Here is a 1153433-nt window from a genome sequence, read left to right as displayed (position 1 = left end):
TACCAAACCTGAGACCCTTCCTATAGCATGAGATGTGATATCCAACTTCTTCCCATTCCAATCCTAAGACCCTTCCTATAACATGAGATGTGATGTCTCAATGCTTCTAATACCAAACCTGAGATCCTTCCTCTAACATGAAATGTGATATCCAACTCCTTCCCCTTCCAAACCTGAGAGCCTTCCTATAGCATGAGATATGATATCCAAGTCCTTCCCATTCCAATCCTGAGACCCTTCCTATAACATGAAATGTGATATCCAACTCCTTCCCATTCCAACCTGAGACCCTTCCTATAGCATGAGATGGGATATCCAACTCCTTCCAAATCCAATACTGATACCCTTCCAATAGCATGAGATGTGATATCCCAATGCTTCTACCAAACCTGAGACCCATACTATGGCATAAGATGTGACATCAAACTCCTTCCCATTCCAATCCTGAGACCCTTCCTATAGCTTGAGATGTGATATCCACCTCCTTCCCATTCCAATTCTGAGACCCCTCCTATACCATGAGACTTGATATCTCAATGCTTCTAATACCAAACCTGAGACCCGTCCTATAACATGAGATGTGATATCCAAATCCTTCCCCTTCCAAACCTTAGACCCTTCCTTTATCATGAGATGTGATATCCAACTCCTTCCCATTCCAATCCTGAGACCCTTCCTATAGCATGAGATGTGATATCTCAATGCTTCTAATACCAAACCTGAGATCCTTCCGATAGCATGAGATGTGATATCTCAATGCTTCTAATACCAAACCTGAGATCCTTCCTATAACATGAGATGTGATATCCAAATCCTTCCCCTTCTGAACCTGAGACCCTCCCTTTAGCATGAGATGTGATATCCAACTCCTTCCCATTCCAATCCTGATACCCTTCTGATAGCATGAGATGTGATATCTCAATGCCTCTAATACCAAACCTGAGATCCTACCTCTAACATGAAATGTGATATCCAACTCCTTCCCTTTCCAAACCTGAGAGCCTTCCTACAGCATGAGATGTGATATCCAAGTCCTTCCCATTCCAATCCTAAAACCCTTCCTATAACATGAGATGTCATATCCAACTCCTTCCCATTCCAACCTGAGACCCTTCCTATAGCATGAGATGGGATATCCAACTCCTTCCAAAACCAATCCTGATACCCTTCCGATAGCATGAGATGTGATATCCCAATGCTTCTACAAAACCTGAGACCCATACCATGGCATGAGATGTGATATCAAACTCCCGTCCTATACCATGAGACTTGATATCTCAATGCTTCTAATACCAAACCTGAGACCGGTCCAATAACATGAGATGTGATATCCAAATCCTTCCCCTTCCAAACCTTAGACCCTTCCTTTATCATGAGATGTGATATCCAAGTCCTTCCCATTCCATTCCTGAGACCCTTCCTATAGCATGAGATGTGATATCTCAATGCTTCTAATACCAAACCTGAGACCCTTCCTATAACATGAGATGTGATATCCAAGTCCTTCCCATTTCAAGCCTGAGACCCTTCCTATAGCATGAGATGTGATATCTCAATGCTTCTAATACCAAACCTGAGACCCTTCCTATAACATGAATTCTGATATCCAGGTCCTTCCCATTCCAATCCTGAGACCCTTCCAATAGCAGAGATATGATATCTCAATGCTTCTAATATCAAACCTGAGACCTGTCCTATAACATGAGATGGGATATCCTACTCCTTCCCGTTCCAAACCTGATACCCTTCCTATAGCATGAGATGTGATATCCAATTCCTTTCCATCCCAATCCTGAGACACCTCCGATAGCAGAGATGTGATATCTCAATGCTTATACCAAACCTGAGACTCTTCCTATAACATGAGATGTGATATCTAACTCCTTCCCGTTCCAAACCTGAGACCCTTCCTATAGCATGAGATGTGATATCCAACTCCTTCCCATTCCAATCCTGAGACCCTTCCTATAGCATGAAATGTGATATCTCAATGCTTATACCAAATCTGAGACCCTTCCTATAGCATGAGATGTGATATCCAACTCCTTCCCATTCCAATCCTGAGACCAGTCCTATAGCATGAGATGTGATATCTCAATGCTTCTAATACCAAACCTGAGATCCTTCCTATAACATGAGATGTGATATCCAACTCCTTCCCATTCCAATCCTGAGACCCTTCCTATAGCATGAGATGTGATATCTCAATGCTTCTAATACCAAACCTGAGATCCTTCCGATAGCATGAGATGTGATATCTCAATGCTTCTAATACCAAACCTGAGATACTTCCTATAACATGAGATGTGATATCCAAATCCTTCCCCTTCCGAACCTGAGACCCTCCCTTTAGCATGAGATGTGATATCCAACTCCTTCTCATTCCATTCCTGATACCATTCTGATAGCATGAGATGTGATATCTCAATGCCTCTAATACCAAACCTGAGATCCTACCTCTAACATGAAATGTGATATCCAACTCCTTCCCTTTCCAAACCTGAGAGCCTTCCTACAGCATGAGATGTGATATCCAAGTCCTTCCCATTCCAATCCTGAGACCCTTCCTATAACATGAGATGTCATATCCAACTCCTTCCCATTCCAACCTGATACCCTTCCTATAGCATGAGATGGGATATCCAACTCCTTCCAAATCCAATCCTGATACCCTTCCGATAGCATGAGATGTGATATCCCAATGCTTCTACAAAACCTTATACCCATACCATGGCATGAGATGTGATATCAAACTCCCGTCCCATACCATGAGACTTGATATCTCAATGCTTCTAATACCAAACCTGAGACCGGTCCAATAACATGAGATGTGATATCCAAATCCTTCCCCTTCCAAACCTTAGACCCTTCCTTTATCATGAGATGTGATATCCAAGTCCTTCCCATTCCATTCCTGAGACCCTTCCTATAGCATGAGATGTGATATCTCAATGCTTCTAATACCAAACCTGAGACCCTTCCTATAACATGAGATGTGATATCCAAGTCCTTCCCATTTCAATCCTGAGACCCTTCCTATAGCATGAGATGTGATATCTCAATGCTTCTAATACCAAACCTGAGACCCTTCCTATAACATGAATTCTGATATCCAAGTCCTTCCCATTCCAATCCTGAGACCCTTCCAATAGCAGAGATGTGATATCTCAATGCTTCTAATATCAAACCTGAGACCTGTCCTATAACATGAGATGGGATATCCAACTCCTTCCCGTTCCAAACCTGATACCCTTCCTATAGCATGAGATGTGATATCCAATTCCTTCCCATCCCAATCCTGAGACACCTCCGATAGCAGAGATGTGATATCTCAATGCTTATACCAAACCTGAGACTCTTCCTATAACATGAGATGTGATATCTAACTCCTTTCCGTTCCAAACCTGAGACCCTTCCTATAGCATGAGATGTGATATCCAACTCCTTCCCGTTCCAAACCTGATACCCTTCCTATAGCATGAGATGTGATATCCAATTCCTTCCCATCCCAATCCTGAGACACCTCCGATAGCAGAGATGTGATATCTCAATGCTTATACCAAACCTGAGACTCTTCCTATAACATGAGATGTGATATCTAACTCCTTTCCGTTCCAATCCTGAGACCCTTCCTATAGCATGAGATGTGATATCTCAATGCTTATACCAAATCTGAGACCCTTCCTATAGCATGAGATGTGATATCCAACTCCTTCCCATTCCAATCCTGAGACCCTTCCTATAGCATGAGATGTGATATCTCAATGCTTCTAATACCAAACCTGAGATCCTTCCTATAACAAGAGATGTGATATCCAACTCCTTCCCATTCCAATCCTGAGACCCTTATGATAGCATGAGATGTGATATCTCAATGCCTCTAATACCAAACCTGAGATACTTCCGATAGCATGAGATGTGATATCTCAATGCTTCTAATACCAAACCTGAGATCCTTCCTATAACATGAGATGTGATTTCCAAATCCTTCCCCTTCCAAACCTGAGACCCTCCCTTTGGCATGAGATGTGATATACAATTCCTTCCCATTCCAATCCTGAGACCCTTCCTATAGCATGATATGTGAAATCTCAATGCTTCTACCAAAACTGAGACCCTTCCTTTAGCATGAGATGTGATATCCAACTCCTTCCCATTCCAATCCTGAGACCAGTCCTATAGCATGAGATGTGATATCTCAATGCTTCTAATACCAAACCTGAGATCCTTCCTATAACATGAGATGTGATATCCAACTCCTTCCCATTCCAATCCTGAGACCCTTCCTATAGCATGAGATGTGATATCTCAATGCTTCTAATACCAAACCTGAGATCCTTCCGATAGCATGAGATGTGATATCTCAATGCTTCTAATACCAAACCTGAGATACTTCCTATAACATGAGATGTGATATCCAAATCCTTCCCCTTCCGAACCTGAGACCCTCCCTTTAGCATGAGATGTGATATCCAACTCCTTCTCATTCCAATCCTGATACCCTTCTGATAGCATGAGATGTGATATCTCAATGCCTCAAATACCAAACCTGAGATCCTACCTCTAACATGAAATGTGATATCCAACTCCTTCCCTTTCCAAACCTGAGAGCCTTCCTACAGCATGAGATGTGATATCCAAGTCCTTCCCATTCCAATCCTGAGACCCTTCCTATAACATGAGATGTCATATCCAACTCCTTCCCATTCCAACCTGATACCCTTCCTATAGCATGAGATGGGATATCCAACTCCTTCCAAATCCAATCCTGATACCCTTCCGATAGCATGAGATGTGATATCCCAATGCTTCTACAAAACCTGATACCCATACCATGGCATGAGATGTGATATCAAACTCCCGTCCCATACCATGAGACTTGATATCTCAATGCTTCTAATACCAAACCTGAGACCGGTCCAATAACATGAGATGTGATATCCAAATCCTTCCCCTTCCAAACGTTAGACCCTTCCTTTATCATGAGATGTGATATCCAAGTCCTTCCCATTCCATTCCTGAGACCCTTCCTATAGCATGAGATGTGATATCTCAATGCTTCTAATAACAAACCTGAGACCCTTCCTATAACATGAGATGTGATATCCAAGTCCTTCCCATTTCAATCCTGAGACCCTTCCTATAGCATGAGATGTGATATCTCAATGCTTCTAATACCAAACCTGAGACCCTTCCTATAACATGAATTCTGATATCCAAGTCCTTCCCATTCCAATCCTGAGACCCTTCCAATAGCAGAGATGTGATATCTCAATGCTTCTAATATCAAACCTGAGACCTGCCCTATAACATGAGATGGGATATCCAACTCCTTCCCGTTCCAAACCTGATACCCTTCCTATAGCATGAGATGTGATATCCAATTCCTTCACATCCCAATCCTGAGACACCTCCGATAGCAGAGATGTGATATCTCAATGCTTATACCAAACCTGAGACTCTTCCTATAACATGAGATGTGATATCTAACTCCTTTCCGTTCCAAACCTGAGACCCTTCCTATAGCATGAGATGTGATATCCAACTCCTTCCCATTCCAATCCTGAGACCCTTCCTATAGCATGAGATGTGATATCTCAATGCTTATACCAAATCTGAGACCCTTCCTATAGCATGAGATGTGATATCCAACTCCTTCCCATTCCAATCCTGAGACCCTTCCTATAGCATGAGATGTGATATCTCAATGCTTCTAATACCAAACCTGAGATCCTTCCTATAACAAGAGATGTGATATCCAACTCCTTCCCATTCCAATCCTGAGACCCTTATGATAGCATGAGATGTGATATCTCAATGCCTCTAATACCAAACCTGAGATACTTCCGATAGCATGAGATGTGATATCTCAATGCTTCTAATACCAAACCTGAGATCCTTCCTATAACAAGAGATGTGATATCCAACTCCTTCCCATTCCAATCCTGAGACCCTTCTGATAGCATGAGATGTGATATCTCAATGCCTCTAATACCAAACCTGAGATCCTACCTCTAACATGAAATGTGATATCCATCTCATTCCCTTTCCAAACCTGACACCCTGCCTATAGCATGAGATGTGATATCCAAGTCCTTCCCATTCCAATCCTGAGACCCTTCCTATAGAATGTGATGTGATATCGCAATGCTTATACCAAACCTGAGACCCTTCCTATGGCATGAGATGTCATATACAACTCCTTCCCATTCCAATCATGAGTCCCTTCCTATAGCATGAGATGTGATATCTCAATGCTTATACCAAATCTGAGACCCTTCCTATAGCAAGAGATGTGATATCCAACTTCTTCCCATTCCAATCCTGAGACCCTTCCTATAACATGAGATGTGATGTCTCAATGCTTCTAATACCAAACCTGAGATCTTTCAATCTTTCCTATAACATGAGATGTGATATCCAACTCCTTCCCATTCCAATCCTGAGACCCTTCCTATAGCATGAGATGTGATATCACAATGCTTATACCAAACCTGAGACCGTTCCTATAGCTTGAGATGTGATATCCAACTCCTTCCCATTCCAATCCTGAGACCCTTCCTATAGCATGAGATGTGATATCTCAAGGCCTCTAATACCAAACCTGAGATCCTACCTCTAACATGAAATGTGATATCCAACTCCTTCTCCTTCCAAACCTGAGAGCCTTCCTATAGCATGGGATATGATATCCAAGTCCTTCCCATTCCAATCCTGAGACCCTTCCTATAACATGAAATGTGATATCCAACTCCTTCCCATTCCAACCTGACACCCTTCCTATATCATGAGATGGGATATCTCAATGCTTCTAATACCAAACCTGAGACTCTTCCTATAACATGAGATGGGATATCCAACTCCTTCCCATTCCAATCCTAAGACCCTTTCGATAGCAGAGATGTGATATCTCAATGCTTATACCAAACCTGAGACCCTTCCTACGGCATGAGATGTCATATACAACTCCTTCCCATTCCAATCCTGAGACCCTTCCTATGGGAGTTGTATATGACATCTCAGGCCATAGGAAGGGTCTCAGGTTTGGTATAAGCATTGAGATATCACATCTCTGCTATCGGAAGGGTCTCAGGATTGGAATGGGAAGGAATTGGATATCACATCTCATGTTATAGGAAGGATCTCAGGTTTGGTATTAGAAGCATTGAGATATCCCTTCTCATGCTATAGGAAGGGTCTCAGGATTGGAATGTGAAGGATTTGGATATCACATCTCATGCTAAAGGAAGGGTCTCAGGTTTGGTAGAAGCATTGAGATATCACGTCTCTGCTATCGGAAGGGTCTCAGGATTGGATTGGGAAGGAGTTGGATATCCCTTCTCATGCTATAGGAAGGGTCTCAGGTTTGGTATAAGCATTGAGATATCACATCTCTGCTATCGGAAGGGTCTCAGGATTGGATTGGGAAGGAGTTGGATATCCCTTCTCATGCTATAGGAAGTGTCTCAGGTTGGAATGGGAAGGAGTTGGATATCACATCTCATGTAATAGGAAGGGTCTCAGGATTGGAATGGGAAGGATTTGGATATCACATCTCTTGCTATAGGAAGGGTCTCAGGATTGGAATGGGTAGGAGTTGGATATTACTTTCTTGCTATAGGAAGGGTCTCATGTTTGGAATGGGAAGAAGTTGGATATCACATATGCTATAGTTAGTGTCTCAGGTTTGGAACGGGAAGGAGTTGGATATCACATCTCATGTTATAGTACGGGTCTCAGGTTTGGTATAAGCATTGAGATATCACATCTCTGCTATCGGAAGTGGCTCAGGATTGGAATGGGAAGGAGTTGGATATCCCATCTCATGTTATAGGACGAGTCTCTGGTTTGGTATTAGAATCATTGAGATATCACATCGCATGCTGTAGGAAGGGTCTAAGGATTGGAATGGGATGGACTTGGTTATCACATCTCATGCTATAGGTAGGCTCTCAGGTTTGGTATAAGCATTGAGATATCACATCTCATGCTATAAGAAGGGTCTCAGGATTGGAATGGGAAGTAATTGGATATCACATCTCATGCTATAGGAAGGGTCTCAGATTTGGTATAGGCATTGAGATATCACATCTCATGCTATAGGAAGGGTCTCAGGATTGGAATGGGAAGGAGTTGTATATCACATCTCATGATAAAGGAAGGGTCTAAGGTTTGGAAGGGGAAAGATCTGGATATCACATCTCATGTTATAGGACGGGTCTCAGGTTTGGTATTAGAAGCATTGAGATATCAAGTCTCATGGCATAGGAAGGGTCTCAGAATTGGAATGGGAAGGAGTTGGATATCACATCTCAAGCTATAGGAAGAGTCTCAGGATTGGAATGGGAAGGAGTTTGATATCACATCTCATGCCATAGTATGGGTCTCAGGTTTGGTAGAAGCATTGGGATATCACATCTCATGCTATTGGAAGGGTATCAGTATTGGATTTGGAAGGAGTTGGATATCCCATCTCATGCTATAGGAAGGGTCTCAGGTTGGAATGGGAAGGAGTTGGATATCACATTTCATGTTATAGGAAGGGTCTCAGGATTGGCATGGGAAGGACTTGGATATCATATCTCATGCTATAGGAAGGCTCTCAGGTTTGGAAGGGGAAGGAGTTGGATATCACATTTCATGTTAGAGGAAGGATCTCAGGTTTGGTATTAGAGGCCTTGAGATATCACATCTCATGCTATTGGAAGGGTCTCAGGATTGGAATGGGAAGGAGTTGGATATCACATCTCAAGCTTTAGGAAGGGTCTCAGGTTTGGTATAAGCATTGAGATAGCACATCTCATGCTATAGGAAGGGTTTCAGGATTGGAATGGGAAGGAGTTGGATATCACATCTCATGTTATAGGAAAGATCTCCGGTTTGGTATTAGAAGCATTGAGACATCACATCTCATGTTATAGGAAGGGTCTCAGGATTGGAATGGGAAGAGGTTGGATATCACATCTCATGCTATAGGAAGGGTCTCAGGTTTGGAAGGGGAAGGAGTTGGATATCCAATCTCATGTTATAGGACTGGTCTCAGGTTTGGTATTAGAAGCATTGAGATATCACATTGCATGCTGTAGGAAGGTTCTCAGGTTTGGTATTAGAAGCATTGAGACATCACATCTCATGCTATAGGAAGGGTCTCAGGATTGGAATGGGAAGGAGTTGGATATCACATCTCATGTTATAGGAAGGATCTCAGGTTTGGTATTAGAAGCATTGAGACATCACATCTCATGCTATACGAAGGGTCTCAGGATTGGAATGGGAAGGAGTTGGATATCACATCTCATGCTATAGGAAGGGTCTCAGATTTGGTATAAGCATTGAGATATCACATCTCATGCTATAGGAAGGGTCTCAGGATTGGATTGGGAAGGAGTTGTATATGACATCTCAGGCCATAGGAAGGGTCTCAGGATTGGTATAAGCATTGAGATATCACATCTCTGCTATCGGAAGGGTCTCAGGATTGGAATGGGAAGGAGTTGGATATCCCATCTCATGTTATAGGAAGGGTCTCAGGTTTGGTATTAGAAGCATTGAGATATCACATCTCATGCTATAGGAAGGGTCTCAGGATTGGAATGGGGAGGACTTGGATGTCACATCTCATGCTATAGGGAGGGTCTCAAGTTTGATATTAGAAGCATTGAGATAACAAATCTCATGATATCGGAAGGGTCTCAGGATTGGAATGGGAAGGAGTTGGATATCACATCTCATGATAAAGGAAGGGTCTAAGGTTTGGAAGGGGAAAGATTTGGATATCACATCTCATGTTATAGGACGGGTCTCAGGTTTGGTATTAGAAGCATTGAGATATCAAGTCTCATGGCATAGGAAGGGTCTCAGAATTGGAATGGGAAGGAGTTGGATATCACATCTCATGCCATAGTATGGGTCTCAGGTTTGGTAGAAGCATTGGGATATCACATCTCATGCTATTGGAAGGGTATCAGTATTGGATTTGGAAGGAGTTGGATATCCCATCTCATGCTATAGGAAGGGTCTCAGGTTGGAATGGGAAGGAGTTGGATATCACATTTCATGTTATAGGAAGGGTCTCAGGATTGGCATGGGAAGGACTTGGATATCATATCTCATGCTATAGGAAGGCTCTCAGGTTTGGAAGGGGAAGGAGTTGGATATCACATTTCATGTTAGAGGAAGGATCTCAGGTTTGGTATTAGAGGCCTTGAGATATCACATCTCATGCTATTGGAAGGGTCTCAGGATTGGAATGGGAAGGAGTTGGATATCACATCTCAAGCTTTAGGAAGGGTCTCAGGTTTGGTATAAGCATTGAGATAGCACATCTCATGCTATAGGAAGGGTTTCAGGATTGGAATGGGAAGGAGTTGGATATCACATCTCATGTTATAGGAAAGATCTCCGGTTTGGTATTAGAAGCATTGAGACATCACATCTCATGTTATAGGAAGGGTCTCAGGATTGGCATGGGAAGGACTTGGATATCATATCTCATGCTATAGGAAGGCTCTCAGGTTTGGAAGGGGAAGGAGTTGGATATCACATTTCATGTTAGAGGAAGGATCTCAGGTTTGGTATTAGAGGCCTTGAGATATCACATCTCATGCTATTGGAAGGGTCTCAGGATTGGAATGGGAAGGAGTTGGATATCACATCTCAAGCTTTAGGAAGGGTCTCAGGTTTGGTATAAGCATTGAGATAGCACATCTCATGCTATAGGAAGGGTTTCAGGATTGGAATGGGAAGGAGTTGGATATCACATCTCATGTTATAGGAAAGATCTCCGGTTTGGTATTAGAAGCATTGAGACATCACATCTCATGTTATAGGAAGGGTCTCAGGATTGGAATGGGAAGAGGTTGGATATCACATCTCATGCTATAGGAAGGGTCTCAGGTTTGGAAGGGGAAGGAGTTGGATATCCAATCTCATGTTATAGGACTGGTCTCAGGTTTGGTATTAGAAGCATTGAGATATCACATTGCATGCTGTAGGAAGGTTCTCAGGTTTGGTATTAGAAGCATTGAGACATCACATCTCATGCTATAGGAAGGGTCTCAGGATTGGAATGGGAAGGAGTTGGATATCACATCTCATGTTATAGGAAGGATCTCAGGTTTGGTATTAGAAGCATTGAGACATCACATCTCATGCTATAGGAAGGGTCTCAGGATTGGAATGGGAAGGAGTTGGATATCACATCTCATGCTATAGGAAGGGTCTCAGATTTGGTATAAGCATTGAGATATCACATCTCATGCTATAGGAAGGGTCTCAGGATTGGATTGGGAAGGAGTTGTATATGACATCTCAGGCCATAGGAAGGGTCTCAGGATTGGTATAAGCATTGAGATATCACATCTCTGCTATCGGAAGGGTCTCAGGATTGGAATGGGAAGGAGTTGGATATCCCATCTCATGTTATAGGAAGGGTCTCAGGTTTGGTATTAGAAGCATTGAGATATCACATCTCATGCTATAGGAAGGGTCTCAGGATTGGAATGGGGAGGACTTGGATGTCACATCTCATGCTATAGGGAGGGTCTCAAGTTTGATATTAGAAGCATTGAGATAACAAATCTCATGATATCGGAAGGGTCTCAGGATTGGAATGGGAAGGAGTTGGATATCACATCTCATGATAAAGGAAGGGTCTAAGGTTTGGAAGGGGAAAGATTTGGATATCACATCTCATGTTATAGGACGGGTCTCAGGTTTGGTATTAGAAGCATTGAGATATCAAGTCTCATGGCATAGGAAGGGTCTCAGAATTGGAATGGGAAGGAGTTGGATATCACATCTCAAGCTATAGGAAGAGTCTCAAGATTGGAATGGGAAGGAGTTTGATATCACATCTCATGCCATAGTATGGGTCTCAGGTTTGGTATTAGAAGCATTGAGACATCACATCTCATGCTATAGGAAGGGTCTCAGGATTGGAATGGGAAGGAGTTGGATATCACATCTCATGCTATAGGAAGGGTCTCAGATTTGGTATAAGCATTGAGATATCACATCTCATGCTATAGGAAGGGTCTCAGGATTGGATTGGGAAGGAGTTGTATATGACATCTCAGGCCATAGGAAGGGTCTCAGGATTGGTATAAGCATTGAGATATCACATCTCTGCTATCGGAAGGGTCTCAGGATTGGAATGGGAAGGAGTTGGATATCCCATCTCATGATAAAGGAAGGGTCTAAGGTTTGGAAGGGGAAAGATTTGGATATCACATCTCATGTTATAGGACGGGTCTCAGGTTTGGTATTAGAAGCATTGAGATATCAAGTCTCATGGTATAGGAAGGGTCTCAGAATTGGAATGGGAAGGATTTCGGATATCACATCTCAAGCTATAGGAAGAGTCTCAGGATGGGAATGGGAAGGAGTTTGATATCACATCTCATTCCATAGTATGGTTCTCAGGTTTGGTAGAAGCATTGGGATATCACATATCATGCTATTGGAAGGGTATCAGTATTGGATTTGGAAGGAGTTGGATATCCCATCTCATGCTATAGGAAGGGTCTCAGGTTTTAATGGGAAGGAGTTGGATATCACATTTCATGTTATAGAAAGGGTCTCAGGATTGGAATGGGAAGGAGTTGGATATCACATCTCAAGCTTTAGGAAGGGTCTCAGGTTTGGTATAAGCATTGAGATAGCACATCTCATGCTATAGGAAGGGTCTCAGGATTGGAATGGGAAGGAGTTGGATATCACATCTCATGTTATAGGAAAGATCTCAGGTTTGGTATTAGAAGCATTGAGACATCACATCTCATGTTATAGGAAGGGTCTCAGGATTGGAATGGGAAGAAGTTGGATATCACATCTCATGCTATAGGAAGGGTCTCAGGTTTGGAAGGGGAAGGAGTTGGATATCCAATCTCATGTTATAGGACTGGTCTCAGGTTTGGTATTAGAAGCATTGAGATATCACATCGCATGCTGTAGGAAGGTTCTCAGGTTTGGAATGGGGAGGAATTGGATATCACATCTCATGTCATAGGAAGGATCTCAGTTTTGGGATTAGAAGCATTGAGATATCATATCTCATGCTATAGGAATGGTCTCAGGATTGGAATGGGAAGGAGTTGGATATTACATTCTTGCTATAGGAAGGGTCTCATGTTTGGAATGGGAAGGAGTTGGATATCACATATGCTATAGGAAGGGTCTCAGGTTTGAAACGGGAAGGAGTTGGATATCACATCTCATGTTATAGGAAGGGTCTCAGGTTTGTTATAAGCATTGAGATATCACATCTCTGCTATCGGAAGTGTCTCAGGATTGGAATGGGAAGGTGTTGGATATCCCATCTCATGTTATAGGACGGGTCTCAGGTTTGTTATTAGAATCATTGAGATATCATATTGCATGCTGTAGGAAGGGTCTAAGGATTGGAATGGGAAGGACTTGGATATCACATCTCATGCTATAGGTAGGCTCTCAGGTTTGGAAAGGGAAGGAGTTCGATATCACATTTCATGTTAGAGGAAGGATCTCAGGTTTGGTATTAGAGGCCTTGAGATATCACATCTCATGCTATTGGAAGGGTCTCAGGATTGGAATGGGAAGGAGTTGGATATCACATCTCAAGCTTTAGGAAGGGTCTCAGGTTTGGTATAAGCATTGAGATAGCACATCTCATGCTATAGGAAGGGTTTCAGGATTGGAATGGGAAGGAGTTGGATATCACATCTCATGTTATAGGAAAGATCTCCGGTTTGGTATTAGAAGCATTGAGACATCACATCTCATGTTATAGGAAGGGTCTCAGGATTGGAATGGGAAGAGGTTGGATATCACATCTCATGCTATAGGAAGGGTCTCAGGTTTGGAAGGGGAAGGAGTTGGATATCCAATCTCATGTTATAGGACTGGTCTCAGGTTTGGTATTAGAAGCATTGAGATATCACATTGCATGCTGTAGGAAGGTTCTCAGGTTTGGTATTAGAAGCATTGAGACATCACATCTCATGCTATAGGAAGGGTCTCAGGATTGGAATGGGAAGGAGTTGGATATCACATCTCATGTTATAGGAAGGATCTCAGGTTTGGTATTAGAAGCATTGAGACATCACATCTCATGCTATACGAAGGGTCTCAGGATTGGAATGGGAAGGAGTTGGATATCACATCTCATGCTATAGGAAGGGTCTCAGATTTGGTATAAGCATTGAGATATCACATCTCATGCTATAGGAAGGGTCTCAGGATTGGATTGGGAAGGAGTTGTATATGACATCTCAGGCCATAGGAAGGGTCTCAGGATTGGTATAAGCATTGAGATATCACATCTCTGCTATCGGAAGGGTCTCAGGATTGGAATGGGAAGGAGTTGGATATCCCATCTCATGTTATAGGAAGGGTCTCAGGTTTGGTATTAGAAGCATTGAGATATCACATCTCATGCTATGGGAAGGGTCTCAGGATTGGAATGGGGAGGACTTGGATGTCACATCTCATGCTATAGGGAGGGTCTCAAGTTTGATATTAGAAGCATTGAGATAACAAATCTCATGATATCGGAAGGGTCTCAGGATTGGAATGGGAAGGAGTTGGATATCACATCTCATGATAAAGGAAGGGTCTAAGGTTTGGAAGGGGAAAGATTTGGATATCACATCTCATGTTATAGGACGGGTCTCAGGTTTGGTATTAGAAGCATTGAGATATCAAGTCTCATGGCATAGGAAGGGTCTCAGAATTGGAATGGGAAGGAGTTGGATATCACATCTCATGCCATAGTATGGGTCTCAGGTTTGGTAGAAGCATTGGGATATCACATCTCATGCTATTGGAAGGGTATCAGTATTGGATTTGGAAGGAGTTGGATATCCCATCTCATGCTATAGGAAGGGTCTCAGGTTGGAATGGGAAGGAGTTGGATATCACATTTCATGTTATAGGAAGGGTCTCAGGATTGGCATGGGAAGGACTTGGATATCATATCTCATGCTATAGGAAGGCTCTCAGGTTTGGAAGGGGAAGGAGTTGGATATCACATTTCATGTTAGAGGAAGGATCTCAGGTTTGGTATTAGAGGCCTTGAGATATCACATCTCATGCTATTGGAAGGGTCTCAGGATTGGAATGGGAAGGAGTTGGATATCACATCTCAAGCTTTAGGAAGGGTCTCAGGTTTGGTATAAGCATTGAGATAGCACATCTCATGCTATAGGAAGGGTTTCAGGATTGGAATGGGAAGGAGTTGGATATCACATCTCATGTTATAGGAAAGATCTCCGGTTTGGTATTAGAAGCATTGAGACATCACATCTCATGTTATAGGAAGGGTCTCAGGATTGGAATGGGAAGAGGTTGGATATCACATCTCATGCTATAGGAAGGGTCTCAGGTTTGGAAGGGGAAGGAGTTGGATATCCAATCTCATGTTATAGGACTGGTCTCAGGTTTGGTATTAGAAGCATTGAGATATCACATTGCATGCTGTAGGAAGGTTCTCAGGTTTGGTATTAGAAGCATTGAGACATCACATCTCATGCTATAGGAAGGGTCTCAGGATTGGAATGGGAAGGAGTTGGATATCACATCTCATGTTATAGGAAGGATCTCAGGTTTGGTATTAGAAGCATTGAGACATCACATCTCATGCTATAGGAAGGGTCTCAGGATTGGAATGGGAAGGAGTTGGATATCACATCTCATGCTATAGGAAGGGTCTCAGATTTGGTATAAGCATTGAGATATCACATCTCATGCTATAGGAAGGGTCTCAGGATTGGATTGGGAAGGAGTTGTATATGACATCTCAGGCCATAGGAAGGGTCTCAGGATTGGTATAAGCATTGAGATATCACATCTCTGCTATCGGAAGGGTCTCAGGATTGGAATGGGAAGGAGTTGGATATCCCATCTCATGTTATAGGAAGGGTCTCAGGTTTGGTATTAGAAGCATTGAGATATCACATCTCATGCTATAGGAAGGGTCTCAGGATTGGAATGGGGAGGACTTGGATGTCACATCTCATGCTATAGGGAGGGTCTCAAGTTTGATATTAGAAGCATTGAGATAACAAATCTCATGATATCGGAAGGGTCTCAGGATTGGAATGGGAAGGAGTTGGATATCACATCTCATGATAAAGGAAGGGTCTAAGGTTTGGAAGGGGAAAGATTTGGATATCACATCTCATGTTATAGGACGGGTCTCAGGTTTGGTATTAGAAGCATTGAGATATCAAGTCTCATGGCATAGGAAGGGTCTCAGAATTGGAATGGGAAGGAGTTGGATATCACATCTCAAGCTATAGGAAGAGTCTCAAGATTGGAATGGGAAGGAGTTTGATATCACATCTCATGCCATAGTATGGGTCTCAGGTTTGGTATTAGAAGCATTGAGACATCACATCTCATGCTATAGGAAGGGTCTCAGGATTGGAATGGGAAGGAGTTGGATATCACATCTCATGCTATAGGAAGGGTCTCAGATTTGGTATAAGCATTGAGATATCACATCTCATGCTATAGGAAGGGTCTCAGGATTGGATTGGGAAGGAGTTGTATATGACATCTCAGGCCATAGGAAGGGTCTCAGGATTGGTATAAGCATTGAGATATCACATCTCTGCTATCGGAAGGGTCTCAGGATTGGAATGGGAAGGAGTTGGATATCCCATCTCATGATAAAGGAAGGGTCTAAGGTTTGGAAGGGGAAAGATTTGGATATCACATCTCATGTTATAGGACGGGTCTCAGGTTTGGTATTAGAAGCATTGAGATATCAAGTCTCATGGTATAGGAAGGGTCTCAGAATTGGAATGGGAAGGATTTCGGATATCACATCTCAAGCTATAGGAAGAGTCTCAGGATGGGAATGGGAAGGAGTTTGATATCACATCTCATTCCATAGTATGGTTCTCAGGTTTGGTAGAAGCATTGGGATATCACATATCATGCTATTGGAAGGGTATCAGTATTGGATTTGGAAGGAGTTGGATATCCCATCTCATGCTATAGGAAGGGTCTCAGGTTTTAATGGGAAGGAGTTGGATATCACATTTCATGTTATAGAAAGGGTCTCAGGATTGGAATGGGAAGGAGTTGGATATCACATCTCAAGCTTTAGGAAGGGTCTCAGGTTTGGTATAAGCATTGAGATAGCACATCTCATGCTATAGGAAGGGTCTCAGGATTGGAATGGGAAGGAGTTGGATATCACATCTCATGTTATAGGAAAGATCTCAGGTTTGGTATTAGAAGCATTGAGACATCACATCTCATGTTATAGGAAGGGTCTCAGGATTGGAATGGGAAGAAGTTGGATATCACATCTCATGCTATAGGAAGGGTCTCAGGTTTGGAAGGGGAAGGAGTTGGATATCCAATCTCATGTTATAGGACTGGTCTCAGGTTTGGTATTAGAAGCATTGAGATATCACATCGCATGCTGTAGGAAGGTTCTCAGGTTTGGAATGGGGAGGAATTGGATATCACATCTCATGTCATAGGAAGGATCTCAGTTTTGGGATTAGAAGCATTGAGATATCATATCTCATGCTATAGGAATGGTCTCAGGATTGGAATGGGAAGGAGTTGGATATTACATTCTTGCTATAGGAAGGGTCTCATGTTTGGAATGGGAAGGAGTTGGATATCACATATGCTATAGGAAGGGTCTCAGGTTTGAAACGGGAAGGAGTTGGATATCACATCTCATGTTATAGGAAGGGTCTCAGGTTTGTTATAAGCATTGAGATATCACATCTCTGCTATCGGAAGTGTCTCAGGATTGGAATGGGAAGGTGTTGGATATCCCATCTCATGTTATAGGACGGGTCTCAGGTTTGTTATTAGAATCATTGAGATATCATATTGCATGCTGTAGGAAGGGTCTAAGGATTGGAATGGGAAGGACTTGGATATCACATCTCATGCTATAGGTAGGCTCTCAGGTTTGGAAAGGGAAGGAGTTCGATATCACATTTCATGTTAGAGGAAGGATCTCAGGTTTGGTATTAGAGGCATTGAGATATCACATATCATGCTATAGGAAGGGTCTCAGGATTGCAATGGGAAGGAGTTGGATATCACATCTCAAGCTTTAGGAAGGGTCTCAGGTTTGGTATAAGCATTGAGATAGCACATCTCATGCTATAGGAAGGGTTTCAGGATTGGAATGGGAAGGAGTTGGATATCACATCTCATGTTATAGGAAAGATCTCCGGTTTGGTATTAGAAGCATTGAGATATCACATATCATGCTATAGGAAGGGTCTCAGGATTGCAATGGGAAGGAGTTGGATATCACATCTCAAGCTTTAGGAAGGGTCTCAGGTTTGGTATAAGCATTGAGATAGCACATCTCATGCTATAGGAAGGGTCTCAGGATTGCAATGGGAAGGAGTTGGATATCACATCTCAAGCTTTAGGAAGGGTCTCAGGTTTGGTATAAGCATTGAGATATCACATATCATGCTATAGGAAGGGTATCAGTATTGGATTTGGAAGGAGTTGGATATCCCATCTCATGCTATAGGAAGGGTCTCAGGTTGGAATGGGAAGGAGTTGGATATCACATTTCATGTTATAGGAAGGGTCTCAGGATTGGCATGGGAAGGACTTGGATATCATATCTCATGCTATAGGAAGGCTCTCAGGTTTGGAAGGGGAAGGAGTTGGATATCACATTTCATGTTAGAGGAAGGATCTCAGGTTTGGTATTAGAGGCCTTGAGATATCACATCTCATGCTATTGGAAGGGTCTCAGGATTGGAATGGGAAGGAGTTGGATATCACATCTCAAGCTTTAGGAAGGGTCTCAGGTTTGGTATAAGCATTGAGATAGCACATCTCATGCTATAGGAAGGGTTTCAGGATTGGAATGGGAAGGAGTTGGATATCACATCTCATGTTATAGGAAAGATCTCCGGTTTGGTATTAGAAGCATTGAGACATCACATCTCATGTTATAGGAAGGGTCTCAGGATTGGAATGGGAAGAGGTTGGATATCACATCTCATGCTATAGGAAGGGTCTCAGGTTTGGAAGGGGAAGGAGTTGGATATCCAATCTCATGTTATAGGACTGGTCTCAGGTTTGGTATTAGAAGCATTGAGATATCACATTGCATGCTGTAGGAAGGTTCTCAGGTTTGGTATTAGAAGCATTGAGACATCACATCTCATGCTATAGGAAGGGTCTCAGGATTGGAATGGGAAGGAGTTGGATATCACATCTCATGTTATAGGAAGGATCTCAGGTTTGGTATTAGAAGCATTGAGACATCACATCTCATGCTATACGAAGGGTCTCAGGATTGGAATGGGAAGGAGTTGGATATCACATCTCATGCTATAGGAAGGGTCTCAGATTTGGTATAAGCATTGAGATATCACATCTCATGCTATAGGAAGGGTCTCAGGATTGGATTGGGAAGGAGTTGTATATGACATCTCAGGCCATAGGAAGGGTCTCAGGATTGGTATAAGCATTGAGATATCACATCTCTGCTATCGGAAGGGTCTCAGGATTGGAATGGGAAGGAGTTGGATATCCCATCTCATGTTATAGGAAGGGTCTCAGGTTTGGTATTAGAAGCATTGAGATATCACATCTCATGCTATAGGAAGGGTCTCAGGATTGGAATGGGGAGGACTTGGATGTCACATCTCATGCTATAGGGAGGGTCTCAAGTTTGATATTAGAAGCATTGAGATAACAAATCTCATGATATCGGAAGGGTCTCAGGATTGGAATGGGAAGGAGTTGGATATCACATCTCATGATAAAGGAAGGGTCTAAGGTTTGGAAGGGGAAAGATTTGGATATCACATCTCATGTTATAGGACGGGTCTCAGGTTTGGTATTAGAAGCATTGAGATATCAAGTCTCATGGCATAGGAAGGGTCTCAGAATTGGAATGGGAAGGAGTTGGATATCACATCTCATGCCATAGTATGGGTCTCAGGTTTGGTAGAAGCATTGGGATATCACATCTCATGCTATTGGAAGGGTATCAGTATTGGATTTGGAAGGAGTTGGATATCCCATCTCATGCTATAGGAAGGGTCTCAGGTTGGAATGGGAAGGAGTTGGATATCACATTTCATGTTATAGGAAGGGTCTCAGGATTGGCATGGGAAGGACTTGGATATCATATCTCATGCTATAGGAAGGCTCTCAGGTTTGGAAGGGGAAGGAGTTGGATATCACATTTCATGTTAGAGGAAGGATCTCAGGTTTGGTATTAGAGGCCTTGAGATATCACATCTCATGCTATTGGAAGGGTCTCAGGATTGGAATGGGAAGGAGTTGGATATCACATCTCAAGCTTTAGGAAGGGTCTCAGGTTTGGTATAAGCATTGAGATAGCACATCTCATGCTATAGGAAGGGTTTCAGGATTGGAATGGGAAGGAGTTGGATATCACATCTCATGTTATAGGAAAGATCTCCGGTTTGGTATTAGAAGCATTGAGACATCACATCTCATGTTATAGGAAGGGTCTCAGGATTGGAATGGGAAGAGGTTGGACATCACATCTCATGCTATAGGAAGGGTCTCAGGTTTGGAAGGGGAAGGAGTTGGATATCCAATCTCATGTTATAGGACTGGTCTCAGGTTTGGTATTAGAAGCATTGAGATATCACATTGCATGCTGTAGGAAGGTTCTCAGGTTTGGTATTAGAAGCATTGAGACATCACATCTCATGCTATAGGAAGGGTCTCAGGATTGGAATGGGAAGGAGTTGGATATCACATCTCATGTTATAGGAAGGATCTCAGGTTTGGTATTAGAAGCATTGAGACATCACATCTCATGCTATAGGAAGGGTCTCAGGATTGGAATGGGAAGGAGTTGGATATCACATCTCATGCTATAGGAAGGGTCTCAGATTTGGTATAAGCATTGAGATATCACATCTCATGCTATAGGAAGGGTCTCAGGATTGGATTGGGAAGGAGTTGTATATGACATCTCAGGCCATAGGAAGGGTCTCAGGATTGGTATAAGCATTGAGATATCACATCTCTGCTATCGGAAGGGTCTCAGGATTGGAATGGGAAGGAGTTGGATATCCCATCTCATGTTATAGGAAGGGTCTCAGGTTTGGTATTAGAAGCATTGAGATATCACATCTCATGCTATAGGAAGGGTCTCAGGATTGGAATGGGGAGGACTTGGATGTCACATCTCATGCTATAGGGAGGGTCTCAAGTTTGATATTAGAAGCATTGAGATAACAAATCTCATGATATCGGAAGGGTCTCAGGATTGGAATGGGAAGGAGTTGGATATCACATCTCATGATAAAGGAAGGGTCTAAGGTTTGGAAGGGGAAAGATTTGGATATCACATCTCATGTTATAGGACGGGTCTCAGGTTTGGTATTAGAAGCATTGAGATATCAAGTCTCATGGCATAGGAAGGGTCTCAGAATTGGAATGGGAAGGAGTTGGATATCACATCTCAAGCTATAGGAAGAGTCTCAAGATTGGAATGGGAAGGAGTTTGATATCACATCTCATGCCATAGTATGGGTCTCAGGTTTGGTATTAGAAGCATTGAGACATCACATCTCATGCTATAGGAAGGGTCTCAGGATTGGAATGGGAAGGAGTTGGATATCACATCTCATGCTATAGGAAGGGTCTCAGATTTGGTATAAGCATTGAGATATCACATCTCATGCTATAGGAAGGGTCTCAGGATTGGATTGGGAAGGAGTTGTATATGACATCTCAGGCCATAGGAAGGGTCTCAGGATTGGTATAAGCATTGAGATCTCTGCTATCGGAAGGGTCTCAGGATTGGAATGGGAAGGAGTTGGATATCCCATCTCATGATAAAGGAAGGGTCTAAGGTTTGGAAGGGGAAAGATTTGGATATCACATCTCATGTTATAGGACGGGTCTCAGGTTTGGTATTAGAAGCATTGAGATATCAAGTCTCATGGTATAGGAAGGGTCTCAGAATTGGAATGGGAAGGATTTTGGATATCACATCTCAAGCTATAGGAAGAGTCTCAGGATGGGAATGGGAAGGAGTTTGATATCACATCTCATTCCATAGTATGGTTCTCAGGTTTGGTAGAAGCATTGGGATATCACATATCATGCTATTGGAAGGGTATCAGTATTGGATTTGGAAGGAGTTGGATATCCCATCTCATGCTATAGGAAGGGTCTCAGGTTTTAATGGGAAGGAGTTGGATATCACATTTCATGTTATAGAAAGGGTCTCAGGATTGGAATGGGAAGGAGTTGGATATCACATCTCAAGCTTTAGGAAGGGTCTCAGGTTTGGTATAAGCATTGAGATAGCACATCTCATGCTATAGGAAGGGTCTCAGGATTGGAATGGGAAGGAGTTGGATATCACATCTCATGTTATAGGAAAGATCTCAGGTTTGGTATTAGAAGCATTGAGACATCACATCTCATGTTATAGGAAGGGTCTCAGGATTGGAATGGGAAGAAGTTGGATATCACATCTCATGCTATAGGAAGGGTCTCAGGTTTGGAAGGGGAAGGAGTTGGATATCCAATCTCATGTTATAGGACTGGTCTCAGGTTTGGTATTAGAAGCATTGAGATATCACATCGCATGCTGTAGGAAGGTTCTCAGGTTTGGAATGGGGAGGAATTGGATATCACATCTCATGTCATAGGAAGGATCTCAGTTTTGGGATTAGAAGCATTGAGATATCATATCTCATGCTATAGGAATGGTCTCAGGATTGGAATGGGAAGGAGTTGGATATTACATTCTTGCTATAGGAAGGGTCTCATGTTTGGAATGGGAAGGAGTTGGATATCACATATGCTATAGGAAGGGTCTCAGGTTTGAAACGGGAAGGAGTTGGATATCACATCTCATGTTATAGGAAGGGTCTCAGGTTTGTTATAAGCATTGAGATATCACATCTCTGCTATCGGAAGTGTCTCAGGATTGGAATGGGAAGGTGTTGGATATCCCATCTCATGTTATAGGACGGGTCTCAGGTTTGTTATTAGAATCATTGAGATATCATATTGCATGCTGTAGGAAGGGTCTAAGGATTGGAATGGGAAGGACTTGGATATCACATCTCATGCTATAGGTAGGCTCTCAGGTTTGGAAAGGGAAGGAGTTCGATATCACATTTCATGTTAGAGGAAGGATCTCAGGTTTGGTATTAGAGGCATTGAGATATCACATATCATGCTATAGGAAGGGTCTCAGGATTGCAATGGGAAGGAGTTGGATATCACATCTCAAGCTTTAGGAAGGGTCTCAGGTTTGGTATAAGCATTGAGATAGCACATCTCATGCTATAGGAAGGGTTTCAGGATTGGAATGGGAAGGAGTTGGATATCACATCTCATGTTATAGGAAAGATCTCCGGTTTGGTATTAGAAGCATTGAGATATCACATATCATGCTATAGGAAGGGTCTCAGGATTGCAATGGGAAGGAGTTGGATATCACATCTCAAGCTTTAGGAAGGGTCTCAGGTTTGGTATAAGCATTGAGATAGCACATCTCATGCTATAGGAAGGGTCTCAGGATTGCAATGGGAAGGAGTTGGATATCACATCTCAAGCTTTAGGAAGGGTCTCAGGTTTGGTATAAGCATTGAGATATCACATATCATGCTATAGGAAGGGTATCAGTATTGGATTTGGAAGGAGTTGGATATCCCATCTCATGCTATAGGAAGGGTCTCAGGTTGGAATGGGAAGGAGTTGGATATCACATTTCATGTTATAGGAAGGGTCTCAGGATTGGCATGGGAAGGACTTGGATATCATATCTCATGCTATAGGAAGGCTCTCAGGTTTGGAAGGGGAAGGAGTTGGATATCACATTTCATGTTAGAGGAAGGATCTCAGGTTTGGTATTAGAGGCCTTGAGATATCACATCTCATGCTATTGGAAGGGTCTCAGGATTGGAATGGGAAGGAGTTGGATATCACATCTCAAGCTTTAGGAAGGGTCTCAGGTTTGGTATAAGCATTGAGATAGCACATCTCATGCTATAGGAAGGGTTTCAGGATTGGAATGGGAAGGAGTTGGATATCACATCTCATGTTATAGGAAAGATCTCCGGTTTGGTATTAGAAGCATTGAGACATCACATCTCATGTTATAGGAAGGGTCTCAGGATTGGAATGGGAAGAGGTTGGATATCACATCTCATGCTATAGGAAGGGTCTCAGGTTTGGAAGGGGAAGGAGTTGGATATCCAATCTCATGTTATAGGACTGGTCTCAGGTTTGGTATTAGAAGCATTGAGATATCACATTGCATGCTGTAGGAAGGTTCTCAGGTTTGGTATTAGAAGCATTGAGACATCACATCTCATGCTATAGGAAGGGTCTCAGGATTGGAATGGGAAGGAGTTGGATATCACATCTCATGTTATAGGAAGGATCTCAGGTTTGGTATTAGAAGCATTGAGACATCACATCTCATGCTATACGAAGGGTCTCAGGATTGGAATGGGAAGGAGTTGGATATCACATCTCATGCTATAGGAAGGGTCTCAGATTTGGTATAAGCATTGAGATATCACATCTCATGCTATAGGAAGGGTCTCAGGATTGGATTGGGAAGGAGTTGTATATGACATCTCAGGCCATAGGAAGGGTCTCAGGATTGGTATAAGCATTGAGATATCACATCTCTGCTATCGGAAGGGTCTCAGGATTGGAATGGGAAGGAGTTGGATATCCCATCTCATGTTATAGGAAGGGTCTCAGGTTTGGTATTAGAAGCATTGAGATATCACATCTCATGCTATAGGAAGGGTCTCAGGATTGGAATGGGGAGGACTTGGATGTCACATCTCATGCTATAGGGAGGGTCTCAAGTTTGATATTAGAAGCATTGAGATAACAAATCTCATGATATCGGAAGGGTCTCAGGATTGGAATGGGAAGGAGTTGGATATCACATCTCATGATAAAGGAAGGGTCTAAGGTTTGGAAGGGGAAAGATTTGGATATCACATCTCATGTTATAGGACGGGTCTCAGGTTTGGTATTAGAAGCATTGAGATATCAAGTCTCATGGCATAGGAAGGGTCTCAGAATTGGAATGGGAAGGAGTTGGATATCACATCTCATGCCATAGTATGGGTCTCAGGTTTGGTAGAAGCATTGGGATATCACATCTCATGCTATTGGAAGGGTATCAGTATTGGATTTGGAAGGAGTTGGATATCCCATCTCATGCTATAGGAAGGGTCTCAGGTTGGAATGGGAAGGAGTTGGATATCACATTTCATGTTATAGGAAGGGTCTCAGGATTGGCATGGGAAGGACTTGGATATCATATCTCATGCTATAGGAAGGCTCTCAGGTTTGGAAGGGGAAGGAGTTGGATATCACATTTCATGTTAGAGGAAGGATCTCAGGTTTGGTATTAGAGGCCTTGAGATATCACATCTCATGCTATTGGAAGGGTCTCAGGATTGGAATGGGAAGGAGTTGGATATCACATCTCAAGCTTTAGGAAGGGTCTCAGGTTTGGTATAAGCATTGAGATAGCACATCTCATGCTATAGGAAGGGTTTCAGGATTGGAATGGGAAGGAGTTGGATATCACATCTCATGTTATAGGAAAGATCTCCGGTTTGGTATTAGAAGCATTGAGACATCACATCTCATGTTATAGGAAGGGTCTCAGGATTGGAATGGGAAGAGGTTGGATATCACATCTCATGCTATAGGAAGGGTCTCAGGTTTGGAAGGGGAAGGAGTTGGATATCCAATCTCATGTTATAGGACTGGTCTCAGGTTTGGTATTAGAAGCATTGAGATATCACATTGCATGCTGTAGGAAGGTTCTCAGGTTTGGTATTAGAAGCATTGAGACATCACATCTCATGCTATAGGAAGGGTCTCAGGATTGGAATGGGAAGGAGTTGGATATCACATCTCATGTTATAGGAAGGATCTCAGGTTTGGTATTAGAAGCATTGAGACATCACATCTCATGCTATAGGAAGGGTCTCAGGATTGGAATGGGAAGGAGTTGGATATCACATCTCATGCTATAGGAAGGGTCTCAGATTTGGTATAAGCATTGAGATATCACATCTCATGCTATAGGAAGGGTCTCAGGATTGGATTGGGAAGGAGTTGTATATGACATCTCAGGCCATAGGAAGGGTCTCAGGATTGGTATAAGCATTGAGATATCACATCTCTGCTATCGGAAGGGTCTCAGGATTGGAATGGGAAGGAGTTGGATATCCCATCTCATGTTATAGGAAGGGTCTCAGGTTTGGTATTAGAAGCATTGAGATATCACATCTCATGCTATAGGAAGGGTCTCAGGATTGGAATGGGGAGGACTTGGATGTCACATCTCATGCTATAGGGAGGGTCTCAAGTTTGATATTAGAAGCATTGAGATAACAAATCTCATGATATCGGAAGGGTCTCAGGATTGGAATGGGAAGGAGTTGGATATCACATCTCATGATAAAGGAAGGGTCTAAGGTTTGGAAGGGGAAAGATTTGGATATCACATCTCATGTTATAGGACGGGTCTCAGGTTTGGTATTAGAAGCATTGAGATATCAAGTCTCATGGCATAGGAAGGGTCTCAGAATTGGAATGGGAAGGAGTTGGATATCACATCTCAAGCTCTAGGAAGAGTCTCAAGATTGGAATGGGAAGGAGTTTGATATCACATCTCATGCCATAGTATGGGTCTCAGGTTTGGTATTAGAAGCATTGAGACATCACATCTCATGCTATAGGAAGGGTCTCAGGATTGGAATGGGAAGGAGTTGGATATCACATCTCATGCTATAGGAAGGGTCTCAGATTTGGTATAAGCATTGAGATATCACATCTCATGCTATAGGAAGGGTCTCAGGATTGGATTGGGAAGGAGTTGTATATGACATCTCAGGCCATAGGAAGGGTCTCAGGATTGGTATAAGCATTGAGATATCACATCTCTGCTATCGGAAGGGTCTCAGGATTGGAATGGGAAGGAGTTGGATATCCCATCTCATGATAAAGGAAGGGTCTAAGGTTTGGAAGGGGAAAGATTTGGATATCACATCTCATGTTATAGGACGGGTCTCAGGTTTGGTATTAGAAGCATTGAGATATCAAGTCTCATGGTATAGGAAGGGTCTCAGAATTGGAATGGGAAGGATTTCGGATATCACATCTCAAGCTATAGGAAGAGTCTCAGGATTGGAATGGGAAGGAGTTTGATATCACATCTCATTCCATAGTATGGTTCTCAGGTTTGGTAGAAGCATTGGGATATCACATCTCATGCTATTGGAAGGGTATCAGTATTGGATTTGGAAGGAGTTGGATATCCCATCTCATGCTATAGGAAGGGTCTCAGGTTTTAATGGGAAGGAGTTGGATATCACATTTCATGTTATAGAAAGGGTCTCAGGATTGGAATGGGAAGGAGTTGGATATCACATCTCAAGCTTTAGGAAGGGTCTCAGGTTTGGTATAAGCATTGAGATAGCACATCTCATGCTATAGGAAGGGTCTCAGGATTGGAATGGGAAGGAGTTGGATATCACATCTCATGTTATAGGAAAGATCTCAGGTTTGGTATTAGAAGCATTGAGACATCACATCTCATGTTATAGGAAGGGTCTCAGGATTGGAATGGGAAGAAGTTGGATATCACATCTCATGCTATAGGAAGGGTCTCAGGTTTGGAAGGGGAAGGAGTTGGATATCCAATCTCATGTTATAGGACTGGTCTCAGGTTTGGTATTAGAAGCATTGAGATATCACATCGCATGCTGTAGGAAGGTTCTCAGGTTTGGAATGGGGAGGAATTGGATATCACATCTCATGTCATAGGAAGGATCTCAGTTTTGGGATTAGAAGCATTGAGATATCATATCTCATGCTATAGGAATGGTCTCAGGATTGGAATGGGAAGGAGTTGGATATTACATTCTTGCTATAGGAAGGGTCTCATGTTTGGAATGGGAAGGAGTTGGATATCACATATGCTATAGGAAGGGTCTCAGGTTTGAAACGGGAAGGAGTTGGATATCACATCTCATGTTATAGGAAGGGTCTCAGGTTTGTTATAAGCATTGAGATATCACATCTCTGCTATCGGAAGTGTCTCAGGATTGGAATGGGAAGGTGTTGGATATCCCATCTCATGTTATAGGACGGGTCTCAGGTTTGTTATTAGAATCATTGAGATATCATATTGCATGCTGTAGGAAGGGTCTAAGGATTGGAATGGGAAGGACTTGGATATCACATCTCATGCTATAGGTAGGCTCTCAGGTTTGGAAAGGGAAGGAGTTCGATATCACATTTCATGTTAGAGGAAGGATCTCAGGTTTGGTATTAGAGGCATTGAGATATCACATATCATGCTATAGGAAGGGTCTCAGGATTGCAATGGGAAGGAGTTGGATATCACATCTCAAGCTTTTGGAAGGGTCTCAGGTTTGGTATAAGCATTGCGATAGCACATCTCATGCTATAGGAAGGGACTCAGGATTGGAATGGGAAGGAGTTGGATATTACATCTCATGTTATAGGAAAGATCTCAGGTTTGGTATTAGAAGCATTGAGACATCACATCTCATGTTATAGGAAGGGTCTCAGGATTGGAATGGGAAGAAGTTGGATATCACATCTCATGCTATAGGAAGGGTCTCAGGTTTGGAAGGGGAAGGAGTTGGATATCCAATCTCATGTTATAGGACTGGTCTCAGGTTTGGTATTAGAAGCATTGAGATATCACATCGCATGCTGTAGGAAGGTTCTCAGGTTTGGTATTAGAAGCATTGAGACATCACATCTCATGCTATAGGAAGGGTCTCAGGATTGGAAATGGAAGGAGTTGGATATCACATCTCATGTTATAGGAAGGATCTCAGGTTTGGTATTAGAAGCATTGAGACATCACATCTCATGCTATAGGAAGGGTCTCAGGATTGGAATTTGAAGGAGTTGGATATCACATCTCATGCTATAGGAAGGGTCTCAGATTTGGTATAAGCATTGAGATATCACATCTCATGATATAGGAAGGGTCTCAGGATTGGATTGGGAACAAGTTGTATATGACATCTCAGGCCATAGGAAGGGTCTCAGGATTGGTATAAGCATTGAGATATCACATCTCTGCTATCGGAAGGGTCTCAGGATTGGAATGGGAAGGAGTTGGATATCCCATCTCATGATAAAGGAAGGGTCTAAGGTTTGGAAGGGGAAAGATTTGGATATCACATCTCATGTAATAGGACGGGTCTCAATTTTGATATTAGAAGCATTGAGATAACAAATCTCATGATATCGGAAGGGTCTCAGGATTGGAATGGGAAGGAGTTGGATATCACATCTCATGATAAAGGAAGGGTCTCAAGTTTGATATTAGAAGCATTGAGATAACAAATCTCATGATATCGGAAGGGTCTCAGGATTGGAATGGGAAGGAGTTGGATATCACATCTCATGATAAAGGAAGGGTCTAAGGTTTGGAAGGGGAAAGATTTGGATTTCACATCTCATGTTATAGGACGGGTCTCAGGTTTGGTATTAGAAGCATTGAGATATCAAGTCTCATGGTATAGGAAGGGTCTCAGAATTGGAATGGGAAGGATTTGGATATCACATCTCAAGCTATAGGAAGAGTCTCAGGATTGGAATGGGAAGGAGTTTGATATCACATCTCATGCCATAGTATGGTTCTCAGGTTTGGTAGAAGCATTGGGATATCACATCTCATGCTATTGGAAGGGTATCAGTATTGGATTTGGAAGGAGTTGGATATCCCATCTCATGCTAAAGGAAGGGTCTCAGGTTTGGTAGAAGCATTGAGATATCACGTCTCTGCTATCGGAAGGGTCTCAGGATTGGATTGGGAAGGAGTTGGATATCCCTTCTCATGCTATAGGAAGGGTCTCAGGTTTGGTATAAGCATTGAGATATCACATCTCTGCTATCGGAAGGGTCTCAGGATTGGATTGGGAAGGAGTTGGATATCCCTTCTCATGCTATAGGAAGTGTCTCAGGTTGGAATGGGAAGGAGTTGGATATCACATCTCATGTTATAGGAAGGGTCTCAGGATTGGAATGGGAAGGATTTGGATATCACATCTCTTGCTATAGGAAGGGTCTCAGGATTGGAATGGGAAGGAGTTGGATATCACATATGCTATAGTTAGTGTCTCAGGTTTGGAACGGGAAGGAGTTGGATATCACATCTCATGTTATAGGAAGGGTCTCAGGTTTGGTATAAGCATTGAGATATCACATCTCTGCTATCGGAAGTGGCTTAGGATTGGAATGGGAAGGAGTTGGATATCCCATCTCATGTTATAGGACGAGTCTCTGGTTTGGTATTAGAATCATTGAGATATCACATCGCATGCTGTAGGAAGGGTCTAAGGATTGGAATGGGATGGACTTGGATATCACATCTCATGCTATAGGTAGGCTCTCAGGTTTGGTATAAGCATTGAGATATCAGATCTCATGCTATAGGAAGGGTCTCAGGATTGGAATGGGAAGGAATTGGATATCACATCTCATGCTATAGGAAGGGTCTCAGATTTGGTATAGGCATTGAGATATCACATCTCATGCTATAGGAAGGGTCTCAGGATTGGAATGGGAAGGAGTTGTATATGACATCCCAGGCCATAGGAAGGGTCTCAGGTTTGGTATAAGCATTGAGATATCACATCTCTGCTATCGGAAGGGTCTCAGGATTGGAATGGGAAGGAGTTGGATATCCCATCTCATGTTATAGGAAGGGTCTCAGGTTTGGTATTAGAAGCATAGAGATATCACACCTCATGCTATAGGAAAGGTCTCAGGATTGGAATGGGAAGGACTTGGATGTCACATCTCATGCTATAGGGAGGGTCTCAAGTTTGATATTAGAAGCATTGAGATAACAAATCTCATGATATCGGAAGGGTCTCAGGATTGGAATGGGAAGGAGTTGGATATCACATCTCATGATAAAGGAAGGGTCTGAGGTTTGGAAGGGGAAGGATTTGGATATCACATCTCATGTTATAGGACGGGTCTCAGGTTTGGTATTAGAAGCATTGAGATATCAAGTCTCATGGTATAAGAAGGGTCTCAGAATTGGAATGGGAAGGAGTTGGATATCACACCTCAAGCTATAGGAAGGGCCTCATGATTGGAATGGGAAGGAGTTTGATATCACATTTCATGCCATAGTATGGGTCTCAGGTTTGGTAGAAGCATTGGGATATCACATCTCATGCTATCGGAAGGGTATCAGTATTGGATTTGGAAGGAGTTGGATATCCCATCTCATGCTATAGGAAGGGTCTCAGGTTAGAATGGGAAGGAGTTGGATATCACATTTCATGTTATAGAAAGGGTCTCAGGATTGGAATGGGAAGGACTTGGATATCATATCTCATGCTATAGGAAGGCTCTCAGGTTTGGAAGGGGAAGGAGTTGGATATCACATTTCATGTTAGAGGAAGGATCTCAGGTTTGGTATTAGAGGTCTTGAGATATCACATCTCATGCTATAGGAAGGGTCTCTGGATTGGAATGGGAAGGAGTTGGATATCACATCTCAAGCTATAGGAAGAGTCTCAGGTTTGGTATAAGCATTGAGATATCACATCTCATGCTATATGAAGGGTCTCAGGATTGGAATGGGAAGGAGTTGGATATCACATCTCATATTATAGGAAATATCTCAGGTTTGGTATTAGAAGCATTGAGACATCACATCTCATGTTATAGGAAGGGTCTCAGGATTGGAATGGGAAGAAGTTGGATATCACATCTCATGCTATAGGAAGGGTCTCAGGTTTGGTATATGCATTGAGATATCACATCTCATGCTATAGGAAGGGTCTCAGGATTGGAATGGGAAGGAGTTGTATATGACATCTCATGCCATAGGAAGGGTCTCAGGTTTGGTATAAGCATTGAGATATCACATCACATGCTATAGAAAGGGTCTCAGGATTGGAATGGGAAGGACTTGGATATCACATCTCATGCTATAGTCAGGGTCTCAGGTTTGGAAAGGGAAGGAGATGGATATCACATTTCATGTTAGAGATAGGATCTCAGGTTTGGTATTAGAGGCATTGAGATATCACATCTCATGCTATCAGAAGGGTCTCAGGATTGGAATGGGAAGGAGTTGTATATCACATCTCATGCTAAAGGGAGGGTCTCAGGTTTGGAAGGGGAAGGATTTGGAAATCACATCTCATGTTATAGGAAGGGTCTCAGGTTTGGTATTAAAAGCATTGAGATAGCACATCTCATGCTATAGGAAGGGTCTCAGGATTGGAATGGGGAGGACTTGGATGTCACATCTCATGCTATAGGGAGGGTCTCAAGTTTGATATTAGAAGCATTGAGATAACAAATCTCATGATATCGGAAGGGTCTCAGGATTGGAATGGGAAGGAGTTGGATATCACATCTCATGATAATGGAAGGGTCTAAGGTTTGGAAGGGGAAAGATTTGGATATCACATCTCATGTTATAGGATGGGTCTCAGGTTTGGTATTAGAAGCATTGAGATATCAAGTCTCATGGCATAGGTAGGGTCTCAGAATTGGAATGGGAAGGAGTTGGATATCACATCTCAAGCTATAGGAAGAATCTCAGGATTGGAATGGGAATGAGTTTGATATCACATCTCATGCCATAGTATGGGTCTCAGGTTTGGTAGAAGCATTGGGATATCACATCACATGCTATTGGAAGGGTATCAGTATTGGATTTGGAAGGAGTTGAATATCCCATCTCATGCTATAGTATGGGTCTCAGGTTTGGTAGAAGCATTGGGATATCACATCTCATGCTATTGGAAGGGTATCAGTATTGGATTTGGAAGGAGTTGGATATCCCATCTCATGCTATAGGAAGGGTCTCAGATTTGGTATAAGCATTGAGATATCACATCTCATGCTATAGGAAGGGTCTCAGGATTGGATTGGGAAGGAGTTGTATATGACATCTCAGGCCATAGGAAGGGTCTCAGGATTGGTATAAGCATTGAGATATCACATCTCTGCTATCGGAAGGGTCTCGGGATTGGAATGGGAAGGAGTTGGATATCCCATCTCATGTTATAGGAAGAGTCTCAGGTTTGGTATTAGAAGCATTGAGATATCACATCTCATGCTATAGGAAGGGTCTCAGGATTGGAATGGGGAGGACTTGGATGTCACATCTCATGCTATAGGGAGGGTCTCAAGTTTGATATTAGAAGCATTGAGATAACAGATCTCATGATATCGGAAGGGTCTCAGGATTGGAATGGGAAGGAGTTGGATATCACATCTCATGATAAAGGAAGGGTCTAAGGTTTGGAAGGGGAAAGATTTGGATATCACATCTCATGTTATAGGACGGGTCTCAGGTTTGGTATTAGAAGCATTGAGATATCAAGTCTCATGGCATAGGAAGGGTCTCAGAATTGGAATGGGAAGGAGTTGGATATCACATCTCAAGCTATAGGAAGAGTCTCAGAATTGGAATGGGAAGGAGTTTGATATCACATCTCATGCCATAGTATGGGTCTCAGGTTTGGTAGAAGCATTGGGATATCACATCTCATGCTATTGGAAGGGTATCAGTATTGGATTTGGAAGGAGTTGGATATCCCATCTCATGCTATAGGAAGGGTCTCAGGTTAGAATGGGAAGGAGTTGGATATCACATTTCATGTTATAGGAAGGGTCTCAGGATTGGAATGGGAAGGACTTGGATATCATATCTCATGCTATAGGAAGGCTCTCAGGTTTGGAAGGGGAAGGAGTTGGATATCACATTTCATGTTAGAGGAAGGATCTCAGGTTTGGTATTAGAGGCCTTGAGATATCACATCTCATGCTATAGGAAGGGTCTCAGGATTGGAATGGGAAGGAGTTGGATATCACATCTCAAGCTTTAGGAAGGGTCTCATGTTTGGTATAAGCATTGAGATAGCACATCTCATGCTATAGGAAGGGTTTCAGTATTGGAATGGGAAGGAGTTGGATATCACATCTCATGTTATAGGAAAGATCTCCGGTTTGGTATTAGAAGCATTGAGACATCACATCTCATGTTATAGGAAGGGTCTCAGGATTGGAATGGGAAGAAGTTGGATATCACATCTCATGCTATAGGAGGGGTCTCAGGTTTGGAAGGGGAAGGAGTTGGATATCCAATCTCATGTTATAGGACTGGTCTCAGGTTTGGTATTAGAAGCATTGAGATATCACATTGCATGCTGTAGGAAGGTTCTCAGGTTTGGTATTAGAAGCATTGAGACATCACATCTCATGCTATAGGAAGGGTCTCAGGATTGGAATGGGAAGGAGTTGGATATCACATCTCATGTTATAGGAAGGATCTCAGGTTTGGTATTAGAAGCATTGAGACATCACATCTCATGCTATAGGAAGGGTCTCAGGATTGGAATGGGAAGGAGTTGGATATCACATCTCATGCTATAGGAAGGGTCTCAGATTTGGAATACCAAACCTGAGAACCTTCCTACAGCATGCGATGTGATATCTCAATGCTTCTAATACCAAACCTGAGACCAGTCCTATAACATGAGATTGGATATCCAACTCCTTCCCCTTCCAAACCTGAGACCCTTCCTATAGCATGAGATGTGATATCTCAAGGCCTCTAATACCAAACCTGAGATCCTTCCTCTAACATGAAATGTGATATCCAACTCCTTCCCCTTCCAAACCTGAGAGCTTTCCTATAGCATGAGATATGATATCCAAGTCCTTCCCATTCCAATCCTGAGACCCTTCCTATAACATGAAATGTGATATCCAACTCCTTCCCATTCCAACCTGAGACCCTTCCTATAGCATGAGATGGGATATCCAACTCCTTCCAAATCCAATACTGATACCCTTCCAATAGCATGAATTGTGATATCCCAATGCTTCTACCAAACCTGAGACCCATACTATGGCATGAGATGTGATATCAAACTCATTCCCATTCCAATCCTGAGACTCTTCCTATAGCTTGAGATGTGATATCCAACTCCTTCCCATTCCAATTCTGAGACCCTTCCTATGCCATGAGACTTGATATCTCAATGCTTCTAATACCAAACCTGAGACCCGTCCTATAACATGAGGTGATATCCAAATCTTTCCCCTTCCAAACCTTAGACCCTTCCTTTATCATGAGATGTGATATCCAACTCCTTCCCATTCCAATCCTGAGACCCTTCCGATATCATGAGATTTGTTATCTCAATGCTTCTAATATCAAACTTGAGACCCTCCCTATAACATGAGTTGTGATATCCAACTCCTTCCCATTCAAATCCTGAGACCCTTCCTATAGCATGAGAAGGGATATCCAACTCCTTCCCAATCCAATCCTGAGACCCTTCCGATAGCAGAGACGTGATATCTCAATGCTTCTACCAAACCTGAGAGCCTACCTATAGCATGAGATGTGATATCCAAGTCCATCCCATTCCAATCCTTAGACCCTTCCTACAGCATGCGATGTGATATTTCAATGATTCTAATACCAAACCAGAGACTCCTCCTATAACATGAGATGGGATATCCAACTCCTTCCCATTCCAATCCTGAGCCGCTTCCGATAGCAGAGATGTGATATCTCAATGCTTATACCAAACCTGAGACCCTTCCTATAACATGAGATGTGATATCCAACTCCTTCCCGTTCCAAACCTGAGACACTAACTATAGCATATGTGATATCCAACTGCTTCCCATTCCAAACATGAGACCCTTCCTATAGCAAGAAAGTAATATCCAACTCCTACCCATTCCAATCCTGAGACCCTTCCTATAGCAAGAGATGTGATATCCAAATCCTTCCCATTCCAATCCTGAGACCCTTCCTATAACATGAGATGTGATATCCAACTCCTTCCCATTCAAATCCTGAGACCCTTCCTATAGCATGAGAAGGGATATCCAACTCCTTCCCAATCCAATCCTGAGACCCTTCCGATAGCAGAGACCTGATATCTCAATGCTTCTACCAAACCTGAGACCCTTCCTTTAGCATGAGATGTGATATCCAAATCCTTCACATTCCAATCCTGAGACCCTTCCTATAGCATGAGATGTGATATCTCAATGCTTCTAATACCAAACCTGAGATCCTTCCTATAACATGAGATGTGATATCCAATTCCTTCCCATTCCAAACCTGAGACCCTTCCTATTGGATGAGATGTGATATCCAACTCCTTCCCATTCCAACCCTGAGACCCTTCCTATAGCATGAGATGTGATGTCTCAATGCTTCTAATACCAAACCTGAGATCCTTCCTATAACATGAGATGTGATATCCAACTCCTTCCATTCCAATCCTGAGACCCTTCCTATAGCATGAGAAGGGATATCCAACTCCTTCCCAATCCAATCCTGAGACCCTTCCGATAGCAGAGACCTGATATCTCAATGCTTCTACCAAACCTGAGACCCTTCCTTTAGCATGAGATGTGATATCCAAATCCTTCACATTCCAATCCTGAGACCCTTCCTATAGCATGAGATGTGATATCTCAATGCTTCTAATACCAAACCTGAGATCCTTCCTATAACATGAGATGTGATATCCAATTCCTTCCCATTCCAAACCTGAGACCCTTCCTATTGGATGAGATGTGATATCCAACTCCTTCCCATTCCAACCCTGAGACCCTTCCTATAGCATGAGATGTGATGTCTCAATGCTTCTAATACCAAACCTGAGATCCTTCCTATAACATGAGATGTGATATCCAACTCCTTCCATTCCAATCCTGAAACCCGTCCTATAGCATGAGATGTGATATCTCAATGCTTATACCAAACCTGAGACCCTTCCTATAGCATGAGATGTGATATCCAACTACTTCCCATTCCAATCCTGAGACCCTTCCTATAGCATGAGATGTGATATCTCAATGCTTCTAATACCAAACCTGAGATCCTTCCTCTAACATGAAATGTGATATCCAACTCCTTCCCTTTCCAAACCTAAGAGCCTATCTATAGCATGAGATGTGATATCCAAGTCCTTCCCATTCCAATCCTTAGACCCTTCCTACAGCATGCAATATGATATCTCAATGATTCTAATAACAAACCTGAGACCCGTCCTATAGCATGAGATATGATATCCAAGTCCTTCCCATTCCAATCCTGAGACCCTTCCTATAACATGAAATGTGATATCCAACTCCTTCCCATTCCAAACCTAAGAGCCTATCTATAGCATGAGATGTGATATCCAAGTCCTTCCCATTCCAATCCTTAGACCCTTCCTACAGCATGCAATATGATATCTCAATGATTCTAATAACAAACCTGAGACCCGTCCTATAGCATGAGATATGATATCCAAGTCCTTCCCATTCCAATCCTGAGACCCTTCCTATAACATGAAATGTGATATCCAACTCCTTCCCATTCCAACCTGAGACCCTTCCTATAGCATGAGATGGGATATCCAACTTCTTCCAAATCCAATACTGATACCCTTCCGATAGCATGAGATGTGATATCCCAATGCTTCTACCAAACCTGAGACCCATACTATGGCATGAGATGTGATATCAAACTCCTTCCCATTCCAATCCTGAGACCCTTCCTATAACTTGAGGTGTGATATCCAACTCCTTCCCATTCCAATTCTGAGACCCTTCTTATACCATGAGACTTGATATCTCAATGCTTCTAATACCAAACCTGAGACCCGTCCTATAACATGAGATGTGATATCCAAATCCTTCCCCTTCCAAACCTTAGACCCTTCCTTTATCATGAGATGTGGTATCCAATTCCTTCCCATTCCAATCCTGAGACCCTTCCGATATCATGAGATTTGTTATCTCAATGCTTCTAATATCAAACTTGAGACCCTCCCTATAGCATGAGATGTGACATCCAAGTCCTTCCCATTCCAATCCTGAGACACTTCCTATAGCATGAGATGTGATATCTCTATGCTTCTAATACCAAACCTGAGACCCTTCCTATAACATGAAATGGGATATCCAACTCCTTCCCATTCCAATCCTGAGACCCTTCCGATAGCAGAGATGTGATATCTCAATGCTTATACCAAACCTGAGACCCTTCCTATGGCCTGAGATGTCATATACAACTCCTTCCCATTCCAATCCTGAGACCCTTCCTTTAGCATGAGATGTGATATCTCAATGCTTATACCAAATCTGAGACCCTTCCTATAGCATGAGATGTGATATCCAAATCCTTCCCATTCCAATCCTGAGACCCTTCCTATAGCATGAGATGTGATATCTCAATGCTTATACCAAACCTGAGAGCCTACCTATAGCATGAGATGTGATATCCAAGTCCATCCCATTCCAATCCTTAGACCCTTCCTACAGCATGCGATGTGATATCTCAATGATTCCAATACCAAACCAGAGACTCTTACTATAACATGAGATGGGATATCCAACTCCTTCCCATTCCAATCCTGAGCCGCTTCCGATAGCAGAGATGTGATATCTCAATGCTTATACCAAACCTGAGACCCTTCCTATAACATGAGATGTGATATCCAACTCCTTCCCGTTCCAAACCTGAGACACTAACTATAGCATATGTGATATCCAACTCCTTCCCATTCCAAACATGAGACCCTTCCTATAGCAAGAAAGTAATATCCAACTCCTACCCATTCCAATCCTGAGACCCTTCCTATAGCAAGAGATGTGATATCCAAATCCTTCCCATTCCAATCCTGAGACCCTTCCTATAACATGAGATGTGATATCCAACTCCTTCCCATTCCAACCTGAGACACTTCCTATAGCATGAGAAGGGATATCCAACTCCTTCCCAATCCAATCCTGAGACCCTTCCGATAGCAGAGATGTGATATCTCAATGCTTATACCAAACCTGAGACCCTTCCTATGGCATGAGATGTGATATCCAACTCCTTGCCATTCAAATCCTGAGACCCTTCCTATAGCATGAGAAGGGATATCCAACTCCTGCCCAATCCAATCCTGAGACCCTTCCGATAGCAGAGACGTGATATCTCAATGCTTCTACCAAACCTGAGACCCTTCCTTTAGCATGAGATGTGATATCCAAATCCTTCACATTCCAATCCTGAGACCCTTCCTATAGCATGAGATGTGATATCTCAATGCTTCTAATACCAAACCTGAGATCCTTCCTATAACATAAGATGTGATATCCAAATTCCTTCCCATTCCAAACCTGAGACCCTTCCTATTGGATGAGAGGTGATATCCAACTCCTTCCCATTCCAACCCTGAGACCCTTCCTATAGCATGAGATGTGATGTCTCAATGCTTCTAATACCAAACCTGAGATCCTTCCTATAACATGAGATGTGATATCCAACTCCTTCCATTCCAATCCTGAGACCGTCCTATAGCATTAGATGTGATATCTCAATGCTTATACCAAACCTGAGACCCTTCCTATAGCATGAGATGTGATATCCAACTACTTCCCATTCCAATCCTGAGACCCTTCCTATAGCATGAGATGTGATATCTCAATGCTTCTAATACCAAACCTGAGATCCTTCCTCTAACATGAAATGTGATATCCAACTCCTTCCCTTTCCAAACCTAAGAGCATATCTATAGCATGAGATGTGATATCCAAGTCCTTCCCATTCCAACCCTTAGACCCTTCCTACAGCATGCAATATGATATCTCAATGCTTCTAATATCAAAACTGAGACCCTCCCTATAGCATGATATGTGATATCTAAGTCCTTCCCATTCCAATCCTGAGACACTCCCTATAGCATGAGATGTGATATCCAACTCTTTCCCATTCCAATCCTGAGACCCTTCCTATAGCATGAGATATGATATCTCAATACTTCTAATACCAAACGTGAGATCCTTCCGATAACATGAGATGTGATATCCAAATCCTTCCCCTTCCAAACCTGAGACCCTCCCTTTAGCATGAGATGTGATATCCAACTTCTTCACATTCCAATCCTGAGACCCTTCTGATAGCATGAGATGTGATATCTCAATGCTTCTAATACCAAACCTGAGATCCTTCCGATAGCATGAGATGTGATATCTCAATGCTTCTAATACCAAACCTGAGATCCTTCCTATAACATGAGATGTGATATCCAAATCCTTCCCCTTCCAAACCTGAGACCCTCCCTTTAGCATGAGATGTGATATCCAACTCCTTCCCATTCCATTCCTGAGACCCTTCTGATAGCATGAGATGTGATATCTCAATGCCTCTAATACCAAACCTGAGATCCTACCTCTAACATGAAATGTGATATCCAACTCTTTCCCCTTCCAAACCTGAGAGCCTTCCTATAGCATGAGATTTGATATCCAAGTCCTTCCCATTCCAATCCTGAGACCCTTCCTATAGCTTGAGATGTGATATCCAACTCCTTCCCATTCCAATTCTGAGACCCTTCCTATACTCTGAGACTTGATATCTCAATGCTTCTAATACCAAACCTGAGACCCGTAATATAACATGAGATGTGATATCCAAATCCTTCCCCTTCCAAACCTTAGACCCTTCCTTTATCATGAGATGTGATATCCAACTCCTTCCCATTCCAATCCTGAGACCCTTCCGATATCATGAGATGTGATATCTCAAAGCTTCTAATATCAAACTTGAGACCCTCCCTATAGCATGAGATGTGATATCCAAGTCCTTCCCATTCCAATCCTGAGACCCTTCCTATAGCATGAGATGTGATATCTCAATGCTTCTAATACCAAACCTGAGACCCTTCCTATAACATGAGATGGGAATATCCAACTCCTTCCCATTCCAATCCTGAGACCCTTCCGATAGCAGAGATGTGATATCTCAATGCTTATACCAAACCTGAGACCCTTCCTATGGCATGAGATGTGATATCCAACTCCTTGCCAGTCAAATCCTGAGACCCTTCCTATAGCATGAGAAGGGATATCCAACTCCTTCCCATTCCAATCCTGAGACCCTTCCGATAGCAGAGACATGATATCTCAATGCTTCTACCAAACCTGAGACCCTTCCTTTAGCATGAGATGTGATATCCAAATCCTTCACATTCCAATCCTGAGACCCTTCCTATAGCATGAGATGTGATATCTCAATGCTTCTAATACCAAACCTGAGATCCTTCCTATAACATGAGATGTGATATCCAATTCCTTCCCATTCCAAACCTGAGACCCTTCCTATTGGATGAGATGTGATATCCAACTCCTTCCCATTCCAACCCTGAGACCCTTCCTAAAGCATGAGATGTGATGTCTCAATGCTTCTAATACCAAACCTGAGATCCTTCCTATAACATGAGATGTGATATCCAACTCCTTCCATTCCAATCCTGAGACCCGTCCTATAGCATGAGATGTGATATCTCAATGCTTATACCAAACCTGAGACCCTTCCTATAGCATGAGATGTGATATCCAACTACTTCCCATTCCAATCCTGAGACCCTTCCTATATCATGAGATGTGATATCCAAGTCCTTCCCATTCCAACCCTGAGACCCTTCCTATAGCATGAGATGTGATGTCTCAATGCTTCTAATACCAAACCTGAGATCCTTCCTATAACATGAGATGTGATATCCAACTCCTTCCATTCCAATCCTGAGACCCGTCCTATAGCATTAGATGTGATATATCAATGCTTATACCAAACCTGAGACCCTTCCTATAGCATGAGATGTGATATCCAACTACTTCCCATTCCAATCCTGAGACCCTTCCTATAGCATGAGATGTGATATCTCAATGCTTCTAATACCAAACCTGAGATCCTTCCTCTAACATGAAATGTGATATCCAAATCCTTCCCTTTCCAAACCTAAGAGCCTATCTATAGCATGAGATGTGATATCCAAGTCCTTCCCATTCCAACCCTTAGACCCTTCCTACAGCATGCAATATGATATCTCAATGATTCTAATAACAAACCTGAGACCCGTCCTATAACATGAGATGGGATATCCAACTCCTTCCCATTCCAATCCTGAGACACTTCCGATAGCAGAGATGTGATATCTCAATGCTTATACCAAACCTGAGACCCTTCCTATAACATGAGATGTGATATCCAAATCCTTCCCGTTCCAAACCTGAGACCCTTCCTTTAGCATGAGATGTGATATCCAGCTCCTTCCCATTCCAATCCTGAGACACTTCCGATAGCATGAGATGTGATATCTCAATGCTTCTAATATCAAAACTGAGACCCCCCCTATAGCATGATATGTGATATCTAAGTCCTTCCCATTCCAATCCTGAGACACTCCCTATAGCATGAGATGTGATATCCAACTCTTTCCCATTCCAATCCTGAGACCCTTCCTATAGCATGAGATATGATATCTCAATACTTCTAATACCAAACGTGAGATCCTTCCGATAACATGAGATGTGATATCCAAATCCTTCCCCTTCCAAACCTGAGACCCTCCCTTTAGCATGAGATGTGATATCCAACTCCTTCCCATTCCAATCCTGAGACCCTTCTGATAGCATGAGATGTGATATCCAAATTCTTCACATTCCAATCCTGAGACCCTTCTGATAGCATGAGATGTGATATCTCAATGCTTCTAATACCAAACCTGAGATCCTTCCGATAGCATGAGATGTGATATCTCAATGCTTCTAATACCAAACCTGAGATCCTTCCTATAACATGAGATGTGATATCCAAATCCTTCCCCTTCCAAACCTGAGACCCTCCCTTTAGCATGAGATGTGATATCCAACTCCTTCCCATTCCATTCCTGAGACCCTTCTGATAGCATGAGATGTGATATCTCAATGCCTCTAATACCAAACCTGAGATCCTACCTCTAACATGAAATGTGATATCCAACTCTTTCCCCTTCCAAACCTGAGAGCCTTCCTATAGCATGAGATTTGATATCCAAGTCCTTCCCATTCCAATCCTGAGACCCTTCCTATAGCTTGAGATGTGATATCCAACTCCTTCCCATTCCAATTCTGAGACCCTTCCTATACTCTGAGACTTGATATCTCAATGCTTCTAATACCAAACCTGAGACCCGTAATATAACATGAGATGTGATATCCAAATCCTTCCCCTTCCAAACCTTAGACCCTTCCTTTATCATGAGATGTGATATCCAACTCCTTCCCATTCCAATCCTGAGACCCTTCCGATATCATGAGATGTGATATCTCAAAGCTTCTAATATCAAACTTGAGACCCTCCCTATAGCATGAGATGTGATATCCAAGTCCTTCCCATTCCAATCCTGAGACCCTTCCTATAGCATGAGATGTGATATCTCAATGCTTCTAATACCAAACCTGAGACCCTTCCTATAACATGAGATGGGAATATCCAACTCCTTCCCATTCCAATCCTGAGACCCTTCCGATAGCAGAGATGTGATATCTCAATGCTTATACCAAACCTGAGACCCTTCCTATGGCTTGAGATGTGATATCCAACTCCTTGCCATTCAAATCCTGAGACCCTTCCTATAGCATGAGATGTGATATCTCAATGCTTCTAATACCAAACCTGAGATCCTTCCTCTAACATGAGATGTGATATCCAATTCCTTCCCATTCCAAACCTGAGACCCTTCCTATTGGATGAGATGTGATATCCAACTCCTTCCCATTCCAACCCTGAGACCCTTCCTATAGCATGAGATGTGATGTCTCAATGCTTCTAATACCAAACCTGAGATCCTTCCTATAACATGAGATGTGATATCCAACTCCTTCCATTCCAATCCTGAGACCCGTCCTATAGCATGAGATGTGATATCTCAATGCTTATACCAAACCTGAGACCCTTCCTATAGCATGAGATGTGATATCCAACTACTTCCCATTCCAATCCTGAGACCCTTCCTATAGCATGAGATGTGATATCTCAATGCTTCTAATACCAAACCTGAGATCCTTCCTCTAACATGAAATGTGATATCCAACTCCTTCCCTTTCCAAACCTAAGAGCCTATCTATAGCATGAGATGTGATATCCAAGTCCTTCCCATTCCAATCCTTAGACCCTTCCTACAGCATGCAATATGATATCTCAATGATTCTAATAACAAACCTGAGACCCGTCCTATAGCATGAGATATGATATCCAAGTCCTTCCCATTCCAATCCTGAGACCCTTCCTATAACATGAAATGTGATATCCAACTCCTTCCCATTCCAAACCTAAGAGCCTATCTATAGCATGAGATGTGATATCCAAGTCCTTCCCATTCCAATCCTTAGACCCTTCCTACAGCATGCAATATGATATCTCAATGATTCTAATAACAAACCTGAGACCCGTCCTATAGCATGAGATATGATATCCAAGTCCTTCCCATTCCAATCCTGAGACCCTTCCTATAACATGAAATGTGATATCCAACTCCTTCCCATTCCAACCTGAGACCCTTCCTATAGCATGAGATGGGATATCCAACTTCTTCCAAATCCAATACTGATACCCTTCCGATAGCATGAGATGTGATATCCCAATGCTTCTACCAAACCTGAGACCCATACTATGGCATGAGATGTGATATCAAACTCCTTCCCATTCCAATCCTGAGACCCTTCCTATAACTTGAGGTGTGATATCCAACTCCTTCCCATTCCAATTCTGAGACCCTTCTTATACCATGAGACTTGATATCTCAATGCTTCTAATACCAAACCTGAGACCCGTCCTATAACATGAGATGTGATATCCAAATCCTTCCCCTTCCAAACCTTAGACCCTTCCTTTATCATGAGATGTGGTATCCAATTCCTTCCCATTCCAATCCTGAGACCCTTCCGATATCATGAGATTTGTTATCTCAATGCTTCTAATATCAAACTTGAGACCCTCCCTATAGCATGAGATGTTACATCCAAGTCCTTCCCATTCCAATCCTGAGACACTTCCTATAGCATGAGATGTGATATCTCTATGCTTCTAATACCAAACCTGAGACCCTTCCTATAACATGAAATGGGATATCCAACTCCTTCCCATTCCAATCCTGAGACCCTTCCGATAGCAGAGATGTGATATCTCAATGCTTATACCAAACCTGAGACCCTTCCTATGGCCTGAGATGTCATATACAACTCCTTCCCATTCCAATCCTGAGACCCTTCCTTTAGCATGAGATGTGATATCTCAATGCTTATACCAAATCTGAGACCCTTCCTATAGCATGAGATGTGATATCCAAATCCTTCCCATTCCAATCCTGAGACCCTTCCTATAGCATGAGATGTGATATCTCAATGCTTATACCAAACCTGAGAGCCTACCTATAGCATGAGATGTGATATCCAAGTCCATCCCATTCCAATCCTTAGACCCTTCCTACAGCATGCGATGTGATATCTCAATGATTCCAATACCAAACCAGAGACTCTTACTATAACATGAGATGGGATATCCAACTCCTTCCCATTCCAATCCTGAGCCGCTTCCGATAGCAGAGATGTGATATCTCAATGCTTATACCAAACCTGAGACCCTTCCTATAACATGAGATGTGATATCCAACTCCTTCCCGTTCCAAACCTGAGACACTAACTATAGCATATGTGATATCCAACTCCTTCCCATTCCAAACATGAGACCCTTCCTATAGCAAGAAAGTAATATCCAACTCCTACCCATTCCAATCCTGAGACCCTTCCTATAGCAAGAGATGTGATATCCAAATCCTTCCCATTCCAATCCTGAGACCCTTCCTATAACATGAGATGTGATATCCAACTCCTTCCCATTCCAACCTGAGACACTTCCTATAGCATGAGAAGGGATATCCAACTCCTTCCCAATCCAATCCTGAGACCCTTCCGATAGCAGAGATGTGATATCTCAATGCTTATACCAAACCTGAGACCCTTCCTATGGCATGAGATGTGATATCCAACTCCTTGCCATTCAAATCCTGAGACCCTTCCTATAGCATGAGAAGGGATATCCAACTCCTGCCCAATCCAATCCTGAGACCCTTCCGATAGCAGAGACGTGATATCTCAATGCTTCTACCAAACCTGAGACCCTTCCTTTAGCATGAGATGTGATATCCAAATCCTTCACATTCCAATCCTGAGACCCTTCCTATAGCATGAGATGTGATATCTCAATGCTTCTAATACCAAACCTGAGATCCTTCCTATAACATAAGATGTGATATCCAAATTCCTTCCCATTCCAAACCTGAGACCCTTCCTATTGGATGAGAGGTGATATCCAACTCCTTCCCATTCCAACCCTGAGACCCTTCCTATAGCATGAGATGTGATGTCTCAATGCTTCTAATACCAAACCTGAGATCCTTCCTATAACATGAGATGTGATATCCAACTCCTTCCATTCCAATCCTGAGACCGTCCTATAGCATTAGATGTGATATCTCAATGCTTATACCAAACCTGAGACCCTTCCTATAGCATGAGATGTGATATCCAACTACTTCCCATTCCAATCCTGAGACCCTTCCTATAGCATGAGATGTGATATCTCAATGCTTCTAATACCAAACCTGAGATCCTTCCTCTAACATGAAATGTGATATCCAACTCCTTCCCTTTCCAAACCTAAGAGCATATCTATAGCATGAGATGTGATATCCAAGTCCTTCCCATTCCAAAGCTTAGACCCTTCCTACAGCATGCAATATGATATCTCAATGCTTCTAATATCAAAACTGAGACCCTCCCTATAGCATGATATGTGATATCTAAGTCCTTCCCATTCCAATCCTGAGACACTCCCTATAGCATGAGATGTGATATCCAACTCTTTCCCATTCCAATCCTGAGACCCTTCCTATAGCATGAGATATGATATCTCAATACTTCTAATACCAAACGTGAGATCCTTCCGATAACATGAGATGTGATATCCAAATCCTTCCCCTTCCAAACCTGAGACCCTCCCTTTAGCATGAGATGTGATATCCAACTTCTTCACATTCCAATCCTGAGACCCTTCTGATAGCATGAGATGTGATATCTCAATGCTTCTAATACCAAACCTGAGATCCTTCCGATAGCATGAGATGTGATATCTCAATGCTTCTAATACCAAACCTGAGATCCTTCCTATAACATGAGATGTGATATCCAAATCCTTCCCCTTCCAAACCTGAGACCCTCCCTTTAGCATGAGATGTGATATCCAACTCCTTCCCATTCCATTCCTGAGACCCTTCTGATAGCATGAGATGTGATATCTCAATGCCTCTAATACCAAACCTGAGATCCTACCTCTAACATGAAATGTGATATCCAACTCTTTCCCCTTCCAAACCTGAGAGCCTTCCTATAGCATGAGATTTGATATCCAAGTCCTTCCCATTCCAATCCTGAGACCCTTCCTATAGCTTGAGATGTGATATCCAACTCCTTCCCATTCCAATTCTGAGACCCTTCCTATACTCTGAGACTTGATATCTCAATGCTTCTAATACCAAACCTGAGACCCGTAATATAACATGAGATGTGATATCCAAATCCTTCCCCTTCCAAACCTTAGACCCTTCCTTTATCATGAGATGTGATATCCAACTCCTTCCCATTCCAATCCTGAGACCCTTCCGATATCATGAGATGTGATATCTCAAAGCTTCTAATATCAAACTTGAGACCCTCCCTATAGCATGAGATGTGATATCCAAGTCCTTCCCATTCCAATCCTGAGACCCTTCCTATAGCATGAGATGTGATATCTCAATGCTTCTAATACCAAACCTGAGACCCTTCCTATAACATGAGATGGGAATATCCAACTCCTTCCCATTCCAATCCTGAGACCCTTCCGATAGCAGAGATGTGATATCTCAATGCTTATACCAAACCTGAGACCCTTCCTATGGCATGAGATGTGATATCCAACTCCTTGCCATTCAAATCCTGAGACCCTTCCTATAGCATGAGAAGGGATATCCAACTCCTTCCCATTCCAATCCTGAGACCCTTCCGATAGCAGAGACGTGATATCTCAATGCTTCTACCAAACCTGAGACCCTTCCTTTAGCATGAGATGTGATATCCAAATCCTTCACATTCCAATCCTGAGACCCTTCCTATAGCATGAGATGTGATATCTCAATGCTTCTAATACCAAACCTGAGATCCTTCCTATAACATGAGATGTGATATCCAATTCCTTCCCATTCCAAACCTGAGACCCTTCCTATTGGATGAGATGTGATATCCAACTCCTTCCCATTCCAACCCTGAGACCCTTCCTAAAGCATGAGATGTGATGTCTCAATGCTTCTAATACCAAACCTGAGATCCTTCCTATAACATGAGATGTGATATCCAACTCCTTCCATTCCAATCCTGAGACCCGTCCTATAGCATGAGATGTGATATCTCAATGCTTATACCAAACCTGAGACCCTTCCTATAGCATGAGATGTGATATCCAACTACTTCCCATTCCAATCCTGAGACCCTTCCTATATCATGAGATGTGATATCCAAGTCCTTCCCATTCCAACCCTGAGACCCTTCCTATAGCATGAGATGTGATGTCTCAATGCTTCTAATACCAAACCTGAGATCCTTCCTATAACATGAGATGTGATATCCAACTCCTTCCATTCCAATCCTGAGACCCGTCCTATAGCATTAGATGTGATATATCAATGCTTATACCAAACCTGAGACCCTTCCTATAGCATGAGATGTGATATCCAACTACTTCCCATTCCAATCCTGAGACCCTTCCTATAGCATGAGATGTGATATCTCAATGCTTCTAATACCAAACCTGAGATCCTTCCTCTAACATGAAATGTGATATCCAAATCCTTCCCTTTCCAAACCTAAGAGCCTATCTATAGCATGAGATGTGATATCCAAGTCCTTCCCATTCCAACCCTTAGACCCTTCCTACAGCATGCAATATGATATCTCAATGATTCTAATAACAAACCTGAGACCCGTCCTATAACATGAGATGGGATATCCAACTCCTTCCCATTCCAATCCTGAGACACTTCCGATAGCAGAGATGTGATATCTCAATGCTTATACCAAACCTGAGACCCTTCCTATAACATGAGATGTGATATCCAAATCCTTCCCGTTCCAAACCTGAGACCCTTCCTTTAGCATGAGATGTGATATCCAGCTCCTTCCCATTCCAATCCTGAGACACTTCCGATAGCATGAGATGTGATATCTCAATGCTTCTAATATCAAAACTGAGACCCCCCCTATAGCATGATATGTGATATCTAAGTCCTTCCCATTCCAATCCTGAGACACTCCCTATAGCATGAGATGTGATATCCAACTCTTTCCCATTCCAATCCTGAGACCCTTCCTATAGCATGAGATATGATATCTCAATACTTCTAATACCAAACGTGAGATCCTTCCGATAACATGAGATGTGATATCCAAATCCTTCCCCTTCCAAACCTGAGACCCTCCCTTTAGCATGAGATGTGATATCCAACTCCTTCCCATTCCAATCCTGAGACCCTTCTGATAGCATGAGATGTGATATCCAACTTCTTCACATTCCAATCCTGAGACCCTTCTGATAGCATGAGATGTGATATCTCAATGCTTCTAATACCAAACCTGAGATCCTTCCGATAGCATGAGATGTGATATCTCAATGCTTCTAATACCAAACCTGAGATCCTTCCTATAACATAAGATGTGATATCCAATTCCTTCCCATTCCAAACCTGAGACCCTTCCTATTGGATGAGAGGTGATATCCAACTCCTTCCCATTCCAACCCTGAGACCCTTCCTATAGCATGAGATGTGATGTCTCAATGCTTGTAATACCAAACCTGAGATCCTTCCTATAACATGAGATGTGATATCCAACTCCTTCCATTCCAATCCTGAGACCCGTCCTATAGCATTAGATGTGATATCTCAATGCTTATACCAAACCTGAGGCCCTTCCTATAGCATGAGATGTGATATCCAACTACTTCCCATTCCAATCCTGAGACCCTTCCTATAGCATGAGATGTGATATCTCAATGCTTCTAATACCAAACCTGAGATCCTTCCTCTAACATGAAATGTGATATCCAACTCCGTCCCTTTCCAAACCTAAGAGCCTATCTATAGCATGAGATGTGATATCCAAGTCCTTCCCATTCCAACCCTTAGACCCTTCCTACAGCATGCAATATGATATCTCAATGATTCTAATAACAAACCTGAGACCCGTCCTATAACATGAGATGGGATATCCAACTCCTTCCCATTCCAATCCTGAGACACTTCCGATAGCAGAGATGTGATATCTCAATGCTTATACCAAACCTGAGACCCTTCCTATAACATGAGATGTGATATCCAAATCCTTCCCGTTCCAAACCTGAGACCCTTCCATTAGCATGAGATGTGATATCCAGCTCCTTCCCATTCCAATCCTGAGACACTTCCGATAGCATGAGATGTGATATCTCAATGCTTCTAATATCAAAACTGAGACCCTCCCTATAGCATGATATGTGATATCTAAGTCCTTCACATTCCAATCCTGAGACACTCCCTATAGCATGAGATGTGATATCCAACTCTTTCCCATTCCAATCCTGAGACCCTTCCTATAGCATGAGATATATCTCAATACTTCTAATACCAAACGTGAGATCCTTCCGAAAACATGAGATGTAATATCCAAATCCTTCCCCTTCCAAACCTGAGACCCTCCCTTTAGCATGAGATGTGATATCCAACTCCTTCCCATTCCAATCCTGAGACCCTTCTGATAGCATGAGATGTGATATCTCAATGCTTCTAATACCAAACCTGAGATCCGTCCGATAGCATGAAATGTGATATCTCAATGCTTCTAATACCAAACCTGAGATCCTTCCTATAACATGAGATGTGATATCCAAATCCTTCCCCTTCCAAACCTGAGACCCTTCCTTTAGCATGAGATGTGATATCCAACTCCTTCCCATTCCATTCCTGAGACCCTTCTGATAGCATGAGATGTGATATCTCAATGCCTCTAATACCAAACCTGAGATCCTACCTCTAACATGAAATGTGATATCCAACTCTTTCCCCTTCCAAACCTGAGAGCCTTCCTATAGCATGAGATGTGATATCCAAGTCCTTCCCATTCCAATCCTGAGACCCTTCCTATAGCTTGAGATGTGATATCCAACTCCTTCCCATTCCAATTCTGAGACCCTTCCTATACTCTGAGACTTGATATCTCAATACTTCTAATACCAAACGTGAGATCCTTCCGAAAACATGATATGTGATATCCAAATCCTTCCCCTTCCAAACCTGAGACCCTCCCTTTAGCATGAGATGTGATATCCAACTCCTTCCCATTCCAATCCTGAGACCCTTCTGATAGCATGAGATGTGATATCTCAATGCTTCTAATACCAAACCTGAGATCCTTCCGATAGCATGAAATGTGATATCTCAATGCTTCTAATACCAAACCTGAGATCCTTCCTATAACATGAGATGTGATATCCAAATCCTTCCCCTTCCAAACCTGAGACCCTCCCTTTAGCATGAGATGTGATATCCAACTCCTTCCCATTCCATTCCTGAGACCCTTCTGATAGCATGAGATGTGATATCTCAATGCCTCTAATACCAAACCTGAGATCCTACCTCTAACATGAAATGTGATATCCAACTCTTTCCCCTTCCAAACCTGAGAGCCTTCCTATAGCATGAGATGTGATATCCAAGTCCTTCCCATTCCAATCCTGAGACCCTTCCTATAGCTTGAGATGTGATATCCAACTCCTTCCCATTCCAATTCTGAGACCCTTCCTATACTCTGAGACTTGATATCTCAATGCTTCTAATACCAAACCTGAGACCTGTAATATAACATGAGATGTGATATCCAAATCCTTCACCTTCCAAACCTTAGACCCTTCCTTTATCATGAGATGTGATATCCAAGTCCTTCCCATTCCAATCCTGAGACCCTTCCTATAGCATGAGATGTGATATCTCAATGCTTCTAATACCAAACCTGAGACCCTTCCTATAACATGAGATGGGAATATCCAACTCCTTCCCATTCCAATCCTGAGACCCTTCCGATAGCAGAGATGTGATATCTCAATGCTTATACCAAACCTGAGACCCTTCCTATGTCATGAGATGTGATATCCAACTCCTTGCCATTCAAATCCTGAGACCCTTCCTATAGCATGAGAAGGGATATCCAACTCCTTCCCAATCCAATCCTGAGACCCTTCCGATAGCAGAGACGTGATATCTCAATGCTTCTACCAAACCTGAGACCCTTCCTTTAGCATGAGATGTGATATCCAAATCCTTCCCCTTCCAAACCTGAGACCCTCCCTTTAGCATGAGATGTGATATCCAACTCCTTCCCATTCCATTCCTGAGACCCTTCTGATAGCATGAGATGTGATATCTCAATGCCTCTAATACCAAACCTGAGATCCTACCTCTAACATGAAATGTGATATCCAACTCTTTCCCCTTCCAAACCTGAGAGCCTTCCTATAGCATGAGATGTGATATCCAAGTCCTTCCCATTCCAATCCTGAGACCCTTCCTATAGCTTGAGATGTGATATCCAACTCCTTCCCATTCCAATTCTGAGACCCTTCCTATACTCTGAGACTTGATATCTCAATGCTTCTAATACCAAACCTGAGACCTGTAATATAACATGAGATGTGATATCCAAATCCTTCCACTTCCAAACCTTAGACCCTTCCTTTATCATGAGATGTGATATCCAACTCCTTCCCATTCCAATCCTGAGACCCTTCCGATATCATGAGATGTGATATCTCAAAGCTTCTAATATCAAACTTGAGACCCTCCCTATAGCATGAGATGTGATATCCAAGTCCTTCCCATTCCAATCCTGAGACCCTTCCTATAGCATGAGATGTGATATCTCAATGCTTCTAATACCAAACCTGAGACCCTTCCTATAACATGAGATGGGAACATCCAACTCCTTCCCATTCCAATCCTGAGACCCTTCCGATAGCAGAGATGTGATATCTCAATGCTTATACCAAACCTGAGACCCTTCCTATGTCATGAGATGTGATATCCAACTCCTTGCCATTCAAATCCTGAGACCCTTCCTATAGCATGAGAAGGGATATCCAACTCCTTCCCAATCCAATCCTGAGACCCTTCCGATAGCAGAGACGTGATATCTCAATGCTTCTACCAAACCTGAGACCCTTCCTTTAGCATGAGATGTGATATCCAAATCCTTCACATTCCAATCCTGAGACCCTTCCTATAGCATGAGATGTGATATCTCAATGCTTCTAATACCAAACCTGAGATCCTTCCTATAACATGAGATGTGATATCCAATTCCTTCCCATTCCAAACCTGAGACCCTTCTTATAGCATGAGATGTGATGTCTCAATGCTTCTAATACCAAACCTGAGACCCTTCCTATAGCATGAGATGTGATGTCTCAATGCTTGTAATACCAAACCTGAGATCCTTCCTATAACATGAGATGTGATATCCAACTCCTTCCATTCCAATCCTGAGACCCGTCCTATAGCATTAGATGTGATATCTCAATGCTTATACCAAACCTGAGGCCCTTCCTATAGCATGAGATGTGATATCCAACTACTTCCCATTCCAATCCTGAGACCCTTCCTATAGCATGAGATGTGATATCTCAATGCTTCTAATACCAAACCTGAGATCCTTCCTCTAACATGAAATGTGATATCCAACTCCGTCCCTTTCCAAACCTAAGAGCCTATCTATAGCATGAGATGTGATATCCAAGTCCTTCCCATTCCAACCCTTAGACCCTTCCTACAGCATGCAATATGATATCTCAATGATTCTAATAACAAACCTGAGACCCGTCCTATAACATGAGATGGGATATCCAACTCCTTCCCATTCCAATCCTGAGACACTTCCGATAGCAGAGATGTGATATCTCAATGCTTATACCAAACCTGAGACCCTTCCTATAACATGAGATGTGATATCCAAATCCTTCCCGTTCCAAACCTGAGACCCTTCCATTAGCATGAGATGTGATATCCAGCTCCTTCCCATTCCAATCCTGAGACACTTCCGATAGCATGAGATGTGATATCTCAATGCTTCTAATATCAAAACTGAGACCCTCCCTATAGCATGATATGTGATATCTAAGTCCTTCACATTCCAATCCTGAGACACTCCCTATAGCATGAGATGTGATATCCAACTCTTTCCCATTCCAATCCTGAGACCCTTCCTATAGCATGAGATATATCTCAATACTTCTAATACCAAACGTGAGATCCTTCCGAAAACATGAGATGTAATATCCAAATCCTTCCCCTTCCAAACCTGAGACCCTCCCTTTAGCATGAGATGTGATATCCAACTCCTTCCCATTCCAATCCTGAGACCCTTCTGATAGCATGAGATGTGATATCTCAATGCTTCTAATACCAAACCTGAGATCCGTCCGATAGCATGAAATGTGATATCTCAATGCTTCTAATACCAAACCTGAGATCCTTCCTATAACATGAGATGTGATATCCAAATCCTTCCCCTTCCAAACCTGAGACCCTCCCTTTAGCATGAGATGTGATATCCAACTCCTTCCCATTCCATTCCTGAGACCCTTCTGATAGCATGAGATGTGATATCTCAATGCCTCTAATACCAAACCTGAGATCCTACCTCTAACATGAAATGTGATATCCAACTCTTTCCCCTTCCAAACCTGAGAGCCTTCCTATAGCATGAGATGTGATATCCAAGTCCTTCCCATTCCAATCCTGAGACCCTTCCTATAGCTTGAGATGTGATATCCAACTCCTTCCCATTCCAATTCTGAGACCCTTCCTATACTCTGAGACTTGATATCTCAATACTTCTAATACCAAACGTGAGATCCTTCCGAAAACATGATATGTGATATCCAAATCCTTCCCCTTCCAAACCTGAGACCCTCCCTTTAGCATGAGATGTGATATCCAACTCCTTCCCATTCCAATCCTGAGACCCTTCTGATAGCATGAGATGTGATATCTCAATGCTTCTAATACCAAACCTGAGATCCTTCCGATAGCATGAAATGTGATATCTCAATGCTTCTAATACCAAACCTGAGATCCTTCCTATAACATGAGATGTGATATCCAAATCCTTCCCCTTCCAAACCTGAGACCCTCCCTTTAGCATGAGATGTGATATCCAACTCCTTCCCATTCCATTCCTGAGACCCTTCTGATAGCATGAGATGTGATATCTCAATGCCTCTAATACCAAACCTGAGATCCTACCTCTAACATGAAATGTGATATCCAACTCTTTCCCCTTCCAAACCTGAGAGCCTTCCTATAGCATGAGATGTGATATCCAAGTCCTTCCCATTCCAATCCTGAGACCCTTCCTATAGCATGAGATGTGATATCCAACTCCTTCCCATTCCAATTCTGAGACCCTTCCTATACTCTGAGACTTGATATCTCAATGCTTCTAATACCAAACCTGAGACCTGTAATATAACATGAGATGTGATATCCAAATCCTTCACCTTCCAAACCTTAGACCCTTCCTTTATCATGAGATGTGATATCCAAGTCCTTCCCATTCCAATCCTGAGACCCTTCCTATAGCATGAGATGTGATATCTCAATGCTTCTAATACCAAACCTGAGACCCTTCCTATAACATGAGATGGGAATATCCAACTCCTTCCCATTCCAATCCTGAGACCCTTCCGATAGCAGAGATGTGATATCTCAATGCTTATACCAAACCTGAGACCCTTCCTATGTCATGAGATGTGATATCCAACTCCTTGCCATTCAAATCCTGAGACCCTTCCTATAGCATGAGAAGGGATATCCAACTCCTTCCCAATCCAATCCTGAGACCCTTCCGATAGCAGAGACGTGATATCTCAATGCTTCTACCAAACCTGAGACCCTTCCTTTAGCATGAGATGTGATATCCAAATCCTTCCCCTTCCAAACCTGAGACCCTCCCTTTAGCATGAGATGTGATATCCAACTCCTTCCCATTCCATTCCTGAGACCCTTCTGATAGCATGAGATGTGATATCTCAATGCCTCTAATACCAAACCTGAGATCCTACCTCTAACATGAAATGTGATATCCAACTCTTTCCCCTTCCAAACCTGAGAGCCTTCCTATAGCATGAGATGTGATATCCAAGTCCTTCCCATTCCAATCCTGAGACCCTTCCTATAGCTTGAGATGTGATATCCAACTCCTTCCCATTCCAATTCTGAGACCCTTCCTATACTCTGAGACTTGATATCTCAATGCTTCTAATACCAAACCTGAGACCTGTAATATAACATGAGATGTGATATCCAAATCCTTCCACTTCCAAACCTTAGACCCTTCCTTTATCATGAGATGTGATATCCAACTCCTTCCCATTCCAATCCTGAGACCCTTCCGATATCATGAGATGTGATATCTCAAAGCTTCTAATATCAAACTTGAGACCCTCCCTATAGCATGAGATGTGATATCCAAGTCCTTCCCATTCCAATCCTGAGACCCTTCCTATAGCATGAGATGTGATATCTCAATGCTTCTAATACCAAACCTGAGACCCTTCCTATAACATGAGATGGGAACATCCAACTCCTTCCCATTCCAATCCTGAGACCCTTCCGATAGCAGAGATGTGATATCTCAATGCTTATACCAAACCTGAGACCCTTCCTATGTCATGAGATGTGATATCCAACTCCTTGCCATTCAAATCCTGAGACCCTTCCTATAGCATGAGAAGGGATATCCAACTCCTTCCCAATCCAATCCTGAGACCCTTCCGATAGCAGAGACGTGATATCTCAATGCTTCTACCAAACCTGAGACCCTTCCTTTAGCATGAGATGTGATATCCAAATCCTTCACATTCCAATCCTGAGACCCTTCCTATAGCATGAGATGTGATATCTCAATGCTTCTAATACCAAACCTGAGATCCTTCCTATAACATGAGATGTGATATCCAATTCCTTCCCATTCCAAACCTGAGACCCTTCTTATAGCATGAGATGTGATGTCTCAATGCTTCTAATACCAAACCTGAGCTCCTTCCTATAGCATGAGATGTGATATCTCAATGCTTATACCAAACCTGAGACCCTTCCTATAGCATGAGATGTGATATCCAACTACTTCCCATTCCAATCCTGAGACCCTTCCTATAGCATGAGATGTGATATCTCAATGCTTCTAATACCAAACCTGAGATCCTTCCTCTAACATGAAATGTGATATCCAACTCCTTCCCTTTCCAAACCTAAGAGCCTATCTATAGCATGAGATGTGATATCCAAGTCCTTCCCATTCCAATCCTGAGACCCTTCCTATAACATGAAATGTGATATCCAACTCCTTCCCATTCCAACCTGAGACCCTTCCTATAGCATGAGATGGGATATCCAACTTCTTCCAAATCCAATACTGATACCCTTCCGATAGCATGAGATGTGATATCCCAATGCTTCTACCAAACCTGAGACCCATACTATGGCATGAGATGTGATATCAAACTCCTTCCCATTCCAATCCTGAGACCCTTCCTATAGCTTGAGGTGTGATATCCAACTCCTTCCCATTCCAATTCTGAGACCCTTCTTATACCATGAGACTTGATATCTCAATGCTTCTAATACCAAACCTGAGACCCATACTATGGCATGCGATGTGATATCAAACTCCTTCCCATTACAATCCTGAGACCCTTCCTATAGCATGAGATGTGATATCCAACTACTTCCCATTCCAATCCTGAGACCCTTCCTATAGCATGAGATGTGATATCTCAATGCTTCTAATACCAAACCTGAGATCCTTCCTCTAACATGAAATGTGATATCCAACTCCTTCCCTTTCCAAACCTAAGAGCCTATCTATAGCATGAGATGTGATATCCAAGTCCTTCCCATTCCAACCTGAGACCCTTCCTATAGCATGAGATGTGATATCCCAATGCTTCTTCCAAACCTTAGACCCTTCCTTTATCATGAGATGTGGTATCCAACTCCTTCCCATTCCAATCCTGAGACCCTTCCGATATCATGAGATTTGTTATCTCAATGCTTCTAATATCAAACTTGAGACCCTCCCTATAGCATGAGATGTGACATCCAAGTCCTTCCCATTCCAATCCTGAGAACCTTCCTATAGCATGAGATGTGATATCTCTATGCTTCTAATACCAAACCTGAGACCCTTCCTATAACATGAGATGGGATATCCAACGCCTTCCCATTCCAATCCTGAAACCCTTCCGATAGCAGAGATGTGATATCTCAATGCTTATACCAAACCTGAGACCCTTCCTATGGCCTGAGATGTCATATACAACTCCTTCCCATTCCAATCCTGAGACCCTTCCTTTAGCATGAGATGTGATATCTCAATGCTTATACCAAATCTGAGACCCTTCCTATAGCATGAGATGTGATATCCAAATCCTTCCCATTCCAATCCTGAGACCCTTCCTATAGCATGAGATGTGATATCTCAATGCTTATACCAAACCTGAGAGCCTACCTATAGCATGAGATGTGATATCCAAGTCCATCCCATTCCAATCCTTAGACCCTTCCTACAGCATGCAATGTGATATCTCAATGATTCTAATACCAAACCAGAGACTCTTACTATAACATGAGATGGGATATCCAACTCCTTCCCATTCCAATCCTGAGCCGCTTCCTATAGCAGAGATGTGATATCTCAATGCTTATACCAAACCTGAGACCCTTCCTATATCATGAGATGTGATATCCAACTCCTTCCCGTTCCAAACCTGAGACACTAACTATAGCATATGTGATATCCAACTCCTTCCCATTCCAAACATGAGACCCTTCCTATAGCAAGAAAGTAATATCCAACTCCTACCCATTCCAATCCTGAGACCCTTCCTATAGCAAGAGATGTGATATCCAAATCCTTCCCATTCCAATCCTGAGACCCTTCCTATAACATGAGATGTCATATCCAACTCCTTCCCATTCCAACCTGAGACACTTCCTATAGCATGAGAAGGGATATCCAACTCCTTCCCAATCCAATCCTGAGACCCTTCCGATAGCAGAGATGTGATATCTCAATGCTTATACCAAACCTGAGACCCTTCCTATGGCATGAGATGTGATATCCAACTCCTTGCCATTCAAATCCTGAGACCCTTCCTATAGCATGAGAAGGGATATCCAACTCCTTCCCAATCCAATCCTGAGACCCTTCCGATAGCAGAGACGTGATATCTCAATGCTTCTACCAAACCTGAGACCCTTCCTTTAGCATGAGATGTGATATCCAAATCCTTCACATTCCAATCCTGAGACCCTTCCTATAGCATGAGATGTGATATCTCAATGCTTCTAATACCAAACCTGAGATCCTTCCTATAACATGAGATGTGATATCCAATTCCTTCCCATTCCAAACCTGAGACCCTTCCTATTGGATGAGATGTGATATCCAACTCCTTCCCATTCCAACCCTGAGACCCTTCCTATAGCATGAGATGTGATGTCTCAATGCTTCTAATACCAAACCTGAGATCCTTCCTATAACATGAGATGTGATATCCAACTCCTTCCATTCCAATCCTGAGACCCGTCCTATAGCATGAGATGTGATATCTCAATGCTTCTAATACCAAACCTGAGATCCTTCCTCTAACATGAAATGTGATATCCAACTCCTTCCCTTTCCAAACCTAAGAGCCTATCTATAGCATGAGATGTGATATCCAAGTCCTTCCCATTCCAACCCTTAGACCCTTCCTACAGCATGCAATATGATATCTCAATGATTCTAATAACAAACCTGAGACCCGTCCTATAACATGAGATGGGATATCCAACTCCTTCCCATTCCAATCCTGAGACACTTCCGATAGCAGAGATGTGATATCTCAATGCTTATACCAAACGTGAGACCCTTCCTATAGCATGAGATGTGATATCCAAATCCTTCCCGTTCCAAACCTGAGACCCTTCCTTTAGCATGAGATGTGATATCCAAATCCTTCCTGTTCCAAACCTGAGACCCTTCCTTTAGCATGAGATGTGATATCCAGCTCCTTCCCATTCCAATCCTGAGACACTTCCGATAGCATGAGATGTGATATCTCAATTCTTCTAATATCAAAACTGAGACCCTCCCTATAGCATGATATGTGATATCTAAGTCCTTCCCATTCCAATCCTGAGACACTCCCTATAGCATGAGATGTGATATCCAACTCTTTCCCATTCCAATCCTGAGACCCTTCCTATAGCATGAGATATGATATCTCAATACTTCTAATACCAAACGTGAGATCCTTCCGATAACATGAGATGTGATATCCAAATCCTTCCCCTTCCAAACCTGAGACCCTCCCTTTAGCATGAGATGTGTTATCCAACTCCTTCCCATTCCAATCCTGAGACCCTTCTGATAGCATGAGATGTGATATCTCAATGCTTCTAATACCAAACCTGAGATCCTTCCGATAGCATGAGATGTGATATCTCAATGCTTCTATTACCAAACCTGAGATCCTTCCTATAACATGAGATGTGATATCCAAATCCTTCCCCTTCCAAACCTGAGACCCTCCCTTTAGCATGAGATGTGATATCCAACTCCTTCCCATTCCATTCCTGAGACCCTTCCTATAGCATGAGATGTGATGTCTCAATGCTTCTAATACCAAACCTGAGATCCTACCTCTAACATGAAATGTGATATCCAACTCTTTCCCCTTCCAAACCTGAGAGCCTTCCTATAGCATGAGATGTGATATCCAAGTCCTTCCCATTCCAATCCTGAGACCCTTCCTATAGCTTGAGATGTGATGTCTCAATGCTTCTAATACCAAACCTGAGATCCTTCCTATAACATGAGATGTGATATCCAACTCCTTCCATTCCAATCCTGAGACCCGTCCTATAGCATGAGATGTGATATCTCAATGCTTCTAATACCAAACCTGAGATCCTTCCTCTAACATGAAATGTGATATCCAACTCCTTCCCTTTCCAAACCTAAGAGCCTATCTATAGCATGAGATGTGATATCCAAGTCCTTCCCATTCCAACCCTTAGACCCTTCCTACAGCATGCAATATGATATCTCAATGATTCTAATAACAAACCTGAGACCCGTCCTATAACATGAGATGGGATATCCAACACCTTCCCATTCCAATCCTGAGACACTTCCGATAGCAGAGATGTGATATCTCAATGCTTATACCAAACGTGAGACCCTTCCTATAACATGAGATGTGATATCCAAATCCTTCCCGTTCCAAACCTGAGACCCTTCCTTTAGCATGAGATGTGATATCCAAATCCTTCCTGTTCCAAACCTGAGACCCTTCCTTTAGCATGAGATGTGATATCCAGCTCCTTCCCATTCCAATCCTGAGACACTTCCGATAGCATGAGATGTGATATCTCAATGCTTCTAATATCAAAACTGAGACCCTCCCTATAGCATGATATGTGATATCTAAGTCCTTCCCATTCCAATCCTGAGACACTCCCTATAGCATGAGATGTGATATCCAACTCTTTCCCATTCCAATCATGAGACCCTTCCTATAGCATGAGATATGATATCTCAATACTTCTAATACCAAACGTGAGATCCTTCCGATAACATGAGATGTGATATCCAAATCCTTCCCCTTCCAAACCTGAGACCCTCCCTTTAGCATGAGATGTGATATCCAACTCCTTCCCATTCCAATCCTGAGACCCTTCTGATAGCATGAGATGTGATATCTCAATGCTTCTAATACCAAACCTGAGATCCTTCCGATAGCATGAGATGTGATATCTCAATGCTTCTATTACCAAACCTGAGATCCTTCCTATAACATGAGATGTGATATCCAAATCCTTCCCCTTCCAAACCTGAGACCCTCCCTTTAGCATGAGATGTGATATCCAACTCCTTCCCATTCCATTCCTGAGACCCTTCCTATAGCATGAGATGTGATGTCTCAATGCTTCTAATACCAAACCTGAGATCCTACCTCTAACATGAAATGTGATATCCAACTCTTTCCCCTTCCAAACCTGAGAGCCTTCCTATAGCATGAGATGTGATATCCAAGTCCTTCCCATTCCAATCCTGAGACCCTTCCTATAGCTTGAGATGTGATATCCAACTCCTTCCCATTCCAATTCTGAGACCCTTCCTATACTCTGAGACTTGATATCTCAATGCTTCTAATACCAAACCTGAGACCCGTAATATAACATGAGATGTGATATCCATCCAAATCCTTCCCCTTCCAAACCTTAGACCATTCCTTTATCATGAGATGTGATATCCAACTCCTTCCCATTCCAATCCTAAGACCCTTCCGATATCATGAGATGTGATATCTCAAAGCTTCTAATATCAAACTTGAGACCCTCCCCATAGCATGAGATGTGATATCCAAGTCCTTCCCATTCCAATCCTGAGACCCTTCCTATAGCATGAGATGTGATATCTCAATGCTTCTAATACCAAACCTGAAACCCTTCCTATAACATGAGATGGGAATATCCAACTCCTTCCCATTCCAATCCTGAGACCCTTCCGATAGCAGAGATGTGATATCTCAATGCTTATACCAAACCTGAGACCCTTCCTATGGCATGAGATGTGATATCCAACTCCTTGCCATTCAAATCCTGAGACCCTTCCTATAGCATGAGAAGGGATATCCAACTCCTTCCCAATCCAATCCTGAGACCCTTCCGATAGCAGAGACGTGATATCTCAATGCTTCTACCAAACCTGAGACCCTTCCTTTAGCATGAGATGTGATATCCAAATCCTTCACATTCCAATCCTGAGACCCTTCCTATAGCATGAGATGTGATATCTCAATGCTTCTAATACCAAACCTGAGATCCTTCCTATAACATGAGATGTGATATCCAATTCCTTCCCATTCCAAACCTGAGACCCTTCCTATTGGATGAGATGTGATATCCAACTCCTTCCCATTCCAACCCTGAGACCCTTCCTATAGCATGAGATGTGATGTCTCAATGCTTCTAATACCAAACCTGAGATCCTTCCTATAACATGAGATGTGATATCCAACTCCTTCCATTCCAATCCTGAGACCCGTCCTATAGCATGAGATGTGATATCTCAATGCTTATACCAAACCTGAGACCCTTCCTATAGCATGAGATGTGATATCCAACTACTTCCCATTCCAATCCTGAGACCCTTCCTATAGCATGAGATGTGATATCTCAATGCTTCTAATACCAAACCTGAGATCCTTCCTCTAACATGAAATGTGATATCCAACTCCTTCCCTTTCCAAACCTAAGAGCCTATCTATAGCATGAGATGTGATATCCAAGTCCTTCCCATTCCAATCCTTAGACCCTTCCTACAGCATGCAATATGATATCTCAATGATTCTAATAACAAACCTGAGACCCGTCCTATAGCATGAGATATGATATCCAAGTCCTTCCCATTCCAACCTGAGACCCTTCCTATAGCATGAGATGGGATATCCAACTTCTTCCAAATCCAATACTGATACCCTTCCGATAGCATGAGATGTGATATCCCAATGCTTCTACCAAACCTGAGACCCATACTATGGCATGAGATGTGATATCAAACTCCTTCCCATTCCAATCCTGAGACCCTTCCTATAGCTTGAGGTGTGATATCCAACTCCTTCCCATTCCAATTCTGAGACCCTTCTTATACCATGAGACTTGATATCTCAATGCTTCTAATACCAAACCTGAGACCCGTCCTATAACATGAGATGTGATATCCAAATCCTTCCCCTTCCAAACCTTAGACCCTTCCTTTATCATGAGATGTGATATCCAACTCCTTCCCATTCCAATCCTGAGACCCTTCCGATATCATGAGATTTTTTATCTCAATGATTCTAATATCAAACTTGAGACCCTCCCTATAGCATGAGATGTGACATCCAAGTCCTTCCCATTCCAATCCTGAGACCCTTCCTATAGCATGAGATGTGATATCTCTATGCTTCTAATACCAAACCTGAGACCCTTCCTATAACATGAGATGGGATATCCAACTCCTTCCCATTCCAATCCTTAGACCCTTCCGATAGCAGAGTTGTGATATCTCAATGCTTATACCAAACCTGAGAACCTTCCTATGGCCTGAGATGTCATATACAACGCCTTCCCATTCCAATCCTGAGACCCTTCCTTTAGCATGAGATGTGATATCTCAATGCTTATACCAAATCTGAGACCCTTCCTATAGCATGAGATGTGATATCCAATTCCTTCCCATTCCAATCCTGAGCCGCTTCCGATAGCAGAGATGTGATATCTCAATGCTTATACCAAACCTGAGACCCTTCCTATAACATGAGATGTGATATCCAACTCGTTCCCGTTCCAAACCTGAGACACTAACTATAGTATATGTGATATCCAACTCCTTCCCATTCCAAACATGAGACCCTTCCTATAGCAAGAAAGTAATATCCAACTCCTACCCATTCCAAACCTGAGACCCTTCCTATAGCAAGAGATGTGATATCCAAATCCTTCCCATTCCAATCCCGAGACCCTTCCGATAGCAGAGATGTGATATCTCAATGCTTATACCAAACCTGAGACCCTTCCTATGGCATGAGATGTGATATCCAACTCCTTACCATTCAAATCCTGAGACCCTTCCTATAGCATGAGATGTGATATCTCTATGCTTCTAATACCAAACCTGAGACCCTTCCTATAACATGAGATGTGATATCCAACTCCTTCCCATTCCAATCCTGAGACCCTTACGATAGCAGAGATGTGATATCTCAATGCTTATACCAAACCTGAGAACCTTCCTATGGCCTGAGATGTCAAATACAACTCCTTCCCATTCCAATCCTGAGACCCTTCCTTTAGCATGAGATGTGATATCTCAATGCTTATACCAAATCTGAGACCCTTCCTATAGCATGAGATGTGATATCCAATTCCTTCCCATTCCAATCCTGAGACCCTTCCTATAGCATGAGATGTGATATCTCAATGATTCTAATACCAAACCAGAGACTCTTCCTATAACATGAGATGTGATATCCAATTCCTTCCCATTCCAAACCTGAGACCCTTCCTATTGGATGAGATGTGATATCCAACTCCTTCCCATTCCAACCCTGAGACCCTTCCTATAGCATGAGATGTGATGTCTCAATGCTTCTAATACCAAACCTGAGATCCTTCCTATAGCATGAGATGTGACATCCAAGTCCTTCCCATTCCAATCCTGAGACCCTTCCTATAACATGAGATGTGATATCCAACTCCTTCCCATTCCAACCTGAGACACTTCCTATAGCATGAGAAGGGATATCTCACTGCTTATACCAAACCTGAGACCCTTCCCATAGCATGAGATGTGATATCCAACTGCTTCCCATTCCAATCCTGAGACCCTTCCTATAGCATGAGATGTGATATCTCAATGCTTCTAATATCAAACCTGAGATCCTTCCTCTAACATGAAATGTGATATCCAACTCCTTCCCTTTCCAAACCTAAGAGCCTATCTATAGCATGAGATGTGATATCCAAGTCCTTCCCATTTCAACCCTTAGACCCTTCCTACAGCATGCAATATGATATCTCAATGATTCTAATAACAAACCTGAGACCCGTCCTCTAACATGAGATGGGATATCCAATTCCTTCCCATTCCAATCCTGAGACACTTCAGATAGCAGAGATGTGATATCTCAATGCTTATACCAAACCTTAGACCCTTCCTATAACATGAGATGTGATATCCAAATCCTTCCCGTTCCAAACCTGAGACCCTTCCTTTAGCATGAGATGTGATATCCAGCACCTTCCCATTCCAATCCTGAGACACTTCCGATAGCATGAGATGTGATATCTCAATGCTTCTAATATCAAAACTGAGACCCTCCCTATAGCATGATATGTGATATCTAAGTCCTTCCCATTCCAATCCTGAGACCCTCCCTATAGCATGAGATGTGATATCTCACTGCTTATACCAAACCTGAGACCCTTCCCATAGCATGAGATGTGATATCCAACTCCTTCCCATTCCAATCCTCAGACCCTTCCTATAGCATGAGATGTGTATCTCAATGCTTCTAATATCAAAATTGAGATATCAAGTCTCAGAGTATAGGAAGGGTCTCAGAATTGGAATGGGAAGGAGTTGGATATCACATCTCAAGCTATAGGAAGGGTCTCAGGATTGGAATGGGAAGGACTTGGATATCACATCTCATGCTATAGGAAGGCTCTCAGGTTTGGAAGGGGACAGAGTTGGATATCACATTTCATGTTAGAGGTAGGATCTCTGGTTTGGTATTAGAGGTATTGAGATATCACATCTCATGCTATCAGAAGGGTCTCAGGAATGGAATGGGAAGGAGTTGGATATCACATCTCAAGCTAAAGGGAGGGTCTCAGGTTTGGAAGGGGAAGGATTTGGATATCACATCTCATGTTATAGGAAGGATCTCGGGTTTGGTATTAGAAGCATTGAGATATCACATCTCATGCTATCAGAAGGGTCTCAGGATTGGAATGGGAAGGAGTTGGATATCACATCTCATGCTAAAGGGAGGGTCTCAGGTTTGGAAGGGGAAGGATTTGGATATCACATCTCATGTTTTCGGAAGGATCTCATGTTTGGTATTAGAAGTATTGAGATATCATATCTCATGCTATAGGAAGAGTCTCAGGATTGGAATGGGAAGGAGTTGGATATCACATCTCATGCTATAGGAAGTGTCTCAGGATTGGAATGGGAAGGACTTGGATATCACATCTCATGCTATAGGTAGGGTCTCAAGTTTGATATTAGAAGCATTGAGATATCACATCTCATGCTATAGGAAGGGTCTGAGGATTGGAATGGGAAGGAGTTGGATATCACATCTCATGCTATGGGAAGGGTCTCAGGTTTGGTAAAAGCAGTGAGATATCGCATCTCATGCTATAGGAAGTGTCTCAGGATTGGAATGGGAAGGAGTTGGATATCACATCTCATGTTATAGGAAGGATCTCAGGTTTGGTATAAGCATTGAGATATCACATCTCTGCTATCGGAAGGGTCTCAGGATTGGAATGGGAAGGAGTTGGATATTCCCATCTCATGTTATAGGAAGGGTCTCAGGTTTGGTATTAGAAGCATTGAGATATCACATCTCATGCTATAGGAAGGGTCTCAGGATTGGAATGGGAAGGACTTGGATATCACATCTCATGCTATAGGGAGGGTCTCAAGTTTGATATTAGAAGCTTTGAGATATCACATCTCATGATATCGGAAGGGTCTCAGGATTGGAATGGGAAGGAGTTGGATATCACATCTCATGATAAAGGAAGGGTCTAAGGTTTGGAAGGGGAAGGATTTGGATATCACATCTCATGTTATATTACGGTTCTCAGGTTTGGTATTAGAAGCATTGAGATATCAAGTCTCATAGTATAGGAAGGGTCTCAGAATTGGAATGTGAAGGAGTTGGATATCACATCTCAAGCTATAGGAAGGGTCTCAGGATTGGAATGGGAAGGACTTGGATATCACATCTCATGCTATAGGAAGGCTCTCAGGTTTGGAAGGGGAAAGAGTTGGATATCACATTTCATGTTAGAGGTAGGATCTCAGGTTTGGTATTAGAGGCTTTGAGATATCACATTTCATGCTATCAGAAGGGTCTCAGGAATGGAATGGGAAGGAGTTGGATATCACATCTCATGCTAAAGGGAGGGTCTCAGGATTGGAAGGGGAAGGATTTGGATATCACATCTCATGTTATAGGAAGGATCTCAGGTTTGGTATTAGAAGCATTGAGATATCACATCTCATGCTATCGGAAGGATCTCAGGTTTGGTATTAGAAGCATTGAGATATCACATCTCATGCTATCAGAAGAGTCTCAGGATTGGAATAGGAAGGAGTTGGATATCACATCTCATGCTAAAGGGAGGGTCTCAGGTTTGGAAGGGGAAGGATTTGGATATCACATCTCATGTTATCGGAAGGATCTCACGTTTGGTATTAGAAGTATTGAGATATCATATCTCATGCTATAGGGAGGGTCTCAGGATTGGAATGGGAAGGAGTTGGATATCACATCTCATGCTATAGGGAGGGTCTCAGGATTGGAATGGGAAGGACTTAGATATCACATATCATGCTATAGGGAGGGTCTCAGTTTTGATATTAGAAGCATTGAGATATCACATCTCATGCTATCGGAAGTGTCTCAGGATTGGAATGGGAAGGTGCTGGATATCACATCTCATGCTAAAGGAAGGGTCTCAGGTTTGGAACGGGAAGGATTTGGATATCACATCTCATGTTATAGGAAGGGTCTCAGGTTTGGTATAAGCATTGAGATATCACATCTCTGCTATAGGAAGTGTCTCAGGATTGGAATGTGAAGGAGTTGGATATCCCATCTCATGTTATAGGACTGGTCTCAGGTTTGTTATTAGAATCATTGAGATATCATATTGCATGCTGTAGGAAGGGTCTAAGGGTTGGAATGGGAAGGACTTGGATATCACATCTCATGCTATAGATAGGCTCTTAGGTTTGGAAAGGGAAGGAGTTGGATATCACATTTCATGTTAGAGGAAGGATCTCAGGTTTGGTATTAGAAGCATTGAGATATCACATCTCATGCTATAGGAAGGGTCTCAGGATTGGAATGGGAAGCAGTTGGATATCACATCTCATGCTATAGGAAGGGTCTCAGGTTTGGCATAAGCATTGAGATATCACATCTCATGCTATAGGACGGGTCTCAGGATTGGAATGGAAGGAGTTGGATATCACATCTCATGTTATAGGAAGGATCTCAGGTTTGGTATTAGAAGCATTGAGACATCACATCTCATGCTATAGGAAGGGTCTCAGGGTTGGAATGGGAAGGAGTTGGACATCACATCTCATCCAATAGGAAGGGTCTCAGGTTTGGAATGGGAAGGAATTGGATATCACATCTCATGTTATAGGAAGGATCTCAGGTTTGGTATTAGAAGCATTGAGATATCACATCTCATGCTATAGGAAGGGTCTCAGGATTGGAATGTGAAGGATTTGGATATCACATCTCATGCTAAAGGAAGGGTCTCAGGTTTGGTAGAAGCATTGAGATATCACGTCTCTGCTATCGGAAGGGTCTCAGGATTGGATTGGGAAGGAGTTGGATATCACATCTCATGCCATAGGAAGGGTCTCAGGTTTGGTATAAGCATTGAGATATCACATCTCTGCTATCGGAAGGGTCTCAGGACTGGATTGGGAAGGAGTTGGATATCCCTTCTCATGCTATAGGAAGTGTCTCAGGTTGGAATGGGAAGGAGTTGGATATCACATCTCATGTTATAGGAAGGGTCTCAGGATTGGAATGGGAAGGATTTGGATATCACATCTCTTGCTATAGGAAGGGTCTCAGGATTGGAATGGGTAGGACTTGGATATTACTATCTTGCTATAGGAAGGGTCTCATGTTTGGAATGGGAAGGAGTTGGATATCACATATGCTATAGTTAGTGTCTCAGGTTTGGAACGGGAAGGAGTTGGATATCACATCTCATGTTATAGGAAGGGTCTCAGGTTTGTTATAAGCATTGAGATATCACATCTCTGCTATTGGAAGCGGCTCAGGATTGGAATGGGAAGGAGTTGGATATCCCATCTCATGTTATAGGAAGAGTCTCTGGTTTGGTATTAGAATCATTGAGATATCACATCGCATGCTGTAGGAAGGGTCTAAGGATTGGAATGGGATGGACTTGGATATCACATCTCATGCTATAGGTAGGCTCTCAGGTTTGGTATAAGCATTGAGATATCACATCTCATGATATAGGAAGGGTCTCAGGATTGGAATGGGAAGGAATTGGATATCACATCTCATGCTATAGGAAGGGTCTCAGATTTGGTATAAGCATTGAGATATCACATCACATGCTAAAGGAAGGGTCTCAGGATTGGAATGGGAAGGAGTTGTATATGACATCTCAGGCCATAGGAAGGTTCTCAGGTTTGGTATAAGCATTGAGATATCACATCTCTGCTATCGGAAGGGTCTCAGGATTGGAATGGGAAGGAGTTGGATATCCCATCTCATGTTATAGGAAGGGTCTCAGGTTTGGTATTAGAAGCATAGAGATGTCACATCTCATGCTATAGGAAGGGTCTCAGGATTTGAATGGCAAGGAGTTGGATATCACATCTCATGCCATAGGAAGGGTCTCAGGTTTGGTATAAGCATTGAGATATCACATCTCTGCTATCGGAAGGGTCTCAGGATTGGATTGGGAAGGAGTTGGATATCCCTTCTCATGCTATAGGAAGGGTCTCAGGTTGGAATGGGAAGGAGTTGGATATCACATCTCATGTTATAGGAAGGGTCTCAGGATTGGAATGGGAAGGATTTGGATATCACATCTCTTGCTATAGGAAGGATCTCATGTTTGGAATGGGAAGGAGTTGGATATCACATATGCTATAGTTAGTGTCTCAGGTTTGGAACGGGAAGGAGTTGGATATCACATCTCATGTTATAGGAAGGGTCTCAGGTTTGGTATAAGCATTGAGATATCACATCTCTGCTATCGGAAGCGGCTCAGGATTGGAATGGGAAGGAGTTGGATATCCCATCTCATGTTATAGGAAGAGTCTCTGGTTTGGTATTAGAATCACTGAGATATCACATCTCATGCTATAGGAAGGGTCTCAGGATTGGAATGGGAAGGACTTGGATGTCACATCTCATGCTATAGGGAGGGTCTCAAGTTTGATATTAGAAGCATTGAGATAACAAATCTCATGATATCGGAAGGGTCTCAGGATTGGAATGGGAAGGAGTTGGATATCACATCTCATGATAAAGGAAGGGTCTAAGGTTTGGAAGGGGAAGGATTTGGATATCACATCTCATGTTATAGGACGGGTCTCAGGTTTGGTATTAGAAGCATTGAGATATCAAGTCTCATGGTATAAGAAGGGTCTCAGAATTGGAATGGGAAGGAGTTGGATATCACACCTCAAGCTATAGGAAGGGTCTCAGGATTGGAATGGGAAGGAGTTTGATATCACATCTCATGCCATAGTATGGGTCTCAGGTTTGGTAGAAGCATTGGGATATCACATCTCATGCTATCGGAAGGGTATCAGTATTGGATTTGGAAGAAGTTGGATATCCCATCTCATGCTATAGGAAGGGTCTCAGGTTGGAATGGGAAGGAGTTGGATATCACATTTCATGTCATAGGAAGGGTCTCAGGATTGGAATGGGAAGGACTTGGATATCATATCTCATGCTATAGGAAGGGTCTCAGGTTTGTTATTAGAATCATTGAGATATCATATTGCATGTTGTAGGAAGGGTCTAAGGATTGGAATGGGAAGGACTTGGATATCACATCTCATGCTATAGATAGGCTCTTAGGTTTGGAAAGGGAAGGAGTTGGATATCACATTTCATGTTAGAGGAAGGATCTCAGGTTTGGTATTAGAAGCATTGAGATATCACATCTCATGCTATAGGAAGGGTCTCAGGATTGGAATGGGAAGTAGTTGGATATCACATCTCATGCTATAGGAAGGGTCTCAGGTTTGGTATAAGCATTGAGATATCACATCTCATGCTATAGGACGGGTCTCAGGATTGGAATGGAAGGAGTTGGATATCACATCTCATGTTATAGGAAGGATCTCAGGTTTGGTATTAGAAGCATTGAGACATCACATCTCATGCCATAGGAAGGGTCTCAGGGTTGGAATGGGAAGGAGTTGGATATCACATCTCATCCAATAGGAAGGGTCTCAGGTTTGGAATGGGAAGGAATTGGATATCACATCTCATGTTATAGGAAGGATCTCAGGTTTGGTATTAGAAGCATTGAGATATCACATCTCATGCTATACGAAGGGTCTCAGGATTGGAATGTGAAGGATTTGGATATCACATCTCATGCTAAAGGAAGGGTCTCAGGTTTGGTAGAAGCATTGAGATATCACGTCTCTGCTATCGGAAGGGTCTCAGGATTGGATTGGGAAGGAGTTGGATATCCCTTCTCATGCTATAGGAAGGTGAAAGGAAGCGCCCCAATTTCAGCACGATCCTCCCCGCAATGAGAGACAATAAGGGACTCTCCCGTAGTGGGAATAAGGCCAAGACAGAGTGCGGGTGAGCGTAAGTGGGAGTTTATCCAAAGAATAGGGCATGCAAAGAACTCTGCAACCTCCGAGAGCGCTCTGTCTGACAATAGCAAAGACAGGCGTATTTCTAATACAAAAAACGTCATCAGAACCTACACACTATAGGGGGCACAAGTTAATTGGGATTGGGTGGCGTCGACTAACTATAGGTGTTGCTGCAGCGTGGTTGGTCTTGGCGTGAGGACGTCACTGGTCAGCCTCGTGGGTTGGGTTGGGCCTGGCAGGCCAGCTTGAGGTCATCCGAGCGGTGTTGGTATGCTGGGGCAGCCTGTGACAAAGATGAATACCTCTCCTGACTCGTTTGCCCTAGGCCATGCACACTGCAGTTATTCAAGAAACGACATCTAAGTTCATCAATAAATCGCTCGGCAGTTTGTCTTATACAATAAACGCAACGCATGAGGAATGCACCTCTTGAGAGGTCCGGTGATTGTCGGTTAGGGTGAGATTTATCTGTGTCCTATTGACCGGTATTTTAGGTCGAGGGGCTGAGTTTTGGGGCCTGAGCCGACTGGTACATGCCTGTCTGTCGCGTTAGAAGTTATTATATAAATGGGTCTCTGTGTCTTGTCCCAGTGATGGGGGTCGTTCTTGGGGTGGTCTAGGGGGGAGGGTTGTGGACTTTACGAGAGGGTGCTGGTAGATCAGTGGATTCAAAATGTGGGTTTATTACCGTGCTGTAAATAACGCAGGTGGTGGGCTGTGGCCTTGGGTGCGGTACCGGGGCCTCTGACTCTCTGAAGCGGCTCCAGCTTGGTTGGGGGAGGTGAGGGAGTGCGGCACAGGCCTTAGCTTCCTTATCTGGCAGGCTTGGCAGGGTGGGAGGGAGAATGGCCTTGCATATACTCACAAAGGTTTTTTCCTCGTGCGTTGCTAACTTTTAAATGCAGAACTTTTATAACGTTCCGCCTTATTTTGATGTTATTTAAACACACATATATATTTCCATTTCGTTACACATTTCTTTAATACAGTCGGTCCGAGTACCTTTTCGTTACCTAACATTATATTTACTACATGATGTGATTATTTTATGTACATTAAACGTTACACGAGGTCGTTCTAGGTTATGGCCTACAGAAATTGATGCTCGCTGCTTTAGGTGATTAAGAAAACATATATGAGTAAGTAAAGGCTATACATTTGGTCGACATCTTTCTCTGTGGTTGTAGCAGCACTAGTCCAGACCTAGGGTGGTATCATGTAACGTTACATCTTTATGGTTAATTCACAGTTTACATGATCTGTTTAAACCGAGGTAGTTCGTTAATACCAATACTTGAATTATTTTCTACTTTCTTCAGATAGTGATGCTTCAGCTTTTTTCCCGTCACCCCGGCCTCGCGGACCAGGTCATGCAGGGTGCGATATTACATTGTGGATGAGAATAATGTTACAGTGTTAGCATCTCGGGTTAGCTCATATCCGACTTTCTCATGGGAACGCGCTCGCAGCGGATCTACCAGGGCTACTGCGGCGGCAGAGATGCATGAAAGGTCCTCCAAAGGTGGGGGCCTCGTTACAGTGTGCTGAACTCACGCCATGTTTGCTAAACAAGATGGCTTCTAGGCCTAACTGAATTTGGGTATATGCAGGGAACGGATATGTGTGGGCAATGTCGTCGGCGGGTGACCCCTCCTCCACCTGGGCCCGGGTGGCATGAGGGGGCGGCCACCGAGTCATGGTCCTCACCTGGGGAGAAGGCTGCAGGTGAGGAGGGCCTCGCGGCCAGTCCTCCCCTACATTTCCCCCCTTTCGTTACTAAAGTAACGAATTCTTTAGCTCTTCTAATCTTCTACATTCTTGCTCCTCTATCACTGCGTCATCCCATGCAGGTGTTCCTTTTCTAGGCATCCAGGCTCTGCATACCCCCCTCAAGCTCTCACCTCTTCTAGCATACTCATCTGGGGTACATGTTAAATATATACAGTCACCCGTCTCTTCCAAGTCTACCCAGACCTCCTCATACCATTCCAGTTCCACATCTCGGGGTTCTTTGATAGTGGTGTGCCATAGTTTGTCTACTATGTACTTATCATGGCACATAGGCACTAACTGGTATCTGGGAGTGTTATCCGGTCCTGTCTGTACATGTACTTCTTGTGTCGCCTTAATTGTACCACCAGAGTTGCCCATTGTCACCATCATCATCGCACCGTTAGGGACTGCGTTAGCACAACATCGAAGGCCCACCTGGCACAGGCAGAACACCACGAGGAGGACCACCGCAACCGGTATCAATAATTTCATCGTCATTCCAAGCCAGGAGGGAACCCAGGAGAAGATATTGTCGAACCATGAGCTGTCTTTAGCCCCACCTTCCAGCTTCATTTTCTCTCCCAGGTTATGGACTGCTTCAATGACGTGGGACAGGGACCCATTTTCTGCGTCTTCAGAAGGTACGAACGTGCAGCATGCACTTCCTATTTTTCGGCAAACACCTCCATCGATTGCTGTTAGCAGGTCCAGAACATACCTGTTCTGCATGGTCATTAGTCGCAGAGCTCGTAATTCCACCTTTATTATGTTGAATCCTTCTTCAGTGTCATTGGCCAGCTGAATCAATTCCCACCGTGTGATCTGAAGCCATTTTGCATTTGCTCTTGCTTGGACACTTGAAACCAGTGAGGCGAAAAATGTTTCCACGGAGCTAAACAGGCGATACCTGTCTGGGATCTGTGCCAATAAATCGGATGACGCTTGTGATATATAGTTTGATGCTCGCTTGTTCCGTGATAGCTCCTCTTCTTTCCCTCCGGAGGACAGGACATAGAGGTGTGCTTCTGCAGTGGGAGACGTCTCGTCCTTGTTCATGTTTCCTTGCGTCTTTTTATTTTTGTCGACGTGGCTTTCTGGAATCACCATTAGGGCCGAATGCAAAGTGGCCATTGAGCAGCTGCCACTCCATGCCTGGGGAAGAGACAAGTAAGCCTGATTCCCGCACACCCAGTATGTGTCCATTAGTGCTGCTGTTCCTTTTTTCATGTCTGGGATGGTGAGAGTTTTGTTACAGTTTTTGTTAGTTCCCATTGCCACTTTTCCTTCTCCCTTGAAACATAGTTCGTTTTGTATTTCACTTTGTAGCTTGAAGGGTTTCTCCATCGCTGTTACCCATGTTAGTTTAGAGATGTGTTCTTTCCATATTGGTAAGCACGTTTTTTCCATCCATCGCAGCTTGTCTGGTTGGACACCTCTCAGTGCTTCCGCTTTGCACAGTACTTCTTCATCTTTCCATTTGTTTTCTGAAAACAGCGTCCCTTGTATTGCAAAGAAAGGTTCTTTAGGACAGACCACTCCAGACGCTTTTGAATAGCACGTTTTGTTGTCCTGTATTATTTTGAAAGAGACATCGTGTGCTTGAAAGGTGTTCTTTATTCTACACAGTGTGAGATGAAGGAGACATTGGGCATCCACAATGGGCAATTCTCTTGGCAACAACACTTTGGGTGTACCTGATGCATGGGGGATGAGCGAACAGACATAGCAGCTTTCATTAGTTGTCTGTTTAGCTGTTGTACTCATATCTGCATACCATTTATTTGCTTGGTGGGGGTGTCGTGGGTCTTCCATCTTGTCTAATCCTAACCCATAATACTCATCATACCCCCTCCTGCTTGTCTCTCTTCTTCGCCTACTTCTCTCCCCCCTCCTATACCTTATAGTTTCGATAGGTGTAAAAATAGGCCCCCCTTTCTCATTCCCTCCCCCCTTTTCCAATTCTTCATGTAGGGACTTGTGTTCTGTCATTGTAATTACTTTTCCATTTTCCTCAATAAACAACAAGTCGCTGTTTTGTATCGGGGCGGGAAGGGTAGTGGGGCTGTTATATATTTCAGGTAGGGACATTGTGTCATTTTCCATACCTTTATCTTTTGATCGTGACGGGGCAGCAGTGGGTGGTGCAGTGTAGTAACCCCATACAAGGCGGGATCCATCCCAGATCAAAAAATCACCTTCTTTAATATTCATATTTGTAATTGAATTCGTGCCAGGGGCAAGGGTGGTGTTACTCCCCCCTCCCCCCTCGTTCATCTCAGTAGAGATGAACGCTATGACCCAATGTGTCATTAGGCAGAATATTGAGATGAAGAACACAATAACACACATTGATAAACCGCATTCGTATGAATATGTCAATCTATCTACTAACATTTCTCTAAATCTAACAAATCTATTAGTTGCAGGCTGCCCATCCGATGCCATAGTAAATCCTGTTTGAGACATAAAAGTGCATTAAGTACACGCATGTAAACATTTAGAACGGTGTGAAATTTTTCCGGCAAAGTATGGGAGTGGGTGAAGGAGGGGGTATGTCCACAGACAAGGTAACTTTACAAATATTACTATCAGTACATTATTTCATACATAAAGAGAAAAGTCGAGAGAGAGAGAGAGAGAGAGAGAGAGAGAGAGAGAGAGAGAGAGAGAAAAGAAAACTTCTCCAAAACCCAAAAAGGACCAAAAAACCCTTCAAAAGTTGTAAAAAATTATATATATATATATGTATATACACATGTTTATTTCAGTACGCATGTCGTGCGCCATTCGTGTTCAGTATTCAGCACTTAATGCACACAAAATTCCCATCATCCATTCTGCACAACTTCATTGTCCGCAGTTGTCTGTGCCTCGTCCTGTACCTCACCTTCCGCGGCGCTATAAGCTCTGCGTACGTCTGTCAAATGCACCCAGTATCGTAGGCCCTTTACCTTTACTGCTGTGGGTGTGCAAAACACTACCTCATAAGGGCCATGGAAACGTGGTGCATTCCACCTTCGCACAAAACTTCGGACATATATAAGGTCACCAGGCATTAGTTGTAATGGTTTTTCAGGCATTGTCTCTGTTTCTGTTGTGTTCCCCTCCTCTCTTGTAGAGGGGGGGGCTAGTTGCTTTGCAATTACGCGCACTGCCCGTGTCAGTTTTCTCAAGTACTCTGTGAACTCCTCTCCTAATATCGCTGCGCTTCTGTGTGCATCAGAACGTTCACGGAGAGGTGAATGCGCTGTGTGCATTCTCCTTCCCGTGACGATCTCATGCGGGGACAAGTGGTGGTCTTTACTTGGCTGATTTCGTAACTCGAACAAGGCCAAAGGCAGGCAGTACATCCAGGTCTTTTTAAGGGAAAAACACAGTTTTGACAATCTGCTTTTTAACAGACCGTTCATCTTTTCCACTACGCCATTACTTTGAGGATGATAAATTGAACATAATTTGTGCTTTATTCCCAATAGGGTAGTCACTTCCTTGAATAGTTCATTAACAAAATGCGTGCCGTTATCTGAGCGAATAACTTCGCAAATCCCCCAGCGCGGGAACACTTCCCGCACTAGGAACTTCGCGGCACCCTTCGCATCAGGGCGCGCACAGGGGCCTGCCTCCACCCATCTCGAAAATGGACATACAACCACAATCATGTAGCGAGCCCCGTTACATCTTTCTCCCATGTCTACATAATCAATGTGGAGCTCTCTGAATGGGCCATTTGGTTTGGGTATCGTTCCTCTCAGTGTGCGCAATGTCATACCTGAGTTGTAAATCTGACATGTCGTGCATTCTAAAGCCAGTCTTGTGACATGTTCATGGAGGCAAGGTGCAAACCAATCTTCTTGTATCTCTGCCATTATGTGTTGCTTTGCGTTATGTGCGGGAAAGTGTAGTTGTTGAAATGCTATTTCTAACAATGTGACTGGCATTACCGCTTTTCCTGAACTTTTTTGTCGCCATAACAAATCAGTCGGCGATTTGCTGCATCCCCTTTTAGTCCACAGCAATTTTTCTTCTGCACTAGCTCCCTCTTGCAGCTCTATTATTTCCTGTGTGGGCATCATGTTGTATCCTGTGGGGACCTCTTGGCTTGCTGTGTGGTGCAACATGTATTCTCCTACTACACCTTTCTGTAAATACGAAGCTTCTTTGGCAGCGGCGTCTGCTGCCGCGTTCCCCAAAGATATAAAATCTGTATTTGTGGTGTGGGCTTGGCATTTTACGATGGCCACTGCCGTGGGGTCTTGCAGAGCCTCAATCAGTTCTTTCAATAGTTCTGCATGCTGAACTGGTGTTCCATCTGCTCGTCGGAACCCTCTCCGCCCCCACCGTGCCAACCCGCCGTGTACTGTCGTTGTCATGTATGCTGAGTCGGTATATATTGTCACTGCGCACCCCTTGGCGGCATGTAATGCTTCTATTAGCGCAATTAGTTCTGCTGCTTGGGCTGAATAGTGGGATGGGAGGCGGTGTTGCACTAGTGTCTCGTATTCATCTTCCTCTAATCGTACAACTGCCATACCCACATGTTTCTCTCCTGTCTCCATATCTATTGATGCTGACCCGTCTACGAAATACACCTCTCCCTCGTTCAGGGCATTCTCAAAAATCACTTGATCCTGACCTTCGTCACCTGTGAACGTAGCGCAGTTGTGGTTTTGCATGTCCTCTACGGTGCACGCCTCTGTGATGAATGTGGCTGGGTTCACTGTTTTACATCTTACTATGTGGATGTTTGCGCTGGACAGTATTATTTCATATGCTGTGGCGCGTTGTGTTGTCAATGTGCTCTTTGATCGCTCTAATATTGCAAAGAGTGAGTGTTCCACAAACAGTGTCACAGGACAGCCCATCACTATCGTGGCACTTTTCTCAATCGCGAACGCGGCTGCAGCTAGAGATTGCTCGCACGCGAAATGACCTTGCATTACTGCGTCTAGGGTGCCACTATAGTAAGCCAGTGGTTTGTGCCCTAACGATGTCTTTTGTGTCAACACTGCTGTCATCAGTGTTCCTTTGCAGTGTGAAAATAAGAAGAATTCGCGCCCATAGTCTGGATTTGCCAGTACTGGAGCGCTTGATATCAGTTCTTTTAGTGAGTCAAATGCTGTGTTCATCTCTTCTGTCCATTCTATGTGTTTGTTTTCCTGCTGTGCCTCTTTTAGTGCCTGTAACAAGGGCCTTGTGTATGCTGCATAATCCAATATCCATGCTCGGCAATAGTTGCACATACCCAGAAATTTCTGCATCTCTTTTACTGTTTTGGGCTCCCCAACTGCTCTAATCGCCTGTGCCCTGTCGGGTATGATCCGCTTGCCATCCTTTGATATCAGCTGTCCCAAGTATAGGACCTCGGTCAGACAGTATTGTAACTTCCCCTTGTCCACCTTGTACCCTTTATTGGCCAATAATGTCAGGAGTGTTATTGAGTCCTTTCTACACTCTACCTCAGTTTGTGCACAGATCAATAAATCATCAACGTACTGAATCACTGTGCTTTCTACACACAAATTCCCCAGATCTTCATGTAGTACCCTGTTGAATATGCTTGGGCTCTCGCAATACCCTTGAGGTAGTCTGCAGTGTTCGAACCTCCTCCCCCCTAGTGTAAACGCTGTTAAGTACCTGCTCTCCTCTGCTAAGGGAATCGAGAAAAATGCATTTTTTAAGTCAACAACTGTGAAGTGGGATGCCGTTTTTGGAATGTTGCACAGTATTGTTGATGGGTTCGGGACTAAAGGGAACTCCTTCTGAATCACATCATTGAGTGGGCGTAAATCCTGTATCATCCTCCATGAACCTCCCTTCGCCTTTTTAATCGGGTAAATGCATGTGTTGCATGGGGAGTTTGAGGGCACTATTATTCCTTGTGCTAGCAGTGCATCTAGTGTCTCTCTGATCCCTTCTTCTGCTTCGCGTGACAATGGATATTGTTTTACCCGGGGTATAATTGCTCCCGGTTTCAGTTTTATTACCACAGGCTGAACCTCATGTAATAACCCCACGTCATGGGGGCCATTTGTCCATATGTTAGTGGGTACTAACCGCATGTCGTCATCAAAAAATGCATGTGGTGCTCCTACCACTGCCATTAATTCAACTTGAGTTTTTCTGGCTGTAACTACAATGTCACACGGCATTGCTAGTTCCATCACTATTTCGCCATCTGTCTCAGTGTCTGAAAATAGCTCCTCGTCCGAGAGCTCCCTCAGTGGGATATCTGCATTTGTACACAGTACTGTCCGCCACTCACATCCTTCCATGTCAACACCAATCACACATATTCTGTTTGCTGACACGTGTACTGCGTGTAAATCCAACGATACCACTGACCCGAGAGCAGTGTCGGGGCTTGCTATGGGGCGGAAGAGGAATTCGGCTGGAATCCTCCAATCCATCCTTTTTAGTTCTGGTACTATGAGAGCCAATGCTCTCATGCCCTCAACAAACATCTCCTCGTTTCTTGGTAACCCTCTGATCTCTTGCATAATTGTGTGGCCGTGTATTACTGCTAATATGCGGAGGGGGCATATGCCTGGCGTCGAACATACGATACCGCTCCCTGTGAATGATATTGTCATATTTAGTTTGCTTAAGAGATCTCTCCCCAGCAAATTAATGGGAGAGTGTTCATAGTACAGTAAGGGTGCTTTCACTGTTTTACCCCCCACTGTCACATCCAATGCTTCTGTGTAAGGAACTTCAATTACAGCCCCAGAGAACCCCTGCGTCTCTAACGTTCTATTAGATAACGGGAACCGGCCCTCTCTAATGCATGATTTCTCCGCTCCCGAATCCACCATGAATATGAACTGCTTGTCTCCTATCTGCGCTCCTATCAATGGTTCCTCTGATGCATTGTGGGTCGTAGATAGTACTGGACACGCAAGTGCTCTCTGTGGGCTGTCCTATGCGGGGTGTCTCATTGCCCCCCCTTGATCAAAAATGTTCCCCGAAACTACTGACACCCCGCTGTAAGGTGCAGGAGCAGGTGCTCCGTTAGCTACTGTGGCGAAAGTGTTACCTGGCGTGTATTGCATATTGTCATTATTCTGTGGGTGGTTTTGTGTCCTGTACTGATGTCCGTGTAGTTGTGCGTTACTTCTTTGTCCTACATTTTCTGGTTGTTGGTATTGTCCCATGGGGAGGCCGTAGGGGCTTCCTGGGTGGGGGTGACCGTACTGTTCTGTCTCCTGGAACCCGTTGTTTTGTCTGCTCCTGCACTCTCTTGAGTAGTGCCCCCATCTCCCACAATTCCAGCAGCTCCCCTGTGGACCTCTGGGACCCTGCCACCCATTACCTCCCATTCCTCCATACCCTTGTCCTCCTCTTCGGCCCCGGTACCCACCTCTTCCCCCTCTTGGGGCCCACTCTTGCCACATTGGACCTCCGTTCTGCTCCTGCTCAGTCCACTGTCGTTGTCCTTGTCCTGCCCAATTTGCTGCTATTCTTCCTTGTATTGCTATTTGCCCCTCCTCTCCTTCCTCTCCCTCCCTCATGAGTGGGAGTCCTGCTACCGCTGCTGCAACCTTCACTAGTTTTGATTGTACCAACTTTGCCTCGTCTGCCAACCTTTTCTGTGCTACTTCCCTCTCTCTCTCTTTGATCCTTTTGCAATGGTGCACTATTATACTTTGGATCTCTGGCCACCCCTTCGCCTCAACGCCCGCTATCTTATCGAGTGCCTTCTGCACCTCTTTTGGGAGCCCTCTCTTAATGATGAAATAAAATAGAGATGTGGATTGGTGCCAGGGCGTGCCCGTTTCCGCTCTCCACATCTCCTGCACCCGGAGAATGTAATCCATAGCATCCTCCCCGTCATTCATTGTACATTGCATTACTGACTGTAAATCAGGGGTATCTGGGAATGTCTCCCGCAGCGCGTCCCACACCCTTGCTCGTACTGTATTAAAGGAAGCCCCATCATGACGATCATAATCTAACGTCACGGCCGGGAAACCAGCCTTAGCCCATACTCTGTCCGCTTGATCTCCTACTGCGGTTACTAGTAGGCTTTTCACATCGCCTACTGCCAACGGTATGCCGGCGGTATGTTTCTCAAATGCATATATCCACTTGCTCGCCCCTCCTGACAGCTGGGGCAATAATTTCATTAAATTAGCCTTATCCATCTGAGCCCATGGTATATAGTTTGGTCTCCCCCCCCTCTGTGTATCAATGGAAGTTGTAACTTCCCTTTTGCAGTTGCACCCTCCCTTTCCTTAGTCGCTGCTGACTCCAATGACGCCATCTTCCCCACCCTATTTCTTAGTCGTCCCATCCATTCGTCGTCTATAGTCCCTAGTGAACATGCACCGTCCACTTCCTCGCTTTCCCCTCCCACTGCCATACTCAACCTATCACTGTCATCCAACCCTCCTCTGACATCACATAACAAGTCCTCTCTGATCCCTCTCTCTCGTGATACATCACCAATGCTCCCTTCTACTGCTCCTACCTCTATTATTCGTGTCGGCTCTTCCTCAATCCTGAATAGTATTTCCCCCTTTTTCCATCCTTCCTCAATCTGTCTACCTTCGCTCGACGCTCTAGACGTGCGTCCTGATTGGGTGGGGGCACACGCTGTGCGCTCACATATGTCTTTTATCCTTGAGAGTTCATCCCTTGCCACAGTAAGCCTCGACTCTAAGTCACTCGTTAGCTTCTCTATATCCACCCTCTGTGTGCTTCCCTGGGCGCGCTCTCTGGTGCTTTCGTATGGCGGGGGGGCTGTTGGTCTTTGCGGTGTACCAGTTGTGGGGGGAGGCACATACGTAGGGTCGCTGTATCCTGCTGCGGGGGCTGGTTTAGGTAATATCGGGTACAAACTAATCACCTCCGCAGGTTGTGCTGTACTTAGCTGTTCCTTTTCCTCTCTTGGAATCATCAATGGATTATCTGTGGTGGAAGGTAGATCAATATTTGGTGCCGGAGCTTTGGGTGGGGGTACCTCCTCAAACAATCTCCAGAGGTCTAATATCTCCTTCCTATTTTGCCATTGTTTCCCCTTATACTTGAGGCTAATGCATGTTCGTACCATATCAAGAACGCTTTTGTCAAAAGACCCTCCCTCGGGCCAAATCTGGGGCAGACCCTCCCCCTTCAATTCTGTTACCCATTGATCGTGATATTTATTTATTCGTTCAGCGTATCCCGGTAAGCTCTTACAAATATGTGACAAGGGAGTTTCGGCCCCCATCCTCTAAATCACTCTCACAGCCGTGTCCACCTTCTTTACGTTTAGTTAGGTGTAGATCTATGTATGTATACCCTTATGGCACAGACAAGAGCGGACGTCTCAAATATTATCACCCAAGTTTATTCACTGCACAAATCCTTTCGCACTCACCATAGCTCATCTCCTTCCCATTCCCATACACTCTCATATGATTCCGCTTACAACTGATCAAGTACTAGTTATGGTCAACACTCTCTGGCGCCACCTCGCGGTCAACCGATCGTCTCCAACACTCACACGGTGCGCGCACCCATCACAATGCCTTTCCACTCACACTTCTTCTTATTTCCTCCCTTTCCTCCCTGGCCAGCTGTCCCTATTTTTCTGCTAAGGTTGCTATGTTCACGTCTGTACGTGCCACTACTTAGCCCCCACTCCTCAAAATGTGCTCCCTATTTTATAGTCCTTCTACAAGTATATTTATCTTATACCCTTTTCGCTTTCTTCCCCTGCCCCGTGGAATGGAAAAAAGAAATAGAGAGAGTAGCAATCACTAAAAAATATTCCCGGTGTCTCCTTTTGCCAGACACCAATAACTTATTTCTTACTTCTTCATATATTCCCAGTACTAGTTTAGATAGCACTATGCGGCGCCGCCTTCCACCCCCTTTCGGAGCTAGGTTTCCGTCACTTCTACCACTTCACTTATTTCTTACTCCTAATGGCCATATGCAAAGAAAAGATAAAGAAAGTTTCAAGACCCGTCTTTAGTAGACCCCCGTTATTCTTCTCCTCTACCTGTCCCCGTTCTCCTGTTCACCGTTTCCCCTCCCTTCCCCTTTACGATCGCTCGCACTCAGTACTCACGTGCCCGTCTTGAACCGATAGTCTCCGAAACTGGGTCCGTCCAGGCGGTGTCACCGGTAACTCAACGGTCAGCCCCTGGCTCCGGCGAGCGGCACTCAAAGGGGATTTTTTTCCAATCGGGATCCCGTACCCTTTCTCATTGAGTGCGCACTTCTTATTGTGCCGGTCGCCGTTGGCGGGCGGCCTCCCGGAGCCGGCTCACCGTGCGTATCCCTTCTCGACCGGAGATTCTCGTGCCACAAGGGGGTCGTTAGAAAGGAGTTAGGAAAAATAATTTGGAGATATCACGCTATCGGGGTCACCACTGAAAGGAAGCGCCCCCAATTTCAGCACGATCCTCCCCGCAATGAGAGACAATAAGGGACTCTCCCGTAGTGGGAATAAGGCCAAGACAGAGTGCGGGTGAGCGTAAGTGGGAGTTTATCCAAAGAATAGGGCATGCAAAGAACTCTGCAACCTCCGAGAGCGCTCTGTCTGACAATAGCAAAGACAGGCGTATTTCTAATACAAAAAACGTCATCAGAACCTACACACTATAGGGGGCACAAGTTAATTGGGATTGGGTGGCGTCGACTAACTATAGGTGTTGCTGCAGCGTGGTTGGTCTTGGCGTGAGGACGTCACTGGTCAGCCTCGTGGGTTGGGTTGGGCCTGGCAGGCCAGCTTGAGGTCATCCGAGCGGTGTTGGTATGCTGGGGCAGCCTGTGACAAAGATGAATACCTCTCCTGACTCGTTTGCCCTAGGCCATGCACACTGCAGTTATTCAAGAAACGACATCTAAGTTCATCAATAAATCGCTCGGCAGTTTGTCTTATACAATAAACGCAACGCATGAGGAATGCACCTCTTGAGAGGTCCGGTGATTGTCGGTTAGGGTGAGATTTATCTGTGTCCTATTGACCGGTATTTTAGGTCGAGGGGCTGAGTTTTGGGGCCTGAGCCGACTGGTACATGCCTGTCTGTCGCGTTAGAAGTTATTATATAAATGGGTCTCTGTGTCTTGTCCCAGTGATGGGGGTCGTTCTTGGGGTGGTCTAGGGGGGAGGGTTGTGGACTTTACGAGAGGGTGCTGGTAGATCAGTGGATTCAAAACGTGGGTTTATTACCGTGCTGTAAATAACGCAGGTGGTGGGCTGTGGCCTTGGGTGCGGTACCGGGGCCTCTGACTCTCTGAAGCGGCTCCAGCTTGGTTGGGGGAGGTGAGGGAGTGCGGCACAGGCCTTAGCTTCCTTATCTGGCAGGCTTGGCAGGGTGGGAGGGAGAATGGCCTTGCATATACTCACAAAGGTTTTTTCCTCGTGCGTTGCTAACTTTTAAATGCAGAACTTTTATAACGTTCCGCCTTATTTTGATGTTATTTAAACACACATATATATTTCCATTTCGTTACACATTTCTTTAATACAGTCGGTCCGAGTACCTTTTCGTTACCTAACATTATATTTACTACATGATGTGATTATTTTATGTACATTAAACGTTACACGAGGTCGTTCTAGGTTATGGCCTACAGAAATTGATGCTCGCTGCTTTAGGTGATTAAGAAAACATATATGAGTAAGTAAAGGCTATACATTTGGTCGACATCTTTCTCTGTGGTTGTAGCAGCACTAGTCCAGACCTAGGGTGGTATCATGTAACGTTACATCTTTATGGTTAATTCACAGTTTACATGATCTGTTTAAACCGAGGTAGTTCGTTAATACCAATACTTGAATTATTTTCTACTTTCTTCAGATAGTGATGCTTCAGCTTTTTTCCCGTCACCCCGGCCTCGCGGACCAGGTCATGCAGGGTGCGATATTACATTGTGGATGAGAATAATGTTACAGTGTTAGCATCTCGGGTTAGCTCATATCCGACTTTCTCATGGGAACGCGCTCGCAGCGGATCTACCAGGGCTACTGCGGCGGCAGAGATGCATGAAAGGTCCTCCAAAGGTGGGGGCCTCGTTACAGTGTGCTGAACTCACGCCATGTTTGCTAAACAAGATGGCTTCTAGGCCTAACTGAATTTGGGTATATGCAGGGAACGGATATGTGTGGGCAATGTCGTCGGCGGGTGACCCCTCCTCCACCTGGGCCCGGGTGGCATGAGGGGGCGGCCACCGAGTCATGGTCCTCACCTGGGGAGAAGGCTGCAGGTGAGGAGGGCCTCGCGGCCAGTCCTCCCCTACAAAGGGTCTCAGGATTTGAATGGCAAGGAGTTGGATATCACATCTCATGCCATAGGAAGGGTCTCAGGTTTGGTATAAGCATTGAGATATCACATCTCTGCTATCGGAAGGGTCTTAGGATTGGAATGGGAAGGAGTTGGATATTCCCATCTCATGTTATAGGAAGGGTCTCAGGTTTGGTATTAGAAGCATTGAGATATCACATCTCATGCTATAGGAAGGGTCTCAGGATTGGAATGGGAAGGACTTGGATATCACATCTCATGCTATAGGGAGGGTCTCAAGTTTGATATTAGAAGCTTTGAGATATCACATCTCATGATATCGGAAGGGTCTCAGGATTGGAATGGGAAGGAGTTGGATATCACATCTCAAGCTATAGGAAGGGTCTCAGGATTGGAATGGGAAGGACTTGGATATCACATCTCATGCTATAGGAAGGCTCTCAGGTTTGGAGGGGGAAAGAGTTGGATATCACATTTCATGTTAGAGGTAGGATCTCAGGTTTGGTATTAGAGGCATTGAGATATCACATCTCATGCTATCAGAAGGGTCTCAGGAATGGAATGGGAAGGAGTTGGATATCACATCTCATGCTAAAGGGAGGGTCTCAGGTTTGGAAGGGGAAGGATTTGGATATCACATCTCATGTTATAGGAAGGATCTCAGGTTTGGTATTAGAAGCATTGAGATATCACATCTCATGCTATCGGAAGGATCTCAGGTTTGGTATTAGAAGCATTGAGATATCACATCTCATGCTATCAGAAGGGTCTCAGGATTGGAATGGGAAGGAGTTGGATATCACATCTCATGCTAAAGGGAGGGTCTCAGGTTTGGAAGGGGAAGGATTTGGATATCACATCTCATGTTATCGGAAGGATCTCACGTTTGGTATTAGAAGTATTGAGATATCATATCTCATGCTATAGGAAGGGTCTCAGGATTGGAATGGGAAAGAGTTGGATATCACATCTCATGCTATAGGGAGTGTCTCAGGATTGGAATGGGAAGGACTTAGATATCACATATCATGCTATAGGGAGGGTCTCAGTTTTGATATTAGAAGCATTGAGATATCACATCTCATGCTATCGGAAGTGTCTCAGGATTGGAATGGGAAGGAGCTGGATATCACATCTCATGCTAAAGGAAGGGTCTCAGGTTTGGAACGGGAAGGATTTGGATATCACATCTCATGTTATAGGAAGGGTCTCAGGTTTGGTATAAGCATTGAGATATCACATCTCTGCTATCGCCAGTGTCTCAGGATTGGAATGGGAAGGAGTTGGATATCCCATCTCATGTTATAGGACGGGTCTCAGGTTTGTTATTAGAATCATTGAGATATCATATTGCATGCTGTAGGAAGGGTCTAAGGGTTGGAATGGGAAGGACTTGGATATCACATCTCATGCTATAGATAGGCTCTTAGGTTTGGAAAGAGAAGGAGTTGGATGTCATATTTCATGTTAGAGGAAGGATCTCAGGTTTGGTATTAGAAGCATTGAGATATCACATCTCATGCTATAGGAAGGGTCTCAGGATTGGAATGGGAAGTAGTTGGATATCACATCTCATGCTATAGGAAGGGTCTCAGGTTTGGTATAAGCATTGAGATATCACATCTCATGCTATAAAACGGGTCTCAGGATTGGAATGGAAGGAGTTGGATATCACATCTCATGTTATAGGAAGGATCTCAGGTTTGGTATTAGAAGCATTGAGACATCACATCTCATGCTATAGGAAGGGTCTCAGGGTTGGAATGGGAAGGAGTTGGATATCACATCTCATGCTAAAGGAAGGGTCTCAGGTTTGGAACGGGAAGGAGTTGGATATCACATCTCATGTTATAGGAAGGGTCTCAGGTTTGGTATAAACATTGAGATATCACATCTCAGGCTATAGGAAGGGTCTCAGGATTGGAATGGGAAGGAGTTGGATATCACATCTCATGCTATAGGAAGGGTCTCAGGATTGGAATGGGAAGGAGTTGGATATCACATTGGATATTCCCATCTCATGTTATAGGAAGGATCTCAGGTTTGGTATTAGAAGCATTGAGATATCACATCTCATGCTATAGGAAGGGTCTCAGGATTGGAATGGGAAGGACTTGGATATCACATCTCATGCTATAAGGAGGGTCTCAAGTTTGATATTAGAAGCATTGAGATATCACATTTCATGATATCGGAAGGGTCTCAAGATTGGAATGGGAAGGAGTTGGATATCACATCTCATGATAAAGGAAGGGTCTAAGGTTTGGAAGGGGAAGGATTTGGATATCACATCTCATGTTATAGGAAGGGTCTCAGGTTTGGTATAAGCATTGAGATATCACATCTCTGCTATCGCCAGTGTCTCAGGATTGGAATGGGAAGGAGTTGGATATCCCATCTCATGTTATAGGACGGGTCTCAGGTTTGTTATTAGAATCATTGAGATATCATATTGCATGCTGTAGGAAGGGTCTAAGGGTTGGAATGGGAAGGACTTGGATATCACATCTCATGCTATAGATAGGCTCTTAGGTTTGGAAAGAGAAGGAGTTGGATATCATATTTCATGTTAGAGGAAGGATCTCAGGTTTGGTATTAGAAGCATTGAGATATCACATCTCATGCTATAGGAAGGGTCTCAGGATTGGAATGGGAAGTAGTTGGATATCACATCTCATGCTATAGGAAGGGTCTCAGGTTTGGTATAAGCATTGAGATATCACATCTCATGCTATAAAACGGGTCTCAGGATTGGAATGGAAGGAGTTGGATATCACATCTCATGTTATAGGAAGGATCTCAGGTTTGGTATTAGAAGCATTGAGACATCACATCTCATGCTATAGGAAGGGTCTCAGGGTTGGAATGGGAAGGAGTTGGATATCACATCTCATGCTAAAGGAAGGGTCTCAGGTTTGGAACGGGAAGGAGTTGGATATCACATCTCATGTTATAGGAAGGGTCTCAGGTTTGGTATAAACATTGAGATATCACATCTCAGGCTATAGGAAGGGTCTCAGGATTGGAATGGGAAGGAGTTGGATATCACATCTCATGCTATAGGAAGGGTCTCAGGATTGGAATGGGAAGGAGTTGGATATCACATTGGATATTCCCATCTCATGTTATAGGAAGGATCTCAGGTTTGGTATTAGAAGCATTGAGATATCACATCTCATGCTATAGGAAGGGTCTCAGGATTGGAATGGGAAGGACTTGGATATCACATCTCATGCTATAAGGAGGGTCTCAAGTTTGATATTAGAAGCATTGAGATATCACATTTCATGATATCGGAAGGGTCTCAAGATTGGAATGGGAAGGAGTTGGATATCACATCTCATGATAAAGGAAGGGTCTAAGGTTTGGAAGGGGAAGGATTTGGATATCACATCTCATGTTATAGGACGGGTCTCAGGTTTGGTATTAGAAGCATTGAGATATCAAGTCTCATGGTATAGGAAGGGTCTCAGAATTGGAATGGGAAGGAGTTGGATATCACATCTCAAGCTATAGGAAGGGTCTCAGGATTAGAATGGGAAGGAGTTTGATATCACATCTCATGCCATAGTATGGGTCTCAGGTTTGGTAGAAGCATTGGGATATCACATCTCATGCTATCGGAAGGTTATCAGGATTGGATTTGGAAGGAGTTGGATATCCCATCTCATGCTCTAGGAAGGGTCTCAGGTTGGAATGGGAAGGAGTTGGATATCACATCTCATGTTATAGGACGGGTCTCAGGATTGGAATGGGAAGGACTTGGATATCACATCTCATGCTATAGGAAGGCTCTCAGGTTTGCAAGGGGAAAGAGTTGGATATCACATTTCATGTTAGAGGTAGGATCTCAGGTTTGGTATTAGAAGTATTGAGATATCACATCTCATGCTATCAGAAGGATCTCAGGTTTGGTATAGAAGCATTGAGATATCATATCTTATGCTATCAGAAGAGTCTCAGGATTGGAATGGGAAGGAGTTGGATATCACATCTCATGGTAAAGGAAGGGTCTCAGGTTTGGAAGATAAGGATTTGGATATCACATCTCATGTTATAGGATCTCAGGTTTGGTATTAGAAGTATTGAGATATCACATCTCATGCTATCGGAAGGATCTCAGGTTTGGTATAGAAGCATTGAGATATATCTTATGCTATCAGAAGGGTCTCAGGATTGGAATGGGAAGGAGTTGGATATCACATCTCATGTTATAGGAAGGATCTCAGGTTTGGTATTAGAAGCATTGAGATATCACATCTCATGCTATAGGAAGGGTCTCAGGGTTGGAATGGGAAGGAGTTGGATATCACATCTCATCCAATAGGAAGGGTCTCAGGTTTGGAATGGGAAGGAATTGGATATCACATCTCATGTTATAGGAAGGGTCTCAGGTTTGGTAGAACCATTGAGATATCACATCTCATGCTATAGGAAGGGTCTCAGGATTGGAATGGGAAGGAGTTGAATATGACAACTCATGCCGTAGGAAGGGTCTCAGGTTTGGTATAAACATTGAGATATCACATCTCTGCTATCAAAAGGGTCTCAGGATTGGAATGGGAAGGAGTTGGATTCCCCATCTCATGTTATAGGAAGAGTCTCAGGTTTGGTATTAGAAGCATTGAGATATCACATCTCATGCTATAGGAAGTGTCTCAGGATTGGAATGGGAAGGACTTGGATATCACATCTCATGCTATGGGAAGGGTCTCAGGTTTGGTATAAGCAGTGAGATATCACATCTCATGCTATAGGAAGTGTCTCAGGACATCTCATGTTATAGGAAGGATCTCAGGTTTGGTATAAGCATTGAGATATCACATCTCTGCTATCGGAAGGGTCTCAGGATTGGAATGGGAAGGAGTTGGATATTCCCATCTCATGTTATAGGAAGGGTCTCAGGTTTGGTATTAGAAGCATTGAGATATCATATCTCATGCTATAGGAAGGGTCTCAGGATTGGAATGGGAAGGACTTGGATATCACATCTCACGCTATAGGGAGGGTCTCAAGTTTGATATTAGAAGCTTTGAGATATCACATCTCATGATATCGGAAGGGTCTCAGGATTGGAATGGGAAGGAGTTGGATATCACATCTCATGCTAAAGGGAGGGTCTCAGGTTTGGAAGGGGAAGGATTTGGATATCACATCTCATGTTATAGGAAGGATCTCAGGTTTGGTATTAGAAGCATTGAGATATCACATCTCATGCTATCGGAAGGATCTCAGGATTGGTATTAGAAGCATTGAGATATCACATCTCATGCTATCAGAAGAGTCTCAGGATTGGAATAGGAAGGAGTTGGATATCACATCTCATGCTAAAGGGAGGGTCTCAGGTTTGGAAGGGGAAGGATTTGGATATCACATCTCGTTATCGGAAGGATCTCACGTTTGGTATTAGAAGTATTGAGATATCATATCTCATGCTATAGGAAGGGTCTCAGGATTGGAATGGGAAGGAGTTGGATATCACATCTCATGCTATAGGGAGGGTCTCAGGATTGGAATGGGAAGGACTTAGATATCACATATCATGCTATAGGGAGGGTCTCAGTTTTGATATTAGAAGCATTGAGATATCACATCTCATGCTATAGGAAGGGTCTCAGGATTGGAATGGGAAGCAGTTGGATATCACATCTCATGCTATAGGAAGGGTCTCAGGTTTGGTATAAGCATTGAGATATCACATCTCATGCTATAGGACGGGTCTCAGGATTGGAATGGAAGGAGTTGGATATCACATCTCATGTTATAAGGAAGGATCTCAGGTTTGGTATTAGAAGCATTGAGACATCACATCTCATGCTAAAGGAAGGGTCTCAGGGTTGGAATGGGAAGGAGTTGGATATCACATCTCATCCAATAGGAAGGGTCGCAGGTTTGGAATGGGAAGGAATTGGATATCACATCTCATGTTATAGGAAGGATCTCAGGTTTGGTATTAGAAGCATTGAGATATCACATCTCATGCTATAGGAAGGGTCTCAGGATTGGAATGTGAAGGATTTGGATATCACATCTCATGCTAAAGGAAGGGTCTCAGGTTTGGTAGAAGCATTGAGATATCACGTCTCTGCTATCGGAAGGGTCTCAGGATTGGATTGGGAAGGAGTTGGATATCCCTTCTCATGCTATAGGAAGAGTCTCAGGATTTGAATGGCAAGGAGTTGGATATCACATCTAATGCCATAGGAAGGGTCTCAGGTTTGTTATAAGCATTGAGATATCACATCTCTGCTATCGGAAGGGTCTCAGGATTGGATTGGGAAGGAGTTGGATATCCCTTCTCATGCTATAGGAAGTGTCTCAGGTTGGAATGGGAAGGAGTTGGATATCACATCTCATGCCATAGGAAGGGTCTCAGGTTTGTTATAAGCATTGAGATATCACATCTCTGCTATCGGAAGGGTCTCAGGATTGGATTGGGAAGGAGTTGGATATCCCTTCTCATGCTATAGGAAGGGTCTCAGGATTGGAATGGGTAGGAGTTGGATATTACTTTCTTGCTATTGGAAGGGTCTCATGTTTGGAATGGGAAGGAGTTGGATATCACATATGCTATAGTTAGTGTCTCAGGTTTGGAACGGGAAGGAGTTGGATATCACATCTCATGTTATAGGAAGGGTCTCAGGTTTGGTATAAGCATTGAGATATCACATCTCTGCTATCGGAAGCGGCTCAGGATTGGAATGGGAAGGAGTTGGATATCCCATCTAATGTTATAGGAAGAGTCTCTGGTTTGGTATAAGCATTGAGATATCACATCTCATGCTATAGGAAGGGTCTCAGGATTGGAATGGGAAGGAATTGGATATCACATCATGCTATAGGAAGGGTCTCAGATTTGGTATAAGCATTGAGATATCACATCTCATGCTAAAGGAAGGGTCTCAGGATTGGAATGGGAAGGAGTTGTATATGACATCTCAGGACATAGGAAGGTTCTCAGGTTTGGTATAAGCATTGAGATATCACATCTCTGCTATCGGAAGTGCCTCAGGATTGGAATGGGAAGGAGTTGGATATCCCATCTCATGTTATAGGACGGGTCTCAGGTTTGTTATTAGAATCATTGAGATATCATATTGCATGCTGTTGGAAGGGTCTAAGGGTTGGAATGGGAAGGACTTGGATATCACATCTCATGCTATAGATAGGCTCTTAGGTTTGGAAAGGGAAGGAGTTGGATATCACATTTCATGTTAGAGGAAGGATCTCAGGTTTGGTATTAGAAGCATTGAGATATCACATCTCATGCTATAGGAAGGGTCTCAGGATTGGAATGGGAAGCAATTGGATATCACATCTCATGCTATAGGAAGGGTCTCAGGTTTGGTATAAGCATTGAGATATCACATCTCATGCTATAGGACGGGTCTCAGGATTGGAATGGAAGGAGTTGGATATCACATCTCATGTTATAGGAAGGATCTCAGGTTTGGTATTAGAAGCATTGAGACATCACATCTCATGCTATAGGAAGGGTCTCAGGGTTGGAATGGGAAGGAGTTGGATATCACATCTCATCCAATAGGAAGGGCCTCAGGTTTGGAATGGGAAGGAATTGGATATCACATCTCATGTTATAGGAAGGATCTCAGGTTTGGTATTAGAAGCATTGAGATATCACATCTCATGCTATAGGAAGGGTCTCAGGATTGGAATGTGAAGGATTTGGATATCACATCTCATGCTAAAGGAAGGGTCTCAGGTTTGGTAGAAGCATTGAGATATCACGCCTCTGCTATCGGAAGGGTCTCAGGATTGGATTGGGAAGGAGTTGGATATCACATCTCATGCCATAGGAAGGGTCTCAGGTTTGGTATAAGCATTGAGATATCACATCTCTGCTATCGGAAGGGTCTCAGGTTTGGATTGGGAAGGAGTTGGAGATCCCTTCTCATGCTATAGGAAGTGTCTCAGGTTGGAATGGGAAGGAGTTGGATATCACATCTCATTCATGTTATAGGAAGGGTCTCAGGATTGGGATGGGAAGGATTTGGATATCACATCTCTTGCTATAGGAACGGTCTCAGGATTGGAATGGGTAGGAGTTGGATATTACTTTCTTGCTATAGGAGGGGTCTCATGTTTGGAATGGGAAGGAGTTGGATATCACATATGCTATAGTTAGTGTCTCAGGTTTGCAACGGGAAGGAGTTGGATATCACATCTCATGTTATAGGAAGGGTCTCAGGTTTGGTATAAGCATTGAGATATCACATCTCTGCTATCGGAAGCGGCTCAGGATTGGAATGGGAAGGAGTTGGATATCCCATCTCATGTTATAGGAAGAGTCTCTGGTTTGGTATTAGAATCATTGAGATATCACATCGAATGCTGTAGGAAGGGTCTAAGGATTGGAATGGGATGGACTTGGATATCACATCTCATGCTATAGGTAGGCTCTCAGGTGGTTTGGTATAAGCATTGAGATATCACATCTCATGCTATAGGAAGGGTCTCAGGATTGGAATGGGAAGGAATTGGATATCACATCTCATGCTATAGGAAGGGTCTCAGATTTGGTATAAGCATTGAGATATCACATCTCATGCTAAAGGAAGGGTCTCAGGATTGGAATGGGAAGGAGTTGTATACGACATCTCAGGCCATAGGAAGGTTCTCAGGTTTGGTATAAGCATTGAGATATCACATCTCTGCTATCGGAAGGGTCTCAGGATTGGAATGGGAAGGAGTTGGATATCCCATCTCATGTTATAGGAAGGGTCTCAGGTTTGGTATAAGCATTGAGATATCACATCTCATGCTATAGGAAGGGTCTCAGGATTTGAATGGCAAGGAGTTGGATATCACATCTCATGCCATAGGAAGGGTCTCAGGTTTGGTATAAGAATTGAGATATCACATCTCTGCTATCGGAAGGGTCTCAGGATTGGATTGGGAAGGAGTTGGATATCCCTTCTCATGCTATAGGAAGTGTCTCAGGTTGGAATGGGAAGGAGTTGGATATCACATCTCATGTTATAGGAAGGGTCTCAGGATTGGAATGGGAAGGATTTGGATATCACATCTCTTGCTATAGGAAGGGTCTCAGGATTGGAATGGGTAGGAGTTGGATATTACTTTCTTGCTATAGGAAGGGTCTCATGTTTGGAATGGGAAGGAGTTGGATATCACATATGCTATAGTTAGTGTCTCAGGTTTGGAACGGGAAGGAGTTGGATATCACATCTCATGTTATAGGAAGGGTCTCAGGTTTGGTATAAGCATTGAGATATCACATCTCTGCTATCAGAAGCGGCTCAGGATTGGAATGGGAAGGAGTTGGATATCCCATCTCATGTTATAGGAAGAGTCTCTGGTTTGGTATTAGAATCATTGAGATATCACATCGCATGCTGTAGGAAGGGTCTAAGGATTGGAATGGGATGGACTTGGATATCACATCTCATGCTATAGGTAGGCTCTCAGGTTTGGTATAAGCATTGAGATATCACATCTCATGCTATAGGAAGGGTCTCAGGATTGGAATGGGAAGGAATTGGATATCACATCTCATGCTATAGGAAGGGTCTCAGATTTGGTATAAGCATTGAGATATCACATCTCATGCTAAAGGAAGGGTCGCAGGATTGGAATGGGAAGGAGTTGTATATGACATCTCAGGCCATAGGAAGGTTCTCAGGTTTGGTATAAGCATTGAGATATCACATCTCTGCTATCGGAAGGGTCTCAGGATTGGATTGGGAAGGAGTTGGATATCCCATCTCATGTTATAGGAAGGGTCTCAGGTTTGGTATTAGAAGCATAGAGATATCACATCTCATGCTATAGGAAGGGTCTCAGGATTTGAATGGCAAGGAGTTGGATATCACATCTCATGCCATAGGAAGGGTCTCAGGTTTGGTATAAGCATTGAGATATCACATCTCTGCTATCGGAAGGGTCTCAGGATTGGATTGGGAAGGAGTTGGATATCCCTTCTCATGCTATAGGAAGTGTCTCAGGTTGGAATGGGAAGGAGTTGGATATCACATCTCATGTTATAGGAAGGGTCTCAGGATTGGAATGGGAAGGATTTGGATATCACATCTCTTGCTATAGGAAGGGTCTCAGGATTGGAATGGGTAGGAGTTGGATATTACTTTCTTGCTATAGGAAGGGTCTCATGTTTGGAATGGGAAGGATTTGGATATCACATATGCTATAGTTAGTGTCTCAGGTTTGGAACGGGAAGGAGTTGCATATCACATCTCATGTTATAGGAAGGGTCTCAGGTTTGGTATAAGCATTGAGATATCACATCTCTGCTATCGGAAGCGGCTCAGGATTGGAATGGGAAGGAGTTGGATATCCCATCTCATGTTATAGTAAGAGTCTCTGGTTTGGTATTAGAATCATTGAGATATCACATCGCATGCTGTAGGAAGGGTCTAAGGATTGGAATGGGATGGACTTGGATATCACATCTCATGCTATAGGAAGGGTCTCAGATTTGGTATAAGCATTGAGATATCACATTTCATGCTAAAGGAAGGGTCTCAGGATTGTAGGCTCTCAGGTTTGGTATAAGCATTGAGATATCACATCTCATGCAATAGGAAGGGTCTCAGGATTGGAATGGGAAGGATTTGGATATCACATCTCATGCTATAGGAAGGATCTCAGATTTGGTATAAGCATTGAGATATCACATCTCATGCTAAAGGAAGGGTCTCAGGATTGGAATGGGAAGGAGTTGTATATGACATCTCAGGCCATAGGAAGGGTCTCAGGTTTGGTATAAGCATTGAGATATCACATCTCTGCTATCGGAAGGGTCTCAGGATTGGAACGGGAAGGAGTTGGATATCCCATCTCATGTTATAGGAAGGGTCTCAGGTTTGGTATTAGAAGTATAGAGATATCACATCTCATGCTATAGGAAGGGTCTCAGGATTGGAATGGGAAGGACTTGGATGTCACATCTCATGCTATAGGGAGGGTCTCAAGTTTGATATTAGAAGCATTGAGATAACAAATCTCATGATATCGGAAGGGTCTCAGGATTGGAATGGGAACGAGTTGGATACCACATCTCATGATAAAGGAAGGGTCTAAGGTTTGGAAGGGGAAGGATTTGGATATCACATCTCATGTTATAGGACGGGTCTCAGGTTTGGTATTAGAAGCATTGGGACATCACATCTCATGCTATCGGAAGGGTATCAGTATTGGATTTGGAAGAAGTTGGATATCCCATCTCATGCTATAGGAAGGGTCTCAGGTTGGAATGGGAAGGAGTTGGATATCACATTTCATGTTATAGGAAGGGTCTCAGGATTGGAATGGGAAGGACTTGGATATCATATCTCATGCTATAGGACGGGTCTCAGGTTTGTTATTAGAATCATTGAGATATCATATTGCATGCTGTAGGAAGGGTCTAAGGTTTGGAAAGGGAAGGAGTTGGATATCACATTTCATGTTAGAGGAAGGATCTCAGGTTTGGTATTAGAAGCATTGAGATATCACATCTCATGCTATAGGAAGGGTCTCAGGATTGGAATGGGAAGTAGTTGGATATCACATCTCATGCTATAGGAAGGGTCTCAGGTTTGGTATAAGCATTGAGATATCACATCTCATGCTATAGGACGGGTCTCAGGATTGGAATGGAAGGAGTTGGATATCACATCTCATGTTATAGGAAGGATCTCAGGTTTGGTATTAGAAGCATTGAGACATCACATCTCGTGCTATAGGAAGGGTCTCAGGGTTGGAATGGGAAGGAGTTGGATATCGCATCTCATCCAATAGGAAGGGTCTCAGGTTTGGAATGGGAAGGAATTGGATATCACATCTCATGTTATAGGAAGGATCTCAGGTTTGGTATTAGAAGCATTGAGATATCACATCTCATGCTATAGGAAGGGTCTCAGGATTGGAATGTGAAGGATTTGGATATCACATCTCATGCTAAAGGAAGGGTCTCAGGTTTGGTAGAAGCATTGAGATATCAGATCTCTGCTATCGGAAGGGTCTCAGGATTGGATTGGGAAGGAGTTGGATATCCCTTCTCATGCTATAGGAAGGGTCTCAGGATTTGAATGGGAAGGAGTTGGATATCACATCTCATGTTATAGGAAGGGTCTCAGGATTGGAATGGGAAGGATTTGGATATTACTTTCTTGCTATAGGAAGGGTCTCATGTTTGGAATGGGAAGGAGTTGGATATCACATATGCTATAGTTAGTGTCTCAGGTTTGGAACGGGAAGGAGTTGGATATCACATCTCATGTTATAGGAAGGGTCTCATGTTTGGTATAAGCATTGAGATATCACATCTCTGCTATCGGAAGCGGCTCAGGATTGGAATGGGAAGGAGTTGGATATCCCATCTCATGCTATAGGTAGGCTCTCAGGTTTGATATAAGCATTGAGATATCACATCTCATGCTATAGGAAGGGTCTAAGGATTGGAATGGGATGGACTTGGATATCACATCTCATGCTATAGGTAGGCTCTCAGGTTTGATATAAGCATTGAGATATCACATCTCATGCTATAGGAAGGGTCTCAGGATTGGAATGGGAAGGATTTGGATATCACATCTCATGCTATAGGAAGGGTCTCAGATTTGGTATAAGCATTGAGATATCACATCTCATGCTAAAGGAAGGGTCTCAGGATTGGAATGGGAAGGAGTTGTATATGACATCTCAGGCCATAGGAAGGGTCTCATGTTTGGTATAAGCATTGAGATATCACATCTCTGCTATCGGAAGGGTCTCAGGATTGGAATGGGAAGGAGTTGGATATCCCATCTCATGTTATAGGAAGGGTCTCAGGTTTGGTATTAGAAGCATAGAGATATCACATCTCATGCTATAGGAAGGGTCTCAGGATTGGAATGGGAAGGACTTGGATGTCACATCTCATGCTATAGGGAGGGTCTCAAGTTTGATATTAGAAGCATTGAGATAACAAATCTCATGATATCGGAAGGGTCTCAGGATTGGAATGGGAAGAAGTTGGATACCACATCTCATGATAAAGGAAGGGTCTAAGGTTTGGAAGGGGAAGGATTTGGATATCACATCTCATGTTATAGGACGGGTCTCAGGTTTGGTATTAGAAGCATTGAGATATCAAGTCTCATGGTATAAGAAGGGTCTCAGAATTGGAATGGGAAGGAGTTGGATATCACACCTCAAGCTATAGGAAGGGTCTCAGGATTGGAATGGGAAGGAGTTTGATATCACATCTCATGCCATAGTATGGGTCTCAGGTTTGGTAGAAGCATTGGGATATCACATCTCATGCTATCGGAAGGGTATCAGTATTGGATTTGGAAGAAGTTGGATATCCCATCTCATGCTATAGGAAGGGTCTCAGGTTGGAATGGGAAGGAGTTGGATATCACATTTCATGTTATAGGAAGGGTCTCAGGATTGGAATGGGAAGGACTTGGATATCATATCTCATGCTATAGGACAGGTCTCAGGTTTGTTATTAGAATCATTGAGATATCATATTGCATGCTGTAGGAAGGGTCTAAGGATTGGAACGGGAAGGACTTGGATATCACATCTCATGCTATAGATAGGCTCTTAGGTTTGGAAAGGGAAGGAGTTGGATATCACATTTCATGTTAGAGGAAGGATCTCAGGTTTGGTATTAGAAGCATTGAGATATCACATCTCATGCTATAGGAAGGGTCTCAGGATTGGAATGGGAAGTAGTTGGATATCACATCTCATGCTATAGGAAGGGTCTCAGGTTTGGTATAAGCATTGAGATATCACATCTCATGCTATAGGACGGGTCTCAGGATTGGAATGGAAGGAGTTGGATATCACATCTCATGTTATAGGAAGGATCTCAGGTTTGGTATTAGAAGCATTGAGACATCACATCTCATGCTATAGGAAGGGTCTCAGGGTAGGAATGGGAAGGAGTTGGATATCACATCTCATCCAATAGGAAGGGTCTCAGGTTTGGAATGGGAAGGAATTGGATATCACATCTCATGTTATAGGAAGGAGCTCAGGTTTGGTATTAGAAGCATTGAGATATCACATCTCATGCTATAGGAAGGGTCTCAGGATTGGAATGTGAAGGATTTGGATATCACATCTCATGCTAAAGGAAGGGTCTCAGGATTGGTAGAAGCATTGAGATATCACGTCTCTGCTATCGGAGGGGTCTCAGGATTGGATTGGGAAGGAGTTGGATATCCCTTCTCATGCTATAGGAAGGGTCTCAGGATTTGAATGGCAAGGAGTTGGATATCACATCTCATGCCATAGGAAGGGTCTCAGGTTTGGTATAAGCATTGAGATATCATATCTCTGCTATCGGAAGGGTCTCAGGATTGGAATGGGAAGGAGTTGGATATTCCCATCTCATGTTATAGGAAGGGTCTCAGGTTTGGTATTAGAAGCATTGAGATATCACATCTCATGCTATAGGAAGGGTCTCAGGATTGGAATGGGAAGGATTTGGATATCACATCTCATGCTATAGGGAGGGTCTCAAGTTTGATATTAGAAGCTTTGAGATATCACATCTCATGATATCGGAAGGGTCTCAGGATTGGAATGGGAAGGAGTTGGATATCACATCTCATGATAAAGGAAGGGTCTAAGGTTTGGAAGGGGAAGGATTTGGATATCACATCTCATGTTATATTACGGGTCTCAGGTTTGGTATTAGAAGCATTGAGATATCAAGTCTCAGAGTATAGGAAGGGTCTCAGAATTGGAATGGGAAGGAGTTGGATATCACCTCTCAAGCTATAGGAAGGGTCTCAGGATTGGAATGGGAAGGACTTGGATATCACATCTCATGTTATAGGAAGGATCTCAGGTTTGGTATTAGAACCATTGAGATATCACATCTTATGCTATCGGAAGGATCTCAGGTTTGGTATTAGAAGCATTGAGATATCACATCTCATGCTATCAGAAGGGTCTCAGGATTGGAATGGGAAGGAGTTGGATATCACATCTCATGCTAAAGGGAGGGTCTCAGGTTTGGAAGGGGAAGGATTTGGATATCACATCTCATGTTATCGGAAGGATCTCACGTTTGGTATTAGAAGTATTGAGATATCATATCTCATGCTATAGGAAGGGTCTCAGGATTGGAATGGGAAGGACTTAGATATCACATATCATGCTATAGGGAGGGTCTCAGTTTTGATATTAGAAGCATTGAGATATCACATCTCATGCTATCGGAAGTGTCTCAGGATTGGAATGGGAAGGAGCTGGATATCACATCTCATGCTAAAGGAAGGGTCTCAGGTTTGGAACGGGAAGGATTTGGATATCACATCTCATGTTATAGGAAGGGTCTCAGGTTTGGTATAAGCATTGAGATATCACATCTCTGCTATCGGAAGTGTCTCAGGATTGGAATGGGAAGGAGTTGGATATCCCATCTCATGTTATAGGACGGGTCTCAGGTTTGTTATTAGAATCATTGGATATCATATTGCATGCTGTAGGAAGGGTCTAAGGGTTGGAATGCGAAGGACTTGGATATCACATCTCATGCTATAGATAGGCTCTTAGGTTTGGAAAGGGAAGGAGTTGGATATCACATTTCATGTTAGAGGAAGGATCTCAGGTTTGGTATTAGAAGCATTGAGATATCACATCTCATGCTATAGGAAGGGTCTCAGGATTGGAATGGGAAGGAGTTGGATATCACATCTCATGCTAAAGGGAGGGTCTCAGGTTTGGAAGGGGAAGGATTTGGATATCACATCTCATGTTATGGGAAGGATCTCAGGTTTGGTATTAGAACCATTGAGATATCACATCTCATGCTATCGGAAGGATCTCAGGTTTGGTATTAGAAGCATTGAGATATCACATCTCATGCTATCAGAAGGGTCTCAGGATTGGAATGGGAAGGAGTTGGATATCACATCTCATGCTAAAGGGAGGGTCTCAGGTTTGGAAGGGGAAGGATTTGGATATCACATCTCATGTTATCGGAAGGATCTCACGTTTGGTATTAGAAGTATTGAGATATCATATCTCATGCTATAGGAAGGGTCTCAGGATTGGAATGGGAAGGACTTAGATATCACATATCATGCTATAGGGAGGGTCTCAGTTTTGATATTAGAAGCATTGAGATATCACATCTCATGCTATCGGAAGTGTCTCAGGATTGGAATGGGAAGGAGCTGGATATCACATCTCATGCTAAAGGAAGGGTCTCAGGTTTGGAACGGGAAGGATTTGGATATCACATCTCATGTTATAGGAAGGGTCTCAGGTTTGGTATAAGCATTGAGATATCACATCTCTGCTATCGGAAGTGTCTCAGGATTGGAATGGGAAGGAGTTGGATATCCCATCTCATGTTATAGGACGGGTCTCAGGTTTGTTATTAGAATCATTGAGATATCATATTGCATGCTGTAGGAAGGGTCTAAGGGTTGGAATGGGAAGGACTTGGATATCACATCTCATGCTATAGATAGGCTCTTAGGTTTGGAAAGGGAAGGAGTTGGATATCACATTTCATGTTAGAGGAAGGATCTCAGGTTTGGTATTAGAATCATTGAGATATCACATCTCATGCTATAGGAAGGGTCTCAGGATTGGAATGGGAAGTAGTTGGATATCACATCTCATGCTATAGGAAGTGTCTCAGGTTTGGTATAAGCATTGAGATATCACATCTCATGCTATAGGACGGGTCTCAGGATTGGATTGGGAAGGAGTTGGATATCCCTTCTCATGCTATAGGAAGGGTCTCAGGATTTGAATGGCAAGGAGTTGGATATCACATCTCATGCCATAGGAAGGGTCTCAGGTTTGGTATAAGCATTGAGATATCACATCTCTGCTATCGGAAGGGTCTCAGGATTGGAATGGGAAGGAGTTGGATATTCCCATCTCATGTCATAGGAAGGGTCTCAGGTTTGGTATTAGAAGCATTGAGATATCACATCTCATGCTATAGGAAGGGTCTCAGGATTGGAATGGGAAGGACTTGGATATCACATCTCATGCTATAGGGAGGGTCTCAAGTTTGATATTAGAAGCTTTGAGATATCACATCTCATGATATCGGAAGGGTCTCAGGATTGGAATGGGAAGGAGTTGGATATCACATCTCATGATAAAGGAAGGGTCTAAGGTTTGGAAGGGGAAGGATTTGGATATCACATCTCATGTTATATTACGGGTCTCAGGTTTGGTATTAGAAGCATTGAGATATCAAGTCTCAGAGTATAGGAAGGGTCTCAGAATTGGAATGGGAAGGAGTTGGATATCACATCTCAAGCTATAGGAAGGGTCTCAGGATTGGAATGGGAAGGACTTGGATATCACATCTCATGCTATAGGAAGGCTCTCAGGTTTGGAAGGGGAAAGAGTTGGATATCACATTTCATGTTAGAGGTAGGATCTCAGGTTTGGTATTAGAGGCATTGAGATATCACATCTCATGCTATCGGAAGGATCTCAGGTTTGGTATTAGAAGCATTGAGATATCACATCTCATGCTATCAGAAGGGTCTCAGGAATGGAATGGGAAGGAGTTGGATATCACATCTCATGCTAAAGGGAGGGTCTCAGGTTTGGAAGGGGAAGGATTTGGATATCACATCTCATGTTATAGGAAGGATCTCAGGTTTGGTATTAGAACCATTGAGATATCACATCTCATGCTATCGGAAGGATCTCAGGTTTGGTATTAGAAGCATTGAGATATCACATCTCATGCTATAGGAAGGGTCTCAGGATTGGAATGGGAAGGACTTAGATATCACATATCATGCTATAGGGAGGGTCTCAGTTTTGATATTAGAAGCATTGAGATATCACATCTCATGCTGTCGGAAGTGTCTCAGGATTGGAATGGGAAGGAGCTGGATATCACATCTCATGCTAAAGGAAGGGTCTCAGGTTTGGAACGGGAAGGATTTGGATATCACATCTCATGTTATAGGAAGGGTCTCAGGTTTGGTATAAGCATTGAGATATCACATCTCTGCTATCGGAAGTGTCTCAGGATTGGAATGGGAAGGAGTTGGATATCCCATCTCATGTTATAGGACGGGTCTCAGGTTTGTTATTAGAATCATTGAGATATCATATTGCATGCTGTAGGAAGGGTCTAAGGGTTGGAATGGGAAGGACTTGGATATCACATCTCATGCTATAGATAGGCTCTTAGGTTTGGAAAGGGAAGGAGTTGGATATCACATTTCATGTTAGAGGAAGGATCTCAGGTTTGGTATTAGAAGCATTGAGATATCACATCTCATGCTATAGGAAGGGTCCCAGGATTGGAATGGGAAGGAGTTGGATATCACATCTCATGCTAAAGGGAGGGTCTCAGGTTTGGAAGGGGAAGGATTTGGATATCACATCTCATGTTATAGGAAGGATCTCAGGTTTGGTATTAGAACCATTGAGATATCACATCTCATGCTATCGGAAGGATCTCAGGTTTGGTATTAGAAGCATTGAGATATCACATCTCATGCTATCAGAAGGGTCTCAGGATTGGAATGGGAAGGAGTTGGATATCACATCTCATGCTAAAGGGAGGGTCTCAGGTTTGGAAGGGGAAGGATTTGGATATCACATCTCATGTTATCGGAAGGATCTCACGTTTGGTATTAGAAGTATTGAGATATCATATCTCATGCTATAGGAAGGGTCTCAGGATTGGAATGGGAAGGACTTAGATATCACATATCATGCTATAGGGAGGGTCTCAGTTTTGATATTAGAAGCATTGAGATATCACATCTCATGCTATCGGAAGTGTCTCAGGATTGGAATGGGAAGGAGCTGGATATCACATCTCATGCTAAAGGAAGGATCTCAGGTTTGGAACGGGAAGGATTTGGATATCACATCTCATGTTATAAGAAGGGTCTCAGGTTTGGTATAAGCATTGAGATATCACATCTCTGCTATCGGAAGTGTCTCAGGATTGGAATGGGAAGGAGTTGGATATCACATCTCATGTTATAGGACGGGTCTCAGGTTTGTTATTAGAATCATTGAGATATCATATTGCATGCTGTAGGAAGGGTCTAAGGGTTGGAATGGGAAGGACTTGGATATCACATCTCATGCTATAGATAGGCTCTTAGGTTTGGAAAGGGAAGGAGTTGGATATCACATTTCATGTTAGAGGAAGGATCTCAGGTTTGGTATTAGAAGCATTGAGATATCACATCTCATGCTATAGGAAGGGTCTCAGGATTGGAATGGGAAGTAGTTGGATATCACATCTCATGCTATAGGAAGTGTCTCAGGTTTGGTATAAGCATTGAGATATCACATCTCATGCTATAGGACGGGTCTCAGGATTGGAATGGAAGGAGTTGGATATCACATCTCATGTTATAGGAAGGATCTCAGGTTTGCTATTAGAAGCATTGAGACATCACATCTCATGCTATAGGAAGGGTCTCAGGGTTGGAATGGGAAGGAGTTGGATATCACATCTCATCCAATAGGAAGGGTCTCAGGTTTGGAATGGGAAGGAATTGGATATCACATCTCATGTTATAGGAAGGATCTCAGGTTTGGTATTAGAAGCATTGAGATATCACATCTCATGCTATAGGAAGGGTCTCAGGATTGGAATGTGAAGGATTTGGAGATCACATCTCATGCTAAAGGAAGGGTCTCAGGTTTGGTAGAAGCATTGAGATATCACGTCTCTGCTATCGGAAGGGTCTCAGGATTGGATTGGGAAGGAGTTGGATATCCCTTCTCATGCTATAGGAAGGGTCTCAGGATTTGAATGGCAAGGAGTTGGATATCACATCTCATGCCATAGGAAGGGTCTCAGGTTTGGTATAATCATTGAGATATCACATCTCTGCTATCGGAAGGGTCTCAGGATTGGATTGGGAAGGAGTTGGATATCCCTTCTCATGCTATAGGAAGTGTCTCAGGTTGGAATGGGAAGGAGTTGGATATCACATCTCATGTTATAGGAAGGGTCTCAGGATTGGAATGGGAAGGATTTGGATATCACATCTCTTGCTATAGGAAGGGTCTCAGGATTGGAATGGGTAGGAGTTGGATATTACTTTCTTGCTATAGGAAGGGTCTCATGTTTGGAATGGGAATGAGTTGGATATCACATATGCTATAATTAGTGTCTCAGGTTTGGAACGGGAAGGAGTTGGATATCACATCTCATGTTATAGGAAGGGTCTCAGGTTTGTTATAAGCATTGAGATATCACATCTCTGCTATCGGAAGCGGCTCAGGATTGGAATGGGAAGGAGTTGGATATCCCATCTCATGTTATAGGAAGGGTCTCAGGTTTGGTATTAGAAGCATAGAGATATCACATCTCATGCTATAGGAAGGGTCTCAGGATTGGAATGGGAAGGACTTGGATGTCACATCTCATGCTATAGGGAGGGTCTCAAGTTTGATATTAGAAGCATTGAGATAACAAATCTCATGATATCGGAAGGGTCTCAGGATTGGAATGGGAAGGAGTTGGATACCACATCTCATGATAAAGGAAGGGTCTAAGGTTTGGAAGGGGAAGGATTTGGATATCACATCTCATGTTATAGGACGGTTCTCAGGTTTGGTATTAGAAGCATTGAGATATCAAGTCTCATGGTATAAGAAGGGTCTCAGAATTGGAATGGGAAGGAGTTGGATATCACACCTCAAGCTATAGGAAGGGTCTCAGGATTGGAATGGGAAGGAGTTTGATATCACATCTCATGCCATAGTATGGGTCTCAGGTTTGGTAGAAGCATTGGGACATCACATCTCATGCTATCGGAAGGGTATCAGTATTGGATTTGGAAGAAGTTGGATATCCCATCTCATGCTATAGGAAGGGTCTCAGGTTGGAATGGGAAGGAGTTGGATATCACATTTCATGTTATAGGAAGGGTCTCAGGATTGGAATGGGAAGGACTTGGATATCATATCTCATGCTATAGGACGGGTCTCAGGTTTGTTATTAGAATCATTGAGATATCATATTGCATGCTGTAGGAAGGGTCTAAGGCTTGGAATGGGAAGGACTTGGATACCACATCTCATGCTATAGATAGGCTCTTAGGTTTGGAAAGGGAAGGAGTTGGATATCACATTTCATGTTAGAGGAAGGATCTCAGGTTTGGTATTAGAAGCATTGAGATATCACATCTCATGCTATAGGAAGGGTCTCAGGATTGGAATGGGAAGTAGTTGGATATCACATCTCATGCTATAGGAAGGGTCTCAGGTTTGGTATAAGCATTGAGATATCACATCTCATGCTATAGGACGGGTCTCAGGATTGGAATGGAAGGAGTTGGACATCACATCTCATGTTATAGGAAGGATCTCAGGTTTGGTATTAGAAGCATTGAGACATCACATCTCATGCTATAGGAAGGGTCTCAGGGTTGGAATGGGAAGGAGTTGGATATCTCATCTCATCCAATAGGAAGGGTCTCAGGTTTGGAATGGGAAGGAATTGGATATCACATCTCATGTTATAGGAAGGATCTCAGGTTTGGTATTAGAAGCATTGAGATATCACATCTCATGCTATAGGAAGGGTCTCAGGATTGGAATGTGAAGGATTTGGATATCACATCTCATGCTAAAGGAAGGCTCTCAGGTTTGGTAGAAGCATTGAGATATCAGATCTCTGCTATCGGAAGGGTCTCAGGATTGGATTGGGAAGGAGTTGGATATCCCTTCTCATGCTATAGGAAGGGTCTCAGGATGTGAATGGGAAGGAGTTGGATATCACATCTCATGTTATAGGAAGGGTCTCAGGATTGGAATGGGAAGGATTTGGATATTACTTTCTTGCTATAGGAAGGGTCTCATGTTTGGAATGGGAAGGAGTTGGATATCACATATGCTATAGTTAGTGTCTCAGGTTTGGAACGGGAAGGAGTTGGATATCACATCTCATGTTATAGGAAGGGTCTCATGTTTGGTATAAGCATTGAGATATCACATCTCTGCTATCGGAAGCGGCTCAGGATTGGAATGGGAAGGAGTTGGATATCCCATCTCATGTTATAGTAAGAGTCTCTGGTTTGGTATTAGAATCATTGAGATATCACATCGCATGCTGTAGGAAGGGTCTAAGGATTGGAATGGGATGGACTTGGATATCACATCTCATGCTATAGGTAGGCTCTCAGGTTTGATATAAGCATTGAGATATCACATCTCATGCTATAGGAAGGGTCTCAGGATTGGAATGGGAAGGATTTGGATATCCCATCTCATGCTATAGGAAGGCTCTCAGGTTTGGAAGGGGAAGGAGTTGGATATCACATTTTATGTTAGAGGACGGATCTCAGGTTTGGTATTAGAGGCCTTGAGATATCACATCTCATGCTATAGGAAGGGTCTCAGGATTAGAATGGGAAGGAGTTGGATATCACATCTCAAGCTTTAGGAAGGGTCTCAGGTTTGGTATAAGCATTGAGATAGCACATCTCATGCTATAGGAAGGGTCTCAGGATTGGAATGGGAAGGAGTTGGATATCACATCTCATGTTATAGGAAAGATCTCAGGTTTGGTATTAGAAGCATTGAGACATCACATCTCATGTTATAGGAAGGGTCTCAGGATTGGAATGGGAAGAAGTTGGATATCACATCTCATGCTATAGGAAGGGTCTCAGGTTTGGAAGGGGAAGGAGTTGGATATCCAATCTCATGTTATAGGACTGGTCTCAGGTTTGGTATTAGAAGCATTGAGATATCACATCGCATGCTGTAGGAAGGTTCTCAGGTTTGGTATTAGAAGCATTGAGACATCACATCTCATGCTAAAGGAAGGGTCTCAGGATTGGAATGGGAAGGAGTTGGATATGACATCTCATGTTATAGGAAGGATCTCAGGTTTGGTATTAGAAGCATTGAGACATCACATCTCATGCTATAGGAAGGGTATCAGGATTGGAATGGGAAGGAGTTGGATATCACATCTCATGCTATAGGAAGGGTCTCAGATTTGGTATAAGCATTGAGATATCACATCTCATGCTATAGGAAGGGTCTCAGGATTGGATTGGGAAGGAGTTGTATATGACATCTCAGGCCATAGGAAGGGTCTCAGGATTGGTATAAGCATTGAGATATCACATCTCTGCTATCGGAAGGGTCTCAGGATTGGAATGGGAAGGAGTTGGATATCCCATCTCATGTTAAAGGAAGGGTCTCAGGTTTGGTATTAGAAGCATTGAGATATCACATCTCATGCTATAGGAAGGGTCTCAGGATTGGAATGGGGAGGACTTGGATGTCACATCTCATGCTATAGTGAGGGTCTCAAGTTTGATATTAGAAGCATTGAGATAACAAATCTCATGATATCGGAAGGGTCTCAGTATTGGAATGGGAAGGAGTTGGATATCACATCTCATGATAAAGGAAGGGTCTAAGGTTTGGAAGGGGAAAGATTTGGATATCACATCTCATGTTATACGACGGGTCTCAGGTTTGGTATTAGAAGCATTGAGATATCAAGTCTCATGGTATAAGAAGGGTCTCAGAATTGGAATGAGAAGGAGTTGGATATCACACCTCAAGCTATAGGAAGGGTCTCAGGATTGGAATGGGAAGGAGTTTGATATCACATCTCATGCCATAGTATGGGTCTCAGGTTTGGTAGAAGCATTGGGACATCACATCTCATGCTATCGGAAGGGTATCAGTATTGGATTTGGAAGAAGTTGGATATCCCATCTCATGCTATAGGAAGGGTCTCAGGTTGGAATGGGAAGGAGTTGGATATCACATTTCATGTTATAGGAAGGGTCTCAGGATTGGAATGGGAAGGACTTGGATATCATATCTCATGCTATAGGACAGGTCTCAGGTTTGTTATTAGAATCATTGAGATATCATATTGCATGCTGTAGGAAGGGTCTAAGGCTTGGAATGGGAAGGACTTGGATATCACATCTCATGCTATAGATAGGCTCTTAGGTTTGGAAAGGGAAGGAGTTGGATATCACATTTCATGTTAGAGGAAGGATCTCAGGTTTGGTATTAGAAGCATTGAGATATTACATCTCATGCTATAGGAAGGGTCTCAGGATTGGAATGGGAAGTAGTTGGATATCACATCTCATGCTATAGGAAGGGTCTCAGGTTTGGTATAAGCATTGAGATATCACATCTCATGCTATAGGACGGGTCTCAGGATTGGAATGGAAGGAGTTGGATATCACATCTCATGTTATAGGAAGGATCTCAGGTTTGGTATTAGAAGCATTGAGACATCACATCTCATGCTATAGGAAGGGTCTCAGGGTTGGAATGTGAAGGATTTGGATATCACATCTCATGCTAAAGGAAGGGTCTCAGGTTTGGTAGAAGCATTGAGATATCAGATCTCTGCTATCGGAAGGGTCTCAGGATTGGATTGGGAAGGAGTTGGATATCCCTTCTCATGCTATAGGAAGGGTCTCAGGATGTGAATGGGAAGGAGTTGGATATCACATCTCATGTTATAGGAAGGGTCTCAGGATTGGAATGGGAAGGATTTGGATATTACTTTCTTGCTATAGGAAGGGTCTCATGTTTGGAATGGGAAGGAGTTGGATATCACATATGCTATAGTTAGTGTCTCAGGTTTGGAACAGGAAGGAGTTGGATATCACATCACATGTTATAGGAAGGGTCTCATGTTTGGTATAAGCATTGAGATATCACATCTCTGCTATCGGAAGCGGCTCAGGATTGGAATGGGAAGGAGTTGGATATCCCATCTCATGTTATAGTAAGAGTCTCTGGTTTGGTATTAGAATCATTGAGATATCACATCGCATGCTGTAGGAAGGGTCTAAGGATTGGAATGGGATGGACTTGGATATCACATCTCATGCTATAGGTAGGCTCTCAGGTTTGATATAAGCATTGAGATATCACATCTCATGCTATAGGAAGGGTCTCAGGATTGGAATGGGAAGGATTTGGATATCCCATCTCATGCTATAGGAAGGCTCTCAGGTTTGGAAGGGGAAGGAGTTGGATATCACATTTTATGTTAGAGGACGGATCTCAGGTTTGGTATTAGAGGCCTTGAGATATCACATCTCATGCTATAGGAAGGGTCTCAGGATTGGAATGGGAAGGAGTTGGATATCACATCTCAAGCTTTAGGAAGGGTCTCAGGTTTGGTATAAGCATTGAGATAGCACATCTCATGCTATAGGAAGGGTCTCAGGATTGGAATGGGAAGGAGTTGGATATCACATCTCATGTTATAGGAAAGATCTCAGGTTTGGTATTAGAAGCATTGAGACATCACATCTCATGTTATAGGAAGGGTCTCAGGATTGGAATGGGAAGAAGTTGGATATCACATCTCATGCTATAGGAAGGGTCTCAGGTTTGGAAGGGGAAGGAGTTGGATATCCAATCTCATGTTATAGGACTGGTCTCAGGTTTGGTATTAGAAGCATTGAGATATCACATCGCATGCTGTAGGAAGGTTCTCAGGTTTGGTATTAGAAGCATTGAGACATCACATCTCATGCTATAGGAAGGGTCTCAGGATTGGAATGGGAAGGAGTTTGATATGACATCTCATGTTATAGGAAGGATCTCAGGTTTGGTATTAGAAGCATTGAGACATCACATCTCATGCTATAGGAAGGGTCTCAGGATTGGAATGGGAAGGAGTTGGATATCACATCTCATGCTATAGGAAGGGTCTCAGATTTGGTATAAGCATTGAGATATCACATCTCATGCTATAGGAAGGGTCTCAGGATTGGATTGGGAAGGAGTTGTATATGACATCTCAGGCCATAGGAAGGGTCTCAGGATTGGTATAAGCATTGAGATATCACATCTCTGCTATCGGAAGGGTCTCAGGATTGGAATGGGAAGGAGTTGGATATCCCATTTCATGTTAAAGGAAGGGTCTCAGGTTTGGTATTAGAAGCATTGAGATATCACATCTCATGCTATAGGAAGGGTCTCAGGATTGGAATGGGGAGGACTTGGATGTCACATCTCATGCTATAGTGAGGGTCTCAAGTTTGATATTAGAAGCATTGAGATAACAAATCTCATGATATCGGAAGGGTCTCAGGATTGGAATGGGAAGGAGTTGGATATCACATCTCATGATAAAGGAAGGGTCTAAGGTTTGGAAGGGGAAAGATTTGGATATCACATCTCATGTTATAGGACGGGTCTCAGGTTTGGTATTAAAAGCATTGAGATATCAAGTCTCATGGCATAGGAAGGGTCTCAGAATATGAATGTGAAGGAGTTGGATATCACATCTTAAGCTATAGGAAGAGTCTCAGGATTGGAATGGGAAGGAGTTTCTCACATCTCATGCCATAGTATGGGTCTCAGGTTTGGTAGAAGCATTGGGATATCACATCTCATGCTATTGGAAGGGTATCAGTATTGGATTTGGAAGGAGTTGGATATCCCATCTCATGCTATAGGAAGGGTCTCAGGTTGGAATGGGAAGGAGTTGGATATCACATTTCATGTTATAGGAAGGGTCTCAGGATTGGAATGGGAAGGACTTGGATATCATATCTCATGCTATAGGAAGGCTCTCAGGTTTGGAAGGGGAAGGAGTTGGATATCACATTTCATGTTAGAGGAAGGATCTCAGGTTTGGTATTAGAGGCCTTGAGATATCACATCTCATGCTATAGGAAGGGTCTCAGGATTGGAATGGGAAGGAGTTGGATATCACATCTCAAGCTTTAGGAAGGGTCTCAGGTTTGGTATAAGCATTGAGATAGCACATCTCATGCTATAGGAAGGGTCTCAGGATTGGAATGGGAAGGAGTTGGATATCACATCTCATGTTATAGGAAGGATCTCAGGTTTGGTATTAGAAGCATTGAGACATCACATCTCATGCTATAGGAAGGGTCTCAGGATTGGAATGGGAAGGAGTTGGATATCACATCTCATGCTATAGGAAGGGTCTCAGATTTGGTATAAGCATTGAGATATCACATCTCTGCTATCGGAAGGGTCTCAGGATTGGAATGGGAAGGAGTTGGATATCCCATCTCATGCTATAGGGAGGGTCTCAATTTTGATATTAGAAGCATTGAGATAACAAATCTCATGATATCGGAAGGGTCTCAGGATTGGAATGGGAAGGAGTTGGATATCACATCTCATGATAAAGGAAGGGTCTAAGGTTTGGAAGGGGAAAGATTTGGATATCACATCTCATGTTATAGGACGGGTCTCAGGTTTGGTATTAGAAGCATTGAGATATCAAGTCTCATGGTATAGGAAGGGTCTCAGAATTGGAATGGGAAGGAGTTGGATATCACATCTCAAGCTATAGGAAGAGTCTCAGGATTGGAATGGGAAGGAGTTTGATATCACATCTCAAGCTTTAGGAAGGGTCTCAGGTTTGGTATAAGCATTGAGATAGCACATCTCATGCTATAGGAAGGGTCTCAGGATTGGAATGGGAAGGAGTTGGATATCACATCTCATGTTATAGGAAAGATCTCAGGTTTGGTATTAGAAGCATTGAGACATCACATCTCATGTTATAGGAAGAGTCTCAGGATTGGAATTGGAGAAAGTTGGATATCACATCTCATGCTATAGGAAGGGTCTCAGGTTTGGAAGGGGAAGGAGCTGGATATCCAATCTCATGTTATAGGACTGGTCTCAGGTTTGGTATTAGAAGCATTGAGATATCACATCGCATGCTGTAGGAAGGTTCTCAGGTTTGGAATGGGGAGGAATTGGATATCACATCTCATGTCATAGGAAGGATCTCAGGTTTGGTATTAAAAGCATTGAGATATCACATCTCATGCTATAGGAATGGTCTCAGGATTGGAATGGGAAGGAGTTGGATATTACATTCCTGCTATAGGAAGGGTCTCATGTTTGGAATGGGAATGTGTTGGATATCACATATGCTATAGGAAGGGTCTCAGGTTTGGAACGGGAAGGAGTTGGATATCACATCTCATGTTATAGGAAGGGTCTCAGGTTTGGTATAAGCATTGAGATATCACATCTCTGCCATCGGGAATGTCTCAGGATTGGAATGGGAAGGTGTTGGATATCCCATCTCATGTTATAGGACGGGTCTCAGGTTTGTTATTAGAATCATTGAGATATCATATTGCATGCTGTAGGAAGGGTCTAAGGATTGGAATGGGAAGGAGTTGGATATCCCATCTCATGTTATAGGAAGAGTCTCAAGTTTGGTATTAGAAGCATTTAGCTATCACATCTCATGCTATAGGAAGTGTCTCAGGATTGGAATGGGAAGGAGCTGGATATCACATCTCATGCTAAAGGAAGGGTCTCAGGTTTGGAACGGGAAGGATTTGGATATCACATCTCATGTTATAGGAAGGGTCTCAGGTTTGGTATAAGCATTGAGATATCACATCTCTGCTATCGGAAGTGTCTCAGGATTGGAATGGGAAGGAGTTGGATATCCCATCTCATGTTATAGGACGGGTCTCAGGTTTGTTATTAGAATCATTGAGATATCATATTGCATGCTGTAGGAAGGGTCTAAGGGTTGGAATGGGAAGGACTTGGATATCACATCTCATGCTATAGATAGGCTCTTAGGTTTGGAAAGGGAAGGAGTTGGATATCACATTTCATGTTAGAGGAAGGATCTCAGGTTTGGTATTAGAAGCATTGAGATATCACATCTCATGCTATAGGAAGGGTCTCAGGATTGGAATGGGAAGTAGTTGGATATCACATCTCATGCTATAGGAAGTGTCTCAGGTTTGGTATAAGCATTGAGATATCACATCTCATGCTATAGGACGGTCTCAGGATTGGAATGGAAGGAGTTGGATATCACATCTCATGTTATAGGAAGGATCTCAGGTTTGCTATTAGAAGCATTGAGACATCACATCTCATGCTATAGGAAGGGTCTCAGGGTTGTAATGGGAAGGAGTTGGATATCACATCTCATCCAATAGGAAGGGTCTCAGGTTTGGAATGGGAAGGAATTGGATATCACATCTCATGTTATAGGAAGGATCTCAGGTTTGGTATTAGAAGCATTGAGATATCACATCTCATGCTATAGGAAGGGTCTCAGGATTGGAATGTGAAGGATTTGGATATCACATCTCATGCTAAAGGAAGGGTCTCAGGTTTGGTAGAAGCATTGAGATATCACGTCTCTGCTATCAGAAGGGTCTCAGTATTGGATTGGGAAGGAGTTGGATATCCCTTCTCATGCTATAGGAAGGGTCTCAGGATTTGAATGGCAAGGAGTTGGATATCACATCTCATGCCATAGGAAGGGTCTCAGGTTTGGTATAAGCATTGAGATATCACATCTCTGCTATCGGAAGGGTCTCAGGATTGGATTGGGAAGGAGTTGGATATCCCTTCTCATGCTATAGGAAGGGTCTCAGGTTGGAATGGGAAGGAGTTGGATATCACATCTCATGTTATAGGAAGGGTCTCAGGATTGGAATGGGAAGGATTTGGATATCACATCTCTTGCTATAGGAAGGGTCTCAGGATTGGAATGGGAAGGAGTTGGATATCACATATGCTATAGTTAGTGTCTCAGGTTTGGAACGGGAAGGAGTTGGATATCACATCTCATGTTATAGGAAGGGTCTCAGGTTTGTTATAAGCATTGAGATATCACATCTCTGCTATCGGAAGCGGCTCAGGATTGGAATGGGAAGGAGTTGGATATCCCATCTCATGTTATAGTAAGAGTCTCTGATTTGGTATTAGAATCATTGAGATATCACATCGCATGCTGTAGGAAGGGTCTAAGGATTGGAATGGGATGGACTTGGATATCACATCTCATGCTATAGGTAGGCTCTCAGGTTTGATATAAGCATTGAGATATCACATCTCATGCTATAGGAAGGGTCTCAGGATTGGAATGGGAGGGATTTGGATATCCCATCTCATGCTATAGGAAGGCTCTCAGGTTTGGAAGGGGAAGGAGTTGGATATCACATTTTATGTTAGAGGACGGATCTCAGGTTTGGTATTAGAGGCCTTGAGATATCACATCTCATGCTATAGGAAGGGTCTCAGGATTGGAATGGGAAGGAGTTGGATATCACATCTCAAGCTTTAGGAAGGGTCTCAGGTTTGGTATAAGCATTGAGATAGCACATCTCATGCTATAGGAAGGGTCTCAGGATTGGAATGGGAAGGAGTTGGATATCACATCTCATGTTATAGGAAAGATCTCAGGTTTGGTATTAGAAGCATTGAGACATCACATCTCATGTTATAGGAAGGGTCTCAGGATTGGAATGGGAAGAAGTTGGATATCACAGCTCATGCTATAGGAAGGGTCTCAGGTTTGGAAGGGGAAGGAGTTGGATATCCAATCTCATGTTATAGGACTGGTCTCAGGTTTGGTATTAGAAGCATTGAGATATCACATCGCATGCTGTAGGAAGGTTCTCAGGTTTGGTATTAGAAGCATTGAGACATCACATCTCATGCTATAGGAAGGGTCTCAGGATTGGAATGGGAAGGAGTTGGATATGACATCTCATGTTATAGGAAGGATCTCAGGTTTGGTATTAGAAGCATTGAGACATCACATCTCATGCTATAGGAAGGGTCTCAGGATTGGAATGGGAAGGAGTTGGATATCACATCTCATGCTATAGGAAGGGTCTCAGATTTGGTATAAGCATTGAGATATCACATCTCATGCTATAGGAAGGGTCTCAGGATTGGATTGGGAAGGAGTTGTATATGACATCTCAGGCCATAGGAAGGGTCTCAGGATTGGTATAAGCATTGAGATATCACATCTCTGCTATCGGAAGGGTCTCAGGATTGGAATGGGAAGGAGTTCGATATCCCATCTCATGTTAAAGGAAGGGTCTCAGGTTTGGTATTAGAAGCATTGAGATATCACATCTCATGCTATAGGAAGGGTCTCAGGATTGGAATGGGGAGGACTTGGATGTCACATCTCATGCTATAGTGAGGGTCTCAAGTTTGATATTAGAAGCACATCTCATGTTATAGGAAGGATCTCAGGTTTGGTATTAGAAGCATTGCGATATCACATCTCATGCTATCGGAAGGATCTCAGGTTTGGTATTAGAAGTATTGAGATATCACATCTCATGCTATAGGAAGGGTCTCAGGATTGGAATGGGAAGGAGTTGGATATCACATCTCATGCTAAAGGAAGGGTCTCAGGTTTGGTAGAAGCATTGAGATATCACATCTCATGCTATAGGAAGGGTCTCAGGATTGGAATGGGAAGGACTTAGATATCACATATCATGCTATAGGGAGGGTCTCAGTTTTGATATTAGAAGCATTGAGATATCACATCTCATGCTATCGGAAGTGTCTCAGGATTGGAATGGGAAGGAGCTGGATATCACATCTCATGCTAAAGGAAGGGTCTCAGGTTTGGAACGGGAAGGAGTTGGATATCACATCTCATGTTATAGGAAGGGTCTCAGGTTTGGTATAAACATTGAGATATCACATCTCTGCTATCGGAAGTGTCTCAGGATTGGAATGGGAAGGAGTTGGATATCCCATCTCATGTTATAGGACGGGTCTCAGGTTTGTTATTAGAATCATTGAGATATCATATTGCATGCTGTAGGAAGGGTCTAAGGATTGGAATGGGAAGGACTTGGATATCACATCTCATGCTATAGATAGGCTCTTAGGTTTGGAAAGGGAAGGAGTTGGATATCACATTTCATGTTAGAGGAAGGATCTCAGGTTTGGTATTAGAAGCATTGAGATATCACATCTCATGCTATAGGAAGGGTCTCAGGATTGGAATGGAAAGGAGTTTGATATCACATCTCATGCCATAGTATGGGTCTCAGGTTTGGTAGAAGCATTGGGATATCACATCTCATGCTATCGGAAGGGTATCAGTATTGGATTTGGAAGAAGTTGGATATCCCATCTCATGCTATAGGACGGGTCTCAGGTTTGTTATTAGAATCATTGAGATATCATATTGCATGCTGTAGGAAGGGTCTAAGGATTGGAATGGGAAGGACTTGGATATCACATCTCATGCTATAGATAGGCTCTTAGGTTTGGAAAGGGAAGGAGTTGGATATCACATTTCATGTTAGAGGAAGGATCTCAGGTTTGGTATTAGAAGCATTGAGATATCACATCTCATGCTATAGGAAGGGTCTCAGGATTGGAATGGGAAGTAGTTGGATATCACATCTCATGCTATAGGAAGGGTCTCAGGATTGGAATGGAAGGAGTTGGATATCACATCTCATGTTATAGGAAGGATCTCAGGTTTGGTATTAGAAGCATTGAGACATCACATCTCATGCTATAGGAAGGGTCTCAGGGTTGGAATGGGAAGGAGTTGGATATCACATCTCATCCAATAGGAAGGGTCTCAGGTTTGGAATGGGAAGGAATTGGATATCACATCTCATGTTATAGGAAGGATCTCAGGTTTGGTATTAGAAGCATTGAGATATCACATCTCATGCTATAGGAAGGGTCTCAGGATTGGAATGTGAAGGATTTGGATATCACATCTCATGCTAAAGGAAGGGTCTCAGGTTTGGTAGAAGCATTAAGATATCATGTCTCTGCTATCGGAAGGGTCTCAGGATTGGATTGGGAAGGAGTTGGATATCCCTTCTCATGCTATAGGAAGGGTCTCAGGATTTGAATGGCAAGGAGTTGGATATCACATCTCATGCCATAGGAAGGATCTCAGGTTTGGTATTAGAAGCATTGAGATATCACATCTCATGCTATAGGAAGGGTCTCAGGATTGGAATGGGAAGGACTTGGATATCACATCTCATGCTATAGGGAGGGTCTCAATTTTGATATTAGAAGCTTTGAGATATCACATCTCATGATATCGGAAGGGTCTCAGGATTGGAATGGGAAGGAGTTGGATATCACATCTCATGATAAAGGAAGGGTCTAAGGTTTGGAAGGGGAAGGATTTGGATATCACATCTCATGTTATATTACGGGTCTCAGGTTTGGTATTAGAAGCATTGAGATATCAAGTCTCAGAGTATAGGAAGGGTCTCAGAATTGGAATGGGAAGGAGTTGGATATCACATCTCAAGCTATAGGAAGGGTCTCTGGATTGGAATGGGGAGGACCTGGATATCACATCTCATGCTATAGGAAGGCTCTCAGGTTTGGAAGGGGAAAGAGTTGGATATCACATTTCATGTTAGAGGTAGGATCTCAGGTTTGGTGTTAGAGGCATTGAGATATCACATCTCATGCTATCAGAAGGGTCTCAGGAATGGAATGGGAAGGAGTTGGATATCACATCTCATGCTAAAGGGAGGGTCTCGGGTTTGGAAGGGGAAGGATTTGGATATCACATCTCATGTTATAGGAAGGATCTCAGGTTTGGTATTAGAAGCATTGAGATATCACATCTCATGCTATCGGAAGGATCTCAGGTTTGGTATTAGAAGCATTGAGATATCACATCTCATGCTATCAGAAGGGTCTCAGGATTGGAATGGGAAGGAGTTGGATACCACATCTCATGATAAAGGAAGGGTCTAAGGTTTGGAAGGGGAAGGATTTGGATATCACATCTCATGTTATAGGACGGGTCTCAGGTTTGGTATTAGAAGCATTGAGATATCAAGTCTCATGGTATAAGAAGGGTCTCAGAATTGGAATGGGAAGGAGTTGGATATCACACCTCAAGCTATAGGAAGGGTCTCAGGATTGGAATGGGAAGGACTCGGATATCATATCTCATGCTATAGGACGGGTCTCAGGTTTGTTATTAGAATCATTGAGATATCATATTGCATGCTGTAGGAAGGGTCTAAGGATTGGAATGGGAAGGACTTGGATATCACATCTCATGCTATAGATAGGCTCTTAGGTTTGGAAAGGGAAGGAGTTGGATATCACATTTCATGTTAGAGGAAGGATCTCAGGTTTGGTATTAGAAGCATTGAGATATCACATCTCATGCTATAGGAAGGGTCTCAGGATTGGAATGGGAAGTAGTTGGATATCACATCTCATGCTATAGGAAGGGTCTCAGGTTTGGTATAAGCATTGAGATATCACATCTCATGCTATAGGACGGGTCTCAGGATTGGAATGGAAGGAGTTGGATATCACATCTCATGTTATAGGAAGGATCTCAGGTTTGGTATTAGAAGCATTGAGACATCACATCTCATGCTATAGGAAGGGTCTCAGGGTTGGAATGGGAAGGAGTTGGATATCACATCTCATCCAATAGAAAGGGTCTCAGGTTTGGAATGGGAAGGAATTGGATATCACATCTCATGTTATAGGAAGGATCTCAGGTTTGGTATTAGAAGCATTGAGATATCACATCTCATGCTATAGGAAGGGTCTCAGGATTGGAATGTGAAGGATTTGGATATCACATCTCATGCTAAAGGAAGGGTCTCAGGTTTGGTAGAAGCATTGAGATATCACGTCTCTGCTATCGGAAGGGTCTCAGGATTGGATTGGGAAGGAGTTGGATATCCCTTCTCATGCTATAGGAAGGGTCTCAGGATTTGAATGGCAAGGAGTTGGATATCACATCTCATGCCATAGGAAGGGTCTCAGGTTTGGTATAAGCATTGAGATATCACATCTCTGCTATCGGAAGGGTCTCAGGATTGGAATGGGAAGGAGTTGGATATTCCCATCTCATGTTATAGGAAGGGTCTCAGGTTTGGTATTAGAAGCATTGAGATATCACATCTCATGCTATAGGAAGTGTCTCAGGATTGGAATGGGAAGGACTTGGATATCACATCTCATGCTATAGGGAGGGTCTCAAGTTTGATATTAGAAGCTTTGAGATATCACATCTCATGATATCGGAAGGGTCTCAGGATTGGAATGGGAAGGAGTTGGATATCACATCTCATGCTAAAGGGAGGGTCTCAGGTTTGGAAGGGGAAGGATTTGGATATCACATCTCATGTTATAGGAAGGATCTCAGGTTTGGTATTAGAAGCATTGAGATATCACATCTCATGCTATCGGAAGGATCTCAGGTTTGGTATTAGAAGCATTGAGATATCACATCTCATGCTATCAGAAGAGTCTCAGGATTGGAATAGGAAGGAGTTGGATATCACATCTCATGCTAAAGGGAGGGTCTCAGGTTTGGAAGGGGAAGGATTTGGATATCACATCTCATGTTATCGGAAGGATCTCACGTTTGGTATTAGAAGTATTGAGATATCATATCTCATGCTATAGGAAGGGTCTCAGGATTGGAATGGGAAGGAGTTGGATATCACATCTCATGCTATAGGGAGGGTCTCAGGATTGGAATGGGAAGGACTTAGATATCACATATCATGCTATAGGGAGGGTCTCAGTTTTGATATTAGAAGCATTGAGATATCACATCTCATGCTATCGGAAGTGTCTCAGGATTGGAATGGGAAGGAGCTGGATATCACATCTCATGCTAAAGGAAGGGTCTCAGGTTTGGAATGGGAAGGATTTGGATATCACATCTCATGTTATAGGAAGGGTCTCAGGTTTGGTATAAGCATTGTGATATCACATCTCTGCTATCGGAAGTGTCTCAGGATTGGAATGGGAAGGAGTTGGATATCCCATCTCATGTTATAGGACGGGTCTCAGGTTTGTTATTAGAATCATTGAGATATCATATTGCATGCTGTAGGAAGGGTCTAAGGGTTGGAATGGGAAGGACTTGGATATCACATCTCATGCTATAGATATGCTCTTAGGTTTGGAAAGGGAAGGAGTTGGATATCACATTTCATGTTAGAGGAAGGATCTCAGGTTTGGTATTAGAAGCATTGAGATATCACATCTCATGCTATAGGAAGGGTCTCAGGATTGGAATGGGAAGTAGTTGGACATCACATCTCATGCTATAGGAAGGGTCTCAGGTTTGGTATAAGCATTGAGATATCACATCTCATGCTATAGGACGGGTCTCAGGGTTGGAATGGGAAGGAGTTGGATATCACATCTCATCCAATAGGAAGGGTCTCAGGTTTGGAATGGAAAGGAATTGGATATCACATCTCATGTTATAGGAAGGATCTCAGGTTTGGTATTAGAAGCATTGAGATATCACATCTCATGCTATAGGAAGGGTCTCAGGATTGGAATGGGAAGCAATTGGATATCACATCTCATGCTATAGGAAGGGTCTCAGGTTTGGTATAAGCATTGAGATATCACATCTCATGCTATAGGACGGGTCTCAGGATTGGAATGGAAGGAGTTGGATATCACATCTCATGTTATAGGAAGGATCTCAGGTTTGGTATTAGAAGCATTGAGACATCACATCTCATGCTATAGGAAGGGTCTCAGGGTTGGAATGGGAAGGAGTTGGATATCACATCTCATCCAATAGGAAGGGCCTCAGGTTTGGAATGGGAAGGAATTGGATATCACATCTCATGTTATAGGAAGGATCTCAGGTTTGGTATTAGAAGCATTGAGATATCACATCTCATGCTATAGGAAGGGTCTCAGGATTGGAATGTGAAGGATTTGGATATCACATCTCATGCTAAAGGAAGGGTCTCAGGTTTGGTAGAAGCATTGAGATATCATGCCTCTGCTATCGGAAGGGTCTCAGGATTGGATTGGGAAGGAGTTGGATATCACATCTCATGCCATAGGAAGGGTCTCAGGTTTCGTATAAGCATTGAGATATCACATCTCTGCTATCGGAAGGGTCTCAGGTTTGGATTGGGAAGGAGATGGATATCCCTTCTCATGCTATAGGAAGTGTCTCAGGTTGGAATGGGAAGGAGTTGGATATCACATCTCATTCATGTTATAGGAAGGGTCTCAGGATTGGAATGGGAAGGATTTGGATATCACATCTCTTGCTATAGGAAGGGTCTCAGGATTGGAATGGGTAGGAGTTGGATATTACTTTCTTGCTATAGGAGGGGTCTCATGTTTGGAATGGGAAGGAGTTGGATATCACATATGCTATAGTTAGTGTCTCAGGTTTGCAACGGGAAGGAGTTGGATATCACATCTCATGTTATAGGAAGGGTCTCAGGTTTGGTATAAGCATTGAGATATCACATCTCTGCTATCGGAAGCGGCTCAGGATTGGAATGGGAAGGAGTTGGATATCCCATCTCATGTTATAGGAAGAGTCTCTGGTTTGGTATTAAAATCATTGAGATATCACATCGCATGCTGTAGGAAGGGTCTAAGGATTGGAATGGGATGGACTTGGATATCACATCTCATGCTATAGGTAGGCTCTCAGGTGGTTTGGTATAAGCATTGAGATATCATATCTCATGCTATAGGAAGGGTCTCAGGATTGGAATGGGAAGGAATTGGATATCACATCTCATGCTATGGGAAGGGTCTCAGATTTGGTATAAGCATTGAGATATCACATCTCATGCTAAAGGAAGTGTCTCAGGATTGGAATGGGAAGGAGTTGTATATGACATCTCAGGCCATAGGAAGGTTCTCAGGTTTGGTATAAGCATTGAGATATCACATCTCTGCTATCGGAAGGGTCTCAGGATTGGAATGGGAAGGAGTTGGATATCCCATCTCATGTTATAGGAACGGTCTCAGGTTTGGTATTAGAAGCATAGAGATATCACATCTCATGCTATAGGAAGTGTCTCAGGATTGGAATGGGAAGGACTTGGATATCACATCTCATGCTATAGGGAGGGTCTCAAGTTTGATATTAGAAGCTTTGAGATATCACATCTCATGATATCGGAAGGGTCTCAGGATTGGAATGGGAAGGAGTTGGATATCACATCTCATGCTAAAGGGAGGGTCTCAGGTTTGGAAGGGGAAGGATTTGGATATCACATCTCATGTTATAGGAAGGATCTCAGGTTTGGTATTAGAAGCATTGAGATATCACATCTCATGCTATCGGAAGGATCTCAGGTTTGGTATTAGAAGCATTGAGATATCACATCTCATGCTATCAGAAGAGTCTCAGGATTGGAATAGGAAGGAGTTGGATATCACATCTCATGCTAAAGGGAGGGTCTCAGGTTTGGAAGGGGAAGGATTTGGATATCACATCTCATGTTATCGGAAGGATCTCACGTTTGGTATTAGAAGTATTGAGATATCATATCTCATGCTATAGGAAGGGTCTCAGGATTGGAATGGGAAGGAGTTGGATATCACATCTCATGCTATAGGGAGGGTCTCAGGATTGGAATGGGAAGGAGTTGGATATCACATATCATGCTATAGGGAGGGTCTCAGTTTTGATATTAGAAGCATTGAGATATCACATCTCATGCTATCGGAAGTGTCTCAGGATTGGAATGGGAAGGAGCTGGATATCACATCTCATGCTAAAGGAAGGGTCTCAGGTTTGGAATGGGAAGGATTTGGATATCACATCTCATGTTATAGGAAGGGTCTCAGGTTTGGTATAAGCATTGTGATATCACATCTCTGCTATCGGAAGTGTCTCAGGATTGGAATGGGAAGGAGTTGGATATCCCATCTCATGTTATAGGACGGGTCTCAGGTTTGTTATTAGAATCATTGAGATATCATATTGCATGCTGTAGGAAGGGTCTAAGGGTTGGAATGGGAAGGACTTGGATATCACATCTCATGCTATAGATATGCTCTTAGGTTTGGAAAGGGAAGGAGTTGGATATCACATTTCATGTTAGAGGAAGGATCTCAGGTTTGGTATTAGAAGCATTGAGATATCACATCTCATGCTATAGGAAGGGTCTCAGGATTGGAATGGGAAGTAGTTGGACATCACATCTCATGCTATAGGAAGGGTCTCAGGTTTGGTATAAGCATTGAGATATCACATCTCATGCTATAGGACGGGTCTCAGGGTTGGAATGGGAAGGAGTTGGATATCACATCTCATCCAATAGGAAGGGTCTCAGGTTTGGAATGGGAAGGAATTGGATATCACATCTCATGTTATAGGAAGGATCTCAGGTTTGGTATTAGAAGCATTGAGATATCACATCTCATGCTATAGGAAGGGTCTCAGGATTGGAATGGGAAGCAATTGGATATCACATCTCATGCTATAGGAAGGGTCTCAGGTTTGGTATAAGCATTGAGATATCACATCTCATGCTATAGGACGGGTCTCAGGATTGGAATGGAAGGAGTTGGATATCACATCTCATGTTATAGGAAGGATCTCAGGTTTGGTATTAGAAGCATTGAGACATCACATCTCATGCTATAGGAAGGGTCTCAGGGTTGGAATGGGAAGGAGTTGGATATCACATCTCATCCAATAGGAAGGGCCTCAGGTTTGGAATGGGAAGGAATTGGATATCACATCTCATGTTATAGGAAGGATCTCAGGTTTGGTATTAGAAGCATTGAGATATCACATCTCATGCTATAGGAAGGGTCTCAGGATTGGAATGTGAAGGATTTGGATATCACATCTCATGCTAAAGGAAGGGTCTCAGGTTTGGTAGAAGCATTGAGATATCACGCCTCTGCTATCGGAAGGGTCTCAGGATTGGATTGGGAAGGAGTTGGATATCACATCTCATGCCATAGGAAGGGTCTCAGGTTTCGTATAAGCATTGAGATATCACATCTCTGCTATCGGAAGGGTCTCAGGTTTGGATTGGGAAGGAGTTGGATATCCCTTCTCATGCTATAGGAAGTGTCTCAGGTTGGAATGGGAAGGAGTTGGATATCACATCTCATTCATGTTATAGGAAGGGTCTCAGGATTGGAATGGGAAGGATTTGGATATCACATCTCTTGCTATAGGAAGGGTCTCAGGATTGGAATGGGTAGGAGTTGGATATTACTTTCTTGCTATAGGAGGGGTCTCATGTTTGGAATGGGAAGGAGTTGGATATCACATATGCTATAGTTAGTGTCTCAGGTTTGCAACGGGAAGGAGTTGGATATCACATCTCATGTTATAGGAAGGGTCTCAGGTTTGGTATAAGCATTGAGATATCACATCTCTGCTATCGGAAGCGGCTCAGGATTGGAATGGGAAGGAGTTGGATATCCCATCTCATGTTATAGGAAGAGTCTCTGGTTTGGTATTAAAATCATTGAGATATCACATCGCATGCTGTAGGAAGGGTCTAAGGATTGGAATGGGATGGACTTGGATATCACATCTCATGCTATAGGTAGGCTCTCAGGTGGTTTGGTATAAGCATTGAGATATCATATCTCATGCTATAGGAAGGGTCTCAGGATTGGAATGGGAAGGAATTGGATATCACATCTCATGCTATAGGAAAGGTCTCAGATTTGGTATAAGCATTGAGATATCACATCTCATGCTAAAGGAAGTGTCTCAGGATTGGAATGGGAAGGAGTTGTATATGACATCTCAGGCCATAGGAAGGTTCTCAGGTTTGGTATAAGCATTGAGATATCACATCTCTGCTATCGGAAGGGTCTCAGGATTGGAATGGGAAGGAGTTGGATATCCCATCTCATGTTATAGGAACGGTCTCAGGTTTGGTATTAGAAGCATAGAGATATCACATCTCATGCTATAGGAAGGGTCTCAGGATTTGAATGGCAAGGAGTTGGATATCACATCTCATGCCATAGGAAGGGTCTCAGGTTTGGTATAAGCATTGAGATATCACATCTCTGCTATCGGAAGGGTCTCAGGATTGGATTGGGAAGGAGTTGGATATCCCTTCTCATGCTATAGGAAGTGTCTCAGGTTGGAATGGGAAGGAGTTGGATATCACATCTCATGTTATAGGAAGGGTCTCAGGATTGGAATGGGAAGGTTTTGGATATCACATCTCTTGCTATAGGAAGGGTCTCAGGATTGGAATGGGTAGGAGTTGGATATTACTTTCTTGCTATAGGAAGGGTCTCATGTTTGGAATGGGAAGGAGTTGGATATCACATATGCTATAGTTAGTGTCTCAGGTTTGGAATGGGATGGACTTGGATATCACATCTCATGCTATAGGAAGGGTCTCAGATTTGGTATAAGCATTGAGATATCACATCTCATGCTAAAGGAAGGGTCTCAGGATTGGAATGGGAAGGAGTTGTATATGACATCTCAGGCCATAGGAAGGTTCTCAGGTTTGGTATAAGCATTGAGATATCACATCTCTGCTATCGGAAGGGTCTCAGGATTGGAATGGGAAGGAGTTGGATATCCCATCTCATGTTATAGGAAGGGTCTCAGGTTTGGTATTAGAAGCATTGAGATATCACATCTCATGCTATAGGAAGGGTCTCAGGATTGGAATGTGAAGGATTTGGATATTACATCTCATGCTAAAGGAAGGGTCTCAGGTTTGGTAGAAGCATTGAGATATCACGTCTCTGCTATCGGAAGGGTCTCAGGATTGGATTGGGAAGGAGTTGGATATCCCTTCTCATGCTATAGGAAGGGTCTCAGGATTTGAATGGCAAGGAGTTGGATATCACATCTCATGCCATAGGAAGGGTCTCAGGTTTGGTATAAGCATTGAGATATCACATCTCTGCTATCGGAAGGGTCTCAGGATTGGATTGGGAAGGAGTTGGATATCCCTTCTCATGCTATAGGAAGTGTCTCAGGTTGGAATGGGAAGGAGTTGGATATCACATCTCATGTTATAGGAAGGGTCTCAGGATTGGAATGGGAAGGATTTGGATATCACATCTCTTGCTATAGGAAGGGTCTCAGGATTGGAATGGGTAGGAGTTGGATATTACTTTCTTGCTATAGGAAGGGTCTCATGTTTGGAATGGGAAGGATTTTGATATCACATATGCTATAGTTAGTGTCTCAGGTTTGGAACGGGAAGGAGTTGGATATCACATCTCATGTTATAGGAAGGGTCTCAGGTTTGGTATAAGCATTGAGATATCACATCTCTGCTATCGGAAGCGGCTCAGGATTGGAATGGGAAGGAGTTGGATATCCCATCTCATGTTATAGTAAGAGTCTCTGGTTTGGTATTAGAATCATTGAGATATCACATCGCATGCTGTAGGAAGGGTCTAAGGATTGGAATGGGATGGACTTGGATATCACATCTCATGCTATAGGAAGGGTCTCAGATTTGGTATAAGCATTGAGATATCACATCTCATGCTAAAGGAAGGGTCTCAGGATTGTAGGCTCTCAGGTTTGGTATAAGCATTGAGATATCACATCTCATGCTATAGGAAGGGTCTCAGGATTGGAATGGGAAGGATTTGGATATCACATCTCATGCTATAGGAAGGGTCTCAGATTTGGTATAAGCATTGAGATATCACATCTCATGCTAAAGGAAGGGTCTCAGGATTGGAATGGGAAGGAGTTGTATATGACATCTCAGGCCATAGGAAGGGTCTCAGGTTTGGTATAAGCATTGAGATATCACATCTCTGCTATCGGAAGGGTCTCAGGATTGGAATGGGAAGGAGTTGGATATCCCATCTCATGTTATAGGAAGGGTCTCAGGTTTGGTATTAGAAGTATAGAGATATCACATCTCATGCTATAGGAAGGGTCTCAGGATTGGAATGGGAAGGACTTGGATGTCACATCTCATGCTATAGGGAGGGTCTCAAGTTTGATATTAGAAGCATTGAGATAACAAATCTCATGATATCGGAAGGGTCTCAGGATTGGAATGGGAAGGAGTTGGATACCACATCTCATGATAAAGGAAGGGTCTAAGGTTTGTAAGGGGAAGGATTTGGATATCACATCTCATGTTATAGGACGGGTCTCAGGTTTGGTATTAGAAGCATTGAGATATCAAGTCTCATGGTATAAGAAGGGTCTCAGAATTGGAATGGGAAGGAGTTGGATATCACACCTCAAGCTATAGGAAGGGTCTCAGGATTGGAATGGGAAGGAGTTTGATATCACATCTCATGCCATAGTATGGGTCTCAGGTTTGGTAGAAGCATTGGGACATCACATCTCATGCTATCGGAAGGGTATCAGTATTGGATTTGGAAGAAGTTGGATATCCCATCTCATGCTATAGGAAGGGTCTCAGGTTGGAATGGGAAGGAGTTGGATATCACATTTCATGTTATAGGAAGGGTCTCAGGATTGGAATGGGAAGGACTTGGATATCATATCTCATGCTATAGGACGGGTCTCAGGTTTGTTATTAGAATCATTGAGATATCATATTGCATGCTGTAGGAAGGGTCTAAGGTTTGGAAAGGGAAGGAGTTGGATATCACATTTCATGTTAGAGGAAGGATCTCAGGTTTGGTATTAGAAGCATTGAGATATCACATCTCATGCTATAGGAAGGGTCTCAGGATTGGAATGGGAAGTAGTTGGATATCACATCTCATGCTATAGGAAGGGTCTCAGGTTTGGTATAAGCATTGAGATATCACATCTCATGCTATAGGACGGGTCTCAGGATTGGAATGGAAGGAGTTGGATATCACATCTCATGTTATAGGAAGGATCTCAGGTTTGGTATTAGAAGCATTGAGACATCACATCTCATGCTATAGGAAGGGTCTCAGGGTTGGAATGGGAAGGAGTTGGATATCGCATCTCATCCAATAGGAAGGGTCTCAGGTTTGGAATGGGAAGGAATTGGATATCAAATCTCATGTTATAGGAAGGATCTCAGGTTTGGTATTAGAAGCATTGAGATATCACATCTCATGCTATAGGAAGGGTCTCAGGATTGGAATGTGAAGGATTTGGATATCACATCTCATGCTAAAGGAAGGGTCTCAGGTTTGGTAGAAGCATTGAGATATCAGATCTCTGCTATCGGAAGGGTCTCAGGATTGGATTGGGAAGGAGTTGGATATCCCTTCTCATGCTATAGGAAGGGTCTCAGGATTTGAATGGGAAGGAGTTGGATATCACATCTCATGTTATAGGAAGGGTCTCAGGATTGGAATGGGAAGGATTTGGATATTACTTTCTTGCTATAGGAAGGGTCTCATGTTTGGAATGGGAAGGAGTTGGATATCACATATGCTATAGTTAGTGTCTCAGGTTTGGAACGGGAAGGAGTTGGATATCACATCTCATGTTATAGGAAGGGTCTCATGTTTGGTATAAGCATTGAGATATCACATCTCTGCTATCGGAAGCGGCTCAGGATTGGAATGGGAAGGAGTTGGATATCCCATCTCATGTTATAGTAAGAGTCTCTGGTTTGGTATTAGAATCATTGAGATATCACATCGCATGCTGTAGGAAGGGTCTAAGGATTGGAATGGGATGGACTTGGATATCACATCTCATGCTATAGGTAGGCTCTCAGGTTTGATATAAGCATTGAGATATCACATCTCATGCTATAGGAAGGGTCTCAGGATTGGAATGGGAAGGATTTGGATATCACATCTCATGCTATAGGAAGGGTCTCAGATTTGGTATAAGCATTGAGATATCACATCTCATGCTAAAGGAAGGGTCTCAGGATTGGAATGGGAAGGAGTTGTATATGACATCTCAGGCCATAGGAAGGGTCTCATGTTTGGTATAAGCATTGAGATATCACATCTCTGCTATCGGAAGGGTCTCAGGATTGGAATGGGAAGGAGTTGGATATCCCATCTCATGTTATAGGAAGGGTCTCAGGTTTGGTATTAGAAGCATAGAGATATCACATCTCATGCTATAGGAAGGGTCTCAGGATTGGAATGGGAAGGACTTGGATGTCACATCTCATGCTATAGGGAGGGTCTCAAGTTTGATATTAGAAGCATTGAGATAACAAATCTCATGATATCGGAAGGGTCTCAGGATTGGAATGGGAAGGAGTTGGATACCACATCTCATGATAAAGGAAGGGTCTAAGGTTTGGAAGGGGAAGGATTTGGATATCACATCTCATGTTATAGGACGGGTCTCAGGTTTGGTATTAGAAGCATTGAGATATCAAGTCTCATGGTATAAGAAGGGTCTCAGAATTGGAATGGGAAGGAGTTGGATATCACACCTCAAGCTATAGGAAGGGTCTCAGGATTGGAATGGGAAGGAGTTTGATATCACATCTCATGCCATAGTATGGGTCTCAGGTTTGGTAGAAGCATTGGGATATCACATCTCATGCTATCGGAAGGGTATGAGTATTGGATTTGGAAGAAGTTGGATATCCCATCTCATGCTATAGGAAGGGTCTCAGGTTGGAATGGGAAGGAGTTGGATATCACATTTCATGTTATAGGAAGGGTCTCAGGATTGGAATGGGAAGGACTTGGATATCATATCTCATGCTATAGGACAGGTCTCAGGTTTGTTATTAGAATCATTGAGATATCATATTGCATGCTGTAGGAAGGGTCTAAGGATTGGAACGGGAAGGACTTGGATATCACATCTCATGCTATAGATAGGCTCTTAGGTTTGGAAAGGGAAGGAGTTGGATATCACATTTCATGTTAGAGGAAGGATCTCAGGTTTGGTATTAGAAGCATTGAGATATCACATCTCATGCTATAGGAAGAGTCTCAGGATTGGAATGGGAAGTAGTTGGATATCACATCTCATGCTATAGGAAGGGTCTCAGGTTTGGTATAAGCATTGAGATATCACATCTCATGTTATAGGACGGGTCTCAGGATTGGAATGGAAGGAGTTGGATATCACATCTCATGTTATAGGAAGGATCTCAGGTTTGGTATTAGAAGCATTGAGACATCACATCTCATGCTATAGGAAGGGTCTCAGGGTTGGAATGGGAAGGAGTTGGATATCACATCTCATCCAATAGGAAGGGTCTCAGGTTTGGAATGGGAAGAAATTGGATATCACATCTCATGTTATAGGAAGGATCTCAGGTTTGGTATTAGAAGCATTGAGATATCACATCTCATGCTATAGGAAGGGTCTCAGGATTGGAATGTGAAGGATTTGGATATCACATCTCATGCTAAAGGAAGGGTCTCAGGATTGGTAGAAGCATTGAGATATCACGTCTCTGGTATCGGAGGGGTCTCACGATTGGATTGGGAAGGAGTTGGATATCCCTTCTCATGCTATAGGAAGGGTCTCAGGATTTGAATGGCAAGGAGTTGGATATCACATCTCATGCCATAGGAAGGGTCTCAGGTTTGGTATAAGCATTGAGATATCACATCTCTGCTATCGGAAGGGTCTCAGGATTGGAATGGGAAGGAGTTGGATATTCCCATCTCATGTTATAGGAAGGGTCTCAGGTTTGGTATTAGAAGCATTGAGATATCACATCTCATGCTATAGGAAGGGTCTCAGGATTGGAATGGGAAGGACTTGGATATCACATCTCATGCTATAGGGAGGGTCTCAAGTTTGATATTAGAAGCTTTGAGATATCACATCTCATGATATCGGAAGGGTCTCAGGATTGGAATGGGAAGGAGTTGGATATCACATCTCATGATAAAGGAAGGGTCTAAGGTTTGGAAGGGGAAGGATTTGGATATCACATCTCATGTTATATTACGGGTCTCAGGTTTGGTATTAGAAGCATTGAGATATCAAGTCTCAGAGTATAGGAAGGGTCTCAGAATTGGAATGGGAAGGAGTTGAATATCACATCTCAAGCTATAGGAAGGGTCTCAGGATTGGAATGGGAAGGACTTGGATATCACATCTCATGCTATAGGAAGGCTCTCAGGTTTGGAAGGGGAAAGAGTTGGATATCACATTTCATGTTAGAGGTAGGATCTCAGGTTTGGTATTAGAGGCATTGAGATATCACATCTCATGCTATCAGCAGGGTCTCAGGAATGGAATGGGAAGGAGTTGGATATCACATCTCATGCTAAAGGGAGGGTCTCAGGTTTGGAAGGGGAAGGATTTGGATATCACATCTCATGTTATAGGAAGGATCTCAGGTTTGGTATTAGAACCATTGAGATATCACATCTCATGCTATCGGAAGGATCTCAGGTTTGGTATTAGAAGCATTGAGATATCACATCTCATGCTATCAGAAGGGTCTCAGGATTGGAATGGGAAGGAGTTGGATATCACATCTCATGCTAAAGGGAGGGTCTCAGGTTTGGAAGGGGAAGGATTTGGATATCACATCTCATGTTATCGGAAGGATCTCACGTTTGGTATTAGAAGTATTGAGATATCATATCTCATGCTATAGGAAGGGTCTCAGGATTGGAATGGGAAGGACTTAGATATCACATATCATGCTATAGGGAGGGTCTCAGTTTTGATATTAGAAGCATTGAGATATCACATCACATGCTATCGGAAGTGTCTCAGGATTGGAATGGGAAGGAGCTGGATATCACATCTCATGCTAAAGGAAGGGTCTCAGGTTTGGAACGGGAAGGATTTGGATATCACATCTCATGTTATAGGAAGGGTCTCAGGTTTGGTATAAGCATTGAGATATCACATCTCTGCTATCGGAAGTGTCTCAGGATTGGAATGGGAAGGAGTTGGATATCCCATCTCATGTTATAGGACGGGTCTCAGGTTTGTTATTAGAATCATTGAGATATCATATTGCATGCTGTAGGAAGGGTCTAAGGGTTGGAATGGGAAGGACCTGGATATCACATCTCATGCTATAGATAGGCTCTTAGGTTTGGAAAGGGAAGGAGTTGGATATCACATTTCATGTTAGAGGAAGGATCTCAGGTTTGGTATTAGAAGCATTGAGACATCACATCTCATGCTATAGGAAGGGTCTCAGGATTGGAATGGGAAGTAGTTGGATATCACATCTCATGCTATAGGAAGTGTCTCAGGTTTGGTATAAGCATTGAGATATCACATCTCATGCTATAGGACGGGTCTCAGGATTGGAATGGAAGGAGTTGGATATCACATCTCATGTTATAGGAAGGATCTCAGGTTTGGTATTAGAAGCATTGAGACATCACATCTCATGCTATAGGAAGGGTCTCAGGGTTGGAATGGGAAGGAGTTGGATATCACATCTCATCCAATAGGAAGGGTCTCAGGTTTGGAATGGGAAGGAATTGGATATCACATCTCATGTTATAGGAAGGATCTCAGGTTTGGTATTAGAAGCATTGAGATATCACATCTCATGCTATAGGAAGGGTCTCAGGATTGGAATGTGAAGGATTTGGATATCACATCTCATGCTAAAGGAAGGGTCTCAGGTTTGGTAGAAGCATTGAGATATCACGTCTCTGCTATCGGAAGGGTCTCAGGATTGGATTGGGAAGGAGTTGGATATCCCTTCTCATGCTATAGGAAGGGTCTCAGGATTTGAATGGCAAGGAGTTGGATATCACATCTCATGCCATAGGAAGGGTCTCAGGTTTGGTATAAGCATTGAGATATCACATCTCTGCTATCGGAAGGGTCTCAGGATTGGATTGGGAAGGAGTTGGATATCCCTTCTCATGCTATAGGAAGTGTCTCAGGTTTGAATGGGAAGGAGTTGGATATCACATCTCAGGTTATAGGAAGGGTCTCAGGATTGGAATGGGAAGGATTTGGATATCACATCTCTTGCTATAGGAAGGGTCTCAGGATTGGAATGGGTAGGAGTTGGATATTACTTTCTTGCTATAGGAAGGGTCTCATGTTTGGAATGGGAATTAGTTGGATATCACATATGCTATAGTTAGTGTCTCAGGTTTGGAACGGGAAGGAGTTGGATATCACATCTCATGTTATAGGAAGGGTCTCAGGTTTGTTATAAGCATTGAGATATCACATCTCTGCTATCGGAAGCGGCTCAGGATTGGAATGGGAAGGAGTTGGATATCCCATCTCATGTTATAGTAAGAGTCTCTGGTTTGGTATTAGAATCATTGAGATATCACATCGCATGCTGTAGGAAGGGTCTAAGGATTGGAATGGGATGGACTTGGATATCACATCTCATGCTATAGGAAGGATCTCAGGTTTGGTATTAGAAGCATTGAGATATCACATCTCATGCTATAGGAAGGGTCTCAGGATTGGAATGGGAAGGATTTGGATATCACATCTCATGCTAAAGGAAGGGTCTCAGGTTTGGCAGAAGCATTGAGATATCAGATCTCTGCTATCGGAAGGGTCTCAGGATTGGATTGGGAAGGAGTTGGATATCCCTTCTCATGCTATAGGAAGGGTCTCAGGATTTGAATGGGAAGGAGTTGGATATCACATCTCATGTTATAGGAAGGGTCTCAGGATTGGAATGGGAAGGATTTGGATATTACTTTCTTGCTATAGGAAGGGTCTCATGTTTGGAATGGGAAGGAGTTGGATATCACATATGCTATAGTTAGTGTCTCAGGTTTGGAACGGGAAGGAGTTGGATATCACATCTCATGTTATAGGAAGGGTCTCATGTTTGGTATAAGCATTGAGATATCACATCTCTGCTATCGGAAGCGGCTCAGGATTGGAATGGGAAGGAGTTGGATATCCCATCTCATGTTATAGTAAGAGTCTCTGGTTTGGTATTAGAATCATTGAGATATCACATCGCATGCTGTAGGAAGGGTCTAAGGATTGGAATGGGATGGACTTGGATATCACATCTCATGCTATAGGTAGGCTCTCAGGTTTGATATAAGCATTGAGATATCACATCTCATGCTATAGGAAGGGTCTCAGGATTGGAATGGGAAGGATTTGGATATCACATCTCATGCTATAGGAAGGGTCTCAGATTTGGTATAAGCATTGAGATATCACATCTCATGCTAAAGGAAGGGTCTCAGGATTGGAATGGGAAGGAGTTGTATATGACATCTCAGGCCATAGGAAGGGTCTCATGTTTGGTATAAGCATTGAGATATCACATCTCTGCTATCGGAAGGGTCTCAGGATTGGAATGGGAAGGAGTTGGATATCCCATCTCATGTTATAGGAAGGGTCTCAGGTTTGGTATTAGAAGCATAGAGATATCACATCTCATGCTATAGGAAGGGTCTCAGGATTGGAATGGGAAGGACTTGGATGTCACATCTCATGCTATAGGGAGGGTCTCAAGTTTGATATTAGAAGCATTGAGATAACAAATCTCATGATATCGGAAGGGTCTCAGGATTGGAATGGGAAGGAGTTGGATACCACATCTCATGATAAAGGAAGGGTCTAAGGTTTGGAAGGGGAAGGATTTGGATATCACATCTCATGTTATAGGACGGGTCTCAGGTTTGGTATTAGAAGCATTGAGATATCAAGTCTCATGGTATAAGAAGGGTCTCAGAATTGGAATGGGAAGGAGTTGGATATCACACCTCAAGCTATAGGAAGGGTCTCAGGATTGGAATGGGAAGGAGTTTGATATCACATCTCATGCCATAGTATGGGTCTCAGGTTTGGTAGAAGCATTGGGATATCACATCTCATGCTATCGGAAGGGTATGAGTATTGGATTTGGAAGAAGTTGGATATCCCATCTCATGCTATAGGAAGGGTCTCAGGTTGGAATGGGAAGGAGTTGGATATCACATTTCATGTTATAGGAAGGGTCTCAGGATTGGAATGGGAAGGACTTGGATATCATATCTCATGCTATAGGACAGGTCTCAGGTTTGTTATTAGAATCATTGAGATATCATATTGCATGCTGTAGGAAGGGTCTAAGGATTGGAACGGGAAGGACTTGGATATCACATCTCATGCTATAGATAGGCTCTTAGGTTTGGAAAGGGAAGGAGTTGGATATCACATTTCATGTTAGAGGAAGGATCTCAGGTTTGGTATTAGAAGCATTGAGATATCACATCTCATGCTATAGGAAGAGTCTCAGGATTGGAATGGGAAGTAGTTGGATATCACATCTCATGCTATAGGAAGGGTCTCAGGTTTGGTATAAGCATTGAGATATCACATCTCATGTTATAGGACGGGTCTCAGGATTGGAATGGAAGGAGTTGGATATCACATCTCATGTTATAGGAAGGATCTCAGGTTTGGTATTAGAAGCATTGAGACATCACATCTCATGCTATAGGAAGGGTCTCAGGGTTGGAATGGGAAGGAGTTGGATATCACATCTCATCCAATAGGAAGGGTCTCAGGTTTGGAATGGGAAGACATTGGATATCACATCTCATGTTATAGGAAGGATCTCAGGTTTGGTATTAGAAGCATTGAGATATCACATCTCATGCTATAGGAAGGGTCTCAGGATTGGAATGTGAAGGATTTGGATATCACATCTCATGCTAAAGGAAGGGTCTCAGGATTGGTAGAAGCATTGAGATATCACGTCTCTGCTATCGGAGGGGTCTCACGATTGGATTGGGAAGGAGTTGGATATCCCTTCTCATGCTATAGGAAGGGTCTCAGGATTTGAATGGCAAGGAGTTGGATATCACATCTCATGCCATAGGAAGGGTCTCAGGTTTGGTATAAGCATTGAGATATCACATCTCTGCTATCGGAAGGGTCTCAGGATTGGAATGGGAAGGAGTTGGATATTCCCATCTCATGTTATAGGAAGGGTCTCAGGTTTGGTATTAGAAGCATTGAGATATCACATCTCATGCTATAGGAAGGGTCTCAGGATTGGAATGGGAAGGACTTGGATATCACATCTCATGCTATAGGGAGGGTCTCAAGTTTGATATTAGAAGCTTTGAGATATCACATCTCATGATATCGGAAGGGTCTCAGGATTGGAATGGGAAGGAGTTGGATATCACATCTCATGATAAAGGAAGGGTCTAAGGTTTGGAAGGGGAAGGATTTGGATATCACATCTCATGTTATATTACGGGTCTCAGGTTTGGTATTAGAAGCATTGAGATATCAAGTCTCAGAGTATAGGAAGGGTCTCAGAATTGGAATGGGAAGGAGTTGAATATCACATCTCAAGCTATAGGAAGGGTCTCAGGATTGGAATGGGAAGGACTTGGATATCACATCTCATGCTATAGGAAGGCTCTCAGGTTTGGAAGGGGAAAGAGTTGGATATCACATTTCATGTTAGAGGTAGGATCTCAGGTTTGGTATTAGAGGCATTGAGATATCACATCTCATGCTATCAGAAGGGTCTCAGGAATGGAATGGGAAGGAGTTGGATATCACATCTCATGCTAAAGGGAGGGTCTCAGGTTTGGAAGGGGAAGGATTTGGATATCACATCTCATGTTATAGGAAGGATCTCAGGTTTGGTATTAGAACCATTGAGATATCACATCTCATGCTATCGGAAGGATCTCAGGTTTGGTATTAGAAGCATTGAGATATCACATCTCATGCTATCAGAAGGGTCTCAGGATTGGAATGGGAAGGAGTTGGATATCACATCTCATGCTAAAGGGAGGGTCTCAGGTTTGGAAGGGGAAGGATTTGGATATCACATCTCATGTTATCGGAAGGATCTCACGTTTGGTATTAGAAGTATTGAGATATCATATCTCATGCTATAGGAAGGGTCTCAGGATTGGAATGGGAAGGACTTAGATATCACATATCATGCTATAGGGAGGGTCTCAGTTTTGATATTAGAAGCATTGAGATATCACATCACATGCTATCGGAAGTGTCTCAGGATTGGAATGGGAAGGAGCTGGATATCACATCTCATGCTAAAGGAAGGGTCTCAGGTTTGGAACGGGAAGGATTTGGATATCACATCTCATGTTATAGGAAGGGTCTCAGGTTTGGTATAAGCATTGAGATATCACATCTCTGCTATCGGAAGTGTCTCAGGATTGGAATGGGAAGGAGTTGGATATCCCATCTCATGTTATAGGACGGGTCTCAGGTTTGTTATTAGAATCATTGAGATATCATATTGCATGCTGTAGGAAGGGTATAAGGGTTGGAATGGGAAGGACCTGGATATCACATCTCATGCTATAGATAGGCTCTTAGGTTTGGAAAGGGAAGGAGTTGGATATCACATTTCATGTTAGAGGAAGGATCTCAGGTTTGGTATTAGAAGCATTGAGACATCACATCTCATGCTATAGGAAGGGTCTCAGGATTGGAATGGGAAGTAGTTGGATATCACATCTCATGCTATAGGAAGTGTCTCAGGTTTGGTATAAGCATTGAGATATCACATCTCATGCTATAGGACGGGTCTCAGGATTGGAATGGAAGGAGTTGGATATCACATCTCATGTTATAGGAAGGATCTCAGGTTTGGTATTAGAAGCATTGAGACATCACATCTCATGCTATAGGAAGGGTCTCAGGGTTGGAATGGGAAGGAGTTGGATATCACATCTCATCCAATAGGAAGGGTCTCAGGTTTGGAATGGGAAGGAATTGGATATCACATCTCATGTTATAGGAAGGATCTCAGGTTTGGTATTAGAAGCATTGAGATATCACATCTCATGCTATAGGAAGGGTCTCAGGATTGGAATGTGAAGGATTTGGATATCACATCTCATGCTAAAGGAAGGGTCTCATGTTTGGTAGAAGCATTGAGATATCACGTCTCTGCTATCGGAAGGGTCTCAGGATTGGATTGGGAAGGAGTTGGATATCCCTTCTCATGCTATAGGAAGGGTCTCAGGATTTGAATGGCAAGGAGTTGGATATCACATCTCATGCCATAGGAAGGGTCTCAGGTTTGGTATAAGCATTGAGATATCACATCTCTGCTATCGGAAGGGTCTCAGGATTGGATTGGGAAGGAGTTGGATATCCCTTCTCATGCTATAGGAAGTGTCTCAGGTTTGAATGGGAAGGAGTTGGATATCACATCTCAGGTTATAGGAAGGGTCTCAGGATTGGAATGGGAAGGATTTGGATATCACATCTCTTGCTATAGGAAGGGTCTCAGGATTGGAATGGGTAGGAGTTGGATATTACTTTCTTGCTATAGGAAGGGTCTCATGTTTGGAATGGGAATTAGTTGGATATCACATATGCTATAGTTAGTGTCTCAGGTTTGGAACGGGAAGGAGTTGGATATCACATCTCATGTTATAGGAAGGGTCTCAGGTTTGTTATAAGCATTGAGATATCACATCTCTGCTATCGGAAGCGGCTCAGGATTGGAATGGGAAGGAGTTGGATATCCCATCTCATGTTATAGTAAGAGTCTCTGGTTTGGTATTAGAATCATTGAGATATCACATCGCATGCTGTAGGAAGGGTCTAAGGATTGGAATGGGATGGACTTGGATATCACATCTCATGCTATAAGTAGGCTCTCAGGTTTGATATAAGCATTGAGATATCACATCTCATGCTATAGGAAGGGTCTCAGGATTGGAATGGGAAGGATTTGGATATCACATCTCATGCTATAGGAAAGGTCTCAGATTTGGTATAAGCATTGAGATATCACATCTCATGCTAAAGGAAGGGTCTCAGGATTGGAATGGGAAGGAGTTGTATATGACATCTCAGGCCATAGGAAGGGTCTCATGTTTGGTATAAGCATTGAGATATCACATCTCTGCTATCGGAAGGGTCTCAGGATTGGAATGGGAAGGAGTTGGATATCCCATCTCATGTTATAGGAAGGGTCTCAGGTTTGGTATTAGAAGCATAGAGATATCACATCTCATGCTATAGGAAGGGTCTCAGGATTGGAATGGGAAGGACTTGGATGTCACATCTCATGCTATAGGGAGGGTCTCAAGTTTGATATTAGAAGCATTGAGATAACAAATCTCATGATATCGGAAGGGTCTCAGGATTGGAATGGGAAGGAGTTGGATACCACATCTCATGATAAAGGAAGGGTCTAAGGTTTGGAAGGGGAAGGATTTGGATATCACATCTCATGTTATAGGACGGGTCTCAGGTTTGGTATTAGAAGCATTGAGATATCAAGTCTCATGGTATAAGAAGGGTCTCAGAATTGGAATGGGAAGGAGTTGGATATCACACCTCAAGCTATAGGAAGGGTCTCAGGATTGGAATGGGAAGGAGTTTGATATCACATCTCATGCCATAGTATGGGTCTCAGGTTTGGTAGAAGCATTGGGATATCACATCTCATGCTATCGGAAGGGTATCAGTATTGGATTTGGAAGAAGTTGGATATCCCATCTCATGCTATAGGAAGGGTCTCAGGTTGGAATGGGAAGGAGTTGGATATCACATTTCATGTTATAGGAAGGGTCTCAGGATTGGAATGGGAAGGACTTGGATATCATATCTCATGCTATAGGACAGGTCTCAGGTTTGTTATTAGAATCATTGAGATATCATATTGCATGCTGTAGGAAGGGTCTAAGGATTGGAACAGGAAGGACTTGGATATCACATCTCATGCTATAGATAGGCTCTTAGGTTTGGAAAGGGAAGGAGTTGGATATCACATTTCATGTTAGAGGAAGGATCTCAGGTTTGGTATTAGAAGCATTGAGATATCACATCTCATGCTATAGGAAGGGTCTCAGGATTGGAATGGGAAGTAGTTGGATATCACATCTCATGCTATAGGAAGGGTCTCAGGTTTGGTATAAGCATTGAGATATCACATCTCATGCTATAGGACGGGTCTCAGGATTGGAATGGAAGGAGTTGGATATCACATCTCATGTTATAGGAAGGATCTCAGGTTTGGTATTAGAAGCATTGAGACATCACATCTCATGCTATAGGAAGGGTCTCAGGGTTGGAATGGGAAGGAGTTGGATATCACATCTCATCCAATAGGAAGGGTCTCAGGTTTGGAATGGGAAGGAATTGGATATCACATCTCATGTTATAGGAAGGATCTCAGGTTTGGTATTAGAAGCATTGAGATATCACATCTCATGCTATAGGAAGGGTCTCAGGATTGGAATGTGAAGGATTTGGATATCACATCTCATGCTAAAGGAAGGGTCTCAGGATTGGTAGAAGCATTGAGATATCACGTCTCTGCTATCGGAGGGGTCTCAGGATTGGATTGGGAAGGAGTTGGATATCCCTTCTCATGCTATAGGAAGGGTCTCAGGATTTGAATGGCAAGGAGTTGGATATCACATCTCATGCCATAGGAAGGGTCTCAGGTTTGGTATAAGCATTGAGATATCACATCTCTGCTATCGGAAGGGTCTCAGGATTGGAATGGGAAGGAGTTGGATATTCCCATCTCATGTTATAGGAAGGGTCTCAGGTTTGGTATTAGAAGCATTGAGATATCACATCTCATGCTATAGGAAGGGTCTCAGGATTGGAATGGGAAGGACTTGGATATCACATCTCATGCTATAGGGAGGGTCTCAAGTTTGATATTAGAAGCTTTGAGATATCACATCTCATGATATCGGAAGGGTCTCAGGATTGGAATGGGAAGGAGTTGGATATCACATCTCATGATAAAGGAAGGGTCTAAGGTTTGGAAGGGGAAGGATTTGGATATCACATCTCATGTTATATTACGGGTCTCAGGTTTGGTATTAGAAGCATTGAGATATCAAGTCTCAGAGTATAGGAAGGGTCTCAGAATTGGAATGGGAAGGAGTTGGATATCACATCTCAAGCTATAGGAAGGGTCTCAGGATTGGAATGGGAAGGACTTGGATATCACATCTCATGCTATAGGAAGGCTCTCAGGTTTGGAATGGGAAAGAGTTGGATATCACATTTCATGTTAGAGGTAGGATCTCAGGTTTGGTATTAGAGGCATTGAGATATCACATCTCATGCTATCAGAAGGGTCTCAGGAATGGAATGGGAAGGAGTTGGATATCACATCTCATGCTAAAGGGAGGGTCTCAGGTTTGGAAGGGGAAGGATTTGGATATCACATCTCATGTTATAGGAAGGATCTCAGGTTTGGTATTAGAACCATTGAGATATCACATCTCATGCCATAGTATGGGTCTCAGGTTTGGTAGAAGCATTGGGATATCACATCTCATGCTATCGGAAGGGTATCAGTATTGGATTTGGAAGAAGTTGGATATCCCATCTCATGCTATAGGAAGGGTCTCAGGTTGGAATGGGAAGGAGTTGGATATCACATTTCATGTTATAGGAAGGGTCTCAGGATTGGAATGGGAAGGACTTGGATATCATATCTCATGCTATAGGACAGGTCTCAGGTTTGTTATTAGAATCATTGAGATATCATATTGCATGCTGTAGGAAGGGTCTAAGGATTGGAACGGGAAGGACTTGGATATCACATCTCATGCTATAGATAGGCTCTTAGGTTTGGAAAGGGAAGGAGTTGGATATCACATTTCATGTTAGAGGAAGGATCTCAGGTTTGGTATTAGAAGCATTGAGATATCACATCTCATGCTATAGGAAGGGTCTCAGGATTGGAATGGGAAGTAGTTGGATATCACATCTCATGCTATAGGAAGGGTCTCAGGTTTGGTATAAGCATTGAGATATCACATCTCATGCTATAGGACGGGTCTCAGGATTGGAATGGAAGGAGTTGGATATCACATCTCATGTTATAGGAAGGATCTCAGGTTTGGTATTAGAAGCATTGAGACATCACATCTCATGCTATAGGAAGGGTCTCAGGGTTGGAATGGGAAGGAGTTGGATATCACATCTCATCCAATAGGAAGGGTCTCAGGTTTGGAATGGGAAGGAATTGGATATCACATCTCATGTTATAGGAAGGATCTCAGGTTTGGTATTAGAAGCATTGAGATATCACATCTCATGCTATAGGAAGGGTCTCAGGATTGGAATGTGAAGGATTTGGATATCACATCTCATGCTAAAGGAAGGGTCTCAGGATTGGTAGAAGCATTGAGATATCACGTCTCTGCTATCGGAGGGGTCTCAGGATTGGATTGGGAAGGAGTTGGATATCCCTTCTCATGCTATAGGAAGGGTCTCAGGATTTGAATGGCAAGGAGTTGGATATCACATCTCATGCCATAGGAAGGGTCTCAGGTTTGGTATAAGCATTGAGATATCACATCTCTGCTATCGGAAGGGTCTCAGGATTGGAATGGGAAGGAGTTGGATATTCCCATCTCCAACCCATTCCATATGGGTTGGAGATGGGAATATCCAAGGGTCTCAGGTTTGTTATTAGAAGCATTGAGATATCACATCTCATGCTATAGGAAGGGTCTCAGGATTGGAATGGGAAGGACTTGGATATCACATCTCATGCTATAGGAAGGGTCTCAAGTTTGATATTAGAAGCTTTGAGATATCACATCTCATGCTATAGGAAGGGTCTCAGGATTGGAATGGGAAGGAGTTGGATATCACATCTCAAGCTTTAGGAAGGGTCTCAGGTTTGGTATAAGCATTGAGATAGCACATCTCATGCTATAGGAAGGGTCTCAGGATTGGAATGGGAAGGAGTTGGATATCACATCTCATGTTATAGGAAAGATCTCAGGTTTGGTATTAGAAGCATTGAGACATCACATCTCATGTTATAGGAAGGGTCTCAGGATTGGAATGGGAAGAAGTTGGATATCACATCTCATGCTATAGGAAGGGTCTCAGGTTTGGAACTCCTTCCCCTTCCAATCCTGAGACCCTTCCTATAGCATGAGATGTGATGTCTCAATGCTTCTAATACCAAACCTGAGAACCTTCCTACAGCATGCGATGTGATATCTCAATGCTTCTAATACCAAACCTGAGACCAGTCCTATAACATGAGATTGGATATCCAACTCCTTCCCCTTCCAAACCTGAGACCCTTCCTATAGCATGAGATGTGCTATCTCAATGCTTATACCAAACCTGAGACCCTTCCTAAAGCTTGAGATGTGATATCCAACTCCTTCCCATTCCAATCCTGAGACCCTTCCTATAGCATGAGATGTGATATCTCAAGGCCTCTAATACCAATCCTGAGATCCGTCCTCTAACATAAAATGTGATATCCAACTCCTTCCCCTTCCAAACCTGAGAGCCTTTCTATAGCATGAGATGGGATATCCAAATCCTTCCCATTCCAATCCTGAGACCCTTCCTATAGCATGAGATGTGATATCTCAATGCTTATATCAAACCTGAGAGCCTACCTATAGCATGAGATGTGATATCCAAGTCCATCCCATTCCAATCCTTAGACCCTTCCTACAGCATGCGATGTGACATCTCAATGGTTCTAATACCAAACCAGAGACTCTTACTATAACATGAGATGGGATATCCAACTCCTTCCCATTCCAATCCTGAGCCGCTTCCGATAGCAGAGATGTGATATCTCAATGCTTATACCAAACATGAGACCCTTCCTATAACATGAGATGTGATATCCAACTCCTTCCCGTTCCAAACCTGAGACACTAACTATAGCATATGTGATATCCAACTCCTTCCCATTCCAAACAGGAGACCCTTCCTATAGCAAGAAAGTAATATCCAAATCCTTCCCATTCCAATCCTGAGACCCTTCCTATAACATGAGATGTGATATCCAACTCCTTCCCATTCACATCCTGAGACCCTTCCTATAGCATGAGAAGGGATATCCAACTCCTTCCCAATCCAATCCTGAGACCCTTCCGATAGCAGAGATCTGATATCTCAATGCTTCTACCAAACCTGAGACCCTTCCTTTAGCATGAGATGTGATATCCAAATCCTTCACATTCCAATCCTGAGACCCTTCCTATAGCATGAGATGTGATATCTCAATGCTTCTAATACCAAACCTGAGATCCTTCCTATAACATGAAATGTGATATCCAATTCCTTCCCATTCCAAACCTGAGACCCTTCCTATTGGATGAGATGCGATATCCAACTCCTTCCCATTCCAACCCTGAGACCCTTCCTATAGCATGAGATGTGATGTCTCAATGCTTCTAATACCAAACCTGAGATCCTTCCTATAACATGAGATGTGATATCCAACTCCTTCCATTCCAATCATGAGACCCGTCCTATAGCATGAGATGTGATATCTCAATGCTTATACCAAACCTGAGACCCTTCCTATAGCATGAGATGTGATATCCAACTACTTCCCATTCCAATCCTGAGACCCTTCCTATAGCATGAGATGTGATATCTCAATGCTTCTAATACCAAACCTGAGATCCTTCCTCTAACATGAAATGTGATATCCAACTCCTTCCCTTTCCAAACCTAAGAGCCTATCTATAGCATGAGATGTGATATCCAAGTCCTTCCCATTCCAAGCCTTAGACCCTTCCTACAGCATGCAATATGATATCTCAATGATTCTAATAACAAACCTGAGACCCGTCCTATAGCATGATATATGATATCCAAGTCCTTCCCATTCCAATCCTGAGACCCTTCCTATAACATGAAATGTGATATCCAACTCCTTCCCATTCCAACCTGAGACCCTTCCTATAGCATGAGATGGGATATCCAACTTCTTCCAAATCCAATACTGATACCCTTCCGATAGCATGAGATGTGATGTCCCAATGCTTCTACCAAACCTGAGACCCATACTATGGCATGAGATGTGATATCAAACTCCTTCCCATTCCAATCCTGAGACCCTTCCTATAGCTTGAGGTGTGATATCCAACTCCTTCCCATTCCAATTCTGAGACCCTTCTTATACCATGAGACTTGATATCTCAATGCTTCTAATACCAAACCTGAGACCCGTCCTATAACATGAGATGTGATATCCAAATCCTTCCCCTTCCAAACCTTAGACCCTTCCTTTATCATGAGATGTGGTATCCAACTCCTTCCCATTCCAATCCTGAGACCCTTCCGATATCATGAGATTTGTTATCTCAATGCTTCTAATATCAAACTTGAGACCCTCCCTATAGCATGAGATGTGACATCCAAGTCCTTCCCATTCCAATCCTGAGACCCTTCCTATAGCATGAGATGTGATATCTCTATGCTTCTAATACCAAACCTGAGACCCTTCCTATAACATGAGATGGGATATCCAACTCCTTCCCATTCCAATCCTGAGACCCTTCCGATAGCAGAGATGTGATATCTCAATGCTTATACCAAACCTGAGACCCTTCCTATGGCCTGAGATGTGATATACAACTCCTTCCCATTCCAATCCTGAGACCCTTCCTTTAGCATGAGATGTGATATCTCAATGCTTATACCAAATCTGAGACCCTTCCTATAGCATGAGATGTGATATCTCAATGCTTATACCAAACCTGAGAGCCTACCTATAGCATGAGATGTGATATCCAAGTCCATCCCATTCCAATCCTTAGACCCTTCCTACAGCATGCGATGTGATATCTCAATGATTCTAATACCAAACCAGAGACTCTTACTATAACATGAGATGGGATATCCAACTCCTTCCCATTCCAATCCTGAGCCGCTTCCGATAGCAGAGATGTGATATCTCAATGCTTATAACAAACCTGAGACCCTTCCTATAACATGAGATGTGATATCCAACTCCTTCCCGTTCCAAACCTGAGACACTAACTATAGCATATGTGATATCCAACTCATTCCCATTCCAAACATGAGACCCTTCCTATAGCAAGAAAGTAATATCTAACTCCTACCCATTCCAATCCTGAGACCCTTCCTATAGCAAGAGATGTGATATCCAAATCCTTCCCATTCCAATCCTGAGACCCTTCCTATAACATGAGATGTGATATCCAACTCCTTCCCATTCCAACCTGAGACACTTCCTATAGCATGAGAAGGGATATCCAACTCCTTCCCAATCCAATCCTGAGACCCTTCCGATAGCAGAGATGTGATATCTCAATGCTTATACCAAACCTGAGACCCTTCCTATGGCATGAGATGTGATATCCAACTCCTTGCCATTCAAATCCTGAGACCCTTCCTATAGCATGAGAAGGGATATCCAACTCCTTCCCAATCCAATCCTGAGACCCTTCCGATAGCAGAGACGTGATATCTCAATGCTTCTACCAAACCTGAGACCCTTCCTATAGCATGAGATGTGATATCTCAATGCTTCTAATACCAAACCTGAGATCCTTCCTATAACATGAGATGTGATATCCAATTCCTTCCCATTCCAAACCTGAGACCCTTCCTATTGGATGAGATGTGATATCCAACTCCTTCCCATTCCAACCCTGAGACCCTTCCTATAGCATGAGATGTGATGTCTCAATGCTTCTAATAGCAAACCTGAGATCCTTCCTATAACATGAGATGTGATATCCAACTCCTTCCATTCCAATACTGAGACCCGTCCTATAGCATGAGATGTGATATCTCAATGCTTATACCAAACCTGAGACACTTCCTATAGCATGAGATGTGATATCCAACTACTTCCCATTCCAATCCTGAGACCCTTCCTATAGCATGAGATGTGATATCTCAATGCTTCTAATACCAAACCTGAGATCCTTCCTCTAACATGAAATGTGATATCCAACTCCTTCCCTTTCCAAACCTAAGAGCCTATCTATAGCATGAGATGTGATATCCAAGTCCTTCCCATTCCAACCCTTAGACCCTTCCTACAGCATGCAATATGATATCTCAATGATTCTAATAACAAACCTGAGACCCGTCCTATAACATGAGATGGGATATCCAACTCCTTCCCATTCCAATCCTGAGACGTTTCCGATAGCAGAGATGTGATATCTCAATGCTTATACCAAACCTGAGACCCTTCCTATAACATGAGATGTGATATCCAAATCCTTCCCGTTCCAAACCTGAGACCCTTCCTTTAGCATGAGATGTGCTATCCAGCTCCTTCCCATTCCAATCCTGAGACACTTCCGATAGCATGAGATGTGATTTCTCAATGCTTCTAATATCAAAACTGAGACCCTCCCTATAGCATGATATGTGATATCTAAGTCCTTCCCATTCCAATCCTGAGACCCTTCCTATAGCATGAGATATGATATCTCAATACTTCTAATACCAAACGTGAGATCCTTCCGATAACATGAGATGTGATATCCAAATCCTTCCCCTTCCAAACCTGAAACCCTCCCTTTAGCATGAGATGTGATATCCAACTCCTTCCCATTCCAATCCTGAGACCCTTCTGATAGCATGAGATGTGATATCTCAATGCTTCTAATACCAAACCTGAGATCCTTCCGATAGCATGAGATGTGATATCTCAATGGTTCTAATACCAAACTTGAGATCCTTCCTATAACATGAGATGTGATATCCAAATCCTTCCCCATTCCAAACCTGAGACCCTCCCTTTAGCATGAGATGTGATATCCAACTCCTTCCCATTCCAATCCTGAGACCCTTCCTATATCATGAGATGTGATATCTCAATGCTTCTAATACCAAACCTGAGATCCTTCCTCTAACATGAAATGTGATATCCAACTCCTTCCCTTTCCAAACCTAAGAGCCTATCTATAGCATGAGATGTGATATCCAAGTCCTTCCCATTCCAATCCTGAGACCCTTCCTATAGCTTGAGATGTGATATCCAACTCCTTCCCATTCCAATTCTGAGACCCTTCCTATACTCTGAGACTTGATATCTCAATGCTTCTAATACCAAACCTGAGACCGTAATATAACATGAGATGTGATATCCAAATCCTTCCCCTTCCAAACCTTAGACCCTTCCTTTATCATGAGATGTGATATCCAACTCCTTCCCATTCCAATCCTGAGACCCTTCCGATATCATGAGATGTGATATCTCAAAGCTTCTAATATCAAACTTGAGACCCTCCCTATAGCATGAGATGTGATATCCAAGTCCTTCCTATTCCAATCCTGAGACCCTTCCTATAGCATGAGATGTGATATCTCAATGCTTCTAATACCAAACCTGAGACCCTTCCTATAACATGAGATGGGAATATCCAACTCCTTCCCATTCCAATCCTGAGACCCTTCCGATAGCAGAGATGTGATATCTCAATGCTTATACCAAACCTGAGACCCTTCCTATGGCATGAGATGTGATATCCAACTCCTTGCCATTCAAATCCTGAGACCCTTCCTATAGCATGAGAAGGGATATCCAACTCCTTCCCAATCCAATCCTGAGACCCCTCCGATAGCAGAGACGTGATATCTCAATGCTTCTACCAATCCTGAGACCCTTCCTTTAGCATGAGATGTGATATCCAAATCCTTCACATTCCAATCCTGAGACCCTTCCTATAGCATGAGATGTGATATCTCAATGCTTCTAATACCAAACCTGAGATCCTTCCTATAACATGAGATGTGATATCCAATTCCTTCCCATTCCAAACCTGAGACCCTTCCTATTGGATGAGATGTGATATCCAACTCCTTCCCATTCCAACCCTGAGACCCTTCCTATAGCATGAGATGTGATGTCTCAATGCTTCTAATACCAAACCTGAGATCCTTCCTATAACATGAGATGTGATATCCAACTCCTTCCATTCCAATCCTGAGACCCGTCCTATAGCATGAGATGTGATATCTCAATGCTTATACCAAACCTGAGACCCTTCCTATAGCATGAGATGTGATATCCAACTACTTCCCATTCCAATCCTGAGACCCTTCCTATAGCATGAGATGTGATATCTCAATGCTTCTAATACCAAACCTGAGATCCTTCCTCTAACATGAAATGTGATATCCAACTCCTTCCCTTTCCAAACCTAAGAGCCTATCTATAGCATGAGATGTGATATCCAAGTCCTTCCCGTTCCAATCCTTAGACCCTTCCTACAGCATGCAATATGATATCTCAATGATTCTAATAACAAACCTGAGACCTGTCCTATAGCATGAGATATGATATCCAAGTCCTTCCCATTCCAATCCTGAGACCCTTCCTATAACATGAAATGTGATATCCAACTCCTTCCCATTCCAACCTGAGACCCTTCCTATAGCATGAGATGGGATATCCAACTTCTTCCAAATCCAATACTGATACCCTTCCGATAGCATGAGATGTGATATCCCAATGCTTCTACCAAACCTGAGACCCATACTATGGCATGAGATGTGATATCAAACTCCTTCCCATTCCAATCCTGAGACCCTTCCTATAGCTTGAGGTGTGATATCCAACTCCTTCCCATTCCAATTCTGAGACCCTTCTTATACCATGAGACTTGATATCTCAATGCTTCCAATACCAAACCTGAGACCCGTCCTATAACATGAGATGTGATATCCAAATCCTTCCCCTTCCAAACCTTAGACCCTTCCTTTATCATGAGATGTGGTATCCAACTCCTTCCCATTCCAATCCTGAGACCCTTCCGATATCATGAGATTTGTTATCTCAATGCTTCTAATATCAAACTTGAGACCCTCCCTATAGCATGAGATGTGACATCCAAGTCCTTCCCATTCCAATCCTGAGACCCTTCCTATAGCATGAGATGTGATATCTCTATGCTTCTAATACCAAACCTGAGACCCTTCCTATAACATGAGATGGGATATCCAACTCCTTCCCATTCCAATCCTGAGACCCTTCCGATAGCAGAGATGTGATAACTCAATGCTTATACCAAACATGAGACCCTTTCTATGGCCTGAGATGTCATATACAACTCCTTCCCATTCCAATCCTGAGACCCTTCCTTTAGCATGAGATGTGATATCTCAATGCTTATACCAAATCTGAGACCCTTCCTATAGCATGAGATGTGATATCCAAATCCTTCCCATTCCAATCCTGAGACCCTTCCTATAGCATGAGATGTGATATCTCAATGCTTATATCAAACCTGAGAGCCTACCTATAGCATGAGATGTGATATCCAAGTCCATCCCATTCCAATCCTTAGACCCTTCCTACAGCATGCGATGTGATATCTCAATGATTCTAATACCAAACCAGAGACTCTTACTATAACATGAGATGGGATATCCAACTCCTTCCCATTCCAATCCTGAGCCGCTTCCGATAGCAGAGATGTGATATCTCAATGCTTATAACAAACCTGAGACCCTTCCTATAACATGAGATGTGATATCCAACTCCTTCCCGTTCCAAACCTGAGACACTAACTATAGCATATGTGATATCCAACTCATTCCCATTCCAAACATGAGACCCTTCCTATAGCAAGAAAGTAATATCCAACTCCTACCCATTCCAATCCTGAGACCCTTCCTATAGCAAGAGATGTGATATCCAAATCCTTCCCATTCCAATCCTGAGACCCTTCCTATAACATGAGATGTGATATCCAACTCCTTCCCATTCAAACCTGAGACACTTCCTATAGCATGAGAAGGGATATCCAACTCCTTCCCAATCCAATCCTGAGACCCTTCCGATAGCAGAGATGTGATATCTCAATGCTTATACCAAACCTCAGACCCTTCCTATGGCATGAGATGTGATATCCAACTCCTTGCCATTCAAATCCTGAGACCCTTCCTATAGCATGAGAAGGGATATCCAACTCCTTCCCAATCCAATCCTGAGACCCTTCCGATAGCAGAGACGTGATATCTCAATGCTTCTACCAAACCTGAGACCCTTCCTTTAGCATGAGATGTGATATCCAAATCCTTCACATTCCAATCCTGAGACCCTTCCTATAGCATGAGATGTGCTATCTCAATGCTTCTAATACCAACCCTGAGATCCTTCCTATAACATGAGATGTGATATCCAATTCCTTCCCATTCCAAACCTGAGACCCTTCCTATTGGATGAGATGTGATATCCAACTCCTTCCCATTCCAACCCTGAGACCCTTCCTATAGCATGAGATGTGATGTCTCAATGCTTCTAATACCAAACCTGAGATCCTTCCTCTAACATGAAATGTGATATCCAACTCCTTCCCTTTCCAAACCTTAGACCCTTCCTACAGCATGCAATATGATATCTCAATGATTCTAATAACAAACCTGAGACCCGTCCTATAGCATGAGATATGATATCCAAGTCCTTCCCATTCCAATCCTGAGACCCTTCCTATAACATGAAATGTGATATCCAACTCCTTCCCATTCCAACCTGAGACCCTTCCTATAGCATGAGATGGGATATCCAACTTCTTCCAAATCCAATACTGATACCCTTCCGATAGCATGAGATGTGATGTCCCAATGCTTCTACCAAACCTGAGACCCATACTATGGCATGAGATGTGATATCAAACTCCTTCCCATTCCAATCCTGAGACCCTTCCTATAGCTTGAGGTGTGATATCCAACTCCTTCCCATTCCAATTCTGAGACCCTTCTTATACCATGAGACTTGATATCTCAATGCTTCTAATACCAAACCTGAGACCCGTCCTATAACATGAGATGTGATATCCAAATCCTTCCCCTTCCAAACCTCAGACCCTTCCTTTATCATGAGATGTGGTATCCAACTCCTTCCCATTCCAATCCTGAGACCCTTCCGATATCATGAGATTTGTTATCTCAATGCTTCTAATATCAAACTTGAGACCCTCCCTATAGCATGAGATGTGACATCCAAGTCCTTCCCATTCCAATCCTGAGACCCTTCCTATAGCATGAGATGTGATATCTCTATGCTTCTAATACCAAACCTGAGACCCTTCCTATAACATGAGATGGGATATCCAACTCCTTCCCATTCCAATCCTGAGACCCTTCCGATAGCAGAGATGTGATATCTCAATGCTTATACCAAACCTGAGACCCTTCCTATGGCCTGAGATGTCATATACAACTCCTTCCCATTCCAATCCTGAGACCCTTCCTTTAGCATGAGATGTGATATCTCAATGCTTATACCAAATCTGAGACCCTTCCTATAGCATGAGATGTCATATCTCAATGCTTATACCAAACCTGAGAGCCTACCTATAGCATGAGATGTGATATCCAAGTCCATCCCATTCCAATCCTTAGACCCTTCCTACAGCATGCGATGTGATATCTCAATGATTCTAATACCAAACCAGAGACTCTTACTATAACATGAGATGGGATATCCAACTCCTTCCCATTCCAATCCTGAGCCGCTTCCGATAGCAGAGATGTGATATCTCAATGCTTATAACAAACCTGAGACCCTTCCTATAACATGAGATGTGATATCCAACTCCTTCCCGTTCCAAACCTGAGACACTAACTATAGCATATGTGATATCCAACTCATTCCCATTCCAAACATGAGACCCTTCCTATAGCAAGAAAGTAATATCCAACTCCTACCCATTCCAATCCTGAGACCCTTCCTATAGCAAGAGATGTGATATCCAAATCCTTCCCATTCCAATCCTGAGACCCTTCCTATAACATGAGATGTGATATCCAACTCCTTCCCATTCCAACCTGAGACACTTCCTATAGCATGAGAAGGGATATCCAACTCCTTCCCAATCCAATCCTGAGACCCTTCCGATAGCAGAGATGTGATATCTCAATGCTTATACCAAACCTGAGACCCTTCCTATGGCATGAGATGTGATATCCAACTCCTTGCCATTCAAATCCTGAGACCCTTCCTATAGCATGAGAAGGGATATCCAACTCCTTCCCAATCCAATCCTGAGACCCTTCCGATAGCAGAGACGTGATATCTCAATGCTTCTACCAAACCTGAGACCCTTCCTTTAGCATGAGATGTGATATCCAAATCCTTCACATTCCAATCCTGAGACCCTTCCTATAGCATGAGATGTGATATCTCAATGCTTCTAATACCAAACCTGAGATCCTTCCTATAACATGAGATGTGATATCCAATTCCTTCCCATTCCAAACCTGAGACCCTTCCTATTGGATGAGATGTGATATCCAACTCCTTCCCATTCCAACCCTGAGACCCTTCCTATAGCATGAGATGTGATGTCTCAATGCTTCTAATAGCAAACCTGAGATCCTTCCTATAACATGAGATGTGATATCCAACTCCTTCCATTCCAATCCTGAGACCCGTCCTATAGCATGAGATGTGATATCTCAATGCTTATACCAAACCTGAGACACTTCCTATAGCATGAGATGTGATATCCAACTACTTCCCATTCCAATCCTGAGACCCTTCCTATAGCATGAGATGTGATATCTCAATGCTTCTAATACCAAACCTGAGATCCTTCCTCTAACATGAAATGTGATATCCAACTCCTTCCCTTTCCAAACCTAAGAGCCTATCTATAGCATGAGATGTGATATCCAAGTCCTTCCCATTCCAACCCTTAGACCCTTCCTACAGCATGCAATATGATATCTCAATGATTCTAATAACAAACCTGAGACCCGTCCTATAACATGAGATGGGATATCCAACTCCTTCCCATTCCAATCCTGAGACGTTTCCGATAGCAGAGATGTGATATCTCAATGCTTATACCAAACCTGAGACCCTTCCTATAACATGAGATGTGATATCCAAATCCTTCCCGTTCCAAACCTGAGACCCTTCCTTTAGCATGAGATGTGATATCCAGCTCCTTCCCATTCCAATCCTGAGACACTTCCGATAGCATGAGATGTGATATCTCAATGCTTCTAATATCAAAACTGAGACCCTCCCTATAGCATGATATGTGATATCTAAGTCCTTCCCATTCCAATCCTGAGACCCTTCCTATAGCATGAGATATGATATCTCAATACTTCTAATACCAAACGTGAGATCCTTCCGATAACATGAGATGTGATATCCAAATCCTTCCCCTTCCAAACCTGAGACCCTCCCTTTAGCATGAGATGTGATATCCAACTCCTTCCCATTCCAATCCTGAGACCCTTCTGATAGCATGAGATGTGATATCTCAATGCTTCTAATACCAAACCTGAGATCCTTCCGATAGCATGAGATGTGATATCTCAATGGTTCTAATACCAAACTTGAGATCCTTCCTATAACATGAGATGTGATATCCAAATCCTTCCCCTTCCAAACCTGAGACCCTCCCTTTAGCATGAGATGTGATATCCAACTCCTTCCCATTCCAATCCTGAGACCCTTCCTATAGCATGAGATGTGATATCTCAATGCTTCTAATACCAAACCTGAGATCCTTCCTCTAACATGAAATGTGATATCCAACTCCTTCCCTTTCCAAACCTAAGAGCCTATCTATAGCATGAGATGTGATATCCAAGTCCTTCCCATTCCAATCCTGAGACCCTTCCTATAGCTTGAGATGTGATATCCAACTCCTTCCCATTCCAATTCTGAGACCCTTCCTATACTCTGAGACTTGATATCTCAATGCTTCTAATACCAAACCTGAGACCCGTAATATAACATGAGATGTGATATCCTAATCCTTCCCCTTCCAAACCTTAGACCCTTCCTTTATCATGAGATGTGATATCCAACTCCTTCCCATTCCAATCCTGAGACCCTTCCGATATCATGAGATGTGATATCTCAAAGCTTCTAATATCAAACTTGAGACCCTCCCTATAGCATGAGATGTGATATCCAAGTCCTTCCCATTCCAATCCTGAGACCCTTCCTATAGCATGAGATGTGATATCTCAATGCTTCTAATACCAAACCTGAGACCCTTCCTATAACATGAGATGGGAATATCCAACTCCTTCCCATTCCAATCCTGAGACCCTTCCGATAGCAGAGACGTGATATCTCAATGCTTCTACCAATCCTGAGACCCTTCCTTTAGCATGAGATGTGATATCCAAATCCTTCACATTCCAATCCTGAGACCCTTCCTATAGCATGAGATGTGATATCTCAATGCTTCTAATACCAAACCTGAGATCCTTCCTATAACATGAGATGTGATATCCAATTCCTTCCCATTCCAAACCTGAGACCCTTCCTATTGGATGAGATGTGATATCCAACTCCTTCCCATTCCAACCCTGAGACCCTTCCTATAGCATGAGATGTGATGTCTCAATGCTTCTAATACCAAACCTGAGATCCTTCCTATAACATGAGATGTGATATCCAACTCCTTCCATTCCAATCCTGAGACCCGTCCTATAGCATGAGATGTGATATCTCAATGCTTATACCAAACCTGAGACCCTTCCTATAGCATGAGATGTGATATCCAACTACTTCCCATCCCAATCCTGAGACCCTTCCTATAGCATGAGATGTGATATCTCAATGCTTCTAATACCAAACCTGAGATCCTTCCTCTAACATGAAATGTGATATCCAACTCCTTCCCTTTCCAAACCTAAGAGCCTATCTATAGCATGAGATGTGATATCCAAGTCCTTCCCGTTCCAATCCTTAGACCCTTCCTACAGCATGCAATATGATATCTCAATGATTCTAATAACAAACCTGAGACCTGTCCTATAGCATGAGATGATATCCAAGTCCTTCCCATTCCAATCCTGAGACCCTTCCTATAACATGAAATGTGATATCCAACTCCTTCCCATTCCAACCTGAGACCCTTCCTATAGCATGAGATGGGATATCCAACTTCTTCCAAATCCAATACTGATACCCTTCCGATAGCATGAGATGTGATATCCCAATGCTTCTACCAAACCTGAGACCCATACTATGGCATGAGATGTGATATCAAACTCCTTCCCATTCCAATCCTGAGACCCTTCCTATAGCTTGAGGTGTGATATCCAACTCCTTCCCATTCCAATTCTGAGACCCTTCTTATACCATGAGACTTGATATCTCAATGCTTCTAATACCAAACCTGAGACCCGTCCTATAACATGAGATGTGATATCCAAATCCTTCCCCTTCCAAACCTTAGACCCTTCCTTTATCATGAGATGTGGTATCCAACTCCTTCCCATTCCAATCCTGAGACCCTTCCGGTATCATGAGATTTGTTATCTCAATGCTTCTAATATCAAACTTGAGACCCTCCCTATAGCATGAGATGTGACATCCAAGTCCTTCCCATTCCAATCCTGAGACCCTTCCTACAGCATGAGATGTGATATCTCTATGCTTCTAATACCAAACCTGAGACCCTTCCTATAACATGAGATGGGATATCCAACTCCTTCCCATTCCAATCCTGAGACCCTTCCGATAGCAGAGATGTGATAACTCAATGCTTATACCAAACATGAGACCCTTTCTATGGCCTGAGATGTCATATACAACTCCTTCCCATTCCAATCCTGAGACCCTTCCTTTAGCATGAGATGTGATATCTCAATGCTTATACCAAATCTGAGACCCTTCCTATAGCATGAGATGTGATATCCAAATCCTTCCCATTCCAATCCTGAGACCCTTCCTATAGCATGAGATGTGATATCTCAATGCTTATATCAAACCTGAGAGCCTACCTATAGCATGAGATGTGATATCCAAGTCCATCCCATTCCAATCCTTAGACCCTTCCTACAGCATGCGATGTGATATCTCAATGATTCTAATACCAAACCAGAGACTCTTACTATAACATGAGATGGGATATCCAACTCCTTCCCATTCCAATCCTGAGCCGCTTCCGATAGCAGAGATGTGATATCTCAATGCTTATAACAAACCTGAGACCCTTCCTATAACATGAGATGTGATATCCAACTCCTTCCCGTTCCAAACCTGAGACACTAACTATAGCATATGTGATATCCAACTCATTCCCATTCCAAACATGAGACCCTTCCTATAGCAAGAAAGTAATATCCAACTCCTACCCATTCCAATCCTGAGACCCTTCCTATAGCAAGAGATGTGATATCCAAATCCTTCCCATTCCAATCCTGAGACCCTTCCTATAACATGAGATGTGATATCCAACTCCTTCCCATTCAAACCTGAGACACTTCCTATAGCATGAGAAGGGATATCCAACTCCTTCCCAATCCAATCCTGAGACCCTTCCGATAGCAGAGATGTGATATCTCAATGCTTATACCAAACCTGAGACCCTTCCTATGGCATGAGATGTGATATCCAACTCCTTGCCATTCAAATCCTGAGACCCTTCCTATAGCATGAGAAGGGATATCCAACTCCTTCCCAATCCAATCCTGAGACCCTTCCGATAGCAGAGACGTGATATCTCAATGCTTCTACCAAACCTGAGACCCTTCCTTTAGCATGAGATGTGATATCCAAATCCTTCACATTCCAATCCTGAGACCCTTCCTATAGCATGAGATGTGCTATCTCAATGCTTCTAATACCAACCCTGAGATCCTTCCTATAACATGAGATGTGATATCCAATTCCTTCCCATTCCAAACCTGAGACCCTTCCTATTGGATGAGATGTGATATCCAACTCCTTCCCATTCCAACCCTGAGACCCTTCCTATAGCATGAGATGTGATGTCTCAATGCTTCTAATACCAAACCTGAGATCCTTCCTATAACATGAGATGTGATATCCAACTCCTTCCATTCCAATCCTGAGACCCGTCCTATAGCATGAGATGTGATATCTCAATGCTTATACCAAACCTGAGACACTTCCTATAGCATGAGATGTGATATCCAACTACTTCCCATTCCAATCCTGAGACCCTTCCTATAGCATGAGATGTGATGTCTCAATGCTTCTAATACCAAACCTGAGATCCTTCCTCTAACATGAAATGTGATATCCAACTCCTTCCCTTTCCAAACCTAAGAGCCTATCTATAGCATGAGATGTGATATCCAAGTCCTTCCCATTCCAACCCTTAGACCCTTCCTACAGCATGCAATATGATATCTCAATGATTCTAATAACAAACCTGAGACCCGTCCTATAACATGAGATGGGATATCCAACTCCTTCCCATTCCAATCCTGAGACACTTCCGATAGCAGAGATGTGATATCTCAATGCTTATACCAAACCTGAGACCCTTCCTATAACATGAGATGTGATATCCAAATCCTTCCCGTTCCAAACCTGAGACCCTTCCTTTAGCATGAGATGTGATATCCAGCTCCTTCCCATTCCAATCCTGAGACACTTCCAATAGCATGAGATGTGATATCTCAATGCTTCTAATATCAAAACTGAGACCCTCCCTATAGCATGATATGTGATATCTAAGTCCTTCCCATTCCAATCCTGAGACCCTTCCTATAGCATGAGATATGATATCTCAATACTTCTAATACCAAACGTGAGATCCTTCCGATAACATGAGATGTGATATCCAAATCCTTCCCCTTCCAAACCTGAGACCCTCCCTTTAGCATGAGATGTGATATCCAACTCCTTCCCATTCCAATCCTGAGACCCTTCTGATAGCATGAGATGTGATATCTCAATGCTTCTAATACCAAACCTGAGATCCTTCCGATAGCATGAGATGTGATATCTCAATGGTTCTAATACCAAACCTGAGATCCTTCCTATAACATGAGATGTGATATCCAAATCCTTCCCCTTCCAAACCTGAGACCCTCCCATTAGCATGAGATGTGATATCCAACTCCTTCCCATTCCAATCCTGAGACCCTTCCTATAGCATGAGATGTGATATCTCAATGCTTCTAATACCAAACCTGAGATCCTTCCTCTAACATGAAATGTGATATCCAACTCCTTCCCTTTCCAAACCTAAGAGCCTATCTATAGCATGAGATGTGATATCCAAGTCCTTCCCATTCCAACCCTTAGACCCTTCCTACAGCATGCAATATGATATCTCAATGATTCTAATAACAAACCTGAGACCCGTCCTATAACATGAGATGGGATATCCAACTCCTTCCCATTCCAATCCTGAGACACTTCCGATAGCAGAGATGTGATATCTCAATGCTTATACCAAACCTGAGACCCTTCCTATAACATGAGATGTGATATCCAAATCCTTCCCGTTCCAAACCTGAGACCCTTCCTTTAGCATGAGATGTGATATCCAGCTACTTCCCATTCCAATCCTGAGACACTTCCGATAGCATGAGATGTGATATCTCAATGCTTCTAATATCAAAACTGAGACCAACCCTATAGCATGATATGTGATATCTAAGTCCTTCCCATTCCAATCCTGAGACCCTTCCTATAGCATGAGATATGATATCTCAATACTTCTAATACCAAACGTGAGATCCTTCCGATAACATGAGATGTGATATCCAAATCCTTCCCCTTCCAAACCTGAGACCCTCCCTTTAGCATGAGATGTGATATCCAACTCCTTCCCATTCCAATCCTGAGACCCTTCTGATAGCATGAGATGTGATATCTCAATGGTTCTAATACCAAACCTGAGATCCTTCCTATAACATGAGATGTGATATCCAAATCCTTCCCCTTCCAAACCTGAGACCCTCCCTTTAGCATGAGATGTGATATCCAACTCCTTCCCATTCCATTCCTGAGACCCTTCTGATAGCATGAGATGTGATATCTCAATGCCTCTAATACCAAACCTGAGATCCTACCTCTAACATGAAATGTGATATCCAACTCTTTCCCCTTCCAAACCTGAGAGCCTTCCTATAGCATGAGATGTGATATCCAAGTCCTTCCCATTCCAATCCTGAGACCCTTCCTATAGCTTGAGATGTGATATCCAACTCCTTCCCATTCCAATTCTGAGACCCTTCCTATACTCTGAGACTTGATATCTCAATGCTTCTAATACCAAACCTGAGACCCGTAATATAACATGAGATGTGATATCCAAATCCTTCCCCTTCCAAACCTTAGACCCTTCCTTTATCATGAGATGTGATATCCAACTCCTTCCCATTCCAATCCTGAGACCCTTCCGATATCATGAGATGTGATATCTCAAAGCTTCTAATATCAAACTTGAGACCCTCCCTATAGCATGAGATGTGATATCCAAGTCCTTCCCATTCCAATCCTGAGACCCTTCCTATAGCATGAGATGTGATATCTCAATGCTTCTAATACCAAACCTGAGACCCTTCCTATAACATGAGATGTGATATCCAACTCCTTGCCATTCAAATCCTGAGACCCTTCCTATAGCATGAGAAGGGATATCCAACTCCTTCCCAATCCAATCCTGAGACCCCTCCGATAGCAGAGACGTGATATCTCAATGCTTCTACCAATCCTGAGACCCTTCCTTTAGCATGAGATGTGATATCCAAATCCTTCACATTCCAATCCTGAGACCCTTCCTATAGCATGAGATGTGATATCTCAATGCTTCTAATACCAAACCTGAGATCCTTCCTATAACATGAGATGTGATATCCAATTCCTTCCCATTCCAAACCTGAGACCCTTCCTATTGGATGAGATGTGATATCCAACTCCTTCCCATTCCAACCCTGAGACCCTTCCTATAGCATGAGATGTGATGTCTCAATGCTTCTAATACCAAACCTGAGATCCTTCCTATAACATGAGATGTGATATCCAACTCCTTCCATTCCAATCCTGAGACCCGTCCTATAGCATGAGATGTGATATCTCAATGCTTATACCAAACCTGAGACCCTTCCTATAGCATGAGATGTGATATCCAACTACTTCCCATTCCAATCCTGAGACCCTTCCTATAGCATGAGATGTGATATCTCAATGCTTCTAATACCAAACCTGAGATCCTTCCTCTAACATGAAATGTGATATCCAACTCCTTCCCTTTCCAAACCTAAGAGCCTATCTATAGCATGAGATGTGATATCCAAGTCCTTCCCGTTCCAATCCTTAGACCCTTCCTACAGCATGCAATATGATATCTCAATGATTCTAATAACAAACCTGAGACCTGTCCTATAGCATGAGATATGATATCCAAGTCCTTCCCATTCCTATCCTGAGACCCTTCCTATAACATGAAATGTGATATCCAACTCCTTCCCATTCCAACCTGAGACCCTTCCTATAGCATGAGATGGGATATCCCAATGCTTCTACCAAACCTGAGACCCATACTATGGCATGAGATGTGATATCAAACTCCTTCCCATTCCAATCCTGAGACCCTTCCTATAGCTTGAGGTGTGATATCCAACTCCTTCCCATTCCAATTCTGAGACCCTTCTTATACCATGAGACTTGATATCTCAATGCTTCTAATACCAAACCTGAGACCCGTCCTATAACATGAGATGTGATATCCAAATCCTTCCCCTTCCAAACCTTAGACCCTTCCTTTATCATGAGATGTGGTATCCAACTCCTTCCCATTCCAATCCTGAGACCCTTCCGATATCATGAGATTTGTTAACTCAATGCTTCTAATATCAAACTTGAGACCCTCCCTATAGCATGAGATGTGACATCCAAGTCCTTCCCATTCCAACCCTGAGACCCTTCCTATAGCATGAGATGTGATATCTCTATGCTTCTAATACCAAACCTGAGACCCTTCCTATAACATGAGATGGGATATCCAACTCCTTCCCATTCCAATCCTGAGACCCTTCCGATAGCAGAGATGTGATATCTCAATGCTTATACCAAACATGAGACCCTTCCTATGGCCTGAGATGTCATATACAACTCCTTCCCATTCCAATCCTGAGACCCTTCCTTTAGCATGAGATGTGATATCTCAATGCTTATACCAAATCTGAGACCCTTCCTATAGCATGAGATGTGATATCCAAATCCTTCCCATTCCAATCCTGAGACCCTTCCTATAGCATGAGATGTGATATCTCAATGCTTATATCAAACCTGAGAGCCTACCTATAGCATGAGATGTGATATCCAAGTCCATCCCATTCCAATCCTTAGACCCTTCCTACAGCATGCGATGTGATATCTCAATGATTCTAATACCAAACCAGAGACTCTTACTATAACATGAGATGGGATATCCAACTCCTTCCCATTCCAATCCTGAGCCGCTTCCGATAGCAGAGATGTGATATCTCAATGCTTATACCAAACATGAGACCCTTCCTATAACATGAGATGTGATATCCAACTCCTTCCCGTTCCAAACCTGAGACACTAACTATAGCATATGTGATATCCAACTCCTTCCCATTCCAAACATGAGACCCTTCCTATAGCAAGAAAGTAATATCCAAATCCTTCCCATTCCAATCCTGAGACCCTTCCTATAACATGAGATGTGATATCCAACTCCTTCCCATTCAAATCCTGAGACCCTTCCTATAGCATGAGAAGGGATGTCCAACTCCTTCCCAATCCAATCCTGAGACCCTTCCGATAGCAGAGATCTGATATCTCAATGCTTCTACCAAACCTGAGACCCTTCCTTTAGCATGAGATGTGATATCCAAATCCTTCACATTCCAATCCTGAGACCCTTCCTATAGCATGAGATGTGATATCTCAATGCTTCTAATACCAAACCTGAGATCCTTCCTATAACATGAGATTTGATATCCAATTCCTTCCCATTCCAAACCTGAGACCCTTCCTATTGGATGAGATGCGATATCCAACTCCTTCCCATTCCAACCCTGAGACCCTTCCTATAGCATGAGATGTGATGTCTCAATGCTTCTAATACCAAACCTGAGATCCTTCCTATAACATGAGATGTGATATCCAACTCCTTCCATTCCAATCCTGAGACCCGTCCTATAGCATGAGATGTGATATCTCAATGCTTATACCAAACCTGAGACCCTTCCTATAGCATGAGATGTGATATCCAACTACTTCCCATTCCAATCCTGAGACCCTTCCTATAGCATGATATGTGATATCTCAATGCTTCTAATACCAAACCTGAGATCCTTCCTCTAACATGAAATGTGATATCCAACTCCCTCCCTTTCCAAACCTTAGACCCTTCCTACAGCATGCAATATGATATCTCAATGATTCTAATAACAAACCTGAGACCCGTCCTATAGCATGAGACATGATATCCAAGTCCTTCCCATTCCAATCCTGAGACCCTTCCTATAACATGAAATGTGATAGCCAACTCCTTCCCATTCCAACCTGAGACCCTTCCTATAGCATGAGATGGGATATCCAACTTCTTCCAAATCCAATACTGATACCCTTCCGATAGCATGAGATGTGATGTCCCAATGCTTCTACCAAACCTGAGACCCATACTATGGCATGAGTTGTGATATCAAACTCCTTCCCATTCCAATCCTGAGACCCTTCCTATAGCTTGAGGTGTGATAGCCAACTCCTTCCCATTCCAATTCTGAGACCCTTCTTATACCATGAGACTTGATATCTCAATGCTTCTAATACCAAACCTGAGACCCGTCCTATAACATGAGATGTGATATCCAAATCCTTCCCCTTCCAAACCTTAGACCCTTCCTTTATCATGAGATGTGGTATCCAACTCCTTCCCATTCCAATCCTGAGACCCTTCCGATATCATGAGATTTGTTATCTCAATGCTTCTAATATCAAACTTGAGACCCTCCCTATAGCATGAGATGTGACATCCAAGTCCTTCCCATTCCAATCCTGAGACCCTTCCTATAGCATGAGATGTGATATCTCTATACTTCTAATACCAAACCTGAGACCCTTCCTATAACATGAGATGGGATATCCAACTCCTTCCCATTCCAATCCTGAGACCCTTCCGATAGCAGAGATGTGATATCTCAATGCTTATACCAAACCTGAGACCCTTCCTATGGCCTGAGATGTCATATACAACTCCTTCCCATTCCAATCCTGAGACCCTTCCTTTAGCATGAGATGTGATATCTCAATGCTTATACCAAATCTGAGACCCTTCCTATAGCATGAGATGTGATATCCAAATCCTTCCCATTCCAATCCTGAGACCCTTCCTATAGCATGAGATGTGATATCTCAATGCTTATACCAAACCTGAGAGCCTACAATCCTGAGACCCTTCCTTTAGCATGAGATGTGATATCTCAATGCTTATACCAAATCTGAGACCCTTCCTATAGCATGAGATGTGATATCCAAGTCCATCCCATTCCAATCCTTAGACCCTTCCTACAGCATGCAATGTGATATCTCAATGATTCTAATACCAAACCAGAGACTCTTACTATAACATGAGATGGGATATCCAACTCCTTCCCATTCCAATCCTGAGCCGCTTCCGATAGCAGAGATGTGATATCTCAATGCTTATACCAAACCTGAGACCCTTCCTATAACATGAGATGTGATATCCAAGTCCATCCCATTCCAATCCTTAGACCCTTCCTACAGCATGCGATGTGATATCTCAATGATTCTAATACCAAACCAGAGACTCTTACTATAACATGAGATGGGATATCCAACTCCTTCCCATTCCAATCCTGAGCCGCTTCCGATAGCAGAGATGTGATATCTCAATGCTTATAACAAACCTGAGACCCTTCCTATAACATGAGATGTGATATCCAACTCCTTCCCGTTCCAAACCTGAGACACTAACTATAGCATATGTGATATCCAACTCATTCCCATTCCAAACATGAGACCCTTCCTATAGCAAGAAAGTAATATCCAACTCCTACCCATTCCAATCCTGAGACCCTTCCTATAGCAAGAGATGTGATATCCAAATCCTTCCCATTCCAATCCTGAGACCCTTCCTATAACATGAGATGTGATATCCAACTCCTTCCCATTCCAACCTGAGACACTTCCTATAGCATGAGAAGGGATATCCAACTCCTTCCCAATCCAATCCTGAGACCCTTCCGATAGCAGAGATGTGATATCTCAATGCTTATACCAAACCTGAGACCCTTCCTATGGCATGAGATGTGATATCCAACTCCTTGCCATTCAAATCCTGAGACCCTTCCTATAGCATGAGAAGGGATATCCAACTCCTTCCCAATCCAATCCTGAGACCCTTCCGATAGCAGAGACGTGATATCTCAATGCTTCTACCAAACCTGAGACCCTTCCTTTAGCATGAGATGTGATATCCAAATCCTTCACATTCCAATCCTGAGACCCTTCCTATAGCACGAGATGTGATATCTCAATGCTTCTAATACCAAACCTGAGATCCTTCCTATAACATGAGATGTGATATCCAATTCCTTCCCATTCCAAACCTGAGACCCTTCCTATTGGATGAGATGTGATATCCAACTCCTTCCCATTCCAACCCTGAGACCCTTCCTATAGCATGAGATGTGATGTCTCAATGCTTCTAATAGCAAACCTGAGATCCTTCCTATAACATGAGATGTGATATCCAACTCCTTCCATTCCAATCCTGAGACCCGTCCTATAGCATGAGATGTGATATCTCAATGCTTATACCAAACCTGAGACACTTCCTATAGCATGAGATGTGATATCCAACTACTTCCCATTCCAATCCTGAGACCCTTCCTATAGCATGAGATGTGATATCTCAATGCTTCTAATACCAAACCTGAGATCCTTCCTCTAACATGAAATGTGATATCCAACTCCTTCCCTTTCCAAACCTAAGAGCCTATCTATAGCATGAGATGTGATATCCAAGTCCTTCCCATTCCAACCCTTAGACCCTTCCTACAGCATGCAATATGATATCTCAATGATTCTAATAACAAACCTGAGACCCGTCCTATAACATGAGATGGGATATCCAACTCCTTCCCATTCCAATCCTGAGACGTTTCCGATAGCAGAGATGTGATATCTCAATGCTTATACCAAACCTGAGACCCTTCCTATAACATGAGATGTGATATCCAAATCCTTCCCGTTCCAAACCTGAGACCCTTCCTTTAGCATGAGATGTGATATCCAGCTCCTTCCCATTCCAATCCTGAGACACTTCCGATAGCATGAGATGTGATATCTCAATGCTTCTAATATCAAAACTGAGACCCTCCCTATAGCATGATATGTGATATCTAAGTCCTTCCCATTCCAATCCTGAGACCCTTCCTATAGCATGAGATATGATATCTCAATACTTCTAATACCAAACGTGAGATCCTTCCGATAACATGAGATGTGATATCCAAATCCTTCCCCTTCCAAACCTGAGACCCTCCCTTTAGCATGAGATGTGATATCCAACTCCTTCCCATTCCAATCCTGAGACCCTTCTGATAGCATGAGATGTGATATCTCAATGCTTCTAATACCAAACCTGAGATCCTTCCGATAGCATGAGATGTGATATCTCAATGGTTCTAATACCAAACTTGAGATCCTTCCTATAACATGAGATGTGATATCCAAATCCTTCCCCTTCCAAACCTGAGACCCTCCCATTAGCATGAGATGTGATATCCAACTCCTTCCCATTCCAATCCTGAGACCCTTCCTATAGCATGAGATGTGATATCTCAATGCTTCTAATACCAAACCTGAGATCCTTCCTCTAACATGAAATGTGATATCCAACTCCTTCCCTTTCCAAACCTAAGAGCCTATCTATAGCATGAGATGTGATATCCAAGTCCTTCCCATTCCAATCCTGAGACCCTTCCTATAGCTTGAGATGTGATATCCAACTCCTTCCCATTCCAATTCTGAGACCCTTCCTATACTCTGAGACTTGATATCTCAATGCTTCTAATACCAAACCTGAGACCCGTAATATAACATGAGATGTGATATCCAAATCCTTCCCCTTCCAAACCTTAGACCCTTCCTTTATCATGAGATGTGATATCCAACTCCTTCCCATTCCAATCCTGAGACCCTTCCGATATCATGAGATGTGATATCTCAAAGCTTCTAATATCAAACTTGAGACCCTCCCTATAGCATGAGATGTGATATCCAAGTCCTTCCCATTCCAATCCTGAGACCCTTCCTATAGCATGAGATGTGATATCTCAATGCTTCTAATACCAAACCTGAGACCCTTCCTATAACATGAGATGGGAATATCCAACTCCTTCCCATTCCAATCCTGAGACCCTTCCGATAGCAGAGATGTGATATCTCAATGCTTATACCAAACCTGAGACCCTTCCTATGGCATGAGATGTGATATCCAACTCCTTGCCATTCAAATCCTGAGACCCTTCCTATAGCATGAGAAGGGATATCCAACTCCTTCCCAATCCAATCCTGAGACCCCTCCGATAGCAGAGACGTGATATCTCAATGCTTCTACCAATCCTGAGACCCTTCCTTTAGCATGAGATGTGATATCCAAATCCTTCACATTCCAATCCTGAGACCCTTCCTATAGCATGAGATGTGATATCTCAATGCTTCTAATACCAAACCTGAGATCCTTCCTATAACATGAGATGTGATATCCAATTCCTTCCCATTCCAAACCTGAGACCCTTCCTATTGGATGAGATGTGATATCCAACTCCTTCCCATTCCAACCCTGAGACCCTTCCTATAGCATGAGATGTGATGTCTCAATGCTTCTAATACCAAACCTGAGATCCTTCCTATAACATGAGATGTGATATCCAACTCCTTCCATTCCAATCCTGGGACCCGTCCTATAGCATGAGATGTGATATCTCAATGCTTATACCAAACCTGAGACCCTTCCTATAGCATGAGATGTGATATCCAACTACTTCCCATTCCAATCCTGAGACCCTTCCTATAGCATGAGATGTGATATCTCAATGCTTCTAATACCAAACCTGAGATCCTTCCTCTAACATGAAATGTGATATCCAACTCCTTCCCTTTCCAAACCTAAGAGCCTATCTATAGCATGAGATGTGATATCCAAGTCCTTCCCGTTCCAATCCTTAGACCCTTCCTACAGCATGCAATATGATATCTCAATGATTCTAATAACAAACCTGAGACCTGTCCTATAGCATGAGATATGATATCCAAGTCCTTCCCATTCCAATCCTGAGACCCTTCCTATAACATGAAATGTGATATCCAACTCCTTCCCATTCCAACCTGAGACCCTTCCTATAGCATGAGATGGGATATCCAACTTCTTCCAAATCCAATACTGATACCCTTCCGATAGCATGAGATGTGATATCCCAATGCTTCTACCAAACCTGAGACCCATACTATGGCATGAGATGTGATATCAAACTCCTTCCCATTCCAATCCTGAGACCCTTCCTATAGCTTGAGGTGTGATATCCAACTCCTTCCCATTACAATTCTGAGTCCCTTCTTATACCATGAGACTTGATATCTCAATGCTTCTAATACCAAACCTGAGACCCGTCCTATAACATGAGATGTGATATCCAAATCCTTCCCCTTCCAAACCTTAGACCCTTCCTTTATCATGAGATGTGGTATCCAACTCCTTCCCATTCCAATCCTGAGACCCTTCCGATATCATGAGATTTGTTATCTCAATGCTTCTAATATCAAACTTGAGACCCTCCCTATAGCATGAGATGTGACATCCAAGTCCTTCCCATTCCAATCCTGAGACCCTTCCTATAGCATGAGATGTGATATCTCTATGCTTCTAATACCAAACCTGAGACCCTTCCTATAACATGAGATGGGATATCCAACTCCTTCCCATTCCAATCCTGAGACCCTTCCGATAGCAGAGATGTGATAACTCAATGCTTATACCAAACATGAGACCCTTTCTATGGCCTGAGATGTCATATACAACTCCTTCCCATTCCAATCCTGAGACCCTTCCTTTAGCATGAGATGTGATATCTCAATGCTTATACCAAATCTGAGACCCTTCCTATAGCATGAGATGTGATATCCAAATCCTTCCCATTCCAATCCTGAGACCCTTCCTATAGCATGAGATGTGATATCTCAATGCTTATATCAAACCTGAGAGCCTACCTATAGCATGAGATGTGATATCCAAGTCCATCCCATTCCAATCCTTAGACCCTTCCTACAGCATGCGATGTGATATCTCAATGATTCTAATACCAAACCAGAGACTCTTACTATAACATGAGATGGGATATCCAACTCCTTCCCATTCCAATCCTGAGCCGCTTCCGATAGCAGAGATGTGATATCTCAATGCTTATAACAAACCTGAGACCCTTCCTATAACATGAGATGTGATATCCAACTCCTTCCCGTTCCAAACCTGAGACACTAACTATAGCATATGTGATATCCAACTCATTCCCATTCCAAACATGAGACCCTTCCTATAGCAAGAAAGTAATATCCAACTCCTACCCATTCCAATCCTGAGACCCTTCCTATAGCAAGAGATGTGATATCCAAATCCTTCCCATTCCAATCCTGAGACCCTTCCTATAACATGAGATGTGATATCCAACTCCTTCCCATTCAAACCTGAGACACTTCCTATAGCATGAGAAGGGATATCCAACTCCTTCCCAATCCAATCCTGAGACCCTTCCGATAGCAGAGATGTGATATCTCAATGCTTATACCAAACCTGAGACCCTTCCTATGGCATGAGATGTGATATCCAACTCCTTGCCATTCAAATCCTGAGACCCTTCCTATAGCATGAGAAGGGATATCCAACTCCTTCCCAATCCAATCCTGAGACCCTTCCGATAGCAGAGACGTGATATCTCAATGCTTCTACCAAACCTGAGACCCTTCCTTTAGCATGAGATGTGATATCCAAATCCTTCACATTCCAATCCTGAGACCCTTCCTATAGCATGAGATGTGCTATCTCAATGCTTCTAATACCAACCCTGAGATCCTTCCTATAACATGAGATGTGATATCCAATTCCTTCCCATTCCAAACCTGAGACCCTTCCTATTGGATGAGATGTGATATCCAACTCCTTCCCATTCCAACCCTGAGACCCTTCCTATAGCATGAGATGTGATGTCTCAATGCTTCTAATACCAAACCTGAGATCCTTCCTATAACATGAGATGTGATATCCAACTCCTTCCCATTCAAACCTGAGACACTTCCTATAGCATGAGAAGGGATATCCAACTCCTTCCCAATCCAATCCTGAGACCCTTCCGATAGCAGAGATGTGATATCTCAATGCTTATACCAAACCTGAGACCCTTCCTATGGCATGAGATGTGATATCCAACTCCTTGCCATTCAAATCCTGAGACCCTTCCTATAGCATGAGAAGGGATATCCAACTCCTTCCCAATCCAATCCTGAGACCCTTCCGATAGCAGAGACGTGATATCTCAATGCTTCTACCAAACCTGAGACCCTTCCTTTAGCATGAGATGTGATATCCAAATCCTTCACATTCCAATCCTGAGACCCTTCCTATAGCACGAGATGTGATATCTCAATGCTTCTAATAGCAAACCTGAGATCCTTCCTATAACATGAGATGTGATATCCAATTCCTTCCCATTCCAAACCTGAGACCCTTCCTATTGGATGAGATGTGATATCCAACTCCTTCCCATTCCAACCCTGAGACCCTTCCTATAGCATGAGATGTGATGTCTCAATGCTTCTAATAGCAAACCTGAGATCCTTCCTATAACATGAGATGTGATATCCAACTCCTTCCATTCCAATCCTGAGACCCGTCCTATAGCATGAGATGTGATATCTCAATGCTTATACCAAACCTGAGACACTTCCTATAGCATGAGATGTGATATCCAACTACTTCCCATTCCAATCCTGAGACCCTTCCTATAGCATGAGATGTGATATCTCAATGCTTCTAATACCAAACCTGAGATCCTTCCTCTAACATGAAATGTGATATCCAACTCCTTCCCTTTCCAAACCTAAGAGCCTATCTATAGCATGAGATGTGATATCCAAGTCCTTCCCATTCCAACCTTTAGACCCTTCCTACAGCATGCAATATGATATCTCAATGATTCTAATAACAAACCTGAGACCCGTCCTATAACATGAGATGGGATATCCAACTCCTTCCCATTCCAATCCTGAGACGTTTCCGATAGCAGAGATGTGATATCTCAATGCTTATACCAAACCTGAGACCCTTCCTATAACATGAGATGTGATATCCAAATCCTTCCCGTTCCAAACCTGAGACCCTTCCTTTAGCATGAGATGTGATATCCAGCTCCTTCCCATTCCAATCCTGAGACACTTCCGATAGCATGAGATGTGATATCTCAATGCTTCTAATATCAAAACTGAGACCCTCCCTATAGCATGATATGTGATATCTAAGTCCTTCCCATTCCAATCCTGAGACCCTTCCTATAGCATGAGATATGATATCTCAATACTTCTAATACCAAACGTGAGATCCTTCCGATAACATGAGATGTGATATCCAAATCCTTCCCCTTCCAAACCTGAGACCCTCCCTTTAGCATGAGATGTGATATCCAACTCCTTCCCATTCCAATCCTGAGACCCTTCTGATAGCATGAGATGTGATATCTCAATGCTTCTAATACCAAACCTCAGATCCTTCCGATAGCATGAGATGTTATATCTCAATGGTTCTAATACCAAACTTGAGATCCTTCCTATAACATGAGATGTGATATCCAAATCCTTCCCCTTCCAAACCTGAGACCCTCCCTTTAGCATGAGATGTGATATCCAACTCCTTCCCATTCCAATCCTGAGACCCTTCCTATAGCATGAGATGTGATATCTCAATGCTTCTAATACCAAACCTGAGATCCTTCCTCTAACATGAAATGTGATATCCAACTCCTTCCCTTTCCAAACCTAAGAGCCTATCTATAGCATGAGATGTGATATCCAAGTCCTTCCCATTCCAATCCTGAGACCCTTCCTATAGCTTGAGATGTGATATCCAACTCCTATAGCTTGAGATGTGATATCCAACTCCTTCCCATTCCAATTCTGAGACCCTTCCTATACTCTGAGACTTGATATCTCAATGCTTCTAATACCAAACCTGAGACCCGTAATATAACATGAGATGTGATATCCAAATCCTTCCCCTTCCAAACCTTAGACCCTTCCTTTATCATGAGATGTGATATCCAACTCCTTCCCATTCCAATCCTGAGACCCTTCCGATATCATGAGATGTGATATCTCAAAGCTTCTAATATCAAACTTGAGACCCTCCCTATAGCATGAGATGTGATATCCAAGTCCTTCCCATTCCAATCCTGAGACCCTTCCTATAGCATGAGATGTGATATCTCAATGCTTCTAATACCAAACCTGAGACCCTTCCTATAACATGAGATGGGAATATCCAACTCCTTCCCATTCCAATCCTGAGACCCTTCCGATAGCAGAGATGTGATATCTCAATGCTTATACCAAACCTGAGACCCTTCCTATGGCATGAGATGTGATATCCAACTCCTTGCCATTCAAATCCTGAGACCCTTCCTATAGCATGAGAAGGGATATCCAACTCCTTCCCAATCCAATCCTGAGACCCTTCCTATAGCATGAGATGTGATATCTCAATGCTTCTAATACCAAACCTGAGATCCTTCCTATAACATGAGATGTGATATCCAATTCCTTCCCATTCCAAACCTGAGACCCTTCCTATTGGATGAGATGTGATATCCAACTCCTTCCCATTCCAATCCTGAGACCCTTCCTATAGCATGAGATGTGATATCTCAATGCTTCTAATACCAAACCTGAGATCCTTCCTCTAACATGAAATGTGATATCCAACTCCTTCCCTTTCCAAACCTAAGAGCCTATCTATAGCATGAGATGTGATATCCAAGTCCTTCCCATTCCAACCCTTAGACCCTTCCTACAGCATGCAATATGATATCTCAATGATTCTAATAACAAACCTGAGACCCGTCCTATATCATGAGATGGGATATCCAACTCCTTCCCATTCCAATCCTGAGACACTTCCGATAGCAAAGATGTGATATCTCAATGCTTATACCAAACCTGAGACCCTTCCTATAACATGAGATGTGATATCCAAATCCTTCCCGTTCCAAACCTGAGACCCTTCCTTTAGCATGAGATGTGATATCCAGCTACTTCCCATTCCAATCCTGAGACACTTCCGATAGCATGAGATGTGATATCTCAATGCTTCTAATATCAAAACTGAGACCCTCCCTATAGCATGATATGTGATATCTAAGTCCTTCCCATTCCAATCCTGAGACCCTTCCTATAGCATGAGATATGATATCTCAATACTTCTAATACTAAACGTGAGATCCTTCCGATAACATGAGATGTGATATCCAAATCCTTCCCCTTCCAAACCTGAGACCCTCCCTTTAGCATGAGATGTGATATCCAACTCCTTCCCATTCCAATCCTGAGACCCTTCTGATAGCATGAGATGTGATATCTCAATGGTTCTAATACCAAACCTGAGATCCTTCCTATAACATGAGATGTGATATCCAAATCCTTCCCCTTCCAAACCTGAGACCCTCCCTTTAGCATGAGATGTGATATCCAACTCCTTCCCATTCCATTCCTGAGACCCTTCTGATAGCATGAGATGTGATATCTCAATGCCTCTAATACCAAACCTGAGATCCTACCTCTAACATGAAATGTGATATCCAACTCTTTCCCCTTCCAAACCTGAGAGCCTTCCTATAGCATGAGATGTGATATCCAAGTCCTTCCCATTCCAATCCTGAGACCCTTCCTATAGCTTGAGATGTGATATCCAACTCCTTCCCATTCCAATTCTGAGACCCTTCCTATACTCTGAGACTTGATATCTCAATGCTTCTAATACCAAACCTGAGACCCGTAATATAACATGAGATGTGATATCCAAATCCTTCCCCTTCCAAACCTTAGACCCTTCCTTTATCATGAGATGTGATATCCAACTCCTTCCCATTCCAATCCTGAGACCCTTCCGATATCATGAGATGTGATATCTCAAAGCTTTTAATATCAAACTTGAGACCCTCCCTATAGCATGAGATGTGATATCCAAGTCCTTCCCATTCCAATCCTGAGACCCTTCCTATAGCATGAGATGTGATATCTCAATGCTTCTAATACCAAACCTGAGACCCTTCCTATAACATGAGATGGGAATATCCAACTCCTTCCCATTCCAATCCTGAGACCCTTCCGATAGCAGAGATGTGATATCTCAATGCTTATACCAAACCTGAGACCCTTCCTATGGCATGAGATGTGATATCCAACTCCTTGCCATTCAAATCCTGAGACCCTTCCTATAGCATGAGAAGGGATATCCAACTCCTTCCCAATCCAATCCTGAGACCCCTCCGATAGCAGAGACGTGATATCTCAATGCTTCTACCAATCCTGAGACCCTTCCTTTAGCATGAGATGTGATATCCAAATCCTTCACATTCCAATCCTGAGACCCTTCCTATAGCATGAGATGTGATATCTCAATGCTTCTAATACCAAACCTGAGAACCTTCCTATAACATGAGATGTGATATCCAATTCCTTCCCATTCCAAACCTGAGACCCTTCCTATTGGATGAGATGTGATATCCAACTCCTTCCCATTCCAACCCTGAGACCCTTCCTATAGCATGAGATGTGATGTCTCAATGCTTCTAATACCAAACCTGAGATCCTTCATATAACATGAGATGTGATATCCAACTCCTTCCATTCCAATCCTGAGACCCGTCCTATAGCATGAGATGTGATATCTCAATGCTTATACCAAACCTGAGACCCTTCCTATAGCATGAGATGTGATATCCAACTACTTCCCATTCCAATCCTGAGACCCTTCCTATAGCATGAGATGTGATATCTCAATGCTTCTAATACCAAACCTGAGATCCTTCCTCTAACATGAAATGTGATATCCAACTCCTTCCCTTTCCAAACCTAAGAGCCTATCTATAGCATGAGATGTGATATCCAAGTCCTTCCCGTTCCAATCCTTAGACCCTTCCTACAGCATGCAATATGATATCTCAATGATTCTAATAACAAACCTGAGACCTGTCCTATAGCATGAGATATGATATCCAAGTCCTTCCCATTCCAATCCTGAGACCCTTCCTATAACATGAAATGTGATATCCAACTCCTTCCCATTCCAACCTGAGACCCTTCCTATAGCATGAGATGGGATATCCAACTTCTTCCAAATCCAATACTGATACCCTTCCGATAGCATGAGATGTGATATCCCAATGCTTCTACCAAACCTGAGACCCATACTATGGCATGAGATGTGATATCAAACTCCTTCCCATTCCAATCCTGAGACCCTTCCTATAGCTTGAGGTGTGATATCCAACTCCTTCCCATTCCAATTCTGAGACCCTTCTTATACCATGAGACTTGATATCTCAATGCTTCTAATACCAAACCTGAGACCCGTCCTATAACATGAGATGTGATATCCAAATCCTTCCCCTTCCAAACCTTAGACCCTTCCTTTATCATGAGATGTGGTATCCAACTCCTTCCCATTCCAATCCTGAGACCCTTCCGATATCATGAGATTTGTTATCTCAATGCTTCTAATATCAAACTTGAGACCCTCCCTATAGCATGAGATGTGACATCCAAGTCCTTCCCATTCCAATCCTGAGACCCTTCCTATAGCATGGGATGTGATATCTCTATGCTTCTAATACCAAACCTGAGACCCTTCCTATAACATGAGATGGGATATCAAACTCCTTCCCATTCCAATCCTGAGACCCTTCCGATAGCAGAGATGTGATATCTCAATGCTTATACCAAACATGAGACCCTTCCTATGGCCTGAGATGTCATATACAACTCCTTCCCATTCCAATCCTGAGACCCTTCCTTTAGCATGAGATGTGATATCTCAATGCTTATACCAAATCTGAGACCCTTCCTATAGCATGAGATGTGATATCCAAATCCTTTCCATTCCAATCCTGAGACCCTTCCTATAGCATGAGATGTGATATCTCAATGCTTATATCAAACCTGAGAGCCTACCTATAGCATGAGATGTGATATCCAAGTCCATCCCATTCCAATCCTTAGACCCTTCCTACAGCATGCGATGTGATATCTCAATGCTTCTAATACCAAACCTGAGATCCTTCCTCTAACATGAAATGTGATATCCAACTCCTTCCCTTTCCAAACCTAAGAGCCTAGCTATAGCATGAGATGTGATATCCAAGTCCTTCCCATTCCAACCCTTAGACCCTTCCAACAGCATGCAATATGATATCTCAATGATTCTAATAACAAACCTGAGACCCGTCCTATAACATGAGATGGGATATCCAACTCCTTCCCATTCCAATCCTGAGACACTTCCGATAGCAGAGATGTGATATCTCAATGCTTATACCAAACCTGAGAAACTTCCTATGGCCTGAGATGTCATATACAACTCCTTCCCATTCCAATCCTGAGACCCTTCCTTTAGCATGAGATGTGATATCTCAATGCTTATACCAAATCTGAGACCCTTCCTATAGCATGATGTGATATCCAATTCCTTCCCATTCCAGTCCTGAGACCCTTCCTATAGCATGAGATGTGATATCTCAATGCTTATACCAAACCTGAGAGCCTACCTATAGCATGAGATGTGATATCCAACTCCTTCCCGTTCCAAACCTGAGACACTAACTATAGCATATGTGATATCCAACTCCTTCCCATTCCAAACATGAGACCCTTCCTATAGCAAGGGATGTGATATCCAAATCCTTCCCATTCCAATCCTGAGACCCTTCCTATAACATGAGATGTGATATCCAACTCCTTCCCATTCCAACCTGAGACACTTCCTATAGCATGAGAAGGGATATCCAATTCCTTCCCATTCCAATCCTGAGCCGCTTCCGATAGCAGAGATGTGATATCTCAATGCTTATACCAAACCTGAGACCCTTCCTATAACATGAGATGTGATATCCAACTCCTTCCCGTTCCAAACCTGAGACACTAACTATAGCATATGTGATATCAACTCCTTCCCATTCCAAACATGAGACCCTTCCTATAGCAAGGGATGTGATATCCAAATCCTTCCCATTCCAATCCTGAGACCCTTCCTATAACATGAGATGTGATATCCAACTCCTTCCCATTCCAACCTGAGACACTTCCTATAGCATGAGAAGGGATATCCAACTCCTTCCCAATCCAATCCTGAGACAATTCCGATAGCAGAGATGTGATATCTCAATGCTTATAACAAACCTGAGACCCTTCCTATGGCATGAGATGTGATATCCAACTCCTTGCCATTCAAATCCTGAGACTCTTCCTATAGCATGAGAAGGGATATCCAACTCCTTCCCAATCCAATCCTGAGACCCTTCCGATAGCAGAGACGTGATATCTCAATGCTTCTACCAAACCTGAGACCCTTCCTTTAGCATGAGATGTGATATCCAAATCCTTCACATTCCAATCCTGAGACCCTTCCTATAGCATGAGATGTGATATCTCAATGCTTCTAATACCAAACCTGAGATCCTTCCTTATAACATGAGATGTGATATCCAACTCCTTCCATTCCAATCCTGAGACCCGTCCTATAGCATGAGATGTGATATCTCAATGCTTATACCAAACCTGAGACCCTTCCTATAGCATGAGATGTGATATCCAACTGCTTCCCATTCCAATCCTGAGACCCTTCCTATAGCATGAGATGTGATATCTCAATGCTTCTAATACCAAACCTGAGATCCTTCCTCTAACATGAAATGTGATATCCAATTCCTTCCCTTTCCAAACCTAAGAGCCTATCTATAGCATGAGATGTGATATCCAAGTCCTTCACATTCCAACCCTTAGACCCTTCCTACAGCATGCAATATGATATCTCAATGATTCTAATAACAAACCTGAGACCCGTCCTATAACATGAGATGGGATATCCAACTCCTTCCCATTCCAATCCTGAGACACTTCCGATAGCAGAGATGTGATATCTCAATGCTTATACCAAACCTGAGACCCTTCCTATAACATGAGATGTGATATCCAAATCCTTCCCGTTCCAAACCTGAGACCCTTCCTTTAGCATGAGATGTGATATCCAGCTCCTTCCCATTCCAATCCTGAGACACTTCCGATAGCATGAGATGTGATATCCAACTCCTTCCCATTCCAATCCTGAGACCCTTCCTATAGCATGAGATATGATATCTCAATACTTCTAATACCAAACGTGAGATCCTTCCGATAACATGAGATGTGATATCCAAATCCTTCCCCTTCCAAACCTGAGACCCTCCCTTTAGCATGAGATGTGATATCCAACTCCTTCCTATTCCAATCCTGAGACTCTTCTGATAGCATGAGATGTGATATCTCAATGCTTCTAATACCAAACCTGAGATCCTTCCGATAGCATGAGATGTGATATCTCAATGCTTCTAATACCAAACCTGAGATCCTTCCTATAACATGAGATGTGATATCCAAATCCTTCCCCTTCCAAACCTGAGACCCTCCCTTTAGCATGAGATGTGATATCCAACTCCTTCCCATTCCAATCCTGAGACCCTTCCGATATCATGAGATGTGATATCTCAAAGCTTCTAATATCAAACTTGAGACCCTCCCTATAGCGTGAGATGTGATATCCAAGTCCTTCCCATTCCAATCCTGAGACCCTTCCTATAGCATGAGATGTGATATCTCAATGCTTCTAATACCAAACCTGAGACCCTTCCTATAACATGAGATGGGAATATCCAACTCCTTCCCATTCCAATCCTGAGACCCTTCCGATAGCAGATATGTGATATCTCAATGCTTATACCAAACCTGAGATCCTTCCTATAACATGAGATGTCCTGAGACACTTCCTATAGCATGAGATGTGATATCTCACTGCTTATACCAAACCTGAGACCCTTCCCATAGCATGAGATGTGATATCCAAGTCCTTCCCATTCCAATCCTGAGACACTTCCTATAGCATGAGATGTGATATCTCAATGCTTCTAATACCAAACCTGAGACCCTTCAGATTGCATTAGATGTGATATCCAAGTCCTTCCCATTCCAATCCTGAGACACTTCCTATAGCATGAGATGTGATATCTCAATGCTTCTAATACCAAACCTGAGACCCTTCCCATAGCATGAGATGTGATATCCAACTCCTTCCCATTCCAATCCTGAGACCCTTTTGATAGCAGAGATGTGATATCTCAATGTTTGTACCAAACCTGAGACCCTTCCTACGGCATGAGTTGTCATATTCAACTCCTTCCCATTCCAATCCTGAGACCCTTCCTATAGCATGAGATGTGATATCCAACTCCTTCCCATTCCAATCCTGAGACCCTTCCTATAGCATGAGATGTGATGTCTCAATGCTTCTAATACCAAACCTGATATCCTTCCTATAACATGAGATGTGATATCCAACTCCTTCCATTCCAATCCTGAGACCCTTCCTATAGCATGAGATGTGATATCTAACTCCTTCCCATTCCAATCCTGAGACCCTTCTGATAGCATAAGATATATCTCAATGCTTCTATACCAAACCTGAGATCCTTCCGATAGCATGAGATGTGATATCTCAATACTTCTAATACCAAACCTGAGATCCTTCCTATAACATGAGATGTGATATCCAAATCCTTATCTTCCAAACCTGAGACCCTTCCTTTACCATGAGATGTGATATCCAACTCCTTCCCATTCCAATCCTGAGACTCTTCTGATAGCATAAGATATGGTATCTCAATGCTTCTATACCAAACCTGAGATCCTTCTGATAGCATGAGATGTGATATCTCAATACTTCTAATACCAAACCTGAGATCCTACCTCTAACATGAAATGTGATATCCAACTCTTTCCCCTTGCAAACCTGAGAGCCTTCCTATAGCATGAGATGTGATATCCAAGTCCTTCCCATTCCAATCCTGAGACCCGTCCTATAACATGAGATGTGATATCCAACTCCTTCCCATTCCAACCTGAGACCCTTCCTATAGCATGAGATGGGATATCCAACTCCTTCCAAATCCAATCCCGATACCCTTCCGATAGCATGAGATGTGATGTCCCAATGCTTCTACCAAACCTGAGACCCATACTATGGCATGAGATGTGATATCAAACTCCTTCCCATTCCAATCCTGAGACCCTTCCTATAGCTTGAGGTGTGATATCCAACTCCTTCCCATTCCAATTCTGAGACCCTTCTTATACCATGAGACTTGATATCTCAATGCTTCTAATACCAAACCTGAGACCCGTCCTATAACATGAGATGTGATATCCAAATCCTTCCCCTTCCAAACCTTAGACCCTTCCTTTATCATGAGATGTGGTATCCAACTCCTTCCCATTCCAATCCTGAGACCCTTCCGATATCATGAGATTTGTTATCTCAATGCTTCTAATATCAAACTTGAGACCCTCCCTATAGCATGAGATGTGACATCCAAGTCCTTCCCATTCCAATCCTGAGACCCTTCCTATAGCATGAGATGTGATATCTCTATACTTCTAATACCAAACCTGAGACCCTTCCTATAACATGAGATGGGATATCCAACTCCTTCCCATTCCAATCCTGAGACCCTTCCGATAGCAGAGATGTGATATCTCAATGCTTACACCAAACCTGAGACCCTTCCTATGGCCTGAGATGTCATATACAACTCCTTCCCATTCCAATCCTGAGACCCTTCCTTTAGCATGAGATGTGATATCTCAATGCTTATACCAAATCTGAGACCCTTCCTATAGCATGAGATGTGATATCCAAATCCTTCCCATTCCAATCCTGAGACCCTTCCTATAGCATGAGATGTGATATCTCAATGCTTATACCAAATCTGAGACCCTTCCTATAGCATGAGATGTGATATCCAAGTCCATCCCATTCCAATCCTTAGACCCTTCCTACAGCATGCGATGTGATATCTCAATGATTCTAATACCAAACCAGAGACTCTTACTATAACATGAGATGGGATATCCAACTCCTTCCCATTCCAATCCTGAGCCGCTTCCGATAGCAGAGATGTGATATCTCAATGCTTATACCAAACCTGAGACCCTTCCTATAACATGAGATGTGATATCCAACTCCTTCCCGTTCCAAACCTGAGACACTAACTATAGCATATGTGATATCCAAATCCTTCCCATTCCAAACATGAGACCCTTCCTATAGCAAGAAAGTAATATCCAACTCCTACCCATTCCAATCCTGAGACCCTTCCTATAGCAAGAGATGTGATATCCAAATCCTTCCCATTCCAATCCTGAGACCCTTCCTATAACATGAGATGTGATATCCAACTCCTTCCCATTCCAACCTGAGACACTTCCTATAGCATGAGAAGGGATATCCAACTCCTTCCCAATCCAATCCTGAGACCCTTCCGATAGCAGAGATGTGATATCTCAATGCTTATACCAAACCTGAGACCCTTCCTATGGCATGAGATGTGATATCCAACTCCTTGCCATTCAAATCCTGAGACCCTTCCTATAGCATGAGAAGGGATATCCAACTCCTTCCCAATCCAATCCTGAGACCCTTCCGATAGCAGAGACGTGATATCTCAATGCTTCTACCAAACCTGAGACCCTTCCTTTAGCATGAGATGTAATATCCAAATCCTTCACATTCCAATCCTGAGACCATTCCTATAGCATGAGATGTGATATCTCAATGCTTCTAATACCAAACCTGAGACCCTTCCTATAACATGAGATGGGATATCCAACTCCTTCCCATTCCAATCCTGAGACCCTTCCGATAGCAGAGATGTGATATCTCAATGCTTATACCAAACCTGAGAACCTTCCTATGGCCTGAGATGTCATATACAACTCCTTCCCATTCCAATCCTGAGACCCTTCCTTTAGCATGAGATGTGATATCTCAATGCTTATACCAAATCTGAGACCCTTCCTATAGCATGAGATGTGATATACAAGTCCATCCCATTCCAAACCTGAGACACTAACTATAGCATATGTGATATCCAACTCCTTCCCATTCCAAACATGAGACCCTTCCTATAGCAAGAAAGTAATATCCAACTCCTACCCATTCCAATCCTGAGACCCTTCCTATAGCAAGAGATGTGATATCCAAATCCTTCCCATTCCAATCCTGAGACCCTTCCTATAACATGAGATGTGATATCCAACTCCTTCCCATTCCAACCTGAGACACTTCCTATAGCATGAGAAGGGATATCCAACTCCTTCCCAATCCAATCCTGAGACCCTTCCGATAGCAGAGATGTGATATCTCAATGCTTATACCAAACCTGAGACCCTTCCTATGGCATGAGATGTGATATCCAACTCCTTGCCATTCAAATCCTGAGACCCTTCCTGTAGCATGAGATGTGATATCTCTATGCTTCTAATACCAAACCTGAGACCCTTCCTATAACATGAGATGGGATATCCAACTCCTTCCCATTCCAATCCTGAGACCCTTCCGATAGCAGAGATGTGATATCTCAATGCTTATACCAAACCTGAGAACCTTCCTATGGCCTGAGATGTCATATACAACTCCTTCCCATTCCAATCCTGAGACCCTTCCTTTAGCATGAGATGTGATATCTCAATGCTTATACCAAATCTGAGACCCTTCCTATAGCATGAGATGTGATATCCAATTCCTTCCCATTCCAATCCTGAGACCCTTCCTATAGCATGAGATGTGATATCTCAATGCTTATACCAAACCTGAGAGCCTACCTATAGCATGAGATGTGATATCCAAGTCCATCCCATTCCAATCCTTAGACCCTTCCTACAGTATGCGATGTGATATCTCAATGATTCTAATACCAAACCAGAGACTCTTCCTATAACATGAGATGGGATATCCAACTCCTTCCCATTCCAATCCTGAGCCGCTTCTGATAGCAGAGATGTGATATCTCAATGCTTATACCAAACCTGAGACCCTTCCTATAACATGAGATGTGATATCCAACTCCTTCCCGTTCCAAACCTGAGACACTAACTATAGCATATGTGATATCCAACTCCTTCCCATTCCAAACATGAGACCCTTCCTATAGCAAGAAAGTAATATCCAACTCCTACCCATTCCAATCCTGAGACCCTTCCTATAGCAAGAGATGTGATATCCAAATCCTTCCCATTCCAATCCTGAGACCCTTCCTTTAGCATGAGATGTGATATCCAGCTCCTTCCCATTCCAATCCTGAGACACTTCCGATAGCATGAGATGTGATATCCAACTCCTTCCCATTCCAATCCTGAGACCCTTCCTATAGCATGAGATATGATATCTCAATACTTCTAATACCAAACGTGAGATCCTTCCGATAACATGAGATGTGATATCCAAATCCTTCCCCTTCCAAACCTGAGACCCTCCCTTTAGCATGAGATGTGATATCCAACTCCTTCCTATTCCAATCCTGAGACTCTTCTGATAGCATGAGATGTGATATCTCAATGCTTCTAATACCAAACCTGAGATCCTTCCGATAGCATGAGATGTGATATCTCAATGCTTCTAATACCAAACCTGAGATCCTTCCTATAACATGAGATGTGATATCCAAATCCTTCCCCTTCCAAACCTGAGACCCTCCCTTTAGCATGAGATGTGATATCCAACTCCTTCCCATTCCAATCCTGAGACCCTTCCGATATCATGAGATGTGATATCTCAAAGCTTCTAATATCAAACTTGAGACCCTCCCTATAGCGTGAGATGTGATATCCAAGTCCTTCCCATTCCAATCCTGAGACCCTTCCTATAGCATGAGATGTGATATCTCAATGCTTCTAATACCAAACCTGAGACCCTTCCTATAACATGAGATGGGAATATCCAACTCCTTCCCATTCCAATCCTGAGACCCTTCCGATAGCAGATATGTGATATCTCAATGCTTATACCAAACCTGAGATCCTTCCTATAACATGAGATGTCCTGAGACACTTCCTATAGCATGCGATGTGATATCTCACTGCTTATACCAAACCTGAGACCCTTCCCATAGCATGAGATGTGATATCCAAGTCCTTCCCATTCCAATCCTGAGACACTTCCTATAGCATGAGATGTGATATCTCAATGCTTCTAATACCAAACCTGAGACTCTTCCTATAACATGAGATGGGGAATCCAACTCCTTCCCATTCCAATCCTGAGACCCTTTTGATAGCAGAGATGTGATATCTCAATGTTTATACCAAACCTGAGACCCTTCCTACGGCATGAGTTGTCATATTCAACTCCTTCCCATTCCAATCCTGAGACCCTTCCTATAGCATGAGATGTGATATCCAACTCCTTCCCATTCCAATCCTGAGACCCTTCCTATAGCATGAGATGTGATGTCTCAATGCTTCTAATACCAAACCTGATATCCTTCCTATAACATGAGATGTGATATCCAACTCCTTCCATTCCAATCCTGAGACCCTTCCTATAGCATGAGATGTGATATCTCAATGGTTCTACCAAACCTGAGACCCTTCCTATAGCATGAGATGTGATATCCAACTCCTTCCCATTCCAATCCTGAGACCCTTCCTATAGCCTGAGATGTGATATCTCAATGCCCCTAATACCAAACCTGAGATCCTTCCTCTAACATGAAATGTGATATCCAACTCCTTCACTTTCCAAACCTGAGAGCCTATCTATAGCATGAGATGTGAGATCTAAGTCCTTCCCATTCCAATCCTTAGACCCTTCCTACATCATGCAATATGATATCTCAATGATTCTAATAAAAAACCTGAGACCCTTCCTATAACATGAGATGTGATATCCAACTCCTTCCCGTTCCAAACCTGAGACCCTTCCTTTAGCATGAGATGGATGGATGAGATATCCAGCTCCTTCCCATTCCAATCCTGAGACACTTCCGATAGCATGAGATGTGATATCTCAATGCTTCTAATATCAAAACCGAGACCCTCCCTATAGCATGATATGTGATATCTAAGTCCTTCCCATTCCAATCCTGAGAGCCTTCCTATAGCATGAGATGTGATACCTCAATGCTTCTACCAAACCTGAGACCCTTCCTTTAGCATGAGATGTGATATCCAACTCCTTCCCATTCCAATCCTGAGACCCTTCCTATAGCATGAGATGTGATATCTCAATACTTCTAATACCAAACCTGAGATCCTTCCGATAACACGAGATGTGATATCTCAATACTTCTAATACCAAACCTGAGATCCATCCTATAACATGAGATGTGATATCCAAATCCTTCCCCTTCCAAACCTGAGACCCTCCCTTTAGCATGAGATGTGATATCTAACTCCTTCCCATTCCAATCCTGAGACCCTTCTGATAGCATAAGATATATCTCAATGCTTCTATACCAAACCTGAGATCCTTCTGATAGCATGAGATGTGATATCTCAATACTTCTAATACCAAACCTGAGATCCTACCTCTAACATGAAATGTGATATCCAACTCTTTCCCCTTGCAAACCTGAGAGCCTTCCTATAGCATGAGATGTGATATCCAAGTCCTTCCCATTCCAATCCTGAGACCCGTCCTATAACATGAGATGTGATATCCAACGCCTTCCCATTCCAACCTGAGACCCTTCCTATAGCATGATATGGGATATCCAACTCCTTCCAAATCCAATCCCGATACCCTTCCGATAGCATGAGATGTGATGTCCCAATGCTTCTACCAAACCTGAGACCCATACTATGGCATGAGATGTGATATCAAACTCCTTCCCATTCCAATCCTGAGACCCTTCCTATAGCTTGAGGTGTGATATCCAACTCCTTCCCATTCCAATTCTGAGACCCTTCTTATACCATGAGACTTGATATCTCAATGCTTCTAATACCAAACCTGAGACCCGTCCTATAACATGAGATGTGATATCCAAATCCTTCCCCTTCCAAACCTTAGACCCTTCCTTTATCATGAGATGTGGTATCCAACTCCTTCCCAATCCAATCATGAGACCCTTCCGATATCATGAGATTTGTTATCTCAATGCTTCTAATATCAAACTTGAGACCCTCCCTATAGCATGAGATGTGACATCCAAGTCCTTCCCATTCCAATCCTGAGACCCTTCCTATAGCATGAGATGTGATATCTCTATACTTCTAATACCAAACCTGAGACCCTTCCTATAACATGAGATGGGATATCCAACTCCTTCCCATTCCAATCCTGAGACCCTTCCGATAGCAGAGATGTGATATCTCAATGCTTATACCAAACCTGAGACCCTTCCTATGGCCTGAGATGTCATATACAACTCCTTCCCATTCCAATCCTGAGACCCTTCCTTTAGCATGAGATGTGATATCTCAATGCTTATACCAAATCTGAGACCCTTCCTATAGCATGAGATGTGATATCCAAATCCTTCCCATTCCAATCCTGAGACCCTTCCTATAGCATGAGATGTGATATCTCAATGCTTATACCAAACCTGAGAGCCTACAATCCTGAGACCCTTCCTTTAGCATGAGATGTGATATCTCAATGCTTATACCAAATCTGAGACCCTTCCTATAGCATGAGATGTGATATCCAAGTCCATCCCATTCCAATCCTTAGACCCTTCCTACAGCATGCGATGTGATATCTCAATGATTCTAATACCAAACCAGAGACTCTTACTATAACATGAGATGGGATATCCAACTCCTTCCCATTCCAATCCTGAGCAGCTTCCGATAGCGGGGATTTGATATCGCAATGATTATACCAAACCAGAGACCCTTCCTATAACATGAGATGTGATATCCAACTCCTTCCCGTTCCAAACCTGAGACACTAACTATAGCATATGTGATATCCAAATCCTTCCCATTCCAAACATGAGACCCTTCCTATAGCAAGAAAGTAATATCCAACTCCTACCCATTCCAATCCTGAGACCCTTCCTATAGCAAGAGATGTGATATCCAAATCCTTCCCATTCCAATCCTGAGACCCTTCCTATAACATGAGATGTGATATCCAACTGCTTCCCATTCCAACCTGAGACACTTCCTATAGCATGAGAAGGGATATCCAACTCCTTCCCAATCCAATCCTGAGACCCTTCCGATAGCAGAGATGTGATATCTCAATGCTTATACCAAACCTGAGACCCTTCCTATGGCATGAGATGTGATATCCAACTCCTTGCCATTCCAATCCTGAGACTCTTCTGATAGCATAAGATATGATATCTCAATGCTTATACCAAACCTGAGACCCTTCCTATGGCATGAGATGTGATATCCAACTCCTTCCCATTCCAATCCTGAGACTCTTCTGATAGCATAAGATATGATATCTCAATGCTTCTATACCAAACCTGAGATCCTTCTGATAGCATGAGATGTGATATCTCAATACTTCTAATACCAAACCTGAGATCCTACCTCTAACATGAAATGTGATATCCAACTCTTTCCCCTTGCAAACCTGAGAGCCTTCCTATAGCATGAGATGTGATATCCAAGTCCTTCCCATTCCAATCCTGAGACCCGTCCTATAACATGAGATGTGATATCCAACTCCTTCCCATTCCAACCTGAGACCCTTCCTATAGCATGAGATGGGATATCCAACTCCTTCCAAATCCAATCCCGATACCCTTCCGATAGCATGAGATGTGATGTCCCAATGCTTCTACCAAACCTGAGACCCATACTATGGCATGAGATGTGATATCAAACTCCTTCCCATTCCAATCCTGAGACCCTTCCTATAGCTTGAGGTGTGATATCCAACTCCTTCCCATTCCAATTCTGAGACCCTTCTTATACCATGAGACTTGATATCTCAATGCTTCTAATACCAAACCTGAGACCCGTCCTATAACATGAGATGTGATATCCAAATCCTTCCCCTTCCAAACCTTAGACCCTTCCTTTATCATGAGATGTGGTATCCAACTCCTTCCCAATCCAATCATGAGACCCTTCCGATATCATGAGATTTGTTATCTCAATGCTTCTAATATCAAACTTGAGACCCTCCCTATAGCATGAGATGTGACATCCAAGTCCTTCCCATTCCAATCCTGAGACCCTTCCTATAGCATGAGATGTGATATCTCTATACTTCTAATACCAAACCTGAGACCCTTCCTATAACATGAGATGGGATATCCAACTCCTTCCCATTCCAATCCTGAGACCCTTCCGATAGCAGAGATGTGATATCTCAATGCTTATACCAAACCTGAGACCCTTCCTATGGCCTGAGATGTCATATACAACTCCTTCCCATTCCAATCCTGAGACCCTTCCTTTAGCATGAGATGTGATATCTCAATGCTTATACCAAATCTGAGACCCTTCCTATAGCATGAGATGTGATATCCAAATCCTTCCCATTCCAATCCTGAGACCCTTCCTATAGCATGAGATGTGATATCTCAATGCTTATACCAAACCTGAGAGCCTACAATCCTGAGACCCTTCCTTTAGCATGAGATGTGATATCTCAATGCTTATACCAAATCTGAGACCCTTCCTATAGCATGAGATGTGATATCCAAGTCCATCCCATTCCAATCCTTAGACCCTTCCTACAGCATGCGATGTGATATCTCAATGATTCTAATACCAAACCAGAGACTCTTACTATAACATGAGATGGGATATCCAACTCCTTCCCATTCCAATCCTGAGCAGCTTCTGATAGCAGGGATTTGATATCGCAATGATTATACCAAACCAGAGACCCTTCCTATAACATGAGATGTGATATCCAACTCCTTCCCGTTCCAAACCTGAGACACTAACTATAGCATATGTGATATCCAAATCCTTCCCATTCCAAACATGAGACCCTTCCTATAGCAAGAAAGTAATATCCAACTCCTACCCATTCCAATCCTGAGACCCTTCCTATAGCAAGAGATGTGATATCCAAATCCTTCCCATTCCAATCCTGAGACCCTTCCTATAACATGAGATGTGATATCCAACTCCTTCCCATTCCAACCTGAGACACTTCCTATAGCATGAGAAGGGATATCCAACTCCTTCCCAATCCAATCCTGAGACCCTTCCGATAGCAGAGATGTGATATCTCAATGCTTATACCAAACCTGAGACCCTTCCTATGGCATGAGATGTGATATCCAACTCCTTGCCATTCAAATCCTGAGACCCTTCCTATAGCATGAGAAGGGATATCCAACTCCTTCCCAATCCAATCCTGAGACCCTTCCGATAGCAGAGACGTGATATCTCAATGCTTCTACCAAACCTGAGACCCTTCCTTTAGCATGAGATGTAATATCCAAATCCTTCACATTCCAATCCTGAGACCATTCCTATAGCATGAGATGTGATATCTCAATGCTTCTAATACCAAACCTGAGACCCTTCCTATAACATGAGATGGGATATCCAACTCCTTCCCATTCCAATCCTGAGACCCTTCCGATAGCAGAGATGTGATATCTCAATGCTTATACCAAACCTGAGAACCTTCCTATGGCCTGAGATGTCATATACAACTCCTTCCCATTCCAATCCTGAGACCCTTCCTTTAGCATGAGATGTGATATCTCAATGCTTATACCAAATCTGAGACCCTTCCTATAGCATGAGATGTGATATCCAAGTCCATCCCATTCCAAACCTGAGACACTAACTATAGCATATGTGATATCCAACTCCTTCCCATTCCAAACATGCGACCCTTCCTATAGCAAGAAAGTAATATCCAACTCCTACCCATTCCAATCCTGAGACCCTTCCTATAGCAAGAGATGTGATATCCAAATCCTTCCCATTCCAATCCTGAGACCCTTCCTATAACATGAGATGTGATATCCAACTCCTTCCCATTCCAACCTGAGACACTTCCTATAGCATGAGAAGGGATATCCAACTCCTTCCCAATCCAATCCTGAGACCCTTCCGATAGCAGAGATGTGATATCTCAATGCTTATACCAGACCTGAGACCCTTCCTATGGCATGAGATGTGATATCCAACTCCTTGCCATTCAAATCCTGAGACCCTTCCTATAGCATGAGATGTGATATCTCTATGCTTCTAATACCAAACCTGAGACCCTTCCTATAACATGAGATGGGATATCCAACTCCTTCCCATTCCAATCCTGAGACCCTTCCGATAGCAGAGATGTGATATCTCAATGCTTATACCAAACCTGAGAACCTTCCTATGGCCTGAGATGTCATATACAACTCCTTCCCATTCCAATCCTGAGACCCTTCCTTTAGCATGAGATGTGATATCTCAATGCTTATACCAAATCTGAGACCCTTCCTATAGCATGAGATGTGATATCCAATTCCTTCCCATTCCAATCCTGAGACCCTTCCTATAGCATGAGATGTGATATCTCAATGCTTATACCAAACCTGAGAGCCTACCTATAGCATGAGATGTGATATCCAAGTCCATCCCATTCCAATCCTTAGACCCTTCCTACAGCATGCGATGTGATATCTCAATGATTCTAATACCAAACCAGAGACTCTTCCTATAACATGAGATGGGATATCCAACTCCTTCCCATTCCAATCCTGAGCCGCTTCTGATAGCAGAGATGTGATATCTCAAAGCTTATACCAAACCTGAGACCCTTCCTATAACATGAGATGTGATATCCAACTCCTTCCCGTTCCAAACCTGAGACACTAACTATAGCATATGTGATATCCAACTCCTTCCCATTCCAAACATGAGACCCTTCCTATAGCAAGAAAGTAATATCCAACTCCTACCCATTCCAATCCTGAGACCCTTCCTATAGCAAGAGATGTGATATCCAAATCCTTCCCATTCCAATCCTGAGACCCTTCCTATAACATGAGATGTGATATCCAACTCCTTCCCATTCCAACCTGAGACACTTCCTATAGCATGAGAAGGGATATCCAACTCCTTCCCAATCCAATCCTGAGACACTTCCGATAGCAGAGATGTGATATCTCAATGCTTATACCAAACCTGAGACCCTTCCTATGGCATAAGATGTGATATCCAACTCCTTGCCATTCAAATCCTGAGACCCTTCCTATAGCATGAGATGTGATATCTCTATGCTTCTAATACCAAACCTGAGACCCTTCCTATAACATGAGATGGGATATCCAACTCCTTCCCATTCCAATCCTGAGACCCTTCCGATAGCAGAGATGTGATATCTCAATGCTTATACCAAACCTGAGAACCTTCCTATGGCCTGAGATGTCATATACAACTCCTTCCCATTCCAATCCTGAGACCCTTCCTTTAGCATGAGATGTGATATCTCAATGCTTATACCAAATCTGAGACCCTTCCTATAGCATGAGATGTGATATCCAATTCCTTCCCATTCCAATCCTGAGACCCTTCCTATAGCATGAGATGTGATATCTCAATGCTTATACCAAACCACCTGAGAGCCTACCTATAGCATGAGATGTGATATCCAAGTCCATCCCATTCCAATCCTTAGACCCTTCCTACAGCATGCGATGTGATATCTCAATGATTCTAATACCAAACCAGAGACTCTTCCTATAACATGAGATGGGATATCCAACTCCTTCCCATTCCAATCCTGAGCCGCTTCTGATAGCAGAGATGTGATATCTCAATGCTTATACCAAACCTGAGACCCTTCCTATAACATGAGATGTGATATCCAACTCCTTCCCGTTCCTAACCTGAGACACTAACTATAGCATATGTGATATCCAACTCCTTCCCATTCCAAACATGAGACCCTTCCTATAGCAAGAAAGTAATATCCAACTCCTACCCATTCCAATCCTGAGACCCTTCCTATAGCAAGAGATGTGATATCCAAATCCTTCCCATTCCAATCCTGAGACCCTTTCTATAACATGAGATGTGATATCCAACTCCTTCCCATTCCAACCTGAGACACTTCCTATAGCATGAGAAGGGATATCCAACTCCTTCCCAATCCAATCCTGAGACCCTTCCGATAGCAGAGATGTGATATCTCAATGCTTATACCAAACCTGAGACCCTTCCTATGGCATGAGATGTGATATCCAACTCCTTGCCATTCAAATCCTGAGACCCTTCCTATAGCATGAGATGTGATATCTCTATGCTTCTAATACCAAACCTGAGACCCTTCCTATAACATGAGATGGGATATCCAACTCCTTCCCATTCCAATCCTGAGACCCTTCCGATAGCAGAGATGTGATATCTCAATGCTTATACCAAACCTGAGAACCTTCCTATGGCCTGAGATGTCATATACAACTCCTTCCCATTCCAATCCTGAGACCCTTCCTTTAGCATGAGATGTGATATCTCAATGCTTATACCAAATCTGAGACCCTTCCTACAGCATGAGATGTGATATCCAATTCCTTCCCATTCCAATCCTGAGACCCTTCCTATAGCATGAGATGTGATATCTCAATGCTTATACCAAACCACCTGAGAGCCTACCTATAGCATGAGATGTGATATCCAAGTCCATCCCATTCCAATCCTTAGACCCTTCCTACAGCATGCGATGTGATATCTCAATGATTCTAATACCAAACCAGAGACTCTTCCTATAACATGAGATGGGATATCCAACTCCTTCCCATTCCAATCCTGAGCCGCTTCCGATAGCAGAGATGTGATATCTCAATGCTTATACCAAACCTGAGACCCTTCCTATAACATGAGATGTGATATCCAACTCCTTCCCGTTGCAAACCTGAGACACTAACTATAGCATATGTGATATCCAACTCCTTCCCATTCCAAACATGAGACCCCTCCTATAGCAAGAAAGTAATATCCAACTCCTACCCATTCCAATCCTGAGACCCTTCCTATAGCAAGAGATGTGATATCCAAATCCTTCCCATTCCAATCCTGAGACCCTTCCTATAACATGAATGAGATGTGATATCCAACTCCTTCCCATTCCAACCTGAGACACTTCCTATAGCATGAGAAGGGATATCCAACTCCTTCCCAATCCAAACCTGAGACCCTTCCGATAGCAGAGATGTGATATCTCAATGCTTATACCAAACCTGAGACCCTTCCTATGGCATGAGATGTGATATCCAACTCCTTCCCAATCCAATCCTGAGACTATTCCGATAGCAGAGGCGTGATATCTCAATGCTTCTACCAAACCTGAGACCCTTCCTTTAGCATGAGATGTGATATCCAAATCCTTCACATTCCAACCCTGAGACCCTTCCTATAGCATGAGATGTGATATCTCAATGCTTCTAATACCAAACCTGAGATCCTTCCTATAACATGAGATGTGATATCCAATTCCTTCCCATTCCAAACCTGAGGCCCTTCCTATTGGATGAGATGTGATATCCAACTCCTTCCCATTCCAACCCTGAGACCCTTCCTATAGCATGAGATGTGATGTCTCAATGCTTCTAATACCAAACCTGAGATCCTTCCTATAACATGAGATGTGATATCCAACTCCTTCCATTCCAATCCTGAGACCCGTCCTATAGCATGAGATGTGATATCTCAATGCTTATACCAAACCTGAGACCCTTCCTATAGCATGAGATGTGATATCCAATTGCTTCCCATTCCAATCCTGAGACCCTTCCTATAGCATGAGATGTGATATCTCAATGCTTCTAATACCAAACCTGAGATCCTTCCTCTAACATGAAATGTGATATCCAACTCCTTCCCTTTCCAAACCTAAGAGCCTATCTATAGCATGAGATGTGATATCCAAGTCCTTCCCATTCCAACCCTTAGACCCTTCCAACAGCATGCAATATGATATCTCAATGATTCTAATAACAAACCTGAGACCCGTCCTATAACATGAGATGGGATATCCAACTCCTTCCCATTCCAATCCTGAGACACTTCCGATAGCAGAGATGTGATATCTCAATGCTTATACCAAACCTGAGAAACTTCCTATGGCCTGAGATGTCATATACAACTCCTTCCCATTCCAATCCTGAGACCCTTCCTGTAGCATGAGATGTGATATCTCAATGCTTATACCAAATCTGAGACCCTTCCTATAGCATGATGTGATATCCAATTCCTTCCCATTCCAATCCTGAGACCCTTCCTATAGCATGAGATGTGATATCTCAATGCTTATACCAAACCTGAGAGCCTACCTATAGCATGAGATGTGATATCCAACTCCTTCCCGTTCCAAACCTGAGACACTAACTATAGCATATGTGATATCCAACTCCTTCCCATTCCAAACATGAGACCCTTCCTATAGCAAGGGATGTGATATCCAAATCCTTCCCATTCCAATCCTGAGACCCTTCCTATAACATGAGATGTGATATCCAACTCCTTCCCATTCCAACCTGAGACACTTCCTATAGCATGAGAAGGGATATCCAATTCCTTCCCATTCCAATCCTGAGCCGCTTCCGATAGCAGAGATGTGATATCTCAATGCTTATACCAAACCTGAGACCCTTCCTATAACATGAGATGTGATATCCAACTCCTTCCCGTTCCAAACCTGAGACACTAACTATAGCATATGTGATATCCAACTCCTTCCCATTCCAAACATGAGACCCTTCCTATAGCAAGGGATGTGATATCCAAATCCTTCCCATTCCAATCCTGAGACCCTTCCTATAACATGAGATGTGATATCCAACTCCTTCCCATTCCAACCTGAGACACTTCCTATAGCATGAGAAGGGATATCCAACTCCTTCCCAATCCAATCCTGAGACAATTCCGATAGCAGAGATGTGATATCTCAATGCTTATAACAAACCTGAGACCCTTCCTATGGCATGAGATGTGATATCCAACTCCTTGCCATTCAAATCCTGAGACTCTTCCTATAGCATGAGAAGGGATATCCAACTCCTTCCCAATCCAATCCTGAGACCCTTCCGATAGCAGAGACGTGATATCTCAATGCTTCTACCAAACCTGAGACCCTTCCTTTAGCATGAGATGTGATATCCAAATCCTTCACATTCCAATCCTGAGACCCTTCCTATAGCATGAGATGTGATATCTCAATGCTTCTAATACCAAACCTGAGATCCTTCCTTATAACATGAGATGTGATATCCAACTCCTTCCATTCCAATCCTGAGACCCGTCCTATAGCATGAGATGTGATATCTCAATGCTTATACCAAACCTGAGACCCTTCCTATAGCATGAGATGTGATATCCAACTGCTTCCCATTCCAATCCTGAGACCCTTCCTATAGCATGAGATGTGATATCTCAATGCTTCTAATACCAAACCTGAGATCCTTCCTCTAACATGAAATGTGATATCCAATTCCTTCCCTTTCCAAACCTAAGAGCCTATCTATAGCATGAGATGTGATATCCAAGTCCTTCACATTCCAACCCTTAGACCCTTCCTACAGCATGCAATATGATATCTCAATGATTCTAATAACAAACCTGAGACCCGTCCTATAACATGAGATGGGATATCCAACTCCTTCCCATTCCAATCCTGAGACACTTCCGATAGCAGAGATGTGATATCTCAATGCTTATAAAAAAACCTGAGACCCTTCCTATAACATGAGATGTGATATCCAAATCCTTCCCGTTCCAAACCTGAGACCCTTCCTTTAGCATGAGATGTGATATCCAGCTCCTTCCCATTCCAATCCTGAGACACTTCCGATAGCATGAGATGTGATATCCAACTCCTTCCCATTCCAATCCTGAGACCCTTCCTATAGCATGAGATATGATATCTCAATACTTCTAATACCAAACGTGAGATCCTTCCGATAACATGAGATGTGATATCCAAATCCTTCCCCTTCCAAACCTGAGACCCTCCCTTTAGCATGAGATGTGATATCCAACTCCTTCCTATTCCAATCCTGAGACTCTTCTGATAGCATGAGATGTGATATCTCAATGCTTCTAATACCAAACCTGAGATCCTTCCGATAGCATGAGATGTGATATCTCAATGCTTCTAATACCAAACCTGAGATCCTTCCTATAACATGAGATGTGATATCCAAATCCTTCCCCTTCCAAACCTGAGACCCTCCCTTTAGCATGAGATGTGATATCCAAGTCCTTCCCATTCCAATCCTGAGACCCTTCCTATAGCATGAGATGTGATATCTCAATGCTTCTAATACCAAACCTGAGACCCTTCCTATAACATGAGATGGGAATATCCAACTCCTTCCCATTCCAATCCTGAGACCCTTCCGATAGCAGATATGTGATATCTCAATGCTTATACCAAACCTGAGATCCTTCCTATAACATGAGATGTCCTGAGACACTTCCTATAGCATGAGATGTGATATCTCACTGCTTATACCAAACCTGAGACCCTTCCCATAGCATGAGATGTGATATCCAAGTCCTTCCCATTCCAATCCTGAGACACTTCCTATAGCATGAGATGTGATATCTCAATGCTTCTAATACCAAACCTGAGACTCTTCCTATAACATGAGATGGGGAATCCAACTCCTTCCCATTCCAATCCTGAGACCCTTTTGATAGCAGAGATGTGATATCTCAATGTTTGTACCAAACCTGAGACCCTTCCTACGGCATGAGTTGTCATATTCAACTCCTTCCCATTCCAATCCTGAGACCCTTCCTATAGCATGAGATGTGATATCCAACTCCTTCCCATTCCAATCCTGAGACCCTTCCTATAGCATGAGATGTGATGTCTCAATGCTTCTAATACCAAACCTGATATCCTTCCTATAACATGAGATGTGATATCCAACTCCTTCCATTCCAATCCTGAGACCCTTCCTATAGCATGAGATGTGATATCTAACTCCTTCCCATTCCAATCCTGAGACCCTTCTGATAGCATAAGATATATCTCAATGCTTCTATACCAAACCTGAGATCCTTCCGATAGCATGAGATGTGATATCTCAATACTTCTAATACCAAACCTGAGATCCTTCCTATAACATGAGATGTGATATCCAAATCCTTATCTTCCAAACCTGAGACCCTTCCTTTACCATGAGATGTGATATCCAACTCCTTCCCATTCCAATCCTGAGACTCTTCTGATAGCATAAGATATGATATCTCAATGCTTCTATACCAAACCTGAGATCCTTCTGATAGCATGAGATGTGATATCTCAATACTTCTAATACCAAACCTGAGATCCTACCTCTAACATGAAATGTGATATCCAACTCTTTCCCCTTGCAAACCTGAGAGCCTTCCTATAGCATGAGATGTGATATCCAAGTCCTTCCCATTCCAATCCTGAGACCCGTCCTATAACATGAGATGTGATATCCAACTCCTTCCCATTCCAACCTGAGACCCTTCCTATAGCATGAGATGGGATATCCAACTCCTTCCAAATCCAATCCCGATACCCTTCCGATAGCATGAGATGTGATGTCCCAATGCTTCTACCAAACCTGAGACCCATACTATGGCATGAGATGTGATATCAAACTCCTTCCCATTCCAATCCTGAGACCCTTCCTATAGCTTGAGGTGTGATATCCAACTCCTTCCCATTCCAATTCTGAGACCCTTCTTATACCATGAGACTTGATATCTCAATGCTTCTAATACCAAACCTGAGACCCGTCCTATAACATGAGATGTGATATCCAAATCCTTCCCCTTCCAAACCTTAGACCCTTCCTTTATCATGAGATGTGGTATCCAACTCCTTCCCATTCCAATCCTGAGACCCTTCCGATATCATGAGATTTGTTATCTCAATGCTTCTAATATCAAACTTGAGACCCTCCCTATAGCATGAGATGTGACATCCAAGTCCTTCCCATTCCAATCCTGAGACCCTTCCTATAGCATGAGATGTGATATCTCTATACTTCTAATACCAAACCTGAGACCCTTCCTATAACATGAGATGGGATATCCAACTCCTTCCCATTCCAATCCTGAGACCCTTCCGATAGCAGAGATGTGATATCTCAATGCTTATACCAAACCTGAGACCCTTCCTATGGCCTGAGATGTCATATACAACTCCTTCCCATTCCAATCCTGAGACCCTTCCTTTAGCATGAGATGTGATATCTCAATGCTTATACCAAATCTGAGACCCTTCCTATAGCATGAGATGTGATATCCAAATCCTTCCCATTCCAATCCTGAGACCCTTCCTATAGCATGAGATGTGATATCTCAATGCTTATACCAAATCTGAGACCCTTCCTATAGCATGAGATGTGATATCCAAGTCCATCCCATTCCAATCCTTAGACCCTTCCTACAGCATGCGATGTGATATCTCAATGATTCTAATACCAAACCAGAGACTCTTACTATAACATGAGATGGGATATCCAACTCCTTCCCATTCCAATCCTGAGCCGCTTCCGATAGCAGAGATGTGATATCTCAATGCTTATACCAAACCTGAGACCCTTCCTATAACATGAGATGTGATATCCAACTCCTTCCCGTTCCAAACCTGAGACACTAACTATAGCATATGTGATATCCAAATCCTTCCCATTCCAAACATGAGACCCTTCCTATAGCAAGAAAGTAATATCCAACTCCTACCCATTCCAATCCTGAGACCCTTCCTATAGCAAGAGATGTGATATCCAAATCCTTCCCATTCCAATCCTGAGACCCTTCCTATAACATGAGATGTGATATCCAACTCCTTCCCATTCCAACCTGAGACACTTCCTATAGCATGAGAAGGGATATCCAACTCCTTCCCAATCCAATCCTGAGACCCTTCCGATAGCAGAGATGTGATATCTCAATGCTTATACCAAACCTGAGACCCTTCCTATGGCATGAGATGTGATATCCAACTCCTTGCCATTCAAATCCTGAGACCCTTCCTATAGCATGAGAAGGGATATCCAACTCCTTCCCAATCCAATCCTGAGACCCTTCCGATAGCAGAGACGTGATATCTCAATGCTTCTACCAAACCTGAGACCCTTCCTTTAGCATGAGATGTAATATCCAAATCCTTCACATTCCAATCCTGAGACCATTCCTATAGCATGAGATGTGATATCTCAATGCTTCTAATACCAAACCTGAGACCCTTCCTATAACATGAGATGGGATATCCAACTCCTTCCCATTCCAATCCTGAGACCCTTCCGATAGCAGAGATGTGATATCTCAATGCTTATACCAAACCTGAGAACCTTCCTATGGCCTGAGATGTCATATACAACTCCTTCCCATTCCAAACCTGAGACACTAACTATAGCATATGTGATATCCAACTCCTTCCCATTCCAAACATGAGACCCTTCCTATAGCAAGAAAGTAATATCCAACTCCTACCCATTCCAATCCTGAGACCCTTCCTATAGCAAGAGATGTGATATCCAAATCCTTCCCATTCCAATCCTGAGACCCTTCCTATAACATGAGATGTGATATCCAACTCCTTCCCATTCCAACCTGAGACACTTCCTATAGCATGAGAAGGGATATCCAACTCCTTCCCAATCCAATCCTGAGACCCTTCCGATAGCAGAGATGTGATATCTCAATGCTTATACCAAACCTGAGACCCTTCCTATGGCATGAGATGTGATATCCAACTCCTTGCCATTCAAATCCTGAGACCCTTCCTGTAGCATGAGATGTGATATCTCTATGCTTCTAATACCAAACCTGAGACCCTTCCTATAACATGAGATGGGATATCCAACTCCTTCCCATTCCAATCCTGAGACCCTTCCGATAGCAGAGATGTGATATCTCAATGCTTATACCAAACCTGAGAACCTTCCTATGGCCTGAGATGTCATATACAACTCCTTCCCATTCCAATCCTGAGACCCTTCCTTTAGCATGAGATGTGATATCTCAATGCTTATACCAAATCTGAGACCCTTCCTATAGCATGAGATGTGATATCCAATTCCTTCCCATTCCAATCCTGAGACCCTTCCTATAGCATGAGATGTGATATCTCAATGCTTATACCAAACCTGAGAGCCTACCTATAGCATGAGATGTGATATCCAAGTCCATCCCATTCCAATCCTTAGACCCTTCCTACAGTATGCGATGTGATATCTCAATGATTCTAATACCAAACCAGAGACTCTTCCTATAACATGAGATGGGATATCCAACTCCTTCCCATTCCAATCCTGAGCCGCTTCTGATAGCAGAGATGTGATATCTCAATGCTTATACCAAACCTGAGACCCTTCCTATAACATGAGATGTGATATCCAACTCCTTCCCGTTCCAAACCTGAGACACTAACTATAGCATATGTGATATCCAACTCCTTCCCATTCCAAACATGAGACCCTTCCTATAGCAAGAAAGTAATATCCAACTCCTACCCATTCCAATCCTGAGACCCTTCCTATAGCAAGAGATGTGATATCCAAATCCTTCCCATTCCAATCCTGAGACCCTTCCTATAGCATGAGATATGATATCTCAATACTTCTAATACCAAACGTGAGATCCTTCCGATAACATGAGATGTGATATCCAAATCCTTCCCCTTCCAAACCTGAGACCCTCCCTTTAGCATGAGATGTGATATCCAACTCCTTCCTATTCCAATCCTGAGACTCTTCTGATAGCATGAGATGTGATATCTCAATGCTTCTAATACCAAACCTGAGATCCTTCCGATAGCATGAGATGTGATATCTCAATGCTTCTAATACCAAACCTGAGATCCTTCCTATAACATGAGATGTGATATCCAAATCCTTCCCCTTCCAAACCTGAGACCCTCCCTTTAGCATGAGATGTGATATCTCAAAGCTTCTAATATCAAACTTGAGACCCTCCCTATAGCGTGAGATGTGATATCCAAGTCCTTCCCATTCCAATCCTGAGACCCTTCCTATAGCATGAGATGTGATATCTCAATGCTTCTAATACCAAACCTGAGACCCTTCCTATAACATGAGATGGGAATATCCAACTCCTTCCCATTCCAATCCTGAGACCCTTCCGATAGCAGATATGTGATATCTCAATGCTTATACCAAACCTGAGATCCTTCCTATAACATGAGATGTCCTGAGACACTTCCTATAGCATGCGATGTGATATCTCACTGCTTATACCAAACCTGAGACCCTTCCCATAGCATGAGATGTGATATCCAAGTCCTTCCCATTCCAATCCTGAGACACTTCCTATAGCATGAGATGTGATATCTCAATGCTTCTAATACCAAACCTGAGACTCTTCCTATAACATGAGATGGGGAATCCAACTCCTTCCCATTCCAATCCTGAGACCCTTTTGATAGCAGAGATGTGATATCTCAATGTTTATACCAAACCTGAGACCCTTCCTACGGCATGAGTTGTCATATTCAACTCCTTCCCATTCCAATCCTGAGACCCTTCCTATAGCATGAGATGTGATATCCAACTCCTTCCCATTCCAATCCTGAGACCCTTCCTATAGCATGAGATGTGATGTCTCAATGCTTCTAATACCAAACCTGATATCCTTCCTATAACATGGGATGTGATATCCAACTCCTTCCATTCCAATCCTGAGACCCTTCCTATAGCATGAGATGTGATATCTCAATGGTTCTACCAAACCTGAGACCCTTCCTATAGCATGAGATGTGATATCCAACTCCTTCCCATTCCAATCCTGAGACCCTTCCTATAGCCTGAGATGTGATATCTCAATGCCCCTAATACCAAACCTGAGATCCTTCCTCTAACATGAAATGTGATATCCAACTCCTTCACTTTCCAAACCTGAGAGCCTATCTATAGCATGAGATGTGAGATCTAAGTCCTTCCCATTCCAATCCTTAGACCCTTCCTACATCATGCAATATGATATCTCAATGATTCTAATAAAAAACCTGAGACCCTTCCTATAACATGAGATGTGATATCCAACTCCTTCCCGTTCCAAACCTGAGACCCTTCCTTTAGCATGAGATGGATGGATGAGATATCCAGCTCCTTCCCATTCCAATCCTGAGACACTTCCGATAGCATGAGATGTGATATCTCAATGCTTCTAATATCAAAACCGAGACCCTCCCTATAGCATGATATGTGATATCTAAGTCCTTCCCATTCCAATCCTGAGAGCCTTCCTATAGCATGAGATGTGATACCTCAATGCTTCTACCAAACCTGAGACCCTTCCTTTAGCATGAGATGTGATATCCAACTCCTTCCCATTCCAATCCTGAGACCCTTCCTATAGCATGAGATGTGATATCTCAATACTTCTAATACCAAACCTGAGATCCTTCCGATAACACGAGATGTGATATCTCAATACTTCTAATACCAAACCTGAGATCCATCCTATAACATGAGATGTGATATCCAAATCCTTCCCCTTCCAAACCTGAGACCCTCCCTTTAGCATGAGATGTGATATCTAACTCCTTCCCATTCCAATCCTGAGACCCTTCTGATAGCATAAGATATATCTCAATGCTTCTATACCAAACCTGAGATCCTTCCGATAGCATGAGATGTGATATCTCAATACTTCTAATACCAAACCTGAGATCCTTCCTATAACATGAGATGTGATATCCAAATCCTTATCTTCCAAACCTGAGACCCTTCCTTTACCATGAGATGTGATATCCAACTCCTTCCCATTCCAATCCTGAGACTCTTCTGATAGCATAAGATATGATATCTCAATGCTTCTATACCAAACCTGAGATCCTTCTGATAGCATGAGATGTGATATCTCAATACTTCTAATACCAAACCTGAGATCCTACCTCTAACATGAAATGTGATATCCAACGCTTTCCCCTTGCAAACCTGAGAGCCTTCCTATAGCATGAGATGTGATATCCAAGTCCTTCCCATTCCAATCCTGAGACCCGTCCTATAACATGAGATGTGATATCCAACTCCTTCCCATTCCAACCTGAGACCCTTCCTATAGCATGAGATGGGATATCCAACTCCTTCCAAATCCAATCCCGATACCCTTCCGATAGCATGAGATGTGATGTCCCAATGCTTCTACCAAACCTGAGACCCATACTATGGCATGAGATGTGATATCAAACTCCTTCCCATTCCAATCCTGAGACCCTTCCTATAGCTTGAGGTGTGATATCCAACTCCTTCCCATTCCAATTCTGAGACCCTTCTTATACCATGAGACTTGATATCTCAATGCTTCTAATACCAAACCTGAGACCCGTCCTATAACATGAGATGTGATATCCAAATCCTTCCCCTTCCAAACCTTAGACCCTTCCTTTATCATGAGATGTGGTATCCAACTCCTTCCCAATCCAATCATGAGACCCTTCCGATATCATGAGATTTGTTATCTCAATGCTTCTAATATCAAACTTGAGACCCTCCCTATAGCATGAGATGTGACATCCAAGTCCTTCCCATTCCAATCCTGAGACCCTTCCTATAGCATGAGATGTGATATCTCTATACTTCTAATACCAAACCTGAGACCCTTCCTATAACATGAGATGGGATATCCAACTCCTTCCCATTCCAATCCTGAGACCCTTCCGATAGCAGAGATGTGATATCTCAATGCTTATACCAAACCTGAGACCCTTCCTATGGCCTGAGATGTCATATACAACTCCTTCCCATTCCAATCCTGAGACCCTTCCTTTAGCATGAGATGTGATATCTCAATGCTTATACCAAATCTGAGACCCTTCCTATAGCATGAGATGTGATATCCAAATCCTTCCCATTCCAATCCTGAGACCCTTCCTATAGCATGAGATGTGATATCTCAATGCTTATACCAAACCTGAGAGCCTACAATCCTGAGACCCTTCCTTTAGCATGAGATGTGATATCTCAATGCTTATACCAAATCTGAGACCCTTCCTATAGCATGAGATGTGATATCCAAGTCCATCCCATTCCAATCCTTAGACCCTTCCTACAGCATGCGATGTGATATCTCAATGATTCTAATACCAAACCAGAGACTCTTACTATAACATGAGATGGGATATCCAACTCCTTCCCATTCCAATCCTGAGCAGCTTCCGATAGCGGGGATTTGATATCGCAATGATTATACCAAACCAGAGACCCTTCCTATAACATGAGATGTGATATCCAACTCCTTCCCGTTCCAAACCTGAGACACTAACTATAGCATATGTGATATCCAAATCCTTCCCATTCCAAACATGAGACCCTTCCTATAGCAAGAAAGTAATATCCAACTCCTACCCATTCCAATCCTGAGACCCTTCCTATAGCAAGAGATGTGATATCCAAATCCTTCCCATTCCAATCCTGAGACCCTTCCTATAACATGAGATGTGATATCCAACTCCTTCCCATTCCAACCTGAGACACTTCCTATAGCATGAGAAGGGATATCCAACTCCTTCCCAATCCAATCCTGAGACCCTTCCGATAGCAGAGATGTGATATCTCAATGCTTATACCAAACCTGAGACCCTTCCTATGGCATGAGATGTGATATCCAACTCCTTGCCATTCCAATCCTGAGACTCTTCTGATAGCATAAGATATGATATCTCAATGCTTATACCAAACCTGAGACCCTTCCTATGGCATGAGATGTGATATCCAACTCCTTCCCATTCCAATCCTGAGACTCTTCTGATAGCATAAGATATGATATCTCAATGCTTCTATACCAAACCTGAGATCCTTCTGATAGCATGAGATGTGATATCTCAATACTTCTAATACCAAATCTGAGATCCTACCTCTAACATGAAATGTGATATCCAACTCTTTCCCCTTGCAAACCTGAGAGCCTTCCTATAGCATGAGATGTGATATCCAAGTCCTTCCCATTCCAATCCTGAGACCCGTCCTATAACATGAGATGTGATATCCAACTCCTTCCCATTCCAACCTGAGACCCTTCCTATAGCATGAGATGGGATATCCAACTCCTTCCAAATCCAATCCCGATACCCTTCCGATAGCATGAGATGTGATGTCCCAATGCTTCTACCAAACCTGAGACCCATACTATGGCATGAGATGTGATATCAAACTCCTTCCCATTCCAATCCTGAGACCCTTCCTATAGCTTGAGGTGTGATATCCAACTCCTTCCCATTCCAATTCTGAGACCCTTCTTATACCATGAGACTTGATATCTCAATGCTTCTAATACCAAACCTGAGACCCGTCCTATAACATGAGATGTGATATCCAAATCCTTCCCCTTCCAAACCTTAGACCCTTCCTTTATCATGAGATGTGGTATCCAACTCCTTCCTAATCCAATCATGAGACCCTTCCGATATCATGAGATTTGTTATCTCAATGCTTCTAATATCAAACTTGAGACCCTCCCTATAGCATGAGATGTGACATCCAAGTCCTTCCCATTCCAATCCTGAGACCCTTCCTATAGCATGAGATGTGACATCTCTATACTTCTAATACCAAACCTGAGACCCTTCCTATAACATGAGATGGGATATCCAACTCCTTCCCATTCCAATCCTGAGACCCTTCCGATAGCAGAGATGTGATATCTCAATGCTTATACCAAACCTGAGACCCTTCCTATGGCCTGAGATGTCATATACAACTCCTTCCCATTCCAATCCTGAGACCCTTCCTTTAGCATGAGATGTGATATCTCAATGCTTATACCAAATCTGAGACCCTTCCTATAGCATGAGATGTGATATCCAAATCCTTCCCATTCCAATCCTGAGACCCTTCCTATAGCATGAGATGTGATATCTCAATGCTTATACCAAACCTGAGAGCCTACAATCCTGAGACCCTTCCTTTAGCATGAGATGTGATATCTCAATGCTTATACCAAATCTGAGACCCTTCCTATAGCATGAGATGTGATATCCAAGTCCATCCCATTCCAATCCTTAGACCCTTCCTACAGCATGCGATGTGATATCTCATTGATTCTAATACCAAACCAGAGACTCTTACTATAACATGAGATGGGATATCCAACTCCTTCCCATTCCAATCCTGAGCAGCTTCCGATAGCGGGGATTTGATATCGCAATGATTATACCAAACCAGAGACCCTTCCTATAACATGAGATGTGATATCCAACTCCTTCCCGTTCCAAACCTGAGACACTAACTATAGCATATGTGATATCCAAATCCTTCCCATTCCAAACATGAGACCCTTCCTATAGCAAGAAAGTAATATCCAACTCCTACCCATTCCAATCCTGAGACCCTTCCTATAGCAAGAGATGTGATATCCAAATCCTTCCCATTCCAATCCTGAGACCCTTCCTATAACATGAGATGTGATATCCAACTCCTTCCCATTCCAACCTGAGACACTTCCTATAGCATGAGAAGGGATATCCAACTCCTTCCCAATCCAATCCTGAGACCCTTCCGATAGCAGAGATGTGATATCTCAATGCTTATACCAAACCTGAGACCCTTCCTATGGCATGAGATGTGATATCCAACTCCTTGCCATTCAAATCCTGAGACCCTTCCTATAGCATGAGAAGGGATATACAACTCCTTCCCAATCCAATCCTGAGACCCTTCCGATAGCAGAGACGTGATATCTCAATGCTTCTACCAAACCTGAGACCCTTCCTTTAGCATGAGATGTAATATCCAAATCCTTCACATTCCAATCCTGAGACCATTCCTATAGCATGAGATGTGATATCTCAATGCTTCTAATACCAAACCTGAGACCCTTCCTATAACATGAGATGGGATATCCAACTCCTTCCCATTCCAATCCTGAGACCCTTCCGATAGCAGAGATGTGATATCTCAATGCTTATACCAAACCTGAGAACCTTCCTATGGCCTGAGATGTCATATACAACTCCTTCCCATTCCAATCCTGAGACCCTTCCTTTAGCATGAGATGTGATATCTCAATGCTTATACCAAATCTGAGACCCTTCCTATAGCATGAGATGTGATATCCAAGTCCATCCCATTCCAAACCTGAGACACTAACTATAGCATATGTGATATCCAACTCCTTCCCATTCCAAACATGAGACCCTTCCTATAGCAAGAAAGTAATATCCAACTCCTACCCATTCCAATCCTGAGACCCTTCCTATAGCAAGAGATGTGATATCCAAATCCTTCCCATTCCAATCCTGAGACCCTTCCTATAGCATGAGATGTGATATCTCAATGCTTCTAATACCAAACCTGAGATCCTTCCTTATAACATGAGATGTGATATCCAACTCCTTCCATTCCAATCCTGAGACCCGTCCTATAGCATGAGATGTGATATCTCAATGCTTATACCAAACCTGAGACCCTTCCTATAGCATGAGATGTGATATCCAACTGCTTCCCATTCCAATCCTGAGACCCTTCCTATAGCATGAGATGTGATATCTCAATGCTTCTAATACCAAACCTGAGATCCTTCCTCTAACATGAAATGTGATATCCAATTCCTTCCCTTTCCAAACCTAAGAGCCTATCTATAGCATGAGATGTGATATCCAAGTCCTTCACATTCCAACCCTTAGACCCTTCCTACAGCATGCAATATGATATCTCAATGATTCTAATAACAAACCTGAGACCCGTCCTATAACATGAGATGGGATATCCAACTCCTTCCCATTCCAATCCTGAGACACTTCCGATAGCAGAGATGTGATATCTCAATGCTTATAAAAAAACCTGAGACCCTTCCTATAACATGAGATGTGATATCCAAATCCTTCCCGTTCCAAACCTGAGACCCTTCCTTTAGCATGAGGTGTGATATCCAGCTCCTTCCCATTCCAATCCTGAGACACTTCCGATAGCATGAGATGTGATATCCAACTCCTTCCCATTCCAATCCTGAGACCCTTCCTATAGCATGAGATATATCTCAATACTTCTAATACCAAACGTGAGATCCTTCCGATAACATGAGATGTGATATCCAAATCCTTCCCCTTCCAAACCTGAGACCCTCCCTTTAGCATGAGATGTGATATCCAACTCCTTCCTATTCCAATCCTGAGACTCTTCTGATAGCATGAGATGTGATATCTCAATGCTTCTAATACCAAACCTGAGATCCTTCCGATAGCATGAGATGTGATATCTCAATGCTTCTAATACCAAACCTGAGATCCTTCCTATAACATGAGATGTGATATCCAAATCCTTCCCCTTCCAAACCTGAGACCCTCCCTTTAGCATGAGATGTGATATCCAAGTCCTTCCCATTCCAATCCTGAGACCCTTCCTATAGCATGAGATGTGATATCTCAATGCTTCTAATACCAAACCTGAGACCCTTCCTATAACATGAGATGGGAATATCCAACTCCTTCCCATTCCAATCCTGAGACCCTTCCGATAGCAGATATGTGATATCTCAATGCTTATACCAAACCTGAGATCCTTCCTATAACATGAGATGTCCTGAGACACTTCCTATAGCATGAGATGTGATATCTCACTGCTTATACCAAACCTGAGACCCTTCCCATAGCATGAGATGTGATATCCAAGTCCTTCCCATTCCAATCCTGAGACACTTCCTATAGCATGAGATGTGATATCTCAATGCTTCTAATACCAAACCTGAGACTCTTCCTATAACATGAGATGGGGAATCCAACTCCTTCCCATTCCAATCCTGAGACCCTTTTGATAGCAGAGATGTGATATCTCAATGTTTGTACCAAACCTGAGACCCTTCCTACGGCATGAGTTGTCATATTCAACTCCTTCCCATTCCAATCCTGAGACCCTTCCTATAGCATGAGATGTGATATCCAACTCCTTCCCATTCCAATCCTGAGACCCTTCCTATAGCATGAGATGTGATGTCTCAATGCTTCTAATACCAAACCTGATATCCTTCCTATAACATGAGATGTGATATCCAACTCCTTCCATTCCAATCCTGAGACCCTTCCTATAGCATGAGATGTGATATCTAACTCCTTCCCATTCCAATCCTGAGACCCTTCTGATAGCATAAGATATATCTCAATGCTTCTATACCAAACCTGAGATCCTTCCGATAGCATGAGATGTGATATCTCAATACTTCTAATACCAAACCTGAGATCCTTCCTATAACATGAGATGTGATATCCAAATCCTTATCTTCCAAACCTGAGACCCTTCCTTTACCATGAGATGTGATATCCAACTCCTTCCCATTCCAATCCTGAGACTCTTCTGATAGCATAAGATATGATATCTCAATGCTTCTATACCAAACCTGAGATCCTTCTGATAGCATGAGATGTGATATCTCAATACTTCTAATACCAAACCTGAGATCCTACCTCTAACATGAAATGTGATATCCAACTCTTTCCCCTTGCAAACCTGAGAGCCTTCCTATAGCATGAGATGTGATATCCAAGTCCTTCCCATTCCAATCCTGAGACCCGTCCTATAACATGAGATGTGATATCCAACTCCTTCCCATTCCAACCTGAGACCCTTCCTATAGCATGAGATGGGATATCCAACTCCTTCCAAATCCAATCCCGATACCCTTCCGATAGCATGAGATGTGATGTCCCAATGCTTCTACCAAACCTGAGACCCATACTATGGCATGAGATGTGATATCAAACTCCTTCCCATTCCAATCCTGAGACCCTTCCTATAGCTTGAGGTGTGATATCCAACTCCTTCCCATTCCAATTCTGAGACCCTTCTTATACCATGAGACTTGATATCTCAATGCTTCTAATACCAAACCTGAGACCCGTCCTATAACATGAGATGTGATATCCAAATCCTTCCCCTTCCAAACCTTAGACCCTTCCTTTATCATGAGATGTGGTATCCAACTCCTTCCCATTCCAATCCTGAGACCCTTCCGATATCATGAGATTTGTTATCTCAATGCTTCTAATATCAAACTTGAGACCCTCCCTATAGCATGAGATGTGACATCCAAGTCCTTCCCATTCCAATCCTGAGACCCTTCCTATAGCATGAGATGTGATATCTCTATACTTCTAATACCAAACCTGAGACCCTTCCTATAACATGAGATGGGATATCCAACTCCTTCCCATTCCAATCCTGAGACCCTTCCGATAGCAGAGATGTGATATCTCAATGCTTATACCAAACCTGAGACCCTTCCTATGGCCTGAGATGTCATATACAACTCCTTCCCATTCCAATCCTGAGACCCTTCCTTTAGCATGAGATGTGATATCTCAATGCTTATACCAAATCTGAGACCCTTCCTATAGCATGAGATGTGATATCCAAATCCTTCCCATTCCAATCCTGAGACCCTTCCTATAGCATGAGATGTGATATCTCAATGCTTATACCAAATCTGAGACCCTTCCTATAGCATGAGATGTGATATCCAAGTCCATCCCATTCCAATCCTTAGACCCTTCCTACAGCATGCGATGTGATATCTCAATGATTCTAATACCAAACCAGAGACTCTTACTATAACATGAGATGGGATATCCAACTCCTTCCCATTCCAATCCTGAGCCGCTTCCGATAGCAGAGATGTGATATCTCAATGCTTATACCAAACCTGAGACCCTTCCTATAACATGAGATGTGATATCCAACTCCTTCCCGTTCCAAACCTGAGACACTAACTATAGCATATGTGATATCCAAATCCTTCCCATTCCAAACATGAGACCCTTCCTATAGCAAGAAAGTAATATCCAACTCCTACCCATTCCAATCCTGAGACCCTTCCTATAGCAAGAGATGTGATATCCAAATCCTTCCCATTCCAATCCTGAGACCCTTCCTATAACATGAGATGTGATATCCAACTCCTTCCCATTCCAACCTGAGACACTTCCTATAGCATGAGAAGGGATATCCAACTCCTTCCCAATCCAATCCTGAGACCCTTCCGATAGCAGAGATGTGATATCTCAATGCTTATACCAAACCTGAGACCCTTCCTATGGCATGAGATGTGATATCCAACTCCTTGCCATTCAAATCCTGAGACCCTTCCTATAGCATGAGAAGGGATATCCAACTCCTTCCCAATCCAATCCTGAGACCCTTCCGATAGCAGAGACGTGATATCTCAATGCTTCTACCAAACCTGAGACCCTTCCTTTAGCATGAGATGTAATATCCAAATCCTTCACATTCCAATCCTGAGACCATTCCTATAGCATGAGATGTGATATCTCAATGCTTCTAATACCAAACCTGAGACCCTTCCTATAACATGAGATGGGATATCCAACTCCTTCCCATTCCAATCCTGAGACCCTTCCGATAGCAGAGATGTGATATCTCAATGCTTATACCAAACCTGAGAACCTTCCTATGGCCTGAGATGTCATATACAACTCCTTCCCATTCCAAACCTGAGACACTAACTATAGCATATGTGATATCCAACTCCTTCCCATTCCAAACATGAGACCCTTCCTATAGCAAGAAAGTAATATCCAACTCCTACCCATTCCAATCCTGAGACCCTTCCTATAGCAAGAGATGTGATATCCAAATCCTTCCCATTCCAATCCTGAGACCCTTCCTATAACATGAGATGTGATATCCAACTCCTTCCCATTCCAACCTGAGACACTTCCTATAGCATGAGAAGGGATATCCAACTCCTTCCCAATCCAATCCTGAGACCCTTCCGATAGCAGAGATGTGATATCTCAATGCTTATACCAAACCTGAGACCCTTCCTATGGCATGAGATGTGATATCCAACTCCTTGCCATTCAAATCCTGAGACCCTTCCTGTAGCATGAGATGTGATATCTCTATGCTTCTAATACCAAACCTGAGACCCTTCCTATAACATGAGATGGGATATCCAACTCCTTCCCATTCCAATCCTGAGACCCTTCCGATAGCAGAGATGTGATATCTCAATGCTTATACCAAACCTGAGAACCTTCCTATGGCCTGAGATGTCATATACAACTCCTTCCCATTCCAATCCTGAGACCCTTCCTTTAGCATGAGATGTGATATCTCAATGCTTATACCAAATCTGAGACCCTTCCTATAGCATGAGATGTGATATCCAATTCCTTCCCATTCCAATCCTGAGACCCTTCCTATAGCATGAGATGTGATATCTCAATGCTTATACCAAACCTGAGAGCCTACCTATAGCATGAGATGTGATATCCAAGTCCATCCCATTCCAATCCTTAGACCCTTCCTACAGTATGCGATGTGATATCTCAATGATTCTAATACCAAACCAGAGACTCTTCCTATAACATGAGATGGGATATCCAACTCCTTCCCATTCCAATCCTGAGCCGCTTCTGATAGCAGAGATGTGATATCTCAATGCTTATACCAAACCTGAGACCCTTCCTATAACATGAGATGTGATATCCAACTCCTTCCCGTTCCAAACCTGAGACACTAACTATAGCATATGTGATATCCAACTCCTTCCCATTCCAAACATGAGACCCTTCCTATAGCAAGAAAGTAATATCCAACTCCTACCCATTCCAATCCTGAGACCCTTCCTATAGCAAGAGATGTGATATCCAAATCCTTCCCATTCCAATCCTGAGACCCTTCCTATAGCATGAGATATGATATCTCAATACTTCTAATACCAAACGTGAGATCCTTCCGATAACATGAGATGTGATATCCAAATCCTTCCCCTTCCAAACCTGAGACCCTCCCTTTAGCATGAGATGTGATATCCAACTCCTTCCTATTCCAATCCTGAGACTCTTCTGATAGCATGAGATGTGATATCTCAATGCTTCTAATACCAAACCTGAGATCCTTCCGATAGCATGAGATGTGATATCTCAATGCTTCTAATACCAAACCTGAGATCCTTCCTATAACATGAGATGTGATATCCAAATCCTTCCCCTTCCAAACCTGAGACCCTCCCTTTAGCATGAGATGTGATATCTCAAAGCTTCTAATATCAAACTTGAGACCCTCCCTATAGCGTGAGATGTGATATCCAAGTCCTTCCCATTCCAATCCTGAGACCCTTCCTATAGCATGAGATGTGATATCTCAATGCTTCTAATACCAAACCTGAGACCCTTCCTATAACATGAGATGGGAATATCCAACTCCTTCCCATTCCAATCCTGAGACCCTTCCGATAGCAGATATGTGATATCTCAATGCTTATACCAAACCTGAGATCCTTCCTATAACATGAGATGTCCTGAGACACTTCCTATAGCATGCGATGTGATATCTCACTGCTTATACCAAACCTGAGACCCTTCCCATAGCATGAGATGTGATATCCAAGTCCTTCCCATTCCAATCCTGAGACACTTCCTATAGCATGAGATGTGATATCTCAATGCTTCTAATACCAAACCTGAGACTCTTCCTATAACATGAGATGGGGAATCCAACTCCTTCCCATTCCAATCCTGAGACCCTTTTGATAGCAGAGATGTGATATCTCAATGTTTATACCAAACCTGAGACCCTTCCTACGGCATGAGTTGTCATATTCAACTCCTTCCCATTCCAATCCTGAGACCCTTCCTATAGCATGAGATGTGATATCCAACTCCTTCCCATTCCAATCCTGAGACCCTTCCTATAGCATGAGATGTGATGTCTCAATGCTTCTAATACCAAACCTGATATCCTTCCTATAACATGGGATGTGATATCCAACTCCTTCCATTCCAATCCTGAGACCCTTCCTATAGCATGAGATGTGATATCTCAATGGTTCTACCAAACCTGAGACCCTTCCTATAGCATGAGATGTGATATCCAACTCCTTCCCATTCCAATCCTGAGACCCTTCCTATAGCCTGAGATGTGATATCTCAATGCCCCTAATACCAAACCTGAGATCCTTCCTCTAACATGAAATGTGATATCCAACTCCTTCACTTTCCAAACCTGAGAGCCTATCTATAGCATGAGATGTGAGATCTAAGTCCTTCCCATTCCAATCCTTAGACCCTTCCTACATCATGCAATATGATATCTCAATGATTCTAATAAAAAACCTGAGACCCTTCCTATAACATGAGATGTGATATCCAACTCCTTCCCGTTCCAAACCTGAGACCCTTCCTTTAGCATGAGATGGATGGATGAGATATCCAGCTCCTTCCCATTCCAATCCTGAGACACTTCCGATAGCATGAGATGTGATATCTCAATGCTTCTAATATCAAAACCGAGACCCTCCCTATAGCATGATATGTGATATCTAAGTCCTTCCCATTCCAATCCTGAGAGCCTTCCTATAGCATGAGATGTGATACCTCAATGCTTCTACCAAACCTGAGACCCTTCCTTTAGCATGAGATGTGATATCCAACTCCTTCCCATTCCAATCCTGAGACCCTTCCTATAGCATGAGATGTGATATCTCAATACTTCTAATACCAAACCTGAGATCCTTCCGATAACACGAGATGTGATATCTCAATACTTCTAATACCAAACCTGAGATCCATCCTATAACATGGGATATCCAAATCCTTCCCCTTCCAAACCTGAGACCCTCCCTTTAGCATGAGATGTGATATCTAACTCCTTCCCATTCCAATCCTGAGACCCTTCTGATAGCATAAGATATATCTCAATGCTTCTATACCAAACCTGAGATCCTTCCGATAGCATGAGATGTGATATCTCAATACTTCTAATACCAAACCTGAGATCCTTCCTATAACATGAGATGTGATATCCAAATCCTTATCTTCCAAACCTGAGACCCTTCCTTTACCATGAGATGTGATATCCAACTCCTTCCCATTCCAATCCTGAGACTCTTCTGATAGCATAAGATATGATATCTCAATGCTTCTATACCAAACCTGAGATCCTTCTGATAGCATGAGATGTGATATCTCAATACTTCTAATACCAAACCTGAGATCCTACCTCTAACATGAAATGTGATATCCAACGCTTTCCCCTTGCAAACCTGAGAGCCTTCCTATAGCATGAGATGTGATATCCAAGTCCTTCCCATTCCAATCCTGAGACCCGTCCTATAACATGAGATGTGATATCCAACTCCTTCCCATTCCAACCTGAGACCCTTCCTATAGCATGAGATGGGATATCCAACTCCTTCCAAATCCAATCCCGATACCCTTCCGATAGCATGAGATGTGATGTCCCAATGCTTCTACCAAACCTGAGACCCATACTATGGCATGAGATGTGATATCAAACTCCTTCCCATTCCAATCCTGAGACCCTTCCTATAGCTTGAGGTGTGATATCCAACTCCTTCCCATTCCAATTCTGAGACCCTTCTTATACCATGAGACTTGATATCTCAATGCTTCTAATACCAAACCTGAGACCCGTCCTATAACATGAGATGTGATATCCAAATCCTTCCCCTTCCAAACCTTAGACCCTTCCTTTATCATGAGATGTGGTATCCAACTCCTTCCCAATCCAATCATGAGACCCTTCCGATATCATGAGATTTGTTATCTCAATGCTTCTAATATCAAACTTGAGACCCTCCCTATAGCATGAGATGTGACATCCAAGTCCTTCCCATTCCAATCCTGAGACCCTTCCTATAGCATGAGATGTGATATCTCTATACTTCTAATACCAAACCTGAGACCCTTCCTATAACATGAGATGGGATATCCAACTCCTTCCCATTCCAATCCTGAGACCCTTCCGATAGCAGAGATGTGATATCTCAATGCTTATACCAAACCTGAGACCCTTCCTATGGCCTGAGATGTCATATACAACTCCTTCCCATTCCAATCCTGAGACCCTTCCTTTAGCATGAGATGTGATATCTCAATGCTTATACCAAATCTGAGACCCTTCCTATAGCATGAGATGTGATATCCAAATCCTTCCCATTCCAATCCTGAGACCCTTCCTATAGCATGAGATGTGATATCTCAATGCTTATACCAAACCTGAGAGCCTACAATCCTGAGACCCTTCCTTTAGCATGAGATGTGATATCTCAATGCTTATACCAAATCTGAGACCCTTCCTATAGCATGAGATGTGATATCCAAGTCCATCCCATTCCAATCCTTAGACCCTTCCTACAGCATGCGATGTGATATCTCAATGATTCTAATACCAAACCAGAGACTCTTACTATAACATGAGATGGGATATCCAACTCCTTCCCATTCCAATCCTGAGCAGCTTCCGATAGCGGGGATTTGATATCGCAATGATTATACCAAACCAGAGACCCTTCCTATAACATGAGATGTGATATCCAACTCCTTCCCGTTCCAAACCTGAGACACTAACTATAGCATATGTGATATCCAAATCCTTCCCATTCCAAACATGAGACCCTTCCTATAGCAAGAAAGTAATATCCAACTCCTACCCATTCCAATCCTGAGACCCTTCCTATAGCAAGAGATGTGATATCCAAATCCTTCCCATTCCAATCCTGAGACCCTTCCTATAACATGAGATGTGATATCCAACTCCTTCCCATTCCAACCTGAGACACTTCCTATAGCATGAGAAGGGATATCCAACTCCTTCCCAATCCAATCCTGAGACCCTTCAGATAGCAGAGATGTGATATCTCAATGCTTATACCAAACCTGAGACCCTTCCTATGGCATGAGATGTGATATCCAACTCCTTGCCATTCCAATCCTGAGACTCTTCTGATAGCATAAGATATGATATCTCAATGCTTATACCAAACCTGAGACCCTTCCTATGGCATGAGATGTGATATCCAACTCCTTCCCATTCCAATCCTGAGACTCTTCTGATAGCATAAGATATGATATCTCAATGCTTCTATACCAAACCTGAGATCCTTCTGATAGCATGAGATGTGATATCTCAATACTTCTAATACCAAACCTGAGATCCTACCTCTAACATGAAATGTGATATCCAACTCTTTCCCCTTGCAAACCTGAGAGCCTTCCTATAGCATGAGATGTGATATCCAAGTCCTTCCCATTCCAATCCTGAGACCCGTCCTATAACATGAGATGTGATATCCAACTCCTTCCCATTCCAACCTGAGACCCTTCCTATAGCATGAGATGGGATATCCAACTCCTTCCAAATCCAATCCCGATACCCTTCCGATAGCATGAGATGTGATGTCCCAATGCTTCTACCAAACCTGAGACCCATACTATGGCATGAGATGTGATATCAAACTCCTTCCCATTCCAATCCTGAGACCCTTCCTATAGCTTGAGGTGTGATATCCAACTCCTTCCCATTCCAATTCTGAGACCCTTCTTATACCATGAGACTTGATATCTCAATGCTTCTAATACCAAACCTGAGACCCGTCCTATAACATGAGATGTGATATCCAAATCCTTCCCCTTCCAAACCTTAGACCCTTCCTTTATCATGAGATGTGGTATCCAACTCCTTCCCAATCCAATCATGAGACCCTTCCGATATCATGAGATTTGTTATCTCAATGCTTCTAATATCAAACTTGAGACCCTCCCTATAGCATGAGATGTGACATCCAAGTCCTTCCCATTCCAATCCTGAGACCCTTCCTATAGCATGAGATGTGACATCTCTATACTTCTAATACCAAACCTGAGACCCTTCCTATAACATGAGATGGGATATCCAACTCCTTCCCATTCCAATCCTGAGACCCTTCCGATAGCAGAGATGTGATATCTCAATGCTTATACCAAACCTGAGACCCTTCCTATGGCCTGAGATGTCATATACAACTCCTTCCCATTCCAATCCTGAGACCCTTCCTTTAGCATGAGATGTGATATCTCAATGCTTATACCAAATCTGAGACCCTTCCTATAGCATGAGATGTGATATCCAAATCCTTCCCATTCCAATCCTGAGACCCTTCCTATAGCATGAGATGTGATATCTCAATGCTTATACCAAACCTGAGAGCCTACAATCCTGAGACCCTTCCTTTAGCATGAGATGTGATATCTCAATGCTTATACCAAATCTGAGACCCTTCCTATAGCATGAGATGTGATATCCAAGTCCATCCCATTCCAATCCTTAGACCCTTCCTACAGCATGCGATGTGATATCTCATTGATTCTAATACCAAACCAGAGACTCTTACTATAACATGAGATGGGATATCCAACTCCTTCCCATTCCAATCCTGAGCAGCTTCCGATAGCGGGGATTTGATATCGCAATGATTATACCAAACCAGAGACCCTTCCTATAACATGAGATGTGATATCCAACTCCTTCCCGTTCCAAACCTGAGACACTAACTATAGCATATGTGATATCCAAATCCTTCCCATTCCAAACATGAGACCCTTCCTATAGCAAGAAAGTAATATCCAACTCCTACCCATTCCAATCCTGAGACCCTTCCTATAGCAAGAGATGTGATATCCAAATCCTTCCCATTCCAATCCTGAGACCCTTCCTATAACATGAGATGTGATATCCAACTCCTTCCCATTCCAACCTGAGACACTTCCTATAGCATGAGAAGGGATATCCAACTCCTTCCCAATCCAATCCTGAGACCCTTCCGATAGCAGAGATGTGATATCTCAATGCTTATACCAAACCTGAGACCCTTCCTATGGCATGAGATGTGATATCCAACTCCTTGCCATTCAAATCCTGAGACCCTTCCTATAGCATGAGAAGGGATATACAACTCCTTCCCAATCCAATCCTGAGACCCTTCCGATAGCAGAGACGTGATATCTCAATGCTTCTACCAAACCTGAGACCCTTCCTTTAGCATGAGATGTAATATCCCAATCCTTCACATTCCAATCCTGAGACCATTCCTATAGCATGAGATGTGATATCTCAATGCTTCTAATACCAAACCTGAGACCCTTCCTATAACATGAGATGGGATATCCAACTCCTTCCCATTCCAATCCTGAGACCCTTCCGATAGCAGAGATGTGATATCTCAATGCTTATACCAAACCTGAGAACCTTCCTATGGCCTGAGATGTCATATACAACTCCTTCCCATTCCAATCCTGAGACCCTTCCTTTAGCATGAGATGTGATATCTCAATGCTTATACCAAATCTGAGACCCTTCCTATAGCATGAGATGTGATATCCAAGTCCATCCCATTCCAAACCTGAGACACTAACTATAGCATATGTGATATCCAACTCCTTCCCATTCCAAACATGAGACCCTTCCTATAGCAAGAAAGTAATATCCAACTCCTACCCATTCCAATCCTGAGACCCTTCCTATAGCAAGAGATGTGATATCCAAATCCTTCCCATTCCAATCCTGAGACCCTTCCTATAACATGAGATGTGATATCCAACTCCTTCCCATTCCAACCTGAGACACTTCCTATAGCATGAGAAGGGATATCCAACTCCTTCCCAATCCAATCCTGAGACCCTTCCGATAGCAGAGATGTGATATCTCAATGCTTATACCAAACCTGAGACCCTTCCTATGGCATGAGATGTGATATCCAACTCCTTGCCATTCCAATCCTGAGACTCTTCTGATAGCATAAGATATGATATCTCAATGCTTATACCAAACCTGAGACCCTTCCTATGGCATGAGATGTGATATCCAACTCCTTCCCATTCCAATCCTGAGACTCTTCTGATAGCATAAGATATGATATCTCAATGCTTCTATACCAAACCTGAGATCCTTCTGATAGCATGAGATGTGATATCTCAATACTTCTAATACCAAACCTGAGATCCTACCTCTAACATGAAATGTGATATCCAACTCTTTCCCCTTGCAAACCTGAGAGCCTTCCTATAGCATGAGATGTGATATCCAAGTCCTTCCCATTCCAATCCTGAGACCCGTCCTATAACATGAGATGTGATATCCAACTCCTTCCCATTCCAACCTGAGACCCTTCCTATAGCATGAGATGGGATATCCAACTCCTTCCAAATCCAATCCCGATACCCTTCCGATAGCATGAGATGTGATGTCCCAATGCTTCTACCAAACCTGAGACCCATACTATGGCATGAGATGTGATATCAAACTCCTTCCCATTCCAATCCTGAGACCCTTCCTATAGCTTGAGGTGTGATATCCAACTCCTTCCCATTCCAATTCTGAGACCCTTCTTATACCATGAGACTTGATATCTCAATGCTTCTAATACCAAACCTGAGACCCGTCCTATAACATGAGATGTGATATCCAAATCCTTCCCCTTCCAAACCTTAGACCCTTCCTTTATCATGAGATGTGGTATCCAACTCCTTCCCAATCCAATCATGAGACCCTTCCGATATCATGAGATTTTTTATCTCAATGCTTCTAATATCAAACTTGAGACCCTCCCTATAGCATGAGATGTGACATCCAAGTCCTTCCCATTCCAATCCTGAGACCCTTCCTATAGCATGAGATGTGATATCTCTATACTTCTAATACCAAACCTGAGACCCTTCCTATAATATGAGATGGGATATCCAACTCCTTCCCATTCCAATCCTGAGACCCTTCCGATAGCAGAGATGTGATATCTCAATGCTTATACCAAACCTGAGACCCTTCCTATGGCCTGAGATGTCATATACAACTCCTTCCCATTCCAATCCTGAGACCCTTCCTTTAGCATGAGATGTGATATCTCAATGCTTATACCAAATCTGAGACCCTTCCTATAGCATGAGATGTGATATCCAAATCCTTCCCATTCCAATCCTGAGACCCTTCCTATAGCATGAGATGTGATATCTCAATGCTTATACCAAACCTGAGAGCCTACAATCCTGAGACCCTTCCTTTAGCATGAGATGTGATATCTCAATGCTTATACCAAATCTGAGACCCTTCCTATAGCATGAGATGTGATATCCAAGTCCATCCCATTCCAATCCTTAGACCCTTCCTACAGCATGCGATGTGATATCTCAATGATTCTAATACCAAACCAGAGACTCTTACTATAACATGAGATGGGATATCCAACTCCTTCCCATTCCAATCCTGAGCAGCTTCCGATAGCGGGGATTTGATATCGCAATGATTATACCAAACCAGAGACCCTTCCTATAACATGAGATGTGATATCCAACTCCTTCCCGTTCCAAACCTGAGACACTAACTATAGCATATGTGATATCCAAATCCTTCCCATTCCAAACATGAGACCCTTCCTATAGCAAGAAAGTAATATCCAACTCCTACCCATTCCAATCCTGAGACCCTTCCTATAGCAAGAGATGTGATATCCAAATCCTTCCCATTCCAATCCTGAGACCCTTCCTATAACATGAGATGTGATATCCAACTCCTTCCCATTCCAACCTGAGACACTTCCTATAGCATGAGAAGGGATATCCAACTCCTTCCCAATCCAATCCTGAGACCCTTCCGATAGCAGAGATGTGATATCTCAATGCTTATACCAAACCTGAGACCCTTCCTATGGCATGAGATGTGATATCCAACTCCTTGCCATTCAAATCCTGAGACCCTTCCTATAGCATGAGAAGGGATATCCAACTCCTTCCCAATCCAATCCTGAGACCCTTCCGATAGCAGAGACGTGATATCTCAATGCTTCTACCAAACCTGAGACCCTTCCTTTAGCATGAGATGTAATATCCAAATCCTTCACATTCCAATCCTGAGACCATTCCTATAGCATGAGATGTGATATCTCAATGCTTCTAATACCAAACCTGAGACCCTTCCTATAACATGAGATGGGATATCCAACTCCTTCCCATTCCAATCCTGAGACCCTTCCGATAGCAGAGATGTGATATCTCAATGCTTATACCAAACCTGAGAACCTTCCTATGGCCTGAGATGTCATATACAACTCCTTCCCATTCCAATCCTGAGACCCTTCCTTTAGCATGAGATGTGATATCGCAATGATTATACCAAACCAGAGACCCTTCCTATAACATGAGATGTGATATCCAACTCCTTCCCGTTCCAAACCTGAGACACTAACTATAGCATATGTGATATCCAAATCCTTCCCATTCCAAACATGAGACCCTTCCTATAGCAAGAAAGTAATATCCAACTCCTACCCATTCCAATCCTGAGACCCTTCCTATAGCAAGAGATGTGATATCCAAATCCTTCCCATTCCAATCCTGAGACCCTTCCTATAACATGAGATGTGATATCCAACTCCTTCCCATTCCAACCTGAGACACTTCCTATAGCATGAGAAGGGATATCCAACTCCTTCCCAATCCAATCCTGAGACCCTTCCGATAGCAGAGATGTGATATCTCAATGCTTATACCAAACCTGAGACCCTTCCTATGGCATGAGATGTGATATCCAACTCCTTGCCATTCAAATCCTGAGACCCTTCCTATAGCATGAGAAGGGATATACAACTCCTTCCCAATCCAATCCTGAGACCCTTCCGATAGCAGAGACGTGATATCTCAATGCTTCTACCAAACCTGAGACCCTTCCTTTAGCATGAGATGTAATATCCAAATCCTTCACATTCCAATCCTGAGACCATTCCTATAGCATGAGATGTGATATCTCAATGCTTCTAATACCAAACCTGAGACCCTTCCTATAACATGAGATGGGATATCCAACTCCTTCCCATTCCAATCCTGAGACCCTTCCGATAGCAGAGATGTGATATCTCAATGCTTATACCAAACCTGAGAACCTTCCTATGGCCTGAGATGTCATATACAACTCCTTCCCATTCCAATCCTGAGACCCTTCCTTTAGCATGAGATGTGATATCTCAATGCTTATACCAAATCTGAGACCCTTCCTATAGCATGAGATGTGATATCCAAGTCCATCCCATTCCAAACCTGAGACACTAACTATAGCATATGTGATATCCAACTCCTTCCCATTCCAAACATGAGACCCTTCCTATAGCAAGAAAGTAATATCCAACTCCTACCCATTCCAATCCTGAGACCCTTCCTATAGCAAGAGATGTGATATCCAAATCCTTCCCATTCCAATCCTGAGACCCTTCCTATAACATGAGATGTGATATCCAACTCCTTCCCATTCCAACCTGAGACACTTCCTATAGCATGAGAAGGGATATCCAACTCCTTCCCAATCCAATCCTGAGACCCTTCCGATAGCAGAGATGTGATATCTCAATGCTTATACCAAACCTGAGACCCTTCCTATGGCATGAGATGTGATATCCAACTCCTTGCCATTCAAATCCTGAGACCCTTCCTATAGCATGAGATGTGATATCTCTATGCTTCTAATACCAAACCTGAGACCCTTCCTATAACATGAGATGGGATATCCAACTCCTTCCCATTCCAATCCTGAGACCCTTCCGATAGCAGAGATGTGATATCTCAATGCTTATACCAAACCTGAGAACCTTCCTATGGCCTGAGATGTCATATACAACTCCTTCCCATTCCAATCCTGAGACCCTTCCTTTAGCATGAGATGTGATATCTCAATGCTTATACCAAATCTGAGACCCTTCCTATAGCATGAGATGTGATATCCAAGTCCATCCCATTCCAATCCTTAGACCCTTCCTACAGCATGCGATGTGATATCTCAATGATTCTAATACCAAACCAGAGACTCTTCCTATAACATGAGAGGTGATATCCAACTCCTTCCCGTTCCAAACCTGAGACACTAACTATAGCATATGTGATATCCAACTCCTTCCCATTCCAAACATGAGACCCTTCCTATAGCAAGAAAGTAATATCCAACTCCTACCCATTCCAATCCTGAGACCCTTCCTATAGCAAGAGATGTGATATCCAAATCCTTCCCATTCGAATCCTGGGACCCTTCCTATAACATGAGATGTGATATCCAACTCCTTCCCATTCCAACCTGAGACACTTCCTATAGCATGAGAAGGGATATCCAACTCCTTCCCAATCCAATCCTGAGACCCTTCCGATAGCAGAGATGTGATATCTCAATGCTTATACCAAACCTGAGACCCTTCCTATGGCATGAGATGTGATATCCAACTCCTTGCCATTCAAATCCTGAGACCCTTCCTATAACATGAGATGGGATATCCAACTCTTTCCCATTCCAATCCTGAGACCCTTCCGATAGCAGAGATGTGATATCTCAATGCTTATACCAAACCTGAGAACCTTCCTATGGCCTGAGATGTCATATACAACTCCTTCCCATTCCAATCCTGAGACCCTTCCTTTAGCATGAGATGCGATATCTCAATGCTTATACCAAATCTGAGACCCTTCCTATAGCATGAGATGTGATATCCAATTCCTTCCCATTCCAATCCTGAGACCCTTCCTATAGCATGAGATGTGATATCTCAATGCCTATACCAAACCACCTGAGAGCCTACCTATGGCCTGAGATGTCATATACAACTCCTTCCCATTCCAATCCTGAGACCCTTCCTTTAGCATGAGATGCGATATCTCAATGCTTATACCAAATCTGAGACCCTTCCTATAGCATGAGATGTGATATCCAATTCCTTCCCATTCCAATCCTGAGACCCTTCCTATAGCATGAGATGTGATATCTCAATGCTTATACCAAATCTGAGACCCTTCCTATAGCATGAGATGTGATATCCAATTCCTTCCCATTCCAATCCTTAGACCCTTCCTACAGCATGCGATGTGATATCTCAATGATTCTAATACCAAACCAGAGACTCTTCCTATAACATGAGATGGGATATCCAACTCCTTCCCATTCCAATCCTGAGCCGCTTCCGATAGCAGAGATGTGATATCTCAATGCTTATACCAAACCTGAGACCCTTCCTATAACATGAGATGTGATATCCAACTCCTTCCCGTTGCAAACCTGAGACACTAACTATAGCATATGTGATATCCAACTCCTTCCCATTCCAAACATGAGACCCCTCCTATAGCAAGAAAGTAATATCCAACTCCTACCCATTCCAATCCTGAGACCCTTCCTATAGCAAGAGATGTGATATCCAAATCCTTCCCATTCCAATCCTGAGACCCTTCCTATAACATGAATGAGATGTGATATCCAACTCCTTCCCATTCCAACCTGAGACACTTCCTATAGCATGAGAAGGGATATCCAACTCCTTCCCAATCCAAACCTGAGACCCTTCCGATAGCAGAGATGTGATATCTCAATGCTTATACCAAACCTGAGACCCTTCCTATGGCATGAGATGTGATATCCAACTCCTTCCCAATCCAATCCTGAGACCCTTCCGATAGCAGAGGCGTGATATCTCAATGCTTCTACCAAACCTGAGACCCTTCCTTTAGCATGAGATGTGATATCCAAATCCTTCACATTCCAATCCTGAGACCCTTCCTATAGCATGAGATGTGATATCTCAATGCTTCTAATACCAAACCTGAGATCCTTCCTATAACATGAGATGTGATATCCAATTCCTTCCCATTCCAAACCTGAGGCCCTTCCTATTGGATGAGATGTGATATCCAACTCCTTCCCATTCCAACCCTGAGACCCTTCCTATAGCATGAGATGTGATATCTCAATGCTTATACCAAACCTGAGACCCTTCCTATAGCATGAGATGTGATATCCAATTGCTTCCCATTCCAATCCTGAGACCCTTCCTATAGCATGAGATGTGATATCTCAATGCTTCTAATACCAAACCTGAGATCCTTCCTCTAACATGAAATGTGATATCCAACTCCTTCCCTTTCCAAACCTAAGAGCCTATCTATAGCATGAGATGTGATATCCAAGTCCTTCCCATTCCAACCCTTAGACCCTTCCAACAGCATGCAATATGATATCTCAATGATTCTAATAACAAACCTGAGACCCGTCCTATAACATGAGATGGGATATCCAACTCCTTCCCATTCCAATCCTGAGACACTTCCGATAGCAGAGATGTGATATCTCAATGCTTATACCAAACCTGAGAACCTTCCTATGGCCTGAGATGTCATATACAACTCCTTCCCATTCCAATCCTGAGACCCTTCCTTTAGCATGAGATGTGATATCTCAATGCTTATACCAAATCTGAGACCCTTCCTATAGCATGATGTGATATCCAATTCCTTCCCATTCCAATCCTGAGACCCTTCCTATAGCATGAGATGTGATATCTCAATGCTTATACCAAACCTGAGAGCCTACCTATAGCATGAGATGTGATATCCAAGTCCATCCCATTCCAATCCTTAGACCCTTCCTACAGCATGCGATGTGATATCTCAATGATTCTAATACCAAACCAGAGACTCTTCCTATAACATTAGATGGGATATCCAACTCCTTCCCATTCCAATCCTGAGCCGCTTCCGATAGCAGAGATGTGATATCTCAATGCTTATACCAAACCTGAGACCCTTCCTATAACATGAGATGTGATATCCAACTCCTTCCCGTTCCAAACCTGAGACACTAACTATAGCATATGTGATATCCAACTCCTTCCCATTCCAAACATGAGACCCTTCCTATAGCAAGGGATGTGATATCCAAATCCTTCCCATTCCAATCCTGAGACCCTTCCTATAACATGAGATGTGATATCCAACTCCTTCCCATTCCAACCTGAGACACTTCCTATAGCATGAGAAGGGATATCCAACTCCTTCCCAATCCAATCCTGAGACAATTCCGATAGCAGAGATGTGATATCTCAATGCTTATAACAAACCTGAGACCCTTCCTATGGCATGAGATGTGATATCCAACTCCTTGCCATTCAAATCCTGAGACTCTTCCTATAGCATGAGAAGGGATATCCAACTCCTTCCCAATCCAATCCTGAGACCCTTCCGATAGCAGAGACGTGATATCTCAATGCTTCTACCAAACCTGAGACCCTTCCTTTAGCATGAGATGTGATATCCAAATCCTTCACATTCCAATCCTGAGACCCTTCCTATAGCATGAGATGTGATATCTCAATGCTTCTAATACCAAACCTGAGATCCTTCCTTATAACATGAGATGTGATATCCAACTCCTTCCATTCCAATCCTGAGACCCGTCCTATAGCATGAGATGTGATATCTCAATGCTTATACCAAACCTGAGACCCTTCCTATAGCATGAGATGTGATATCCAACTGCTTCCCATTCCAATCCTGAGACCCTTCCTATAGCATGAGATGTGATATCTCAATGCTTCTAATACCAAACCTGAGATCCTTCCTCTAACATGAAATGTGATATCCAATTCCTTCCCTTTCCAAACCTAAGAGCCTATCTATAGCATGAGATGTGATATCCAAGTCCTTCACATTCCAACCCTTAGACCCTTCCTACAGCATGCAATATGATATCTCAATGATTCTAATAACAAACCTGAGACCCTTCCTTTAGCATGAGATGTGATATCCAGCTCCTTCCCATTCCAATCCTGAGACACTTCCGATAGCATGAGATGTGATATCCAACTCCTTCCCATTCCAATCCTGAGACCCTTCCTATAGCATGAGATATGATATCTCAATACTTCTAATACCAAACGTGAGATCCTTCCGATAACATGAGATGTGATATCCAAATCCTTCCCCTTCCAAACCTGAGACCCTCCCTTTAGCATGAGATGTGATATCCAACTCCTTCCTATTCCAATCCTGAGACTCTTCTGATAGCATGAGATGTGATATCTCAATGCTTCTAATACCAAACCTGAGATCCTTCCGATAGCATGAGATGTGATATCTCAATGCTTCTAATACCAAACCTGAGATCCTTCCTATAACATGAGATGTGATATCCAAATCCTTCCCCTTCCAAACCTGAGACCCTCCCTTTAGCATGAGATGTGATATCCAACTCCTTCCCATTCCAATCCTGAGACCCTTCCGATATCATGACATGTGATATCTCAAAGCTTCTAATATCAAACTTGAGACCCTCCCTATAGCGTGAGATGTGATATCCAAGTCCTTCCCATTCCAATCCTGAGACCCTTCCTATAGCATGAGATGTGATATCTCAATGCTTCTAATACCAAACCTGAGACCCTTCCTATAACATGAGATGGGAATATCCAACTCCTTCCCATTCCAATCCTGAGACCCTTCCGATAGCAGATATGTGATATCTCAATGCTTATACCAAACCTGAGATCCTTCCTATAACATGAGATGTCCTGAGACACTTCCTATAGCATGAGATGTGATATCTCACTGCTTATACCAAACCTGAGACCCTTCCCATAGCATGAGATGTGATATCCAAGTCCTTCCCATTCCAATCCTGAGACACTTCCTATAGCATGAGATGTGATATCTCAATGCTTCTAATACCAAACCTGAGACTCTTCCTATAACATGAGATGGGGAATCCAACTCCTTCCCATTCCAATCCTGAGACCCTTTTGATAGCAGAGATGTGATATCTCAATGTTTATACCAAACCTGAGACCCTTCCTACGGCATGAGTTGTCATATTCAACTCCTTCCCATTCCAATCCTGAGACCCTTCCTATAGCATGAGATGTGATATCCAACTCCTTCCCATTCCAATCCTGAGACCCTTCCTATAGCATGAGATGTGATGTCTCAATGCTTCTAAAACCAAACCTGATATCCTTCCTATAACATGAGATGTGATATCCAACTCCTTCCATTCCAATCCTGAGACCCTTCCTATAGCATGAGATGTGATATCTCAATGGTTCTACCAAACCTGAGACCCTTCCTATAGCATGAGATGTGATATCCAACTCCTTCCCATTCCAATCCTGAGACCCTTCCTATAGCCTGAGATGTGATATCTCAATGCCCCTAATACCAAACCTGAGATCCTTCCTCTAACATGAAATGTGATATCCAACTCCTTCACTTTCCAAACCTGAGAGCCTATCTATAGCATGAGATGTGAGATCTAAGTCCTTCCCATTCCAATCCTTAGACCCTTCCTACATCATGCAATATGATATCTCAATGATTCTAATAAAAAACCTGAGACCCTTCCTATAACATGAGATGTGATATCTAACTCCTTCCCGTTCCAAACCTGAGACCCTTCCTTTAGCATGAGATGGATGGATGAGATATCCAGCTCCTTCCCATTCCAATCCTGAGACACTTCCGATAGCATGAGATGTGATATCTCAATGCTTCTAATATCAAAACCGAGACCCTCCCTATAGCATGATATGTGATATCTACGTCCTTCCCATTCCAATCCTGAGAGCCTTCCTATAGCATGAGATGTGATACCTCAATGCTTCTACCAAACCTGAGACCCTTCCTTTAGCATGAGATGTGATATCCAACTCCTTCCCATTCCAATCCTGAGACCCTTCCTATAGCATGAGATGTGATATCTCAATACTTCTAATACCAAACCTGAGATCCTTCCGATAACATGAGATGTGATATCTCAATACTTCTAATACCAAACCTGACATCCATCCTATAACATGAGATGTGATATCCAAATCCTTCCCCTTCCAAACCTGAGACCCTCCCTTTAGCATGAGATGTGATATCTAACTCCTTCCCATTCCAATCCTGAGACCCTTCTGATAGCATAAGATATATCTCAATGCTTCTATACCAAACCTGAGATCCTTCCGATAGCATGAGATGTGATATCTCAATACTTCTAATACCGAACCTGAGATCCTTCCTATAACATGAGATGTGATATCCAAATCCTTATCTTCCAAACCTGAGACCCTTCCTTTACCATGAGATGTGATATCCAACTCCTTCCCATTCCAATCCTGAGACTCTTCTGATAGCATAAGATATGATATCTCAATGCTTCTATACCAAACCTGAGATCCTTCTGATAGCATGAGATGTGATATCTCAATACTTCTAATACCAAACCTGAGATCCTACCTCTAACATGAAATGTGATATCCAACTATTTCCCCTTGCAAACCTGAGAGCCTTCCTATAGCATGAGATGTGATATCCAAGTCCTTCCCATTCCAACCTGAGACCCTTCCTATAGCATGAGATGGGATATCCAACTCCTTCCAAATCCAATCCTGATAACCTTCCGATAGCATGAGATGTGATATCCCAATGCTTCTACCAAACCTGAGACCCATACTATGGCATGAGATGTGATATCAAACTCCTTCCCATTCTAATCCTGAGACCCTTCCTATAGCTTGAGATGTGATATCCAACTCCTTCCCATTCCAATTCTGAGACCCTTCCTATACCATGAGACTTGATATCTCAATGCTTCTAATACCAAACCTGAGACCCGTCCTATAACATGAGATGTGATATCCAAATCCTTCCCCTTCCAAACCTTAGACCCTTCCTTTATCATGAGATGTGATATCCAACTCCTTCCCATTCCAATCTTGAGACCCTTCCGATATCATGAAATGTGATATCTCAATGCTTCTAATATCAAACTTGAGACCCTCCTTATAGCATGAGATGTGATATCCAAGTCCTTCCCATTCCAATCCTGAGACCCTTCCTATAGCATGAGATGTGATATCTCAATGCTTCTAATACCAAACCTGAGATCCTTCCTATAACATGAGATGGGAATATCCAATGTGATATCCAACTCCTTCCCATTCCAATCCTGAGACCCTTCCTATAGCATGAGATGTGATATCCAACTCCTTCCCATTCCAATCCTGAGACCCTTCCTATAGCCTGAGATGTGATATCTCAATGTTTATACCAAACCTGAGACCCTTCCTATAACATGAGATGTGATATCCAACTCCTTCCCGTTCCAAACCTGAGACCCTTCCTTTAGCATGAGATGTGATATCCAGCTCCTTCCCATTCCAATCCTGAGACACTTCCGATAGCATGAGATGTGATATCTCAATGCTTCTAATATCTAAACTGAGACCCTCCCTATAGCATGATATGTGATATCTAAGTCCTTCCCATTCCAATCCTGAGACCCTTCCTATAGCATGAGATGTGATATCTCAATGCTTATCCTTGATTCCTGTAGTAAATTGATTTCCTTTGCAGGCCGACTCCTGTCACGAATGCCTTGTCTGCATGCATTCTCTCCTGGCCATTCTCTCACCGTGGCTATTTGCCTACCCCCTTCCTCTCTCAGTGGATGGACTTCTCCGTCCTAGCCTCCTACCACTCAACTCCGCCTACTTGGAGAATTCAACATGAACCTGTATGCTTCCTGACCTGGACTTTTACGAGATCTGCAACTCTTCATGTCGCTGGCCCTACACACTGCAGGGAATACTCAGGATTTTCTGATCTCAGACCTCCCCCTCTGTAACCCTCTCAACAATCCTCTCCCGTGGTGATCAAGTTCTCATCTTCAAAGAAGGCTAACTGCCAGCTGTTCCTCCTCAGAGGAGTTATCCCTTTCTGTCCCTGCTCCCTGCTCCGTTTCGCGTTGCAAACACTCGCTTCCCTGCTCTCTTGTTTAGACGCTTTTCCTTCTCAGAGGCCTTCTTGCTTTCTGCCCTTTTCGCGATGCAAGTACTCGCTTCCCAGCTCTCTGGTTTAGACGCGTGTTCCCTGCCTTCTCGCCTCTTCCCGCTGCCTTCAAATCAAAAAATGAGCTCCAAAAGATACACAGTGCTCAGAATGCTCTATAACACCCATTATTCAACATATAGCCGTAACCCGCTAGACGTATTGATACGTGCTGTAAACTAGCAAAACGGCTAGAAAATGTACTTTCCTCGAGTTTTTGTAAATGGTAATTCTGATGGGTTCCCATGTATACTGTCCGTGCGTTTGTTGTCGAATGCTGAAGTTTTTAACCACTGTTCTCCCATACAAGGGGGGGGGGTCAACGTCTACTGCTGTTCATAGGCTGAATGTATACGGCTGAAATCTTCAAGGCATTATCAGCTTTCCTGACTGTTTTGGAACGTGTATTTGCCATCTGTTAATGCAGTCGCCCTGTGTTCATAGTCCCTTCTACTTTACAGGCTGCACTCCCCTGGTGATCACATTCTCCTCTCCAGAGCAGGCTGACTACCAGCTGCTCCTCCTCATAGGCGTTCATCCTTTCTGTCCCTGCTCCCTGCACCGTTTCGCGTTGCATGTACTCGCTTCCCAGCTCTCTGGTTTAGATGCGTGTTCCCTGCCTTCTCTCCTCTTCCTACAGCCTTCCAATGAGCTCCACAAGATACAGTGTTCAGAATTCTTTATAACACCCATTATTCAACATATAGCTGTAACCCGCTAGACGTATTGAAACGTGCTAAAAACGAGCAGAAACAGCTAGAACATGTACTTTCCTCGCGTTTTGGTAAATGCGAATTCTGGTGGATTCCCATTTTGTACTCTGTTCGTGCGTTTGTTCAGTCGAATCCTGGTCTTTTGAACCACTCTTCTCCCATACAAGTGAGGGTCAAAATGTGTTGTTGACAGGCTGAATTTATACTGCTGAAATGCTCGCTTTCCTGCTCTCTGGTTTAGACGTGTGTACCGTGCATTTACCAAAACGCGAGGGAAGTACATTTTCTAGCTGTTTTTGCTAGTTTTTAGCACGTTTCAATACGTCTATCGGGTTACAGCTATATGTTGAATAATGGGTGTTATAAAGCATTCTGAACACTGTATCTTGTGGAGCAAATTGGAAGGCTGTAGCAAGAAGAGAGAAGGCAGGGAACACGCATCTCAACCATAGAGCTGGGAAGCGAGTACATGCAACGCGAAACGGTGCAGGGAGCAGGGACAGAAAGGATGAACACCTATGAGGAGGAGCAGCTGGTAGTTAGCCTGCAAAGGAGAGAAGAATGTGATCACTAGGGGAGTGCAGCCTGTAAACTAGAAGGAACGATGAACAAACGGCGACTGCATTAACAGATGGCAAATACACGTTCCAAAACAGTCAGGAAAGCTGATAATGCCTTGAAGATTTCAGCCGTGAACATTCAGCCTGTGAACAGCAGATGTTGACCCCCCCCTCCCTAGTATGGGAGAACAGTGGTTAAAAACGTCAGGATTCGACACAAACGCACGGACACAGTACATACAACATGGGAACCCACCAGAATTCGCATTTACAAAAACGCGAGGGAAGTAAATTTTCTAGCTATTTTTGCTAGTTTTTAGCATGTTTCAATACGTCTAGCGGGTTACAGCTATATGTTGAATAATGGGGTTATAAAGCATTCTGAACACTATCTAGTGGAGCTCATTGGAAGGCTGTAGGAAGAGGAGAGAAGGCAGGGAACACGCATCTAAACCAGTGAGCAGGGAAGCGAGCATTTCAGCAGTATAAATTCAGCCTGTGAACAACACATTTTGACCCTCCTTTGTATGGGAGAAGAGTGGTTCAAAAGACCAGGATTCGACTGAAAAAACGCACGGACAGTACATACATGGGAACCCATCAGAATTAGCATTTACAAAAACGAGAGGAAAGTACATTTTCTAGCTGTTTTTGCTAGTTTACAGCACGTTTCAATACGTCTAGCGGGTTACGGCTATATGTTGAATAATGGGTGTTATAGAGCATTCTGAGCACTGTGTATCTTTTGGAGCTCATTTTTTGATTTGATGGCAGCGGGAAGAGGAGAGAAGGCAGGGAACACGCGTCTAAACCAGAGAGCTGGGAAGCGAGTACTTGCAACGCGAAAAGGGCAGAAAGGAAGAAGGCCTCTGAGAAGGAAAAGCGTCTAAGCCAGAGAGCAGGAAAGCGAGTGTTTGCAACGCGAAACTGTGCAGGGAGCAGGGACAGAAAGGGAGAACTCCTCTGAGGAGGAATAGCTGGCAGTTAGCCTTATTTGGAGATGAGAACTTGATCACCACGGGAGAGGATTGTTGAGAGGGTTACAGAGGGGGAGGTCTGAGATCAGAAAATCCTGAGTATTCCCTGCAGTGTGTAGGGCCAGCGACATGAAGAGTTGCAGATCTCGTAAAAGTCCAGGTCAGGAAGCATACAGGTTCATGTTGAATTCTCCAAGTAGGCGGAGTTGAGTGGTAGGAGGCTAGGATGGAGAAGTCCATACACTGAGAGAGGAAGGGGGTAGGCAAATAGCCACGGTGAGCGAATGGCCAGGAGAGAATGCATGCAGACAAGGCATTCGTGACAGGAGTCGGCCTGCAAAGGAAATCAATTTACTACAGGAATCAAGGATAAGCATTGAGATAGCACATCTCATGCTATAGGGTCTCAGGATTGGAATGGGAAGGATTTAGATATCACATATGCTATAGGGAGGGTCTCAGTTTTGATATTAGAAGCATTAAGATATCACATCTCATGCTATCGGAAGTGTCTCAGGATTGGAATGGGAAGGAGCTGGATATCACATCTCATGCTAAAGGAAGGGTCTCAGGTTTGAAACGGGAAGGAGTTGGATATCACATCTCATGTTATAGGAAGGGTCTCAGGTTTGGTATAAGCATTGAGATATCACATCTCTGCTATCGGAAGTGTCTCAGGATTGGAATGGGAAGGAGTTGGATATCCCATCTCATGTTATAGGACGGGTCTCAGGTTTTTTATTAAAATCATTGAGATATCATATTGCATGCTGTAGGAATGGTCTAAGGATTGGAATGGAAGGAGTTGGATATCACATCTCATGTTAAAGGAAGGATCTCAGGTTTGGTATTAGAAGCATTGAGACATCACATCTGATGCTATAGGAAGGGTCTCAGGATTGGAATGGGATGGAGTTGGATATCACATCTCATGCTATAGGAAGGGTCTCAGGATTGGAATGGGAAGGAGTTGGATATCACATCTCATGTTATAGGACGGGTCTCAGGTTTTTTATTAAAATCATTGAGATATCATATTGCATGCTGTAGGAAGGGTCTAAGGATTGGAATGGGAAGGAGTTGGATATTCCCATCTCATGTTATAGGAAGGGTCTCAGGTTTGGTATTAGAAGCATTGAGATATCACATCTCATGCTATCGGAAGTGTCTCAGGATTGGAATGGGAAGGAGTTGGATATCCCATCTCATGTTATAGGACGGGTCTCAAATTTGATAGAAGCATTGAGATATCACATTTCATGATATCGGAAGGGTCTCAAGATTGGAATGGGAAGGAGTTGGATATCACATCTCATGATAAAGGAAGGGTCTAAGGTTTGGAAGGGGAAGGATTTGGATATCACATCTCATGTTATAGGACGGGTCTCAGGTTTTTTATTAAAATCATTGAGATATCATATTGCATGCTGTAGGAAGGGTCTAAGGATTGGAATGGGAAGGAGTTGGATATTCCCATCTCATGTTATAGGAAGGGTCTCAGGTTTGGTATTAGAAGCATTGAGATATCACATCTCATGCTATATGAAGGGTCTCAGGATTGGAATGGGAAGGACTTGGATATCACATCTCATGCTATAGGGAGGGTCTCAAGTTTGATAGAAGCATTGAGATACCACATTTCATGATATCGGAAGGGTCTCAAGATTGGAATGGGAAGGAGTTGGATATCACATTTCAAGCTATAGGAAGGGTCTCAGGATTAGAATGGGAAGGAGTTTGATATCACATCTCATGCCATAATATGGGTCTCAGGTTTGGTAGAAGCATTGGGTTATCACATCTCATGCTATCGGAAGGGTATCGGGATTGGATTTGGAAGGAGTTGGATATCCCATCTCATGCTATAGGAAGGGTCTAAGGTTTGGAAGGGGAAGGATTTGGATATCACATCTCATGTTATAGGACGGGTCTCAGGTTTGGTATTAGAAGCATTGAGATATCAAGTCTCATGGTATAGGAAGGGTCTCAGAATTGGAATGGGAAGGAGTTGGATATCACATTTCAAGCTATAGGAAGGGTCTCAGGATTAGAATGGGAAGGAGTTTGATATCACATCTCATGCCATAATATGGGTCTCAGGTTTGGTAGAAGCATTGGGTTATCACATCGATGCTATCGGAAGGGTATCGGGATTGGATTTGGAAGGAGTTGGATATCCCATCTCATGCTATAGGAAGGGTCTCAGGTTGGAATGGGAAGGAGTTGGATATCACATCTCATGTTATAGGAAGGGTCTCAGGATTGGAATGGGAAGGACTTGGATATCACATCTCATGCTATAGGAAGGCTCTCAGGTTTGCAAGGGGAAAGAGTTGGATATCACATTTCATGTTAGAGGTAGGATCTCTGGTTTGGTATTAGAAGCATTGAGATATCACATCTCATGCTATCAGAAGGATCTCAGGTTGGTATAGAAGCATTGAGATATCATATCTTATGCTATCAGAAGAGTCTCAGGATTGGAATGGGAAGGAGTTGGATATCACATCTCATGGTAAAGGGAGGGTCTCAGGTTTGGATCTCAGGTTTGGTATTAGAAGCATTGAGATATCACATCTCATGCTATCAGAAGGATCTCAGGTTGGTATAGAAGCATTGAGATATCATATCTTATGCTATCAGAAGAGTCTCAGGATTGGAATGGGAAGGAGTTGGATATCACATCTCGTGGTAAAGGGAGGGTCTCAGGTTTGGATCTCAGGTTTGGTATTAGAAGTATTGAGATATCACATCTCATGCTATCGGAAGGATCTCAGGTTTGGTATAGAAGCATTGAGATATCATATCTTATGCTATCAGAAGGGTCTCAGGATTGGAATGGGAAGGAGTTGGATATCACATCTCATGCTAAAGGGAGGGTCTCAGGTTTGGAAGGGGAAGGATTTGGATATCACATCTCATGTTATAGGATGGATCTCAGGTTTGGTATTAGAAGTATTGAGATATCACATCTCATGTTATCGGAAGGATCTCAGGTTTGGTATTAGAAGTATTTAGATATCACATCTCATGCTATAGGAAGGGTCTCAGGATTGGAATGGGAAGGAGTTGGATATCACATCTCATGCTAAAGGAAGGGTCTCAGGTTTGGTAGAAGCATTGAGATATCACATCTCATGCTATAGGAAGGGTCTCAGGATTGAATGGGAAGGACTTAGATATCACATATCATGCTATAGGGAGGGTCTCAGTTTTGATATTAGAAGCATTGAGATATCACATCTCATGCTATCGGAAGTGTCTCAGGATTGGAATTGGAAGGAGCTGGATATCACATCTCATGCTAAAGGAAGGGTCTCAGGTTTGGAACGGGAAGGAGTTGGATATCACATCTCATGTTATAGGAAGGGTCTCAGGTTTGGTATAAACATTGAGATATCACATCTCTGCTATCGGAAGTGTCTCAGGATTGGAATGGGAAGGAGTTGGATATCCCATCTCATGTTATAGGACGGGTCTCAGGTTTTTTATTAGAATCATTGAGATATCATATTGCATGCTGTAGGAAGGGTCTAAGGATTGGAATGCGAAGGACTTGGATATCACATCTCATGCTATAGATAGGCTCTCAGGTTTGGAAAGTGAAGGAGTTGGATATCACATTTCATGTTAGAGGAAGGATCTCAGGTTTGGTATTAGAGGCATTGAGATATCACATCTCAGGCTATAGGAAGGGTCTCAGGATTGGAATGGGAAGGAGTTGGATATCACATCTCATGCTATAGGAAGGGTCTCAGGTTTGGTATAAGCATTGAGATATCACATCTCATGCTATAGGAAGGGTCTCAGGATTGGAATGGAAGGAGTTGGATATCACATCTCATGTTATAGGAAGGATCTCAGGTTTGGTATTAGAAGCATTGAGACATCACATCTCATGCTATAGGAAGGGTCTCAGGATTGGAATGGGAAGGAGTTGGATATCAAATCTCATGCTATAGGAAGGGTCTCAGGATTGGAATGGGAAGGAGTTGAATATGACATCTCATGCCGTAGGAAGGGTCTCAGGTTTGGTATAAACATTGAGATATCACATCTCTGCTATCAAAAGGGTCTCAGGATTGGAATTGGAAGGAGTTGGATATCCCATCTCATGTTATAGGAAGTCTCAGGTTTGGTATTAGAAGCATTGAGATATCACATCTCATGCTATAGGAAGTGTCTCAGGATTGGAATGGGAAGGACTTGGATATCACATCTCATGCTATAGGTAGGGTCTCAAGTTTGACATTAGAAGCATTGAGATATCACATCTCATGCTATAGGAAGGGTCTGAGGATTGGAATGGGAAGGAGTTGGATATCATATCTCCTGCTATGGGAAGGGTCTCAGGTTTGGTATAAGCAGTGAGATATCACATCTCATGCTATAGGAAGTGTCTCAGGATTGGAATGGGAAGGAGTTGGATATCACATCTCATGTTATAGGAAGGATCTCAGGTGTGGTATAAGCATTGAGATATCACATCTCTGCTATCGGAAGGGTCTCAGGATTGGAATGGGAAGGACTTGGATATCACATCTCATGCTATAGGGAGGGTCTCAAGTTTGATATTAGAAGCTTTGAGATATCACATCTCATGATATCGGAAGGGTCTCAGGATTGGAATGGGAAGGAGTTGGATATCACATCTCATGATAAAGGAAGGGTCTAAGGTTTGGAAGGGGAAGGATTTGGATATCACATCTCATGTTATATTACGGGTCTCAGGTTTGGTATTAGAAGCATTGAGATATCAAGTCTCATAGTATAGGAAGGGTCTCAGAATTGGAATGGGAAGGAGTTGGATATCCCATCTCATGTTATAGGAAGAGTCTCTGGTTTGGTATTAGAATCATTGAGATATCACATCGCATGCTGTAGGAAGGGTCTAAGGATTGGAATGGGATGGACTTGGATATCACATCTCATGCTATAGGAAGGCTCTCAGGTTTGGTATAAGCATTGAGATATCACATCTCATGCTATAGGAAGGGTCTCAGAATTGGAATGGGAAGGAGTTGGATATCACATCTCAAGCTGTAGGAAGGGTCTCAGTATTGGAATGGGAAGGACTTGGATATCACATCTCATGCTATAGGAAGGCTCTCAGGTTTGGAAGGGGAAAGAGTTGGATATCTCATTTCATGTTAGAGGTAGGATCTCAGGTTTGGTATTAGAGGCATTGAGATATCACATCTCTTGCTATCAGAAGGGTCTCAGGAATGGAATGGGAAGGAGTTAGATATCACATCTCATGCTTAAGGGAGGGTCTCAGGTTTGGAAGGGGAAGGATTTGGATATCACATCTCATGTTATAGGAAGGATCTCAGGTTTGGTATTAGAAGCATTGAGATATCACATCTCATGCTATCGGAAGGATCTCAGGTTTGGTATTAGAAGCATTGAGATATCACATCTCATGCTATCAGAAGAGTCTCAGGATTGGAATAGGAAGGAGTTGGATATCACATTTCATGCTAAAGGTAGGGTCTCAGGTTTGGAAGGGGAAGGATTTGGATATCACATCTCATGTTATCGGAAGGATCTCACGTTTGGTATTAGAAGTATTGAGATATCAGATCTCATGCTATAGGAAGGGTCTCAGGATTGGAATGGGAAGGAGTTGGATATCACATCTCATGCTATAGGGAGGGTCTCAGGATTGGAATGGGAAGGACTTAGATATCACATATCATGCTATAGGGAGGGTCTCAGTTTTGATATTAGAAGCATTGAGATATCACATCTCATGCTATCGGAAGTGTCTCAGGATTGGAATGGGAAGGAGCTGGATATCACATCTCATGCTAAATGAAGGGTCTCAGGTTTGGAACGGGAAGGATTTGGATATCACATCTCATGTTATAGGAAGGGTCTCAGGTTTGGTATAAGCATTGAGATATCACATCTCTGCTATCGGAAGTGTCTCAGGATTGGAATGGGAAGGAGTTGGATATCCCATCTCATGTTATAGGACGGGTCTCAGGTTTGTTATTAGAATCATTGAGATATCATATTGCATGCTGTAGGAAGGGTCTAAGGGTTGGAATGTGAAGGACTTGGATATCACATCTCATGCTATAGATAGGCTCTTAGGTTTGGAAAGGGAAGGAGTTGGATATCACATTTCATGTTAGAGGAAGGATTTCAGGTTTGGTATTACAAGCATTGAGATATCACATCTCATGCTATAGGAAGGGTCTCAGGATTGGAATGGGAAGCAGTTGGATATCACATCTCATGCTATAGGAAGGGTCTCAGGTTTGGTATAAGCATTGAGATATCACATCTCATGCTATAGGACGGGTCTCAGGATTGGAATGGAAGGAGTTGGATATCACATCTCATGTTATAGGAAGGATCTCAGGTTTGGTATTAGACGCATTGAGACATCACATCTCATGCTATAGGAAGGGTCTCAGGGTTGGAATGGGAAGGAGTTGGATATCACATCTCATCCAATAGGAAGGGTCTCAGGTTTGGAATGGGAAGGAATTGGATATCACATCTCATGTTATAGGAAGGATCTCAGGTTTGGTATTAGAAGCATTGAGATATCACATCTCATGCTATAGGAAGGGTCTCAGGATTGGAATGTGAAGGATTTGGATATCACATCTCATGCTAAAGGAAGGGTCTCAGGTTTGGTAGAAGCATTGAGATATCACGTCGCTGCTATCGGAAGGGTCTCAGGATTGGATTGGGAAGGAGTTGGATATCCCTTCTCATGCTATAGGAAGGGTCTCAGGATTTGAATGGCAAGGAGTTGGATATCACATCTCATGCCATAGGAAGGGTCTCAGGTTTGGTATAAGCATTGAGATATCACATCTCTGCTATCGGAAGAGTCTCAGGATTGGATTGGGAAGGAGTTGGATATCCCTTCTCATGCTTTAGGAAGTGTCTCAGGTTGGAATGGGAAGGAGTTGGATATCACATCTCATGTTATAGGAAGGGTCTCAGGATTGGAATGGGAAGGATTTGGATATCACATCTCTTGCTATAGGAAGGGTCTCAGGATTGGAATGGGTAGGAGTTGGATATTACTTTCTTGCTATAGGAAGGGTCTCATGTTTGGAATGGGAAGGAGTTGGATATCACATATGCTATAGTTAGTGTCTCAGGTTTGGAACGTGAAGGAGTTGGATATCACATCTCATGTTATAGGAAGGGTCTCAGGTTTGGTATAAGCATTGAGATATCACATCTCTGCTATCGGAAGCGGCTCAGGATTGGAATGGGAAGGAGTTGGATATCCCATCTCATGTTATAGGAAGAGTCTCTGGTTTGGTATTAGAATCATTGAGATATCACATCGCATGCTGTAGGAAGGGTCTAAGGATTGGAATGGGATGGACTTGGATATCACATCTCATGTTATAGGTAGGCTCTCAGGTTTGGTATAAGCATTGAGATATCACATCTCATGCTATAGGGAGGGTCTCAGGATTGGAATGGGAAGGAATTGGATATCACATCTCATGCTATAGGAAGGGTCTCAGATTTGGTATAAGCATTGAGATATCACATCTCATGCTAAAGGAAGGGTCTCAGGATTGGAATGGGAAGGAGTTGTATATGACATCTCAGGCCATGACATCTCAGGCCATAGGAAGGTTCTCAGGTTTGGTATAAGCATTGAGATATCATATTGCATGCTGTAGGAAGGGTCTAAGGATTGGAATGGGAAGGACCTGGATATCACATCTCATGCTATAGAACGGCTCTCAGGTTTGGAAAGGGAAGGAGTTGGATATCACATCTCATGTTATAGGATGGATCTCAGGTTTGGTATTAGAAGTATTGAGATATCACATCTCATGTTATCGGAAGGATCTCAGGTTTGGTATTAGAAGTATTGAGATATCACATCTCATGCTATAGGAAGGGTCTCAGGATTGGAATGGGAAGGAGTTGGATATCACATCTCATGCTAAAGGAAGGGTCTCAGGTTTGGTAGAAGCATTGAGATATCACATCTCATGCTATAGGAAGGGTCTCAGGATTGGAATGGGAAGGACTTAGATATCACATATCATGCTATAGGGAGGGTCTCAGTTTTGATATTAGAAGCATTGAGATATCACATCTCATGCTATCGGAAGTGTCTCAGGATTGGAATGGGAAGGAGCTGGATATCACATCTCATGCTAAAGGAAGGGTCTCAGGATTGGAATGGGAAGGAGTTGAATATGACATCTCATGCCGTAGGAAGGGTCTCAGGTTTGGTATAAACATTGAGATATCACATCTCTGCTATCAAAAGGGTCTCAGGATTGGAATGGGAAGGAGTTGGATATCCCATCTCATGTTATAGGAAGAGTCTCAGGTTTGGTATAAACATTGAGATATCACATCTCTGCTATCGGAAGTGTCTCAGGATTGGAATGGGAAGGAGTTGGATATCCCATCTCATGTTATAGGATGGGTCTCAGGTTTGTTATTGGAATCATTGAGATATCATATTGCATGCTGTAGGAAGGGTCTAAGGGTTGGAATGTGAAGGACTTGGATATCACATCTCATGCTATAGATAGGCTCTTAGGTTTGGAAAGGGAAGGAGTTGGATCTCACATTTCATGTTAGAGGAAGGATCTCAGGTTTGGTATTAGAAGCATTGAGATATCACATCTCATGCTATAGGAAGGGTCTCAGGATTGGAATGGAAGGAGTTGGATATCACATCTCATGTTATAGGAAGGATCTCAGGTTTGGTATTAGAAGCATTGAGACATCACATCTCATGCTATAAGAAGGGTCTCAGGATTGGAATGGGAAGGAGTTGGATATCAAATCTCATGCTATAGGAAGGGTCTCAGGATTGGAAAGGGAAGGAGTTGAATATGACATCTCATGCCGTAGGAAGGGTCTCAGGTTTGTTATAAACATTGAGATATCACATCTCTGCTATCAAAAGGGTCTCAGGATTGGAATGGGAAGGAGTTGGATATCCCATCTCATGTTATAGGAAGAGTCTCAAGTTTGGTATTAGAAGCATTGAGATATCAAATCTCATGCTATAGGAAGTGTCTTAGGATTGGAATGGGAAGGACTTGGATATCACATCTCATGCTATAGGTAGGGTCTCAAGTTTGACATTAGAAGCATTGAGATATCACATCTCATGCTATAGGAAGGGTCTGAGGATTGGAATGGGAAGGAGTTGGATATCACATCTGCTATGGGAAGGGTCTCAGGTTTGGTATAAGCATTGAGATATCACATCTCATGCTATAGGAAGGGTCTCAGGATTGGAATGGGAAGGATCTGTATATGACATCTCATGCCATAGGAAGGGTCTCAGGTTTGGTATAAGCATTGAGATATCACATCTCTGCTTTCGGAAGGGTCTCAGGATTGGAATGGGAAGGAGTTGGATATTCCCATCTCATGTTATAGGAAGGGTCTCAGGTTTGGTATTAGAAGCATTGAGACATCACATCTCATGCTATAGGAAGGGTCTCAGGATTGGAATTGGAAGGACTTGGATATCACATCTCATGCTATAGGGAGGGTCTCGAGTTTGATATTAGAAGCATTGAGATATCACATCTCATGATATCGGAAGGGTCTCAGGATTGGAATGGGAAGGAGTTGGATATCACATCTCATGATAAAGGAAGGGTCTAAGGTTTGGAAGGGGAAGGATTTGGATATCACATCTCATGTTATAGGACGGGTCTCAGGTTTGGTATTAGAAGCATTGAGATATCAAGTCTCATGGTATAGGAAGGGTCTCAGAATTGGAATGGGAAGGAGTTGGATATCACATCTCAAGCTATAGGAAGGGTCTCAGGATTGGAATGGGAAGGAGTTTGATATCACATCTCATGCCATAGTATGGGTCTCAGGTTTGGTATAAGCATTGGGATATCAAATCTCATGCTATAGGAAGGGTCTGAGGATTGGAATGGGAAGGAGTTGGATATCACATCTCCTGCTATGGGAAGGGTCTCAGGTTTGGTATAAGCAGTGAGATATCACATCTCATGCTATAGGAAGTGTCTCAGGATTGGAATGGGAAGGAGTTGGATATCACATCTCATGTTATAGGAAGGATCTCAGGTTTGGTATAAGCATTGAGATATCACATCTCTGCTATCGGAAGGGTCTCAAGATTGGAATGGGAAGGAGTTGGATATTCCCATCTCATGTTATAGGGAGGGTCTCAAGTTTGATATTAGAAGCTTTGAGATATCACATTTCATGATATCGGAAGGGTCTCAGGATTGGAATGGGAAGGAGTTGGATATCACATCTCATGATAAAGGAAGGGTCTAAGGTTTGGAAGGGGAAGGATTTGGATATCACATCTCATGTTATATTACGGGTCTCAGGTTTGGTATTAGAAGCATTGAGATATCAAGTCTCATAGTATAGGAAGGGTCTCAGAATTGGAATGGGAAGGAGTTGGATATCCCATCTCATGTTATAGGAAGAGTCTCTGGTTTGGTATTAGAATCATTGAGATATCACATCGCATGCTGTAGGAAGGGTCTAAGGATTGGAATGGGATGGACTTGGATATCACATCTCATGCTATAGGTAGGCTCTCAGGTTTGGTATAAGCATTGAGATATCACATCTCATGCTATAGGAAGGGTCTCAGAATTGGAATGGGAAGGAGTTGGATATCACATCTCAAGCTATAGGAAGGGTCTCAGTATTGGAATGGGAAGGACTTGGATATCACATCTCATGCTATAGGAAGGCTCTCAGGTTTGGAAGGGGAAAGAGTTGGATATCTCATTTCATGTTAGAGGTAGGATCTCAGGTTTGGTATTATCTTCTTTTACCATGCTTACTGTTTGCCTACCGAGAGGTACCACAGGAGGGTGTTGGCTTCAGCCCCTTCAAACTTCTGTTTGGTCATCCTGTACGGGGACCCTTAGCCATAGTCAAAGAGGGATGGGAGATGCCCACTCCCCCTGTTACTACCAACGTAGTTGATTATGTGCTAGGGCTCAGAAAACGGATGGTACTTCTGATGGGCTTGGCTAGTGATAAATTGAAGGCAGTACAAGCGCTGGTGAAACATTGGTACGACCAGAAAGCTTCCCTCATCAACTTTACACCTGGTCAGCAAGTCCTGATCATGAATCCCATAAGGCCTTGAGCTTTACAGGACAAATGGTCAGGCCCTTACACAGTGGTGGAGCCCCTGGGTGAGGTTAACTATTTAGTGGACCTTGGAAGGCCTGGACAGGCTCCAAAAGTGTTTCACGTGAATAGGCTGAAGGCTTTCGTCCCAAGAGTCAAAATCGCAGCACTGTTACTGGCTTCAGATGTTGAGGAAGAGGAGTCTGAACCTCTCCCCGACCTGTTCCAAAGCGGTCCTTCAGATAGCTCCTTTGAGGGTGTCCGAGTGGCCCCTCACCTGACTTCTGATCAGCAGGCTGAGGTGAAAAGTTTGCTTAGGCAGTTTTCCCCCCTGTTTTCACAGTCGCCTGGTTTGACACCTTGGTGCAAACATAACATAGACACAGGAGACAGTGTACCTACCAAAAGTAGGGGATACAGGATGTCAGACAAAGTACGGTCTTATATTAAGACCGAGGTCAACAAGATGTTAGACCTTGGGGTGATTGAACCCTCTAGTAGTCCTTGGTCCAGCCCTGTGGTTTTCGTTCCAAAGGCAGGCACTTCTGAATTGAGGTTCTGTGTGGATTACAGGGCTCTGAATGCTGTCACCAAGACAGATGCACACCCCTTGCCTCGAACAGATGAGCTGGTGGATACTTTGGGTGCCTCCAAGTACCTCAGCACGTTTGACCTCACTGCTGGCTATTGGCAAATAGCTTTAGCAGAACATGCCAAGGAGAAGACAGCGTTTTCTACTCCAGACGGCCTTTACCAATTCCGGGTAATGCCGTTCGGGTTGAAGAATGCACCTGCCACTTTCCAGAGGCTTGTGCATCATGTTTTGAATGGGTTGGACGAATTCTGTCTTGCATATCTGGACGATATAGCAGTTTTCAGTGCCACCTGACCATGTGAAACACCTCGGGATTGTGCTCCAGGCTCTTCAGAAAGCACACTTGACCATAAAGGCTAGTAAACGCCAGATTGGACAAGGCTCAGTGTTTTACCTTGGACATGAAGTAGGTGGAGGGAGGATACAGCCTCTACCCAGTAAAGTACAAGCAGTACAAGACTGGCCTACCCCCACTACACAAACCCAAGTGAGAGCCTTCTTAGGACTCACGGGGTATTACCGCAATTTTGCGGCAGACTATGGCACCATAGCTGCCCCTCTGACTGCCCTCACAACTCTGAAGAAACCCAAGAAGGTAACTTGGACCGACGAGTGTGAGAAGGCCTTCAATGGCTTAAAAGACTCCTTGTGCCAGGCCCCTGTCCTCAGGGCCCCTGATTATCAAAGACCTTTTATCGTGCAGACGGACGCCTCTGACACTGGGATAGGAGCTGTACTATCGCAAGTAGATGAGAAGGGTAAGGAACACCCTATTGGTTTTATTAGTCGCCAGTTTAAGGACAGAGAGCTCAGATGGTCCACGGTAGAGAAAGAATGTTTCTCTGTTGTGTGGGCCCTAAGGAAGCTGAGGCCCTACCTCTATGGGACCCACTTCCCTGTGCAAACTGACCATAAGCCCTTAAAGTGGCTAATAAACATGAAGGGGGAGAATCCAAAGTTGCTTAGGTGGTCCATAAGTCTACAAGGCTTCGACTTCACTATTGAGCATAGGCCAGGTGTCCAACATAGCAATGCTGATGGGTTGTGGAGAATGTTTAACCGACCTGAACAAGAGACTCATCCAGGGGTGGATTAGTTCCCCCTGTCCATAGTCTGGGAGGGGCGAGTGTTAGGAAAGATTTCGTAATTGTAGGTAATTTTCCTTCCATGTGGCAACCCCTAAACTTTTTGCTGTTGTTTTTCACCTTGTTCTCGACTTTGCCCGAGAAGTGCAGCCTTCTGCCGCACTCCTCTGGGCTTTCGCTCCTTTCTTACGGGGAAACTGTCATGCCCTTAAGACAGTCAGTACCAGGAAACGCTGGTTTCCGTAGTTTCTTGTATCATGTTGCAGCTTTCGTGCAACATGACACAAGAGGGCACTGTAAGCTAAGTTACTGCTCTCTTGGGTCTCTAGCCTTCTACAGGCCCTAGATACTCTTTCAGGATTGTAACTGATCGGTGCAAGTGATTCACGGACGGGAATGGTGGCAGCGATCGTTTCTTGTGTTTTGAGATCCTTTTGGCGGGCTAAGCGCGTTTCTCGCGCTTAACCCAAAATGGTGGCCTAGATCCCAAAATGGCCAGACCACGAGGCTCCTTTGTCCTGTCCGCTGACCGTCTTGCTCCCTTCACCTTCCCCAGGTCAAGCCGACCTGGGGCCTTCCTTATTTGGGCATGTGCTTTCCCGCGAAACACAGATGCTTTCGCAGGCTTCTACATGTCTTGTGTGTGCCTCCAGGATGTGGGCTGGGATGTCTGGTCCCAATACACATCCTGGGTGCCAGAGAGTCTAGGGTGGTGTGAATGCCTGGGACCACCGTGGTCCGTGATAGGTCCACGAATGGTGTGAGTGTTGATGAGCGGATCTCCCATTGGGTCCCCTCCGTTTTGGCGCGAAGGGAACCGTGGATAAGAGGGGGCTGGAAACACCACTACCATGTCGATCTCCTGAGTTCTCACGAACGAAGGAATACAGGAGCCAAGTATCCTGCAACCAAGAGGCTGAACCGAGGAATCGCTGGTGACCCGCTGAAGGACTGCTCCTCTGCACTGCTGTCGCCTTGTGAAACCCTTTTCACCTTTGATCGAACCAGAAGGCCTGTACTGGTACTTCGACCCTTGGAATAGCGGGGACAGCTATTCTCGGCATTTTCACCATCTCCTGCTAGTAAGCCTTCGGAAGCGTCTCTGGGCCATCCAGCAGACTGACCAGCCTACACAGGAGTCTTGCTCTGTAACCGCCGCCAGGTTGTGTAGTATATCGAGTCCTTGTCACTCTCACATGATTCGTACACTTGGCGTTCCCAGGTCTGAAGTGAGTAGTGTTATTGCATGCTGTAGGAAGGGTCTAAGGATTGGAATGGGAAGGACTTGGATATCACATCTCATGCTATGGATAGGCTCTCAGGTTTGGAAAGGGAAGGAGTTGGATATCACATTTCATGTTAGAGGAAGGATCTCAGGTTTAGTATAAGCATTGAGATATCACATCTCATGCTATAGGAAGGGTCTCAGGATTGGAATGGAAGGAGTTGGATTTCACATCTCATGTTATAGGAAGGATCTCAGGTTTGGTATTAGAAGCATTTAGACATCACATCTCATGCTATAGGAAGGGTCTCAGGATTGGAATGGGAAGGAGTTGGATATCACATCTCATGCTATAGGAAGGGTCTCAGGTTTGGTATAAGCATTGAGATATCACATCTCATGCTATAGGAAGGGTCTCAGGATTGGAATGGGAAGGAGTTGTATATGACATCTCATGCCGTAGGAAGGGTCTCAGGTTTGGTATAAGCATTGAGATATCACATCTCTGCTATCGGAAGGGTCTCAGGATTGCAATGGGAAGGAGTTGGATATCACATCTCATGCTAAAGGAAGGGTCTCAGGTTTAGTATAAGCATTGAGATATCACATCTCATGCTATAGGAAGGGTCTCAGGATTGGAATGGAAGGAGTTGGATTTCACATCTCATGTTATAGGAAGGATCTCAAGTTTGGTATTAGAAGCATTTAGACATCACATCTCATGCTATAGGAAGGGTCTCAGGATTGGAATGGGAAGGAGTTGGATATCACATCTCATGCTATAGGAAGGGTCTCAGGTTTGGTATAAGCATTGAGATATCACATCTCATGCTATAGGAAGGGTCTCAGGATTGGAATGGGAAGGAGTTGTATATGACATCTCATGCCGTAGGAAGGGTCTCAGGTTTGGTATAAGCATTGAGATATCACATCTCTGCTATCGGAAGGGTCTCAGGATTGCAATGGGAAGGAGTTGGATATCCCATCTCATGTTATAGGAAGAGTCTCAGGTTTGGTATTAGAAGCATTGAAATATCACATCTCATGCTATAGGAAGTGTCTCAAGATTGGAATGGGAAGGACTTGGATATCACATCTCATGCTATAGGGAGGGTCTCAAGTTTGATATTAGAAGCATTGAGATATCACATCTCATGCTATAGGAAGGGTCTCAGGATTGGAATGGGAAGGATCTGTATATGACATCTCATGCCATAGGAAGGGTCTCAGGTTTGGTATAAGCATTGAGATATCACATCTCTGCTTTCGGAAGGGTCTCAGGATTGGAATGGGAAGGAGTTGGATATTCCCATCTCATGTTATAGGAAGGGTCTCAGGTTTGGTATTAGAAGCATTGAGACATCACATCTCATGCTATAGGAAGGGTCTCAGGATTGGAATTGGAAGGACTTGGATATCACATCTCATGCTATAGGGAGGGTCTCGAGTTTGATATTAGAAGCATTGAGATATCACATCTCATGATATCGGAAGGGTCTCAGGATTGGAATGGGAAGGAGTTGGATATCACATCTCATGATAAAGGAAGGGTCTAAGGTTTGGAAGGGGAAGGATTTGGATATCACATCTCATGTTATAGGACGGGTCTCAGGTTTGGTATTAGAAGCATTGAGATATCAAGTCTCATGGTATAGGAAGGGTCTCAGAATTGGAATGGGAAGGAGTTGGATATCACATCTCAAGCTATAGGAAGGGTCTCAGGATTGGAATGGGAAGGAGTTTGATATCACATCTCATGCCATAGTATGGGTCTCAGGTTTGGTATAAGCATTGGGATATCAAATCTCATGCTATAGGAAGGGTCTGAGGATTGGAATGGGAAGGAGTTGGATATCACATCTCCTGCTATGGGAAGGGTCTCAGGTTTGGTATAAGCAGTGAGATATCACATCTCATGCTATAGGAAGTGTCTCAGGATTGGAATGGGAAGGAGTTGGATATCACATCTCATGTTATAGGAAGGATCTCAGGTTTGGTATAAGCATTGAGATATCACATCTCTGCTATCGGAAGGGTCTCAAGATTGGAATGGGAAGGAGTTGGATATTCCCATCTCATGTTATAGGAAGGGTCTCAGGTTTGGTATTAGAAGCATTGAGATATCACATCTCATGCTATAGGAAGGGTCTCAGGATTAGAATGGGAAGGGCTTGGATATCACATCTCATGCTATAGGGAGGGTCTCAAGTTTGATATTAGAAGCTTTGAGATATCACATCTCATGATATCGGAAGGGTCTCAGGATTGGAATGGGAAGGAGTTGGATATCACATCTCATGATAAAGGAAGGGTCTAAGGTTTGGAAGGGGAAGGATTTGGATATCACATCTCATGTTATATTACGGGTCTCAGGTTTGGTATTAGAAGCATTGAGATATCAAGTCTCATAGTATAGGAAGGGTCTCAGAATTGGAATGGGAAGGAGTTGGATATCCCATCTCATGTTATAGGAAGAGTCTCTGGTTTGGTATTAGAATCATTGAGATATCACATCGCATGCTGTAGGAAGGGTCTAAGGATTGGAATGGGATGGACTTGGATATCACATCTCATGCTATAGGTAGGCTCTCAGGTTTGGTATAAGCATTGAGATATCACATCTCATGCTATAGGAAGGGTCTCAGAATTGGAATGGGAAGGAGTTGGATATCACATCTCAAGCTATAGGAAGGGTCTCAGTATTGGAATGGGAAGGACTTGGATATCACATCTCATGCTATAGGAAGGCTCTCAGGTTTGGAAGGGGAAAGAGTTGGATATCTCATTTCATGTTAGAGGTAGGATCTCAGGTTTGGTATTATCTTCTTTTACCATGCTTACTGTTTGCCTACCGAGAGGTACCACAGGAGGGTGTTGGCTTCAGCCCCTTCAAATTCTGTTTGGTCATCCTGTACGGGGACCCTTAGCCATAGTCAAAGAGGGATGGGAGATGCCCACTCCCCCTGTTACTACCAACGTAGTTGATTATGTGCTAGGGCTCAGAAAACGGATGGTACTTCTGATGGGCTTGGCTAGTGATAAATTGAAGGCAGTACAAGCGCTGGTGAAACATTGGTACGACCAGAAAGCTTCCCTCATCAACTTTACACCTGGTCAGCAAGTCCTGATCATGAATCCCATAAGGCCTTGAGCTTTACAGGACAAATGGTCAGGCCCTTACACAGTGGTGGAGCCCCTGGGTGAGGTTAACTATTTAGTGGACCTTGGAAGGCCTGGACAGGCTCCAAAAGTGTTTCACGTGAATAGGCTGAAGGCTTTCGTCCCAAGAGTCAAAATCGCAGCACTGTTACTGGCTTCAGATGTTGAGGAAGAGGAGTCTGAACCTCTCCCCGACCTGTTCCAAAGCGGTCCTTCAGATAGCTCCTTTGAGGGTGTCCGAGTGGCCCCTCACCTGACTTCTGATCAGCAGGCTGAGGTGAAAAGTTTGCTTAGGCAGTTTTCCCCCCTGTTTTCACAGTCGCCTGGTTTGACACCTTGGTGCAAACATAACATAGACACAGGAGACAGTGTACCTACCAAAAGTAGGGGATACAGGATGTCAGACAAAGTACGGTCTTATATTAAGACCGAGGTCAACAAGATGTTAGACCTTGGGGTGATTGAACCCTCTAGTAGTCCTTGGTCCAGCCCTGTGGTTTTCGTTCCAAAGGCAGGCACTTCTGAATTGAGGTTCTGTGTGGATTACAGGGCTCTGAATGCTGTCACCAAGACAGATGCACACCCCTTGCCTCAAACAGATGAGCTGGTGGATACTTTGGGTGCCTCCAAGTACCTCAGCACGTTTGACCTCACTGCTGGCTATTGGCAAATAGCTTTAGCAGAACATGCCAAGGAGAAGAAAGCGTTTTCTACTCCAGACGGCCTTTACCAATTCCGGGTAATGCCGTTCGGGTTGAAGAATGCACCTGCCACTTTCCAGAGGCTTGTGCATCATGTTTTGAATGGGTTGGACGAATTCTGTCTTGCATATCTGGACGATATAGCAGTTTTCAGTGCCACCTGACCATGTGAAACACCTCGGGATTGTGCTCCAGGCTCTTCAGAAAGCACACTTGACCATAAAGGCTAGTAAACGCCAGATTGGACAAGGCTCAGTGTTTTACCTTGGACATGAAGTAGGTGGAGGGAGGATACAGCCTCTACCCAGTAAAGTACAAGCAGTACAAGACTGGCCTACCCCCACTACACAAACCCAAGTGAGAGCCTTCTTAGGACTCACGGGGTATTACCGCAATTTTGCGGCAGACTATGGCACCATAGCTGCCCCTCTGACTGCCCTCACAACTCTGAAGAAACCCAAGAAGGTAACTTGGACCGACGAGTGTGAGAAGGCCTTCAATGGCTTAAAAGACTCCTTGTGCCAGGCCCCTGTCCTCAGGGCCCCTGATTATCAAAGACCTTTTATCGTGCAGACGGACGCCTCTGACACTGGGATAGGAGCTGTACTATCGCAAGTAGATGAGAAGGGTAAGGAACACCCTATTGGTTTTATTAGTCGCCAGTTTAAGGACAGAGAGCTCAGATGGTCCACGGTAGAGAAAGAATGTTTCTCTGTTGTGTGGGCCCTAAGGAAGCGGAGGCCCTACCTCTATGGGACCCACTTCCCTGTGCAAACTGACCATAAGCCCTTAAAGTGGCTAATAAACATGAAGGGGGAGAATCCAAAGTTGCTTAGGTGGTCCATAAGTCTACAAGGCTTCGACTTCACTATTGAGCATAGGCCAGGTGTCCAACATAGCAATGCTGATGGGTTGTGGAGAATGTTTAACCGACCTGAACAAGAGACTCATCCAGGGGTGGATTAGTTCCCCCTGTCCATAGTCTGGGAGGGGCGAGTGTTAGGAAAGATTTCGTAATTGTAGGTAATTTTCCTTCCATGTGGCAACCCCTAAACTTTTTGCTGTTGTTTTTCACCTTGTTCTCGACTTTGCCCGAGAAGTGCAGCCTTCTGCCGCACTCCTCTGGGCTTTCGCTCCTTTCTTACGGGGAAACTGTCATGCCCTTAAGACAGTCAGTACCAGGAAACGCTGGTTTCCGTAGTTTCTTGTATCATGTTGCAGCTTTCGTGCAACATGACACAAGAGGGCACTGTAAGCTAAGTTACTGCTCTCTTGGGTCTCTAGCCTTCTACAGGCCCTAGATACTCTTTCAGGATTGTAACTGATCGGTGCAAGTGATTCACGGACGGGAATGGTGGCAGCGATCGTTTCTTGTGTTTTGAGATCCTTTTGGCGTGCTAAGCGCGTTTCTCGCGCTTAACCCAAAATGGTGGCCTAGATCCCAAAATGGCCAGACCACGAGGCTCCTTTGTCCTGTCCGCTGACCGTCTTGCTCCCTTCACCTTCCCCAGGTCGAGCCGACCTGGGGCCTTCCTTATTTGGGCATGTGCTTTCCCGCGAAACACAGATGCTTTCGCAGGCTTCTACATGTCTTGTGTGTGCCTCCAGGATGTGGGCTGGGATGTCTGGTCCCAATACACATCCTGGGTGCCAGAGAGTCTAGGGTGGTGTGAATGCCTGGGACCACCGTGGTCCGTGATAGGTCCACGAATGGTGTGAGTGTTGATGAGCGGATCTCCCATTGGGTCCCCTCCGTTTTGGCGCGAAGGGAACCGTGGATAAGAGGGGGCTGGAAACACCACTACCATGTCGATCTCCTGAGTTCTCACGAACGAAGGAATACAGGAGCCAAGTATCCTGCAACCAAGAGGCTGAACCGAGGAATCGCTGGTGACCCGCTGAAGGACTGCTCCTCTGCACTGCTGTCGCCTTGTGAAACCCTTTTCACCTTTGATCGAACCAGAAGGCCTGTACTGGTACTTCGACCCTTGGAATAGCGGGGACAGCTATTCTCGGCATTTTCACCATCTCCTGCTAGTAAGCCTTCGGAAGCGTCTCTGGGCCATCCAGCAGACTGACCAGCCTACACAGGAGTCTTGCTCTGTAACCGCCGCCAGGTTGTGTAGTATATCGAGTCCTTGTCACTCTCACATGATTCGTACACTTGGCGTTCCCAGGTCTGAAGTGAGTAGTGTTATTGCATGCTGTAGGAAGGGTCTAAGGATTGGAATGGGAAGGACTTGGATATCACATCTCATGCTATGGATAGGCTCTCAGGTTTGGAAAGGGAAGGAGTTGGATATCACATTTCATGTTAGAGGAAGGATCTCAGGTTTAGTATAAGCATTGAGATATCACATCTCATGCTATAGGAAGGGTCTCAGGATTGGAATGGAAGGAGTTGGATTTCACATCTCATGTTATAGGAAGGATCTCAGGTTTGGTATTAGAAGCATTTAGACATCACATCTCATGCTATAGGAAGGGTCTCAGGATTGGAATGGGAAGGAGTTGGATATCACATCTCATGCTATAGGAAGGGTCTCAGGTTTGGTATAAGCATTGAGATATCACATCTCATGCTATAGGAAGGGTCTCAGGATTGGAATGGGAAGGAGTTGTATATGACATCTCATGCCGTAGGAAGGGTCTCAGGTTTGGTATAAGCATTGAGATATCACATCTCTGCTATCGGAAGGGTCTCAGGATTGCAATGGGAAGGAGTTGGATATCACATCTCATGCTAAAGGAAGGGTCTCAGGTTTAGTATAAGCATTGAGATATCACATCTCATGCTATAGGAAGGGTCTCAGGATTGGAATGGAAGGAGTTGGATTTCACATCTCATGTTATAGGAAGGATCTCAAGTTTGGTATTAGAAGCATTTAGACATCACATCTCATGCTATAGGAAGGGTCTCAGGATTGGAATGGGAAGGAGTTGGATATCACATCTCATGCTATAGGAAGGGTCTCAGGTTTGGTATAAGCATTGAGATATCACATCTCATGCTATAGGAAGGGTCTCAGGATTGGAATGGGAAGGAGTTGTATATGACATCTCATGCCGTAGGAAGGGTCTCAGGTTTGGTATAAGCATTGAGATATCACATCTCTGCTATCGGAAGGGTCTCAGGATTGCAATGGGAAGGAGTTGGATATCCCATCTCATGTTATAGGAAGAGTCTCAGGTTTGGTATTAGAAGCATTGAGATATCACATCTCATGCTATAGGAAGTGTCTCAGATTGGAATGGGAAGGACTTGGATATCACATCTCATGCTATAGGGAGGGTCTCAAGTTTGATATTAGAAGCATTGAGATATCACATCTCATGCTATAGGAAGGGTCTCAGGATTGGAATGGGAAGGAGTTGGATATCACATCTCATGCTATAGGAAGGGTCTCAGGTTTGGTATAAGCAGTGAGATATCACATCTCATGCTATAGGAAGTGTCTCAGGATTGGAATGGGAAGGAGTTGGATATCACATCTCATGTTATAGGAAGGATCTCAGGTTTGATATAAGCATTGAGATATCACATGTTTGCTATCGGAAGGGTCTCAGGATTGGAATGGGAAGGAGTTGGATATTCCCATCTCATGTTATAGGAAGGGTCTCAGGTTTGGTATTAGAAGCATTGAGACATCACATCTCATGCTATAGGAAGGGTCTCAGGATTGGAATGGGAAGGACTTGGATATCACATCTCATGCTATAGGGAGGGTCTCGAGTTTGATATTAGAAGCATTGAGATATCACATCTCATGATATCGGAAGGGTCTCAGGATTGGAATGGGAAGGAGTTGGATATCACATCTCATGATAAAGGAAGGGTCTAAGGTTTGGAAGGGGAAGGATTTGGATATCACATCTCATGTTATAGGACGGGTCTCAGGTTTGGTATTAGAAGCATTGAGATATCAAGTCTCATGGTATAGGAAGGGTCTCAGAATTGGAATGGGAAGGAGTTGGATATCACATCTCAAGCTATAGGAAGGGTCTCAGGATTTCAGGATTAGAATGGGAAGGAGTTTGATATCACATCTCATGCCATAGTATGGGTCTCAGGTTTGGTATAAGCATTGGGATATCAAATCTCATGCTATCGGAAGGGTATCAGGATTGGAATTCCAAGGAGTTGGATATCCCATCTCATGCTATAGGAAGGGTCTCAGGTTGGAATGGGAAGGAGTTGGATATCACATCTCATGCTAAAGGGAGGGTCTCAGGTTTGGAAAGGGAAGGATTTGGATATCACATCTCATGTTATAGGAAGGATCTCAGGTTTGGTATAAGAAGCATTGAGATATCACATCTCATGCTATCGGAAGAATCTCAGATTTGGTATTAGAGGCATTGAGATATCACATCTCATGCTATCATAAGGGTCTCAGGATTGGAATGGGAAGGAGTTGGATATCACATCTCATGCTATAGGAAGGGTCTCAGGTTTGGAATGGGAAGGAGTTGGATATCACATCTCATGTTATAGGAAGAGTTTCAGGTTTGGTATAAGCATTGAGATATCAAATCTCTGCAATCGGAAGTGTCTCAGGATTGGGATGGGAAGGAGTTGGATATCACATCTCATGCTATAGGAAGGGTCTCAGGTTTGGAACGGGAAGGAGTTGGATATCCCATCTCATGTTATAGGACTGGTCTCAGGTTTGGTATTAGAAGCATTGAGATATCACATCTCTGCTATCGGAAGTGTCTCAGGATTGGAATGGGAAGGAGTTGGATATCACATCTCATGTTATAGGACGGGTCTCAGGTTTGTTATTAGAATCATTGAGATATCATATTGCATGCTGTAGGAAGGGTCTAAGGATTGGAATGGGAAGGACTTGGATATCACATCTCATGCTATAGGTAGGCTCTCAGGTTTGGAAAGGGAAGGAGTTGGATATCACATTTAATGTTAGAGGAAGGATCTCAGGTTTGATATTAGAGCCATTGGATATCACATCTCATGCTATAGGAATGGTCTCAGGATTGGAATGGGAAGGAGTTGGATATCACATCTCATGCTATAGGAAGGGTTTTAGGTTTGGTATAAGCATTGAGATATCACATATCATGCTATAGGAAGGGTCTCAGGATTGGAATGGGAAGGATCTGTATATGACATCTCATGCCATAGGAAGGGTCTCAGGTTTGGTATAAGCATTGAGATATCACATCTCTGCTTTCGGAAGGGTCTCAGGATTGGAATGGGAAGGAGTTGGATATTCCCATCTCATGTTATAGGAAGGGTCTCAGGTTTGGTATTAGAAGCATTGAGACATCACATCTCATGCTATAGGAAGGGTCTCAGGATTGGAATTGGAAGGACTTGGATATCACATCTCATGCTATAGGGAGGGTCTCGAGTTTGATATTAGAAGCATTGAGATATCACATCTCATGATATCGGAAGGGTCTCAGGATTGGAATGGGAAGGAGTTGGATATCACATCTCATGATAAAGGAAGGGTCTAAGGTTTGGAAGGGGAAGGATTTGGATATCACATCTCATGTTATAGGACGGGTCTCAGGTTTGGTATTAGAAGCATTGAGATATCAAGTCTCATGGTATAGGAAGGGTCTCAGAATTGGAATGGGAAGGAGTTGGATATCACATCTCAAGCTATAGGAAGGGTCTCAGGATTGGAATGGGAAGGAGTTTGATATCACATCTCATGCCATAGTATGGGTCTCAGGTTTGGTATAAGCATTGGGATATCAAATCTCATGCTATCGGAAGGGTATCAGGATTGGAATTCCAAGGAGTTGGATATCCCATCTCATGCTATAGGAAGGGTCTCAGGTTAGAATGGGAAGGAGTTGGATATCACATCTCATGCTAAAGGGAGGGTCTCAGGTTTGGAAGGGGAAGGATTTGGATATCACATCTCATGTTATAGGAAGGATCTCAGGTTTGGTATAAGAAGCATTGAGATATCACATCTCATGCTATCGGAAGAATCTCAGATTTGGTATTAGAGGCATTGAGATATCACATCTCATGCTATCATAAGGGTCTCAGGATTGGAATGGGAAGGAGTTGGATATCACATCTCATGCTATAGGAAGGGTCTCAGGTTTGGAACGGGAAGGAGTTGGATATCATCTCATGTTATAGGAAGAGTCTCAGGTTTGGTATAAGCATTGAGATATCAAATCTCTGCAATCGGAAGTGTCTCGGGATTGGGATGGGAAGGAGTTGGATATCACAACTCATGCTATAGGAAGGGTCTCAGGTTTGGAACGGGAAGGAGTTGGATATCCCATCTCATGTTATAGGACTGGTCTCAGGTTTGGTATTAGAAGCATTGAGATATCACATCTCTGCTATCGGAAGTGTCTCAGGATTGGAATGGGAAGGAGTTGGATATCACATCTCATGTTATAGGACGGGTCTCAGGTTTGTTATTAGAATCATTGAGATATCATATTGCATGCTGTAGGAAGGGTCTAAGGATTGGAATGGAAGGACTTGGATATCACATCTCATGCTATAGGTAGGCTCTCAGGTTTGGAAAGGGAAGGAGTTGGATATCACATTTAATGTTAGAGGAAGGATCTCAGGTTTGATATTAGAGCCATTGGATATCACATCTCATGCTATAGGAAGGGTCTCAGGATTGGAATGGGAAGGAGTTGGATATCACATCTCATGCTATAGGAAGGGTTTTAGGTTTGGTATAAGCATTGAGATATCACATCTCATGCTATAGGAAGGGTCTCAGGATTGGAATGGGAAGGATCTGTATATGACATCTCATGCCATAGGAAGGGTCTCAGGTTTGGTATTAGAAGCATTGAGATATCACATCTCATGCTATAGGAAGTGTCTCAGGATTGGAATGGGAAGGACTTGGATATCACATCTCATGCTATAGGAAGGGTCTCAGGTTTGGTATAAGCAGTGAGATATCACATCTCATGCTATAGGAAGTGTCTCAGGATTGGAATGGGAAGGAGTTGGATATCACATCTCATGTTATAGGAAGGATCTCAGGTTTGGTATAAGCATTGAGATATCACATGTTTGCTATCGGAAGGGTCTCAGGATTATAATGGGAAGGAGTTGGATATTCCCATCTCATGTTATAGGAAGGGTCTCAGGTTTGGTATTAGAAGCATTGAGACATCACATCCCATGCTATAGGAAGGGTCTCAGGATTGGAATGGGAAGGACTTGGATATCACATCTCATGCTATAGGGAGGGTCTCGAGTTTGATATTAGAAGCATTGAGATATCACATCTCATGATATCGGAAGGGTCTCAGGATTGGAATGGGAAGGAGTTGGATATCACATCTCATGATAAAGGAAGGGTCTAAGGTTTGGAAGGGGAAGTATTTGGATATCACATCTCATGTTATAGGACAGGTCTCAGGTTTGGTATTAGAAGCATTGAGATATCAAGTCTCATGGTATAGGAAGGGTCTCAGAATTGGAATGGGAAGGAGTTGGATATCACATCTCAAGCTATAGGAAGGGTCTCAGGATTTCAGGATTAGAATGGGAAGGAGTTTGATATCACATCTCATGCCATAGTATGGGTCTCAGGTTTGGTATAAGCATTGGGATATCAAATCTCATGCTATCGGAAGGGTATCAGGATTGGAATTCCAAGGAGTTGGATATCCCATCTCATGCTATAGGAAGGGTCTCAGGTTGGAATGGGAAGGAGTTGGATATCACATCTCATGCTAAAGGGAGGGTCTCAGGTTTGGAAGGGGAAGGATTTGGATATCACATCTCATGTTATAGGAAGGATCTCAGGTTTGGTATAAGAAGCATTGAGATATCACATCTCATGCTATCGGAAAAATCTCAGATTTGGTATTAGAGGCATTGAGATATCACATCTCATGCTATCATAAGGGTCTCAGGATTGGAATGGGAAGGAGTTGGATATCACATCTCATGCTATAGGAAGGGTCTCAGGTTTGGAACGGGAAGGAGTTGGATATCCCATCTCATGTTATAGGACTGGTCTCAGGTTTGGTATTAGAAGCATTGAGATATCACATCTCTGCTATCGGAAGTGTCTCAGGATTGGAATGGGAAGGAGTTGGATATCACATCTCATGTTATAGGACGGGTCTCAGGTTTGTTATTAGAATCATTGAGATATCATATTGCATGCTGTAGGAAGGGTCTAAGGATTGGAATGGGAAGGACTTGGATATCACATCTCATGCTATAGGTAGGCTCTCAGGTTTGGAAAGGGAAGGAGTTGGATATCACATTTAATGTTAGAGGAAGGATCTCAGGTTTGATATTAGAGCCATTGGATATCACATCTCATGCTATAGGAATCTTCTCAGGATTGGAATGGGAAGGAGTTGGATATCACATCTCATGCTATAGGAAGGGTTTTAGGTTTGGTATAAGCATTGAGATATCACATGTTTGCTATCGGAAGGGTCTCAGGATTGGAATGGGAAGGAGTTGGATATTCCCATCTCATGTTATAGGAAGGGTCTCAGGTTTGGTATTAGAAGCATTGAGACATCACATCTCATGCTATAGGAAGGGTCTCAGGATTGGAATGGGAAGGACTTGGATATCACATCTCATGCTATAGGGAGGGTCTCGAGTTTGATATTAGAAGCATTGAGATATCACATCTCATGATATCGGAAGGGTCTCAGGATTGGAATGGGAAGGAGTTGGATATCACATCTCATGATAAAGGAAGGGTCTAAGGTTTGGAAGGGGAAGGATTTGGATATCACATCTCATGTTATAGGACGGGTCTCAGGTTTGGTATTAGAAGCATTGAGATATCAAGTCTCATGGTATAGGAAGGGTCTCAGAATTGGAATGGGAAGGAGTTGGATATCACATCTCAAGCTATAGGAAGGGTCTCAGGATTTCAGGATTAGAATGGGAAGGAGTTTGATATCACATCTCATGCCATAGTATGGGTCTCAGGTTTGGTATAAGCATTGGGATATCAAATCTCATGCTATCGGAAGGGTATCAGGATTGGAATTCCAAGGAGTTGGATATCCCATCTCATGCTATAGGAAGGGTCTCAGGTTGGAATGGGAAGGAGTTGGATATCACATCTCATGCTAAAGGGAGGGTCTCAGGTTTGGAAAGGGAAGGATTTGGATATCACATCTCATGTTATAGGAAGGATCTCAGGTTTGGTATAAGAAGCATTGAGATATCACATCTCATGCTATCGGAAGAATCTCAGATTTGGTATTAGAGGCATTGAGATATCACATCTCATGCTATCATAAGGGTCTCAGGATTGGAATGGGAAGGAGTTGGATATCACATCTCATGCTATAGGAAGGGTCTCAGGTTTGGAATGGGAAGGAGTTGGATATCACATCTCATGTTATAGGAAGAGTTTCAGGTTTGGTATAAGCATTGAGATATCAAATCTCTGCAATCGGAAGTGTCTCAGGATTGGGATGGGAAGGAGTTGGATATCACATCTCATGCTATAGGAAGGGTCTCAGGTTTGGAACGGGAAGGAGTTGGATATCCCATCTCATGTTATAGGACTGGTCTCAGGTTTGGTATTAGAAGCATTGAGATATCACATCTCTGCTATCGGAAGTGTCTCAGGATTGGAATGGGAAGGAGTTGGATATCACATCTCATGTTATAGGACGGGTCTCAGGTTTGTTATTAGAATCATTGAGATATCATATTGCATGCTGTAGGAAGGGTCTAAGGATTGGAATGGGAAGGACTTGGATATCACATCTCATGCTATAGGTAGGCTCTCAGGTTTGGAAAGGGAAGGAGTTGGATATCACATTTAATGTTAGAGGAAGGATCTCAGGTTTGATATTAGAGCCATTGGATATCACATCTCATGCTATAGGAATGGTCTCAGGATTGGAATGGGAAGGAGTTGGATATCACATCTCATGCTATAGGAAGGGTTTTAGGTTTGGTATAAGCATTGAGATATCACATATCATGCTATAGGAAGGGTCTCAGGATTGGAATGGGAAGGATCTGTATATGACATCTCATGCCATAGGAAGGGTCTCAGGTTTGGTATAAGCATTGAGATATCACATCTCTGCTTTCGGAAGGGTCTCAGGATTGGAATGGGAAGGAGTTGGATATTCCCATCTCATGTTATAGGAAGGGTCTCAGGTTTGGTATTAGAAGCATTGAGACATCACATCTCATGCTATAGGAAGGGTCTCAGGATTGGAATTGGAAGGACTTGGATATCACATCTCATGCTATAGGGAGGGTCTCGAGTTTGATATTAGAAGCATTGAGATATCACATCTCATGATATCGGAAGGGTCTCAGGATTGGAATGGGAAGGAGTTGGATATCACATCTCATGATAAAGGAAGGGTCTAAGGTTTGGAAGGGGAAGGATTTGGATATCACATCTCATGTTATAGGACGGGTCTCAGGTTTGGTATTAGAAGCATTGAGATATCAAGTCTCATGGTATAGGAAGGGTCTCAGAATTGGAATGGGAAGGAGTTGGATATCACATCTCAAGCTATAGGAAGGGTCTCAGGATTGGAATGGGAAGGAGTTTGATATCACATCTCATGCCATAGTATGGGTCTCAGGTTTGGTATAAGCATTGGGATATCAAATCTCATGCTATCGGAAGGGTATCAGGATTGGAATTCCAAGGAGTTGGATATCCCATCTCATGCTATAGGAAGGGTCTCAGGTTAGAATGGGAAGGAGTTGGATATCACATCTCATGCTAAAGGGAGGGTCTCAGGTTTGGAAGGGGAAGGATTTGGATATCACATCTCATGTTATAGGAAGGATCTCAGGTTTGGTATAAGAAGCATTGAGATATCACATCTCATGCTATCGGAAGAATCTCAGATTTGGTATTAGAGGCATTGAGATATCACATCTCATGCTATCATAAGGGTCTCAGGATTGGAATGGGAAGGAGTTGGATATCACATCTCATGCTATAGGAAGGGTCTCAGGTTTGGAACGGGAAGGAGTTGGATATCATCTCATGTTATAGGAAGAGTCTCAGGTTTGGTATAAGCATTGAGATATCAAATCTCTGCAATCGGAAGTGTCTCGGGATTGGGATGGGAAGGAGTTGGATATCACAACTCATGCTATAGGAAGGGTCTCAGGTTTGGAACGGGAAGGAGTTGGATATCCCATCTCATGTTATAGGACTGGTCTCAGGTTTGGTATTAGAAGCATTGAGATATCACATCTCTGCTATCGGAAGTGTCTCAGGATTGGAATGGGAAGGAGTTGGATATCACATCTCATGTTATAGGACGGGTCTCAGGTTTGTTATTAGAATCATTGAGATATCATATTGCATGCTGTAGGAAGGGTCTAAGGATTGGAATGGAAGGACTTGGATATCACATCTCATGCTATAGGTAGGCTCTCAGGTTTGGAAAGGGAAGGAGTTGGATATCACATTTAATGTTAGAGGAAGGATCTCAGGTTTGATATTAGAGCCATTGGATATCACATCTCATGCTATAGGAAGGGTCTCAGGATTGGAATGGGAAGGAGTTGGATATCACATCTCATGCTATAGGAAGGGTTTTAGGTTTGGTATAAGCATTGAGATATCACATCTCATGCTATAGGAAGGGTCTCAGGATTGGAATGGGAAGGATCTGTATATGACATCTCATGCCATAGGAAGGGTCTCAGGTTTGGTATTAGAAGCATTGAGATATCACATCTCATGCTATAGGAAGTGTCTCAGGATTGGAATGGGAAGGACTTGGATATCACATCTCATGCTATAGGAAGGGTCTCAGGTTTGGTATAAGCAGTGAGATATCACATCTCATGCTATAGGAAGTGTCTCAGGATTGGAATGGGAAGGAGTTGGATATCACATCTCATGTTATAGGAAGGATCTCAGGTTTGGTATAAGCATTGAGATATCACATGTTTGCTATCGGAAGGGTCTCAGGATTATAATGGGAAGGAGTTGGATATTCCCATCTCATGTTATAGGAAGGGTCTCAGGTTTGGTATTAGAAGCATTGAGACATCACATCCCATGCTATAGGAAGGGTCTCAGGATTGGAATGGGAAGGACTTGGATATCACATCTCATGCTATAGGGAGGGTCTCGAGTTTGATATTAGAAGCATTGAGATATCACATCTCATGATATCGGAAGGGTCTCAGGATTGGAATGGGAAGGAGTTGGATATCACATCTCATGATAAAGGAAGGGTCTAAGGTTTGGAAGGGGAAGTATTTGGATATCACATCTCATGTTATAGGACAGGTCTCAGGTTTGGTATTAGAAGCATTGAGATATCAAGTCTCATGGTATAGGAAGGGTCTCAGAATTGGAATGGGAAGGAGTTGGATATCACATCTCAAGCTATAGGAAGGGTCTCAGGATTTCAGGATTAGAATGGGAAGGAGTTTGATATCACATCTCATGCCATAGTATGGGTCTCAGGTTTGGTATAAGCATTGGGATATCAAATCTCATGCTATCGGAAGGGTATCAGGATTGGAATTCCAAGGAGTTGGATATCCCATCTCATGCTATAGGAAGGGTCTCAGGTTGGAATGGGAAGGAGTTGGATATCACATCTCATGCTAAAGGGAGGGTCTCAGGTTTGGAAGGGGAAGGATTTGGATATCACATCTCATGTTATAGGAAGGATCTCAGGTTTGGTATAAGAAGCATTGAGATATCACATCTCATGCTATCGGAAAAATCTCAGATTTGGTATTAGAGGCATTGAGATATCACATCTCATGCTATCATAAGGGTCTCAGGATTGGAATGGGAAGGAGTTGGATATCACATCTCATGCTATAGGAAGGGTCTCAGGTTTGGAACGGGAAGGAGTTGGATATCCCATCTCATGTTATAGGACTGGTCTCAGGTTTGGTATTAGAAGCATTGAGATATCACATCTCTGCTATCGGAAGTGTCTCAGGATTGGAATGGGAAGGAGTTGGATATCACATCTCATGTTATAGGACGGGTCTCAGGTTTGTTATTAGAATCATTGAGATATCATATTGCATGCTGTAGGAAGGGTCTAAGGATTGGAATGGGAAGGACTTGGATATCACATCTCATGCTATAGGTAGGCTCTCAGGTTTGGAAAGGGAAGGAGTTGGATATCACATTTAATGTTAGAGGAAGGATCTCAGGTTTGATATTAGAGCCATTGGATATCACATCTCATGCTATAGGAATCTTCTCAGGATTGGAATGGGAAGGAGTTGGATATCACATCTCATGCTATAGGAAGGGTTTTAGGTTTGGTATAAGCATTGAGATATCACATCTCATGCTATAGGAAGGGTCTCAGGATTGGAATGGGAAGGATCTGTATATGACATCTCATGCCATAGGAAGGGTCTCAGGTTTGGTATAAGCATTGAGATATCACATCTCTGCTTTCGGAAGGGTCTCAGGATTGTAATGGGAAGGAGTTGGATATCCCATCTCATGTTATAGGAAGAGTCTCAGGTTTGGTATTAGAAGCATTGAGATATCACATCTCATGCTATAGGAAGTGTCTCAGGATTGGAATGGGAAGGACTTGGATATCACATCTCATGCTATAGGGAGGGTCTCAAGTTTGATATTAGAAGCATTGAGATATCACATCTCATGCTATAGGAAGGGTCTCAGTATTGGAATGGGAAGGAGTTGGATATCACATCTCATGCTATAGGAAGGGTCTCAGGTTTGGTATAAGCATTGAGATATCACATCTCTGCTATGGGAAGGGTCTCAGGATTGGAATGAGAAGGAGTTGGATATTCCCATCTCATGTTATAGGAAGGGTCTATCAGGTCTTAGCATGAGACTCTTCCTATAACATGAGATGTGATATCCAACTCCTTCCCGTTCCTAACCTGAGACCCTTCCTATAGCATGAGATGTGATATCCAACTCCTTCCCATTCCAATCCTGAGACCCTTCCGATAGCTTGAGATGTGATATCTCAATGCTTCTAATATCAATACTGAGACCTCCCTATAGCATGAGATGTGATATCTAAGTCCTTCCCATTCCAATCCTGAGACCCTTCCGATAGCAGAGATGTGATATCTCAATGCTTATACCAAACCTGAGACCCTTCCTATAGCATGAGATGTGATATCCAACTCCTTCCCATTCCAATCCTGAGACCCTTCCTATAGCATGAGATGTGATATCCAACGCCTTCCCTTTCCAAACCTGAGAGCCTACCTATAGCATGAGATGTGATATCCAAGTCCTTCCCATTCCAATCCTTAGACCCTTCCTACAGCATGCAATATGATATCTCAATGATTCTAATAACAAACCTGAGACCCATCCTATAACATGAGATGGGATATCCAACTTCTTCCCATTCCAATCCTGAGACACTTCCGATAGCAGAGATGTGATATCTCAATGCTTATATCAAACCTGAGACGCTTCCTACAACATGAGATGTGATATCCAACTCCTTCCCGTTCCAAACCTGAGACCCTTCCTATACCATATGTGATATCCAACTCCTTCCCATTCCAAACATGAGACCCTTCCTATAGCAAGAATGTAATATCCAACTCCTTCCCATTCCAATCCTGAGACCATTCCTATAGCATGAGATGTGATATCTCAATTCTTCTAATACCAAACCTGAGATCCTTCCTATGACATGAGATGTGATGTCCAATTCCATCCCATTCTAAACCTGAGACCCTTCCTACAACATGCAATGTGATATCTCAATGCTTCTAATACCAAACCTGAGACCAGTCCTATAACATGAGATGGGATATCCAACTCCTTCCCGTTCAAAACCTGAGACCCTTGCTATAGCATGAGATGTGATATCTCAATGCTTCTAATGCCAAACCTGAGATCCTTCCGATAGCATGAGATGTGATATCTCAATGCTTCTAATACCAAACCTGAGATCCTTCCGATAGCATGAGATGTGATATCTCAATGCTTTTAATACCAATCCTGAGATCCTTCCTATAACATGAGATGTGATATCCAAATCCTTCCCCTTTCAAACATGAGACCCTCCCTTTAGCATGAGGTCTCAGGTTTGGTATTAGAAGCATTGAGATATCACATCTCATGCTATAGGAAGGGTCTCAGGATTGGAATGGGAAGGACTTGGATGTCACATCTCATGCTATAGGGAGGGTCTCAAGTTTGATATTAGAAGCATTGAGATAACAAATCTCATGATATCGGAAGGGTCTCAGTATTGGAATGGGAAGGAGTTGGATATCACATCTCATGCTATAGGAAGGGTCTCAGGTTTGGTATAAGCATTGAGATATCACATCTCTGCTATGGGAAGGGTCTCAGGATTGGAATGAGAAGGAATTGGATATTCCCATCTCATGTTATAGGAAGGGTCTATCAGGTCTTAGCATGAGACTCTTCCTATAACATGAGATGTGATATCCAACTCCTTCCCGTTCCTAACCTGAGACCCTTCCTATAGCATGAGATGTGATATCCAACTCCTTCCCATTCCAATCCTGAGACCCTTCCGATAGCTTGAGATGTGATATCTCAATGCTTCTAATATCAATACTGAGACCTCCCTATAGCATGAGATGTGATATCTAAGTCCTTCCCATTCCAATCCTGAGACCCTTCCGATAGCAGAGATGTGATATCTCAATGCTTATACCAAACCTGAGACCCTTCCTATAGCATGAGATGTGATATCCAACTCCTTCCCATTCCAATCCTGAGACCCTTCCTATAGCATGAGATGTGATATCCAACGCCTTCCCTTTCCAAACCTGAGAGCCTACCTATAGCATGAGATGTGATATCCAAGTCCTTCCCATTCCAATCCTTAGACCCTTCCTACAGCATGCAATATGATATCTCAATGATTCTAATAACAAACCTGAGACCCATCCTATAACATGAGATGGGATATCCAACTTCTTCCCATTCCAATCCTGAGACACTTCCGATAGCAGAGATGTGATATCTCAATGCTTATATCAAACCTGAGACGCTTCCTACAACATGAGATGTGATATCCAACTCCTTCCCGTTCCAAACCTGAGACCCTTCCTATACCATATGTGATATCCAACTCCTTCCCATTCCAAACATGAGACCCTTCCTATAGCAAGAATGTAATATCCAACTCCTTCCCATTCCAATCCTGAGACCATTCCTATAGCATGAGATGTGATATCTCAATGCTTCTAATACCAAACCTGAGATCCTTCCTATGACATGAGATGTGATATCCAATTCCATCCCATTCTAAACCTGAGACCCTTCCTACAACATGCAATGTGATATCTCAATGCTTCTAATACCAAACCTGAGACCAGTCCTATAACATGAGATGGGATATCCAACTCCTTCCCGTTCAAAACCTGAGACCCTTGCTATAGCATGAGATGTGATATCTCAATGCTTCTAATGCCAAACCTGAGATCCTTCCGATAGCATGAGATGTGATATCTCAATGCTTCTAATACCAAACCTGAGATCCTTCCGATAGCATGAGATGTGATATCTCAATGCTTTTAATACCAATCCTGAGATCCTTCCTATAACATGAGATGTGATATCCAAATCCTTCCCCTTTCAAACCTGAGACCCTCCCTTAAGCATGAGGTCTCAGGTTTGGTATTAGAAGCATTGAGATATCACATCTCATGCTATAGGAAGGGTCTCAGGATTGGAATGGGAAGGACTTGGATGTCACATCTCATGCTATAGGGAGGGTCTCAAGTTTGATATTAGAAGCATTGAGATAACAAATCTCATGATATCGGAAGGGTCTCAGGATTGGAATGGGAAGGAGTTGGATATCACATCTCATGATAAAGGAAGAGTCTAAGGTTTGGAAGGGGAAGGATTTGGATATCACATCTCATGTTATAGGACGGGTCTCAGGTTTGGTATTAGAAGCATTGAGATATCAAGTCTCATGGTATAAGAAGGGTCTCAGAATTGGAATGGGAAGGAGTTGGATATCACATCTCAAGCTATAGGAAGCATCTCAGGATTGGAATGGGAAGGAGTTTGATATCACATCTCATGCCATAGTATGGTTCTCAGGTTTGGTAGCAGCATTGGGATATCACATCTCATGCTATCGGAAGGGTATCAGTATTGGATTTGGAAGGAGTTGGATATCCCATCTCATGCTATAGGAAGGGTCTCAGGTTGGAATGGGAAGGAGTTGGATATCATATCTCATGCTATAGGAAGGTTCTCAGGTTTGGAAAGGGAAGGAGTTGGATATCACATTTCATGTTAGAGGAAGGATCTCAGGTTTGGTATTAGAGGCCTTGAGATATCACATCTCATGCTATCGGAAGGGTCACAGGATTGGAATGGGAAGTAGTTGGATATCACATCTCAAGCTATAGGAAGGGTCTCAGGTTTGGTATAAGCATTGAGATATCACATCTCATGCTATAGGAAGGGTCTCTGGATTGGAATGGGAAGAAGTTGGATATCACATCTCATGCTATAGGAAGGGTCTCAGGTTTGGTATAAACATTGAGATATCACATCTCATGCTATAGGAAGGGTCTCAGGATTGGAATGGGAAGGAGTTGTATATGACATCTCATGCCATAGGAAGGGTCTCAGGTTTGGTATAAGCATTGAGATATCACATCACATGCTATAGGAAGGGTCTCAGGATTGGAATGGGAAGGACCTGGATATCACATCTCATGCTATAGGCAGGGTCTCAGGTTTGGAAAGGGAAGGAGATGGATATCACATTTCATGTTAGAGGTAGGATCTCAGGTTTGGTATTAGAGGCATTGAGATATCACATCTCATGCTATCAGAAGGGTCTCAGGATTGGAATGGGAAGGAGTTGGATATCACATCTCATGCTAAAGGGAGGGTCTCAGGTTTGGAAGGGGAAGGATTTGGAAATCACATCTCATATTATAGGAAGGATCTCAGGTTTGGTATTAGAAGCATTGAGATATCACATCTCATGCTATCGGAAGGATCTCAGGTTTGGTATAAGAGGCATTGAGATATCACATCTCATGCTATCATAAGGGTCTCAGGATTGGAATGGGAAGGAGTTGGATATCACATCTCATGTTATAGGAAGGATCTCAGGTTTGGTACTAGAAGCATTGAGACATCACATCTCATGCTATAGGAAGGGTCTCAGGATTGAAATGGGAAGGAGTTGGATATCACATCTCATGCTACAGGAAGGGTCTCAGATTTGGTATAAGCATTGAGATATCACATCTCATGCTATAGGAAGGGTCTCAGGATTGGAACGGGAAGGAGTTGTATATGACATCTCAGGCCATAGGAAGGGTCTCAGGTTTGATATAAGCATTGAGATATCACATCTCTGCTATCGGAAGGGTCTCAGGATTGGAATGGGAAGGAGTTGGATATCCCATCTGAGTTGGATATCCCATCTCATGTTATAGGAAGGGTCTCAGGTTTGGTATTAGAATCATTGAGATATCACATCTCATGCTATAGGAAGGGTCTCAGGATTGGAATGGGGAGGACTTGGATGTCACATCTCATGCTATAGGGAGGGTCTCAGGTTTGATATTAGAAGCATTGAGATAACAAATCTCATGATATCGGAAGGGTGTCAGGATTGGAATGGGAAGGAGTTGGATATCACATCTCATGATAAAGGAAGGGTCTAAGGTTTGGAAGGGGAAGGATTTGGATATCACATCTCATGTTATAGGACGGGTCTCAGGTTTGGTATTAGAAGCATTGAGATGTCAAGTCTCATGGTATAGGAAGGGTCTCAGAATTGGAATGGGAAGAAATTGGATATCACATCTCAAGCTTTAGGAAGGGTCTCAGGATTGGAATGGGAAGGAGTTTGATATCACATCTCATGCCATAGTATGGGTCTCAGATTTGGTAGAAGCATTGGGATATCACATCTCATGCTATCGGAATGGTATCAGTATTGGATTTGGAAGGAGTTGGATATCCCATCTCATGCTATAGGAAAGGTCTCAGGTTGGAATGGGATGGAGTTGGATATCACATTTCATGTTATAGGAAGGGTCTCAGGTTTGGAATGGGAAGGAGTTGGATATCACATTTCATGTTAGAGGAAGGATCTCAGGTTTGGTATTAGAGGCCTTGAGATATCACATTTCATGTTATAGGAAGGGTCTCAGGTTTGGAATGGGAAGGAATTGGATATCACATCTCATGTTATAGGAAGGATTTCAGGTTTGGTATTAGAACCATTGAGATATCACATCTCATGCTATAGGAAGGGTCTCAGGATTGGAATGCGAAGGATTTGGATATCACATCTCATGCTAAAGGAAGGGTCTCAGGTTTGGTAGAAGCGTTGAGATATCACATCTCTGCTATCGGAAGGGTCTCAGGATTGGATTGGGAAGGAGTTGGATATCCCTTCCCATGCTATAAAAGGGTCTCAGGATTTGAATGGCAAGGAGTTGGATATCACATATCATGCCATAGGAAGGGTCTCAGGTTTGGTATAAGCATTGAGATATCACATCTCTGCTATCGTAAGGGTCTCCGGATTGGATTGCGAAGGAGTTGGATATCCCTTCTCATGCTATAGGAAGTGTCTCAGGTTGGAATGGGAAGGAGTTGGATATCACATCTCATGTTATAGGAAGGGTCTCAGGATTGGAATGGGAAGGATTTGGATATCACATCTCTTGCTATAGGAAGGGTCTCAGGATTGGAATGGGTAGGAGTTGGATATTACATTCTTGCTATAGGAAGGGTCTCATGTTTGGAATGGAAGGAGTTGGATATCACATATGCTATAGGAAGTGTCTCAGGTTTGGAACGGGAAGGAGTTGGATATCACATCTCATGTTAGAGGAAGGATCTCAGGTTTGGTATTAGAGGCCTTGAGATATCATATCTCATGCTATAGGAAGGGTCTCAGGTTTGGTATAAGCATTGAGATATCACATCTCATGCTATAGGAAGGGTCCCAGGATTGGAATGGGAAGGAGTTGTATATGACATCTCATGCCATAAGAAGGGTCTCAGGTTTGGTATAAGCATTGAGATATCACATCACATGCTATAGGAAGGGTCTCATGATTGGAATGGGAAGGACTTGGATATCACAGCTCATGCTAAAGGCAGGGTCTCAGGTTTGGAAAGGGAAGGAGATGGATATCACATTTCATGTTAGAGGTAGGATCTCAGGTTTGGTATTAGAGGCATTGAGATATCACATCTCATGCTATCAGAAGGGTCTCAGGATTGGAATGGGAAGGAGTTGTATATCACATCTCATGCTAAAGTGAGGGTCTCAGGTTTGGAAGGGGAAGGATTTGAATATCACATCACATGTTATAGGAAGGATCTCAGGTTTGGTATTAGAGGCATTGAGATATCACATCTCATGCTATTGGAAAGGTCTCAGGATTGGAATGGGAAGGAGTTGGATATCACATCTCATGCTATAGGAAGGGTCTCAGGTTTGGAACGGGAAGGAGTTGGATATCACATCTCGTGTTATAGGAAGAGTCTCAGGTTTGGTATAAGCATTGAGATATCACATCTCTGCAATTGGAAGTGTCTCAGGATTGGGATGGGAAGGATTTGGATATCACATCTCATGCTATAGGAAGGGTCTCAGGTTTGGAACGGGAAGGAGTTGGATATCACATCTCATGTTATAGGAAGAGTCTCAGGTTTGGTATAAGCATTGAGATATCAAATCTCTGCAATCGGAAGTGTCTCAGGATTGGAACGGGAAGGAGTTGGATATCCCATCTCATGTTATAGGACTGGTCTCAGGTTTGGTATTAGAAGCATTGAGATATCACATTGCATGCTGTAGGAAGGGTCTCAGGTTTGGAATGGGAAGGAATTGGATAGCACATCTCATGTCATAGGAAGGATCTCAGGTTTGGTATTAGAAGCATTGAGATATCACATCTCATGCTATAGGAATGGTCTCAGGATTGGAATGGGAAGGAGTTGGATATTACATTCTTGCTATGGGAAGGGTCTCATGTTTGGAATTGGAAGGAGTTGGATATCACATATGCTATAGGAAGGGTCTCAGGTTTGGAATGGGAAGGAGTTGGATATCACATCTCATGTTATAGGAAGGGTCTCAGGTTGGTATACGCATTGAGATATCATATCTCTGCTATCGGAAGGGTCTCAGGATTGGAATGGGAAGGAGTTGGATATCCCATCTCATGTTATAGGAAGGGTCTCAGGTTTGGTATTAGAAGCATTGAGATATCACATCTTATGCTATAGGAAGGGTCTCAGGATTGGAATGGGGAGGACTTGGATGTCACATCTCATGCTATAGGGAGGGTCTCAAGTTTGATATTAGAAGCATTGAGATAACAAATCTCATGATATCGGAAGGGTCTCAGGATTGGAATGGGAAGGAGTTGGATATCACATCACATGATAAAGGAAGGGTCTAAGGTTTGGAAGGGGAAGGATTTGGATATCACATCTCATGTTATAGGACGGGTCTCAGGTTTGGTATTAGAAGCATTGAGATATCAAGTCTCATGGTATAGGAAGGGTCTCAGAATTGGAATGGGAAGGAGTTGGATATCACATCTCAAGCTATAGGAAGGGTCTCAGGATTGGAAAGGGAAGGCATTTGATATCACATCTTATGCCATAGTATGGGTCTCAGGTTTGGTAGAAGCATTGGGATATCACATCGCATGCTATTGGAAGGGTATCAGTATTGGATTTGGAAGGAGTTGGATATCCCATCTCATGCTATAGGAAGGGTCTCAGGTTGGAATGGGAAGGAGTTGGATATCACATTTCATGTTATAGGAAGGGTCTCAGGATTGGAATGGGAAGGACTTGGATATCATATCTCATGCTATAGGAAGGCTCTCAGGTTTGGAAGGGGAAGGAGTTGGATATCACATTTCATGTTAGAGGAAGGATCTCAGGTTTGGTATTAGAGGCCTTGAGATATCACATCTCATGCTATAGGAAGGGTCTCGGGATTGGAATGGGAAGGAGTTCGATATCACATCTCAAGCTATAGGAAGGGTCTCAGGTTTGGTATAAGCATTGAGATATCACATCTCATGCTATAGGAAGGGTCTCAGGATTGGAATGGGAAGGAGTTGGATATCACATCTCATATTATAGGAAAGATCTCAGGTTTGGTATTAGAAGCATTGAGACATCACATCTCATGTTATAGGAAGGGTCTTAGGATTGGAATGGGAAGAAGTTGGATATCACATCTCATGCTATAGGAAGGGTCTCAGGTTTGGTATAAGCATTGAGATATCAGATCTCATGCTATAGGAAGGGTCTCAGGATTGGAATGGGAAGGAGTTGTATATGACATCTCATGCCATAGGAAGGGTCTCAGGTTTGGTATAAGTATTGAGGTATCACATCACATGCTATAGGAAGGGTCTCAGGATTGGAATGGGAAGGACTTGAATATCACATCTCATGCTATAGGCAGGGTCTCAGGTTTGGAAAGGGAAGGAGATGGATATCACATTTCATGTTAGAGGTAGGATCTCAGGTTTGGTATTAGAGGCATTGAGATATCACATCTCATGCTATCAGAAGGGTCTCAGGATTGGAATGGGAAGGAGTTGTATATCACATCTCATGCTAAAGGGATGGTCTCAGGTTTGGTAGGGGAAGGATTTGGAAATCACATCTCATGTTATAGGAAGGATCTCAGGTTTGGTATTAGAAGCATTGAGATATCACATCTCATGCTATCGGAAGTATCTCAGGTTTGGTATTAGAGGCATTGAGATATCACATCTCATGCTATCATAAGGGTCTCAGGATTGGAATGGGAAGGAGTTGGATATCACATCTCATGCTTTAGGAAGGGTCTCAGATTCAGTATAAGCATTGAGATATCACATCTCATGCTATAGGAAGGGTCTCAGGATTGGAATGGGAAGGAGTTGGATATCACATCTCATGCTATAGGAAGGGTCTCAGGTTTGGAACGGGAAGGAGTTAGATATCACATCTCATGTTATAGGAAGAGTCTCAGGTTTGGTATAAGCATTGAGATATCACATCTCTGCTATCGGAGGTGTCTCAGGATTGGGATGGGAAGGAATTGGATATCACATCTCATGCTATAGGAAGGGTATCAGGTTTGGAATGGGAAGGAGTTGGATATCCCATCTCATGTTATAGGACAGGTCTCAGGTTTGATATTAGAAGCATTGAGATATCACATCTCTGCTATTGGAAGGGTCTCAGGATTGGAATGGGAAGGACTTGGATATCAGAATTCATGTTATAGGAAGGGTCTCAGGTTTGGTATTAGAAGCATTGAGATATCACATCTCATGCTATAGGAAGGGTCTCAGGATTGAAATGGGAAGGACTTGGATATCACATCTCATGTTATAGGAAGGGTCTCAGGTTTGGTATTAGAAGCATTGAGATATCACATCTCATGCTATAGGAAGGGTCTCAGGAATGGAATGGGAAGGACTTGGATATCACATCTCATGATAAAGGAAGGGTCTAAGGTTTGGAAGGGGAAGGATTTGGATATCACATCTCATGTTATTGGACCGGTCTCAGGTTTGGTATTAGAAGCATTGAGATATCAAGTCTCATGGTATAGGACGGGAGTTTGATATCACATCTCATGCCATGGTATGGGTCTCAGGTTTTGTAGAAGCATTGGGATATCACATCTCATGCTATCGGAAGGGTATCAGGATTGGTTTTGGAAGGAGTTGGATATCCCATCTCATGCTATAGGAAGGGTCTCAGGTTGGAATGGGAAGGAGTTGGATATGACATCTCATGTTATAGGAAGGGCTTTAGGATTGGAATGGGAAGGACTTGGATATCACATCTCATGCTGTAGGAAGGCTCTCAGGTTTGGAAAGGGAAGGAGTTGGATATCACATTTCATGTTAGAGGTAGGATCTCAGGTTTGGTATTAGAGGCATTGAGATATCACATCTCATGCTATCAGAAGGGTATCAGGATTGGAATGGGAAGGAGTTGGATATCACATCTCATGCTAAAGGGAGGGTCTCAGATTCGGAAGGGGAAGGATTTGGATATCACATCTCATGTTATAGGAAGGATCTCAGGTTTGGTATTAGAAGCATTGAGATATCACATCTCATGCTATCGGAAGGATCTCAGGTTTGGTATTAGAAGCATTGAGATATCACATCTCATGCTATAGGAAGGGTCTCAGGATTGGAATGGGAAGGAGTTGGATATCACATCTCATGATAAAGGAAGGGTCTAAGGTTTGGAAGGGGAAGGATTTGGATATCACATCTCATGTTATAGGCCGGGTCTCGGGTTTGGTATTAGAAGCATTGAGATATCAAGTCTCATGGTATAGGAAGGGTCTCAGAATTGGAATGGGAAGGAGTTGGATATCACATCTCAAGCTATAGGAAGGGTCTCAGGATTGGAATGGGAAGGAGTTTGATGTCACATCTTATGCCATAGTATGGGTCTCAGGTTTGGTAGAAGCATTGGGATATCACATCTCATGCTATTGGAAGGGTATCAGTATTGGATTTGGAAGGAGTTGGATATCCCATCTCATGCTATAGGAAGGGTCTCAGGTTGGAATGGGAAGGAGTTGGATATCACATTTCATGTTATAGGAAGGGTCTCAGGATTGGAATGGGAAGGACTTGGATATCATATCTCATGCTATAGGAAGGCTCTCAGGTTTGGAAGGGGAAGGAGTTGGATATCACATTTCATGTTAGAGGAAGGATCTCAGGTTTGATATTAGAGGCCTTGAGATATCACATCTCATGCTATAGGAAGGGTCTCAGGATTGGAATGGGAAGGAGTTGGATATCACATCTCAAGCTATAGGAAGGGTCTCAGGTTTGGTATAAGCATTGAGATATCACATCTCATGCTATAGGAAGGGTCTCAGGATTGGAATGGGAAGGAGTTGGATATCACATCTCATGTTATAGGAAAGATCTCAGGTTTGGTATTAGAAGCATTGAGACATCATATCTCATGTTATAGGAAGGGTCTTAGGATTGGAATGGGAAGAAGTTGAATATCACATCTCATGCTATAGGAAGGGTCTCAGGTTTGGTATAAGCATTGAGATATCACATCTCATGCTATAGGAGGGGTCTCAGGATTGGAATGGGAAGGAGTTGTATATGACATCTCATGCCATAGGAAGGGTCTCAGGTTTGGTATAAGCATTGAGATATCACATCTCTGCTATCGGAAGGGTCTCAGGATTGGTATGCGAAGGAGTTGGATATTCCCATCTCATGTAATAGGAAGGGTCTCAGGTTTGGTTTTAGAAGCATTGAGATATCACATCTCATGCTATAGGAAGGGTCTCAGGATTGGAATGGGAAGGACTTGGATATCACATCTCATGCTATAGGCAGGGTCTCAAGTTTGATATTAGAAGCTTTGAGATATCACATCTCATGATATCGGAAGGGTCTCAGGATTGGAATGGGAAGGAGTTGGATATCACATCTCATGATAAAGGAAGGGTCTAAGGTTTGGAAGGGGAAGGATTTGGATATCACATCTCATGTTATATTACGGGTCTCAGGTTTGGTATTCGAAGCATTGAGATATCAAGTCTCAGAGTATAGGAAGGGTCTCAGAATTGGAATGGGAAGGAGGTGGATATCACATCTCAAGCTATAGGAAGGGTCTCAGGATTGGAATGGGAAGGACTTGGATATCACATCTCATGCTATAGGAAGGCTCTCAGGTTTGGAAGGGGAAAGAGTTGGATATCACATTTCATGTTAGAGGTAGGATCTCAGGTTTGGTATTAGAGGCATTGAGATATCACATCTCATGCTATCAGAAGGGTCTCGGGAATGGAATGGGAAGGAGTTGGATATCACATCTCATGCTAAAGGGAGGGTCTCAGGTTTGGAAGGGGAAGGATTTGGATATCACATCTCATGTTATAGGAAGGATCTCAGGTTTGGTATTAGAAGCATTGAGATATCACATCTCATGCTATCGGAAGGATCTCAGGTTTGGTATTAGAAGCATTGAGATATCACATCTCATGCTATCAGAAGGGTCTCAGGATTGGAATGGGAAGGAGATGGATATCACATCTCATGCTAAAGGGAGGGTCTCAGGTTTGGAAGGGGAAGGATTTGGATATCACATCTCATGTTATCGGAAGGATCTCACGTTTGGTATTAGAAGTATTGACATATCATATCTCATGCTATAGGAAGGGTCTCAGGATTGGAATGGGAAGGAGTTGGATATCACATCTCATGCTATAGGAAGTGTCTCAGGATTGTAATGGGAAGGACTTGGATATCACATCTCATGCTATAGGTAGGGTCTCAAGTTTTATATTAGAAGCATTGAGATATCACATCTCATGCTATAGGAAGGGTCTGAGGATTGGAATGGGAAGGAGTTGGATATCACATCTCATGCTATGGGAAGGGTCTCAGGTTTGGTATAAGCAGTGAGATATCACATCTCATGCTATAGGAAGTGTCTCAGGATTGGAATGGGAAGGAGTTGGATATAACATCTCATGTTATAGGAAGGATCTCAGGTTTGGTATAAGCATTGAGATATCACATCTCTGCTATCGGAAGGGTCTCAGGATTGGAATGGGAAGGAGTTGGATATTCCCATCTCATGTTATAGGAAGGGTCTCAGGTTTGGTATTAGAAGCATTGAGATATCACATCTCATGCTATAGGAAGGGTCTCAGGATTGGAATGGGAAGGACTTGGATATCACATCTCATGCTATAGGGAGGGTCTCAAGTTTGATATTAGAAGCTTTGAGATATCACATCTCATGATATCGGAAGGGTCTCAGGATTGGAATGGGAAGGAGTTGGATATCACATCTCATGATAAAGGAAGGGTCTAAGGTTTGGAAGGGGAAGGATTTGGATATCACATCTCATGTTATATTACGGGTCTCACGTTTGTATTAGAAGCATTGAGATATCAAGTCTCATAGTATAGGAAGGGTCTCAGAATTGGAATGGGAAGGAGTTGGATATCACATCTCAAGCTATAGGAATGGTCTCAGGATTGGAATGGGAAGGAGTTGGATATTACATTCTTGCTATGGGAAGGGTCTCATGTTTGGAATTGGAAGGAGTTGGATATCACATATGCTATAGGAAGGGTCTCAGGTTTGGAATGGGAAGGAGTTGGATATCACATCTCATGTTATAGGAAGGGTCTCAGGTTGGTATACGCATTGAGATATCACATCTCTGCTATCGGAAGGGTCTCAGGATTGGAATGGGAAGGAGTTGGATATCCCATCTCATGTTATAGGAAGGGTCTCAGGTTTGGTATTAGAAGCATTGAGATATCACAGCTTATGCTATAGGAAGGGTCTCAGGATTGGAATGGGGAGGACTTGGATGTCACATCTCATGCTATAGGGAGGGTCTCAAGTTTGATATTAGAAGCATTGAGATAACAAATCTCATGATATCGGAAGGGTCTCAGGATTGGAATGGGAAGGAGTTGGATATCACATCTCATGATAAAGGAAGGGTCTAAGGTTTGGAAGGGGAAGGATTTGGATATCACATCTCATGTTATAGGACGGGTCTCAGGTTTGGTATTAGAAGCATTGAGATATCACGTCTCATGGTATAGGAAGGGTCTCAGAATTGGAATGGGAAGGAGTTGGATATCACATCTCAAGCTATAGGAAGGGTCTCAGGATTGGAAAGGGAAGGCGTTTGGTATCACATCTTATGCCATAGTATGGGTCTCAGGTTTGGTAGAAGCATTGGGATATCACATCGCATGCTATTGGAAGGGTATCAGTATTGGATTTGGAAGGAGTTGGATATCCCATCTCATGCTATAGGAAGGGTCTCAGGCTGGAATGGGAAGGAGTTGGATATCACATTTCATGTTATAGGAAGGGTCTCAGGATTGGAATGGGAAGGACTTGGATATCATATCTCATGCTATAGGAAGGCTCTCAGGTTTGGAAGGGGAAGGAATTGGATATCACATTTCATGTTAGAGGAAGGATCTCAGGTTTGGTATTAGAGGCCTTGAGATATCACATCTCATGCTATAGGAAGGGTCTCGGGATTGGAATGGGAAGGAGTTCGATATCACATCTCAAGCTATAGGAAGGGTCTCAGGTTTGGTATAAGCATTGAGATATCACATCTCATGCTATAGGAAGGGTCTCAGGATTGGAATGGGAAGGAGTTGGATATCACATCTCATATTATAGGAAAGATCTCAGGTTTGGTATTAGAAGCATTGAGACATCACATCTCATGTTATAGGAAGGGTCTTAGGATTGGAATGGGAAGAAGTTGGATATCACATCTCATGCTATAGGAAGGGTCTCAGGATTGGAATGGGAAGGAGTTGTATATGACATCTCATGCCATAGGAAGGGTCTCAGGTTTGGTATAGGTATTGAGGTATCACATCACATGCTATAGGAAGGGTCTCAGGATTGGAATGGGAAGGACTTGAATATCACATCTCATGCTATAGGCAGGGTCTCAGGTTTGGAAAGGGAAGGAGATGGATATCACATTTCATGTTATAGGTAGGATCTCAGGTTTGGTATTAGAGGCATTGAGATATCACATCTCATGCTATCAGAAGGGTCTCAGGATTGGAATGGGAAGGAGTTGTATATCACATCTCATGCTAAAGGGATGGTCTCAGGTTTGGTAGGGGAAGGATTTGGAAATCACATCTCATGTTATAGGAAGGATCTCAGGTTTGGTATTAGAAGCATTGAGATATCACATCTCATGCTATCGGAAGTATCTCAGGTTTGGTATTAGAGGCATTGAGATATCACATCTCATGCTATCATAAGGGTCTCAGGATTGGAATGGGAAGGAGTTGGATATCACATCTCATGCTATAGGAAGGGTCTCAGATTCAGTATAAGCATTGAGATATCACATCTCATGCTATAGGAAGGGTCTCAGGATTGGAATGGGAAGGAGTTGGATATCACATCTCATGCTATAGGAAGGGTCTCAGGTTTGGAACGGGAAGGAGTTAGATATCACATCTCATGTTATAAGAAGAGTCTCAGGTTTGGTATAAGCATTGAGATATCACATCTCTGCTATCGGAGGTGTCTCAGGATTGGGATGGGAAGGAATTGGATATCACATCTCATGCTATAGGAAGGGTATCAGGTTTGGAATGGGAAGGAGTTGGATATCCCATCTCATGTTATAGGACAGGTCTCAGGTTTGATATTAGAAGCATTGAGATATCACATCTCTGCTATTGGAAGGGTCTCAGGATTGGAATGGGAAGGACTTGGATATCAGAATTCATGTTATAGGAAGGGTCTCAGGTTTGGTATTAGAAGAATTGAGATATCACATCTCATGCTATAGGAAGGGTCTCAGGATTGAAATGGGAAGGACTTGGATATCACATCTCATGTTATAGGAAGGGTCTCAGGTTTGGTATTAGAAGCATTGAGATATCACATCTCATGCTATAGGAAGGGTCTCAGGAATGGAATGGGAAGGACTTGGATATCACATCTCATGATAAAGGAAGGGTCTAAGGTTTGGAAGGGGAAGGATTTGGATATCACATCTCATGTTATTGGACCGGTCTCAGGTTTGGTATTAGAAGCATTGAGATATCAAGTCTCATGGTATAGGACGGGAGTTTGATATCACATCTCATGCCATGGTATGGGTCTCAGGTTTTGTAGAAGCATTGGGATATCACATCTCATGCTATCGGAAGGGTATCAGGATTGGTTTTGGAAGGAGTTGGATATCCCATCTCATGCTATAGGAAGGGTCTCAGGTTGGAATGGGAAGGAGTTGGATATGACATCTCATGTTATAGGAAGGGCTTTAGGATTGGAATGGGAAGGACTTGGATATCACATCTCATGCTGTAGGAAGGCTCTCAGGTTTGGAAAGGGAAGGAGTTGGATATCACATTTGATGTTAGAGGTAGGATCTCAGGTTTGGTATTAGAGGCATTGAGATATCACATCTCATGCTATCAGAAGGGTATCAGGATTGGAATGGGAAGGAGTTGGATATCACATCTCATGCTAAAGGGAGGGTCTCAGGTTCGGAAGGGGAAGGATTTGGATATCACATCTCATGTTATAGGAAGGATCTCAGGTTTGGTATTAGAAGCATTGAGATATCACATCTCATGCTATCGGAAGGATCTCAGGTTTGGTATTAGAAGCATTGAGATATCACATCTCATGCTATAGGAAGGGTCTCAGGATTGGAATGGGAAGGAGTTGGATATCACATCTCATGATAAAGGAAGGGTCTAAGGTTTGGAAGGGGAAGGATTTGGATATCACATCTCATGTTATAGGACGGGTCTCAGGTTTGGTATTAGAAGCATTGAGATATCAAGTCTCATGGTATAGGAAGGGTCTCAGAATTGGAATGGGAAGGAGTTGGATATCACATCTCAAGCTATAGGAAGGGTCTCAGGATTGGAATGGGAAGGAGTTTGATGTCACATCTTATGCCATAGTATGGGTCTCAGGTTTGGTAGAAGCATTGGGATATCACATCTCATGCTATTGGAAGGGTATCAGTATTGGATTTGGAAGGAGTTGGATATCCCATCTCATGCTATAGGAAGGGTCTCAGGTTGGAATGGGAAGGAGTTGGATATCACATTTCATGTTATAGGAAGGGTCTCAGGATTGGAATGGGAAGGACTTGGATATCATATCTCATGCTATAGGAAGGCTCTCAGGTTTGGAAGGGGAATGAGTTGGATATCACATTTCATGTTAGAGGAAGGATCTCAGGTTTGATATTAGAGGCCTTGAGATATCACATCTCATGCTATAGGAAGGGTCTCAGGATTGGAATGGGAAGGAGTTGGATATCACATCTCAAGCTATAGGAAGGGTCTCAGGTTTGGTATAAGCATTGAGATATCACATCTCATGCTATAGGAAGGGTCTCAGGATTGGAATGGGAAGGAGTTGGATATCACATCTCATGTTATAGGAAAGATCTCAGGTTTGGTATTAGAAGCATTGAGACATCATATCTCATGTTATAGGAAGGGTCTTAGGATTGGAATGGGAAGAAGTTGAATATCACATCTCATGCTATAGGAAGGGTCTCAGGTTTGGTATAAGCATTGAGATATCACATCTCATGCTATAGGAGGGGTCTCAGGATTGGAATGGGAAGGAGTTGTATATGACATCTCATGCCATAGGAAGGGTCTCAGGTTTGGTATAAGCATTGAGATATCACATCTCTGCTATTGGAAGGGTCTCAGGATTGGTATGCGAAGGAGTTGGATATTCCCATCTCATGTAATAGGAAGGGTCTCAGGTTTGGTTTTAGAAGCATTGAGATATCACATCTCATGCTATAGGAAGGGTCTCAGGATTGGAATGGGAAGGACTTGGATATCACATCTCATGCTATAGGGAGGGTCTCAAGTTTGATATTAGAAGCTTTGAGATATCACATCTCATGATATCGGAAGGGTCTCAGGATTGGAATGGGAAGGAGTTGGATATCACATCTCATGTTATAGGAAGGGTCTCAGGTTGGTATACGCATTGAGATATCATATCTCTGCTATCGGAAGGGTCTCAGGATTGGAATGGGAAGGAGTTGGATATCCCATCTCATGTTATAGGAAGGGTCTCAGGTTTGGTATTAGAAGCATTGAGATATCACATCTTATGCTATAGGAAGGGTCTCAGGATTGGAATGGGGAGGACTTGGATGTCACATCTCATGCTATAGGGAGGGTCTCAAGTTTGATATTAGAAGCATTGAGATAACAAATCTCATGATATCGGAAGGGTCTCAGGATTGGAATGGGAAGGAGTTGGATATCACATCACATGATAAAGGAAGGGTCTAAGGTTTGGAAGGGGAAGGATTTGGATATCACATCTCATGTTATAGGACGGGTCTCAGGTTTGGTATTAGAAGCATTGAGATATCAAGTCTCATGGTATAGGAAGGGTCTCAGAATTGGAATGGGAAGGAGTTGGATATCACATCTCAAGCTATAGGAAGGGTCTCAGGATTGGAAAGGGAAGGCATTTGATATCACATCTTATGCCATAGTATGGGTCTCAGGTTTGGTAGAAGCATTGGGATATCACATCGCATGCTATTGGAAGGGTATCAGTATTGGATTTGGAAGGAGTTGGATATCCCATCTCATGCTATAGGAAGGGTCTCAGGTTGGAATGGGAAGGAGTTGGATATCACATTTCATGTTATAGGAAGGGTCTCAGGATTGGAATGGGAAGGACTTGGATATCATATCTCATGCTATAGGAAGGCTCTCAGGTTTGGAAGGGGAAGGAGTTGGATATCACATTTCATGTTAGAGGAAGGATCTCAGGTTTGGTATTAGAGGCCTTGAGATATCACATCTCATGCTATAGGAAGGGTCTCGGGATTGGAATGGGAAGGAGTTCGATATCACATCTCAAGCTATAGGAAGGGTCTCAGGTTTGGTATAAGCATTGAGATATCACATCTCATGCTATAGGAAGGGTCTCAGGATTGGAATGGGAAGGAGTTGGATATCACATCTCATATTATAGGAAAGATCTCAGGTTTGGTATTAGAAGCATTGAGACATCACATCTCATGTTATAGGAAGGGTCTTAGGATTGGAATGGGAAGAAGTTGGATATCACATCTCATGCTATAGGAAGGGTCTCAGGTTTGGTATAAGCATTGAGATATCAGATCTCATGCTATAGGAAGGGTCTCAGGATTGGAATGGGAAGGAGTTGTATATGACATCTCATGCCATAGGAAGGGTCTCAGGTTTGGTATAAGTATTGAGGTATCACATCACATGCTATAGGAAGGGTCTCAGGATTGGAATGGGAAGGACTTGAATATCACATCTCATGCTATAGGCAGGGTCTCAGGTTTGGAAAGGGAAGGAGATGGATATCACATTTCATGTTAGAGGTAGGATCTCAGGTTTGGTATTAGAGGCATTGAGATATCACATCTCATGCTATCAGAAGGGTCTCAGGATTGGAATGGGAAGGAGTTGTATATCACATCTCATGCTAAAGGGATGGTCTCAGGTTTGGTAGGGGAAGGATTTGGAAATCACATCTCATGTTATAGGAAGGATCTCAGGTTTGGTATTAGAAGCATTGAGATATCACATCTCATGCTATCGGAAGTATCTCAGGTTTGGTATTAGAGGCATTGAGATATCACATCTCATGCTATCATAAGGGTCTCAGGATTGGAATGGGAAGGAGTTGGATATCACATCTCATGCTTTAGGAAGGGTCTCAGATTCAGTATAAGCATTGAGATATCACATCTCATGCTATAGGAAGGGTCTCAGGATTGGAATGGGAAGGAGTTGGATATCACATCTCATGCTATAGGAAGGGTCTCAGGTTTGGAACGGGAAGGAGTTAGATATCACATCTCATGTTATAGGAAGAGTCTCAGGTTTGGTATAAGCATTGAGATATCACATCTCTGCTATCGGAGGTGTCTCAGGATTGGGATGGGAAGGAATTGGATATCACATCTCATGCTATAGGAAGGGTATCAGGTTTGGAATGGGAAGGAGTTGGATATCCCATCTCATGTTATAGGACAGGTCTCAGGTTTGATATTAGAAGCATTGAGATATCACATCTCTGCTATTGGAAGGGTCTCAGGATTGGAATGGGAAGGACTTGGATATCAGAATTCATGTTATAGGAAGGGTCTCAGGTTTGGTATTAGAAGCATTGAGATATCACATCTCATGCTATAGGAAGGGTCTCAGGATTGAAATGGGAAGGACTTGGATATCACATCTCATGTTATAGGAAGGGTCTCAGGTTTGGTATTAGAAGCATTGAGATATCACATCTCATGCTATAGGAAGGGTCTCAGGAATGGAATGGGAAGGACTTGGATATCACATCTCATGATAAAGGAAGGGTCTAAGGTTTGGAAGGGGAAGGATTTGGATATCACATCTCATGTTATTGGACCGGTCTCAGGTTTGGTATTAGAAGCATTGAGATATCAAGTCTCATGGTATAGGACGGGAGTTTGATATCACATCTCATGCCATGGTATGGGTCTCAGGTTTTGTAGAAGCATTGGGATATCACATCTCATGCTATCGGAAGGGTATCAGGATTGGTTTTGGAAGGAGTTGGATATCCCATCTCATGCTATAGGAAGGGTCTCAGGTTGGAATGGGAAGGAGTTGGATATGACATCTCATGTTATAGGAAGGGCTTTAGGATTGGAATGGGAAGGACTTGGATATCACATCTCATGCTGTAGGAAGGCTCTCAGGTTTGGAAAGGGAAGGAGTTGGATATCACATTTCATGTTAGAGGTAGGATCTCAGGTTTGGTATTAGAGGCATTGAGATATCACATCTCATGCTATCAGAAGGGTATCAGGATTGGAATGGGAAGGAGTTGGATATCACATCTCATGCTAAAGGGAGGGTCTCAGATTCGGAAGGGGAAGGATTTGGATATCACATCTCATGTTATAGGAAGGATCTCAGGTTTGGTATTAGAAGCATTGAGATATCACATCTCATGCTATCGGAAGGATCTCAGGTTTGGTATTAGAAGCATTGAGATATCACATCTCATGCTATAGGAAGGGTCTCAGGATTGGAATGGGAAGGAGTTGGATATCACATCTCATGATAAAGGAAGGGTCTAAGGTTTGGAAGGGGAAGGATTTGGATATCACATCTCATGTTATAGGCCGGGTCTCGGGTTTGGTATTAGAAGCATTGAGATATCAAGTCTCATGGTATAGGAAGGGTCTCAGAATTGGAATGGGAAGGAGTTGGATATCACATCTCAAGCTATAGGAAGGGTCTCAGGATTGGAATGGGAAGGAGTTTGATGTCACATCTTATGCCATAGTATGGGTCTCAGGTTTGGTAGAAGCATTGGGATATCACATCTCATGCTATTGGAAGGGTATCAGTATTGGATTTGGAAGGAGTTGGATATCCCATCTCATGCTATAGGAAGGGTCTCAGGTTGGAATGGGAAGGAGTTGGATATCACATTTCATGTTATAGGAAGGGTCTCAGGATTGGAATGGGAAGGACTTGGATATCATATCTCATGCTATAGGAAGGCTCTCAGGTTTGGAAGGGGAAGGAGTTGGATATCACATTTCATGTTAGAGGAAGGATCTCAGGTTTGATATTAGAGGCCTTGAGATATCACATCTCATGCTATAGGAAGGGTCTCGGGATTGGAATGGGAAGGAGTTCGATATCACATCTCAAGCTATAGGAAGGGTCTCAGGTTTGGTATAAGCATTGAGATATCACATCTCATGCTATAGGAAGGGTCTCAGGATTGGAATGGGAAGGAGTTGGATATCACATCTCATATTATAGGAAAGATCTCAGGTTTGGTATTAGAAGCATTGAGACATCACATCTCATGTTATAGGAAGGGTCTTAGGATTGGAATGGGAAGAAGTTGGATATCACATCTCATGCTATAGGAAGGGTCTCAGGTTTGGTATAAGCATTGAGATATCAGATCTCATGCTATAGGAAGGGTCTCAGGATTGGAATGGGAAGGAGTTGTATATGACATCTCATGCCATAGGAAGGGTCTCAGGTTTGGTATAAGTATTGAGGTATCACATCACATGCTATAGGAAGGGTCTCAGGATTGGAATGGGAAGGACTTGAATATCACATCTCATGCTATAGGCAGGGTCTCAGGTTTGGAAAGGGAAGGAGATGGATATCACATTTCATGTTAGAGGTAGGATCTCAGGTTTGGTATTAGAGGCATTGAGATATCACATCTCATGCTATCAGAAGGGTCTCAGGATTGGAATGGGAAGGAGTTGTATATCACATCTCATGCTAAAGGGATGGTCTCAGGTTTGGTAGGGGAAGGATTTGGAAATCACATCTCATGTTATAGGAAGGATCTCAGGTTTGGTATTAGAAGCATTGAGATATCACATCTCATGCTATCGGAAGTATCTCAGGTTTGGTATTAGAGGCATTGAGATATCACATCTCATGCTATCATAAGGGTCTCAGGATTGGAATGGGAAGGAGTTGGATATCACATCTCATGCTTTAGGAAGGGTCTCAGATTCAGTATAAGCATTGAGATATCACATCTCATGCTATAGGAAGGGTCTCAGGATTGGAATGGGAAGGAGTTGGATATCACATCTCATGCTATAGGAAGGGTCTCAGGTTTGGAACGGGAAGGAGTTAGATATCACATCTCATGTTATAGGAAGAGTCTCAGGTTTGGTATAAGCATTGAGATATCACATCTCTGCTATCGGAGGTGTCTCAGGATTGGGATGGGAAGGAATTGGATATCACATCTCATGCTATAGGAAGGGTATCAGGTTTGGAATGGGAAGGAGTTGGATATCCCATCTCATGTTATAGGACAGGTCTCAGGTTTGATATTAGAAGCATTGAGATATCACATCTCTGCTATTGGAAGGGTCTCAGGATTGGAATGGGAAGGACTTGGATATCAGAATTCATGTTATAGGAAGGGTCTCAGGTTTGGTATTAGAAGCATTGAGATATCACATCTCATGCTATAGGAAGGGTCTCAGGATTGAAATGGGAAGGACTTGGATATCACATCTCATGTTATAGGAAGGGTCTCAGGTTTGGTATTAGAAGCATTGAGATATCACATCTCATGCTATAGGAAGGGTCTCAGGAATGGAATGGGAAGGACTTGGATATCACATCTCATGATAAAGGAAGGGTCTAAGGTTTGGAAGGGGAAGGATTTGGATATCACATCTCATGTTATTGGACCGGTCTCAGGTTTGGTATTAGAAGCATTGAGATATCAAGTCTCATGGTATAGGACGGGAGTTTGATATCACATCTCATGCCATGGTATGGGTCTCAGGTTTTGTAGAAGCATTGGGATATCACATCTCATGCTATCGGAAGGGTATCAGGATTGGTTTTGGAAGGAGTTGGATATCCCATCTCATGCTATAGGAAGGGTCTCAGGTTGGAATGGGAAGGAGTTGGATATGACATCTCATGTTATAGGAAGGGCTTTAGGATTGGAATGGGAAGGACTTGGATATCACATCTCATGCTGTAGGAAGGCTCTCAGGTTTGGAAAGGGAAGGAGTTGGATATCACATTTCATGTTAGAGGTAGGATCTCAGGTTTGGTATTAGAGGCATTGAGATATCACATCTCATGCTATCAGAAGGGTATCAGGATTGGAATGGGAAGGAGTTGGATATCACATCTCATGCTAAAGGGAGGGTCTCAGATTCGGAAGGGGAAGGATTTGGATATCACATCTCATGTTATAGGAAGGATCTCAGGTTTGGTATTAGAAGCATTGAGATATCACATCTCATGCTATCGGAAGGATCTCAGGTTTGGTATTAGAAGCATTGAGATATCACATCTCATGCTATAGGAAGGGTCTCAGGATTGGAATGGGAAGGAGTTGGATATCACATCTCATGATAAAGGAAGGGTCTAAGGTTTGGAAGGGGAAGGATTTGGATATCACATCTCATGTTATAGGCCGGGTCTCGGGTTTGGTATTAGAAGCATTGAGATATCAAGTCTCATGGTATAGGAAGGGTCTCAGAATTGGAATGGGAAGGAGTTGGATATCACATCTCAAGCTATAGGAAGGGTCTCAGGATTGGAATGGGAAGGAGTTTGATGTCACATCTTATGCCATAGTATGGGTCTCAGGTTTGGTAGAAGCATTGGGATATCACATCTCATGCTATTGGAAGGGTATCAGTATTGGATTTGGAAGGAGTTGGATATCCCATCTCATGCTATAGGAAGGGTCTCAGGTTGGAATGGGAAGGAGTTGGATATCACATTTCATGTTATAGGAAGGGTCTCAGGATTGGAATGGGAAGGACTTGGATATCATATCTCATGCTATAGGAAGGCTCTCAGGTTTGGAAGGGGAAGGAGTTGGATATCACATTTCATGTTAGAGGAAGGATCTCAGGTTTGATATTAGAGGCCTTGAGATATCACATCTCATGCTATAGGAAGGGTCTCAGGATTGGAATGGGAAGGAGTTGGATATCACATCTCAAGCTATAGGAAGGGTCTCAGGTTTGGTATAAGCATTGAGATATCACATCTCATGCTATAGGAAGGGTCTCAGGATTGGAATGGGAAGGAGTTGGATATCACATCTCATGTTATAGGAAAGATCTCAGGTTTGGTATTAGAAGCATTGAGACATCATATCTCATGTTATAGGAAGGGTCTTAGGATTGGAATGGGAAGAAGTTGAATATCACATCTCATGCTATAGGAAGGGTCTCAGGTTTGGTATAAGCATTGAGATATCACATCTCATGCTATAGGAGGGGTCTCAGGATTGGAATGGGAAGGAGTTGTATATGACATCTCATGCCATAGGAAGGGTCTCAGGTTTGGTATAAGCATTGAGATATCACATCTCTGCTATCGGAAGGGTCTCAGGATTGGTATGCGAAGGAGTTGGATATTCCCATCTCATGTAATAGGAAGGGTCTCAGGTTTGGTTTTAGAAGCATTGAGATATCACATCTCATGCTATAGGAAGGGTCTCAGGATTGGAATGGGAAGGACTTGGATATCACATCTCATGCTATAGGCAGGGTCTCAAGTTTGATATTAGAAGCTTTGAGATATCACATCTCATGATATCGGAAGGGTCTCAGGATTGGAATGGGAAGGAGTTGGATATCACATCTCATGATAAAGGAAGGGTCTAAGGTTTGGAAGGGGAAGGATTTGGATATCACATCTCATGTTATATTACGGGTCTCAGGTTTGGTATTCGAAGCATTGAGATATCAAGTCTCAGAGTATAGGAAGGGTCTCAGAATTGGAATGGGAAGGAGGTGGATATCACATCTCAAGCTATAGGAAGGGTCTCAGGATTGGAATGGGAAGGACTTGGATATCACATCTCATGCTATAGGAAGGCTCTCAGGTTTGGAAGGGGAAAGAGTTGGATATCACATTTCATGTTAGAGGTAGGATCTCAGGTTTGGTATTAGAGGCATTGAGATATCACATCTCATGCTATCAGAAGGGTCTCGGGAATGGAATGGGAAGGAGTTGGATATCACATCTCATGCTAAAGGGAGGGTCTCAGGTTTGGAAGGGGAAGGATTTGGATATCACATCTCATGTTATAGGAAGGATCTCAGGTTTGGTATTAGAAGCATTGAGATATCACATCTCATGCTATCGGAAGGATCTCAGGTTTGGTATTAGAAGCATTGAGATATCACATCTCATGCTATCAGAAGGGTCTCAGGATTGGAATGGGAAGGAGATGGATATCACATCTCATGCTAAAGGGAGGGTCTCAGGTTTGGAAGGGGAAGGATTTGGATATCACATCTCATGTTATCGGAAGGATCTCACGTTTGGTATTAGAAGTATTGACATATCATATCTCATGCTATAGGAAGGGTCTCAGGATTGGAATGGGAAGGAGTTGGATATCACATCTCATGCTATAGGAAGTGTCTCAGGATTGTAATGGGAAGGACTTGGATATCACATCTCATGCTATAGGTAGGGTCTCAAGTTTTATATTAGAAGCATTGAGATATCACATCTCATGCTATAGGAAGGGTCTGAGGATTGGAATGGGAAGGAGTTGGATATCACATCTCATGCTATGGGAAGGGTCTCAGGTTTGGTATAAGCAGTGAGATATCACATCTCATGCTATAGGAAGTGTCTCAGGATTGGAATGGGAAGGAGTTGGATATAACATCTCATGTTATAGGAAGGATCTCAGGTTTGGTATAAGCATTGAGATATCACATCTCTGCTATCGGAAGGGTCTCAGGATTGGAATGGGAAGGAGTTGGATATTCCCATCTCATGTTATAGGAAGGGTCTCAGGTTTGGTATTAGAAGCATTGAGATATCACATCTCATGCTATAGGAAGGGTCTCAGGATTGGAATGGGAAGGACTTGGATATCACATCTCATGCTATAGGGAGGGTCTCAAGTTTGATATTAGAAGCTTTGAGATATCACATCTCATGATATCGGAAGGGTCTCAGGATTGGAATGGGAAGGAGTTGGATATCACATCTCATGATAAAGGAAGGGTCTAAGGTTTGGAAGGGGAAGGATTTGGATATCACATCTCATGTTATATTACGGGTCTCACGTTTGTATTAGAAGCATTGAGATATCAAGTCTCATAGTATAGGAAGGGTCTCAGAATTGGAATGGGAAGGAGTTGGATATCACATCTCAAGCTATAGGAATGGTCTCAGGATTGGAATGGGAAGGAGTTGGATATTACATTCTTGCTATGGGAAGGGTCTCATGTTTGGAATTGGAAGGAGTTGGATATCACATATGCTATAGGAAGGGTCTCAGGTTTGGAATGGGAAGGAGTTGGATATCACATCTCATGTTATAGGAAGGGTCTCAGGTTGGTATACGCATTGAGATATCACATCTCTGCTATCGGAAGGGTCTCAGGATTGGAATGGGAAGGAGTTGGATATCCCATCTCATGTTATAGGAAGGGTCTCAGGTTTGGTATTAGAAGCATTGAGATATCACAGCTTATGCTATAGGAAGGGTCTCAGGATTGGAATGGGGAGGACTTGGATGTCACATCTCATGCTATAGGGAGGGTCTCAAGTTTGATATTAGAAGCATTGAGATAACAAATCTCATGATATCGGAAGGGTCTCAGGATTGGAATGGGAAGGAGTTGGATATCACATCTCATGATAAAGGAAGGGTCTAAGGTTTGGAAGGGGAAGGATTTGGATATCACATCTCATGTTATAGGACGGGTCTCAGGTTTGGTATTAGAAGCATTGAGATATCACGTCTCATGGTATAGGAAGGGTCTCAGAATTGGAATGGGAAGGAGTTGGATATCACATCTCAAGCTATAGGAAGGGTCTCAGGATTGGAAAGGGAAGGCGTTTGGTATCACATCTTATGCCATAGTATGGGTCTCAGGTTTGGTAGAAGCATTGGGATATCACATCGCATGCTATTGGAAGGGTATCAGTATTGGATTTGGAAGGAGTTGGATATCCCATCTCATGCTATAGGAAGGGTCTCAGGCTGGAATGGGAAGGAGTTGGATATCACATTTCATGTTATAGGAAGGGTCTCAGGATTGGAATGGGAAGGACTTGGATATCATATCTCATGCTATAGGAAGGCTCTCAGGTTTGGAAGGGGAAGGAATTGGATATCACATTTCATGTTAGAGGAAGGATCTCAGGTTTGGTATTAGAGGCCTTGAGATATCACATCTCATGCTATAGGAAGGGTCTCGGGATTGGAATGGGAAGGAGTTCGATATCACATCTCAAGCTATAGGAAGGGTCTCAGGTTTGGTATAAGCATTGAGATATCACATCTCATGCTATAGGAAGGGTCTCAGGATTGGAATGGGAAGGAGTTGGATATCACATCTCATATTATAGGAAAGATCTCAGGTTTGGTATTAGAAGCATTGAGACATCACATCTCATGTTATAGGAAGGGTCTTAGGATTGGAATGGGAAGAAGTTGGATATCACATCTCATGCTATAGGAAGGGTCTCAGGATTGGAATGGGAAGGAGTTGTATATGACATCTCATGCCATAGGAAGGGTCTCAGGTTTGGTATAGGTATTGAGGTATCACATCACATGCTATAGGAAGGGTCTCAGGATTGGAATGGGAAGGACTTGAATATCACATCTCATGCTATAGGCAGGGTCTCAGGTTTGGAAAGGGAAGGAGATGGATATCACATTTCATGTTATAGGTAGGATCTCAGGTTTGGTATTAGAGGCATTGAGATATCACATCTCATGCTATCAGAAGGGTCTCAGGATTGGAATGGGAAGGAGTTGTATATCACATCTCATGCTAAAGGGATGGTCTCAGGTTTGGTAGGGGAAGGATTTGGAAATCACATCTCATGTTATAGGAAGGATCTCAGGTTTGGTATTAGAAGCATTGAGATATCACATCTCATGCTATCGGAAGTATCTCAGGTTTGGTATTAGAGGCATTGAGATATCACATCTCATGCTATCATAAGGGTCTCAGGATTGGAATGGGAAGGAGTTGGATATCACATCTCATGCTATAGGAAGGGTCTCAGATTCAGTATAAGCATTGAGATATCACATCTCATGCTATAGGAAGGGTCTCAGGATTGGAATGGGAAGGAGTTGGATATCACATCTCATGCTATAGGAAGGGTCTCAGGTTTGGAACGGGAAGGAGTTAGATATCACATCTCATGTTATAAGAAGAGTCTCAGGTTTGGTATAAGCATTGAGATATCACATCTCTGCTATCGGAGGTGTCTCAGGATTGGGATGGGAAGGAATTGGATATCACATCTCATGCTATAGGAAGGGTATCAGGTTTGGAATGGGAAGGAGTTGGATATCCCATCTCATGTTATAGGACAGGTCTCAGGTTTGATATTAGAAGCATTGAGATATCACATCTCTGCTATTGGAAGGGTCTCAGGATTGGAATGGGAAGGACTTGGATATCAGAATTCATGTTATAGGAAGGGTCTCAGGTTTGGTATTAGAAGAATTGAGATATCACATCTCATGCTATAGGAAGGGTCTCAGGATTGAAATGGGAAGGACTTGGATATCACATCTCATGTTATAGGAAGGGTCTCAGGTTTGGTATTAGAAGCATTGAGATATCACATCTCATGCTATAGGAAGGGTCTCAGGAATGGAATGGGAAGGACTTGGATATCACATCTCATGATAAAGGAAGGGTCTAAGGTTTGGAAGGGGAAGGATTTGGATATCACATCTCATGTTATTGGACCGGTCTCAGGTTTGGTATTAGAAGCATTGAGATATCAAGTCTCATGGTATAGGACGGGAGTTTGATATCACATCTCATGCCATGGTATGGGTCTCAGGTTTTGTAGAAGCATTGGGATATCACATCTCATGCTATCGGAAGGGTATCAGGATTGGTTTTGGAAGGAGTTGGATATCCCATCTCATGCTATAGGAAGGGTCTCAGGTTGGAATGGGAAGGAGTTGGATATGACATCTCATGTTATAGGAAGGGCTTTAGGATTGGAATGGGAAGGACTTGGATATCACATCTCATGCTGTAGGAAGGCTCTCAGGTTTGGAAAGGGAAGGAGTTGGATATCACATTTGATGTTAGAGGTAGGATCTCAGGTTTGGTATTAGAGGCATTGAGATATCACATCTCATGCTATCAGAAGGGTATCAGGATTGGAATGGGAAGGAGTTGGATATCACATCTCATGCTAAAGGGAGGGTCTCAGGTTCGGAAGGGGAAGGATTTGGATATCACATCTCATGTTATAGGAAGGATCTCAGGTTTGGTATTAGAAGCATTGAGATATCACATCTCATGCTATCGGAAGGATCTCAGGTTTGGTATTAGAAGCATTGAGATATCACATCTCATGCTATAGGAAGGGTCTCAGGATTGGAATGGGAAGGAGTTGGATATCACATCTCATGATAAAGGAAGGGTCTAAGGTTTGGAAGGGGAAGGATTTGGATATCACATCTCATGTTATAGGACGGGTCTCAGGTTTGGTATTAGAAGCATTGAGATATCAAGTCTCATGGTATAGGAAGGGTCTCAGAATTGGAATGGGAAGGAGTTGGATATCACATCTCAAGCTATAGGAAGGGTCTCAGGATTGGAATGGGAAGGAGTTTGATGTCACATCTTATGCCATAGTATGGGTCTCAGGTTTGGTAGAAGCATTGGGATATCACATCTCATGCTATTGGAAGGGTATCAGTATTGGATTTGGAAGGAGTTGGATATCCCATCTCATGCTATAGGAAGGGTCTCAGGTTGGAATGGGAAGGAGTTGGATATCACATTTCATGTTATAGGAAGGGTCTCAGGATTGGAATGGGAAGGACTTGGATATCATATCTCATGCTATAGGAAGGCTCTCAGGTTTGGAAGGGGAATGAGTTGGATATCACATTTCATGTTAGAGGAAGGATCTCAGGTTTGATATTAGAGGCCTTGAGATATCACATCTCATGCTATAGGAAGGGTCTCAGGATTGGAATGGGAAGGAGTTGGATATCACATCTCAAGCTATAGGAAGGGTCTCAGGTTTGGTATAAGCATTGAGATATCACATCTCATGCTATAGGAAGGGTCTCAGGATTGGAATGGGAAGGAGTTGGATATCACATCTCATGTTATAGGAAAGATCTCAGGTTTGGTATTAGAAGCATTGAGACATCATATCTCATGTTATAGGAAGGGTCTTAGGATTGGAATGGGAAGAAGTTGAATATCACATCTCATGCTATAGGAAGGGTCTCAGGTTTGGTATAAGCATTGAGATATCACATCTCATGCTATAGGAGGGGTCTCAGGATTGGAATGGGAAGGAGTTGTATATGACATCTCATGCCATAGGAAGGGTCTCAGGTTTGGTATAAGCATTGAGATATCACATCTCTGCTATTGGAAGGGTCTCAGGATTGGTATGCGAAGGAGTTGGATATTCCCATCTCATGTAATAGGAAGGGTCTCAGGTTTGGTTTTAGAAGCATTGAGATATCACATCTCATGCTATAGGAAGGGTCTCAGGATTGGAATGGGAAGGACTTGGATATCACATCTCATGCTATAGGGAGGGTCTCAAGTTTGATATTAGAAGCTTTGAGATATCACATCTCATGATATCGGAAGGGTCTCAGGATTGGAATGGGAAGGAGTTGGATATCACATCTCATGATAAAGGAAGGGTCTAAGGTTTGGAAGGGGAAGGATTTGGATATCACATCTCATGTTATATTACGGGTCTCAGGTTTGGTATTAGAAGCATTGAGATATCAAGTCTCAGAGTATAGGAAGGGTCTCAGAATTGGAATGGGAAGGAGGTGGATATCACATCTCAAGCTATAGGAAGGGTCTCAGGATTGGAATGGGAAGGACTTGGATATCACATCTCATGCTATAGGAAGGCTCTCAGGTTTGGAAGGGGAAAGAGTTGGATATCACATTTCATGTTAGAGGTAGGATCTCAGGTTTGGTATTAGAGGCATTGAGATATCACATCTCATGCTATCAGAAGGGTCTCGGGAATGGAATGGGAAGGAGTTGGATATCACATCTCATGCTAAAGGGAGGGTCTCAGGTTTGGAAGGGGAAGGATTTGGATATCACATCTCATGTTATAGGAAGGATCTCAGGTTTGGTATTAGAAGCATTGAGATATCACATCTCATGCTATCGGAAGGATCTCAGGTTTGGTATTAGAAGCATTGAGATATCACATCTCATGCTATCAGAAGGGTCTCAGGATTGGAATGGGAAGGAGTTGGATATCACATCTCATGCTAAAGGGAGGGTCTCAGGTTTGGAAGGGGAAGGATTTGGATATCACATCTCATGTTATCGGAAGGATCTCACGTTTGGTATTAGAAGTATTGAGATATCATATCTCATGCTATAGGAAGGGTCTCAGGATTGGAATGGGAAGGAGTTTGATATCACATCTCATGCTATGGGAAGGGTCTCAGGTTTGGTATAAGCAGTGAGATATCACATCTCATGCTATAGGAAGTGTCTCAGGATTGGAATGGGAAGGAGTTGGATATCACATCTCATGTTATAGGAAGGATCTCAGGTTTGGTATAAGCATTGAGATATCACATCTCTGCTATCGGAAGGGTCTCAGGATTGGAATGGGAAGGAGTTGGATATTCCCATCTCATGTTATAGGAAGGGTCTCAGGTTTGGTATTAGAAGCATTGAGATATCACATCTCATGCTATAGGAAGGGTCTCAGGATTGGAATGGGAAGGACTTGGATATCACATCTCATGCTATAGGGAGGGTCTCAAGTTTGATATTAGAAGCTTTGAGATATCACATCTCATGATATCGGAAGGGTCTCAGGATTGGAATGGGAAGGAGTTGGATATCACATCTCATGATAAAGGAAGGGTCTAAGGTTTGGAAGGGGAAGGATTTGGATATCACATCTCATGTTATATTACGGGTCTCACGTTTGTATTAGAAGCATTGAGATATCAAGTCTCAGTATAGGAAGGGTCTCAGAATTGGAATGGGAAGGAGTTGGATATCACATCTCAAGCTATAGGAAGGGTCTCAGGATTGGAATGGGAAGGACTTGGATATCACATCTCATGCTATAGGAAGGCTCTCAGGTTTGGAAGGGGAAAGAGTTGGATATCACATTTCATGTTAGAGGTAGGATCTCAGGTTTGGTATTAGAGGCATTGAGATATCACATCTCATGCTATCAGAAGGGTCTCAGGAATGGAATGGGAAGGAGTTGGATATCACATCTCATGCTAAAGGGAGGGTCTCAGGTTTGGAAGGGGAAGGATTTGGATATCACATCTCATGTTATAGGAAGGATCTCAGGTTTGGTATTAGAAGCATTGAGATATCACATCTCATGCTATCGGAAGGATCTCAGGTTTGGTATTAGAAGCATTGAGATATCACATCTCATGCTATCAGAAGAGTCTCAGGATTGGAATAGGAAGGAGTTGGATATCACATCTCATGCTAAAGGGAGGGTCTCAGGATTGGAAGGGGAAGGATTTGGATATCACATCTCATGTTATCGGAAGGATCTCACGTTTGGTATTAGAAGTATTGAGATATCATATCTCATGCTATAGGAAGGGTCTCAGGATTGGAATGGGAAGGAGTTGGATATCACATCTCATGCTATAGGGAGGGTCTCAGGATTGGAATGGGAAGGACTTAGATATCACATATCATGCTATAGGGAGGGTCTCAGTTTTGATATTAGAAGCATTGAGATATCACATCTCATGCTATAGGAAGTGTCTCAGGATTGGAATGGGAAGGTGCTGGATATCACATCTCATGCTAAAGGAAGGATCTCAGGTTTGGAACGGGAAGGATTTGGATATCACATCTCATGTTATAGGAAGGGTCTCAGGTTTGGTATAAGCATTGAGATATCACATCTCTGCTATCGGAAGTGTCTCAGGATTGGAATGGGAAGGAGTTGGATATCCCATCTCATGTTATAGGACGGGTCTCAGGTTTGTTATTAGAATCATTGAGATATCATATTGCATGCTGTAGGAAGGGTCTAAGGGTTGGAATACGAAGGACTTGGATATCACATCTCATGCTATAGATAGGCTCTTAGGTTTGGAAAGGGAAGGAGTTGGATATCACATTTCATGTTAGAGGAAGGATCTCAGGTTTGGTATTAGAAGCATTGAGATATCACATCTCATGCTATAGGAAGGGTCTCAGGATTGGAATGGAAGGAGTTGGATATCACATCTCATGTTATAGGAAGGATCTCAGGTTTGGTATTAGAAGCATTGAGACAACACATCTCATGCTATAGGAAGGGTCTCAGGGTTGGAATGGGAAGGAGTTGGATATCACATCTCATCCAATAGGAAGGGTCTCAGGTTTGGAATGGGAAGGAATTGGATATCACATCTCATGTTATAGGAAGGATCTCAGGTTTGGTATTAGAAGCATTGAGATATCACATCTCATGCTATAGGAAGGGTCTCAGGATTGGAATGTGAAGGATTTGGATATCACATCTCATGCTAAAGAAAGGGTCTCAGGTTTGGTAGAAGCATTGAGATATCACGTCTCTGCTATCGGAAGGGTCTCAGGATTGGATTGGGAAGGAGTTGGATATCACATCTCATGCCATAGGAAGGGTCTCAGGTTTGGTATAAGCATTGAGATGTCACATCTCTGCTATCGGAAGGGTCTCAGGATTGGATTGGGAAGGAGTTGGATATCCCTTCTCATGCTATAGGAAGTGTCTCAGGTTGGAATGGGAAGGAGATGGATATCACATCTCATGCTATAGATAGGCTCTTAGGTTTGGAAAGGGAAGGAGTTGGATATCACATTTCATGTTAGAGGAAGGATCTCAGGTTTGGTATTAGAAGCATTGAGATATCACATCTCATGCTATAGGAAGGGTCTCAGGATTGGAATGGGAAGCAGTTGGATATCACATCTCATGCGATTGGAAGGGTCTCAGGTTTGGTATAAGCATTGAGATATCACATCTCATGCTATAGGACGGGTCTCAGGATTGGAATGGAAGGAGTTGGATATCACATCTCATGTTATAGGAAGGATCTCAGGTTTGGTATTAGAAGCATTGAGACATCACATCTCATGCTATAGGAAGGGTCTCAGGGTTGGAATGGGAAGGAGTTGGATATCACATCTCATCCAATAGGAAGGGTCTCAGGTTTGGAATGGGAAGGAATTGGATATCACATCTCATGTTATAGGAAGGATCTCAGGTTTGTTATTAGAAGCATTGAGATATCACATCTCATGCTATAGGAAGGGTCTCAGGATTGGAATGTGAAGGATTTGGATATCACATCTCATGCTAAAGGAAGGGTCTCAGGTTTGGTAGAAGCATTGAGATATCACGTCTCTGCTATCGGAAGGGTCTCAGGATTGGATTGGGAAGGAGTTGGATATCACATCTCATGCCATAGGAAGGGTCTCAGGTTTGGTATAAGCATTGAGATGTCACATCTCTGCTATCGGAAGGGTCTCAGGATTGGATTGGGAAGGAGTTGGATATCCCTTCTCATTCTATAGGAAGTGTCTCAGGTTGGAATGGGAAGGAGTTGGATATCACATCTCATGTTATAGGAAGGGTCTCAGGATTGGAATGGGAAGGATTTGGATATCACATCTCTTGCTATAGGAAGGGTCTCAGGATTGGAATGGGTAGGAGTTGGATATTACTTTCATGCTATAGGAAGGGTCTCATGTTTGGAATGGGAAGGAGTTGGATATCACATATGCTATAGTTAGTGTCTCAGGTTTGGAACGGGAAGGAGTTGGATATCACATCTCATGTTATAGGAAGGGTCTCAGGTTTGGTATAAGCATTGGAGATATCACATCTCTGCTATCGGAAGCGGCTCAGGATTGGAATGGGAAGGAGTTGGATATCCCATCTCATGTTATAGGAAGAGTCTCTGGTTTGGTATTAGAATCATTGAGATATCACATCGCATGCTGTAGGAAGGGTCTAAGGATTGGAATGGGATGGACTTGGATATCACATCTCATGCTATAGGTAGGCTCTTAGGTTTGGTATAAGCATTGAGATATCACATCTCATGCTATAGGAAGGGTCTCAGGATTGGAATGGGAAGGAATTGGATATCACATCTCATGCTATAGGAAGGGTCTCAGATTTGGTATAAGCATTGAGATATCACATCTCATGCTAAAGGAAGGGTCTCAGGATTGGAATGGAAAGGAGTTGTATATGACATCTCAGGCCATAGGAAGGTTCTCAGGTTTGATATAAGCATTGAGATATCACATCTCTGCTATCGGAAGGGTCTCAGGATTGGAATGGGAATGAGTTGGATATCCCATCTCATGTTATAGGAAGGGTCTCAGGTTTGGTATTAGAAGCATAGAGATATCACATCTCATGCTATAGGAAGGGTCTCAGGATTTGAATGGCAAGGAGTTGGATATCACATCTCATGCCATAGGAAGGGTCTCAGGTTTGGTATAAGCATTGAGATATCACATCTCTGCTATCGGAAGGGTCTCAGGATTGGATTGGGAAGGAGTTAGATATCCCTTCTCATGCTATAGGAAGTGTCTCAGGTTGGAATGGGAAGGAGTTGGATATCACATCTCATGTTATAGGAAGGGTCTCAGGATTGGAATGGGAAGGACTTGGATGTCACATCTCATGCTATAGGGAGGGTCTCAAGTTTGATATTAGAAGCATTGAGATAACAAATCTCATGATATCGGAAGGGTCTCAGGATTGGAATGGGAAGGAGTTGGATATCACATCTCATGATAAAGGAAGGGTCTAAGGTTTGGAAGGGGAAGGATTTGGATATCACATCTCATGTTATAGGACGGGTCTCAGGTTTGGTATTAGAAGCATTGAGATATCAAGTCTCATGGTATAAGAAGGGTCTCAGAATTGGAATGGGAAGGAGTTGGATATCACACCTCAAGCTATAGGAAGGGTCTCAGGATTGGAATGGGAAGGAGTTTGATATCACATCTCATGCCATAGTATGGGTCTCAGGTTTGGTAGAAGCATTGGGATATCACATCTCATGCTATCGGAAGGGTATCAGTATTGGATTTGGAAGAAGTTGGATATCCCATCTCATGCTATAGGAAGGGTCTCAGGTTGCAATGGGAAGGAGTTGGATATCACATTTCATGTTATAGGAAGGGTCTCAGGATTGGAATGGGAAGGACTTGGATATCATATCTCATGCTATAGGACGGGTCTCAGGTTTGTTATTAGAATCATTGAGATATCATATTGCATGCTGTAGGAAGGGTCTAAGGATTGGAATGGGAAGGACTTGGATATCACATCTCATGCTATAGATAGGCTCTTAGGTTTGGAAAGGGAAGGAGTTGGATATCACATTTCATGTTAGAGGAAGGATCTCAGGTTTGGTATTAGAAGCATTGAGATATCACATCTCATGCTATAGGAAGGGTCTCAGGATTGGAATGTGAAGGATTTGGATATCACATCTCATGCTAAAGGAAGGGTCTCAGGTTTGGTAGAAGCATTGAGATATCAACTCTCTGCTATCGGAAGGGTCTCAGGATTGGATTGGGAAGGAGTTGGATATCACATCTCATGCCATAGGAAGGGTCTCAGGTTTGGTATAAGCATTGAGATGTCACATCTCTGCTATCGGAAGGGTCTCAGGATTGGATTGGGAAGGAGTTGGATATCCCTTCTCATTCTATAGGAAGTGTCTCAGGTTGGAATGGGAAGGAGTTGGATATCACATCTCATGTTATAGGAAGGGTCTCAGGATTGGAATGGGAAGGATTTGGATATCACATCTCTTGCTATAGGAAGGGTCTCAGGATTGGAATGGGTAGGAGTTGGATATTACTTTCATGCTATAGGAAGGGTCTCATGTTTGGAATGGGAAGGAGTTGGATATCACATATGCTATAGTTAGTGTCTCAGGTTTGGAACGGGAAGGAGTTGGATATCACATCTCATGTTATAGGAAGGGTCTCAGGTTTGGTATAAGCATTGGAGATATCACATCTCTGCTATCGGAAGCGGCTCAGGATTGGAATGGGAAGGAGTTGGATATCCCATCTCATGTTATAGGAAGAGTCTCTGGTTTGGTATTAGAATCATTGAGATATCACATCGCATGCTGTAGGAAGGGTCTAAGGATTGGAATGGGATGGACTTGGATATCACATCTCATGCTATAGGTAGGCTCTCAGGTTTGGTATAAGCATTGAGATATCACATCTCATGCTATAGGAAGGGTCTCAGGATTGGAATGGGAAGGAATTGGATATCACATCTCATGCTATAGGAAGGGTCTCAGATTTGGTATAAGCATTGAGATATCACATCTCATGCTAAAGGAAGGGTCTCAGGATTGGAATGGGAAGGAGTTGTATATGACATCTCAGGCCATAGGAAGGTTCTCAGGTTTGATATAAGCATTGAGATATCACATCTCTGCTATCGGAAGGGTCTCAGGATTGGAATGGGAAGGAGTTGGATATCCCATCTCATGTTATAGGAAGGGTCTCAGGTTTGGTATTAGAAGCATAGAGATATCACATCTCATGCCATAGGAAGGGTCTCAGGTTTGGTATAAGCATTGAGATATCACATCTCTGCTATCGGAAGGGTCTCAGGATTGGATTGGGAAGGAGTTAGATATCCCTTCTCATGCTATAGGAAGTGTCTCAGGTTGGAATGGGAAGGAGTTGGATATCACATCTCATGTTATAGGAAGGGTCTCAGGATTGGAATGGGAAGGACTTGGATGTCACATCTCATGCTATAGGGAGGGTCTCAAGTTTGATATTAGAAGCATTGAGATAACAAATCTCATGATATCGGAAGGGTCTCAGGATTGGAATGGGAAGGAGTTGGATATCACATCTCATGATAAAGGAAGGGTCTAAGGATTGGAAGGGGAAGGATTTGGATATCACATCTCATGTTATAGGACGGGTCTCAGGTTTGGTATTAGAAGCATTGAGATATCAAGTCTCATGGTATAAGAAGGGTCTCAGAATTGGAATGGGAAGGAGTTGGATATCACACCTCAAGCTATAGGAAGATTCTCAGGATTGGAATGGGAAGGAGTTTGATATCACATCTCATGCCATAGTATGGGTCTCAGGTTTGGTAGAAGCATTGGGATATCACATCTCATGCTATCGGAAGGGTATCAGTATTGGATTTGGAAGAAGTTGGATATCCCATCTCATGCTATAGGAAGGGTCTCAGGTTGCAATGGGAAGGAGTTGGATATCACATTTCATGTTATAGGAAGGGTCTCAGGATTGGAATGGGAAGGACTTGGATATCATATCTCATGCTATAGGACGGGTCTCAGGTTTGTTATTAGAATCATTGAGATATCATATTGCATGCTGTAGGAAGGGTCTAAGGATTGGAATGGGATGGACTTGGATATCACATCTCATGCTATAGATAGGCTCTTAGGTTTGGAAAGGGAAGGAGTTGGATATCACATTTCATGTTAGAGGAAGGATCTCAGGTTTGGTATTAGAAGCATTGAGATATCACATCTCATGCTATATGAAGGGTCTCAGGATTGGAATGGGAAGTAGTTGGATATCACATCTCATGCTATAGGAAGGGTCTCAGGTTTGGTATAAGCATTGAGATATCACATCTCATGCTATAGGACAGGTCTCAGGATTGGAATGGAAGGAGTTGGATATCACATCTCATGTTATAGGAAGGATCTCAGGTTTGGTATTAGAAGCATTGAGACATCACATCTCATGTTATAGGAAGGGTCTCAGGGTTGGAATGGGAAGGAGTTGGATATCACATCTCATCCAATAGGAAGGGTCTCAGGTTTGGAATGGGAAGGAATTGGATATCACATCTCATGTTATAGGAAGGATCTCAGGTTTGGTAGTAGAAGCATTGAGATATCACATCTCATGCTATAGGAAGGGTCTCAGGATTGGAATGTGAAGGATTTGGATATCACATCTCATGCTAAAGGAAGGGTCTCAGGTTTGGTAGAAGCATTGAGATATCACGTCTCTGCTATCGGAAGGGTCTCAGGATTGGATTGGGAAGGAGTTGGATATCCCTTCTCATGCTATAGGAAGGGTCTCAGGATTTGAATGGCAAGGAGTTGGATATCACATCTCATGCCATAGGAAGGGTCTCAGGTTTGGTATAAGCATTGAGATATCACATCTCTGCTATCGGAAGGGTCTCAGGATTGGAATGGGAAGGAGTTGGATATTCCCATCTCATGTTATAGGAAGGGTCTCAGGTTTGGTATTAGAAGCATTGAGATATCACATCTCATGCTATAGGAAGGGTCTCAGGATTGGAATGGGAAGGACTTGGATATCACATCTCATGCTATAGGGAGGGTCTCAAGTTTGATATTAGAAGCTTTGAGATATCACATCTCATGATATCGGAAGGGTCTCAGGATTGGAATGGAAGGAGTTGGATATCACATCTCATGATAAAGGAAGGGTCTAAGGTTTGGAAGGGGAAGGATTTGGATATCACATCTCATGTTATATTACGGGTCTCAGGTTTGGTATTAGAAGCATTGAGATATCAAGTCTCAGAGTATAGGAAGGGTCTCAGAATTGGAATGGGAAGGAGTTGGATATCACATCTCAAGCTATAGGAAGGGTCTCAGGATTGGAATGGGAAGGACTTGGATATCACATCTCATGCTATAGGAAGGCTCTCAGGTTTGGAAGGGGAAAGAGTTGGATATCACATTTCATGTTAGAGGTAGGATCTCAGGTTTGGTATTAGAGGCATTGAGATATCACATCTCATGCTATCAGAAGGGTCTCAGGAATGGAATGGGAAGGAGTTGGATATCACATCTCATGCTAAAGGGAGGGTCTCAGGTTTGGAAGGGGAAGGATTTGGATATCACATCTCATGTTATAGGAAGGATCTCAGGTTTGGTATTAGAAGCATTGAGATATCACATCTCATGCTATCGGAAGGATCTCAGGTTTGGTATTAGAAGCATTGAGATATCAAATCTCATGCTATCAGAAGGGCCTCAGGATTGGAATGGGAAGGAGTTGGATATCACATCTCATGCTAAAGGGAGGGTCTCAGGTTTGGAAGGGGAAGGATTTGGATATCACATCTCATGTTATCGGAAGGATCTCACGTTTGGTATTAGAAGTATTGAGATATCATATCTCATGCTATAGGAAGGGTCTCAGGATTGGAATGGGAAAGAGTTGGATATCACATCTCATGCTATAGGGAGTGTCTCAGGATTGGAATGGGAAGGACTTAGATATCACATATCATGCTATAGGGAGGGTCTCAGTTTTGATATTAGAAACATTGAGATATCACATCTCATGCTATCGGAAGTGTCTCAGGATTGGAATGGGAAGGAGCTGGATATCACATCTCATGCTAAAGGAAGGGTCTCAGGTTTGGAACGGGAAGGATTTGGATATCACATCTCATGTTATAGGAAGGGTCTCAGGTTTGGTATAAGCATTGAGATATCATATTGCATGCTGTAGGAAGGGTCTAAGGGTTGGAATGAGAAGGACTTGGATATCACATCTCATGCTATAGATAGGCTCTTAGGTTTGGAAAGGGAAGGAGTTGGATATCACATTTCATGTTAGAGGAAGGGTCTCAGGTTTGGTATTAGAAGCATTGAGATATCACATCTCATGCTATATGAAGGGTCTCAGGATTGGAATGGGAAGTAGTTGGATATCACATCTCATGCTAAAGGGAGGGTCTCAGGTTTGGAAGGGGAAGGATTTGGATATCACATCTCATGTTATCGGAAGGATCTCACGTTTGGTATTAGAAGTATTGAGATATCATATCTCATGCTATAGGAAGGGTCTCAGGATTGGAATGGGAAAGAGTTGGATATCACATCTCATGCTATAGGGAGTGTCTCAGGATTGGAATGGGAAGGACTTAGATATCACATATCATGCTATAGGGAGGGTCTCAGTTTTGATATTAGAAGCATTGAGATATCACATCTCATGCTTTCGGAAGTGTCTCAGGATTGGAATGGGAAGGAGCTGGATATCACATCTCATGCTAAAGGAAGTGTCTCAGGATTGGAATGGGAAGGAATTGGATATCACATCTCATGTTATAGGACGGGTCTCAGGTTTGTTATTAGAATCATTGAGATATCATATTGCATGCTGTAGGAAGGGTCTAAGGGTTGGAATGGGAAGGACTTGGATATCACATCTCATGCTATAGATAGGCTCTTAGGTTTGGAAAGGGAAGGAGTTGGATATCACATTTCATGTTAGAGGAAGGATCTCAGGTTTGGTATTAGAAGCATTGAGATATCACATCTCATGCTATATGAAGGGTCTCAGGATTGGAATGGGAAGTAGTTGGATATCACATCTCATGCTATAGGAAGGGTCTCAGGTTTAGTATAAGCATTGAGATATCACATCTCATGCTATAGGACGGGTCTCAGGATTGGAATGGAAGGAGTTGGATATCACATCTCATGTTATAGGAAGGATCTCAGGTTTGGTATTAGAAGCATTGAGACATCACATCTCATGCTATAGGAAGGGTCTCAGGGTTGGAATGGGAAGGAGTTGGATATCACATCTCATCCAATAGGAAGGGTCTCAGGTTTGGAATGGGAAGGAATTGGATATCACATCTCATGTTATAGGAAGGATCTCAGGTTTGGTATTAGAAGCATTGAGATATCACATCTCATGCTATAGGAAGGGTCTCAGGATTGGAATGTGAAGGATTTGGATATCACATCTCATGCTAAAGGAAGGGTCTCAGGTTTGGTAGAAGCATTGAGATATCACGTCTCTGCTATCGGAAGGGTCGCAGGATTGGATTGGGAAGGAGTTGGATATCCCTTCTCATGCTATAGGAAGGGTCTCAGGATTTGAATGGCAAGGAGTTGGATATCACATCTCATGCCATAGGAAGGGTCTCAGGTTTGGTATAAGCATTGAGATATCACATCTCTGCTATCGGAAGGGTCTCAGGATTGGATTGGGAAGGAGTTGGATATCCCTTCTCATGCTATAGGAAGTGTCTCAGGTTGGAATGGGAAGGAGTTGGATATCACATCTCATGTTATAGGAAGGGTCTCAGGATTGGAATGGGAAGGATTTGGATATCACATCTCTTGCTATAGGAAGGGTCTCAGGATTGGAATGGGTAGGAGTTGGATATTACTTTCTTGCTATAGGAAGGGTCTCATGTTTGGAATGGGAAGGAGTTGGATATCACATATGCTATAGTTAGTGTCTCAGGTTTGGAACGGGAAGGAGTTGGATATCACATCTCATGTTATAGGAAGGGTCTCAGGTTTGGTATAAGCATTGAGATATCACATCTCTGCTATCGGAAGCGGCTCAGGATTGGAATGGGAAGGAGTTGGATATCCCATCTCATGTTATAGTAAGAGTCTCTGGTTTGGTATTAGAATCATTGAGATATCACATCGCATGCTGTAGGAAGGGTCTAAGGATTGGAATGGGATGGACTTGGATATCACATCTCATGCTATAGGTAGGCTCTCAGGTTTGGTATAAGCATTGAGATATCACATCTCATGCTATAGGAAGGGTCTCAGGATTGGAATGGGAAGGAGTTGGATATTCCCATCTCATGTAATAGGAAGGGTCTCAGGTTTGGTATTAGAAGCATTGAGATATCACATCTCATGCTAAAGGAAGGGTCTCAGGATTGGAATGGGAAGGAGTTGTATATGACATCTCAGGCCATAGGAAGGGTCTCAGGTTTGGTATAAGCATTGAGATATCACATCTCTGCTATCGGAAGGGTCTCAGGATTGGAATGGGAAGGAGTTGGATATCCCATCTCATGTTATAGGAAGGGTCTCAGGTTTGGTATTAGAAGCATAGAGATATCACATCTCATGCTATAGGAAGGGTCTCAGGATTGGAATGGGAAGGACTTGGATGTCACATCTCATGCTATAGGGAGGATCTCAAGTTTGATATAAAAGCATTGAGATAACAAATCTCATGATATCGGAAGGGTCTCAGGATTGGAATGGGAAGGAGTTGGATACCACATCTCATGATAAAGGAAGGGTCTAAGGTTTGGAAGGGGAAGGATTTGGATATCACATCTCATGTTATAGGACGGGTCTCAGGTTTGGTATTAGAAGCATTGAGATATCAAGTCTCATGGTATAAGAAGGGTCTCAGAATTGGAATGGGAAGGAGTTGGATATCACACCTCAAGCTATAGGAAGGGTCTCAGGATTGGAATGGGAAGGAGTTTGATATCACATCTCATGCCATAGTATGGGTCTCAGGTTTGGTAGAAGCATTGGGATATCACATCTCATGCTATCGGAAGGGTATCAGTATTGGATTTTGAAGAAGTTGGATATCCCATCTCATGCTATAGGAAGGGTCTCAGGTTGCAATGGGAAGGAGTTGGATATCACATTTCATGTTATAGGAAGGGTCTCAGGATTGGAATGGGAAGGACTTGGATATCATATCTCATGCTATAGGACGGGTCTCAGGTTTGTTATTAGAATCATTGAGATATCATATTGCATGCTGTAGGAAGGGTCTAAGGATTGGAATAGGAAGGACCTGGATATCACATCTCATGCTATAGATAGGCTCTTAGGTTTGGAAAGGGAAGGAGTTGGATATCACATTTCATGTTAGAGGAAGGATCTCAGGTTTGGTATTAGAAGCATTGAGATATCACATCTCATGCTATAGGAAGGGTATCAGGATTGGAATGGGAAGTAGTTGGATATCACATCTCATGCTATAGGAAGGGTCTCAGGTTTGGTATAAGCATTGAGATATCACATCTCATGCTATAGGACGGGTCTCAGGATTGGAATGGAAGGAGTTGGATATCACATCTCATGTTATAGGAAGGATCTCAGGTTTGGTATTAGAATCATTGAGACATCACATCTCATGCTATAGGAAGGGTCTCAGGGTTGGAATGGGAAGGAGTTGGATATCACAACTCATCCAATAGGAAGGGTCTCAGGTTTGGAATGGGAAGGAATTGGATATCACATCTCATGTTATAGGAAGGATCTCAGGTTTGGTATTAGAAGCATTGAGATATCACATCTCATGCTATAGGAAGGGTCTCAGGATTGGAATGTGAAGGATTTGGATATCACATCTCATGCTAAAGGAAGGGTCTCAGGTTTGGTAGAAGCATTGAGATATCACGTCTCTGCTAACGGAAGGGTCTCAGGATTGGATTGGGAAGGAGTTGGATATCCCTTCTCATGCTATAGGAAGGGTCTCAGGATTTGAATGGCAAGGAGTTGGATATCACATCTCATGCCATACGAAGGGTCTCAGGTTTGGTATAAGCATTGAGCTATCACATCTCTGCTATCGGAAGGGTCTCAGGATTGGAATGGGAAGGAGTTGGATATTCCCATCTCATGTAATAGGAAGGGTCTCAGGTTTGGTATTAGAAGCATTGAGATATCACATCTCATGCTATAGGAAGGGTCTCAGGATTGGAACGGGAAGGACTTGGATATCACATCTCATGCTATAGGGAGGGTCGCAAGTTTGATATTAGAAGCTTTGAGATATCACATCTCATGATATCGGAAGGGTCTCAGGATTGGAATGGGAAGGAGTTGGATATCACATCTCATGATAAAGGAAGGGTCTAAGGTTTGGAAGGGGAAGGATTTGGATATCACATCTCATGTTATATTACGCGTCTCACGTTTGTATTAGAAGCATTGAGATATCAAGTCTCATAGTATAGGAAGGGTCTCAGAATTGGAATGGGAAGGAGTTGGATATCACATCTCAAGCTATAGGAAGGGTCTCAGGATTGGAATGGGAAGGACTTGGATATCACATCTCATGCTATAGGAAGGCTCTCAGGTTTGGAAGGGGAAAGAGTTGGATATCACATTTCATGTTAGAGGTAGGATCTCAGGTTTGGTATTAGAGGCATTGAGATATCACATCTCATGCTATCAGAAGGGTCTCAGGAATGGAATGGGAAGGAGTTGGATATCACATCTCATGCTAAAGGGAGGGTCTCAGGTTTGGAAGGGGAAGGATTTGGATATCACATCTCATGTTATAGGAAGGATCTCAGGTTTGGTATTAGAAGCATTGAGATATCACATCTCATGCTATCGGAAGGATCTCAGGTTTGGTATTAGAAGCATTGAGATATCACATCTCATACTATCGGAAGGATCTCAGGTTTGGTATTAGAAGCATTGAGATATCACATCTCATGCTATCAGAAGGGTCTCAGGATTGGAATGGGAAGGAGTTGGATATCACATCTCATGCTAAAGGGAGGGTCTCAGGTTTGGAAGGGGAAGGATTTGGATATCACATCTCATGTTATCGGAAGGATCTCACGTTTGGTATTAGAAGTATTGAGATATCATATCTCATGCTATAGGAAGGGTCTCAGGATTGGAATGGGAAGGAGTTGGATATCACATCTCATGCTATAGGAAGGGTCTGAGGATTGGAATGGGAAGGAGTTGGATATCGCATCTCATGCTATGGGAAGGGTCTCAGGTTTGGTATAAGCAGTGAGATATCACATCTCATGCTATAGGAAGTGTCTCAGGATTGGAATGGGAAGGAGTTGGATATCACATCTCATGTTATAGGAAGGATCTCAGGTTTGGTATAAGCATTGAAATATCACATCTCTGCTATCGGAAGGGTCTCAGGATTGGAATGGGAAGGAGTTGGATATTCCCATCTCATGTTATAGGAAGGGTCTCAGGTTTGGTATTAGAAGCATTGAGATATCACATCTCATGCTATAGGAAGGGTCTCAGGATTGGAATGGGAAGGACTTGGATATCACATCTCATGCTATAGGGAGGGTCTCAAGTTTGATATTAGAAGCTTTGAGATATCACATCTCATGATATCGGAAGGGTCTCAGGATTGGAATGGGAAGGAGTTGGATATCACATCTCATGATAAAGGAAGGGTCTAAGGTTTGGAAGGGGAAGGATTTGGATATCACATCTCATGTTATATTACGGGTCTCACGTTTGTATTAGAAGCATTGAGATATCAAGTCTCATAGTATAGGAAGGGTCTCAGAATTGGAATGGGAAGGAGTTGGATATCACATCTCAAGCTATAGGAAGGGTCTCAGGATTGGAATGGGAAGGACTTGGATATCACATCTCATGCTATAGGAAGGCTCCCAGGTTTGGAAGGGGAAAGAGTTGGATATCACATTTCATGTTAGAGGTAGGATCTCAGGTTTGGTATTAGAGGCATTGAGATATCACATCTCATGCTATCAGAAGGGTCTCAGGAATGGAATGGGAAGGAGTTGGATATCACATCTCATGCTAAAGGGAGGGTCTCAGGTTTGGAAGGGGAAGGATTTGGATATCACATCTCATGTTATAGGAAGGATCTCAGGTTTGGTATTAGAAGCATTGAGATATCACATCTCATGCTATCGGAAGGATCTCAGGTTTGGTATTAGAAGCATTGAGATATCACATCTCATGCTATCCAAAGAGTCTCAGGATTGGAATAGGAAGGAGTTGGATATCACATCTCATGCTAAAGGGAGGGTCTCAGGATTGGAAGGGGAAGGATTTGCATATCACATCTCATGTTATCGGAAGGATCTCACGTTTGGTATTAGAAGTATTGAGATATCATATCTCATGCTATAGGAAGGGTCTCAGGATTGGAATGGGAAGGAGTGGATATCACATCTCATGCTATAGGGAGGGTCTCAGGATTGGAATGGGAAGGACTTAGATATCACATATCATGCTATAGGGAGGGTCTCAGTTTTGATATTAGAAGCATTGAGATATCACATCTCATGCTATAGGAAGTGCCTCAGGATTGGAATGGGAAGGTGCTGGATATCACATCTCATGCTAAAGGAAGGGTCTCAGGTTTGGAACGGGAAGGATTTGGATATCACATCTCATGTTATAGGAAGGGTCTCAGGTTTGGTATAAGCATTGAGATATCACATCTCTGCTATCGGAAGTGTCTCAGGATTGGAATGGGAAGGAGTTGGATATCCCATCTCATGTTATAGGACGGGTCTCAGGTTTGTTATTAGAATCATTGAGATGTCATATTGCATGCTGTAGGAAGGGTCTAAGGGTTGGAATGGGAAGGACTTGGATATCACATCTCATGCTATAGATAGGCTCTTAGGTTTGGAAAGGGAAGGAGTTGGATATCACATTTCATGTTAGAGGAAGGATCTCAGGTTTGGTATTAGAAGCATTGAGATATCACATCTCATGCTATAGGAAGGGTCTCAGGATTGGAATAGGAAGGAGTTGGATATCACATCTCATGCTAAAGGGAGGGTCTCAGGATTGGAAGGGGAAGGATTTGCATATCACATCTCATGTTATCGGAAGGATCTCACGTTTGGTATTAGAAGTATTGAGATATCATATCTCATGCTATAGGAAGGGTCTCAGGATTGGAATGGGAAGGAGTTGGATATCACATCTCATGCTATAGGGAGGGTCTCAGGATTGGAATGGGAAGGATTTGGATATCACATCTCATGTTATAGGAAGGGTCTCAGGTTTGGTATAAGCATTGAGATATCACATCTCTGCTATCGGAAGTGTCTCAGGTTTGGAATGGGAAGGAGTTGGATATCCCATCTCATGTTATAGGACGGGTCTCAGGTTTGTTATTAGAATCATTGAGATATCATATTGCATGCTGTAGGAAGGGTCTAAGGGTTGGAATGGGAAGGACTTGGATATCACATCTCATGCTATAGATAGGCTCTTAGGTTTGGAAAGGGAAGGAGTTGGATATCACATTTCATGTTAGAGGAAGGATCTCAGGTTTGGTATTAGAAGCATTGAGATATCACATCTCATGCTATAGGAAGGGTCTCAGGATTGGAATAGCAAGGAGTTGGATATCACATCTCATGCTAAAGGGAGGGTCTCAGGATTGGAAGGGGAAGGATTTGGATATCACATCTCATGTTATCGGAAGGATCTAACGTTTGGTATTAGAAGTATTGAGATATCATATCTCATGCTATAGGAAGGGTCTCAGGATTGGAATGGGAAGGAGTTGGATATCACATCTCATGCTATAGGGAGGGTCTCAGGATTGGAATGGGAAGGACTTAGATATCACATATCATGCTATAGGGAGGGTCTCAGTTTTGATATTAGAAGCATTGAGATATCACATCTCATGCTATAGGAAGTGTCTCAGGATTGGAATGGGAAGGTGCTGGATATCACATCTCATGCTAAAGGAAGGGTCTCAGGTTTGGAACAGGAAGGATTTGGATATCACATCTCATGTTATAGGAAGGGTCTCAGGTTTGGTATAAGCATTGAGATATCACATCTCTGCTATCGGAAGTGTCTCAGATTGGAATGGGAAGGAGTTGGATATCCCATCTCATGTTATAGGACGGGTCTCAGGTTTGTTATTAGAATCATTGAGATATCATATTGCATGCTGTAGGAAGGGTCTAAGGGTTGGAATGGGAAGGACTTGGATATCACATCTCATGCTATAGATAGGCTCTTAGGTTTGGAAAGGGAAGGAGTTGGATATCACATTTCATGTTAGAGGAAGGATCTGAGGTTTGGTATTAGAAGCATTGAGATATCACATCTCATGCTATAGGAAGGGTCTCAGGATTGGAATGGGAAGCAGTTGGATATCACATCTCATGCTATAGGAAGGGTCTCAGGTTTGGTATAAGCATTGAGATATCACATCTCATGCTATAGGACGGGTCTCAGGATTGGAATGGAAGGAGTTGGATATCACATCTCATGTTATAGGAAGGATCTCAGGTTTGGTATTAGAAGCATTGAGACATCACATCTCATGCTATAGGAAGGGTCTCAGGGTTGGAATGGGAAGGAGTTGGATATCACATCTCATCCAATAGGAAGGGTCTCAGGTTTGGAATGGGAAGGAATTGGATATCACATCTCATGTTATAGGAAGGATCTCAGGTTTGGTATTAGAAGCATTGAGATATCACATCTCATGCTATAGGAAGGGTCTCAGGATTGGAATGTGAAGGATTTGGATATCACATCTCATGCTAAAGGAAGGGTCTCAGGTTTGGTAGAAGCATTGAGATATCACGTCTCTGCTATCGGAAGGGTCTCAGGATTGGATTGGGAAGGAGTTGGATATCACATCTCATGCCATAGGAAGGGTCTCAGGTTTGGTATAAGCATTGAGATATCACATCTCTGCTATCGGAAGGGTCTCAGGATTGGATTGGGAAGGAGTTGGATATCCCTTCTCATGCTATAGGAAGTGTCTCAGGTTGGAATGGGAAGGAGTTGGATATCACATCTCATGTTATAGGAAGGGTCTCAGGATTGGAATGGGAAGGATTTGGATATCACATCTCTTGCTATAGGAAGGGTCTCAGGATTGGAATGGGTAGGAGATGGATATTACTTTCTTGCTATAGGAAGGGTCTCATGTTTGGAATGGGAAGGAGTTGGATATCACATATGCTATAGTTAGTGCCTCAGGTTTGGAACGGGAAGGAGTTGGATATCACATCTCATGTTATAGGAAGGGTCTCAGGTTTGGTATAAGCATTGAGATATCACATCTCTGCTATCGGAAGCGGCTCAGGATTGGAATGGGAAGGAGTTGGATATCCCATCTCATGTTATAGGAAGAGTCTCTGGTTTGGTATTAGAATCATTGAGATATCACATCGCATGCTGTAGGAAGGGTCTAAGGATTGGAATGGGATGGACTTGGATATCACATCTCATGCTATAGGTAGGCTCTCAGGTTTGGTATAAGCATTGAGATATCACATCTCATGCTATAGGAAGGGTCTCAGGATTGGAATGGGAAGGAATTGGATATCACATCTCATGCTATAGGAAGGGTCTCAGATTTGGTATAAGCATTGAGATATCACATCTCATGCTAAAGGAAGGGTCTCAGGATTGGAATGGGAAGGAGTTGTATATGACATCTCAGGCCATAGGAAGGTTCTCAGGTTTGGTATAAGCATTGAGATATCACATCTCTGCTATCGGAAGGGTCTCAGGATTGGAATGGGAAGGAGTTGGATATCCCATCTCATGTTATAGGAAGGGTCTCAGGTTTGGTATTAGAAGCATAGAGATATCACATCTCATGCTATAGGAAGGGTCTCAGGATTTGAATGGCAAGGAGTTGGATATCACATCTCATGCCATAGGAAGGGTCTCAGGTTTGGTATAAGCATTGAGATATCACATCTCTGCTATCGGAAGGGTCTCAGGATTGGATTGGGAAGGAGTTAGATATCCCTTCTCATGCTATAGGAAGTGTCTCAGGTTGGAATGGGAAGGAGTTGGATATCACATCTCATGTTATAGGAAGGGTCTCAGGATTGGAATGGGAAGGACTTGGATGTCACATCTCATGCTATAGGGAGGGTCTCAAGTTTGATATTAGAAGCATTGAGATAACAAATCTCATGATATCGGAAGGGTCTCAGGATTGGAATGGGAAGGAGTTGGATATCACATCTCATGATAAAGGAAGGGTCTAAGGTTTGGAAGGGGAAGGATTTGGATATCACATCTCATGTTATAGGACGGGTCTCAGGTTTGGTATTAGAAGCATTGAGATATCAAGTCTCATGGTATAAGAAGGGTCTCAGAATTGGAATGGGAAGGAGTTGGATATCCCATCTCATGTTATAGGACGGGTCTCAGGTTTGTTATTAGAATCATTGAGATATCATATTGCATGCTGTAGGAAGGGTCTAAGGGTTGGAATGGGAAGGACTTGGATATCACATCTCATGCTATAGATAGGCTCTTAGGTTTGGAAAGGGAAGGAGTTGGATATCACATTTCATGTTAGAGGAAGGATCTGAGGTTTGGTATTAGAAGCATTGAGATATCACATCTCATGCTATAGGAAGGGTCTCAGGATTGGAATGGGAAGCAGTTGGATATCACATCTCATGCTATAGGAAGGGTCTCAGGTTTGGTATAAGCATTGAGATATCACATCTCATGCTATAGGACGGGTCTCAGGATTGGAATGGAAGGAGTTGGATATCACATCTCATGTTATAGGAAGGATCTCAGGTTTGGTATTAGAAGCATTGAGATATCACATCTCATGCTATAGGAAGGGTCTCAGGATTGGAATGGAAGGAGTTGGATATCACATCTCATGTTATAGGAAGGATCTCAGGTTTGGTATTAGAAGCATTGAGACATCACATCTCATGCTATAGGAAGGGTCTCAGGGTTGGAATGGGAAGGAGTTGGATATCACATCTCATCCAATAGGAAGGGTCTCAGGTTTGGAATGGGAAGGAATTGGATATCACATCTCATGTTATAGGAAGGATCTCAGGTTTGGTATTAGAAGCATTGAGATATCACATCTCATGCTATAGGAAGGGTCTCAGGATTGGAATGTGAAGGATTTGGATATCACATCTCATGCTAAAGGAAGGGTCTCAGGTTTGGTAGAAGCATTGAGATATCACGTCTCTGCTATCGGAAGGGTCGCAGGATTGGATTGGGAAGGAGTTGGATATCCCTTCTCATGCTATAGGAAGGGTCTCAGGATTTGAATGGCAAGGAGTTGGATATCACATCTCATGCCATAGGAAGGGTCTCAGGTTTGGTATAAGCATTGAGATATCACATCTCTGCTATCGGAAGGGTCTCAGGATTGGATTGGGAAGGAGTTGGATATCCCTTCTCATGCTATAGGAAGTGTCTCAGGTTGGAATGGGAAGGAGTTGGATATCACATCTCATGTTATAGGAAGGGTCTCAGGATTGGAATGGGAAGGATTTGGATATCACATCTCTTGCTATAGGAAGGGTCTCAGGATTGGAATGGGTAGGAGTTGGATATTACTTTCTTGCTATAGGAAGGGTCTCATGTTTGGAATGGGAAGGAGTTGGATATCACATATGCTATAGTTAGTGTCTCAGGTTTGGAACGGGAAGGAGTTGGATATCACATCTCATGTTATAGGAAGGGTCTCAGGTTTGGTATAAGCATTGAGATATCACATCTCTGCTATCGGAAGCGGCTCAGGATTGGAATGGGAAGGAGTTGGATATCCCATCTCATGTTATAGTAAGAGTCTCTGGTTTGGTATTAGAATCATTGAGATATCACATCGCATGCTGTAGGAAGGGTCTAAGGATTGGAATGGGATGGACTTGGATATCACATCTCATGCTATAGGTAGGCTCTCAGGTTTGGTATAAGCATTGAGATATCACATCTCATGCTATAGGAAGGGTCTCAGGATTGGAATGGGAAGGAGTTGGATATTCCCATCTCATGTAATAGGAAGGGTCTCAGGTTTGGTATTAGAAGCATTGAGATATCACATCTCATGCTAAAGGAAGGGTCTCAGGATTGGAATGGGAAGGAGTTGTATATGACATCTCAGGCCATAGGAAGGGTCTCAGGTTTGGTATAAGCATTGAGATATCACATCTCTGCTATCGGAAGGGTCTCAGGATTGGAATGGGAAGGAGTTGGATATCCCATCTCATGTTATAGGAAGGGTCTCAGGTTTGGTATTAGAAGCATAGAGATATCACATCTCATGCTATAGGAAGGGTCTCAGGATTGGAATGGGAAGGACTTGGATGTCACATCTCATGCTATAGGGAGGATCTCAAGTTTGATATAAAAGCATTGAGATAACAAATCTCATGATATCGGAAGGGTCTCAGGATTGGAATGGGAAGGAGTTGGATACCACATCTCATGATAAAGGAAGGGTCTAAGGTTTGGAAGGGGAAGGATTTGGATATCACATCTCATGTTATAGGACGGGTCTCAGGTTTGGTATTAGAAGCATTGAGATATCAAGTCTCATGGTATAAGAAGGGTCTCAGAATTGGAATGGGAAGGAGTTGGATATCACACCTCAAGCTATAGGAAGGGTCTCAGGATTGGAATGGGAAGGAGTTTGATATCACATCTCATGCCATAGTATGGGTCTCAGGTTTGGTAGAAGCATTGGGATATCACATCTCATGCTATCGGAAGGGTATCAGTATTGGATTTTGAAGAAGTTGGATATCCCATCTCATGCTATAGGAAGGGTCTCAGGTTGCAATGGGAAGGAGTTGGATATCACATTTCATGTTATAGGAAGGGTCTCAGGATTGGAATGGGAAGGACTTGGATATCATATCTCATGCTATAGGACGGGTCTCAGGTTTGTTATTAGAATCATTGAGATATCATATTGCATGCTGTAGGAAGGGTCTAAGGATTGGAATAGGAAGGACCTGGATATCACATCTCATGCTATAGATAGGCTCTTAGGTTTGGAAAGGGAAGGAGTTGGATATCACATTTCATGTTAGAGGAAGGATCTCAGGTTTGGTATTAGAAGCATTGAGATATCACATCTCATGCTATAGGAAGGGTATCAGGATTGGAATGGGAAGTAGTTGGATATCACATCTCATGCTATAGGAAGGGTCTCAGGTTTGGTATAAGCATTGAGATATCACATCTCATGCTATAGGACGGGTCTCAGGATTGGAATGGAAGGAGTTGGATATCACATCTCATGTTATAGGAAGGATCTCAGGTTTGGTATTAGAATCATTGAGACATCACATCTCATGCTATAGGAAGGGTCTCAGGGTTGGAATGGGAAGGAGTTGGATATCACAACTCATCCAATAGGAAGGGTCTCAGGTTTGGAATGGGAAGGAATTGGATATCACATCTCATGTTATAGGAAGGATCTCAGGTTTGGTATTAGAAGCATTGAGATATCACATCTCATGCTATAGGAAGGGTCTCAGGATTGGAATGTGAAGGATTTGGATATCACATCTCATGCTAAAGGAAGGGTCTCAGGTTTGGTAGAAGCATTGAGATATCACGTCTCTGCTAACGGAAGGGTCTCAGGATTGGATTGGGAAGGAGTTGGATATCCCTTCTCATGCTATAGGAAGGGTCTCAGGATTTGAATGGCAAGGAGTTGGATATCACATCTCATGCCATACGAAGGGTCTCAGGTTTGGTATAAGCATTGAGATATCACATCTCTGCTATCGGAAGGGTCTCAGGATTGGAATGGGAAGGAGTTGGATATTCCCATCTCATGTAATAGGAAGGGTCTCAGGTTTGGTATTAGAAGCATTGAGATATCACATCTCATGCTATAGGAAGGGTCTCAGGATTGGAACGGGAAGGACTTGGATATCACATCTCATGCTATAGGGAGGGTCGCAAGTTTGATATTAGAAGCTTTGAGATATCACATCTCATGATATCGGAAGGGTCTCAGGATTGGAATGGGAAGGAGTTGGATATCACATCTCATGATAAAGGAAGGGTCTAAGGTTTGGAAGGGGAAGGATTTGGATATCACATCTCATGTTATATTACGCGTCTCACGTTTGTATTAGAAGCATTGAGATATCAAGTCTCATAGTATAGGAAGGGTCTCAGAATTGGAATGGGAAGGAGTTGGATATCACATCTCAAGCTATAGGAAGGGTCTCAGGATTGGAATGGGAAGGACTTGGATATCACATCTCATGCTATAGGAAGGCTCTCAGGTTTGGAAGGGGAAAGAGTTGGATATCACATTTCATGTTAGAGGTAGGATCTCAGGTTTGGTATTAGAGGCATTGAGATATCACATCTCATGCTATCAGAAGGGTCTCAGGAATGGAATGGGAAGGAGTTGGATATCACATCTCATGCTAAAGGGAGGGTCTCAGGTTTGGAAGGGGAAGGATTTGGATATCACATCTCATGTTATAGGAAGGATCTCAGGTTTGGTATTAGAAGCATTGAGATATCACATCTCATGCTATCGGAAGGATCTCAGGTTTGGTATTAGAAGCATTGAGATATCACATCTCATACTATCGGAAGGATCTCAGGTTTGGTATTAGAAGCATTGAGATATCACATCTCATGCTATCAGAAGGGTCTCAGGATTGGAATGGGAAGGAGTTGGATATCACATCTCATGCTAAAGGGAGGGTCTCAGGTTTGGAAGGGGAAGGATTTGGATATCACATCTCATGTTATCGGAAGGATCTCACGTTTGGTATTAGAAGTATTGAGATATCATATCTCATGCTATAGGAAGGGTCTCAGGATTGGAATGGGAAGGAGTTGGATATCACATCTCATGCTATAGGAAGGGTCTGAGGATTGGAATGGGAAGGAGTTGGATATCGCATCTCATGCTATGGGAAGGGTCTCAGGTTTGGTATAAGCAGTGAGATATCACATCTCATGCTATAGGAAGTGTCTCAGGATTGGAATGGGAAGGAGTTGGATATCACATCTCATGTTATAGGAAGGATCTCAGGTTTGGTATAAGCATTGAAATATCACATCTCTGCTATCGGAAGGGTCTCAGGATTGGAATGGGAAGGAGTTGGATATTCCCATCTCATGTTATAGGAAGGGTCTCAGGTTTGGTATTAGAAGCATTGAGATATCACATCTCATGCTATAGGAAGGGTCTCAGGATTGGAATGGGAAGGACTTGGATATCACATCTCATGCTATAGGGAGGGTCTCAAGTTTGATATTAGAAGCTTTGAGATATCACATCTCATGATATCGGAAGGGTCTCAGGATTGGAATGGGAAGGAGTTGGATATCACATCTCATGATAAAGGAAGGGTCTAAGGTTTGGAAGGGGAAGGATTTGGATATCACATCTCATGTTATATTACGGGTCTCACGTTTGTATTAGAAGCATTGAGATATCAAGTCTCATAGTATAGGAAGGGTCTCAGAATTGGAATGGGAAGGAGTTGGATATCACATCTCAAGCTATAGGAAGGGTCTCAGGATTGGAATGGGAAGGACTTGGATATCACATCTCATGCTATAGGAAGGCTCCCAGGTTTGGAAGGGGAAAGAGTTGGATATCACATTTCATGTTAGAGGTAGGATCTCAGGTTTGGTATTAGAGGCATTGAGATATCACATCTCATGCTATCAGAAGGGTCTCAGGAATGGAATGGGAAGGAGTTGGATATCACATCTCATGCTAAAGGGAGGGTCTCAGGTTTGGAAGGGGAAGGATTTGGATATCACATCTCATGTTATAGGAAGGATCTCAGGTTTGGTATTAGAAGCATTGAGATATCACATCTCATGCTATCGGAAGGATCTCAGGTTTGGTATTAGAAGCATTGAGATATCACATCTCATGCTATCCAAAGAGTCTCAGGATTGGAATAGGAAGGAGTTGGATATCACATCTCATGCTAAAGGGAGGGTCTCAGGATTGGAAGGGGAAGGATTTGCATATCACATCTCATGTTATCGGAAGGATCTCACGTTTGGTATTAGAAGTATTGAGATATCATATCTCATGCTATAGGAAGGGTCTCAGGATTGGAATGGGAAGGAGTGGATATCACATCTCATGCTATAGGGAGGGTCTCAGGATTGGAATGGGAAGGACTTAGATATCACATATCATGCTATAGGGAGGGTCTCAGTTTTGATATTAGAAGCATTGAGATATCACATCTCATGCTATAGGAAGTGCCTCAGGATTGGAATGGGAAGGTGCTGGATATCACATCTCATGCTAAAGGAAGGGTCTCAGGTTTGGAACGGGAAGGATTTGGATATCACATCTCATGTTATAGGAAGGGTCTCAGGTTTGGTATAAGCATTGAGATATCACATCTCTGCTATCGGAAGTGTCTCAGGATTGGAATGGGAAGGAGTTGGATATCCCATCTCATGTTATAGGACGGGTCTCAGGTTTGTTATTAGAATCATTGAGATGTCATATTGCATGCTGTAGGAAGGGTCTAAGGGTTGGAATGGGAAGGACTTGGATATCACATCTCATGCTATAGATAGGCTCTTAGGTTTGGAAAGGGAAGGAGTTGGATATCACATTTCATGTTAGAGGAAGGATCTCAGGTTTGGTATTAGAAGCATTGAGATATCACATCTCATGCTATAGGAAGGGTCTCAGGATTGGAATAGGAAGGAGTTGGATATCACATCTCATGCTAAAGGGAGGGTCTCAGGATTGGAAGGGGAAGGATTTGCATATCACATCTCATGTTATCGGAAGGATCTCACGTTTGGTATTAGAAGTATTGAGATATCATATCTCATGCTATAGGAAGGGTCTCAGGATTGGAATGGGAAGGAGTTGGATATCACATCTCATGCTATAGGGAGGGTCTCAGGATTGGAATGGGAAGGATTTGGATATCACATCTCATGTTATAGGAAGGGTCTCAGGTTTGGTATAAGCATTGAGATATCACATCTCTGCTATCGGAAGTGTCTCAGGTTTGGAATGGGAAGGAGTTGGATATCCCATCTCATGTTATAGGACGGGTCTCAGGTTTGTTATTAGAATCATTGAGATATCATATTGCATGCTGTAGGAAGGGTCTAAGGGTTGGAATGGGAAGGACTTGGATATCACATCTCATGCTATAGATAGGCTCTTAGGTTTGGAAAGGGAAGGAGTTGGATATCACATTTCATGTTAGAGGAAGGATCTCAGGTTTGGTATTAGAAGCATTGAGATATCACATCTCATGCTATAGGAAGGGTCTCAGGATTGGAATAGCAAGGAGTTGGATATCACATCTCATGCTAAAGGGAGGGTCTCAGGATTGGAAGGGGAAGGATTTGGATATCACATCTCATGTTATCGGAAGGATCTAACGTTTGGTATTAGAAGTATTGAGATATCATATCTCATGCTATAGGAAGGGTCTCAGGATTGGAATGGGAAGGAGTTGGATATCACATCTCATGCTATAGGGAGGGTCTCAGGATTGGAATGGGAAGGACTTAGATATCACATATCATGCTATAGGGAGGGTCTCAGTTTTGATATTAGAAGCATTGAGATATCACATCTCATGCTATAGGAAGTGTCTCAGGATTGGAATGGGAAGGTGCTGGATATCACATCTCATGCTAAAGGAAGGGTCTCAGGTTTGGAACAGGAAGGATTTGGATATCACATCTCATGTTATAGGAAGGGTCTCAGGTTTGGTATAAGCATTGAGATATCACATCTCTGCTATCGGAAGTGTCTCAGATTGGAATGGGAAGGAGTTGGATATCCCATCTCATGTTATAGGACGGGTCTCAGATTTGTTATTAGAATCATTGAGATATCATATTGCATGCTGTAGGAAGGGTCTAAGGGTTGGAATGGGAAGGACTTGGATATCACATCTCATGCTATAGATAGGCTCTTAGGTTTGGAAAGGGAAGGAGTTGGATATCACATTTCATGTTAGAGGAAGGATCTGAGGTTTGGTATTAGAAGCATTGAGATATCACATCTCATGCTATAGGAAGGGTCTCAGGATTGGAATGGGAAGCAGTTGGATATCACATCTCATGCTATAGGAAGGGTCTCAGGTTTGGTATAAGCATTGAGATATCACATCTCATGCTATAGGACGGGTCTCAGGATTGGAATGGAAGGAGTTGGATATCACATCTCATGTTATAGGAAGGATCTCAGGTTTGGTATTAGAAGCATTGAGACATCACATCTCATGCTATAGGAAGGGTCTCAGGGTTGGAATGGGAAGGAGTTGGATATCACATCTCATCCAATAGGAAGGGTCTCAGGTTTGGAATGGGAAGGAATTGGATATCACATCTCATGTTATAGGAAGGATCTCAGGTTTGGTATTAGAAGCATTGAGATATCACATCTCATGCTATAGGAAGGGTCTCAGGATTGGAATGTGAAGGATTTGGATATCACATCTCATGCTAAAGGAAGGGTCTCAGGTTTGGTAGAAGCATTGAGATATCACGTCTCTGCTATCGGAAGGGTCTCAGGATTGGATTGGGAAGGAGTTGGATATCACATCTCATGCCATAGGAAGGGTCTCAGGTTTGGTATAAGCATTGAGATATCACATCTCTGCTATCGGAAGGGTCTCAGGATTGGATTGGGAAGGAGTTGGATATCCCTTCTCATGCTATAGGAAGTGTCTCAGGTTGGAATGGGAAGGAGTTGGATATCACATCTCATGTTATAGGAAGGGTCTCAGGATTGGAATGGGAAGGATTTGGATATCACATCTCTTGCTATAGGAAGGGTCTCAGGATTGGAATGGGTAGGAGATGGATATTACTTTCTTGCTATAGGAAGGGTCTCATGTTTGGAATGGGAAGGAGTTGGATATCACATATGCTATAGTTAGTGCCTCAGGTTTGGAACGGGAAGGAGTTGGATATCACATCTCATGTTATAGGAAGGGTCTCAGGTTTGGTATAAGCATTGAGATATCACATCTCTGCTATCGGAAGCGGCTCAGGATTGGAATGGGAAGGAGTTGGATATCCCATCTCATGTTATAGGAAGAGTCTCTGGTTTGGTATTAGAATCATTGAGATATCACATCGCATGCTGTAGGAAGGGTCTAAGGATTGGAATGGGATGGACTTGGATATCACATCTCATGCTATAGGTAGGCTCTCAGGTTTGGTATAAGCATTGAGATATCACATCTCATGCTATAGGAAGGGTCTCAGGATTGGAATGGGAAGGAATTGGATATCACATCTCATGCTATAGGAAGGGTCTCAGATTTGGTATAAGCATTGAGATATCACATCTCATGCTAAAGGAAGGGTCTCAGGATTGGAATGGGAAGGAGTTGTATATGACATCTCAGGCCATAGGAAGGTTCTCAGGTTTGGTATAAGCATTGAGATATCACATCTCTGCTATCGGAAGGGTCTCAGGATTGGAATGGGAAGGAGTTGGATATCCCATCTCATGTTATAGGAAGGGTCTCAGGTTTGGTATTAGAAGCATAGAGATATCACATCTCATGCTATAGGAAGGGTCTCAGGATTTGAATGGCAAGGAGTTGGATATCACATCTCATGCCATAGGAAGGGTCTCAGGTTTGGTATAAGCATTGAGATATCACATCTCTGCTATCGGAAGGGTCTCAGGATTGGATTGGGAAGGAGTTAGATATCCCTTCTCATGCTATAGGAAGTGTCTCAGGTTGGAATGGGAAGGAGTTGGATATCACATCTCATGTTATAGGAAGGGTCTCAGGATTGGAATGGGAAGGACTTGGATGTCACATCTCATGCTATAGGGAGGGTCTCAAGTTTGATATTAGAAGCATTGAGATAACAAATCTCATGATATCGGAAGGGTCTCAGGATTGGAATGGGAAGGAGTTGGATATCACATCTCATGATAAAGGAAGGGTCTAAGGTTTGGAAGGGGAAGGATTTGGATATCACATCTCATGTTATAGGACGGGTCTCAGGTTTGGTATTAGAAGCATTGAGATATCAAGTCTCATGGTATAAGAAGGGTCTCAGAATTGGAATGGGAAGGAGTTGGATATCACACCTCAAGCTATAGGAAGGGTCTCAGGATTGGAATGGGAAGGACTTGGATATCACATCTCATGCTATAGGGAGGGTCTCAAGTTTGATATTAGAAGCTTTGAGATATCACATCTCATGATATCGGAAGGGTCTCAGGATTGGAATGGGAAGGAGTTGGATATCACATCTCATTATAAAGGAAGGGTCTAAGGTTTGGAAGGGGAAGGATTTGGATATCACATCTCATGTTATATTATGGGTCTCACGTTTGTATTAGAAGCATTGAGATATCAAGTCTCATAGTATAGGAAGGGTCTCAGAATTGGAATGGGAAGGAGTTGGATATCACATCTCAAGCTATAGGAAGGGTCTCAGGATTGGAATGGGAAGGACTTGGATATCACATCTCATGCTATAGGAAGGCTCTCAGGTTTGGAAGGGGAAAGAGTTGGATATCACATTTCATGTTAGAGGTAGGATCTCAGGTTTGGTATTAGAGGCATTGAGATATCACATCTCATGCTATCAGAAGGGTCTCAGGAATGGAATGGGAAGGAGTTGGATATCACATCTCATGCTAAAGGGAGGGTCTCAGGTTTGGAAGGGGAAGGATTTGGATATCACATCTCATGTTATAGGAAGGATCTCAGGTTTGGTATTAGAAGCATTGAGATATCACATCTCATGCTATCGGAAGGATCTCAGGTTTGGTATTAGAAGCATTGAGATATCACATCTCATGCTATCAGAAGAGTCTCAGGATTGGAATAGGAAGGAGTTGGATATCACATCTCATGCTAAAGGGAGGGTCTCAGGATTGGAAGGGGAAGGATTTGGATATCACATCTCATGTTATCGGAAGGATCTCACGTTTGGTATTAGAAGTATTGAGATATCATATCTCATGCTATGGGAAGGGTCTCAGGATTGGAATGGGAAGGAGTTGGATATCACATCTCATGCTATAGGGAGGGTCTCAGGATTGGAATGGGAAGGACTTAGATATCACATATCATGCTATAGGGAGGGTCTCAGTTTTGATATTAGAAGCATTGAGATATCACATCTCATGCTATAGGAAGTGTCTCAGGATTGGAATGGGAAGGTGCTGGATATCACATCTCATGCTAAAGGAAGGGTCTCAGGTTTGGAACGGGAAGGATTTGGATATCACATCTCATGTTATAGGAAGGGTCTCAGGTTTGGTATAAGCATTGAGATATCACATCTCTGCTATCGGAAGTGTCTCAGGATTGGAATGGGAAGGAGTTGGATATCCCATCTCATGTTATAGGACGGGTCTCAGGTTTGTTATTATAATCATTGAGATATCATATTGCATGCTGTAGGAAGGGTCTAAGGGTTGGATGGGAAGGACTTGGATATCACATCTCATGCTATAGATAGGCTCTTAGGTTTGGAAAGGGAAGGAGTTGGATATCACATTTCATGTTAGAGGAAGGATCTCAGGTTTGGTATTAGAAGCATTGAGATATCACATCTCATGCTATAGGAAGGGTCTCAGGATTGGAATGGGAAGCAGTTGGATATCACATCTCATGCTATAGGAAGGGTCTCAGGTTTGGTATAAGCATTGAGATATCACATCTCATGCTATAGGACGGGTCTCAGGATTGGAATGGAAGGAGTTGGATATCACATCTCATGTTATAGGAAGGATCTCAGGTTTGGTATTAGAAGCATTGAGACATCACATCTCATGCTATAGGAAGGGTCTCAGGGTTGGAATGGGAAGGAGTTGGATATCACATCTCATCCAATAGGAAGGGTCTCAGGTTTGGAATGGGAAGGAATTGGATATCACATCTCATGTTATAGGAAGGATCTCAGGTTTGGTATTAGAAGCATTGAGATATCACATCTCATGCTATAGGAAGGGTCTCAGGATTGGAATGTGAAGGATTTGGATATCACATCTCATGCTAAAGGAAGGGTCTCAGGTTTGGTAGAAGCATTGAGATATCACGTCTCTGCTATCGGAAGGGTCTCAGGATTGGATTGGGAAGGAGTTGGATATCACATCTCATGCCATAGGAAGGGTCTCAGGTTTGGTATAAGCATTGAGATATCACATCTCTGCTATCGGAAGGGCCTCAGGATTGGATTGGGAAGGAGTTGGATATCCCTTCTCATGCTATAGGAAGTGTCTCAGGTTGGAATGGGAAGGAGTTGGATATCACATCTCATGTTATAGGAAGGGTCTCAGGATTGGAATGGGAAGGATTTGGATATCACATCTCTTGCTATAGGAAGGGTCTCAGGATTGGAATGGGTAGGAGTTGGATATTACTTTCTTGCTATAGGAAGGGTCTCATGTTTGGAATGGGAAGGAGTTGGATATCACATATGCTATAGTTAGTGTCTCAGGTTTGGAACGGGAAGGAGTTGGATATCACATCTCATGTTATAGGAAGGGTCTCAGGTTTGGTATAAGCATTGAGATATCACATCTCTGCTATCGGAAGCGGCTCAGGATTGGAATGGGAAGGAGTTGGATATCCCATCTCATGTTATAGGAAGAGTCTCTGGTTTGGTATTAGAATCATTGAGATATCACATCGCATGCTGTAGGAAGGGTCTAAGGATTGGAATGGGATGGACTTGGATATCACATCTCATGCTATAGGTAGGCTCTCAGGTTTGGTATAAGCATTGAGATATCACATCTCATGCTATAGGAAGGGTCTCAGGATTGGAATGGGAAGGAATTGGATATCACATCTCATGCTATAGGAAGGGTCTCAGATTTGGTATAAGCATTGAGATATCACATCTCATGCTAAAGGAAGGGTCTCAGGATTGGAATGGGAAGGAGTTGTATATGACATCTCAGGCCATAGGAAGGTTCTCAGGTTTGGTATAAGCATTGAGATATCACATCTCTGCTATCGGAAGGGTCTCAGGATTGGAATGGGAAGGAGTTGGATATCCCATCTCATGTTATAGGAAGGGTCTCAGGTTTGGTATTAGAAGCATAGAGATATCACATCTCATGCTATAGGAAGGGTCTCAGGATTTGAATGGCAAGGAGTTGGATATCACATCTCATGCCATAGGAAGGGTCTCAGGTTTGGTATAAGCATTGAGATATCACATCTCTGCTATCGGAAGGGTCTCAGGATTGGATTGGGAAGGAGTTAGATATCCCTTCTCATGCTATAGGAAGTGTCTCAGGTTGGAATGGGAAGGAGTTGGATATCACATCTCATGTTATAGGAAGGGTCTCAGGATTGGAATGGGAAGGACTTGGATGTCACATCTCATGCTATAGGGAGGGTCTCAAGTTTGATATTAGAAGCATTGAGATAACAAATCTCATGATATCGGAAGGGTCTCAGGATTGGAATGGGAAGGAGTTGGATATCACGTCTCATGATAAAGGAAGGGTCTAAGGTTTGGAAGGGGAAGGGTTTGGATATCACATCTCATGTTATAGAACGGGTCTCAGGTTTGGTATTAGAAGCATTGAGATATCAAGTCTCATGGTATAAGAAGGGTCTCAGAATTGGAATGGGAAGGAGTTGGATATCACACCTCAAGCTATAGGAAGGGTCTCAGGATTGGAATGGGAAGGAGTTTGATATCACATCTCATGCCATAGTATGGGTCTCAGGTTTGGTAGAAGCATTGGGATATCACATCTCATGCTATCGGAAGGGTATCAGTATTGGATTTGGAAGAAGTTGGATATCCCATCTCATGCTATAGGAAGGGTCTCAGGTTGGAATGGGAAGGAGTTGGATATCACATTTCATGTTATAGGAAGGGTCTCAGGATTGGAATGGGAAGGACTTGGATATCATATCTCATGCTATAGGACGGGTCTCAGGTTTGTTATTAGAATCATTGAGATATCATATTGCATGCTGTAGGAAGGGTCTAAGGATTGGAATGGGAAGGACTTGGATATCACATCTCATGCTATAGATAGGCTCTTAGGTTTGGAAAGGGAAGGAGTTGGATATCACATTTCATGTTAGAGGAAGGATATCAGGTTTGGTATTAGAAGCATTGAGATATCACATCTCATGCTATATGAAGGGTCTCAGGATTGGAATGGGAAGTAGTTGGATATCACATCTCATGCTATAGGAAGGGTCGCAGGTTTGGTATAAGCATTGAGATATCACATCTCATGCTATAGGACAGGTCTCAGGATTGGAATGGAAGGAGTTGGATATCACATCTCATGTTATAGGAAGGATCTCAGGTTTGGTATTAGAAGCATTGAGACATCACATCTCATGCTATAGGAAGGGTCTCAGGGTTGGAATGGGAAGGAGTTGGATATCACATCTCATCCAATAGGAAGGGTCTCAGGTTTGGAATGGGAAGGAATTGGATATCACATCTCATGTTATAGGAAGGATCTCAGGTTTGGTATTAGAAGCATTGAGATATCACATCTCATGCTATAGGAAGGGTCTCAGGATTGGAATGTGAAGGATTTGGATATCACATCTCATGCTAAAGGAAGGGTCTCAGGTTTGGTAGAAGCATTGAGATATCACGTCTCTGCTATCGGAAGGGTCTTAGGATTGGATTGGGAAGGAGTTGGATATCCCTTCTCATGCTATAGGAAGGGTCTCAGGATTTGAATGGCAAGGAGTTGGATATCACATCTCATGCCATAGGAAGGGTCTCAGGTTTGGTATAAGCATTGAGATATCACATCTCTGCTATCGGAAGGGTCTCAGGATTGGAATGGGAAGGAGTTGGATATTCCCATCTCATGTTATAGGAAGGGTGTCAGGTTTGGTATTAGAAGCATTGAGATATCACATCTCATGCTATAGGAAGGGTCTCAGGATTGGAATGGGAAGGACTTGGATATTACATCTCATGCTATAGGGAGGGTCTCAAGTTTGATATTAGAAGCTTTGACATATCACATCTCATGATATCGGAAGGGTCTCAGGATTGGAATGGGAAGGAGTTGGATATCACATCTCATGATAAAGGAAGGGTCTAAGGTTTGGAAGGGGAAGGATTTGGATATCACATCTCATGTTATATTACGGGTCTCAGGTTTGGTATTAGAAGCATTGAGATATCAAGTCTCATAGTATAGGAAGGGTCTCAGAATTGGAATGGGAAGGAGTTGGATATCACATCTCATGATATAGGAAGGGTCTGAGGATTGGAATGGGAAGGAGTTGGATATCGCATCTCATGCTATGGGAAGGGTCTCAGGTTTGGTATAAGCAGTGAGATATCACATCTCATGCTATAGGAAGTGTCTCAGGATTGGAATGGGAAGGAGTTGGATATCACATCTCATGTTATAGGAAGGATCTCAGGTTTGGTATAAGCATTGAAATATCACATCTCTGCTATCGGAAGGGTCTCAGGATTGGAATGGGAAGGAGTTGGATATTCCCATCTCATGTTATAGGAAGGGTCTCAGGTTTGGTATTAGAAGCATTGAGATATCACATCTCATGCTATAGGAAGGGTCTCAGGATTGGAATGGGAAGGACTTGGATATCACATCTCATGCTATAGGGAGGGTCTCAAGTTTGATATTAGAAGCTTTGAGATATCACATCTCATGATATCGGAAGGGTCTCAGGATTGGAATGGGAAGGAGTTGGATATCACATCTCATGATAAAGGAAGGGTCTAAGGTTTGGAAGGGGAAGGATTTGGATATCACATCTCATGTTATATTACGGGTCTCACGTTTGTATTAGAAGCATTGAGATATCAAGTCTCATAGTATAGGAAGGGTCTCAGAATTGGAATGGGAAGGAGTTGGATATCACATCTCAAGCTATAGGAAGGGTCTCAGGATTGGAATGGGAAGGACTTGGATATCACATCTCATGCTATAGGAAGGCTCCCAGGTTTGGAAGGGGAAAGAGTTGGATATCACATTTCATGTTAGAGGTAGGATCTCAGGTTTGGTATTAGAGGCATTGAGATATCACATCTCATGCTATCAGAAGGGTCTCAGGAATGGAATGGGAAGGAGTTGGATATCACATCTCATGCTAAAGGGAGGGTCTCAGGTTTGGAAGGGGAAGGATTTGGATATCACATCTCATGTTATAGGAAGGATCTCAGGTTTGGTATTAGAAGCATTGAGATATCACATCTCATGCTATCGGAAGGATCTCAGGTTTGGTATTAGAAGCATTGAGATATCACATCTCATGCTATCCAAAGAGTCTCAGGATTGGAATAGGAAGGAGTTGGATATCACATCTCATGCTAAAGGGAGGGTCTCAGGATTGGAAGGGGAAGGATTTGCATATCACATCTCATGTTATCGGAAGGATCTCACGTTTGGTATTAGAAGTATTGAGATATCATATCTCATGCTATAGGAAGGGTCTCAGGATTGGAATGGGAAGGAGTGGATATCACATCTCATGCTATAGGGAGGGTCTCAGGATTGGAATGGGAAGGACTTAGATATCACATATCATGCTATAGGGAGGGTCTCAGTTTTGATATTAGAAGCATTGAGATATCACATCTCATGCTATAGGAAGTGCCTCAGGATTGGAATGGGAAGGTGCTGGATATCACATCTCATGCTAAAGGAAGGGTCTCAGGTTTGGAACGGGAAGGATTTGGATATCACATCTCATGTTATAGGAAGGGTCTCAGGTTTGGTTTAAGCGTTGAGATATCACATCTCTGCTATCGGAAGTGTCTCAGGATTGGAATGGAAAGGAGTTGGATATCCCATCTCATGTTATAGGACGGGTCTCAGGTTTGTTATTAGAATCATTGAGATGTCATATTGCATGCTGTAGGAAGGGTCTAAGGGTTGGAATGGGAAGGACTTGGATATCACATCTCATGCTATAGATAGGCTCTTAGGTTTGGAAAGGGAAGGAGTTGGATATCACATTTCATGTTAGAGGAAGGATCTCAGGTTTGGTATTAGAAGCATTGAGATATCACATCTCATGCTATAGGAAGGGTCTCAGGATTGGAATAGGAAGGAGTTGGATATCACATCTCATGCTAAAGGGAGGGTCTCAGGATTGGAAGGGGAAGGATTTGCATATCACATCTCATGTTATCGGAAGGATCTCACGTTTGGTATTAGAAGTATTGAGATATCATATCTCATGCTATAGGAAGGGTCTCAGGATTGGAATGGGAAGGAGTTGGATATCACATCTCATGCTATAGGGAGGGTCTCAGGATTGGAATGGGAAGGATTTGGATATCACATCTCATGTTATAGGAAGGGTCTCAGGTTTGGTATAAGCATTGAGATATCACATCTCTGCTATCGGAAGTGTCTCAGGTTTGGAATGGGAAGGAGTTGGATATCCCATCTCATGTTATAGGACGGGTCTCAGGTTTGTTATTAGAATCATTGAGATATCATATTGCATGCTGTAGGAAGGGTCTAAGGGTTGGAATGGGAAGGACTTGGATATCACATCTCATGCTATAGATAGGCTCTTAGGTTTGGAAAGGGAAGGAGTTGGATATCACATTTCATGTTAGAGGAAGGATCTCAGGTTTGGTATTAGAAGCATTGAGATATCACATCTCATGCTATAGGAAGGGTCTCAGGATTGGAATAGCAAGGAGTTGGATATCACATCTCATGCTAAAGGGAGGTTCTCAGGATTGGAAGGGGAAGGATTTGGATATCACATCTCATGTTATCGGAAGGATCTAACGTTTGGTATTAGAAGTATTGAGATATCATATCTCATGCTATAGGAAGGGTCTCAGGATTGGAATGGGAAGGAGTTGGATATCACATCTCATGCTATAGGGAGGGTCTCAGGATTGGAATGGGAAGGACTTAGATATCACATATCATGCTATAGGGAGGGTCTCAGTTTTGATATTAGAAGCATTGAGATATCACATCTCATGCTATAGGAAGTGTCTCAGGATTGGAATGGGAAGGTGCTGGATATCACATCTCATGCTAAAGGAAGGGTCTCAGGTTTGGAACAGGAAGGATTTGGATATCACATCTCATGTTATAGGAAGGGTCTCAGGTTTGGTATAAGCATTGAGATATCACATCTCTGCTATCGGAAGTGTCTCAGATTGGAATGGGAAGGAGTTGGATATCCCATCTCATGTTATAGGACGGGTCTCAGGTTTGTTATTAGAATCATTGAGATATCATATTGCATGCTGTAGGAAGGGTCTAAGGGTTGGAATGGGAAGGACTTGGATATCACATCTCATGCTATAGATAGGCTCTTAGGTTTGGAAAGGGAAGGAGTTGGATATCACATTTCATGTTAGAGGAAGGATCTGAGGTTTGGTATTAGAAGCATTGAGATATCACATCTCATGCTATAGGAAGGGTCTCAGGATTGGAATGGGAAGCAGTTGGATATCACATCTCATGCTATAGGAAGGGTCTCAGGTTTGGTATAAGCATTGAGATATCACATCTCATGCTATAGGACGGGTCTCAGGATTGGAATGGAAGGAGTTGGATATCACATCTCATGTTATAGGAAGGATCTCAGGTTTGGTATTAGAAGCATTGAGACATCACATCTCATGCTATAGGAAGGGTCTCAGGGTTGGAATGGGAAGGAGTTGGATATCACATCTCATCCAATAGGAAGGGTCTCAGGTTTGGAATGGGAAGGAATTGGATATCACATCTCATGTTATAGGAAGGATCTCAGGTTTGGTATTAGAAGCATTGAGATATCACATCTCATGCTATAGGAAGGGTCTCAGGATTGGAATGTGAAGGATTTGGATATCACATCTCATGCTAAAGGAAGGGTCTCAGGTTTGGTAGAAGCATTGAGATATCACGTCTCTGCTATCGGAAGGGTCTCAGGATTGGATTGGGAAGGAGTTGGATATCACATCTCATGCCATAGGAAGGGTCTCAGGTTTGGTATAAGCATTGAGATATCACATCTCTGCTATCGGAAGGGTCTCAGGATTGGATTGGGAAGGAGTTGGATATCCCTTCTCATGCTATAGGAAGTGTCTCAGGTTGGAATGGGAAGGAGTTGGATATCACATCTCATGTTATAGGAAGGGTCTCAGGATTGGAATGGGAAGGATTTGGATATCACATCTCTTGCTATAGGAAGGGTCTCAGGATTGGAATGGGTAGGAGATGGATATTACTTTCTTGCTATAGGAAGGGTCTCATGTTTGGAATGGGAAGGAGTTGGATATCACATATGCTATAGTTAGTGCCTCAGGTTTGGAACGGGAAGGAGTTGGATATCACATCTCATGTTATAGGAAGGGTCTCAGGTTTGGTATAAGCATTGAGATATCACATCTCTGCTATCGGAAGCGGCTCAGGATTGGAATGGGAAGGAGTTGGATATCCCATCTCATGTTATAGGAAGAGTCTCTGGTTTGGTATTAGAATCATTGAGATATCACATCGCATGCTGTAGGAAGGGTCTAAGGATTGGAATGGGATGGACTTGGATATCACATCTCATGCTATAGGTAGGCTCTCAGGTTTGGTATAAGCATTGAGATATCACATCTCATGCTATAGGAAGGGTCTCAGGATTGGAATGGGAAGGAATTGGATATCACATCTCATGCTATAGGAAGGGTCTCAGATTTGGTATAAGCATTGAGATATCACATCTCATGCTAAAGGAAGGGTCTCAGGATTGGAATGGGAAGGAGTTGTATATGACATCTCAGGCCATAGGAAGGTTCTCAGGTTTGGTATAAGCATTGAGATATCACATCTCTGCTATCGGAAGGGTCTCAGGATTGGAATGGGAAGGAGTTGGATATCCCATCTCATGTTATAGGAAGGGTCTCAGGTTTGGTATTAGAAGCATAGAGATATCACATCTCATGCTATAGGAAGGGTCTCAGGATTTGAATGGCAAGGAGTTGGATATCACATCTCATGCCATAGGAAGGGTCTCAGGTTTGGTATAAGCATTGAGATATCACATCTCTGCTATCGGAAGGGTCTCAGGATTGGATTGGGAAGGAGTTAGATATCCCTTCTCATGCTATAGGAAGTGTCTCAGGTTGGAATGGGAAGGAGTTGGATATCACATCTCATGTTATAGGAAGGGTCTCAGGATTGGAATGGGAAGGACTTGGATGTCACATCTCATGCTATAGGGAGGGTCTCAAGTTTGATATTAGAAGCATTGAGATAACAAATCTCATGATATCGGAAGGGTCTCAGGATTGGAATGGGAAGGAGTTGGATATCACATCTCATGATAAAGGAAGGGTCTAAGGTTTGGAAGGGGAAGGATTTGGATATCACATCTCATGTTATAGGACGGGTCTCAGGTTTGGTATTAGAAGCATTGAGATATCAAGTCTCATGGTATAAGAAGGGTCTCAGAATTGGAATGGGAAGGAGTTGGATATCACACCTCAAGCTATAGGAAGGGTCTCAGGATTGGAATGGGAAGGACTTGGATATCACATCTCATGCTATAGGGAGGGTCTCAAGTTTGATATTAGAAGCTTTGAGATATCACATCTCATGATATCGGAAGGGTCTCAGGATTGGAATGGGAAGGAGTTGGATATCACATCTCATTATAAAGGAAGGGTCTAAGGTTTGGAAGGGGAAGGATTTGGATATCACATCTCATGTTATATTATGGGTCTCACGTTTGTATTAGAAGCATTGAGATATCAAGTCTCATAGTATAGGAAGGGTCTCAGAATTGGAATGGGAAGGAGTTGGATATCACATCTCAAGCTATAGGAAGGGTCTCAGGATTGGAATGGGAAGGACTTGGATATCACATCTCATGCTATAGGAAGGCTCTCAGGTTTGGAAGGGGAAAGAGTTGGATATCACATTTCATGTTAGAGGTAGGATCTCAGGTTTGGTATTAGAGGCATTGAGATATCACATCTCATGCTATCAGAAGGGTCTCAGGAATGGAATGGGAAGGAGTTGGATATCACATCTCATGCTAAAGGGAGGGTCTCAGGTTTGGAAGGGGAAGGATTTGGATATCACATCTCATGTTATAGGAAGGATCTCAGGTTTGGTATTAGAAGCATTGAGATATCACATCTCATGCTATCGGAAGGATCTCAGGTTTGGTATTAGAAGTATTGAGATATCATATCTCATGCTATGGGAAGGGTCTCAGGATTGGAATGGGAAGGAGTTGGATATCACATCTCATGCTATAGGGAGGGTCTCAGGATTGGAATGGGAAGGACTTAGATATCACATATCATGCTATAGGGAGGGTCTCAGTTTTGATATTAGAAGCATTGAGATATCACATCTCATGCTATAGGAAGTGTCTCAGGATTGGAATGGGAAGGTGCTGGATATCACATCTCATGCTAAAGGAAGGGTCTCAGGTTTGGAACGGGAAGGATTTGGATATCACATCTCATGTTATAGGAAGGGTCTCAGGTTTGGTATAAGCATTGAGATATCACATCTCTGCTATCGGAAGTGTCTCAGGATTGGAATGGGAAGGAGTTGGATATCCCATCTCATGTTATAGGACGGGTCTCAGGTTTGTTATTAGAATCATTGAGATATCATATTGCATGCTGTAGGAAGGGTCTAAGGGTTGGAATGGGAAGGACTTGGATATCACATCTCATGCTATAGATAGGCTCTTAGGTTTGGAAAGGGAAGGAGTTGGATATCACATTTCATGTTAGAGGAAGGATCTCAGGTTTGGTATTAGAAGCATTGAGATATCACATCTCATGCTATAGGAAGGGTCTCAGGATTGGAATGGGAAGCAGTTGGATATCACATCTCATGCTATAGGAAGGGTCTCAGGTTTGGTATAAGCATTGAGATATCACATCTCATGCTATAGGACGGGTCTCAGGATTGGAATGGAAGGAGTTGGATATCACATCTCATGTTATAGGAAGGATCTCAGGTTTGGTATTAGAAGCATTGAGACATCACATCTCATGCTATAGGAAGGGTCTCAGGGTTGGAATGGGAAGGAGTTGGATATCACATCTCATCCAATAGGAAGGGTCTCAGGTTTGGAATGGGAAGGAATTGGATATCACATCTCATGTTATAGGAAGGATCTCAGGTTTGGTATTAGAAGCATTGAGATATCACATCTCATGCTATAGGAAGGGTCTCAGGATTGGAATGTGAAGGATTTGGATATCACATCTCATGCTAAAGGAAGGGTCTCAGGTTTGGTAGAAGCATTGAGATATCACGTCTCTGCTATCGGAAGGGTCTCAGGATTGGATTGGGAAGGAGTTGGATATCACATCTCATGCCATAGGAAGGGTCTCAGGTTTGGTATAAGCATTGAGATATCACATCTCTGCTATCGGAAGGGCCTCAGGATTGGATTGGGAAGGAGTTGGATATCCCTTCTCATGCTATAGGAAGTGTCTCAGGTTGGAATGGGAAGGAGTTGGATATCACATCTCATGTTATAGGAAGGGTCTCAGGATTGGAATGGGAAGGATTTGGATATCACATCTCTTGCTATAGGAAGGGTCTCAGGATTGGAATGGGTAGGAGTTGGATATTACTTTCTTGCTATAGGAAGGGTCTCATGTTTGGAATGGGAAGGAGTTGGATATCACATATGCTATAGTTAGTGTCTCAGGTTTGGAACGGGAAGGAGTTGGATATCACATCTCATGTTATAGGAAGGGTCTCAGGTTTGGTATAAGCATTGAGATATCACATCTCTGCTATCGGAAGCGGCTCAGGATTGGAATGGGAAGGAGTTGGATATCCCATCTCATGTTATAGGAAGAGTCTCTGGTTTGGTATTAGAATCATTGAGATATCACATCGCATGCTGTAGGAAGGGTCTAAGGATTGGAATGGGATGGACTTGGATATCACATCTCATGCTATAGGTAGGCTCTCAGGTTTGGTATAAGCATTGAGATATCACATCTCATGCTATAGGAAGGGTCTCAGGATTGGAATGGGAAGGAATTGGATATCACATCTCATGCTATAGGAAGGGTCTCAGATTTGGTATAAGCATTGAGATATCACATCTCATGCTAAAGGAAGGGTCTCAGGATTGGAATGGGAAGGAGTTGTATATGACATCTCAGGCCATAGGAAGGTTCTCAGGTTTGGTATAAGCATTGAGATATCACATCTCTGCTATCGGAAGGGTCTCAGGATTGGAATGGGAAGGAGTTGGATATCCCATCTCATGTTATAGGACGGGTCTCAGGTTTGTTATTAGAATCATTGAGATATCATATTGCATGCTGTAGGAAGGGTCTAAGGGTTGGAATGGGAAGGACTTGGATATCACATCTCATGCTATAGATAGGCTCTTAGGTTTGGAAAGGGAAGGAGTTGGATATCACATTTCATGTTAGAGGAAGGATCTCAGGTTTGGTATTAGAAGCATTGAGATATCACATCTCATGCTATAGGAAGGGTCTCAGGATTGGAATGGGAAGCAGTTGGATATCACATCTCATGCTATAGGAAGGGTCTCAGGTTTGGTATAAGCATTGAGATATCACATCTCATGCTATAGGACGGGTCTCAGGATTGGAATGGAAGGAGTTGGATATCACATCTCATGTTATAGGAAGGATCTCAGGTTTGGTATTAGAAGCATTGAGACATCACATCTCATGCTATAGGAAGGGTCTCAGGGTTGGAATGGGAAGGAGTTGGATATCACATCTCATCCAATAGGAAGGGTCTCAGGTTTGGAATGGGAAGGAATTGGATATCACATCTCATGTTATAGGAAGGATCTCAGGTTTGGTATTAGAAGCATTGAGATATCACATCTCATGCTATAGGAAGGGTCTCAGGATTGGAATGTGAAGGATTTGGATATCACATCTCATGCTAAAGGAAGGGTCTCAGGTTTGGTAGAAGCATTGAGATATCACGTCTCTGCTATCGGAAGGGTCTCAGGATTGGATTGGGAAGGAGTTGGATATCACATCTCATGCCATAGGAAGGGTCTCAGGTTTGGTATAAGCATTGAGATATCACATCTCTGCTATCGGAAGGGCCTCAGGATTGGATTGGGAAGGAGTTGGATATCCCTTCTCATGCTATAGGAAGTGTCTCAGGTTGGAATGGGAAGGAGTTGGATATCACATCTCATGTTATAGGAAGGGTCTCAGGATTGGAATGGGAAGGATTTGGATATCACATCTCTTGCTATAGGAAGGGTCTCAGGATTGGAATGGGTAGGAGTTGGATATTACTTTCTTGCTATAGGAAGGGTCTCATGTTTGGAATGGGAAGGAGTTGGATATCACATATGCTATAGTTAGTGTCTCAGGTTTGGAACGGGAAGGAGTTGGATATCACATCTCATGTTATAGGAAGGGTCTCAGGTTTGGTATAAGCATTGAGATATCACATCTCTGCTATCGGAAGCGGCTCAGGATTGGAATGGGAAGGAGTTGGATATCCCATCTCATGTTATAGGAAGAGTCTCTGGTTTGGTATTAGAATCATTGAGATATCACATCGCATGCTGTAGGAAGGGTCTAAGGATTGGAATGGGATGGACTTGGATATCACATCTCATGCTATAGGTAGGCTCTCAGGTTTGGTATAAGCATTGAGATATCACATCTCATGCTATAGGAAGGGTCTCAGGATTGGAATGGGAAGGAATTGGATATCACATCTCATGCTATAGGAAGGGTCTCAGATTTGGTATAAGCATTGAGATATCACATCTCATGCTAAAGGAAGGGTCTCAGGATTGGAATGGGAAGGAGTTGTATATGACATCTCAGGCCATAGGAAGGTTCTCAGGTTTGGTATAAGCATTGAGATATCACATCTCTGCTATCGGAAGGGTCTCAGGATTGGAATGGGAAGGAGTTGGATATCCCATCTCATGTTATAGGAAGGGTCTCAGGTTTGGTATTAGAAGCATAGAGATATCACATCTCATGCTATAGGAAGGGTCTCAGGATTTGAATGGCAAGGAGTTGGATATCACATCTCATGCCATAGGAAGGGTCTCAGGTTTGGTATAAGCATTGAGATATCACATCTCTGCTATCGGAAGGGTCTCAGGATTGGATTGGGAAGGAGTTAGATATCCCTTCTCATGCTATAGGAAGTGTCTCAGGTTGGAATGGGAAGGAGTTGGATATCACATCTCATGTTATAGGAAGGGTCTCAGGATTGGAATGGGAAGGACTTGGATGTCACATCTCATGCTATAGGGAGGGTCTCAAGTTTGATATTAGAAGCATTGAGATAACAAATCTCATGATATCGGAAGGGTCTCAGGATTGGAATGGGAAGGAGTTGGATATCACGTCTCATGATAAAGGAAGGGTCTAAGGTTTGGAAGGGGAAGGGTTTGGATATCACATCTCATGTTATAGAACGGGTCTCAGGTTTGGTATTAGAAGCATTGAGATATCAAGTCTCATGGTATAAGAAGGGTCTCAGAATTGGAATGGGAAGGAGTTGGATATCACACCTCAAGCTATAGGAAGGGTCTCAGGATTGGAATGGGAAGGAGTTTGATATCACATCTCATGCCATAGTATGGGTCTCAGGTTTGGTAGAAGCATTGGGATATCACATCTCATGCTATCGGAAGGGTATCAGTATTGGATTTGGAAGAAGTTGGATATCCCATCTCATGCTATAGGAAGGGTCTCAGGTTGGAATGGGAAGGAGTTGGATATCACATTTCATGTTATAGGAAGGGTCTCAGGATTGGAATGGGAAGGACTTGGATATCATATCTCATGCTATAGGACGGGTCTCAGGTTTGTTATTAGAATCATTGAGATATCATATTGCATGCTGTAGGAAGGGTCTAAGGATTGGAATGGGAAGGACTTGGATATCACATCTCATGCTATAGATAGGCTCTTAGGTTTGGAAAGGGAAGGAGTTGGATATCACATTTCATGTTAGAGGAAGGATCTCAGGTTTGGTATTAGAAGCATTGAGATATCACATCTCATGCTATATGAAGGGTCTCAGGATTGGAATGGGAAGTAGTTGGATATCACATCTCATGCTATAGGAAGGGTCGCAGGTTTGGTATAAGCATTGAGATATCACATCTCATGCTATAGGACAGGTCTCAGGATTGGAATGGAAGGAGTTGGATATCACATCTCATGTTATAGGAAGGATCTCAGGTTTGGTATTAGAAGCATTGAGACATCACATCTCATGCTATAGGAAGGGTCTCAGGGTTGGAATGGGAAGGAGTTGGATATCACATCTCATCCAATAGGAAGGGTCTCAGGTTTGGAATGGGAAGGAATTGGATATCACATCTCATGTTATAGGAAGGATCTCAGGTTTGGTATTAGAAGCATTGAGATATCACATCTCATGCTATAGGAAGGGTCTCAGGATTGGAATGTGAAGGATTTGGATATCACATCTCATGCTAAAGGAAGGGTCTCAGGTTTGGTAGAAGCATTGAGATATCACGTCTCTGCTATCGGAAGGGTCTCAGGATTGGATTGGGAAGGAGTTGGATATCCCTTCTCATGCTATAGGAAGTGTCTCAGGATTGGAATGGGAAGGTGCTGGATATCACATCTCATGCTAAAGGAAGGGTCTCAGGTTTGGAACGGGAAGGATTTGGATATCACATCTCATGTTATAGGAAGGGTCTCAGGTTTGGTATAAGCATTGAGATATCACATCTCTGCTATCGGAAGTGTCTCAGGATTGGAATGGGAAGGAGTTGGATATCCCATCTCATGTTATAGGACGGGTCTCAGGTTTGTTATTAGAATCATTGAGATATCATATTGCATGCTGTAGGAAGGGTCTAAGGGTTGGAATGGGAAGGACTTGGATATCACATCTCATGCTATAGATAGGCTCTTAGGTTTGGAAAGGGAAGGAGTTGGATATCACATTTCATGTTAGAGGAAGGATCTCAGGTTTGGTATTAGAAGCATTGAGATATCACATCTCATGCTATAGGAAGGGTCTCAGGATTGGAATGGGAAGCAGTTGGATATCACATCTCATGCTATAGGAAGGGTCTCAGGTTTGGTATAAGCATTGAGATATCACATCTCATGCTATAGGACGGGTCTCAGGATTGGAATGGAAGGAGTTGGATATCACATCTCATGTTATAGGAAGGATCTCAGGTTTGGTATTAGAAGCATTGAGACATCACATCTCATGCTATAGGAAGGGTCTCAGGGTTGGAATGGGAAGGAGTTGGATATCACATCTCATCCAATAGGAAGGGTCTCAGGTTTGGAATGGGAAGGAATTGGATATCACATCTCATGTTATAGGAAGGATCTCAGGTTTGGTATTAGAAGCATTGAGATATCACATCTCATGCTATAGGAAGGGTCTCAGGATTGGAATGTGAAGGATTTGGATATCACATCTCATGCTAAAGGAAGGGTCTCAGGTTTGGTAGAAGCATTGAGATATCACGTCTCTGCTATCGGAAGGGTCTCAGGATTGGATTGGGAAGGAGTTGGATATCACATCTCATGCCATAGGAAGGGTCTCAGGTTTGGTATAAGCATTGAGATATCACATCTCTGCTATCGGAAGGGCCTCAGGATTGGATTGGGAAGGAGTTGGATATCCCTTCTCATGCTATAGGAAGTGTCTCAGGTTGGAATGGGAAGGAGTTGGATATCACATCTCATGTTATAGGAAGGGTCTCAGGATTGGAATGGGAAGGATTTGGATATCACATCTCTTGCTATAGGAAGGGTCTCAGGATTGGAATGGGTAGGAGTTGGATATTACTTTCTTGCTATAGGAAGGGTCTCATGTTTGGAATGGGAAGGAGTTGGATATCACATATGCTATAGTTAGTGTCTCAGGTTTGGAACGGGAAGGAGTTGGATATCACATCTCATGTTATAGGAAGGGTCTCAGGTTTGGTATAAGCATTGAGATATCACATCTCTGCTATCGGAAGCGGCTCAGGATTGGAATGGGAAGGAGTTGGATATCCCATCTCATGTTATAGGAAGAGTCTCTGGTTTGGTATTAGAATCATTGAGATATCACATCGCATGCTGTAGGAAGGGTCTAAGGATTGGAATGGGATGGACTTGGATATCACATCTCATGCTATAGGTAGGCTCTCAGGTTTGGTATAAGCATTGAGATATCACATCTCATGCTATAGGAAGGGTCTCAGGATTGGAATGGGAAGGAATTGGATATCACATCTCATGCTATAGGAAGGGTCTCAGATTTGGTATAAGCATTGAGATATCACATCTCATGCTAAAGGAAGGGTCTCAGGATTGGAATGGGAAGGAGTTGTATATGACATCTCAGGCCATAGGAAGGTTCTCAGGTTTGGTATAAGCATTGAGATATCACATCTCTGCTATCGGAAGGGTCTCAGGATTGGAATGGGAAGGAGTTGGATATCCCATCTCATGTTATAGGACGGGTCTCAGGTTTGTTATTAGAATCATTGAGATATCATATTGCATGCTGTAGGAAGGGTCTAAGGGTTGGAATGGGAAGGACTTGGATATCACATCTCATGCTATAGATAGGCTCTTAGGTTTGGAAAGGGAAGGAGTTGGATATCACATTTCATGTTAGAGGAAGGATCTCAGGTTTGGTATTAGAAGCATTGAGATATCACATCTCATGCTATAGGAAGGGTCTCAGGATTGGAATGGGAAGCAGTTGGATATCACATCTCATGCTATAGGAAGGGTCTCAGGTTTGGTATAAGCATTGAGATATCACATCTCATGCTATAGGACGGGTCTCAGGATTGGAATGGAAGGAGTTGGATATCACATCTCATGTTATAGGAAGGATCTCAGGTTTGGTATTAGAAGCATTGAGACATCACATCTCATGCTATAGGAAGGGTCTCAGGGTTGGAATGGGAAGGAGTTGGATATCACATCTCATCCAATAGGAAGGGTCTCAGGTTTGGAATGGGAAGGAATTGGATATCACATCTCATGTTATAGGAAGGATCTCAGGTTTGGTATTAGAAGCATTGAGATATCACATCTCATGCTATAGGAAGGGTCTCAGGATTGGAATGTGAAGGATTTGGATATCACATCTCATGCTAAAGGAAGGGTCTCAGGTTTGGTAGAAGCATTGAGATATCACGTCTCTGCTATCGGAAGGGTCTCAGGATTGGATTGGGAAGGAGTTGGATATCACATCTCATGCCATAGGAAGGGTCTCAGGTTTGGTATAAGCATTGAGATATCACATCTCTGCTATCGGAAGGGCCTCAGGATTGGATTGGGAAGGAGTTGGATATCCCTTCTCATGCTATAGGAAGTGTCTCAGGTTGGAATGGGAAGGAGTTGGATATCACATCTCATGTTATAGGAAGGGTCTCAGGATTGGAATGGGAAGGATTTGGATATCACATCTCTTGCTATAGGAAGGGTCTCAGGATTGGAATGGGTAGGAGTTGGATATTACTTTCTTGCTATAGGAAGGGTCTCATGTTTGGAATGGGAAGGAGTTGGATATCACATATGCTATAGTTAGTGTCTCAGGTTTGGAACGGGAAGGAGTTGGATATCACATCTCATGTTATAGGAAGGGTCTCAGGTTTGGTATAAGCATTGAGATATCACATCTCTGCTATCGGAAGCGGCTCAGGATTGGAATGGGAAGGAGTTGGATATCCCATCTCATGTTATAGGAAGAGTCTCTGGTTTGGTATTAGAATCATTGAGATATCACATCGCATGCTGTAGGAAGGGTCTAAGGATTGGAATGGGATGGACTTGGATATCACATCTCATGCTATAGGTAGGCTCTCAGGTTTGGTATAAGCATTGAGATATCACATCTCATGCTATAGGAAGGGTCTCAGGATTGGAATGGGAAGGAATTGGATATCACATCTCATGCTATAGGAAGGGTCTCAGATTTGGTATAAGCATTGAGATATCACATCTCATGCTAAAGGAAGGGTCTCAGGATTGGAATGGGAAGGAGTTGTATATGACATCTCAGGCCATAGGAAGGTTCTCAGGTTTGGTATAAGCATTGAGATATCACATCTCTGCTATCGGAAGGGTCTCAGGATTGGAATGGGAAGGAGTTGGATATCCCATCTCATGTTATAGGAAGGGTCTCAGGTTTGGTATTAGAAGCATAGAGATATCACATCTCATGCTATAGGAAGGGTCTCAGGATTTGAATGGCAAGGAGTTGGATATCACATCTCATGCCATAGGAAGGGTCTCAGGTTTGGTATAAGCATTGAGATATCACATCTCTGCTATCGGAAGGGTCTCAGGATTGGATTGGGAAGGAGTTAGATATCCCTTCTCATGCTATAGGAAGTGTCTCAGGTTGGAATGGGAAGGAGTTGGATATCACATCTCATGTTATAGGAAGGGTCTCAGGATTGGAATGGGAAGGACTTGGATGTCACATCTCATGCTATAGGGAGGGTCTCAAGTTTGATATTAGAAGCATTGAGATAACAAATCTCATGATATCGGAAGGGTCTCAGGATTGGAATGGGAAGGAGTTGGATATCACGTCTCATGATAAAGGAAGGGTCTAAGGTTTGGAAGGGGAAGGGTTTGGATATCACATCTCATGTTATAGAACGGGTCTCAGGTTTGGTATTAGAAGCATTGAGATATCAAGTCTCATGGTATAAGAAGGGTCTCAGAATTGGAATGGGAAGGAGTTGGATATCACACCTCAAGCTATAGGAAGGGTCTCAGGATTGGAATGGGAAGGAGTTTGATATCACATCTCATGCCATAGTATGGGTCTCAGGTTTGGTAGAAGCATTGGGATATCACATCTCATGCTATCGGAAGGGTATCAGTATTGGATTTGGAAGAAGTTGGATATCCCATCTCATGCTATAGGAAGGGTCTCAGGTTGGAATGGGAAGGAGTTGGATATCACATTTCATGTTATAGGAAGGGTCTCAGGATTGGAATGGGAAGGACTTGGATATCATATCTCATGCTATAGGACGGGTCTCAGGTTTGTTATTAGAATCATTGAGATATCATATTGCATGCTGTAGGAAGGGTCTAAGGATTGGAATGGGAAGGACTTGGATATCACATCTCATGCTATAGATAGGCTCTTAGGTTTGGAAAGGGAAGGAGTTGGATATCACATTTCATGTTAGAGGAAGGATCTCAGGTTTGGTATTAGAAGCATTGAGATATCACATCTCATGCTATATGAAGGGTCTCAGGATTGGAATGGGAAGTAGTTGGATATCACATCTCATGCTATAGGAAGGGTCGCAGGTTTGGTATAAGCATTGAGATATCACATCTCATGCTATAGGACAGGTCTCAGGATTGGAATGGAAGGAGTTGGATATCACATCTCATGTTATAGGAAGGATCTCAGGTTTGGTATTAGAAGCATTGAGACATCACATCTCATGCTATAGGAAGGGTCTCAGGGTTGGAATGGGAAGGAGTTGGATATCACATCTCATCCAATAGGAAGGGTCTCAGGTTTGGAATGGGAAGGAATTGGATATCACATCTCATGTTATAGGAAGGATCTCAGGTTTGGTATTAGAAGCATTGAGATATCACATCTCATGCTATAGGAAGGGTCTCAGGATTGGAATGTGAAGGATTTGGATATCACATCTCATGCTAAAGGAAGGGTCTCAGGTTTGGTAGAAGCATTGAGATATCACGTCTCTGCTATCGGAAGGGTCTCAGGATTGGATTGGGAAGGAGTTGGATATCCCTTCTCATGCTATAGGAAGGGTCTCAGGATTTGAATGGCAAGGAGTTGGATATCACATCTCATGCCATAGGAAGGGTCTCAGGTTTGGTATAAGCATTGAGATATCACATCTCTGCTATCGGAAGGGTCTCAGGATTGGAATGGGAAGGAGTTGGATATTCCCATCTCATGTTATAGGAAGGGTGTCAGGTTTGGTATTAGAAGCATTGAGATATCACATCTCATGCTATAGGAAGGGTCTCAGGATTGGAATGGGAAGGACTTGGATATTACATCTCATGCTATAGGGAGGGTCTCAAGTTTGATATTAGAAGCTTTGAGATATCACATCTCATGATATCGGAAGGGTCTCAGGATTGGAATGGGAAGGAGTTGGATATCACATCTCATGATAAAGGAAGGGTCTAAGGTTTGGAAGGGGAAGGATTTGGATATCACATCTCATGTTATATTACGGGTCTCAGGTTTGGTATTAGAAGCATTGAGATATCAAGTCTCAGAGTATAGGAAGGGTCTCAGAATTGGAATGGGAAGGAGTTGGATATCACATCTCAAGCTATAGGAAGGGTCTCAGGATTGGAATGGGAAGGACTTGGATATCACATCTCATGCTATAGGAAGGCTCTCAGGTTTGGAAGGGGAAAGAGTTGGATATCACATTTCATGTTAGAGGTAGGATCTCAGGTTTGGTATTAGAGGCATTGAGATATCACATCTCATGCTATCAGAAGGGTCTCAGGAATGGAATGGGAAGGAGTTGGATATCACATCTCATGCTAAAGGGAGGGTCTCAGGTTTGGAAGGGGAAGGATTTGGATATCACATCTCATGTTATAGGAAGGATCTCAGGTTTGGTATTAGAAGCATTGAGATATCACATCTCATGCTATCGGAAGGATCTCAGGTTTGGTATTAGAAGCATTGAGATATCACATCTCATGCTATCAGAAGGGTCTCAGGATTGGAATGGGAAGGAGTTGGATATCACATCTCATGCTAAAGGGAGGGTCTCAGGTTTGGAAGGGGAAGGATTTGGATATCACATCTCATGTTATCGGAAGGATCTCACGTTTGGTATTAGAAGTATTGAGATATCATATCTCATGCTATAGGAAGGGTCTCAGGATTGGAATGGGAAAGAGTTGGATATCACATCTCATGCTATAGGGAGTGTCTCAGGATTGGAATGGGAAGGACTTAGATATCACATATCATGCTATAGGGAGGGTCTCAGTTTTGATATTAGAAGCATTGAGATATCACATCTCATGCTATCGGAAGTGTCTCAGGATTGGAATGGGAAGGAGCTGGATATCACATCTCATGCTAAAGGAAGGGTCTCAGGTTTGGAACGGGAAGGATTTGGATATCACATCTCATGTTATAGGAAGGGTCTCAGGTTTGGTATAAGCATTGAGATATCACATCTCTGCTATCGGAAGTGTCTCAGGATTGGAATGGGAAGGAGTTGGATATCACATCTCATGTTATAGGACGGGTCTCAGGTTTGTTATTAGAATCATTGAGATATCATATTGCATGCTGTAGGAAGGGTCTAAGGGTTGGAATGGGAAGGACTTGGATATCACATCTCATGCTATAGATAGGCTCTTAGGTTTGGAAAGGGAAGGAGTTGGATATCACATTTCATGTTAGAGGAAGGATCTCAGGTTTGGTATTAGAAGCATTGAGATATCACATCTCATGCTATAGGAAGGGTCTCAGGATTGGAATGGGAAGTAGTTGGATATCACATCTCATGCTATAGGAAGGGTCTCAGGTTTAGTATAAGCATTGAGATATCACATCTCATGCTATAGGACGGGTCTCAGGATTGGAATGGAAGGAGTTGGATATCACATCTCATGTTATAGGAAGGATCTCAGGTTTGGTATTAGAAGCATTGAGACATCACATCTCATGCTATATGAAGGGTCTCAGGGTTGGAATGGGAAGGAGTTGGATATCACATCTCATCCAATAGGAAGGGTCTCAGGTTTGGAATGGGAAGGAATTGGATATCACTTCTCATGTTATAGGAAGGATCTCAGGTTTGGTATTAGAAGCATTGAGATATCACATCTCATGCTATAGGAAGGGTCTCAGGATTGGAATGTGAAGGATTTGGATATCACATCTCATGCTAAAGGAAGGGTCTCAGGTTTGGTAGAAGCATTGAGATATCACGTCTCTGCTATCGGAAGGGTCGCAGGATTGGATTGGGAAGGAGTTGGATATCCCTTCTCATGCTATAGGAAGGGTCTCAGGATTTGAATGGCAAGGAGTTGGATATCACATCTCATGCCATAGGACGGGTCTCAGGTTTGTTATTAGAATCATTGAGATATCATATTGCATGCTGTAGGAAGGGTCTAAGGATTGGAATGGGAAGGACTTGGATATCACATCTCATGCTATAGATAGGCTCTTAGGTTTGGAAAGGGAAGGAGTTGGATATCACATTTCATGTTAGAGGAAGGATCTCAGGTTTGGTATTAGAAGCATTGAGATATCACATCTCATGCTATATGAAGGGTCTCAGGATTGGAATGGGAAGTAGTTGGATATCACATCTCATGCTATAGGAAGGGTCTCAGGTTTGGTATAAGCATTGAGATATCACATCTCATGCTATAGGACAGGTCTCAGGTTGGAATGGGAAGGAGTTGGATATCACATTTCATGTTATAGGAAGGGTCTCAGGATTGGAATGGGAAGGACTTGGATATCATATCTCATGCTATAGGACGGGTCTCAGGTTTGTTATTAGAATCATTGAGATATCATATTGCATGCTGTAGGAAGGGTCTAAGGATTGGAATGGGAAGGACTTGGATATCACATCTCATGCTATAGATAGGCTCTTAGGTTTGGAAAGGGAAGGAGTTGGATATCACATTTCATGTTAGAGGAAGGATCTCAGGTTTGGTATTAGAAGCATTGAGATATCACATCTCATGCTATATGAAGGGTCTCAGGATTGGAATGGGAAGTAGTTGGATATCACATCTCATGCTATAGGAAGGGTCTCAGGTTTGGTATAAGCATTGAGATATCACATCTCATGCTATAGGACAGGTCTCAGGATTGGAATGGAAGGAGTTGGATATCACATCTCATGTTATAGGAAGGATCTCAGGTTTGGTATTAGAAGCATTGAGACGTCACATCTCATGCTATAGGAAGGGTCTCAGGGTTGGAATGGGAAGGAGTTGGATATCACATCTCATCCAATAGGAAGGGTCTCAGGTTTGGAATGGGAAGGAATTGGATATCACATCTCATGTTATAGGAAGGATCTCAGGTTTGGTATTAGAAGCATTGAGATATCACATCTCATGCTATAGGAAGGGTCTCAGGATTGGAATGTGAAGGATTTGGATATCACATCTCATGCTAAAGGAAGGGTCTCAGGTTTGGTAGAAGCATTGAGATATCATGTCTCTGCTATCGGAAGGGTCTCAGGATTGGATTGGGAAGGAGTTGGATATCCCTTCTCATGCTATAGGAAGGGTCTCAGGATTTGAATGGCAAGGAGTTGGATATCACATCTCATGCCATAGGAAGGGTCTCAGGTTTGGTATAAGCATTGAGATATCACATCTCTGCTATCGGAAGGGTCTCAGGATTGGAATGGGAAGGAGTTGGATATTCCCATCTCATGTTATAGGAAGGGTGTCAGGTTTGGTATTAGAAGCATTGAGATATCACATCTCATGCTATAGGAAGGGTCTCAGGATTGGAATGGGAAGGACTTGGATATTACATCTCATGCTATAGGGAGGGTCTCAAGTTTGATATTAGAAGCTTTGAGATATCACATCTCATGATATCGGAAGGGTCTCAGGATTGGAATGGGAAGGAGTTGGATATCACATCTCATGATAAAGGAAGGGTCTAAGGTTTGGAAGGGGAAGGATTTGGATATCACATCTCATGTTATATTACGGGTCTCAGGTTTGGTATTAGAAGCATTGAGATATCAAGTCTCAGAGTATAGGAAGGGTCTCAGAATTGGAATGGGAAGGAGTTGGATATCACATCTCAAGCTATAGGAAGGGTCTCAGGATTGGAATGGGAAGGACTTGGATATCACATCTCATGCTATAGGAAGGCTCTCAGGTTTGGAAGGGGAAAGAGTTGGATATCACATTTCATGTTAGAGGTAGGATCTCAGGTTTGGTATTAGAGGCATTGAGATATCACATCTCATGCTATCAGAAGGGTCTCAGGAATGGAATGGGAAGGAGTTGGATATCACATCTCATGCTAAAGGGAGGGTCTCAGGTTTGGAAGGGGAAGGATTTGGATATCACATCTCATGTTATAGGAAGGATCTCAGGTTTGGTATTAGAAGCATTGAGATATCACATCTCATGCTATCGGAAGGATCTCAGGTTTGGTATTAGAAGCATTGAGATATCACATCTCATGCTATCAGAAGGGTCTCAGGATTGGAATGGGAAGGAGTTGGATATCACATCTCATGCTAAAGGGAGGGTCTCAGGTTTGGAAGGGGAAGGATTTGGATATCACATCTCATGTTATCGGAAGGATCTCACGTTTGGTATTAGAAGTATTGAGATATCATATCTCATGCTATAGGAAGGGTCTCAGGATTGGAATGGGAAAGAGTTGGATATCACATCTCATGCTATAGGGAGTGTCTCAGGATTGGAATGGGAAGGACTTAGATATCACATATCATGCTATAGGGAGGGTCTCAGTTTTGATATTAGAAGTATTGAGATATCACATCTCATGCTATCGGAAGTGTCTCAGGATTGGAATGGGAAGGAGCTGGATATCACATCTCATGCTAAAGGAAGGGTCTCAGGTTTGGAACGGGAAGGATTTGGATATCACATCTCATGTTATAGGAAGGGTCTCAGGTTTGGTATAAGCATTGAGATATCACATCTCTGCTATCGGAAGTGTCTCAGGATTGGAATGGGAAGGAGTTGGATATCACATCTCATGTTATAGGACGGGTCTCAGGTTTGTTATTAGAATCATTGAGATATCATATTGCATGCTGTAGGAAGGGTCTAAGGGTTGGAATGGGAAGGACTTGGATATCACATCTCATGCTATAGATAGGCTCTTAGGTTTGGAAAGGGAAGGAGTTGGATATCACATTTCATGTTAGAGGAAGGATCTCAGGTTTGGTATTAGAAGCATTGAGATATCACATCTCATGCTATAGGAAGGGTCTCAGGATTGGAATGGGAAGTAGTTGGATATCACATCTCATGCTATAGGAAGGGTCTCAGGTTTAGTATAAGCATTGAGATATCACATCTCATGCTATAGGACGGGTCTCAGGATTGGAATGGAAGGAGTTGGATATCACATCTCATGTTATAGGAAGGATCTCAGGTTTGGTATTAGAAGCATTGAGACATCACATCTCATGCTATAGGAAGGGTCTCAGGGTTGGAATGGGAAGGAGTTGGATATCACATCTCATCCAATAGGAAGGGTCTCAGGTTTGGAATGGGAAGGAATTGGATATCACTTCTCATGTTATAGGAAGGATCTCAGGTTTGGTATTAGAAGCATTGAGATATCACATCTCATGCTATAGGAATGGTCTCAGGATTGGAATGTGAAGGATTTGGATATCACATCTCATGCTAAAGGAAGGGTCTCAGGTTTGGTAGAAGCATTGAGATATCACGTCTCTGCTATCGGAAGGGTCGCAGGATTGGATTGGGAAGGAGTTGGATATCCCTTCTCATGCTATAGGAAGGGTCTCAGGATTTGAATGGCAAGGAGTTGGATATCACATCTCATGCCATAGGACGGGTCTCAGGTTTGTTATTAGAATCATTGAGATATCATATTGCATGCTGTAGGAAGGGTCTAAGGATTGGAATGGGAAGGACTTGGATATCACATCTCATGCTATAGATAGGCTCTTAGGTTTGGAAAGGGAAGGAGTTGGATATCACATTTCATGTTAGAGGAAGGATCTCAGGTTTGGTATTAGAAGCATTGAGATATCACATCTCATGCTATATGAAGGGTCTCAGGATTGGAATGGGAAGTAGTTGGATATCACATCTCATGCTATAGGAAGGGTCTCAGGTTTGGTATAAGCATTGAGATATCACATCTCATGCTATAGGACAGGTCTCAGGTTGGAATGGGAAGGAGTTGGATATCACATTTCATGTTATAGGAAGGGTCTCAGGATTGGAATGGGAAGGACTTGGATATCATATCTCATGCTATAGGACGGGTCTCAGGTTTGTTATTAGAATCATTGAGATATCATATTGCATGCTGTAGGAAGGGTCTAAGGATTGGAATGGGAAGGACTTGGATATCACATCTCATGCTATAGATAGGCTCTTAGGTTTGGAAAGGGAAGGAGTTGGATATCACATTTCATGTTAGAGGAAGGATCTCAGGTTTGGTATTAGAAGCATTGAGATATCACATCTCATGCTATATGAAGGGTCTCAGGATTGGAATGGGAAGTAGTTGGATATCACATCTCATGCTATAGGAAGGGTCTCAGGTTTGGTATAAGCATTGAGATATCACATCTCATGCTATAGGACAGGTCTCAGGATTGGAATGGAAGGAGTTGGATATCACATCTCATGTTATAGGAAGGATCTCAGGTTTGGTATTAGAAGCATTGAGACATCACATCTCATGCTATAGGAAGGGTCTCAGGGTTGGAATGGGAAGGAGTTGGATATCACATCTCATCCAATAGGAAGGGTCTCAGGTTTGGAATGGGAAGGAATTGGATATCACATCTCATGTTATAGGAAGGATCTCAGGTTTGGTATTAGAAGCATTGAGATATCACATCTCATGCTATAGGAAGGGTCTCAGGATTGGAATGTGAAGGATTTGGATATCACATCTCATGCTAAAGGAAGGGTCTCAGGTTTGGTAGAAGCATTGAGATATCACGTCTCTGCTATCGGAAGGGTCTCAGGATTGGATTGGGAAGGAGTTGGATATCCCTTCTCATGCTATAGGAAGGGTCTCAGGATTTGAATGGCAAGGAGTTGGATATCACATCTCATGCCATAGGAAGGGTCTCAGGTTTGGTATAAGCATTGAGATATCACATCTCTGCTATCGGAAGGGTCTCAGGATTGGAATGGGAAGGAGTTGGATATTCCCATCTCATGTTATAGGAAGGGTGTCAGGTTTGGTATTAGAAGCATTGAGATATCACATCTCATGCTATAGGAAGGGTCTCAGGATTGGAATGGGAAGGACTTGGATATTACATCTCATGCTATAGGGAGGGTCTCAAGTTTGATATTAGAAGCTTTGAGATATCACATCTCATGCTATCGGAAGGGTCTCAGGATTGGAATGGGAAGGAGTTGGATATCACATCTCATGATAAAGGAAGGGTCTAAGGTTTGGAAGGGGAAGGATTTGGATATCACATCTCATGTTATATTACGGGTCTCAGGTTTGGTATTAGAAGCATTGAGATATCAAGTCTCAGAGTATAGGAAGGGTCTCAGAATTGGAATGGGAAGGAGTTGGATATCACATCTCAAGCTATAGGAAGGGTCTCAGGATTGGAATGGGAAGGACTTGGATATCACATCTCATGCTATAGGAAGGCTCTCAGGTTTGGAAGGGGAAAGAGTTGGATATCACATTTCATGTTAGAGGTAGGATCTCAGGTTTGGTATTAGAGGCATTGAGATATCACATCTCATGCTATCAGAAGGGTCTCAGGAATGGAATGGGAAGGAGTTGGATATCACATCTCATGCTAAAGGGAGGGTCTCAGGTTTGGAAGGGGAAGGATTTGGATATCACATCTCATGTTATAGGAAGGATCTCAGGTTTGGTATTAGAAGCATTGAGATATCACATCTCATGCTATCGGAAGGATCTCAGGTTTGGTATTAGAAGCATTGAGATATCACATCTCATGCTATCAGAAGGGTCTGAGGATTGGAATGGGAAGGAGTTGGATATCACATCTCATGCTAAAGGGAGGGTCTCAGGTTTGGAAGGGGAAGGATTTGGATATCACATCTCATGTTATCGGAAGGATCTCACGTTTGGTATTAGAAGTATTGAGATATCATATCTCATGCTATAGGAAGGGTCTCAGCATTGGAATGGGAAAGAGTTGGATATCACATCTCATGCTATAGGGAGTGTCTCAGGATTGGAATGGGAAGGACTTAGATATCACATATCATGCTATAGGGAGGGTCTCAGTTTTGATATTAGAAGCATTGAGATATCACATCTCATGCTATCGGAAGTGTCTCAGGATTGGAATGGGAAGGAGCTGGATATCACATCTCATGCTAAAGGAAGGGTCTCAGGTTTGGAACGGGAAGGATTTGGATATCACATCTCATGTTATAGGAAGGGTCTCAGGTTTGGTATAAGCATTGAGATATCACATCTCTGCTATCGGAAGTGTCTCAGGATTGGAATGGGAAGGAGTTGGATATCACATCTCATGTTATAGGACGGGTCTCAGGTTTGTTATTAGAATCATTGAGATATCATATTGCATGCTGTAGGAAGGGTCTAAGGGTTGGAATGGGAAGGACTTGGATATCACATCTCATGCTATAGATAGGCTCTTAGGTTTGGAAAGGGAAGGAGTTGGATATCACATTTCATGTTAGAGGAAGGATCTCAGGTTTGGTATTAGAAGCATTGAGATATCACATCTCATGCTATAGGAAGGGTCTCAGGATTGGAATGGGAAGTAGTTGGATATCACATCTCATGCTATAGGAAGGGTCTCAGGTTTAGTATAAGCATTGAGATATCACATCTCATGCTATAGGACGGGTCTCAGGATTGGAATGGAAGGAGTTGGATATCACATCTCATGTTATAGGAAGGATCTCAGGTTTGGTATTAGAAGCATTGAGACATCACATCTCATGCTATAGGAAGGGTCTCAGGGTTGGAATGGGAAGGAGTTGGATATCACATCTCATCCAATAGGAAGGGTCTCAGGTTTGGAATGGGAAGGAATTGGATATCACTTCTCATGTTATAGGAAGGATCTCAGGTTTGGTATTAGAAGCATTGAGATATCACATCTCATGCTATAGGAAGGGTCTCAGGATTGGAATGTGAAGGATTTGGATATCACATCTCATGCTAAAGGAAGGGTCTCAGGTTTGGTAGAAGCATTGAGATATCACGTCTCTGCTATCGGAAGGGTCGCAGGATTGGATTGGGAAGGAGTTGGATATCCCTTCTCATGCTATAGGAAGGGTCTCAGGATTTGAATGGCAAGGAGTTGGATATCACATCTCATGCCATAGGAAGGGTCTCAGGTTTGGTATAAGCATTGAAATATCACATCTCTGCTATCGGAAGGGTCTCAGGATTGGATTGGGAAGGAGTTGGATATCCCTTCTCATGCTATAGGAAGTGTCTCAGGTTGGAATGGGAAGGAGTTGGATATCACATCTCATGTTATAGGAAGGGTCTCAGGATTGGAATGGGAAGGATTTGGATATCACATCTCTTGCTATAGGAAGGGTCTCAGGATTGGAATGGGTAGGAGTTGGATATTACTTTCTTGCTATAGGAAGGGTCTCATGTTTGGAATGGGAAGGAGTTGGATATCACATATGCTATAGTTAGTATCTCAGGTTTGGAACGGGAAGGAGTTGGATATCACATCTCATGTTATAGGAAGGGTCTCAGGTTTGGTATAAGCATTGAGATATCACATCTCTGCTATCGAAAGCGGCTCAGGATTGGAATGGGAAGGAGTTGGATATCCCATCTCATGTTATAGTAAGAGTCTCTGGTTTGGTATTAGAATCATTGAGATATCACATCGCATGCTGTAGGAAGGGTCTAAGGATTGGAATGGGATGGACTTGGATATCACATCTCATGCTATAGGTAGGCTCTCAGGTTTGGTATAAGCATTGAGATATCACATCTCATGCTATAGGAAGGTTCTCAGGATTGGAATGGGAAGGATTTGGATATCACATCTCATGCTATAGGAAGGGTCTCAGATTTGGTATAAGCATTGAGATATCACATCTCATGCTAAAGGAAGGGTCTCAGGATTGGAATGGGAAGGAGTTGTATATGACATCTCAGGCCATAGGAAGGGTCTCAGGTTTGGTATAAGCATTGAGATATCACATCTCTGCTATCGGAAGGGTCTCAGGATTGCAATGGGAAGGAGTTGGATATCCCATCTCATGTTATAGGAAGAGTCTCAGGTTTGGTATTAGAAGCATTGAGATATCACATCTCATGCTATAGGAAGTGTCTCAAGATTGGAATGGGAAGGACTTGGATATCACATCTCATGCTATAGGGAGGGTCTCAAGTTTGATATTAGAAGCATTGAGATATCACATCTCATGCTATAGGAAGGGTCTCAGGATTGGAATGGGAAGGAGTTGGATATCACATCTCATGCTATAGGAAGGGTCTCAGGTTTGGTACAAGCAGTGAGATATCACATCTCATGCTATAGGAAGTGTCTCAGGATTGGAATGGGAAGGAGTTGGATATCACATCTCATGTTATAGGAAGGATCTCAGGTTTGGTATAAGCATTGAGATATCACATGTTTGCTATCGGAAGGGTCTCAGGATTGGAATGGGAAGGAGTTGGATATTCCCATCTCATGTTATAGGAAGGGTCTCAGGTTTGGTATTAGAAGCATTGAGACATTACATCTCATGCTATAGGAAGCGTCTCAGGATTGGAATGGGAAGGACTTGGATATCACATCTCATGCTATAGGGAGGGTCTCGAGTTTGATATTAGAAGCATTGAGATATCACATCTCATGATATCGGAAGGGTCTCAGGATTGGAATGGGAAGGAGTTGGATATCACATCTCATGATAAAGGAAGGGTCTAAGGTTTGGAAGGGGAAGGATTTGGATATCACATCTCATGTTATAGGACGGGTCTCAGGTTTGGTATTAGAAGCATTGAGATATCAAGTCTCATGGTATAGGAAGGGTCTCAGAATTGGAATGGGAAGGAGTTGGATATCACATCTCAAGCTATAGGAAGGGTCTCAGGATTGGAATGGGAAGGAGTTTGATATCACATCTCATGCCATAGTATGGGTCTCAGGTTTGGTATAAGCATTGGGATATCAAATCTCATGCTATCGGAAGGGTATCAGGATTGGAATTCCAAGGAGTTGGATATCCCATCTCATGCTATAGGAAGGGTCTCAGATTGGAATGGGAAGGAGTTGGATATCACATCTCATGTTATAGGACGGGTCTCAGGTTTGTTATTAGAATCATTGAGATATCATATTGCATGCTGTAGGAAGGGTCTAAGGGTTGGAATGGGAAGGACTTGGATATCACATCTCATGCTATAGATAGGCTCTTAGGTTTGGAAAGGGAAGGAGTTGGATATCACATTTCATGTTAGAGGAAGGATCTCAGGTTTGGTATTAGAAGCATTGAGATATCACATCTCATGCTATAGGAAGGGTCTCAGGATTGGAATGGGAAGTAGTTGGATATCACATCTCATGCTATAGGAAGGGTCTCAGGTTTAGTATAAGCATTGAGATATCACATCTCATGCTATAGGACGGGTCTCAGGATTGGAATGGAAGGAGTTGGATATCACATCTCATGTTATAGGAAGGATCTCAGGTTTGGTATTAGAAGCATTGAGACATCACATCTCATGCTATAGGAAGGGTCTCAGGGTTGGAATGGGAAGGAGTTGGATATCACATCTCATCCAATAGGAAGGGTCTCAGGTTTGGAATGGGAAGGAATTGGATATCACTTCTCATGTTATAGGAAGGCTCTCAGGTTTGGTATTAGAAGCATTGAGATATCACATCTCATGCTATAGGAAGGGTCTCAGGATTGGAATGTGAAGGATTTGGATATCACATCTCATGCTAAAGGAAGGGTCTCAGGTTTGGTAGAAGCATTGAGATATCACGTCTCTGCTATCGGAAGGGTCGCAGGATTGGATTGGGAAGGAGTTGGATATCCCTTCTCATGCTATAGGAAGGGTCTCAGGATTTGAATGGCAAGGAGTTGGATATCACATCTCATGCCATAGGAAGGGTCTCAGGTTTGGTATAAGCATTGAAATATCACATCTCTGCTATCGGAAGGGTCTCAGGATTGGATTGGGAAGGAGTTGGATATCCCTTCTCATGCTATAGGAAGTGTCTCAGGTTGGAATGGGAAGGAGTTGGATATCACATCTCATGTTATAGGAAGGGTCTCAGGATTGGAATGGGAAGGATTTGGATATCACATCTCTTGCTATAGGAAGGGTCTCAGGATTGGAATGGGTAGGAGTTGGATATTACTTTCTTGCTATAGGAAGGGTCTCATGTTTGGAATGGGAAGGAGTTGGATATCACATATGCTATAGTTAGTATCTCAGGTTTGGAACGGGAAGGAGTTGGATATCACATCTCATGTTATAGGAAGGGTCTCAGGTTTGGTATAAGCATTGAGATATCACATCTCTGCTATCGAAAGCGGCTCAGGATTGGAATGGGAAGGAGTTGGATATCCCATCTCATGTTATAGTAAGAGTCTCTGGTTTGGTATTAGAATCATTGAGATATCACATCGCATGCTGTAGGAAGGGTCTAAGGATTGGAATGGGATGGACTTGGATATCACATCTCATGCTATAGGTAGGCTCTCAGGTTTGGTATAAGCATTGAGATATCACATCTCATGCTATAGGAAGGTTCTCAGGATTGGAATGGGAAGGATTTGGATATCACATCTCATGCTATAGGAAGGGTCTCAGATTTGGTATAAGCATTGAGATATCACATCTCATGCTAAAGGAAGGGTCTCAGGATTGGAATGGGAAGGAGTTGTATATGACATCTCAGGCCATAGGAAGGGTCTCAGGTTTGGTATAAGCATTGAGATATCACATCTCTGCTATCGGAAGGGTCTCAGGATTGCAATGGGAAGGAGTTGGATATCCCATCTCATGTTATAGGAAGAGTCTCAGGTTTGGTATTAGAAGCATTGAGATATCACATCTCATGCTATAGGAAGTGTCTCAAGATTGGAATGGGAAGGACTTGGATATCACATCTCATGCTATAGGGAGGGTCTCAAGTTTGATATTAGAAGCATTGAGATATCACATCTCATGCTATAGGAAGGGTCTCAGGATTGGAATGGGAAGGAGTTGGATATCACATCTCATGCTATAGGAAGGGTCTCAGGTTTGGTACAAGCAGTGAGATATCACATCTCATGCTATAGGAAGTGTCTCAGGATTGGAATGGGAAGGAGTTGGATATCACATCTCATGTTATAGGAAGGATCTCAGGTTTGGTATAAGCATTGAGATATCACATGTTTGCTATCGGAAGGGTCTCAGGATTGGAATGGGAAGGAGTTGGATATTCCCATCTCATGTTATAGGAAGGGTCTCAGGTTTGGTATTAGAAGCATTGAGACATTACATCTCATGCTATAGGAAGCGTCTCAGGATTGGAATGGGAAGGACTTGGATATCACATCTCATGCTATAGGGAGGGTCTCGAGTTTGATATTAGAAGCATTGAGATATCACATCTCATGATATCGGAAGGGTCTCAGGATTGGAATGGGAAGGAGTTGGATATCACATCTCATGATAAAGGAAGGGTCTAAGGTTTGGAAGGGGAAGGATTTGGATATCACATCTCATGTTATAGGACGGGTCTCAGGTTTGGTATTAGAAGCATTGAGATATCAAGTCTCATGGTATAGGAAGGGTCTCAGAATTGGAATGGGAAGGAGTTGGATATCACATCTCAAGCTATAGGAAGGGTCTCAGGATTGGAATGGGAAGGAGTTTGATATCACATCTCATGCCATAGTATGGGTCTCAGGTTTGGTATAAGCATTGGGATATCAAATCTCATGCTATCGGAAGGGTATCAGGATTGGAATTCCAAGGAGTTGGATATCCCATCTCATGCTATAGGAAGGGTCTCAGGTTGGAATGGGAAGGAGTTGGATATCACATCTCATGCTAAAGGGAGGGTCTCAGGTTTGGAAGGGGAAGGATTTGGATATCACATCTCATGTTATAGGAAGGATCTCAGGTTTGGTATAAGAAGCATTGAGATATCACATCTCATGCTATCGGAAGAATCTCAGATTTGGTATTAGAGGCATTGAGATATCACATCTCATGCTATCATAAGGGTCTCAGGATTGGAATGGGAAGGAGTTGGATATCACATCTCATGCTATAGGAAGGGTCTCAGGTTTGGAACGGGAAGGAGTTGGATATCACATCTCATGTTATAGGAAGAGTCTCAGATTTGTTATAAGCATTGAGATATCAAATCTCTGCAATCGGAAGTGTCTCAGGATTGGGATGGGAAGGAGTTGGATATCACATCTCATGCTATAGGAAGGGTCTCAGGTTTGGAACGGGAAGGAGTTGGATATCCCATCTCATGTTATAGGACTGGTCTCATGTTTGGTATTAGAAGCATTGAGATATCACATCTCTGCTATCGGAAGTGTCTCAGGATTGGAATGGGAAGGAGTTGGATATCACATCTCATGTTATAGGACGGGTCTCAGGTTTGTTATTAGAATCATTGAGATATCATATTGCATGCTGTAGGAAGGGTCTAAGGATTGGAATGGAAGGACTTGGATATCACATCTCATGCTATAGGTAGGCTCTCAGGTTTGGAAAGGGAAGGAGTTGGATATCACATTTAATGTTAGAGGAAGGATCTCAGGTTTGATATTAGAGCCATTGGATATCACATCTCATGCTATAGGAAGGGTCTCAGGATTGGAATGGGAAGGAGTTGGATATCACATCTCATGCTATAGGAAGGGTTTTAGGTTTGGTATAAGCATTGAGATATCACATCTCATGCTATAGGAAGGGTCTCAGGATTGGAATGGGAAGGATCTGTATATGACATCTCATGCCATAGGAAGGGTCTCAGGTTTGGTATAAGCATTGAGATATCACATCTCTGCTTTCGGAAGGGTCTCAGGATTGTAATGGGAAGGAGTTGGATATCCCATCTCATGTTATAGGAAGAGTCTCAGGTTTGGTATTAGAAGCATTGAGATATCACATCTCATGCTATAGGAAGTGTCTCAGGATTGGAATGGGAAGGACTTGGATATCACATCTCATGCTATAGGAAGGGTCTCAGGTTTGGTATAAGCAGTGAGATATCACATCTCATGCTATAGGAAGTGTCTCAGGATTGGAATGGGAAGGAGTTGGATATCACATCTCATGTTATAAGAAGGATCTCAGGTTTGGTATAAGCATTGAGATATCACATGTTTGCTATCGGAAGGGTCTCAGGATTGGAATGAGAAGGAGTTGGATATTCCCATCTCATGTTAGAGGAAGGGTCTCAGGTTTGTTATTAGAATCATTGAGATATCATATTGCATGCTGTAGGAAGGGTCTAAGGATTGGAATGGGAAGGACTTGGATATCACATCTCATGCTATAGGTAGGCTCTCAGGTTTGGAAAGGGAAGGAGTTGGATATCACATTTAATGTTAGAGGAAGGATCTCAGGTTTGATATTAGAGCCATTGGATATCACATCTCATGCTATAGGAATGGTCTCAGGATTGGGATGGGAAGGAGTTGGATATCACATCTCATGCTATAGGAAGGGTTTTAGGTTTGGTATAAGCATTGAGATATCACATCTCATGCTATAGGAAGGGTCTCAGGATTGGAATGGGAAGGATCTGTATATGACATCTCATGCCATAGGAAGGGTCTCAGGTTTGGTATAAGCATTGAGATATCACATCTCTGCTTTCGGAAGGGTCTCAGGATTGTAATGGGAAGGAGTTGGATATCCCATCTCATGTTATAGGAAGAGTCTCAGGTTTGGTATTAGAAGCATTGAGATATCACATCTCATGCTATAGGAAGTGTCTCAGGATTGGAATGGGAAGGACTTGGATATCACATCTCATGCTATAGGGAGGGTCTCAAGTTTGATATTAGAAGCATTGAGATATCACATCTCATGCTATAGGAAGGGTCTCAGTATTGGAATGGGAAGGAGTTGGATATCACATCTCATGCTATAGGAAGGGTCTCAGGTTTGGTATAAGCATTGAGATATCACATCTCTGCTATCGGAAGGGTCTCAGGATTGGAATGGGAAGGAGTTGGATATTCCCATCTCATGTTATAGGAAGGGTCTATCAGGTCTTAGCATGAGACTCTTCCTATAACATGAGATGTGATATCCAACTCCTTCCCGTTCCTAACCTGAGACCCTTCCTATAGCATGAGATGTGATATCCAACTCCTTCCCATTCTAATCCTGAGACCCTTCCGATAGCTTGAGATGTGATATCTCAATGCTTCTAATATCAATACTGAGACCCTCCCTATAGCATGAGATGTGATATCTAAGTCCTTCCCATTCCAATCCTGAGACCCTTCCGATAGCAGAGATGTGATATCTCAATGCTTATACCAAACCTGAGACCCTTCCTATAGCATGAGATGTGATATCCAACTCCTTCCCATTCCAATCCTGAGACCCTTCCTATAGCATGATATGTGAAATCTCAATGCTTCTACCAAAACTGAGACCCTTCCTTTAGCATGAGATGTGATATCCAACTCCTTCCCATTCCAATCCTGAGACCAGTCCTATAGCATGAGATGTGATATCTCAATGCTTCTAATACCAAACCTGAGATCCTTCCTATAACATGAGATGTGATATCCAACTCCTTCCCATTCCAATCCTGAGACCATTCCTATAGCATGAGATGTTATATCTCAATGCTTCTAATACCAAACCTGAGATCCTTCCGATAGCATGAGATGTGATATCTCAATGCTTCTAATACCAAACCTGAGATACTTCCTATAACATGAGATGTGATATCCAAATCCTTCCCCTTCCGAACCTGAGACCCTCCCTTTAGCATGAGATGTGATATCTCAATGCTTATACCAAACCTGAGACCCTTCCTATAGCATGAGATGTGATATCCAACTCCTTCCCATTCCAATCCTGAGACCAGTCCTATAGCATGAGATGTGATATCTCAATGCTTCTAATACCAAACCTGAGATCCTTCCTATAACATGAGATGTGATATCCAACTCCTTCCCATTCCAATCCTGAGACCCTTCCTATAGCATGAGATGTGATATCTCAATGCTTCTAATACCAAACCTGAGATCCTTCCGATAGCATGAGATGTGATATCTCAATGCTTCTAATACCAAACCTGAGATACTTCCTATAACATGAGATGTGATATCCAAATCCTTCCCCTTCCGAACCTGAGACCCTCCCTTTAGCATGAGATGTGATATCCAACTCCTTCTCATTCCATTCCTGATACCATTCTGATAGCATGAGATGTGATATCTCAATGCCTCTAATACCAAACCTGAGATCCTACCTCTAACATGAAATGTGACATCCAACTCCTTCCCTTTCCAAACCTGAGAGCCTTCCTACAGCATGAGATGTGATATCCAAGTCCTTCCCATTCCAATCCTGAGACCCTTCCTATAACATGAGATGTCATATCCAACTCCTTCCCATTCCAACCTGATACCCTTCCTATAGCATGAGATGGGATATCCAACTCCTTCCAAATCCAATCCTGATACCCTTCCGATAGCATGAGATGTGATATCCCAATGCTTCTACAAAACCTTATACCCATACCATGGCATGAGATGTGATATCAAACTCCCGTCCCATACCATGAGACTTGATATCTCAATGCTTCTAATACCAAACCTGAGACCGGTCCAATAACATGAGATGTGATATCCAAATCCTTCCCCTTCCAAACCTTAGACCCTTCCTTTATCATGAGATGTGATATCCAAGTCCTTCCCATTCCATTCCTGAGACCCTTCCTATAGCATGAGATGTGATATCTCAATGCTTCTAATACCAAACCTGAGACCCTTCCTATAACATGAGATGTGATATCCAAGTCCTTCCCATTTCAATCCTGAGACCCTTCCTATAGCATGAGATGTGATATCTCAATGCTTCTAATACCAAACCTGAGACCCTTCCTATAACATGAATTCTGATATCCAAGTCCTTCCCATTCCAATCCTGAGACCCTTCCAATAGCAGAGATGTGATATCTCAATGCTTCTAATATCAAACCTGAGACCTGTCCTATAACATGAGATGGGATATCCAACTCCTTCCCGTTCCAAACCTGATACTCTTCCTATAGCATGAGATGTGATATCCAATTCCTTCCCATCCCAATCCTGAGACACCTCCGATAGCAGAGATGTGATATCTCAATGCTTATACCAAACCTGAGACTCTTCCTATAACATGAGATGTGATATCTAACTCCTTTCCGTTCCAAACCTGAGACCCTTCCTATAGCATGAGATGTGATATCCAACTCCTTCCCGTTCCAAACCTGATACCCTTCCTATAGCATGAGATGTGATATCCAATTCCTTCCCATCCCAATCCTGAGACACCTCCGATAGCAGAGATGTGATATCTCAATGCTTATACCAAACCTGAGACTCTTCCTATAACATGAGATGTGATATCTAACTCCTTTCCGTTCCAATCCTGAGACCCTTCCTATAGCATGAGATGTGATATCTCAATGCTTATACCAAATCTGAGACCCTTCCTATAGCATGAGATGTGATATCCAACTCCTTCCCATTCCAATCCTGAGACCCTTCCTATAGCATGAGATGTGATATCTCAATGCTTCTAATACCAAACCTGAGATCCTTCCTATAACAAGAGATGTGATATCCAACTCCTTCCCATTCCAATCCTGAGACCCTTATGATAGCATGAGATGTGATATCTCAATGCCTCTAATACCAAACCTGAGATACTTCCGATAGCATGAGATGTGATATCTCAATGCTTCTAATACCAAACCTGAGATCCTTCCTATAACATGAGATGTGATTTCCAAATCCTTCCCCTTCCAAACCTGAGACCCTCCCTTTGGCATGAGATGTGATATACAATTCCTTCCCATTCCAATCCTGAGACCCTTCCTATAGCATGATATGTGAAATCTCAATGCTTCTACCAAAACTGAGACCCTTCCTTTAGCATGAGATGTGATATCCAACTCCTTCCCATTCCAATCCTGAGACCAGTCCTATAGCATGAGATGTGATATCTCAATGCTTCTAATACCAAACCTGAGATCCTTCCTATAACATGAGATGTGATATCCAACTCCTTCCCATTCCAATCCTGAGACCCTTCCTATAGCATGAGATGTGATATCTCAATGCTTCTAATACCAAACCTGAGATCCTTCCGATAGCATGAGATGTGATATCTCAATGCTTCTAATACCAAACCTGAGATACTTCCTATAACATGAGATGTGATATCCAAATCCTTCCCCTTCCGAACCTGAGACCCTCCCTTTAGCATGAGATGTGATATCCAACTCCTTCTCATTCCAATCCTGATACCCTTCTGATAGCATGAGATGTGATATCTCAATGCCTCAAATACCAAACCTGAGATCCTACCTCTAACATGAAATGTGATATCCAACTCCTTCCCTTTCCAAACCTGAGAGCCTTCCTACAGCATGAGATGTGATATCCAAGTCCTTCCCATTCCAATCCTGAGACCCTTCCTATAACATGAGATGTCATATCCAACTCCTTCCCATTCCAACCTGATACCCTTCCTATAGCATGAGATGGGATATCCAACTCCTTCCAAATCCAATCCTGATACCCTTCCGATAGCATGAGATGTGATATCCCAATGCTTCTACAAAACCTGATACCCATACCATGGCATGAGATGTGATATCAAACTCCCGTCCCATACCATGAGACTTGATATCTCAATGCTTCTAATACCAAACCTGAGACCGGTCCAATAACATGAGATGTGATATCCAAATCCTTCCCCTTCCAAACGTTAGACCCTTCCTTTATCATGAGATGTGATATCCAAGTCCTTCCCATTCCATTCCTGAGACCCTTCCTATAGCATGAGATGTGATATCTCAATGCTTCTAATAACAAACCTGAGACCCTTCCTATAACATGAGATGTGATATCCAAGTCCTTCCCATTTCAATCCTGAGACCCTTCCTATAGCATGAGATGTGATATCTCAATGCTTCTAATACCAAACCTGAGACCCTTCCTATAACATGAATTCTGATATCCAAGTCCTTCCCATTCCAATCATGAGACCCTTCCAATAGCAGAGATGTGATATCTCAATGCTTCTAATATCAAACCTGACACCTGCCCTATAACATGAGATGGGATATCCAACTCCTTCCCGTTCCAAACCTGATACCCTTCCTATAGCATGAGATGTGATATCCAATTCCTTCACATCCCAATCCTGAGACACCTCCGATAGCAGAGATGTGATATCTCAATGCTTATACCAAACCTGAGACTCTTCCTATAACATGAGATGTGATATCTAACTCCTTTCCGTTCCAAACCTGAGACCCTTCCTATAGCATGAGATGTGATATCCAACTCCTTCCCATTCCAATCCTGAGACCCTTCCTATAGCATGAGATGTGATATCTCAATGCTTATACCAAATCTGAGACCCTTCCGATAGCATGAGATGTGATATCCAACTCCTTCCCATTCCAATCCTGAGACCCTTCCTATAGCATGAGATGTGATATCTCAATGCTTCTAATACCAAACCTGAGATCCTTCCTATAACAAGAGATGTGATATCCAACTCCTTCCCATTCCAATCCTGAGACCCTTATGATAGCATGAGATGTGATATCTCAATGCCTCTAATACCAAACCTGAGATACTTCCGATAGCATGAGATGTGATATCTCAATGCTTCTAATACCAAACCTGAGATCCTTCCTATAACAAGAGATGTGATATCCAACTCCTTCCCATTCCAATCCTGAGACCCTTCTGATAGCATGAGATGTGATATCTCAATGCCTATAATACCAAACCTGAGATCCTACCTCTAACATGAAATGTGATATCCATCTCCTTCCCTTTCCAAACCTGAGACCCTGCCTATAGCATGAGATGTGATATCCAAGTCCTTCCCATTCCAATCCTGAGACCCTTCATATAGAATGTGATGTGATATCTCAATGCTTATACCAAACCTGAGACCCTTCCTATGGCATGAGATGTCATATACAACTCCTTCCCATTCCAATCATGAGTCCCTTCCTATAGCATGAGATGTGATATCTCAATGCTTATACCAAACCTGAGACCCTTCCTATAGCATGAGATGTGATATCCAACTTCTTCCCATTCCAATCCTAAGACCCTTCCTATAACATGAGATGTGATGTCTCAATGCTTCTAATACCAAACCTGAGATCCTTCCTCTAACATGAAATGTGATATCCAACTCCTTCCCCTTCCAAACCTGAGAGCCTTCCTATAGCATGAGATATGATATCCAAGTCCTTCCCATTCCAATCCTGAGACCCTTCCTATAACATGAAATGTGATATCCAACTCCTTCCCATTCCAACCTGAGACCCTTCCTATAGCATGAGATGGGATATCCAACTCCTTCCAAATCCAATACTGATACCCTTCCAATAGCATGAGATGTGATATCCCAATGCTTCTACCAAACCTGAGACCCATACTATGGCATAAGATGTGACATCAAACTCCTTCCCATTCCAATCCTGAGACCCTTCCTATAGCTTGAGATGTGATATCCACCTCCTTCCCATTCCAATTCTGAGACCCCTCCTATACCATGAGACTTGATATCTCAATGCTTCTAATACCAAACCTGAGACCCGTCCTATAACATGAGATGTGATATCCAAATCCTTCCCCTTCCAAACCTTAGACCCTTCCTTTATCATGAGATGTGATATCCAACTCCTTCCCATTCCAAACCTGAGACCCTTCCTATAGCATGAGATGTGATATCTCAATGCTTCTAATACCAAACCTGAGATCCTTCCGATAGCATGAGATGTGATATCTCAATGCTTCTAATACCAAACCTGAGATCCTTCCTATAACATGAGATGTGATATCCAAATCCTTCCCCTTCTGAACCTGAGACCCTCCCTTTAGCATGAGATGTGATATCCAACTCCTTCCCATTCCAATCCTGATACCCTTCTGATAGCATGAGATGTGATATCTCAATGCCTCTAATACCAAACCTGAGATCCTACCTCTAACATGAAATGTGATATCCAACTCCTTCCCTTTCCAAACCTGAGAGCCTTCCTACAGCATGAGATGTGATATCCAAGTCCTTCCCATTCCAATCCTAAAACCCTTCCTATAACATGAGATGTCATATCCAACTCCTTCCCATTCCAACGTGAGACCCTTCCTATAGCATGAGATGGGATATCCAACTCCTTCCAAAACCAATCCTGATACCCTTCCGATAGCATGAGATGTGATATCCCAATGCTTCTACAAAACCTGAGACCCATACCATGGCATGAGATGTGATATCAAACTCCCGTCCTATACCATGAGACTTGATATCTCAATGCTTCTAATACCAAACCTGAGACCGGTCCAATAACATGAGATGTGATATCCAAATCCTTCCCCTTCCAAACCTTAGACCCTTCCTTTATCATGAGATGTGATATCCAAGTCCTTCCCATTCCATTCCTGAGACCCTTCCTATAGCATGAGATGTGATATCTCAATGCTTCTAATACCAAACCTGAGACCCTTCCTATAACATGAATTCTGATATCCAGGTCCTTCCCATTCCAATCCTGAGACCCTTCCAATAGCAGAGATATGATATCTCAATGCTTCTAATATCAAACCTGAGACCTGTCCTATAACATGAGATGGGATATCCAACTCCTTCCCGTTCCAAACCTGATACCCTTCCTATAGCATGAGATGTGATATCCAATTCCTTCCCATCCCAATCCTGAGACACCTCCGATAGCAGAGATGTGATATCTCAATGCTTATACCAAACCTGAGACTCTTCCTATAGCATGAGATGTGATATCCAACTCCTTCCCATTCCAATCCTGAGACCCTTCCTATAGCATGAAATGTGATATCTCAATGCTTATACCAAATCTGAGACCCTTCCTATAGCATGAGATGTGATATCCAACTCCTTCCCATTCCAATCCTGAGACCCTTCCTATAGCATGAGATGTGATATCTCAATGCTTCTAATACCAAACCTGAGATCCTTCCTATAACATGAGATGTGATATCCAACTCCTTCCCATTCCAATCCTGAGACCCGTATGATAGCATGAGATGTGATATCTCAATGCCTCTAATACCAAACCTGAGATACTTCCGATAGCATGAGATGTGATATCTCAATGCTTCTAATACCAAACCTGAGATCCTTCCTATAACATGAGATGTGATTTCCAAATCCTTCCCCTACCAAACCTGAGACCATCCCTTTAGCATGAGATGTGATATACAACTCCTTCCCATTCCAATCCTGAGACCCTTCTGATAGCATGAGATGTGATATCTCAATGCCTCTAATACCAAACCTGAGATCCTACCTCTAACATGAAATGTGATATCCATCTCCTTCCCTTTCCAAACCTGAGACCCCGCCTATAGCATGAGATGTGATATTCAAGTCCTTCCCATTCCAATCCTGAGACCCTTCCTATAGCATGTGATGTGATATCTCAATACTTATACCAAACCTGAGACCCTTCCTATGGCATGAGATGTCATATACAACTCCTTCCCATTCCAATCCTGAGACCCTTCCTATAGCATGAGATGTGATATCTGAATGCTTATACCAAACCTGAGACCCTTCCTATAGCATGAGATGTGATATCCAACTTCTTCCCATTCCAATCCTAAGACCCTTCCTATAATATGAGATGTGATATCCAACTCATTATTGGAATTAGAAGGACTTGGATATCACATCTCATGCTATAGGACGGCTCTCAGGTTTGGAATGGGAAGGAGTTGGATATCACATCTCATGCTAAAGGGAGGGTCTCAGGTTTGGAAGGGGAAGGATTTGGATATCACATCTCATGTTATAGGAAGGATCTCAGGTTTGGTATTAGAAGCATTGAGATATCACATCTCATGCTATCGGAAGGATCTCAGGTTTGGTATAGAAGCATTGAGATATCACATCTCATGCTATCAGAAGGTTCTCAGGATTGGAATGGGAAGGAGTTGGATATCACATCTCATGCTAAAGGGAGGGTCTCAGGTTTGGAAGGGGAAGGATTTGGATATCACATCTCATGTTATCGGAAGGATCTCAGGTTTGGTATTAGAAGTATTGAGATATCACATCTCATGCTATAGGAAGGGTCTCAGGATTGGAATGGGAAGGAGTTGGTTATCACATCTCATGCTAAAGGAAGGGTCTCAGGTTTGGTAGAAGCATTGAGATATCACATCTCATGCTATAGGAAGGGTCTCAGGATTGGAATGGGAAGGACTTAGATATCACATATCATGCTATAGGGAGGGTCTCAGTTTTGATATTAGAAGCATTGAGATATCACATCGCATGCTATCGGAAGTGTCTCAGGATTGGAATGGGAAGGAGCTGGATATCACATCTCATGCTAAAGGAAGGGTCTCAGGTTTGGAACGGGAAGGAGTTGGATATCACATCTCATGTTATAGGAAGGGTCTCAGGTTTGGTATAAGCACTGAGATATCACATCTCTGCTATCGGAAGTGTCTCAGGATTGGAATGGGAAGGACTTGGATATCACATCTCATGCTATAGATAGGCTCTCAGGTTTGGAAAGGGAAGGAGTTGGATATCACATTTCATGTTAGAGGAAGGATCTCAGGTTTGGTATTAGAGGCATTGAGATATCAGATCTCAGGCTATAGGAAGGGTCTCAGGATTGGAATGGGAAGGAGTTGGATATCACATCTCATGCTATAGGAAGGGTCTCAGGATTGGAATGGGAAGGAGTTGGATATCACATCTCATGCTAGAGGAAGGGTCTCAGGTTTGGTATAAGCATTGAGATATCACATCTCGTGTTATAGGAAGGGTCTCAGGATTGGAATGGGAAGGAGTTGTATATGACATCTCATGCCGTAGGAAGGGTCTCAGGTTTGGTATAAGCATTGAGATATCACATCTCTGCTATCGAAAGGGTCTTAGGATTGGAATGGGAAGGAGTTGGATATCCCATCTCATGTTATAGGAAGAGTCTCAGGTTTGGTATTAGAAGCATTGAGATATCCCATCTCATGATATAGGAAGGGTCTCAGGTTGGAATGGGAAGGAGTTGGATATCACATTTCATGTTATAGGAAGGGTCTCAGGATTGGAATGGGAAGGACTTGGATATCATATCCCATGCTATAGGAAGGCTCTCAGGTTTGGAAGGAGAAGGAGTTGGATATCACATTTCATGTTAGAGGTAGGATCTCAGGTTTGGTATTAGAGGCCTTGAGATATCACATCTCATGCTATAGGAAGGGTCTCAGGATTGGAATGGGAAGGAGTTGGATATCACATCTCAAGCTATAGGAACGGTCTCAGGTTTGGTATAAGCATTGTGATATCACATCTCATGCTATAGGAAGGGTCTCAGGATTGGAATGGGAAGGAGTTGGATATCACATCTCATGTTATAGGAAAGATCTCAGGTTTGGTATTAGAAGCATTGAGACATCACATCTCATGTTATAGGAAGGGTCTCAGGATTGGAATGGGAAGAAGTTGGATATCACATCTCTTGCTATAGGAAGGGTCTCAGATTTGGTATAAGCATTGAGATATCACATCTCATGCTATAGGAAGGGTCTCAGGATTGGAATGGGAAGGAGTTGTATATGACATCTCATGCCATAGGAAGGGTCTCAGGTTTGGTATAAGCATTGAGATATCACATCACATGCTATAGGAAGGGTCTCAGGATTGGAATGGGAAGGACTTGGATATCACATCTCATGCTATAGGCAGGGTGTCAGGTTTGGAAAGGGAATGAGATGGATATCACATTTCATGTTAGAGGTAGGATCTCAGGTTTGGTATTAGAGGCATTGAGATATCACATCTCATGCTATCAGAAGGGTCTCAGGATTGGAATGGGAAGGAGTTGGATATCACATCTCATGCTAAAGGGAGGGTCTCAGGTTTGGAAGGGGAAGGATTTGGAAATCACATCTCATGTTGTAGGAAGGATCTCAGGTTTGGTATTAGAAGCATTGAGATATCACATCTCATGCATTCATAAGGGTCTCAGGATTGGAATGGGAAGGAGTTGGATATCACATCTCATGTTATAGGAAGGATCTCAGGTTTGGTATTAGAAGCATTGAGACATCACATCTCATGCTATAGGAAGGGTCTCAGGATTGGAATAGGAAGGAGTTGGATATCACATCTCATGCTATAGGAAGAGTCTCAGATTTGGTATAAGCATTGAGATATCACATCTCATGCTATAGGAAGGGTCTCAGGATTGGAATGGGAAGGAGTTGTATATGACATCTCAGGCCATAGGAAGGGTCTCAGGTTTGGTATAAGCATTGAGATATCACATCTCTGCTATCGGAAGGGTCTCAGGATTGGAATGGGAAGGAATTGGATATCACATCTCATGTTATAGGAAGGATCTCAGGTTTGGTATTAGAAGCATTGAGATATCCCTTCTCATGCTATAGGAAGGGTCTCAGGATTGGAATGTGAAGGATTTGGATATCACATCTCATGCTAAAGGAAGGGTCTCAGGTTTGGTAGAAGCATTGAGATATCACGTCTCTGCTATCGGAAGGGTCTCAGGATTGGATTGGGAAGGAGTTGGATATCCCTTCTCATGCTATAGGAAGGGTCTCAGGTTTGGTATAAGCATTGAGATATCACATCTCTGCTATCGGAAGGGTCTCAGGATTGGATTGGGAAGGAGTTGGATATCCCTTCTCATGCTATAGGAAGTGTCTCAGGTTGGAATGGGAAGGAGTTGGATATCACATCTCATGTAATAGGAAGGGTCTCAGGATTGGAATGGGAAGGATTTGGATATCACATCTCTTGCTATAGGAAGGGTCTCAGGATTGGAATGGGTAGGAGTTGGATATTACTTTCTTGCTATAGGAAGGGTCTCATGTTTGGAATGGGAAGAAGTTGGATATCACATATGCTATAGTTAGTGTCTCAGGTTTGGAACGGGAAGGAGTTGGATATCACATCTCATGTTATAGTACGGGTCTCAGGTTTGGTATAAGCATTGAGATATCACATCTCTGCTATCGGAAGTGGCTCAGGATTGGAATGGGAAGGAGTTGGATATCCCATCTCATGTTATAGGACGAGTCTCTGGTTTGGTATTAGAATCATTGAGATATCACATCGCATGCTGTAGGAAGGGTCTAAGGATTGGAATGGGATGGACTTGGTTATCACATCTCATGCTATAGGTAGGCTCTCAGGTTTGGTATAAGCATTGAGATATCACATCTCATGCTATAAGAAGGGTCTCAGGATTGGAATGGGAAGTAATTGGATATCACATCTCATGCTATAGGAAGGGTCTCAGATTTGGTATAGGCATTGAGATATCACATCTCATGCTATAGGAAGGGTCTCAGGATTGGAATGGGAAGGAGTTGTATATCACATCTCATGATAAAGGAAGGGTCTAAGGTTTGGAAGGGGAAAGATCTGGATATCACATCTCATGTTATAGGACGGGTCTCAGGTTTGGTATTAGAAGCATTGAGATATCAAGTCTCATGGCATAGGAAGGGTCTCAGAATTGGAATGGGAAGGAGTTGGATATCACATCTCAAGCTATAGGAAGAGTCTCAGGATTGGAATGGGAAGGAGTTTGATATCACATCTCATGCCATAGTATGGGTCTCAGGTTTGGTAGAAGCATTGGGATATCACATCTCATGCTATTGGAAGGGTATCAGTATTGGATTTGGAAGGAGTTGGATATCCCATCTCATGCTATAGGAAGGGTCTCAGGTTGGAATGGGAAGGAGTTGGATATCACATTTCATGTTATAGGAAGGGTCTCAGGATTGGCATGGGAAGGACTTGGATATCATATCTCATGCTATAGGAAGGGTCTCAGATTTGGTATAAGCATTGAGATATCACATCTCATGCTATAGGAAGGGTCTCAGGATTGGATTGGGAAGGAGTTGTATATGACATCTCAGGCCATAGGAAGGGTCTCAGGATTGGTATAAGCATTGAGATATCACATCTCTGCTATCGGAAGGGTCTCAGGATTGGAATGGGAAGGAGTTGGATATCCCATCTCATGTTATAGGAAGGGTCTCAGGTTTGGTATTAGAAGCATTGAGATATCACATCTCATGCTATAGGAAGGGTCTCAGGATTGGAATGGGGAGGACTTGGATGTCACATCTCATGCTATAGGGAGGGTCTCAAGTTTGATATTAGAAGCATTGAGATAACAAATCTCATGATATCGGAAGGGTCTCAGGATTGGAATGGGAAGGAGTTGGATATCACATCTCATGATAAAGGAAGGGTCTAAGGTTTAGAAGGGGAAAGATTTGGATATCACATCTCATGTTATAGGACGGGTCTCAGGTTTGGTATTAGAAGCATTGAGATATCAAGTCTCATGGCATAGGAAGGGTCTCAGAATTGGAATGGGAAGGAGTTGGATATCACATCTCATGCCATAGTATGGGTCTCAGGTTTGGTAGAAGCATTGGGATATCACATCTCATGCTATTGGAAGGGTATCAGTATTGGATTTGGAAGGAGTTGGATATCCCATCTCATGCTATAGGAAGGGTCTCAGGTTGGAATGGGAAGGAGTTGGATATCACATTTCATGTTATAGGAAGGGTCTCAGGATTGGCATGGGAAGGACTTGGATATCATATCTCATGCTATAGGAAGGCTCTCAGGTTTGGAAGGGGAAGGAGTTGGATATCACATTTCATGTTAGAGGAAGGATCTCAGGTTTGGTATTAGAGGCCTTGAGATATCACATCTCATGCTATTGGAAGGGTCTCAGGATTGGAATGGGAAGGAGTTGGATATCACATCTCAAGCTTTAGGAAGGGTCTCAGGTTTGGTATAAGCATTGAGATAGCACATCTCATGCTATAGGAAGGGTTTCAGGATTGGAATGGGAAGGAGTTGGATATCACATCTCATGTTATAGGAAAGATCTCCGGTTTGGTATTAGAAGCATTGAGACATCACATCTCATGTTATAGGAAGGGTCTCAGGATTGGAATGGGAAGAGGTTGGATATCACATCTCATGCTATAGGAAGGGTCTCAGGTTTGGAAGGGGAAGGAGTTGGATATCCAATCTCATGTTATAGGACTGGTCTCAGGTTTGGTATTAGAAGCATTGAGATATCACATTGCATGCTGTAGGAAGGTTCTCAGGTTTGGTATTAGAAGCATTGAGACATCACATCTCATGCTATAGGAAGGGTCTCAGGATTGGAATGGGAAGGAGTTGGATATCACATCTCATGTTATAGGAAGGATCTCAGGTTTGGTATTAGAAGCATTGAGACATCACATCTCATGCTATAGGAAGGGTCTCAGGATTGGAATGGGAAGGAGTTGGATATCACATCTCATGCTATAGGAAGGGTCTCAGATTTGGTATAAGCATTGAGATATCACATCTCATGCTATAGGAAGGGTCTCAGGATTGGATTGGGAAGGAGTTGTATATGACATCTCAGGCCATAGGAAGGGTCTCAGGATTGGTATAAGCATTGAGATATCACATCTCTGCTATCGGAAGGGTCTCAGGATTGGAATGGGAAGGAGTTGGATATCCCATCTCATGTTATAGGAAGGGTCTCAGGTTTGGTATTAGAAGCATTGAGATATCACATCTCATGCTATAGGAAGGGTCTCAGGATTGGAATGGGGAGGACTTGGATGTCACATCTCATGCTATAGGGAGGGTCTCAAGTTTGATATTAGAAGCATTGAGATAACAAATCTCATGATATCGGAAGGGTCTCAGGATTGGAATGGGAAGGAGTTGGATATCACATCTCATGATAAAGGAAGGGTCTAAGGTTTGGAAGGGGAAAGATTTGGATATCACATCTCATGTTATAGGACGGGTCTCAGGTTTGGTATTAGAAGCATTGAGATATCAAGTCTCATGGCATAGGAAGGGTCTCAGAATTGGAATGGGAAGGAGTTGGATATCACATCTCAAGCTATAGGAAGAGTCTCAAGATTGGAATGGGAAGGAGTTTGATATCACATCTCATGCCATAGTATGGGTCTCAGGTTTGGTATTAGAAGCATTGAGACATCACATCTCATGCTATAGGAAGGGTCTCAGGATTGGAATGGGAAGGAGTTGGATATCACATCTCATGCTATAGGAAGGGTCTCAGATTTGGTATAAGCATTGAGATATCACATCTCATGCTATAGGAAGGGTCTCAGGATTGGATTGGGAAGGAGTTGTATATGACATCTCAGGCCATAGGAAGGGTCTCAGGATTGGTATAAGCATTGAGATATCACATCTCTGCTATCGGAAGGGTCTCAGGATTGGAATGGGAAGGAGTTGGATATCCCATCTCATGATAAAGGAAGGGTCTAAGGTTTGGAAGGGGAAAGATTTGGATATCACATCTCATGTTATAGGACGGGTCTCAGGTTTGGTATTAGAAGCATTGAGATATCAAGTCTCATGGTATAGGAAGGGTCTCAGAATTGGAATGGGAAGGATTTCGGATATCACATCTCAAGCTATAGGAAGAGTCTCAGGATTGGAATGGGAAGGAGTTTGATATCACATCTCATGCCATAGTATGGTTCTCAGGTTTGGTAGAAGCATTGGGATATCACATCTCATGCTATTGGAAGGGTATCAGTATTGGATTTGGAAGGAGTTGGATATCCCATCTCATGCTATAGGAAGGGTCTCAGGTTTTAATGGGAAGGAGTTGGATATCACATTTCATGTTATAGAAAGGGTCTCAGGATTGGAATGGGAAGGAGTTGGATATCACATCTCAAGCTTTAGGAAGGGTCTCAGGTTTGGTATAAGCATTGAGATAGCACATCTAATGCTATAGGAAGGGTCTCAGGATTGGAATGGGAAGGAGTTGGATATCACATCTCATGTTATAGGAAAGATCTCAGGTTTGGTATTAGAAGCATTGAGACATCACATCTCATGTTATAGGAAGGGTCTCAGGATTGGAATGGGAAGAAGTTGGATATCACATCTCATGCTATAGGAAGGGTCTCAGGTTTGGAAGGGGAAGGAGTTGGATATCCAATCTCATGTTATAGGACTGGTCTCAGGTTTGGTATTAGAAGCATTGAGATATCACATCGCATGCTGTAGGAAGGTTCTCAGGTTTGGAATGGGGAGGAATTGGATATCACATCTCATGTCATAGGAAGGATCTCAGTTTTGGGATTAGAAGCATTGAGATATCATATCTCATGCTATAGGAATGGTCTCAGGATTGGAATGGGAAGGAGTTGGATATTACATTCTTGCTATAGGAAGGGTCTCATGTTTGGAATGGGAAGGAGTTGGATATCACATATGCTATAGGAAGGGTCTCAGGTTTGAAACGGGAAGGAGTTGGATATCACATCTCATGTTATAGGAAGGGTCTCAGGTTTGTTATAAGCATTGAGATATCACATCTCTGCTATCGGAAGTGTCTCAGGATTGGAATGGGAAGGTGTTGGATATCCCATCTCATGTTATAGGACGGGTCTCAGGTTTGTTATTAGAATCATTGAGATATCATATTGCATGCTGTAGGAAGGGTCTAAGGATTGGAATGGGAAGGACTTGGATATCACATCTCATGCTATAGGTAGGCTCTCAGGTTTGGAAAGGGAAGGAGTTCGATATCACATTTCATGTTAGAGGAAGGATCTCAGGTTTGGTATTAGAGGCATTGAGATATCACATATCATGCTATAGGAAGGGTCTCAGGATTGCAATGGGAAGGAGTTGGATATCACATCTCAAGCTTTTGGAAGGGTCTCAGGTTTGGTATAAGCATTGCGATAGCACATCTCATGCTATAGGAAGGGACTCAGGATTGGAATGGGAAGGAGTTGGATATTACATCTCATGTTATAGGAAAGATCTCAGGTTTGGTATTAGAAGCATTGAGACATCACATCTCATGTTATAGGAAGGGTCTCAGGATTGGAATGGGAAGAAGTTGGATATCACATCTCATGCTATAGGAAGGGTCTCAGGTTTGGAAGGGGAAGGAGTTGGATATCCAATCTCATGTTATAGGACTGGTCTCAGGTTTGGTATTAGAAGCATTGAGATATCACATCGCATGCTGTAGGAAGGTTCTCAGGTTTGGTATTAGAAGCATTGAGACATCACATCTCATGCTATAGGAAGGGTCTCAGGATTGGAAATGGAAGGAGTTGGATATCACATCTCATGTTATAGGAAGGATCTCAGGTTTGGTATTAGAAGCATTGAGACATCACATCTCATGCTATAGGAAGGGTCTCAGGATTGGAATTTGAAGGAGTTGGATATCACATCTCATGCTATAGGAAGGGTCTCAGATTTGGTATAAGCATTGAGATATCACATCTCATGATATAGGAAGGGTCTCAGGATTGGATTGGGAACAAGTTGTATATGACATCTCAGGCCATAGGAAGGGTCTCAGGATTGGTATAAGCATTGAGATATCACATCTCTGCTATCGGAAGGGTCTCAGGATTGGAATGGGAAGGAGTTGGATATCCCATCTCATGATAAAGGAAGGGTCTAAGGTTTGGAAGGGGAAAGATTTGGATATCACATCTCATGTAATAGGACGGGTCTCAATTTTGATATTAGAAGCATTGAGATAACAAATCTCATGATATCGGAAGGGTCTCAGGATTGGAATGGGAAGGAGTTGGATATCACATCTCATGATAAAGGAAGGGTCTCAAGTTTGATATTAGAAGCATTGAGATAACAAATCTCATGATATCGGAAGGGTCTCAGGATTGGAATGGGAAGGAGTTGGATATCACATCTCATGATAAAGGAAGGGTCTAAGGTTTGGAAGGGGAAAGATTTGGATTTCACATCTCATGTTATAGGACGGGTCTCAGGTTTGGTATTAGAAGCATTGAGATATCAAGTCTCATGGTATAGGAAGGGTCTCAGAATTGGAATGGGAAGGATTTGGATATCACATCTCAAGCTATAGGAAGAGTCTCAGGATTGGAATGGGAAGGAGTTTGATATCACATCTCATGCCATAGTATGGTTCTCAGGTTTGGTAGAAGCATTGGGATATCACATCTCATGCTATTGGAAGGGTATCAGTATTGGATTTGGAAGGAGTTGGATATCCCATCTCATGCTAAAGGAAGGGTCTCAGGTTTGGTAGAAGCATTGAGATATCACGTCTCTGCTATCGGAAGGGTCTCAGGATTGGATTGGGAAGGAGTTGGATATCCCTTCTCATGCTATAGGAAGGGTCTCAGGTTTGGTATAAGCATTGAGATATCACATCTCTGCTATCGGAAGGGTCTCAGGATTGGATTGGGAAGGAGTTGGATATCCCTTCTCATGCTATAGGAAGTGTCTCAGGTTGGAATGGGAAGGAGTTGGATATCACATCTCATGTTATAGGAAGGGTCTCAGGATTGGAATGGGAAGGATTTGGATATCACATCTCTTGCTATAGGAAGGGTCTCAGGATTGGAATGGGAAGGAGTTGGATATCACATATGCTATAGTTAGTGTCTCAGGTTTGGAACGGGAAGGAGTTGGATATCACATCTCATGTTATAGGAAGGGTCTCAGGTTTGGTATAAGCATTGAGATATCACATCTCTGCTATCGGAAGTGGCTTAGGATTGGAATGGGAAGGAGTTGGATATCCCATCTCATGTTATAGGACGAGTCTCTGGTTTGGTATTAGAATCATTGAGATATCACATCGCATGCTGTAGGAAGGGTCTAAGGATTGGAATGGGATGGACTTGGATATCACATCTCATGCTATAGGTAGGCTCTCAGGTTTGGTATAAGCATTGAGATATCAGATCTCATGCTATAGGAAGGGTCTCAGGATTGGAATGGGAAGGAATTGGATATCACATCTCATGCTATAGGAAGGGTCTCAGATTTGGTATAGGCATTGAGATATCACATCTCATGCTATAGGAAGGGTCTCAGGATTGGAATGGGAAGGAGTTGTATATGACATCCCAGGCCATAGGAAGGGTCTCAGGTTTGGTATAAGCATTGAGATATCACATCTCTGCTATCGGAAGGGTCTCAGGATTGGAATGGGAAGGAGTTGGATATCCCATCTCATGTTATAGGAAGGGTCTCAGGTTTGGTATTAGAAGCATAGAGATATCACACCTCATGCTATAGGAAAGGTCTCAGGATTGGAATGGGAAGGACTTGGATGTCACATCTCATGCTATAGGGAGGGTCTCAAGTTTGATATTAGAAGCATTGAGATAACAAATCTCATGATATCGGAAGGGTCTCAGGATTGGAATGGGAAGGAGTTGGATATCACATCTCATGATAAAGGAAGGGTCTGAGGTTTGGAAGGGGAAGGATTTGGATATCACATCTCATGTTATAGGACGGGTCTCAGGTTTGGTATTAGAAGCATTGAGATATCAAGTCTCATGGTATAAGAAGGGTCTCAGAATTGGAATGGGAAGGAGTTGGATATCACACCTCAAGCTATAGGAAGGGCCTCATGATTGGAATGGGAAGGAGTTTGATATCACATCTCATGCCATAGTATGGGTCTCAGGTTTGGTAGAAGCATTGGGATATCACATCTCATGCTATCGGAAGGGTATCAGTATTGGATTTGGAAGGAGTTGGATATCCCATCTCATGCTATAGGAAGGGTCTCAGGTTAGAATGGGAAGGAGTTGGATATCACATTTCATGTTATAGAAAGGGTCTCAGGATTGGAATGGGAAGGACTTGGATATCATATCTCATGCTATAGGAAGGCTCTCAGGTTTGGAAGGGGAAGGAGTTGGATATCACATTTCATGTTAGAGGAAGGATCTCAGGTTTGGTATTAGAGGTCTTGAGATATCACATCTCATGCTATAGGAAGGGTCTCTGGATTGGAATGGGAAGGAGTTGGATATCACATCTCAAGCTATAGGAAGAGTCTCAGGTTTGGTATAAGCATTGAGATATCACATCTCATGCTATATGAAGGGTCTCAGGATTGGAATGGGAAGGAGTTGGATATCACATCTCATATTATAGGAAATATCTCAGGTTTGGTATTAGAAGCATTGAGACATCACATCTCATGTTATAGGAAGGGTCTCAGGATTGGAATGGGAAGAAGTTGGATATCACATCTCATGCTATAGGAAGGGTCTCAGGTTTGGTATATGCATTGAGATATCACATCTCATGCTATAGGAAGGGTCTCAGGATTGGAATGGGAAGGAGTTGTATATGACATCTCATGCCATAGGAAGGGTCTCAGGTTTGGTATAAGCATTGAGATATCACATCACATGCTATAGAAAGGGTCTCAGGATTGGAATGGGAAGGACTTGGATATCACATCTCATGCTATAGGCAGGGTCTCAGGTTTGGAAAGGGAAGGAGATGGATATCACATTTCATGTTAGAGATAGGATCTCAGGTTTGGTATTAGAGGCATTGAGATATCACATCTCATGCTATCAGAAGGGTCTCAGGATTGGAATGGGAAGGAGTTGTATATCACATCTCATGCTAAAGGGAGGGTCTCAGGTTTGGAAGGGGAAGGATTTGGAAATCACATCTCATGTTATAGGAAGGGTCTCAGGTTTGGTATTAGAAGCATTGAGATAGCACATCTCATGCTATAGGAAGGGTCTCAGGATTGGAATGGGGAGGACTTGGATGTCACATCTCATGCTATAGGGAGGGTCTCAAGTTTGATATTAGAAGCATTGAGATAACAAATCTCATGATATCGGAAGGGTCTCAGGATTGGAATGGGAAGGAGTTGGATATCACATCTCATGATAATGGAAGGGTCTAAGGTTTGGAAGGGGAAAGATTTGGATATCACATCTCATGTTATAGGATGGGTCTCAGGTTTGGTATTAGAAGCATTGAGATATCAAGTCTCATGGCATAGGTAGGGTCTCAGAATTGGAATGGGAAGGAGTTGGATATCACATCTCAAGCTATAGGAAGAATCTCAGGATTGGAATGGGAATGAGTTTGATATCACATCTCATGCCATAGTATGGGTCTCAGGTTTGGTAGAAGCATTGGGATATCACATCACATGCTATTGGAAGGGTATCAGTATTGGATTTGGAAGGAGTTGAATATCCCATCTCATGCTATAGTATGGGTCTCAGGTTTGGTAGAAGCATTGGGATATCACATCTCATGCTATTGGAAGGGTATCAGTATTGGATTTGGAAGGAGTTGGATATCCCATCTCATGCTATAGGAAGGGTCTCAGATTTGGTATAAGCATTGAGATATCACATCTCATGCTATAGGAAGGGTCTCAGGATTGGATTGGGAAGGAGTTGTATATGACATCTCAGGCCATAGGAAGGGTCTCAGGATTGGTATAAGCATTGAGATATCACATCTCTGCTATCGGAAGGGTCTCGGGATTGGAATGGGAAGGAGTTGGATATCCCATCTCATGTTATAGGAAGAGTCTCAGGTTTGGTATTAGAAGCATTGAGATATCACATCTCATGCTATAGGAAGGGTCTCAGGATTGGAATGGGGAGGACTTGGATGTCACATCTCATGCTATAGGGAGGGTCTCAAGTTTGATATTAGAAGCATTGAGATAACAGATCTCATGATATCGGAAGGGTCTCAGGATTGGAATGGGAAGGAGTTGGATATCACATCTCATGATAAAGGAAGGGTCTAAGGTTTGGAAGGGGAAAGATTTGGATATCACATCTCATGTTATAGGACGGGTCTCAGGTTTGGTATTAGAAGCATTGAGATATCAAGTCTCATGGCATAGGAAGGGTCTCAGAATTGGAATGGGAAGGAGTTGGATATCACATCTCAAGCTATAGGAAGAGTCTCAGAATTGGAATGGGAAGGAGTTTGATATCACATCTCATGCCATAGTATGGGTCTCAGGTTTGGTATAAGCATTGGGATATCACATCTCATGCTATTGGAAGGGTATCAGTATTGGATTTGGAAGGAGTTGGATATCCCATCTCATGCTATAGGAAGGGTCTCAGGTTAGAATGGGAAGGAGTTGGATATCACATTTCATGTTATAGGAAGGGTCTCAGGATTGGAATGGGAAGGACTTGGATATCATATCTCATGCTATAGGAAGGCTCTCAGGTTTGGAAGGGGAAGGAGTTGGATATCACATTTCATGTTAGAGGAAGGATCTCAGGTTTGGTATTAGAGGCCTTGAGATATCACATCTCATGCTATAGGAAGGGTCTCAGGATTGGAATGGGAAGGAGTTGGATATCACATCTCAAGCTTTAGGAAGGGTCTCATGTTTGGTATAAGCATTGAGATAGCACATCTCATGCTATAGGAAGGGTTTCAGTATTGGAATGGGAAGGAGTTGGATATCACATCTCATGTTATAGGAAAGATCTCCGGTTTGGTATTAGAAGCATTGAGACATCACATCTCATGTTATAGGAAGGGTCTCAGGATTGGAATGGGAAGAAGTTGGATATCACATCTCATGCTATAGGAGGGGTCTCAGGTTTGGAAGGGGAAGGAGTTGGATATCCAATCTCATGTTATAGGACTGGTCTCAGGTTTGGTATTAGAAGCATTGAGATATCACATTGCATGCTGTAGGAAGGTTCTCAGGTTTGGTATTAGAAGCATTGAGACATCACATCTCATGCTATAGGAAGGGTCTCAGGATTGGAATGGGAAGGAGTTGGATATCACATCTCATGTTATAGGAAGGATCTCAGGTTTGGTATTAGAAGCATTGAGACATCACATCTCATGCTATAGGAAGGGTCTCAGGATTGGAATGGGAAGGAGTTGGATATCACATCTCATGCTATAGGAAGGGTCTCAGATTTGGAATACCAAACCTGAGAACCTTCCTACAGCATGCGATGTGATATCTCAATGCTTCTAATACCAAACCTGAGACCAGTCCTATAACATGAGATTGGATATCCAACTCCTTCCCCTTCCAAACCTGAGACCCTTCCTATAGCATGAGATGTGATATCTCAAGGCCTCTAATACCAAACCTGAGATCCTTCCTCTAACATGAAATGTGATATCCAACTCCTTCCCCTTCCAAACCTGAGAGCTTTCCTATAGCATGAGATATGATATCCAAGTCCTTCCCATTCCAATCCTGAGACCCTTCCTATAACATGAAATGTGATATCCAACTCCTTCCCATTCCAACCTGAGACCCTTCCTATAGCATGAGATGGGATATCCAACTCCTTCCAAATCCAATACTGATACCCTTCCAATAGCATGAATTGTGATATCCCAATGCTTCTACCAAACCTGAGACCCATACTATGGCATGAGATGTGATATCAAACTCATTCCCATTCCAATCCTGAGACTCTTCCTATAGCTTGAGATGTGATATCCAACTCCTTCCCATTCCAATTCTGAGACCCTTCCTATGCCATGAGACTTGATATCTCAATGCTTCTAATACCAAACCTGAGACCCGTCCTATAACATGAGGTGATATCCAAATCTTTCCCCTTCCAAACCTTAGACCCTTCCTTTATCATGAGATGTGATATCCAACTCCTTCCCATTCCAATCCTGAGACCCTTCCGATATCATGAGATTTGTTATCTCAATGCTTCTAATATCAAACTTGAGACCCTCCCTATAACATGAGTTGTGATATCCAACTCCTTCCCATTCAAATCCTGAGACCCTTCCTATAGCATGAGAAGGGATATCCAACTCCTTCCCAATCCAATCCTGAGACCCTTCCGATAGCAGAGACGTGATATCTCAATGCTTCTACCAAACCTGAGACCCTTCCTTTAGCATGAGATGTGATATCCAAATCCTTCACATTCCAATCCTGAGACCCTTCCTATAGCATGAGATGTGATATCTCAATGCTTCTAATACCAAACCTGAGATCCTTCCTATAACATGAGATGTGATATCCAATTCCTTCCCATTCCAAACCTGAGACCCTTCCTATTGGATGAGATGTGATATCCAACTCCTTCCCATTCCAACCCTGAGACCCTTCCTATAGCATGAGATGTGATGTCTCAATGCTTCTAATACCAAACCTGAGATCCTTCCTATAACATGAGATGTGATATCCAACTCCTTCCATTCCAATCCTGAGACCCGTCCTATAGCATGAGATGTGATATCTCCATGCTTATACCAAACCTGAGACCCTTCCTATAGCATGAGATGTGATATCCAACTACTTCCCATTCCAATCCTGAGACCCTTCCTATAGCATGAGATGTGATATCTCAATGCTTCTAATACCAAACTTGAGATCCTTCCTCTAACATGAAATGTGATATCCAACTCCTTCCCTTTCCAAACCTAAGAGCCTATCTATAGCATGAGATGTGATATCCAAGTCCTTCCCATTCCAATCCTTAGACCCTTCCTACGGCATGCAATATGATATCTCAATGATTCTAATAACAAACCTGAGACCCGTCCTATAGCATGAGATATGATATCCAAGTCCTTCCCATTCCAATCCTGAGACCCTTCCTATAACATGAAATGTGATATCCAACTCCTTCCCATTCCAACCTGAGACCCTTCCTATAGCATGAGATGGGATATCCAACTTCTTCCAAATCCAATACTGATACCCTTCCGATAGCATGAGATGTGATATCCCAATGCTTCTACCAAACCTGAGACCCATACTATGGCATGAGATGTGATATCAAACTCCTTCCCATTCCAATCCTGAGACCCTTCCCATAGCTTGAGGTGTGATATCCAACTCCTTCCCATTCCAATTCTGAGACCCTTCTTATACCATGAGACTTGATATCTCAATGCTTCTAATACCAAACCTGAGACCCGTCCTATAACATGAGATGTGATATCCAAATCCTTCCCCTTCCAAACCTTAGACTCTTCCTTTATCATGAGATGTGATATCCAACTCCTTCCCATTCCAATCCTGAGACCCTTCCGATATCATGAGATTTGTTATCTCAACGCTTCTAATATCAAACTTGAGACCCTCCCTATAGCATGAGATGTGACATCCAAGTCCTTCCCATTCCAATCCTGAGACCCTTCCTATAGCATGAGATGTGATATCTCTATGCTTCTAATACCAAACCTGAGACCATTCCTATAACATGAGATGGGATATCCAACTCCTTCCCATTCCAATCCTGAGACCCTTCCGATAGCAGAGATGTGATATCTCAATGCTTATACCAAACCTGAGACCCTTCCTATGGCCTGAGATGTCATATACAACTCCTTCCCATTCCAATCCTGAGACCCTTCCTTTAGCATGAGATGTGATATCTCAATGCTTATACCAAATCTGAGACCCTTCCTATAGCATGAGATGTGATATCCAATTCCTTCCCATTCCAATCCTGAGACCCTTCCTATAGCATGAGATGTGATATCTCAATGCTAATACCAAACCTGAGATCCTACCTATAGCATGAGATGTGATATCCAAGTCCATCCCATTCCAATCCTTAGACCCTTCCTACAGCATGCGATGTGATATTTCAATGATTCTAATACCAAACCAGAGACTCCTCCTATAACATGAGATGGGATATCCAACTCCTTCCCATTCCAATCCTGAGCCGCTTCCGATAGCAGAGATGTGATATCTCAATGCTTATACCAAACCTGAGACCCTTCCTATAACATGAGATGTGATATCCAACTCCTTCCCGTTCCAAACCTGAGACACTAACTATAGCATATGTGATATCCAACTGCTTCCCATTCCAAACATGAGACCCTTCCTATAGCAAGAAAGTAATATCCAACTCCTACCCATTCCAATCCTGAGACCCTTCCTATAGCAAGAGATGTGATATCCAAATCCTTCCCATTCCAATCCTGAGACCCTTCCTATAACATGAGATGTGATATCCAACTCCTTCCCATTCAAATCCTGAGACCCTTCCTATAGCATGAGAAGGGATATCCAACTCCTTCCCAATCCAATCCTGAGACCCTTCCGATAGCAGAGACCTGATATCTCAATGCTTCTACCAAACCTGAGACCCTTCCTTTAGCATGAGATGTGATATCCAAATCCTTCACATTCCAATCCTGAGACCCTTCCTATAGCATGAGATGTGATATCTCAATGCTTCTAATACCAAACCTGAGATCCTTCCTATAACATGAGATGTGATATCCAATTCCTTCCCATTCCAAACCTGAGACCCTTCCTATTGGATGAGATACGATATCCAACTCCTTCCCATTCCAACCCTGAGACCCTTCCTATATCATGAGATGTGATGTCTCAATGCTTCTAATACCAAACCTGAGATCCTTCCTATAACATGAGATGTGATATCCAACTCCTTCCATTCCAATCCTGAGACCCTTCCTATAGCATGAGAAGGGATATCCAACTCCTTCCCAATCCAATCCTGAGACCCTTCCGATAGCAGAGACCTGATATCTCAATGCTTCTACCAAACCTGAGACCCTTCCTTTAGCATGAGATGTGATATCCAAATCCTTCACATTCCAATCCTGAGACCCTTCCTATAGCATGAGATGTGATATCTCAATGCTTCTAATACCAAACCTGAGATCCTTCCTATAACATGAGATGTGATATCCAATTCCTTCCCATTCCAAACCTGAGACCCTTCCTATTGGATGAGATGTGATATCCAACTCCTTCCCATTCCAACCCTGAGACCCTTCCTATAGCATGAGATGTGATGTCTCAATGCTTCTAATACCAAACCTGAGATCCTTCCTATAACATGAGATGTGATATCCAACTCCTTCCATTCCAATCCTGAGACCCGTCCTATAGCATGAGATGTGATATCTCAATGCTTATACCAAACCTGAGACCCTTCCTATAGCATGAGATGTGATATCCAACTACTTCCCATTCCAATCCTGAGACCCTTCCTATAGCATGAGATGTGATATCTCAATGCTTCTAATACCAAACCTGAGATCCTTCCTCTAACATGAAATGTGATATCCAACTCCTTCCCTTTCCAAACCTAAGAGCCTATCTATAGCATGAGATGTGATATCCAAGTCCTTCCCATTCCAATCCTTAGACCCTTCCTACAGCATGCAATATGATATCTCAATGATTCTAATAACAAACCTGAGACCCGTCCTATAGCATGAGATATGATATCCAAGTCCTTCCCATTCCAATCCTGAGACCCTTCCTATAACATGAAATGTGATATCCAACTCCTTCCCATTCCAAACCTAAGAGCCTATCTATAGCATGAGATGTGATATCCAAGTCCTTCCCATTCCAATCCTTAGACCCTTCCTACAGCATGCAATATGATATCTCAATGATTCTAATAACAAACCTGAGACCCGTCCTATAGCATGAGATATGATATCCAAGTCCTTCCCATTCCAATCCTGAGACCCTTCCTATAACATGAAATGTGATATCCAACTCCTTCCCATTCCAACCTGAGACCCTTCCTATAGCATGAGATGGGATATCCAACTTCTTCCAAATCCAATACTGATACCCTTCCGATAGCATGAGATGTGATATCCCAATGCTTCTACCAAACCTGAGACCCATACTATGGCATGAGATGTGATATCAAACTCCTTCCCATTCCAATCCTGAGACCCTTCCTATAACTTGAGGTGTGATATCCAACTCCTTCCCATTCCAATTCTGAGACCCTTCTTATACCATGAGACTTGATATCTCAATGCTTCTAATACCAAACCTGAGACCCGTCCTATAACATGAGATGTGATATCCAAATCCTTCCCCTTCCAAACCTTAGACCCTTCCTTTATCATGAGATGTGGTATCCAATTCCTTCCCATTCCAATCCTGAGACCCTTCCGATATCATGAGATTTGTTATCTCAATGCTTCTAATATCAAACTTGAGACCCTCCCTATAGCATGAGATGTGACATCCAAGTCCTTCCCATTCCAATCCTGAGACACTTCCTATAGCATGAGATGTGATATCTCTATGCTTCTAATACCAAACCTGAGACCCTTCCTATAACATGAAATGGGATATTCAACTCCTTCCCATTCCAATCCTGAGACCCTTCCGATAGCAGAGATGTGATATCTCAATGCTTATACCAAACCTGAGACCCTTCCTATGGCTTGAGATGTCATATACAACTCCTTCCCATTCCAATCCTGAGACCCTTCCTTTAGCATGAGATGTGATATCTCAATGCTTATACCAAATCTGAGACCCTTCCTATAGCATGAGATGTGATATCCAAATCCTTCCCATTCCAATCCTGAGACCCTTCCTATAGCATGAGATGTGATATCTCAATGCTTATACCAAACCTGAGAGCCTACCTATAGCATGAGATGTGATATCCAAGTCCATCCCATTCCAATCCTTAGACCCTTCCTACAGCATGCGATGTGATATCTCAATGATTCCAATACCAAACCAGAGACTCTTACTATAACATGAGATGGGATATCCAACTCCTTCCCATTCCAATCCTGAGCCGCTTCCGATAGCAGAGATGTGATATCTCAATGCTTATACCAAACCTGAGACCCTTCCTATAACATGAGATGTGATATCCAACTCCTTCCCGTTCCAAACCTGAGACACTAACTATAGCATATGTGATATCCAACTCCTTCCCATTCCAAACATGAGACCCTTCCTATAGCAAGAAAGTAATATCCAACTCCTACCCATTCCAATCCTGAGACCCTTCCTATAGCAAGAGATGTGATATCCAAATCCTTCCCATTCCAATCCTGAGACCCTTCCTATAACATGAGATGTGATATCCAACTCCTTCCCATTCCAACCTGAGACACTTCCTATAGCATGAGAAGGGATATCCAACTCCTTCCCAATCCAATCCTGAGACCCTTCCGATAGCAGAGATGTGATATCTCAATGCTTATACCAAACCTGAGACCCTTCCTATGGCATGAGATGTGATATCCAACTCTTTCCCCTTCCAAACCTGAGAGCCTTCCTATAGCATGAGATTTGATATCCAAGTCCTTCCCATTCCAATCCTGAGACCCTTCCTATAGCTTGAGATGTGATATCCAACTCCTTCCCATTCCAATTCTGAGACCTTTCCTATACTCTGAGACTTGATATCTCAATGCTTCTAATACCAAACCTGAGACCCGTAATATAACATGAGATGTGATATCCAAATCCTTCCCCTTCCAAACCTTAGACCCTTCCTTTATCATGAGATGTGATATCCAACTCCTTCCCATTCCAATCCTGAGACCCTTCCGATATCATGAGATGTGATATCTCAAAGCTTCTAATATCAAACTTGAGACCCTCCCTATAGCATGAGATGTGATATCCAAGTCCTTCCCATTCCAATCCTGAGACCCTTCCTATAGCATGAGATGTGATATCTCAATGCTTCTAATACCAAACCTGAGACCCTTCCTATAACATGAGATGGGAATATCCAACTCCTTCCCATTCCAATCCTGAGACCCTTCCGATAGCAGAGATGTGATATCTCAATGCTTATACCAAACCTGAGACCCTTCCTATGGCATGAGATGTGATATCCAACTCCTTGCCATTCAAATCCTGAGACCCTTCCTATAGCATGAGAAGGGATATCCAACTCCTTCCCATTCCAATCCTGAGACCCTTCCGATAGCAGAGACGTGATATCTCAATGCTTCTACCAAACCTGAGACCCTTCCTTTAGCATGAGATGTGATATCCAAATCCTTCACATTCCAATCCTGAGACCCTTCCTATAGCATGAGATGTGATATCTCAATGCTTCTAATACCAAACCTGAGATCCTTCCTATAACATGAGATGTGATATCCAATTCCTTCCCATTCCAAACCTGAGACCCTTCCTATTGGATGAGATGTGATATCCAACTCCTTCCCATTCCAACCCTGAGACCCTTCCTAAAGCATGAGATGTGATGTCTCAATGCTTCTAATACCAAACCTGAGATCCTTCCTATAACATGAGATGTGATATCCAACTCCTTCCATTCCAATCCTGAGACCCGTCCTATAGCATGAGATGTGATATCTCAATGCTTATACCAAACCTGAGACCCTTCCTATAGCATGAGATGTGATATCCAACTACTTCCCATTCCAATCCTGAGACCCTTCCTATATCATGAGATGTGATATCCAAGTCCTTCCCATTCCAACCCTGAGACCCTTCCTATAGCATGAGATGTGATGTCTCAATGCTTCTAATACCAAACCTGAGATCCTTCCTATAACATGAGATGTGATATCCAACTCCTTCCATTCCAATCCTGAGACCCGTCCTATAGCATTAGATGTGATATATCAATGCTTATACCAAACCTGAGACCCTTCCTATAGCATGAGATGTGATATCCAACTACTTCCCATTCCAATCCTGAGACCCTTCCTATAGCATGAGATGTGATATCTCAATGCTTCTAATACCAAACCTGAGATCCTTCCTCTAACATGAAATGTGATATCCAAATCCTTCCCTTTCCAAACCTAAGAGCCTATCTATAGCATGAGATGTGATATCCAAGTCCTTCCCATTCCAACCTTTAGACCCTTCCTACAGCATGCAATATGATATCTCAATGATTCTAATAACAAACCTGAGACCCGTCCTATAACATGAGATGGGATATCCAACTCCTTCCCATTCCAATCCTGAGACACTTCCGATAGCAGAGATGTGATATCTCAATGCTTATACCAAACCTGAGACCCTTCCTATAACATGAGATGTGATATCCAAATCCTTCCCGTTCCAAACCTGAGACCCTTCCTTTAGCATGAGATGTGATATCCAGCTCCTTCCCATTCCAATCCTGAGACACTTCCGATAGCATGAGATGTGATATCTCAATGCTTCTAATATCAAAACTGAGACCCCCCCTATAGCATGATATGTGATATCTAAGTCCTTCCCATTCCAATCCTGAGACACTCCCTATAGCATGAGATGTGATATCCAACTCTTTCCCATTCCAATCCTGAGACCCTTCCTATAGCATGAGATATGATATCTCAATACTTCTAATACCAAACGTGAGATCCTTCCGATAACATGAGATGTGATATCCAAATCCTTCCCCTTCCAAACCTGAGACCCTCCCTTTAGCATGAGATGTGATATCCAACTCCTTCCCATTCCAATCCTGAGACCCTTCTGATAGCATGAGATGTGATATCCAACTTCTTCACATTCCAATCCTGAGACCCTTCTGATAGCATGAGATGTGATATCTCAATGCTTCTAATACCAAACCTGAGATCCTTCCGATAGCATGAGATGTGATATCTCAATGCTTCTAATACCAAACCTGAGATCCTTCCTATAACATGAGATGTGATATCCAAATCCTTCCCCTTCCAAACCTGAGACCCTCCCTTTAGCATGAGATGTGATATCCAACTCCTTCCCATTCCATTCCTGAGACCCTTCTGATAGCATGAGATGTGATATCTCAATGCCTCTAATACCAAACCTGAGATCCTACCTCTAACATGAAATGTGATATCCAACTCTTTCCCCTTCCAAACCTGAGAGCCTTCCTATAGCATGAGATTTGATATCCAAGTCCTTCCCATTCCAATCCTGAGACCCTTCCTATAGCTTGAGATGTGATATCCAACTCCTTCCCATTCCAATTCTGAGACCCTTCCTATACTCTGAGACTTGATATCTCAATGCTTCTAATACCAAACCTGAGACCCGTAATATAACATGAGATGTGATATCCAAATCCTTCCCCTTCCAAACCTTAGACCCTTCCTTTATCATGAGATGTGATATCCAACTCCTTCCCATTCCAATCCTGAGACCCTTCCGATATCATGAGATGTGATATCTCAAAGCTTCTAATATCAAACTTGAGACCCTCCCTATAGCATGAGATGTGATATCCAAGTCCTTCCCATTCCAATCCTGAGACCCTTCCTATAGCATGAGATGTGATATCTCAATGCTTCTAATACCAAACCTGAGACCCTTCCTATAACATGAGATGGGAATATCCAACTCCTTCCCATTCCAATCCTGAGACCCTTCCGATAGCAGAGATGTGATATCTCAATGCTTATACCAAACCTGAGACCCTTCCTATGGCTTGAGATGTGATATCCAACTCCTTGCCATTCAAATCCTGAGACCCTTCCTATAGCATGAGAAGGGATATCCAACTCCTTCCCATTCCAATCCTGAGACCCTTCCGATAGCAGAGACGTGATATCTCAATGCTTCTACCAAACCTGAGACCCTTCCTTTAGCATGAGATGTGATATCCAAATCCTTCACATTCCAATCCTGAGACCCTTCCTATAGCATGAGATGTGATATCTCAATGCTTCTAATACCAAACCTGAGATCCTTCCTATAACATGAGATGTGATATCCAATTCCTTCCCATTCCAAACCTGAGACCCTTCCTATTGGATGAGATGTGATATCCAACTCCTTCCCATTCCAACCCTGAGACCCTTCCTATAGCATGAGATGTGATGTCTCAATGCTTCTAATACCAAACCTGAGATCCTTCCTATAACATGAGATGTGATATCCAACTCCTTCCATTCCAATCCTGAGACCCGTCCTATAGCATGAGATGTGATATCTCAATGCTTATACCAAACCTGAGACCCTTCCTATAGCATGAGATGTGATATCCAACTACTTCCCATTCCAATCCTGAGACCCTTCCTATATCATGAGATGTGATATCCAAGTCCTTCCCATTCCAACCCTGAGACCCTTCCTATAGCATGAGATGTGATGTCTCAATGCTTCTAATACCAAACCTGAGATCCTTCCTATAACATGAGATGTGATATCCAACTCCTTCCATTCCAATCCTGAGACCCGTCCTATAGCATTAGATGTGATATATCAATGCTTATACCAAACATGAGACCCTTCCTATAGCATGAGATGTGATATCCAACTACTTCCCATTCCAATCCTGAGACCCTTCCTATAGCATGAGATGTGATATCTCAATGCTTCTAATACCAAACCTGAGATCCTTCCTCTAACATGAAATGTGATATCCAAATCCTTCCCTTTACAAACCTAAGAGCCTATCTATAGCATGAGATGTGATATCCAAGTCCTTCCCATTCCAACCCTTAGACCCTTCCTACAGCATGCAATATGATATCTCAATGATTCTAATAACAAACCTGAGACCCGTCCTATAACATGAGATGGGATATCCAACTCCTTCCCATTCCAATCCTGAGACACTTCTGATAGCAGAGATGTGATATCTCAATGCTTATACCAAACCTGAGACCCTTCCTATAACATGAGATGTGATATCCAAATCCTTCCCGTTCCAAACCTGAGACCCTTCCTTTAGCATGAGATGTGATATCCAAATCCTTCACATTCCAATCCTGAGACCCTTCCTATAGCATGAGATGTGATATCTCAATGCTTCTAATACCAAACCTGAGATCCTTCCTATAACATGAGATGTGATATCCAATTCCTTCCCATTCCAAACCTGAGACCCTTCCTATTGGATGAGATGTGATATCCAACTCCTTCCCATTCCAACCCTGAGACCCTTCCTATAGCATGAGATGTGATGTCTCAATGCTTCTAATACCAAACCTGAGATCCTTCCTATAACATGAGATGTGATATCCAACTCCTTCCATTCCAATCCTGAGACCCGTCCTATAGCATGAGATGTGATATCTCAATGCTTATACCAAACCTGAGACCCTTCCTATAGCATGAGATGTGATATCCAACTACTTCCCATTCCAATCCTGAGACCCTTCCTATATCATGAGATGTGATATCCAAGTCCTTCCCATTCCAACCCTGAGACCCTTCCTATAGCATGAGATGTGATGTCTCAATGCTTCTAATACCAAACCTGAGATCCTTCCTATAACATGAGATGTGATATCCAACTCCTTCCATTCCAATCCTGAGACCCGTCCTATAGCATTAGATGTGATATATCAATGCTTATACCAAACATGAGACCCTTCCTATAGCATGAGATGTGATATCCAACTACTTCCCATTCCAATCCTGAGACCCTTCCTATAGCATGAGATGTGATATCTCAATGCTTCTAATACCAAACCTGAGATCCTTCCTCTAACATGAAATGTGATATCCAAATCCTTCCCTTTCCAAACCTAAGAGCCTATCTATAGCATGAGATGTGATATCCAAGTCCTTCCCATTCCAACCCTTAGACCCTTCCTACAGCATGCAATATGATATCTCAATGATTCTAATAACAAACCTGAGACCCGTCCTATAACATGAGATGGGATATCCAACTCCTTCCCATTCCAATCCTGAGACACTTCCGATAGCAGAGATGTGATATCTCAATGCTTATACCAAACCTGAGACCCTTCCTATAACATGAGATGTGATATCCAAATCCTTCCCGTTCCAAACCTGAGACCCTTCCTTTAGCATGAGATGTGATAATCCAGCTCCTTCCCATTCCAATCCTGAGACACTTCCGATAGCATGAGATGTGATATCTCAATGCTTCTAATATCAAAACTGAGACCCCCCCCTATAGCATGATATGTGATATCTAAGTCCTTCCCATTCCAATCCTGAGACACTCCCTATAGCATGAGATATGATATCCAACTCTTTCCCATTCCAATCCTGAGACCCTTCCTATAGCATGAGATATGATATCTCAATACTTCTAATACCAAACGTGAGATCCTTCCGATAACATGAGATGTGATATCCAAATCCTTCCCCTTCCAAACCTGAGACCCTCCCTTTAGCATGAGATGTGATATCCAACTCCTTCCCATTCCAATCCTGAGACCCTTCTGATAGCATGAGATGTGATATCTCAATGCTTCTAATACCAAACCTGAGATCCTTCCGATAGCATGAGATGTGATATCTCAATGCTTCTAATACCAAACCTGAGATCCTTCCTATAACATGAGATGTGATATCCAAATCCTTCCCCTTCCAAACCTGAGACCCTCCCTTTAGCATGAGATGTGATATCCAACTCCTTCCCATTCCATTCCTGAGACCCTTCTGATAGTATGAGATGTGATATCTCAATGCCTCTAATACCAAACCTGAGATCCTACCTCTAACATGAAATGTGATATCCAACTCTTTCCCCTTCCAAACCTGAGAGCCTTCCTATAGCATGAGATGTGATATCCAAGTCCTTCCCATTCCAATCCTGAGACCCTTCCTATAGCTTGAGATGTGATATCCAACTCCTTCCCATTCCAATCCTGAGACCCTTCCGATATCATGAGATGTGATATCTCAAAGCTTCTAATATCAAACTTGAGACCCTCCCTATAGCATGAGATGTGATATCCAAGTCCTTCCCATTCCAATCCTGAGACCCTTCCTATAGCATGAGATGTGATATCTCAATGCTTCTAATACCAAACCTGAGACCCTTCCTATAACATGAGATGGGAATATCCAACTCCTTCCCATTCCAATCCTGAGACCCTTCCGATAGCAGAGATGTGATATCTCAATGCTTATACCAAACCAGAGACCCTTCCTATGGCATGAGATGTGATATCCAACTCCATGCCATTCAAATCCTGAGACCCTTCCTATAGCATGAGAAGGGATATCCAACTCCTTCCCATTCCAATCCTGAGACCCTTCCGATAGCAGAGACGTGATATCTCAATGCTTCTACCAAACCTGAGACCCTTCCTTTAGCATGAGATGTGATATCCAAATCCTTCACATTCCAATCCTGAGACCCTTCCTATAGCATGAGATGTGATATCTCAATGCTACTAATACCAAACCTGAGATCCTTCCTATAACATGAGGTGTGATATCCAATTCCTTCCCATTCCAAACCTGAGACCCTTCCTATTGGATGAGATGTGATATCCAACTCCTTCCCATTCCAACCCTGAGACCCTTCCTATAGCATGAGATGTGATGTCTCAATGCTTCTAATACCAAACCTGAGCTCCTTCCTATAACATGAGATGTGATATCCAACTCCTTCCATTCCAATCCTGAGACCCGTCCTATAGCATGAGATGTGATATCTCAATGCTTATACCAAACCTGAGACCCTTCCTATAGCATGAGAAGGGATATCCAACTCCTTCCCAATCCAATCCTGAGACCCTTCCGATAGGAGAGATGTGATATCTCAATGCTTATACCAAACCTGAGACCCTTCCTATGGCATGAGATGTGATATCCAACTCCTTGCCATTCAAATCCTGAGACCCTTCCTATAGCATGAGAAGGGATATCCAACTCCTGCCCAATCCAATCCTGAGACCCTTCCGATAGCAGAGACATGATATCTCAATGCTTCTACCAAACCTGAGACCCTTCCTTTAGCATGAGATGTGATATCCAAATCCTTCACATTCCAATCCTGAGACCCTTCCTATAGCATGAGATGTGATATCTCAATGCTTCTAATACCAAACCTGAGATCCTTCCTATAACATAAGATGTGATATCCAAATTCCTTCCCATTCCAATCCTGAGACCCTTCCTATAGCATGAGATGTGATATCTCAATGCTTCTAATACCAAACCTGAGATCCTTCCTATAACATAAGATGTGATATCCAAATTCCTTCCCATTCCAACCCTGAGACCCTTCCTATAGCATGAGATGTGATGTCTCAATGCTTCTAATACCAAACCTGAGATCCTTCCTATAACATGAGATGTGATATCCAACTCCTTCCATTCCAATCCTGAGACCCGTCCTATAGCATTAGATGTGATATCTCAATGCTTATACCAAACCTGAGACCCTTCCTATAGCATGAGATGTGATATCCAACTACTTCCCATTCCAATCCTGAGACCCTTCCTATAGCATGAGATGTGATATCTCAATGCTTCTAATACCAAACCTGAGATCCTTCCTCTAACATGAAATGTGATATCCAACTCCTTCCCTTTCCAAACCTAAGAGCATATCTATAGCATGAGATGTGATATCCAAGTCCTTCCCATTCCAACCCTTAGACCCTTCCTACAGCATGCAATATGATATCTCAATGATTCTAATAACAAACCTGAGACCCGTCCTATAATATGAGATGGGATATCCAACTCCTTCCCATTCCAATCCTGAGACACTTCCGATAGCAGAGATGTGATATCTCAATGCTTATACCAAACCTGAGACCCTTCCTATAACATGTGATGTGATATCCAAATCCTTCCCGTTCCAAACCTGAGACCCTTCCTTTAGCATGAGATGTGATATCCAGCTCCTTCCCATTCCAATCCTGAGACACTTCCGATAGCATGAGATGTGATATCTCAATGCTTCTAATATCAAAACTGAGACCCTCCCTATAGCATGATATGTGATATCTAAGTCCTTCCCATTCCAATCCTGAGACACTCCCTATAGCATGAGATGTGATATCCAACTCTTTCCCATTCCAATCCTGAGACACTTCCTATAGCATGAGATATGATATCTCAATACTTCTAATACCAAACGTGAGATCCTTCCGATAACATGAGATGTGATATCCAAATCCTTCCCCTTCCAAACCTGAGACCCTCCCTTTAGCATGAGATGTGATATCCAACTTCTTCACATTCCAATCCTGAGACCCTTCTGATAGCATGAGATGTGATATCTCAATGCTTCTAATACCAAACCTGAGATCCTTCCGATAGCATGAGATGTGATATCTCAATGCTTCTAATACCAAACCTGAGATCCTTCCTATAACATGAGATGTGATATCCAAATCCTTCCCCTTCCAAACCTGAGACCCTCCCTTTAGCATGAGATGTGATATCCAACTCCTTCCCATTCCATTCCTGAGACCCTTCTGATAGCATGAGATGTGATATCTCAATGCCTCTAATACCAAACCTGAGATCCTACCTCTAACATGAAATGTGATATCCAACTCTTTCCCCTTCCAAACCTGAGAGCCTTCCTATAGCATGAGATGTGATATCCAAGTCCTTCCCATTCCAATCCTGAGACCCTTCCTATAGCTTGAGATGTGATATCCAACTCCTTCCCATTCCAATTCTGAGACCCTTCCTATACTCTGAGACTTGATATCTCAATGCTTCTAATACCAAACCTGAGACCCGTAATATAACATGAGATGTGATATCCAAATCCTTCCCCTTCCAAACCTTAGACCCTTCCTTTATCATGAGATGTGATATCCAACTCCTTCCCATTCCAATCCTGAGACCCTTCCGATATCATGAGATGTGATATCTCAAAGCTTCTAATATCAAACTTGAGACCCTCCCTATAGCATGAGATGTGATATCCAAGTCCTTCCCATTCCAATCCTGAGACCCTTCCTATAGCATGAGATGTGATATCTCAATGCTTCTAATACCAAACCTGAGACCCTTCCTATAACATGAGATGGGAATATCCAACTCCTTCCCATTCCAATCCTGAGACCCTTCCGATAGCAGAGATGTGATATCTCAATGCTTATACCAAACCTGAGACCCTTCCTATGGCATGAGATGTGATATCCAACTCCTTGCCATTCAAATCCTGAGACCCTTCCTATAGCATGAGAAGGGATATCCAACTCCTTCCCATTCCAATCCTGAGACCCTTCCGATAGCAGAGACGTGATATCTCAATGCTTCTACCAAACCTGAGACCCTTCCTTTAGCATGAGATGTGATATCCAAATCCTTCACATTCCAATCCTGAGACCCTTCCTATAGCATGAGATGTGATATCTCAATGCTTCTAATACCAAACCTGAGATCCTTCCTATAACATGAGATGTGATATCCAATTCCTTCCCATTCCAAACCTGAGACCCTTCCTATTGGATGAGATGTGATATCCAACTCCTTCCCATTCCAACCCTGAGACCCTTCCTATAGCATGAGATGTGATGTCTCAATGCTTCTAATACCAAACCTGAGATCCTTCCTATAACATGAGATGTGATATCCAACTCCTTCCATTCCAATCCTGAGACCCGTCCTATAGCATGAGATGTGATATCTCAATGCTTATACCAAACCTGAGACCCTTCCTATAGCATGAGATGTGATATCCAACTACTTCCCATTCCAATCCTGAGACCCTTCCTATAGCATGAGATGTGATATCCAAGTCCTTCCCATTCCAACCCTGAGACCCTTCCTATAGCATGAGATGTGATGTCTCAATGCTTCTAATACCAAACCTGAGATCCTTCCTATAACATGAGATGTGATATCCAACTCCTTCCATTCCAATCCTGAGACCCGTCCTATAGCATGAGATGTGATATCTCAATGCTTATACCAAACCTGAGACCCTTCCTATAGCATGAGATGTGATATCCAACTACTTCCCATTCCAATCCTGAGACCCTTCCTATAGCATGAGATGTGATATCTCAATGCTTCTAATACCAAACCTGAGATCCTTCCTCTAAAATGAAATGTGATATCCAACTCCTTCCCTTTCCAAACCTAAGAGCCTATCCAAGCATGAGATGTGATATCCAAGTCCTTCCCATTCCAACCCTTAGACCCTTCCTACAGCATGCAATATGATATCTCAATGATTCTAATAACAAACCTGAGACCCGTCCTATAACATGAGATGGGATATCCAACTCCTTCCCATTCCAATCCTGAGACACTTCCGATAGCAGAGATGTGATATCTCAATGCTTATACCAAACCTGAGACCCTTCCTATAACATGAGATGTGATATCCAAATCCTTCCCGTTCCAAACCTGAGACCCTTCCTTTAGCATGAGATGTGATATCCAGCTCCTTCCCATTCCAATCCTGAGACACTTCCGATAGCATGAGATGTGATATCTCAATGCTTCTAATATCAAAACTGAGACCCCCCCTATAGCATGATATGTGATATCTAAGTCCTTCCCATTCCAATCCTGAGACACTCCCTATAGCATGAGATGTGATATCCAACTCTTTCCCATTCCAATCCTGAGACCCTTCCTATAGCATGAGATATGATATCTCAATACTTCTAATACCAAACGTGAGATCCTTCCGATAACATGAGATGTGATATCCAAATCCTTCCCCTTCCAAACCTGAGACCCTCCCTTTAGCATGAGATGTGATATCCAACTCCTTCCCATTCCAATCCTGAGACCCTTCTGATAGCATGAGATGTGATATCTCAATGCTTCTAATACCAAACCTGAGATCCTTCCGATAGCATGAGATGTGATATCTCAATGCTTCTAATACCAAACCTGAGATCCTTCCTATAACATGAGATGTGATATCCAAATCCTTCCCCTTCCAAACCTGAGACCCTCCCTTTAGCATGAGATGTGATATCCAACTCCTTCCCATTCCATTCCTGAGACCCTTCTGATAGCATGAGATGTGATATCTCAATGCCTCTAATACCAAACCTGAGATCCTACCTCTAACATGAAATGTGATATCCAACTCTTTCCCCTTCCAAACCTGAGAGCCTTCCTATAGCATGAGATGTGATATCCAAGTCCTTCCCATTCCAATCCTGAGACCCTTCCTATAGCTTGAGATGTGATATCCAACTCCTTCCCATTCCAATTCTGAGACCCTTCCTATACTCTGAGACTTGATATCTCAATGCTTCTAATACCAAACCTGAGACCCGTAATATAACATGAGATGTGATATCCAAATCCTTCCCCTTCCAAACCTTAGACCCTTCCTTTATCATGAGATGTGATATCCAACTCCTTCCCATTCCAATCCTGAGACCCTTCCGATATCATGAGATGTGATATCGCAAAGCTTCTAATATCAAACTTGAGACCCTCCCTATAGCATGAGATGTGATATCCAAGTCCTTCCCATTCCAATCCTGAGACCCTTCCTATAGCATGAGATGTGATATCTCAATGCTTCTAATACCAAACCTGAGACCCTTCCTATAACATGAGATGGGAATATCCAACTCCTTCCCATTCCAATCCTGAGACCCTTCCGATAGCAGAGATGTGATATCTCAATGCTTATACCAAACCTGAGACCCTTCCTATGGCATGAGATGTGATATCCAACTCCTTGCCATTCAAATCCTGAGACCCTTCCTATAGCATGAGAAGGGATATCCAACTCCTTCCCAATCCAATCCTGAGACCCTTCCGATAGCAGAGACGTGATATCTCAATGCTTCTACCAAACCTGAGACCCTTCCTTTAGCATGAGATGTGATATCCAAATCCTTCACATTCCAATCCTGAGACCATTCCTATAGCATGAGATGTGATATCTCAATGCTTCTAATACCAAACCTGAGATCCTTCCTATAACATGAGATGTGATATCCAATTCCTTCCCATTCCAAACCTGAGACCCTTCCTATTGGATGAGATGTGATATCCAACTCCTTCCCATTCCAACCCTGAGACCCTTCCTATAGCATGAGATGTGATGTCTCAATGCTTCTAATACCAAACCTGAGATCCTTCCTATAACATGAGATGTGATATCCAACTCCTTCCATTCCAATCCTGAGACCCGTCCTATAGCATGAGATGTGATATCTCAATGCTTATACCAAACCTGAGACCCTTCCTATAGCATGAGATGTGATATCCAACTACTTCCCATTCCAATCCTGAGACCCTTCCTATAGCATGAGATGTGATATCTCAATGCTTCTAATACCAAACCTGAGATCCTTCCTCTAACATGAAATGTGATATCCAACTCCTTCCCTTTCCAAACCTAAGAGCCTATCTATACCATGAGATGTGATATCCAAGTCCTTCCCATTCCAATCCTTAGACCCTTCCTACAGCATGCAATATGATATCTCAATGATTCTAATAACAAACCTGAGACCCGTCCTATAGCATGAGATATGATATCCAAGTCCTTCCCATTCCAATCCTGAGACCCTTCCTATAACATGAAATGTGATATCCAACTCCTTCCCATTCCAACCTGAGACCCTTCCTATAGCATGAGATGGGATATCCAACTTCTTCCAAATCCAATACTGATACCCTTCCGATAGCATGAGATGTGATATCCCAATGCTTCTACCAAACCTGAGACCCATACTATGGCATGAGATGTGATATCAAACTCCATTCCAATCCTGAGACCCTTCCTATAGCTTGAGGTGTGATATCCAACTCCTTCCCATTCCAATTCTGAGACCCTTCTTATACCATGAGACTTGATATCTCAATGCTTCTAATACCAAACCTGAGACCCGTCCTATAACATGAGATGTGATATCCAAATCCTTCCCCTTCCAAACCTTAGACCCTTCCTTTATCATGAGATGTGGTATCCAACTCCTTCCCATTCCAATCCTGAGACCCTTCTGATAGCATGAGATGTGATATCTCAATGCTTCTAATACCAAACCTGAGATCCTTCCGATAGCATGAGATGTGATATCTCAATGCTTCTAATACCAAACCTGAGATCCTTCCTATACCATGAGATGTGATATCCAAATCCTTCCCCTTCCAAACCTGAGACCCTCCCTTTAGCATGAGATGTGATATCCAACTCCTTCCCATTCCATTCCTGAGACCCTTCTGATAGCATGAGATGTGATATCTCAATGCCTCTAACACCAAACCTGAGATCCTACCTCTAACATGAAATGTGATATCCAACTCTTTCCCCTTCCAAACCTGAGAGCCTTCCTATAGCATGAGATGTGATATCCAGGTCCTTCCCATTCCAATCCTGAGACCCTTCCTATAGCTTGAGATGTGATATCCAACTCCTTCCCATTCCAATTCTGAGACCCTTCCTATACTCTGAGACTTGATATCTCAATGCTTCTAATACCAAACCTGAGACCCGTAATATAACATGAGATGTGATATCCAAATCCTTCCCCTTCCAAACCTTAGACCCTTCCTTTATCATGAGATGTGATATCCAACTCCTTCCCATTCCAATCCTGAGACCCTTCCGATATCATGAGATGTGATATCTCTAAGCTTCTAATATCAAACTTGAGACCCTCCCTATAGCATGAGATGTGATATCCAAGTCCTTCCCATTCCAATCCTGAGACCCTTCCTATAGCATGAGATGTGATATCTCAATGCTTCTAATACCAAACCTGAGACCCTTCCTATAACATGAGATGGGAATATCCAACTCCTTCCCATTCCAATCCTGAGACCCTTCCGATAGCAGAGATGTGATATCTCAATGCTTATACCAAACCTGAGACCCTTCCTATGGCATGAGATGTGATATCCAACTCCTTGCCATTCAAATCCTGAGACCCTTCCTATAGCATGAGAAGGGATATCCAACTCCTTCCCAATCCAATCCTGAGACCCTTCCGATAGCAGAGACGTGATATCTCAATGCTTCTACCAAACCTGAGACCCTTCCTTTAGCATGAGATGTGATATCCAAATCCTTCACATTCCAATCCTGTGACCCTTCCTATAGCATGAGATGTGATATCTCAATGCTTCTAATACCAAACCTGAGATCCTTCCTATAACATGAGATGTGATATCCAATTCCTTCCCATTCCAAACCTGAGACCCTTCCCATTGGATGAGATGTGATATCCAACTCCTTCCCATTCCAACCCTGAGACCCTTCCGAAAGCATGAGATGTGATGTCTCAATGCTTCTAATACCAAACCTGAGATCCTTCCTATAACATGAGATGTGATATCCAACTCCTTCCATTCCAATCCTGAGACCCGTCCTATAGCATGAGATGTGATATCCAACTACTTCCCATTCCAATCCTGAGACCCTTCCTATAGCATGAGATGTGATATCTCAATGCTTCTAATACCAAACCTGAGATCCTTCCTCTAACATGAAATGTGATATCCAACTCCTTCCCTTTCCAAACCTAAGAGCCTATCTATAGCATGAGATGTGATATCCAAGTCCTTCCCATTCCAATCCTTAGACCCTTCCTACAGCATGCAATATGATATCTCAATGATTCTAATAACAAACCTGAGACCCGTCCTATAGCATGAGATATGATATCCAAGTCCTTCCCATTCCAATCCTGAGACCCTTCCTATAACATGAAATGTGATATCCAACTCCTTCCCATTCCAACCTGAGACCCTTCCTATAGCATGAGATGGGATATCCAACTTCTTCCAAATCCAATACTGATACCCTTCCGATAGCATGAGATGTGATATCCCAATGCTTCTACCAAACCTGAGACCCATACTATGGCATGAGATGTGATATCAAACTCCTTTCCATTCCAATCCTGAGACCCTTCCTATAGCTTGAGGTGTGATATCCAACTCCTTCCCATTCCAATTCTGAGACCCTTCTTATACCATGAGACTTGATATCTCAATGCTTCTAATACCAAACCTGAGACCCGTCCTATAACATGAGATGTGATATCCAAATCCTTCCCCTTCCAAACCTTAGACCCTTCCTTTATCATGAGATGTGGTATCCAACTCCTTCCCATTCCAATCCTGAGACCCTTCTGATATCATGAGATTTGTTATCTCAATGCTTCTAATATCAAACTTGAGACCCTCCCTATAGCATGAGATGTGACATCCAAGTCCTTCCCATTCCAATCCTGAGACCCTTCCTATAGCATGAGATGTGATATCTCTATGCTTCTAATACCAAACCTGAGACCCTTCCTATAACATGAGATGGGATATCCAACTCCTTCCCATTCCAATCCTGAGACCCTTCCGATAGCAGAGATGTGATATCTCAATGCTTATACCAAACCTGAGACCCTTCCTATGGCCTGAGATGTCATATACAACTCCTTCCCATTCCAATCCTGAGACCCTTCCTTTAGCATGAGATGTGATATCTCAATGCTTATACCAAATCTGAGACCCTTCCTATAGCATGAGATGTGATATCCAAATCCTTCCCATTCCAATCCTGAGACCCTTCCTATAGCATGAGATGTGATATCTCAATGCTTATACCAAACCTGAGAGCCTAACTATAGCATGAGATGTGATTTCCAAGTCCATCCCATTCCAATCCTTAGACCCTTCCTACAGCATGCAATGTGATATCTCAATGATTCTAATACCAAACCAGAGACTCTTACTATAACATGAGATGGGATATCCAACTCCTTCCCATTCCAATCCTGAGCCGCTTCCGATAGCAGAGATGTGATATCTCAATGCTTATACCAAACCTGAGACCCTTCCTATAACATGAGATGTGATATCCAACTCCTTCCCGTTCCAAACCTGAGACACTAACTATAGCATATGTGATATCCAACTCCTTCCCATTCCAAACATGAGACCCTTCCTATAGCAAGAAAGTAATATTCAACTCCTACCCATTCCAATCCTGAGACCCTTCCTATAGCAAGAGATGTGATATCCAAATCCTTCCCATTCCAATCCTGAGACCCTTCCTATAACATGAGATGTGATATCCAACTCCTTCCCATTCCAACCTGAGACACTTCCTATAGCATGAGAAGGGATATCCAACTCCTTCCCAATCCAATCCTGAGACCCTTCCGATAGCAGAGATGTGATATCTCAATGCTTATACCAAACCTGAGACCCTTCCTATGGCATGAGATGTGATATCCAACTCCTTGCCATTCAAATCCTGAGACCCTTCCTATAGCATGAGAAGGGATATCCAACTCCTTCCCAATCCAATCCTGAGACCCTTCCGATAGCAGAGACGTGATATCTCAATGCTTCTACCAAACCTGAGACCCTTCCTTTAGCATGAGATGTGATATCCAAATCCTTCACATTCCAATCCTGAGACCCTTCCTATAGCATGAGATGTGATATCTCAATGCTTCTAATACCAAACCTGAGATCCTTCCTATAACATGAGATGTGATATCCAATTCCTTCCCATTCCAAACCTGAGACCCTTCCTATTGGATGAGATGTGATATCCAACTCCTTCCCATTCCAACCCTGAGACCCTTCCTATAGCATGAGATGTGATGTCTCAATGCTTCTAATACCAAACCTGAGATCCTTCCTATAACATGAGATGTGATATCCAACTCCTTCCATTCCAATCCTGAGACCCGTCCTATAGCATGAGATGTGATATCTCAATGCTTATACCAAACCTGAAACCCTTCCTATAGCATGAGATGTGATATCCAACTACTTCCCATTCCAATCCTGAGACCCTTCCTATAGCATGAGATGTGATATCTCAATGCTTCTAATAACAAACCTGAGATCCTTCCACTAACATGAAATGTGATATCCAACTCCTTCGCTTCCCAAACCTAAGAGCCTATCTATAGCATGAGATGTGATATCCAAGTCCTTCCCATTCCAACCCTTAGACCCTTCCTACAGCATGCAATATGATATCTCAATGATTCTAATAACAAACCTGAGACCCGTCCTATAACATGAGATGGGATATCCAACTCCTTCCCATTCCAATCCTGAGACACTTCCGATAGCAGAGATGTGATATCTCAATGCTTATACCAAACCTGAGACCCTTCCTATAACATGAGATGTGATATCCAAATCCTTCCCGTTCCAAACCTGAGACCCTTCCTTTAGCATGAGATGTGATATCCAAATCCTTCCCGTTCCAAACCTGAGACCCTTCCTTTAGCATGAGATGTGATATCCAGCTCCTTCCCATTCCAATCCTGAGACACTTCCGATAGCATGAGATGTGATATTTCAATGCTTCTAATATCAAAACTGAGACCCTCCCTATAGCATGATATGTGATATCTAAGTCCTTCCCATTCCAATCCTGAGACACTCCCTAAAGCATGAGATGTGATATCCAACTCTTTCCCATTCCAATCCTGAGACCCTTCCTATAGCATGAGATATGATATCTCAATACTTCTAATACCGAACGTGAGATCCTTCCGATAACATGAGATGTGATATCCAAATCCTTCCCCTTCCAAACCTGAGACCCTCCCTTTAGCATGAGATGTGATATCCAACTCCTTCCCATTCCAATCCTGAGACCCTTCTGATAGCATGAGATGTGATATCCCAATGCTTCTACCAAACCTGAGACCCATACTATGGCATGAGATGTGATATCAAACTCCATTCCAATCCTGAGACCCTTCCTATAGCTTGAGGTGTGATATCCAACTCCTTCCCATTCCAATTCTGAGACCCTTCTTATACCATGAGACTTGATATCTCAATGCTTCTAATACCAAACCTGAGACCCGTCCTATAACATGAGATGTGGTATCCAACTCCTTCCCATTCCAATCCTGAGACCCTTCTGATAGCATGAGATGTGATATCTCAATGCTTCTAATACCAAACCTGAGATCCTTCCGATAGCATGAGATGTGATATCTCAATGCTTCTAATACCAAACCTGAGATCCTTCCTATACCATGAGATGTGATATCCAAATCCTTCCCCTTCCAAACCTGAGACCCTCCCTTTAGCATGAGATGTGATATCCAACTCCTTCCCATTCCATTCCTGAGACCCTTCTGATAGCATGAGATGTGATATCTCAATGCCTCTAACACCAAACCTGAGATCCTACCTCTAACATGAAATGTGATATCCAACTCTTTCCCCTTCCAAACCTGAGAGCCTTCCTATAGCATGAGATGTGATATCCAGGTCCTTCCCATTCCAATCCTGAGACCCTTCCTATAGCTTGAGATGTGATATCCAACTCCTTCCCATTCCAATTCTGAGACCCTTCCTATACTCTGAGACTTGATATCTCAATGCTTCTAATACCAAACCTGAGACCCGTAATATAACATGAGATGTGATATCCAAATCCTTCCCCTTCCAAACCTTAGACCCTTCCTTTATCATGAGATGTGATATCCAACTCCTTCCCATTCCAATCCTGAGACCCTTCCGATATCATGAGATGTGATATCTCTAAGCTTCTAATATCAAACTTGAGACCCTCCCTATAGCATGAGATGGGATATCCAAGTCCTTCCCATTCCAATCCTGAGACCCTTCCTATAGCATGAGATGTGATATCTCAATGCTTCTAATACCAAACCTGAGACCCTTCCTATAACATGAGATGGGAATATCCAACTCCTTCCCATTCCAATCCTGAGACCCTTCCGATAGCAGAGATGTGATATCTCAATGCTTATACCAAACCTGAGACCCTTCCTATGGCATGAGATGTGATATCCAACTCCTTGCCATTCAAATCCTGAGACCCTTCCTATAGCATGAGAAGGGATATCCAACTCCTTCCCAATCCAATCCTGAGACCCTTCCGATTGCAGAGACGTGATATCTCAATGCTTCTACCAAACCTGAGACCCTTCCTTTAGCATGAGATGTGATATCCAAATCCTTCACATTCCAATCCTGAGACCCTTCCTATAGCATGAGATGTGATATCTCAATGCTTCTAATACCAAACCTGAGATCCTTCCTATAACATGAGATGTGATATCCAATTCCTTCCCATTCCAAACCTGAGACCCTTCCTATTGGATGAGATGTGATATCCAACTCCTTCCCATTCCAACCCTGAGACCCTTCCTATAGCATGAGATGTGATGTCTCAATGCTTCTAATACCAAACCTGAGATCCTTCCTATAACATGAGATGTGATATCCAACTCCTTCCATTCCAATCCTGAGACCCGTCCTATAGCATGAGATGTGATATCCAACTACTTCCCATTCCAATCCTGAGACCCTTCCTATAGCATGAGATGTGATATCTCAATGCTTCTAATACCAAACCTGAGATCCTTCCTCTAACATGAAATGTGATATCCAACTCCTTCCCTTTCCAAACCTAAGAGCCTATCTATAGCATGAGATGTGATATCCAAGTCCTTCCCATTCCAATCCTTAGACCCTTCCTACAGCATGCAATATGATATCTCAATGATTCTAATAACAAACCTGAGACCCGTCCTATAGCATGAGATATGATATCCAAGTCCTTCCCATTCCAATCCTGAGACCCTTCCTATAACATGAAATGTGATATCCAACTCCTTCCCATTCCAACCTGAGACCCTTCCTATAGCATGAGATGGGATATCCAACTTCTTCCAAATCCAATACTGATACCCTTCCGATAGCATGAGATGTGATATCCCAATGCTTCTACCAAACCTGAGACCCATACTATGGCATGAGATGTGATATCAAACTCCTTTCCATTCCAATCCTGAGACCCTTCCTATAGCTTGAGGTGTGATATCCAACTCCTTCCCATTCCAATTCTGAGACCCTTCTTATACCATGAGACTTGATATCTCAATGCTTCTAATACCAAACCTGAGACCCGTCCTATAACATGAGATGTGATATCCAAATCCTTCCCCTTCCAAACCTTAGACCCTTCCTTTATCATGAGATGTGGTATCCAACTCCTTCCCATTCCAATCCTGAGACCCTTCCGATATCATGAGATTTGTTATCTCAATGCTTCTAATATCAAACTTGAAACCCTCCCTATAGCATGAGATGTGACATCCAAGTCCTTCCCATTCCAATCCTGAGACCCTTCCTATAGCATGAGATGTGATATCTCTATGCTTCTAATACCAAACCTGAGACCCTTCCTATAACATGAGATGGGATATCCAACTCCTTCCCATTCCAATCCTGAGACCCTTCCGATAGCAGAGATGTGATATCTCAATGCTTATACCAAACCTGAGACCCTTCCTATGGCCTGAGATGTCATATACAACTCCTTCCCATTCCAATCCTGAGACCCCTCCTTTAGCATGAGATGTGATATCTCAATGCCTATACCAAATCTGAGACCCTTCCTATAGCATGAGATGTGATATCCAAATCCTTCCCATTCCAATCCTGAGACCCTTCCTATAGCATGAGATGTGATATCTCAATGCTTATACCAAACCTGAGAGCCTACCTATAGCATGAGATGTGATATCCAAGTCCATCCCATTCCAATCCTTAGACCCTTCCTACAGCATGCAATGTGATATCTCAATGATTCTAATACCAAACCAGAGACTCTTACTATAACATGAGATGGGATATCCAACTCCTTCCCATTCCAATCCTGAGCCGCTTCCGATAGCAGAGATGTGATATCTCAATGCTTATACCAAACCTGAGACCCTTCCTATAACATGAGATGTGATATCCAACTCCTTCCCGTTCCAAACCTGAGACACTAACTATAGCATATGTGATATCCAACTCCTTCCCATTCCAAACATGAGACCCTTCCTATAGCAAGAAAGTAATATCCAACTCCTACCCATTCCAATCCTGAGACCCTTCCTATAGCAAGAGATGTGATATCCAAATCCTTCCCATTCCAATCCTGAGACCCCTCCTATAACATGAGATGTGATATCCAACTCCTTCCCATTCCAACCTGAGACACTTCCTATAGCATGAGAAGGGATATCCAACTCCTTCCCAATCCAATCCTGAGACCCTTCCGATAGCAGAGATGTGATATCTCAATGCTTATACCAAACCTGAGACCCTTCCTATCGCATGAGATGTGATATACAACTCCTTGCCATTCAAATCCTGAGACCCTTCCTATAGCATGAGAAGGGATATCCAACTCCTTCCCAATCCAATCCTGAGACCCTTCCGATAGCAGAGACGTGATATCTCAATGCTTCTACCAAACCTGAGACCCTTCCTTTAGCATGAGATGTGATATCCAAATCCTTCACATTCCAATCCTGAGACCCTTCCTATAGCATGAGATGTGATATCTCAATGCTTCTAATACCAAACCTGAGATCCTTCCTATAACATGAGATGTGATATCCAATTCCTTCCCATTCCAAACCTGAGACCCTTCCTATTGGATGAGATGTGATATCCAACTCCTTCCCATTCCAACCCTGAGACCCTTCCTATAGCATGAGATGTGATGTCTCAATGCTTCTAATACCAAACCTGAGATCCTTCCTATAACATGAGATGTGATATCCAACTCCTTCCATTCCAATCCTGAGACCCGTCCTATAGCATGAGATGTGATATCTCAATGCTTATACCAAACCTGAAACCCTTCCTATAGCATGAGATGTGATATCCAACTACTTCCCATTCCAATCCTGAGACCCTTCCTATAGCATGAGATGTGATATCTCAATGCTTCTAATAACAAACCTGAGATCCTTCCTCTAACATGAAATGTGATATCCAACTCCTTCGCTTCCCAAACCTAAGAGCCTATCTATAGCATGAGATGTGATATCCAAGTCCTTCCCATTCCAACCCTTAGACCCTTCCTACAGCATGCAATATGATATCTCAATGATTCTAATAACAAACCTGAGACCCGTCCTATAACATGAGATGGGATATCCAACTCCTTCCCATTCCAATCCTGAGACACTTCCGATAGCAGAGATGTGATATCTCAATGCTTATACCAAACCTGAGACCCTTCCTATAACATGAGATGTGATATCCAAATCCATCCCGTTCCAAACCTGAGACCCTTCCTTTAGCATGAGATGTGATATCCAAATCCTTCCCGTTCCAAACCTGAGACCCTTCCTTTAGCATGAGATGTGATATTTCAATGCTTCTAATATCAAAACTGAGACCCTCCCTATAGCATGATATGTGATATCTAAGTCCTTCCCATTCCAATCCTGAGACACTCCCTAAAGCATGAGATGTGATATCCAACTCTTTCCCATTCCAATCCTGAGACCCTTCATATAGCATGAGATATGATATCTCAATACTTCTAATACCAAACGTGAGATCCTTCCGATAACATGAGATGTGATATCCAACTCCTTCCATTCCAATCCTGAGACCCGTCCTATAGCATGAGATGTGATATCTCAATGCTTATACCAAACCTGAGACCCTTCCTATAGCATGAGATGTGATATCCAACTACTTCCCATTCCAATCCTGAGACCCTTCCTATAGCATGAGATGTGATATCTCAATGCTTCTAATACCAAACCTGAGATCCTTCCTCTAACATGAAATGTGATATCCAACTCCTTCCCTTTCCAAACCTAAGAGCCTATCTATAGCATGAGATGTGATATCCAAGTCCTTCCCATTCCAATCCTTAGACCCTTCCTACAGCATGCAATATGATATCTCAATGATTCTAATAGCAAACCTGAGACCCGTCCTATAGCATGAGATATGATATCCAAGTCCTTCCCATTCCAATCCTGAGACCCTTCCTATAACATGAAATGTGATATCCAACTCCTTCCCATTCCAACCTGAGACCCCTCCTATAGCATGAGATGGGATATCCAACTTCTTCCAAATCCAATACTGATACCCTTCCGATAGCATGAGATGTGATATCCCAATGCTTCTACCAAACCTGAGACCCACACTATGGCATGAGATGTGATATCAAACTCCTTTCCATTCCAATCCTGAGACCCTTCCTATAGCTTGAGGTGTGATATCCAACTCCTTCCCATTCCAATTCTGAGACCCTTCTTATACCATGAGACTTGATATCTCAATGCTTCTAATACCAAACCTGAGACCCGTCCTATAACATGAGATGTGATATCCAAATCCTTCCCCTTCCAAACCTTAGACCCTTCCTTTATCATGAGATGTGGTATCCAACTCCTTCTCATTCCAATCCTGAGACCCTTCCGATATCATGAGATGTGTTATCTCAATGCTTCTAATATCAAACTTGAGACCCTCCCTATAGCATGAGATGTGACATCCAAGTCCTTCCCATTCCAATCCTGAGACCCTTCCTATAGCATGAGATGTGATATCTCTATGCTTCTAATACCAAACCTGAGACCCTTCCTATAACATGAGATGGGATATCCAACTCCTTCCCATTCCAATCCTGAGACCCTTCCGATAGCAGAGATGTGATATCTCAATGCTTATACCAAACCTGAGACCCTTCCTATGGCCTGAGATGTCATATACAACTCCTTCCCATTCCAATCCTGAGACCCTTCCTTTAGCATGAGATGTGATATCTCAATGCTTATACCAAATCTGAGACCCTTCCTATAGCATGAGATGTGATATACAAATCCTTCCCATTCCAATCCTGAGACCCTTCCTATAGCATGAGATGTGATATCTCAATGCTTATACCAAACCTGAGAGCCTACCTATAGCATGAGATGTGATATCCAAGTCCATCCCATTCCAATCCTTAGACCCTTCCTACAGTATGCAATGTGATATCTCAATGATTCTAATACCAAACCAGAGACTCTTACTATAACATGAGATGGGATATCCAACTCCTTCCCATTCCAATCCTGAGCCGCTTCCGATAGCAGAGATGTGATATCTCAATGCTTATACCAAACCTGAGACCCGTCCTATAACATGAGATGTGATATCCAAATCCTTCCCCTTCCAAACCTTAGACCCTTCCTTTATCATGAGATGTGGTATCCAACTCCTTCCCATTCCAATCCTGAGACCCTTCCGATATCATGAGATGTGTTATCTCAATGCTTCTAATATCAAACTTGAGACCCTCCCTATAGCATGAGATGTGACATCCAAGTCCTTCCCATTCCAATCCTGAGACCCTTCCTATAGCATGAGATGTGATATCTCTATGCTTCTAATACCAAACCTGAGACCCTTCCTATAACATGAGATGGGATATCCAACTCCTTCCCATTCCAATCCTGAGACCCTTCCGATAGCAGAGATGTGATATCTCAATGCTTATACCAAACCTGAGACCCTTCCTATGGCCTGAGATGTCATATACAACTCCTTCCCATTCCAATCCTGAGACCCTTCCTTTAGCATGAGATGTGATATCTCAATGCTTATACCAAATCTGAGACCCTTCCTATAGCATGAGATGTGATATACAAATCCTTCCCATTCCAATCCTGAGACCCTTCCTATAGCATGAGATGTGATATCTCAATGCTTATACCAAACCTGAGAGCCTACCTATAGCATGAGATGTGATATCCAAGTCCATCCCATTCCAATCCTTAGACCCTTCCTACAGTATGCAATGTGATATCTCAATGATTCTAATACCAAACCAGAGACTCTTACTATAACATGAGATGGGATATCCAACTCCTTCCCATTCCAATCCTGAGCCGCTTCCGATAGCAGAGATGTGATATCTCAATGCTTATACCAAACCTGAGACCCTTCCTATAACATGAGATGTGATATCCAACTCCTTCCCGTTCCAAACCTGAGACACTAACTATAGCATATGTGATATCCAACTCCTTCCCATTCCAAACATGAGACCCTTCCTATAGCAAGAAAGTAATATCCAACTCCTACCCATTCCAATCCTGAGACCCTTCCTATAGCAAGAGATGTCATATCCAAATCCTTCCCATTAAAATCCTGAGACCCTTCCTATAACATGAGATGTGATATCGAACTCCTTCCCATTCCAACCTGAGACACTTCCTATAGCATGAGAAGGGATATCCAACTCCTTCCCAATCCAATCCTGAGACCCTTCCGATAGCAGAGAAGTGATATCTCAATGCTTATACCAAACCTGAGACCCTTCCTATGGCATGAGATGTGATATCCAACTCCTTGCCATTCAAATCCTGAGACCCTTCCTATAGCATGAGAAGGGATATCCAACTCCTTCCCAATCCAATCCTGAGACCCTTCCGATAGCAGAGACGTGATATCTCAATGCTTCTACCAAACCTGAGACCCTTCCTTTAGCATGAGATGTGATATCCAAATCCTTCACATTCCAATCCTGAGACCCTTCCTATAGCATGAGATGTGATATCTCAATGCTTCTAATACCAAACCTGAGATCCTTCCTATAACATGAGATGTGATATCCAATTCCTTCCCATTCCAAACCTGAGACCCTTCCTATTGGATGAGATGTGATATCCAACTCCTTCCCATTCCAACCCTGAGACCCTTCCTATAGCATGAGATGTGATGTCTCAATGCTTCTAATACCAAACCTGAGATCCTTCCTATAACATGAGATGTGATATCCAACTCCTTCCATTCCAATCCTGAGACCCGTCCTATAGCATGAGATGTGATATCTCAATGCTTATATCAAACCTGAGACCCTTCCTATAGCATGAGATGTGATATCCAACTACTTCCCATTCCAATCCTGAGACCCTTCCTATAGCATGAGATGTGATATCTCAATGCTTCTAATAACAAACCTGAGATCCTTCCTCTAACATGAAATGTGATATCCAACTCCTTCCCTTTCCAAACCTAAGAGCCTATCTATAGCATGAGATGTGATATCCAAGTCCTTCCCATTCCAACCCTTAGACCCTTCCTACAGCATGCAATATGATATCTCAATGATTCTAATAACAAACCTGAGACCCGTCCTATAACATGAGATGGGATATCCAACTCCTTCCCATTCCAATCCTGAGACACTTCCGATAGCAGAGATGTGATATCTCAATGCTTATACCAAACTGAGACCCTTCCTATAACATGAGATGTGATATCCAAATCCTTCCCATTCCAAACCTGAGACCCTTCCTTTAGCATGAGATGTGATATCCAAATCCTTCCCGTTCCAAACCTGAGACCCTTCCTTTAGCATGAGATGTGATATCCAGCTCCTTCCCATTCCAATCCTGAGACACTTCCGATAGCATGAGATGTGATATTTCAATGCTTCTAATATCAAAACTGAGACCCTCCCTATAGCATGATATGTGATATCTAAGTCCTTCCCATTCCAATCCTGAGACACTCCCTAAAGCATGAGATGTGATATCCAACTCTTTCCCATTCCAATCCTGAGACCCTTCATATAGCATGAGATATGATATCTCAATACTTCTAATACCAAACCTGAGATCCTTCCGATAACATGAGATGTGATATCCAAATCCTTCCCCTTCCAAACCTGAGACCCTCCCTTTAGCATGAGATGTGATATCCAACTCCTTCCCATTCCAATCCTGAGACCCTTCTGATAGCATGAGATGTGATATCTCAATGCTTCTAATACCAAACCTGAGATCCTTCCGATAGCATGAGATGTGATATCTCAATGCTTCTAATACCAAACCTGAGATCCTTCCTATAACATGAGATGTGATATCCAAATCCTTCCCCTTCCAAACCTGAGACCCTCCCTTTAGCATGAGATGTGATATCCAACTCCTTCCCATTCCATTCCTGAGACCCTTCTGATAGCATGAGATGTGATATCTCAATGCCTCTAATACCAAACCTGAGATCCTACCTCTAACATGAAATGTGATATCCAGCTCTTTCCCCTTCCAAACCTGAGAGCCTTCCTATAGCATGAGATGTGATATCCAAGTCCTTCCCATTCCAATCCTGAGACCCTTCCTATAGCTTGAGATGTGATATCCAACTCCTTCCCATTCCAATTCTGAGACCCTTCCTATACTCTGAGACTTGATATCTCAATGCTTCTAATACCAAACCTGAGACCCGTAATATAACATGAATTGTGATATCCAAATCCTTCCCCTTCCAAACCTTAGACCCTTCCTTTATCATGAGATGTGATATCCAACTCCTTCCCATTCCAATCCTGAGACCCTTCCGATATCATGAGATGTGATATCTCAAAGCTTCTAATATCAAACTTGAGACCCTCCCTATAGCATGAGATGTGATATCCAAGTCCTTCCCATTCCAATCCTGAGACCCTTCCTATAGCATGAGATGTGATATCTCAATGCTTCTAATACCAAACCTGAGACCCTTCCTATAACATGAGATGGGAATATCCAACTCCTTCCCATTCCAATCCTGAGACCCTTCCGATGGCATGAGATGTGATATCGAACTCCTTGCCATTCAAATCCCGAGACCCTTCCTATAGCATGAGAAGGGATATCCAACTCCCTCCCAATCCAATCCTGAGACCCTTCCGATAGCAGAGACGTGATATCTCAATGCTTCTACCAAACCTGAGACCCTTCCTTTAGCATGAGATGTGATATCCAAATCCTTCCCATTCCAAACCTGAGACCCTTCCTATTGGATGAGATGTGATATCCAACTCCTTCCCATTCCAACCCTGAGACCCTTCCTATAGCATGAGATGTGATGTCTCAATGCTTCTAATACCAAACCTGAGATCCTTCCTATAACATGAGATGTGATATCCAACTCCTTCCATTCCAATCCTGAGACCCGTCCTATAGCATGAGATGTGATATCTCAATGTATACCAAACCTGAGACCCTTCCTATAGCATGAGATGTGATATCCAACTACTTCCCATTCCAATCCTGAGACCCTTCCTATAGCATGAGATGTGATATCTCAATGCTTCTAATACCAAACCTGAGATCCTTCCTCTAACATGAAATGTGATATCCAACTCCTTCCCTTTCCAAACCTAAGAGCCTATCTATAGCATGAGATGTGATATCCAAGTCCTTCCCATTCCAATCCTTAGACCCTTCCTACAGCATGCAATATGATATCTCAATGATTCTAATAACAAACCTGAGACCCGTCCTATAGCATGAGATATGATATCCAAGTCCTTCCCATTCCAATCCTGAGACCCTTCCTATAACATGAAATGTGATATCCAACTCCTTCCCATTCCAACCTGAGACCCTTCCTATAGCATGAGATGGGATATCCAACTTCTTCCAAATCCAATACTGATACCCTTCCGATAGCATGAGATGTGATATCCCTCTGCTTCTACCAAATCTGAGACCCATACTATGGCATGAGATGTGATATCAAACTCCTTCCCATTCCAATCCTGAGACCCTTCCTATAGCTTGAGGTGTGATATCCAACTCCTTCCCATTCCAACCTGAGACACTTCCTATAGCATGAGAAGGGATATCCAACTCCTTCCCAATCCAATCCTGAGACCCTTCCGATAGCAGAGATGTGATATCTCAATGCTTATACCAAACCTGAGACCCTTCCTATGGCATGAGATGTGATATCCAACTCCTTGCCATTCAAATCCTGAGACCCTTCCTATAGCATGAGAAGGGATATCCAACTCCTTCCCAATCCAATCCTGAGACCCTTCCGATAGCAGAGACGTGATATCTCAATGCTTCTACCAAACCTGAGACCCTTCCTTTAGCATGAGATGTGATATCCAAATCCTTCACATTCCAATCCTGAGACCCTTCCTATAGCATGAGATGTGATATCTCAATGCTCCTAATACCAAACCTGAGATCCTTCCTATAACATAAGTTGTGATATCCAATTCCTTCCCATTCCAAACCTGAGACCCTTCCTATTGGATGAGAGGTGATATCCAACTCCTTCCCATTCCAACCCTGAGACCCTTCCTATAGCATGAGATGTGATGTCTCAATGCTTCTAATACCAAACCTGAGATCCTTCCTATAACATGAGATGTGATATCCAACTCCTTCCATTCCAATCCTGAGACCCGTCCTATAGCATTAGATGTGATATCTCAATGCTTATACCAAACCTGAGACCCTTCCTATAGCATGAGATGTGATATCCAACTACTTCCCATTCCAATCCTGAGACCCTTCCTATAGCATGAGATGTGATATCTCAATGCTTCTAATACCAAACCTGAGATCCTTCCTCTAACATGAAATGTGATATCCAACTCCTTCCCTTTCCAAACCTAAGAGCCTATCTATAGCATGAGATGTGATATCCAAGTCCTTCCCATTCCAACCCTTAGACCCTTCCTACAGCATGCAATATGATATCTCAATGATTCTAATAACAAACCTGAGACCCGTCCTATAACATGAGATGGGATATCCAACTCCTTCCCATTCCAATCCTGAGACACTTCCGATAGCAGAGATGTGATATCTCAATGCTTATACCAAACCTGAGACCCTTCCTATAACATGAGATGTGATATCCAAATCCTTCCCGTTCCAAACCTGAGACCCTTCCTTTAGCATGAGATGTGATATCCAGCTCCTTCCCATTCCAATCCTGAGACACTTCCGATAGCATGAGATGTGATATCTCAATGCTTCTAATATCAAAACTGAGACCCTCCCTATAGCATGATATGTGATATCTAAGTCCTTCCCATTCCAATCCTGAGACACTCCCTATAGCATGAGATGTGATATCCAACTCTTTCCCATTCCAATCCTGAGACCCTTCCTATAGCATGAGATATGATATCTCAATACTTCTAATACCAAACGTGAGATCCTTCCGATAACATGAGATGTGATATCCAAATCCTTCCCCTTCTAAACCTGAGACCCTCCCTTTAGCATGAGATGTGATATCCAACTCCTTCCCATTCCAATCCTGAGACCCTTCTGATAGCATGAGATGTGATATCTCAATGCTTCTAATACCAAACCTGACATCCTTCCGATAGCATGAGATGTGATATCTCAATGCTTCTAATACCAAACCTGAGATCCTTCCTATAACATGAGATGTGATATCCAAATCCTTCCCCTTCCAAACCTGAGACCCTTTCTTTAGCATGAGATGTGATATCCAACTCCTTCCCATTCCATTCCTGAGACCCTTCTGATAGCATGAGATGTGATATCTCAATGCCTCTAATACCAAACCTGAGATCCTACCTCTAACATGAAATGTGATATCCAACTCTTTCCCCTTCCAAACCTGAGAGCCTTCCTATAGCATGAGATGTGATATCCAAGTCCTTCCCATTCCAATTCTGAGACCCTTCCTATACTCTGAGACTTGATATCTCAATGCTTCTAATACCAAACCTGAGACCCGTAATATAACATGAGATGTGATATCCAAATCCTTCCCCTTCCAAACCTTAGACCCTTCCTTTATCATGAGATGTGATATCCAACTCCTTCCCATTCCAATCCTGAGACCCTTCCGATATCATGAGATGTGATATCTCAAAGCTTCTAATATCAAACTTGAGACCCTCCCTATAGCATGAGATGTGATATCCAAGTCCTTCCCATTCCAATCCTGAGACCCTTCCTATAGCATGAGATGTGATATCTCAATGCTTCTAATACCAAACATGAGACCCTTCCTATAACATGAGATGGGAATATCCAACTCCTTCCCATTCCAATCCTGAGACCCTTCCGATAGCAGAGATGTGATATCTCAATGCTTATACCAAACCTGAGACCCTTCCTATGGCATGAGATGTGATATCCAACTCCTTGCCATTCAAATCCTGAGACCCTTCCTATAGCATGAGAAGGGATATCCAACTCCTTCCCAATCCAATCCTGAGACTCTTCCGATAGCAGAGACGTGATATCTCAATGCTTCTACCAAACCTGAGAACCTTCCTTTAGCATGAGATGTGATATCCAAATCCTTCACATTCCAATCCTGAGACCCTTCCTATAGCATGAGATGTGATATCTCAATGCTTCTAATACCAAACCTGAGATCCTTCCTATAACATGAGATGTGATATCCAATTCCTTCCCATTCCAAACCTGAGACCCTTCCTATTGGATGAGATGTGATATCCAACTCCTTCCCATTCCAACCCTGAGACCCTTCCTATAGCATGAGATGTGATGTCTCAATGCTTCTAATACCAAACCTGAGATCCTTCCTATAACATGAGATGTGATATCCAACTCCTTCCATTCCAATCCTGAGACCCGTCCTATAGCATGAGATGTGATATCTCAATGCTTATACCAAACCTGAGACCCTTCCTATAGCATGAGATGTGATATCTCAATGCTTCTAATACCAAACCTGAGATCCTTCCTCTAACATGAAATGTGATATCCAACTCCTTCCCTTTCCAAACCTAAGAGCCTATCTATAGCATGAGATGTGATATCCAAGTCCTTCCCATTCCAATCCTTAGACCCTTCCTACAGCATGCAATATGATATCTCAATGATTCTAATAACAAACCTGAGACCCGTCCTATAGCATGAGATATGATATCCAAGTCCTTCCCATTCCAATCCTGAGACCCTTCCTATAACATGAAATGTGATATCCAACTCCTTCCCATTCCAACCTGAGACCCTTCCTATAGCATGAGATGGGATATCCAACTTCTTCCAAATCCAATACTGATACCCTTCCGATAGCATGAGATGTGATATCCCAATGCTTCTACCAAACCTGAGACCCATACTATGGCATGAGATGTGATATCAAACTCCTTCCCATTCCAATCCTGAGACCCTTCCTATAGCTTGAGGTGTGATATCCAACTCCTTCCCATTCCAATTCTGAGACCCTTCTTATACCATGAGACTTGATATCTCAATGCTTCTAATACCAAACCTGAGACCCGTCCTATAACATGAGATGTGATATCCAAATCCTTCCCCTTCCAAACCTTAGACCCTTCCTTTATCATGAGATGTGGTATCCAACTCCTTCCCATTCCAATCCTGAGACCCTTCCGATATCATGAGATTTGTTATCTCAATGCTTCTAATATCAAACTTGAGACCCTCCCTATAGCATGAAATATGACATCCAAGTCCTTCTCATTCCAATCCTGAGACCCTTCCTATAGCATGAGATGTGATATCTCTATGCTTCTAATACCAAACTTGAGACCCTTCATATAACATGAGATGGGATATCCAACGCCTTCCCATTCCAATCCTGAGACCCTTCCTATAGCATGAGATGTGATATCTCAATGCTTATACCAAACCTGAGAGCCTACCTATAGCATGAGATGTGATATCCAAGTCCATCCCATTCCAATCCTTAGACCCTTCCTACAGCATGCAATGTGATATCTCAATGATTCTAATACCAAACCAGAGACTCTTACTATAACATGAGATGGGATATCCAACTCCTTCCCATTCCAATCCTGAGCCGCTTCCGATAGCAGAGATGTGATATCTCAATGCTTATACCAAACCTGAGACCCTTCCTATAACATGAGATGTGATATCCAACTCCTTCCCGTTCCAAACCTGAGACACTAACTATAGCATATGTGATATCCAACTCCTTCCCATTCCAAACATGAGACCCTTCCTATAGCAAGAAAGTAATATCCAACTCCTACCCATTCCAATCCTGAGACCCTTCCTATAGCAAGAGATGTGATATCCAAATCCTTCCCATTCCAATCCTGAGACCCTTCCTATAACATGAGATGTGATATCCAACTCCTTCCCATTCCAACCTGAGACACTTCCTATAGCATGAGAAGGGATATCCAACTCCTTCCCAATCCAATCCTGAGACCCTTTTCGATAGCAGAGATGTGATATCTCAATGCTTATACCAAACCCGAGACCCTTCCTATGGCATGAGATGTGATATCCAACTCCTTGCCATTCAAATCCTGAGACCCTTCCTATAGCATGAGAAGGGATATCCAACTCCTTCCCAATCCAATCCTGAGACCCTTCCGATAGCAGAGACATGATATCTCAATGCTTCTACCAAACCTGAGACCCTTCCTTTAGCATGAGATGTGATATCCAAATCCTTCACATTCCAATCCTGAGACCCTTCCTATAGCATGAGATGTGATATCTCAATGCTTCTAATACCAAACCTGAGATCCTTCCTATAACATGAGATGTGATATCCAATTCCTTCCCATTCCAAACCTGAGACCCTTCCTATTGGATGAGATGTGATATCCAACTGCTTCCCATTCCAACCCTGAGACCCTTCCTATAGCATGAGATGTGATGTCTCAATGCTTCTATTACCAAACCTGAGATCCTTCCTATAACATGAGATGTGATATCCAACTCCTTCCATTCCAATCCTGAGACCCGTCCTATAGCATGAGATGTGATATCTCAATGCTTATACCAAACCTGAGACCCTTCCTATAGCATGAGATGTGATATCCAACTACTTCCCATTCCAATCCTGAGACCCTTCCTATAGCATGAGATGTGATATCTCAATGCTTCTAATACCAAACCTGAGATCCTTCCTCTAACATGAAATGTGATATCCAACTCCTTCCCTTTCCAAACCTAAGAGCCTATCTATAGCATGAGATGTGATATCCAAGTCCTTCCCATTCCAACCCTTAGACCCTTCCGATAGCAGAGATGTGATATCTCAATGCTTATACCAAACCTGAGACCCTTCCTATAACATGAGATGTGATATCCAAATCCTTCCCGTTCCAAACCTGAGACCCTTCCTTTAGCATGAGATGTGATATCCAAATCCTTCCCGTTCCAAACCTGAGACCCTTCCTTTAGCATGAGATGTGATATCCAGCTCCTTCCCATTCCAATCCTGAGACACTTCCGATAGCATGAGATGTGATATCTCAATGCTTCTAATATCAAAACTGAGACCCTCCCTATAGCATGATATGTGATATCTAAGTCCTTCCCATTCCAATCCTGAGACACTCCCTAAAGCATGAGATGTGATATCCAACTCTTTCCCATTCCAATCCTGAGACCCTTCATATAGCATGAGATATGATATCTCAATACTTCTAATACCAAACGTGAGATCCTTCCGATAACATGAGATGTGATATCCAAATCCTTCCCCTTCCAAACCTGAGACCCTCCCTTTAGCATGAGATGTGATATCCAACTCCTTCCCATTCCAATCCTGAGACCCTTCTGATAGCATGAGATGTGATATCTCAATGCTTCTAATACCAAACCTGAGATCCTTCCGATAGCATGAGATGTGATATCTCAATGCTTCTAATACCAAACCTGAGATCCTTCCTATAACATGAGATGTGATATCCAAATCCTTCCCCTTCCAAACCTGAGACCCTCCCTTTAGCATGAGATGTGATATCCAACTCCTTCCCATTCCATTCCTGAGACCCTTCTGATAGCATGAGATGTGATATCTCAAATCCTCTAATACCAAACCTGAGATCCTACCTCTAACATGAAATGTGATATCCAACACTTTCCCCTTCCAAACCTGAGAGCCTTCCTATAGCATGAGATGTGATATCCAAGTCCTTCCCATTCCAATCCTGAGACCCTTCCTATAGCTTGAGATGTGATATCCAACTCCTTCCCATTGCAATTCTGAGACCCTTCCTATACTCTGAGACTTGATATCTCAATGCTTCTAATACCAAACCTGAGACCCGTAATATAACATGAGATGTGATATCCAAATCCTTCCCCTTCCAAACCTTAGACCCTTCCTTTATCATGAGATGTGATATCCAACTCCTTCCCATTCCAATCCTGAGACCCTTCCGATATCATGAGATGTGATATCTCAAAGCTTCTAATATCAAACTTGAGACCCTCCCTATAGCATGAGATGTGATATCCAAGTCCTTCCCATTCCAATCCTGAGACCCTTCCTATAGCATGAGATGTGATATCTCAATGCTTCTAATACCAAACCTGAGACCCTTCCTATAACATGAGATGGGAATATCCAACTCCTTCCCATTCCAATCCTGAGACCCTTCAGATAGCAGAGATGTGATATCTCAATGCTTATATCAAACCTGAGACCCTTCCTATGGCATGAGATGTGATATCCAACTCCTTGCCATTCAAATCCTGAGACCCTTCCTATAGCATGAGAAGGGATATCCAACTCCTTCCCAATCCAATCCTGAGACCCTTCCGATAGCAGAGACGTGATATCTCAATGCTTCTACCAAACCTGAGACCCTTCCTTTAGCATGAGATGTGATATCCAAATCCTTCACATTCCAATCCTGAGACCCTTCCTATAGCATGAGATGTGATATCTCAATGCTTCTAATACCAAACCTGAGATCCTTCCTATAACATGAGATGTGATATCCAATTCCTTCCCATTCCAAACCTGAGACCCTTCCTATTGGATGAGATGTGATATCCAACTCCTTCCCATTCCAACCCTGAGACCCTTCCTATAGCATGAGATGTGATGTCTCAATGCTTCTAATACCAAACCTGAGATCCTTCCTATAACATGAGATGTGATATCCAACTCCTTCCATTCCAATCCTGAGACCCGTCCTATAGCATGAGATGTGATATCTCAATGCTTATACCAAACCTGAGACCCTTCCTATAGCATGAGATGTGATATCCAACTACTTCCCATTCCAATCCTGAGACCCTTCCCATAGCATGAGATGTGATATCTCAATGCTTCTAATACCAAACCTGAGATCCTTCCTCTAACATGAAATGTGATATTCAACTCCTTCCCTTTCCAAACCTAAGAGCCTATCTATAGCATGAGATGTGATATCCAAGTCCTTCCCATTCCAATCCTTAGACCCTTCCTACAGCATGCAATATGATATCTCAATGATTCTAATAACAAACCTGAGACCCGTCCTATAGCATGAGATATGATATCCAAGTCCTTCCCATTCCAATCCTGAGACCCTTCCTATAACATGAAATGTGATATCCAACTCCTTCCCATTCCAACCTGAGACCCTTCCTATAGCATGAGATGGGATATCCAACTTCTTCCAAATCCAATACTGATACCCTTCCGATAGCATGAGATGTGATATCCCAATGCTTCTACCAAACCTGAGACCCATACTATGGCATGAGATGTGATATCAAACTCCTTCCCATTCCAATCATGAGACCCTTCCTATAGCTTGAGGTGTGATATCCAACTCCTTCCCATTCCAATTCTGAGACCCTTCTTATACCATGAGACTTGATATCTCAATGCTTCTAATACCAAACCTGAGACCCTTCCTATAACATGAGATGTGATATCCAACTCCTTCCCATTCCAACCTGAGACACTTCCTATAGCATGAGAAGGGATATCCAACTCCTTCCCAATCCAATCCTGAGACCCTTCCGATAGCAGAGATGTGATATCTCAATGCTTATACCAAACCTGAGACCCTTCCTATGGCATGAGATGTGATATCCAACTCCTTGCCATTCAAATCCTGAGACCCTTCCTATAGCATGAGAAGGGATATCCAACTCCTTCCCAATCCAATCCTGAGACCCTTCCGATAGCAGAGACGTGATATCTCAATGCTTATACCAAACCTGAGACCCTTCCTTTAGCATGAGATGTGATATCCAAATCCTTCACATTCCAATCCTGAGACCCTTCCTATAGCATGAGATGTGATATCTCAATGCTTCTAATACCAAACCTGAGATCCTTCCTATAACATAAGATGTGATATCCAATTCCTTCCCATTCCAAACCTGAGACCCTTCCTATTGGATGAGAGGTGATATCCAACTCCTTCCCATTCCAACCCTGAGACCCTTCCTATAGCATGAGATGTGATGTCTCAATGCTTGTAATACCAAACCTGAGATCCTTCCTATAACATGAGATGTGATATCCAACTCCTTCCATTCCAATCCTGAGACCCGTCCTATAGCATTAGATGTGATATCTCAATGCTTATACCAAACCTGAGGCCCTTCCTATAGCATGAGATGTGATATCCAACTACTTCCCATTCCAATCCTGAGACCCTTCCTATAGCATGAGATGTGATATCTCAATGCTTCTAATACCAAACCTGAGATCCTTCCTCTAACATGAAATGTGATATCCAACTCCTTCCCTTTCCAAACCTAAGAGCCTATCTATAGCATGAGATGTGATATCCAAGTCCTTCCCATTCCAACCCTTAGACCCTTCCTACAGCATGCAATATGATATCTCAATGATTCTAATAACAAACCTGAGACCCGTCCTATAACATGAGATGGGATATCCGACTCCTTCCCATTCCAATCCTGAGACACTTCCGATAGCAGAGATGTGATATCTCAATGCTTATACCAAACCTGAGACCCTTCCTATAACATGAGATGTGATATCCAAATCCTTCCCGTTCCAAACCTGAGACCCTTCCATTAGCATGAGATGTGATATCCAGCTCCTTCCCATTCCAATCCTGAGACACTTCCGATAGCATGAGATGTGATATCTCAATGCTTCTAATATCAAAACTGAGACCCTCCCTATAGCATGATATGTGATATCTAAGTCCTTCCCATTCCAATCCTGAGACACTCCCTATAGCATGAGATGTGATATCCAACTCTTTCCCATTCCAATCCTGAGACCCTTCCTATAGCATGAGATATGATATCTCAATACTTCTAATACCAAACGTGAGATCCTTCCGAAAACATGAGATGTGATATCCAAATCCTTCCCCTTCCAAACCTGAGACCCTCCCTTTAGCATGAGATGTGATATCCAACTCCTTCCCATTCCAATCCTGAGACCCTTCTGATAGCATGAGATGTGATACTCAATGCTTCTAATACCAAACCTGAGATCCTTCCGATAGCATGAAATGTGATATCTCAATGCTTCTAATACCAAACCTGAGATCCTTCCTATAACATGAGATGTGATATCCAAATCCTTCCCCTTCCAAACCTGAGACCCTCCCTTTAGCATGAGATGTGATATCCAACTCCTTCCCATTCCATTCCTGAGACCCTTCTGATAGCATGAGATGTGATATCTCAATGCCTCTAATACCAAACCTGAGATCCTACCTCTAACATGAAATGTGATATCCAACTCTTTCCCCTTCCAAACCTGAGAGCCTTCCTATAGCATGAGATGTGATATCCAAGTCCTTCCCATTCCAATCCTGAGACCCTTCCTATAGCTTGAGATGTGATATCCAACTCCTTCCCATTCCAATTCTGAGACCCTTCCTATACTCTGAGACTTGATATCTCAATACTTCTAATACCAAACGTGAGATCCTTCCGAAAACATGATATGTGATATCCAAATCCTTCCCCTTCCAAACCTGAGACCCTCCCTTTAGCATGAGATGTGATATCCAACTCCTTCCCATTCCAATCCTGAGACCCTTCTGATAGCATGAGATGTGATATCTCAATGCTTCTAATACCAAACCTGAGATCCTTCCGATAGCATGAAATGTGATATCTCAATGCTTCTAATACCAAACCTGAGATCCTTCCTATAACATGAGATGTGATATCCAAATCCTTCCCCTTCCAAACCTGAGCCCCTCCCTTTAGCATGAGATGTGATATCCAACTCCTTCCCATTCCATTCCTGAGACCCTTCTGATAGCATGAGATGTGATATCTCAATGCCTCTAATACCAAACCTGAGATCCTACCTCTAACATGAAATGTGATATCCAACTCTTTCCCCTTCCAAACCTGAGAGCCTTCCTATAGCATGAGATGTGATATCCAAGTCCTTCCCATTCCAATCCTGAGACCCTTCCTATAGCTTGAGATGTGATATCCAACTCCTTCCCATTCCAATTCTGAGACCCTTCCTATACTCTGAGATTTGATATCTCAATGCTTCTAATACCAAATCTGAGACCCGTAATATAACATGAGATGTGATATCCAAATCCTTCCCCTTCCAAACCTTAGACCCTTCCTTTATCATGAGATGTGATATCCAACTCCTTCCCATTCCAATCCTGAGACCCTTCCGATATCATGAGATGTGATATCTCAAAGCTTCTAATATCAAACTTGAGACCCTCCCTATAGCATGAGATGTGATATCCAAGTCCTTCCCATTCCAATCCTGAGACCCTTCCTATAGCATGAGATGTGATATCTCAATGCTTCTAATACCAAACCTGAGACCCTTCCTATAACATGAGATGGGAATATCCAACTCCTTCCCATTCCAATCCTGAGACCCTTCCGATAGCAGAGATGTGATATCTCAATGCTTATACCAAACCTGAGACCCTTCCTATGTCATGAGATGTGATATCCAACTCCTTGCCATTCATATCCTGAGACCCTTCCTATAGCATGAGAAGGGATATCCAACTCCTTCCCAATCCAATCCTGAGACCCTTCCGATAGCAGAGACGTGATATCTCAATGCTTCTACCAAACCTGAGACCCTTCCTTTAGCATGAGATGTGATATCCAAATCCTTCACATTCCAATCCTGAGACCCTTCCTATAGCATGAGATGTGATATCTCAATGCTTCTAATACCAAACCTGAGATCCTTCCTATAACATGAGATGTGATATCCAATTCCTTCCCATTCCAAACCTGAGACCCTTCCTATTGGATGAGATGTGATATCCAACTCCTTCCCATTCCAGCCCTGAGACCCTTCCTATAGCATGAGATGTGATGTCTCAATGCTTCTAATACCAAACCTGAGATCCTTCCTATAACATGAGATGTGATATCCAACTCCTTCCATTCCAATCCTGAGACCCGTCCTATAGCATGAGATGTGATATCTCAATGCTTATACCAAACCTGAGACCCTTCCTATAGCATGAGATGTGATATCCAACTACTTCCCATTCCAATCCTGAGACCCTTCCCATAGCATGAGATGTGATATCTCAATGCTTCTAATACCAAACCTGAGATCCTTCCTCTAACATGAAATGTGATATTCAACTCCTTCCCTTTCCAAACCTAAGAGCCTATCTATAGCATGAGATGTGATATCCAAGTCCTTCCCATTCCAATCCTTAGACCCTTCCTACAGCATGCAATATGATATCTCAATGATTCTAATAACAAACCTGAGACCCGTCCTATAGCATGAGATATGATATCCAAGTCCTTCCCATTCCAATCCTGAGTCCCTTCCTATAACATGAAATGTGATATCCAACTCCTTCCCATTCCAACCTGAGACCCTTCCTATAGCATGAGATGGGATATCCAACTTCTTCCAAATCCAATACTGATACCCTTCCGATAGCATGAGATGTGATATCCCAATGCTTCTACCAAACCTGAGACCCATACTATGGCATGAGATGTGATATCAAACTCCTTCCCATTCCAATCATGAGACCCTTCCTATAGCTTGAGGTGTGATATCCAACTCCTTCCCATTCCAATTCTGAGACCCTTCTTATACCATGAGACTTGATATCTCAATGCTTCTAATACCAAACCTGAGACCCTTCCTATAACATGAGATGTGATATCCAACTCCTTCCCATTCCAACCTGAGACACTTCCTATAGCATGAGAAGGGATATCCAACTCCTTCCCAATCCAATCCTGAGACCCTTCCGATAGCAGAGATGTGATATCTCAATGCTTATACCAAACCTGAGACCCGTCCTATGGCATGAGATGTGATATCCAACTCCTTGCCATTCAAATCCTGAGACCCTTCCTATAGCATGAGAAGGGATATCCAACTCCTTCCCAATCCAATCCTGAGACCCTTCCGATAGCAGAGACGTGATATCTCAATGCTTCTACCAAACCTGAGACCCTTCCTTTAGCATGAGATGTGATATCCAAATCCTTCACATTCCAATCCTGAGACCCTTCCTATAGCATGAGATGTGATATCTCAATGCTTCTAATACCAAACCTGAGATCCTTCCTATAACATAAGATGTGATATCCAATTCCTTCCCATTCCAAACCTGAGACCCTTCCTATTGGATGAGAGGTGATATCCAACTCCTTCCCATTCCAACCCTGAGACCCTTCCTATAGCATGAGATGTGATGTCTCAATGCTTGTAATACCAAACCTGAGATCCTTCCTATAACATGAGATGTGATATCCAACTCCTTCCATTCCAATCCTGAGACCCGTCCTATAGCATTAGATGTGATATCTCAATGCTTATACCAAACCTGAGGCCCTTCCTATAGCATGAGATGTGATATCCAACTACTTCCCATTCCAATCCTGAGACCCTTCCTATAGCATGAGATGTGATATCTCAATGCTTCTAATACCAAACCTGAGATCCTTCCTCTAACATGAAATGTGATATCCAACTCCGTCCCTTTCCAAACCTAAGAGCCTATCTATAGCATGAGATGTGATATCCAAGTCCTTCCCATTCCAACCCTTAGACCCTTCCTACAGCATGCAATATGATATCTCAATGATTCTAATAACAAACCTGAGACCCGTCCTATAACATGAGATGGGATATCCAACTCCTTCCCATTCCAATCCTGAGACACTTCCGATAGCAGAGATGTGATATCTCAATGCTTATACCAAACCTGAGACCCTTCCTATAACATGAGATGTGATATCCAAATCCTTCCCGTTCCAAACCTGAGACCCTTCCATTAGCATGAGATGTGATATCCAGCTCCTTCCCATTCCAATCCTGAGACACTTCCGATAGCATGAGATGTGATATCTCAATGCTTCTAATATCAAAACTGAGACCCTCCCTATAGCATGATATGTGATATCTAAGTCCTTCACATTCCAATCCTGAGACAATCCCTATAGCATGAGATGTGATATCCAACTCTTTCCCATTCCAATCCTGAGACCCTTCCTATAGCATGAGATATGATATCTCAATACTTCTAATACTAAACGTGAGATCCTTCCGAAAACATGAGATGTAATATCCAAATCCTTCCCCTTCCAAACCTGAGACCCTCCCTTTAGCATGAGATGTGATATCCAACTCCTTCCCATTCCAATCCTGAGACCCTTCTGATAGCATGAGATGTGATATCTCAATGCTTCTAATACCAAACCTGAGATCCGTCCGATAGCATGAAATGTGATATCTCAATGCTTCTAATACCAAACCTGAGATCCTTCCTATAACATGAGATGTGATATCCAAATCCTTCCCCTTCCAAACCTGAGACCCTCCCTTTAGCATGAGATGTGATATCCAACTCCTTCCCATTCCATTCCTGAGACCCTTCTGATAGCATGAGATGTGATATCTCAATGCCTCTAATACCAAACCTGAGATCCTACCTCTAACATGAAATGTGATATCCAACTCTTTCCCCTTCCAAACCTGAGAGCCTTCCTATAGCATGAGATGTGATATCCAAGTCCTTCCCATTCCAATCCTGAGACCCTTCCTATAGCTTGAGATGTGATATCCAACTCCTTCCCATTCCAATTCTGAGACCCTTCCTATACTCTGAGACTTGATATCTCAATACTTCTAATACCAAACGTGAGACCCTTCCTATAACATGAGATGTGATATCCAACTCCTTCCCATTCCAACCTGAGACACTTCCTATAGCATGAGAAGGGATATCCAACTCCTTCCCATTCCAATTCTGAGACCCTTCCTATACTCTGAGACTTGATATCTCAATGCTTCTAATACCAAACCTGAGACCCTTCCTATAACATGAGATGTGATATCCAACTCCTTCCCATTCCAACCTGAGACACTTCCTATAGCATGAGAAGGGATATCCAACTCCTTCCCAATCCAATCCTGAGACCCTTCCGATAGCAGAGATGTGATATCTCAATGCTTATACCAAACCTGAGACCCGTCCTATGGCATGAGATGTGATATCCAACTCCTTGCCATTCAAATCCTGAGACCCTTCCTATAGCATGAGAAGGGATATCCAACTCCTTCCCAATCCAATCCTGAGACCCTTCCGATAGCAGAGACGTGATATCTCAATGCTTCTACCAAACCTGAGACCCTTCCTTTAGCATGAGATGTGATATCCAAATCCTTCACATTCCAATCCTGAGACCCTTCCTATAGCATGAGATGTGATATCTCAATGCTTCTAATACCAAACCTGAGATCCTTCCTATAACATAAGATGTGATATCCAATTCCTTCCCATTCCAAACCTGAGACCCTTCCTATTGGATGAGAGGTGATATCCAACTCCTTCCCATTCCAACCCTGAGACCCTTCCTATAGCATGAGATGTGATGTCTCAATGCTTGTAATACCAAACCTGAGATCCTTCCTATAACATGAGATGTGATATCCAACTCCTTCCATTCCAATCCTGAGACCCGTCCTATAGCATTAGATGTGATATCTCAATGCTTATACCAAACCTGAGGCCCTTCCTATAGCATGAGATGTGATATCCAACTACTTCCCATTCCAATCCTGAGACCCTTCCTATAGCATGAGATGTGATATCTCAATGCTTCTAATACCAAACCTGAGATCCTTCCTCTAACATGAAATGTGATATCCAACTCCGTCCCTTTCCAAACCTAAGAGCCTATCTATAGCATGAGATGTGATATCCAAGTCCTTCCCATTCCAACCCTTAGACCCTTCCTACAGCATGCAATATGATATCTCAATGATTCTAATAACAAACCTGAGACCCGTCCTATAACATGAGATGGGATATCCAACTCCTTCCCATTCCAATCCTGAGACACTTCCGATAGCAGAGATGTGATATCTCAATGCTTATACCAAACCTGAGACCCTTCCTATAACATGAGATGTGATATCCAAATCCTTCCCGTTCCAAACCTGAGACCCTTCCATTAGCATGAGATGTGATATCCAGCTCCTTCCCATTCCAATCCTGAGACACTTCCGATAGCATGAGATGTGATATCTCAATGCTTCTAATATCAAAACTGAGACCCTCCCTATAGCATGATATGTGATATCTAAGTCCTTCACATTCCAATCCTGAGACACTCCCTATAGCATGAGATGTGATATCCAACTCTTTCCCATTCCAATCCTGAGACCCTTCCTATAGCATGAGATATGATATCTCAATACTTCTAATACTAAACGTGAGATCCTTCCGAAAACATGAGATGTAATATCCAAATCCTTCCCCTTCCAAACCTGAGACCCTCCCTTTAGCATGAGATGTGATATCCAACTCCTTCCCATTCCAATCCTGAGACCCTTCTGATAGCATGAGATGTGATATCTCAATGCTTCTAATACCAAACCTGAGATCCGTCCGATAGCATGAAATGTGATATCTCAATGCTTCTAATACCAAACCTGAGATCCTTCCTATAACATGAGATGTGATATCCAAATCCTTCCCCTTCCAAACCTGAGACCCTCCCTTTAGCATGAGATGTGATATCCAACTCCTTCCCATTCCATTCCTGAGACCCTTCTGATAGCATGAGATGTGATATCTCAATGCCTCTAATACCAAACCTGAGATCCTACCTCTAACATGAAATGTGATATCCAACTCTTTCCCCTTCCAAACCTGAGAGCCTTCCTATAGCATGAGATGTGATATCCAAGTCCTTCCCATTCCAATCCTGAGACCCTTCCTATAGCTTGAGATGTGATATCCAACTCCTTCCCATTCCAATTCTGAGACCCTTCCTATACTCTGAGACTTGATATCTCAATACTTCTAATACCAAACGTGAGATCCTTCCGAAAACATGATATGTGATATCCAAATCCTTCCCCTTCCAAACCTGAGACCCTCCCTTTAGCATGAGATGTGATATCCAACTCCTTCCCATTCCAATCCTGAGACCCTTCTGATAGCATGAGATGTGATATCTCAATGCTTCTAATACCAAACCTGAGATCCTTCCGATAGCATGAAATGTGATATCTCAATGCTTCTAATACCAAACCTGAGATCCTTCCTATAACATGAGATGTGATATCCAAATCCTTCCCCTTCCAAACCTGAGACCCTCCCTTTAGCATGAGATGTGATATCCAACTCCTTCCCATTCCATTCCTGAGACCCTTCTGATAGCATGAGATGTGATATCTCAATGCCTCTAATACCAAACCTGAGATCCTACCTCTAACATGAAATGTGATATCCAACTCCTTCCCATTCCAATCCTGAGACCCTTCTGATAGCATGAGATGTGATATCTCAATGCTTCTAATACCAAACCTGAGATCCTTCCGATAGCATGAAATGTGATATCTCAATGCTTCTAATACCAAACCTGAGATCCTTCCTATAACATGAGATGTGATATCCAAATCCTTCCCATTCCAATCCTGAGACCCTTCCTATAGCTTGAGATGTGATATCCAACTCCTTCCCATTCCAATTCTGAGACCCTTCCTATACTCTGAGACTTGATATCTCAATGCTTCTAATACCAAACCTGAGACCTGTAATATAACATGAGATGTGATATCCAAATCCTTCACCTTCCAAACCTTAGACCCTTCCTTTATCATGAGATGTGATATCCAAGTCCTTCCCATTCCAATCCTGAGACCCTTCCTATAGCATGAGATGTGATATCTCAATGCTTCTAATACCAAACCTGAGACCCTTCCTATAACATGAGATGGGAATATCCAACTCCTTCCCATTCCAATCCTGAGACCCTTCCGATAGCAGAGATGTGATATCTCAATGCTTATACCAAACCTGAGACCCTTCCTATGTCATGAGATGTGATATCCAACTCCTTGCCATTCAAATCCTGAGACCCTTCCTATAGCATGAGAAGGGATATCCAACTCCTTCCCAATCCAATCCTGAGACCCTTCCGATAGCAGAGAAGTGATATCTCAATGCTTCTACCAAACCTGAGACCCTTCCTTTAGCATGAGATGTGATATCCAAATCCTTCCCCTTCCAAACCTGAGACCCTCCCTTTAGCATGAGATGTGATATCCAACTCCTTCCCATTCCATTCCTGAGACCCTTCTGATAGCATGAGATGTGATATCTCAATGCCTCTAATACCAAACCTGAGATCCTACCTCTAACATGAAATGTGATATCCAACTCTTTCCCCTTCCAAACCTGAGAGCCTTCCTATAGCATGAGATGTGATATCCAAGTCCTTCCCATTCCAATCCTGAGACCCTTCCTATAGCTTGAGATGTGATATCCAACTCCTTCCCATTCCAATTCTGAGACCCTTCCTATACTCTGAGACTTGATATCTCAATGCTTCTAATACCAAACCTGAGACCTGTAATATAACATGAGATGTGATATCCAAATCCTTCCACTTCCAAACCTTAGACCCTTCCTTTATCATGAGATGTGATATCCAACTCCTTCCCATTCCAATCCTGAGACCCTTCCGATATCATGAGATGTGATATCTCAAAGCTTCTAATATCAAACTTGAGACCCTCCCTATAGCATGAGATGTGATATCCAAGTCCTTCCCATTCCAATCCTGAGACCCTTCCTATAGCATGAGATGTGATATCTCAATGCTTCTAATACCAAACCTGAGACCCTTCCTATAACATGAGATGGGAATATCCAACTCCTTCCCATTCCAATCCTGAGACCCTTCCGATAGCAGAGATGTGATATCTCAATGCTTATACCAAACCTGAGACCCTTCCTATGTCATGAGATGTGATATCCAACTCCTTGCCATTCAAATCCTGAGACCCTTCCTATAGCATGAGAAGGGATATCCAACTCCTTCCCAATCCAATCCTGAGACCCTTCCGATAGCAGAGACGTGATATCTCAATGCTTCTACCAAACCTGAGACCCTTCCTTTAGCATGAGATGTGATATCCAAATCCTTCACATTCCAATCCTGAGACCCTTCCTATAGCATGAGATGTGATATCTCAATGCTTCTAATACCAAACCTGAGATCCTTCCTATAACATGAGATGTGATATCCAATTCCTTCCCATTCCAAACCTGAGACCCTTCTTATAGCATGAGATGTGATGTCTCAATGCTTCTAATACCAAACCTGAGCTCCTTCCTATAGCATGAGATGTGATATCTCAATGCTTATACCAAACCTGAGACCCTTCCTATAGCATGAGATGTGATATCCAACTACTTCCCATTCCAATCCTGAGACCCTTCCTATAGCATGAGATGTGATATCTCAATGCTTCTAATACCAAACCTGAGATCCTTCCTCTAACATGAAATGTGATATCCAACTCCTTCCCTTTCCAAACCTAAGAGCCTATCTATAGCATGAGATGTGATATCCAAGTCCTTCCCATTCCAATCCTGAGACCCTTCCTATAACATGAAATGTGATATCCAACTCCTTCCCATTCCAACCTGAGACCCTTCCTATAGCATGAGATGGGATATCCAACTTCTTCCAAATCCAATACTGATACCCTTCCGATAGCATGAGATGTGATATCCCAATGCTTCTACCAAACCTGAGACCCATACTATGGCATGAGATGTGATATCAAACTCCTTCCCATTCCAATCCTGAGACCCTTCCTATAGCTTGAGGTGTGATATCCAACTCCTTCCCATTCCAATTCTGAGACCCTTCTTATACCATGAGACTTGATATCTCAATGCTTCTAATACCAAACCTGAGACCCATACTATGGCATGAGATGTGATATCAAACTCCTTCCCATTACAATCCTGAGACCCTTCCTATAGCATGAGATGTGATATCCAACTACTTCCCATTCCAATCCTGAGACCCTTCCTATAGCATGAGATGTGATATCTCAATGCTTCTAATACCAAACCTGAGATCCTTCCTCTAACATGAAATGTGATATCCAACTCCTTCCCTTTCCAAACCTAAGAGCCTATCTATAGCATGAGATGTGATATCCAAGTCCTTCCCATTCCAATCCTTAGACCCTTCCTATAACATGAAATGTGATATCCAACCTCTTCCCATTCCAACCTGAGACCCTTCCTATAGCATGAGATGTGATATCCCAATGCTTCTTCCAAACCTTAGACCCTTCCTTTATCATGAGATGTGGTATCCAACTCCTTCCCATTCCAATCCTGAGACCCTTCCGATATCATGAGATTTGTTATCTCAATGCTTCTAATATCAAACTTGAGACCCTCCCTATAGCATGAGATGTGACATCCAAGTCCTTCCCATTCCAATCCTGAGAACCTTCCTATAGCATGAGATGTGATATCTCTATGCTTCTAATACCAAACCTGAGACCCTTCCTATAACATGAGATGGGATATCCAACGCCTTCCCATTCCAATCCTGAAACCCTTCCGATAGCAGAGATGTGATATCTCAATGCTTATACCAAACCTGAGACCCTTCCTATGGCCTGAGATGTCATATACAACTCCTTCCCATTCCAATCCTGAGACCCTTCCTTTAGCATGAGATGTGATATCTCAATGCTTATACCAAATCTGAGACCCTTCCTATAGCATGAGATGTGATATCCAAATCCTTCCCATTCCAATCCTGAGACCCTTCCTATAGCATGAGATGTGATATCTCAATGCTTATACCAAACCTGAGAGCCTACCTATAGCATGAGATGTGATATCCAAGTCCATCCCATTCCAATCCTTAGACCCTTCCTACAGCATGCAATGTGATATCTCAATGATTCTAATACCAAACCAGAGACTCTTACTATAACATGAGATGGGATATCCAACTCCTTCCCATTCCAATCCTGAGCCGCTTCCTATAGCAGAGATGTGATATCTCAATGCTTATACCAAACCTGAGACCCTTCCTATATCATGAGATGTGATATCCAACTCCTTCCCGTTCCAAACCTGAGACACTAACTATAGCATATGTGATATCCAACTCCTTCCCATTCCAAACATGAGACCCTTCCTATAGCAAGAAAGTAATATCCAACTCCTACCCATTCCAATCCTGAGACCCTTCCTATAGCAAGAGATGTGATATCCAAATCCTTCCCATTCCAATCCTGAGACCCTTCCTATAACATGAGATGTCATATCCAACTCCTTCCCATTCCAACCTGAGACACTTCCTATAGCATGAGAAGGGATATCCAACTCCTTCCCAATCCAATCCTGAGACCCTTCCGATAGCAGAGATGTGATATCTCAATGCTTATACCAAACCTGAGACCCTTCCTATGGCATGAGATGTGATATCCAACTCCTTGCCATTCAAATCCTGAGACCCTTCCTATAGCATGAGAAGGGATATCCAACTCCTTCCCAATCCAATCCTGAGACCCTTCCGATAGCAGAGACGTGATATCTCAATGCTTCTACCAAACCTGAGACCCTTCCTTTAGCATGAGATGTGATATCCAAATCCTTCACATTCCAATCCTGAGACCCTTCCTATAGCATGAGATGTGATATCTCAATGCTTCTAATACCAAACCTGAGATCCTTCCTATAACATGAGATGTGATATCCAATTCCTTCCCATTCCAAACCTGAGACCCTTCCTATTGGATGAGATGTGATATCCAACTCCTTCCCATTCCAACCCTGAGACCCTTCCTATAGCATGAGATGTGATGTCTCAATGCTTCTAATACCAAACCTGAGATCCTTCCTATAACATGAGATGTGATATCCAACTCCTTCCATTCCAATCCTGAGACCCGTCCTATAGCATGAGATGTGATATCTCAATGCTTCTAATACCAAACCTGAGATCCTTCCTCTAACATGAAATGTGATATCCAACTCCTTCCCTTTCCAAACCTAAGAGCCTATCTATAGCATGAGATGTGATATCCAAGTCCTTCCCATTCCAACCCTTAGACCCTTCCTACAGCATGCAATATGATATCTCAATGATTCTAATAACAAACCTGAGACCCGTCCTATAACATGAGATGGGATATCCAACTCCTTCCCATTCCAATCCTGAGACACTTCCGATAGCAGAGATGTGATATCTCAATGCTTATACCAAACGTGAGACCCTTCCTATAGCATGAGATGTGATATCCAAATCCTTCCCGTTCCAAACCTGAGACCCTTCCTTTAGCATGAGATGTGATATCCAAATCCTTCCTGTTCCAAACCTGAGACCCTTCCTTTAGCATGAGATGTGATATCCAGCTCCTTCCCATTCCAATCCTGAGACACTTCCGATAGCATGAGATGTGATATCTCAATTCTTCTAATATCAAAACTGAGACCCTCCCTATAGCATGATATGTGATATCTAAGTCCTTCCCATTCCAATCCTGAGACACTCCCTATAGCATGAGATGTGATATCCAACTCTTTCCCATTCCAATCCTGAGACCCTTCCTATAGCATGAGATATGATATCTCAATACTTCTAATACCAAACGTGAGATCCTTCCGATAACATGAGATGTGATATCCAAATCCTTCCCCTTCCAAACCTGAGACCCTCCCTTTAGCATGAGATGTGATATCCAACTCCTTCCCATTCCAATCCTGAGACCCTTCTGATAGCATGAGATGTGATATCTCAATGCTTCTAATACCAAACCTGAGATCCTTCCGATAGCATGAGATGTGATATCTCAATGCTTCTATTACCAAACCTGAGATCCTTCCTATAACATGAGATGTGATATCCAAATCCTTCCCCTTCCAAACCTGAGACCCTCCCTTTAGCATGAGATGTGATATCCAACTCCTTCCCATTCCATTCCTGAGACCCTTCCTATAGCATGAGATGTGATGTCTCAATGCTTCTAATACCAAACCTGAGATCCTACCTCTAACATGAAATGTGATATCCAACTCTTTCCCCTTCCAAACCTGAGAGCCTTCCTATAGCATGAGATGTGATATCCAAGTCCTTCCCATTCCAATCCTGAGACCCTTCCTATAGCTTGAGATGTGATGTCTCAATGCTTCTAATACCAAACCTGAGATCCTTCCTATAACATGAGATGTGATATCCAACTCCTTCCATTCCAATCCTGAGACCCGTCCTATAGCATGAGATGTGATATCTCAATGCTTCTAATACCAAACCTGAGATCCTTCCTCTAACATGAAATGTGATATCCAACTCCTTCCCTTTCCAAACCTAAGAGCCTATCTATAGCATGAGATGTGATATCCAAGTCCTTCCCATTCCAACCCTTAGACCCTTCCTACAGCATGCAATATGATATCTCAATGATTCTAATAACAAACCTGAGACCCGTCCTATAACATGAGATGGGATATCCAACACCTTCCCATTCCAATCCTGAGACACTTCCGATAGCAGAGATGTGATATCTCAATGCTTATACCAAACGTGAGACCCTTCCTATAACATGAGATGTGATATCCAAATCCTTCCCGTTCCAAACCTGAGACCCTTCCTTTAGCATGAGATGTGATATCCAAATCCTTCCTGTTCCAAACCTGAGACCCTTCCTTTAGCATGAGATGTGATATCCAGCTCCTTCCCATTCCAATCCTGAGACACTTCCGATAGCATGAGATGTGATATCTCAATGCTTCTAATATCAAAACTGAGACCCTCCCTATAGCATGATATGTGATATCTAAGTCCTTCCCATTCCAATCCTGAGACACTCCCTATAGCATGAGATGTGATATCCAACTCTTTCCCATTCCAATCATGAGACCCTTCCTATAGCATGAGATATGATATCTCAATACTTCTAATACCAAACGTGAGATCCTTCCGATAACATGAGATGTGATATCCAAATCCTTCCCCTTCCAAACCTGAGACCCTCCCTTTAGCATGAGATGTGATATCCAACTCCTTCCCATTCCAATCCTGAGACCCTTCTGATAGCATGAGATGTGATATCTCAATGCTTCTAATACCAAACCTGAGATCCTTCCGATAGCATGAGATGTGATATCTCAATGCTTCTATTACCAAACCTGAGATCCTTCCTATAACATGAGATGTGATATCCAAATCCTTCCCCTTCCAAACCTGAGACCCTCCCTTTAGCATGAGATGTGATATCCAACTCCTTCCCATTCCATTCCTGAGACCCTTCCTATAGCATGAGATGTGATGTCTCAATGCTTCTAATACCAAACCTGAGATCCTACCTCTAACATGAAATGTGATATCCAACTCTTTCCCCTTCCAAACCTGAGAGCCTTCCTATAGCATGAGATGTGATATCCAAGTCCTTCCCATTCCAATCCTGAGACCCTTCCTATAGCTTGAGATGTGATATCCAACTCCTTCCCATTCCAATTCTGAGACCCTTCCTATACTCTGAGACTTGATATCTCAATGCTTCTAATACCAAACCTGAGACCCGTAATATAACATGAGATGTGATATCCATCCAAATCCTTCCCCTTCCAAACCTTAGACCATTCCTTTATCATGAGATGTGATATCCAACTCCTTCCCATTCCAATCCTAAGACCCTTCCGATATCATGAGATGTGATATCTCAAAGCTTCTAATATCAAACTTGAGACCCTCCCCATAGCATGAGATGTGATATCCAAGTCCTTCCCATTCCAATCCTGAGACCCTTCCTATAGCATGAGATGTGATATCTCAATGCTTCTAATACCAAACCTGAAACCCTTCCTATAACATGAGATGGGAATATCCAACTCCTTCCCATTCCAATCCTGAGACCCTTCCGATAGCAGAGATGTGATATCTCAATGCTTATACCAAACCTGAGACCCTTCCTATGGCATGAGATGTGATATCCAACTCCTTGCCATTCAAATCCTGAGACCCTTCCTATAGCATGAGAAGGGATATCCAACTCCTTCCCAATCCAATCCTGAGACCCTTCCGATAGCAGAGACGTGATATCTCAATGCTTCTACCAAACCTGAGACCCTTCCTTTAGCATGAGATGTGATATCCAAATCCTTCACATTCCAATCCTGAGACCCTTCCTATAGCATGAGATGTGATATCTCAATGCTTCTAATACCAAACCTGAGATCCTTCCTATAACATGAGATGTGATATCCAATTCCTTCCCATTCCAAACCTGAGACCCTTCCTATTGGATGAGATGTGATATCCAACTCCTTCCCATTCCAACCCTGAGACCCTTCCTATAGCATGAGATGTGATGTCTCAATGCTTCTAATACCAAACCTGAGATCCTTCCTATAACATGAGATGTGATATCCAACTCCTTCCATTCCAATCCTGAGACCCGTCCTATAGCATGAGATGTGATATCTCAATGCTTATACCAAACCTGAGACCCTTCCTATAGCATGAGATGTGATATCCAACTACTTCCCATTCCAATCCTGAGACCCTTCCTATAGCATGAGATGTGATATCTCAATGCTTCTAATACCAAACCTGAGATCCTTCCTCTAACATGAAATGTGATATCCAACTCCTTCCCTTTCCAAACCTAAGAGCCTATCTATAGCATGAGATGTGATATCCAAGTCCTTCCCATTCCAATCCTTAGACCCTTCCTACAGCATGCAATATGATATCTCAATGATTCTAATAACAAACCTGAGACCCGTCCTATAGCATGAGATATGATATCCAAGTCCTTCCCATTCCAACCTGAGACCCTTCCTATAGCATGAGATGGGATATCCAACTTCTTCCAAATCCAATACTGATACCCTTCCGATAGCATGAGATGTGATATCCCAATGCTTCTACCAAACCTGAGACCCATACTATGGCATGAGATGTGATATCAAACTCCTTCCCATTCCAATCCTGAGACCCTTCCTATAGCTTGAGGTGTGATATCCAACTCCTTCCCATTCCAATTCTGAGACCCTTCTTATACCATGAGACTTGATATCTCAATGCTTCTAATACCAAACCTGAGACCCGTCCTATAACATGAGATGTGATATCCAAATCCTTCCCCTTCCAAACCTTAGACCCTTCCTTTATCATGAGATGTGATATCCAACTCCTTCCCATTCCAATCCTGAGACCCTTCCGATATCATGAGATTTTTTATCTCAATGATTCTAATATCAAACTTGAGACCCTCCCTATAGCATGAGATGTGACATCCAAGTCCTTCCCATTCCAATCCTGAGACCCTTCCTATAGCATGAGATGTGATATCTCTATGCTTCTAATACCAAACCTGAGACCCTTCCTATAACATGAGATGGGATATCCAACTCCTTCCCATTCCAATCCTGAGACCCTTCCGATAGCAGAGTTGTGATATCTCAATGCTTATACCAAACCTGAGAACCTTCCTATGGCCTGAGATGTCATATACAACTCCTTCCCATTCCAATCCTGAGACCCTTCCTTTAGCATGAGATGTGATATCTCAATGCTTATACCAAATCTGAGACCCTTCCTATAGCATGAGATGTGATATCCAATTCCTTCCCATTCCAATCCTGAGCCGCTTCCGATAGCAGAGATGTGATATCTCAATGCTTATACCAAACCTGAGACCCTTCCTATAACATGAGATGTGATATCCAACTCGTTCCCGTTCCAAACCTGAGACACTAACTATAGTATATGTGATATCCAACTCCTTCCCATTCCAAACATGAGACCCTTCCTATAGCAAGAAAGTAATATCCAACTCCTACCCATTCCAAACCTGAGACTCTTCCTATAGCAAGAGATGTGATATCCAAATCCTTCCCATTCCAATCCCGAGACCCTTCCTATAACATGAGATGTGATATCCAACTCCTTCCCATTCCAACCTGAGACACTTCCTATAGCATGAGAAGGGATATCCAACTCCTTCCCAATCCAATCCTGAGACCCTTCCGATAGCAGAGATGTGATATCTCAATGCTTATACCAAACCTGAGACCCTTCCTATGGCATGAGATGTGATATCCAACTCCTTACCATTCAAATCCTGAGACCCTTCCTATAGCATGAGATGTGATATCTCTATGCTTCTAATACCAAACCTGAGACCCTTCCTATAACATGAGATGTGATATCCAACTCCTTCCCATTCCAATCCTGAGACCCTTCCGATAGCAGAGATGTGATATCTCAATGCTTATACCAAACCTGAGAACCTTCCTATGGCCAGAGATGTCAAATACAACTCCTTCCCATTCCAATCCTGAGACCCTTCCTTTAGCATGAGATGTGATATCTCAATGCTTATACCAAATCTGAGACCCTTCCTATAGCATGAGATGTGATATCCAATTCCTTCCCATTCCAATCCTGAGACCCTTCCTATAGCATGAGATGTGATATCTCAATGCTTATACCAAACTTGAGAGCCTACCTATAGCATGAGATGTGATATCCAAGTCCATTCCATTCCAATCCTTAGACCCTTCCTACAGCATGCGATGTGATATCTCAATGATTCTAATACCAAACCAGAGACTCTTCCTATAACATGAGATGTGATATCCAATTCCTTCCCATTCCAAACCTGAGACCCTTCCTATTGGATGAGATGTGATATCCAACTCCTTCCCATTCCAACCCTGAGACCCTTCCTATAGCATGAGATGTGATGTCTCAATGCTTCTAATACCAAACCTGAGATCCTTCCTATAGCATGAGATGTGACATCCAAGTCCTTCCCATTCCAATCCTGAGACCCTTCCTATAACATGAGATGTGATATCCAACTCCTTCCCATTCCAACCTGAGACACTTCCTATAGCATGAGAAGGGATATCTCACTGCTTATACCAAACCTGAGACCCTTCCCATAGCATGAGATGTGATATCCAACTGCTTCCCATTCCAATCCTGAGACCCTTCCTATAGCATGAGATGTGATATCTCAATGCTTCTAATATCAAACCTGAGATCCTTCCTCTAACATGAAATGTGATATCCAACTCCTTCCCTTTCCAAACCTAAGAGCCTATCTATAGCATGAGATGTGATATCCAAGTCCTTCCCATTTCAACCCTTAGACCCTTCCTACAGCATGCAATATGATATCTCAATGATTCTAATAACAAACCTGAGACCCGTCCTCTAACATGAGATGGGATATCCAATTCCTTCCCATTCCAATCCTGAGACACTTCAGATAGCAGAGATGTGATATCTCAATGCTTATACCAAACCTTAGACCCTTCCTATAACATGAGATGTGATATCCAAATCCTTCCCGTTCCAAACCTGAGACCCTTCCTTTAGCATGAGATGTGATATCCAGCACCTTCCCATTCCAATCCTGAGACACTTCCGATAGCATGAGATGTGATATCTCAATGCTTCTAATATCAAAACTGAGACCCTCCCTATAGCATGATATGTGATATCTAAGTCCTTCCCATTCCAATCCTGAGACCCTCCCTATAGCATGAGATGTGATATCTCACTGCTTATACCAAACCTGAGACCCTTCCCATAGCATGAGATGTGATATCCAACTCCTTCCCATTCCAATCCTCAGACCCTTCCTATAGCATGAGATGTGTATCTCAATGCTTCTAATATCAAAATTGAGATATCAAGTCTCAGAGTATAGGAAGGGTCTCAGAATTGGAATGGGAAGGAGTTGGATATCACATCTCAAGCTATAGGAAGGGTCTCAGGATTGGAATGGGAAGGACTTGGATATCACATCTCATGCTATAGGAAGGCTCTCAGGTTTGGAAGGGGACAGAGTTGGATATCACATTTCATGTTAGAGGTAGGATCTCTGGTTTGGTATTAGAGGTATTGAGATATCACATCTCATGCTATCAGAAGGGTCTCAGGAATGGAATGGGAAGGAGTTGGATATCACATCTCAAGCTAAAGGGAGGGTCTCAGGTTTGGAAGGGGAAGGATTTGGATATCACATCTCATGTTATAGGAAGGATCTCGGGTTTGGTATTAGAAGCATTGAGATATCACATCTCATGCTATCGGAAGGATCTCAGGTCTGGTATTAGAAGCATTGAGATATCACATCTCATGCTATCAGAAGGGTCTCAGGATTGGAATGGGAAGGAGTTGGATATCACATCTCATGCTAAAGGGAGGGTCTCAGGTTTGGAAGGGGAAGGATTTGGATATCACATCTCATGTTTTCGGAAGGATCTCATGTTTGGTATTAGAAGTATTGAGATATCATATCTCATGCTATAGGAAGAGTCTCAGGATTGGAATGGGAAGGAGTTGGATATCACATCTCATGCTATAGGAAGTGTCTCAGGATTGGAATGGGAAGGACTTGGATATCACATCTCATGCTATAGGTAGGGTCTCAAGTTTGATATTAGAAGCATTGAGATATCACATCTCATGCTATAGGAAGGGTCTGAGGATTGGAATGGGAAGGAGTTGGATATCACATCTCATGCTATGGGAAGGGTCTCAGGTTTGGTATAAGCAGTGAGATATCGCATCTCATGCTATAGGAAGTGTCTCAGGATTGGAATGGGAAGGAGTTGGATATCACATCTCATGTTATAGGAAGGATCTCAGGTTTGGTATAAGCATTGAGATATCACATCTCTGCTATCGGAAGGGTCTCAGGATTGGAATGGGAAGGAGTTGGATATTCCCATCTCATGTTATAGGAAGGGTCTCAGGTTTGGTATTAGAAGCATTGAGATATCACATCTCATGCTATAGGAAGGGTCTCAAGTTTGATATTAGAAGCTTTGAGATATCACATCTCATGATATCGGAAGGATCTCAGGATTGGAATGGGAAGGAGTTGGATATCACATCTCATGATAAAGGAAGGGTCTAAGGTTTGGAAGGGGAAGGATTTGGATATCACATCTCATGTTATATTACGGTTCTCAGGTTTGGTATTAGAAGCATTGAGATATCAAGTCTCATAGTATAGGAAGGGTCTCAGAATTGGAATGTGAAGGAGTTGGATATCACATCTCAAGCTATAGGAAGGGTCTCAGGATTGGAATGGGAAGGACTTGGATATCACATCTCATGCTATAGGAAGGCTCTCAGGTTTGGAAGGGGAAAGAGTTGGATATCACATTTCATGTTAGAGGTAGGATCTCAGGTTTGGTATTAGAGGCTTTGAGATATCACATTTCATGCTATCAGAAGGGTCTCAGGAATGGAATGGGAAGGAGTTGGATATCACATCTCATGCTAAAGGGAGGGTCTCAGGATTGGAAGGGGAAGGATTTGGATATCACATCTCATGTTATAGGAAGGATCTCAGGTTTGGTATTAGAAGCATTGAGATATCACATCTCATGCTATCGGAAGGATCTCAGGTTTGGTATTAGAAGCATTGAGATATCACATCTCATGCTATCAGAAGAGTCTCAGGATTGGAATAGGAAGGAGTTGGATATCACATCTCATGCTAAAGGGAGGGTCTCAGGTTTGGAAGGGGAAGGATTTGGATATCACATCTCATGTTATCGGAAGGATCTCACGTTTGGTATTAGAAGTATTGAGATATCATATCTCATGCTATAGGGAGGGTCTCAGGATTGGAATGGGAAGGAGTTGGATATCACATCTCATGCTATAGGGAGGGTCTCAGGATTGGAATGGGAAGGACTTAGATATCACATATCATGCTATAGGGAGGGTCTCAGTTTTGATATTAGAAGCATTGAGATATCACATCTCATGCTATCGGAAGTGTCTCAGGATTGGAATGGGAAGGTGCTGGATATCACATCTCATGCTAAAGGAAGGGTCTCAGGTTTGGAACGGGAAGGATTTGGATATCACATCTCATGTTATAGGAAGGGTCTCAGGTTTGGTATAAGCATTGAGATATCACATCTCTGCTATAGGAAGTGTCTCAGGATTGGAATGTGAAGGAGTTGGATATCCCATCTCATGTTATAGGACTGGTCTCAGGTTTGTTATTAGAATCATTGAGATATCATATTGCATGCTGTAGGAAGGGTCTATGGGTTGGAATGGGAAGGACTTGGATATCACATCTCATGCTATAGATAGGCTCTTAGGTTTGGAAAGGGAAGGAGTTGGATATCACATTTCATGTTAGAGGAAGGATCTCAGGTTTGGTATTAGAAGCATTGAGATATCACATCTCATGCTATAGGAAGGGTCTCAGGATTGGAATGGGAAGCAGTTGGATATCACATCTCATGCTATAGGAAGGGTCTCAGGTTTGGTATAAGCATTGAGATATCACATCTCATGCTATAGGACGGGTCTCAGGATTGGAATGGAAGGAGTTGGATATCACATCTCATGTTATAGGAAGGATCTCAGGTTTGGTATTAGAAGCATTGAGACATCACATCTCATGCTATAGGAAGGGTCTCAGGGTTGGAATGGGAAGGAGTTGGACATCACATCTCATCCAATAGGAAGGGTCTCAGGTTTGGAATGGGAAGGAATTGGATATCACATCTCATGTTATAGGAAGGATCTCAGGTTTGGTATTAGAAGCATTGAGATATCACATCTCATGCTATAGGAAGGGTCTCAGGATTGGAATGTGAAGGATTTGGATATCACATCTCATGCTAAAGGAAGGGTCTCAGGTTTGGTAGAAGCATTGAGATATCACGTCTCTGCTATCGGAAGGGTCTCAGGATTGGATTGGGAAGGAGTTGGATATCACATCTCATGCCATAGGAAGGGTCTCAGGTTTGGTATAAGCATTGAGATATCACATCTCTGCTATCGGAAGGGTCTCAGGACTGGATTGGGAAGGAGTTGGATATCCCTTCTCATGCTATAGGAAGTGTCTCAGGTTGGAATGGGAAGGAGTTGGATATCACATCTCATGTTATAGGAAGGGTCTCAGGATTGGAATGGGAAGGATTTGGATATCACATCTCTTGCTATAGGAAGGGTCTCAGGATTGGAATGGGTAGGACTTGGATATTACTATCTTGCTATAGGAAGGGTCTCATGTTTGGAATGGGAAGGAGTTGGATATCACATATGCTATAGTTAGTGTCTCAGGTTTGGAACGGGAAGGAGTTGGATATCACATCTCCTGTTATAGGAAGGGTCTCAGGTTTGTTATAAGCATTGAGATATCACATCTCTGCTATTGGAAGCGGCTCAGGATTGGAATGGGAAGGAGTTGGATATCCCATCTCATGTTATAGGAAGAGTCTCTGGTTTGGTATTAGAATCATTGAGATATCACATCGCATGCTGTAGGAAGGGTCTAAGGATTGGAATGGGATGGACTTGGATATCACATCTCATGCTATAGGTAGGCTCTCAGGTTTGGTATAAGCATTGAGATATCACATCTCATGATATAGGAAGGGTCTCAGGATTGGAATGGGAAGGAATTGGATATCACATCTCATGCTATAGGAAGGGTCTCAGATTTGGTATAAGCATTGAGATATCACATCACATGCTAAAGGAAGGGTCTCAGGATTGGAATGGGAAGGAGTTGTATATGACATCTCAGGCCATAGGAAGGTTCTCAGGTTTGGTATAAGCATTGAGATATCACATCTCTGCTATCGGAAGGGTCTCAGGATTGGAATGGGAAGGAGTTGGATATCCCATCTCATGTTATAGGAAGGGTCTCAGGTTTGGTATTAGAAGCATAGAGATATCACATCTCATGCCATAGGAAGGGTCTCAGGTTTGGTATAAGCATTGAGATATCACATCTCTGCTATCGGAAGGGTCTCAGGATTGGATTGGGAAGGAGTTGGATATCCCTTCTCATGCTATAGGAAGGGTCTCAGGTTGGAATGGGAAGGAGTTGGATATCACATCTCATGTTATAGGAAGGGTCTCAGGATTGGAATGGGAAGGATTTGGATATCACATCTCTTGCTATAGGAAGGATCTCATGTTTGGAATGGGAAGGAGTTGGATATCACATATGCTATAGTTAGTGTCTCAGGTTTGGAACGGGAAGGAGTTGGATATCACATCTCATGTTATAGGAAGGGTCTCAGGTTTGGTATAAGCATTGAGATATCACATCTCTGCTATCGGAAGCGGCTCAGGATTGGAATGGGAAGGAGTTGGATATCCCATCTCATGTTATAGGAAGAGTCTCTGGTTTGGTATTAGAATCACTGAGATATCACATCTCATGCTATAGGAAGGGTCTCAGGATTGGAATGGGAAGGACTTGGATGTCACATCTCATGCTATAGGGAGGGTCTCAAGTTTGATATTAGAAGCATTGAGATAACAAATCTCATGATATCGGAAGGGTCTCAGGATTGGAATGGGAAGGAGTTGGATATCACATCTCATGATAAAGGAAGGGTCTAAGGTTTGGAAGGGGAAGGATTTGGATATCACATCTCATGTTATAGGACGGGTCTCAGGTTTGGTATTAGAAGCATTGAGATATCAAGTCTCATGGTATAAGAAGGGTCTCAGAATTGGAATGGGAAGGAGTTGGATATCACACCTCAAGCTATAGGAAGGGTCTCAGGATTGGAATGGGAAGGAGTTTGATATCACATCTCATGCCATAGTATGGGTCTCAGGTTTGGTAGAAGCATTGGGATATCACATCTCATGCTATCGGAAGGGTATCAGTATTGGATTTGGAAGAAGTTGGATATCCCATCTCATGCTATAGGAAGGGTCTCAGGTTGGAATGGGAAGGAGTTGGATATCACATTTCATGTCATAGGAAGGGTCTCAGGATTGGAATGGGAAGGACTTGGATATCATATCTCATGCTATAGGAAGGGTCTCAGGTTTGTTATTAGAATCATTGAGATATCATATTGCATGTTGTAGGAAGGGTCTAAGGATTGGAATGGGAAGGAGTTGGATATCACATTTCATGTTAGAGGAAGGATCTCAGGTTTGGTATTAGAAGCATTGAGATATCACATCTCATGCTATAGGAAGGGTCTCAGGATTGGAATGGGAAGTAGTTGGATATCACATCTCATGCTATAGGAAGGGTCTCAGGTTTGGTATAAGCATTGAGATATCACATCTCATGCTATAGGACGGGTCTCAGGATTGGAATGGAAGGAGTTGGATATCACATCTCATGTTATAGGAAGGATCTCAGGTTTGGTATTAGAAGCATTGAGACATCACATCTCATGCCATAGGAAGGGTCTCAGGGTTGGAATGGGAAGGAGTTGGATATCACATCTCATCCAATAGGAAGGGTCTCAGGTTTGGAATGGGAAGGAATTGGATATCACATCTCATGTTATAGGAAGGATCTCAGGTTTGGTATTAGAAGCATTGAGATATCACATCTCATGCTATACGAAGGGTCTCAGGATTGGAATGTGAAGGATTTGGATATCACATCTCATGCTAAAGGAAGGGTCTCAGGTTTGGTAGAAGCATTGAGATATCACGTCTCTGCTATCGGAAGGGTCTCAGGGTTGGAATGGGAAGGAGTTGGATATCACATCTCATCCAATAGGAAGGGTCTCAGGTTTGGAATGTGAAGGATTTGGATATCACATCTCATGCCATAGGAAGGGTCTCAGGTTTGGTATTAGAAGCATTGAGATATCACATCTCTGCTATCGGAAGGGTCTTAGGATTGGAATGGGAAGGAGTTGGATATTCCCATCTCATGTTATAGGAAGGGTCTCAGGTTTGGTATTAGAAGCATTGAGATATCACATCTCATGCTATAGGAAGGGTCTCAGGATTGGAATGGGAAGGACTTGGATATCACATCTCATGCTATAGGGAGGGTCTCAAGTTTGATATTAGAAGCTTTGAGATATCACATCTCATGATATCGGAAGGGTCTCAGGATTGGAATGGGAAGGAGTTGGATATCACATCTCAAGCTATAGGAAGGGTCTCAGGATTGGAATGGGAAGGACTTGGATATCACATCTCATGCTATAGGAAGGCTCTCAGGTTTGGAGGGGGAAAGAGTTGGATATCACATTTCATGTTAGAGGTAGGATCTCAGGTTTGGTATTAGAGGCATTGAGATATCACATCTCATGCTATCAGAAGGGTCTCAGGAATGGAATGGGAAGAGTTGGATATCACATCTCATGCTAAAGGGAGGGTCTCAGGTTTGGAAGGGGAAGGATTTGGATATCACATCTCATGTTATAGGAAGGATCTCAGGTTTGGTATTAGAAGCATTGAGATATCACATCTCATGCTATCGGAAGGATCTCAGGTTTGGTATTAGAAGCATTGAGATATCACATCTCATGCTATCAGAAGGGTCTCAGGATTGGAATGGGAAGGAGTTGGATATCACATCTCATGCTAAAGGGAGGGTCTCAGGTTTGGAAGGGGAAGGATTTGGATATCACATCTCATGTTATCGGAAGGATCTCACGTTTGGTATTAGAAGTATTGAGATATCATATCTCATGCTATAGGAAGGGTCTCAGGATTGGAATGGGAAAGAGTTGGATATCACATCTCATGCTATAGGGAGTGTCTCAGGATTGGAATGGGAAGGACTTAGATATCACATATCATGTATAGGGAGGGTCTCAGTTTTGATATTAGAAGCATTGAGATATCACATCTCATGCTATCGGAAGTGTCTCAGGATTGGAATGTGAAGGAGTTGGATATCCCATCTCATGTTATAGGAAGGGTCTCAGGTTTGGTATTAGAAGCATAGAGATATCACATCTCATGCCATAGGAAGGGTCTCAGGTTTGGTATAAGCATTGAGATATCACATCTCTGCTATCGGAAGGGTCTCAGGATTGGATTGGGAAGGAGTTGGATATCCCTTCTCATGCTATAGGAAGGGTCTCAGGTTGGAATGGGAAGGAGTTGGATATCACATCTCATCCAATAGGAAGGGTCTCAGGTTTGGAATGTGAAGGATTTGGATATCACATCTCATGCCATAGGAAGGGTCTCAGGTTTGGTATTAGAAGCATTGAGATATCACATCTCTGCTATCGGAAGGGTCTTAGGATTGGAATGGGAAGGAGTTGGATATTCCCATCTCATGTTATAGGAAGGGTCTCAGGTTTGGTATTAGAAGCATTGAGATATCACATCTCATGCTATAGGAAGGGTCTCAGGATTGGAATGGGAAGGACTTGGATATCACATCTCATGCTATAGGGAGGGTCTCAAGTTTGATATTAGAAGCTTTGAGATATCACATCTCATGATATCGGAAGGGTCTCAGGATTGGAATGGGAAGGAGTTGGATATCACATCTCAAGCTATAGGAAGGGTCTCAGGATTGGAATGGGAAGGACTTGGATATCACATCTCATGCTATAGGAAGGCTCTCAGGTTTGGAGGGGGAAAGAGTTGGATATCACATTTCATGTTAGAGGTAGGATCTCAGGTTTGGTATTAGAGGCATTGAGATATCACATCTCATGCTATCGGAAGGATCTCAGGTTTGGTATTAGAAGCATTGAGATATCACATCTCATGCTATCAGAAGGGTCTCAGGATTGGAATGGGAAGGAGTTGGATATCACATCTCATGCTAAAGGGAGGGTCTCAGGTTTGGAAGGGGAAGGATTTGGATATCACATCTCATGTTATCGGAAGGATCTCACGTTTGGTATTAGAAGTATTGAGATATCATATCTCATGCTATAGGAAGGGTCTCAGGATTGGAATGGGAAAGAGTTGGATATCACATCTCATGCTATAGGGAGTGTCTCAGGATTGGAATGGGAAGGACTTAGATATCACATATCATGCTATAGGGAGGGTCTCAGTTTTGATATTAGAAGCATTGAGATATCACATCTCATGCTATCGGAAGTGTCTCAGGATTGGAATGGGAAGGAGCTGGATATCACATCTCATGCTAAAGGAAGGGTCTCAGGTTTGGAACGGGAAGGATTTGGATATCACATCTCATGTTATAGGAAGGGTCTCAGGTTTGGTATAAGCATTGAGATATCACATCTCTGCTATCGCCAGTGTCTCAGGATTGGAATGGGAAGGAGTTGGATATCCCATCTCATGTTATAGGACGGGTCTCAGGTTTGTTATTAGAATCATTGAGATATCATATTGCATGCTGTAGGAAGGGTCTAAGGGTTGGAATGGGAAGGACTTGGATATCACATCTCATGCTATAGATAGGCTCTTAGGTTTGGAAAGAGAAGGAGTTGGATATCATATTTCATGTTAGAGGAAGGATCTCAGGTTTGGTATTAGAAGCATTGAGATATCACATCTCATGCTATAGGAAGGGTCTCAGGATTGGAATGGGAAGTAGTTGGATATCACATCTCATGCTATAGGAAGGGTCTCAGGTTTGGTATAAGCATTGAGATATCACATCTCATGCTATAAAACGGGTCTCAGGATTGGAATGGAAGGAGTTGGATATCACATCTCATGTTATAGGAAGGATCTCAGGTTTGGTATTAGAAGCATTGAGACATCACATCTCATGCTATAGGAAGGGTCTCAGGGTTGGAATGGGAAGGAGTTGGATATCACATCTCATCCAATAGGAAGGGTCTCAGGTTTGGAATGGGAAGGAATTGGATATCACATCTCATGTTATAGGAAGGATCTCAGGTTTGGTATTAGAAGCATTGAGATATCACATCTCATGCTATAGGAAGGGTCTCAGGATTGGAATGTGAAGGATTTGGATATCACATCTCATGCTAAAGGAAGGGTCTCAGGTTTGGTAGAAGCATTGAGATATCACGTCTCTGCTATCGGAAGGGTCTCAGGATTGGATTGGGAAGGAGTTGGATATCCCTTCTCATGCTATAGGAAGGGTCTCAGGATTTGAATGGCAAGGAGTTGGATATCACATCTCATGCCATAGGAAGGGTCTCAGGTTTGGTATAAGCATTGAGATATCACATCTCTGCTATCGGAAGGGTCTCAGGATTGGATTGGGAAGGAGTTGGATATCCCTTCTCATGCTATAGGAAGTGTCTCAGGTTGGAATGGGAAGGAGTTGGATATCACATCTCATGTTATAGGAAGGGTCTCAGGATTGGAATGGGAAGGATTTGGATATCACATCTCTTGCTATAGGAAGGGTCTCAGGATTGGAATGGGTAGGAGTTGGATATTACTTTCTTGCTATAGGATGGGTCTCATGTTTGGAATGGGAAGGAGTTGGATATCACATATGCTATAGTTAGTGTCTCAGGTTTGGAACGGGAAGGAGTTGGATATCACATCTCATGTTATAGGAAGGGTCTCAGGTTTGGTATAAGCATTGAGATATCACATCTCTGCTATCGGAAGCAGCTCAGGATTGGAATGGGAAGGAGTTCGATATCCCATCTCATGTTATAGTAAGAGTCTCTGGTTTGGTATTAGAATCATTGAGATATCACATCGCATGCTGTAGGAAGGGTCTAAGGATTGGAATGGGATGGACTTGGATATCACATCTCATGCTATAGGTAGGCTCTCAGGTTTGGTATAAGCATTGAGATATCACATCTCATGCTATAGGAAGGGTCTCAGGATTGGAATGGGAAGGATTTGGATATCACATCTCATGCTATAGGAAGGGTCTCAGATTTGGTATAGGCATTGAGATATCACATCTCATGCTAAAGGAAGGGTCTCAGGATTGGAATGTTAAGGAGTTGTATATGACATCTCAGGCCATAGGAAGGGTCTCAGGTTTGGTATAAGCATTGAGATATCACATCTCTGCTATCGGAAGGGTCTCAGGATTGGAATGGGAAGGAGTTGGATATCCCATCTCATGTTATAGGAAGGGTCTCAGGTTTGGTATTAGAAGCATAGAGATATCACATCTCATGCTATAGGAAGGGTCTCAGGATTGTAATGGGAAGGACTTGGATGTCACATCTCATGCTATAGGGAGGGTCTCAAGTTTGATATTAGAAGCATTGAGATAACAAATCTCATGATATCGGTAGGGTCTCAGGATTGGAATGGGAAGGAGTTGGATACCACATCTCACGATAAAGGAAGGGTCTAAGGTTTGGAAGGGGAAGGATTTGGATATCACATCTCATGTTATAGGACGGGTCTCAGGTTTGGTATTAGAAGCATTGAGATATCAAGTCTCATGGTATAAGAAGGGTCTCAGAATTGGAATGGGAAGGAGTTGGATATCACACCTCAAGCTATAGGAAGGGTCTCAGGATTGGAATGGGAAGGAGTTTGATATCACATCTCATGCGATAGTATGGGCCTCAGGTTTGGTAGAAGCATTGGGATATCACATCTCATGCTATCGGAAGGGTATCAGTATTGGATTTGGAAGAAGTTGGATATCCCATCTCATGCTATAGGAAGGGTCTCAGGTTGGAATGGGAAGGAGTTGGATATCACATTTCATGTTATACGAAGGGTCTCAGGATTGGAATGGGAAGGACTTGGATATCATATCTCATGCTATAGGACGGGTCTCAGGTTTGTTATTAGAATCATTGAGATATCATATTGCATGCTGTAGGAAGGGTCTAAGGATTGGAATGGGAAGGACCTGGATATCACATCTCATGCTATAGATAGGCTCTTAGGTTTGGAAAGGGAAGGAGTTGGATATCACATTTCATGTTAGAGGAAGGATCTCAGGTTTGGTATTAGAATCATTGAGATATCACATCTCATGCTATAGGAAGGGTCTCAGGATTGGAATGGGAAGTAGTTGGATATCACATCTCATGCTATAGGAAGGGTCTCAGGTTTGGTATAAGCATTGAGATATCACATCTCATGCTATAGGACGGGTCTCAGGATTGGAATGGAAGGAGTTGGATATCACATCTCATGTTATAGGAAGGATCTCAGGTTTTGTATTAGAAGCATTGAGACATCACATCTCATGCTATAGGAAGGGTCTCAGGGTTGGAATGGGAAGGAGTTGGATATCACATCTCATCCAATAGGAAGGGTCTCAGGTTTGGAAAGTGAAGGAGTTGGATATCACATTTCATGTTAGAGGAAGGATCTCAGGTTTGGTATTAGAAGCATTGAGATATCACATCTCATGCTATAGGAAGGGTCTCAGGATTGGAATGGGAAGTAGTTGGATATCACATCTCATGCTATAGGAAGGGTCTCAGGTTTGGTATAAGCATTGAGATATCACATCTCATGCTATAAAACGGGTCTCAGGATTGGAATGGAAGGAGTTGGATATCACATCTCATGTTATAGGAAGGATCTCAGGTTTGGTATTAGAAGCATTGAGACATCACATCTCATGCTATAGGAAGGGTCTCAGGATTGGAATGTGAAGGATTTGGATATCACATCTCATGCTAAAGGAAGGGTCTCAGGTTTGGTAGAAGCATTGAGATATCACGTCTCTGCTATCGGAAGGGTCTCAGGATTGGATTGGGAAGGAGTTGGATATCCCTTCTCATGCTATAGGAAGGGTCTCAGGATTTGAATGGCAAGGAGTTGGATATCACATCTCATGCCATAGGAAGGGTCTCAGGTTTGGTATAAGCATTGAGATATCACATCTCTGCTATCGGAAGGGTCTCAGGATTGGATTGGGAAGGAGTTGGATATCCCTTCTCATGCTATAGGAAGTGTCTCAGGTTGGAATGGGAAGGAGTTGGATATCACATCTCATGTTATAGGAAGGGTCTCAGGATTGGAATGGGAAGGATTTGGATATCACATCTCTTGCTATAGGAAGGGTCTCAGGATTGGAATGGGTAGGAGTTGGATATTACTTTCTTGCTATAGGAAGGGTCTCATGTTTGGAATGGGAAGGAGTTGGATATCACATATGCTATAGTTAGTGTCTCAGGTTTGGAACGGGAAGGAGTTGGATATCACATCTCATGTTATAGGAAGGGTCTCAGGTTTGGTATAAGCATTGAGATATCACATCTCTGCTATCGGAAGCGGCTCAGGATTGGAATGGGAAGGAGTTGGATATCCCATCTCATGTTATAGTAAGAGTCTCTGGTTTGGTATTAGAATCATTGAGATATCACATTGCATGCTGTAGGAAGGGTCTAAGGATTGGAATGGGATGGACTTGGATATCACATCTCATGCTATAGGTAGGCTCTCAGGTTTGGTATAAGCATTGAGATATCACATCTCATGCTATAGGAAGGGTCTCAGGATTGGAATGGGAAGGATTTGGATATCACATCTCATGCTATAGGAAGGGTCTCAGATTTGGTATAAGCATTGAGATATCACATCTCATGCTAAAAGAAGGGTCTCAGGATTGGAATGGGAAGGAGTTGTATATGACATCTCAGGCCATAGGAAGGGTCTCAGGTTTGGTATAAGCATTGAGATATCACATCTCTGCTATCGGAAGGGTCTCAGGATTGGAATGGGAAGGAGTTGGATATCCCATCTCATGTTATAGGAAGGGTCTCAGGTTTGGTATTAGAAGCATAGAGATATCACATCTCATGCTATAGGAAGGGTCTCAGGATTGGAATGGGAAGGACTTGGATGTCACATCTCATGTTATAGGGAGGGTCTCAAGTTTGATATTAGAAGCATTGAGATAACAAATCTCATGATATCGGAAGGGTCTCAGGATTGGAATGGGAAGGAGTTGGATACCACATCTCATGATAAAGGAAGGGTCTAAGGTTTGGAAGGGGAAGGATTTGGATATCACATCTCATGTTATAGGACGGGTCTCAGGTTTGGTATTAGAAGCATTGAGATATCAAGTCTCATGGTATAAGAAGGGTCTCAGAATTGGAATGGGAAGGAGTTGGATATCACACCTCAAGCTATAGGAAGGGTCTCAGGATTGGAATGGAAAGGAGTTTGATATCACATCTCATGCAATAGTATGGGTCTCAGGTTTGGTAGAAGCATTGGGATATCACATCTCATGCTATCGGAAGGGTATCAGTATTGGATTTGGAAGAAGTTGGATATCCCATCTCATGCTATAGGAAGGGTCTCAGGTTGGAATGGGAAGGAGTTGGATATCACATTTCATGTTATAGGAAGGGTCTCAGGATTGGAATGGGAAGGACTTGGATATCATATCTCATGCTATAGGACGGGTCTCAGGTTTGTTATTAGAATCATTGAGATATCATATTGCATGCTGTAGGAAGGGTCTAAGGATTGGAATGGGAAGGACTTGGATATCACATCTCATGCTATAGATAGGCTCTTAGGTTTGGAAAGGGAAGGAGTTGGATATCACATTTCATGTTAGAGGAAGGATCTCAGGTTTGGTATTAGAAGCATTGAGATATCACATCTCATGCTATAGGAAAGGTCTCAGGATTGGAATGGAAAGTAGTTGGATATCACATCTCATGCTATAGGAAGGGTCTCAGGTTTGGTATAAGCATTGAGATATCACATCTCATGCTATAGGACGGGTCTCAGGATTGGAATGGAAGGAGTTGGATATCACATCTCATGTTATAGGAAGGATCTCAGGTTTGGTATTAGAAGCATTGAGACATCACATCTCATGCTATAGGAAGGGTCTCAGGGTTGGAATGGGAAGGAATTGGATATCACATCTCATGTTATAGGAAGGATCTCAGGTTTGGTATTAGAAGCATTGAGATATCACATCTCATGCTATAGGAAGGGTCTCAGGATTGGAATGTGAAGGATTTGGATATCACATCTCATGCTAAAGGAAGGGTCTCAGGTTTGGTAGAAGCATTGAGATATCACGTCTCTGCTATCGGAAGGGTCTCAGGATTGGATTGGGAAGGAGTTGGATATCCCTTCTCATGCTATAGGAAGGGTCTCAGGATTTGAATGGCAAGGAGTTGGATATCACATCTCATGCCATAGGAAGGGTCTCAGGTTTGGTATAAGCATTGAGATATCACATCTCTGCTATCGGAAGGGTCTCAGGATTGGAATGGGAAGGAGTTGGATATTCCCATCTCATGTTATAGGAAGGGTCTCAGGTTTGGTATTAGAAGCATTGAGATATCACATCTCATGCTATAGGAAGGGTCTCAGGATTGGAATGGGAAGGACTTGGATATCACATCTCATGCTATAGGGAGGGTCTCAAGTTTGATATTAGAAGCTTTGAGATATCACATCTCATGATATCGGAAGGGTCTCAGGATTGGAATGGGAAGGAGTTGGATATCACATCTCATGATAAAGGAAGGGTCTAAGGTTTGGAAGGGGAAGGATTTGGATATCACATCTCATGTTATATTACGGGTCTCAGGTTTGGTATTAGAAGCATTGAGATATCAAGTCTCAGAGTATAGGAAGGGTCTCAGAATTGGAATGGGAAGGAGTTGGATATCACATCTCAAGCTATAGGAAGGGTCTCTGGATTGGAATGGGAAGGACCTGGATATCACATCTCATGCTATAAGAAGGCTCTCAGGTTTGGAAGGGGAAAGAGTTGGATATCACATTTCATGTTAGAGGTAGGATCTCAGGTTTGGTGTTAGAGGCATTGATATATCACATCTCATGCTATCAGAAGGGTCTCAGGAATGGAATGGGAAGGAGTTGGATATCACATCTCATGCTAAAGGGAGGGTCTCAGGTTTGGAAGGGGAAGGATTTGGATATCACATCTCATGTTATAGGAAGGATCTCAGGTTTGGTATTAGAAGCATTGAGATATCACATCTCATGCTATCGGAAGGATCTCAGGTTTGCTATTAGAAGCATTGAGATATCACATCTCATGCTATCAGAAGGGTCTCAGGATTGGAATGGGAAGGAGTTGGATACCACATCTCATGATAAAGGAAGGGTCTAAGGTTTGGAAGGGGAAGGATTTGGATATCACATCTCATGTTATAGGACGGGTCTCAGGTTTGGTATTAGAAGCATTGAGATATCAAGTCTCATGGTATAAGAAGGGTCTCAGAATTGGAATGGGAAGGAGTTGGATATCACACCTCAAGCTATAGGAAGGGTCTCAGGATTGGAATGGAAAGGAGTTTGATATCACATCTCATGCCATAGTATGGGTCTCAGGTTTGGTAGAAGCATTGGGATATCACATCTCATGCTATCGGAAGGGTATCAGTATTGGATTTGGAAGAAGTTGGATATCCCATCTCATGCTATAGGAAGGGTCTCAGGTTGGAATGGGAAGGAGTTGGATATCACAATTCATGTTATAGGAAGGGTCTCAGGATTGGAATCGGAAGGACTTGGATATCATATCTCATGCTATAGGACGGGTCTCAGGTTTGTTATTAGAATCATTGAGATATCATATTGCATGCTGTAGGAAGGGTCTCAGGATTGGAATGGGAAGGAGTTGGATATCACATCTCATGCTATAGGGAGGGTCTCAAGTTTGATAGAAGCATTGAGATATCACATTTCATGATATCAGAAGGGTCTCAAGATTGGAATGGGAAGGAGTTGGATATCACATCTCATGATAAAGGAAGGGTCTCAGGATTAGAATGGGAAGGAGTTTGATATCACATCTCATGCCATAATATGGGTCTCAGGTTTGGTAGAAGCATTGGGTTATCACATCTCATGCTATCGGAAGGGTATCGGGATTGGATTTGGAAGGAGTTAGATATCCCATCTCATGCTATAGGAAGGGTCTCAGGTTGGAATGGGAAGGAGTTGGATATCACATCTCATGTTATAGGAAGGGTCTCAGGATTGGAATGGGAAGGACTTGGATATCACATCTCATGCTATAGGAAGGCTCTCGGGTTTGCAAGGGGAAAGAGTTGGATATCACATTTCATGTTAGAGGTAGGATCTCAGGTTTGGTATTAGAAGCATTGAGATATCACATCTCATGCTATCAGAAGGATCTCAGGTTTGGTATAGAAGCATTGAGATATCATATCTTATGCTATCAGAAGAGTCTCAGGATTGGAATGGGAAGGAGTTGGATATCACATCTCATGGTAAAGGGAGGGTCTCAGGTTTGGAAGATAAGGATTTGGATATCACATCTCATGTTATAGGAAGGATCTCAGGTTTGGTATTAGAAGTATTGAGATATCACATCTCATGCTATCGGAAGGATCTCAGGTTTGGTATAGAAGCATTGAGATATCATATCTTATGCTATCAGAAGGGTCTCAGGATTGGAATGGGAAGGAGTTGGATATCACATCTCATGCTAAAGGGAGGGTCTCAGGTTTGGAAGGGGAAGGATTTGGATATCACATCTCATGTTATAGGATGGATCTCAGGTTTGGTATTAGAAGTATTGAGATATCACATCTCATGTTATCGGAAGGATCTCAGGTTTGGTATTAGAAGTATTTAGATATCACATCTCATGCTATAGGAAGGGTCTCAGGATTGGAATGGGAAGGAGTTGGATATCACATCTCATGCTAAAGGAAGGGTCTCAGGTTTGGTAGAAGCATTGAGATATCACATCTCATGCTATAGGAAGGGTCTCAGGATTGGAATGGGAAGGACTTAGATATCACATATCATGCTATAGGGAGGGTCTCAGTTTTGATATTAGAAGCATTGAGATATCACATCTCATGCTATAGGAAGTGTCTCAGGATTGGAATGGGAAGGAGCTGGATATCACATCTCATGCTAAAGGAAGGGTCTCAGGTTTGGAACGGGAAGGAGTTGGATATCACATCTCATGTTATAGGAAGGGTCTCAGGTTTGGTATAAACATTGAGATATCACATCTCTGCTATCGGAAGTGTCTCAGGATTGGAATGGGAAGGAGTTGGATATCCCATCTCATGTTATAGGACGGGTCTCAGGTTTTTTATTAGAATCATTGAGATATCATATTGCATGCTGTAGGAAGGGTCTAAGGATTGGAATGCGAAGGACTTGGATATCACATCTCATGCTATAGATAGGCTCTCAGGTTTGGAAAGTGAAGGAGTTGGATATCACATTTCATGTTAGAGGAAGGATCTCAGGTTTGTTATTAGAGGCATTGAGATATCACATCTCAGGCTATAGGAAGGGTCTCAGGATTGGAATGGGAAGGAGTTGGATATCAAATCTCATGCTATAGGAAGGGTCTCAGGTTTGGTATAAGCATTGAGATATCACATCTCATGCTATAGGAAGGGTCTCAGGATTGGAATGGAAGGAGTTGGATATCACATCTCATGTTATAGGAAGGATCTCAGGTTTGGTATTAGAAGCATTGAGACATCACATCTCATGCTATAGGAAGGGTCTCAGGATTGGAATGGGAAGGAGTTGGATATCAAATCTCATGCTATAGGAAGGGTCTCAGGATTGGAATGGGAAGGAGTTGAATATGACATCTCATGCCGTAGGAAGGGTCTCAGGTTTGGTATAAACATTGAGATATCACATCTCTGCTATCAAAAGGGTCTCAGGATTGGAATTGGAAGGAGTTGGATATCCCATCTCATGTTATAGAAAGAGTCTCAGGTTTGGTATTAGAAGCATTGAGATATCACATCTCATGGTATAGGAAGTGTCTCAGGATTGGAATGGGAAGGACTTGGATATCACATCTCATGCTATAGGTAGGGTCTCAAGTTTGACATTAGAAGCATTGAGATATCACATCTCATGCTATAGGAAGGGTCTGAGGATTGGAATGGGAAGGAGTTGGATATCACATCTCCTGCTATGGGAAGGGTCTCAGGTTTGGTATAAGCAGTGAGATATCACATCTCATGCTATAGGAAGTGTCTCAGGATTGGAATGGGAAGGAGTTGGATATCACATCTCATGTTATAGGAAGGATCTCAGGTGTGGTATAAGCATTGAGATATCACATCTCTGCTATCGGAAGGGTCTCAAGATTGGAATGGGAAGGAGTTGGATATTCCCATCTCATGTTATAGGAAGGGTCTCAGGTTTGGTATTAGAAGCATTGAGATATCACATCTCATGCTATAGGAAGGGTCTCAGGATTGGAATGGGAAGGACTTGGATATCACATCTCATGCTATAGGGAGGGTCTCAAGTTTGATATTAGAAGCTTTGAGATATCACATCTCATGATATCGGAAGGGTCTCAGGATTGGAATGGGAAGGAGTTGGATATCACATCTCATGATAAAGGAAGGGTCTAAGGTTTGGAAGGGGAAGGATTTGGATATCACATCTCATGTTATATTACGGGTCTCAGGTTTGGTATTAGAAGCATTGAGATATCAAGTCTCATAGTATAGGAAGGGTCTCAGAATTGGAATGGGAAGGAGTTGGATATCCCATCTCATGTTATAGGAAGAGTCTCTGGTTTGGTATTAGAATCATTGAGATATCACATCGCATGCTGTAGGAAGGGTCTAAGGATTGGAATGGGATGGACTTGGATATCACATCTCATGCTATAGGTAGGCTCTCAGGTTTGGTATAGGCATTGAGATATCACATCTCATGCTATAGGAAGGGTCTCAGAATTGGAATGGGAAGGAGTTGGATATCACATCTCAAGCTGTAGGAAGGGTCTCAGTATTGGAATGGGAAGGTCTTGGATATCACATCTCATGCTATAGGAAGGCTCTCAGGTTTGGAAGGGGAAAGAGTTGGATATCTCATTTCATGTTAGAGGTAGGATCTCAGGTTTGGTATTAGAGGCATTGAGATATCACATCTCATGCTATCAGAAGGGTCTCAGGAATGGAATGGGAAGGAGTTAGATATCACATCTCATGCTAAAGGGAGGGTCTCAGGTTTGGAAGGGGAAGGATTTGGATATCACATCTCATGTTATAGGAAGGATCTCAGGTTTGGTATTAGAAGCATTGAGATATCACATCTCATGCTATCGGAAGGATCTCAGGTTTGGTATTAGAAGCATTGAGATATCACATCTCATGCTATCAGAAGAGTCTCAGGATTGGAATAGGAAGGAGTTGGATATCACATTTCATGCTAAAGGGAGGGTCTCAGGTTTGGAAGGGGAAGGATTTGGATATCACATCTCATGTTATCGGAAGGATCTCACGTTTGGTATTAGAAGTATTGAGATATCATATCTCATGCTATAGGAAGGGTCTCAGGATTGGAATGGGAAGGAGTTGGATATCACATCTCATGCTATAGGGAGGGTCTCAGGATTGGAATGGGAAGGACTTAGATATCACATATCATGCTATAGGGAGGGTCTCAGTTTTGATATTAGAAGCATTGAGATATCACATCTCATGCTATCGGAAGTGTCTCAGGATTGGAATGGGAAGGAGCTGGATATCACATCTCATGCTAAAGGAAAGGTCTCAGGTTTGGAACGGGAAGGATTTGGATATCACATCTCATGTTATAGGAAGGGTCTCAGGTTTGGTATAAGCATTGAGATATCACATCTCTGCTATCGGAAGTGTCTCAGGATTGGAATGGGAAGGAGTTGGATATCCCATCTCATGTTATAGGACGGGTCTCAGGTTTGTTATTAGAATCATTGAGATATCATATTGCATGCTGTAGGAAGGGTCTAAGGGTTGGAATGTGAAGGACTTGGATATCACATCTCATGCTATAGATAGGCTCTTAGGTTTGGAAAGGGAAGGAGTTGGATATCACATTTCATGTTAGAGGAAGGATCTCAGGTTTGGTATTAGAAGCATTGAGATATCACATCTCATGCTATAGGAAGGGTCTCAGCATTGGAATGGGAAACAGTTGGATATCACATCTCATGCTATAGGAAGGGTCTCAGGTTTGGTATAAGCATTGAGATATCACATCTCATGCTATAGGACGGGTCTCAGGATTGGAATGGAAGGAGTTGGATATCACATCTCATGTTATAGGAAGGATCTCAGGTTTGGTATTAGACGCATTGAGACATCACATCTCATGCTATAGGAAGGGTCTCAGGGTTGGAATGGGAAGGAGTTGGATATCACATCTCATCCAATAGGAAGGGTCTCAGGTTTGGAATGGGAAGGAATTGGATATCACATCTCATGTTATAGGAAGGATCTCAGGTTTGGTATTAGAAGCATTGAGATATCACATCTCATGCTATAGGAAGGGTCTCAGGATTGGAATGTGAAGGATTTGGATATCACATCTCATGCTAAAGGAAGGGTCTCAGGTTTGGTAGAAGCATTGAGATATCACGTCGCTGCTATCGGAAGGGTCTCAGGATTGGATTGGGAAGGAGTTGGATATCCCTTCTCATGCTATAGGAAGGGTCTCAGGATTTGAATGGCAAGGAGTTGGATATCACATCTCATGCCATAGGAAGGGTCTCAGGTTTGGTATAAGCATTGAGATATCACATCTCTGCTATCGGAAGGGTCTCAGGATTGGATTGGGAAGGAGTTGGATATCCCTTCTCATGCTTTAGGAAGTGTCTCAGGTTGGAATGGGAAGGAGTTGGATATCACATCTCATGTTATAGGAAGGGTCTCAGGATTGGAATGGGAAGGATTTGGATATCACATCTCTTGCTATAGGAAGGGTCTCAGGATTGGAATGGGTAGGAGTTGGATATTACTTTCTTGCTATAGGAAGGGTCTCATGTTTGGAATGGGAAGGAGTTGGATATCACATATGCTATAGTTAGTGTCTCAGGTTTGGAACGGGAAGGAGTTGGATATCACATCTCATGTTATAGGAAGGGTCTCAGGTTTGGTATAAGCATTGAGATATCACATCTCTGCTATCGGAAGCGGCTCAGGATTGGAATGGGAAGGAGTTGGATATCCCATCTCATGTTATAGGAAGAGTCTCTGGTTTGGTATTAGAATCATTGAGATATCACATCGCATGCTGTAGGAAGGGTCTAAGGATTGGAATGGGATGGACTTGGATATCACATCTCATGTTATAGGTAGGCTCTCAGGTTTGGTATAAGCATTGAGATATCACATCTCATGCTATAGGGAGGGTCTCAGGATTGGAATGGGAAGGAATTGGATATCACATCTCATGCTATAGGAAGGGTCTCAGATTTGGTATAAGCATTGAGATATCACATCTCATGCTAAAGGAATCGGAAGGAGTTGTATATGACATCTCAGGCCATGACATCTCAGGCCATAGGAAGGTTCTCAGGTTTGGTGTAAGCATTGAGATATCATATTGCATGCTGTAGGAAGGGTCTAAGGATTGGAATGGGAAGGACCTGGATATCACATCTAATGCTATAGAACGGCTCTCAGGTTTGGAAAGGGAAGGAGTTGGATATCACATCTCATGTTATAGGATGGATCTCAGGTTTGGTATTAGAAGTATTGAGATATCACATCTCATGTTATCGGAAGGATCTCAGGTTTGGTATTAGAAGTATTGAGATATCACATCTCATGCTATAGGAAGGGTCTCAGGATTGGATTGGGAAGGAGTTGGATATCACATCTGATGCTAAAGGAAGGGTCTCAGGTTTGGTAGAAGCATTGAGATATCACATCTCATGCTATAGGAAGGGTCTCAGGATTGGAATGGGAAGGACTTAGATATCACATATCATGCTATAGGGAGGGTCTCAGTTTTGATATTAGAAGCATTGAGATATCACATCTCATGCTATCGGAAGTGTCTCAGGATTGGAATGGGAAGGAGCTGGATATCACATCTCATGCTAAAGGAAGGGTCTCAGGTTTGGAACGGGAAGGAGTTGGATATCACATCTCATGTTATAGGAAGGGTCTCAGGTTTGGTATAAACATTGAGATATCACATCTCTGCTATCGGAAGTGTCTCAGGATTGGAATGGGAAGGAGTTGGATATCCCATCTCATGTTATAGGACGGGTCTCAGGTTTGTTATTGGAATCATTGAGATATCATATTGCATGTTGTAGGAAGGGTCTAAGGGTTGGAATGTGAAGGACTTGGATATCACATCTCATGCTATAGATAGGCTCGTAGGTTTGGAAAGGGAAGGAGTTGGATCTCACATTTCATGTTAGAGGAAGGATCTCAGGTTTGGTATTAGAAGCATTGAGATATCACATCTCATTCTATAGGAAGGGTCTCAGGATTGGAATGGGAAGGAGTTGGATATCACATCTCATGCTATAGGAAGGGTCTCAGGTTTGGTATAAGCATTGAGATATCACATCTCATGCTATAGGAAGGGTCTCAGGATTGGAATGGAAGGAGTTGGATATCACATCTCATGTTATAGGAAGGATCTCAGGTTTGGTATTAGAAGCATTGAGACATCACATCTCATGCTATAGGAAGGGTCTCAGGATTGGAATGGGAAGGAGTTGGATATCAAATCTCATGCTATAGGAAGGGTCTCAGGATTGGAATGGGAAGGAGTTGAATATGACATCTCATGCCGTAGGAAGGGTCTCAGGTTTGGTATAAACATTGAGATATCACATCTCTGCTATCAAAAGGGTCTCAGGATTGGAATGGGAAGGAGTTGGATATCCCATCTCATGTTATAGGAAGAGTCTCAAGTTTGGTATTAGAAGCATTGAGATATCACATCTCATGCTATAGGAAGTGTCTTAGGATTGGAATGGGAAGGACTTGGATATCACATCTCATGCTATAGGTAGGGTCTCAAGTTTGACATTAGAAGCATTGAGATATCACATCTCATGCTATAGGAAGGGTCTGAGGATTGGAATGGGAAGGAGTTGGATATCACATCTCCTGCTATGGGAAGGGTCTCAGGTTTGGTATAAGCAGTGAGATATCACATCTCATGCTATAGGAAGTGTCTCAGGATTGGAATGGGAAGGAGTTGAATATCACATCTCATGTTATAGGAAGGATCTCAGGTTTGGTATAAGCATTGAGATATCACATCTCTGCTATCGGAAGGGTCTCAAGATTGGAATGTGAAGGACTTGGATATCACATCTCATGCTATAGATAGGCTCTTAGGTTTGGAAAGGGAAGGAGTTGGATATCACATTTCATGTTAGAGGAAGGATCTCAGGTTTGGTATTAGAAGCATTGAGATATCACATCTCATGCTATAGGAAGGGTCTCAGGATTGGAATGGGAAGCAGTTGGATATCACATCTCATGCTATAGGAAGGGTCTCAGGTTTGGTATAAGCATTGAGATATCACATCTCATGCTATAGGACGGGTCTCAGGATTGGAATGGAAGGAGTTGGATATCACATCTCATGTTATAGGAAGGATCTCAGGTTTGGTATTAGACGCATTGAGACATCACATCTCATGCTATAGGAAGGGTCTCAGGGTTGGAATGGGAAGGAGTTGGATATCACATCTCATCCAATAGGAAGGGTCCCAGGTTTGGAATGGGAAGGAATTGGATATCACATCTCATGTTATAGGAAGGATCTCAGGTTTGGTATTAGAAGCATTGAGATATCACATCTCATGCTATAGGAAGGGTCTCAGGATTGGAATGTGAAGGATTTGGATATCACATCTCATGCTAAAGGAAGGGTCTCAGGTTTGGTAGAAGCATTGAGATATCACGTCGCTGCTATCGGAAGGGTCTCAGGATTGGATTGGGAAGGAGTTGGATATCCCTTCTCATGCTATAGGAAGGGTCTCAGGATTTGAATGGCAAGGAGTTGGATATCACATCTCATGCCATAGGAAGGGTCTCAGGTTTGGTATAAGCATTGAGATATCACATCTCTGCTATCGGAAGGGTCTCAGGCTTGGATTGGGAAGGAGTTGGATATCCCTTCTCATGCTATAGGAAGTGTCTCAGGTTGGAATGGGAAGGAGTTGGATATCACATCTCCTGCTATGGGAAGGGTCTCAGGTTTGGTATAAGCAGTGAGATATCACATCTCATGCTATAGGAAGTGTCTCAGGATTGGAATGGGAAGGAGTTGGATATCACATCTCATGTTATAGGAAGGATCTCAGGTTTGGTATAAGCATTGAGATATCACATCTCTGCTATCGGAAGGGTCTCAAGATTGGAATGGGAAGGAGTTGGATATTCCCATCTCATGTTATAGGAAGGGTCTCAGGTTTGGTATTAGAAGCATTGAGATATCACATCTCATGCTATAGGAAGGGTCTCAGGATTGGAATGGGAAGGACTTGGATATCACATCTCATGCTATAGGGAGGGTCTCAAGTTTGATATTAGAAGCTTTGAGATATCACATCTCATGATATCGGAAGGGTCTCAGGATTATAATGGGAAGGAGTTGGATATCACATCTCATGATAAAGGAAGGGTCTAAGGTTTGGAAGGGGAAGGATTTGGATATCACATCTCATGTTATATTACGGGTCTCAGGTTTGGTATTAGAAGCATTGAGATATCAAGTCTCATAGTATAGGAAGGGTCTCAGAATTGGAATGGGAAGGAGTTGGATATCCCATCTCATGTTATAGGAAGAGTCTCTGGTTTGGTATTATAATCATTGAGATATCACATCGCATGCTGTAGGAAGGGTCTAAGGATTGGAATGGGATGGACTTGGATATCACATCTCATGCTATAGGTAGGCTCTCAGGTTTGGTATAAGCATTGAGATATCACATCTCATGCTATAGGAAGGGTCTCAGAATTGGAATGGGAAGGAGTTGGATATCACATCTCAAGCTATAGGAAGGGTCTCAGTATTGGAATGGGAAGGACTTGGATATCACATCTCATGCTATAGGAAGGCTCTCAGGTTTGGAAGGGGAAAGAGTTGGATATCTCATTTCATGTTAGAGGTAGGATCTCAGGTTTGGTATTAGAGGCATTGAGATATCACATCTCATGCTATCAGAAGGGTCTCAGGAATGGAATGGGAAGGATTTGGATATCACATCTCATGTTATAGGAAGGATCTCAGGTTTGGTATTAGAAGCATTGAGATATCACATCTCATGCTATCGGAAGGATCTCAGGTTTGGTATTAGAGGCATTGAGATATCACATCTCATGCTAAAGGGAGGGTCTCAGGTTTGGAAGGGGAAGGATTTGGATATCACATCTCATGTTATAGGAAGGATCTCAGGTTTGGTATTAGAAGCATTGAGATATCACATCTCATGCTATCGGAAGGATCTCAGGTTTGGTATTAGAAGCATTGAGATATCACATCTCATGCTATCAGAAGAGTCTCAGGATTGGAATAGGAAGGAGTTGGATATCACATTTCATGCTAAAGGGAGGGTCTCAGGTTTGGAAGGGGAAGGATTTGGATATCACATCTCATGTTATCGGAAGGATCTCACGTTTGGTATTAGAAGTATTGAGATATCATATCTCATGCTATAGGAAGGGTCTCAGGATTGGAATGGGAAGGAGTTGGATATCACATCTCATGCTATAGGGAGGGTCTCAGGATTGGAATGGGAAGGACTTAGATATCACATCTCATGCTATAGGGAGGGTCTCAGTTTTGATATTAGAAGCATTGAGATATCACATCTCATGCTATCGGAAGTGTCTCAGGATTGGAATGGGAAGGAGCTGGATATCACATCTCATGCTAAAGGAAGGGTCTCAGGTTTGGAACGGGAAGGATTTGGATATCACATCTCATGTTATAGGAAGGGTCTCAGGTTTGGTATAAGCATTGAGATATCACATCTCATGCTATAGGAAGGGTCTCAGGATTGGAATGTGAAGGATTTGGATATCACATCTCATGCTAAAGGAAGGGTCTCAGGTTTGGTAGAAGCATTGAGATATCACGTCGCTGTTATCGGAAGGGTCTCAGGATTGGATTGGGAAGGAGTTGGATATCCCTTCTCATGCTATAGGAAGGGTCTCAGGATTTGAATGGCAAGGAGTTGGATATCACATCTCATGCCATAGGAAGGGTCTCAGGTTTGGTATAAGCATTGAGATATCACATCTCTGCTATCGGAAGGGTCTCAGGATTGGATTGGGAAGGAGTTGGATATCCCTTCTCATGCTTTAGGAAGTGTCTCAGGTTGGAATGGGAAGGAGTTGGATATCACATCTCATGTTATAGGAAGGGTCTCAGGATTGGAATGGGAAGGATTTGGATATCACATCTCTTGCTATAGGAAGGGTCTCAGGATTGGAATGGGTAGGAGTTGGATATTACTTTCTTGCTATAGGAAGGGTCTCATGTTTGGAATGGGAAGGAGTTGGATATCACATATGCTATAGTTAGTGTCTCAGGTTTGGAACGGGAAGGAGTTGGATATCACATCTCATGTTATAGGAAGGGTCTCAGGTTTGGTATAAGCATTGAGATATCACATCTCTGCTATCGGAAGCGGCTCAGGATTGGAATGGGAAGGAGTTGGATATCCCATCTCATGTTATAGGAAGAGTCTCTGGTTTGGTATTAGAATCATTGAGATATCACATCGCATGCTGTAGGTAGGGTCTAAGGATTGGAATGGGATGGACTTGGATATCACATCTCATGTTATAGGTAGGCTCTCAGGTTTGGTATAAGCATTGAGATATCACATCTCATGCTATAGGGAGGGTCTCAGGATTGGAATGGGAAGGAATTGGATATCACATCTCATGCTATAGGAAGGGTCTCAGATTTGGTATAAGCATTGAGATATCACATCTCATGCTAAAGGAATGGGAAGGAGTTGTATATGACATCTCAGGCCATGACATCTCAGGCCATAGGAAGGTTCTCAGGTTTGGTGTAAGCATTGAGATATCATATTGCATGCTGTAGGAAGGGTCTAAGGATTGGAATGGGAAGGACCTGGATATCACATCTCATGCTATAGAACGGCTCTCAGGTTTGGAAAGGGAAGGAGTTGGATATCACATCTCATGTTATAGGATGGATCTCAGGTTTGGTATTAGAAGTATTGAGATATCACATCTCATGTTATCGGAAGGATCTCAGGTTTGGTATTAGAAGTATTGAGATATCACATCTCATGCTATAGGAAGGGTCTCAGGATTGGAATGGGAAGGACTTAGATATCACATATCATGCTATAGGGAGGGTCTCAGTTTTGATATTAGAAGCATTGAGATATCACATCTCATGCTATCGGAAGTGTCTCAGGATTGGAATGGGAAGGAGCTGGATATCACATCTCATGCTAAAGGAAGGGTCTCAGGTTTGGAACGGGAAGGAGTTGGATATCACATCTCATGTTATAGGAAGGGTCTCAGGTTTGGTATAAACATTGAGATATCACATCTCTGCTATCGGAAGTGTCTCAGGATTGGAATGGGAAGGAGTTGGATATCCCATCTCATGTTATAGGACGGGTCTCAGGTTTGTTATTGGAATCATTGAGATATCATATTGCATGTTGTAGGAAGGGTCTAAGGGTTGGAATGTGAAGGACTTGGATATCACATCTCATGCTATAGATAGGCTCGTAGGTTTGGAAAGGGAAGGAGTTGGATCTCACATTTCATGTTAGAGGAAGGATCTCAGGTTTGGTATTAGAAGCATTGAGATATCACATCTCATTCTATAGGAAGGGTCTCAGGATTGGAATGGGAAGGAGTTGGATATCACATCTCATGCTATAGGAAGGGTCTCAGGTTTGGTATAAGCATTGAGATATCACATCTCATGCTATAGGAAGGGTCTCAGGATTGGAATGGAAGGAGTTGGATATCACATCTCATGTTATAGGAAGGATCTCAGGTTTGGTATTAGAAGCATTGAGACATCACATCTCATGCTATAGGAAGGGTCTCAGGATTGGAATGGGAAGGAGTTGGATATCAAATCTCATGCTATAGGAAGGGTCTCAGGATTGGAATGGGAAGGAGTTGAATATGACATCTCATGCCGTAGGAAGGGTCTCAGGTTTGGTATAAACATTGAGATATCACATCTCTGCTATCAAAAGGGTCTCAGGATTGGAATGGGAAGGAGTTGGATATCCCATCTCATGTTATAGGAAGAGTCTCAAGTTTGGTATTAGAAGCATTGAGATATCACATCTCATGCTATAGGAAGTGTCTTAGGATTGGAATGGGAAGGACTTGGATATCACATCTCATGCTATAGGTAGGGTCTCAAGTTTGACATTAGAAGCATTGAGATATCACATCTCATGCTATAGGAAGGGTCTGAGGATTGGAATGGGAAGGAGTTGGATATCACATCTCCTGCTATGGGAAGGGTCTCAGGTTTGGTATAAGCAGTGAGATATCACATCTCATGCTATAGGAAGTGTCTCAGGATTGGAATGGGAAGGAGTTGAATATCACATCTCATGTTATAGGAAGGATCTCAGGTTTGGTATAAGCATTGAGATATCACATCTCTGCTATCGGAAGGGTCTCAAGATTGGAATGTGAAGGACTTGGATATCACATCTCATGCTATAGATAGGCTCTTAGGTTTGGAAAGGGAAGGAGTTGGATATCACATTTCATGTTAGAGGAAGGATCTCAGGTTTGGTATTAGAAGCATTGAGATATCACATCTCATGCTATAGGAAGGGTCTCAGGATTGGAATGGGAAGCAGTTGGATATCACATCTCATGCTATAGGAAGGGTCTCAGGTTTGGTATAAGCATTGAGATATCACATCTCATGCTATAGGACGGGTCTCAGGATTGGAATGGAAGGAGTTGGATATCACATCTCATGTTATAGGAAGGATCTCAGGTTTGGTATTAGACGCATTGAGACATCACATCTCATGCTATAGGAAGGGTCTCAGGGTTGGAATGGGAAGGAGTTGGATATCACATCTCATCCAATAGGAAGGGTCCCAGGTTTGGAATGGGAAGGAATTGGATATCACATCTCATGTTATAGGAAGGATCTCAGGTTTGGTATTAGAAGCATTGAGATATCACATCTCATGCTATAGGAAGGGTCTCAGGATTGGAATGTGAAGGATTTGGATATCACATCTCATGCTAAAGGAAGGGTCTCAGGTTTGGTAGAAGCATTGAGATATCACGTCGCTGCTATCGGAAGGGTCTCAGGATTGGATTGGGAAGGAGTTGGATATCCCTTCTCATGCTATAGGAAGGGTCTCAGGATTTGAATGGCAAGGAGTTGGATATCACATCTCATGCCATAGGAAGGGTCTCAGGTTTGGTATAAGCATTGAGATATCACATCTCTGCTATCGGAAGGGTCTCAGGCTTGGATTGGGAAGGAGTTGGATATCCCTTCTCATGCTATAGGAAGTGTCTCAGGTTGGAATGGGAAGGAGTTGGATATCACATCTCCTGCTATGGGAAGGGTCTCAGGTTTGGTATAAGCAGTGAGATATCACATCTCATGCTATAGGAAGTGTCTCAGGATTGGAATGGGAAGGAGTTGGATATCACATCTCATGTTATAGGAAGGATCTCAGGTTTGGTATAAGCATTGAGATATCACATCTCTGCTATCGGAAGGGTCTCAAGATTGGAATGGGAAGGAGTTGGATATTCCCATCTCATGTTATAGGAAGGGTCTCAGGTTTGGTATTAGAAGCATTGAGATATCACATCTCATGCTATAGGAAGGGTCTCAGGATTGGAATGGGAAGGACTTGGATATCACATCTCATGCTATAGGGAGGGTCTCAAGTTTGATATTAGAAGCTTTGAGATATCACATCTCATGATATCGGAAGGGTCTCAGGATTGGAATGGGAAGGAGTTGGATATCACATCTCATGATAAAGGAAGGGTCTAAGGTTTGGAAGGGGAAGGATTTGGATATCACATCTCATGTTATATTACGGGTCTCAGGTTTGGTATTAGAAGCATTGAGATATCAAGTCTCATAGTATAGGAAGGGTCTCAGAATTGGAATGGGAAGGAGTTGGATATCCCATCTCATGTTATAGGAAGAGTCTCTGGTTTGGTATTATAATCATTGAGATATCACATCGCATGCTGTAGGAAGGGTCTAAGGATTGGAATGGGATGGACTTGGATATCACATCTCATGCTATAGGTAGGCTCTCAGGTTTGGTATAAGCATTGAGATATCACATCTCATGCTATAGGAAGGGTCTCAGAATTGGAATGGGAAGGAGTTGGATATCACATCTCAAGCTATAGGAAGGGTCTCAGTATTGGAATGGGAAGGACTTGGATATCACATCTCATGCTATAGGAAGGCTCTCAGGTTTGGAAGGGGAAAGAGTTGGATATCTCATTTCATGTTAGAGGTAGGATCTCAGGTTTGGTATTAGAGGCATTGAGATATCACATCTCATGCTATCAGAAGGGTCTCAGGAATGGAATGGGAAGGATTTGGATATCACATCTCATGTTATAGGAAGGATCTCAGGTTTGGTATTAGAAGCATTGAGATATCACATCTCATGCTATCGGAAGGATCTCAGGTTTGGTATTAGAGGCATTGAGATATCACATCTCATGCTAAAGGGAGGGTCTCAGGTTTGGAAGGGGAAGGATTTGGATATCACATCTCATGTTATAGGAAGGATCTCAGGTTTGGTATTAGAAGCATTGAGATATCACATCTCATGCTATCGGAAGGATCTCAGGTTTGGTATTAGAAGCATTGAGATATCACATCTCATGCTATCAGAAGAGTCTCAGGATTGGAATAGGAAGGAGTTGGATATCACATTTCATGCTAAAGGGAGGGTCTCAGGTTTGGAAGGGGAAGGATTTGGATATCACATCTCATGTTATCGGAAGGATCTCACGTTTGGTATTAGAAGTATTGAGATATCATATCTCATGCTATAGGAAGGGTCTCAGGATTGGAATGGGAAGGAGTTGGATATCACATCTCATGCTATAGGGAGGGTCTCAGGATTGGAATGGGAAGGACTTAGATATCACATATCATGCTATAGGGAGGGTCTCAGTTTTGATATTAGAAGCATTGAGATATCACATCTCATGCTATCGGAAGTGTCTCAGGATTGGAATGGGAAGGAGCTGGATATCACATCTCATGCTAAAGGAAGGGTCTCAGGTTTGGAACGGGAAGGATTTGGATATCACATCTCATGTTATAGGAAGGGTCTCAGGTTTGGTATAAGCATTGAGATATCACATCTCTGCTATCGGAAGTGTCTCAGGATTGGAATGGGAAGGAGTTGGATATCCCATCTCATGTTATAGGACGGGTCTCAGGTTTGTTATTAGAATCATTGAGATATCATATTGCATGCTGTAGGAAGGGTCTAAGGGTTGGAATGTGAAGGACTTGGATATCACATCTCATGCTATAGATAGGCTCTTAGGTTTGGAAAGGGAAGGAGTTGGATATCACATTTCATGTTAGAGGAAGGATCTCAGGTTTGGTATTAGAAGCATTGAGATATCACATCTCATGCTATAGGAAGGGTCTCAGGATTGGAATGGGAAGCAGTTGGATATCACATCTCATGCTATAGGAAGGGTCTCAGGTTTGGTATAAGCATTGAGACATCACATCTCATGCTATAGGAAGGGTCTCAGGGTTGGAATGGGAAGATGTTGGATATCACATCTCATCCAATAGGAAGGGTCTCAGGTTTGGAATGGGAAGGAATTGGATATCACATCTCATGTTATAGGAAGGATCTCAGGTTTGGTATTAGAAGCATTGAGATATCACATCTCATGCTATAGGAAGGGTCTCAGGATTGGAATGTGAAGGATTTGGATATCACATCTCATGCTAAAGGAAGGGTCTCAGGTTTGGTAGAAGCATTGAGATATCACGTCGCTGCTATCGGAAGGGTCTCAGGATTGGATTGGGAAGGAGTTGGATATCCCTTCTCATGCTATAGGAAGGGTCTCAGGATTTGAATGGCAAGGAGTTGGATATCACATCTCATGCCATAGGAAGGGTCTCAGGTTTGGTATAAGCATTGAGATATCACATCTCTGCTATCGGAAGGGTCTCAGGATTGGATTGGGAAGGAGTTGGATATCCCTTCTCATGCTATAGGAAGTGTCTCAGGTTGGAATGGGAAGGAGTTGGATATCACATCTCATGTTATAGGAAGGGTCTCAGGATTGGAATGGGAAGGATTTGGATATCACATCTCTTGCTATAGGAAGGGTCTCAGGATTGGAATGGGTAGGAGTTGGATATTACTTTCTTGCTATAGGAAGGGTCTCATGTTTGGAATGGGAAGGAGTTGGATATCACATATGCTATAGTTAGTGTCTCAGGTTTGGAACGGGAAGGAGTTGGATATCACATCTCATGTTATAGGAAGGGTCTCAGGTTTGGTATAAGCATTGCGATATCACATCTCTGCTATCGGAAGCGGCTCAGGATTGGAATGGGAAGGAGTTGGATATCCCATCTCATGTTATAGGAAGAGTCTCTGGTTTGGTATTAGAATCATTGAGATATCACATCGCATGCTGTAGGAAGGGTCTAAGGATTGGAATGGGATGGACTTGGATATCACATCTCATGTTATAGGTAGGCTCTCAGGTTTGGTATAAGCATTGAGATATCACATCTCATGCTATAGGAAGGGTCTCAGGATTGGAATGGGAAGGAATTGGATATCACATCTCATGCTATAGGAAGGGTCTCAGATTTGGTATAAGCATTGAGATATCACATCTCATGCTAAAGGAAGGGTCTCAGGATTGGAATGGGAAGGAGTTGTATATGACATCTCAGGCCATGACATCTCAGGCCATAGGAAGGTTCTCAGGTTTGGTATAAGCATTGAGATATCATATTGCATGCTGTAGGAAGGGTCTAAGGATTGGAATGGGAAGGACCTGGATATCACATCTCATGCTATAGAACGGCTCTCAGGTTTGGAAAGGGAAGGAGTTGGATATCACATCTCATGTTATAGTATGGATCTCAGGTTTGGTATTAGAAGTATTGAGATATCACATCTCATGTTATCAGAAGGATCTCAGGTTTGGTATTAGAAGTATTGAGATATCACATCTCATGCTATAGGAAGGGTCTCAGGATTGGAATGGGAAGGAGTTGGATATCACATCTCATGCTAAAGGAAGGGTCTCAGGTTTGGTAGAAGCATTGAGATATCACATCTCATGCTATAGGAAGGGTCTCAGGATTGGAATGGGAAGGACTTAGATATCACATATCATGCTATAGGGAGGGTCTCAGTTTTGATATTAGAAGCATTGAGATATCACATCTCATGCTATCGGAAGTGTCTCAGGATTGGAATGGGAAGGAGCTGGATATCACATCTCATGCTAAAGGAAGGGTCTCAGGTTTGGAACGGGAAGGAGTTGGATATCACATCTCATGTTATAGGAAGGGTCTCAGGTTTGGTATAAACATTGAGATATCACATCTCTGCTATCGGAAGTGTCTCAGGATTGGAATGGGAAGGAGTTGGATATCCCATCTCATGTTATAGGACGGGTCTCAGGTTTGTTATTGGAATCATTGAGATATCATATTGCATGCTGTAGGAAGGGTCTAAGGGTTGGAATGTGAAGGACTTGGATATCACATCTCATGCTATAGATAGGCTCTTAGGTTTGGAAAGGGAAGGAGTTGGATCTCACATTTCATGTTAGAGGAAGGATCTCAGGTTTGGTATTAGAAGCATTGAGATATCACATCTCATGCTATAGGAAGGGTCTCAGGATTGGAATGGGAAGGAGTTGGATATCACATCTCATGCTATAGGAAGGGTCTCAGGTTTGGTATAAGCATTGATATATCACATCTCATGCTATAGGAAGGGTCTCAGGATTGGAATGGAAGGAGTTGGATATCACATCTCATGTTATAGGAAGGATCTCAGGTTTGGTATTAGAAGCATTGAGACATCACATCTCATGCTATAGGAAGGGTCTCAGGATTGGAATGGGAAGGAGTTGGATATCAAATCTCATGCTATAGGAAGGGTCTCAGGATTGGAATGGGAAGGAGTTGAATATGACATCTCATGCCGTAGGAAGGGTCTCAGGTTTGGTATAAACATTGAGATATCACATCTCTGCTATCAAAAGGGTCTCAGGATTGGAATGGGAAGGAGTTGGATATCCCATCTCATGTTATAGGAAGAGTCTCAAGTTTGGTATTAGAAGCATTGAGATATCACATCTCATGCTATAGGAAGTGTCTTAGGATTGGAATGGGAAGGACTTGGATATCACATCTCATGCTATAGGTAGGGTCTCAAGTTTGACATTAGAAGCATTGAGATATCACATCTCATGCTATAGGAAGGGTCTGAGGATTGGAATGGGAAGGAGTTGGATATCACATCTCCTGCTATGGGAAGGGTCTCAGGTTTGGTATAAGCAGTGAGATATCACATCTCATGCTATAGGAAGTGTCTCAGGATTGGAATGGGAAGGAGTTGGATATCACATCTCATGTTATAGGAAGGATCTCAGGTTTGGTATAAGCATTGAGATATCACATCTCTGCTATCGGAAGGGTCTCAAGATTGGAATGGGAAGGAGTTGGATATTCCCATCTCATGTTATAGGAAGGGTCTCAGGTTTGGTATTAGAAGCATTGAGATATCACATCTCATGCTATAGGAAGGGTCTCAGGATTGGAATGGGAAGGACTTGGATATCACATCTCATGCTATAGGGAGGGTCTCAAGTTTGATATTAGAAGCTTTGAGATATCACATCTCATGATATCGGAAGGGTCTCAGGATTGGAATGGGAAGGAGTTGGATATCACATCTCATGATAAAGGAAGGGTCTAATGTTTGGAAGGGGAAGGATTTGGATATCACATCACATGTTATATTACGGGTCTCAGGTTTGGTATTAGAAGCATTGCGATATCAAGTCTCATAGTATAGGAAGGGTCTCAGAATTGGAATGGGAAGGAGTTGGATATCCCATCTCATGTTATAGGAAGAGTCTCTGGTTTGGTATTAGAATCATTGAGATATCACATCGCATGCTGTAGGAAGGGTCTAAGGATTGGAATGGGATGGACTTGGATATCACATCTCATGTTATAGGAAGGGTCTCAGTATTGGAATGGGAAGGACTTGGATATCACATCTCATGCTATAGGAAGGCTCTCTGGTTTGGAAGGGGAAAGAGTTGGATATCTCATTTCATGTTAGAGGTAGGATCTCAGGTTTGGTATTAGAGGCATTGAGATATCACATCTCATGCTATCAGAAGGGTCTCAGGAATAAAATGGGAAGGAGTTAGATATCACATCTCATGCTAAAGGGAGGGTCTCAGGTTTGGAAGGGGAAGGATTTGGATATCACATCTCATGTTATAGGAAGGATCTCAGGTTTGGTATTAGAAGCATTGAGATATCACATCTCATGCTATCGGAAGGATCTCAGGTTTGGTATTAGAAGCATTGAGATATCACATCTCATGCTATCAGAAGAGTCTCAGGATTGGAATAGGAAGGAGTTGGATATCACATTTCATGCTAAAGGGAGGGTCTCAGGTTTGGAAGAGGAAGGATTTGGATATCACATCTCATGTTATCGGAAGGATCTCACGTTTCGTATTAGAAGTATTGAGATATCATATCTCATGCTATAGGAAGGGTCTCAGGATTGGAATGCGAAGGAGTTGGATATCACATCTCATGCTATAGGGAGGGTCTCAGGATTGGAATGGGAAGGACTTAGATATCACATATCATGCTATAGGGAGGGTCTCAGTTTTGATATTAGAAGCATTGAGATATCACATCTCATGCTATCGGAAGTGTCTCAGGATTGGAATGGGAAGGAGCTGGATATCACATCTCATGCTAAAGGAAGGGTCTCAGGTTTGGAACGGGAAGGATTTGGATATCACATCTCATGTTATAGGAAGGGTCTCAGGTTTGGTATAAGCATTGAGATATCACATCTCTGCTATCGGAAGTGTCTCAGGATTGGAATGGGAAGGAGTTGGATATCCCATCTCATGTTATAGGACGGGTCTCAGGTTTGTTATTAGAATCATTGAGATATCATATTGCATGCTGTAGGAAGGGTCTAAGTGTTGGAATGTGAAGGACTTGGATATCACATCTCATGCTATAGATAGGCTCTTAGGTTTGGAAAGGGAAGGAGTTGGATATCACATTTCATGTTAGAGGAAGGATCCCAGGTTTGGTATTAGAAGCATTGAGATATCACATCTCATGCTATAGGAAGGGTATCAGGATTGGAATGGGAAGCAGTTGGATATCACATCTCATGCTATAGGAAGGGTCTCAGGTTTGGTATAAGCCTTGAGATATCACATCTCATGCTATAGGACGGGTCTCAGGATTGGAATGGAAGGAGTTGGATATCCCATCTCATGTTATAGGACGGGTCTCAGGTTTGTTATTAGAATCATTGAGATATCATATTGCATGCTGTAGGAAGGGTCTAAGTGTTGGAATGTGAAGGACTTGGATATCACATCTCATGCTATAGATAGGCTCTTAGGTTTGGAAAGGGAAGGGGTTGGATATCACATTTCATGTTAGAGGAAGGATCTCAGGTTTGGTATTAGAAGCATTGAGACATCAAATCTCATGCTATAGGAAGGGTCTCAGGGTTGGAATGGGAAGGAGTTGGATATCACATCTCATCCAATAGCAAGGGTCTCAGGTTTGGAATGGGAAGGAATTGGATATCACATCTCATGTTATAGGAAGGATCTCAGGTTTGGTATTAGAAGCATTGAGATATCACATCTCATGCTATAGGAAGGGTCTCAGGATTGGAATGTGAAGGATTTGGATATCACATCTCATGCTAAAGGAAGGGTCTCAGGTTTGGTAGAAGCATTGAGATATCACGTCGTTGCTATCGGAAGGGTCTCAGGATTGGATTGGGAAGGAGTTGGATATCCCTTCTCATGCTATAGGAAGGGTCTCAGGATTTGAATGGCAAGGAGTTGGATATCACATCTCATGCCATAGGAAGGGTCTCAGGTTTGGTATAAGCATTGAGATATCACATCTCTGCTATCGGAAGGGTCTCAGGATTGGATTGGGAAGGAGTTGGATATCCCTTCTCATGCTATAGGAAGTGTCTCAGGTTGGAATGGGAAGGAGTTGGATATCACATCTCATGTTATAGGAAGGGTCTCAGGATTGGAATGGGAAGGATTTGGATATCACATCTCTTGCTATAGGAAGGGTCTCAGGATTGGAATGGGTAGGAGTTGGATATTACTTTCTTGCTATAGGAAGGGTCTCATGTTTGGAATGGGAAGGAGTTGGATATCACATATGCTATAGTTAGTGTCTCAGGTTTGGAACGGGAAGGAGTTGGATATCACATCTCATGTTATAGGAAGGGTCTCAGGTTTGGTATAAACATTGAGATATCACATCTCTGCTATCGGAAGCGGCTCAGGATTGGAATGGGAAGGAGTTGTATATCCCATCTCATGTTATAGGAAGAGTCTCTGGTTTGGTATTAGAATTATTGCGATATCACATCGCATGCTGTAGGAAGGGTCTAAGGATTGGAATGGGATAGACTTGGATATCACATCTCATGTTATAGGTAGGCTCTCAGGTTTGGTATAAGCATTGAGATATCACATCTCATGCTATAGGAAGGGTCTCAGGATTGGAATGGGAAGGAATTGGATATCACATCTCATGCTATAGGAAGTGTCTCAGATTTGGTATAAGCATTGAGATATCACATCTCATGCTAAAGGAAGGGTCTCAGGATTGGAATGGGAAGGAGTTGTATATGACATCTCAGGCCATAGGAAGGTTCTCAGGTTTGGTATAAGCATTGAGATATCACATCTCTGCTATCGGAAAGGTCTCAGGATTGGAATGGGAAGGAGTTGGATATCCCATCTCATGTTATAGGAAGGGTCTCAGGCTTGGTATTAGAAGCATAGAGATATCACATCTCATGCTATAGGAAGGGTCTCAGGATTGGAATGGGAAGGACTTGGATGTCACATCTCATGCTATAGGGAGGGTCTCAAGTTTGATATTAGAAGCATTGAGATAACAAATCTCATGATATCGGAAGGGTCTCAGGATTGGAATGGGAAGGAGTTTGATATCACATCTCATGCCATACTATGGGTCTCAGGTTTGGTAGAAGCATTGGGATATCACATCTCATGCTATCGGAAGGGTATCAGTATTGGATTTGGAAGAAGTTGGATATCCCATCTCATGCTATAGGAAAGGTCTCAGGTTGGAATGGGAAGGAGTTGGATATCACATTTCATGTTATAGGAAGGGTCTCAGGATTGGAATGGGAAGGACTTGGGTATCATATCTCATGCTATAGGACGGGTCTCAGGTTTGTTATTAGAATCATTGAGATATCATATTGCATGCTGTAGGAAGGGTCTAAGGATTGGAATGGGAAGGACCTGGATATCACATCTCATGCTATAGAACAGCTCTCAGGTTTGGAAAGGGAAGGAGTTGGATATCACATCTCATGTTATAGGATGGATCTCAGGTTTGGTATTAGAAGTATTGAGATATCACATCTCATGTTATCGGAAGGATCTCAGGTTTGGTATTAGAAGTATTGAGATATCACATCCCATGCTATAGGAAGGGTCTCAGGATTGGCATGGGAAGGAGTTGGATATCACATCTCATGCTAAAGGAAGGGTCTCAGGTTTGGTAGAAGCATTGAGATATCACATCTCATGCTATAGGAAGGGTCTCAGGATTGGAATGGGAAGGACTTAGATATCACATATCATGCTATAGGGAGGGTCTCAGTTTTGATATTAGAAGCATTGAGATATCACATCTCATGCTATCGGAAGTGTCTCAGGATTGGAATGGGAAGGAGCTGGATATCACATCTCATGCTAAAGGAAGGGTCTCAGGTTTGGAACGGGAAGGAGTTGGATATCACATCTCATGTTATAGGAAGGGTCTCAGGTTTGGTATAAACATTGAGATATCACATCTCTGCTATCGGAAGTGTCTCAGGATTGGAATGGGAAGGAGTTGGATATCCCATCTCATGTTATAGGACGGGTCTCAGGTTTGTTATTAGAATCATTGAGATATCATATTGCATGCTGTAGGAAGGGTCTAAGGGTTGGAATGTGAAGGACTTGGATATCACATCTCATGCTATAGATAGGCTCTTAGGTTTGGAAAGGGAAGGAGTTGGATCTAACATTTCATGTTAGAGGAAGGATCTCAGGTTTGGTATTAGAAGCATTGAGATATCACATCTCATGCTATAGGAAGGGTCTCAGGATTGGAATGGGAAGGAGTTGGATATCACATCTCATGCTATAGGAAGGGTCTCAGGTTTGGTATAATCATTGAGATATCACATCTCATGCTATAGGAAGGGTCTCAGGATTGGAATGGAAGGAGTTGGATATCACATCTCATGTTATAGGAAGGATCTCAGGTTTGGTATTAGAAGCATTGAGACATCACATCTCATGCTATAGGAAGGGTCTCAGGATTGGAATGGGAAGGAGTTGGATATCAAATCTCATGCTATAGGAAGCGTCTCAGGATTGGAATGGGAAGGAGTTGAATATGACATCTCATGCCGTAGGAAGGGTCTCAGGTTTGGTATAAACATTGAGATATCACATCTCTGCTATCAAAAGGGTCTCAGGATTGGAATGGGAAGGAGTTGGATATCCCATCTCATGTTATAGGAAGAGTCTCAGGTTTGGTATTAGAAGCATTGAGATATCACATCTCATGCTATAGGAAGTGTCTCAGGATTGGAATGGGAAGGAGTTGGATATCACATCTCATGTTATAGGAAGGGTCTCAGGATTGGAATGGGAAGGATTTGGATATCACATCTCTTGCTATAGGAAGGGTCTCAGGATTGGAATGGGTAGGAGTTGGATATTACTTTCTTGCTATAGGAAGGGTCTCATGTTTGGAATGGGAAAGAGTTGGATATCACATCTCATGTTATAGGAAGGGTCTCAGGTTTGGTATAAGCAGTGAGATATCACATCTCTGCTATCGGAAGTGGCTCAGGATTGGAATGGGAAGGAGTTGGATATCCCATCTCATGTTATAGGAAGAGTCTCTGGTTTGGTATTAGAATCATTGAGATATCACATCGCATGCTGTAGGAAGGGTCTCAGGATTGGAATGGGAAGGAATTGGATATCACATCTCATGCTATAGGAAGGGTCTCAGATTTGGTATAAGCATTGAGATATCACATCTCATGCTAAAGGAAGGGTCTCAGGATTGGAATGGGAAGGAGTTGTATATGACATCTCAGGCCATAGGAAGGTTCTCAGGTTTGGTATAAGCATTGAGATATCACATCTCTGCTATCGGAAAGGTCTCAGGATTGGAATGGGAAGGAGTTGGATATCCCATCTCATGTTATAGGAAGGGTCTCAGGTTTGGTATTAGAAGCATAGAGATATCACATCTCATGCTATAGGAAGGGTCTCAGGATTGGAATGGGAAGGACTTGGATGTCACATCTCATGCTATAGGGAGGGTCTCAAGTTTGATATTAGAAGCATTGAGATAACAAATCTCATGATATCGGAAGGGTCTCAGGATTGGAATGGGAAGGATTTGGATATCACATCTCATGTTATAGGACGGGTCTCAGGTTTAATATTAGAAGCATTGAGATATCAAGTCTCATGGTATAAGAAGGGTCTCAGAATTGGAATGGGAAGGAGTTGGATATCACACCTCAAGCTATAGGAAGGGTCTCAGGATTGGAATGGGAAGGAGTTTGATATCACATCTCATGCCATAGTATGGGTCTCAGGTTTGGTAGAAGCATTGGGATATCACATCTCATGCTATCGGAAGGGTATCAGTATTGGATTTGGAAGAAGTTGGATATCCCATCTCATGCTATAGGAAGGGTCTCAGGTTGGAATGGGAAGGAGTTGGATATCACATTTCATGTTATAGGAAGGGTCTCAGGATTGGAATGGGAAGGACTTGGATATCATATCTCATGCTATAGGACGGGTCTCAGGTTTGTTATTAGAATCATTGAGATATCATATTGCGTGCTGTAGGAAGGGTCTAAGGATTGGAATGGGAAGGAGTTGGATATCACATCTCATGCTAAAGGAAGGGTCTCAGGTTTGGTAGAAGCATTGAGATATCACATCTCATGCTATAGGAAGGGTCTCAGGATTGGAATGGGAAGGACTTAGATATCACATATCATGCTATAGGGAGGGTCTCAGTTTTGATATTAGAAGCATTGAGATATCACATCTCATGCTATCGGAAGTGTCTCAGGATTGGAATGGGAAGGAGCTGGATATCACATCTCATGCTAAAGGAAGGGTCTCAGGTTTGGAACGGGAAGGAGTTGGATATCACATCTCATGTTATAGGAAGGGTCTCAGGTTTGGTATAAACATTGAGATATCACATCTCTGCTATCGGAAGTGTCTCAGGATTGGAATGGGAAGGAGTTGGATATCCCATCTCATGTTATAGGACGGGTCTCAGGTTTGTTATTAGAATCATTGAGATATCATATTGCATGCTGTAGGAAGGGTCTAAGGGTTGGAATGTGAAGGACTTGGATATCACATCTCATGCTATAGATAGGCTCTTAGGTTTGGAAAGGGAAGGAGTTGGATCTCACATTTCATGTTAGAGGAAGGATCTCAGGTTTGGTATTAGAAGCATTGAGATATCACATCTCATGCTATAGGAAGGGTCTCATGATTGGAATGGGAAGGAGTTGGCTATCACATCTCATGCTATAGGAAGGGTCTCAGGTTTGGTATAAGCATTGAGATATCACATCTCATGCTATAGGATGGTCTCAGGATTGGAATGGAAGGAGTTGGATATCACATCTCATGTCATAGGAAGGATCTCAGGTTTGGTATTAGAAGCATTGAGACATCACATCTCATGCTATAGGAAGGGTCTCAGGATTGGAATGGGAAGGAGTTGGATATCAAATCTCATGCTATAGGAAGGGTCTCAGGATTGGAATGGGAAGGAGTTGAATATGACATCTCATGCCGTAGGAAGGGTCTCAGGTTTGGTATAAACATTGAGATATCACATCTCTGCTATCAAAAGGGTCTCAGGATTGGAATGGGAAGGAGTTGGATATCCCATCTCATGTTATAGGATGAGTCTCAGGTTTGGTATTAGAAGCATTGAGATATCACATCTCATGCTATAGGAAGTGTCTCAGGATTGGAATGGGAAGGACTTGGATATCACATCTCATGCTATAGGTAGGGTCTCAAGTTTGACATTAGAAGCATTGAGATATCACATCTCATGCTATAGGAAGGGTCTGAGGATTGGAATGGGAAGGAGTTGGATATCACATCTCCTGCTATGGGAAGGGTCTCAGGTTTGGTATAAGCAGTGAGATATCACATCTCATGCTATAGGAAGTGTCTCAGGATTGGAATGGGAAGGAGTTGGATATCACATCTCATGTTATAGGAAGGATCTCAGGTTTGGTATAAGCATTGAGATATCACATCTCTGCTATCGGAAGGGTCTCAATATTGGAATGGGAAGGAGTTGGATATTCCCATCTCATGTTATAGGAAGGGTCTCAGGTTTGGTATTAGAAGCATTGAGATATCACATCTCACGCTATAGGAAGGGTCTCAGGATTGGAATGGGAAGGACTTGGATATCACATCTCATGCTATAGGGAGGGTCTCAAGTTTGATATTAGAAGCTTTGAGATATCACATCTCATGATATCGGAAGGTTCTCAGGATTGGAATGGGAAGGAGTTGGATATCACATCTCATGATAAAGGAAGGGTCTAAGGTTTGGAAGGGGAAGGATTTGGATATCACATCTCATGTTATATTACGGGTCTCAGGTTTGGTATTAGAAGCATTGAGATATCAAGTCTCATAGTATAGGAAGGGTCTCAGAATTGGAATGGGAAGGAGTTGGATATCCCATCTCATGTTATAGGAAGAGTCTCTGGTTTGGTATTAGAATCATTGAGATATCACATCGCATGCTGTAGGAAGGGTCTAAGGATTGGAATGGGATGGACTTGGATATCACATCTCATGTTATAGGAAGGCTCTCAGGTTTGGAAGGGGAAAGAGTTGGATATCTCATTTCATGTTAGAGGTAGGATCTCAGGTTTGGTATTAGAGGCATTGAGATATCACATCTCATGCTATCAGAAGGGTCTCAGGAATGGAATGGGAAGGAGTTAGATATCACATCTAATGCTAAAGGGAGGGTCTCAGGTTTGGAAGGGGAAGGATTTGGATATCACATCTCATGTTATAGGAAGGATCTCAGGTTTGGTATTAGAAGCATTGAGATATCACATCTCATGCTATCGGAAGGATCTCAGGTTTGGTATTAGAAGCATTTAGATATCACATCTCATGCTATCAGAAGAGTCTCAGGATTGGAATAGGAAGGAGTTGGATATCACATTTCATGCTAAAGGGAGGGTCTTTGGTTTGGAAGGGGAAGGATTTGGATATCACATCTCATGTTATAGGAAGGATCTCACGTTTGGTATTAGAAGCATTGAGATATCAAATCTCATGCTATAGGAAGGGTCTCAGGATTGGAATGTGAAGGATTTGGATATCACATCTCATGCTAAAGGAAGGGTCTCAGGTTTGGTAGAAGCATTGAGATTTCACGTCTCTGCTATCGGAAGGGTCTCAGGATTGGATTGGGAAGGAGTTGGATATTCCTTTTCATGCTATAGGAAGGGTCTCAGGATTTGAATGGCAAGGAGATGGATATCACATCTCATGCCATAGGAAGGGTCTCAGGTTTGGTATAAGCATTGAGATATCACATCTCTGCTATCGGAAGGGTCTCAGGATTGGATTGGGAAGGAGTTGGATAACCCTTCTCATGCTATAGGAAGTGTCTCAGGTTGGAATGGGAAGGAGTTGGATATCACATCTCATGCTAAAGGAAGGGTCTCAGGATTGGAATGTGAAGGATTTGGATATCACATCTCATGCTAAAGGAAGGGTCTCAGGTTTGGTAGAAGCATTGAGATATCACGTCGCTGCTATCGGAAGGGTCTCAGGATTGGATTGGGAAGGAGTTGGATATCCCTTCTCATGCTATAGGAAGGGTCTCAGGATTTGAATGGCAAGGAGTTGGATATCACATCTCATGCCATAGGAAGGGTCTCAGGTTTGGTATAAGCATTGAGATATCACATCTCTGCTATCGGAAGGGTCTCAGGATTGGATTGGGAAGGAGTTGGATATCCCTTCTCATGCTATAGGAAGTGTCTCAGGTTGGAATGGGAAGGAGTTGGATATCACATCTCATGTTATAGGAAGGGTCTCAGGATTGGAATGGGAAGGATTTGGATATCACATCTCTTGCTATAGGAAGGGTCTCAGGATTGGAATGGGTAGGAGTTGGATATTACTTTCTTGCTATAGGAAGGGTCTCATGTTTGGAATGGGAAGGAGTTGGATATCACATATGCTACAGTTAGTGTCTCAGGTTTGGAACGGGAAGGAGTTGGATATCACATCTCATGTTATAGGAAGGGTCTCAGGTTTGGTATAAGCATTGAGATATCACATCTCTGCTATCGGAAGCGGCTCAGGATTGGAATGGGAAGGAGTTGGATATCCCATCTCATGTTATAGGAAGAGTCTCTGGTTTGGTATTAGAATCATTGAGATATCACATCGCATGCTGTAGGAAGGGTCTAAGGATTGGAATGGGATGGACTTGGATATCACATCTCATGTTATAGGTAGGCTCTCAGGTTTGGTATAAGCATTGAGATATCACATCTCATGCTATAGGAAGGGTCTCAGGATTGGAATGGGAAGGAATTGGATATCACATCTCATGCTATAGGAAGGGTCTCAGATTTGGTATAAGCATTGAGATATCACATCTCATGCTAAAGGAAGGGTCTCAGGATTGGAATGGGAAGGAGTTGTATATGACATCTCAGGCCATGACATCTCAGGCCATAGGAAGGTTCTCAGGTTTGGTATAAGCATTGAGATATCATATTGCATGCTGTAGGAAGGGTCTAAGGATTGGAATGGGAAGGACCTGGATATCACATCTCATGCTATAGAACGGCTCTCAGGTTTGGAAAGGGAAGGAGTTGGATATCACATCTCATGTTATAGTATGGATCTCAGGTTTGGTATTAGAAGTATTGAGATATCACATCTCATGCTATAGGAAGGGTCTCAGGATTGGAATGGGAAGGAGTTGGATATCACATCTCATGCTAAAGGAAGGGTCTCAGGTTTGGTAGAAGCATTGAGATATCACATCTCATGCTATAGGAAGGGTCTCAGGATTGGAATGGGAAGGACTTAGATATCACATATCATGCTATAGGGAGGGTCTCAGTTTTGATATTAGAAGCATTGAGATATCACATCTCATGCTATCGGAAGTGTCTCAGGATTGGAATGGGAAGGAGCTGGATATCACATCTCATGCTAAAGGAAGGGTCTCAGGTTTGGAACGGGAAGGAGTTGGATATCACATCTCATGTTATAGGAATGGTCTCAGGTTTGGTATAAACATTGAGATATCACATCTCTGCTATCGGAAGTGTCTCAGGATTGGAATGGGAAGGAGTTGGATATCCCATCTCATGTTATAGGACGGGTCTCAGGTTTGTTATTGGAATCATTGAGATATCATATTGCATGCTGTAGGAAGGGTCTAAGGGTTGGAATGTGAAGGACTTGGATATCACATCTCATGCTATAGATAGGCTCTTAGGTTTGGAAAGGGAAGGAGTTGGATCTCACATTTCATGTTAGAGGAAGGATCTCAGGTTTGGTATTAGAAGCATTGAGATATCACATCTCATGCTATAGGAAGGGTCTCAGGATTGGAATGGGAAGGAGTTGGATATCACATCTCATGCTATAGGAAGTGTCTCAGGTTTGGTATAAGCATTGATATATCACATCTCATGCTATAGGAAGGGTCTCAGGATTGGAATGGAAGGAGTTGGATATCACATCTCATGTTATAGGAAGGATCTCAGGTTTGGTATTAGAAGCATTGAGACATCACATCTCATGCTATAGGAAGGGTCTCAGGATTGGAATGGGAAGGAGTTGGATATCAAATCTCATGCTATAGGAAGGGTCTCAGGATTGGAATGGGAAGGAGTTGAATATGACATCTCATGCCGTAGGAAGGGTCTCAGGTTTGGTATAAACATTGAGATATCACATCTCTGCTATCAAAAGGGTCTCAGGATTGGAATGGGAAGGAGTTGGATATCCCATCTCATGTTATAGGAAGAGTCTCAAGTTTGGTATTAGAAGCATTGAGATATCACATCTCATGCTATAGGAAGTGTCTTAGGATTGGAATGGGAAGAACTTGGATATCACATCTCATGCTATAGGTAGGGTCTCAAGTTTGACATTAGAAGCATTGAGATATCACATCTCATGCTATAGGAAGGGTCTGAGGATTGGAATGGGAAGGAGTTGGATATCACATCTCCTGCTATGGGAAGGGTCTCAGGTTTGGTATAAGCAGTGAGATATCACATCTCATGCTATAGGAAGTGTCTCAGGATTGGAATGGGAAGGAGTTGGATATCACATCTCATGTTATAGGAAGGATCTCAGGTTTGGTATAAGCATTGAGATATCACATCTCTGCTATCGGAAGGGTCTCAAGATTGGAATGGGAAGGAGTTGGATATTCCCATCTCATGTTATAGGAAGGGTCTCAGGTTTGGTATTAGAAGCATTGAGATATCACATCTCATGCTATAGGAAGGGTCTCAGGATTGGAATGGGAAGGACTTGGATATCACATCTCATGCTATAGGGAGGGTCTCAAGTTTGATATTAGAAGCTTTGAGATATCACATCTCATGATATCGGAAGGGTCTCAGGATTGGAATGGGAAGGAGTTGGATATCACATCTCATGATAAAGGAAGGGTCTAATGTTTGGAAGGGGAAGGATTTGGATATCACATCACATGTTATATTACGGGTCTCAGGTTTGGTATTAGAAGCATTGAGATATCAAGTCTCATAGTATAGGAAGGGTCTCAGAATTGGAATGGGAAGGAGTTGGATATCCCATCTCATGTTATAGGAAGAGTCTCTGGTTTGGTATTAGAATCATTGAGATATCACATCGCATTCTGTAGGAAGGGTCTAAGGATTGGAATGGGATGGACTTGGATATCACATCTCATGTTATAGGTAGGCTCTCAGGTTTGGTATAAGCATTGAGATATCACATCTCATTCTATAGGAAGGGTCTCAGAAATGGAATGGGAAGGAGGTGGATATCACATCTCAAGCTATAGGAAGGGTCTCAGTATTGGAATGGGAAGGACTTGGATATCACATCTCATGCTATAGGAAGGCTCTCTGGTTTGGAAGGGGAAAGAGTTGGATATCTCATTTCATGTTAGAGGTAGGATCTCAGGTTTGGTATTAGAGGCATTGAGATATCACATCTCATGCTATCAGAAGGGTCTCAGGAATAAAATGGGAAGGAGTTAGATATCACATCTCATGCTAAAGGGAGGGTCTCAGGTTTGGAAGGGGAAGGATTTGGATATCACATCTCATGTTATAGGAAGGATCTCAGGTTTGGTATTAGAAGCATTGAGATATCACATCTCATGCTATCGGAAGGATCTCAGGTTTGGTATTTGAAGCATTGAGATATCACATCTCATGCTATCAAAAGAGTCTCAGGATTGGAATAGGAAGGAGTTGGATATCACATTTCATGCTAAAGGGAGGGTCTCAGGTTTGGAAGAGGAAGGATTTGGATATCACATCTCATGTTATCGGAAGGATCTCACGTTTGGTATTAGAAGTATTGAGATATCATATCTCATGCTATAGGAAGGGTCTCAGGATTGGAATGGGAAGGAGTTGGATATCACATCTCATGCTATAGGGAGGGTCTCAGGATTGGAATGGGAAGGACTTAGATATCACATATCATGCTATAGGGAGGGTCTCAGTTTTGATATTAGAAGCATTGAGATATCACATCTCATGCTATCGGAAGTGTCTCAGGATTGGAATGGGAAGGAGCTGGATATCACATCTCATGCTAAAGGAAGGGTCTCAGGTTTGTAACGGGAAGGATTTGGATATCACATCTCATGTTATAGGAAGGGTCTCAGGTTTGGTATAAGCATTGAGATATCACATCTCTGCTATCGGAAGTGTCTCAGGATTGGAATGGGAAGGAGTTGGATATCCCATCTCATGTTATAGGACGGGTCTCAGGTTTGTTATTAGAATCATTGAGATATCATATTGCATGCTGTAGGAAGGGTCTAAGTGTTGGAATGTGAAGGACTTGGATATCACATCTCATGCTATAGATAGGCTCTTAGGTTTGGAAAGGGAAGGAGTTGGATATCACATTTCATGTTAGAGGAAGGATCTCAGGTTTGGTATTAGAAGCATTGAGATATCACATCTCATGCTATAGGAAGGGTCTCAGGATTGGAATGGGAAGCAGTTGGATATCACATCTCATGCTATAGGAAGGGTCTCAGGTTTGGTATAAGCCTTGAGATATCACATCTCATGCTATAGGACGGGTCTCAGGATTGGAATGGAAGGAGTTGGATATCCCATCTCATGTTATAGGACGGGTCTCAGGTTTGTTATTAGAATCATTGAGATATCATATTGCATGCTGTAGGAAGGGTCTAAGTGTTGGAATGTGAAGGACTTGGATATCACATCTCATGCTATAGATAGGCTCTTAGGTTTGGAAAGGGAAGGAGTTGGATATCACATTTCATGTTAGAGGAAGGATCTCAGGTTTGGTATTAGAAGCATTGAGACATCAAATCTCATGCTATAGGAAGGGTCTCAGTGTTGGAATGGGAAGGAGTTGGATATCACATCTCATCCAATAGGAAGGGTCTCAGGTTTGGAATGGGAAGGAATTGGATATCACATCTCATGTTATAGGAAGGATCTCAGGTTTGGTATTAGAAGCATTGAGATATCACATCTCATGCTATAGGAAGGGTCTCAGGATTGGAATGTGAAGGATTTGGATATCACATCTCATGCTAAAGGAAGGGTCTCAGGTTTGGTAGAAGCATTGAGATATCACGTCGCTGCTATCGGAAGGGTCTCAGGATTGGATTGGGAAGGAGTTGGATATCCCTTCTCATGCTATAGGAAGGGTCTCAGGATTTGAATGGCAAGGAGTTGGATATCACATCTCATGCCATAGGAAGGGTCTCAGGTTTGGTATAAGCATTGAGATATCACATCTCTGCTATCGGAAGGGTCTCAGGATTGGATTGGGAAGGAGTTGGATATCCCTTCTCATGCTATAGGAAGTGTCTCAAGTTGGAATGGGAAGGAGTTGGATATCACATCTCATGTTATAGGAAGGGTCTCAGGATTGGAATGGGAAGGATTTGGATATCACATCTCTTGCTATAGGAAGGGTCTCAGGATTGGAATGGGTAGGAGTTGGATATTACTTTCTTGCTATAGGAAGGGTCTCATGTTTGGAATGGGAAGGAGTTGGATATCACATATGCTATAGTTAGTGTCTCAGGTTTGGAACGGGAAGGAGTTGGATATCACATCTCATGTTATAGGAAGGGTCTCAGGTTTGGTATAAACATTGAGATATCACATCTCTGCTATCGGAAGCGGCTCAGGATTGGAATGGGAAGGAGTTGGATATCCCATCTCATGTTATAGGAAGAGTCTCTGGTTTGGTATTAGAATTATTGCGATATCACATCGCATGCTGTAGGAAGGGTCTAAGGATTGGAATGGGATAGACTTGGATATCACATCTCATGTTATAGGTAGGCTCTCAGGTTTGGTATAAGCATTGAGATATCACATCTCATGCTATAGGAAGGGTCTCAGGATTGGAATGGGAAGGAATTGGATATCACATCTCATGCTATAGGAAGTGTCTCAGATTTGGTATAAGCATTGAGATATCACATCTCATGCTAAAGGAAGGGTCTCAGGATTGGAATGGGAAGGAGTTGTATATGACATCTCAGGCCATAGGAAGGTTCTCAGGTTTGGTATAAGCATTGAGATATCACATCTCTGCTATCGGAAAGGTCTCAGGATTGGAATGGGAAGGAGTTGGATATCCCATCTCATGTTATAGGAAGGGTCTCAGGTTTGGTATTAGAAGCATAGAGATATCACATCTCATGCTATAGGAAGGGTCTCAGGATTGGAATGGGAAGGACTTGGATGTCACATCTCATGCTATAGGGAGGGTCTCAAGTTTGATATTAGAAGCATTGAGATAACAAATCTCATGATATCGGAAGGGTCTCAGGATTGGAATGGGAAGGAGTTTGATATCACATCTCATGCCATACTATGGGTCTCAGGTTTGGTAGAAGCATTGGGATATCACATCTCATGCTATCGGAAGGGTATCAGTATTGGATTTGGAAGAAGTTGGATATCCCATCTCATGCTATAGGAAAGGTCTCAGGTTGGAATGGGAAGGAGTTGGATATCACATCTCATGATAAAGGAAGGGTCTAAGGTTTGGAAGGGGAAGGATTTGGATATCACATCTCATGTCATATTACGGGTCTCAGGTTTGGTATTAGAAGCATTGAGATATCAAGTCTCGTAGTATAGGAAGGGTCTCAGAATTGGAATGGGAAGGAGTTGGATATCCCATCTCATGTTATAGGAAGAGTCTCTGGTTTGGTATTAGAATCATTGAGATATCACATCGCATGCTGTAGGAAGGGTCTAAGGATTGGAATGGGATGGACTTGGATATCACATCTCATGTTATAGGAAGGCTCTCAGGTTTGGAAGGGGAAAGAGTTGGATATCTCATTTCATGTTAGAGGTAGGATCTCAGGTTTGGTATTAGAGGCATTGAGATATCACATCTCATGCTATCAGAAGGGTCTCAGGAATGGAATGGGAAGGAGTTAGATATCACATCTAATGCTAAAGGGAGGGTCTCAGGTTTGGAAGGGGAAGGATTTGGATATCACATCTCATGTTATAGGAAGGATCTCAGGTTTGGTATTAGAAGCATTGAGATATCACATCTCATGCTATCGGAAGGATCTCAGGTTTGGTATTAGAAGCATTGAGATATCACATCTCATGCTATCAGAAGAGTCTCAGGATTGGAATAGGAAGGAGTTGGATATCACATTTCATGCTAAAGGGAGGGTCTCAGGTTTGGAAGGGGAAGGATTTGGATATCACATCTCATGTTATAGGAAGGATCTCACGTTTGGTATTAGAAGCATTGAGATATCAAATCTCATGCTATAGGAAGGGTCTCAGGATTGGAATGTGAAGGATTTGGATATCACATCTCATGCTAAAGGAAGGGTCTCAGGTTTGGTAGAAGCATTGAGATTTCACGTCTCTGCTATCGGAAGGGTCTCAGGATTGGATTGGGAAGGAGTTGGATATTCCTTTTCATGCTATAGGAAGGGTCTCAGGATTTGAATGGCAAGGAGATGGATATCACATCTCATGCCATAGGAAGGGTCTCAGGTTTGGTATAAGCATTGAGATATCACATCTCTGCTATCGGAAGGGTCTCAGGATTGGATTGGGAAGGAGTTGGATAACCCTTCTCATGCTATAGGAAGTGTCTCAGGTTGGAATGGGAAGGAGTTGGATATCACATCTCATGCTAAAGGAAGGGTCTCAGGATTGGAATGTGAAGGATTTGGATATCACATCTCATGCTAAAGGAAGGGTCTCAGGTTTGGTAGAAGCATTGAGATATCACGTCGCTGCTATCGGAAGGGTCTCAGGATTGGATTGGGAAGGAGTTGGATATCCCTTCTCATGCTATAGGAAGGGTCTCAGGATTTGAATGGCAAGGAGTTGGATATCACATCTCATGCCATAGGAAGGGTCTCAGGTTTGGTATAAGCATTGAGATATCACATCTCTGCTATCGGAAGGGTCTCAGGATTGGATTGGGAAGGAGTTGGATATCCCTTCTCATGCTATAGGAAGTGTCTCAGGTTGGAATGGGAAGGAGTTGGATATCACATCTCATGTTATAGGAAGGGTCTCAGGATTGGAATGGGAAGGATTTGGATATCACATCTCTTGCTATAGGAAGGGTCTCAGGATTGGAATGGGTAGGAGTTGGATATTACTTTCTTGCTATAGGAAGGGTCTCATGTTTGGAATGGGAAGGAGTTGGATATCACATATGCTACAGTTAGTGTCTCAGGTTTGGAACGGGAAGGAGTTGGATATCACATCTCATGTTATAGGAAGGGTCTCAGGTTTGGTATAAGCATTGAGATATCACATCTCTGCTATCGGAAGCGGCTCAGGATTGGAATGGGAAGGAGTTGGATATCCCATCTCATGTTATAGGAAGAGTCTCTGGTTTGGTATTAGAATCATTGAGATATCACATCGCATGCTGTAGGAAGGGTCTAAGGATTGGAATGGGATGGACTTGGATATCACATCTCATGTTATAGGTAGGCTCTCAGGTTTGGTATAAGCATTGAGATATCACATCTCATGCTATAGGAAGGGTCTCAGGATTGGAATGGGAAGGAATTGGATATCACATCTCATGCTATAGGAAGGGTCTCAGATTTGGTATAAGCATTGAGATATCACATCTCATGCTAAAGGAAGGGTCTCAGGATTGGAATGGGAAGGAGTTGTATATGACATCTCAGGCCATGACATCTCAGGCCATAGGAAGGTTCTCAGGTTTGGTATAAGCATTGAGATATCATATTGCATGCTGTAGGAAGGGTCTAAGGATTGGAATGGGAAGGACCTGGATATCACATCTCATGCTATAGAACGGCTCTCAGGTTTGGAAAGGGAAGGAGTTGGATATCACATCTCATGTTATAGTATGGATCTCAGGTTTGGTATTAGAAGTATTGAGATATCACATCTCATGCTATAGGAAGGGTCTCAGGATTGGAATGGGAAGGAGTTGGATATCACATCTCATGCTAAAGGAAGGGTCTCAGGTTTGGTAGAAGCATTGAGATATCACATCTCATGCTATAGGAAGGGTCTCAGGATTGGAATGGGAAGGACTTAGATATCACATATCATGCTATAGGGAGGGTCTCAGTTTTGATATTAGAAGCATTGAGATATCACATCTCATGCTATCGGAAGTGTCTCAGGATTGGAATGGGAAGGAGCTGGATATCACATCTCATGCTAAAGGAAGGGTCTCAGGTTTGGAACGGGAAGGAGTTGGATATCACATCTCATGTTATAGGAATGGTCTCAGGTTTGGTATAAACATTGAGATATCACATCTCTGCTATCGGAAGTGTCTCAGGATTGGAATGGGAAGGAGTTGGATATCCCATCTCATGTTATAGGACGGGTCTCAGGTTTGTTATTGGAATCATTGAGATATCATATTGCATGCTGTAGGAAGGGTCTAAGGGTTGGAATGTGAAGGACTTGGATATCACATCTCATGCTATAGATAGGCTCTTAGGTTTGGAAAGGGAAGGAGTTGGATCTCACATTTCATGTTAGAGGAAGGATCTCAGGTTTGGTATTAGAAGCATTGAGATATCACATCTCATGCTATAGGAAGGGTCTCAGGATTGGAATGGGAAGGAGTTGGATATCACATCTCATGCTATAGGAAGGGTCTCAGGTTTGGTATAAGCATTGATATATCACATCTCATGCTATAGGAAGGGTCTCAGGATTGGAATGGAAGGAGTTGGATATCACATCTCATGTTATAGGAAGGATCTCAGGTTTGGTATTAGAAGCATTGAGACATCACATCTCATGCTATAGGAAGGGTCTCAGGATTGGAATGGGAAGGAGTTGGATATCAAATCTCATGCTATAGGAAGGGTCTCAGGATTGGAATGGGAAGGAGTTGAATATGACATCTCATGCCGTAGGAAGGGTCTCAGGTTTGGTATAAACATTGAGATATCACATCTCTGCTATCAAAAGGGTCTCAGGATTGGAATGGGAAGGAGTTGGATATCCCATCTCATGTTATAGGAAGAGTCTCAAGTTTGGTATTAGAAGCATTGAGATATCACATCTCATGCTATAGGAAGTGTCTTAGGATTGGAATGGGAAGGACTTGGATATCACATCTCATGCTATAGGTAGGGTCTCAAGTTTGACATTAGAAGCATTGAGATATCACATCTCATGCTATAGGAAGGGTCTGAGGATTGGAATGGGAAGGAGTTGGATATCACATCTCCTGCTATGGGAAGGGTCTCAGGTTTGGTATAAGCAGTGAGATATCACATCTCATGCTATAGGAAGTGTCTCAGGATTGGAATGGGAAGGAGTTGGATATCACACCTCATGTTATAGGAAGGATCTCAGGTTTGGTATAAGCATTGAGATATCACATCTCTGCTATCGGAAGGGTCTCAAGATTGGAATGGGAAGGAGTTGGATATTCCCATCTCATGTTATAGGAAGGGTCTCAGGTTTGGTATTAGAAGCATTGAGATATCACATCTCATGCTATAGGAAGGGTCTCAGGATTGGAATGGGAAGGACTTGGATATCACATCTCATGCTATAGGGAGGGTCTCAAGTTTGATATTAGAAGCTTTGAGATATCACATCTCATGATATCGGAAGGGTCTCAGGATTGGAATGGGAAGGAGTTGGATATCACATCTCATGATAAAGGAAGGGTCTAATGTTTGGAAGGGGAAGGATTTGGATATCACATCACATGTTATATTACGGGTCTCAGGTTTGGTATTAGAAGCATTGAGATATCAAGTCTCATAGTATAGGAAGGGTCTCAGAATTGGAATGGGAAGGAGTTGGATATCCCATCTCATGTTATAGGAAGAGTCTCTGGTTTGGTATTAGAATCATTGAGATATCACATCGCATTCTGTAGGAAGGGTCTAAGGATTGGAATGGGATGGACTTGGATATCACATCTCATGTTATAGGTAGGCTCTCAGGTTTGGTATAAGCATTGAGATATCACATCTCATGCTATAGGAAGGGTCTCAGAAATGGAATGGGAAGGAGGTGGATATCACATCTCAAGCTATAGGAAGGGTCTCAGTATTGGAATGGGAAGGACTTGGATATCACATCTCATGCTATAGGAAGGCTCTCTGGTTTGGAAGGGGAAAGAGTTGGATATCTCATTTCATGTTAGAGGTAGGATCTCAGGTTTGGTATTAGAGGCATTGAGATATCACATCTCATGCTATCAGAAGGGTCTCAGGAATAAAATGGGAAGGAGTTAGATATCACATCTCATGCTAAAGGGAGGGTCTCAGGTTTGGAAGGGGAAGGATTTGGATATCACATCTCATGTTATAGGAAGGATCTCAGGTTTGGTATTAGAAGCATTGAGATATCACATCTCATGCTATCGGAAGGATCTCAGGTTTGGTATTTGAAGCATTGAGATATCACATCTCATGCTATCAGAAGAGTCTCAGGATTGGAATAGGAAGGAGTTGGATATCACATTTCATGCTAAAGGGAGGGTCTCAGGTTTGGAAGAGGAAGGATTTGGATATCACATCTCATGTTATCGGAAGGATCTCACGTTTGGTATTAGAAGTATTGAGATATCATATCTCATGCTATAGGAAGGGTCTCAGGATTGGAATGGGAAGGAGTTGGATATCACATCTCATGCTATAGGGAGGATCTCAGGATTGGAATGGGAAGGACTTAGATATCACATATCATGCTATAGGGAGGGTCTCAGTTTTGATATTAGAAGCATTGAGATATCACATCTCATGCTATCGGAAGTGTCTCAGGATTGGAATGGGAAGGAGCTGGATATCACATCTCATGCTAAAGGAAGGGTCTCAGGTTTGGAACGGGAAGGATTTGGATATCACATCTCATGTTATAGGAAGGGTCTCAGGTTTGGTATAAGCATTGAGATATCACATCTCTGCTATCGGAAGTGTCTCAGGATTGGAATGGGAAGGAGTTGGATATCCCATCTCATGTTATAGGACGGGTCTCAGGTTTGTTATTAGAATCATTGAGATATCATATTGCATGCTGTAGGAAGGGTCTAAGTGTTGGAATGTGAAGGACTTGGATATCACATCTCATGCTATAGATAGGCTCTTAGGTTTGGAAAGGGAAGGAGTTGGATATCACATTTCATGTTAGAGGAAGGATCTCAGGTTTGGTATTAGAAGCATTGAGATATCACATCTCATGCTATAGGAAGGGTCTCAGGATTGGAATGGGAAGCAGTTGGATATCACATCTCATGCTATAGGAAGGGTCTCAGGTTTGGTATAAGCCTTGAGATATCACATCTCATGCTATAGGACGGGTCTCAGGATTGGAATGGAAGGAGTTGGATATCCCATCTCATGTTATAGGACGGGTCTCAGGTTTGTTATTAGAATCATTGAGATATCATATTGCATGCTGTAGGAAGGGTCTAAGTGTTGGAATGTGAAGGACTTGGATATCACATCTCATGCTATAGATAGGCTCTTAGGTTTGGAAAGGGAAGGAGTTGGATATCACATTTCATGTTAGAGGAAGGATCTCAGGTTTGGTATTAGAAGCATTGAGACATCAAATCTCATGCTATAGGAAGGGTCTCAGTGTTGGAATGGGAAGGAGTTGGATATCACATCTCATCCAATAGGAAGGGTCTCAGGTTTGGAATGGGAAGGAATTGGATATCACATCTCATGTTATAGGAAGGATCTCAGGTTTGGTATTAGAAGCATTGAGATATCACATCTCATGCTATAGGAAGGGTCTCAGGATTGGAATGTGAAGGATTTGGATATCACATCTCATGCTAAAGGAAGGGTCTCAGGTTTGGTAGAAGCATTGAGATATCACTTCGCTGCTATCGGAAGGGTCTCAGGATTGGATTGGGAAGGAGTTGGATATCCCTTCTCATGCTATAGGAAGGGTCTCAGGATTTGAATGGCAAGGAGTTGGATATCACATCTCATGCCATAGGAAGGGTCTCAGGTTTGGTATAAGCATTGAGATATCACATCTCTGCTATCGGAAGGGTCTCAGGATTGGATTGGGAAGGAGTTGGATATCCCTTCTCATGCTATAGGAAGTGTCTCAAGTTGGAATGGGAAGGAGTTGGATATCACATCTCATGTTATAGGAAGGGTCTCAGGATTGGAATGGGAAGGATTTGGATATCACATCTCTTGCTATAGGAAGGGTCTCAGGATTGGAATGGGTAGGAGTTGGATATTACTTTCTTGCTATAGGAAGGGTCTCATGTTTGGAATGGGAAGGAGTTGGATATCACATATGCTATAGTTAGTGTCTCAGGTTTGGAACGGGAAGGAGTTGGATATCACATCTCATGTTATAGGAAGGGTCTCAGGTTTGGTATAAACATTGAGATATCACATCTCTGCTATCGGAAGCGGCTCAGGATTGGAATGGGAAGGAGTTGGATATCCCATCTCATGTTATAGGAAGAGTCTCTGGTTTGGTATTAGAATTATTGCGATATCACATCGCATGCTGTAGGAAGGGTCTAAGGATTGGAATGGGATAGACTTGGATATCACATCTCATGTTATAGGTAGGCTCTCAGGTTTGGTATAAGCATTGAGATATCACATCTCATGCTATAGGAAGGGTCTCAGGATTGGAATGGGAAGGAATTGGATATCACATCTCATGCTATAGGAAGTGTCTCAGATTTGGTATAAGCATTGAGATATCACATCTCATGCTAAAGGAAGGGTCTCAGGATTGGAATGGGAAGGAGTTGTATATGACATCTCAGGCCATAGGAAGGTTCTCAGGTTTGGTATAAGCATTGAGATATCACATCTCTGCTATCGGAAAGGTCTCAGGATTGGAATGGGAAGGAGTTGGATATCCCATCTCATGTTATAGGAAGGGTCTCAGGTTTGGTATTAGAAGCATAGAGATATCACATCTCATGCTATAGGAAGGGTCTCAGGATTGGAATGGGAAGGACTTGGATGTCACATCTCATGCTATAGGGAGGGTCTCAAGTTTGATATTAGAAGCATTGAGATAACAAATCTCATGATATCGGAAGGGTCTCAGGATTGGAATGGGAAGGAGTTTGATATCACATCTCATGCCATACTATGGGTCTCAGGTTTGGTAGAAGCATTGGGATATCACATCTCATGCTATCGGAAGGGTATCAGTATTGGATTTGGAAGAAGTTGGATATCCCATCTCATGCTATAGGAAAGGTCTCAGGTTGGAATGGGAAGGAGTTGGATATCACATCTCATGATAAAGGAAGGGTCTAAGGTTTGGAAGGGGAAGGATTTGGATATCACATCTCATGTTATATTACGGGTCTCAGGTTTGGTATTAGAAGCATTGAGATATCAAGTCTCGTAGTATAGGAAGGGTCTCAGAATTGGAATGGGAAGGAGTTGGATATCCCATCTCATGTTATAGGAAGAGTCTCTGGTTTGGTATTAGAATCATTGAGATATCACATCGCATGCTGTAGGAAGGGTCTAAGGATTGGAATGGGATGGACTTGGATATCACATCTCATGTTATAGGAAGGCTCTCAGGTTTGGAAGGGGAAAGAGTTGGATATCTCATTTCATGTTAGAGGTAGGATCTCAGGTTTGGTATTAGAGGCATTGAGATATCACATCTCATGCTATCAGAAGGGTCTCAGGAATGGAATGGGAAGGAGTTAGATATCACATCTAATGCTAAAGGGAGGGTCTCAGGTTTGGAAGGGGAAGGATTTGGATATCACATCTCATGTTATAGGAAGGATCTCAGGTTTGGTATTAGAAGCATTGAGATATCACATCTCATGCTATCGGAAGGATCTCAGGTTTGGTATTAGAAGCATTGAGATATCACATCTCATGCTATCAGAAGAGTCTCAGGATTGGAATAGGAAGGAGTTGGATATCACATTTCATGCTAAAGGGAGGGTCTCAGGTTTGGAAGGGGAAGGATTTGGATATCACATCTCATGTTATAGGAAGGATCTCACGTTTGGTATTAGAAGCATTGAGATATCAAATCTCATGCTATAGGAAGGGTCTCAGGATTGGAATGTGAAGGATTTGGATATCACATCTCATGCTAAAGGAAGGGTCTCAGGTTTGGTAGAAGCATTGAGATTTCACGTCTCTGCTATCGGAAGGGTCTCAGGATTGGATTGGGAAGGAGTTGGATATTCCTTTTCATGCTATAGGAAGGGTCTCAGGATTTGAATGGCAAGGAGATGGATATCACATCTCATGCCATAGGAAGGGTCTCAGGTTTGGTATAAGCATTGAGATATCACATCTCTGCTATCGGAAGGGTCTCAGGATTGGATTGGGAAGGAGTTGGATATCCCTTCTCATGCTATAGGAAGTGTCTCAGGTTGGAATGGGAAGGAGTTGGATATCACATCTCATGCTAAAGGAAGGGTCTCAGGATTGGAATGTGAAGGATTTGGATATCACATCTCATGCTAAAGGAAGGGTCTCAGGTTTGGTAGAAGCATTGAGATATCACGTCGCTGCTATCGGAAGGGTCTCAGGATTGGATTGGGAAGGAGTTGGATATCCCTTCTCATGCTATAGGAAGGGTCTCAGGATTTGAATGGCAAGGAGTTGGATATCACATCTCATGCCATAGGAAGGGTCTCAGGTTTGGTATAAGCATTGAGATATCACATCTCTGCTATCGGAAGGGTCTCAGGATTGGATTGGGAAGGAGTTGGATATCCCTTCTCATGCTATAGGAAGTGTCTCAGGTTGGAATGGGGAGGACTTGGATATCACATCTCATGTTATAGGAAGGGTCTCAGGATTGGAATGGGAAGGATTTGGATATCACATCTCTTGCTATAGGAAGGGTCTCAGGATTGGAATGGGTAGGAGTTGGATATTACTTTCTTGCTATAGGAAGGGTCTCATGTTTGGAATGGGAAGGAGTTGGATATCACATATGCTATAGTTAGTGTCTCAGGTTTGGAACGGGAAGGAGTTGGATATCACATCTCATGTTATAGGAAGGGTCTCAGGTTTGGTATAAGCATTGAGATATCACATCTCTGCTATCGGAAGCGGCTCAGGATTGGAATGGGAAGGAGTTGGATATCCCATCTCATGTTATAGGAAGAGTCTCTGGTTTGGTATTAGAATCATTGAGATATCACATCGCATGCTGTAGGAAGGGTCTAAGGATTGGAATGGGATGGACTTGGATATCACATCTCATGTTATAGGTAGGCTCTCAGGTTTGGTATAAGCATTGAGATATCACATCTCATGCTATAGGAAGGGTCTCAGGATTGTAATGGGAAGGAATTGGATATCACATCTCATGCTATAGGAAGGGTCTCAGATTTGGTATAAGCATTGAGATATCACATCTCATGCTAAAGGAAGGGTCTCAGGATTGGAATGGGAAGGAGTTGTATATGACATCTCAGGCCATGACATCTCAGGCCATAGGAAGGTTCTCAGGTTTGGTATAAGCATTGAGATATCATATTGCATGCTGTAGGAAGGGTCTAAGGATTGGAATGGGAAGGACCTGGATATCACATCTCATGCTATAGAACGGCTCTCAGGTTTGGAAAGGGAAGGAGTTGGATATCACATCTCATGTTATAGTATGGATCTCAGGTTTGGTATTAGAAGTATTGAGATATCACATCTCATGTTATCGGAAGGATCTCAGGTTTGGTATTAGAAGTATTGAGATATCACATCTCATGCTATAGGAAGGGTCTCAGGATTGGAATGGGAAGGAGTTGGATATCACATCTCATGCTAAAGGAAGGGTCTCAGGTTTGGTAGAAGCATTGAGATATCACATCTCATGCTATAGGAAGGGTCTCAGGATTGGAATGGGAAGGACTTAGATATCACATGTCATGCTATAGGGAGGGTCTCAGTTTTGATATTAGAAGCATTGAGATATCACATCTCATGCTATCGGAAGTGTCTCAGGATTGGAATGGGAAGGAGCTGGATATCACATCTCATGCTAAAGGAAGGGTCTCAGGTTTGGAACGGGAAGGAGTTGGATATCACATCTCATGTTATAGGAAGGGTCTCAGGTTTGGTATAAACATTGAGATATCACATCTCTGCTATCGGAAGTGTCTCAGGATTGGAATGGGAAGGAGTTGGATATCCCATCTCATGTTATAGGACGGGTCTCAGGTTTGTTATTGGAATCATTGAGATATCATATTGCATGCTGTAGGAAGGGTCTAAGGGTTGGAATGTGAAGGACTTGGATATCACATCTCATGCTATAGATAGGCTCTTAGGTTTGGAAAGGGAAGGAGTTGGATCTCACATTTCATGTTAGAGGAAGGATCTCAGGTTTGGTATTAGAAGCATTGAGATATCATATCTCATGCTATAGGAAGGGTCTCAGGATTGGAATGGGAAGGAGTTGGATATCACATCTCATGCTATAGGAAGGGTCTCAGGTTTGGTATAAGCATTGATATATCACATCTCATGCTATAGGAAGGGTCTCAGGATTGGAATGGAAGGAGTTGGATATCACATCTCATGTTATAGGAAGGATCTCAGGTTTGGTATTAGAAGCATTGAGACATCACATCTCATGCTATAGGAAGGGTCTCAGGATTGGAATGGGAAGGAGTTGGATATCAAATCTCATGCTATAGGAAGGGTCTCAGGATTGGAATGGGAAGGAGTTGAATATGACATCTCATGCTGTAGGAAGGGTCTCAGGTTTGGTATAAACATTGAGATATCACATCTCTGCTATCAAAAGGGTCTCAGGATTGGAATGGGAAGGAGTTGGATATCCCATCTCATGTTATAGGAAGAGTCTCAAGTTTGGTATTAGAAGCATTGAGATATCACATCTCATGCTATAGGAAGTGTCTTAGGATTGGAATGGGAAGGACTTGGATATCACATCTCATGCTATAGGTAGGGTCTCAAGTTTGACATTAGAAGCATTGAGATATCACATCTCATGCTATAGGAAGGGTCTGAGGATTGGAATGGGAAGGAGTTGGATATCACATCTCCTGCTATGGGAAGGGTCTCAGGTTTGGTATAAGCAGTGAGATATCACATCTCATGCTATAGGAAGTGTCTCAGGATTGGAATGGGAAGGAGTTGGATATCACATCTCATGTTATAGGAAGGATCTCAGGTTTGGTATAAGCATTGAGATATCACATCTCTGCTATCGGAAGGGTCTCAAGATTGGAATGGGAAGGAGTTGGATATTCCCATCTCATGTTATAGGAAGGGTCTCAGGTTTGGTATTAGAAGCATTGAGATATCACATCTCATGCTATAGGAAGGGTCTCAGGATTGGAATGGGAAGGACTTGGATATCACATCTCATGCTATAGGGAGGGTCTCAAGTTTGATATTAGAAGCTTTGAGATATCACATCTCATGATATCGGAAGGGTCTCAGGATTGGAATGGGAAGGAGTTGGATATCCCATCTCATGATAAAGGAAGGGTCTAATGTTTGGAAGGGGAAGGATTTGGATATCACATCACATGTTATATTACGGGTCTCAGGTTTGGTATTAGAAGCATTGAGATATCAAGTCTCATAGTATAGGAAGGGTCTCAGAATTGGAATGGGAAGGAGTTGGATATCCCATCTCATGTTATAGGAAGAGTCTCTGGTTTGGTATTAGAATCATTGAGATATCACATCACATGCTGTAGGAAGGGTCTAAGGATTGGAATGGGATGGACTTGGATATCACATCTCATGTTATAGGTAGGCTCTCAGGTTTGGTATAAGCATTGAGATATCACATCTCATGCTATAGGAAGGGTCTCAGAAATGGAATGGGAAGGAGTTGGATATCAGATCTCAAGCTATAGGAAGGGTCTCAGTATTGGAATGGGAAGGACTTGGATATCACATCTCATGCTATAGGAAGGCTCTCTGGTTTGGAAGGGGAAAGAGTTGGATATCTCATTTCATGTTAGAGGTAGGATCTCAGGTTTGGTATTAGAGGCATTGAGATATCACATCTCATGCTATCAGAAGGGTCTCAGGAATAAAATGGGAAGGAGTTAGATATCACATCTCATGCTAAAGGGAGGGTCTCAGGTTTGGAAGGGGAAGGATTTGGATATCACATCTCATGTTATAGGAAGGATCTCAGGTTTGGTATTAGAAGCATTGAGATATCACATCTCATGCTATCGGAAGGATCTCAGGTTTGGTATTAGAAGCATTGAGATATCACATCTCATGCTATCAGAAGAGTCTCAGGATTGGAATAGGAAGGAGTTGGATATCACATTTCATGCTAAAGGGAGGGTCTCAGGTTTGGAAGAGGAAGGATTTGGATATCACATCTCATGTTATCGGAAGGATCTCACGTTTGGTATTAGAAGTATTGAGATATCATATCTCATGCTATAGGAAGGGTCTCAGGATTGGAATGGGAAGGAGTTGGATATCACATCTCATGCTATAGGGAGGGTCTCAGGATTGGAATGGGAAGGACTTAGATATCACATATCATGCTATAGGGAGGGTCTCAGTTTTGATATTAGAAGCATTGAGATATCACATCTCATGCTATCGGAAGTGTCTCAGGATTGGAATGGGAAGGAGCTGGATATCACATCTCATGCTAAAGGAAGGGTCTCAGGTTTGGAACGGGAAGGATTTGGATATCACATCTCATGTTATAGGAAGGGTCTCAGGTTTGGTATAAGCATTGAGATATCACATCTCTGCTATCGGAAGTGTCTCAGGATTGGAATGGGAAGGAGTTGGATATCCCATCTCATGTTATAGGACGGGTCTCAGGTTTGTTATTAGAATCATTGAGATATCATATTGCATGCTGTAGGAAGGGTCTAAGTGTTGGAATGTGAAGGACTTGGATATCACATCTCATGCTATAGATAGGCTCTTAGGTTTGGAAAGGGAAGGAGTTGGATATCACATTTCATGTTAGAGGAAGGATCTCAGGTTTGGTATTAGAAGCATTGAGATATCACATCTCATGCTATAGGAAGGGTCTCAGGATTGGAATGGGAAGCAGTTGGATATCACATCTCATGCTATAGGAAGGGTCTCAGGTTTGGTATAAGCCTTGAGATATCACATCTCATGCTATAGGACGGGTCTCAGGATTGGAATGGAAGGAGTTGGATATCCCATCTCATGTTATAGGACGGGTCTCAGGTTTGTTATTAGAATCATTGAGATATCATATTGCATGCTGTAGGAAGGGTCTAAGTGTTGGAATGTGAAGGACTTGGATATCACATCTCATGCTATAGATAGGCTCTTAGGTTTGGAAAGGGAAGGAGTTGGATATCACATTTCATGTTAGAGGAAGGATCTCAGGTTTGGTATTAGAAGCATTGAGACATCAAATCTCATGCTATAGGAAGGGTCTCAGGGTTGGAATGGGAAGGAGTTGGATATCACATCTCATCCAATAGGAAGGGTCTCAGGTTTGGAATGGGAAGGAATTGGATATCACATCTCATGTTATAGGAAGGATCTCAGGTTTGGTATTAGAAGCATTGAGATATCACATCTCATGCTATAGGAAGGGTCTCAGGATTGGAATGTGAAGGATTTGGATATCACATCTCATGCTAAAGGAAGGGTCTCAGGTTTGGTAGAAGCATTGAGATATCACGTCGCTGCTATCGGAAGGGTCTCAGGATTGGATTGGGAAGGAGTTGGATATCCCTTCTCATGCTATAGGAAGGGTCTCAGGATTTGAATGGCAAGGAGTTGGATATCACATCTCATGCCATAGGAAGGGTCTCAGGTTTGGTATAAGCATTGAGATATCACATCTCTGCTATCGGAAGGGTCTCAGGATTGGATTGGGAAGGAGTTGGATATCCCTTCTCATGCTATAGGAAGTGTCTCAGGTTCGAATGGGAAGGAGTTGGATATCACATCTCATGTTATAGGAAGGGTCTCAGGATTGGAATGGGAAGGATTTGGATATCACATCTCTTGCTATAGGAAGGGTCTCAGGATTGGAATGGGTAGGAGTTGGATATTACTTTCTTGCTATAGGAAGGGTCTCATGTTTGGAATGGGAAGGAGTTGGATATCACATATGCTATAGTTAGTGTCTCAGGTTTGGAACGGGAAGGAGTTGGATATCACATCTCATGTTATAGGAAGGGTCTCAGGTTGGGTATATACATTGAGATATCACATCTCTGCTATCGGAAGCGGCTCAGGATTGGAATGGGAAGGAGTTGGATATCCCATCTCATGTTATAGGAAGAGTCTCTGGTTTGGTATTAGAATTATTGCGATATCACATCGCATGCTGTAGGAAGGGTCTAAGGATTGGAATGGGATAGACTTGGATATCACATCTCATGTTATAGGTAGGCTCTCAGGTTTGGTATAAGCATTGAGATATCACATCTCATGCTATAGGAAGGGTCTCAGGATTGGAATGGGAAGGAATTGGATATCACATCTCATGCTATAGGAAGTGTCTCAGATTTGGTATAAGCATTGAGATATCACATCTCATGCTAAAGGAAGGGTCTCAGGATTGGAATGGGAAGGAGTTGTATATGACATCTCAGGCCATAGGAAGGTTCTCAGGTTTGGTATAAGCATTGAGATATCACATCTCTGCTATCGGAAAGGTCTCAGGATTGGAATGGGAAGGAGTTGGATATCCCATCTCATGTTATAGGAAGGGTCTCAGGTTTGGTATTAGAAGCATAGAGATATCACATCTCATGCTATAGGAAGGGTCTCAGGATTGGAATGGGAAGGACTTGGATGTCACATCTCATGCTATAGGGAGGGTCTCAAGTTTGATATTAGAAGCATTGAGATAACAAATCTCATGATATCGGAAGGGTCTCAGGATTGGAATGGGAAGGAGTTTGATATCACATCTCATGCCATACTATGGGTCTCAGGTTTGGTAGAAGCATTGGGATATCACATCTCATGCTATCGGAAGGGTCTCAGGATTGGAATGGGAAGGAGTTGGATATCACATCTCATGATAAAGGAAGGGTCTAAGGTTTGGAAGGGGAAGGATTTGGATATCACATCTCACGTTATAGGACGGGTCTCAGGTTTGGTATTAGAAGCATTGAGATATCAATTCTCATGGTATAAGAAGGGTCTCAGAATTGGAATGGGAAGGAGTTGGATATCACACCTCAAGCTATAGGAAGGGTCTCAGGATTGGAATGGGAAGGAGTTTGATATCACATCTCATGCCATAGTATGGGTCTCAGGTTTGGTAGAAGCATTGGGATATCACATCTCATGCTATCGGAATGGTATCAGTATTGGATTTTGAAGAAGTTGGATATCCCATCTCATGCTATAGGAAGGGTCTCAGGTTGGAATGGGAAGGAGTTGGATATCACATTTCATGTTATAGGAAGGGTCTCAGGATTGGAATGGGAAGGACTTGGATATCATATCTCATGCTATAGGACGGGTCTCAGGTTTGTTATTAGAATCATTGAGATATCATATTGCATGCTGTAGGAAGGGTCTAAGGTTTGGGATGGGAAGGACTTGGATATCACATCTCATGCTATAGATAGGCTCTTAGGTTTGGAAAGGGAAGGAGTTGGATATCACATTTCATGTTAGAGGAAGGATCTCAGGTTTGGTATTAGAAACATTGAGATATCACATCTCATGCTATAGGAAGGGTCTCAGGATTGGAATGGGAAGCAGTTGGATATCACATCTCATGCTATAGGAAGGGTCTCAGGTTTGGGATAAGCATTGAGATATCACATCTCATGCTATAGGACGGGTCTCAGGATTGGAATGGAAGGAGTTGGATATCACATCTCATGTTATAGGAAGGATCTCAGGTTTGGTATTAGAAGCATTGAGACATCACATCTCATGCTATAGGAAGGGTCTCAGGGTTGGAATGGGAAGGAGTTGGATATCACATCTCATCCAATAGGAAGGGTCTCAGGTTTGGAATGGGAAGGAATTGGATATCACATCTCATGTTATAGGAAGGATCTCAGGTTTGGTATTAGAAGCATTGAGATATCACATCTCATGCTATAGGAAGGGTCTCAGGATTGGAATGTGAAGGATTTGGATATCACATCTCATGGTAAAGGAAGGGTCTCAGGTTTGGTAGAAGCATTGAGATATCACGTCTCTGCTATCGGAAGGGTCTAAGGATTGGATTGGGAAGGAGTTGGATATCACATCTCATGCCATAGGAAGGGTCTCAGGATTGGTATAAGCATTGAGATATCACATCTCTGCTACCGGAAGGGTCTCAGGATTGGATTGGGAAGGAGTTGGATATCCCTTCTCATGCTATAGGAAGTGTCTCAGGTTGGAATGGGAAGGAGTTGGATATCACATCTCATGTTATAGGAAGGGTCTCAGGATTGGAATGGGAAGGATTTGGATACCACATCTCTTGCTATAGGAAGGGTCTCAGGATTGGAATGGGTAGGAGTTGGATATTACTTTCTTGCTATAGGAAGGGTCTCATGTTTGGAATGGGAAGGAGTTGGATATCACATATGCTATAGTTAGTGTCTCAGGTTTGGAACGGGAAGGAGTTGGATATCACATCTCATGTTATAGGAAGGGTCTCAGGATTGGAATGGGAAGGATTTGGATACCACATCTCTTGCTATAGGAAGGGTCTCAGGATTGGAATGGGTAGGAGTTGGATATTACTTTCTTGCTATAGGAAGGGTCTCATGTTTGGAATGGGAAGGAGTTGGATATCACATATGCTATAGTTAGTGTCTCAGGTTTGGAACGGGAAGGAGTTGGATATCACATCTCATGTTATAGGAAGGGTCTCAGGTTTGGTATAAGCATTGAGATATCACATCTCTGCTATCGGAAGCGCTCAGGATTGGAATGGGAAGGAGTTGGATATCCCATCTCATGTTATAGGAAGAGTCTCTGGTTTGGTATTAGAATCATTGAGATATCACATCGCATGCTGTAGGAAGGGTCTAAGGATTGGAATGGGATGGACTTGGATATCACATCTCATGCTATAGGTAGGCTCTCAGGTTTGGTATAAGCATTGAGATATCACATCTCATGCTATAGGAAGGGTCTCAGGATTGGAATGGGAAGGAATTGGATATCACATCTCATGCTATAGGAAGGGTCTCAGATTTGGTATAAGCATTGGGATATCACATCTCATGCTAAAGGAAGGGTCTCAGGATTGGAATGGGAAGGAGTTGTATATGACATCTCAGGCCATAGGAAGGTTCTCAGGTTTAGTATAAACATTGAGATATCACATCTCTGCTATCGGAAGGGTCTCAGGATTGGAATGGGAAGGAGTTGGATATCCCATCTCATGTTATAGGAAGGGTCTCAGGTTTGGTATTAGAAGCATAGAGATATCACATCTCATGCTATAGGAAGGGTCTCAGGATTTGAATGGCAAGGAGTTGGATATCACATCTCATGCCATAGGAAGGGTCTCAGGTTTGGTATAAGCATTGAGATATCACATCTCTGCTATCGGAAGGGTCTCAGGATTGGATTGGGAAGGAGTTAGATATCCCTTCTCATGCTATAGGAAGTGTCTCAGGTTGGAATGGGAAGGAGTTGGATATCACATCTCATGTTATAGGAAGGGTCTCAGGATTGGAATGGGAAGGACTTGGATGTCACATCTCATGCTATAGGGAGGGTCTCAAGTTTGATATTAGAAGCATTGAGATAACAAATCTCATGATATCGGAAGGGTCTCAGGATTGGAATGGGAAGGAGTTGGATATCACATCTCATGATAAAGGAAGGGTCTAAGGTTTGGAAGGGGAAGGATTTGGATATCACATCTCATGTTATAGGACGGGTCTCAGGTTTGGTATTAGAAGCATTGAGATATCAAGTCTCATGGTATAAGAAGGGTCTCAGAATTGGAATGGGAAGGAGTTGGATATCACACCTCAAGCTATAGGAAGGGTCTCAGGATTGGAATGGGAAGTAGTTTGATATCACATCTCATGCCATAGTATGGGTCTCAGGTTTGGTAGAAGCATTGGGATATCACATCTCATGCTATCGAAAGGGTATCAGTATTGGATTTGGAAGAAGTTGGATATCCCATCTCATGCTATAGGAAGGGTCTCAGGTTGGAATGGGAAGGAGTTGGATATCATATTTCATGTTATAGGAAGGGTCTCAGGATTGGAATGGGAAGGACTTGGATATCATATCTCATGCTATAGGACGGGTCTCAGGTTTGTTATTAGAATCATTGAGATATCATTTTGCATGCTGTAGGAAGGGTCTAAGGATTGGAATGGGAAGGACTTGGATATCACATCTCATGCTATAGATAGGCTCTTAGGTTTGGAAAGGGAAGGAGTTGGATATCACATTTCATGTTAGAGGAAGGATCTCAGGTTTGGTATTAGAAGCATTGAGATATCACATCTCATGCTATATGAAGGGTCTCAGGATTGGAATGGGAAGTAGTTGGATATCACATCTCATGCTATAGGAAGGGTCTCAGGTTTGGTGTAAGCATTGAGATATCACATCTCATGCTATAGGACAGGTCTCAGGATTGGAATGGAAGGAGTTGGATATCACATCTCATGTTATAGGAAGGATCTCAGGTTTGGTATTAGAAGCATTGAGACATCACATCTCATGCTATAGGAAGGGTCTCAGGGTTGGAATGGGAAGGAGTTGGATATCACATCTCATGTTATAGGAAGGGTCTCAGGTTTGGAATGGCAAGGAATTGGATATCACATCTCATGTTATAGGAAGGGTCTCAGGTTTGGTAGAAGCATTGAGATATCACGTCTCTGCTATCGGAAGGGTCTCAGGATTGGATTGGGAAGGAGTTGGATATCCCTTCTCATGCTATAGGAAGGGTCTCAGGATTTGAATTGCAAGGAGTTGGATATCACATCTCATGCCATAGGAAGGGTCTCAGGTTTGGTATAAGCATTGAGATATCACATCTCTGCTTTCGGAAGGGTCTCAGGATTGGAATGGGAAGGAGTTGGATATTCCCATCTCATGTTATAGGAAGGGTCTCAGGTTTGGTATTAGAAGCATTGAGATATCACATCTCATGCTATAGGAAGGGTCTCAGGATTGGAATGGGAAGGACTTGGATATCACATCTCATGCTATAGGGAGGGTCTCAAGTTTGATATTAGAAGCTTTGAGATATCACATCTCATGATATCGGAAGAGTCTCAGGATTGGAATGGGAAGGAGTTGGATATCACATCTCATGATAAAGGAAGGGTCTAAGGTTTGGAAGGGAAGGGATTTGGATATCACATATCATGTTATATTACGGGTCTCAGGTTTGGTATTAGAAGCATTGAGATATCAAGTCTCAGAGTATAGGAAGGGTCTCAGAATTGGAATGGGAAGGAGTTGGATATCACATCTCAAGCTATAGGAAGGGTCTCAGGATTGGAATGGGAAGGACTTGGATATCACATCTCATGCTATAGGAAGGCTCTCAGGTTTGGAAGGGGAAAGAGTTGGATATCACATTTCATGTTAGAGGTAGGATCTCAGGTTTGGTATTAGAGGCATTGAGATATCACATCTCATGCTATCAGAAGGGTCTCAGGAATGGAATGGGAAGGAGTTGGATATCACATCTCATGCTAAAGGGAGGGTCTCAGGTTTGGAAGGGGAAGGATTTGGATATCACATCTCATGTTATAGGAAGGATATCAGGTTTGGTATTAGAAGCATTGAGATATCACATCTCATGCTATCGGAAGGATCTCAGGTTTGGTATTAGAAGCATTGAGATATCACATCTCATGCTATCAGAAGGGTCTCAGGATTGGAATGGGAAGGAGTTGGATATCACATCTCATGCTAAAGGGAGGGTCTCAGGTTTGGAAGGGGAAGGATTTGGATATCACATCTCATGTTATCGGAAGGATCTCACGTTTGGTATTAGAAGTATTGAGATATCATATCTCATGCTATAGGAAGGGTCTCAGGATTGGAATGGGAAAGAGTTGGATATCACATCTCATGCTATAGGGAGTGTCTCAGGATTGGAATGGGAAGGACTTAGATATCACATATCATGCTATAGGGAGGGTCTCAGTTTTGATAGAAGCATTGAGATATCACATCTCATGCTATCGGAAGTGTCTCAGGATTGGAATGGGAAGGAGCTGGATATCACATCTCATGCTAAAGGAAGGGTCTCAGGTTTGGAACAGGAAGGATTTGGATATCACATCTCATGTTATAGGAAGGGTCTCAGGTTTGGTATAAGCATTGAGATATCACATCTCTGCTATCGGAAGTGTCTCAGGATTGGAATGGGAAGGAGTTGGATATCACATCTCATGTTATAGGATGGGTCTCAGGTTTGTTATTAGAATCATTGAGATATCATATTGCATGCTGTAGGAAGGGTCTAAGGGTTGGAATGGGAAGGACTTGGATATCACATCTCATGCTATAGATAGGCTCTTAGGTTTGGAAAGGGAAGGAGTTGGATATCACATTTCATGTTAGAGGAAGGATCTCAGGTTTGGTATTAGAAGCATTGAGATAGCACATCTCATGCTATAGGAAGGGTCTCAGGATTGGAATGGGAAGTAGTTGGATATCACATCTCATGCTATAGGAAGGGTCTCAGGTTTAGTATAAGCATTGAGATATCACATCTCATGCTATAGGACGGGTCTCAGGATTGGAATGGAAGGAGTTGGATATCACATCTCATGTTATAGGAAGGATCTCAGGTTTGGTATTAGAAGCATTGAGACATCACATCTCATGCTATATGAAGGGTCTCAGGGTTGGAATGGGAAGGAGTTGGATATCACATCTCATCCAATAGGAAGGGTCTCAGGTTTGGAATGGGAAGGAATTGGATATCACATCTCATGTTATAGGAAGGATCTCAGGTTTGGTATTAGAAGCATTGAGATATCACATCTCATGCTATAGGAAGGGTCTCAGGATTGGAATGTGAAGGATTTGGATATCACATCTCATGCTAAAGGAAGGGTCTCAGGTTTGGTAGAAGCATTGAGATATCACGTCTCTGCTATCGGAAGGGTCGCAGGATTGGATTGGGAAGGAGTTGGATATTCCTTCTCATGCTATAGGAAGGGTCTCAGGATTTGAATGGCAAGGAGTTGGATATCACATCTCTTGCCATAGGAAGGGTCTCAGGTTTGGTATAAGCATTGAGATATCACATCTCTGCTATCGGAAGGGTCTCAGGATTGGATTGGGAAGGAGTTGGATATCCCTTCTCATGCTATAGGAAGTGTCTCAGGTTGGAATGGGAAGGAGTTGGATATCACATCTCATGTTATAGGAAGGGTCTCAGGATTGGAATGGGAAGGATTTGGATATCACATCTCTTGCTATAGGAAGGGTCTCAGGATTGGAATGGGTAGGAGTTGGATATTACTTTCTTGCTATAGGAAGGGTCTCATGTTTGGAATGGGAAGGAGTTGGATATCACATATGCTATAGTTAGTGTCTCAGGTTTGGAACGGGAAGGAGTTGGATATCACATCTCATGTTATAGGAAGGGTCTCAGGTTTGGTATAAGCATTGAGATATCACATCTCTGCTATCGGAAGCGGCTCAGGATTGGAATGGGAAGGAGTTGGATATCCCATCTCATGTTATAGTAAGAGTCTCTGGTTTGGTATTAGAATCATTGAGATATCACATCGCATGCTGTAGGAAGGGTCTAAGAATTGGAATGGGATGGACTTGGATATCACATCTCATGCTATAGGTAGGCTCTCAGGTTTGGTATAAGCATTGAGATATCACATCTCATGCTATAGGAAGGGTCTCAGGATTGGAATGGGAAGGATTTGGATATCACATCTCATGCTATAGGACGGGTCTCAGATTTGGTATAAGCATTGAGATATCACATCTCCTGCTAAAGGAAGGGTCTCAGGATTGGAATGGGAAGGAGTTGTATATGACATCTCAGGCCATAGGAAGGGTCTCAGGTTTGGTATAAGCATTGAGATATCACATCTCTGCTATCGGAAGGGTCTCAGGATTGGAATGGGAAGGAGTTGGATATCCCATCTCATGTTATAGGAAGGGTCTCAGGTTTGGTATTAGAAGCATAGAGATATCACATCTCATGCTATAGGAAGGGTCTCAGGATTTGAATGGCAAGGAGTTGGATATCACATCTCATGCCATAGGAAGGGTCTCAGGTTTGGTATAAGCATTAAGATATCACATCTCTGCTATCGGAAGGGTCTCAGGATTGGATTGGGAAGGAGTTGGATATCCCTTCTCATGCTATAGGAAGTGTCTCAGGTTGGAATGGGAAGGAGTTGGATATCACATCTCATGTTATAGGAAGGGTCTCAGGATTGGAATGGGAAGGATTTGGATACCACATCTCTTGCTATAGGAAGGGTCTCAGGATTGGAATGGGTAGGAGTTGGATATTACTTTCTTGCTATAGGAAGGGTCTCATGTTTGGAATGGGAAGGAGTTGGATATCACATATGCTATAGTTAGTGTCTCAGGTTTGGAACGGGAAGGAGTTGGATATCACATCTCATGTTATAGGAAGGGTCTCAGGTTTGGTATAAGCATTGAGATATCACATCTCTGCTATCGGAAGCGCTCAGGATTGGAATGGGAAGGAGTTGGATATCCCATCTCATGTTATAGGAAGAGTCTCTGGTTTGGTATTAGAATCATTGAGATATCACATCGCATGCTGTAGGAAGGGTCTAAGGATTGGAATGGGATGGACTTGGATATCACATCTCATGCTATAGGTAGGCTCTCAGGTTTGGTATAAGCATTGAGATATCACATCTCATGCTATAGGAAGGGTCTCAGGATTGGAATGGGAAGGAATTGGATATCACATCTCATGCTATAGGAAGGGTCTCAGATTTGGTATAAGCATTGAGATATCACATCTCATGCTAAAGGAAGGGTCTCAGGATTGGAATGGGAAGGAGTTGTATATGACATCTCAGGCCTAAGGAAGGTTCTCAGGTTTAGTATAAACATTGAGATATCACATCTCTGCTATCGGAAGGGTCTCAGGATTGGAATGGGAAGGAGTTGGATATCCCATCTCATGTTATAGGAAGGGTCTCAGGTTTGGTATTAGAAGCATAGAGATATCACATCTCATGCTATAGGAAGGGTCTCAGGATTTGAATGGCAAGGAGTTGGATATCACATCTCATGCCATAGGAAGGGTCTCAGGTTTGGTATAAGCATTGAGATATCACATCTCTGCTATCGGAAGGGTCTCAGGATTGGATTGGGAAGGAGTTAGATATCCCTTCTCATGCTATAGGAAGTGTCTCAGGTTGGAATGGGAAGGAGTTGGATATCACATCTCATGTTATAGGAAGGGTCTCAGGATTGGAATGGGAAGGACTTGGATGTCACATCTCATGCTATAGGGAGGGTCTCAAGTTTGATATTAGAAGCATTGAGATAACAAATCTCATGATATCGGAAGGGTCTCAGGATTGGAATGGGAAGGAGTTGGATATCACATCTCATGATAAAGGAAGGGTCTAAGGTTTGGAATGGGAAGGATTTGGATATCACATCTCATGTTATAGGACGGGTCTCAGGTTTGGTATTAGAAGCATTGAGATATCAAGTCTCATGGTATAAGAAGGGTCTCAGAATTGGAATGGGAAGGAGTTGGATATCACACCTCAAGCTATAGGAAGGGTCTCAGGATTGGAATGGGAAGTAGTTTGATATCACATCTCATGCCATAATATGGGTCTCAGGTTTGGTAGAAGCATTGGGATATCACATCTCATGCTATCGGAAGGATCTCAGGTTTGGTATTAGAAGCATTGAGATATCACATCTCATGCTATCAGAAGGGTCTCAGGATTGGAATGGGAAGGAGTTGGATATCACATCTCATGCTAAAGGGAGCGTCTCAGGTTTGGAAGGGGAAGGATTTGGATATCACATCTCATGTTATCGGAAGGATCTCACGTTTGGTATTAGAAGTATTGAGATATCATATCTCATGCTATAGGAAGGGTCTCAGGATTGGAATGGGAAGGAGTTGGATATCACATCTCATGCTATGGGAAGTGTCTCAGGATTGTAATGGGAAGGACTTGGATATCACATCTCATGCTATAGGTAGGGTCTCAAGTTTGATATTAGAAGCATTGAGATATCACATCTCATGCTATAGGAAGGGTCTGAGGATTGGAATGGGAAGGAGTTGGATATCACATCTCATGCTATGGGAAGGGTCTCAGGTTTGGTATTAGAAGTATTGAAATATCACATCTCTGCTATCGGAAGGGTCTCAGGATTGGAATGGGAAGGAGTTGGATATTCCCATCTCATGTTATAGGAAGGTTCTCAGGTTTGGTATTAGAAGCATTGAGATATCACATCTCATGCTATAGGAAGGGTCTCAGGATTGGAATGGGAAGGACTTGGATATCACATCTCATGCTATAGGGAGGGTCTCAAGTTTTATATTAGAAGCTTTGAGATATCACATCTCATGATATCGGAAGGGTCTCAGGATTGGAATGGGAAGGAGTTGGATATCACATCTCATGATAAAGGAAGGGTCTAAGGTTTGGAAGGGGAAGGATTTGGATATCACATCTCATGTTATATTACGGGTCTCACGTTTGTATTAGAAGCATTGAGATATCAAGTCTCATAGTATAGGAAGGGTCTCAGAATTGGAATGGGAAGGAGTTGGATATCACATCTCAAGCTATAGGAAGGGTCTCAGGATTGGAATGGGAAGGACTTGGATATCACATCTCATGCTATAGGAAGGCTCTCAGGTTTGGAAGGGGAAAGAGTTGGATATCACATTTCATGTTAGAGGTAGGATCTCAGGTTTGGTATTAGAGGCATTGAGATATCACATCTCATGCTATCAGAAGGGTCTCAGGAATGGAATGGGAAGGAGTTGGATATCACATCTCATGCTAAAGGGAGGGTCTCAGGTTTGGAAGGGGAAGGATTTGGATATCACATCTCATGTTATAGGAAGGATCTCAGGTTTGGTATTAGAAGCATTGAGATATCACATCTCATGCTATCGGAAGGATCTCAGGTTTGGTATTAGAAGCATTGAGATATCACATCTCATGCTATCAGAAGAGTCTCAGGATTGGAATAGGAAGGAGTTGGATATCACATCTCATGCTAAAGGGAGGGTCTCAGGATTGGAAGGGGAAGGATTTGGATATCACATCTCATGTTATCGGAAGGATCTCACGTTTGGTATTAGAAGTATTGAGATATCATATCTCATGCTATAGGAAGGGTCTCAGGATTGGAATGGGAAGGAGTTGGATATCACATCTCATGCTATAGGGAGGGTCTCAGGATTGGAATGGGAAGGACTTAGATATCACATATCATGCTATAGGGAGGGTCTCAGTTTTGATATTAGAAGCATTGAGATATCACATCTCATGCTATAGGAAGTGTCTCAGGATTGGAATGGGAAGGTTCTGGATATCACATCTCATGCTAAAGGAAGGGTCTCAGGTTTGGAACGGGAAGGATTTGGATATCACATCTCATGTTATAGGAAGGGTCTCAGGTTTGGTACAAGCATTGAGATATCACATCTCTGCTATCGGAAGTGTCTCAGTATTGGAATGGGAAGGAGTTGGATATCCCATCTCATGTTATAGGACGGGTCTCAGGTTTGTTATTAGAATCATTGAGATATCATATTGCATGCTGTAGGAAGGGTCTAAGGGTTGGGATGGGAAGGACTTGGATATCACATCTCATGCTATAGATAGGCTCTTAGGTTTGGAAAGGGAAGGAGTTGGATATCACATTTCATGTTAGAGGAAGGATCTCAGGTTTGGTATTAGAAACATTGAGATATCACATCTCATGCTATAGGAAGGGTCTCAGGATTGGAATGGGAAGCAGTTGGATATCACATCTCATGCTATAGGAAGGGTCTCAGGTTTGGTTTAAGCATTGAGATATCACATCTCATGCTATAGGACGGGTCTCAGGATTGGAATGGGAAGGAGTTGGATATCCCATCTCATGTTATAGGACGGGTCTCAGGTTTGTTATTAGAATCATTGAGATATCATATTGCATGCTGTAGGAAGGGTCTAAGGGTTGGAATGTGAAGGACTTGGATATCACATCTCATGCTATAGATAGGCTCTTAGGTTTGGAAAGGGAAGGAGTTGGATATCACATCTCATGTTATAGGAAGGATCTCAGGTTTGGTATTAGAAGCATTGAGATATCACATCTCATGCTATAGGAAGGGTCTCAGGATTGGAATGTGAAGGATTTGGATATCACATCTCATGGTAAAGGAAGGGTCTCAGGTTTGGTAGAAGCATTGAGATATCACGTCTCTGCTATCGGAAGGGTCTCAGGATTGGATTGGGAAGGAGTTGGATATCACATCTCATGCCATAGGAAGGGTCTCAGGATTGGTATGAGCATTGAGATATCACATCTCTGCTATCGGAAGGGTCTCAGGATTGGATTGGGAAGGAGTTGGATATCCCTTCTCATGCTATAGGAAGTGTCTCAGGTTGGAATGGGAAGGAGTTGGATATCACATCTCATGTTATAGGAAGGGTCTCAGGATTGGAATGGGAAGGATTTGGATACCACATCTCTTGCTATAGGAAGGGTCTCAGGATTGGAATCGGTAGGAGTTGGATATTACTTTCTTGCTATAGGAAGGGTCTCATGTTTGGAATGGGAAGGAGTTGGATATCACATATGCTATAGTTAGTGTCTCAGGTTTGGAACGGGAAGGAGTTGGATATCACATCTCATGTTATAGGAAGGGTCTCAGGTTTGGTATAAGCATTGAGATATCACATCTCTGCTATCGGAAGCGGCTCAGGATTGGAATGGGAAGGAGTTGGATATCCCATCTCATGTTATAGTAAGAGTCTCTGGTTTGGTATTAGAATCATTGAGATATCACATCGCATGCTGTAGGAAGGGTCTAAGAATTGGAATGGGATGGACTTGGATATCACATCTCATGCTATAGGTAGGCTCTCAGGTTTGGTATAAGCATTGAGATATCACATCTCATGCTATAGGAAGGGTCTCAGGATTGGAATGGGAAGGATTTGGATATCACACCTCATGCTATAGGACGGGTCTCAGATTTGGTATAAGCATTGAGATATCACATCTCCTGCTAAAGGAAGGGTCTCAGGATTGGAATGGGAAGGAGTTGTATATGACATCTCAGGCCATAGGAAGGGTCTCAGGTTTGGTATAAGCATTGAGATATCACATCTCTGCTATCGGAAGGGTCTCAGGATTGGAATGGGAAGGAGTTGGATATCCCATCTCATGTTATAGGAAGGGTCTCAGGTTTGGTATTAGAAGCATAGAGATATCACATCTCATGCTATAGGAAGGGTCTCAGGATTTGAATGGCAAGGAGTTGGATATCACATCTCATGCCATAGGAAGGGTCTCAGGTTTGGTATAAGCATTGAGATATCACATCTCTGCTATCGGAAGGGTCTCAGGATTGGATTGGGAAGGAGTTGGATATCCCTTCTCATGCTATAGGAAGTGTCTCAGGTTGGAATGGGAAGGAGTTGGATATCACATCTCATGTTATAGGAAGGGTCTCAGGATTGGAATGGGAAGGATTTGGATACCACATCTCTTGCTATAGGAAGGGTCTCAGGATTGGAATGGGTAGGAGTTGGATATTACTTTCTTGCTATAGGAAGGGTCTCATGTTTGGAATGGGAAGGAGTTGGATATCACATATGCTATAGTTAGTGTCTCAGGTTTGGAACGGGAAGGAGTTGGATATCACATCTGATGTTATAGGAAGGGTCTCAGGTTTGGTATAAGCATTGAGATATCACATCTCTGCTATCGGAAGCGCTCAGGATTGGAATGGGAAGGAGTTGGATATCCCATCTCATGTTATAGGAAGAGTCTCTGGTTTGGTATTAGAATCATTGAGATATCACATCGCATGCTGTAGGAAGGGTCTAAGGATTGGAATGGGATGGACTTGGATATCACATCTCATGCTATAGGTAGGCTCTCAGGTTTGGTATAAGCATTGAGATATCACATCTCATGCTATAGGAAGGGTCTCAGGATTGGAATGGGAAGGAATTGGATATCACATCTCATGCTATAGGAAGGGTCTCAGATTTGGTATAAGCATTGAGATATCACATCTCATGCTAAAGGAAGGGTCTCAGGATTGGCATGGGAAGGAGTTGTATATGACATCTCAGGCCTAAGGAAGGTTCTCAGGTTTAGTATAAACATTGAGATATCACATCTCTGCTATCGGAAGGGTCTCAGGATTGGAATGGGAAGGAGTTGGATATCCCATCTCATGTTATAGGAAGGGTCTCAGGTTTGGTATTAGAAGCATAGAGATATCACATCTCATGCTATAGGAAGGGTCTCAGGATTTGAATGGCAAGGAGTTGGATATCACATCTCATGCCATAGGAAGGGTCTCAGGTTTGGTATAAGCATTGAGATATCACATCTCTGCTATCGGAAGGGTCTCAGGATTGGATTGGGAAGGAGTTAGATATCCCTTCTCATGCTATAGGAAGTGTCTCAGGTTGGAATGGGAAGGAGTTGGATATCACATCTCATGTTATAGGAAGGGTCTCAGGATTGGAATGGGAAGGACTTGGATGTCACATCTCATGCTATAGGGAGGGTCTCAAGTTTGATATTAGAAGCATTGAGATAACAAATCTCATGATATCGGAAGGGTCTCAGGATTGGAATGGGAAGGAGTTGGATATCACATCTCATGATAAAGGAAGGGTCTAAGGTTTGGAAGGGGAAGGATTTGGATATCACATCTCATGTTATAGGACGGGTCTCAGGTTTGGTATTAGAAGCATTGAGATATCAAGTCTCATGGTATAAGAAGGGTCTCAGAATTGGAATGGGAAGGAGTTGGATATCACACCTCAAGCTATAGGAAGGGTCTCAGGATTGGAATGGGAAGTAGTTTGATATCACATCTCATGCCATAATATGGGTCTCAGGTTTGGTAGAAGCATTGGGATATCACATCTCATGCTATCGGAAGGATCTCAGGTTTGGTATTAGAAGCATTGAGATATCACATCTCATGCTATCAGAAGGGTCTCAGGATTGGAATGGGAAGGAGTTGGATATCACATCTCATGCTAAAGGGAGCGTCTCAGGTTTGGAAGGGGAAGGATTTGGATATCACATCTCATGTTATCGGAAGTATCTCACGTTTGGTATTAGAAGTATTGAGATATCATATCTCATGCTATAGGAAGGGTCTCAGGATTGGAATGGGAAGGAGTTGGATATCACATCTCATGCTATAGGAAGTGTCTCAGGATTGTAATGGGAAGGACTTGGATATCACATCTCATGCTATAGGTAGGGTCTCAAGTTTGATATTAGAAGCATTGAGATATCACATCTCATGCTATAGGAAGGGTCTGAGGATTGGAATGGGAAGGAGTTGGATATCACATCTCATGCTATGGGAAGGGTCTCAGGTTTGGTATTAGAAGTATTGAAATATCACATCTCTGCTATCGGAAGGGTCTCAGGATTGGAATGGGAAGGAGTTGGATATTCCCATCTCATGTTATAGGAAGGTTCTCAGGTTTGGTATTAGAAGCATTGAGATATCACATCTCATGCTATAGGAAGGGTCTCAGGATTGGAATGGGAAGGACTTGGATATCACATCTCATGCTATAGGGAGGGTCTCAAGTTTTATATTAGAAGCTTTGAGATATCACATCTCATGATATCGGAAGGGTCTCAGGATTGGAATGGGAAGGAGTTGGATATCACATCTCATGATAAAGGAAGGGTCTAAGGTTTGGAAGGGGAAGGATTTGGATATCACATCTCATGTTATATTACGGGTCTCACGTTTGTATTAGAAGCATTGAGATATCAAGTCTCATAGTATAGGAAGGGTCTCAGAATTGGAATGGGAAGGAGTTGGATATCACATCTCAAGCTATAGGAAGGGTCTCAGGATTGGAATGGGAAGGACTTGGATATCACATCTCATGCTATAGGAAGGCTCTCAGGTTTGGAAGGGGAAAGAGTTGGATATCACATTTCATGTTAGAGGTAGGATCTCAGGTTTGGTATTAGAGGCATTGAGATATCACATCTCATGCTATCAGAAGGGTCTCAGGAATGGAATGGGAAGGAGTTGGATATCACATCTCATGCTAAAGGGAGGGTCTCAGGTTTGGAAGGGGAAGGATTTGGATATCACATCTCATGTTATAGGAAGGATCTCAGGTTTGGTATTAGAAGCATTGAGATATCACATCTCATGCTATCGGAAGGATCTCAGGTTTGGTATTAGAAGCATTGAGATATCACATCTCATGCTATCAGAAGAGTCTCAGGATTGGAATAGGAAGGAGTTGGATATCACATCTCATGCTAAAGGGAGGGTCTCAGGATTGGAAGGGGAAGGATTTGGATATCACATCTCATGTTATCGGAAGGATCTCACGTTTGGTATTAGAAGTATTGAGATATCATATCTCATGCTATAGGAAGGGTCTCAGGATTGGAATGGGAAGGAGTTGGATATCACATCTCATGCTATAGGGAGGGTCTCAGGATTGGAATGGGAAGGACTTAGATATCACATATCATGCTATAGGGAGGGTCTCAGTTTTGATATTAGAAGCATTGAGATATCACATCTCATGCTATAGGAAGTGTCTCAGGATTGGAATGGGAAGGTTCTGGATATCACATCTCATGCTAAAGGAAGGGTCTCAGGTTTGGAACGGGAAGGATTTGGATATCACATCTCATGTTATAGGAAGGGTCTCAGGTTTGGTATAAGCATTGAGATATCACATCTCTGCTATCGGAAGTGTCTCAGTATTGGAATGGGAAGGAGTTGGATATCCCATCTCATGTTATAGGACGGGTCTCAGGTTTGTTATTAGAATCATTGAGATATCATATTGCATGCTGTAGGAAGGGTCTAAGGGTTGGGATGGGAAGGACTTGGATATCACATCTCATGCTATAGATAGGCTCTTAGGTTTGGAAAGGGAAGGAGTTGGATATCACATTTCATGTTAGAGGAAGGATCTCAGGTTTGGTATTAGAAACATTGAGATATCACATCTCATGCTATAGGAAGGGTCTCAGGATTGGAATGGGAAGCAGTTGGATATCACATCTCATGCTATAGGAAGGGTCTCAGGTTTGGTATAAGCATTGAGATATCACATCTCATGCTATAGGACGGGTCTCAGGATTGGAATGGGAAGGAGTTGGATATCCCATCTCATGTTATAGGACGGGTCTCAGGTTTGTTATTAGAATCATTGAGATATCATATTGCATGCTGTAGGAAGGGTCTAAGGGTTGGAATGTGAAGGACTTGGATATCACATCTCATGCTATAGATAGGCTCTTAGGTTTGGAAAGGGAAGGAGTTGGATATCACATCTCATGTTATAGGAAGGATCTCAGGTTTGGTATTAGAAGCATTGAGATATCACATTTCATGCTATAGGAAGGGTCTCAGGATTGGAATGTGAAGGATTTGGATATCACATCTCATGGTAAAGGAAGGGTCTCAGGTTTGGTAGAAGCATTGAGATATCACGTCTCTGCTATCGGAAGGGTCTCAGGATTGGATTGGGAAGGAGTTGGATATCACATCTCATGCCATAGGAAGGGTCTCAGGATTGGTATGAGCATTGAGATATCACATCTCTGCTATCGGAAGGGTCTCAGGATTGGATTGGGAAGGAGTTGGATATCCCTTCTCATGCTATAGGAAGTGTCTCAGGTTGGAATGGGAAGGAGTTGGGTATCACATCTCATGTTATAGGAAGGGTCTCAGGATTGGAATGGGAAGGATTTGGATACCACATCTCTTGCTATAGGAAGGGTCTCAGGATTGGAATCGGTAGGAGTTGGATATTACTTTCTTGCTATAGGAAGGGTCTCATGTTTGGAATGGGAAGGAGTTGGATATCACATATGCTATAGTTAGTGTCTCAGGTTTGGAACGGGAAGGAGTTGGATATCACATCTCATGTTATAGGAAGGGTATCAGGTTTGGTATAAGCATTGAGATATCACATCTCTGCTATCGGAAGCGCTCAGGATTGGAATGGGAAGGAGTTGGATATCCCATCTCATGTTATAGGAAGAGTCTCTGGTTTGGTATTAGAATCATTGAGATATCACATCGCATGCTGTAGGAAGGGTCTAAGGATTGGAATGGGATGGACTTGGATATCACATCTCATGCTATAGGTAGGCTCTCAGGATTGGTATAAGCATTGAGATATCACATCTCATGCTATAGGAAGGGTCTCAGGATTGGAATGGGAAGGAATTGGATATCACATCTCATGCTATAGGAAGGGTCTCAGATTTGGTATAAGCATTGAGATATCACATCTCGTGCTAAAGGAAGGGTCTCAGGATTGGAATGGGAAGGAGTTGTATATGACATCTCAGGCCATAGGAAGGTTCTCAGGTTTAGTATAAACATTGAGATATCACATCTCTGCTATCGGAAGGGTCTCAGGATTGGAATGGGAAGGAGTTGGATATCCCATCTCATGTTATAGGAAGGGTCTCAGGTTTGGTATTAGAAGCATAGAGATATCACATCTCATGCTATAGGAAGGGTCTCAGGATTTGAATGGCAAGGAGTTGGATATCACATCTCATGCCATAGGAAGGGTCTCAGGTTTGGTATAAGCATTGAGATATCACATCTCTGCTATCGGAAGGGTCTCAGGATTGGATTGGGAAGGAGTTAGATATCCCTTCTCATGCTATAGGAAGTGTCTCAGGTTGGAATGGGAAGGAGTTGGATATCACATCTCATGTTATAGGAAGGGTCTCAGGATTGGAATGGGAAGGACTTGGATGTCACATCTCATGCTATAGGGAGGGTCTCAAGTTTGATATTAGAAGCATTGAGATAACAAATCTCATGATATCGGAAGGGTCTCAGGATTGGAATGGGAAGGAGTTGGATATCACATCTCATGATAAAGGAAGGGTCTAAGGTTTGGAAGGGGAAGGATTTGGATATCACATCTCATGTTATAGGACGGGTCTCAGGTTTGGTATTAGAAGCATTGAGATATCAAGTCTCATGGTATAAGAAGGGTCTCAGAATTGGAATGGGAAGGAGTTGGATATCACACCTCAAGCTATAGGAAGGGTCTCAGGATTGGAATGGGAAGTAGTTTGATATCACATCTCATGCCATAGTATGGGTCTCAGGTTTGGTAGAAGCATTGGGATATCACATCTCATGCTATCGGAAGGGTATCAGTATTGGATTTGGAAGAAGTTGGATATCCCATCTCATGCTATAGGAAGGGTCTCAGGTTGGAATGGGAAGGAGTTGGATATCATATCTCATGCTATAGGACGGGTCTCAGGTTTGTTATTAGAATCATTGAGATATCATTTTGCATGCTGTAGGAAGGGTCTAAGGATTGGAATGGGAAGGACTTGGATATCACATCTCATGCTATAGATAGGCTCTTAGGTTTGGAAAGGGAAGGAGTTGGATATCACATTTCATGTTAGAGGAAGGATCTCAGGTTTGGTATTAGAAGCATTGAGATATCACATCTCATGCTATATGAAGGGTCTCAGGATTGGAATGGGAAGTAGTTGGATATCACATCTCATGCTATAGGAAGGGTCTCAGGTTTGGTATAAGCATTGAGATATCACATCTCATGCTATAGGACAGGTCTCAGGATTGGAATGGAAGGAGTTGGATATCACATCTCATGTTGTAGGAAGGATCTCAGGTTTGGTATTAGAAGCATTGAGACATCACATCTCATGATATAGGAAGGGTCTCAGGGTTGGAATGGGAAGGAGTTGGATATCACATCTCATCCAATAGGAAGGGTCTCAGGTTTGGAATGGGAAGGAATTGGATATCACATCTCATGTTATAGGAAGGATCTCAGGTTTGGTATTAGAAGCATTGAGATATCACATCTTATGCTATAGGAAGGGTCTAAGGATTGGAATGTGAAGGATTTGGATATCACATCTCATGCTAAAGGAAGGGTCTCAGGTTTGGTAGAAGCATTGAGATATCACGTCTCTGCTATCGGAAGGGTCTCAGGATTGGATTGGGAAGGAGTTGGATATCCCTTCTCATGCTATAGGAAGGGTCTCAGGATTTGAATGGCAAGGAGTTGGATATCACATCTCATGCCATAGGAAGGGTCTCAGGTTTGGTATAAGCATTGAGATATCACATCTCTGCTTTCGGAAGGGTCTCAGGATTGGAATGGGAAGGAGTTGGATATTCCCATCTCATGTTATAGGAAGGGTCTCAGGTTTGGTATTAGAAGCATTGAGATATCACATCTCATGCTATAGGAAGGGTCTCAGGATTGGAATGGGAAGGACTTGGATATCACATCTCATGCTATAGGGAGGGTCTCAAGTTTGATATTAGAAGCTTTGAGATATCACATCTCATGATATCGGAAGGGTCTCAGGATTGGAATGGGAAGGAGTTGGATATCACATCTCATGATAAAGGAAGGGTCTAAGGTTTGGAAGGGGAAGGATTTGGATATCACATATCATGTTATATTACGGGTCTCAGGTTTGGTATTAGAAGCATTGAGATATCAAGTCTCAGAGTATAGGAAGGGTCTCAGAATTGGAATGGGAAGGAGTTGGATATCACATCTCAAGCTATAGGAAGGGTCTCAGGATTGGAATGGGAAGGACTTGGATATCACATCTCATGCTATAGGAAGGCTCTCAGGTTTGGAAGGGGAAAGAGTTGGATATCACATTTCATGTTAGAGGTAGGATCTCAGGTTTGGTATTAGAGGCATTGAGATATCACATCTCATGCTATCAGAAGGGTCTCAGGAATGGAATGGGAAGGAGTTGGATATCACATCTCATGCTAAAGGGAGGGTCTCAGGTTTGGAAGGGGAAGGATTTGGATATCACATCTCATGTTATAGGAAGGATATCAGGTTTGGTATTAGAAGCATTGAGATATCACATCTCATGCTATCGGAAGGATCTCAGGTTTGGTATTAGAAGCATTGAGATATCACATCTCATGCTATCAGAAGGGTCTCAGGATTGGAATGGGAAGGAGTTGGATATCACATCTCATGCTAAAGGGAGGGTCTCAGGTTTGGAAGGGGAAGGATTTGGATATCACATCTCATGTTATCGGAAGGATCTCACGTTTGGTATTAGAAGTATTGAGATATCATATCTCATGCTATAGGAAGGGTCTCAGGATTGGAATGGGAAAGAGTTGGATATCACATCTCATGCTATAGGGAGTGTCTCAGGATTGGAATGGGAAGGACTTAGATATCACATATCATGCTATAGGGAGGGTCTCAGTTTTGATAGAAGCATTGAGATATCACATCTCATGCTATCGGAAGTGTCTCAGGATTGGAATGGGAAGGAGCTGGATATCACATCTCATGCTAAAGGAAGGGTCTCAGGTTTGGAACGGGAAGGATTTGGATATCACATCTCATGTTATAGGAAGGGTCTCAGGTTTGGTATAAGCATTGAGATATCACATCTCTGCTATCGGAAGTGTCTCAGGATTGGAATGGGAAGGAGTTGGATATCACATCTCATGCTATAGGAAGGGTCTCAGGTTTGTTATTAGAATCATTGAGATATCATATTGCATGCTGTAGGAAGGGTCAAAGGGTTGGAATGGGAAGGACTTGGATATCACATCTCATGCTATAGATAGGCTCTTAGGTTTGGAAAGGGAAGGAGTTGGATATCACATTTCATGTTAGAGGAAGGATCTCAGGTTTGGTATTAGAAGCATTGAGATATCACATCTCATGCTATATGAAGGGTCTCAGGATTGGAATGGGAAGTAGTTGGATATCACATCTCATGCTATAGGAAGGGTCTCAGGTTTGGTATAAGCATTGAGATATCACATCTCATGCTATAGGACAGGTCTCAGGATTGGAATGGAAGGAGTTGGATATCACATCTCATGTTGTAGGAAGGATCTCAGGTTTGGTATTAGAAGCATTGAGACATCACATCTCATGATATAGGAAGGGTCTCAGGGTTGGAATGGGAAGGAGTTGGATATCACATCTCATCCAATAGGAAGGGTCTCAGGTTTGGAATGGGAAGGAATTGGATATCACATCTCATGTTATAGGAAGGATCTCAGGTTTGGTATTAGAAGCATTGAGATATCACATCTTATGCTATAGGAAGGGTCTAAGGATTGGAATGTGAAGGATTTGGATATCACATCTCATGCTAAAGGAAGGGTCTCAGGTTTGGTAGAAGCATTGAGATATCACGTCTCTGCTATCGGAAGGGTCTCAGGATTGGATTGGGAAGGAGTTGGATATCCCTTCTCATGCTATAGGAAGGGTCTCAGGATTTGAATGGCAAGGAGTTGGATATCACATCTCATGCCATAGGAAGGGTCTCAGGTTTGGTATAAGCATTGAGATATCACATCTCTGCTTTCGGAAGGGTCTCAGGATTGGAATGGGAAGGAGTTGGATATTCCCATCTCATGTTATAGGAAGGGTCTCAGGTTTGGTATTAGAAGCATTGAGATATCACATCTCATGCTATAGGAAGGGTCTCAGGATTGGAATAGGAAGGACTTGGATATCACATCTCATGCTATAGGGAGGGTCTCAAGTTTGATATTAGAAGCTTTGAGATATCACATCTCATGATATCGGAAGGGTCTCAGGATTGGAATGGGAAGGAGTTGGATATCACATCTCATGATAAAGGAAGGGTCTAAGGTTTGGAAGGGGAAGGATTTGGATATCACATATCATGTTATATTACGGGTCTCAGGTTTGGTATTAGAAGCATTGAGATATCAAGTCTCAGAGTATAGGAAGGGTCTCAGAATTGGAATGGGAAGGAGTTGGATATCACATCTCAAGCTATAGGAAGGGTCTCAGGATTGGAATGGGAAGGACTTGGATATCACATCTCATGCTATAGGAAGGCTCTCAGGTTTGGAAGGGGAAAGAGTTGGATATCACATTTCATGTTAGAGGTAGGATCTCAGGTTTGGTATTAGAGGCATTGAGATATCACATCTCATGCTATCAGAAGGGTCTCAGGAATGGAATGGGAAGGAGTTGGATATCACATCTCATGCTAAAGGGAGGGTCTCAGGTTTGGAAGGGGAAGGATTTGGATATCACATCTCATGTTATAGGAAGGATATCAGGTTTGGTATTAGAAGCATTGAGATATCACATCTCATGCTATCGGAAGGATCTCAGGTTTGGTATTAGAAGCATTGAGATATCACATCTCATGCTATCAGAAGGGTCTCAGGATTGGAATGGGAAGGAGTTGGATATCACATCTCATGCTAAAGGGAGGGTCTCAGGTTTGGAAGGGGAAGGATTTGGATATCACATCTCATGTTATCGGAAGGATCTCACGTTTGGTATTAGAAGCATTGAGACATCACATCTCATGCTATAGGAAGGGTCTCAGGGTTGGAATGGGAAGGAGTTGGATATCACATCTCATCCAATAGGAAGGGTCTCAGGTTTGGAATGGGAAGGAATTGGATATCACATCTCATGTTATAGGAATGATCTCAGGTTTGGTATTAGAAGCATTGAGATATCACATCTCATGCTATAGGAAGGGTCTCAGGATTGGAATGTGAAGGATTTGGATATCACATCTCATGCTAAAGGAAGGGTCTCAGGTTTGGTAGAAGCATTGAGATATCACGTCTCTGCTATCGGAAGGGTCGCAGGATTGCATTGGGAAGGAGTTGGATATCCCTTCTCATGCTATAGGAAGGGTCTCAGGATTTGAATGGCAAGGAGTTGGATATCACATCTCATGCCATAGGAAGGGTCTCAGGTTTGGTATAAGCATTGAGATATCACATCTCTGCTATCGGAAGGGTCTCAGGATTGGATTGGGAAGGAGTTGGATATCCCTTCTCATGCTATAGGAAGTGTCTCAGGTTGGAATGGGAAGGAGTTGGATATCACATCTCATGTTATAGGAAGGGTCTCAGGATTGGAATGGGAAGGATTTGGATATCACATCTCTTGCTATAGGAAGGGTCTCAGGATTGGAATGGGTAGGAGTTGGATATTACTTTCTTGCTATAGGAAGGGTCTCATGTTTGGAATGGGAAGGAGTTGGATATCACATATGCTATAGTTAGTGTCTCAGGTTTGGAACGGGAAGGAGTTGGATATCACATCTCATGCTATCGGAAGCGGCTCAGGATTGGAATGGGAAGGAGTTGGATATCCCATCTCATGTTATAGTAAGAGTCTCTGGTTTGGTATTAGAATCATTGAGATATCACATCGCATGCTGTAGGAAGGGTCTAAGAATTGGAATGGGATGGACTTGGATATCACATCTCATGCTATAGGTAGGCTCTCAGGTTTGGTATAAGCATTGAGATATCACATCTCATGCTATAGGAAGGGTCTCAGGATTGGAATGGGAAGGATTTGGATATCACATCTCATGCTATAGGACGGGTCTCAGATTTGGTATAAGCATTGAGATATCACATCTTCTGCTAAAGGAAGAGTCTCAGGATTGGAATGGGAAGGAGTTGTATATGACATCTCAGGCCATAGGAAGGGTCTCAGGTTTGGTATAAGCATTGAGATATCACATCTCTGCTATCGGAAGGGTCTCAGGATTGGAATGGGAAGGAGTTGGATATCCCATCTCATGTTATAGGAAGGGTCTCAGGTTTGGTATTAGAAGCATAGAGATATCACATCTCATGCTATAGGAAGGGTCTCAGGATTGGAATGGGAAGGACTTGGATGTCACATCTCATGTTTCCTATGACATGAGATGTGATATCCAATTCCTTCCCATTCCAAACCTGAGACCCTTCCTACAACATGCAATGTGATATCTCAATGCCTCTAATACCAAACCTGAGACCAGTCCTATAACATGAGATGGGATATCCAACTCCTTCCCGTTCCAAACCTGAGACCCTTCCTATAGCATGAGATGTGATATCTCAATGCTTCTAATGCCAAACCTGAGATCCTTCCGATAGCATGAGATGTGATATCTCAATGCTTCTAATACCAAACTTGAGATCCTTCCGATAGCATGAGATGTGATATCTCAATGCTTCTAATACCAATCCTGAGATCCTTCCTATAACATGAGATGTGATATCCAAATCCTTCCCCTTCCAAACCTGAGACCCTCCCTTTAGCATGAGGCCTCAGGTTTGGTATTAGAAGCATTGAGATATCACATCTCATGCTATAGGAAGGGTCTCAGGATTGGAATGGGAAGGACTTGGATGTCACATCTCATGCTATAGGGAGGGTCTCAAGTTTGATATTAGAAGCATTGAGATAACAAATCTCATGATATCGGAAGGGTCTCAGGATTGGAATGGGAAGGAGTTGGATATCACATCTCATGATAAAGGAAAGGTCTAAGGTTTGGAAGGGGAAGGATTTGGATATCACATCTCATGTTATAGGACGGGTCTCAGGTTTGGTATTAGAAGCATTGAGATATCAAGTCTCATGGTATAAGAAGGGTCTCAGAATTGGAATGGGAAGGAGTTGGATATCACACCTCAAGCTATAGGAAGCGTCTCAGGATTGGAATGGGAAGGAGTTTGATATCACATCTCATGCCATAGTATGGTTCTCAGGTTTGGTAGAAGCATTGGGATATCACATCCCATGCTATCGGAAGGGTATCAGTATTGGATTTGGAAGGAGTTGGATATCCCATCTCATGCTATAGGAAGGGTCTCAGGTTGGAATGGGAAGGAGTTGGATATCATATCTCATGCTATAGGAAGGTTCTCAGGTTTGGAAGGGGAAGGAGTTGGATATCACATTTCATGTTAGAGGAAGGATCTCAGGTTTGGTATTAGAGGCCTTGAGATATCACATCTCATGCTATCGGAAGGGTCTCAGGATTGGAATGGGAAGGAGTTGGATATCACATCTCAAGCTATAGGAAGGGTCTCAGGTTTGGTATAAGCATTGAGATATCACATCTCATGCTATAGGAAGGTTCTCTGGATTGGAATGGGAAGAAGTTGGATATCACATCTCATGCTATAGGAAGGGTCTCAGGTTTGGTATAAGCATTGAGATATCACATCTCATGCTATAGGAAGGGTCTCAGGATTGGAATGGGAAGGAGTTGTATATGACATCTCATGCCATAGGAAGGGTCTCAGGTTTGGTATAAGCATTGAGATATCACATCACATGCTATAGGAAGGGTCTCAGGATTGGAATGGGAAGGACTTGGATATCACATCTCATGCTATAGGCAGGGTCTCAGGTTTGGAAAGGGAAGGAGATGGATATCACATTTCATGTTAGAGGTAGGATCTCAGGTTTGGCATTAGAGGCATTGAGATATCACATCTCATGCTATCAGAAGGGTCTCAGGATTGGAATGGGAAGGAGTTGGATATCACATCTCATGCTAAAGGGAGGGTCTCAGGTTTGGAAGGGGAAGGATTTGGAAATCACATCTCATATTATAGGAAGGATCTCAGGTTTGGTATTAGAAGCATTGAGATATCACATCTCATGCTATCGGAAGGATCTCAGGTTTGGTATAAGAGGCATTGAGATATCACATCTCATGCTATCATAAGGGTCTCAGGATTGGAATGGGAAGGAGTTGGATATCACATCTCATGTTATAGGAAGGATCTCAGGTTTGGTATTAGAAGCATTGAGACATCACATCTCATGCTATAGGAAGGGTCTCAGGATTGGAATGGGAAGGAGTTGGATATCACATCTCATGCTATAGGAAGGGTCTCAGATTTGGTATAAGCATTGAGATATCACATCTCATGCTATAGGAAGGGTCTCAGGATTGGAATGGGAAGGAGTTGTATATGACATCTCATGCTAAAGGGAGGGTCTCAGGTTTGGAAGGAGAAGGATTTGGAAATCACATCTCATGTTATAGGAAGGATCTCAGGTTTGGTATTAGAAGCATTGAGATATCACATCTCATGCTATCGGAAGTATCTCAGGTTTGGTATTAGAGGCATTAAGATATCACATCTCATGCTATCATAAGGGTCTCAGGATTGGAATGGGAAGGAGTTGGATATCACATCTCTTGTTATAGGAAGGATCTCAGGTTTGGTATTAGAAGCATTGAGATATCACATCTCATGCTATAGGAAGGGTCTCAGGATTGGAATGGGAAAGAGTTGGATATCACATCTCATGCTATAGGAAGGGTCTCAGATTTGGTATAAGCATTGAGATATCACATCTCATGCTATAGGAAGGGTCTCAGGATTGGAATGGGAAGGAGTTGGATATCACATCTCATGCTATAGGAAGGGTCTCAGGTTTGGAACGGGAAGGAGTTAGATATCACATCTCATGTTATAGGAAGAGTCTCAGGTTTGTTATAAGCATTGAGATATCACATCTCTGCTATCGGAGGTGTCTCAGGATTGGGATGGGAAGGAATTGGATATCACATCTCATGCTATAGGAAGGGTATCAGGTTTGGAACGGGAAGGAGTTGGATATCCCATCTCATGTTATAGGACAGGTCTCAGGTTTGATATTAGAAGCATTAGATATCACATCTCTGCTATTGGAAGGGTCTCAGGATTGGAATGGGAAGGACTTGGATATCAGAATTCATGTTATAGGAAGGGTCTCAGGTTTGGTATTAGAAGCATTGAGATATCACATCTCATGCTATAGGAAGGGTCTCAGGATTAAAATGGGAAGGACTTGGATATCACATCTCATGCTATAGGAAGGGTCTCAGGTTTGGTATAAGCATTGAGATATCACATCTCATGCTATAGGAAGGGTCTCAGGATTGGAATGGGAAGGATATGTATATGACATCTCATGCCATAGGAAGGGTCTCAGGTTTGGTATAAGCATTGAGATATCACATCTCTGCTTTTGGAAGGGTCTCAGGATTGGAATCGGAAGGAGTTGGATATCCCATCTCATGTTATAGGAAGAGTCTCAGGTTTGGTATTAGAAGCATTGAGATATCATATCTCATGCTATCGGAAGTGTCTCAGGATTGGAATGGGAAGGAATTGGATATCACATCTCATGCTATAGGGAGGGTCTCAAGTTTGATATTAAAAGCATTGAGATATCACATCTCATGCTATAGGAAGGGTCTCAGGATTGGAATGGAAGGAGTTGGATATCACATCTCATGTTATAGGAAGGATCTCAGGTTTGGTATTAGAAGCATTGAGACATCACATCTCATGCTATAGGAAGGGTCTCAGGATTGTAATGGGAAGGAGTTGGATATCACATCTCATGCTATATGAAGGGTCTCAGGTTTGGTATAAGCATTCAGATATCACATCTCATGCTATAGGAAGGGTCTCAGGATTGGAATGGGAAGGAGTTGTATATGACATCTCATGCCGTAGGAAGGGTCTCAGGTTTGGTATAAGCACTGAGATATCACATCTCTGCTATCGGAAGGGTCTCAGGATTGGAATTGGAAGGAGTTGGATATCCCATCTCATGTTATAGGACGGGTCTCAGGTTTATTATTAGAATCATTGAGATATCATATTGCATGCTATAGGAAGGGTCTAAGGATTGGAATTGGAAGGACTTGGATATCACATCTCATGCTATAGGTAGGCTCTCAGGTTTGGAAAGGGAAGGAGTTGGATATCACATTTCATGTTAGAGGAAGGATCTCAGGTTTGGTATTAGAGGCATTGAGATATCACATCTCATGCTATAGGAAGGGTCTCAGGATTGGAATGGGAAGGAGTTAGATATCACATCTCATGCTATAGGAAGGGTCTCAGGTTTGGTATAAGCATTGAGATATCACATCTCATGCTATAGGAAGGGTCTCAGGATTGGAATGGGAAGGATATGTATATGACATTTCATGCCATAGGAAGGGTCTCAGATTTGGTATAAGCATTGAGATATCACATCTATGCTTTTGGAAGGGTCTCAGGATTGGAATGGGAAGGAGTTGGATATCCCATCTCATGTTATAGGAAGAGTCTCAGGTTTGGTATTAGAAGCATTGAGATATCACATCTCATGCTATAGGAAGTGTCTCAGGATTGGAGTGGGAAGGACTTGGATATCACATCTCATGCTATAGGGAGGGTCTCAAGTTTGATATAAGAAGCATTGAGATATCACATCTCATGCTATAGGAAGGGTCTCAGGATTGGAATGGAAGGAGTTGGATACCACATCTCATGTTTTAGGAAGGATCTCAGGTTTGGTATTAGAAGCATTGAGATATCACATCTCATGCTATAGGAAGGGTCTCAGGATTGGAATGGGAAGGAGTTGGATATCACATCTCATGCTATATGAAGGGTCTCAGGTTTGGTATAAGCATTGAGATATCACATCTCATGCTATAGGAAGCGTCTCAGGATTGGAGTGGGAAGGAGTTGTATATGACATCTCATGCCGTAGGAAGGGTCTCAGGTTTGGTATAAGCATTGAGATATCACATCTCTGCTATCGTAAGGGTCTCAGGATTGGAATCGGAAGGAGTTGGATATCCCATCTCATGTTATAGGAAGAGTCTCAGGTTTGGTATTAGAAGCATTGAGATATCACATCTCATGCTATAGGAAGGGTCTCAGGATTGGAATGGGAAGCTGTTGGATATCACATCTCATGCTATAGGAAGGGTCTCAGGTTTGGTATAAGCATTGAGATATCACATCTCAAGCTATAGGAAGGGTCTCAGGATTGGAATGGGAAGGAGTTGGATATCACATCTCATGTTATAGGAAGGATCTCAGGTTTGGTATTAGAAGCATTGAGACATCACATCTCATGCTATAGGAAGGGTCTCAGGATTGGAATGGGAAGGAGTTGTATATGACATCTCATGCCGTAGGAAGGGTCTCCGGTTTGGTATAAGCATTGAGATATCACATTTCTGCTATCGGAAGGGTCTCAGGATTGGAATGGGAAGGAGTTGGATATCCCATCTCATGTTATAGGAAGGGTCTCATGATTGGAATGGGAAGGACTTGGATATCACATCTCATGCTATAGGAAGGCTCTTAGGTTTGGAAGGGGAAAGAGTTGGATATCACATTTCATGTTAGAGGTAGGATCTCAGGTTTGGTATTAGAGGCATTGAGATATCACATCTCATGCTATCAGAAGGGTCTCAGGATTGGAATGGGAAGGAGTTGGATATCACATCTCATGCTAAAGGGAGGGTCTCAGGTTTGGAAGGGGAAGGATTTGGATATCACATCTCATGTTATAGGAAGGATCTCAAGTTTGGTATTAGAAGCATTGAGATATCACATCTCATGCTATCAGAAGGGTCTCAGGATAGGAATGGGAAGGAGTTGGATATCACATCTCATGCTAAAGGGAGGGTCTCAGGTTTGGAAGGGGAAGGATTTGGATATCACATCTCATGTTATCGGAAGGATCTCAGGTTTGGTATTAGAAGTATTGAGATATCACATCTCATGCTATAGGAAGGGTCTCAGGATTGGAATGGGAACGAGTTGGATATCACATCTCATGCTAAAGGAAGGGTCTCAGGTTTGGTAGAAGCATTGAGATATCACATCTCATGCTATAGGAAGGGTCTCAGGATTGGAATGGGAAGGAGTTGTATATGACATCTCATGCCGTAGGAAGTGTCTCAGGTTTGGTATAAGCATTGAGATATCACATCTCTGCTATCGGAAGGGTCTCAGGATTGGAATGGGAAGGAGTTGGATATCCCATCTCATGTTATAGGAAGGGTCTCATGATTGGAATGGGAAGGACTTGGATATCACATCTCATGCTATAGGAAGGCTCTTAGGTTTGGAAGGGGAAAGAGTTGGATATCACATTTCATGTTAGAGGTAGGATCTCAGGTTTGGTATTAGAGGCATTGAGATATCACATCTCATGCTATCAGAAGCGTCTCAGGATTGGAATGGGAAGGAGTTGGATATCACATCTCATGCTAAAGGGAGGGTCTCAGGTTTGGAAGGGGAAGGATTTGGATATCACATCTCATGTTATAGGAAGGATCTCAAGTTTGGTATTAGAAGCATTGAGATATCACATCTCATGCTATCAGAAGGGTCTCAGGATAGGAATGGGAAGGAGTTGGATATCACATCTCATGCTAAAGGGAGGGTCTCAGGTTTGGAAGGGGAAGGATTTGGATATCACATCTCATGTTATCGGAAGGATCTCAGGTTTGGTATTAGAAGTATTGAGATATCACATCTCATGCTATAGGAAGGGTCTCAGGATTGGAATGGGAACGAGTTGGATATCACATCTCATGCTAAAGGAAGGGTCTCAGGTTTGGTAGAAGCATTGAGATATCACATCTCATGCTATAGGAAGGGTCTCAGGATTGGAATGGGAAGGAGTTGTATATGACATCTCATGCCGTAGGAAGGGTCTCAGGTTTGGTATAAGCATTGAGATATCACATCTCTGCTATCGGAAGGGTCTCAGGATTGGAATGGGAAGGAGTTGGATATCCCATCTCATGTTATAGGAAGGGTCTCATGATTGGAATGGGAAGGACTTGGATATCACATCTCATGCTATAGGAAGGCTCTTAGGTTTGGAAGGGGAAAGAGTTGGATATCACATTTCATGTTAGAGGTAGGATCTCAGGTTTGGTATTAGAGGCATTGAGATATCACATCTCATGCTATCAGAAGCGTCTCAGGATTGGAATGGGAAGGAGTTGGATATCACATCTAATGCTAAAGGGAGGGTCTCAGGTTTGGAAGGGGAAGGATTTGGATATCACATCTCATGTTATAGGAAGGATCTCAAGTTTGGTATTAGAAGCATTGAGATATCACATCTCATGCTATCAGAAGGGTCTCAGGATAGGAATGGGAAGGAGTTGGATATCACATCTCATGCTAAAGGGAGGGTCTCAGGTTTGGAAGGGGAAGGATTTGGATATCACATCTCATGTTATCGGAAGGATCTCAGGTTTGGTATTAGAAGTATTGAGATATCACATCTCCTGCTATAGGAAGGGTCTCAGGATTGGAATGGGAACGAGTTGGATATCACATCTCATGCTAAAGGAAGGGTCTCAGGTTTGGTAGAAGCATTGAGATATCACATCTCATGCTATAGGAAGGGTCTCAGGATTGGAATGGGAAGGACTTAGATATCACATATCATGCTATAGGGAGGGTCTCAGCTTTGATATTAGAAGCATTGAGATATCACATCTCATGCTATCGGAAGTGTCTCAGGATTGGAATGGGAAGGAGCTGGATATCACATCTCATGCTAAAGGAAGGGTCTCAGGTTTGGAACGGGAAGGAGTTGGATATCACATCTCATGTTATAGGAAGGGTCTCAGGTTGGTATAAGCATTGATATATCACATCTCTGCTATCGGAAGTGTCTCAGGATTGGAATGGGAAGGAGTTGGATATCCCATCTCATGTTATAGGACGGGTCTCAGGTTTGTTATTAGAATCATTGAGATATCATATTGCATGCTGTAGGAAGGGTCTAAGGATTGGAATGGGAAGGACTTGGATATCACATCTCATGCTATAGATAGGCTCTCAGGTTTGGAAAGGGAAGGAGTTGGATATCACATTTCATGTTAGAGGAAGGATCTCAGGTTTGGTATTAGAGGCATTGAGATATCACATCTCATGCTATAGGAAGGGTCTCAGGTTGGAATTGGAAGGAGTTGGATATCACATCTCATGTTATAGGAAGGGTCTCAGGATTGGAATGGGAAGGACTTGGATATCACATCTCATGCTATAGGAAGGCTCTCAGGTTTGGAAGGGGAAAGAGTTGGATATCACATTTCATGTTAGAGGTAGGATCTCAGGTTTGGTATTAGAGGCAATGAGATATCACATCTCATGCTATCAGAAGGGTCTCAGATTTAGAATGGGAAGGAGTTGGATATCACATCTCATGCTAAAGGGAGGGTCTCAGGTTTGGAAGGGGAAGGATTTGGATATCACATCTCATGTTATAGGAAGGATCTCAGGTTTGGTATTAGAAGCATTGAGATATCACATCTCATGCTATCGGAAGGATCTCAGGTTTGGTATTAGAAGCATTGAGATATCACATCTCATGCTATCAGAAGGTTCTCAGGATTGGAATGGGAAGGAGTTGGATATCCCATCTCATGCTAAAGGGAGGGTCTCAGGTTTGGAAGGGGAAGGATTTGGATATCACATCTCATGTTATCGGAAGGATCTCAGGTTTGGTATTAGAAGTATTGAGATATCACATCTCATGCTATAGGAAGGGTCTCAGGATTGGAATATGGGAAGTAGTTGGATATCACATCTCATGCTAAAGGAAGGGTCTCAGGTTTGGTAGAAGCATTGAGATATCACATCTCATGCTATAGGAAGGGTCTCAGGAGGATATCACATCTCATGCTATAGGAAGGGTCTCAGATTTGGTATAAGCATTGAGATATCACATCTCATGCTAAAGGAAGGGTCTCAGGATTGGAATGGGAAGGAGTTGTATATGACATCTCAGGCCATAGGAAGGTTCTCAGGTTTGGTATAAGCATTGAGATATCACATCTCTGCTATCGGAAGGGTCTCAGGATTGGAATGGGAAGGAGTTGGATATCCCATCTCATGTTATAGGAAGGGTCTCAGGTTTGGTATTAGAAGCATAGAGATATCACATCTCATGCTATAGGAAGGATCTCAGGATTTGAATGGCAAGGAGTTGGATATCACATCTCATGCCATAGGAAGGGACTCAGGTTTGGTATAAGCATTGAGATATCACATCTCTGCTATCGGAAGGGTCTCAGGATTGGATTGGGAAGGAGTTAGATATCCCTTCTCATGCTATAGGAAGTGTCTCAGGTTGGAATGGGTAGGAGTTGGATATCACATCTCATGTTATAGGAAGGGTCTCAGGATTGGAATGGGAAGGACTTGGATGTCACATCTCATGCTATAGGGAGGGTCTCAAGTTTGATATTAGAAGCATTGAGATAACAAATCTCATGATATCGGAAGGGTCTCAGGATTGGAATGGGAAGGAGTTGGATATCACATCTCATGATAAAGGAAGGGTCTAAGGTTTGGAAGGGGAAGGATTTGGATATCACATCTCATGTTATAGGACGGGTCTCAGGTTTGGTATTAGATGCATTGAGATATCAAGTCTCATGGTATAAGAAGGGTCTCAGAATTGGAATGGGAAGGAGTTGGATATCACACCTCAAGCTATAGGAAGGGTCTCAGGATTGGAATGGGAAGGAGTTTGATATCACATCTCATGCCATAGTATGGGTCTCAGGTTTGGTATAAGCATTGAGATATCACATCTCAAGCTATAGGAAGGGTCTCAGGATTGGAATGGGAAGGAGTTGGATATCACATCTCATGTTATAGGAAGGATCTCAGGTTTGGTATTAGAAGCATTGAGATATCACATCTCATGCTATAGGAAGGGTCTCAGGATTGGAATGGGAAGCTGTTGGATATCACATCTCATGCTATAGGAAGGGTCTCAGGTTTGGTATAAGCATTGAGATATCACATCTCAAGCTATAGGAAGGGTCTCAGGATTGGAATGGGAAGGAGTTGGATATCACATCTCATGTTATAGGAAGGATCTCAGGTTTGGTATTAGAAGCATTGAGACATCACATCTCATGCTATAGGAAGGGTCTCAGGATTGGAATGGGAAGGAGTTGTATATGACATCTCATGCCGTAGGAAGGGTCTCAGGTTTGGTATAAGCATTGAGATATCACATTTCTGCTATCGGAAGGGTCTCAGGATTGGAATGGGAAGGAGTTGGATATCCCATCTCATGTTATAGGAAGGGTCTCATGATTGGAATGGGAAGGACTTGGATATCACATCTCATGCTATAGGAAGGCTCTTAGGTTTGGAAGGGGAAAGAGTTGGATATCACATTTCATGTTAGAGGTAGGATCTCAGGTTTGGTATTAGAGGCATTGAGATATCACATCTCATGCTATCAGAAGGGTCTCAGGATTGGAATGGGAAGGAGTTGGATATCACATCTCATGCTAAAGGGAGGGTCTCAGGTTTGGAAGGGGAAGGATTTGGATATCACATCTCATGTTATAGGAAGGATCTCAAGTTGGGTATTAGAAGCATTGAGATATCACATCTCATGCTATCAGAAGGGTCTCAGGATAGGAATGGGAAGGAGTTGGATATCACATCTCATGCTAAAGGGAGGGTCTCAGGTTTGGAAGGGGAAGGATTTGGATATCACATCTCATGTTATCGGAAGGATCTCAGGTTTGGTATTAGAAGTATTGAGATATCACATCTCATGCTATAGGAAGGGTCTCAGGATTGGAATGGGAACGAGTTGGATATCACATCTCATGCTAAAGGAAGGGTCTCAGGTTTGGTAGAAGCATTGAGATATCACATCTCATGCTATAGGAAGGGTCTCAGGATTGGAATGGGAAGGAGTTGTATATGACATCTCATGCCGTAGGAAGTGTCTCAGGTTTGGTATAAGCATTGAGATATCACATCTCTGCTATCGGAAGGGTCTCAGGATTGGAATGGGAAGGAGTTGGATATCCCATCTCATGTTATAGGAAGGGTCTCATGATTGGAATGGGAAGGACTTGGATATCACATCTCATGCTATAGGAAGGCTCTTAGGTTTGGAAGGGGAAAGAGTTGGATATCACATTTCATGTTAGAGGTAGGATCTCAGGTTTGGTATTAGAGGCATTGAGATATCACATCTCATGCTATCAGAAGCGTCTCAGGATTGGAATGGGAAGGAGTTGGATATCACATCTCATGCTAAAGGGAGGGTCTCAGGTTTGGAAGGGGAAGGATTTGGATATCACATCTCATGTTATAGGAAGGATCTCAAGTTTGGTATTAGAAGCATTGAGATATCACATCTCATGCTATCAGAAGGGTCTCAGGATAGGAATGGGAAGGAGTTGGATATCACATCTCATGCTAAAGGGAGGGTCTCAGGTTTGGAAGGGGAAGGATTTGGATATCACATCTCATGTTATCGGAAGGATCTCAGGTTTGGTATTAGAAGTATTGAGATATCACATCTCATGCTATAGGAAGGGTCTCAGGATTGGAATGGGAACGAGTTGGATATCACATCTCATGCTAAAGGAAGGGTCTCAGGTTTGGTAGAAGCATTGAGATATCACATCTCATGCTATAGGAAGGGTCTCAGGATTGGAATGGGAAGGAGTTGTATATGACATCTCATGCCGTAGGAAGGGTCTCAGGTTTGGTATAAGCATTGAGATATCACATCTCTGCTATCGGAAGGGTCTCAGGATTGGAATGGGAAGGAGTTGGATATCCCATCTCATGTTATAGGAAGGGTCTCATGATTGGAATGGGAAGGACTTGGATATCACATCTCATGCTATAGGAAGGCTCTTAGGTTTCGAAGGGGAAAGAGTTGGATATCACATTTCATGTTAGAGGTAGGATCTCAGGTTTGGTATTAGAGGCATTGAGATATCACATCTCATGCTATCAGAAGCGTCTCAGGATTGGAATGGGAAGGAGTTGGATATCACATCTAATGCTAAAGGGAGGGTCTCAGGTTTGGAAGGGGAAGGATTTGGATATCACATCTCATGTTATAGGAAGGATCTCAAGTTTGGTATTAGAAGCATTGAGATATCACATCTCATGCTATCAGAAGGGTCTCAGGATAGGAATGGGAAGGAGTTGGATATCACATCTCATGCTAAAGGGAGGGTCTCAGGTTTGGAAGGGGAAGGATTTGGATATCACATCTCATGTTATCGGAAGGATCTCAGGTTTGGTATTAGAAGTATTGAGATATCACATCTCCTGCTATAGGAAGGGTCTCAGGATTGGAATGGGAACGAGTTGGATATCACATCTCATGCTAAAGGAAGGGTCTCAGGTTTGGTAGAAGCATTGAGATATCACATCTCATGCTATAGGAAGGGTCTCAGGATTGGAATGGGAAGGACTTAGATATCACATATCATGCTATAGGGAGGGTCTCAGCTTTGATATTAGAAGCATTGAGATATCACATCTCATGCTATCGGAAGTGTCTCAGGATTGGAATGGGAAGGAGCTGGATATCACATCTCATGCTAAAGGAAGGGTCTCAGGTTTGGAACGGGAAGGAGTTGGATATCACATCTCATGTTATAGGAAGGGTCTCAGGTTGGTATAAGCATTGATATATCACATCTCTGCTATCGGAAGTGTCTCAGGATTGGAATGGGAAGGAGTTGGATATCCCATCTCATGTTATAGGACGGGTCTCAGGTTTGTTATTAGAATCATTGAGATATCATATTGCATGCTGTAGGAAGGGTCTAAGGATTGGAATGGGAAGGACTTGGATATCACATCTCATGCTATAGATAGGCTCTCAGGTTTGGAAAGGGAAGGAGTTGGATATCACATTTCATGTTAGAGGAAGGATCTCAGGTTTGGTATTAGAGGCATTGAGATATCACATCTCATGCTATAGGAAGGGTCTCAGGTTGGAATTGGAAGGAGTTGGATATCACATCTCATGTTATAGGAAGGGTCTCAGGATTGGAATGGGAAGGACTTGGATATCACATCTCATGCTATAGGAAGGCTCTCAGGTTTGGAAGGGGAAAGAGTTGGATATCACATTTCATGTTAGAGGTAGGATCTCAGGTTTGGTATTAGAGGCAATGAGATATCACATCTCATGCTATCAGAAGGGTCTCAGATTTAGAATGGGAAGGAGTTGGATATCACATCTCATGCTAAAGGGAGGGTCTCAGGTTTGGAAGGGGAAGGATTTGGATATCACATCTCATGTTATAGGAAGGATCTCAGGTTTGGTATTAGAAGCATTGAGATATCACATCTCATGCTATCGGAAGGATCTCAGGTTTGGTATTAGAAGCATTGAGATATCACATCTCATGCTATCAGAAGGTTCTCAGGATTGGAATGGGAAGGAGTTGGATATCCCATCTCATGCTAAAGGGAGGGTCTCAGGTTTGGAAGGGGAAGGATTTGGATATCACATCTCATGTTATCGGAAGGATCTCAGGTTTGGTATTAGAAGTATTGAGATATCACATCTCATGCTATAGGAAGGGTCTCAGGATTGGAATATGGGAAGTAGTTGGATATCACATCTCATGCTAAAGGAAGGGTCTCAGGTTTGGTAGAAGCATTGAGATATCACATCTCATGCTATAGGAAGGGTCTCAGGAGGATATCACATCTCATGCTACAGGAAGGGTCTCAGATTTGGTATAAGCATTGAGATATCACATCTCATGCTAAAGGAAGGGTCTCAGGATTGGAATGGGAAGGAGTTGTATATGACATCTCAGGCCATAGGAAGGTTCTCAGGTTTGGTATAAGCATTGAGATATCACATCTCTGCTATCGGAAGGGTCTCAGGATTGGAATGGGAAGGAGTTGGATATCCCATCTCATGTTATAGGAAGGGTCTCAGGTTTGGTATTAGAAGCATAGAGATATCACATCTCATGCTATAGGAAGGATCTCAGGATTTGAATGGCAAGGAGTTGGATATCACATCTCATGCCATAGGAAGGGTCTCAGGTTTGGTATAAGCATTGAGATATCACATCTCTGCTATCGGAAGGGTCTCAGGATTGGATTGGGAAGGAGTTAGATATCCCTTCTCATGCTATAGGAAGTGTCTCAGGTTGGAATGGGTAGGAGTTGGATATCACATCTCATGTTATAGGAAGGGTCTCAGGATTGGAATGGGAAGGACTTGGATGTCACATCTCATGCTATAGGGAGGGTCTCAAGTTTGATATTAGAAGCATTGAGATAACAAATCTCATGATATCGGAAGGGTCTCAGGATTGGAATGGGAAGGAGTTGGATATCACATCTCATGATAAAGGAAGGGTCTAAGGTTTGGAAGGGGAAGGATTTGGATATCACATCTCATGTTATAGGACGGGTCTCAGGTTTGGTATTAGATGCATTGAGATATCAAGTCTCATGGTATAAGAAGGGTCTCAGAATTGGAATGGGAAGGAGTTGGATATCACACCTCAAGCTATAGGAAGGGTCTCAGGATTGGAATGGGAAGGAGTTTGATATCACATCTCATGCCATAGTATGGGTCTCAGGTTTGGTAGAAGCATTGGGATATCACATCTCATGCTATCGGAAGGGTATCAGTATTGGATTTGGAAGAAGTTGGATATCCCATCTCATGCTATAGGAAGGGTCTCAGGTTGGAATGGGAAGGAGTTGGATATCACATTTCATGTTATAGGAAGGGTCTCAGGATTGGAATGGGAAGGACTTGGATATCATATCTCATGCTATAGGACGGGTCTCAGGTTTGTTATTAGAATCATTGAGATATCATATTGCATGCTGTAGGAAGGGTCTAAGGATTGGAATGGGAAGGACTTGGATATCACATCTCATGCTATAGATAGGCTCTTAGGTTTGGAAAGGGAAGGAGTTGGATATCACATTTCATGTTAGAGGAAGGATCTCAGGTTTGGTATTAGAAGCATTGAGATATCACATCTCATGCTATATGAAGGGTCTCAGGATTGGAATGGGAAGTAGTTGGATATCACATCTCATGCTATAGGAAGGGTCTCAGGTTTGGTATAAGCATTGAGATATCACATCTCATGCTATAGGACAGGTCTCAGGATTGGAATGGAAGGAGTTGGATATCACATATCATGTTATAGGAGGGATCTCAGGTTTGGTATTAGAAGCATTGAGACATCACATCTCATGCTATAGGAAGGGTCTCAGGGTTGGAATGGGAAGGAATTGGATATCACATCTCATGTTATAGGAAGGATCTCAGGTTTGGTATTAGAAGCATTGAGATATCACATCTCATGCTATAGGAAGGGTCTCAGGATTGGAATGTGAAGGATTTGGATATCACATCTCATCCAATAGGAAGGGTCTCAGGTTTGGAATGGGAAGGAATTGGATATCACATCTCATGTTATAGGAAGGATCTCAGGTTTGGTATTAGAAGCATTGAGATATCACATCTCATGCTATAGGAAGGGTCTCAGGATTGGAATGTGAAGGATTTGGATATCACATCTCATGCTAAAGGAAGGGTCTCAGGTTTGGTAGAAGCATTGAGATATCACGTCTCTGCTATCGGAAGGGTCTCAGGATTGGATTGGGAAGGAGTTGGATATCCCTTCTCATGCTATAGGAAGGGTCTCAGGATTTGAATGGCAAGGAGTTGGATATCACATCTCATGCCATAGGAAGGGTCTCAGGTTTGATATAAGCATTGAGATATCACATCTCTGCTATCGGAAGGGTCTCAGGATTGGAATGGGAAGGAGGTGGATATTCCCATCTCATGTTAAAGGAAGGGTCATTGGTTTGGTATTAGAAGCATTGAGATATCACATCTCATGCTATAGGAAGGGTCTCAGGATTGGAATGGGAAGGACTTGGATATCACATCCCCTGCTATAGGGAGGGTCTCAAGTTTGATATTAGAAGCTTTGAGATATCACATCTCATGATATCGGAAGGGTCTCAGGATTGGAATGGGAAGGAGTTGGATATCACATCTCATGATAAAGGAAGGGTCTAAGGTTTGGAAGGGGAAGGATTTGGATATCACATCTCATGTTATATTACGGGTCTCAGGTTTGGTATTAGAAGCATTGAGATATCAAGTCTCAGAGTATAGGAAGGGTCTCAGAATTGGAATGGGAAGGAGTTGGATATCACATCTCAAGCTATAGGAAGGGTCTCAGGATTGGAATGGGAAGGACTTGGATATCACATCTCATGCTATAGGAAGGCTCTCAGGTTTGGAAGGGGAAAGAGTTGGATATCACATTTCATGTTAGAGGTAGGATCTCAGGTTTGGTATTAGAGGCATTGAGATATCACATCTCATGCTATCAGAAGGGTCTCAGGAATGGAATGGGAAGGAGTTGGATATCACATCTCATGCTAAAGGGAGGGTCTCAGGTTTGGAAGGGGAAGGATTTGGATATCACATCTCATGTCATAGGAAGGATCTCAGGTTTGGTATTAGAAGCATTGAGATATCACATCTCATGCTATCGGAAGGATCTCAGGTTTGGTATTAGAAGCATTGAGATATCCCATCTCATGCTATCAGAAGGGTCTAAGGATTGGAATGGGAAGGAGTTGGATATCACATCTCATGCTAAAGGGAGGGTCTCAGGTTTGGAAGGGGAAGGATTTGGATATCACATCTCATGTTATCGGAAGGATCTCACGTTTGGTATTAGAAGTATTGAGATATCATATCTCATGCTATATGAAGGGTCTCAGGATTGGAATGGGAAAGAGTTGGATATCACATCTCATGCTATAGGGAGTGTCTCAGGATTGGAATGGGAAGGACTTAGATATCACATATCATGCTATAGGGAGGGTCTCAGTTTTGATATTAGAAGCATTGAGATATCACATCTCATGCTATCGGAAGTGTCTCAGGATTGGAATGGGAAGGAGCTGGATATCACATCTCATGCTAAAGGAAGAGTCTCAGGTTTGGAACGGGAAGGATTTGGATATCACATCTCATGTTATAGGAAGGATCTCAGGTTTGGTATAAGCATTGAGATATCACATCTCTGCTATCGGAAGTGTCTCAGGATTGGAATGGGAAGGAGTTGGATATCACATCTCATGTTATAGGACGGGTCTCAGGTTTGTTATTAGAATCATTGAGATATCATATTGCATGCTGTAGGAAGGGTCTAAGGGTTGGAATGGGAAGGACTTGGATATCACATCTCATGCTATAGATAGGCTCTTAGGTTTGGAAAGGGAAGGAGTTGGATATCACATTTCATGTTAGAGGAAGGATCTCAGGTTTGGTATTAGAAGCATTGAGATATCACATCTCATGCTATAGGAAGGGTCTCAGGATTGGAATGGGAAGTAGTTGGATATCACATCTCATGCTATAGGAAGGGTCTCAGGTTTAGTATAAGCATTGAGATATCACATCTCATGCTATAGGACGGGTCTCAGGATTGGAATGGAAGGAGTTGGATATCACATCTCATGTTATAGGAAGGATCTCAGGTTTGGTATTAGAAGCATTGAGACATCACATCTCATGCTATAGGAAGGGTCTCAGGGTTGGAATGGGAAGGAGTTGGATATCACATCCCATCCAATAGGAAGGGTCTCAGGTTTGGAATGGGAAGGAATTGGATATCACATCTCATGTTATAGGAAGGATCTCAGGTTTGGTATTAGAAGCATTGAGATATCACATCTCATGCTATAGGAAGGGTCTCAGGATTGGAATGTGAAGGATTTGGATATCACATCTCATGCTAAAGGAAGGGTCTCAGGTTTGGTAGAAGCATTGAGATATCACGTCTCTGCTATCGGAAGGGTCGCAGGATTGGATTGGGAACGAGTTGGCTATCCCTTCTCATGCTATAGGAAGGGTCTCAGGATTTGAATGGCAAGGAGTTGGATATCACATCTCATGCCATAGGAAGGGTCTCAGGTTTGGTATAAACATTGAGATATCACATCTCTGCTATCGGAAGGGTCTCAGGATTGGATTGGGAAGGAGTTGGATATCCCTTCTCATGCTATAGGAAGTGTCTCAGGTTGGAATGGGAAGGAGTTGGATATCACATCTCATGTTATAGGAAGGGTCTCAGTATTGGAATGGGAAGGATTTGGATATCACATCTCTTGCTATAGGAAGTGTCTCAGGATTGGAATGGGTAGGAGTTGGATATTACTTTCTTGCTATAGGAAGGGTCTCATGTTTGGAATGGGAAGGAGTTGGATATCACATATGCTATAGTTAGTGTCTCAGGTTTGGAACGGGAAGGAGTTGGATATCACATCTCATGTTATAGGAAGGGTCTCAGGTTTGGTATAAGCATTGAGATATCACATCTCTGCTATCGGAAGCGGCTCAGGATTGGAATGGGAAGGAGTTGGGTATCACATCTCATGTTATAGTAAGAGTCTCTGGTTTGGTATTAGAATCATTGAGATATCACATCGCATGCTGTAGGAAGGGTCTAAGGATTGGAATGGGATGGACTTGGATATCACATCTCATGCTATAGGTAGGCTCTCAGGTTTGGTATAAGCATTGAGATATCACATCTCATGCTATAGGAAGGGTCTCAGGATTGGAATGGGAAGGAGTTTGATATCACATCTCATGCCATAGTATGGTTCTCAGGTTTGGTAGAAGCATTGGGATATCACATCCCATGCTATCGGAAGGGTATCAGTATTGGATTTGGAAGGAGTTGGATATCCCATCTCATGCTATAGGAAGGGTCTCAGGTTGGAATGGGAAGGAGTTGGATATCATATCTCATGCTATAGGAAGGTTCTCAGGTTTGGAAGGGGAAGGAGTTGGATATCACATTTCATGTTAGAGGAAGGATCTCAGGTTTGGTATTAGAGGCCTTGAGATATCACATCTCATGCTATCGGAAGGGTCTCAGGATTGGAATGGGAAGGAGTTGGATATCACATCTCAAGCTATAGGAAGGGTCTCAGGTTTGGTATAAGCATTGAGATATCACATCTCATGCTATAGGAAGGTTCTCTGGATTGGAATGGGAAGAAGTTGGATATCACATCTCATGCTATAGGAAGGGTCTCAGGTTTGGTATAAGCATTGAGATATCACATCTCATGCTATAGGAAGGGTCTCAGGATTGGAATGGGAAGGAGTTGTATATGACATCTCATGCCATAGGAAGGGTCTCAGGTTTGGTATAAGCATTGAGATATCACATCACATGCTATAGGAAGGGTCTCAGGATTGGAATGGGAAGGACTTGGATATCACATCTCATGCTATAGGCAGGGTCTCAGGTTTGGAAAGGGAAGGAGATGGATATCACATTTCATGTTAGAGGTAGGATCTCAGGTTTGGCATTAGAGGCATTGAGATATCACATCTCATGCTATCAGAAGGGTCTCAGGATTGGAATGGGAAGGAGTTGGATATCACATCTCATGCTAAAGGGAGGGTCTCAGGTTTGGAAGGGGAAGGATTTGGAAATCACATCTCATATTATAGGAAGGATCTCAGGTTTGGTATTAGAAGCATTGAGATATCACATCTCATGCTATCGGAAGGATCTCAGGTTTGGTATAAGAGGCATTGAGATATCACATCTCATGCTATCATAAGGGTCTGAGGATTGGAATGGGAAGGAGTTGGATATCACATCTCATGTTATAGGAAGGATCTCAGGTTTGGTATTAGAAGCATTGAGACATCACATCTCATGCTATAGGAAGGGTCTCAGGATTGGAATTGGAAGGAGTTGGATATCACATCTCATGCTATAGGAAGGGTCTCAGATTTGGTATAAGCATTGAGATATCACATCTCATGCTATAGGAAGGGTCTCAGGATTGGAATGGGAAGGAGTTGTATATGACATCTCATGCTAAAGGGAGGGTCTCAGGTTTGGAAGGAGAAGGATTTGGAAATCACATCTCATGTTATAGGAAGGATCTCAGGTTTGGTATTAGAAGCATTGAGATATCACATCTCATGCTATCGGAAGTATCTCAGGTTTGGTATTAGAGGCATTAAGATATCACATCTCATGCTATCATAAGGGTCTCAGGATTGGAATGGGAAGGAGTTGGATATCACATCTCTTGTTATAGGAAGGATCTCAGGTTTGGTATTAGAAGCATTGAGATATCACATCTCATGCTATAGGAAGGGTCTCAGGATTGGAATGGGAAAGAGTTGGATATCACATCTCATGCTATAGGAAGGGTCTCAGATTTGGTATAAGCATTGAGATATCACATCTCATGCTATAGGAAGGGTCTCAGGATTGGAATGGGAAGGAGTTGGATATCACATCTCATGCTATAGGAAGGGTCTCAGGTTTGGAACGGGAAGGAGTTAGATATCACATCTCATGTTATAGGAAGAGTCTCAGGTTTGTTATAAGCATTGAGATATCACATCTCTGCTATCGGAGGTGTCTCAGGATTGGGATGGGAAGGAATTGGATATCACATCTCATGCTATAGGAAGGGTATCAGGTTTGGAACGGGAAGGAGTTGGATATCCCATCTCATGTTATAGGACAGGTCTCAGGTTTGATATTAGAAGCATTAGATATCACATCTCTGCTATTGGAAGGGTCTCAGGATTGGAATGGGAAGGACTTGGATATCAGAATTCATGTTATAGGAAGGGTCTCAGGTTTGGTATTAGAAGCATTGAGATATCACATCTCATGCTATAGGAAGGGTCTCAGGATTAAAATGGGAAGGACTTGGATATCACATCTCATGCTATAGGAAGGGTCTCAGGTTTGGTATAAGCATTGAGATATCACATCTCATGCTATAGGAAGGGTCTCAGGATTGGAATGGGAAGGATATGTATATGACATCTCATGCCATAGGAAGGGTCTCAGGTTTGGTATAAGCATTGAGATATCACATCTCTGCTTTTGGAAGGGTCTCAGGATTGGAATCGGAAGGAGTTGGATATCCCATCTCATGTTATAGGAAGAGTCTCAGGTTTGGTATTAGAAGCATTGAGATATCATATCTCATGCTATCGGAAGTGTCTCAGGATTGGAATGGGAAGGAATTGGATATCACATCTCATGCTATAGGGAGGGTCTCAAGTTTGATATTAAAAGCATTGAGATATCACATCTCATGCTATAGGAAGGGTCTCAGGATTGGAATGGAAGGAGTTGGATATCACATCTCATGTTATAGGAAGGATCTCAGGTTTGGTATTAGAAGCATTGAGACATCACATCTCATGCTATAGGAAGGGTCTCAGGATTGTAATGGGAAGGAGTTGGATATCACATCTCATGCTATATGAAGGGTCTCAGGTTTGGTATAAGCATTCAGATATCACATCTCATGCTATAGGAAGGGTCTCAGGATTGGAATGGGAAGGAGTTGTATATGACATCTCATGCCGTAGGAAGGGTCTCAGGTTTGGTATAAGCATTGAGATATCACATCTCTGCTATCGGAAGGGTCTCAGGATTGGAATGGGAAGGAGTTGGATATCCCATCTCATGTTATAGGACGGGTCTCAGGTTTATTATTAGAATCATTGAGATATCATATTGCATGCTATAGGAAGGGTCTAAGGATTGGAGTTGGAAGGACTTGGATATCACATCTCATGCTATAGGTAGGCTCTCAGGTTTGGAAAGGGAAGGAGTTGGATATCACATTTCATGTTAGAGGAAGGATCTCAGGTTTGGTATTAGAGGCATTGAGATATCACATCTCATGCTATAGGAAGGGTCTCAGGATTGGAATGGGAAGGAGTTAGATATCACATCTCATGCTATAGGAAGGGTCTCAGGTTTGGTATAAGCATTGAGATATCACATCTCATGCTATAGGAAGGGTCTCAGGATTGGAATGGGAAGGATATGTATATGACATTTCATGCCATAGGAAGGGTCTCAGATTTGGTATAAGCATTGAGATATCACATCTATGCTTTTGGAAGGGTCTCAGGATTGGAATGGGAAGGAGTTGGATATCCCATCTCATGTTATAGGAAGAGTCTCAGGTTTGGTATTAGAAGCATTGAGATATCACATCTCATGCTATAGGAAGTGTCTCAGGATTGGAGTGGGAAGGACTTGGATATCACATCTCATGCTATAGGGAGGGTCTCAAGTTTGATATTAGAAGCATTGAGATATCACATCTCATGCTATAGGAAGGGTCTCAGGATTGGAATGGAAGGAGTTGGATACCACATCTCATGTTTTAGGAAGGATCTCAGGTTTGGTATTAGAAGCATTGAGACATCACATCTCATGCTATAGGAAGGGTCTCAGGATTGGAATGGGAAGGAGTTGGATATCACATCTCATGCTATATGAAGGGTCTCAGGTTTGGTATGAGCATTGAGATATCACATCTCATGCTATAGGAAGCGTCTCAGGATTGGAATGGGAAGGAGTTGTATATGACATCTCATGCCGTAGGAAGGGTCTCAGGTTTGGTATAAGCATTGAGATATCACATCTCTGCTATCGTAAGGGTCTCAGGATTGGAATGGGAAGGAGTTGGATATCCCATCTCATGTTATAGGAAGAGTCTCAGGTTTGGTATTAGAAGCATTGAGATATCACATCTCATGCTATAGGAAGGGTCTCAGGATTGGAATGGGAAGCTGTTGGATATCACATCTCATGCTATAGGAAGGGTCTCAGGTTTGGTATAAGCATTGAGATATCACATCTCAAGCTATAGGAAGGGTCTCAGGATTGGAATGGGAAGGAGTTGGATATCACATCTCATGTTATAGGAAGGATCTCAGGTTTGGTATTAGAAGCATTGAGACATCACATCTCATGCTATAGGAAGGGTCTCAGGATTGGAATGGGAAGGAGTTGTATATGACATCTCATGCCGTAGGAAGGGTCTCAGGTTTGGTATAAGCATTGAGATATCACATTTCTGCTATCGGAAGGGTCTCAGGATTGGAATGGGAAGGAGTTGGATATCCCATCTCATGTTATAGGAAGGGTCTCATGATTGGAATGGGAAGGACTTGGATATCACATCTCATGCTATAGGAAGGCTCTTAGGTTTGGAAGGGGAAAGAGTTGGATATCACATTTCATGTTAGAGGTAGGATCTCAGGTTTGGTATTAGAGGCATTGAGATATCACATCTCATGCTATCAGAAGGGTCTCAGGATTGGAATGGGAAGGAGTTGGATATCACATCTCATGCTAAAGGGAGGGTCTCAGGTTTGGAAGGGGAAGGATTTGGATATCACATCTCATGTTATAGGAAGGATCTCAAGTTTGGTATTAGAAGCATTGAGATATCACATCTCATGCTATCAGAAGGGTCTCAGGATAGGAATGGGAAGGAGTTGGATATCACATCTCATGCTAAAGGGAGGGTCTCAGGTTTGGAAGGGGAAGGATTTGGATATCACATCTCATGTTATCGGAAGGATCTCAGGTTTGGTATTAGAAGTATTGAGATATCACATCTCATGCTATAGGAAGGGTCTCAGGATTGGAATGGGAACGAGTTGGATATCACATCTCATGCTAAAGGAAGGGTCTCAGGTTTGGTAGAAGCATTGAGATATCACATCTCATGCTATAGGAAGGGTCTCAGGATTGGAATGGGAAGGAGTTGTATATGACATCTCATGCCGTAGGAAGGGTCTCAGGTTTGGTATAAGCATTGAGATATCACATCTCTGCTATCGGAAGGGTCTCAGGATTGGAATGGGAAGGAGTTGGATATCCCATCTCATGTTATAGGAAGGGTCTCATGATTGGAATGGGAAGGACTTGGATATCACATCTCATGCTATAGGAAGGCTCTTAGGTTTGGAAGGGGAAAGAGTTGGATATCACATTTCATGTTAGAGGTAGGATCTCAGGTTTGGTATTAGAGGCATTGAGATATCACATCTCATGCTATCAGAAGCGTCTCAGGATTGGAATGGGAAGGAGTTGGATATCACATCTCATGCTAAAGGGAGGGTCTCAGGTTTGGAAGGGGAAGGATTTGGATATCACATCTCATGTTATAGGAAGGATCTCAAGTTTGGTATTAGAAGCATTGAGATATCACATCTCATGCTATCAGAAGGGTCTCAGGATAGGAATGGGAAGGAGTTGGATATCACATCTCATGCTAAAGGGAGGGTCTCAGGTTTGGAAGGGGAAGGATTTGGATATCACATCTCATGTTATCGGAAGGATCTCAGGTTTGGTATTAGAAGTATTGAGATATCACATCTCATGCTATAGGAAGGGTCTCAGGATTGGAATGGGAACGAGTTGGATATCACATCTCATGCTAAAGGAAGGGTCTCAGGTTTGGTAGAAGCATTGAGATATCACATCTCATGCTATAGGAAGGGTCTCAGGATTGGAATGGGAAGGAGTTGTATATGACATCTCATGCCGTAGGAAGGGTCTCAGGTTTGGTATAAGCATTGAGATATCACATCTCTGCTATCGGAAGGGTCTCAGGATTGGAATGGGAAGGAGTTGGATATCCCATCTCATGTTATAGGAAGGGTCTCATGATTGGAATGGGAAGGACTTGGATATCACATCTCATGCTATAGGAAGGCTCTTAGGTTTGGAAGGGGAAAGAGTTGGATATCACATTTCATGTTAGAGGTAGGATCTCAGGTTTGGTATTAGAGGCATTGAGATATCACATCTCATGCTATCAGAAGCGTCTCAGGATTGGAATGGGAAGGAGTTGGATATCACATCTAATGCTAAAGGGAGGGTCTCAGGTTTGGAAGGGGAAGGATTTGGATATCACATCTCATGTTATAGGAAGGATCTCAAGTTTGGTATTAGAAGCATTGAGATATCACATCTCATGCTATCAGAAGGGTCTCAGGATAGGAATGGGAAGGAGTTGGATATCACATCTCATGCTAAAGGGAGGGTCTCAGGTTTGGAAGGGGAAGGATTTGGATATCACATCTCATGTTATCGGAAGGATCTCAGGTTTGGTATTAGAAGTATTGAGATATCACATCTCATGCTATAGGAAGGGTCTCAGGATTGGAATGGGAACGAGTTGGATATCACATCTCATGCTAAAGGAAGGGTCTCAGGTTTGGTAGAAGCATTGAGATATCACATCTCATGCTATAGGAAGGGTCTCAGGATTGGAATGGGAAGGACTTAGATATCACATATCATGCTATAGGGAGGGTCTCAGCTTTGATATTAGAAGCATTGAGATATCACATCTCATGCTATCGGAAGTGTCTCAGGATTGGAATGGGAAGGAGCTGGATATCACATCTCATGCTAAAGGAAGGGTCTCAGGTTTGGAACGGGAAGGAGTTGGATATCACATCTCATGTTATAGGAAGGGTCTCAGGTTGGTATAAGCATTGATATATCACATCTCTGCTATCGGAAGTGTCTCAGGATTGGAATGGGAAGGAGTTGGATATCCCATCTCATGTTATAGGACGGGTCTCAGGTTTGTTATTAGAATCATTGAGATATCATATTGCATGCTGTAGGAAGGGTCTAAGGATTGGAATGGGAAGGACTTGGATATCACATCTCATGCTATAGATAGGCTCTCAGGTTTGGAAAGGGAAGGAGTTGGATATCACATTTCATGTTAGAGGAAGGATCTCAGGTTTGGTATTAGAGGCATTGAGATATCACATCTCATGCTATAGGAAGGGTCTCAGGTTGGAATTGGAAGGAGTTGGATATCACATCTCATGTTATAGGAAGGGTCTCAGGATTGGAATGGGAAGGACTTGGATATCACATCTCATGCTATAGGAAGGCTCTCAGGTTTGGAAGGGGAAAGAGTTGGATATCACATTTCATGTTAGAGGTAGGATCTCAGGTTTGGTATTAGAGGCAATGAGATATCACATCTCATGCTATCAGAAGGGTCTCAGATTTAGAATGGTAAGGAGTTGGATATCACATCTCATGCTAAAGGGAGGGTCTCAGGTTTGGAAGGGGAAGGATTTGGATATCACATCTCATGTTATAGGAAGGATCTCAGGTTTGGTATTAGAAGCATTGAGATATCACATCTCATGCTATCGGAAGGATCTCAGGTTTGGTATTAGAAGCATTGAGATATCACATCTCATGCTATCAGAAGGTTCTCAGGATTGGAATGGGAAGGAGTTGGATATCCCATCTCATGCTAAAGGGAGGGTCTCAGGTTTGGAAGGGGAAGGATTTGGATATCACATCTCATGTTATCGGAAGGATCTCAGGTTTGGTATTAGAAGTATTGAGATATCACATCTCATGCTATAGGAAGGGTCTCAGGATTGGAATATGGGAAGTAGTTGGATATCACATCTCATGCTAAAGGAAGGGTCTCAGGTTTGGTAGAAGCATTGAGATATCACATCTCATGCTACAGGAAGGGTCTCAGGAGGATATCACATCTCATGCTATAGGAAGGGTCTCAGATTTGGTATAAGCATTGAGATATCACATCTCATGCTAAAGGAAGGGTCTCAGGATTGGAATGGGAAGGAGTTGTATATGACATCTCAAGCCATAGGAAGGTTCTCAGGTTTGGTATAAGCATTGAGATATCACATCTCTGCTATCGGAAGGGTCTCAGGATTGGAATGGGAAGGAGTTGGATATCCCATCTCATGTTATAGGAAGGGTCTCAGGTTTGGTATTAGAAGCATAGAGATATCACATCTCATGCTATAGGAAGGATCTCAGGATTTGAATGGCAAGGAGTTGGATATCACATCTCATGCCATAGGAAGGGTCTCAGGTTTGGTATAAGCATTGAGATATCACATCTCTGCTATCGGAAGGGTCTCAGGATTGGATTGGGAAGGAGTTAGATATCCCTTCTCATGCTATAGGAAGTGTCTCAGGTTGGAATGGGTAGGAGTTGGATATCACATCTCATGTTATAGGAAGGGTCTCAGGATTGGAATGGGAAGGACTTGGATGTCACATCTCATGCTATAGGGAGGGTCTCAAGTTTGATATTAGAAGCATTGAGATAACAAATCTCATGATATCGGAAGGGTCTCAGGATTGGAATGGGAAGGAGTTGGATATCACATCTCATGATAAAGGAAGGGTCTAAGGTTTGGAAGGGGAAGGATTTGGATATCACATCTCATGTTATAGGACGGGTCTCAGGTTTGGTATTAGATGCATTGAGATATCAAGTCTCATGGTATAAGAAGGGTCTCAGAATTGGAATGGGAAGGAGTTGGATATCACACCTCAAGCTATAGGAAGGGTCTCAGGATTGGAATGGGAAGGAGTTTGATATCACATCTCATGCCATAGTATGGGTCTCAGGTTTGGTAGAAGCATTGGGATATCACATCTCATGCTATCGGAAGGGTATCAGTATTGGATTTGGAAGAAGTTGGATATCCCTTCTCATGCTATAGGAAGGGTCTCAGGTTGGAATGGGAAGGAGTTGGATATCACATTTCATGTTATAGGAAGGGTCTCAGGATTGGAATGGGAAGGACTTGGATATCATATCTCATGCTATAGGACGGGTCTCAGGTTTGTTATTAGAATCATTGAGATATCATATTGCATGCTGTAGGAAGGGTCTAAGGATTGGAATGGGAAGGACTTGGATATCACATCTCATGCTATAGATAGGCTCTTAGGTTTGGAAAGGGAAGGAGTTGGATATCACATTTCATGTTAGAGGAAGGATCTCAGGTTTGGTATTAGAAGCATTGAGATATCACATCTCATGCTATATGAAGGGTCTCAGGATTGGAATGGGAAGTAGTTGGATATCACATCTCATGCTATAGGAAGGGTCTCAGGTTTGGTATAAGCATTGAGATATCACATCTCATGCTATAGGACAGGTCTCAGGATTGGAATGGAAGGAGTTGGATATCACATATCATGTTATAGGAGGGATCTCAGGTTTGGTATTAGAAGCATTGAGACATCACATCTCATGCTATAGGAAGGGTCTCAGGGTTGGAATGGGAAGGAGTTGGATATCACATCTCATCCAATAGGAAGGGTCTCAGGTTTGGAATGGGAAGGAATTGGATATCACATCTCATGTTATAGGAAGGATCTCAGGTTTGGTATTAGAAGCATTGAGATATCACATCTCATGCTATAGGAAGGGTCTCAGGATTGGAATGTGAAGGATTTGGATATCACATCTCATGCTAAAGGAAGGGTCTCAGGTTTGGTAGAAGCATTGAGATATCACGTCTCTGCTATCGGAAGGGTCTCAGGATTGGATTGGGAAGGAGTTGGATATCCCTTCTCATGCTATAGGAAGGGTCTCAGGATTTGAATGGCAAGGAGTTGGATATCACATCTCATGCCATTGGAAGGGTCTCAGGTTTGATATAAGCATTGAGATATCACATCTCTGCTATCGGAAGGGTCTCAGGATTGGAATGGGAAGGAGTTGGATATTCCCATCTCATGTTATAGGAAGGGTCATTGGTTTGGTATTAGAAGCATTGAGATATCACATCTCATGCTATAGGAAGGGTCTCAGGATTGGAATGGGAAGGACTTGGATATCACATCCCCTGCTATAGGGAGGGTCTCAAGTTTGATATTAGAAGCTTTGAGATATCACATCTCATGATATCGGAAGGGTCTCAGGATTGGAATGGGAAGGAGTTGGATATCACATCTCATGATAAAGGAAGGGTCTAAGGTTTGGAAGGGGAAGGATTTGGATATCACATCTCATGTTAGAGGTAGGATCTCAGGTTTGGTATTAGAGGCATTGAGATATCACATCTCATGCTATCAGAAGGGTCTCAGGAATGGAATGGGAAGGAGTTGGATATCACATCTCATGCTAAAGGGAGGGTCTCAGGTTTGGAAGGGGAAGGATTTGGATATCACATCTCATTTTATAGGAAGGATCTCAGGTTTGGTATTAGAAGCATTGAGATATCACATCTCATGCTATCGGAAGGATCTCAGGTTTGGTATTAGAAGCATTGAGATATCCCATCTCATGCTATCAGAAGGGTCTAAGGATTGGAATGGGAAGGAGTTGGATATCACATCTCATGCTAAAGGGAGGGTCTCAGGTTTGGAAGGGGAAGGATTTGGATATCACATCTCATGTTATCGGAAGGATCTCACGTTTGGTATTAGAAGTATTGAGATATCATATCTCATGCTATATGAAGGGTCTCAGGATTGGAATGGGAAAGAGTTGGATATCACATCTCATGCTATAGGGAGTGTCTCAGGATTGGAATGGGAAGGACTTAGATATCACATATCATGCTATAGGGAGGGTCTCAGTTTTGATATTAGAAGCATTGAGATATCACATCTCATGCTATCGGAAGTGTCTCAGGATTGGAATGGGAAGGAGCTGGATATCACATCTCATGCTAAAGGAAGAGTCTCAGGTTTGGAACGGGAAGGATTTGGATATCACATCTCATGTTATAGGAAGGGTCTCAGGTTTGGTATAAGCATTGAGATATCACATCTCTGCTATCGGAAGTGTCTCAGGATTGGAATGGGAAGGAGTTGGATATCACATCTCATGTTATAGGACGGGTCTCAGGTTTGTTATTAGAATCATTGAGATATCATATTGCATGCTGTAGGAAGGGTCTAAGGGTTGGAATGGGAAGGACTTGGATATCACATCTCATGCTATAGATAGGCTCTTAGGTTTGGAAAGGGAAGGAGTTGGATATCACATTTCATGTTAGAGGAAGGATCTCAGGTTTGGTATTAGAAGCATTGAGATATCACATCTCATGCTATAGGAAGGGTCTCAGGATTGGAATGGGAAGTAGTTGGATATCACATCTCATGCTATAGGAAGGGTCTCAGGTTTAGTATAAGCATTGAGATATCACATCTCATGCTATAGGGCGGGTCTCAGGATTGGAATGGAAGGAGTTGGATATCACATCTCATGTTATAGGAAGGATCTCAGGTTTGGTATTAGAAGCATTGAGACATCACATCTCATGCTATAGGAAGGGTCTCAGGGTTGGAATGGGAAGGAGTTGGATATCACATCTCATCCAATAGGAAGGGTCTCAGGTTTGGAATGGGAAGGAATTGGATATCACATCTCATGTTATAGGAAGGATCTCAGGTTTGGTATTAGAAGCATTGAGATATCACATCTCATGCTATAGGAAGGGTCTCAGGATTGGAATGTGAAGGATTTGGATATCACATCTCATGCTAAAGGAAGGGTCTCAGGTTTGGTAGAAGCATTGAGATATCACGTCTCTGCTATCGGAAGGGTCGCAGGATTGGATTGGGAAGGAGTTGGCTATCCCTTCTCATGCTATAGGAAGGGTCTCAGGATTTGAATGGCAAGGAGTTGGATATCACATCTCATGCCATAGGAAGGGTCTCAGGTTTGGTATAAACATTGAGATATCACATCTCTGCTATCGGAAGGGTCTCAGGATTGGATTGGGAAGGAGTTGGATATCCCTTCTCATGCTATCGGAAGTGTCTCAGGTTGGAATGGGAAGGAGTTGGATATCACATCTCATGTTATAGGAAGGGTCTCAGTATTGGAATGGGAAGGATTTGGATATCACATCTCTTGCTATAGGAAGGGTCTCAGGATTGGAATGGGTAGGAGTTGGATATTACTTTCTTGCTATAGGAAGGGTCTCATGTTTGGAATGGGAAGGAGTTGGATATCACATATGCTATAGTTAGTGTCTCAGGTTTGGAACGGGAAGGAGTTGGATATCACATCTCATGTTATAGGAAGGGTCTCAGGTTTGGTATAAGCATTGAGATATCACATCTCTGCTATCGGAAGCGGCTCAGGATTGGAATGGGAAGGAGTTGGATATCACATCTCTTGTTATAGGAAGGATCTCAGGTTTGGTATTAGAAGCATTGAGATATCACATCTCATGCTATAGGAAGGGTCTCAGGATTGGAATGGGAAAGAGTTGGATATCACATCTCATGCTATAGGAAGGGTCTCAGATTTGGTATAAGCATTGAGATATCACATCTCATGCTATAGGAAGGGTCTCAGGATTGGAATGGGAAGGAGTTGGATATCACATCTCATGCTATAGGAAGGGTCTCAGGTTTGGAACGGGAAGGAGTTAGATATCACATCTCATGTTATAGGAAGAGTCTCAGGTTTGTTATAAGCATTGAGATATCACATCTCTGCTATCGGAGGTGTCTCAGGATTGGGATGGGAAGGAATTGGATATCACATCTCATGCTATAGGAAGGGTATCAGGTTTGGAACGGGAAGGAGTTGGATATCCCATCTCATGTTATAGGACAGGTCTCAGGTTTGATATTAGAAGCATTAGATATCACATCTCTGCTATTGGAAGGGTCTCAGGATTGGAATGGGAAGGACTTGGATATCAGAATTCATGTTATAGGAAGGGTCTCAGGTTTGGTATTAGAAGCATTGAGATATCACATCTCATGCTATAGGAAGGGTCTCAGGATTAAAATGGGAAGGACTTGGATATCACATCTCATGCTATAGGAAGGGTCTCAGGTTTGGTATAAGCATTGAGATATCACATCTCATGCTATAGGAAGGGTCTCAGGATTGGAATGGGAAGGATATGTATATGACATCTCATGCCATAGGAAGGGTCTCAGGTTTGGTATAAGCATTGAGATATCACATCTCTGCTTTTGGAAGGGTCTCAGGATTGGAATCGGAAGGAGTTGGATATCCCATCTCATGTTATAGGAAGAGTCTCAGGTTTGGTATTAGAAGCATTGAGATATCATATCTCATGCTATCGGAAGTGTCTCAGGATTGGAATGGGAAGGAATTTGATATCACATCTCATGCTATAGGGAGGGTCTCAAGTTTGATATTAAAAGCATTGAGATATCACATCTCATGCTATAGGAAGGGTCTCAGGATTGGAATGGAAGGAGTTGGATATCACATCTCATGTTATAGGAAGGATCTCAGGTTTGGTATTAGAAGCATTGAGACATCACATCTCATGCTATAGGAAGGGTCTCAGGATTGTAATGGGAAGGAGTTGGATATCACATCTCATGCTATATGAAGGGTCTCAGGTTTGGTATAAGCATTCAGATATCACATCTCATGCTATAGGAAGGGTCTCAGGATTGGAATGGGAAGGAGTTGTATATGACATCTCATGCCGTAGGAAGGGTCTCAGGTTTGGTATAAGCATTGAGATATCACATCTCTGCTATCGGAAGGGTCTCAGGATTGGAATGGGAAGGAGTTGGATATCCCATCTCATGTTATAGGACGGGTCTCAGGTTTATTATTAGAATCATTGAGATATCATATTGCATGCTATAGGAAGGGTCTAAGGATTGGAGTTGGAAGGACTTGGATATCACATCTCATGCTATAGGTAGGCTCTCAGGTTTGGAAAGGGAAGGAGTTGGATATCACATTTCATGTTAGAGGAAGGATCTCAGGTTTGGTATTAGAGGCATTGAGATATCACATCTCATGCTATAGGAAGGGTCTCAGGATTGGAATGGGAAGGAGTTAGATATCACATCTCATGCTATAGGAAGGGTCTCAGGTTTGGTATAAGCATTGAGATATCACATCTCATGCTATAGGAAGGGTCTCAGGATTGGAATGGGAAGGATATGTATATGACATTTCATGCCATAGGAAGGGTCTCAGATTTGGTATAAGCATTGAGATATCACATCTATGCTTTTGGAAGGGTCTCAGGATTGGAATGGGAAGGAGTTGGATATCCCATCTCATGTTATAGGAAGAGTCTCAGGTTTGGTATTAGAAGCATTGAGATATCACATCTCATGCTATAGGAAGTGTCTCAGGATTGGAGTGGGAAGGACTTGGATATCACATCTCATGCTATAGGGAGGGTCTCAAGTTTGATATTAGAAGCATTGAGATATCACATCTCATGCTATAGGAAGGGTCTCAGGATTGGAATGGAAGGAGTTGGATACCACATCTCATGTTTTAGGAAGGATCTCAGGTTTGGTATTAGAAGCATTGAGACATCACATCTCATGCTATAGGAAGGGTCTCAGGATTGGAATGGGAAGGAGTTGGATATCACATCTCATGCTATATGAAGGGTCTCAGGTTTGGTATGAGCATTGAGATATCACATCTCATGCTATAGGAAGCGTCTCAGGATTGGAATGGGAAGGAGTTGTATATGACATCTCATGCCGTAGGAAGGGTCTCAGGTTTGGTATAAGCATTGAGATATCACATCTCTGCTATCGTAAGGGTCTCAGGATTGGAATGGGAAGGAGTTGGATATCCCATCTCATGTTATAGGAAGAGTCTCAGGTTTGGTATTAGAAGCATTGAGATATCACATCTCATGCTATAGGAAGGGTCTCAGGATTGGAATGGGAAGCTGTTGGATATCACATCTCATGCTATAGGAAGGGTCTCAGGTTTGGTATAAGCATTGAGATATCACATCTCAAGCTATAGGAAGGGTCTCAGGATTGGAATGGGAAGGAGTTGGATATCACATCTCATGTTATAGGAAGGATCTCAGGTTTGGTATTAGAAGCATTGAGACATCACATCTCATGCTATAGGAAGGGTCTCAGGATTGGAATGGGAAGGAGTTGTATATGACATCTCATGCCGTAGGAAGGGTCTCAGGTTTGGTATAAGCATTGAGATATCACATTTCTGCTATCGGAAGGGTCTCAGGATTGGAATGGGAAGGAGTTGGATATCCCATCTCATGTTATAGGAAGGGTCTCATGATTGGAATGGGAAGGACTTGGATATCACATCTCATGCTATAGGAAGGCTCTTAGGTTTGGAAGGGGAAAGAGTTGGATATCACATTTCATGTTAGAGGTAGGATCTCAGGTTTGGTATTAGAGGCATTGAGATATCACATCTCATGCTATCAGAAGGGTCTCAGGATTGGAATGGGAAGGAGTTGGATATCACATCTCATGCTAAAGGGAGGGTCTCAGGTTTGGAAGGGGAAGGATTTGGATATCACATCTCATGTTATAGGAAGGATCTCAAGTTTGGTATTAGAAGCATTGAGATATCACATCTCATGCTATCAGAAGGGTCTCAGGATAGGAATGGGAAGGAGTTGGATATCACATCTCATGCTAAAGGGAGGGTCTCAGGTTTGGAAGGGGAAGGATTTGGATATCACATCTCATGTTATCGGAAGGATCTCAGGTTTGGTATTAGAAGTATTGAGATATCACATCTCATGCTATAGGAAGGGTCTCAGGATTGGAATGGGAACGAGTTGGATATCACATCTCATGCTAAAGGAAGGGTCTCAGGTTTGGTAGAAGCATTGAGATATCACATCTCATGCTATAGGAAGGGTCTCAGGATTGGAATGGGAAGGAGTTGTATATGACATCTCATGCCGTAGGAAGGGTCTCAGGTTTGGTATAAGCATTGAGATATCACATCTCTGCTATCGGAAGGGTCTCAGGATTGGAATGGGAAGGAGTTGGATATCCCATCTCATGTTATAGGAAGGGTCTCATGATTGGAATGGGAAGGACTTGGATATCACATCTCATGCTATAGGAAGGCTCTTAGGTTTGGAAGGGGAAAGAGTTGGATATCACATTTCATGTTAGAAGTAGGATCTCAGGTTTGGTATTAGAGGCATTGAGATATCACATCTCATGCTATCAGAAGCGTCTCAGGATTGGAATGGGAAGGAGTTGGATATCACATCTCATGCTAAAGGGAGGGTCTCAGGTTTGGAAGGGGAAGGATTTGGATATCACATCTCATGTTATAGGAAGGATCTCAAGTTTGGTATTAGAAGCATTGAGATATCACATCTCATGCTATCAGAAGGGTCTCAGGATAGGAATGGGAAGGAGTTGGATATCACATCTCATGCTAAAGGGAGGGTCTCAGGTTTGGAAGGGGAAGGATTTGGATATCACATCTCATGTTATCGGAAGGATCTCAGGTTTGGTATTAGAAGTATTGAGATATCACATCTCATGCTATAGGAAGGGTCTCAGGATTGGAATGGGAACGAGTTGGATATCACATCTCATGCTAAAGGAAGGGTCTCAGGTTTGGTAGAAGCATTGAGATATCACATCTCATGCTATAGGAAGGGTCTCAGGATTGGAATGGGAAGGAGTTGTATATGACATCTCATGCCGTAGGAAGGGTCTCAGGTTTGGTATAAGCATTGAGATATCACATCTCTGCTATCGGAAGGGTCTCAGGATTGGAATGGGAAGGAGTTGGATATCCCATCTCATGTTATAGGAAGGGTCTCATGATTGGAATGGGAAGGACTTGGATATCACATCTCATGCTATAGGAAGGCTCTTAGGTTTGGAAGGGGAAAGAGTTGGATATCACATTTCATGTTAGAGGTAGGATCTCAGGTTTGGTATTAGAGGCATTGAGATATCACATCTCATGCTATCAGAAGCGTCTCAGGATTGGAATGGGAAGGAGTTGGATATCACATCTAATGCTAAAGGGAGGGTCTCAGGTTTGGAAGGGGAAGGATTTGGATATCACATCTCATGTTATAGGAAGGATCTCAAGTTTGGTATTAGAAGCATTGAGATATCACATCTCATGCTATCAGAAGGGTCTCAGGATAGGAATGGGAAGGAGTTGGATATCACATCTCATGCTAAAGGGAGGGTCTCAGGTTTGGAAGGGGAAGGATTTGGATATCACATCTCATGTTATCGGAAGGATCTCAGGTTTGGTATTAGAAGTATTGAGATATCACATCTCATGCTATAGGAAGGGTCTCAGGATTGGAATGGGAACGAGTTGGATATCACATCTCATGCTAAAGGAAGGGTCTCAGGTTTGGTAGAAGCATTGAGATATCACATCTCATGCTATAGGAAGGGTCTCAGGATTGGAATGGGAAGGACTTAGATATCACATATCATGCTATAGGGAGGGTCTCAGCTTTGATATTAGAAGCATTGAGATATCACATCTCATGCTATCGGAAGTGTCTCAGGATTGGAATGGGAAGGAGCTGGATATCACATCTCATGCTAAAGGAAGGGTCTCAGGTTTGGAACGGGAAGGAGTTGGATATCACATCTCATGTTATAGGAAGGGTCTCAGGTTGGTATAAGCATTGATATATCACATCTCTGCTATCGGAAGTGTCTCAGGATTGGAATGGGAAGGAGTTGGATATCCCATCTCATGTTATAGGACGGGTCTCAGGTTTGTTATTAGAATCATTGAGATATCATATTGCATGCTGTAGGAAGGGTCTAAGGATTGGAATGGGAAGGACTTGGATATCACATCTCATGCTATAGATAGGCTCTCAGGTTTGGAAAGGGAAGGAGTTGGATATCACATTTCATGTTAGAGGAAGGATCTCAGGTTTGGTATTAGAGGCATTGAGATATCACATCTCATGCTATAGGAAGGGTCTCAGGTTGGAATTGGAAGGAGTTGGATATCACATCTCATGTTATAGGAAGGGTCTCAGGATTGGAATGGGAAGGACTTGGATATCACATCTCATGCTATAGGAAGGCTCTCAGGTTTGGAAGGGGAAAGAGTTGGATATCACATTTCATGTTAGAGGTAGGATCTCAGGTTTGGTATTAGAGGCAATGAGATATCACATCTCATGCTATCAGAAGGGTCTCAGATTTAGAATGGTAAGGAGTTGGATATCACATCTCATGCTAAAGGGAGGGTCTCAGGTTTGGAAGGGGAAGGATTTGGATATCACATCTCATGTTATAGGAAGGATCTCAGGTTTGGTATTAGAAGCATTGAGATATCACATCTCATGCTATCGGAAGGATCTCAGGTTTGGTATTAGAAGCATTGAGATATCACATCTCATGCTATCAGAAGGTTCTCAGGATTGGAATGGGAAGGAGTTGGATATCCCATCTCATGCTAAAGGGAGGGTCTCAGGTTTGGAAGGGGAAGGATTTGGATATCACATCTCATGTTATCGGAAGGATCTCAGGTTTGGTATTAGAAGTATTGAGATATCACATCTCATGCTATAGGAAGGGTCTCAGGATTGGAATATGGGAAGTAGTTGGATATCACATCTCATGCTAAAGGAAGGGTCTCAGGTTTGGTAGAAGCATTGAGATATCACATCTCATGCTACAGGAAGGGTCTCAGGAGGATATCACATCTCATGCTATAGGAAGGGTCTCAGATTTGGTATAAGCATTGAGATATCACATCTCATGCTAAAGGAAGGGTCTCAGGATTGGAATGGGAAGGAGTTGTATATGACATCTCAAGCCATAGGAAGGTTCTCAGGTTTGGTATAAGCATTGAGATATCACATCTCTGCTATCGGAAGGGTCTCAGGATTGGAATGGGAAGGAGTTGGATATCCCATCTCATGTTATAGGAAGGGTCTCAGGTTTGGTATTAGAAGCATAGAGATATCACATCTCATGCTATAGGAAGGATCTCAGGATTTGAATGGCAAGGAGTTGGATATCACATCTCATGCCATAGGAAGGGTCTCAGGTTTGGTATAAGCATTGAGATATCACATCTCTGCTATCGGAAGGGTCTCAGGATTGGATTGGGAAGGAGTTAGATATCCCTTCTCATGCTATAGGAAGTGTCTCAGGTTGGAATGGGTAGGAGTTGGATATCACATCTCATGTTATAGGAAGGGTCTCAGGATTGGAATGGGAAGGACTTGGATGTCACATCTCATGCTATAGGGAGGGTCTCAAGTTTGATATTAGAAGCATTGAGATAACAAATCTCATGATATCGGAAGGGTCTCAGGATTGGAATGGGAAGGAGTTGGATATCACATCTCATGATAAAGGAAGGGTCTAAGGTTTGGAAGGGGAAGGATTTGGATATCACATCTCATGTTATAGGACGGGTCTCAGGTTTGGTATTAGATGCATTGAGATATCAAGTCTCATGGTATAAGAAGGGTCTCAGAATTGGAATGGGAAGGAGTTGGATATCACACCTCAAGCTATAGGAAGGGTCTCAGGATTGGAATGGGAAGGAGTTTGATATCACATCTCATGCCATAGTATGGGTCTCAGGTTTGGTAGAAGCATTGGGATATCACATCTCATGCTATCGGAAGGGTATCAGTATTGGATTTGGAAGAAGTTGGATATCCCTTCTCATGCTATAGGAAGGGTCTCAGGTTGGAATGGGAAGGAGTTGGATATCACATTTCATGTTATAGGAAGGGTCTCAGGATTGGAATGGGAAGGACTTGGATATCATATCTCATGCTATAGGACGGGTCTCAGGTTTGTTATTAGAATCATTGAGATATCATATTGCATGCTGTAGGAAGGGTCTAAGGATTGGAATGGGAAGGACTTGGATATCACATCTCATGCTATAGATAGGCTCTTAGGTTTGGAAAGGGAAGGAGTTGGATATCACATTTCATGTTAGAGGAAGGATCTCAGGTTTGGTATTAGAAGCATTGAGATATCACATCTCATGCTATATGAAGGGTCTCAGGATTGGAATGGGAAGTAGTTGGATATCACATCTCATGCTATAGGAAGGGTCTCAGGTTTGGTATAAGCATTGAGATATCACATCTCATGCTATAGGACAGGTCTCAGAATTGGAATGGAAGGAGTTGGATATCACATATCATGTTATAGGAGGGATCTCAGGTTTGGTATTAGAAGCATTGAGACATCACATCTCATGCTATAGGAAGGGTCTCAGGGTTGGAATGGGAAGGAGTTGGATATCACATCTCATCCAATAGGAAGGGTCTCAGGTTTGGAATGGGAAGGAATTGGATATCACATCTCATGTTATAGGAAGGATCTCAGGTTTGGTATTAGAAGCATTGAGATATCACATCTCATGCTATAGGAAGGGTCTCAGGATTGGAATGTGAAGGATTTGGATATCACATCTCATGCTAAAGGAAGGGTCTCAGGTATGGTAGAAGCATTGAGATATCACGTCTCTGCTATCGGAAGGGTCTCAGGATTGGATTGGGAAGGAGTTGGATATCCCTTCTCATGCTATAGGAAGGGTCTCAGGATTTGAATGGCAAGGAGTTGGATATCACATCTCATGCCATTGGAAGGGTCTCAGGTTTGATATAAGCATTGAGATATCACATCTCTGCTATCGGAAGGGTCTCAGGATTGGAATGGGAAGGAGTTGGATATTCCCATCTCATGTTATAGGAAGGGTCATTGGTTTGGTATTAGAAGCATTGAGATATCACATCTCATGCTATAGGAAGGGTCTCAGGATTGGAATGGGAAGGACTTGGATATCACATCCCCTGCTATAGGGAGGGTCTCAAGTTTGATATTAGAAGCTTTGAGATATCACATCTCATGATATCGGAAGGGTCTCAGGATTGGAATGGGAAGGAGTTGGATATCACATCTCATGATAAAGGAAGGGTCTAAGGTTTGGAAGGGGAAGGATTTGGATATCACATCTCATGTTAGAGGTAGGATCTCAGGTTTGGTATTAGAGGCATTGAGATATCACATCTCATGCTATCAGAAGGGTCTCAGGAATGGAATGGGAAGGAGTTGGATATCACATCTCATGCTAAAGGGAGGGTCTCAGGTTTGGAAGGGGAAGGATTTGGATATCACATCTCATGTTATAGGAAGGATCTCAGGTTTGGTATTAGAAGCATTGAGATATCACATCTCATGCTATCGGAAGGATCTCAGGTTTGGTATTAGAAGCATTGAGATATCCCATCTCATGCTATCAGAAGGGTCTAAGGATTGGAATGGGAAGGAGTTGGATATCACATCTCATGCTAAAGGGAGGGTCTCAGGTTTGGAAGGGGAAGGATTTGGATATCACATCTCATGTTATCGGAAGGATCTCACGTTTGGTATTAGAAGTATTGAGATATCATATCTCATGCTATATGAAGGGTCTCAGGATTGGAATGGGAAAGAGTTGGATATCACATCTCATGCTATAGGGAGTGTCTCAGGATTGGAAAGGGAAGGACTTAGATATCACATATCATGCTATAGGGAGGGTCTCAGTTTTGATATTAGAAGCATTGAGATATCACATCTCATGCTATCGGAAGTGTCTCAGGATTGGAATGGGAAGGAGCTGGATATCACATCTCATGCTAAAGGAAGAGTCTCAGGTTTGGAACGGGAAGGATTTGGATATCACATCTCATGTTATAGGAAGGGTCTCAGGTTTGGTATAAGCATTGAGATATCACATCTCTGCTATCGGAAGTGTCTCAGGATTGGAATGGGAAGGAGTTGGATATCACATCTCATGTTATAGGACGGGTCTCAGGTTTGTTATTAGAATCATTGAGATATCATATTGCATGCTGTAGGAAGGGTCTAAGGGTTGGAATGGGAAGGACTTGGATATCACATCTCATGCTATAGATAGGCTCTTAGGTTTGGAAAGGGAAGGAGTTGGATATCACATTTCATGTTATAGGAAGGATCTCAGGTTTGGTATTAGAATCATTGAGACATCACACCTCAAGCTATAGGAAGGGTCTCAGGATTGGAATGGGAAGGAGTTTGATATCACATCTCATGCCATAGTATGGGTCTCAGGTTTGGTAGAAGCATTGGGATATCACATCTCATGCTATCGGAAGGGTATCAGTATTGGATTTGGAAGAAGTTGGATATCCCTTCTCATGCTATAGGAAGGGTCTCAGGTTGGAATGGGAAGGAGTTGGATATCACATTTCATGTTATAGGAAGGGTCTCAGGATTGGAATGGGAAGGACTTGGATATCATATCTCATGCTATAGGACGGGTCTCAGGTTTGTTATTAGAATCATTGAGATATCATATTGCATGCTGTAGGAAGGGTCTAAGGATTGGAATGGGAAGGACTTGGATATCACATCTCATGCTATAGATAGGCTCTTAGGTTTGGAAAGGGAAGGAGTTGGATATCACATTTCATGTTAGAGGAAGGATCTCAGGTTTGGTATTAGAAGCATTGAGATATCACATCTCATGCTATATGAAGGGTCTCAGGATTGGAATGGGAAGTAGTTGGATATCACATCTCATGCTATAGGAAGGGTCTCAGGTTTGGTATAAGCATTGAGATATCACATCTCATGCTATAGGACAGGTCTCAGGATTGGAATGGAAGGAGTTGGATATCACATATCATGTTATAGGAGGGATCTCAGGTTTGGTATTAGAAGCATTGAGACATCACATCTCATGCTATAGAAAGGGTCTCAGGGTTGGAATGGGAAGGAGTTGGATATCACATCTCATCCAATAGGAAGGGTCTCAGGTTTGGAATGGGAAGGAATTGGATATCACATCTCATGTTATAGGAAGGATCTCAGGTTTGGTATTAGAAGCATTGAGATATCACATCTCATGCTATAGGAAGGGTCTCAGGATTGGAATGTGAAGGATTTGGATATCACATCTCATGCTAAAGGAAGGGTCTCAGGTTTGGTAGAAGCATTGAGATATCACGTCTCTGCTATCGGAAGGGTCTCAGGATTGGATTGGGAAGGAGTTGGATATCCCTTCTCATGCTATAGGAAGGGTCTCAGGATTTGAATGGCAAGGAGTTGGATATCACATCTCATGCCATTGGAAGGGTCTCAGGTTTGATATAAGCATTGAGATATCACATCTCTGCTATCGGAAGGGTCTCAGGATTGGAATGGGAAGGAGTTGGATATTCCCATCTCATGTTATAGGAAGGGTCATTGGTTTGGTATTAGAAGCATTGAGATATCACATCTCATGCTATAGGAAGGGTCTCAGGATTGGAATGGGAAGGACTTGGATATCACATCCCCTGCTATAGGGAGGGTCTCAAGTTTGATATTAGAAGCTTTGAGATATCACATCTCATGATATCGGAAGGGTCTCAGGATTGGAATGGGAAGGAGTTGGATATCACATCTCATGATAAAGGAAGGGTCTAAGGTTTGGAAGGGGAAGGATTTGGATATCACATCTCATGTTAGAGGTAGGATCTCAGGTTTGGTATTAGAGGCATTGAGATATCACATCTCATGCTATCAGAAGGGTCTCAGGAATGGAATGGGAAGGAGTTGGATATCACATCTCATGCTAAAGGGAGGGTCTCAGGTTTGGAAGGGGAAGGATTTGGATATCACATCTCATGTTATAGGAAGGATCTCAGGTTTGGTATTAGAAGCATTGAGATATCACATCTCATGCTATCGGAAGGATCTCAGGTTTGGTATTAGAAGCATTGAGATATCCCATCTCATGCTATCAGAAGGGTCTAAGGATTGGAATGGGAAGGAGTTGGATATCACATCTCATGCTAAAGGGAGGGTCTCAGGTTTGGAAGGGGAAGGATTTGGATATCACATCTCATGTTATCGGAAGGATCTCACGTTTGGTATTAGAAGTATTGAGATATCATATCTCATGCTATATGAAGGGTCTCAGGATTGGAATGGGAAAGAGTTGGATATCACATCTCATGCTATAGGGAGTGTCTCAGGATTGGAATGGGAAGGACTTAGATATCACATATCATGCTATAGGGAGGGTCTCAGTTTTGATATTAGAAGCATTGAGATATCACATCTCATGCTATCGGAAGTGTCTCAGGATTGGAATGGGAAGGAGCTGGATATCACATCTCATGCTAAAGGAAGAGTCTCAGGTTTGGAACGGGAAGGATTTGGATATCACATCTCATGTTATAGGAAGGGTCTCAGGTTTGGTATAAGCATTGAGATATCACATCTCTGCTATCGGAAGTGTCTCAGGATTGGAATGGGAAGGAGTTGGATATCACATCTCATGTTATAGGACGGGTCTCAGGTTTGTTATTAGAATCATTGAGATATCATATTGCATGCTGTAGGAAGGGTCTAAGGGTTGGAATGGGAAGGACTTGGATATCACATCTCATGCTATAGATAGGCTCTTAGGTTTGGAAAGGGAAGGAGTTGGATATCACATTTCATGTTAGAGGAAGGATCTCAGGTTTGGTATTAGAAGCATTGAGATATCACATCTCATGCTATAGGAAGGGTCTCAGGATTGGAATGGGAAGTAGTTGGATATCACATCTCATGCTATAGGAAGGGTCTCAGGTTTAGTATAAGCATTGAGATATCACATCTCATGCTATAGGACGGGTCTCAGGATTGGAATGGAAGGAGTTGGATATCACATCTCATGTTATAGGAAGGATCTCAGGTTTGGTATTAGAAGCATTGAGACATCACATCTCATGCTATAGGAAGGGTCTCAGGGTTGGAATGGGAAGGAGTTGGATATCACATCTCATCCAATAGGAAGGGTCTCAGGTTTGGAATGGGAAGGAATTGGATATCACATCTCATGTTATAGGAAGGATCTCAGGTTTGGTATTAGAAGCATTGAGATATCACATCTCATGCTATAGGAAGGGTCTCAGGATTGGAATGTGAAGGATTTGGATATCACATCTCATGCTAAAGGAAGGGTCTCAGGTTTGGTAGAAGCATTGAGATATCACGTCTCTGCTATCGGAAGGGTCGCAGGATTGGATTGGGAAGGAGTTGGCTATCCCTTCTCATGCTATAGGAAGGGTCTCAGGATTTGAATGGCAAGGAGTTGGATATCACATCTCATGCCATAGGAAGGGTCTCAGGTTTGGTATAAACATTGAGATATCACATCTCTGCTATCGGAAGGGTCTCAGGATTGGATTGGGAAGGAGTTGGATATCCCTTCTCATGCTATCGGAAGTGTCTCAGGTTGGAATGGGAAGGAGTTGGATATCACATCTCATGTTATAGGAAGGGTCTCAGTATTGGAATGGGAAGGATTTGGATATCACATCTCTTGCTATAGGAAGGGTCTCAGGATTGGAATGGGTAGGAGTTGGATATTACTTTCTTGCTATAGGAAGGGTCTCATGTTTGGAATGGGAAGGAGTTGGATATCACATATGCTATAGTTAGTGTCTCAGGTTTGGAACGGGAAGGAGTTGGATATCACATCTCATGTTATAGGAAGGGTCTCAGGTTTGGTATAAGCATTGAGATATCACATCTCTGCTATCGGAAGCGGCTCAGGATTGGAATGGGAAGGAGTTGGATATCACATCTCATGTTATAGTAAGAGTCTCTGGTTTGGTATTAGAATCATTGAGATATCACATCGCATGCTGTAGGAAGGGTCTAAGGATTGGAATGGGATGGACTTGGATATCACATCTCATGCTATAGGTAGGCTCTCAGGTTTGGTATAAGCATTGAGATATCACATCTCATGCTATAGGAAGGGTCTCAGGATTGGAATGGGAAGGATTTGGATATCACATCTCATGCTATAGGAAGCGTCTCAGATTTGGTATAAGCATTGAGATATCACATCTCATGCTAAAGGAAGGGTCTCAGGATTGGAATGGGAAGGAGTTGTATATGACATCTCAGGCCATAGGAAGGGTCTCAGGTTTGGTATAAGCATTGAGATATCACATCTCTGCTATCGGAAGGGTCTCAGGATTGGAATGGGAAGGAGTTGGATATCCCATCTCATGTTATAGGAAGGGTCTCAGGTTTGGTATTAGAAGCATAGAGATATCACATCTCATGCTATAGGAAGGGTCTCAGGATTGGAATGGGAAGGACTTGGATGTCACATCTCATGCTATAGGGAGGATCTCAAGTTTGATATTAGAAGCATTGAGATAACAAATCTCATGATATCGGAAGGGTCTCAGGATTGGAATGGGAAGGAGTTGGATACCACATCTCATGATAAAGGAAGGGTCTAAGGTTTGGAAGGGGAAGGATTTGGATATCACATCTCATGTTATAGGACGGGTCTCAGGTTTGGTATTAGAAGCATTGAGATATCAAGTCTCATGGTATAAGAAGGGTCTCAGAATTGGAATGGGAAGGAGTTGGATATCACACCTCAAGCTAGAGGAAGGGTCTCAGGATTGGAATCGGAAGGAGTTTGATATCACATCTCATGCCATAGTATGGGTCTCAGGTTTGGTAGAAGCATTGGGATATCACATCTCATGCTATCGGAAGGGTATCAGTATTGGATTTGGAAGAAGTTGGATATCCCATCTCATGCTATAGGAAGGGTCTCAGGTTGGAATGGGAAGGAGTTGGATATCACATTTCATGTTATAGGAAGGGTCTCAGGATTGGAATGGGAAGGACTTGGATATCATATCTCATGCTATAGGACGGGTCTCAGGTTTGTTATTAGAATCATTGAGATATCATATTGCATGCTGTAGGAAGGGTCTAAGGATTGGAATAGGAAGGACCTGGATATCACATCTCATGCTATAGATAGGCTCTTAGGTTTGGAAAGGGAAGGAGTTGGATATCACATTTCATGTTAGAGGAAGGATCTCAGGTTTGGTATTAGAAGCATTGAGATATCACATCTCATGCTATAGGAAGGGTCTCAGGATTGGAATGGGAAGTAGTTGGATATCACATCTCATGCTATAGGAAGGGTCTCAGGTTTGGTATAAGCATTGCGATATCACATCTCATGCTATAGGACGGGTCTCAGGATTGGAATGGAAGGAGTTGGATATCACATCTCATGTTATAGGAAGGATCTCAGGTTTGGTATTAGAATCATTGAGACATCACATCTCATGCTATAGGAAGGGTCTCAGGGTTGGAATGGGAAGGAGTTGGATATCACAACTCATCCAATAGGAAGGGTCTCAGGTTTGGAATGGGAAGGAATTGGATATCACATCTCATGTTATAGGAAGGATCTCAGGTTTGGTATTAGAAGCATTGAGATATCACATCTCATGCTATAGGAAGGGTCTCAGGATTGGAATGTGAAGGATTTGGATATCACATCTCATGCTAAAGGAAGGGTCTCAGGTTTGGTAGAAGCATTGAGATATCACGTCTCTGCTATCGGAAGGGTCTCAGGATTGGATTGGGAAGGAGTTGGATATCCCTTCTCATGCTATAGGAAGGGTCTCAGGATTTGAATGGCAAGGAGTTGGATATCACATCTCATGCCATACGAAGGGTCTCAGGTTTGGTATAAGCATTGAGATATCACATCTCTGCTATCGGAAGCGTCTCAGGATTGGAATGGGAAGGAGTTGGATATTCCCATCTCATGTAATAGGAAGGGTCTCAGGTTTGGTATTAGAAGCATTGAGATATCACATCTCATGTTATAGGAAGGGTCTCAGGATTGGAATGGGAAGGACTTGGATATCACATCTCATGCTATAGGGAGGGTCTCAAGTTTGATATTAGAAGCTTTGAGATATCACATCTCATGATATCGGAAGGGTCTCAGGATTGGAATGGGAAGGAGTTGGATATCACATCTCATGATAAAGGAAGGGTCTAAGGTTTGGAAGGGGAAGGATTTGGATATCACATCTCATGTTATATTACGGATCTCAGGTTTGGTATTAGAAGCATTGAGATATCAAGTCTCAGAGTATAGGAAGGGTCTCAGAATTGGAATGGGAAGGAGTTGGATATCACATCTCAAGCTATAGGAAGGGTCTCAGGATTGGAATGGGAAGGACTTGGATATCACATCTCATGCTATAGGAAGGCTCTCAGGTTTGGAAGGGGAAAGAGTTGGATATCACATTTCATGTTAGAGGTAGGATCTCAGGTTTGGTATTAGAGGCATTGAGATATCACATCTCATGCTATCAGAAGGGTCTCGGGAATGGAATGGGAAGGAGTTGGATATCACATCTCATGCTATAGGAAGTGTCTCAGGATTGTAATGGGAAGGACTTGGATATCACATCTCATGCTATAGGTAGGGTCTCAAGTTTGATATTAGAAGCATTGAGATATCACATCTCATGCTATAGGAAGGGTCTGAGGATTGGAATGGGAAGGAGTTGGATATCACATCTCATGCTATGGGAAGGGTCTCAGGTTTGGTATAAGCAGTGAGATATCACATCTCATGCTATAGGAAGTGTCTCAGGATTGGAATGGGAAGGAGTTGGATATCACATCTCATGTTATAGGAAGGATCTCAGGTTTGGTATAAGCATTGAGATATCACATCTCTGCTATCGGAAGGGTCTCAGGATTGGAATGGGAAGGAGCTGGATATTCCCATCTCATGTTATAGGAAGGGTCTCAGGTTTGGTATTAGAAGCATTGAGATATCACATCTCATGCTATAGGAAGGGTCTCAGGATTGGAATGGGAAGGACTTGGATATCACATCTCATGCTATAGGGAGGGTCTCAAGTTTGATATTAGAAGCTTTGAGATATCACATCTCATGATATCGGAAGGGTCTCAGGATTGGAATGGGAAGGAGTTGGATATCACATCTCAAGTTATAGGAAGGGTCTCAGGATTGGAATGGGAAGGACTTGGATATCACATCTCATGCTATAGGAAGGCTCTCAGGTTTGGAAGGGGAAAGAGTTGGATATCACATTTCATGTTAGAGGTAGGATCTCAGGTTTGGTATTAGAGGCATTGAGATATCACATCTCATGCTATCAGAAGGGTCTCAGGTTTGGTATTAGAAGCATTGAGATATCACATCTCATGCTATCAGAAGAGTCTCAGGATTGGAATAGGAAGGAGTTCGATATCACATCTCATGCTAAAGGGAGGGTCTCAGGATTGGAAGGGGAAGGATTTGGATATCACATCTCATGTTATCGGAAGGATCTCACGTTTGGTATTAGAAGTATTGAGATATCATATCTCATGCTATAGGAAGGGTCTCAGGATTGGAATGGGAAGGAGTTGGATATCACCTCTCATGCTATAGGGAGGGTCTCAGGATTGGAATGGGAAGGACTTAGATATCACATATCATGCTATAGGGAGGGTCTCAGTTTTGATATTAGAAGCATTGAGATATCACATCTCATGCTATAGGAAGTGTCTCAGGATTGGAATGGGAAGGTGCTGGATATCACATCTCATGCTAAAGGAAGGGTCTCAGGTTTGGAACGGGAAGGATTTGGATATCACATCTCATGTTATAGGAAGGGTCTCAGGTTTGGTATAAGCATTGAGATATCACATCTCTGCTATCGGAAGTGTCTCAGGATTGGAATGGGAAGGAGTTGGATATCCCATCTCATGTTATAGGACGGGTCTCAGGTTTGTTATTAGAATCATTGAGATATCATATTGCATGCTGTAGGAAGGGTCTAAGGGTTGGAATGGGAAGGACTTGGATATCATATCTCATGCTATAGATAGGCTCTTAGGTTTGGAAAGGGAAGGAGTTGGATATCACATTTCATGTTAGAGGAAGGATCTCAGGTTTGGTATTAGAAGCATTGAGATATCGCATCTCATGCTATAGGAAGGGTCTCAGGATTGGAATGGGAAGCAGTTGGATATCACATCTCATGCTATAGGAAGGGTCTCAGGTTTGGTATAAGCATTGAGATATCACATCTCATGCTATAGGACGGGTCTCAGGATTTGAATGGAAGGAGTTGGATATCACATCTCATGTTATAGGAAGGATCTCAGGTTTGGTATTAGAAGCATTGAGACATCACATCTCATGCTATAGGAAGGGTCTCAGGGTTGGAATGGGAAGGAGTTGGATATCACATCGCATCCAATAGGAAGGGTCTCAGGTTTGGAATGGGAAGGAATTGGATATCACATCTCATGTTATAGGAAGGATCTCAGGTTTGGTATTAGAAGCATTGAGATATCACATCTCATGCTATAGGAAGGGTCTCAGGATTGGAATGTGAAGGATTTGGATATCACATCTCATGCTAAAGGAAGGGTCTCAGGTTTGGTAGAAGCATTGAGATATCACGTCTCTGCTATCGGAAGGGTCTCAGGATTGGATTGGGAAGGAGTTGGATATCACATCTCATGCCATAGGAAGGGTCTCAGGTTTGGTATAAGCATTGAGATATCACATCTATGCTATCGGAAGGGTCTCAGGATTGGAATGGGAAGGATTTGGATATCACATCTCTTGCTATAGGAAGGGTCTCAGGATTGGAATGGGTAGGAGTTGGATATTACTTTCTTGCTATAGGAAGGGTCTCATGTTTGGAATGGGAAGGAGTTGGATATCACATATGCTATAGTTAGTGTCTCAGGTTTGGAACGGAAGGAGTTGGATATCACATCTCATGTTATAGGAAGGGTCTCAGGTTTGGTATAAGCATTGAGATATCACATCTCTGCTATCGGAAGCGGCTCAGGATTGGAATGGGAAGGAGTTGGATATCCCATCTCATGTTATAGGAAGAGTCTCTGGTTTGGTATTAGAATCATTGAGATATCACATTGCATGCTGTAGGAAGGGTCTAAGGATTGGAATGGGATGGACTTGGATATCACATCTCATGCTATAGGTAGGCTCTCAGGTTTGGTATAAGCATTGAGATATCACATCTCATGCTATAGGAAGGGTCTCAGGATTGGAATGGGAAGGAATTGGATATCACATCTCATGCTATAGGAAGGGTCTCAGATTTGGTATAAGCATTGAGATATCACATCTCATGCTAAAGGAAGGGTCTCAGGATTGGAATGGGAAGGAGTTGTATATGACATCTCAGGCCATAGGAAGGTTCTCAGGTTTGGTATAAGCATTGAGATATCACATCTCTGCTATCGGAAGGGTCTCAGGATTGGAATGGGAAGGAGTTGGATATCCCATCTCATGTTATAGGAAGGGTCTCAGGTTTGGTATTAGAAGCATAGAGATATCACATCTCATGCTATAGGAAGGGTCTCAGGATTTGAATGGCAAGGAGTTGGATATCACATCTCATGCCATAGGAAGGGTCTCAGGTTTGGTATAAGCATTCAGATATCACATCTCTGCTATCGGAAGGGTCTCAGGATTGGATTGGGAAGGAGTTAGATATCCCTTCTCATGCTATAGGAAGTGTCTCAGGTTGGAATGGGAAGGAGTTGGATATCACATCTCATGTTATAGGAAGGGTCTCGGGATTGGAATGGGAAGGACTTGGATGTCACATCTCATGCTTTAGGGAGGGTCTCAAGTTTGATATTAGAAGCATTGAGATAACAAATCTCATGATATCGGAAGGGTCTCAGGATTGGAATCGGAAGGAGTTTGATATCACATCTCATGCCATAGTATGGGTCTCAGGTTTGGTAGAAGCATTGGGATATCACATCTCATGCTATCGGAAGGGTATCAGTATTGGATTTGGAAGAAGTTGGATATCCCATCTCATGCTATAGGAAGGGTCTCAGGTTGGAATGGGAAGGAGTTGGATATCACATTTCATGTTATAGGAAGGGTCTCAGGATTGGAATGGGAAGGACTTGGATATCATATCTCATGCTATAGGACGGGTCTCAGGTTTGTTATTAGAATCATTGAGATATCATATTGCATGCTGTAGGAAGGGTCTAAGGATTGGAATAGGAAGGACCTGGATATCACATCTCATGCTATCCAAAGAGTCTCAGGATTGGAATAGGAAGGAGTTGGATATCACATCTCATGCTAAAGGGAGGGTCTCAGGATTGGAAGGGGAAGGATTTGCATATCACATCTCATGTTATCGGAAGGATCTCACGTTTGGTATTAGAAGTATTGAGATATCATATCTCATGCTATAGGAAGGGTCTCAGGATTGGAATGGGAAGGAGTGGATATCACATCTCATGCTATAGGGAGGGTCTCAGGATTGGAATGGGAAGGACTTAGATATCACATATCATGCTATAGGGAGGGTCTCAGTTTTGATATTAGAAGCATTGAGATATCACATCTCATGCTATAGGAAGTGCCTCAGGATTGGAATGGGAAGGTGCTGGATATCACATCTCATGCTAAAGGAAGGGTCTCAGGTTTGGAACGGGAAGGATTTGGATATCACATCTCATGTTATAGGAAGGGTCTCAGGTTTGGTATAAGCATTGAGATATCACATCTCTGCTATCGGAAGTGTCTCAGGATTGGAATGGGAAGGAGTTGGATATCCCATCTCATGTTATAGGACGGGTCTCAGGTTTGTTATTAGAATCATTGAGATGTCATATTGCATGCTGTAGGAAGGGTCTAAGGGTTGGAATGGGAAGGACTTGGATATCACATCTCATGCTATAGATAGGCTCTTAGGTTTGGAAAGGGAAGGAGTTGGATATCACATTTCATGTTAGAGGAAGGATCTCAGGTTTGGTATTAGAAGCATTGAGATATCACATCTCATGCTATAGGAAGGGTCTCAGGATTGGAATGGGAAGTAGTTGGATATCACATCTCATGCTATAGGAAGGGTCTCAGGTTTGGTATAAGCATTGCGATATCACATCTCATGCTATAGGACGGGTCTCAGGATTGGAATGGAAGGAGTTGGATATCACATCTCATGTTATAGGAAGGATCTCAGGTTTGGTATTAGAATCATTGAGACATCACATCTCATGCTATAGGAAGGGTCTCAGGGTTGGAATGGGAAGGAGTTGGATATCACAACTCATCCAATAGGAAGGGTCTCAGGTTTGGAATGGGAAGGAATTGGATATCACATCTCATGTTATAGGAAGGATCTCAGGTTTGGTATTAGAAGCATTGAGATATCACATCTCATGCTATAGGAAGGGTCTCAGGATTGGAATGTGAAGGATTTGGATATCACATCTCATGCTAAAGGAAGGGTCTCAGGTTTGGTAGAAGCATTGAGATATCACGTCTCTGCTATCGGAAGGGTCTCAGGATTGGATTGGGAAGGAGTTGGATATCCCTTCTCATGCTATAGGAAGGGTCTCAGGATTTGAATGGCAAGGAGTTGGATATCACATCTCATGCCATACGAAGGGTCTCAGGTTTGGTATAAGCATTGAGATATCACATCTCTGCTATCGGAAGCGTCTCAGGATTGGAATGGGAAGGAGTTGGATATTCCCATCTCATGTAATAGGAAGGGTCTCAGGTTTGGTATTAGAAGCATTGAGATATCACATCTCATGTTATAGGAAGGGTCTCAGGATTGGAATGGGAAGGACTTGGATATCACATCTCATGCTATAGGGAGGGTCTCAAGTTTGATATTAGAAGCTTTGAGATATCACATCTCATGATATCGGAAGGGTCTCAGGATTGGAATGGGAAGGAGTTGGATATCACATCTCATGATAAAGGAAGGGTCTAAGGTTTGGAAGGGGAAGGATTTGGATATCACATCTCATGTTATATTACGGATCTCAGGTTTGGTATTAGAAGCATTGAGATATCAAGTCTCAGAGTATAGGAAGGGTCTCAGAATTGGAATGGGAAGGAGTTGGATATCACATCTCAAGCTATAGGAAGGGTCTCAGGATTGGAATGGGAAGGACTTGGATATCACATCTCATGCTATAGGAAGGCTCTCAGGTTTGGAAGGGGAAAGAGTTGGATATCACATTTCATGTTAGAGGTAGGATCTCAGGTTTGGTATTAGAGGCATTGAGATATCACATCTCATGCTATCAGAAGGGTCTCGGGAATGGAATGGGAAGGAGTTGGATATCACATCTCATGCTATAGGAAGTGTCTCAGGATTGTAATGGGAAGGACTTGGATATCACATCTCATGCTATAGGTAGGGTCTCAAGTTTGATATTAGAAGCATTGAGATATCACATCTCATGCTATAGGAAGGGTCTGAGGATTGGAATGGGAAGGAGTTGGATATCACATCTCATGCTATGGGAAGGGTCTCAGGTTTGGTATAAGCAGTGAGATATCACATCTCATGCTATAGGAAGTGTCTCAGGATTGGAATGGGAAGGAGTTGGATATCACATCTCATGTTATAGGAAGGATCTCAGGTTTGGTATAAGCATTGAGATATCACATCTCTGCTATCGGAAGGGTCTCAGGATTGGAATGGGAAGGAGCTGGATATTCCCATCTCATGTTATAGGAAGGGTCTCAGGTTTGGTATTAGAAGCATTGAGATATCACATCTCATGATATCGGAAGGGTCTCAGGATTGGAATGGGAAGGACTTGGATATCACATCTCATGCTATAGGAAGGGTCTCAGGATTGGAATGGGAAGGACTTGGATATCACATCTCATGCTATAGGAAGGCTCTCAGGTTTGGAAGGGGAAAGAGTTGGATATCACATTTCATGTTAGAGGTAGGATCTCAGGTTTGGTATTAGAGGCATTGAGATATCACATCTCATGCTATCAGAAGGGTCTCAGGAATGGAATGGGAAGGAGTTGGATATCACATCTCATGCTAAAGGGAGGGTCTCAGGTTTGGAAGGGGAAGGATTTGGATATCACATCTCATGTTATAGGAAGGATCTCAGGTTTGGTATTAGAAGCATTGAGATATCACATCTCATGCTATCGGAAGGATCTCAGGTTTGGTATTAGAAGCATTGAGATATCACATCTCATGCTATCAGAAGAGTCTCAGGATTGGAATAGGAAGGAGTTCGATATCACATCTCATGCTAAAGGGAGGGTCTCAGGATTGGAAGGGGAAGGATTTGGATATCACATCTCATGTTATCGGAAGGATCTCACGTTTGGTATTAGAAGTATTGAGATATCATATCTCATGCTATAGGAAGGGTCTCAGGATTGGAATGGGAAGGAGTTGGATATCACCTCTCATGCTATAGGGAGGGTCTCAGGATTGGAATGGGAAGGACTTAGATATCACATATCATGCTATAGGGAGGGTCTCAGTTTTGATATTAGAAGCATTGAGATATCACATCTCATGCTATAGGAAGTGTCTCAGGATTGGAATGGGAAGGTGCTGGATATCACATCTCATGCTAAAGGAAGGGTCTCAGGTTTGGAACGGGAAGGATTTGGATATCACATCTCATGTTATAGGAAGGGTCTCAGGTTTGGTATAAGCATTGAGATATCACATCTCTGCTATCGGAAGTGTCTCAGGATTGGAATGGGAAGGAGTTGGATATCCCATCTCATGTTATAGGACGGGTCTCAGGTTTGTTATTAGAATCATTGAGATATCATATTGCATGCTGTAGGAAGGGTCTAAGGGTTGGAATGGGAAGGACTTGGATATCATATCTCATGCTATAGATAGGCTCTTAGGTTTGGAAAGGGAAGGAGTTGGATATCACATTTCATGTTAGAGGAAGGATCTCAGGTTTGGTATTAGAAGCATTGAGATATCGCATCTCATGCTATAGGAAGGGTCTCAGGATTGGAATGGGAAGCAGTTGGATATCACATCTCATGCTATAGGAAGGGTCTCAGGTTTGGTATAAGCATTGAGATATCACATCTCATGCTATAGGACGGGTCTCAGGATTTGAATGGAAGGAGTTGGATATCACATCTCATGTTATAGGAAGGATCTCAGGTTTGGTATTAGAAGCATTGAGACATCACATCTCATGCTATAGGAAGGGTCTCAGGGTTGGAATGGGAAGGAGTTGGATATCACATCGCATCCAATAGGAAGGGTCTCAGGTTTGGAATGGGAAGGAATTGGATATCACATCTCATGTTATAGGAAGGATCTCAGGTTTGGTATTAGAAGCATTGAGATATCACATCTCATGCTATAGGAAGGGTCTCAGGATTGGAATGTGAAGGATTTGGATATCACATCTCATGCTAAAGGAAGGGTCTCAGGTTTGGTAGACGCATTGAGATATCACGTCTCTGCTATCGGAAGGGTCTCAGGATTGGATTGGGAAGGAGTTGGATATCACATCTCATGCCATAGGAAGGGTCTCAGGTTTGGTATAAGCATTGAGATATCACATCTATGCTATCGGAAGGGTCTCAGGATTGGAATGGGAAGGATTTGGATATCACATCTCTTGCTATAGGAAGGGTCTCAGGATTGGAATGGGTAGGAGTTGGATATTACTTTCTTGCTATAGGAAGGGTCTCATGTTTGGAATGGGAAGGAGTTGGATATCACATATGCTATAGTTAGTGTCTCAGGTTTGGAACGGAAGGAGTTGGATATCACATCTCATGTTATAGGAAGGGTCTCAGGTTTGGTATAAGCATTGAGATATCACATCTCTGCTATCGGAAGCGGCTCAGGATTGGAATGGGAAGGAGTTGGATATCCCATCTCATGTTATAGGAAGAGTCTCTGGTTTGGTATTAGAATCATTGAGATATCACATTGCATGCTGTAGGAAGGGTCTAAGGATTGGAATGGGATGGACTTGGATATCACATCTCATGCTATAGGTAGGCTCTCAGGTTTGGTATAAGCATTGAGATATCACATCTCATGCTATAGGAAGGGTCTCAGGATTGGAATGGGAAGGAATTGGATATCACATCTCATGCTATAGGAAGGGTCTCAGATTTGGTATAAGCATTGAGATATCACATCTCATGCTAAAGGAAGGGTCTCAGGATTGGAATGGGAAGGAGTTGTATATGACATCTCAGGCCATAGGAAGGTTCTCAGGTTTGGTATAAGCATTGAGATATCACATCTCTGCTATCGGAAGGGTCTCAGGATTGGAATGGGAAGGAGTTGGATATCCCATCTCATGTTATAGGAAGGGTCTCAGGTTTGGTATTAGAAGCATAGAGATATCACATCTCATGCTATAGGAAGGGTCTCAGGATTTGAATGGCAAGGAGTTGGATATCACATCTCATGCCATAGGAAGGGTCTCAGGTTTGGTATAAGCATTCAGATATCACATCTCTGCTATCGGAAGGGTCTCAGGATTGGATTGGGAAGGAGTTAGATATCCCTTCTCATGCTATAGGAAGTGTCTCAGGTTGGAATGGGAAGGAGTTGGATATCACATCTCATGTTATAGGAAGGGTCTCGGGATTGGAATGGGAAGGACTTGGATGTCACATCTCATGCTTTAGGCAGGGTCTCAAGTTTGATATTAGAAGCATTGAGATAACAAATCTCATGATATCGGAAGGGTCTCAGGATTGGAATGGGAAGGAGTTGGATATCACATCTCATGATAAAGGAAGGGTCTAAGGTTTGGAAGGGGAAGGATTTGGATATCACATCTCATGTTATAGGACGGGTCTCAGGTTTGGTATTAGAAGCATTGAGATATCAAGTCTCATGGTATAAGAAGGGTCTCAGAATTGGAATGGGAAGGAGTTGGATATCACACCTCAAGCTATAGGAAGGGTCTCAGGATTGGAATGGGAAGGACTTGGGTATCACATCTCATGCTATAGGGAGGGTCTCAAGTTTGATATTAGAAGCTTTGAGATATCACATCTCATGATATCGGAAGGGTCTCAGGATTGGAATGGGAAGGAGTTGGATATCACATTAATGATAAAGGAAGGGTCTAAGGTTTGGAAGGGGAAGGATTTGGATATCACATCTCATGTTATATTACGGGTCTCACGTTTGTATTAGAAGCATTGAGATATCAAGTCTCATAGTATAGGAAGGGTCTCAGAATTGGAATGGGAAGGAGTTGGATATCACATCTCAAGCTATAGGAAGGGTCTCAGGATTAGAATGGGAAGGACTTGGATATCACATCTTATGCTATAGGAAGGCTCTCAGGTTTGGAAGGGGAAATAGTTGGATATCACATTTCATGTTAGAGGTAGGATCTCAGGTTTGGTATTAGAGGCATTGAGATATCACATCTCATGCTATCAGAAGGGTCTTAGGAATGGAATGGGAAGGAGTTGGATATCACATCTCATGCTAAAGGGAGGGTCTCAGGTTTGGAAGGGGAAGGATTTGGATATCACATCTCATGTTATAGGAAGGATCTCAGGTTTGCTATTAGAAGCATTGAGATATCACATCTCATGCTATCGGAAGGATCTCAGGTTTGGTATTAGAAGCATTGAGATATCACATCTCATGCTATCAGAAGAGTCTCAGGATTGGAATAGGAAGGAGTTGTATATCACATCTCATGCTAAAGGGAGGGTCTCAGGATTGGAAGGGGAAGGATTTGGATATCACATCTCATGTTATCGGAAGGATCTCACGTTTGGTATTAGAAGTATTGAGATATCATATCTCATGCTATAGGAAGGGTCTCAGGATTGGAATGGGAAGGAGTTGGATATCACATCTCATGCTATAGGGAGGGTCTCAGGATTGGAATGGGAAGGACTTAGATATCACATATCATGCTATAGGGAGGGTCTCAGTTTTGATATTAGAAGCATTGAGATATCACATCTCATGCTATAGGAAGTGTCTCAGGATTGGAATGGGAAGGATTTGGATATCACATCTCATGTTATAGGAAGGGTCTCAGGTTTGGTATAAGCATTGAGATATCACATCTCTGCTATCGGAAGTGTCTCAGGTTTGGAAAGGGAAGGAGTTGGATATCACATTTCATGTTAGAGGAAGGATCTCAGGTTTGGTATTAGAAGCATTGAGATATCACATCTCATGCTATAGGAAGGGTCTCAGGATTGGAATGGGAAGCAGTTGGATATCACATCTCATGCTATAGGAAGGGTCTCAGGTTTGGTATAAGCATTGAGATATCACATCTCATGCTATAGGACGGGTCTCAGGATTGGAATGGAAGGAGTTGGATATCACATCTCATGTTATAGGAAGGATCTCAGGTTTGGTATTAGAAGCATTGAGACATCACATCTCATGCTATAGGAAGGGTCTCAGGGTTGGAATGGGAAGGAGTTGGATATCACATCTCATCCAATAGGAAGGGTCTCAGGTTTGGAATGGGAAGGAATTGGATATCACATCTCATGTTATAGGAAGGATCTCAGGTTTGGTATTAGAAGCATTGAGATATCACATCTCATGCTATAGGAAGGGTCTCAGGATTGGAATGTGAAGGATTTGGATATCACATCTCATGCTAAAGGAAGGGTCTCAGGTTTGGTAGAAGCATTGAGATATCACGTCTCTGCTATCGGAAGGGTCTCAGGATTGGAATGGGAAGGAGTTGGATATCACATCTCATGTTATAGGAAGGGTCTCAGGATTGGAATGGGAAGGATTTGGATATCACATCTCTTGCTATAGGAAGGGTCTCAGGATTGGAATGGGTAGGAGTTGGATATTACTTTCTTGCAATAGGAAGGGTCTCATGTTTGGAATGGGAAGGAGTTGGATATCACATATGCTATAGTTAGTGTCTCAGGTTTGGAACGGGAAGGAGTTGGATATCACATCTCATGTTATAGGAAGGGTCTCAGGCTTGGTATAAGCATTGAGATATCACATCTCTGCTATCGGAAGCGGCTCAGGATTGGAATGGGAAGGAGTTGGATATCCCATCTCATGTTATAGGAAGAGTCTCTGGTTTGGTAGAATCATTGAGATATCCCATCTCATGTTATAGGAAGGGTCTCAGGTTTGGTATTAGAAGCATAGAGATATCACATCTCATGCTATAGGAAGGGTCTCAGGATTTGAATGGCAAGGAGTTGGATATCACATCTCATGCCATAGGAAGGGTCTCAGGTTTGGTATAAGCATTCAGATATCACATCTCTGCTATCGGAAGGGTCTCAGGATTGGATTGGGAAGGAGTTAGATATCCCTTCTCATGCTATAGGAAGTGTCTCAGGTTGGAATGGGAAGGAGTTGAATATCACATCTCATGTTATAGGAAGGGTCTCGGGATTGGAATGGGAAGGACTTGGATGTCACATCTCATGCTTTAGGGAGGGTCTCAAGTTTGATATTAGAAGCATTGAGATAACAAATCTCATGATATCGGAAGGGTCTCAGGATTGGAATGGGAAGGAGTTGGATATCACATCTCATGATAAAGGAAGGGTCTAAGGTTTGGAAGGGGAAGGATTTGGATATCACATCTCATGTTATAGGACGGGTCTCAGGTTTGGTATTAGAAGCATTGAGATATCAAGTCTCATGGTATAAGAAGGGTCTCAGAATTGGAATGGGAAGGAGTTGGATATCACACCTCAAGCTATAGGAAGGGTCTCAGGATTGGAATGGGAAGGACTTGGATATCACATCTCATGCTATAGGGAGGGTCTCAAGTTTGATATTAGAAGCTTTGAGATATCACATCTCATGATATCGGAAGGGTCTCAGGATTGGAATGGGAAGGAGTTGGATATCACATCTCATGATAAAGGAAGGGTCTAAGGTTTGGAAGGGGAAGGATTTGGATATCACATCTCATGTTATATTACGGGTCTCACGTTTGTATTAGAAGCATTGAGATATCAAGTCTCATAGTATAGGAAGGGTCTCAGAATTGGAATGGGAAGGAGTTGGATATCACATCTCAAGCTATAGGAAGGGTCTCAGGATTGGAATGGGAAGGACTTGGATATCACATCTTATGCTATAGGAAGGCTCTCAGGTTTGGAAGGGGAAATAGTTGGATATCACATTTCATGTTAGAGGTAGGATCTCAGGTTTGGTATTAGAGGCATTGAGATATCACATCTCATGCTATCAGAAGGGTCTTAGGAATGGAATGGGAAGGAGTTGGATATCACATCTCATGCTAAAGGGAGGGTCTCAGGTTTGGAAGGGGAAGGAATTGGATATCACATCTCATGTTATAGGAAGGATCTCAGGTTTGCTATTAGAAGCATTGAGATATCACATCTCATGCTATCGGAAGGATCTCAGGTTTGGTATTAGAAGCATTGAGATATCACATCTCATGCTATCAGAAGAGTCTCAGGATTGGAATAGGAAGGAGTTGGATATCACATCTCATGCTAAAGGGAGGGTCTCAGGATTGGAAGGGGAAGGATTTGGATATCACATCTCATGTTATCGGAAGGATCTCACGTTTGGTATTAGAAGTATTGAGATATCATATCTCATGCTATAGGAAGGGTCTCAGGATTGGAATGGGAAGGAGTTGGATATCACATCTCATGCTATAGGGAGGGTCTCAGGATTGGAATGGGAAGGACTTAGATATCACATATCATGCTATAGGGAGGGTCTCAGTTTTGATATTAGAAGCATTGAGATATCACATCTCATGCTATAGGAAGTGTCTCAGGATTGGAATGGGAAGGATTTGGATATCACATCTCATGTTATAGGAAGGGTCTCAGGTTTGGTATAAGCATTGAGATATCACATCTCTGCTATCGGATGTGTCTCAGGTTTGGAAAGGGAAGGAGTTGGATATCACATTTCATGTTAGAGGAAGGATCTCAGGTTTGGTATTAGAAGCATTGAGATATCACATCTCATGCTATAGGAAGGGTCTCAGGATTGGAATGGGAAGCAGTTGGATATCACATCTCATGCTATAGGAAGGGTCTCAGGATTGGAATGGGAAGCAGTTGGATATCACATCTCATGCTATAGGAAGGGTCTCAGGATTGGAATGGAAGGAGTTGGATATCACATCTCATGTTATAGGAAGGATCTCAGGTTTGGTATTAGAAGCATTGAGACATCACATCTCATGCTATAGGAAGGGTCTCAGGGTTGGAATGGGAAGGAGTTGGATATCACATCTCATCCAATAGGAAGGGTCTCAGGTTTGGAATGGGAAGGAATTGGATATCACATCTCATGTTATAGGAAGGATCTCAGGTTTGGTATTAGAAGCATTGAGATATCACATCTCATGCTATAGGAAGGGTCTCAGGATTGGAATGTGAAGGATTTGGATATCACATCTCATGCTAAAGGAAGGGTCTCGGGTTTGGTAGAAGCATTGAGATATCACGTCTCTGCTATCGGAAGGGTCTCAGGATTGGATTGGGAAGGAGTTGGATATCACATCTCATGCCATAGGAAGGGTCTCAGGTTTGGTATAAGCATTGAGATATCACATCTCTGCTATCGGAAGGGTCTCAGGATTGGATTGGGAAGGAGTTGGATATCCCTTCTCATGCTATAGGAAGTGTCTCAGGTTGGAATGGGAAGGAGTTGGATATCACATCTCATGTTATAGGAAGGGTCTCAGGATTGGAATGGGAAGGATTTGGATATCACATCTCTTGCTATAGGAAGGGTCTCAGGATTGGAATGGGTAGGAGTTGGATATTACTTTCTTGCAATAGGAAGGGTCTCATGTTTGGAATGGGAAGGAGTTGGATATCACATATGCTATAGTTAGTGTCTCAGGTTTGGAACGGGAAGGAGTTGGATATCACATCTCATGTTATAGGAAGGGTCTCAGGCTTGGTATAAGCATTGAGATATCACATCTCTGCTATCGGAAGCAGCTCAGGATTGGAATGGGAAGGAGTTGGATATCCCATCTCATGTTATAGGAAGAGTCTCTGGTTTGGTAGAATCATTGAGATATCACATCGCATGCTGTAGGAAGGGTCAAAGGATTGGAATGGGATGGACTTGGATATCACATCTCATGCTATAGGTAGGCTCTCAGGTTTGGTATAAGCATTGAGATATCACATCTCATGCTATAGGAAGGGTCTCAGGATTGGAATGGGAAGGAATTGGATATCACATCTCATGCTATAGGAAGGGTCTCAGATTTGGTATAAGCATTGAGATATCACATCTCATGCTAAAGGAAGAGTCTCAGGATTGGAATGTGAAGGATTTGGATATCACATCTCATGCTAAAGGAAGGGTCTCAGGTTTGGTAGAAGCATTGAGATATCACGTCGCTGCTATCGGAAGGGTCTCAGGATTGGATTGGGAAGGAGTTGGATATCCCTTCTCATGCTATGGGAAGGGTCTCAGGATTTGAATGGCAAGGAGTTGGATATCACATCTCATGCCATAGGAAGGGTCTCAGGTTTGGTATAAGCATTGAGATATCACATCTCTGCTATCGGAAGGGTCTCAGGATTGGATTGGGAAGGAGTTGGATATCCCTTCTCATGCTATAGGAAGTGTCTCAGGTTGGAATGGGAAGGAGTTGGATATCACATCTCATGCTATAGGAAGGGTCTCAGGTTTGGTATAAGCATTGAGATATCACATCTCATGCTATAGGACGGGTCTCAGGATTGTAATGGAAGGAGTTGGATATCACATCTCATGTTATAGGAAGGATCTCAGGTTTGGTATTAGAATCATTGAGACATCACATCTCATGCTATAGGAAGGGTCTCAGGGTTGGAATGGGAAAGAGTTGGATATCACAATTCATCCAATAGGAAGGGTCTCAGGTTTGGAATGGGAAGGAATTGGATATCACATCTCATGTTATAGGAAGGATCTCAGGTTTGGTATTAGAAGCATTGAGATATCACATCTCATGCTATAGGAAGGGTCTCAGGATTGGAATGTGAAGGATTTGGATATCACATCTCATGCTAAAGGAAGGGTCTCAGTTTTGGTAGAAGCATTGAGATATCACGTCTCTGCTATCGGAAGGGTCTCAGGATTGGATTGGGAAGGAGTTGGATATCCCTTTTCATGCTATAGGAAGGGTCTCAGAATTTGAATGGCAAGGAGTTGGATATCACATCTCATGCCACAGGAAGGGTCTCAGGTTTGGTTTAAGCATTGAGATATCACATCTCTGCTATCGGAAGGGTCTCAGGATTGGATTGGGAAGGAGTTGGATATCCCTTCTCATGCTATAGGAAGTGTCTCAGGTTGGAATGGGAAGGAGTTGGATATCACATCTCATGTTATAGGAAGGGTCTCAGGATTGGAATGGGAAGGATTTGGATATCACATCTCTTGCTATAGGAAGGGTCTCAGGATTGGAATGGGTAGGAGTTGGATATTACTTTCTTGCTATAGGAAGGGTCTCATGTTTGGAATGGGAAGGAGTTGGATATCACATATGCTATAGTTAGTTTCTCAGGTTCGGAACGGGAAGGAGTTGGATATCACATCTCATGTTATAGGAAGGGTCTCAGGTTTGGTATAAGCATTGAGATATCACATCTCTGCTATCGGAAGCGGCTCAGGATTTGAATGGGAAGGAGTTGGATATCCCATCTCATGTTATAGGAAGAGTCTCTGGTTTGGTATTAGAATCATTGAGATATCACATCGCATGCTGTAGGAAGGGTCTAAGGATTGGAATGGGGTGGACTTGGATATCACATCTCATGCTATAGGTAGGCTCTCAGTTTTGGTATAAGCATTGAGATATCACATCTCATGCTATAGGAAGGGTCTCAGGATTGGAATGGGAAGGAATTGGATATCACATCTCATGCTATAGGAAGGGTCTCAGATTTGGTATAAGCATTGAGATATCACATCTCATGTTAAAGGAAGGGTCTCAGGATTGGAATGGGAAGGAGTTGTATATGACATCTCAGGCCATAGGAAGGTTCTCAGGTTTGGTATAAGCATTGAGATATCACATCTCTGCTATCGGAAAGGTCTCAGGATTGGAATGGGAAGGAGTTGGATATCCCATCTCATGTTATAGGAAGGGTCTCAGGTTTGGTATTAGAAGCATAGAGATATCACATCTCATGCTATAGGAAGGGTCTCAGGATTGGAATGGGAAGGACTTGGATGTCACATCTCATGCTATAGGGAGGGTCTCAAGTTTGATATTAGAAGCATTGAGATAACAAATCTCATGATATCGGAAGGGTCTCAGGATTGGAATGGGAAGGAGTTGGATATCACATCTCATGATAAAGGAAGGGTCTAAGGTTTGGAAGGGGAAGGATTTGGATATCACATCTCATGTTATAGGACGGGTCTCAGGTTTGGTATTAGAAGCATTGAGATATCAAGTCTCATGGTATACGAAGGGTCTCAGAATTGGAATGGGAAGGAGTTGGATATCACACCTCAAGCTATAGGAAGGGTCTCAGGATTGGAATGGGAAGGAGTTTGATATCACATCTCATGCCATAGTATGGGTCTCAGGTTTGGTAGAAGCATTGGGATATCACATCTCATGCTATCGGAAGGGTATCAGTATTGGATTTGGAAGAAGTTGGATATCCCATCTCATGCTATAGGAAGGGTCTCAGGTTGGAATGGGAAGGAGTTGGATATCACATTTCATGTTATAGGAAGGGTCTCAGGATTGGAATGGGAAGGACTTGGATATCATATCTCATGCTATAGGACGGGTCTCAGGTTTGTTATTAGAATCATTGAGATATCATATTGCATGCTGTAGGAAGGGTCTAAGGATTGGAATGGGAAGGACCTGGATATCACATCTCATGCTATAGATAGGCTCTTAGGTTTGGAAAGGGAAGGAGTTGGATATCACATCTCATGTTATAGGATGGATCTCAGGTTTGGTATTAGAAGTATTGAGATATCACATCTCATGTTATCGGAAGGATCTCAGGTTTGGTATTAGAAGTATTGAGATATCACATCTCATGCTATAGGAAGGGTCTCAGGATTGGAATGGGAAGGAGTTGGATATCACATCTCATGCTAAAGGAAGGGTCTCAGGTTTGGTAGAAGCATTGAGATATCACATCTCATGCTATAGGAAGGGTCTCAGGATTGGAATGGGAAGGACTTAGATATCACATATCATGCTATAGGGAGGGTCTCAGTTTTGATATTAGAAGCATTGAGATATCACATCTCATGCTATCGGAAGTGTCTCAGGATTGGAATGGGAAGGATATCACATCTCATGCTAAAGGAAGGGTCTCAGGTTTGGAACGGGAAGGAGTTAAATTTCACATCTCATGTTATAGGAAGGGTCTCAGGTTTGGTATAAACATTGAGATATCACATCTCTGCTATCGGAAGTGTTTCAGGATTGGCATGGGAAGGAGTTGGATATCCCATCTCATGTTATAGGACGGGTCTCAGGTTTGTTATTAGAATCATTGAGATATCATATTGCATGCTGTAGGAAGGGTCTAAGGGTTGGAATGTGAAGGACTTGGATATCACATCTCATGCTATAGATAGGCTCTTAGGTTTGGAAAGGGAAGGAGTTGGATATCACATTTCATGTTAGAGGAAGGATCTCAGGTTTGGTATTAGAAGCATTGAGATATCACATCTCATGCTATAGGAAGGGTCTCAGGATTGGAATGGGAAGGAGTTGGATATCACATCTCATGCTATAGGAAGGGTCTCAGGTTTGGTATAAGCATTGAGATATCACATCTCATGCTATAGGACGGGTCTCAGGATTGGAATGGAAGGAGTTGGATATCACATCTCATGTTATAGGAAGGATCTCAGGTTTGGTATTAGAAGCATTGAGACATCACATCTCATGCTATAGGAAGGGTCTCAGGGTTGGAATGGGAAAGAGTTGGATATCACATCTCATCCAATAGGAAGGGTCTCAGGTTTGGAATGGGAAGTAATTGGATATCACATCTCATGTTATAGGAAGGATCTCAGGTTTGGTATTAGAAGCATTGAGATATCAAATCTCATGCTATAGGAAGGGTTTCAGGATTGGAATGTGAAGGATTTGGATATCACATCTCATGTTAAAGGAAGGGTCTCAGGTTTGGTAGAAGCATTGAGATATCACGTCTCTGCTATTGGAAGGGTCTCAGGATTGGATTGGGAAGGAGTTGGATATCCCTTTTCATGCTATAGGAAGGGTCTCAGGTTTGGTATAAGCATTGAGATATCACATCTCTGCTATCGGAAGGGTCTCAGGATTGGATTGGGAAGGAGTTGGATATCCCTTCTCATGCTATAGGAAGTGTCTCAGGTTGGAATGGGAAGGAGTTGGATATCACATCTCATGTTATAGGAAGGGTCTCAGGATTGGAATGGGAAGGATTTGGATATCACATCTCTTGCTATAGGAAGGGTCTCAGGATTGGAATGGGTAGGAGTTGGATATTACTTTCTTGCTATAGGAAGGGTCTCATGTTTGGAATGGGAAGGAGTTGGATATCACATATGCTATAGTTAGTGTCTCAGGTTTGGAACGGGAAGGAGTTGGATATCACATCTCATGTTATAGGAAGGGTCTCAGGTTTGGTATAAGCATTGAGATATCACATCTCTGCTATCGGAAGCGGCTCAGGATTGGAATGGGAAGGAGTTGGATATCCCATCTCATGTTATAGGAAGAGTCTCTGGTTTGGTATTAGAATAATTGAGATATCACATTGCATGTTGTAGGAAGGGTCTAAGGATTGGAATGGGATGGACTTGGATATCACATCTCATGCTATAGGTAGGCTCTCAGGTTTGGTATAAGCATTGAAATATCACATCTCATGCTATAGGAAGGGTCTCAGGATTGGAATGGGAAGGAATTGGATATCACATCTCATGCTATAGGAAGGGTCTCAGATTTGGTATAAGCATTGAGATATCACATATCATGCTAAAGGAAGGGTCTCAGGATTGGAATGGGAAGGAGTTGTATATGACATCTCAGGCCATAGGAAGGTTCTCAGGTTTGGTATAAGCATTGAGATATCACATCTCTGCTATCGGAAAGGTCTCAGGATTGGAATGGGAAGGAGTTGGATATCCCATCTCATGTTATAGGAAGGGTCTCAGGTTTGGAATGGGAAGGAATTGGATATCACATCTCATGTTATAGGAAGGATCTCAGGTTTGGTATTAGAATCATTGAGATATCACATCTCATGCTATAGGAAGGGTCTCAGGATTGGAATGTGAAGGATTTGGATATCACATCTCATGCTAAAGGAAGGGTCTCAGGTTTGGTAGAAGCATTGAGATATCACGTCTCTGCTATCGGAAGGGTCTCAGGATTGGATTGGGAAGGAGTTGGATATCCCTTCTCATGCTATAGGAAGGGTCTCAGGATTTGAATGGCAAGGAGTTGGATATCACATCTCATGCCATACGAAGGGTCTCAGGTTTGGTATAAGCATTGAGATATCACATCTCTGCTATCGGAAGGGTCTCAGGATTGGAATGGGAAGGAGTTGGATATTCCCATCTCATGTAATAGGAAGGGTCTCAGGTTTGGTATTAGAAGCATTGAGATATCACATCTCATGCTATAGGAAGGGTCTCAGGATTGGAATGGGAAGGACTTGGATATCACATCTCATGCTATAGGGAGGGTCTCAAGTTTGATATTAGAAGCTTTGAGATATCACATCTCATGATATCGGAAGGGTCTCAGGATTGGAATGGGAAGGAGTTGGATATCACATCTCATGATAAAGGAAGGGTCTAAGGTTTGGAAGGGGAAGGATTTGGATATCACATCTCATGTTATATTACGGGTCTCAGGTTTGGTATTAGAAGCATTGAGATATCAAGTCTCAGAGTATAGGAAGGGTCTCAGAATTGGAATGGGAAGGAGTTGGATATCACATCTCAAGCTATAGGAAGGGTCTCAGGATTGGAATGGGAAGGACTTGGATATCACATCTCATGCTATAGGAAGGCTCTCAGGTTTGGAAGGGGAAAGAGTTGGATATCACATTTCATGTTAGAGGTAGGATCTCAGGTTTGGTATTAGAGGCATTGAGATATCACATCTCATGCTATCAGAAGGGTCTCGGGAATGGAATGGGAAGGAGTTGGATATCACATCTCATGCTAAAGGGAGGGTCTCAGGTTTGGAAGGGAAAGGATTTGGATATCACATCTCATGTTATAGGAAGGATCTCAGGTTTGGTATTAGAAGCATTGAGATATCACATCTCATGCTATCAGAAGGGTCTCAGGATTGGAATGGGAAGGAGTTGGATATCACATCTCATGCTAAAGGGAGGGTCTCAGGTTTGGAAGGGGAAGGATTTGGATATCACATCTCATGTTATCGGAAGGATCTCACGTTTGGTATTAGAAGTATTGAGATATCATATCTCATGCTATAGGAAGGGTCTCAGGATTGGAATGGGAAGGAGTTGGATATCACATCTCATGTTATAGGAAGTGTCTCAGGATTGTAATGGGAAGGACTTGGATATCACATCTCATGCTATAGGTAGGGTCTCAAGTTTGATATTAGAAGCATTGAGATATCACATCTCATGCTATAGGAAGGGTCTGAGGATTGGAATGGGAAGGAGTTGGATATCACATCTCATGCTATGGGAAGGGTCTCAGGTTTGGTATAAGCAGTGAGATATCACATCTCATGCTATAGGAAGTGTTTCAGGATTGGAATGGGAAGGAGTTGGATATTCCCATCTCATGTTATAGGAAGGGTCTCAGGTTTGGTATTAGAAGCATTGAGATATCACATCTCATGCTATAGGAAGGGTCTCAGGATTGGAATGGGAAGGACTTGGATATCACATCTCATGCTATAGGGAGGGTCTCAAGTTTGATATTAGAAGCTTTGAGATATCACATCTCATGATATCGGAAGGGTCTCAGGATTGGAATGGGAAGGAGTTGGATATCACATCTCATGATAAAGGAAGGGTCTAAGGTTTGGAAGGGGAAGGATTTGGATATCACATCTCATGTTATATTACGGGTCTCACGTTTGTATTAGAAGCATTGAGATATCAAGTCTCATAGTATAGGAAGGGTCTCAGAATTGGAATGGGAAGGAGTTGGATATCACATCTCAAGCTATAGGAAGGGTCTCAGGATTGGAATGGGAAGGACTTGGATATCACATCTCATGCTATAGGAAGGCTCTCAGGTTTGGAAGGGGAAAGAGTTGGATATCACATTTCATGTTAGAGGTAGGATCTCAGGTTTGGTATTAGAGGCATTGAGATATCACATCTCATGCTATCAGAAGGGTCTCAGGTTTGGTATTAGAAGTATTGAGATATCACATCTCATGCTATCAGAAGAGTCTCAGGATTGGAATAGGAAGGAGTTGGATATCACATCTCATGCTAAAGGGAGGGTCTCAGGATTGGAAGGGGAAGGATTTGGATATCACATCTCATGTTATCGGAAGGATCTCACGTTTGGTATTAGAAGTATTGAGATATCATATCTCATGCTATAGGAAGGGTCTCAGGATTGGAATGGGAAGGAGTTGGATATCACATCTCATGCTATAGGGAGGGTCTCAGGATTGGAATGGGAAGGACTTAGATATCACATATCATGCTATAGGGAGGGTCTCAGTTTTGATATTAGAAGCATTGAGATATCACATCTCATGCTATAGGAAGTGTCTCAGGATTGGAATGGAAAGGTGCTGGATATCACATCTCATGCTAAAGGAAGGGTCTCAGGTTTGGAACGGGAAGGATTTGGATATCACATCTCATGTTATAGGAAGGGTCTCAGGTTTGGTATAAGCATTGAGATATCACATCTCTGCTATCGGAAGTGTCTCAGGATTGGAATGGGAAGGAGTTGGATATCCCATCTCATGTTATAGGACGGGTCTCAGGTTTGTTATTAGAATCATTGAGATATCATATTGCATGCTGTAGGAAGGGTCTAAGGGTTGGAATGGGAAGGACTTGGATATCACATCTCATGGTATAGATAGGCTCTTAGGTTTGGAAAGGGAAGGAGTTGGATATCACATTTCATGTTAGAGGAAGGATCTCAGGTTTGGTATTAGAAGCATTGAGATATCACATCTCATGCTATAGGAAGGGTCTCAGGATTGGAATGGGAAGCAGTTGGATATCCCTTCTCATGCTATAGGAAGTGTCTCAGGTTGGAATGGGAAGGAGTTGGATATCACATCTCATGTTATAGGAAGGGTCTCAGGATTGGAATGGGAAGGATTTGGATATCACATCTCTTGCTATAGGAAGGGTCTCAGGATTGGAATGGGTAGGAGTTGGATATTACTTTCTTGCTATAGGAAGGGTCTCATGTTTGGAATGGGAAGGAGTTGGATATCACATATGCTATAGTTAGTGTCTCAGGTTTGGAACGGGAAGGAGTTGGATATCACATCTCATGTTATAGGAAGGGTCTCAGGTTTGGTATAAGCATTGAGATATCACATCTCTGCTATCGGAAGCGGCTCAGGATTGGAATGGGAAGGAGTTGGATATCCCATCTCATGTTATAGGAAGAGTCTCTGGTTTGGTATTAGAATAATTGAGATATCACATTGCATGTTGTAGGAAGGGTCTAAGGATTGGAATGGGATGGACTTGGATATCACATCTCATGCTATAGGTAGGCTCTCAGGTTTGGTATAAGCATTGAAATATCACATCTCATGCTATAGGAAGGGTCTCAGGATTGGAATGGGAAGGAATTGGATATCACATCTCATGCTATAGGAAGGGTCTCAGATTTGGTATAAGCATTGAGATATCACATATCATGCTAAAGGAAGGGTCTCAGGATTGGAATGGGAAGGAGTTGTATATGACATCTCAGGCCATAGGAAGGTTCTCAGGTTTGGTATAAGCATTGAGATATCACATCTCTGCTATCGGAAAGGTCTCAGGATTGGAATGGGAAGGAGTTGGATATCCCATCTCATGTTATAGGAAGGGTCTCAGGTTTGGAATGGGAAGGAATTGGATATCACATCTCATGTTATAGGAAGGATCTCAGGTTTGGTATTAGAATCATTGAGATATCACATCTCATGCTATAAGGAAGGGTCTCAGGATTGGAATGTGAAGGATTTGGATATCACATCTCATGCTAAAGGAAGGGTCTCAGGTTTGGTAGAAGCATTGAGATATCACGTCTCTGCTATCGGAAGGGTCTCAGGATTGGATTGGGAAGGAGTTGGATATCCCTTCTCATGCTATAGGAAGGGTCTCAGGATTTGAATGGCAAGGAGTTGGATATCACATCTCATGCCATACGAAGGGTCTCAGGTTTGGTATAAGCATTGAGATATCACATCTCTGCTATCGGAAGGGTCTCAGGATTGGAATGGGAAGGAGTTGGATATTCCCATCTCATGTAATAGGAAGGGTCTCAGGTTTGGTATTAGAAGCATTGAGATATCACATCTCATGCTATAGGAAGGGTCTCAGGATTGGAATGGGAAGGACTTGGATATCACATCTCATGCTATAGGGAGGGTCTCAAGTTTGATATTAGAAGCTTTGAGATATCACATCTCATGATATCGGAAGGGTCTCAGGATTGGAATGGGAAGGAGTTGGATATCACATCTCATGATAAAGGAAGGGTCTAAGGTTTGGAAGGGGAAGGATTTGGATATCACATCTCATGTTATATTACGGGTCTCAGGTTTGGTATTAGAAGCATTGAGATATCAAGTCTCAGAGTATAGGAAGGGTCTCAGAATTGGAATGGGAAGGAGTTGGATATCACATCTCAAGCTATAGGAAGGGTCTCAGGATTGGAATGGGAAGGACTTGGATATCACATCTCATGCTATAGGAAGGCTCTCAGGTTTGGAAGGGGAAAGAGTTGGATATCACATTTCATGTTAGAGGTAGGATCTCAGGTTTGGTATTAGAGGCATTGAGATATCACATCTCATGCTATCAGAAGGGTCTCGGTAATGGAATGGGAAGGAGTTGGATATCACATCTCATGCTAAAGGGAGGGTCTCAGGTTTGGAAGGGAAAGGATTTGGATATCACATCTCATGTTATAGGAAGGATCTCAGGTTTGGTATTAGAAGCATTGAGATATCACATCTCATGCTATCAGAAGGGTCTCAGGATTGGAATGGGAAGGAGTTGGATATCACATCTCATGCTAAAGGGAGGGTCTCAGGTTTGGAAGGGGAAGGATTTGGATATCACATCTCATGTTATCGGAAGGATCTCACGTTTGGTATTAGAAGTATTGAGATATCATATCTCATGCTATAGGAAGGGTCTCAGGATTGGAATGGGAAGGAGTTGGATATCACATCTCATGTTATAGGAAGTGTCTCAGGATTGTAATGGGAAGGACTTGGATATCACATCTCATGCTATAGGTAGGGTCTCAAGTTTGATATTAGAAGCATTGAGATATCACATCTCATGCTATAGGAAGGGTCTGAGGATTGGAATGGGAAGGAGTTGGATATCACATCTCATGCTATGGGAAGGGTCTCAGGTTTGGTATAAGCAGTGAGATATCACATCTCATGCTATAGGAAGTGTCTCAGGATTGGAATGGGAAGGAGTTGGATATCACATCTCATGTTATAGGAAGGATCTCAGGTTTGGTATAAGCATTGAGATATCACATCTCTGCTACCGGAAGGGTCTCAGGATTGGAATGGGAAGGAGTTGGATATTCCCATCTCATGTTATAGGAAGGGTCTCAGGTTTGGTATTAGAAGCATTGAGATATCACATCTCATGCTATAGGAAGGGTCTCAGGATTGGAATGGGAAGGACTTGGATATCACATCTCATGCTATAGGGAGGGTCTCAAGTTTGATATTAGAAGCTTTGAGATATCACATCTCATGATATCGGAAGGGTCTCAGGATTGGAATGGGAAGGAGTTGGATATCACATCTCATGATAAAGGAAGGGTCTAAGGTTTGGAAGGGGAAGGATTTGGATATCACATCTCATGTTATATTACGGGTCTCACGTTTGTATTAGAAGCATTGAGATATCAAGTCTCATAGTATAGGAAGGGTCTCAGAATTGGAATGGGAAGGAGTTGGATATCACATCTCAAGCTATAGGAAGGGTCTCAGGATTGGAATGGGAAGGACTTGGATATCACATCTCATGCTATAGGAAGGCTCTCAGGTTTGGAAGGGGAAAGAGTTGGATATCACATTTCATGTTAGAGGTAGGATCTCAGGTTTGGTATTAGAGGCATTGAGATATCACATCTCATGCTATCAGAAGGGTCTCAGGAATGGAATGGGAAGGAGTTGGATATCACATCTCATGCTAAAGGGAGGGTCTATGGTTTGGAAGGGGAAGGATTCGGATATCACATCTCATGTTATAGGAAGGATCTCAGGTTTGGTATTAGAAGCATTGAGATATCACATCTCATGCTATCGGAAGGATCTCAGGTTTGGTATTAGAAGTATTGAGATATCACATCTCATGCTATCAGAAGAGTCTCAGGATTGGAATAGGAAGGAGTTGGATATCACATCTCATGCTAAAGGGAGGGTCTCAGGATTGGAAGGGGAAGGATTTGGATATCACATCTCATGTTATCGGAAGGATCTCACGTTTGGTATTAGAAGTATTGAGATATCATATCTCATGCTATAGGAAGGGTCTCAGGATTGGAATGGGAAGGAGTTGGATATCACATCTCATGCTATAGGGAGGGTCTCAGGATAGGAATGGGAAGGACTTAGATATCACATATCATGCTATAGGGAGGGTCTCAGTTTTGATATTAGAAGCATTGAGATATCACATCTCATGCTATAGGAAGTGTCTCAGGATTGGAATGGAAAGGTGCTGGATATCACATCTCATGCTAAAGGAAGGGTCTCAGGTTTGGAACGGGAAGGATTTGGATATCACATCTCATGTTATAGGAAGGGTCTCAGGTTTGGTATAAGCATTGAGATATCACATCTCTGCTATCGGAAGTGTCTCAGGATTGGAATGGGAAGGAGTTGGATATCCCATCTCATGTTATAGGATGGGTCTCAGGTTTGTTATTAGAATCATTGAGATATCATATTGCATGCTGTAGGAAGGGTCTAAGGGTTGGAATGGGAAGGACTTGGATATCACATCTCATGGTATAGATAGGCTCTTAGGTTTGGAAAGGGAAGGAGTTGGATATCACATTTCATGTTAGAGGAAGGATCTCAGGTTTGGTATTAGAAGCATTGAGATATCACATCTCATGCTATAGGAAGGGTCTCAGGATTGGAATGGGAAGCAGTTGGATATCACATCTCATGCTAAAGGGAGGGTCTCAGGTTTGGAAGGGGAAGGATTTGGATATCACATCTCATGTTATAGGAAGGATCTCAGGTTTGGTATTAGAAGCATTGAGATATCACATCTCATGCTATCGGAAGGATCTCAGGTTTGGTATTAGAAGCATTGAGATATCACATCTCATGCTATCAGAAGAGTCTCAGGATTGGAATAGGAAGGAGTTGGATATCCCATCTCATGTTATAGGACGGGTCTCAGGTTTGTTATTGGAATCATTCAGATATCATATTGCATGCTGTAGGAAGGGTCTAAGGGTTGGAATGTGAAGGACTTGGATATCACATCTCATGCTATAGATAGGCTCTTAGGTTTGGAAAGGGAAGGAGTTGGATCTCACATTTCATGTTAGAGGAAGGATCTCAGGTTTGGTATTAGAAGCATTGAGATATCACATCTCATGCTATAGGAAGGGTCTCAGGATTGGAATGGGAAGGAGTTGGATATCACATCTCATGCTATAGGAAGGGTCTCAGGTTTGGTATAAGCATTGAGATATCACATCTCATGCTATAGGAAGGGTCTCAGGATTGGAATGGAAGGAGTTGGATATCAGATCTCATGTTATAGGAAGGATCTCAGGTTTGGTATTAGAAGCATTGAGATATCACATCTCATGCTATAGGAAGGGTCTCAGGATTGGAATGTGAAGGATTTGGATATCACATCTCATGCTAAAGGAAGGGTCTCAGGTTTGGTAGAAGCATTGAGATATCACGTCGCTGCTATCGGAAGGGTCTCAGGATTGGATTGGGAAGGAGTTGGATATCCCTTCTCATGCTATAGGAAGGGTCTCAGGATTTGAATGGCAAGGAGTTGGATATCACATCTCATGCCATAGGAAGGGTCTCAGGTTTGGTATAAGCATTGAGATATCACATCTCTGCTATCGGAAGGGTCTCAGGATTGGATTGGGAATGAGGTGGATATCCCTTCTCATGCTATAGGAAGTGTCTCAGGTTGGAATGGGAAGGAGTTGGATATCACATCTCATGTTATAGGAAGGGTCTCAGGATTGGAATGGGAAGGATTTGGATATCACATCTCTTGCTATAGGAAGGGTCTCAGGATTGGAATGGGTAGGAGTTGGATATTACTTTCTTGTTATAGGAAGGGTCTCATGTTTGGAATGGGAAGGAGTTGGATATCACATATGCTATAGTTAGTGTCTCAGGTTTGGAACGGGAAGGAGTTGGATATCACATCTCATGTTATAGGAAGGGTCTCAGGTTTGGTATAAGCATTGAGATATCACATCTCTGCTATCGGAAGCGGCTGGAATTGATTGGATTGGAATGGAATCTAAGGATTGGAATGGGATGGACTTGGATATCACATCTCATGCTATAGGTAGGCTCTCAGGTTTGGTATAAGCATTGAGATATCATATCTCATGCTATAGGAAGGGTCTCAGGATTGGAATGGGAAGGAATTGGATATCACATCTCATGCTATAGGAAGGGTCTCAGATTTGGTATAAGCATTGAGATATCACATATCATGCTAAAGGAAGGGTCTCAGGATTGGAATGGGAAGGAGTTGTATATGACATCTCAGGCCATAGGAAGGTTCTCAGGTTTGGTATAAGCATTGAGATATCACATCTCTGCTATCGGAAAGGTCTCAGGATTGGAATGGGAAGGAGTTGGATATCCCATCTCATGTTATAGGAAGGATCTCAGGTTTGGTATTAGAAGCATAGAGATATCACATCTCATGCTATAGGAAGGGTCTCAGGATTGGAATGGGAAGGACTTGGATGTCACATCTCATGCTATAGGGAGGGTCTCAAGTTTGATATTAGAAGCATTGAGATAACAAATCTCATGATATCGGAAGGGTCTCAGGATTGGAATGGGAAGGAGTTGGATATCACATCTCATGATAAAGGAAGGGTCTAAGGTTTGGAAGGGGAAGGATTTGGATATCACATCTCATGTTATAGGACGGGTCTCAGGTTTGGTATTAGAAGCATTGAGATATCAAGTCTCATGGTATAAGAAGGGTCTCAGAATTGGAATGGGAAGGAGTTGGATATCACACCTCAAGCTATAGGAAGGGATATCACATCTCATGTTATAGGAAGGGTCTCAGGTTTGGTATAAGCATTGAGATATCACATCTCTGCTATCGGAAGTGTCTCAGGATTGGAATGGGAAGGACTTGGATATCATATCTCGTGCTATAGGACGGGTCTCAGGTTTGTTATGAGAATCATTGAGATATCATATTGCATGCTGTAGGAAGGGTCTAAGGATTGGAATAGGAAGGACCTGGATATCACATCTCATGCTATAGATAGGCTCTTAGGTTTGGAAAGGGAAGGAGTTGGATATCACATTTCATGTTAGAGGAAGGATCTCAGGTTTGGTATTAGAAGCACTGAGATATCACATCTCATGCTATAGGAAGGGTCTCAGGATTGGAATGGGAAGTAGTTGGATATCACATCTCATGCTATAGGAAGGGTCTCAGGTTTGGTATAAGCATTGAGATATCACATCTCATGCTATAGGACGGGTCTCAGGATTGGAATGGAAGGAGTTGGATATCACATCTCATGTTATAGGAAGGATCTCAGGTTTGGTATTAGAATCATTGAGACATCACATCTCATGCTATAGGAAGGGTCTCAGGGTTGGAATGGGAAGGAGTTGGATATCACAACTCATCCAATAGGAAGGGTCTCAGGTTTGGAATGGGAAGGAATTGGATATCACATCTCATGTTATAGGAAGGATCTCAGGTTTGGTATTAGAAGCATTGAGATATCACATCTCATGCTATAGGAAGGGTCTCAGGATTGGAATGTGAAGGATTTGGATATCACATCTCATGCTAAAGGAAGGGTCTCAGGTTTGGTAGAAGCATTGAGATATCACGTCTCTGCTATCGGAAGGGTCTCAGGATTGGATTGGGAAGGAGTTGGATATCCCTTCTCATGCTATAGGAAGGGTCTCAGGATTTGAATGGCAAGGAGTTGGATATCACATCTCATGCCATACGAAGGGTCTCAGGTTTGGTATAAGCATTGAGATATCACATCTCTGCTATCGGAAGGGTCTCAGGATTGGAATGGGAAGGAGTTGGATATTCCCATCTCATGTAATAGGAAGGGTCTCAGGTTTGGTATTAGAAGCATTGAGATATCACATCTCATGCTATAGGAAGGGTCTCAGGATTGGAATGGGAAGGACTTGGATATCACATCTCATGCTATAGGGAGGGTCTCAAGTTTGATATTAGAAGCTTTGAGATATCACATCTCATGATATCGGAAGGGTCTCAGGATTGGAATGGGAAGGAGTTGGATATCACATCTCATGATAAAGGAAGGGTCTAAGGTTTGGAAGGAGAAGGATTTGGATATCACATCTCATGTTATATTACGGGTCTCAGGTTTGGTATTAGAAGCATTGAGATATCAAGTCTCAGAGTATAGGAAGGGTCTCAGAATTGGAATGGGAAGGAGTTGGATATCACATCTCAAGCTATAGGAAGGGTCTCAGGATTGGAATGGGAAGGACTTGGATATCACATCTCATGCTATAGGAAGGCTCTCAGGTTTGGAAGGGGAAAGAGTTGGATATCACATTTCATGTTAGAGGTAGGATCTCAGGTTTGGTATTAGAGGCATTGAGATATCACATCTCATGCTATCAGAAGGGTCTCGGGAATGGAATGGGAAGGAGTTGGATATCACATCTCATGCTAAAGGGAGGGTCTCAGGTTTGGAAGGGAAAGGATTTGGATATCACATCTCATGTTATAGGAAGGATCTCAGGTTTGGTATTAGAAGCATTGAGATATCACATCTCATGCTATCAGAAGGGTCTCAGGATTGGAATGGGAAGGAGTTGGATATCACATCTCATGCTAAAGGGAGGGTCTCAGGTTTGGAAGGGGAAGGATTTGGATATCACATCTCATGTTATCGGAAGGATCTCACGTTTGGTATTAGAAGTATTGAGATATCATATCTCATGCTATAGGAAGGGTCTCAGGATTGGAATGGGAAGGAGTTGGATATCACATCTCATGTTATAGGAAGTGTCTCAGGATTGTAATGGGAAGGACTTGGATATCACATCTCATGCTATAGGTAGGGTCTCAAGTTTGATATTAGAAGCATTGAGATATCACATCTCATGCTATAGGAAGGGTCTGAGGATTGGAATGGGAAGGAGTTGGATATCACATCTCATGCTATGGGAAGGGTCTCAGGTTTGGTATAAGCAGTGAGATATCGTATCTCATGCTATAGGAAGTGTCTCAGGATTGGAATGGGAAGGAGTTGGATATCACATCTCATGTTATAGGAAGGATCTCAGGTTTGGTATAAGCATTGAGATATCACATCTCTGCTACCGGAAGGGTCTCAGGATTGGAAAGGGAAGGAGTTGGATATTCCCATCTCATGTTATAGGAAGGGTCTCAGGTTTGGTATTAGAAGCATTGAGATATCACATCTCATGCTATAGGAAGGGTCTCAGGATTGGAATGGGAAGGACTTGGATATCACATCTCATGCTATAGGGAAGGTCTCAAGTTTGATATTAGAAGCTTTGAGATATCACATCTCATGATATCGGAAGGGTCTCAGGATTGGAATGGGAAGGAGTTGGATATCACATCTCATGATAAAGGAAGGGTGTAAGGTTTGGAAGGGGAAGGATTTGGATATCACATCTCATGTTATATTACGGGTCTCACGTTTGTATTAGAAGCATTGAGATATCAAGTCTCATAGTATAGGAAGGGTCTCAGAATTGGAATGGGAAGGAGTTGGATATCACATCTCAAGCTATAGGAAGGGTCTCAGGATTGGAATGGGAAGGACTTGGATATCACATCTCATGCAATAGGAAGGCTCTCAGGTTTGGAAGGGGAAAGAGTTGGATATCACATTTCATGTTAGAGGTAGGATCTCACGTTTGGTATTAGAGGCATTGAGATATCACATCTCATGCTATCTGAAGGGTCTCAGGAATGGAATGGGAAGGAGTTGGATATCACATCTCATGCTAAAGGGAGGGTCTCAGGTTTGGAAGGGGAAGGATTTGGATATCACATCTCATGTTATAGGAAGGATCTCAGGTTTGGTATTAGAAGCATTGAGATATCACATCTCATGCTATCGGAAGGATCTCTGGTTTGGTATTAGAAGCATTGAGATATCACATCTCATGCTATCAGAAGAGTCTCAGGATTGGAATAGGAAGGAGTTGGATATCACATCTCATGCTAAAGGGAGGGTCTCAGGATTGGAAGGGGAAGGATTTGGATATCACATCTCATGTTATCGGAAGGATCTCACGTTTGGTATTAGAAGTATTGAGATATCATATCTCATGCTATAGGAAGGGTCTCAGGATTGGAATGGGAAGGAGTTGGATATCACATCTCATGCTATAGGGAGGGTCTCAGGATTGGAATGGGAAGGACTTAGATATCACATATCATGCTATAGGGAGGGTCTCAGTTTTGATATTAGAAGCATTGAGATATCACATCTCATGCTATAGGAAGTGTCTCAGGATTGGAATGGGAAGGTGCTGGATATCACATCTCATGCTAAAGGAAGGGTCTCAGGTTTGGAACGGGAAGGATTTGGATATCACATCTCATGTTATAGGAAGGGTCTCAGGTTTGGTATAAGCATTGAGATATCACATCTCTGCTATCGGAAGTGTCTCAGGATTGGAATGGGAAGGAGTTGGATATCCCATCTCATGTTATAGGACGGGTCTCAGGTTTGTTATTAGAATCATTGAGATATCATATTGCATGCTGTAGGAAGGGTCTAAGGGTTGGAATGGGAAGGACTTGGATATCACATCTCATGGTATAGATAGGCTCTTAGGTTTGGAAAGGGAAGGAGTTGGATATCACATTTCATGTTAGAGGAAGGATCTCAGGTTTGGTATTAGAAGCATTGAGATATCACATCTCATGCTATAGGAAGGGTCTCAGGATTGGAATGGGAAGCAGTTGGATATCACATCTCATGCTAAAGGGAGGGTCTCAGGTTTGGAAGGGGAAGGATTTGGATATCACATCTCATGTTATAGGAAGGATCTCAGGTTTGGTATTATAAGCATTGAGATATCACATCTCATGCTATCGGAAGGATCTCAGGTTTGGTATTAGAAGCATTGAGATATCACATCTCATGCTATCAGAAGAGTCTCAGGATTGGAATAGGAAGGAGTTGGATATCACATCTCATGCTAAAGGGAGGGTCTCAGGATTGGAAGGGGAAGGATTTGGATATCACATCTCATGTTATCGGAAGGATCTCACGTTTGGTATTAGAAGTATTGAGATATCATATCTCATGCTATAGGAAGGGTCTCAGGATTGGAATGGGAAGGAGTTGGATATCACATCTCATGCTATAGGGAGGGTCTCAGGATTGGAATGGGAAGGACTTAGATATCACATATCATGCTATAGGGAGGGTCTCAGTTTTGATATTAGAAGCATTGAGATATCACATCTCATGCTATAGGAAGTGTCTCAGGATTGGAATGGGAAGGTGCTGGATATCACATCTCATGCTAAAGGAAGGGTCTCAGGTTTGGAACGGGAAGGATTTGGATATCACATCTCATGTTATAGGAAGGGTCTCAGGTTTGGTATAAGCATTGAGATATCACATCTCTGCTATCGGAAGTGTCTCAGGATTGGAATGGGAAGGAGTTGGATATCCCATCTCATGTTATAGGACGGGTCTCAGGTTTGTTATTAGAATCATTGAGATATCATATTGCATGCTGTAGGAAGGGTCTAAGGGTTGGAATGGGAAGGACTTGGATATCACATCTCATGGTATAGATAGGCTCTTAGGTTTGGAAAGGGAAGGAGTTGGATATCACATTTCATGTTAGAGGAAGGATCTCAGGTTTGGTATTAGAAGCATTGAGATATCATATCTCATGCTATAGGAAGGGTCTCAGGATTGGAATGGGAAGCAGTTGGATATCACATCTCATGCTATAGGAAGGGTCTCAGGTTTGGTATAAGCATTGAGATATCACATCTCATGCTATAGGACGGGTCTCAGGATTGGAATGGGAAGGACTTGGATGTCACATCTCATGCTATAGGGAGGGTCTCAAGTTTGATATTAGAAGCATTGAGATAACAAATCTCATGATATCGGAAGGGTCTCAGGATTGGAATGGGAAGGAGTTGGATATCACATCTCATGATAAAGGAAGGGTCTAAGGTTTGGAAGGGGAAGGATTTGGATATCACATCTCATGTTATAGGACGGGTCTCAGGTTTGGTATTAGAAGCATTGAGATATCAAGTCTCATGGTATACGAAGGGTCTCAGAATTGGAATGGGAAGGAGTTGGATATCACACCTCAAGCTATAGGAAGGGTCTCAGGATTGGAATGGGAAGGCGTTTGATATCACATCTCATGCCATAGTATGGGTCTCAGGTTTGGTAGAAGCATTGGGATATCACATCTCATGCTATCGGAAGGGTATCAGTATTGGATTTGGAAGAAGTTGGATATCCCATCTCATGCTATAGGAAGGGTCTCAGGTTGGAATGGGAAGGAGTTGGATATCACATTTCATGTTATAGGAAGGGTCTCAGGATTGGAATGGGAAGGACTTGGATATCATATCTCATGCTATAGGACGGGTCTCAGGTTTGTTATTAGAATCATTGAGATATCATATTGCATGCTGTAGGAAGGGTCTAAGGATTGGAATGGGAAGGACCTGGATATCACATCTCATGCTATAGATAGGCTCTTAGGTTTGGAAAGGGAAGGAGTTGGATATCACATCTCATGTTATAGGATGGATCTCAGGTTTGGTATTAGAAGTATTGAGATATCACATCTCATGTTATCGGAAGGATCTCAGGTTTGGTATTAGAAGTATTGAGATATCACATCTCATGCTATAGGAAGGGTCTCAGGATTGGAATGGGAAGGAGTTGGATATCACATCTCATGCTAAAGGAAGGGTCTCAGGTTTGGTAGAAGCATTGAGATATCACATCTCATGCTATAGGAAGGGTCTCAGGATTGGAATGGGAAGGACTTAGATATCACATATCATGCTATAGGGAGGGTCTCAGTTTTGATATTAGAAGCATTGAGATATCACATCTCATGCTATCGGAAGTGTCTCAGGATTGGAATGGGAAGGATATCACATCTCATGCTAAAGGAAGGGTCTCAGGTTTGGAACGGGAAGGAGTTAAATTTCACATCTCATGTTATAGGAAGGGTCTCAGGTTTGGTATAAACATTGAGATATCACATCTCTGCTATCGGAAGTGTTTCAGGATTGGCATGGGAAGGAGTTGGATATCCCATCTCATGTTATAGGACGGGTCTCAGGTTTGTTATTAGAATCATTGAGATATCATATTGCATGCTGTAGGAAGGGTCTAAGGGTTGGAATGTGAAGGACTTGGATATCACATCTCATGCTATAGATAGGCTCTTAGGTTTGGAAAGGGAAGGAGTTGGATATCACATTTCATGTTAGAGGAAGGATCTCAGGTTTGGTATTAGAAGCATTGAGATATCACATCTCATGCTATAGGAAGGGTCTCAGGATTGGAATGGGAAGGAGTTGGATATCACATCTCATGCTATAGGAAGGGTCTCAGGTTTGGTATAAGCATTGAGATATCACATCTCATGCTATAGGACGGGTCTCAGGATTGGAATGGAAGGAGTTGGATATCACATCTCATGTTATAGGAAGGATCTCAGGTTTGGTATTAGAAGCATTGAGACATCACATCTCATGCTATAGGAAGGGTCTCAGGGTTGGAATGGGAAGGAGTTGGATATCACATCTCATCCAATAGGAAGGGTCTCAGGTTTGGAATGGGAAGTAATTGGATATCACATCTCATGTTATAGGAAGGATCTCAGGTTTGGTATTAGAAGCATTGAGATATCAAATCTCATGCTATAGGAAGGGTTTCAGGATTGGAATGTGAAGGATTTGGATATCACATCTCATGCTAAAGGAAGGGTCTCAGGTTTGGTAGAAGCATTGAGATATCACGTCTCTGCTATTGGAAGGGTCTCAGGATTGGATTGGGAAGGAGTTGGATATCCCTTTTCATGCTATAGGAAGGGTCTCAGGTTTGGTATAAGCATTGAGATATCACATCTCTGCTATCGGAAGGGTCTCAGGATTGGATTGGGAAGGAGTTGGATATCCCTTCTCATGCTATAGGAAGTGTCTCAGGTTGGAATGGGAAGGAGTTGGATATCACATCTCATGTTATAGGAAGGGTCTCAGGATTGGAATGGGAAGGATTTGGATATCACATCTCTTGCTATAGGAAGGGTCTCAGGATTGGAATGGGTAGGAGTTGGATATTACTTTCTTGCTATAGGAAGGGTCTCATGTTTGGAATGGGAAGGAGTTGGATATCACATATGCTATAGTTAGTGTCTCAGGTTTGGAACGGGAAGGAGTTGGATATCACATCTCATGTTATAGGAAGGGTCTCAGGTTTGGTATAAGCATTGAGATATCACATCTCTGCTATCGGAAGCGGCTCAGGATTGGAATGGGAAGGAGTTGGATATCCCATCTCATGTTATAGGAAGAGTCTCTGGTTTGGTATTAGAATAATTGAGATATCACATTGCATGTTGTAGGAAGGGTCTAAGGATTGGAATGGGATGGACTTGGATATCACATCTCATGCTATAGGTAGGCTCTCAGGTTTGGTATAAGCATTGAAATATCACATCTCATGCTATAGGAAGGGTCTCAGGATTGGAATGGGAAGGAATTGGATATCACATCTCATGCTATAGGAAGGGTCTCAGATTTGGTATAAGCATTGAGATATCACATATCATGCTAAAGGAAGGGTCTCAGGATTGGAATGGGAAGGAGTTGTATATGACATCTCAGGCCATAGGAAGGTTCTCAGGTTTGGTATAAGCATTGAGATATCACATCTCTGCTATCGGAAAGGTCTCAGGATTGGAATGGGAAGGAGTTGGATATCCCATCTCATGTTATAGGAAGGGTCTCAGGTTTGGAATGGGAAGGAATTGGATATCACATCTCATGTTATAGGAAGGATCTCAGGTTTGGTATTAGAATCATTGAGATATCACATCTCATGCTATAGGAAGGGTCTCAGGATTGGAATGTGAAGGATTTGGATATCACATCTCATGCTAAAGGAAGGGTCTCAGGTTTGGTAGAAGCATTGAGATATCACGTCTCTGCTATCGGAAGGGTCTCAGGATTGGATTGGGAAGGAGTTGGATATCCCTTCTCATGCTATAGGAAGGGTCTCAGGATTTGAATGGCAAGGAGTTGGATATCACATCTCATGCCATACGAAGGGTCTCAGGTTTGGTATAAGCATTGAGATATCACATCTCTGCTATCGGAAGGGTCTCAGGATTGGAATGGGAAGGAGTTGGATATTCCCATCTCATGTAATAGGAAGGGTCTCAGGTTTGGTATTAGAAGCATTGAGATATCACATCTCATGCTATAGGAAGGGTCTCAGGATTGGAATGGGAAGGACTTGGATATCACATCTCATGCTATAGGGAGGGTCTCAAGTTTGATATTAGAAGCTTTGAGATATCACATCTCATGATATCGGAAGGGTCTCAGGATTGGAATGGGAAGGAGTTGGATATCACATCTCATGATAAAGGAAGGGTCTAAGGTTTGGAAGGGGAAGGATTTGGATATCACATCTCATGTTATATTACGGGTCTCAGGTTTGGTATTAGAAGCATTGAGATATCAAGTCTCAGAGTATAGGAAGGGTCTCAGAATTGGAATGGGAAGGAGTTGGATATCACATCTCAAGCTATAGGAAGGGTCTCAGGATTGGAATGGGAAGGACTTGGATATCACATCTCATGCTATAGGAAGGCTCTCAGGTTTGGAAGGGGAAAGAGTTGGATATCACATTTCATGTTAGAGGTAGGATCTCAGGTTTGGTATTAGAGGCATTGAGATATCACATCTCATGCTATCAGAAGGGTCTCGGGAATGGAATGGGAAGGAGTTGGATATCACATCTCATGCTAAAGGGAGGGTCTCAGGTTTGGAAGGGAAAGGATTTGGATATCACATCTCATGTTATAGGAAGGATCTCAGGTTTGGTATTAGAAGCATTGAGATATCACATCTCATGCTATCAGAAGGGTCTCAGGATTGGAATGGGAAGGAGTTGGATATCACATCTCATGTTATAGGAAGTGTCTCAGGATTGTAATGGGAAGGACTTGGATATCACATCTCATGCTATAGGTAGGGTCTCAAGTTTGATATTAGAAGCATTGAGATATCACATCTCATGCTATCAGAAGGGTCTCAGGATTGGAATGGGAAGGAGTTGGATATCACATCTCATGCTAAAGGGAGGGTCTCAGGTTTGGAAGGGGAAGGATTTGGATATCACATCTCATGTTATCGGAAGGATCTCACGTTTGGTATTAGAAGTATTGAGATATCATATCTCATGCTATAGGAAGGGTCTCAGGATTGGAATGGGAAGGAGTTGGATATCACATCTCATGTTATAGGAAGTGTCTCAGGATTGTAATGGGAAGGACTTGGATATCACATCTCATGCTATAGGTAGGGTCTCAAGTTTGATATTAGAAGCATTGAGATATCACATCTCATGCTATAGGAAGGGTCTGAGGATTGGAATGGGAAGGAGTTGGATATCACATCTCATGCTATGGGAAGGGTCTCAGGTTTGGTATAAGCAGTGAGATATCACATCTCATGCTATAGGAAGTGTTTCAGGATTGGAATGGGAAGGAGTTGGATATTCCCATCTCATGTTATAGGAAGGGTCTCAGGTTTGGTATTAGAAGCATTGAGATATCACATCTCATGCTATAGGAAGGGTCTCAGGATTGGAATGGGAAGGACTTGGATATCACATCTCATGCTATAGGGAGGGTCTCAAGTTTGATATTAGAAGCTTTGAGATATCACATCTCATGATATCGGAAGGGTCTCAGGATTGGAATGGGAAGGAGTTGGATATCACATCTCATGATAAAGGAAGGGTCTAAGGTTTGGAAGGGGAAGGATTTGGATATCACATCTCATGTTATATTACGGGTCTCACGTTTGTATTAGAAGCATTGAGATATCAAGTCTCATAGTATAGGAAGGGTCTCAGAATTGGAATGGGAAGGAGTTGGATATCACATCTCAAGCTATAGGAAGGGTCTCAGGATTGGAATGGGAAGGACTTGGATATCACATCTCATGCTATAGGAAGGCTCTCAGGTTTGGAAGGGGAAAGAGTTGGATATCACATTTCATGTTAGAGGTAGGATCTCAGGTTTGGTATTAGAGGCATTGAGATATCACATCTCATGCTATCAGAAGGGTCTCAGGTTTGGTATTAGAAGTATTGAGATATCACATCTCATGCTATCAGAAGAGTCTCAGGATTGGAATAGGAAGGAGTTGGATATCACATCTCATGCTAAAGGGAGGGTCTCAGGATTGGAAGGGGAAGGATTTGGATATCACATCTCATGTTATCGGAAGGATCTCACGTTTGGTATTAGAAGTATTGAGATATCATATCTCATGCTATAGGAAGGGTCTCAGGATTGGAATGGGAAGGAGTTGGATATCACATCTCATGCTATAGGGAGGGTCTCAGGATTGGAATGGGAAGGACTTAGATATCACATATCATGCTATAGGGAGGGTCTCAGTTTTGATATTAGAAGCATTGAGATATCACATCTCATGCTATAGGAAGTGTCTCAGGATTGGAATGGAAAGGTGCTGGATATCACATCTCATGCTAAAGAAAGGGTCTCAGGTTTGGAACGGGAAGGATTTGGATATCACATCTCATGTTATAGGAAGGGTCTCAGGTTTGGTATAAGCATTGAGATATCACATCTCTGCTATCGGAAGTGTCTCAGGATTGGAATGGGAAGGAGTTGGATATCCCATCTCATGTTATAGGACGGGTCTCAGGTTTGTTATTAGAATCATTGAGATATCATATTGCATGCTGTAGGAAGGGTCTAAGGGTTGGAATGGGAAGGACTTGGATATCACATCTCATGGTATAGATAGGCTCTTAGGTTTGGAAAGGGAAGGAGTTGGATATCACATTTCATGTTAGAGGAAGGATCTCAGGTTTGGTATTAGAAGCATTGAGATATCACATCTCATGCTATAGGAAGGGTCTCAGGATTGGAATGGGAAGCAGTTGGATATCCCTTCTCATGCTATAGGAAGTGTCTCAGGTTGGAATGGGAAGGAGTTGGATATCACATCTCATGTTATAGGAAGGGTCTCAGGATTGGAATGGGAAGGATTTGGATATCACATCTCTTGCTATAGGAAGGGTCTCAGGATTGGAATGGGTAGGAGTTGGATATTACTTTCTTGCTATAGGAAGGGTCTCATGTTTGGAATGGGAAGGAGTTGGATATCACATATGCTATAGTTAGTGTCTCAGGTTTGGAACGGGAAGGAGTTGGATATCACATCTCATGTTATAGGAAGGGTCTCAGGTTTGGTATAAGCATTGAGATATCACATCTCTGCTATCGGAAGCGGCTCAGGATTGGAATGGGAAGGAGTTGGATATCCCATCTCATGTTATAGGAAGAGTCTCTGGTTTGGTATTAGAATAATTGAGATATCACATTGCATGTTGTAGGAAGGGTCTAAGGATTGGAATGGGATGGACTTGGATATCACATCTCATGCTATAGGTAGGCTCTCAGGTTTGGTATAAGCATTGAAATATCACATCTCATGCTATAGGAAGGGTCTCAGGATTGGAATGGGAAGGAATTGGATATCACATCTCATGCTATAGGAAGGGTCTCAGATTTGGTATAAGCATTGAGATATCACATATCATGCTAAAGGAAGGGTCTCAGGATTGGAATGGGAAGGAGTTGTATATGACATCTCAGGCCATAGGAAGGTTCTCAGGTTTGGTATAAGCATTGAGATATCACATCTCTGCTATCGGAAAGGTCTCAGGATTGGAATGGGAAGGAGTTGGATATCCCATCTCATGTTATAGGAAGGGTCTCAGGTTTGGAATGGGAAGGAATTGGATATCACATCTCATGTTATAGGAAGGATCTCAGGTTTGGTATTAGAATCATTGAGATATCACATCTCATGCTATAGGAAGGGTCTCAGGATTGGAATGTGAAGGATTTGGATATCACATCTCATGCTAAAGGAAGGGTCTCAGGTTTGGTAGAAGCATTGAGATATCAAGTCTCTGCTATCGGAAGGGTCTCAGGATTGGATTGGGAAGGAGTTGGATATCCCTTCTCATGCTATAGGAAGGGTCTCAGGATTTGAATGGCAAGGAGTTGGATATCACATCTCATGCCATACGAAGGGTCTCAGGTTTGGTATAAGCATTGAGATATCACATCTCTGCTATCGGAAGGGTCTCAGGATTGGAATGGGAAGGAGTTGGATATTCCCATCTCATGTAATAGGAAGGGTCTCAGGTTTGGTATTAGAAGCATTGAGATATCACATCTCATGCTATAGGAAGGGTCTCAGGATTGGAATGGGAAGGACTTGGATATCACATCTCATGCTATAGGGAGGGTCTCAAATTTGATATTAGAAGCTTTGAGATATCACATCTCATGATATCGGAAGGGTCTCAGGATTGGAATGGGAAGGAGTTGGATATCACATCTCATGATAAAGGAAGGGTCTAAGGTTTGGAAGGGGAAGGATTTGGATATCACATCTCATGTTATATTACGGGTCTCAGGTTTGGTATTAGAAGCATTGAGATATCAAGTCTCAGAGTATAGGAAGGGTCTCAGAATTGGAATGGGAAGGAGTTGGATATCACATCTCAAGCTATAGGAAGGGTCTCAGGATTGGAATGGGAAGGACTTGGATATCACATCTCATGCTATAGGAAGGCTCTCAGGTTTGGAAGGGGAAAGAGTTGGATATCACATTTCATGTTAGAGGTAGGATCTCAGGTTTGGTATTAGAGGCATTGAGATATCACATCTCATGCTATCAGAAGGGTCTCGGTAATGGAATGGGAAGGAGTTGGATATCACATCTCATGCTAAAGGGAGGGTCTCAGGTTTGGAAGGGAAAGGATTTGGATATCACATCTCATGTTATAGGAAGGATCTCAGGTTTGGTATTAGAAGCATTGAGATATCACATCTCATGCTATCAGAAGGGTCTCAGGATTGGAATGGGAAGGAGTTGGATATCACATCTCATGCTAAAGGGAGGGTCTCAGGTTTGGAAGGGGAAGGATTTGGATATCACATCTCATGTTATCGGAAGGATCTCACGTTTGGTATTAGAAGTATTGAGATATCATATCTCATGCTATAGGAAGGGTCTCAGGATTGGAATGGGAAGGAGTTGGATATCACATCTCATGTTATAGGAAGTGTCTCAGGATTGTAATGGGAAGGACTTGGATATCACATCTCATGCTATAGGTAGGGTCTCAAGTTTGATATTAGAAGCATTGAGATATCACATCTCATGCTATAGGAAGGGTCTGAGGATTGGAATGGGAAGGAGTTGGATATCACATCTCATGCTATGGGAAGGGTCTCAGGTTTGGTATAAGCAGTGAGATATCACATCTCATGCTATAGGAAGTGTCTCAGGATTGGAATGGGAAGGAGTTGGATATCACATCTCATGTTATAGGAAGGATCTCAGGTTTGGTATAAGCATTGAGATATCACATCTCTGCTACCGGAAGGGTCTCAGGATTGGAATGGGAAGGAGTTGGATATTCCCATCTCATGTTATAGGAAGGGTCTCAGGTTTGGTATTAGAAGCATTGAGATATCACATCTCATGCTATAGGAAGGGTCTCAGGATTGGAATGGGAAGGACTTGGATATCACATCTCATGCTATAGGGAGGGTCTCAAGTTTGATATTAGAAGCTTTGAGATATCACATCTCATGATATCGGAAGGGTCTCAGGATTGGAATGGGAAGGAGTTGGATATCACATCTCATGATAAAGGAAGGGTCTAAGGTTTGGAAGGGGAAGGATTTGGATATCACATCTCATGTTATATTACGGGTCTCACGTTTGTATTAGAAGCATTGAGATATCAAGTCTCATAGTATAGGAAGGGTCTCAGAATTGGAATGGGAAGGAGTTGGATATCACATCTCAAGCTATAGGAAGGGTCTCAGGATTGGAATGGGAAGGACTTGGATATCACATCTCATGCTATAGGAAGGCTCTCAGGTTTGGAAGGGGAAAGAGTTGGATATCACATTTCATGTTAGAGGTAGGATCTCAGGTTTGGTATTAGAGGCATTGAGATATCACATCTCATGCTATCAGAAGGGTCTCAGGAATGGAATGGGAAGGAGTTGGATATCACATCTCATGCTAAAGGGAGGGTCTATGGTTTGGAAGGGGAAGGATTCGGATATCACATCTCATGTTATAGGAAGGATCTCAGGTTTGGTATTAGAAGCATTGAGATATCACATCTCATGCTATCGGAAGGATCTCAGGTTTGGTATTAGAAGTATTGAGATATCACATCTCATGCTATCAGAAGAGTCTCAGGATTGGAATAGGAAGGAGTTGGATATCACATCTCATGCTAAAGGGAGGGTCTCAGGATTGGAAGGGGAAGGATTTGGATATCACATCTCATGTTATCGGAAGGATCTCACGTTTGGTATTAGAAGTATTGAGATATCATATCTCATGCTATAGGAAGGGTCTCAGGATTGGAATGGGAAGGAGTTGGATATCACATCTCATGCTATAGGGAGGGTCTCAGGATAGGAATGGGAAGGACTTAGATATCACATATCATGCTATAGGGAGGGTCTCAGTTTTGATATTAGAAGCATTGAGATATCACATCTCATGCTATAGGAAGTGTCTCAGGATTGGAATGGAAAGGTGCTGGATATCACATCTCATGCTAAAGGAAGGGTCTCAGGTTTGGAACGGGAAGGATTTGGATATCACATCTCATGTTATAGGAAGGGTCTCAGGTTTGGTATAAGCATTGAGATATCACATCTCTGCTATCGGAAGTGTCTCAGGATTGGAATGGGAAGGAGTTGGATATCCCATCTCATGTTATAGGATGGGTCTCAGGTTTGTTATTAGAATCATTGAGATATCATATTGCATGCTGTAGGAAGGGTCTAAGGGTTGGAATGGGAAGGACTTGGATATCACATCTCATGGTATAGATAGGCTCTTAGGTTTGGAAAGGGAAGGAGTTGGATATCACATTTCATGTTAGAGGAAGGATCTCAGGTTTGGTATTAGAAGCATTGAGATATCACATCTCATGCTATAGGAAGGGTCTCAGGATTGGAATGGGAAGCAGTTGGATATCACATCTCATGCTAAAGGGAGGGTCTCAGGTTTGGAAGGGGAAGGATTTGGATATCACATCTCATGTTATAGGAAGGATCTCAGGTTTGGTATTAGAAGCATTGAGATATCACATCTCATGCTATCGGAAGGATCTCAGGTTTGGTATTAGAAGCATTGAGATATCACATCTCATGCTATCAGAAGAGTCTCAGGATTGGAATAGGAAGGAGTTGGATATCCCATCTCATGTTATAGGACGGGTCTCAGGTTTGTTATTGGAATCATTCAGATATCATATTGCATGCTGTAGGAAGGGTCTAAGGGTTGGAATGTGAAGGACTTGGATATCACATCTCATGCTATAGATAGGCTCTTAGGTTTGGAAAGGGAAGGAGTTGGATCTCACATTTCATGTTAGAGGAAGGATCTCAGGTTTGGTATTAGAAGCATTGAGATATCACATCTCATGCTATAGGAAGGGTCTCAGGATTGGAATGGGAAGGAGTTGGATATCACATCTCATGCTATAGGAAGGGTCTCAGGTTTGGTATAAGCATTGAGATATCACATCTCATGCTATAGGAAGGGTCTCAGGATTGGAATGGAAGGAGTTGGATATCAGATCTCATGTTATAGGAAGGATCTCAGGTTTGGTATTAGAAGCATTGAGATATCACATCTCATGCTATAGGAAGGGTCTCAGGATTGGAATGTGAAGGATTTGGATATCACATCTCATGCTAAAGGAAGGGTCTCAGGTTTGGTAGAAGCATTGAGATATCACGTCGCTGCTATCGGAAGGGTCTCAGGATTGGATTGGGAAGGAGTTGGATATCCCTTCTCATGCTATAGGAAGGGTCTCAGGATTTGAATGGCAAGGAGTTGGATATCACATCTCATGCCATAGGAAGGGTCTCAGGTTTGGTATAAGCATTGAGATATCACATCTCTGCTATCGGAAGGGTCTCAGGATTGGATTGGGAATGAGGTGGATATCCCTTCTCATGCTATAGGAAGTGTCTCAGGTTGGAATGGGAAGGAGTTGGATATCACATCTCATGTTATAGGAAGGGTCTCAGGATTGGAATGGGAAGGATTTGGATATCACATCTCTTGCTATAGGAAGGGTCTCAGGATTGGAATGGGTAGGAGTTGGATATTACTTTCTTGTTATAGGAAGGGTCTCATGTTTGGAATGGGAAGGAGTTGGATATCACATATGCTATAGTTAGTGTCTCAGGTTTGGAACGGGAAGGAGTTGGATATCACATCTCATGTTATAGGAAGGGTCTCAGGTTTGGTATAAGCATTGAGATATCACATCTCTGCTATCGGAAGCGGCTGGAATTGATTGGATTGGAATGGAATCTAAGGATTGGAATGGGATGGACTTGGATATCACATCTCATGCTATAGGTAGGCTCTCAGGTTTGGTATAAGCATTGAGATATCATATCTCATGCTATAGGAAGGGTCTCAGGATTGGAATGGGAAGGAATTGGATATCACATCTCATGCTATAGGAAGGGTCTCAGATTTGGTATAAGCATTGAGATATCACATATCATGCTAAAGGAAGGGTCTCAGGATTGGAATGGGAAGGAGTTGTATATGACATCTCAGGCCATAGGAAGGTTCTCAGGTTTGGTATAAGCATTGAGATATCACATCTCTGCTATCGGAAAGGTCTCAGGATTGGAATGGGAAGGAGTTGGATATCCCATCTCATGTTATAGGAAGGATCTCAGGTTTGGTATTAGAAGCATAGAGATATCACATCTCATGCTATAGGAAGGGTCTCAGGATTGGAATGGGAAGGACTTGGATGTCACATCTCATGCTATAGGGAGGGTCTCAAGTTTGATATTAGAAGCATTGAGATAACAAATCTCATGATATCGGAAGGGTCTCAGGATTGGAATGGGAAGGAGTTGGATATCACATCTCATGATAAAGGAAGGGTCTAAGGTTTGGAAGGGGAAGGATTTGGATATCACATCTCATGTTATAGGACGGGTCTCAGGTTTGGTATTAGAAGCATTGAGATATCAAGTCTCATGGTATAAGAAGGGTCTCAGAATTGGAATGGGAAGGAGTTGGATATCACACCTCAAGCTATAGGAAGGGATATCACATCTCATGTTATAGGAAGGGTCTCAGGTTTGGTATAAGCATTGAGATATCACATCTCTGCTATCGGAAGTGTCTCAGGATTGGAATGGGAAGGACTTGGATATCATATCTCGTGCTATAGGACGGGTCTCAGGTTTGTTATTAGAATCATTGAGATATCATATTGCATGCTGTAGGAAGGGTCTAAGGATTGGAATAGGAAGGACCTGGATATCACATCTCATGCTATAGATAGGCTCTTAGGTTTGGAAAGGGAAGGAGTTGGATATCACATTTCATGTTAGAGGAAGGATCTCAGGTTTGGTATTAGAAGCACTGAGATATCACATCTCATGCTATAGGAAGGGTCTCAGGATTGGAATGGGAAGTAGTTGGATATCACATCTCATGCTATAGGAAGGGTCTCAGGTTTGGTATAAGCATTGAGATATCACATCTCATGCTATAGGACGGGTCTCAGGATTGGAATGGAAGGAGTTGGATATCACATCTCATGTTATAGGAAGGATCTCAGGTTTGGTATTAGAATCATTGAGACATCACATCTCATGCTATAGGAAGGGTCTCAGGGTTGGAATGGGAAGGAGTTGGATATCACAACTCATCCAATAGGAAGGGTCTCAGGTTTGGAATGGGAAGGAATTGGATATCACATCTCATGTTATAGGAAGGATCTCAGGTTTGGGATTAGAAGCATTGAGATATCACATCTCATGCTATAGGAAGGGTCTCAGGATTGGAATGTGAAGGATTTGGATATCACATCTCATGCTAAAGGAAGGGTCTCAGGTTTGGTAGAAGCATTGAGATATCACGTCTCTGCTATCGGAAGGGTCTCAGGATTGGATTGGGAAGGAGTTGGATATCCCTTCTCATGCTATAGGAAGGGTCTCAGGATTTGAATGGCAAGGAGTTGGATATCACATCTCATGCCATACGAAGGGTCTCAGGTTTGGTATAAGCATTGAGATATCACATCTCTGCTATCGGAAGGGTCTCAGGATTGGAATGGGAAGGAGTTGGATATTCCCATCTCATGTAATAGGAAGGGTCTCAGGTTTGGTATTAGAAGCATTGAGATATCACATCTCATGCTATAGGAAGGGTCTCAGGATTGGAATGGGAAGGACTTGGATATCACATCTCATGCTATAGGGAGGGTCTCAAGTTTGATATTAGAAGCTTTGAGATATCACATCTCATGATATCGGAAGGGTCTCAGGATTGGAATGGGAAGGAGTTGGATATCACATCTCATGATAAAGGAAGGGTCTAAGGTTTGGAAGGGGAAGGATTTGGATATCACATCTCATGTTATATTACGGGTCTCAGGTTTGGTATTAGAAGCATTGAGATATCAAGTCTCAGAGTATAGGAAGGGTCTCAGAATTGGAATGGGAAGGAGTTGGATATCACATCTCAAGCTATAGGAAGGGTCTCAGGATTGGAATGGGAAGGACTTGGATATCACATCTCATGCTATAGGAAGGCTCTCAGGTTTGGAAGGGGAAAGAGTTGGATATCACATTTCATGTTAGAGGTAGGATCTCAGGTTTGGTATTAGAGGCATTGAGATATCACATCTCATGCTATCAGAAGGGTCTCGGGAATGGAATGGGAAGGAGTTGGATATCACATCTCATGCTAAAGGGAGGGTCTCAGGTTTGGAAGGGAAAGGATTTGGATATCACATCTCATGTTATAGGAAGGATCTCAGGTTTGGTATTAGAAGCATTGAGATATCACATCTCATGCTATCAGAAGGGTCTCAGGATTGGAATGGGAAGGAGTTGGATATCACATCTCATGCTAAAGGGAGGGTCTCAGGTTTGGAAGGGGAAGGATTTGGATATCACATCTCATGTTATCGGAAGGATCTCACGTTTGGTATTAGAAGTATTGAGATATCATATCTCATGCTATAGGAAGGGTCTCAGGATTGGAATGGGAAGGAGTTGGATATCACATCTCATGTTATAGGAAGTGTCTCAGGATTGTAATGGGAAGGACTTGGATATCACATCTCATGCTATAGGTAGGGTCTCAAGTTTGATATTAGAAGCATTGAGATATCACATCTCATGCTATAGGAAGGGTCTGAGGATTGGAATGGGAAGGAGTTGGATATCACATCTCATGCTATGGGAACGGTCTCAGGTTTGGTATAAGCAGTGAGATATCGTATCTCATGCTATAGGAAGTGTCTCAGGATTGGAATGGGAAGGAGTTGGATATCACATCTCATGTTATAGGAAGGATCTCAGGTTTGGTATAAGCATTGAGATATCACATCTCTGCTACCGGAAGGGTCTCAGGATTGGAAAGGGAAGGAGTTGGATATTCCCATCTCATGTTATAGGAAGGGTCTCAGGTTTGGTATTAGAAGCATTGAGATATCACATCTCATGCTATAGGAAGGGTCTCAGGATTGGAATGGGAAGGACTTGGATATCACATCTCATGCTATAGGGAAGGTCTCAAGTTTGATATTAGAAGCTTTGAGATATCACATCTCATGATATCGGAAGGGTCTCAGGATTGGAATGGGAAGGAGTTGGATATCACATCTCATGATAAAGGAAGGGTGTAAGGTTTGGAAGGGGAAGGATTTGGATATCACATCTCATGTTATATTACGGGTCTCACGTTTGTATTAGAAGCATTGAGATATCAAGTCTCATAGTATAGGAAGGGTCTCAGAATTGGAATGGGAAGGAGTTGGATATCACATCTCAAGCTATAGGAAGGGTCTCAGGATTGGAATGGGAAGGACTTGGATATCACATCTCATGCAATAGGAAGGCTCTCAGGTTTGGAAGGGGAAAGAGTTGGATATCACATTTCATGTTAGAGGTAGGATCTCACGTTTGGTATTAGAGGCATTGAGATATCACATCTCATGCTATCTGAAGGGTCTCAGGAATGGAATGGGAAGGAGTTGGATATCACATCTCATGCTAAAGGGAGGGTCTCAGGTTTGGAAGGGGAAGGATTTGGATATCACATCTCATGTTATAGGAAGGATCTCAGGTTTGGTATTAGAAGCATTGAGATATCACATCTCATGCTATCGGAAGGATCTCTGGTTTGGTATTAGAAGCATTGAGATATCACATCTCATGCTATCAGAAGAGTCTCAGGATTGGAATAGGAAGGAGTTGGATATCACATCTCATGCTAAAGGGAGGGTCTCAGGATTGGAAGGGGAAGGATTTGGATATCACATCTCATGTTATCGGAAGGATCTCACGTTTGGTATTAGAAGTATTGAGATATCATATCTCATGCTATAGGAAGGGTCTCAGGATTGGAATGGGAAGGAGTTGGATATCACATCTCATGCTATAGGGAGGGTCTCAGGATTGGAATGGGAAGGACTTAGATATCACATATCATGCTATAGGGAGGGTCTCAGTTTTGATATTAGAAGCATTGAGATATCACATCTCATGCTATAGGAAGTGTCTCAGGATTGGAATGGGAAGGTGCTGGATATCACATCTCATGCTAAAGGAAGGGTCTCAGGTTTGGAACGGGAAGGATTTGGATATCACATCTCATGTTATAGGAAGGGTCTCAGGTTTGGTATAAGCATTGAGATATCACATCTCTGCTATCGGAAGTGTCTCAGGATTGGAATGGGAAGGAGTTGGATATCCCATCTCATGTTATAGGACGGGTCTCAGGTTTGTTATTAGAATCATTGAGATATCATATTGCATGCTGTAGGAAGGGTCTAAGGGTTGGAATGGGAAGGACTTGGATATCACATCTCATGGTATAGATAGGCTCTTAGGTTTGGAAAGGGAAGGAGTTGGATATCACATTTCATGTTAGAGGAAGGATCTCAGGTTTGGTATTAGAAGCATTGAGATATCACATCTCATGCTATAGGAAGGGTCTCAGGATTGGAATGGGAAGCAGTTGGATATCACATCTCATGCTAAAGGGAGGGTCTCAGGTTTGGAAGGGGAAGGATTTGGATATCACATCTCATGTTATAGGAAGGATCTCAGGTTTGGTATTATAAGCATTGAGATATCACATCTCTGCTATCGGAAGTGTCTCAGGATTGGAATGGGAAGGAGTTGGATATCCCATCTCATGTTATAGGACGGGTCTCAGGTTTGTTATTAGAATCATTGAGATATCATATTGCATGCTGTAGGAAGGGTCTAAGGGTTGGAATGGGAAGGACTTGGATATCACATCTCATGGTATAGATAGGCTCTTAGGTTTGGAAAGGGAAGGAGTTGGATATCACATTTCATGTTAGAGGAAGGATCTCAGGTTTGGTATTAGAAGCATTGAGATATCACATCTCATGCTATGGGAAGGGTCTCAGGATTGGAATGGGAAGCAGTTGGATATCACATCTCATGCTAAAGGAAGGGTCTCAGGTTTGGAACGGGAAGGATTTGGATATCACATCTCATGTTATAGGAAGGGTCTCAGGTTTGGTATAAGCATTGAGATATCACATCTCTGCTATCGGAAGTGTCTCAGGATTGGAATGGGAAGGAGTTGGATATCCCATCTCATGTTATAGGACGGGTCTCAGGTTTGTTATTAGAATCATTGAGATATCATATTGCATGCTGTAGGAAGGGTCTAAGGGTTGGAATGGGAAGGACTTGGATATCACATCTCATGGTATAGATAGGCTCTTAGGTTTGGAAAGGGAAGGAGTTGGATATCACATTTCATGTTAGAGGAAGGATCTCAGGTTTGGTATTAGAAGCATTGAGATATCACATCTCATGCTATAGGAAGGGTCTCAGGATTGGAATGGGAAGCAGTTGGATATCACATCTCATGCTAAAGGGAGGGTCTCAGGTTTGGAAGGGGAAGGATTTGGATATCACATCTCATGTTATAGGAAGGATCTCAGGTTTGGTATTATAAGCATTGAGATATCACATCTCATGCTATCGGAAGGATCTCAGGTTTGGTATTAGAAGCATTGAGATATCACATCTCATGCTATCAGAAGAGTCTCAGGATTGGAATAGGAAGGAGTTGGATATCACATCTCATGCTAAAGGGAGGGTCTCAGGATTGGAAGGGGAAGGATTTGGATATCACATCTCATGTTATCGGAAGGATCTCACGTTTGGTATTAGAAGTATTGAGATATCATATCTCATGCTATAGGAAGGGTCTCAGGATTGGAATGGGAAGGAGTTGGATATCACATCTCATGCTATAGGGAGGGTCTCAGGATTGGAATGGGAAGGACTTAGATATCACATATCATGCTATAGGGAGGGTCTCAGTTTTGATATTAGAAGCATTGAGATATCACATCTCATGCTATAGGAAGTGTCTCAGGATTGGAATGGGAAGGTGCTGGATATCACATCTCATGCTAAAGGAAGGGTCTCAGGTTTGGAACGGGAAGGATTTGGATATCACATCTCATGTTATAGGAAGGGTCTCAGGTTTGGTATAAGCATTGAGATATCACATCTCTGCTATCGGAAGTGTCTCAGGATTGGAATGGGAAGGAGTTGGATATCCCATCTCATGTTATAGGACGGGTCTCAGGTTTGTTATTAGAATCATTGAGATATCATATTGCATGCTGTAGGAAGGGTCTAAGGGTTGGAATGGGAAGGACTTGGATATCACATCTCATGGTATAGATAGGCTCTTAGGTTTGGAAAGGGAAGGAGTTGGATATCACATTTCATGTTAGAGGAAGGATCTCAGGTTTGGTATTAGAAGCATTGAGATATCATATCTCATGCTATAGGAAGGGTCTCAGGATTGGAATGGGAAGCAGTTGGATATCACATCTCATGCTATAGGAAGGGTCTCAGGTTTGGTATAAGCATTGAGATATCACATCTCATGCTATAGGACGGGTCTCAGGATTGGAATGGAAGGAGTTGGATATCACATCTCATGTTATAGGAAGGATCTCAGGTTTGGTATTAGAAGCATTGAGACATCACATCTCATGCTATAGGAAGGGTCTCAGGGTTGGAATGGGAAGGAGTTGGATATCACATCTCATCCAATAGGAAGGGTCTCAGGTTTGGAATGGGAAGGAATTGGATATCACATCTCATGTTATAGGAAGGATCTCAGGTTTGGTATTAGAAGCATTGAGATATCACATCTCATGCTATAGGAAGGGTCTCAGGATTGGAATGTGAAGGATTTGGATATCACATCTCATGCTAAAGGAAGGGTCTCAGGTTTGGTAGAAGCATTGAGATATCACGTCTCTGCTATCGGAAGAGTCTCAGGATTGGATTGGGAAGGAGTTGGATATCACATCTCATGCCATAGGAAGGGTCTCAGGTTTGGTATAAGCATTGAGATATCACATCTCTGCTATCGGAAGGGTCTCAGGATTGGATTGGGAAGGAGTTGGATATCCCTTCTCATGCTATAGGAAGTGTCTCAGGTTGGAATGGGAAGGAGTTGGATATCACATCTCATGTTATAGGAAGGGTCTCAGGATTGGAATGGGAAGGATTTGGATATCACATCTCTTGCTATAGGAAGGGTCTCAGGATTGGAATGGGTAGGAGTTGGATATTACTTTCTTGCTATAGGAAGGGTCTCATGTTTGGAATGGGAAGGAGTTGGATATCACATATGCTATAGTTAGTGTCTCAGGTTTGGAACGGGAAGGAGTTGGATATCACATCTCATGTTATAGGAAGGGTCTCAGGTTTGGTATAAGCATTGAGATATCACATCTCTGCTATCGGAAGCGGCTCAGGATTGGAATGGGAAGGAGTTGGATATCCCATCTCATGTTATAGGAAGAGTCTCTGGTTTGGTATTAGAATCATTGAGATATCACATCGCATGCTGTAGGAAAGGTCTAAGGATTGGAATGGGATGGACTTGGATATCACATCTCATGCTATAGGTAGGCTCTCAGGTTTGGTATACGCATTGAGATATCACATCTCATGCTATAGGAAGGGTCTCAGGCTTGGAATGGGAAGGAATTGGATATCACATCTCATGCTATAGGAAGGGTCTCAGATTTGGTATAAGCATTGAGATATCACATCTCATGCTAAAGGAAGGGTGTCAGGATTGGAATGGGAAGGAGTTGTATATGACATCTCAGGCCATAGGAAGGTTCTCAGGTTTGGTATAAGCATTGAGATATCACATCTCTGCTATCGGAAGGGTCTCAGGATTGGAATGGGAAGCAGTTGGATATCCCATCTCATGTTATAGGAAGGGTCTCAGGTTTGGTATTAGAAGCATAGAGATATCACATCTCATGCTATAGGAAGGATCTCAGGATTTGAATGGCAAGGAGTTGGATATCACATCTCATGCCATAGGAAGGGTCTCAGGTTTGTTATAAGCATTGAGATATCACATCTCTGCTATCGGAAGGGTCTCAGGATTGGATTGGGAAGGAGTTAGATATCCCTTCTCATGCTATACGAAGTGTCTCAGGTTGGAATGGGAAGGAGTTGGATATCACATCTCATGTTATAGGAAGGGTCTCAGGATTGGAATGGGAAGGACTTGGATGTCACATCTCATGCTATAGGGAGGGTCTCAAGTTTGATATTAGAAGCATTGAGATAACAAATCTCATGATATCGGAAGGGTCTCAGGATTGGAATGGGAAGGAGTTGGATATCACATCTCATGATAAAGGAAGGGTCTAAGGTTTGGAAGGGGAAGGATTTGGATATCACATCTCATGTTATAGGACGGGTCTCAGGTTTGGTATTAGATGCATTGAGATATCAAGTCTCATGGTATAAGAAGGGTCTCAGAATTGGAATGGGAAGGAGTTGGATATCACACCTCAAGCTATAGGAAGGGTCTCAGGATTGGAATGGGAAGGAGTTTGATATCACATCTCATGCCATAGTATGGGTCTCAGGTTTGGTAGAAGCATTGGGATATCACATCTCATGCTATCGGAAGGGTATCAGTATTGGATTTGGAAGAAGTTGGATATCCCATCTCATGCTATAGGAAGGGTCTCAGGTTGGAATGGGAAGGAGTTGGATATCACATTTCATGATATAGGAAGGGTCTCAGGATTGGAATGGGAAGGACTTGGATATCATATCTCATGCTATAGGACGGGTCTCAGGTTTGTTATTAGAATCATTGAGATATCATATTGCATGCTGTAGGAAGGGTCTAAGAATTGGAATGGGAAGTACTTGGATATCACATCTCATGCTATAGATAGGCTCTTAGGTTTGGAAAGGGAAGGAGTTGGATATCACATTTCATGTTAGAGGAAGGATCTCAGGTTTGGTATTAGAAGCATTGAGATATCACATCTCATGCTATATGAAGGGTCTCAGGATTGGAATGGGAAGTAGTTGGATATCACATCTCATGCTATAGGAAGGGTCTCAGGTTTGGTATAAGCATTGAGATATCACATCTCATGCTATAGGACAGGTCTCAGGATTGGAATGGAAGGAGTTGGATATCACATATCATGTTATAGGAAGGATCTCAGGTTTGGTATTGGAAGCATTGAGACATCACATCTCATGCTATAGGAAGGGTCTCAGGGTTGGAATGGGAAGGAGTTGGATATCACATCTCATCCAATAGGAAGGGTCTCAGGTTTGGAATGGGAAGGAATTGGATATCACATCTCATGTTATAGGAAAGATCTCAGGTTTGGTATTAGAAGCATTCAGATATCACATCTCATGCTATAGGAAGGGTCTCAGGATTGGAATGTGAAGGATTTGGATATCACATCTCATGCTAAAGGAAGGGTCTCAGGTTTAGTAGAAGCATTGAGATATCACGTCTCTGCTATCGGAAGGGTCTCAGGATTGGATTGGGAAGGAGTTGGATATCCCTTCTCATGCTATAGGAAGGGTCTCAGGATTTGAATGGCAAGGAGTTGGATATCACATCTCATGCCATAGGAGGGTCTCAGGTTTGGTATAAGCATTGAGATATCACATCTCTGCTATCGGAAGGGTCTCAGGATTGGAATGGGAAGGAGTTGGATATATCCATCTCATGTTATAGGAAGGGTCATAGGTTTGGTATTAGAAGCATTGAGATATCACATCTCATGCTATAGGAAGGGTCTCAGGATTGGAATTGGAAGGACTTGGATATCACATCCCCTGCTATAGGGAGGGTCTCAAGTTTGATATTAGAAGCTTTGAGATATCACATCTCATGATATCGGAAGGGTCTCAGGATTGCAATGGGAAGGAGTTGGATATCACATCTCATGATAAAGGAAGGGTCTAAGGTTTGGAAGGGGAAGGATTTGGATATCACATCTCATGTTATATTACGGGTCTCAGGTTTGGTATTAGAAGCATTGAGATATCAAGTCTCAGAGTATAGGAAGGGTCCCAGAATTGGAATGGGAAGGAGTTGGATATCACATCTCAAGCTATAGGAAGGGTCTCAGGATTGGAATGGGAAAGACTTGGATATCACATCTCATGCTATAGGAAGGCTCTCAGGTTTGGAAGGGGAAAGAGTTGGATATCACATTTCATGTTAGAGGTAGGATCTCAGGTTTGGTATTAGAGGCATTGAGATATCACATCTCATGCTATCAGAAGGGTCTCAGGAATGGAATGGGAAGGAGTTGGATATCACATCTCATGCTAAAGGGAGGGTCTCAGGTTTGGAAGGGGAATGATTTGGATATCACATCTCATGTTATAGGAAGGATCTCAGGTTTGGTATTAGAAGCATTGAGATATCACATCTCATGCTATCGGAAGGATCTCAGGTTTGGTATTAGAAGCATTGAGATATCACATCTCATGCTATCAAAAGGGTCTCAGGATTGAAATGGGAAGGAGTTGGATATCACATCTCATGCTAAAGGGAGGGTCTCAGGTTTGGAAGGGGAAGGATTTGGATATCACATCTCATGTTATCGGAAGGATCTCACGTTTGGTATTAGAAATATTGAGATATCATATCTCATGCTATAGGAAGGGTCTCAGGAGTGGAATGGGAAAGATTTGGATATCACATCTCATGCTATAGGGAGTGTCTCAGGATTGGAATGGGAAGGACTTAGATATCACATATCATGCTATAGGGAGGGTCTCAGTTTTGATATTAGAAGCATTGAGATATCACATCTCATGCTATCGGAAGTGTCTCAGGATTGGAATGGGAAGGAGCTGGATATCACATCTCATGCTAAAGGAAGGGTCTCAGGTTTGGAACGGGAAGGATTTGGATATCACATCTCATGTTATAGGAAGGGTCTCAGGTTTGGTATAAGCATTGAGATATCACATCTCTGCTATCGGAAGTGTCTCAGGATTGGAATGGGAAGGAGTTGGATATCACATCTCATGTTATAGGACGGGTCTCAGGTTTGTTATTAGAATCATTGAGATATCATATTGCATGCTGTAGGAAGGGTCTAAGGGTTGGAATGGGAAGGACTTGGATATCACATCTCATGCTATAGATAGGCTCTTAGGTTTGGAAAGGGAAGGAGTTGGATATCACATTTCATGTTAGAGGAAGGATCTCAGGTTTGGTATTAGAAGCATTGAGATATCACATCTCATGCTATAGGAAGGGTCTCAGGATTGGAATGGGAAGTAGTTGGATATCACATCTCATGCTATAGGAAGGGTCTCAGGTTTAGTATAAGCATTGAGATATCACATCTCATGCTATAGGACGGGTCTCAGGATTGGAATGGAAGGAGTTGGATATCACATCTCATGTTATAGGAAGGATCTCAGGTTTGGTATTAGAAGCATTGAGACATCACATCTCATGCTATAGGAAGGGTCTCAGGGTTGGAATGGGAAGGAGTTGGATATCACATCTCATCCAATAGGAAGGGTCTCAGGTTTGGAATGGGAAGGAATTGGATATCACATCTCATGTTATAGGAAGGATCTCAGGTTTGGTATTAGAAGCATTGAGATATCACATCTCATGCTATAGGAAGGGTCTCAGGATTGGAATGTGAAGGATTTGGATATCACATCTCATGCTAAAGGAAGGGTCTCAGGTTTGGTAGAAGCATTGAGATATCACGTCTCTGCTATCGGAAGGGTCGCAGGATTGGATTGGGAAGGAGTTGGATATCCCTTCTCATGCTATAGGAAGGGTCTCAGGATTTGAATGGCAAGGAGTTGGATATCACATCTCATGCCATAGGAAGGGTCTCAGGTTTGGTATAAGCATTGAGATATCACATCTCTGCTATCGGAAGGGTCTCAGGATTGGATTGGGAAGGAGTTGGATATCCCTTCTCATGCTATAGGAAGTGTCTCAGGTTGGAATGGGAAGGAGTTGGATATCACATCTCATGTTATAGGAAGGGTCACAGGATTGGAATGGGAAGGATTTGGATATCACATCTCTTGCTATAGGAAGGGTCTCAGGATTGGAATGGGTAGGAGTTGGATATTACTTTCTTGCTATAGGAAGGGTCTCATGTTTGGAATGGGAAGGAGTTGGATATCACATATGCTATAGTTAGTGTCTCAGGTTTGGAACGGGAAGGAGTAGGATATCACATCTCATGTTATAGGAAGGGTCTCAGGTTTGGTATAAGCATTGAGATATCACATCTCTGCTATCGGAAGCGGCTCAGGATTGGAATGGGAAGGAGTTGGATATCACATCTCATGTTATAGTAAGAGTCTCTGGTTTGGTATTAGAATCATTGAGATATCACATCGCATGCTGTAGGAAGGGTCTAAGGATTGGAATGGGATGGACTTGGATATCACATCTCATGCTATAGGTAGGCTCTCAGGCTTGGTATAAGCATTGAGATATCACATCTCATGCTATAGGAAGGGTCTCAGGATTGGAATGGGAAGGATTTGGATATCACATCTCATGCTATAGGAAGGGTCTCAGATTTGGTATAAGCATTGAGATATCACATCTCATGCTAAAGGAAGGGTCTCAGGATTGGAATGGGAAGGAGTTGTGTATGACATCTCAGGCCATAGGAAGGGTCTCAGGTTTGGTATAAGCATTGAGATATCACATCTCTGCTATCGGAAGGGTCTCAGGATTGGAATGGGAAGGAGTTGGATATCCCATCTCATGTTATAGGAAGGGTCTCAGGTTTGGTATTAGAAGCATAGAGATATCACATCTCATGCTATAGGAAGGGTCTCAGGATTGGAATGGGAAGGACTTGGATGTCACATCTCATGCTATAGGGAAGATCTCAAGTTTGATATTAGAAGCATTGAGATAACAAATCTCATGATATCGGAAGGGTCTCAGGATTGGAATGGGAAGGAGTTGGATACCACATCTCATGATAAAGGAAGGGTCTAAGGTTTGGAAGGGGAAGGATTTGGATATCACATCTCATGTTATAGGACGGGTCTCAGGTTTGGTATTAGAAGCATTGAGATATCAAGTCTCATGGTATAAGAAGGGTCTCAGAATTGGAATGGGAAGGAGTTGGATATCACACCTCAAGCTATAGGAAGGGTCTCAGGATTGGAATGGGAAGGAGTTTGATATCACATCTCATGCCATAGTATGGGTCTCAGGTTTGGTAGAAGCATTGGGATATCACATCTCATGCTATCGGAAGGGTATCAGTATTGGATTTTGAAGAAGTTGGATATCCCATCTCATGCTATAGGAAGGGTCTCAGGTTGGAATGGGAAGGAGTTGGATATCACATTTCATGTTATAGGAAGGGTCTCAGGATTGGAATGGGAAGGACTTGGATATCATATCTCATGCTATAGGACGGGTCTCAGGTTTGTTATTAGAATCATTGAGATATCATATTGCATGCTGTAGGAAGGGTCTAAGGATTGGAATAGGAAGGACCTGGATATCACATCTCATGCTATAGATAGGCTCTTAGGTTTGGAAAGGGAAGGAGTTGGATATCACATTTCATGTTAGAGGAAGGATCTCAGGTTTGGTATTAGAAGCATTGAGATATCACATCTCATGCTATAGGAAGGGTCTCAGGATTGGAATGGGAAGTAGTTGGATATCACATCTCATGCTATAGGAAGGGTCTCAGGTTTCGTATAAGCATTGCGATATCACATCTCATGCTATAGGACGGGTCTCAGGATTGGAATGGAAGGAGTTGGATATCACATCTCATGTTATAGGAAGGATCTCAGGTTTGGTATTAGAATCATTGAGACATCACATCTCATGCTATAGGAAGGGTCTCAGGGTTGGAATGGGAAGGAGTTGGATATCACAACTCATCCAATAGGAAGGGTCTCAGGTTTGGAATGGGAAGGAATTGGATATCACATCTCATGTTATAGGAAGGATCTCAGGTTTGGTATTAGAAGCATTGAGATATCACATCTCATGCTATAGGAAGGGTCTCAGGATTGGAATGTGAAGGATTTGGATATCACATCTCATGCTAAAGGAAGGGTCTCAGGTTTGGTAGAAGCATTGAGATATCACGTCTCTGCTATCGGAAGGGTCTCAGGATTGGATTGGGAAGGAGTTGGATATCCCTTCTCATGCTATAGGAAGGGTCTCAGGATTTGAATGGCAAGGAGTTGGATATCACATCTCATGCCATACGAAGGGTCTCAGGTTTGGTATAAGCATTGAGATATCACATCTCTGCTATCGGAAGGGTCTCAGGATTGGAATGGGAAGGAGTTGGATATTCCCATCTCATGTAATAGGAAGGGTCTCAGGTTTGGTATTAGAAGCATTGAGATATCACATCTCATGCTATAGGAAGGGTCTCAGGATTGGAATGGGAAGGACTTGGATATCACATCTCATGCTATAGGGAGGGTCTCAAGTTTGATATTAGAAGCTTTGAGATATCACATCTCATGATATCGGAAGGGTCTCAGGATTGGAATGGGAAGGAGTTGGATATCACATCTCATGATAAAGGAAGGGTCTAAGGTTTGGAAGGGGAAGGATTTGGATATCACATCTCATGTTATATTACGGGTCTCAGGTTTGGTATTAGAAGCATTGAGATATCAAGTCTCAGAGTATAGGAAGGGTCTCAGAATTGGAATGGGAAGGAGTTGGATATCACATCTCAAGCAATAGGAAGGGTATCAGGATTGGAATGGGAAGGACTTGGATATCAGATCTCATGCTATAGGAAGGCTCTCAGGTTTGGAAGGGGAAAGAGTTGGATATCACATTTCATGTTAGAGGTAGGATCTCAGGTTTGGTATTAGAGGCATTGAGTTATCACATCTCATGCTATCAGAAGGGTCTCGGGAATGGAATGGGAAGGAGTTGGATATCACATCTCATGCTAAAGGGAGGGTCTCAGGTTTGGAAGGGGAAGGATTTGGATATCACATCTCATGTTATAGGAAGGATCTCAGGTTTGGTATTAGAAGCATTGAGATATCACATCTCATGCTATCGGAAGGATCTCAGGTTTGGTATTAGAAGCATTGAGATATCACATCTCATGCTATCAGAAGGGTCTCAGGATGGGAATGGGAAGGAGTTGGATATCACATCTCATGCTAAAGGGAGGGTCTCAGGTTTGGAAGGGGAAGGATTTGGATATCACATCTCATGTTATCGGAAGGATCTCACGTTTGGTATTAGAAGTATTGAGATATCATATCTCATGCTATAGGAAGGGTCTCAGGATTGGAATGGGAAGGAGTTGGATATCACATCTCATGCTATAGGAAGTGTCTCAGGATTGTAATGGGAAGGACTTGGATATCACATCTCATGCTATAGGTAGGGTCTCAAGTTTGATATTAGAAGCATTGAGATATCACATCTCATGCTATAGGAAGGGTCTGAGGATTGGAATGGGAAGGAGTTGGATATCACATCTCATGCTATGGGAAGGGTCTCAGGTTTGGTATAAGCAGTGAGATATCACATCTCATGCTATAGGAAGTGTCTCAGGATTGGAATGGGAAGGAGTTGGATATCACATCTCATGTTATAGGAAGGATCTCAGGTTTGGTATAAGCATTGAGATATCACATCTCTGCTATCGGAAGGGTCTTAGGATTGGAATGGGAAGGAGTTGGATATTCCCATCTCATGTTATAGGAAGGGTCTCAGGTTTGGTATTAGAAGCATTGAGATATCACATCTCATGCTATAGGAAGGGTCTCAGGATTGGAATGGGAAGGACTTGGATATCACATCTCATGCTATAGGGAGGGTCTCAAGTTTGATATTAGAAGCTTTGAGATATCACATCTCATGATATCGGAAGGGTCTCAGGATTGGAATGGGAAGGAGTTGGATATCACATCTCATGATAAAGGAAGGGTCTAAGGTTTGGAAGGGGAAGGATTTGGATATCACATCTCATGTTATATTACGGGTCTCACGTTTGTATTAGAAGCATTGAGATATCAAGTCTCATAGTATAGGAAGGGTCTCAGAATTGGAATGGGAAGGAGTTGGATATCACATCTCAAGTTATAGGAAGGGTCTCAGGATTGGAATGGGAAGGACTTGGATATCACATCTCATGCTATAGGAAGGCTCTCAGGTTTGGAAGGGGAAAGAGTTGGATATCACATTTCATGTTAGAGGTAGGATCTCAGGTTTGGTATTAGAGGCATTGAGATATCACATCTCATGCTATCAGAAGGGTCTCAGGAATGGAATGGGAAGGAGTTGGATATCACATCTCATGCTAAAGGGAGGGTCTCAGGTTTGGAAGGGGAAGGATTTGGATATCACATCTCATATTATAGGAAGGATCTCAGGTTTGGTATTAGAAGCATTGAGATATCACATCTCATGCTATCGGAAGGATCTCAGGTTTGGTATTAGAAGCATTGAGATATCACATCTCATGCTATCAGAAGAGTCTCAGGATTGGAATAGGAAGGAGTTGGATATCACATCTCATGCTAAAGGGAGGGTCTCAGGATTGGAAGGGGAAGGATTTGGATATCACATCTCATGTTATCGGAAGGATCGCACGTTTGGTATTAGAAGTATTGAGATATCATATCTCATGCTATAGGAAGGGTCTCAGGATTGGAATGGGAAGGAGTTGGATATCACATCTCATGCTATAGGGAGGGTCTCAGGATTGGAATGGGAAGGACTTAGATATCACATATCATGCTATAGGGAGGGTCTCAGTTTTGATATTAGAAGCATTGAGATATCACATCTCATGCTATAGGAAGTGTCTCAGGATTGGAATGGGAAGGTGCTGGATATCACATCTCATGCTAAAGGAAGGGTCTCAGGTTTGGAACGGGAAGGATTTGGATATCACATCTCATGTTATAGGAAGGGTCTCAGGTTTGGTATAAGCATTGAGATATCACATCTCTGCTATCGGAAGTGTCTCAGGATTGGAATGGGAAGGAGTTGGATATCCCATCTCATGTTATAGGACGGGTCTCAGGTTTGTTATTAGAATCATTGAGATATCATATTGCATGCTGTAGGAAGGGTCTAAGGGTTGGAATGGGAAGGACTTGGATATCACATCTCATGCTATAGATAGGCTCTTAGGTTTGGAAAGGGAAGGAGTTGGATATCACATTTCATGTTAGAGGAAGGATCACAGGTTTGGTATTAGAAGCATTGAGACATCACATCTCATGCTATAGGAAGGGTCTCAGGATTGGAATGGGAAGCAGTTGGATATCACATCTCATGCTATAGGAAGGGTCTCAGGTTTGGTATAAGCATTGAGATATCACATCTCATGCTATAGGACGGGTCTCAGGATTGGAATGGAAGGAGTTGGATATCACATCTCATGTTATAGGAAGGATCTCAGGTTTGGTATTAGAAGCATTGAGACATCACATCTCATGCTATAGGAAGGGTCTCAGGGTTGGAATGGGAAGGAGTTGGATATCACATCTCATCCAATAGGAAGGGTCTCAGGTTTGGAATGGGAAGGAATTGGATATCACATCTCATGTTATAGGAAGGATCTCAGGTTTGGTATTAGAAGCATTGAGATATCACATCTCATGCTATAGGAAGGGTCTCAGGATTGGAATGTGAAGGATTTGGATATCACATCTCATGCTAAAGGAAGGGTCTCAGGTTTGGTAGAAGCATTGAGATATCACGTCTCTGCTATCGGAAGGGTCTCAGGATTGGATTGGGAAGGAGTTGGATATCACATCTCATGCCATAGGAAGGGTCTCAGGTTTGGTATAAGCATTGAGATATCACATCTCTGCTATCGGAAGGGTCTCAGGATTGGATTGGGAAGGAGTTGGATATCCCTTCTTATGCTATAGGAAGTGTCTCAGGTTGGAATGGGAAGGAGTTGAATATCACATCTCATGTTATAGGAAGGGTCTCAGGATTGGAATGGGAAGGATTTGGATATCACATCTCTTGCTATAGGAAGGGTCTCAGGATTGGAATGGGTAGGAGTTGGATATTACTTTCTTGCTATAGGAAGGGTCTCATGTTTGGAATGGGAAGGAGTTGGATATCACATATGCTATAGTTAGTGTCTCAGGTTTGGAACGGGAAGGAGTTGGATATCACATCTCATGTTATAGGAAGGGTCTCAGGTTTGGTATAAGCATTGAGATATCACATCTCTGCTATCGGAAGCGGCTCAGGATTGGAATGGGAAGGAGTTGGATATCCCATCTCATGTTATAGGAAGAGTCTCTGGTTTGGTAGAATCATTGAGATATCACATCGCATGCTGTAGGAAGGGTCAAAGGATTGGAATGGGATGGACTTGGATATCACATCTCATGCTATAGGTAGGCTCTCAGGTTTGGTATAAGCATTGAGATATCACGTCTCATGCTATAGGAAGGGTCTCAGGATTGGAATGGGAAGGAATTGGATATCACATCTCATGCTATAGGAAGGGTCTCAGATTTGGTATAAGCATTGAGATATCACATCTCATGCTAAAGGAAGGGTCTCAGGATTGGAATGTGAAGGATTTGGATATCACATCTCATGCTAAAGGAAGGGTCTCAGGTTTGGTAGAAGCATTGAGATATCACGTCGCTGCTATCGGAAGGGTCTCAGGATTGGATTGGGAAGGAGTTGGATATCCCTTCTCATGCTATAGGAAGGGTCTCAGGATTTGAATGGCAAGGAGTTGGATATCACATCTCATGCCATAGGAAGGGTCTCAGGTTTGGTATAAGCATTGAGATATCACATCTCTGCTATCGGAAGGGTCTCAGGATTGGATTGGGAAGGAGTTGAATATCCCTTCTCATGCTATAGGAAGTGTCTCAGGTTGGAATGGGAAGGAGTTGGATATCACATCTCATGTTATAGGAAGGGTCTCAGGATTGGAATGGGAAGGATTTGGATATCACATCTCTTGCTATAGGAAGGGTCTCAGGATTGGAATGGGTAGGAGTTGGATATTACTTTCTTGCTATAGGAAGGGTCTCATGTTTGGAATGGGAAGGAGTTGGATATCACATATGCTATAGTTAGTGTCTCAGGTTTGGAACGGGAAGGAGTTGGATATCACATCTCATGTTATAGGAAGGGTCTCAGGTTTGGTATAAGCATTGAGATATCACATCTCTGCTATCGGAAGCGGCTCAGGATTGGAATGGGAAGGAGTTGGATATCCCATCTCATGTTATAGGAAGAGTCTCTGGTTTGGTATTAGAATCATTGAGATATCACATCGCATGCTGTAGGAAGGGTCTAACGATTGGAATGGGATGGACTTGGATATCACATCTCATGTTATAGGTAGGCTCTCAGGTTTGGTATAAGCATTGAGATATCACATCTCATGCTATAGGAAGGGTCTCAGGATTGGAATGGGAAGGAATTGGATATCACATCTCATGCTATAGGAAGGGTCTCAGATTTGGTATAAGCATTGAGATATCACATCTCATGCTAAAGGAAGGGTCTCAGGATTGGAATGGGAAGGAGTTGTATATGACATCTCAGGCCATAGGAAGGTTCTCAGGTTTGGTATAAGCATTGAGATATCACATCTCTGCTATCGGAAAGGTCTCAGGATTGGAATGGGAAGGAGTTGGATATCCCATCTCATGTTATAGGAAGGGTCTCAGGTTTGGTATTAGAAGCATAGAGATATCACATCTCATGCTATAGGAAGGGTCTCAGGATTGGAATGGGAAGGACTTGGATGTCACATCTCATGCTATAGGGAGGGTCTCAAGTTTGATATTAGAAGCATTGAGATAACAAATCTCATGATATCGGAAGGGTCTCAGGATTGGAATGGGAAGGAGTTGGATATCACATCTCATGATAAAGGAAGGGTCTAAGGTTTGGAAGGGGAAGGATTTGGATATCACATCTCATGTTATAGGACGGGTCTCAGGTTTGGTATTAGAAGCATTGAGATATCAAGTCTCATGGTATAAGAAGGGTCTCAGAATTGGAATGGGAAGGAGTTGGATATCACACCTCAAGCTATAGGAAGGGTCTCAGGATTGGAATGGGAAGGAGTTTGATATCACATCTCATGCCATAGTATGGGTCTCAGGTTTGGTAGAAGCATTGGGATATCACATCTCATGCTATCGGAAGGGTATCAGTATTGGATTTGGAAGAAGTTGGATATCCCATCTCATGCTATAGGAAGGGTCTCAGGTTGGAATGGGAAGGAGTTGGATATCACATTTCATGTTATAGGAAGGGTCTCAGGATTGGAATGGGAAGGACTTGGATATCATATCTCATGCTATAGGACGGGTCTCAGGTTTGTTATTAGAATCATTGAGATATCATATTGCATGCTGTAGGAAGGGTCTAAGGATTGGAATGGGAAGGACCTGGATATCACATCTCATGCTATAGATAGGCTCTCAGGTTTGGAAAGGGAAGGAGTTGGATATCACATCTCATGTTATAGGATGGATCTCAGGTTTGGTATTAGAAGTATTGAGATATCACATCTCATGTTATCGGAAGGATCTCAGGTTTGGTATTAGAAGTATTGAGATATCACATCTCATGCTATAGGAAGGGTCTCAGGATTGGAATGGGAAGGAGTTGGATATCACATCTCATGCTAAAGGAAGGGTCTCAGGTTTGGTAGAAGCATTGAGATATCACATCTCATGCTATAGGAAGGGTCTCAGGATTGGAATGGGAAGGACTTAGATATCACATATCATGCTATAGGGAGGGTCTCAGTTTTGATATTAGAAGCATTGAGATATCACATCTCATGCTATCGGAAGTGTCTCAGGATTGGAATGGGAAGGAGCTGGATATCACATCTCATGCTAAAGGAAGGGTCTCAGGTTTGGAACGGGAAGGAGTTGGATATCACATCTCATGTTATAGGAAGGGTCTCAGGTTTGGTATAAACATTGAGATATCACATCTCTGCTATCGGAAGTGTCTCAGGATTGGAATGGGAAGGAGTTGGATATCCCATCTCATGTTATAGGACGGGTCTCAGGTTTGTTATTAGAATCATTGAGATATCATATTGCATGCTGTAGGAAGGGTCTAAGGGTTGGAATGTGAAGGACTTGGATATCACATCTCATGCTATAGATAGGCTCTTAGGTTTGGAAAGGGAAGGAGTTGGATATCACATTTCATGTTAGAGGAAGAATCTCAGGTTTGGTATTAGAAGCATTGACATATCACATCTCATGCTAGTTTAAGGGTCTCAGGATTGGAATGGGGAGGAGTTGGATATCACATCTCATGCTATAGGAAGGGTCTCAGGTTTGGTATAAGCAATGAGATATCACATCTCATGCTATAGGACGGGTCTCAGGATTGGAATGGAAGGAGTTGGATATCACATCTCATGTTATAGGAAGGATCTCAGGTTTGGTATTAGAAGCATTGAGACATCACATCTCATGCTATAGGAAGGGTCTCAGGGTTGGAATGGGAAGGAGTTGGATATCACATCTCATCCAATAGGAAGGGTCTCAGGTTTGGAATGGGAAGGAATTGGATATCACATCTCATGTTATAGGAAGGATCTCAGGTTTGGTATTAGAAGCATTGAGATATCACATATCATGCTATAGGAAGGGTCTCAGGATTGGAATGTGAAGGATTTGGATATCACATCTCATGCTAAAGGAAGGGTCTCAGGTTTGGTAGAAGCATTGAGATATCACGTCTCTGCTATCGGAAGGGTCTCAGGATTGGATTGGGAAGGAGTTGGATATCCCTTTTCATGCTATAGGAAGGGTCTCAGGATTTGAATGGCAAGGAGTTGGATATCACATCTCATGCCATAGGAAGGGTCTCAGGTTTGGTATAAGCATTGAGATATCACATCTCTGCTATCGGAAGGGTCTCAGGATTGGATTGGGAAGGAGTTGGATATCCCTTCTCATGCTATAGGAAGTGTCTCAGGTTGGAATGGGAAGGAGTTGGATATCCCTTCTCATGCTATAGGAAGTGTCTCAGGTTGGAATGGGAAGGAGTTGGATATCACATCTCATGTTATAGGAAGGGTCTCAGGATTCGAATGGGAAGGAGTTGGATACCACATCTCTTGATAAAGGAAGGGTCTAAGGTTTGGAAGGGGAAGGATTTGGATATCACATCTCATGTTATAGGACGGTCTCAGGTTTGGTATTAGAAGCATTGAGATATCAAGTCTCATGGTATAAGAAGGGTCTCAGAATTGGAATGGGAAGGAGTTGGATATCACACCTCAAGCTATAGGAAGGGTCTCAGGATTGGAATGGGAAGGAGTTTGATATCATATCTCATGCCATAGTATGGGTCTCAGGTTTGGTAGAAGCATTGGGATATCACATCTCATGCTATCGGAAGGGTATCAGTATTGGATTTGGACGAAGTTGGATATCCCATCTCATGCTATAGGAAGGGTCTCAGGTTGGAATGGGAAGGAGTTGGATATCACATTTCATGTTATAGGAAGGGTCTCAGGATTGGAATGGGAAGGACTTGGATATCATATCTCATGCTATAGGACGGGTCTCAGGTTTGTTATTAGAATCATTGAGATATCATATTGCATGCTGTAGGAAGGGTCTAAGGATTGGAATGGGAAGGACTTGGATATCACATCTCATGCTATAGGTAGGCTCTCAGGTTTGGAAAGGGAAGGAGTTCGATATCACATTTCATGTTAGAGGAAGGATCTCAGGTTTGGTATTAGAAGCATTGAAATATCACATCTCATGCTATAGGAAGGGTCTCAGGATTGGAATGGGAAGTAGTTGGATATCACATCTCATGCTATAGGAAGGGTCTCAGGTTTGATATAAGCATTGAGATATCACATCTCATGCTATAGGAAGAGTCTCAGGATTGGAATGGAAGGAGTTGGATATCACATCTCATGTTATAGGAAGGATCTCAGGTTTGGTATTAGAAGCATTGAGACATCACATCTCATGCTATAGGAAGGGTCTCAGGGTTGGAATGGGAAGGAGTTGGATATCACATCTCATCTAATAGGAAGGGTCTCAGGTTTGGAATGGGAAGGAATTGGATATCACATCTCATGTTATAGGAAGGATCTCAGGTTTGGTATTAGAAGCATTTAGATATCACATCTCATGCTATAGGAAGGGTCTCAGGATTGGAATGTGAAGGATTTGGATATCACATCTCATGCTAAAGGAAGGGTCTCAGGTTTGGTAGAAGCATTGAGATATCACGTCTCTGCTATCGGAAGGGTCTCAATACTTCTGATACCAAACCTGAGATCCTTCCGATAACATGAGATGTGATATCTCAATACTTCTAATACCAAACCTGAGATCCATCCTATAACATGAGATGTGATATCCAACTCCTTCCCTTTCCAAACCTAAGAGCCTATCTATAGCATGAGATGTGATATCCAGGTCCTTCCCATTCCAATCCTTAGACCCTTCCTACAGCATGCAATATGATATCTCAATGATTCTAATAACAAACCTGAGACCCGTCCTATTGCATGAGATATGATATCCAAGTACTTCCCATTCCAATCCTGAGACCCTTCCTATAACATGAAATGTGATATCCAACTCCTTCCCATTCCAACCTGAGACCCTTCCTATAGCATGAGATGGGATATCCAACTTCTTCCAAATCCAATACTGATACCCTTCCGATAGCATGAGATGTGATATCCCAATGCTTCTACCAAACCTGAGACCCATACTCTGGCATGAGATGTGATATCAAACTCCTTCCCATTCCAATCCTGAGACCCTTCGTATAGCTTGAGGTGTGATATCCAACTCCTTCCCATTCCAATTCTGAGACCCTTCTTATACCATGAGACTTGATATCTCAATGCTTCTAATACCAAACCTGAGACCCGTCCTATAACATGAGATGTGATATCCAAATCCTTCCCCTTCCAAACCTTAGACCCTTCCTTTATCATGAGATGTGATATCCAACTCCTTCCCATTCCAATCCTGAGACCCTTCCGATATCATGAGATTTGTTATCTCAATGCTTCTAATATCAAACTTGAGACCCTCCCTATAGCATGAGATGTGACATCCAAGTCCTTCCCATTCCAATCCTGAGACCCTTCCTATAGCATGAGATGTGATATCTCTATGCTTCTAATACCAAACCTGAGACCCTTCCTATAACATGAGATGGGATATCCAACTCCTTCCCATTCCAATCCTGAGACCTTTCCGATAGCAGAGATGTGATATCTCAATGCTTTTACCAAACCTGAGAACCTTCCTATGGCCTGAGATGTCATATACAACTCCTTCCCATTCCAATCCTGAGACCCTTCCTTTAGCATGAGATGTGATATCTCAATGCTTATACCAAATCTGAGACCCTTCCTATAGCATGAGATGTGATATCTCAATGCTTATACCGGACCTGAGAGCCTACCTATAACATGAGATGTGATATCCAAGTCCATCCCATTCCAATCCTTAGACCCTTCCTACAGCATGCGATGTGATATCTCAATGATTCTAATACCAAACCAGAGACTCTTCCTATAACATGAGATGGGATATCCAACTCCTTCCCATTCCAATCCTGAGCCGCTTCCGATAGCAGAGATGTGATATCTCAATGCTTATACCAAACCTGAGACCCTTCCTATAACATGAGATGTGATATCCAACTCCTTCCCGTTCCAAACCTGAGACACTAACTATAGCATATGTGATACCCACCTCCTTCCCATTCCAAACATGAGACCCTTCCTATAGCAAGAAAGTAATATCCAACTCCTACCCATTCCAATCCTGAGACCCTTCCTATAGCAAGAGATGTGATATCCAAATCCTTCCCATTCCAATCCTGAGACCCTTCCTATAACATGAGATGTGATATCCAACTCCTTCCCATTCCAACCTGAGACACTTCCTATAGCATGAGAAGGGATATCCAACTCCTTCCCAATCCAATCCTGAGACCGTTCTGATAGCAGAGATGTGATATCTCAATGCTTATACCAAACCTGAGACCCTTCCCATGGCATGAGATGTGATATCCAACTCCTTGCCATTCAAATCCTGAGACCCTTCCTATAGCATGAGAAGGGATATCCAACTCCTTCCCAATCCAATCCTGAGACCCTTCCGAAAGCAGAGACGTGATATCTCAATGCTTCTACCAAACCTGAGACCCTTCCTTTAGCATGAGATGTGATATCCAAATCCTTCACATTCCAATCCTGAGACCCTTCCTATAGCATGAGATGTGATATCTCAATGCTTCTAATACCAAACCTGAGATCCTTCCTATAACATGAGATGTGATATCCAATTCCTTCCCATTCCAAACCTGAGACCCTTCCTATTGGATGAGATGTGATATCCAACTCCTTCCCATTCCAACCCTGAGACCCTTCCTATAGCATGAGATGTGATGTCTCAATGCTTCTAATACCAAACCTGAGATCCTTCCTATAACATGAGATGTGATATCCAACTCCTTCCATTCCAATCCTGAGACCCGTCCTATAGCATGAGATGTGATATCTCAATGCTTATACCAAACCTGAGACCCTTCCTATAGCATGAGATGTGATATCCAACTGCTTCCCATTCCAATCCTGAGACCCTTCCTATAGCATGAGATGTGATATCTCAATGCTTCTAATACCAAACCTGAGATCCTTCCTCTATTATGAAATGTGATATCCAACTCCTTCCCTTTCCAAACCTAAGAGCCTATCTATAGCATAAGATGTGATATCCAAGTCCTTCACATTCCAACCCTTAGACCCTTCCTACAGCATGCAATATGATATCTCAATGATTCTAATAACAAACCTGAGACCCGTCCTATAACATGAGATGGGATATCCAACTCCTTCCCATTCCAATCCTGAGACACTTCCGATAGCAGAGATGTGATATCTCAATGCTTATACCAAACCTGAGACCCTTCCTATAACATGAGATGTGATATCCAAATCCTTCCCGTTCCAAACCTGAGACCCTTCCTTTAGCATGAGATGTGATATCCAGCTCCTTCCCATTCCAATCCTGAGACACTTCGATTAGCATGAGATGTGATATCTCAATGCTTCTAATATCAAAACTGAGACCCTCCCTATAGCATGATATGTGATATCTAAGTCCTTCCCATTCCAATCCTGAGACCCTCCCTATAGCATGAGATGTGATATCCAACTCCTTCCCATTCCAATCCTGAGACCCTTCCTATAGCATGAGATATGATATCTCAATACTTCTAATACCAAACGTGAGATCCTTCCGATAACATGAGATGTGATATCCAAATCCTTCCCCTTCCAAACCTGAGACCCTCCCTTTAGCATGAGATGTGATATCCAACTCCTGCCCATTCCATTCCTGAGACCCTTCTGATAGCATGAGATGTGATATCTCAATGCCTCTAATACCAAACCTGAGATCCTACCTCTAACATGAAATGTGATATCCAACTCTTTCCCCTTCCAAACCTGAGAGCCTTCCTATAGCATGAGATGTGATATCCAAGTCCTTCCCATTCCAATCCTGAGACCCTTCCTATAGCTTGAGATGTGATATCCAACTCCTTCCCATTCCAATTCTGAGACCCTTCCTATACTATGAGACTTGATATCTCAATGCTTCTAATACCAAAGGTGAGACCCGTAATATAACATGAGATGTGATATCCAAATCCTTCCCCTTCCAAACCTTAGACCCTTCCTTTATCATGAGATGTGATATCCAACTCCTTCCCATTCCAATCCTGAGACCCTTCCGATATCATGAGATGTGATATCTCAAAGCTTCTAATATCAAACTTGAGACCCTCCCTATAGCATGAGATGTGATATCCAAGTCCTTCCCATTCCAATCCTGAGACCCTTCCTATAGCATGAGATGTGATATCTCAATGCTTCTAATACCAAACCTGAGACCCTTCCTATAACATGAGATGGGAATATCCAACTCCTTCCCATTCCAATCCTGAGACCCTTCCGATAGCAGAGATGTGATATCTCAATGCTTATACCAAACCTGAGATCCTTCCTATTACATGAGATGTGATATCCAACTCCTTCCCATTCCAATCCTGAGACACTTCCTATAGCATGAGATGTGATATCTCACTGCTTATACCAAACCTGAGACCCTTCCCATAGCATGATATGTGATATCCAACTCCTTCCCATTCCAATCCTCAGACCCTTCCTATAGCATGAGATGTGATATCTCAATGCTTCTAATATCAAACTTGAGACCCTACCTATAGCATGAGATGTGATATCCAAGTCCCTCCCATTACAATCCTGAGACACTTCCTATAGCATGAGATGTGATATCCAACTCCTTCCCATTCCAATCCTGAGACCCTTCCTATAGCATGAGATATGATATCTCAATACTTCTAATACCAAACGTGAGATCCTTCCGATAACATGAGATGTGATATCCAAATCCTTCCCCTTCCAAACCTGAGACCCTCCTCCCAGGGAAACTAAAACTACCTCAGCCTCTATCCCGCTGGGAAATGAGTCTGAGGAGAAGGATGCTCCTGTAATCTCTTCTTCCTCGTAGGAGGAGAAGGCCAGATTAGCGGAGTGGACCCCCAAAGGTCTAACCTTACACCGGGGATCCCCCTTCACGTGGTCAGTTGCTCCACAAGCAAAACAAGATCCATTGGGTCTGTTTACATAGGGAGGCTTATTGTAAGACAGTGTGCTGATCAATGGAGTAGATACTCCAGCTCTTAGGGATAGTGGGTGCAGTCGAACTGTAGTGGATTCTACCTTGGTAGACTCAGAGGAAGTTGCCAGAGCTACTCTGATGCCCACTAAGTTGGCTGACGGCCCACTCCGTATGTTCCCAGTAATACCTGTAAATCTTACTTTACATGGTACAGCAGTCAGGATTCCAGTGAGCATTCAGAGAAACGTCCCGGGAAAGGTCTTGTTAGGTAATGATCTCAGAGCTTTAGGGCTCATAGGAGACACTGCCGAAAGACCCTACACACGGTCTCAAGCACGGGCAGCATTGGCCAAGACCAATACGCCGCCCCAGCCGAAGGGGAAACCCAAGGCGAAAGGAGTCAACAAGTCAAGACGAGGGAAAGAGAATATTCCCCCGAGCTCGCCTACCACTGCGGTGGAGGAAGTTGGTCAATCGCCCGGGCCTGAGGAGGAGGTGGCGATGCCTGAAGTATTTGACCCCAACGACCATCCTGAACTAAAAGACTTGTTAGTTGAAGGAGGTCGTGATAGGGACGAATTCAGTAAAGGCCAACGTGAGTGCCCATCTCTGGAAGGCCTAAGGAGACAGGCCTGCTCCCAGCTTGAGGGTGAACCTCCTGGGACGCATAGGATTTATTGGGAAGGTGGACTCCTGTATAGTGAGCCCACAGAGTCTACAGAAGGAGACCATAGGAGGTTGGTGGTTCCCCTTGCTGTTAGGCCCTTCCTCCTGCAGTTGGCGCATGAAGTGCTCCTTGCTGGTCACCTTGGTATTAAGAGGACCAAGCAAAGGTTATCCATGCACTTCTACTGGCCCAAGATGGGGGTGCAAGTAGAAAGTCACTGCAGGAGTTGTGCCTCCTGCCAGTTATCTGGTAAGGTTGGCTCGACAATCCAAGCTCCGTTGGTACCGCTCCCAGTTGTGGGGGTACCATTTGAAAGGGTAGGGATCGACATCGTTGGTCCCCTTGACCCGCAAACATCCTCGGGCAATAGGTTTATCCTGGTGCTGGTCGACCATGCAACCAGATATCCTGAGGCCATCCCATTGAAAACTGTAACTGCCAAGTCAGTTGCAAAAGCTTTACTTGGCATGTTTACTAGGGTTGGCTTCCCTAAAGAAGTTGTGTCAGATCGTGGCAGCAACTTTATGTCGAAGTATATGCAGGCTATGTGGAAAGAATGTGGGGTCACCTACAAGTTCTCTTCTGCATACCACCCCCAGACCAATGGTCTGGTGGAACGTTTCAACAGAACGTTAAAAAGCATGATTGGGGCTCTGGAGAAGCTTCAGAGAAGACAATGGGATCTTCTTTTACCATGCTTACTGTTTGCCTACCGAGAGGTACCACAGGAGGGTGTTGGCTTCAGCCCCTTCAAACTTCTGTTTGGTCATCCTGTACGGGGACCCTTAGCCATAGTCAAAGAGGGATGTGAGATGCCCACTCCCCCTGTTACTACCAACGTAGTTGATTATGTGCTAGGGCTCAGAAAACGGATGGTACTTCTGATGGGCTTGGCTAGTGATAAATTGAAGGCAGTACAAGCGCTGGTGAAACATTGGTACGACCAGAAAGCTTCCCTCATCAACTTTACACCTGGTCAGCAAGTCCTGATCATGAATCCCATAAGGCCTTGAGCTTTACAGGACAAATGGTCAGGCCCTTACACAGTGGTGGAGCCCCTGGGTGAGGTTAACTATTTAGTGGACCTTGGAAGGCCTGGACAGGCTCCAAAAGTGTTTCACGTGAATAGGCTGAAGGCTTTCGTCCCAAGAGTCGAAATCGCAGCACTGTTACTGGCTTCAGATGTTGAGGAAGAGGAGTCTGAACCTCTCCCCGACCTGTTCCAAAGCGGTCCTTCAGATAGCTCCTTTGAGCGTGTCCGAGTGGCCCCTCACCTGACTTCTGATCAGCAGGCTGAGGTGAAAAGTTTGCTTAGGCAGTTTTCCCCCGTTTTCACAGTCGCCATGTTTGACACCTTGGTGCAAACATAACATAGACACAGGAGACAGTGTACCTACCAAAAGTAGGGGATACAGGATGTCAGACAAAGTACGGTCTTATATTAAGACCGAGGTCAACAAGATGTTAGACCTTGGGGTGATTGAACCCTCTAGTAGTCCTTGGTCCAGCCCTGTGGTTTTCGTTCCAAAGGCAGGCACTTCTGAATTGAGGTTCTGTGTGGATTACAGGGCTCTGAATGCTGTCACCAAGACAGATGCACACCCCTTGCCTCGAACAGATGAGCTGGTGGATACTTTGGGTGCCTCCAAGTACCTCAGCACGTTTGACCTCACTGCTGGCTATTGGCAAATAGCTTTAGCAGAACATGCCAAGGAGAAGACAGCGTTTTCTACTCCAGACGGCCTTTACCAATTCCGGGTAATGCCGTTCGGGTTGAAGAATGCACCTGCCACTTTCCAGAGGCTTGTGCATCATGTTTTGAATGGGTTGGACGAATTCTGTCTTGCATATCTAGACGATATAGCAGTTTTCAGTGCCACCTGACCATGTGAAACACCTCGGGATTGTGCTCCAGGCTCTTCAGAAAGCACACTTGACCATAAAGGCTAGTAAATGCCAGATTGGACAAGGCTCAGTGTTTTACCTTGGACATGAAGTAGGTGGAGGGAGGATACAGCCTCTACCCAGTAAAGTACAAGCAGTACAAGACTGGCCTACCCCCACTACACAAACCCAAGTGAGAGCCTTCTTAGGACTCACGGGGTATTACCGCAATTTTGTGGCAGACTATGGCACCATAGCTGCCCCTCTGACTGCCCTCACAACTCTGAAGAAACCCAAGAAGGTAACTTGGACCGACGAGTGTGAGAAGGCCTTCAATGGCTTAAAAGACTCCTTGTGCCAGGCCCCTGTCCTCAGGGCCCCTGATTATCAAAGACCTTTTATCGTGCAGACGGACGCCTCTGACACTGGGATAGGAGCTGTACTATCGCAAGTAGATGAGAAGGGTAAGGAACACCCTATTGGTTTTATTAGTCGCCAGTTTAAGGACAGAGAGCTCAGATGGTCCACGGTAGAGAAAGAATGTTTCTCTGTTGTGTGGGCCCTAAGGAAGCTGAGGCCCTACCTCTATGGGACCCACTTCACTGTGCAAACTGACCATAAGCCCTTAAAGTGGCTAATAAACATGAAGGGGGAGAATCCAAAGTTGCTTAGGTGGTCCATAAGTCTACAAGGCTTCGACTTCACTATTGAGCATAGGCCAGGTGTCCAACATAGCAATGCTGATGGGTTGTGGAGAATGTTTAACCGACCTGAACAAGAGACTCATCCAGGGGTGGATTAGTTCCCCCTGTCCATAGTCTGGGAGGGGCGAGTGTTAGTAAAGATTTCGTAATTGTAGGTAATTTTCCTTCCATGTGGCAACCCCTAAACTTTTTGCTGTTGTTTTTCACCTTGTTCTCGACTTTGCCCGAGAAGTGCAGCCTTCTGCCGCACTCCTCTGGGCTTTCGCTCCTTTCTTAAGGGGAAACTGTCATGCCCTTAAGAGAGTCAGTACCAGGAAACGCTGGTTTCCGTAGTTTCTTGTATCATGTTGCAGCTTTCGTGCAACATGACACAAGAGGGCACTGTAAGCTAAGTTACTGCTCTCTTGGGTCTCTAGCCTTCTACAGGCCCTAGATACTCTTTCAGGATTGTAACTGATCGGTGCAAGTGATTCACGGACGGGAATGGTGGCAGCGATCGTTTCTTGTGTTTTGAGATCCTTTTGGCGTGCTAAGCGCGTTTCTCGCGCTTAACCCAAAATGGTGGCCTAGATCCCAAAATAGCCAGACCACGAGGCTCCTTTGTCCTGTCCGCTGACCGTCTTGCTCCCTTCACCTTCCCCAGGTCGAGCCGACCTGGGGCCTTCCTTATTTGGGCATGTGCTTTCCCGCGAAACACAGATGCTTTCGCAGGCTTCTACATGTCTTGTGTGTGCCTCCAGGATGTGGGCTGGGATGTCTGGTCCCAATACACATCCTGGGTGCCAGAGAGTCTAGGGTGGTGTGAATGCCTGGGACCACCGTGGTCCGTGATAGGTCCACGAATGGTGTGAGTGTTGATGAGCGGATCTCCCATTGGGTCCCCTCCGTTTTGGCGCGAAGGGAACCGTGGATAAGAGGGGGCTGGAAACACCACTACCATGTCGATCTCCTGAGTTCTCACGAACGAAGGAATACAGGAGCCAAGTATCCTGCAACCAAGAGGCTGAACCGAGGAATCGCTGGTGACCCGCTGAAGGACTGCTCCTCTGCACTGCTGTCGCCTTGTGAAACCCTTTTCACCTTTGATCGAACCAGAAGGCCTGTACTGGTACTTCGACCCTTGGAATAGCGGGGACAGCTATTCTCGGCATTTTCACCATCTCCTGCTAGTAAGCCTTCGGAAGCGTCTCTGGGCCATCCAGCAGACTTACCAGCCTACACAGGAGTCTTGCTCTGTAACCGCCGCCAGGTTGTGTAGTATATCGAGTCCTTGTCACTCTCACATGATTCGTACACTTGGCGTTCCCAGGTCTGAAGTGAGTAGTGTTATTGCATGCTGTAGGAAGGGTCTAAGGATTGGAATGGGAAGGACTTGGATATCACATCTCATGCTATGGATAGGCTCTCAGGTTTGGAAAGGGAAGGAGTTGGATATCACATTTCATGTTAGAGGAAGGATCTCAGGTTTGGTATTAGAGGCATTGAGATATCACATCTCATGCTATAGGAAGGGTCTCAGGATCGGAATGGGAAGGAGTTGGATATCACATCTCATGCTAAAGGAAGGTTCTCAGGTTTAGTATAAGCATTGAGACATCACATCTCATGCTATAGGAAGGGTCTCAGGATTGGAATGGGAAGGAGTTGGATATCACATCTCATGCTATAGGAAGGGTCTCAGGTTTGGTATAAGCATTGAGATATCACATCTCATGCTATAGGAAGGGTCTCAGGATTGGAATGGGAAGGAGTTGTATATGACATCTCATGCCGTAGGAAGGGTCTCAGGTTTGGTATAAGCATTGAGATATCACATCTCTGCTATCGGAAGGGTCTCAGGATTGCAATGGGAAGGAGTTGGATATCCCATCTCATGTTATAGGAAGAGTCTCAGGTTTGGTATTAGAAGCATTGAGATATCACATCTCATGCTATAGGAAGTGTCTCAAGATTGGAATGGGAAGGACTTGGATATCACATCTCATGCTATAGGGAGGGTCTCAAGTTTGATATTAGAAGCATTGAGATATCACATCTCATGCTATAGGAAGGGTCTCAGGATTGGAATGGGAAGGAGTTGGATATCACATCTCATGCTATAGGAAGGGTCTCAGGTTTGGTATAAGCAGTGAGATATCACATCTCATGCTATAGGAAGTGTCTCAGGATTGGAATGGGAAGGAGTTGGATATCACATCTCATGTTATAGGAAGGATCTCAGGTTTGGTATAAGCATTGAGATATCACATGTTTGCTATCGGAAGGGTCTCAGGATTGGAATGGGAAGGAGTTGGATATTCCCATCTCATGTTATAGGAAGGGTCTCAGGTTTGGTATTAGAAGCATTGAGACATCACATCTCATGCTATAGGAAGGGTCTCAGGATTGGAATGGGAAGGACTTGGATATCACATCTCATGCTATAGGGAGGGTCTCGAGTTTGATATTAGAAGCATTGAGATATCACATCTCATGATATCGGAAGGGTCTCAGGATTGGAATGGGAAGGAGTTGGATATCACATCTCATGATAAAGGAAGGGTCTAAGGTTTGGAAGGGGAAGGATTTGGATATCACATCTCATGTTATAGGACGGGTCTCAGGTTTGGTATTAGAAGCATTGAGATATCAAGTCTCATGGTATAGGAAGGGTCTCAGAATTGGAATGGGAAGGAGTTGGATATCACATCTCAAGCTATAGGAAGGGTCTCAGGATTGGAATGGGAAGGAGTTTGATATCACATCTCATGCCATAGTATGGGTCTCAGGTTTGGTATAAGCATTGGGATATCAAATCTCATGCTATCGGAAGGGTATCAGGATTGGAATTCCAAGGAGTTGGATATCCCATCTCATGCTATAGGAAGGGTCTCAGGTTGGAATGGGAAGGAGTTGGATATCACATCTCATGCTAAAGGGAGGGTCTCAGGTTTGGAAGGGGAAGGATTTGGATATCACATCTCATGTTATAGGAAGGATCTCAGGTTTGGTATAAGAAGCATTGAGATATCACATCTCATGCTATCGGAAGAATCTCAGATTTGGTATTAGAGGCATTGAGATATCACATCTCATGCTATCATAAGGGTCTCAGGATTGGAATGGGAAGGAGTTGGATATCACATCTCATGCTATAGGAAGGGTCTCAGGTTTGGAACGGGAAGGAGTTGGATATCACATCTCATGTTATAGGAAGAGTCTCAGGTTTGGTATAAGCATTGAGATATCAAATCTCTGCAATCGGAAGTGTCTCAGGATTGGGATGGGAAGGAGTTGGATATCACATCTCATGCTATAGGAAGGGTCTCAGGTTTGGAACGGGAAGGAGTTGGATATCCCTTCTCATGTTATAGGACTGGTCTCAGGTTTGGTATTAGAAGCATTGAGATATCACATCTCTGCTATCGGAAGTGTCTCAGGATTGGAATGGGAAGGAGTTGGATATCATATCTCATGTTATAGGACGGGTCTCAGGTTTGTTATTAGAATCATTGAGATATCATATTGCATGCTGTAGGAAGGGTCTAAGGATTGGAATGGAAGGACTTGGATATCACATCTCATGCTATAGGTAGGCTCTCAGGTTTGGAAAGGGAAGGAGTTGGATATCACATTTAATGTTAGAGGAAGGATCTCAGGTTTGATATTAGAGCCATTGGATATCACATCTCATGCTATAGGAAGGGTCTCAGGATTGGAATGGGAAGGAGTTGGATATCACATCTCATGCTATAGGAAGGGTTTTAGGTTTGGTATAAGCATTGAGATATCACATCTCATGCTATAGGAAGGGTCTCAGGATTGGAATGGGAAGGATCTGTATATGACATCTCATGCCATAGGAAGGGTCTCAGGTTTGGTATTAGAAGCATTGAGATATCACATCTCATGCTATAGGAAGTGTCTCAGGATTGGAATGGGAAGGACTTGGATATCACATCTCATGCTATAGGAAGGGTCTCAGGTTTGGTATAAGCAGTGAGATATCACATCTCATGCTATAGGAAGTGTCTCAGGATTGGAATGGGAAGGAGTTGGATATCACATCCCATGTTATAGGAAGGATCTCAGGTTTGGTATAAGCATTGAGATATCACATGTTTGCTATGGGAAGGGTCTCAGGATTATAATGGGAAGGAGTTGGATATTCCCATCTCATGTTATAGGATGGGTCTCAGGTTTGGTATTAGAAGCATTGAGACATCACATCTCATGCTATAGGAAGGGTCTCAGGATTGGAATGGGAAGGAGTTGGATATCACATCTCATGCTATAGGAAGGGTCTCAGGTTTGGTATAAGCAGTGAGATATCACATCTCATGCTATAGGAAGTGTCTCAGGATTGGAATGGGAAGGAGTTGGATATCACATCTCATGCTATGGGAAGAGTCTCAGGTTTGGTATAAGCAGTGAGATATCACATCTCATGCCGTAGGAAGGGTCTCAGGTTTGGTATAAGCATTGAGATATCACATCTCTGCTATCGGAAGGGTCTCAGGATTGCAATGGGAAGGAGTTGGATATCCCATCTCATGTTATAGGAAGAGTCTCAGGTTTGGTATTAGAAGCATTGAGATATCACATCTCATGCTATAGGAAGTGTCTCAAGATTGGAATGGGAAGGACTTGGATATCACATCTCATGCTATAGGGAGGGTCTCAAGTTTGATATTAGAAGCATTGAGATATCACATCTCATGCTATAGGAAGGGTCTCAGGATTGGAATGGGAAGGAGTTGGATATCACATCTCATGCTATAGGAAGGGTCTCAGGTTTGGTATAAGCAGTGAGATATCACATCTCATGCTATAGGAAGTGTCTCAGGATTGGAATGGGAAGGAGTTGGATATCACATCTCATGTTATAGGAAGGATCTCAGGTTTGGTATAAGCATTGAGATATCACATGTTTGCTATCGGAAGGGTCTCAGGATTGGAATGGGAAGGAGTTGGATATTCCCATCTCATGTTATAGGAAGGGTCTCAGGTTTGGTATTAGAAGCATTGAGACATCACATCTCATGCTATAGGAAGGGTCTCAGGATTGGAATTGGAAGGACTTGGATATCACATCTCATGCTATAGGGAGGGTCTCGAGTTTGATATTAGAAGCATTGAGATATCACATCTCATGATATCGGAAGGGTCTCAGGATTGGAATGGGAAGGAGTTGGATATCACATCTCATGATAAAGGAAGGGTCTAAGGTTTGGAAGGGGAAGGATTTGGATATCACATCTCATGTTATAGGACGGGTCTCAGGTTTGGTATTAGAAGCATTGAGATATCAAGTCTCATGGTATAGGAAGGGTCTCAGAATTGGAATGGGAAGGAGTTGGATATCACATCTCAAGCTATAGGAAGGGTCTCAGGATTGGAATGGGAAGGAGTTTGATATCACATCTCATGCCATAGTATGGGTCTCAGGTTTGGTATAAGCATTGGGATATCAAATCTCATGCTATCGGAAGGGTATCAGGATTGGAATTCCAAGGAGTTGGATATCCCATCTCATGCTATAGGAAGGGTCTCAGGTTGGAATGGGAAGGAGTTGGATATCACATCTCATGCTAAAGGGAGGGTCTCAGGTTTGGAAGGGGAAGGATTTGGATATCACATCTCATGTTATAGGAAGGATCTCAGGTTTGGTATAAGAAGCATTGAGATATCACATCTCATGCTATCGGAAGAATCTCAGATTTGGTATTAGAGGCATTGAGATATCACATCTCATGCTATCATAAGGGTCTCAGGATTGGAATGGGAAGGAGTTGGATATCACATCTCATGCTATAGGAAGGGTCTCAGGTTTGGAACGGGAAGGAGTTGGATATCACATCTCATGTTATAGGAAGAGTCTCAGGTTTGGTATAAGCATTGAGATATCAAATCTCTGCAATCGGAAGTGTCTCAGGATTGGGATGGGAAGGAGTTGGATATCACATCTCATGCTATAGGAAGGGTCTCAGGTTTGGAACGGGAAGGAGTTGGATATCCCATCTCATGTTATAGGACTGGTCTCAGGTTTGGTATTAGAAGCATTGAGATATCACATCTCTGCTATCCGAAGAGTCTCAGGATTGGAATGGGAAGGAGTTGGATATCATATCTCATGTTATAGGACGGGTCTCAGGTTTGTTATTAGAATCATTGAGATATCATATTGCATGCTGTAGGAAGGGTCTAAGGATTGGAATGGAAGGACTTGGATATCACATCTCATGCTATAGGTAGGCTCTCAGGTTTGGAAAGGGAAGGAGTTGGATATCACATTTAATGTTAGAGGAAGGATCTCAGGTTTGATATTAGAGCCATTGGATATCACATCTCATGCTATAGGAAGGGTCTCAGGATTGGAATGGGAAGGAGTTGGATATCACATCTCATGCTATAGGAAGGGTTTTAGGTTTGGTATAAGCATTGAGATATCACATCTCATGCTATAGGAAGGGTCTCAGGATTGGAATGGGAAGGATCTGTATATGACATCTCATGCCATAGGAAGGGTCTCAGGTTTGGTATTAGAAGCATTGAGATATCACATCTCATGCTATAGGAAGTGTCTCAGGATTGGAATGGGAAGGACTTGGATATCACATCTCATGCTATAGGAAGGGTCTCAGGTTTGGTATAAGCAGTGAGATATCACATCTCATGCTATAGGAAGTGTCTCAGGATTGGAATGGGAAGGAGTTGGATATCACATCCCATGTTATAGGAAGGATCTCAGGTTTGGTATAAGCATTGAGATATCACATGTTTGCTATCGGAAGGGTCTCAGGATTATAATGGGAAGGAGTTGGATATTCCCATCTCATGTTATAGGAAGGGTCTCAGGTTTGGTATTAGAAGCATTGAGACATCACATCTCATGCTGTAGGAAGGGTCTCAGGATTGGAATGGGAAGGACTTGGATATCACATCTCATGCTATAGGGAGGGTCTCGAGTTTGATATTAGAAGCATTGAGATATCACATCTCATGATATCGGAAGGGTCTCAGGATTGGAATGGGAAGGAGTTGGATATCACATCTCATGATAAAGGAAGGGTCTAAGGTTTGGAAGGGGAAGGATTTGGATATCACATCTCATGTTATAGGACAGGTCTCAGGTTTGGTATTAGAAGCATTGAGATATCAAGTCTCATGGTATAGGAAGGGTCTCAGAATTGGAATGGGAAGGAGTTGGATATCACATCTCGTTATAGGAAGGGTCTCAGGATTGGAATGGGAAGGAATTGGATATCATATCTCATGTTATAGGACCGGTCCCAGGTCTGGTATTAGAAGCATTGAGATATCACATCTCATGCTATAGGAGGAGTCTCAGGATTGGAATGGGAAGGAGTTGGATATCACGTTTCATGTTATACGAAGGGTCTCAGGATTGGAATGGGAAGGAGTTGAATATCACATCTCATGCTAAAGGAAGGGTATCATGTTTGATAGAAGCATTGAGATATCACATCTCATGCTATAGGAAGGAACTCAGGATTGGAATGGGAAGGAGTTGGATATCACATCTAATGCCATAGGAAGGGTCATCAGGTTTGGTATAAGCATTGAGATATCACATCTCTGCTATCGGAAGGGTCTCAGGATAGGAATGGGGAGGACTTAGAATTCACATCTCATACTATAGGGAGGGTCTCAGTTTTGATATTAGAAGCATTGAGCTATCACATCTCATGCTATCGGAAGGGTCTCAGGATTGGAATCGGATGGAGTTGGATATCACATCTCAAGCTATCTCAGGATTGGAATGGGAAGGAGTTTGATATTTCATCTCAAGCTATAGGAAGGGTCTCAGGTTTGGAAAGGGAAGGATTTGGATTTCACATCTCATGTTATAGGATGGTTCTCATGTTTGGTTTTAGAAACATTGAGATATCACATATGCTATCGGAAGGGTCTCAGGTTTGGAATGGGAAGGAGTTGGATATCACATCTCTGCTATCTGAAGGGTCTCAGGATTGGAATGGGAAGGAGTTGGATATCCCATCTCGTTATAGGAAGGGTCTCAGGTTTGGTATTAGAAGCAATGAGATATCACATCTCATGCTATAGGAAGGGTCTAAGGTTTGGAAGGGGACGGATTTGGGTATCACATCTCATGTTATAGGACCGGTCTCAGGTTTGGTATTTGAAGCATTGAGATATCAAGTCTCATGGTATAGGACGGGTCTCAGAATTGGAATGAGAAGGAGTTGGATATCACATCTCAAGCTATAGGAAGGGTCTCATGATTGGAATGGGAAGGAGTTGGATATCACATCTCATGTTATAGGAAGGGTCTCAGGATTGGAATGGGAAGGACTTGGATATCACATCTCATTCTATACGAAGGCTCTCAGGGTTGGAAGGGGAAGGAGTTGGATATCACATTTCATGTTAGAGGTAGGATCTCAGGTTTGGTTTTAGAGGCATTGAGATATCACATCTCATGCCATCAGAAGGGTCTCAGGATTGGAATGGGAAGGAGTTGGATATCAAATCTCATGCTAAAGGGATGGTCTAAGGTTTGGAAGGGGAGGGATTTGGACATCATATCTCATGTTATTGGAAGGATCTCAGGTTTGGTATTAGAAGCATTGAGATATCACATCTCATGCTATCAGAAGGGTCTTAGGTTTGGTATAAGAATTGAGATATCACATCTCTGCTATCGGAAGGGTCTCAGGATTGGAATGGGAAGGATTTGGACATCACAATTCAGTTATAGGAAGGGTCTCAGGTTTGGTATTAGAAGCATTGAGATATCACATCTCATGCTATAGGAAGGGTCTCAGGATTGGAATGGGAAGGACTTGGATATCACATCTCATGTTATAGGAAGGGTCTCAGGTTTGGTATTAGAAGCATTGAGATATCACATCTCATGCTATAGGAAGGGTCTCAGGATTGGAATGGGAAGGACTTGGATATCACATCTCATGCTATAGGAAGGGTCTCAGGAATGGAATGGAAAGGACTTGGATATCACATCTCATGATAAAGGAAGGGTCTAAGGTTTGGAAGGGGAAGGATTTGGATATCACATCTCATGTTATTGGACCGGTCTCAGGTTTGGTATTAGAAGCATTGAGATATCAAGTCTCATGGTATAGGACGGGAGTTTGATATCACATCTCATGCCATGGTATGGGTGTCAGGTTTTGTAGAAGCATTGGGATATCACATCTCATGCTATCGGAAGGGTATCAGGATTGGATTTGGAAGGAGTTGGATATCCCATCTCATGCTATAGGAAGGGTCTCAGGTTGGAATAGAAGGAGTTGGATATTCCATCTCATGTTATAGGAAGGGTCTCAGGATTGGAATGGGAAGGACTTGGATATCACATCTTGTTAGGAAAGATTTCGTAATTGTAGGGAATTTTCCTTCCATGTGGCAACCCCTAAACTTTTTGCTATTGTTTTTAACCTTGTTCTTGACTTTGCCAGAGAAGTACAGCCTTCTGCCGCACTTCTCTGGGCTTTCGCTCCTTTTCTTACGGGTAAACTGACATGCCCTTAAGACAGTCAGTACCGGGGAACGCTGTTTCCCGTAGTTTCGTTTATCATGTTGCGGCTTTAGTGCAACATGACACAAGAGGGCACTGTAAGCTAAGTTACAGCTCTCTTGGGTCTCTAGCCTTCTACGGGCCCTAGATACTCTTTTAGGATGGTATTTGATCGGTGCAAGTCATTCAGGGACTGGAATGGTGGCAGCGATCGTTTTGTTTATTTTGAGCTCCTTTTGGCGTTCTGAGCACGTTTTTCGCACTGAACCCAAAATGGTGGCCTGGCTCCCAAAATGGCCAGTCCACGAGGCTCCTTTGTCCTGTCCACTGACCGTCTTGCTCCCTTCACCTTCCCCAGGTCGGGCGACCCGGGGCCTTCCTTATTTGGGCATGTACTTTCCCGCGAAACGTGGTTGCTTTCGCGGGCTTCTACATGTCGTTTGTGTGCCTCCAGGGTGTGGGCTGGGATGTCTGGTCCCAATACACATCCTGGGTGCCAGAGAGTCTGGGGTGGTGTGAATGCCTGGGACCACCGTGGTCCGTGATTGGTCCACGTATGGTATGTGTGTTGATGTGCGGATCTCCCATTGGCTCCCCTCCGTTTTGGCGCGAAGGGAACCGTGGATAAGAGGGAGCTGGAAACACCACTACCATGTCGATCTCCTGAGTTCTCACGAACGAAGGAATACAGGAGCCAAGTATCCTGCAACCAAGAGGCTGGACCGAGGAATCGCTGGTGACCCGCTGAAGGAATCCTCCTTTGCACTGCTGTCGTCCTGTGAAACCCTTTCCTCCTTGGATCGAACCAGAAGGCCTGTACTGGTGCTTCGACCTTTGGAATAGCAGGAACAGCTATTCCCGGCGACTTCATCATCTCCTGCCAAGTAAGCCTTCGGAAGTGTCTCTGGGCCATCCAGTTGACTGACCAGCTTACAAGGGAGTCCTGCTCTGTAACTGCCGCCAGGTTGTGTTGTATTTCGAGTCCTTGTCACTCTCCCACGCTTCGTACACTTGGCGTTCCCAAGTCTGAAGGGAGGAGTGTACATTTGGCTTGAATACACACGGCCGCTCCGTTGTCCTGCTGCGGCAACAAACTGTGCTGGTTTCGTCGATTGGGACGTCTTTTTGCTCTATACGACTTCGAGGCGTTCCCTGCTCTTCTGAACCTGCCAGCTGCTGAAACTAACGTGGAGAAGCCTGGGTCTGCTTGCTTCGGGGACCGGTGAGTAGTTTAGCTAGGATCTGGTCGCCCTCCTGCAGTATCCCATTGCTTTCCCTGCTGTGTAAAAACAGCACCCTTTTGGCCGTACTCGCGCTCTGCTTCTGCCCGCTGTGGAGGCTGCGCTTGAGTTGCGGAACCTGTTCTCCTTCTGCTGTGCACTAACCCGAACTGCCTGACTTCCTCCGAAGAGCTTCCCCTTTTGCCCGTTGGCACCGGCGTGGCAGGTACTTTGAGCACAAGGCTCCACTCTTCGCAGGGCTCGGACTTCCATCTAGTTAGGTGCCTCTGAAGGCGAACTGAGTCTAAAGCGTTATCGCACTGCCTGTTTTCCTTTCCTTTCAGGTGGACTACATATTTCGTGCTTTAAACGCTTGCGACTGTGTATTTGTATATATATTGTGTTGATATGGTATGTGTTGGTTTAATATTGTGATATTGTGATTTTCTCGCTACGGTCATTATTTTAAAGGCCTTAAAATAAATGTGTATCTATTTTTGATATAACAACTGTTTGGAGTAGTTTGTAAGCGCTCTTGCTTTGTGTGCTCATTGCGGGCTTTCAGTCACCCTCACCCCTCTTGAGACCTAGTCTTGACCGCCGCGATCGCTACCTTGATTGGTCTGGCTCGTCCAGAGGTTACCCTGTTCCAAGTAATTAGGTTGGCCTTCTGAACTTCTGCGCCACCAGGACAGAGTTCAGAAATCCGTCTTAACAAATTGGTGTACAGCGGTGGGATACGACTGAAGGTATCCAGTGTTGCGCTCGAACTTAGGCATTTCAGGTTATTCCAAACAGTACACGTAGTGAATTGTTGTAATATAACTTTAAAAAGGCCATAGTCCTATCAAACAGTATGGAAGCAAATACCTTGTTAACTTTAAATGCTTCCAAATCAGAAACATTGAAGAAGATGTGTGCGGAGAGAGGTGTTTCCTCTCAAGGCACTAAATTGGAAATGATCCAGAGAATCGTGGCGTGGCAAGAAGCGCAGCTTGACGCTATAACTTCCGAGGACAGTGCAGAAGGTGGTGGGGCTGCTCTCACTGGTAGAACCGACGGTTCTGCCGCTGCACTGATCCATCGCGACCACGAGGACAGGGAGGATGTGATGTCTAATGTTTCCTCTGCCAGTGTTGATGGGGAGGCTATGCTTGAATTCAAGAAGCAAGAGCTGCGGTTTAGGCAGCAGGAGCTTGAATTCAGCATAGCCAAACTAAAAATCGAACAGGCAGAAAAACAGAAAGACAGGGATCACCAGTTGGAACTGGCCAAGCTTCAGGTTGCAAATGGGTCCAAGGGTCCTGGACATGGCTCTGGGGCTTCCTCTCATCCACGGTTTCCGAAAGATCTGCTCAGTGTGTATGAAGAAAGGAATGACATTATGGACTGGCTGAATGCGTTTGAGTATGCATGCGAGGTTCAAGAAGTTGACAATGCTGATAAGATTGCTTGGTTGCTCAGTAGACTGCCCCATTCTGGCTGCAGTGCCATTATGGAAATGTCGAAGGCTGAGCGGGCTGATTTCGCAATGTTAAAGCAAACTCTCATTTTAAAGTTTGGGAAGACTCCGGCCCAATATTTAAAGCGTTTTCGAGAGTATAAGAAAAAGGAAGGTGGTACTTGGGTATCTTATGTCGCTGAATCTTTGAAAAACTTAACTGGCTGGGTCGAAGGTTATAAGGCTTCTACCTTCGAAGGCATGATCAATCTGGTCATGCTGGAACACATTTTTGCTTCTTCTTCCCCGGAGCTTAAGCAGCATTTGGCCGATTCGAAGGAGATAGATCCTAAGAAGCTGGCCATTGCAGCAGACTTATGGGTGTCACATCGAGTGTCCCATAAGGACAAAAATCCTGGTAAGCAGGAGGAAGGGAAAAAGTCCAAAGATATGGAGGGTGGGGAATCTGCTAAATCTTCTTCCCATAAGGGCCACAAAAAGAAAAACAAGGGTAAGACACAAGAGAACTCACAGGGTAGTGGAGGTTCGCCTCCGAAACAGAACTCTGGTTACAATAAGCCTCCCTACGTAAACAGACCCACTGGGGCTTGTTTTTCTTGTGGAGCAACTGACCATGTGAAGGGGGATCCCCGGTGTAAGGTTAGACCTTTGGGGGTCCACTCCGCTAATCTGGCCTTCTCCTCCTATGAGGAAGAAGAGATTACAGGAGCATCCTTCTCCTCAGACTCATTTCCCAGCGGGATAGAGACTGAGGTAGTTTTAGTGTCCCTGGGTTCCTGGGAGCCTAAAGTCGCAGAGGCTTATGCTAGGATTCCGGATAATACCAAGCACTACTTTAAAGACTGCGTGCTGATCAATGGAGTGGATACTCCAGCTCTTAGGGATAGTGGGTGCAGTCGAACAGTAGTGGATTCTACCTTGGTAGACTCAGAGGAAGTTGCCAGAGCTACTCTGATGCCCACTAAGTTTGCTGACGGCCCCCTCCGTATGTTTCCCGTGATCCCTGTAAATCTTACTTTAAATGTTACAGCAGTCAGGATTCCAGTGAGCATTCAGAGAAACGTCCCAGGAAAGGTCTTGCTGGGTAATGATCTCAGAGCTTTAGGGCTCGTAGGAGACACTGCCGAAAGACCCTACACACGGTCTCAAGCACGGGCAGCATTGGCCAAGTCCAATACGCCGCCCCAGCCGAAGGGGAAACCCAAGGCGAAGGGAGTCTACAAGTCAAGATGAGGGAAAGAGAATATTCCCCCGAGCTCGCCTACCACTGCGGTGGAGGAAGTTGGTCAATCGCCCGGGCCTGACGAGGAGGTGGCGATGCCTGAAGTTTTCGACCCCAACGATCATCCTGAACTAAAAGACTTGTTAGTTGAAGGAGGTCCTGATAGGGACGAATTCAGTAAAGGCCAACGTGAGTGCCCATCTCTGGAAGGCCTAAGGAGACAGGCCTGCTCCCAGCTTGAGGGTGAGCCTCCTGGGAAGCATAGGATTTATTGGGAAGGTGGACTCCTGTATAGTGAGCCCACAGAGTCTACAGAAGGAGACCATAGGAGGTTGGTGGTTCCCCTTGCTGTTAGGCCCTCCCTCCTGCAGTTGGCGCATGAAGTTCCCCTTGCTGGTCACCTTGGTATGAAGAGGACCAAGCAAAGGTTATCCATGCACTTCTACTGGCCCAAGATGGGGGTGCAAGTAGAAAGTCACTGCAGGAGTTGTGCCTCCTGCCAGTTGTCTGGTAAGGTTGGCGCGACAATCCAAGCTCCGTTGGTACCGCTCCCAGTTGTGAGGGTACCATTTGAAAGGGTAGGGATCGACATCGTTGGTCCCCTTGACCCGCAAACATCCTCGGGCAATAGGTTTATCCTGGTGCTGGTCGACCATGCAACCAGGTATCCTGAGGCCATCCCATTGAAAACTGTAACTGCCAAGTCAGTTGCAAAAGCTTTACTCGGCATATTTACTAGGGTTGGCTTCCCTAAAGAAGTTGTGTCAGATCGTGGCAGCAACTTTATGTCGAAGTATATGCAGGCTATGTGGAAAGAATGTGGGGTCACCTACAAGTTCTCTTCTGCATACCACCCCCAGACCAATGGTCTGGTGGAACGTTTCAACAGAACGTTAAAAAGCATGATTGGGGCTCTGGAGGAGCCCCAGAGAAGAAAATGGGATCTTCTTTTACCATGCCTACTGTTTGCCTACCGAGAGGTACCACAGGAGGGTGTTGGCTTCAGCCCCTTCGAACTTCTGTTCGGTCATCCCGTACGGGGACCCTTAGCCATCGTCAAAGAGGGATGGGAGATGCCCACTCCCCCTGTTACTACCAATGTAGTTGATTATGTGCTAGGGCTCAGAAAACGGATGGTACTTCTGATGGGCTTGGCTAGTGATAAATTGAAGGCAGGGCAAGCGCTGGTGAAACATTGGTACGACCAGAAAGCTTCCCTCATCAACTTTACACCTGGTCAGCACGTCCTGATCATGAATCCAATAAGGCCTCGCGCTTTACAGGACAAATGGTCAGGCCCTTACACAGTGGTGGAGCCCCTGGGTGAGGTGAACTATTTAGTGGACCTTGGAAGGCCTGGACAGGCTCCAAAAGTGTTTCACGTGAATAGGCTGAAGGCTTTCGTCCCAAGAGTCGAAATCGCAGCACTGCTACTGGCTTCAGATGTTGAGGAAGAGGAGTCAGAACCTCTCCCCGACCTGTTCCAAAGCGGTCCTTCAGATGGCTCCGTTGAGGGTGTCCGAGTGGCCCCTCACCTGACTTCTGATCAGCAGGCTGAGGTGAAAAGTTTGCTTAGGCAGTTTTCCCCCCTGTTTTCACAGTCCCCTGGTTTGACACCTTGGTGCAAACATAACATTGACACAGGAGACAGTGTACCTACCAAAAGTAGGGGATACAGGATGTCAGATAAAGTACGGTCTTATATTAAGACCGAGGTCAACAAGATGTTAGACCTTGGGGTGATTGAACCCTCTAGTAGTCCTTGGTCCAGTCCTGTGGTTTTGGTTCCAAAAGCAGGCACTTCTGAATTGAGGTTCTGCGTGGATTACAGGTCTCTGAATGCTGTCACCAAGACAGATGCACACCCCTTGCCTCGAACAGATGAGCTGGTGGATACGTTGGGTGCCTCCAAGTACCTCAGCACGTTTGACCTCACTGCTGGCTATTGGCAAATAGATTTAGCAGAACATGCCAAGGAGAAGACAGCATTTTCTACTCCAGACGGCCTTTACCAATTCCGGGTAATGCCGTTCGGGTTGAAGAATGCACCTGCCACTTTCCAGAGGCTTGTGAATCATGTGTTGAATGGGTTGGACGAATTCTGTCTTGCATATCTAGACGATATAGCAGTTTTCAGTGCCACCTGGGAAGACCATGTGAAACACCTCAGGATTGTGCTCCAGGCCCTTCAGAAAGCCCACTTGACCATAAAGGCTAGTAAATGCCAGATTGGACAAGGCTCAGTGGTTTACCTTGGACATGAAGTAGGTGGAGGGAGGATACAGCCTCTACCCAGTAAAGTACAAGCAGTACAAGACTGGCCTACCCCCACTACGCAAACCCAAGTGAGAGCCTTCTTAGGACTCACGGGTTATTATCGCAATTTTGTGGCAGACTATGGCACCATAGCTGCTCCTCTGACTGCCCTCACAACTCCGAAGAAACCCAAGAAGGCAACTTGGACTGACGAGTGTGAGAAGGCCTTCAATGGCTTAAAAGACTCCTTGTGCCAGGCCCCTGTGCTCAGGGCCCCTGATTATCAAAGACCTTTTATCGTGCAGACGGATGCCTCTGACACTGGGATAGGAGCTGTACTATCACAAGTACATGAGAAGGGTAAGGAACACCCTATTGGTTTTATTAGTCGCCAGTTTAAGGACAGAGAGCTCAGATGGTCCACGGAAGAGAAAGAATGTTTCTCTGTTGTGTGGGCCCTAAGGAAGCTGAGGCCCTACCTCTATGGGACCCACTTCACTGTGCAGACTGACCATAAGCCGTTAAAGTGGCTAATGAACATGAAGGGGGAGAATCCAAAGTTGCTTAGGTGGTCCATAAGTCTACAAGGCTTCGACTTCACTATTGAGCATAGGCCAGGTGTCCAACATAGCAATGCTGATGGGTTGTCCAGAATGTTTAACCGACCTGAACAAGAGACTCATCCAGGGGTGGATTAGTTCCCCCTGTCCATAGTCTGGGAGGGGCGAGTGTTAGGAAAGATTTCGTAATTGTAGGTAATTTTCCATCCATGTAGCAACCCCTAAACTTTTTGCTATTGTTTTTAACCTTGTTCTTGACTTTGCCAGAGAAGTACAGCCTTCTGCCGCACTTCTCTGGGCTTTCGCTCCTTTTCTTACGGGGAAACTGACATGCCCTTAAGACATTCAGTACCGGGGAACGCTGTTTCCCGTAGTTTCGTTTATCATGTTGCGGCTTTAGTGCAACATGACACAAGAGGGCACTGTAAGCTAAGTTACAGCTCTCTTGGGTCTCTAGCCTTCTACGGGCCCTAGATAATCTTTTAGGATGGTATTTGATCGGTGCAAGTCATTCAGGGACTGGAATGGTGGCAGCGATCGTTTTGTTTATTTTGAGCTCCTTTTGGCGTTCTGAGCACGTTTTTCGCACTGAACCCAAAATGGTGGCCTGGCTCCCAAAATGGCCAGTCCACAAGGCTCCTTTGTCCTGTCCACTGACCGACTTGCTCCCTTCACCTTCCCCAGGTCGGGCGACCCGGGGCCTTCCTTATTTGGGCATGTACTTTCCCGCGAAATGTGGTTGCTTTCGCGGGCTTCTACATGTCCTTTGTGTGCCTCCAGGGTGTGGGCTGGGATGTCTGGTCCCAATACACATCCTGGGTGCCAGAGAGTCTGGGGTGGTGTGAATGCCTGGGACCACCGTGGTCCGTGATTGGTCCACGTATGGTATGTGTGTTGATGTGCGGATCTCCCATTGGCTCCCCTCCGTTTTGGCGCGAAGGGAACCGTGGATAAGAGGGAGCTGGAAACACCACTACCATGTCGATCTCCTGAGTTCTCACGAACGAAGGAATACAGGAGCCAAGTATCCTGCAACCAAGAGGCTGGACCGAGGAATCGCTGGTGACCCGCTGAAGGAATCCTCCTTTGCACTGCTGTCGTCCTGTGAAACCCTTTCCTCCTTGGATCGAACCAGAAGTGTCTGTACTGGTGCTTCGACCTTTGGAATAGCAGGAACAGCTATTCCCGGCGACTTCATCACCCCCTCCAAGTAAGCCTTCGGAAGTGTCTCTGGGCCATCCAGTTGACTGACCAGCTTACAAGGGAGTCCTGCTCTGTAACTGCCGCCAGGTTGTGTTGTATTTCGAGTCCTTGTCACTCTCCCACGCTTCGTACACTTGGCGTTCCCAAGTCTGAAGGGAGGAGTGTACATTTGGCTTGAATACACACGGCCGCTCCGTTGTCCTGCTGCGGCAACAAACTGTGCTGGTTTCGTCGATTGGGACGTCTTTTTGCTCTACACGACTTCGAGGCGTTCCCTGCTCTTCTGAACCTGCCAGCTGCTGAAACTAACGTGGAGAAGCCTGGGTCTGCTTGCTTCGGGGACCGGTGAGTAGTTTAGCTAGGATCTGGTCGCCCTCCTGCAGTATCCCATTGCTTTCCCTGCTGTGTAAAAACAGCACCCTTTTGGCCGTACTCGCGCTCTGCTTCTGCCCGCTGTGGAGGCTGCGCTTGAGTTGCGGAACCTGTTCTCCTTCTGCTGTGCACTAACCCGAACTGCCTGACTTCCTCCGAAGAGCTTCCCCTTTTGCCCGTTGGCACCGGCGTGGCAGGTACTTTGAGCACAAGGCTCCACTCTTCGCAGGGCTCGGACTTCCATCTAGTTAGGTGCCTCTGAAGGCGAACTGAGTCTAAAGCGTTATCGCACTGCCTGTTTTCCTTTCCTTTCAGGTGGACTACATATTTCGTGCTTTTAACGCTTGCGACTGTGTATTTGTATATATATTGTGTTGATATGGTATGTGTTGGTTTAATATTGTGATATTGTGATTTTCTCGCTACGGTCATTATTTTAAAGGCCTTAAAATAAATGTGTATCTATTTTTGATATAACAACTGTTTGGAGTAGTTTGTAAGCGCTCTTGCTTTGTGTGCTCATTGCGGGCTTTCAGTCACCCTCACCCCTCTTGAGACCTAGTCTTGACCGCCGCGATCGCTACCTTGATTGGTCTGGCTCGTCCAGAGGTTACCCTGTTCCAAGTAATTAGGTTGGCCTTCTGAACTTCTGCGCCACCAGGACAGAGTTCAGAAATCCATCTTAACACATCTCATGCTGTAGGAAGGGTCTCAGGTTTGGAAAAGGAAGGAGTTGGATATCACATTTCATGTTAGAGGTAGGATCTCAGGTTTGGTATTAGAGGCATTGAGATATCACATCTCATGCTATCAGAAGGGTATCAGGATTGGAATGGGAAGGAGTTGGATATCACATCTCATGCTAAAGGGAGGGTCTCAGGTTTGGAATGGGAAGGATTTGGATATCACATCTCATGTTATAGGAAGGACCTTAGGTTTGCTATTAGAAGCATTGAGATATCACATCTCATGCTATAGGAAGGGTCTCGGGATTGGAATGGGAAGGAGTTGGATATCACAACTCATGCTATGGGAAGGGTCTCAGGTTTGGTATTAGAAGCATTGTGATATCACATCTCATGCTATAGGAAGGGTTTCAGGTTTGGTAGAAGCATTGAGATATCACATCTCATGCTATAGGAAGAGTCTCAGGTTTGGGAAGGGAAGGATTTGGATTTCACATCTCATGTTATAGGATGGTTCTCATGTTTGGTTTTTGAAGCATTGAGATATCACATCTCATGCTATCGGAAGGGTCTCAGGTTTGGAATGGGAAGGAGTTGGATATCACATCTCATGTTATAGGAAGGGTCTCAGGTTTGGAATGGGAAGGAGTTGGATATGACATCTCTTGTTATAGGGAGGGTCTCAGGATTTGAATGGTAAGGAGTTGGATATCACATCTCATGCTATAGGAAGGGTCTCAGGCTGGAATGGGAAGGAGTTGGATATCACATCTCATGTTATATACAGGAAGGGTCTCAGGATTGGAATGGGAAGGATTTGGATATCACATCTCTTGCTATAGGAAGGGTCTCAGGTTTTTTATTAGAAACATTGAGATATCACATCTCATGCTATAGGAAGGGTTTTAGGATTGGAATGGGAAGTATTTGGATATCACATCTCATGCTAAAGGAAGGGTCTCAGGTCTGGAATGGGAAGGAATTGGATATCACATCTCATGTTATATGAAGGGTCTCAGGTTTTTTGTTAGAAACATTGAGATATCACATCTCATGTTATAGGACGGTTCCCAGGTTTGGTATTAGAAGCATTGAGATATCACATCTCATGGTATAGGAAGAGTCTCAGAGTTGGAATGGGAAGGAGTTGGATATCACATCTCATCCAATAGGAAGGGTCTCAGGTTTGGAATGGGAAGGAATTGGATATCACATCTCATGTTATAGGAAGGGTCTCAGGTTTGGTAGAAGCATTGAGATATCACATCTCATGCTATAGGAAGGGTCTCAGGATTTGAATGGCAAGGAGTTGGATATCACATCTCATGCCATAGGAATGGTCTCAGGTTTGGTATAAGCATTGAGATATCACATCTCTGCTATCAGAAGGTTCTCAGGATTGGATTGGGAAGGAGTTGGATATCCCTTCTCATGCTATAGGAAGTGTCTCAGGTTGGAATGGGAAGGAGTTGAATATCACATCTCATGTTATAGGAAGGGTCTCAGGATTGGAATGGGAAGGATTTGGATATCACATCTCTTGCTATAGGAAGGGTCTCAGGATTGGAATGGGAAGGATTTGGATATTTCCCATTCCAATCCTGAGACCCTTCCTATAACATGAGATGTGATATCCAACTCCTTCCCATTCCAACCTGAGACACTTCCTATAGCATGAGAAGGGATATCCAACTCCTTCCCAATCCAATCCTGAGACCCTTCCGATAGCAGAGATGTGATATCTCAATGCTTATACCAAACCTGAGACCCTTCCTATGGCATGAGATGTGATATCCAACTCCTTGCCATTCAAATCCTGAGACCCTTCCTATAGCATGAAAAGGGATATCCAACTCCTTCCCAATCCAATCCTGAGACCCTTCCGATAGCAGAGACGTGAAATCTCAATGCTTCTACCAAACCTGAGACCCTTCCTTTAGCATGAGATGTGATATCCAAATCCTTCACATTCCAATCCTGAGACCCTTCCTATAGCATGAGATTTGATATCTCAATGCTTCTAATACCAAACGTGAGATCCTTCCTATAACATGAGATGTGATATCCAAATCCTCCCCTTCCAAACCTGAGACCCTCCCTTTAGCATGAAATGTGATATCCAACTCCTTCCTATTCCAATCCTGAGACTCTTCTGATAGCATGAGATGTGATATCTCAATGCTTCTAATACCAAACCTGAGATCCTTCCGATAGCATGAGATGTAATATCTCAATGCTTCTAATACCAAACCTGAGATCCTTCCTATAACATGAGATGTGATATCCAAATCCTTCCCCTTCCAAACCTGAGACCCTCCCTTTAGCATGAGATGTGATATCTAACTCCTTCCCATTCCATTCCTGAGACCCTTCTGATAGCATGAGATGTGATATCTCAATGCCTCTAATACCAAACCTGAGATCCTACCTCTAACATGAAATGAGATATCCAACTCTTTCCCCTTCCAAACCTGAGAGCCTTCCTATAGCATGAGATGTGATATCCAAGTCCTTCCCATTTCAATACTGAGACCCTTCCTATAGCTTGAGATGTGATATCCAACTCCTTCCCATTCCAATTCTGAGACCCTTCCTATAGCATGAGATGTGATATCTCAATGCTTATACCAAACCTGAGAGCCTACCTATAACATGAGATGTGATATCCAAGTCCATCCCATTCCAATCCTTAGACCCTTCCTACAGCATGCGATGTGATATCTCAATGATTTTAATACCAAACCAGAGACTCTTCCTATAACATGAGATGGGATATCCAACTCCTTCCCATTCCAATTCTGAGACCCTTCCTATACTATGAGACTTGATATCTCAATGCTTCTAATACCAAACCTGAGACTCTTCCTATAACATGAGATGGGATATCCAACTCCTTCCAATTCCAATCCTGAGACCCTTTTGATAGCAGAGATGTGATATCTCAATGTTTATACCAAACCTGAGACCCTTCCTACGGCATGAGATGTCATATTCAACTCCTTCCCATTCCAATCCTGAGACCCTTCCTATAGCATGAGATTTGATATCCAACTCCTTCCCATTCCAATCCTGAGACCCTTCCTATAGCATGAGATGTGATGTCTCAATGCTTCTAATACCAAACCTGAGATCCTTCCTATAACATGAGATGTGATATCCAACTCCTTCCATTCCAATCCTGAGACCCTTCCTATAGCATGAGATGTGATATCTCAATGCTTATACCAAACCTGAGACCCTTCCTATAGCATGAGATGTGATATCCAACTCCTTCCCATTCCAATCATGAGACCCTTCCTATAGCATGAGATGTGATATCTCAATGCTTCTAATACCAAACCTGAGATCCTTCCTCTAACATGAAATGTGAGATCCAACTCCTTCCCTTTCCAAACCTAAGAGCCTATCTATAGCATGAGATGTGATATCCAAGTCCTTCACATTCCAACCCTTAGACCCTTCCTACAGCATGCAATATGATATCTCAATGATTCTAATAACAAACCTGAGACCCGTCCTATAACATGAGATGGGATATCCAACTCCTTCCCATTCCAATCCTGAGACACTTCCGATAGCAGAGATGTGATATCTCAATGTTTATACCAAACCTGAGACCCTTCCTATAACATGAGATGTGATATCCAACTCCTTCCCGTTCCAAACCTGAGACCCTTCCTTTAGCATGAGATGTGATATCCAGCTCCTTCCCATTCCAATCCTGAGACACTTCCGATAGCATGAGATGTGATATCTCAATGCTTCTAATATCAAAACTGAGACCCTCCCTATAGCATGATATGTGATATCTAAGTCCTTCCCATTCCAATCCTGAGACCCTTCCTATAGCATGAGATGTGATATCTCAATGCTTCTACCAAACCTGAGACCCTTCCTTTAGCATGAGATGTAATATCCAACTCCTTCCCATTCCAATCCTGAGACCCTTCCTATAGCATGAGATGTGATATCTCAATACTTCTAATACCAAACCTGAGATCCATCCTATAACATGAGATGTGATATCCAACTCCTTCCCTTTCCAAACCTGAGAGCCGTTCTATAGCATGAGATGTGATATCCAGGTCCTTCCCATTCCAATCCTTAGACCCTTCCTACAGCATGCAATATGATATCTCAATGATTCTAATAACAAACCTGAGACCCGTCCTATAGCATGATATATGATATCCAAGTCCTTCCCATTCCAATCCTGAGACCCTTCCTATAACATGAAATGTGATATCCAACTCCTTCCCATTCCAACCTGAGACCCTTCCTATAGCATGAGATGGGATATCCAACTTCTTCCAAATCCAATACTGATACCCTTCCGATAGCATGAGATGTGATATCCCAATGCTTCTACCAAACCTGAGACCCATACTATGGCATGAGATGTGATATCAAACTCCTTCCCATTCCAATCCTGAGACCCTTCCTATAGCTTGAGGTGTGATATCCAACTCCTTCCCATTCCAATTCTGAGACCCTTCTTATACCATGAGACTTGATATCTCAATGCTTCTAATATTAAACCTGAGACCCGTCCTATAACATGAGATGTGATATCCAAATCCTTCCCCTTCCAAACCTTAGACCCTTCCTTTATCATGAGATGTGATATCCAACTCCTTCCCATTCCAATCCTGAGACCCTTCCGATATCATGAGATTTGTTATCTCAATGCTTCTAATATCAAACTTGAGACCCTCCCTATAGCATGAGATGTGACATCCAAGTCCTTCCCATTCCAATCCTGAGACCCTTCCTATAGCATGAGATGTGATATTTCTATGCTTCTAATACCAAACCTGAGACCCTTCCTATAATATGAGATGGGATATCCAACTCCTTCCCATTCCAATCCTGAGACCTTCCCGATAGCAGAGATGTGATATCTCAATGCTTATACCAAACCTGAGAACCTTCCTATGGCCTGAGATGTCATATACAACTCCTTCCCATTCCAATCCTGAGACCCTTCCTTTAGCATGAGATGTGATATCTCAATGCTTATACTAAATCTGAGACCCTTCCTATAGCATGAGATGTGATATCCAATTCCTTCCCATTCCAATCCTGAGACCCTTCCTATAGCATGAGATGTGATATCTCAATGCTTATACCAAACCTGAGAGCCTACCTATAACATGAGATGTGATATCCAAGTCCATCCCATTCCAATCCTTAGACCCTTCCTACAGCATGCGATGTGATATCTCAATGATTCTAATACCAAACCAGAGACTCTTCCTATAACATGAGATGGGATATCCAACTCCTTCCCATTCCAATCCTGAGCCGCTTCCGATAGCAGAGATGTGATATCTCAATGCTTATACCAAACCTGAGACCCTTCCTATAACATGAGATGTGATATCCAACTCCTTCCCGTTCCAAACCTGAGACACTAACTATAGCATATGTGATATCCAACTCCTTCCCATTCCAAACATGGGACCCTTCCTATAGCAAGAAAGTAATATCCAACTCCTACCCATTCCAATCCTGAGACCCTTCCTATAGCAAGAGATGTGATATCCAAATCCTTCCCATTCCAATCCTGAGACCCTTCCTATAACATGAGATGTGATATCCAACTCCTTCCATTCCAATCCTGAGACCCTTCCTATAGCATGAGATGTGATACCTCAATGCTTATACCAAACCTGAGACCCTTCCTATAGCATGAGATGTGATATCCAACTCCTTCCCATTCCAATCCTGAGACCCTTCCTATAGCATGAGATGTGATATCTCAATGCTTCTAATACCAAACCTGAGATCCTTCCTCTAACATGAAATGTGAGATCCAACTCCTTCCCTTTCCAAACCTAAGAGCCTATCTATAGCATGAGATGTGATATCCAAGTCCTTCACATTCCAACCCTTAGACCCTTCCTACAGCATGCAATATGATATCTCAATGATTCTAATAACAAACCTGAGACCCGTCCTATAACATGAGATGGGATATCCAACTCCTTCCCATTCCAATCCTGAGACACTTCCGATAGCAGAGATGTGATATCTCAATGTTTATACCAAACCTGAGACCCTTCCTATAACATGAGATGTGATATCCAACTCCTTCCCGTTCCAAACCTGACACCCTTCCTTTAGTATGAGATGTGATATCCAGCTCCTTCCCATTCCAATCCTGAGACACTTCCGATAGCATGAGATGTGATATCTCAATGCTTCTAATATCAAAACTGAGACCCTCCCTATAGCATGATATGTGATATCTAAGTCCTTCCCATTCCAATCCTGAGACCCTTCCTATAGCATGAGATGTGATATCTCAATGCTTCTACCAAACCTGAGACCCTTCCTTTAGCATGAGATGTGATATCCAACTCCTTCCCATTCCAATCCTGAAACCCTTCCTATAGCATGAGATGTGATATCTCAATACTTCTAATACCAAACCTGAGATCCTTCCGATAACATGAGATGTGATATCTCAATACTTCTAATACCAAACCTGAGATCCATCCTATAACATGAGATGTGATATCCAACTCCTTCCCTTTCCAAACCTGAGAGCCGTTCTATAGCATGAGATGTGATATCCAGGTCCGTCCCGTTCCAATCCTTAACCCTTCCTACAGCATGCAATATGATATCTCAATGATTCTAATAACAAACCTGAGACCCGTCCTATAGCATGAGATATGATATCCAAGTCCTTCCCATTCCAATCCTGAGACCCTTCCTATAACATGAAATGTGATATCCAACTCCTTCCCATTCCAACCTGAGACCCTTCCTATAGCATGAGATGGGATATCCAACTTCTTCCAAATCCAATACTGATACCCTTCCGATAGCATGAGATGTGATATCCCAATGCTTCTACCAAACCTGAGACCCATACTATGGCATGAGATGTGATATCAAACTCCTTCCCATTCCAATCCTGAGACCCTTCCTATAGCTTGAGGTGTGATATCCAACTCCTTCCCATTCCAATTCTGAGACCCTTCTTATACCATGAGACTTGATATCTCAATGCTTCTAATATTAAACCTGAGACCCTTCCTATAACATGAGATGGGATATCCAACTCCTTCCCATTCCAATCCTGAGACCCTTCCGATAGCAGAGATGTGATATCTCAATGCTTATACCAAACCTGAGACCCTTCCTATGGCCTGAGATGTCATATACAACTCCTTCCCATTCCAATCCTGAGACCCTTCCTTTAGCATGAGATGTGATATCTCAATGCTTATACCAAATCTGAGACCCTTCCTATAGCATGAGATGTGATATACAAATCCTTCCCATTCCAATCCTGAGACCCTTCCTATAGCATGAGATGTGATATCTCAATGCTTATACCAAACCTGAGAGCCTACCTATAGCATGAGATGTGATATCCAAGTCCATCCCATTCCAATCCTTAGACCCTTCCTACAGTATGCAATGTGATATCTCAATGATTCTAATACCAAACCAGAGACTCTTACTATAACATGAGATGGGATATCCAACTCCTTCCCATTCCAATCCTGAGCCACTTCCGATAGCAGAGATGTGATATCTCAATGTTTATACCAAACCTGAGACCCTTCCTATAACATGAGATGTGATATCCAACTCCTTCCCGTTCCAAACCTGAGACACTAACTATAGCATATGTGATATCCAACTCCTTCCCATTCCAAACATGAGACCCTTCCTATAGCAAGAAAGTAATATCCAACTCCTACCCATTCCAATCCTGAGACCCTTCCTATAGCAAGAGATGTGATATCCAAATCCTTCCCATTCCAATCCTGAGACCCTTCCTATAACATGAGATGTGATATCCAACTCCTTCCCATTCCAACCTGAGACACTTCCTATAGCATGAGAAGGGATATCCAACTCCTTCCCAATCCAATCCTGAGACCCTTCCGATAGCAGAGATGTGATATCTCAATGCTTATACCAAACCTGAGACCCTTCCTATGGCATGAGATGTGATATCCAACTCCTTGCCATTCAAATCCTGAGACCCTTCCTATAGCATGAGAAGGGATATCCAACTCCTTCCCAATCCAATCCTGAGACCCTTCCGATAGCAGCGACGTGATATCTCAATGCTTCTACCAAACCTGAGACCCTTCCTTTAGCATGAGATGTGATATCCAAATCCTTCACATTCCAATCCTGAGACCCTTCCTATAGCATGAGATGTGATATCTCAATGCTTCTAATACCAAACCTGAGATCCTTCCTATAACATGAGATGTGATATCCAATTCCTTCCCATTCCAAACCTGAGACCCTTCCTATTGGATGAGATGTGATATCCAACTCCTTCCCATTCCAACCTTGAGACCCTTCCTATAGCATGAGATGTGATGTCTCAATGCTTCTAATACCAAACCTGAGATCCTTCCTATAACATGAGATGTGATTTCCAACTCCTTCTATTCCAATCCTGAGACCCGTCCTATAGCATGAGATGTGATATCTCAAGGCTTATACCAAACCTGAGACCCTTCCTATAGCATGAGATGTGATATCCAACTGCTTCCCATTCCAATCCTGAGACCCTTCCTATAGCATGCAATATGATATCTCAATGATTCTAATAACAAACCTGAGACCCGTCCTATAGCATGAGATATGATATCCAAGTCCTTCGCATTCCAATCCTGAGACCCTTCCTATAACATGAAATGTGATATCCAACTCCTTCCCATTCCAACCTGAGACCATTCCTATAGCATGAGATGGGATATCCAACTTCTTCCAAATCCAATACTGATACCCTTCTGATAGCATGAGATGTGATATCCCAATGCTTCTACCAAACCTGAGACCCATACTATGGCATGAGATGTGATATCAAACTCCTTCCCATTCCAATCCTGAGACCCTTCCTATAGCTTGAGGTGTGATATCCAACTCCTTCCCATTCCAATTCTGAGACCCTTCTTATACCATGAGACTTGATATCTCAATGCTTCTAATATTAAACCTGAGACCCGTCCTATAACATGAGATGTGATATCCAAATCCTTCCCCTTCCAAACCTTAGACCCTTCCTTTATCATGAGATGTGATATCCAACTCCTTCCCATTCCAATCCTGAGACCCTTCCGATATCATGAGATTTGTTATCTCAATGCTTCTAATATCAAACTTGAGACCCTCCCTATAGCATGAGATGTGACATCCAAGTCCTTCCCATTCCAATCCTGAGACCCTTCCTATAGCATGAGATGTGATATCTCTATGCTTCTAATACCAAACCTGAGACCCTTCCTATAACATGAGATGGGATATCCAACTCCTTCCCATTCCAATCCTGAGACCTTTCCGATAGCAGAGATGTGATATCTCAATGCTTATACCAAACCTGAGAACCTTCCTATGGCCTGAGATGTCATATACAACTCCTTCCCATTCCAATCCTGAGACCCTTCCTTTAGCATGAGATGTGATATCTCAATGCTTATACCAAATCTGAGACCCTTCCTATAGCATGAGATGTGATATCCAATTCCTTCCCATTCCAATCCTGAGACCCTTCCTATAGCATGAGATGTGATATCTCAATGCTTATACCAAACCTGAGAGCCTACCTATAACATGAGATGTGATATCCAAGTCTATCCCATTCCAATCCTTAGACCCTTCCTACAGCATGCGATGTGATATCTCAATAATTCTAATACCAAACCAGAGACTCTTCCTATAACATGAGATGGGATATCCAACTCCTTCCCATTCCAATCCTGAGCCGCTTCCGATAGCAGAGATGTGATATCTCAATGCTTATACCAAACCTGAGACCCTTCCTATAACATGAGATGTGATATCCAACTCCTTCCCGTTCCAAACCTGAGACACTAACTATAGCATATGTGATATCCAACTCCTTCCCATTCCAAACATGAGACCCTTCCTATAGCAAGAAAGTAATATCCAACTCCTACCCATTCCAATCCTGAGACCCTTCCTATAGCAAGAGATGTGATATCCAAATCCTTCCCATTCCAATCCTGAGACCCTTCCTATAACATGAGATGTGATATCCAACTCCTTCCCATTCCAACCTGAGACACTTCCTATAGCATGAGAAGGGATATCCAACTCCTTCCCAATCCAATCCTGAGACCCTTCCGATAGCAGAGATGTGATATCTCAATGCTTATACCAAACCTGAGTCCCTTCCTATGGCATGAGATGTGATATCCAACTCCTTGCCATTCAAATCCTGAGACCCTTCCTATAGCATGAGAAGGGATATCCAACTCCTTCCCAATCCAATCCTGAGACCCTTCCGATAGCAGCGACGTGATATCTCAATGCTTCTACCAAACCTGAGACCCTTCCTTTAGCATGAGATGTGATATCCAAATCCTTCACATTCCAATCCTGAGACCCTTCCTATAGCATGAGATGTGATATATCAATGCTTCTAATACCAAACCTGAGATCCTTCCTATAACATGAGATGTGATATCCAATTCCTTCCCATTCCAAACCTGAGACCCTTCCTATTGGATGAGATGTGTTATCCAACTCCTTCCCATTCCAACCTTGAGACCCTTCCTATAGCATGAGATGTGATGTCTCAATGCTTCTAATACCAAACCTGAGATCCTTCCTATAACATGAGATGTGATATCCAACTCCTTCCATTCCAATCCTGAGACCCGTCCTATAGCATGAGATGTGATATCTCAAGGCTTATACCAAACCTGAGACCCTTCCTATAGCATGAGATGTGATATCCAACTGCTTCCCATTCCAATCCTGAAACCCTTCCTATAGCATGAGATGTGATATCTCAATGCTTCTAATACCAAACCTGAGATCCTTCCTCTAACATGAAATGTGATATCCAACTCCTTCCCTTTCCAAACCTAAGAGCCTATCTATAGCATGAGATGTGATATCCAAGTCCTTCACATTCCAACCCTTAGACCCTTCCTACAGCATGCAATATGATATCTCAATGATTCTAATAACAAACCTGAGACCCGTCCTATAACATGAGATGGGATATCCAACTCCTTCCCATTCCAATCCTGAGACACTTCCGATAGCAGAGATGTGATATCTCAATGCTTATACCAAACCTGAGACCCTTCCTATAACATGAGATGTGATATCCAAATCCTTCCCGTTCCAAACCTGAGACCCTTCCTTTAGCATGAGATGTGATATCCAGCTCCTTCCCATTCCAATCCTGAGACACTTCCGATAGCATGAGATGTGATATCTCAATGCTTCTAATATCAAAACTGAGACCCTCCCTATAGCATGATATGTGATATCTAAGTCCTTCCCATTCCAATCCTGAGACCCTCCCTATAGCATGAGATGTGATATCCAACTCCTTCCCATTCCAATCCTGAGACCCTTCCTATAGCATGAGATATGATATCTCAATACTTCTAATACCAAACGTGAGATCCTTCCGATAACATGAGATGTGATATCCAAATCCTTCCCCTTCCAAACCTGAGACCCTCCCTTTAGCATGAAATGTGATGTCCAACTCCTTCCTATTCCAATCCTGAGACTCTTCTGATAGCATGAGATGTGATATCTCAATGCTTCTAATACCAAACCTGAGATCCTTCCGATAGCATGAGATGTGATATCTCAATGCTTCTAATACCAAACCTGAGATCCTTCCTATAACATGAGATGTGATATCCAAATCCTTCCCCTTCCAAACCTGAGACCCTCCCTTTAGCATGAGATGTGATATCTAACTCCTTCCCATTCCATTCCTGAGACCCTTCTGATAGCATGAGATGTGATATCTCAATGCCTCTAATACCAAACCTGAGATCCTACCTCTAACATGAAATGAGATATCCAACTCTTTCCCCTTCCAAACCTGAGAGCCTTCCTATAGCATGAGATGTGATATCCAAGTCCTTCCCATTCCAATACTGAGACCCTTCCTATAGCTTGAGATGTGATATCCAACTCCTTCCCATTCCAATTCTGAGACCCTTCCTATAGCATGGGATGTGATATCTCAATGCTTATACCAAACCTGAGAGCCTACCTATAACATGAGATGTGATATCCAAGTCCATCCCATTCCAATCCTTAGACCCTTCCTATTGGATGAGATGTGATATCCAACTCCTTCCCATTCCAACCTTGAGACCCTTCCTATAGCATGAGATGTGATGTCTCAATGCTTCTAATACCAAACCTGAGATCCTTCCTATAACATGAGATGTGATATCCAACTGCTTCCCATTCCAATCCTGAGACCCTTCCTATAGCATGAGATGTGATAACTCAATGCTTCTAATACCAAACCTGAGATCCTTCCTCTAACATGAAATGTGATATCCAACTCCTTCCCTTTCCAAACCTAAGAGCCTATCTATAGCATGAGATGTGATATCCAAGTCCTTCACATTCCAACCCTTAGACCCTTCCTACAGCATGCAATATGATATCTCAATGATTCTAATAACAAACCTGAGACCCGTCCTATAACATGAGATGGGATATCCAACTCCTTCCCATTCCAATCCTGAGACACTTCCTTTAGCATGAGATGTGATATCCAGCTCCTTCCCATTCCAATCCTGAGACACTTCCGATAGCATGAGATGTGATATCTCAATGCTTCTAATATCAAAACTGAGACCCTCCCTATAGCATGATATGTGATATCTAAGTCCTTCCCATTCCAATCCTGAGACCCTCCCTATAGCATGAGATGTGATATCCAACTCCTTCCCATTCCAATCCTGAGACCCTTCCTATAGCATGAGATATGATATCTCAATACTTCTAATACCAAACGTGAGATCCTTCCGATAACATGAGATGTGATATCCAAATCCTTCCCCTTCCAAACCTGAGACCCTCCCTTTAGCATGAAATGTGATATCCAACTCCTTCCTATTCCAATAGACTCTTCTGATAGCATGAGATGTGATATCTCAATGCTTCTAATACCAAACCTGAGATCCTTCCGATAGCATGAGATGTGATATCTCAATGCTTCTAATACCAAACCTGAGATCCTTCCTATAACATGAGATGTGATATCCAAATCCTTCCCCTTCCAAACCTGAGACCCTCCCTTTAGCATGAGATGTGATATCTAACTCCTTCCCATTCCATTCCTGAGACCCTTCTGATAGCATGAGATGTGATATCTCAATGCCTCTAATACCAAACCTGAGATCCTACCTCTAACATGAAATGAGATATCCAACTCTTTCCCCTTCCAAACCTGAGAGCCTTCCTATAGCATGAGATGTGATATCCAAGTCCTTCCCATTCCAATACTGAGACCCTTCCTATAGCTTGAGATGTGATATCCAACTCCTTCCCATTCCAATTCTGAGACCCTTCCTATAGCATGAGATGTGATATCTCAATGCTTATACCAAACCTGAGAGCCTACCTATAACATGAGATGTGATATCCAAGTCCATCCCATTCCAATCCTTAGACCCTTCCTACAGCATGCGATGTGATATCTCAATGATTCTAATACCAAACCAGAGACTCTTCCTATAACATGAGATGGGATATCCAACTCCTTCCCCTTCCAAACCTTAAACCTTAGACCCTTCCTTTATCATGAGATGTGATATCCAACTCCTTCCCATTCCAATCCTGAGACCCTTCCGATATCATGAGATGTGATATCTCAAAGCTTCTAATATCAAACTTGAGACCCTCCCTATAGCATGAGATGTGATATCCAAGTCCTTCCCATTCCAATCCTGAGACCCTTCCTATAGCATGAGATGTGATATCTCAATGCTTCTAATACCAAACCTGAGACCCTTCCTATAACATGAGATGGGAATATCCAACTCCTTCCCATTCCAATCTTGCGACCCTTCCGATAGCAGAGATGTGATATCTCAATGCTTATACCAAACCTGAGATCCTTCCTATAACATGAGATGTGATATCCAACTCCTTCACATTCCAATCCTGAGACACTTCCTATAGCATGAGATGTGATATCTCACTGCTTATACCAAACCTGAGACCCTTCCCATAGCAGGAGATGTGATATCCAACTCCTTCCCATTCCAATCCTCAGACCCTTCCTATAGCATGAGATGTGATATCTTAATGCTTCTAATGTCAAACTTGAGACCCTACCTATAGCATGAGATGTGATATCCAAGTCCTTCCCATTCCAATCCTGAGACACTTCCTATAGCATGAGATGTGATATCTCAATGCTTCTAATACCAAACTTGAGACTCTTCCTATAACATGAGATGGGATATCCAACTCCTTCCCATTCCAATCCTGAGACCCTTTTGATAGCAGAGATGTGATATCTCAATGTTTATACCAAACCTGAGACCCTTCCTACGGCATGAGATGTCATATTCAACTCCTTCCCATTCCAATCCTGAGACCCTTCCTATAGCATGAGATTTGATATCCAACTCCTTCCCATTCCAATCCTGAGACCCTTCCTATAGCATGAGATGTGATGTCTCAATGCTTCTAATACCAAACCTGAGATCCTTCCTATAACATGAGATCTGATATCCAACTCCTTCCATTCCAATCCTGAGACCCTTCCTATAGCATGAGATGTGATATCTCAATGCTTATACCAAACCTGAGACCCTTCCTATAGCATGAGATGTGATATCTCAATGCTTCTAATACCAAACCTGAGATCCTTCCTCTAACATGAAATGTGAGATCCAACTCCTTCCCTTTCCAAACCTAAGAGCCTATCTATAGCATGAGATGTGATATCCAAGTCCTTCACATTCCAACCCTTAGACCCTTCCTACAGCATGCAATATGATATCTCAATGATTCCAATAACAAACCTGAGACCCTACCTATAGCATGAGATGTGATATCCAAGCCCTTCCCATTCCAATCCTGAGACACTTCCTATAGCATGAGATGTGATATCTCAATGCTTCTAATACCAAACTTGAGACTCTTCCTATAACATGAGATGGGATATCCAACTCCTTCCCATTCCAATCCTGAGACCCTTTTGATAGCAGAGATGTGATATCTCAATGTTTATACCAAACCTGAGACCCTTCCTACGGCATGAGATGTCATATTCAACTCCTTCCCATTCCAATCCTGAGACCCTTCCTATAGCATGAGATTTGATATCCAACTCCTTCCCATTCCAATCCTGAGACCCTTCCTATAGCATGAGATGTGATGTCTCAATGCTTCTAATACCAAACCTGAGATCCTTCCTATAACATGAGATCTGATATCCAACTCCTTCCATTCCAATCCTGAGACCCTTCCTATAGCATGAGATGTGATATCTCAATGCTTATACCAAACCTGAGACCCTTCCTATAGCATGAGATGTGATATCCAACTCCTTCCCATTCCAATCCTGAGACCCTTCCTATAGCATGAGATGTGATATCTCAATGCTTCTAATACCAAACCTGAGATCCTTCCTCTAACATGAAATGTGAGATCCAACTCCTTCCCTTTCCAAACCTAAGAGCCTATCTATAGCATGAGATGTGATATCCAAGTCCTTCACATTCCAACCCTTAGACCCTTCCTACAGCATGCAATATGATATCTCAATGATTCCAATAACAAACCTGAGACCCGTCCTATAACATGAGATGGGATATCCAACTCCTTCCCATTCCAATCCTGAGACACTTCCGATAGCAGAGATGTGATATCTCAATGTTTATACCAAACCTGAGACCCTTCCTATAACATGAGATGTGATATCCAACTCCTTCCCGTTCCAAACCTGAGACCCTTCCTTTAGCATGAGATGTGATATCCAGCTCCTTCCCATTCCAATCCTGAAACACTTCCGATAGCATGAGATGTGATATCTCAATGCTTCTAATATCAAAACTGAGACCCTCCCTATAGCATGATATGTGATATCTAAGTCCTTCCCATTCCAATCCTGAGACCCTTCCTATAGCATGAGATGTGATATCTCAATGCTTCTACCAAACCTGAGACCCTTCCTTTAGCATGAGATGTGATATCCAACTCCTTCCCATTCCAATCCTGAGACCCTTCCTATAGCATGAGATGTGATATCTCAATACTTCTAATACCAAACCTGAGATCCTTCCGATAACATGAGATGTGATATCTCAATACTTCTAATACCAAACCTGAGATCCATCCTATAACATGAGATGTGATATCCAACTCCTTCCCTTTCCAAACCTGAGAGCCGTTCTATAGCATGAGATGTGATAACCAGGTCCTTCCCATTCCAATCCTTAGACCCTTCCTACAGCATGCAATATGATATCTCAATGATTCTAATAACAAACCTGAGACCCGTCCTATAGCATGAGATATGATATCCAAGTCCTTCCCATTCCAATCCTGAGACCCTTCCTATAACACGAAATGTGATATCCAACTCCTTCCCATTCCAACCTGAGACCCTTCCTATAGCATGAGATGGGATATCCAACTTCTTCCAAATCCAATACTGATACCCTTCCGATAGCATGAGATGTGATATCCCAATGCTTCTACCAAACCTGAGACCCATACTATGGCATGAGATGTGATATCAAACTCCTTCCCATTCCAATCCTGAGACCCTTCCTATAGCTTGAGGTGTGATATCCAACTCCTTCCCATTCCAATTCTGAGACCCTTCTTATACCATGAGACTTGATATCTCAATGCTTCTAATATTAAACCTGAGACCCGTCCTATAACATGAGATGTGATATCCAAATCCTTCCCCTTCCAAACCTTAGACCCTTCCTTTATCATGAGATGTGATATCCAACTCCTTCCCATTCCAATCCTGAGACCCTTCCGATATCATGAGATTTGTTATCTCAATGCTTCTAATATCAAACTTGAGACCCTACCTATAGCATGAGATGTGACATCCAAGTCCTTCCCATTCCAATCCTGAGACCCTTCCTATAGCATGAGATGTGATATCTCTATGCTTCTAATACCAAACCTGAGACCCTTCCTATAACATGAGATGGGATATCCAACTCCTTCCCATTCCAATCCTGAGACCTTTCCGATAGCAGAGATGTGATATCTCAATGCTTATACCAAACCTGAGAACCTTCCTATGGCCTGAGATGTCATATACAACTCCTTCCCATTCCAATCCTGAGACCCTTCCTTTAGCATGAGATGTGATATCTCAATGCTTATACCAAACCTGAGAACCTTCCTATGGCCTGAGATGTGATATCCAATTCCTTCCCATTCCAATCCTGTGACCCTTCCTATAGCATGAGATGTGATATCTCAATGCTTATAGCAAACCTGAGAGCCTACCTATAACATGAGATGTGATATCCAAGTCCATCCCATTCCAATCCTTAGACCCTTCCTACAGCATGCGATGTAATATCTCAATGATTCTAATACCAAACCAGAGACTCTTCCTATAACATGAGATGGGATATCCAACTCCTTCCCATTCCAATCCTGAGCCGCTTCCGATAGCAGAGATGTGATATCTCAATGCTTATACCAAACCTGAGACCCTTCCTATAACATGAGATGTGATATCCAACTCCTTCCCGTTCCAAACCTGAGACACTAACTATAGCATATGTGATATCCAACTCCTTCCCATTCCAAACATGAGACCCTTCCTATAGCAAGAAAGTAATATCCAACTCCTACCCATTCCAATCCTGAGACCCTTCCTATAGCAAGAGATGTGATATCCAAATCCTTCCCATTCCAATCCTGAGACCCTTCCTATAATATGAGATGTGATATCCAACTCCTTCCCATTCCAACCTGAGACACTTCCTATAGCATGAGAATGGATATCCAACTCATTCCCAATCCAATCCTGTGACCCTTCCGATAGCAGAGATGTGATATCTCAATACTTATACCAAACCTGAGACCCTTCCTATGGCATGAGATGTGATATCCAACTCCTTGCCATTCAAATCCTGAGACCCTTCCTATAGCATGAGAAGGGATATCCAACTCCTTCCCAATCCAATCCTGAGACCCTTCCGATAGCAGCGACGTGATATCTCAATGCTTCTACCAAACCTGAGACCCTTCCTTTAGCATGAGATGTGATATCCAAATCCTTCACATTCCAATCCTGAGACCCTTCCTATAGCATGAGATGTGATATCTCAATGCTTCTAATACCAAACCCGAGATCCTTCCTATAACATGAGATGTGATATCCAATTCCTTCCCATTCCAAACCTGAGACCCTTCCTATTGGATGAGATGTGATATCCAACTCCTTCCCATTCCAACCCTGAGACCCTTCCTATAGCATGAGATGTGATGTCTCAATCCTTCTAATACCAAACCTGAGATCCTTCCTATAACATGAGATGTGATATCCAACTCCTTCCATTCCAAACCTGAGACCCGTCCTATAGCATGAGATGTCATATCTCAATGCTTATACCAAACCTGAGACCCTTCCTATAGCATGAGATGTGATATCCAACTGCTTCCCATTCCAATCCTGAGACCCTTCCTATAGCATGAGATGTGATATCTCAATGCTTCTAATACCAAACCTGAGATCCTTCCTCTAACATGAAATGTGATATCCAACTCCTTCCCTTTCCAAACCTAAGAGCCTATCTATAGCATGAGATGTGATATCCAAGTCCTTCACATTCCAACCCTTAGACCCTTCCTACAGCATGCAATATGATATCTCAATGATTCTAATAACAAACCTGAGACCCGTCCTATAACATGAGATGGGATATCCAACTCCTTCCCATTCCAATCCTGAGACACTTCCGATAGCAGAGATGTGATATCTCAATGCTTATACCAAACCTGAGACCCTTCCTATAACATGAGATGTGATATCCAAATCCTTCCCGTTCCAAACCTGAGACCCTTCCTTTAGCATGAGATGTGATATCCAGCTCCTTCCCATTCCAATCCTGAGACACTTCCGATAGCATGAGATGTGATATCTCAATGCTTCTAATATCAAAACTGAGACCCTCCCTATAGCATGATATGTGATATCTAAGTCCTTCCCATTCCAATCCTGAGACCCTCCCTATAGCATGAGATGTGATATCCAACTCCTTCCCATTCCAATCCTGAGACCCTTCCTATAGCATGAGATGTGATATCTCAATGCTTCTACCAAACCTGAGACCCTTCCTTTAGCATGAGATGTGATATCCAACTCCTTCCCATTCCAATCCTGAGACCCTTCCTATAGCATGAGATGTGATATCTCAATACTTCTAATACCAAACCTGAGATCCTTCCGATAACATGAGATGTGATATCTCAATACTTCTAATACCAAACCTGAGATCCATCCTATAACATGAGATGTGATATCCAACTCCTTCCCTTTCCAAACCTGAGAGCCGTTCTATAGCATGAGATGTGATAACCAGGTCCTTCCCATTCCAATCCTTAGACCCTTCCTACAGCATGCAATATGATATCTCAATGATTCTAATAACAAACCTGAGACCCGTCCTATAGCATGAGATGTGACATCCAAGTCCTTCCCATTCCAATCCTGAGACCCTTCCTATAGCATGAGATGTGATATCTCTATGCTTCTAATACCAAACCTGAGACCCTTCCTATAACATGAGATGGGATATCCAACTCCTTCCCATTCCAATCCTAAGACCTTTCCGATAGCAGAGATGTGATATCTCAATGCTTATACCAAACCTGAGAACCTTCCTATGGCCTGAGATGTCATATACAACTCCTTCCCATTCCAATCCTGAGACCCTTCCTTTAGCATGAGATGTGATATCTCAATGCTTATACCAAATCTGAGACCCTTCCTATAGCATGAGATGTGATATCCAATTCCTTCCCATTCCAATCCTGTGACCCTTCCTATAGCATGAGATGTGATATCTCAATGCTTATAGCAAACCTGAGAGCCTACCTATAACATGAGATGTGATATCCAAGTCCATCCCATTCCAATCCTTAGACCCTTCCTACAGCATGCTATGCGATATCTCAATGATTCTAATACCAAACCAGAGACTCTTCCTATAACATGAGATGGGATATCCAACTCCTTCCCATTCCAATCCTGAGCCGCTTCCGATAGCAGAGATGTGATATCTCAATGCTTATACCAAACCTGAGACCCTTCCTATAACATGAGATGTGATATCCAACTCCTTCCCGTTCCAAACCTGAGACACTAACTATAGCATATGTGATATCCAACTCCTTCCCATTCCAAACATGAGACCCTTCCTATAGCAAGAAAGTAATATCCAACTCCTACCCATTCCAATCCTGAGACCCTTCCTATAGCAAGAGATGTGATATCCAAATCCTTCCCATTCCAATCCTGAGACCCTTCCTATAACATGAGATGTGATATCCAACTCCTTCCCATTCCAACCTGAGACACTTCCTATAGCATGAGAAGGGATATCCAACTCCTTCCCAATCCAATCCTGAGACCCTTCCGATAGCAGAGATGTGATATCTCAATGCTTATACCAAACCTGAGACCCTTCCTATGGCATGAGATGTGATATCCAACTCCTTGCCATTCAAATCCTGAGACCCTTCCTATAGCATGAGAAGGGATATCCAACTCCTTCCCAATCCAATCCTGAGACCCTTCCGATAGCAGCGACGTGATATCTCAATGCTTCTACCAAACCTGAGACCCTTCCTTTAGCATGAGATGTGATATCCAAATCCTTCACATTCCAATCCTGAGACCCTTCCTATAGCATGAGATGTGATATCTCAATGCTTCTAATACCAAACCTGAGATCCTTCCTATAACATGAGATGTGATATCCAATTCCTTCCCATTCCAAACCTGAGACCCTTCCTATTGGATGAGATGTGATATCCAACTCCTTCCCATTTCAACCCTGAGACCCTTCCTATAGCATGAGATGTGATGTCTCAATGCTTCTAATACCAAACCTGAGATCCTTCCTATAACATGAGATGTGATATCCAACTCCTTCCATTCCAATCCTGAGACCCGTCCTATAGCATGAGATGTGATATCTCAATGCTTATACCAAACCTGAGACCCTTCCTATAGCATGAGATGTGATATCCAACTGCTTCCCATTCCAATCCTGAGACCCTTCCTATAGCATGAGATGTGATATCTCAATGCTTCTAATACCAAACCTGAGATCCTTCCTCTAACATGAAATGTGATATCCAACTCCTTCCCTTTCCAAACCTAAGAGCCTATCTATAGCATGAGATGTGATATCCAAGTCCTTCACATTCCAACCCTTAGACCCTTCCTACAGCATGCAATATGATATCTCAATGATTCTAATAACAAACCTGAGACCCGTCCTATAACATGAGATGGGATATCCAACTCTTTCCCATTCCAATCCTGAGACACTTCCGATAGCAGAGATGTGATATCTCAATGCTTATACCAAACCTGAGACCCTTCCTATAACATGAGATGTGATATCCAAATCCTTCCCGTTCCAAACCTGAGACCCTTCCTTTAGCATGAGATGTGATATCCAGCTCCTTCCCATTCCAATCCTGAGACACTTCCGATAGCATGAGATGTGATATCTCAATGCTTCTAATATCAAAACTGAGACCCTTCCTATAGCATGAGATGTGATATCTCAATGCTTCTAATACCAAACCTGAGATCCTTCCTCTAACATGAAATGTGATATCCAACTCCTTCCCTTTCCAAACCTAAGAGCCTATCTATAGCATGAGATGTGATATCCAAGTCCTTCACATTCCAACCCTTAGACCCTTCCTACAGCATGCAATATGATATCTCAATGATTCTAATAACAAACCTGAGACCCGTCCTATAACATGAGATGGGATATCCAACTCTTTCCCATTCCAATCCTGAGACACTTCCGATAGCAGAGATGTGATATCTCAATGCTTATACCAAACCTGAGACCCTTCCTATAACATGAGATGTGATATCTAAGTCCTTCCCATTCCAATCCTGAGACCCTCCCTATAGCATGAGATGTGATATCCAACTCCTTCCCATTCCAATCCTGAGACCCTCCCTATAGCATGAGATGTGATATCCAACTCCTTCCCATTCCAATCCTGAGACCCTTCCTATAGCATGAGATATGATATCTCAATACTTCTAATACCAAACGTGAGATCCTTCCGATAACATGAGATGTGATATCCAAATCCTTCCCCTTCCAAACCTGAGACCCTCCCTTTAGCATGAAATGTGATATCCAACTCCTTCCTATTCCAATCCTGAGACTCTTCTGATAGCATGAGATGTGATATCTCAATGCTTCTAATACCAAACCTGAGATCCTTCCGATAGCATGAGATGTGATATCTCAATGCTTCTAATACCAAACCTGAGATCCTTCCTATAACATGAGATGTGATATCCAAATCCTTCCCCTTCCAAACCTGAGACCCTCCCTTTAGCATGAGATGTGATATCTAACTCCTTCCCATTCCATTCCTGAGACCCTTCTGATAGCATGAGATGTGATATCTCAATGCCTCTAATACCAAACCTGAGATCCTACCTCTAACATGAAATGAGATATCCAACTCTTTCCCCTTCCAAACCTGAGAGCCTTCCTATAGCATGAGATGTGATATCCAAGTCCTTCCCATTCCAATACTGAGACCCTTCCTATAGCTTGAGATGTGATATCCAACTCCTTCCCATTCCAATTCTGAGACCCTTCCTATAGCATGAGATGTGATATCTCAATGCTTATACCAAACCTGAGAGCCTACCTATAGCATGAGATGTGATATCCAAGTCCATCCCATTCCAATCCTTAGACCCTTCCTACAGCATGCGATGTGATATCTCAATGATTCTAATACCAAACCAGAGACTCTTCCTATAACATGAGATGGGATATCCAACTCCTTCCCATTCCAATTCTGAGACCCTTCCTATACTATGAGACTTGATATCTCAATGCTTCTAATACCAAACCTGAGACCCGTAATATAACATGAGATGTGATATCCAAATCCTTCCCCTTCCAAACCTTAGACCCTTCCTTTATCATGAGATGTGATATCCAACTCCTTCCCATTCCAATCCTGAGACCCTTCCGATATCATGAGATGTGATATCTCAAAGCTTCTAATATCAAACTTGAGACCCTCCCTATAGCATGAGATGTGATATCCAAGTCCTTCCCATTCCAATCCTGAGACCCTTCCTATAGCATGAGATGTGATATCTCAATGCTTCTAATACCAAACCTGAGACCCTTCCTATAACATGAGATGGGAATATCCAACTCCTTCCCATTCCAATCTTCAGACCCTTCCGATAGCAGAGATGTGATATCTCAATGCTTATACCACACCTGAGATCCTTCCTATAACATGAGATGTGATATCCAACTCCTTCCCATTCCAATCCTGAGACACTTCCTATAGCATGAGATGTGATATCTCACTGCTTATACCAAACCTGAGACCCTTCCCATAGCAGATGTGATATCCAACTCCTTCCCATTCCAATCCTCAGACCCTTCCTATAGCATGAGATGTGATATCTCAATGCTTCTAATGTCAAACTTGAGACCCTACCTATAGCATGAGATGTGATATCCAAGTCCTTCCCATTCCAATCCTGAGACACTTCCTATAGCATGAGATGTGATATCTCAATGCTTCTAATACCAAACCTGAGACTCTTCCTATAACATGAGATGGGATATCCAACTCCTTCCAATTCCAATCCTGAGACCCTTTTGATAGCAGAGATGTGATATCTCAATGTTTATACCAAACCTGAGACCCTTCCTACGGCATGAGATGTCATATTCAACTCCTTCCCATTCCAATCCTGAGACCCTTCCTATAGCATGAGATTTGATATCCAACTCCTTCCCATTCCAATCCTGAGACCCTTCCTATAGCATGAGATGTGATGTCTCAATGCTTCTAATACCAAACCTGAGATCCTTCCTATAACATGAAATGTGATATCCAACTCCTTCCATTCCAATCCTGAGACCCTTCCTATAGCATGAGATGTGATATATCAATGCTTATACCAAACCTGAGACCCTTCCTATAGCATGAGATGTGATATCCAACTCCTTCCCATTCCAATCCTGAGACCCTTCCTATAGCCTGAGATGTGATATCCAATTCCTTCCCATTCCAATCCTGAGACCCTTCCTATAGCATGAGATGTGATATCTCAATGCTTATACCAAACCTGAGAGCCTACCTATAACATGAGATGTGATATCCAAGTCCATCCCATTCCAATCCTTAGACCCTTCCTACAGCATGCGATGTGATATCTCAATGATTCTAATACCAAACCAGAGACTCTTCCTATAACATGAGATGGGATATCCAACTCCTTCCCATTCCAATCCTGAGCCGCTTCCGATAGCAGAGATGTGATATCTCAATGCTTATACCAAACCTGAGACCCTTCCTATAACATGAGATGTGATATCCAACTCCTTCCCGTTCCAAACCTGAGACACTAACTATAGCATATGTGATATCCAACTCCTTCCCATTCCAAACATGAGACCCTTCCTATAGCAAGAAAGTAATATCCAACTCCTACCCATTCCAATCCTGAGACCCTTCCTATAGCAAGAGATGTGATATCCAAATCCTTCCCATTCCAATCCTGAGACCCTTCCTATAACATGAGATGTGATATCCAACTCCTTCCCATTCCAACCTGAGACACTTCCTATAGCATGAGAAGGGATATCCAACTCCTTCCCAATCCAATCCTGAGACCCTTCCGATAGCAGAGATGTGATATCTCAATGCTTATACCAAACCTGAGACCCTTCCTATGGCATGAGATGTGATATCCAACTCCTTGCTATTCAAATCCTGAGACCCTTCCTATAGCATGAGAAGGGATATCCAACTCCTTCCCAATCCAATCCTGAGACCCTTCCGATAGCAGCGACGTGATATCTCAATGCTTCTACCAAACCTGAGACCCTTCCTTTAGCATGAGATGTGATATCCAAATCCTTCACATTCCAATCCTGAGACCCTTCCTATAGCATGAGATGTGATATCTCAATGCTTCTAATACCAAACCTGAGATCCTTCCTATAACATGAGATGTGATATCCAATTCCTTCCCATTCCAAACCTGAGACCCTTCCTATTGGATGGGATGTGATATCCAACTCCTTCCCATTCCAACCCTGAGACCCTTCCTATAGCATGAGATGTGATGTCTCAATGCTTCTAATACCAAACCTGAGATCCTTCCTATAACATGAGATGTGATATCCAACTCCTTCCATTCCAATCCTGAGACCCGTCCTATAGCATGATATGTGATATCTCAATGCTTATACCAAACCTGAGACCCTTCCTATAGCATGAGATGTGATATCCAACTGCTTCCCATTCCAATCCTGAGACCCTTCCTATAGCATGAGATGTGATGTCTCAATGCTTCTAATACCAAACCTGAGATCCTTCCTCTAACATGAAATGTGATATCCAACTCCTTCCCTTTCCAAACCTAAGAGCCTATCTATAGCATGAGATGTGATATCCAAGTCCTTCACATTCCAACCCTTAGACCCTTCCTACAGCATGCAATATGATATCTCAATGATTCTAATAACAAACCTGAGACCCGTCCTATAACATGAGATGGGATATCCAACTCCTTCCCATTCCAATCCTGAGACACTTCAGATAGCAGAGATGTGATATCTCAATGCTTATACCAAACCTGAGACCCTTCCTATAACATGAGATGTGATATCCAAATCCTTCTCGTTCCAAACCTGAGACCCTTCCTTTAGCATGAGATGTGATATCCAGCTCCTTCCCATTCCAATCCTGAGACACTTCCGATAGCATGAGATGTGATATCTCAATGCTTCTAATATCAAAACTGAGACCCTCCCTATAGCATGATATGTGATATCTAAGTCCTTCCCATTCCAATCCTGAGACCCTCCCTATATCATGAGATGTGATATCCAACTCCTTCCCATTCCAATCCTGAGACCCTTCCTATAGCATGAGATATGATATCTCAATACTTCTAATACCAAACGTGAGATCCTTCCGATAACATGAGATGTGATATCCAAATCCTTCCCCTTCCAAACCTGAGACCCTCCCTTTAGCATGAAATGTGATATCCAACTCCTTCCTATTCCAATCCTGAGACTCTTCTGATAGCATGAGATGTGATATCTCAATGCTTCTAATACCAAACCTGAGATCCTTCCGATAGCATGAGATGTGATATCTCAATGCTTCTAATACCAAACCTGAGATCCTTCCTATAACATGAGATGTGATATCCAAATCCTTCCCATTCCATTCCTGAGACCCTTCTGATAGCATGAGATGTGATATCTCAATGCCTCTAATACCAAACCTGAGATCCTACCTCTAACATGAAATGAGATATCCAACTCTTTCCCCTTCCAAACCTGAGAGCCTTCCTATAGCATGAGATGTGATATCCAAGTCCTTCCCATTCCAATACTGAGACCCTTCCTATAGCTTGAGATGTGATATCCAACTCCTTCCCATTCCAATTCTGAGACCCTTCCTATAGCATGAGATGTGATATCTCAATGCTTATACCAAACCTGAGAGCCTACCTATAATATGAGATGTGATATCCAAGTCCATCCCATTCCAATCCTTAGACCCTTCCTACAGCATGCGATGTGATATCTCAATGATTCTAATACCAAACCAGAGACTCTTCCTATAACATGAGATGGGATATCCAACTCCTTCCCATTCCAATCCTGAGCCGCTTCCGATAGCAGAGATGTGATATCTCAATGCTTATACCAAACCTGAGACCCTTCCTATAACATGAGATGTGATATCCAACTCCTTCCCGTTCCAAACCTGAGACACTAACTATAGCATATGTGATATCCAACTCCTTCCCATTCCAAACATGAGACCCTTCCTATAGCAAGAAAGTAATATCCAACTCCTACCCATTCCAATCCTGAGACCCTTCCTATAGCAAGAGATGTGATATCCAAATCCTTCCCATTCCAATCCTGAGACCCTTCCTATAACATGAGATGTGATATCCAACTCCTTCCCATTCCAACCTGAGACACTTCCTATAGCATGAGAAGGGATATCCAACTCCTTCCCAATCCAATCCTGAGACCCTTCCGATAGCAGAGATGTGATATCTCAATGCTTATACCAAACCTGAGACCCTTCCTATGGCATGAGATGTGATATCCAACTCCTTGCCATTCAAATCCTGAGACCCTTCCTATAGCATGAGAAGGGATATCCAACTCCTTCCCAATCCAATCCTGAGACCCTTCCGATAGCAGCGACGTGATATCTCAATGCTTCTACCAAACCTGAGACCCTTCCTTTAGCATGAGATGTGATATCCAAATCCTTCACATTCCAATCCTGAGACCCTTCCTATAGCATGAGATGTGATATCTCAATGCTTCTAATACCAAACCTGAGATCCTTCCTATAACATGAGATGTGATATCCAATTCCTTCCCATTCCAAACCTGAGACCCTTCCTATTGGATGAGATGTGATATCCAACTCCTTCCCATTCCAACCCTGAGACCCTTCCTATAGCATGAGATGTGATGTCTCAATGCTTCTAATACCAAACCTGAGATCCTTCCTATAACATGAGATGTGATATCCAACTCCTTCCCCTTCCAAACCTGAGAGCCTTCCTATAGCATGAGATATGATATCCAAGTCCTTCCCATTCCAATCCTGAGACCCTTCCTATAACATGAAATGTGATATCCAACTCCTTCCCATTCCAACCTGAGACCCTTCCTATAGCATGAGATGGGATATCCAACTCCTTCCAAATCCAATACTGATACCCTTCCAATAGCATGAGATGTGATATCCCAATGCTTCTACCAAACCTGAGACCCATACTATGGCATGAGATGTGATATCAAACTCCTTCCCATTCCAATCCTGAGACTCTTCCTATAGCTTGAGATGTGATATCCAAGTCCTCCCCATTCCAATCCTGAGACCCTTCCGATAGCAGAGATGTGATATCTCAATGCTTATACCAATCCTGAGACCCTTCCTATGGCCTGAGATGTCATATACAACTCCTTCCCAATCCAATCCTGAGACCCTTCCTATAGCATGAGATGTGATATCTCAATGCTTATACCAAATCTGAGACCCTTCCTATAGCATGAGATGGGATATCCAACTCCTTCCAAATCCAATACTGATACCCTTCCAATAGCATGAGATGTGATATCCCAATGCTTCTACCAAACCTGAGACCCATACTATAGCATGAGATGGGATATTCAACTCCTTCCAAATCCAATACTGATACCCTTCCAATAGCATGTGATGTGATATCCCAATGCTTCTACCAAACCTGAGACCCATACTATGGCATGAGATGTGATATCAAACTCCTTGCCATTCCAATTCTGAGACCCTACCTATGCCATGAGACTTGATATCTCAATGCTTCTAATACCAAACTTAGACCCGTCCTATAACATGAGATGTGATATCCAAATCTTTCCCCTTCCAAACCTTAGACCCTTCCATTATCATGAGATATGATATCCAACTCCTTCCCATTCCAATCCTGAGACCCTTCCGATATCATGAGATTTGTTATCTCAATGCTTCTAATATCAAACTTGAGACCCTCCCTATAGCATGAGATGTGACATCCAAGTCCTCCCCATTCCAATCCTGAGACCCTTCCTATAGCATGAGATGTGATATCTCAATGCTTCTAATACCAAACCTGAGACCCTTCCTATAACATGAGATGTGATTTCCAAATCCTTCCCCTTCCAAACCTGAGACCCTCCCTTTAGCATTAGATGTGATATACAACTCCTTCCCATTCCAATCCTGAGACCCTTCTGATAGCATGAGATGTGATATCTCAATGCCTCTAATACCAAACCTGAGATCCTATCTCTAACATGAAATGTGATATCCATCTCCTTCCCTTTCCAAACCTGAGACCCTGCCTATAGCATGAGATGTGATATCCAAGTCCTTCCCATTCCAATCCTGAGACCCTTTCTATAGCATGTGATGTGATATCTCAATGCTTATACCAAACCTGAGACCCTTCCTATGGCATGAGATGTCATATACAACTCCTTCCCATTCCAATCCTGAGACCCTTCCTATAGCATGAGATGTGATATCTCAATGCATATACCAAACCTGAGACCCTTCCTATAGCATGAGATGTGATATCCAACTTCTTCCCATTCCAATCCTGAGACCCTTCCTATAACATGAGATGTGATGTCTCAATGCTTCTAATACCAAACCTGAGATATTTCCTATAATATGAGATGTGATATCCAACTCCTTCCCATTCCAATCCTGAGACCCTTCCTATAGCATGAGATGTGATATCTCAATGCTTATACCAAACCTGAGACCCTTCCTAAAGCTTGAGATGTGATATCCAACTCCTTCCCATTCCAATCCTGAGACCCTTCCTATAGCATGATATGTGATATCTCAAGGCCTCTAATACCAAACCTGAGATCCTTCCTCTAACATGAAATGTGATATCCAACTCCTTCCCCTTCCAAACCTGAGAGCTTTCCTATATCATGAGATATGATATCCAAGTCCTTCCCATTCCAATCCTGAGACCCTTCCTATAACATGAGATGTGATATCTCAATGCTTATACCAAATCTGAGACCCTTCCTATAGCATGAGATGTGATATCCAACTCCTTCCCATTCCAATCCTGAGACCCTTCCTATAACATGAGATGTGATGTCTCATTGCTTCTAATACCAAACCTGAGATCCTTCCTATAACATGAGATGTGATATCCAACTCCTTCCCATTCCAATCCTGGGACCCTTCCTATAGCATGAGATGTGATGTCTCAATGCTTCTAATACCAAACCTGAGAACCTTCCTACAGCATGCGATGTGATATCTCAATGCTTCCAATACCAAACCTGAGACCAGTCCTATAACATGAGATTGGATATCCAACTCCTTCCCCTTCCAAACCTGAGACCCTTCCTATAGCATGAGATGTGATATCCAACTTCTTCCCATTCCAATCCTGAGACCGTTCCTATAACATGAGATGTGATGTCTCAATGCTTCTAATACCAAACCTGAGATCTTTCCTATAACATGAGATGTAATATCCAACTCCTTCCCATTCCAATCCTGAGACCCTTCCTATAGCATGGGATGTGCTATCTCAATGCTTATACCAAACCTGAGACCCTTCCTAAAGCTTGAGATGTGATATCCAACTCCTTCCCATTCCAATCCTGAGACCCTTCCTATAGCATGATATGTGATATCTCAAGGCCTCTAATACCAAACCTGAGATCCTTCCTCTAACATGAAATGTGATATCCAACTCCTTCCCCTTCCAAACCTGAGAGCCTTCCTATATCATGAGATATGATATCCAAGTCCTTCGCATTCCAATCCTGAGACCCTTCCTATAACATGAAATGTGATATCAAACTCCTTCCCATTCCAACCTGAGACCCTTCCTATAGCATGAGATGGGATATCCAACTCCTTCCAAATCCAATACTGATACCCTTCCAATAGCATGAGATGTGATATCCCAATGCTTCTACCAAACCTGAGACCCATACTATGGCATGAGATGTGATATCAAACTCCTTCCCATTCCAATCTTGAGACTCTTCCTATAGCTTGAGATGTGATATCCAACTCCTTCCCATTCCAATTCTGAGACCCTTCCTATGCCATGAGACTTGATATCTCAATGCTTCTAATACCAAACCTGAGACCCGTCCTATAACATGAGATGTGATATCCAAATCTTTTCCCTTCCAAACCTTAGACCCTTCCTTTATCATGAGATGTGATATCCAACTCCTTCCCATTCCAATCCTGAGACCCTTCCGATATCATGAGATTTGTTATCTCAATGCTTCTAATATCAAACTTGAGAAACTCCCTATAGCATGAGATGTGACATCCAAGTCCTCCCCATTCCAATCCTGAGACCCTTCCTATAGCATGAGATGTGATATCTCAATGCTTCTAATACCAAACCTGAGACCCTTCCTATAACATGAGATGGGATATCCAACTCCTTCCCATTCCAATCCTGAGACCCTTCCGATAGCAGAGATGTGATATCTCAATGCTTATACCAATCCTGAGACCCTTCCTATGGCCTGAGATGTCATATACAACTCCTTCCCAATCCAATCCTGAGACCCTTCCTATAGCATGAGATGTGATATCTCAATGCTTATACCAAATCTGAGACCCTTCCTATAGCATGAGATGTCATATCCAACTCCTTCCCATTCCAATCCTGAGACCCTTCCTATAGCATGAGATGTGATGTCTCAATGCTTCTAATACCAAACCTGAGATCCTTCCTATAACATGAGATGTGATATCCAACTCCTTCCCATTCCAATCCTGAGACCCTTCCTATAGCATGAGATGTGATGTCTCAATGCTTCTAATACCAAACCTGAGAACCTTCCTACAGCATGCAATGTGATATCTCAATGCTTCTAATACCAAACCTGAGACCAGTCCTATAACATGAGATTGGATATCCAACTCCTTCCCCTTCCAAACCTGAGACCCTTCCTATAGCATGAGATGTGATATCCAACTTCTTCCCATTCCAATCCTGAGACCCTTCCTATAACATGAGATGTGATGTCTCAATGCTTCTAATACCAAACCGGAGATCTTTCCTATAACATGAGATGTGATATCCAACTCCTTCCCATTCCAATCCTGAAACCCTTCCTATAGCATGAGATGTGCTATCTCAATGCTTATACCAAACCTGAGACCCTTCCTAAAGCTTGAGATGTGATATCCAACTCCTTCCCATTCCAATCCTGAGACCCTTCCTATAGCATGAGATGTGATATCTCAAGGCCTCTAATACCAAACCTGAGATCCTTCCTCTAACATGAAATGTGATATCCAACTCCTTCCCATTCCAATCCTGAAACCCTTCCTATAGCATGAGATGTGCTATCTCAATGCTTATACCAAACCTGAGACCCTTCCTAAAGCTTGAGATGTGATATTCAACTCCTTCCCCTTCCAAACCTGAGACCCTTCCTATAACATGAAATGTGATATCCAACTCCTTCCCATTCCAACCTGAGACCCTTCCTATAGCATGAGATGGGATATCCAACTCCTTCCAAATCCAATACTGATACCCTTCCAATAGCATGAGATGTGATATCCCAATGCTTCTACCAAACCTGAGACCCATACTATGGCATGAGATGTGATATCAAACTCCTTCCCATTCCAATCCTGAGACTCTTCCTATAGCTTGAGATGTGATATCCAACTCCTTCCCATTCCAATTCTGAGACCCTTCCTATGCCATGAGACTTGATATCTCAATGCTTCTAATACCAAACCTGAGACCCGTCCTATAACATGAGATGTGATATCCAAATCTTTCCCCTTCCAAACCTTAGACCCTTCCTTTATCATGAGATGTGATATCCAACTCCTTCCCATTCCAATCCTGAGACCCTTCCGATATCATGAGATTTATTATCTCAATGCTTCTAATATCAAACTTGAGACCCTCCCTATAGCATGAGATGTGACATCCAAGTCCTCCCCATTCCAATCCTGAGACCCTTCCTATAGCATGAGATGTGATATCTCAATGCTTCTAATACCAAACCTGAGACTCTTCCTATAACATGAGATGGGATATCCAACTCCTTCCCATTCCAATCCTGAGACCCTTCCGATAGCAGAGATGTGATATCTCAATGCTTATACCAATCCTGAGACCCTTCCTATGGCCTGAGATGTCATATACAACTCCTTCCCAATCCAATCCTGAGACCCTTCCTATAGCATGAGATGTGATATCTCAATGCTTATACCAAATCTGAGACCCTTCCTATAGCATGAGATGGGATATCCAACTCCTTCCCATTCCAATCCTGAGACCCTTCCAATAGCATGAGATGTGATATCCCAATGCTTCTACCAAACCTGAGACCCATACTATAGCATGAGATGGGATATTCAACTCCTTCCAAATCCAATACTGATACCCTTCCAATAGCATGTGATGTGATATCCCAATGCTTCTACCAAACCTGAGACCCATACTATGGCATGAGATGTGATATCAAACTCATTCCCATTCCAATCCTGAGACTCTTCCTATAGCTTGAGATGTGATATCCAACTCCTTGCCATTCCAATTCTGAGACCCTACCTATGCCATGAGACTTGATATCTCAATGCTTCTAATACCAAACCTGAGACCCGTCCTATAACATGAGATGTGATATCCAAATCTTTCCCCTTCCAAACCTTAGACCCTTCCATTATCATGAGATATGATATCCAACTCCTTCCCATTCCAATCCTGAGACCCTTCCGATATCATGAGATTTGTTATCTCAATGCTTCTAATATCAAACTTGAGACCCTCCCTATAGCATGAGATGTGACATCCAAGTCCTCCCCATTCCAATCCTGAGACCCTTCCTATAGCATGAGATGTGATATCTCAATGCTTCTAATACCAAACCTGAGACCCTTCCTATAACATGAGATGTGATTTCCAAATCCTTCCCCTTCCAAACCTGAGACCCTCCCTTTAGCATTAGATGTGATATACAACTCCTTCCCATTCCAATCCTGAGACCCTTCTGATAGCATGAGATGTGATATCTCAATGCCTCTAATACCAAACCTGAGATCCTATCTCTAACATGAAATGTGATATCCATCTCCTTCCCTTTCCAAACCTGAGACCCTGCCTATAGCATGAGATGTGATATCCAAGTCCTTCCCATTCCAATCCTGAGACCCTTTCTATAGCATGTGATGTGATATCTCAATGCTTATACCAAACCTGAGACCCTTCCTATGGCATGAGATGTCATATACAACTCCTTCCCATTCCAATCCTGAGACCCTTCCTATAGCATGAGATGTGATATCTCAATGCATATACCAAACCTGAGACCCTTCCTATAGCATGAGATGTGATATCCAACTTCTTCCCATTCCAATCCTGAGACCCTTCCTATAACATGAGATGTGATGTCTCAATGCTTCTAATACCAAACCTGAGATATTTCCTATAATATGAGATGTGATATCCAACTCCTTCCCATTCCAATCCTGAGACCCTTCCTATAGCATGAGATGTGATATCTCAATGCTTATACCAAACCTGAGACCCTTCCTAAAGCTTGAGATGTGATATCCAACTCCTTCCCATTCCAATCCTGAGACCCTTCCTATAGCATGATATGTGATATCTCAAGGCCTCTAATACCAAACCTGAGATCCTTCCTCTAACATGAAATGTGATATCCAACTCCTTCCCCTTCCAAACCTGAGAGCCTTCCTATATCATGAGATATGATATCCAAGTCCTTCCCATTCCAATCCTGAGACCCTTCCTATAACATGAAATGTGATATCCAACTCCTTCCCATTCCAACCTGAGACCTTTCCTATAACATGAGATGTGATATCCAACTCCTTCCCATTCCAATCCTGAGACCCTTCCTATAGCATGAGATGTGATGTCTCAATGCTTCTAATACCAAACCTGAGAACCTTCCTACAGCAAGCGATGTGATATCTCAATGCTTCCAATACCAAACCTGAGACCAGTCCTATAACATGAGATTGGATATCCAACTCCTTCCCCTTCCAAACCTGAGACCCTTCCTATAGCATGAGATGTGATATCCAACTTCTTCCCATTCCAATCCTGAGACCGTTCCTATAACATGAGATGTGATGTCTCAATGCTTCTAATACCAAACCTGAGATCTTTCCTATAACATGAGATGTAATATCCAACTCCTTCCCATTCCAATCCTGAGACCCTTCCTATAGCATGAGATGTGCTATCTCAATGCTTATACCAAACCTGAGACCCTTCCTAAAGCTTGAGATGTGATATCCAACTCCTTCCCATTCCAATCCTGAGACCCTTCCTATAGCATGATATGTGATATCTCAAGGCCTCTAATACCAAACCTGAGATCCTTCCTCTAACATGAAATGTGATATCCAACTCCTTCCCCTTCCAAACCTGAGAGCCTTCCTATATCATGAGATATGATATCCAAGTCCTTCCCATTCCAATCCTGAGACCCTTCCTATAACATGAAATGTGATATCCAACTCCTTCCCATTCCAACCTGAGACCCTTCCTATAGCATGAGATGGGATATCCAACTCCTTCCAAATCCAATACTGATACCCTTCCAATAGCATGAGATGTGATATCCCAATGCTTCTACCAAACCTGAGAACCATACTATGGCATGAGATGTGATATCAAACTCCTTCCCATTCCAATCTTGAGACTCTTCCTATAGCTTGAGATGTGATATCCAACTCCTTCCCATTCCAATTCTGAGACCCTTCCTATGCCATGAGACTTGATATCTCAATGCTTCTAATACCAAACCTGAGACCCGTCCTATAACATGAGATGTGATATCCAAATCTTTCCCCTTCCAAACCTTAGACCCTTCCTTTATCATGAGATGTGATATCCAACTCCTTCCCATTCCAATCCTGAGACCCTTCCGATATCATGAGATTTGTTATCTCAATGCTTCTAATATCAAACTTGAGAAACTCCCTATAGCATGAGATGTGACATCCAAGCCCCCCCCATTCCAATCCTGAGACCCTTCCTATAGCATGAGATGTGATATCTCAATGCTTCTAATACCAAACCTGAGACCCTTCCTATAACATGAGATGGGATATCCAACTCCTTCCCATTCCAATCCTGAGACCCTTCCGATAGCAGAGATGTGATATCTCAATGCTTATACCAATCCTGAGACCCTTCCTATGGCCTGAGATGTCATATACAACTCCTTCCCAATCCAATCCTGAGACCCTTCCTATAGCATGAGATGTGATATCTCAATGCTTATACCAAATCTGAGACCCTTCCTATAGCATCAGATGTGATATCCAACTCCTTCCCATTCCAATCCTGAGACCCTTCCTATAGCATGAGATGTGATGTCTCAATGCTTCTAATACCAAACCTGAGATCCTTCCTATAACATGAGATGTGATATCCAACTCCTTCCCATTCCAATCCTGAGACCCTTCCTATAGCATGAGATGTGATGTCTCAATGCTTCTAATACCAAACCTGAGAACCTTCCTACAGCATGCAATGTGATATCTCAATGCTTCTAATACCAAACCTGAGACCAGTCCTATAACATGAGATTGGATATCCAACTCCTTCCCCTTCCAAACCTGAGACCCTTCCTATAGCATGAGATGTGATATCCAACTTCTTCCCATTCCAATCCTGAGACCCTTCCTATAACATGAGATGTGATGTCTCAATTCTTCTAATACCAAACCGGAGATCTTTCCTATAACATGAGATGTGATATCCAACTCCTTCCCATTCCAATCCTGAAACCCTTCCTATAGCATGAGATGTGCTATCTCAATGCTTATACCAAACCTGAGACCCTTCCTAAAGCTTGAGATGTGATATCCAACTCCTTCCCATTCCAATCCTGAAACCCTTCCTATAGCATGAGATGTGCTATCTCAATGCTTATACCAAACCTGAGACCCTTCCTAAAGCTTGAGATGTGATATCCAACTCCTTCCCCTTCCAAACCTGAGAGCCTTCCTATAGCATGAGATATGATATCCAAGTCCTTCCCATTCCAATCCTGAGACCCTTCCTATAACATGAAATGTGATATCCAACTCCTTCCCATTCCAACCTGAGACCCTTCCTATAGCATGAGATGGGATATCCAACTCCTTCCAAATCCAATACTGATACCCTTCCAATAGCATGAGATGTGATATCCCAATGCTTCTACCAAACCTGAGACCCATACTATGGCATGAGATGTGATATCAAACTCCTTCCCATTCCAATCCTGAGACCCTTCCTATAGCTTGAGGTGTGATATCCAACTCCTTCCCATTCCAATTCTGAGACCCTTCTTATACCATGAGACTTGATATCTCAATGCTTCTAATACCAAACCTGAGACCCGTCCTATAACATGAGATGTGATATCCAAATCTTTCCCCTTCCAAACCTTAGACCCTTCCTTTATCATGAGATGTGATATCCAACTCCTTCCCATTCCAATCCTGAGACCCTTCCGATATCATGAGATTTGTTATCTCAATGCTTCTAATATCAAACTTGAGACCCTCGCTATAGCATGAGATGTGACATCCAAGTCCTCCCCATTCCAATCCTGAGACCCTTCCTATAGCATGAGATGTGATATCTCAATGCTTCTAATACCAAACCTGAGACTCTTCCTATAACATGAGATGGGATATCCAACTCCTTCCCATTCCAATCCCGAGACCCTTCCGATAGCAGAGATGTGATATCTCAATGCTTATACCAATCCTGAGACCCTTCCTATGGCCTGAGATGTCATATACAACTCCTTCCCAATCCAATCCTGAGACCCTTCCTATAGCATGAGATGTGATATCTCAATGCTTATACCAAATCTGAGACCCTTCCTATAGCATGAGATGGGATATCCAACTCCTTCCAAATCCAATACTGATACCCTTCCAATAGCATGAGATGTGATATCCCAATGCTTCTACCAAACCTGAGACCCATACTATAGCATGAGATGGGATATTCAACTCCTTCCAAATCCAATACTGATACCCTTCCAATAGCATGTGATGTGATATCCCAATGCTTCTACCAAACCTGAGACCCATACTATGGCATGAGATGTGATATCAAACTCATTCCCATTCCAATCCTGAGACTCTTCCTATAGCTTGAGATGTGATATCCAACTCCTTCCCATTCCAATTCTGAGACCCTACCTATGCCATGAGACTTGATATCTCAATGCTTCTAATACCAAACCTGAGACCCGTCCTATAACATGAGATGTGATATCCAAATCTTTCCCCTTCCAAACCTTAGACCCTTCCATTATCATGAGATATGATATCCAACTCCTTCCCATTCCAATCCTGAGACCCTTCCGATATCATGAGATTTGTTATCTCAATGCTTCTAATATCAAACTTGAGACCCTCCCTATAGCATGAGATGTGACATCCAAGTCCTCCCGATTCCAATCCTGAGACCCTTCCTATAGCATGAGATGTGATATCTCAATGCTTCTAATACCAAACCTGAGACCCTTCCTATAACATGAGATGTGATTTCCAAATCCTTCCCCTTCCAAACCTGAGACCCTCCCTTTAGCATGAGATGTGATATACAACTCCTTCCCATTCCAATCCTGAGACCCTTCTGATAGCATGAGATGTGATATCTCAATGCCTCTAATACCAAACCTGAGATCCTATCTCTAACATGAAATGTGATATCCATCTCCTTCCCTTTCCAAACCTGAGACCCTGCCTATAGCATGAGATGTGATATCCAAGTCCTTCCCATTCCAATCCTGAGACCCTTTCTATAGCATGTGATGTGATATCTCAATGCTTATACCAAACCTGAGACCCTTCCTATGGCATGAGATGTCATATACAACTCCTTCCCATTCCAATCCTGAGACCCTTCCTATAGCATGAGATGTGATATCTCAATGCTGATACCAAACCTGAGACCCTTCCTATGGCATGAGATGTGATATCCAACTTCTTCCCATTCCAATCCTGAGACCCTTCCTATAACATGAGATGTGATGTCTCAATGCTTCTAATACCAAACCTGAGATATTTCCTATAATATGAGATGTGATATCCAACTCCTTCCCATTCCAATCCTGAGACCCTTCCTATAGCATGAGATGTGATATCTCAATGCTTATACCAAACCTGAGACCCTTCCTATAGCTTGAGATGTGATATCCAACTCCTTCCCATTCCAATCCAGAGACCCTTCCTATAGCATGAGATGTGATATCTCAAGGCCTCTAATACCAAACCTGAGATCCTTCCTCTAACATGAAATGTGATATCCAACTCCTTCCCCTTCCAAACCTGAGAGCCTTCCTATAGCATGAGATATGATATCCAAGTCCTTCCCATTCCAATCCTGAGACCCTTTCTATAACATGAAATGTGATATCCAACTCCTTCCCATTCCAACCTGAGACCCTTCCTATAGCATGAGATGGGATATCCAACTCCTTCCAAATCCAATAATGATACCCTTCCGATAGCATGAGATGTGATATCCCAATGCTTCTACCAAACCTGAGACCCATACTATGGCATGAGATGTGATATCAAACTCCTTCCCATTCCAATCCTGAGGCCCTTCCTATAGCTTGAGGTGTGATATCCAACTCCTTCCCATTCCAATTCTGAGACCCTTCTTATACCATGAGACTTGATATCTCAATGCTTCTAATACCAAACCTGAGACCCGTCCTATAACATGAGATGTGATATCCAAATCCTTCCCCTTCCAAACCTCAGACCCTTCCTTTATCATGAGATGTGATATCCAACTCCTTCCCATTCCAATCCTGAGACCGTTCCGATATCATGAGATTTGCTATCTCAATGCTTCTAATATCAAACTTGAGACCCTCCCTATAGCATGAGATGTGACATCCAAGTTCTTCCCATTCCAATCCTGAGACCCTTCCTATAGCATGAGATGTGATATCTCTATGCTTCTAATACCAAACCTGAGACCCTTCCTATAACATGAGATGGGATATCCAACTCCTTCCCATTCCAATCCTGAGACCCTTCCGATAGCAGAGATGTGATATCTCAATGCTTATACCAAACCTGAGACCCTTCATATGGCCTGGGATGTCATATACAACTCCTTCCCATTCCAAACCTGAGAACCTTCCTACAGCATGCAATGTGATATCCCAATGCTTCTAATACCAAACCTGAGACCAGTCCTATAACATGAGATTGGATATCCAACTCCTTCCCCTTCCAAACCTGAGACCCTTCCTATAGCATGAGATGTGATATCCAACTTCTTCCCATTCCAATCCTGAGACCCTTCCTATAACATGAGATGTGATGTCTCAATGCTTCTAATACCAAACCGGAGATCTTTCCTATAACATGAGATGTGATATCCAACTCCTTCCCATTCCAATCCTGAAACCCTTCCTATAGCATGAGATGTGCTATCTCAATGCTTATACCAAACCTGAGACCCTTCCTAAAGCTTGAGATGTGATATCCAACTCCTTCCCATTCCAATCCTGAGACCCTTCCTATAGCATGAGATGTGATATCTCAAGGCCTCTAATACCAAACCTGAGATCCTTCCTCTAACATGAAATGTGATATCCAACTCCTTCCCATTCCAATCCTGAAACCCTTCCTATAGCATGAGATGTGCTATCTCAATGCTTATACCAAACCTGAGACCCTTCCTAAAGCTTGAGATGTGATATTCAACTCCTTCCCCTTCCAAACCTGAGACCCTTCCTATAACATGAAATGTGATATCCAACTCCTTCCCATTCCAACCTGAGACCCTTCCTATAGCATGAGATGGGATATCCAACTCCTTCCAAATCCAATACTGATACCCTTCCAATAGCATGAGATGTGATATCCCAATGCTTCTACCAAACCTGAGACCCATACTATGGCATGAGATGTGATATCAAACTCATTCCCATTCCAATCCTGAGACTCTTCCTATAGCTTGAGATGTGATATCCAACTCCTTCCCATTCCAATTCTGAGACCCTACCTATGCCATGAGACTTGATATCTCAATGCTTCTAATACCAAACCTGAGACCCGTCCTATAACATGAGATGTGATATCCAAATCTTTCCCCTTCCAAACCTTAGACCCTTCCATTATCATGAGATATGATATCCAACTCCTTCCCATTCCAATCCTGAGACCCTTCCGATATCATGAGATTTGTTATCTCAATGCTTCTAATATCAAACTTGAGACCCTCCCTATAGCATGAGATGTGACATCCAAGTCCTCCCGATTCCAATCCTGAGACCCTTCCTATAGCATGAGATGTGATATCTCAATGCTTCTAATACCAAACCTGAGACCCTTCCTATAACATGAGATGTGATTTCCAAATCCTTCCCCTTCCAAACCTGAGACCCTCCCTTTAGCATGAGATGTGATATACAACTCCTTCCCATTCCAATCCTGAGACCCTTCTGATAGCATGAGATGTGATATCTCAATGCCTCTAATACCAAACCTGAGATCCTATCTCTAACATGAAATGTGATATCCATCTCCTTCCCTTTCCAAACCTGAGACCCTGCCTATAGCATGAGATGTGATATCCAAGTCCTTCCCATTCCAATCCTGAGACCCTTTCTATAGCATGTGATGTGATATCTCAATGCTTATACCAAACCTGAGACCCTTCCTATGGCATGAGATGTCATATACAACTCCTTCCCATTCCAATCCTGAGACCCTTCCTATAGCATGAGATGTGATATCTCAATGCTGATACCAAACCTGAGACCCTTCCTATGGCATGAGATGTGATATCCAACTTCTTCCCATTCCAATCCTGAGACCCTTCCTATAACATGAGATGTGATGTCTCAATGCTTCTAATACCAAACCTGAGATATTTCCTATAATATGAGATGTGATATCCAACTCCTTCCCATTCCAATCCTGAGACCCTTCCTATAGCATGAGATGTGATATCTCAATGCTTATACCAAACCTGAGACCCTTCCTATAGCTTGAGATGTGATATCCAACTCCTTCCCATTCCAATCCAGAGACCCTTCCTATAGCATGAGATGTGATATCTCAAGGCCTCTAATACCAAACCTGAGATCCTTCCTCTAACATGAAATGTGATATCCAACTCCTTCCCCTTCCAAACCTGAGAGCCTTCCTATAGCATGAGATATGATATCCAAGTCCTTCCCATTCCAATCCTGAGACCCTTTCTATAACATGAAATGTGATATCCAACTCCTTCCCATTCCAACCTGAGACCCTTCCTATAGCATGAGATGGGATATCCAACTCCTTCCAAATCCAATAATGATACCCTTCCGATAGCATGAGATGTGATATCCCAATGCTTCTACCAAACCTGAGACCCATACTATGGCATGAGATGTGATATCAAACTCCTTCCCATTCCAATCCTGAGGCCCTTCCTATAGCTTGAGGTGTGATATCCAACTCCTTCCCATTCCAATTCTGAGACCCTTCTTATACCATGAGACTTGATATCTCAATGCTTCTAATACCAAACCTGAGACCCGTCCTATAACATGAGATGTGATATCCAAATCCTTCCCCTTCCAAACCTCAGACCCTTCCTTTATCATGAGATGTGATATCCAACTCCTTCCCATTCCAATCCTGAGACCGTTCCGATATCATGAGATTTGCTATCTCAATGCTTCTAATATCAAACTTGAGACCCTCCCTATAGCATGAGATGTGACATCCAAGTTCTTCCCATTCCAATCCTGAGACCCTTCCTATAGCATGAGATGTGATATCTCTATGCTTCTAATACCAAACCTGAGACCCTTCCTATAACATGAGATGGGATATCCAACTCCTTCCCATTCCAATCCTGAGACCCTTCCGATAGCAGAGATGTGATATCTCAATGCTTATACCAAACCTGAGACCCTTCATATGGCCTGGGATGTCATATACAACTCCTTCCCATTCCAAACCTGAGAACCTTCCTACAGCATGCAATGTGATATCCCAATGCTTCTAATACCAAACCTGAGACCAGTCCTATAACATGAGATTGGATATCCAACTCCTTCCCCTTCCAAACCTGAGACCCTTCCTATAGCATGAGATGTGATATCCAACTTCTTCCCATTCCAATCCTGAGACCCTTCCTATAACATGAGATGTGATGTCTCAATGCTTCTAATACCAAACCGGAGATCTTTCCTATAACATGAGATGTGATATCCAACTCCTTCCCATTCCAATCCTGAAACCCTTCCTATAGCATGAGATGTGCTATCTCAATGCTTATACCAAACCTGAGACCCTTCCTAAAGCTTGAGATGTGATATCCAACTCCTTCCCATTCCAATCCTGAGACCCTTCCTATAGCATGAGATGTGATATCTCAAGGCCTCTAATACCAAACCTGAGATCCTTCCTCTAACATGAAATGTGATATCCAACTCCTTCCCATTCCAATCCTGAAACCCTTCCTATAGCATGAGATGTGCTATCTCAATGCTTATACCAAACCTGAGACCCTTCCTAAAGCTTGAGATGTGATATTCAACTCCTTCCCCTTCCAAACCTGAGACCCTTCCTATAACATGAAATGTGATATCCAACTCCTTCCCATTCCAACCTGAGACCCTTCCTATAGCATGAGATGGGATATCCAACTCCTTCCAAATCCAATACTGATACCCTTCCAATAGCATGAGATGTGATATCCCAATGCTTCTACCAAACCTGAGACCCATACTATGGCATGAGATGTGATATCAAACTCCTTCCCATTCCAATCCTGAGACTCTTCCTATAGCTTGAGATGTGATATCCAACTCCTTCCCATTCCAATTCTGAGACCCTTCCTATGCCATGAGACTTGATATCTCAATGCTTCTAATACCAAACTTGAGACCCGTCCTATAACATGAGATGTGATATCCAAATCTTTCCCCTTCCAAACCTTAGACCCTTCCTTTATCATGAGATGTGATATCCAACTCCTTCCCATTCCAATCCTGAGACCCTTCCGATATCATGAGATTTATTATCTCAATGCTTCTAATATCAAACTTGAGACCCTCCCTATAGCATGAGATGTGACATCCAAGTCCTCCCCATTCCAATCCTGAGACCCTTCCTATAGCATGAGATGTGATATCTCAATGCTTCTAATACCAAACCTGAGACTCTTCCTATAACATGAGATGGGATATCCAACTCCTTCCCATTCCAATCCTGAGACCCTTCCAATAGCATGAGATGTGATATCCCAATGCTTCTACCAAACCTGAGACCCATACTATAGCATGAGATGGGATATTCAACTCCTTCCAAATCCAATACTGATACCCTTCCAATAGCATGTGATGTGATATCCCAATGCTTCTACCAAACCTGAGACCCATACTATGGCATGAGATGTGATATCAAACTCATTCCCATTCCAATCCTGAGACTCTTCCTATAGCTTGAGATGTGATATCCAACTCCTTGCCATTCCAATTCTGAGACCCTACCTATGCCATGAGACTTGATATCTCAATGCTTCTAATACCAAACCTGAGACCCGTCCTATAACATGAGATGTGATATCCAAATCTTTCCCCTTCCAAACCTTAGACCCTTCCATTATCATGAGATATGATATCCAACTCCTTCCCATTCCAATCCTGAGACCCTTCCGATATCATGAGATTTGTTATCTCAATGCTTCTAATATCAAACTTGAGACCCTCCCTATAGCATGAGATGTGACATCCAAGTCCTCCCCATTCCAATCCTGAGACCCTTCAAATAGCATGAGATGTGATATCTCAATGCTTCTAATACCAAACCTGAGACCCTTCCTATAACATGAGATGTGATTTCCAAATCCTTCCCCTTCCAAACCTGAGACCCTCCCTTTAGCATTAGATGTGATATACAACTCCTTCCCATTCCAATCCTGAGACCCTTCTGATAGCATGAGATGTGATATCTCAATGCCTCTAATACCAAACCTGAGATCCTATCTCTAACATGAAATGTGATATCCATCTCCTTCCCTTTCCAAACCTGAGACCCTGCCTATAGCATGAGATGTGATATCCAAGTCCTTCCCATTCCAATCCTGAGACCCTTTCTATAGCATGTGATGTGATATCTCAATGCTTATACCAAACCTGAGACCCTTCCTATGGCATGAGATGTCATATACAACTCCTTCCCATTCCAATCCTGAGACCCTTCCTATAGCATGAGATGTGATATCTCAATGCATATACCAAACCTGAGACCCTTCCTATAGCATGAGATGTGATATCCAACTTCTTCCCATTCCAATCCTGAGACCCTTCCTATAACATGAGATGTGATGTCTCAATGCTTCTAATACCAAACCTGAGATATTTCCTATAATATGAGATGTGATATCCAACTCCTTCCCATTCCAATCCTGAGACCCTTCCTATAGCATGAGATGTGATATCTCAATGCTTATACCAAACCTGAGACCCTTCCTAAAGCTTGAGATGTGATATCCAACTCCTTCCCATTCCAATCCTGAGACCCTTCCTATAGCATGATATGTGATATCTCAAGGCCTCTAATACCAAACCTGAGATCCTTCCTCTAACATGAAATGTGATATCCAACTCCTTCCCCTTCCAAACCTGAGAGCCTTCCTATATCATGAGATATGATATCCAAGTCCTTCCCATTCCAATCCTGAGACCCTTCCTATAACATGAAATGTGATATCCAACTCCTTCCCATTCCAACCTGAGACCTTTCCTATAACATGAGATGTGATATCCAACTCCTTCCCATTCCAATCCTGAGACCCTTCCTATAGCATGAGATGTGATGTCTCAATGCTTCTAATACCAAACCTGAGAACCTTCCTACAGCAAGCGATGTGATATCTCAATGCTTCCAATACCAAACCTGAGACCAGTCCTATAACATGAGATTGGATATCCAACTCCTTCCCCTTCCAAACCTGAGACCCTTCCTATAGCATGAGATGTGATATCCAACTTCTTCCCATTCCAATCCTGAGACCGTTCCTATAACATGAGATGTGATGTCTCAATGCTTCTAATACCAAACCTGAGATCTTTCCTATAACATGAGATGTAATATCCAACTCCTTCCCATTCCAATCCTGAGACCCTTCCTATAGCATGAGATGTGCTATCTCAATGCTTATACCAAACCTGAGACCCTTCCTAAAGCTTGAGATGTGATATCCAACTCCTTCCCATTCCAATCCTGAGACCCTTCCTATAGCATGATATGTGATATCTCAAGGCCTCTAATACCAAACCTGAGATCCTTCCTCTAACATGAAATGTGATATCCAACTCCTTCCCCTTCCAAACCTGAGAGCCTTCCTATATCATGAGATATGATATCCAAGTCCTTCCCATTCCAATCCTGAGACCCTTCCTATAACATGAAATGTGATATCCAACTCCTTCCCATTCCAACCTGAGACCCTTCCTATAGCATGAGATGGGATATCCAACTCCTTCCAAATCCAATACTGATACCCTTCCAATAGCATGAGATGTGATATCCCAATGCTTCTACCAAACCTGAGAACCATACTATGGCATGAGATGTGATATCAAACTCCTTCCCATTCCAATCTTGAGACTCTTCCTATAGCTTGAGATGTGATATCCAACTCCTTCCCATTCCAATTCTGAGACCCTTCCTATGCCATGAGACTTGATATCTCAATGCTTCTAATACCAAACCTGAGACCCGTCCTATAACATGAGATGTGATATCCAAATCTTTCCCCTTCCAAACCTTAGACCCTTCCTTTATCATGAGATGTGATATCCAACTCCTTCCCATTCCAATCCTGAGACCCTTCCGATATCATGAGATTTGTTATCTCAATGCTTCTAATATCAAACTTGAGAAACTCCCTATAGCATGAGATGTGACATCCAAGTCCCCCCCATTCCAATCCTGAGACCCTTCCTATAGCATGAGATGTGATATCTCAATGCTTCTAATACCAAACCTGAGACCCTTCCTATAACATGAGCTGGGATATCCAACTCCTTCCCATTCCAATCCTGAGACCCTTCCGATAGCAGAGATGTGATATCTCAATGCTTATACCAATCCTGAGACCCTTCCTATGGCCTGAGATGTCATATACAACTCCTTCCCAATCCAATCCTGAGACCCTTCCTATAGCATGAGATGTGATATCTCAATGCTTATACCAAATCTGAGACCCTTCCTATAGCATCAGATGTGATATCCAACTCCTTCCCATTCCAATCCTGAGACCCTTCCTATAGCATGAGATGTGATGTCTCAATGCTTCTAATACCAAACCTGAGATCCTTCCTATAACATGAGATGTGATATCCAACTCCTTCCCATTCCAATCCTGAGACCCTTCCTATAGCATGAGATGTGATGTCTCAATGCTTCTAATACCAAACCTGAGAACCTTCCTACAGCATGCAATGTGATATCTCAATGCTTCTAATACTAAACCTGAGACCAGTCCTATAACATGAGATTGGATATCCAACTCCTTCCCCTTCCAAACCTGAGACCCTTCCTATAGCATGAGATGTGATATCCAACTTCTTCCCATTCCAATCCTGAGACCCTTCCTATAACATGAGATGTGATGTCTCAATGCTTCTAATACCAAACCGGAGATCTTTCCTATAACATGAGATGTGATATCCAACTCCTTCCCATTCCAATCCTGAAACCCTTCCTATAGCATGAGATGTGCTATCTCAATGCTTATACCAAACCTGAGACCCTTCCTAAAGCTTGAGATGTGATATCCAACTCCTTCCCATTCCAATCCTGAAACCCTTCCTATAGCATGAGATGTGCTATCTCAATGCTTATACCAAACCTGAGACCCTTCCTAAAGCTTGAGATGTGATATCCAACTCCTTCCCCTTCCAAACCTGAGAGCCTTCCTATAGCATGAGATATGATATCCAAGTCCTTCCCATTCCAATCCTGAGACCCTTCCTATAACATGAAATGTGATATCCAACTCCTTCCCATTCCAACCTGAGACCCTTCCTATAGCATGAGATGGGATATCCAACTCCTTCCAAATCCAATACTGATACCCTTCCAATAGCATGAGATGTGATATCCCAATGCTTCTACCAAACCTGAGACCCATAGTATGGCATGAGATGTGATATCAAACTCCTTCCCATTCCAATCCTGAGACTCTTCCTATAGCTTGAGATGTGATATCCAACTCCTTCCCATTCCAATTCTGAGACCCTTCCTATGCCATGAGACTTGATATCTCAATGCTTCTAATACCAAACCTGAGACCCGTCCTATAACATGAGATGTGATATCCAAATCTTTCCCCTTCCAAACCTTAGACCCTTCCTTTATCATGAGATGTGATATCCAACTCCTTCCCATTCCAATCCTGAGACCCTTCCGATATCATGAGATTTGTTATCTCAATGCTTCTAATATCAAACTTGAGACCCTCCCTATAGCATGAGATGTGACATCCAAGTCCTCCCCATTCCAATCCTGAGACCCTTCCTATAGCATGAGATGTGATATCTCAATGCTTCTAATACCAAACCTGAGACTCTTCCTATAACATGAGATGGGATATCCAACTCCTTCCCATTCCAATCCCGAGACCCTTCCGATAGCAGAGATGTGATATCTCAATGCTTATACCAATCCTGAGACCCTTCCTATGGCCTGAGATGTCATATACAACTCCTTCCCAATCCAATCCTGAGACCCTTCCTATAGCATGAGGTGTGATATCTCAATGCTTATACCAAATCTGAGACCCTTCCTATAGCATGAGATGGGATATCCAACTCCTTCCAAATCCAATACTGATACCCTTCCAATAGCATGAGATGTGATATCCCAATGCTTCTACCAAACCTGAGACCCATACTATAGCATGAGATGGGATATTCAACTCCTTCCAAATCCAATACTGATACCCTTCCAATAGCATGTGATGTGATATCCCAATGCTTCTACCAAACCTGAGACCCATACTATGGCATGAGATGTGATATCAAACTCATTCCCATTCCAATCCTGAGACTCTTCCTATAGCTTGAGATGTGATATCCAACTCCTTCCCATTCCAATTCTGAGACCCTACCTATGCCATGAGACTTGATATCTCAATGCTTCTAATACCAAACCTGAGACCCATCCTATAACATGAGATGTGATATCCAAATCTTTCCCCTTCCAAACCTTAGACCCTTCCATTATCATGAGATATGATATCCAACTCCTTCCCATTCCAATCCTGAGACCCTTCCGATATCATGAGATTTATTATCTCAATGCTTCTAATATCAAACTTGAGACCCTCCCTATAGCATGAGATGTGACATCCAAGTCCTCCCGATTCCAATCCTGAGACCCTTCCTATAGCATGAGATGTGATATCTCAATGCTTCTAATACCAAACCTGAGACCCTTCCTATAACATGAGATGTGATTTCCAAATCCTTCCCCTTCCAAACCTGAGACCCTCCCTTTAGCATGAGATGTGATATACAACTCCTTCCCATTCCAATCCTGAGACCCTTCTGATAGCATGAGATGTGATATCTCAATGCCTCTAATACCAAACCTGAGATCCTATCTCTAACATGAAATGTGATATCCATCTCCTTCCCTTTCCAAACCTGAGACCCTGCCTATAGCATGAGATGTGATATCCAAGTCCTTCCCATTCCAATCCTGAGACCCTTTCTATAGCATGTGATGTGATATCTCAATGCTTATACCAAACCTGAGACCCTTCCTATGGCATGAGATGTCATATACAACTCCTTCCCATTCCAATCCTGAGACCCTTCCTATAGCATGAGATGTGATATCTCAATGCTTATACCAAACCTGAGACCCTTCCTATGGCATGAGATGTGATATCCAACTTCTTCCCATTCCAATCCTGAGACCGTTCCTATAACATGAGATGTGATGTCTCAATGCTTCTAATACCAAACCTGAGATATTTCCTATAATATGAGATGTGATATCCAACTCCTTCCCATTCCAATCCTGAGACCCTTCCTATAGCATGAGATGTGATATCTCAATGCTTATACCAAACCTGAGACCCTTCCTATAGCTTGAGATGTGATATCCAACTCCTTCCCATTCCAATCCAGAGACCCTTCCTATAGCATGAGATGTGATATCTCAAGGCCTCTAATACCAAACCTGAGATCCTTCCTCTAACATGAAATGTGATATCCAACTCCTTCCCCTTCCAAACCTGAGAGCCTTCCTATAGCATGAGATATGATATCCAAGTCCTTCCCATTCCAATCCTGAGACCCTTTCTATAACATGAAATGTGATATCCAACTCCTTCCCATTCCAACCTGAGACCCTTCCTATAGCATGAGATGGGATATCCAACTCCTTCCAAATCCAATAATGATACCCTTCCGATAGCATGAGATGTGATATCCCAATGCTTCTACCAAACCTGAGACCCATACTATGGCATGAGATGTGATATCAAACTCCTTCCCATTCCAATCCTGAGGCCCTTCCTATAGCTTGAGGTGTGATATCCAACTCCTTCCCATTCCAATTCTGAGACCCTTCTTATACCATGAGACTTGATATCTCAATGCTTCTAATACCAAACCTGAGACCCGTCCTATAACATGAGATGTGATATCCAAATCCTTCCCCTTCCAAACCTCAGACCCTTCCTTTATCATGAGATGTGATATCCAACTCCTTCCCATTCCAATCCTGAGACCGTTCCGATATCATGAGATTTGCTATCTCAATGCTTCTAATATCAAACTTGAGACCCTCCCTATAGCATGAGATGTGACATCCAAGTTCTTCCCATTCCAATCCTGAGACCCTTCCTATAGCATGAGATGTGATATCTCTATGCTTCTAATACCAAACCTGAGACCCTTCCTATAACATGAGATGGGATATCCAACTCCTTCCCATTCCAATCCTGAGACCCTTCCGATAGCAGAGATGTGATATCTCAATGCTTATACCAAACCTGAGACCCTTCATATGGCCTGGGATGTCATATACAACTCCTTCCCATTCCAATCCTGTGACCCTTCCTATAGCATGAGATGTGATATCTCAATGCCTATACCAAATCTGAGACCCTTCCTATAGCATGAGATGTGATATCCAATTCCTTCCCATTCCAATCCTGAGACCCTTCCTATAGCATGAGATGTGATATCTCAATGCTTATACCAAACCTGAGAGCCTACCTATAGCATGAGATGTGATATCCAAGTCCATCCCATTCCAATCCTTAGACCCTTCCTACAGCATGCGATGTGATATCTCAATGATTCTAATACCAAACCAGAGACTCGTCCTATAACATGAGATGGGATATCCAACTCCTTCCCATTCCAATCCTGAGCCACTTCCGATAGCAGAGATGTGATATCTCAATGCTTATACCAAACCTGAGACCCTTCCTATAACATGAGATGTGATATCCAACTCCTTCCTGTTCCAAACCTGAGACACTAACTATAGCATATGTGATATCCAACTCCTTCCCATTCCAAACATGAGACCCTTCCTATAGCAAGAAAGTAATATCCAACTCCTACCCATTCCAATCCTGAGACCCTTCCTATAGCAAGAGATGTGATATCCAAATCCTTTCCATTCCAATCCTGAGACCCTTCCTATAACATGAGATGTGATATCCAACTCCTTCCCATTCCAACCTGAGACACTTCCTATAGCATGAGAAGGGATATCCAACTCCTTCCCAATCCAATCCTGAGACCCTTCCGATAGCAGAGATGTGATATCTCAATGCTTATACCAAACCTGAGACCCTTCCTATAGCATGAGAAGGGATATCCAACTCCTTCCCAATCCAATCCTGAGACCCTTCCGATAGCAGAGACGTGATATCTCAATGCTTCTACCAAACCTGAGACCCTTCCTTTAGCATGAGATCTGATATCCAAATCCTTCACATTCCAATCCTGAGACCCTTCCTATAGCATGAGAAGGGATATCTCAATGCTTCTAATACCAAACCTGAGATCCTTCCTATAACATGAGATGTGATATCCAACTCCTTCCCATTCCAATCCTGAGACCCTTCCTATAGCATGAGATGTGATATCTCAAGGCCTCTAATACCAAACCTGAGATCCTTCCTCTAACATGAAATGTGATATCCAACTCCTTCCCATTCCAATCCTGAAACCCTTCCTATAGCATGAGATGTGCTATCTCAATGCTTATACCAAACCTGAGACCCTTCCTAAAGCTTGAGATGTGATATCCAACTCCTTCCCCTTCCAAACCTGAGAGCCTTCCTATAGCATGAGATATGATATCCAAGTCCTTCCCATTCCAATCCTGAGACCCTTCCTATAACATGAAATGTGATATCCAACTCCTTCCCATTCCAACCTGAGACCCTTCCTATAGCATGAGATGGGATATCCAACTCCTTCCAAATCCAATACTGATACCCTTCCAATAGCATGAGATGTGATATCCCAATGCTTCTACCAAACCTGAGACCCATACTATGGCATGAGATGTGATATCAAACTCCTTCCCATTCCAATCCTGAGACTCTTCCTATAGCTTGAGATGTGATATCCAACTCCTTCCCATTCCAATTCTGAGACCCTTCCTATGCCATGAGACTTGATATCTCAATGCTTCTAATACCAAACCTGAGACCCGTCCTATAACATGAGATGTGATATCCAAATCTTTCCCCTTCCAAACCTTAGACCCTTCCTTTATCATGAGATGTGATATCCAACTCCTTCCCATTCCAATCCTGAGACCCTTCCGATATCATGAGATTTGTTATCTCAATGCTTCTAATATCAAACTTGAGACCCTCCCTATAGCATGAGATGTGACATCCAAGTCCTCCCCATTCCAATCCTGAGACCCTTCCTATAGCATGAGATGTGATATCTCAATGCTTCTAATACCAAACCTGAGACTCTTCCTATAACATGAGATGGGATATCCAACTCCTTCCCATTCCAATCCTGAGACCCTTCCGATAGCAGAGATGTGATATCTCAATGCTTATACCAATCCTGAGACCCTTCCTATGGCCTGAGATGTCATATACAACTCCTTCCCAATCCAATCCTGAGACCCTTCCTATAGCATGAGATGTGATATCTCAATGCTTATACCAAATCTGAGACCCTTCCTATAGCATGAGATGGGATATCCAACTCCTTCCAAATCCAATACTGATACCCTTCCAATAGCATGAGATGTGATATCCCAATGCTTCTACCAAACCTGAGACCCATACTATAGCATGAGATGGGATATTCAACTCCTTCCAAATCCAATACTGATACCCTTCCAATAGCATGTGATGTGATATCCCAATGCTTCTACCAAACCTGAGACCCATACTATGGCATGAGATGTGATATCAAACTCATTCCCATTCCAATCCTGAGACTCTTCCTATAGCTTGAGATGTGATATCCAACTCCTTCCCATTCCAATTCTGAGACCCTACCTATGCCATGAGACTTGATATCTTAATGCTTCTAATACCAAACCTGAGACCCGTCCTATAACATGAGATGTGATATCCAAATCTTTCCCCTTCCAAACCTTAGACCCTTCCATTATCATGAGATATGATATCCAACTCCTTCCCATTCCAATCCTGAGACCCTTCCGATATCATGAGATGTGATATCTCAATGCTTCTAATACCAAACCTGAGACCCGTCCTATAACATGAGATGTGATATCCAAATCTTTCCCCTTCCAAACCTTAGACCCTTCCTTTATCATGAGATGTGATATCCAACTCCTTCCCATTCCAATCCTGAGACCCTTCCGATATCATGAGATTTGTTATCTCAATGCTTCTAATATCAAACTTGAGACCCTCCCTATAGCATGAGATGTGACATCCAAGTCCTCCCCATTCCAATCCTGAGACCCTTCCTATAGCATGAGATGTGATATCTCAATGCTTCTAATACCAAACCTGAGACTCTTCCTATAACATGAGATGGGATATCCAACTCCTTCCCATTCCAATCCTGAGACCCTTCCGATAGCAGAGATGTGATATCTCAATGCTTATACCAATCCTGAGACCCTTCCTATGGCCTGAGATGTCATATACAACTCCTTCCCAATCCAATCCTGAGACCCTTCCTATAGCATGAGATGTGATATCTCAATGCTTATACCAAATCTGAGACCCTTCCTATAGCATGAGATGGGATATCCAACTCCTTCCAAATCCAATACTGATACCCTTCCAATAGCATGAGATGTGATATCCCAATGCTTCTACCAAACCTGAGACCCATACTATAGCATGAGATGGGATATTCAACTCCTTCCAAATCCAATACTGATACCCTTCCAATAGCATGTGATGTGATATCCCAATGCTTCTACCAAACCTGAGACCCATACTATGGCATGAGATGTGATATCAAACTCATTCCCATTCCAATCCTGAGACTCTTCCTATAGCTTGAGATGTGATATCCAACTCCTTCCCATTCCAATTCTGAGACCCTACCTATGCCATGAGACTTGATATCTCAATGCTTCTAATACCAAACCTGAGACCCGTCCTATAACATGAGATGTGATATCCAAATCTTTCCCCTTCCAAACCTTAGACCCTTCCATTATCATGAGATATGATATCCAACTCCTTCCCATTCCAATCCTGAGACCCTTCCGATATCATGAGATTTGTTATCTCAATGCTTCTAATATCAAACTTGAGACCCTCCCTATAGCATGAGATGTGACATCCAAGTCCTCCCCATTCCAATCCTGAGACCCTTCCTATAGCATGAGATGTGATATCTCAATGCTTCTAATACCAAACCTGAGACCCTTCCTATAACATGAGATGTGATTTCCAAATCCTTCCCCTTCCAAACCTGAGACCCTTCCTTTAGCATGAGATGTGATATCTCAATGCTTATACCAAATCTGAGACCCTTCCTATAGTATGAGATGTGATATCCAACTCCTTCCCGTTCCAAACCTGAGACACTAACTATAGCATATGTGATATCCAACTCCTTCCCATTCCAAACATGAGACCCTTCCTATAGCAAGAACGTAATATCCAACTCCTACCCATTCCAATCCTGAGACCCTTCCTATAGCAAGAGATGTGATATCCGAATCCTTCCCATTCCAATCCTGAGACCCTTCCTATAACATGAGATGTGATATCCAACTCCTTCCCATTCCAACCTGAGACACTTCCTATAGCATGAGAAGGGATATCCAACTCCTTCCCAATCCAATCCTGAGACCTTTCCGATAGCAGAGATGTGATATCTCAATGCTTATACCAAACCTGAGACCCTTCCTATGGCATGAGATGTGATATCCAACTCCTTGCCATTCAAATCCTGAGACCCTTCCTATAGCATGAGAAGGGATATCCAACTCCTTCCCAATCCAATCCTGAGACCCTTCCGATAGCAGAGACGTGATATCTCAATGCTTCTACCAAACCTGAGACCCTTCCTTTAGCATGAGATGTGATATCCAAATCCTTCACATTCCAATCCTGAGATCCTTCCTATAGCATGAGATGTGATATCTCAATGCTTCTAATACCAAACCTGAGATCCTTCCTATAACATGAGATGTGATATCCAATTCCTTCCCATTCCAAACCTGAGACCCTTCCTATTGGATGAGATGTGATATCCAACTCCTTCCCATTCCAACCCTGAGACCCTTCCTATAGCATGAGATGTGATGTCTCAATGCTTCTAATACCAAACCTGAGATCCTTCCTATAACATGAGATGTGATATCCAACTCCTTCCATTCCAATCCTGAGACCCGTCCTATAGCATGAGATGTGATATCTCAATGCTTATACCAAACCTGAGACCCTTCCTATAGCATGAGATGTGATATCCAACTACTTCCCATTCCAATCCTGAGACCCTTCCTATAGCATGAGATGTGATATCTCAAGGCCTCTAATACCAAACCTGAGATCCTTCCTCTAACATGAAATGTGATATCCAACTCCTTCCCATTCCAATCCTGAAACCCTTCCTATAGCATGAGATGTGCTATCTCAATGCTTATACCAAACCTGAGACCCTTCCTAAAGCTTGAGATGTGATATCCAACTCCTTCCCCTTCCAAACCTGAGAGCCTTCCTATAGCATGAGATATGATATCCAAGTCCTTCCCATTCCAATCCTGAGACCCTTCCTATAACATGAAATGTGATATCCAACTCCTTCCCATTCCAACCTGAGACCCTTCCTATAGCATGAGATGGGATATCCAACTCCTTCCAAATCCAATACTGATACCCTTCCAATAGCATGAGATGTGATATCCCAATGCTTCTACCAAACCTGAGACCCATACTATGGCATGAGATGTGATATCAAACTCCTTCCCATTCCAATCCTGAGACTCTTCCTATAGCTTGAGATGTGATATCCAACTCCTTCCCATTCCAATTCTGAGACCCTTCCTATGCCATGAGACTTGATATCTCAATGCTTCTAATACCAAACCTGAGACCCGTCCTATAACATGAGATGTGATATCCAAATCTTTCCCCTTCCAAACCTTAGACCCTTCCTTTATCATGAGATGTGATATCCAACTCCTTCCCATTCCAATCCTGAGACCCTTCCGATATCATGAGATTTGTTATCTCAATGCTTCTAATATCAAACTTGAGACCCTCCCTATAGCATGAGATGTGACATCCAAGTCCTCCCCATTCCAATCCTGAGACCCTTCCTATAGCATGAGATGTGATATCTCAATGCTTCTAATACCAAACCTGAGACTCTTCCTATAACATGAGATGGGATATCCAACTCCTTCCCATTCCAATCCTGAGACCCTTCCGATAGCAGAGATGTGATATCTCAATGCTTATACCAATCCTGAGACCCTTCCTATGGCCTGAGATGTCATATACAACTCCTTCCCAATCCAATCCTGAGACCCTTCCTATAGCATGAGATGTGATATCTCAATGCTTATACCAAATCTGAGACCCTTCCTATAGCATGAGATGGGATATCCAACTCCTTCCAAATCCAATACTGATACCCTTCCAATAGCATGAGATGTGATATCCCAATGCTTCTACCAAACCTGAGACCCATACTATAGCATGAGATGGGATATTCAACTCCTTCCAAATCCAATACTGATACCCTTCCAATAGCATGTGATGTGATATCCCAATGCTTCTACCAAACCTGAGACCCATACTATGGCATGAGATGTGATATCAAACTCATTCCCATTCCAATCCTGAGACTCTTCCTATAGCTTGAGATGTGATATCCAACTCCTTCCCATTCCAATTCTGAGACCCTACCTATGCCATGAGACTTGATATCGTAATGCTTCTAATACCAAACCTGAGACCCGTCCTATAACATGAGATGTGATATCCAAATCTTTCCCCTTCCAAACCTTAGACCCTTCCATTATCATGAGATATGATATCCAACTCCTTCCCATTCCAATCCTGAGACCCTTCCGATATCATGAGATGTGATATCTCAATGCTTCTAATACCAAACCTGAGACCCGTCCTATAACATGAGATGTGATATCCAAATCTTTCCCCTTCCAAACCTTAGACCCTTCCTTTATCATGAGATGTGATATCCAACTCCTTCCCATTCCAATCCTGAGACCCTTCCGATATCATGAGATTTGTTATCTCAATGCTTCTAATATCAAACTTGAGACCCTCCCTATAGCATGAGATGTGACATCCAAGTCCTCCCCATTCCAATCCTGAGACCCTTCCTATAGCATGAGATGTGATATCTCAATGCTTCTAATACCAAACCTGAGACTCTTCCTATAAAATGAGATGGGATATCCAACTCCTTCCCATTCCAATCCTGAGACCCTTCCGATAGCAGAGATGTGATATCTCAATGCTTATACCAATCCTGAGACCCTTCCTATGGCCTGAGATGTCATATACAACTCCTTCCCAATCCAATCCTGAGACCCTTCCTATAGCATGAGATGTGATATCTCAATGCTTATACCAAATCTGAGACCCTTCCTATAGCATGAGATGGGATATCCAACTCCTTCCAAATCCAATACTGATACCCTTCCAATAGCATGAGATGTGATATCCCAATGCTTCTACCAAACCTGAGACCCATACTATAGCATGAGATGGGATATTCAACTCCTTCCAAATCCAATACTGATACCCTTCCAATAGCATGTGATGTGATATCCCAATGCTTCTACCAAACCTGAGACCCATACTATGGCATGAGATGTGATATCAAACTCATTCCCATTCCAATCCTGAGACTCTTCCTATAGCTTGAGATGTGATATCCAACTCCTTCCCATTCCAATTCTGAGACCCTACCTATGCCATGAGACTTGATATCTCAATGCTTCTAATACCAAACCTGAGACCCGTCCTATAACATGAGATGTGATATCCAAATCTTTCCCCTTCCAAACCTTAGACCCTTCCATTATCATGAGATATGATATCCAACTCCTTCCCATTCCAATCCTGAGACCCTTCCGATATCATGAGATTTGTTATCTCAATGCTTCTAATATCAAACTTGAGACCCTCCCTATAGCATGAGATGTGACATCCAAGTCCTCCCCATTCCAATCCTGAGACCCTTCCTATAGCATGAGATGTGATATCTCAATGCTTCTAATACCAAACCTGAGACCCTTCCTATAACATGAGATGTGATTTCCAAATCCTTCCCCTTCCAAACCTGAGACCCTTCCTTTAGCATGAGATGTGATATCTCAATGCTTATACCAAATCTGAGACCCTTCCTATAGTATGAGATGTGATATCCAACTCCTTCCCGTTCCAAACCTGAGACACTAACTATAGCATATGTGATATCCAACTCCTTCCCATTCCAAACATGAGACCCTTCCTATAGCAAGAACGTAATATCCAACTCCTACCCATTCCAATCCTGAGACCCTTCCTATAGCAAGAGATGTGATATCCGAATCCTTCCCATTCCAATCCTGAGACCCTTCCTATAACATGAGATGTGATATCCAACTCCTTCCCATTCCAACCTGAGACACTTCCTATAGCATGAGAAGGGATATCCAACTCCTTCCCAATCCAATCCTGAGACCCTTCCGATAGCAGAGATGTGATATCTCAATGCTTATACCAAACCTGAGACCCTTCCTATGGCATGAGATGTGATATCCAACTCCTTGCCATTCAAATCCTGAGACCCTTCCTATAGCATGAGAAGGGATATCCAACTCCTTCCCAATCCAATCCTGAGACCCTTCCGATAGCAGAGACGTGATATCTCAATGCTTCTACCAAACCTGAGACCCTTCCTTTAGCATGAGATGTGATATCCAAATCCTTCACATTCCAATCCTGAGACCCTTCCTATAGCATGAGATGTGATATCTCAATGCTTCTAATACCAAACCTGAGATCCTTCCTATAACATGAGATGTGATATCCAATTCCTTCCCATTCCAAACCTGAGACCCTTCCTATTGGATGAGATGTGATATCCAACTCCTTCCCATTCCAACCCTGAGACCCTTCCTATAGCATGAGATGTGATGTCTCAATGCTTCTAATACCAAACCTGAGATCCTTCCTATAACATGAGATGTGATATCCAACTCCTTCCATTCCAATCCTGAGACCCGTCCTATAGCATGAGATGTGATATCTCAATGCTTATACCAAACCTGAGACCCTTCCTATAGCATGAGATGTGATATCCAACTACTTCCCATTCCAATCCTGAGACCCTTCCTATAGCATGAGATGTGATATCTCAATGCTTCTAATACCAAACCTGAGATCCTTCCTCTAACATGAAATGTGATATCCAACTCCTTCCCTTTCCAAACCTAAGAGCCTATCTATAGCATGAGATGTGATATCCAAGTCTTTCCCATTCCAACCCTTAGACCCTTCCTACAGCATGCAATATGATATCTCAATGATTCTAATAACAAACCTGAGACCCGTCCTATAACATGAGATGGGATATCGAACTCCTTCCCATTCCAATCCTGAGCCGCTTCCGATAGCAGAGATGTGATATCTCAATGCTTATACCAAACCTGAGACCTTTCCTATAACATGAGATGTGATATCCAACTCCTTCCCGTTCCAAACCTGAGACACTAACTATAGCATATGTGATATCCAACTCCTTCCCATTCCAAACATGAGACCCTTCCTATAGCAAGAACGTAATATCCAACTCCTACCCATTCCAATCCTGAGACAATTCCTATAGCAAGAGATGTGATATCCAAATCCTTCCCATTCCAATCCTGAGACCCTTCCTATAACATGAGATGTGATATCCAACTCCTTCCCATTCCAACCTGAGACACTTCCTATAGCATGAGAAGGGATAGCCAACTCCTTCCCAATCCAATCCTGAGACCCTTCCGAAAGCAGAGATGTCATATCTCAATGCTTATACCAAACCTGAGACCCTTCCTATGGCATGAGATGTGATATCCAACACCTTGCCATTCAAATCCTGAGACCCTTCCTATAGCATGAGAAGGGATATCCAACTCCTTCCCAATCCAATCCTGAGACCCTTCCGATAGCAGAGACGTGATATCTCAATGCTTCTACCAAACCTGAGACCCTTCCTTTAGCATGAGATGTGATATCCAAATCCTTCACATTCCAATCCTGAGACCCTTCCTATAGCATGAGATGTGATATCTCAATGCTTCTAATACCAAACCTGAGACCCTCCCTATAGCATGAGATGTGATACCTCAATGCTTCTAATACCAAACCTGAGACTCTTCCTATAACATGAGATGGGATATCCAACTCCTTCCCATTACAATCCTGAGACGCTTCCGAAAGCAGAGATGTGATATCTCAATGCTTATACCAAACCTGAGACCCTTCCTATGGCATGAGATGTCATATACAGATCCTTCCCATTCCAATCCTGAGACCCTTCCTATAGCATGAGATGTGATATCTCAATGCTTATACCAAACCTAAAACCCTTCCTATAGCATGAGATGTGATATCCAACTCCTTCCCATTCCAATCCTGAGACCCTTCCTATAGCATGAGATGTGATATCCAATGGCTCTAATACCAAACCTGAGATCCTTCCTCTAACATTAAATGTGATATCCAACTCCTTCCCTTTCCAAACCTGAGAGCCTACCTATAGCATGAGATGTGATATCCAAGTCCTTCCCATTCCAATCCTTAGACCCTTCCTACAGCATGCAATATGATATCTCAATGATTCTAATAACAAACCTGAGACCCGTCCTATAACATGAGATGGGATATCCAACTCCTTCCCATTCCAATCCTGAGACACTTCCGATAGCAGAGATGTGATATCTCAATGCTTATACCAAACCTGAGACCCTTCCTATAACATGAGATGTGATATCCAAATCCTTCCCGTTCCAAACCTGAGACCCTTCCTTTAGCATGAGATGTGATATCCAGCTCCTTCCCATTCCAATCCTGAGACACTTCCGATAGCATGAGATGTGATATCTCAATGCTTCTAATATCAAAACTGAGACCCTCCCTATAGCATGATATGTGATATCTAAGTCCTTCCCATTCCAATCCTGAGACACTCCCTATAGCATGAGATGTGATATCCAACTCTTTCCCATTCCAATCCTGAGACCCTTCCTATAGCATGAGATATGATATCTCAATACTTCTAATACCAAACGTGAGATCCTTCCGATAACATGAGATGTGATATCCAAATCCTTCCCCTTCCAAACCTGAGTCCCTCCCTTTAGCATGAGATGTGATATCCAAATCCTTCCCATTCCAATCCTGAGACCCTTCTGATAGCATGAGATGTGATATCTCAATGCTTCTAATACCAAACCTGAGATCCTTCCGATAGCATGAGATGTGATATCTCAATGCTTCTAATACCAAACCTGAGATCCTTCCTATAACATGAGATGTGATATCCAAATCCTTCCCCTTCCAAACCTGAGACCCTCCCGGATATCCCATCTCATGCTATAGGAAGGGTCTCAGGTTGGAATGGGAAGGAGTTGGATATGACATCTCATGTTATAGGAAGGGTCTCAGGATTGGAATGGGAAGGACTTGGATATCACATCTCATGTTGTAGGAAGGCTCTCAGGTTTGGAAAGGGAAGGAGTTGGATATCACATTTCATGTTAGAGGTAGGATCTCAGGTTTGTTATTAGAGGCATTGAGATATCACATCTCATGCTATCAGAAGGGTATCAGGATTGGAATGGGAAGGAGTTGGATATCACATCTCATGCTAAAGGGAGGGTCTCAGGTTCGGAAGGGGAAGGATTTGGATGTCACATCTCATGTTATAGGAAGGATCTCAGGTTTGGTATTAGAAGCATTGAGATATCACATCTCATGCTATCGGAAGGATCTCAGGTTTGGTATTAGAAGCATTGAGATATCACATCTCATGCTATAGGAAGGGTCTCAGGATTGGAATGGGAAGGAGTTGGATATCACATCTCATGATAAAGGAAGGGTCTAATGTTTGGAAGGGGAAGGATTTGGATATCACATCTCATGTTATAGGACGGGTCTCAGGTTTGGTATTAGAAGCATTGAGATATCAAGTCTCATGGTATAGGAAGGGTCTCAGAATTGGAATGGGAAGGAGTTGGATATCACATCTCAAGCTATAGGAAGGGTCTCAGGATTGGAATGGGAAGGAGTTTGATGTCACATCTTATGCCATTGTATGGGTCTCAGGTTTGGTAGAAGCATTGGGATATCACATCTCATGCTATTGGATGGGTATCAGATTGGATTTGGAAGGAGTTGGATATCCCATCTCATGCTATAGGAAGGGTCTCAGGCTGGAATGGGAAGGAGTTGGATATCACATTTAATGTTATAGGAAGGGTCTCAGGATTGGAATGGGAAGGACTTGGATATCATATCTCATGCTATAGGAAGGCTCTCAGGTTTGGAAGGGGAAGGAGTTGGATATCACATTTCATGTTAGAGGAAGGATCTCAGGTTTGGTATTAGAGGCCTTGAGATATCACATCTCATGCTATAGGAAGGGTCTCAGGATTGGAATGGGAAGGAGTTGGATATCACATCTCAAGCTATAGGAAGGGTCTCAGGTTTGGTATAAGCATTGAGATATCACATGTCATGCTATAGGAAGGGTCTCAGGATTGGAATGGGAAGGAGTTGGATATCACATCTCATGTTATAGGAAAGATCTCAGGGTTGGTATTAGAAGCATTGAGACATCACATCTCATGTTATAGGAAGGGTCTTAGGATTGGAATGGGAAGAAGTTGGATATCACATCTCATGCTATAGGAAGGGTCTCAGGTTTGGTATAAGCATTGAGATATCACATCACATGCTATATGAAGGGTCTCAGGATTGGAATGGGAAGGACTTGGATATCACATCTCATGCTATAGGCAGGGTCTCAGGTTTGGAAAGGGAAGGAGATGGATATCACATTTCATGTTAGAGGTAGGATCTCAGGTTTGGTATTAGAGGCATTGAGATATCACATCTCATGCTATCAGAAGGGTCTCAGGATTGGAATGGGAAGGAGTTGTATATCACATCTCATGCTAAAGGGAGGGTCTCAGGTTTGGAAGGGGAAGGATTTGGAAATCACATCTCATGTTATAGGAAGGATCTCAGGTTTGGTATTAGAAGCATTCAGATATCATATCTCATGCTATCGGAAGTATCTCAGGTTTGGTATTAGAGGCATTGAGATATCACATCTCATGCTATCATAAGGGTCTCAGGATTGGAATGGGAAGGAGTTGGATATCACATCTCTTGTTATAGGAAGGATCTCAGGTTTGGTATTAGAAGCATTGAGATATCACATCTCATGCTATAGGAAGGGTCTCAGGATTGGAATGGGAAGGAGTTGGATATCACATCTCATGCTATAGGAAGGGTCTCAGATTTGGTATAAGCATTGAGATATCACATCTCATGCTATAGGAAGGGTCTCAGGATTGGAATGGGAAGGAGTTGGATATCACATCTCATGCTATAGGAAGGGTCTCAGGTTTGGAACGGGAAGGAGTTAGATATCACATCTCATGTTATAGGAAGAGTCTCAGGTTTGGTATAAGCATTGAGATATCACATCTCTGCTATCGGAGGTGTCTCAGGATTGGGACGGGAAGGAATTGGATATCACATCTCATGCTAGAGGAAGGGTATCAGGTTTGGAATGGGAAGGAGTTGGATATCCCATCTCATGTTATAGGACAGGTCTCAGGTTTGATATTAGAAGCATTGAGATATCACATCTCTGCTATTGGAAGGGTCTCAGGATTGGAATGGGAAGGACTTGGATATCAGAATTCATGTTATAGGAAGGGTCTCAGGTTTGGTATTAGAAGCATTGAGATATCACATCTCATGCTATAGGAAGGGTCTCAGGATTGAAATGGGAAGGACTTGGATATCACATCTCATGTTGTAGGAAGGCTCTCAGGTTTGGAAAGGGAAGGAGTTGGATATCACATTTCATGTTAGAGGTAGGATCTCAGGTTTGGTATTAGAGGCATTGAGATATCACATCTCATGCTATCAGAAAGGTATCAGGATTGGAAGGGGAAGGATTTGGATATCACATCTCATGTTATAGGACGGGTCTCAGGTTTGGTATTAGAAGCATTGAGATATCAAGTCTCATGGTATAGGAAGGGTCTCAGAATTGGAATGGGAAGGAGTTGGATATCACATCTCAAGCTATAGGAAGGGTCTCAGGATTGGAATGGGAAGGAGTTTGATGTCACATCTTATGCCATAGTATGGGTCTCAGGTTTGGTAGAAGCATTGGGATATCACATCTCATGCTATTGGATGGGTATCAGATTGGATTTGGAAGGAGTTGGATATCCCATCTCATGCTATAGGAAGGGTCTCAGGCTGGAATGGGAAGGAGTTGGATATCACATTTAATGTTATAGGAAGGGTCTCAGGATTGGAATGGGAAGGACTTGGATATCATATCTCATGCTATAGGAAGCCTCTCAGGTTTGGAAGGGGAAGGAGTTGGATATCACATTTCATGTTAGAGGAAGGATCTCAGGTTTGGTATTAGAGGCCTTGAGATATCACATCTCATGCTATAGGAAGGGTCTCAGGATTGGAATGGGAAGGAGTTGGATATCACATCTCAAGCTATAGGAAGGGTCTCAGGTTTGGTATAAGCATTGAGATATCACATGTCATGCTATAGGAAGGGTCTCAGGATTGGAATGGGAAGGAGTTGGATATCACATCTCATGTTATAGGAAAGATCTCAGGGTTGGTATTAGAAGCATTGAGACATCACATCTCATGTTATAGGAAGGGTCTTAGGATTGGAATGGGAAGAAGTTGGATATCACATCTCATGCTATAGGAAGGGTCTCAGGTTTGGTATAAGCATTGAGATATCACATCTCATGCTATAGGAAGGGTCTCAGGATTGGAATGGGAAGGAGTTGTATATGACATATCATGCAATAGGAAGGGTCTCAGGTTTGGTATAAGCATTGAGATATCACATCACATGCTATATGAAGGGTCTCAGGATTGGAATGGGAAGGACTTGGATATCACATCTCATGCTATAGGCAGGGTCTCAGGTTTGGAAAGGGAAGGAGATGGATATCACATTTCATGTTAGAGGTAGGATCTCAGGTTTGGTATTAGAGGCATTGAGATATCACATCTCATGCTATCAGAAGGGTCTCAGGATTGGAATGGGAAGGAGTTGTATATCACATCTCATGCTAAAGGGAGGGTCTCAGGTTTGGAAGGGGAAGGATTTGGAAATCACATCTCATGTTATAGGAAGGATCTCAGGTTTGGTATTAGAAGCATTCAGATATCATATCTCATGCTATCGGAAGTATCTCAGGTTTGGTATTAGAGGCATTGAGATATCACATCTCATGCTATCATAAGGGTCTCAGGATTGGAATGGGAAGGAGTTGGATATCACATCTCTTGTTATAGGAAGGATCTCAGGTTTGGTATTAGAAGCATTGAGATATCACATCTCATGCTATAGGAAGGGTCTCAGGATTGGAATGGGAAGGAGTTGGATATCACATCTCATGCTATAGGAAGGGTCTCAGATTTGGTATAAGCATTGAGATATCACATCTCATGCTATAGGAAGGGTCTCAAGATTGGAATGGGAAGGAGTTGGATATCACATCTCATGCTATAGGAAGGGTCTCAGGTTTGGAACGGGAAGGAGTTAGATATCACATCTCATGTTATAGGAAGAGTCTCAGGTTTGGTATAAGCATTGAGATATCACATCTCTGCTATCGGAGGTGTCTCAGGATTGGGACGGGAAGGAATTGGATATCACATCTCATGCTAGAGGAAGGGTATCAGGTTTGGAATGGGAAGGAGTTGGATATCCCATCTCATGTTATAGGACAGGTCTCAGGTTTGATATTAGAAGCATTGAGATATCACATCTCTGCTATTGGAAGGGTCTCAGGATTGGAATGGGAAGGACTTGGATATCAGAATTCATGTTATAGGAAGGGTCTCAGGTTTGGTATTAGAAGCATTGAGATATCACATCTCATGCTATAGGAAGGGTCTCAGGATTGAAATGGGAAGGACTTGGATATCACATCTCATGTTGTAGGAAGGCTCTCAGGTTTGGAAAGGGAAGGAGTTGGATATCACATTTCATGTTAGAGGTAGGATCTCAGGTTTGGTATTAGAGGCATTGAGATATCACATCTCATGCTATCAGAAAGGTATCAGGATTGGAAGGGGAAGGATTTGGATATCACATCTCATGTTATAGGACGGGTCTCAGGTTTGGTATTAGAAGCATTGAGATATCAAGTCTCATGGTATAGGAAGGGTCTCAGAATTGGAATGGGAAGGAGTTGGATATCACATCTCAAGCTATAGGAAGGGTCTCAGGATTGGAATGGGAAGGAGTTTGATGTCACATCTTATGCCATAGTATGGGTCTCAGGTTTGGTAGAAGCATTGGGATATCACATCTCATGCTATTGGATGGGTATCAGATTGGATTTGGAAGGAGTTGGATATCCCATCTCATGCTATAGGAAGGGTCTCAGGCTGGAATGGGAAGGAGTTGGATATCACATTTAATGTTATAGGAAGGGTCTCAGGATTGGAATGGGAAGGACTTGGATATCATATCTCATGCTATAGGAAGGCTCTCAGGTTTGGAAGGGGAAGGAGTTGGATATCACATTTCATGTTAGAGGAAGGATCTCAGGTTTGGTATTAGAGGCCTTGAGATATCACATCTCATGCTATAGGAAGGGTCTCAGGATTGGAATGGGAAGGAGTTGGATATCACATCTCAAGCTATAGGAAGGGTCTCAGGTTTGGTATAAGCATTGAGATATCACATCTCATGCTATAGGAAGGGTCTCAGGATTGGAATGGGAAGGAGTTGGATATCACATCTCATGTTATAGGAAAGATCTCAGGTTTGGTATTAGAAGCATTGAGACATCACATCTCATGTTATAGGAAGGGTCTTAGGATTGGAATGGGAAGAAGTTGGATATCACATCTCATGCTATAGGAAGGGTCTCAGGTTTGGTATAAGCATTGAGATATCACATCTCATGCTATAGGAAGGGTCTCAGGATTGGAATGGGAAGGAGTTGTATTAGACATATCATGCAATAGGAATGGTCTCAGGTTTGGTATAAGCATTGAGATATCACATCACATGCTATATGAAGGGTCTCAGGATTGGAATGGGAAGGACTTGGATATCACATCTCATGCTATAGGCAGGGTCTCAGGTTTGGAAAGGGAAGGAGATGGATATCACATTTCATGTTAGAGGTAGGATCTCAGGTTTGGTATTAGAGGCATTGAGATATCACATCTCATGCTATCAGAAGGGTCTCAGGATTGGAATGGGAAGGAGTTGTATATCACATCTCATGCTAAAGGGAGGGTCTCAGGTTTGGAAGGGGAAGGATTTGGAAATCACATCTCATGTTATAGGAAGGATCTCAGGTTTGGTATTAGAAGCATTCAGATATCATATCTCATGCTATCGGAAGTATCTCAGGTTTGGTATTAGAGGCATTGAGATATCACATCTCATGCTATCATAAGGGTCTCAGGATTGGAATGGGAAGGAGTTGGATATCACATCTCTTGTTATAGGAAGGATCTCAGGTTTGGTATTAGAAGCATTGAGATATCACATCTCATGCTATAGGAAGGGTCTCAGGATTGGAATGGGAAGGAGTTGGATATCACATCTCATGCTATAGGAAGGGTCTCAGATTTGGTATAAGCATTGAGATATCACATCTCATGCTATAGGAAGGGTCTCAGGATTGGAATGGGAAGGAGTTGGATATCACATCTCATGCTATAGGAAGGGTCTCAGGTTTGGAACGGGAAGGAGTTAGATATCACATCTCATGTTATAGGAAGAGTCTCAGGTTTGGTATAAGCATTGAGATATCACATCTCTGCTATCGGAGGTGTCTCAGGATTGGGACGGGAAGGAATTGGATATCACATCTCATGCTAGAGGAAGGGTATCAGGTTTGGAACGGGAAGGAGTTGGATATCCCATCTCATGTTATAGGACAGGTCTCAGGTTTGATATTAGAAGCATTGAGATATCACATCTCTGCTATTGGAAGGGTCTCAGGATTGGAATGGGAAGGACTTGGATATCAGAATTCATGTTATAGGAAGGGTCTCAGGTTTGGTATTAGAAGCATTGAGATATCACATCTCATGCTATAGGAAGGGTCTCAGGATTGAAATGGGAAGGACTTGGATATCACATCTCATGTTATAGGAAGGGTCTCAGGTTTGGTATTAGAAGCATTGCGATATCACATCTCATGCTATAGGAAGGGTCTCAGGAATGGAATGGGAAGGACTTGGATATCACATCTCATGATAAAGGAAGGGTCTAAGGTTTGGAAGGGGAAGGATTTGGATATCACATCTCATGTTATTGGACCGGTCTCAGGTTTGGTATTAGAAGCATTGAGATATCAAGTCTCATGGTATGGGACGGGAGTTTGATATCACATCTCATGCCATGGTATGGGTCTCAGGTTTTGTAGAAGCATTGGGATATCACATCTCATGCTATCAGAAGGGTATCAGGATTGGATTTGGAAGGAGTTGGATATCCCATCTCATGCAATAGGAAGGGTCTCAGGTTGGAATGGGAAGGAGTTGGATATGACATCTCATGTTATAGGAAGGGTCTCAGGATTGGAATGGGAAGGACTTGGATATCACATCTCATGCTGTAGGAAGGCTCTCAGGTTCGGAAAGGGAAGGAGTTGGATATCACATTTCATGTTAGAGGTAGGATCTCAGGTTTGGTATTAGAGGCATTGAGATATCACATCTCATGCTATCAGAAGGGTATCAGGATTGGAATGGGAAGGAGTTGGATATCACATCTCATGTTATAGGAAGGATCTCAGGTTTGGTATTAGAAGCAATGAGATATCACATCTCATGCTATCGGAAGGATCTCAGGTTTGGTATTAGAAGCATTGAGATATCACATCTCATGCTATAGGAAGGGTCTCAGGATTGGAATGGGAAGGAGTTGGATATCACATCTCATGTTATAGGAAGGATCTCAGGTTTGGTATTAGAAGCATTGAGATATCACATCTCATGCTATAGGACTGGTCTCAGGATTGGAATGCGAAGGAGTTGGATATCACATCTCATGCTAAAGGAAGGGTCTCAGTTTTGGTAGAAGCATTGAGATTTCACATATCATGCTATAGGAAGGGTCTCAGGATTGGAATGGGAAGGAGTTGGATATCACATCTCATGCTATAGGAAGGGTCTCAGGTTTGGTATAAGCATTGAGATATCACATCTCTGCTATCGGAAGCGTCTCAGGATTGGAATGGGAAGGACTTAGATATCACATCTCATGCTATAGGGAGGGTCTCAGTATTGATATTAGAAGCATTGAGATATCACATCTCAAGCTATCGGAAGGGTCTCAAGATTGGAATGGGAAGGAGTTGGATATCACATCTCATGCTATAGGAAGGGTCTCAGGTTAGGAACGGGAAGGAGTTGGATATCATATCTCATGATCTCATGTTATAGGAAGAGTCTCATGCTAAGAACTGATAGACCCTTCCTATAACATGAGATGGGAATATCCAACTCCTTCCCATTCCAATCCTGAGACCCTTCAGATAGCAGAGATGTGATATCTCAATGCTTATACCAAACCTGAGACCCTTCCTATAGCATGAGATGTGATATCCAACTCCTTCCCATTCCAATACTGAGACCCTTCCTATAGCATGAGATGTGATATCTCAATGCTTCTAATATCAAACGTGAGACCCTCCCAATAGCATGAGATGTGATACCTCAATGCTTCTAATACCAAACCTGAGACTCTTCCTATAACATGAGATGGGATATCCAACTCCTTCCCATTACAATCCTGAGACGCTTCCGAAAGCAGAGATGTGATATCTCAATGCTTATACCAAACCTGAGACCCTTCCTATGGCATGAGATGTCATATACAGATCCTTCCCATTCCAATCCTGAGACCCTTCCTATAGCATGAGATGTGATATCTCAATGCTTATACCAAACCTAAAACCCTTCCTATAGCATGAGATGTGATATCCAACTCCTTCCCATTCCAATCCTGAGACCCTTCCTATAGCATGAGATGTGATATCCAATGGCTCTAATACCAAACCTGAGATCCTTCCTCTAACATTAAATGTGATATCCGACTCCTTCCCTTTCCAAACCTGAGAGCCTACCTATAGCATGAGATGTGATATCCAAGTCCTCCCCATTCCAATCCTTAGACCCTTCCTACAGCATGCAATATGATATCTCAATGATTCTAATAACAAACCTGAGACCCGTCCTATAACATGAGATGTGATATCCAACTCCTTCCCATTCCAATCCTGAGACACATCCGATAGCAGAGATGTGATATCTCAATGCTTCTAATACCAAACCTGAGACCAGTCCTATAACATGAGATGGGATATCCAACTCCTTCCCGTTCCAAACCTGAGACCCTTCCTATAGCATGAGATGTGATATCCAACTCCTTCCCATCCCAATCCTGATACACTTCCGATTGCAGAGATTTGATATCTCAATGCTTATACCAAACCTGAGACTCTTCCTATAACATGAGATGTGATATCCAACTCCTTCCCGTTCCAAACCTGAGACCCTTCCTATAGCATGAGATGTGATATCCAACTCCTTCCCATTCCAATCCTGAGACCCTTATGATAGCATGAGATGTGATATCTCAATGCCTCTAATACCAAATCTGAGATTCTTCCGATAGCATGAGATGTGATATCTCAATGCTTCTTATACCAAACCTGAGATCCTTCCTATAACATGAGATGTGATATCCAAATCCTTCCCCTTCCAAACCTGAGACCCTCCCTTTAGCATGAGATGTGATATCCAACTCCTTCCCATTCCAACCTGAGACCCTTCCTATAGCATGAGATGGGATATCCAACTCCTTGGAATTCCAATCCTGATACCCTTCCGATAGCATGAGATTTGATATCCCAATGCTTATACCAAACCTGAGACCCATACTATGGCATGAGATGTGATATCAAACTCCTTCCCATTCCAATCCTGAGACCCTTCCTATAGCTTGAGATGTGATATCCAACTCCTTCCCATTCCAATTCTGAGACCCTTCCTATACCATGAGACTTGATATCTCAATGCTTCTAATACCAAACCTGAGACCCGTCCTATAACATGAGATGTGATATCCAAATCCTTCCCCTTCCAAACCTTAGACCCTTCCTTTATCATGAGATGTGATATCCAACTCCTTCCCATTCCAATCCTGAGACCCTTCCGATATCATGAGATGTGATATCTCAATGCTTCTAATATCAAACTCGAGACCCTCCCTATAGCATGAGATGTGATATCCAAGTCCTTCCCATTCCAATCCTGAGACCCTTCCGATATCATGAGATGTGATATCTCAATGCTTCTAATATCAAACTCGAGACCCTCCCTATAGCATGAGATGTGATATCCAAGTCCTTCCCATTCCAATCCTGAGACCCTTCCTATAGCTTGAGATGTGATATCCAACTCCTTCCCATTCCAATTCTGAGACCCTTCCTATACCATGAGACTTGATATCTCAATGCTTCTAATACCAAACCTGAGACCCGTCCTATAACATGAGATGTGATATCCAAATCCTTCCCCTTCCAAACCTTAGACCCTTCCTTTATCATGAGATGTGATATCCAACTCCTTCCCATTCCAATCCTGAGACCCTTCCGATATCATGAGATGTGATATCTCAATGCTTCTAATATCAAACTCGAGACCCTCCCTATAGAATGAGATGTGATATCCAACTCCTTCCCATTCCAATCCTGAGACACTTCCTATAGCATGAGATGTGATATCTCACTGCGTATACCAAACCTGAGACCCTTCCTATAGCATGAGATGTGATATCCAACTCCTTCCCATTCCAATCCTGAGACCCTTCCTATTGCATGAGATGTGATATCTCAATGCTTCTAATATCAAACTTGAGACCCTCCCTATAGCATGAGATGTGATATCCAAGTCCTTCCCATTCCAATCTTGAGACACTTCCTATAAAGGGTCTCAGGTTTGGTATTAGAAGCATAGAAGTATCACATCTCATGCTATAGGAAGGGTCTCAGGATTGGAATGGGAAGGACTTGGATGTCACATCTCATGCTATAGGGAGGGTCTCAAGTTTGATATTAGAAGCATTGAGATAACAAATCTCATGATATCGGAAGGGTCTCAGGATTGGAATGGGAAGGAGTTGGATACCACATCTCATGATAAAGGAAGGGTCTAAGGTTTGGAAGGGGAAGGATTTGGATATCACATCTCATGTTATAGGACGGGTCTCAGGTTTGGTATTAGAAGCATTGAGATATCAAGTCTCATGGTATAAGAAGGGTCTCAGAATTGGAATGGGAAGGAGTTGGATATCACACCTCAAGCTATAGGAAGGGTCTCAGGATTGGAATGGGAAGGACTTGGATATCATATCTCATGCTATAGGACAGGTCTCAGGTTTGTTATTAGAATCATTGAGATATCATATTGCATGCTGTAGGAAGGGTCTAAGGATTGGAACGGGAAGGACTTGGATATCACATCTCATGCTATAGATAGGCTCTTAGGTTTGGAAAGGGAAGGAGTTGGATATCACATTTCATGTTAGAGGAAGGATCTCAGGTTTGGTATTAGAAGCATTGAGATATCACATCTCATGCTATAGGAAGGGTCTCAGGATTGGAATGGGAAGTAGTTGGATATCACATCTCATGCTATAGGAAGGGTCTCAGGTTTGGTATAAGCATTGAGATATCACATCTCATGCTATAGGACGGGTCTCAGGATTGGAATGGAAGGAGTTGGATATCACATCTCATGTTATAGGAAGGATCTCAGGTTTGGTATTAGAAGCATTGAGACATCACATCTCATGCTATAGGAAGGGTCTCAGGGTTGGAATGGGAAGGAGTTGGATATCACATCTCATCCAATAGGAAGGGTCTCAGGTTTGGAATGGGAAGGAATTGGATATCACATCTCATGTTATAGGAAGGATCTCAGGTTTGGTATTAGAAGCATTGAGATATCACATCTCATGCTATAGGAAGGGTCTCAGGATTGGAATGTGAAGGATTTGGATATCACATCTCATGCTAAAGGAAGGGTCTCAGGATTGGTAGAAGCATTGAGATATCACGTCTCTGCTATCGGAGGGGTCTCAGGATTGGATTGGGAAGGAGTTGGATATCCCTTCTCATGCTATAGGAAGGGTCTCAGGATTTGAATGGCAAGGAGTTGGATATCACATCTCATGCCATAGGAAGGGTCTCAGGTTTGGTATAAGCATTGAGATATCACATCTCTGCTATCGGAAGGGTCTCAGGATTGGAATGGGAAGGAGTTGGATATTCCCATCTCATGTTATAGGAAGGGTCTCAGGTTTGGTATTAGAAGCATTGAGATATCACATCTCATGCTATAGGAAGGGTCTCAGGATTGGAATGGGAAGGACTTGGATATCACATCTCATGCTATAGGGAGGGTCTCAAGTTTGATATTAGAAGCTTTGAGATATCACATCTCATAATATCGGAAGGGTCTCAGGATTGGAATGGGAAGGAGTTGGATATCACATCTCATGATAAAGGAAGGGTCTAAGGTTTGGAAGGGGAAGGATTTGTATATCACATCTCATGTTATATTACGGGTCTCAGGTTTGGTATTAGAAGCATTGAGATATCAAGTCTCAGAGTATAGGAAGGGTCTCAGAATTGGAATGGGAAGGAGTTGGATATCACATCTCAAGCTATAGGAAGGGTCTCAGGATTGGAATGGGAAGGACTTGGATATCACATCTCATGCTATAGGAAGGCTCTCAGGTTTGGAAGGGGAAATAGTTGGATATCAAATTTAATGTTAGAGGTAGGATCTCAGGTTTGGTATTAGAGGCATTGAGATATCACATCTCATGCTATCAGAAGGGTCTCAGGAATGGAATGGGAAGGAGTTGGATATCACATCTCATGCTAAATGGAGGGTCTCAGGTTTGGAAGGGGAAGGATTTGGATATCACATCTCATGTTATAGGAAGGATCTCAGGTTTGGTATTAGAACCATTGAGATATCACATCTCATGCTATCGGAAGGATCTCAGGTTTGGTATTAGAAGCATTGAGATATCACATCTCATGCTATCAGAAGGGTCTCAGGATTGGAATGGGAAGGAGTTGGATATCACATCTCATGCTAAAGGGAGGGTCTCAGGTTTGGAAGGGGAAGGATTTGGATATCACATCTCATGTTATCGGAAGGATCTCACGTTTGGTATTAGAAGTATTGAGATATCATATCTCATGCTATAGGAAGGGTCTCAGGATTGGAATGGGAAGGACTTAGATATCACATATCATGCTATAGGGAGGGTCTCAGGTTTGGAACGGGAAGGATTTGGATATCACATCTCATGTTATAGGAAGGGTCTCAGGTTTGGTATAAGCATTGAGATATCACATCTCTGCTATCGGAAGTGTCTCAGGATTGGAATGGGAAGGAGTTGGATATCCCATCTCATGTTATAGGACGGGTCTCAGGTTTGTTATTAGAATCATTGAGATATCATATTGCATGCTGTAGGAAGGGTCTAAGGGTTGGAATGGGAAGGACTTGGATATCACATCTCATGCTATAGATAGGCTCTTAGGTTTGGAAAGGGAAGGATTTGGATATCACATTTCATGTTAGAGGAAGGATCTCAGGTTTGGTATTAGAAGCATTGAGATATCACATCTCATGCTATAGGAAGGGTCTCAGGATTGGAATGGGAAGGAGTTGGATATCACATCTCATGCTAAAGGGAGGGTCTCAGGTTTGGAAGGGGAAGGATTTGGATATCACATCTCATGTTATAGGAAGGATCTCAGGTTTGGTATTAGAACCATTGAGATATCACATCTCATGCTATCGGAAGGATCTCAGGTTTGGTATTAGAAGCATTGAGATATCACATCTCATGCTATCAGAAGGGTCTCAGGATTGGAATGGGAAGGAGTTGGATATCACATCTCATGCTAAAGGGAGGGTCTCAGGTTTGGAAGGGGAAGGATTTGGATATCACATCTCATGTTATCGGAAGGATCTCACGTTTGGTATTAGAAGTATTGAGATATCATATCTCATGCTATAGGAAGGGTCTCAGGATTGGAATGGGAAGGACTTAGATATCACATATCATGCTATAGGGAGGGTCTCAGTTTTGATATTAGAAGCATTGAGATATCACATCTCATGCTATCGGAAGTGTCTCAGGATTGGAATGGGAAGGAGCTGGATATCACATCTCATGCTAAAGGAAGGGTCTCAGGTTTGGAACGGGAAGGATTTGGATATCACATCTCATGTTATAGGAAGGGTCTCAGGTTTGGTATAAGCATTGAGATATCACATCTCTGCTATCGGAAGTGTCTCAGGATTGGAATGGTAAGGAGTTGGATATCCCATCTCATGTTATAGGACGGGTCTCAGGTTTGTTATTAGAATCATTGAGATATCATATTGCATGCTGTAGGAAGGGTCTAAGGGTTGGAATGGGAAGGACTTGGATATCACATCTCATGCTATAGATAGGCTCTTAGGTTTGGAAAGGGAAGGAGTTGGATATCACATTTCATGTTAGAGGAAGGATCTCAGGTTTGGTATTAGAAGCAGTTGGATATCACATCTCATGCTATAGGAAGTGTCTCAGGTTTGGTATAAGCATTGAGATATCACATCTCATGCTATAGGACGGGTCTCAGGATTGGAATGGAAGGAGTTGGATATCACATCTCATGTTATAGGAAGGATCTCAGGTTTGGTATTAGAAGCATTGAGACATCACATCTCATGCTATAGGAAGGGTCTCAGGGTTGGAATGGGAAGGAGTTGGATATCACATCTCATCCAATAGGAAGGGTCTCAGGTTTGGAATGGGAAGGAATTGGATATCACATCTCATGTTATAGGAAGGATCTCAGGTTTGGTATTAGAAGCATTGAGATATCACATCTCATGCTATATGAAGGGTCTCAGGATTGGAATGTGAAGGATTTGGATATCACATCTCATGCTAAAGGAAGGGTCTCAGGTTTGGTAGAAGCATTGAGATATCACGTCTCTGCTATCGGAAGGGTCTCAGGATTGGATTGGGAAGGAGTTGGATATCCCTTCTCATGCTATAGGAAGGGTCTCAGGATTTGAATGGCAAGGAGTTGAATATCACATCTCATGCCATAGGAAGGGTCTCAGGTTTGGTATAAGCATTGAGATATCACATCTCTGCTATCGGAAGGGTCTCAGGATTGGATTGGGAAGGAGTTGGATATCCCTTCTCATGCTATAGGAAGTGTCTCAGGTTGGAATGGGAAGGAGTTGGATATCACATCTCATGTTATAGGAAGGGTCTCAGGATTGGAATGGGAAGGATTTGGATATCACATCTCTTGCTATAGGAAGGGTCTCAGGATTGGAATGGGTATGAGTTGGATATTACTTTCTTGCTATAGGAAGGGTCTCATGTTTGGAATGGGAATGAGTTGGATATCACATATGCTATAGTTAGTGTCTCAGGTTTGGAACGGGAAGGAGTTGGATATCACATCTCATGTTATAGGAAGGGTCTCAGGTTTGTTATAAGCATTGAGATATCACATCTCTGCTATCGGAAGCGGCTCAGGATTGGAATGGGAAGGAGTTGGATATCCCATCTCATGTTATAGTAAGAGTCTCTGGTTTGGTATTAGAATCATTGAGATATCACATCGCATGCTGTAGGAAGGGTCTAAGGATTGGAATGGGATGGACTTGGATATCACATCTCATGCTATAGGTAGGCTCTCAGGTTTGATATAAGCATTGAGATATCACATCTCATGCTATAGGAAGGGTCTCAGGATTGGAATGGGAAGGATTTGGATATCACATCTCATGCTATAGGAAGGGTCTCAGATTTGGTATAAGCATTGAGATATCACATCTCATGCTAAAGGAAGGGTCTCAGGATTGGAATGGGAAGGAGTTGTATATGACATCTCAGGCCATAGGAAGGGTCTCATGTTTGGTATAAGCATTGAGATATCACATCTCTGCTATCGGAAGGGTCTCAGGATTGGAATGGGAAGGAGTTGGATATCCCATCTCATGTTATAGGAAGGGTCTCAGGTTTGGTATTAGAAGCATAGAGATATCACATCTCATGCTATAGGAAGGGTCTCAGGATTGGAATGGGAAGGACTTGGATGTCACATCTCATGCTATAGGGAGGGTCTCAAGTTTGATATTAGAAGCATTGAGATAACAAATCTCTTGATATCGGAAGGGTCTCAGGATTGGAATGGGAAGGAGTTGGATACCACATCTCATGATAAAGGAAGGGTCTAAGGTTTGGAAGGGGAAGGATTTGGATATCACATCTCATGTTATAGGACGGGTCTCAGGTTTGGTATTAGAAGCATTGAGATATCAAGTCTCATGGTATAAGAAGGGTCTCAAAATTGGAATGGGAAGGAGTTGGATATCACACCTCAAGCTATAGGAAGGGTCTCAGGATTGGAATGGGAAGGAGTTTGATATCACATCTCATGCCATAGTATGGGTCTCAGGTTTGGTAGAAGCATTGGGATATCACATCTCATGCTATCGGAAGGGTATCAGTATTGGATTTGGAAGAAGTTGGATATCCCATCTCATGCTATCGGAAGGGTATCAGTATTGGATTTGGAAGAAGTTGGATATCCCATCTCATGCTATTGGAAGGGTCTCAGGTTGGAATGGGAAGGAGTTGGATATCACATCTCATGCTATAGGAAGGGTCTCAGGATTGGAATGGGGAGGACTTGGATGTCACATCTCTTGCTATAGGGAGGGTCTCAAGTTTGATATTAGAAGCATTGAGATAACAAATCTCATGATATCGGAAGGGTCTCACGATTGGAATGGGAAGGAGTTGGATATCACATCTCATGATAAAGGAAGGGTCTAAGGTTTGGAAGGGGAAAGATTTGGATATCACATCTCATGTTATAGGACGGGTCTCAGGTTTGGTATTAGAAGCATTGAGATATCAAGTCTCATGGCATAGGAACGGTCTCAGAATTGGAATGGGAGGGAGTTGGATATCACATCTCAAGCTATAGGAAGAGTCTCAAGATTGGAATGGGAAGGAGTTTGATATCACATCTCATGCCATAGTATGGGTCTCAGGTTTGGTAGAAGCATTGGGATATCACATCTCATGCTATTGGAAGGGTATCAGTATTGGATTTGGAAGGAGTTGGATATCCCATCTCATGCTATAGGAAGGGTCTCAGGTTGGAATGGGAAGGAGTTGGATATCACATTTCATGTTATAGGAAGGGTCACAGGATTGGAATGGGAAGGACTTGGATATCATATCTCATGCTATAGGAAGGCTCTCAGGTTTGGAAGGGGAAGGAGTTGGATATCACATTTCATGTTAGAGGAAGGATCTCAGGTTTGGTATTAGAGGCCTTGGGATATCACATATCATGCTATAGGAAGGGTCTCAGGATTGGAATGGGAAGGAGTTGGATATCACATCTCAAGCTTTAGGAAGGGTCTCAGGTTTGGTATAAGCATTGAGATAGCACATCTCATGCTATAGGAAGGGTCTCAGGATTGGAATGGGAAGGAGTTGGATATTCCATCTCATGTTATAGGAAGTTTCTCAGGTTTGGTATTAGAAGCATTGAGACATCGCATCTCATGTTATAGGAACGGTCTCAGGATTGGAATGGGAAGAAGTTGGATATCACATCTCATGCTATAGGAAGGGTCTCAGGTTTGGAAGGGGAAGGAGTTGGATATCCAATCTCATGTTATAGGACTGGTCTCAGGTTTGGTATTAGAAGCATTGAGATATCACATCGCATGCTGTAGGAAGGTTCTCAGGTTTGGTATTAGAAGCATTGAGACATCACATCTCATGCTATAGGATGGGTCTCAGGATTGGAATGGGAAGGAGTTGGATATCACATCTCATGTTATAGGAAGGATCTCAGGTTTGGTATTAGAAGCATTGAGACATCACATCTCATGCTATAGGAAGGGTCTCAGGATTGGAATGGGAAGGAGTTGGATATCACATCTCATGCTATAGGAAGGGTCTCAGATTTGGTATAAGCATTGAGATATCACATCTCATGCTATAGGAAGGGTCTCAGGATTGGATTCGGAAGGAGTTGTATATGACATCTCAGGCCATAGGAAGGTTCTCAGGATTGGTATAAGCATTGAGATATCACATCTCTGCTATCGGAAGGGTCTCAGGATTGGAATGGGAAGGAGTTGGATATCCCATCTCATGATAAAGGAAGGGTCTAAGGTTTGGAAGGGGAAAGATTTGGATATCACATCTCATGTTATAGGACGGGTCTCAATTTTGATATTAGAAGCATTGAGATAACAAATCTCATGATATCGGAAGGGTCTCAGGATTGGAATGGGAAGGAGTTGGATATCACATCTCATGATAAAGGAAGGGTCTAAGGTTTGGAAGGGGAAAGATTTGGATATCACATCTCATGTTATAGGACGGGTCTCAGGTTTGGTATTAGAAGCATTGAGATATCAAGTCTCATGGTATAGGAAGGGTCTCAGAATTGGAATGGGAAGGATTTTGATATTAGAAGCATTGAGATAACAAATCTCATGATATCGGAAGGGTCTCAGGATTGGAATGGGAAGGAGTTGGATATCACATCTCATGATAAAGGAAGGGTCTAAGGTTTGGAAGGGGAAAGATTTGGATATCACATCTCATGTTATAGGACGGGTCTCAGGTTTGGTATTAGAAGCATTGAGATATCAAGTCTCATGGTATAGGAAGGGTCTCAGAATTGGAATGGGAAGGATTTCGGAAATCACATCTCAAGCTATAGGAAGAGTCTCAGGATTGGAATGGGAAGGAGTTTGATATCACATCTCATGCCATAGTATGGTTCTCAGGTTTGGTAGAAGCATTGGGATATCACATCTCATGCTATTGGAAGGGTATCAGTATTGGATTTGGAAGGAGTTGGATATCCCATCTCATGCTATAGGAAGGGTCTCAGGTTGGAATGGGAAGGAGTTGGATATCACATTTCATGTTATAGGAAGGGTCTCAGGATTGGAATGGGAAAGAGTTGGATATCACATCTCAAGCTTTAGGAAGGGTCTCAGGTTTGGTATAAGCATTGAGATAGCACATCTCATGCTATAGGAAGGGTCTCAGGATTGGAATGGGAAGGAGTTGGATATCACATCTCATGTTATAGGAAAGATCTCAGGTGTGGTATTAGAAGCATTGAGACATCACATCTCATGTTATAGGAAGGGTCTCAGGATTGGAATGGGAAGAAGTTGGATATCACATCTCATGCTATAGGAAGGGTCTCAGGTTTGGAAGGGGAAGGAGTTGGATATCCAATCTCATGTTATAGGACTGGTCTCAGGTTTGGTATTAGAAGCATTGAGATATCACATCGCATGCTGTAGGAAGGTTCTCAGGTTTGGAATGGGGAGGAATTGGATATCACATCTCATGTCATAGGAAGGATCTCAGTTTTGGTATTAGAAGCATTGAGATATCACATCTCATGCTATAGGAATGGTCTCAGGATTGGAATGGGAAGGAGTTGGATATTACATTCTTGCTATAGGAAGGGTCTCATGTTTGGAATGGGAAGGAGTTGGATATCACATATGCTATAGGAAGGGTCTCAGGTTTGAAAAGGGAAGGAGTTGGATATCACATCTCATGTTATAGGAAGGGTCTCAGGTTTGTTATAAGCATTGAGATATCGCATCTCTGCTATCGGAAGTGTCTCAGGATTGGAATGGGAAGGTGTTGGATATCCCATCTCATGTTATAGGACGAGTCTCAGGTTTGTTATTAGAATCATTGAGATATCATATTGCATGCTGTAGGAAGGGTCTAAGGATTGGAATGGGAAGGACTTGGATATCACATCTCATGCTATAGGTAGGCTCTCAGGTTTGGAAAGGGAAGGAGTTCGATATCACATTTCATGTTAGAGGAAGGATCTCAGGTTTGGTATTAGAGGCATTGAGATATCACATATCATGCTATAGGAAGGGTCTCAGGATTGGAATGGGAAGGAGTTGGATATGACATCTCAAGCTTTAGGAAGGGTCTCAGGTTTGGTATAAGCATTGCGATAGCACATCTCATGCTATAGGAAGGGTCTCAGGATTGGAATGGGAAGGAGTTGGATATTACATCTCATGTTATAGGAAAGATCTCAGGTTTGGTATTAGAAGCATTGAGACATCACATCTCATGTTATAGGAAGGGTCTCAGGATTGGAATGGGAAGAAGTTGGATATCACATCTCATGCTATAGGAAGGGTCTCAGGTTTGGAAGGGGAAGGAGTTGGATATCCAATCTCATGTTATAGGACTGGTCTCAGGTTTGGTATTAGAAGCATTGAGATATCACATCGCATGCTGTAGGAAGGTTCTCAGGTTTGGTATTAGAAGCATTGAGACATCACATCTCATGTTATAGGAAGGGTCTCAGGATTGGAATGGGAAGAAGTTGGATATCACATCTCATGCTATAGGAAGGGTCTCATATTTGGTATAAGCATTGAGATATCACATCTCATGCTATAGGAAGGGTCTCAGGATTGGAATGGGAAGGAGTTGGATATTACATTCTTGCTATAGGAAGGGTCTCATGTTTGGAATGGGAAGGAGTTGGATATCACATATGCTATAGGAAGGGTCTCAGGTTTGAAACGGGAAGGAGTTGGATATCACATCTCATGTTATAGGAAGGGTCTCAGGTTTGGTATTAGAAGCATTGAGACATCACATCTCATGTTATACGAAGGGTCTCAGGATTGGAATGGGAAGAAGTTGGATATCACATCTCATGCTATAGGAAGGGTCTCAGGTTTGGAAGGGGAAGGAGTTGGATATCCAATCTCATGTTATAGGACTGGTCTCAGGTTTGGTATAAGAAGCATTGAGATATCACATCTCATGCTAAAGGAAGGGTCTCAGGTTTGGAACGGGAAGGAGTTGGATATCACATCTCATGGTATAGGAAGGGTCTCAGGTTTGGTATAAGCATTGAGATATCACATCTCTGCTATCGGAAGTGTCTCAAGATTGGAATGGGAAGGACTTGGATATCACATCTCATGCTATAGATAGGCTCTCAGGTTTGGAAAGGGAAGGAGTTGGATATCACATTTCATGTTAGAGGAAGGATCTCAGGTTTGGTATTAGAGGCATTGAGATATCACATCTCAGGCTATAGGAAGGGTCTCAGGATTGGAATGGGAAGGAGTTGGATATCACATCTCATGCTATAGGAAGGGTCTCAGGTTTGGTATAAGCATTGAGATATCACATCTCGTGCTATAGGAAGGGTCTCAGGATTGGAATGGGAAGGAGTTGTATATGACATCTCATGCTATAGACAGGGTCTCAGGTTTGGAAAGGGAAGGAGATGGATATCACATTTCATGTTAGAGGTAGGATCTCAGGTTTGGTATTAGAGGCATTGAGATATCACATCTCATGCTATCAGAAGGGTCTCAGGATTGGAATGGGAAGGAGTTGGATATCACATCTCATGCTAAAGGGAGGGTCTCAGGTTTGGAAGGGGAAGGATTTGGAAATCACATCTCATGTTATAGGAAGGATCTCAGGTTTGGTATTAGAAGCATTGAGACATCACATCTCATGCTATAGGAAGGGTCTCAGGATTGGAATGGGAAGGAGTTGGATATCACATCTCATGCTATAGGAAGGGTCTCAGATTTGGTATAAGCATTGAGATATCACATCTCATGCTATAGGAAGGGTCTCAGGATTTGAATGGGAAGCAGTTGGATATCACATCTCAGGCCTTAGGAAGGGTCTCAGGTTTGGTATAAGCATTGAGATATCACATCTCATGCTATAGGAAGGGTCTCAGGATTGGAATGGGAAGGAGTTGTATATGACATCTCAGGCCTTAGGAAGGGTCTCAGGTTTGGTATAAGCATTGAGATATCACATCTCATGCTATAGGAAGGGTCTCAGGATTGGAATGGGAAGGAGTTGGATATCACATCTCATGTTATAGGAAAGATCTCAGGTTTGGTATTAGAAGCATTGAGACATCACATCTCATGTTATAGGAAGGGTCTCAGGATTGGAATGGGAAGAAGTTGGATATCACATCTCATGCTATAGGAAGGGTCTCATATTTGGTATAAGCATTGAGATATCACATCTCATGCTATAGGAAGGGTCTCAGGATTGGAATGGGAAGCAGTTGGATATCACATCTCAGGCCATAGGAAGGGTCTCAGGTTTGGTATAAGCATTGAGATATCACATCTCTGCTATCGGAAGGGTCTCAGGATTGGAATGGGAAGGAGTTGGATATCCCATCTCATGTTATAGGAAGAGTCTCAGGTTTGGTATTAGAAGCATTGAGATATCCCATCTCATGCTATAGGTAGGGTCTCAGGTTGGAATGGGAAGGAGTTGGATATCACATTTCATGTTATAGGAAGGGTCTCAGGATTGGAATTGGAAGGACTTGGCTATCATATCTCATGCTATAGGAAGGCTCTCAGGTTTGGAAGGGGAAGGAGTTGGATATCACATTTCATGTTAGAGGAACGATCTCAGGTTTGGTATTAGAGGCCTTGAGATATCACATCTCATGCTATAGGAAGGGTCTCAGGATTGGAATGGGAAGGAGTTGGATATCACATCTCAAGCTATAGGAACGGTCTCAGGTTTGGTATAAGCATTGTGATATCACATCTCATGCTATAGGAAGGGTCTCAGGATTGGAATGGGAAGAAGTTGGATATCACATCTCATGTTATAGGAAGGGTCTCAGGTTTGGTATAAGCATTGAGATATCACATCTCATGCTATAGGAAGGGTCTCAGGATTGGAATGGGAAGGAGTTGTATATGACATCTCATGCCATAGGAAGGGTCTCAGGTTTGGTATAAGCATTGAGATATCACATCACATGCTATAGGAAGGGTCTCAGGATTGCAATGGGAAGGACTTGGATATCACATCTCATGCTATAAGCAGGGTCTCAGGTTTGGAAAGGGAAGGAGATGGATATCACATTTCATGTTAGAGGTAGGATCTCAGGTTTGGTATTAGAGGCACTGAAATATCACATCTCATGCTATCAGAAGGGTCTCAGGATTTGAATGGGAAGGAGTTGGATATCACATCTCATGCTAAAGGGAGGGTCTCAGGTTTGGAAGGGGAAGGATTTGGAAATCACATCTCATGTTATAGGAAGGATCTCAGGTTTGGTATTAGAAGCATTGAGATATCACATCTCATGCTATCGGAAGTATCTCAGGTTTGGTATTAGAGGCATTGAGATATCACATCTCATGCTATCATAAGGGTCTCAGGATTGGAATGGGAAGGAGTTGGATATCACATCTCATGTTATAGGAAGGATCTCAGGTTTGGTATTAGAAGCATTGAGACATCGCATCTCATGCTATAGGAAGGGTCTCAGGATTGGAATGGGAAGGAGTTGGATATCACATCTCATGCTATAGGAAGGGTCTCAGATTTGGTATAAGCATTGAGATATCACATCTCATGCTATAGGAACGGTCTCAGGATTGGAATGGGAAGGAGTTGTATATGACATCTCAGGCCATAGGAAGGGTCTCAGGTTTGGTATAAGCATTGAGATATCACATCTCTACTATCGGAAGGGTCTCAGGATTGGAATGGGAAGGAGTTGGATATCCCATCTCATGTTATAGGAAGGGTCTCAGGTTTGGTATTAGAAGCATTGAGACATCACATCTCATGTTATAGGAAGAGTCTCAGGATTGGAATGGGAAGAAGTTGGATATCACATCTCATGCTATAGGAAGGGTCTCAGGTTTGGTATAAGCATTGAGATATCACATCTCATGCTATAGGAAGGGTCTCAGGATTGGAATGGGAAGGAGTTGTATATGACATCTCATGCCATAGGAAGGGTCTCAGGTTTGGTATAAGCATTGAGATATCACATCACATGCTATAGGAAGGGTGTCAGGATTGGAATGGGAAGGACTTTTGATATCACATCTCATGCTATAGGCAGGGTCTCAGGTTTGGAAAGGGAAGGAGATGGATATCACATTTCATGTTAGAGGTAGGATCTCAGGTTTGGTATTAGAGGCATTGAAATATCACATCTCATGCTATCAGAAGGGTCTCAGGATTGGAATGGGAAGTAGTTGGATATCACATCTCATGCTAAAGGGAGGGTCTCAGGTTTGGAAGTGGAAGGATTTGGAAATCACATCTGATGTTATAGGAAGGATCTCAGGTTTGGTACTAGAAGCATTGAGATATCACATCTCATGCTATCAGAAGTATCTCAGGTTTGGTATTAGAGGCATTGAGATATCACATCTCATGCTGTCATAAGGGTCTCAGGATTGGAATGGGAAGGGGTTGGATATCACATCTCATGTTATAGGAAGGATCTCAGGTTTGGTATTAGAAGCATTGAGACATCACATCTCATGCTATAGGAAGGGTCTCAGGATTGGAATGGGAAGGAGTTGGATATCACATCTCATGCTATAGGAACGGTCTCGGATTTGGTATAAGCATTGAGATATCACATCTCATGCTATAGGAAGGGTCTCAGGATTGGAATGGGAAGGAGTTGTATATGACAAATCAGGCCATAGGAAGGGTCTCAGGTTTGGTATAAGCATTGAGATATCACATCTCTGCTATCGGAAGGGTCTCAGGATTGGAATGGGAAGGAGTTGGATATCCCATCTCATGTTATAGGAAGGGTCTCAGGTTTGGTATTAGAAGCATTGAGATATCACATCTCATGCTATAGGAAGAGTCTCAGGATTGGAATGGGGAGGACTTGGATGTCACATCTCATGCTATAGGGAGGGTCTCAAGTTTGATATTAGAAGCATTGAGATATCAAGTCTCATGGTATAGGAAGGGTCTCAGAATTGGAATGGGAAGGAGTTGGATATCACATCTCAAGCTATAGGTAGGGTCTCAGGATTGGAATGGGAAGGGGTTTGATATCACATCTCATGCCATAGTATGGGTCTCAGGTTTGGTAGAAGCATTGGGATATCACATCTCATGCTATCGGAAGGGTATCAGTATTGGATTTGGAAGGAGTTGGATATCCCATCTCATGCTATAGTAAGGGTCTCAGGTTGGAATGGGAAGGAGTTGGATATCACATTTCATGTTATAGGAAGGGTCTCAGGATTGGATGGGAAGGACTTGGATATCATATCTCATGCTATAGGAAGGCTCTCAGGTTTGGAAGGGGAAGGAGTTGGATATCACATTTCATGTTAGAGGAAGGATCTCAGGTTTGGTATTAGAGGCCTTGAGATATCACATCTCATGCTATAGGAAGGGTCTCAGGATTGGAATGGGAAGGAGTTGGATATCACATCTCAAGCTATAGGAAGGGCCTCAGGTTTGGTATACGCATTGAGATATCACATCTCATGCTATAGGAAGGGTCTCAGGATTGGAATGGGAAGGAGTTGGATATTACATCTCATGTTATAGGAAAGATCTCAGGTTTGGTATTAGAAGCATTGAGACATCACATCTCATGTTATAGGAAGGGTCTCAGGTTTGTTATAAGCATTGAGATATCACATCTCTGCTATCGGAAGTGTCTCAGGATTGGAATGGGAAGGTGTTGGATATCCCATCTCATGTTATAGGACGAGTCTCAGGTTTGTTATTAGAATCATTGAGATATCATATTGCATGCTGTAGGAAGGGTCTAAGGATTGGAATGGGAAGGACTTGGATATCACATCTCATGCTATAGGTAGGCTCTCAGGTTTGGAAAGGGAAGGAGTTCGATATCACATTTCATGTTAGAGGAAGGATCTCAGGTTTGGTATTAGAGGCATTGAGATATCACATATCATGCTATAGGAAGGGTCTCAGGATTGGAATGGGAAGGAGTTGGATATCACATCTCAAGCTTTAGGAAGTGTCTCAGGTTTGGTATAAGCATTGCGATAGCACATCTCATGCTATAGGAAGGGTCTCAGGATTGGAATGGGAAGGAGTTGGATATTACATCTCATGTTATAGGAAAGATCTCAGGTTTGGTATTAGAAGCATTGAGACATCACATCTCATGTTATAGGAAGGGTCTCAGGATTGGAATGGGAAGAAGTTGGATATCACATCTCATGCTATAGGAAGGGTCTCAGGTTTGGAAGGGGAAGGAGTTGGATATCCAAACTCATGTTATAGGACGGGTCTCAGGTTTGGTATTAGAAGCATTGAGATATCACATCGCATGCTGTAGGAAGGTTCTCAGGTTTGGTATTAGAAGCATTGAGACATCACATCTCATGCTATAGGAAGGGTCTCAGGATTGGAATGGGAAGGAGTTGGATATCACATCTCATGTTATAGGAAGGATCTCAGGATTGGATTGGGAAGGAGTTGTATATCACATCTCATGTTATAGGAAGGGTCTCAGGATTGGATTGGGAAGGAGTTGTATATGACATCTCAGGCCATAGGAAGGGTCTCAGGATTGGTATAAGCATTGAGATATCACATCTCTGCTATCGGAAGGGTCTCAGGATTGGAATGGAAAGGAGTTGGATATCCCATCTCATGATAAAGGAAGGGTCTAAGGTTTGGAAGGGGAAAGATTTGGATATCACATCTCATGTTATAGGACGGGTCTCAATTTTGATATTAGAAGCATTGAGATAACAAATCTCATGATATCGGAAGGGTCTCAGGATTGGAATGGGAAGGAGTTGGATATCACATCTCATGATAAAGGAAGGGTCTAAGGTTTGGAAGGGGAAAGATTTGGATATCACATCTCATGTTATAGGACGGGTCTCAGGATTGGTATTAGAAGCATTGAGATATCAAGTCTCATGGTATAGGAAGGGTCTCAGAATTGGAATGGGAAGGATTTGGATATCACATCTCAAGCTATAGGAAGAGTCTCAGGATTGGAATGGGAAGGAGTTTGATATCACATCTCATGCCATAGTATGGTTCTCAGGTTTGGTAGAAGCATTGGGATATCACATCTCATGCTATTGGAAGGGTATCAGTATTGGATTTGGAAGGAGTTGGATATCCCATCTCATGCTATAGGAAGGGTCTCAGGTTGGAATGGGAAGGAGTTGGATATCACATTTCATGTTATAGGAAGGGTCTCAGGATTGGAATGGGAAGGAGTTGGATATCACATCTCAAGCTTTAGGAAGGGTCTCAGGTTTGGTATAAGCATTGAGATAGCACATCTCATGCTATAGGAAGGGTCTCCGGATTGGAATGAGAAGGAGTTGGATATCACATCTCATGTTATAGGAAAGATCTCAGGTTTGGTATTAGAAGCATTGAGACATCACATCTCATGTTATAGGAAGGGTCTCAGGATTGGAATGGGAAGAAGTTGTATATGACATCTCATGCTATAGACAGGGTCTCAGGTTTGGAAAGGGAAGGAGATGGATATCACATTTCATGTTAGAGGTAGGATCTCAGGTTTGGTATTAGAGGCATTGAGATATCACATCTCATGCTATCAGAAGGGTCTCAGGATTGGAATGGGAAGGAGTTGGATATCACATCTCATGCTAAAGGGAGGGTCTCAGGTTTGGAAGGGGAAGGATTTGGAAATCACATCTCATGTTATAGGAAGGATCTCAGGTTTGGTATTAGAAGCATTGAGACATCACATCTCATGCTATAGGAAGGGTCTCAGGATTGGAATGGGAAGGAGTTGGATATCACATCTCATGCTATAGGAAGGGTCTCAGATTTGGTATAAGCATTGAGATATCACATCTCATGCTATAGGAAGGGTCTCAGGATTGGAATGGGAAGCAGTTGGATATCACATCTCAGGCCATAGGAAGGATCTCAGGTTTGGTATAAGCATTGAGATATCACATCTCTGCTATCGGAAGTGTCTCAAGATTGGAATGGGAAGGACTTGGATATCACATCTCATGCTATAGATACGCTCTCAGGTTTGGAAAGGGAAGGAGTTGGATATCACATTTCATGTTAGAGGAAGGATCTCAGGTTTGGTATTAGAGGCATTGAGATATCACATCTCAGGCTATAGGAAGGGTCTCAGGATTGGAATGGGAAGGAGTTGGATATCACATCTCATGCTATAGGCAGGGTCTCAGGATTGGAATGGGAAGGAGTTGGATATCACATCTCATGCTATAGGAAGGGTCTCAGGTTTGGTATAAGCATTGAGATATCACATCTCGTGCTATAGGAAGGGTCTCAGGATTGGAATGGGAAGGAGTTGTATATGACATCTCATGCTATAGACAGGGTCTAAGGTTTGGAAAGGGAAGGAGATGGATATCACATTTCATGTTAGAGGTAGGATCTCAGGTTTGGTATTAGAGGCATTGAGATATCACATCTCATGCTATCAGAAGGGTCTCAGGATTGGAATGGGAAGGAGTTGGATATCACATCTCATGCTAAAGGGAGGGTCTCAGGTTTGGAAGGGGAAGGATTTGGAAATCACATCTCATGTTATAGGAAGGATCTCAGGTTTGGTATTAGAAGCATTGAGACATCACATCTCATGCTATAGGAAGGGTCTCAGGATTGGAATGGGAAGGAGTTGGATATCACATCTCATGCTATAGGAAGGGTCTCAGATTTGGTATAAGCATTGAGATATCACATCTCATGCTATAGGAAGGGTCTCAGGATTGGAATGGGAAGCAGTTGGATATCACATCTCAGGCCATAGGAAGGGTCTCAGGTTTGGTATAAGCATTGAGATATCACATCTCTGCTATCGGAAGGGTCTCAGGATTGGAATGGGAAGGAGTTGGATATCCCATCTCATGTTATAGGAAGAGTCTCAGGTTTGGTATTAGAAGCATTGAGATATCCCATCTCATGCTATAGGAAGGGTCTCAGGTTGGAATGGGAAGGAGTTGGATATCACATTTCATGTTATAGGAAGGGTCTCAGGATTGGAATTGGAAGGACTTGGCTATCATATCTCATGCTATAGGAAGGCTCTCAGGTTTGGAAGGGGAAGGAGTTGGATATCACATTTCATGTTAGAGGAACGATCTCAGGTTTGGTATTAGAGGCCTTGAGATATCACATCTCATGCTATAGGAAGGGTCTCAGGATTGGAATGGGAAGGAGTTGGATATCACATCTCAAGCTATAGGAACGGTCTCAGGTTTGGTATAAGCATTGTGATATCACATCTCATGCTATAGGAAGGGTCTCAGGATTGGAATGGGAAGGAGTTGGATATCACATCTCATGTTATAGGAAAGATCTCAGGTTTGGTATTAGAAGCATTGAGACATCACATCTCATGTTATAGGAAGGGTCTCAGGATTGGAATGGGAAGAAGTTGGATATCACATCTCATGCTATAGGAAGGGTCTCAGGTTTGGTATAAGCATTGAGATATCACATCTCATGCTATAGGAAGGGTCTCAGGATTGGAATGGGAAGGAGTTGTATATGACATCTCATGCCATAGGAAGGGTCTCAGGTTTGGTATAAGCATTGAGATATCACATCACATGCTATAGGAAGGGTCTCAGGATTGTAATGGGAAGGACTTGGATATCACATCTCATGCTGTAAGCAGGGTCTCAGGTTTGGAAAGGGAAGGAGATGGATATCACATTTCATGTTAGAGGTAGGATCTCAGGTTTGGTATTAGAGGCACTGAAATATCACATCTCATGCTATCAGAAGGGTCTCAGGATTGGAATGGGAAGGAGTTGGATATCACATCTCATGCTAAAGGGAGGGTCTCAGGTTTGGTATACGCATTGCGATAGCACATCTCATGCTATAGGAAGGGTCTCAGGATTGGAATGGGAAGGAGTTGGATATTACATCTCATGTTATAGGAAAGCTCTCAGGTTTGGTATTAGAAGCATTGAGACATCACATCTCATGTTATAGGAAGGGTCTCAGGATTGGAATGGGAAGAAGTTGGATATCACATCTCATGCTATAGGAAGGGTCTCAGGTTTGGAAGGGGAAGGAGTTGGATATCCAATCTCATGTTATAGGACTGGTCTCAGATTTGGTATTAGAAGCATTGAGATATCACATCGCATGCTGTAGGAAGGTTCTCCGGTTTGGTATTAGAAGCATTGAGACATCACATCTCATGCTATAGGAAGGGTCTCAGGATTGGAATGGGAAGGAGTTGGATATCACATCTCATGTTATAGGAAGGATCTCAGGTTTGGTATTAGAAGCATTGAGACATCACATCTCATGCTATAGGAAGGGTCTCAGGATTGGAATTTGAAGGAGTTGGATATCACATCTCATGCTATAGGAAGGGTCTCAGATTTGGTATAAGCATTGAGATATCACATCTCATGATATAGGAAGGGTCTCAGGATTGGATTGGGAAGGAGTTGTATATGACATCTCAGGCCATAGGAAGGGTCTCAGGATTGGTATAAGCATTGAGATATCACATCTCTGCTATCGGAAGGGTCTCAGGATTGGAATGGAAAGGAGTTGGATATCCCATCTCATGATAAAGGAAGGGTCTAAGGTTTGGAAGGGGAAAGATTTGGATATCACATCTCATGTTATAGGACGGGTCTCAATTTTGATATTAGAAGCATTGAGATAACAAATCTCATGATATCGGAAGGGTCTCAGGATTGGAATGGGAAGGAGTTGGATATCACATCTCATGATAAAGGAAGGGTCTAAGGTTTGGAAGGGGAAAGATTTGGATATCACATCTCATGTAATAGGACGGGTCTCAGGTTTGGCATTAGAAGCATTGAGATATCAAGTCTCATGGTATAGGAAGGGTCTCAGAATTGGAATGGGAAGGATTTGGATATCACATCTCAAGCTATAGGAAGAGTCTCAGGATTGGAATGGGAAGGAGTTTGATATCACATCTCATGCCATAGTATGGTTCTCAGGTTTGGTAGAAGCATTGGGATATCACATCTCATGCTATAGGAAGGGTCTCAGGTTGGAATGGGAAGGAGTTGGATATCACATTTCATGTTATAGGAAGGGTCTCAGGATTGGAATGGGAAGGAGTTGGATATCACATCTCAAGCTTTAGGAAGGGTCTCAGGTTTGGTATAAGCATTGAGATAGCACATCTCATGCTATAGGAAGGGTCTCAGGATTGGAATGGGAAGGAGTTGGATATCACATCTCATGTTATAGGAAAGATCTCAGGTTTGGTATTAGAAGCATTGAGACATCACATCTCATGTTATAGGAAGGGTCTCAGGATTGGAATGGGAAGAAGTTGGATATCACATCTCATGCTATAGGAAGGGTCTCAGGTTTGGAAGGGGAAGGAGTTGGATATCCAATCTCATGTTATAGGACTGGTCTCAGGTTTGGTATTAGAAGCATTGAGATATCACATCGCATGCTGTAGGAAGGTTCTCAGGTTTGGAATGGGGAGGAATTGGATATCACATCTCATGTCATAGGAAGGATCTCAGGTTTGGTATTACAAGCATTGAGATATCACATCTCATGCTCTAGGAATGGTCTCAGGATTGGAATTAGAAGGAGTTGGATATTACATTCTTGCTATAGAAAGGGTCTCATGTTTGGAATGGGAAGGAGTTGGATATCACATATGCTATAGGAAGGGTCTCAGGTTTGAAACGTGAAGGAGTTGGATATCACATCTCATGTTATAGGAAGGGTCTCAGGTTTGGTATTAGAAGCATTGAGACATCACATCTCATGTTATAGGAAGGGTCTCAGGATTGGAATGGGAAGAAGTTGGATATCACATCTCATGCTATAGGAAGGGTCTCAGGATTGGAATGGGAAGGAGTTGGATATTACATCTCATGTTATAGGAAAGATCTCAGGTTTGGTATTAGAAGCATTGAGACATCACATCTCATGTTATAGGAAGGGTCTCAGGATTGGAATGGGAAGAAGTTGGATATCACATCTCATGCTATAGGAAGGGTCTCAGGTTTGGAAGGGGAAGGAGTTGGATATCCAATCTCATGTTATAGGACTGGTCTCAGATTTGGTATTAGAAGCATTGAGATATCACATCGCATGCTGTAGGAAGGTTCTCAGGTTTGGTATTAGAAGCATTGAGACATCACATCTCATGCTATAGGAAGGGTCTCAGGATTGGAATGGGAAGGAGTTGGATATCACATCTCATGTTATAGGAAGGATCTCAGGTTTGGTATTAGAAGCATTGAGACATCACATCTCATGCTATAGGAAGGGTCTCAGGATTGGAATTTGAAGGAGTTGGATATCACATCTCATGCTATAGGAAGGGTCTCAGATTTGGTATAAGCATTGAGATATCACATCTCATGATATAGGAAGGGTCTCAGGATTGGATTGGGAAGGAGTTGTATATGACATCTCAGGCCATAGGAAGGGTCTCAGGATTGGTATAAGCATTGAGATATCACATCTCTGCTATCGGAAGGGTCTCAGGATTGGAATGGAAAGGAGTTGGATATCCCATCTCATGATAAAGGAAGGGTCTAAGGTTTGGAAGGGGAAAGATTTGGATATCACATCTCATGTTATAGGACGGGTCTCAATTTTGATATTAGAAGCATTGAGATAACAAATCTCATGATATCGGAAGGGTCTCAGGATTGGAATGGGAAGGAGTTGGATATCACATCTCATGATAAAGGAAGGGTCTAAGGTTTGGAAGGGGAAAGATTTGGATATCACATCTCATGTAATAGGACGGGTCTCAGGTTTGGCATTAGAAGCATTGAGATATCAAGTCTCATGGTATAGGAAGGGTCTCAGAATTGGAATGGGAAGGATTTGGATATCACATCTCAAGCTATAGGAAGAGTCTCAGGATTGGAATGGGAAGGAGTTTGATATCACATCTCATGCCATAGTATGGTTCTCAGGTTTGGTAGAAGCATTGGGATATCACATCTCATGCTATAGGAAGGGTCTCAGGTTGGAATGGGAAGGAGTTGGATATCACATTTCATGTTATAGGAAGGGTCTCAGGATTGGAATGGGAAGGAGTTGGATATCACATCTCAAGCTTTAGGAAGGGTCTCAGGTTTGGTATAAGCATTGAGATAGCACATCTCATGCTATAGGAAGGGTCTCAGGATTGGAATGGGAAGGAGTTGGATATCACATCTCATGTTATAGGAAAGATCTCAGGTTTGGTATTAGAAGCATTGAGACATCACATCTCATGTTATAGGAAGGGTCTCAGGATTGGAATGGGAAGAAGTTGGATATCACATCTCATGCTATAGGAAGGGTCTCAGGTTTGGAAGGGGAAGGAGTTGGATATCCAATCTCATGTTATAGGACTGGTCTCAGGTTTGGTATTAGAAGCATTGAGATATCACATCGCATGCTGTAGGAAGGTTCTCAGGTTTGGAATGGGGAGGAATTGGATATCACATCTCATGTCATAGGAAGGATCTCAGGTTTGGTATTACAAGCATTGAGATATCACATCTCATGCTCTAGGAATGGTCTCAGGATTGGAATTAGAAGGAGTTGGATATTACATTCTTGCTATAGAAAGGGTCTCATGTTTGGAATGGGAAGGAGTTGGATATCACATATGCTATAGGAAGGGTCTCAGGTTTGAAACGTGAAGGAGTTGGATATCACATCTCATGTTATAGGAAGGGTCTCAGGTTTGGTATTAGAAGCATTGAGACATCACATCTCATGTTATAGGAAGGGTCTCAGGATTGGAATGGGAAGAAGTTGGATATCACATCTCATGCTATAGGAAGGGTCTCAGGTTTGGAAGGGGAAGGAGTTGGATATCCAATCTCATGTTATAGGACTGGTCTCAGGTTTGGTATTAGAAGCATTGAGATATCACATCTCATGCTAAAGGAAGGGTCTCAGGTTTGGAACGGGAAGGAGTTGGATATCACATCTCATGTTATAGGAAGGGTCTCAGGTTTGGTATAAGCATTGAGATATCACATCTCTGCTATCGGAAGTGTCTCAAGATTGGAATGGGAAGGACTTGGATATCACATCTCATGCTATAGATACGCTCTCAGGTTTGGAAAGGGAAGGAGTTGGATATCACATTTCATGTTAGAGGAAGGATCTCAGGTTTGGTATTAGAGGCATTGAGATATCACATCTCAGGCTATAGGAAGGGTCTCAGGATTGGAATGGGAAGGAGTTGGATATCACATCTCATGCTATAGGCAGGGTCTCAGGATTGGAATGGGAAGGAGTTGGATATCACATCTCATGCTATAGGAAGGGTCTCAGGTTTGGTATAAGCATTGAGATATCACATCTCGTGCTATAGGAAGGGTCTCAGGATTGGAATGGGAAGGAGTTGGATATCACATCTCATGCTATAGGCAGGGTCTCAGGATTGGAATGGGAAGGAGTTGGATATCACATCTCATGCTAAAGGGAGGGTCTCAGGTTTGGAAGGGGAAGGATTTGGAAATCACATCTCATGTTATAGGAAGGATCTCAGGTTTGGTATTAGAAGCATTGAGACATCACATCTCATGCTATAGGAAGGGTCTCAGGATTGGAATGGGAAGGAGTTGGATATCACATCTCATGCTATAGGAAGGGTCTCAGATTTGGTATAAGCATTGAGATATCACATCTCATGCTATAGGAAGGGTCTCAGGATTGGAATGGGAAGCAGTTGGATATCACATCTCAGGCCATAGGAAGGGTCTCAGGTTTGGTATAAGCATTGAGATATCACATCTCTGCTATCGGAAGGGTCTCAGGATTGGAATGGGAAGGAGTTGGATATCCCATCTCATGTTATAGGAAGAGTCTCAGGTTTGGTATTAGAAGCATTGAGATATCCCATCTCATGCTATAGGAAGGGTCTCAGGTTGGAATGGGAAGGAGTTGGATATCACATTTCATGTTATAGGAAGGGTCTCAGGATTGGAATTGGAAGGACTTGGCTATCATATCTCATGCTATAGGAAGGCTCTCAGGTTTGGAAGGGGAAGGAGTTGGATATCACATTTCATGTTAGAGGAACGATCTCAGGTTTGGTATTAGAGGCCTTGAGATATCACATCTCATGCTATAGGAAGGGTCTCAGGATTGGAATGGGAAGGAGTTGTATATGACATCTCAGGCCTTAGGAAGGGTCTCAGGTTTGGTATAAGCATTGAGATATCACATCTCATGCTATAGGAAGGGTCTCAGGATTGGAATGGGAAGGAGTTGGATATCACATCTCATGTTATAGGAAAGATCTCAGGTTTGGTATTAGAAGCATTGAGACATCACATCTCATGTTATAGGAAGGGTCTCAGGATTGGAATGGGAAGAAGTTGGATATCACATCTCATGCTATAGGAAGGGTCTCAGATTTGGTATAAGCATTGAGATATCACATCTCATGCTATAGGAAGGGTCTCAGGATTGGAATGAGAAGCAGTTGGATATCACATCTCAGGCCATAGGAAGGGTCTCAGGTTTGGTATAAGCATTGAGATATCACATCTCTGCTATCGGAAGGGTCTCAGGATTGGAATGGGAAGGAGTTGGATATCCCATCTCATGTTATAGGAAGAGTCTCAGGTTTGGTATTAGAAGCATTGAGATATCCCATCTCATGCTATAGGAAGGGTCTCAGGTTGGAATGGGAAGGAGTTGGATATCACATTTCATGTTATAGGAAGGGTCTCAGGATTGGAATTGGAAGGACTTGGCTATCATATCTCATGCTATAGGAAGGCTCTCAGGTTTGGAAGGGGAAGGAGTTGGATATCACATTTCATGTTAGAGGAACGATCTCAGGTTTGGTATTAGAGGCCTTGAGATATCACATCTCATGCTATAGGAAGGGTCTCAGGATTGGAATGGGAAGGAGTTGGATATCACATCTCAAGCTATAGGAACGGTCTCAGGTTTGGTATAAGCATTGTGATATCACATCTCATGCTATAGGAAGGGTCTCAGGATTGGAATTGGAAGGAGTTGGATATCACATCTCATGTTATAGGAAAGATCTCAGGTTTGGTATTAGAAGCATTGAGACATCACATCTCATGTTATAGGAAGGGTCTCAGGATTGGAATGGGAAGAAGTTGGATATCACATCTCATGCTATAGGAAGGGTCTCAGGTTTGGTATAAGCATTGAGATATCACATCTCATGCTATAGGAAGGGTCTCAGGATTGGAATGGGAAGGAGTTGTATATGACATCTCATGCCATAGGAAGGGTCTCAGGTTTGCTATAAGCATTGAGATATCACATCACATGCTATAGGAAGGGTCTCAGGATTGTAATGGGAAGGACTTGGATATCACATCTCATGCTGTAAGCAGGGTCTCAGGTTTGGAAAGGGAAGGAGATGGATATCACATTTCATGTTAGAGGTAGGATCTCAGGTTTGGTATTAGAGGCACTGAAATATCACATCTCATGCTATCAGAAGGGTCTCAGGATTGGAATGGGAAGGAGTTGGATATCACATCTCATGCTAAAGGGAGGGTCTCAGGTTTGGAAGGGGAAGGATTTGGAAATCACATCTCATGTTATAGGAAGGATCTCAGGTTTGGTATTAGAAGCATTGAGATATCACATCTCATGCTATCGGAAGTATCTCAGGTTTGGTATTAGAGGCATTGAGATATCACATCTCATGCTATCATAAGGTTCTCAGGATTGGAATGGGAAGGAGTTGGATATCACATCTCATGTTATAGGAAGGATCTCAGGTTTGGTATTAGAAGCATTGAGACATCGCATCTCATGCTATAGGAAGGGTCTCAGGATTGGAATGGGAAGGAGTTGGATATCACATCTCATGCTATAGGAAGGGTCTCAGATTTGGTATAAGCATTGAGATATCACATCTCATGCTATAGGAACGGTCTCAGGATTGGAATGGGAAGGAGTTGTATATGACATCTCAGGCCATAGGAAGGGTCTCAGGTTTGGTATAAGCATTGAGATATCACATCTCTACTATCGGAAGGGTCTCAGGATTGGAATGGGAAGGAGTTGGATATCCCATCTCATGTTATAGGAAGGGTCTCAGGTTTGGTATTAGAAGCATTGAGACATCACATCTCATGTTATAGGAAGGGTCTCAGGATTGGAATGGGAAGAAGTTGGATATCACATCTCATGCTATAGGAAGGGTCTCAGGTTTGGTATAAGCATTGAGATATCACATCTCATGCTATAGGAAGGGTCTCAGGATTGGAATGGGAAGGAGTTGTGTATGACATCTCATGCCATAGGAAGGGTCTCAGGTTTGGTATAAGCATTGAGATATCACATCACATGCTATAGGAAGGGTCTCAGGATTGGAATGGGAAGGACTTTTGATATCACATCTCATGCTATAGGCAGGGTCTCATGTTTGGAAAGGGAAGGAGATGGATATCACATTTCATGTTAGAGGTAGGATCTCAGGTTTGGTATTAGAGGCATTGAAATATCACATCTCATGCTATCAGAAGGGTCTCAGGATTGGAATGGGAAGGAGTTGGATATCACATCTCATGCTAAACCGAGGGTCTCAGGTTTGGAAGTGGAAGGATTTGGAAATCACATCTCATGTTATAGGAAGGATCTCAGGTTTGGTACTAGAAGCATTGAGATATCACATCTCATGCTATCAGAAGTATCTCAGGTTTGGTATTAGAGGCATTGAGATATCACATCTCATGCTATCATAAGGGTCTCAGGATTGGAATGGGAAGGGGTTGGATATCACATCTCATGTTATAGGAAGGATCTCAGGTTTGGTATTAGAAGCATTGAGACATCACATCTCATGCTATAGGAAGGGTCTCAGGATTGGAATGGGAAGGAGTTGGATATCACATCTCATGCTATAGGAAGGGTCTCGGATTTGGTATAAGCATTGAGATATCACATCTCATGCTATAGGAAGGGTCTCAGGATTGGAATGGGAAGGAGTTGTATATGACAAATCAGGCCATAGGAAGGGTCTCAGGTTTGGTATAAGCATTGAGATATCACATCTCTGCTATCGGAAGGGTCTCTCAGGATTGGAATGGGAAGGAGTTGGATATCCCATCTCATGTTATAGGAAGGGTCTCAGGTTTGGTATTAGAAGCATTGAGATATCACATCTCATGCTATAGGAAGAGTCTCAGGATTGGAATGGGGATGACTTGGATGTCACATCTCATGCTATAGGGAGGGTCTCAAGTTTGATATTAGAAGTATTGAGATAACAAATCTCATGATATCGGAAGGGTGTCAGGATTGGAATGGGAAGGAATTGGATATCACATCTCATGATAAAGGAAGAGTCTAAGGTTTGGAAGGGGAAGGATTTGGATATCACATCTCATGTTATAGGACGGGTCTCAGGTTTTGTATTAGAAGCATTGAGATATCAAGTTTCATGGTATAGGAAGGGTCTCAGAATTGGAATGGGAAGGAGTTGGATATCACATCTCAAGCTATAGGTAGGGTCTCAGGATTGGAATGGGAAGGAGTTTGATATCACATCTCATGCCATAGTATGGGTCTCAGGTTTGGTAGAAGCATTGGGATATCACATCTCATGCTATCGGAAGGGTATCAGCATTGGATTTGGAAGGAGTTGGATATCCCATCTCATGCTATAGTAAGGGTCTCAGGTTGGAATGGGAAGGAGTTGGATATCACATTTCATGTTATAGGAAGGGTCTCAGGATTGGATGGGAAGGACTTGGATATCATATCTCATGCTATAGGAAGGCTCTCAGGTTTGGAAGGGGAAGGAGTTGGATATCACATTTCATGTTAGAGGAAGGATCTCAGGTTTGGTATTAGAGGCCTTGAGATATCACATCTCATGCTATAGGAAGGGTCTCAGGATTGGAATGGGAAGGAGTTGGATATCACATCTCACGCTATAGGAAGGGTCTCAGGTTTGGTATAAGCATTGAGATATCACATCTCATGCTATAGGAAGGGTCTCAGGATTGGAATGGGAAGGAGTTGGATATCACATCTCATGTTATAGGAAAGATCTCAGGTTTGGTATTAGAAGCATTGAGACATCGCATCTCATGTTATAGGAAGGGTCTCAGGAATGGAATGGGAAGAAGTTGGATATCACATCTCATGCTATAGGAAGGGTCTCAGGTTTGGAAGGGGAAGGAGTTGGATATCCAATCTCATGTTATAGGACTGGTCTCGGGTTTGGTATTAGAAGCATTGAGATATCACATCGCATGCTGTAGGAAGGTTCTCAGGTTTGGAATGGGGAGGAATTGGATATCACATCTCATGTCATAGGAAGGATCTCAGGTTTGGTATTAGAAGCATTGAGATATCACATCTCATGCTATAGGAATGGTCTCAGGATTGGAATGGGAAGGAGTTGGATATTACATTCTTGCTATAGGAAGGGTCTCATGTTTGGAATGGGAAGGAGTTGGATATCACATATGCTATAGTAAGGGTCTCAGGTTGGGACCAGGAAGGAGTTGGATATCACATCTCATGTTATAGGAAGGGTCTCAGGTTTGGTATAAGCATTGAGATATCACATCTCTGCTATCGGAAGTGTCTCAGGATTGGAATGGGAAGGAGTTTGATATCCCATCTCATGTTATAGGATGGGTCTCAGGTTTGTTATTAGAATCATTGAGATATCCTATTGCATGCTGTAGGAAGGGTCTAAGGATTGGAATGGGAAGGACTTGGATATCACATCTCATGCTATAGGTAGGCTCTCATGTTTGGAAAGGGAAGGAGTTGGATATCACATTTCATGTTAGAGGAAGGATCTCAGGTTTGGTATTAGAGGCATTGAGATATCACATCTCATGCTATAGGAAGGGTCTCAGGATTGGAATGGGAAGGAGTTGGATATCACATCTCATGCTATAGGAAGGGTCTCAGGTTTGGTATAAACATCGAGATATCACATCTCATGCTATAGGAAGGGTCCCGGGATTGGAATGGGAAGGAGTTGGATATCACATCTCATGTTGTAGGAAGGATCTCAGGTTTGGTATTAGAAGCATTGAGACATCACATCTCATGCTATAGGAAGTGTCTCAGGATTGGAATGGGAAGGACTTGGGTATCACATCTCATGCTATAGGGAGGGTCTCAAGTTTGATATTAGAAGCATTGAGATATCACATCTCATGCTATAGGAAGGGTCTCAGGATTGGAATGGGAAGGAGTTGGATATCACATCTCAAGCTTTAGGAAGGGTCTCAGTTTTGGTATAAGCATTGAGATAGCACATCTCATGCTATAGGAAGGGTCTCAGGATTGGAATGGGAAGGAGTTGGATATTATATCTCATGTTATAGGAAAGATCTCAGGTTTGGTATTAGAAGCATTGAGACATCACATCTCATGTTATAGGAAGGGTCTCAGGATTGGAATGGGAAGAAGTTGGATATCACATCTCATGCTATAGGAAGGGTCTCAGGTTTGGAAGGGGAAGGAGTTGGATATCCAATCTCATGTTATAGGACTGGTCTCAGGTTTGGTATTAGAAGCATTGAGATATCACATCGCATGCTGTAGGAAGGTTCTCAGGTTTGGTATTAGAAGCATTGAGACATCACATCTCATGCTATAGGAAGGGTCTCAGGATTGGAATCGGAAGGAGTTGGATATCACATCTCATGTTATAGGAAGGATCTCAGGTTTGGTATTAGAAGCATTGAGACATCACATCTCATGCTATAGGAAGGGTCTCAGGATTGGAATGGGAAGGAGTTGGATATCACATCTCATTCTATAGGAAGGGTCTCAGATTTGGTATAAGCATTGAGATATCACATCTCATGCTATAGGAAGGGTCTCAGGATTGGATTGGGAAGGAGTTGTATATGACATCTCAGGCCATAGGAAGGGTCTCAGGATTGGTATAAGCATTGAGATATCACATCTCTGCTATCGGAAGGGTCTCAGGATTGGAATGGGAAGGAGTTGGATATCCCATCTCATGATAAAGGAAGGGTCTAAGGTTTGGAAGGGGAAAGATTTGGATATCACATCTCATGTTATAGGCGGGTCTCAATTTTGATATAAGAAGCATTGAGATAACAAATCCCATGATATCGGAAGTGTCTCAGGATCGGAATGGGAAGGAGTTGGATATCACATCTCATGATAAAGGAAGGGTCTAAGGTTTGGAAGGGGAAAGATTTGGATATCACATCTCATGTTATAGGACGGGTCTCAGGTTTGGTATTAGAAGCATTGAGATATCAAGTCTCATCGTATAGGAAGGGTCTCAGAATTGGAATGGGAAGGATTTCGGATATCACATCTCAAGCTATAGGAAGAGTCTCAGGATTGGAATGGGAAGGAGTTTGATATCACATCTCATGCCATAGTATGGTTCTCAGGTTTGGTAGAAGCATTGGGATATCACATCTCATGCTATTGGAAGGGTATCAGTATTGGATTTGGAAGGAGTTGGATATCCCATCTCATGCTATAGGAAGGGTCTCAGGTTGGAATGGGAAGGAGTTGGATATCACATTTCATGTTATAGGAAGGGTCTCAGGATTGGAATGGGAAGGAGTTGAATATCACATCTCAAGCTTTAGGAAGGGTCTCAGGTTTGGTATAAGCATTGAGATAGCACATCTCATGCTATAGGAAGGGTCTCAGGATTGGAATGGGAAGGAGTCGGATATCACATCTCATGTTATAGGAAAGATCTCAGGTTTGGTATTAGAAGCATTGAGACATCACATCTCATGTTATAGGAAGGGTCTCAGGATTGGAATGGGAAGAAGTTGGATATCACATCTCATGCTATAGGAAGGGTCTCAGGTTTGGAAGGGGAAGGAGTTGGATATCCAATCTCATGTTATAGGACTGGTCTCAGGTTTGGTATTAGAAGCATTGAGATATCACATCGCATGCTGTAGGAAGGTTCTCAGGTTTGGAATGGGGAGGAATTGGATATCACATCTCATGTCATAGGAAGGATCTCAGGTTTGGTATTAGAAGCATTGAGATATCACATCTCATGCTATAGGAATGGTCTCAGGATTGGAATGGGAAGGAGTTGGATATTACATTCTTGCTATAGGAAGGGTCTCATGTTTGGAATGGGAAGGAGTTGGATATCACATATGCTATAGGAAGGGTCTCAGGTTTGAAACGGGAAGGAGTTGGATATCACATCTCATGTTATAGGAAGGGTCTCAGGTTTGAAACGGGAAGGAGTTGGATATCACATCTCATGTTATAGGACGGGTCTCAGGTTTGGTATTAGAAGCATTGAGATATCACATCGCATGCTGTAGGAAGGTTCTCAGGTTTGGTATTAGAAGCATTGAGACATCACATCTCATGTTATAGGAAGGGTCTCAGGATTTGAATGGGAAGAAGTTGGATATCACATCTCATGCTATAGGAAGGGTCTCAGGTTTGGAAGGGGAAGGAGTTGGATATCCAATCTCATGTTATAGGACTGGTCTCAGGTTTGGTATTAGAAGCATTGAGATATCACATTCCATGCTGTAGGAAGGTTCTCAGGTTTGGTATTAGAAGCATTGAGACATCACATCTCATGCTATAGGAAGGGTCTCAGGATTGGAATGGGAAGGAGTTGGATATCACATCTCATGTTATAGGAAGGATCTCAGGTTTGGTATTAGAAGCATTGAGACATCACATCTCATGCTATAGGAAGGGTCTCAGGATTGGAATGGGAAGGAGTTGGATATCACATCTCATGCTATAGGAAGGGTCTCAGATTTGGTATAAGCATTGAGATATCACATCTCATGCTATAGGAAGGGTCTCAGGATTGGATTGGGAAGGAGTTGTATATGACATCTCAGGCCATAGGAAGGGTCTCAGGATTGGTATAAGCATTGAGATATCACATCTCTGCTATCGGAAGGGTCTCAGGATCGGAATGGGAAGGAGTTGGATATCACATCTCATGATAAAGGAAGGGTCTAAGGTTTGGAAGGGGAAAGATTTGGATATCACATCTCATGTTATAGGACGGGTCTCAGGTTTGGTATTAGAAGCATTGAGATATCAAGTCTCATCGTATAGGAAGGGTCTCAGAATTGGAATGGGAAGGATTTCGGATATCACATCTCAAGCTATAGGAAGAGTCTCAGGATTGGAATGGGAAGGAGTTTGATATCACATCTCATGCCATAGTATGGTTCTCAGGTTTGGTAGAAGCATTGGGATATCACATCTCATGCTATTGGAAGGGTATCAGTATTGGATTTGGAAGGAGTTGGATATCCCATCTCATGCTATAGGAAGGGTCTCAGGTTGGAATGGGAAGGAGTTGGATATCACATTTCATGTTATAGGAAGGGTCTCAGGATTGGAATGGGAAGGAGTTGGATATCACATCTCAAGCTTTAGGAAGGGTCTCAGGTTTGGTATAAGCATTGAGATAGCACATCTCATGCTATAGGAAGGGTCTCAGGATTGGAATGGGAAGGAGTCGGATATCACATCTCATGTTATAGGAAAGATCTCAGGTTTGGTATTAGAAGCATTGAGACATCACATCTCATGTTATAGGAAGGGTCTCAGGATTGGAATGGGAAGAAGTTGGATATCACATCTCATGCTATAGGAAGGGTCTCAGGTTTGGAAGGGGAAGGAGTTGGATATCCAATCTCATGTTATAGGACTGGCAGGTTTGGTATTAGAAGCATTGAGATATCACATCGCATGCTGTAGGAAGGTTCTCAGGTTTGGAATGTGGAGGAATTGGATATCACATCTCATGTCATAGGAAGGATCTCAGGTTTGGTATTAGAAGCATTGAGATATCACATCTCATGCTATAGGAATGGTCTCAGGATTGGAATGGGAAGGAGTTGGATATTACATTCTTGCTATAGGAAGGGTCTCATGTTTGGAATGGGAAGGAGTTGGATATCACATATGCTATAGGAAGGGTCTCAGGTTTGAAACGGGAAGGAGTTGGATATCACATCTCATGTTATAGGAAGGGTCTCAGGTTTGAAACGGGAAGGAGTTGGATATCACATCTCATGTTATAGGACGGGTCTCAGGTTTGGTATTAGAAGCATTGAGATATCACATTGCATGCTGTAGGAAGGTTCTCAGGTTTGGTATTAGAAGCATTGAGACATCACATCTCATGCTATAGGAAGGGTCTCAGGATTGGAATGGGAAGGAGTTGGATATCACATCTCATGTTATAGGAAGGATCTCAGGTTTGGTATTAGAAGCCTTGAGACATCACATCTCATGCTATAGGAAGGGCCTCAGGATTGGAATGGGAAGGAGTTGGATATCACATCTCATGCTATAGGAAGGGTCTCAGATTTGGTATATGCATCGAGATATCACATCTCATGCTATAGGAAGGGTCTCGGGATTGGAATGGGAAGGAGTTGGATATCACATCTCATGCCATAGGAAGGGTCTTAGGTTTGGTATAAGCATTGAGATATCACATCTCTGCTATTGGAAGGGTCTCAGGATTGGAATGGGAAGGAGTTGGATATCACATCTCATGTTATAGGAAGGATCTCAGGTTTGGTATTAGACGCATTGAGACATCACATCTCATGCTATAGGAAGGGTCTCAGGATTGGAATGGGAAGGAGTTGGATATCACATCTCATGCTATAGGAAGGGTCTCAGGTTTGGTATAAGCATTGAGATATCACATCTCATGCTATAGGAAGTGTCTCAGGATTGGAATGGGAAGGACTTGGGTGTCACATCTCATGCTATAGGGAGGGTCTCAAGTTTGATATTAGATGCATTGAGATATCACATCTCATGCTATAGGAAGGGTCTCAGGATTGGAATGGGAAGGAGTTGGATATCACATCTCAAGCTTTAGGAAGGGTCTCAGGTTTGGTATAAGCATTGAGATAGCACATCTCATGCTATAGGAAGGGTCTCAGGATTGGAATGGGAAGGAGTTGGATATTACATCTCATGTTATAGGAAAGATCTCAGGTTTGGTATTAGAAGCATTGAGACATCACATCTCATGTTATAGGAAGGGTCTCAGGATTGGAATGGGAAGAAGTTGGATATCACATCTCATGCTATAGGAAGGGTCTCAGGTTTGGAAGGGGAAGGAGTTGGATATCCAATCTCATGTTATAGGACTGGTCTCAGGTTTGGTATTAGAAGCATTGAGATATCACATCGCATGCTGTAGGAAGGTTCTCAGGTTTGGTATTAGAAGCATTGAGACATCACATCTCATGCTATAGGAAGGGTCTCAGGATTGGAATGGGAAGGAGTTGGATATCACATCTCATGTTATAGGAAGGATCTCAGGTTTGGTATTAGAAGCATTGAGATATCACATCTCATGCTATAGGAATGGTCTCAGGATTGGAATGGGAAGGAGTTGGATATTACATTCTTGCTATAGGAAGGGTCTCATGTTTGGAATGGGAAGGAGTTGGATATCACATATGCTATAGTAAGGGTCTCAGGTTTGGACCGGGAAGGAGTTGGATATCACATCTCATGTTATAGGAAGGGTCTCAGGTTTGGTATAAGCATTGAGATATCACATCTCTGCTATCGGAAGTGTCTCAGGATTGGAATGGGAAGGAGTTGGATATCCCATCTCATGTTATAGGATGGGTCTCAGGTTTGTTATTAGAATCATTGAGATATCATATTGCATGCTGTAGGAAGGGTCTAAGGATTGGAATGGGAAGGACTTGGATATCACATCTCATGCTATAGGTAGGCTCTCATGTTTGGAAAGGGAAGGAGTTGGATATCACATTTCATGTTAGAGGAAGGATCTCAGGTTTGGTATTAGAGGCATTGAGATATCACATCTCATGCTATAGGAAGGGTCTCAGGATTGGAATGGGAAGGAGTTGGATATCACATCTCAAGCTTTAGGAAGGGTCTCAGGTTTGGTATAAGCATTGAGATAGCACATCCCATGCTATAGGAAGGGTCTCAGGATTGTAATGGGAAGGAGTTGGATATCACATCTCATGTTATAGGAAAGATCTCAGGTTTGGTATTAGAAGCATTGAGACATCACATCTCATGTTATAGGAAGGGTCTCAGGATTGGAATGGGAAGAAGTTGGATATCACATCTCATGCTATAGGAAGGGTCTCAGGTTTGGAAGGGGAAGGAGTTGGATATCCAATCTCATGTTATAGGACTGGTCTCAGGTTTGGTATTAGAAGCATTGAGATATCACATCGCATGCTGTAGGAAGGTTCTCAGGTTTGGAATGGGGAGGAATTGGATATCACATCTCATGTCATAGGAAGGATCTCAGGTTTGGTATTAGAAGCATTGAGATATCACATCTCATGCTATAGGAATGGTCTCAGGATTGGAATGGGAAGGAGTTGGATATTACATTCTTGCTATAGGAAGGGTCTAATGTTTAGAATGGGAAGGAGTTGGATATCACATATGCTATAGGAAGGGTCTCAGGTTTGAAACGGGAAGGAGTTGGATATCACATCTCATGTTATAGGAAGGGTCTCAGGTTTGAAACGGGAAGGAATTGGATATCACATCTCATGTTATAGGACGGGTCTCAGGTTTGGTATTAGAAGCATTGAGATATCACATCGCATGCTGTAGGAAGGTTCTCAGGTTTGGTATTAGAAGCATTGAGACATCACATCTCATGCTATAGGAAGGGTCTCAGGATTGGAATGGGAAGGAGTTGGATATCACATCTCATGTTATAGGAAGGATCTCAGGTTTGGTATTAGAAGCATTGAGACATCACATCTCATGCTATAGGAAGGGCCTCAGGATTGGAATGGGAAGGAGTTGGATATCACATCTCATGCTATAGGAAGGGTCTCAGGTTTGGAAGGGGAAGGAGTTGGATATCCAATCTCATGTTATAGGACTGGTCTCAGGTTTGGTATTAGAAGCATTGAGATATCACATCTCATGCTATAGGAAGGGTCTCAGGATTGGAATGGGAAGGAGTTGGATATCACATCTCATGTTATAGGAAGGATCTCAGGTTTGGTATTAGAGGCATTGAGATATCACATCTCATGCTATAGGAAGGGTCTCAGGATTGGAATGGGAAGGAGTTGGATATCACATCTCAAGCTTTAGGAAGGGTCTCAGGTTTGGTATAAGCATTGAGATAGCACATCTCATGCTATAGGAAGGGTCTCAGGATTGGAATGGGAAGGAGTTGGATATCACATCTCATGTTATAGGAAAGATCTCAGGTTTGGTATTAGAAGCATTGAGACATCACATCTCATGTTATAGGAAGGGTCTCAGGATTGGAATGGGAAGAAGTTGGATATCACATCTCATGCTATAGGAAGGGTCTCAGGTTTGGAAGGGGAAGGAGTTGGATATCCAATCTCATGTTATAGGACTGGTCTCAGGTTTGGTATTAGAAGCATTGAGATATCACATCGCATGCTGTAGGAAGGTTCTCAGGTTTGGAATGGGGAGGAATTGGATATCACATCTCATGTCATAGGAAGGATCTCAGGTTTGGTATTAGAAGCATTGAGATATCACATCTCATGCTATAGGAATGGTCTCAGGATTGGAATGGGAAGGAGTTGGATATTACATTCTTGCTATAGGAAGGGTCTCATGTTTAGAATGGGAAGGAGTTGGATATCACATATGCTATAGGAAGGGTCTCAGGTTTGAAACGGGAAGGAATTGGATATCACATCTCATGTTATAGGAAGGGTCTCAGGTTTGAAACGGGAAGGAGTTGGATATCACATCTCATGTTATAGGACGGGTCTCAGGTTTGGTATTAGAAGCATTGAGATATCACATCGCATGCTGTAGGAAGGTTCTCAGGTTTGGTATTAGAAGCATTGAGACATCACATCTCATGCTATAGGAAGGGTCTCAGGATTGGAATGGGAAGGAGTTGGATATCACATCTCATGTTATAGGAAGGATCTCAGGTTTGGTATTAGAAGCATTGAGACATCACATCTCATGCTATAGGAAGGGCCTCAGGATTGGAATGGGAAGGAGTTGGATATCACATCTCATGCTATAGGAAGGGTCTCAGATTTGGTATAAGCATCGAGATATCACATCTCATGCTATAGGAAGGGTCTCGGGATTGGAATGGGAAGGAGTTGGATATCACATCTCATGCCATAGGAAGGGTCTTAGGTTTGGTATAAGCATTGAGATATCACATCTCTGCTATTGGAAGGGTCTCAGGATTGGAATGGGAAGGAGTTGGATATCACATCTCATGTTATAGGAAGGATCTCAGGTTTGGTATTAGAAGCATTGAGACATCACATCTCATGCTATAGGAAGGGTCTCAGGATTGGAATGGGAAGGAGTTGGATATCACATCTCATGCTATAGGAAGGGTCTCAGGTTTGGTATAAGCATTGAGATATCACATCTCATGCTATAGGAAGTGTCTCAAGATTGGAATGGGAAGGACTTGGGTGTCACATCTCATGCTATAGGGAGGGTCTCAAGTTTGATATTAGAAGCATTGAGATATCACATCTCATGCTATAGGAAGGGTCTCAGGATTGGAATGGGAAGGAGTTGGATATCACATCTCAAGCTTTAGGAAGGGTCTCAGGTTTGGTATAAGCATTGAGATAGCACATCTCATGCTATAGGAAGGGTCTCAGGATTGGAATGGGAAGGAGTTCGATATTACATCTCATGTTATAGGAAAGATCTCAGGTTTGGTATTAGAAGCATTGAAACATCACATCTCATGTTATAGGAAGGGTCTCAGGATTGGAATGGGAAGAAGTTGGATATCACATCTCATGCTATAGGAAGGGTCTCAGGTTTGGAAGGGGAAGGAGTTGGATATCCAATCTCATGTTATAGGACTGGTCTCAGGTTTGGTATTAGAAGCATTGAGATATCACATCGCATGCTGTAGGAAGGTTCTCAGGTTTGGTATTAGAAGCATTGAGACATCACATCTCATGCTATAGGAAGGGTCTCAGGATTGGAATGGGAAGGAGTTGGATATCACATCTCATGTTATAGGAAGGATCTCAGGTTTGGTATTAGAAGCATTGAGATATCACATCTCATGCTATAGGAATGGTCTCAGGATTGGAATGGGAAGGAGTTGGATATTACATTCTTGCTATAGGAAGGGTCTCATGTTTGGAATGGGAAGGAGTTGGATATCACATATGCTATAGTAAGGGTCTCAGGTTTGGACCGGGAAGGAGTTGGATATCACATCTCATGTTATAGGAAGGGTCTCAGGTTTGGTATAAGCATTGAGATATCACATCTCTGCTATCGGAAGTGTCTCAGGATTGGAATGGGAAAGAGTTGGATATCCCATCTCATGTTATAGGATGGGTCTCAGGTTTGTTATTAGAATCATTGAGATATCATATTGCATGCTGTAGGAAGGGTCTAAGGATTGGAATGGGAAGGACTTGGATATCACATCTCATGCTATAGGTAGGCTCTCATGTTTGGAAAGGGAAGGAGTTGGATATCACATTTCATGTTAGAGGAAGGATCTCAGGTTTGGTATTAGAGGCATTGAGATATCACATCTCATGCTATAGGAAGGGTCTCAGGATTGGAATGGGAAGGAGTTGGATATCACATCTCATGCTATAGGAAGGGTCTCAGGTTTGGTATAAACATCGAGATATCACATCTCATGCTATAGGAAGGGTCCCGGGATTGGAATGGGAAGGAGTTGGATATCACATCTCATGTTATAGGAAGGATCTCAGGTTTGGTATTAGAAGCATTGAGACATCACATCTCATGCTATAGGAAGTGTCTCAGGATTGGAATGGAAAGGACTTGGGTATCACATCTCATGCTATAGGGAGGGTCTCAAGTTTGATATTAGAAGCATTGAGATATCACATCTCATGCTATAGGAAGGGTCTCAGGATTGGAATGGGAAGGAGTTGGATATCACATCTCAAGCTTTAGGAAGGGTCTCAGGTTTGGTATAAGCATTGAGATAGCACATCTCATGCTATAGGAAGGGTCTCAGGATTGGAATGGGAAGGAGTTGGATATTACATCTCATGTTATAGGAAAGATCTCAGGTTTGGTATTAGAAGCATTGAGACATCACATCTCATGTTATAGGAAGGGTCTCAGGATTGGAATGGGAAGAAGTTGGATATCACATCTCATGCTATAGGAAGGGTCTCAGGTTTGAAACGGGAAGGAGTTGGATATCACATCTCATGTTATAGGACGGGTCTCAGGTTTGTTATTAGAATCATTGAGATATCATATTGCATGATGTAGGAAGGGTCTAAGGATTGGAATGGGAAGGACTTGGATATCACATCTCATGCTATAGGTAGGCTCTCAGGTTTGGAAAGGGACGGAGTTCGATATCACATTTCATGTTAGAGGAAGGATCTCAGGTTTGGTATTAGAGGCATTGAGATATCACATATCATGCTATAGGAAGGGTCTCAGGATTGGAATGGAAAGGAGTTGGATATCACATCTCAAGCTTTAGGAAGGGTCTCAGGTTTGGTATAAGCATTGAGATAGCACATCTCATGCTATAGGAAGGGTCTCAGGATTGGAATGGGATGGAGTTGGATATTACATCTCATGTTATAGGAAAGATCTCAGGTTTGGTATTAGAAGCATTGAGACATCACATCTCATGTTATAGGAAGGGTCTCAGGATTGGAATGGGAAGAAGTTGGATATCACATCTCATGTTATAGGACTGGTCTCAGGTTTGGTATTAGAAGCATTGAGATATCACATCGCATGCTGTAGGAAGGTTCTCAGGTTTGGTATTAGAAGCATTGAGACATCACATCTCATGCTATAGGAAGGGTCTCAGGATTGGAATGGGAAGGAGTTGGATATCACATCTCATGTTATAGGAAGGATCTCAGGTTTGGTATTAGAAGCATTGAGACATCACATCTCATGCTATAGGAAGGGCCTCAGGATTGGAATGGGAAGGAGTTGGATATCACATCTCATGCTATAGGAAGGGTCTCAGATTTGGTATAAGCATCGAGATATCACATCTCATGCTATAGGAAGGGTCTCGGGATTGGAATGGGAAGGAGTTGGATATCACATCTCATGCCATAGGAAGGGTCTTAGGTTTGGTATAAGCATTGAGATATCACATCTCTGATATTGGAAGGGTCTCAGGATTGGAATGGGAAGGAGTTGGATATCCCATCTCATGTTATAGGAAGAGTCTCAGGTTTGGTATTAGAAGCATTGAGATATCACATCTCATGCTATAGAAAGTGTCTCAGGATTGGAATGGCTAAGGACTTGGGTATCACATCTCATGCTATAGGGAGGGTCTCAAGTTTGATATTAGAAGCATTGAGATATCACATCTCATGCTATAGGAAGGGTCTCAGGATTGGAATGGGAAGGAGTTGGATATCACATCTCATTCTATAGGAAGGGTCTCAGGTTTGGTATAAGCAGTGAGATATCACATCTCATGCTATAGGAAGTGTCTCAGGATTGGAATGGGAAGGAGTTGGATATCACATCTCATGTTATAGGAAGGATCTCAGGTTTGGTATAAGCATTGAGATACCACATCTCTGCTATCGGAAGGGTCTCAGGATTGGAATGGGAAGGAGTTGGATATTCCCATCTCATGTTATAGGAAGGGTCTCAGGTTTGGTATTAGAAGCATTGAGATATCCCATCTCATGATATAGGAAGGGTCTCAGGATTGGAATGGGAAGGACTTGGATATCATATCTCATGCTATAGGAAGGCTCTCAGGTTTGGAAGGGGAAGGAGTTGGATATCACATTTCATATTAGAGGAAGGATCTCAGGTTTGGTATTAGAGGCCTTGAGATATCACATCTCATGCTATAGGAAGGGTCTCAGGATTGGAATGGGAAGGAGTTGGATATCACATCTCAAGCTTTAGGAAGGGTCTCAGGTTTGGTATAAGCATTGAGATAGCACATCTCATGCTATAGGAAGGGTCTCAGGATTGGAATGGGAAGGAGTTGGATATTACATCTCATGTTATAGGAAAGATCTCAGGTTTGGTATTAGAAGCATTGAGACATCACATCTCATGTTATAGGAAGGGTCTCAGGATTGGAATGGGAAGAAGTTGGATATCACATCTCATGCTATAGGAAGGGTCTCAGGTTTGAAACGGGAAGGAGTTGGATATCACATCTCATGTTATAGGACGGGTCTCAGGTTTGTTATTAGAATCATTGAGATATCATATTGCATGATGTAGGAAGGGTCTAAGGATTGGAATGGGAAGGACTTGGATATCACATCTCATGCTATAGGTAGGCTCTCAGGTTTGGAAAGGGACGGAGTTCGATATCACATTTCATGTTAGAGGAAGGATCTCAGGTTTGGTATTAGAGGCATTGAGATATCACATATCATGCTATAGGAAGGGTCTCAGGATTGGAATGGGAAGGAGTTGGATATCACATCTCAAGCTTTAGGAAGGGTCTCAGGTTTGGTATAAGCATTGAGATAGCACATCTCATGCTATAGGAAGGGTCTCAGGATTGGAATGGGATGGAGTTGGATATTACATCTCATGTTATAGGAAAGATCTCAGGTTTGGTATTAGAAGCATTGAGACATCACATCTCATGTTATAGGAAGGGTCTCAGGATTGGAATGGGAAGAAGTTGGATATCACATCTCATGTTATAGGACTGGTCTCAGGTTTGGTATTAGAAGCATTGAGATATCACATCGCATGCTGTAGGAAGGTTCTCAGGTTTGGTATTAGAAGCATTGAGACATCACATCTCATGCTATAGGAAGGGTCTCAGGATTGGAATGGGAAGGAGTTGGATATCACATCTCATGTTATAGGAAGGATCTCAGGTTTGGTATTAGAAGCATTGAGACATCACATCTCATGCTATAGGAAGGGCCTCAGGATTGGAATGGGAAGGAGTTGGATATCACATCTCATGCTATAGGAAGGGTCTCAGATTTGGTATAAGCATCGAGATATCACATCTCATGCTATAGGAAGGGTCTCGGGATTGGAATGGGAAGGAGTTGGATATCACATCTCATGCCATAGGAAGGGTCTTAGGTTTGGTATAAGCATTGAGATATCACATCTCTGATATTGGAAGGGTCTCAGGATTGGAATGGGAAGGAGTTGGATATCCCATCTCATGTTATAGGAAGAGTCTCAGGTTTGGTATTAGAAGCATTGAGATATCACATCTCATGCTATAGAAAGTGTCTCAGGATTGGAATGGCTAAGGACTTGGGTATCACATCTCATGCTATAGGGAGGGTCTCAAGTTTGATATTAGAAGCATTGAGATATCACATCTCATGCTATAGGAAGGGTCTCAGGATTGGAATGGGAAGGAGTTGGATATCACATCTCATTCTATAGGAAGGGTCTCAGGTTTGGTATAAGCAGTGAGATATCACATCTCATGCTATAGGAAGTGTCTCAGGATTGGAATGGGAAGGAGTTGGATATCACATCTCATGTTATAGGAAGGATCTCAGGTTTGGTATAAGCATTGAGATACCACATCTCTGCTATCGGAAGGGTCTCAGGATTGGAATGGGAAGGAGTTGGATATTCCCATCTCATGTTATAGGAAGGGTCTCAGGTTTGGTATTAGAAGCATTGAGATATCCCATCTCATGATATAGGAAGGGTCTCAGGATTGGAATGGGAAGGACTTGGATATCATATCTCATGCTATAGGAAGGCTCTCAGGTTTGGAAGGGGAAGGAGTTGGATATCACATTTCATATTAGAGGAAGGATCTCAGGTTTGGTATTAGAGGCCTTGAGATATCACATCTCATGCTATAGGAAGGGTCTCAGGATTGGAATGGGAAGGAGTTGGATATCACATCTCAAGCTATAGGAACGGTCTCAGGTTTTGTATAAGCATTGTGATATCACATCTCATACTATAGGAAGGGTCTCAGGATTGGAATGGGAAGGAGTTGGATATCACATCTCATGTTATAGGAAAGATCTCAGGTTTGGTATTAGAAGCATTGAGACGTCACATCTCATGTTATAGGAAGGGTCTCAGGATTGGAATGGGAAGAAGTTGGATATCACATCTCATGCTATAGGAAGGGTCTCAGGTTTGGTATAAGCATTGAGATATCACATCTCATGCTATAGGAAGGGTCTCAGGATTGGAATGGGAAGGAGTTGTATATGACATCTCATGCCATAGGAAGGGTCTCAGGTTTGGTATAAGCATTGAGATATCACATCACATGCTATAGGAAGGGTCTCAGGATTGGAATGGGAAGGACTTGGATATCACATCTCATGCTAAAGGCAGGGTCTCAGGTTTGGAAAGGGAAGGAGATGGATATCACATTTCATGTTAGAGGTAGGATCTCAGGTTTGGAATTAGAGGCATTGAGATATCACATCTCATGCTATCAGAAGGGTCTCAGGATTGGAATGGGAAGGAGTTGGATATCACATCTCATGCTAAAGGGAGGGTCTCAGGTTTGGAAGCGGGAGGATTTGGAAATCACATCTCATGTTATAGGAAGGATCTCAGGTTTGGTATTCGAAGCATTGAGATATCACATCTCATGCTATCGGAAGTATCTCAGGTTTGGTATTAGAGGCATTGAGATATCACATCTCATGCTATCATAAGGGTCTCAGGATTGGAATGGGAAGGAGTTGGATATCACATCTCATGTTATAGGAAGGATCTCAGGTTTGGTATTAGAAGCATTGAGACATCACATCTCATGCTATAGGAAGGGTCTCAGGATTGGAATGGGAAGGAGTTGGATATCACATCTCATGCTATAGGAAGGGTCTCAGATTTGGTATAAGCATTGAGATATCACATCTCATGCTATAGGAAGGGTCTCAGGATTGGAATGGGAAGGAGTTGTATATGACATCTCAGGCCATAGGAAGGGTCTCAGGTTTGGTATAAGCATTGAGATATCACATCTCTGCTATCGGAAGGGTCTCAGGATTGGAATGGGAATGAGTTGGATACCCCATCTCATGTTATAGGAAGAGTCTCAGGTTTGTTATTAGAAGCATTGAGATATCCCATCTCATGCTATAGGAAGGGTCTCAGGTTGGAATGGGAAGGAGTTGGATATCACATTTCATGTTATAGGAAGGGTCTCAGGATTGGAATTGGAAGGACTTGGCTATCATATCTCATGCTATAGGAAGGCTCTCAGGTTTGGAAGGGGAAGGAGTTGGATATCACATTTCATGTTAGAGGAACAATCTCAGGTTTGGTATTAGAGGCCTTGAGATATCACATCTCATGCTATAGGAAGGGTCTCAGGATTGGAATGGGAAGGAGTTGGATATCACATCTCAAGCTATAGGAACGGTCTCAGGTTTGGTATAAGCATTGTGATATCACATCTCATGCTATAGGAAGGGTCTCAGGATTGGAATGGGAAGGAGTTGGATATCACATCTCATGTTATAGGAAAGATCTCAGGTTTGGTATTAGAAGCATTGCGACATCACATCTCATGTTATAGGAAGGGTCTCAGGATTGGAATGGGAAGAAGTTGGATATCACATCTCATGCTATAGGAAGGGTCTCAGGTTTGGTATAAGCATTGAGATATCACATCTCATGCTATAGGAAGGGTCTCAGGTTTGGAATGGGAAGGAGTTGTATATGACATCTCATGCCATAGGAAGGGTCTCAGGTTTGGTATAAGCATTGAGATATCACATCACATGCTATAGGAAGGGTCTCAGGATTGGAATGGAAAGGACTTGGATATCACATCTCATGCTATAGGCAGGGTCTCAGGTTTGGAAAGGGAAGGAGATGGATATCACATTTCATGTTAGAGGTAGGATCTCAGGTTTGGTATTTGAGGCATTGAAATATCACATCTCATGCTATCAGAAGGGTCTCAGGATTGGAATGGGAAGGAGTTGGATATCACATCTCATGCTAAAGGGAGGGTCTCAGGTTTGGAAGGGGAAGGATTTGGAAATCACATCTCATGTTATAGGAAGGATCTCAGGTTTGGTATTAGAAGCATTGAGATATCACATCTCATGCTATCGGAAGTATCTCAGGTTTGGTATTAGAGGCATTGAGATATCACATCTCATGCTATCATAAGGGTCTCAGGATTGGAATGGGAAGGAGTTGGATATCACATCTCATGTTATAGGAAGGCTCTCAGGTTTGGAAGGGGAAGGAGTTGGATATCACATTTCATGTTAGAGGAACGATCTCAGGTTTGGTATTAGAGGCCTTGCGATATCACATCTCATGCTATAGGAAGGGTCTCAGGATTGGAATGGGAAGGAGTTGGATATCACATCTCAAGCTATAGGAACGGTCTCAGGTTTGGTATAAGCATTGTGATATCACATCTCATGCTATAGGAAGGGTCTCAGGATTGGAATGGGAAGGAGTTGGATATCACATCTCATGTTATAGGAAAGATCTCAGGTTTGGTATTAGAAGCATTGCGACATCACATCTCATGTTATAGGAAGGGTCTCAGGATTGGAATGGGAAGAAGTTGGATATCACATCTCATGCTATAGGAAGGGTCTCAGGTTTGGTATAAGCATTGAGATATCACATCTCATGCTATAGGAAGGGTCTCAGGATTGGAATGGGAAGGAGTTGTATATGACATCTCATGCCATAGGAAGGGTCTCAGGTTTGAAAAGGGAAGGAGATGGATATCACATTTCATGTTAGAGGTAGGATCTCAGGTTTGGTATTAGAGGCATTGAAATATCACATCTCATGCTATCAGATGGGTCTCAGGACTGGAATGGGAAGGAGTTTGATATCACATCTCATGCTAAAGGGAGGGTCTCAGGTTTGGAAGGGGAAGGATTTGGAAATCACATCTCATGTTATAGGAAGGATCTCAGGTTTGGTATTAGAAGCATTGAGATATCACATCTCATGCTATCGGAAGTATCTCAGGTTTGGTATTAGAGGCATTGAGATATCACATCTCATGCTATCATAAGGGTCTCAGGATTGGAATGGGAAGGAGTTGGATATCACATCTCATGTTATAGGAAGGATCTCAGGTTTGGTATTAGAAGCATTGAGACATCACATCTCATGCTATAGGAAGGGTCTCAGGATTGGAATGGGAAGGAGTTGGATATCACATCTCATGCTATAGGAAGGGTCTCAGATTTGGTATAAGCATTGAGATATCACATCTCATGCTATAGGAAGGGTCTCAGGATTGGAATGGGAAGGACTTGGGTATCACATCTCATGCTATAGGGAGGGTCTCAAGTTTGATATTAGAAGCATTGAGATATCACATCTCATGCTATAGGAAGGGTCTCAGGATTGGAATGGGAAGGAGTTGGATATCACATCTCAAGCTTTAGGAAGGGTCTCAGGTTTGGTATAAGCATTGAGATAGCACATCTCATGCTATAGGAAGGGTCTCAGGATTGGAATGGGAAGGAGTTGGATATTACATCTCATGTTATAGGAAAGATCTCAGGTTTGGTATTAGAAGCATTGAGACATCACATCTCATGTTATAGGAAGGGTCTCAGGATTGGAATGGGAAGAAGTTGGATATCACATCTCATGCTATAGGAAGGGTCTCAGGTTTGAAACGGGAAGGAGTTGGATATCACATCTCATGTTATAGGAGGGGTCTCAGGTTTGTTATTAGAATCATTGAGATATCATATTGCATGCTGTAGGAAGGGTCTAAGGATTGGAATGGGAAGGACTTGGATATCACATCTCATGCTATAGGTAGGCTCTCAGGTTTGGAAAGGGAAGGAGTTCGATATCACATTTCATGTTAGAGGAAGGATCTCAGGTTTGGTATTAGAGGCATTGAGATATCACATATCATGCTATAGGAAGGGTCTCAGGATTGGAATGGGAAGGAGTTGGATATCACATCTCAAGCTTTAGGAAGGGTCTCAGGTTTGGTATAAGCATTGAGATAGCACATCTCATGCTATAGGAAGGGTCTCAGGATTGGAATGGGATGGAGTTGGATATTACATCTCATGTTATAGGACTGGTCTCAGGTTTGGTATTAGAAGCATTGAGATATCACATCGCATGCTGTAGGAAGGTTCTCAGGTTTGGTATTAGAAGCATTGAGACATCACATCTCATGCTATAGGAAGGGTCTCAGGATTGGAATGGGAAGGAGTTGGATATCACATCTCATGTTATAGGAAGGATCTCAGGTTTGGTATTAGAAGCATTGAGACATCACATCTCATGCTATAGGAAGGGCCTCAGGATTGGAATGGGAAGGAGTTGGATATCACATCTCATGCTATAGGAAGGGTCTCAGATTTGGTATAAGCATCGAGATATCACATCTCATGCTATAGGAAGGGTCTCGGGATTGGAATGGGAAGGAGTTGGATATCACATCTCATGCCATAGGAAGGGTCTTAGGTTTGGTATAAGCATTGAGATATCACATCTCTGCTATTGGAAGGGTCTCAGGATTGGAATGGGAAGGAGTTGGATATCCCATCTCATGTTATAGGAAGAGTCTCAGGTTTGGTATTAGAAGCATTGAGATATCACATCTCATGCTATAGGAAGTGTCTCAGGATTGGAATGGGAAGGACTTGGGTATCACATCTCATGCTATAGGGAGGGTCTCAAGTTTGATATTAGAAGCATTGAGATATCACATCTCATGCTATAGGAAGGGTCTCAGGATTGGAATGGGAAGGAGTTGGATATCACATCTCATTCTATAGGAAGGGTCTCAGGTTTGGTATAAGCAGTGAGATATCACATCTCATGCTATAGGAAGTGTCTCAGGGTTGGAATGGGAAGGAGTTGGATATCACATCTCATGTTATAGGAAGGATCTCAGGTTTGGTATAAGCATTGAGATATCACATCTCTGCTATCGGAAGGGTCTCAGGATTGGAATGGGAAGGAGTTGGATATTCCCATCTCATGTTATAGGAAGGGTCTCAGGTTTGGTATTAGAAGCATTGAGATATCCCATCTCATGATATAGGAAGGGTCTCAGGATTGGAATGGGAAGGACTTGGATATCATATCTCATGCTATAGGAAGGCTCTCAGGTTTGGAAGGGGAAGGAGTTGGATATCACATTTCATATTAGAGGAAGGATCTCAGGTTTGGTATTAGAGGCCTTGAGATATCACATCTCATGCTATAGGAAGGGTCTCAGGATTGGAATGGGAAGGAGTTGGATATCACATCTCAAGCAATAGGAACGGTCTCAGGTTTTGTATAAGCATTGTGATATCACATCTCATACTATAGGAAGGGTCTCAGGATTGGAATGGGAAGGAGTTGGATATCACATCTCATGTTATAGGAAAGATCTCAGGTTTGGTATTAGAAGCATTGAGACATCACATCTCATGTTATAGGAAGGGTCTCAGGATTGGAATGGAAGAAGTTGGATATCACATCTCATGCTATAGGAAGGGTCTCAGGTTTGGTATAAGCATTGAGATATCACATCTCATGCTATAGGAAGGGTCTCAGGATTGGAATGGGAAGGAGTTGTATATGACATCTCATGCCATAGGAAGGGTCTCAGGTTTGGTATAAGCATTGAGATATCACATCACATGCTATAGGAAGGGTCTCAGGATTGGAATGGGAAGGACTTGGATATCACATCTCATGCTAAAGGCAGGGTCTCAGGTTTGGAAAGGGAAGGAGATGGATATCACATTTCATGTTAGAGGTAGGATCTCAGGTTTGGAATTAGAGGCATTGAGATATCACATCTCATGCTATCAGAAGGGTCTCAGGATTGGAATGGGAAGGAGTTGGATATCACATCTCATGCTAAAGGGAGGGTCTCAGGTTTGGAAGCGGGAGGATTTGGAAATCACATCTCATGTTATAGGAAGGATCTCAGGTTTGGTATTCGAAGCATTGAGATATCACATCTCATGCTATCGGAAGTATCTCAGGTTTGGTATTAGAGGCATTGAGATATCACATCTCATGCTATCATAAGGGTCTCAGGATTGGAATGGGAAGGAGTTGGATATCACATCTCATGTTATAGGAAGGATCTCAGGTTTGGTATTAGAAGCATTGAGACATCACATCTCATGCTATAGGAAGGGTCTCAGGATTGGAATGGGAAGGAGTTGGATATCACATCTCATGCTATAGGAAGGGTCTCAGATTTGGTATAAGCATTGAGATATCACATCTCATGCTATAGGAAGGGTCTCAGGATTGGAATGGGAAGGAGTTGTATATGACATCTCAGGCCATAGGAAGGGTCTCAGGTTTGGTATAAGCATTGAGATATCACATCTCTGCTATCGGAAGGGTCTCAGGATTGGAATGGGAATGAGTTGGATATCCCATCTCATGTTATAGGAAGAGTCTCAGGTTTGTTATTAGAAGCATTGAGATATCCCATCTCATGCTATAGGAAGGGTCTCAGGTTGGAATGGGAAGGAGTTGGATATCACATTTCATGTTATAGGAAGGGTCTCAGGATTGGAATTGGAAGGACTTGGCTATCATATCTCATGCTATAGGAAGGCTCTCAGGTTTGGAAGGGGAAGGAGTTGGATATCACATTTCATGTTAGAGGAACGATCTCAGGTTTGGTATTAGAGGCCTTGAGATATCACATCTCATGCTATAGGAAGGGTCTCAGGATTGGAATGGGAAGGAGTTGGATATCACATCTCAAGCTATAGGAACGGTCTCAGGTTTGGTATAAGCATTGTGATATCACATCTCATGCTATAGGAAGGGTCTCAGGATTGGAATGGGAAGGAGTTGGATATCACATCTCATGTTATAGGAAAGATCTCAGGTTTGGTATTAGAAGCATTGCGACATCACATCTCATGTTATAGGAAGGGTCTCAGGATTGGAATGGGAAGAAGTTGGATATCACATCTCATGCTATAGGAAGGGTCTCAGGTTTGGTATAAGCATTGAGATATCACGTCTCATGCTTTAGGAAGGGTCTCAGGTTTGGAATGGGAAGGAGTTGTATATGACATCTCATGCCATAGGAAGGGTCTCAGGTTTGGTATAAGCAGTGAGATATCACATCACATGCTATAGGAAGGGTCTCAGGATTGGAATTGAAAGGACTTGGATATCACATCTCATGCTATACGCAGGGTCTCAGGTTTGGAAAGGGAAGGAGATGGATATCACATTTCATGTTAGAGGTAGGATCTCAGGTTTGGTATTTGAGGCATTGAAATATCACATCTCATGCTATCAGAAGGGTCTCAGGATTGGAATGGGAAGGAGTTGGATATCACATCTCATGCTAAAGGGAGGGTCTCAGGTTTGGAAGGGGAAGGATTTGGAAATCACATCTCATGTTATAGGAAGGATCTCAGGTTTGGTATTAGAAGCATTGAGATATCACATCTCATGCTATCGGAAGTATCTCAGGTTTGGTATTAGAGGCATTGAGATATCACATCTCATGCTATCATAAGGGTCTCAGGATTGGAATGGGAAGGAGTTGGATATCACATCTCATGTTATAGGAAGGCTCTCAGGTTTGGAAGGGGAAGGAGTTGGATATCACATTTCATGTTAGAGGAACGATCTCAGGTTTGGTATTAGAGGCCTTGCGATATCACATCTCATGCTATAGGAAGGGTCTCAGGATTGGAATGGGAAGGAGTTGGATATCACATCTCAAGCTATAGGAACGGTCTCAGGTTTGGTATAAGCATTGTGATATCACATCTCATGCTATAGGAAGGGTCTCAGAATTGGAATGGGAAGGAGTTGGATATCACATCTCATGTTATAGGAAAGATCTCAGGTTTGGTATTAGAAGCATTGCGACATCACATCTCATGTTATAGGAAGGGTCTCAGGATTGGAATGGGAAGAAGTTGGATATCACATCTCATGCTATAGGAAGGGTCTCAGGTTTGGTATAAGCATTGAGATATCACATCTCATGCTATAGGAAGGGTCTCAGGATTGGAATGGGAAGGAGTTGTATATGACATCTCATGCCATAGGAAGGGTCTCAGGTTTGGTATAAGAATTGAGATATCACATCACATGCTATAGGAAGGGTCTCAGGATTGGAATGGAAAGGACTTGGATATCACATCTCATGCTATAGGCAGGGTCTCAGGTTTGAAAAGGGAAGGAGATGGATATCACATTTCATGTTAGAGGTAGGATCTCAGGTTTGGTATTAGAGGCATTGAAATATCACATCTCATGCTATCAGATGGGTCTCAGGACTGGAATGGGAAGGAGTTTGATATCACATCTCATGCTAAAGGGAGGGTCTCAGGTTTGGAAGGGGAAGGATTTGGAAATCACATCTCATGTTATAGGAAGGATCTCAGGTTTGGTATTAGAAGCATTGAGATATCACATCTCATGCTATCGGAAGTATCTCAGATTTGGTATTAGAGGCATTGAGATATCACATCTCATGCTATCATAAGGGTCTCAGGATTGGAATGGGAAGGAGTTGGATATCACATCTCATGTTATAGGAAGGATCTCAGGTTTGGTATTAGAAGCATTGAGACATCACATCTCATGCTATAGGAAGGGTCTCAGGATTGGAATGGGAAGGAGTTGGATATCACATCTCATGCTATAGGAAGGGTCTCAGATTTGGTATAAGCATTGAGATATCACATCTCATGCTATAGGAAGGGTCTCAGGATTGGAATGGGAAGGAGTTGTATATGACATCTCAGGCCATAGGAAGGGTCTCAGGCTTGGTAAAGGCATTGAGATATCACATCTCTGCTATCGGAAGGGTCTCAGGATTGGAATGGGAAGGAGTTGGATATCCCATCTCATGTTATAGGAAGGGTCTCAGGTTTGGTATTAGAAGCATTGAGACATCACATCTCATGTTATAGGAAGGGTCTCAGGGTTGGAATGGGAAGAAGTTGGATATCACATCTCATGCTATAGGAAGGGTCTCAGGTTTGGTATAAGCATTGAGATATCACATCTCATGCTATAGGAAGGGTCTCAGGATTGGAATGGGAAGGAGTTGTATATGACATCTCATGCCATAGGAAGGGTCTCAGGTTTGGTATAAGCATTGAGATATCACATCACATGCTATAGGAAGGGTCTCAGGATTGGAATGGGAAGGACTTGGATATCACATCTCATGCTATAGGCAGGGTCTCAGGTTTGGAAAGGGAAGGAGGTGGATATCACATTTCATGTTAGAGGTAGGATCTCAGGTTTGGTATTAGAGGCATTGAAATATCACATCTCATGCTATCAGAAGGGTCTCAGGATTGGAATGGGAAGGAGTTGGATATCACATCTCATGCTAAAGGGAGGGTTTCAGGTTTGGAAGTGGAAGGATTTGGAAATCACATCTCATGTTATAGGAAGGATCTCAGGTTTGGTATTAGAGGCATTGAGATATCACATCTCATGCTATCATAAGGGTCTCAGGATTGGAATGGGAAGAAGTTGGATATCACATCTCATGTTATAGGAAGGATCTCAGGTTTGGTATTAGAAGAATTGAGACATCACATCTCATGCTATAGGAAGGGTCTCAGGATTGGAATGGGAAGAAGTTGGATATCACATCTCATGCTATAGGAAGGGTCTCAGATTTGGTATAAGCATTGAGATATCACATCTAATGCTATAGGAAGGGTCTCAGGATTGGAATGGGAAGGAGTTGCATATGACATCTCAGGCCATAGGAAGGGTCTCAGGTTTGGTATAAGCATTGAGATATCACATCTCTGCTATCGGAAGTGTCTCAGGATTGGAATGGGAAGGAGTTGGATATCCCAAATCATGTTATAGGAAGGGTCTCAGGTTTGGTATTAGAAGCATTGAGATATCACATCTCATGCTATAGGAAGGGTCTCAGGATTGGAATGGGGAGGACTTGGATGTCACATCTCATGTTATAGGAAGGCTCTCAGGATTGGAAGGGGAAGGAGTTGGATATCACATTTCATGTTAGAGGAACGATCTCAGGTTTGGTATTAGAGGCCTTGAGATATCACATCTCATGCTATAGGAAGGGTCTCAGGATTGGAATGGGAAGGAGTTGGATATCACATCTCATGCTATAGGAAGGGTCTCAGGTTTGGTATAAGCATTGAGATATCACATCTCATGCTATAGGAAGGGTCTCAGGATTGGAATGGGAAGGAGTTGTATATGACATCTCATGCCATAGGAAGGGTCTCAGGTTTGGTATAAGCATTGAGATATCACATCACATGCTATAGGCAGGGTCTCAGGTTTGGAAAGGGAAGGAGATGGATATCACATTTCATGTTAGAGATAGGATCTCAGGTTTGGTATTAGAGGCATTGAGATATCACATCTCATGCTATCGGAAGTATCTCAGGTTTGGTATTAGAGGCATTGAGATATCACATCTCATGCTATCATAAGGGTCTCAGGATTGGAATGGGAAGGAGTTGGATATCACATCTCATGTTATAGGAAGGATCTCAGGTTTGGTATTAGAAGCATTGAGACATCACATCTCATGCTATAGGAAGGGTCTCAGGTTTGGTATTAGAAGCATTGAGACATCACATCTCATGCTATAGGAAGGGTCTCAGGATTGGAATGGGAAGGAGTTGGATATCACATCTCATGCCATAGGAAGGGTCTCAGATTTGGTATAAGCATTGAGATATCACATCTCATGCTATAGGAAGGGTCTCAGGATTGGAATGGGAAGGAGTTGTATATGACATCTCAGGCCATAGGAAGGGTCTCAGGCTTGGTAAAAGCATTGAGATATCACATCTGTGCTATCGGAAGGGCCTCAGGATTGGAATGGGAAGGAGTTGGATATCCCATCTCATGTTATAGGAAGGGTCTCAGGTTTGGAAGTGGAAGGATTTGGAAATCACATCTCATGTTATAGGAAGGATCTCAGGTTTGGTATTAGAAGCATTGAGATATCACATCTCATGCTATCAGAAGTATCTCAGGTTTGGTATTAGAGGCATTGAGATATCACATCTCATGCTATCATAAGGGTCTCAGGATTGGAATGGGAAGAAGTTGGATATCACATCTCATGTTATAGGAAGGATCTCAGGTTTGGTATTAGAAGAATTGAGACATCACATCTCATGCTATAGGAAGGGTCTCAGGATTGGAATGGGAAGAAGTTGGATATCACATCTCATGCTATAGGAAGGGTCTCAGATTTGGTATAAGCATTGAGATATCACATCTAATGCTATAGGAAGGGTCTCAGGATTGGAATGGGAAGGAGTTGCATATGACATCTCAGGCCATAGGAAGGGTCTCAGGTTTGGTATAAGCATTGAGATATCACATCTCTGCTATCGGAAGGGTCTCAGGATTGGAATGGGAAGGAGTTGGATATCCCAAATCATGTTATAGGAAGGGTCTCAGGTTTGGTATTAGAAGCATTGAGATATCACATCTCATGCTATAGGAAGGGTCTCAGGATTGGAATGGGGAGGACTTGGATGTCACATCTCATGTTATAGGAAGGCTCTCAGGATTGGAAGGGGAAGGAGTTGGATATCACATTTCATGTTAGAGGAACGATCTCAGGTTTGGTATTAGAGGCCTTGAGATATCACATCTCATGCTATAGGAAGGGTCTCAGGATTGGAATGGGAAGGAGTTGGATATCACATCTCATGCTATAGGAAGGGTCTCAGGTTTGGTATAAGCATTGAGATGTCACATCTCATGCTATAGGAAGGGTCTCAGGATTGGAATGGGAAGGAGTTGTATATGACATCTCATGCCATAGGAAGGGTCTCAGGTTTGGTATAAGCATTGAGATATCACATCACATGCTATAGGCAGGGTCTCAGGTTTGGAAAGGGAAGGAGATGGATATCACATTTCATGTTAGAGGTAGGATCTCAGGTTTGGTATTAGAGGCATTGAGATATCACATCTCATGCTATCGGAAGTATCTCAGGTTTGGTATTAGAGGCATTGAGATATCACATCTCATGCTATCATAAGGGTCTCAGGATTGGAATGGGAAGGAGTTGGATATCACATCTCATGTTATAGGAAGGATCTCAGGTTTGGTATTAGAAGCATTGAGACATCACATCTCATGCTATAGGAAGGGTCTCAGGTTTGGTATTAGAAGCATTGAGACATCACATCTCATGCTATAGGAAGGGTCTCAGGATTGGAATGGGAAGGAGTTGGATATCACATCTCATGCCATAGGAAGGGTCTCAGATTTGGTATAAGCATTGAGATATCACATCTCATGCTATAGGAAGGGTCTCAGGATTGGAATGGGAAGGAGTTGTATATGACATCTCAGGCCATAGGAAGGGTCTCAGGCTTGGTAAAAGCATTGAGACATCACATCTCTGCTATCGGAAGGGTCTCAGGATTGGAATGGGAAGGAGTTGGATATCCCATCTCATGTTATAGGAAGGGTCTCAGGTTTGGTATTAGAAGCATTGAGACATCACATCTCATGTTATAGGAAAGGTCTCAGGATTGGAATGGGAAGAAGTTGGATATCACATCTCATGCTATAGGAAGGGTCTCAGGTTTGGTATAAGCATTGAGATATCACATCTCATGCTATAGGAAGGGTCTCAGGATTGGAATGGGAAGGAGTTGTATATGACATCTCATGCCATAGGAAGGGTCTCAGGTTTGGTATAAGCATTGAGATATCACATCACATGCTATAGGAAGGGTCTCAGGATTGGAATGGGAAGGACTTGGATATCACATCTCATGCTATAGGCAGGGTCTCAGGTTTGGAAAGGGAAGGAGATGGATATCACATTTCATGTTAGAGGTAGGATCTCAGGTTTGGTATTAGAGGCATTGAAATATCACATCTCATGCTATCAGAAGGGTCTCAGGATTGGAATGGGAAGGAGTTGGATATCACATCTCATGCTAAAGGGAGGGTCTCAGGTTTGGAAGTGGAAGGATTTGGAAATCACATCTCATGTTATAGGAAGGATCTCAGGTTTGGTATTAGAAGCATTGAGATATCACATCTCATGCTATCAGAAGTATCTCAGGTTTGGTATTAGAGGCATTGAGATATCACATCTCATGCTATCATAAGGGTCTCAGGATTGGAATGGGAAGAAGTTGGATATCACATCTCATGTTATAGGAAGGATCTCAGGTTTGGTATTAGAAGAATTGAGACATCACATCTCATGCTATAGGAAGGGTCTCAGGATTGGAATGGGAAGAAGTTGGATATCACATCTCATGCTATAGGAAGGGTCTCAGATTTGGTATAAGCATTGAGATATCACATCTAATGCTATAGGAAGGGTCTCAGGATTGGAATGGGAAGGAGTTGCATATGACATCTCAGGCCATAGGAAGGGTCTCAGGTTTGGTATAAGCATTGAGATATCACATCTCTGCTATCGGAAGGGTCTCAGGATTGGAATGGGAAGGAGTTGGATATCCCAAATCATGTTATAGGAAGGGTCTCAGGTTTGGTATTAGAAGCATTGAGATATCACATCTCATGCTATAGGAAGGGTCTCAGGATTGGAATGGGAAGGAGTTGGATATCACATCTCATGCTATAGGAAGGGTCTCAGGTTTGGTATAAGCATTGAGATATCACATCTCATGCTATAGGAAGGGTCTCAGGATTGGAATGGGAAGGAGTTGTATATGACATCTCATGCCATAGGAAGGGTCTCAGGTTTGGTATAAGCATTGAGATATCACATCACATGCTATAGGCAGGGTCTCAGGTTTGGAAAGGGAAGGAGATGGATATCACATTTCATGTTAGAGGTAGGATCTCAGGTTTGGTATTAGAGGCATTGAAATATCACATCTCATGCTATCAGATGGGTCTCAGGATTGGAATGGGAAGGAGTTGGATATCACATCTCATGCTAAAGGGAGGGTCTCAGGTTTGGAAGGGGAAGGATTTGGAAATCACATCTCATGTTATAGGAAGGATCTCAGGTTTGGTATTAGAAGCATTGAGATATCACATCTCATGCTATCGGAAGTATCTCAGGTTTGGTATTAGAGGCATTGAGATATCACATCTCATGCTATCATAAGGGTCTCAGGATTGGAATGGGAAGGAGTTGGATATCACATCTCATGTTATAGGAAGGATCTCAGGTTTGGTATTAGAAGCATTGAGACATCACATCTCATGCTATAGGAAGGGTCTCAGGATTGGAATGGGAAGAAGTTGGATATCACATCTCATGCTATAGGAAGGGTCTCAAATTTGGTATAAGCATTGAGATATCACATCTAATGCTATAGGAAGGGTCTCAGGATTGGAATGGGAAGGAGTTGCATATGACATCTCAGGCCATAGGAAGGGTCTCAGGTTTGGTATAAGCATTGAGATATCACATCTCTGCTATCGGAAGGGTCTCAGGATTGGAATGGGAAGGAGTTGGATATCCCAAATCATGTTATAGGAAGGGTCTCAGGTTTGGTATTAGAAGCATTGAGATATCACATCTCATGCTATAGGAAGGGTCTCAGGATTGGAATGGGGAGGACTTGGATGTCACATCTCATGTTATAGGAAGGCTCTCAGGTTTGGAAGGGGAAGGAGTTGGATATCACATTTCATGTTAGAGGAACGATCTCAGGTTTGGTATTAGAGGCCTTGAGATGTCACATCTCATGCTATAGGAAGGGTCTCAGGATTGGAATGGGAAGGAGTTGGATATCACATCTCATGCTATAGGAAGGGTCTCAGGTTTGGTATAAGCATTGAGATATCACATCTCATGCTATAGGAAGGGTCTCAGGATTGGAATGGGAAGGAGTTGTATATGACATCTCATGCCATAGGAAGGGTCTCAGGTTTGGTATAAGCATTGAGATATCACATCACATGCTATAGGAAGGGTCTCAGGATTGGAATGGAAAGGACTTGGATATCACATCTCATGCTATAGGCAGGGTCTCAGGTTTGGAAAGGGAAGGAGATGGATATCACATTTCATGTTAGAGGTAGGATCTCAGGTTTGGTATTAGAGGCATTGAAATATCACATCTCATGCTATCAGATGGGTCTCAGGATTGGAATGGGAAGGAGTTGGATATCACATCTCATGCTAAAGGGAGAGTCTCAGGTTTGGAAGGGGAAGGATTTGGAAATCACATCTCATGTTATAGGAAGGATCTCAGGTTTGGTATTAGAAGCATTGAGATATCACATCTCATGCTATCGGAAGTATCTCAGGTTTGGTATTAGAGGCATTGAGATATCACATCTCATGCTATCATAAGGGTCTCAGGATTGGAATGGGAAGGAGTTGGATATCACATCTCATGTTATAGGAAGGATCTCAGGTTTGGTATTAGAAGCATTGAGACATCACATCTCATGCTATAGGAAGGGTCTCAGGATTGGAATGGGAAGGAGTTGGATATCACATCTCATGCTATAGGAAGGGTCTCAGATTTGGTATAAGCATTGAGATATCACATCACATGCTATAGGAAGGGTCTCAGGATTGGAATGGGAAGGACTTGGATATCACATTTCATGCTATAGGCAGGGTCTCAGGTTTGGAAAGGGAAGGAGATGGATATCACATTTCATGTTAGAGGTAGGATCTCAGGTTTGGTATTAGAGGCATTGAGATATCACATCTCATGCTATCATAAGGGTCTCAGGATTGGAATGGGAAGGAGTTGGATATCACATCTCATGTTATAGGAAGGATCTCAGGTTTGGTATTAGAAGCATTGAGACATCACATCTCATGCTATAGGAAGGGTCTCAGGTTTGGTATTAGAAGCATTGAGACATCACATCTCATGCTATAGGAAGGGTCTCAGGATTGGAATGGGAAGGAGTTGGATATCACATCTCATGCCATAGGAAGGGTCTCAGATTTGGTATAAGCATTGAGATATCACATCTCATGCTATAGGAAGGGTCTCAGGATTGGAATGGGAAGGAGTTGTATATGACATCTCAGGCCATAGGAAGGGTCTCAGGCTTGGTAAAAGCATTGAGACATCACATCTCTGCTATCGGAAGGGTCTCAGGATTGGAATGGGAAGGAGTTGGATATCCCATCTCATGTTATAGGAAGGGTCTCAGGTTTGGTATTAGAAGCATTGAGACATCACATCTCATGTTATAGGAAAGGTCTCAGGATTGGAATGGGAAGAAGTTGGATATCACATCTCATGCTATAGGAAGGGTCTCAGGTTTGGTATAAGCATTGAGATATCACATCTCATGCTATAGGAAGGGTCTCAGGATTGGAATGGGAAGGAGTTGTATATGACATCTCATGCCATAGGAAGGGTCTCAGGTTTGGTATAAGCATTGAGATATCACATCACATGCTATAGGAAGGGTCTCAGGATTGGAATGGGAAGGACTTGGATATCACATCTCATGCTATAGGCAGGGTCTCAGGTTTGGAAAGGGAAGGAGATGGATATCACATTTCATGTTAGAGGTAGGATCTCAGGTTTGGTATTAGAGGCATTGAAATATCACATCTCATGCTATCAGAAGGGTCTCAGGATTGGAATGGGAAGGAGTTGGATATCACATCTCATGCTAAAGGGAGGGTCTCAGGTTTGGAAGTGGAAGGATTTGGAAATCACATCTCATGTTATAGGAAGGATCTCAGGTTTGGTATTAGAAGCATTGAGATATCACATCTCATGCTATCAGAAGTATCTCAGGTTTGGTATTAGAGGCATTGAGATATCACATCTCATGCTATCATAAGGGTCTCAGGATTGGAATGGGAAGAAGTTGGATATCACATCTCATGTTATAGGAAGGATCTCAGGTTTGGTATTAGAAGAATTGAGACATCACATCTCATGCTATAGGAAGGGTCTCAGGATTGGAATGGGAAGAAGTTGGATATCACATCTCATGCTATAGGAAGGGTCTCAGATTTGGTATAAGCATTGAGATATCACATCTAATGCTATAGGAAGGGTCTCAGGATTGGAATGGGAAGGAGTTGCATATGACATCTCAGGCCATAGGAAGGGTCTCAGGTTTGGTATAAGCATTGAGATATCACATCTCTGCTATCGGAAGGGTCTCAGGATTGGAATGGGAAGGAGTTGGATATCCCAAATCATGTTATAGGAAGGGTCTCAGGTTTGGTATTAGAAGCATTGAGATATCACATCTCATGCTATAGGAAGGGTCTCAGGATTGGAATGGGAAGGAGTTGGATATCACATCTCATGCTATAGGAAGGGTCTCAGGTTTGGTATAAGCATTGAGATATCACATCTCATGCTATAGGAAGGGTCTCAGGATTGGAATGGGAAGGAGTTGTATATGACATCTCATGCCATAGGAAGGGTCTCAGGTTTGGTATAAGCATTGAGATATCACATCACATGCTATAGGCAGGGTCTCAGGTTTGGAAAGGGAAGGAGATGGATATCACATTTCATGTTAGAGGTAGGATCTCAGGTTTGGTATTAGAGGCATTGAAATATCACATCTCATGCTATCAGATGGGTCTCAGGATTGGAATGGGAAGGAGTTGGATATCACATCTCATGCTAAAGGGAGGGTCTCAGGTTTGGAAGGGGAAGGATTTGGAAATCACATCTCATGTTATAGGAAGGATCTCAGGTTTGGTATTAGAAGCATTGAGATATCACATCTCATGCTATCGGAAGTATCTCAGGTTTGGTATTAGAGGCATTGAGATATCACATCTCATGCTATCATAAGGGTCTCAGGATTGGAATGGGAAGGAGTTGGATATCACATCTCATGTTATAGGAAGGATCTCAGGTTTGGTATTAGAAGCATTGAGACATCACATCTCATGCTATAGGAAGGGTCTCAGGATTGGAATGGGAAGAAGTTGGATATCACATCTCATGCTATAGGAAGGGTCTCAAATTTGGTATAAGCATTGAGATATCACATCTAATGCTATAGGAAGGGTCTCAGGATTGGAATGGGAAGGAGTTGCATATGACATCTCAGGCCATAGGAAGGGTCTCAGGTTTGGTATAAGCATTGAGATATCACATCTCTGCTATCGGAAGGGTCTCAGGATTGGAATGGGAAGGAGTTGGATATCCCAAATCATGTTATAGGAAGGGTCTCAGGTTTGGTATTAGAAGCATTGAGATATCACATCTCATGCTATAGGAAGGGTCTCAGGATTGGAATGGGGAGGACTTGGATGTCACATCTCATGTTATAGGAAGGCTCTCAGGTTTGGAAGGGGAAGGAGTTGGATATCACATTTCATGTTAGAGGAACGATCTCAGGTTTGGTATTAGAGGCCTTGAGATGTCACATCTCATGCTATAGGAAGGGTCTCAGGATTGGAATGGGAAGGAGTTGGATATCACATCTCATGCTATAGGAAGGGTCTCAGGTTTGGTATAAGCATTGAGATATCACATCTCATGCTATAGGAAGGGTCTCAGGATTGGAATGGGAAGGAGTTGTATATGACATCTCATGCCATAGGAAGGGTCTCAGGTTTGGTATAAGCATTGAGATATCACATCACATGCTATAGGAAGGGTCTCAGGATTGGAATGGAAAGGACTTGGATATCACATCTCATGCTATAGGCAGGGTCTCAGGTTTGGAAAGGGAAGGAGATGGATATCACATTTCATGTTAGAGGTAGGATCTCAGGTTTGGTATTAGAGGCATTGAAATATCACATCTCATGCTATCAGATGGGTCTCAGGATTGGAATGGGAAGGAGTTGGATATCACATCTCATGCTAAAGGGAGAGTCTCAGGTTTGGAAGGGGAAGGATTTGGAAATCACATCTCATGTTATAGGAAGGATCTCAGGTTTGGTATTAGAAGCATTGAGATATCACATCTCATGCTATCGGAAGTATCTCAGGTTTGGTATTAGAGGCATTGAGATATCACATCTCATGCTATCATAAGGGTCTCAGGATTGGAATGGGAAGGAGTTGGATATCACATCTCATGTTATAGGAAGGATCTCAGGTTTGGTATTAGAAGCATTGAGACATCACATCTCATGCTATAGGAAGGGTCTCAGGATTGGAATGGGAAGGAGTTGGATATCACATCTCATGCTATAGGAAGGGTCTCAGATTTGGTATAAGCATTGAGATATCACATCACATGCAATAGGAAGGGTCTCAGGATTGGAATGGGAAGGACTTGGATATCACATTTCATGCTATAGGCAGGGTCTCAGGTTTGGAAAGGGAAGGAGATGGATATCACATTTCATGTTAGAGGTAGGATCTCAGGTTTGGTATTAGAGGCATTGAAATATCACATCTCATGCTATCAGAAGGGTCTCAGGATTGGAATGGGAAGGAGTTGGATATCACATCTCATGCTAAAGGGAGGGTCTCAGGTTTGGAAGTGGAAGGATTTGGAAATCACATCTCATGTTATAGGAAGGATCTCAGGTTTGGTATTAGAAGCATTGAGATGTCACATCTCATGCTATCAGAAGTATCTCAGGTTTGGTATTAGAGGCATTGAGATATCACATCTCATGCTATCATAAGGGTCTCAGGATTGGAATGGGAAGGAGTTGGATATCACATTTCATGTTATAGGAAGGGTCTCAGGATTGGAATGGGAAGGAGTTGGATATCACATCTCAAGCTTTAGGAATGGTCTCAGGTTTGGTATAAGCATTGAGATAGCACATCTCATGCTATAGGAAGGGTCTCAGGATTGGAATGGGAAGGAGTTGGATATCACATCTCATGTTATAGGAAAGATCTCAGGTTTGGTATTAGAAGCATTGAGACATCACATCTCATGTTATAGGAAGGGTCTCAGGATTGGAATGGGAAGAAGTTGGATATCACATCTCATGCTATAGGAAGGGTCTCAGGTTTGGAAGGGGAAGGAGTTGGATATCCAATCTCATGTTATAGGACTGGTCTCAGGTTTGGTATTAGAAGCATTGAGATATCACATCGCATGCTGTAGGAAGGTTCTCAGGTTTGGAATGGGGAGGAATTGGATATCACATCTCATGTCATAGGAAGGATCTCAGGTTTGGTATTAGAAGCATTGAGATATCACATCTCATGCTATAGGAATGGTCTCAGGATTGGAATGGGAAGGAGTTGGATATTACATTCTTGCTATAGGAAGGGTCTCATGTTTGGAATGGGAAGGAGTTGGATATCACATATGCTATAGTAAGGGTCTCAGGTTTGGACCGGGAAGGAGTTGGATATCGCATCTCATGTTATAGGAAGGGTCTCAGGTTTGGTATAAGCATTGAGATATCACATCTCTGCTATCGGAAGTGTCTCAGGATTGGAATGGGAAGGAGTTGGATATCCCATCTCATGTTATAGGATGGGTCTCAGGTTTGTTATTAGAATCATTGAGATATCATATTGCATGCTGTAGGAAGGGTCTAAGGATTGGAATGGGAAGGACTTGGATATCACATCTCATGCTATAGGTAGGCTCTCATGTTTGGAAAGGGAAGGAGATGGATATCACATTTCATGTTAGAGGAAGGATCTCAGGTTTGGTATTAGAGGCATTGAGATATCACATCTCATGCTATAGGAAGGGTCTCAGGATTGGAATGGGAAGGAGTTGGATATCACATCTCATGCTATAGGAAGGGTCTCAGGTTTGGTATAAACATCGAGATATCACAGCTCATGCTATGGGAAGGGTCCCGGGATTGGAATGGGAAGGAGTTGGATATCACATCTCATGTTATAGGAAGGATCTCAGGTTTGGTATTAGAAGCATTGAGACATCACATCTCATGCTATAGGAAGTGTCTCAGGATTGGAATGGGAAGGACTTGGGTATCACATCTCATGCTATAGGGAGGGTCTCAAGTTTGATATTAGAAGCATTGAGATATAACATCTCATGCTATAGGAAGGGTCTCAGGATTGGAATGGGAAGGAGTTGGATATCACATCTCAAGCTTTAGGAAGGGTCTCAGGTTTGGTATAAGCATTGAGATAGCACATCTCATGCTATAGGAAGGGTCTCAGGATTGGAATGGGAAGGAGTTGGATATTACATCTCATGTTATAGGAAAGATCTCAGGTTTGGTATTAGAAGCATTGAGACATCACATCTCATGTTATAGGAAGGGTCTCAGGATTGGAATGGGAAGAAGTTGGATATCACATCTCATGCTATAGGAAGGGTCTCAGGTTTGAAACGGGAAGGAGTTGGATATCACATCTCATGTTATAGGACGGGTCTCAGGTTTGTTATTAGAATCATTGAGATATCATATTGCATGCTGTAGGAAGGGTCTAAGGATTGGAATGGGAAGGACTTGGATATCACATCTCATGCTATAGGTAGGCTCTCAGGTTTGGAAAGGGAAGGAGTTCGATATCACATTTCATGTTAGAGGAAGGATCTCAGGTTTGATATTAGAGGCATTGAGATATCACATATCATGCTATAGGAAGGGTCTCAGGATTGGAATGGGAAGGAGTTGGATATCACATCTCAAGCTTTAGGAAGGGTCTCAGGTTTGGTATAAGCATTGAGATAGCACATCTCATGCTATAGGAAGGGTCTCAGGATTGGAATGGGAAGGAGTTGGATATTACATCTCATGTTATAGGAAAGATCTCAGGTTTGGTATTAGAAGCATTGAGACATCACATCTCATGTTATAGGAAGGGTCTCAGGATTGGAATGGGAAGAAGTTGGATATCACATCTCATGCTATAGGAAGGGTCTCAGGTTTGGAAGGAGAAGGAGTTGGATATCCAATCTCATGTTATAGGACTGGTCTCAGGTTTGGTATTAGAAGCATTGAGATATCACATCGCATGCTGTAGGAAGGTTCTCAGGTTTGGTATTAGAAGCATTGAGACATCACATCTCATGCTATAGGAAGGGTCTCAGGATTGGAATGGGAAGGAGTTGGATATCACATCTCATGTTATAGGAAGGATCTCAGGTTTGGTATTAGAAGCATTGAGACATTACATCTCATGCTATAGGAAGGGCCTCAGGATTGGAATGGGAAGGAGTTGGATATTACATCTCATGCTATAGGAAGGGTCTCAGATTTGGTATAAGCATCGAGATATCACATCTCATGCTATAGGAAGGGTCTCGGGATTGGAATGGGAAGGAGTTGGATATCACATCTCATGCCATAGGAAGGGTCTTAGGTTTGGTATAAGCATTGAGATATCACATCTCTGCTATTGGAAGGGTCTCAGGATTGGAATGGGAAGGAGTTGGATATCCCATCTCATGTTATAGGAAGAGTCTCAGGTTTGGTATTAGAAGCATTGAGATATCACATCTCATGCTATAGGAAGTGTCTCAGGATTGGAATGGGAAGGACTTGGGTATCACATCTCATGCTATAGGGAGGGTCTCAAGTTTGATATTAGAAGCATTGAGATATCACATCTCATGCTATAGGAAGGGTCTCAGGATTGGAATGGGAAGGAGTTGGATATCACATCTCATTCTAGAGGAAGGGTCTCAGGTTTGGTATAAGCAGTGAGATATCACATCTCATGCTATAGGAAGTGTCTCAGGATTGGAATGGGAAGGAGTTGGATATCACATCTCATGTTATAGGAAGGATCTCAGGTTTGGTATAAGCATTGAGATATCACATCTCTGCTATCGGAAGGGTCTCAGGATTGGAATGGGAAGGAGTTGGATATTCCCATCTCATGTTATAGGAAGGGTCTCAGGTTTGGTATTAGAAGCATTGAGATATCCCATCTCATGATATAGGAAGGGTCTCAGAATTGGAATGGGAAGGACTTGGATATCATATCTCATGCTATAGGAAGGCTCTCAGGTTTGGAAGGGGAAGGAGTTGAATATCACATTTCATGTTAGAGGAAGGATCTCAGGTTTGGTATTAGAGGCCTTGAGATATCACATCTCATGCTATAGGAAGGGTCTCAGGATTGGAATGGGAAGGAGTTGGATATCACATCTCAAGCTATAGGAACGGTCTCAGGTTTGGTATAAGCATTGTGATATCACATCTCATGCTATAGGAAGGGTCTCAGGATTGGAATGGGAAGTAGTTGGATATCACATCTCATGTTATAGGAAAGATCTCAGGTTTGGTATTAGAAGCATTGAGACATCACATCTCATGTTATAGGAAGGGTCTCAGGATTGGAATGGGAAGAAGTTGGATATCACATCTCATGCTATAGGAAGGGTCTCAGGTTTGGTATAAGCATTGAGATATCACATCTCATGCTATAGGAAGGGTCTCAGGATTGGAATGGGAAGGAGTTGTATATGACATCTCATGCCATACGAAGGGTCTCAGGTTTGGTATAAGCATTGAGATATCACATCACATGCTATAGGAAGGGTCTCAGGATTGGAATGGGAAGGACTTGGATATCACATCTCATGCTATAGGCAGGGTCTCAGGTTTGGAAAGGGAAGGAGATGGATATCACATTTCATGTTAGAGGTAGGATCTCAGGTTTGGCATTAGAGGCATTGAGATATCACATCTCATGCTATCAGAAGGGTCTCAGGATTGGAATGGGAAGGAGTTGGATATCACATCTCATGCTAAAGGGAGGGTCTCAGGTTTGGAAGCGGGAGGATTTGGAAATCACATCTCATGTTATAGGAAGGATCTCAGGTTTGGTATTAGAAGCATTGAGATATCACATCTCATGCTATCGGAAGTATCTCAGGTTTGGTATTAGAGGCATTGAGATATCACATCTCATGCTATCATAAGGGTCTCAGGATTGGAATGGGAAGGAGTTGGATATCACATCTCATGTTATAGGAAGGATCTCAGGTTTGGTATTAGAAGCATTGAGACATCACATCTCATGCTATAGGAAGGGTCTCAGGATTGGAATGGGAAGGAGTTGGATATCACATCTCATGCTATAGGAAGGGTCTCAGATTTGGTATAAGCATTGAGATATCACATCTCATGCTATAGGAAGGGTCTCAGGATTGGAATGGGAAGGAGTTGGATATCCCATCTCATGTTATAGGAAGAGTCTCAGGCTTGTTATTAGAAGCATTGAGATATCCCATCTCATGCTATAGGAAGGGTCTCAGGTTGGAATGGGAAGGAGTTGGATATCACATTTCATGTTATAGGAAGGGTCTCAGGATTGGAATTGGAGGGACTTGGCTATCATATCTCATGCTATAGGAAGGCTCTCAGGTTTGGAAGGGGAAGGAGTTGGATATCACATTTCATGTTAGAGGAACAATCTCAGGTTTGGTATTAGAGGCCTTGAGATATCACATCTCATGCTATAGGAAGGGTCTCAGGATTGGAATGGGAAGGAGTTGGATATCACATCTCAAGCTATAGGAACGGTCTCAGGTTTGGTATAAGCATTGTGATATCACATCTCATGCTATAGGAAGGGTCTCAGGATTGGAATGGGAAGGAGTTGGATATCACATCTCATGTCATAGGAAGGATCTCAGGTTTGGTATTAGAAGCATTGAGATATCACATCTCATGCTATAGGAATGGTCTCAGGATTGGAATGGGAAGGAGTTGGATATTACATTCTTGCTATAGGAAGGGTCTCATGTTTGGAATGGGAAGGAGTTGGATATCACATATGCTATAGTAAGGGTCTCAGGTTTGGACCGGGAAGGAGTTGGATATCGCATCTCATGTTATAGGAAGGGTCTCAGGTTTGGTATAAGCATTGAGATATCACATCTCTGCTATCGGAAGTGTCTCAGGATTGGAATGGGAAGGAGTTGGATATCCCATCTCATGTTATAGGATGGGTCTCAGGTTTGTTATTAGAATCATTGAGATATCATATTGCATGCTGTAGGAAGGGTCTAAGGATTGGAATGGGAAGGACTTGGATATCACATCTCATGCTATAGGTAGGCTCTCATGTTTGGAAAGGGAAGGAGATGGATATCACATTTCATGTTAGAGGAAGGATCTCAGGTTTGGTATTAGAGGCATTGAGATATCACATCTCATGCTATAGGAAGGGTCTCAGGATTGGAATGGGAAGGAGTTGGATATCACATCTCATGCTATAGGAAGGGTCTCAGGTTTGGTATAAACATCGAGATATCACAGCTCATGCTATAGGAAGGGTCCCGGGATTGGAATGGGAAGGAGTTGGATATCACATCTCATGTTATAGGAAGGATCTCAGGTTTGGTATTAGAAGCATTGAGACATCACATCTCATGCTATAGGAAGTGTCTCAGGATTGGAATGGGAAGGACTTGGGTATCACATCTCATGCTATAGGGAGGGTCTCAAGTTTGATATTAGAAGCATTGAGATATAACATCTCATGCTATAGGAAGGGTCTCAGGATTGGAATGGGAAGGAGTTGGATATCACATCTCAAGCTTTAGGAAGGGTCTCAGGTTTGGTATAAGCATTGAGATAGCACATCTCATGCTATAGGAAGGGTCTCAGGATTGGAATGGGAAGGAGTTGGATATTACATCTCATGTTATAGGAAAGATCTCAGGTTTGGTATTAGAAGCATTGAGACATCACATCTCATGTTATAGGAAGGGTCTCAGGATTGGAATGGGAAGAAGTTGGATATCACATCTCATGCTATAGGAAGGGTCTCAGGTTTGAAACGGGAAGGAGTTGGATATCACATCTCATGTTATAGGACGGGTCTCAGGTTTGTTATTAGAATCATTGAGATATCATATTGCATGCTGTAGGAAGGGTCTAAGGATTGGAATGGGAAGGACTTGGATATCACATCTCATGCTATAGGTAGGCTCTCAGGTTTGGAAAGGGAAGGAGTTCGATATCACATTTCATGTTAGAGGAAGGATCTCAGGTTTGATATTAGAGGCATTGAGATATCACATATCATGCTATAGGAAGGGTCTCAGGATTGGAATGGGAAGGAGTTGGATATCACATCTCAAGCTTTAGGAAGGGTCTCAGGTTTGGTATAAGCATTGAGATAGCACATCTCATGCTATAGGAAGGGTCTCAGGATTGGAATGGGAAGGAGTTGGATATTACATCTCATGTTATAGGAAAGATCTCAGGTTTGGTATTAGAAGCATTGAGACATCACATCTCATGTTATAGGAAGGGTCTCAGGATTGGAATGGGAAGAAGTTGGATATCACATCTCATGCTATAGGAAGGGTCTCAGGTTTGGAAGGAGAAGGAGTTGGATATCCAATCTCATGTTATAGGACTGGTCTCAGGTTTGGTATTAGAAGCATTGAGATATCACATCGCATGCTGTAGGAAGGTTCTCAGGTTTGGTATTAGAAGCATTGAGACATCACATCTCATGCTATAGGAAGGGTCTCAGGATTGGAATGGGAAGGAGTTGGATATCACATCTCATGTTATAGGAAGGATCTCAGGTTTGGTATTAGAAGCATTGAGACATTACATCTCATGCTATAGGAAGGGCCTCAGGATTGGAATGGGAAGGAGTTGGATATTACATCTCATGCTATAGGAAGGGTCTCAGATTTGGTATAAGCATCGAGATATCACATCTCATGCTATAGGAAGGGTCTCGGGATTGGAATGGGAAGGAGTTGGATATCACATCTCATGCCATAGGAAGGGTCTTAGGTTTGGTATAAGCATTGAGATATCACATCTCTGCTATTGGAAGGGTCTCAGGATTGGAATGGGAAGGAGTTGGATATCCCATCTCATGTTATAGGAAGAGTCTCAGGTTTGGTATTAGAAGCATTGAGATATCACATCTCATGCTATAGGAAGTGTCTCAGGATTGGAATGGGAAGGACTTGGGTATCACATCTCATGCTATAGGGAGGGTCTCAAGTTTGATATTAGAAGCATTGAGATATCACATCTCATGCTATAGGAAGGGTCTCAGGATTGGAATGGGAAGGAGTTGGATATCACATCTCATTCTAGAGGAAGGGTCTCAGGTTTGGTATAAGCAGTGAGATATCACATCTCATGCTATAGGAAGTGTCTCAGGATTGGAATGGGAAGGAGTTGGATATCACATCTCATGTTATAGGAAGGATCTCAGGTTTGGTATAAGCAGTGAGATATCACATCTCTGCTATCGGAAGGGTCTCAGGATTGGAATGGGAAGGAGTTGGATATTCCCATCTCATGTTATAGGAAGGGTCTCAGGTTTGGTATTAGAAGCATTGAGATATCCCATCTCATGATATAGGAAGGGTCTCAGAATTGGAATGGGAAGGACTTGGATATCATATCTCATGCTATAGGAAGGCTCTCAGGTTTGGAAGGGGAAGGAGTTGAATATCACATTTCATGTTAGAGGAAGGATCTCAGGTTTGGTATTAGAGGCCTTGAGATATCACATCTCATGCTATAGGAAGGGTCTCAGGATTGGAATGGGAAGGAGTTGGATATCACATCTCAAGCTATAGGAACGGTCTCAGGTTTGGTATAAGCATTGTGATATCACATCTCATGCTATAGGAAGGGTCTCAGGATTGGAATGGGAAGTAGTTGGATATCATATCTCATGTTATAGGAAAGATCTCAGGTTTGGTATTAGAAGCATTGAGACATCACATCTCATGTTATAGGAAGGGTCTCAGGATTGGAATGGGAAGAAGTTGGATATCACATCTCATGCTATAGGAAGGGTCTCAGGTTTGGTATAAGCATTGAGATATCACATCTCATGCTATAGGAAGGGTCTCAGGATTGGAATGGGAAGGAGTTGTATATGACATCTCATGCCATAGGAAGGGTCTCAGGTTTGGTATAAGCATTGAGATATCACATCACATGCTATAGGAAGGGTCTCAGGATTGGAATGGGAAGGACTTGGATATCACATCTCATGCTATAGGCAGGGTCTCAGGTTTGGAAAGGGAAGGAGATGGATATCACATTTCATGTTAGAGGTAGGATCTCAGGTTTGGCATTAGAGGCATTGAGATATCACATCTCATGCTATCAGAAGGGTCTCAGGATTGGAATGGGAAGGAGTTGGATATCACATCTCATGCTAAAGGGAGGGTCTCAGGTTTGGAAGCGGGAGGATTTGGAAATCACATCTCATGTTATAGGAAGGATCTCAGGTTTGGTATTAGAAGCATTGAGATATCACATCTCATGCTATCGGAAGTATCTCAGGTTTGGTATTAGAGGCATTGAGATATCACATCTCATGCTATCATAAGGGTCTCAGGATTGGAATGGGAAGGAGTTGGATATCACATCTCATGTTATAGGAAGGATCTCAGGTTTGGTATTAGAAGCATTGAGACATCACATCTCATGCTATAGGAAGGGTCTCAGGATTGGAATGGGAAGGAGTTGGATATCACATCTCATGCTATAGGAAGGGTCTCAGATTTGGTATAAGCATTGAGATATCACATCTCATGCTATAGGAAGGGTCTCAGGATTGGAATGGGAAGGAGTTGGATATCCCATCTCATGTTATAGGAAGAGTCTCAGGCGTGTTATTAGAAGCATTGAGATATCCCATCTCATGCTATAGGAAGGGTCTCAGGTTGGAATGGGAAGGAGTTGGATATCACATTTCATGTTATAGGAAGGGTCTCAGGATTGGAATTGGAGGGACTTGGCTATCATATCTCATGCTATAGGAAGGCTCTCAGGTTTGGAAGGGGAAGGAGTTGGATATCACATTTCATGTTAGAGGAACAATCTCAGGTTTGGTATTAGAGGCCTTGAGATATCACATCTCATGCTATAGGAAGGGTCTCAGGATTGGAATGGGAAGGAGTTGGATATCACATCTCAAGCTATAGGAACGGTCTCAGGTTTGGTATAAGCATTGTGATATCACATCTCATGCTATAGGAAGGGTCTCAGGATTGGAATGGGAAGGAGTTGGATATCACATCTCATGTTATAGGAAAGATCTCAGGTTTGGTATTAGAAGCATTGCGACATCACATCTCATGTTATAGGAAGGGTCTCAGGATTGGAATGGGAAGAAGTTGGATATCACATCTCATGCTATAGGAAGGGTCTCAGGTTTGGTATAAGCATTGAGATATCACATCTCATGCTATAGGAAGGGTCTCAGGTTTGGAATGGGAAGGAGTTGTATATGACATCTCATGCCATAGGAAGGGTCTCAGGTTTGGTATAAGCATTGAGATATCACATCACATGCTATAGGAAGGGTCTCAGGATTGGAATGGAAAGGACTTGGATATCACATCTCATGCTATAGGCAGGGTCTCAGGTTTGGAAAGGGAAGGAGATGGATATCACATTTCATGTTAGAGGTAGGATCTCAGGTTTGGTATTTGAGGCATTGAAATATCACATCTCATGCTATCAGAAGGGTCTCAGGATTGGAATGGGAAGGAGTTGGATATCACATCTCATGCTAAAGGGAGGGTCTCAGGTTTGGAAGGGGAAGGATTTGGAAATCACATCTCATGTTATAGGAAGGATCTCAGGTTTGGTATTAGAAGCATTGAGATATCACATCTCATGCTATCGGAAGTATCTCAGGTTTGGTATTAGAGGCATTGAGATATCACATCTCATGCTATCATAAGGGTCTCAGGATTGGAATGGGAAGGAGTTGGATATCACCTCTCATGTTATAGGAAGGATCTCAGGTTTGGTATTAGAAGCATTGAGACATCACATCTCATGCTATAGGAAGGGTCTACGGATTGGAATGGGAAGGAGTTGGATATCACATCTCATGCTATAGGAAGGGTCTCAGATTTGGTATAAGCATTGAGATATCACATCTCATGCTATAGGAAGGGTCTCAGGATTGGAATGGGAAGGAGTTGTATATGACATCTCAGGCCATAGGAAGGGTCTCAGGTTTGGTAAAAGCATTGAGATATCACATCTCTGCTATCGGAAGGGTCTCAGGATTGGAATGGGAAGGAGTTGGATATCCCATCTCATGTTATAGGAAGGGTCTCAGGTTTGGTATTAGAAGCATTGAGACATCACATCTCATGTTATAGGAAGGGTCTCAGGATTGGAATGGGAAGAAGTTGGATATCACATCTCATGCTATAGGAAGGGTCTCAGGTTTGGTATAAGCATTGAGATATCACATCTCATGCTATAGGAAGGGTCTCAGGATTGGAATGGGAAGGAGTTGTATATGACATCTCATGCCATAGGAAGGGTCTCAGGTTTGGTATAAGCATTGAGATATCACATCACATGCTATAGGAAGGGTCTCAGGATTGGAATGGGAAAGACTTGGATATCACATCTCATGCTATAGGCAGGGTCTCAGGTTTGGAAAGGGAAGGAGATGGATATCACATTTCATGTTAGAGGTAGGATCTCAGGTTTGGTATTAGAGGCATTGAAATATCACATCTCATGCTATCAGAAGGGTCTCAGGATTGGAATGGGAAGGAGTTGGATATCACATCTCATGCTAAAGGGAGGGTCTCAGGTTTGGAAGTGGAAGGATTTGGAAATCACATCTCATGTTATAGGAAGGATCTCAGGTTTGGTATTAGAAGCATTGAGATATCACATCTCATGCTATCAGAAGTATCTCAGGTTTGGTATTAGAGGCATTGAGATATCACATCTCATGCTATCATAAGGGTCTCAGGATTGGAATGGGAAGGAGTTGGATATCACATCTCATGTTATAGGAAGGATCTCAGGTTTGGTATTAGAAGAATTGAGACATCACATCTCATGCTATAGGAAGGGTCTCAGGATTGGAATGGGAAGAAGTTGGATATCACATCTCATGCTATAGGAAGGGTCTCAGATTTGGTATAAGAATTGAGATATCACATCTAATGCTATAGGAAGGGTCTCAGGATTGGAATGGGAAGGAGTTGCATATGACATCTCAGGCCATAGGAAGGGTCTCAGGTTTGGTATAAGCATTGAGATATCACATCTCTGCTATCGGAAGGGTCTCAGGATTGGAATGGGAAGGAGTTGGATATCCCAAATCATGTTATAGGAAGGGTCTCAGGTTTGGTATTAGAAGCATTGAGATATCACATCTCATGCTATAGGAAGGGTCTCAGGATTGGAATGGGGAGGACTTGGATGTCACATCTCATGTTATAGGAAGGCTCTCAGGTTTGGAAGGGGAAGGAGTTGGATATCACATTTCATGTTAGAGGAACGATCTCAGGTTTGGTATTAGAGGCCTTGAGATATCACATCTCATGCTATAGGAAGGGTCTCAGGATTGGAATGGGAAGGAGTTGGATATCACATCTCATGCTATAGGAAGGGTCTCAGGTTTGGTATAAGCATTGAGATATCACATCTCATGCTATAGGAAGGGTCTCAGGATTGGAATGGGAAGGAGTTGTATATGACATCTCATGCCATAGGAAGGGTCTCAGGTTTGGTATAAGCATTGAGATATCACATCACATGCTATAGGAAGGGTCTCAGGATTGGAATGGAAAGGACTTGGATATCACATCTCATGCTATAGGCAGGGTCTCAGGTTTGGAAAGGGAAGGAGATGGATATCACATTTCATGTTAGAGGTAGGATCTCAGGTTTGGTATTAGAGGCATTGAAATATCACATCTCATGCTATCAGATGGGTCTCAGGATTGGAATGGGAAGGAGTTGGATATCACATCTCATGCTAAAGGGAGGGTCTCAGGTTTGGAAGGGGAAGGATTTGGAAATCACATCTCATGTTATAGGAAGGATCTCAGGTTTGGTATTAGAAGCATTGAGATATCACATCTCATGCTATCGGAAGTATCTCAGGTTTGGTATTAGAGGCATTGAGATATCACATCTCATGCTATCATAAGGGTCTCAGGATTGGAATGGGAAGGAGTTGGATATCACATCTCATGTTATAGGAAGGATCTCAGGTTTGGTATTAGAAGCATTGAGACATCACATCTCATGCTATAGGAAGGGTCTCAGGATTGGAATGGGAAGGAGTTGGATATCACATCTCATGCTATAGGAAGGGTCTCAGGTTTGGTATAAGCATTGAGATATCACATCTCATGCTATAGGAAGGGTCTCGGGATTGGAATGGGAAGGAGATGGATATCACATTTCATGTTAGAGGTAGGATCTCAGGTTTGGAATTAGAGGCATTGAGATATCACATCTCATGCTATCAGAAGGGTTTCAGGATTGGAATGGGAAGGAGTTGGATATCACATCTCATGCTAAAGGGAGGGTCTCAGGTTTGGAAGCGGGAGGATTTGGAAATCACATCTCATGTTATAGGAAGGATCTCAGGTTTGGTATTAGAAGCATTGAGATATCACATCTCATGCTATCGGAAGTATCTCAGGTTTGGAATTAGAGGCATTGAGATATCACATCTCATGCTATCATAAGGGTCTCAGGATTGGAATGGGAAGGAGTTGGATATCACATCTCATGTTATAGGAAGGATCTCAGGTTTGGTATTAGAAGAATTGAGACATCACATCTCATGCTATAGGAAGGGTCTCAGGATTGGAATGGGAAGAAGTTGGATATCACATCTCATGCTATAGGAAGGGTCTCAGGATTGGAATGGGAAGGAGTTGCATATGACATCTCAGGCCATAGGAAGGGTCTCAGGTTTGGTATAAGCATTGAGATATCACATCTCTGCTATCGGAAGGGTCTCAGGATTGGAATGGGAAGGAGTTGGATATCCCAAATCATGTTATAGGAAGGGTCTCAGGTTTGGTATTAGAAGCATTGAGATATCACATCTCATGCTATAGGAAGGGTCTCAGGATTGGAATGGGGAGGACTTGGATGTCACATCTCATGTTATAGGGAGGGTCTCAAGTTTGATATTAGAAGCATTGAGATAACAAATCTCATGATATCGGAAGGGTCTTAGGATTGGAATGGGAAGGAATTGGATATCACATCTCATGATAAAGGAAGGGTCTAAGGTTTGGAAGGGGAAGGATTTGGATATCACATCTCATGTTATAGGACGGGTCTCAGGTTTGGTATTAGAAGCATTGAGATATCAAGTCTCATGGTATAGGAAGGGTCTCAGAATTGGAATGGGAAGGAGTTGGATATCACATCTCAAGCTATAGGTAGGGTCTCAGGATTGGAATGGGAAGAAGTTTGATATCACATCTCATGCATAGTATGGGTCTCAGGTTTGGTAGAAGCATTGGGATATCACATCTCATGCTATCGGAAGGGTATCAGTATTGGATTTGGAAGGAGTTGGATATCCCATCTCATGCTATAGGAAGGGTCTCAGGTTTGGTATAAGCATTGAGATATCACATCTCATGCTATATGAAGTGTCTCAGGATTGGAATGTGAAGGAGTTGGATATTACATCTCATGTTATAGGAAAGATCTCAGGTTTGGTATTAGAAGCATTGAGACATCACATCTCATGTTATAGGAAGGGTCTCAGGATTGGAATGGGAAGAAGGTGGATATCACATCTCATGCTATAGGAAGAGTCTCAGGTCTGGAAGGGGAAGGAGTTGGATATCCAATCTCATGTTATAGGACTGGTCTCGGGTTTGGTATTAGAAGCATTGAGATATCACATCGCATGCTGTGGGAAGGTTCTCAGGTTTGGAATGGGGAGGAATTGGATATCACATCTCATGTTCATAGGAAGGATCTCAGGTTTGGTATTAGAAGCATTGAGATATCACATCTCATGCTATAGGAATGGTCTCAGGATTGGAATGGGAAGGAGTTGGATATTACACTCTTGCTATAGGAAGGGTCTCATGTTTGGAATGGGAAGGAGTTGGATATCACATATGCTATAGGAAGGGTCTCAGGTTTGGACCGGGAAGGAGTTGGATATCACATCTCATGTTATAGGAAGGGTCTCAGGTTTGGTATAAGCATTGAGATATCACATCTCTGCTATCGGAAGTGTCTCAGGATTGGAATGGGAAGGAGTTGGATATCCCATCTCATGTTATAGGACGGGTCTCAGGTTTGTTATTAGAATCATTGAGATATCATATTGCATGCTGTAGGAAGGGTCTAAGGATTGGAATGGGAAGGACTTGGATATCACATCTCATGCTATAGGTAGGCTCTCAGGATTGGAAAGGGAAGGAGTTGGATATCACATTTCACGTTAGAGGAAGGATCTCAGGTTTGGTATTAGAGGCATTGAGATATCACATCTCATGCTATAGGAAGAGTCTCAGGATTGGAATGGGAAGGAGTTGGATATCACATCTCATGCTATAGGAAGGGTCTCAGGTTTGGTATAAGCATTGAGATATCACATCTCATGCTATAGGAAGGGTCTCGGGATTGGAATGGGAAGGAGATGGATATCACATTTCATGTTAGAGGTAGGATCTCAGGTTTGGAATTAGAGGCATTGAGATATCACATCTCATGCTATCAGAAGGGTTTCAGGATTGGAATGGGAAGGAGTTGGATATCACATCTCATGCTAAAGGGAGGGACTCAGGTTTGGAAGCGGGAGGATTTGGAAATCACATCTCATGTTATAGGAAGGATCTCAGGTTTGGTATTAGAAGCATTGAGATATCACATCTCATGCTATCGGAAGTATCTCAGGTTTGGTATTAGAGGCATTGAGATATCACATCTCATGCTATCATAAGGGTCTCAGGATTGGAATGGGAAGGAGTTGGATATCACATCTCATGTTATAGGAAGGATCTCAGGTTTGGTATTAGAAGCATTGAGACATCACATCTCATGCTATAGGAAGGGTCTCAGGATTGGAATGGGAAGGAGTTGGATATCACATCTCATGCTATAGGAAGGGTCTCAGATTTGGTATAAGCATTGAGATATCACATCTCATGCTATAGGAAGGGTCTCAGGATTGGAATGGGAAGGAGTTGTATATGACATCTCAGGCCATAGGAAGGGTCTCAGGTTTGGTATAAGCATTGAGATATCACATCTCTGCTATCGGAAGGGTCTCAGGATTGGAATGGGAATGAGTTGGATATCCCATCTCATGTTATAGGAAGAGTCTCAGGTTTGGTATTAGAAGCATTGAGATATCCCATCTCATGCTATAGGAAGGGTCTCAGGTTGGAATGGGAAGGAGTTGGATATCACATTTCATGTTATAGGAAGGGTCTCAGGATTGGAATTGGAAGGACTTGGCTATCATATCTCATGCTATAGGAAGGCTCTCAGGTTTGGAAGGGGAAGGAGTTGGATATCACATTTCATGTTAGAGGAACGATGTCAGGTTTGGTATTAGAGGCCTTGAGATATCACATCTCATGCTATAGGAAGGGTCTCAGGTTTGGTATAAGCATTGTGATATCACATCTCATGCTATAGGAAGGGTCTCAGGATTGGAATGGGAAGGAGTTGGATATCACATCTCATGCTATAGTAAGGGTCTCAGGTTTGGTATAAGCATTGAGATATCACATCTCATGCTATCAGAAGGGTCTCAGGATTGGAATGGGAAGGAGTTGGATATCACATCTCATGCTAAAGGGAGGGTCTCAGGTTTGGAAGGGGAAGGATTTGGAAATCACATCTCATGTTATAGGAAGGATCTCAGGTTTGGTATTAGAAGCATTGAGATATCACATCTCATGCTATCGGAAGTATCTCAGGTTTGGTATTAGAGGCATTGAGATATCACATCTCATGCTATCATAAGGGTCTCAGGATTGGAATGGGAAGGAGTTGGATATCACATCTCATGTTATAGGAAGGCTCTCAGGTTTGGAAGGGGAAGGAGTTGGATATCACATTTCATGTTAGAGGAACGATCTCAGGTTTGGTATTAGAGGCCTTGAGATATCACATCTCATGCTATAGGAAGGGTCTCAGGATTGGAATGGGAAGGAGTTGGATATCACATCTCAAGCTATAGGAACGGTCTCAGGTTTGCTATAAGCATTGTGATATCACATCTCATGCTATAGGAAGGGTCTCAGGATTGGAATGGGAAGGAGTTGGATATCACATCTCATGTTATAGGAAAGATCTCAGGTTTGGTATTAGAAGCATTGCGACATCACATCTCATGTTATAGGAAGGGTCTCAGGATTGGAATGGGAAGAAGTTGGATATCACATCTCATGCTATAGGAAGGGTATCAGGTTTGGTATAAGCATTGAGATATCATATCTCATGCTATAGGAAGGGTCTCAGGATTGGAATGGGAAGGAGTTGATTATGACATCTCATGCCATAAGAAGGGTCTCAGGTTTGGTATAAGAATTGAGATATCACATCACATGCTATAGGAAGGGTCTCAGGATTGGAATGGAAAGGACTTGGATATCACATCTCATGCTATCAGCAGGGTCTCAGGTTTGGAAAGGGAAGGAGATGGATATCACAATTCATGTTAGAGGTAGGATCTCAGGTTTGGTATTAGAGGCATTGAAATATCACATCTCATGCTATCAGATGGGTCTCAGGATTGGAATGGGAAGGAGTTTGATATCACATCTCATGCTAAAGGGAGGGTCTCAGGTTTGGAAGGGGAAGGATTTGGAAATCACATCTCATGTTATAGGAAGGATCTCAGGTTTGGTATTAGAAGCATTGAGATATCACATCTCATGCTATCGGAAGTATCTCAGGTTTGGTATTAGAGGCATTGAGATATCACATCTCATGCTATCATAAGGGTCTCAGGATTGGAATGGGAAGGAGTTGGATATCACATCTCATGTTATAGGAAGGATCTCAGGTTTGGTATTAGAAGAATAGAGACATCACATCTCATGCTATAGGAAGGGTCTCAGGATTGGAATGGGAAGAAGTTGGATATCACATCTCATGCTATAGGAAGGGTCTCCGATTTGGTATAAGCATTGAGATATCACATCTAATGCTATAGGAAGGGTCTCAGGATTGGAATGGGAAGGAGTTGCATATGACATCTCAGGCCATAGGAAGGGTCTCAGGTTTGGTATAAGCATTGAGATATCACATCTCTGCTATCGGAAGGGTCTCAGGATTGGAATGGGAAGGAGTTGGATATCCCAAATCATGTTATAGGAAGGGTCTCAGGTTTGGTATTAGAAGCATTGAGATATCACATCTCATGCTATAGGAAGGGTCTCAGGATTGCAATGGGGAGGACTTGGATGTCACATCTCATGTTATAGGGAGGGTCTCAAGTTTGATATTAGAAGCATTGAGATAACAAATCTCATGATATCGGAAGGGTCTCAGGATTGGAATGGGAAGGAATTGGATATCACATCTCATGATAAAGGAAGGGTCTAAGGTTTGGAAGGGGAAGGATTTGGATATCACATCTCATGTTATAGGACGGGTCTCAGGTTTGGTATTAGAAGCATTGAGATATCAAGTCTCATGGTATAGGAAGGGTCTCAGAATTGGAATGGGAAGGAGTTGGATATCACATCTCAAGCTATAGGTAGGGTCTCAGGATTGGAATGGGAAGAAGTTTGATATCACATCTCATGCCATAGTATGGGTCTCAGGTTTGGTAGAAGCATTGGGATATCACATCTCATGCTATCGGAAGGGTATCAGTATTGGATTTGGAAGGAGTTGGATATCCCATCTCATGCTATAGGAAGGGTCTCAGGTTGGAATGGGAAGGAATTGGATATCACATTTCATGTTATAGGAAGGCTCTCAGGTTTGCAAGGGGAAGGAGTTGGATATCACATTTCATGTCAGAGGAAGGATCTCAGGTTTGGTATTAGAGGCCTTGAGATATCACATCTCATGCTATAGGAAGGGTCTCAGGATTGGAATGGGAAAGAGTTGGATATCACATCTCAAGCTATAGGAAGGGTCTCAGGTTTGGTATAAGCATTGAGATATCACATCTCATGCTATAGGAAGGGTCTCAGGATTGGAATGTGAAGGAGTTGGATATCACATCTCATGTTATAGGAAAGATCTCAGGTTTGGTATTAGAAGCATTGAGACATCACATCTCATGTTATAGGAAGGATCTCAGGATTGGAATGGGAAGAAGGTGGATATCACATCTCATGCTATAGGAAGAGTCTCAGGTTTGGAAGGGGAAGGAGTTGGATATCCAATCTCATGTTATAGGACTGGTCTCGGGTTTGGTATTAGAAGCATTGAGATATCACATCGCATGCTGTAGGAAGGTTCTCAGGTTTGGAATGGGGAGGAATTGGATATCACATCTCATGTTCATAGGAAGGATCTCAGGTTTGGTATTAGAAGCATTGAGATATCACATCTCATGCTATAGGAATGGTCTCAGGATTGGAATGGGAAGGAGTTGTATATTACACTCTTGCTATAGGAAGGGTCTCATGTTTGGAATGGGAAGGAGTTGGATATCACATATGCTATAGGAAGGGTCTCAGGTTTGCACCGGGAAGGAGTTGGATATCACATCTCATGTTATAGGAAGGGTCTCAGGTTTGGTATAAGCATTGAGATATCACATCTCTGCTATCGGAAGTGTCTCAGGATTGGAATGGGAAGGAGTTGGATATCCCATCTCATGTTATAGGACGGGTCTCAGGTTTGTTATTAGAATTATTGAGATATCATATTGCATGCTGTAGGAAGGGTCTAAGGATTGGAATGGGAAGGACTTGGATATCACATCTCATGCTATAGGTAGGCTCTTAGGTTTGGAAAGGGAAGGAGTTGGATATCACATTTCACGTTAGAGGAAGGATCTCAGGTTTGGTATTAGAGGCATTGAGATATCACATCTCATGCTATAGGAAGAGTCTCAGGATTGGAATGGGAAGGAGTTGGATATCACATCTCATGCTATAGGAAGGGTCTCAGGTTTGGTATAAGCATTGAGATATCACATCTCATGCTATAGGAAGGGTCTCGGGATTGGAATGGGAAGGAGATGGATATCACATTTCATGTTAGAGGTAGGATCTCAGGTTTGGAATTAGAGGCATTGAGATATCACATCTCATGCTATCAGAAGGGTTTCAGGATTGGAATGGGAAGGAGTTGGATATCACATCTCATGCTAAAGGGAGGGTCTCAGGTTTGGAAGCGGGAGGATTTGGAAATCACATCTCATGTTATAGGAAGGATCTCAGGTTTGGTATTAGAAGCATTGAGATATCACATCTCATGCTATCGGAAGTATCTCAGGTTTGGTATTAGAGGCATTGAGATATCACATCTCATGCTATCATAAGGGTCTCAGGATTGGAATGGGAAGGAGTTGGATATCACATCTCATGTTATAGGAAGGATCTCAGGTTTGGTATTAGAAGCATTGAGACATCACATCTCATGCTATAGGAAGGGTCTCAGGATTGGAATGGGAAGGAGTTGGATATCACATCTCATGCTATAGGAAGGGTCTCAGATTTGGTATAAGCATTGAGATATCACATGTCATGCTATAGGAAGGGTCTCAGGATTGGAATGGGAAGGAGTTGTCTATGACATCTCAGGCCATAGGAAGGGTCTCAGGTTTGGTATAAGCATTGAGATATCACATCTCTGCTATCGGAAGGGTCTCAGGATTGGAATGGGAATGAGTTGGATATCCCATCTCATGTTATAGGAAGAGTCTCAGGTTTGGTATTAGAAGCATTGAGATATCCCATCTCATGCTATAGGAAGGGTCTCAGGTTGGAATGGGAAGGAGTTGGATATCACATTTCATGTTATAAGAAGGGTCTCAGGATTGGAATTGGAAGGACTTGGCTATCATATCTCATGCTATAGGAAGGCTCTCAGGTTTGGAAGGGGAAGGAGTGGGATATCACATTTCATGTTAGAGGAACGATCTCAGGTTTGGTATTAGAGGCCTTGAGATATCACATCTCATGCTATAGGAAGGGTCTCAGGATTGGAATGGGAAGGAGTTGGATATCACATCTCAAGCTATAGGAACGGTCTCAGGTTTGGTATAAGCATTGTGATATCACATCTCATGCTATAGGAAGGGTCTCAGGATTGGAATGGGAAGGAGTTGGATATCACATCTCATGCTATAGGAAGGGTCTCAGGTTTGGAATGGGAAGGAGTTGTATATGACATCTCATGCCATAGGAAGGGTCTCAGGTTTGGTATAAGCATTGAGATATCACATCTCATGCTATAGGAAGGGTCTCAGGTTTGGTATAAGCATTGAGATATCACATCTCATGCTATAGGACGGGTCTCAGGTTTGGTATTAGAAGCATTGAGATATCAAGTCTCATGGTATAAGAAGGGTCTCAGAATTGGAATGGGAAGGAGTTGGATATCACACCTCAAGCTATAGGAAGGGTCTCAGGATTGGAATGGGAAGGAGTTTGATATCACATCTCATGCCATAGTATGGGTCTCAGGTTTGGTAGAAGCATTGGGATATCACATCTCATGCTATCGGAAGGGTATCAGTATTGGATTTGGAAGAAGTTGGATATCCCATCTCATGCTATAGGAAGGGTCTCAGGTTGGAATGGGAAGGAGTTGGATATCACATTTCATGTTATAGGAAGGGTCTCAGGATTGGAATGGGAAGGACTTGGATATCATATCTCATGCTATAGGACGGGTCTCAGGTTTGTTATTAGAATCATTGAGATATCATATTGCATGCTGTAGGAAGGGTCTAAGGATTGGAATGGGAAGGACTTGGATATCACATCTCATGCTATAGATAGCCTCTTAGGTTTGGAAAGGGAAGGAGTTGGATATCACATTTCATGTTAGAGGAAGGATCTCAGGTTTGGTATTAGAAGCATTGAGATATCACATCTCATGCTATAGGAAGGGTCTCAGGATTGGAATGGGAAGTAGTTGGATATCACATCTCATGCTATAGGAAGGGTCTCAGGTTTGGTATAAGCATTGAGATATCACATCTCATGCTATAGGACGGGTCTCAGGATTGGAATGGAAGGAGTTGGATATCACATCTCATGTTATAGGAAGGATCTCAGGTTTGGTATTAGAAGCATTGAGACATCACATCTCATGCTATAGGAAGGGTCTCAGGGTTGGAATGGGAAGGAGTTGGATATCACATCTCATCCAATAGGAAGGGTCTCAGGTTTGGAATGGGAAGGAATTGGATATCACATCTCATGTTATAGGAAGGATCTCAGGTTTGGTATTAGAAGCATTGAGATATCACATCTCATGCTATAGGAAGGGTCTCAGGATTGGAATGTGAAGGATTTGGATATCACATCTCATGCTAAAGGAAGGGTCTCAGGTTTGGTAGAAGCATTGAGATATCACGTCTCTGCTATCGGAAGGGTCTCAGGATTGGATTGGGAAGGAGTTGGATATCCCTTCTCATGCTATAGGAAGGGTCTCAGGATTTGAATGGGAAGGAGTTGGATATCACATCTCATGTTATAGGAAGGGTCTCAGGATTGGAATGGGAAGGATTTGGATATCACATCTCTTGCTATAGGAAGGGTCTCAGGATTGGTATTAGAAGCATTGAGATATCACATCTCATGCTATAGGAAGGGTCTCAGGATTGGAATGGGGAGGACTTGGATGCCACATCTCATGTTATAGGAAGGCTCTCAGGTTTGGAAGGGGAAGGAGTTGGATATCACATTTCATGTTAGAGGAACGATCTCAGGTTTGGTATTAGAGGCCTTGAGATATCACATCTCATGCTATAGGAAGGGTCTCAGGATTAGAATGGGAAGGAGTTGGATATCACATCTCAAGCTATAGGAACGGTCTCAGGTTTGGTATAAGCATTGTGATATCACATCTCATGCTATAGGTAGGCTCTCAGGTTTGGAAAGGGAAGGAGTTGGATATCACATTTCACGTTAGAGGAAGGATCTCAGGTTTGGTATTAGAGGCATTGAGATATCACATCTCATGCTATAGGAAGGGTCTCAGGTTTGGTATAAGCATTGAGATATCACATCTCATGCTATAGGAAGGGTCTCAGGTTTGGAATGGGAAGGAGTTGTATATGACATCTCATGCCATAGGAAGGGTCTCAGGTTTGGTATAAGCATTGCGATATCACATCACATGCTATAGGAAGGGTCTCAGGATTGGAATGGAAAGGACTTGGATATCACATCTCATGCTATAGGCAGGGTCTCAGGTTTGGAAAGGGAAGGAGATGGATATCACATTTCATGTTAGAGGTAGGATCTCAGGTTTGGTATTAGAGGCATTGAAATAGCACATCTCATGCTATCAGAAGGGTCTCAGGATTGGAATGGGAAGGAGTTGGATATCACATATCATGCTAAAGGGAGGGTCTCAGGTTTGGAAGGGGAAGGATTTGGAAATCACATCTCATGTTATAGGAAGGATCTCAGGTTTGGTATTAGAAGCATTGAGATATCACATCTCATGCTATCGGAAGGGTCTCAGGATTGGAATGGGAAGGAGTTGGATATCACATCTCATGCTAAAGGGAGGGTCTCAGGTTTGGAAGGGGAAGGATTTGGAAATCACATCTCATGTTATAGGAAGGATCTCAGGTTTGGTATTAGAAGCATTGAGATATCACATCTCATGCTATAGGAAGGGTCTCAGGATTGGAATGGGAAGGAGTTGGATATCACATCTCAAGCTATAGGAACGGTCTCAGGTTTGGTATAAGCATTGTGATATCACATCTCATGCTATAGGAACGGTCTCAGGATTGGAATGGGAAGGAGTTGGATATCACATCTCATGTTATAGGAAAGATCTCAGGTTTGGTATTAGAAGCATTGTGACATCACATCTCATGTTATAGGAAGGGTCTCAGGATTGGAATGGGAAGAAGTTGGATATCACATCTCATGCTATAGGAAGGGTCTCAGGTTTGGTATAAGCATTGAGATTTCACATCTCATGCTATAGGAAGGGTCTCAGGATTGGAATGGGAAGGAGTTGTATATGACATCTCATGCCATAGGAAGGGTCTCAGGTTTGGTATAAGAATTGAAATATCACATCACATGCTATAGGAAGGGTCTCAGGATTGGAATGGAAAGGACTTGGATATCATATCTCATGCTATAGGCAGGGTCTCAGGTTTGGAAAGGGAAGGAGATGGATATCACATTTCATGTTAGAGGTAGGATCTCAGGTTTGGTATTAGAGGCATTGAAATATCACATCTCATGCTATCAGATGGGTCTCAGGATTGGAATGGGAAGGAGTTTGATATCACATCTCATGCTAAAGGGAGGGTCTCAGGTTTGGAAGGGGAAGGATTTGGAAATCACATCTCATGTTATAGGAAGGTTCTCAGGTTTGGTATTAGAAGCATTGAGATATCACATCTCATGCTATCGGAAGTATCTCAGGTTTGGTATAAGAGGCATTGAGATATCACATCTCATGCTATCATAAGGGTCTCAGGATTGGAATGGGAAGGAGTTGGATATCACATCTCATGTTATAGGAAGGATCTCAGGTTTGGTATTAGAAGCATTGAGACATCACATCTCATGCTATAGGAAGGGTGTCAGGATTGGAATGGGAAGGAGTTGGATATCACATCTCATGCTATAGGAAGGGTCTCAAATTTGGTATAAGCATTGAGATATCACATCTCATGCTATAGGAAGGGTCTCAGGATTGGAATGGGAAGGAGTTGTATATGACATCTCAGGCCATAGGAAGGGTCTCAGGTTTGGTAAAAGCATTGAGATATCACATCTCTGCTATCGGAAGGGTCTCAGGATTGGAATGGGAAGGAGTTGGATATCCCATCTCATGTTATAGGAAGGGTCTCAGGTTTGGTATTAGAAGCATTGAGACATCACATCTCATGTTATAGGAAGGGTCTCAGGATTGGAATGGGAAGAAGTTGGACATCACATCTCATGCTATAGGAAGGGTCTCAGGTTTGGTATAAACATTGAGATATCACATCTCATGCTATAGGAAGAGTCTCAGGATTGGAATGGGAAGGAGTTGTATATGACATCTCATGCCATAGGAAGGGTCTCAGGTTTGGAATAAGCATTGAGATATCACATCACATGCTATAGGAAGGGTCTCAGGATTGGAATGGGAAGGACTTGGATATCACATCTCATGCTATAGGCAGGGTCTCAGGTTTGGAAAGGGAAGGAGATGGATATCACATTTCATGTTAGAGGTAGGATCTCAGGTTTGGTATTAGAGGCATTGAAATATCACATCTCATGCTATCAGAAGGGTCTCAGGATTGGAATGGGAAGGAGTTGGATATCACATCTCATGCTAAAGGGAGGGTCTCAGGTTTGGAAGTGGAAGGATTTGGAAATCACATCTCATGTTATAGGAAGGATCTCAGGTTTGGTATTAGAAGCATTGAGATATCACATCTCATGCTATCAGAAGTATCTCAGGTTTGGTATTAGAGGCATTGAGATATCACATCTCATGCTATCATAAGGGTCTCAGGATTGGAATGGGAAGGAGTTGGATATCACATCTCATGTTATAGGAAGGATCTCAGGTTTGGTATTAGAAGAATTGAGACATCACATCTCATGCTATAGGAAGGGTCTCAGGATTGGAATGGGAAGAAGTTGGATATCACATCTCATGCTATAGGAAGGGTCTCAGATTTGGTATAAGCATTGAGATATCACATCTAATGCTATAGGAAGGGTCTCAGGATTGGAATGGGAAGGAGTTGCATATGACATCTCAGGCCATAGGAAGGGTCTCAGGTTTGGTATAAGCATTGAGATATCACATCTCTGCTATCGGAAGGGTCTCAGGATTGGAATGGGAAGGAGTTGGATATCCCAAATCATGTTATAGGAAGGGTCTCAGGTTTGGTATTAGAAGCATTGAGATATCACATCTCATGCTATAGGAAGGGTCTCAGGATTGGAATGGGGAGGACTTGGATGCCACATCTCATGTTATAGGAAGGCTCTCAGGTTTGGAAGGGGAAGGAGTTGGATATCACATTTCATGTTAGAGGAACGATCTCAGGTTTGGTATTAGAGGCCTTGAGATATCACATCTCATGCTATAGGAAGGGTCTCAGGATTGGAATGGGAAGGAGTTGGATATCACATCTAAAGCTATAGGAACGGTCTCAGGTTTGGTATAAGCATTGTGATATCACATCTCATGCTACAGGTAGGCTCTCAGGTTTGGAAAGGGAAGGAGTTGGATATCACATTTCACGTTAGAGGAAGGATCTCAGGTTTGGTATTAGAGGCATTGAGATATCACATCTCATGCTATAGGAAGAGTCTCAGGATTGGAATGGGAAGGAGTTGGATATCACATCTCATGCTATAGGAAGGGTCTCAGGTTTGGTATAAGCATTGAGATATCACATCTCATGCTATAGGAAGGGTCTCGGGATTGGAATGGGAAGGAGATGGATATCACATTTCATGTTAGAGGTAGGATCTCAGGTTTGGAATTAGAGGCATTGAGATATCACATCTCATGCTATCAGAAGGGTTTCAGGATTGGAATGGGAAGGAGTTGGATATCACATCTCATGCTAAAGGGAGGGTCTCAGGTTTGGAAGCGGGAGGATTTGGAAATCACATCTCATGTTATAGGAAGGATCTCAGGTTTGGTATTAGAAGCATTGAGATATCACATCTCATGCTATCGGAAGTATCTCAGGTTTGGTATTAGAGGCATTGAGATATCACATCTCATGCTATCATAAGGGTCTCAGGATTGGAATGGGAAGGAGTTGGATATCACATCTCATGTTATAGGAAGGATATCAGGTTTGGTATTAGAAGCATTGAGACATCACATCTCATGCTATAGGAAGGGTCTCAGGATTGGAATGGGAAGGAGTTGGATATCACATCTCATGCTATAGGAAGGGTCTCAGATTTGGTATAAGCATTGAGATATCACATCTCATGCTATAGGAAGGGTCTCAGGATTGGAATGGGAAGGAGTTGTATATGACATCTCAGGCCATAGGAAGGGTCTCAGGTTTGGTATAAGCATTGAGATATCACATCTCTGCTATCGGAAGGGTCTCAGGATTGGAATGGGAATGAGTTGGATATCCCATCTCATGTTATAGGAAGAGTCTCAGGTTTGGTATTAGAAGCAATGAGATATCCCATCTCATGCTATAGGAAGGGTCTCAGGTTGGAATGGGAAGGAGTTGGATATCACATTTCATGTTATAGGAAGGGTCTCAGGATTGGAATTAGAAGGACTTGGCTATCATATCTCATGCTATAGGAAGGCTCTCAGGTTTGGAAGGGGAAGGAGTTGGATATCACATTTCATGTTAGAGGAACGATCTCAGGTTTGGTATTAGAGGCCTTGAGATATCACATCTCATGCTATAGGAAGGGTCTCAGGATTGGAATGGGAAGGAGTTGGATATCACATCTCAAGCTATAGGAACGGTCTCAGGTTTGGTATAAGCATTGTGATATCACATCTCATGCTATAGGAAGGGTCTCAGGATTGGAATGGGGAGGAGTTGGATATCACATCTCATGCTATAGGAAGGGTCTCAGGTTTGGTATAAGCATTGAGATATCACATCTCATGCTATAGGAAGGGTCTCAGGTTTGGAATGGGAAGGAGTTGTATATGACATCTCATGCCATAGGAAGGGTCTCAGGTTTGGTATAAGCATTGAGATATCACATCACATGCTATAGGAAGGGTCTCAGGATTGGAATGGAAAGGACTTGGATATCACATCTCATGCTATAGGCAGGGTCTCAGGTTTGGAAAGGGAAGGAGATGGATATCACATTTCATGTTAGAGGTAGGATCTCAGGTTTGGTATTAGAGGCATTGAAATATCACATCTCATGCTATCAGAAGGGTCTCAGGATTGGAATGGGAAGGAGTTGGATATCACATCTCATGCTAAAGGGAGGGTCTCAGGTTTGGAAGGGGAAGGATTTGGAAATCACATCTCATGTTATAGGAAGGATCTCAGGTTTGGTATTAGAAGCATTGAGATATCACATCTCATGCTATCGGAAGTATCTCAGGTTTGGTATTAGAGGCATTGAGATATCACATCTCATGCTATCATAAGGGTCTCAGGATTGGAATGGGAAGGAGTTGGATATCACATCTCATGTTATAGGAAGGCTCTCAGGTTTGGAAGGGGAAGGAGTTGGATATCACATTTCATGTTAGAGGAACGATCTCAGGTTTGGTATTAGAGGCCTTGAGATATCACATCTCATGCTATAGGAAGGGTCTCAGGATTGGAATGGGAAGGAGTTGGATATCACATCTCAAGCTATAGGAACGGTCTCAGGTTTGGTATAAGCATTGTGATATCACATCTCATGCTATAGGAAGGGTCTCAGGATTGGAATGGGAAGGAGTTGGATATCACATCTCATGTTATAGGAAAGATCTCAGGTTTGGTATTAGAAGCATTGCGACATCACATCTCATGTTATAGGAAGGGTCTCAGGATTGGAATGGGAAGAAGTTGGATATCACATCTCATGCTATAGGAAGGGTCTCAGGTTTGGTATAAGCATTGAGATATCACATCTCATGCTATAGGAAGGGTCTCAGGATTGGAATGGGAAGGAGTTGTATATGACATCTCATGCCATAGGAAGGGTCTCAGGTTTGGTATAAGAATTGAGATATCACATCACATGCTATAGGAAGGGTCTCAGGATTGGAATGGAAAGGACTTGGATATCACATCTCATGCTATAGGCAGGGTCTCAGGTTTGGAAAGGGAAGGAGATGGATATCACATTTCATGTTAGAGGTAGGATCTCAGGTTTGGTATTAGAGGCATTGAAATATCACATCTCATGCTATCAGATGGATCTCAGGATTGTAATGGGAAGGAGTTTGATATCACATCTCATGCTAAAGGGAGGGTCTTAGGTTTCGAAGGGGAAGGATTTGGAAATCACATCTCATGTTATAGGAAGGATCTCAGGTTTGGTATTAGAGGCATTGAGATATCACATCTCATGCTATCATAAGGGTCTCAGGATTGGAATGGGAAGGAGTTGGATATCACATCTCATGTTATAGGAAGGATCTCAGGTTTGGTATTAGAAGCATTGAGACATCTCATCTCATGCTATAGGAAGGGTGTCAGGATTGGAATGGGAAGGAGTTGGATATCACATCTCATGCTATAGGAAGGGTCTCAGATTTGGTATAAGCATTGAGATATCACATCTCATGCTATAGGAAGGGTCTCAGGATTGGAATGGGAAGGAGTTGTATATGACATCTCAGGCCATAGGAAGGGTCTCAGGTTTGGTAAAAGCATTGAGATATCACATCTCTGCTATCGGAAGGGTCTCAGGATTGGAATGGGAAGGAGTTGGATATCCCATCTCATGTTATAGGAAGGGTCTCAGGTTTGGTATTAGAAGCATTGAGACATCACATCTCATGTTATAGGAAGGGTCTCAGGATTGGAATGGGAAGAAGTTAGATATCACATCTCATGCTATAGGAAGGGTCTCAGGTTTGGTATAAGCATTGAGATATCACATCTCATGCTATAGGAAGGGTCTCAGGATTGGAATGGGAAGGAGTTGTATATGACATCTCATGCCATAGGAAGGGTCTCAGGTTTGGTATAAGCATTGAGATATCACATCACATGCTATAGGAAGGGTCTCAGGATTGGAATGGGAAGGACTTGGATATCACATCTCATGCTATAGGCAGGGTCTCAGGTTTGGAAAGGGAAGGAGATGGATATCACATTTCATGTTAGAGGTAGGATCTCAGGTTTGGTATTAGAGGCATTGAAATATCACATCTCATGCTATCAGAAGGGTCTCAGGATTGGAATGGGAAGGAGTTGGATATCACATCTCATGCTAAAGGGAGGGTCTCAGGTTTGGAAGTGGAAGGATTTGGAAATCACATCTCATGTTATAGGAAGGATCTCAGGTTTGGTATTAGAAGCATTGAGATATCACATCTCATGCTATCAGAAGTATCTCAGGTTTGGTATTAGAGGCATTGAGATATCACATCTCATGCTATCAAAAGGGTCTCGAGATTGGAATGGGAAGGAGTTGGATATCACATCTCATGTTATAGGAAGGATCTCAGGTTTGGTATTAGAAGAATTGAGACATCACATCTCATGCTATAGGAAGGGTCTCAGGATTGGAATGGGAAGAAGTTGGATATCACATCTCATGCTATAGGAAGGGTCTCAGATTTGGTATAAGCATTGAGATATCACATCTAATGCTATAGGAAGGGTCTCAGGATTGGAATGGGAAGGAGTTGCATATGACATCTCAGGCCATAGGAAGGGTCTCAGGTTTGGTATAAGCATTGAGATATCACATCTCTGCTATCGGAAGGGTCTCAGGATTGGAATGGGAAGGAGTTGGATATCCCAAATCATGTTATAGGAAGGGTCTCAGGTTTGGTATTAGAAGCATTGAGATATCACATCTCATGCTATAGGAAGGGTCTCAGGATTGGAATGGGGAGGACTTGGCTGTCACATCTCATGTTATAGGAAGGCTCTCAGGTTTGGAAGGGGAAGGAGTTGGATATCACATTTCATGTTAGAGGAACGATCTCAGGTTTGGTATTAGAGGCCTTGATATATCACATCTCATGCTATAGGAAGGGTCTCAGGATTGGAATGGGAAGGAGTTGGATATCACATCTCAAGCTAGAGGAACGGTCTCAGGTTTGGTATAAGCATTGTGATATCACATCTCATGCTATAGGAAGAGTCTCAGGATTGGAATGGGAAGGAGTTGGATATCACATCTCATGTTATAGGAAAGATCTCAGGTTTGGTATTAGAAGCATTGCGACATCACATCTCATGTTATAGGAAGGGTCTCAGGATTGGAATGGGAAGAAGTTGGATATCACATCTCATGCTATAGGAAGGGTCTCAGGTTTGGTATAAGCATTGAGATATCACATCTCATGCTATAGGAAGGGTCTCAGGATTGGAATGGGAAGGAGTTGTATATGACATCTCATGCCATAGGAAGGGTCTCAGGTTTGGTATAAGCATTGAGATATCACATCACATGCTATAGGAAGGGTCTCAGGATTGGAATGGAAAGGACTTGGATATCACATCTCATGATATAGGCAGGGTCTCAGGTTTGGAAAGGGAAGGAGATGGATATCACATTTCATGTTAGAGGTAGGATCTCAGGTTTGGTATTAGAGGCATTGAAATATCACATCTCATGCTATCAGATGGGTCTCAGGATTGGAATGGGAAGGAGTTGTATATGACATCTCATGCCATAGGAAGGGTCTCAGGTTTGGTATAAGCATTGAGATATCACATCACATGCTATAGGAAGGGTCTCAGGATTGGAATGGAAAGGACTTGGATATCACATCTCATGCTATAGGCAGGGTCTCAGGTTTGGAAAGGGAAGGAGATGGATATCACATTTCATGTTAGAGGTAGGATCTCAGGTTTGGTATTAGAGGCATTGAAATATCACATCTCATGCTATCAGAAGGGTCTCAGGATTGGAATGGGAAGGAGTTGGATATCACATCTCATGCTAAAGGGAGGGTCTCAGGATTGGAATGGGAAGGAGTTGGATATCACATCTCATGTTATAGGAAGGATCTCAGGTTTGGTATTAGAAGAATTGAGACATCACATCTCATGCTATAGGAAGGGTCTCAGGATTGGAATGGGAAGAAGTTGGATATCACATCTCATGCTATAGGAAGGGTCTCAGATTTGGTATAAGCATTGAGATATCACATCTAATGCTATAGGAAGGGTCTCAGGATTGGAATGGGAAGGAGTTGCATATGACATCTCAGGCCATAGGAAGGGTCTCAGGTTTGGTATAAGCATTGAGATATCACATCTCTGCTATCGGAAGGGTCTCAGGATTGGAATGGGAAGGAGTTGGATATCCCAAATCATGTTATAGGAAGGGTCTCAGGTTTGGTATTAGAAGCATTGAGATATCACATCTCATGCTATAGGAAGGGTCTCAGGATTGGAATGGGGAGGACTTGGCTGTCACATCTCATGTTATAGGAAGGCTCTCAGGTTTGGAAGGGGAAGGAGTTGGATATCACATTTCATGTTAGAGGAACGATCTCAGGTTTGGTATTAGAGGCCTTGAGATATCACATCTCATGCTATAGGAAGGGTCTCAGGATTGGAATGGGAAGGAGTTGGATATCACATCTCAAGCTAGAGGAACGGTCTCAGGTTTGGTATAAGCATTGTGATATCACATCTCATGCTATAGGAAGGGTCTCAGGTTTGGAATGGGAAGGAGTTGGATATCACATCTCATGTTATAGGAAAGATCTCAGGTTTGGTATTAGAAGCATTGCGACATCACATCTCATGTTATAGGAAGGGTCTCAGGATTGGAATGGGAAGAAGTTGGATATCACATCTCATGCTATAGGAAGGGTCTCAGGTTTGGTATAAGCATTGAGATATCACATCTCATGCTATAGGAAGGGTCTCAGGATTGGAATGGGAAGGAGTTGTATATGACATCTCATGCCATAGGAAGGGTCTCAGGTTTGGTATAAGCATTGAGATATCACATCACATGCTATAGGAAGGGTCTCAGGATTGGAATGGAAAGGACTTGGATATCACATCTCATGATATAGGCAGGGTCTCAGGTTTGGAAAGGGAAGGAGATGGATATCACATTTCATGTTAGAGGTAGGATCTCAGGTTTGGTATTAGAGGCATTGAAATATCACATCTCATGCTATCAGATGGGTCTCAGGATTGGAATGGGAAGGAGTTGTATATGACATCTCATGCCATAGGAAGGGTCTCAGGTTTGGTATAAGCATTGAGATATCACATCACATGCTATAGGAAGGGTCTCAGGATTGGAATGGAAAGGACTTGGATATCACATCTCATGCTATAGGCAGGGTCTCAGGTTTGGAAAGGGAAGGAGATGGATATCACATTTCATGTTAGAGGTAGGATCTCAGGTTTGGTATTAGAGGCATTGAAATATCACATCTCATGCTATCAGATGGGTCTCAGGATTGGAATGGGAAGGAGTTGGATATCACATCTCATGCTAAAGGGAGGGTCTCAGGTTTGGAAGGGGAAGGATTTGGAAATCACATCTCATGTTATAGGAAGGATCTCAGGTTTGGTATTAGAAGCATTGAGATATCACATCTCATGCTATCGGAAGTATCTCAGGTTTGGTATTAGAGGCATTGAGATATCACATCTCATGCTATCATAAGGGTCTCAGGATTGGAATGGGAAGGAGTTGGATATCACATCTCATGTTATAGGAAGGATCTCAGGTTTGGCATTAGAAGCATTGAGACATCACATCTCATGCTATAGGAAGGGTCTCAGGATTGGAATGGGAAGGAGTTGGATATCACATCTCATGCTATAGGAAGGGTCTCAGATTTGGTATAAGCATTGAGATATCACATCACATGCTATAGGAAGGGTCTCAGGATTGGAATGGGAAGGACTTGGATATCACATTTCATGCTATAGGCAGGGTCTCAGGTTTGGAAAGGGAAGGAGATGGATATCACATTTCATGTTAGAGGTAGGATCTCAGGTTTGGTATTAAAGGCATTGAAATATCACATCTCATGCTATCAGAAGGGTCTCAGGATTGGAATGGGAAGGAGTTGGATATCACATCTCATGCTAAAGGGAGGGTCTCAGGTTTGGAAGTGGAAGGATTTGGAAATCACATCTCATGTTATAGGAAGGATCTCAGGTTTGGTATTAGAAGCATTGAGATATCACATCTCATGCTATCAGAAGTATCTCAGGTTTGGTGTTAGAGGCATTGAGATATCACATCTCATGCTATCATAAGGGTCTCAGGATTGGAATGGGAAGGAGTTGGATATCACATCTAATGTTATAGGAAGGATCTCAGGTTTGGTATTAGAAGAATTGAGACATCACATCTCATGCTATAGGAAGGGTCTCAGGATTGGAATGGGAAGAAGTTGGATATCACATCTCATGCTATAGGAAGGGTCTCAGATTTGGTATACGCATTGAGATATCACATCTAATGCTATAGGAAGGGTCTCAGGATTGGAATGGGAAGGAGTTGCATATGACATCTCAGGCCATAGGAAGGGTCTCAGGTTTGGTATAAGCATTGAGATATCACATCTCTGCTATCGGAAGGGTCTCAGGATTGGAATGGGAAGGAGTTGGATATCCCAAATCATGTTATAGGAAGGGTCTCAGGTTTGGTATTAGAAGCATTGAGATATCATATCTCATGCTATAGGAAGGGTCTCAGGATTGGAATGGGGAGGACTTGGATGTCACATCTGATGTTATAGGGAGGGTCTCAAGTTTGATATTAGAAGCATTGAGATAACAAATCTCATGATATCGGAAGGGTCTCAGGATTGGAATGGGAAGGAATTGGATATCACATCTCATGATAAAGGAAGGGTCTAAGGTTTGGAACTGGAAATATTTGGATATCACATCTCATGTTATAGGACGGGTCTCAGGTTTGGTATTAGAAGCATTGAGATATCAAGTCTCATGGTATAGGAAGGGTCTCAGAATTGGAATGGGAAGGAGTTGGATATCACATCTCAAGCTATAGGTAGGGTCTCAGGATTGGAATGGGAAGGAGTTTGATATCACATCTCATGCCATAGTATGGGTCTCAGGTTTGGTAGAAGCATTGGGATATCACATCTCATGCTATCGGAAGGGTATCAGTATTGGATTTGGAAGGAGTTGGATATCTCATCTCATGCTATAGTAAGGGTCTCAGGTTGGAATGGGAAGGAATTGGATATCACATTTCATGTTATAGGAAGGCTCTCAGGTTTGGAAGGGGAAGGAGTTGGATATCACATTTCATGTCAGAGGAAGGATCTCAGGTTTGGTATTAGAGGCCTTGAGATATCACACCTCATGCTATAGGAAGGGTCTCAGGATTGGAATGGGAAGGAGTTGGATATCACATCTCAAGCTATAGGAAGGGTCTCAGGTTTGGTATAAGCATTGAGATATCACATCTCATGCTATAGGAAGGGTCTCAGGATTGGAATGTGAAGGAGTTGGATATCACATCTCATGTTATAGGAAAGATCTCAGGTTTGGTATTAGAAGCATTGAGACATCACATCTCATGTTATAGGAAGGGTCTCAGGATTGGAATGGGAAGAAGTTGGGTATCACATCTCATGCTATAGGAAGAGTCTCAGGTTTGGAAGGGGAAGGAGTTGGATATCCAATCTCATGTTATAGGACTGGTCTCGGGTTTGGTATTAGAAGCATTGAGATATCACATCGCATGCTGTAGGAAGGTTCTCAGGTTTGGAATGGGGAGGAATTGGATATCACATCTCATGTTCATAGGAAGGATCTCAGGTTTGGTATTAGAAGCATTGAGATATCACATCTCATGCTATAGGAATGGTCTCAGGATTGGAATGGGAAGGAGTTGGATATTACACTCTTGCTATAGGAAGGGTCTCATGTTTGGAATGGGAAGGAGTTGGATATCACATATGCTATAGGAAGGGTCTCAGGTTTGGACCGGGAAGGAGTTGGATATCACATCTCATGTTATAGGAAAGGTCTCAGGTTTGGTATAAGCATTGAGATATCACATCTCTGTTATCGGAAGTGTCTCAGGATTGCAATGGGAAGGAGTTGGATATCCCATCTCATGTTATAGGACGGGTCTCAGGTTTGTTATTAGAATCATTGAGATATCACATCACATGCTATAGGAAGGGTCTCAGGATTGGAATGGGAAGGACTTGGATATCACATCTCATGCTATAGGCAGGGTCTCAGGTTTGGAAAGGGAAGGAGATGGATATCACATTTCATGTTAGAGGTAGGATCTCAGGTTTGGTATTAGAGGCATTGAAATATCACATCTCATGCTATCAGAAGGGTCTCAGGATTGGAATGGGAAGGAGTTGGATATCAGATCTCATGCTAAAGGGAGGGTCTCAGGTTTGGAAGTGGAAGGATTTGGAAATCACATCTCATGTTATAGGAAGGATCTCAGGTTTGGTATTAGAAGCATTGAGATATCACATCTCATGCTATCAGAAGTATCTCAGGTTTGGTATTAGAGGCATTGAGATATCACATCTCATGCTATCATAAGGGTCTCGGGATTGGAATGGGAAGGAGTTGGATATCACATCTCATGTTATAGGAAGGATCTCAGGTTTGGTATTAGAAGAATTGAGACATCACATCTCATGCTATAGGAAGGGTCTCAGGATTGGAATGGGAAGAAGTTGGATATCACATCTCATGCTATAGGAAGGGTCTCAGATTTGGTATAAGCATTGAGATATCACATCTAATGCTATAGGAAGGGTCTCAGGATTGGAATGGGAAGGAGTTGCATATGACATCTCAGGCCATAGGAAGGGTCTCAGGTTTGGTATAAGCATTGAGATATCACATCTCTGCTATCGGAAGGGTCTCAGGATTGGAATGGGAAGGAGTTGGATATCCCAAATCATGTTATAGGAAGGGTCTCAGGTTTGGTATTAGAAGCATTGAGATATCACATCTCATGCTATAGGAAGGGTCTCAGGATTGGAATGGGGAGGACTTGGATGTCACATCTCATGTTATAGGAAGGCTCTCAGGTTTGGAAGGGGAAGGAGTTGGATATCACATTTCATGTTAGAGGAACGATCTCAGGTTTGGTATTAGAGGCCTTGAGATATCACATCTCATGCTATAGGAAGGGTCTCAGGATTGGAATGGGAAGGAGTTGGATATCACATCTCAAGCTATAGGAACGGTCTCAGGTTTGGTATAAGCATTGTGATATCACATCTCATGCTATAGGAAGGGTCTCAGGATTGGAATGGGAAGGAGTTGGATATCACATCTCATGTTATAGGAAAGATCTCAGGTTTGGTATTAGAAGCATTGCGACATCACATCTCATGTTATAGGAAGGGTCTCAGGATTGGAATGGGAAGAAGTTGGATATCACATCTCATGCTATAGGAAGGGTCTCAGGTTTGGTATAAGCATTGAGATATCACATCTCATGCTATAGGAAGGGTCTCAGGATTGGAATGGGAAGGAGTTGTATATGACATCTCATGCCATAGGAAGGGTCTCAGGTTTGGTATAAGCATTGAGATATCACATCACATGCTATAGGAAGGGTCTCAGGATTGGAATGGAAAGGACTTGGATATCACATCTCATGCTATAGGCAGGGTCTCAGGTTTGGAAAGGGAAGGAGATGGATATCACATTTCATGTTAGAGGTAGGATCTCAGGTTTGGTATTAGAGGCATTGAAATATCACATCTCATGCTATCAGATGGGTCTCAGGATTGGAATGGGAAGGAGTTGGATATCACATCTCATGCTAAAGGGAGGGTCTCAGGTTTGGAAGGGGAAGGATTTGGAAACCACATCTCATGTTATAGGAAGGATCTCAGGTTTGGTATTAGAAGCATTGAGATATCACATCTCATGCTATCGGAAGTATCTCAGGTTTGGTATTAGAGGCATTGAGATATCACATCTCATGCTATCATAAGGGTCTCAGGATTGGAATGGGAAGGAGTTGGATATCACATCTCATGTTATAGGAAGGATCTCAGGTTTGGTATTAGAAGCATTGAGACATCACATCTCATGCTATAGGAAGGGTCTCAGGATTGGAATGGGAAGGAGTTGGATATCACATCTCATGCTATAGGAAGGGTCTCAGATTTGGTATAAGCATTGAGATATCACATCACATGCTATAGGAAGGGTCTCAGGATTGGAATGGGAAGGACTTGGATATCACATTTCATGCTATAGGCAGGGTCTCAGGTTTGGAAAGGGAAGGAGATGGATATCACATTTCATGTTAGAGGTAGGATCTCAGGTTTGATATTAGAGGCACTGAAATATCACATCTCATGCTATCAGAAGGGTCTCGGGATTGGAATGGGAAGGAGTTGGATATCACATCTCATGCTAAAGGGAGGGTCTCAGGTTTGGAAGTGGAAGGATTTGGAAATCACATCTCATGTTATAGGAAGGATCTCAGGTTTGGTATTAGAAGCATTGAGATATCACATCTCATGCTATCAGAAGTATCTCAGGTTTGGTGTTAGAGGCATTGAGATATCACATCTCATGCTATCATAAGGGTCTCAGGATTGGAATGGGAAGGAGTTGGATATCACATCTCATGTTATAGGAAGGATCTCAGGTTTGGTATTAGAAGAATTGAGACATCACATCTCATGCTATAGGAAGGGTCTCAGGATTGGAATGGGAAGAAGTTGGATATCACATCTCATGCTATAGGAAGGGTCTCAGATTTGGTATAAGCATTGAGATATCACATCTAATGCTATAGGAAGGGTCTCAGGATTGGAATGGGAAGGAGTTGCATATGACATCTCAGGCCATAGGAAGGGTCTCAGGTTTGGTATAATCATTGAGATATCACATCTCTGCTATCGGAAGGGTCTCAGGATTGGAATGGGAAGGAGTTGGATATCCCAAATCATGTTATAGGAAGGGTCTCAGGTTTGGTATTAGAAGCATTGAGATATCACATCTCATGCTATAGGAAGGGTCTCAGGATTGGAATGGGGAGGACTTGGATGTCACATCTGATGTTATAGGGAGGGTCTCAAGTTTGGAAGGGGAAGGAGTTGGATATCACATCTCTTGCTATAGGAAGGGTCTCAGGATTGGTATTAGAAGCATTGAGATATCACATCTCATGCTATAGGAAGGGTCTCAGGATTGGAATGGGGAGGACTTGGATGCCACATCTCATGTTATAGGAAGGCTCTCAGGTTTGGAAGGGGAAGGAGTTGGATATCACATTTCATGTTAGAGGAACGATCTCAGGTTTGGTATTAGAGGCCTTGAGATATCACATCTCATGCTATAGGAAGGGTCTCAGGATTAGAATGGGAAGGAGTTGGATATCACATTTCAAGCTATAGGAACGGTCTCAGGTTTGGTATAAGCATTGTGATATCACATCTCATGCTATAGGTAGGCTCTCAGGTTTGGAAAGGGAAGGAGTTGGATATCACTTTTCACGTTAGAGGAAGGATCTCAGGTTTGGTATTAGAGGCATTGAGATATCACATCTCATGCTATAGGAAGGGTCTCAGGTTTGGTATAAGCATTGAGATATCACATCTCATGCTATAGGAAGGGTCTCAGGTTTGGTATAAGCATTGAGATATCACATCACATGCTATAGGAAGGGTCTCAGGATTGGAATGGAAAGGACTTGGATATCACATCTCATGCTATAGGCAGGGTCTCAGGTTTGGAAAGGGAAGGAGATGGATATCACATTTCATGTTAGAGGTAGGATCTCAGGTTTGGTATTAGAGGCATTGAAATATCACATCTCATGCTATCAGAAGGGTCTCAGGATTGGAATGGGAAGGAGTTGGATATCACATCTCATGCTAAAGGGAGGGTCTCAGGTTTGGAAGGGGAAGGATTTGGAAATCACATCTCATGTTATAGGAAGGATCTCAGGTTTGGTATTAGAAGCATTGAGATATCACATCTCATGCTATCGGAAGTATCTCAGGTTTGGTATTAGAGGCATTGAGATATCACATCTCATGCTATCATAAGGGTCTCAGGATTGGAATGGGAAGGAGTTGGATATCACATCTCATGTTATAGGAAGGCTCTCAGGTTTGGAAGGGGAAGGAGTTGGATATCACATTTCATGTTAGAGGAACGATCTCAGGTTTGGTATTAGAGGCCTTGAGATATCACATCTCATGCTATAGGAAGGGTCTCAGGATTGGAATGGGAAGGAGTTGGATATCACATCTCAAGCTATAGGAACGGTCTCAGGTTTGGTATAAGCATTGTGATATCACATCTCATGCTATAGGAAGGGACTCAGGATTGGAATGGGAAGGAGTTGGATATCACATCTCATGTTATAGGAAAGATCTCAGGTTTGGTATTAGAAGCATTGCGACATCACATCTCATGTTATAGGAAGGGTCTCAGGATTGGAATGGGAAGAAGTTGGATATCACATCTCATGCTATAGGAAGGGTCTCAGGTTTGGTATAAGCATTGAGATATCACATCTCATGCTATAGGAAGGGTCTCAGGATTGGAATGGGAAGGAGTTGTATATGACATCTCATGCCATAGGAAGGGTCTCAGGTTTGGTATAAGAATTGAGATATCACATCACATGCTATAGGAAGGGTCTCAGGATTGGAATGGAAAGTACTTGGATATCACATCTCATGCTATAGGCAGGGTCTCAGGTTTGGAAAGGGAAGGAGATGGATATCACATTTCATGTTAGAGGTAGGATCTCAGGTTTGGTATTAGAGGCATTGAAATATCACATCTCATGCTATCAGATGGGTCTCAGGATTGGAATGGGAAGGAGTTTGATATCACATCTCATGCTAAAGGGAGGGTCTCAGGTTTGGAAGGGGAAGGATTTGGAAATCACATCTCATGTTATAGGAAGGATCTCAGGTTTGGTATTAGAAGCATTGAGATATCACATCTCATGCTATCGGAAGTATCTCAGGTTTGGTATTAGAGGCATTGAGATATCACATCTCATGCTATCATAAGGGTCTCAGGATTGGAATGGGAAGGAGTTGGATATCACATCTCATGTTATAGGAAGGATCTCAGGTTTGGTATTAGAAGAATTGAGACATCACATCTCATGCTATAGGAAGGGTCTCAGGATTGGAATGGGAAGAAGTTGGATATCACATCTCATGCTATAGGAAGGGTCTCAGATTTGGTATAAGCATTGAGATATCACATCTAATGCTATAGGAAGGGTCTCAGGATTGGAATGGGAAGGAGTTGCATATGACATCTCAGGCCATAGGAAGGGTCTCAGGTTTGGTATAAGCATTGAGATATCACATCTCTGCTATCGGAAGGGTCTCAGGATTGGAATGGGAAGGAGTTGGATATCCCAAATCATGTTATAGGAAGGGTCTCAGGTTTGGTATTAGAAGCATTGAGATATCATATCTCATGCTATAGGAAGGGTCTCAGGATTGGAATGGGGAGGACTTGGATGTCACATCTGATGTTATAGGGAGGGTCTCAAGTTTGATATTAGAAGCATTGAGATAACAAATCTCATGATATCGGAAGGGTCTCAGGATTGGAATGGGAAGGAATTGGATATCACATCTCATGATAAAGGAAGGGTCTAAGGTTTGGAACTGGAAATATTTGGATATCACATCTCATGTTATAGGACGGGTCTCAGGTTTGGTATTAGAAGCATTGAGATATCAAGTCTCATGGTATAGGAAGGGTCTCAGAATTGGAATGGGAAGGAGTTGGATATCACATCTCAAGCTATAGGTAGGGTCTCAGGATTGGAATGGGAAGGAGTTTGATATCACATCTCATGCCATAGTATGGGTCTCAGGTTTGGTAGAAGCATTGGGATATCACATCTCATGCTATCGGAAGGGTATCAGTATTGGATTTGGAAGGAGTTGGATATCTCATCTCATGCTATAGGAAGGGTCTCAGGTTGGAATGGGAAGGAATTGGATATCACATTTCATGTTATAGGAAGGCTCTCAGGTTTGGAAGGGGAAGGAGTTGGATATCACATTTCATGTCAGAGGAAGGATCTCAGGTTTGGTATTAGAGGCCTTGAGATATCACACCTCATGCTATAGGAAGGGTCTCAGGATTGGAATGGGAAGGAGTTGGATATCACATCTCAAGCTATAGGAAGGGTCTCAGGTTTGGTATAAGCATTGAGATATCACATCTCATGCTATAGGAAGGGTCTCAGGATTGGAATGTGAAGGAGTTGGATATCACATCTCATGTTATAGGAAAGATCTCAGGTTTGGTATTAGAAGCATTGAGACATCACATCTCATGTTATAGGAAGGGTCTCAGGATTGGAATGGGAAGAAGTTGGGTATCACATCTCATGCTATAGGAAGAGTCTCAGGTTTGGAAGGGGAAGGAGTTGGATATCCAATCTCATGTTATAGGACTGGTCTCGGGTTTGGTATTAGAAGCATTGAGATATCACATCGCATGCTGTAGGAAGGTTCTCAGGTTTGGAATGGGGAGGAATTGGATATCACATCTCATGTTCATAGGAAGGATCTCAGGTTTGGTATTAGAAGCATTGAGATATCACATCTCATGCTATAGGAATGGTCTCAGGATTGTAATGGGAAGGAGTTGGATATTACACTCTTGCTATAGGAAGGGTCTCATGTTTGGAATGGGAAGGAGTTGGATATCACATATGCTATAGGAAGGGTCTCAGGTTTGGACCGGGAAGGAGTTGGATATCACATCTCATGTTATAGGAAAGGTCTCAGGTTTGGTATAAGCATTGAGATATCACATCTCTGTTATCGGAAGTGTCTCAGGATTGCATGGGAAGGATAGGATATCCCATCTCATGTTATAGGACGGGTCTCAGGTTTGTTATTAGAATCATTGAGATATCACATCACATGCTATAGGAAGGGTCTCAGGATTGGAATGGGAAGGACTTGGATATCACATCTCATGTTATAGGAAGGCTCTCAGGTTTGGAAGGGGAAGGAGTTGGATATCACATTTCATGTTAGAGGAACGATCTCAGGTTTGGTATTAGAGGCCTTGAGATATCACATCTCATGCTATAGGAAGGGTCTCAGGATTAGAATGGGAAGGAGTTGGATATCACATTTCAAGCTATAGGAACGGTCTCAGGTTTGGTATAAGCATTGTGATATCACATCTCATGCTATAGGTAGGCTCTCAGGTTTGGAAAGGGAAGGAGTTGGATATCACTTTTCACGTTAGAGGAAGGATCTCAGGTTTGGTATTAGAGGCATTGAGATATCACATCTCATGCTATAGGAAGGGTCTCAGGTTTGGTATAAGCATTGAGATATCACATCTCATGCTATAGGAAGGGTCTCAGGTTTGGTATAAGCATTGAGATATCACATCACATGCTATAGGAAGGGTCTCAGGATTGGAATGGAAAGGACTTGGATATCACATCTCATGCTATAGGCAGGGTCTCAGGTTTGGAAAGGGAAGGAGATGGATATCACATTTCATGTTAGAGGTAGGATCTCAGGTTTGGTATTAGAAGCATTGAGATATCACATCTCATGCTATCGGAAGTATCTCAGGTTTGGTATTAGAGGCATTGAGATATCACATCTCATGCTATCATAAGGGTCTCAGGATTGGAATGGGAAGGAGTTGGATATCACATCTCATGTTATAGGAAGGCTCTCAGGTTTGGAAGGGGAAGGAGTTGGATATCACATTTCATGTTAGAGGAACGATCTCAGGTTTGGTATTAGAGGCCTTGAGATATCACATCTCATGCTATAGGAAGGGTCTCAGGATTGGAATGGGAAGGAGTTGGATATCACATCTCAAGCTATAGGAACGGTCTCAGGTTTGGTATAAGCATTGTGATATCACATCTCATGCTATAGGAAGGGACTCAGGATTGGAATGGGAAGGAGTTGGATATCACATCTCATGTTATAGGAAAGATCTCAGGTTTGGTATTAGAAGCATTGCGACATCACATCTCATGTTATAGGAAGGGTCTCAGGATTGGAATGGGAAGAAGTTGGATATCACATCTCATGCTATAGGAAGGGTCTCAGGTTTGGTATAAGCATTGAGATATCACATCTCATGCTATAGGAAGGGTCTCAGGATTGGAATGGGAAGGAGTTGTATATGACATCTCATGCCATAGGAAGGGTCTCAGGTTTGGTATAAGAATTGAGATATCACATCACATGCTATAGGAAGGGTCTCAGGATTGGAATGGAAAGTACTTGGATATCACATCTCATGCTATAGGCAGGGTCTCAGGTTTGGAAAGGGAAGGAGATGGATATCACATTTCATGTTAGAGGTAGGATCTCAGGTTTGGTATTAGAGGCATTGAAATATCACATCTCATGCTATCAGATGGGTCTCAGGATTGGAATGGGAAGGAGTTTGATATCACATCTCATGCTAAAGGGAGGGTCTCAGGTTTGGAAGGGGAAGGATTTGGAAATCACATCTCATGTTATAGGAAGGATCTCAGGTTTGGTATTAGAAGCATTGAGATATCACATCTCATGCTATCGGAAGTATCTCAGGTTTGGTATTAGAGGCATTGAGATATCACATCTCATGCTATCATAAGGGTCTCAGGATTGGAATGGGAAGGAGTTGGATATCACATCTCATGTTATAGGAAGGATCTCAGGTTTGGCATTAGAAGCATTGAGACATCACATCTCATGCTATAGGAAGGGTCTCAGGATTGGAATGGGAAGGAGTTGGATATCACATCTCATGCTATAGGAAGGGTCTCAGATTTGGTATAAGCATTGAGATATCACATCACATGCTATAGGAAGGGTCTCAGGATTGGAATGGGAAGGACTTGGATATCACATTTCATGCTATAGGCAGGGTCTCAGGTTTGGAAAGGGAAGGAGATGGATATCACATTTCATGTTAGAGGTAGGATCTCAGGTTTGGTATTAAAGGCATTGAAATATCACATCTCATGCTATCAGAAGGGTCTCAGGATTGGAATGGGAAGGAGTTGGATATCACATCTCATGCTAAAGGGAGGGTCTCAGGTTTGGAAGTGGAAGGATTTGGAAATCACATCTCATGTTATAGGAAGGATCTCAGGTTTGGTATTAGAAGCATTGAGATATCACATCTCATGCTATCAGAAGTATCTCAGGTTTGGTGTTAGAGGCATTGAGATATCACATCTCATGCTATCATAAGGGTCTCAGGATTGGAATGGGAAGGAGTTGGATATCACATCTCATGTTATAGGAAGGATCTCAGGTTTGGTATTAGAAGAATTGAGACATCACATCTCATGCTATAGGAAGGGTCTCAGGATTGGAATGGGAAGAAGTTGGATATCACATCTCATGCTATAGGAAGGGTCTCAGATTTGGTATAAGCATTGAGATATCACATCTAATGCTATAGGAAGGGTCTCAGGATTGGAATGGGAAGGAGTTGCATATGACATCTCAGGCCATAGGAAGGGTCTCAGGTTTGGTATAAGCATTGAGATATCACATCTCTGCTATCGGAAGGGTCTCAGGATTGGAATGGGAAGGAGTTGGATATCCCAAATCATGTTATAGTAAGGGTCTCAGGTTTGGTATTAGAAGCATTGAGATATCATATCTCATGCTATAGGAAGGGTCTCAGGATTGGAATGGGGAGGACTTGGATGTCACATCTGATGTTATAGGGAGGGTCTCAAGTTTGATATTAGAAGCATTGAGATAACAAATCTCATGATATCGGAAGGGTCTCAGGATTGGAATGGGAAGGAATTGGATATCACATCTCATGATAAAGGAAGGGTCTAAGGTTTGGAACTGGAAATATTTGGATATCACATCTCATGTTATAGGACGGGTCTCAGGTTTGGTATTAGAAGCATTGAGATATCAAGTCTCATGGTATAGGAAGGGTCTCAGAATTGGAATGGGAAGGAGTTGGATATCACATCTCAAGCTATAGGTAGGGTCTCAGGATTGGAATGGGAAGGAGTTTGATATCACATCTCATGCCATAGTATGGGTCTCAGGTTTGGTAGAAGCATTGGGATATCACATCTCATGCTATCGGAAGGGTATCAGTATTGGATTTGGAAGGAGTTGGATATCTCATCTCATGCTATAGGAAGGGTCTCAGGTTGGAATGGGAAGGAATTGGATATCACATTTCATGTTATAGGAAGGCTCTCAGGTTTGGAAGGGGAAGGAGTTGGATATCACATTTCATGTCAGAGGAAGGATCTCAGGTTTGGTATTAGAGGCCTTGAGATATCACACCTCATGCTATAGGAAGGGTCTCAGGATTGGAATGGGAAGGAGTTGGATATCACATCTCAAGCTATAGGAAGGGTCTCAGGTTTGGTATAAGCATTGAGATATCACATCTCATGCTATAGGAAGGGTCTCAGGATTGGAATGTGAAGGAGTTGGATATCACATCTCATGTTATAGGAAAGATCTCAGGTTTGGTATTAGAAGCATTGAGACATCACATCTCATGTTATAGGAAGGGTCTCAGGATTGGAATGGGAAGAAGTTGGGTATCACATCTCATGCTATAGGAAGAGTCTCAGGTTTGGAAGGGGAAGGAGTTGGATATCCAATCTCATGTTATAGGACTGGTCTCGGGTTTGGTATTAGAAGCATTGAGATATCACATCGCATGCTGTAGGAAGGTTCTCAGGTTTGGAATGGGGAGGAATTGGATATCACATCTCATGTTCATAGGAAGGATCTCAGGTTTGGTATTAGAAGCATTGAGATATCACATCTCATGCTATAGGAATGGTCTCAGGATTGGAATGGGAAGGAGTTGGATATTACACTCTTGCTATAGGAAGGGTCTCATGTTTGGAATGGGAAGGAGTTGGATATCACATATGCTATAGGAAGGGTCTCAGGTTTGGACCGGGAAGGAGTTGGATATCACATCTCATGTTATAGGAAAGGTCTCAGGTTTGGTATAAGCATTGAGATATCACATCTCTGTTATCGGAAGTGTCTCAGGATTGCAATGGGAAGGAGTTGGATATCCCATCTCATGTTATAGGACGGGTCTCAGGTTTGTTATTAGAATCATTGAGATATCACATCACATGCTATAGGAAGGGTCTCAGGATTGGAATGGGAAGGACTTGGATATCACATCTCATGCTATAGGCAGGGTCTCAGGTTTGGAAAGGGAAGGAGATGGATATCACATTTCATGTTAGAGGTAGGATCTCAGGTTTGGTATTAGAGGCATTGAAATATCACATCTCATGCTATCAGAAGGGTCTCAGGATTGGAATGGGAAGGAGTTGGATATCAGATCTCATGCTAAAGGGAGGGTCTCAGGTTTGGAAGTGGAAGGATTTGGAAATCACATCTCATGTTATAGGAAGGATCTCAGGTTTGGTATTAGAAGCATTGAGATATCACATCTCATGCTATCAGAAGTATCTCAGGTTTGGTATTAGAGGCATTGAGATATCACATCTCATGCTATCATAAGGGTCTCGGGATTGGAATGGGAAGGAGTTGGATATCACATCTCATGTTATAGGAAGGATCTCAGGTTTGGTTTTAGAAGAATTGAGACATCACATCTCATGCTATAGGAAGGGTCTCAGGATTGGAATGGGAAGAAGTTGGATATCACATCTCATGCTATAGGAAGGGTCTCAGATTTGGTATAAGCATTGAGATATCACATCTAATGCTATAGGAAGGGTCTCAGGATTGGAATGGGAAGGAGTTGCATATGACATCTCAGGCCATAGGAAGGGTCTCAGGTTTGGTATAAGCATTGAGATATCACATCTCTGCTATCGGAAGGGTCTCAGGATTGGAATGGGAAGGAGTTGGATATCCCAAATCATGTTATAGGAAGGGTCTCAGGTTTGGTATTAGAAGCATTGAGATATCACATCTCATGCTATAGGAAGGGTCTCAGGATTGGAATGGGGAGGACTTGGATGTCACATCTCATGTTATAGGAAGGCTCTCAGGTTTGGAAGGGGAAGGAGTTGGATATCACATTTCATGTTAGAGGAACGATCTCAGGTTTGGTATTAGAGGCCTTGAGATATCACATCTCATGCTATAGGAAGGGTCTCAGGATTGGAATGGGAAGGAGTTGGATATCACATCTCAAGCTATAGGAACGGTCTCAGGTTTGGTATAAGCATTGTGATATCACATCTCATGCTATAGGAAGGGTCTCAGGATTGGAATGGGAAGGAGTTGGATATCACATCTCATGTTATAGGAAAGATCTCAGGTTTGGTATTAGAAGCATTGCGACATCACATCTCATGTTATAGGAAGGGTCTCAGGATTGGAATGGGAAGAAGTTGGATATCACATCTCATGCTATAGGAAGGGTCTCAGGTTTGGTATAAGCATTGAGATATCACATCTCATGCTATAGGAAGGGTCTCAGGATTGGAATGGGAAGGAGTTGTATATGACATCTCATGCCATAGGAAGGGTCTCAGGTTTGGTATAAGCATTGAGATATCACATCACATGCTATAGGAAGGGTCTCAGGATTGGAATGGAAAGGACTTGGATATCACATCTCATGCTATAGGCAGGGTCTCAGGTTTGGAAAGGGAAGGAGATGGATATCACATTTCATGTTAGAGGTAGGATCTCAGGTTTGGTATTAGAGGCATTGAAATATCACATCTCATGCTATCAGATGGGTCTCAGGATTGGAATGGGAAGGAGTTGGATATCACATCTCATGCTAAAGGGAGGGTCTCAGGTTTGGAAGGGGAAGGATTTGGAAACCACATCTCATGTTATAGGAAGGATCTCAGGTTTGGTATTAGAAGCATTGAGATATCACATCTCATGCTATCGGAAGTATCTCAGGTTTGGTATTAGAGGCATTGAGATATCACATCTCATGCTATCATAAGGGTCTCAGGATTGGAATGGGAAGGAGTTGGATATCACATCTCATGTTATAGGAAGGATCTCAGGTTTGGTATTAGAAGCATTGAGACATCACATCTCATGCTATAGGAAGGGTCTCAGGATTGGAATGGGAAGGAGTTGGATATCACATCTCATGCTATAGGAAGGGTCTCAGATTTGGTATAAGCATTGAGATATCACATCACATGCTATAGGAAGGGTCTCAGGATTGGAATGGGAAGGACTTGGATATCACATTTCATGCTATAGGCAGGGTCTCAGGTTTGGAAAGGGAAGGAGATGGATATCACATTTCATGTTAGAGGTAGGATCTCAGGTTTGATATTAGAGGCACTGAAATATCACATCTCATGCTATCAGAAGGGTCTCGGGATTGGAATGGGAAGGAGTTGGATATCACATCTCATGCTAAAGGGAGGGTCTCAGGTTTGGAAGTGGAAGGATTTGGAAATCACATCTCATGTTATAGGAAGGATCTCAGGTTTGGTATTAGAAGCATTGAGATATCACATCTCATGCTATCAGAAGTATCTCAGGTTTGGTGTTAGAGGCATTGAGATATCACATCTCATGCTATCATAAGGGTCTCAGGATTGGAATGGGAAGGAGTTGGATATCACATCTCATGTTATAGGAAGGATCTCAGGTTTGGTATTAGAAGAATTGAGACATCACATCTCATGCTATAGGAAGGGTCTCAGGATTGGAATGGGAAGAAGTTGGATATCACATCTCATGCTATAGGAAGGGTCTCAGATTTGGTATAAGCATTGAGATATCACATCTAATGCTATAGGAAGGGTCTCAGGATTGGAATTGGAAGGAGTTGCATATGACATCTCAGGCCATAGGAAGGGTCTCAGGTTTGGTATAATCATTGAGATATCACATCTCTGCTATCGGAAGGGTCTCAGGATTGGAATGGGAAGGAGTTGGATATCCCAAATCATGTTATAGGAAGGGTCTCAGGTTTGGTATTAGAAGCATAGAGATATCACATCTCATGCTATAGGAAGGGTCTCAGGATTGGAATGGGGAGGACTTGGATGTCACATCTGATGTTATAGGGAGGGTCTCAAGTTTGGAAAGGGAAGGAGTTGGATATCACATCTCTTGCTATAGGAAGGGTCTCAGGATTGGTATTAGAAGCATTGAGATATCACATCTCATGCTATAGGAAGGGTCTCAGGATTGGAATGGGGAGGACTTGGATGCCACATCTCATGTTATAGGAAGGCTCTCAGGTTTGGAAGGGGAAGGAGTTGGATATCACATTTCATGTTAGAGGAACGATCTCAGGTTTGGTATTAGAGGCCTTGAGATATCACATCTCATGCTATAGGAAGGGTCTCAGGATTAGAATGGGAAGGAGTTGGATATCACATTTCAAGCTATAGGAACGGTCTCAGGTTTGGTATAAGCATTGTGATATCACATCTCATGCTATAGGTAGGCTCTCAGGTTTGGAAAGGGAAGGAGTTGGATATCACTTTTCACGTTAGAGGAAGGATCTCAGGTTTGGTATTAGAGGCATTGAGATATCACATCTCATGCTATAGGAAGGGTCTCAGGTTTGGTATAAGCATTGAGATATCACATCTCATGCTATAGGAAGGGTCTCAGGTTTGGAATGGGAAGGAGTTGTATATGACATTTCATGCCATAGGAAGGGTCTCAGGTTTGGTATAAGCATTGAGAAATCACATCACATGCTATAGGAAGGGTCTCAGGATTGGAATGGAAAGGACTTGGATATCACATCTCATGCTATAGGCAGGGTCTCAGGTTTGGAAAGGGAAGGAGATGGATATCACATTTCATGTTAGAGGTAGGATCTCAGGTTTGGTATTAGAGGCATTGAAATATCACATCTCATGCTATCAGAAGGGTCTCAGGATTGGAATGGGAAGGAGTTGGATATCACATCTCATGCTAAAGGGAGGGTCTCAGGTTTGGAAGGGGAAGGATTTGGAAATCACATCTCATGTTATAGGAAGGATCTCAGGTTTGGTATTAGAAGCATTGAGATATCACATCTCATGCTATCGGAAGTATCTCAGGTTTGGTATTAGAGGCATTGAGATATCACATCTCATGCTATCATAAGGGTCTCAGGATTGGAATGGGAAGGAGTTGGATATCACATCTCATGTTATAGGAAGGCTCTCAGGTTTGGAAGGGGAAGGAGTTGGATATCACATTTCATGTTAGAGGAACGATCTCAGGTTTGGTATTAGAGGCCTTGAGATATCACATCTCATGCTATAGGAAGGGTCTCAGGATTGGAATGGGAAGGAGTTGGATATCACATCTCAAGCTATAGGAACGGTCTCAGGTTTGGTATAAGCATTGTGATATCACATCTCATGCTATAGGAAGGGACTCAGGATTGGAATGGGAAGGAGTTGGATATCACATCTCATGTTATAGGAAAGATCTCAGGTTTGGTATTAGAAGCATTGCGACATCACATCTCATGTTATAGGAAGGGTCTCAGGATTGGAATGGGAAGAAGTTGGACATCACATCTCATGCTATAGGAAGGGTCTCAGGTTTGGTATAAGCATTGAGATATCACATCTCATGCTATAGGAAGGGTCTCAGGATTGGAATGGGAAGGAGTTGTATATGACATCTCATGTCATAGGAAGGGTCTCAGGTTTGGTATAAGAATTGAGATATCACATCACATGCTATAGGAAGGGTCTCAGGATTGGAATGGAAAGTACTTGGATATCACATCTCATGCTATAGGCAGGGTCTCAGGTTTGGAAAGGGAAGGAGATGGATATCACATTTCATGTTAGAGGTAGGATCTCAGGTTTGGTATTAGAGGCATTGAAATATCACATCTCATGCTATCAGATGGGTCTCAGGATTGGAATGGGAAGGAGTTTGATATCACATCTCATGCTAAAGGGAGGGTCTCAGGTTTGGAAGGGGAAGGATTTGGAAATCACATCTCATGTTATAGGAAGGATCTCAGGTTTGGTATTAGAAGCATTGAGATATCACATCTCATGCTATCGGAAGTATCTCAGGTTTGGTATTAGAGGCATTGAGATATCACATCTCATGCTATCATAAGGGTCTCAGGATTGGAATGGGAAGGAGTTGGATATCACATCTCATGTTATAGGAAGGATCTCAGGTTTGGTATTAGAAGCATTGAGACATCACATCTCATGGATAGGAAGGGTGTCAGGATTGGAATGGGAAGAAGTTGGATATCACATCTCATGTTATAGGAAAGATCTCAGGTTTGGTATTAGAAGCATTGAGACATCACATCTCATGTTATAGGAAGGGTCTCAGGATTGGAATGGGAAGAAGTTGGATATCACATCTCATGCTATAGGAAGAGTCTCAGGTTTGGAAGGAGTTGGATATCCAATCTCATGTTATAGGACTGGTCTCGGGTTTGGTATTAGAAGCATTGAGATATCACATTGTGGGATGTATTTACCCATGCATCCGAGCCCTACCTCAAAACTGTGCAGTACTGACATGAAAACATCATGATGGCCAGAGCTTCCCAGAAAATGCACAGGGAAATGCAGGAAGAATAGGCTGCCACTCATTTTTGCCGATGTTATGGGCACAGAAGGAAACTGCCTAAAACCACCATTGGACTACCCACACAGTAGTCTGAAACCATTGGGAATGGCAATGCTGATTGCCAAATGCAACCTAGAATTGTTGGGAATTCATTTTCTTAAATCCCAAAAATGGGTCTAGTACCAGTACTCACCACTATCCAAAAGCCGGCAGTTTAAAACCACCCTGTGTTTCTCTGAAGGCAGGCTCAAACTGTCTATTTTAAACATTGCAACACATCTAAAAACTCACTGGACACCAGCAGACATTTGGTAGAATGGAGTGTTGTGTGCCTACAAAATCTGGGAAATGAAGAGCCCAAAACAATGCTTATAACAAAACTGCTATGGAGTCAGCAGTTTAAGTTGCACTGGATTTAAAGACACTAAAATCGAAAATGTTTAGATTAAATGAGTGAGCTATGTTTGGTGTCACATGCCTTTGTAACTGTTTAAATGTCATAGTTTTGCACTTAGAATCAGCATTCTAGCTGCATGTGTAAAATTGCAAGTTAATTTAAAAAGCAACAAATAACATGACAGTAGCTGAAAGTCTGGCTTAAGGAACTTGATTCTGCCTGGCAACTACCCCCATCAGCAGTGAAACTTGAGTCACCACTGTGTTCCCAGGCCAACCTTCCTTTTGCTGCCCAAGCTAAGGATATGCCATCTATCTGATAATTGAATTACCGGTGCTCTGCAGGAGAGTGAACAAAGCCCTCTTCACTCAGGCAAAGGTTTTTATTACCGCAGTCGTAAAATGTAGCTTCCTCTTGGCAGGAGCTGGGAGGAGCACTGCCTGTGAGAGCAAGCTGGCTTGGCAGAAACTGGAAAGACTGGTTTCTATACCATGTGACCTGGGAAACCACACCCCTTTGGAGCCAGAACATAACTTTAAAAAGATGAATAACTCATAGAGCGGACATGTGAAAATTTTATAAATGATACCATAATTCTTGTGATTTTTCTGCCCACATTGTAAGAGGTTTTTCGACCCGGTGGCATGTTCAGGGGGGTGTCAGCGGAAAAGTGGATATTACTCTAAATGTATGCATGTTAAAAATCTGAAACTTCATCAGTTAATGTCCCTACTCCCTGCACACATGTATGTAAAGTTGGGTCAATGTCAGAAATTGAAAAATCAGTTAAAAAGTGAAATATGTGCCAGTTCTGAATGCAAGCTCCCAGGAAGAGCAGAGTTTGAACAGGGTATACCTCCTGTAATGCATGATGGGTGCATATGATTTTAAAACAATATGTACCTCTGCAAATATGGACTTTCTGCAGGCTGTAAAATGACATCACTCTGACTCACAGTTCATTCCCCAATCAAATGATAAATGGAAGTTTGACCAATTAGAAGCTGAGAGAGAGGTAGGGTCAGTGATGCTAGAACACACCCACATTCTAAACACATAAAAGCAGACAGACAGGACAGATAGGGACCTTCCAAATCCATCTGCAGCGGGACGCTCTGCCGGAAAAATCCATACTTACCTCCATCAACCTCCAGAAAGCCAAACTAGAGACTTCAATCTATCCAGAACGCATGAACTGGACCTAAAGACATATCAATAAGGGTTTTCATTCAGTATTATAGACTAGGCGCTGACTTAGCTGTAGTGTTGAATTGAATCCCCTTACAAATTGGGGGCTCGAGCCGAGACGTTGGGTTAGATTTACCACTTGTGCAGTTTAATACAGTGTGCTAACTGACGGGATACATACATCCGGTCGGATCACCACGCTGCATTACGCTGTGAAGCATTCCTCAAAAGGGACACTCCAAGAAAAGTTCTGTTCTGCAAAAATAAAATACAAACTTCTGTAAGTCAGGACAGAGACCAATCTCTAGAATGACAACCTTAGTAGACATGAAAATAGCCAGAGAGCACCTCTTGCATAAGCTATTTGTGAGAGGTGAATGGACCGAACAGGGCCAGGATGTGTGGTTGCAGGCCATCACACAACAGGTCACTGAAACAGGGTCAGATATATATAGAGATCAGGGTCCCTTACATGTGGCCCTGAGTGAACTATATATGGCTCCTAAAGCCAAAGAGGAACACAATAAGATTGCCAGGATAGCAGCATACCTGTACCTATATATGGGAGACATGCAGGATAGATGTGCTGAAAGCCAAAATCTGGCAAATAGGCAACAGATGGCATTACAGAAGGCCCAATCTGATCTGGACTCTTCTGAGCAGAGGCTGCAGAGGAGCCAGGAGGCAGAAAATAATAGTAGGCAATATATCATTAAAATAAAAGAGGATATGGGCATCCTACAACAGGAAAAGACAGACCAGGATACCCGATTTCTGGCCCTGCAGAAGGAGCACCAAGACAGTTTGGACTCCTTACTGCAGAACCAGAAAAAGCTGGAGCAACAGATCAATTTCAACAGGGCATGCACAGAGCAGGTAGCCACCCTGCAAATCCAACTAGACAGAGAGAAAGAGGAGAGCAACAAACTAATTTTGAAAGACCTAGATACCCAGGCAGAGTTTGATCAGGAGCGCCAGAAAGCCGGCGCCTTCCAAAGGCAAAGGGACGACCTGGCGGCGCAGATGCAGGCTCTTAGTCAGGAAAGAGACGCCATAGGCCAGGAAGTCTGCCACTTAAAAAAGGAAATTGAAGAAAATCACCTGGCCCTCCAGGGGCTGGGTGATCTCCAAAAAGAAAACCAGAACTTGGTAGAGCTCACCAGAAGGGTGGAAGATGCTCTAGCAAGAAAGGAGCAGGCCAATAGGGACATTGCCCAGGAGGTAAACCTCCTGCAGCAAAGACTGGCCCAGTTCTCCAGGACCAACCAGGAAGCACAGAGGGAAAATGAGGCCCTCTGTCAACACAATGATAGGCTCCAACAACAGGTAGCGATGCAGGAGAGACTGATAGAGTCTAGTAAGGCCTTAACTGAGGACCTGAAGGCACAAATGCAGGCTCTTGCATTGCAACAGGGAGCAGGGGCGGATAGAGATGAGGTTCGCTGGGAAATGGAAACTCCGGAGCATAACCTCAGGAGCCCTAGTACCAGAGGCCCTCATACCTCTCAGTCCCTGGACTCTGCCACCCCCATGTCCCCTGGCGCACATGAGCACAGGGCCACAGGGATGGCAGATTACTATCCAGCTAAAAGTATGGGGCTCATAGGCCAGTACCACTCAGGAATGGAGGGGTGGGCATCGGGGTATGGGCACCCAAGTACAGTACAGTTCAGTGGGGAACCCCAGGAGAGTAGGCCCATTAAGGGCATCCTGAAAACCTCTGCCCAGTTAGGTCAGTGGAGGGGGTACCCATCAAATCCTGGCAGCAAGGAGGAATCTGAAGACTCCTCTGAACTGCGCAGGACACAGGAGACCAGGTCCCCACATTCTGCCAGCCATTCCCAGGCTCGCAGAATCCGGGAAAACCTGGAAGATCAGACGGGAACCTCTGGGAGCAGTGCCTCTGAGTCCGAGGATGAATGGACAAGGGTTACCCGAACCAAAAAGGCCAATAAGGCAAAAAGGGCCTTGCTTAAGGACCCCTTAAAGCAGATTAAGGCGATCAGGAGCGTCATTACGCCTTACCATAAGAACGCTAAGTATTCTGTTTGGGAGCACTTAGAGTTGTTTGAACAAATGATGGAGACTTTTCATTTGAAGGACAGCCAAAGCTGTATTCAATATGTAAAGTGGACCTTCTCCCCGGAATACTCCAGTTTCTTTGCGGGGCTGGAGGACCAAAATCATTTAAGATGGTCCACCTATAAGGCGGCCATCCTGAAACATTTTTCTGTTCACAGAAATCCTCAAGAGGCTCGCAAGGCAGCCTACAATTTGCAATGTGGGGAGGATCAGGCCCCACAAGAATTTGTGCAGGAGTTAAAGCGTGCTTTTGCACAGACCACAAGAAGGGTGCGCACAGACAGTCGAGAATTTGTTAATACATTTTTTCATGCCTTGCCCAAATATATCATGACCCAGCTCGTGAGGGATTTTCACGAGAAAAGATCTTTAGACTGGGTCATTGAACAGGCTACCCGGATCTATGAGGTGCAGAAACCGGTAGATAGCAAAAGTAATGCCCAGAAAAACCCCAAAGCCAACAGCACCCCTGCTGCTGCCAAGGTGGCAGAGGTAAAGGTTACCCCCGTTTTGGATTTGGAGATGGGGGGGCCTAAAAACCTGCCTGCACCTAATAATGCTAGGCCCAGGAGGTCCTCGGGTCAGTCACAGACAGGGAGCCAAGGAGGCAGCCCCACAAATGGGGTCCCTCGCTCTCCTGATTATGTAAGTCCCCGTAACAAGGGAAATCGACCCATCCTGGGTTATGTGTGGACTCCTCCAGCCCAAGGGGGGGGATCCAGCCAAGCACCTAACCCAGGGAACTTCCCTCCAAACTTCCCACAGGAGGGCAGAAATTTACCAAACCCTGGGCAGAACTTTTTCCCCAGATATCCACCCGACTTTCAGCCCCAAAACCATCCATCCTTCTTTCCCCAATTCCCTGAGCCCAGACCACTGAATCCGGGAGAGGGGAGGCCAAGGGTGGAGGGGTACCCAAATCTTCCCAACCCGGGGTATTACCAGAGGAGGGACAGCTACCCTTCCCGGGATCAGCCCAGGGGAGAAAACAGGGCCCCGTATCAGCCTGAGCGGGTTTCCCAGTTAGAGCGCCAGGTTCAAAACATGGTCGCGGGACCTGGGTCACATACTGAGGGCTCAGCAGAACCCTCAGATGGGCGTGCCGGCGCAGAACGCACCCAACTCTGGACCTGGTGCTCCAGAACAATGACGGGGGCAGCACCCCGATAACTCACCGGTTCCCAGGGAGGAGGCACAAAGGGAAGGGGGGTGTAAAGCCTTGGAGGAAGCTTCCTTCCTCACTTGTAAACAGCCCCTGGAAACCCAGGAACCGGAAACGAAATCTCTTGCCCCTGAAAGTCTGCCTCCTAAGGAGCAGAGGGGGGGTAGGAGAAACAAAAGACCCAAACAGACTCAGTTTGAGGAGGAGGTACAGATCTTCCAATTTGAGGGAGAGGGATCCTCAGAGGATCCTGGGAAAAGGATCTTCTCCTTCAGAGAGGGGGGAACTCCTCCCAAAGAAAAATGGGTCCCTAGGGATGCAAATCCAGACTGGGGAGATGTGGAGACTGAGCTACCGCCGCCCACCATCTCATCCCAGAACCAACAGCAAGAAAATCCCCTGGTTCAAACCCATCCTGGGGACTGCCTCCAAAAAGGGGGGGGGCAGCCCAGAACCGGAACCAGGGGAACCCACAATGGCTCTGATCTCCAGTTGCCAACTTTTTCTTTCAGATTCCCAAGACTCTCCACAGAATTCTGCCCAAATCTCTTCGCTATCGATGTCCAAAACCAGAAAGTTAGCCCACCAGTTGTCCAAAAATGTACATTATCTGTGCCCCCTTGAGGAGAAGGAGGGAAGATATTATGCCCCGGTACAAGTACAGGGGCAGGGTACAATCTCGGCACTGGTGGACACTGGATCTCAAGCTACCCTTCTGTCCAGAAGGGCCTTTGACGAACTGAATGCAGGAAGGGGAGAGAATTACCAAATTCCTCTCACCTCTCTTCCTGGGCAACTCCAGAACTTTGACGGGAAGGAAATTCCTGTCGAGGGGACTGCAGACTTGGACATTAATATTGGGCGACACAAGTTGAAACACCCGGTCATAGTTGTGACCCCAGAGGGCACCCCTTGTTTACTAGGGAATGACCTCCTGAGAAGGTTGTCACCCCTAATAGATTGCGTAAACAAGGTCCTCTGGACCCAGACTAGCCGACCAATAAAATTAAAACAGAGTGTCAACCATGTTAGTTTAAACGGCACATGCCACATGGTTGAACAAAAATCTGACCAAGTAGAATTTCACTTCCAGAATAGCCAAATTCCAGACGTGACAGTAATAGCAGTAGGACAACAGACTGGTGATGGGGGGTCCTCTCTATTTCTGAAAATCAACCTTCCTTCCAGTTTAAGGTGGTATTCCACGCTGGAAGGAAACACTTTGAAATTCTATACCAATCCACAATCTGAAACTTTCACTCCTATAGTCCAGAAAGATGTGAAATCAGCTCAAAGCCTGGCTGATATTCAGCAAATTGGAGAGCAGTTGTTCATCCCTGTTCAGTTAAATGATGGGAAGGACTCTGTTCTCGCTCGAGTGTGTGTGAACAACGGTAAGAGCTTCATCAGCGAAGCCATGTTTCGCCAACTTCCAAAAGATCCAGCCATTCCCACCTTCAAACTGATAGACAAATGGGAAATGGACCTGGAAGCACCCAATTCAAAACATCTCCTGCCAAGCAGGTGTATGCTCAAAATCTCCATTGGCAACAAGAGCATAGTCCATAATTGTTGGGTCGTGCGAGGCGTCACTGCCGCCTTTTACTTAGGCAGTGACATTCTCAATCGCTTTGCCATTAGTTTGGACCTAATAAACTTCAAAGCTTGGTCCCGATTAGCGGATAATCCCATGGGCTTTGATGATCCAGAAAAAGCATTTAGGTCAGCTCAATTGCTACCTTATGCAGTTGAAATTCAGATCAAAGAGGAAGTCACCATCCCAGAAAGGACCCGACAATTCTCCCTGGAAGTGAAAGTTAAAAGGGGACAAGAGTTGAAAAACCCTGATGCTTACATACATCTAAATGCTTCTCTCCAACAGCAAGGGTTGGGGGTAAACCCAACTCCATTAGTCAACATAGAACATGACACCATTCTAATAGAGGTGGATAACAGCGACTTAAAGAGTATTACTCTAGCCGCAGGCACCATTATTGGAATGGCGGTTGATGACCGACATTTCTCCATTGATCTTGTAAATGAACTGTTAGGACCAATCCCCAAGGACTGTGTTGACAGTGACAGTGAGGACAATACAACACCAGACAGGATTTTCACCCGGCATGGGGGGAACTTCCTGGTGTACACTCCCTGCCCTTATGGTAAGGAAGATGTGACGTGTGACTTCAGGAGGGATGAGGTGATTTTCCAGGTTCATGAAGGCTGCCTTTCCCACCTGAAGCCTCCGGTCCAAATCAGCACTCTGACCAGGGACTTCTCCACCCAGCTGGAGGAGGCCGCGGAGATAGCCAAACCAGAAGTCTTTCCAGGCTTCAGGCAGATGGTGGAAGAGAGAGTCAACCTAGCTGATGCCTGTGTGACGCTGGAACAAAAGCAAAAGTTGAAACAAGTTTTCTTGGATTTCCAAGATCTCTTTGCGGTAGACTCATATGACTGTGGTCGCACTGACATCCACACAACAACAATCCCCACGGACCCTGGCATGACTCCTGTGTTTGTGAAGTAATATCGCTTGCCTCTCGCATCAATGGAGTCCCTTACCGAAATAATTAAGAACCTTGAGTCCCGGGGAATAATCCGTCCCGTCCACAGCACCTTCAATAATCCGGTGCTGGGAATATTGAAGCCAAACGGCCAGTGGAGACTCTGCGCCGACCTCAGGGAGCTCAACAAACGGGTCCATACTTCCCGATGGCCTCTTCCCTACATTGACCAAGGGCTGGCCCAGATTCAGGGGTCACAGGTATTCACTGCAATAGACCTGACCAATGGATACTGGACCGTGCCTGTCAGTAGGGAGGACCAATACAAACTGGCTTTTACCTTTGGGGGCCAGCAATACACATGGACCCGGACTCCCTTCGGGTACCTTAACTCCGGTAATGAGTTCAATATTTTCCTACATAAGGCCATGCCCGACCTGGGTACGAGGGGTAACCTGGCTTATGTAGATGATGTCCTCATCAAAAGTTTATCTGTGGAGGAACACATAGCAGAGACCCGTTATGTTCTGACACAGTTGAGGGCCGCCGGAGCAAAACTTTCCTTTCAGAAAGCACAGTGGTGTAGAACCCGTGTTAATTTCTTGGGGCATGAGATTACTCCTCAGGGTCTCTGTCCCCAGGAAAAGAAAGTAGAAGCACTTCAGAAACTGAAAGACCCCACAACTCTGCGGGAACTAAGGAGCCTCCTTGGACTGACTAATTACAGCAGAAAGTTCATTGAGGGCTACGCAGAGATCACCAGACCCCTGATTCATCTCCTGAAGGGGGGGGGTCAAGTGGGAATGGGGTCCAGAACAAGCCGAGGCAGTAAAACAACTCAAAAGAAGCCTCTCACAAGCACCTTGCCTAGCTTACCCTGTCAGAAACAAGGAGTTCTTCCTGGAGACGGGGTTCTCTAATACGTGCTTGACGGCAGTATTATATCAAAAGCATGACAAGGTCAATAAAGTAATCTCCTATGCGAGCAAAACTTTATCCTCTGTGGAGGAAAAATTCAACGATTGTGAGAAGGCACTCCTGGCAACGGTGTGGGCATTGAAGAATTACCGCCCGTTTATCCAGGGGGAACACATCATAGTGGAGACTCCACACCAGCCTCTGCAATATCTCCAAAGTGACAGAATCCGGGCCGGAAATGTGAGTAATTCCCGAATTACTTCCTGGATTCTGTCAATGCAAGGCTTTCCTGTGGAGGTCCGATATGGCCAAAACAAGAAGAGTCCCCTCGCGCAAGGTCTGGCTGACTTGCATGATTGTGCCAGAGAAAACTGTCTCGAGGACGAAAGTCTAAAAATAAAGGACAACATGGAGGCATACCTTAATTCCCCCCACAAAGTCTTTGAAGAAGACAAGTGTGAGGGAATGCCCACTGTCTATGTGGATGGATGCTCTTACCATGTTGACAACGACGGGGAGAAAGAACTGGTGGCTGGCGTAGGGAATGCATGGGTGAATGAGTCCCCAGAACCCTCCGCTGGATACAAAATTGGTCCCCGAAGTAGTCAGGTGGCAGAATTGATGGCTGTGCATCAGGCCATCCTCACTGCTGTCCAACATCAACTCCACGAACTGGTCATAATCACAGATTCGGATTATGTACGGAACGGGTTCGTGGAGCACCTGGTTAATTGGAAAACCAGAGGCATGTTATGTGCTAACAACAAACCCTTGAAACATGGGAAGTTGATCCAAAACATTGATGATCTGGTCACCTCGAATGAGATGACCATCTATTGGAAAAAGATCAAGGGTCATTCCAAAGTAGAGGGACCAGACAAAACTGGAAATGACTTAGCTGATCAGCTGGCCAAAACCGGGGCCATCCAAGGGGATCTAATTGAGATTGAGTCCCTGTTGGGGGAAATCCAGGTCGCTGCTATCACTAGGTCCCAGACAAATGCTCACAACGACCTCTCAATTGCACAATGGAGTAAGGAGACCCCTGATGCTGATTTGATTACTGCTCAGAAGGGGGATCCAATTATTGGTAAATTTTACCAGCACCTTGAAGACCCTGAGAACTTTCCCCTGACGGATACCGATTACATTGGGAAAGAGGACCTAAGAGTGTTGATGAAATGTCCAAAAATGTTCCGGATCCAAGACGGTTTGTTGGTAAGGAAATCCAAAGCTGGCCACGATCAGTGGGTGGTTCCTACCTCATTCCGAAGCCTGATGTTAAGTCACGCCCATGATGCGGCCACCGCCGGTCATAGGGGGTTTCACACAACATTGGAAATCTTAAGAGAGGTTGCATACTGGCCACACATGGGCCAGGACCTCGACCAATACTTGAAGGGGTGTCTTGTGTGTGCACAATTTCAGCCATCATCCCTCACGCACCGGGCACCTTTACAAAAGAGGGGAATGACACTGCCATGGTCAGATTTACAAATCGACTTTGTAGGCCCTGTGATTCGCTCGGCTAGGGGGAATAAGTACATGTTGACTGTGACATGCTTGTTTACCAAGTGGGTGGAATGTCTCCCAGCCCCAAACTGCAAGGCAGAAACTGCAGCTGCCTTGATGATTAACCACATCTTTTCCCGTTTTGGTCTACCTCAAAGGATTGAGTCAGACAGAGGTAGCCACTTCACCAGTGAAGTAATGACAAAGATGTGGGAGATACTGGGGGTCAAGAGAAAGCTGCATATTGCTTATAGACCAGCTTCTTCTGGGGCAGTAGAGAGATATAACCGGACAATTGTGAGCATATTAAAGAAGTTTGTGGCAGATTCTGGGCCAAGTTGGGATATCCGATTACCTCTGGTCCTAATGGCTATCAGATCTACCCCTTCATCTGCAACCAAAATGTCACCATTTGAGTTGATGACTGGACGCAAGATGGTGCTTCCCCATCATTTGCTCTATAGGACCCAAGAGCAGAGACTGATAAATGCCTCCACTACTCATGAGTATGTGGAGAATTTAAGGAAACACCTCCAACATGCTTTTGCTTACGCTCAGCGGAATCTAGAAAGATCGGCTGATAGCATGAAGACCCATTATGACCTGAAAACTTCCAGGAAGGAATATCAGGTGGGAGACCGGGTCTATCTATACAACTTCCAAAGGAACCAGGCCAAGCAGCGCAAATTTTTGCCTACATGGAAGGGACCCTTTGAGATCATCGACAAGATCTCCCCTGTGGCCTACAAGATCCGCATCCCCAAAGGCGGTTCGGCAGAGGGGGAAGACAAGTGGGTCCACATAAACCAGTTGAAATGTTGCCATCCCAGGCACACTCTGCAACAACTGGAGGAATCCTCTGGAATCCTAGCGGGTACTGTCTCAGACTAATTCAGTTCCAATCATAAAACATACCACATCTAGTCTCTAAAATATTGTGATTTGCATGAAACTGTCTCTTAGTTATACTGTTTTTTTTTCAAAATAAGAATGTAATGTTTCGTGATGATGAAATGCATATGGTGCCCCACTATCTCAACAGTGGTGGAAAAAAAAAAAAAAAAAAAAAAAATCGTCTATGAGTAGATATTGCCGCTTTTCCTTTGTCGTCCTAGGAGAAAGAAAACCTGAAGACGGGCCAAGGAGGGTGATACGGAGACCGGGAGCAGAGACGCAATGGGCTCGGGGTACCGCCCAATATTCCCATCAGGACCGGCGAGGAGAACCGATCGATCCGACCGGATGGAGGAAAAGATGCTGAACTGTGCCATCTATTGGAAGAAGATGAGGAAACATCCCAGATCTTGCGAGTCCCATCAGTGAAACCGAATGGCCATCGCAAGAGGGGGGCTTGTGGGATGTATTTACCCATGCATCCGAGCCCTACCTCAAAACTGTGCAGTACTGACATGAAAACATCATGATGGCCAGAGCTTCCCAGAAAATGCACAGGGAAATGCAGGAAGAATAGGCTGCCACTCATTTTTGCCGATGTTATGGGCACAGAAGGAAACTGCCTAAAACCACCATTGGACTACCCACACAGTAGTCTGAAACCATTGGGAATGGCAATGCTGATTGCCAAATGCAACCTAGAATTGTTGGGAATTCATTTTCTTAAATCCCAAAAATGGGTGCAGTACCAGTACTCACCACTATCCAAAAGCCGGCAGTTTAAAACCACCCTGTGTTTCTCTGAAGGCAGGCTCAAACTGTCTATTTTAAACATTGCAACACATCTAAAAACTCACTGGACACCAGCAGACATTTGGTAGAATGGAGTGTTGTGTGCCTACAAAATCTGGGAAATGAAGAGCCCAAAACAATGCTTATAACAAAACTGCTATGGAGTCAGCAGTTTAAGTTGCACTGGATTTAAAGACACTAAAATCGAAAATGTTTAGATTAAATGAGTGAGCTATGTTTGGTGTCACATGCCTTTGTAACTGTTTAAATGTCATAGTTTTGCACTTAGAATCAGCATTCTAGCTGCATGTGTAAAATTGCAAGTTAATTTAAAAAGCAACAAATAACATGACAGTAGCTGAAAGTCTGGCTTAAGGAACTTGATTCTGCCTGGCAACTACCCCCATCAGCAGTGAAACTTGAGTCACCACTGTGTTCCCAGGCCAACCTTCCTTTTGCTGCCCAAGCTAAGGATATGCCATCTATCTGATAATTGAATTACCGGTGCTCTGCAGGAGAGTGAACAAAGCCCTCTTCACTCAGGCAAAGGTTTTTATTACCGCAGTCGTAAAATGTAGCTTCCTCTTGGCAGGAGCTGGGAGGAGCACTGCCTGTGAGAGCAAGCTGGCTTGGCAGAAACTGGAAAGACTGGTTTCTATACCATGTGACCTGGGAAACCACACCCCTTTGGAGCCAGAACATAACTTTAAAAAGATGAATAACTCATAGAGCGGACATGTGAAAATTTTATAAATGATACCATAATTCTTGTGATTTTTCTGCCCACATTTTAAGAGGTTTTTCGACCCGGTGGCATGTTCAGGGGAGTGTCAGCGGAAAAGTGGATATTACTCTAAATGTATGCATGTTAAAAATCTGAAACTTCATCAGTTAATGTCCCTACTCCCTGCACACATGTATGTAAAGTTGGGTCAATGTCAGAAATTGAAAAATCAGTTAAAAAGTGAAATATGTGCCAGTTCTGAATGCAAGCTCCCAGGAAGAGCAGAGTTTGAACAGGGTATACCTCCTGTAATGCATGATGGGTGCATATGATTTTAAAACAATATGTACCTCTGCAAATATGGACTTTCTGCAGGCTGTAAAATGACATCACTCTGACTCACAGTTCATTCCCCAATCAAATGATAAATGGAAGTTTGACCAATTAGAAGCTGAGAGAGAGGTAGGGTCAGTGATGCTAGAACACACCCACATTCTAAACACATAAAAGCAGACAGACAGGACAGATAGGGACCTTCCAAATCCATCTGCAGCGGGACGCTCTGCCGGAAAAATCCATACTTACCTCCATCAACCTCCAGAAAGCCAAACTAGAGACTTCAATCTATCCAGAACGCATGAACTGGACCTAAAGATATATCAATAAGGGTTTTCATTCAGTATTATAGACTAGGCGCTGACTTAGCTGTAGTGTTGAATTGAATCCCCTTACAACATCGCATGCTGTAGGAAGGTTCTCAGGTTTGGAATGGGGAGGAATTGGATATCACATCTCATGTTCATAGGAAGGATCTCAGGTTTGGTATTAGAAGCATTGAGATATCACATCTCATGCTATAGAAATGGTCTCAGGATTGGAATGGGAAGGAGTTGGATATTACACTCTTGCTATAGGAAGGGTCTCATGTTTGGAATGGGAAGGAGTTGGATATCACATATGCTATAGGAAGGGTCTCAGGTTTGGACCGGGAAGGAGTTGGATATCACATCTCATGTTATAGGAAGGGTCTCAGGTTTGGTATAAGCATTGAGATATCACATCTCTGTTATCGGAAGTGTCTCAGGATTGCAATGGGAAGGAGTTGGATATCCCATCTCATGTTATAGGACGGGTCTCAGGTTTGTTATTAGAATCATTGAGATATCACATCACATGCTATAGGAAGGGTCTCAGGATTGGAATGGGAAGGACTTGGATATCACATCTCATGCTATAGGCAGGGTCTCAGGTTTGGAAAGGGAAGGAGATGGATATCACATTTTATGTTAGAGGTAGGATCTCAGGTTTGGTATTAGAGGCATTGAAATATCACATCTCATGCTATCAGAAGGGTCTCAGGATTGGAATGGGAAGGAGTTGGATATCACATCTCATGCTAAAGGGAGGGTCTCAGGTTTGGAAGGGGAAGGATTTGGATATCACATCTCATGTTTTCGGAAGGATCTCACGTTTGGTATTAGAAGTATTGAGATATCATATCTCATGCTATAGGAAGGGTCTCAGGATTGGAATGGGAAAGAGTTGCATATGACATCTCAGGCCATAGGAAGGGTCTCAGGTTTGGTATAAGCATTGAGATATCACATCTCTGCTATCGGAAGGGTCTCAGGATTGGAATGGGAAGGAGTTGGATATCCCAAATCATGTTATAGGAAGGGTCTCAGGTTTGGTATTAGAAGCATTGAGATATCACATCTCATGCTATAGGAAGGGTCTCAGGATTGGAATAGGGAGGACTTGGATGTCACATCTCATGTTATAGGAAGGCTCTCAGGTTTGGAAGGGGAAGGAGTCGGATATCACATTTCATGTTAGAGGAACGATCTCAGGTTTGGTATTAGAGGCCTTGAGATATCACATCTCATGCTATAGGAAGGGTCTCAGGATTGGAATGGGAAGGAGTTGGATATCACATCTCAAGCTATAGGAACGGTCTCAGGTTTGGTATAAGCATTGTGATATCACATCTCATGCTATAGGAAGGGTCTCAGGATTGGAATGGGAAGGAGTTGGATATCACATCTCATGTTATAGGAAAGATCTCAGGTTTGGTATTAGAAGCATTGCAACATCACATCTCATGTTATAGGAAGGGTCTCAGGATTGGAATGGGAAGAAGTTGGATATCACATCTCATGCTATAGGAAGGGTCTCAGGTTTGGTATAAGCATTGAGATATCACATCTCATGCTATAGGAAGGGTCTCAGGATTGGAATGGGAAGGAGTTGTATATGACATCTCATGCCATAGGAAGGGTCTCAGGTTTGGTATAAGCATTGAGATATCACATCACATGCTATAGGAAGGGTCTCAGGATTGGAATGGAAAGGACTTGGATATCACATCTCATGCTATAGGCAGGGTCTCAGGTTTGGAAAGGGAAGGAGATGGATATCACATTTCATGTTAGAGGTAGGATCTCAGGTTTGGTATTAGAAGCATTGAAATATCACATCTCATGCTATCAGATGGGTCTCAGGATTGGAATGGGAAGGAGTTGGATATCACATCTCATGCTAAAGGGAGGGTCTCAGGTTTGGAAGGGGAAGGATTTGGAAATCACATCTCATGTTATAGGAAGGATCTCAGGTTTGGTATTAGAAGCATTGAGATATCACATCTCATGCTATCGGAAGTATCTCAGGTTTGGTATTAGAGGCATTGAGATATCACATCTCATGCTATCATAAGGGACTCAGGATTGGAATGGGAAGGAGTTGGATATCACATCTCATGTTATAGGAAGGATCTCAGGTTTGGTATTAGAAGCATTGAGACCTCACATCTCATGCTATAGGAAGGGTCTCAGGATTGGAATGGGAAGGAGTTGGATATCACATCTCATGCTATAGGAAGGGTCTCAGGATTGGAATGGGAAGGACTTGGATATCACATTTCATGCTATAGGCAGGGTCTCAGGTTTGGAAAGGGAAGGAGATGGATATCACATTTCATGTTAGAGGTAGGATCTCAGGTTTGATATTAGAGGCATTGAAATATCACATCTCATGCTATCAGAAGGGTCTCAGGATTGGAATGGGAAGGAGTTGGATATCACATCTCATGCTAAAGGGAGGGTCTCAGGTTTGGAAGTGGAAGGATTTGGAAATCACATCTCATGTTATAGGAAGGATCTCAGGTTTGGTATTAGAAGCATTGAAATATCACATCTCATGCTATCAGAAGTATCTCAGGTTTGGTGTTAGAGGCATTGAGATATCACATCTCATGCTATCATAAGGGTCTCAGGATTGGAATGGGAAGGAGTTGGATATCACATCTCATGTTATAGGAAGGATCTCAGGTTTGGTATTAGAAGCATTGAGATATCACATCTCATGCTATCGGAAGTATCTCAGGTTTGGTATTAGAGGCATTGAGATATCACATCTCATGCTATCATAAGGGTCTCAGGATTGGAATGGGAAGGAGTTGGATATCACATCTCATGTTATAGGAAGGATCTCAGGTTTGGTATTAGAAGCATTGAGATATCACATCTCATGCTATCGGAAGTATCTCAGGTTTGGTATTAGAGGCATTGAGATATCACATCTCATGCTATCATAAGGGTCTCAGGATTGGAATGGGAAGGAGTTGGATATCACATCTCATGTTATAGGAAGGATCTCAGGTTTGGTATTAGAAGCATTGAGACATCACATCTCATGCTATAGGAAGGGTGTCAGGATTGGAATGGGAAGGAGTTGGATATCACATCTCATGCTATAGGAAGGGTCTCAGATTTGGTATAAGCATTGAGATATCACATCTCTGCTATCGGAAGGGTCTCAGGATTGGAATGGGAAGGAGTTGGATATCCCATCTCATGTTATAGGAAGGGTCTCAGGTTTGGTATTAGAAGCATTGAGACATCACATCTCATGTTATAGGAAGGGTCTCAGGATTGGAATGGGAAGAAGTTGGACATCACATCTCATGCTATAGGAAGGGTCTCAGGTTTGGTATAAGCATTGAGATATCACATCTCATGCTATAGGAAGGGTCTCAGGATTGGAATGGGAAGGAGTTGTATATGACATCTCATGCCATAGGAAGGGTCTCAGGTTTGGTATAAGCATTGAGATATCACATCACATGCTATAGGAAGGGTCTCAGGATTGGAATGGGAAGGACTTGGATATCACATCTCATGCTATAGGCAGGGTCTCAGGTTTGGAAAGGGAAGGAGATGGATATCACATTTCATGTTAGAGGTAGGATCTCAGGTTTGGTATTAGAGGCATTGAAATATCACATCTCATGCTATCAGAAGGGTCTCAGGATTGGAATGGGAAGGAGTTGGATATCACATCTCATGCTAAAGGGAGGGTCTCAGGTTTGGAAGTGGAAGGATTTGGAAATCACATCTCATGTTATAGGAAGGATCTCAGGTTTGGTATTAGAAGCATTGAGATATCACATCTCATGCTATCAGAAGTATCTCAGGTTTGGTATTAGAGGCATTGAGATATCACATCTCATGCTATCATAAGGGTCTCAGGATTGGAATGGGAAGGAGTTGGATATCACATCTCATGTTATAGGAAGGATCTCAGGTTTGGTATTAGAAGAATTGAGACATCACATCTCATGCTATAGGAAGGGTCTCAGGATTGGAATGGGAAGAAGTTGGATATCACATCTCATGCTATAGGAAGGGTCTCAGATTTGGTATAAGCATTGAGATATCACATCTAATGCTATAGGAAGGGTGTCAGGATTGGAATGGGAAGGAGTTGCATATGACATCTCAGGCCATAGAAAGGGTCTCAGGTTTGGTATAAGCATTGAGATATCACATCTCTGCTATCGGAAGGGTCTCAGGATTGGAATGGGAAGGAGTTGGATATCCCAAATCATGTTATAGGAAGGGTCTCAGGTTTGGTATTAGAAGCATTGAGATATCACATCTCATGCTATAGGAAGGGTCTCAGGATTGGAATGGGGAGGACTTGGATGCCACATCTCATGTTATAGGAAGGCTCTCAGGTTTGGAAGGGGAAGGAGTTGGATATCAGAAATATCACATCTCATGCTATAGGAAGGGTCTCAGGATTGGAATGGGAAGGACTTGGATGTCACATCTCATACTATAGGGAGGGTCTCAAGTTTGATATTAGAAGCATTGAGATAACAAATCTCATGATATCGGAAGGGTCTCAGGATTGGAATGGGAAGGAGTTGGATATCACATCTCATGATAAAGGAAGGGTCTAAGGTTTGGAAGGGGAAGGATTTGGATATCACATCTCATGTTATAGGACGGGTCTCAGGTTTAATATTAGAAGCATTGAGATATCAAGTCTCATGGTATAAGAAGGGTCTCAGAATTGGAATGGGAAGGAGTTGGATATCACACCTCAAGCTATAGGAAGGGTCTCAGGATTGGAATGGGAAGGAGTTTGATATCACATCTCATGCCATAGTATGGGTCTCAGGTTTGGTAGAAGCATTGGGATATCACATCTCATGCTATCGGAAGGGTATCAGTATTGGATTTGGAAGAAGTTGGATATCCCATCTCATGCTATAGGAATGGTCTCAGGTTGGAATGGGAAGGAGTTGGATATCACATTTCATGTTATAGGAAGGGTCTCAGGATTGGAATGGGAAGGACTTGGATATCATATCTCATGCTATAGGACGGGTCTCAGGTTTGTTATTAGAATCATTGAGATATCATATTGCATGCTGTAGGAAGGGTCTAAGGATTGGAATGGGAAGGACCTGGATATCACATCTCATGCTATAGAACGGCTCTCAGGTTTGGAAAGGGAAGGAGTTGGATATCACATCTCATGTTATAGGATGGATCTCAGGTTTGGTATTAGAAGTATTGAGATATCACATCTCATGCTATAGGAAGGGTCTCAGGATTGGAATGGGAAGGAGTTGGATATTACATCTCATGCTAAAGGAAGGGTCTCAGGTTTGGTAGAAGCATTGAGATATCACATCTCATGCTATAGGAAGGGTCTCAGGATTGGAATGGGAAGGACTTAGATATCACATATCATGCTATAGGGAGGGTCTCAGTTTTGATATTAGAAGCATTGAGATATCACATCTCATGCTATCGGAAGTGTCTCAGGATTGGAATGGGATGGAGCTGGATATCACATCTCATGCTAAAGGAAGGGTCTCAGGTTTGGAACGGGAAGGAGTTGGATATCACATCTCATGTTATAGGAAGGGTCTCAGGTTTGGTATAAACATTGAGATATCACATCTCTGCTATCGGAAGTGTCTCAGGATTGGAATGGGAAGGAGTTGGATATCCCATCTCATGTTATAGGACGGGTCTCAGGTTTGTTATTAGAATCATTGAGATATCATATTGCATGCTGTAGGAAGGGTCTAAGGGTTGGAATGTGAAGGACTTGGATATCACATCTCATGCTATAGATAGGCTCTTAGGTTTGGAAAGGGAAGGAGTTGGATCTCACATTTCATGTTAGAGGAAGGATCTCAGGTTTGGTATTAGAAGCATTGAGATATCACATCTCATGCTATAGGAAGGGTCTCATGATTGGAATGGGAAGGAGTTGGATATCACATCTCATGCTATAGGAAGGGTCTCAGGTTTGGTATAAGCATTGAGATATCACATCTCATGCTATAGGAAGGGTCTCAGGATTGGAATGGAAGGAGTTGGATATCACATATCATGTTATAGGAAGGATCTCAGGTTTGGTATTAGAAGCATTGAGACATCCCATCTCATGCTATAGGAAGGGTCTCAGGATTGGAATGGGAAGGAGTTGGATATCAAATCTCATGCTATAGGAAGGGTCTCAGGATTGGAATGGGAAGGAGTTGAATATGACATCTCATGCCGTAGGAAGGGTCTCAGGTTTGGTATAAACATTGAGATATCACATCTCTGCTATCAAAAGGGTCTCAGGATTGGAATGGGAAGGAGTTGGATATCCCATCTCATGTTATAGGAAGAGTCTCAGGTTTGGTATTAGAAGCATTGAGATATCACATCTCATGCTATAGGAAGTGTCTCAGGATTGGAATGGGAAGGACTTGGATATCACATCTCATGCTATAGGTAGGGTCTCAAGTTTGACATTAGAAGCATTGAGATATCACATCTCATGCTATAGGAAGGGTCTGAGGATTGGAATGGGAATGAGTTGGATATCACATCTCCTGCTATGGGAAGGGTCTCAGGTTTGGTATAAGCAGTGAGATATCACATCTCATGCTATAGGAAGTGTCTCAGGATTGGAATGGGAAGGAGTTGGATATCACATCTCATGTTATAGGAAAGATCTCAGGTTTGGTATAAGCATTGAGATATCACATCTCTGCTATCGGAAGGGTCTCAAGATTGGAATGGGAAGGAGTTGGATATTCCCATCTCATGTTATAGGAAGGGTCTCAGGTTTGGTATTAGAAGCATTGAGATATCAGATCTCATGCTATAGGAAGGGTCTCAGGATTGGAATGGGAAGGACTTGGATATCACATCTCATGCTATAGGGAGGGTCTCAAGTTTGATATTAGAAGCTTTGAGATATCACATCTCATGATATTGGAAGGGTCTCAGGATTGGAATGGGAATGAGTTGGATATCACATCTCATGATAAAGGAAGGGTCTAAGGTTTGGAAGGGGAAGGATTTGGATATCACATCTCATGTTATATTACGGGTCTCAGGTTTGGTATTAGAAGCATTGAGATATCAAGTCTCATAGTATAGGAAGGGTCTCAGAATTGGAATGGGAAGGAGTTGGATATCCCATCTCATGTTATAGGAAGAGTCTCTGGTTTGGTATTAAAATCATTGAGATATCACATCGCATGCTGTAGGAAGGGTCTAAGGATTGGAATGGGATGGACTTGGATATCACATCTCATGTTATAGGTAGGCTCTCAGGTTTGGTATAAGCATTGAGATATCACATCTCATGCTATAGGAAGGGTCTCAGAATTGGAATGGGAAGGAGTTGGATATCACATCTCAAGCTATAGGAAGGGTCTCAGTATTGAAATGGGAAGGACTTGGATATCACATCTCATGCCATAGGAAGGCTCTCAGGTTTGGAAGGGGAAAGAGTTGGATATCTCATTTCATGTTAGAGGTAGGATCTCAGGTTTGGTATTAGAGGCATTGAGATATCACATCTCATGCTATCAGAAGGGTCTCAGGAATGGAATGGGAAGGAGTTAGATATCACATCTCATGCTAAAGGGAGGGTCTCAGGTTTGGAAGGGGAAGGATTTGGATATCACATCTCATGTTATAGGAAGGATCTCAGGTTTGGTATTAGAAGCATTGAGATATCACATCTCATGCTATCGGAAGGATCTCAGGTTTGGTATTAGAAGCATTGAGATATCACATCTCATGCTATCAGAAGAGTCTCAGGATTGGAATAGGAAGGAGTTGGATATCACATTTCATGCTAAAGGGAGGGTCTCAGGTTTGGAAGGGGAGGATTTGGATATCACATCTCATGTTATAGGAAGGATCTCACGTTTGGTATTAGAAGCATTGAGATATCAAATCTCATGCTATAGGAAGGGTCTCAGGATTGGAATGTGAAGGATTTGGATATCACATCTCATGCTAAAGGAAGGGTCTCAGGTTTGGTAGAAGCATTGAGATTTCACGTCTCTGCTATCGGAAGGGTCTCAGGATTGGATTGGGAAGGAGTTGGATATCCCTTTTCATGCTATAGGAAGGGTCTCAGGATTTGAATGGCAAGGAGTTGGATATCACATCTCATGCCATAGGAAGGGTCTCAGGTTTGGTATAAGCATTGAGATATCACATCTCTGCTATCGGAAGGGTCTCAGGATTGGATTGGGAAGGAGTTGGATATACCTTCTCATGCTATAGGAAGTGTCTCAGGTTGGAATGGGAAGGAGTTGGATATCACATCTCATGTTATAGGAAGGGTCTCAGGATTGGAATGGGAAATATCCAAATCCTTCCCATTCCAATCCTGAGACCCTTCCTATAGCAAGAGATGTGATATCCAAATCCTTCCCATTCCAATCCTGAGACCCTTCCTATAACATGAGATATGATATTCAACTCCTTCCCATTCCAACCTGAGACACTTCCTATAGCATGAGAAGGGATATCCAACTCCTTCCCAATCCAATCCTGAGAACCTTCCGATAGCAGAGATGTGATATCTCAATGCTTATACCAAACCTGAGACCCTTCCTATGGCATGAGATGTGATATCCAACTCCTTGCCATTCAAATCCTGAGACCCTTCCTATAGCATGAGATGTGATATCTCAATGCTTCTACCAAACCTGAGACCCTTCCTTTAGCATGAGATGTGATATCCAAATCCTTCACATTCCAATCCTGAGACCCTTCCTATAGCATGAGATGTGATATCTCAATGCTTCTAATACCAAACCTGAGATCCTTCCTATAACATGAGATGTGATATCCAATTCCTTCCCATTCCAAACCTGAGACCCTTCCTATTGGATGAGATGTGATATCCAACTCCTTCCCATTCCAACCCTGAGACCCTTCCTATACCATGAGATGTGATATCTCAATGCTTCTAATACCAAACCTGGGAACCGTCCTATAACATGAGATGTGATATCTCAATGTTTCTAATAAAAAACCTGAGACCCTTCCTATAACATGAGATGTGATATCCAATTCCTTCCCATTCCAGACCTGAGACCCTTCCTTTAGCATGAGATGTGATATCCAAATACTTCCCATTCCAATCCTAAAACCCTTCCTATAGCATGAGATGTGATATCTCAATGTTTCTAATAAAAAACCTGAGACCCTTCCTATAGCAAGAGATGTGATATCCAAATCCTTCCCATTCCAATCCTGAGACCCTTCCTGTATATAACATGAGATGTGATATCCAACTCCTTCCCATTCCAGCCTGAGACCCTTCCTATAGCATGAGATGTGATATCCAACTCCTTACCATTCAAATCCTGAGACCCTCCCTATAACAAGAGATGTAATATCCAACTCCTTCCCATTCCAATCCTGAGACCCTTCCTATAACATGAGATGTGATATCCAACTCCTTCCCATTCCAAACCTGAGACCCTTCCGATAGCATGAGATGTGATATCTCAATGCTTCAAAAACCAAACATGAGAACCATCCTATAACATGAGATGTGAAATCCAAATCCTTCCCTTCCCAAACCTGAGACTCTTCCTATAGCATGAGATGTGATATCTCAATGCTTCTACCAAACCTGAAACCCTTCCTATAGCATGAGATGTGATATCACAATGCTTCTAATACCAAACCTGAGACCCTTCCCATAGCATGAGATGTGATATCCAACTCCTTCCCATTCCAATCCTGAGACCCTTCCTATAGCATGAGATGTTATATCTCAATGTTTCTAATACCAAACCTGAGATCCTTCCTATAACATGAGATGTGATATCCAACTCCTTCCCATTCCAATCCCGAGACCCTTCCTATAGCATGAGATGTGATATCTCAATGCTTCTAATACCAAACCTAAGGTCCTTCCTATAACATGAGATGTGATATCCAAATCCTTCCCATTCCAAACCTGAGACCCTCCCTTTAGCATGAGATGTGATATCCAACTCCTTCCCATTCCAATCCTGATACCCTTCTGATAGCATGAGATGTGATATCTCAATGCCTCTAATACCAAACCTGAGATCCTACCTCTAACATGAAATGTGATATCCAACTCCTTCCTTTTCCAAACCTGAGACCCTTCCTACAGCATGAGATGTGTTAAGACGGATTTCTGAACTCTGTCCTGGTGGCGCAGAAGTTCAGAAGGCCAACCTAATTACTTGGAACAGGGTAACCTCTGGACGAGCCAGACCAATCAAGGTAGCGATCGCGGCGGTCAAGACTAGGTCTCAAGAGGGGTGAGGGTGACTGAAAGCCCGCAATGAGCACACAAAGCAAGAGCGCTTACAAACTACTCCAAACAGTTGTTATATCAAAAATAGATACACATTTATTTTAAGGCCTTTAAAATAATGACCGTAGCGAGAAAATCACAATATCACAATATTAAACCAACACATACCATATCAACACAATATATATACAAATACACAGTCGCAAGCGTTTAAAGCACGAAATATGTAGTCCACCTGAAAGGAAAGGAAAACAGGCAGTGCGATAACGCTTTAGACTCAGTTCGCCTTCAGAGGCACCTAACTAGATGGAAGTCCGAGCCCTGCGAAGAGTGGAGCCTTGTGCTCAAAGTACCTGCCACGCCGGTGCCAAAGGGCAAAAGGGGAAGCTCTTCGGAGGAAGTCAGGCAGTTCGGGTTAGTGCACAGCAGAAGGAGAACAGGTTCCGCAACTCAAGCGCAGCCTCCACAGCGGGCAGAAGCAGAGCGCGAGTACGGCCAAAAGGGTGCTGTTTTTACACAGCAGGGAAAGCAATGGGATACTGCAGGAGGGCGACCAGATCCTAGCTAAACTACTCACCGGTCCCCGAAGCAAGCAGACCCAGGCTTCTCCACGTTAGTTTCAGCAGCTGGCAGGTTCAGAAGAGCAGGGAACGCCTCGAAGTCGTGTAGAGCAAAAAGACGTCCCAATCGACGAAACCAGCACAGTTTGTTGCCGCAGCAGGACAACGGAGCGGCCGTGTGTATTCAAGCCAAATGTACACTCCTCCCTTCAGACTTGGGAACGCCAAGTGTACGAAGCGTGGGAGAGTGACAAGGACTCGAAATACAACACAACCTGGCGGCAGTTACAGAGCAGGACTCCCTTGTAAGCTGGTCAGTCAACTGGATGGCCCAGAGACACTTCCGAAGGCTTACTTGGAGGGGGTGATGAAGTCGCCGGGAATAGCTGTTCCTGCTATTCCAAAGGTCGAAGCACCAGTACAGACACTTCTGGTTCGATCCAAGGAGGAAAGGGTTTCACAGGACGACAGCAGTGCAAAGGAGGATTCCTTCAGCGGGTCACCAGCGATTCCTCGGTCCAGCCTCTTGGTTGCAGGATACTTGGCTCCTGTATTCCTTCGTTCGTGAGAACTCAGGAGATCGACATGGTAGTGGTGTTTCCAGCTCCCTCTTATCCACGGTTCCCTTCGCGCCAAAACGGAGGGGAGCCAATGGGAGATCCGCACATCAACACACATACCATACGTGGACCAATCACGGACCACGGTGGTCCCAGGCATTCACACCACCCCAGACTCTCTGGCACCCAGGATGTGTATTGGGACCAGACATCCCAGCCCACACCCTGGAGGCACACAAACGACATGTAGAAGCCCGCGAAAGCAACCACGTTTCGCGGGAAAGTACATGCCCAAATAAGGAAGGCCCCGGGTCGCCCGACCTGGGGAAGGTGAAGGGAGCAAGACGGTCAGTGGACAGGACAAAGGAGCCTTGTGGACTGGCCATTTTGGGAGCCAGGCCACCATTTTGGGTTCAGTGCGAAAAACGTGCTCAGAACGCCAAAAGGAGCTCAAAATAAACAAAACGATCGCTGCCACCATTCCAGTCCCTGAATGACTTGCACCGATCAAATACCATCCTAAAAGAGTATCTAGGGCCCGTAGAAGGCTAGAGACCCAAGAGAGCTGTAACTTAGCTTACAGTGCCCTCTTGTGTCATGTTGCACTAAAGCCGCAACATGATAAACGAAACTACGGGAAACAGCGTTCCCCGGTACTGAATGTCTTAAAGGCATGTCAGTTTCCCCGTAAGAAAAGGAGCGAAAGCCCAGAGAAGTGCGGCAGAAGGCTGTACTTCTCTGGCAAAGTCAAGAACAAGGTTAAAAACAATAGCAAAAAGTTTAGGGGTTGCTACATGGAAGGAAAATTCCCTACAATTACGAAATCTTTCCTAACAAGATGTGATATTCAAGTCCTTCCCATTCCAATCCTGAGACCCTTCCTATAACATGAGATGTGATATCCAACTCCTTCTATTCCAACCTGAGACCCTTCCTATAGCATGAGATGGGATATCCAACTCCTTCCAAATCCAATCCTGATACCCTTCCGATAGCATGAGATGTGATATCCCAATGCTTCTACAAAACCTGACACCCATACCATGGCATGAGATGTGATATCAAACTCCCGTCCTATACCATGAGACTTGATATCTCAATGCTTCTAATACCAAACCTGAGACCGGTCCAATAACATGAGATGTTATATCCAAATCCTTCCCCTTCCAAACCTTAGACCCTTCCTTTATCATGAGATGTGATATCCAAGTCCTTTCCATTCCATTCCTGAGACCCTTCCTATAGCATGAGATGTGATATCCAAGTCCTTCCCATTCCAATCCTGAGACCCTTCCTATAGCATGAGATGTGATATCTCAATGCTTCTAATACCAAACCTGAGACCCTTCCTATAACATGAGATGTGATATCCAAGTCCTTCCCATTCCAATCCTGAGACCCTTCCTATAGCATGAGATGTGATATCTCAATGCTTCTAATACCAAACCTGAGACCCTTCCTATAACATGAATTGTGATGTCCAAATCCTTCCCATTCCAATCCTGAGACCCTTCCGATAGCAGAGATGTGATATCTCAATGCTTATACCAAACCTAAGACCCTTCCGATAGCATGAGATGTGATATCTCAATGCTTCTAATACCAAACCTGAGATCCTTCCAATAACATGAGATATGATGTCCAAATCCCTCCCCTTCCAAACCTTAGACCATCCCTTTAGCATGAGATTTGATATCCAACTCCTTCCCATTCCAATCCTGAGACCCTTCTGATGGCATGAGATGTGATATCTCAATGCCTCTAAAACCAAACCTGAGATCCTACCTCTAACATGAAATGTGATATCCAACTCCTTCCCCTTCCAACCCTGAGAGCCTTCGTATAGAATGAGATGTGATATCCAAGTCCTTCCCATTCCAATCCTGAGACCCTTCCTATAACATGAGATGTGATATCCAACTCCTTCCCATTCCAATTCTGAGACCCGTCCTATACCATGAGACTTGATATCTCAATGCTTCAAATACCAAACCTGAGACCGGTCCTATAACATGAGATGTGATACCCAAATCCGTCCCCTTCCAAACCTTAGACCCTTCCTATAGCATGAGATGTGATATCTCATTGCTTCTAATACCAAACCTGAGACCCTTCCTATTACGAGATGGGATATCCAACTCCTTCCCATTCCAATCCTGAGACCCTTCAGATAGCAGAGATGTGATATCCAACTCCTTCCCATTCCAAACCTGAGACCCTTCCGATAGCATGAGATGTGATATCTCAATGCTTCTAAAACCAAACATGAGAACCATCCTATAACATGAGATGTGAAATCCAAATCCTTCCCTTTCCAAACCTGAGACCCTTCCTATAGCTTGAGATGAAATATCAAACTCCTTCCCATTCCAATCCTGAGATAGCTTGAGATGTGATATCCAACTCCATCCGATTCCAATCCTGAGACCCTTCCGATAGCATGAGATGTGATAGCTCAATGCTTCTAATATCAAAACTGAGACCCTCCCTATAGTATGAGATGTGAATTCTAAGTCCTCCCCATTCCTATCCTGAGACCCTTCCGATAGCAGAGATGTGATATCTCAATGCTTATACCAAACCTGATGACCCTTCCTATGGCATTAGATGTGATATCCAACTCCTCCCCATTCCAATCCTGAGTTCCTTCCTATAGCATGAGATGTGATATCTCAATGCTTCTATCAAACCTGATACCCTTCCTTTAGCATGAGATGTGATATTCAACTCCTTCCCATTCCAATCCTGAGACCCTTCGTATAACATGAAACGTGATATCCAACTCCTTCCCATTCCAATCCTGAGACTCCTCCTATAGCATGAGATGTGATATCTCAATGCTTCTAATACCAGACCTGGGACCGGTCCTATAACATGAGATATGATATCCAATTCCTTCCCATTCCAATCCTGAGACCCTTCCTATAACGAGATGTGATATCCAACTCCTTCCCATTCCAATTCTGAGACCCTTCCTATACCATGAGACTTGATATCTCAATGCTTCTAATACCAAACCTGAGACCTGTCCTATAACATGAGATGTGATATCCAAATCCTTCCCCTTCCAAACCTTAGACCCTTCCTTTATCATGAGATGTGATATCCAACTCCTTCCCATTCCAATCCTGAGACCCTTCCGATATCATGAGATGTGATATCTCAATGCTTCTAATATCAAACTCGAGACCCTCCCTATAGCATGAGATGTGATATCCAAGTCCTTCCCATTCCAATCCTGAGACCCTTCCTACAGCATGAGATGTGATGTCTCAATGCTTCTAATACCAAACCTGAGACCCTTCCTATAACATGAGATGGGAATATCCAACTCCTTCCCATTATAATCCTGAGACCCTTCCGATAGCAAACATGTGATATCTCAATGCTTATACCAAACCTGAGATCCTTCCTATAACATGGGATGTGATATCCAACTCCTTCCCATTCCAATCCTGAGACACTTCCTATAGCATGAGATGTGATATCTCACTGCTTATACCAAACCTGAGACCCTTCCTATAGCATGAGATGTGATATCCAAGTCCTTCCCATTCCAATCCTGAGACACTTCCTATAGCATGAGATGTGATATCTCAATGCTTCTAATACCAAACCTGAGACCCTTCCTATGGCATGAGATGTCATATACAGATCCTTCCCATTCCAATCCTGAGACCCTTCCTATAGCATGAGATGTGATATCTCAATGCTTATACCAAACCTAAAACCCTTCCTATAGCATGAGATGTGATATCCATCTCCTTCCCATTCCAATCCTGAGACCCTTCCTATAGCATGAGATGTGATATCCAATGGCTCTAATATCAAACCTGAGATCCTTCCTCTAACATTAAATGTGATATCCAACTCCTTCCCTTTCCAAACCTGAGAGCCTACCTATAGCATGAGATGTGATATCCAAGTCCTTCCATTCCAATCCTTAGACCCTTCCTACAGCATGCAATATGATATCTCAATGATTCTAATAACAAACCTGAGACCCGTCCTATAACATGAGATATGATATCCAACTCCTTCCCATTCCAATCCTGAGACACTTCCGATAGCAGAGATGTGATATCTCAATGCTTCTAATACCAAACCTGAGACCAGTCCTATAACATGAGATGGGATATCCAACTCCTTCCCGTTCCAAACCTGAGACCCTTCCTATAGCATGAGATGTGATATCCAACTCCTTCCCATCCCAATCCTGAGACACTTCCGTTTGCAGAGATTTGATATCTCAATGCTTATACCAAACCTCAGACTCTTCCTATAACATGAGATGTGATATCCAACTCCTTCCCGTTCCAAACCTGAGACCCTTCCTATAGCATGAGATGTGATATCCAACTCCTTCCCATTCCAATCCTGAGACCCTTATGATAGCATGAGATGTGATATCTCAATGCCTCTAATACCAAATCTGAGATTCTTCCGATAGCATGAGATGTGATATCTCAATGCTTCTTATACCAAACCTGAGATCCTTCCTATAACATGAGATGTGATATCCAAATCCTTCCCCTTCCAAACCTGAGACCCTCCCTTTAGCATGAGATGTGATATCCAACTCCTTCCCATTCCAACCTGAGACCCTTCCTATAGCATGAGATGGGATATCCAACTCCTTGGAATTCCAATCCTGATACCCTTCCGATAGCATGAGATTTGATATCCCAATGCTTATACCAAACCTGAGACCCATACTATGGCATGAGATGTGATATCAAACTCCTTCCCATTCCAATCCTGAGACCCTTCCTATAGCTTGAGATGTGATATCCAACTCCTTCCCATTCCAATTCTGAGACCCTTCCTATACCATGAGACTTGATATCTCAATGCTTCTAATACCAAACCTGAGACCCGTCCTATAACATGAGATGTGATATCCAAATCCTTCCCCTTCCAAACCTTAGACCCTTCCTTTATCATGAGATGTGATATCCAACTCCTTCCCATTCCAATCCTGAGACCCTTCCGATATCATGAGATGTGATATCTCAATGCTTCTAATATCAAACTCGAGACCCTCCCTATAGCATGAGATGTGATATCCAAGTCCTTCCCATTCCAATCCTGAGACCCTTCCTATAGCATGAGATGTGATGTCTCAATGCTTCTAATACCAAACCTGAGACCCTTCCTATAACATGAGATGGGAATATCCAACTCCTTCCCATTCCAATCCTGAGACCCTTCCGATAGCAAACATGTGATATCTCAATGCTTATACCAAACCTGAGATCCTTCCTATAACATGAGATGTGATATCCAACTCCTTCCCATTCCAATCCTGAGACACTTCCTATAGCATGAGATGTGATATCTCACTGCTTATACCAAACCTGAGACCCTTCCTATAGCATGAGATGTGATATCCAACTCCTTCCCATTCCAATCCTGAGACCCTTCCTATAGCATGAGATGTGATATCTCAATGCTTCTAATATCAAACTTGAGACCCTCCCTATAGCATGAGATGTGATATCCAAGTCCTTCCCATTCCAATCTTGAGACACTTCCTATAGCATGAGATGTGATATCTCAATGCTTCTAATACCAAACCTGAGACTCTTCCTATAACATGAGATGGGATATCCAACTCCTTCCCATTGCAATCCTGAGACCCTTCCGATAGCAGAGATGTGATATCTCAATGCTTATACCAAACCTGAGACCCTTCCTACGGCATGAGATGTCATATACAACTCCTTCCCATTCCAATCCTGAGACCCTTCCTATAGCATGAGATGTGATATCTCAATGCTTATACCAAACCTGAGACCCTTCCTATAGCATGAGATGTGATATCCAACTCCTTCCCATTCCAATCCTGAGACCCTTCCTATAGCATGAGATGTGATGTCTCAATGCTTCTAATACCAAACCTGAGATCCTTCCTATAACATGAGATGTGAAATCCAACTCCTTCCATTCCAATCCTGAGACCCTTCCTATAGCATGAGATGTGATATCTCAATGCTTATACTAAACCTGAGACCCTTCCTTTAGCATGAGATGTGATATCCAACTCCTTCCCATTCCAATCCTGAGACCCTTCCTATAGCATGAGATGTGATATCTCAATGCCTCTAATACCAAACCTGAGATCCTTCCTCTAACATGAAATGTGATATCCAACTCCTTCCCTTTCCAAACCTGAGAGCCTATCCATAGCATGAGATGTGATATCCAAGTCCTTCCCATTCCAATCCTTAGACCCTTCCTACAGGATGCAATAACACTACTCACTTCAGACCTGGGAACGCCAAGTGTACGAATCATGTGAGAGTGACAAGGACTCGATATACTACACAACCTGGCGGCGGTTACAGAGCAAGACTCCTGTGTAGGCTGGTCAGTCTGCTGGATGGCCCAGAGACGCTTCCGAAGGCTTACTAGCAGGAGATGGTGAAAATGCCGAGAATAGCTGTCCCCGCTATTCCAAGGGTCGAAGTACCAGTACAGGCCTTCTGGTTCGATCAAAGGTGAAAAGGGTTTCACAAGGCGACAGCAGTGCAGAGGAGCAGTCCTTCAGCGGGTCACCAGCGATTCCTCGGTTCAGCCTCATGGTTGCAGGATACTTGGCTCCTGTATTCCTTCGTTCGTGAGAACTCAGGAGATCGACATGGTAGTGGTGTTTCAAGCCCCCTCTTATCCACGGTTCCCTTCGCGCCAAAACGGAGGGGACCCAATGGGAGATCCGCTCATCAACACTCACACCATTCGTGGACCTATCACGGACCACGGTGGTCCCAGGCATTCACACCACCCTAGACTCTCTGGCACCCAGGATGTGTATTGGGACCAGACATCCCAGCCCACATCCTGGAGGCACACACAAGACATGTAGAAGCCTGCGAAAGCATCTGTGTTTCGCGGGAAAGCACATGCCCAAATAAGGAAGGCCCCAGGTCGGCTCGACCTGGGGAAGGTGAAGGGAGCAAGACGGTCAGCGGGCAGGACAAAGGAGCCTCGTGGTCTGGCTATTTTGGGATCTAGGCCTACATTTTGGGTTAAGCGCGAGAAACGCGCTTAGCACGCCAAAAGGATCTCAAAACACAAGAAACGATCGCTGCCACCATTCCCGTCCGTGAATCACTTGCACCGATCAGTTACAATCCTGAAAGAGTATCTAGGGCCTGTAGAAGGCTAGAGACCCAAGAGAGCAGTAACTTAGCTTACAGTGCCCTCTTGTGTCATGTTGCACGAAAGCTGCAACATGATACAAGAAACTACGGAAACCAGCGTTTCCTGGTACTGACTGTCTTAAGGGCATGACAGTTTCCCCTTAAGAAAGGAGCGAAAGCCCAGAGGAGTGCGGCAGAAGGCTGCACTTCTCGGGCAAAGTCGAGAACAAGGTGAAAAACAACAGCAAAAAGTTTAGGGGTTGCCACATGGAAGGAAAATCACCTACAATTACGAAATCTTTCCTAACACTCGCCCCTCCCAGACTATGGACAGGGGGAACTAATCCACCCCTGGATGAGTCTCTTGTTCAGGTCGGTTAAACATTCTCCACAACCCATCAGCATTGCTATGTTGGACACCTGGCCTATGCTCAATAGTGAAGTCGAAGCCTTGTAGACTTATGGACCACCTAAGCAACTTTGGATTCTCCCCCTTCATGTTTATTAGCCACTTTAAGGGCTTATGGTCAGTTTGCACAGTGAAGTGGGTCCCATAGAGGTAGGGCCTCAGCTTCCTTAGGGTCCACACAACAGAGAAACATTCTTTCTCTACCGTGGACCATCTGAGCTCTCTGTCCTTAAACTGGCGACTAATAAAACCAATAGGGTGTTCCTTACCCTTCTCATCTACTTGCGATAGTACAGCTCCTATCCCAGTGTCAGAGGCGTCCGTCTGCACGATAAAAGGTCTTTGATAATCAGGGGCCCTGAGGACAGGGGCCTGGCACAAGGAGTCTTTTAAGCCATTGAAGGCCTTCTCACACTCGTCGGTCCAAGTTACCTTCTTGGGTTTCTTCAGAGTTGTGAGGGCAGTCAGAGGGGCAGCTATGGTGCCATAGTCTGCCACAAAATTGCGGTAATACCCCGTGAGTCCTAAGAAGGCTCTCACTTGGGTTTGTGTAGTGGGGGTAGGCCAGTCTTGTACTGCTTGTACTTTACTGGGTAGAGGCTGTATCCTCCCTCCACCTACTTCATGTCCAAGGTAAAACACTGAGCCTTGTCCAATCTGGCATTTACTAGCCTTTATGGTCAAGTGTGCTTTCTGAAGAGCCTGGAGCACAATCCCGAGGTGTTTCACATGGTCAGGTGGCACTGAAAACTGCTATATCGTCCAGATATGCAAGACAGAATTCGTCCAACCCATTCAAAACATGATGCACAAGCCTCTGGAAAGTGGCAGGTGCATTCTTCAACCCGAACGGCATTACCCGGAATTGGTAAAGGCCGTCTGGAGAAGAAAACGCTGTCTTCTCCTTGGCATGTTCTGCTAAAGCTATTTGCCAATAGCCAGCAGTGAGGTCAAACGTGCTGAGGTACTTGGAGGCACCCAAAGTATCCACCAGCTCATCTGTTCGTGGCAAGGGGTGTGCATCTGTCTTGGTGACAGCATTCAGAGCCCTGTAATCCACACAGAACCTCAATTCAGAAGTGCCTGCCTTTGGAACGAAAACCACAGGGCTGGACCAAGGACTACTAGAGGGTTAAATCACCCCAAGGTCTAACATCTTGTTGACCTCGGTCTTAATATAAGACCGTACTTTGTCTGACATCCTGTATCCCCTACTTTTGGTAGGTACACTGTCTCCTGTGTCTATGTTATGTTTGCACCAAGGTGTCAAACCAGGCGACTGTGAAAACGGGGGAAAACTGCCTAAGCAAACTTTTCACCTCAGCCTGCTGATCAGAAGTCAGGTGAGGGGCCACTCGGACACCCTCAAAGGAGCTATCTGAAGGACCGCTTTGGAACAGGTCGGGGAGAGGTTCAGACTCCTCTTCCTCAACATCTGAAGCCAGTAACAGTGCTGCGATTTCGACTCTTGGGACGAAAGCCTTCAGCCTATTCACGTGAAACACTTTTGGAGCCTGTCCAGGCCTTCCAAGGTCCACTAAATAGTTAACCTCACCCAGGGGCTCCACCACTGTGTAAGGGCCTGACCATTTGTCCTGTAAAGCTCAAGGCCTTATGGGATTCATGATCAGGACTTGCTGACCAGGTGTAAAGTTGATGAGGGAAGCTTTCTGGTCGTACCAATGTTTCACCAGCGCTTGTACTGCCTTCAATTTATCACTAGCCAAGCCCATCAGAAGTACCATCCGTTTTCTGAGCCCTAGCACATAATCAACTACGTTGGTAGTAACAGGGGGAGTGGGCATCTCCCATCCCTCTTTGACTATGGCTAAGGGTCCCCGTACAGGATGACCAAACAGAAGTTTGAAGGGGCTGAAGCCAACACCCTCCTGTGGTACCTCTCGGTAGGCAAACAGTAAGCATGGTAAAAGAAGATCCCATTGTCTTCTCTGAAGCTTCTCCAGAGCCCCAATCATGCTTTTTAACGTTCTGTTGAAACGTTCCACCAGACCATTGGTCTGGGGGTGGTATGCAGAAGAGAACTTGTAGGTGACCCCACATTCTTTCCACATAGCCTGCATATACTTCGACATAAAGTTGCTGCCACGATCTGACACAACTTCTTTAGGGAAGCCAACCCTAGTAAATATGCCAAGTAAAGCTTTTGCAACTGACTTGGCAGTTACAGTTTTCAATGGGATGGCCTCAGGATATCTGGTTGCATGGTCGACCAGCACCAGGATAAACCTATTGCCCGAGGATGTTTGCGGGTCAAGGGGACCAACGATGTCGATCCCTACCCTTTCAAATGGTACCCCCACAACTGGGAGCGGTACCAACGGAGCTTGGATTGTCGAGCCAACCTTACCAGATAACTGGCAGGAGGCACAACTCCTGCAGTGACTTTCTACTTGCACCCCCATCTTGGGCCAGTAGAAGTGCATGGATAACCTTTGCTTGGTCCTCTTAATACCAAGGTGACCAGCAAGGAGCACTTCATGCGCCAACTGCAGGAGGAAGGGCCTAACAGCAAGGGGAACCACCAACCTCCTATGGTCTCCTTCTGTAGACTCTGTGGGCTCACTATACAGGAGTCCACCTTCCCAATAAATCCTATGCGTCCCAGGAGGTTCACCCTCAAGCTGGGAGCAGGCCTGTCTCCTTAGGCCTTCCAGAGATGGGCACTCACGTTGGCCTTTACTGAATTCGTCCCTATCAGGACCTCCTTCAACTAACAAGTCTTTTAGTTCAGGATGGTCGTTGGGGTCAAATACTTCAGGCATCGCCACCTCCTCCTCAGGCCCGGGCGATTGACCAACTTCCTCCACCGCAGTGGTAGGCGAGCTCGGGGGAATATTCTCTTTCCCTCGTCTTGACTTGTTGACTCCTTTCGCCTTGGGTTTCCCCTTCGGCTGGGGCGGCGTATTGGTCTTGGCCAATGCTGCCCGTGCTTGAGACCGTGTGTAGGGTCTTTCGGCAGTGTCTCCTATGAGCCCTAAAGCTCTGAGATCATTACCTAACAAGACCTTTCCCGGGACGTTTCTCTGAATGCTCACTGGAATCCTGACTGCTGTACCATTTAAAGTAAGATTTACAGGTATTACTGGGAACATACGGAGTGGGCCGTCAGCCAACTTAGTGGGCATCAGAGTAGCTCTGGCAACTTCCTCTGAGTCTACCAAGGTAGAATCCACTACAGTTCGACTGCACCCACTATCCCTAAGAGCTGGAGTATCTACTCCATTGATCAGCACACTGTCTTACAATAAGCCTCCCTATGTAAACAGACCCAATGGATCTTGTTTTGCTTGTGGAGCAACTGACCACGTGAAGGGGGATCCCCGGTGTAAGGTTAGACCTTTGGGGGTCCACTCCGCTAATCTGGCCTTCTCCTCCTACGAGGAAGAAGAGATTACAGGAGCATCCTTCTCCTCAGACTCATTTCCCAGCGGGATAGAGGCTGAGGTAGTTTTAGTTTCCCTGGGAGGAGGGTCTCAGGTTTGGAAGGGGAAGGATTTGGATATCACATCTCATGTTATCGGAAGGATCTCACGTTTGGTATTAGAAGTATTGAGATATCATATCTCATGCTATAGGAAGGGTCTCAGGATTGGAATGGGAAGGAGTTGGATATCACATCCCATGCTATAGGAAGTGTCTCAGGATTGTAATGGGAAGGACTTGGATATCACATCTCATGCTATAGGTAGGGTCTCAAGTTTGATATTAGAAGCATTGAGATATCACATCTCATGCTATAGGAAGGGTCTGAGGATTGGAATGGGAAGGAGTTGGATATCACATATCATGCTATGGGAAGGGTCTCAGGTTTGGTATAAGCAGTGAGATATCACATCTCATGCTATAGGAAGTGTCTCAGGATTGGAATGGGAAGGAGTTGGATATCACATCTCATGTCATAGGAAGGATCTCAGGTTTGGTATAAGCATTGAGATATCACATCTCTGCTATCGGAAGGGTCTCAGGATTGGAATGGGAAGGAGTTGGATATTCCCATCTCATGTTATAGGAAGGGTCTCAGGTTTGGTATTAGAAGCATTGAGATATCACATCTCATGCTATAGGAAGGGTCTCAGGATTGGAATGGGAAGGACTTGGATATCACATCTCATGCTATAGGGAGGGTCTCAAGTTTGATATTAGAAGCTTTGAGATATCACATCTCATGATATCGGAAGGGTCTCAGGATTGGAATGGGAAGGAGTTGGATATCACATCTCATGATAAAGGAAGGGTCTAAGGTTTGGAAGGGGAAGGATTTGGATATCACATCTCATGTTATATTACGGGTCTCACCTTTGGTATTAGAAGCATTGAGATATCAAGTCTCATAGTATAGGAAGGGTCTCAGAATTGGAATGGGAAGGAGTTGGATATCACATCTCAAGCTATAGGAAGGGTCTCAGGATTGGAATGGGAAGGACTTGGATATCACATCTCATGCTATAGGAAGGCTCTCAGGTTTGGAAGGGGAAAGAGTTGGATATCACATTTCATGTTAGAGGTAGGATCTCAGGTTTGGTATTAGAGGCATTGAGATATCACATCTCATGCTATCCGAAGGGTCTCAGGAATGGAATGGGCAGGAGTTGGATATCACATCTCATGCTAAAGGGAGGGTCTCAGGTTTGGAAGGGGAAGGATTTGGATATCACATCTCATGTTATCGGAAGGATCTCACGTTTGGTATTAGAAGTATTGAGATATCATATCTCATGCTATAGGAAGGGTCTCAGGATTGGAATGGGAAGGAGTTGGATATCACATCTCATGCTATAGGGAGGGTCTCAGGATTGGAATGGGAAGGACTTAGATATCACATATCATGCTATAGGGAGGGTCTCAGTTTTGATATTAGAAGCATTGAGATATCACATCTCATGCTATCGGAAGTGTCTCAGGATTGGAATGGGAAGGAGCTGGATATCACATCTCATGCTAAAGGAAGGGTCTCAGGTTTGGAACGGGAAGGATTTGGATATCACATCTCATGTTATAGGAAGGGTCTGTAGGGTATTTTGTGGAGATTTGGGGCCTGACGGTATTTTATTACCGCCGAAAAATAACTTAGCAATAATCACTCTTTGTATTCAGATTTGGCCATGTGCAACAATAATACAATGGACATGCATTATTTCAGCACCCAGACCTGCATATTTGGTATACGTGGTTGGTGGTATTTTGGTGAGCATAATTCCCTTGTTTTATTTGTGGCCCCAATGTCCAGAATCCCTTATCTTCGCTTAGATTTTTCGTGTGATTACTAGAGAGACCTCAGACCTGCATTCTAGAGATACCACATTTTCCAGTGATAGTGTTGGTGCGCCACCATGGGCAAACTCACTGACTTATTTACGACAGAGAGCTATATGTGGTAGTCTTGTGGTAATTTCCACTACCTTATATACGGTAGGGAGCTATGTTCAGAGAGTCTCTCTTCCTGTTGGCTCATGTACCTCCAACAAGTTATACTACAGTCACTCACAATTATTCATACTGATTCTGACATACACACATCTGTCTTAAAATGACCATTGCACTGTTTAAAAATCTCCCCACATCATTGGCATTGTAATGGTAAATAGAAAATAAACCACCCGTCTGTTTTCAAATATTTTCTGTATTATAAAAGTTGCACTTAGACATGATCTCATTCTTTACAGAAATAAATAAAATGGTACAGTAAAAGCATTCTCTATGTCACACTGCAAAGAGCGTGGCGGAGAACAAAACTCAAATTGCAACATTGGTATTTGATTAAGACACGCACAGGAATCCTACACTGACTGCATAATTTCGTGCACACACCCGGCTCCCACGCTTAGGTAATTACCTTATCTGAGTGTTCTTCAGTTGTTCTCTTTGTGAATGTGGCTCTCTTGGATTAACTCCAGCAAAAAGGAACGCTTGCCTTCTCAAGCCGGGGTCATTGCCTGGAATTCTCAGCTTTTTCAGATAGGAATGCCTCGGCCAGTGGAAAGGTTTTTCTTTCAGCTCTCCCCAGTCTCGACTGCAGCAGGACACCGGAATTTGCATTCAGTCAGGACCCCACAGCCAGGTCTTCTCCCCAGTAGTGCAGAAAGATGTCTCCCTGTCTTTTTCCCTGCTACTGCCCACTAAAACTTTCCTCTCAGCCCTCTTTATGACGTGTCCCAATGAAATCCATCATCTCTCATCCTCCTACTCTTTAACAATAGCTTCGCTTATACATTTGCAATTGTTGCAAATCTGACTTCCTTCCTCCTGCAGTTACTGTGCACAACAACACGGATAATCAGGCAGAGAAGAGAGGAAAAAAAAATCTGCACACTCATTTAACTGGTTTTCAACGTATGCCTAATTCTGCAGTAGAGAACACATTTTATTAGTGAGTTATATTAAAATAAGGTTTTATTAGTCAGGTTAATGGTTAATATGTTAGCTGTTAATTTTCAAATGTGTCTCTAGCAATATAGGCATTTCAGGTGAAAAATAGTGTGCATTTTTAAATGAACACGTGTGCTTTTAACTGTAAAAATAGATTTGCATCTTATATGTTAAAATCGTTTTTGACTGAATAGTCTGTCTTTCCTTGTTAATCTGCTAACCCATATAGCAATGCACCGCACCCTTGTGGTGGTGCTGCAAAAAAAAAATGCTACTTGTGCAGTAGTGCTGTACTCTGTGCTGTAACATGCCAAATATCCTTACATATACCCTCCTTTTGTTTTTAGAACTTGGCTATAATCCAAGCCAATCTCTAAAAACAACTTGTTCTTTTTTTTTTTATACAATATATCAATCCAACAAAATGAATATTCATGTGCATCAATGAAAATTTGCAATCAATATTTCATCTGAGTCCATAAGTCCATAAAATGTTCCACATTTGCCTTCTCAGAGGAAGTGGCATTACTTTAAGTTTAAATTTTCCAAGTCAATTAAAAACAATGAAATAAAACAACTAACTAAAACAAATAAGTAATATAACAAGTTAAAATAAATAATTAAAATAATAAATACGTGGAACTTCATATGCCGGAACTTTTGTTTTGTCTCTTTTGGTATGTCCCGACCAGCGATGTTATTCGGTTCATTCGAGTACTCTTTCATCTTGGCAATCTTGAATCCACAGTAGTCATCTCTTTTGGCATTCCGGTTATTTTGTCTTCACCTCCACCTGGAGGCAGGCATCTTTTGGTCTTCATCCAGGGGACTCCAGGACTCCATCGTCTCCCGTGGCCTCTGATCCCGGAACCTCCGACCAAATAATGTTAATTGTCTAAATCAAAATAGAAAATAAACAGATTAAGTACATAGCACAATACTAACTTCATCCTTTTGCCAAAAATAAAACATGCTCGGTAAAAATACTTTGTTTTTTTTTTTTTTTTTCTGAAATTAAACACAAGTTAAAAGAAAACAAACACATATAAAACAGCATTCAATATTTAATACACTTTCTCTCTGCACACCAACCACGAGCTTCCGTTATATGTGCATTTATTTATTTATTTATTTATTTATTTATTTATTTATATTATATATTTTCACATATATTACAGTGTTTATGTGCCATCATAACAATCAACTTTTTTTTTTAACTTCTTTGTCACTGCCTCCTGATCACACCCATTTATTTTCTCAAGGGACTCTATCCGTTTCCACATGCTCAAGCTGCCTGATCTCATGTCTGGGATGGCATGGTTTGATTTGATTTACATGGACAAACTGCTCTATTGCTGTTTCACCTTCATTTTTCAAAATTTTATACACTACAGGAGAGACTTTATCTATAATTCGAAATGGCCCCTGCCAGGCTGCCAGAAATTTAGAATTTTTCTGTTTACTTTTTCCAAAATGAAACTTGTACACCTGATCCCCTACATTGTATTCCTTTACTGATGTCTTTTTGTCATAATATGACTTAGCACTGTCAGCAGCTCTTTCCAGATTTCTCTGCACAAAAGCAAATGCATGTTGCAAATGCCTCCTCAGTTCATCAATATATTCATGAACTGTGGATGCACTCACTAGAGTTTGCTCATGTGTTCTGTATAGTAGGTGTTGTGGTAACACCATTTTCCTACCTGTTAATACCTCATGGGGGCTAACACCTGTTGCTTTGGCAGGAGTCGACCTGATTGCCATCAAAACCAATGGTAAACGCAAATCCCAGCTGGAACCTGCTTCTGCCACAAATTTCTTTAAAATATCCACAACAGACCTATTGCTTCTTTCAACTGTACCTGAAGACGCCGCCCGATATGCGATATGTAGTTTCCTTTTCACACCTAGTATTCGCCATACCTTACTCATTAGAGTACTTGTGAAATGACTTCCTCTGTCTGACTCAATTCTTTGTGGCAACCCAAACCTTGAGAACACATGGTTCACCAGCAATGTGGCTGCTGTTTGCGCACTACAATCTGGTGCGGGAATGCACTCAATCCACTTTGACATCAAACATACCACACTCAAAATATAGCGGTGTCCCCTGCTCGACCTTTTTAAAGGACCTACATAGTCTATTTGCAAATCTGACCATGGGAGAGTTAGGCCTCTTTTCATCAATGGTGCTCTATGCATTGGTGAAGCAGGTTTAAATTGGGCGCATACTAGACATCCTCTAGTATATAATTCCACATCTTGGGACATATGTGGCCAGTAAGCATAATCTTTTAGTATTTCTAATGTCTTTTGTGAACCTCTATGGCCTGCAGTTATGGCATCGTGTGCATGGTGTAGCATTAGTCCTCTGAATGAAAGGGGTACTACCCACTGTATTTGCCCTGTTATGGACTCTCTAATCATGAGCCCATCCTGTAATCTAATTCGTGTTTTGTTCTTTAATAACACCCTCAACTCTTCTTTTCCCATGCAATCTTTTTCTGTTAAAGGATTTTGTTCAGGATCTATCAAATGATTATAATAGATTCCCAAAATTTGATCATTCTTTTGTGCCTCAATCAAATCTTGGTCTGGCGTGTCATGACTCCACTGCACCACCGGTTGATCTACCTCCTTTGGTGCTTTAGAACGTGTGACTGCATCAATTTGTATTTCACCCATTAAATAATCAATAGGTAGCAATTCTCCCATCACAGCCCCAATCTTAGCCAGATGGTCTGCCTTATCATTTCCCTCCTTATCCTCTCCTGGTGTTTTTAAATGCCCACGAATTTTTCTCCAGTATATTGTTAAATTATTTTCTGACACCAATTGGTCTATGGCTTGTATCATTTTTCCATGTTTAAGTGGCTTTTTGTTGTATGTAACCATGCCTCTTGCTTTCCAACCAGGCAAATATTCCACAAAGCTATTCCGTGCATAGTCAGAATCAGTCACCAGGACAATTTCACTGAACTTTTTATCAACTGCAGTAGCAATTGCTTTATATATGGCTGCCAATTCCGCCACCTGACTGCTCCTATCTCCAATCCTCATCCCTATACTAGGAACGCCTTCACATTTCAACCAGACATTTCCTATTCCTGCCACTAATTGTTTATTACTGTCATTTTCAATGTGAAAAGCACAACCATCCACATATACAGTTGGCAAATCCTTGCATGTTTTTTCATCAAAAGCTTTGTGTGGTGATTGTTCAAATTCCTGTAAACTAGCTTCCACATCCATTTCATTTGTTATTTGTTCAGCTGCACAGTCATGTAAGTCAGCTAACCCTTGAGCAATTGGGCTCTTTTTATTTTGTCCATATCTTACTTCTACGGGAAAACCTTGTAATGCCAGCGTCCATGAAGTGATTCTGGATTGCGCTAGATTGCCTGATCTAATTCTTTTACTCTCTAAAAATTGCAAAGGTTGATGATTTGTTTCAATAATCACCTTTTCTCCCTGAACAATGGGGCGGAAATGTTGTAGCGCCCACACAGTGGTTAATAGGGCCTTTTCGCATTCATTAAATTTCATTTCAACTTGGGAAAATGCCTTACTTGCATATGCAATGGTTTTGTGATTCAAATCGTGTTTTTGTGATAACACTGCTGACATACAATGTTCAGAAAAGCCTATTTCTATAAAGAAATCCCTGTCCTTTATGGGGTATGCTAAACATGGTGCCTTTACAAGACATTCCTTCAATCTAGCCACTGCATCAGACTGCTCTCTTTCCCATCTCCAGGGAGTATTTAGTTTAAGCAGTGTAGTCAATGGTTGAGTGATTTCTGCATAATTCTCAATGAACTTTCTGTTATAGCCTGTCATCCCTAATAAACTTTTTACTCCTTTCACACTTTTAGGATCTTTTAATCTTTGTATGGCCTCTATTTTCTTCCTTTGTGGATTTAGCCCATGTTCAGTCACTTCATGCCCTAGAAAGTTCACTTTTTTCTTGCACCATTGTGCTTTTTGCAAAGATACTTTGGCGCCTGCTTTCTGCAATTGGCCAAGCACATGTCTTATTTCATTAAAATGGCTTTTAAGGTTTTCATTTTTTATCAAGACATCATCCACATAAACTATTGTTCCTCTTTCCGCTGCATCTGGCATGGCCTTTCTCAAAAATATGCCAAATTCACTCCCACTATTGATGTACCCGAACGGAGCTCTAAGCCAGGCATATTGAGTCCTGTCAAATGTAAAGGAAAATAGGTGTTGTATCTCCTCTGCCAATGGCACACACCAATATCCAGATGTGAGATCTAACGTGGTAAATACATTTGAACCATGTATCTGAGCTAGGCCCTGATCAATGAATGGTAGTGGCCATCTAGATACTGGTACTCTTTTATTTAACTCTCTTAAGTCTGCACACAGCCGCCATTGACCATTTGGCTTTAACACACCTAAAATAGGCGTATTGGATGTGCTATGAATGGGCCTAATTATTCCCCGTGATTCCAAATTTTTAATAATCTCTGCCAATGATTCTAAACATGCCAGCGGTAGTCTATACTGGCGTACAAACACTGGATTTCTGCTACAACCTTCTGGTAGTGTGGCCACATGTAAATCAGTTAAACCACAATCATAAGCATCTTTTGCAAATACATCCTTAAACTCCATAAATATTTCCCTCAGATTGCGTCGATCCTCATCGCTGTCACATGCATCCGCTAAGGAGATCTGCTCTTCTACCATTCTGGAAAATTCTGGAAACTCTTCTGGTAAAGGAATCTCAGCGCTTTCCTCTAACTGTGTGGCTGTGTCTTTTTGTAGAGCTGCCACTTTCAAATATTTTGGCATATCAGCTTCCACTTCAATGGGCTGATTTCCTGTTTCATTTTCATTTAAATTAAATATTATGCAATTCTCTTGATGGCAGCACACTGTTTCATTTGAATCATAAGGATACACAGAATGAATTTTAAATATTCCTTTGGGCTGAGAGTCCAGGTGTTCTGGTAACTCGCCCTTGGCATCTACATATTTTTCAGGAATTTTCCCAATCACCATGTTATTTAAATCTGCCGTATAATGTGATTTTTGTATGGCCATTCCTAATGGGGAGTTTTCCTCTAAATGAATGTCCTGACAACCTTTATTATTTACCATGATTTTTACAGATCCTTCACCAATATCTACCAATGGAATGTATTCATAATCCAGGCCTTGCTGTTTTATGGATTCATTCAGGCATACAAATGCATCAGAGCCTTTCATCTGCTGTCCATTTTTGCATTTCAGTGTTATTGCAAACTGTTTTGTAAATGCAGGAACAATAGTATTTTTCCTCATCTGTAATTCGACTGCATAAGGAACTAGTTGTGCACAATGATAAGCCCTTCTTTTGTCTTCAAATTCAGGCGCCGGCCCACCTAGGCGTGACCATATTTTTTGATTAAGGAAATCTAACACCATACACATTCTGTGCATGATGTCATTGCCCATGTAAAATTCATTTTGTGCTCCACTCACTATCCATACATTATGGTAAATTGTTTTCTGCCCAATGCTAATTTTAAGCATGCATCTGCCTGTAATTCGGTTTTCAAAGTCTGGACTGTCCAACCCAGAAACATATTGATTTTTAATCCTAAATTTCGGGATTTCTTCCCTCTCCATAATTTTTTGCAACAATTTCTCATTAATGAAACTCCTTTCATGTTCAAGTGCTAAAGTGGCTTTTATTGTTTTAAGATAATCATTTATACCAACGTGAACCCATGGTTGCTCATCTTCTATGTGTATCTCTGCCAGAGTGGTAATGTGTTTTTCTGAATCTGTTTTAGGAACAATATTCTGTTTGCATGTATTCTCTTTTAAGTAGAAACGTAATGTGTACTCATCTATGGCAGTCTGCCAATCTTTCCTTGGGTCCAAGTATATTTGTACAGGTAGTTTTTCATTGTCGCTCTGATCTTTGTCTTGACACATTAATATAACAGTGACACTAGGTATGCAGCTATTCTGGAGATATACCTCCACAGCATCATTTGTTTTGGCAACGGTGTGACATTCTTTTATATTGCTGTTTTGTGATTTTAGTTTCTTAGGCCTCAATGGTTTTTTGGTTAAGGACCACAGCACTCCATTCACCCCATCTATGAGAGGAGACAATCTTTTCAGGCAATCTGTCCCCATCAGAAATGGAATTTCACAAATAGATGTGATCAATACCTCTTGTTTCATTCTGTGCTTTCCTATTTTTATGTCAACCTCAGTTACACCTATGATGGGCACCTCCTCCCCATTAAAGTTATGCACTGGGCCTTGATTTGCCTTCACTGTGATCTGACTCTGTGGAGGCCTCCCTTCATTGATACTCTTTACCAGCTCCTTGGACATAATTGTGGCCTGTGCGCCAGTGTCAATCATAGCAAAGGTGTGGCATTTTTCTTCTACAGTGATGGGTGCATAATATCTGTCCTCAACTTCCTCTAATACACATAAGAAATGTGAATTCTTACTGATTTCAGGGCTCACCTTTCTCAGGTCTTTTTCACTTTTGGCTAAGCACATTGGTAAATGAAAAGACATTTTTCCCTCCTTTTTACCCATTTCTGTGCGAGATATTTTATTCATTTCTCCATGTTCAGAGGTTTTTTGGAGTGTGGCCACCGTTCGCCCATCCATCTGGGTAACATCAGAGACCACATTACAACCTTCCAACTGAACATGTGTAACAACATCATTCAGCAATTTGTCATTTTTTAATTCTGTGCATTTGTGATCATTTAGTGTAATACCAGCCCTTTCAGCCTCTTCAAAAATATGTGGCTCAAAGAATTTTTCAGGTGATTGACTTGTACCCTCCTTGTGAGTATTTCCTTTTTCTGTCTGTGTTTGGTCATTGTTTTGCTTGCCCAGGGAAGGAGCTATGGCATCCCCACTTACTCCCTGTTCACTGGTATTCCCCATGCATGAGTCATTTTTCTTAAATCTGTCCCTTTGTTCTTTTGGAATTCCTAATGTTTCTTTTTCATTTGTGCAAATCTTTACTGTTTTATTTAGCTCTAAGTTAAACCGTACCTCTTTTTTAGAAGTATTTACACTTTCTATCACAATTTCATTTACTGGTACTTTCATTTTTAATCCATTAGTCACCTCAGAGTTGTCATGCAAAATTATATCAGAGCAATCTGTCATTTTGGCACTGCAGTTATCATGAGTACTTAGTCACTTTTCGGAAGCCCCCCGGTCATTGCTATGGCCATCAGCCCCCTCTTTGGAAGGTTGTTTTTGCGCTGTATAGAGCTTTCCTATTTGCTCAGCTAACACTTTCACTTGGGCCTCAAGGCACTGGAACCTTTCCATCTCTCTAGGATCCTCTTTCTGTGGCCTAGGTCGATATTGGTTGTTTTCCCCCTGATTGGATCTATTCTGATACCTCTCAGGTGATTGATACCGGTTGGGATGGTTTCTGAACTCTTGATTCATTTGTGGAGGGGAGCGGGTTGCACCCATCCTTTGATTATAGTCCCCTGGTGGGGAATCATTGTACTGGCGTGGACTGTAGTTCACGTTTTGCTTCATGTCCTGTCTCTCAGATTGTGGGTACTGGCCCCTATATTGATTTCCATTATCAGTAAATCGATCCACATATCGGGGTCTATCCTGATTACCATATATCATGGTGTTGGGATCAAACCTACTCTGTGTCCCCAATGACTGGTAGGGACCATCATTTCTTTGATCTTGATTTTGTCTCTGGTTATTGTTCATACCTGCCATATCAGACCGGTACCTTACCCGGGGTCTATCTCCTAAATATCTAGGGCTGATGTAGCTCTCTCTATTACTAGGATCATGTGATTGGAACATTGGTACAGGAAATGGCGATCTTTGTTGATTACCCCTTTGTTCAGGTGTCACATTATTTTTACCTTGGCTTTGAGCAGACTCAAGGGACATTTTGGCTGACCTGATTTCCATTACTGTGGCTGAGGGTTCTTTAGATTTAGGCCTAGTATCTTTCATTTTATCACTTTCTCTACCCTGACAATAGAGTACCTCATATAGCTTGGTGCTTTGATGTACAATCCATTCAAGGGACTTGTCACGGTCAAATTCACGGACCAATTGGGATATGATGTCTTTCTGTAGCCCATAGAAGTATGCGGTTTTAAACTCATTGGAATTTGAGTCAAAAGATACATCAAAGCGAGAGAATGCTCTTTTTAAGTCTTGTAAAAATTGGCGAGGTGATGTATTAGGTCCAGCAGTAATAGTGTACGCGACTTTCTTTGCCTCCTGCAATGACTGAAAAGGAGAAAAATGACGCCTAATTTCTTTTTCAAACTCCAGCCATGTCATATTCTGCTGTTCATTTAATCCCCTTATGATGCTGGCCGTCGGGGCATCTAAAGTTAAATAAAAATATTGTCTGTACTGTTCCTTAGGTATCTGGAGCGCTTTAAAAATGTCATGCACCGCTTCTAAGTGATCCTCAATGCAGCATTCACCTCCCTTTTTAAATGGTTTGATCAGGGCTTTAATGGATTTCATTATTTTTATGGGGCTACTTGTTGCAATGCATGGAATTGCACTATTTTGTGATTCAATCCTGTTTTCAGGTGTATGAGATTGGTGGCTGCCCCCAATGGGAGTATCAAATCCCCCAAGGGCGCTGCAACCAAGTTCAGTCACCGGTCCTGTCACTGGGGCACTAGCTCTTTGGGCAGAGCTAGAATTCACCTCCACTCCATTGAATGTGGTACCCTGCCGCCTCTCCTGGGACCTGGGAATGCACATTTGCTGTTCTAAGTCCTTACACTTTTTAAGGAGTCTGTTGGCTTCATCATGCAAATAATTATTTTCATCACTCATTTTATTAATTGCCTCCTGCATATCGCACATTTGCATTTGGCATTCATTGAACTCTTTATTTCTCTTGTCTCTTTCTTGGATCATTTTAATCATTTCTTGTTCTACACTCTGGAGATCACCTTCTTTTTCGCAATGTTCTTTTTGTAAAATCTGCATTTCTGAAACAACCTCATCTTTATCCTGCCTAATGTGATCCACTAAGGCTTTTAAGTGTGTCAATTCTTGCTCACTATCTTCAAATTGTTTCTTGCTTTTGGATAACTGAGTATCAAAGTCTCTGCATTTTAATTGCATGTCTTTTTGGCATACATCCAATTCTGCTCTCAACATTTCCTGATTTTTACTTGCCCCATCTAATTCAGTCTTTAACCTGTTAATTAGCTGAGTATCATTCTCTTGCATTCGCAGGGACTTGTTTAAAATAAACCATATTTTGCCGCATAGCCGTATTAAACAGTCTTTCTCTGCACTTTTATCGGCTGCATTCAATAATCTTGTAAGGCAGACCTGAATTATGCTGCCTTCTGCAAAAATATTGTCTAGTTTTTCTTTCTGCACCTCACCCTGAATGCGGTTACTCCATTCTAAGGTACTGTTCGAAGACCAATTCCCATGTGCAAATAACTTTGCCTCTAAATATTGCACTAGATCTGAGAATGTGGTTTCCCTTTGTGACATTCTGAAATTCGTTTTTAGTGGCACACTGCTATTATAAAATGGGTTCCCTTTAATGTGCAAATGGCAGTGTGAGACACACTTGCCACGCCCAGTAGGTACTCTGTGATCACTTTCCCGGCCTGCAACGCACCATAAATATGTAGGGTATTTTGTGGAGATTTGGGGCCTGACGGTATTTTATTACCGCCGAAAAATAACTTAGCAATAATCACTCTTTGTATTCAGATTTGGCCATGTGCAACAATAATACAATGGACATGCATTATTTCAGCACCCAGACCTGCATATTTGGTATACGTGGTTGGTGGTATTTTGGTGAGCATAATTCCCTTGTTTTATTTGTGGCCCCAATGTCCAGAATCCCTTATCTTCGCTTAGATTTTTCGTGTGATTACTAGAGAGACCTCAGACCTGCATTCTAGAGATACCACATTTTCCAGTGATAGTGTTGGTGCGCCACCATGGGCAAACTCACTGACTTATTTACGACAGAGAGCTATATGTGGTAGTCTTGTGGTAATTTCCACTACCTTATATACGGTAGGGAGCTATGTTCAGAGAGTCTCTCTTCCTGTTGGCTCATGTACCTCCAACAAGTTATACTACAGTCACTCACAATTATTCATACTGATTCTGACATACACACATCTGTCTTAAAATGACCATTGCACTGTTTAAAAATCTCCCCACATCATTGGCATTGTAATGGTAAATAGAAAATAAACCACCCGTCTGTTTTCAAATATTTTCTGTATTATAAAAGTTGCACTTAGACATGATCTCATTCTTTACAGAAATAAATAAAATGGTACAGTAAAAGCATTCTCTATGTCACACTGCAAAGAGCGTGGCGGAGAACAAAACTCAAATTGCAACATTGGTATTTGATTAAGACACGCACAGGAATCCTACACTGACTGCATAATTTCGTGCACACACCCGGCTCCCACGCTTAGGTAATTACCTTATCTGAGTGTTCTTCAGTTGTTCTCTTTGTGAATGTGGCTCTCTTGGATTAACTCCAGCAAAAAGGAACGCTTGCCTTCTCAAGCCGGGGTCATTGCCTGGAATTCTCAGCTTTTTCAGATAGGAATGCCTCGGCCAGTGGAAAGGTTTTTCTTTCAGCTCTCCCCAGTCTCGACTGCAGCAGGACACCGGAATTTGCATTCAGTCAGGACCCCACAGCCAGGTCTTCTCCCCAGTAGTGCAGAAAGATGTCTCCCTGTCTTTTTCCCTGCTACTGCCCACTAAAACTTTCCTCTCAGCCCTCTTTATGACGTGTCCCAATGAAATCCATCATCTCTCATCCTCCTACTCTTTAACAATAGCTTCGCTTATACATTTGCAATTGTTGCAAATCTGACTTCCTTCCTCCTGCAGTTACTGTGCACAACAACACGGATAATCAGGCAGAGAAGAGAGGAAAAAAAAATCTGCACACTCATTTAACTGGTTTTCAACGTATGCCTAATTCTGCAGTAGAGAACACATTTTATTAGTGAGTTATATTAAAATAAGGTTTTATTAGTCAGGTTAATGGTTAATATGTTAGCTGTTAATTTTCAAATGTGTCTCTAGCAATATAGGCATTTCAGGTGAAAAATAGTGTGCATTTTTAAATGAACACGTGTGCTTTTAACTGTAAAAATAGATTTGCATCTTATATGTTAAAATCGTTTTTGACTGAATAGTCTGTCTTTCCTTGTTAATCTGCTAACCCATATAGCAATGCACCGCACCCTTGTGGTGGTGCTGCAAAAAAAAAATGCTACTTGTGCAGTAGTGCTGTACTCTGTGCTGTAACATGCCAAATATCCTTACATCTCAATGCTTATACCAAATCTGAGACCCTTCCTATAGCATGAGATGTGATATCTCAATGCTTATACCAGACCTGAGAGCCTACCTATAACATGAGATGTGATATCCAAGTCCATCCCATTCCAATCCTTAGACCCTTCCTACAGCATGCGATGTGATATCTCAATGATTCTAATACCAAACCAGAGACTCTTCCTATAACATGAGATGGGATATCCAACTCCTTCCCATTCCAATCCTGAGCCGCTTCCGATAGCAGAGATGTGATATCTCAATGCTTATACCAAACCTGAGACCCTTCCTATAACATGAGATGTGATATCCAACTCCTTCCCGTTCCAAACCTGAGACACTAACTATAGCATATGTGATACCCACCTCCTTCCCATTCCAAACATGAGACCCTTCCTATAGCAAGAAAGTAATATCCAACTCCTACCCATTCCAACCTGAGACACTTCCTATAGCATGAGAAGGGATATCCAACTCCTTCCCAATCCAATCCTGAGACCCTTCCGATAGCAGAGATGTGATATCTCAATGCTTATACCAAACCTGAGACCCTTCCTATGGCATGAGATGTGATATCCAACTCCTTGCCATTCAAATCCTGAGACCCTTCCTATAGCATGAAAAGGGATATCCAACTCCTTCCCAATCCAATCCTGAGACCCTTCCGATAGCAGAGACGTGATATCTCAATGCTTCTACCAAACCTGAGACCCTTCCTTTAGCATGAGATGTGATATCCAAATCCTTCACATTCCAATCCTGAGACCCTTCCTATAGCATGAGATGTGATATCTCAATGCTTCTAATACCAAACCTGAGATCCTTCCTATAACATGAGATGTGATATCCAATTCCTTCCCATTCCAAACCTGAGACCCTTCCTATTGGATGAGATGTGATATCCAACTCCTTCCCATTCCAACCCTGAGACCCTTCCTATAGCATGAGATGTGATGTCTCAATGCTTCTAATACCAAACCTGAGATCCTTCCTATAACATGAGATGTGATATCCAACTCCTTCCATTCCAATCCTGAGACCCGTCCTATAGCATGAGATGTGATATCTCATTGCTTATACCAAACCTGAGACCCTTCCTATAGCATGAGATGTGATATCCAACTCCTCCCCATTCCAATCCTGAGACCCTTCCACTAGCATGAGATGTGATATCTCAATGCTTCTAATACCAAACCTGAGATTCTTCCTCTAACATGAAATGTGATATCCAACTCCTTCCCTTTCCAAACCTAAGAGCCTATCTATAGCATGAGATGTGATATCCAAGTCCTTCACATTCCAACCCTTAGACCCTTCCTACAGCATGCAATATGATATCTCAATGATTCTAATAACAAACCTGAGACCCGTCCTATAACCTGAGATGGGATATCCAACTCCTTCCCATTCCAATCCTGAGACACTTCCGATAGCAGAGATGTGATATCTCAATGTTTATACCAAACCTGAGACCCTTCCTATAACATGAGATGTGATATCCAACTCCTTCCCGTTCCAAACCTGAGACCCTTCCTTTAGCATGAGATGTGATATCCAGCTCCTTCCCATTCCAATCCTGAGACACTTCCGATAGCATGAGATGTGATATCTCAATGCTTCTAATATCAAAACTGAGACCCTCCCTATAGCATGATATGTGATATCTAAGTCCTTCCCATTCCAATCCTGAGACCCTTCCTATAGCATGAGATGTGATATCTCAATGCTTCTACCAAACCTGAGACCCTTCCTTTAGCATGAGATGTGATATCCAACTCCTTCCCATTCCAATCCTGAGACCCTTCCTATAGCATGAGATGTGATATCTCAATACTTCTAATACCAAACCTGAGATCCTTCCGATAACATGAGATGTGATATCTCAATACTTCTAATACCAAACCTGAGATCCATCCTATAACATGAGATGTGATATCCAACTCCTTCCCTTTCCAAACCTGAGACCCTTCCTATAGCATGAGATGGGATATCCAACTTCTTCCAAATCCAATACTGATACCCTTCCGATAGCATGAGATGTGATATCCCAATGCTTCTACCAAACCTGAGACCCATACTATGGCATGAGATGTGATATCCAGGTCCTTCCCATTCCAATCCTTAGACCCTTCCTACAGCATGCAATATGATATCTCAATGATTCTAATAACAAACCTGAGACCCGTCCTATAGCATGAGATATGATATCCAAGTCCTTCCCATTCCAATCCTGAGACCCTTCCTATAACATGAAATGTGATATCCAACTCCTTCCCATTCCAACCTGAGACCCTTCCTATAGCATGAGATGGGATATCCAACTTCTTCCAAATCCAATACTGATACCCTTCCGATAGCATGAGATGTGATATCCCAATGCTTCTACCAAACCTGAGACCCATACTATGGCATGAGATGTGATATCAAACTCCTTCCCATTCCAATCCTGAGACCCTTCCTATAGCTTGAGGTGTGATATCCAACTCCTTCCCATTCCAATTCTGAGACCCTTCTTATACCATGAGACTTGATATCTCAATGCTTCTAATACCAAACCTGAGACCCGTCCTATAACATGAGATGTGATATCCAAATCCTTCCCCTTCCAAACCTTAGACCCTTCCTTTATCATGAGATGTGATATCCAACTCCTTCCCATTCCAATCCTGAGACCCTTCCGATATCATGAGATTTGTTATCTCAATGCTTCTAATATCAAACTTGAGACCCTCCCTATAGCATGAGATGTGACATCCAAGTCCTTCCCATTCCAATCCTGAGACCCTTCCTATAGCATGAGATGTGATATCTCTATGCTTCTAATACCAAACCTGAGACCCTTCCTATAACATGAGATGGGATATCCAACTCCTTCCCATTCCAATCCTGAGACCTTTCCGATAGCAGAGATGTGATATCTCAATGCTTATACCAAACCTGAGAACCTTCCTATGGCCTGAGATGTCATATACAACTCCTTCCCATTCCAATCCTGAGACCCTTCCTTTAGCATGAGATGTGATATCTCAATGCTTATACCAAATCTGAGACCCTTCCTATAGCATGAGATGTGATATCCAATTCCTTCCCATTCCAATCCTGAGACCCTTCCTATAGCATGAGATGTGATATCTCAATGCTTATACCAAACCTGAGAGCCTACCTATAGCATGAGATGTGATATCCAAGTCCATCCCATTCCAATCCTTTGACCCTTCCTACAGCATGCGATGTGATATCTCAATGATTCTACCAAACCAGAGACTCTTCCTATAACATGAGATGGGATATCCAACTCCTTCCCATTCCAATCCTGAGCCGCTTCTGATAGCAGAGATGTGATATCTCAATGCTTATACCAAACCTGAGACCCTTCCTATAACATGAGATGTGATATCCAACTCCTTCCCGTTCCAAACCTGAGACACTAACTATAGCATATGTGATATCCAACTCCTTCCCATTCCAAACATGAGACCCTTCCTATAGCAAGAAAGTAATATCCAACTCCTACCCATTCCAATCCTGAGACCCTTCCTATAGCAAGAGATGTGATATCCAAATCCTTCCCATTCCAATCCTGAGACTCTTCCTATAGCATGAGAAGGGATATCCAACTCCTTCCCAATCCAATCCTGAGACCCTTCCGATAGCAGCGACGTGATATCTCAATGCTTCTACCAAACCTGAGACCCTTCCTTTAGCATGAGATGTGATATCCAAATCCTTCACATTCCAATCCTGAGACCCTTCCTTTAGCATGAGATGTGATATCTCAATGCTTATACCAAATCTGAGACCCTTCCTATAGCATGAGATGTGATATCCAATTCCTTCCCATTCCAATCCTGAGACCCTTCCTATAGCATGAGATGTGATATCTCAATGCTTATACCAAACCTGAGAGCCTACCTATAGCATGAGATGTGATATCCAAGTCCATCCCATTCCAATCCTTTGACCCTTCCTACAGCATGCGATGTGATATCTCAATGATTCTACCAAACCAGAGACTCTTCCTATAACATGAGATGGGATATCCAACTCCTTCCCATTCCAATCCTGAGCCGCTTCCGATAGCAGAGATGTGATATCTCAATGCTTATACCAAAAGCTGAGACCCTTCCTATAACATGAGATGTGATATCCAACTCCTTCCCGTTCCAAACCTGAGACACTAACTATAGCATATGTGATATCCAACTCCTTCCCATTCCAAACATGAGACCCTTCCTATAGCAAGAAAGTAATATCCAACTCCTACCCATTCCAATCCTGAGACCCTTCCTATAGCAAGAGATGTGATATTCAAATACTTCCCATTCCAATCCTGAGACCCTTCCTATAACATGAGATGTGATATCCAACTCCTTCCCATTCCAACCTGAGACACTTCCTATAGCATAAGAAGGGATATCCAACTCCTTCCCAATCCAATCCTGAGACCCTTCCGATAGCAGAGATGTGATATCTCAATGCTTATACCAAACCTGAGACCCTTCCTATGGCATGAGATGTGATATCCAACTCCTTCCCAATCCAATCCTGAGACCCTTCCGATAGCAGAGACGTGATATCTCAATGCTTCTACCAAACCTGAGACCCTTCCTTTAGCATGAGATGTGATATCCAAATCCTTCACATTCCAATCCTGAGACCCTTCCTATAGCATGAGATGTGATATCTCAATGCTTCTAATACCAAACCTGAGATCCTTCCTATAACATGAGATGTGATATCCAATTCCTTCCCATTCCAAACCTGAGACCCTTCCTATTGGATGAGATGTGATATCCAACTCCTTCCCATTCCAACCCTGAGACCCTTCCTATAGCATGAGATGTGATGTCTCAATGCTTCTAATACCAAACCTGAGATCCTTCCTATAACATGAGATGTGATATCCAACTCCTTCCCGTTCCAAACCTGAGACACTAACTATAGCATATGTGATATCCAACTCCTTCCCATTCCAAACATGAGACCCTTCCTATAGCAAGAAAGTAATATCCAACTCCTACCCATTCCAATCCTGAGACCCTTCCTATAGCAAGAGATGTGATATCCAAATCCTTCCCATTCCAATCCTGAGACTCTTCCTATAGCATGAGAATGGATATCCAACTCCTTCCCAATCCAATCCTGAGACCCTTCCGATAGCAGCGACGTGATATCTCAATGCTTCTACCAAACCTGAGACCCTTCCTTTAGCATGAGATGTGATATCCAAATCCTTCACATTCCAATCCTGAGACCCTTCCTTTAGCATGAGAAGTGATATCTCAATGCTTATACCAAATCTGAGACCCTTCCTATAGCATGAGATGTGATATCCAATTCCTTCCCATTCCAATCCTGAGACCCTTCCTATAGCATGAGATGTGATATCTCAATGCTTATACCAAACCTGAGAGCCTACCTATAGCATGAGATGTGATATCCAAGTCCATCCCATTCCAATCCTTTGACCCTTCCTACAGCATGCGATGTGATATCTCAATGATTCTACCAAACCAGAGACTCTTCCTATAACATGAGATGGGATATCCAACTCCTTCCCATTCCAATCCTGAGCCGCTTCCGATAGCAGAGATGTGATATCTCAATGCTTATACCAAACCTGAGACCCTTCCTATAACATGAGATGTGATATCCAACTCCTTCCCGTTCCAAACCTGAGACACTAACTATAGCATATGTGATATCCAACTCCTTCCCATTCCAAACATGAGACCCTTCCTATAGCAAGAAAGTAATATCCAACTCCTACCCATTCCAATCCTGAGACCCTTCCTATAGCAAGAGATGTGATATTCAAATCCTTCCCATTCCAATCCTGAGACCCTTCCTATAACATGAGATGTGATATCCAACTCCTTCCCATTCCAACCTGAGACACTTCCTATAGCATAAGAAGGGATATCCAACTCCTTCCCAATCCAATCCTGAGACCCTTCCGATAGCAGAGATGTGATATCTCAATGCTTATACCAAACCTGAGACCCTTCCTATGGCATGAGATGTGATATCCAACTCCTTCCCAATCCAATCCTGAGACCCTTCCGATAGCAGAGACGTGATATCTCAATGCTTCTACCAAACCTGAGACCCTTCCTTTAGCATGAGATGTGATATCCAAATCCTTCACATTCCAATCCTGAGACCCTTCCTATAGCATGAGATGTGATATCTCAATGCTTCTAATACCAAACCTGAGATCCTTCCTATAACATGAGATGTGATATCCAATTCCTTCCCATTCCAAACCTGAGACCCTTCCTATTGGATGAGATGTGATATCCAACTCCTTCCCATTCCAACCCTGAGACCCTTCCTATAGCATGAGATGTGATGTCTCAATGCTTCTAATACCAAACCTGAGATCCTTCCTATAACATGAGATGTGATATCCAACTCCTTCCATTCCAATCCTGAGACCCGTCCTATAGCATGAGATGTGATATCTCAATGCTTATACCAAACCTGAGACCCTTCCTATAGCATGAGATGTGATATCCAACTGCTTCCCATTCCAATCCTGAGACCCTTCCTATAGCATGAGATGTGATATCTCAATGCTTCTAATACCAAACCTGAGATCCTTCCTCTAACATGAAATGTGATATCCAACTCCTTCCCTTTCCAAACCTAAGAGCCTATCTATAGCATGAGATGTGATATCCAAGTCCTTCCCATTCCAACCCTTAGACCCTTCCTACAGCATGCAATATGATATCTCAATGATTCTAATAACAAACCTGAGACCCGTCCTATAACATGAGATGGGATATCCAACTCCTTCCCATTCCAATCCTGAGACACTTCCGATAGCAGAGATGTGATATCTCAATGCTTATACCAAACCTGAGACCCTTCCTATAACCTGAGATGTGATATCCAAATCCTTCCCGTTCCAAACCTGAGACCCTTCCTTTAGCATGAGATGTGATATCCAGCACCTTCCCATTCCAATCCTGAGACACTTCCTATAGCATGAGATGTGATATCTCAATGCTTCTAATATCAAAACTGAGACCCTCCCTATAGCATGATATGTGATATCTAAGTCCTTCCCATTCCAATCCTGAGACCCTCCCTATAGCATGAGATGTGATATCCAACTCCTTCCCATTCCAATCCTGAGACCCTTCCTATAGCATGAGATATGATATCTCAATACTTCTAATACCAAACGTGAGATCCTTCCGATAACATGAGATGTGATATCCAAATCCTTCCCCTTCCAATCCTGAGACCCTCCCTTTAGCATGAGATGTGATATCCAACTCCTTCCTATTCCAATCCTGAGACTCTTCTGATAGCATGAGATGTGATATCTCAATGCTTCTAATACCAAACCTGAGATCCTTCCGATAGCATGAGATGTGATATCTCAATGCTTCTAATACCAAACCTGAGATCCTTCCTATAACATGAGATGTGATATCCAAATCCTTCCCCTTCCAAACCTGAGACCCTCCCTTTAGCATGAGATGTGATATCCAACTCCTTCCCATTCCATTCCTGAGACCCTTCTGATAGCATGAGATGTGATATCTCAATGCCTCTAATACCAAACCTGAGATCCTACCTCTAACATGAAATGTGATATCCAACTATTTCCCCTTCCAAACCTGAGAGCCTTCCTATAGCATGAGATGTGATATCCAAGTCCTCCCCATTCCAATCCTGAGACCCTTCCTATAGCTTGAGATGTGATATCCAACTCCTTCCCGTTCCAATTCTGAGACTCTTCCTATACTATGAGACTTGATATCTCAATGCTTCTAATACAAACGTGAGACCCGTAATATAACATGAGATGTGATATCCAAATGCTTCCCCTTCCAAACCTTAGACCCTTCCTTTATCATGAGATGTGATATCCAACTCCTTCCCATTCCAATCCTGAGACCCTTCCGATATCATGAGATGTGATATCTCAAAGCTTCTAATATCAAACTTGAGACCCTCCCTATAGCATGAGATGTGATATCCAAGTCCTTCCCATTCCAATCCTGAGACCCTTCCTATAGCTTGAGGTGTGATATCCAACTCCTTCCCATTCCAATTCTGAGACCCTTCTTATACCATGAGACTTGATATCTCAATGCTTCTAATACCAAACCTGAGACCCGTCCTATAACATGAGATGTGATATCCAAATCCTTCCCCTTCCAAACCTTAGACCCTTCCTTTATCATGAGATGTGATATCCAACTCCTTCCCATTCCAATCCTGAGACCCTTCCGATATCATGAGATTTGTTATCTCAATGCTTCTAATATCAAACTTGAGACCCTCCCTATAGCATGAGATGTGACATCCAAGTCCTTCCCATTCCAATCCTGAGACCCTTCCTATAACATGAGATGTGATATCCAACTCCTTCCCATTCCAACCTGAGACACTTCCTATAGCATGAGAAGGGATATCTAACTCCTTCCCAATCCAATCCTGAGACCCTTCCGATAGCAGAGATGTGATATCTGAATGCTTATACCAAACCTGAGACCCTTCCTATGGCATGAGATGTGATATCCAACTCCTTGCCATTCAAATCCTGAGACCCTTCCTATAGCATGAGATGTGATATCTCTATGCTTCTAATACCAAACCTGAGACCCTTCCTATAACATGAGATGGGAAATCCAACTCCTTCCCATTTCAATCCTGAGACCCTTCCGATAGCAGAGATGTGATATCTCAATGCTTATACCAAACCTGAGAACCTTCCTATGGCCTGAGATGTCATATACAACTCCTTCCCATTCCAATCCTGAGACCCTTCCTTTAGCATGAGATGTGATATCTCAATGCTTATACCAAATCTGAGACCCTTCCTATAGCATGAGATGTGATATCCAATTCCTTCCCATTCCAATCCTGAGACCCTTCCTATAGCATGAGATGTGATATCTCAATGCTTATACCAAACCTGAGAGCCTACCTATAGCATGAGATGTGATATCCAAGTCCATCCCATTCCAATCCTTAGACCCTTCCTACAGCATGCAATGTGATATCTCAATGATTCTAATACCAAACCAGAGACTCTTCCTATAACATGAGATGGGATATCCAACTCCTTCCCATTCCAATCCTGAGCCGCTTCCGATAGCAGAGATGTGATATCTCAATGCTTATACCAAACCTGAGACCCTTCCTATAACATGAGATGTGATATCCAACTCCTTCCCGTTCCAAACCTGAGACACTAACTATAGCATATGTGATATCCAACTCTTACCCATTCCAAACATGAGACACTTCCTATAGCAAGAAAGTAATATCCAACTCCTACCCATTCCAATCCTGAGACCCTTCCTATAGCAAGAGATGTGATATCCAAATCCTTCCCATTCCAATCCTGAGACCCTTCCTATAACATGAGATGTGATATCCAACTCCTTCCCATTCCAACCTGAGACACTTCCTATAGCATGAGAAGGGATATCCAACTCCTTCCCAATCCAATCCTGAGACCCTTCCGATAGCAGAGATGTGATATCTCAATGCTTATACCAAACCTGAGACCCTTCCTATGGCATGAGATGTGATATCCAACTCCTTCCCAATCCAATCCTGAGACCCTTCCGATAGCAGAGACGTGATATCTCAATGCTTCTACCAAACCTGAGACCCTTCCTTTAGCATGAGATGTGATATTCAAATCCTTCACATTCCAATCCTGAGACCCTTCCTATAGCATGAGATGTGATATCTCAATGCTTCTAATACCAAACCTGAGATCCTTCCTATAACATGAGATGTGATATCCAATTCCTTCCCATTCCAACCCTGAGACCCTTCCTATAGCATGAGATGTGATATCCAACTGCTTCCCATTCCAACCCTGAGACCCTTCCTATAGCATGAGATGTGATGTCTCAATGCTTCTAATACCAAACCTGAGATCCTTCCTATAACATGAGATGTGATATCCAACTCCTTCCATTCCAATCCTGAGACCCGTCCTATAGCATGAGATGTGATATCTCAATGCTTATACCAAACCTGAGACCCTTCCTATAGCATGAGATGTGATATCCAACTGCTTCCCATTCCAATCCTGAGACCCTTCCTATAGCATGAGATGTGATATCTCAATGATTCTAATAACAAACCTGAGACCCGTCCTATAACATGAGATGGGATATCCAACTCCTTCCCATTCCAACCCTTAGACCCTTCCTACAGCATGCAATATGATATCTCAATGATTCTAATAACAAACCTGAGACCCGTCCTATAACATGAGATGGGATATCCAACTCCTTCCCATTCCAATCCTGAGACACTTCCGATAGCAGAGATGTGATATCTCAATGCTTATACCAAACCTGAGACCCTTCCTATAACATGAGATATGATATCCAAATCCTTCCCGTTCCAAACCTGAGACCCTTCCTTTAGCATGAGATGTGATATCCAGCACCTTCCCATTCCAATCCTGAGACACTTCCTATAGCATGAGATGTGATATCTCAATGCTTCTAATATCAAAACTGAGACCCTCCCTATAGCATGATATGTGATATCTAAGTCCTTCCCATTCCAATCCTGAGACCCTCCCTATAGCATGAGATGTGATATCCAACTCCTTCCCATTCCAATCCTGAGACCCTTCCTATAGCATGAGATATGATATCTCAATACTTCTAATACCAAACGTGCGATCCTTCCGATAACATGAGATGTGATATCCAAATCCTTCCCCTTCCAATCCTGAGACCCTCCCTTTAGCATGAGATGTGATATCCAACTCCTTCCTATTCCAATCCTGAGACTCTTCTGATAGCATGAGATGTGATATCTCAATGCTTCTAATACCAAACCTGAGATCCTTCCGATAGCATGAGATGTGATATCTCAATGCTTCTAATACCAAACCTGAGATCCTTCCTATAACATGAGATGTGATATCCAAATCCTTCCCCTTCCAAATCTGAGACCCTCCCTTTAGCATGAGATGTGATATCCAACTCCTTCCCATTCCATTCCTGAGACCCTTCTGATAGCATGAGATGTGATATCTCAATGCCTCTAATACCAAACCTGAGATCCTACCTCTAACATGAAATGTGATATCCAACTCTTTCCCCTTCCAAACCTGAGAGCCTTCCTATAGCATGAGATGTGATATCCAAGTCCTTCCCATTCCAATCCTGAGACCCTTCCTATAACTTGAGATGTGATATCCAACTCCTTCCCATTCCAATTCTGAGACCCTTCCTATACTATGAGACTTGATATCTCAATGCTTCTAATACAAACGTGAGACCCGTAATATAACATGAGATGTGATATCCAAATCCTTCCCCTTCCAAACCTTAGACCCTTCCTTTATCATGAGATGTGATATCCAACTCCTTCCCATTCCAATCCTGAGACCCTTCCTATAGCATGAGATGTGATATCTCAATGCTTCTAATACCAAACCTGAGACCCTTCCTATAACATGAGATGGGAATATCCAACTCCTTCCCATTCCAATCCTGAGACCCTTCCGATAGCAGAGATGTGATATCTCAATGCTTATACCAAACCTGAGATCCTTCCTATAACATGAGATGTGATATCCAACTCCTTCCCATTCCAATCCTGAGACACTTCCTATAGCATGAGATGTGATATCTCACTGCTTATACCAAACCTGAGACCCTTCCCATAGCATGAGATGTGATATCCAACTCCTTCCCATTCCAATCCTCAGACCCTTCCTATAGCATGAGATGTGATATCTCAATGCTTCTAATATCAAACTTGAGACCCTACCTATAGCATGAGATGTGATATCCAAGTCCTTCCCATTACAATCCTGAGACACTTCCTATAGCATGAGATGTGATATCCAACTCCTTCCCATTCCAATCCTGAGACCCTTCCTATAGCATGAGATATGATATCTCAATACTTCTAATACCAAACGTGAGATCCTTCCGATAACATGAGATGTGATATCCAAATCCTTCCCCTTCCAAACCTGAGACCCTCCCTTTAGCATGAGATGTGATATCCAACTCCTTCCCATTCCAATCCTGAGACCCTTCTGATAGCATGAGATGTGATATCTCAATGCTTCTAATACCAAACCTGAGATCCTTCCGATAGCATGAGATGTGATATCTCAATGCTTCTAATACCAAACCTGAGATCCTTCCTATAACATGAGATGTGATATCCAAATCCTTCCCCTTCCAAACCTGAGACCCTCCCTTTAGCATGAGATGTGATATCCAACTCCTTCCCATTCCATTCCCGAGACCCTTCTGATAGCATGAGATGTGATATCTCAATGCCTCTAATACCAAACCTGAGATCCTACCTCTAACATGAAATGTGATATCCAACTCTTTCCCCTTCCAAACCTGAGAGCCTTCCTATAGCATGAGATCTGATATCCAAGTCCTTCCCAATCCAATCCTGATACCCTTCCTATTGCTTGAGATGTGATATCCAACTCCTTCCCATTCCAATTCTGAGACCCTTCCTATACTCTGAGACTTGATATCTCAATGCTTCTAATACCAAACCTGAGACCCGTAATATAACATGAGATGTGATATCCAAATCCTTCCCCTTCCAAACCTTAGACCCTTCCTTTATCATGAGATGTGATATCCAACTCCTTCCCATTGCAATCCTGAGACCCTTCCGATATCATGAGATGTGATATCTCAAAGCTTCTAATATCAAACTTGAGACCCTCCCTATAGCATGAGATGTGATATCCAAGTCCTTCCCATTCCAATCCTGAGACCCTTCCTATAGCATGAGATGTGATATCTCAATGCTTCTAATACCAAACCTGAGACCCTTCCTATTACATGAGATGGGAATATCCAACTCCTTCCCATTCCAATCCTGAGACCCTTCCGATAGCAGAGATGTGATATCTCAATGCTTATACCAAACCTGAGACCCTTCGTATGGCATGAGATGTGATATCCAACTCCTTGCCATTCAAATCCTGAGACCCTTCCTATAGCATGAGAAGGGATATCCAACTCCTTCCCAATCCAATCCTGAGACCCTTCCGATAGCAGAGACGTGATATCTCAATGCTTCTACCAAACCTGAGACCCTTCCTTTAGCATGAGATGTGATATCCAAATCCTTCACATTCCAATCCTGAGACCCTTCCTATAGCATGGGATGTGATATCTCAATGCTTCTAATACCAAACCTGAGATCCTTCCTATAACATGAGATGTGATATCCAACTCCTTCCCATTCCAATCCTGAGCCGCTTCCGATAGCAGAGATGTGATATCTCAATGCTTATACCAAACCTGAGACCCTTCCTATAACATGAGATGTGATATCCAACTCCTTCCCGTTCCAAACCTGAGACACTAACTATAGCATATGTGATATCCAACTCCTTCCCATTCCAAACATGAGACCCTTCCTATAGCAAGAAAGTAATATCCAACTCCTACCCGTTCCAATCCTGAGACCCTTCCTATAGCAAGAGATGTGATATCCAAATCCTTCCCATTCCAATCCAGAGACCCTTCCTATAACATGAGATGTGATATCCAACTCCTTCCCATTCCAACCTGAGACACTTCCTATAGCATGAGAAGGGATATCCAACTCCTTCCCAATCCAATCCTGAGACCCTTCCGATAGCAGAGATGTGATATCTCAATGCTTATACCAAACCTGAGACCCTTCCTTTAGCATGAGATGTGATATCCAAATCCTTCACATTCCAATCCTGAGACCCTTCCTATAGCATGGGATGTGATATCTCAATGCTTCTAATACCAAACCTGAGATCCTTCCTATAACATGAGATGTGATATCCAATTCCTTCCCATTCCAAACCTGAGACCCTTCCTATTGGATGAGTTGTGATATCCAACTCCTTCCCATTCCAACCCTGGGACCCTTCCTATAGCATGAGATGTGATGTCTCAATGATTCTAATACCAAACCTGAGATCCTTCCTATAACATGAGATGTGATATCCAACTCCTTCCATTCCAATCCTGAGACCCGTCCTATAGCATGAGATGTGATATCGCAATGCTTATACGAAACCTGAGACCCTTCATATAGCATGAGATGTGATATCCAACTACTTCCCATTCCAATCCTGAGACCCTTCCTATAGCATGAGATGTGATATCTCAATGCTTCTAATACCAAACCTGAGATCCTTCCTCTAACATGAAATGTGATATCCAACTCCTTCCCTTTCCAAACCTAAGAGCCTATCTATAGCATGAGATGTGATATCCAGGTCCTTCCTATTCCAATCCTTAGACCCTTCCTACAGCATGCAATATGATATCTCAATGATTCTAATAACAAACCTGAGACCCGTCCTATAGCATGAGATATGATATCCAAGTCCTTCCCATTCCAATCCTGAGACCCTTCCTATAACATGAAATGTGATATCCAACTCCTTCCCATTCCAACCTGAGACCCTTCCTATAGCATGAGATGGGATATCCAACTTCTTCAAAATCCAATACTGATACCCTTCCGATAGCATGAGATGTGATATCCCAATGCTTCTACCAAACCTGAGACCCATACTATGGCATGAGATGTGATATCAAACTCCTTCCCATTCCAATCCTGAGACCCTTCCTATAGCTTGAGGTGTGATATCCAACTCCTTCCCATTCCAATTCTGAGACCCTTCTTATACCATGAGACTTGATATCTCAATGCTTCTAATACCAAACCTGAGACCCGTCCTATAACATGAGATGTGATATCCAAATCCTTCCCCTTCCAAACCTTAGACCCTTCCTTTATCATGAGATGTGGTATCCAACTCCTTCCCATTCCAATCCTGAGACCCTTCCGATATCATGAGATTTGTTATCTCTATGCTTCTAATACCAAACCTGAGACCCTTCCTATAACATGAGATGGGATATCCAACTCCTTCCCATTCCAATCCTGAGACCCTTCCGATAGCAGAGATGTGATATCTCAATGCTTATACCAAACCTGAGACCCTTCCTATGGCCTGAGATGTCATACACAACTCCTTCCCATTCCAATCCTGAGACCCTTCCTTTAGCATGAGATGTGATATCTCAATGCTTATACCAAATCTGAGACCCTTCCTATAGCATGAGATGTGATATCCAAATCCTTCCCATTCCAATCCTGAGACCCTTCCTATAGCATGAGATGTGATATCTCAATGCTTATACCAAATCTGAGAGCCTACCTATAGCATGAGATGTGATATCCAAGTCCATCCCATTCCAATCCTTAGACCCTTCCTACAGCATGCGATGTGATATCTCAATGCTTCTAATACCAAACCTGAGACCCGTCCTATAACATGAGATGTGATATCCAAATCCTTCCCCTTCCAAACCTTAGACCCTTCCTTTATCATGAGATGTGGTATCCAACTCCTTCCCATTCCAATCCTGAGACCCTTCCGATATCATGAGATTTGTTATCTCTATGCTTCTAATACCAAACCTGAGACCCTTCCTATAACATGAGATGGGATATCCAACTCCTTCCCATTCCAATCCTGAGACCCTTCCGATAGCAGAGATGTGATATCTCAATGCTTATACCAAACCTGAGACCCTTCCTATGGCCTGAGATGTCATACACAACTCCTTCCCATTCCAATCCTGAGACCCTTCCTTTAGCATGAGATGTGATATCTCAATGCTTATACCAAATCTGAGACCCTTCCTATAGCATGAGATGTCATACACAACTCCTTCCCATTCCAATCCTGAGACCCTTCCTTTAGCATGAGATGTGATATCTCAATGCTTATACCAAATCTGAGAGCCTACCTATAGCATGAGATGTGATATCCAAGTCCATCCCATTCCAATCCTTAGACCCTTCCTACAGCATGCGATGTGATATCTCAATGATTCTAATACCAAACCAGAGACTCTTACTATAACATGAGATGTGATATCCAACTCCTTCCCATTCCAATCCTGAGCCGCTTCCGATAGCAGAGATGTGATATCTCAATGCTTATACCAAACCTGAGACCCTTCCTATAACATGAGATGTGATATCCAACTCCTTCCCGTTCCAAACCTGAGACACTAACTATAGCATATGTGATATCCAACTCCTTCCCATTCCAAACATGAGACCCTTCCTATAGCAAGAAAGTAATATCCAACTCCTACCCATTCCAATCCTGAGACCCTTCCTATAGCAAGAGATGTGATATCCAAATCCTTCCCATTCCAATCCTGAGACCCTTCCTATAACATGAGATGTGATATCCAACTCCTTCCCATTCCAACCTGAGACACTTCCTATAGCATGAGAAGGGATATCCAACTCCTTCCCAATCCAATCCTGAGACCCTTCCGATAGCAGAGATGTGATATCTCAATGCTTATACCAAACCTGAGACCCTTCCTATGGCATGAGATGTGATATCCAACTCCTTGCCATTCAAATCCTGAGACCCTTCCTATAGCATGAGAAGGGATATCCAACTCCTTCCCAATCCAATCCTGCGACCCTTTCGATAGCAGAGACGTGATATCTCAATGCTTCTACCAAACCTGAGACCCTTCCTTTAGCATGAGATGTGATATCCAAATCCTTCACATTCCAATCCTGAGACCCTTCCTATAGCATGAGATGTGATATCTCAATGCTTCTAATACCAAACCTAAGAGCCTATCTATAGCATGAGATGTGATATCCAAGTCCTTCCCATTCCAATCCTTAGACCCTTCCTACAGCATGCAATATGATATCTCAATGATTCTAATAACAAACCTGAGACCCGTCCTATAGCATGAGATATGATATCCAAGTCCTTCCCATTCCAATCCTGAGACCCTTCCTATAACATGAAATGTGATATCCAACTCCTTCCCATTCCAACCTGAGACCCTTCCTATAGCATGAGATGGGATATCCAACTTCTTCAAAATCCAATACTGATACCCTTCCGATAGCATGAGATGTGATATCCCAATGCTTCTACCAAACCTGAGACCCATACTATGGCATGAGATGTGATATCAAACTCCTTCCCATTCCAATCCTGAGACCCTTCCTATAGCTTGAGGTGTGATATCCAACTCCTTCCCATTCCAATTCTGAGACCCTTCTTATACCATGAGACTTGATATCTCAATGCTTCTAATACCAAACCTGAGACCCGTCCTATAACATGAGATGTGATATCCAAATCCTTCCCCTTCCAAACCTTAGACCCTTCCTTTATCATGAGATGTGATATCCAACTCCTTCCCATTCCAATCCTGAGACCCTTCCGATATCATGAGATTTGTTATCTCAATGCTTCTAATATCAAACTTGAGACCCTCCCTATAGCATGAGATGTGACATCCAAGTCCTTCCCATTCCAATCCTGAGACCCTTCCTATAGCATGAGATGTGATATCTCTATGCTTCTAATACCAAACCTGAGATCCTTCCTATAACATGAGATGGGATATCCAACTCCTTCCCATTCCAATCCTGAGACCTTTCCGATAGCAGAGATGTGATATCTCAATGCTTATACCAAACCTGAGAACCTTCCTATGGCCTGAGATGTCATATACAACTCCTTCCCATTCCAATCCTGAGACCCTTCCTTTAGCATGATATGTGATATCTCAATGCTTATACCAAACCTGAGAGCCTACCTATAGCATGAGATGTGATATCCAAGTCCATCCCATTCCAATCCTCAGACCCTTCCTACAACATGCAATGTGATATCTCAATTATTCTAATACCAAACCAGAGACTCTTCCTATAACATGAGATGGGATATCCAACTCCTTCCCATTCCAATCCTGAGCCGCTTCCGATAGCAGAGATGTGATATCTCAATGCTTATACCAAACCTGAGACCCTTCCTATAACATGAGATGTGATATCCAACTCCTTACAGTTCCAAACCTGAGACACTAACTATAGCATATGTGATATCCAACTCCTTCCCATTCCAAACATGAGACCCTTCCTATAGCAAGAAAGTAATATCCAACTCCTTCCCATTCCAATCCTGAGACCCTTCCTATAACATGAGATGTGATATCCAACTCCTTCCCATTCCAACCTGAGACACTTCCTATAGCATGAGAAGGGATATCCAACTCATTCCCAATCCAATCCTGAGACCCTTCCGATAGCAGAGATGTGATATCTCAATGCTTATACCAAACCTGAGACCCTTCCTATGGCATGAAATGTGATATCCAACTCCTTGCCATTCAAATCCTGAGACCCTTCCTATAGCATGAGAAGGGATATCCAACTCCTTCCCAATCCAATCCTGAGACCCTTCCGATAGCAGCGACGTGATATCTCAATGCTTCTACCAAACCTGAGACCCTTCCTTTAGCATGAGATGTGATATCCAAATCCTTCACATTCCAATCCTGAGACCCTTCCTATAGCATGAGATGTGATATCTCAATGCTTCTAATACCAAACCTGAGATCCTTCCTATAACATGAGATCTGATATCCAACTCCTTCCATTCCAATCCTGAGACCCTTCCTATAGCATGAGATGTGATATCTCAATGCTTATACCAAACCTGAGACCCTTCCTATAGCATGAGATGTGATATCCAACTCCTTCCCATTCCAATCCTGAGACCCTTCCTATAGCATGAGATGTGATATCTCAATGCTTCTAATACCAAACCTGAGATCCTTCCTCTAACATGAAATGTGAGATCCAACTCCTTCCCTTTCCAAACCTAAGAGCCTATCTATAGCATGAGATGTGATATCCAAGTCCTTCACATTCCAACCCTTAGACCCTTCCTACAGCATGCAATATGATATCTCAATGATTCCAATAACAAACCTGAGACCCGTCCTATAACATGAGATGGGATATCCAACTCCTTCCTATTCCAATCCTGAGACTCTTCTGATAGCATGAGATGTGATATCTCAATGCTTCTAATACAAAACCTGAGATCCTTCCGATAGCATGAGATGTGATATCTCAATGCTTCTAATACCAAACCTGAGATCCTTCCTATAACATGAGATGTGATATCCAAATCCTTCCCCTTCCAAACCTGAGACCCTCCCTTTAGCATGAGATGTGATATCCAACTGCTTCCCATTCCAATCCTGAGACCCTTCCTATAGCATGAGATGTGATATCTCAATGCTTCTAATACCAAACCTGAGATCCTTCCTCTAACATGAAATGTGATATTCAACTCCTTCCCTTTCCAAACCTAAGAGCCTATCTATACCATGAGATGTGATATCCAAGTCCTTCCCATTCCAACCCTTAGGCCCTTCCTACAGCATGCAATATGATATCTCAATGATTCTAATAACAAACCTGAGACCCGTCCTATAACATGAGATGGGATATCCAACTCCTTCCCATTCCAATCCTGAGACACTTCCGATAGCAGAGATGTGATATCTCAATGCTTATACCAAACCTGAGACCCTTCCTATAACATGAGATGTGATATCCAAACCCTTCCCGTTCCAAACCTGAGACCCTTCCTTTAGCATGAGATGTGATATCCAGCACCTTCCCATTCCAATCCTGAGACACTTCCTATAGCATGAGATGTGATATCTCAATGCTTCTAATATCAAAACTGAGACCCTCCCTATAGCATGATATGTGATATCTAAGTCCTTCCCATTCCAATCCTGAGACCCTCCCTATAGCATGAGATGTGATATCCAACTCCTTCCCATTCCAATCCTGAGACCCTTCCTATAGCATGAGATATGATATCTCAATACTTCTAATACCAAACGTGAGATCCTTCCGATAACATGAGATGTGATATCCAAATCCTTCCCCTTCCAATCCTGAGACCCTCCCTTTAGCATGAGATGCGATATCCAACTCCTTCCTATTCCAATCCTGAGACTCTTCTGATAGCATGAGATGTGATATCTCAATGCTTCTAATACCAAACCTGAGATCCTTCCGATAGCATGAGATGTGATATCTCAATGCTTCTAATACCAAACCTGAGATCCTTCCTATAACATGAGATGTGATATCCAAATCCTTCCCCTTCCAAACCTGAGACCCTCCCTTTAGCATGAGATGTGATATCCAACTCCTTCCCATTCCATTCCTGAGACCCTTCTGATAGCATGAGATGTGATATCTCAATGCCTCTAATACCAAACCTGAGATCCTACCTCTAACATGAAATGTGATATCCAACTCTTTCCCCTTCCAAACCTGAGAGCCTTCCTATAGCATGAGATGTGATATCCAAGTCCTTCCCATTCCAATCCTGAGACCCTTCCTATAGCTTGAGATGTGATATCCAACTCCTTCCCATTCCAATCCTGAGACCCTTCCGATATCATGAGATGTGATATCTCAAAGCTTCTAATATCAAACTTGAGACCCTCCCTATAGCATGAGATGTGATATTCAAGTCCTTCCCATTCCAATCCTGAGACCCTTCCTATAGCATGAGATGTGATATCTCAATGCTTCTAATACCAAACCTGAGACCCTTCCTATAACATGAGATGGGAATATCCAACTCCTTCCCATTCCAATCCTGAGACCCTTCCGGTAGCAGAGATGTGATATCTCAATGCTTATACCAAACCTGAGATCCTTCCTATAACATGAGATGTGATATCCAACTCCTTCCCTTCCAATCCTGAGACACTTCCTATAGCATGAGATGTGATATCTCACTGCTTATACCAAACCTGAGACCCTTCCCATAGCATGAGATGTGATATCCAACTCCTTCCCATTCCAATCCTCAGACCCTTCCTATAGCATGAGATGTGATATCTCAATGCTTCTAATATCAAACTTGAGACCCTACCTATAGCATGAGATGTGATATCCAAGTCCTTCCCATTACAATCCTGAGACACTTCCTATAACATGAGATGTGATATCCAACTCCTTCCCATTCCAATCCTGAGACCCTTCCTATAGCATGAGATATGATATCTCAATACTTCTAATACCAAACGTGAGATCCTTCCGATAACATGAGATGTGATATCCAAATCCTTCCCCTTCCAAACCTGAGACCCTCCCTTTAGCATGAGATGTGATATCCAACTCCTTCCCATTCCAATCCTGAGACCCTTCTGATAGCATGAGATGTGATATCTCAATGCTTCTAATACCAAACCTGAGATCCTTCCTATAACATGAAATGTGATATCCAACTCTTTCCCCTTCCAAACCTGAGAGCCTTCCTATAGCATGAGATGTGATATCCAAGTCCTTCCCATTCCAATCCTGAGACCCTTCCTATAGCTTGAGATGTGATATCCAACTCCTTCCCATTCCAATTCTGAGACCCTTCCTATACTCTGAGACTTGATATCTCAATGCTTCTAATACCAAACCTGAGACCCGTAATATAACATGAGATGTGATATCCAAATCCTTCCCCTTCCAAACCTTAGACCCTTCCTTTATCATGAGATGTGATATCCAACTCCTTCCCATTCCAATCCTGAGACCCTTCCGATATCATGAGATGTGATATCTCAAAGCTTCTAATATCATACTTGAGACCCTCCCTATAGCATGAGATGTGATATCCAAGTCCTTCCCATTCCAATCCTGAGACCCTTCCTATAGCATGAGATGTGATATCTCAATGCTTCTAATACCAAACCTGAGACCCTTCCTATTACATGAGATGGGAATATCCAACTCCTTCCCATTCCAAACCTGAGACCCTTCCTATTGGATGAGTTGTGATATCCAACTCCTTCCCATTCCAACCCTGAGACCCTTCCTATAGCATGAGATGTGATGTCTCAATGATTCTAATACCAAACCTGAGATCCTTCCTATAACATGAGATGTGATATCCAACTCCTTCCATTCCAATCCTGAGACCCGTCCTATAGCATGAGATGTGATATCTCAATGCTTATACCAAACCTGAGACCCTTCCTATAGCATGAGATGTGATATCCAACTACTTCCCATTCCAATCCTGAGACCCTTCCTATAGCATGAGATGTGATATCTCAGTGCTTCTAATACCAAACCTGAGATCCTTCCTCTAACATGAAATGTGATATCCAACTCCTTCCCTTTCCAAACCTAAGAGCCTATCTATAGCATGAGATGTGATATCCAGGTCCTTCCTATTCCAATCCTTAGACCCTTCCTACAGCATGCAATATGATATCTCAATGATTCTAATAACAAACCTGAGACCCGTCCTATAGCATGAGATATGATATCCAAGTCCTTCCCATTCCAATCCTGAGACCCTTCCTATAACATGAAATGTGATATCCAACTCCTTCCCATTCCAACCTGAGACCCTTCCTATAGCATGAGATGGGATATCCAACTTCTTCGAAATCCAATACTGATACCCTTCCGATAGCATGAGATGTGATATCCCAATGCTTCTACCAAACCTGAGACCCATACTATGGCATGAGATGTGATATCAAACTCCTTCCCATTCCAATCCTGAGACCCTTCCTATAGCTTGAGGTGTGATATCCAACTCCTTCCCATTCCAATTCTGAGACCCTTCTCATACCATGAGACTTGATATCTCAATGCTTCTAATACCAAACCTGAGATCCTTCCTCTAACATGAAATGTGATATCCAACTCCTTCCCTTTCCAAACCTAAGAGCCTATCTATAGCATGAGATGTGATATCCAGGTCCTTCCTATTCCAATCCTTAGACCCTTCCTACAGCATGCAATATGATATCTCAATGATTCTAATAACAAACCTGAGACCCGTCCTATAGCATGAGATATGATATCCAAGTCCTTCCCATTCCAATCCTGAGACCCTTCCTATAACATGAAATGTGATATCCAACTCCTTCCCATTCCAACCTGAGACCCTTCCTATAGCATGAGATGGGATATCCAACTTCTTCGAAATCCAATACTGATACCCTTCCGATAGCATGAGATGTGATATCCCAATGCTTCTACCAAACCTGAGACCCATACTATGGCATGAGATGTGATATCAAACTCCTTCCCATTCCAATCCTGAGACCCTTCCTATAGCTTGAGGTGTGATATCCAACTCCTTCCCATTCCAATTCTGAGACCCTTCTCATACCATGAGACTTGATATCTCAATGCTTCTAATACCAAACCTGAGACCCGTCCTATAACATGAGATGTGATATCCAAATCCTTCCCCTTCCAAACCTTAGACCCTTCCTTTATCATGAGATGTGATATCCAACTCCTTCCCATTCCAATCCTGAGACCCTTCCGATATCATGAGATTTGTTATCTCAATGCTTCTAATATCAAACTTGAGACCCTCCCTATAGCATGAGATGTGACATCCAAGTCCTTCCCATTCCAATCCTGAGACCCTTCCTATAGCATGAGATGTGATATCTCTATGCTTCTAATACCAAACCTGAGATCCTTCCTATAACATGAGATGGGATATCCAACTCCTTCCCATTCCAATCCTGAGACCTTTCCGATAGCAGAGATGTGATATCTCAATGCTTATACCAAACCTGAGAACCTTCCTATGGCCTGAGATGTCATATACAACTCCTTCCAATTCCAATCCTGAGACCCTTCCTTTAGCATGATATGTGATATCTCAATGCTTATACCAAATCTGAGACCCTTCCTATAGCATGAGATGTGATATCCAATTCCTTCCCATTCCAATCCTGAGACCCTTCCTATAGCATGAGATGTGATATCTCAATGCTTATACCAAACCTGAGAGCCTACCTATAGCATGAGATGTGATATCCAAGTCCATCCCATTCCAATCCTTAGACCCTTCCTACAACATGCAATGTGATATCTCAATTATTCTAATACCAAACCAGAGACTCTTCCTATAACATGAGATGGGATATCCAACTCCTTCCCATTCCAATCCTGAGCCGCTTCCGATAGCAGAGATGTGATATCTCAATGCTTATACCAAACCTGAGACCCTTCCTATAACATGAGATGTGATATCCAACTCCTTCCCGTTCCAAACCTGAGACACTAACTATAGCATATGTGATATACAACTCCTTCCCATTCCAAACATGAGACCCTTGCTATAGCAAGAAAGTAATATCCAACTCCTACCCATTCCAATCCTGAGACCCTTCCTATAGCAAGAGATGTGATATCCAAATCCTTCCCATTCCAATCCTGAGACCCTTCCTATAACATGAGATGTGATATCCAACTCCTTCCCATTCCAACCTGAGACACTTCCTATAACATGAGAAGGGATATCCAACTCCTTCCCAATCCAATCCTGAGACCCTTCCGATAGCAGAGATGTGATATCTCAATGCTTATACCAAACCTGAGACCCTTCCTATAGCATGAAAAGGGATATCCAACTCCTTCCCAATCCAATCCTGAGACCCTTCCAATAGCAGAGACGTGATATCTCAATGCTTCTACCAAACCTGAGACCCTTCCTTTAGCATGAGATGTGATATCCAAATCCTTCACATTCCAATCCTGAGACCCTTCCTATAGCATGAGATTTGATATCTCAATGCTTCTAATACCAAACCTGAGATCCTTCCTATAACATGAGATGTGATATCCAATTACTTCCCATTCCAAACCTGAGACCCTTCCTATTGGATGAGATGTGATATCCAACTCCTTCCCATTCCAACCCTGAGACCCTTCCTATAGCATGAGATGTGATGTCTCAATGCTTCTAATACCAAACCTGAGATCCTTCCTATAACATGAGATGTAATATCCAACTCCTTCCATTCCAATCCTGAGACCCGTCCTATAGCATGAGATGTGATATCTCAATGCTTATACCAAACCTGAGACCCTTCCTATAGCATGAGATGTGATATCCAACTCCTTCCCATTCCAATCCTGAGACCCTTCCTATAGCATGAGATGTGATATCTCAATGCTTCTAATACCAAACCTGAGATCCTTCCTCTAACATGAAATGTGATATCCAACTCCTTCCCTTTCCAAACCTAAGAGCCTATCTATAGCATGAGATGTGATATCCAAGTCCTTCACATTCCAACCCTTAGACCCTTCCTACAGCATGCAATATGATATCTCAATGATTCTAATAACAAACCTGAGACCCGTCCTATAACATGAGATGGGATATCCAACTCCTTCCCATGCCAATCCTGAGACACTTCCGATAGCAGAGATGTGATATCTCAATGTTTATACCAAACCTGAGACCCTTCCTATAACATGAGATGTGAAATTTAACTCCTTCCCGTTCCAAACCTGAGACCCTTCCTTTAGCATGAGATGTGATATCCTTCCCATTCCAATCCTGAGACACTTCCGATAGCATGAGATGTGATATCTCAATGCTTCTAATATCAAAACTGAGACCCTCCCTATAGCATGATATGTGATATCTAAGTCCTTCCCATTCCAATCCTGAGACCCTTCCTATAGCATGAGATGTGATATCTCAATGCTTCTACCAAACCTGAGACCCTTCCTTTAGCATGAGATGTGATATCCAACTCCTTCCCATTCCAATCCTGAGACCCTTCCTATAGCATGAGATGTGATATCTCAATACTTCTAATACCAAACCTGAGATCCTTCCGATAACATGAGATGTGATATCTCAATACTTCTAATACCAAACCTGAGATCCATCCTATAACATGAGATGTGATATCCAACTCCTTCCCTTTCCAAACCTAAGAGCCTATATAGCATGAGATGTGATATCCAGGTCCTTCCCATTCCAATCCTTAGACCCTTCCTACAGCATGCAATATGATATCTCAATGATTCTAATAACAAACCTGAGACCCGTCCTATAGCATGAGATATGATATCCAAGTCCTTCCCATTCCAATCCTGAGACCCTTCCTATAACATGAAATGTGATATCCAACTCCTTCCCATTCCAACCTGAGACCCTTCCTATAGCATGAGATGGGATATCCAACTTCTTCCAAATCCAATACTGATACCCTTCCGATAGCATGAGATGTGATATCCCAATGCTTCTACCAAACCTGAGACCCATACTATGGCATGAGATGTGATATCAAACTCCTTCCCATTCCAATCCTGAGACCCTTCCTATAGCTTGAGGTGTGATATCCAACTCCTTCCCATTCCAATTCTGAGACCCTTCGTATACCATGAGACTTGATATCTCAATGCTTCTAATACCAAACCTGAGACCCGTCCTATAACATGAGATGTGATATCCAAATCCTTCCCCTTCCAAACCTTAGACCCTTCCTTTATCATGAGATGTGATATCCAACTCCTTCCCATTCCAATCCTGAGACCCTTCCGATATCATGAGATTTGTTATCTCAATGCTTCTAATATCAAACTTGAGACCCTCCCTATAGCATGAGATGTGACATCCAAGTCCTTCCCATTCCAATCCTGAGACCCTTCCTATAGCATGAGATGTGATATCTCTATGCTTCTAATACCAAACCTGAGACTCTTCCTATAACATGAGATGGGATATCCAACTCCTTCCCATTCCAATCCTGAGACCTTTCCGATAGCAGAGATGTGATATCTCAATGCTTATACCAAACCTGAGAACCTTCCTATGGCCTGAGATGTCATATACAACTCCTTCCCATTCCAATCCTGAGACCCTTCCTTTAGCATGAGATGTGATATCTCAATGCTTATACCAAATCTGAGACCCTTCCTATAGCATGAGATGTGATATCCAATTCCTTCCCATTCCAATCCTGAGACCCTTCCTATAGCATGAGATGTGATATCTCAATGCTTATACCAAAACTGAGAGCCTACCTATAGCATGAGATGTGATATCCAAGTCCACCCCATTCCAATCCTTAGACCCTTCCTACAGCATGCGATGTGATATCTCAATGATTCTAATACCAAACCAGAGACTCTTCCTATAACATGAGATGGGATATCCAACTCCTTCCCATTCAAATCCTGAGCCGCTTCCGATAGCAGAGATGTGATATCTCAATGCTTATACCAAACCTGAGACCCTTCCTATAACATGAGATGTGATATCCAACTCCTTCCCGTTCCGAACCTGAGACACTAACTATAGCATATGTGATATCCAACTCCTTCCCATTCCAAACATGAGACCCTTCCTATAGCAAGAAAGTAATATCCAACTCCTACCCATTCCAATCCTGAGACCCTTCCTATAGCAAGAGATGTGATATCCAAATCCTTCCCATTCCAATCCTGAGACCCTTCCTATAACAAGAGATGTGATATCCAACTCCTTCCCATTCCAATCCTGAGACCCTTCCGATAGCAGAGATGTGATATCTCAATGCTTAAACCAAACCTGAGACCCTTCCTGTGGCATGAGATGTGATATCCAACTCCTTGCCATTCAAATCCTGAGACCCTTCCTATAGCATGAAAAGGGATATCCAACTCCTTCCCAATCCAATCCTGAGACCCTTCCGATAGCAGAGACGTGATATCTCAATGCTTCTACCAAACCTGAGACCCTTCCTTTAGCATGAGATGTGATATCCAAATCCTTCACATTCCAATCCTGAGACCCTTCCTATAGCATGAGATGTGATATCTCAATGCTTCTAATACCAAACCTGAGATCCTTCCTATAACATGAGATGTGATATCCAATTCCTTCCCATTCCAAACCTGAGACCCTTCCTATTGGATGAGTTTTGATATCCAACTCCTTCCCATTCCAACCCTGAGACCCTTCCTATAGCATGAGATGTGATGTCTCAATGATTCTAATACCAAACCTGAGACCCTTCCTATAGCATGAGATGTGATATCCAACTCCTTCCCATTCCAACCTGAGACACTTCCTATAGCATGAGAAGGGATATCCAACTCCTTCCCAATCCAATCCTGAGACCCTTCCGATAGCAGAGATGTGATATCTCAATGCTTATACCAAACCTGAGACCCTTCCTATGGCATGAGATGTGATATCCAACTCCTTGCCATTCAAATCCTGAGACCCTTCCTATAGCATGAGAAGGGATATCCAACTCCTTCCCAATCCAATCCTGAGACCCTTCCGATAGCAGCGACGTGATATCTCAATGCTTCTACCAAACCTGAGACCCTTCCTTTAGCATGAGATGTGATATCCAAATCCTTCACATTCCAATCCTGAGACTCTTCCTTTAGCATGAGATGTGATATCTCAATGCTTATACCAAATCTGAGACCCTTCCTATAGCATGAGAAGGGATATCCAACTCCTTCCCAATCCAATCCTGAGACCCTTCCGATAGCAGAGATGTGATATCTCAATGCTTAAACCAAACCTGAGACCCTTCCTGTGGCATGAGATGTGATATCCAACTCCTTGCCATTCAAATCCTGAGACCCTTCCTATAGCATGAAAAGGGATATCCAACTCCTTCCCAATCCAATCCTGAGACCCTTCCGATAGCAGAGACGTGATATCTCAATGCTTCTACCAAACCTGAGACCCTTCCTTTAGCATGAGATGTGATATCCAAATCCTTCACATTCCAATCCTGAGACCCTTCCTATAGCATGAGATGTGATATCTCAATGCTTCTAATACCAAACCTGAGATCCTTCCTATAACATGAGATGTGATATCCAATTCCTTCCCATTCCAAACCTGAGACCCTTCCTATTGGATGAGTTGTGATATCCAACTCCTTCCCATTCCAACCCTGAGACCCTTCCTATAGCATGAGATGTGATGTCTCAATGATTCTAATACCAAACCTGAGACCCTTCCTATAGCATGAGATGTGATATCCAACTCCTTCCCATTCCAACCTGAGACACTTCCTATAGCATGAGAAGGGATATCCAACTCCTTCCCAATCCAATCCTGAGACCCTTCCGATAGCAGAGATGTGATATCTCAATGCTTATACCAAACCTGAGACCCTTCCTATGGCATGAGATGTGATATCCAACTCCTTGCCATTCAAATCCTGAGACCCTTCCTATAGCATGAGAAGGGATATCCAACTCCTTCCCAATCCAATCCTGAGACCCTTCCTTTAGCATGAGATGTGATATCCAAATCCTTCACATTCCAATCCTGAGACTCTTCCTTTAGCATGAGATGTGATATCTCAATGCTTATACCAAATCTGAGACCCTTCCTATAGCATGAGATGTGATATCCAATTCCTTCCCATTCCAATCCTGAGACCCTTCCTATAGCATGAGATGTGATATCTCAATGCTTATACCAAACCTGAGAGCCTACCTATAGCATGAGATGTGATATCCAAGTCCATCCCATTCCAATCCTTTGACCCTTCCTACAGCATGCGATGTGATATCTCAATGATTCTACCAAACCAGAGACTCTTCCTATAACATGAGATGGGATATCCAACTCCTTCCCATTCCAATCCTGAGCCACTTCCGATAGCAGAGATGTGATATCTCAATGCTTATACCAAGCCTGAGACCCTTCCTATAACATGAGATGTGATATCCAACTCCTTCCCGTTCCAAACCTGAGACACTAACTATAGCATATGTGATATCCAACTCCTTCCCATTCCAAACATGAGACCCTTCCTATAGCAAGAAAGTAATATCCAACTCCTACCCATTCCAATCCTGAGACCCTTCCTATAGCAAGAGATGTGATATCCAAATCCTTCCCATTCCAATCCTGAGACCCTTCCTATAACATGAGATGTGATATCCAACTCCTTCCCATTCCAACCTGAGACACTTCCTATAGCATGAGAAGGGATATCCAACTCCTTCCCAATCCAATCCTGAGACCCTCCCGATAGCAGAGATGTGATATCTCAATGCTTATACCAAACCTGAGACCCTTCCTATAACATGAGATGTGATATCCAACTCCTTCCCATTCCAATCCTGAGACACTTCCTATAGCATGAGATGTGATATCTCACTGCTTATACCAAACCTGAGACCCTTCCCATAGCATGAGATGTGATATCCAAGTCCTTCACATTCCAACCCTTAGACCCTTCCTACAGCATGCAATATGATATCTCAATGATTCTAATAACAAACCTGAGACCCGTCCTATAACATGAGATGGGATATCCAACTCCTTCCCATTCCAATCCTGAGACACTTCCGATAGCAGAGATGTGATATCTCAATGATTATACCAAACCTGAGACCCTTCCTATAACATGAGATGTGATATCCAAATCCTTCCCTTTCCAAACCTGAGACCCTTCCTTTAGCATGAGATGTGATATCCAGCTCCTTCCCATTCCAATCCTGAGACACTTCCGATAGCATGAGATGTGATATCTCAATGCTTCTAATATCAAAACTGAGACCCTCCCTATAGCATGATATGTGATATCTAAGTCCTTCCCATTCCAATCCTGAGACCCTCCCTATAGCATGAGATGTGATATCCAACTCCTTCCCATTCCAATCCTGAGACCCTTCCTATAGCATGAGATATGATATCTCAATACTTCTAATACCAAACGTGAGATCCTTCCGATAACATGAGATGTGATATCCAAATCCTTCCCCTTCCAAACCTGAGACCCTCCCTTTAGCATGAAATGTGATATCCAACTCCTTCCTATTCCAATCCTGAGACTCTTCTGATGGCATGAGATGTGATATCTCAATGCTTCTAATACCAAACCTGAGATCCTTCCGATAGCATGAGATGTGATATCTCAATGCTTCTAATACCAAACCTGAGATCCTTCCTATAACATGAGATGTGATATCCAAATCCTTCCCCTTCCAAACCTTAGACCCTCCCTTTAGCATGAGATGTGATATCTCAATGCCTCTAATACCAAACCTGAGATCCTTCCGATAGCATGAGATGTGATATCTCAATGCTTCTAATACCAAACCTGAGATCCTTCCTATAACATGAGATGTGATATCCAAATCCTTCCCATTCCATTCCTGAGACCCTTCTGATAGCATGAGATGTGATATCTCAATGCCTCTAATACCAAACCTGAGATCCTACCTCTAACATGAAATGAGTTATCCAACTCTTTCCCCTTCCAAACCTGAGAGCCTTCCTATAGCATGAGATGTGATATCCAAGTCCTTCCCATTCCAATACTGAGACCCTTCCTATAGCTTGAGATGTGATATCCAACTCCTTCCCATTCCAATTCTGAGACCCTTCCTATAGCATGAGATGTGATATCTCAATGCTTATACCAAACCTGAGAGCCTACCTATAGCATGAGATGTGATATCCAAGTCCATCCCATTCCAATCCTTAGACCCTTCCTACAGCATGCGATGTGATATCTCAATGATTATAATACCAAACCAGAGACTCTTCCTATAACATGAGATGGGATATCCAACTCCTTCCCATTCCAATTCTGAGACCCTTCCTATACTATGAGACTTGATATCTCAATGCTTCTAATACCAAACCTGAGACCCGTAATATAACATGAGATGTGATATCCAAATCCTTCCCCTTCCAAACCTTAGACCCTTCCTTTATCATGAGATGTGATATCCAACTCCTTCCCATTCCAATCCTGAGACCCTTCCGATATCATGAGATGTGATATCTCAAAGCTTCTAATATCAAACTTGAGACCCTCCCTATAGCATGAGATGTGATATCCAAGTCCTTCCCATTCCAATCCTGAGACCCTTCCTATAGCATGAGATGTGATATCTCAATGCTTCTAATACCAAACCTGAGACCCTTCCTATAACATGAGATGGGAATATCCAACGCCTTCCCATTCCAATCTTGAGACCCTTCCGATAGCAGAGATGTGATATCTCAATGCTTATACCAAACCTGAGATCCTTCCTATAACATGAGATGTGATATCCAACTCCTTCCCATTCCAATCCTGAGACACTTCCTATAGCATGAGATGTGATATCTCACTGCTTATACCAAACCTGAGACCCTTCCCATAGCAGGAGATGTGATATCCAACTCCTTCCCATTCCAACCTGAGATCCTTCCTATAACATGAGATGTGATATCCAACTCCTTCCCATTCCAATCCTGAGACACTTCCTATAGCATGAGATGTGATATCTCACTGCTTATACCAAACCTGAGACCCTTCCTATGGCATGAGATGTGATATCCAACTCCTTGCCATTCAAATCCTGAGACCCTTCCTATAGCATGAGAAGGGATATCCAACTCCTTCCCAATCCAATCCTGAGACCCTTCCGATAGCAGCGACTTGATATCTCAATGCTTCTACCAAACCTGAGACCCTTCCTTTAGCATGAGATGTGATATCCAAATCCTTCACATTCCAATCCTGAGACCCTTCCTATAGCATGAGATGTGATATCTCAATGCTTCTAATACCAAACCTGAGATCCTTCCTATAACATGAGATGTGATATCCAATTCCTTCCCATTCCAAACCTGAGACCCTTCCTATTGGATGAGATGTGATATCCAACTCCTTCCCATTCCAACCCTGAGACCCTTCCTATAGCATGAGATGTGATGTCTCAATGCGTCTAATACCAAACCTGAGATCCTTCCTATAACATGAGATGTGATATCCAACTCCTTCCATTCCAATCCTGAGACCCGTCCTATAGCATGAGATGTGATATCTCAATGCTTATACCAAACCTGAGACCCTTCCTATAGCATGAGATGTGATATCCAACTGCTTCCCATTCCAATCCTGAGACCCTTCCTATAGCATGAGATGTGATATCTCAATGCTTCTAATACCAAACCTGAGATCCTTCCTCTAACATGAAATGTGATATCCAACTCCTTCCCTTTCCAAACCTAAGAGCCTATCTATAGCATGAGATGTGATATCCAAGTCCTTCACATTCCAACCCTTAGACCCTTCCTACAGCATGCAATATGATATCTCAATGATTCTAATAACAAACCTGAGACCCGTCCTATAACATGAGATGGGATATCCAACTCCTTCCCATTCCAATCCTGAGACACTTCCGATAGCAGAGATGTGATATCTCAATGCTTATACCAAACCTGAGACCCTTCCTATAACATGAGTTGTGATATCCAAATCCTTCCCGTTCCAAACCTGAGACCCTTCCTTTAGCATGAGATGTGATATCCAGCTCCTTCCCATTCCAATCCTGAGACACTTCCGATAGCATGAGATGTGATATCTCAATGCTTCTAATATCAAAACTGAGACCCTCCCTATAGCATGATATGTGATATCTAAGTCCTTCCCATTCCAATCCTGAGACCCTCCCTATAGCATGAGATGTGATATCCAACTCCTTCCCATTCCAATCCTGAGACCCTTCCTATAGCATGAGATATGATATCTCAATACTTCTAATACCAAACGTGAGATCCTTCCGATAACATGAGATGTGATATCCAAATCCTTCCCCTTCCAAACCTGAGACCCTCCCTTTAGCATGAAATGTGATATCCAACTCCTTCCTATTCCAATCCTGAGACTCTTCTGATAGCATGAGATGTGATATCTCAATGCTTCTAATACCAAACCTGAGATCCTTCCGATAGCATGAGATGTGATATCTCAATGCTTCTAATACCAAACCTGAGATCCTTCCTATAACATGAGATGTGATATCCAAATCCTTCCCCTTCCAAACCTGAGACCCTCCCTTTAGCATGAGATGTGATATCTAACTCCTTCCCATTCCATTCCTGAGACCCTTCTGATAGCATGAGATGTGATATCTCAATGCCTCTAATACCAAACCTGAGATCCTACCTCTAACATGAAATGAGATATCCAACTCTTTCCCCTTCCAAACCTGAGAGCCTTCCTATAGCATGAGATGTGATATCCAAGTCCTTCCCATTCCAATACTGAGACCCTTCCTATAGCTTGAGATGTGATATCCAACTCCTTCCCATTCCAATTCTGAGACCCTTCCTATAGCATGAGATGTGATATCTCAATGCTTATACCAAACCTGAGAGCCTACCTATAGCAAGAGATGTGATATCCAAGTCCATCCCATTCCAATCCTTAGACCCTTCCTACAGCATGCGATGTGATATCTCAATGATTCTAATACCAAACCAGAGACTCTTCCTATAACATGAGATGGGATATCCAACTCCTTCCCATTCCAATTCTGAGACCCTTCCTATACTATGAGACTTGATATCTCAATGCTTCTAATACCAAACCTGAGACCCGTAATATAACATGAGATGTGATATCCAAATCCTTCCCCTTCCAAACCTTAGACCCTTCCTTTATCATGAGATGTGATATCTCAAAGCTTCTAATATCAAACTTGAGACCCTCCCTATAGCATGAGATGTGATATCCAAGTCCTTCCCATTCCAATACTGAGACCCTTCCTATAGCATGAGATGTGATATCGCAATGCTTCTAATACCAAACCTGAGACCCTTCCTATAACATGAGATGGGAATATCCAACTCCTTCCCATTCCAATCTTGAGACCCTTCCGATAGCAGAGATGTGATATCTCAATGCTTATACCAAACCTGAGATCCTTCCTATAACATGAGATGTGATATCCAACTCCTTCCCATTCCAATCCTGAGACACTTCCTATAGCATGTGATGTGATATCTCACTGCTTATACCAAACCTGAGACCCTTCCCATAGCAGGAGATGTGATATCCAACTCCTTCCCATTCCAATCCTCAGACCCTTCCTATAGCATGAGATGTGATATCTCAATGCTTCTAATGTCAAACTTGAGACCCTACCTATAGCATGAGATGTGATATCCAAGTCCTTCCCATTCCAATCCTGAGACCCTTCCTATAGCATGAGATGTGATATCTCAATGCTTCTAATACCAAACCTGAGATCCTTCCTATAACATGAGATGTGATATCCAATTCCTTCCCATTCCAAACCTGAGACCCTTCCTATTGGATGAGATGTGATATCCAACTCCTTCCCATTCCAACCCTGAGACCCTTCCTATAGCATGAGATGTGATGTCTCAATGCGTCTAATACCAAACCTGAGATCCTTCCTATAACATGAGATGTGATATCCAACTCCTTCCATTCCAATCCTGAGACCCGTCCTATAGCATGAGATGTGATATCTCAATGCTTATACCAAACCTGAGACCCTTCCTATAGCATGAAATGTGATATCCAACTGCTTCCCATTCCAATCCTGAGACCCTTCCTATAGCATGAGATGTGATATCTCAATGCTTCTAATATCAAACCTGAGATCCTTCCTCTAACATGAAATGTGATATCCAACTCCTTCCCTTTCCAAACCTAAGAGCCTATCTATAGCATGAGATGTGATATCCAAGTCCTTCACATTCCAACCCTTAGACCCTTCCTACAGCATGCAATATGATATCTCAATGATTCTAATAACAAACCTGAGACCCGTCCTATAACATGAGATGGGATATCCAACTCCTTCCCATTCCAATCCTGAGACACTTCCGATAGCAGAGATGTGATATCTCAATGCTTATACCAAACCTGAGACCCTTCCTATAACATGAGATGTGATATCCAAATCCTTCCCGTTCCAAACCTGAGACCCTTCCTTTAGCATGAGATGTGATATCCAGCTCCTTCCCATTCCAATCCTGAGACACTTCCGATAGCATGAGATGTGATATCTCAATGCTTCTAATATCAAAACTGAGACCCTCCCTATGGCATGATATGTGATATCTAAGTCCTTCCCATTCCAATCCTGAGACCCTCCCTATAGCATGAGATGTGATATCCAACTCCTTCCCATTCCAATCCTGAGACCCTTCCTATAGCATGAGATATGATATCTCAATACTTCTAATACCAAACGTGAGATCTTTCCGATAACATGAGATGTGATATCCAAATCCTTCCCCTTCCAAACCTGAGACCCTCCCTTTAGCATGAAATGTGATATCCAACTCCTTCCTATTCCAATCCTGAGACTCTTCTGATAGCATGAGATGTGATATTTCAATGCTTCTAATACCAAACCTGAGATCCTTCCGATAGCATGAGATGTGATATCTCAATGCTTCTTTTTTTTTTTTTTTTTTTTAAACTTTTATTTTTAGCGGCACAAGGTTACATGGTGCAGGCAACAAGGGCACGAGTCCAGCCCGTGTAAAAGGCGTAACAATACTGTACATTTAACATGGTACATTGGTCACAGCAATACAAGGCAGTGGTCGCATGAAATATATACAAATAAGTGTGCACATAGTAGGGGTAATTACAGAGGGGTGGGAGACAAGCCAGAGCTGGAGGCACTTGTGCTTCTATTGTTAAGGTATGTGTTGAATTCTGTCCAGATGTTACAGGGACGAGATGTAGCAGGGAGCATGGATATGAATTCCTCCTCGCAATTGCGTGACCAGGTAAGCATATGGAGCCATTTCCGGTGAGCCGGAGGGGAGGGATTTTTCCAATTCTGAAGGACGCATTTCTTGGCAACCATACATGCAATATTCAAAAATCTAGCTGAACATCTAGTGTCATCGGTCGTCCAGGCGCCAAAGAGGACGGCCAGAGGATCTGGGTCAACAACAACCCCAATGATAGCAGAGAGAGTTTCTAGGATGCCCTCCCAGAAACCAAGCAGTTTGTTACAGGACCAAAACATGTGTAGGTGATCGGCCTCTGTCGCCCTGCAGCGGGGGCAGGGGCGTGTCGCAGTGTGAGCGAACCTAGAGGTTCTGTACGGAGTATAATAAAGTCTATTTAGGAGTTTGTACTGCATGGCGCGAAAACGGAAGTTGAGGGAGACTCGTTGGGTGTGCAGGCACATGTTCTCCCAGGCCCCATCTGATATTTCCAGGCCCAGGTCGTCGGCCCAGTCATCGCGTGCCTTGAGGGTGGGAGTAGGGGAAGCAGCCTGAAATATCTTGTAGAGTGAGGAGACCACGCCGCGGGCGCCCCCTGAGTTGGCAATGTATGCGATGGCTGGGTTGTCTGGGGGCTCGTCCGGTGAATGTGGGCCATTTGGACCTAAACGCGGCCCGCAGTCTATAATATTGGAGGGTTTCCAAAGCGGTCCCGGTGTGACCCGGTTTCCAAGATCGGGGGTCAATAAAGCTGCCTTCAGGGTAGAAGTCCGTCAGTGCATGGTATCCCAGCTCCCCCCAGTGTCGGGCCAGCGCTGCGTCGTGTGTGGGCTCCAGGCCAGGAAAAGCCCACACGGGAAGCCACTTGTAGTATGGGAAGGCTCCAGGCGTCTGGGAAAGCATGCGAGACCAGGCCAAGAGGGTTGTGTAGAGAGGGTCGATAGGAGAGTCGGGTATGTATTGGTAATGCAGTAGCGCGGACATTAGGTCGATGCCGGTGGTCGCCAATCTCTCCAGTTTGACATGGGGACGCGTTGGTGCACCAGGATACCAGTGGGTGGCATGTTGGGCCTGAGCTGCGTGCCAGTAAAGTGATATATTCGGGGCTGTGAGTCCCCCTAGTTTGTATGGAAGTGTCATGTCCGTCCACTTTTTGCGTACTGCGCCCGCGTGCCAAAGGAACTGAGCAAACAGTGTGTGCAGTCTGGCAAAGTAGTTATTCCCAGGCCACACGGGTACGTTGCTAAATATGTAGAGAAGTTTGGGGAGCAGAATCATTTTAATGAGGGAGAGCCGACCAGCAATGGAGAGCGGGAGGGCACGCCACCTGAGGATTTTGGTTTCGGCCATGCGTGTTACCGCCGAGTAATTGTCAGCGAGAAGGGAGGACTTGGCCAAGGATATGTGCACGCCCAAATATCTAAAACCATTCGGTGACCAACGGAGGGGGTATTCAGAGGCAGGTTGCTGGGTGGCCTTAGTGAGCGGGAAAATCTCCGACTTAGAATAATTGATAGTGAAGCCGGAGTGAGTGCCTATGCGAGTAATGTCCCTTAGTATTGAGTCAAGGTGTGTTGCAGGGTCTCTGATGTATAAGAGAACATCGTCCGCATATAGGGATATAATTTCGGGGCTGTCCTTCAGTCTTATACCCTTGCGGGCGTGGTGAGCACGGACATAGTCTGCCATTGGTTCAATTGCTAAGGCGAACAGTATTGGAGAGAAGGGGCATCCCTGTCGGGTACCTCTGAACAGTGTGAAAAGATCAGAAGTTAGTGTATTGACCCTAACCCGTGCCACAGGAGAAGTGTAAAGTAATTTTATAAACTTAATCATGTTCGGGCCAATACCCATATTCTCAAGGACCAGCCAAGTGTATCTCCAGGAGACCATATCGAAGGCCTTCTGGGCGTCCAGTGTGACCGCCACTGCTTGTGCCTCTTGATCAATGTGGGACATTACATTAAACAGTCTCCTGATGTTGTGGGAGGTGGACCTGCCCGGTACAAAGCCGGCCTGGTCATCATGGACCAGATATGTCATAATGGGCAGAAATCGGTTCGCTATAATTTTTGCAAAGATCTTTGTGTCGAGGTTCATTAGGGAGAGGGGTCTATAGGACCCACATTCGTCGTCGGGCTTATCGGGCTTGAGCAGCACCGTAATGACTGCCTCGCGCATAGAGAGGGGAAGAATAGAGACTCGGAGCGATTCATCCCAGACCTCGAGTAGCTTGGGGGCGAGTATAGCGACGTGTTCTTGATAGAAATCGGCGGTCAGACCGTCGGGCCCCGGGGCTTTGCCTTTGGGTAGGTCAGAGATGGCAGTTACTATCTCGTCAAGCGTGACTGGAGAGTCCAGATCGTCACGGGTAGCGGAGGAGATCTCAGTGGTGGGGATCGAGTCAAGGAGTTCCCGCATGTGCTGTTCAGTGTGCTCAGCAGGCTGGGAGTAGAGAGATCTGTAGAACTCGGTAAATGTGTTCAGGATTTGTAGGTCAGCCCATTGGGTATTACCCTGTTCATCTTTAAGTGAGGTGATTTGCGTTCGGCCAGATTCTCATTTAGTTAGTGTCGCTAACGTTCTCCCGGGCCTCTCTCCCTCACCATATTTCCTGGCCGCTTGAGGGCGACCAAGGAAATGTATCTCGCTGACGGCGAGTTTGTTGAAAGCCTGGAGTTCCTCAGAGATCTGGGCAAGAGTGGCGGGGTCGGCACCAGAGGCGCCCTGCAGTTCCAGTTGTTTCAGTTTGCTTTCTGAACGGCTCAGCGCTGTTCTGATTGATTTCAGCACCCCAGCTTCCCGGGAGATAGACATTCCCCTGATGTACACCTTAAAGGCGTCCCACCTCACGGCGGCAGAGGTATCTCGGAGAGTGTTTAGTTCGAAGAAAGACAGAATATCGTCGAGTATTTCAGCCTTAAATACCACATCTCGCAGGGCGTCGGATTTAAAACGCCAGGTGCTGAACGTCGGGACGGGTACTCCTAGTCTGGCTGTGAGTGTGATCGGGGCATGATCAGAAAGCGTGCGGGGTAAGATCTGGGAGCCCAACACCCCTCCCATGACACCTTTCGAGACAAGAAACAAGTGTATCCTAGAAGAGCTCCCATGCACTGATGAGTAGTAAGTGTAGTCTCTAAGATGTGGGTGTAGCGACCTCCAGGCATCGCAAATGTCGAGGGTCTTAATGTGAGAGTGCAACCTGCGTGCGGCGCTGGACAGAGGCCGTGGGTTGGATCCAGTCCTATCCAGGGCCGCATCAAGGATAAGATTCAGATCTCCCGCCCAAATGACCAGAGTTCCCACGTATCCCAGCAGTATAGTGGCGATCTTGTCAAAAAAATCAGGAGAATCGATATTGGGGCAATAGGTGTTGACGAGTAGATATTCTTTGTTGGCCAAAGTGCAATGTAGTATGACATAGCGTCCTTCAGGGTCAGTGTAGTTTTTATGCAGTGTGAACTTGATGGATTTATGGATCATGGTTAGAACCCCCCTGGATTGAGTGGAGTAGGAGGTAAAAAATCTAGTAGGTCCCCATGCTGGGGCCATTGTTCTGGGGATGTGGCCATTGGAGTGTGTCTCCTGCAGGAACAGTATCTTGCAATTATGTCTGTTGGCATATGCCATGATTTTGCGCGCCTTAGTGTGATTGCTTACCCCTCGGATATTCCATGACATTAAGACGGTTGCCATACCTGTGCCAGGTATCTCATTATGTAACACGTGTTCTCAATGAACGTCTCGGACCCAACAATAGTGTGCGCCCCAAGGGAAGGGGCAAAATTTACGACCATGGCCCATTAGTGCCGGCCACATGCAACCCCGTGTGCCTTTTGTAGATAACACCCAGTTTGCCCCCCCCACCCTCACCACCAACCCATGATCAGCAGTGTACATCCCACCCATCTCCAACAGTGCACAGTCGGACCGACCCCAACTTGATCCAGCCTGTGCAAGAGTCCAACAGGGGCGAACCAAAAACAAAGAAATAGGAAGCAGTGCAATCGCAATGGGGTGCGCTATTGCCGTGTGTTAGCACGCTTGGGACACTAAGGCATCCGTGAGAAAATAAACAGTGTTTGCGGTTTAGTGATGCATGTCACAGCCATTACCTGTGGCCGCGCCGTCCTGAATGCGAAATGGGGAGATATTGCATTTGATGAAGACAGGAATCAACATGATCACTATGAGTGGACCAACAACATGCAAAATAGAAAGTGCGTATCTGAGGGCTAAGGAGCTGTGAGTGCAGCCCGGAGAGCGTGAAAAGTAGGAATAAAACAGCAGGGTGGTAGTGGATGATGAAGCCCTCAGACCGCTCGAGTAGGCGGCGATCCGGGAGAGCAAGTTTCAAAATAAGTTCAGTCATTTTCCATATCATCTCCGGCAGGTGGATGCAGAGGGATGTGTGCCTCTATGAATTTCACCGCTTCTGAGGGCACCGTGAAGAAATAAAGTTTGTTGTTAAATGTGAACTTTAGACGGGCCGGGAACAGGATGGCGTATGGAATGCTTCTCTCCCTGAGCAGGTTCTTGACCCCGAGAAATTGGCGGCGCTCCTGCTGTACTGCAATCGAGAAGTCGGGGAAGATTCGGATCACCTGCGAGTCCAATCTGAGTTCACCCTTCTCCCGCGCAAGGCAGAGGATTTGGTCCCGATCTCTAAAACTCAGAATTTTGGCGATGATGGGCCGCGGGAAGTCTCCTGGTTTGGGGCGTGGGGCCAACGCCCTGTGGGCCCTTTCGATTGTGAAGAAGGGGGACAATTCCGGATTGCCCAATAGGTCTTTCAGGAGGTTCTCGACTGCGGATTCAAGTCGGCCCTTCAGTGCATTTTCCGGGACTCCAATGATGCGTATGTTATTCCTCCGTGATCTAGATTCGAGGTCGTCGCATTTAGCGCGCACTAGTTTCATGTCCGTGGCAAGGGTGGACACCGTGCTTTGCAGCGTGTTGATATTGTCCTCGTTGGAGCTGATCCTGTTTTCGGTTTCGGTGATACGCGACCCTTGTTGGTCCAGTTTGGTTCGTAGAGATGCCACATTTGCATTAATGTCATCTAGCTTCTCGTGAAAAGCTGCGAAGTTTCTGGCCATGGATTCCATAACGACCGTCAGGTCTGCGGGGGGGGCCTCTGCAGGGAGCGGTGCTTCGATTTGATCGCATGATGTATGGGCCGAGTCGGGCCTCGGGGTGGCCTTAGCAAACTTGTCCATGGCGCCAGATTTACCGGTGTTCCTGGACCTGTTGGACATCGTGGCGTGTTCCAGGGAGTCAGACTCGTGAGGTTATCGTGAGACGGGGCAATGCACCGGCGCGGCGTGGAGGACCTTAAAACCGAGTGCCGGAGGTAGCGGGCGAGAGGTTCGTTCTGACGGAGCCCCGCACGGCTCTTAGGGCGGCATACAGATAGACCCAAGGGGTTGTGGAGAAATGCCGCACATACAGGGCCCACCAGCTCCTCACCTCAGGCTCGGTTCGCAGTCGTTAGTTGGTTCAGGCCAGGAGCGTCTTCAGCGGGGTCTTCAGCAGAGCCTTCCGCGGCGCCGCGCCGGGTCGGCCCACGCGTATCGGCGTAGGCCGCACAGGCGGCCCCCGTGCCCCGGCCCCGGCCCCAGTCGCAAAGCAGGTGGGCGCGGTGGCGATAGATAGGGAGGCGGCCCGCCGGGTCGTCAGCTGCGACGGAAGGAAGTCTGCGACACCGTCCGCGGCGTCGACCGGCAGCGCACGGGCCTGGTTCGAGGCACCGCGAACACAGGGTCAGAAGGTCCGATTCAGGGCCAGATTTCACAGGCGGGTGGCCCCGAGTGTCAGCTATGCGTGGGCCAAGTCCAGAGACGGGGCAGAGTAGCAAACCGCAGATGGAAGCAGATGTAAAGCGGCAGCACACGGAGCTGAAAGGCTAGGCAGCCATCTTGTCGGCTGCTCAACAGCGCCCCCCATCTCAATGCTTCTAATACCAAACCTGAGATCCTTCCTATAACATGAGATGTGATATCCAAATCCTTCCCCTTCCAAACCTGAGACCCTCCCTTTAGCATGAGATGTGATATCTAACTCCTTCCCATTCCATTCCTGAGACCCTTCTGATAGCATGAGATGTGATATCTCAATGCCTCTAATACCAAACCTGAGATCCTACCTCTAACATGAAATGAGATATCCAACTCTTTCCCCTTCCAAACCTGAGAGCCTTCCTATAGCATGAGATGTGATATCCAAGTCCTTCCCATTCCAATAATGAGACCCTTCCTATAGCTTGAGATGTGATATCCAACTCCTTCCCATTCCAATTCTGAGACCCTTCCTATAGCATGAGATGTGATATCTCAATGCTTATACCAAACCTGAGAGCCTACCTATAGCATGAGATGTGATATCCAAGTCCATCCCATTCCAATCCTTAGACCCTTCCTACAGCATGCGATGTGATATCTCAATGATTCTAATACCAAACCAGAGACTCTTCCTATAACATGAGATGGGATATCCAACTCCTTCCCATTCCAATTCTGAGACCCTTCCTATACTATGAGACTTGATATCTCAATGCTTCTAATACCAAACCTGAGACCCGTAATATAACATGAGATGTGATATCCAAATCCTTCCCCTTCCAAACCTTAGACCCTTCCTTTATCATGAGATGTGATATCCAACTCCTTCCCATTCCAATCCTGAGACCCTTCCGATATCATGAGATGTGATATCTCAAAGCTTCTAATATCAAACTTGAGACCCTCCCTATAGCATGAGATGTGATATCCAAGTCCTTCCCATTCCAATCCTGAGACCCTTCCTATAGCATGAGATGTGATATCTCAATGCTTCTAATACCAAACCTGAGACCCTTCCTATAACATGAGATGGGAATATCCAACTCCTTCCCATTCCAATCTTGAGACCCTTCCGATAGCAGAGATGTGATATCTCAATGCTTATACCAAACCTGAGATCCTTCCTATAACATGAGATGTGATATCCAACTCCTTCCCATTCCAATCCTGAGACACTTCCTATAGCATGAGATGTGATATCTCACTGCTTATACCAAACCTGAGACCCTTCCCATAGCAGGAGATGTGATATCCAACTCCTTCCCATTCCAATCCTCAGACCCTTCCTATAGCATGAGATGTGATATCTCAATGCTTCTAATGTCAAACTTGAGACCCTACCTATAGCATGAGATGTGATATCCAAGTCCTTCCCATTCCAATCCTAAGACACTTCCTATAGCATGAGATGTGATATCTCAATGCTTCTAATACCAAACTTGAGACTCTTCCTATAACATGAGATGGGATATCCAACTCCTTCCCATTCCAATCCTGAGACCCTTTTGATAGCAGAGATGTGATATCTCAATGTTTATACCAAACCTGAGACCCTTCCTACGGCATGAGATGTCATATTCAACTCCTTCCCATTCCAATCCTGAGACCCTTCCTATAGCATGAGATTTGATATCCAACTCCTTCCCATTCCAATCCTGAGACCCTTCCTATAGCATGAGATGTGATGTCTCAATGCTTCTAATACCAAACCTGAGATCCTTCCTATAACATGAGATGTGATATCCAACTCCTTCCATTCCAATCCTGAGACCCTTCCTATAGCATGAGATGTGATATATCAATGCTTATACCAAACCTGAGACCCTTCCTATAGCATGAGATGTGATATCCAACTCCTTCCCATTCCAATCCTGAGACCCTTCCTATAGCATGAGATGTGATATCTCAATGCTTCTAATACCAAACCTGAGATCCTTCCTCTAACATGAAATGTGAGATCCAACTCCTTCCCTTTCCAAACCTAAGAGCCTATCTATAGCATGAGATGTGATATCCAAGTCCTTCACATTCCAACCCTTAGACCCTTCCTACAGCATGCAATATGATATCTCAATGATTCCAATAACAAACCTGAGACCCGTCCTATAACATGAGATGGGATATCCAACTCCTTCCCATTCCAATCCTGAGACACTTCCGATAGCAGAGATGTGATATCTCAATGTTTATACCAAACCTGAGACCCTTCCTATAACATGAGATGTGATATCCAACTCCTTCCCGTTCCAAACCTGAGACCCTTCCTTTAGCATGAGATGTGATATCCAGCTCCTTCCCATTCCAATCCTGAGACACTTCCGATAGCATGAGATGTGATATCTCAATGCTTCTAATATCAAAACTGAGACCCTCCCTATAGCATGATATGTGATATCTAAGTCCTTCCCATTCCAATCCTGAGACCCTTCCTATAGCATGAGATGTGATATCTCAATGCTTCTACCAAACCTGAGACCCTTCCTTTAGCATGAGATGTGATATCCAACTCCTTCCCATTCCAATCCTGAGACCCTTCCTATAGCATGAGATGTGATATCTCAATACTTCTAATACCAAACCTGAGATCCTTCCAATAACATGAGATGTGATATCTCAATACTTCTAATACCAAACCTGAGATCCATCCTATAACATTAGATGTGATATCCAACTCCTTCCCTTTCCAAACCTGAGAGCCGTTCTATAGCATGAGATGTGATATCCAGGTCCTTCCCATTCCAATCCTTAGACCCTTCCTACAGCATGCAATATGATATCTCAATGCTTATACCAAACCTGAGAACCTTCCTATGGCCTGAGATGTCATGGCCTGAGATGTCATATACAACTCCTTCCCATTCCAATCCTGAGACCCTTCCTTTAGCATGAGATGTGATATCTCAATGCTTATACCAAATCTGAGACCCTTCCTATAGCATGAGATGTGATATCCAATTCCTTCCCATTCCAATCCTGAGACCCTCCCTATAGCATGAGATGTGATATCTCAATGCTTATACCAAACCTGAGAGCCTACCTATAACATGAGATGTGATATCCAAGTCCATCCCATTCCAATCCTTAGACCCTTCCTACAGCATGCGATGTGATATCTCAATGATTCTAATACCAAACCAGAGACTCTTCCTATAACATGAGATGGGATATCCAACTCCTTCCCATTCCAATCCTGAGCCGCTTCCGATAGCAGAGATGTGATATCTCAATGCTTATACCAAACCTGAGACCCTTCCTATAACATGAGATGTGATATCCAACTCCTTCCCGTTCCAAACCTGAGACACTAACTATAGCATATATGATATCCAACTCCTTCCCATTCCAATCCTGAGACCCTTCCTATAGCATGAGATATGATATCTCAATACTTCTAATACCAAACGTGAGATCCTTCCGATAACATGAGATGTGATATCCAAATCCTTCCCCTTCCAAACCTGAGACCCTCCCTTTAGCATGAAATGTGATATCCAACTCCTTCCTATTCCAATCCTGAGACTCTTCTGATAGCATGAGATGTGATATCTCAATGCTTCTAATACCAAACCTGAGATCCTTCCGATAGCATGAGATGTGATATCTCAATGCTTCTAATACCAAACCTGAGATCCTTCCTATAACATGAGATGTGATATCCAAATCCTTCCCCTTCCAAACCTGAGACCCTCCCTTTAGCATGAGATGTGATATCTAACTCCTTCCCATTCCATTCCTGAGACCCTTCTGATAGCATGAGATGTGATATCTCAATGCTTCTAATACCAAACCTGAGATCCTACCTCTAACATGAAATGAGATATCCAACTCTTTCCCCTTCCAAACCTGAGAGCCTTCCTATAGCATGAGATGTGATATCCAAGTCCTTCCCATTCCAATACTGAGACCCTTCCTATAGCTTGAGATGTGATATCCAACTCCTTCCCATTCCAATTCTGAGACCCTTCCTATAGCATGAGATGTGATATCTCAATGCTTATACCAAACCTGAGAGCCTACCTATAGCATGAGATGTGATATCCAAGTCCATCCCATTCCAATCCTTAGACCCTTCCTACAGCATGCGATGTGATATCTCAATGATTCTAATACCAAACCAGAGACTCATCCTATAACATGAGATGGGATATCCAACTCCTTCCCATTCCAATTCTGAGACCCTTCCTATACTATGAGACTTGATATCTCAATGCTTCTAATACCAAACCTGAGACCCGTAATATAACATGAGATGTGATATCCAAATCCTTCCCCTTCCAAACCTTAGACCCTTCCTTTATCATGAGATGTGATATCCAACTCCTTCCCATTCCAATCCTGAGACCCTTCCGATATCATGAGATGTGATATCTCAAAGCTTCTAATATCAAACTTGAGACCCTCCCTATAGCATGAGATGTGATATCCAAGTCCTTCCCATTCCAATCCTGAGACCCTTCCTATAGCATGAGATGTGATATCTCAATGCTTCTAATACCAAACCTGAGACCCTTCCTATAACATGAGATAGGAATATCCAACTCCTTCCCATTCCAATCTTGAGACCCTTCCGATAGCAGAGATGTGATATCTCAATGCTTATACCAAACCTGAGATCCTTCCTATAACATGAGATGTGATATCCAACTCCTTCCCATTCCAATCCTGAGACACTTCCTATAGCATGTGATGTGATATCTCACTGCTTATATGAAACCTGAGACCCTTCCCATAGCAGGAGATGTGATATCCAACTCCTTCCCATTCCAATCCTCAGACCCTTCCTATAGCATGAGATGTGATATCTCAATGCTTCTAATGTCAAACTTGAGACCCTACCTATAGCATGAGATGTGATATCCAAGTCCTTCCCATTCCAATCCTGAGACCCTTCCTATAGCATGAGATGTGATATCTCAATGCTTCTAATACCAAACCTGAGATCCTTCCTATAACATGAGATGTGATATCCAATTCCTTCCCAATCCAAACCTGAGACCCTTCCTATTGGATGAGATGTGATATCCAACTCCTTCCCATTCCAACCCTGAGACCCTTCCTATAGCATGAGATGTGATGTCTCAATGCGTCTTAATACCAAACCTGAGATCCTTCCTATAACATGAGATGTGATATCCAACTCCTTCCATTCCAATCCTGAGACCCGTCCTATAGCATGAGATGTGATATCTCAATGCTTATACCAAACCTGAGACCCTTCCTATAGCATGAAATGTGATATCCAACTGCTTCCCATTCCAATCCTGAGACCCTTCCTATAGCATGAGATGTGATATCTCAATGCTTCTAATACCAAACCTGAGATCCTTCCTCTAACATGAAATGTGATATCCAACTCCTTCCCTTTCCAAACCTAAGAGCCTATCTATAGCATGAGATGTGATATCCAAGTCCTTCACATTCCAACCCTTAGACCCTTCCTACAGCATGCAATATGATATCTCAATGATTCTAATAACAAACCTGAGACCCGTCCTATAACATGAGATGGGATATCCAACTCCTTCCCATTCCAATCCTGAGACACTTCCGATAGCAGAGATGTGATATCTCAATGCTTATACCAAACCTGAGACCCTTCCTATAACATGAGATGTGATATCCAAATCCTTCCCGTTCCAAACCTGAGACCCTTCCTTTAGCATGAGATGTGATATCCAGCTCCTTCCCATTCCAATCCTGAGACACTTCCGATAGCATGAGATGTGATATCTCAATGCTTCTAATATCAAAACTGAGACCCTCCCTATAGCATGATATATGATATCTAAGTCCTTCCCATTCCAATCCTGAGACCCTCCCTATAGCATGAGATGTGATATCCAACTCCTTCCCATTCCAATCCTGAGACCCTTCCTATAGCATGAGATATGATATCTCAATACTTCTAATACCAAACGTGAGATCCTTCCGATAACATGAGATGTGATATCCAAATCCTTCCCCTTCCAAACCTGAGACCCTCCCTTTAGCATGAAATGTGATATCCAACTCCTTCCTATTCCAATCCTGAGACTCTTCTGATAGCATGAGATGTGATATCTCAATGCTTCTAATACCAAACCTGAGATCCTTCCGATAGCATGAGATGTGATATCTCAATGCTTCTAATACCAAACCTGAGATCCTTCCTATAACATGAGATGTGATATCCAAATCCTTCCCCTTCCAAACCTGAGACCCTCCCTTTAGCATGAGATGTGATATCTAACTCCTTCCCATTCCATTCCTGAGACCCTTCTGATAGCATGAGATGTGATATCTCAATGCCTCTAATACCAAACCTGAGATCCTACCTCTAACATGAAATGAGATATCCAACTCTTTCCCCTTCCAAACCTGAGAGCCTTCCTATAGCATGAGATGTGATATCCAAGTCCTTCCCATTCCAATACTGAGACCCTTCCTATAGCTTGAGATGTGATATCCAACTCCTTCCCATTCCAATTCTGAGACCCTTCCTATAGCATGAGATGTGATATCTCAATGCTTATACCAAACCTGAGAGCCTACCTATAGCATGAGATGTGATATCCAAGTCCATCCCATTCCAATCCTTAGACCCTTCCTACAGCATGCGATGTGATATCTCAATGATTCTAATACCAAACCAGAGACTCTTCCTATAACATGAGATGGGATATCCAACTCCTTCCCATTCCAATTCTGAGACCCTTCCTATACTATGAGACTTGATATCTCAATGCTTCTAATACCAAACCTGAGACCCGTAATATAACATGAGATGTGATATCCAAATCCTTCCCCTTCCAAACCTTAGACCCTTCCTTTATCATGAGATGTGATATCCAACTCCTTCCCATTCCAATCCTGAGACCCTTCCGATATCATGAGATGTGATATCTCAAAGCTTCTAATATCAAACTTGAGACCCTCCCTATAGCATGAGATGTGATATCCAAGTCCTTCCCATTCCAATCCTGAGACCCTTCCTATAGCATGAGATGTGATATCTCAATGCTTCTAATACCAAACCTGAGACCCTTCCTATAACATGAGATGGGAATATCCAACTCCTTCCCATTCCAATCTTGAGACCCTTCCGATAGCAGAGATGTGATATCTCAATGCTTATACCAAACCTGAGATCCTTCCTATAACATGAGATGTGATATCCAACTCCTTCCCATTCCAATCCTGAGACACTTCCTATAGCATGAGATGTGATATCTCACTGCTTATACCAAACCTGAGACCCTTCCCATAGCAGGAGATGTGATATCCAACTCCTTCCCATTCCAATCCTCAGACCCTTTCTATAGCATGAGATGTGATATCTCAATGCTTCTAATGTCAAACTTGAGACCCTACCTATAGCATGAGATGTGATATCCAAGTCCTTCCCATTCCAATCCTAAGACACTTCCTATAGCATGAGATGTGATATCTCAATGCTTCTAATACCAAACTTGAGACTCTTCCTATAACATGAGATGGGATATCCAACTCCTTCCCATTCCAATCCTGAGAGCCTTTTGATAGCAGAGATGTGATATCTCAATGTTTATACCAAACCTGAGACCCTTCCTACGGCATGAGATGTCATATTCAACTCCTTCCCATTCCAATCCTGAGACCCTTCCTATAGCAAGAGATGTGATGTCTCAATGCTTCTAATACCAAACCTGAGATCCTTCCTATAACATGAGATGTGATATCCAACTCCTTCCATTCCAATCCTGAGACCCTTCCTATAGCATGAGATGTGATATCTCAATGCTTATACCAAACATGAGACCCTTCCTATAGCATGAGATGTGATATCCAACTCCTTCCCATTCCAATCCTGAGACCCTTCCTATAGCATGAGATGTGATATCTCAATGCTTCTAATACCAAACCTGAGATCCTTCCTCTAACATGAAATGTGAGATCCAACTCCTTCCCTTTCCAAACCTAAGAGCCTATCTATAGCATGAGATGTGATATCCAAGTCCTTCACATTCCAACCCTTAGACCCTTCCTACAGCATGCAATATGATATCTCAATGATTCCAATAACAAACCTGAGACCCGTCCTATAACATGAGATGGGAAATCCAACTCCTTCCCATTCCAATCCTGAGACACTTCCGATAGCAGAGATGTGATATCTCAATGTTTATACCAAACCTGAGACCCTTCCTATAACATGAGATGTGATATCCAATTCCTTCCCGTTCCAAACCTGAGACCCTTCCTTTAGCATGAGATGTGATATCCAGCTCCTTCCCATTCCAATCCTGAGACACTTCCGATAGCATGAGATGTGATATCTCAATGCTTCTAATATCAAAACTGAGACCCTCCCTATAGCATGATATGTGATATCTAAGTCCTTCCCATTCCAATCCTGAGACCCTTCCTATAGCATGAGATGTGATATCTCAATGCTTCTACCAAACCTGAGACCCTTCCTTTAGCATGAGATGTGATATCCAACTCCTTCCCATTCCAATCCTGAGACCCTTCCTATAGCATGAGATGTGATATCTCAATACTTCTAATACCAAACCTGAGATCCTTCCGATAACATGAGATGTGATATCTCAATACTTCTAATACCAAACCTGAGATCCATCCTATAACATGAGATGTGATATCCAACTCCTTCCCTTTCCAAACCTGAGAGCCGTTCTATAGCATGAGATGTGATATCCAGGTCCTTCCCATTCCAATCCTTAGACCCTTCCTACAGCATGCAATATGATATCTCAATGCTTATACCAAACCTGAGAACCTTCCTATGGCCTGAGATGTCATGGCCTGAGATGTCATATACAACTCCTTCCCATTCCAATCCTGAGACCCTTCCTTTAGCATGAGATGTGATATCTCAATGCTTATACCAAATCTGAGACCCTTCCTATAGCATGAGATGTGATATCCAATTCCTTCCCATTCCAATCCTGAGACCCTCCCTATAGCATGAGATGTGATATCTCAATGCTTATACCAAACCTGAGAGCCTACCTATAACATGAGATGTGATATCCAAGTCCATCCCATTCCAATCCTTAGACCCTTCCTACAGCATGCGATGTGATATCTCAATGATTCTAATACCAAACCAGAGACTCTTCCTATAACATGAGATGGGATATCCAACTCCTTCCCATTCCAATCCTGAGCCGCTTCCGATAGCAGAGATGTGATATCTCAATGCTTATACCAAACCTGAGACCCTTCCTATAACATGAGATGTGATATCCAACTCCTTCCCGTTCCAAACCTGAGACACTAACTATAGCATATGTGATATCCAACTCCTTCCCATTCCAAACATGAGACCCTTCCTATAGCAAGAAAGTAATATCCAAATCCTTCCCATTCCAATCCTGAGACCCTTCCTATAACATGAGATGTGATATCCAACTCCTTCCCATTCCAACCTGAGACACTTCCTAAAGCATGAGAAGGGATATCCAACTCCTTCCCAATCCAATCCTGAGACCCTTCCGATAGCAGAGATGTGATATCTCAATGCTTATTCCAAACCTGAGACCCTTCCTATGGCATGAGATGTGATATCCAACTCCTTGCCATTCAAATCCTGAGACCCTTCCTATAGCATGAGAAGGGATATCCAACTCCTTCCCAATCCAATCCTGAGACCCTTCCGATAGCAGCAACGTGATATCTCAATGCTTCTACCAAACCTGAGACCCTTCCTTTAGCATGAGATGTGATATCCAAATCCTTCACATTCCAATCCTGAGACCCTTCCTATAGCATGAGATGTGATATCTCAATGCTTCTAATACCAAACCTGAGATCCTTCCTATAACATGAGATGTGATATCCAATTCCTTCCCATTCCAAACCTGAGACCCTTTCTATTGGATGAGATGTGATATCCAACTCCTTCCCATTCCAACCCTGAGACCCTTCCTATAGCATGAGATGTGATGTCTCAATGCGTCTAATACCAAACCTGAGATCCTTCCTATAACATGAGATGTGATATCCAACTCCTTCCATTCCAATCCTGAGATCCGTCCTATAGCATGAGATGTGATATCTCAATGCTTATACCAAACCTGAGACCCTTCCTATAGCATGAGATGTGATATCCAACTGCTTCCCATTCCAATCCTGAGACCCTTCCTATAGCATGAGATGTGATATCTCAATGCTTCTAATACCAAACCTGAGATCCTTCCTCTAACATGAAATGTGATATCCAACTCCTTCCCTTTCCAAACCTAAGAGCCTATCTATAGCATGAGATGTGATATCCAAGTCCTTCACATTCCAACCCTTAGACCCTTCCTACAGCATGCAATATGATATCTCAATGATTCTAATAACAAACCTGAGACCCGTCCTATAACATGAGATGGGATATCCAACTCCTTCCCATTCCAATCCTGAGACACTTCCGATAGCAGAGATGTGATATCTCAATGCTTATACCAAACCTGAGATCCTTCCTATAACATGAGATGTGATATCCAAATCCTTCCCGTTCCAAACCTGAGACCCTTCCTTTAGCATGAGATGTGATATCCAGCTCCTTCCCATTCCAATCCTGAGACACTTCCGATAGCATGAGATGTGATATCTCAATGCTTCTAATATCAAAACTGAGACCCTCCCTATAGCATGATATGTGATATCTAAGTCCTTCCCATTCCAATCCTGAGACCCTCCCTATAGCATGAGATATGATATCTCAATACTTATAATACCAAACGTGTGATCCTTCCGATAACATGAGATGTGATATCCAAATCCTTCCCCTTCCAAACCTGAGACCCTCCCTTTAGCATGAAATGTGATATCCAACTCCTTCCTATTCCAATCCTGAGACTCTTCTGATAGCATGAGATGTGATATCTCAATGCTTCTAATACCAAACCTGAGATCCTTCCTATAACATGAGATGTGATATCCAAATCCTTCCCCTTCCAAACCTGAGACCCTCCCTTTAGCATGAGATGTGATATCTAACTCCTTCCCATTCCATTCCTGAGACCCTTCTGATAGCATGAGATGTGATATCTCAATGCCTCTAATACCAAACCTGAGATCCTACCTCTAACATGAAATGAGATATCCAACTCTTTCCCCTTCCAAACCTGAGAGCCTTCCTATAGCATGAGATGTGATATCCAAGTCCTTCCCATTCCAATACTGAGACCCTTCCTACAGCTTGAGATGTGATATCCAACTCCTTCCCATTCCAATTCTGAGACCCTTCCTATAGCATGAGATGTGATATCTCAATGCTTATACCAAACCTGAGAGCCTAACTATAGCATGAGATGTGATATCCAAGTCCATCCCATTCCAATCCTTAGACCCTTCCTACAGCATGCGATGTGATATCTCAATGATTCTAATACCAAACCAGAGACTCTTCCTATAACATGAGATGGGATATCCAACTCCTTCCCATTCCAATTCTGAGACCCTTCCTATACTATGAGACTTGATATCTCAATGCTTCTAATACCAAACCTGAGACCCGTAATATAACATGAGATGTGATATCCAAATCCTTCCCCTTCCAAACCTTAGACCCTTCCTTTATCATGAGATGTGATATCCAACTCCTTCCCATTCCAATCCTGAGACCCTTCCGATATCATGAGATGTGATATCTCAAAGCTTCTAATATCAAACTTGAGACCCTCCCTATAGCATGAGATGTGATATCCAAGTCCTTCCCATTCCAATCCTGAGACCCTTCCTATAGCATGAGATGTGATATCTCAATGCTTCTAATATCAAACCTGAGACCCTTCCTATAACATGAGATGGGAATATCCAACTCCTTCCCATTCCAATCTTGAGACCCTTCCGATAGCAGAGATGTGATATCTCAATGCTTATACCACACCTGAGATCCTTCCTATAACATGAGATGTGATATCCAACTCCTTCCCATTCCAATCCTGAGACACTTCCTATAGCATGAGATGTGATATCTCACTGCTTATACCAAACCTGAGACCCTTCCCATAGCAGGAGATGTGATATCCAACTCCTTCCCATTCCAATCCTCAGACCCTTCCTATAGCATGAGATGTGATATCTCAATGCTTCTAATGTCAAACTTGAGACCCTACCTATAGCATGAGATGTGATATCCAAGTCCTTCCCATTCCAATCCTGAGACACTTCCTATAGCATGAGATGTGATATCTCAATGCTTCTAATACCAAACCTGAGACTCTTCCTATAACATGAGATGGGATATCCAACTCCTTCCAATTCCAATCCTGAGACCCTTTTGATAGCAGAGATGTGATATCTCAATGTTTATACCAAACCTGAGACCCTTCCTACGGCATGAGATGTCATATTCAACTCCTTCCCATTCCAATCCTGAGACCCTTCCTATAGCATGAGATTTGATATCCAACTCCTTCCCATTCCAATCCTGAGACCCTTCCTATAGCATGAGATGTGATGTCTCAATGCTTCTAATACCAAACCTCAGATCCTTCCTATAACATGAGATGTGATATCCAACTCCTTCCATTCCAATCCTGAGACCCTTCCTATAGCCTGAGATGTGATATCTCAATGCCTCTAATACCAAACCTGAGATCCTTCCTCTAACATGAAATGTGATATCCAACTCCTTCACTTTCCAAACCTGAGAGCCTATCTATAGCATGAGATGTGATATCCAAGTCCTTCGCATTCCAATCCTTAGACCCTTCCTACAGCATGCAATATGATATCTCAATGATTCTAATAAAAAACCTGAGACCCGTCCTATAACATGAGATGGGATATCCAACTCCTTCCCATTCCAATCCTGAGACACTTCCGATAGCAGAGATGTGATATCTCAATGTTTATACCAAACCTGAGACCCTTCCTATAACATGAGATGTGATATCCAACTCCTTCCCGTTCCAAACCTGAGACCCTTCCTTTAGCATGAGATGTGATATCCAGCTCCTTCCCATTCCAATCCTGAGACACTTCCGATAGCATGAGATGTGATATCTCAATGCTTCTAATATCAAAACTGAGACTCTCCCTATAGCATGATATGTGATATCTAAGTCCTTCCCATTCCAATCCTGAGACCCTTCCTATAGCATGAGATGTGATATCTAAATACTTCTAATACCAAACCTGAGATCCTTCCGATAACATGAGATGTGATATCTCAATACTTCTAATACCAAACCTGAGATCCATCCTATAACATGAGATGTGATATCCAAATCCTTCCCCTTCCAAACCTGAGACCCTCCCTTTAGCATGAGATGTGATATCCAACTCCTTCCCATTCCAATCCTGAGACCCTTCTGATAGCATAAGATATGATATCTCAATGCTTCTATACCAAACCTGAGATCCTTCCGATAGCATGAGATGTGATATCTCAATACTTCTAATACCAAACCTGAGATCCTTCCTATAACATGAGATGTGATATCCAAATCCTTATCTTCCAAACCTGAGACCCTCCTTTTACCATGAGATGTGATATCCAACTCCTTCCCATTCCAATCCTGAGACTCTTCTGATAGCATAAGATATGATATCTCAATGCTTCTATACCAAACCTGAGATCCTTCTGATAGCTTGAGATGTGATATCTCAATGCTTCTAATACCAAACCTGAGATCCTACCTCTAACATGAAATGTGATATCCAACTCTTTCCCCTTGCAAACCTGAGAGCCTTCCTATAGCATGAGATGTGATATCCAAGTCCTTCCCATTCCAATCCTGAGACCCTTCCTATAACATGAGATGTGATATCCAACTCCTTCCCATTCCAACCTGAGACCCTTCCTATAGCATGAGATGGGATATCCAACTCCTTCCAAATCCAATCCCGATACCCTTCCGATAGCATGAGATGTGATAACCCAATGCTTCTACCAAACCTGAGACCCATATTATGGCATGAGATGTGATATCAAACTCCTTCCCATTCTAATCCTGAGACCCTTCCTATAGCTTGAAATGTGATATCTCAATGCTTCTATACCAAACCTGAGATCCTTCCGATAGCATGAGATGTGATATCTCAATACTTCTAATACCAAACCTGAGATCCTTCCTATAACATGAGATGTGATATCCAAATCTTTCCCCTTCCAAACCTTAGACCCTTCCTTTATCATGAGATGTGATATCCAACTCCTTCCCATTCCAATCTTGAGACCCTTCCGATATCATGAAATGTGATATCTCAATGCTTCTATACCAAACCTGAGATCCTTCCGATAGCATGAGATGTGATATCTCAATACTTCTAATACCAAACCTGAGATCCTTCCTATAACATGAGATGTGATATCCAAATCCTTATCTTCCAAACCTGAGACCCTCCCTTTACCATGAGATGTGATATTCAACTCCTTCCCATTCCAATCCTGAGACTCTTCTGATAGCATAAGATATATCGCAATGCTTCTATACCAAACCTGAGATCCTTCTGATAGCATGAGATGTGATATCTCAATGCTTCTAATACCAAACCTGAGATCCTACCTCTAACATGAAATGTGATATCCAACTCTTTCCCCTTGCAAACCTGAGAGCCTTCCTATAGCATGAGATGTGATATCCAAGTCCTTCCCATTCCAATCCTGAGACCCTTCCTATAACATGAGATGTGATATCCAACTCCTTCCCATTCCAACCTGAGACCCTTCCTATAGCATGAGATGGGATATCCAACTCCTTCCAAATCCAATCCCGATACCCTTCCGATAGCATGAGATGTGATAACCCAATGCTTCTACCAAACCTGAGACCCATATTATGGCATGAGATGTGATATCAAACTCCTTCCCATTCTAATCCTGAGACCCTTCCGATATCATGAGATGTGATATCTCAAAGCTTCTAATATCAAACTTGAGACCCTCCCTATAGCATGAGATGTGATATCCAAGTCCTTCCCATTCCAATCCTGAGACCCTTCCTATAGCATGAGATGTGATATCTCAATGCTTCTAATACCAAACCTGAGACCCTTCCTATAACATGAGATGGGAATATCCAACTCCTTCCCATTCCAATCTTGAGACCCTTCCGATAGCAGAGATGTGATATCTCAATGCTTATACCAAACCTGAGATCCTTCCTATAACATGAGATGTGATATCCAACTCCTTCCCATTCCAATCCTGAGACACTTCCTATAGCATGAGATGTGATATCTCACTGCTTATACCAAACCTGAGACCCTTCCCATAGCAGGAGATGTGATTTCCAACTCCTTCCCATTCCAATCCTCAGACCCTTCCTATAGCATGAGATGTGATATCTCAATGCTTCTAATGTCAAACTTGAGACCCTACCTATAGCATGAGATGTGATATCCAAGTCCTTCCCATTCCAATCCTAAGACACTTCCTATAGCATGAGATGTGATATCTCAATGCTTCTAATACCAAACTTGAGACTCTTCCTATAACATGAGATGGGATATCCAACTCCTTCCCATTCCAATCCTGAGACCCTTTTGATAGCAGAGATGTGATATCTCAATGTTTATACCAAACCTGAGACCCTTCCTACGGCATGAGATGTCATATTCAACTCCTTCCCATTCCAATCCTGAGACCCTTCTTATAGCATGAGATGTGATGTCTCAATGCTTCTAATACCAAACCTGAGATCCTTCCTATAACATGAGATGTGATATCCAACTCCTTCCATTTCAATCCTGAGACCCTTCCTATAGCATGAGATGTGATATCTCAATCCTTCTAATGTCAAACTTGAGACCATACCTATAGCATGAGATGTGATATCCAAGTCCTTCCCATTCCAATCCTGAGACCCTTCCTATAGCATGAGATGTGATATCTCAATGCTTCTAATACCAAACCTGAGATCCTTCCTATAACATGAGATGTGATATCCAATTCCTTCCCATTCCAAACCTGAGACCCTTCCTATTGGATGAGATGTGATATCCAACTCCTTCCCATTCCAACCCTGAGACCCTTCCTATAGCATGAGATGTGATGTCTCAATGCGTCTAATACCAAACCTGAGATCCTTCCTATAACATGAGATGTGATATCCAACTCCTTCCATTCCAATCCTGAGACCCGTCCTATAGCATGAGATGTGATATCTCAATGCTTATACCAAACCTGAGACCCTTCCTATAGCATGAAATGTGATATCCAACTGCTTCCCATTCCAATCCTGAGACCCTTCCTATAGCATGAGATGTGATATCTCAATGCTTCTAATACCAAACCTGAGATCCTTCCTCTAACATGAAATGTGATATCCAACTCCTTCCCTTTCCAAACCTAAGAGCCTATCTATAGCATGAGATGTGATATCCAAGTCCTTCACATTCCAACCCTTAGACCCTTCCTACAGCATGCAATATGATATCTCAATGATTCTAATAACAAACCTGAGACCCGTCCTATAACATGAGATGGGATATCCAACTCCTTCCCATTCCAATCCTGAGACACTTCCGATAGCAGAGATGTGATATCTCAATGCTTATACCAAACCTGAGACCCTTCCTATAACATGAGATGTGATATCCAAATCCTTCCCGTTCCAAACCTGAGACCCTTCCTTTAGCATGAGATGTGATATCCAGCTCCTTCCCATTCCAATCCTGAGACACTTCCGATAGCATGAGATGTGATATCTCAATGCTTCTAATATCAAAACTGAGACCCTCCCTATAGCATGATATGTGATATCTAAGTCCTTCCCATTCCAATCCTGAGACCCTCCCTATAGCATGAGATGTGATATCCAACTCCTTCCCATTCCAATCCTGAGACCCTTCCTATAGCATGAGATATGATATCTCAATACTTCTAATACCAAACGTGAGATCCTTCCGATAACATGAGATGTGATATCCAAATCCTTCCCCTTCCAAACCTGAGACCCTCCCTTTAGCATGAAATGTGATATCCAACTCCTTCCTATTCCAATCCTGAGACTCTTCTGATAGCATGAGATGTGATATCTCAATGCTTCTAATACCAAACCTGAGATCCTTCCGATAGCATGAGATGTGATATCTCAATGCTTCTAATACCAAACCTGAGATCCTTCCTATGACATGAGATGTGATATCCAAATCCTTCCCCTTCCAAACCTGAGACCCTCCCTTTAGCATGAGATGTGATATCTAACTCCTTCCCATTCCATTCCTGAGACCCTTCTGATAGCATGAGATGTGATATCTCAATGCCTCTAATACCAAACCTGAGATCCTACCTCTAACATGAAATGAGATATCCAACTCTTTCCCCTTCCAAACCTGAGAGCCTTCCTATAGCATGAGATGTGATATCCAAGTCCTTCCCATTCCAATACTGAGACCCTTCCTATAGCTTGAGATGTGATATCCAACTCCTTCCCATTCCAATTCTGAGACCCTTCCTATAGCATGAGATGTGATATCTCAATGCTTATTCCAAACCTGAGAGCCTACCTATAGCATGAGATGTGATATCCAAGTCCATCCCATTCCAATCCTTAGACCCTTCCTACAGCATGCGATGTGATATCTCAATGATTCTAATACCAAACCAGAGACTCTTCCTATAACATGAGATGGGATATCCAACTCCTTCCCATTCCAATTCTGAGACCCTTCCTATACTATGAGACTTGATATCTCAATGCTTCTAATACCAAACCTGAGACCCGTAATATAACATGAGATGTGATATCCAAATCCTTCCCCTTCCAAACCTTAGACCCTTCCTTTATCATGAGATGTGATATCCAACTCCTTCCCATTCCAATCCTGAGACCCTTCCGATATCATGAGATGTGATATCTCAAAGCTTCTAATATCAAACTTGAGACCCTCCCTATAGCATGAGATGTGATATCCAAGTCCTTCCCATTCCAATCCTGAGACCCTTCCTATAGCATGAGATGTGATATCTCAATGCTTCTAATACCAAACCTGAGACCCTTCCTATAACATGAGATGGGAATATCCAACTCCTTCCCATTCCAATCTTGAGACCCTTCCGATAGCAGAGATGTGATATCTCAATGCTTATACCAAACCTGAGATCCTTCCTATAACATGAGATGTGATATCCAACTCCTTCCCATTCCAATCCTGAGACACTTCCTATAGCATGAGATGTGATATCTCACTGCTTATACCAAACCTGAGACCCTTCCCATAGCAGGAGATGTGATATCCAACTCCTTCCCATTCCAATCCTCAGACCCTTCCTATAGCATGAGATGTGATATCTCAATGCTTCTAATGTCAAACTTGAGACCCTACCTATAGCATGAGATGTGATATCCAAGTCCTTCCCATTCCAATCCTAAGACACTTCCTATAGCATGAGATGTGATATCTCAATGCTTCTAATACCAAACTTGAGACTCTTCCTATAACATGAGATGGGATATCCAACTCCTTCCCATTCCAATCCTGAGACCCTTTTGATAGCAGAGATGTGATATCTCAATGTTTATACCAAACCTGAGACCCTTCCTACGGCATGAGATGTCATATTCAACTCCTTCCCATTCCAATCCTGAGACCCTTCCTATAGCATGAGATGTGATGTCTCAATGCTTCTAATACCAAACCTGAGATCCTTCCTATAACATGAGATGTGATATCCAACTCCTTCCATTCCAATCCTGAGACCCTTCCTATAGCATGAGATGTGATATCTCAATGCTTATACCAAACCTGAGACCCTTCCTATAGCATGAGATGTGATATCCAACTCCTTCCCATTCCAATCCTGAGACCCTTCCTATAGCATGAGATGTGATATCTCAATGCTTCTAATACCAAACCTGAGATCCTTCCTCTAACATGAAATGTGAGATCCAACTCCTTCCCTTTCCAAACCTAAGAGCCTATCTATAGCATGAGATGTGATATCCAATTCCTTCACATTCCAACCCTTAGACCCTTCCTACAGCATGCAATATGATATCTCAATGATTCCAATAACAAACCTGAGACCCGTCCTATAACATGAGATGGGAAATCCAACTCCTTCCCATTCCAATCCTGAGACACTTCCGATAGCAGAGATGTGATATCTCAAAGTTTATACCAAACCTGAGACCCTTCCTATAACATGAGATGTGATATCCAATTCCTTCCCGTTCCAAACCTGAGACCCTTCCTTTAGCATGAGATGTGATATCCAGCTCCTTCCCATTCCAATCCTGAGACACTTCCGATAGCATGAGATGTGATATCTCAATGCTTCTAATATCAAAACTGAGACCCTCCCTTTAGCATGATATGTGATATCTAAGTCCTTCCCATTCCAATCCTGAGACCCTTCCTATAGCATGAGATGTGATATCTCAATGCTTCTACCAAACCTGAGACCCTTCCTTTAGCATGAGATGTGATATCCAACTCCTTCCCATTCCAATCCTGAGACCCTTCCTATAGCATGAGATGTGATATCTCAATACTTCTAATACCAAACCTGAGATCCTTCCGATAACATGAGATGTGATATCTCAATACTTCTAATACCAAACCTGAGATCCATCCTATAACATGAGATGTGATATCCAACTCCTTCCCTTTCCAAACCTGAGAGCCGTTCTATAGCATGAGATGTGATATCCAGGTCCTTCCCATTCCAATCCTTAGACCCTTCCTACAGCATGCAATATGATATCTCAATGCTTATACCAAACCTGAGAACCTTCCTATGGCCTGAGATGTCATGGCCTGAGATGTCATATACAACTCCTTCCCATTCCAATCCTGAGACCCTTCCTTTAGCATGAGATGTGATATCTCAATGCTTATACCAAATCTGAGACCCTTCCTATAGCATGAGATGTGATATCCAATTCCTTCCCATTCCAATCCTGAGACCCTCCCTATAGCATGAGATGTGATATCTCAATGCTTATACCAAACCTGAGAGCCTACCTATAACATGAGATGTGATATCCAAGTCCATCCCATTCCAATCCTTAGACCCTTCCTACAGCATGCGATGTGATATCTCAATGATTCTAATACCAAACCAGAGACTCTTCCTATAACATGAGATAGGATATCCAACTCCTTCCCATTCCAATCCTGAGCCGCTTCCGATAGCAGAGATGTGATATCTTAATGCTTATACCAAACCTGAGACCCTTCCTATAACATGAGATGTGATATCCAACTCCTTCCCGTTCCAAACCTGAGACACTAACTATAGCATATGTGATATCCAACTCCTTCCCATTCCAAACATGAGACCCTTCCTATAGCAAGAAAGTAATATCCAACTCCTACCCATTCCAATCCTGAGACCCTTCCTATAGCAAGAGATGTGATATCCAAATCCTTCCCATTCCAATCCTGAGACCCTTCCTATAACATGAGATGTGATATCCAACTCCTTCCCATTCCAACCTGAGACACTTCCTAAAGCATGAGAAGGGATATCCAACTCCTTCCCAATCCAATCCTGAGACCCTTCCGATAGCAGAGATGTGATATCTCAATGCTTATTCCAAACCTGAGACCCTTCCTATGGCATGAGATGTGATATCCAACTCCTTGCCATTCAAATCCTGAGACCCTTCCTATAGCATGAGAAGGGATATCCAACTCCTTCCCAATCCAATCCTGAGACCCTTCCGATAGCAGCGACGTGATATCTCAATGCTTCTACCAAACCTGAGACCCTTCCTTTAGCATGAGATGTGATATCCAAATCCTTCACATTCCAATCCTGAGACCCTTCCTATAGCATGAGATGTGATATCTCAATGCTTCTAATACCAAACCTGAGATCCTTCCTATAACATGAGATGTGATATCCAATTCCTTCCCATTCCAAACCTGAGACCCTTTCTATTGGATGAGATGTGATATCCAACTCCTTCCCATTCCAATCCTGAGACCCGTCCTATAGCATGAGATGTGATATCTCAATGCTTATACCAAACCTGAGACCCTTCCTATAGCATGAGATGTGATATCCAACTGCTTCCCATTCCAATCCTGAGACCCTTCCTATAGCATGAGATGTGATATCTCAATGCTTCTAATACCAAACCTGAGATCCTTCCTCTAACATGAAATGTGATATCCAACTCCTTCCCTTTCCAAACCTAAGAGCCTATCTATAGCATGAGATGTGATATCCAAGTCCTTCACATTCCAACCCTTAGACCCTTCCTACAGCATGCAATATGATATCTCAATGATTCTAATAACAAACCTGAGACCCGTCCTATAACATGAGATGGGATATCCAACTCCTTCCCATTCCAATCCTGAGACACTTCCGATAGCAGAGATGTGATATCTCAATGCTTATACCAAACCTGAGACCCTTCCTATAACATGAGATGTGATATCCAAATCCTTCCCGTTCCAAACCTGAGACCCTTCCTTTAGCATGAGATGTGATATCCAGCTCCTTCCCATTCCAATCCTGAGACACTTCCGATAGCATGAGATGTGATATCTCAATGCTTCTAATATCAAAACTGAGACCCTCCCTATAGCATGATATGTGATATCTAAGTCCTTCCCATTCCAATCCTGAGACCCTCCCTATAGCATGAGATGTGATATCCAACTCCTTCCCATTCCAATCCTGAGACCCTTCCTATAGCATGAGATATGATATCTCAATACTTCTAATACCAAACGTGAGATCCTTCCGATAACATGAGATGTGATATCCAAATCCTTCCCCTTCCAAACCTGAGACCCTCCCTTTAGCATGAAATGTGATATCCAACTCCTTCCTATTCCAATCCTGAGACTCTTCTGATAGCATGAGATGTGATATCTCAATGCTTCTAATACCAAACCTGAGATCCTTCCTATAACATGAGATGTGATATCCAAATCCTTCCCCTTCCAAACCTGAGACCCTCCCTTTAGCATGAGATGTGATATCTAACTCCTTCCCATTCCATTCCTGAGACCCTTCTGATAGCATGAGATGTGATATCTCAATGCCTCTAATACCAAACCTGAGATCCTACCTCTAACATGAAATGAGATATCCAACTCTTTCCCCTTCCAAACCTGAGAGCCTTCCTATAGCATGAGATGTGATATCCAAGTCCTTCCCATTCCAATACTGAGACCCTTCCTACAGCTTGAGATGTGATATCCAACTCCTTCCCATTCCAATTCTGAGACCCTTCCTATAGCATGAGATGTGATATCTCAATGCTTATACCAAACCTGAGAGCCTACCTATAGCATGAGATGTGATATCCAAGTCCATCCCATTCCAATCCTTAGACCCTTCCTACAGCATGCGATGTGATATCTCAATGATTCTAATACCAAACCAGAGACTCTTCCTATAACATGAGATGGGATATCCAACTCCTTCCCATTCCAATTCTGAGACCCTTCCTATACTATGAGACTTGATATCTCAATGCTTCTAATACCAAACCTGAGACCCGTAATATAACATGAGATGTGATATCCAAATCCTTCCCCTTCCAAACCGTAGTCCCTTCCTTTATCATGAGATGTGATATCCAACTCCTTCCCATTCCAATCCTGAGACCCTTCCGATATCATGAGATGTGATATCTCAAAGCTTCTAATATCAAACTTGAGACCCTCCCTATAGCATGAGATGTGATATCCAAGTCCTTCCCATTCCAATCCTGAGACCCTTCCTATAGCATGAGATGTGATATCTCAATGCTTCTAATATCAAACCTGAGACCCTTCCTATAACATGAGATGGGAATATCCAACTCCTTCCCATTCCAATCTTGAGACCCTTCCGATAGCAGAGATGTGATATCTCAATGCTTATACCACACCTGAGATCCTTCCTATAACATGAGATGTGATATCCAACTCCTTCCCATTCCAATCCTGAGACACTTCCTATAGCATGAGATGTGATATCTCACTGCTTATACCAAACCTGAGACCCTTCCCATAGCAGGAGATGTGATATCCAACTCCTTCCCATTCCAATCCTCAGACCCTTCCTATAGCATGAGATGTGATATCTCAATGCTTCTAATGTCAAACTTGAGACCCTACCTATAGCATGAGATGTGATATCCAAGTCCTTCCCATTCCAATCCTGAGACACTTCCTATAGCATGAGATGTGATATCTCAATGCTTCTAATACCAAACCTGAGACTCTTCCTATAACATGAGATGGGATATCCAACTCCTTCCAATTCCAATCCTGAGACCCTTTTGATAGCAGAGATGTGATATCTCAATGTTTATACCAAACCTGAGACCCTTCCTACGGCATGAGATGTCATATTCAACTCCTTCCCATTCCAATCCTGAGACCCTTCCTATAGCATGAGATTTGATATCCAACTCCTTCCCATTCCAATCCTGAGACCCTTCCTATAGCATGAGATGTGATGTCTCAATGCTTCTAATACCAAACCTCAGATCCTTCCTATAACATGAGATGTGATATCCAACTCCTTCCATTCCAATCCTGAGACCCTTCCTATAGCATGAGATGTGATATCTCAATGCTTATACCAAACCTGAAACCCTTCCTATAGCATGAGATGTGATATCCAACTCCTTCCCATTCCAATTCTGAGACCCTTCCTATAGCCTGAGATGTGATATCTCAATGCCTCTAATACCAAACCTGAGATCCTTCCTCTAACATGAAATGTGATATCCAACTCCTTCACTTTCCAAACCTGAGAGCCTATCTATAGCATGAGATGTGATATCCAAGTCCTTCGCATTCCAATCCTTAGACCCTTCCTACAGCATGCAATATGATATCTCAATGATTCTAATAAAAAACCTGAGACCCGTCCTATAACATGAGATGGGATATCCAACTCCTTCCCATTCCAATCCTGAGACACTTCCGATAGCAGAGATGTGATATCTCAATGTTTATACCAAACCTGAGACCCTTCCTATAACATGAGATGTGATATCCAACTCCTTCCCGTTCCAAACCTGAGACCCTTCCTTTAGCATGAGATGTGATATCCAGCTCCTTCCCATTCCAATCCTGAGACACTTCCGATAGCATGAGATGTGATATCTCAATGCTTCTAATATCAAAACTGAGACCCTCCCTATAGCATGATATGTGATATCTAAGTCCTTCCCATTCCAATCCTGAGACCCTTCCTATAGCATGAGATGTGATATCTAAATACTTCTAATACCAAACCTGAGATCCTTCCGATAACATGAGATGTGATATCTCAATACTTCTAATACCAAACCTGAGCTCCATCCTATAACATGAGATGTGATATCCAAATCCTTCCCCTTCCAAACCTGAGACCCTCCCTTTAGCATGAGATGTGATATCCAACTCCTTCCCATTCCAATCCTGAGACCCTTCTGATAGCATAAGATATGATATCTCAATGCTTCTATACCAAACCTGAGATCCTTCCGATAGCATGAGATGTGATATCTCAATACTTCTAATACCAAACCTGAGATCCTTCCTATAACATGAGATGTGATATCCAAATCCTTATCTTCCAAACCTGAGACCCTCCTTTTACCATGAAATGTGATATCCAACTCCTTCCTATTCCAATCCTGAGACTCTACTGATAGCATAAGATATGATATCTCAATGCTTCTATACCAAACCTGAGATCCTTCTGATAGCATGAGATGTGATATCTCAATGCTTCTAATACCAAACCTGAGATCCTACCTCTAACATGAAATGTGATATCCAACTCTTTCCCCTTGCAAACCTGAGAGCCTTCCTATAGCATGAGATGTGATATCCAAGTCCTTCCCATTCCAATCCTGAGACCCTTCCTATAACATGAGATGTGATATCCAACTCCTTCCCATTCCAACCTGAGACCCTTCCTATAGCATGAGATGGGATATCTAACTCCTTCCAAATCCAATCCCGATACCCTTCCGATAGCATGAGATGTGATAACCCAATGCTTCTACCAAACCTGAGACCCATATTATGGCATGAGATGTGATATCAAACTCCTTCCCATTCTAATCCTGAGACCCTTCCTATAGCTTGAAATGTGATATCCAACTCCTTCCCATTCCAATTCTGAGACCCTTCCTATACCATGAGACTTGATATCTCAATGCTTCTAATACCAAACCTGAGACCCGTCCTATAACAGGAGATGTGATATCCAAATCCTTCCCCTTCCAAACCTTAGACCCTTCCTTTATCATGAGATGTGATATCCAACTCCTTCCCATTCCAATCTTGAGACCCTTCCGATATCATGAAATGTGATATCTCAATGCTTCTATCAAACTTGAGACCCTCCCTATAGCATGAGATGTGATATCCAACTCCTTCCCATTCCAATCCTGAGACCCTTCTGATAGCATAAGATACGATATCTCAATGCTTCTATACCAAACCTGAGATCCTTCCGATAGCATGAGATGTGATATCTCAATACTTCTAATACCAAACCTGAGATCCTTCCTATAACATGAGATGTGATATCCAAATCATTATCTTCCAAACCTGAGACCCTCCCTTTACCATGAGATGTGATATTCAACTCCTTCCCATTCCAATCCTGAGACTCTTCTGATAGCATAAGATATGATATCTCAATGCTTCTATACCAAACCTGAGATCCTTCTGATAGCATGAGATGTGATATCTCAATGCTTCTAATACCAAACCTGAGATCCTACCTCTAACATGAAATGTGATATCCAACTCTTTCCCCTTGCAAACCTGAGAGCCTTCCTATAGCATGAGATGTGATATCCAAGTCCTTCCCATTCCAATCCTGAGACCCTTCCTATAACATGAGATGTGATATCCAACTCCTTCCCATTCCAACCTGAGACCCTTCCTATAGCATGAGATGGGATATCCAACTCCTTCCAAATCCAATCCCGATACCCTTCCGATAGCATGAGATGTGATAACCCAATGCTTCTACCAAACCTGAGACCCATATTATGGCATGAGATGTGATATCAAACTCCTTCCCATTCTAATCCTGAGACCCTTCCGATATCATGAGATGTGATATCTCAAAGCTTCTAATATCAAACTTGAGACCCTCCCTATAGCATGAGATGTGATATCCAAGTCCTTCCCATTCCAATCCTGAGACCCTTCCTATAGCATGAGATGTGATATCTCAATGCTTCTAATACCAAGCCTGAGACCCTTCCTATAACATGAGATGGGAATATCCAACTCCTTCCCATTCCAATCTTGAGACCCTTCCGATAGCAGAGATGTGATATCTCAATGCTTATACCAAACCTGAGATCCTTCCTATAACATGAGATGTGATATCCAACTCCTTCCCATTCCAATCCTGAGACACTTCCTATAGCATGAGATGTGATATCTCACTGCTTATACCAAACCTGAGACCCTTCCCATAGCAGGAGATGTGATATCCAACTCCTTCCCATTCCAATCCTCAGACCCTTCCTATAGCATGAGATGTGATATCTCAATGCTTCTAATGTCAAACTTGAGACCCTACCTATAGCATGAGATGTGATATCCAAGTCCTTCCCATTCCAATCCTAAGACACTTCCTATAGCATGAGATGTGATATCTCAATGCTTCTAATACCAAACTTGAGACTCTTCCTATAACATGAGATGGGATATCCAACTCCTTCCCATTCCAATCCTGAGACCCTTTTGATAGCAGAGATGTGATATCTCAATGTTTATACCAAACCTGAGACCCTTCCTACGGCATGAGATGTCATATTCAACTCCTTCCCATTCCAATCCAAAGACCCTTCCTATAGCATGAGATGTGATGTCTCAATGCTTCTAATACCAAACCTGAGATCCTTCCTATAACATGAGATGTGATATCCAACTCCTTCCATTCCAATCCTGAGACCCTTCCTATAGCATGAGATGTGATATCTCAATGCTTATACCAAACCTGAGACCCTTCCTATAGCATGAGATGTGATATCCAACTCCTTCCCATTCCAATCCTGAGACCCTTCCTATAGCATGAGATGTGATATCTCAATGCTTCTAATACCAAACCTGAGATCCTTCCTCTAACATGAAATGTGAGATCCAACTCCTTCCCTTTCCAAACCTAAGAGCCTATCTATAGCATGAGATGTGATATCCAAGTCCTTCACATTCCAACCCTTAGACCCTTCCTACAGCATGCAATATGATATCTCAATGATTCCAATAACAAACCTGAGACCCGTCCTATAACATGAGATGGGAAATCCAACTCCTTCCCATTCCAATCCTGAGACACTTCCGATAGCAGAGATGTGATATCTCAATGTTTATACCAAACCTGAGACCCTTCCTATAACATGAGATGTGATATCCAATTCCTTCCCGTTCCAAACCTGAGACCCTTCCTTTAGCATGAGATGTGATATCCAGCTACTTCCCATTCCAATCCTGAGACACTTCCGATAGCATGAGATGTGATATCTCAATGCTTCTAATATCAAAACTGAGACCCTCCCTATAGCATGATATGTGATATCTAAGTCCTTCCCATTCCAATCCTGAGACCCTTCCTATAGCATGAGATGTGATATCTCAATGCTTCTACCAAACCTGAGACCCTTCCTTTAGCATGAGATGTGATATCCAACTCCTTCCCATTCCAATCCTGAGACCCTTCCTATAGCATGAGATGTGATATCTCAATACTTCTAATACCAAACCTGAGATCCTTCCGATAACATGAGATGTGATATCTCAATACTTCTAATACCAAACCTGAGATCCATCCTATAACATGAGATGTGATATCCAACTCCTTCCCTTTCCAAACCTGAGAGCCGTTCTATAGCATGAGATGTGATATCCAGGTCCTTCCCATTCCAATCCTTAGACCCTTCCTACAGCATGCAATATGATATCTCAATGCTTATACCAAACCTGAGAACCTTCCTATGGCCTGAGATGTCATGGCCTGAGATGTCATATACAACTCCTTCCCATTCCAATCCTGAGACCCTTCCTTTAGCATGAGATGTGATATCTCAATGCTTATACCAAATCTGAGACCCTTCCTATAGCATGAGATGTGATATCCAATTCCTTCCCATTCCAATCCTGAGACCCTCCCTATAGCATGAGATGTGATATCTCAATGCTTATACCAAACCTGAGAGCCTACCTATAACATGAGATGTGATATCCAAGTCCATCCGATTCCAATCCTTAGACCCTTCCTACAGCATGCGATGTGATATCTCAATGATTCTAATACCAAACCAGAGACTCTTCCTATAACATGAGATGGGATATCCAACTCCTTCCCATTCCAATCCTGAGCCGCTTCCGATAGCAGAGATGTGATATCTCAATGCTTATACCAAACCTGAGACCCTTCCTATAACATGAGATGTGATATCCAACTCCTTCCCGTTCCAAACCTGAGACACTAACTATAGCATATGTGATATCCAACTCCTTCCCATTCCAAACATGAGACCCTTCCTATAGCAAGAAAGTAATATCCAACTCCTACCCATTCCAATCCTGAGACCCTTCCTATAGCAAGAGATGTGATATCCAAATCCTTCCCATTCCAATCCTGAGACCCTTCCTATAACATGAGATGTGATATCCAACTCCTTCCCATTCCAACCTGAGACACTTCCTAAAGCATGAGAAGGGATATCCAACTCCTTCCCAATCCAATCCTGAGACCCTTCCGATAGCAGAGATGTGATATCTCAATGCTTATACCAAACCTGAGACCCTTCCTATGGCATGAGATGTGATATCCAACTCCTTGCCATTCAAATCCTGAGACCCTTCCTATAGCATGAGAAGGGATATCCAACTCCTTCCCAATCCAATCCTGAGACCCTTCCGATAGCAGCGACGTGATATCTCAATGCTTCTACCAAACCTGAGACCCTTCCTTTAGCATGAGATGTGATATCCAAATCCTTCACATTCCAATCCTGAGACCCTTCCTATAGCATGAGATGTGATATCTCAATGCTTCTAATACCAAACCTGAGATCCTTCCTATAACATGAGATGTGATATCCAATTCCTTCCCATTCCAAACCTGAGACCCTTTCTATTGGATGAGATGTGATATCCAACTCCTTCCCATTCCAACCCTGAGACCCTTCCTATAGCATGAGATGTGATGTCTCAATGCGTCTAATACCAAACCTGAGATCCTTCCTATAACATGAGATGTGATATCCAACTCCTTCCATTCCAATCCTGAGACCCGTCCTATAGCATGAGATGTGATATCTCAATGCTTATACCAAACCTGAGACCCTTCCTATAGCATGAGATGTGATATCCAACTGCTTCCCATTCCAATCCTGAGACCCTTCCTATAGCATGAGATGTGATATCTCAATGCTTCTAATACCAAACCTGAGATCCTTCCTCTAACATGAAATGTGATATCCAACTCCTTCCCTTTCCAAACCTAAGAGCCTATCTATAGCATGAGATGTGATATCCAAGTCCTTCACATTCCAACCCTTAGACCCTTCCTACAGCATGCAATATGATATCTCAATGATTCTAATAACAAACCTGAGACCCGTCCTATAACATGACATGGGATATCCAACTCCTTCCCATTCCAATCCTGAGACACTTCCGATAGCAGAGATGTGATATCTCAATGCTTATACCAAACCTGAGACCCTTCCTATAACATGAGATGTGATATCCAAATCCTTCCCGTTCCAAACCTGAGACCCTTCCTTTAGCATGTGATGTGATATCCAGCTCCTTCCCATTCCAATCCTGAGACACTTCCGATAGCATGAGATGTGATATCTCAATGCTTCTAATATCAAAACTGAGACCCTCCCTATAGCATGATATGTGATATGTAAGTCCTTCCCATTCCAATCCTGAGACCCTCCCTATAGCATGAGATGTGATATCCAACTCCTTCCCATTCCAATCTTGAGACCCTTCCTATAGCATGAGATATGATATCTCAATACTTCTAATACCAAACGTGAGATCCTTCCGATAACATGAGATGTGATATCCAAATCCTTCCCCTTCCAAACCTGAGACCCTCCCTTTAGCATGAAATGTGATATCCAACTCCTTCCTATTCCAATCCTGAGACTCTTCTGATAGCATGAGATGTGATATCTCAATGCTTCTAATACCAAACCTGAGATCCTTCCTATAACATGAGATGTGATATCCAAATCCTTCCCCTTCCAAACCTGAGACCCTCCCTTTAGCATGAGATGTGATATCTAACTCCTTCCCATTCCATTCCTGAGACCCTTCTGATAGCATGAGATGTGATATCTCAATGCCTCTAATACCAAACCTGAGATCCTACCTCTAACATGAAATGAGATATCCAACTCTTTCCCCTTCCAAACCTGAGAGCCTTCCTATAGCATGAGATGTGATATCCAAGTCCTTCCCATTCCAATACTGAGACCCTTCCTACAGCTTGAGATGTGATATCCAACTCCTTCCCATTCCAATTCTGAGACCCTTCCTATAGCATGAGATGTGATATCTCAATGCTTATACCAAACCTGAGAGCCTACCTATAGCATGAGATGTGATATCCAAGTCCATCCCATTCCAATCCTTAGACCCTTCCTACAGCATGCGATGTGATATCTCAATGATTCTAATACCAAACCAGAGACTCTTCCTATAACATGAGATGGGATATCCAACTCCTTCCCATTCCAATTCTGAGACCCTTCCTATACTATGAGACTTGATATCTCAATGCTTCTAATACCAAACCTGAGACCCGTAATATAACATGAGATGTGATATCCAAATCCTTCCCCTTCCAAACCTTAGACCCTTCCTTTATCATGAGATGTGATATCCAACTCCTTCCCATTCCAATCCTGAGACCCTTCCGATATCATGAGATGTGATATCTCAAAGCTTCTAATATCAAACTTGAGACCCTCCCTATAGCATGAGATGTGATATCCAAGTCCTTCCCATTCCAATCCTGAGAGCCTTCCTATAGCATGAGATGTGACATCTCAATGCTTCTAATATCAAACCTGAGACCCTTCCTATAACATGAGATGGGAATATCCAACTCCTTCCCATTCCAATCTTGAGACCCTTCCGATAGCAGAGATGTGATATCTCAATGCTTATACCACACCTGAGATCCTTCCTATAACATGAGATGTGATATCCAACTCCTTCCCATTCCAATCCTGAGACACTTCCTATAGCATGAGATGTGATATCTCACTGCTTATACCAAACCTGAGACCCTTCCCATAGCAGGAGATGTGATATCCAACTCCTTCCCATTCCAATCCTCAGACCCTTCCTATAGCATGAGATGTGATATCTCAATGCTTCTAATGTCAAACTTGAGACCCTACCTATAGCATGAGATGTGATATCCAAGTCCTTCCCATTCCAATCCTGAGACACTTCCTATAGCATGAGATGTGATATCTCAATGCTTCTAATACCAAACCTGAGACTCTTCCTATAACATGAGATGGGATATCCAACTCCTTCCAATTCCAATCCTGAGACCCTTTTGATAGCAGAGATGTGATATCTCAATGTTTATACCAAACCTGAGACCCTTCCTACGGCATGAGATGTCATATTCAACTCCTTCCCATTCCAATCCTGAGACCCTTCCTATAGCATGAGATTTGATATCCAACTCCTTCCCATTCCAATCCTGAGACCCTTCCTATAGCATGAGATGTGATGTCTCAATGCTTCTAATACCAAACCTCAGATCCTTCCTATAACATGAGATGTGATATCCAACTCCTTCCATTCCAATCCTGAGACCCTTCCTATAGCATGAGATGTGATATCTCAATGCTTATACCAAACCTGAAACCCTTCCTATAGCATGAGATGTGATATCCAACTCCTTCCCATTCCAATTCTGAGACCCTTCCTATAGCCTGAGATGTGATATCTCAATGCCTCTAATACCAAACCTGAGATCCTTCCTCTAACATGAAATGTGATATCCAACTCCTTCACTTTCCAAACCTGAGAGCCTATCTATAGCATGAGATGTGATATCCAAGTCCTTCGCATTCCAATCCTTAGACCCTTCCTACAGCATGCAATATGATATCTCAATGATTCTAATAAAAAACCTGAGACCCGTCCTATAACATGAGATGGGATATCCAACTCCTTCCCATTCCAATCCTGAGACACTTCCGATAGCAGAGATGTGATATCTCAATGTTTATACCAAACCTGAGACCCTTCCTATAACATGAGATGTGATATCCAACTCCTTCCCGTTCCAAACCTGAGACCCTTCCTTTAGCATGAGATGTGATATCCAGCTCCTTCCCATTCCAATCCTGAGACACTTCCGATAGCATGAGATGTGATATCTCAATGCTTCTAATATCAAAACTGAGACCCTCCCTATAGCATGATATGTGATATCTAAGTCCTTCCCATTCCAATCCTGAGACCCTTCCTATAGCATGAGATGTGATATCTAAATACTTCTAATACCAAACCTGAGATCCTTCCGATAACATGAGATGTGATATCTCAATACTTCTAATACCAAACCTGAGCTCCATCCTATAACATGAGATGTGATATCCAAATCCTTCCCCTTCCAAACCTGAGACCCTCCCTTTAGCATGAGATGTGATATCCAACTCCTTCCCATTCCAATCCTGAGACCCTTCTGATAGCATAAGATATGATATCTCAATGCTTCTATACCAAACCTGAGATCCTTCCGATAGCATGAGATGTGATATCTCAATACTTCTAATACCAAACCTGAGATCCTTCCTATAACATGAGATGTGATATCCAAATCCTTATCTTCCAAACCTGAGACCCTCCTTTTACCATGAAATGTGATATCCAACTCCTTCCCATTCCAATCCTGAGACTCTACTGATAGCATAAGATATGATATCTCAATGCTTCTATACCAAACCTGAGATCCTTCTGATAGCATGAGATGTGATATCTCAATGCTTCTAATACCAAACCTGAGATCCTACCTCTAACATGAAATGTGATATCCAACTCTTTCCCCTTGCAAACCTGAGAGCCTTCCTATAGCATGAGATGTGATATCCAAGTCCTTCCCATTCCAATCCTGAGACCCTTCCTATAACATGAGATGTGATATCCAACTCCTTCCCATTCCAACCTGAGACCCTTCCTATAGCATGAGATGGGATATCTAACTCCTTCCAAATCCAATCCCGATACCCTTCCGATAGCATGAGATGTGATAACCCAATGCTTCTACCAAACCTGAGACCCATATTATGGCATGAGATGTGATATCAAACTCCTTCCCATTCTAATCCTGAGACCCTTCCTATAGCTTGAAATGTGATATCCAACTCCTTCCCATTCCAATTCTGAGACCCTTCCTATACCATGAGACTTGATATCTCAATGCTTCTAATACCAAACCTGAGACCCGTCCTATAACAGGAGATGTGATATCCAAATCCTTCCCCTTCCAAATCTTAGACCCTTCCTTTATCATGAGATGTGATATCCAACTCCTTCCCATTCCAATCTTGAGACCCTTCCGATATCATGAAATGTGATATCTCAATGCTTCTATCAAACTTGAGACCCTCCCTATAGCATGAGATGTGATATCCAACTCCTTCCCATTCCAATCCTGAGACCCTTCTGATAGCATAAGATACGATATCTCAATGCTTCTATACCAAACCTGAGATCCTTCCGATAGCATGAGATGTGATATCTCAATACTTCTAATACCAAACCTGAGATCCTTCCTATAACATGAGATGTGATATCCAAATCATTATCTTCCAAACCTGAGACCCTCCCTTTACCATGAGATGTGATATTCAACTCCTTCCCATTCCAATCCTGAGACTCTTCTGATAGCATAAGATATGATATCTCAATGCTTCTATACCAAACCTGAGATCCTTCTGATAGCATGAGATGTGATATCTCAATGCTTCTAATACCAAACCTGAGATCCTACCTCTAACATGATTGTGATATCCAACTCTTTCCCCTTGCAAACCTGAGAGCCTTCCTATAGCATGAGATGTGATATCCAAGTCCTTCCCATTCCAATCCTGAGACCCTTCCTATAACATGAGATGTGATATCCAACTCCTTCCCATTCCAACCTGAGACCCTTCCTATAGCATGAGATGGGATATCCAACTCCTTCCAAATCCAATCCCGATACCCTTCCGATAGCATGAGATGTGATAACCCAATGCTTCTACCAAACCTGAGACCCATATTATGGCATGAGATGTGATATCAAACTCCTTCCCATTCTAATCCTGAGACCCTTCCGATATCATGAGATGTGATATCTCAAAGCTTCTAATATCAAACTTGAGACCCTCCCTATAGCATGAGATGTGATATCCAAGTCCTTCCCATTCCAATCCTGAGACCCTTCCTATAGCATGAGATGTGATATCTCAATGCTTCTAATACCAAACCTGAGACCCTTCCTATAACATGAGATGGGAATATCCAACTCCTTCCCATTCCAATCTTGAGACCCTTCCGATAGCAGAGATGTGATATCTCAATGCTTATACCAAACCTGAGATCCTTCCTATAACATGAGATGTGATATCCAACTCCTTCCCATTCCAATCCTGAGACACTTCCTATAGCATGAGATGTGATATCTCACTGCTTATACCAAACCTGAGACCCTTCCCATAGCAGGAGATGTGATATCCAACTCCTTCCCATTCCAATCCTCAGACCCTTCCTATAGCATGAGATGTGATATCTCAATGCTTCTAATGTCAAACTTGAGACCCTACCTATAGCATGAGATGTGATATCCAAGTCCTTCCCATTCCAATCCTAAGACACTTCCTATAGCATGAGATGTGATATCTCAATGCTTCTAATACCAAACTTGAGACTCTTCCTATAACATGAGATGGGATATCCAACTCCTTCCCATTCCAATCCTGAGACCCTTTTGATAGCAGAGATGTGATATCTCAATGTTTATACCAAACCTGAGACCCTTCCTACGGCATGAGATGTCATATTCAACTCCTTCCCATTCCAATCCTGAGACCCTTCCTATAGCATGAGATGTGATGTCTCAATGCTTCTAATACCAAACCTGAGATCCTTCCTATAACATGAGATGTGATATCCAACTCCTTCCATTCCAATCCTGAGACCCTTCCTATAGCATGAGATGTGATATCTCAATGCTTATACCAAACCTGAGACCCTTCCTATAGCATGAGATGTGATATCCAACTCCTTCCCATTCCAATCCTGAGACCCTTCCTATAGCATGAGATGTGATATCTCAATGCTTCTAATACCAAACCTGAGATCCTTCCTCTAACATGAAATGTGAGATCCAACTCCTTCCCTTTCCAAACCTAAGAGCCTATCTATAGCATGAGATGTGATATCCAAGTCCTTCACATTCCAACCCTTAGACCCTTCCTACAGCATGCAATATGATATCTCAATGATTCCAATAACAAACCTGAGACCCGTCCTATAACATGAGATGGGAAATCCAACTCCTTCCCATTCCAATCCTGAGACACTTCCGATAGCAGAGATGTGATATCTCAATGTTTATACCAAACCTGAGACCCTTCCTATAACATGAGATGTGATATCCAATTCCTTCCCGTTCCAAACCTGAGACCCTTCCTTTAGCATGAGATGTGATATCCAGCTACTTCCCATTCCAATCCTGAGACACTTCCGATAGCATGAGATGTGATATCTCAATGCTTCTAATATCAAAACTGAGACCCTCCCTATAGCATGATATGTGATATCTAAGTCCTTCCCATTCCAATCCTGAGACCCTTCCTATAGCATGAGATGTGATATCTCAATGCTTCTACCAAACCTGAGACCCTTCCTTTAGCATGAGATGTGATATCCAACTCCTTCCCATTCCAATCCTGAGACCCTTCCTATAGCATGAGATGTGATATCTCAATACTTCTAATACCAAACCTGAGATCCTTCCGATAACATGAGATGTGATATCTCAATACTTCTAATACCAAACCTGAGATCCATCCTATAACATGAGATGTGATATCCAACTCCTTCCCTTTCCAAACCTGAGAGCCGTTCTATAGCATGAGATGTGATATCCAGGTCCTTCCCATTCCAATCCTTAGACCCTTCCTACAGCATGCAATATGATATCTCAATGCTTATACCAAACCTGAGAACCTTCCTATGGCCTGAGATGTCATGGCCTGAGATGTCATATACAACTCCTTCCCATTCCAATCCTGAGACCCTTCCTTTAGCATGAGATGTGATATCTCAATGCTTATACCAAATCTGAGACCCTTCCTATAGCATGAGATGTGATATCCAATTCCTTCCCATTCCAATCCTGAGACCCTCCCTATAGCATGAGATGTGATATCTCAATGCTTATACCAAACCTGAGAGCCTACCTATAACATGAGATGTGATATCCAAGTCCATCCGATTCCAATCCTTAGACCCTTCCTACAGCATGCGATGTGATATCTCAATGATTCTAATACCAAACCAGAGACTCTTCCTATAACATGAGATGGGATATCCAACTCCTTCCCATTCCAATCCTGAGCCGCTTCCGATAGCAGAGATGTGATATCTCAATGCTTATACCAAACCTGAGACCCTTCCTATAACATAAGATGTGATATCCAACTCCTTCCCGTTCCAAACCTGAGACACTAACTATAGCATATGTGATATCCAACTCCTTCCCATTCCAAACATGAGACCCTTCCTATAGCAAGAAAGTAATATCCAACTCCTACCCATTCCAATCCTGAGACCCTTCCTATAGCAAGAGATGTGATATCCAAATCCTTCCCATTCCAATCCTGAGACCCTTCCTATAACATGAGATGTGATATCCAACTCCTTCCCATTCCAACCTGAGACACTTCCTAAAGCATGAGAAGGGATATCCAACTCCTTCCCAATCCAATCCTGAGACCCTTCCGATAGCAGAGATGTGATATCTCAATGCTTATACCAAACCTGAGACCCTTCCTATGGCATGAGATGTGATATCCAACTCCTTGCCATTCAAATCCTGAGACCCTTCCTATAGCATGAGAAGGGATATCCAACTCCTTCCCAATCCAATCCTGAGACCCTTCCGATAGCAGCGACGTGATATCTCAATGCTTCTACCAAACCTGAGACCCTTCCTTTAGCATGAGATGTGATATCCAAATCCTTCACATTCCAATCCTGAGACCCTTCCTATAGCATGAGATGTGATATCTCAATGCTTCTAATACCAAACCTGAGATCCTTCCTATAACATGAGATGTGATATCCAATTCCTTCCCATTCCAAACCTGAGACCCTTTCTATTGGATGAGATGTGATATCCAACTCCTTCCCATTCCAACCCTGAGACCCTTCCTATAGCATGAGATGTGATGTCTCAATGCGTCTAATACCAAACCTGAGATCCTTCCTATAACATGAGATGTGATATCCAACTCCTTCCATTCCAATCCTGAGACCCGTCCTATAGCATGAGATGTGATATCTCAATGCTTATACCAAACCTGAGACCCTTCCTATAGCATGAGATGTGATATCCAACTGCTTCCCATTCCAATCCTGAGACCCTTCCTATAGCATGAGATGTGATATCTCAATGCTTCTAATACCAAACCTGAGATCCTTCCTCTAACATGAAATGTGATATCCAACTCCTTCCCTTTCCAAACCTAAGAGCCTATCTATAGCATGAGATGTGATATCCAAGTCCTTCACATTCCAACCCTTAGACCCTTCCTACAGCATGCAATATGATATCTCAATGATTCTAATAACAAACCTGAGACCCGTCCTATAACATGACATGGGATATCCAACTCCTTCCCATTCCAATCCTGAGACACTTCCGATAGCAGAGATGTGATATCTCAATGCTTATACCAAACCTGAGACCCTTCCTATAACATGAGATGTGATATCCAAATCCTTCCCGTTCCAAACCTGAGACCCTTCCTTTAGCATGTGATGTGATATCCAGCTCCTTCCCATTCCAATCCTGAGACACTTCCGATAGCATGAGATGTGATATCTCAATGCTTCTAATATCAAAACTGAGACCCTCCCTATAGCATGATATGTGATATATAAGTCCTTCCCATTCCAATCCTGAGACCCTCCCTATAGCATGAGATGTGATATCCAACTCCTTCCCATTCCAATCTTGAGACCCTTCCTATAGCATGAGATATGATATCTCAATACTTCTAATACCAAACGTGAGATCCTTCCGATAACATGAGATGTGATATCCAAATCCTTCCCCTTCCAAACCTGAGACCCTCCCTTTAGCATGAAATGTGATATCCAACTCCTTCCTATTCCAATCCTGAGACTCTTCTGATAGCATGAGATGTGATATCTCAATGCTTCTAATACCAAACCTGAGATCCTTCCTATAACATGAGATGTGATATCCAAATCCTTCCCCTTCCAAACCTGAGACCCTCCCTTTAGCATGAGATGTGATATCTAACTCCTTCCCATTCCATTCCTGAGACCCTTCTGATAGCATGAGATGTGATATCTCAATGCCTCTAATACCAAACCTGAGATCCTACCTCTAACATGAAATGAGATATCCAACTCTTTCCCCTTCCAAACCTGAGAGCCTTCCTATAGCATGAGATGTGATATCCAAGTCCTTCCCATTCCAATACTGAGACCCTTCCTACAGCTTGAGATGTGATATCCAACTCCTTCCCATTCCAATTCTGAGACCCTTCCTATAGCATGAGATGTGATATCTCAATGCTTATACCAAACCTGAGAGCCTACCTATAGCATGAGATGTGATATCCAAGTCCATCCCATTCCAATCCTTAGACCCTTCCTACAGCATGCGATGTGATATCTCAATGATTCTAATACCAAACCAGAGACTCTTCCTATAACATGAGATGGGATATCCAACTCCTTCCCATTCCAATTCTGAGACCCTTCCTATACTATGAGACTTGATATCTCAATGCTTCTAATACCAAACCTGAGACCCGTAATATAACATGAGATGTGATATCCAAATCCTTCCCCTTCCAAACCTTAGACCCTTCCTTTATCATGAGATGTGATATCCAACTCCTTCCCATTCCAATCCTGAGACCCTTCCGATATCATGAGATGTGATATCTCAAAGCTTCTAATATCAAACTTGAGACCCTCCCTATAGCATGAGATGTGATATCCAAGTCCTTCCCATTCCAATCCTGAGAGCCTTCCTATAGCATGAGATGTGACATCTCAATGCTTCTAATATCAAACCTGAGACCCTTCCTATAACATGAGATGGGAATATCCAACTCCTTCCCATTCCAATCTTGAGACCCTTCCGATAGCAGAGATGTGATATCTCAATGCTTATACCACACCTGAGATCCTTCCTATAACATGAGATGTGATATCCAACTCCTTCCCATTCCAATCCTGAGACACTTCCTATAGCATGAGATGTGATATCTCACTGCTTATACCAAACCTGAGACCCTTCCCATAGCAGGAGATGTGATATCCAACTCCTTCCCATTCCAATCCTCAGACCCTTCCTATAGCATGAGATGTGATATCTCAATGCTTCTAATGTCAAACTTGAGACCCTACCTATAGCATGAGATGTGATATCCAAGTCCTTCCCATTCCAATCCTGAGACACTTCCTATAGCATGAGATGTGATATCTCAATGCTTCTAATACCAAACCTGAGACTCTTCCTATAACATGAGATGGGATATCCAACTCCTTCCAATTCCAATCCTGAGACCCTTTTGATAGCAGAGATGTGATATCTCAATGTTTATATCAAACCTGAGACCCTTCCTACGGCATGAGATGTCATATTCAACTCCTTCCCATTCCAATCCTGAGACCCTTCCTATAGCATGAGATTTGATATCCAACTCCTTCCCATTCCAATCCTGAGACCCTTCCTATAGCATGAGATGTGATGTCTCAATGCTTCTAATACCAAACCTCAGATCCTTCCTATAACATGAGATGTGATATCCAACTCCTTCCATTCCAATCCTGAGACCCTTCCTATAGCATGAGATGTGATATCTCAATGCTTATACCAAACCTGAAACCCTTCCTATAGCATGAGATGTGATATCCAACTCCTTCCCATTCCAATCCTGAGACCCTTCCTATAGCCTGAGATGTGATATCTCAATGCCTCTAATACCAAACCTGAGATCCTTCCTCTAACATGAAATGTGATATCCAACTCCTTCCCTTTCCAAACCTGAGAGCCTATCTATAGCATGAGATGTGATATCCAAGTCCTTCGCATTCCAATCCTTAGACCCTTCCTACAGCATGCAATATGATATCTCAATGATTCTAATAAAAAACCTGAGACCCGTCCTATAACATGAGATGGGATATCCAACTCCTTCCCATTCCAATCCTGAGACACTTCCGATAGCAGAGATGTGATATCTCAATGTTTATACCAAACCTGAGACCCTTCCTATAACATGAGATGTGATATCCAACTCCTTCCCGTTCCAAACCTGAGACCCTTCCTTTAGCATGAGATGTGATATCCAGCTCCTTCCCATTCCAATCCTGAGACACTTCTGATAGCATGAGATGTGATATCTCAATGCTTCTAATATCAAAACTGAGACCTTCCCTATAGCATGATATGTGATATCTAAGTCCTTCCCATTCCAATCCTGAGACCCTTCCTATAGCATGAGATGTGATATCTAAATACTTCTAATACCAAACCTGAGATCCTTCCGATAACATGAGATGTGATATCTCAATACTTCTAATACCAAACCTGAGATCCATCCTATAACATGAGATGTGATATCCAAATCCTTCCCCTTCCAAACCTGAGACCCTCCCTTTAGCATGAGATGTGATATCCAACTCCTTCCCATTCCAATCCTGAGACCCTTCTGATAGCATAAGATATGATATCTCAATGCTTCTATACCAAACCTGAGATCCTTCCGATAGCATGAGATGTGATATCTCAATACTTCTAATACCAAACCTGAGATCCTTCCTATAACATGAGATGTGATATCCAAATCCTTATCTTCCAAACCTGAGACCCTCCTTTTACCATGAGATGTGATATCCAACTCCTTCCCATTCCAATCCTGAGACTCTTCTGATAGCATAAGATATGATATCTCAATGCTTCTATACCAAACCTGAGATCCTTCTGATAGCATGAGATGTGATATCTCAATGCTTCTAATACCAAACCTGAGATCCTACCTCTAACATGAAATGTGATATCCAACTCTTTCCCCTTGCAAACCTGAGAGCCTTCCTATAGCATGAGATGTGATATCCAAGTCCTTCCCATTCCAATCCTGAGACCCTTCCTATAACATGAGATGTGATATCCAACTCCTTCCCATTCCAACCTGAGACCCTTCCTATAGCATGAGATGGGATATCTAACTCCTTCCAAATCCAATCCCGATACCCTTCCGATAGCATGAGATGTGATAACCCAATGCTTCTACCAAACCTGAGACCCATATTATGGCATGAGATGTGATATCAAACTCCTTCCCATTCTAATCCTGAGACCCTTCCTATAGCTTGAAATGTGATATCCAACTCCTTCCCATTCCAATTCTGAGACCCTTCCTATACCATGAGACTTGATATCTCAATGCTTCTAATACCAAACCTGAGACCCGTCCTATAACATGAGATGTGATATCCAAATCCTTCCCCTTCCAAACCTTAGACCCTTCCTTTATCATGAGATGTGATATCCAACTCCTTCCCATTCCAATCCTGAGACCCTTCTGATAGCATAAGATATGATATCTCAATGCTTCTATACCAAACCTGAGATCCTTCCGATAGCATGAGATGTGATATCTCAATACTTCTAATACCAAACCTGAGATCCTTCCTATAACATGAGATGTGGTATCCAAATCCTTATCTTCCAAACCTGAGACCCTCCCTTTACCATGAGATGTGATATTCAACTCCTTCCCATTCCAATCCTGAGACTCTTCTGATAGCATAAGATATGATATCTCAATGCTTCTATACCAAACCTGAGATCCTTCTGATAGCATGAGATGTGATATCTCAATGCTTCTAATACCAAACCTGAGATCCTACCTCTAACATGAAATGTGATATCCAACTCTTTCCCCTTGCAAACCTGAGAGCCTTCCTATAGCATGAGATGTGATATCCAAGTCCTTCCCATTCCAATCCTGAGACCCTTCCTATAACATGAGATGTGATATCCAACTCCTTCCCATTCCAACCTGAGACCCTTCCTATAGCATGAGATGGGATATCCAACTCCTTCCAAATCCAATCCCGATACCCTTCCGATAGCATGAGATGTGATAACCCAATGCTTCTACCAAACCTGAGACCCATATTATGGCATGAGATGTGATATCAAACTCCTTCCCATTCTAATCCTGAGACCCTTCCTATAGCTTGAAATGTGATATCCAACTCCTTCCCATTCCAATTCTGAGACCCTTCCTATACCATGAGACTTGATATCTCAATGCTTCTAATACCAAACCTGAGACCCGTCCTATAACATGAGATGTGATATCCAAATCCTTCCCCTTCCAAACCTTAGACCCTTCCTTTATCATGAGATGTGATATCCAACTCCTTCCCATTCCAATCTTGAGACCCTTCCGATATCATGAAATGTGATATCTCAATGCTTCTATCAAACTTGAGACCCTCCCTATAGCATGAGATGTGATATCCAAGTCCTTCCCATTCCAATCCTGAGACCCTTCCTATAGCATGAGATGTGATATCTCAATGCTTCTAATACCAAACCTGAGACCCTTCCTATAACATGAGATGGGAATATCCAACTCCCTCCCATTCCAATCCTTAGACCCTTCCTACAGCATGCAATATGATATCTCAATGATTTTAATAAAAAACCTGAGACCCGTCCTATAACATGAGATGGGATATCCAACTCCTTCCCATTCCAATCCTGAGACACTTCCGATAGCAGAGATGTGATATCTCAATGTTTATACCAAACCTGAGACCCTTCCTATAACACGAGATGTGATATCCAACTCCTTCCCATTCCAATCCTGAGACCCTTCCTATAGCATGAGATGTGATATCCAACTCCATCCCATTCCAATCCTGAGACCCTTCCTATAGCATGGGATGTGATGTCTCAATGCTTCTAATACCAAACCTGAGATCCTTCCTATAACATGAGATGTGATATCCAACTCCTTCCATTCCAATCCTGAGACCCTTCCTATAGCATGAGATGTGATATCTCAATGCTTATACCAAACCTGAGACCCTTCCTATAGCATGAGATGTGATATCCAACTCCTTCCCATTCCAATCCTGAGACCCTTCCTATAGCATGAGATGTGATATCTCAATGCTTCTAATACCAAACCTGAGATCCTTCCTCTAACATGAAATGTGAGATCCAACTCTTTCCCTTTCCAAACCTAAGAGCCTATCTATAGCATGAGATGTGATATCCAAGTCCTTCACATTCCAACCCTTAGACCCTTCCTACAGCATGCAATATGATATCTCAATGATTCCAATAACAAACCTGAGACCCGTCCTATAACATGAGATGGGAAATCCAACTCCTTCCCATTCCAATCCTGAGACACTTCCGATAGCAGAGATGTGATATCTCAATGTTTATACCAAACCTGAGACCCTTCCTATAACATGAGATGTGATATCCAATTCCTTCCCCTTCCAAACCTGAGACCCTTCCTTTAGCATGAGATGTGATATCCAGCTCCTTCCCATTCCAATCCTGAGACACTTCCGATAGCATGAGATGTGATATCTCAATGCTTCTAATATCAAAACTGAGACCCTCCCTATAGCATGATATGTGATATCTAAGTCCTTCCCATTCCAATCCTGAGACCCTTCCTATAGCATGAGATGTGATATCTCAATGCTTCTACCAAACCTGAGACCCTTCCTTTAGCATGAGATGTGATATCCAACTCCTTCCCATTCCAATCCTGAGACCCTTCCTATAGCATGAGATGTGATATCTCAATACTTCTAATACCAAACCTGAGATCCTTCCGATAACATGAGATGTGATATCTCAATACTTCTAATACCAAACCTGAGATCCATCCTATAACATGAGATGTGATATCCAACTCCTTCCCTTTCCAAACCTGAGAGCCGTTCTATAGCATGAGATGTGATATCCAGGTCCTTCCCATTCCAATCCTTAGACCCTTCCTACAGCATGCAATATGATATCTCAATGCTTATACCAAACCTGAGAACCTTCCTATGGCCTGAGATTTCATGGCCTGAGATGTCATATACAACTCCTTCCCATTCCAATCCTGAGACCCTTCCTTTAGCATGAGATGTGATATCTCAATGCTTATACCAAATCTGAGACCCTTCCTATAGCATGAGATGTGATATCCAATTCCTTCCCATTCCAATCCTGAGACCCTCCCTATAGCATGAGATGTGATATCTCAATGCTTATACCAAACCTGAGAGCCTACCTATAACATGAGATGTGATATCCAAGTCCATCCCATTCCAATCCTTAGACCCTTCCTACAGCATGCGATGTGATATCTCAATGATTCTAATACCAAACCAGAGACTCTTCCTATAACATGAGATGGGATATCCAACTCCTTCCCATTCCAATCCTGAGCCGCTTCCGATAGCAGAGATGTGATATCTCAATGCTTATACCAAACCTGAGACCCTTCCTATAACATGAGATGTGATATCCAACTCCTTCCCGTTCCAAACCTGAGACACTAACTATAGCATATGTGATATCCAACTCCTTCCCATTCCAAACATGAGACCCTTCCTATAGCAAGAAAGTAATATCCAACTCCTACCCATTCCAATCCTGAGACCCTTCCTATAGCAAGAGATGTGATATCCAAATCCTTCCCATTCCAATCCTGAGACCCTTCCTATAACATGAGATGTGATATCCAACTCCTTCCCATTCCAACCTGAGACACTTCCTAAAGCATGAGAAGGGATATCCAACTCCTTCCCAATCCAATCCTGAGACCCTTCCGATAGCAGAGATGTGATATCTCAATGCTTATACCAAACCTGAGACCCTTCCTATGGCATGAGATGTGATATCCAACTCCTTGCCATTCAAATCCTGAGACCCTTCCTATAGCATGAGAAGGGATATCCAACTCCTTCCCAATCCAATCCTGAGACCCTTCCGATAGCAGCGACGTGATATCTCAATGCTTCTACCAAACCTGAGACCCTTCCTTTAGCATGAGATGTGATATCCAAATCCTTCACATTCCAATCCTGAGACCCTTCCTATAGCATGAGATGTGATATCTCAATGCTTCTAAAACCAAACCTGAGATCCTTCCTATAACATGAGATGTGATATCCAATTCCTTCCCATTCCAAACCTGAGACCCTTTCTATTGGATGAGATGTGATATCCAACTCCTTCCCATTCCAACCCTGAGACCCTTCCTATAGCATGAGATGTGATGTCTCAATACGTCTAATACCAAACCTGAGATCCTTCCTATAACATGAGATGTGATATCCAACTCCTTCCATTCCAATCCTGAGACCCGTCCTATAGCATGAGATGTGATATCTCAATGCTTATACCAAACCTGAGACCCTTCCTATAGCATGAGATGTGATATCCAACTGCTTCCCATTCCAATCCTGAGACCCTTCCTATAGCATGAGATGTGATATCTCAATGCTTCTAATACCAAACCTGAGATCCTTCCTCTAACATGAAATGTGATATCCAACTCCTTCCCTTTCCAAACCTAAGAGCCTATCTATAGCATGAGATGTGATATCCAAGTCCTTCACATTCCAACCCTTAGACCCTTCCTACAGCATGCAATATGATATCTCAATGATTCTAATAACAAACCTGAGACCCGTCCTATAACATGAGATGGGATATCCAACTCCTTCCCATTCCAATCCTGAGACACTTCCGATAGCAGAGATGTGATATCTCAATGCTTATACCAAACCTGAGACCCTTCCTATAACATGAGATGTGATATCCAAATCCTTCCCGTTCCAAACCTGAGACCCTTCCTTTAGCATGAGATGTGATATCCAGCTCCTTCCCATTCCAATCCTGAGACACTTCCGATAGCATGATATGTGATATCTCAATGCTTCTAATATCAAAACTGAGACCCTCCCTATAGCATGATATGTGATATCTAAGTCCTTCCCATTCCAATCCTGAGACCCTCCCTATAGCATGAGATGTGATATCCAACTCCTTCCCATTCCAATCCTGAGACCCTTCCTATAGCATGAGATATGATATCTCAATACTTCTAATACCAAACGTGAGATCCTTCCGATAACATGAGATGTGATATCCAAATCCTTCCCCTTCCAAACCTGAGACCCTCCCTTTAGCATGAAATGTGATATCCAACTCCTTCCTATTCCAATCCTGAGACGCTTCTGATAGCATGAGATGTGATATCTCAATGCTTCTAATACCAAACCCGAGATCCTTCCTATAACATGAGATGTGATATCCAAATCCTTCCCCTTCCAAACCTGAGACCCTCCCTTTAGCATGAGATGTGATATCTAACTCCTTCCCATTCCATTCCTGAGACCCTTCTGATAGCATGAGATGTGATATCTCAATGCCTCTAATGCCAAACCTGAGATCCTACCTCTAACATGAAATGAGATATCCAACTCTTTCCCCTTCCAAACCTGAGAGCCTTCCTATAGCATGAGATGTGATATCTAAGTCCTTCCCATTCCAATACTGAGACCCTTCCTACAGCTTGAGATGTGATATCCAACTCCTTCCCATTCCAATTCTGAGACCCTTCCTATAGCATGAGATGTGATATCTCAATGCTTATACCAAACCTGAGAGCCTACCTATAGCATGAGATGTGATATCCAAGTCCATCCCATTCCAATCCTTAGACCCTTCCTACAGCATGCGATGTGATATCTCAATGATTTTAATACCAAACCAGAGACTCTTCCTATAACATGAGATGGGATATCCAACTCCTTCCCATTCCAATTCTGAGACCCTTCCTATACTATGAGACTTGATATCCAACTCCTTCCCATTCCAATCCTGAGACCCTTCCGATATCATGAGATGTGATATCTCAAAGCTTCTAATATCAAACTTGAGACCCTCCCTATAGCATGAGATGTGATATCCAAGTCCTTCCCATTCCAATCCTGAGACCCTTCCTATAGCATGAGATGTGATATCTCAATGCTTCTAATATCAAACCTGAGACCCTTCCTATAACATGAGATGGGAATATCCAACTCCTTCCCATTCCAATCTTGAGACCCTTCCGATAGCAGAGATGTGATATCTCAATGCTTATACCACACCTGAGATCCTTCCTATAACATGAGATGTGATATCCAACTCCTTCCCATTCCAATCCTGAGACACTTCCCATAGCATGAGATGTGATATCTCACTGCTTATACCAAACCTGAGACCCTTCCCATAGCAGGAGATGTGATATCCAACTCCTTCCCATTCCAATCCTCAGACCCTTCCTATAGCATGAGATGTGATATCTCAATGCTTCTAATGTCAAACTTGAGACCCTACCTATAGCATGAGATGTGATATCCAAGTCCTTCCCATTCCAATCCTGAGACACTTCCTATAGCATGAGATGTGATATCTCAATGCTTCTAATACCAAACCTGAGACTCTTCCTATAACATGAGATGGGATATCCAACTCCTTCCAATTCCAATCCTGAGACCCTTTTGATAGCAGAGATGTGATATTTCAATGTTTATACCAAACCTGAGACCCTTCCTACGGCATGAGATGTCATATTCAACTCCTTCCCATTCCAATCCTGAGACCCTTCCTATAGCATGAGATTTGATATCCAACTCCTTCCCATTCCAATCCTGAGACCCTTCCTATAGCATGAGATGTGATGTCTCAATGCTTCTAATACCAAACCTCAGATCCTTCCTATAACATGAGATGTGATATCCAACTCCTTCCATTCCAATCCTGAGACCCTTCCTATAGCATGAGATGAGATATCTCAATGCTTATACCAAACCTGAAACCCTTCCTATAGCATGAGATGTGATATCCAACTCCTTCCCATTCCAATCCTGAGACCCTTCCTATAGCCTGAGATGTGATATCTCAATGCCTCTAATACCAAACCTGAGATCCTTCCTCTAACATGAAATGTGATATCCAACTCCTTCACTTTCCAAACCTGAGAGCCTATCTATAGCATGAGATGTGATATCCAAGTCCTTCGCATTCCAATCCTTAGACCCTTCCTACAGCATGCAATATGATATCTCAATGATTCTAATAAAAAACCTGAGACCCGTCCTATAACATGAGATGGGATATCCAACTCCTTCCCATTCCAATCCTGAGACAATTCCGATAGCAGAGATGTGATATCTCAATGTTTATACCAAACCTGAGACCCTTCCTATAACATGAGATGTGATATCCAAATCCTTCCCGTTCCAAACCTGAGACCCTTCCTTTAGCATGAGATGTGATATCCAGCTCCTTCCCATTCCAATCCTGAGACAATTCCGATAGCAGAGATGTGATATCTCAATGTTTATACCAAACCTGAGACCCTTCCTATAACATGAGATGTGATATCCAAATCCTTCCCGTTCCAAACCTGAGACCCTTCCTTTAGCATGAGATGTGATATCCAGCTCCTTCCCATTCCAATCCTGAGACACTTCCGATAGCATGAGATGTGATATCTCAATGCTTCTAATATCAAAACTGAGACCCTCCCTATAGCATGATATGTGATATCTAAGTCCTTCCCATTCCAATCCTGAGACCCTTCCTATAGCATGAGATGTGATATCTAAATACTTCTAATACCAAACCTGAGATCCATCCTATAACATGAGATGTGATATCCAAATCCTTCCCCTTCCAAACCTGAGACCCTCCCTTTAGCATGAGATGTGATATCCAACTCCTTCCCATTCCAATCCTGAGACCCTTCTGATAGCATAAGATATGATATCTCAATGCTTCTATACCAAACCTGAGATCCTTCCGATAGCATGAGATGTGATATCTCAATACTTCTAATACCAAACCTGAGATCCTTCCTATAACATGAGATGTGATATCCAAATCCTTATCTTCCAAACCTGAGACCCTCCTTTTACCATGAGATGTGATATCCAACTCCTTCCCATTCCAATCCTGAGACTCTTCTGATAGCATAAGATATGATATCTCAATGCTTCTATACCAAACCTGAGATCCTTCTGATAGCATGAGATGTGATATCTCAATGCTTCTAATACCAAACCTGAGATCCTACCTCTAACATGAAATGTGATATCCAACTCTTTCCCCTTGCAAACCTGAGAGCCTTCCTATAGCATGAGATGTGATATCCAAGTCCTTCCCATTCCAATCCTGAGACCCTTCCTATAACATGAGATGTGATATCCAACTCCTTCCCATTCCAACCTGAGACCCTTCCTATAGCATGAGATGGGATATCTAACTCCTTCCAAATCCAATCCCGATACCCTTCCGATAGCATGAGATGTGATAACCCAATGCTTCTACCAAATCTGAGACCCATATTATGGCATGAGATGTGATATCAAACTCCTTCCCATTCTAATCCTGAGACCCTTCCTATAGCTTGAAATGTGATATCCAACTCCTTCCCATTCCAATTCTGAGACCCTTCCTATACCATGAGACTTGATATCTCAATGCTTCTAATACCAAAACTGAGACCCGTCCTATAACATGAGATGTGATATCCAAATCCTTCCCCTTCCAAACCTTAGACCCTTCCTTTATCATGAGATGTGATATCCAACTCCTTCCCATTCCAATCTTGAGACCCTTCCGATATCATGAAATGTGATATCTCAATGCTTCTATCAAACTTGAGACCCTCCCTATAGCATGAGATGTGATATCCAACTCCTTCCCATTCCAATCCTGAGACCCTTCTGATAGCATAAGATATGATATCTCAATGCTTCTATACCAAACCTGAGATCCTTCCGATAGCATGAGATGTGATATCTCAATACTTCTAATACCAAACCTGAGAACCTTCCTATAACATGAGATGTGATATCCAAATCCTTATCTTCCAAACCTGAGACCCTCCCTTTACCATGAAATGTGATATTCAACTCCTTCCCATTCCAATCCTGAGACTCTTCTGATAGCATAAGATATGATATCTCAATGCTTCTATACCAAACCTGAGATCCTTCTGATAGCATGAGATGTGATATCTCAATGCTTCTAATACCAAACCTGAGATCCTACCTCTAACATGAAATGTGATATCCAACTCTTTCCCCTTGCAAACCTGAGAGCCTTCCTATAGCATGAGATGTGATATCCAAGTCCTTCCCATTCCAATCCTGAGACCCTTCCTATAACATGAGATGTGATATCCAACTCCTTCCCATTCCAACCTGAGACCCTTCCTATAGCATGAGATGGGATATCTAACTCCTTCCAAATCCAATCCCGATACCCTTCCGATAGCATGAGATGTGATAACCCAATGCTTCTACCAAACCTGAGACCCATATTATGGCATGAGATGTGATATCAAACTCCTTCCCATTCTAATCCTGAGACCCTTCCTATAGCATGAGATGTGATATCTCAATGCTTCTAATACCAAACCTGAGACCCTTCCTATAACATGAGATGGGAATATCCAACTCCTTCCCATTCCAATCTTGAGACCCTTCCGATAGCAGAGATGTGATATCTCAATGCTTATACCAAACCTGAGATCCTTCCTATAACATGAGATGTGATATCCAACTCCTTCCCATTCCAATCCTGAGACACTTCCTATAGCATGAGATGTGATATCTCACTGCTTATACCAAACCTGAGACCCTTCCCATAGCAGGAGATGTGATTTCCAACTCCTTCCCATTCCAATCCTCAGACCCTTCCTATAGCATGAGATGTGATATCTCAATGCTTCTAATGTCAAACTTGAGACCCTACCTATAGCATGAGATGTGATATCCAAGTCCTTCCCATTCCAATCCTAAGACACTTCCTATAGCATGAGATGTGATATCTCAATGCTTCTAATACCAAACTTGAGACTCTTCCTATAACATGAGATGGGATATCCAACTCCTTCCCATTCCAATCCTGAGACCCTTTTGATAGCAGAGATGTGATATCTCAATGTTTATACCAAACCTGAGACCCTTCCTACGGCATGAGATGTCATATTCAACTCCTTCCCATTCCAATCCTGAGACCCTTCTTATAGCATGAGATGTGATGTCTCAATGCTTCTAATACCAAACCTGAGATCCTTCCTATAACATGAGATGTGATATCCAACTCCTTCCATTTCAATCCTGAGACCCTTCCTATAGCATGAGATGTGATATCTCAATGCTTCTAATGTCAAACTTGAGACCATACCTATAGCATGAGATGTGATATCCAAGTCCTTCCCATTCCAATCCTGAGACCCTTCCTATAGCATGAGATGTGATATCTCAATGCTTCTAATACCAAACCTGAGATCCTTCCTATAACATGAGATGTGATATCCAATTCCTTCCCATTCCAAACCTGAGACCCTTCCTATTGGATGAGATGTGATATCCAACTCCTTCCCATTCCAACCCTGAGACCCTTCCTATAGCATGAGATGTGATGTCTCAATGCGTCTAATACCAAACCTGAGATCCTTCCTATAACATGAGATGTGATATCCAACTCCTTCCATTCCAATCCTGAGACCCGTCCTATAGCATGAGATGTGATATCTCAATGCTTATACCAAACCTGAGACCCTTCCTATAGCATGAAATGTGATATCCAACTGCTTCCCATTCCAATCCTGAGACCCTTCCTATAGCATGAGATGTGATATCTCAATGCTTCTAATACCAAACCTGAGATCCTTCCTCTAACATGAAATGTGATATCCAACTCCTTCCCTTTCCAAACCTAAGAGCCTATCTATAGCATGAGATGTGATATCCAAGTCCTTCACATTCCAACCCTTAGACCCTTCCTACAGCATGCAATATGATATCTCAATGATTCTAATAACAAACCTGAGACCCTTCCTTTAGCATGAGATGTGATATCCAGCTCCTTCCCATTCCAATCCTGAGACACTTCCGATAGCAGAGATGTGATATCTCAATGCTTATACCAAACCTGAGACCCTTCCTATAACATGAGATGTGATATCCAAATCCTTCCCGTTCCAAACCTGAGACCCTTCCTTTAGCATGAGATGTGATATCCAGCTCCTTCCCATTCCAATCCTGAGACACTTCCGATAGCATGAGATGTGATATCTCAATGCTTCTAATATCAAAACTGAGACCCTCCCTATAGCATGATATGTGATATCTAAGTCCTTCCCATTCCAATCCTGAGACCCTCCCTATAGCATGAGATGTGATATCCAACTCCTTCCCATTCCAATCCTGAGACCCTTCCTATAGCATGAGATATGATATCTCAATACTTCTAATACCAAACGTGAGATCCTTCCGATAACATGAGATGTGATATCCAAATCCTTCCCCTTCCAAACCTGAGACCCTCCCTTTAGCATGAAATGTGATATCCAACTCCTTCCTATTCCAATCCTGAGACTCTTCTGATAGCATGAGATGTGATATCTCAATGCTTCTAATACCAAACCTGAGATCCTTCCGATAGCATGAGATGTGATATCTCAATGCTTCTAATACCAAACCTGAGATCCTTCCTATGACATGAGATGTGATATCCAAATCCTTCCCCTTCCAAACCTGAGACCCTCCCTTTAGCATGAGATGTGATATCTAACTCCTTCCCATTCCATTCCTGAGACCCTTCTGATAGCATGAGATGTGATATCTCAATGCCTCTAATACCAAACCTGAGATCCTACCTCTAACATGAAATGAGATATCCAACTCTTTCCCCTTCCAAACCTGAGAGCCTTCCTATAGCATGAGATGTGATATCCAAGTCCTTCCCATTCCAATACTGAGACCCTTCCTATAGCTTGAGATGTGATATCCAACTCCTTCCCATTCCAATTCTGAGACCCTTCCTATAGCATGAGATGTGATATCTCAATGCTTATACCAAACCTGAGAGCCTACCTATAGCATGAGATGTGATATCCAAGTCCATCCCATTCCAATCCTTAGACCCTTCCTACAGCATGCGATGTGATATCTCAATGATTCTAATACCAAACCAGAGACTCTTCCTATAACATGAGATGGGATATCCAACTCCTTCCCATTCCAATTCTGAGACCCTTCCTATACTATGAGACTTGATATCTCAATGCTTCTAATACCAAACCTGAGACCCGTAATATAACATGAGATGTGATATCCAAATCCTTCCCCTTCCAAACCTTAGACCCTTCCTTTATCATGAGATGTGATATCCAACTCCTTCCCATTCCAATCCTGAGACCCTTCCGATATCATGAGATGTGATATCTCAAAGCTTCTAATATCAAACTTGAGACCCTCCCTATAGCATGAGATGTGATATCCAAGTCCTTCCCATTCCAATCCTGAGACCCTTCCTATAGCATGAGATGTGATATCTCAATGCTTCTAATACCAAACCTGAGACCCTTCCTATAACATGAGATGGGAATATCCAACTCCTTCCCATTCCAATCTTGAGACCCTTCCGATAGCAGAGATGTGATATCTCAATGCTTATACCAAACCTGAGATCCTTCCTATAACATGAGATGTGATATCCAACTCCTTCCCATTCCAATCCTGAGACACTTCCTATAGCATGAGATGTGATATCTCACTGCTTATACCAAACCTGAGACCCTTCCCATAGCAGGAGATGTGATATCCAACTCCTTCCCATTCCAATCCTCAGACCCTTCCTATAGCATGAGATGTGATATCTCAATGCTTCTAATGTCAAACTTGAGACCCTACCTATAGCATGAGATGTGATATCCAAGTCCTTCCCATTCCAATCCTAAGACACTTCCTATAGCATGAGATGTGATATCTCAATGCTTCTAATACCAAACTTGAGACTCTTCCTATAACATGAGATGGGATATCCAACTCCTTCCCATTCCAATCCTGAGACCCTTTTGATAGCAGAGATGTGATATCTCAATGTTTATACCAAACCTGAGACCCTTCCTACGGCATGAGATGTCATATTCAACTCCTTCCCATTCCAATCCTGAGACCCTTCCTATAGCATGAGATGTGATGTCTCAATGCTTCTAATACCAAACCTGAGATCCTTCCTATAACATGAGATGTGATATCCAACTCCTTCCATTCCAATCCTGAGACCCTTCCTATAGCATGAGATGTGATATCTCAATGCTTATACCAAACCTGAGACCCTTCCTATAGCATGAGATGTGATATCCAACTCCTTCCCATTCCAATCCTGAGACCCTTCCTATAGCATGAGATGTGATATCTCAATGCTTCTAATACCAAACCTGAGATCCTTCCTCTAACATGAAATGTGAGATCCAACTCCTTCCCTTTCCAAACCTAAGAGCCTATCTATAGCATGAGATGTGATATCCAATTCCTTCACAATCCAACCCTTAGACCCTTCCTACAGCATGCAATATGATATCTCAATGATTCCAATAACAAACCTGAGACCCGTCCTATAACATGAGATGGGAAATCCAACTCCTTCCCATTCCAATCCTGAGACACTTCCGATAGCAGAGATGTGATATCTCAAAGTTTATACCAAACCTGAGACCCTTCCTATAACATGAGATGTGATATCCAATTCCTTCCCGTTCCAAACCTGAGACCCTTCCTTTAGCATGAGATGTGATATCCAGCTCCTTCCCATTCCAATCCTGAGACACTTCCGATAGCATGAGATGTGATATCTCAATGCTTCTAATATCAAAACTGAGACCCTCCCTATAGCATGATATGTGATATCTAAGTCCTTCCCATTCCAATCCTGAGACCCTTCCTATAGCATGAGATGTGATATCTCAATGCTTCTACCAAACCTGAGACCCTTCCTTTAGCATGAGATGTGATATCCAACTCCTTCCCATTCCAATCCTGAGACCCTTCCTATAGCATGAGATGTGATATCTCAATACTTCTAATACCAAACCTGAGATCCTTCCGATAACATGAGATGTGATATCTCAATACTTCTAATACCAAACCTGAGATCCATCCTATAACATGAGATGTGATATCCAACTCCTTCCCTTTCCAAACCTGAGAGCCGTTCTATAGCATGAGATGTGATATCCAGGTCCTTCCCATTCCAATCCTTAGACCCTTCCTACAGCATGCAATATGATATCTCAATGCTTATACCAAACCTGAGAACCTTCCTATGGCCTGAGATGTCATGGCCTGAGATGTCATATACAACTCCTTCCCATTCCAATCCTGAGACCCTTCCTTTAGCATGAGATGTGATATCTCAATGCTTATACCAAATCTGAGACCCTTCCTATAGCATGAGATGTGATATCCAATTCCTTCCCATTCCAATCCTGAGACCCTCCCTATAGCATGAGATGTGATATCTCAATGCTTATACCAAACCTGAGAGCCTACCTATAACATGAGATGTGATATCCAAGTCCATCCCATTCCAATCCTTAGACCCTTCCTACAGCATGCGATGTGATATCTCAATGATTCTAATACCAAACCAGAGACTCTTCCTATAACATGAGATAGGATATCCAACTCCTTCCCATTCCAATCCTGAGCCGCTTCCGATAGCAGAGATGTGATATCTTAATGCTTATACCAAACCTGAGACCCTTCCTATAACATGAGATGTGATATCCAACTCCTTCCCGTTCCAAACCTGAGACACTAACTATAGCATATGTGATATCCAACTCCTTCCCATTCCAAACATGAGACCCTTCCTATAGCAAGAAAGTAATATCCAACTCCTACCCATTCCAATCCTGAGACCCTTCCTATAGCAAGAGATGTGATATCCAAATCCTTCCCATTCCAATCCTGAGACCCTTCCTATAACATGAGATGTGATATCCAACTCCTTCCCATTCCAACCTGAGACACTTCCTAAAGCATGAGAAGGGATATCCAACTCCTTCCCAATCCAATCCTGAGACCCTTCCGATAGCAGAGATGTGATATCTCAATGCTTATTCCAAACCTGAGACCCTTCCTATGGCATGAGATGTGATATCCAACTCCTTGCCATTCAAATCCTGAGACCCTTCCTATAGCATGAGAAGGGATATCCAACTCCTTCCCAATCCAATCCTGAGACCCTTCCGATAGCAGCGACGTGATATCTCAATGCTTCTACCAAACCTGAGACCCTTCCTTTAGCATGAGATGTGATATCCAAATCCTTCACATTCCAATCCTGAGACCCTTCCTATAGCATGAGATGTGATATCTCAATGCTTCTAATACCAAACCTGAGATCCTTCCTATAACATGAGATGTGATATCCAATTCCTTCCCATTCCAAACCTGAGACCCTTTCTATTGGATGAGATGTGATATCCAACTCCTTCCCATTCCAATCCTGAGACCCGTCCTATAGCATGAGATGTGATATCTCAATGCTTATACCAAACCTGAGACCCTTCCTATAGCATGAGATGTGATATCCAACTGCTTCCCATTCCAATCCTGAGACCCTTCCTATAGCATGAGATGTGATATCTCAATGCTTCTAATACCAAACCTGAGATCCTTCCTCTAACATGAAATGTGATATCCAACTCCTTCCCTTTCCAAACCTAAGAGCCTATCTATAGCATGAGATGTGATATCCAAGTCCTTCACATTCCAACCCTTAGACCCTTCCTACAGCATGCAATATGATATCTCAATGATTCTAATAACAAACCTGAGACCCGTCGTATAACATGAGATGGGATATCCAACTCCTTCCCATTCCAATCCTGAGACACTTCCGATAGCAGAGATGTGATATCTCAATGCTTATACCAAACCTGAGACCCTTCCTATAACATGAGATGTGATATCCAAATCCTTCCCGTTCCAAACCTGAGACCCTTCCTTTAGCATGAGATGTGATATCCAGCTCCTTCCCATTCCAATCCTGAGACACTTCCGATAGCATGAGATGTGATATCTCAATGCTTCTAATATCAAAACTGAGACCCTCCCTATAGCATGATATGTGATATCTAAGTCCTTCCCATTCCAATCCTGAGACCCTCCCTATAGCATGAGATGTGATATCCAACTCCTTCCCATTCCAATCCTGAGACCCTTCCTATAGCATGAGATATGATATCTCAATACTTCTAATACCAAACGTGAGATCCTTCCGATAACATGAGATGTGATATCCAAATCCTTCCCCTTCCAAACCTGAGACCCTCCCTTTAGCATGAAATGTGATATCCAACTCCTTCCTATTCCAATCCTGAGACTCTTCTGATAGCATGAGATGTGATATCTCAATGCTTCTAATACCAAACCTGAGATCCTTCCTATAACATGAGATGTGATATCCAAATCCTTCCCCTTCCAAACCTGAGACCCTCCCTTTAGCATGAGATGTGATATCTAACTCCTTCCCATTCCATTCCTGAGACCCTTCTGATAGCATGAGATGTGATATCTCAATGCCTCTAATACCAAACCTGAGATCCTACCTCTAACATGAAATGAGATATCCAACTCTTTCCCCTTCCAAACCTGAGAGCCTTCCTATAGCATGAGATGTGATATCCAAGTCCTTCCCATTCCAATACTGAGACCCTTCCTACAGCTTGAGATGTGATATCCAACTCCTTCCCATTCCAATTCTGAGACCCTTCCTATAGCATGAGATGTGATATCTCAATGCTTATACCAAACCTGAGAGCCTACCTATAGCATGAGATGTGATATCCAAGTCCATCCCATTCCAATCCTTAGACCCTTCCTACAGCATGCGATGTGATATCTCAATGATTCTAATACCAAACCAGAGACTCTTCCTATAACATGAGATGGGATATCCAACTCCTTCCCATTCCAATTCTGAGACCCTTCCTATACTATGAGACTTGATATCTCAATGCTTCTAATACCAAACCTGAGACCCGTAATATAACATGAGATGTGATATCCAAATCCTTCCCCTTCCAAACCGTAGTCCCTTCCTTTATCATGAGATGTGATATCCAACTCCTTCCCATTCCAATCCTGAGACCCTTCCGATATCATGAGATGTGATATCTCAAAGCTTCTAATATCAAACTTGAGACCCTCCCTATAGCATGAGATGTGATATCCAAGTCCTTCCCATTCCAATCCTGAGACCCTTCCTATAGCATGAGATGTGATATCTCAATGCTTCTAATATCAAACCTGAGACCCTTCCTATAACATGAGATGGGAATATCCAACTCCTTCCCATTCCAATCTTGAGACCCTTCCGATAGCAGAGATGTGATATCTCAATGCTTATACCACACCTGAGATCCTTCCTATAACATGAGATGTGATATCCAACTCCTTCCCATTCCAATCCTGAGACACTTCCTATAGCATGAGATGTGATATCTCACTGCTTATACCAAACCTGAGACCCTTCCCATAGCAGGAGATGTGATATCCAACTCCTTCCCATTCCAATCCTCAGACCCTTCCTATAGCATGAGATGTGATATCTCAATGCTTCTAATGTCAAACTTGAGACCCTACCTATAGCATGAGATGTGATATCCAAGTCCTTCCCATTCCAATCCTGAGACACTTCCTATAGCATGAGATGTGATATCTCAATGCTTCTAATACCAAACCTGAGACTCTTCCTATAACATGAGATGGGATATCCAACTCCTTCCAATTCCAATCCTGAGACCCTTTTGATAGCAGAGATGTGATATCTCAATGTTTATACCAAACCTGAGACCCTTCCTACGGCATGAGATGTCATATTCAACTCCTTCCCATTCCAATCCTGAGACCCTTCCTATAGCATGAGATTTGATATCCAACTCCTTCCCATTCCAATCCTGAGACCCTTCCTATAGCATGAGATGTGATGTCTCAATGCTTCTAATACCAAACCTCAGATCCTTCCTATAACATGAGATGTGATATCCAACTCCTTCCATTCCAATCCTGAGACCCTTCCTATAGCATGAGATGTGATATCTCAATGCTTATACCAAACCTGAAACCCTTCCTATAGCATGAGATGTGATATCCAACTCCTTCCCATTCCAATTCTGAGACCCTTCCTATAGCCTGAGATGTGATATCTCAATGCCTCTAATACCAAACCTGAGATCCTTCCTCTAACATGAAATGTGATATCCAACTCCTTCACTTTCCAAACCTGAGAGCCTATCTATAGCATGAGATGTGATATCCAAGTCCTTCGCATTCCAATCCTTAGACCCTTCCTACAGCATGCAATATGATATCTCAATGATTCTAATAAAAAACCTGAGACCCGTCCTATAACATGAGATGGGATATCCAACTCCTTCCCATTCCAATCCTGAGACACTTCCGATAGCAGAGATGTGATATCTCAATGTTTATACCAAACCTGAGACCCTTCCTATAACATGAGATGTGATATCCAACTCCTTCCCGTTCCAAACCTGAGACCCTTCCTTTAGCATGAGATGTGATATCCAGCTCCTTCCCATTCCAATCCTGAGACACTTCCGATAGCATGAGATGTGATATCTCAATGCTTCTAATATCAAAACTGAGACCCTCCCTATAGCATGATATGTGATATCTAAGTCCTTCCCATTCCAATCCTGAGACCCTTCCTATAGCATGAGATGTGATATCTAAATACTTCTAATACCAAACCTGAGATCCTTCCGATAACATGAGATGTGATATCTCAATACTTCTAATACCAAACCTGAGCTCCATCCTATAACATGAGATGTGATATCCAAATCCTTCCCCTTCCAAACCTGAGACCCTCCCTTTAGCATGAGATGTGATATCCAACTCCTTCCCATTCCAATCCTGAGACCCTTCTGATAGCATAAGATATGATATCTCAATGCTTCTATACCAAACCTGAGATCCTTCCGATAGCATGAGATGTGATATCTCAATACTTCTAATACCAAACCTGAGATCCTTCCTATAACATGAGATGTGATATCCAAATCCTTATCTTCCAAACCTGAGACCCTCCTTTTACCATGAAATGTGATATCCAACTCCTTCCCATTCCAATCCTGAGACTCTACTGATAGCATAAGATATGATATCTCAATGCTTCTATACCAAACCTGAGATCCTTCTGATAGCATGAGATGTGATATCTCAATGCTTCTAATACCAAACCTGAGATCCTACCTCTAACATGAAATGTGATATCCAACTCTTTCCCCTTGCAAACCTGAGAGCCTTCCTATAGCATGAGATGTGATATCCAAGTCCTTCCCATTCCAATCCTGAGACCCTTCCTATAACATGAGATGTGATATCCAACTCCTTCCCATTCCAACCTGAGACCCTTCCTATAGCATGAGATGGGATATCTAACTCCTTCCAAATCCAATCCCGATACCCTTCCGATAGCATGAGATGTGATAACCCAATGCTTCTACCAAACCTGAGACCCATATTATGGCATGAGATGTGATATCAAACTCCTTCCCATTCTAATCCTGAGACCCTTCCTATAGCTTGAAATGTGATATCCAACTCCTTCCCATTCCAATTCTGAGACCCTTCCTATACCATGAGACTTGATATCTCAATGCTTCTAATACCAAACCTGAGACCCGTCCTATAACAGGAGATGTGATATCCAAATCCTTCCCCTTCCAAACCTTAGACCCTTCCTTTATCATGAGATGTGATATCCAACTCCTTCCCATTCCAATCTTGAGACCCTTCCGATATCATGAAATGTGATATCTCAATGCTTCTATCAAACTTGAGACCCTCCCTATAGCATGAGATGTGATATCCAACTCCTTCCCATTCCAATCCTGAGACCCTTCTGATAGCATAAGATACGATATCTCAATGCTTCTATACCAAACCTGAGATCCTTCCGATAGCATGAGATGTGATATCTCAATACTTCTAATACCAAACCTGAGATCCTTCCTATAACATGAGATGTGATATCCAAATCATTATCTTCCAAACCTGAGACCCTCCCTTTACCATGAGATGTGATATTCAACTCCTTCCCATTCCAATCCTGAGACTCTTCTGATAGCATAAGATATGATATCTCAATGCTTCTATACCAAACCTGAGATCCTTCTGATAGCATGAGATGTGATATCTCAATGCTTCTAATACCAAACCTGAGATCCTACCTCTAACATGAAATGTGATATCCAACTCTTTCCCCTTGCAAACCTGAGAGCCTTCCTATAGCATGAGATGTGATATCCAAGTCCTTCCCATTCCAATCCTGAGACCCTTCCTATAACATGAGATGTGATATCCAACTCCTTCCCATTCCAACCTGAGACCCTTCCTATAGCATGAGATGGGATATCCAACTCCTTCCAAATCCAATCCCGATACCCTTCCGATAGCATGAGATGTGATAACCCAATGCTTCTACCAAACCTGAGACCCATATTATGGCATGAGATGTGATATCAAACTCCTTCCCATTCTAATCCTGAGACCCTTCCGATATCATGAGATGTGATATCTCAAAGCTTCTAATATCAAACTTGAGACCCTCCCTATAGCATGAGATGTGATATCCAAGTCCTTCCCATTCCAATCCTGAGACCCTTCCTATAGCATGAGATGTGATATCTCAATGCTTCTAATACCAAGCCTGAGACCCTTCCTATAACATGAGATGGGAATATCCAACTCCTTCCCATTCCAATCTTGAGACCCTTCCGATAGCAGAGATGTGATATCTCAATGCTTATACCAAACCTGAGATCCTTCCTATAACATGAGATGTGATATCCAACTCCTTCCCATTCCAATCCTGAGACACTTCCTATAGCATGAGATGTGATATCTCACTGCTTATACCAAACCTGAGACCCTTCCCATAGCAGGAGATGTGATATCCAACTCCTTCCCATTCCAATCCTCAGACCCTTCCTATAGCATGAGATGTGATATCTCAATGCTTCTAATGTCAAACTTGAGACCCTACCTATAGCATGAGATGTGATATCCAAGTCCTTCCCATTCCAATCCTAAGACACTTCCTATAGCATGAGATGTGATATCTCAATGCTTCTAATACCAAACTTGAGACTCTTCCTATAACATGAGATGGGATATCCAACTCCTTCCCATTCCAATCCTGAGACCCTTTTGATAGCAGAGATGTGATATCTCAATGTTTATACCAAACCTGAGACCCTTCCTACGGCATGAGATGTCATATTCAACTCCTTCCCATTCCAATCCAAAGACCCTTCCTATAGCATGAGATGTGATGTCTCAATGCTTCTAATACCAAACCTGAGATCCTTCCTATAACATGAGATGTGATATCCAACTCCTTCCATTCCAATCCTGAGACCCTTCCTATAGCATGAGATGTGATATCTCAATGCTTATACCAAACCTGAGACCCTTCCTATAGCATGAGATGTGATATCCAACTCCTTCCCATTCCAATCCTGAGACCCTTCCTATAGCATGAGATGTGATATCTCAATGCTTCTAATACCAAACCTGAGATCCTTCCTCTAACATGAAATGTGAGATCCAACTCCTTCCCTTTCCAAACCTAAGAGCCTATCTATAGCATGAGATGTGATATCCAAGTCCTTCACATTCCAACCCTTAGACCCTTCCTACAGCATGCAATATGATATCTCAATGATTCCAATAACAAACCTGAGACCCGTCCTATAACATGAGATGGGAAATCCAACTCCTTCCCATTCCAATCCTGAGACACTTCCGATAGCAGAGATGTGATATCTCAATGTTTATACCAAACCTGAGACCCTTCCTATAACATGAGATGTGATATCCAATTCCTTCCCGTTCCAAACCTGAGACCCTTCCTTTAGCATGAGATGTGATATCCAGCTACTTCCCATTCCAATCCTGAGACACTTCCGATAGCATGAGATGTGATATCTCAATGCTTCTAATATCAAAACTGAGACCCTCACTATAGCATGATATGTGATATCTAAGTCCTTCCCATTCCAATCCTGAGACCCTTCCTATAGCATGAGATGTGATATCTCAATGCTTCTACCAAACCTGAGACCCTTCCTTTAGCATGAGATGTGATATCCAACTCCTTCCCATTCCAATCCTGAGACCCTTCCTATAGCATGAGATGTGATATCTCAATACTTCTAATACCAAACCTGAGATCCTTCCGATAACATGAGATGTGATATCTCAATACTTCTAATACCAAACCTGAGATCCATCCTATAACATGAGATGTGATATCCAACTCCTTCCCTTTCCAAACCTGAGAGCCGTTCTATAGCATGAGATGTGATATCCAGGTCCTTCCCATTCCAATCCTTAGACCCTTCCTACAGCATGCAATATGATATCTCAATGCTTATACCAAACCTGAGAACCTTCCTATGGCCTGAGATGTCATGGCCTGAGATGTCATATACAACTCCTTCCCATTCCAATCCTGAGACCCTTCCTTTAGCATGAGATGTGATATCTCAATGCTTATACCAAATCTGAAACCCTTCCTATAGCATGAGATGTGATATCCAATTCCTTCCCATTCCAATCCTGAGACCCTCCCTATAGCATGAGATGTGATATCTCAATGCTTATACCAAACCTGAGAGCCTACCTATAACATGAGATGTGATATCCAAGTCCATCCGATTCCAATCCTTAGACCCTTCCTACAGCATGCGATGTGATATCTCAATGATTCTAATACCAAACCAGAGACTCTTCCTATAACATGAGATGGGATATCCAACTCCTTCCCATTCCAATCCTGAGCCGCTTCCGATAGCAGAGATGTGATATCTCAATGCTTATACCAAACCTGAGACCCTTCCTATAACATGAGATGTGATATCCAACTCCTTCCCGTTCCAAACCTGAGACACTAACTATAGCATATGTGATATCCAACTCCTTCCCATTCCAAACATGAGACCCTTCCTATAGCAAGAAAGTAATATCCAACTCCTACCCATTCCAATCCTGAGACCCTTCCTATAGCAAGAGATGTGATATCCAAATCCTTCCCATTCCAATCCTGAGACCCTTCCTATAACATGAGATGTGATATCCAACTCCTTCCCATTCCAACCTGAGACACTTCCTAAAGCATGAGAAGGGATATCCAACTCCTTCCCAATCCAATCCTGAGACCCTTCCGATAGCAGAGATGTGATATCTCAATGCTTATACCAAACCTGAGACCCTTCCTATGGCATGAGATGTGATATCCAACTCCTTGCCATTCAAATCCTGAGACCCTTCCTATAGCATGAGAAGGGATATCCAACTCCTTCCCAATCCAATCCTGAGACCCTTCCGATAGCAGCGACGTGATATCTCAATGCTTCTACCAAACCTGAGACCCTTCCTTTAGCATGAGATGTGATATCCAAATCCTTCACATTCCAATCCTGAGACCCTTCCTATAGCATGAGATGTGATATCTCAATGCTTCTAATACCAAACCTGAGATCCTTCCTATAACATGAGATGTGATATCCAATTCCTTCCCATTCCAAACCTGAGACCCTTTCTATTGGATGAGATGTGATATCCAACTCCTTCCCATTCCAACCCTGAGACCCTTCCTATAGCATGAGATGTGATGTCTCAATGCGTCTAATACCAAACCTGAGATCCTTCCTATAACATGAGATGTGATATCCAACTCCTTCCATTCCAATCCTGAGACCCGTCCTATAGCATGAGATGTGATATCTCAATGCTTATACCAAACCTGAGACCCTTCCTATAGCATGAGATGTGATATCCAACTGCTTCCCATTCCAATCCTGAGACCCTTCCTATAGCATGAGATGTGATATCTCAATGCTTCTAATACCAAACCTGAGATCCTTCCTCTAACATGAAATGTGATATCCAACTCCTTCCCTTTCCAAACCTAAGAGCCTATCTATAGCATGAGATGTGATATCCAAGTCCTTCACATTCCAACCCTTAGACCCTTCCTACAGCATGCAATATGATATCTCAATGATTCTAATAACAAACCTGAGACCCGTCCTATAACATGACATGGGATATCCAACTCCTTCCCATTCCAATCCTGAGACACTTCCGATAGCAGAGATGTGATATCTCAATGCTTATGCCAAACCTGAGACCCTTCCTATAACATGAGATGTGATATCCAAATCCTTCCCGTTCCAAACCTGAGACCCTTCCTTTAGCATGTGATGTGATATCCAGCTCCTTCCCATTCCAATCCTGAGACACTTCCGATAGCATGAGATGTGATATCTCAATGCTTCTAATATCAAAACTGAGACCCTCCCTATAGCATGATATGTGATATGTAAGTCCTTCCCATTCCAATCCTGAGACCCTCCCTATAGCATGAGATGTGATATCCAACTCCTTCCCATTCCAATCTTGAGACCCTTCCTATAGCATGAGATATGATATCTCAATACTTCTAATACCAAACGTGAGATCCTTCCGATAACATGAGATGTGATATCCAAATCCTTCCCCTTCCAAACCTGAGACCCTCCCTTTAGCATGAAATGTGATATCCAACTCCTTCCTATTCCAATCCTGAGACTCTTCTGATAGCATGAGATGTGATATCTCAATGCTTCTAATACCAAACCTGAGATCCTTCCTATAACATGAGATGTGATATCCAAATCCTTCCCCTTCCAAACCTGAGACCCTCCCTTTAGCATGAGATGTGATATCTAACTCCTTCCCATTCCATTCCTGAGACCCTTCTGATAGCATGAGATGTGATATCTCAATGCCTCTAATACCAAACCTGAGATCCTACCTCTAACATGAAATGAGATATCCAACTCTTTCCCCTTCCAAACCTGAGAGCCTTCCTATAGCATGAGATGTGATATCCAAGTCCTTCCCATTCCAATACTGAGACCCTTCCTACAGCTTGAGATGTGATATCCAACTCCTTCCCATTCCAATTCTGAGACCCTTCCTATAGCATGAGATGTGATATCTCAATGCTTATACCAAACCTGAGAGCCTACCTATAGCATGAGATGTGATATCCAAGTCCATCCCATTCCAATCCTTAGACCCTTCCTACAGCATGCGATGTGATATCTCAATGATTCTAATACCAAACCAGAGACTCTTCCTATAACATGAGATGGGATATCCAACTCCTTCCCATTCCAATTCTGAGACCCTTCCTATACTATGAGACTTGATATCTCAATGCTTCTAATACCAAACCTGAGACCCGTAATATAACATGAGATGTGATATCCAAATCCTTCCCCTTCCAAACCTTAGACCCTTCCTTTATCATGAGATGTGATATCCAACTCCTTCCCATTCCAATCCTGAGACCCTTCCGATATCATGAGATGTGATATCTCAAAGCTTCTAATATCAAACTTGAGACCCTCCCTATAGCATGAGATGTGATATCCAAGTCCTTCCCATTCCAATCCTGAGAGCCTTCCTATAGCATGAGATGTGACATCTCAATGCTTCTAATATCAAACCTGAGACCCTTCCTATAACATGAGATGGGAATATCCAACTCCTTCCCATTCCAATCTTGAGACCCTTCCGATAGCAGAGATGTGATATCTCAATGCTTATACCACACCTGAGATCCTTCCTATAACATGAGATGTGATATCCAACTCCTTCCCATTCCAATCCTGAGACACTTCCTATAGCATGAGATGTGATATCTCACTGCTTATACCAAACCTGAGACCCTTCCCATAGCAGGAGATGTGATATCCAACTCCTTCCCATTCCAATCCTCAGACCCTTCCTATAGCATGAGATGTGATATCTCAATGCTTCTAATGTCAAACTTGAGACCCTACCTATAGCATGAGATGTGATATCCAAGTCCTTCCCATTCCAATCCTGAGACACTTCCTATAGCATGAGATGTGATATCTCAATGCTTCTAATACCAAACCTGAGACTCTTCCTATAACATGAGATGGGATATCCAACTCCTTCCAATTCCAATCCTGAGACCCTTTTGATAGCAGAGATGTGATATCTCAATGTTTATACCAAACCTGAGACCCTTCCTACGGCATGAGATGTCATATTCAACTCCTTCCCATTCCAATCCTGAGACCCTTCCTATAGCATGAGATTTGATATCCAACTCCTTCCCATTCCAATCCTGAGACCCTTCCTATAGCATGAGATGTGATGTCTCAATGCTTCTAATACCAAACCTCAGATCCTTCCTATAACATGAGATGTGATATCCAACTCCTTCCATTCCAATCCTGAGACCCTTCCTATAGCATGAGATGTGATATCTCAATGCTTATACCAAACCTGAAACCCTTCCTATAGCATGAGATGTGATATCCAACTCCTTCCCATTCCAATTCTGAGACCCTTCCTATAGCCTGAGATGTGATATCTCAATGCCTCTAATACCAAACCTGAGATCCTTCCTCTAACATGAAATGTGATATCCAACTCCTTCACTTTCCAAACCTGAGAGCCTATCTATAGCATGAGATGTGATATCCAAGTCCTTCGCATTCCAATCCTTAGACCCTTCCTACAGCATGCAATATGATATCTCAATGATTCTAATAAAAAACCTGAGACCCGTCCTATAACATGAGATGGGATATCCAACTCCTTCCCATTCCAATCCTGAGACACTTCCGATAGCAGAGATGTGATATCTCAATGTTTATACCAAACCTGAGACCCTTCCTATAACATGAGATGTGATATCCAACTCCTTCCCGTTCCAAACCTGAGACCCTTCCTTTAGCATGAGATGTGATATCCAGCTCCTTCCCATTCCAATCCTGAGACACTTCCGATAGCATGAGATGTGATATCTCAATGCTTCTAATATCAAAACTGAGACCCTCCCTATAGCATGATATGTGATATCTAAGTCCTTCCCATTCCAATCCTGAGACCCTTCCTATAGCATGAGATGTGATATCTAAATACTTCTAATACCAAACCTGAGATCCTTCCGATAACATGAGATGTGATATCTCAATACTTCTAATACCAAACCTGAGCTCCATCCTATAACATGAGATGTGATATCCAAATCCTTCCCCTTCCAAACCTGAGACCCTCCCTTTAGCATGAGATGTGATATCCAACTCCTTCCCATTCCAATCCTGAGACCCTTCTGATAGCATAAGATATGATATCTCAATGCTTCTATACCAAACCTGAGATCCTTCCGATAGCATGAGATGTGATATCTCAATACTTCTAATACCAAACCTGAGATCCTTCCTATAACATGAGATGTGATATCCAAATCCTTATCTTCCAAACCTGAGACCCTCCTTTTACCATGAAATGTGATATCCAACTCCTTCCCATTCCAATCCTGAGACTCTACTGATAGCATAAGATATGATATCTCAATGCTTCTATACCAAACCTGAGATCCTTCTGATAGCATGAGATGTGATATCTCAATGCTTCTAATACCAAACCTGAGATCCTACCTCTAACATGAAATGTGATATCCAACTCTTTCCCCTTGCAAACCTGAGAGCCTTCCTATAGCATGAGATGTGATATCCAAGTCCTTCCCATTCCAATCCTGAGACCCTTCCTATAACATGAGATGTGATATCCAACTCCTTCCCATTCCAACCTGAGACCCTTCCTATAGCATGAGATGGGATATCTAACTCCTTCCAAATCCAATCCCGATACCCTTCCGATAGCATGAGATGTGATAACCCAATGCTTCTACCAAACCTGAGACCCATATTATGGCATGAGATGTGATATCAAACTCCTTCCCATTCTAATCCTGAGACCCTTCCTATAGCTTGAAATGTGATATCCAACTCCTTCCCATTCCAATTCTGAGACCCTTCCTATACCATGAGACTTGATATCTCAATGCTTCTAATACCAAACCTGAGACCCGTCCTATAACAGGAGATGTGATATCCAAATCCTTCCCCTTCCAAACCTTAGACCCTTCCTTTATCATGAGATGTGATATCCAACTCCTTCCCATTCCAATCTTGAGACCCTTCCGATATCATGAAATGTGATATCTCAATGCTTCTATCAAACTTGAGACCCTCCCTATAGCATGAGATGTGATATCCAACTCCTTCCCATTCCAATCCTGAGACCCTTCTGATAGCATAAGATACGATATCTCAATGCTTCTATACCAAACCTGAGATCCTTCCGATAGCATGAGATGTGATATCTCAATACTTCTAATACCAAACCTGAGATCCTTCCTATAACATGAGATGTGATATCCAAATCATTATCTTCCAAACCTGAGACCCTCCCTTTACCATGAGATGTGATATTCAACTCCTTCCCATTCCAATCCTGAGACTCTTCTGATAGCATAAGATATGATATCTCAATGCTTCTATACCAAACCTGAGATCCTTCTGATAGCATGAGATGTGATATCTCAATGCTTCTAATACCAAACCTGAGATCCTACCTCTAACATGAAATGTGATATCCAACTCTTTCCCCTTGCAAACCTGAGAGCCTTCCTATAGCATGAGATGTGATATCCAAGTCCTTCCCATTCCAATCCTGAGACCCTTCCTATAACATGAGATGTGATATCCAACTCCTTCCCATTCCAACCTGAGACCCTTCCTATAGCATGAGATGGGATATCCAACTCCTTCCAAATCCAATCCCGATACCCTTCCGATAGCATGAGATGTGATAACCCAATGCTTCTACCAAACCTGAGACCCATATTATGGCATGAGATGTGATATCAAACTCCTTCCCATTCTAATCCTGAGACCCTTCCGATATCATGAGATGTGATATCTCAAAGCTTCTAATATCAAACTTGAGACCCTCCCTATAGCATGAGATGTGATATCCAAGTCCTTCCCATTCCAATCCTGAGACCCTTCCTATAGCATGAGATGTGATATCTCAATGCTTCTAATACCAAACCTGAGACCCTTCCTATAACATGAGATGGGAATATCCAACTCCTTCCCATTCCAATCTTGAGACCCTTCCGATAGCAGAGATGTGATATCTCAATGCTTATACCAAACCTGAGATCCTTCCTATAACATGAGATGTGATATCCAACTCCTTCCCATTCCAATCCTGAGACACTTCCTATAGCATGAGATGTGATATCTCACTGCTTATACCAAACCTGAGACCCTTCCCATAGCAGGAGATGTGATATCCAACTCCTTCCCATTCCAATCCTCAGACCCTTCCTATAGCATGAGATGTGATATCTCAATGCTTCTAATGTCAAACTTGAGACCCTACCTATAGCATGAGATGTGATATCCAAGTCCTTCCCATTCCAATCCTAAGACACTTCCTATAGCATGAGATGTGATATCTCAATGCTTCTAATACCAAACTTGAGACTCTTCCTATAACATGAGATGGGATATCCAACTCCTTCCCATTCCAATCCTGAGACCCTTTTGATAGCAGAGATGTGATATCTCAATGTTTATACCAAACCTGAGACCCTTCCTACGGCATGAGATGTCATATTCAACTCCTTCCCATTCCAATCCTGAGACCCTTCCTATAGCATGAGATGTGATGTCTCAATGCTTCTAATACCAAACCTGAGATCCTTCCTATAACATGAGATGTGATATCCAACTCCTTCCATTCCAATCCTGAGACCCTTCCTATAGCATGAGATGTGATATCTCAATGCTTATACCAAACCTGAGACCCTTCCTATAGCATGAGATGTGATATAGAACTCCTTCCCATTCCAATCCTGAGACCCTTCCTATAGCATGAGATGTGATATCTCAATGCTTCTAATACCAAACCTGAGATCCTTCCTCTAACATGAAATGTGAGATCCAACTCCTTCCCTTTCCAAACCTAAGAGCCTATCTATAGCATGAGATGTGATATCCAAGTCCTTCACATTCCAACCCTTAGACCCTTCCTACAGCATGCAATATGATATCTCAATGATTCCAATAACAAACCTGAGACCCGTCCTATAACATGAGATGGGAAATCCAACTCCTTCCCATTCCAATCCTGAGACACTTCCGATAGCAGAGATGTGATATCTCAATGTTTATACCAAACCTGAGACCCTTCCTATAACATGAGATGTGATATCCAATTCCTTCCCGTTCCAAACCTGAGACCCTTCCTTTAGCATGAGATGTGATATCCAGCTACTTCCCATTCCAATCCTGAGACACTTCCGATAGCATGAGATGTGATATCTCAATGCTTCTAATATCAAAACTGAGACCCTCCCTATAGCATGATATGTGATATCTAAGTCCTTCCCATTCCAATCCTGAGACCCTTCCTATAGCATGAGATGTGATATCTCAATGCTTCTACCAAACCTGAGACCCTTCCTTTAGCATGAGATGTGATATCCAACTCCTTCCCATTCCAATCCTGAGACCCTTCCTATAGCATGAGATGTGATATCTCAATACTTCTAATACCAAACCTGAGATCCTTCCGATAACATGAGATGTGATATCTCAATACTTCTAATACCAAACCTGAGATCCATCCTATAACATGAGATGTGATATCCAACTCCTTCCCTTTCCAAACCTGAGAGCCGTTCTATAGCATGAGATGTGATATCCAGGTCCTTCCCATTCCAATCCTTAGACCCTTCCTACAGCATGCAATATGATATCTCAATGCTTATACCAAACCTGAGAACCTTCCTATGGCCTGAGATGTCATGGCCTGAGATGTCATATACAACTCCTTCCCATTCCAATCCTGAGACCCTTCCTTTAGCATGAGATGTGATATCTCAATGCTTATACCAAATCTGAGACCCTTCCTATAGCATGAGATGTGATATCCAATTCCTTCCCATTCCAATCCTGAGACCCTCCCTATAGCATGAGATGTGATATCTCAATGCTTATACCAAACCTGAGAGCCTACCTATAACATGAGATGTGATATCCAAGTCCATCCGATTCCAATCCTTAGACCCTTCCTACAGCATGCGATGTGATATCTCAATGATTCTAATACCAAACCAGAGACTCTTCCTATAACATGAGATGGGATATCCAACTCCTTCCCATTCCAATCCTGAGCCGCTTCCGATAGCAGAGATGTGATATCTCAATGCTTATACCAAACCTGAGACCCTTCCTATAACATGAGATGTGATATCCAACTCCTTCCCGTTCCAAACCTGAGACACTAACTATAGCATATGTGATATCCAACTCCTTCCCATTCCAAACATGAGACCCTTCCTATAGCAAGAAAGTAATATCCAACTCCTACCCATTCCAATCCTGAGACCCTTCCTATAGCAAGAGATGTGATATCCAAATCCTTCCCATTCCAATCCTGAGACCCTTCCTATAACATGAGATGTGATATCCAACTCCTTCCCATTCCAACCTGAGACACTTCCTAAAGCATGAGAAGGGATATCCAACTCCTTCCCAATCCAATCCTGAGACCCTTCCGATAGCAGAGATGTGATATCTCAATGCTTATACCAAACCTGAGACCCTTCCTATGGCATGAGATGTGATATCCAACTCCTTGCCATTCAAATCCTGAGACCCTTCCTATAGCATGAGAAGGGATATCCAACTCCTTCCCAATCCAATCCTGAGACCCTTCCGATAGCAGCGACGTGATATCTCAATGCTTCTACCAAACCTGAGACCCTTCCTTTAGCATGAGATGTGATATCCAAATCCTTCACATTCCAATCCTGAGACCCTTCCTATAGCATGAGATGTGATATCTCAATGCTTCTAATACCAAACCTGAGATCCTTCCTATAACATGAGATGTGATATCCAATTCCTTCCCATTCCAAACCTGAGACCCTTTCTATTGGATGAGATGTGATATCCAACTCCTTCCCATTCCAACCCTGAGACCCTTCCTATAGCATGAGATGTGATGTCTCAATGCGTCTAATACCAAACCTGAGATCCTTCCTATAACATGAGATGTGATATCCAACTCCTTCCATTCCAATCCTGAGACCCGTCCTATAGCATGAGATGTGATATCTCAATGCTTATACCAAACCTGAGACCCTTCCTATAGCATGAGATGTGATATCCAACTGCTTCCCATTCCAATCCTGAGACCCTTCCTATAGCATGAGATGTGATATCTCAATGCTTCTAATACCAAACCTGAGATCCTTCCTCTAACATGAAATGTGATATCCAACTCCTTCCCTTTCCAAACCTAAGAGCCTATCTATAGCATGAGATGTGATATCCAAGTCCTTCACATTCCAACCCTTAGACCCTTCCTACAGCATGCAATATGATATCTCAATGATTCTAATAACAAACCTGAGACCCGTCCTATAACATGACATGGGATATCCAACTCCTTCCCATTCCAATCCTGAGACACTTCCGATAGCAGAGATGTGATATCTCAATGCTTATACCAAACCTGAGACCCTTCCTATAACATGAGATGTGATATCCAAATCCTTCCCGTTCCAAACCTGAGACCCTTCCTTTAGCATGTGATGTGATATCCAGCTCCTTCCCATTCCAATCCTGAGACACTTCCGATAGCATGAGATGTGATATCTCAATGCTTCTAATATCAAAACTGAGACCCTCCCTATAGCATGATATGTGATATATAAGTCCTTCCCATTCCAATCCTGAGACCCTCCCTATAGCATGAGATGTGATATCCAACTCCTTCCCATTCCAATCTTGAGACCCTTCCTATAGCATGAGATATGATATCTCAATACTTCTAATACCAAACGTGAGATCCTTCCGATAACATGAGATGTGATATCCAAATCCTTCCCCTTCCAAACCTGAGACCCTCCCTTTAGCATGAAATGTGATATCCAACTCCTTCCTATTCCAATCCTGAGACTCTTCTGATAGCATGAGATGTGATATCTCAATGCTTCTAATACCAAACCTGAGATCCTTCCTATAACATGAGATGTGATATCCAAATCCTTCCCCTTCCAAACCTGAGACCCTCCCTTTAGCATGAGATGTGATATCTAACTCCTTCCCATTCCATTCCTGAGACCCTTCTGATAGCATGAGATGTGATATCTCAATGCCTCTAATACCAAACCTGAGATCCTACCTCTAACATGAAATGAGATATCCAACTCTTTCCCCTTCCAAACCTGAGAGCCTTCCTATAGCATGAGATGTGATATCCAAGTCCTTCCCATTCCAATACTGAGACCCTTCCTACAGCTTGAGATGTGATATCCAACTCCTTCCCATTCCAATTCTGAGACCCTTCCTATAGCATGAGATGTGATATCTCAATGCTTATACCAAACCTGAGAGCCTACCTATAGCATGAGATGTGATATCCAAGTCCATCCCATTCCAATCCTTAGACCCTTCCTACAGCATGCGATGTGATATCTCAATGATTCTAATACCAAACCAGAGACTCTTCCTATAACATGAGATGGGATATCCAACTCCTTCCCATTCCAATTCTGAGACCCTTCCTATACTATGAGACTTGATATCTCAATGCTTCTAATACCAAACCTGAGACCCGTAATATAACATGAGATGTGATATCCAAATCCTTCCCCTTCCAAACCTTAGACCCTTCCTTTATCATGAGATGTGATATCCAACTCCTTCCCATTCCAATCCTGAGACCCTTCCGATATCATGAGATGTGATATCTCAAAGCTTCTAATATCAAACTTGAGACCCTCCCTATAGCATGAGATGTGATATCCAAGTCCTTCCCATTCCAATCCTGAGAGCCTTCCTATAGCATGAGATGTGACATCTCAATGCTTCTAATATCAAACCTGAGACCCTTCCTATAACATGAGATGGGAATATCCAACTCCTTCCCATTCCAATCTTGAGACCCTTCCGATAGCAGAGATGTGATATCTCAATGCTTATACCACACCTGAGATCCTTCCTATAACATGAGATGTGATATCCAACTCCTTCCCATTCCAATCCTGAGACACTTCCTATAGCATGAGATGTGATATCTCACTGCTTATACCAAACCTGAGACCCTTCCCATAGCAGGAGATGTGATATCCAACTCCTTCCCATTCCAATCCTCAGACCCTTCCTATAGCATGAGATGTGATATCTCAATGCTTCTAATGTCAAACTTGAGACCCTACCTATAGCATGAGATGTGATATCCAAGTCCTTCCCATTCCAATCCTGAGACACTTCCTATAGCATGAGATGTGATATCTCAATGCTTCTAATACCAAACCTGAGACTCTTCCTATAACATGAGATGGGATATCCAACTCCTTCCAATTCCAATCCTGAGACCCTTTTGATAGCAGAGATGTGATATCTCAATGTTTATATCAAACCTGAGACCCTTCCTACGGCATGAGATGTCATATTCAACTCCTTCCCATTCCAATCCTGAGACCCTTCCTATAGCATGAGATTTGATATCCAACTCCTTCCCATTCCAATCCTGAGACCCTTCCTATAGCATGAGATGTGATGTCTCAATGCTTCTAATACCAAACCTCAGATCCTTCCTATAACATGAGATGTGATATCCAACTCCTTCCATTCCAATCCTGAGACCCTTCCTATAGCATGAGATGTGATATCTCAATGCTTATACCAAACCTGAAACCCTTCCTATAGCATGAGATGTGATATCCAACTCCTTCCCATTCCAATCCTGAGACCCTTCCTATAGCCTGAGATGTGATATCTCAATGCCTCTAATACCAAACCTGAGATCCTTCCTCTAACATGAAATGTGATATCCAACTCCTTCCCTTTCCAAACCTGAGAGCCTATCTATAGCATGAGATTTGATATCCAACTCCTTCCCATTCCAATCCTGAGACCCTTCCTATAGCATGAGATGTGATGTCTCAATGCTTCTAATACCAAACCTGAGACCCGTCCTATAACATGAGATGGGATATCCAACTCCTTCCCATTCCAATCCTGAGACACTTCCGATAGCAGAGATGTGATATCTCAATGTTTATACCAAACCTGAGACCCTTCCTATAACATGAGATGTGATATCCAACTCCTTCCCGTTCCAAACCTGAGACCCTTCCTTTAGCATGAGATGTGATATCCAGCTCCTTCCCATTCCAATCCTGAGACACTTCCGATAGCATGAGATGTGATATCTCAATGCTTCTAATATCAAAACTGAGACCTTCCCTATAGCATGATATGTGATATCTAAGTCCTTCCCATTCCAATCCTGAGACCCTTCCTATAGCATGAGATGTGATATCTAAATACTTCTAATACCAAACCTGAGATCCTTCCGATAACATGAGATGTGATATCTCAATACTTCTAATACCAAACCTGAGATCCATCCTATAACATGAGATGTGATATCCAAATCCTTCCCCTTCCAAACCTGAGACCCTCCCTTTAGCATGAGATGTGATATCCAACTCCTTCCCATTCCAATCCTGAGACCCTTCTGATAGCATAAGATATGATATCTCAATGCTTCTATACCAAACCTGAGATCCTTCCGATAGCATGAGATGTGATATCTCAATACTTCTAATACCAAACCTGAGATCCTTCCTATAACATGAGATGTGATATCCAAATCCTTATCTTCCAAACCTGAGACCCTCCTTTTACCATGAGATGTGATATCCAACTCCTTCCCATTCCAATCCTGAGACTCTTCTGATAGCATAAGATATGATATCTCAATGCTTCTATACCAAACCTGAGATCCTTCTGATAGCATGAGATGTGATATCTCAATGCTTCTAATACCAAACCTGAGATCCTACCTCTAACATGAAATGTGATATCCAACTCTTTCCCCTTGCAAACCTGAGAGCCTTCCTATAGCATGAGATGTGATATCCAAGTCCTTCCCATTCCAATCCTGAGACCCTTCCTATAACATGAGATGTGATATCCAACTCCTTCCCATTCCAACCTGAGACCCTTCCTATAGCATGAGATGGGATATCTAACTCCTTCCAAATCCAATCCCGATACCCTTCCGATAGCATGAGATGTGATAACCCAATGCTTCTACCAAACCTGAGACCCATATTATGGCATGAGATGTGATATCAAACTCCTTCCCATTCTAATCCTGAGACCCTTCCTATAGCTTGAAATGTGATATCCAACTCCTTCCCATTCCAATTCTGAGACCCTTCCTATACCATGAGACTTGATATCTCAATGCTTCTAATACCAAACCTGAGACCCGTCCTATAACATGAGATGTGATATCCAAATCCTTCCCCTTCCAAACCTTAGACCCTTCCTTTATCATGAGATGTGATATCCAACTCCTTCCCATTCCAATCCTGAGACCCTTCTGATAGCATAAGATATGATATCTCAATGCTTCTATACCAAACCTGAGATCCTTCCGATAGCATGAGATGTGATATCTCAATACTTCTAATACCAAACCTGAGATCCTTCCTATAACATGAGATGTGGTATCCAAATCCTTATCTTCCAAACCTGAGACCCTCCCTTTACCATGAGATGTGATATTCAACTCCTTCCCATTCCAATCCTGAGACTCTTCTGATAGCATAAGATATGATATCTCAATGCTTCTATACCAAACCTGAGATCCTTCTGATAGCATGAGATGTGATATCTCAATGCTTCTAATACCAAACCTGAGATCCTACCTCTAACATGAAATGTGATATCCAACTCTTTCCCCTTGCAAACCTGAGAGCCTTCCTATAGCATGAGATGTGATATCCAAGTCCTTCCCATTCCAATCCTGAGACCCTTCCTATAACATGAGATGTGATATCCAACTCCTTCCCATTCCAACCTGAGACCCTTCCTATAGCATGAGATGGGATATCCAACTCCTTCCAAATCCAATCCCGATACCCTTCCGATAGCATGAGATGTGATAACCCAATGCTTCTACCAAACCTGAGACCCATATTATGGCATGAGATGTGATATCAAACTCCTTCCCATTCTAATCCTGAGACCCTTCCTATAGCTTGAAATGTGATATCCAACTCCTTCCCATTCCAATTCTGAGACCCTTCCTATACCATGAGACTTGATATCTCAATGCTTCTAATACCAAACCTGAGACCCGTCCTATAACATGAGATGTGATATCCAAATCCTTCCCCTTCCAAACCTTAGACCCTTCCTTTATCATGAGATGTGATATCCAACTCCTTCCCATTCCAATCTTGAGACCCTTCCGATATCATGAAATGTGATATCTCAATGCTTCTATCAAACTTGAGACCCTCCCTATAGCATGAGATGTGATATCCAAGTCCTTCCCATTCCAATCCTGAGACCCTTCCTATAGCATGAGATGTGATATCTCAATGCTTCTAATACCAAACCTGAGACCCTTCCTATAACATGAGATGGGAATATCCAACTCCCTCCCATTCCAATCCTTAGACCCTTCCTACAGCATGCAATATGATATCTCAATGATTTTAATAAAAAACCTGAGACCCGTCCTATAACATGAGATGGGATATCCAACTCCTTCCCATTCCAATCCTGAGACACTTCCGATAGCAGAGATGTGATATCTCAATGTTTATACCAAACCTGAGACCCTTCCTATAACACGAGATGTGATATCCAACTCCTTCCCATTCCAATCCTGAGACCCTTCCTATAGCATGAGATGTGATATCCAACTCCATCCCATTCCAATCCTGAGACCCTTCCTATAGCATGGGATGTGATGTCTCAATGCTTCTAATACCAAACCTGAGATCCTTCCTATAACATGAGATGTGATATCCAACTCCTTCCATTCCAATCCTGAGACCCTTCCTATAGCATGAGATGTGATATCTCAATGCTTATACCAAACCTGAGACCCTTCCTATAGCATGAGATGTGATATCCAACTCCTTCCCATTCCAATCCTGAGACCCTTCCTATAGCATGAGATGTGATATCTCAATGCTTCTAATACCAAACCTGAGATCCTTCCTCTAACATGAAATGTGAGATCCAACTCTTTCCCTTTCCAAACCTAAGAGCCTATCTATAGCATGAGATGTGATATCCAAGTCCTTCACATTCCAACCCTTAGACCCTTCCTACAGCATGCAATATGATATCTCAATGATTCCAATAACAAACCTGAGACCCGTCCTATAACATGAGATGGGAAATCCAACTCCTTCCCATTCCAATCCTGAGACACTTCCGATAGCAGAGATGTGATATCTCAATGTTTATACCAAACCTGAGACCCTTCCTATAACATGAGATGTGATATCCAATTCCTTCCCCTTCCAAACCTGAGACCCTTCCTTTAGCATGAGATGTGATATCCAGCTCCTTCCCATTCCAATCCTGAGACACTTCCGATAGCATGAGATGTGATATCTCAATGCTTCTAATATCAAAACTGAGACCCTCCCTATAGCATGATATGTGATATCTAAGTCCTTCCCATTCCAATCCTGAGACCCTTCCTATAGCATGAGATGTGATATCTCAATGCTTCTACCAAACCTGAGACCCTTCCTTTAGCATGAGATGTGATATCCAACTCCTTCCCATTCCAATCCTGAGACCCTTCCTATAGCATGAGATGTGATATCTCAATACTTCTAATACCAAACCTGAGATCCTTCCGATAACATGAGATGTGATATCTCAATACTTCTAATACCAAACCTGAGATCCATCCTATAACATGAGATGTGATATCCAACTCCTTCCCTTTCCAAACCTGAGAGCCGTTCTATAGCATGAGATGTGATATCCAGGTCCTTCCCATTCCAATCCTTAGACCCTTCCTACAGCATGCAATATGATATCTCAATGCTTATACCAAACCTGAGAACCTTCCTATGGCCTGAGATTTCATGGCCTGAGATGTCATATACAACTCCTTCCCATTCCAATCCTGAGACCCTTCCTTTAGCATGAGATGTGATATCTCAATGCTTATACCAAATCTGAGACCCTTCCTATAGCATGAGATGTGATATCCAATTCCTTCCCATTCCAATCCTGAGACCCTCCCTATAGCATGAGATGTGATATCTCAATGCTTATACCAAACCTGAGAGCCTACCTATAACATGAGATGTGATATCCAAGTCCATCCCATTCCAATCCTTAGACCCTTCCTACAGCATGCGATGTGATATCTCAATGATTCTAATACCAAACCAGAGACTCTTCCTATAACATGAGATGGGATATCCAACTCCTTCCCATTCCAATCCTGAGCCGCTTCCGATAGCAGAGATGTGATATCTCAATGCTTATACCAAACCTGAGACCCTTCCTATAACATGAGATGTGATATCCAACTCCTTCCCGTTCCAAACCTGAGACACTAACTATAGCATATGTGATATCCAACTCCTTCCCATTCCAAACATGAGACCCTTCCTATAGCAAGAAAGTAATATCCAACTCCTACCCATTCCAATCCTGAGACCCTTCCTATAGCAAGAGATGTGATATCCAAATCCTTCCCATTCCAATCCTGAGACCCTTCCTATAACATGAGATGTGATATCCAACTCCTTCCCATTCCAACCTGAGACACTTCCTAAAGCATGAGAAGGGATATCCAACTCCTTCCCAATCCAATCCTGAGACCCATCCGATAGCAGAGATGTGATATCTCAATGCTTATACCAAACCTGAGACCCTTCCTATGGCATGAGATGTGATATCCAACTCCTTGCCATTCAAATCCTGAGACCCTTCCTATAGCATGAGAAGGGATATCCAACTCCTTCCCAATCCAATCCTGAGACCCTTCCGATAGCAGCGACGTGATATCTCAATGCTTCTACCAAACCTGAGACCCTTCCTTTAGCATGAGATGTGATATCCAAATCCTTCACATTCCAATCCTGAGACCCTTCCTATAGCATGAGATGTGATATCTCAATGCTTCTAAAACCAAACCTGAGATCCTTCCTATAACATGAGATGTGATATCCAATTCCTTCCCATTCCAAACCTGAGACCCTTTCTATTGGATGAGATGTGATATCCAACTCCTTCCCATTCCAACCCTGAGACCCTTCCTATAGCATGAGATGTGATGTCTCAATACGTCTAATACCAAACCTGAGATCCTTCCTATAACATGAGATGTGATATCCAACTCCTTCCATTCCAATCCTGAGACCCGTCCTATAGCATGAGATGTGATATCTCAATGCTTATACCAAACCTGAGACCCTTCCTATAGCATGAGATGTGATATCCAACTGCTTCCCATTCCAATCCTGAGACCCTTCCTATAGCATGAGATGTGATATCTCAATGCTTCTAATACCAAACCTGAGATCCTTCCTCTAACATGAAATGTGATATCCAACTCCTTCCCTTTCCAAACCTAAGAGCCTATCTATAGCATGAGATGTGATATCCAAGTCCTTCACATTCCAACCCTTAGACCCTTCCTACAGCATGCAATATGATATCTCAATGATTCTAATAACAAACCTGAGACCCGTCCTATAACATGAGATGGGATATCCAACTCCTTCCCATTCCAATCCTGAGACCCTTCCGATAGCAGAGATGTGATATCTCAATGCTTATACCAAACCTGAGACCCTTCCTATAACATGAGATGTGATATCCAAATCCTTCCCGTTCCAAACCTGAGACCCTTCCTTTAGCATGAGATGTGATATCCAGCTCCTTCCCATTCCAATCCTGAGACACTTCCGATAGCATGATATGTGATATCTCAATGCTTCTAATATCAAAACTGAGACCCTCCCTATAGCATGATATGTGATATCTAAGTCCTTCCCATTCCAATCCTGAGACCCTCCCTATAGCATGAGATGTGATATCCAACTCCTTCCCATTCCAATCCTGAGACCCTTCCTATAGCATGAGATATGATATCTCAATACTTCTAATACCAAACGTGAGATCCTTCCGATAACATGAGATGTGATATCCAAATCCTTCCCCTTCCAAACCTGAGACCCTCCCTTTAGCATGAAATGTGATATCCAACTCCTTCCTATTCCAATCCTGAGACGCTTCTGATAGCATGAGATGTGATATCTCAATGCTTCTAATACCAAACCCGAGATCCTTCCTATAACATGAGATGTGATATCCAAATCCTTCCCCTTCCAAACCTGAGACCCTCCCTTTAGCATGAGATGTGATATCTAACTCCTTCCCATTCCATTCCTGAGACCCTTCTGATAGCATGAGATGTGATATCTCAATGCCTCTAATGCCAAACCTGAGATCCTACCTCTAACATGAAATGAGATATCCAACTCTTTCCCCTTCCAAACCTGAGAGCCTTCCTATAGCATGAGATGTGATATCTAAGTCCTTCCCATTCCAATACTGAGACCCTTCCTACAGCTTGAGATGTGATATCCAACTCCTTCCCATTCCAATTCTGAGACCCTTCCTATAGCATGAGATGTGATATCTCAATGCTTATACCAAACCTGAGAGCCTACCTATAGCATGAGATGTGATATCCAAGTCCATCCCATTCCAATCCTTAGACCCTTCCTACAGCATGCGATGTGATATCTCAATGATTTTAATACCAAACCAGAGACTCTTCCTATAACATGAGATGGGATATCCAACTCCTTCCCATTCCAATTCTGAGACCCTTCCTATACTATGAGACTTGATATCCAACTCCTTCCCATTCCAATCCTGAGACCCTTCCGATATCATGAGATGTGATATCTCAAAGCTTCTAATATCAAACTTGAGACCCTCCCTATAGCATGAGATGTGATATCCAAGTCCTTCCCATTCCAATCCTGAGACCCTTCCTATAGCATGAGATGTGATATCTCAATGCTTCTAATATCAAACCTGAGACCCTTCCTATAACATGAGATGGGAATATCCAACTCCTTCCCATTCCAATCTTGAGACCCTTCCGATAGCAGAGATGTGATATCTCAATGCTTATACCACACCTGAGATCCTTCCTATAACATGAGATGTGATATCCAACTCCTTCCCATTCCAATCCTGAGACACTTCCTATAGCATGAGATGTGATATCTCACTGCTTATACCAAACCTGAGACCCTTCCCATAGCAGGAGATGTGATATCCAACTCCTTCCCATTCCAATCCTCAGACCCTTCCTATAGCATGAGATGTGATATCTCAATGCTTCTAATGTCAAACTTGAGACCCTACCTATAGCATGAGATGTGATATCCAAGTCCTTCCCATTCCAATCCTGAGACACTTCCTATAGCATGAGATGTGATATCTCAATGCTTCTAATACCAAACCTGAGACTCTTCCTATAACATGAGATGGGATATCCAACTCCTTCCAATTCCAATCCTGAGACCCTTTTGATAGCAGAGATGTGATATTTCAATGTTTATACCAAACCTGAGACCCTTCCTACGGCATGAGATGTCATATTCAACTCCTTCCCATTCCAATCCTGAGACCCTTCCTATAGCATGAGATTTGATATCCAACTCCTTCCCATTCCAATCCTGAGACCCTTCCTATAGCATGAGATGTGATGTCTCAATGCTTCTAATACCAAACCTCAGATCCTTCCTATAACATGAGATGTGATATCCAACTCCTTCCATTCCAATCCTGAGACCCTTCCTATAGCATGAGATGAGATATCTCAATGCTTATACCAAACCTGAAACCCTTCCTATAGCATGAGATGTGATATCCAACTCCTTCCCATTCCAATCCTGAGACCCTTCCTATAGCCTGAGATGTGATATCTCAATGCCTCTAATACCAAACCTGAGATCCTTCCTCTAACATGAAATGTGATATCCAACTCCTTCACTTTCCAAACCTGAGAGCCTATCTATAGCATGAGATGTGATATCCAAGTCCTTCGCATTCCAATCCTTAGACCCTTCCTACAGCATGCAATATGATATCTCAATGATTCTAATAAAAAACCTGAGACCCGTCCTATAACATGAGATGGGATATCCAACTCCTTCCCATTCCAATCCTGAGACAATTCCGATAGCAGAGATGTGATATCTCAATGTTTATACCAAACCTGAGACCCTTCCTATAACATGAGATGTGATATCCAAATCCTTCCCGTTCCAAACCTGAGACCCTTCCTTTAGCATGAGATGTGATATCCAGCTCCTTCCCATTCCAATCCTGAGACAATTCCGATAGCAGAGATGTGATATCTCAATGTTTATACCAAACCTGAGACCCTTCCTATAACATGAGATGTGATATCCAAATCCTTCCCGTTCCAAACCTGAGACCCTTCCTTTAGCATGAGATGTGATATCCAGCTCCTTCCCATTCCAATCCTGAGACACTTCCGATAGCATGAGATGTGATATCTCAATGCTTCTAATATCAAAACTGAGACCCTCCCTATAGCATGATATGTGATATCTAAGTCCTTCCCATTCCAATCCTGAGACCCTTCCTATAGCATGAGATGTGATATCTAAATACTTCTAATACCAAACCTGAGATCCATCCTATAACATGAGATGTGATATCCAAATCCTTCCCCTTCCAAACCTGAGACCCTCCCTTTAGCATGAGATGTGATATCCAACTCCTTCCCATTCCAATCCTGAGACCCTTCTGATAGCATAAGATATGATATCTCAATGCTTCTATACCAAACCTGAGATCCTTCCGATAGCATGAGATGTGATATCTCAATACTTCTAATACCAAACCTGAGATCCTTCCTATAACATGAGATGTGATATCCAAATCCTTATCTTCCAAACCTGAGACCCTCCTTTTACCATGAGATGTGATATCCAACTCCTTCCCATTCCAATCCTGAGACTCTTCTGATAGCATAAGATATGATATCTCAATGCTTCTATACCAAACCTGAGATCCTTCTGATAGCATGAGATGTGATATCTCAATGCTTCTAATACCAAACCTGAGATCCTACCTCTAACATGAAATGTGATATCCAACTCTTTCCCCTTGCAAACCTGAGAGCCTTCCTATAGCATGAGATGTGATATCCAAGTCCTTCCCATTCCAATCCTGAGACCCTTCCTATAACATGAGATGTGATATCCAACTCCTTCCCATTCCAACCTGAGACCCTTCCTATAGCATGAGATGGGATATCTAACTCCTTCCAAATCCAATCCCGATACCCTTCCGATAGCATGAGATGTGATAACCCAATGCTTCTACCAAATCTGAGACCCATATTATGGCATGAGATGTGATATCAAACTCCTTCCCATTCTAATCCTGAGACCCTTCCTATAGCTTGAAATGTGATATCCAACTCCTTCCCATTCCAATTCTGAGACCCTTCCTATACCATGAGACTTGATATCTCAATGCTTCTAATACCAAAACTGAGACCCGTCCTATAACATGAGATGTGATATCCAAATCCTTCCCCTTCCAAACCTTAGACCCTTCCTTTATCATGAGATGTGATATCCAACTCCTTCCCATTCCAATCTTGAGACCCTTCCGATATCATGAAATGTGATATCTCAATGCTTCTATCAAACTTGAGACCCTCCCTATAGCATGAGATGTGATATCCAACTCCTTCCCATTCCAATCCTGAGACCCTTCTGATAGCATAAGATATGATATCTCAATGCTTCTATACCAAACCTGAGATCCTTCCGATAGCATGAGATGTGATATCTCAATACTTCTAATACCAAACCTGAGAACCTTCCTATAACATGAGATGTGATATCCAAATCCTTATCTTCCAAACCTGAGACCCTCCCTTTACCATGAAATGTGATATTCAACTCCTTCCCATTCCAATCCTGAGACTCTTCTGATAGCATAAGATATGATATCTCAATGCTTCTATACCAAACCTGAGATCCTTCTGATAGCATGAGATGTGATATCTCAATGCTTCTAATACCAAACCTGAGATCCTACCTCTAACATGAAATGTGATATCCAACTCTTTCCCCTTGCAAACCTGAGAGCCTTCCTATAGCATGAGATGTGATATCCAAGTCCTTCCCATTCCAATCCTGAGACCCTTCCTATAACATGAGATGTGATATCCAACTCCTTCCCATTCCAACCTGAGACCCTTCCTATAGCATGAGATGGGATATCTAACTCCTTCCAAATCCAATCCCGATACCCTTCCGATAGCATGAGATGTGATAACCCAATGCTTCTACCAAACCTGAGACCCATATTATGGCATGAGATGTGATATCAAACTCCTTCCCATTCTAATCCTGAGACCCTTCCTATAGCTTGAAATGTGATATCCAACTCCTTCCCATTCCAATTCTGAGACCCTTCCTATACCATGAGACTTGATATCTCAATGCTTCTAATACCAAACCTGAGACCCGTCCTATAACATGAGATGTGATATCCAAATCCTTCCCCTTCCAAACCTTAGACCCTTCCTTTATCATGAGATGTGATATCCAACTCCTTCCCATTACAATCTTGAGACCCTTCCTATAACATGAGATGGGAATATCCAACTCCTTCCCATTCCAATCCTTAGACCCTTCCTACAGCATGCAATATGATATCTCAATGATTTTAATAAAAAACCTGAGACCCGTCCTATAACATGAGATGGGATATCCAACTCCTTCCCATTCCAATCCTGAGACACTTCCGATAGCAGAGATGTGATATCTCAATGTTTATACCAAACCTGAGACCCTTCCTATAACACGAGATGTGATATCCAACTCCTTCCCATTCCAATCCTGAGACCCTTCCTATAGCATGAGATGTGATATCCAACTCCATCCCATTCCAATCCTGAGACCCTTCCTATAGCATGAGATGTGATGACTCAATGCTTCTAATACCAAACCTGAGATCCTTCCTTTAACATGAGATGTGATATCCAACTCCTTCCATTCCAATCCTTAGACCCTTCCTACAGCATGCAATATGATATCTCAATGATTTTAATAAAAAACCTGAGACCCGTCCTATAACATGAGATGGGATATCCAACTCCTTCCCATTCCAATCCTGAGACACTTCCGATAGCAGAGATGTGATATCTCAATGTTTATACCAAACCTGAGACCCTTCCTATAACATGAGATGTGATATCCAACTCCTTCCCGTTCCAAACCTGAGACCCTTCCTTTAGCATGAGATGTGATATCCAGCTCCTTCCCATTCCAATCCTGAGAAACTTCCGATAGCATGAGATGTGATATCTTAATGCTTCTAATATCAAAACTGAGACCCTCCCTATAGCATATGTGATATCTAAATCCTTCCCATTCCAATCCTGAGACCCTATAGCATGAGATGTGCTATCTCAATGCTTATCCTTGATTCCTGTAGTAAATTGATTTCCTTTGCAGGCCGACTCCTGTCACGAATGCCTTGTCTGCATGCATTCTCTCCTGGCCATTCGCTCACCGTGGCTATTTGCCTACCCCCTTCCTCTCTCAGTGGATGGACTTTTCCATCCTAGCCTCCTACCACTCAACTCCGCCTACTTGGAGAATTCAACATGAACCTGTATGCTTCCTGACCTGGACTTTTACGAGATCTGCAACTCTTCATGTCGCTGGCCCTACACACTGCAGGGAATACTCAGGATTTTCTGATCTCAGACCTCCCCCTCAGTAACCCTCTCAACAATCCTCTCCCGTGGTGATCAAGTTCTCATCTCCAAAGAAGGCTAACTGCCAGCTATTCCTCCTCAGAGGAGTTCTCCCTTTCTGTCCCTGCTCCCTGCACAGTTTCGCGATGCAAACACTCGCTTTCCTGCTCTCTGGCTTAGACGCTTTTCCTTCTCAGAGGCCTTCTTCCTTTCTGCCCTTTTCGCGTTGCAAGTACTCGCTTCCCAGCTCTCTGGTTTAGACGCCTGTTCCCTGCCTTCTCTCCTCTTCCCGCTGTCTTCAAATCAAAAAATGAGCTCCAAAAGATACACAGTGCTCAGAATGCTCTATAACACCCATTATTCAACATATAGCCGTAACCCGCTAGACGTATTGAAACGTGCTGTAAACTAGCAAAAACAGCTAGAAAATGTACTTTCCTCGCGTTTTTGTAAATGCTAATTCTGATGGGTTCCCATGTATGTACTGTCCGTGCGTTTGTTGTTGAATCCTGAAGTTTTTAACCACTGTTCTCCCATACAAGGGGGGGTCAACGTCTACTGCTGTTCACAGGCTGAATGTATACGGCTGAAATCTTCAAGGCTTTATCAGCTTTCCTGACTGTTTTGGAACGTGTATTTGCCATCTGTTAATGCAGTCGCCCTGTGTTCATCGTCCCTTCTACTTCACAGGCTGCACTCCTCTGGTGATCACATTCTCCTCTCCAGAGCAGGCTGACTACCAGCTGCTCCTCCTCATAGGCGTTCATCCTTTCTGTCCCTGCTCCCTGCACCGTTCCGCGTTGCATGTACTCGCTTCCCAGCTCTCTGGTTTAGAAGCGTGTTCCCTGCCTTCTCTCCTCTTCCTACAGCCTTCCAATGAGCTCCACAAGATAGTGTTCAGAATGCTTTATAACCCCATTATTCAACATATAGCTGTAACCCGCTAGACGTATTGAAACGTGCTAAAAACGAGCAGAAACAGCTCGAAAATGTACTTTTCTCGCGTTTTGGTAAATGCGAATTCTGGTGGATTCCCATTTTGTACTCTGTTCGTGCGTTTGTTCAGTCGAATCCTGGTCTTTTGAACCACTCTTCTCCCATACAAAGGAGGGTCAAAATGTGTTGTTCACAGGCTGAATTTATACTGCTGAAATGCTCGCTTCCCTGCTCTCTGGTTTAGATGCGTGTTCCCTGCCTTCGCTCCTCTTCCTACAGCCTTCCAATGAGCTCCACTAGATAGTGTTCAGAATGCTTTATAACCCCATTATTCAACATATAGCTGTAACCCGCTAGACGTATTGAAACGTGCTAAAAACTAGCAAAAATAGCTAGAAAATGTACTTCCCTCGCGTTTTTGTAAATGCGAATTCTGGTGGGTTCCCATGTTGTATGTACTGTGTCCGTGCGTTTGTGTCGAATCCTGACGTTTTTAACCACTATTCTCCCATACTAGGGAGGGGGGGGTCAACATCTGCTGTTCACAGGCTGAATGTATACGGCTGAAATCTTCAAGGCATTATCAGCTTTCCTGACTGTTTTGGAACGTGTATTTGCCATCTGTTAATGCAGTCGCCCTTTGTTCATCGTGCCTTCTAGTTTACAGGCTGCACTCCCCTAGTGATCACATTCTTCTCTCCTATGCAGGCTAACTACCAGCTGCTCCTCCTCATAGGTGTTCATCCTTTCTGTCCCTGCTCCCTGCACCGTTTCGCGTTGCATGTACTCGCTTCCCAGCTCTCTGGTTGAGATGCGTGTTCCCTGCCTTCTCTCCTCTTGCTACAGCCTTCCAATTTGCTCCACAAGATACAGTGTTCAGAATGCTTTATAACACCCATTATTCAACATATAGCTGTAACCCGATAGACGTATTGAAACGTGCTAAAAACTAGCAAAAACAGCTAGAAAATGTACTCCCCTCGCGTTTTGGTAAATGCAGGGTACACACGTCTAAACCAGAGAGCAGGGAAGCGAGCATTTCAGCAGTATAAATTCAGCCTGTGAACAACACATTTTGACCCTCCCTTGTATGGGAGAAGAGTGGTTCAAAAGACCAGGATTCGACTGAACAAACGCACGAACAGAGTACAAAATGGGAATCCACCAGAATTCGCATTTACCAAAACGCGAGGAAAGTACATGTTCTAGCTGTTTCTGCTCGTTTTTAGCACGTTTCAATACGTCTAGCGGGTTACAGCTATATGTTGAATAATGGGTGTTATAAAGCATTCTGAACACTGTATCTTGTGGAGCTCATTGAAAGGCTGTAGGAAGAGGAGAGAAGGCAGGGAACACGCATCTAAACCAGAGAGCTGGGAAGCGAGTACATGCAACGCGAAACGGTGCAGGGAGCAGGGACAGAAAGGATGAACGCCTATGAGGAGGAGCAGCTGGTAGTCAGCCTGCTCTGGAGAGGAGAATGTGATCACCAGGGGAGTGCAGCCTGTAAAGTAGAAGGGACTATGAACACAGGGCGACTGCATTAACAGATGGCAAATACACGTTCCAAAACAGTCAGGAAAGCTGATAATGCCTTGAAGATTTTAGCCGTATACATTCAGCCTATGAACAGCAGTAGACGTTGACCCCCCCCCCCCCCTCCCTTGTATGGGAGAACAGTGGTTAAAAACTTCAGCATTCGACTACAAACGCACGGACAGTATACATGGGAACCCATCAGAATTTGCATTTACAAAAACACGAGGAAAGTACATTTTCTAGCTGTTTTTGCTAGTTTACAGCACGTATCAATACGTCTAGCGGGTTACGGCTATATGTTGAATAATGGGTGTTATAGAGCATTCTGAGCACTGTGTATCTTTTGGAGCTCATTTTTTGATTTGAAGGCAGCGGGAAGAGGAGAGAAGGCAGGGAACACGCGTCTAAACCAGAGAGCTGGGAAGCGAGTACTTGCAACGCGAAAAGGGCAGAAAGCAAGAAGGCCTCTGAGAAGGAAAAGCGTCTAAACAAGAGAGCAGGGAAGCGAGTGTTTGCAACGCGAAACGGTGCAGGGAGCAGGGACAGAAAGGGAGAACTCCTCTGAGGAGGAACAGCTGGCAGTTAGCCTTCTTTGAAGATGAGAACTTGATCACCACGGGAGAGGATTATTGAGAGGGTTACAGAGGGGGAGGTCTGAGATCAGAAAATCCTGAGTATTCCCTGCAGTGTGTAGGGCCAGCGACATGAAGAGTTGCAGATCTCGTAAAAGTCCAGGTCAGGAAGCATACAGGTTCATGTTGAATTCTCCAAGTAGGCGGAGTTGAGTGGTAGGAGGCTAGGATGGAGGAAGGGGGTAGGCAAATAGCCACGGTGAGAGAATGGCCAGGAGAGAATGCATGCAGACAAGGCATTCGTGACAGGAGTCGGCCTGCAAAGGAAATCAATTTACTACAGGAATCAAGGATAAGCATTGAGATATCACATCTCATGCTATAGGAAGGGTCTCAGGATTGGAATGGGAAGGACTTAGATATCACATATCATGCTATAGGGAGGGTCTCAGTTTAGATATTAGAAGCATTGAGATATCACATCTCATGCTATCGGAAGTGTCTCAGGATTGGAATGGGAAGGAGCTGGATATCACATCTCATGCTAAAGGAAGGGTCTCAGGTTTGGAACGGGAAGGAGTTGGATATCACATCTCATGTTATAGGAAGGGTCTCAGGTATGGTATAAACATTGAGATATCACATCTCAGGCTATAGGAAGGGTCTCAGGATTGGAATGGGAAGGAGTTGGATATCACATCTCATGCTATAGGAAGGGTCTCAGGATTGGAATGGGAAGGAGTTGGATATCACATTGGATATTCCCATCTCATGTTGTAGGAAGGATCTCAGGTTTGGTATTAGAAGCATTGAGATATCACATCTCATGCTATAGGAAGGGTCTCAGGATTGGAATGGGAAGGACTTGGATATCACATCTCATGCTATAAGGAGGGTCTCAAGTTTGATATTAGAAGCATTGAGATATCACATTTCATGATATCGGAAGGGTCTCAAGATTGGAATGGGAAGGAGTTGGATATCACATCTCATGATAAAGGAAGGGTCTAAGGTTTGGAAGGGGAAGGATTTGGATATCACATCTCATGTTATAGGACGGGTCTCAGGTTTGGTATTAGAAGCATTGAGATATCAAGTCTCATGGTATAGGAAGGGTCTCAGAATTGGAATGGGAAGGAGTTGGATATCACATCTCAAGCTATAGGAAGGGTCTCAGGATTAGAATGGGAAGGAGTTTGATATCACATCTCATGCCATAGTATGGTCCTCAGGTTTGGTAGAAGCATTGGGATATCACATCTCATGCTATCGGAAGGTTATCAGGATTGGATTTGGAAGGAGTTGGATATCCCATCTCATGCTCTAGGAAGGGTCTCAGGTTGGAATGGGAAGGAGTTGGATATCACATCTCATGTTATAGGACGGGTCTCAGGATTGGAATGGGAAGGACTTGGATATCACATCTCATGCTATAGGAAGGCTCTCAGGTTTGCAAGGGGAAAGAGTTGGATATCACATTTCATGTTAGAGGTAGGATCTCAGGTTTGGTATTAGAAGTATTGAGATATCACATCTCATGCTATCAGAAGGATCTCAGGTTTGGTATAGAAGCATTGAGATATCATATCTTATGCTATCAGAAGAGTCTCAGGATTGGAATGGGAAGGAGTTGGATATCACATCTCATGGTAAAGGAAGGGTCTCAGGTTTGGAAGATAAGGATTTGGATATCACATCTCATGTTATAGGATCTCAGGTTTGGTATTAGAAGTATTGAGATATCACATCTCATGCTATCGGAAGGATCTCAGGTTTGGTATAGAAGCATTGAGATATATCTTATGCTATCAGAAGGGTCTCAGGATTGGAATGGGAAGGAGTTGGATATCACATCTCATGTTATAGGAAGGATCTCAGGTTTGGTATTAGAAGCATTGAGATATCACATCTCATGCTATAGGAAGGGTCTCAGGGTTGGAATGGGAAGGAGTTGGATATCGCATCTCATCCAATAGGAAGGGTCTCAGGTTTGGAATGGGAAGGAATTGGATATCACATCTCATGTTATAGGAAGGGTCTCAGGTTTGGTAGAACCATTGAGATATCACATCTCATGCTATAGGAAGGGTCTCAGGATTGGAATGGGAAGGAGTTGAATATGACAACTCATGCCGTAGGAAGGGTCTCAGGTTTGGTATAAACATTGAGATATCACATCTCTGCTATCAAAAGGGTCTCAGGATTGGAATGGGAAGGAGTTGGATTCCCCATCTCATGTTATAGGAAGAGTCTCAGGTTTGGTATTAGAAGCATTGAGATATCACATCTCATGCTATAGGAAGTGTCTCAGGATTGGAATGGGAAGGACTTGGATATCACATCTCATGCTATGGGAAGGGTCTCAGGTTTGGTATAAGCAGTGAGATATCACATCTCATGCTATAGGAAGTGTCTCAGGACATCTCATGTTATAGGAAGGATCTCAGGTTTGGTATAAGCATTGAGATATCACATCTCTGCTATCGGAAGGGTCTCAGGATTGGAATGGGAAGGAGTTGGATATTCCCATCTCATGTTATAGGAAGGGTCTCAGGTTTGGTATTAGAAGCATTGAGATATCATATCTCATGCTATAGGAAGGGTCTCAGGATTGGAATGGGAAGGACTTGGATATCACATCTCACGCTATAGGGAGGGTCTCAAGTTTGATATTAGAAGCTTTGAGATATCACATCTCATGATATCGGAAGGGTCTCAGGATTGGAATGGGAAGGAGTTGGATATCACATCTCATGCTAAAGGGAGGGTCTCAGGTTTGGAAGGGGAAGGATTTGGATATCACATCTCATGTTATAGGAAGGATCTCAGGTTTGGTATTAGAAGCATTGAGATATCACATCTCATGCTATCGGAAGGATCTCAGGTTTGGTATTAGAAGCATTGAGATATCACATCTCATGCTATCAGAAGAGTCTCAGGATTGGAATAGGAAGGAGTTGGATATCACATCTCATGCTAAAGGGAGGGTCTCAGGTTTGGAAGGGGAAGGATTTGGATATCACATCTCATGTTATCGGAAGGATCTCACGTTTGGTATTAGAAGTATTGAGATATCATATCTCAAGCTATAGGAAGGGTCTCAGGATTGGAATGGGAAGGAGTTGGATATCACATCTCATGCTATAGGGAGGGTCTCAGGATTGGAATGGGAAGGACTTAGATATCACATATGCTATAGGGAGGGTCTCAGTTTTGATATTAGAAGCATTGAGATATCACATCTCATGCTATAGGAAGGGTCTCAGGATTGGAATGGGAAGCAGTTGGATATCACATCTCATGCTATAGGAAGGGTCTCAGGTTTGGTATAAGCATTGAGATATCACATCTCATGCTATAGGACGGGTCTCAGGATTGGAATGGAAGGAGTTGGATATCACATCTCATGTTATAAGGAAGGATCTCAGGTTTGGTATTAGAAGCATTGAGACATCACATCTCATGCTAAAGGAAGGGTCTCAGGGTTGGAATGGGAAGGAGTTGGATATCACATCTCATCCAATAGGAAGGGTCTCAGGTTTGGAATGGGAAGGAATTGGATATCACATCTCATGTTATAGGAAGGATCTCAGGTTTGGTATTAGAAGCATTGAGATATCACATCTCATGCTATAGGAAGGGTCTCAGGATTGGAATGTGAAGGATTTGGATATCACATCTCATGCTAAAGGAAGGGTCTCAGGTTTGGTAGAAGCATTGAGATATCACGTCTCTGCTATCGGAAGGGTCTCAGGATTGGATTGGGAAGGAGTTGGATATCCCTTCTCATGCTATAGGAAGAGTCTCAGGATTTGAATGGCAAGGAGTTGGATATCACATCTCATGCCATAGGAAGGGTCTCAGGTTTGTTATAAGCATTGAGATATCACATCTCTGCTATCGGAAGGGTCTCAGGATTGGATTGGGAAGGAGTTGGATATCCCTTCTCATGCTATAGGAAGTGTCTCAGGTTGGAATGGGAAGGAGTTGGATATCACATCTCATGCCATAGGAAGGGTCTCAGGTTTGTTATAAGCATTGAGATATCACATATCTGTTATCGGAAGGGTCTCAGGATTGGATTGGGAAGGAGTTGGATATCCCTTCTCATGCTATAGGAAGGGTCTCAGGATTGGAATGGGTAGGAGTTGGATATTACTTTCTTGCTATTGGAAGGGTCTCATGTTTGGAATGGGAAGGAGTTGGATATCACATATGCTATAGTTAGTGTCTCAGGTTTGGAACGGGAAGGAGTTGGATATCACATCTCATGTTATAGGAAGGGTCTCAGGTTTGGTATAAGCATTGAGATATCACATCTCTGCTATCGGAAGCGGCTCAGGATCGGAATGGGAAGGAGTTGGATATCCCATCTAATGTTATAGGAAGAGTCTCTGGTTTGGTATAAGCATTGAGATATCACATCTCATGCTATAGGAAGGGTCTCAGGATTGGAATGGGAAGGAATTGGATATCACATCATGCTATAGGAAGGGTCTCAGATTTGGTATAAGCATTGAGATATCACATCTCTTGCTAAAGGAAGGGTCTCAGGATTGGAATGGGAAGGAGTTGTATATGACATCTCAGGACATAGGAAGGTTCTCAGGTTTGGTATAAGCATTGAGATATCACATCTCTGCTATCGGAAGTGCCTCAGGATTGGAATGGGAAGGAGTTGGATATCCCATCTCAAGTTATAGGACGGGTCTCAGGTTTGTTATTAGAATCATTGAGATATCATATTGCATGCTGTTGGAAGGGTCTAAGGGTTGGAATGGGAAGGACTTGGATATCACATCTCATGCTATAGATAGGCTCTTAGGTTTGGAAAGGGAAGGAGTTGGATATCACATTTCATGTTAGAGGAAGGATCTCAGGTTTGGTATTAGAAGCATTGAGATATCACATCTCATGCTATAGGAAGGGTCTCAGGATTGGAATGGGAAGCAATTGGATATCACATCTCATGCTATAGGAAGGGTCTCAGGTTTGGTATAAGCATTGAGATATCACATCTCATGCTATAGGACGGGTCTCAGGATTGGAATGGAAGGAGTTGGATATCACATCTCATGTTATAGGAAGGATCTCAGGTTTGGTATTAGAAGCATTGAGACATCACATCTCATGCTATAGGAAGGGTCTCAGGGTTGGAATGGGAAGGAGTTGGATATCACATCTCATCCAATAGGAAGGGCCTCAGGTTTGGAATGGGAAGGAATTGGATATCACATCTCATGTTATAGGAAGGATCTCAGGTTTGTTATTAGAAGCATTGAGATATCACATCTCATGCTATAGGAAGGGTCTCAGGATTGGAATGTGAAGGATTTGGATATCACATCTCATGCTAAAGGAAGGGTCTCAGGTTTGGTAGAAGCATTGAGATATCACGCCTCTGCTATCGGAAGGGTCTCAGGATTGGATTGGGAAGGAGTTGGATATCACATCTCATGCCATAGGAAGGGTCTCAGGTTTGGTATAAGCATTGAGATATCACATCTCTGCTATCGGAAGGGTCTCAGGTTTGGATTGGGAAGGAGTTGGATATCCCTTCTCATGCTATAGGAAGTGTCTCAGGTTGGAATGGGAAGGAGTTGGATATCACATCTCATTCATGTTATAGGAAGGGTCTCAGGATTGGAATGGGAAGGATTTGGATATCACATCTCTTGCTATAGGAAGGGTCTCAGGATTGGAATGGGTAGGAGTTGGATATTACTTTCTTGCTATAGGAGGGGTCTCATGTTTGGAATGGGAAGGAGTTGGATATCACATATGCTATAGTTAGTGTCTCAGGTTTGCAACGGGAAGGAGTTGGATATCACATCTCATGTTATAGGAAGGGTCTCAGGTTTGGTATAAGCATTGAGATATCACATCTCTGCTATCGGAAGCGGCTCAGGATTGGAATGGGAAGGAGTTGGATATCCCATCTCATGTTATAGGAAGAGTCTCTGGTTTGGTATTAGAATCATTGAGATATCACATCGCATGCTGTAGGAAGGGTCTAAGGATTGGAATGGGATGGACTTGGATATCACATCTCATGCTATAGGTAGGCTCCAGGTGGTTTGGTATAAGCATTGAGATATCACATCTCATGCTATAGGAAGGGTCTCAGGATTGGAATGGGAAGGAATTGGATATCACATCTCATGCTATAGGAAGGGTCTCAGATTTGGTATAAGCATTGAGATATCACATCTCATGCTAAAGGAAGGGTCTCAGGATTGGAATGGGAAGGAGTTGTATACGACATCTCAGGCCATAGGAAGGTTCTCAGGTTTGGTATAAGCATTGAGATATCACATCTCTGCTATCGGAAGGGTCTCAGGATTGGAATGGGAAGGAGTTGGATATCCCATCTCATGTTATAGGAAGGGTCTCAGGTTTGGTATAAGCATTGAGATATCACATCTCATGCTATAGGAAGGGTCTCAGGATTTGAATGGCAAGGAGTTGGATATCACATCTCATGCCATAGGAAGGGTCTCAGGTTTGGTATAAGCATTGAGATATCACATCTCTGCTATCGGAAGGGTCTCAGGATTGGATTGGGAAGGAGTTGGATATCCCTTCTCATGCTATAGGAAGTGTCTCAGGTTGGAATGGGAAGGAGTTGGATATCACATCTCATGTTATAGGAAGGGTCTCAGGATTGGAATGGGAAGGATTTGGATATCACATCTCTTGCTATAGGAAGGGTCTCAGGATTGGAATGGGTAGGAGTTGGATATTACTTTCTTGCTATAGGAAGGGTCTCATGTTTGGAATGGGAAGGAGTTGGATATCACATATGCTATAGTTAGTGTCTCAGGTTTGGAACGGGAAGGAGTTGGATATCACATCTCATGTTATAGGAAGGGTCTCAGGTTTGGTATAAGCATTGAGATATCACATCTCTGCTATCAGAAGCGGCTCAGGATTGGAATGGGAAGGAGTTGGATATCCCATCTCATGTTATAGGAAGAGTCTCTGGTTTGGTATTAGAATCATTGAGATATCACATCGCATGCTGTAGGAAGGGTCTAAGGATTGGAATGGGATGGACTTGGATATCACATCTCATGCTATAGGTAGGCTCTCAGGTTTGGTATAAGCATTGAGATATCACATCTCATGCTATAGGAAGGGTCTCAGGATTGGAATGGGAAGGAATTGGATATCAGATCTCATGCTATAGGAAGGGTCTCAGATTTGGTATAAGCATTGAGATATCACATCTCATGCTAAAGGAAGGGTCGCAGGATTGGAATGGGAAGGAGTTGTATATGACATCTCAGGCCATAGGAAGGTTCTCAGGTTTGGTATAAGCATTGAGATATCACATCTCTGCTATCGGAAGGGTCTCAGGATTGGATTGGGAAGGAGTTGGATATCCCATCTCATGTTATAGGAAGGGTCTCAGGTTTGGTATTAGAAGCATAGAGATATCACATCTCATGCTATAGGAAGGGTCTCAGGATTTGAATGGCAAGGAGTTGGATATCACATCTCATGCCATAGGAAGGGTCTCAGGTTTGGTATAAGCATTGAGATATCACATCTCTGCTATCGGAAGGGTCTCAGGATTGGATTGGGAAGGAGTTGGATATCCCTTCTCATGCTATAGGAAGTGTCTCAGGTTGGAATGGGAAGGAGTTGGATATCACATCTCATGTTATAGGAAGGGTCTCAGGATTGGAATGGGAAGGATTTGGATATCACATCTCTTGCTATAGGAAGGGTCTCAGGATTGGAATGGGTAGGAGTTGGATATTACTTTCTTGCTATAGGAAGGGTCTCATGTTTGGAATGGGAATGAGTTGGATATCACATATGCTATAGTTAGTGTCTCAGGTTTGGAACGGGAAGGAGTTGGATATCACATCTCATGTTATAGGAAGGGTCTCAGGTTTGTTATAAGCATTGAGATATCACATCTCTGCTATCGGAAGCGGCTCAGGATTGGAATGGGAAGGAGTTGGATATCCCATCTCATGTTATAGTAAGAGTCTCTGGTTTGGTATTAGAATCATTGAGATATCACATCGCATGCTGTAGGAAGGGTCTAAGGATTGGAATGGGATGGACTTGGATATCACATCTCATGCTATAGGTAGGCTCTCAGGTTTGGTATAAGCATTGAGATATCACATCTCATGCTATAGGAAGGGTCTCAGATTTGGTATAAGCATTGAGATATCACATCTCATGCTAAAGGAAGGGTCTCAGGATTGGAATGGGAAGGAGTTGTATATGACATCTCAGGCCATAGGAAGGGTCTCAGGTTTGGTATAAGCATTGAGATATCACATCTCTGCTATCGGAAGGGTCTCAGGATTGGAATGGGAAGGAGTTGGATATCCCATCTCATGTTATAGGAAGGGTCTCAGGTTTGGTATTAGAAGCATAGAGATATCACATCTCATGCTATAGGAAGGGTCTCAGGATTGGAATGGGAAGGACTTGGATGTCACATCTCATGCTATAGGGAGGGTCTCAAGTTTGATATTAGAAGCATTGAGATAACAAATCTCATGATATCGGAAGGGTCTCAGGATTGGAATGGGATGGAGTTGGATACCATATCTCATGATAAAGGAAGGGTCTAAGGTTTGGAAGGGGAAGGATTTGGATATCACATCTCATGTTATAGGACGGGTCTCAGGTTTGGTATTAGAAGCATTGAGATATCAAGTCTCATGGTATAAGAAGGGTCTCAGAATTGGAATGGGAAGGAGTTGGATATCACACCTCAAGCTATAGGAAGGGTCTCAGGATTGGAATGGGAAGGAGTTTGATATCACATCTCATGCCATAGTATGGGTCTCAGGTTTGGTAGAAGCATTGGGACATCACATCTCATGCTATCGGAAGGGTATCAGTATTGGATTTGGAAGAAGTTGGATATCCCATCTCATGCTATAGGAAGGGTCTCAGGTTGGAATGGGAAGGAGTTGGATATCACATTTCATGTTATAGGAAGGGTCTCAGGATTGGAATGGGAAGGACTTGGATATCATATCTCATGCTATAGGACGGGTCTCAGGTTTGTTATTAGAATCATTGAGATATCATATTGCATGCTGTAGGAAGGGTCTAAGGTTTGGAAAGGGAAGGAGTTGGATATCACATTTCATGTTAGAGGAAGGATCTCAGGTTTGGTATTAGAAGCATTGAGACATCACATCTCATGCTATAGGAAGGGTCTCAGGGTTGGAATGGGAAGGAGTTGGATATCACATCTCATCCAATAGGAAGGGTCTCAGGTTTGGAATGGGAAGGAATTGGATATCACATCTCATGTTATAGGAAGGATCTCAGGGTTGGTATTAGAAGCATTGAGATAGCACATCTCATGCTATAGGAAGGGTCTCAGGATTGGAATGTGAAGGATTTGGATATCACATCTCATGCTAAAGGAAGGGTCTCAGGTTTGGTAGAAGCATTGAGATATCACGTCTCTGCTATCGGAAGGGTCTCAGGATTGGATTGGGAAGGAGTTGGATATCCCTTCTCATGCTATAGGAAGGGTCTCAGGATTTGAATGGCAAGGAGTTGGATATCACATCTCATGCCATAGGAAGGGTCTCAGGTTTGGTATAAGCATTGAGATATCACATCTCTGCTATCGGAAGGGTCTCAGGATTGGATTGGGAAGGAGTTGGATATCCCTTCTCATGCTATAGGAAGTGTCTCAGGTTTGAATGGGAAGGAGTTGGATATCACATCTCATGTTATAGGAAGGGTCTCAGGATTGGAATGGGAAGGATTTGGATATCACATCTCTTGCTATAGGAAGGGTCTCAGGATTGGAATGGGTAGGAGTTGGATATTACTTTCTTGCTATAGGAAGGGTCTCATGTTTGGAATGGGAATGAGTTGGATATCACATATGCTATAGTTAGTGTCTCAGGTTTGGAACGGGAAGGAGTTGGATATCACATCTCATGTTATAGGAAGGGTCTCAGGTTTGTTATAAGCATTGAGATATCACATCTCTGCTATGGGAAGGACTTGGATATCACATCTCATGCTATAGGAAGGCTCTCAGGTTTGGAAGGGGAAAGAGTTGGATATCACATTTCATGTTAGAGGTAGGATCTCAGGTTTGGTATTAGAGGCATTGAGATATCACATCTCATGCTATCAGAAGGGTCTCAGGAATGGAATGGGAAGGAGTTGGATATCACATCTCATGCTAAAGGGAGGGTCTCAGGTTTGGAAGGGGAAGGATTTGGATATCACATCTCATGTTATAGGAAGGATCTCAGGTTTGGTATTAGAAGCATTGAGATATCACATCTCATGCTATCGGAAGGATCTCAGGTTTGGTATTAGAAGCATTGAGATATCCCATCTCATGCTATCAGAAGGGTCTAAGGATTGGAATGGGAAGGAGTTGGATATCACATCTCATGCTAAAGGGAGGGTCTCAGGTTTGGAAGGGGAAGGATTTGGATATCACATCTCATGTTATCGGAAGGATCTCACGTTTGGTATTAGAAGTATTGAGATATCATATCTCATGCTATATGAAGGGTCTCAGGATTGGAATGGGAAAGAGTTGGATATCACATCTCATGCTATAGGGAGTGTCTCAGGATTGGAATGGGAAGGACTTAGATATCACATATCATGCTATAGGGAGGGTCTCAGTTTTGATATTAGAAGCATTGAGATATCACATCTCATGCTATCGGAAGTGTCTCAGGATTGGAATGGGAAGGAGCTGGATATCACATCTCATGCTAAAGGAAGAGTCTCAGGTTTGGAACGGGAAGGATTTGGATATCACATCTCATGTTATAGGAAGGGTCTCAGGTTTGGTATAAGCATTGAGATATCACATCTCTGCTATCGGAAGTGTCTCAGGATTGGAATGGGAAGGAGTTGGATATCACATCTCATGTTATAGGACGGGTCTCAGGTTTGTTATTAGAATCATTGAGATATCATATTGCATGCTGTAGGAAGGGTCTAAGGGTTGGAATGGGAAGGACTTGGATATCACATCTCATGCTATAGATAGGCTCTTAGGTTTGGAAAGGGAAGGAGTTGGATATCACATTTCATGTTAGAGGAAGGATCTCAGGTTTGGTATTAGAAGCATTGAGATATCACATCTCATGCTATAGGAAGGGTCTCAGGATTGGAATGGGAAGTAGTTGGATATCACATCTCATGCTATAGGAAGGGTCTCAGGTTTAGTATAAGCATTGAGATATCACATCTCATGCTATAGGACGGGTCTCAGGATTGGAATGGAAGGAGTTGGATATCACATCTCATGTTATAGGAAGGATCTCAGGTTTGGTATTAGAAGCATTGAGACATCACATCTCATGCTATAGGAAGGGTCTCAGGGTTGGAATGGGAAGGAGTTGGATATCACATCTCATCCAATAGGAAGGGTCTCAGGTTTGGAATGGGAAGGAATTGGATATCACATCTCATGTTATAGGAAGGATCTCAGGTTTGGTATTAGAAGCATTGAGATATCACATCTCATGCTATAGGAAGGGTCTCAGGATTGGAATGTGAAGGATTTGGATATCACATCTCATGCTATAGGAAGGGTCTCAGGTTTGGTAGAAGCATTGAGATATCACGTCTCTGCTATCGGAAGGGTCGCAGGATTGGATTGGGAACGAGTTGGCTATCCCTTCTCATGCTATAGGAAGGGTCTCAGGATTTGAATGGCAAGGAGTTGGATATCACATCTCATGCCATAGGAAGGGTCTCAGGTTTGGTATAAACATTGAGATATCACATCTCTGCTATCGGAAGGGTCTCAGGATTGGATTGGGAAGGAGTTGGATATCCCTTCTCATGCTATAGGAAGTGTCTCAGGTTGGAATGGGAAGGAGTTGGATATCACATCTCATGTTATAGGAAGGGTCTCAGTATTGGAATGGGAAGGATTTGGATATCACATCTCTTGCTATAGGAAGGGTCTCAGGATTGGAATGGGTAGGAGTTGGATATTACTTTCTTGCTATAGGAAGGGTCTCATGTTTGGAATGGGAAGGAGTTGGATATCACATATGCTATAGTTAGTGTCTCAGGTTTGGAACGGGAAGGAGTTGGATATCACATCTCATGTTATAGGAAGGGTCTCAGGTTTGGTATAAGCATTGAGATATCACATCTCTGCTATCGGAAGCGGCTCAGGATTGGAATGGGAAGGAGTTGGATATCACATCTCATGTTATAGTAAGAGTCTCTGGTTTGGTATTAGAATCATTGAGATATCACATCGCATGCTGTAGGAAGGGTCTAAGGATTGGAATGGGATGGACTTGGATATCACATCTCATGCTATAGGTAGGCTCTCAGGTTTGGTATAAGCATTGAGATATCACATCTCATGCTATAGGAAGGGTCTCAGGATTGGAATGGGAAGGAGTTTGATATCACATCTCATGCCATAGTATGGTTCTCAGGTTTGGTAGAAGCATTGGGATATCACATCCCATGCTATCGGAAGGGTATCAGTATTGGATTTGGAAGGAGTTGGATATCCCATCTCATGCTATAGGAAGGGTCTCAGGTTGGAATGGGAAGGAGTTGGAAATCATATCTCATGCTATAGGAAGGTTCTCAGGTTTGGAAGGGGAAGGAGTTGGATATCACATTTCATGTTAGAGGAAGGATCTCAGGTTTGGTATTAGAGGCCTTGAGATATCACATCTCATGCTATCGGAAGGGTCTCAGGATTGGAATGGGAAGGAGTTGGATATCACATCTCAAGCTATAGGAAGGGTCTCAGGTTTGGTATAAGCATTGAGATATCACATCTCATGCTATAGGAAGGTTCTCTGGATTGGAATGGGAAGAAGTTGGATATCACATCTCATGCTATAGGAAGGGTCTCAGGTTTGGTATAAGCATTGAGATATCACATCTCATGCTATAGGAAGGGTCTCAGGATTGGAATGGGAAGGAGTTGTATATGACATCTCATGCCATAGGAAGGGTCTCAGGTTTGGTATAAGCATTGAGATATCACATCACATGCTATAGGAAGGGTCTCAGGATTGGAATGGGAAGGACTTGGATATCACATCTCATGCTATAGGCAGGGTCTCAGGTTTGGAAAGGGAAGGAGATGGATATCACATTTCATGTTAGAGGTAGGATCTCAGGTTTGGCATTAGAGGCATTGAGATATCACATCTCATGCTATCAGAAGGGTCTCAGGATTGGAATGGGAAGGAGTTGGATATCACATCTCATGCTAAAGGGAGGGTCTCAGGTTTGGAAGGGGAAGGATTTGGAAATCACATCTCATATTATAGGAAGGATCTCAGGTTTGGTATTAGAAGCATTGAGATATCACATCTCATGCTATCGGAAGGATCTCAGGTTTGGTATAAGAGGCATTGAGATATCACATCTCATGCTATCATAAGGGTCTGAGGATTGGAATGGGAAGGAGTTGGATATCACATCTCATGTTATAGGAAGGATCTCAGGTTTGGTATTAGAAGCATTGAGACATCACATCTCATGCTATAGGAAGGGTCTCAGGATTGGAATGGGAAGGAGTTGGATATCACATCTCATGCTATAGGAAGGGTCTCAGATTTGGTATAAGCATTGAGATATCACATCTCATGCTATAGGAAGGGTCTCAGGATTGGAATGGGAAGGAGTTGTATATGACATCTCATGCTAAAGGGAGGGTCTCAGGTTTGGAAGGAGAAGGATTTGGAAATCACATCTCATGTTATAGGAAGGATCTCAGGTTTGGTATTAGAAGCATTGAGATATCACATCTCATGCTATCGGAAGTATCTCAGGTTTGGTATTAGAGGCATTAAGATATCACATCTCATGCTATCATAAGGGTCTCAGGATTGGAATGGGAAGGAGTTGGATATCACATCTCTTGTTATAGGAAGGATCTCAGGTTTGGTATTAGAAGCATTGAGATATCACATCTCATGCTATAGGAAGGGTCTCAGGATTGGAATGGGAAAGAGTTGGATATCACATCTCATGCTATAGGAAGGGTCTCAGATTTGGTATAAGCATTGAGATATCACATCTCATGCTATAGGAAGGGTCTCAGGATTGGAATGGGAAGGAGTTGGATATCACATCTCATGCTATAGGAAGGGTCTCAGGTTTGGAACGGGAAGGAGTTAGATATCACATCTCATGTTATAGGAAGAGTCTCAGGTTTGTTATAAGCATTGAGATATCACATCTCTGCTATCGGAGGTGTCTCAGGATTGGGATGGGAAGGAATTGGATATCACATCTCATGCTATAGGAAGGGTATCAGGTTTGGAACGGGAAGGAGTTGGATATCCCATCTCATGTTATAGGACAGGTCTCAGGTTTGATATTAGAAGCATTAGATATCACATCTCTGCTTTTGGAAGGGTCTCAGGATTGGAATGGGAAGGAGTTGGATATCCCATCTCATGTTATAGGAAGAGTCTCAGGTTTGGTATTAGAAGCATTGAGATATCACATCTCATGCTATAGGAAGGGTCTCAGGATTAAAATGGGAAGGACTTGGATATCACATCTCATGCTATAGGAAGGGTCTCAGGTTTGGTATAAGCATTGAGATATCACATCTCATGCTATAGGAAGGGTCTCAGGATTGGAATGGGAAGGATATGTATATGACATCTCATGCCATAGGAAGGGTCTCAGGTTTGGTATAAGCATTGAGATATCACATCTCTGCTTTTGGAAGGGTCTCAGGATTGGAATCGGAAGGAGTTGGATATCCCATCTCATGTTATAGGAAGAGTCTCAGGTTTGGTATTAGAAGCATTGAGATATCATATCTCATGCTATGGGAAGTGTCTCAGGATTGGAATGGGAAGGAATTGGATATCACATCTCATGCTATAGGGAGGGTCTCAAGTTTGATATTAAAAGCATTGAGATATCACATCTCATGCTATAGGAAGGGTCTCAGCATTGGAATGGAAGGAGTTGGATATCACATCTCATGCTATATGAAGGGTCTCAGGTTTGGTATAAGCATTCAGATATCACATCTCATGCTATAGGAAGGGTCTCAGGATTGGAATGGGAAGGAGTTGTATATGACATCTCATGCCGTAGGAAGGGTCTCAGGTTTGGTATAAGCATTGAGATATCACATCTCTGCTATCGGAAGGGTCTCAGGATTGGAATGGGAAGGAGTTGGATATCCCATCTCATGTTATAGGACGGGTCTCAGGTTTATTATTAGAATCATTGAGATATCATATTGCATGCTATAGGAAGGGTCTAAGGATTGGAATTGGAAGGACTTGGATATCACATCTCATGCTATAGGTAGGCTCTCAGGTTTGGAAAGGGAAGGAGTTGGATATCACATTTCATGTTAGAGGAAGGATCTCAGGTTTGGTATTAGAGGCATTGAGATATCACATCTCATGCTATAGGAAGGGTCTCAGGATTGGAATGGGAAGGAGTTAGATATCACATCTCATGCTATAGGAAGGGTCTCAGGTTTGGTATAAGCATTGAGATATCACATCTCATGCTATAGGAAGGGTCTCAGGATTGGAATGGGAAGGATATGTATATGACATTTCATGCCATAGGAAGGGTCTCAGATTTGGTATAAGCATTGAGATATCACATCTATGCTTTTGGAAGGGTCTCAGGATTGGAATGGGAAGGAGTTGGATATCCCATCTCATGTTATAGGAAGAGTCTCAGGTTTGGTATTAGAAGCATTGAGATATCACATCTCATGCTATAGGAAGGGTCTCAAGTTTGATATTAGAAGCATTGAGATATCACATCTCATGCTATAGGAAGGGTCTCAGGATTGGAATGGGAAGGATATGTATATGACATCTCATGTTTTAGGAAGGATCTCAGTTTTGGTATTAGAAGCATTGAGACATCACATCTCATGCTATAGGAAGGGTCTCAGGATTGGAATGGGAAGGAGTTGGATATCACATCTCATGCTATATGAAGGGTCTCAGGTTTGGTATAAGCATTGAGATATCACATCTCATGCTATTGGAAGCGTCTCAGGATTGGAATGGGAAGGAGTTGTATATGACATCTCATGCCGTAGGAAGGGTCTCAGGTTTGGTATAAGCATTGAGATATCACATCTCTGCTATCGTAAGGGTCTCAGGATTGGAATGGGAAGGAGTTGGATATCCCATCTCATGTTATAGGAAGAGTCTCAGGTTTGGTATTAGAAGCATTGAGATATCACATCTCATGCTATAGGAAGGGTCTCAGGATTGGAATGGGAAGCTGTTGGATATCACATCTCATGCTATAGGAAGGGTCTCAGGTTTGGTATAAGCATTGAGATATCACATCTCAAGCTATAGGAAGGGTCTCAGGATTGGAATGGGAAGGAGTTGGATATCACATCTCATGTTATAGGAAGGATCTCAGGTTTGGTATTAGAAGCATTGAGACATCACATCTCATGCTATAGGAAGGGTCTCAGGATTGGAATGGGAAGGAGTTGTATATGACATCTCATGCCGTAGGAAGGGTCTCAGGTTTGGTATAAGCATTGAGATATCACATTTCTGCTATCGGAAGGGTCTCAGGATTGGAATGGGAAGGAGTTGGATATCCCATCTCATGTTATAGGAAGGGTCTCATGATTGGAATGGGAAGGACTTGGATATCACATCTCATGCTATAGGAAGGCTCTTAGGTTTGGAAGGGGAAAGAGTTGGATATCACATTTCATGTTAGAGGTAGGATCTCAGGTTTGGTATTAGAGGCATTGAGATATCACATCTCATGCTATCAGAAGGGTCTCAGGATTGGAATGGGAAGGAGTTGGATATCACATCTCATGCTAAAGGGAGGGTCTCAGGTTTGGAAGGGGAAGGATTTGGATATCACATCTCATGTTATAGGAAGGATCTCAAGTTTGGTATTAGAAGCATTGAGATATCACATCTCATGCTATCAGAAGGGTCTCAGGATAGGAATGGGAAGGAGTTGGATATCACATCTCATGCTAAAGGGAGGGTCTCAGGTTTGGAAGGGGAAGGATTTGGATATCACATCTCATGTTATCGGAAGGATCTCAGGTTTGGTATCAGAAGTATTGAGATATCACATCTCATGCTATAGGAAGGGTCTCAGGATTGGAATGGGAACGAGTTGGATATCACATCTCATGCTAAAGGAAGGGTCTCAGGTTTGGTAGAAGCATTGAGATATCACATCTCATGCTATAGGAAGGGTCTCAGGATTGGAATGGGAAGGAGTTGTATATGACATCTCATGCCGTAGGAAGGGTCTCAGGTTTGGTATAGGCATTGAGATATCACATCTCTGCTATCGGAAGGGTCTCAGGATTGGAATGGGAAGGAGTTGGATATCCCATCTCATGTTATAGGAAGGGTCTCATGATTGGAATGGGAAGGACTTGGATATCACATCTCATGCTATAGGAAGGCTCTTAGGTTTGGAAGGGGAAAGAGTTGGATATCACATTTCATGTTAGAGGTAGGATCTCAGGTTTGGTATTAGAGGCATTGAGATATCACATCTCATGCTATCAGAAGCGTCTCAGGATTGGAATGGGAAGGAGTTGGATATCACATCTCATGCTAAAGGGAGGGTCTCAGGTTTGGAAGGGGAAGGATTTGGATATCACATCTCATGTTATAGGAAGGATCTCAAGTTTGGTATTAGAAGCATTGAGATATCACATCTCATGCTATCAGAAGGGTCTCAGGATAGGAATGGGAAGGAGTTGGATATCACATCTCATGCTAAAGGGAGGGTCTCAGGTTTGGAAGGGGAAGGATTTGGATATCACATCTCATGTTATCGGAAGGATCTCAGGTTTGGTATTAGAAGTATTGAGATATCACATCTCATGCTATAGGAAGGGTCTCAGGATTGGAATGGGAACGAGTTGGATATCACATCTCATGCTAAAGGAAGGGTCTCAGGTTTGGTAGAAGCATTGAGATATCACATCTCATGCTATAGGAAGGGTCTCAGGATTGGAATGGGAAGGAGTTGTATATGACATCTCATGCCGTATTGAAGGGTCTCAGGTTTGGTATAAGCATTGAGATATCACATCTCTGCTATCGGAAGGGTCTCAGGATTGGAATGGGAAGGAGTTGGATATCCCATCTCATGTTATAGGAAGGGTCTCATGATTGGAATGGAAGGACTTGGATATCACATCTCATGCTATAGGAAGGCTCTTAGGTTTGGAAGGGGAAAGAGTTGGATATCACATTTCATGTTAGAGGTAGGATCTCAAGTTTGGTATTAGAGGCATTGAGATATCACATCTCATGCTATCAGAAGCGTCTCAGGATTGGAATGGGAAGGAGTTGGATATCACATCTAATGCTAAAGGGAGGGTCTCAGGTTTGGAAGGGGAAGGATTTGGATATCACATCTCATGTTATAGGAAGGATCTCAAGTTTGGTATTAGAAGCATTGAGATATTACATCTCATGCTATCAGAAGGGTCTCAGGATAGGAATGGGAAGGAGTTGGATATCACATCTCATGCTAAAGGGAGGGTCTCAGGTTTGGAAGGGGAAGGATTTGGATATCACATCTCATGTTATCGGAAGGATCTCAGGTTTGGTATTAGAAGTATTGAGATATCACATCTCATGCTATAGGAAGGGTCTCAGGATTGGAATGGGAACGAGTTGGATATCACATCTCATGCTAAAGGAAGGGTCTCAGGTTTGGTAGAAGCATTGAGATATCACATCTCATGCTATAGGAAGGGTCTCAGGATTGGAATGGGAAGGACTTAGATATCACATATCATGCTATAGGGAGGGTCTCAGCTTTGATATTAGAAGCATTGAGATATCACATCTCATGCTATCGGAAGTGTCTCAGGATTGGAATGGGAAGGAGCTGGATATCACATCTCATGCTAAAGGAAGGGTCTCAGGTTTGGAACGGGAAGGAGTTGGATATCACATCTCATGTTATAGGAAGGGTCTCAGGTTGGTATAAGCATTGATATATCACATCTCTGCTATCGGAAGTGTCTCAGGATTGGAATGGGAAGGAGTTGGATATCCCATCTCATGTTATAGGACGGGTCTCAGGTTTGTTATTAGAATCATTGAGATATCATATTGCATGCTGTAGGAAGGGTCTAAGGATTGGAATGGGAAGGACTTGGATATCACATCTCATGCTATAGATAGGCTCTCAGGTTTGGAAAGGGAAGGAGTTGGATATCACATTTCATGTTAGAGGAAGGATCTCAGGTTTGGTATTAGAGGCATTGAGATATCACATCTCATGCTATAGGAAGGGTCTCAGGTTGGAATTGGAAGGAGTTGGATATCACATCTCATGTTATAGGAAGGGTCTCAGGATTGGAATGGGAAGGACTTGGATATCACATCTCATGCTATAGGAAGGCTCTCAGGTTTGGAAGGGGAAAGAGTTGGATATCACATTTCATGTTAGAGGTAGGATCTCAGGTTTGGTATTAGAGGCAATGAGATATCACATCTCATGCTATCAGAAGGGTCTCAGATTTAGAATGGGAAGGAGTTGGATATCACATCTCATGCTAAAGGGAGGGTCTCAGGTTTGGAAGGGGAAGGATTTGGATATCACATCTCATGTTATAGGAAGGATCTCAGGTTTGGTATTAGAAGCATTGAGATATCACATCTCATGCTATCGGAAGGATCTCAGGTTTGGTATTAGAAGCATTGAGATATCACATCTCATGCTATCAGAAGGTTCTCAGGATTGGAATGGGAAGGAGTTGGATATCCCATCTCATGCTAAAGGGAGGGTCTCAGGTTTGGAAGGGGAAGGATTTGGATATCACATCTCATGTTATCGGAAGGATCTCAGGTTTGGTATTAGAAGTATTGAGATATCACATCTCATGCTATAGGAAGGGTCTCAGGATTGGAATATGGGAAGTAGTTGGATATCACATCTCATGCTAAAGGAAGGGTCTCAGGTTTGGTAGAAGCATTGAGATATCACATCTCATGCTATAGGAAGGGTCTCAGGAGGATATCACATCTCATGCTATAGGAAGGGTCTCAGATTTGGTATAAGCATTGAGATATCACATCTCATGCTAAAGGAAGGGTCTCAGGATTGGAATGGGAAGGAGTTGTATATGACATCTCAGGCCATAGGAAGGTTCTCAGGTTTGGTATAAGCATTGAGATATCACATCTCTGCTATCGGAAGGGTCTCAGGATTGGAATGGGAAGGAGTTGGATATCCCATCTCATGTTATAGGAAGGGTCTCAGGTTTGGTATTAGAAGCATAGAGATATCACATCTCATGCTATAGGAAGGATCTCAGGATTTGAATGGCAAGGAGTTGGATATCACATCTCATGCCATAGGAAGGGTCTCAGGTTTGGTATAAGCATTGAGATATCACATCTCTGCTATCGGAAGGGTCTCAGGATTGGATTGGGAAGGAGTTAGATATCCCTTCTCATGCTATAGGAAGTGTCTCAGGTTGGAATGGGTAGGAGTTGGATATCCCATCTCATGTTATAGGAAGAGTCTCAGGTTTGGTATTAGAAGCATTGAGATATCATATCTCATGCTATCGGAAGTGTCTCAGGATTGGAATGGGAAGGAATTGGATATCACATCTCATGCTATAGGGAGGGTCTCAAGTTTGATATTAAAAGCATTGAGATATCACATCTCATGCTATAGGAAGGGTCTCAGCATTGGAATGGAAGGAGTTGGATATCACATCTCATGCTATATGAAGGGTCTCAGGTTTGGTATAAGCATTCAGATATCACATCTCATGCTATAGGAAGGGTCTCAGGATTGGAATGGGAAAGAGTTGTATATGACATCTCATGCCGTAGGAAGGGTCTCAGGTTTGGTATAAGCATTGAGATATCACATCTCTGCTATCGGAAGGGTCTCAGGATTGGAATGGGAAGGAGTTGGATATCCCATCTCATGTTATAGGACGGGTCTCAGGTTTATTATTAGAATCATTGAGATATCATATTGCATGCTATAGGAAGGGTCTAAGGATTGGAATTGGAAGGACTTGGATATCACATCTCATGCTATAGGTAGGCTCTCAGGTTTGGAAAGGGAAGGAGTTGGATATCACATTTCATGTTAGAGGAAGGATCTCAGGTTTGGTATTAGAGGCATTGAGATATCACATCTCATGCTATAGGAAGGGTCTCAGGATTGGAATGGGAAGGAGTTAGATATCACATCTCATGCTATAGGAAGGGTCTCAGGTTTGGTATAAGCATTGAGATATCACATCTCATGCTATAGGAAGGGTCTCAGGATTGGAATGGGAAGGATATGTATATGACATTTCATGCCATAGGAAGGGTCTCAGATTTGGTATAAGCATTGAGATATCACATCTATGCTTTTGGAAGGGTCTCAGGATTGGAATGGGAAGGAGTTGGATATCCCATCTCATGTTATAGGAAGAGTCTCAGGTTTGGTATTAGAAGCATTGAGATATCACATCTCATGCTATAGGAAGTGTCTCAGGATTGGAGTGGGAAGGACTTGGATATCACATCTCATGCTATAGGGAGGGTCTCAAGTTTGATATTAGAAGCATTGAGATATCACATCTCATGCTATAGGAAGGGTCTCAGGATTGGAATGGGAAGGATATGTATATGACATCTCATGTTTTAGGAAGGATCTCAGTTTTGGTATTAGAAGCATTGAGACATCACATCTCATGCTATAGGAAGGGTCTCAGGATTGGAATGGGAAGGAGTTGGATATCACATCTCATGCTATATGAAGGGTCTCAGGTTTGGTATAAGCATTGAGATATCACATCTCATGCTATAGGAAGCGTCTCAGGATTGGAATGGGAAGGAGTTGTATATGACATCTCATGCCGTAGGAAGGGTCTCAGGTTTGGTATAAGCATTGAGATATCACATCTCTGCTATCGTAAGGGTCTCAGGATTGGAATGGGAAGGAGTTGGATATCCCATCTCATGTTATAGGAAGAGTCTCAGGTTTGGTATTAGAAGCATTGAGATATCACATCTCATGCTATAGGAAGGGTCTCAGGATTGGAATGGGAAGCTGTTGGATATCACATCTCATGCTATAGGAAGGGTCTCAGGTTTGGTATAAGCATTGAGATATCACATCTCAAGCTATAGGAAGGGTCTCAGGATTGGAATGGGAAGGAGTTGGATATCACATCTCATGTTATAGGAAGGATCTCAGGTTTGGTATTAGAAGCATTGAGACATCACATCTCATGCTATAGGAAGGGTCTCAGGATTGGAATGGGAAGGAGTTGTATATGACATCTCATGCCGTAGGAAGGGTCTCAGGTTTGGTATAAGCATTGAGATATCACATTTCTGCTATCGGAAGGGTCTCAGGATTGGAATGGGAAGGAGTTGGATATCCCATCTCATGTTATAGGAAGGGTCTCATGATTGGAATGGGAAGGACTTGGATATCACATCTCATGCTATAGGAAGGCTCTTAGGTTTGGAAGGGGAAAGAGTTGGATATCACATTTCATGTTAGAGGTAGGATCTCAGGTTTGGTATTAGAGGCATTGAGATATCACATCTCATGCTATCAGAAGGGTCTCAGGATTGGAATGGGAAGGAGTTGGATATCACATCTCATGCTAAAGGGAGGGTCTCAGGTTTGGAAGGGGAAGGATTTGGATATCACATCTCATGTTATAGGAAGGATCTCAAGTTTGGTATTAGAAGCATTGAGATATCACATCTCATGCTATCAGAAGGGTCTCAGGATAGGAATGGGAAGGAGTTGGATATCACATCTCATGCTAAAGGGAGGGTCTCAGGTTTGGAAGGGGAAGGATTTGGATATCACATCTCATGTTATCGGAAGGATCTCAGGTTTGGTATCAGAAGTATTGAGATATCACATCTCATGCTATAGGAAGGGTCTCAGGATTGGAATGGGAACGAGTTGGATATCACATCTCATGCTAAAGGAAGGGTCTCAGGTTTGGTAGAAGCATTGAGATATCACATCTCATGCTATAGGAAGGGTCTCAGGATTGGAATGGGAAGGAGTTGTATATGACATCTCATGCCGTAGGAAGGGTCTCAGGTTTGGTATAGGCATTGAGATATCACATCTCTGCTATCGGAAGGGTCTCAGGATTGGAATGGGAAGGAGTTGGATATCCCATCTCATGTTATAGGAAGGGTCTCATGATTGGAATGGGAAGGACTTGGATATCACATCTCATGCTATAGGAAGGCTCTTAGGTTTGGAAGGGGAAAGAGTTGGATATCACATTTCATGTTAGAGGTAGGATCTCAGGTTTGGTATTAGAGGCATTGAGATATCACATCTCATGCTATCAGAAGCGTCTCAGGATTGGAATGGGAAGGAGTTGGATATCACATCTCATGCTAAAGGGAGGGTCTCAGGTTTGGAAGGGGAAGGATTTGGATATCACATCTCATGTTATAGGAAGGATCTCAAGTTTGGTATTAGAAGCATTGAGATATCACATCTCATGCTATCAGAAGGGTCTCAGGATAGGAATGGGAAGGAGTTGGATATCACATCTCATGCTAAAGGGAGGGTCTCAGGTTTGGAAGGGGAAGGATTTGGATATCACATCTCATGTTATCGGAAGGATCTCAGGTTTGGTATTAGAAGTATTGAGATATCACATCTCATGCTATAGGAAGGGTCTCAGGATTGGAATGGGAACGAGTTGGATATCACATCTCATGCTAAAGGAAGGGTCTCAGGTTTGGTAGAAGCATTGAGATATCACATCTCATGCTATAGGAAGGGTCTCAGGATTGGAATGGGAAGGAGTTGTATATGACATCTCATGCCGTATTGAAGGGTCTCAGGTTTGGTATAAGCATTGAGATATCACATCTCTGCTATCGGAAGGGTCTCAGGATTGGAATGGGAAGGAGTTGGATATCCCATCTCATGTTATAGGAAGGGTCTCATGATTGGAATGGAAGGACTTGGATATCACATCTCATGCTATAGGAAGGCTCTTAGGTTTGGAAGGGGAAAGAGTTGGATATCACATTTCATGTTAGAGGTAGGATCTCAGGTTTGGTATTAGAGGCATTGAGATATCACATCTCATGCTATCAGAAGCGTCTCAGGATTGGAATGGGAAGGAGTTGGATATCACATCTAATGCTAAAGGGAGGGTCTCAGGTTTGGAAGGGGAAGGATTTGGATATCACATCTCATGTTATAGGAAGGATCTCAAGTTTGGTATTAGAAGCATTGAGATATCACATCTCATGCTATCAGAAGGGTCTCAGGATAGGAATGGGAAGGAGTTGGATATCACATCTCATGCTAAAGGGAGGGTCTCAGGTTTGGAAGGGGAAGGATTTGGATATCACATCTCATGTTATCGGAAGGATCTCAGGTTTGGTATTAGAAGTATTGAGATATCACATCTCATGCTATAGGAAGGGTCTCAGGATTGGAATGGGAACGAGTTGGATATCACATCTCATGCTAAAGGAAGGGTCTCAGGTTTGGTAGAAGCATTGAGATATCACATCTCATGCTATAGGAAGGGTCTCAGGATTGGAATGGGAAGGACTTAGATATCACATATCATGCTATAGGGAGGGTCTCAGCTTTGATATTAGAAGCATTGAGATATCACATCTCATGCTATCGGAAGTGTCTCAGGATTGGAATGGGAAGGAGCTGGATATCACATCTCATGCTAAAGGAAGGGTCTCAGGTTTGGAACGGGAAGGAGTTGGATATCACATCTCATGTTATAGGAAGGGTCTCAGGTTGGTATAAGCATTGATATATCACATCTCTGCTATCGGAAGTGTCTCAGGATTGGAATGGGAAGGAGTTGGATATCCCATCTCATGTTATAGGACGGGTCTCAGGTTTGTTATTAGAATCATTGAGATATCATATTGCATGCTGTAGGAAGGGTCTAAGGATTGGAATGGGAAGGACTTGGATATCACATCTCATGCTATAGATAGGCTCTCAGGTTTGGAAAGGGAAGGAGTTGGATATCACATTTCATGTTAGAGGAAGGATCTCAGGTTTGGTATTAGAGGCATTGAGATATCACATCTCATGCTATAGGAAGGGTCTCAGGTTGGAATTGGAAGGAGTTGGATATCACATCTCATGTTATAGGAAGGGTCTCAGGATTGGAATGGGAAGGACTTGGATATCACATCTCATGCTATAGGAAGGCTCTCAGGTTTGGAAGGGGAAAGAGTTGGATATCACATTTCATGTTAGAGGTAGGATCTCAGGTTTGGTATTAGAGGCAATGAGATATCACATCTCATGCTATCAGAAGGGTCTCAGATTTAGAATGGGAAGGAGTTGGATATCACATCTCATGCTAAAGGGAGGGTCTCAGGTTTGGAAGGGGAAGGATTTGGATATCACATCTCATGTTATAGGAAGGATCTCAGGTTTGGTATTAGAAGCATTGAGATATCACATCTCATGCTATCGGAAGGATCTCAGGTTTGGTATTAGAAGCATTGAGATATCACATCTCATGCTATCAGAAGGTTCTCAGGATTGGAATGGGAAGGAGTTGGATATCCCATCTCATGCTAAAGGGAGGGTCTCAGGTTTGGAAGGGGAAGGATTTGGATATCACATCTCATGTTATCGGAAGGATCTCAGGTTTGGTATTAGAAGTATTGAGATATCACATCTCATGCTATAGGAAGGGTCTCAGGATTGGAATATGGGAAGTAGTTGGATATCACATCTCATGCTAAAGGAAGGGTCTCAGGTTTGGTAGAAGCATTGAGATATCACATCTCATGCTATAGGAAGGGTCTCAGGAGGATATGACATCTCATGCTATAGGAAGGGTCTCAGATTTGGTATAAGCATTGAGATATCACATCTCATGCTAAAGGAAGGGTCTCAGGATTGGAATGGGAAGGAGTTGTATATGACATCTCAGGCCATAGGAAGGTTCTCAGGTTTGGTATAAGCATTGAGATATCACATCTCTGCTATCGGAAGGGTCTCAGGATTGGAATGGGAAGGAGTTGGATATCCCATCTCATGTTATAGGAAGGGTCTCAGGTTTGGTATTAGAAGCATAGAGATATCACATCTCATGCTATAGGAAGGATCTCAGGATTTGAATGGCAAGGAGTTGGATATCACATCTCATGCCATAGGAAGGGTCTCAGGTTTGGTATAAGCATTGAGATATCACATCTCTGCTATCGGAAGGGTCTCAGGATTGGATTGGGAAGGAGTTAGATATCCCTTCTCATGCTATAGGAAGTGTCTCAGGTTGGAATGGGTAGGAGTTGGATATCACATCTCATGTTATAGGAAGGGTCTCAGGATTGGAATGGGAAGGACTTGGATGTCACATCTCATGCTATAGGGAGGGTCTCAAGTTTGATATTAGAAGCATTGAGATAACAAATCTCATGATATCGGAAGGGTCTCAGGATTGGAATGGGAAGGAGTTGGATATCACATCTCATGATAAAGGAAGGGTCTAAGGTTTGGAAGGGGAAGGATTTGGATATCACATCTCATGTTATAGGACGGGTCTCAGGTTTGGTATTAGATGCATTGAGATATCAAGTCTCATGGTATAAGAAGGGTCTCAGAATTGGAATGGGAAGGAGTTGGATATCACACCTCAAGCTATAGGAAGGGTCTCAGGATTGGAATGGGAAGGAGTTTGATATCACATCTCATGCCATAGTATGGGTCTCAGGTTTGGTAGAAGCATTGGGATATCACATCTCATGCTATCGGAAGGGTATCAGTATTGGATTTGGAAGAAGTTGGATATCCCTTCTCATGCTATAGGAAGGGTCTCAGGTTGGAATGGGAAGGAGTTGGATATCACATTTCATGTTATAGGAAGGGTCTCAGGATTGGAATGGGAAGGACTTGGATATCATATCTCATGCTATAGGACGGGTCTCAGGTTTGTTATTAGAATCATTGAGATATCATATTGCATGCTGTAGGAAGGGTCTAAGGATTGGAATGGGAAGGACTTGAATATCACATCTCATGCTATAGATAGGCTCTTAGGTTTGGAAAGGGAAGGAGTTGGATATCACATTTCATGTTAGAGGAAGGATCTCAGGTTTGGTATTAGAAGCATTGAGATATCACATCTCATGCTATATGAAGGGTCTCAGGATTGGAATGGGAAGTAGTTGGATATCACATCTCATGCTATAGGAAGGGTCTCAGGTTTGGTATAAGCATTGAGATATCACATCTCATGCTATAGGACAGGTCTCAGGATTGGAATGGAAGGAGTTGGATATCACATATCATGTTATAGGAGGGATCTCAGGTTTGGTATTAGAAGCATTGAGACATCACATCTCATGCTATAGGAAGGGTCTCAGGGTTGGAATGGGAAGGAGTTGGATATCACATCTCATCCAATAGGAAGGGTCTCAGGTTTGGAATGGGAAGGAATTGGATATCACATCTCATGTTATAGGAAGGATCTCAGGTTTGGTATTAGAAGCATTGAGATATCACATCTCATGCTATAGGAAGGGTCTCACGATTGGAATGTGAAGGATTTGGATATCACATCTCATGCTAAAGGAAGGGTCTCAGGTTTGGTAGAAGCATTGAGATATCACGTCTCTGCTATCGGAAGGGTCTCAGGATTGGATTGGGAAGGAGTTGGATATCCCTTCTCATGCTATAGGAAGGGTCTCAGGATTTGAATGGCAAGGAGTTGGATATCACATCTCATGCCATAGGAAGGGTCTCAGGTTTGATATAAGCATTGAGATATCACATCTCTGCTATCGGAAGGGTCTCAGGATTGGAATGGGAAGGAGTTGGATATTCCCATCTCATGTTATAGGAAGGGTCATTGGTTTGGTATTAGAAGCATTGAGATATCACATCTCATGCTATAGGAAGGGTCTCAGGATTGGAATGGGAAGGACTTGGATATCACATCCCCTGCTATAGGGAGGGTCTCAAGTTTGATATTAGAAGCTTTGAGATATCACATCTCATGATATCGGAAGGGTCTCAGGATTGGAATGGGAAGGAGTTGGATATCACATCTCATGATAAAGGAAGGGTCTAAGGTTTGGAAGGGGAAGGATTTGGATATCACATCTCATGTTAGAGGTAGGATCTCAGGTTTGGTATTAGAGGCATTGAGATATCACATCTCATGCTATCAGAAGGGTCTCAGGAATGGAATGGGAAGGAGTTGGATATCACATCTCATGCTAAAGGGAGGGTCTCAGGTTTGGAAGGGGAAGGATTTGGATATCACATCTCATGTTATAGGAAGGATCTCAGGTTTGGTATTAGAAGCATTGAGATATCACATCTCATGCTATCGGAAGGATCTCAGGTTTGGTATTAGAAGCATTGAGATATCCCATCTCATGCTATCAGAAGGGTCTAAGGATTGGAATGGGAAGGAGTTGGATATCACATCTCATGCTAAAGGGAGGGTCTCAGGTTTGGAAGGGGAAGGATTTGGATATCACATCTCATGTTATCGGAAGGATCTCACGTTTGGTATTAGAAGTATTGAGATATCATATCTCATGCTATATGAAGGGTCTCAGGATTGGAATGGGAAAGAGTTGGATATCACATCTCATGCTAAAGGGAGGGTCTCAGGTTTGGAAGGGGAAGGATTTGGATATCACATCTCATGTTATCGGAAGGATCTCACGTTTGGTATTAGAAGTATTGAGATATCATATCTCATGCTATATGAAGGGTCTCAGGATTGGAATGGGAAAGAGTTGGATATCACATCTCATGCTATAGGGAGTGTCTCAGGATTGGAATGGGAAGGAATTGGATATCACATCTCATGTTATAGGAAGGATCTCAGGTTTGGTATTAGAAGCATTGAGATATCACATCTCATGCTATAGGAAGGGTCTCAGGATTGGAATGTGAAGGATTTGGATATCACATCTCATGCTAAAGGAAGGGTCTCAGGTTTGGTAGAAGCATTGAGATATCACGTCTCTGCTATCGGAAGGGTCGCAGGATTGGATTGGGAAGGAGTTGGCTATCCCTTCTCATGCTATAGGAAGGGTCTCAGGATTTGAATGGCAAGGAGTTGGATATCACATCTCATGCCATAGGAAGGGTCTCAGGTTTGGTATAAACATTGAGATATCACATCTCTGCTATCGGAAGGGTCTCAGGATTGGATTGGGAAGGAGTTGGATATCCCTTCTCATGCTATAGGAAGTGTCTCAGGTTGGAATGGGAAGGAGTTGGATATCACATCTCATGTTATAGGAAGGGTCTCAGTATTGGAATGGGAAGGATTTGGATATCACATCTCTTGCTATAGGAAGGGTCTCAGGATTGGAATGGGTAGGAGTTGGATATTACTTTCTTGCTATAGGAAGGGTCTCATGTTTGGAATGGGAAGGAGTTGGATATCACATATGCTATAGTTAGTGTCTCAGGTTTGGAACGGGAAGGAGTTGGATATCACATCTCATGTTATAGGAAGGGTCTCAGGTTTGGTATAAGCATTGAGATATCACATCTCTGCTATCGGAAGCGGCTCAGGATTGGAATGGGAAGGAGTTGGATATCACATCTCATGTTATAGTAAGAGTCTCTGGTTTGGTATTAGAATCATTGAGATATCACATCGCATGCTGTAGGAAGGGTCTAAGGATTGGAATGGGATGGACTTGGATATCACATCTCATGCTATAGGTAGGCTCTCAGGTTTGGTATAAGCATTGAGATATCACATCTCATGCTATAGGAAGGGTCTCAGGATTGGAATGGGAAGGATTTGGATATCACATCTCATGCTATAGGAAGCGTCTCAGATTTGGTATAAGCATTGAGATATCACATCTCATGCTAAAGGAAGGGTCTCAGGATTGGAATGGGAAGGAGTTGTATATGACATCTCAGGCCATAGGAAGGGTCTCAGGTTTGGTATAAGCATTGAGATATCACATCTCTGCTATCGGAAGGGTCTCAGGATTGGAATGGGAAGGAGTTGGATATCCCATCTCATGTTATAGGAAGGGTCTCAGGTTTGGTATTAGAAGCATAGAGATATCACATCTCATGCTATAGGAAGGGTCTCAGGATTGGAATGGGAAGGACTTGGATGTCACATCTCATGCTATAGGGAGGATCTCAAGTTTGATATTAGAAGCATTGAGATAACAAATCTCATGATATCGGAAGGGTCTCAGGATTGGAATGGGAAGGAGTTGGATACCACATCTCATGATAAAGGAAGGGTCTAAGGTTTGGAAGGGGAAGGATTTGGATATCACATCTCATGTTATAGGACGGGTCTCAGGTTTGGTATTAGAAGCATTGAGATATCAAGTCTCATGGTATAAGAAGGGTCTCAGAATTGGAATGGGAAGGAGTTGGATATCACACCTCAAGCTATAGGAAGGGTCTCAGGATTGGAATCGGAAGGAGTTTGATATCACATCTCATGCCATAGTATGGGTCTCAGGTTTGGTAGAAGCATTGGGATATCACATCTCATGCTATCGGAAGGGTATCAGTATTGGATTTTGAAGAAGTTGGATATCCCATCTCATGCTATAGGAAGGGTCTCAGGTTGGAATGGGAAGGAGTTGGATATCACATTTCATGTTATAGGAAGGGTCTCAGGATTGGAATGGGAAGGACTTGGATATCATATCTCATGCTATAGGACGGGTCTCAGGTTTGTTATTAGAATCATTGAGATATCATATTGCATGCTGTAGGAAGGGTCTAAGGATTGGAATAGGAAGGACCTGGATATCACATCTCATGCTATAGATAGGCTCTTAGGTTTGGAAAGGGAAGGAGTTGGATATCACATTTCATGTTAGAGGAAGGATCTCAGGTTTGGTATTAGAAGCATTGAGATATCACATCTCATGCTATAGGAAGGGTCTCAGGATTGGAATGGGAAGTAGTTGGATATCACATCTCATGCTATAGGAAGGGTCTCAGGTTTGGTATAAGCATTGCGATATCACATCTCATGCTATAGGACGGGTCTCAGGATTGGAATGGAAGGAGTTGGATATCACATCTCATGTTATAGGAAGGATCTCAGGTTTGGTATTAGAATCATTGAGACATCACATCTCATGCTATAGGAAGGGTCTCAGGGTTGGAATGGGAAGGAGTTGGATATCACAACTCATCCAATAGGAAGGGTCTCAGGTTTGGAATGGGAAGGAATTGGATATCACATCTCATGTTATAGGAAGGATCTCAGGTTTGGTATTAGAAGCATTGAGATATCACATCTCATGCTATAGGAAGGGTCTCAGGATTGGAATGTGAAGGATTTGGATATCACATCTCATGCTAAAGGAAGGGTCTCAGGTTTGGTAGAAGCATTGAGATATCACGTCTCTGCTATCGGAAGGGTCTCAGGATTGGATTGGGAAGGAGTTGGATATCCCTTCTCATGCTATAGGAAGGGTCTCAGGATTTGAATGGCAAGGAGTTGGATATCACATCTCATGCCATACGAAGGGTCTCAGGTTTGGTATAAGCATTGAGATATCACATCTCTGCTATCGGAAGCGTCTCAGGATTGGAATGGGAAGGAGTTGGATATTCCCATCTCATGTAATAGGAAGGGTCTCAGGTTTGGTATTAGAAGCATTGAGATATCACATCTCATGCTATAGGAAGGGTCTCAGGATTGGAATGGGAAGGACTTGGATATCACATCTCATGCTATAGGGAGGGTCTCAAGTTTGATATTAGAAGCTTTGAGATATCACATCTCATGATATCGGAAGGGTCTCAGGATTGGAATGGGAAGGAGTTGGATATCACATCTCATGATAAAGGAAGGGTCTAAGGTTTGGAAGGGGAAGGATTTGGATATCACATCTCATGTTATATTACGGATCTCAGGTTTGGTATTAGAAGCATTGAGATATCAAGTCTCAGAGTATAGGAAGGGTCTCAGAATTGGAATGGGAAGGATTTGGATATCACATCTCAAGCTATAGGAAGGGTCTCAGGATTGGAATGGGAAGGACTTGGATATCACATCTCATGCTATAGGAAGGCTCTCAGGTTTGGAAGGGGAAAGAGTTGGATATCACATTTCATGTTAGAGGTAGGATCTCAGGTTTGGTATTAGAGGCATTGAGATATCACATCTCATGCTATCAGAAGGGTCTCGGGAATGGAATGGGAAGGAGTTGGATATCACATCTCATGCTATAGGAAGTGTCTCAGGATTGTAATGGGAAGGACTTGGATATCACATCTCATGCTATAGGTAGGGTCTCAAGTTTGATATTAGAAGCATTGAGATATCACATCTCATGCTATAGGAAGGGTCTGAGGATTGGAATGGGAAGGAGTTGGATATCACATCTCATGCTATGGGAAGGGTCTCAGGTTTGGTATAAGCAGTGAGATATCACATCTCATGCTATAGGAAGTGTCTCAGGATTGGAATGGGAAGGAGTTGGATATCACATCTCATGTTATAGGAAGGATCTCAGGTTTGGTATAAGCATTGAGATATCACATCTCTGCTATCGGAAGGGTCTCAGGATTGGAATGGGAAGGAGCTGGATATTCCCATCTCATGTTATAGGAAGGGTCTCAGGTTTGGTATTAGAAGCATTGAGATATCACATCTCATGCTATAGGAAGGGTCTCAGGATTGGAATGGGAAGGACTTGGATATCACATCTCATGCTATAGGGAGGGTCTCAAGTTTGATATTAGAAGCTTTGAGATATCACATCTCATGATATCGGAAGGGTCTCAGGATTGGAATGGGAAGGAGTTGGATATCACATCTCAAGTTATAGGAAGGGTCTCAGGATTGGAATGGGAAGGACTTGGATATCACATCTCATGCTATAGGAAGGCTCTCAGGTTTGGAAGGGGAAAGAGTTGGATATCACATTTCATGTTAGAGGTAGGATCTCAGGTTTGGTATTAGAGGCATTGAGATATCACATCTCATGCTATCAGAAGGGTCTCAGGAATGGAATGGGAAGGAGTTGGATATCACATCTCATGCTAAAGGGAGGGTCTCAGGTTTGGAAGGGGAAGGATTTGGATATCACATCTCATGTTATAGGAAGGATCTCAGGTTTGGTATTAGAAGCATTGAGATATCACATCTCATGCTATCGGAAGGATCTCAGGTTTGGTATTAGAAGCATTGAGATATCACATCTCATGCTATCAGAAGAGTCTCAGGATTGGAATAGGAAGGAGTTCGATATCACATCTCATGCTAAAGGGAGGGTCTCAGGATTGGAAGGGGAAGGATTTGGATATCACATCTCATGTTATCGGAAGGATCTCACATTTGGTATTAGAAGTATTGAGATATCATATCTCATGCTATAGGAAGGGTCTCAGGATTGGAATGGGAAGGAGTTGGATATCACATCTCATGCTATAGGGAGGGTCTCAGGATTGGAATGGGAAGGACTTAGATATCACATATCATGCTATAGGGAGGGTCTCAGTTTTGATATTAGAAGCATTGAGATATCACATCTCATGCTATAGGAAGTGTCTCAGGATTGGAATGGGAAGGTGCTGGATATCACATCTCATGCTAAAGGAAGGGTCTCAGGTTTGGAACGGGAAGGATTTGGATATCACATCTCATGTTATAGGAAGGGTCTCAGGTTTGGTATAAGCATTGAGATATCACATCTCTGCTATCGGAAGTGTCTCAGGATTGGAATGGGAAGGAGTTGGATATCCCATCTCATGTTATAGGACGGGTCTCAGGTTTGTTATTAGAATCATTGAGATATCATATTGCATGCTGTAGGAAGGGTCTAAGGGTTGGAATGGGAAGGACTTGGATATCATATCTCATGCTATAGATAGGCTCTTAGGTTTGGAAAGGGAAGGAGTTGGATATCACATTTCATGTTAGAGGAAGGATCTCAGGTTTGGTATTAGAAGCATTGAGATATCGCATCTCATGCTATAGGAAGGGTCTCAGGATTGGAATGGGAAGCAGTTGGATATCACATCTCATGCTATAGGAAGGGTCTCAGGTTTGGTATAAGCATTGAGATATCACATCTCATGCTATAGGACGGGTCTCAGGATTTGAATGGAAGGAGTTGGATATCACATCTCATGTTATAGGAAGGATCTCAGGTTTGGTATTAGAAGCATTGAGACATCACATCTCATGCTATAGGAAGGGTCTCAGGGTTGGAATGGGAAGGAGTTGGATATCACATCGCATCCAATAGGAAGGGTCTCAGGTTTGGAATGGGAAGGAATTGGATATCACATCTCATGTTATAGGAAGGATCTCAGGTTTGGTATTAGAAGCATTGAGATATCACATCTCATGCTATAGGAAGGGTCTCAGGATTGGAATGTGAAGGATTTGGATATCACATCTCATGCTAAAGGAAGGGTCTCAGGTTTGGTAGAAGCATTGAGATATCACGTCTCTGCTATCGGAAGGGTCTCAGGATTGGATTGGGAAGGAGTTGGATATCACATCTCATGCCATAGGAAGGGTCTCAGGTTTGGTATAAGCATTGAGATATCACATCTATGCTATCGGAAGGGTCTCAGGATTGGAATGGGAAGGATTTGGATATCACATCTCTTGCTATAGGAAGGGTCTCAGGATTGGAATGGGTAGGAGTTGGATATTACTTTCTTGCTATAGGAAGGGTCTCATGTTTGGAATGGGAAGGAGTTGGATATCACATATGCTATAGTTAGTGTCTCAGGTTTGGAACGGAAGGAGTTGGATATCACATCTCATGTTATAGGAAGGGTCTCAGGTTTGGTATAAGCATTGAGATATCACATCTCTGCTATCGGAAGCGGCTCAGGATTGGAATGGGAAGGAGTTGGATATCCCATCTCATGTTATAGGAAGAGTCTCTGGTTTGGTATTAGAATCATTGAGATATCACATTGCATGCTGTAGGAAGGGTCTAAGGATTGGAATGGGATGGACTTGGATATCACATCTCATGCTATAGGTAGGCTCTCAGGTTTGGTATAAGCATTGAGATATCACATCTCATGCTATAGGAAGGGTCTCAGGATTGGAATGGGAAGGAATTGGATATCACATCTCATGCTATAGGAAGGGTCTCAGATTTGGTATAAGCATTGAGATATCACATCTCATGCTAAAGGAAGGGTCTCAGGATTGGAATGGGAAGGAGTTGTATATGACATCTCAGGCCATAGGAAGGTTCTCAGGTTTGGTATAAGCATTGAGATATCACATCTCTGCTATCGGAAGGGTCTCAGGATTGGAATGGGAAGGAGTTGGATATCCCATCTCATGTTATAGGAAGGGTCTCAGGTTTGGTATTAGAAGCATAGAGATATCACATCTCATGCTATAGGAAGGGTCTCAGGATTTGAATGGCAAGGAGTTGGATATCACATCTCATGCCATAGGAAGGGTCTCAGGTTTGGTATAAGCATTCAGATATCACATCTCTGCTATCGGAAGGGTCTCAGGATTGGATTGGGAAGGAGTTAGATATCCCTTCTCATGCTATAGGAAGTGTCTCAGGTTGGAATGGGAAGGAGTTGGATATCACATCTCATGTTATAGGAAGGGTCTCGGGATTGGAATGGGAAGGACTTGGATGTCACATCTCATGCTTTAGGGAGGGTCTCAAGTTTGATATTAGAAGCATTGAGATAACAAATCTCATGATATCGGAAGGGTCTCAGGATTGGAATGGGAAGGAGTTGGATATCACATCTCATGATAAAGGAAGGGTCTAAGGTTTGGAAGGGGAAGGATTTGGATATCACATCTCATGTTATAGGACGGGTCTCAGGTTTGGTATTAGAAGCATTGAGATATCAAGTCTCATGGTATAAGAAGGGTCTCAGAATTGGAATGGGAAGGAGTTGGATATCACACCTCAAGCTATAGGAAGGGTCTCAGGATTGGAATGGGAAGGACTTGGGTATCACATCTCATGCTATAGGGAGGGTCTCAAGTTTGATATTAGAAGCTTTGAGATATCACATCTCATGATATCGGAAGGGTCTCAGGATTGGAATGGGAAGGAGTTGGATATCACATCTCATGATAAAGGAAGGGTCTAAGGTTTGGAAGGGGAAGGATTTGGATATCACATCTCATGTTATATTACGGGTCTCACGTTTGTATTAGAAGCATTGAGATATCAACTCTCATAGTATAGGAAGGGTCTCAGAATTGGAATGGGAAGGAGTTGGATATCACATCTCAAGCTATAGGAAGGGTCTCAGGATTGGAATGGGAAGGACTTGGATATCACATCTTATGCTATAGGAAGGCTCTCAGGTTTGGAAGGGGAAATAGTTGGATATCACATTTCATGTTAGAGGTAGGATCTCAGGTTTGGTATTAGAGGCATTGAGATATCACATCTCATGCTATCAGAAGGGTCTTAGGAATGGAATGGGAAGGAGTTGGATATCACATCTCATGCTAAAGGGAGGGTCTCAGGTTTGGAAGGGGAAGGATTTGGATATCACATCTCATGTTATAGGAAGGATCTCAGGTTTGCTATTAGAAGCATTGAGATATCACATCTCATGCTATCGGAAGGATCTCAGGTTTGGTATTAGAAGCATTGAGATATCACATCTCATGCTATCAGAAGAGTCTCAGGATTGGAATAGGAAGGAGTTGGATATCACATCTCATGCTAAAGGGAGGGTCTCAGGATTGGAAGGGGAAGGATTTGGATATCACATCTCATGTTATCGGAAGGATCTCACGTTTGGTATTAGAAGTATTGAGATATCATGTCTCATGCTATAGGAAGGGTCTCAGGATTGGAATGGGAAGGAGTTGGATATCACATCTCATGCTATAGGGAGGGTCTCAGGATTGGAATGGGAAGGACTTAGATATCACATATCATGCTATAGGGAGGGTCTCAGTTTTGATATTAGAAGCATTGAGATATCACATCTCATGCTATAGGAAGTGTCTCAGGATTGGAATGGGAAGGATTTGGATATCACATCTCATGTTATAGGAAGGGTCTCAGGTTTGGTATAAGCATTGAGATATCACATCTCTGCTATCGGAAGTGTCTCAGGTTTGGAAAGGGAAGGAGTTGGATATCACATTTCATGTTAGAGGAAGGATCTCAGGTTTGGTATTAGAAGCATTGAGATATCACATCTCATGCTATAGGAAGGGTCTCAGGATTGGAATGGGAAGCAGTTGGATATCACATCTCATGCTATAGGAAGGGTCTCAGGTTTGGTATAAGCATTGAGATATCACATCTCATGCTATAGGACGGGTCTCAGGATTGGAATGGAAGGAGTTGGATATCACATCTCATGTTATAGGAAGGATCTCAGGTTTGGTATTAGAAGCATTGAGACATCACATCTCATGCTATAGGAAGGGTCTCAGGGTTGGAATGGGAAGGAGTTGGATATCACATCTCATCCAATAGGAAGGGTCTCAGGTTTGGAATGGGAAGGAATTGGATATCACATCTCATGTTATAGGAAGGATCTCAGGTTTGGTATTAGAAGCATTGAGATATCACATCTCATGCTATAGGAAGGGTCTCAGGATTGGAATGTGAAGGATTTGGATATCACATCTCATGCTAAAGGAAGGGTCTCAGGTTTGGTAGAAGCATTGAGATATCACGTCTCTGCTATCGGAAGGGTCTCAGGATTGGATTGGGAAGGAGTTGGATATCACATCTCATGCCATAGGAAGGGTCTCAGGTTTGGTATAAGCATTGAGATATCACATCTCTGCTATCGGAAGGGTCTCAGGATTGGATTGGGAAGGAGTTGGATATCCATTCTCATGCTATAGGAAGTGTCTCAGGTTGGAATGGGAAGGAGTTGGATATCACATCTCATGTTATAGGAAGGGTCTCAGGATTGGAATGGGAAGGATTTGGATATCACATCTCTTGCTATAGGAAGGGTCTCAGGATTGGAATGGGTAGGAGTTGGATATTACTTTCTTGCAATAGGAAGGGTCTCATGTTTGGAATGGGAAGGAGTTGGATATCACATATGCTATAGTTAGTGTCTCAGGTTTGGAACGGGAAGGAGTTGGATATCACATCTCATGTTATAGGAAGGGTCTCAGGCTTGGTATAAGCATTGAGATATCACATCTCTGCTATCGGAAGCGGCTCAGGATTGGAATGGGAAGGAGTTGGATATCCCATCTCATGTTATAGGAAGAGTCTCTGGTTTGGTAGAATCATTGAGATATCCCATCTCATGTTATAGGAAGGGTCTCAGGTTTGGTATTAGAAGCATAGAGATATCACATCTCATGCTATAGGAAGGGTCTCAGGATTTGAATGGCAAGGAGTTGGATATCACATCTCATGCCATAGGAAGGGTCTCAGGTTTGGTATAAGCATTCAGATATCACATCTCTGCTATCGGAAGGGTCTCAGGATTGGATTGGGAAGGAGTTAGATATCCCTTCTCATGCTATAGGAAGTGTCTCAGGTTGGAATGGGAAGGAGTTGGATATCACATCTCATGTTATAGGAAGGGTCTCGGGATTGGAATGGGAAGGACTTGGATGTCACATCTCATGCTTTAGGGAGGGTCTCAAGTTTGATATTAGAAGCATTGAGATAACAAATCTCATGATATCGGAAGGGTCTCAGGATTGGAATGGGAAGGAGTTGGATATCACATCTCATGATAAAGGAAGGGTCTAAGGTTTGGAAGGGGAAGGATTTGGATATCACATCTCATGTTATAGGACGGGTCTCAGGTTTGGTATTAGAAGCATTGAGATATCAAGTCTCATGGTATAAGAAGGGTCTCAGAATTGGAATGGGAAGGAGTTGGATATCACACCTCAAGCTATAGGAAGGGTCTCAGGATTGGAATGGGAAGGACTTGGATATCACATCTCATGCTATAGGGAGGGTCTCAAGTTTGATATTAGAAGCTTTGAGATATCACATCTCATGATATCGGAAGGGTCTCAGGATTGGAATGGGAAGGAGTTGGATATCACATCTCATGATAAAGGAAGGGTCTAAGGTTTGGAAGGGGAAGGATTTGGATATCACATCTCATGTTATATTACGGGTCTCACGTTTGTATTAGAAGCATTGAGATATCAAGTCTCATAGTATAGGAAGGGTCTCAGAATTGGAATGGGAAGGAGTTGGATATCACATCTCAAGCTATAGGAAGGGTCTCAGGATTGGAATGGGAAGGACTTGGATATCACATCTTATGCTATAGGAAGGCTCTCAGGTTTGGAAGGGGAAATAGTTGGATATCACATTTCATGTTAGAGGTAGGATCTCAGGTTTGGTATTAGAGGCATTGAGATATCACATCTCATGCTATCAGAAGGGTCTTAGGAATGGAATGGGAAGGAGTTGGATATCACATCTCATGCTAAAGGGAGGGTCTCAGGTTTGGAAGGGGAAGGAATTGGATATCACATCTCATGTTATAGGAAGGATCTCAGGTTTGCTATTAGAAGCATTGAGATATCACATCTCATGCTATAGGAAGGATCTCAGGTTTGGTATTAGAAGCATTGAGATATCACATCTCATGCTATCAGAAGAGTCTCAGGATTGGAATAGGAAGGAGTTGGATATCACATCTCATGCTAAAGGGAGGGTCTCAGGATTGGAAGGGGAAGGATTTGGATATCACATCTCATGTTATCGGAAGGATCTCACGTTTGGTATTAGAAGTATTGAGATATCATATCTCATGCTATAGGAAGGGTCTCAGGATTGGAATGGGAAGGAGTTGTATATCACATCTCATGCTATAGGGAGGGTCTCAGGATTGGAATGGGAAGGACTTAGATATCACATATCATGCTATAGGGAGGGTCTCAGTTTTGATATTAGAAGCATTGAGATATCACATCTCATGCTATAGGAAGTGTCTCAGGATTGGAATGGGAAGGATTTGGATATCACATCTCATGTTATAGGAAGGGTCTCAGGTTTGGTATAAGCATTGAGATATCACATCTCTGCTATCGGATGTGTCTCAGGTTTGGAAAGGGAAGGAGTTGGATATCACATTTCATGTTAGAGGAAGGATCTCAGGTTTGGTATTAGAAGCATTGAGATATCACATCTCATGCTATAGGAAGGGTCTCAGGATTGGAATGGGAAGCAGTTGGATATCACATCTCATGCTATAGGAAGGGTCTCAGGTTTGGTATAAGCATTGAGATATCACATCTCATGCTATAGGACGGGTCTCAGGATTGGAATGGAAGGAGTTGGATATCACATCTCATGTTATAGGAAGGATCTCAGGTTTGGTATTAGAAGCATTGAGACATCACATCTCATGCTATAGGAAGGGTCTCAGGGTTGGAATGGGAAGGAGTTGGATATCACATCTCATCCAATAGGAAGGGTCTCAGGTTTGGAATGGGAAGGAATTGGATATCACATCTCATGTTATAGGAAGGATCTCAGGTTTGGTATTAGAAGCATTGAGATATCACATCTCATGCTATAGGAAGGGTCTCAGGATTGGAATGTGAAGGATTTGGATATCACATCTCATGCTAAAGGAAGGGTCTCAGGTTTGGTAGAAGCATTGAGATATCACGTCTCTGCTATCGGAAGGGTCTCAGGATTGGATTGGGAAGGAGTTGGATATCACATCTCATGCCATAGGAAGGGTCTCAGGTTTGGTATAAGCATTGAGATATCACATCTCTGCTATCGGAAGGGTCTCAGGATTGGATTGGGAAGGAGTTGGATATCCCTTCTCATGCTATAGGAAGTGTCTCAGGTTGGAATGGGAAGGAGTTGGATATCACATCTCATGTTATAGGAAGGGTCTCAGGATTGGAATGGGAAGGATTTGGATATCACATCTCTTGCTATAGGAAGGGTCTCAGGATTGGAATGGGTAGGAGTTGGATATTACTTTCTTGCAATAGGAAGGGTCTCATGTTTGGAATGGGAAGGAGTTGGATATCACATATGCTATAGTTAGTGTCTCAGGTTTGGAACGGGAAGGAGTTGGATATCACATCTCATGTTATAGGAAGGGTCTCAGGCTTGGTATAAGCATTGAGATATCACATCTCTGCTATCGGAAGCGGCTCAGGATTGGAATGGGAAGGAGTTGGATATCCCATCTCATGTTATAGGAAGAGTCTCTGGTTTGGTAGAATCATTGAGATATCAGATCGCATGCTGTAGGAAGGGTCAAAGGATTGGAATGGGATGGACTTGGATATCACATCTCATGCTATAGGTAGGCTCTCAGGTTTGGTATAAGCATTGAGATATCACATCTCATGCTATAGGAAGGGTCTCAGGATTGGAATGGGAAGGAATTGGATATCACATCTCATGCTATAGGAAGGGTCTCAGATTTGGTATAAGCATTGAGATATCACATCTCATGCTAAAGGAAGAGTCTCAGGATTGGAATGTGAAGGATTTGGATATCACATCTCATGCTAAAGGAAGGGTCTCAGGTTTGGTAGAAGCATTGAGATATCACGTCGCTGCTATCGGAAGGGTCTCAGGATTGGATTGGGAAGGAGTTGGATATCCCTTCTCATGCTATAGGAAGGGTCTCAGGATTTGAATGGCAAGGAGTTGGATATCACATCTCATGCCATAGGAAGGGTCTCAGGTTTGGTATAAGCATTGAGATATCACATCTCTGCTATCGGAAGGGTCTCAGGATTGGATTGGGAAGGAGTTGGATATCCCTTCTCATGCTATAGGAAGTGTCTCAGGTTGGAATGGGAAGGAGTTGGATATCACATCTCATGCTATAGGAAGGGTCTCAGGTTTGGTATAAGCATTGAAATATCACATCTCATGCTATAGGACGGGTCTCAGGATTGTAATGGAAGGAGTTGGATATCACATCTCATGTTATAGGAAGGATCTCAGGTTTGGTATTAGAATCATTGAGACATCACATCTCATGCTATAGGAAGGGTCTCAGGGTTGGAATGGGAAGGAGTTGGATATCACAATTCATCCAATAGGAAGGGTCTCAGGTTTGGAATGGGAAGGAATTGGATATCACATCTCATGTTATAGGAAGGATCTCAGGTTTGGTATTAGAAGCATTGAGATATCACATCTCATGCTATAGGAAGGGTCTCAGGATTGGAATGTGAAGGATTTGGATATCACATCTCATGCTAAAGGAAGGGTCTCAGTTTTGGTAGAAGCATTGAGATATCACGTCTCTGCTATCGGAAGGGTCTCAGGATTGGATTGGGAAGGAGTTGGATATCCCTTTTCATGCTATAGGAAGGGTCTCAGGATTTGAATGGCAAGGAGTTGGATATCACATCTCATGCCACAGGAAGGGTCTCAGGTTTGGTTTAAGCATTGAGATATCACATCTCTGCTATCGGAAGGGTCTCAGGATTGGATTGGGAAGGAGTTGGATATCCCTTCTCATGCTATAGGAAGTGTCTCAGGTTGGAATGGGAAGGAGTTGGATATCACATCTCATGTTATAGGAAGGGTCTCAGGATTGGAATGGGAAGGATTTGGATATCACATCTCTTGCTATAGGAAGGGTCTCAGGATTGGAATGGGTAGGAGTTGGATATTACTTTCTTGCTACAGGAAGGGTCTCATGTTTGGAATGGGAAGGAGTTGGATATCAAATATGCTATAGTTAGTGTCTCAGGTTCGGAACGGGAAGGAGTTGGATATCACATCTCATGTTATAGGAAGGGTCTCAGGTTTGGTATAAGCATTGAGATATCACATCTCTGCTATCGGAAGCGGCTCAGGATTTGAATGGGAAGGAGTTGGATATCCCATCTCATGTTATAGGAAGAGTCTCTGGTTTGGTATTAGAATCATTGAGATATCACATCGCATGCTGTAGGAAGGGTCTAAGGATTGGAATGGGGTGGACTTGGATATCACATCTCATGCTATAGGTAGGCTCTCAGTTTTGGTATAAGCATTGAGATATCACATCTCATGCTATAGGAAGGGTCTCAGGATTGGAATGGGAAGGAATTGGATATCACATCTCATGCTATAGGAAGGGTCTCAGATTTGGTATAAGCATTGAGATATCACATCTCATGTTAAAGGAAGGGTCTCAGGATTGGAATGGGAAGGAGTTGTATATGACATCTCAGGCCATAGGAAGGTTCTCAGGTTTGGTATAAGCATTGAGATATCACATCTCTGCTATCGGAAAGGTCTCAGGATTGGAATGGGAAGGAGTTGGATATCCCATCTCATGTTATAGGAAGGGTCTCAGGTTTGGTATTAGAAGCATAGAGATATCACATCTCATGCTATAGGAAGGGTCTCAGGATTGGAATGGGAAGGACTTGGATGTCACATCTCATGCTATAGGGAGGGTCTCAAGTTTGATATTAGAAGCATTGAGATAACAAATCTCATGATATCGGAAGGGTCTCAGGATTGGAATGGGAAGGAGTTGGATATCACATCTCATGATAAAGGAAGGGTCTAAGGTTTGGAAGGGGAAGGATTTGGATATCACATCTCATGTTATAGGACGGGTCTCAGGTTTGGTATTAGAAGCATTGAGATATCAAGTCTCATGGTATACGAAGGGTCTCAGAATTGGAATGGGAAGGAGTTGGATATCACACCTCAAGCTATAGGAAGGGTCTCAGGATTGGAATGGGAAGGAGTTTGATATCACATCTCATGCCATAGTATGGGTCTCAGGTTTGGTAGAAGCATTGGGATATCACATCTCATGCTATCGGAAGGGTATCAGTATTGGATTTGGAAGAAGTTGGATATCCCATCTCATGCTATAGGAAGGGTCTCAGGTTGGAATGGGAAGGAGTTGGATATCACATTTCATGTTATAGGAAGGGTCTCAGGATTGGAATGGGAAGGACTTGGATATCATATCTCATGCTATAGGACGGGTCTCAGGTTTGTTATTAGAATCATTGAGATATCATATTGCATGCTGTAGGAAGGGTCTAAGGATTGGAATGGGAAGGACCTGGATATCACATCTCATGCTATAGATAGGCTCTTAGGTTTGGAAAGGGAAGGAGTTGGATATCACATCTCATGTTATAGGATGGATCTCAGGTTTGGTATTAGAAGTATTGAGATATCACATCTCATGTTATCGGAAGGATCTCAGGTTTGATATTAGAAGTATTGAGATATCACATCTCATGCTATAGGAAGGGTCTCAGGATTGGAATGGGAAGGAGTTGGATATCACATCTCATGCTAAAGGAAGGGTCTCAGGTTTGGTAGAAGCATTGCGATATCACATCTCATGCTATAGGAAGGGTCTCAGGATTGGAATGGGAAGGACTTAGATATCACATATCATGCTATAGGGAGGGTCTCAGTTTTGATATTAGAAGCATTGAGATATCACATCTCATGCTATCGGAAGTGTCTCAGGATTGGAATGGGAAGGATATCACATCTCATGCTAAAGGAAGGGTCTCAGGTTTGGAACGGGAAGGAGTTAAATTTCACATCTCATGTTATAGGAAGGGTCTCAGGTTTGGTATAAACATTGAGATATCACATCTCTGCTATCGGAAGTGTCTCAGGATTGGCATGGGAAGGAGTTGGATATCCCATCTCATGTTATAGGACGGGTCTCAGGTTTGTTATTAGAATCATTGAGATATCATATTGCATGCTGTAGGAAGGGTCTAAGGGTTGGAATGTGAAGGACTTGGATATCACATCTCATGCTATAGATAGGCTCTTAGGTTTGGAAAGGGAAGGAGTTGGATATCACATTTCATGTTAGAGGAAGGATCTCAGGTTTGGTATTAGAAGCATTGAGATATCACATCTCATGCTATAGGAAGGGTCTCAGGATTGGAATGGGAAGGAGTTGGATATCACATCTCATGCTATAGGAAGGGTCTCAGGTTTGGTATAAGCATTGAGATATCACATCTCATGCTATAGGACGGGTCTCAGGATTGGAATGGAAGGAGTTGGATATCACATCTCATGTTATAGGAAGGATCTCAGGTTTGGTATTAGAAGCATTGAGACATCACATCTCATGCTATAGGAAGGGTCTCAGGGTTGGAATGGGAAGGAGTTGGATATCACATCTCATCCAATAGGAAGGGTCTCAGGTTTGGAATGGGAAGTAATTGGATATCACATCTCATGTTATAGGAAGGATCTCAGGTTTGGTATTAGAAGGATTGAGATATCAAATCTCATGCTATAGGAAGGGTTTCAGGATTGGAATGTGAAGGATTTGGATATCACATCTCATGCTAAAGGAAGGGTCTCAGGTTTGGTAGAAGCATTGAGATATCACGTCTCTGCTATCGGAAGGGTCTCAGGATTGGATTGGGAAGGAGTTGGATATCCCTTTTCATGCTATAGGAAGGGTCTCAGGTTTGGTATAAGCATTGAGATATCACATCTCTGCTATCGGAAGGGTCTCAGGATTGGATTGGGAAGGAGTTGGATATCCCTTCTCATGCTATAGGAAGTGTCTCAGGTTGGAATGGGAAGGAGTTGGATATCACATCTCATGTTATAGGAAGGGTCTCAGGATTGGAATGGGAAGGATTTGGATATCACATCTCTTGCTATAGGAAGGGTCTCAGGATTGGAATGGGTAGGAGTTGGATATTACTTTCTTGCTATAGGAAGGGTCTCATGTTTGGAATGGGAAGGAGTTGGATATCACATATGCTATAGTTAGTGTCTCAGGTTTGGAACGGGAAGGAGTTGGATATCACATCTCATGTTATAGGAAGGGTCTCAGGTTTGGTATAAGCATTGAGATATCACATCTCTGCTATCGGAAGCGGCTCAGGATTGGAATGGGAAGGAGTTGGATATCCCATCTCATGTTATAGGAAGAGTCTCTGGTTTGGTATTAGAATAATTGAGATATCACATTGCATGTTGTAGGAAGGGTCTAAGGATTGGAATGGGATGGACTTGGATATCACATCTCATGCTATAGGTAGGCTCTCAGGTTTGGTATAAGCATTGAAATATCACATCTCATGCTATAGGAAGGGTCTCAGGATTGGAATGGGAAGGAATTGGATATCACATCTCATGCTATAGGAAGGGTCTCAGATTTGGTATAAGCATTGAGATATCACATATCATGCTAAAGGAAGGGTCTCAGGATTGGAATGGGAAGGAGTTGTATATGACATCTCAGGCCATAGGAAGGTTCTCAGGTTTGGTATAAGCATTGAGATATCACATCTCTGCTATCGGAAAGGTCTCAGGATTGGAATGGGAAGGAGTTGGATATCCCATCTCATGTTATAGGAAGGGTCTCAGGTTTGGAATGGGAAGGAATTGGATATCACATCTCATGTTATAGGAAGGATCTCAGGTTTGGTATTAGAATCATTGAGATATCACATCTCATGCTATAGGAAGGGTCTCAGGATTGGAATGTGAAGGATTTGGATATCACATCTCATGCTAAAGGAAGGGTCTCAGGTTTGGTAGAAGCATTGAGATATCACGTCTCTGCTATCGGAAGGGTCTCAGGATTGGATTGGGAAGGAGTTGGATATCCCTTCTCATGCTATAGGAAGGGTCTCAGGATTTGAATGGCAAGGAGTTGGATATCACATCTCATGCCATACGAAGGGTCTCAGGTTTGGTATAAGCATTGAGATATCACATCTCTGCTATCGGAAGGGTCTCAGGATTGGAATGGGAAGGAGTTGGATATTCCCATCTCATGTAATAGGAAGGGTCTCAGGTTTGGTATTAGAAGCATTGAGATATCACATCTCATGCTATAGGAAGGGTCTCAGGATTGGAATGGGAAGGAGTTGGATATCACATCTCATGATAAAGGAAGGGTCTAAGGTTTGGAAGGGGAAGGATTTGGATATCACATCTCATGTTATATTACGGGTCTCAGGTTTGGTATTAGAAGCATTGAGATATCAAGTCTCAGAGTATAGGAAGGGTCTCAGAATTGGAATGGGAAGGAGTTGGATATCACATCTCAAGCTATAGGAAGGGTCTCAGGATTGGAATGGGAAGGACTTGGATATCACATCTCATGCTATAGGAAGGCTCTCAGGTTTGGAAGGGGAAAGAGTTGGATATCACATTTCATGTTAGAGGTAGGATCTCAGGTTTGGTATTAGAGGCATTGAGATATCACATCTCATGCTATCAGAAGGGTCTCGGGAATGGAATGGGAAGGAGTTGGATATCACATCTCATGCTAAAGGGAGGGTCTCAGGTTTGGAAGGGAAAGGATTTGGATATCACATCTCATGTTATAGGAAGGATCTCAGGTTTGGTATTAGAAGCATTGAGATATCACATCTCATGCTATCAGAAGGGTCTCAGGATTGGAATGGGAAGGAGTTGGATATCACATCTCATGCTAAAGGGAGGGTCTCAGGTTTGGAAGGGGAAGGATTTGGATATCACATCTCATGTTATCGGAAGGATCTCACGTTTGGTATTAGAAGTATTGAGATATCATATCTCATGCTATAGGAAGGGTCTCAGGATTGGAATGGGAAGGAGTTGGATATCACATCTCATGTTATAGGAAGTGTCTCAGGATTGTAATGGGAAGGACTTGGATATCACATCTCATGCTATAGGTAGGGTCTCAAGTTTGATATTAGAAGCATTGAGATATCACATCTCATGCTATAGGAAGGGTCTGAGGATTGGAATGGGAAGGAGTTGGATATCACATCTCATGCTATGGGAAGGGTCTCAGGTTTGGTATAAGCAGTGAGATATCACATCTCATGCTATAGGAAGTGTCTCAGGATTGGAATGGGAAGGAGTTGGATATCACATCTCATGTTATAGGAAGGATCTCAGGTTTGGTATAAGCATTGAGATATCACATCTCTGCTACCGGAAGGGTCTCAGGATTGGAATGGGAAGGAGTTGGATATTCCCATCTCATGTTATAGGAAGGGTCTCAGGTTTGGTATTAGAAGCATTGAGATATCACATCTCATGCTATAGGAAGGGTCTCAGGATTGGAATGGGAAGGACTTGGATATCACATCTCATGCTATAGGGAGGGTCTCAAGTTTGATATTAGAAGCTTTGAGATATCACATCTCATGATATCGGAAGGGTCTCAGGATTGGAATGGGAAGGAGTTGGATATCACATCTCATGATAAAGGAAGGGTCTAAGGTTTGGAAGGGGAAGGATTTGGATATCACATCTCATGTTATATTACGGGTCTCACGTTTGTATTAGAAGCATTGAGATATCAAGTCTCATAGTATAGGAAGGGTCTCAGAATTGGAATGGGAAGGAGTTGGATATCACATCTCAAGCTATAGGAAGGGTCTCAGGATTGGAATGGGAAGGACTTGGATATCACATCTCATGCTATAGGAAGGCTCTCAGGTTTGGAAGGGGAAAGAGTTGGATATCACATTTCATGTTAGAGGTAGGATCTCAGGTTTGGTATTAGAGGCATTGAGATATCACATCTCATGCTATCAGAAGGGTCTCAGGTTTGGTATTAGAAGTATTGAGATATCACATCTCATGCTATCAGAAGAGTCTCAGGATTGGAATAGGAAGGAGTTGGATATCACATCTCATGCTAAAGGGAGGGTCTCAGGATTGGAAGGGGAAGGATTTGGATATCACATCTCATGTTATCGGAAGGATCTCACGTTTGGTATTAGAAGTATTGAGATATCATATCTCATGCTATAGGAAGGGTCTCAGGATTGGAATGGGAAGGAGTTGGATATCACATCTCATGCTATAGTGAGGGTCTCAGGATTGGAATGGGAAGGACTTAGATATCACATATCATGCTATAGGGAGGGTCTCAGTTTTGATATTAGAAGCATTGAGATATCACATCTCATGCTATAGGAAGTGTCTCAGGATTGGAATGGAAAGGTGCTGGATATCACATCTCATGCTAAAGGAAGGGTCTCAGGTTTGGAACGGGAAGGATTTGGATATCACATCTCATGTTATAGGAAGGGTCTCAGGTTTGGTATAAGCATTGAGATATCACATCTCTGCTATCGGAAGTGTCTCAGGATTGGAATGGGAAGGAGTTGGATATCCCATCTCATGTTATAGGACGGGTCTCAGGTTTGTTATTAGAATCATTGAGATATCATATTGCATGCTGTAGGAAGGGTCTAAGGGTTGGAATGGGAAGGACTTGGATATCACATCTCATGGTATAGATAGGCTCTTAGGTTTGGAAAGGGAAGGAGTTGGATATCACATTTCATGTTAGAGGAAGGATCTCAGGTTTGGTATTAGAAGCATTGAGATATCACATCTCATGCTATAGGAAGGGTCTCAGGATTGGAATGGGAAGCAGTTGGATATCCCTTCTCATGCTATAGGAAGTGTCTCAGGTTGGAATGGGAAGGAGTTGGATATCACATCTCATGTTATAGGAAGGGTCTCAGGATTGGAATGGGAAGGATTTGGATATCACATCTCTTGCTATAGGAAGGGTCTCAGGATTGGAATGGGTAGGAGTTGGATATTACTTTCTTGCTATAGGAAGGGTCTCATGTTTGGAATGGGAAGGAGTTGGATATCACATATGCTATAGTTAGTGTCTCAGGTTTGGAACGGGAAGGAGTTGGATATCACATCTCATGTTATAGGAAGGGTCTCAGGTTTGGTATAAGCATTGAGATATCACATCTCTGCTATCGGAAGCGGCTCAGGATTGGAATGGGAAGGAGTTGGATATCCCATCTCATGTTATAGGAAGAGTCTCTGGTTTGGTATTAGAATAATTGAGATATCACATTGCATGTTGTAGGAAGGGTCTAAGGATTGGAATGGGATGGACTTGGATATCACATCTCATGCTATAGGTAGGCTCTCAGGTTTGGTATAAGCATTGAAATATCACATCTCATGCTATAGGAAGGGTCTCAGGATTGGAATGGGAAGGAATTGGATATCACATCTCATGCTATAGGAAGGGTCTCAGATTTGGTATAAGCATTGAGATATCACATATCATGCTAAAGGAAGGGTCTCAGGATTGGAATGGGAAGGAGTTGTATATGACATCTCAGGCCATAGGAAGGTTCTCAGGTTTGGTATAAGCATTGAGATATCACATCTCTGCTATCGGAAAGGTCTCAGGATTGGAATGGGAAGGAGTTGGATATCCCATCTCATGTTATAGGAAGGGTCTCAGGTTTGGAATGGGAAGGAATTGGATATCACATCTCATGTTATAGGAAGGATCTCAGGTTTGGTATTAGAATCATTGAGATATCACATCTCATGCTATAGGAAGGGTCTCAGGATTGGAATGTGAAGGATTTGGATATCACATCTCATGCTAAAGGAAGGGTCTCAGGTTTGGTAGAAGCATTGAGATATCACGTCTCTGCTATCGGAAGGGTCTCAGGATTGGATTGGGAAGGAGTTGGATATCCCTTCTCATGCTATAGGAAGGGTCTCAGGATTTGAATGGCAAGGAGTTGGATATCACATCTCATGCCATACGAAGGGTCTCAGGTTTGGTATAAGCATTGAGATATCACATCTCTGCTATCGGAAGGGTCTCAGGATTGGAATGGGAAGGAGTTGGATATTCCCATCTCATGTAATAGGAAGGGTCTCAGGTTTGGTATTAGAAGCATTGAGATATCACATCTCATGCTATAGGAAGGGTCTCAGGATTGGAATGGGAAGGACTTGGATATCACATCTCATGCTATAGGGAGGGTCTCAAGTTTGATATTAGAAGCTTTGAGATATCACATCTCATGATATCGGAAGGGTCTCAGGATTGGAATGGGAAGGAGTTGGATATCACATCTCATGATAAAGGAAGGGTCTAAGGTTTGGAAGGGGAAGGATTTGGATATCACATCTCATGTTATATTACGGGTCTCAGGTTTGGTATTAGAAGCATTGAGATATCAAGTCTCAGAGTATAGGAAGGGTCTCAGAATTGGAATGGGAAGGAGTTGGATATCACATCTCAAGCTATAGGAAGGGTCTCAGGATTGGAATGGGAAGGACTTGGATATCACATCTCATGCTATAGGAAGGCTCTCAGGTTTGGAAGGGGAAAGAGTTGGATATCACATTTCATGTTAGAGGTAGGATCTCAGGTTTGGTATTAGAGGCATTGAGATATCACATCTCATGCTATCAGAAGGGTCTCGGTAATGGAATGGGAAGGAGTTGGATATCACATCTCATGCTAAAGGGAGGGTCTCAGGTTTGGAAGGGAAAGGATTTGGATATCACATCTCATGTTATAGGAAGGATCTCAGGTTTGGTATTAGAAGCATTGAGATATCACATCTCATGCTATCAGAAGGGTCTCAGGATTGGAATGGGAAGGAGTTGGATATCACATCTCATGCTAAAGGGAGGGTCTCAGGTTTGGAAGGGGAAGGATTTGGATATCACATCTCATGTTATCGGAAGGATCTCACGTTTGGTATTAGAAGTATTGAGATATCATATCTCATGCTATAGGAAGGGTCTCAGGATTGGAATGGGAAGGAGTTGGATATCACATCTCATGTTATAGGAAGTGTCTCAGGATTGTAATGGGAAGGTCTTGGATATCACATCTCATGCTATAGGTAGGGTCTCAAGTTTGATATTAGAAGCATTGAGATATCACATCTCATGCTATAGAAAGGGTCTGAGGATTGGAATGGGAAGGAGTTGGATATCACATCTCATGCTATGGGAAGGGTCTCAGGTTTGGTATAAGCAGTGAGATATCACATCTCATGCTATAGGAAGTGTCTCAGGATTGGAATGGGAAGGAGTTGGATATCACATCTCATGTTATAGGAAGGATCTCAGGTTTGGTATAAGCATTGAGATATCACATCTCTGCTACCGGAAGGGTCTCAGGATTGGAATGGGAAGGAGTTGGATATTCCCATCTCATGTTATAGGAAGGGTCTCAGGTTTGGTATTAGAAGCATTGAGATATCACATCTCATGCTATAGGAAGGGTCTCAGGATTGGAATGGGAAGGACTTGGATATCACATCTCATGCTATAGGGAGGGTCTCAAGTTTGATATTAGAAGCTTTGAGATATCACATCTCATGATATCGGAAGGATCTCAGGATTGGAATGGGAAGGAGTTGGATATCACATCTCATGATAAAGGAAGGGTCTAAGGTTTGGAAGGGGAAGGATTTGGATATCACATCTCATGTTATATTACGGGTCTCACGTTTGTATTAGAAGCATTGAGATATCAAGTCTCATAGTATAGGAAGGGTCTCAGAATTGGAATGGGAAGGAGTTGGATATCACATCTCAAGCTATAGGAAGGGTCTCAGGATTGGAATGGGAAGGACTTGGATATCACATCTCATGCTATAGGAAGGCTCTCAGGTTTGGAAGGGGAAAGAGTTGGATATCACATTTCATGTTAGAGGTAGGATCTCAGGTTTGGTATTAGAGGCATTGAGATATCACATCTCATGCTATCAGAAGGGTCTCAGGAATGGAATGGGAAGGAGTTGGATATCACATCTCATGCTAAAGGGAGGGTCTCAGGTTTGGAAGGGGAAGGATTCGGATATCACATCTCATGTTATAGGAAGGATCTCAGGTTTGGTATTAGAAGCATTGAGATATCACATCTCATGCTATCGGAAGGATCTCAGGTTTGGTATTAGAAGTATTGAGATATCACATCTCATGCTATCAGAAGAGTCTCAGGATTGGAATAGGAAGGAGTTGGATATCACATCTCATGCTAAAGGGAGGGTCTCAGGATTGGAAGGGGAAGGATTTGGATATCACATCTCATGTTATCGGAAGGATCTCACGTTTGGTATTAGAAGTATTGAGATATCATATCTCATGCTATAGGAAGGGTCTCAGGATTGGAATGGGAAGGAGTTGGATATCACATCTCATGCTATAGGGAGGGTCTCAGGATTGGAATGGGAAGGACTTAGATATCACATATCATGCTATAGGGAGGGTCTCAGTTTTGATATTAGAAGCATTGAGATATCACATCTCATGCTATAGGAAGTGTCTCAGGATTGGAATGGAAAGGTGCTGGATATCACATCTCATGCTAAAGGAAGGGTCTCAGGTTTGGAACGGGAAGGATTTGGATATCACATCTCATGTTATAGGAAGGGTCTCAGGTTTGGTATAAGCATTGAGATATCACATCTCTGCTATCGGAAGTGTCTCAGGATTGGAATGGGAAGAAGTTGGATATCCCATCTCATGTTATAGGACGGGTCTCAGGTTTGTTATTAGAATCATTGAGATATCATATTGCATGCTGTAGGAAGGGTCTAAGGGTTGGAATGGGAAGGACTTGGATATCACATCTCATGGTATAGATAGGCTCTTAGGTTTGGAAAGGGAAGGAGTTGGATATCACATTTCATGTTAGAGGAAGGATCTCAGGTTTGGTATTAGAAGCATTGAGATATCACATCTCATGCTATAGGAAGGGTCTCAGGATTGGAATGGGAAGCAGTTGGATATCACATCTCATGCTAAAGGGAGGGTCTCAGGTTTGGAAGGGGAAGGATTTGGATATCACATCTCATGTTATAGGAAGGATCTCAGGTTTGGTATTAGAAGCATTGAGATATCACATCTCATGCTATCGGAAGGATCTCAGGTTTGGTATTAGAAGCATTGAGATATCACATCTCATGCTATCAGAAGAGTCTCAGGATTGGAATAGGAAGGAGTTGGATATCCCATCTCATGTTATAGGACGGGTCTCAGGTTTGTTATTGGAATCATTGAGATATCATATTGCATGCTGTGGGAAGGGTCTAAGGGTTGGAATGTGAAGGACTTGGATATCACATCTCATGCTATAGATAGGCTCTTAGGTTTGGAAAGGGAAGGAGTTGGATCTCACATTTCATGTTAGAGGAAGGATCTCAGGTTTGGTATTAGAAGCATTGAGATATCACATCTCATGCTATAGGAAGGGTCTCAGGATTGGAATGGGAAGGAGTTGGATATCACATCTCATGCTATAGGAAGGGTCTCAGGTTTGGTATAAGCATTGAGATGTCACATCTCATGCTATAGGAAGGGTCTCAGGATTGGAATGGAAGGAGTTGGATATCAGATCTCATGTTATAGGAAGGATCTCAGGTTTGGTATTAGAAGCATTGAGATATCACATCTCATGCTATAGGAAGGGTCTCAGGATTGGAATGTGAAGGATTTGGATATCACATCTCATGCTAAAGGAAGGGTCTCAGGTTTGGTAGAAGCATTGAGATATCACGTCGCTGCTATCGGAAGGGTCTCAGGATTGGATTGGGAAGGAGTTGGATATCCCTTCTCATGCTATAGGAAGGGTCTCAGGATTTGAATGGCAAGGAGTTGGATATCACATCTCATGCCATAGGAAGGGTCTCAGGTTTGGTACAAGCATTGAGATATCACATCTCTGCTATCGGAAGGGTCTCAGGATTGGATTGGGAATGAGTTGGATATCCCTTCTCATGCTATAGGAAGTGTCTCAGGTTGGAATGGGAAGGAGTTGGATATCACATCTCATGTTATAGGAAGGGTCTCAGGATTGGAATGGGAAGGATTTGGATATCACATCTCTTGCTATAGGAAGGGTCTCAGGATTGGAATGGGTAGGAGTTGGATATTACTTTCTTGTTATAGGAAGGGTCTCATGTTTGGAATGGGAAGGAGTTGGATATCACATATGCTATAGTTAGTGTCTCAGGTTTGGAACGGGAAGGAGTTGGATATCACATCTCATGTTATAGGAAGGGTCTCAGGTTTGGTATAAGCATTGAGATATCACATCTCTGCTATCGGAAGCGGCTGGAATTGATTGGATTGGAATGGAATCTAAGGATTGGAATGGGATGGACTTGGATATCACATCTCATGCTATAGGTAGGCTCTCAGGTTTGGTATAAGCATTGAGATATCATATCTCATGCTATAGGAAGGGTCTCAGGATTGGAATGGGAAGGACTTGGATATCACATCTCATTCTATACGAAGGCTCTCAGGGTTGGAAGGGGAAGGAGTTGGATATCACATTTCATGTTAGAGGTAGGATCTCAGGTTTGGTTTTAGAGGCATTGAGATATCACATCTCATGCCATCAGAAGGGTCTCAGGATTGGAATGGGAATGAGTTGGATATCAAATCTCATGCTAAAGGGATGGTCTAAGGTTTGGAAGGGGAGGGATTTGGACATCATATCTCATGTTATTGGAAGGATCTCAGGTTTGGTATTAGAAGCATTGAGATATCACATCTCATGCTATCAGAAGGGTCTTAGGTTTGGTATAAGAATTGAGATATCACATCTCTGCTATCGGAAGGGTCTCAGGATTGGAATGGGAAGGATTTGGACATCACAATTCATGTTATAGGAAGGGTCTCAGGTTTGGTATTAGAAGCATTGAGATATCACATCTCATGCTATAGGAAGGGTCTCGGGATTGGAATGGGAAGGACTTGGATATCACATCTCATGTTATAGGAAGGGTCTCAGGTTTGGTATTAGAAGCATTGAGATATCACATCTCATGCTATAGGAAGGGTCTCAGGATTGGAATGGGAAGGACTTGGATATCACATCTCATGCTATAGGAAGGGTCTCAGGAATGGAATGGAAAGGACTTGGATATCACATCTCATGATAAAGGAAGGGTCTAAGGTTTGGAAGGGGAAGGATTTGGATATCACATCTCATGTTATTGGACCGGTCTCAGGTTTGGTATTAGAAGCATTGAGATATCAAGTCTCATGGTATAGGACGGGAGTTTGATATCACATCTCATGCCATGGTATGGGTGTCAGGTTTTGTAGAAGCATTGGGATATCACATCTCATGCTATCGGAAGGGTATCAGTATTGGATTTGGAAGGAGTTGGATATCACATCTCATGCTATAGGAAGGGTCTCAGGTTGGAATAGAAGGAGTTGGATATCACATCTCATGTTATAGGAAGGGTCTCAGGATTGGAATGGGAAGGACTTGGATATCACATCTTGTTAGGAAAGATTTCGTAATTGTAGGGAATTTTCCTTCCATGTGGCAACCCCTAAACTTTTTGCTATTGTTTTTAACCTTGTTCTTGACTTTGCCAGAGAAGTACAGCCTTCTGCCGCACTTCTCTGGGCTTTCGCTCCTTTTCTTACGGGGAAACTGACATGCCCTTAAGACAGTCAGTACCGGGGAACGCTGTTTCCCGTAGTTTCGTTTATCATGTTGCGGCTTTAGTGCAACATGACACAAGAGGGCACTGTAAGCTAAGTTACAGCTCTCTTGGGTCTCTAGCCTTCTACGGGCCCTAGATACTCTTTTAGGATGGTATTTGATCGGTGCAAGTCATTCAGGGACTGGAATGGTGGCAGCGATCGTTTTGTTTATTTTGAGCTCCTTTTGGCGTTCTGAGCACGTTTTTCGCACTGAACCCAAAATGGTGGCCTGGCTCCCAAAATGGCCAGTCCACGAGGCTCCTTTGTCCTGTCCACTGACCGTCTTGCTCCCTTCACCTTCCCCAGGTCGGGCGACCCGGGGCCTTCCTTATTTGGGCATGTACTTTCCCGCGAAACGTGGTTGCTTTCGCGGGCTTCTACATGTCGTTTGTGTGCCTCCAGGGTGTGGGCTGGGATGTCTGGTCCCAATACACATCCTGGGTGCCAGAGAGTCTGGGCTGGTGTGAATGCCTGGGACCACCGTGGTCCGTGATTGGTCCACGTATGGTATGTGTGTTGATGTGCGGATCTCCCATTGGCTCCCCTCCGTTTTGGCGCGAAGGGAACCGTGGATAAGAGGGAGCTGGAAACACCACTACCATGTCGATCTCCTGAGTTCTCACGAACGAAGGAATACAGGAGCCAAGTATCCTGCAACCAAGAGGCTGGACCGAGGAATCGCTGGTGACCCGCTGAAGGAATCCTCCTTTGCACTGCTGTCGTCCTGTGAAACCCTTTCCTCCTTGGATCGAACCAGAAGTGTCTGTACTGGTGCTTCGACCTTTGGAATAGCAGGAACAGCTATTCCCGGCGACTTCATCATCTCCTGCCAAGTAAGCCTTCGGAAGTGTCTCTGGGCCATCCAGTTGACTGACCAGCTTACAAGGGAGTCCTGCTCTGTAACTGCCGCCAGGTTGTGTTGTATTTCGAGTCCTTGTCACTCTCCCACGCTTCGTACACTTGGCGTTCCCAAGTCTGAAGGGAGGAGTGTACATTTGGCTTGAATACACACGGCCGCTCCGTTGTCCTGCTGCTGCAACAAACTGTGCTGGTTTCGTCGATTGGGACGTCTTTTTGCTCTACACGACTTCGAGGCGTTCCCTGCTCTTCTGAACCTGCCAGCTGCTGAAACTAACGTGGAGAAGCCTGGGTCTGCTTGCTTCGGGGACCGGTGAGTAGTTTAGCTAGGATCTGGTCGCCCTCCTGCAGTATCCCATTGCTTTCCCTGCTGTGTAAAAACAGCACCCTTTTGGCCGTACTCGCGCTCTGCTTCTGCCCGCTGTGGAGGCTGCGCTTGAGTTGCGGAACCTGTTCTCCTTCTGCTGTGCACTAACCCGAACTGCCTGACTTCCTCCGAAGAGCTTCCCCTTTTGCCCGTTGGCACCGGCGTGGCAGGTACTTTGAGCACAAGGCTCCACTCTTCGCAGGGCTCGGACTTCCATCTAGTTAGGTGCCTCTGAAGGCGAACTGAGTCTAAAGCGTTATCGCACTGCCTGTTTTCCTTTCCTTTCAGGTGGACTACATATTTCGTGCTTTAAACGCTTGCGACTGTGTATTTGTATATATATTGTGTTGATATGGTATGTGTTGGTTTAATATTGTGATATTGTGATTTTCTCGCTACGGTCATTATTTTAAAGGCCTTAAAATAAATGTGTATCTATTTTTGATATAACAACTGTTTGGAGTAGTTTGTAAGCGCTCTTGCTTTGTGTGCTCATTGCAGGCTTTCAGTCACCCTCACCCCTCTTGAGACCTAGTCTTGACCGCCGCGATCGCTACCTTGATTGGTCTGGCTCGTCCAGAGGTTACCCTGTTCCAAGTAATTAGGTTGGCCTTCTGAACTTCTGCGCCACCAGGACAGAGTTCAGAAATCCGTCTTAACAAATTGGTGTACAGCGGTGGGATACGACTGAAGGTATCCAGTGTTGCGCTCGAACTTAGGCATTTCAGGTTATTCCAAACAGTACACGTAGTGAATTGTTGTAATATAACTTTAAAAAGGCCATAGTCCTATCAAACAGTATGGAAGCAAATACCTTGTTAACTTTAAATGCTTCCAAATCAGAAACATTGAAGAAGATGTGTGCGGAGAGAGGTGTTTCCTCTCAAGGCACTAAATTGGAAATGATCCAGAGAATCGTGGCGTGGCAAGAAGCGCAGCTTGACGCTATAACTTCCGAGGACAGTGCAGAAGGTGGTGGGGCTGCTCTCACTGGTAGAACCGACGGTTCTGCCGCTGCACTGATCCATCGCGACCACGAGGACAGGGAGGATGTGATGTCTAATGTTTGTTGATGGGGAGGCTATGCTTGAATTCAAGAAGCAAGAGCTGCGGTTTAGGCAGCAGGAGCTTGAATTCAGCATAGCCAAACTAAAAATCGAACAGGCAGAAAAACAGAAAGACAGGGATCACCAGTTGGAACTGGCCAAGCTTCAGGTTGCAAATGGGTCCAAGGGTCCTGGACATGGCTCTGGGGCTTCCTCTCATCCACGGTTTCCGAAAGATCTGCTCAGTGTGTATGAAGAAAGGAATGACATTATGGACTGGCTGAATGCGTTTGAGTATGCATGCGAGGTTCAAGAAGTTGACAATGCTGATAAGATTGCTTGGTTGCTCAGTAGACTGCCCCATTCTGGCTGCAGTGCCATTATGGAAATGTCGAAGGCTGAGCGGGCTGATTTCGCAATGTTAAAGCAAACTCTCATTTTAAAGTTTGGGAAGACTCCGGCCCAATATTTAAAGCGTTTTCGAGAGTATAAGAAAAAGGAAGGTGGTACTTGGGTATCTTATGTCGCTGAATCTTTGAAAAACTTAACTGGCTGGGTCGAAGGTTATAAGGCTTCTACCTTCGAAGGCATGATCAATCTGGTCATGCTGGAACACATTTTTGCTTCTTCTTCCCCGGAGCTTAAGCAGCATTTGGCCGATTCGAAGGAGATAGATCCTAAGAAGCTGGCCATTGCAGCAGACTTATGGGTGTCACATCGAGTGTCCCATAAGGACAAAAATCCTGGTAAGCAGGAGGAAGGGAAAAAGTCCAAAGATATGGAGGGTGGGGAATCTGCTAAATCTTCTTCCCATAAGGGCCACAAAAAGAAAAACAAGGGTAAGACACAAGAGAACTCACAGGGTAGTGGAGGTTCGCCTCCGAAACAGAACTCTGGTTACAATAAGCCTCCCTACGTAAACAGACCCACTGGGGCTTGTTTTTCTTGTGGAGCAACTGACCATGTGAAGGGGGATCCCCGGTGTAAGGTTAGACCTTTGGGGGTCCACTCCGCTAATCTGGCCTTCTCCTCCTACGAGGAAGAAGAGATTACAGGAGCATCCTTCTCCTCAGACTCATTTCCCAGCGGGATAGAGGCTGAGGTAGTTTTAGTGTCCCTGGGTTCCTGGGAGCCTAAAGTCGCAGAGGCTTATGCTAGGATTCCGGATAATACCAAGCACTACTTTAAAGACTGCGTGCTGATCAATGGAGTGGATACTCCAGCTCTTAGGGATAGTGGGTGCAGTCGAACAGTAGTGGATTCTACCTTGGTAGACTCAGAGGAAGTTGCCAGAGCTACTCTGATGCCCACTAAGTTTGCTGACGGCCCCCTCCGTATGTTTCCCGTGATCCCTGTAAATCTTACTTTAAATGTTACAGCAGTCAGGATTCCAGTGAGCATTCAGAGAAACGTCCCGGGAAAGGTCTTGCTGGGTAATGATCTCAGAGCTTTAGGGCTCGTAGGAGACACTGCCGAAAGACCCTACACACGGTCTCAAGCACGGGCAGCATTGGCCAAGTCCAATACGCCGCCCCAGCCGAAGGGGAAACCCAAGGCGAAGGGAGTCTACAAGTCAAGACGAGGGAAAGAGAATATTCCCCCGAGCTCGCCTACCACTGCGGTGGAGGAAGTTGGTCAATCGCCCGGGCCTGACGAGGAGGTGGCGATGCCTGAAGTTTTCGACCCCAACGATCATCCTGAACTAAAAGACTTGTTAGTTGAAGGAGGTCCTGATAGGGCGAATTCAGTAAAGGCCAACGTGAGTGCCCATCTCTGGAAGGCCTAAGGAGACAGGCCTGCTCCCAGCTTGAGGGTGAGCCTCCTGGGAAGCATAGGATTTATTGGGAAGGTGGACTCCTGTATAGTGAGCCCACAGAGTCTACAGAAGGAGACCATAGGAGGTTGGTGGTTCCCCTTGCTGTTAGGCCCTCCCTCCTGCAGTTGGCGCATGAAGTTCCCCTTGCTGGTCACCTTGGTATGAAGAGGACCAAGCAAAGGTTATCCATGCACTTCTACTGGCCCAAGATGGGGGTGCAAGTAGAAAGTCACTGCAGGAGTTGTGCCTCCTGCCAGTTGTCTGGTAAGGTTGGCGCGACAATCCAAGCTCCGTTGGTACCGCTCCCAGTTGTGGGGGTACCATTTGAAAGGGTAGGGATCGACATCGTTGGTCCCCTTGACCCGCAAACATCCTCGGGCAATAGGTTTATCCTGGTGCTGGTCGACCATGCAACCAGGTATCCTGAGGCCATCCCATTGAAAACTGTAACTGCCAAGTCAGTTGCAAAAGCTTTACTCGGCATATTTACTAGGGTTGGCTTCCCTAAAGAAGTTGTGTCAGATCGTGGCAGCAACTTTATGTCGAAGTATATGCAGGCTATGTGGAAAGAATGTGGGGTCACCTACAAGTTCTCTTCTGCATACCACCCCCAGACCAATGGTCTGGTGGAACGTTTCAACAGAACGTTAAAAAGCATGATTGGGGCTCTGGAGGAGCCCCAGAGAAGAAAATGGGATCTTCTTTTACCATGCCTACTGTTTGCCTACCGAGAGGTACCACAGGAGGGTGTTGGCTTCAGCCCCTTCGAACTTCTGTTCGGTCATCCCGTACGGGGACCCTTAGCCATCGTCAAAGAGGGATGGGAGATGCCCACTCCCCCTGTTACTACCAATGTAGTTGATTATGTGCTAGGGCTCAGAAAACGGATGGTACTTCTGATGGGCTTGGCTAGTGATAAATTGAAGGCAGGGCAAGCGCTGGTGAAACATTGGTACGACCAGAAAGCTTCCCTCATCAACTTTACATCTGGTCAGCACGTCCTGATCATGAATCCAATAAGGCCTTGCGCTTTACAGGACAAATGGTCAGGCCCTTACACAGTGGTGGAGCCCCTGGGTGAGGTGAACTATTTAGTGGACCTTGGAAGGCCTGGACAGGCTCCAAAAGTGTTTCACGTGAATAGGCTGAAGGCTTTCGTCCCAAGAGTCGAAATCGCAGCACTGCTACTGGCTTCAGATGTTGAGGAAGAGGAGTCAGAACCTCTCCCCGACCTGTTCCAAAGCGGTCCTTCAGATGGCTCCGTTGAGGGTGTCCGAGTGGCCCCTCACCTGACTTCTGATCAGCAGGCTGAGGTGAAAAGTTTGCTTAGGCAGTTTTCCCCCCTGTTTTCACAGTCCCCTGGTTTGACACCTTGGTGCAAACATAACATTGACACAGGAGACAGTGTACCTACCAAAAGTAGGGGATACAGGATGTCAGATAAAGTACGGTCTTATATTAAGACCGAGGTCAACAAGATGTTAGACCTTGGGGTGATTGAACCCTCTAGTAGTCCTTGGTCCAGTCCTGTGGTTTTGGTTCCAAAAGCAGGCACTTCTGAATTGAGGTTCTGCGTGGATTACAGGGCTCTGAATGCTGTCACCAAGACAGATGCACACCCCTTGCCTCGAACAGATGAGCTGGTGGATACGTTGGGTGCCTCCAAGTACCTCAGCACGTTTGACCTCACTGCTGGCTATTGGCAAATAGCTTTAGCAGAACATGCCAAGGAGAAGACAGCATTTTCTACTCCAGACGGCCTTTACCAATTCCGGGTAATGCCGTTCGGGTTGAAGAATGCACCTGCCACTTTCCAGAGGCTTGTGAATCATGTGTTGAATGGGTTGGACGAATTCTGTCTTGCATATCTAGACGATATAGCAGTTTTCAGTGCCACCTGGGAAGACCATGTGAAACACCTCAGGATTGTGCTCCAGGCCCTTCAGAAAGCCCACTTGACCATAAAGGCTAGTAAATGCCAGATTGGACAAGGCTCAGTGGTTTACCTTGGACATGAAGTAGGTGGAGGGAGGATACAGCCTCTACCCAGTAAAGTACAAGCAGTACAAGACTGGCCTACCCCCACTACGCAAACCCAAGTGAGAGCCTTCTTAGGACTCACGGGTTATTATCGCAATTTTGTGGCAGACTATGGCACCATAGCTGCTCCTCTGACTGCCCTCACAACTCCGAAGAAACCCAAGAAGGCAACTTGGACTGACGAGTGTGAGAAGGCCTTCAATGGCTTAAAAGACTCCTTGTGCCAGGCCCCTGTGCTCAGGGCCCCTGATTATCAAAGACCTTTTATCGTGCAGACGGATGCCTCTGACACTGGGATAGGAGCTGTACTATCACAAGTACATGAGAAGGGTAAGGAACACCCTATCGGTTTTATTAGTCGCCAGCTTAAGGACAGAGAGCTCAGATGGTCCACGGTAGAGAAAGAATGTTTCTCTGTTGTGTGGGCCCTAAGGAAGCTGAGGCCCTACCTCTATGGGACCCACTTCACTGTGCAGACTGACCATAAGCCGTTAAAGTGGCTAATGAACATGAAGGGGGAGAATCCAAAGTTGCTTAGGTGGTCCATAAGTCTACAAGGCTTCGACTTCACTATTGAGCATAGGCCAGGTGTCCAACATAGCAATGCTGATGGGTTGTCCAGAATGTTTAACCGACCTGAACAAGAGACTCATCCAGGGGTGGATTAGTTCCCCCTGTCCATAGTCTGGGAGGGGCGAGTGTTAGGAAAGATTTCGTAATTGTAGGGAATTTTCCTTCCATGTAGCAACCCCTAAACTTTTTGCTATTGTTTTTAACCTTGTTCTTGACTTTGCCAGAGAAGTACAGCCTTCTGCCGCACTTCTCTGGGCTTTCGCTCCTTTTCTTACGGGGAAACTGACATGCCCTTAAGACATTCAGTACCGGGGAACGCTGTTTCCCGTAGTTTCGTTTATCATGTTGCGGCTTTAGTGCAACATGACACAAGAGGGCACTGTAAGCTAAGTTACAGCTCTCTTGGGTCTCTAGCCTTCTACGGGCCCTAGATAATCTTTTAGGATGGTATTTGATCGGTGCAAGTCATTCAGGGACTGGAATGGTGGCAGCGATCGTTTTGTTTATTTTGAGCTCCTTTTGGCGTTCTGAGCACGTTTTTTGCACTGAACCCAAAATGGTGGCCTGGCTCCCAAAATGGCCAGTCCACAAGGCTCCTTTGTCCTGTCCACTGACCGACTTGCTCCCTTCACCTTCCCCAGGTCGGGCGACCCGGGGCCTTCCTTATTTGGGCATGTACTTTCCCGTGAAACGTGGTTGCTTTCGCAGGCTTCTACATGTCGTTTGTGTGCCTCCAGGGTGTGGGCTGGGATGTCTGGTCCCAATACACATCCTGGGTGCCAGAGAGTCTGGGGTGGTGTGAATGCCTGGGACCACCGTGGTCCGTGATTGGTCCACGTATGGTATGTGTGTTGATGTGCGGATCTCCCATTGGCTCCCCTCCGTTTTGGCGCGAAGGGAACCGTGGATAAGAGGGAGCTGGAAACACCACTACCATGTCGATCTCCTGAGTTCTCACGAACGAAGGAATACAGGAGCCAAGTATCCTGCAACCAAGAGGCTGGACCGAGGAATCGCTGGTGACCCGCTGAAGGAATCCTCCTTTGCACTGCTGTCGTCCTGTGAAACCCTTTCCTCCTTGGATCGAACCAGAAGTGTCTGTACTGGTGCTTCGACCTTTGGAATAGCAGGAACAGCTATTCCCGGCGACTTCATCACCCCCTCCAAGTAAGCCTTCGGAAGTGTCTCTGGGCCATCCAGTTGACTGACCAGCTTACAAGGGAGTCCTGCTCTGTAACTGCCGCCAGGTTGTGTTGTATTTCGAGTCCTTGTCACTCTCCCACGCTTCGTACACTTGGCGTTCCCAAGTCTGAAGGGAGGAGTGTACATTTGGCTTGAATACACACGGCCGCTCCGTTGTCCTGCTGCGGCAACAAACTGTGCTGGTTTCGTCGATTGGGACGTCTTTTTGCTCTACACGTCTTCGAGGCGTTCCCTGCTCTTCTGAACCAGCCAGCTGCTGAAACTAACGTGGAGAAGCCTGGGTCTGCTTGCTTCGGGGACCGGTGAGTAGTTTAGCTAGGATCTGGTCGCCCTCCTGCAGTATCCCATTGCTTTCCCTGCTGTGTAAAAACAGCACCCTTTTGGCCGTACTCGCGCTCTGCTTCTGCCCGCTGTGGAGGCTGCGCTTGAGTTGCGGAACCTGTTCTACTTCTGCTGTGCACTAACCCGAACTGCCTGACTTCCTCCGAAGAGCTTCCCCTTTTGCCCGTTGGCACCGGCGTGGCAGGTACTTTGAGCACAAGGCTCCACTCTTCGCAGGGCTCGGACTTCCATCTAGTTAGGTGCCTCTGAAGGCGAACTGAGTCTAAAGCGTTATCGCACTGCCTGTTTTCCTTTCCTTTCAGGTGGACTACATATTTCGTGCTTTAAACGCTTGCGACTGTGTATTTGTATATATATTGTGTTGATATGGTATGTGTTGGTTTAATATTGTGATATTGTGATTTTCTCGCTACGGTCATTATTTTAAAGGCCTTAAAATAAATGTGTATCTATTTTTGATATAACAACTGTTTGGAGTAGTTTGTAAGCGCTCTTGCTTTGTGTGCTCATTGCGGGCTTTCAGTCACCCTCACCCCTCTTGAGACCTAGTCTTGACCGCCGCGATCGCTACCTTGATTGGTCTGGCTCGTCCAGAGGTTACCCTGTTCCAAGTAATTAGGTTGGCCTTCTGAACTTCTGCGCCACCAGGACAGAGTTCAGAAATCCGTCTTAACACATCTCATGCTGTAGGAAGGGTCTCAGGTTTGGAAAAGGAAGGAGTTGGATATCACATTTCATGTTAGAGGTAGGATCTCAGGTTTGGTATTAGAGGCATTGAGATATCACATCTCATGCTATCAGAAGGGTATCAGGATTGGAATGGGAAGGAGTTGGATATCACATCTCATGCTAAAGGGAGGGTCTCAGGTTTGGAATGGGAAGGATTTGGATATCACATCTCATGTTATAGGAAGGACCTTAGGTTTGGTATTAGAAGCATTGAGATATCACATCTCATGCTATAGGAAGGGTCTCGGGATTGGAATGGGAAGGAGTTGGATATCACAACTCATGCTATGGGAAGGGTCTCAGGTTTGGTATTAGAAGCATTGTGATATCACATCTCATGCTATAGGAAGGGTTTCAGGTTTGGTAGAAGCATTGAGATATCACATCTCATGCTATAGGAAGAGTCTCAGGTTTGGGAAGGGAAGGATTTGGATTTCACATCTCATGTTATAGGATGGTTCTCATGTTTGGTTTTTGAAGCATTGAGATATCACATCTCATGCTATCGGAAGGGTCTCAGGTTTGGAATGGGAAGGAGTTGGATATCACATCTCATGTTATAGGAAGGGTCTCAGGTTTGGAATGGGAAGGAGTTGGATATGACATCTCTTGTTATAGGGAGGGTCTCAGGATTTGAATGGTAAGGAGTTGGATATCACATCTCATGCTATAGGAAGGGTCTCAGGCTGGAATGGGAAGGAGTTGGATATCACATCTCATGTTATATACAGGAAGGGTCTCAGGATTGGAATGGGATGGATTTGGATATCACATCTCTTGCTATAGGAAGGGTCTCAGGTTTTTTATTAGAAACATTGAGATATCACATCTCATGCTATAGGAAGGGTTTTAGGATTGGAATGGGAAGTATTTGGATATCACATCTCATGCTAAAGGAAGGGTCTCAGGTCTGGAATGGGAAGGAATTGGATATCACATCTCATGTTATATGAAGGGTCTCAGGTTTTTTATTAGAAACATTGAGATATCACATCTCATGTTATAGGACGGTTCCCAGGTTTGGTATTAGAAGCATTGAGATATCACATCTCATGGTATAGGAAGGGTCTCAGGGTTGGAATGGGAAGGAGTTGGATATCACATCTCATCCAATAGGAAGGGTCTCAGGTTTGGAATGGGAAGGAATTGGATATCACATCTCATGTTATAGGAAGGATCTCAGGTTTGGTATTAGAAGCATTGAGATATCACATCTCATGCTATAGGAAAGGTCTCAGGATTGGACTGTGAAGGATTTGGATATCACATCTCATGCTAAAGGAAGGGTCTCAGGTTTGGTAGAAGCATTGAGATATCACATCTCATGCTATAGGAAGGGTCTCAGGATTTGAATGGCAAGGAGTTGGATATCACATCTCATGCCATAGGAAGGGTCTCAGGTTTGGTATAAGCATTGAGATATCACATCTCTGCTATCGGAAGGTTCTCAGGATTGGATTGGGAAGGAGTTGGATATCCCTTCTCATGCTATAGGAAGTGTCTCAGGTTGGAATGGGAAGGAGTTGAATATCACATCTCATGTTATAGGAAGGGTCTGAGGATTGGAATGGGAAGGATTTGGATATCACATCTCTTGCTATAGGAAGGGTCTCAGGATTGGAATGGGAAGGATTTGGATGTTTCCCATTCCAATCCTGAGACCCTTCCTATAACATGAGATGTGATATCCAACTCCTTCCCATTCCAACCTGAGACACTTCCTATAGCATGAGAAGGGATATCCAACTCCTTCCCAATCCAATCCTGAGACCCTTCCGATAGCAGAGATGTGATATCTCAATGCTTATACCAAACCTGAGACCCTTCCTATGGCATGAGATGTGATATCCAACTCCTTGCCATTCAAATCCTGAGACCCTTCCTATAGCATGAAAAGGGATATCCAACTCCTTCCCAATCCAATCCTGAGACCCTTCCGATAGCAGAGACGTGAAATCTCAATGCTTCTACCAAACCTGAGACCCTTCCTTTAGCATGAGATGTGATATCCAAATCCTTCACATTCCAATCCTGAGACCCTTCCTATAGCATGAGATTTGATATCTCAATGCTTCTAATACCAAACGTGAGATCCTTCCTATAACATGAGATGTGATATCCAAATCCTCCCCTTCCAAATCTGAGACCCTCCCTTTAGCATGAAATGTGATATCCAACTCCTTCCTATTCCAATCCTGAGACTCTTCTGATAGCATGAGATGTGATATCTCAATGCTTCTAATACCAAACCTGATATCCTTCCGATAGCATGAGATGTAATATCTCAATGCTTCTAATACCAAACCTGAGATCCTTCCTATAACATGAGATGTGATATCCAAATCCTTCCCCTTCCAAACCTGAGACCCTCCCTTTAGCATGAGATGTGATATCTAACTCCTTCCCATTCCATTCCTGAGACCCTTCTGATAGCATGAGATGTGATATCTCAATGCCTCTAATACCAAACCTGAGATCCTACCTCTAACATGAAATGAGATATCCAACTCTTTCCCCTTCCAAACCTGAGAGCCTTCCTATAGCATGAGATGTGATATCCAAGTCCTTCCCATTTCAATACTGAGACCCTTCCTATAGCTTGAGATGTGATATCCAACTCCTTCCCATTCCAATTCTGAGACCCTTCCTATAGCATGAGATGTGATATCTCAATGCTTATACCAAACCTGAGAGCCTACCTATAACATGAGATGTGATATCCAAGTCCATCCCATTCCAATCCTTAGACCCTTCCTACAGCATGCGATGTGATATCTCAATGATTTTAATACCAAACCAGAGACTCTTCCTATAACATGAGATGGGATATCCAACTCCTTCCCATTCCAATTCTGAGACCCTTCCTATACTATGAGACTTGATATCTCAATGCTTCTAATACCAAACCTGAGACTCTTCCTATAACATGAGATGGGATATCCAACTCCTTCCAATTCCAATCCTGAGACCCTTTTGATAGCAGAGATGTGATATCTCAATGTTTATACCAAACCTGAGACCCTTCCTACGGCATGAGATGTCATATTCAACTCCTTCCCATTCCAATCCTGAGACCCTTCCTATAGCATGAGATTTGATATCCAACTCCTTCCCATTCCAATCCTGAGACCCTTCCTATAGCATGAGATGTGATGTCTCAATGCTTCTAATACCAAACCTGAGATCCTTCCTATAACATGAGATGTGATATCCAACTCCTTCCATTCCAATCCTGAGACCCTTCCTATAGCATGAGATGTGATATCTCAATGCTTATACCAAACCTGAGACCCTTCCTATAGCATGAGATGTGATATCCAACTCCTTCCCATTCCAATCATGAGACCCTTCCTATAGCATGAGATGTGATATCTCAATGCTTCTAATACCAAACCTGAGATCCTTCCTCTAACATGAAATGTGAGATCCAACTCCTTCCCTTTCCAAACCTAAGAGCCTATCTATAGCATGAGATGTGATATCCAAGTCCTTCACATTCCAACCCTTAGACCCTTCCTACAGCATGCAATATGATATCTCAATGATTCTAATAACAAACCTGAGACCCGTCCTATAACATGAGATGGGATATCCAACTCCTTCCCATTCCAATCCTGAGACACTTCCGATAGCAGAGATGTGATATCTCAATGTTTATACCAAACCTGAGACCCTTCCTATAACATGAGATGTGATATCCAACTCCTTCCCGTTCCAAACCTGAGACCCTTCCTTTAGCATGAGATGTGATATCCAGCTCCTTCCCATTCCAATCCTGAGACACTTCCGATAGCATGAGATGTGATATCTCAATGCTTCTAATATCAAAACTGAGACCCTCCCTATAGCATGATATGTGATATCTAAGTCCTTCCCATTCCAATCCTGAGACCCTTCCTATAGCATGAGATGTGATATCTCAATGCTTCTACCAAACCTGAGACCCTTCCTTTAGCATGAGATGTAATATCCAACTCCTTCCCATTCCAATCCTGAGACCCTTCATATAGCATGAGATGTGATATCTCAATACTTCTAATACCAAACCTGAGATCCATCCTATAACATGAGATGTGATATCCAACTCCTTCCCTTTCCAAACCTGAGAGCCGTTCTATAGCATGAGATGTGATATCCAGGTCCTTCCCATTCCAATCCTTAGACCCTTCCTACAGCATGCAATATGATATCTCAATGATTCTAATAACAAACCTGAGACCCGTCCTATAGCATGATATATGATATCCAAGTCCTTCCCATTCCAATCCTGAGACCCTTCCTATAACATGAAATGTGATATCCAACTCCTTCCCATTCCAACCTGAGACCCTTCCTATAGCATGAGATGGGATATCCAACTTCTTCCAAATCCAATACTGATACCCTTCCGATAGCATGAGATGTGATATCCCAATGCTTCTACCAAACCTGAGACCCATACTATGGCATGAGATGTGATATCAAACTCCTTCCCATTCCAATCCTGAGACCCTTCCTATAGCTTGAGGTGTGATATCCAACTCCTTCCCATTCCAATTCTGAGACCCTTCTTATACCATGAGACTTGATATCTCAATGCTTCTAATATTAAACCTGAGACCCGTCCTATAACATGAGATGTGATATCCAAATCCTTCCCCTTCCAAACCTTAGACCCTTCCTTTATCATGAGATGTGATATCCAACTCCTTCCCATTCCAATCCTGAGACCCTTCCGATATCATGAGATTTGTTATCTCAATGCTTCTAATATCAAACTTGAGACCCTCCCTATAGCATGAGATGTGACATCCAAGTCCTTCCCATTCCAATCCTGAGACCCTTCCTATAGCATGAGATGTGATATTTCTATGCTTCTAATACCAAACCTGAGACCCTTCCTATAACATGAGATGGGATATCCAACTCCTTCCCATTCCAATCCTGAGACCTTTCCGATAGCAGAGATGTGATATCTCAATGCTTATACCAAACCTGAGAACCTTCCTATGGCCTGAGATGTCATATACAACTCCTTCCCATTCCAATCCTGAGACCCTTCCTTTAGCATGAGATGTGATATCTCAATGCTTATACTAAATCTGAGACCCTTCCTATAGCATGAGATGTGATATCCAATTCCTTCCCATTCCAATCCTGAGACCCTTCCTATAGCATGAGATGTGATATCTCAATGCTTATACCAAACCTGAGAGCCTACCTATAACATGAGATGTGATATCCAAGTCCATCCCATTCCAATCCTTAGACCCTTCCTACAGCATGCGATGTGATATCTCAATGATTCTAATACCAAACCAGAGACTCTTCCTATAACATGAGATGGGATATCCAACTCCTTCCCATTCCAATCCTGAGCCGCTTCCGATAGCAGAGATGTGATATCTCAATGCTTATACCAAACCTGAGACCCTTCCTATAACATGAGATGTGATATCCAACTCCTTCCCGTTCCAAACCTGAGACACTAACTATAGCATATGTGATATCCAACTCCTTCCCATTCCAAACATGGGACCCTTCCTATAGCAAGAAAGTAATATGCAACTCCTACCCATTCCAATCCTGAGACCCTTCCTATAGCAAGAGATGTGATATCCAAATCCTTCCCATTCCAATCCTGAGACCCTTCCTATAACATGAGATGTGATATCCAACTCCTTCCATTCCAATCCTGAGACCCTTCCTATAGCATGAGATGTGATATCTCAATGCTTATACCAAACCTGAGACCCTTCCTATAGCATGAGATGTGATATCCAACTCCTTCCCATTCCAATCCTGAGACCCTTCCTATAGCATGAGATGTGATATCTCAATGCTTCTAATACCAAACCTGAGATCCTTCCTCTAACATGAAATGTGAGATCCAACTCCTTCCCTTTCCAAACCTAAGAGCCTATCTATAGCATGAGATGTGATATCCAAGTCCTTCACATTCCAACCCTTAGACCCTTCCTACAGCATGCAATATGATATCTCAATGATTCTAATAACAAACCTGAGACCCGTCCTATAACATGAGATGGGATATCCAACTCCTTCCCATTCCAATCCTGAGACACTTCCGATATGCAGAGATGTGATATCTCAATGTTTATACCAAACCTGAGACCCTTCCTATAACATGAGATGTGATATCCAACTCCTTCCCGTTCCAAACCTGACACCCTTCCTTTAGTATGAGATGTGATATCCAGCTCCTTCCCATTCCAATCCTGAGACACTTCCGATAGCATGAGATGTGATATCTCAATGCTTCTAATATCAAAACTGAGACCCTCCCTATAGCATGATATGTGATATCTAAGTCCTTCCCATTCCAATCCTGAGACCCTTCCTATAGCATGAGATGTGATATCTCAATGCTTCTACCAAACCTGAGACCCTTCCTTTAGCATGAGATGTGATATCCAACTCCTTCCCATTCCAATCCTGAAACCCTTCCTATAGCATGAGATGTGATATCTCAATACTTCTAATACCAAACCTGAGATCCTTCCGATAACATGAGATGTGATATCTCAATACTTCTAATACCAAACCTGAGATCCATCCTATAACATGAGATGTGATATCCAACTCCTTCCCTTTCCAAACCTGAGAGCCGTTCTATAGCATGAGATGTGATATCCAGGTCCTTCCCGTTCCAATCCTTAACCCTTCCTACAGCATGCAATATGATATCTCAATGATTCTAATAACAAACCTGAGACCCGTCCTATAGCATGAGATATGATATCCAAGTCCTTCCCATTCCAATCCTGAGACCCTTCCTATAACATGAAATGTGATATCCAACTCCTTCCCATTCCAACCTGAGACCCTTCCTATAGCATGAGATGGGATATCCAACTTCTTCCAAATCCAATACTGATACCCTTCCGATAGCATGAGATGTGATATCCCAATGCTTCTACCAAACCTGAGACCCATACTATGGCATGGGATGTGATATCAAACTCCTTCCCATTCCAATCCTGAGACCCTTCCTATAGCTTGAGGTGTGATATCCAACTCCTTCCCATTCCAATTCTGAGACCCTTCTTATACCATGAGACTTGATATCTCAATGCTTCTAATATTAAACCTGAGACCCTTCCTATAACATGAGATGGGATATCCAACTCCTTCCCATTCCAATCCTGAGACCCTTCCGATAGCAGAGATGTGATATCTCAATGCTTATACCAAACCTGAGACCCTTCCTATGGCCTGAGATGTCATATACAACTCCTTCCCATTCCAATCCTGAGACCCTTCCTTTAGCATGAGATGTGATATCTCCATGCTTATACCAAATCTGAGACCCTTCCTATAGCATGAGATGTGATATACAAATCCTTCCCATTCCAATCCTGAGACCCTTCCTATAGCATGAGATGTGATATCTCAATGCTTATACCAAACCTGAGAGCCTACCTATAGCATGAGATGTGATATCCAAGTCCATCCCATTCCAATCCTTAGACCCTTCCTACAGTATGCAATGTGATATCTCAATGATTCTAATACCAAACCAGAGACTCTTACTATAACATGAGATGGGATATCCAACTCCTTCCCATTCCAATCCTGAGCCGCTTCCGATAGCAGAGATGTGATATCTCAATGTTTATACCAAACCTGAGACCCTTCCTATAACATGAGATGTGATATCCAACTCCTTCCCGTTCCAAACCTGAGACACTAACTATAGCATATGTGATATCCAACTCCTTCCCATTCCAAACATGAGACCCTTCCTATAGCAAGAAAGTAATATCCAACTCCTACCCATTCCAATCCTGAGACCCTTCCTATAGCAAGAGATGTGATATCCAAATCCTTCCCATTCCAATCCTGAGACCCTTCCTATAACATGAGATGTGATATCCAACTCCTTCCCATTCCAACCTGAGACACTTCCTATAGCATGAGAAGGGATATCCAACTCCTTCCCAATCCAATCCTGAGACCCTTCCGATAGCAGAGATGTGATATCTCAATGCTTATACCAAACCTGAGACCCTTCCTATGGCATGAGATGTGATATCCAACTCCTTGCCATTCAAATCCTGAGACCCTTCCTATAGCATGAGAAGGGATATCCAACTCCTTCCCAATCCAATCCTGAGACCCTTCCGATAGCAGCGACGTGATATCTCAATGCTTCTACCAAACCTGAGACCCTTCCTTTAGCATGAGATGTGATATCCAAATCCTTCACATTCCAATCCTGAGACCCTTCCTATAGCATGAGATGTGATATCTCAATGCTTCTAATACCAAACCTGAGATCCTTCCTATAACATGAGATGTGATATCCAATTCCTTCCCATTCCAAACCTGAGACCCTTCCTATTGGATGAGATGTGATATCCAACTCCTTCCCATTCCAACCTTGAGACCCTTCCTATAGCATGAGATGTGATGTCTCAATGCTTCTAATACCAAACCTGAGATCCTTCCTATAACATGAGATGTGATTTCCAACTCCTTCTATTCCAATCCTGAGACCCGTCCCATAGCATGAGATGTGATATCTCAAGGCTTATACCAAACCTGAGACCCTTCCTATAGCATGAGATGTGATATCCAACTGCTTCCCATTCCAATCCTGAGACCCTTCCTATAGCATGCAATATGATATCTCAATGATTCTAATAACAAACCTGAGACCCGTCCTATAGCATGAGATATGATATCCAAGTCCTTCGCATTCCAATCCTGAGACCCTTCCTATAACATGAAATGTGATATCCAACTCCTTCCCATTCCAACCTGAGACCATTCCTATAGCATGAGATGGGATATCCAACTTCTTCCAAATCCAATACTGATACCCTTCCGATAGCATGAGATGTGATATCCCAATGCTTCTACCAAACCTGAGACCCATACTATGGCATGAGATGTGATATCAAACTCCTTCCCATTCCAATCCTGAGACCCTTCCTATAGCTTGAGGTGTGATATCCAACTCCTTCCCATTCCAATTCTGAGACCCTTCTTATACCATGAGACTTGATATCTCAATGCTTCTAATATTAAACCTGAGACCCGTCCTATAACATGAGATGTGATATCCAAATCCTTCCCCTTCCAAACCTTAGACCCTTCCTTTATCATGAGATGTGATATCCAACTCCTTCCCATTCCAATCCTGAGACCCTTCCGATATCATGAGATTTGTTATCTCAATGCTTCTAATATCAAACTTGAGACCCTCCCTATAGCATGAGATGTGACATCCAAGTCCTTCCCATTCCAATCCTGAGACCCTTCCTATAGCATGAGATGTGATATCTCTATGCTTCTAATACCAAACCTGAGACCCTTCCTATAACATGAGATGGGATATCCAACTCCTTCCCATTCCAATTCTGAGACCTTTCCGATAGCAGAGATGTGATATCTCAATGCTTATACCAAACCTGAGAACCTTCCTATGGCCTGAGATGTCATATACAACTCCTTCCCATTCCAATCCTGAGACCCTTCCTTTAGCATGAGATGTGATATCTCAATGCTTATACCAAATCTGAGACCCTTCCTATAGCATGAGATGTGATATCCAATTCCTTCCCATTCCAATCCTGAGACCCTTCCTATAGCATGAGATGTGATATCTCAATGCTTATACCAAACCTGAGAGCCTACCTATAACATGAGATGTGATATCCAAGTCTATCCCATTCCAATCCTTAGACCCTTCCTACAGCATGCGATGTGATATCTCAATAATTCTAATACCAAACCAGAGACTCTTCCTATAACATGAGATGGGATATCCAACTCCTTCCCATTCCAATCCTGAGCCGCTTCCGATAGCAGAGATGTGATATCTCAATGCTTATACCAAACCTGAGACCCTTCCTATAACATGAGATGTGATATCCAACTCCTTCCCGTTCCAAACCTGAGACACTAACTATAGCATATGTGATATCCAACTCCTTCCCATTCCAAACATGAGACCCTTCCTATAGCAAGAAAGTAATATCCAACTCCTACCCATTCCAATCCTGAGACCCTTCCTATAGCAAGAGATGTGATATCCAAATCCTTCCCATTCCAATCCTGAGACCCTTCCTATAACATGAGATGTGATATCCAACTCCTTCCCATTCCAACCTGAGACACTTCCTATAGCATGAGAAGGGATATCCAACTCCTTCCCAATCCAATCCTGAGACCCTTCCGATAGCAGAGATGTGATATCTCAATGCTTATACCAAACCTGAGTCCCTTCCTATGGCATGAGATGTGATATCCAACTCCTTGCCATTCAAATCCTGAGACCCTTCCTATAGCATGAGAAGGGATATCCAACTCCTTCCCAATCCAATCCTGAGACCCTTCCGATAGCAGCGACGTGATATCTCAATGCTTCTACCAAACCTGAGACCCTTCCTTTAGCATGAGATGTGATATCCAAATCCTTCACATTCCAATCCTGAGACCCTTCCTATAGCATGAGATGTGATATATCAATGCTTCTAATACCAAACCTGAGATCCTTCCTATAACATGAGATGTGATATCCAATTCCTTCCCATTCCAAACCTGAGACCCTTCCTATTGGATGAGATGTGATATCCAACTCCTTCCCATTCCAACCTTGAGACCCTTCCTATAGCATGAGATGTGATGTCTCAATGCTTCTAATACCAAACCTGAGATCCTTCCTATAACATGAGATGTGATATCCAACTCCTTCCATTCCAATCCTGAGACCCGTCCTATAGCATGAGATGTGATATCTCAAGGCTTATACCAAACCTGAGACCCTTCCTATAGCATGAGATGTGATATCCAACTGCTTCCCATTCCAATCCTGAAACCCTTCCTATAGCATGAGATGTGATATCTCAATGCTTCTAATACCAAACCTGAGATCCTTCCTCTAACATGAAATGTGATATCCAACTCCTTCCCTTTCCAAACCTAAGAGCCTATCTATAGCATGAGATGTGATATCCAAGTCCTTCACATTCCAACCCTTAGACCCTTCCTACAGCATGCAATATGATATCTCAATGATTCTAATAACAAACCTGAGACCCGTCCTATAACATGAGATGGGATATCCAACTCCTTCCCATTCCAATCCTGAGACACTTCCGATAGCAGAGATGTGATATCTCAATGCTTATACCAAACCTGAGACCCTTCCTATAACATGAGATGTGATATCCAAATCCTTCCCGTTCCAAACCTGAGACCCTTCCTTTAGCATGAGATGTGACATCCAGCTCCTTCCCATTCCAATCCTGAGACACTTCCGATAGCATGAGATGTGATATCTCAATGCTTCTAATATCAAAACTGAGACCCTCCCTATAGCATGATATGTGATATCTAAGTCCTTCCCATTCCAATCCTGAGACCCTCCCTATAGCATGAGATGTGATATCCAACTCCTTCCCATTCCAATCCTGAGACCCTTCCTATAGCATGAGATATGATATCTCAATACTTCTAATACCAAACGTGAGATCCTTCCGATAACATGAGATGTGATATCCAAATCCTTCCCCTTCCAAACCTGAGACCCTCCCTTTAGCATGAAATGTGATATCCAACTCCTTCCTATTCCAATCCTGAGACTCTTCTGATAGCATGAGATGTGATATCTCAATGCTTCTAATACCAAACCTGAGATCCTTCCGATAGCATGAGATGTGATATCTCAATGCTTCTAATACCAAACCTGAGATCCTTCCTATAACATGAGATGTGATATCCAAATCCTTCCCCTTCCAAACCTGAGACCCTCCCTTTAGCATGAGATGTGATATCTAACTCCTTCCCATTCCATTCCTGAGACCCTTCTGATAGCATGAGATGTGATATCTCAATGCCTCTAATACCAAACCTGAGATCCTACCTCTAACATGAAATGAGATATCCAACTCTTTCCCCTTCCAAACCTGAGAGCCTTCCTATAGCATGAGATGTGATATCCAAGTCCTTCCCATTCCAATACTGAGACCCTTCCTATAGCTTGAGATGTGATATCCAACTCCTTCCCATTCCAATTCTGAGACCCTTCCTATAGCATGAGATGTGATATCTCAATGCTTATACCAAACCTGAGAGCCTACCTATAACATGAGATGTGATATCCAAGTCCATCCCATTCCAATCCTTAGACCCTTCCTATTGGATGAGATGTGATATCCAACTCCTTCCCATTCCAACCTTGAGACCCTTCCTATAGCATGAGATGTGATGTCTCAATGCTTCTAATACCAAACCTGAGATCCTTCCTATAACATGAGATGTGATATCCAACTCCTTCCATTCCAATCCTGAGACCCGTCCTATACCATGAGATGTGATATCTCAAGGCTTATACCAAACCTGAGACCCTTCCTATAGCATGAGATGTGATATCCAACTGCTTCCCATTCCAATCCTGAGACCCTTCCTATAGCATGAGATGTGATATCTCAATGCTTCTAATACCAAACCTGAGATCCTTCCTCTAACATGAAATGTGATATCCAACTCCTTCCCTTTCCAAACCTAAGAGCCTATCTATAGCATGAGATGTGATATCCAAGTCCTTCACATTCCAACCCTTAGACCCTTCCTACAGCATGCAATATGATATCTCAATGATTCTAATAACAAACCTGAGACCCGTCCTATAACATGAGATGGGATATCCAACTCCTTCCCATTCCAATCCTGAGACACTTCCGATAGCAGAGATGTGATATCTCAATGCTTATACCAAACCTGAGACCCTTCCTATAACATGAGATGTGATATCCAAATCCTTCCCGTTCCAAACCTGAGACCCTTCCTTTAGCATGATATGTGATATCCAGCTCCTTCCCATTCCAATCCTGAGACACTTCCGATAGCATGAGATGTGATATCTCAATGCTTCTAATATCAAAACTGAGACCCTCCCTATAGCATGATATGTGATATCTAAGTCCTTCCCATTCCAATCCTGAGACCCTCCCTATAGCATGAGATGTGATATCCAACTCCTTCCCATTCCAATCCTGAGACCCTTCCTATAGCATGAGATATGATATCTCAATACTTCTAATACCAAACGTGAGATCCTTCCGATAACATGAGATGTGATATCCAAATCCTTCCCCTTCCAAACCTGAGACCCTCCCTTTAGCATGAAATGTGATATCCAACTCCTTCCTATTCCAATCCTGAGACTCTTCTGATAGCATGAGATGTGATATCTCAATGCTTCTAATACCAAACCTGAGATCCTTCCGATAGCATGAGATGTGATATCTCAATGCTTCTAATACCAAACCTGAGATCCTTCCTATAACATGAGATGTGATATCCAAATCCTTCCCCTTCCAAACCTGAGACCCTCCCTTTAGCATGAGATGTGATATCTAACTCCTTCCCATTCCATTCCTGAGACCCTTCTGATAGCATGAGATGTGATATCTCAATGCCTCTAATACCAAACCTGAGATCCTACCTCTAACATGAAATGAGATATCCAACTCTTTCCCCTTCCAAACCTGAGAGCCTTCCTATAGCATGAGATGTGATATCCAAGTCCTTCCCATTCCAATACTGAGACCCTTCCTATAGCTTGAGATGTGATATCCAACTCCTTCCCATTCCAATTCTGAGACCCTTCCTATAGCATGAGATGTGATATCTCAATGCTTATACCAAACCTGAGAGCCTACCTATAACATGAGATGTGATATCCAAGTCCATCCCATTCCAATCCTTAGACCCTTCCTACAGCATGCGATGTGATATCTCAATGATTCTAATACCAAACCAGAGACTCTTCCTATAACATGAGATGGGATATCCAACTCCTTCCCATTCCAATTCTGAGACCCTTCCTATACTATGAGACTTGATATCTCAATGCTTCTAATACCAAACCTGAGACCCGTAATATAACATGAGATGTGATATCCAAATCCTTCCCCTTCCAAACCTTAGACCCTTCCTTTATCATGAGATGTGATATCCAACTCCTTCCCATTCCAATCCTGAGACCCTTCCGATATCATGAGATGTGATATCTCAAAGCTTCTAATATCAAACTTGAGACCCTCCCTATAGCATGAGATGAGATATCCAAGTCCTTCCCATTCCAATCCTGAGACCCTTGCTATAGCATGAGATGTGATATCTCAATGCTTCTAATACCAAACCTGAGACCCTTCCTATAACATGAGATGGGAATATCCAACTCCTTCCCATTCCAATCTTGAGACCCTTCCGATAGCAGAGATGTGATATCTCAATGCTTATACCAAACCTGAGATCCTTCCTATAACATGAGATGTGATATCCAACTCCTTCCCATTCCAATCCTGAGACACTTCCTATAGCATGAGATGTGATATCTCACTGCTTATACCAAACCTGAGACCCTTCCCATAGCAGGAGATGTGATATCCAAGTCCTTCCCATTCCAATCCTGAGACACTTCCTATAGCATGAGATGTGATATCTCAATGCTTCTAATACCAAACTTGAGACTCTTCCTATAACATGAGATGGGATATCCAACTCCTTCCCATTCCAATCCTGAGACCCTTTTGATAGCAGAGATGTGATATCTCAATGTTTATACCAAACCTGAGACCCTTCCTACGGCATGAGATGTCATATTCAACTCCTTCCCATTCCAATCCTGAGACCCTTCCTATAGCATGAGATTTGATATCCAACTCCTTCCCATTCCAATCCTGAGACCCTTCCTATAGCATGAGATGTGATGTCTCAATGCTTCTAATACCAAACCTGAGATCCTTCCTATAACATGAGATCTGATATCCAACTCCTTCCATTCCAATCCTGAGACCCTTCCTATAGCATGAGATGTGATATCTCAATGCTTATACCAAACCTGAGACCCTTCCTATAGCATGAGATGTGATATCCAACTCCTTCCCATTCCAATCCTGAGACCCTTCCTATAGCATGAGATGTGATATCTCAATGCTTCTAATACCAAACCTGAGATCCTTCCTCTAACATGAAATGTGAGATCCAACTCCTTCCCTTTCCAAACCTAAGAGCCTATCTATAGCATGAGATGTGATATCCAAGTCCTTCACATTCCAACCCTTAGACCCTTCCTACAGCATGCAATATGATATCTCAATGATTCCAATAACAAACCTGAGACCCTACCTATAGCATGAGATGTGATATCCAAGTCCTTCCCATTCCAATCCTGAGACACTTCCTATAGCATGAGATGTGATATCTCAATGCTTCTAATACCAAACTTGAGACTCTTCCTATAACATGAGATGGGATATCCAACTCCTTCCCATTCCAATCCTGAGACCCTTTTGATAGCAGAGATGTGATATCTCAATGTTTATACCAAACCTGAGACCCTTCCTACGGCATGAGATGTCATATTCAACTCCTTCCCATTCCAATCCTGAGACCCTTCCTATAGCATGAGATTTGATATCCAACTCCTTCCCATTCCAATCCTGAGACCCTTCCTATAGCATGAGATGTGATGTCTCAATGCTTCTAATACCAAACCTGAGATCCTTCCTATAACATGAGATCTGATATCCAACTCCTTCCATTCCAATCCTGAGACCCTTCCTATAGCATGAGATGTGATATCTCAATGCTTATACCAAACCTGAGACCCTTCCTATAGCATGAGATGTGATATCCAACTCCTTCCCATTCCAATCCTGAGACCCTTCCTATAGCATGAGATGTGATATCTCAATGCTTCTAATACCAAACCTGAGATCCTTCCTCTAACATGAAATGTGAGATCCAACTCCTTCCCTTTCCAAACCTAAGAGCCTATCTATAGCATGAGATGTGATATCCAAGTCCTTCACATTCCAACCCTTAGACCCTTCCTACAGCATGCAATATGATATCTCAATGATTCCAATAACAAACCTGAGACCCGTCCTATAACATGAGATGGGATATCCAACTCCTTCCCATTCCAATCCTGAGACACTTCCGATAGCAGAGATGTGATATCTCAATGTTTATACCAAACCTGAGACCCTTCCTATAACATGAGATGTGATATCCAACTCCTTCCCGTTCCAAACCTGAGACCCTTCCTTTAGCATGAGATGTGATATCCAGCTCCTTCCCATTCCAATCCTGAAACACTTCCGATAGCATGAGATGTGATATCTCAATGCTTCTAATATCAAAACTGAGACCCTCCCTATAGCATGATATGTGATATCTAAGTCCTTCCCATTCCAATCCTGAGACCCTTCCTATAGCATGAGATGTGATATCTCAATGCTTCTACCAAACCTGAGACCCTTCCTTTAGCATGAGATGTGATATCCAACTCCTTCCCATTCCAATCCTGAGACCCTTCCTATAGCATGAGATGTGATATCTCAATACTTCTAATACCAAACCTGAGATCCTTCCGATAACATGAGATGTGATATCTCAATACTTCTAATACCAAACCTGAGATCCATCCTATAACATGAGATGTGATATCCAACTCCTTCCCTTTCCAAACCTGAGAGCCGTTCTATAGCATGAGATGTGATAACCAGGTCCTTCCCATTCCAATCCTTAGACCCTTCCTACAGCATGCAATATGATATCTCAATGATTCTAATAACAAACCTGAGACCCGTCCTATAGCATGAGATATGATATCCAAGTCCTTCCCATTCCAATCCTGAGACCCTTCCTATAACACGAAATGTGATATCCAACTCCTTCCCATTCCAACCTGAGACCCTTCCTATAGCATGAGATGGGATATCCAACTTCTTCCAAATCCAATACTGATACCCTTCCGATAGCATGAGATGTGATATCCCAATGCTTCTACCAAACCTGAGACCCATACTATGGCATGAGATGTGATATCAAACTCCTTCCCATTCCAATCCTGAGACCCTTCCTATATCTTGAGGTGTGATATCCAACTCCTTCCCATTCCAATTCTGAGACCCTTCTTATACCATGAGACTTGATATCTCAATGCTTCTAATATTAAACCTGAGACCCGTCCTATAACATGAGATGTGATATCCAAATCCTTCCCCTTCCAAACCTTAGACCCTTCCTTTATCATGAGATGTGATATCCAACTCCTTCCCATTCCAATCCTGAGACCCTTCTGATATCATGAGATTTGTTATCTCAATGCTTCTAATATCAAACTTGAGACCCTACCTATAGCATGAGATGTGACATCCAAGTCCTTCCCATTCCAATCCTGAGACCCTTCCTATAGCATGAGATGTGATATCTCTATGCTTCTAATACCAAACCTGAGACCCTTCCTATAACATGAGATGGGATATCCAACTCCTTCCCATTCCAATCCTGAGACCTTTCCGATAGCAGAGATGTGATATCTCAATGCTTATACCAAACCTGAGAACCTTCCTATGGCCTGAGATGTCATATACAACTCCTTCCCATTCCAATCCTGAGACCCTTCCTTTAGCATGAGATGTGATATCTCAATGCTTATACCAAATCTGAGACCCTTCCTATAGCATGAGATGTGATATCCAATTCCTTCCCATTCCAATCCTGTGACCCTTCCTATAGCATGAGATGTGATATCTCAATGCTTATAGCAAACCTGAGAGCCTACCTATAACATGAGATGTGATATCCAAGTCCATCCCATTCCAATCCTTAGACCCTTCCTACAGCATGCGATGTGATATCTCAATGATTCTAATACCAAACCAGAGACTCTTCCTATAACATGAGATGGGATATCCAACTCCTTCCCATTCCAATCCTGAGCCGCTTCCGATAGCAGAGATGTGATATCTCAATGCTTATACCAAACCTGAGACCCTTCCTATAACATGAGATGTGATATCCAACTCCTTCCCGTTCCAAACCTGAGACACTAACTATAGCATATGTGATATCCAACTCCTTCCCATTCCAAACATGAGACCCTTCCTATAGCAAGAAAGTAATATCCAACTCCTACCCATTCCAATCCTGAGACCCTTCCTATAGCAAGAGATGTGATATCCAAATCCTTCCCATTCCAATCCTGAGACCCTTCCTATAATATGAGATGTGATATCCAACTCCTTCCCATTCCAACCTGAGACACTTCCTATAGCATGAGAAGGGATATCCAACTCATTCCCAATCCAATCCTGTGACCCTTCCGATAGCAGAGATGTGATATCTCAATGCTTATACCAAACCTGAGACCCTTCCTATGGCATGAGATGTGATATCCAACTCCTTGCCATTCAAATCCTGAGACCCTTCCTATAGCATGAGAAGGGATATCCAACTCCTTCCCAATCCAATCCTGAGACCCTTCCGATAGCAGCGACGTGATATCTCAATGCTTCTACCAAACCCGAGACCCTTCCTTTAGCATGAGATGTGATATCCAAATCCTTCACATTCCAATCCTGAGACCCTTCCTATAGCATGAGATGTGATATCTCAATGCTTCTAATACCAAACCCGAGATCCTTCCTATAACATGAGATGTGATATCCAATTCCTTCCCATTCCAAACCTGAGACCCTTCCTATTGGATGAGATGTGATATCCAACTCCTTCCCATTCCAACCCTGAGACCCTTCCTATAGCATGAGATGTGATGTCTCAATCCTTCTAATACCAAACCTGAGATCCTTCCTATAACATGAGATGTGATATCCAACTCCTTCCATTCCAAACCTGAGACCCGTCCTATAGCATGAGATGTGATATCTCAATGCTTATACCAAACCTGAGACCCTTCCTATAGCATGAGATGTGATATCCAACTGCTTCCCATTCCAATCCTGAGACCCTTCCTATAGCATGAGATGTGATATCTCAATGCTTCTAATACCAAACCTGAGATCCTTCCTCTAACATGAAATGTGATATCCAACTCCTTCCCTTTCCAAACCTAAGAGCCTATCTATAGCATGAGATGTGATATCCAAGTCCTTCACATTCCAACCCTTAGACCCTTCCTACAGCATGCAATATGATATCTCAGTGATTCTAATAACAAACCTGAGACCCGTCCTATAACATGAGATGGGATATCCAACTCCTTCCCATTCCAATCCTGAGACACTTCCGATAGCAGAGATGTGATATCTCAATGCTTATACCAAACCTGAGACCCTTCCTATAACATGAGATGTGATATCCAAATCCTTCCCGTTCCAAACCTGAGACCCTTCCTTTAGCATGAGATGTGATATCCAGCTCCTTCCCATTCCAATCCTGAGACACTTCCGATAGCATGAGATGTGATATCTCAATGCTTCTAATATCAAAACTGAGACCCTCCCTATAGCATGATATGTGATATCTAAGTCCTTCCCATTCCAATCCTGAGACCCTCCCTATAGCATGAGATGTGATATCCAACTCCTTCCCATTCCAATCCTGAGACCCTTCCGATAGCATGAGATGTGATATCTCAATGCTTCTACCAAACCTGAGACCCTTCCTTTAGCATGAGATGTGATATCCAACTCCTTCCCATTCCAATCCTGAGACCCTTCCTATAGCATGAGATGTGATATCTCAATACTTCTAATACCAAACCTGAGATCCTTCCGATAACATGAGATGTGATATCTCAATACTTCTAATACCAAACCTGAGATCCATCCTATAACATGAGATGTGATATCCAACTCCTTCCCTTTCCAAACCTGAGAGCCGTTCTATAGCATGAGATGTGATAACCAGGTCCTTCCCATTCCAATCCTTAGACCCTTCCTACAGCATGCAATATGATATCTCAATGATTCTAATAACAAACCTGAGACCCGTCCTATAGCATGAGATATGATATCCAAGTCCTTCCCATTCCAATCCTGAGACCCTTCCTATAACACGAAATGTGATATCCAACTCCTTCCCATTCCAACCTGAGACCCTTCCTATAGTATGAGATGGGATATCCAACTTCTTCCAAATCCAATACTGATACCCTTCCGATAGCATGAGATGTGATATCCCAATGCTTCTACCAAACCTGAGACCCATACTATGGCATGAGATGTGATATCAAACTCCTTCCCATTCCAATCCTGAGACCCTTCCTATAGCTTGAGGTGTGATATCCAACTCCTTCCCATTCCAATTCTGAGACCCTTCTTATACCATGAGACTTGATATCTCAATGCTTTTAATATTAAACCTGAGACCCGTCCTATAACATGAGATGTGATATCCAAATCCTTCCCCTTCCAAACCTTAGACCCTTCCTTTATCATGAGATGTGATATCCAACTCCTTCCCATTCCAATCCTGAGACCCTTCCGATATCATGAGATTTGTTATCTCAATGCTTCTAATATCAAACTTGAGACCCTACCTATAGCATGAGATGTGACATCCAAGTCCTTCCCATTCCAATCCTGAGACCCTTCCTATAGCATGAGATGTGATATCTCTATGCTTCTAATACCAAACCTGAGACCCTTCCTATAACATGAGATGGGATATCCAACTCCTTCCCATTCCAATCCTAAGACCTTTCCGATAGCAGAGATGTGATATCTCAATGCTTATACCAAACCTGAGAACCTTCCTATGGCCTGAGATGTCATATACAACTCCTTCCCATTCCGATCCTGAGACCCTTCCTTTAGCATGAGATGTGATATCTCAATGCTTATACCAAATCTTAGACCCTTCCTATAGCATGAGATGTGATATCCAATTCCTTCCCATTCCAATCCTGTGACCCTTCCTATAGCATGAGATGTGATATCTCAATGCTTATAGCAAACCTGAGAGCCTACCTATAACATGAGATGTGATATCCAAGTCCATCCCATTCCAATCCTGAGACCCTTCCTATAGCATGCTATGCGATATCTCAATGATTCTAATACCAAACCAGAGACTCTTCCTATAACATGAGATGGGATATCCAACTCCTTCCCATTCCAATCCTGAGCCGCTTCCGATAGCAGAGATGTGATATCTCAATGCTTATACCAAACCTGAGACCCTTCCTATAACATGAGATGTGATATCCAACTCCTTCCCGTTCCAAACCTGAGACACTAACTATAGCATATGTGATATCCAACTCCTTCCCATTCCAAACATGAGACCCTTCCTATAGCAAGAAAGTAATATCCAACTCCTACCCATTCCAATCCTGAGACCCTTCCTATAGCAAGAGATGTGATATCCAAATCCTTCCCATTCCAATCCTGAGACCATTCCTATAACATGAGATGTGATATCCAACTCCTTCCCATTCCAACCTGAGACACTTCCTATAGCATGAGAAGGGATATCCAACTCCTTCCCAATCCAATCCTGAGACCCTTCCGATAGCAGAGATGTGATATCTCAATGCTTATACCAAACCTGAGACCCTTCCTATGGCATGAGATGTGATATCCAACTCCTTGCCATTCAAATCCTGAGACCCTTCCTATAGCATGAGAAGGGATATCCAACTCCTTCCCAATCCAATCCTGAGACCCTTCCGATAGCAGCGACGTGATATCTCAATGCTTCTACCAAACCTGAGACCCTTCCTTTAGCATGAGATGTGATATCCAAATCCTTCACATTCCAATCCTGAGACCCTTCCTATAGCATGAGATGTGATATCTCAATGCTTCTAATACCAAACCTGAGATCCTTCCTATAACATGAGATGTGATATCCAATTCCTTCCCATTCCAAACCTGAGACCCTTCCTATTGGATGAGATGTGATATCCAACTCCTTCCCATTCCAACCCTGAGACCCTTCCTATAGCATGAGATGTGATGTCTCAATGCTTCTAATACCAAACCTGAGATCCTTCCTATAACATGAGATGTGATATCCAACTCCTTCCATTCCAATCCTGAGACCCGTCCTATAGCATGAGATGTGATATCTCAATGCTTATACCAAACCTGAGACCCTTCCTATAGCATGAGATGTGATATCCAACTGCTTCCCATTCCAATCCTGAGACCCTTCCTATAGCATGAGATGTGATATCTCAATGCTTCTAATACCAAACCTGAGATCCTTCCTCTAACATGAAATGTGATATCCAACTCCTTCCCTTTCCAAACCTAAGAGCCTATCTATAGCATGAGATGTGATATCCAAGTCCTTCACATTCCAACCCTTAGACCCTTCCTACAGCATGCAATATGATATCTCAATGATTCTAATAGCAAACCTGAGACCCGTCCTATAACATGAGATGGGATATCCAACTCTTTCCCATTCCAATCCTGAGACACTTCCGATAGCAGAGATGTGATATCTCAATGCTTATACCAAACCTGAGACCCTTCCTATAACATGAGATGTGATATCCAAATCCTTCCCGTTCCAAACCTGAGACCCTTCCTTTAGCATGAGATGTGATATCCAGCTCCTTCCCATTCCAATCCTGAGACACTTCCGATAGCATGAGATGTGATATCTCAATGCTTCTAATATCAAAACTGAGACCCTCCCTATAGCATGATATGTGATATCTAAGTCCTTCCCATTCCAATCCTGAGACCCTCCCTATAGCATGAGATGTGATATCCAACTCCTTCCCATTCCAATCCTGAGACCCTTCCTATAGCATGAGATATGATATCTCAATACTTCTAATACCAAACGTGAGATCCTTCCGATAACATGAGATGTGATATCCAAATCCTTCCCCTTCCAAACCTGAGACCCTCCCTTTAGCATGAAATGTGATATCCAACTCCTTCCTATTCCAATCCTGAGACTCTTCTGATAGCATGAGATGTGATATCTCAATGCTTCTAATACCAAACCTGAGATCCTTCCGATAGCATGAGATGTGATATCTCAATGCTTCTAATACCAAACCTGAGATCCTTCCTATAACATGAGATGTGATATCCAAATCCTTCCCCTTCCAAACCTGAGACCCTCCCTTTAGCATGAGATGTGATATCTAACTCCTTCCCATTCCATTCCTGAGACCCTTCTGATAGCATGAGATGTGATATCTCAATGCCTCTAATACCAAACCTGAGATCCTACCTCTAACATGAAATGAGATATCCAACTCTTTCCCCTTCCAAACCTGAGAGCCTTCCTATAGCATGAGATGTGATATCCAAGTCCTTCCCATTCCAATACTGAGACCCTTCCTATAGCTTGAGATGTGATATCCAACTCCTTCCCATTCCAATTCTGAGACCCTTCCTATAGCATGAGATGTGATATCTCAATGCTTATACCAAACCTGAGAGCCTACCTATAGCATGAGATGTGATATCCAAGTCCATCCCATTCCAATCCTTAGACCCTTCCTACAGCATGCGATGTGATATCTCAATGATTCTAATACCAAACCAGAGACTCTTCCTATAACATGAGATGGGATATCCAACTCCTTCCCATTCCAATTCTGAGACCCTTCCTATACTATGAGACTTGATATCTCAATGCTTCTAATACCAAACCTGAGACCCGTAATATAACATGAGATGTGATATCCAAATCCTTCCCCTTCCAAACCTTAGACCCTTCCTTTATCATGAGATGTGATATCCAACTCCTTCCCATTCCAATCCTGAGACCCTTCCGATATCATGAGATGTGATATCTCAAAGCTTCTAATATCAAACTTGAGACCCTCCCTATAGCATGAGATGTGATATCCAAGTCCTTCCCATTCCAATCCTGAGACCCTTCCTATAGCATGAGATGTGATATCTCAATGCTTCTAATACCAAACCTGAGACCCTTCCTATAACATGAGATGGGAATATCCAACTCCTTCCCATTCCAATCTTCAGACCCTTCCGATAGCAGAGATGTGATATCTCAATGCTTATACCACACCTGAGATCCTTCCTATAACATGAGATGTGATATCCAACTCCTTCCCATTCCAATCCTGAGGCACTTCCTATAGCATGAGATGTGATATCTCACTGCTTATACCAAACCTGAGACCCTTCCCATAGCAGATGTGATATCCAACTCCTTCCCATTCCAATCCTCAGACCCTTCCTATAGCATGAGATGTGATATCTCAATGCTTCTAATGTCAAACTTGAGACCCTACCTATAGCATGAGATGTGATATCCAAGTCCTTCCCATTCCAATCCTGAGACACTTCCTATAGCATGAGATGTGATATCTCAATGCTTCTAATACCAAACCTGAGACTCTTCCTATAACATGAGATGGGATATCCAACTCCTTCCAATTCGAATCCTGAGACCCTTTTGATAGCAGAGATGTGATATCTCAATGTTTATACCAAACCTGAGACCCTTCCTACGGCATGAGATGTCATATTCAACTCCTTCCCATTCCAATCCTGAGACCCTTCCTATAGCATGAGATTTGATATCCAACTCCTTCCCATTCCAATCCTGAGACCCTTCCTATAGCATGAGATGTGATGTCTCAATACTTCTAATACCAAACCTGAGATCCTTCCTATAACATGAGATGTGATATCCAACTCCTTCCATTCCAATCCTGAGACCCTTCCTATAGCATGAGATGTGATATATCAATGCTTATACCAAACCTGAGACCCTTCCTATAGCATGAGATGTGATATCCAACTCCTTCCCATTCCAATCCTGAGACCCTTCCTATAGCCTGAGATGTGATATCCAATTCCTTCCCATTCCAATCCTGAGACCCTTCCTATAGCATGAGATGTGATATCTCAATGCTTATACCAAACCTGAGAGCCTACCTATAACATGAGATGTGATATCCAAGTCCATCCCATTCCAATCCTTAGACCCTTCCTACAGCATGCGATGTGATATCTCAATGATTCTAATACCAAACCAGAGACTCTTCCTATAACATGAGATGGGATATCCAACTCCTTCCCATTCCAATCCTGAGCCGCTTCCGATAGCAGAGATGTGATATCTCAATGCTTATACCAAACCTGAGACCCTTCCTATAACATGAGATGTGATATCCAACTCCTTCCCGTTCCAAACCTGAGACACTAACTATAGCATATGTGATATCCAACTCCTTCCCATTCCAAACATGAGACCCTTCCTATAGCAAGAAAGTAATATCCAACTCCTACCCATTCCAATCCTGAGACCCTTCCTATAGCAAGAGATGTGATATCCAAATCCTTCCCATTCCAATCCTGAGACCCTTCCTATAACATGAGATGTGATATCCAACTCCTTCCCATTCCAACCTGAGACACTTCCTATAGCATGAGAAGGGATATCCAACTCCTTCCCAATCCAATCCTGAGACCCTTCCGATAGCAGAGATGTGATATCTCAATGCTTATACCAAACCTGAGACCCTTCCTATGGCATGAGATGTGATATCCAACTCCTTGCCATTCAAATCCTGAGACCCTTCCTATAGCATGAGAAGGGATATCCAACTCCTTCCCAATCCAATCCTGAGACCCTTCCGATAGCAGCGACGTGATATCTCAATGCTTCTACCAAACCTGAGACCCTTCCTTTAGCATGAGATGTGATATCCAAATCCTTCACATTCCAATCCTGAGACCCTTCCTATAGCATGAGATGTGATATCTCAATGCTTCTAATACCAAACCTGAGATCCTTCCTATAACATGAGATGTGATATCCAATTCCTTCCCATTCCAAACCTGAGACCCTTCCTATTGGATGAGATGTGATATCCAACTCCTTCCCATTCCAACCCTGAGACCCTTCCTATAGCATGAGATGTGATGTCTCAATGCTTCTAATACCAAACCTGAGATCCTTCCTATAACATGAGATGTGATATCCAACTCCTTCCATTCCAATCCTGAGACCCGTCCTATAGCATGAGATGTGATATCTCAATGCTTATACCAAACCTGAGACCCTTCCTATAGCATGAGATGTGATATCCAACTGCTTCCCATTCCAATCCTGAGACCCTTCCTATAGCATGAGATGTGATGTCTCAATGCTTCTAATACCAAACTTGAGATCCTTCCTCTAACATGAAATGTGATATCCAACTCCTTCCCTTTCCAAACCTAAGAGCCTATCTATAGCATGAGATGTGATATCCAAGTCCTTCACATTCCAACCCTTAGACCCTTCCTACAGCATGCAATATGATATCTCAATGATTCTAATAACAAACCTGAGACCCGTCCTATAACATGAGATGGGATATCCAACTCCTTCCCATTCCAATCCTGAGACACTTCCGATAGCAGAGATGTGATATCTCAATGCTTATACCAAACCTGAGACCCTTCCTATAACATGAGATGTGATATCCAAATCCTTCTCGTTCCAAACCTGAGACCCTTCCTTTAGCATGAGATGGGATATCCAGCTCCTTCCCATTCCAATCCTGAGACACTTCCGATAGCATGAGATGTGATATCTCAATGCTTCTAATATCAAAACTGAGACCCTCCCTATAGCATGATATGTGATATCTAAGTCCTTCCCATTCCAATCCTGAGACCCTCCCTATATCATGAGATGTGATATCCAACTCCTTCCCATTCCAATCCTGAGACCCTTCCTATAGCATGAGATATGATATCTCAATACTTCTAATACCAAACGTGAGATCCTTCCGATAACATGAGATGTGATATCCAAATCCTTCCCCTTCCAAACCTGAGACCCTCCCTTTAGCATGAAATGTGATATCCAACTCCTTCCTATTCCAATCCTGAGACTCTTCTGATAGCATGAGATGTGATATCTCAATGCTTCTAATACCAAACCTGAGATCCTTCCGATAGCATGAGATGTGATATCTCAATGCTTCTAATACCAAACCTGAGATCCTTCCTATAACATGAGATGTGATATCCAAATCCTTCCCATTCCATTCCTGAGACCCTTCTGATAGCATGAGATGTGATATCTCAATGCCTCTAATACCAAACCTGAGATCCTACCTCTAACATGAAATGAGATATCCAACTCTTTCCCCTTCCAAACCTGAGAGCCTTCCTATAGCATGAGATGTGATATCCAAGTCCTTCCCATTCCAATACTGAGACCCTTCCTATAGCTTGAGATGTGATATCCAACTCCTTCCCATTCCAATTCTGAGACCCTTCCTATAGCATGAGATGTGATATCTCAATGCTTATACCAAACCTGAGAGCCTACCTATAACATGAGATGTGATATCCAAGTCCATCCCATTCCAATCCTTAGACCCTTCCTACAGCATGCGATGTGATATCTCAATGATTCTAATACCAAACCAGAGACTCTTCCTATAACATGAGATGGGATATCCAACTCCTTCCCATTCCAATCCTGAGCCGCTTCCGATAGCAGAGATGTGATATCTCAATGCTTATACCAAACCTGAGACCCTTGCTATAACATGAGATGTGATATCCAACTCCTTCCCGTTCCAAACCTGAGACACTAACTATAGCATATGTGATATCCAACTCCTTCCCATTCCAAACATGAGACCCTTCCTATAGCAAGAAAGTAATATCCAAATCCTACCCATTCCAATCCTGAGACCCTTCCTATAGCAAGAGATGTGATATCCAAATCCTTCCCATTCCAATCCTGAGACCCTTCCTATAACATGAGATGTGATATCCAACTCCTTCCCATTCCAACCTGAGACACTTCCTATAGCATGAGAAGGGATATCCAACTCCTTCCCAATCCAATCCTGAGACCCTTCCGATAGCAGAGATGTGATATCTCAATGCTTATACCAAACCTGAGACCCTTCCTATGGCATGAGATGTGATATCCAACTCCTTGCCATTCAAATCCTGAGACCCTTCCTATAGCATGAGAAGGGATATCCAACTCCTTCCCAATCCAATCCTGAGACCCTTCCGATAGCAGCGACGTGATATCTCAATGCTTCTACCAAACCTGAGACCCTTCCTTTAGCATGAGATGTGATATCCAAATCCTTCACATTCCAATCCTGAGACCCTTCCTATAGCATGAGATGTGATATCTCAATGCTTCTAATACCAAACCTGAGATCCTTCCTATAACATGAGATGTGATATCCAATTCCTTCCCATTCCAAACCTGAGACCCTTCCTATTGGATGAGATGTGATATCCAACTCCTTCCCATTCCAACCCTGAGACCCTTCCTATAGCATGAGATGTGATGTCTCAATGCTTCTAATACCAAACCTGAGATCCTTCCTATAACATGAGATGTGATATCCAACTCCTTCCCCTTCCAAACCTGAGAGCCTTCCTATAGCATGAGATATGATATCCAAGTCCTTCCCATTCCAATCCTGAGACCCTTCCTATAACATGAAATGTGATATCCAACTCCTTCCCATTCCAACCTGAGACCCTTCCTATAGCATGAGATGGGATATCCAACTCCTTCCAAATCCAATACTGATACCCTTCCAATAGCATGAGATGTGATATCCCAATGCTTCTACCAAACCTGAGACCCATACTATGGCATGAGATGTGATATCAAACTCCTTCCCATTCCAATCCTGAGACTCTTCCTATAGCTTGAGATGTGATATCCAAGTCCTCCCCATTCCAATCCTGAGACCCTTCCGATAGCAGAGATGTGATATCTCAATGCTTATACCAATCCTGAGACCCTTCCTATGGCCTGAGATGTCATATACAACTCCTTCCCAATCCAATCCTGAGACCCTTCCTATAGCATGAGATGTGATATCTCAATGCTTATACCAAATCTGAGACCCTTCCTATAGCATGAGATGGGATATCCAACTCCTTCCAAATCCAATACTGATACCCTTCCAATAGCATGAGATGTGATATCCCAATGCTTCTACCAAACCTGAGACCCATACTATAGCATGAGATGGGATATTCAACTCCTTCCAAATCCAATACTGATACCCTTCCAATAGCATGTGATGTGATATCCCAATGCTTCTACCAAACCTGAGACCCATACTATGGCATGAGATGTGATATCAAACTCCTTGCCATTCCAATTCTGAGACCCTACCTATGCCATGAGACTTGATATCTCAATGCTTCTAATACCAAACCTGAGACCCGTCCTATAACATGAGATGTGATATCCAAATCTTTCCCCTTCCAAACCTTAGACCCTTCCATTACCATGAGATATGATATCCAACTCCTTCCCATTCCAATCCTGAGACCCTTCCGATATCATGAGATTTGTTATCTCAATGCTTCTAATATCAAACTTGAGACCCTCCCTATAGCATGAGATGTGACATCCAAGTCCTCCCCATTCCAATCCTGAGACCCTTCCTATAGCATGAGATGTGATATCTCAATGCTTCTAATACCAAACCTGAGACCCTTCCTATAACATGAGATGTGATTTCCAAATCCTTCCCCTTCCAAACCTGAGACCCTCCCTTTAGCATTAGATGTGATATACAACTCCTTCCCATTCCAATCCTGAGACCCTTCTGATAGCATGAGATGTGATATCTCAATGCCTCTAATACCAAACCTGAGATCCTATCTCTAACATGAAATGTGATATCCATCTCCTTCCCTTTCCAAACCTGAGACCCTGCCTATAGCATGAGATGTGATATCCAAGTCCTTCCCATTCCAATCCTGAGACCCTTTCTATAGCATGTGATGTGATATCTCAATGCTTATACCAAACCTGAGACCCTTCCTATGGCATGAGATGTCATATACAACTCCTTCCCATTCCAATCCTGAGACCCTTCCTATAGCATGAGATGTGATATCTCAATGCATATACCAAACCTGAGACCCTTCCTATAGCATGAGATGTGATATCCAACTTCTTCCCATTCCAATCCTGAGACCCTTCCTATAACATGAGATGTGATGTCTCAATGCTTCTAATGCCAAACCTGAGATATTTCCTATAATATGAGATGTGATATCCAACTCCTTCCCATTCCAATCCTGAGACCCTTCCTATAGCATGAGATGTGATATCTCAATGCTTATACCAAACCTGAGACCCTTCCTAAAGCTTGAGATGTGATATCCAACTCCTTCCCATTCCAATCCTGAGACCCTTCCTATAGCATGATATGTGATATCTCAAGGCCTCTAATACCAAACCTGAGATCCTTCCTCTAACATGAAATGTGATATCCAACTCCTTCCCCTTCCAAACCTGAGAGCCTTCCTATATCATGAGATATGATATCCAAGTCCTTCCCATTCCAATCCTGAGACCCTTCCTATAACATGAGATGTGATATCTCAATGCTTATACCAAATCTGAGACCCTTCCTATAGCATGAGATGTGATATCCAACTCCTTCCCATTCCAATCCTGAGACCCTTCCTATAACATGAGATGTGATGTCTCATTGCTTCTAATACCAAACCTGAGATCCTTCCTATAACATGAGATGTGATATCCAACTCCTTCCCATTCCAATCCTGAGACCCTTCCTATAGCATGAGATGTGATGTCTCAATGCTTCTAATACCAAACCTGAGAACCTTCCTACAGCATGCGATGTGATATCTCAATGCTTCCAATACCAAACCTAAGACCAGTCCTATAACATGAGATTGGATATCCAACTCCTTCCCCTTCCAAACCTGAGACCCTTCCTATAGCATGAGATGTGATATCCAACTTCTTCCCATTCCAATCCTGAGACCGTTCCTATAACATGAGATGTGATGTCTCAATGCTTCTAATACCAAACCTGAGATCTTTCCTATAACATGAGATGTAATATCCAACTCCTTCCCATTCCAATCCTGAGACCCTTCCTATAGCATGGGATGTGCTATCTCAATGCTTATACCAAACCTGAGACCCTTCCTAAAGCTTGAGATGTGATATCCAACTCCTTCCCATTCCAATCCTGAGACCCTTCCTATAGCATGATATGTGATATCTCAAGGCCTCTAATACCAAACCTGAGATCCTTCCTCTAACATGAAATGTGATATCCAACTCCTTCCCCTTCCAAACCTGAGAGCCTTCCTATATCATTAGATATGATATCCAAGTCCTTCCCATTCCAATCCTGAGACCCTTCCTATAACATGAAATGTGATATCCAACTCCTTCCCATTCCAACCTGAGACCCTTCCTATAGCATGAGATGGGATATCCAACTCCTTCCAAATCCAATACTGATACCCTTCCAATAGCATGAGATGTGATATCCCAATGCCTCTACCAAACCTGAGACCCATACTATGGCATGAGATGTGATATCAAACTCCTTCCCATTCCAATCTTGAGACTCTTCCTATAGCTTGAGATGTGATATCCAACTCCTTCCCATTCCAATTCTGAGACCCTTCCTATGCCATGAGACTTGATATCTCAATGCTTCTAATACCAAACCTGAGACCCGTCCTATAACATGAGATGTGATATCCAAATCTTTTCCCTTCCAAACCTTAGACCCTTCCTTTATCATGAGATGTGATATCCAACTCCTTCCCATTCCAATCCTGAGACCCTTCCGATATCATGAGATTTGTTATCTCAATGCTTCTAATATCAAACTTGAGAAACTCCCTATAGCATGAGATGTGACATCCAAGTCCTCCCCATTCCAATCCTGAGACCCTTCCTATAGCATGAGATGTGATATCTCAATGCTTCTAATACCAAACCTGAGACCCTTCCTATAACATGAGATGGGATATCCAACTCCTTCCCATTCCAATCCTGAGACCCTTCCGATAGCAGAGATGTGATATCTCAATGCTTATACCAATCCTGAGACCCTTCCTATGGCCTGAGATGTCATATACAACTCCTTCCCAATCCAATCCTGAGACCCTTCCTATAGCATGAGATGTGATATCTCAATGCTTATACCAAATCTGAGACCCTTCCTATAGCATGAGATGTGATATCCAACTCCTTCCCATTCCAATCCTGAGACCCTTCCTATAGCATGAGATGTGATGTCTCAATGCTTCTAATACCAAACCTGAGATCCTTCCTATAACATGAGATGTGATATCCAACTCCTTCCCATTCCAATCCTGAGACCCTTCCTATAGCATGAGATGTGATGTCTCAATGCTTCTAATACCAAACCTGAGAACCTTCCTACAGCATGCAATGTGATATCTCAATGCTTCTAATACCAAACCTGAGACCAGTCCTATAACATGAGATTGGATATCCAACTCCTTCCCCTTCCAAACCTGAGACCCTTCCTATAGCATGAGATGTGATATCCAACTTCTTCCCATTACAATCCTGAGACCCTTCCTATAACATGAGATGTGATGTCTCAATGCTTCTAATACCAAACCGGAGATCTTTCCTATAACATGAGATGTGATATCCAACTCCTTCCCATTCCAATCCTGAAACCCTTCCTATAGCATGAGATGTGCTATCTCAATGCTTATACCAAACCTGAGACCCTTCCTAAAGCTTGAGATGTGATATCCAACTCCTTCCCATTCCAATCCTGAGACCCTTCCTATAGCATGAGATGTGATATCTCAAGGCCTCTAATACCAAACCTGAGATCCTTCCTCTAACATGAAATGTGATATCCAACTCCTTCCCATTCCAATCCTGAAACCCTTCCTATAGCATGAGATGTGCTATCTCAATGCTTATACCAAACCTGAGACCCTTCCTAAAGCTTGAGATGTGATATTCAACTCCTTCCCCTTCCAAACCTGAGACCCTTCCTATAACATGAAATGTGATATCCAACTCCTTCCCATTCCAACCTGAGACCCTTCCTATAGCATGAGATGGGATATCCAACTCCTTCCAAATCCAATACTGATACCCTTCCAATAGCATGAGATGTGATATCCCAATGCTTCTACCAAACCTGAGACCCATACTATGGCATGAGATGTGATATCAAACTCCTTCCCATTCCAATCCTGAGACTCTTCCTATAGCTTGAGATGTGATATCCAACTCCTTCCCATTCCAATTCTGAGACCCTTCCTATGCCATGAGACTTGATATCTCAATGCTTCTAATACCAAACCTGAGACCCGTCCTATAACATGAGATGTGATATCCAAATCTTTCCCCTTCCAAACCTTAGACCCTTCCTTTATCATGAGATGTGATATCCAACTCCTTCCCATTCCAATCCTGAGACCCTTCCGATATCATGAGATTTATTATCTCAATGCTTCTAATATCAAACTTGAGACCCTCCCTATAGCATGAGATGTGACATCCAAGTCCTCCCCATTCCAATCCTGAGACCCTTCCTATAGCATGAGATGTGATATCTCAATGCTTCTAATACCAAACCTGAGACTCTTCCTATAACATGAGATGGGATATCCAACTCCTTCCCATTCCAATCCTGAGACCCTTCCGATAGCAGAGATGTGATATCTCAATGCTTATACCAATCCTGAGACCCTTCCTATGGCCTGAGATGTCATATACAACTCCTTCCCAATCCAATCCTGAGACCCTTCCTATAGCATGAGATGTGATATCTCAATGCTTATACCAAATCTGAGACCCTTCCTATAGCATGAGATGGGATATCCAACTCCTTCCAAATCCAATACTGATACCCTTCCAATAGCATGAGATGTGATATCCCAATGCTTCTACCAAACCTGAGACCCATACTATAGCATGAGATGGGATATTCAACTCCTTCCAAATCCAATACTGATACCCTTCCAATAGCATGTGATGTGATATCCCAATGCTTCTACCAAACCTGAGACCCATACTATGGCATGAGATGTGATATCAAACTCATTCCCATTCCAATCCTGAGACTCTTCCTATAGCTTGAGATGTGATATCCAACTCCTTGCCATTCCAATTCTGAGACCCTACCTATGCCATGAGACTTGATATCTCAATGCTTCTAATACCAAACCTGAGACTCGTCCTATAACATGAGATGTGATATCCAAATCTTTCCCCTTCCAAACCTTAGACCCTTCCATTATCATGAGATATGATATCCAACTCCTTCCCATTCCAATCCTGAGACCCTTCCGATATCATGAGATTTGTTATCTCAATGCTTCTAATATCAAACTTGAGACCCTCCCTATAGCATGAGATGTGACATCCAAGTCCTCCCCATTCCAATCCTGAGACCCTTCCTATAGCATGAGATGTGATATCTCAATGCTTCTAATACCAAACCTGAGACCCTTCCTATAACATGAGATGTGATTTCCAAATCCTTCCCCTTCCAAACCTGAGACCCTCCCTTTAGCATTAGATGTGATATACAACTCCTTCCCATTCCAATCCTGAGACCCTTCTGATAGCATGAGATGTGATATCTCAATGCCTCTAATACCAAACCTGAGATCCTATCTCTAACATGAAATGTGATATCCATTGTTAGGAAAGATTTCGTTATTGTAGGGAACTTTCCTTCCATGTGGCAACCCCTAAACTTTTTGCTATTGTTTTCAACCTGTTTTCTTGACTTTGCCAGAGAAGTGCAGCCTTCTGCTGTACTCCTCTGGGCTTTCGCTCCTTTCTTACGGGGAAACTGACATGCCCTTAAGACAGTCAGTACCGGGGAACGCTGTTTCCCGTAGTTTCTTTTATCGTGTCGCCATTTTAGTGCAACACGACACAAGAGGGCACTGTAAGCTAAGTTACAGCTCTCTTGGGTCTCTAGCCTTCTACAGACCCTAGACACTCTTATAGGATGGTTTTTGGATCGGTGCAAGTCATTCAGGGACTGGGCTGGTGGCAGCGATCATTTGGTTTATTTTGAGCTCCTTTTGCCGTTCTGAGCACCTTTTTGCCGCGAACACAAAAGGGTGGCCCGGCTACCCAAAATGGCCGGACCACGAGGCTCCTTTGTCTCGTCCACTGTCCGTCTTGCTCCCTTTACCTTCCCCCGGGTCAGGCGACCCGGGGCCTTCCTTATTTGGGCATGTAGTTTCCCGCGAAACACGGTTGCTTTCGCGGGCTTCTACATGTCGTTTGAGTGCCCCCAGGATGTGGGCTGGGCTGTCTGGTCCCAATACACATCCTGGGTGCCAGAGAGTCTAGGGTGGTGTGAATGCCTGGGACCACTGTGGTCCGTGATTGGTCCACGTATGGTATGTGTGTTGATGAGCGGATCTCCCATTGGCTCCCCTCCGTTTTGGCGCGAAGGGAACCGTGGATAAGAGGGAGCTGGAAACACCACTACCATGTCGATCTCCTGAGTTCTTACGAACCCAGGGATACAGGAGCCAAGTATCCTGCGAACACGAGGCTGGACCGAGGAATCGCTGGTGACCCCCTGAAGAACTTCTGCTCCTCATTGCTGTCGTCCGGTGAAGCCCTTTCCACCTAAGATCGAACAAGAAGGCCTGTACTGGCGCTTCGACCTATTGGAATAGCAGGACCAGCTATTCCCGGCACCTTCATCAACTCCTGCTGTAAGCCTTCGGAAGTGTCTCTGGGCCATCCAGTTGACTGACCAGCTTACTAAGGAGGCCTGCTCTGTAATCGCCGACAGGTTGGGTGGTATTCTGAGTCCGGGGCATGCTCACACGCTTCGTTTGCTTAGCAGTCCTAAGCTAGAGGTGAGCAGTGCTCGTTTGGCTTGAATACACCCGGCCGTTCCGTTGCCCTGCTGTGGCGACAAAACTGTGCTTGTTTCTTCGATCGGGACGTCTTTTTACTCTGCACGACGACGAGACGTTCCCTGCTCTTCAGAACCTGCCAGAAGCTGCATCTATCGAGGAGAAGCTCGGGCCTGCTTGCTTCGGGGACCGGTGAGTAGATTAGCTAGGATCTGGTCGCCCTCCTGCAGTGCCCCTTGCTTTTCCCCGCTGTGAATACAGCACCCCTTGTCCGTACTCGCGCCCTGCTTCTGCCTCACAGTGGAGGCTGCGCTAGAGTCGCGGACCGTGTTCTCCTTCATTAGAGCTCCCTACAGAGCTGTTCAACGTCCTCCGAAGAGCTTCACCTTCTGCCCATTGGCACCGGCGTGTGCAGGTACTTTTGAGCGCTAGGCTCCACTCTTCGTAGGGATTGGACTACCATCCAGTTAGGGGCCTCAGAAGGCGGACATATCACTCGCATTGGTTCGCACTGCCTGTTTTCCTCCCCCTGCAGGTGGATAACATATTTCGTGCTGCTAATGCTGTGAAACTGTGTATTCTGTATATATATTGGGTGGATAGTGTATGTGTTGGTTTAATATCGTTGTATATTGCTGCTTTTACTGTAGTTATTAGTTTCAAGGCCTTATAATAAATGTGTATCTATTTTTGATATAAACAACTGTTTGGAGTTGTTTGTAAGCGCTCTTGCTTTGTGTGCTCATTGCGGGCTTTCAGTCACCCTCACCCCTCTTGAGACCTAGTCTTGACCGCCGCGATCGCTACCTTGATTGGTCTGGCTTGTCCAGAGGTTACCCTGTTCCAAGTAATTAGGTTGGCCTTCTGAACCTCTGCGCCACCAGGACAGAGTTCAGAAATCCGTCTTAACAAATTGGTGTACAGCGGTGGGATACGACTGAAGGTATCCAGTGTTGCGCACGAGCTAAGGCGTTTTCAGGTTATTCCAACCAGGACACGCAGTAAAGTATTGAATATAACGTTAAAAAGGCCATAGTCCTATCGACAGTATGGAAACGAATACTTTATTAACCTTAAATGCTTCGAAATCTGAAACATTGAAGAAGATGTGTGCGGAGAGAGGGGTTTCCTCTCAAGGCACTAAATTGGAAATGATCCAGAGAATCGTGGCGTGGCAAGAAGCGCAGCTTGACGCTATAACTTCCGAGGACAGTGCAGAAGGTGGTGGGGCTGCTCTCACTGGCAGAACCGACGGTTCTGCCGCTGCACTGATCCATCACGACCACGAGGACAGGGAGGATGTAATGTCTAACGTTTCCTCTGCCAGTGTTGATGGGGAGGCTATGCTTGAATTCAAGAAGCAAGAGCTGCGGTTTAGGCAGCAGGAGCTTGAATTCAGCATAGCCAAACTGAAAATCGACCAGGCAGAAAAACAAAAAGACAGGGATCACCAGTTGGAACTGGCCAAGCTTCAGTTCGCAAATGGGTCCAAGGGTCCTGGACATGGTTCTGGGGCTTCCTCTCATCCACGGTTTCCAAAAGATCTGCTCAGTGTGTATGAGGAACGAAATGACATTATGGACTGGTTAAATGCGTTTGAGTATGCATGCGAGGTTCAAGAGGTTGATAATGCGGATAAGATTGCATGGTTACTCAGCAGACTGCCCCATTCTGGTTGCAGTGCCATTATGGAAATGTCGAAGGCTGAGCGCGCTGATTTTGCAATGTTGAAGCAGACTCTCATTTTAAAGTTTGGGAAGACTCCGACCCAATATTTGAAAAGGTTTAGAGAGTATAAGAAAAAGGAAGGTGGTACTTGGGTGTCGTATGTAGCTGAGTCCCTGAAAAACTTGACTGGCTGGGTTGAAGGTTATAAGGTTTCTACCTTCGAAGGCATGATCAATCTGGTCATGCTGGAACACATTTTTGCTTCTTCTTCCCCGGAGCTTAAGCAGCATTTGGCCGATTCGAAGGAGATAGATCCTAAGAAGCTGGCCATTGCAGCAGATTTATGGGTGTCACATCGAGTGTCCCATAAGGACAAAACTCATCCTGGTAAGCAGGAGGAAGGGAAAAAGTCCAAAGATGTGGAGGGTGGGGAATCTGCTAAATCTTCTTCCCATAAGGGCCACAAAAAGAAAAATAAGGGTAAGCCATCCGAGAACTCACAGGGTAGTGGAGGTTCGCCTCCGAAACAGAACTCTGGTTATAATAAGCCTCCCTACGTAAACAGACCCAATGGGGCTTGTTTTTCTTGTGGAGCAACTGACCATGTGAAGGGGGATCCCCGTTGTAAGGTTAGACCTTTGGGGGTCCACTCCGCTAATCTGGCCTTCTCCTCCTACGAGGAAGAAGAGATTACAGGAGCATCCTTCTCCTCAGACTCATTTCCCAGCGGAATAGAGGCTGAGGTAGTTTTAGTGTCCCTGGGTTCCTGGGAGCCTAAAGTCGCAGAGGCGTATGCTAGGATTCCGGATAATACCAAGCACTACTTTAAAGACAGTGTGCTGATCAATGGAGTGGATACTCCAGCTCTTAGGGATAGTGGGTGCAGTCGAACTGTAGTGGATTCTACCTTGGTAGACTCAGAGGAAGTTGCCAGAGCTACTCTGATGCCCACTAAGTTGGCTGACGGCCCCCTCCGTATGTTTCCCGTGATCCCTGTTAATCTAACTTTAAATGGTACAGCAGTTAGGATTCCAGTGAGCATTCAGAGAAACGTCCCGGGAAAGGTCTTGTTGGGCAATGATCTCAGAGCTCTAGGGCTCGTAGGAGACACTGCCGAAAGACCCTACACACGGTCTCAAGCACGGGCAGCATTGGCCAAGTCCAATACGCCGCCCCAGCCGAAGGGGAAACCCAAGGCGAAAGGAGTCAACAAGTCCCGACGGGGGAAAGAGAATATTCCCCCGAACTCGCCTACCACTGCGGTGGAGGGAGTTGGTCAATCGCCCGAGCCTGACGAGGAGGTGGCGATGCCTGAAGTGTTCGACCCCAACGACCATCCTGAACTAAAAGACTTGTTAGTTGAAGGAGGTCCTGATAGGGACGACTTCAGTAAGGGCCAACGTGAGTGCCCATCTCTGGAAGGCCTAAGGAGACAGGCCTGCTCCCAGCTTGAGGGTGAACCTCCTGGGTTGCAAAGGATTTACCAGGAAGGTGGACTCCTTTATAGTGAGCCCACAGAGTCTACAGAAGGAGACCATAGGAGGTTGGTGGTTTCCCTTGCTGTTAGGCCCTTCCTCCTGCAGTTGGCGCATGTCGTTCACCTTGCTGGTCACCTTGGTATGAGGAGGACCAAGCAAAGGTTATCCATGCACTTCTACTGGCCCAAGATGGGGGTGCAAGTAGAAAGTCACTGCAGGAGTTGTGCCTCCTGCCAGTTGTCTGGTAAGGTTGGCGCGACAATCCAAGCTCCGTTGGTACCGCTCCCAGTTGTGGGGGTACCATTAGAAAGGGTAGGGATCGACATGGTTGGTCCCCTTGACCCGCAAACATCCTCAGGCAATAGGTTTATCCTGGTGCTGGTCGACCATGCAACCCGGTATCCTGAGGCCGTCCCATTTACAACTGTAACTGCCAAGCCAGTTGCAGAAGCTTTACTCGGCATGTTCACTAGGGTTGGCTTCCCTAAAGAAGTTGTGTCGGATCATGGCAGCAACTTTATGTCGGAGTATAGGCAGGCTATGTGGAAAGAATGTGGGGTCACCTACAGGTTCTCTTCTGCATACCGCCCCCAGACGCGTTTCAACAGGACGTTAACGAGCATGATTGGGGCTCTGGAGGAGCCTCAGAGAAGAGAATGGGATCTTCTTGTTTCATGCTTACTGTTTGCCTACCGAGAGGTACCACAGGAGGGTGTTGGCTTCAGCCCCTTCGAACTTCTGTTCGGTCATCCCGTACGGGGACCCTTAGCCATTGTCAAGGAGGGATGGGAGATGCCCACTCCCCCTGTTACTACCAATGTAGTTGATTATGCGCTAGGGCTCAGAAAACGGATGGTACTTCTGATGGGCTTGGCTAGTGCTAAATTGAAGGCAGGGCAAGCGCTGGTGAAACATTGGTACGACCAGAAAGCTTCCCTCATCAACTTTACACATGGCCAGCAAGTCCTGATCGTGAATCCCATAAGGCCTCGAGCTTTACAGGACAAATGGTCAGGCCCTTACCCAGTGGTGGAGCCCCTGGGTGAGGTTAGCTATTCAGTGGACCTTGGAAGGCCTGGACAGGCTCTAAAAGTGTTTCACGTGAATAGGCTGAAGGCTTTCGTCCCAAGCGGCGAAATCGCAGCACTGCTATTGGCTTCAGACGTTGAGGAAGAGGAGTCTGAACCTCTCCCTGACCTGTTCCAAAGCAGTCCTTCAGAAAGCTCTTTTGAGGGTGTCCGAGTGGCCCCTCACCAAAATGGACAAGGCTCAGTGGTTTACCTTGGACATGAAGTAGGTGGAGGGAGGAGACAGCCTCTATCCAGTAAGGTACCAGCGGTACAAGACTGGCCTACCCCCACTACGCA

The sequence above is a fragment of the Ambystoma mexicanum genome, unplaced genomic scaffold (assembly GCF_040938575.1).
Source record: "Ambystoma mexicanum isolate Mex_15411 unplaced genomic scaffold, UKY_AmexF1_1 Mex_scaf3, whole genome shotgun sequence".
Lineage (NCBI taxonomy): Eukaryota > Metazoa > Chordata > Amphibia > Caudata > Ambystomatidae > Ambystoma > Ambystoma mexicanum.
This window is presented reverse-complemented; position numbering follows the sequence as displayed.